The 1,093,318-nt window shown below is 46.9% G+C and overlaps 2 protein-coding genes across 4 annotated transcripts; both read left to right on the top strand.

The window, feature by feature from the left end:
• The first annotated feature begins 182,676 nt into the window (after nucleotides 1-182,676).
• On the top strand, nucleotides 182,677-223,349 carry SUMO3 (small ubiquitin like modifier 3). 2 transcript variants are annotated; one of them, XM_069615848.1, is made up of 4 exons: nucleotides 182,677-182,967; nucleotides 184,341-184,469; nucleotides 222,026-222,097; nucleotides 222,662-223,349. In XM_069615848.1, the coding sequence occupies exons 1-4, from the start codon at nucleotides 182,947-182,949 to the stop codon at nucleotides 222,722-222,724; spliced, it is 285 nt and encodes a 94-aa protein (XP_069471949.1). In that variant the 5' UTR covers nucleotides 182,677-182,946; the 3' UTR covers nucleotides 222,725-223,349. The 2 variants fall into 2 exon arrangements, with proteins under 2 accessions (XP_069471949.1, XP_069471948.1); XM_069615847.1 differs by lacking the exon at nucleotides 182,677-182,967 and adding an exon at nucleotides 183,180-183,331.
• Nucleotides 223,350-424,598: 201,249 nt separating this feature from the next.
• UBE2G2 (ubiquitin conjugating enzyme E2 G2) lies at nucleotides 424,599-959,272 on the top strand. Of its 2 annotated transcripts, XM_069615845.1 has the most exons (7): nucleotides 424,611-424,786; nucleotides 614,231-614,266; nucleotides 691,766-691,897; nucleotides 737,117-737,162; nucleotides 879,714-879,832; nucleotides 941,230-941,370; nucleotides 957,050-959,272. In XM_069615845.1, the coding sequence occupies exons 1-7, from the start codon at nucleotides 424,744-424,746 to the stop codon at nucleotides 957,160-957,162; spliced, it is 630 nt and encodes a 209-aa protein (XP_069471946.1). In that variant the 5' UTR covers nucleotides 424,611-424,743; the 3' UTR covers nucleotides 957,163-959,272. The 2 variants fall into 2 exon arrangements, with proteins under 2 accessions (XP_069471947.1, XP_069471946.1); XM_069615846.1 differs by lacking the exon at nucleotides 691,766-691,897 and having other exon boundaries at nucleotides 424,599-424,786.
• Nucleotides 959,273-1,093,318: the final 134,046 nt, after the last annotated feature.

Genomic DNA, 1,093,318 nt, shown 5'->3' with positions numbered 1-1,093,318 from the left:
AACCAGTCATCAAAAGGAAAAGATGTCTCTTTAAGAAGAAACGTGTATTTAACTGGGAAGAGTGGATTACGGAGTGAGTGTATGGTGCACAGGGAAAGCCCCCTGATGTAAGCATGCCTTGGAGAGGCAGAGCAAAAGCAAGCTGCAGGGCCTGTGACTTTCAGAAATGCAAAGAACGCCATCTTAAGACGCTGCCGGGTCGACAAGTCCAGCAATGGGGAAGCCATTGGCTGAAAAGGAGTCCCGAGCAAGGTGGTGGTGTGACCATGATTGTATTGTGGTGGGCGAGATGCCCAGCTAACGACGATGATACCATCATAACTGGGAGCGCTAGCAGCTCCCTACCACCAGCGTCTGTAGATGGCAGTAACCTGCAGCGAAGACGAGAACGAAACGCTGGCGAAACCAAAGACGGAGAAGCTTGAGAACGAAGTTGATTACCTGGGCGAGTGCCAAGCCCTGCAGGGTTCCCCTGCATACTCGAAGGTGCCGGGGAGAAGCCGGAGCCCGCCGAGGCAACATGAGTGGGGAAACTCGTCCCTGTCGATGAGATACGAACACTAAACCATCTAACTGGAGTTGTAAAAAGCCAATGAAGAACATAACAAATAACCTTTGTATGGGAAGTAAAGGGAGATACTGGAAACACCCTTCGAAGAAGGGGAAAGGCCCCGTGAGTGCAAAGTGAAAGAGTGCAAGGAACATGCCACAAACACGTCTAATAAGTGTTGTGAGCGAAGACTGTCAAGTGAACAGTTTATGAAGTAAAAATTCAATACAGAGAGGGGGAGACTCAAATTGTATAAAGTCATAGCAAACCAAGGAGAGGTTGAATTTAAAGCTTATCACTAAAGAGTACAAGGTCAGGAATGTTGTGGAAGAGCTACACAAGCTCATAAGAGATATCAAGAGAATATCAAAGAAGATTGTATTAAGAAAGACATGTTTGAAAGACATTTCTATAAAGAGAATACCAGGTGACAAGAAAAGACCAGGAGAACTGACGGTTTTTGGTCTACTTTGAGTTTTTCAAATTAGTGGTAGGGTCAAGTCGAGTTAGGTTTGGACTGATGACATTTACTTTGGATCTCCTTAACAGATGAGCACCTTAAGTTATTTAGATGGGCAGGGTAATTCCTTCTAATTAAATAAAAAAGGCTCATCTTTCATCATCACTAGTTTAAATAAAAGAACCCTTAAAATGTCCTTCAAGGGTTCAACACCTTCTTCTGACCTGCCACACTTGGTAAAAAAACGAATATTCTGTTATCTCTTAGGTGCAGTTGGTTGTCTCTGCTGTCAATTTAATGGAATAAGTTAAAGATGTTAGTATTGATCCTGACACAGCTGGCCACTGGGCCCCGCACCTGAGCAGGTTAGTGAGGTTTGAGGTGACTAGGTGCTCCATGAACAAGAGATTGATTCACAGTGTCAACGTGAGAAAATGGAATTTTGCTTATCTGCAAGAAGCCGGAGGGGGCAGAGTGCATGCTGGGTCGTTTTGTCTTGTAAGGCCGACTCCCCACTTCCTCCCAAACTAACCAGCTCTCCTCTAATATCTTATACCACCTTAAGCTACACACAAGTCCCCAGCGACCACCGCCACATGCCTATCGGTTAGCACATCAACCCTGATCAAATTAGGATTAAGCTCCCCTCTTTAGCTCGAGCACATTGCCCCAACCCATGATCAGCAGGCAACCAGGCCCAAAGCATTGTAGTTTATCAGATCCTGGGCTCTCACCTTCAGATAATAGTCTCAAAAGCCTCTGTCAAACACAGACTGCACACTGCATTCAGTACCTGGGTAATTGCATCCTGCACCCATCAACACCACAGGTTTTACATCTGCCTCGCCTGCTATCCCATTAACAACCCCCTTCCTTTTTCCAATAGAGCCACGTGCACCAAGGCCATTAAACCAAGCAGAAGGGTGTTGTAGAAGAGCATCTTGCATTACTTATCTCTACTTTCTTGTTTCACGCGTGTGCCTGTTATGTGCTACAATCTTGTATAATTGTCCTCACTTGTATAGGTTTGAACCTTTTAGTCTTTAGTCATGGTCTGAAGCTTAGTGGGGCATTTGAGGCGGCTTTTGATAGGACAGCCAAAGCCTATTGGCTTTGATGATACCAATGTTTGTGTGTGCGGTATTGGAATACTTGTGTGAAGTTTTCTCTGTTGCATCGAGATCGGTTATCGGCCACTATGCTGGTGATTGTATTAAAAGAACCATTCATCTCAGAGGAACTTTTTAGGGTGGTTGGGTTGAGCCAGTATATTTTGAGGACTAGAAGCGTGAGTAGATCCTTGCTTCTAACAGTAATCCAGTGTTCAGTTTTGACTCCTTTTTTGTATAAAATGACCTGGCTCTAAAAGAAGAAGAGTTGATATTGCACAGCTATGATTTCTTCAACAGGAAAATAAATCAGTGTGTCGTCTTATTGCATTAGCCTAAAAGAAGGACACAGTCCTGTACAGCAAACACTTGAACTCTGTTGAATTCAGTGGACTGAAATGCTGTCACCGATTACTTCTCTACATAACTGCTCTGCATGACATGTACTCTAAGCTGAACACCTCCTCTCTAACTTCACCTATCCCCACTAGTGGGTCCTGTCCTCAATCCTACCTTATTTAATCCAATCAGATAAGACTCCTATCGACTAATACATTCTACATGGTCACTTGTCAGCTTCGATCAGGTGTCTGAAATCTGTGACTACTAAGATGTTTTGGACTATAACTCCCATGATCCCTCGTCATTAACTATGCAGGGTAGGGCTCATGGGAGTTGTAGTCCCAAGCCTCTGGGTAGCCAACGGTTGCAGTCCCCAGCTTAGATGGTGCCTGGCTGTATACCTAGAAGGGATTCTGACTCCTCTGTGGCCCCGGCTGGTGTAAGCAGAGCTTGATCGCCATGCGTGCACACACACTATCCTTTCCAGAATAGCTGCATGCTTACTAGGTACAGAGCTAGGAATGTCTATGGAATATATGGAACATTGTGCGTTTAAAAAGCAGATCTGGGCTGCGATGGCACCTTCCCTGTCAAAGCAAGATATATTTTTGTATTTAAAAGAAATACACGTCAGTAGAAAATTTGGTGGTTCTCCTCAAATGTATTAGCAAAAAGGGGCATGAAATGCCAGCAGTGATCACTTTACATTGTCCCAAAGAGCCCAACGCACACTCTGTATTCTATTCATAATGGGCAGCCGCCTGTTTCTTCTTTCCTTACCCATTATGCATTCTGGAAGTAGGTTGAATGATTGATGCTTAAACAATGTAGCTATTTTTATCGAAAATGTCACACAGATATTTGTTCACTTTTGAAAATCACAAGACCCTAAGCAAAAAGGGCCTGTTTTGTTTACCATACTGTTAAATGGAAGGAAAAACCTAAATCTCGGACAACGAACTAATGGACTGTTACCACATTACTGTCAAATCATGGAACTTTTTTAATATAAATTTGTTTCAAAACATTCGAATGTGCTGTTGAATCGCAAGCTTATTTCGTGTAAGATAGTTTAAGGGGTCAATGCATCTGATTCGAAGATGTGCATCTGGGCATCGATGAAGAGCTAATACAAACCCATCCCCACTAGCTCGAAGATTATTACATGGATGATTAAAGTAACTATTGATGTTACCTCAATACCACAATGCTTCTTTTTGTTATCAAGGCAGCAAATCACGCTTCTGCCCTGTTAATGCAGCACTCCACATATTTATAAAACTAATGATTTATGGCTATAGAAAAACATTTGCTGCTTTTAACATCACAAAGCTCTTTCCAGCAGCACTTGAGCAGCCATGCAATTTCTAATCGTTATTCTGATGCCACTCACCTGCCTCAGTTCCTTGCTGTGTTGGACTTGTCCCTGAAACTTTAGATCAAAATCTGGGCGGGACCAAATGGGACGCTTCAAACGTTGACGGGGGAGGGGGTGGGGGGGAATGTCTCCTTCAACCGCTACAGTGGTTATGCTTGTGTCACTGATTCACACTTAAAAGTGAAGAGGAATTGTGGCACGGAGAATGGAGTAGACGCTCCTTATGTCGCTCTGCCCCGAAACCAGGATAAAGATCGCCAGAATGCAGTAAAACTGCACTCCGGCCCCCGAAATTGCAGCATGTGCCGGCGGAAGGGATGGGATAAGTTTGTGTGCAGGAAGCACTCCTTACCATGGTGCGGAACAAGTGAAGAAGAACCGAAGATGGCGGCCGCCAACTAAGAGGTGGTGGAGGGGCAGTGAGGCAACACATGCCGGCGACATTGGAGGAGACTAGAGAAGGACGATGGCAGGGAGGTGCTCCACATATTGCCAGGAGCAGGGCAGTCACAGTATCCAGGACCACCAAAGTGAACCTGCACAACCACCGGGTGAGGCGGCCGAAGTGAGCAAGACCAAGCTCCCAGCGGCACAGAATTACATCAAAAGTGTGCCTAGGATCGTAATGAGGTGCGGCACGGCCCGCACAGGCTACAGAGAGCACCAGAATGTCCAACCAGCACTTAGGGCAATAAGGAGCACCTGGCTCCAGAAGAGGGGCCCGGGCACTCGCTGCCCAAACGTGCATCCCAAAACATCACTGCTAACGCTGTGCCTGCAGAACTGGCAACAGTGGGTGGTGAATAAGGCAGAGGAAAGGCACCTCCGCGGCTCCCAGGGGAAAGCAGATACACACTGGAGGTTTCGGTGCAAAGCATCTGCACAGGCGAATAAAGGCGAAGAAAGGCTTGATAACACAGCAATATTATTTCTGGGACCAGAGCAAGCCTGGCTCGATGGCCTAAATCAAGGCACCAAGGTAGCAGAGCCTGGCTAAGGAGTCGGCCTCCCTCCCCCTTAAAAAGCGCTACTTGAAGGGGCCTCAGGCAACCAGAGGCCGCAGCCCCCCAGTGGGAAGGGTTGGGACGGTTTAAGCCACACGAGACGGAGAGCAACCAGCATGCAAGGAGCCGAAACGACCCGGGAGAAGGATAAAGCCAAGAAATCCGGCTGTCAGATGAGAATGGTTGCCTGTACCACAGGTGGCACGGTCGGACAGCCGGCGCTGGAGGTTTCTGGGGAGTGACTGGTGGCAGGGAGGAAGAAACAACACTGATGCAGAAAATTCTTAAAGCAATCCAGGGCTCAAAGTGCAACTGGAACAAAGGATGGTGATGGTGTGCGTGGATGTGGGGCTCCTGAGACAGGACCTCCGGAACATTTCAGCTAGGGTCCAGGAAACTGAGGACTGCAACTGAAGATGCATGAACAGCATTGCAGAAAGACATGCGGTCCCTGCTTAAAAGAACAGCGATCCTTGAAAGCAGGATGGAAGATGCAGAGGGCTGATCCTGCTGGAATAATATACACCTGTGTGGACTACCGGAGAAAGCAGAAGGACCCTCCATAGAGCTGTCCTTCGAGCAGTTAATCCAGGTTTGGATGGGGCCGTAGGGTATCTCCTGTTTTTTTCTCCATAGAATGTGCAGAGTTCTGGGGAAGGAACCCCCGCCGGGGACCCCACTGAGACAAGTGATTGCTAAATTGTTGAATTAACATGACCGGGAAGCCATACTCCGAATGGCAAGGAAGAAAGGGCCTTGTGCACAACAGCATAGCTTGGGGGGTCTGCCCAAACTAACAAAGCGGTCCAGAAGGCTAAGCAATCCTTTGAGGCTGTGAAGCAGAAGCTTCAGGAGAAAGGGGTCAAATATGCAATGAGGAATCCGGCCACGATGCGTGTCTCTGGCCCACAGGGGGTGCACTTCAGCAAGCCTGCCGAAGCCTGGGACGGGGCAGAAATGGTCATGGACCAGCCGACATACAGACCACAGCGGATGACATCAACCAAGGCCCGACTGGGCCTGTCTGGAGCTGGGACCCAAGGAGGCAACGGGCCAGTGGCCAACTAACTGTTGGCTACGAATGGAGTCGGGGCCAGGAAGACGATTATGTAAACAGCAAGAACTTCATGGTTCGCTACTTGACTGAGTCCAGAGTGGTATACCAGCAGCAGTGAGGCAACCGGAACACAGGAGTAGGGGCAGAGCAACCATCTTGTGCAGCCCCCTACATTAGGTCCTGTCTTCCGAGGTTGCGGAGTGGGACTGTTATCTGTTCAAGGGTCCACAGATGCTTCTGAGTTGGGAGACATAAAGGTTGGTACAGGGGTGATCCGTTGGGGGAGGGGAGGATTGGGTTGGGGCAGTTGGGTCTGGGAGTTATAATTGCACAATGGAAGGGGGACATTCACTGACTAGAACCATTACACTGTCAGGGGCCCGGGGTTGACACATTGTGAAACGCGCCAGTATAGAACATAGGTCGCTCAGATGCCTAACGTTGAATGTTAACGGTAGTATGCTGGACATAATTAAGAGGCCTCGTAATGCATTACCTTCGAGACCATAAGGTGGTCCTGCTACAAGAGACCCACTTGATGGGAATGATGTGCCGGTTCACGGGAAACGGGTAATATAATGTGGTGGAACACACAGGGGATCCGGGGGAGAGGGGGATGGCAATAATAGTAAACCAATCCATACCTATGCAGGTCACCAGGGTGGTGAGTAATGGAGGGGGACGATACCTGGGGATTGCAGATGAACTATGGGGAGAATCAGTTTTAATAGTTAGCGTCTCCGCTGACCTGGTGGAACTACAAGCTATGTTGGCGACCTATGGGGCTGAGATCACTATTGTGGGGTGTCTTTAATGTCCTGGATGTGGTGCGGGACAGACTATGCTAGGGTGTGCCGCCACAGGGAGGGGGGGCAGCGCAAAGCTTGCATCCTTCCTGATAATAACTGGCCGGCGGGATGCATGGAGGGACTTGCATCCAGACCAGCTGCACTTCTCCTACCTCTCTGGGGGCCCACAACTCCCAGTCCCGGCTAGACTATATGCTGCTTTCTTGCACAGCCTCGAGTCGGGTGGGGTAGGCATGGTATCTGCCCAGGTGATGGTCAGATCATGCCTAGCTATAAATTTAATTCGAAGGGAGGGCAAAGTCTGGGGAAGGGAAATGGAGGTTTAACGCATACCATCTGGGCAACGAAACGGTCAAGGAAGCACTACTGGAAGGCACCGGAGAGTACTTCGTTCTGAATAAGGGGACGGTGGACTGTAGCACTACACAGTGGGAAGCGTATAAAACTGTGATTAGGGACACTGCACGGTGTGTGAATGGGCTCAGGAGGCCGGGAGACTGGTCCAGTTGAGGGAAAAATAAGTGGTGGTTGAGGATGCCGAGGGGCTCCACAACCAGGTACCAACTGCAGATACAAGAAGGGCACTTGCCCAGGTGATTGGGGAATTCAAAGTGCTAGCGACTGATGAAACCTGACAGGCTCATATAGTGAAGCGGGTGAGAATATACGGCTTGGGGAACAAAGGAGGAACGAAGGTTGGCATGGCTGCAGAGGATGGAGGAAGGGGCGTGGTGGGTACGGGCCATAACGGCTGGGCAAGGGAGTACACAGGGGGGCGGGGGCATTGCTCTGGCTTTTCGGACCCTTTATGCCAAAGTCCCTGAGGCTGATCCTACTGAGATTGAGAAATATCTAGCTGGTATGGCCCTGCTAAACTTGAGGACTGGACTGTCTGCAGTTGGAGGCGGACATAACCAAATAAGAGCTTATTGGGGGCTATCCACAGGTTGCAAACGGGGAAACCACCTGGACCCAACGTGTTCCCGGGAAGAATTTTGGGGGGTGTGTGTGGAATAAAGTGGGCGACCCCATGTTAGAGATGCTACAGGAATGCAGTGAGAAAGGGGAGCCCCAGAGGGTCTGAAGGTGACCAACAAAAAATGGAAGCCACCGGATGAGTGCCCCTCATACCGGCCAATTTAATTACTGAATGTGGAGGCTAAAATCTTGGCAACAGTCCTGGCAAACATACTACTACCGTGGATCGGCGGGCTAATTCACCTAGATCAGTGTGGGTTTGTCGCAGTAGGGCTACCCGGATGAACCTGCATAGGCTCCACAATGCCCAGGCGTTATCTGAATTCCTGGAGGGCCCTCATGTGGTCATGATGCTGGACTCTGAGAAAACCTTCGACTCGGTGAGGTGGGATTGCCTCTCCGTGGTGATGGCCAAAATAAGACTGGGGCCACACGTCTTTCACGTTCTCGCTGGAAAGGGGCAGCCAGCAGGGATGCCCACTGCCCCCCCTATTGTTTCTCATGGCGATGGAGCTACTAACGCACCGCCTAGGAACAGACCCAATTGTCTGTAGGGCTGGATGGACAGTCTCTCCCTGTACGTGGACAACGTTTTTAGTGTACCTTGGGGACCCAGAGCCATCCGTGCCAAGAATTATTGATTTGCTTCAAGAATACCAATAGCATTACGGACTAAAAGAAAATGGGAGAAATCTGTGGTTATGCTAGTCAGGGGAGAATTGATGGCCATACCTGGAGGTGTCCTCTCCGAGTTGAAACTGATGGCTGGGGCTAAGATTACAGTGAGATTCAGAGAAATTCCTTGAGCACCCTTGTAACCGTGGTCAACAGGCTGTGGGAGGATGCTAAGCTCTGTGCCATACTGCCTGGTGATGATGCGAAGGAGGGTCAACTTACTCAAAATGCTAGCACTTCCCGAGCTTTTATATGAACTGCAGAATACACTGGTCCGACTCACAAACAGAGAGTTTGATGTGATCAATGCCCTGATCAGGCGGTAATCTGGGGGAACAAGAGCCCATGCATAGCCCTGCGTACCTTGACTAGATCAGTATGGGAGGGAGGGAGGGCTGGGTCTACCAGACATCAGGAAATGGGGTGCTTGGGGGGGGGGGGGGGGGGAAGACTACGTTCTCATATAAGGTTAGAACTAGACTCAATCCAAGGAATGGGCCTGCTACAGATACTATATGGGAGCACTGGGTGGTGGCACCTTCCCCTGGCAGGGCAGAGATTGGTTCACATAAGAGAAGAAACCACAAGAGCACTGGTCTGGAAAGGGAAGCCTACCAGGTTGCAGCCATTATGGGAAAGCCAAACCTGGCCAATCTTGGACCTATGGGACAGGGTCCTTGGTAGGATGGCCTGGGTTCTGGGAACAACAGTCCCAAAGGACCCCAAACTGTTGCTTGGACAATAAACGGATAGCAAGTGCAGCAATGGTGGTCAAAATGGACCTGGCAGTCAAGTGGGGGTCTGGAGAAAGGGGGAGGGGTGGACGGTTAAAGAGGGAATGTGTTGGAATAGGGGGAGAGCACTTGGGATGGGGAGCGGGATTGGATTCGGAGGGGTGGGAGAACTCGCATTGTACAAGTTGTTGATGTTTTGTTCAATTGTTTTAATATGAAAATGTTAATGAAAAGAGTCTTAAAAAAAAGAAAGTTGAAGAGAATTATTCAGAAGCAATCAGAAGTTGGCCTGATCGCTGGCATTGCAGGGAGTCCTTTGCTACATTGCTCCCTGGACTGGGCACATTGGTAGGCAGCCGATTAGGAAATGGGCTTTGCTGGAAATTCTGATGGCTTTTAGGATTGGCGGGCAAATAAGTGCGTTCCCCAATATCCACTCTGCTTATTCCCAGTTTACTCTTCACCTACAAACTGCATGTGCTCTCTAGATTTGCATTTGTATTCAGACTACTTGCGATGTATTTTTTTTTTGATAGATAATGGATTAGTTCCTCGCACAGAGTCCTCTTGGAAATCGCCTTCAGAAGGAACATTTTCGAAACGGCCACCAAGTGTTGCTGTGTGGTTCTGAGACTAGTTCTATCAGGGCCCCTTGGCCTGCTTCTGTGTTGGAAGCAATGTCATGCTAAGGTATACCTGGTGCCCTCTTCCTCCATTCCTTTCTTCAATACAGGAACTTTTTGAAACGAGCTTTAATTTCTTCGACATTTTTCAAAACTACCTCTAAAGTCCAGCTTTGAGTCCACCCCGAAATGTTGGAGGTTCTTGTGAAAGGGTAGAAAAGAAAGATGCCTTCATTATTCTAGGAGCCCAGTCTTCAAGGATCCATTCTTGGTCTTTGGGGGTGCATCACTGGAAGGCCCGCCATAGGTCCCAGTTGGATCACTCTCTACCTGAGCTTGTGCAAGAAAGTGTCGAGCCGAGACATTTCCACACATCTACCTCTACCCATGCTGGAAACGTGGGAAGCTTGCCATTATGCCATATTAAAGGTGTGCAAGCAAGTACCCTTCTGTGGACCATGCTGCCCACTCCAAGGGCCACTATAGGAAAGTTACACATCTGCATGCCAAGGGCTTGTATAAGCTTGAGAGTAATTGCCTTAAGTGCCATACCCGGATATCCTCCTTCTATGGTTCGAAATTGAGGGGAGTTGGGAGCTATTTAGCCCCGCTTGTAGCTTAGAGGTGCCTAGTTAGCTTGACACCAACAGCTACCAGGTGCTACTTTTGGCTCCCCAGGCCAACTGATGCTGAACAAACACACCTATGTGAATTTACTTTGTGCGTTTGACACACACTATAAATAACATGAAGACACCACTATACAACATTTAAAGCATAAGGGGTCATAAATAATGTACAAAATCATATTTAGGTATCTTATGTGGAAGTTAGATTTGCGTAACGCTGTGGAGCTCCTCCTTGTCCAGCTGTAGTAGCTCCTGGTCTCCAGTTAATACTGAATACTCAGGAACCGCCTTTAGCTCCTGCTCGTCCTGTCTTTATTTCGAGCCTTGCAGTTTAGCACCAGCGTCATTGAAATCTGCACTGTAGTAGCTGTTTAGTGCCAACGTGGTCTGCTATAATAGAGCAATCTGTAAATGCAATTACTAAAGAAGAGTCGCAATACTAAAGCGTGACAGGTAGGCTTTCTTAGAGAGGTCCAGGGGCATTTTTGATGAGAAGGTACTAGAAGTCTTTACCTTTTGGGTTTCAACAAGGTTCTATATTTACAGAAGGTGAATTGCCAGAAGAACTCCTTATGGATGTCCACTCCGAGAAATCCCACTTAACATTTGTTACATGAATTGCAAGTGGCCAGTGGCCTGGATACACTTAGGAGTTCAGTACTTCAGCCATATCCGGCCAAGGTCTGGCGTTTGGTTAATTTGCACTTCGATAGCCAGGGCTGTGGTCTTGTATGCTATGCTTAATGGCACTGTCGGGAGAATTGAAGATCTGCATCTGGTATGAAGGAGGCCTCCTTCTGCACCATTGGTAAACTCGATTGGAAGCACAGCGCAGCTCCTTCTGAACTACTGTTTTACTGTTTCAGTGCTTTAGTGCTTTACACACCTGATGCTGCTGGTCTGCGCAGCCAACTCCAAAACGACCTAATTTATATCAAATCCAATGGCTAGGGAGGTTTTTCAGTTTTACTTGTAACCAAAACATCCCTTTAACAAAGTGTTTCCACTGATATATATATATGTAAAATTAATTCTCGTTCACATTTGTATTAATCTTTTTTGGGAAAATAGCAACTGCAAATCATCACTTCATACACAGTTCAAAGTTTTGTAAACGGAATAACAAGAAAACAAACCAAGCATGTCATACCTGTGCTCCTTGCATGCAGTTGTGTGGTCTTGACTCAATACTCTCCATTACTGTCTCCTCCTGTTGTAAAATGAATTAACATATACTTAAAACAGTAATAATATTGACATACCCTCAAGGCATGACTATACATTAGAATCTGTACACATAGACAACAATGACATACAACTCTAGCCTCTGAGTAACGACGACAGAAAAACCGCAAGAATACACCTCTGTTCTGTGGTGCGGTGCTGACATAAGTGTCAATGTAAATTTTGAATAAAGAGGGCATGGTATCAACAGCAGATGCATGTTTCAAAAATCTTTCTTTAGAAATATCAGCAGGGTTGGAGTCATTTCTAGCTAATCCCAACTCTAACATGGGAGTAGTCTCGACCATGAAACAAAAGAAAAAAAAGTCCTTGTCAGTCTAACTCAAATTATAAAGGCCTATACTAAAGAAACCTAACCTAGACCTCTTTCTCGAACAAAAAATGTATACAGGGAATAGATGTTATAAAAGGAAGTGTGGCTTGTATAGCAGTTCTCTTCCCCACGTTTACTAGCACAGGGGTTTACAGAGTTCAGATGGTTTGGAGGCGGGCACAGTTTAATCAAGTTCAGCACTCTCTTGCTTACTGAGAAACTTGCACAGTTCAACAGCTCCTTTAAGCTCTCTTGGTCTCGTTTTCCATGTACAGTTCAGTTCAGAAACAACCATAAGACCACTGTCTTACACAGGTCTTCCTTTGCCGGACTCAAGCCTGTTTCAATGTTCCCTTCTCTTTCACCACAACACAATGTTCACCTTCATTTCACAATATTTCAATATGCACTTTCTGCTCACCAAAAGTTAATTACAGGCTTCCCTCTGCCAAGTTCAAGCCTGCCTTTTCCTTTCACATTGGGGTTCCCTTCCCCAAGTCTTAATTCTCTTGTTTCAATTGCTTGTTCCTTTGGCTATTACTATCGAAGACTTTTGAAACTGCCAGTATTTGACTCAGACCTTTGCATGACACTTTGACATCCCATTAGAACAGTTTTCTAATTTCAAAAGGTTTGTGATGCTCTGATCAGGTTTTCTGACTTTGGCCGCTTGACCCTTTCACAATCTTTATCAACTATTTACTTCCAATCTTCCACAAAACTTCAGCTTCCTAGTTTGCGGATACCTTCCCTTTGCTTAATGGCAGTTCTCAATTGCTTCCCATATCTAGCGTTCCCTTTATCACAGAACGTTACTTTCATGAAGAATTAGTCTTTCGAAGGGCTGATGATAACTCGCAAACCCCTCTGTTAATCTGTATCCTTTCTCGTCTCACCATAATAGTTCTGTTTTATTACGCATTCTGCAGTTCTATCGCAACCTTTCGTTAACGTTGCTTCCCTGCTTAATTCTAACATGAGCCAACCTTCAGATCACTGACCGGTCGTGTACTTGGGAGGGGAGGCTTTCTTCAGCGACTCCTTCCTGCTTGCTTCCAAGGCTGTCGCCCTCAGCGTTGTTTCCTTCCCGACCTTGCTTTGTGCTTTGGAGGGTAGCTGGCTGTCCTGGAGCACCTGCAAGACATGCTTCTCGGGTGCACACGCCTTTCTGTTAGTCGCTCACAGTTGTCTGCAAACACGGGACTCCCGCCAGTATTCTGCCGCTTGTAGCTTTTCCTGTGCAGTCCACTGGCCTCCCCGCTTGACAGCACCTTGCTCCTTTGACTTCATTGGAACTGCTTCTCTCGGCTCCCAGTCTCGCTCCCTGTGTGCTTGTGCCTGACACCTTTTATCACTCTGCCAAGTGTTAACAAGTCTCGGGTGTGCGTGATTGCGATTACATGCCTGACTCTGCCGCACCTCATTAGTGTGACATGACTGATACAACATAGGAGGGTAATCCTCATCCTGTTCCTCCTCTTCCTCGTCTCAGTGGTTTTGTGAAGGTGAAGTGGTGAGGAATTCTGGGAACTTTAGTTTCCCTTAAATTCGGTAGGGACAGTGATTGCTGGGCTAGTTGGAAATGGGGATACCATGTCTAGCCATTGGGTGTCTCTCCCCCACTCCCAGAGGACCCCCTACCAAGGTGATCCTCCCTCACAGGGTCAGGAGCCAAGAGCGATGGCACTTCCCTGGCCACTTGTGTAGGAGATTCTAGGAGAGTACGGTGGGAAAATCCCTTGGGTTTTTCAGAGTCCTTCAGAAGAAGAAAAGAATCGGAGAAGAGAACTAAAGACACTATTTACACACGGTAAAGGCAAGTTGCTATGCTTTCTGATAGGCTGATAGAGGGAATTCAGGATTATGCACTATTGTGACATGGTTATTTCCACCAAGCCTAGAACACCCATCCATGGATCTAAAGCAAAGACTGCCACCATGTCTATTTTTCTTGGGTGTGGTCGTACATTCCATAGAGAGCACCCATCGTGGTATCCCCCTACAGGACAAGAAAAGAAGAGATAGGTGAATAAAAGGCAACATAAATACAAAGCAAAGTTGCTTGATGCTATACATTTAACTAGAAGGTTAGCATATAACTGACATAGACTATTCACAGGGTTGCTTCCACTTCTCGCCTTGGACACCTATCCCCATTATGCAATAATAAAAAATACGTCTATGTATCATTCTTTTTGAGTTGTCATATGTACTTGTCATACATGCTAGCATGATTTTCTCCTGCTGATTAACAACAATTGAAAAGAGATGCTCCAAATACATATTTACAGAAGAAAAAGGTATATCTATGCCCAGAAAATCCACTGACCTACATTCTCGAAATGCATTATAATGCAATTAGCCAATGAAAGTAACATATATACTTATGGACCATGGGCTGCATCTAATGAACCGGATAATGGAGCTGATACAGCATCATCCTTTTGAAATGTAATGAAGGTGCACAAGACTATATTACAGATTTGCACCCGGGCCTTAGCTCGCACTGGCGGGCCTTTAAAGGCCATGTCCGCCCTCCTGGCAGGGGATGAAAGCCATATCAATTACAGATGCACACATGATTGGCCATTAACTTGTAATTGGGCAACACGACGTCAGACATTCTTGCCTGGCATGCACTGGCCATGCAATGACAAACAATTGCACCAATCAACATGGCAACAGACAGTCTTTGTGATACAAACGTAGATTTGCAGGTGTTGGAAATAAACGAAAATCTGGTGACATGACACGTCTTTTTCTATTGGACACGGAACGAAATGAGATATTTGAGAAAATATCCTGTTTTAGGCCATAAAATGGGAGGCGCAAATAAAATTAACATTGTCCCCAATAGGCAAAGACAGATATTTGTAGCATTATAGCTCTTTTTAATATATATATGCATAACTATTCATACATAGGTCACATCCTGAGTTATTTGCAAGGATGCTGTAAGAGCTAATGATGTCCCAGTCGTATCCTGTAGACATTGTGCATGATGAGACAAATGGACATTTTTCAATTGGCGCAATTTGAGGGTGCATTACTTTTAATTCGGCACACGCATAAGTGAGGTTTTATTCTATCAACATCAGTCTATTTCAAAGCAATTAAAAATGGAGATAATCGAGCGCAAGCCAACCTAGATAGACATACATGTGTATCGTAAAAACAATTGGATGGCAAGACTCTAATGACTATTGTTTTGGATTATAAATTGACACAAATGAGATCAGCCGTGTAATGTTAGCGTAAAACAAAACAGAATAGTAACATACCATAGGACGCAGATGTCTATGATTGGTAATTAAAGAATAATACTGATCATGTGTTAGCATACAGGATGTTAAAAAAAAGAAAAATGCATCCTTGCGACCTAGCACACCTGACTGCCAAATGAGATGTCGGTCAGTTCAGTGAAAGTACTAGACATCGTTGTTTGAAATGTGCGCTGTAATTTTAAATGGCTTTTACGCACAGACAACATGCACAATTGAAGACATAGTGAAATGCCTGATGTAAGGAACTCCTGGTGGCAGCAGTAAAGACAGACACAAGTGATCACAGTTCAAGGGTGTGTATTAAACTGTATAATGGGGGAGAACGCCTAAACTAAATCTAAGATGGGAGCAAGCTACAACCATCAAATAATAAGGCAGTCCTAGTGGTGTCTTGTCAGATAAAAAGGCCCTATACTAAAAAACCTATCGCCAATCCTTACAACTAAATTACAAAATCGTGTGGGATAAAGTTCCAGAGAAAAGAAAGAAGGGTTCACCAAATAAGTTAGGATGGTATGACTGTGTCTCCCTCCCCATGTTTTTAGCACAGGTCAAAGCAGGACCTTTTAGCACAGCACACTCCTGGGCCTCGCCAGCACGAGGTTACAGTTGCTTTCAATGATGCCAGGACCTTCTGGGGCCAAGTCTCTTTCCTACAAAGTCTCTTGCCTTAGAAGGTCAGCTGAACCAAAAACAATAAACAAACAAAAGTTCCTTTGGTAATCTTTCACGTTGAGGGATTGCTCTTTGCCCCTTTGGGTCTTTCTCAGCCGGGCTCTGATCCCTCTTGCAATGTTGGCCTCCCTCAGTCGGGTTCACTACGGCCTTTCACTCAAAAATGTATCATTCAGAAGTCTCAATGTCTTTATAAACAGCTATCCATTGTGGACATCCCTCAGCCGGGTTCACGCTTGTCGTCACAATGTTCACGGGTACATCACTGTGCACCCTAAATTCACAGGCATCACTCTTCCAGGTTCACATTTGCCAGTTCAATCACTTTTCTCCAATATGTCAAAGACTTTTGAGTGTACAAGGGGTTTTGCTCGTCCCTCGTAGGACCACTTTGACACTTCTCTCTGGCCTCTTATGGCCTCTTGGCTTTCGTAATTCAACAAAACCAAAACACAAAAAGGCTTTAGTTAGTCTTTCGAATGAGCACCATGTGACACTCGCCCACTCTGTCACCGAAACTCTTACTGAGGTTTTGTTCAAGTTCATTTACCCAAGTTCTTTGTTCAACAAGGTCACCGCCTGCGACCCCGGGCCCAGCACAGTTCAGTTTTACGATTTATATTCTTCAGCTCACCGGCTGTGCTGAACTGTCTGAGTTTTCTTGTCTTGGGAGTGAAGGACTGCACCACGGCAGCAAGTGCTTCCTCCCGCTTTGGCTATCAGTGCAGGGAGCCCTGTGTGCCGTTGACATCTGTTGCACCACATGCCAGCTGAACGTCCCGGTCTTATGATTTCCCTTTCAGAGGCTTCGTGGGTCTGAGTTGAAAAGGGCAAGGGCCATTCCCCCTTTGTCGTCCTTCCATGTCCTGCCGCCTTTCTCCTCTGTTTGAACTGCCGGTTTGGTGTAGCTGTTTCCTCATGCATTCGGCCTTGCTCAGTGTGCTCTTGTGCTCTGCCTTTTATCCCTGTGGAGAAGGGAAAGGGCTGTCAGGTTTGCGTAGTTACTGTGAATAGCCCGACTCTGCCTGAGCCTTGTTTTGGGACATGTCAGGTAAACGGCTCTGGTGTCTGTTGTCTTTCACAGTGTGGGAAAGTGTTTGTGTCGGGAAAGGGGTGGAGGGAGCTTCGAAGTATCCTACAGTGTAGGATGGGGAAAAGGGGTTAGAAGGAAGGGGCTACCGTGTCTCGCCTGTCGGTGTCCCACTTCCACTCCCTGAAGACCCCCATCCAGGTGATCCGCCCCCACTGGTCGACCCACAGGAACTGGATCCAATAGTGATGGCCGTGTTCTGGCCACCTGGATGACAGATCTCTGGAGACTAGCGGGTGAGACACCGTCAGGTTTCTCACACTGAGGACCAAGTGAAGTGTTGAGGTTTTCCATGACAGTACTTGATAAGCCTTGCCTTTGCAGGAACTATGATCTGAATGAGGCCAAGAGAACATTTTAAAGTTTTGAAAGGTAGAAATTAGACGGATAAACACATTTAACCTTAATAGCTAATACGGATGCTGACATTGGTAACCTAAACAGCGAGAGATCTCACGAATACCAATTCATTTATTGGACGTAACTGGCACCTTAAAAGACACTATTTGTTCAATCTGTTTGAAGATGCAAAGGAATTTGTGAATGGATAACATGCGTTGGTCCATATATAAAATTGGGTGTTAGCATTAGGCCAGGTAGAGGTTGAAACCAATTGAATATTGCAATAATAGAGGAAGCATACTCCATGGACCACATTGATCTACTCTACTTGTCCATGTGCATGCTGAAAGCTAGTAGGAGCAGCAGTAGCCAGTAACCTCTGATTCTGCTCTATATAGCAGCCCTTCTTTGTAAATCCAGATGACCTGTACATCTGAAGCAAAATGTTTGTTTCACATGGGGTAACAACTACCTCTCACATCTGTCAAGACATCATTGGTGTGGAAATCAAGTTTGGGATTTGGAAATCCACAGTTGAGCAACCACTGTATCAATGACATGTCTTTTGGAAAAATGTAGAACACCGTAACTGGTGTCTTCACATGAGTAATGTTGTGACATCTCATCACATTGAAAGAAGGCATCTTACTTGAGAAAGGAAGTTCTGAAAAAAATAAAAGGTATTTAAACTGTACTATGCTGTAACATAAAGGTTAATTACTTAAAATAAATTAAGTTCATGCACTATGACACATAATGACAAAATAAAGATGTTAAATGGCAAACAAAAATTGTATTTGAAGAATGATCAAGAGAAATGTTTGGATACATTTTCTGTTGGAGCTAAAAAGGATAAAGATTGTGAAATGTTGGCAGTGGGATTATCAGCAGAACAAGAACAAAGGCCAGAAATACCTGTATTGTGACGATGCTACTAGAGGTTCGCAATTGAAGTAGTAGATGGGGACTTTAAAAGTCCAGAGTAGAGCAATAGTTGGTTTTTGGATTCAAAGTCGACTCTATACCCTTGGATGGAATCCTACAGCTACGTATGGTTCCAGGTCTGTCCTTCGGAATCCTCCCTTCTCTTAACTGTCCCGAACTCCCTGACGTCCCTGAAGAATTTACCAGTGGACTTTGGTGGTTTTATTCGGGTGTTTTTTGGGCTTTGTCTGCTTCCATCTGCTGCTTCCAGGGATTGCAGCGGCTTCTCACTGACTCCCTGCTTCTGGACTGAGTGTCTGTTTCTCCACACACTCCAGCCTTCCCATCTGGCAGGGTGCTCAGGTCTCTGCACCAGATATTTTGGGAACGCCTCTGCCTACAGGCAAGTGTACCGCTTATGGTACTCTTGGCATCCTGTCGCCACTCTTCTGCCGGGATTCGAATCACCTGCTTCCTCCTAGGAGGGTGTCTCCCTTCACCAAGTCCTTCTTCCTTGTTTATTGCTCTTCCACATTGGGTTGCTACAAATTAACTAGTGCGTTTGTACTGGTTCTGTGGAGCAATCCACATTACTGTACACTTCTTCGTCGCAGTGTTAGTCATCCCTGTACTCATTATTCTTCCTCGTCTTAGTGCTCTTTGAGAAAGTAATGTTTTCTACTTTACAAGAATACATGGGAAGGTGTTTCTCTGGACAACCCTCTATGGGATAATAATTGGGGTGTGGTGGGCCCATATCGCGCTCTCCCTGGATTTTCCTCCCTCGTCCCATAGGAGTTTTCCCCTCCCATGTGATTCTCCCAAGGAGCACCACCCTCACAGGGACTATTGAACTCTGGCTGCATCGCCCTGGCCACATGAGAAGGATTCTCCCCCCACGGGAAAAGGGATGACATCTGAGGGTTAGCCACATGGCACACCCCCTGGTCAGATCCATGCAAATTCAATTTGCTCAGTCTGTACTGTGAATTATCTTATGGTCTCTTGAGGCCGACATGGCTGTTCACATATTTGTTTATTTGCACCTTCTTCAATGGAATAGCCAGAGTCACTGTGTCTGTACAGGCGGGTACTTGATTGGCATTTACGCCTTTATTCCTTTATGGAGACAATTCACAGTAACTAGAGAACCGTTTTGTTTTCGCTTGTTCTCTTTAGAGTGGCATGCACCTCGTCAGATCCTTGCAAATTCAATGTGCTATGTCAATAATTTAAAGGAGGCGGTGGCCTAAAAATGTCAGGCGACCATTTGCTCGTGCCCCACATAATTATTGACATAGGTTGGTTGATTCAGACCAACTTCAGTCGACTAGCTAAATACAGTCGCTGTGGGCATGGGCAATTATTGGAATGGCATAGAGGCATGTATTGCTTTGTTTAGTGAAGTGACTGTACAAAAAGAACAGTTGTCGCTTCCCCCAAGACTAGTGGCACACATCCATTGTGAGATCCTTGTGAAATCAGTCGGCTCAGTCTGCACTTTGAATTTTGAGATGATCTCAAAATTATGTCAGGCTTGTGTGTGGCCAGCAGGCCTGTTGATCTATTTTTGTTTTGGTTTTTTTAACACCCTCTACAAAGAACTAGCTTGTGAAACCATGCCTGGGGTGGCCCCTTACTTGAATGACGTGTAAGCCTTTATTCCTTTGTGTTGTCAATTGACTGTATAAAGGGGACAGTTGTTGCATCCTCCAGCACTAGAGGCATACCCACCTTGTCAGATCCTGCCAAGGAGCACGTCATGCTGGCACGTACCGCATGGCCTTCTGGAAGAGCAATTGAAGTTTGATCTGGAATCCAGGTTCAGGGTTGACGTTAAGTAGAACCAGGAAACAAAACACCTCTAGATCCTGGGTTTTGATTCCAGGAGCTGGAAGTGCTCTGCTCCCTGTTCCATAGATAGCAACTCTGTCCACACTGGGAGCAAGGACAGTGTGGACTCTGGGTGGAGGGGCAAGAGTGTTGCTTGGAGGCCGAAGGCAAAACTCTATAGCGAAAGCAGCTTAGGAATGAAGGAGACTGCAAGAGCTGTTGAACAGGTGATAAGCTACTGGAGGCTAGCAGCAGCAGCAGCAGTGGGGTCCAAAGTTAAGATCGGACCAAGAGGGGCAGGTAAGGCCACTGCAAGTATAAGGCATGAGAAGAGAGAACAGAGGGGACGAAGAGGCTAGATCCGAGGCCAGAAGGTAGGGGGACGGCAAGGAAGCAAGCTACACCGTCATTCACCAGGATGAGTTGAGGCACGATTGGGAGAATCACTAGCTGTCTTTTGACGTTGCAGGCACCAAAATGGTCCAGTTTAGAGAAGATTGTGGGGTGGAACGTAGTGACTCCAAGATGTCTCTAATTAGGGGCAGCAGGTAACACTCTTTAAATGTAGAGACTGTCCAGACTGATAGGCGATATTGTGCACGTAGACCAATGCGGATTTGTCCCGGGCCGAAACACGACCATGAACTTACGCAGACTTCAGCACATAATAAAACGAACGGACACAAGCATTGAACCCTACGCCTTACTATCGCTTGATGCCGTCAAGGCGTTTGATTCTATATATTGGGAGTGGCTGCTGGCGGACCTAAAAGAATTCGGGTTTGGCCCAGGATTTATTAGGTGGATTCGAATACTCTATACAAAGCCAAGAGCACGAGTAAAAACTGGGAGAAATGTTTAAGAGTTCTGGGATATATGCAGGGGTACTCGGCAAGGCTGCCCATTATCTCCCATGCTTTATATACTAGGCTTGGAACCCATTGCCATTTATTTCAGAAAACAATTTTTTGATGCCGGGATAAGTCTAGGAGAGATGGAGCATATCATCTCGCTTTATGCGGACGATGTTCTACTATATGTCAGGGACCCCACCTCAATGTCCCAACCATACTAGAAGTTCTCGACAATTTCTCTAAAGTCTCAGGCATACAATTTAGCAGAACAAAGTCCTGTTTATTCCCAATAGCAGGTCTAACGTGACGGATCTCCCAACACTAGGGATACGGTAGCAGACCACCACGTTCCGCTACCTAGGAATCCAGGTCATGCACACTCCGCAACTGATGCACGAACACAACACAAAAGCAGTATTACCCGCACTGCGCAGATCAATGACCTTCTGGGCAAAACTTCCACTATCAGCGATGGGGAGAGCTTCAATAATCAAAATGATTGTCCCCCCTAGACTCCTGTATACATTTCAAAACGTGCAATACTACATTAATAGTACATTCTTCCGTCTACTAGAGTCGATAATTCGTAAATTTATCTGGGGACATGGCAGGCGCAAAATAGCACATTCCACTCTAGTTTTACAATATGCCCAAGGCGGAATCCAACTCCTGAATCTCGAAAAATACTACTTAGCTGCCCAACTCACCTTTGTGTCCAAATGGCTAGCTGATGAGACCACATCCGAGACTCCCCTGCTACAGTCCATGGTCTCTCCGATGCAACTAAAAGAACTAATCTGGGTGCCTACTGAGAAACATACCTTACATTGCCATATTTGTCTTCCCAGGGTGGCTAAGAGTGTAGTCACTATGCCACCTAACACACCTATACTCCCCAGAAATACCAATGATCTGGGACCTGTGCAAAACAGACTTGGATCTGCTACACCTCAGGGTTTGGGAGAAAAAAGGGGTTTACACATGGGGAGACCTGTACGGAGAGGGCTCCTTCAGGGAATTTAGCTCACTGCAAAGTGAAGATGGGATACCCGCTAGTCAATATCTATGGTACCGGAGGATACGTGAAATAACACAACACAAATGGGACACTTGGCCAGAAGAACCCGAGTCGGATCCTCTCACAACTCTACTATACAATTTAGGTGAGGGACAGAGATTGGTCTCCCTGATATACAGCCACCTCAGTGACAACCCCAACCCAAAAGGAGGGGCAATGAAAAGCAAGTGGGAGACGGATACAGGATGAGCAATGTCAGAAAGAGAATGGAGTAGGGCACTAGCATTCCCCAAAGCCGTGTCAAGAAATCACAGATTCCGCTTTATACAACTAAACATCTTGCACCAGACATACCTGACCCCAAACAGGATAAAGACATTCAACAAACAAGCAAGTCCTAACTGCCCATGGTGTAGAGCAGACAAGGCAGACCACATACACATGTTTTGGGAATGTAGCACAGTCCAATCCCTATGGGCAAAAGTCAAGCAGACATACAAAAAGTGGGCGCCTGAAGCTACAACTGGTCCCCTGAAGAATGCCTCCTGGGAACATATCCCAGACCAGGAAAACTTAAACACTGGGTGAAATTAATGGACTTAATGTGCATAGTGGCCAAAAGAGACATCGCCATGTCCTGGAAAAATCCTGCGGGACCCAGACATAATGCATGGTATAATGAACTAGAAAGATGGGCCAATGCAGAGACGAGGGCATGGGAGGACAGCATTACCAGGTCAACCGATGAGTCAAGCACAGCCCTGTACGCATGGAAGGAGATAACTAGAACTGTATTCTATCCCTCAGACGATAAACCCCCATGAACAAATAAGGCCTGGACCACACAGAGCTGCAAGAACACACTGTCCCATAAGGGAGGCTCCTAAAGACCCAATAGAGCCCTTGAACTTGAGAATCTCCCCCATCCCAACGCCCTACCCTGCTGAGAACCCAGAGTCTAAAGATGTAGATTAGACAAGGAGACAGTTAATGTTACTATGTTAACTTTTTATAAATGTTTGTTTATTATGAAACAATGTGGCTCCTACAACAGATGACACACTTAATGTTACTTGTAAAGTTGCAATGTTAAATGCCAATAAACAAATTTGAGAAAAAAAAACTCTTTGTGTGATGTCATAGAGCTCCCGATAATCCACAATGGGTATGAGGATACCCTCCTTTTAGGGACAAAAAAATCGTGAAACCCCTGCTGGAGACATGGATGGGGTGATAAGTCCTCTTTGCAGACAGTCATCCAGGTATGTTTGCAATACCTCTTTCCTTGTTGGTTATATTTATCTTCCCATGTGGAAAGGATTTGTCTTCCTGGATCCGTATTTTGCAATCATTTGGCCTATGTGGAGGTAGCTGGATGGCTTCATGTTCCAGAAGACGTCTAAGTACTGATGATAATCCATTGGGACCAACTGGCTGGTGTTGATGCTGCCTTGAATGTTGGTGCTCTAGGCACTGAAAACCAGATATAGAGGCTGATTAGGATACAAAAGGTGGTACAGTGTTCCAAACAAAAGCTCACTGTGCATAACCCAATTGATCTGCAGGTTGTGTTTAGTTCGCCCCAGCAGCCAGAGTACCAGTGGATAGGCAGAGGTCTTGATAATGTCCATGGCCAGTACTTCATGTTGGTTAATGTGAACTATCAATGCTTTAGTGCGTGACTGGTCCAGAATATAAGGGAGAACCATATATCCCTTTGACCATGGAAATGGAAGCCCAGGAGTTTGTGGATACTGTCTGATCCAAGACAAAGGCGTGGTCCACATAGTTTCCGCGAGGCCCCACAGTCCACCAAGGCAATGTTACATACAGTTTTCTGGGTTCTGTGGATGATCAGAAGGACAGAGACTCTCTGAGGACATCTTTGCAGTATGTTTATTAAATAATACTTTGAAGGCCTGACTATCACTATGAGGTATTCCCTGCCTATATAAATGACTATGGTGGTGGTTAGTCGTCTTGCAATGTCCAAAAAAAGAATCTGTTCACTATCCAAAACAACTAATGCTATCTGACCCTAACACTAAGTTAAATAAAAATATCAGGAGACTAACTCCCTTCTCCTGATGAGTGTCCTGGGCACTGCTCTCCTTAGTCTTGTACTTCGGATTAATGTGTAATCTTGAAATAGTATTTCGTGACTCCTTGTATTAGGTCCTGTAACTCTCTCCTCAGACTGTAGCTTTGTCTTTTCTTTTGAGAAATAGCTCATCTTGATTTTGCCAAATCCGGTATGATTCCTGTCTCTTCGATGTATTCACATTTCTCCTCGTCTCTCTTGTGATTTATTTATGACAAAGGCTTCTTGGGCCTTCAGTTTCTCCATTTGAGTCTTTTATGAGCCACTCTCTCAATTCCGAGGGTAATGAGGTTTTCCATTCTATGGATCACTTTCTCAGATCTTTTATTCTCTTTCATTAAGGCAGTTTAAGTTTATCAATTCGGTTCCCCAGTTTTTCTCATCTTTTGGGCAGGGCAGGTGCTAGCCTCTTTGCTGCCATAGGTGAATGCTCATTTTGCCATCCCCCTATACGTTAGCCATCATGCTCAAAAATCGGCCAGCCCCTCCATGTGCTTGGTCTGGCTGCACGTACTGTGTGAAACATCTACATTTCATTAATGATCTTGTTATAACACACCTTCTTATATGCAATGTCTCTCACAGTCAGACAGGCTCGAATTAACTTGAAAAAGAGCTAAGTGTGGAGGAACTCAAAAAAGCAGCAAGTGTGTTAAACTCTGGTAAATGCACGGGACCAGATGGTCTGCCAGCTGAGTTATGTAAAATCCTCCCGGATGAAGTTTACAATCTGATGTTGGTTATGTTACATGCTTCCCTTGAGGGTCGGTTACCAGCGACAATGAGACGTGCTTCAATATCAACATTTCTGAAGGAAGGGAAATCGCCTTTGGCAACGAGCAATTATAGACCCATAAGTCTGATTAATACGGACAATAACATCTTTGCAAAAGCTCTAGCATTGCGAATGGAACAGTTTATACCAGCAATAATAGACCAGAGTCAAACAGGTTTTGTGAAGGGGAGACATGCCTTGGACTACATGAGAAGATTGTTGTTAACGTTATTTGAGAGCAAAGAACATCAGAAGGAGGTAGTGGTGCTGTCGTTGGATGCAGAGAAAGCCTTCAGCTGGTTTAAGTGGGAGTATCTCATGGCAGCCTTGGAAGGTTTTGGATTTGGGAATAACTGGATTAAATGGATTAGGCTGTTATACTCTTCTCCAACAGCCTGTGTGAAAACTAATGGATATGTCTCAGAGAAATTTGAACTAAAGAGGGGTACGAGGCAGGACTGTCTGCTTTCTCCTATATCATTCATTATTGCACTGGAGATTCTCGCAGTCCGGATTAGAGAAGATACTAAGATTGAAGAAATACAGTTCGGAGAGGCCTGTCAAAAGGTTTGGCTCTACACAGATGACATGATGCTGGTACTGCAAAACATCAAATCTTCAATTCCGGTGCTGATGGATCAAATTGAAGCATTCCACAGACTTTCGGGTATAAGATCAATTGGTCGAAGTCCGAAGCAATGCCTGCGTCAAATTCCTGCTGGAACTTATGTATGAGTACATACGGAGTTAATTGGTGTCCTGAACAGATGTGTTATTTAGGGATCTGATTGACGAAAGATGTGTCCAAAGTGATGGAGGTCAATCTCGCATATATTTGAAATTTGGAAACTGATTGGAAAAGATGGAATGAGATGAAAGTGAGCCTTTTGGGCAGGGTGCATGTTGTCAAAATGACGTTGACTCCAAGAATCAATTAGGTGCTGAACATGATACCTCTGCAGATCAAAAAGGGTTTTGTTAAGAAAATTGAGAGCTTGATTCAGACTTTCCTTAGGGAAGGTAAGCAACCGTGTCTAAAATTGTGGACACTGCAGCTGGCTCAGGGAAGTGGTGGCCTGGGTGTTTCGCAATTTGACAACTATCATTTGGTGTTTGGCGCTAGGCACTTGGTCCAATTCCTTGACTGATGTGTGGACGCAGGCAGAGACAAGCAGATCTTCACCTCTCTCCTCCTCTCTCCCCTAGAGCTATTCTTACATCTGTGGACAAGGCTGTCTGCAAATCCTTTCCGCCAACATCTTTTATTCGAGTGTGCTGGAAAGCTCTTCAGAAGAAATGCAAACAAAATGTGATGGGCAACCCCATCACTTCAATTTGGCTGAATCCTGACATTAAAATGCATGGGAAACACCTACTCTGGCTGAATTGGCTGGTTGGAGGCATCCAGTATCTGGAAGATCTAGTGGAAGGGTGAAAATGGCTCAATTTTAAACAACTGCCTACAAGTAAGGGTCTTGTGGATTGTACACTGGGGACATATCAAAAGCTAAAGAAGACTTTGATGAACAATATTCCAGAGGGTGACAAAGGGTGGCATGTCTGGTTGAAATAATATAAATCTGAAGGCCACATGGCTTCTAAAGTGTACAAGAAGCTGAATCAATGCAAGGGACCGAATTCAGAATTATTGGACAAATGGTCAGAGATGTGCGAGCACAGGTGGATTAACATTTCCAAGAATGTGGCTTTAACATCTTTAAATCTTGGAGAGAGAAGTCGTCAGATCAAGGTCTTAAACAGGGTTTTCTGGAACCGGAAAGGCTTCACGCAAGGGGCCTCCTTGACTGAGGCATTTTGGAGGGGCAGACATGCCAAAGGAACGTTTCAGCATATGATCTGGGATTGTTATCAACTGAGGAGATTGTGGAGTAAAGTTTCACTGAAAATGAATGAGGTTCTCATACTAGATGTAGAATATGACTATGCAAATGTAATTCTGGGCGAAGATTCCTTAGTGGCTGATCTCACATACTACCAAAGATGTTGGTTCTTCAGGGCATCAAACGCCACAAAAAAAGCCATTCTAAGGAGATGGAAAGATGTGGAAAGCCCAATGTCCGCAGAATCGATTTCAGATCTGAGAAAAATGACCAGAATGAAGAGAATTATCTTTGTCAGAGACAAAAAATTGTTCTTATATAACCAGATTTGGGGAAGATTCCTAGAACAACTACTCTAAAGTATCTTTTACAACTACTCAATGTGATGATTCTGGTGATGTATTGTGTAATTTTGTTTGTTGTATGGTTTGTAATGTTTTGTGATGCTCGCAATTTAATAAAAATGTAAATATCAAAAAGAATTAGAAATAATGAATTCATCCAGCAGGTTAATTAGCAATTAACACCAGGCTTTCTATCACCACAAGGACCAAACACAGACACCCTACGGTCCGATTATGAGTCTGGCAATGCACGGTGGCCGACTGCAAAAATGGGACAAGCGGCTTCAGAGTATTTTAAGTTGTTTGTTACTAGGGTAATTCACCTTTTACCCAAAGTAATAGTGTGGTCTTCTTATTGTCTGCTCACATGCTTCCAGGTATGGTGACTATGCCCAAAGCATTGTAGCAACCATCACAACAGTGATTGCCTTCATCACACCTCACTTGAAGTCGTTTATGTGGTTGCTTACCATTGCAAATGTGTCAGTAATTCTTATGAGGGCTACAGCACCTCTATTCTGGTGTAGAGGATATATTTTGGAACATAGCACCGGCATATATACCTGTAACATAAAGCAATATATTTTTGGTAAAGATTTTTTTGTATGCGCTAACATCTAGCAAACATACAGGTTTTGGACAATTCCCTGAAATTATTGTATGAAGAGGTTTCCTATATTGGGAATCTTAAATATCTAGTTGCATCAGATAAATGACAATGCAAATGGTGTGAGATTCTATGCTGTTTATAAAGTAGGATTTCACATCACCTCTGTGTATAAATGAGTACACACGGTACTGTGTAACTGGCTATAGCTCCTGGCTGCTCTGATATATTTTTTTATGAACTCTTCCATTTAACGGGCAGCTACTGAATCATCACCACCTTAAGGGGCCCTTCCTCATTTACATGACTGTGCTGTCATTGGGAGGGTGCTACACACAAACTCTTCCTCGGCCCCCAGTCTTAAAATTGGGCCTTTAGTGTACCCCTCCTTAGCACACTAAACAGATACAGCCCTAGCAGTTCAAGTTCCACTCACTCAAAATGCAGCATATGCATTAACAGTTAAAATATTACCCACATACAAGAGTGGTAAGGTATGAGCAGAAGTTGTGCATGTTCCACTCTCACACAGAAAAGGTACAACACAGATAGTAGCAGTGCATGTTTTCTTCATGCACAGAAAATGCACAAAGGTAGGCAAAGTGCAAGCTGTTTAGGGTGGCATCCGCACGTAGACCCGACTTTTTCAGCGGCCCCACAATGAACAGGATAGCTGGTCTCTGTTATTTAGTAGCAGACACATACTAGCGGCTCTCCACCTTCCGTCAATTCAGAGCAGATGGGTTTTTGTTTGTATTTTTTCTTCATCGTTACAACTGTAAGCAAAGGTTTTTTTTTAATGTTTCATTCATGCATTTGTTAGCACTCAAGCTTCATAATAGTTTATTTGGTACGATTTTGATTCCTCGCCAGAATTTTTTTTTGCTGCTGAATTTTGGCTGAAAAAACTCATTGGAAATAATGGAGGGGAGAGGTAAAGGGACATAAGGGTTGGGGGGTGTTAAGGCATCATAAGGTTTTTTTAACTTAAATGTCAGGATGGTTGAAGGGCTAACTTTCTCTATGCTAAGGTGGGATGTCCCTACTTAACGAAACTAAGGAAAGTCTGAGTCAGAACATTCAACTTAAGTCTGTCTGTTTCCAAAGCCTATACTTGTCCTCGCAACTAAAGCTGAACAATGTGCAGAGAATTGGTGTTCCAAATAAAGTTCTGAGCATCTTCCAGCACCTGGCTTACTGTCCAGCCCACCCTCCCCAAGTTCAAAGCAGTTCCACAAAGTCTCTCAGGATTCACTTCCCCAAGTTCAAAGCCGTTCCACGAGGTCTCAGGGTTACCTTCCCCAAGTTCAAGAAAATCCAAAAGTTCAGAACAAAACAGTTCCCCAAGGATTGGGATCCTCCCCAACCTCCTTACCGGGGTTACTTTTCCCTAGTTCGCCAATCCACGTTTGTTATCGCACAAATCTCTTCCTGTACATTTTCATTGACTTGCTCCTCCCTTGCTCCTCTTGACATCAACACTCTACCTTTTCCTTTCAGTTACTTTTCTACGTAGGGCATTCTATCTACGTGCAGTTGACAGACCACATGGTCCACCCAGCACAGGTCACGCAACTGATGCTCTTTTTCCATCTGCTTTATCAACCATGGTTTCCCTTAACAGTGAAGAGTGATTCTTGCATCAGGTTTACTTTCTTCCAACACCTTATCGTGGCTAGCTTGGCCACCATTCACTTAGTTATGCTCTTGGTGCTTCCCTGGCTCCTGGAAATACAGGTTTCCTTCTAACATGCAGTCCTTTGACCACTTGGCTTGTGTCAATGCTCTTCTCGCACCCTCCTTGGGATTTTACTTGCTTTGCCAATATTTGTATTTCAGTCACTTCATTCTGTGGTACTTGCCACTTGCACAACGTTGCTTTTATTCCACTCAGAATATGCTAATTAGTTTCTGTACGGCATTCAAAAATGCTTATTCAATCATCTTTGTTACTTTTTTTTCATTCTGTATGGTATTCAATAAAGCTTTCAATTTGTTTGGTATTCAAAACTCACATCTTTAGTGATGCTTTGTTTGTTCAAGTTTGTAAACACTTGCCCCAGTATTTAAAAGTGCTCATAACAGTTCTGAGAATGTTTGTTATTCATGAAAGGCTTATTGCCGTTTTTCAGAGTGCCCCCAGTATGAGTCTTCCCCTTCTGCACTCACTGGATTCAGGCGACAGCTCCCGTCTGCTTCGCTCTCTTCCTCGCTTGGCTTTTCCTGCTTCCATGGTTTCAGCCTTTTTCTCACAGAGGGCAGGGAGGGTGCCACTTGCTCTCCCGGAGGTGTGCTGCGACCATAGCACTTCGGTGCCCCACAGCTTCTGCGTGCACCTGACATGAAGGAGGCACAGGACTTCTCTGGGCCTTCCCCAGCGTCGCTGGTCCTCTCCTGACGGGGCTTCCACCACTCGCATCTCCCTCTTCCGTCTCTCTGGTCCACCAGCCGGCTCCACACACCAGCCTGCTGTGCGGCCTCTCTCCACCTGAAAAGCCTGCATTTTTATATCCATTGGGCTTGCTGAGTGGCCATAGGCGGTGGTCACTTAGTCCAATTGTCTGATCATAATTAAAGGGACATGCCTGATCTTTACAGTACTCTACAGGCCTGGGATTTTGGGTTCATTATGGAATGAGAAGGGGGAATACTGCATCTCTCCCAAGGATGTCCTCTCCCCGATCCCTCAAGAACCCTCCACCCAGGGAACCCCTCCCCTCCCCCCCCCAAAACTGGCGATGGAATGACGTATAATTTCATTGGAGGATAATATTCATTATTTTTCGGTGCAAATGTGCGTTTGATCCATTTTCTTAAATACGTATACAAAAATCCACTATAATAATTTTACTTATCATATACTTTTTTTTAATTATAATTAATACTTGAATATTGTCAAACATAGGGTTGCATCTACGTAACCTCCTTAGAGGTACAATAATTCCTAGTGGTGTGGTTACCCCCTTTGTGTTTACAGTGCACGCGTCCTTCGCATGCAGAAGAGCACACGTTTTCGCTGAATCAACCGACTAGGTAGAGCACAGTCGGCATGAGTGCAAAATCACCCAACACACTAACTAGCCACGTAGGTGGAGTACAGGCAGCAACCATGTAAACTTGCCTGATGGGCACTGTAGAAAACATTGCTTGTACAGAATGAACAGTAGCAATACAGTCCCGCATAAAGGAAATGCATCACTAGGTAGCATGGAAAGGAGCAGGTCAATTTCCCCTCCAATTTGAAAGGTATAGCATGGGTAGGAGGGCAAGATTACCTATGACATAGAACAGGTCGAGCATGGAGAGCAGTAGTGCAGAACACACTTGTCCAGGCTGCAATGCAGCACTCATCTGAAAGTTCATATTTTGGGATAATGCCAATGTTTGTTGCAAAATTGTAAGAGCGAGCTGTATGTGATCACTCTGGAAAAATGTGAGAAGGAGGCTAGTAGAGAGAACATCAAACATCACGTTTTGTTGGAGGAGTGCTCAAGTGCTGCCTCACTTGCCTCTATCATCTCCTTAGCCCACCGTTAACCTGAAAAAGCTTCTCAGTAAATGTAGAGCCTATTTACTTATTAGGTATGGAAATTAACATAGTATTGTGTACAGCATTACAGTGTCAAAATTAATTGTGGAAAATGCATTACTGTTCTTGCACAGTCCTTGAAAGATCAGTTTGCAATGCACAAATCTCTCCTTTGGACAGTGTATACCACTCACCCTCTATTCTTTTGCCTCTGTGGACCCTTCCATAATTCTCCCATTAATATCTAAATATCTTGAGGAACAGTGTATTATCTTTCCCTAGCACCAATTCAGATTAAATGAAGTGCTTAGAAGCCAGTGCCAACTTTTGAATTCCTAATTACAACATTCATGGTGTTGTTTTCAGTTGTGCTTTGCAGTTCTTGTAATTAAATTATCTGGTTTAGAACTGTCTTACCAAAGTCATCCACAACATCTTAAAAACAATTTACCATACAGCCAGTTTATTTGTTTGAAGAGAATCAGATCATCAGAAGTCCCACGGGAAGAAGAAAATGACTGAAAAATACTTTGAAAGGGAATACCCGAAAGAGGTTGTGGAATTGGCAAGAACTAAGACTTTAAACTTAAAGGACTGAACTTCTATCACCCAGAACACAATCAAAGGAAATTCCTTTTTTATACACTTTGAGATACTCAGGACAGAGTCACCAAGTGACCAGCCTTATCAAGAAAAATTGGCAGCGCATACAACTAGACCCACAACAACTGTTCCAAAACCCTGCATTATTGCCTATAAAAGTGGACGGAACCTGAAAGACCAACTAATCAAAGCAGAAAGACCTCCCAAAGAAAAACAATTGACTTTTAAGTACCAGAAAAACAGGTACTTATCTTTGTCTAAATTGTTGCAATTGCAACAATGTAATGAGGAGAGGATATGTTAGACATCCAAAGCAGGGGAACAAGATTAAATTAAAGGACTTTGCAACTTGCGACACAAAATCAATAATATACGGATTGAGTTACCCTTGTGGCCTCTATTACATGGGCCAAACTGCGAGAAAGGCCAAAGAGATATGGAACGAACACAAAAGCAGTATAAGAACATGAAACATAAAATCACCAGCGGCCTGCCATTTTATTGAGAAACAGCATACTATTGCACAATTAAAAGTGGTCATCTTAGAAGTTGTGAAGAAAGCACACCGAGGAGGAAACCATGTGAAAATCATGGATCAAAGAGAATATTATTGGATTGAAACATTGAACAACATGACCCCAGATGGGATGGATGAGGATTTCAGTTTGAGTTGTTTTCTCTGAACCAGAGCAAAATACTACCCACAAATTGACTACAAATTAAACTAACCACATTTCCTATGACGGGGCTTAAGGGAGAAAAAGGTTTGGATTCACATTTACCTGAGTGAGAAACACCAATACACTAGATGAAATACCCTATGTCAGTAGAATCCGAATGGACGAGCGAAGACTGTACTTGATGAATAGAAAAAAAACCATACAAGAACATTGTTGAATTGGCAGGAACTGTATTATTTTTTATTTTATTTTTATTTGCATTTGTAAAGTGCTCACACAGCCCAGGGGCATCGAGGCGCTGTTACAGGAATATGTCTCTTAGTTGCGTATTTATAACGCGCTTAATACCAGGAGATTTCTAAGCGCGGACCCGGGGATGGAACCTGTGTTGCTTTGTGTCATCTTGTTTCCAAGGCGAGCATGTTGCCCTTAGCTATCCTCCCATGACATCAATAGTCATCTTGTATCAATAGTTATGATGATTAGAACTAAGATTGTAAAGTTATGTCTATTTAATTCAAATAAGTTAGAATTGTACCAACAAGATATGAACGTTAGACTGAATTGGACACAAGTAATGAACATATATCACCTGTATATTTGCATCCATACTAAGGTTATCACTGGCGAATACCGAAAAGAAAAGTGAACCAGTAGCATTTTATCAAAGAAAAAATGTACAGCCTGATTCATGGAATTATTTGCGCCGGAAATGCTGATTTGCGTGCCTTTCTGCCCGCAAATCCCTGAATGAAGTATGGGGATTTTCGGGCAGAAAGGTGTGCAAATCTGCGTTTTCGGCACAAATAATTCCATGAATCAGGCAGATAATGATCTAGAATGTGGACATGTGAATGTTAAATTACTTGGATGGCGTTTTGGCGCTAACTATACTTCTAATATCATTTTAGATTATCTCAATTAGTTAACGCTAATTAGTATGTCCCTAGAAGGGGTACAAAAACCCTCTAGTGTCGGATTACGAGTAACCCAAAGTGGTACAGGAAGCACATTTATATAGAGAGAACTAAACTCGCATAGTATCCATAACTTGACTCAACCCCTTTGGGAGGCCTCAAGGAGAATGTGGACCACTAAGCGGCATTAGGGATGATAAAATATTTACTTTCTCTTATTGGTGTACCATGGATGTTCACAAACAGAACAGATGAAGATAATAATGATTCCATGAGAGAAAGGCAGGAGAGACATTCTCCTCAAGTTATGGAATGTAAGTGTTTATAATCTTGATCCATCCCCCAGGGGCAAGTCCACATTTCATTGGGATCAAGTTGCTACTGAAGCTAAAAGGACCTCTAAATGTATGCCCATTCATGACATCATCATGGTTATCATACGTGACTAGGATTGTTACATCATAAATGACACAAGATTATTTCCTTATGAATTCTTTTTGAGTCACGTCTCATGTACATACGCAACCAAGTATTAAGGTTAAAGGTTAGTATGCCGAATAGAGAAATGTTGGGTGTTCTCAAGAACTGGGAACAATAGTATTATTCACAAGAACCACTCTATAGTTAGTTGTAGGAGGTATAACCCTCTGGGGCATTATCAGAACATATGTTTTTCCAAAACTTGATGCAGGTACGGTGCAGTTCACAAAAAGTATGTCAACATATGACATCATCACGTCATTAAGTGGTGACGTGTGCCAATAAATAGCCATTTTGTTAGTGGTTTTTCACCGCTTGAAGATCCAGACGTTTGGTTGTTTGCTGTACTGGAAGGTAAGCTAAATTGAGCTAAAAAAGAGAAGTATGGTACTAGATAGAATAAAGTATGTAGCTTTGTGCCCCAATACCTTGAAAAGCAAATGGAGTAATGGAATATATCGATCTGATTTGCAGATCATAACGAGCATGGGAATACCACTTGAACAAGACTCTCTTTATGGGACCCAGGACGGAATATATAAGAACTATCTCCAATAGAGGGACGTCATGTGTAAGAACTTGTGAGAGAATTGTCCCCATTTACTTTATATCAACAACAGCAGTAAGATTTAACTTACTAAACCGTGTAATGATTTGTCCTGATTAGGTCTATCAAGAGGGGAAACACAGGAAACATGTATACCAAGAAGGGATTTTAAAATGGATCATGCCAAAATCTATCTAAGAGCAGTGAATCTGCTACATTGGAACACAGGCACATTTAACTTGCTATAATAACACCAAGATAAGTAGTGTGTTTTTAAGAGTTTTTGACTAGATATATCCCCCATGCGCATATATATATATATATATATATATACACTTTATTTTACAAAGAACTAACAAACCGCCAGTCATCGAGCACTCTCCTTCCAGTGCATTATTCACTCGAATCAGAACACCAGTTTATTTCACATTTCTTCTTTATAAGTTTTCACCAATTCATGTAGCACATCATGACTCAACAATGTGCAGCCGTTATTCATCCTGGCTCTCCCAACAAATAGTTAACGAGTTTCACAGCAACCTTGCCGCTTGCTCACAACACCGAATCTCTGACACCCCATCGACTCAAATACAGGAAGCATGACAATGGAAATGAAAAGAGGACGAATGTGTCCTGGAACATTAGCGGCAATCTTGCATAGGGCTTTCTTCCCAACATGCTTTCAAACTGGGTGATGTTGCCCCTAATTCAGTGATCTGAGTGGGCTGTCACAATCACAAGTGTTATTCTCCTCTATTCATTGTAACTTGCCCAATTTCACAACATTCCTGCTACATTGTGCCGTTATGGATAAACATTAATGGTTCTATCCTTACGTTCTGGAAAAGACAACTGTAAAGTGCATAGTGCAAATTATTTTGTTTCGCTAGGCAACTTCTTTGCTTATTAGAATACTTGATCCATTACGTTGTTAGGAAGTTGCACCATCGTACCAAACTCTCTGGTATATCTTACATCGTATATAAAGTGCATAGTGCTACTACAATAAATACAATATACACAACATCCCATTATATCAAAGACATAATCTAAAAATCCTTTGTCATGTTTTTCCAGTATCTCATCATCGGTTCTAATCTATATATCCTTTTGAATACTGTTTGACAAGTATTTTATCATAAAGTGCATAGTGTTTTTTATTCTGTGCGACAGTCATTCTACCATAAAGTGCATAGTGCTGGCGGCATGTGTTTTTTATACCTGATCTATTATGTTAGGAGAGTACAGGGCAATTTTTCATCTCTGTCTAAGCAGGGCATATTTACCTTTCTGCTTCATAAATTGAATGTTATGTTTGTATAATTTGTTTTTAGCCCCTTCCACCGAATGAATGTTGAGTATCATTTTACTAATTGCAAGTTGGTGTCCTCTTTAACGGTATGTCCATCCATTACCCTTACATTTCGCTTACACACCACGAAATCCAAGTTCTGCATTTCTCGTCCTACACTTAGGGGCCGATTCATGGAACAAACGTGCGCCGAAAATCTACGCGCAAGTAGGCGCAAGCAGGCGCAAGCGGAAAAAAACAGGCGCACGCGCGCGATTCATGGAAGTCCCTGCGCGTGTTCACCGCGCGATGTGCGCCAAACCCGTGCATGGCGCACAAGTCACTGCAACATCGCGAAAGGCGTGCGCGACGGTGCGCGACGCGCACAGTGAAAGCGCACAACCTCAGCGCACACAGCAGAAAGTGGGCGGGACATGGGGCGTAACGCGCGGAATGGGGAACAACACGCGAAAATAAGGGCGTAACTGGGGATGCACTGCACGGAAGCAGAGGTAACGCCCACACGCACACGAACCACACGTATTCATGGAATGGAATAGGGCAAACCCACGCACAGCCAAAGCCGCGCACAAGCTGAAACACGTCCGCCACACGAAGGCAGGCGGTAGAGTCCCAGCGCATCAAAAAAGTGGCGCCGCGGGAAGTAAAATACGCGATTGAGCGGGGTACGTGTATTCCGGGGGTGCGCGGGAAGTTACACACGCGAATGAGCGGGCTACGTGTATTCCGGGGGTGCGCGGGAAGTGACACACGCGATTGAGCGGGGTACGTGTATTTCGGGGGTGTGCGGGAAGTTCCACACGCGATTTGGCCGGGTACGTGGATATCAGGGGTGCGCGGGAAGTTCCACACGCGATTTGGCCGGGTACGTGGATTTCGGGGGTGCGCGGGAAGTTCCACACGCGATTTGGCCGGGTACGTGTATTTCGGGGGTGCGCGGGAAGTTCCACACGCGATTTGGCCGGGTACGTGGATATCAGGGGTGCGCGGGAAGTTCCACACGCGATTTGGCCGGGTACGTGGATTTCATGGGTGCGCAGGAAGTTCCACACGCGATTGAGCGGGGTACGTGTATTTCGGGGGTGCGCGGGAAGTTCCACACGCGATTTGGCCGGGTACGTGGATTTCAGGGGTGCGCGGGAAGTTCCACACGCGATTTGGCCGGGTACGTGGATATCAGGGGTGCGCGGGAAGTTCCACACGCGATTTGGCCGGGTACGTGGATTTCAGGGGTGCGCGGGAAGTTCCACACGCGATTGAGCGGGGTACGTGTATTTCGGGGGTGCGCGGGAAGTTCCACACGCGATTTGGCAGGGTACGTGGATATCAGGGGTGCACGGGAAGTTCCACACGCGATTGAGCGGGGTACGTGTATTTCGGGGGTGCGCGGGAAGTTCCACACGCGATTTGGCCGGGTACGTGGATATCAGGGTGCGCGGGAAGTTCCACACGCGATTTGGCCGGGTACGTGGATTTCAGGGGTGCGCGGGAAGTTCCACACGCGATTGAGCGGGGTACGTGTATTTCGGGGGTGCGCGGGAAGTTCCACACGCGATTTGGCCGGGTACGTGGATTTCAGGGGTGCGCGGGAAGTTCCACACGCGATTGAGCGGGGTACGTGTATTTCGGGGGTGCGCGGGAAGTGACACACGCGATTTGGCCGGGTACGTGGATTTCAGGGGTGCGCGGGAAGTTCCACACGCGATTGAGCGGGGTACGTGTATTTCGGGGGTGCGCGGGAAGTTCCACACGCGATTCGGCCTGGTACGTGGATATCAGGGGTGCGCGGGAAGTTCCACACGCGATTTGGCCGGGTACGTGGATTTCAGGGGTGCGCGGGAAGTTCCACACGCGATTTGGCCGGGTACGTGGATTTCAGGGGTGCGCGGGAAGTTCCACACGCGATTGAGCGGGGTACGTGTATTTCGGGTGTGCGCGGGAAGTGACACACGCGATTTGGCCGGGTACGTGGATATCAGGGGTGCGCGGGAAGTTCCACACGCGATTGAGCGGGGTACGTGTATTTCGGGGGTGCGCGGGGAGCAGCACACCCTCTACAGTGTACCCTCTACACCCTCCACGGCCCCTGCAGGTGGCTCACACCACAGGGGCCTACCCAGCACATGTCCTGCAGGCACCCCATCCACCATGGCCATGCCCACCAGCCAACCCACATATCAACTAGCACTACTGCCCACCAACGCATGTCCCCCTGCACCCCCAGCCACCAGGGGCAGCCTCCAGCAGGCCCCCACCCATGTCTCCCCCCACCCCCCACCCCCCAGCAGTGCAGGGGCAGCCTCAAACAGGCCCCCACTCATGTCCCCCTGCACCCCCACCCCCTAGCATCCAGGGGCACCCTCCACCAGGCCCCCACTCATGTCTCCCACCCCCCAGCACTGTGGGGCACCTGCCAGCAGGCCCCCACCCATGTCTCCCACCACCCCCACCCCCCCAGCATCCAGGGGCACCCTCCACCAGGCCCCCACTCATGTCTCCCCCCACCCCCACCCCCCAGCAGTGCAGGGGCAGCCTCAAACAGGCCCCCACTCATGTCCCCCTGCACCCCCACCCCCTAGCATCCAGGGGCACCCTCCACCAGGCCCCCACTCATGTCTCCCACCCCCCAGCACTGTGGGGCACCTGCCAGCAGGCCCCCACCCATGTCCAACTCATGTTCCCCACCCAACATGTCATCACAGTCCAGATCCCTGGTCTCTATGGTCAGCCCCCAAATGCAAAACACCCACCCGAGTATTGCATCCACCCACTCATATTCTGCAATTACATCACAGAACACCAATTGCAAGTTCCAAAACAAACACATGTCCCTCACATACACCCAATGGGTGTCAGTGAATCTCAAAACACATAACATGAAATGCATGAAAACAATGAGACACCACACATTGAAGTGCAACAAATAAATAATGTATTAAAGGAAAGATGAATAGAAACAAAAATGAAGAAACTGAAATGTGAATGGAAAAAAATGAAAAGAAGCATGTCCGTCCAAAAAAAAGAAAAAATCAAAGAATATAGAAATCCAAAGTAATGTACTACAAAGTCAATGTCCACCAAACAAAATCCAATGTGAAAAAAAAACATAAGCCATTGATCCATGGATAATTCAAAAAAAAAAATATGTCCAAGTCCACAACTATGTACAAAGCAAGAAGCCAGGGTCCATCATCCCAACAAAATAAAGGAAACCTAACTAACTACACTAACTAATAAAAAAAACTATATACAAAAATGTGGCCAATGTCCAAAAGGTCCAAATGAAATAAAAACAAAAATGAAACTTAACACTACCTACATAACTATGTACAAGGGCAGCGGGCTAGTTCCACGGCTCACTTCTGGATGTGCCGGGCCAGGGCATCATCGAACTCCTCCTCTATGTCCCGGAGGCGGTCCACCTCCATGGCCCCGAGGGTCCGCAGGGCCGTCGACGTGTCCACCTCCAAAGCCCTGCGGATTGCCTCGAGGCACTCGACCCGCCTCAGGGCCCTCTGCATGGAGTTCTCCGCCCTGACCATTGAGAGCCGTGCCTCTTCCGCCCGCTGCCGCTCCGCATCTATGGCGTGGCCCAACCGCTGCCACACGGAAGACACTTTTTGTCCTGGGTCCTCCTGCCCTCCGGCCGATGCCTGCCCCTCCGATGTCGAAGGCCCCGAGCCTTCATGGCTCCCACCATGGAGCTGCTGCTGCTGTGCCTCTGCCCCTGCACTGCCTCCTGCTGCCTGCACATCCTCCGCCGGCTGGGGTGCAGTCGTTGACGTGGCCACCCCTGCTGGACGTCCGACTCCCGACTGTGGCAGGGATGCCTCCTCCACCAGCCTGGCCGCACCGTCAGAGGCAGCTCCACAGGGCACCCAGGTGACTGATGGGTGGGAAGATGGCACAGAGGACGACTGGCGCGTAGGGGGTCCAGCTGAGGAGGGGGTCGTGGCAAGCCCCATCAGACGGAGGAATCCGGCCTGGGTGACCTGTCCCAGCAGGCTGACGTGGTCAACGAGCCATTCGAGATGACCTGCAGTCTCTTCATGAAAAGACTGCAGGTCGCCTCGCATGGCCCGTTGACGCAACGCCACTCCAGCCAGGACAGGCTCAACCCGGGCCTGGATAGCCACGTCCGCAGGCAGGGGAAGGCCAGTTGACGTCAGCTCATCCCCTGCCTGAAAACTGGTCTGGACATGGGCATCCCTGCTGGTGCAAGATGATGCAGGGACAGGATCAGAGACAGGATTGCACACAGGCACCTCCGCGGCGGCCTGTGCTGCCTCCTGTCCCTGGTCCTGCACTGCACCACTAGCACCAGTGGGATCCCCACCCCCAGACCCCGTCTCCGGTGCTTGCACGGCCTCCTCCTCCACCAAACCCCCCACCAACCTGGATGACTCTGTGCCATCTTCCCCCGTTGGGCCCTGTGGGGTCCCAGCTGCCCCTTCTGCTGCCGAGGAGTCCAACTGCAACCTCCGCCTCTTGGACCTCCCCCCGGCAGCTGCGGCCTGGGACGCGGCACCGGACTCCTCACTCCCCGACGAGATGACAACCTGGGAGGGGAGCCGGGCCTTGCGTCTCCGGCTGGCGGTCGGATCCCCGCCGCTGTGCTCCACAGCACCTTCTCCGCCCTCTTCATCAGTTGACGCTGCAGACAGGGAGAAACAAAACACAGGCATCAGGGCACTGTACAATGTACACATACACACATGACAGTTGTACATGAGTGGCATTGGCAAACCTCTGACATGTCATCACAATCCCCAACACACATGTCATTACAACTTGCACACACGAGCCATACCACAGCCATGTTGCAACTGCCAACACCATCCATACACATACAACAGCATCAGCAGGCAAAGGTGAGCCAGACATCACATGCAACACAGGAAGTGCACCACACATGTACACACACCACCACACTTGCATGCATGTGTACACCTCTGCTAAGTGTCGCAGTGTTCAGACGGGCATCCATGTCACATCTGCCAATCAGGCTTCCACATACCGCTGTCACATGCATCCATGTTGCATCACTGTTGCACCCTTGTCAAATACACACACATGCACATGTACACAGCGCTGATACAATCAGCTGAAAACAACATACATGCGTGACATCACGGACATGTCTACTCACATACACATTCATACAGACTTGTGTGCCCACACAACTGCATTTGGCATGCAAGCCCACACACACAGGCACCATCCATGTCTCACACATTACAGCCCTCGCATGTGTCAGCCCCACGGCCCTGTACACCCGCACCCATATTCGACCCCATACAAACAGATGTGCAACCTGCACACTACTGAACAATCACCACACGCACTGCTCACAATCAGGATGCATGTACACTCACCGCTCGACTCCAGACGGGTCTGCCTCTCAAGGACCTGGACGTGGAGCGCTGGGGATATGTGTTCCAGGACCCTCATCTGTTCTTCCGACAAGTGGCCCCGGCGCCCCTTGGCATCCGCTGCCTTCAAGAGGCGCCGGGCCTTGGTCAGGGTCCTGGACCTGAAGTCCTCCCAGCGCTTCTTGACATGTTGGAAGTCGCGGACTGCCACCCCCTCCGCGTTGATGGCAGTCACGATGTCAGTCCAGATCTGAGTCCGTCCTTCCTTGTCGGCGCGGCAACTTCCGAAGAGGGCATCATACTGGCCCAGGACTTGCTCCACCAGGACACCAACTTCGGTGGCACTGAAGCTGGTGCCCCTCTGCCTCTCTGGCCGGGGGTTGTCAGTGGTCACAGATGGAGTTGGCCCCGACATGACAACCCCAGAGGCAGGAGTGGGTGGGCAACTGGGTCCTGGGGCTGGGCTGTGGAGCGATGGAATCCCAGTCGGGAGTCTTTGGTTCCAGCAGGGGTGGTCACACCAACAGCACCCCTGGCTGATGTGCAGGCAGCAAATGGCAGGGCACGTGGGCAGCAGGCAGTCAGGCAGCAGCAGATGGCAGGTGGGAGCGTGCTCGGGGCTCTGGGGGGCAGTAGTTCGGCCTTCTGGGCAGGAGCGTGGTCTTCCGTGTGCTTACGCGTGGCCAGCTTGATACGGAGTGATTAGGCACGTGAAAATTCTGCACGTCAGCGTGTAATTCGAGGAAAGGCCCTTAGCGCGTAAGCGCGTCTGCACGCATACGCATTTTCATTGGACCAAAGGCCCTCAGCGCGTGAGCGCGTCTGTGACGTGACGTGCGAGGGAGTATCCCTCATTGCACGTGATGACAGTACACACGTGGATCCCAACCAATCGCGTGTGAAAGTTCACGGGACCCCGAAACACACGTACCCCGGCCAATCGCGTGTGGAACTTCCCGCGCACCCCGAAACACGTACCCCGGCCAATCGCGTGTGGAACTTCCCGCGCACCCCGAAACACGTACCCAGGCCAATCGCGTGTGGAAATACCCGCGCACCCCGAAACACACGTACCCAGGCCAATCGCGTGTGGAACTTCCCGCGCACCCCGAAACACACGTACCTAGGCCAATCGCGTGTGGAACTACCCGCGCACCCCGAAACACACGTACCCAGGCCAATCGCGTGTACGCCCGCTCCCCTCCGATCACACGCGATGACACCAGAATACGGGAAACCAACGATTCCGCCCACACGGAGGCGTCCCGCGCACAGCATAAAAGTGCGCGCAAACAACAAACGCGTAAATACAGCGACGATGAATGCCCCATTTGTTGCTGCAGTGATTGTGGGACACCGCAGGAGGAGGAGAATAGCCAGGCCACGCATTTTTGCACCACGGACAGGCCTTTTTGGGATGCCTGACGACCAGGTCTACGGCAGGTATAGGTTTCCACCCCATATCATCCTAGACCTGGTCAGGGAGTGGGAAGATGACCTCACATCCCCCACCCTTTGCTCCCAAGCATTGAGCCCCTTGGAGAAGCTGCTCAATGTCTTGCATTTCTTGGCCACTGGGTCGTTTCAGTGGACCACTGCCATAGTGGGGGGGGTCTCACAGGCCACGCAGTCACGCTGCCTACACCAGGTACTGGCAATCATGACAGCGCGCCCCTCAGTCCGCAGGCACATATACATGCCCAGAACACCCGCAGAAAGGCAGGCCGTTGTCCTGGATTTTTTCAGGGTGGCACACTTCCCCAAAGTGCTCGGTGCCATAGATTGCACCCATGTGGCCCTACGTCCACCTAGGGCCACTGAGCACATATACCGAAACCGCAAGCACTGGCATTCCATCAATGTACAGGTGGTATGCGATGCAAAGGGAATCATCACCTCTGTGTATGCAAACTACCCTGGCTCCACCCATGACAGTTTCATATACAGAATGTCCGCCCTGAGCCGGGCCCTGGAAGCTGGGCAGCATGGCGACACATGGCTCCTAGGTGAGTACAAATGCCCTTGCACATGCATGCAAGTCACACACAGACAAATATACCAACCCCAATAATCTGAACAATTATCACCTCCCCAGGGGACAGTGCCTACCCTCTGAGCAACCACATGATGACGCCAATCCGGAACCCCACCACACCACCCCAGGTAAGATACAACGCTGCCCATATTGCAACCAGGGGCATAGTGGAGCGCACATTCGGAGTGCTCAAGTCACGTTTCCGCTCCCTTGACCGCTCTGGTGGGCAACTACTCTATGCACCAGCAGTTGTGTGCAGGATCATTGTGGCAGCATGTGTCCTGCACAATGTTGCAACACGGCAGGGCGTCCCGGTGGACATGGTGGTGCCCCCACATCCCCAACCACAGGCACAGGCGCTGGCCATGGGAGGGGACAGGGCACGTGGCGAGGTAGCCCGGACCCAGCTTGTGGCCACATTTTTCACCTAAACTCCCACCCCTGCGGAGTGCACACAGGCCTGGCACATACCAGGTGACAATCGATGATGACAAAGTGACAGTCAACTGTCACAACCCTACCACCCTGAGATAGTTGCCATGGAAGTGCCACATCGTCTGCATCCCTAGCTACTTAAACACAAGCTATCCTGTGCAACCAAAATGCACACATATGACATGTGACATGACATGAGCCATACACAAGTATTACAAGGCACAATGAGGCAGGGGGGGGGGGGAACAAGGGAACACAGAGAATGGTACTACTAGGCCAGGTGTCATTGTGATTGTGCAAGTGCAGGGGTAGGGGGAAGGGAAAAGTGCAAGGGTGGGGGGGAGTCCAGTACAGGGGAAGTAGGCCAAACAATTATACATAGGTCGCCTGGTGGCAACTGCTAAGGTAAGTGCAGACGAGTGCTGGGAAGGGAGGGCTGTAGGGATAGAGAGACAGTACTGCAGTGCAGGGGTTGCCAGGGTGGCAGTGCAAGTGGACAGTGGCTGGCCCAGGGACCGAGGTTGGTGAGAGTGGCCCAGTTGCAGCTCATGTGCAGTTCCAGTGAATAATTCTGCAAGGGAGAGGCAGAGAGTAAGCAGAAGCAAAGAGGAAGGTCTTGAGGTGCTTCCTGAACTGGAGATGGTTCCCCTCAAGTTCAAGTCAGGAAGTCTGTTTGAGGGGGAGGGCCCTGCTGCGGAGAGAAACCTACCCCCAGCTAGTTGCTCTGAGAAGCGGATGACCTGGACATGCAAGGTGTGCATCACACACACCTGCAAAACAGGCCATGGCCATCACTGTCATGACAGTCAAACCCTCCCAAACATCAACATGACATGGCAAGCAATACCCATACACCCACCCAGTAACGATAAGGTACACATTTCCATGTCCTAAATGTACAGTGGCATCGGACAATGATGCCTGACCCGGAATCCGATGAAATGACAGACCAACAAAATGTCCCACCAAAAATTAGTCGATTCCAAATGCATTACAACAGTCGTAGACGTAACATCACAATGAATGCCTGGCTATATGCACATGATGCATTGCAAAATGAACACCGCAGCTCATGTGTGCAATGTCCTACTCCTGCATCACACTGCTCAGCGCACAGCACAGTGAACAGCCATTGTGTGTGATGCACACCCTGAGCATCACATCTAAGTGACAGACTACATCAAACATCAAATTAGGCATGTACTCGAACCATAATCGGTCACAGAACATGTGCTGGCGGGACACAGTGGCCACCAGAAGGCAAACAGTGTACACGTGGATATGCAAGGGTGGGAGTACATGGAGTGCATCCGAGTGCAAGTGTGTGGTTCTGCAAGGACATGCACTCCACATATGCATGTGCACTCAAGTGACCATCAGTGTTCCCTACACATCACATGTGAACATCCACCATGTGTACACCCCAGCATGTCAAACCACTACTATCCCCTCGCACCTGAAAGGAAAACACAACACATGAACAGGCATTGATCAGCAGAACACAACATGTACATAGGACAACAACATTACAATGTCAGAGTTCCCATCACACTGCAGGGCAACGCAACTATCAACAACAACCCCCCCCCCTCGCAAATGACCATGACCCACTGAACAACTGCACCTGGGTCATGGAGCCTCCAACCCTCATTCCCACCTGGCCACAGGATCACCTTTACCCTTCGTGTCCATCTCCCACCTTGTGTGTAAAGAGATGCCTGAACCCTCAGAATCCACACTCATTTCCAAATTCACATAATCCAAGGCATGAAAAGGAACCCAAACACCCTCCAGTAGATGACTTGACATAGCAGTACGTCTCAAAGGCCAAGTACTACCACAATGATGCAACAACCAAGGTAGCACAGCAAAACAATGTCACGACTGGATGTGAGACATGTGTGGTACATGACATAGGATGATGCACCATGAATGGATGTGTACTGTCACAGATCCCCTGTACAGGCGCTGGAGTCTCATGAAACAACCACCCACACCATGTCCCGGGTGCCTGCAAGGTCAAACTCACACAGGCCCCTGAGATCCTGGTGGGGAAAGAGGTTCAGGGATATGCAGTCTGGACAGGTGTAGACACACTGGATGACTGGAATGCGTGGCAGGTGAGGGGAGCAGGAATGACACATGAAACCAGGGAATGCACGAAAATGTACAACCTGCATGAACACATGCACAATACAAACAAACTTGGACATCATTGTCATGGCCTTCTGTAGTCCAGGCTCAGGAGTGGTACGAACCAACCACCCCCTCTAGGGTTTTGGCGCCTGCAAGTTCGGGGCTTACACAGGCATCCGCAACCCCAGTGGGGAAAGAGGGTCAGGGAACATTGCTTGGATAGGCATGGGAAGCAGGAACACCGGGTAGAGGGTACAGGTTTCGAAATTGCATAGGATCAAGGGTGATTAGGGTAAAAAACATACCAAATAGGACCACACATACATCCATGCATCAGTACACTCCCCAGCAAGCCTATGCAGGGCAGTTTGTAAGAAAATACAACAAGACACTTAGCTCTGGTTTTGAGTGCTGGCCTCCTGCCTGCGCACTCTCAGGTCCAGTTACAGGAGCACTGCAATGCTGCAAAGAGAGACACAGTCAGCAACCAGTACATGCCAATTGCACAAAAACACAACACAAAACATGCCCCATAACAACATACACCTCTACAAACAGAAAATCTGTGCTCCATGCTTCGTACCCATATATAATATCAACCCTGTGACGGGTCATTCACAGTCAATGCAGTAAGTCAGCCGCTGGTGGGTGCGTGGCAAATGGAACACCAATGTGTCACAATGCACACAACATGCAATGTTCCCTGGGTAAGCAGACAGACCCATATGGCAAGCCATGACTACAGATCAAGTTGCGTACCACCATGACCAAAAGAAAGTTGCCAGTGCATTTATCATGAAGTACGTGGAATAGACATGCACTGCACCCGAGTATGTCCTTTGCTGTATGTCCCTGTGAGCTGCCCCTTTCCATGTCTTGGAAGGCTACATGGTTGATACAAGTGCCTCAATGAACCCTGGTGTACTGCAGGGTATGTGCCACTGCCCCCGCATGTGTCCCAGACAACCCTACTATCAACAGCCATCAGTCCACAAACACATCTGAGCTGCATTCTGTGCTTCAACACCAATATTTGTCTAAGCTCACCCTCAGTGCTGTGACTAAGCCTGCACGTGCAACTCGCCTGGTGCAAGCTTTGCTGTCTCGTGGCCCCCCTGTGATGCTCACCTTGCCTGGAGTTGCTTGGAACATGTCAGCAGTTCTAGGATGTGGGTCTGCAATCACTGTGGCTCTGCTTGTGCACACATGTGCATGTGGGCACCAACAAACGGGTCAGGAATTAGGTCGTCCAATGGGCCATGTCTGCTGGCAAAGGTGCTCTGATGCCTCATCCCCCTGCAGAAAGTGCATGAAACACATGATTAATGCATCAAAGTGATCTGTGTGTGTCTCATCAGGCATCTCATTACTTGACCATGTCAGAGAGTCACATCACAAATCACACCATCAGTCCGTCTTTCACCTCCAAAGTGTGGAACACTAACTACAGCATGATTTGCAACAAGCACGTGTACAGGAAAGATATGAAACATAATACACAATGCATAGCAATCAATGTCCACATTAATCATGACACGCCCCATCTAGCAAAAGCTGAACAGTGGACAATTACACCTAAATCATCCCCACTAGGGGTGTCAACACAAGTCAAAAAGCACCAGACATGCCACAGATATGACAGTCCAAAGCCCTTGTGTAAAATTCTGTTACACCGAACCATCCTTGCGAGCCCATGGATAAGGGAGGCAGGAGTGGCATATGTGAGTCAAGGAACCCAAGCAGCAAACACATACACAAGACAACCATGAAGGGCCCAGCTGGAACAGACAGTGGATGCCTTCAAAAACCACAAGGCACTGCACTGTCACATGTAAGCACAATAGACTACAAATTTTAAACTAACTCAACTATTAACTAATTACACTAACTAAGGAAAACCTACATTACCTATTTAAACTAACTATCAAACAGAAACTTAACTAACTAAACTAAAAGAAAAATCAAAAATGGCCACATACGACCCGGGGGGGAGGGGAGGCACCCAGGAGGGGGGAGGTACAGGGTGCTGCTCAACATCCACATGCGATGATGCTGAGCCAAAAAAAAATACCTCCATGGGCTCAACGCCTTCACAGCACGACCTATGTGGGAGATAGATGGTCGTCCGAGTCTGGCTCATCCTGGAAAGGAGGACGTGGCACAGTAGCCTGGCCACGCCTAGCCGCAGCTTGCCCCTCGTCGGCAGCAAGTCTGCCGGACAGGTGAGCCTGGTTCTGTGTGGCGATGTTACATAGGTCTGCATGCAGGACCTCACGTGATACACGTGCTTCCTCTTGCAAGGTAGCACGTGTAACACGGAGTTCCTCCTGCAAGGCCTGGCTGGACAACCGCTGCACCTCCCGGCAAGCCTGTAGCTCAGCCGAGATGGTGCGCTCAAGCTGTGCAAACCTCTCCTCTGCCCGCTGCCTCTGGGACATCATAAGGACACCCAGAGTGGATCTGAGGGAGGCATACTCCTCCCTCAGGGCATCCATGTGCGCCTCTGCGTGAGCAGCAATTGCTTGACGCAGAGACGACATTTCAGCCTGGCGTGCCCTGTCTGAGGCCGCCATGCCCAGCCTGAGTGAGCGGGCCGTGGACCGTGCCGCCTGCTGCTGGAGTAGCACCTGCCGAGCAGGGGGGAGCACAGATCGGGCCACACGCTCCATGCTGTCAGCGATGTTCTCCATTGCTGCCCCCTGACGTTCTGAATTGGCAGTCATGTCTTGCTCCCACTCAGTATACAGCGGTTGCGCGCGGCGACCGCGTTGCCGGGCTTGACCCCTGCGGGACCCAAGGACCGGGGGTCCTCGCTGTGTTGGCACCGCCTGCGGCTGCACGACTACATGCCCCCGTCGACGTGATGTCCCAGGCACATCAGTGACTGGTGTGGAGGGTGACCCTGCGTCCCGATCCACCACGGGCGGAGGAACCAAGACTGTCTGATCCCTCAGTGCAGGGGTCGCAGACAGAGGAGTGTCCACATCAGAATCACTCACCCCTGACACATGGACTTGATGGTCATCCAACTCAACATGGACGTCAGAGTCGTCATCAAGGCTGGACTCATAGACAGCCAGAGACAGGATGGACTGCAGCACTTGGGGGTTTTCGTGGCCTACCACCCCACGACCCCCACTAGTGCCGGGTTGATGTGGTCTTACCAACCCTGTGTCTGGCATGACAACACCATCCTCTGCATCCATTGCGTCATCACCTGAAAAATAGAGAGGAAAGGGTCAGTACACATGTCAGAAGCACACAACACACACACACACACCGACAGCAAAGGCATCTGGCAGACATGTGACACACAACATATGACCATGCATGCATGCTGGGTCTACTTAGAATAGCTTCTGTGATCAGACCTGTTGAAAGGTGGCAGTTTGCATGGAAGTGGGTCTATGCAGTGCAGAAAATGTGTACGCCACTCACTACCTACATGTACAAGCACTCCATGGTGTGTGCCAGGAAATGTGAAGGCAGTGCAATGTCAAAATCAGACATCACGTGCATTGTGTATTCAATGTGTACCATGTCTAGAAGGCAAGCACCCCTCCACCCCAGTACCAAAGCAGGGATGCCTAGCATGGTATCAAAAGGCTGAGCATACACCTGTGTATTGACAAGCAGTGTTGACTGGCATCAACAGCTTAATGTGATTTCAATTACAACACTGCAAATGATGCTGGGACAGTGGGCAGGACACATGATGGAAGATCCGGAGGCCGGCCACGTGTGTAGAAGACACGACAGGAGTTGGACAGAGTCATTGGCCATTGAACAGGCTGAGGCCTGTGAGCCACACAGATTGTCAGAGCCTAAACATGTGTGCAACGCAGGACTGAGCCACAGTTGACATGGGGAGGCCGATAATATGGCAGGCAATGTATGTAACCAAGGACTCATATTACAGTGATCATCCAGTCAAGGACACATAGGGGCATGTGTGCAATGCACATGGAGCATTAATGGGCACTCATGTCCCTGCGGGACATCTGAGCCATGCACAGTACAAGTGGGATGCCCTGCATCGAGTACTAAGGCTGTACCACACGGCATATGTCTGGCAGTTTCTAAGCTGGAAGTTAGCATCTACACAGGACACATGAACATGAAACTACACATTGGCAAGAATGTAGCAGACCAGTGCAAAGGTGGAACTGGGGTGCAGAGTGGCGGTGGAGGGGCAAGGGGGCATGGCCACATGGAGTCCCGCATGCAGGCAGAGGAGACATGCATGACGGTGGCATTGCATTACTTACACATCAGAACCATGTACAGGTCACATGTAGCAGCAATCATGCACAACACATCCCACATGTGAAACACACACGTCCTCAACAACTACGCATCAACACTCACTGGACTGGGCATCAAAGTCCAGCATCTCTCCCACACCTTCGACCAATTCTGGTGGTATGAACTCCGCAACGAGAGCCTCATGCGGAGTGAGTTCTTCCTCCTCTGGTGCAGGCCCACCGCCAGTCACCAGAGTCAAGTTGTAATTTGAGGCACGCTTGGCCTTAGTGCTGCGCTTGATGTCATTCCAGCGCTTTTTGCACTCCTGCGCCGTGCGCACCTCATGGCCGAATGAACTGACATGTTCCGCCACATGCTTCCAGTGGGTGTCACGTTGGGCAGCCGTAGTCTGACTATTGGCACCCACTAGCATGTCACGGCTGTGTCCCCGCACGTAGTCCACGAGGAAGTCCAGTTCCTGCTTACAGAAAGGCTTCTTCCTCGACGTGCAGGAGGTCGTGGCTGTGTGTGGGGTCCCAGCCTGTGCTGCAGATGCAACCTTCCTCCTCTTGGACTGTGGCGCAGACCCTGGCTGGCTAATGCCGCCCTGACCAGTATGGCCAGTGGGTTGGGTGGATTGAGCCGAGGGAGTGGCAGGTGGAGGGATGACCAAAGGCCTGACTTGTGTCAGTGGCAGCTGGGTGCCCACTAATGGACCCTGCGCAGCAACATCAGCTGTGGCAGGGTCATTGACCGCAACGGTCCTGGTTGGCAGACTCACAACCGGGGTGCTGTTGGGTGCATCTGCCCCTGCACTTGCCAACACCCGGCTGTTCGGGGCAGCAGATGACATGACTGCCCCAGGGACACGTGTCTTGGTCTGAGCAGCCCGGCCTGCCCCAATGGTTTCCCCCCTGGCCTGTTGGAGATCTACCAAGGGCTCTTCAAGTGCCAACGCAGCCTGCGCTGGCAGACCCTGAGCCTGGGTGGCGGTGTCCACAACTGCACCTGCAGCTACCGCTACCCTTGGGCCCGTGGCAGTCGATGTAACGGACTGCCGGGTCATACGGGTGCCAGTGCCAGATGCAGGAGCTGCATCCCCCTGAACCACAGGGGGTGGTGGCATGGCTGCACCGACACATGGCACAACATTGTGCTCAAGTGGCGCACCCCTGCCTCTTCCCCCTCTGTGGCTGCCCTGGACACCCTGGAGTCCCCCTACTCCCTGGTCACCACGGCCACGTCCCCGACCACGCCCGCCACGAGGAGGACGCCCAGCTGAGGCGCCCCTCACCTTTGGTAGCCTCCCTACCATGGCACAGATGTTATAGTGCTGGCACAGATGGAGTGGTGCCAATGGGAGGTGTACAGCACAATTGACCTGGGCAATTGGGGTGAAGGGGGTGGGAAGCAAGATGTTAACAGCCCCCCTGCACCTGCAAGGCTGTATGTGACCCCGGTGATGTGTTGACGGGTCACGCAACGCTCAGGCACCCCAAAACTGCAGTAAAACCGTGCACGCAACCCTGCAGCCTACGTGCGTGGATTAAACCTCCCGCAGTACGCGGTGGCACCCAGTAACACGTATAACGCGTACGCGTGGGACACGCAGGCTACGATGACATCGAAAATGGGTGCGATACACAGGGGCACCCGCAGTGGGAAAAGGAGTGTTTGCGACTCACCGTCTGACTAGCGCGATGCAGAAAAACACGCGTAGCCAATACCCCCGCCAAAAGAAGAGATACGTCCTTGAGAGCTGTGAAGTAGATGGCGCGCGAAACAACTGGAAGCAGCAACACACGTCGGTCTCCACGATAGGCACGTACAGCGAACTGCTGGGCCCGCTCACCTTTAACCCGTGCTGAGGGAAAACGCACGCGCGCGTCAAGTCACATGCGGACGTGCACTTTTTCACGTTTGATTACGCGCATTACACGCGGACGTGCAGTTTTTCACGCGCGCTTACGCGCATTACACGCAGCGTGCAGATTTTTCACGTGCCTACTCACTCCGTATGAAGCTGGCCACGCGAAAACGCACGGAAGACCACGCTCCTGCCCAGAAGGACACTTCACTGGCCCCCAGTGCCCCAAGCAGCCTCCCACATGCCATCTGCTGCTGCCTGCCTGCCTGCCTGCTGCCACCGTGCCCTGCCATTTGGTGCCTGCACATCAGCCATCTGCAGGGGTCCAGTTGCTGTGTCCACCCCTGCTGGTACAGAAGAGTCCCGACTCAAATGACATCGCTCCACAGCCCAGCCCCAGGACCCAGTTGGTCACCCACTCCTGCCCCTGGGGTTGCCATGTGGAGCACAACCACATCTGACACCAGTTGCAACCCCCGGCCAGAGGGGCAGAGGGGCAGAGGGGCACCAGCTTCACTGCCACCGAAGTTGGTGTCCTGGTGGAGCAAGTCCTGGGGCAGTATGATGCCCTCTTCGGATCGTCCCGCGCCAAGAGGGAAGGACGGGAGAGGACGCGGAGGGGGTGGCAACCCGCACCATCCAGAAGGTCAAGAAGCGCTGGGAGGACTTGAGGTCAAGGACCCTCATGAAGGCCCGGCGCCTTGTGGAGGGGGGCCGGGGCCGCATGAGTTCCATCCAGTTGAGGGTCCTGGAACGCATACACCCAGCGCTCCACGCCCAGGTCCTTGAGAGGGAGACCCGTCTGGAGTTGAGCGGTAAGTGGCCAAGTATTGCTGTGTGAGACAGGGCATGTTGCAGTGTGCTGGTTGTCTGATACCTGCCTGTATGTGTGACATAGGCCATGTACGCATGTATGTGTGCAGGGACATCATGGTAATGCATGTGCGACCTGTAATGTGTGAACCGCATGGTTGTTGCATGTGTTTGAATGTGACATGGGGAGCCCTGTGCAGATTGCACACATGACAGCATGGAAGTCTCTGTTCCTGGACATGGGTGGGGGCCTGGTGGAGGCTGCCCCTGGTGGCTGGGGGGTGGGGGTGCTGGGAGACATGGGTGGGGGCCTGGTGGAGGCTGCCCCTGGTGGCTGGGGGGTGGGGGTGCTGGGAGACATGGGTGGGGGCCTGGTGGAGGCTGCCCCTGGTGGCTGGGGGGTGGGTGTGCTGGGAGACATGGGTGGGGGCCTGGTGGAGGCTGCCCCTGGTGGCTGGGGGGTGGGGGTGCTGGGAGACATGGGTGGGGGCCTGGTGGAGGCTGCCCCTGGTGGCTGGGGGGTGGGGGTGCTGGGAGACATGGGTGGGGGCCTGGTGGAGGCTGCCCCTGGTGGCTGGGGGGGGGTGGTGCTGGGAGACATGGGTGGGGGCCTGGTGGAGGATGCCCCTGGTGGCTGGGGGGGGGTGGTGCTGGGAGACATGGGTGGGGGCCTGGTGGAGGGTGCCCCTGGTGGCTGGGGGGTGGGGGTGCTGGGAGACATGGGTGGGGGCCTGGTGGAGGATGCCCCTGGTGGCTGGGGGGTGGTGGTGCTGGGAGACATGGGTGGGGGCCTGGTGGAGGCTGCCCCTGGTGGCTGGGGGGTGGGGGTGCTGGGAGACATGGGTGGGGGCCTGGTGGAGGCTGCCCCTGGTGGCTGGGGGGGTGGGGGTGCTGGGAGACATGAGTCGGACATGGGTGGGGGCCTGGTGGAGGCTGCCCCTGGTGGCTGGGGGGTGGGTGTGCTGGGAGACATGGGTGGGGGCCTGGTGGAGGCTGCCCCTGGTGGCTGGGGGGTGGGGGTGCTGGGAGACATGGGTGGGGGCCTGGTGGAGGGTGCCCCTGGTGGCTGGGGGGGTGGGGGTGGTGGGAGACATGAGTCGGACATGGGTGGGGGCCTGGTGGAGGCTGCCCCTGGTGGCTGGGGGGTGGGTGTGCTGGGAGACATGGGTGGGGGCCTGGTGGAGGGTGCCCCTGGATGCTAGGGGGTGGGGGTGCAGGGGGACATATGTGTGGGGGCCTGGTGGAGGCTGCCCCTGGTGGCTGGGGGGTGGGTGTGCTGGGAGACATGGGTGGGGGCCTGGTGGAGGCTGCCCCTGGTGGCTGGGGGGTGGGGGTGCTGGGAGACATGGGTGGGTGCCAGGTGGAGGGTGCCCCTGGATGCTAGGGGGTGGGGGTGCAGGGGGACATATGTGTGGGGGCCTGGTGGAGGCTGCCCCTGGTGGCTGGGGGGTGGGGGTGCTGGGAGACATGGGTGGGGGCCTGGTGGAGGATGCCCCTGGTGGCTGGGGGGTGGTGGTGCTGGGAGACATGGGTGGGGGCCTGGTGGAGGCTGCCCCTGGTGGCTGGGGGGTGGGGGTGCTGGGAGACATGGGTGGGGGCCTGGTGGAGGATGCCCCTGGTGGCTGGGGGGGTGGGGGTGCTGGGAGACATGAGTCGGACATGGGTGGGGGCCTGGTGGAGGCTGCCCCTGGTGGCTGGGGGGTGGGTGTGCTGGGAGACATGGGTGGGGGCCTGGTGGAGGCTGCCCCTGGTGGCTGGGGGGTGGGGGTGCTGGGAGACATGGGTGGGTGCCAGGTGGAGGGTGCCCCTGGATGCTAGGGGGTGGGGGTGCAGGGGGACATATGTGTGGGGGCCTGGTGGAGGCTGCCCCTGGTGGCTGGGGGGTGGGGGTGGTGGGAGACATGAGTCGGACATGGGTGGGGGCCTGGTGGAGGCTGCCCCTGGTGGCTGGGGGGTGGTGGTGCTGGGAGACATGGGTGGGGGCCTGGTGGAGGATGCCCCTGGTGGCTGGGGGGTGGTGGTGCTGGGAGACATGGGTGGGGGCCTGGTGGAGGCTGCCCCTGGTGGCTGGGGGGTGGGGGTGCTGGGAGACATGGGTGGGGGCCTGGTGGAGGGTGCCCCTGGTGGCTGGGGGGGTGGGGGTGGTGGGAGACATGAGTCAGACATGGGTGGGGGCCTGGTGGAGGCTGCCCCTGGTGGCTGGGGGGTGGTGGTGCTGTGAGATGTGTGGGGGCCTGGTGGAGGCTGGCCCTGGTGGCTGGGGGGTGGGGGTGCTGGGAGACATGAGTCGGACATGGGTGGGGGCCTGGTGGAGGCTGCCCCTGGTGGCTGGGGGGTGGGGGTGCTGGGAGACATGAGTCGGACATGGGTGGGGGCCTGGTGGAGGCTGCCCCTGGTGGCTGGTGACTGGGGGTGGTGGGAGACATGGGTGGGGGCCTGGTGGAGGCTGCCCCTGCACTGCTGGGGGGTGGGGGTGCAGGGGGACATGAGTGGGGGCCTGCTGGGGGGTGGGGGTGCAAGGGGACATGTGGCTTGGCTGGGGGGCATGCCCATGGTGGATGGGCTGCCTGCGGGACATGACCAGGGGTGCAGGGTAGTCCCCTGTGGTGTGGGCTGCCTGCAGAGGTCGTGGAGGGGGTAGAGGGGAGACCTGGGAGGACCCACACTGGCAATTCACCTCTTCAACTTCCCGCACACCTACGTAATACACTGCCCCACTCGCACAGGCCCAATCGCGTGTAGAATTTCTCGCGCACCCCTGAAATCCACGTACCCAGGCCAATCGCGTGTAGATTTTCTCGCGCACCCCTGTAATACACGTACCCAGGCTAATCGCGTGTAGAATTTCTCGCGCACCCATGAAATCCACGTACCCAGGCCAATCGCGTGTAGATTTTCTCGCGCACCCCTGAAATCCACGTACCCAGGCCAATCGCGTGTAGAATTTCTCGCGCACCCCTGAAATCCACGTACCCAGGCAAATCGCGTGTAGAATTTCTCGCGCACCCCTGAAATCCACGTACCCAGGCCAATCGCGTGTAGATTTTCTCGCGCACCCCTGAAATCCACGTACCCAGGCCAATCGCGTGTAGAATTTCTCGCGCACCCCTGAAATCCACGTAGCCAGGCCAATCGCGTGTAGAATTTCTCGCGCACCCCTGAAATCCACGTACCCAGGCCAATCGCGTGTAGAATTTCTCGCGCACCCCTGTAATACACGTACCCAGGCCAATCGCGTGTAGATTTTCTCGCGCACCCCTGTAATACACGTACCCAGGCTAATCGCGTGTAGAATTTCTCGCGCACCCCTGAAATCCACGTACCCAGGCCAATCGCGTGTAGATTTTCTCGCGCACCCCTGAAATCCACGTACCCAGGCCAATCGCGTGTAGATTTTCTCGCGCACCCCTGTAATACACGTACCCAGGCTAATCGCGTGTAGAATTTCTCGCGCACCCCTGTAATACACGTACCCAGGCCAATCGCGTGTAGAATTTCTCGCGCACCCCTGAAATCCACGTACCCAGGCCAATCGCGTGTAGATTTTCTCGCGCACCCCTGTAATACACGTACCCAGGCTAATCGCGTGTAGAATTTCTAGCGCACCCCTGAAATCCACGTACCCAGGCCAATCGCGTGTAGATTTTCTCGCGCACCCCTGTAATACACGTACCCAGGCTAATCGCGTGTAGAATTTCTCGCGCACCCCTGAAATCCACGTACCCAGGCCAATCGCGTGTAGAATTTCTCGCGCACCCCTGAAATCCACGTACCCAGGCCAATCGCGTGTAGATTTTCTCGCGCACCCCTGAAATCCACGTACCCAGGCCAATCGCGTGTAGATTTTCTCGCGCACCCCTGTAATACACGTACCCAGGCTAATCGCGTGTAGAATTTCTCGCGCACCCCTGAAATCCACGTACCCAGGCCAATCGCGTGTAGATTTTCTCGCGCACCCCTGTAATACACGTACCCAGGCCTATCGCGTGTGGGGACTCCCGCACACCCCTGAAATACACGCTCCCCGCACTGCGTTTGCTGCTGCCCTTTGCGCTGGATTGGGGATTTTGATGGCTTTTTCCTGCGCAAGGGGCGTTCTTGGGGGCGTAACTGACGCTGCTGCAGGGTCGCTGCGCCACTCTGCGCCACGGCTGGTTGTGGATGTTGGAATCCATGAATACGCTGTGCGCCTGAATGTGTTTCGGCGCACGCGGCTGGCGCAGCCTACCGCACGCGCACACTGTGCGCCAGCCGCGTGCGCCACTTGTGCGCCGAATTCTATGAATTGGCCCCCTAATGTTATTTTCGCTTTGTTCTCTACTCCCTATGGGTCACATCCACCTATGTCTACCTCCATCTGGTCATCCATTACCGACCGAGGGGTCAATCTTTGAGACAATTAGCAACCCCACACCTGTGACACACAATATTCACTCAGCACCCGTAAAAAAGTTTACACAAATATGTAAAACATACAGCAACCATACAAAACGTTATCATTCATTTTAAGGGGTTGGTGCACCTATTGCATTTGCAGCTATTGTCCTAAATACGTATATAGCTCGTCATCTATATTATGCCATTGGGTTGTTTGGTTTCAAAGTCCAGGATGCAGCGGGTCTCTTGTTGCCGGAGCTTTCTTTCTCTATTTCCTCCTCTTGGTCCACTTTCTATAGTGTGGATTCCAAAAAAAGCAAAACTTTCCATGTTGCTATTGTGGTAGTCTGTAAAATGATTTGCCATCGGATAGTTAGGGTCTTTGTGTTGGATAGCTCTGACATGCTGCTGCGCTCTTATTTTTAATTTGCATTTAGTACTTCCGACCTACCACTTTTTTCATGCGCATAACAGTATGTACACCACATACTCTGTTTCGCATGTGATTCTTCTATGCCCACAACCGTTCCTGTTATTGGGTGTTCAAAAGTGGCACAATTTTTTTTTGCAAATTTACAACTGCTACATTTTGTACACTTGTGAAAGCCCTTCCTTCTAGTTGTCAGCCATGTATTATTATCCGATGTTTCTTCCTTTTTCATAAAGCTGTGCACCCTTAATTGAAGAATTTCTTCTAAAACGGATATTGGGATTCTTTTTCAGAGTAGTTCCAAGGTCCTTATCTGCAATTAGTACTTTCCAGTGTCTTTGTAGTACCCGTGGCTGTCAAAAGTTAGAATGAGGCGTGTCGGTTCATTTTCTGTTTTTGTTATTGTTGGTTTCTCTGTCAAAAGCACTTGTCTGTCCTGTCCTCTGGCTTTAAGATACGCTCTTTCTATAACCTTTTTTGGATAACATTGTCTTCTAAATCGTCTGGCCGTTGTTTTACTCTCATGATCATAAGTATCCAGTGTGGAGCTGTTTTGTCGTATCCTTATTGTAGAGAAGGTCCCAAATAAAGCCTGCACTCCAATCGTCCATTGTGAAGTACCAGGAACGTTCACACCGAGATATGTGACGTATGATGAGCAAATAAACTAGCAGAGAGCCGCAGTAGGGCTCTGCCCAGTGCCTATCAGAAGAACAGCACCTAGTGAAGTACCAATACTAAGAAAACCATGGACAGTAAGGTATCCATTGAGTAAACCCTACCAACAAATGAGACAAAATGAAGATTGCCCAAGTACAATCCCGGAAGAAAACAAAAGGGTCTTAATGGAAGACGAATGTTGACGTCACAAGAACACGGACTGACTCACAGATAGAAGAAATGACAACCAGAGAATGACACAAAGAGACGAAAGGCCATGAATTAGGATATTGTGAACCTAAAGTGAAAGGACGATGTCGAAATGCAAAGAAGTTTAAGCTGTAAACAAGAAGAAGATAGTGACCCAGTTTACACCTGTAAATATGCTTGGAACCGCAAGAAAGCAAAGAACACAGTGCAGCTTGCTATGCTTAGTAGAAGAATAGTGTGGCAAGTGCCATTATACATAATCTACCTCAAAAGAAAGCACAGTATTATAAGTGTATTTCTACTTTGCACAAGAAGCAGAATCAACCCAGGTTACTAAAGGCCAAACGAGAACAGATTCATATTTAGCAAAATGAGAAGAGATGGCTGAATCGAAACTCAGCAGAGGCAACTCGTGCCAGGAAAGCCAAGGTCATACGAATAAAAGAAGCGAACAGTAGCTACATCTAATTGAAACTAAGCACAGAACATCCTGCCTCTGAAAGGTAGAGATAAGACGACGTAGGCAGGTGGCGGGCTAAATAAGAATCAAACACACAAATTGAGAGAAAAGAGACAAATTCACGGTGTGGGAATCACGCAACCAGCCGAGCAAGAAGAAGCGAGGGTTCAAACCTACGCTTGGCACCAGACCAGGAGGAGATATTGTAGTATTGATTGTATCTATCCCAGCTGCTTTGTTTCAATGTGACCTTTGTTTTGTAAGTTTCTTTTCTGTCCTTTTCCTACTTTTCAGTGTTTTCTATAGGCAGGGGTGTATATGTGTATGATTAATTGGAGGGCGCAAATGACAGGTGTTTCTGAGAAGAATGGTCGTGTATTATAGTTATGGTTGTGTGATAAGGATGTAAATTAAATGGTTCATATTATTGTTAGTTATTTCCGGATGGTTGCGTGAGTACGCGGTTGTGCTGGGTGTGGCAGACCCTTGTCTCCATGTGGCATATGGAGTGGGAGGAGATACGCTTTGATGGTTGAGAGTGGGGTAAGGAATGTATGTGCTTGCAGGTGGCAGTTGTGAGTCCCGGGAGTGGCAGTCCCGGGCAGATGGTGATTTGTGTACTTGATTGTGTTGAATGTTAGTTACGAGAATGTGGTATATGCTTTTATGGTTGTGATTGTTGTATGGGTTTTATAGATGTGCAGGAGTGTCGAAATCTTGATGGTCTCTGAATGCCTGGTTTGTGGAACTTTGTTTATGTGTTCAGTTTGAAGAGAGGGAGATGTGTAGTATTGATTGTATCTATCTGCACTGGGTGCACACAGGGCTGGTAGTAATATACAGTAATGTCGACTGGAATGTTATGGGACCTGAGGGTTCCAAGAGCTACAGTTGATAACAGAGGATGGGAGAACTTTACTGAAAGGATGTAATCTATTTAGCTCCCTGCTTTTCTAACCAACTAGCCCTGTAACTTACAAATAAACTTGCTCCTTTTATATACTCAAGTCTCCAGTGCCTTACTTGCTTCCTGATGACTTCTCACCATCCTCCAATACTACAGATATCAGAACTTTTCCAGACAGAAGATGCAGTCTCGAGGCCAACCACAGTGAAATAATTGACACATGGGCACTAAAGTGATGATTGATTGTAACCTTAATCGGAGGAAGGCCGAGTAACTAAGGGGCACCCCGCACCTGGCCGACCATTCTGCGTGCTACTAAGCAAAGTGGAAAAGTATGCATGGGGTTGGTGCCAACCCAATCACAGTGGACCAAATAATTTAGGGTCCTATAGTTAGTAGAACCAATGAGACGTCGTACTTATAGTGACGTCTACAGTAGTCATTTTCAAATAAGGGCTTAAATGCCCACCTGACCGAGTTTACCCAATCTCCGTACTCCATTACCATATACAGATATAGTACCTATAGTGCAGTTACCTTTTCCTAACCAATAGAATTGCATGTTAACTTTTGAGTGTTACACGTCAGTGATGATGAGTTTTGAGTATAAATGTTACAACTTGTATGAAGTTCGTTGGAGTTTGAAGCAAGAAGGACGATTGCATCACTGCTGATATCCATGACTCCACGTTTTCTGTACTTGTCATTAAACGGACTCCCTTGGCCAAACCATTGAGTTGTCCTTATTGATTGGTGTTGGAGTTATGAATCTGCTCCCCCATCCATCTCAAGGGTGCAGCTTTCTCATCTTAAAGTACTTCTGAGCAGGCCTCGGCTTTATGGGCCGGCCAGGGGTTTTGGAGTACACTTGGTAGCAGAGGATGGTTGTCGATTATCGATTAGAATAAGATACGTATTGACCGTCGACATAAAGTAACTCTAGGTCTTTGGCAATATCACAAGATCCCGAGGGTCCAGAGCGAACAGTGAGTGAAAAAGACAGCGTTTTGGCAAAAGTGCATGCTTTAGAACAAGTAATGAGGAAAGGTAATGGAGGGAGGCGGAGAACAAGAAAATATAGCTAGAAGTAGAGAAGAATGCATATATCTAAGGGTAAGGGAATAATGACTCAAGAGTAACTGAAAAGTAACTAGAAAGGGTACCAGGGAGGACACCTGAGAGAAAAGAGAGAGGATTCTGGGGAGGACACACGAGAAGAGAGAGGATTCGCCTTATTCCTATGCTATAATATAGCGGCTAGAAGAAACATGTATCTAACGTCCCAAATAAAAAGGGAACGAATAGGCTACCACGGCGATTAAAGACGCTGCAAAAGAGATATGTTTAAACTCCATGTCGGGGTAAAATTTAGAGGCAGACATACATGTGGCTAACTGGTGTTCGTCTAGTCTGTTAAACGTCTGTCTTACAAGTTGTTTGTTGTGACGCCATAAGTTTAAAATTTTCTTGAGAAGGACTGATTTAAATTTTACACGATTGAATAACTGAGATATTATAGTATATGAATTGATATTTTTTGAGTAAAATAGAAGATATAACATTTTGGAAGAAAATCTGGACTGGAGCTTGCAGTGATTGGTGCTCGCTCATATGGTGGGAATTGTTTAAATTCATGTGAAGCTTTGACAAGTGTTATACAAGAAGAAAGGGAACAGAACTAAGCATGGAAGACATAACTCCATTGGCACACCTATGCAAACAATTGCCGAAATATGCACCTAAACTGAAAAAATACAGTACAGAGCAGGTTAAGGGGACCGCCGACAAAATGTTTATGCCATGGCCACAGGGTGGGTCCTTATTTAAAGCTGTTTTGCAACACATGACGACATACTTACATGTCACATATACGGGCAAAAAGTTAGACAAACGCCTAGCTGTTCTAGAACTTTGGAAAATGTATGAACAGGGTAAGGAAGAGGAACCACCAATAGATTTAATGTATGTTCAGAGGGGGGGGAACGCCTACCGCGCCACCCGCCCCAGCCAAAACAAAGATTAAAGAAAGTAAAGATGAGGGGTTATACCCGCTGAGAGAACTTAAAACAGCTACAGGGTATAGCAACCTTGCATATGAGTCACCTCCGCAAAGTAGTGACGAAAATCAAAGAAAAGAATAAGGATATCCCCTCCACAGTCCCGAGGGACAGGGAGGGATGTGATGATGAAAGAAGGGACCAGACACAGACAAGTGCATCTCTCGATAAGGAGAGAGAAGAAAAAAGATGGAAAGGAAAGGAAGATAGAACTGATGAGATAGCATTCTCAAAAAACAAATGGATGGGAGGCCAAATTCTATTGAAATTTGATGGCAAAGGCATTGATGATACAAAGCAAAGAGAGTGGCTAGATGATGCACAGAGAAAAGAGAAAGAAGTAAGAGACGAAAGAATAAGAAAGAAAGATGGACAAAGGCGAGAACAGCTATATCGCGAAGAGCAAGAAAGACAGCTCGATCGCAAACAGAGAGCAGCCAATGATCAAGATAGACAGCAGCAAAGGTCAGAAGAAGAGCAAAGAATACGAGAGAAGAGAACAAAGAGACGAAGGGATGAGGAAATCCAAAGGGCAGATGAATGTAGAAATGAAAAGAAAAAGAAGACAGGGTGAGAGAAGAGACGAGGAAACGTAAAGAATTTGATGATGATGTAGAATGAAAATTAAGACAGAGAGCACACAAACTTGAATATCTGGGAAGAGAGGTTTAAAAACCTGATCCAGTGGTAGATTGGAAGACATCGAAGAATTATTTCCTGAATACGATTCAGTACCAAGCACATCTAGGGCAAACATTGAAGATGACTTCGACACCAGAAGCATCGGAGAAACGATCGATAGGATATATGACAAAATGGGGCTAGAACAAATGCCCAAAGGGGAGGGGGAAGACGAGCGCCTAGAGAGCACTCAACTTTACGACACTGAGGATGTTTACTAAAGTAGTGGGAATAGAGAACGATCCCTGGATAGACTAGAAATAAGTAGGAATAAAAAAGACACAAGAGGTGGCATGAGTTGGGCACAGACAATGTCCGACTCAGAAAGAGAGGAGCATGAGGAAAAGGAGGAAGAGAGGAGGAAAGAAAGACCCCCCCCCAAGGAAAAAGGGATATGATGGTCAGACAGTAGCGAGTCCACACCGAGGGCATTGGAGTCAGCCACACAGTCAGACCGACACGAAGGAGTATCTCACGGTCAGAGGGGGGTGTCTCTACTGCCCTATGTGAGCAGGCTTAGGATGTTGCCAGGCAGGCGGCGATGCAGGAATATTACCCCCCCTAGAACAATGAGAGAAGAGATAGCAAGCTATTCATCCCAATTTCTGTTACTCGAGAAAGGGGGGGGCGATACCACAGTATATTCCATGACCACACATGGACCGAGAAAATATGAAAAATAAGCTTCCAATGCTGACATCGGGAGCTGGAAAATGGATATATGAATTAGAAAAAATTACAGGAGGAAACGCGTTAGCTATAGGGGATATCAAGGGTCTCCTAATCGCCATACTTGGTGAGAGAGCAGACGATATGTGGACACGGGCGGGTTACCCTGGAGTGACCACAATCAATACCGCGGATGACAGAGCTCCATTTAACAATTGCAGAGCCACAGTATGGAAGGTGTTACGGGTGCTGTACCTAGACACTTCTGATATGGGAGCTATAATGACACGTAAAATGACGGAGTCTGAGGATCCGTTAATTTACGTACAGAATTTTCAAGACGCGTGGGTACTCGAGAATCATGAATCTTGGGGAAATCTATACCTGTGTTCTACCATATATTGTGCCAAGGGCTGCCAGAGCCAGTACAGAAACAACTCAAGAAATTGGTAGGAATCAAGGCTAAACCTTGGTCAGAAATACAGCTGACCATCGCACGCTATTGCAGGCTACTGCAAGAGAAGAATCGCAAAAAGGAAGCTACACGAAAGGGTGAGGAAGCGAAATTGGTGCAGAAGAAATTGTCAAAATACGCTCTTGAGGGAGCCATGATAACTAGCGCAGCTGAATCAAGCATGCAGCAAGTCAATAATCCATAACAGAATAATCATGGCAATACAGGGTTTTACCCCAAGGGAAGAAGATTTAGAGGAAGAGGATGGCAGAGCAATCAGGGAGGTTTCCTGAATAATCAAGGAGGCTTCCAAAATATGCAAAATGGTATTCACGATATGTCAATCAAATGGGCAAATGAGCCACCACCGCCAGTATATTGGTTATGTGGGATGACGGGGCATTTAGCGCGCACATGCAGAAACCAAGGCATGGTGCAGAATGACCAAGGGACAGGAGCAGGCATGGTGAATCCATCTGCGCCTTTACAACAGGGAGTTGCACAGAATCACACAGTGCAACAACAAGCGCCAGGAGCACAACAAGGTTTGCAACCTCAGAATATAGTGAGTTTTCCACAATGGCAGTCCTAACAGTCACCATTGCAATTGTCACAAACGATGAGCTCAGGGCAGACCATGAACCCTGGAATGGGAAATAACTCTGCCAGTGGGGAAAATCCATCGGCACACAGTGGGCCCAAGCTGTATATGAATTAGGACAGCTCACTGGGGAACCTGATGTGTTCTATCCTATCAGTGACACCAAACCCTCACTGGGAACCTAGGGTGGATGTTGTTATATGGGATAAAGAATATTCCTTCTTAGTTGACACAGGTGCAACACGCTCGTGTATACGTGAAGGCATGTTTTCCCTGTCCAGCGAGGCCATAAATACTCAGAGTTTCACAGGAGCTATAAGTCGTGTTCCATTCACAAATGTACTTCCAGTCTCTATATGAGAATGTGAAATGAATGTGCCTTTATTATATTCACGACAGACCCCAGTAAACATTTTGGGTCGAGATTTAATGACAGTTAAACATGACAATATCTTTCACGGAGGACGTAGTATGTTCAACTCCACGAATGCACTATTCAAACGTGTGCGAAATGATTAGAGCATACACAGCCATGAGGGCTATACCATTAGAGCCAGAAATATTTGCATACGGAATGCGCGTGCTAATGGCAGGACTGCCAGGTCTTGCAGACAAAATCATGAGAACCCCAGATGAGTTTCTATTTAGAACAAGAATACCGATGCATGAGGAGAAGGGACAAGTATTTCCCTTGAGGATACACACAGCTGCAGTACGAGTTAGAATGGCCTTGATAGATGGTTATGATGACGAAGGCCGACAATGGTGCGCAGTAATCGCCATTGAAGAAGGATATCGATTGACTGGCGTCACTGATGACGATCTGTTTGAAGAGCAAGCAGATATGGGAGAGACAATGGTGGAAGTAAGTCTCACCTTTTGGGTAAGAATGATTGAAAGAGAAGTGCCTCAGAGAATGTTGTTGGCACAAAACCGTCCTGAATATTTTGATGACGACATGGCCCAGGTGCCTGTCTCATTGTGGACCACAAGACCCTATTACATAGGCCTATTGAAAGGGGTTGGAGAATTGAAAATCAAATTGAAACCAGGAGCAATTCTACCAAGAGCCCGACAATATCCCATTTCCAGAGAGGCAGATGAAGGAATTTTCAAGACAATTTCAGCTATGATAGAACAGGGCATCTTAGTGAAGTCAGAGTCGTCATGTAATACATCAGTTTACCCTGTGAAGAAAAGTAAATGAGGATCTTGGAGGCTAATCCAGGATTTACACCCAATAATGATATTGTTGAGGCTGAGTTCCCTTTAGTCCCGAACCCGGCTATAATTCTATGTAATATACCTGTTGAGGCAAAATATTTCACAGTGATTGACTTGAAAAATGCATTTTTCTCAATCCCATTGCACCGTGACTCACAGGATCTGACGTCATTCACATTCAGACAGATGCGTCTGAAAAGCACGAGGCTACCCCAAGGGTACTGTGAGTCTCCTTCTATTTTTAGAGTCCTGCAGATGGATCGCAGCAATATTGCATTAGAAAGCGTTGTCCTGCAATATGTTGATGGCATCTTAATTCAATTTGCAGCACGACAGAGGAGCAATGCAGACACAATTCTGTTCAGCTATTGATTACACTGGCTGAGAAAGGATATAAGGTTGACAAAGAGAAGCTACAATATTGTCGACAAGAAGTGCTGTGCATAGGCCAGTTGATCGCACATGAGGGAAAAAAAGTGACCCCAGAAAGGGCTGAAGCCATACTGAACACGGCTAAGCCACACACGTTAAAACAGATGCTGAGCTTTTTAGGCCTGTGCAACTATGTCAGAGTATTGGTCTTCGACTATAGCTCTTACACTAAGCCTTTACTTCAGGCCCTAAAGAAGGCCCAAGTAACGAAAGAAAAGATTGAATGGTCTGAGACCATGGAGGAAGGATTTGCTGAACTTAAAAAAGCTATTTGCACAGCCCCAGTTTTAGGGATTCCCAATTATGCAGAGGAATTTGAACACACGAATGGCAGCGTTATGACGGCAGTGCTCACACAGAGAACCACATTTGGGTACAAGCCCCTGGCAAATTACAGTGGGAATTTGGATCCGGTGATGAAAGGCCATTTCCCATGCAAACAAAGTTTAGCTGCCGCAGTGTTCGCCATAGAGAAGGCTACAACCATTGTAATGGGATGCTCAATGACATTGTACGTCGAGCACTCACTATTTGCTATCCTAGAGAATCCTAAGGGTATATTGACATCTCGGAGAGCTTCTGCTTATGAAGTGATCATATTGAATCCAGCGATTAAAGTAGTCCGATGTAAGATCGTGAACCCAGCTATGTTTATGGCAAAGCCAGTCACTGAAGGAGAACTGATCCATGACTGTGCAAACTATGAAGAATTCTATGATGAGATCCCCAGAGTGAAAGAAAACACTTTGGCAGAAGGAGAAGTGTCTTTATTGACGGTTCTTCAAGAATCGATCAAAATGATGGGCAGAGATATACAGGCATTGCGGTAATCAAACACACTGCAAATGGAGAATTTTGAGTACTCCTTAGTGCTCGAACACCATCTCACTATTCAGCACAGGCTGCAGAACTATTGGCGTTGATACTCGCCATTGAGAATCACGCAGACCAGGATGTAACGGTGTACAGTGACTCCGCCTATGTGACATCAACAATGCATGCAGGCTTAGCGTGCTGGAAAAGGAGGGGCTACCTCCAAGGAGACAGCACACCAGTGCAGCACGCAGCCTTATTGGACAGGCTGATCAAGGCACTACAGCACCCAATGGGCATAGCGGTCGTGAAATGCACCCCCACACAAAAGGGTTAGATTTTATCTCCCGTGGAAACCAAGCAGTAGACACGGAAGCCAAATGTATGGCATCCAAAAGTGAGACGATCAATGAAGTAGAAGTCACCCATACCAATGAGAGAATGTTGATTACACAAACTACACCTGAAAACTATAACAATCTAGGGCAAACACAGTTGATGGAACTCCAAGGGGAGGCACCACAGGAAGAGAAGAACCTTTGGAAACGGCAAGGGTGTTCTTCAAACCCCTTTGACAGTTTGTGGTGACAAGACAGCACTGGTAAACCAGTGATGCCTATAGCCCTGTTCAAATTAGCGCTGGAACAGTTACATTACCCAGCACGCATGACAAATGAGAATCTTGCAGCAACGCTTGCGGAAGACTGGTTCATACCAAATTTAACCAAGCACGTCGCATTTTTTATAGTGAACTGTATAATCTGCCAACAATTCACAGCTGGGCATGCATTAAAAGTAATGAGGAGTCATCCCCAGACTAAGTGGGCCTTTTCAGCACTTGCACGTCGATTATATCGGCATGATTCAAGTATGTAACGGGTACAGATACTTAATTGTTGTGGTATGTCCATTCTCTAGATGGATAGAGGCAGGTCCATGTACACACCCAGACTCTACCTGTGCGGCCACATTTTTAGTAAGAGAAGTGTTCCCAAGGTGGGGGGTGTGTGAAGTCATGAGATCAGATAATGGACCTCACTTTGTAAATGAGACATTCGAACAGATTAGCTTGCTGCGTGGTATAAAGCACAAGTTCTCATTGGCGTATCATCTGCAAGGTAACTGGATCTGTGAGAAGCTCAACGGCTTATTAAAGGAAAGGATAGTCAAGTTGAAACTTACTCTAATAAAGGGATGGTTGCGCTGCCTTCCTTTGGCACTGTATGCACTCGGGAACCAACCCGGTTCTGACCATCATCTTACGCCACATGAGATAGCCACAGGAAGGAGAATGCGTACTCCCCTGACACCCCGAGATAGAGGTAGATGTGATGCCCAGTCCACAGGAGAGATATTAGGGTCTGAAATGCAAAATTACCTGAATTGCATGACATCTTGCCTTACTGCAATTTCCAGCTGCAGCGACGACGAAAAGGGTGCAGGGCAGCACGGAACACAGAAGGAGATACTACTGCAGACACAGCTCAAGGACTTTGTGTACCATCTGTTTTCCCTGGAGATACCGTCCTTGTAAGGAACCATACGAGGAAAAGGAGGGACGAGCCAAGATTTAACGGTCCCTTTACAGTGGAGGACTGCACTCCTTCCACAGTGAAACTACAAGGCAGGAGAGCTTGGATTTTCCTGGGCAATATCAAACCCTACATCAGAGAAGGCCCCCTGCCTGCACCCCAATGTGAGGAGACTACGAGCGACAGGGAAGAACCACAGCACATACAGACGAGATTCATGAGGAAGAAAAAGGACGCATGACCAGCAAGACAAAGACAAGGAACTTTTTGCAAATTGTGGCTTAAAATTGGACACTTCCTCTGAGCAAAAAAGGGGATAAAGACATAAACTAAGGACACTCTGTTTATCCTAGTTGCAGGGTGAAGAAGAGAATTGCACATATAAGCCACAACATAGTCTGTTGAACCTGAACTTTAAATAGAGGCACAATACAACTATGAAAAGGAAAGGACATGCCAAATTTTGATCGAGGACACATAAATTGGAAGAAAATACAGTATCCAGACTCATTTCACAACGAGAACATATTCGGAATCGCTTATGTTGTCCCGCAGTTGCAGCATCACCAAGGATGTGGTGACATACTTCAATCTTGTCAGGAATATAGCAGTTTGGGGCAAAAGACAGCGTTTTCCAGCCAAGAAATAGCTGTCTTTGGTGATGAAAACTACATTTCCCAGCATGTCTAGGGAATTATGTTGTTTTGTATGTTCGCGCTAATCTCCAGCTGGCAATCAGGAACGGGATAAAGACTCCAACCGCCCGTGCCTCTGTGCAGATAATTAAAAATTAGGTTGGAGACGTGAGGAGGAAAGCCATTTGTTTGGACGCCGGAAGACTGGTGGGCATCAGCCGTGATTGCAGGACCTGATAAGAATGAAGTAGAAGACGCCGGGCCGGAGGAGTGATTTACAAGCAGCTTGGGGCGTTCTCTTGAAGCAACAATCTTCAGGGTCCAGGTGTCCTCGTGAGGCGCCCGGGCCATCAGCTAAGTGCATTATCTTTTGTGTTCTGTTTCTGGCTACAAACATTTATATGCAGCGTGTTCTGGGTGCGCGTGTGAGGAAACACGTGACCACATTTATATATGGAATCAAAAGCATGCTGAATTACTCGTCAGGCAGGCCAGCAGTGTTATGTCCTAGTTTTTACTTCATGTACTAACTGTACAGCATTTGTTCGTTGCTTCATTGTGCCCATGTAGCCATGAGTCTAATGTGCTTCATCCCAGTTTGTGCCATCATGCTTTATGTGCAAAAGTCTGTTTGTGCACATTATCTTCCACATGTTTGTGTGCATTATATTTGAGTTTCTAACACTATGTGCAATGTGTTCAAAGTCATGTTATGAGTGCTTTCATTATGTAAGAAAATGCTAAGAGCAGGAATATACAGAGGTTAGGTCAGGACAGGTTATGTTTAGACGTGTAATTCCAGATACAAGTTTATTAAGTGGGAATTAGGTATTGTTATACTTGCATGTTATGTTTTCCCCTTCTTCCCTTTGTCATTCCATCCCCTTTCCCTAACTCAGTCTTCCCCCCCATTGGCTGCCACGTGGCTCCCTGTGTCATTAGTTCAGGCGCCCGTGCTAACCAAGGTGGGAGGGTCGAATCTATTTGGCTTCTGTGGTTAGGGAGAGGGGGTCGAGTACCATTATCCCTTTGTTTGCATTGACAGATCTAGTGCTAAGATCATACCCATCATTGGTGGGAGAATCACCAGTGTCACTACCTTTCTTCAAGATCCCGAAAACAAAAAGGCAAAAAGAAGACTGCTTACTGTAATTGCAGAACAATTTATCCTACTTCCTGAATACAGCGAGGAGAAGCCAAATGTCCCAAGCAGAGAAGGAAGTAAATGAGCTTGTCAATACATTGTTCTTTCAAAAAATAATCGAGGACTGTCCAAATCTTGTCGGAAGAACGACAGACATATTCACGTTTCTGTGATATCCAGCGAATACAGAACATCTGAGCACACTTCTAAATAACATTGTGATCTTAGTTGCACTTCACGCAAACGGACAGTGCAGACATTGTCTACATTGAAGTGAAAGCATACAGTCCTGAACGCCAGAAAAATGGGACAGATGTCCCTGATCCCAGAAGACAGTAGATTTGCCCACAACGTTCTCTTTCGTTTAGTCACTGATTTACCAGTGCTAGTGGGGAGACCGATCGATGTTGACGTCCTCACATTCATCAGAGACCCAGCCAATATTGCACAAATGGGCATGCACTTGCATGGAATAGTGCTACAAATGGAACTTTCTAACCATCAGCAGAACTATCTGAGGAGATTCTAAAAGCTTTCCGCCGAGGGACAGATCGAGAGAGCATTGCCAGAGATTTCCCTTCTTATTGTCCATTGACAAAGACAACATGTCCTCCGGACTAAAGCAAATCAGGGGCACGGACTGGGAGATGACATACTTTGAACATGCACAGTAAAGAGACTTGCTGGATTATCACTTAATTTTGACACTTCCCATATTTTAGTAAAGGAACTGTATCCTGAGATAATATCAAGGATTACTGACTGCCCTACAGTATTGACCACAGGGTCTGCAATGTCCTCCTCCTCACTTGATATGAAGGGTTCCCCCAAAGTGCCTTCCTCCTTCTCACCTGATGTAGAAGAGTAGTGGGTTCTCCTTCGTCGCGGTTTTAGCCCTTGAGACTTCTTCTTGGAGAGCAGATACGGTCTGCCTCGAAAAGAAGCCACTGTGAATCTCTACAGAGAAAACTCACAATGACTCCCTCCCGCGACAGCAGTTGTTAATAGGGGAAAAGGCCTCCGAGGCACAAAAAAACCCACAAATATGAAGGATGACTCCTGAAGCAGGTCCGTAGAAGCGTGGTGTTTATCAAAGCAGGATCCAGGAAATAAACTCGTGATGACGGGATGGAGGTCACAGAAGTAGTAGACACTACAGAGGAGGAAACACACAGGGAAACTAACAGGAGAAGCGGCCAGCGGGGGAGACACCACAATGGAAGCAGGAAGCAGGAAGCGAGGAAATAGGGGGGAGAGAGCAAGAGAGAGGGAGCTGGAAGGTATGGGAGTGGGAAGTCGTAGTGCAGAATAACGCTACTGAGCGCACGCAACAACTGGAATGCAAGTTGCAACGCGCCGACCCACCGAGATTTGAATGGTGAAATACTCGGCGGGCGGCCATGTTGGAGAAACACTAGACTGCGCCATACGTTGGAACCAAAACGTAGTGGAACAGCCTAATGGCGATGGAACTTCCACCTTCGCCAAACCCTCCAAGCGCCAGTGGTCGTGACAGTATGCCCCCTTCGAAGACCCCTTCCTCCAGGCTTACCCGGGTGAAGACTGTGGAATCGTAGAAGTAACCGGGGGGCAAACACCTGTGTAGCCGGTTCCCAAGTATCCTCGGAAGAGGGGTAGCCTTTCCAATGTATGAGGTACTCAAGGCGTCCTTGATGGTACCGAGAGTCTCGAATTCGGGAGACTTCGTATTCCTCCGAGGTAGAAGTAGGTTGGATCACTAACTTGGGAGCAGCTTGTTTCCTGGCATCAGGTACAAAAGGTCGAAGGAGGGAGGAATGGAACACCAGATGAATCCGTCAGAGAGTCTTTGGCAACTTTAAACGGTAGGCAACAGGATTGATCATTGACTCTATTTTGAAAGGTCCAATGAAACGAGGTGACAACTTAGAAGGGCGAACCCAACGGGGTAGGAACTTGGTGGACAACATAACCTCTGTACCCTTGTCCCAAGTAGGCACTTGTCTTCGGTGTTTATCGGATAGATCCTTATACCGTCGGCTGGTCTCACTTAAACTTTGTTCCGCTGTGTCATGAGCTTCTTTCAGTCGATTGAGAGTGGTCTCCAAAGACGGGATATTGGTCTCATTCCAGGCTATTGGTATGATGGATTGATGATGGAACCCATAAGTACAAAAAAAAAGGGCTGATGCCCGTAGCGGAATGCACCGCATTATTGTACGCGAACTCAGCTGTGGGAAGCAGGGTTACCCAGTTGTCTTGTTGTTGATTTGTGAAACATCTTAGATACTGTTCCAGCGTACCATTGAGTCTTTCGGTCTAGCCATTAGTTTGAGGGTGATAACCAGAAGAGAGAGCCCTCTCCATGCCCAAGAGATTACACAAGGCCGTCCAGAATTTGGAGGTGTATTGGGTACCACGATCTGATACGATCTTCTGGGGTAAGCCGTGTAATCTAAAGATATCTTTGAGGAATACTTCAGCCATGATGGAGGCTGCAGGCAGCTTGGACAGGCGAGAGAAATGAGCAAGATTGGAGTAGGAGTCGACAGTAACCATGATGCAAGTACAACCCTGGGAGCTAGGTAGTTCAACGATGAAGTCGGTAGAGATGGACTTCCAAGGACCCAAAGGAACAGAGTCTTGTTGTAACAATCCCAGCGGTTTTTGGGTAGCATACTTGTTCTGTTGACACACTAAACAAGACCGTACATAGGTCATAGTATCTGTTTTCATGTTGGGCCAATGGAAAGAACATTTTAACAGTTCCAATGTTCCTCTAATTCCTCGATGTCCGGCGGTCTTGGAGTCATGACACCACCGAAGAGCCTGTTGGCGATGTTTCTGCGCGGGCAAGAACAGTCTTCCCTGGATGAAGTATAAACCATCCTTCATACTGACTGACAGTTTACTGGTGTCTAGAGCAGCAACATCCGAAGAGGCTTCTCTTACCTCCTGCATAAAAGAGGACACCGTTGAGATAATTTGGGTATGTGGGAACATTAACTTTTTTCTGTAGGTAAGGTTCAAGTCGTCTCTGCGGGACAAGGCATCAGCAATCTGATTTTGAGTACCCGGGATGTAGGAAATGCAAAAATGAAATTGAGCAAAGAAATGAGCCCACCTGGCTTGTCTGGTGTTGTAACATTCTTGTTGTCTGAGGACCTGTAAATTCTTATGGTCGGTGCATATTTGAAAAGGATGAAAGCTTCCTTGGAGTAGATGTCTCCACTCAAGGCAAGCCAGCTTCATGGCCAAAAGCTCCCGCTCGATGACTGAATAGTTCCGTTGGCTCGCGGTTAGTGTCTTAGAGAAGTAAGCCACAGGGTTTCCTGGCCTTAGTCTGATTGCAGAAGAACTGCTCCTACGGCTGCCGCTGAAGCGTCGGTCTCCAGAATAAAGGGACTTAGCTGATCGGGCTACCTAAGTATTGGTGCTGAACAGAAACTTCGTTTCGGCGGAGAAAACTATCCTCAGCTGCTGTTGACCAGACAAAGGTTTCAGAAGACTTCTTTAACAGCGAAGTTATGGGTAGAGTGAGGTGTGAGAAGTTGGGTATGAACTTTCTATAAAAATTGGCCAGCCCCAAAAACCGTTGTATCTCTTTGACGGAGGTGGGTGATGGCCAATCAAGAATGGCTTCGACCTTTTTTGGGTCCATAGTAATCCCTTGCTCGGATAAAATGAATCCCAGATAGGATAAGGAAGACTGGGCAAAGGTACATTTCTCTGGCTTTACAAGAAGGTGGTGTTGTTTCAGACTACGTAGGACCTCTTCAACTTGAGGAACGTGGTCTTTTTGATTGCGGGAGTACACCAGTATGTCATCCAAGTAGACAACGATATTCTGGCCCAAAAGATCCGAAAACAAACGGTCCATGAACCTCTGAAATATTGAGGGTGCATTCACTAGGCCAAACGGCATCACTTGATATTCGTAGAGGCCGTAGGGAGTGCGGAAAGCCGTTTTCCATTCATCACCCGCTCTAATCCGAAGCAGATGGTAGGCGTTTCGTAGGTCGAGCTTGGTGAATACTACAGAGCCCTGAACGGCTTCCAGAATCTCGAGATGATGGGCATCGGGTAACGGTCTTTGACGGTCACTTTATTGAGAACCCTGTAGTCTATACACGGCCTCAACGCCTTGCTTTCGCGCTTAGGAATGAAAAACAAAGAGGCGCCTGCTGGTGATTTGGAAGAACGAATCAGTCCGTTGGCGAGATTGTCGTCCAGGTAGCGCCTGAGGACTGCCTTTTCTGACAATGAGAGGGGATACATCCTACCGAAAGGAACCAACGCCTGAGGGACCAGATCGATACCACAGTCTTCGGGTCTATGCGGTGGAAGTTCAATGGGTACCTGCTCTTGGAACACTTCTATAAATTTGGAAAAGCAACTGGGTATACAATGAATGGTATTCTGTTCCATAGCACATACCGTCTTTACCATCTCATGTTGGGGTTCCGGTAAAACACTCCTTCTGACAATACTTGGAATGAAAGCTCAGCAGGTTGTTTGTCCAATCCACCGTTGGGTTGTGCTTCCGGAGCCAACCGATACCCAGGATGACAGGGAAGTGAGCAGCTCGGATTATGTCAAACAATATCTGCTCCTTGTGTTGCTGTATAGATACTTGTACTGCTTCAGTGGTATGAGTTATGGGTCTGGAACATAGGGGTGTTCCGTCCACTCCTTCCACCTTTTGGTCCTCCTTCTTGGCAATTCTGAGTAGACCCACCTTATCTGCCCACAAGGTGTCCAAAAGGTTTTCTGCGGCTCCGCAATCCAACAACGCTTGCGTGTCTATTTCCTTGTCTCTGAAGCGGAGCGTGATGCCTATCACCATCAGGCGGAGGTCTTCAGGCGTTCTGGCAGAGGTAACGGAAAGTGTGGTGTAAGAACAGGGAAGCGCCCCTCGGTAGTCCGTCCTACCAACTACCGGGGGCGCTCATTTCCCGACCTTCTGGGGGGCACATCAGGGCAATCCCTCAACAGATGGGCTGCTGAACCGCAATACAGACAAAGATTCTCATCACGTCTCTTCTTCTTCTCTTCGGTGGTCAAGGGAGGCCTAGTGGTCCCGGCTTGCATGGGTTTGTCTCGGACATTTCGAGTTGCAGGTGAGGAGGCTGGGGTGTGAGTGTCCGAGAACGGGTTTGAACTACGGCTCTTCTTTCTTTCATTCTTCCGTTCGGTTAAGTGGAAATCAATTCTTAGTACGGCCGCTAGTAGATCCGAGAAGGAGTCAGGACGAGGAATCCTGGCGAGCTCGTCCTTTAATTCTTCCCGTAACCCTCTGCGGAAGATCGTATACTGAGCCTGTTCTTGCCACCCAGATTCCGTAGCCAATTTTTTGAATGTAGAAATGTAGGACAATAGGTCGGAGTTTCTTTGCCGTACATCCAGTAAATCCTCACTGGCAATGTGGGCACATTCCGTCCGTAAAAAGGTCTGTTTAAGGAGATCCTTAAAGGCAGCATAATCCTGTAACACAGGATCGGACTGGGACACCAATGGGGTTGCCCATGCCAAAGCGTTCCCAGTTAAGTGTGTGATCATGAAACCCACTTTAGCATGATCTGTGGAAAATGCATACAGGCTAAAGGTGAAATGAATATTGCAGGTTTCAAGGAATTCCTTCACCTTTCTCTCAGTGCCATCAAACTTCCCAGACACTAAAGGTAAAGGGGGTAGATCAGTAGCCTGTTGTTCTCTAGCGGCTACTCTCTGTTGGAGTGATGCATTGTTGGTCTTGAGTGTTTGGACCTCAGCATTAAGGTTCTGGACTTCTGCCACCAGCTCCTGTAACTGCTGTGGCGTGGCCATGTCTTCTTCCTTTAGGCATTGCAAGCTATCAAGGATTACTGACTGCCCTATAGTATTGACCACAGAGTCTGCAATGTCCTCCTCCTCCTCACTTGATATGAAGGGTTCCCCCAAAGTGCCTTCCTCCTCCTCACCTGATGTAGAAGAGTAGTGGGTTCTCCTTTGTCGCGGTTTTAGCCCTTGAGACTTCTTCTTGGAGAGCAGATACGGTCTGCCTCGAAAAGAAGCCACCGTGAATCTCTACAGAGAAAACTCACGATGACTCCCTCCCGCGACAGCCAGTTGTTAATAAGGGAAAAAGCCTCCGAGGCACAAAAAAACCCACAAATATGAAGGATGACTCCTGAAGCAGGTCCGTAGAAGCGTGGTGTTTATCAAAGCAGGATCCAGGAAATAAACTTGCGATGACGCGATGGAGGTCACAGAAGTAGTAGACTCTGCGGAGGAGGAAACACACAGGGAAACTAACAGGAGAAGCGGCCAGCGGGGGAGACACCACAATGCAAGCAGGAAGCAAGGAAATAGGGGGGAGAGAGCAAGAGAGAGGGAGCTGGAAGGTACGGGAGTGGGAAGTCGTAGTGCAGAATAACGCTACTGAGCGCACGCAACAACGGGAATGCAAGTTGCAACGCGCCGACCCGCCGAGATTCGAATGGTGAAATACTCGGCGGGCGGCCATGTTGGAGAAACACTAGACAGCGCCGTACGTTGGAACCAAAACATAGCCGAACAGCCTAATGGCGATGGAACTTCCACCTTCGCCAAACCCTCCAAGCGCCAGTGGTCGTGACAGATAATAGGCAATTCAGTAGTCACAAGAGGGGGGATAATTGTGTTACACCTGAAGCTCACAACAAAGAATCCGAAAAGACAATATTGTTCAAAGGAGTATCATAAGAATTAACATTTTGGCGAATGATCGAGATGCGAATCCAGAGCAGCAATCTTGTCCTCCCGCAGGAGGAACGACATCCCTATTCCAGTGGAAGTAAATGCTGCCGCCTGACATACAGAGGCATAATGTATTTGTGTATTATATTCATCATTGTTTTACTGTCATTAACGATCAGAACTGCATTTTTCATTGGTGCACAAAGCAGACAAAGTATATGGTGGGAGGCACAACAGTGTCACAAAGTGTATATTTAGGTCATTTCGCAAGGATATGGTTATTATGCTTCAGGGAGTTCACATGAAACTTCAGGTGCAGCAGGGAGAATCTCGATTCCACTCGAGATTCAAAAAACGAAACACCAAACACACACCAGCCGTTGCCAGCTGATTACCCTATGCTGCACTCCTAATGGGGCAAAAGTCCCTGTGGTTATTTTTAGTGTCTCGTGAACCCAATCCCACTCCAGCCAGGAGAAGGTTTGAGTCATGAGAGACCACAATCTAAATTTAGTTATAATGCAACCAGCATTCACTGTCTTCATAAACTATTCATATGATAGACAGATGTTCTGCATATCCTGTTGATCTGCTCGTCTACAGAGAAGCACCACAAAGCTGAGACAGAACAGTTTTATAAACAGATACAGTGTTTTATATATAGGTTAGTCAATTTAACCAAAACTGCATTCAAATTAACAACCACACCATTAATTAATAGTGTGGAAGTCATTAACAACAAAAGTAGTAGTACATTGACAATATTCTGAGGCAATGACAGTATTCTCGGCTGAATCACAGTCCTCAAAAGCACCCAAATTTACTCAGAAGATTATTCATGAAGTAACACATTAAATTAAACAGGGAATTCATATGTGGCTAAGTACAACAAAGTAACCATATTGGCTCGATTGTCCATCTGGGCAGTATAATTCTTTCTGCTCAGAGTCTCCTAAAACAAAACCATGTGTGCCGACGCGTTTCGGATTACGCAACAATCCTTCTTCAGGGCGGGGTGTGTAATAGTTTCAAAATTGTTCATTCATTCCTACAAAAGGAAAGGATAACCTAATTATTCCTCTATGCCAACCGAGAGATTTCATTAGTAACTCTCAAGGAAAAAGTGAAACTAAACTGTATGGTAAAATGTGCAATAGTGCATTGTAAAGATTTATTCTCGAACAGGATTCATCTTTTCGAATAATCTAGTTAGAGTTTAGTGTACTCACCCGGAAGGAAGAAAAGTGCCTCTCCACGGGTGAAATAAATGGTGATGAGCTGGGTTTTCCAGTGGGCAATGGCTAAAGGCAAGAAGAGATCAGATGTGTGCCCTTAATGTGTTGTCGAAATTGTCACCCTGCACTTGTAACAACATTCAGGTAAGTAAAATAAAGGAATAACTATATCCCTTGCCCTTGGGAGAGCCTATCGAAATGACCCGAATCAATCATGCTACTTGGTGTTTTAATAATGTAAACTGTACTTCTGAGCGTCAAAACGGGCATATACCATGGTGCAGTCCATGTCTGGCTATCCACACTACGTTCCTCCCCAGTTGTTAGACTGTGATTGAGCCAGTACCCCAATAGGGATACGGCCCTTACGCGGGTTGAAGATTACAAGCAAACATAAACTTAAAGGCTAACACAAGCTCTCCTGTGTCAGTGTGCTGAAACGACACCCGTACTGGTTGAAAATTACATATACACAAGAGCATGTTGGCGCGCAGAAGCCCTCTCTAGTGGTCCAATTCCGTAGTGCCCGTCATACTGAGCACAGGGCTATAACAACTAAGGGTATCTCGTTAAAGACACTCACCATTCAGAGATACGCAACTTCCAGTTCAACCGAGCAGCCCATCGCTAAAGACGCGCTGCTCATGACTTTTCTATTTACATGGTCGTCATGGAGGCAGCGCGCATGCGTGCCTCGGCTCCAGACTTCCATCTTAGTGTGGGACTCGGTGACCGCAGTACAAGACTCGCGGAACGCCCGTCCCACATGCCTCCGCTCATTATTCTGCCCTAATCATGTCCAGGTGTGAGCAGAAATCCCATTCATTGTGGAGATAAGATCTAAATGGCATGACTTGTGGCACGTCAGTATGCTCGTGTCCAACAGTGGACAGTGGGCTAAGTGTTACACCTCAGTGTTATTACAAGTATATTTACAGCCGGTCCTTAAGGGAGTACAAGCTGGGAAAGTGAAGGTGTCGCCATACCTATGCGTAAAGTAGTGTTTATAAAGGTGAATACCACCCTGAATGATTCAATATGGAAGGAACTGGAGAGGGGAGGTTGGGCGATAAAAGGAGGGACGTAAGGGAGGGTGGGGGGGCATTGTGACAGTGAATAACTCGAGGTGCCCCCACCCATCACTGTCATTTCAGATTAAATAATCAAGGATTAAATGCTTTCAGGCAGGAGAAGGGGCAAACAGCAGTGATATACTGCTCTATGCCCCAAGCTCCTGCAAGGTAGTCAGGGTGGCCATAAGGTGAATATGGTGTGATCCGGGTATCCAGTCACTCCCATCACCTTAAGGGACACCCCATTAGTGTAGTAAAGTAATTAAAACTCACACCAAGTCTCTTCCATGTCTCAGGCAAAGAACCCTTCCAAGCATGTTCAGTTTGTCCTGCGGTGTCAATACCGCTCACATTCTAATTAGTCAGTCTACTGACTGTCTGTTACCAGGCTCAACAGCGAACTCCCGGTGCCTCTGCCCTTCACAATCTGGAAAACCACCACAAATATCACTGATAAACAGTTTGTAGATAGATTTTTACACACCCAAACTCATAAATTCAATCCATAATCGGAAATCATGTTTAAGATCTGGCCTCAAAAATAATGCAGAGAGTGCATAGAAGCACATTCATCAACAGGCACGTCCTTGCCAACTGTTATTGACAGTCTATACGCAACTTAACACAAATGACTGAAAGCACAAAAGAAAACCTTAAAGAAAACACATGAGATCGAATTCACAATTCATTCCTCTTGGGCTCAAACCATCCAAAAGATCAATCCAAGTAATCTCCCTCTGGAGTAATCTCTTATGGACATCGCCCCCTCTTGGTCCCACTCTAACTTGTTCTAAGATCATACACTTAAGCTGGGCAATACTATGTTTTGCTTCTAGGAAGTGCATTGATACTGGGGATCTGAGACTTTTCGTCCGAATATTGGACTTGTGCTCGGTCCAGCGTAATTTCGCTTTTCTCATGGTGATCCCAACATAATAGAAACCACAAGGACATTTCAGGGCATAGACCACATTTGAGGAATCACAGATACATGAATGTTTCAATGTGATGGGTTTCCCTGTGTATGGGTGTGAAATTGTGTTGCCTGGAAGGATATTACTGCAATACTGGCAGTTATGACAGGGTTGAGTTCCCTTGTATTGAGTCTGAGCCTCTTGAGGCGATGATAGGTCCGCTCTGACCAAACTGTTCGTTAGGGCACTACTATTCCTGTAAGCAAAGATTGGCAGCTGTTGAAAAAGTGTTTGTGTAGAGGGGTCCACTTGCAGCATTGGCCAATTTCTTTGAATGATATTCCTGATTTTTTTGCTTTGAGCGGAATATGTGGTAACATAGACCATAGAGTCATCTTTGTTCCGTTCTTTAGGTTTCAGTAGAGTCTCTCTCTCTATACTCGCCACTTTCTCCTCAATCTGAGCTAGGGCGATGGGCTTGTAGCCTCTTTCCATAAACTTGTGCCGTAACGATGCAGATTGTCGCACAAATTCGGTATCTTCTGAGATATTTCTGCGATACCGTAAAAATTGACTCAGGGGGAAACTATCAATTGTCCTGCGAGGATGAAAACTCGTTGCCAGTAATAGGCTGTTTCTGTCAGTAGCTTTGGTGAAAACACGTGTTTCCAAATTCATTCCTTTCACATATACTTCTACATCCAAGAAATGAATTGAGGTTTTACTGGTGTCCGTTGTAAATTTGATCCTCGGGTGCATTTCATTCATCATACTGAAGAATTCCTGTAGCTCTTCATCCGGTCCTGACCAAATACCGAACATGTCATCAATGTATCTTACAAAAATGGTTAGATGACGTAACCATCTTGCTGATGTAAGGACGTGTTCTGTCTCCAAGTGATACATATAGGTATTCGCGTAGCCTGGGGCCATAGCGGCCCCCATGCTGGTTCCTGAGACTTGCAAAAATAACCTGTCTTGAAATCTAAAGAAATTGTTCATTAGAACTAATTTGAGCAATCTCAACACAAATAGCTGGTCCCCCTGACAGTTGTTGGAGTTTAGTAGTAACAATTCAACGGCTTCGAGCCCCGCCTCATGTGCAATGTTTGTATAAAGAGATGTTACATCCATTGTAAACAGGGTGTCTCTTCCTTTGACAAACCTAATCTCTTTGAGTTTTTTCAAGAAGTGAGTGGTATCCTTAATGTAGGTCGGGGTTTCCTGTATCAGGGGTTGTAAGATCTTATCCAGATATTTGGCCAACGGTTCCAAGATGCTGTCAGTTGCAGCTATAATGGTTCTCCCAGGAGGGTCTACAAGTCTCTTGTGAATTTTGGGGAGGATGTATATTACTGGAGTGATGGGGTGTGTCTTTTCCAAGAATGTGCGTGTTTTTTCTGAGATGACTTCTCTTTTTTCAGCTTCATCCAGGACCTCCTTTATCAGATTTCTCACTTGTTCGGTTGGATTGTAATTCACTTCCTGATAGGTTTCTCGGTCTATTTGCCGTTCGATCTCTGCAATGTATTTGGTCTTATCCATGAGAACAAGGGCTCCTCCCTTGTCTGCAGGTTTGAAGATGATCTCACTGTTGTCAAGTAACTTTTTAAGCGTTTGCCGTTCTATTTTAGTGAAGTTACTTCTTTCCTTAGTTCTAAAAGGAATTTGCTTAAATTGGTCCAACACTGTTCTTTCAAACACCGTCAAAACGTGATTGTTGATAGGAGGATTGAACACACTCTTAGGTGCAAGTTCAAGAAATTCTGAAGTTTCTCTAGTGTCTTCATCTTCTGCGTGTTCATTGAAGAAAGATTTTAATTTCAATTTCCTCACAAGCTTAAAGAAATCGATCTTTTCTCTCAGAAGTCATTAACGAACAGAACTGCATTTTTCATTGGTGCACAAAGCGTTCCAATTCCAGTGCACCCACCTAATGATGAACGCATGAAGCCTACAAAGGCACCCAGACCTTACATAATCATTCCCGTCCCTAGAAGATCTGATGGAATGAACAAACTTGAAATGGATGTGATTAGCAATGACACACACACACACTTGTGGTACCAAACAAAAAAGAAAGCCAGAGACCGGGTCGGCAAAGCATGAATGTGACAAGATTACAGACAACCACACGCATGCAAACACGAAATGCACATACACCAGGTCTTGTGTCAATGACTGCAGAACCACAATCCAAGGCATGGGAGAAAATAAAACTGCCTATTATGAGAAATCCCACTACAAGCGAAGTGAAAAGACAAATGAAAGCATTTAAACCCCTGAATAGACAAAAGGAGTTAGAAAAACGGCCAGCAGAGACAGCATGGACAAACCCATATGTTCCAGTAAAAGGGACAAGTACAAGTTTAGTTTAGTTTAGTTTATTCATTTGTATTGCGCACCAGACCCGAGGGTATGAGGGCGCATGAGCAGCATGGTTATTCAAAGCTTGGTTACAGGTTGCTTATACATTACATTACATAATTACAGTGTGACAATGAAGGACATGTGTACAGTTTGGCAGGAAGGAGATAATGCACTACATATATTTAAAGATTTACATATATTTTATAAATTTACATATAAACATACATTGCGGAAAGCAGCAGTGTGGTGTTAGAGGTGTTAATGGTTCGTGTTCTTTATCCAATGGATGTAGTTGCTTCTAAAGTGTGAGTAGGATTGGGGTGTTCTGAGAGATGGTGGTAAGGAGTTCCAGTGTTGAGGTGCTTTCACCTGGAAGCTGTTGCCGCCCATTTTGGTGCGTTTCAACCTGGGGACAATGAGCAGGTTAGCGTTGGAGGTTCTGGTGGGTCTGTTGGGGGTGTGTTTGCATATTCTGTCTGCCAGGTAGCGTGGGGCAGCGTTGTTCAGGCATTTGTGGGTGAGTGATGCTACTTTAAGCAGGATTTTGTCTGATGTGTTGAGCCAGTTATGGGATTTCCTGATGTTGGAAATGTGTTCCCTCCTGGGAATGTTGAGCGCTGCCCTAAGAGCGTTGTTTTGTAGCGTTTGAATTTTGTTGGTGATTTGCTTGCTGGCTCCTATATAGAGGGCATTACAATAGTCCAGTTTGGATAATACCAGGGCTCTGGCTAGTGTAATGCAACTCTGGTTGGATGAGAAGGGTTTGGCTGCTCTTATAAGCTTACATGTGTAGGCCGTGGAGGATGCCATCGAGCTAACCTGTTTGTGGAAGGTTAGGGAGGAGTCGAGGTATATTCCTAAAGTTTTCACTTCTTTGGAAACCTTGATTAGGTTCCCGTCTATGATGAAGTTGGTGTAGTTGTGGTCGAGTTTGGTTAGGTTGGAGGTGGAACCAAGGATGATGTGTTCAGTTTTGTCATCATTCAGGCATAGACTGTGCGAAGCCATCCATGCCTGGATGATGAGATACACCTTGTTCACCAAGGCCAAATCCTGATTGTAATCTCCCGTCAATGGGATGAGGATCTGTGTATCATCGGCGTAGTTGGTGCAGGTGATACCCAGGCCATCTAGATCGTCAAACAGGGGCTTTGTGAACACGTTGTACAGAGTGGGGGAGACGCAAGAGCCCTGTGGGACTCCACACGTGATGGGGATGGGCTCGGCAGCGGCAGAGGAGGAGAAGACACGCATGGATCTGTTGTTGAGGAATGACTCAATCCAGCTGATGGCTTCTTGGGAGAAGTGGGCAGCTGAGTCTAAATGATTGCATAGGATTTTATGGTCAACTAGATCAAACGCCGCGGAGAGGTCTAGCAAGAGTAGTAATGCAGTTTTCCCGTTGTCTCTAAGGGCGTCTATTTGGGCTTTCAGATCTATCAGGGCGGTTTCAGTCCCACGTTGGGGTCTTAAGCCTGATTGTCTTATGCCTAGGAGGTGGGTTTTTTCAAGATATTTTTGGAGTTGTTGGTATGCTGTCTTGTCTAGTATTTTGAGCAGGAATGGGACGGTGGTAATCGGTCTGTAGTTGTTCGGGATGGACGGGTAGAGGGAAGGTTTTTTGAGGAGAGGGAGGACCCAAGACTCTTTGAGGTTACTAGGGACTGTTCCTGAGGAGAATGAGGCATTGATGAGTCTGGTGATGAATGGCGAGAGGTCTCTTGCTGCATCTTTAATGATTTGTGGGGGGCAGAGGTCGCCTTTGCAGTTGGAGGGTTTAAGGCCAAGAATGATTTTTTCTACTTCAAGAGTAGAGACTTTGGAAAAGCTGAAGCGAGCAGTGTTGGGTGTGTGGTGTGAGGGTGGAGGGCTCGAGTGGGCGTTGATGGGGTTGGTGAGTTTGGTGAGGGAGTCTTTCTTGTTTTTAATTTTAGTTTGAAGGCCAGTGACTTTGTTGTTTAGTGCATTTTGGACGCTGGTGCACCATTGTTTGTTCTTAACGCAGGTATCTGGAATTATCACCGGTGTTTCCAATTCTTTCAGGATAGTAAATAATTCTTTGGTGCTGGAATTAGATTGTGAGATTCTCTGGTTATAGGATTCTTGTTTGGCCGCTATGATTTCCTTTTTATAGTTGGCCGTTATTTTGTTGAGCAGTAGCTTGTTATGGTCTGTCGGAGACTGTCTCCAGACTTGTTCCAGTTTACGTTTTTCCAATCGAAGGGTTTTAAGATGGCTGGAGAGCCATTGGTTGAGGTACTTTTTTGGTTTGCATTTTCTGAGTTTTAGTGGTGCAATGGCGTCTAAGGCTGTGCGCATGGTGTTGTTATAGCCTTCTACGAGGTCATAGGGGGAGTCAGGGAGTTGGTTGAGCGTAGGAAGAATGAGCGGGATCGTTTTTTCCACGGTAATGTTTTTTTTGCTTCTCGTGGGGATGGCTGTGGCTAGTGCCATGTTGGTTATGGGGCTTGAGGCCTCGAGTGAGAAGGAAAGGAGATGGTGGTCAGTCCATGATTGGGGAGAGTTGTTAGTGATCGATACGGCACAGTTGTAGTCTGATATCCAGTCAAGGGTTCTCCCTTTGTTATGAGTGGGGCTGGATACTTTTTGTGTGAAGCCTAGTTCAGACAAAGTGTTACTGATGAGGGTGGCCTGATTGTCTTTGGGGTCTTTGTAACCTAAGTTGAAGTCTCCTAAGAGGAGGCATTGTGAGGAGTTTTTTAGGTTGTCGGTGAGGATGGCACTGAGATCTTCCTCGAAGGATCCCAGGGGTCCAGGCGGTCTGTATAGTAGGTGAATGGATATTGTTTGGGAGTTGGCAGTGGATAGCTTGGCTGTAAGTGATTCACATGATGGGAGATGGGTAGCAGAGTTGAGTCTGATGTTAACGTGAGTCTTGGCAATGATGGCCAAACCTCTGCCTCTAGCTTCAGTTCTGTCCGCTCGGATGATGGTGTAATCGATGGGGATGGCTAGCGAAAGGGCTGGGCCTGCGGCTGCATGGAGCCAGGACTCTGTTATGGCTAAAAAGTCTAGATCTTCAGCTAGGATGAGATCAGCGATGTCTGTGGCATGGGCAATTATGGAGCAAGCGTTAATGAGGGCACCTTTTATAGGTGGGATAATGGTTTTGGGAGGGGTGGGGGTAGTTGCTGTGATGAGCGCTTTGTTGTTAGTTGTGGTGGTGTTGAGGGGTTTAAGTTTGGGTTTTTTCAGCGTAAGGTTAGCGCAGGTACTAATGGAAGTTCGGTTTGTAAGTTTGGATTGGGTGGAGTCCCTGGCTCGGGGCTCATGTAGTTTGGGAAGCCTGGATCGTAAACTGGTCAGCCTGTCCAAAAGGCATGACGGAGAGAGTAGGGTAAGCATGATTGTGGTGCTAGGCTCTGTGAGGGTGGGTGATGTGGTGCCTAGGCTGATCAAGTTGAGGGCTGAGTTGGGCAGGCATGCAGAGTTGATGAGGTGGAGAATGATTCTCAGCAGTATAGAATAAAAGCCCGGGAGGAACATTGTGTATGGTGGGTAAGATGCAGTGTGTGCATCTGGTGTGTGAGTAGATAGTATTAGCCACCTAGAGATGAGTTCTGGTGATAGGACAAATGTCGTGTGCCGGCATGGAGCAAGTAGTGGCAGCTAGTGTACCCTGTCTAGGGTCAAAAATCTAGCAGTGGGCACATAGAGGTAGTTAGTGCAGCCTGCCTGGAATAGCACTTAGTTCAAGTAGCGCATGGTTGCAGGTTAGCATCTGATTCAGGGTACAGGCATGCAAAGTGGCCCTTAGATTCAAAATAGCATACGTTCTACAATATGCCATATACTGAACCAATGTCAGCGTGGATATGGGCACCTCTAACCAAAAGGAGGCAAAAGATATACGAGGACAAGGAGAGAGCTGCCAGACTTTCCTCAACTCAAATGGCACAAGTGAGGAGGCCTGTACCATGGACCGGGATACCTGAGGATCCTCCAGCAGGAAAGAGCCATACAGATGCATTCAGGGATGTAGTAATAGCAAACTACATGAAAACCTTAAGAATCAAGAGGAGTATGCACGGAGATGACAACAAACTAAACGATTACCTGGACGACACAGCACATTTGGGAAACAACATTTGGTACCAGCACATGAAAGATGTTGGAAGACGACATTCAGAAGGGGAATACTTTGTCCGTGCACTCCTACCATACAGAATGGGGAAGTCCAAGATCTTCGTAGCTGTAGAAATTGATGTCCACACAGCACACTGTTTTTCGCACATAGCCATGTGCAAAACTAGAGGCCATTCATGGGTAGTGATGCCTCACTGAAATGAGCAACTGAAGCAACCAATCTAAATGAAGACGATTATGTCCAGGACATAAAGGCAAAAAACAATGGAAAGACGAAACAATTTGTGATCAGATATGAGAAGCCTGGAGTTAAAGGAGCAGAAATCAGAAGAGAAGTAAACCAGAAGCTAAACGTTCAAGGAAAAACTCAAGAAGAAGCTCGGAGATGGAAGAACAGAGGCCAAATGCAGATTTGGGGAACAGTGCTTTCACCAGACGGATGGGAGAAAGGAGTAGTGATATGCAGAGCATGGATGGTCTTCGGTCACTACGAGCCTGCAATCAACATAGTGCAAATTGGAAGCAAGCCTTTATGGCTAAAGCTTGCAAAACTGCTGACATCGGTCGAAGGCAGAGGAGGACCCCTGAAGATAGTGCCACTAGAAAACCCAAATTCTGCTTCAGGAATAATGGCACAAGAAAAATAGGAGAGAACCAGAACTGCGGATGAGTTTTTGATGCTCCAGGAATGGTGCACGGAACTGCAGTAATTAGGGATCATTATTGGGCATGTGGATCCAGAGCCTACATCAGACTGCCAAAAAACTGGGGAGGTATATGCACAATAGTGAACGTCCACATTCCAGCATTAGTGATCCCAAAAAATGACCTGAACATTGACAGTTTCCCGAAAGCAGATGCTCACCTGAGGAAAAGGAGATTTGTGGAACTGCTAACTCGGATGAAGAGAGAGAACTACTTTTCTGCCAAATCAGAAGAAGCCTTTAATGCAATCCCATATGAATATAGGCTGTTTAGCCTTATTTCATCAGTGTTCAAAACAATTTTCTTGCCAAGATTTCAAGTTGGAGCAAATACTAAATGGTTGCAGATAACCAGATGGGAGTTGCTGCAGACCATCAACACGACAATAAAAGGATTCAATGCGTTTAAGGAAGAGTTAAGAGCCATCTGACTGATGACTCTCCAGAACAGATATGTGCTTGACATGATAACAGCTATGGATGGAGGAGTTTGTGCAAAAATCTGAGAATCATGTTGCACATTTATACCTTCTCACGATGAGGAAAATGGAACATTAACAGAAGCCATAGTATCATGAATGTCAGGCCGACCTCTCGGTTCGTCGGAACCAAATTTGTCGTTTTGCAGAACCCACTCCTCCTCACCTGATTCTTCAGTAGACTCCTTGCGTCTTCGCCCCTTTTTTCTTGTTGATTTCTTTTTAGAGAAGAGATATGGTCTTCCGCGGTTAGAAGCCACCCTGTTCCCACTAGTAATCCAGGGAAGCAAGGGACCCCCTTACCGCAGGAGCCGTAGGAGAGGAAAAAAGCGTTAGCTAAAAAAAACCTCTTGTGAATCTCGATCCTGATAAGGAGCCAGGTAAACCAGACAAGCTGTTTCTCCAGAGGAGGTCTGGAATCGAGGGATAATAGAGACCGCGGGTTGGCTAGTTGGAAGGGAAACGGAAAAGAAAAAGACAGGTAAGTCCGGGGGAAGGATAACAAATATAGAAAAGGAGGGCAGAGTACCGGGAAGGAGCAAGGCAACAAAGGAGGGCAGGAAGGGACGATAACCGGCAAAAGACACCGGTCAGGAAGCAGGCAAGGAACTGGAGAGAGAGCACTAGCGAAACGGAGCGTGAAAGCTTCAGTTGCAAAGCGCCGGACAAAACAAAGAGGCGTGGTTAAGAGCAAAACCAGGAAGAGGTCGGAAAAAGACTAGAGCGTAGCAACAGGAAATGGGGAAAAATATGGAACAATCAATGGCGGCGGAGTTGCCATCGGTTTCTCAGACTCCAAGGGAATCTCGTTGCAGACGGCATGACAGTATGCCCCCTACCATGGGGCACCCCCCCTGGCTTGTCGGGGTGAAGTCTGTGAAACAACCGCACCAGACGAGGCGAATGGATGTGGGAAATAGGTTCCCAAGAATCATCCGAATGTGGGTAGCACTTTCAATGAACAAGATATTCTAGTCTGCCTCCCTTATATTTGGAGTCCTGGATGGCTGCCACTTCATATTCGTCTGGTGGTAAGTCTATGGGTTTTTGGCCGTTAGGTATTCTTCGTTTGTAGGGGTCTTCCCGATATACTTTCAAAAGAGAGGAATGAAAGACCGGATGAATACGTTTCATGTAGTTGGGCAACAGAAGCCGGTATGCCACCGGGTTTATCCTTTCCGAGATGACATAGGGACCCAGATAGCGCTGTGTTAGTTTGGAAGAATGCAACCAGCGCGGAAGGTACTTTGTAGATAACCAAACTTGGGTCCCTTTTTTCCAATGGGGAGAAGGAAGGCGCAGTGGATTGCTGGAGGTGCTATAGCGGATCTTGCTGGCTCGCAGACTAGTATATGCAGCCTTATGCGCCTCAGAAATATTGGCAAGCAAGGCATCCACGGAAGGTATATTCCCAGGAGGAAAGGGTCTGATAGGCAAGAAACGGGGATGAAAGCCCTAGGTACAAAAAAAAGGACTTAGTTTGGCGGCACTATGGGCGGAGTTGTTGTAAGCAAACTCGGCTGTAGGTAGAAGACCCACCAATCATCTTGCTGAGAATTGGTAAAACAACGAAGATACTGCTCTAACAGAGCGTTTAATCGTTCTGTCTGGCCATTTGTTTGCGGATGGAACCCTGAGGACATAGCTCTTTCAATACCAAGTCTCTTACAGAGCTCTTTCCAAAAGCGGGAGGTATACTGGGTGCCTCTATCAGATATAATCTTGTCTGGAATACCGTGTAACCGGAATATATCCTTGGAAAAGATAGAAGCCATTTCGGCTGCTGTTGGTAGTCCTGCCAAGGGAGAAAAATGTGCCATCTTAGAAAAACAGTCTACGGTCACCATGATGCAGGAGCAACCATCCGAAGGAGGTAAGTCGACTACGAAATCGGTGGAAATTACTCTCCATGGACTCCTAGGCCGTTCTTCTAGTTGTAGATATCCAACCGGTTTCTGAGTGCTGTATTTAGATCTGGAGCAGATGGGGCAGGTCGATACATACTTATCTACTAACTTTCCCATTCCTGACCACCAGAAATGACGTCTGAGTAGTTCCAGAGTGTTCTTAATTCCTCGATGTCCAGCTACTTGGTCATCGTGACACCATTTTAAAACCTGTAGACGGGTGGTGGAGTCTGGTAGAAAAAGACGTCCTTTGCAAAGATATACGCCATCCTGAAGGAGGAGATCCTCTGAAGCCCTTACCAAAGGGGGTTTATTGTCACGCCCCGATGTATTTTGAACACACCTCACAAAACACACTCTCCCCTGAAGACTTGCCAGCAAGGATTGGGACAAGGTCAACGACGCAGAGTTTTGCCATCTCAACACTGGTTTCCATTCAATCGATGGCAGTTGCCATGGAGACGCGCTACGAGCATTCTACAGCGTCTCTGTTGCCGGCAACTAAAAGCTCCTCCTCAACGTGCTCGATCACGTGACGGTTGACGGAGTCATGTGATCACCAGTCAGCGTTTAAAAGGGACGCGCTGACTACCTTCGACGCTTCACAGCTGATCCTGTTGGGCGTACTACGGATTTCGAACTAGTTGTGCTACTGGACCTCGGATTGAACTTTGGACTCTGATTTGGCTTTTTCCCTCTCGGTATAGTTGTTTTGGAACTTTGCCTCTACTGGATTTGACCATTGTTCTGTCCCTGGATTGCTATCGGATTATCCCTTGTCATGAACTATGTTCTTGGACCACTCTGATTGATCTACGTTCCTGTCTTCCACGTCAGGTGGTGATTTAATCCATCCCGTCATCCTTGCTGGCTGCTTCTGACACATTTCCTTTATTAAGTCCTGACCAACTTCGCAGGGTAAGCCTTGTTCCAGATTTATTATAATCACCTGCAAACTTGGGGTTCTTTGTTTTGACCTAATCACGTGTTTTCCTTACAGCGGTCATCAGGGGCACCTTCCGGCATCTACAGGCATTCCTTGTTGCGACTGACGAAGATCACCACCTGTGGCCTCAAAGATCGCTCGGTGCAGTAACTTTCCTATCTGCCCGAGTGGTACTTGGGGACAGAGGTTCCATCGGCTACACGACCAGCAAGTCTTGACAGACTGTGAAGCCTATTTTTTTTGGTCGTTCAGACGATGGAACCTACTGCCGGGGACCCTGTGGCTGCTTTAATGCAAGCTGTTGCATCCCTTAGAACCGAAGTAGCGGCTGCTACTACCGCGATACATCATCGTTTAGACAATATCCAAAGTACCCGCAACCCTCTACCGGCAAATGCTGAATTCGGGGATTTGGCAACACCCCCACCAGTTCCCACTATACCTGCTACCCCAGCTACTCCTGTGGTGTTACCTACACAGTTTCCATTGGCACCTCCAGAGAAATTTCAGGGTGATCTTAGAAAATATCGCACTTTCATTAATCAGTGCAAACTTCATTTTCTTTGCCGACCACTAGTGTTCCATGATTCCACTACAAAGGCAGCCTTTTTGTTATCCCATTTGACCGGGGTTGCAGCTACCTGGGCTAATCCTTTTCTTGAGAATAACCATCCAGCCCTTTATGATTTTGATCTTTTGGTCAGTGAATTGGCCAAAGTTTTTGACACCAGGTACAAAGCCCAGTCTCGGGATCTGGAGCTCTTGGAATTATCTCAGGGCAGACAAACCTTAATAGAATACATCACACGCTTTAATCAATTATCAGCTGAGACTTCATGGCCCGAAAATAAGAAAGCTGTAGTATTTTACAAAGGTTTGTGTAACACTATGAAGGACGCCCTTTCTGTAATACCTTCCCTTCCTGATGCTTATCCTGAACTAGTAGATTTAGTTCTTCAAGTAGACGCTCGAAAGACTGAACGTCGGGCGGAATCTGGCTTCTCAGGCAAATCCTTACCTTCTCCACCGGATAGTACAAGTGAACCCATGCAAATAGGTGGTCTACGAAGTCCCATCACTCAGACCGAAAGAGAGCGTCGGAGAACCGACAATGCATGCTTCTACTGTGGACTCAGTGGTCATTTTGTCAAAGAATGCCCAAGACGCCCAAAAAACAAATCCTCGGGTTTTCAGAAAGCTCGTCCTTGAATATGGGGGTCAAGACGAGCTTGATTCATAACCCCAGAGTTCCTACTTTTGGCCCAATAAGACCAGTGGTCGTTCAGGCAGTTCTTCAGCCTGATAGGGACTGTTCACACACAGTACATATAGTAATTGATTCAGGGGCCACTGGTTGTTTTATTGATATACCTTTGGCCAAAACATTGAACCTTCCTTTAATAACCAAGGCACATCCCGAACCAGTTCAAACAGTGGACGGTTCCTCTCTCGCTTCTGGTCCAATTAAACAACAAACTGCCCAGATGGACGTAGTAATTCAGGGAAACCATAAAGAACAATTGTCTTTTGATTTGATATCCACACCACAGTTTGGAATAATCCTAGGTCTTCCCTGGTTGAAAAAACATAATCCCCTCATAGACTGGGGTACAGGACAAGTTTCGTTTGAATCGGATATTTGCCAACATTTTTGTCTATCGGAAGGTGAAGCAAACAATCCTGCAAGAGCACTTGGGGCCCTACATTTAGCTCCTGATGAGGAGAACGGTACATTTGAAACAGCTCATACAGTGGGCGCCACATTGTCAGGGGTACCCCCAGAATATCATGACTTTCATTCAGTATTTGATAAAACATCAGCGGAGATACTGCCTCCTCACAGACCGTATGATTGTTCTATTGAACTAATCGATGGGGCATCGCTCCCCAAGGGACGCATTTATTCATTATCACCATCTGAAGAAACGTCCCTTAAAGAATATATACATCATGCACTACAGTTAGGACATATCAGGCCTTCCTCATCACCCGTTGCCAGTCCCATTTTCTTTGTTCCTAAAAAAGAAGGCGATATCCGTCCCTGTATAGACTATAGACGCCTGAATGCAATCACCATTAAGAATCGTTATCCTATTCCACTCATCTCTACCTTGTTGGACAAATTAACCAAGGCCTCCATCTATACCAAGTTGGACCTCAGGGGAGCATATAATTTGGTTCGTATGCGACCAGGAGATGAGTGGAAGACTGCATTCTGTTCTCGCCAAGGACTATATGAATACTTGGTGATGCCTTTCGGCCTTTGTAATGCCCCAGCCATTTTCCAACGACTGGTAAATGATATATTCAGTGATATTCTGGATGTTTATGTCGTAGCGTATTTGGACGACATATTGATATTCTCTCAAACATTAGCTGAACATGTCATTCATGTTAGAGAAGTACTCACAAGACTTAAGAAGAATTCCCTTTACGCTAAACCCGAGAAATGTCTGTTTCATACAGCCGAAGTCGAGTTTCTGGGTTTCCATATTTCACCGGGGGGATTAACAATGAATCAATCCAAAGTTCGAGCCATCACAAATTGGCCAGTACCTGTTAATCTGAAACAACTGCAATCTTTCCTAGGGTTCGCAAACTTTTATCGAAGATTCATTGCGAATTTTTCCTCCATGGTCGCACCATTAACTGCACTGACCAGTCCGTCAGTACCGTTTCTCTGGACTGATGCACATCAAACAGCTTTTGACTCCCTTAAAACCTCGTTCACCACGGCCCCAGTTCTGCAGCACCCAGACCCAGAGCTTCCGTATATAGTAGAAGCAGATGCTTCTTCCTTTGCTTTAGGGGCCGTTCTATCCCAGCCTTGTCCTACTACCGGAGCATTACACCCGGTGGCCTATCATTCCAGGAAGTTCACACCTACTGAAATTCATTATACGGTCACTGAAAAGGAACTATTGGCCATTAGAGACGCATTGTTGGTATGGAGACACCATCTCTTGGGAGCAAGACATCAGGCTGTCGTCTACACAGACCATAAAAATTTACAAGATCTAGCATCCCTGAAATGTGTCAATAGTAGGCAAGTTCGTTGGCACCTCTTTTTTTCTGCATACGATTTCATCGTCAAACACAGACCTGGTTTGTCTCATGGTAAAGCTGATTCTTTCGTCCCGTTCACCTGGGGGAATACCTCTCCCTTCATATCCTGATACTCTGCTAGGGAAAGGCCATATTGTTTGTACCTGTACTCCATCTCCTCCTATGTTAAAGGACATACGCCAATGGGTTATACAACATCCTCAAGTATTGGATGATTGGGATACCGTTATGCAGGATGGATTGCCTTTCGTTCAAGGAAAATTGTTTCTCCCTACCAGTGACTCTCGTAACCAAGCCTTAGAATGGTCACACAATGCTCCAATCAATGGTCATCCAGGTCAGCGACGTACTCTAGACTTGTTGAAACGCTGGTGTTGGTGGCCATCGATGCGACGAGATGTGGAGACATACGTCAACACCTGTTCTATATGTGCACAATGCAAGACCCGGAAAGGTCGTCCATTAGGGTTGTTACATCCTTTGCCCATACCCCCGAAACCATGGCATACTGTATCCATGGACCTAATAACTGATCTACCGCGAGTACGAGGCTATGACACAATTTGGGTGGTTGTTGATTCATATACTAAAATGGCCCGTTTCCTACCATGTAAAGGCATTCCTACTGCTCCCTCATTAGCCCGTATGTTTTTTTAATCAGTTTTTTGTCTGTTCGGGTTACCGAATGTCATTGTATCAGACAGGGGATCCCAATTCACCTCACGCTTCTGGTTGGCCCTTACCAAACTGCTAGGTATAGATGCTCGTTTTTCATCGGCATATCATCCCGAAAGCGATGGGCAAACTGAGAGAGTTAACCAGGTCCTGGAGCAGTTTTTGAGGTGTCTAACTTTGCAATTCCAGAACACCTGGTTAGACTCTCTTCACTTTGCAGAATTTGCCTACAACAACGCCCTGCATTCGGCCACTGGTTTTTCTCCGTTTTTTTCACTCTATGGCCAACATCCTCGTACTTTGCCCTTTCCTGACTTGAATCCTGTCAATGTCCCTGTATCAAGTATCATTACCCCTGCGGCAAATGATTGTGTCAGAGATCTTGCATCCGTTCATGCACAAACCCTTGTCCATCTCCAAGAGGCCCAGGCGTCTATGAGTGCTGCCGCTAACAAAAAAAAGAAAAGAGGCCCCGTCATATAAACCAGGCGAACGGGTTTGGTTGTCTACACGGCATCTCCACATACCGGGGTGTCGTAAACTGCTGCCCCGTTTCGTCGGCCCGTATAAAGTTTCTAAAGTTCTGAACCCGGTGGTCTATAGACTAGCCGTCCCCACTTCTTGGAAGTTACACCCCGTTTTTCACACTTCTCTCCTTAAACCTTGTACTGTTGATACACGCATTTCTTCTGCCCCTGGCCCTGTTACTGTGGTTTCTCGGGAGGATTATGAAGTGAGCTCTATTCTGGGATCCCGGATAGTCAGGGGAAAGTTACAGTATTTGGTAGACTGGTTGGGTTACGGTCCTGAGGAGAGGTCCTGGGTCCCGTCCTCTGATGTCCATGCCCCGTTATTGGTGTCTAGGTTCCATCGGGAAAACCCTTCCAGCCCACGGGGTCGTGGGCCTTTGAGGGGGGGCTCTGTCACGCCCCGATGTATTTTGAACACACCTCACAAAACACACTCTCCCCTGAAGACTTGCCAGCAAGGATTGGGACAAGGTCAACGACGCAGAGTTTTGCCATCTCAACACTGGTTTCCATTCAATCGATGGCAGTTGCCATGGAGACGCGCTACGAGCATTCTACAGCGTCTCCGTTGCCGGCAACTAAAAGCTCCTCCTCAACGTGCTCGATCACGTGACGGTTGACGGAGTCATGTGATCACCAGTCAGCGTTTAAAAGGGACGCGCTGACTATCTTCGACGCTTCACAGCTGATCCTGTTGGGCGTACTACGGATTTCGAACTAGTTGTGCTACTGGACCTCGGATTGAACTTTGGACTCTGATTTGGCTTTTTCCCTCTCGGTATAGTTGTTTTGGAACTTTGCCTCTACTGGATTTGACCATTGTTCTGTCCCTGGATTGCTATCGGATTATCCCTTGTCATGAACTATGTTCTTGGACCACTCTGATTGATCTACGTTCCTGTCTTCCACGTCAGGTGGTGATTTAATCCATCCCGTCATCCTTGCTGGCTGCTTCTGACACATTTCCTTTATTAAGTCCTGACCAACTTCGCAGGGTAAGCCTTGTTCCAGATTTATTATAATCACCTGCAAACTTGGGGTTCTTTGTTTTGACCTAATCACGTGTTTTCCTTACAGCGGTCATCAGGGGCACCTTCCGGCATCTACAGGCATTCCTTGTTGCGACTGACGAAGATCACCACCTGTGGCCTCAAAGATCGCTCGGTGCAGTAACTTTCCTATCTGCCCGAGTGGTACTTGGGGACAGAGGTTCCATCGGCTACACGACCAGCAAGTCTTGACATTTATCCAGGTTGGCAGTGGCCATGCGTACCCCTTCTAGAAAGGCATTAACCGTACATATCACCCTTTTCTGGGGCAACATGAGGTTTAGATGTTGATCTGGTAAACATTCGGCAGAGGGTTTTCTGGATAATGCGTCGGCAAGCACATTTTGGGTTCCGGGTAAAAAAGTAAGGACGAAGTCATATTGGGAAAAAAAATGGGCCCATCGGGCTTGTCGTGAATTTATACACTCCATACTTTGTATGACCTTTAGATTTTTATGGTCCGTGCGCAGTTCGAAGGGAAAAACAGCCCCTTGTAAGAGATGTCGCCACTCTTCACATGCCACTTTCATCGCGAGTAGCTCCTTCTCTATCACAGAGTAATTCCGTTGGCTAGGGGTTAGAGTCTTTGACACATAGGCTACTGGAAATTCAATGCCATCATGTTCTTGTAGCAATGCTGCTCCCAAAGCTGCGGACGAGGCGTCAGTTTCTATTATGAACGGGAGGTCTTGATCCGGTTGACGTAGAACTGGAGCCGAACAAAAAGCAGTTTTAAGTCGGAGAAAGGCGTCCTCTGCTTCATCGGACCAAAGAAAGGGAGAAGTAGACTTCTTCAACAAACAGGTAATGGGCAATACCTTATCGGAGAATTCAGAAATGAACTTGCGATAGAAATTAGCTAGTCCGAGGAATCTTTGGATTTCTTTTACCGAAGTCGGACTTGGCCACTGTAAGACGGCTTCTACCTTACGAGGGTCCATCTGAATCCCCTCGGCAGACAAAATAAACCCAAGATACGGAACCTCAGCTACCTGGAATACACACTTGTCTGGATTAGCCTTTAAATGGGCTTCCTTAAGTCTTTGGACGACTTGATGAAGATGTTGCGCATGTAATTCAGGGGATTTGGAAAACACTAGAATGTCGTCCAAGTAGATGATGGTACAGTTATACAACAAGTCAGAAAAGGTGCGGTCCATAAACCGCTGGAAAACCGATGGGGCGTTGACCAGAACAAATGGCATCACCCTATACTCAAAATGACCGAAGGGGGTCCTAAAGGCAGTCTTCCATTCATCGCCGGACCGAATGCGAAGCAAATGGTAGGCTCTACGAAGGTCGATCTTGGAGAACACAGTGGCACCTTGTACGGCTTCTAATATATCCTTAATCAAAGGCATCGGGTACCGATCTCTAATGGTGATTCTGTTCAGTCCTCAGTAGTCGATGCAAGGTCTTAGTTCCACCGAATCTTTTTTGGGCACAAAAAACAAAGATGCCCCAGCAGGAGAACGTGATGGTTGAATGAGACCATTTTGGAGATTGGAGTCAAGGTATTTCTTGAGGACTTCTTTTTCCCTCAGAGAAAGGGAGAACATTCGCCCAAACGGGACTAGGGCCTCTGGGACCAGGTCGATACCGCAATCCTCTGGTCTATGTGGAGGTAATTCTTGGACTTCTTGGTCTTGGAAGACTTCACTAAACTTTGCCAGGTCGATGGGAATGGTATGTATTCCCACGGTATCAGTTGTTGGACAGAATTCGGACATGACTTGGACGGTGGCATGTTTAGTCTCTGGAAGACATTTCTTCAGACAATGATCAGAAGAAAAAGACATCTGATTGGTTCTCCAGTTTATGGTAGGGTTGTGTTTGCGCAACCATGATACCCCGAGTATGACCGGGAAATGGGCAGCTCTTATTAGGTCAAACTGGATAGTCTCTGTATGCTGAAGCAGCTTCATCGTCATGGGCGGAGTGGTATGCGTAATCAGACCAGAACTTAAGGGCTTGCCATCAACTCCTTCCACCTTCTGGTCTTCATCTTTCTCTAGTCGTCCTATGCCGGATTGGTTAGCCCACATGATGTCCATGAAACATCCTGCTGCTCCGCAGTCCAGTAAAGCCAGGACTTCATAAGATCTTTGATGAAGGGTGAGCTGTACTGCCAGAACCATAAGACGGGTGTCTTCTGTGGATGAGATGGATGTTATGGACATTGAGACGTAGGGACCTGGGAATCCCCCTCGGTAACTTGTCCCCACTAGTTCCGAGGTGGGGCGTTTCCCGACCGTTGTGGAGGTACTTCTGGACAGTCGCGTAACAGGTGTTGCTTAGAACCACAATACAGGCACAAATTATTGTCCTTCCTTCTCCTTCGTTCCTCAGACGAAAGGGGCCCTCGGGTAGTACCTATCTGCATGGGTTCATCCTTGGTCTGATGGGTGGAGGAGGTAGTGGGTAGACAAGGCTCGGAGAGTATAGGCGTGAATCGACCTCTTCGTCTTTCTGTACGCCTCTCGGAAAGGCGGAAATCCAATTGGAGAACGGTAGACCATAGTTCCGACAAGGTTGCAGGTCTGGGCATACGTGCCAATTCATCCTTTAGTTCTTCTCTAAGGCCTCGACGGAAAACGGTGTATTGAGCCGCCTCTTGCCACCCGGATTCGGCGGCAACCCTCTTAAAACGGGAAATGTAGGATAGTAAATCCGAGCTACCCTGACGGATGTCAAGCAACTGCTCACTGGCAATCAGGGCTGTTTCTTGTCTCTCAAAGGCTTCCTTGAATTGTGCCGTAAAACCACTATAGTCTTGCAGCAGTGGGCTAGCACTGGTTACTAATGGGGTGGCCCATGCCAGTGCGTTTCCAGTAAGATTGGATATGAGAAACCCTATGCGGGCATTATCGGAGGCATAAGTCTGGGGTCTGAAAGTAAAATGTATTATACATGCCTCCATGAACTCTTTAAATTTCTGTGGGGAGCCGTCATATTTACCCGTTGCCAGGGGCATAGGGGGTAATTCTGCACGAGCTCTTTCTTGATTATCAATACGTTGCTTCAGGGCCGTGTTCTCTACCTTGACAGTTTGCAATTCCTGTGTGAGGTTATGTACCGCAGCAAGCAACTCCTGTATCTGTTCAGCCGTAGCCATGGTTGGTTCATTTAGGCTTTGCAATCTATCATGAATGTCAGGCCGACCTCTCGGTTCGTCGGAACCAAATTCGTCGTTTTGCAGAACCCACTCCTCCTCACCTGATTCTTCAGTAGACTCCTCGCGTCTTCGCCCCTTTTTTCTTGTTGATTTCTTTTTAGAGAAGAGATATGGTCTTCCGCGGTTAGAAGCCACCCTGTTCCCACTAGTAAACCAGGGAAGCAAGGGACCCCATTACCGCAGGAGCCGTAGGAGAGGAAAAAAGCGTTAGCTAAAAAAAACCTCTCGTGAATCTCGATCCTGATAAGGAGCCAGGCAAACCAGACAAGCTGTTTCTCCAGAGGAGGTCCAGAATCGAGGGATAATAGAGACCGCGGGTTGGCTAGTTGGAAGGGAAACGGAAAAGAAAAAGACAGGTAAGTCCAGGGGAAGGATAACAAATATAGAAAAGGAGGGCAGAGTACCGGGAAGGAGCAAGGCAACAAAGGAGGGCAGGAAGGGACGATAACCGGCAAAAGACACCGGTCAGGAAGCAGGCAAGGAACTGGAGAGAGCGCACTAGCGAAACGGAGCGTGAAAGCTTCAGTTGCAAAGCGCCGGACAAAACAAAGAGGCGTGGTTAAGAGCAAAACCAGGAAGAGGTCGGAAAAAGACTAGAGCGTAGCAACAGGAAATGGGGAAAAATATGGAACAATCAATGGCGGCGGAGTTGCCATCGGTTTCTCAGACTCCAAGGGAATCTCGTTGCAGACGGCATGACACATAGGTATGCTGACAAAACTGCAGAACCAGATGATTGACAAAACTGACGAAGTGGATGATGACAGCTGGTTTGAATCACTATTCTCATGGGTCCCACAATGGATGGTAGATGCATTCAAGTTCCTGGGAGTCCTGCTAGTAATGATATTACTAGGCTTCTGTGTCATTAAGATAATAATTTCCCAATGCCAGAAAACTGTGAAGAAAGCCATAGGGATGAAGATCATGGTTGACGTCAAGCCAGGATGGAAGCCCAAAGACCTGACTGATGAGGAAATAAGACACTTTGAGAAGGCTAGCATTCACGCACCAGAGGGAACAAAGTTTCTCTACCCCAGGAAGCATCGAAACTATGTGGGAAGATGGGTTTAATGTAGCCCAAATGGACAATATCAACTAATGAAATGGAATAAAGACGAACATATAAGGACCGCAGGAAGCCTGAAAGGAGTAATAAAGATATGGACTCCAAACAGACACTTCTTCAAACCATCATGTATAGATCCAGAAGATGAAGAAGGAATGAACCCAGGCGATGGATTGAAGATGAATATAGAAGAACCAAGTAAGATGAATCCAAAGACGGAAGTGAAAGTGGTCGATGAATCGCCCAGAGGGGGGAGTGTAGAGGAGGTTCCAAGTAAAGCCTGCACTCCAATCATCCATTTTGAAGTACCAGGAACGTTCACACCGAGATTTGTGACGTATGATGAACAAATAAACCAGCAGAGAGCCACAGTAGGGCTCTGCCCCATGCCTATCGGAAGAACAGCACCTAGTGAAGTACAAATACCAAGAAAACCATGGACAGTAAGCTATCCATTGAGTAAACCCTACCAACAAATGAGACAAAATGAAGATTGCCTAAGTACAGTCCTGGAAGAAACCAAAAAGGTCTTAATGGAAGACGAATGGTGACGTCACAAGAACCCGGACTGACTCACAGATAGAAGAAATGACGACCCGAGAATGACACAAAGAGACGAAACACCATGAATAAGGATATTGTGAACTTAAGTGAAAGGACGATGTCAAAATGCAAAGAAGTTTAAGCTGTAAGCAAGATGAAGCTAGTGACCCAGTTTACACATGTAAATCAGCTTGGAACTGCAAGAAAGCCAAGAAAACAGTGGGGCGTGCTATGCTTAGTAGAAGAATAGTGCGGCAAGTGCCATTATACATAATGTACCTCAAAATAAAGCACAGTATTATAAGTGTATTTCTACTTTGCACAAGAAGCAGAATCAACCCAGGTTACTAAAGGCCAAACGAGAACAGATTCATCTTTAGCAAAACGAGAAGAGATGGCTGAATCGAAACTCAGCAGAGGCGACTCATGCCAGGAAAGTCAAGGTCATACAAATAAAAGAAGTGAACAGTAGCTACATCTAATTGAAACTAAGCACAGAACATCCTGCCACTGAAAGGCCGAGATAAGAAGATATAGGCAGGTGGCGGGCTAAATAAGAATCAAATACACAAATTGAGAGAAAAGAGACAAATTCACGGTGTGGGAATCATGTGACCAGCCGAGAAAGAAGAAGTGAGGTTCACACCTACGCTTGGAACCAGACCAGGAGGAAATATCAGAACTTTTCCAGACAGAAGAAGCAGTCTCGAGGCCAACCACAGTGAACTAATTGACACATGGACACTAAAGTTATGATTGATTGTAACTTTAATCGGAGGAAAGCCGGGTAACTAAGGGGCACCCCGGACCTGGCCGACAATTCTGCGTGCTGCTAAGAAAAATGGAAAAGTATGCATGGGGTTGGTACCAACCCAATCACAGTGGACCAAATAATCTAGGGTCTTATAGTTAGTAGAACCAATGAGACATCGTACTTTTAGGGATGTCTACAGTAGTCATTTTTGAAGGAAGGGCTTAGATGCCCACCTGACTGAATTTACCCAATCTCCTTACTCCGTTACCATATACAGATATAGTACCTATAGTACAGTTACCTTTTTCTAACCAATAGGATTGCATGTTAATTTTTGAGTGTTACCCGTCAATGATGGTGAGTTTTGAGTACAAATGTTACAACTTGTATGAAGTTCGTTGGAGTATGAAGCGAGAAGGACGATTGCATCACTGCTGATATTCATAACTCCCTGTTTCCTGTACTTGTCATTAAATGGACTCCCTTTGCCAAACCATGAGTTGTCCTTATTGATTGGTGTTGGAGTAATGAATCTGCACTCCCATTCATCTCAAGGGTGCAGCTATCTCGTCTTAAAGTACTTCTGAGCAAGCCTCGGCTCTATGGGCCGGCCGGGGGTCTCAGAGTACATTATGAACTCTCCCTCCCTAAGGAACGCTCTAAATTAGGCTCTTAGGATGCCCACTTTTCATGTGCAATGGCGTGTTAGAACACGTCGGTTTTCTGTGCAATTCACACATCAGTGATTGGTTGACAATTCTTAAGTTCACATCCAAAAAAGTTATGAAAGAGTAGCTGTGGGTTTCCGGGAGCCTGAGATTATTCCCATTCTGATTTAGTAGTTTCACTAAATCCAACCAGCCTTGTTCCGTTCCTTTCCAAATTATAAATAAATCATCTATGTATCTAAGCCATGTGACAACATTCTCCATTCTTTCTTGATTTTGTTCCGACCACACCTCTGTTGCTTCCCAGGCGCCTATGGTTAAATTTGCATAGGATGGGGCGAATGTTGTGCCCATAGCAGTGCCCTGTACTTGCCTAAAGTATTCCTCATTGAAAATAAACATGTTGTTGGTTAGACAGATATATACATACATTTTATTCATTTTTTACTCTTGCAGCCAACATACTTCCTTCATTTGGGGGGGTTAGTGGATTGTGTACCACACTTCAAAAAGTTGAGAAAGTTAGGAATTAGACATTTTCCAATTCAAGAATAAAACTGGAAACAAGAATATCATCCAGGTGATTATACATTATGAAATATGACAGATTACTGTTGAACTTGAGAAATAAATAACTATTAGCTGATTATATTTTCGTACAACATTTTCTTCTAGATATAATCAATTATGAAGACAGATATTGAACTAAAGAGCTCCTAATGAAGGGAACATACTCCCGAAATGCGTTGAGCAAACCTCTAGGATATAACATGAGGAATTTATCAATATAATTTGTGGTGAATTCTTGAGAAATTGTTGCTGTTACACTACTTTTTCTGAAAACTGTGTTGTTGATCAGAGAACTAGTCTTGTGTATAAATATATAGAATAGTTATACATGAATATTGTGGCATATAATGTAATCGGAATTTACAATTGGGAAACTTTTTTTCTTCACAAGAACAGTAAAATATGATTGTTTTACCGATAAATGTGTAGATTTATTCTTTTTTATAGTTATTTAACACAAACCGGGTGTGCAAGGGACGGGAGAGCTCCACAGGTGTGTGGACATCTGTTGTTGTTCATTTTGAATACCAACTAGTGTCAGGGTTGGTTAATCTCCCTTGCACTCCCCTATTCTTGATAAAATAGATGTAAATCCTAACAAAAATTAGGAGTGCTCCTAGCCACCAGGCGAATATTACAGTTGTCAGTCTACCTTTGCTTGTTTTTCTACTTCTGCAGGACTGTACATCGGAATGCCATTATTATAATTCTTGTCTTGTATAACAGAACGTAAAATGTCCTCTCTGCCTCATCTACCTTCAAACAGTTCTTCTCCTACATTCCACCTTGCCTAACCACATTCTTTTTCTTGTCCTCTTCCAGTTAGCCTTTACTTTCCCCCTTATTCTCGACTTGCCAAGCCTTCCTCACCTTTCTCCCTTCACCCCACCCTTCCCCCTCATACAGCTGCCAAGTGCCCCTATGCCGCATGTTATACATCAGAGAAGGCTTTCCAGCTAATAGCAGTTTTCATTCTTGTAGTTGTAGTTTCATTTTCCATTCTGAAATATAGGCTTTTCAAAAACTATAGGTCTACATGTGCCAGAATGCAAAGTTCTTGCTGTTGGCTAAAATGTCCAGGCCTGGGGAGCTGTCACAAAAACGATATGGTACCACTAAGAAGCTAGTCGCATTCTTTTTTCTTGAGCCCTTCCTTTCTGTAGTATTATTCTGCAATGTCTTCCTCTCTACTGTCTCTTATCCCTTCTCCTGACAACCTACGCTCCTTTGATCCTCCACCAAGCTGCACTCTTTTCTCATTCTCTACCCATGAGCTCAACCCTTTGTTCACTTTCTCTTTGCTGCTGCTTTTTTCTCCACCACAAATTCCCTCCTTCCATTTCCCCATCCACTCAACATCCTTTTTGTCCATTTTTCTGCTACCCATCCTTTCCGTAGACTCTGTCTGCATTATCTCCTTCAGACTCCTTCGCTCTTCTTGCAGTGAAGCTCATCACCCTGACCCTGTGAAATCCCCGACTCTGCTCTCTTGCATCACTTTCCTTCCTTTCATAATCTAGCTTGGGAGTTTAGACTTGCATAATGCAGGCAACATGTGATGGAAAAGCGAGTCGGAGGGCTGACCTGGGCCAGCAACACGATCAAACCCAAGCCTTTGTACACTCCTCAAGCTAGGTTATCCCTCAGTAAGTATATACAAATTAAATCTATGCACAGATAAAATGGGTTTAGGGGTAGTGTTTGTCTAATATTTATAATGATGACAAGTCTGAGAAATAAAATACAGTAAATGACCTGCCTTGCTGCTGTCGGGCCTGCTGGGTTGTTGAACTCTGTGAATTTCAGTTGCCTGCCTGTGTATCTTTAGGGCTCAGGCATGGATGTGACGTGGGCCTGGGAGACAACCTGACACCTCCTAGCCTCGGGAAGGCACAAGTCCTACAGTTTCAATTATTGCAAAGTGTTCCTCCATTCACAGACACTCAGCCTAAGCTTCTCATCTTGTTGAGCAGTGGAGGGGCACAAAAAGCCCTCACCTTGCCCTCAAACCAACCCCTCTAACCCCCCACTCATGGATTTGTCACTGCGATCATACCTGAAAGGACATTTGTGAAAACAAATGCCACAAAGTGAATGACTTAACCAACTCAGTGCAACATTGGAGGCAAGTACAGCACTGCCCCTTCCTTCATACACTGGCTGCGTTTACCATAGGCGAGCACCTACTTGGTTTAGTGGTAGCCCGGCCATGCTTTTGATATGACTTTCTAGGGATATTTCATATCTATTCGTTTTCCTTTCAGGGTTAATTTGCATTCTCCTTCTTTCATTAAGGAAGTCCAACTCTGTTCGATTTGTTTCGAAACATTTCTCGTTTCTACTGTGACAAGTTTCCCGGGACATGTAATGATTCCCTCCTGGTTTCCCGTTCCTCCCAGGGTCCCTGTTTCCTTATTTGTCGTTGGGGAACCTCTCTGGAACTCTGGCGGGTTTGTTATTGTTATTCTCTGTTCCTTGTTCGCTGCGTCCGCACCAGCATCTCTGCCTGGTGGTTCTCTTTCTCTCTCTCGGCTTTGCCATGTTTCATTGGGGAGCCGGGTCGCTGGTTGCGGCTCCTCTGCAGTAGTCTCAGCGTCGTTATATGGGCAACCTGCCTGCCACTCTGAATTCGTGGTCATGCTACCACTGACCATCCGACCCCAGTCAGTTCTGCTTCTCGTCTCCTCACTCCGAATTACCATTGTTTTTGTTGCTGACCAGCAGCAGTTTTGGTTTTCGTCGGCTACCTGATTGGTGGCTGCTCCGCCTCCAGCTGGCATTAAGTTTCCAGGGGGAACATCCCTTGTCGGTCTGCAATCTTCCCGCCTTGCTCTCTCCTTTCTTGTCAGGATTAACGAGTGTTCCTCCTTTAATCCACTCGTCTTTCTTCCTGATGGCTGCAAGTTTTCATTTTCTGTTCCACCAAGTCTTGGTAATTAGAAGTATTTTATATTAGAGACAGTCCCATATATGCCATCTTGTGACTTGGTTCAGGGAGTTCCTGACAGGAGGGTGTTGTGGGTGGGATTACCTCCCTAGCCACACGGGGGGTGTGGGGGTGCTCCCCTTGGGGAGAAGTGACGAGTTCTCTCGATTCATCACTGTTGGGTCTAGGCCCGGTCTTGCACAGAGGCAGCATGGACACCTACCTCCCTGTTGGGTCTTGGCACCTGGGAATTGTAATTGCCACAGGCCTCTGTAACCCACTGGGGATAGAGGGTTAGGGCCCGCTGAGTGGATAGGTAGGGAGTTGAGGGTAACCGGAAAGAGGGTTATGGATGGAGAGAGGGGTTTAGGGAAGACCATGCTCCTCGGCTCCGGCATCACCTCCTGGGTTTGGTGATCTCTGCCCTTTGATTCCTCCTCTCACACATAACCAAGATCTCTTCTCCTCCTACCAGGCCCCTAGTATGATCACCTGCCTACTGAACCACTAACACAATGAGAATCAAATGCATGGCATTACTTCATGCCTACCTTTCCTTGTTTGTCAGATTGTGCAACCTGACAGATCTTTGTCTCAATTAAGCACGCCTTACATGTCTTCTACACTTTAAATGCCCACATTGCATTTAACCAAATTGGGTAAACACTTTAGCACAACATTTTGATAAGAAATCAAACACTACTTAGTTGCAGGTTGCAATCACCACTGCAACCTTTGTGAGGAGTCTTTTTCCAGAGTGGGCGGCTCCACTAGAAAAATACCAAAAGGTTATGCAAGTGCGCAGAGGAATCTATCCATTACCATTCGCGCTGAGGAGCCGCCTAAGAATGACAGTTTGCACCACACGACCACTAGACCTTGCGACCGCATGGTATGCATGCGATTATGGTTTCATGGTTCCGCTTAATGTTCATAGCGTTCTCCCCTACTTCCACTCAAGTGGGTAGAGAGTTTTCCATTGTGCGTTCTCCCCTACTCACGCTCGTGTGGGTAGAGAGTTTCCCAGTTTAGCATAAATTAGGAGTTTAGTTCCCCCAATGAATTTGACGCTGTGCACGTAATCACATTTGGGGCCGGCGCGCTTTCACAACAGCAGCGCTAAATGGACCATTTTGCAAAACGTTCACTTATCTGTATCTCGAAGCGGGGCATGCAGCTGGTACACGCGGATACATCTTATGATTAAATGTGGATTGTTTCTTGCATTGTGTGCTTGAAAAAAGCCTGACTGCACCACACAAAGAATGTGCCAACATCACTTGGGTATAATGTGGTGCAGAATAGGCAGTATTTTGAGATCACCAATTATGGGAAAACCAATAACATACATTGTTGGCAGTCGCTAAAACTGCGTGGCCGTGAGCCCCCCAAGTCCCCACATATCAGACAAGGAGACTGGATGCGGTTCGTGGTGGCTCTGAGGCCGCTGGGAACTCCCCGTTTATTTATACTGCGCACGCAACAGAGTGAACGTCACCCTGTCGTGTGCACGCCCTTAAAGGGCCAGCGCCACACTCCTCCTTTTCCATAACAACAAACTGAAAAGAGAGGATCTAAACTACCACACATTTAACAGCACACATTATAAATTCAACAGTCCCCCGTTTATTGGCACCCACCCTGGATCCCCAGATGGCACCCCACACAACGGCCTGAGAGGCTCTACAGCCCAGCATCACCATCTCAGTCCGTCACATAGTCCGTTAGATGGGCAGGTTTCCCACGCCCTGTTCTCAGGGGGTACTTCCTGCCTGCCTCTCTAGCCGGTGTCCCTTCACATGGCACACCGCGGGTCGGAGACTCCATTGTGGGGGGGCGACCCCCTCCTTCGTCCGGCGCTTCCTCCGGGTCTATGTCCTCCATAGTCTCAGCCCTAGGCTCACCCAGGTTCTTAAAGAAACTGGCGTTTCTGGTCACCGATGCTGTTCCGTCGGATGCGGTCACCATAGATCCTTGACCGCCACCACGTCCAACGGAGCTGGTTCATAGGTGAGAGACATCTTGCCCTGTGTGTGACGATTTCTCACTAATACTTCATCTACCGGGGCAATCCTTGGCGGTCTCAAACCTCTTCTATTGTTTTCCATTTCAGTCCTTGCCCTTCTCGCCTCCTCCACCTGACGGCCGGCTCTCGCTCACCCACTTCTGGTATTATGTCTCTCGGGCATTGCTGGAATAGTGCCTCTGCTGGTGCCACACCCGTTGACGAGTGGGGTGTAGTCCGGTATCCCCGTATGTACACATATTGTGCCCTTTGTAGGCACTCGCCCTTTCCTTGAGCGAACCTCAATACTTTATTCAGTGTGCACATCATGCGCTCTGCCTCTCCATTTGTACGAGGCCAGAGCAGGGTGACCTTTCTGTGATGGATGCCATAGTTCTTCATGAGGTCGGTGAAGGGCGCCCTGTTGTCGGAGCACAGGACGGTGAGCAGTCCATGGGTGGCAAAAACTTTCTCCAATGCTATCACCACCTTGTCGAAGGGCACTGATTCCACAAACTCGACCTTGGAATATCGAGACCATTCGTCCACCACCACTAGGAAGTGGGTGCCTCTGGTTGTGGACCCAAAATCTGCATAAACCACTTCCCATGGCCTGGACCCTCTGGGCATTGTCTCGATGGATGGCTCACGTTGTGCCAGTGAGGCAGCCTGGCACCACACGCATGATGCCACAAACTCCTCCACTCTCCTTTCTAGCTCAGGGAACCACACCTTCTGTCTGAGGCGAGCCTTCGTCTTGGGGGCTCCTTGGTGACCCTGGTGCGCCAGGGCGATGATTTGCGGAACCTTGGCTTGGGGAACTACAATCCTGTCTCCCCTTAACAGGAGACCCGAGAATGTCAGTTCTTCCTGCATCCCCCAGAGCTGTTCCAGTGCCACTTTTGCCTCATTTGTTCTTCGGCCCAAGGCTTCCAACACAGTTTTCCAGGCACCCTGTTCCATTGCGGCCTTCAGTATTCCAAAACACTCATCATTTTTCGACGCGTGCTCTAGTTCCTCTACCTACATCGAGTTTGGGGTTGCTGTTTCAATGACCAGCCGGACGTGTTCATCCGCTTCCTCTGCGATGTGGATGACTGGGAGCCCCCTCTCGGATGTCTGGAGAGGTAGTCAGCAGTGTTGTTGCTCCCTGAGTGGTAGATTAGCGACACTCCATACTCGAGCAGCGCGAGCATCCAGCGTTCTATCCTCACCGGTGGCTTGGACGAGGAACCAGCCATCATGGGCAGCAGAGGCTCGTGGTCCGTAATCACCGTCACCGGTTGTCCCAAGGTGTATAGGCGCTCGATTTGCGAGTACCGCTGCTCTGTCTCGGAGAGTGCCTTGCTGGCATAGGCTATCGGGTGGACCTCCTGGGCTCTCCCAACCTGCGTGAGAACCGCCCCCAGGCCATAGGGGCTAGCATCCACAACAATCTCAGTCTGGAGGCTGGGGTCAAAGAACGCCCTGGTGTCCTCAGCAGCAAGGGCACTTTTGATGTCGTCGAAGGGTGCCTGTTCGAGCGGCCCCCACTGCCATGTGGTGTCTTTCTTCATCAGGGTCCCCAACGGCTCTGAGCGGGACGCCAGGTTCCGCAAGAAGAGGCCACAATAAGTGACCATGCCCAGAAAACTCCTCACATCAGCTACATTCTCTGGTGGTCTGGCTTCCTTTATGTCTCTCACCTTGCGGGGATCAGGTGACACGCCATCCGCCTTAAAGACAAATCCGAAAAACTCAATTGTGGTTTTGAGAAACTCCCATTTGTCTCTGTGCAAAGTGAGTCCCAGCGAGGGAAGGCGCTCAAATGTCTTGGCCAGGCGTGCCAGGTGCTCGGCTTCTGACTTTGCGTACACCAGGATGTCATCACTGATGTTGAGGACTCCCTCCAGGTACACCAATGCCTCTCTGATGATGTTATGAAACACCTCAGCTGCAGAGGAGACACCAAAACTCAGTCTTTTATATCTGTACAGCCCCCAGTGCGTGGTAAATGTTGTTATATAACGGGACTCGGGGTGCAGGACCACCTGATGATACCCTGCTCTGAGATCCAGCTTGGAAAAGAATTTCGCCCCTTGCAGTTCCGTTATAATGTCATCTATGGTGGGGGTTAAGTGCCGTTCCCTCTTTATGGCCTTGTTGGGGAGGCGCATATCCACACAGATTCTCACCGCGTTGGGTTGTTTGGGCTTGCGGGCAATTACAATGGGAGACACCCACGGAGTGGGGCCTTCCACCTTTTCAATGATGCCTAGGCCGACAAGGTTGTGCAATTCCTGGTCCACCAGGTCTCAGAGGTGGAAGGGCACTCGCCAGTGTTTGAGTGCCACTGGTTGAATAGACTCATCTATGTGTAGCCGTACAGGTTCACCCTCCATCTGTCCTATGCCTTCAAACAAAGAAGCGTGCTTGCCCAGCAGTACCTGTATGTCGTCCAGGTATACAGAATATGCAAATATCACAATCCAAGGGCCTCTGCCGCAGCACAGCAGGGTGTTGTTGCTCACCGGTGGGACATAGAACCTGGCTCGGACTGATGTATTGCCATACTGGACCCTTGTCACAAACACACCGTCTAGGGTAATTGGCTGTTCGCCTCCAAAAGTGAAGATTTGTGCTTTTGGCGCTGCCAGCGCTGGCGGAGATTGCATGGTGTCATAGTGTCCCCTTGCCATCACATTAACTGATGCACCGGTGTCCACTAGCATTAGTATTGAGTCCGCGTTCACCATCACATTACACCTGGGCTGTCTCTTGGAGTTATTCTTCAGGACGCCCACACTGGATACGAACAACACGTTTTCTTCATCCTCCTCTTCCTCATCCCCCTGGTCCACCTGGGAGACGTTAGATGACCTCTGGGGGGCAGAAGAAACTGGGACGGATGGGCCCCCTGGGAACCACTGTCTGAGTCATGGCCCTACGCATCCGGGCATAGTGGTCAGCTCCCCCACACTGGCCACACGTTTTGCCTATGGCCGGGCACTCTGCTGGGTGTGGGAGATCGTATCCGCATTTCAGTCATGAGCTGTTCACTGCTTGCCCTCTTGGTCCTTGGCTACTCGCCAGGCGTCTCAACCCTCGGCCTCTACTGACTCCACAGATGTCGTCCGCCTTACTGGGGCGCACTCCGGCCTCCATTATGGTTGCCCGCAGTTCAGATATCTCATGGCACCTCCCGAGTTCTAGGATGTGGGGAAGGGTGATGCCCGGCTCTCGCAGGATCTGGCGGCACAGTTTGCCAGACACACACCCCTGTATGAGTTGGTTACGAATCATGGTGTCTGGGTCGTTCCATGTACATGGGACTACCAGCCTGCGTAGTCTCCCATAAAAGACATCAAGAGTCTCATCGTCCTTTTGGCGCGCAGCCCCCATGAGGAAACGTTCATAATCTGCATTTGCCATAGGCAGAAAATGATTGTGGAGCGCATCCTTCGCTGCCGCATATGACCCATCCACTGGTTGAAGGGACATGAATATCTCATGTAGCGCAGGGCCTGCACAGTATAGGAGGGTGGCCAACTTACTGTCATCACTAGTGTCCATTGTGGCCCTGAAGTACATCTCCAATCTGTCCATCCACATTTTCCACCTCGGCCCCAGACTTGATGGAGTGCCCGAGACATCAAACTCAGGCATTGGCTGGAGGGCACCAGGTGGCTTGGGCAAAGGTCTTGGTGGCAGGATGGGTGGCTGCTGTTGGGCTGCTGCAGGAGCGGCCGGCTGTTGGGCAGCAGCCACAGCTTGGCTCATGCTGGCAAGCGCACAAGCACCCCAGGGATGTAGAAGAAATGGGGCCGCAACTCACCACCACACCAGATAGTGTTCTTCTGCAATAGATGGGCCCTGGATGTAGCCACTGGCAACCCACAGCTATCAATGTTCCTTAGGTTCAGACAGGCATAAGCAGTTCCACGATGTGTAGATCAGCTGGCCAGGCAGTGGTGCCAACACCCAATCACTCGGTGAAAAATAGTGAAACTGTAAATAAGTCACTACAAAAATTACATGTGCTGCTTCTAGTGGCTATCCGCCACTGCATTGTCCAAAAATTAGGCTTGGATGGCTCACCGGCTCTTCGTTATGAAGCCGTGACCTCCCAGGGCCTGTTGTATAAGATGGCCGCCGACCGCGTGTTTCACTCCCCTCTCCGGGGCATATTTTGCAAAATGCGCCTCACATCAGATCATCCGCGCACCTTGCAAAGATCACCACCTGTCCCGGGTGCGGATCCGATCGCTCGTCGCTACTGTTGGCAGCCGGTAAAACTGCGGGACCGTGAGCCCCCCACGCCCCCGCCTATTGGATACGGAGACTGGATGCGGTTCATGCGGGCTCCCCGGTGGCTCTGAGGCCGCCGGGAACGCCCCGTTTATTTATACTGCGCACGCAACGGAGTGAACGTCACCCCGTCGCATACGTGCCCTTAAAGGGCCAGCACCACATGCATGGTATTGCAAAAATGCATACAATAACCTTAATACATTTTTTAAAACAAATACACATCTGCAATGGCAAAAACTTAACATTTGAAATAAAATGTATATTTTTATTTTAAAAGTAAAATAAATATTTTTTGTCATATGCTGCTTGATTAGCCCGTAGGTTAATGAAGCTTCTGTTTTGTCCTCTTGCATTTAGAAACTCTTCCCTGATGGCTTGTAATACACACGCTGGTATTACTCCATGGACTCAGACCCCCAGTCTTCAGTGAATCCACCAAGAATAGGCCCTGTGCGCAACAAGCCAGTACCATCTCTTGAAATAATTAAAATTGTTCACTTGACAGAAGAGATGTACATAGTACAATGCTTTGTTTTTTTCTACATTTTTATAAGCTATTGGAACAGCGCAAATCAAAAATACTTGCAATGAGGTGAAAACCCCACATTTATGTAAATAATGCAACATAAAAGGCAAGCCCAATATGCGGTTAATAGTGTGGAGTTGGAAATGGTCTGCAGCAATTCCTCATTCCCCTTAATATAGAAATCTCTTGTTGCAATTGATTTAGTTGAAGCATTGGTTTCTTCTGGTTAACCCACAGATCTGCATTCCTAGTGCCACTCAATATATCTCTGACATATGTACAACATGGTATTGAAAATCCACCCTCCTGGCCAAGAAGATCCTTCAAAGGTCCATGTATTTGCCCAGTTCTGGAGATGACCAAAGTACGACTCAGTACAACAGGGGTTTAAGTGCAACACGCAACTAATTTGACATAAATTGAACTCCAGAGTCCCACCCCATAAATAGCAGCTTGCTGGGCTTGCAACTTACATATCTCCAGAGTCCATAGTCGGCTATCATTGCTGCAAAATTGTTTGAATAAAGTGAATTGTCTTTCGAATGTTGCTGGAGTTAGTGATAGGAGAATTGCATTGTCTGCAAACAATAATAAAGGATATTTATCTGATACTAAAGTTGGAGCATTAGTGAGAACTGATCAAATACTTTCAATTACATTCTTAATAAAGAAACAAACAAGCAGTGGTGCTAATACGCATCCGTGTCACAAGCTTATTCGTACTTCAAATTGTGATGTTGTTTTCCCCACTTACTACAGCATTATTACCCCTGCATAGCAGAAGTAATGCTGTAAATAAGGCATGAGCTATTCATAATTCACATAAACTCCCCCAAAGTTTTTGAACAAGGGACACAGCCAAAGGCAGTCTGGAGGTCTATGAACATTACATACAGGTTCATTTTCCCTAGCGATCCACATTTTTCAATCCACATGACCAGTCAGAAACAATGATCTAATGTGCTCATACATTGCAATTATTGCATTAAATAGTCTAAAGAATTACAGAGCCCAGATGTTCTGCTTGGTATCTAGAGGAATTTTGTCAAGACATGGGACATTATTGCTATTTTGAGTAGCAATGGCCATGGTGATCTTTCATAGTGAATACCGGAGGCTCTGGATGGGGCCTTCCATAATGGAGTTTGTATGTGTGGGTGCAATATATGCTCTTGTATCACTACATAACTACTTGAAGTAATCGTATCATATGTTCTCCGAGATGTATCCCTTTACGAATGTATCTTCCCCTTGGTCGGTAGCTTCCAGAACCTTGCATTATCATTGTTTTTTCTTAATGGATTCTCGGATGAGTTCCTAAGTCCCATCTGCATGTTTTCTGTTTTTATGAACAATCAACTTCTTATAATTTGATCTGGATAGGCACAATTCACCCCTTTCTGTCTTTCCCACATTCTGTACAAGGTGAACCAACTGTTGTTTGGCATTTTTGCATTCTTTATCACACCATATTGCCTTTTTCATTGTTGCTTTTCTAACTATGCTACCTGGTTTAGTGATTAGAGGCTTAATGTTATCAATCATTTCCTCATTTGTTTCCATTATGGCTTTGCTGGATGATGTTGCATTCATTAATGCCCTTCTCAAATGATTATACATTTCTTGTCAAATGCATGGCAATATTTTCTCCTTATTCATGATGTCCCATTTTATTATACGTCTTGTGTGCCCAGCAATATTAATTAGAATGCTCCTCTGGGTAACATTATTTATCTGAGTACCATATGGATTATTATTTAAGATTAACAAGCATGGGCGATGGTCACTGTCGGATCTCATGATCAGCTCAAATGTTTTCACTAGTGCCCGTGTCTGGAGATCACGTAAAATATAGTTAATTTGGCTATACTTTGTACCACTAGCAAATGTTGCTTTTGCTAGACAGTCTCCAATCACCCTTCCATTGTATGCTCTTAGATTCAAACAGACAAGAGGGGAAGGTAAACCACCCAGGGTTACAATGGTACGCCGGGGAAGTGCAGGGGGAGCCACAGAGGTGGCCCCAGCAAATAACTGAGGGGGCACAATATAACAGCCCGAGGACATCACGGCAGAAACGGCCTGAGTGCAGGATGAGGGGCAGACCCTCGGCTGAGAAGACCCATGTAAACACTAATGCCCAGAGGGAAACTCCTACTGCGGGCAGGGCGCAAAGACGGTCCCTCAAGCGGCCACGGCCTCACCTAGACAGACCAGCCGTCCCAATCACCATGCCTCATGTCTACCAGGTGCGCCCTCCAACCCAGGCACTAATATTGGCATCGCACCCTCCTTACCATCGCGCAGAAGCTTGTACTGAGTAAGAACACAGACCAAAGGAACAGACAAGGGCCCGGCCTGCTGAGACCAGCCGTGCAAGCGATAAGAGACCCACGAAGGGCCTGCAAGCACACAAGAGGGGAAGGGAAATAATCCAGGGCTGCATCGGCACCCGGGGGAAGCTTGGGTGGAGCCACAGAGGAGGCCCCAGTAAAATAACTAAGGGGGCATACTATAACAACCCCAGGACACTGCAGCGGAAATGCCCTGAGTGCAAGACTAAAGGTAGACCCTTGGATGAGAAGACCCTGGCAAACACCCAGCAACCTCCATTTATAGCCCTAAGCCACGAACCGTGACTACAAAATACTGCTTCCATAGCACGTACCTGGGGGCAACAAATCCTCTCTACTCTCCGAACGCGGCTGTAGCTGACATATCTGCTCTCCCATAACCAAGTGCTGCACGCTTAGGGGAGGAAGCCACAGCCGCACTGGGGATCAGCCAATACTACCCCAAAGAGCACAAGCAGAACAGAGGGGCATGCAATCAGAATCCCACACCTCAGATACTAAGGACGGTCCAGATAGCGCGCAAACAGGGGGCCTCCCCAGACGCTCAGCGAGGAACAAGCAGGAAATGTAGGTATAAGCGCAACTCCAGGCCATACTTGCCGAGATGAAAATTATTGGCCAACGAGCGCAAGAAACAAATACAGCTGTCCTTGACATAAAACGGGACCTCCAAGAAGTACAAAACCGCCTGACCGCCGAAGCAGAGAGAACCACGGATAATGAGCAGTGCATCAGCGCCCTGCAGGACAACCTGACGGCCACAGAAAACAATCTTGACGGAGTCATTAGGGAGATCCAAAGACTAGGCGAGAAGATCGAAGATCAGGAAAACAGGTCCCGGTGGAATATTCTTCGAATCGTCGGGGTCCCGGAAAACACAGTAGGAATGGACATGGAAAAATTAATCTGTGATCTCCTTCAGCACTCCCTACAACTAACAAATGCCAAAGACCTCACTATAGAATGAGCACAAAGAGCTCCGTTCCCCAAGCCAGCACCAAGTGAACGCCCAAGGGTAATCACCATGCACCTACTAAACTTTCAACACAAAGTGGCTATTCTGAAGGCATACAGATTGGCAGCACCAGCACGCATTGGTGGGGCGGAGATACGAATTTTCAATGATTTTTCGCTGGAAGTGTCCAGAAGGCGCAAAGGCTTCAGCCCCATATTTGAAGCGCTCAAATCTACAGAACATAGACACTACCTAAAGTTTCCGGCAATCTGGTGCATACAAATAGACAGAACATGGCATTCGTTCGGGGACCCGCAGTCCACCTGGCGGTTCCTACAACAGCAGAACATCATGACGACAGACTTTGATAGCTAGGCAATGGAGTCAACAAGATCAGACCACTCCCCCCTACCCAGACAAGAACGCTCACAGACAAAAGGGAGATGGCAAAAAGAAGGCAGAGGACCAAAGGGATGGGTCCATGGCCCAAACAAGCGTGCCGGGAAAACCTGACACTAGGCCCCTACAGGCACACCATCAAGGAAGTGAAGATAGAAACTACCCTTCGATAAGAAGCAGGCATTAGGACATCCCGATCTGCGCAGAATGAAACACCAAGAGAAGACAAAATACAACTTATTTTTCTCCATGAAACGAGTGGGGTGGAAGACTAGATAATCGGCAAGCGGGGCAACATCCTCCACCCCATCAACCACACTTTGCCCACTCTGTGCAACCAAGACAAGATATATGGGAAGAGGTGGCAACTCTGGAGTTTGCACCTTCCGACCCCATATATGGGCTCTTCAGCCTAGTTTTGGACGAGGGTCGTCTGTTTGGTCCACCCAATATTACTCTTGTTTGTTCATCAATGGCCCACGGTTGGGCCCCAATTCTGTTATGTGGAAGAAGGTTATCCACAAGTTGTTCACTTTGGGGTTTCATCATTAGATGTGCTCAATACCAATAGCTACATCCGCGGCCAGAGTTAGAGAGGCTCACAAGGGACCAAACGCTCTCCACTCAAACACCCACTGTCTAGGCTAACATTAGTGACCCTTAACATTCAGGGACTAGGCCACCCCATCAAACGCAAGCGTCTCCTAAACTATCTGAGAGATATTCAGGGGGACATAATATTCCTTCAAGAGACCCATCTCAATAAAACCAAAGCTGAAAAGTTGGCAAGAGGATAGGTGGGCACCGCGTTACACTCACCGAGCCACGGGAAGCAGGGAGTTTCAATTCTAATACATAAACGGGTGCCCTTCCAAGTGCAGCACACATATAATGACAAGATGGGGCGAGTCATACTGGTGCAGGGACAGATACAACAACATGCAATCATATTACTGAATATATACGCCCCCACAATGGACACACCAACCTTCTTCACACACACACTTTCAAAATGCGCCTGATACATGCAGAATACAGTGATTGGAGGGGGACATGAACATAACCCTAGACCCAGCCCTAGATCGACAGGAGACTAGGCTTGATAACCTGACTAACAGAAAAATTGGACCCTTTGAACTCTAATGACCGATTTGCAACTGAAAGTTATATGGCAGCATTTCCATGCAAATCGGCAAGACTACACACACTATTCCCATCACCTTAAGTGCTACTCAAAGCTAGATTACTGGCTGATGGCGGCTAACAAATTACACATGATATCTGATTGCAACATACTACCGACGCGGCCCGCAAACCACCAGCTTGGCGCCTAAATCGCCAAGACGACAACGACACACCTGGGTTCAATCCATACATGTACTGGGATGCATTCAAAGCATACCTAAGCGGCCTATGCACATCACGGTGGCCATATAAACTGAAGCAGTGGGGGGAAAGGGAGGCCTGCCTTGCAGCGGAGCTCAAGACGGTAGAGGCGAACAGCTGCTTCACCAACTCAAGAAGCTGAAGGTGAAAATCAGGCAAATCACCACAGATGGGGCACAAAAATCATACACAAACTAGTCCCAAAGATACTACATAGAGAATGACAGGCCACTACGCCTGATGGCACTAGCACTAAAAAATGGCAAGCCACCCAAATAATCACAGCCATCAAAGTGAAAGCAACCAACACAATAGTGGGGGATGAGCCAATTAACGTGAGATTTGCCAAATTCTACCAATAACTATACACAGCAACTGACACATACACACCCCAGGCCACGGAAACCTTCCTATATTCAATTCCCATCCTCAGAGTTACAACAGAGCAAGCCGAAGACATGGATTCTCCTATCACTGAAGCAGAAATAACCCGGGCAATTCTATCTCATTCCCTCGGGAAAGCCGCCGGACCCGATGGGATCCCAATCGATCTATATAAGTGTATAGTAGAAGAAATAGCCCTGAAATTGGAAGCTGTCTTAAAAGAGCGCTCACCCAGAAGCAACTACCCAAATCGATGCTGGCCGCCAACATGATAGTGTTCCATAGGGGGGAAGACCCAGAAGATTGTGGCTCATATAGGCCGATCCCTTTAATACATTCTGATGCCAAAATACTGGCTAAATGCCTTACACATAGACTAGAAAGCACCCTCCCTCAACTAGTACATAAGGACCAAACAGGCTTCATTAAAGGACACTATTCCTGCAATAACATGCACAGGCTGTTACATATCATCGCGGGCGATAGGGATCCCCAAGATGCATAATAGCCGTTGACGTGGAAAAGGTATTTGATAAGGTGCAGTGGGAGTTCATGCTCCACGTCCTGCCCAGATATGGCTTCCCCCCGCGTCTTTTACACCTGATCAGACTCTTACACACAGGCCTGACTGCCTCAGTGGTCACCAATGGGGTTGCCTTTGCCGAGTTTCGCCTCTAGTTATCACCCCTGCTATACGGCCTGTCCATTGAGACGCTAGCTATTAAGATGCACGTGGATCCAAACTGGGCGGGCATTCGTCAGGCGTCAGAGGAACATTGAGTATCGCTGTACGCAGATGACCTGCTAATATACACCAGCAAAACCACAGCAACTCTCCCTTACATTAAATCACTCCTACAGAACATCGGCCCGATGGTGGGATACAAAATAAACTGGAGCAAATCTGAAGTAATGCCACTACGGCAAGACGTGCTATGGGACCCAGGTGGTATCGCACCATTTACCCTCCAACTAGTATCCATAAAGTATCTGGGGATACGCATAAACGCCGCAGTGGAGGAGCAAGGGGACCTCAATTTCCCCTCAGTCATATGTAACATAAAGGCAGACTTGGAGAGGTGGGACACGCTAGCGCTATCCCTGACAGGTAGGATCAACGCCCTTAAAACAAATTCTTTCCCCAAACTGATCTACATAACCATGATGCTACCAAACAGCCGAACCCCAAACATGTACAAAGACCTTGATACTGCCATCAACAAATTCATTTGGCGAGGGAAAAAAGCCTGTGTCCACCTCCCCGTACTACAAGCAAGTAAAGACACTGGTGGACTGTCAAACTCAGCTGTAGCCGGCTGTATATCGGTAATGTCCAATTCCACTTCCCCTTCCTCCTCACCTGTTTCTTCGGGAGAGATTCCGTGTTGATGGGGTCTTCTGTTGATCCTCTTCTTTTTCGTGAAGAGAAACGGTCTTCCACGGTAAGAAGCCACCCTGATTCCCTGAAAAACAGGGAAGCTGGGGACCCACCTCCGCAGAAACCAAACGAAGAGGAAAAAAGCCAAAGCTTAAAAAAACCCTCTTCTCGCGGTGTGAAGCACTGATGTGTGGTGAGGTAAGATGTTCCAGGACCGCGAAGATCAGAGGCGTGGAATTGGTTGGATCAAGCCTCATATTAAAAGTCTGAAGAGAGCAGCTGACAAACTGAACCAGAACTCCAGCGAGGAAAACTCCAGTGAACAAGGTAAGTACCAGGAAGATCTCGGTAGCGATCCGAGGAGCGGAAACGCTGACAGCAGCCGAAGAAACTCCAGAGGAAAAGGTAAGCACCTGGAGGAAGTCGGTAGCGATCCGAGGAGCGGAGCCGCTACCAGAGAAAAAACAAAAGGGCAAAAAACACAGAGAGGAAAGGGAAAGTATACTAAGAGGGAGAAACAGAGAAGGAGAAAAAAGAAATAAGGAAAACCGGCGGAACGAAAGCCGCCTAAAGAGATCACTGAAAGCGGAACTCAGCGAGGAAAGCTTAGCTCCAAAAAGCAGAGAGCGGGGAACCAGGAAGCAGGAAACTAAGCGGAGCACGGCAACAACAGGTAGCGAAGTTGCAACGCACCGAACCGGAAACAGGAGCTGGACTAAATAGAGGAGGAGACAGGACAAAAGACTAGAGCGATAACCAGGAAGCAAAAGGTAGAATGGAACAGTCTAATGGCGGTGCCAGCGCCAGCCCTTCCAAAGCCGCCAATCACACCTGCGGGTCGGCGGGGGTGTGACAGTATGCCCCCTTCCAAGGGACACCCCACCAGGTTTGCCAGGAAAGGCGCAATGGAATTTTTGCACCAACACAGGGGCATGTATGTATGAAACCGGCTCCCATGAATCTTCAGAGTGAGGATAACCCTTCCAGTGTACAAGGTATTCTAACCGACCCCTTCTATAACGGGAGTAGCGGATGGACTTCACCTCATACTCCATCGGAGGAATAATATCAGGAGCAGAGGTGCGGGGTAAAGGGCGGTCAAAGGGGTCCTCCCTATATTCCTTTAAGAGTGAGGCATGGAACACCGGGTGGAGCCGACGCATATGGCGAGTCAATTGAAGGCGAAAGGCAACAGGATTAATCTTGTGGGTGATGACAAAAGAACCTAGATAACGAGGGGAGAGCTTAGATGGACGTAACCACCGGGGTAGAAATTTGGTAGCCAACCATACCTTGGTGCCCTTTTGCCAATCAGGGGAAGGAAGGCGTTTGAGATTGCACTGAGTGCGGTAGTGAAGACTACTTGCTTGCAAACCCTCCGTAGCAACTCTGTGAGCCTCAGCTACCGTAGACAATAGTTGGTCAACAGAAGGAATGTGAGAGGGAGCAGAAAGAGGCAAAGGGATAGAGCTGGGATGGTAGCCATAAGAACAGAAAAAAGGACTGAGTTTGGTGGCACTGTGTGTGGCATTGTTATAGGCGAACACTGCCGTTGGTATCAGGCTAACCCAGTTGTCTTGCTGAGAATTACTGAAGCATCGGAGGTATTGTTCAAGGGAGGCATTTGTCCTCTCAGTCTGACCATTTGTCTGAGGGTGAAAACCAGACGACATTGCCCTTTCGATGCCTAATTCTTTGCACAGTTCTTTCCAAAAGTGGGAGGAATATTGAGTGCCCTGATCGGAGATGATCTTATCTGGAATTCCATGCAGACGGAAGATGTCTCGTGCAAAGACTGTCGCCATTTCAGCCGCGGTGGGTAGGCCTGCCAACGGTGAGAAATGAGCCATCTTTGTAAAGTAGTCCACTGTCACCATAATGCAAGAGCATCCCTCTGAAGGAGGCACGTCTACTATGAAGTCGGTTGATATAACACTCCAGGGCCTCTTGGGTATCTCATCTTGTTGCAAATATCCAATGGATTTGTGGGTGCGGTATTTAGAGCGGCAGCAAACAGGACATGCTTGAACATACTCAGTCACCTCCTTAGCCAATCCTGGCCACCAGAACCGACGGCGCACCAAATCCAAGGTGCTCTTAACCCCCTGATGCCCTGCCAAAGGATCGTAGTGACACCATCGAAGAGCAGTGCGCCGTGTCTGGGTGTTTGGTAGGAACAAGCTCAGCTTGTGGAAACGTAACCCATCCTTAATCACCAGGTATTTGGAATACTTCACGGGTAGTTCTGAAGAAAAAGAAGCACTGTGGACCTCTTCCAGAAAGGACTCGATGGTATAGATAACTCGGATATCGGGAAACATGAGACTGGGGACTTCTAAATGAGTGACACCCATGTAAGGTCTTCTTGAGAGGGCATCAGCAAGGATGTTCTTAGATCCAGGTAAGTATGTAAGAGTGAAATCATATTGAGCGAAGAAATGTCCCCACCTGGCTTGGCGAGAGTTGATGCATTCCATGTTCTGTATTGCCTTGAGGTTTTTGTGATCTGTTCTTATTTCAAAGGGAAAGAGACTTCCTTGTAAAAGGTGGCGCCATTCTTAGCAAACGAGTTTTCATAGCCAATAGTTCCTTCTCGATAACTGAATAATGAGTCTGGCAATCTTTTAAGGTTTTGGACAAGTAAGCTATGGGATGCTCAGAGCCCTAATGCTCCTGAAGTAGGACGGCCCCTATGGCAGCCGCGGAGGCATCTGTTTTAACAATAAACCTTGCACCTTGATCCGGTTGACAGAGGATGGGAGCGGTGCAGAAATCTCTCTTCAAGAGCTGAAAGGCTTGATCGGCCTCTGTGGTCCAGGAAAAAGGAGATGAGGACTTCTTCAACATCCGCGTGATGGGCAAGACCCTGTTACAGAAGCATGTGATGAATTTGCGATAAAAATTAGCAAGCCCCAGAAATCTTTGCACTTCCTTGACTGATCCGGGAGCAGGCCAATGCAGGATGACCTCAACCTTGGAGGGGTCCATCCTGATACCTTCAGGAGAAAGAATGAATCCAAGGTAAGGTACTTCCGAAACACTGAAGACACACTTATCTGGGTTGGCCCTTAGATGGTTCTCCCGTAGACGATGTAAAACCTGTTGAACATGAGTATCATGGGATTGAGAATCCTTGGAAAAGACCAAGATGTCATCTAGATAAATGATGGTACAATGGAACAACAGATCTGAGAATGTGCGATCCATAAAGCGTTGAAACACAGAGGGAGAATTCACTAACCCAAACGGCATGACACAATACTCAAAATGCCCAAATGGTGTGCGGAACGCCGTCTTCCACTCATCTCCGGAGTGGATGCGTAGTAGATGGTATGCTCTTCTGAGGTCAATCTTAGAAAATACCTTCGCTCCTTGTACCGCCTCCAAGATGCCTTTGATAAGGGGCATGGAGTAACGATCCCTGATGGTAACCTGGTTAAGTCCCCTGTAGTCTATACAAGACCTTAACTCACTTGAACCCTTTTTGGGGACGAAAAACAGGGAGTCACCAGCAGGAGAACATGAATGGCGGATGAGGCTGTGTTGAAGGTTGGAATCCAGATATTCCTTAAGCACCTCTTTCTCTCGTAAGGATAGGGCGAACATACGTCCAAAGGGAACTATGGCATTAGGTGTTAACTCTATAGCACAGTCCTCTGGCCTATTAGGAGGCAACTCTTGATGTATCTCACCAAAAACACCTCCTGGCATTGTTCAAACTCTGTGGGTATATTGTTGATCTTCAGAACTTCACTGGTAATGGAAGGCTCAGGCAGAGTATGTACAATTGCCGGTTGGTCGACTGTAGAACAGGATTGTCGACAAAACTCGGAAGAGAATGAAAGCAGGTTTCTTTTCCAATCGATTTGAGGGTTATGCTTTCTTAGCCAGGACACTCCCAGGATAATGGGGAAGTGAGCTGCCCTGATGAGGTCGAATTGAATCGTCTCGGTATGGTGAAGAATCTTCATGGTGAGGGAAGAAGTAGTGTGAGTAATGAGCCCAGAGCTCAGCGGTTGATCGTCGACTCCTTCCACCTTCTGGTCTTGCTTTTCCAATCTGCTGATACCAATCTTGTCAGCCCACACAATGTCCATAAAGCAACCTGTGGCCCCACAATCCAGAAGAGCAAGTGCCTCACAGGTCTGGCGTGGGAGACACAACTGGACTGCTATCACCATGAGACGGTTATCCTCGGTAGCGTTAGCTGGAGAGACAGACAACGAAACATAGGGACTTGGGTGCCCTCCTCGGTAACTTGTCCCAACTAGTTCCGAGGGGTGGCGTTTCCCGACCGTCGGGGAGGGACATCAGGACAATCCCTCAAAATGTGTTGCTTCGACCCACAATACATGCATAGATTATTGTCCCTGCGCCATTGGCTTTCCTCTGGAGAGAGAGGTCCTCTGGTTGTTCCAATTTGATCGGTTCTTCCTTGCTGTGACAGGTGGGAGCAGAGGTGGACGCACTAGGTTCCAAAGGAGGAGGAAATCCTCAGTTCTTTCAGCGCTCAGAGCGCCTCTCGGAAAGACAAAAGTCCAACTGGAGGACAGTAGACCAGAGGTCGTTCAGTGTAGCGGGCCGTGGCATTCTTGCTAGTTCGTCCTTGAGGTCCTCTCTTAGACCTCGACGGAAAATGGTGAATTGAGCATTTTCCTGCCAGCCTTCATCAGCCGCCGCTCTCTTGAAGCGAGAAATATAGGATAGTAAATCAGTGTTTCCTTGACGTATGTCTAATAGTTGTTCACTGGCGACCACCGCAGACTCCTGTCTTTCAAAGGCCGTCTTGAACTGGGCGGTGAATCCAGCATAATCCTGCAGTAATGGGCTAGCACTAGTCACCAGAGGGGCTGCCCATGATAAGGCGTTTCCGGTAAGATTGGAGATCAGGAATCCAATACGAGCCTGATCTGTGGCATATGACTGTGGCCTAAACGTAAAGTGTGTAACGCATGCTTCCATAAACTCCTTGAATTTATGGGGGGACCCGTCGTATTTCCCAAAGGAACGCGGCATCGGAGGTAATTCGCTGCGAGACTGTTCATAGCAGTCGACTCTTTGTCTAAGGGCTGTGTTCTCGGCCTTGACGCCCTGCAATTCTTGAGTCAAGTTGTGAACAGCGGAGAGGAGTTCCCGGACTTGTTCAGGGGTAGCCATGATTGGAATCTTTGGGCGTTGCAATCTGTCAAACTCAGCTGTAGCCGGCTGTGTATCGGTAATGTCCAATTCCACCTCCCCTTCCTCCTCACCTGTTTCTTCGGGAGAGATTCCGTGTTGATGGGGTCTTCTGTTGATCCTCTTCTTTTTCGTGAAGAGAAACGGTCTTTCGCGGTAGGAAGCCACCCTGATTCCCTGAGAAACAGGGAAGCTGGGGACCCACCTCCGCAGAAACCAAACGAAGAGGAAAAAAAGCCAAAGCTTAAAAAAAACCCTCTTCTCGCGGTGTGAAGCACTGATGTGTGGTGAGGTAAGATGTTCCAGGACCGCGAAGATCAGAGGCGTGGAATTGGTTGGATCAAGCCTCATATTAAAAGTCTGAAGAGAGCAGCTGACAAACTGAACCAGAACTGCGGCGAGGAAAACTCCAGTGAACAAGGTAAGTACCAGGAAGATGTCGGTAGCGATCCGAGGAGCGGAAACGCTAACAGCAGCGGAAGAAACTCCAGAGGAAAAGGTAAACACCTGGAGGAAGCCGGTAGCGATCCGAGGAGCAGAGCCGCTGCCGGAGAAAAAACAAAAGGGCAAAAAACACAGAGAGGAGAGGGAAAGTCTACTAAGAGGGAGAAACAGAGAAGGAGAAAAAAGAAATAAGGAAAACAGGCGGAACGAAAGCCGTCTAAAGAGATCACTGAAAGCGGAACTCAGCGAGGAAAGCTTAGCTCCAAAAAGCAGAGAGCGGGGAACCAGGAAGCAGGAAACTAAGCGGAGCACGGCAACAACAAGTAGCGAAGTTGCAACGCACCGAACCGGAAACAGGGGCGGGACTAAATAGAGGAGGAGACAGGACAAAAGACTAGAGCGATAACCAGGAAGCAAAAGGTAGAATGGAACATTCTAACGGCGGTGCCAGTGCCAGCCCTTCCAAAGCCGCCAATCACGCCTGTGGGTCGGCGGGGGTGTGACATGGACTCGCGGCGAGGCCTACTACCAGGCGGCTCAATTAAGCTGGATGAAACGCTGGCTAAATGTGAACGACAACGCCAGCTGGCGTAACATGGAACTAGCCGTGATGACCCCACTTACACCCAATGAGATCATGGCAACTCCACCACACAAACTCCCGACAACACTGAAAACGCACCCAATCACAGGCCCCAACATCCCACAATGGCACAAACTATGGGTAGCCAAGGGGCCTACGGTCAATCTAGCACCTACATGTGTCAGCCTTAGATCAGTCTTAGCATATGGACAAATGCACACGATCCACAGGAACCAAACAACCGAATGGGCGAACGTACAGATAATGGATATACTAGAGGATGGGGAATTAGAAGGCTTTCAAGAGGTGCAACACCTGCTGAGACTTGGAGAAGGGGATTGGCTGTGCTACCACACCATCCAGATCACAATACATAGACACACAACCGCAAAATCTCGCCTACGGCCCCCTCACTGTGCGAGAGATAAATGGAACAAAATCTAGAAAGCCCTCCACAGTTTCTCACATTCTACACTATATCAGTCCCAGACAGCAAAATTAGAAGGCAAACGATAGCCACGTTGTGGACAGAAGACCTAAGGGTCCCAATCATTAGCCCTGACATGATCGCCTGCTTCCAGGCCATCCCGGAAGTCTCCATCTGCCTCAAAAACAGAGAACTACAATTCAAAATTCTCCACAGAATCTACTATACTCTAAACAAACTCTATGAAATGGGTCTTCAACCAACGGCTGGATGCTGGAGAGGCTGCAAAGACATAGGGACTATGGGGCGTGTGCTCTGGTCATGCCCTGCACTAACGCCTTATTGGCGTAGAATACATAGTCAGCTCACAAGCATAGAGGGGGCTGACTTATCCTTCACCCCCCCGCGTAATGCTCCTGGGCATAGGTGAGGCGGTATGGCACGCAGGCACTCTAACACGCAAACTCATCAAACTCATAGTGTTCACCACACGCAAACTACTAGTATCACATTGGAAAACACTGATCCCACCATCCCATGGAGAATGGGACACCACTCTATCTAGGACATGCAGGATTGAGCGGGCCGCCTTTCATCGACAATCTTAGGTTCACCCAGGTAACGGAGAAGCGTACATCTAGGCGGATGGGGAGCCACCTAAAGTGAAAATCCTACAAGGACCCACATCCTAGGGTTCAGTCAGACACAACAATTAGCACACCGACTAGAGAATCATGAAGAGAGCACGTCTCGGGAAGGGGCAGGCTGCTTAAGTTTAAGGTTACATTGTGGTATAGTGGGGAGAGGCGGGAACCTGGTTCACGGTGACCTACCGGACATTGACGGCAGAGCGTCGCAGAAACCATAGTTAATGGGTAACTCTTACCACCTCTTTGTATCCTATGTAGAATGTTGCAGGTAATCCAGACCACGACTGTAAGGCGCTACAGAATCTGCATACAATGTGGTATTGTTCTTTATCTGTGTACACTATGTGCAATGTTGTAACTCATAAAAAGAGTTTGGAAAAAAAAAAGTTTTGTGAATGACAGGGAGAACTTTTCTTTGCAAAAGCCACCGTGAACCTGACGGAGGGAGGCAAATGTTGGAAAAGGATCTAAGCCCAGAAGAGGGAGATCCGGAGGTGAGAAGTTATCACCCCAACGACACGTGAATGCAATTGAAAAATCATTTTGAATATAAGCCGTAGTAGGGGTCTTTGCATGGAATAGGGGGACCCAGCGGTAAAGAATCATCTCCTCAAGTGTAAATCCGAAAGGAACATTTTTGTTACATTTTAACCTATCAGGCCTACAGAAGAGAGAACGTCAACCACTGAAGGCCCTTACAGTGATAGGAACTGTTTGTCTAAGGCCACTAGAGGGGGACCCAGGGGTGAAGACATCACCCAGAGTACATTTGAAAGGAACTTTTTTTTTTTGCCTATCGGGTCCTCAGAGGCAAGAGACTTTTTATAGAAAAGTGACTTAACCACTGAATACCCTGTTACCTGAAGTGGAACATCGTCTCGTGCTGGGAAAGCTCAAGCGTGTGCTGTGCTCAGAAGGCCGACCTTGTCCCGTACTTAAAACGTGGGGAATGGAGACCCCCCCCAGCTACTGTGCCCTGACTTATTATTTGTGAACACTTCTTTATTTTTTGTGCATCCTATCCCACACTCTTTTTGGTATTACGTTGGAAGGATTGGCAATAGTTTTTTTTAGTATAGGCCCTTTATTTTGACCAGACACCACTAGGACTGCCTTGTTTTGATTTGATGGTCGTAGCTTGCTCCCATATTAGGTTTAGGTTTATGTTAGGCATTTTCCCACCCTACCTATATCTAGTGGGATGTGATTCAACTGATAAAAATTGAAACCCATGCTAATAATTGTGGTACCACCAGCAGGGGAAAACAAGATAGTTGCTCTCCTTGATTCTGACCTCATATACACACTAAAAGAGGTGCTGTTCTCTCAATTGGGTGCCCCACCTGGTCAACATGATCTGTTCTTTAAGAACTAAGTGTTGCTAGATATCCATCTTCTCTCTCATTATCACATACAACCGTGGGACCAGATCATTCTAAATAACTCAACTGGTTTTTTCCTTCATCTGACCAAGTGCCCTAAATCCACATTTTTTTTGGGGTACTCAATCATTATCCATTGCGGGACCATCAGGTTTAGGGATAAATCCACTGAAACCCCTTACTGCAACAGACTCGGAGTCGAAAGAGTCGGATGATTTCGAGACCTTATGCAACGGAAATGAAAGTTGTTTCCTTTCTGATTCAGAACCATCCACAGAAGGAACCCTTACACCATTGGAAGAAATCGCGATTTAGCCAATGGTATCGCCCAGTTAGGATCCAATCAGATACAGGCCGAGAATAGACTTCAGGAAAATGTAGCTTTAGGATTTTATTTTCTAAACTTCGAACGCCTAGCGGAACAACTAGGATGGGAAGAGAACCTTAAAATATGCTATTTACCCCCTCTACTGAAAGGCGAACTGCAAACCTCCTATCAGCAACTTAATCTTGCCCAAGGAGATACCTTCCGATCCATCAAGAAGGGCTGCTTAAAAGAGTGGGGGCAAACCTGCAATTTTTATCAACAGAAACTAAGGGCCATTAGATTGAATCCAGGGGGAATCCCTTAGAAATGGGTAAACGTCTCAAAAACACAGTGGCCCTCTGGATTAGTGATAAATCATTGGATGAACTGACAGAAATGATCACTTTGGAACAGTTCATTAATTCCTTACCCTCTTTTTTACAGAAGGCTGTTCTGCAACTAAATCGACCTATATAGACCTATAATACAAGTGTAGGAGGAACTTTTTGGTTGATATCAACTGTTGCCACTGCAACCTGTTTATTTTTACTCGTTGAGCTGTCGCATTGGTGCGTCCGTAGACGGAGACTTAGAGTTCCTCTACTCCGTTTGTTATAGATCATGGAGAAAATGCTGCGGGCACACCATATTACTGCGCCAGAAACTTTAAAAAATGATTCCAAAAAGGTATTATAGTGCTGATAAATTTATTTGCAATTGCCCTTTAAACGTGACACGTGTTTCGGCAAGGTGCCTTTCTCAAATAAGGGCATGTCTAAATAAAACAAATCATAAATGAAAAATGATAATAATTGTTGTGCAATCATTTAAACCACGTAATTTTTAAATTACAACATAAATCAAGAATTTGTAATCCATCCGGATTATATTTTGGTAGGCCAAGCACAATAAATATAACCAAAAATGGGAAAGAATTAAGACCATAACCACATATTAAACAACATAAATAAGAATGGAAACAAATAACATAAATTAAATGAAAGAATAAACAATAAATAAATAAAAAAATAAATAAAATACACAAAATATATATTGCGTTACGCACATTCCCATATACATACCGATTTCGGTGTATGAAGTAAGTGACAACAAATTGGCATTGTGGCCAAAATATGGGGTTCCCATTATACATGTGTAAGTTGGGTAGAACAAGACAGAGAGGGAGGGAGGGGAGAAAGGGGTGGATGGTAAGGTGAAGGAAGAAAAGAATGATGCACAAAGAGGTTAGAGACATAAGTATATACAGTTCTAATTACATGACATCATTGCGATGCTTACTTAATAAGGAAAACATTATTATTTCTTACCCCGTGCTGTTTCTTAAAGTCATGTTGGATATAGGGTGAGTAATAACTGGGTTGAAATCCCAAACCTGGGTAAAGAGAGGGTGGGGGGGACATCAAAAAATCGAATTGTCTCAATAGGTCTCATTAGTTTGTGTTAATTACAAGATGCCGTGCGCCTGCATGCCTCCTGTGTTTTTTTTCCCATATGGATGCTCGCAATCTTATCGGCCAGTGCCAGAATTAATTAAAGAGAGGTTTACAAATTGTAAAAAGCCATACGCTCGCCTGCATCCTATATCCGGATTCGTATGGTTAGGTAGCATTCAGTGAAAGCCATCCGGCTGATGCCCGGATTGAATGGACAAAGAAGAAGAAAAACAATGATGCCGTGTTTCTATCACGCACTAACAAGTGTGTTTATTCTAAATGTCCGTGCCTTGGATTTAAGAACGCATCTTAATGCAATTGGTTAATACAAGTGGGTGGGTTTAGGAGGTCTCCGCAGGGTTTACCTGCAAAATCTCGTTTGCGCATCCCGCGTCGGAAAGAAAATGGTGGAGGTGCTAGTGAGGTCTGTGTTATTATGAGGGTTGTCATGGGAACTACGTCCTTCGTTAATGTCAGTACTCACTAGTCTGTGGCGGCGGCCATATTGGAAGATGTTTAAAAGTATGTTATGCTATGTAAAGACGCCTGTAGTGCTATTTGTGCAAATACCAGCGGGTTTGGCTTGGTTCTGTGTTTCATGAACTGTGTTTGCACATGTGTTTTTTGCACCTTACTCCATGTGTTTGCCAAAACCCCCTTGCTCTTATAATAATGTCCCGTCACGGTACTGTGGACGGCACAGCATCCCATATACATATATGTCCTGTAGACCCTGAGTGATAATTTCTACAATGATGTCTCTTTTCATGCACGATGTTGCGTGAGCAAGTTGTCAACAAAATATATATTGGATATTACGCTCAAAATAATATGTGTAATATTATTTGTCCCGATTAGTATCTTGTGGGAAATGTAGTTTGGCAAAATATGCTCGGTACTGAAGACTTCAAAAATCTCATATACATACATGTATGTTCTGTGGACCCTAACTGGTAATTCCTGAGTTAATGTCTATCTCAATGCATGATAATGCGTGTACAAGTCGTCTGAAAACTATATATATATATTGAATATTTTGCTCAAGGTCTGGCGCTTGGGGACTTGTACGAGTAGTATTATTTTTCCCAAGTGGTGTCTTGTTTGGAAAAATATAACAGAATTCCAGGCACACACAAATATGCCAAGAATGCAAATGTTGAGCATAATGATAAAATGACTCTAAATTCACAGAAAATTGGCCATTTCGTTGTCCGTGTTGAGGCCTACATGGACACTTTTGAAACTGCAGATTTGTTTGGCTTGTTCTCGGTGGAGGAGCAGTTCTTGATTACCGCCCCTTGGCCCCAACACCACTTTCTTGAGTCCAATAAAACGAATGTCTCTTTTATCTTCCAATTGGTGTGATTTCTGCCAGTGATCTGCTAGGGGTAGGTTTTTATCTTGGTTACTGATTGCCGAAAAATGTTCTCTGATCCTGGTTCGTAGCTCTGTAATCGTGCTCCCAATGTAGATTTGTTTACAGACACAAATAATTGCATAGACCACATGTTTTGTCCTGCAATTAATTTGTTCCCTAATTTTCAATTCAGTGCCATGTAGATCTTTGAACGTCTCAGTACTATTTGTTGCGTATTTGCACATAGTGCATGTGCCACATTTTCTAAAACCTGGTCTTGGGTCCTCTAACCAGGTCAGTACTTTTTCTTTTGCCTTTTCAGGTAACAGTGAGGGACTTAGGCTTGAGCGCTTTGATCTTGCTCTGCAATACATAATAGTGGGATTGTCATGTATGTAGTCCCCTATGTGGAGGTCAAGTTTCAGTAAATACCAACTCTTTTTGCGAATTTTCCTGATTTCACGATTGTTGGTACAATAGGTTGTGATAAACTGTATTTTCTTGTCTTGTATGGGTTTGTCCTTTTGTGTTAGGGTTAATGATCTTGGTATAGCTTGTGCTTCATTCTGGGCTGCTTGGATGCATCTGGTAGAATACCCTCTGGCCTTGAATCTGGTGGCCAGCAAATTACATTCTTCCTGGAAATGTGTTGGGCCTGCACAGTTCCTTTTAGCCCTAATGAATTCTCCTTTCGGAATATTTCTGATAACAGGTTCATGGTGACAGCTTGTTGCGAATAATGTGGAATTAACCTCTGTCGTTTTCCGATATGTCCTGGTTATGAGGCGATTTCCCGTTGAAAAAAAAGTTAGGTCCAAAAAATTGATCTCCGATTGGCTGCCGGTGCCTGTAAATTCAATACCCCAGCTGTTGTCATTAATTTGTTTTCTGAAATCTTCTAGGTCCTGTAATGAGCCATCCCAAATGAAAAACACATCATCAATGTATCGTATCCATTTGATCACACTGTTTTTGTATGAATTGATAGGGTATATCAAAAGGTCCTCGAACATTCCCATGACCAGGTTGGCCAATGATGGAGCGTATTTGGTACCCATTGCAACCCCTCTTTTCTGTTTATAGTATTGTTTCTCAAAAATAAAGATACTGCTTTCTAGAGTCGCCATGAGCATTTCTTTTAACATACATAGGGGAAATGTGATGCTGATTCCTGTTTGAATGTATAATTAATTGCATCTAGTGCCAAGTTATGTCCGATGGAGGTATATAGGGCCTTGACATCCCAAGTTGCAAGGTGATATGTTGGGAGCCATTCTATGCCTTCCACAATGTGTATCGCTGCGGTAGTATCTTTGAGATATGCTTGTACTCCAAGTACTTTGGGTCGTAAAATATGGTCAATATATTCTGCTAGTGGTTCCGTGGCCCAGCCAATTCCACTTAGAATGGGTCTTCTCTCTGGAATATCGGTGAAAGGTTTATGTACCTTCGGGAGAAAGTAAATAGTTGGTAAGGTTGGTTTTGGAACCAGTAGGAAACTTTTCTCCTCATCTGAAATGAGCCCTTGGCGGTACCATCCTTGTATCAGGTTGCTCAAATCTGCGATAATTTCCGTCTTTGGATTGGCGGGCAGTATCTCATAGCAATCAGGTGTTTGTAAATGTTGTTGGGCCATCTTAACATAGTCTTGTCTATTCGTCACAATGATATTGCCGCCCTTGTCGGCTTCTTTGATGACCAATTCCTTGTTAGATCTCAAAAGTTGAAGTGCTTCCTTTCTTGTAATGTTAGATTCTCTTGTTTTGTTCTCTTATTTGTTCTCCCTTGTACGTTTTGAATTTTATATAAATCTTGCATGACTGATTTGTAAAAGGCGTCTAACATGTTGTCAGGTGCCAACTGTGGAAGGAATTTGGACTGTGTAGGTTTTTTCTGTATTAACCCAATAGGGTGAATATCAAGCTCTTGTAGAGTTTGGTGCATTGGAAAGGTGTCTGTTTCCTGGAGTGAGCTCAGTAAATGTATATTGTCTAGGTCTTCAATGGTGACTTCGCTGATGGTGAATTGCTCTTTTTGTTTAAACTGTCCGCCTGTTTTGGTTGCAAAAAACTTTTTTAGCTTAGGTTTCCTCACAAATTTGAAAAGGTCTATGTGCACTTGTGCGGGTTCTAGATAGGACGTTGGTGCAAATGATAAACCTCTGTTAAGCAATCTTGTCTGGTCTTCCGAAAGTTCTATATCTGATCTGATCTACATCACCAAGTTATTCATATTGTTTTTTTCGCCGCTTCCCTGGCGGCCGCTCTCGTTAGTCTGCGATAATCCTCTAATGTGTCGGGGTTGCCGGAGTCTACCTGACCCCCTCCTTCCTCTCCTCCTGGTAGAGGTTGCGTTTCCTCTGGTATATTCGGTATTTGAAAACGGACTTGCTTTTGCATTTCTGTTCTATTTCCTTTCTTGTATCTTCTTATCTGGTTGAGGAAACCATGTCCTGTTTTAGGTGTATTGTCTTCTGAGAGTCCTTCTCCTTCTGATGACTCCCCTGCTTCAGAGCTAGCAGGAGAAGTGTTAGGTGTACTCCCTCTGGAAATTGGTTTATCGAATTTGTTATATTTCTCTTGAAAGGTGTAAACTCGATCTTCATTATAGTCTCTCTCATCTCTGAAAAATGTCCTGTGTTTGCGTCACTTGATCTCGTCTTGGTATTCTTTTAATATTTCATACATTTTAAAATAGTTATTTTCTTTAGTTACTTCTAATGCCATTGCCTCTGTTATTTCCTTTTTGATGATATCAATTTGTTCCATTGCTCTTTTTTGTTCTCTAGTCGCATGTTCTATGAGCATTTCCAACATTTGTTTGGAACATGTATTCAAATTTTTTTCCCAATCTTCAGCTAGATTTGTGCCTTCATCCTTGTTGAAGTCAGGGAAAATTAGAATTCGTAATCCTGTCAGGATTTGTCGTTTAGTTAAGTAATTCTTTAGCGAAATAATGCCCTTATTTGAGAAAGGCACCTTGCCAAAACTCGTGTCATGTTTAAAGGGCAATTGCAAATAAATTTATCAGCACTATAATACCTTTTTGGAATCATGTTTTAAAGTTTCTGGCGCAGTAATATGGTGTGCCCACAGAATTTTCTCCACAGACCTATAATAGCTATAGAAACTGCACAAAACCATTCAGATGTAGGTAAACATTTCCACTCGGTCCATCGTTGGGAGGAATGGAAGGATCACAAACCATTCCACCGAATTCCAACTCAGGGAATAGATAAACCAGGGGGGTCGTTCCAAAATAAGCAATGCTTAACATGAGAGAGAGTGGAGATCAGGAAGACCGAATTGAAAACAAAAGATGAAGGTCGAAGGGAGGATGTAAAAGGAGGCAAACCACCTCCTCTTGTCGGTTTCTCCTGTAGAGAAACAGGACACTTCCCAAAGAATATAAAGGCTGAACCTATAGAAATTGAGTGCTTAAGGGGCAAAGAGTGGGAAGAACCTGAGGAAGAACTAGGGACCGTTAGCATCTGTCTATGTCAAACTCCTACCGATTTCTCATATGAAAAAGCTTGGATAAACGGGAAACAAGTACAGGCCTTAATTGACTGAGGGAGTAAAGAAACGGCCATACGAGCCGATTTGGTTTCAATAAAAGACCTAGATGACCCCACCCTAGTCAGAGTTACATGTGTACACAACAAAGTGTACCCTAAGATACCTGTGCGCATTGAAATCCGGGGGGGAATCATGTGAAGTACCATCAGCCATCATTCCAGGACTCCCAGAAGAAATTATTCTAGGGAGGGACTTCCCCACATTCTCTATTCTTTTACAAGAGACTCCACCTCCTTATGGGGATTTTCTACCCCAGAGTTCCTGGCAGGAAAACTATTACTCCTAAAACTCTCCCATATGGGATTGGGAAAAGTCAGAATCTATAAAACCCACCATAGACCCTAAATCCCAATGCATAGTTTATTGCAGAGAGACCAATACACCATCCCACCTCTACCATAAACAACCAAAACTGATCAGTGGAATATGCGAGAATTCATGGACATCTCTCGTCCCTGTTCTTATCCAGCTATTAACAACATAGGACCTAGGCAAAGGACAGGCCTATCCACTTTGCATAGGGGAAGGGTATGTGAGAAACCTGAAGATGTCTCCCTGACCAGTCCCCGGCGGTCTGTAATCCAGGTAGCCAGGACACGGCCATCGCTATTGGATCCAGTTCGTGGGGGTGGACTAGTGAGGGAGGATCACCTGGATGGGGGGTCTCGGGGAGTGGAAGTGGTACACCAACGGGAGAGACGCTGTATCTCCCTTCTTGTAACACCTTTTTCACAGCCTACCATGTAGGCTATTCAAGCACTCTAACCGTGACCTCTTTTCTGACAAGAACACTTTCGCACACCACGAAAGACGACGGACAAACACCAAAGCCGTTTACCCGACATATCCCAACACCAGGATCACACACACCTGGCAGCCCTTTACCTTCCCCACAGGGATAAAAGGTGGAGCACAAAAGCACACTACGAGCAAGGCAGATCGCACGAGGAGACAGCTATCCAGGCACAGTAGTTCAAGAGGAGGAGAAAGGCAGGGAATACCGAGAGACTGACAAGGATAGAATCTATCATGCCTTTTCTGACTCAGATCCGCGAGAGCTCCGCAGAATGAATCTTAAGACCGCAGACAATAAGTGTGTTGCATCAGATGTCAACCGTACACGGAGCGTGTCTACACTGATAAGCAGGACCGAGGGAGACGCCTGCCACTGTGGTACCAGCCTTCACTCCAGATACAAGGAAAGCCAAGCGGTTCATCCCAGCCGGTGAGTCGAGGAGAGAACCAATAAGAAACCGAACTGTGTTGAATGAAAGTCGCAAAGTGGTACTTTGAGGAAATTTCAAAGAACTGTAAATTGTTAAGGGAAGACCAGCTGCAGAGGGGATCAGCACCACATGGGTGCCCACTCGAGAGACTCCAGTTAATCCCACATTGATTGAAACTAATTATACCAGAAGGCTCTAGGAGGGCCACCAAGAAAGGTCAAAGTGGTCATACAGGGGTCTAGCAAAATCCCTGTACAGTCGAAAGTCTTTGACCGCCAAACTTTTGAGAAAGCAAGGGAAGTGAATCCCCCATCAAGAGAAAGCAAAAGGAAATGTGAAGTGGTAAGAGTGAACCTGAAGGAGGGATGCCAATAAAGAGGGGTGAAGTATGAAGTCCCAAGAAACAGTGTGCTGACAAAGGTGGACCTGGCAGAGGGAGGTCCACAGAAAACTGTTTAAAAAGACATTAAGATTTGTGAATGACAATGAGAAAACATCTTTGCAAAAGCCAGAGTGAACCCGACGGTGCGATGCAAACATTTGAAAATGATCTGAGCCCAGAAGAGGGAGATCCGGAGGTGAGAAGTCATCACCCCAATGACATGTGAATGCAATCCAGAAATCATTTTGAATATAAACTGGAGTGAACCTGATGGGAGGGAGGCTGATATTCGAGACATGTCTTCGCCCTGAAGAGGGGGACCCAGTGGTGAAGAATCATCACCTCAAGTGTAAATCCAAAAAGAACATTTTTGTTATATTCGAACCTATCAGGCCTTCAGAATAGAGAACCACCAAAGGCCCTGATAGTGATAGGAACTGTTTGTGGGTCTAAACCCAGTCGAGGGGGAACCAGGGGTGAAGACATAACCCAGCGTACATTTGAAAGCAACTTTTTGTGTGTTATTTTTTCTGAGCCCAGCAGGTCCTCTGAGGCCAGAGACTTTTTGTAAAAAAGAGACTTAACCACCAAAGTCCCTATTACCTGAAGCGGAACCATCGTCTTGTGCTGGGAAAGCTCGAGCGTGTACTGTGCTCAGAAGGCCTATCTTGTCCCGTGCTTAAAACGTGGGGAAGGGAGACCACCCAGCTCCTGTGTCCTGCCTTATTAATTGTGAACACTTCTTACTTTCTTGTGAATCCTACCCCACACTCTTTTCAGCATTTAGTTTTAAGAATTGTCAATCATTTTTTTTAGTATAGGCCCTTTATTTTGAGCAGACACCACTAGGACTACCTTGTTTTGATTTGATGGTCGTAGTGTTAGGGGCAGGCCCTCTAGTCTGGCCGAGCCACTCTGGGGGCCCGCAGGTGCGAGTCGGTGGAAGGCCTAACTCCTTCCCTTTGCCCAATCAAGAACGCCAGGTCCACACAAGAGGCAAGGAATTACTGCAGTTTATTATAACCAAAGAACCACAGGGATCACATACATGGAGGAACGTCCACGCATCTCTCAACAGGCCCTGGCTCGCAGGCCAATTTTGATTGCATCCAACGTCACGATTAGGATCATTCTCAGGGAACCGTCTCAAAAAATCTATCTTCACTCAGGATATGGTGTTGAGTAGTAGGTCCCATATAGAAACGTGTGAAGGTGGTGTGTTATTGGGTGGCGTAGTGTCAGGTGGTACGCTTAGCCATTCCCAAAAAGTTGTTACTTGAAATTTGTTACAGTGAGTAAGCCCTGTGATTGGTCGGTGATCCCCACTGTCCACCCCTAGGTGCCTTGGCTATGATTGGATGAGCCATGAGCCCCCCAAGCATGGGACTAACTCTGTTACCAGCCGCAGAACACCTATGAATGGTGCCTTGTGCAATTATGTATCTGCAAGGTCCAACTATGTGTCAGCATCATGACGATGTGTAGCCCATAGCTGTAATGAGCGCGCAACAGCTCCCAAAGCAGAACTGTAGTGTCACTATAACAACTTTGTTGCAGCTATTGGCTGGACGGAGATAAAGGTAGCTCTTCTCAGACTTCAATCTTAGCAGCCCCTCAGCTCTGCCAGGTCACGTGCTTGGAGTCCACGTCTGTGAGCCCAGGAGCCCTGAATTATTCTGCATTTTGTCGGAGAGCACACCTCTCCTGCAGCCGGTGTTACTTAGGGTCAGAGTGAGGAATGTCATTTGCAACATTGCGACCTTGATGGCGGCTTCACTCCTGCCACAGTAGTTCTGCTCGTACATAATTCTGTGAGGCGTGGAGTCCCATTTCTAAGCCGATCGCAGCCTTCTAGATTTCTTAAGCAATGTTCTGGCTCCTATTATACACGTCTTCTAATAGTCTGTAGGTTAGTGCATTATGGCCGTCAGGTCCGTTGAGTGCTCCTTCCACACCATGGGGTTATTTGCATATGAGCATCTGCAAGCATTTACATAAACTCTTCTTGCTTCTTGCATTATTGCAGTGATGTCGCAGGCCTAATGGCAAAATAAACGTGCAGACAGTATGTATTTGTCACTCTCCTCTAACTATAGAGCTGTATACCTGTGTTCTTCGTGTAGCTGAGTATGTGTGAGTGTCCAGGGTATGCGGATAGCACGTGTGCTTCATGTCTAATGTAGCAAAGTCGTCATGGTGTCTCTCACCGACAAGAGGGTTGGTTTCTTGGTACTTAGTTGAGTCTGTCCATGTAACCGTCTCTAGCTCCGTCTTGCGTCTCCTCATTCACTCTGGGTAAGATTTGCACTACTGCTGGATTGTAGGGTCTGCTGGGAGGGTATCTCTCGTGATAATTATCCATCGTGGGAGCAGTGGGAATGGGTGCCTGCCATATTGTTGCAGATTCTTCTTCCTGTTGAAGGGTCTTCCGGGATGGAGGGCATATTCTGATTCTCCCTCTTCAGTCCCCCCTCTTGTCCAATTGTCGACCATTATCTCCTCTGTCGTCTATCAGGCGCCATACTTTAGTGCAAAAAACATTTGTGTTCTGTTGAATAGTCTGTGGGAGGCTGGTACTTCGTCTAGTGCTGCTTCAGAATGTCCCCACAAGTAGGTTCCCTCTCTCTTCACCCTGCTGAGCCTTCGATGTTTGTCTGCCTATTCTGGTTTGTTGGATGCGGGGGTTAGTGATCTCTTTTCCTTTTATTGTATTGCATTTTAGGGAATTCATCTAGGTGAATGTCTTCCGGGGCACCACTAGAGAGGGCATGTTCACATGCGCCAGTGAATATATTCCCTCCAATTTGGAGGCAGCTTGTCGTATGCCTTTGTTCCACAAGCCCAAGAGTAATCCATTAGGGCAATTGCCCCATCCCCATCTCTGGTATTGTTTCTATTCTTTTGCACCTGACATTTTCTCCAACTTCTTCTTCATTATTGTTCTGGAAGCAGAGAGCTGGCGTAGATAGTGGGATTGTTGGTACGGGTCCTGCTTCGTTGTCGATCCACGTCACTAATCTTGCGCTTTTGTCCCACTTTTGAGGAAATTGTCATTCTCTTCTTGTACTTTACTCACTGCTGCCTTTGCCAATGTTACTGCTTTGCTTCCTACTACTGCGTCCACCCAGCCATCATTTGTGTATACTTGTCCATAGATCAGAATTTGTGATCTTTCCCAGCACCCCGGTTCTCCTCCTATTTTTCTTGCTCTCCGCTTACATGGTAGGTATATCAAAGTTATCGTTTTTGTTTCTCCCTTTTCTTGTCCTTCTGTAATGTACTGCAGACTTTCAGCGAGTTGCCAGTAATTGTTCATCATGGGTAATGTCTTGATACAAGTGTCCTCATATGGAAAGGTCGCCTTGGACATCATCTTAAGTTGGCTGTCTTCCCTTGGAATCTTCCCCGAGTTTGAAACATGGCTGGGTACATAAGGCATTGTGCTGTTGCTGTGGGTATTCCTGTTGATACAAAGGTCCTGAAGGCGCAAATGGCATAGGGGATCAATGAGCAGACATAACCGCTCTCATCAGTTGTGTCCCTCCCAATTTTACACATGTGCTTGTACCAAATGTTGTTGGTTATGTGTGCAGTGTCTGTAAGATATGTTTCTACCCCTTTCATGTCTGTGGCAACACTGCGCTTACCTCTCCTTACCTTTTCAGCAGTATCGCCTGTACCACCTGACACCGCATTCCGTGCAGGAAACGGCAAAGTCATGCAAAGCAGGAAAGAGCTGCCAGAAAGCAGTTGCTAATAGTCCAGTAGAAAGCAGTAACCACACAATAAACAGTACTGTTTTTATTATTTTCATCATTGTTACTTACACTACGATGCAGCTGATGAGATGATAAAGTTGCCCACCTAAAAATCGCGATAAAAAATCGTTGTTGTTAGTACTTGTAAGTGTAATCAAGCTCTGCATACTAAATAATTAAGTGCCCATGCAAACATCTGTTCCCAAATTCTCCGTATGGAGGGATGTCAGAGTGTGGGTAAGACAGGGTATGCACTCTGCTCAAGTTGTGGGTATGTTTGTACTAAGTATTCAAGAATTGCGAAGTAGTACATTCGTGGCGGTCGGGGTCTAAAATGTGTGGGTCCTCTTGTAGCATGGACAAATTGGTCGGAGAATGCTTCAGGGTGCTCAATGGGAGGCAACATCAGAGTTATTCCCTAACACATATACCTTTTAGTATTTATGCATCAACAATCACAGAGCCCTGCGCATGCGAGAAAAGAGAAATGTTAAGACAGTGTTACTCGTAGTCGGTGGTACGAACTGTGCATGCAGAATGGCAAGTTAAAACATGATGCTACCATATGATGTCTTCGTATATTCCACGTTATGGGAGGGAGTTGGGAGTATTATATGGGAATATGGGCGAGCACTATTCCTGCTTCGGTTACTGAATGTCCTGGGGATGGGACACTGTCCAGCAGTGGTCAATCTGTACAAGTATGGCTGTGGGGGGCTCAGTTACTTGGGAACATCGGAGCATGGCATGCCCAGATGGTTTTGGGTCATCAGGGTCTGGGGTATTTCAGTTGTCTTGTCTATCGTTGGTTAATGCACCATTGGTCTGGTTGGCTTCTGCAGCTGTACATTGGGATGAGGCCGATGGTTTATAGAGCTTAATTTCATGCAGGTGGTTCGAAGCTGACTTGCCTTGTAGCTTCACAGTCCTATCCGTTACAGCCTCCACAATGTGCGGGCTGGTGAAGCGAGGCATGTTCCAACGCCGGATAACATTTTACAGGAGCACCCGGTTGCCTACTTGAATAGGTGCTCCTTTCTGTGTGTCCGTGTTGGTGGTATTCTCTGGTGTGCCGTCTTCTGGCTGTCCCCTTGTCTGTTGTATCTGGTGAGAGATGAAAGAAATGCTAGAAACAAGTGAAGTTACGTAATCACATAGTTCCTGTCCCAATACTTCTGCGGTTTTTGGCAATCCCTCAGAGCTCTTGTGGGTGGAACTAATGGGAGATGCATTCTGTATCCTGTCACCACCTTGTGGGGCATTAAATGGTGGTCGGACCCTGGCTAATTTCGTAATTCAAACAGGGCAAGGGGTAGACAGTAAAGCCAGTTTTTCTTTGTGTTCTGATGAGTTTTTGCAGTACACTATTTTAGGAGACCGTTGAGGCGTCCCTACATTCCGTTTGCTTGCAGGTGGTACGCACAGGCGAATTTGTGTTTTATTCCTAGCAGGGTAGTAATATGTTGGAACAGTTCATTGGCGAAGTGAGGTCTGTTGTCAGATCACAGGACCTCACAAATGCCCCATCTTGGGAATAATTCTCTGACTAGCAATGTTGCTGCTCTGAGGGCGTCAGCATGGGAACATGGCCCAGCCTCTACCCACCTGGAGAAGGGACAGACCACCACAATCATATAGCAGTATCCTTGACATACCTGTATCATGTCAACGTGGAAGTGCAGGAACAGGCCTGGGGGTCTGGATATGGTTCCTGTTATTACTCTGTCTGTGGCCAGCAGTACACTGCTGGCACGTCAAGCAATTATTAATAAAGTTTGCAACATGGCTGTTTAGATCGGGGCAGAACCATGATTCTCCAATGCGTGCTGCAATGACCTTTCTCCCAGTATGTGCGGGGTAGTGCAGTTGCTGTAATGCTGTTTTTAGGAGTGCAAGTGGCATGACCACTTTCCCTGTGTTGTTTTGCTGTGATAGGGTGTCGGTAGGGGACATTGACCACCCTCTCTTTACCCACATTTCCTTCTCATCTCTTGGTGCTGCTGCCTGTAACTCCATTATCTGTGTTTCTGGTAAGTGAGTGTATCCATCCCTCAATAACATCTGTCTCACCACTCTGCTTTGCTTTTGCTCCTCCAAGTCCCACAATTGTCCGAAATATGATGCGTGTTTTGCCTGATAGTTTGCTGCTTCATTTCCTCTTGATATTGGATCTTCTCCATTTGTGTGTGCTTGGCATTTCGCTAGTGCTACTTCCTCTGGGTACGTTATGACATTTATTCATTCTCCTAGGAGCAGAGCATTCTGCACTGGGGTCCCACCTGCCCTTCTGAATCCTCTTCTGAGCCTCCTTGCCAACCCTGAATGTGCTGTGGGGGTAACATAAGCACTATCTGAATAAATTGTCACTCTTGTCCCCACACTAATTTGAAATGCCAATATTAGTGCCACTAATTCTGCAGCTTGTGCTGAATAATGAGGTGGTAAACGGACACAGTACACTACTTCACTTGTCCAATCTTCCTTCAACCTTACCACCACTGCTCCAGTTCTCCTAGCCCCATCAGTCTGGTCAATTGTTGAGGACAGGTCAATGTACAGCACCTCTGCCCCCTCAAGTTCATCCTCCCCTACCTTGCGCATTTCAGTGAAGAACTCATTGTTTTGTGTGCAATCGTGAGCCCATTCTCCTGGTTGGTGAACATCTGCTAGAAACTGTGTTAGATTGACATTTTTACACCTCACTATCTTTACTTATGGCCTTGATAATATTATTTCATACCCTGTTGCTCTTTGTGTTGTTAGTGTGCTCTTTGGTTTATGCAGTAGGGCAAAGAGGGCATGTTCCACTAAAGTGTTGTTGTGCATCCCGTAGTTATTGATGAAGCATTTTCTACTGCGAATGCTGCAGCAGCCAAATGTTGTTCGCACGGGAAGTGTCCTTTCATTACTGGGTCCAATTGTGCACTGTAATATGCAACCGGCTTATGGCCCATACTTGTCTTCTGGGCCAGTACTGCTTTCATAACCATGCCATTGGCGTGTGAAAACAGGAAAAATTATTTTTTGTAATCTGGCGTCGCTAACACTGGTGCTTTGCTTATTGCTTCTTTCAATTCGTTGAAAGCATCAGTCATTTCTCTTGTCCAACCCAGGGGCTTTGCCTCCCTCTGTACTTCCTTGAGGGCCGTTAGAAGTGGACATGTATAGGAGCTGTAGTCAAAGACCCATGCTCTACAGTCATTACATAATACAAGGAACTGCTCAGCTCCCTTACTGTTTTAGGTTGGGGAGTGTTTTGTATGGTTTGTGCTCTTTTTGGGGCTATGTGTCTCCCATCCTTGGATATTACCTGCCCAATGTATAATACTTCCTTTTGGCAGTACTGAAGTTTGGCTTTATCTACTTTATACCCCTTGTCTGCCAGCACCGTCAGTATGTGTACTGAGTCGTTCCTGAGCTCTCTCTCTGTTTCGCTACAAATGATTATGTCATCTATATACCGTAGTACTGTGCTATCTGTTTGGACATTTGCTACGTCCATCTGTATTACTCTGTTTAAAATGGATGGTGACTCACAGTACCCTTGTGGCAACCCTAGTATGTTTCCACTTCTGGTTGCGATACACGAAACTGGTCAAATCTTGTGAGTCTGGGTGGAATGGTATTGAGAAAAATGTGTTTTTGAGATTGATAACGGTGAAGTATGTGGCCTCTGCTGGAATTCCACACCGGATCATTGCAGGGTTTGCTGCTACAGGATATTCTGCCGCTACAGTGTGGTTAAAAGGGCATAGATCTTGAATAAAGCACCATGACCCCCCCATCCGCCTTGCGCACGGTGTACACGGCCGTGTTGCATGGAGCTTCTGATGATACTAGGATGCCTCTTTGAATGAGTGCGTTGATTGTCTCATAAATGCCCTCATCTGCTTTTTTCGTCACTGGGTATTGCTTAACTCTAGGTAGTATTGCTCTGGGTTTCAATTTTATTTTCACTCCCCTATGCTTTTGTACCCCACGTCATAGGGACTTGCGGTCCATAAGTCGTTAGGTACTTTGACCAGGTATTTCTCAAAAAATTGGATCCGAGCTTCCAGTGCCATTTTCTGGGCTACTTCTCTGTATGTGATGTGTAGGCAAAAGCGCACACTCATTTCTAATATCATTTCTGTCTCTCCTCTGTCTTCTGAAAAGAGCTCCTCATCTGTCACCTGAGTCAATCTGCATCCTTCTTTCGCCAAAATTATCGACCTCCATGCTCTCCCATGGTCATCCACTGCATGCAATGCGATCCAATCCTGTCACTCTACAATCCCTTCAATGTCTACAGCCACTGCTATTCCTTCTTCTTCATCTGATGGTGTTTCTGGTCTGAATAGATATGCACCTGGTCTTCTCCATACCTTCCCTGCAATCCCTGGCACCCATTCAAGAGCTTTGTCTGTTCCATACTGGAATAGTTCAGGGTCTGCTGGCTCCGCTCATGCACTGGTTTCCCACAATACGCCTGAAGAAGTTGTCTTACTGTTAGCATGTGTATTCCTGGCGTTAAGCATATTATGCCTTTGTCTGTGAATGAGATAGTCATGTTGCGTCTACTCATTATATCTTGACCTAATATATTTACAGGTGCATGTTTGGAGTAAAGTAAGGGTAGCAATAGATTGTCCTCCCCAATAGATAAGGAGATGTTATCAGTAAATGGAACCACCCCTCGAGCCCCAGAGAATCATTGTGTGTTCATGGCATCACCTAACAACGCAAAAGTCCCTTCCCTAATACATGACATAGTCGCCCCAGTGTCAACAAGAAAGGAAAATGTTTTGTAATCTATCGTCCCCCTTATGCGAGGTTCCTCAGCAGGATTAGGTGTGACCGACAGGATGGGACACAGCATGTTCGGCTGTGTGCTGTCCTATTGGGGAAATAGGGATAGCCTGTTCCCTGTCTAAGGGTTGTTCCCCACTATAGTGACCCCTCCCATTTTCTGTATTGGTACCATTGCTGTCGTATCCATGGGCTCTGGGAAGTGGGCATGTACTTGTGCTGGCTGCTGTGCTGGTGTTGCCACCTGAGGCACTATCGTCTGGGGTGGTGCTGTCATTGGAGGTGCTTGCTGGTGTTGTGCCTGTGGGGGTAGTTGTGTCTGCTGCTGAATGTTTTGCATCGGTCCATGTTGTTGTATGTCTGGGGCATAGTAGTCATTCCCTGATACCCCTGTTCTCCCCACCCTGACTGGGTTCTCCCCACCCTGACTGCCCCCCCCTGTTTCTACATGCTCGAGAAATGTGCCCTAGTTGTCCACAGGCCCAGCACTGCAGTGGCTCCCTTGCCTGCCATGGGAATCCTCCTTCTCCACCGCCTGTTCCTTGCGACATTTGCTGTGTGTAGCCCTGAAACCTTCCTGCATATTAGTGTGATAATGGCCCAAACCCCGTCCCCTCTGGAAGCCTCTCCTCCCTCTGAAACTCTGTGGATAGCTGCCTCTCCCCATGCATGTACCCTCCTCCCATGGGCGATGCGTATGTTAGCAGGGAGCTGTATGTCTGTTGTGGTTGGAGCTGAGGTTGTGGTTGAGCGATCGCGGTTTGTGCGTGGGGGCTGGGGCTCGTTATTAGTGCTCCTTCTAATGCATACTTGGAAAGTTTTTTTCTGTAATAACTTTGCTTCATCTGCCTTCCTCTCTTCTGTCTTTTGTTTCATCTTTTGTTGCTATAATCCACAATGATGTACTATGGTGAGTTGTATTTCTGGCCATGCCTTCGCTTCCATTCCTACTAATTTCTTCACGTTTTTCTGTACTGACTAGGGTAACCCTTGTACCAGGATGTGGTTAAATATTGCTATTGTTTTGTCCCACGTCTCTCGAGTTGCGAGGCGCCAAAGGTGTTGAATCTCCTGAATGTAGTTAACGGGATCCTCATTGTCACGCATCATGCGTGACGTGATGGCCCCTATGTCCGATGTGTGTGCCCTACAGTTTGCGAATGGTGCCCTGTCGTAAGCTGTGTTCTGAATGTCACCCCTGAGAATCCCACTCTCTTCCACTCTTCCAGATGTCATCAGCTGCGTCACCTAGTATGGAGACCAGCAGTCCTTTGAAGTCACCCACTGCTAGCCTGTGTCCCGCTGTCAACTTTTGTTAAATCCATTTCCCAGCACCTCCACTTAATGAGGGCAATCTGCACTTGATGTTTTCCTTATCTGTGTGATTCGAAGGCACATACTGTGGTCTCGTCCCTTCCCTTTCTAATAACGGCATCTGTGAGTATGCGGCCCTCCCAGTGTTCGTCTGTACTGCCTAATCTGAATGGGTCCCCGCTCATCTTCCATTTCTGCACTGCTCATCTTCCATTTCTGCACCTAGGTCTACGGGTTCTATGATGTGTGTCGGCAGTGTAGTGTTGTGAGCCCCTACCAGTCGCCCTCTAGAACAGGATTGTCCCCTTAATTGTGCGGTTGTTGCCCCGTCCCTTCTGCGTCCAGGGAGATCCCTGAGTCTGCCGCTGTATGGTGCCTGTGGTGCTTCCCTCCTCTGCTGTGTCTTGTGTATGTCTGTCGTGCTGTCTACCCCTCTGTTCACGTGTCCTGCACTCCCAAGAGTTCCCTCCATTAGTCCTTGTGAGATACAACTTGTTAGGCCCTTCCCTCTCCTCGTCACTATGGTCATTGTCATTGGCAGATTCTTCACCTATGTTGCTACAGAAACTAGTTGAGAAGTTACATTTTGTGTTATTAAGCTGGGGTTGTGTGGTACATTAAGATCGATATCTGTTAATTTACATATGTCCTCCTCCTCCCACACTCCCAAGCGTGCCACGCCCACTTGGCCCTCCGTTGTACTCACCTGTATTTTCCTCTTCCCCTTGTTTGTCTTCCTCTCGCCTTTTCCTCGCTATTTCTATCTTAATTTGGTAATTTACCTTTTCTAATGCCTGTTCTTCCTCATTCTTCCTACTTTGTTCCCTTGCCCACCTTTCCATCCTCAACTGCTTCAGTCGCTTCTCCTCATACTTACGTGATTCGTGCAGTAATATTTTCTTCCTCCACTATGTCATCTCCATCTCCTTTTCCTTCTCCAGTATCGTCTCTATTTCTTCCCTCTTTCTTTCCATCTCTTCCCATTGTCTCTCTTGCTTCACCTCCCTTTCTACTATGACCATTTGCTCCTTTTGTGATAACACTGAATGCTCTCTCCTGTTCTGCCCCCGCAGCTCAAATTCATTTGCCAATTCTCACTGCTGCACTTTATCGTTCCTTCCTAGTCTTGCTTCTTCGCCTTCTTGGGATTGTCCATTTTCTTCAGCCGTGTCCCAGCTCCAAACTTTCTATTGGCTTCATTGCACCCTCTGCTTCCCCCGTTGTGGCCCTCTTTAATTTCAGTAGTATCTGTGCAGCTATCTACTCTTCTGGTCCTATACATGCAAACTCATTTTTTGCGCACCACAGACCCTCCTCTTTGCAGTCGGGCCGTCGGCCGCCCTATTCCCGATTTATCAGTTTGGGCCTAAGGGGGTGGTTTATATCTGGGGTTTGTATATCCCTCTGCTGCTTTTAATTCTTTTAATGGATATAAGCCCTGTTCCTCCTCTGCATCATCGGATATTACACCCGGCGGTGCGGGAGGTAGAGCAGAGGGAATCCGATCCCTCCTCCTTCATCTCCCGCAAACTCATCATTCATGGCCTGTCCTTCTGGAACATGCGCCACAGTTCAAATATTTCTATGTGCTTAGCTAACTTTTTCCCTTTGTACGTAGTCTGTAAATGGGTCAAAAGTGATTGCAGTGCGTCTTTGGAGAAATTGTCGTTGGGCGGCCATGGCTTCGCTATTTTCCATTCTGTGCTTTTAGACCATTGTATGCTGTACTTTACTAGCTTATCTTTATATGGGGGCAGGGTTTTGCAGAGATGCTGTATGGGGGTTACCGGCCCGCTATATATGGTCCCCGTCCCATTATACGAATACATAGCAACCTTTTTACCTGACATGTAGTTGAGTTTTTCAATATCCGCTGTCAAAGGAGGGAAAAGGTTATAGTACACTGTTTATCAATTTTTTCCAGTACGAGCCTCTGCGGCTCTGCACCTTACACGGCGGGCTCTGTACTCAGCCCTGCCTTCACCAGCGCTGATGCTGTCCAGCACACCACCTCAACCGTGCGCAGGCGCCTTCTGCGCACTGCTGCTTGTTCACCTGTCCTCCAATCTAAATTTCACAACACCAAATCCTCGCCTTCCCAACACAGTGTCCTTTGCATCAACCTATGGGTGATGCCACCAAGCTAAAGTTCAACCCAGTGAAGAGACAATTGTGCACACAAGATGAATGCCCGTTTTCCCCACTCCCTGCAAATACACTCCAACCCCAAAATAACCCCACAGTTGTCTTCTCACCTCTCCGGGGGTGGAGTATTCTCTTTATTTCTCATGTTTTCTGCAACCGACGCGCCACCTGACAGATGAAATGCCTCTCTCCGAGAGGCTTAACCAGAAAAAACACCTTCCGCAATCTAGGATAGCTCCAGCTAACACTTACAGGGATCTGTCATCTATGTTCCGAACTAAAACGTTCAACACATAGGAATATCACATATATACAAGTTGTCACAGTCCAGGCCTACTGAGCCCACAATCCTTGCTCATCATCAGAGCCCTTCGCCACGATACTCAAACAAACACAGAAAAGGGACTTCTATCTCTGCTCAGGTCCCTACCTCCATGCACGTGTCAAAACAACTCCAGCAGCAACATTAATCGCACATTACACCTCCCTCCTCCCGCAAACATGAAACCCTCCCTCACAACACATTGCCTGTTATGTGGACGACACTTACGTTCTTCTGTGTTCGTCAACGCTGCTTGGCCTCTGGCTGCCAGTTAACCGCTCGTCTTGCCCCTCTGAACTGCGTGGATACCTTGCCGACTGCGGGCGGGATGATTTCTCAAGGCGGCTCCCGACGGCATATCTCCGGTCGCGCTGTCCGGTTGTCTTGCAATTCCCACCAGAGTCCTGCAGCCTTCTGCGTCCGATGCCTATGGAGGCAGCTTCTGGCCGGGCTGGTGCCACAACAGATCTTGGTGTGGGACCTCCAACTTGTTAGGGGCAGGCCCCCTGGTGTGACCGAGCCACTCTGGTGGCCTGCAGGTGTGAGTCCGTGGAAGGCCTAACTCCTTCCCTTTGTCCAATCAAGAACGTCAGGTCCACACAAGAGGCAAGGAATTACTGCGTTTTATTATAGCCAAAGCACCACAGGGATCACATACATGGAGGAACGTCCAGGCATCTCTCAACGGACCCTGGCTCGCAGGCCAGTTTTGATGGCATCTGACATCACGATTAGGGTCATTCTCGGGAACCATCTAAAAAAACCTATCTTCACTCGGGATAGGCTGTTGAGTGGTAGGTCCCATATAGAAACGTATGGGGGTGGTGTGTTATTGGATGGTGTAGTGTCAGGTGGTATGCTTAGCCATTCCCAAAATGTTACCTGAAATTTGTTACTTTGAGTAAGCCCCGTTATTGGTTGGTGAGCCCCACTGTCCACCCCTAGGGGCCTTGGCTATGATTGGATGAGCCTCGAGCCCCCCGAGCCTGAGACTAACTCTATTCCCAACCGCAGAACACCTGTGAATAGTGCCTTGTGCAATTATGTATCTGCGAGGTGCAACTATGTGTCAGCATCATGACGTGTGTAGCCCATAGAGGTAATGTGCGCACTCCGGTTCCCAACGCAGAACTGTAGCGTGACTGTAACAACTTTGTTGCATCTATTGTCTGGACGGCGGAACAGATCACTCTTCTCAGGCCTCAATCTTGGCAGCCCCTCAGCTCGACCAGGTTACATGCTTGGAAACCACGTATGTGAGCCCAGGAGCCCTGAATTATTCAGCATTTTGTCGGAGAGTGCACCTCTCCTGCAGCCGGTGTTACTTAGGTTCAGAGTGAGGAATTTCATCTTCAACATTGCGACCTTGATGGCTGCTTCGCTCCTGCCACAGTAGTTCTACTTGTACATAATTCTCTGTGGCTTGGGGTCCCGTTTCTAAGCCGAACAGGCCTGCTAGATTTCTTAAGCCTTGGTCTGGCTTCTACTATACAAGTCTTCTAATAGTCTGTAGGTTAGTGCATTATGGCTGCCAGGTCCCTTGAGTGCTCCTGCCACACCATGGGGTTATTTGAATATGAGCGTCTGCAAGCATTTACACAAACTGTTCTTGCTTCTTATGTTACTGCAGTGCTGTAGCAGGCCTAAAGGCAAAATAATAAACGTGCAGACAGTATGTATATGTCAGTGTCCTTTAACTATAGAGCTGTACAGTATACTTGTGTTCTTTGTGTAGTTGAGTATGCGCGAGTGTCCAGGGTGTGCGGATAGCACAAGTGCTTCATGTCTAACATAGCTAAGTCGTCATTGTGTCTCTACCGAAAAGTGGCTTGGTTTCTTGGTGCTTAGTCGAGTCTGTCCATGTAACCGTCTCTAGCTCCGTCTTGCGTCTCCTCGTCACTCTGGGTAAGATTTGGACTACTGCTGGATTGTATGGTATCTCTTGTGATAATTACCCATTGTGGGAGCAGTGGGAATGGGTGCAAGTTCTTATGAACAAAGGCCATATTGTTGCAGATTCTTCTTCCTGTAGAAGGATCGTCTGGGACGAAGGGCACGTTCCGATTCCTCCTCTTCACTAGCTTGCTCCCATCTTAGATTTAGGTTTAGATTAGGCGTTTTTCCACCCTACGTATACAGTTTAATAAACACCCTCGAACTGTGATCATTGTGTCAGTCTATTCTTGATACCATGCCTTCCTTGCAATCCCCTCCTTCTGGATCAATACAGGATGTTTCAAACCAACGTTCAATTTCATTAGCCAATTAAAATTCACAGTTCCAAAATGTCCTTTGTCTTGGCTAAGTTTACTAATTCAGTTCCAACAAAAATGTGTTATCTTGAAGACAATTATTACAGCTTCCACAATCTTTTATTTTAAAAAAGAATGTGTATTGGTTTTTGGTTTTACAACAAAACAATAAACAAACAAACTTCGCAGTATCATGACATAGCATTTAGCATTGTTAATATCCTAAATGTCTACTGCTTACCCTTATCCCACCCTCCAATTCAAGCCTATACCCACTTCGCGCTCCGTTTCCTAATCATCTGGAGGTTTCTCCTCGTCTGTGTTCTCAGAAGAATCCTCCCCAGGGCTGCCCTGGTTGGGCCCTGACAGTGTGGCCACCAGGTGCTTCCAGGCTGCCAGGGTTTCAGTTTCATCCCCCACCCCCCTAATGGCCTATTCACTCCATACTACTGTTTCTGCTTCAGTCCATTTACAGAGGTCGTTCCACCAGATCTCAATTCTAGGTCTATTACATGCTTTCCACCCCATGGCAATTCTACGCTTGGCCAGTATGTAAGCCAAATCTTTGAGTTTACCAGCATGTTTCAATTGATGCGGTCTAGGGGATCCCCCTATCATGCATCCCCATACTGATTCCACGTTTAAATTGATCCCTCTCTCGTTCAATCGGTGGGCTACTTCTTCCCAGAACTTCCCAATTTCCGGGCAAGCCCAAAACACATGTATCAGTCCCACGTTTTCTTCTATGCATTGGGGCATGTTTGTCTTGCTGCATTTTCTGGAGGGTCATATATGCTCTATGCGTTATATATAGCTGTATTTGTTGTAGCCTTGCGTTCCTACACACTTTTTTATCATGCCCCAGGGCCCGCTCCCACAACCCATCTGTCATCGGTTCCCCTGCTTCCTCCCCCCAGTCCTGCCTCAGCTGGGTCACTTCCTTTCCCACCCTGGACATCAATAATTTGTATATTCAGGAAACCTCATGCCCACCCTCTGCGACATCATATAATGTTTCCATTGCCGTGTCGGGTTGTTCTTCTAGCATTATTTCCGACCATGTCTCCCTAACTGGCCGTACCAGTCTGGTATAAGTAATATATTGCCCCAAGTGTAAGCCCGTTTCTTCCCCCAGCACATTGAATTCCTTTATTTCTCCTTCTTGCAATATATCTTCCAATGTGGCAAATCCCACTGGCTCCCAATGCCTACGGATCATTTTCCACATTTGCACATCACCCCCGGTCAATGCCACCAGCGGCACTTGCGGGGAACATGGGGTCGGGTTCTGTATCGTCTGGCAAGCCCTACTCCATATTTTCCATCCTAGCTCCAATATTCCCGGTTACCTTGTTATCACTTGTTTAGGCAGCCATACCCATTCTTTTAAGAAAAACGGGGCGCATTTGGATCTCAACAGTCTAGATTCTGATGTTGAGTCTTCTGCTAACCATTTAGTCACGTGTCGTAGTTGACTGGTCAGGTAATACATCTCAAAATTGGGCAGCTTAATGCCCCCTTTGTCATATGTGTTCTGTAATTTCCATAGGGCTATCCTGTTCCTGGTTCCAGCCCAGAGGAAGCCTCTGCATATGCTTTGCAGTTTAACAAAGAATCACCTAGGTATCAGGTATGGTATATTCCCAAAAAAGTGTAGTAGCCTGGGTAATACAACCATCTTTAGCAGCTCCCCCCTCCCCATCATGGCTAGGGGGAGCCTAGTCCAGAACTTCATGCTAATTTCGATGTTTATCACACTTTTCTCAGTTTTATGTGTGTGTTCTGGTTCCACTGTGTGGTAAATGTCAATCCCCAGGTATCTGAAGGTGCTAGTCTCCCAAGGTGTTGGTAGTCATTCTCGCAGCATTCCTATGTACCTTCCCAGGGGGAAAATGCATGACTTTTTAGGGTTGACTGCGATGCCTGAGAGCACTGCAAATCGCTCCATCACCTCTAGAATATATTGCAGATTTTCCTCCGGGTACCTCAAGTACAATAACATGTCGTCTGCATATAGTGATATTAGGTGTGGTCCCCCTTTCGTGTGGATCCCCACTTCCTCATATTGTTGTCTCAGATATATCGCCAGGGGTTCCAGTGCAAGAATGTATAGGATCAGGGACCATGGGCATCCCTGCCTAGTGCCCCTGCTAAATTGCCACCTTTCCGAAATGGTGGCACCCGTTTTGATTCTGGCTAATGGTGAGCTATACAGTAATTTCAGCCATTTCAGGTATCCGGGTCCCATCCCATATTATTTTAGGGCTGCTAGCAGCCAGGGCCATCTGACAGAGTCAAAGGCCTTTACTGTGTCTAATGATATTATAGCCATCTCGCCCGAGTCTCCTTCTGTTTGCTCGATCACATGGTGAAGCCGTCTGAGGTTGTCGGCTATGCTCCTGTGCTGAACATATCCGGTCTGATCTGGGTGTATCAGTCTACTTATAACCTATTTCATTCTATTTGCCAACACAGCCATATGTATCTTGCTGTCCTGGTTCAGCATAGATAGCGGTCTGTACGAACCGCAGTCCATGCTTGGCTTTTAGGTTTGAGGAGTGGGATGATAACCGCTTCTCTAAGGGATTCTGGCAATATACCTGTTTCAAATGATTTGTTTAACATTACCAAAAATGGGGGGAGTACCTCTTTCTTATACAGTTTGTAGAATTCACTGGGGAGTCCATCCGCTCCCGGGGTCTTACCAGTAGGTAGTTGTTCGACCACCGCCTCTAGCTCTTCCAGTGTGATTGGGGCTTCTAGATTTCCTCGCTCTTCTGCACTAATTTTTCATAAACCAATATCCTCCAGTGTTTCCACTATCTCACTCCTGTCCTCACCTCCTGCATCCCCATACAATCGTTTATAGAATTCTAGGAACCCTTCATTTACTCTCTCTTGGGTGTCTAATATTTGTCTGGTTTCTCCCTGTACCGCTCTGATCGTTTGTCTGGGGGTTTCGCTCTTATATAGCCATGCTAGCAATCTCCCTGGCTTGTCTCCACCTGCGTGCTGCCTTTCTACGTATTTCTTATAATTTAAATTGCATAGTCTTTCCCAGTGTCCCATACATTCCTGCTGCAACTGGCTGATGGTTTCAGTGTCCTCCCAGGAGTTTCCCCCTTTGCCTAGGATTGTCTCTCGTTTTGCCTCTGTTTTCTGTAAACTTGATAATATGCCTCCCTGCAGACCTTTTGAGTTAGCTATAGCAGCACCTCTCATCACCACCTTGAATGCTTCCCGTAGGGTCCCGGCCGACTTTACGCTCCCCGTGTTATTACAGAAATATTCTATGATTTCTCCACAAAGGTCTTTTCTGAATACCGTGTCTTTTAGTGCTTCTGCTCTGAGTCGCCAAGTGGGGATCTTGGCTCTCGGAGCTACATATTGCCATGTTGCAATCAGTGGTGAGTGGTCCGAAAGGACCCTAGCTTTATATTCTGATAGCACTATTTCCACCGTTATCTCTTGTGTAGCAAACACGTAGTCTAGCCGTGTGTGCAAGTTTTGTGGGGCTGAGTAATGAGAGTAATGTCTATCATGTGGGTGGTGTAGCCTCCATATATCCACTAGTCGAAGATCTCCCAGTAGGGTCCTCAATGCTCTGGCGGCGGGGGTGGGTTTGTCAAATTTAGTATCTGATCTATCTACCCTCGGGTCCAATGTGCAGTTGAAATCGCCACCCCAAATAATCGCGCCCCTCAGGTACGGGCTTATTTTGTTATATAAGGTCCTGAAATAGGCCGCTGTGTCTTGATTTGGGGCATATGTGTTTACAATACTTATTTCTCTGTTCTCTATTAAGCCCTGTATCGCTACCATCCTCCTGTCCAACTCAGCCGTGAATTGTAGTAGCTGAAAGGGGACATGTGGTGCCACCCAAGTGACTACCCCTCTAGCATAAGCCGAGTATGTTGCGCCTATGAGGGTTCCTTTCCATTTCCTCTTTATTACTTCTAGTTTTTCTTTAGTAAGGTGTGTTTCTTGTATTAGGGCGATGTCTATTTTCTGTCTCTTTAGGTACATCATTATCTTGTTTCTCTTTAAGTTGCTGTTGAGCCCTCGACATTCCATGTCACTATCTTAAGGTCTCCCATGTTTCAGCCATACCCAGTCCCCCCTCTGAACTTCCTCGTATTCCGTATCAAGCTGCGCGGCACGCGTATGTAGGCTCGTTCTCTACCTAACAGTTCCCCAAAAACAACTCCCCTCCCTCCCCCCAACCACTCCAACCCCAACTGTACTTCCACTACACTCTCCCCAACTCCTCTCCCGTCCCCCAGGCCAAGCTCTGTCTCCCCAACTACCTCGCTTTCTCTCCTCCCCTCCAACTGCAACTGATGCCCAGCTCCATCCCTGGAACTCAGGCAGCCCTGCATCTAGTCCTTTCCTGGCTGTTGCCAGTACTCGGAACACAGCAGGGGTGTACCACCCTACAGGTGGTTCAACTACTCTAACTACTGGGGGTAAGACTTGCTCCTCTTGTATCTCCCATATTAATGCTATTTTTGTTATGCATTCCCAACCCTTGCTTGACGTTATTAGCATGCGTTTCAAGCCGACTAGTCCACATGATGAGTATGCAAAACTGCTGGTCTAAACATCCCACTGGTTCCCCACGTGCATTTCAGATAGTAATTCCTGCTACATTTACATCTAGCATTACATTAAAAGATATGGCGCTGGTTCACTTATCCTGCACGCTTCGTTCCAGACACTCTGCTCCTTCTGAGTAGCCTTGGGCATTCAGCCAGTTTGTCGCCTCCTCTGGTGTTTCAAAGAAGAGTTCTTTGCTTTTATGTAGTATTTTGAGCTTTGCAGGATACAGAAGCATGTACTTCAAGCCGGTTGCTCTAAGTTGTCTTTTCACTGCCACATAGTTGAAACGTTGCCTTTGCACCAGCATGGTGTAGTCCGGGTACACGGTGACAGACGCCGATGCTCGGTGTATTGTTCCGCCCTTGAGGAAATGTTCCAGGATCTTTTCCCTGTCCCTGTAGTTTAGTATCTTGGCGATAATCGCTGGGGGAGGAGCTCCCGGTTGGGGTCTTCTTGCCAGGGCTCTATGCGCCCTTTCGACTTCAAAACTTTGGGAGAGCTTGCCGGCTCCTATCTCCTGGATTAACATGTTTTCCACGTAGTTCGTCGGGTCTGTTCCCTCTTCCCCCTCCGGCAGCCCCACCACGCGAATATTGTTGCGTCTTGCCCTCCCTTCTGCTTCCTCCACCCGGTTTTCCAAGTTTTGCACTTGTTGTTTTAGTATGTGGACCTCTTTGGCATTGGCGGTGCTGACTCCCGTATTAGTTTCCACTGCGCTTTCCAAGCCACTTGTGCGCTCCGCCAGTGCTCTCACATCCTGTTGTAGGAGGTTGACTTTCACCCCCACCGCGCCAATCTGGAGCTCCAGCGTCGCTTTCGCTATAGCTGTATCCAACTTAGTCCCCCATGAGGATTTCAGGTCCGTTATGGCATCCAGGATTAGCTGGTTGTTTCGCGGCGTGGCCATCATTTCTTGCGTGTCCTTTCTCCCCTGTGTAGGCGTATAGGGTGAGTGTGAGGCTTTAGTGAATGTGTCCATCGTGGACTGTTTTCCTTTCGCTTTGCCGCTCTTAAGTTCCATTATTTTTGCTGTCCGCCGGCTAGATTGCCTATTCCGTCCAATCACTCGGTTCTAGCACACTGTGGGTTATTGGGCTCGCTGTTTGCGTGTGCCCAGAACTTGCAGGTGGTACAGTTCCGTATGTGGTTTTCTATACGGTGGGTGGAACTTCCTCAAGTGCAGTGCCGACCCCCCTTCGTCACTGGCTTACTGTGCCTTGTATAGTACTTGATTCTGCAGGGGGGGTTCTTCCGCCCTTTCACCACACTATCCCGATTTATGTTGTGCTGGGGTCTCAGGTCATGTTTGGCTTGGGCGCCCTCTGCTTGCGGCCTGGCTCGAGTCCAGTGGGGCACTCCAGCCCCGTTATTTGCTCTTAGAGCTGTCTTAGTTTGTCTGCCAGTCGTTCCGGGCTGCTCTCCCAGGCAAGGGCTGCTCTCTGCTGGGCTTGTTTGGCTGAAGTTTCGGTGCGCACCTCACTCACGTTGTTTTCTGTGCATTTAGCTCCTCTCTTACAGTGCACGCTAGACCGCACTCGGTCTTAAATTATGAACCCCACGTTTCCCAGCTTCCGGCTGTATTGATGTGTTCGGATCGGCTGTAGGCACAGTCGTATGAAGTCGTGCGGCTCCGATTCTTTCAATCCAGCATCTCCTTTCTTTGTTCTCGGGCTGCCGCCATTTTGGATCTCGGTCCAGGGGCTTTGTGCATCTTCAGTGAACTTGTTGCCGGCCGAATGTTACACAGTTAACCTCCGTTGTACTCCCTTTATGTGCCGCTCCTATTCATATGTCCATACTCCTGTATTTATTGTACAAGATGATGTTTCTGCATCATTTCTGTTTGATATGGAGTCGGCTCAACAGGAGCCCGACGGAGTCTCGTCTTATCGCATGGCCTCGTAGCCACACCCCTTCCAGCTTCCACAATCTTTACTTGGTAAACCAAAAAGATTTCTCTCTTGAATGCCAAACCAAATGTCAATGTAAATATTCTCCACTCTGAAAGCAAATAGCTTGGTATTTCACATTTCTTCTTTACGAGCAACGTTGTTTTATCAGAATGGTTCATATAAGAGTTTTTCACACATTGATGGAATTGTCACTCCCTTTCCACCACAACCTACCCCTGTGTAGTACTTGAAATCACCTTCCTGTTCCACTCGCCTGCTAGGACTAATCTCTAATTTTCCTTTTCTTGGTGTACTCGCCTGCCAGGAGAAAAACTCCTACCACTGCTATTTGTACTCTGTGGTGAGGCTTGTTCCAATCTTTCCACACTTCAATCCTAAATGGGGAAAGAGCTTCTTGATTCAATCTCTTGACTTTCAACACAATTGGTTCATAACTTTTATGTCTATATTGTACAAAGGGACAAGGTTTCCCGTATGGATCTGTTTGTCTTAGGTAATGCAGATTATACTTCTCTCCCCCTTGATCCTTTCTACAAGGAGGACCTTTATCCTGCAATTTCTGATTTCTTTTTATACAACCAGTTAACTGTCAGCAATCTAGATTATAAAGTCCCTTTGTTGGATATCTCTCTTTAGGCAAGTGATATCCCCTTAGCTCTTTTATTGTGTACTTATGACTTTGATAATGTGGGTTACAATATTCTCTCATGCCACCTCTCCCTTTTGAAAGGTTGCATTTGCTTTGCTCTACTTTGGAGCACCCCAGGTTTATCTCTAACATGACAATTCACTGGTATGTTCTGGCAGCTCCTGCGGACTTGCTGCTTCTGCTGCTTCACATGTCGGGTCCTCACCGACATTTGACAGCTCTGCTTTTCCTTCATCTGCTCACACTGACTGTCAATGATGGAACACCTGTTGCTCCACATGTGCTTCGGTGAAAACTTCTCACTGGAGCAAGATGCAGGACACAGAGGGCCTCATTACAAGTCAGGCGGAATGGGTTAACGGGGTCCGCTAATGGGTGCGGACCCGTTATTCCCATTCTGCCTGATTACGAGGTCCCCTCACGGGACCCGGTAAGGAAGCCTGGTAAAACCGGGCATGTTACTGGGTCCCGCGAGGGGACCAGGGAGCTAACAACGGGCCGGTCATAATTGGCCCGTTGTTAGCTCCCCCTCCCATTCCCATTGAGCCCTATGGGGGCTCGAATGGGAATGGGGAAGGTCCGGGCCTGGGTTCCCTGAGGGAGGAATTACCGGGCCCTCCGAACTTGGAATGGCCCGGTAATTCCCCATTCAGGGAACCCGGACCCGGTTTTGGTGGCAACCATGCCGCCAATAGCGACATGGCTACCACCAAAGCCGTAATGAGGCCCAGAGTCTCTTTCTCCCCTTTGGGGTAGCCGGCCTTCACACCGCTCCCCCCTGCATGTTCTCTGCATCTTCCTGGGTCTCAGACCATCACCACTTCCTCAACGCGGTGTCCCGTTCATGGCAATGCGTCAGTTCCATCCTCTACTTCCTCCTGCTGCTCACACTGCTCTCCCTGAACCTGCACCTGCACCTGAAGGGCCTTTAAATGCTTAAAGGTCCCGGACTGGTGTGGGTTGTTACAACAACTAAACCGTTCACTATGGTTTAGCTACTCTGCATCCCTCTTCTTCGTTTCAGTACTAAGAGCATTATGGGAATTGAAGTCCAGAATGCTCTTAATTGTTTTGAATCATTTAATCTACTTTGTTTAAATAGTTTACTGGATATATTTTTAAGGGGAGATTTTAGGAAATCATAACTACTCAAAGTAGTTGCATTATCTCCCTGCTCCCTATATGATTTGTTTTCCTATTTACAAAAAGGAATCCCATACTTTGTACCTTGGGGAAGTCTGGGAGAGGAGGCCTTACTATGACAACTTTCCATAAAATATTCAGGCATTAGGGAACCATCACCCTCAGAAGAGGATGAATATTGCGTCTCTCCTAATGGAGCCCACACATTCCCTTGATGTCGTTCTCCTCCCATGTGATCCACCCAGCTAATACCACTGCCAGGGTTAGGATCTGATAGCGGCTGCCTTCCGCATGTCACATGGGAGAAGACTTTAAGCTGGGATTCTGTGAGGATTTTGCACAATTCATCGCATTAGGCTGGTTATCAACCTCAGAGACCTCAATTCTTTCCTGGTTTATCACCACTTCAAGATGGAGGGAATTCACCTCCTGTGGGATATTCTACAGCAGGGATATTTGTTCGCCCGCATAGACTTGTGGGACACCTATATAGCAGTGCCCATATATGAATTGCACCGGCGGTTCCTCTGGCGAGGTCTCTATTGCAAGTTCATCTGTCTCCCGTTAGTGCACCAAGCTGCTCAAGCCCGTAGTGACAAAGCTACGCGAGCAGGGGTTGAGATAAATAGTGTATCTCAGTGTTATATGGATTCGGCCAAAATGACCGAATCCAATTTACCTACCTCACCAGAAGACCTAATATATATACCACAAAAAGTTTGAAATACCAAAGGTTTGAACCAGTATAGTATAGTGAGCGGGGGTTGCAGGGAACACCCCTGCAGCTGACCTGAGAGGAAAAAAAGACAACAAAAAAAATACCCTGCAGCGCTAGTTCCCAATCACAGAAGTGAAAGGGAGCTGGCATCACAGGGACCAGCGAGTCTGAAGGAAAGGTAAGTACAGGGTGTGGGCGGGGGTTTAGGGGTTCTTTAGATTTGGGGTTGTTTTACATTGAATGACCAATGGGAAATGTACAAGCAATTTTGCATTACGTACATTTCTCATTCGGTCCTTTCCGTCGCGGTTATTTCTGCCGCGGTAAAACAACCCCAATTCAGATATACGTCGGATGGCGCAAAATCTACATCTTCTACAGGCACAAGTGTCCCTCGCGACAAGTCTCCTGGCGAATTTGGGATTTCTCATAAATTGGGAGAAATCTGAGATCAGTCCTTTGCAGAAAATAGAGTTCCTGGGGTTTGTACTAGACTCAGTGCTGGGAACTCTGAGTCACGCCCTGCACAAGGTCAACGATATCAAGAAGGAGATCAAGTTGGTCCTGGACAAGGACCTAATATCCATGAGGGAAACTAGCAAGGATAGTGGGGGCATTTAGCATTCTCCATCCAAGCAATCTTCCCAGGGTCCCTACACCATCCTGCAGCATTGTGAAGATGAAATTGTCATGGTGGTTCTATCACATGGAAGCATGGAATGGGAAGGCCATCTTTGATTCCTCCCCAGTCCTGGTGATCAAGTTGGATGCTAGTTGCAGGGGCTGGGGCGTTGGTCCCCAGAGGAATCCAAGCTACACATAAACTGCCTGGAGATCTTAGCAGTTTCCTTTGCGATCGGGTATCTCACCCAGGACAGAGTGCAAAGTTGCCTACTCTTGCAGATGGACAACGTATCAGCGGTGCGGTACAGAAATCGGCTGGTGGGGGACGAGATCCAGAATATTAGTGGACCTGGCCAAGGATTTCTGTAATTTCTGCTTGGACAAAGGCCTTAGTGTCACCATGGAGTATGCTCCAGGGTTGGCCAACCAAGTGGCAGACTGGAACTCCAGGTATCTCAGGGACTCCATCGATGGATTTCTTTGCGTCCAGGCTGAATCATCAGTTGGAGTGATTTTTCAGCTGGAGACTGGATCCCAAAGCAACAGGCACATCCACCTTCTTGCAACAATGGGGGCATTGCACCGACTAGGCCTTCCCCCCTTTTGTGATGATCGCGAGGACGCTGATGCATGCGAGAGGCCAGCATGTAAGGCGGATTCTGGTGATGCCAACCTAGAGGAGCCAGGCTTGGTTCCCGGATCTCCTGGAAATGTTTTGCGACGCCCCAGTGCTCCTCCCAGCACAGAAAGACATCCTTCAGGACCTGGAAGAGCTCCCTCACCCCCGGTCCTACAGGGAACGCTAAGACTGGTAGCGTGGGTGATTTTAGGAGTACCTGGAGAAAGTCAGGACTTTTGGGAGAGGCTGGATGCTTTATCAGGGAACCTTGGGCCCCTAAGCAAACTAAGACCTACAGAGAAGCCTGGAGCAGATGGCACAGATGGTGCCGAGCTAGGAATGTGCATCCTGCTACTGCAGATGTAATTTATGCAGTAAATTTCTTAGCAGCCTTAGCCGCGCAAGGAAAGGCCTTCATGATGGTGTCTCTGTGTCTTTAATAGAATCATGACTTTCTTGAATGTTAGTATGGAAAATCTGGATTATAGGCAGCTCTGTGCATTTACTCAGGAATCACCAATCCATCCATCGATACATGCAATCAATGTTGCTGTCTCTTTAAGACCAGAGGCAGTTGACACGTTAGTGCACCCGCTTAATAAAAGGGGTGTCACTTTTAGCACATAGCCAGTGCACAAGCGGAGCCCGAGACGAGAACTACTGTCTTCTTGCCAAACTATTAGATGGGGTTTGGGATGATCAAACCCCCAACAACGGCAACAAGGAGTTTGGGCACACATAGTTGATGTGCTTTGTCCATTCCGGACCCTGCAGCAATCTGTGTGAGTGCAGCGGTGTGGTTGCCTACAGTGCGCTGCGGTGCCCTGGCATCAGGGGCACTGTATGTGCGTTATCCCTAGCTCACGAGTGGTGCGAGTATGACTCTGGCTCCGACGCTGCAGAGTGCCTGAGCCATGTCCGTGCATACATCAGTTGTTCAGTGAGGTTGCAGCTCCTGCTGGAGTGCTTGTGCGCATCTACAGAAAAGGAAAAGAGGTAGAGATATCCGGTCAGCCTGGATACAGCTGGAAATCAGTGTAGAGACAAAAAATGACAAGGTTAGCTGCTGTGAGGTTGGTGGATGGCCTGTCTGTCTCCTGTGATTGGGACACTAATAGTGCAATATTGATTGGACATGGCAGATGTGGCGGAAGGTGCCCAAGAGGTTGAGATGCTACTAAGGCCGCAGTGTTCTTTGGCCCTGTTGGTTGAATTTGACATTTCAGGTACACAGTCAAGCCTGGGTCTCCGATGGAACCTGTGGATTGAATTGAGAGGTTAGAAATGTATTTCAATGCCACCGGCAAATTGAATGACAAAGCAAATAAATCGACCCTACTGTACTCTGCAGGGTCAGCAGTTGTTCTGAATCCTTGGGGGTAGTCCCTTCTCCCATAGGGGGAGACCCTTCCCATGTGGCCAGAGCGGTGCACCCACAGTCCAATAGTCCCCCTGGGGGTTGTGCACCATTGAAGGATCACCTGGGAGAGGCACGAGGGATGACATTCTAGGGAGAACGTGGTATTGTTACCCCTTCACAACCTGCCTCCCCCCATAACCTATAGAGGAGCCCATAGTCCCATACACTTCCATGTACCTGTGTAAGGTAGACACTTCCACCTCCTTAACAAGTACCGAGGAAGATGGTGAGTAATGAGGAATACTCCACAGAACCAAAACAAGCAGTCTAGTCAATGTGGACAATGTAGGACAATGTGTACTTTAAAATGGAAGGTCAGGCTGGTCTTTTCGACCAGCCCTGCCTGTAGGAACCCCGTTCAAGTTCAAGGAAGCTGGAGAAGCAGAACGGACCGGGACATTGCGAGAAGGATAAGCGAATTCAGAGGCGGTCCAGTGTTGAAGCAAAGAAGACACACTGTCATGATCACAGCTAAGGTTCCTACAATTGGGTCCAAAGAGAGTTGGTCTTCACTCTACCATTCGTGGAGTTTAAGAAAAAGCAACTCAGAGCAGTATTAGTCATGGGCGGTACTTCCCAACTCTCAACAGGGCTGCCTGGTTTATGCTGGTAGAATGCGCAGTGTAGGTCTAGTTGTTTTCTCTCTCAGCCTATTTAAGCCCCTCCCCTCGAGCATTCCCTGCTTCGCGTTCGGAAGAATTCAGTCAACGCTTGCCGCTGTTCCGCTTTAGGTCCTGTCACGTTTTAGCGCCACCTGTTACTCTTTCCCTTCAGTCATTCCGGTTCCCTTTTTGGCCCGTTCCAGTTTCCCTGAGCTCCCTGCAATTCCTACAATTTCCAGTCATAGTATTTTCCTCAGTCGGCGTTTTGGGAACTCCTGTCACTCCTTTCGCCCCGTCATTTTTCCAGTCACGGAACGACTTCCATAATTTAAGAAGTTTCCTGTCAGAAAAGTTTTCGCAAGTATCTTTGCTCTATTCTGTGAAGCAGCATAAGTCTTTTCATGATTATAGTGAAAATTTACGTTGCATTGTAATTAGTTTCTGAACATTGTTGCGCGTAACTTATGGAGCTGAGTTGCGCTTCATAACTACTGAGTGTTCCTCAGTGTAGGATTTTAGCTTGGCTTGTGTTCTTTACATATGGTTGTGAGTGCGTTTCCTGAGGTAAATTCGTTTTTCTGGTTGAGGTGCCCATGAATGCGTGGGTGTAGAAATTCCTCACACACTCTAGGCACTCCTACATTTCCCAGTCCTAATTCCAGTCACTGTAGTCCGGTCCAGTTATCCTGGTTCCATCTCTTCAGAACTTGCGCCCCTGCACAGACGCAGGATGGAGAGCTAACAACATTAATTCCTAAGGTAATTAAAGAAGGGGCTGTGGTATCATATGAGAGTGTAGAACTAGTCAAACTCCATAGAAGTGCTAATCAAAATCCTTCGAAATCTCTTGTGTTTGTCCTAGGAACTCACATTCGCATGGTAGAAGGGAGGGACTGGGAGCTACACCTATTGAGAAGAACAGAGTCACGTAGTTCCATCGTGAGTGTCCCCGCAGAGTCCAGGTAAGCGTTACAGAACGCGAAGACATTGAAACATACTCTGCCTGGACATCATGGGAACTCCTGAGGTTGATCTGTTGACCCAATTGTTGGGGGAATTGAGAGCGGAAGTGCATGCAGCACGTTCCGAAACTAATGCTCTGAGGAAAGAGTTAGTGGTAAACCGGGATAGAACTGAGGAGTTGGCCCGCCAATTATTGCAGTCACAAGCTGGTCAGGTTCCGTTGCCTCCTGGTAACCCCCAAGCTTCAGCCCCAATTGCACCATCAGTTCCTGTCCAAGTAATCGTACCCGGAAATATTCCCTTGGCCCCCCCAGAACGCTTTTTCGGAGACCCAAAAAAGTTTGCAGTGTTTCTGAATCAATGCAGGCTACATTTCTTATGCAGGCCAGGAACGTTTCCCACAGACCAATCTAAGGTGGCCTTTGTGTTGTCTTACCTGGGTGGGTATGCTGCTGACTGGGCAGTTCCTCTTGTCAATAGAGATGATCCTGTGTTGAGAAACTTTCAAAACTTCCAATGCGAACTAGAAAAACATTTTGCTCGCCACACCCAAGGACAAGCATTAGATAATGAATTATTGTCACTTCGACAGGGTAATCAAGATTTGCTAGCATATGTAGCCACTTTCAATAGACTTGTTGCAGAAACAAATTGGCCTTCAGAGAAAAGAACTACCTTGTTTTACCGTGGGTTGCGGGGTGAGCTGAAGGATGTCCTAGCACAAGTGGTGAATCCCCCAGAAGGAATTGCCGAATTCATAGACTTAACCATCCAGTTGGATCACCGACTTCAAGATCGGAGAATGGATCGAGGTCGCCCAGAGAGTCGGGCATATTTTGTTCGCCCCAAGGAAACTTCTGGAAGGGTGTCATCTGAGAACCATGCCGAACCAATGCAACTGGGTGTCATTCGTGGTCCTATCTCCCAAGCTGAGAGAGAAAAGAGGCGGCAGCAACAGCTCTGTTTGTACTGCGGGAAGGCTGGTCATTTCCTGAAGGACTGTCCTGTGAAACCTTCACGAAAACCACTGGGCGGTGTTAGTCAAGAAAACAAGGAGCAAACTCCGGAAAACTTAAGTGCCCGACAAGTATAGAGGTCAGCTTGTCGAGCGTGAAGAAGGTTTCAGCGACCTCACACTTTGTGATTCCAGTTATCCTATTCAGTCAGGATTGTCTTACAAAAAGATTCACGCTAAACGCTTACATTGATTGTGGGGCCATCGGCAACTATATGGATTTAAACCTGGCAAGCAGATTGGGCATCCCGTTAACTGATAAGTTGGAAGCAGAAAATGTTTCTGGAGTGGATGGCACTCCCCTTGTGTCAGGTCCAGTTACACAACGCACTAACGATATCATAATGCTCTGCCTGGGGGAACACAAGGAGGAGATTTCCTTTGACCTTATTCAGGCGCCACAATTCCAGATCATCCTAGGAATTCCTTGGCTAGAAAGACATAATCCTGTCATTGATTGGCGTGCAAGAACTGTGGTGTTTGGTTCAGAGTGTAAAGAAACTTGTAATGGGACAGAACATGCTCAGGAAAAGAAACTACAGCCGAACGCTCCAGAAGTCACGCTGGGTCTCATAGGGTTGTTGCCCTATGAATATCAACGGTTCCAGGATGTTTTTCAGGAGGAGAAGCAAGCTGAGGTCCTGCCCCCTCATAGACCTTATGATTGCCAGATAGATCTGGTTCCAGGAGCCCAACTTCCGTGCCATCGAATTTATGCATTAACTGAAAAGGAAAATCTCCATTTGAAAACGTATCTGGATCAGTATTTAGCCAACGGATTTATTCGACCATCCAAGTCCCCAGCAGCATCGCCTTTGTTCTTCGTGCCCAAAAAGGAAGGAGACCTAAGAACCTGCATCGATTACAGGGCCCTAAATCAAATCACTATAAAGAACCGATACCCCTTGCCTCTGATTTCCACGTTGCTGGACCAGGTGAAAGGAGCCAGGATCTTCACCAAACTAGACCTTCGTGGGGCATACCATCTCGTTCGTATTAAACCTGGAGATGAATGGAAGACTGCCTTTCGCACACGTTATGGACTCTTCGAATATCAGGTTATGCCCTTTGGGTTATGTAACGCTCCAGCAGCCTTTCAGTCATTCATGAATGACATTTTTCGGGAGCTTCTGGATATCTGTGTTGTGATATATGTGGATGACATCCTGATTTTTTCTGCCGACCCCCGGGAACATGTCAAACATGTAACTTCTGTTCTTCAAATCCTCGAGGAAAACTTCTTGTATGTGAAATTGGAGAAATGTCATTTCCATGTTCCAGAGGTGGAATTTTTGGGATTCATATTGTCTTCGGAAGGAGTGAAAATGGACAACAGAAAGGTTGACGCAATTCTATCCTGGCCAGCTCCAACATCAGTTAAAGGAGTCCAAAGTTTCTTGGGGTTCGCTAACTTTTATCGACGATTTGTGTCTGATTTTTCTCAGCTGGTTCATCCTATCACGTCGTTGCTGCGAAAGAATAAGACCTTTGTTTGGACAAATGAGGCGGGTGAGGCCTTCCAGAAACTTAAAGAGAAATTCACTGCAGCTCCTGTCCTTCAACATCCTAAGTTGGATCTTCCCTTTGTGGTAGAGACCGACGCATCCAACGTCGCCATGGGCGCAGTCTTGTCGCAGCGTGATCCTCTCTCGCACGAATTACATCCAGTGGCCTTTTGGTCAAAAAAGTTCTCAGCAGCGGAATTGAATTATACAGTCACCGATAAGGAGTTGTTGGCGATCAAGTGTGCATTGAAGGAATGGAGACATTATCTGCTTGGGGCTAGGCACACAGTTACCATTTTCACAGATCATCGGAATCTGCAGTACTTGCGTTCAGCAAAGGCACAATCTTCGCGTCAGTTGAGATGGGCTCTTTTCTTTGCCGAGTACGACTTTGTTATCACATTTCGGCCTGGTATCCGTAATGGAAAGGCCGACGCTCTGTCCCGAATTGGTAAGGGAGAAGAAGCTTACAGTGCCACAACTCCGGTGGAGATAATTCCAGTTGACAAAGTGCTAGGAGTCATGGATGTTACAGATCCATTATTTGAAAAATTGAGAGTTGAAATCAAAGCCAATATCAATACTGCAGAATTGCAAAAATGGGAATCCGAAAAGGAACAATGTTACGTACAGGATGAATTGCCCTTTTATAAGGGGCGACTATTCTTGCCCACTCAAAAGCTACGAGAGCAAGTGATCACAGACTACCATGGTGCACTGATGGAAGGACATCCGGGAGTCACTAAAACATTAGAAAGAATCAAGAGATCGTATTGGTGGCCAACTTGGCGTAAGGATGTAATTCAATTCATCAAGACCTGTGGAGTTTGTGCTCAAAATAAATCACAGAAAATGAAACCTGCCGGTCTTCTCAAACCATTGGAAGTTCCGCCTCTTCCTTGGCATACACTCTCCCTAGATTTTATTACAGACTTACCCAACCGTGGAGGATTTGACACCATACTGGTGGTGGTGGATCTATTTTCTAAGATGGCACACTTTGTGGCATTGAAAGGATTGCCTACTGCATCGGTCCTAGCCAAGGTATTTTTGGAGAACATTGTAAGGCTGCATGGCTTTCCTTCCATTGTGGTGTCTGATCGGGGAAGCCAATTTGTCTCTGAATTCTGGAAAAGATGCTGCAAGATGGCTCAGATGGAGATACGTTTGTCCACTAGTTATCACCCACAAACTGATGGGCAAACAGAACGCACAAATCAAACGTTGGAACAGTACATCAGGTGCATGCTTCATCAAACTGACGACTCTTGGCAGAAAATATTGTGGATTGCAGAATATGCCTACAATAATTCCGTGCACTCCTCGACTGGATTAAGTCCATTCTTCACTGTTTATGGGCGACATCCACGAACCTCGGTTCATGATCCACCTGAATCTCTGGAAATGCCTGCTATTAAGACACTGCATGACAACATTATAACCGCTGTTCACCTCGCCAGAAAACAGTTGTGCTTGGCGAAGACTGCTCAGAAGAAGTTTGCTGATCAAAGGCGAAGAGACTCCCCAGAATACAAGGCGGGAGACTCAGTTTGGTTGGCCACAAGGAATCTGAGGTTGAGAGGATCCAGGAAATTTCTTCCAAGATTCTTGGGTCCTTTTACCATTGAGAAGGTCATCAACCCGGTGGCCATGAAATTAACGCTCCCCAAAAACATGAAAATTCATTCAGTGTTCCATGTGTCTTTGTTGAAGGCTGTAAGTCCTAATACCCGAATCCAGGGTCCACCGGCTCCTGTAATTGTGGAAGGTGACCAGCCAGAGTACGAGGTAAAGGCTATCTTGGACTCTAAGGTTGTTCGCAGAAAATTGCATTACTTGGTGGACTGGAAGGGTTATGGGCCGCAGGATAGAACTTGGGAACCCCTCGAAAACATTCACGCTCCTCGATTAATTAAATCCTTTCATCTGAATAACCCCAGCAAGCCAGGGGGAGAAGGGTTCACCGTAGGAGGGGCCTTGGGGGGGAATACTGTCATGATCACAGCTAAGGTTCCTACAATTGCGTCCAAAGAGAGTTGGTCTTCACTCTACCATTCGTGGAGTTTAAGAAAAAGCAACTCAGAGCAGTATTAGTCATGGGCGGTACTTCCCAACTCTCAACAGGGCTGCCTGGTTTATGCTGGTAGAATGCGCAGTGTAGGTCTAGTTGTTTTCTCTCTCAGCCTATTTAAGCCCCTCCCCTCGAGCATTCCCTGCTTCGCGTTCGGAAGAATTCAGTCAACGCTTGCCGCTGTTCCGCTTTAGGTCCTGTCACGTTTTAGCGCCACCTGTTACTCTTTCCCTTCAGTCATTCCGGTTCCCTTTTTGGCCCGTTCCAGTTTCCCTGAGCTCCCTGCAATTCCTACAATTTCCAGTCATAGTATTTTCCTCAGTCGGCGTTTTGGGAACTCCTGTCACTCCTTTCGCCCCGTCATTTTTCCAGTCACGGAACGACTTCCATAATTTAAGAAGTTTCCTGTCAGAAAAGTTTTCGCAAGTATCTTTGCTCTATTCTGTGAAGCAGCATAAGTCTTTTCATGATTATAGTGAAAATTTACGTTGCATTGTAATTAGTTTCTGAACATTGTTGCGCGTAACTTATGGAGCTGAGTTGCGCTTCATAACTACTGAGTGTTCCTCAGTGTAGGATTTTAGCTTGGCTTGTGTTCTTTACATATGGTTGTGAGTGCGTTTCCTGAGGTAAATTCGTTTTTCTGGTTGAGGTGCCCATGAATGCGTGGGTGTAGAAATTCCTCACACACTCTAGGCACTCCTACATTTCCCAGTCCTAATTCCAGTCACTGTAGTCCGGTCCAGTTATCCTGGTTCCATCTCTTCAGAACTTGCGCCCCTGCACAGACGCAGGATGGAGAGCTAACAACATTAATTCCTAAGGTAATTAAAGAAGGGGCTGTGGTATCATATGAGAGTGTAGAACTAGTCAAACTCCATAGAAGTGCTAATCAAAATCCTTCGAAATCTCTTGTGTTTGTCCTAGGAACTCACATTCGCATGGTAGAAGGGAGGGACTGGGAGCTACACCTATTGAGAAGAACAGAGTCACGTAGTTCCATCGTGAGTGTCCCCGCAGAGTCCAGGTAAGCGTTACACACTCCCAGGGAACTGGGAGGCTGAAGAGTGTTGGAAGCAGAAGTTCAGCTGCCAGGAGAGATGCTGTCCCTGCGGAACCGCTGCAGACAGAAGGCGAGCAATGGTGGCGAAACCACACAGCTGACAGCTGGTGCCTGAAAAGCCCTGACACCGTTGCAGGCCAGACAAAATGGTATGTGGACAGCAAGGGAAGGCGCAGAGGGCCCAAGCAAGACAAAAGTTGGCAAACACAGAAAAGCTGCACATACAGCTGGGAGACGAGGCAAGAACAATATCAGACTGTAGAGGCACAGACAGTGTTCATCATAGAAGAATACTAAGGCATCAGGAGTGTTCATCATAGGCACAGTACTTGGCAGGAGAGTATACCAGTTAGATGCAAGCAGAGAAATGGGTGTTGATCATTGCAATAGTGAAGCTGCACTGGAAGTCAATCAACAAAATAAGCAAAGAAGCAAGAGAAGCCAAATACCTCTTTTTCGGTGCAGTTTTTGAAGAGAAGAATGAACCAGGGGTAAGGGAGTCATTCCCTCTGGTATTTGTGTACAGGAGGAAGAAGACCAAACGAGGGGGGTGGAGTCATCCCTCTGGTAGTTGCAAACACTGAAAGAAAACCTGGGAAAGAGAAACCCCTTTTTCTGGCAAACTTACTACGAACTGGCAAAACCCTCTGTCCGGAAGGAGGGAAACATTATCTTGAATATAAGTGTTAGGGACAGAAGTAAGTTTGACACAACGGTGGACTTTTACAATTTGCTGGACATTCTTACATTCCTTTGAGGTAGGGAAATCCATTTTGCCAATAGGGATAGCTAGGTTTCCCCTTTTCTTTTGATGATAATAAAAGTCTATAGCCAAAAGCATGCCACCTTTGTGTCGGTCCATTATGTTTGCATCCTTACACAGTACACCACATTGTTAAGACACTTTACCCAACTGACATGTTATACGCTGCAACTAAAGCCGTGTTGAGGGAGTATTTCACCCCTGTGTTGAATGTTGATTATGAGCACTTCATCATGAGATCTGCCAAGCAGAGAGAGGTGGAGACACTCAATGCTTTCCATGGCAGGCTCCATCAACTGGCGTTTACATGTGCCTTACAAAATGAAGAAGTGGCCTGACAGCAATTGATTCAAGGATGTTTCTCTGTGAAAATGAGGAGACCGGCCCTTCAAAAACCTGGCGAGAATACTGGAGTTAAGTAGATTGCATGAACTAGGGACACGAGGGCCTCCAACATGAATGTCACGATAAAGCCATAACACTGGAAGAGGTGTGTGCAGTGAGATTAACAGGTCATTCAAGAAAAGTGCAATTCACAACTGCACATAGACTGCCTCCATATGCCCGCATTGTGGGTATGACCTGCCACACTCAGGGGATTCCCCAGCGAAGGGTCATGTGTGTGGGTGAAGTGGCAGCCAGAATCATTTTGCGGGTGTATGCTGTGCCCAGGTGCCCATGATACAACAGTGGGGAAATGAAAAATCGAAACAGTTTAGAAGAGAAGACAAAAAGTAGCACAGGTGGAGCTGGCTGAACAAGAAGAAGCACAGTTGGCCAAGGGTGAAGATGAAAAAGGTGTTCATTTCCAGTGTACTGGAGATAGGTAGAAAGAGGAAGCAACAGCCGAAGTGAACATTATGCATCCATAACATGGACACTCCTGTTCTCAGACACGGTAGCATTGGTCAATGTGATGTCTGTGTTCCATTATAATGTCCTATATAATGCCCTACGCAAGCCACCGTAGTTGAATAACATACAAGTGCGCATATTGACATTTGGAGGTACAAAACCGCTGCCACTAGAGGGCATGTTCATTGCATAGGTTCTTCATTAAGGAGAGAAAATAAAGGCCAAATTCTACGCCCAAGGTGAGTGAGAACACGCTGCTAGGCTTTTCAGCAGCTGAGGTTCTCAAGATTGCACATTTTGCATTTTTGGGTGTACATTGAAGATGTTTAGAGACTGAGTGAGCGGTTCAGCGCAGGATTCACAGGCATCAGGATGATGAAATGAGACCCTTTTAGTCTGCACATAGATGAGACAGTTCAGCCTGTGGCTCTCAAACACAGGCATATCCCATTTCACCTGAGGGAACATGTGGAGCAAGAACTTGAGAAATTGGTACAAATGGACATCATTGAGCCTGTAGGTCATCTTACTCCATGGGTACCACTGATTGTGGTGGCGCGCAACCCCAAAAAAACGGATTTTGTTAGAATCTGTGGGACCAATCATCTCCTGAACAAAGCAATTAAAAGGGAGAAACAGTACACCCAACAATAGACAATGTTGTAGCTAACCACAGGGAGCAGTATTATTTTTCAAGTAAGACTTACGTGCAGGATATCACCAGCTGGTACTTCACCCTGCCTCCGGGTTTATCACTATGTTCACGACACAAAAGGTCTTTACCACTACATATGGTTGAGTTTTTGAACAGCCTCGGCCGCCAAGGTGTCCCTGAATTTGGTGAGAGGGGCTCTTACAGGCATACAAGCGGCCATAAATATAAGGGACAATATTTTGGTGTTTGCCAGGTCAGAGGTTGAACATCTTGAGCCCCTTGAGAAAGTGCTGGGGCGGATTAAGTCACTGGGCCTGACTCTGAAAACAGCTGGAATTCTTCGGCTTTGTGTTTCAAGTTGGAGGAATATTGGTGGATCCCCCAAGGTGAAGGATATTCAGGGGACCAAACCGCTGGAAAATGTGTGCAGTATTCTGGGGATGGTTACCTTCTGTCGGAGGTTTGTCAAGGATCTGGCTGCTTTGTCCGAACCCCTTTGTAAATTGACGAAGAGAGTTCATGGCAGCGGACTCTGCTGGAACAAGCGGCATTTGATGCGATCAAAAATGCGCACAGAGCACAAGGGTGTTTTTTTGCCCTGGCCAGAAGTCAGAACTATCAGTGGATGCTAGACCGTTTGGACTGGGAGCGGTGCTGACACAGACGAACATGAGAGGGGGGGGGGGTCAGACCAGTGGCATATGCAAGCCGGGCATTATCGGCCACTGAACAGCAGTATTTGCAGATTGAACAAGAGGCATTGGCAGTATTGCAGGGCTGCAAGCATTTCCATCTGGTTTTTTTTTCGTTTTTTTTTATTTTCTTTTTTTACAAATTTTATTGGTTTTTACAACAAACAAAACATAACCATCACACCCGACATTTTTAGTTACAAGCTTTTTTAGCATACATCTGCGTGTTATTTATTACTGTCTTCCCCCACCCCCCCCCTTTAACTCAAGCTTCCACCTCAGTTCTTCGGGCTTCCCTTCTCTTGGGGTTAATCCACTTCGTCGTTCTCGGGCGTGTCACATTCACTGGAATTGGCATGGGAGGATCCCGACAATGTGGCTACCATCTGTCTCCATGCTATCAGAGGTCCCACTTTATCATCCTCCCCCCCTGTTGGCTGCCTTGTACCATGCTACTGTCTCGGCGTCTGCCCATTTCAGAAGATCGTTCCACCATACCTCCAATCTGGGTCTATAGGCTGCTTTCCAGCTCATGGCTATTCTCCTTTTGGCCAGAATGTAGGCCAGGTCCTTGAGTTTGCATATGTGTTCCAGGTTGCATGGTCTGGTAAATCCCCCCATCATGCACGCCCACACGGATTCCACATCTAGCTTGACTCCCTTTCCAGATAGTCGTAGCTTGATTTCATCCCAGAATTTTCCCACCTCCGGGCACTCCAAGAACATATGGATCATCCCGGCATCCACCTCCCCGTACTTGGGGCATTTTGTACTTCTGTACCCCCAAATCTGGCAATCTTTCGAGGAGTCATGTACGCCCTGTGGGTGACAAATAACTGAATCTGCTGTAGCCTCACATTCCTGGACACCTTTTTATGATATCTCTGAGCTCTTTCCCACTGCCCATCTTGCATAGGTTCTCCCGCTTCCTCCTCCCAGTGACGTCTCAATTGGAGCTCCTTACCCACTCTGGACATCACCAGTTCGTAAATCCAGGATATTTCATGCCCTCCCTCTGAGATATCATACATCGTTTCTAATGCAGTATCAGGTTGTTCTGCTAGTGCTATTTCGGACCACCTTTCCTTCACCCGTATGTATTCCAGTTTAATCCACTATTGTTTGGAATTCCAGTGCCTTCCCCTCTTGCCATATGTCTCCCAAGGTCGCTAGGCCTACCGACTCCCAGTATTTGCGGATCCCTTTCCTCAGTTGCTTATCCACCCCGCATAGCGCCACAAGTGATGCCTGCGGGGAGCATGGGGTCGGGTTTCCCATAGCTTGACACGCTGTGTGCCACGTCTTCCAGCCCAGTTCCAGCAATCTCGATCTCCCATGCATCTCTGGTTTGGGTAGCCATATCAGTTCTTTTAGGAAGTGAGGGTCGCATTCGTCCTTCAACAATCTAGATTCTGCTGTCTCGTCTTCCGACAGCCACCTAGGGACATATTGTAACTGCGCCGCCAGGTGTTATATCTCGAAGTTTGGCAGGTTTATACCCCCTCTGTCGTACATATTCTGTAATTTCCAAAGGGCCACTCTGTTTCTGGAGTTGTGCCACAGGAAGCCTCTGCATAAACTCTGGAGTTTAATAAAAAAGCATTTGGGCAACATGTGTGGGATATTTGTGAAAAAATGTAGTAGCCTAGGCAGGACCACCATCTTAAGCAAGGCCACCCTTCCCACCATGGCTAGGGGGAGCTTTGCCCAGAACCCCATGCTGTTCTTGATACCTTCTACTGCCCTTTCCGTGTTATAGTTGTGCTCGTCTGCAATCGTATGATATATGTTAATCCCCAGGTATTTGAATGTCCTGGTCTGCCAGGCTATCTGCAAGATGGGTAAGTTCACCGCTATGCCCGAAAGAGTCACGTAGCGCTCCATCACCTCCAAGATGTATTGCAAGTTTTCCTCTAGGAACCGCAAGTATAACAGCATATCTTCCGCATACAATGATATCAAGTGCAGTCCTCCCCTAGTGTGAACCCCTATTTCTTCGTACTTCTATCTTAGGCAGATCGCTAGTGGTTCTAGTGCAAGGATGTACAGCATCGGAGACCATGGGCAGCCCTGTCTCGTGCCTCTGCTGAGTTGCCATTTATCTGAGATTATCGCTCCCGTTTTGACCCTGGCTGTTGGGGAGCTATACACCATTTTCACCCACCGCAGGTACCCTGGTCCCATCCCGTATTCATTCAAGGCCGCCATCATCCAAGGCCACCTTAGAGTCGAAGGCTTTCACTGCATCCAGCGAGACTACTGCTATTTCACTTGGGTCGCCCTCTGCCCGTTCTATAATATGGTGGAGCCTCCTGTGGTTATCAGATATACTTCTACCTGGGACATATCCGGTTTGATCCGGGTGTATGAGTTTATTTATTACCCGCTTAAGTCTATTCACTAGCACAGACGTGAGAATTTTACTGTCCTGGTTTAGCATGGATAGTGGTCTGTACGAACCACAGTCTGTGCTTGGCTTGTCAGGTTTAAGGAGTGGAATAATTACTGCCTCTCTCAGGGATTCCGGCAGTTTCCCTTTCTCAAAGGCCTTGTTTAACATTGCCATTAGCGGGGGGAGCACTTCTTGTCTATACGTTTTATAGAATTCACTGGAGAGCCCTTCTATCCCAGGGGCTTTGCTCGTGGGCAAGTGTATTACCACTGTCTCTAATTCCTCTATTGTGATTGGGGCATCTAGGCTCTCCCTATCTTCCTCACTCAGTTTAGGTGGTCCAATGTCTTCTAACGTCTCCTGAGTCTCCTGCTCTGCCATCTCTCCTGTATCTTCATAGAGGTGTTTGTAGAATCTAAGGAATCTCTCGTTCACACTCTCCTGGGTTTTCCAGACTTGGCCCTCTTATCCCGTTATCTCTCTAATTGCTGTTCTTGGTTTCTCATTTTTGTATAGCCATGCAAGCAACCTCCCTGGTTTGTCTCCCCCTGTGTGTTGTCTTTCAATGTATTTTTATAGTTCAGGTTGCATAACCTCTCGCAGAGCCCCGCACATGCCTGTTGTAATTGGCTCACACGTTCGGCGTCCTCCTGTGAGGTGCCCTCTCTTTTCATAAATGCTTCTAGTGTCTTTTCTGTCTCCTGTAGCTCTCGCACTATGCCCCCTTGGAGCCCTCTAGATTTGGATATGGCCGCCCCCCTCACTACCACCTTAAAGGCCTCCCATAGGGTACCCTCTGACTCCACGCTTCCAGTATTATTTTCGAAAATACCTAATTATCTCCTCTCGAAATGCAGTGTCCTTCAATGCCTCGGCTCTAAGCCTCCATGTTTGGATCCTGGCTCTGGGGGGCTGATGTCGCCATGCCAGAACCAGAGGGGAGTGGTCCGATAATATTCTCGCCTTATATTTTGAACCAGTCATTTCCCCCACAAGTTACAAAGTGGCGAACATGTAATCTAGTCTCGTGTACAGGTTGTGTGGGGCGGCATAGCGTGAGTAGTGCCTATCATGCGGGTGTTGCTGCCTCCATATGTCTTCCAGCCCAAAGTCTCTCAGCAGGGCTTGTAGCATTTCTGCTGCAGAGGTGGGCTTATCTAGTTTTGTGTCTGATCTGTCCATTTTGGGGTTCAGCGTGCAATTGAGGTCCCCTCCCCATATAACTGCTCCTCCTATGCGGGGACTGATCTTACTATATAATGGGCCTCATTACGCGGTAGGAGGTAGCCATGGTGCTATTAGCACCATGGCTACCCCCTTATCGAATTCCCGGTCCGGGTTCCCGAAATAGGGACTTACCGGGTCATTCCAACCTTGGAGGACCCGGTAAATCCCCATTCCGGGAACCATTCCCATTCGAGCCCCCATAGGGCTCAATGGGAATGGGGATGGAGCTAATAACGGTACCGCAATTTGCGGTACCGTTATTAGCTCTGTAGTCCCTTAAAGGGTCCTATCCATAATGCCTGGTAAAACCAGGCGTTCAGGAAGGGACCCGCAAAGGGACCTCGGAATAGGGTAGCAAGGAATTACTGGCACCAGTGACCTTACCGGTGCCAGTAATCCCTTACCACCTACCTCGTAATGAGGCCCAATGTCTTAAAATAGGCCACTGTATCTTGGTTTGGGGCGTATGTGTTTATGATGCACAATTCTCTAGCAACCCACAAATCGCTACCATCCTCCCATCTGGATCCACCGTGGCCTGTAGCATCTGGAAGGGAACATGTGGTGCCACCCGAATGATTACTCCCCTGGCGTATGCTGAATACTTTGCTCCTATGGTGGTCCCTCTCCACGTTTTCTTTACCAACTCTTCTTTCTCTTTGGTGAGGTGGGTTTCTTGCAATAGGGCTACGTCCACCTTTTGCCTTCTCAGGTACATCATTACCTTGTTTCTCTTCAGGTAGCTGTTACATCCTCTGACGTTCCAGGTTACTGTTCTAAGGTCTCCCATTATCATCCGTATCACGTCCCTCCTCCCTCTCTCCTTGTCCTTAACTGCAGGTGTACTTGGCGTGAATCATGCACAGAGGCACATGGGTGCAAGCTCGTTCCCTACCAACTACCCCTACAACCCTAACCATATACACTACAAACCCCCCCAACACTCCCCCCTCTCGCCTCCCTCCCGGTCCCCAACTGTAGCCCAGCTCCATCCCTGGATCTCAGGCCTTCCCGCATCTAGTCCTACCCTGCATATCGGTGCTAGGAACCCAGCAGGAGGTTGCCGCACTACTAGTCATCTAACTAGTCTATCTGGTGGGGTATGAGACGGGCCCTCCGTGCCTCCTGCATTTAGCTTCTATGTTTTCTGCCCGCCACCTGTACATCCTAACTTCTCCCAAGCTTGTGCAGAGCTATATTCAAGTCCCATTGTCATTATATATACAGCACCTCAGTGTTCCGGGCCGATGCTTCACTTCTCGTCTCTGCTCTTGCGTTGCTCCTTCGCCTCCTGCGCCCATTCTGTGCATCCAGCCAGTCCATAGCTTCTTCCGGGGTCTCGAAGAACAATGCCTAATTTTTATGAAAGACTAAGTTTCACAGCATACATCAGCATGTATTTGAAGCAAGCTTCCCGCAATCTACTCTTTACTGCTCCAAAGTTTAGTCGGCGTCTTTGCACCTGGAGTGTGTAGTCTGGGTATGCTGTTATTGCCGCAGATGCTCTCCTTATAGTGCCCCCTTTGCGAAGGTACTCCAGGATTCTTTCCCTATCCCGGTAATTTGGTATTTTGGTGATCGGCCTCAGCGGTGCTCCCAGGGCCGGTCTCCGTGTCAATGCGCAGTGGGCTCTCTCTACTGCGAATCCTTGGGAGAGTGCCCCTCCTTCAATCTCTTGCAGCAACATGGTTTCTATATAGTCTGTGGGGTTTGAGCCTTCCTCGCCTTTCGGGAGCCCTATTATACATAGATTGTTCCTGCGGGCCCGGCCTCCTCAGCCCTGCTTTCCAAGTTGCCCACTTGTTGGCACAGTGTGTGAATCTCAGAGGCGTTCGCCTTGCAGGTGGTAGTGTTTGACTGAACTTCTTTTTCCAGCTCGCTTGTGCGTTCAGCTATCACTTTGACGTCTTGTTGCAGTAGGTTGACGTCCACTTGTGCTGCATCGATCTTGAATTCAAGAGACGTCTTGAGATTTGCCATGGCTGCTTCCAGTTTAGTTTCCCATGTGACCTTTAAGTCTGCTATTGCCTCTAGGATCTGTCTTTCACTTCTCTTCGGTCCTGTATCTATCTGTGGGCTCCTCTCTTGTTGCTGGTGCCATCCGTTGGTTGGGATGTCCTGGAGTATTCGTCCATGGTGGGCTGCTTCCCTTTCGATTTGGGTTGTTTGGATGCCATCTCAGCGGCTGCTGGCATGGTCTCCTCTATTCTCTAGAATCTGGGTGTGTGTAATACGAGCTGCGCTAGCTCAGTGCCTCTTGACTTTTGTAACGAGGGGCCAGTAGTTGAGCTAGTGACGGCCGGAGTGTCTGCCCAGGTGTTCCAGCTTTGCTGTGGTGAAACAGTACTCTGCTACTCAGTGGAATTAAGGCTCTTCCTTATTGCCTACTGGTGATTGTGCTTGTTGCTGTTTGTTGTATATAAGCCCTGGGTTGCCATTCGTGTTGACCCGCCCTACAAGGGTCCGTGGCTTCTTCAGGAGCGCTTGTCACCTTAGTGCGGTGACACCTGTGTAGGGGAGCCTTTGTGTTAGCTCCTTAGTCCATACTGCTTACTCTTCATTTATGAAAATGAGGCTCCCCCTTCGATGTCTGCCTCTGTCCCCCAGCCTCCCGTCGAGTTACAGGTCTGCTGGTGTGCTCTCTTTTCTGTTACTTCTCTTTGTCAGCCTCCGTGCTGCGTGGTGATTGCACCTCGCCTCGTTTCTCCTGACCGAGCTCCGGCTAGGCTCTTTGTTCTGGGGCGGCCATTTTGGGTGGGCTTCTTTCTAGGCCTAATAAAACAAACACAGCCTAGACCTTGCTGTTGATTTTCCTGCCGCAGCACCTGCGCAGTCTGCATGTCCTTCGGGCAAGCGTTTTAAAGCAACACTTGGGCAAGTTTGCGCTTCATTTCACGGAATCTCTCCACCCCGCACACTGGGCTGCGTAGTGTAGGGTATCGAGAGCAACCCTGTGGCCTCAGTACGTGCCCCCAGCGCTTGTTTCACTATGGCCTCAGCCACACACACCCACGTCTGCTGACTCCTCTCCTTTGTTCAGCCAGATCGCTCGTGTTAAGATTATCCTTGTAGCATGACTTTCACATTCCCAATCACTTCCCTTGCCGGATTCTGCCTCTTACTCCAGTGCTGTTTGTTTTAATTGGGGTCTGTCCGTCCTTTGTATATTCTCAGAGGCAGTAAGCTTCTTCTTGTAATTAAATCGGCATCCGTGGATGGATTAATAAGCCGGTAATATGCACTGGCTGTCCTTCAAATGCCCATCGTACTGCATTCACCGCTGCAAGGACATCCGCTCACTTTGTATCCTGTGCTTTGCACCTCACGTGACACTAGTCTTATTTACAAGCTCAAGCATTAGCGCAGTAAAGTGCTTCCCTGGTATGTTCCAAGCTGTCTGCAACTGTATCTCTTCCCTATGTCAGTTTCACAATTCACGTTCCATCCTGTGTGATCCGAGTCGGAACGGCCAGCTTTTCGCAATGCTCAATGTTTAGGCTACTTCTCTGCATCCACTTTGCTGGAAGTGTCGGGCCCTGGATACGCAGGGGCAGCTGTTCACTCCAGTCTGCCGCTGCAGCATGTCCCATCTCCACTGGGCAAACCATCTGGCATACTGTTTGTGCGCCTCCTGAGCAAGGCGCTCGTCATGTCCCCCCCCTCCTCCACCAACTTACTTTCGTTCCAGGCTATTAGTTCGGATGTACTTGTTGCCGCGTCTGGGCTGCCAGCACCACATGCAGCCCAAACCATGTAATATCTTCACTGCGTTGTAGAGGCTCCGCTCCTTATGTCAAAGCGAGCACAGGCATCACCCTGGGGCTCATGTATCAGCTGGCTGCGGGCCACCAATCACCTCTGTCGCACTATGGGGATGGAGTTTCATTTTTGGGCTGTGCGCGCCTCGTTGCTGGGGCTCACTCTGTCTTGCCCTTTGTACTCATCCAGTGCTCCCCGAGGAGTCAGATCTGTGCAAGATTATATGCCCAATGCTCCTAGTTCTCGTGCGACTCGCTCAGGCAGCTGCCGTTACCATCCGTCTCGGGCGCTGCATGGTCTTGCTCGACCTCTTGTCTGGCTCGCTGACATTGTCCTTTGTTGTAGAGCGGACGCCACCTTGCCTACTCCTCCGCTGGATCGCTCCGCATTTCTTCTCACCGTATCTGCCGTTCCACACCACGTTTCGGTCTGAGGGTGTAATCTCCTTGTTCCTCGTATATTCACCCATCTGTAGCTACGTTCATATTTCCGGTATGTCTGTCCAGGCGTATGTGCACAGAAGGATACTGCAGGATCAGCAGGAGACTCAAGGAACCACGTCTTAGCTCATGGCTGCTTAGCCAGGCCCCCTCAAGCATTTCCATCTGTGTATGGGAAGCCAGTAACTGATTACCAACCACAAACCTCTGCTTCCCATTCTCGTAGGTTTGTCATCAAAGCCGCCAGCAAAGATAAAGAAGTGGATGCTGGCTCTCCAGTAATACGACATTACCCTGGTATATTGGCCAGGGAGTGATAATGGGGCAGACTACTTCTCCAGACACCCTGCCCCTCTTAACACCAAGTCGAGAGACAAAGAATGCATGACAGAAGAATATATCCGGCTCGTGATGGAAGCAACGATTCCCAACTCAGAGGATGACGAATGCTTCCAGATTATGAGACAGGCAGTCCCAAGAGGAGAGTGGAAAGGAGTTCTGGGGAACTTGATAAATGCATGAACAGCGGCAAAGTGGCCTTGGAACAACAGAGTGAAAAATGAACTGACGTCACAGAGGACATGTTCACGGATGGTGATCCCACCAAGCTAACCGAAAATCTTATTGAGCTGGCACATCATGGACACGAGGGTACGGCTAAAACAAAAGCGCGCCCAAGAGTTTCCTGGCCTAGAGGAGCTTGTGGACCATTTTGTCAAATCCTGTGTGCGGCGTCATTCGGCAGCCCCTGAACAGAAAGAGTGCCGGATTGAGTCCATGGAAAGAAGTTATAGGCCCTGGGAAAATGTCCACATTTGGGTCCACAAGCAGACATACCCATTTCCTGGCCCTTATTGACCAGTGGTCAAGATACCCAGAGGTTGAATTTGTGGCTTCCACTGCCCTGATGGATGTGGTTCCAGTCTTGGAGAAGATATTTGCTAGGCACGGATTCCCAGAGGTAGTGTGTTCTGATAATGGACCTCTGTTTCAGGGTGAGGGGTTCTGTTCAGTTTTGCAAGCGTGGGGCATTCGCCATAGAAAAATAACCCCTGTATGGCCTTGAGCTAATAAGGAAGGGGAACGATTTATGATGACTCTAAATAAGATATGTTGAATTGCAAATGTTCAGGATGTGTGCCTGAAGCGCTCTACCAGTTTTTGTCTGATTACCGGATGACCCCCACTGCACGGCAGAAGTTTTATTTCAAAGGTGTCCAAGGGGCCTTATTACAGGATCATGAGTCTCATAAGAACAAGCAGAGCAGATTGCATGGTTATCCGCTGTCGTTAGGTGATGATGTCTTGCTCCGCTCGCGACATCCAGGTAAACCATCTTTGACATATGAACCTCAGCCGTTGCAGGTGGTCAACATTAAAGGATGGTCACAGCCTGGTGTGGACAGAATACAGCAACTAGAAATTCTTGTTTCTTGGTCCGTCAAGAGAGGGAGAGGAAATGTGCTCCCCAGGACCTATGGGGAACGATGATGAAGTTGGACTGCAAGAAATGGATGCAGGAGTTATTCCCGGTTTCAAAGGTGGGGGAGAAGTCTGTCCACAGGAACGACATAGCTCTGAACTTGCACGCTTTTGGCGGGTGTCACGCGCCTTCTGAAGAGCGGGCTCACCCGCCAAGCCTCCTGCTTGCCCATTCATTTCAATGGGCTCTCACCCGTCAAAAACAAAATCGGGTGTTTTCACCCACCTTTGCGACAGAAATGGTTGAGAGCTATGGGAACGAGTAGAATGGAGATGCCACCGCGAGCGTCCAGAGGCCGGCCTATTTGGCCAATTGTGTGGTGGATGGCTGAGCATTCCTGAAGAATGTTTAACATAATTTTGGGTTGATGCTGTACAATACACCTGTTGTATTATATTGGTTAATGTTATGAAAAAGGAGGATTGCTGTGTCTCCAAGACCGGCGGCGGCTGACACGTCAGTGCGCCAAGGTAATACGTTGGCAGTGCACAAGCAGAGACTGTGACGAGGACTACTTTGCCTTTTTATTAGAAGCGGCTTGGGATGACAAACCCCCCCAACAATCAACACTCACACAATTTTTTCATCACCAATCCAACAATGCTCATCCCACACACATCAGACCTCTCATTCCATGGCACAAAATAGTGTGCTGAGAACTGGCAAGATGCCAGATATGTATTGAGCACATCAAATGGTGCACAAAAAACACACACTAGCAATTATGAAAGAAAATGTTTTATTCTAAACACGTTAGGCACCTTATAATGGGATTACAGTTTTGAGCTTCTAAATGTTGATGGCACTATTAGCCATTTTTGAAAAGCGCCACGAAGCAACCATAAAACGTTTTCGGTGCCTTGTCGAATCTAGAGGTGGCATTTCATGTTGTGCCTGACACGAAGATGGCGGCCGCACAACCGAAGAGTAGCCGTAACCTACGGAGAATTACGAAACGAAGCGCGCCCCTTCTGGAGGAAAACCTGTGCACGCGCGCCATGAACGCGCATCGCATCATGTGCTGCTCTGCTGGCCAATAACATTCGGCGGCGAGATTCTAGGAGTGGGGTTGAATGCGCGTGCACGAGGGAGACGGGGATTGACGGAAACGGCGCGGCGGGGCAAGGAGGCAAGCAGTGATCAAGAAGATACGGAGTCGGAACTGAAAGAGTGATCACAACCCAACCTCGTTTGAGTCTTCACCGACACCAATAGCGCACCCGTCTCCGCCCGCTATAATCAAGCGCCATGTCTGATGAGAAGGCTAAGGTGAGCGCTTTGTAGTGTAGGGGTAGTCGGTGACCGCGCTCCGCTATGGTGTGACGCACTTGGTTCGCGCGCCGATGCTAGGTAGTGTTTTAACTCACCTAGGATTCTAATGCAAGGCAAGGCCCGTGGTGAAAGGGGCGGGGGCCGAAACCCGACTCTAAGCGAAACACGGGGGGCGGTGCTCAAGAGAGGCGCCAAGGCTGCTCTTTTATGCGAGTAGGCCGCGCGCGCGCAGTGTTTGGCTCTTTAGTTAAAGGTTTGGCTCCTGCGGCTTTCCGTCCACTTGCAGTACTTCCCGTGCTCCTCCCCCTGCGCGCCTTTTCCTTTGCCAGTTCTGGAGATGCGAGAGCCTGAAGCCATGCAGGTGAGACTGGCGCGGCGGCCTTGTGTTTGTTTGGTCTTTATTTTGTACTTGTCAAGGAGTATTGCCGTACACAGCTATGGACACCTGAGGTGCGATCCTTACGTTGACTGTGAGTGTTCATTTGCGCGCATGTTTGCCCTTTGGGCGTGCCCCCGTGTTATTGTGGCCGTGTGCCGATTGCGCGTTTTGGCGATCTTATTTCGCATCACTTTATTTCCACCAGGCTTCAACTAGATTCACAAAATGACTGCCTTGGTGCTTTGCTCTCATGGACTGTTGAGTGGACCCGTCACTCGCCTCCGTTCGTTAGTGTCCTATATACCGTCACGTCTTTTTTCTTGCTGTCTGATTTTATCCATCGGAGGTGATTATTGGATACCGAAGCTTGAGCCTCATTACTTCATTACTCTACTGGTTGAGTGTGTAGTCGTGACTTGGCTTTCTTCATGGTCTGTTTGGACTTGTCACAGTAAGGCTAGCTTCACGGGGTCTTGACCCTGATGGGTTATACACCGTGCATGCCCTCTTTCCCCAATTACCAGTGACCACCATACCATTAATGTCAAGTATCGCAAGATGTTTAACCGCCATCTACTGATGATCTTGCGCACTCAATTTCTTTTTAAAAGCTCAGAAGCAATGTGTTTCTTCTATTTTTCCGGCATGTTATGGTTCTTCTAAGCACCAAGTAACCCGCTTGACCTTTACAGCTAATTTCGGGATCTGCTCCATAAATATCACTGCTCTGCACTCGTCTTCCTTTGCAATTAAAGGAATGCACTGTGACTGCTCGTGATCGGAAGTGCTTGGTTGTACGCTGATATCGGGGAGGTAGGACGGTTTGCTTGGCTAGCTTGCGTCTTTGCGAAATATGAATCTGCGGCGTACACATAACATTCTTGTATTTTTCCCATTTTCTGCCCTTTATGATGATGGCGTTGATAACTATGTATTCTCCATAAACACCTCTGAGATGCAAAGTATTTTATTGCCTTCCGTTTTGTTACAGGAAGGAGTGAAAACGGAGAATGACCACATTAACCTAAAGGTAGCTGGCCAGGATGGATCTGTGGTCCAGTTTAAAATTAAGCGATTAACGCCACTCAACAAGTTAATGAAAGCCTACTGTGACCGACAGGTAACATTTGAACTTTGGAACCGAGGTTGTTGTAACGCATACATTTTTTTTTTCTCAAATGGAATTTACTTTGGTGTTATATGGTGGATATATGTTTAATTGGTTCTTTATAATGCGCTTAATACCGTACCTGAGTTTGGTTTCTAAGCTCAGATCTGGGGTTCGATCCTCTGTTGCTGTGCGTGGTCTTGCTAACAAGACCAACGCGTTGCCCCTGTGCTCTGGATCCGTCTGATTACTTTCGAACTTCTGTACTTCCACCCAGCCAATTTGCATTACCATTGTCCTCCAAGAAGTGTCTGCCGAGGAATGTCACAAAGCTGAAATGGAGTTTGGTCATATCTATTGCTTTGACACCAGATGAGAAATTAATTCCACTGGTTATTTGACATTTATGGCTGTTCTAAATCTCTATTGAAGCCTGGAAACTGCAGCTTGAGAGCCTTAAGTAACAACACCCAAGATGATGCCTGTTGTCCTCACAAATAACTTCTCCAAGTATTGTTGGCTTTGGAAGAGCCCTAGGGCAGAGCCAACTAAATGGGTGTAAAGTCAACAGGTAGCTAGCTACCTTACCGGGCCATAGGCCAAAGATCCTGAGTCTGACGTCCTCTACTCGCCTGGGTACTGGGAATCTAGTTCTCCCCAGCTGGAGGACTAACCGGGGAACTGTCTACAGCATGGATGCACAGCTTTGTGCATGAGGGCCTATTGTACCACAAAAGTCACATAAAGCGAGGACAGACTATATGGGGATAAGCATGACGGTATGGGGGTTGGCGAACGCATTTGAGTAAATGTATAAAACGTGGCTTTTTCAGGTCGGACTTTTATTAATACTTTTTTTACACTGTAATCTGGATACATCACCTTGTAATGGCTTTGCCACCTTTCTTATATTGTGGAATGTCAATCATTTTTTCAATAGAAATAAAACTGCAGATATCCTGATGTAGACATAAAATCTGTTTAGGCCAGGCTACACTTAATTATGAAACTCTGGTGACTGTTGGGGGCATAACGGAGGTTTGACTGGTGGGGTCATAACTAAGGATAGCACAGGGGTAACGCCTTGGTCTTGTAAGCAAGACAAAGCAGAGGCTCGAATCCGTGCTTGGGAACCGAACTCGGGTATGGTATAAAGCTTGTTATAAAAAACAATTAAATTAAAATAATGTCCTGAAGGGCACGTGTGCTATGTTGTGCACTGCTGTTCTTCAGGTAGACTTAACACAATCCTGCTTGCTAAATTCACGCTCCTATAACACTGAGCTTTGTAGAGCATATATTTTTAGTCTTGTTAAGTTAACCATTTTTAGGCCTGTGAAGCTACTCTTAACCTTTTCTTCTCCAGCACATATACCTATAGCTGTCTTATAAAATGGTAGGAAATCCATTTTAACTGGGTGTACGTTTTTTAGTGATTGTATTTACCAGTAGTGTTGAACGTGCTTGTGTTTTAACGAATAGTACATTTCTGTACTTTCTTCTGTTCCTTAAGAGCTCGAGCTCTTATTTTGTATCATTAGGTGTGCCACAATATAAGCATCACACTCTAACAAATCAATGATAATATTAAAGTAACTATAAATCTCATACAATATCAAAATACAAGTAAACTTACTTTACCCCTGAATGACATTTCCGTCTACTGAATCATTTCATATCGTAATTAAACAGCCATTTTAACTGTAACCAATAATTTACCACAACCAAACATATTACCATTAGTAGTTGGCTACTAACTGTATCCTTTGCCAGCAGAAACGTTTGCTAATTTAAAAAAAAAAACTTGGATCAGGCATAAAGTAATTAATAACAGTAACATTGCATAGTAACCATATGCCACTGCACAAGTAAGTGTTTTAAGTTTCCAGAATGTATTGTTTACATATTGGGACAGTTCTTTCTTGTGGAATTCTCATCTTTGGGCCAATCACTTCTAAAATATCCAGCTTCTTAATTCTGAATAACATAAAATGCCCTCTTATCTTGGAAACTACTTAACAAGGTTCCTAATGACTGTTTCGACAGTCAAAGTTTCGAGTGACAAAAGTTCCGACATAAGTGTCGAAAAAAGTTTAAACTTTTTTATTTTTATGGGGGTCCCACCAAACCCTTTTTTAAAAAAAAAAAAAACACTTATTGAACTATACTAAAAATAAACCCTTTAATATTAAAAACAATTCAAAACTTTTTTTTCTCTACTTTTGTTGTTCGACTTATTCGAAACTTTGCCTGGACACCAATTAACAAGCATATCCCACCCTCCAGAGTCTAAGCCATACTGTGAATTACCCCACCCATGAGTTTGGCCAACAGTGTAAACTGGTTGCATCTTGCAGTTGGCTTTGCAGAAACCGTCACCTTCTGAAAAAAACGATGATTACAAATTTATTTTAGCAAGCATTTAAAATGAGCTTGTGCCAGTACTAACATTTGGCATTGCAGATGCCCCTGACGCCGATATAGCATTTGAGCCTGCGCTTGATATGTAGCCCCCACTGGATCCTTCATGCACTATTATGTAAGGTATTGTCGCTGGCATTTGTAGGGCATTTGAGGAGGCATCTGGCAGCAACTGAACATGCGAGGCATAACATGTAATTTGGTGACTGTACCATACGTAGGAGACATTTGGCATTTCTCCAGTATTGTAAAGCAGTGCATTCTATCGCAGCACCTGCAAAACATAATTTATTTGCACAATTTATTCACTAGCCGGTCATGTGGCATTATCAGCGCTTTAAATATTCTCCCCTCCCATCTGTGGCCCTCTTCTTTAAAATTATTTTGTTCGTCCTTTTTAGCAGCAACCAGTCAACAAACCCCCCCCCCCCCCCCACCCCCCTCCTCTGAGAGGCAGAGCAGGTTTATTTACGACCTGCCCTATCGTGAAGTTGATGATGCACTTTACCACTTTAGCAAGTGGTAAACTCTGGAGGCAGCCCCCTTATCCACTGCTGCTCTGAATTGAGGTCGGGGCAGGGGCAAGGTGCCACAGCAAATAGTTGGAAAGGACCGCAAGTGGCCTGGGACCGCTAAAAGGAAATGTTCTTGCTTGGAAGAAGTCTGCTGAGGCAGGTTGTTAATTTGGTGGACCCGCAGGTTTCGTTTTTTGTTTTTTTCTGGAGATGTTTGTATGCGACTATAAAATACATCAATTCTTGCAAGCAAGTTATTCTTTTTGTCCCTTGTGATGGGTGGTTGATCAGGGTCTACGTTAGAAATTCTACACCAGTTCCTTTTTTCAGGAACCCAGTGTCTGGAAAAAGCCCTAGCAGCTGCTTCTGCCACCCGCAAACAACTTTTACTGCTGCCCCGAAGGACAATGGTCTGCATACTGACATTGCCTTTTTGGCCCTTTTTCTGTTTCGGGGTAACCAGGCTATTGTTGCCACAAGTCCATGGCAGTATTCGGGTTTCTGATCGCAGTTATTCTGCTACACGTGTTGGCACAGCTTCAGTGACAGATTGGTCCTCTCCTTTACTCAGCAATGTGGAGTGGAGATCCTGTGTAAGTTGCTCAGCTATGTGGTGCTACCACACCACATAGTTCTGAAGAAATAAATGGCTGCTAAAATGAATTTTGAGCTCTGTGAAGATCTAGCACCCAACTAGGAGTCTAGCGTGGGCACCAGTGACACATTTACAATAAAGTTGACATGGCCAATAGAACAGCACTTCCTCATATGTATTTATTTCATAACCAATTTTGATAAATGTCGTTCAGTTTTTGATGTTGGTGTTTTTGTTCGTTTTCGCAGTCTCGCCATACAAAAGGCTTGCCAGATTTATTATGTGACACTGCGTATGTCACACCATGTCGGGGCATGTGGTGTTCTTTTGGACACAGTGGGAAGCATGGGGGGGGAAATGAGCGTGGTACGGGCCGAGGTGTGAAAATTATCGGACTGCATGCTGCAATTTTTTTGGCACAGGCTGCAGAGAAAAGCATCAACAGCGAGAGGAGAGCACTTCTTCTTTACATGCCCTGGTCGTGGTTATTTGGCACTGCCCGGCTTTGGCCCAGAGTGCACGAAAGCTTGCATTCAGCGAGAACATCAGAATTAAGCACGCGGCACCAGAAGTGACGATACTGAATGATTGGCTTTTCAATCCTCACACTCCGTGACTGGTTGAATTAAATTGGAGGTCACAAGACGATGTTCAGCAGAAGTTTTCTTACAGCCGGGCTGGATTTAATTATTTGATTACTGTCTGGTAGATTGCCTTTGGAGAGGGAGAAGTTAGAGGTCTGCCCGCGCCCTGAGTGAGACCATGACCCATTAATTATTGGCTAGATCTTGGCGCTGCTGCTTACAGGAATAAAGCCTTCTGATTTAAAATGTAAAAATATGGTGATGGCTAATTGACAAAACTACCCAAAGGCAGGGTGGCTGAGATTTTGGAAATCGCTCGGCCGGCAACGGATGCATTTCTGTCACATCCATCTGCAGAGGATCCTGTTGCCCCTGTAAGGGCTAGCGAGAAATCGCTGACCTTAACGGCCGGACTGTGCAGCCATCCGGCTACCCCATTGCCAAGATACGGTATAAGGGGGTACGCAGGGGCTCACCCAGACTCCCAGTGGTTCGATACAGAATGTCATAGGGCCATGTTTGCCGTATGGCTTAATGCCAGAACTAATAACAGCAGGTGCCAGGTATGCGCCAAGAGGGTATACAACATTTTTGAGCTTAAAGAAAAAAAAATAGTATTTGCAGTGGGGAAAACTAGAAGCCACGATCTGTGATGAAGATATTTGTGACTTGGTGGCATGTGGCTTCTGGGAAGGTGCTTACGTCTGTCTTATTAGTTTGAGTGGGCTGAGCATTTCAAGACTATTATGCTTGATGAAGATTTAATACCCCCGTTAACATCTAAGGTTGATATTGATCTTAACTTCTTACTGGATTAGGCGGAGAAAGCCATTATGGATAGCCAACCAGGCAAGGCATCTGACCCGGAGGATATTGGATCCGAAATGTATAGGTGGTTCTTGGACTGGTAGTTACTAGTTTTGTTAAAAAACTTCAATGCAATTGCTGCCTCACCAATGATCCCCTGTTCCTGGTCTCTTAAAACCAATCTTCCAAAAAGGCTTGAGGCTGGATCCTCATTGGTACCAGCCCATCTATTTATTGGATTGTGGTTAAAACATCTATATTGTCTTCTGTTGAGACTTGAGCTATGGGTGGAGGAAAACAAGGCTTGGTTTAGCTTAGTTTATTTGCTTGTATAGCGCGCCGAACCCGGAGGTATCTGGGCGCTTTTACTAGTATACAACACAAAGGCTGGTAGTATTACCAGGATAAGACATGAACTTTACTGACAAGGGTAGACAAAGTGCAGTGCATAGCAATAAGGACACCAGACTTGTGGTACAGATCAAGTCACATATTTACATAAAATTTACAGTACACATTATATTTTACAGTTACAGTAAGACTTAGTGGACAGAAGTTAATACGATACTAGGCGATAACAAATGATTCTGCATAGGACCTTAAAAGATAATCACAAGTTTTGTGTATCTAGCCTAAGGAGCTTTTAGTGTCAGTGATAGAGCATTAGTTAGCCTAGAGAAAAAGCCAGAATTTTACCTGGTTCCTGAAGGATCGATCTGCTCTTAGTGCAGGAGGGCATAGTATTCCAAGTCTTGCTGCCAGCAGTGGGAAGCTAGCACCACCAGCTTTAATCCGTTTGAATTTAGGGATGTCGAGGCATTGGGCATAATTGGCTCTGGTGGGTCTAGAAGGCACCTATTTATCGACCAGGTACTTGGGTGCGTAGTTTGTCAGACATTTGTGGGTGATCATTAGGGTTCTGAATGTGATCCTGTCTTGGATTGGGATCCAGTTGGTGTTGAGTGTAGTATGTGAAATATGGTTGGAAGGTGGACTGTTTAGGGCCGCTCTAAGGGCATTGTTTTACAACACTTGTTGGTTTAAATTTGGTTGGCTAGTGCCTAAATATAGGGTATTGCAATAGTCCAGTTTAGAGAGTGTGTGCCTTTGCCAATGTGATGCAATTGTTAGTCATTCTACATGCGTTTATAGGTTTGGACGTTGATGCTGTTTCTTTTTCTGGAAAGAGATTAGATGGAGTCGAGAAACTTCAAGCGCATTGGCATCCCTATCTACTTGTATTGTTTCCATCGATGTTGAAGGAGGTATATTGGGGGACTAGCTTGTTGAGTCTCGGCCTGGAGCCGATTAGCAGTATCTCTGTATTAGACAAAGGCCATGTTTGGCCATACTAGCTTGAATTGTGCTGTAAATTTCATTTAAAAGTAGTGAATCTTTGTCATATGTTCCTGAAAGTGTGATAAGAACTTGCATATCGTCCGCATAATTTGTGTAGGATACGCCAAGGCCGTCTAGGTGGTCATAGGAGCTTTGTGAATGTTATACAGGGTTGGTGAGAGACAGGATCCATGTGGGACTCAAGTGATTGGGGAGGGTTTTGCGGCTGCAGTGGGGGAGGAAACGCCTTCATGGTTCTGAGAAATGAGTGGGCAAAGGCGGCTGCTTTGGAGGAGAAGGAAGCTGTTTACTTTTGTGTATTTATTTGGTAATGCGCATCAAACCCTTAGTAACTGGGCGCAACAGGATAAGTATACTTGGGTTTAGTTACAACACATACAATGAGTACAACACACAATACATGAGCATTGATGTTCAGTTCTCAGGGCTAGGGGGCGTGCATTCCAAGTTGTGGCTGCTTTTACTGGGAAGCTGGAGCCGCCCACTTTAGTTCGCTTTAATCTAGGAATCTCTAGAAGGTGGGCATTGGTTGATCTGGTTGGACGTGTTGGGGTTTTCCTATTTATTCTGTGAGATATGGGGGTGCTATGTTGTTCAGGCACTTGGAGGTAGGTAAGTGATACTGTTTTAAGGAGGATCCTGTCGTTTATTTTTAGCCAGTGGTAATTTCCTCTGAATTTGGAGATGTGCTCTCTGTTAGGAATATTCAAAGCTGCTCTCAGTGCGTTGTTTTGTAGCCTTTGCTTTTTTATCTAGGATGTATTTGTTAGCACCTAGGTATAAGGCGTTGCAGTAGTCTAATTTAGCAATTGGTGCATTAGCAAGAGTGATGCAGCTGGCTTCTGACACAAATGGTCTACCGGCTCTGATACGTTTACAGGTATAGGCAGTTGAAGATGCAAGGGAGTTGACTTGTTTCTTGAGTGTTAAGGTAGTCGCGGTAGAAACCTAGTGTTTTTACCTCGGGCATCACGCGTTACCATAAATGTTGAACGCAGTGTAGCTGGAGCAAAGTTTTATTTATTTTAGTTATTATTTTTTTAGTAGTAAGATGCGTGGTTAATATATTATGGTCAACTAAATCACACACTGCCGATAAGACGAGTGGGGGTGGGGGGGGAGTAAAGCCTGTTTGCTGAAGGCCCAAACGATTATTGTTTTTGAGGTAATTTTGTATCTGGGTGTAGGCTGCTTGATGTAGTATTTTCAGGAGAAAGGGTACGGGTGATATAGGGTTATAATTAGTAGGAATTTGAAGGTCAAGGTTAGGTTTTTTTGATGAGGCATGACCCAAACATCAAGATTTTTGGGGACAGTGCACGGGGCAAAAGTAGAGTTAATGAAGGCGGTGATGAAAGGAACGAGATCCTTTTCTCCCTCTTATGATAGTAGCAGGGCAGATGTTGCCTGGACGGCTTAGGGCTTGCCATGATCGCTTCGACCTCTTTAGGTGTGACGTGGATAAATTCAAAAGGAGTGCATGCATTGGCGGTTGAAGGGTAGGGGTGGCTGCCCATAGGGGCCCTCCCCCAAAAGTGGTATTCAATGCTGTATTGAAACCCATTGATATAAATGACAGGCAGGAGTATAGAGGAGGGAGCCGGGCCCGCCTCACAAGGGACAGTGAGGAGGCGAATCGCAGCGTAAAGTGGCGGACGCAGAGTCGCTGGGAGGGGCCGCCAGGCGGAGTGCGCTGCCCGCGGCCCTAGGAAGCAAAAGGAGAACCCCATTTATCAGGCTGGATTCAGGAAGGGGTTCTCTACAGCGGACCATGTGTTTGTACTTTTGACTATCCTAGACCAATATGTAGGGATAAGAAGAGGTGTAGCCTTCCTGTATCTAGCCAAGGCCTTTGATTTCTATTGAACACCCTTTATTATGGGCTACATTTAAGAGGCTGGGGTTCCATCTCCACTAATCCAGCTGTTTGTATGTTTGTACTCGGATGCTAAGGCCTTGGTTAGAGCTGAGTCCAGTGCAGGGGCCGCAAGCAAATAAAGGAGTGCATCAGGACTGCCAGTTTTTATCTGATATATTTATATATTTTTTTTTTTAATTTCTTTTACACCACCGTTTCATCCCATGGGGTTTTAAATCCCTTTTTATTGTAGTACTTCTAGACCTGACCCCTAACGGGCTTGCCTGCAGCCTTGCCTATGCATCGCATTATTTTAAAACCTTAAGTCTAAAAATAAGTTAAAAGAAAATAAAGATCACTGTGCTTGGTTTAAAGAAAACAACTTTAAATGGGGTATAGCAATGGTCAAAAGTGTGGTGGATTCTTATTATTTGGGTGTATATTTGCCAGCAGCAGTGGGTGGTCTGCCCAAATAGCAATGGTGGAAAGTCTTTAGCTAACTGTCCCTGTCACAAAATTTCCCCGCATATCAGTCTGTCTTGCCTAGAGGCAGTCCAGCACCAAAATGCTAGGCAATTCAATTGCTGATGTGCAGGGAAATTTCTTCTCTGTGAAAGGGACAGTGAGCTAAAGTGTTTGTACAGTCTCTTCCAGGGTTTATTCACCCATGAACAGGTCTTTGGGCTGTGTTCGTGCTGGTAGAGAGATTCCCAGACCCCCCTTGGTTTTGTTTTTAAAAAGCCCCTAGGTTTGATGCCCAGCACGCCGGGAACTCCTTGCTTTTGAGACTGGGGTCTCTAGGCTGAATTTAGGTGTTTTGAATGTAAGAGGAGCTAAAAAAGGCAGAGGTGTATGTCATATCCTTGGTATAAAGACTGTGGTAGTCTATGCAAGACGTGGGGAATCTGCTTTGAGGAATTGAGAAGTCGGGCAATTTCTAAACCTCAATTATCCATAGAAGCCTGGAGGAGACCTTTTGTTGCAATAAAAAGCGTGGATAAGCTAACTTCAGTGAACATTTTGAGCAATGACCCGCCTGAATGTTCTACCTTTTGAGGGCTCGGAAGAAATGGCTGTTTAACAAGTGGTGCACATGTGGTTGCAGGTCTGAGGAGGTTTTAGCTCACTTGTCTGTCCCAATCCTTTGGATCTGAGACGCTCATGGTTGAAAAAGCACTTTATTGCTAATAACATCCGGCATGTCCCATGAAATTTGCTCTCATATGTAGATGTGTATTTTATTAATGATTTATGTAATTATAGTGTTGAAGCTTTTAAATGTTTGGCGAGGAAATTGTTTTTATATTCAATTATTTTGTGCTGTAGCATGTACTTTGTATCCATTTAGTGGTGAAAACTGAGATAAGTGCTAACTAACTACATGTCACTGACGGATGACACTGGCTATCCGTATTGTGTTTTTGTTTCTGTGAAGGCCTTTTAGCAGCTATGATATGCCGTTCATTTAGACCACAGCTCCAGCACACCTCATTCTCTCAATTTCAATTGTTGAACATCCTTGGTCTGACCACTTGTAAAACTGCTGTGCTTCAAAGTGATTTTATTGAATACCTTTTCAGAGGTACTTTATACCGAAACTAATATCGACAAAATCGGGCGGGGGTTACCACCCACCCAACAAGCCTCCCATTTCCCATTCCGTATCATTTTATCCATCAACCAGCTGCGGGAACTGCCAGGAAGGGCTAAGGTGACACCTGAAGGATTTACACCAAAGGGAGCAACTAGTAGTGAAGTGGGTGGTGCCTGGTATTGGGCTGTCTATGGGGTGGGCTTGGTGTTCTGTGAGATTCTCATTAAAACCTAATATTCTAGCCAGAAATAGTTATCACTGAGTGCTCACCTCAGTTAGTCATTAGATTAACTGAGTGCACCCAGAAGTATCGCCCCACCCAGCATTTGCTCACCTCACCCTGGCAGCTGGCCTCCTGCAACCCCCCTCGTCCCACAATGGCATTCTACAGCACACCGCTGTCAGTGGTCAAATACCTGGCCCCATGCTGTAAGCTTGCTCTTTTCGGGAGAGGGGTTGGTAGCAGAGGGCGTGCAAGGGGGTTGGGGGAGCGGGGGGGGGGATTGCCATTTGCCAAAAGAAGGGAATGCAATTTCATGCAAGTGGAATGTTTTCATCATAAATATTGTGTACGGTTTTGGGTTTCTATACCAATTCACAAAAAATATAGCAACCAAATGTTTTGTAGTAATATATCCTATTTCCAGCAGCAGCCAATATATTGTAGCATTTGTGTTCAGATTGGACAGCAGTACACTGTCGCTGATTTTCCTGTTTGGGATGAAGTTTAACTAAGCAGGTCTAAGGCAGAATTGGGTTTAGCAACCAGGATCCACCATCCCTTTTTGGTGGGCGGGGTTCTCTAGCTCCCAATGCCCCCTCTAGACTGGCCTTACTCTGCTGTTAGGCCTATCTTTCACTCGCACCCTGCATATCCCCCAAACTTGTTCACTCGTGCTCACTATACCTCCCTTACTCAACTCCCTCGCACTCTCTCCCGCCCCATCTTTATTCTTTACTCACAGCCTCACTCATAGGATGTCTTTGAGCTCGCTTTAATCCAACCTTGCCGTGAAACTTTGTGCTCAAAGTACCTGCCAGTGTTTTTTCAAAGCAGCCATGTGAGAGTTAATGGCTTAATTTGTATTTCTTAACCCCTGATTGGTGTACTAAAACCAGGTCTGCTTCAGCCGCTCAATTTATGAGCACCGTCTTTTCTGGTGTCTTGTGACAAACATTGCCAAATTACAATGATTTTGGCTAGTGTAGAAGTATTAGGCATTTGGCAAGTAACAAAAGCTGAAACTATTGGCATTGCCAAACTTATTTGATTAGCAATTTTGTACTGATATATACACACACATATATATAATTTGACTTATAAGCACCAACACATTGGTATAACAAGCACGCGCTCTCTTGTCCATATTTGGCAACAACCTTCATTGTCCACACTATCAAGTGGGGGGCACAGGAGGTTCAACATGATTACTTGAGACATGGGCCTGCACTCAGTGGAGTTCGGGTTATACCCCCAAAGACATATTGGGTGGCACACACACGCAGGAGAATCACTTGGAGTTCAGGATGCCCAGGCGGTTCAGAACAGGCGGGGTGTGGGGGCTGCCGGATAGCCCAACAGATTGCCGTACAATGCTCACATGTAATGCCAACAAGACTATTGCCACATCATGTAGAATAAGAGGGGAGGGACGCAAGTACCCCACTCCGGAGGCCTTCACCCTGTATCCATACATGGTGGCTTCTCGGTAGGGATGGAATTCAGCAGCGTTTCGGCCGCCTCCCAAAAGAGCTATTCCTTTCCTGAGTTGGTCAGGCTGGAGCAGATCCCCACCGTAACCCCACGGTCCAAGAAAGCTGCCTTTGCCGCATTTAACGCTTTTCTCTTCTTTTTGGTGGCTGGAGAAGGGCCTGGAAAGATTTTGTATTTTGTTTTTTATTTGTATAGTGCACCTGGCCCAAAGGCATGTGGGCGCATTTCTTACAAGGTTGCTGTTACATGAGTAGAACAAGAATATTTTATATACAATTGACCTGTACAACAGTTATTACATACCATTTGCATATAAAATAGAGGGGGCCCATAACAGAAGAGAGATAAAGTGGAGCACAAACGTAAGTTGTTGACGGTGTGTCTAGTAGCGGGTAGGGTGGTTCGGTGAGATGCAAGCCAGGTTTTGGTTTTTCTTCTGAAAGAATAGAATGAGGATTCGGATCTGAGATGGTTGGGTAGCAAGTTCCACAGCTTGGCGGCAAGCACCGGGAAGCTGCGGCCCCCTGCTTTCTGCAGCTTGAACCTGGGTAGTAGGAGGCAGTGAGCTTGGGCTTCTCTATGAGGGCGATCGGAGGAGATGGTTGTGAATCGGTTGGACAGGAATGTCAGTGCTGCTTTGGCCAGGCACTTAAGCGCAAGTGACAGTTTTCAGGGTGATTCTTCAGGTAATTGAGAGCCATTGTAAGCTTCGTCTGGTGTCGGATATATGATGCTTTCTTGGGATGTTTAAGGCTGCCCTAATAGTGTTTTTTACATAACTTTTAACTTATTTAGGTTTCGTTGGCTGGTCCCTAGATAGTGCGTTACAGTAGTTGAGTTTCAACGTAAGTGTTCTGGCCAGAGTGATGCAGTTGGCAGAGGTAAGGAACGGACGATAGGCAGTGATGTTTACAGGTGTAGACTGTGGATTTTATCATGGCATTAGTCTGGCTTGTAAGATAATACCAAGGGTTTTTGTGTCTTTGGATACCTTTATAATGTTGCCATCGTTGATGAAGGTATTAAAGGCAGGATCTAGTCAGTTAAGTCTGGGTTGGGATCCAAGGAGGAGCGGCTCTGTCTCATCGTCGTTAAGACAGAGCCTGTGTTGTGCCATCCAGGCCTAGATGACAAGATGGATATCATTTAGTGCTTTGGAGTCGGCTTTGGTCTCCCATGATCGGAATTAGTATTTGGATGTCATCTGTGTAATTGATGTCGATGACACCCAAATAGTCAAGAATATCAAAAAGGGGCTTGGGTAAACGCACTGTATAATGTTGGTGATACGCAAGATCTTTGGGAGACCAATACAGGATAGGTGATGGTTCAGCTGAGGCCTGAGGAGAGAAGACCCTCCTAAATCTATTCTCCAAGAACAATCTGATCCAGGTGGTGGCTTTGTCAGAGAACTGGCCAGTGGTTTTGAGATGTTGGCAAAGTATTTGATGGTTAACCAGCTCGAACGCAGCCGAGAGGTCCAGCAATAAGAGGGCCATCTTGTCTTTATCTTTAAGGTCTTCAGTTTGGGTTTTTAAGTCGATGCTTTTTCGGTTCCATGCCCGGGTCGGGAGCCGGATTGTCTGAGGACAAGGAGTTTATTCAATTCTAAATAGCCCTGGGTCTGCAGATAACCCGCCCTGTCTAAAAATGTTAGCAGGAAGGGAGTAGTAATTGCCCTGTATGTAGTTGGTGGGAGTACTTGGATCTAGTGAGGGTTTTTTGAGTAGGGGGAGGACCCAAGCATACTTGAGGTTGTTTGGCACAATGCCTGTATTGAACGAGGCATTTATTAGAGGAGTGATGAAGGGTGCTAATTCATTAGTAGCCTCCTTAATGATGGAAATGATTGGGGGGGGGGCTTGGCATGTGGTACCCTGGCAGTTGGGAGGGTTTAAGTCTGTGGATATTTTCTACCTCTTTAATAGTGAGTGGTGCCAAGTTAAATTTTTTCTGCGTGTGGTGTTGAGGGTCATGCGCTCTGGTTGGAATCCTATGCTGTGAGTCGGTTGCTAGACTGCATTTTTTGTTTTTATTTTGGTTTGTAGCATGCCAATTTGATCTAAGAGCATTTTGAATGTTGGGGCACCATGCTCTGTTTTTGGCACAGGTATCGGGGGAGCTGATGAATTCTTTCAATGTCTTGGAAGAGATCTTTAGTGCTCGACTTAGCTTGCAAGATACAATTGTTATAGGTGTTTTTTTGGCTTGGAAGATTGCCTCTTTATAATTCAGACATGGTAGTATGTCTGTCCTTGTTCGCAGCTGAAGGTGAGCTTTTCCAGCGGGCCTCAGCAGTTCTTTTCCTTGCGTAGTGTTCCAAGGTACGGTGTAAACCAGGAGTTGAGTGTGCTTGTGGTTTGGATTTTCGTAGTTTGAGTTGGGCAATGTTAATGGCATGGAGTATGGATTGATTATAAATGTCAACTAGGACTGCAGGGTCAGTGCACGATTCAGCAGCTTTGGTTGGTAAAGGTAGGATTAGTGAGATCAATTTCTCGCTCCTTCTGTCCCTTTTCTCATGATGATGGGAGGTGCAACGTTCTGGATGTTATAAGCATTGGTAATAGCATTGATATTAACGGTTCAGATCTGGTGATCTGACCAAGAGCATGGCATATTGGCCACTGTATTGATGCTATTGAGTTCAGCCAGTCAAGTATTCTACCTTTTGATGTGTAGGGTCCTGGATGAGATGGGAGAAGCCCAATTCTGTTATAGCGCTGGCAGTGTCTAGGGCTTTATGGTCATTGGCATCTTGGAAGCCGAGATTGAAGTCACCTAATAAGATGATTTGTGATTTGAGCTTGGTGTTGGCTGATAGGAGGGTGGTAATGTCTATGAATGTAGAGACTGGTCCAGGTGGCCTGCAGATGAGGTGCATGGTGATGGTTTGGGTAGATGAGACGGGTAATTTAACAGATAGTAATTCAGCTGATGGAATGTGCTGGTTAGGAATGGGTCTGAGTCCTAAGGAGCTTTTGGAGACGAGTCTCTATCGCATCTTGTGATGAAATAGCTGTTGGGGATGGCGAGTGAGTAATGGACCTGCAGCTGCATGAAGCTAGGTCTCAGTAATGGCTAAGAAGTCTAAGTTATGCATCGTGATATGGTCTACATTATCGAATGCATGAATGAAGATTGACCTTGCATTAATTGGAGCACCCTTTATGGTGGTTACATTGTCCGGAGTGTGATTACTGTCATTGATAATAGCGGGAGTCTTCTGTGTGGTTTGTGTGTTGTTTTGATAGTATTATGGATTATAGGGGCCTAGTCTAGTGTTCTAAGATGTAAGGTGCACAATTGATTAGGAGTAGGTTTGGTGAAGTGTTCCAGCCACAGGGCTGGTGAGTTGAAATACGGGTTAGGTGGTGACACGGTGTGAGTATTGTTAGTAACCTGCAAGCATGATGGCAGGAAGGTCGATGCAGGAATGAGGGCAGAGGTCTACTGCAGGAGGTAAGTGTTGTGCTAGGCGTGTTGATATGTTGCTTGATAACAATGTAGGCAGGGTAGGTAGATCCCGCCTAGTGTCGATGGATTGTGTCTCAATATCACGGTAGTTGCAACACCTCCAAGTGTGGGACCCACATCTGTCGCTGGCATTGCCTTGGGAATAGATGTTTTCAGCCTATAGCACTTATGTATGTAAATTGGGTCTTCCGCCACCTCAAGGACCAGTAATTCGGGAAGCCACGTGGAGAAACTCTACCGGGTCCTCACCCTCTACTCATGCTGAGAGGCATGCAGTGCATTTTCATGAAATGTGAGCCTAGCCTCCGTTGCCCCTTACCACCGACTCCACCTCTCGACTGGTTCTCTCCACCAAAGGCAGGGTTTGCGCTCACTGTTGTGCCAGCTCACTGGTCTCCTGCTCGAACGTGGAAGACTGTCTCAAGCTGGGCTTTCCTTGCCGCCAATGTATCTAACTTGCTCACCATGCTCTAAATCGACTGGTCTATGCGACTCAGCGCCGCCATAACTGGGTCCTGCAGAGTAGGCTCTTCCATCATTCGTTGACGCATGGTGCCACACATCTGCATCTTCCACAATTACTTTTTTCTATGCCTTGGCTGACGCCACTTCCTTTTCCCAATTGCAGATAATGTGAACAGTGCCCATCAGACTGCCGCCAGCCACAGAGGTTGCAAAGCGCTCCGTGTGATAAAATAAGACTCTGCCTGCATGCGATTGTCCGTGTTCACATGCGCACCACAGTGCCTTTTGTCACCAATGGCCCAGACTTACAAAACACTGTATAAAGTACTCACCCCTGTTATGCGTAAAGCCAGGGCACTCGCTCCAGAGCTGTATACCATCTGCATAAGGAAGACCTTTTCTGTGCTTACTGATGGTACGCTCGCCCCATGGTGGCGGCCACCATGTTGCACTAAGCCCAGATGCTGATCCTTGCCGCAGGGCTATGATGCTCCCCAGAGCAGCAGCTAGTGTGCCTACCAGCTGGTCCAGACCCTCACTACGAGTTCATGGAAGGTCTGAAACGTTGGGAGAACTCTGCATCAAAACCCCTTCGCCTTCCGGGCTCGGCAGGCACGACGCACCCAGTGTGCACCCATGCCCCTCCTGCGGTCTCACTGTGCAGGCGCTCCCGGCACTTCATGGCTTGGTGCTTAACTCCGCCTCGGCAGGCTAAAGTGATTCCAACTCTCGGCCAGTGCACCACGGGTAACAAGGCGTTCAGAGCGAACGGGTAGATGAGACAGTAGGTAAGGTACCCCCTCCTATACTGGGGTGGAACCATATTTTTGCAAGTATGGGATCTGTTCCAATTCTCTGGACTGTTTTCTATTATGAAGGGAACCCCTTTGGATTCTCCATCATAGATTTCTTTCGCCTTGAGGGCCCACATTCTTTCAGTAGGTAATCTGGGGTGCTTCCACCTTATAGACATGTCCTAGCTGCCAAAAACAGAAAATGCGTCCTGTGCGGTAGGCGTGTCCATATCCTATCCACTTCTCCACCACAAATAAAACCAGAAGTTGTTCTTGCCTTCTCTCTACCCCGTCCATGCACTTGACCCATCTCGGCACCTCCTTCCAGAATTGACCTATTGCTGGGCATGTCCACACCAGGAAACTTTCTAGATGGGTGATAAGGTTCGTGCTGCCACCTGAAAAAAGTTTCATCTCATGTAGCTTGTATTGACACACTATTAACATCTTGTGTGCAAAGTCCTCCAGTTCCCTCCTGGCTCCTCGCTCTGTATCCCATCCACCGCCTATCCTCCAGCCTCGGTGGGGTTTCGCACTCTCCCTCTGCTTCCTATGGGCCACAGGCAGCGCACTCCACCGCCTGGCAGCCTCTCCAAGCGGCTAGGTGCAGAGCCACGCACTCGGGCAACCATCTTGCCTGCTCCCCCTGGTGGTCTCCAGTACTGATTTTTTTGTCACCAGACTACCCAAGACACAAAATGAGCAATAATACAGGATTTTTGAGACATAAATGAGATGAGTCTGTAAAATGTAAATGTTAGCTGCTTAAATGGACACACATGTTATGATTAAAAGGCTCTGAAATGTTTTCAGTGAAGGCTGTGCAACATGCTTGACACATCACTTGCTATGTGAATCAAAAAGTTCACTTTGTTAAAGGAAAGTCATAACCCGAAACAGACTACCTAGTATGGTGGTGTGGCTAGTGGGCCAATAGTCAACGTCAGGCAGACAAGATGGCTCCTGCCTGTCACTAATATCAATGGTTTTCAATACAGCATTGAATACCACATTCAGGGGAGGGAAGGGCCTCTATAGGCAGCAACCCCTACCCTTCAACCGCCAATACATGCACTCCTTTTTTTTAATTCATCCACGTCACATCTAAAGAGGTCGAAGCAATCATCGCACGCCCTAAGCCTTCAGATGTCAAGGCGACATCTGCCCTGCCACTATCATAAGAGGGGGCAAATGATTACACTCCTTTAACCGACGCCTTTATTATCTTGCCTTGTGCACTGTCCCCAAAATTCTTGATGCTTGGGCCATGCCTCTCATCAAAAAAACCTAACCTTCAACGTACACCCGTACCCTTCCTCTTGAAAATACTAGATCAAGCAGTCTACACCCAGATACAAAATCACCTCAAAACCAATAATCTTCAGGGCCTTTGGCAATCCGGGTTTAGACCCAGATATGGCAGACAATTCAGCTGGACGTGCCAAAGACCATGGAAAACCGGCTTTACTCCTACTTGTCTTATTGGCAGTGTTCGATTTAGTTGACCACAATCTATTAACCACTCATCTTACTACAGCAGCCTCCTCCTCCAAAGCAGCCACCTTGGTCCACTCATTTCTCTCAGACAGAACCATATGGGTGTTTTTCCCCCCACCGCAGCGGCAGAACCCTCCCCAATCACTTGAGTCCCGCATGGATCCCGTCTCTCCCCAACCCTGTATAACATATTCACAAAGCTCCTATTTGACAACCTAGACGCCCTTGGTGTATCCTACACAAATTATGCGACGATACGCAAATTCTTATCGCACTTTCAGGAACATATAACAAAGATTCAATACTTGTAGGACATTTACAGCAAATTCAAGCTTGTATGGCCAAACATGGTCTTTGTCTAAATGACAAGACAGAGCTACTGCTGATCGGCTTCCGGCCCCCAATATACCTCCTCCAACATCGATGGAAACAATATAAGTAGATAGGGATGCCAAAACGCTTGGAGTTTATCTGGACTCAACCCTATCTCTTTCCAGACAAATAAACGCAACAGCAAACGCATGCAGACTCTTCCAAATTGCATCACATTGGCAAAGGCACTTGTACTCTCTAAATTGGACTATTGCAATACCCTATATTCAGGCACTGGTCAACAAAATTTAAACCAATTAAGTGTTGCAAAACAATGCCCTTAGAGCGGCCTTAAAACGTTCCAACCATATTTCACAAATTGGACTCAACACCAACTTGCTTCCAAGACAGGATCACATTTGGAACCCTAATGATCATCCACAAATGTATGACTACGCTTACGCTCCTGTACCTGGTCGACAAATTCTCCAAGGTGCCTTCTAGACCCACCAGAGCCAGCATGACTTGGAATGCTATGCCCCCCTGCACTGAGAGCAGAACCTTCCTTCAGGAACCAGGTAAAATCCTGGCTTTTCTCCCAGGCTAACTAATGCTCCATCCCTGACACTAAAAGCTCCTTAGGCTCGATACACAAAACGTTGTGATTATCCTTTCTTACGGTCCTACGCAGAATCCTTATCGCCTAGTACCTTAAACGTCTGTCCACTGAGTCTTATTGTAAATTAATATAATCTGTACTCTAAATGCTATGTAAATTGTAAATATGCGACTTGATCTGTAACAAGTCTGGTGTCCTTCTTGCTATGCACTGCACTTTCTGTCTACTCTTGTCAGTAACTCTTATGTCTTATCCTGGTAATAACACCAGCCTTTGTAAGTAAAAGCGCCCATATACCTCCGGTTTCGGTGCGCTATACAAGCAAATAAACTAAACTAAAGGCTCAAGCACTGATGAAAGCAGTATCAATCGCTATTGGCGCTTAAAGACCCATGGGGGCTGCTGAAACTTTTATTTAACGTACCAGAATTCTTGCTAAGCATGTCCGCAATTGGAAATGACCATTTCCAGAATCTGAATGTGAGCCAGGAGGCACGCAGGTGAATGGGCAGGGATGGAGAAGTAGAGGTGTGGCACTCAAGTGGAAACCTGTCCTGGGGCGCTGCCTCAAAGGACATGGGGGAGGCATGAAATGCGATCTGCTAGCTGCAGAGTCCCCTTGTGTTCACGGCTCTCCCGCAGGTGGTAATATAATAATGCAATTAACATCTCTGTAGGCTACCTACGTTGCATGGTATTGTAATAGATCTGTAGATGTACAGACTGGATGGAAAACATTAATCACAGTTTTGTGTAAACATCCAGTCAGCGTTGTATATTAGTAAGCAGGGTGGGTGGATGGAGTGTATAGCAGGCAGATGAGATGACTAGTAGGTGGCATATTGACGTTTTCAGCCATCTCCTTTTCGAGGTAGTTGCTATAAAGCAATTGGTTGATGAGATTCAATGTCGGAGTTTCGGATCAGCTCCTGGGTTGAGGACCTGTTGCACAGATAAATGCAACCAGCAGGTCTCGGAACTCGTTTTCCCATCAAAAGCTTTTGGCCATGTGATCATGTACCTTTTCAAAAATGTTCACTCGTCAATATGATGCACCTTAGCCAACAAAGTGAAATCTAGTTGACCATATGAGATTTAGCTCCACTAACCTAAACATCAGTGAACAGATAATAATTAAGACATACTAGTCTTTGCCAAACAAGATATAGTAAGCTTAATAAAAGTATCATTTGTATTATTTCTGATTTGCCGTTGTTAGAAAAAAACTATTATCCTAGAGCTCAAAACTTTCTGCAGTATACTCTGTTGGCCCCTTTTGAACTTGCAGAAAGAGGCGGGAGAGATCCCGGAGGTCAAGAGGAATGCAGAATGACTTGTGCTTTCATTGAACAGGACAATTTAAATAGCTAACTCTGCTGCACATAATTTAATTAGCAATCCTACAGAATTGCGGAGCAAATTGCTAGGCACACTTTTTTATGCTTTGCATGGTAAACGGGTGATTGCTAAAGAATAGCGCAACTGGTTTCAGGCTGGGTGGAAACATTCTGCAGTTGCTTGTTTCCACCTATTGTAAACTTCTACCTATTATAAACTGAGCATTAGAGCTTTTTCTTTGTACTCTAATTATTTTTCGGCTACTTTGTGTGATCCAATCATGTCTTATCTGGATGGAAATTAAGTTTAGTTTATGTCTTGTTGGAAGTTTATGTGCTTGCTGTTCAGTGGCAAGTTTAGCCTGTAAAGTAAGAACGTGGATAATGGGAAGGGGGAAGATTAAATAAAGAGAAACAATTAATGGTGTGCCATAGCAGGACTGCATTATTTTCTTTTGGGGGTCTTGGGGGGGGGGGGGGGGGGTTACTGGATTTAGTATGTGCTGGTACACCAAACACGAGGAAGGTGATCAATGGACTAATATTTACACTTCTAGAAAGCCTTGGAATGTGTTAGGGTAGATGTCGCTTTGTGTGAAATCCCCACTCCTTGTGAGTCCCCCAGCACTTTAGCTGGGGTTGCCTTCTTTTTATAGTAAGTATCTTGTGTAGAGTGGAAACCCTTTTTCCACACTTTTTTTTTTCTCCTTTTACTCTCGTCGAACCCACTTTTTATTTATTTTTTTACACCACTTTTGGGATTTCTTTAGAGTCCGGCTTTCCTCCAACTTTTAGGCATCTACATTTTACTGAGAACTGCCACTAAAGCTTCTTAAATTTTCTTTTCTTTGCCTGTGTCCCTCTTGCAGTAGTTACCAGGGCAGGGGAATACTTTGTATCCTACTTGTTTGCTGAGAACGCACCGCTTTATGTGGCGGGCTGTGGCGATAGTGTGCCCTTTTTTTCGCCTCTTCAATGTTAGTGGCAATTCCATCTGTCCAGGCTGGTGGCAGTGTACCTTTTACATAACTTTCTGTACTAAGGCAAATTTACCCCAAAATGGTGGCCTTGTTAGTTCCTGGACAGGATGGCTTGTCCATTCTGATCCTTTCTGGGTCGGAAGGTTCTTTAGTCTTCTGGCTTCTCAAAGAAAGCCAGCAAAGATTCCCTGAGTGCCTGGCAGGACAGGAAGTGGGCGGGGGGGGTGTTATCAAATGCCTCAGGCTGGCTGTCCACATTGGGCAGCCATTGGCAAGTTGGAATGGTGCAAGGGAACTCTTTGTGCCTGTCGGGGTGTCTGACATTTATTGAGAAGACAACACCATGCCACACTGAAATGAGAGGCACTGGTCATTGGGCTGCTCTTCTTGGATTGAAAGGCCACTCGCAGACAATGGGATGGCCTCAGAAATAGTAATAAAGATCCGTTCTACATTCATGTCTCCAATGTCGCATATCGTAGTCGGGACCAAGTCTTAGAAACGCTTACATCTAGAGTAGGAGTAAGAAAAGGACATCTATGCAAGGGTATTTCATTACAATAGTGTGGCCATCTTCCTATACTACTACTACATCCAGGACACAGCTGTTTTTCCGATTGTGTCAAACAGGCATGCACTTGCAAATGTCGGCAAGTACCAAGGACCTGATATCCTTAGGGCTCAGTGTTCTTTTCCATTTGACTGGGGGTGATTGGGTAGGGGGGGTTAATGGTGTCAAGTTGATACTAGTAAGGTGCAAAATGTGCTTGCGCTGCTATGTATTATAATAGAAAATGTGCGGCCATGAAGCCCCCTTGGTCATATGGTTCAGTCAACGTGGACCATTTCATACAAACCGCCCTAGAATGCCACTTGGATACCAATGCATCCAGTTCTTTAAGGAGGTGCCCGGGCCATATAAGTATATTTGGGAAGCACCGCCACCTTCAGCAGAGGGATCTACACCGCGATTGTAAGCAGCAACCAATTTTTCCTGTTTACACTTCAGGTAGGCTTGATGATTAGTGATTCCCATGAGCCACACATTTTAACCCCAAGTATATAATGCCCCTAATGTCAGTGGGCTTCAGAGTGCCAGTGGTGAGACTTGGATCTGTTCACTTGCAGACCTGACAGAATACCAAACGTGGGCCCATCTTTCATGATGGGTTTCAAATTCTCCTGCGGGTTACGTATGTACAATGGAACATCTGCATATAGTTGGACAAAGTTTGTAACTCCAAATGGTTCGATGACTGGCGAATATGAGTGGGGATAGCTGGCATCCCCGATGGGTGCCCTTCCCAATCTGCGGCGGGCCGAGGAGCGGGATCTGCCACACAAACTCATGTCCGTGCGGCATGTCCGTGTTTTTGTTTGTCTCCCCACCCCCGCTCATGCCCCGTGTCTCCCCCCGCTCATGCCCCTTGTCTCTCTCCCTCCCCCCCTGCTCATGCCCTGTGTACCTAGCCCTCCCACCCACCCCCCGCTCAGGCCCCGTGTGTACCTAGCCCTCCCACCCACCCCCCGCTCAGGCCCCGTGTGTACCTAGCCCTCCCACCCACCCCCCGCTCAGGCCCTGTGTGTACCTAGCCCTCCCACCCACCCCTGCTCAGGCCCTGTGTCTCTCCCTCCCCCCGCTCAGGCCCTGTGTACCTATCCCTCCCTCCCACCCACCCCCCGCTCAGGCCCTGTGTACCTATCCCTCCCTCCCACCCACCCCCCGCTCAGGCCCTGTGTGTACCTCTCCCTCCCACCCCCCCACCCCCCTGCTCAGGCCCCGTGTGTACCTCTCCCTCCCCCCCCCCCGCTCAGGCCCCGTGTGTAACTCTCCCTCCCACCCCCCACCCCCCCGCTCAGGAGGCCCCATGTGTACCTCGACCTCCCACCCCCCCGCTCATGCCCTGTGTACCTCTCCCTCCCACCCACCCCCTGCTCATGCCCTGTGTACCTCTCCCTCCCTCCCACCCACCCACTGCTCATGCCCTGTGTACCTCTCCCTCCCTCCCACCCACCCCCTGCTCATGCCCTGTGTACCTCTCCCTCCCACCCACTGCTCATGCCCTGTGTACCTCTCCCTCCCACCCACCCCCTGCTCATGCCCTGTGTACCTCTCCCTCCCACCCACCCCCTGCTCATGCCCTGTGTACCTCTCCCTCCCACCCACCCCCTGCTCATGCCCTGTGTACCTCTCCCTCCCACCCACCCCCGCTCATGCCCCGTGTCGCTCCCCTCCCCCACCCCCTGCTGATGCCCCGTGTCGCTCCCCTCCCCCACCCCCTGCTGATGCCCCGAGTCTCTCCCCTCCCCCACCCCTCCTCATGCCCCGTGTCTCTATCCCCCACCCCTGCTCGTGCCCCGTGTCTCTATCCCCCACCCCCCGCTCATGCCCAGTGTGTCTATCCCTCCCGCCCACCCCGCTCATGCCTCTATCCTTCCCGCCCACCCCCGCTCATGCCTCTTCCTCCCGCCGACCCCCACTCATGCCTCTATTCCTCCCGCCGACCCCCACTCATACCCCGTGTGCCTCTATTCCTCCCGCTCATGCCCCGTGTACATCTATCCATGCATGAAAATAATCAGTTAGGTTATGAATTGTTTCTGCTACTACTTGTGCTTTTTTGCTAACTTCACTTTCCCTGTATATACCCATATTGGTATGTGTTCTTTTCTCTTTGTGTTTTGTCTATAGTAATGCAATTATGTAATACATGGGTTTTATTAGCTACTTATTACATATTTCACAGTACACATCTAGAAAACAATTGTTTTATTCAACATATTAACATTACGAATATTATACCTTCATCTTGTACGCTGCACACAATGCTATGTTTCTGCATGAGTTGCTTAGTATACTAGATAGAACCCCATAATAGAATGCTATTTATATCAATGCATCGTTCAATGCACTAATTAGGGTATGATATTTATTGCAATCATCCTTGACACTTTTTTCGCAACATTATAATAAGAATCCCTTGTACACATTTCATGAAAAGTACATACACGTGTTGTCATCAGTGATGTCATCAATGACATTTGTGATGCCATCTTTGATGTCGTGGGTGTTAGTCTTAGCAGTGCACGGTGGTGGCGCGAGTTGTGGTTGCTTAGCTTACCATAACTGGCGAATTTCAAGGGTTTTTCGGTTTTACTTGGAACCATAACGTCCCTTTAACAAAGTTTTTTTCACTAATATATATATTTGCACCATTGATTTGGGGCGGTATTGAGATTGGTTTTGGGATGAACCTTAACCGTAGGATTGGTGAGTGATCAGAATACGTCCTCGGTAATATTGTTGCATATGTAACTGTTCCCATTAGTGCACGCCAGAGGAGCCATAGCTCTATTCTAGGAGTACTGCACTTTGGAGTAGTATTCTCACCTACTTGAATGTTGTGCCCACCATGCATCAACCAGTCCTAGGGAATGTAAGCTGCGCAGGTCAGGCTTTTCTGGGTCGCCCTCGCACAGCAAGTGAACTTGACCACCTCATCTGCCTACACAACCAAGTTGATTAAACCTGCCAGACAATTCCTGACACATTGCTCTAGCTGTAATTGGGGCCAGACTAGACTATTGTAATCTCCTCTTTGAAGGACCTCCGGACAAAACATCGGCAAAATGCAGATAATCCGAAAACTATGCCACACGCTCTGCACTCAACTTCTCCAAACAAGAACACATTTCACAGCCAGAAAGGAAGCCCACTGGCTCCCCATGCGTGAGGATCATGTTCAAAATGCTCTCACAAATGCCAATCTGATACCGCACCAGTGTACCTGGCACAAAAGATTGTAAGGGCCAATTCAATAAGACCAGCCAGGTCCATTCACAAACACTGCCTCTCAATTCCCAAATGTAATCTAGTCAAAGGAGAGGAGGCTTTTCTTACCTCCGTTAGAGCCAAGCATTGCAACTCCCTCCCATATGCACTACAAGCGCAGGAATCGCACTGGGCCTTTCCGAAAAACACAAAAAAATGTATTCTAACCTGTGGACATAAGGTATGCCCCTTGCCTGCCTCAGCAAGTGACATTGTGAAACCTCTTGTATGTCTGTTATGCTTTCCCCTCATCTTATGAAGCTTCTTTTTTGAGTAACTGGTTTTGAAACAGCGCTTCGATGCCTCTGGGCTTGGGCGCTTTACAAATGCAAAAATAAGAGACCTACTGCTAAGTGCAGTAAGAATATTGGCTCATCTAAGCTATTCTTACAACTGTGCTTAAGTGGCATGGTTGGTTAGCTAGGGGTTCCATCCAACATTATCATTCATAGCAGGCTAATTGTAAGGGTCTACGGTGAATCTGATTTGATCAATGGTCTGCCTGTTATCTAGTTAGGTCCTGATCAGTGACACTGGTTGCCACTACTTGATTTAATTTGTTGCATGCTGCAAAGACCCTCCGTGCTTTTTGAGAGGGGCAGGTGAGCCTGTGTTCATGATTTGATGATCTGCGGAGTATTGCATTTTGTTTTTCGTAGTCGAAAAAGGGGGACGTCGACAAGGCGTGTCTGTAACACTATTCCCTATAGTGACGTGCGTTGTACCCACAATCCCTCACACGTCGAGGTCCCTCAGATTGTTTTTTTCCGCCCAGCTTCTGGTCGCCTTACGCGGAGCTCCTAGAGAGACATTGCAAATACTTACTACGGACCTCGGTCCTTATTTATACTAATTATATTGTTAAAGATCCTTCCCCTCGACGTTAGCTGTGAAGCTGTTTCTCCGCCGAGCAAGTTTTCGACGGAGGGGAAGAGACGGAGGAGATCCTTCGGCGCTGCCGAACACGTGGCCTGGCCTCGCCGGCCAACATACAGTAGGGAGAGTGGGGGTTCGAACTGTTACCTTCTCTTTGAGAATGTCTTTTTCTCCCCGATCTTTCCCTTGGGGTTGTTATCACCAGTTATTATTGCCTCAGCTATGGAGAGGACACCTTTTAAGTTTTGCCCACGCTGTAGGGGCAAATACACTTGGAATGATAAACACAAGCTCTGTAATCGTTGCTTGCCCCTCGATCATAAGGAGGACAGCTGCACGGCTTGTAAGCTCTTGAAATCAAGAACTCTTAAAGAACGAAAAGTTAAGAGGTGGGCGGACTACGCTATGTTGAAGTCAGTTTCCTCACCCGCCGCCGCTGTTACAGAAAGTGACGAGGAGAGTGATAAGTCGACGTCCGTTACGGAAGTCATTAACCACCAGAAGGAGCGCTCGCGCTCCTCGACGTCCGAGGGATTGTGGGGATGAACACCCCGGCGACAAGGATGCACATAGACCCCATAGGCCTAAGCACACAACCCACGGCTCTTCTTCGTCGAGGACGAAGGATCCATCAGTGCCGAAGGGGACGCAGGGCACTCCAGCGTCTACCTCAGACCGTAAGGGTCTCAAGCCCCACCCGCAAACGCAGCCGCGACCAGCGATTGGGCTTTCATCAAACACGGGCGCTACCTCAATCATCCGACGTAACGCTCCATAGAGCGGCCGTTGAACGACGCGTAACGCAGGCAACGTCGACACCAGAGCCCTCTACTAACAAACTCGTTGTCGAGAGCCTGGCGAGAATTGTTTCCGAAGACAAACTTAAGCGGACGATGAAACAAACGTCGAATACCGCACAAAAAGCTTTAGAAACACCGAAAAAGCACAAGAGTAGCCAGGAACTGCCCCCTTCATCTAAGGGCACTTCTGAACTACCGGAGGGCTTTTCAGAGGGCGACGGAAACCTTTCTTCGACGTTGTGGGAGCGTTCTAAGCGTTTTGAAGGTGAAAACACTGATTTCCCACCTCTAGACTATTCAGGGGTCCCCCATGAGACCCGTGAAAGACTCTATTCTTGTATGGAGAAAATGGAAAGGTTTTTGGGAAGCCAAGACCCACCCACACACAAAAGACAGAGAATGGCCCCAGGATGACCCTAGGGTCAAGATTCCTAGGCTGTTTCCCCCTTCTACAGACGTATATGACCTCACTGAAGAGGAGCAATACCTCCAGGAAGATGAGTGTTTGGGTGAAGAGGAAGAACATGAGGAAGAGGGGTTTGAAGAAGATCTTTACACTAGTGCAGGAGCTTTTGAAGAAGATACAGCTACCTCGCAGCCCTGGCAATCCCCATCAGTGCAGCCTTGGCAATCCCCATCAGTGCACTCAGACCCTGATGTCTTTCACCCTTCTCCTCCCAAGGATTCACCTATTGGAAACACCTCTCCCATAGATGACCAACCTTCACTTAATGCACTATTGCACAAGGCAGCAGCGCATTTTGAGATAGACACAGGGGAAACTCTTCCTGACATAGACTTTGTAGAGAAAGTTATTAAAGAAAAAGCCCCTGTTAGTCAGTCTATTCCGCTCCTGGCTTCTATAAAGAGAAGAATAACTCCTTCCCTTTCCAATCCTGCCTTAGTCAGAGGGGTCAACCCTCGGATAGAAAAGCTCTTCATCCCTTCATCCTCTGACCCTTTGTACATCAGAGGACATTCTATTCCGGACTCCCTCGTAGTTACTAATACAAAAAAAAGAGCGAGGGTACCACTATCCACTAGTGAGGCACCACCTGACAAAGAGGGCAAGAAGCTCTATGCACTTGGGAAGAGAATCACGACCTCCGCCACCTTCTCAACTAGGATTGCAAATAACAATTCCCTACTAGCTAGCTACGCAGATGCACAGTGGAGCAAGCTGCACAGCGAAGCAGAAGACACACCAGAACCCCTGCGTTTCACGCCTGTTAGCTATAATCTCAGAGGGAACTCTTGTAAACCAGGGCATCGTAAAGAACTCCTTAGATGCCGCAGAGACGGCTGGCCGTTCCCTGGTTCAGGGAATACTTCTCAAACGCCATGTCTGGCTGCGCAATTCGGGATTTAAGCCGAAAACCCAGGCTTCCCTGATAAATAAGCCCATAGAACAAACACATCTGTTTGGGAAAGCAGTTGATGAGGCCCTAGAACATGCGAAGAAAGAGTTTGATATCATCAAGACTCTTGACCAAATTTCTAGGACCCCCCCTAACAGACGCGGCTATGGCAATAGACGCTCCTTTCGTGGCCAACGCCAGCAGCAAAACCAACAGCAATTTTACTCTACCAACTGGCCCTCTAACCAGGGTAACAACACCCAGTTCAGTCAAAGAGGCCAACGCCGTGGCAGAGGAAGAGGTGGCGGCTCCAGCCCCAAAGGTTCCACACCCAATACCAACAAATGACCTGAAGATTCGGGTCCCCTCCCATGCATCACCGGTAGGGGGCCGGCTAACATCGTTCCTATCAGCATGGGAGGGAATATCGTCAGACCGCTGGGTATTATCCACCATAGCCCACGGATACTGCATCGAATTCAACGGTTCCCCGAAGTACAGACCCCCACGGAACCGACGCATGACACCGGAACACCTCACCATTCTTCTTCAAGAAGTAGAAGAGCTACTGAAAAAAGAAGCTATAGAGGCTGTCCCCCTATAGAGGCTGTCCCCCTATCTCAGGTAACAGAAGGTATTTATTCAGTGTACTTCCTTGTACCCAAAAAGGACTTAACCATGCGTCCTGTATTAGATCTGCGCCCAGCGAACAAGTTTGTCAAACCCCAAAAGTTTCGTATGGTGACCTTGCAGGAAGTAATCCCACTGTTATCACAAGGGGATTACATGACAACACTAGACATGAAAGATGCATACTTTCATATTTTAATGTTGCCAGCGCACAGAAAATACCTCAGGTTCAGGATAGAGAACAAACACTACCAGTTCAGAGTACTACCCTTCGGGATAGCATCTGCACCAAGGGTATTCACGAAAGTACTGGCAGTGGCAGCGGCCCACCTGCGCAGGTTATCCATCCCGGTATACCCTTACCTCGACGACTGGCTCATAACAGGGGATTCTTACGAAACATGCTTCTCCAATACCCAAAAGACCGTCGACCCTTTGTCCCAACTGGGCTTCTCCACCAACGAAAAGAAGTCCAGCTTAGACCCCAGCCAAATCAAACAATTCCTAGGGGCTCTAATTTGAACAAAGAACGGCCTCGTCTTCCCCTCCAACGAGAGGGTCCAAAACATGCTGTTTCAGATCCCCCATTATGTGGCAGGTCGAGAGGTGACGGTACGCAAAGCAATGCGCTTGCTAGGGATGATGGCGTCATGTATTTGGTACCTCACGCGCGCCTGCGCCCTATGCAAGAGTGGCTCTACAGCCAGTGGTGTCAGGCCAGCGGACAATGGGATGATCTGGTGGTGGTCTCGCAGGCCTTGGTTCTCTCGCTACGGTGGTGGACAAAAGAAAACCTATTGGGGAAAAATTTTGCCGCAGCGGAAGCCACTCTAACCACAGACTCATCCCTCACAGGATGGGGGGGGGCCTCACCTATCCCATCAGACTGCTCACGGAGCGTGGACTCCGAGCTTAGCATCCAAGCATATAAACCTGCTGGAACTACTAGCGGTGTTCAAAGCACTGAAAGCCTTTCAGGAACACCTACAAGGAAAGACAGTGATGGTCCTCACAGACAGCACCACAGCCATGTACTACCTCAACAAGCAAGGGGGCACTCACTGTCCAATCTGTCCCAGAATATATGGAAGTGGGCTCTCAAACACATGTTCCTACTAGCACAACATGTACCAGGGGAACTCAATCTGCTAGCAGACAAACTCAGCAGAGACTTCCCCCTGCCCGAAGAGTACGAATGGCAATTGCACGAAGACGCCGTCTTAGACGTCTTCACGCAATGGGGATTCCCAGAAATAGACCTGTTCGCAACTATGGAGAACTCACAATGCCAAAGTTACGCCTCCAGGTACCCCCAGAACCAGTCCAAGGGGAACGGTCTGTCGATTCAATGGTCAGGGAAATTTGTTTACGCCTTTCCCCCGACTCCCTTTCTCAACAAAGTGGTGCACAAGATGCACCAGGAGCAGGTTACCATGATACTAGTGGCCCCAATGTGGGCCCGGCAGCCATGGTTCGCTCACTTGATGGAGATGTCCCTATCTCCCCCAGTGAAACTTCCCTGCCCTTACAACATGCTGTCACAGGACAAGGGCAGGACACTGCATCCATGCCCTCAGACCATGAACTTAGCAGCCTGGCTCCTGAGATCATAGAATTTGGACATTTACAACTCCCGCACAGATGTATGGACATCCTCGGGGAAGCCAGAAAACCCAATACTCGCCACTGCTATTCTAGCAAGTGGAAAAGATTTGTCATCTGGTGTAGAGGTAAGAGCATCAACCCGGTTGACTGCTCTCCCACTAACATTGTTCTGTACTTGACCCATTTACTGGATTCAGGTCTAGTGTTCAATTCCATTAAAGTCCACCTAGCGGCACTTTCTGCATACACCACTTCCCAACTTAGTGTCGTGGTGGAAGATACCAGTTATCAAGGCCTTCATGGAGGGGGTAAAGAGAATACAACCTCCGATAGCTAACCCAGCTCCCGCATGGGACTTAAATGTGGTACTTTCTAGACTCATGGGCCCTCCTTTCTAACCCATGCACAAGGTAACTCTTAAAGACCTCACTCTTAAGACTGCTTTCCTAATAGCTATCACCTCCATTAGGAGAGTAAGTGAACTACAGGCTCTTTCTGTACTAGACCCCTTCGTAACAGTTCACAAGGATAAGGTGGTTCTACGCACACACCCAAGGTTTGCACCAAAATTCATCTTGAAATTTCACGTAAACCAGTCAATGGAACTACCAACGTTCTTTCAAAACCCTTCCAGCTTGGGAGAAAAAAGTCTACATACACTAGATGTACGCAGAGCTGTCATGTTCTACATGGAAAGAACCAGACCACTGAGAAAGACTAATCAGTTCTTTGTCTCTGTGGCAGCAGGAAGAGAAGGAGATGCAGTTTAGTCCACTATATCTAGATGGATTGTTCAATGCATCACTCTGTTACACTCTTGCTAAGAGAGAACTACCCTTCAAGCCAAGAGCACATTCCACTCGAGGCACTGGGGCTTCCATAGCGTTCATTGCAAATGTTCCTCTTGAGTCCATCTGCAAAGCGGCTACCTGGAGTTCTGTGCACACCTTTACAAAACACTACTGTCTAGATGCACACTCTAGATCTGACTCCCAGGTGGGACAGGCAGTATTAAGACATCTTTTCTCTACTGTTCCTTCTCATAACCCACTGCCAACTCCGGGTACTGCTCGCTAGTCTATGCACAGCATGTGATTCTAAGCAGATTAACAAACATCAGAAGACAATGCATTACTAAGCGGCTACCTGGAGTTCTGTGCACACCTTTACAAAACACTGTCTAGATGCACACTCTAGATCTGACTCCCAGGTGGGACAGGCAGTATTAAGACATCTTTTCTCTACTGTTCCTTCTCATAACCCACCGCCAACTCCGGGTACTGCTCGCTAGTCTATGCACAGCATGTGATTCTAAGCAGATTAACAAACATCAGAAGACAATGCATTACTTACCTTAAAAGCATTTCTGATGGTTGTATCTGCTTAGATTCACATGCGCCCACCCTTCCTCCCCGCTCGGATGGAAGGAACATAGACATCCTTTTCTATATTTCTCTTTTTCTGTACTCACTCACGTCTAGAAGGCTCCCTCAGGGCAGAAAAATACAAACAGAGGGACCTCGACGCGTGAGGGATTGTGGGTACAACGCACGTCACTATAGGGATAGTGTTACAGACACGCCTTGTCGACGTCCCCCTTTTTCGACTACGAAAAACAAAATGCAATACTCCGCAGTGACCACTGGATGTCGGACCTATGCACAGCATGTGAATCTAAGCAGATGCAACCATCAAATGCTTTTACGGTAAGTAATGCATTGTCATACTGCACATATCCCATGGGAGAGCCTGGCAGCAGCCTGCATCTGGGTGCAAATGGAAATATAGTTGAAATGAGCAGTACAACACCTGTACCAATTACTTTAACAATTTTCAGGAAGCAACTGAAAACTTCCGTTCATTTGCTGTAGCTGTTGAGGCCAGGCGCAAGGGCCTACAGAGAACAGTTTATCATCCCAAGTAGTGGTTTTGGGCTGGGGAATTTCTACCAAGCCCTTTCCCGTAGATGGCAATGTGTCAAGGCTCTGATCAAACGTGCTGGTCTCTGCACCAAGAGGCGTCAGTATGTTCCAGGCACTATGGGAGAGCACCCATAAAAGCCATCCCATGGTTGGGAGCATGGTCTTGTCAGGTAAGCGTCAGATAACACTGCATGTCTGCCAAGGGAAGGACCAGACCACTGGTTGAGATTTGCATTTCTACTGTATTTCGCCAGCACTAACATTTACATCAGATCATTACCTGATTTGCTTGATTGTCTGTGTGTCAGTTATACAAACTATGCTGATGACACCCAGGTGGTCTTTAAACTCTCGGACTACAAATTGGACTTTGAGCCACTTAAGTCTATTCAGCAATCCAGTCCTGTGTGATTACAAATTAACTTGCTTGTAACGGTAGCAAGACTGAACTTATTGTAACAACCAGTCACAGGTTAAACAAACTTGATGCCTCATACAAGAATTTTAGCATTGCTAATAGCCAGATCCCAATCTCCACCAGTGTTAAACACTGGGTGTTTAAGTTGATGCAGACCTTAATATGAAAGATTATGTATCCCATATTTAGGACCTCCTGTGGTTACACGATTAAACTCTCGGGCCCTATCTCTATTGAGAACACATCTACTTTTGGCATCAGCCCGTGTCATTTCGAGACTTGATTACTGCAATAGTCTCTTGGCAGGGACCACAAATAAAATATCCAGTCCTTGCAGTTGGTTCAGAACAGTGCAGTTTGAGAAAACATGATCAGATGCCAGGAAAAGTACACTGGTCGCTTGTGGTGCGCAGGATTTTATAAGATTCTCACACTGGCTCACAAATGTTTGTCATCCACTGCCCCTCTCTATTTAACAAAACCATTGACGCCTGATGAACCTGCTCGTGTTTTACGACCGGGGGACTTGCATAAATTTAAACTGTCAAGTTTTAAATTGTCTAAATTCGATGGATGCAGTTCCTCAGTGCAGGCATCCAAGGAATGTAATGTTCCATCAAAATACGATCGATTACCACCTCCTTGCTGGTCAAAACGGACTTTCTTTGGGCTAGATTTATCGGCTGTGCCTCCCTTCATTAGGCCCTGTATGTCCTTTTTGTCTTGTTCCTTGAGGCCTATGGGCATTTGGCGCTTGGAAGAAATGAATACAAATAAATACTGTTTACACAGCCACCTTTTTAAAGCAATGTTGCATCAGGAGGGTAGCTGCTAATCTACATTATTCTTGTAAACTGAATTCCCCAATTGCCGGCAGTATTTTACTTTGTGTACATTTCTACAGATATTACTCAATTGCCTGATTATAAGGGGTATGATTACATCCATGGTTAAAAAAAAAAAGAAAAACATGCAAGACTCGAACATTGTACACCATTTTCCAGTGACTATCTTGCTGCGGATCTCTCAGGCACATTAATGCTGTGTTTGGGGCCCGGCATCTTGAGCCAATGGAACATTTTAACAATGCTTTCCATCTGCTTGCCTAAAGAAAACCTGATGGGCCTGGATACCTACCAACTCCATGCTTGGGAGACTCCATGAGAAGCTGGGGCTGTGCATGGGAGGGGAAGAAAATCCAAGACGGTGGACCAATCCTCTAAAGGCTTGGCTGGGCACAAAAATAGCAAAAGATAAAGGTTCCCCATTTTGGCTCAAGCAAATGCAGCCCTGGATCTGACATCTGAAAAACCAACTCCTGGTGAGCAGGTCACGGGCCAGATCAACCCAGATTCTCAGTTAAGCAGTGTTTGGAGTAGGAGCTAGTTTTGAGAGCAGATTTGAGGCTAGACTAGCATATCTGGAGGGGCAAGCAAGACCCTGCCCTAGAGTAGGGACTTGGAACTCGAACTGAAGGGCACAAGCCCATGGTAGGTGGAATTAATGGCACCAAAGGGACAGGAGTTGAGGAGCAAAGTACGGCGTACAGCCCTCTTAAGGAACTTGGAATTGAAACCCTTGCATGTCTATCTTGGAAGGAAATGTCTACTACATTCAGCTTCTGATAGAGACCCAGAGAAGATCGGCCAGACAACCGGAGGGTTCCATGTCATTTCCACAACAGTGATTACTTTGACATTTCACTTCAAAACATTTATTTTAATTTGGGTGGCCACCCCCCTACATCCCTTTTTTTTTACTTATTTTTTTAAACCCACAAATGTATTTTTCGAAGTAATTACTGTTGTGGAAACATGAGACCAACTGGAGAACAGAGTACAAAGAATTGACTTGACTGGGAAGAACGCTGAATCTTGGAGAAACCCTGACATTCGTGTAAGCTTAGAAAAGAGACTTTTTAAAAAAATTTTTTAACCCTGTATGTTTTCGATTTTTGTCTAAAAGATCGCTTTTGTGTTAAATAAAATCGGTTTAACGTGGCTATTGTGTGCCGTCTCGTTGTGAGCCCCAAGCTGCTAAAGTATGGAAGTCACAATTATGCAGTGCCTGGCTACACAAGGTTTCAGCAACTATCTATATTGCCTTTATTCTGCTGGAAGCTTTGAGTTGACTGTTACACATGCCTTATCTCGATCCATATTGCTTTGATATGGAACTTCCATTTAACCTACTTGGAGCTTTGTGACCTGTTAATCCTCTTTATTTTCCTGCATTTCATTGTCTGCCTACTGCTCCACTACACTCCTCTTCCCAAGCAATCTTTGCACCTCACTGATTAAGGAATCCTCAAACCCAATTAAGACCACACAATCATTTTGCTGTTCCATCTGTGACACTGACTACATCAAAACTATGATGGAGACTTAGAAAACTGGTCATCTTTGGCCTTTCTCAATCCTACTGTACCCAGCCAAAGGTCTAGAGAGCTACATAATCTTGGAGCCATAGAGACCCTTTTTGCATTACATTACTCGCGTTGATTTTTTAGACCTGTGAGAGGCACCAAATCAGCACTTGTGTTCCTTTGGGATTACCTCCAAAATGCCAGGAATGACATCACATTGGTACTTACTACTCGACAGCTCGCATACACTGTTAACCACAGCATACCAATTAAGCATGAAGAAACCAAACTAACTGAAACCCGTTATCTCTAGAGTTCTCAAGGGAGCAGGAGGCTCCTCGAATAGCAATGGCATCTTTGAAGATCAAACATTTTTATAGGCTCACCTGTTGAAACTGCAGATGACTCACAAATTGCATACAAAAGGAAGACAGGAAGACCACAAATGCAGCACCACCCTTGGCAACAGATCTGATTGGTGGGGTGGTGGAGTGACCAGCCTTTTCACTGAAGGTTGGAGCATAGGCTGCAGTGTATCTAAACTGATCTGCCAGCAGTAGGGGATGGGTAAGAACTGCAGTGATGGAGAAACTGTATCGAGAGCTATGTGCAGCATGATGGCTTGGATGCCAGAGCTATTTCCAAGAGCACACTAGAGGGTGGCCATAATCTGCTTGAGTGATTTCATGCAGAAGTGGATCCTGTTGAGGGTGCTGTGAACATAATAATGGCACTGCGGGCTAAGACTAATGGGGATGGTCTCGGCTGAGCCATTGTGTGGCCCTGCAGCCTGAATACCATAGTGTATGGAGTGGACTCAAAGGTCGTGGGGACAGACCAATCTACCCAACCCTGATTCTTGGGTTGGTTCTAAGGACTGGCACTTTTGCCCCTCGCCATCTGCCGGCATCTAAGCTGTCTGAAGTCGAAAAAACCTTCAGCAGCAGTCAAATTGACCCAGCCTGTTGTAACCTCTAATCTGTCTCCATTCTGGACAGACATTTAAGGCCCTTCACAGTACCAGTTTGGTTTGTAGGCTTATGGGTGTAGTGGCTGGAAGTCAGAAGGTGGTGAATTTGCCATGCTAGAGGTCATGCTGGGTGGTATGGTATATTGCCCATTAGTCGAAAGTGGACCCATTAACCAACACACCTCGGATGTCTTTTAATGCCATACTGTATTCTTCATGTAACTAAGCTTCCTTATTCTGTAACCACCACGATGCCCACAGGCTGCTTGTATGCTTTATAAATGTGAAATAAAATGTGCATGCCTTTCCAAGCGCTACAACTTTGCCACTGGCTTCCAGTGGCATCGCCTTGGTCCCTGTGAAAATCAAAAATTGCGTCTCTCCCAGGAGCACAAACTCTTCGGTGGCTCTGTCGGGACAGGGGGGGGGGGGTGGCACAGGGCCTGGGAAGGCACTCTGCTCTTCAGAAGAGTGGTGAGGGAAGCACAGCATCTGTGTTCCTAGGCATCAACGAGGGCGAGTGATAATAATTTTAGTGACTGATGTGGGGAAAGTGTCTACACCCTAGTTATGCTCATGCCCCGCAAGTATGGATGAAAACGGACTGGCTGCAAGAGTATACATTTGAAGTTCATTGCACCGTGTATCTTTTAGCATTTCTGTGCAAGGCACCTCGGGTGTAGACTTGTATGACCCAGCTGAGACTTAAGCGAGGACAAAAGTATTAATGTTTTTAGACCTGATTCTCAAATGTAAACCAAAGATGCTTCTCTCTTACAATGGGTAAATAACCTGTAGCTATTAAGGCAAAATCCCTTCAAAGAATCACCCATGGCAATATTGAACAAGGTTACACACCTATTGCTAAATGGCAGTCTATGAAAAATGTGTATCTGTAACCTCAAGCTGCAAGTGGCATCTTCTCCCGTCGTTCACCATTAGGTATTTGGGCTAAAGTGGAATTGTTAGTGTACATTAGCGGTTGTAGCTATTCAGTGTAAGTACCTTGTCGAATCATGCACATTCTGAATAGCTAAGATGCCAGTCCTGAGGAAACTCCTGTAACTACCAATATGATCTTCTGAATTGCTAGCTGTGATCAATGACTAGTTTTATTCACTGAGGACAGGTCTCCAAACATTGGATGAGTGTGTCCCAAATTGTTGCACGGCAATCTGGAGTTGCAATGTTTGCCGCTGCAGGAGCAGGGACTACCTAATATTTGCAGAAACAGTTTTCGTACTAAGATGTTCAACCTAATCTTCAAGGGTGTATGTCCACAAAGGCTTTGTTTTAATAGATTAGCGACCCATTCTACCCTCTACCCCCACATTATTTGGGGGAAGGTCAGTTTGGTTTTTGGCACTCAACTTCATGAAGCTGCTGGGCTTTTTTTGGCGGTACATTTATTGGGTGGGCCCGCAGAGGGTAGCTGAGCCCTTGTGTTCAACTTACCTCCTACCTGCCCCTTAAACTTCACGATTCCCTCAGTTACCTTCGTTGTGTGGTTCCTTCTTGTTGTTCTGGTCCCTTCTTTGCATTTCTGGTTTAATTTGGTTACTGAATTGTGTATGAATAGTTAATATTTTTTTATTAAAGAACACATGATCCCATTCCACAAACTAGCCCTGTTGGACACGTTTTATCACAATCGTTTTACTTGACAGCTTGTACTACTGTTCTTTGCTATGCTTATTGAAAGAAGTGAATTTTGTATTTTATGGCAACTCTAGAGTAAGTATGTGAGAAAGCCTTGTATGGGTCTGTTGAAGGATGCAAACATGTTCTACCATGCTCAGTTTGAGCATTGTATTGACATTTACACTATCTTCTTAATCTTAAATGTGTTCTATGTATTTTACAGGGTTTGTCAATGAGGCAAATAAGATTCAGATTTGATGGACAGCCGATTAATGAAACTGATACACCGGCACAGGTATATTTCTTTATCTACATTTTGCTATTTTCTTTAGCATCTTCATGAGCCCTGCTAGTTTATTTGATATGTGGTTCTAAAACTAAAATGCGCACACCGTGCTCCAGATAAGATTTTGAAGTGGGAATATTTTACTCCCTATTGTTAGCAGTAAAATCTTTTGGCAAATACAAATCCAATGCGAGTGAATGTTTTACTGGAAAACATTGTTTTTGCAATAAATATTCCTTTGCACCTAGTTATATACATGAGAAGATTTGTTTACTACTTCCAGGCAGTGCTAGTTTCTTCCTGTGGTACTACATGCACTAATGGCCCAAAACGCATCCCTGGATCTGTGCGGTTGAAAACATGGGCACAATGTCCCATATATCCGTTTAACTTTTTTGAATAATTTTTTTTTTTTGGGAGTATAAAATAGCAGATAACCCATTGTCTGTAAGGCTGTACACACATTGGCCAGTGTAGCCTGCACATTTGATCTCCACAGTGTGGTGGTAGTGCAGTCCTTAGTGAGATAGTGGTTAAGTTTTTGTACTAAAATGATTTTCTTGTGCTTCACAGCTGGAGATGGAAGATGAGGATACCATTGATGTGTTTCAACAGCAGACTGGTGGAGTGTGTTAAGCCGGTATTGCTTGAAGGCGGACTCTGTTTTCTCCAACCCACTTCCTCATCTGTCCTTGGATTTGCTATTAAATAGTGAAACAAATATGCTGATCATCCTATTTCTGATACTTAGAGGACTTTACCAAAATGTTTGATCACCTTGACATTCAATTTTCATTTGCACAGTGTCTCTAGGGAGAAGTCGGCATCATAAATCGGGCCTAGCGGGGAATTGTTTTGTCTTGCTAAACCAATATTATTTCTCTGCTGTCATATATATATATTTTTTTTACTTGTGGCCTAAATATCCCCTGTGTTTTGGAACAGGTGCTCCTCCCCCCACCCCCTTAACCTGTGGCTCAAGATGCTCCTTTCTGCCCCACAACTTTTGTCTGACGATGATGTAAATAACTACAAATATTCCCTGCCGCAGTGGGTTACTCTTCACAGAGGGATTTGGGGCGGGGGGTAGTAAATGCTTTTGATTTTTAGTACATGTTGTGCAATCACTTTGATTACTCCGAACATGCTAAATGCGTAGGCTATGTGAACTGTATATGCAGATTACAATACTTGGTCTAAAAGTGCAAAATTTAAATGTGCTGTCAGAACATGGTAAAATAAAGTACAGTGCACATTTTAAGGGAACGCTTTTTTGACTCCAACCAGGTCTTTTTTTGTGTAGTGTCAGTGTAGGCCATCTGTTTTACATGTTTTATGTACACTTATCTATAAGTAACCCAAGGGGTGAGCACAATATCAATTTCCTGTACATTGGTAACCTTAGCCAATTTTGATTAGAAAACATTTGGCCTTTCTATTGTATGCCCAGCACATGTTTAAATGTTACATTGATATTGGAAAGAGCACAGTAAACTTTAGTTGAACTACATTGATATGTCCACTCTTAAATATTCAGCTTGTCTTTTGAAGGAAGTTTCATTATTTGCAGAACCCCAACTCTGTCCTATGTACATGTCCACTGCCAAGTTGGTAGCAATGATGGATTTCTAAAGATCTGACATGTTTGCAATTTTTGTACACCGTGCCACAAACCCTCAGGGAGCACACAAAAACGGGACGGGTTCAAGTAACAAACGTTTGGGTCAGGATTACGTGGGTGGGTGGCATCATACGGAGCAGGGTGACTTAAGAATTTACAATCAGGTGGGCGCTTAAAAAGTAGGGTCTTCAGCCCCTTTTTTAAAGTCATTGGTCGTGTTAGTTCTGAGGGTTAACAGGAGTGAATTCCAAGCAGTAGGGCTTAGTACGTCAACTCTAACTAAGGCTGCCTGCTTTGGCCAGTCTGAAATGTACAAGTCGAAGTTGATTCTTAGATCTGAGGGTACGCGATGGAGTGTAGTGCTGGAGGCGAGCAGAGATATTTGGGGGGGGGGCCGTGTTAAGAATGTACTATGGGTCGGAGAGAGGAGCTCATGAGTCGCACTGTGCTTGACAGAAGCCAGTGTAAATCCCGTCTTGCGGCTGTGGCATGAGCACGTTTAGAAAGGCCAGTGATGGCACGCACTGCGCCGTTCTGGATAACCTGGAGAGAAGATAAAATGATCCGAAAGCAGCCACTCAGAAGGCTATTACAATCTAGGTGGGAGTTTCCTAGAGCAATTGCAAGAATGGCAGTATTCTTATAAGACACAAAAGGCCCGATATTACCAAGCAGTTTAACAAGACTGCAGTAGCTCTGGACCTGTGCAGCATGCTGCTTCATTGTTAACTTGGAATCAAGAGTTTTCACCCTTTTAACCATGGCAAGGGCAGCGTTAAGAATGGTGAAGCTGTCATACACTCAGGGTAGGGTTTTGCGCTTTGGGGCGGTGACCACAATGAGAATTTCCGTTATTTTAGTTAATGGCCATCCACTCTTGAATAGCAGTGTACATTTTGTGTTGATCGGCTAGGTCTGCATCATACTGACCAGTGTTTCATGACTACCTGAGTGTCATCAGCATAGTTGGTGTACTGAACACCCAGGCCGTTTTAACAATCTCAGAAGGGGGAATAATGTTTCTGATGCTAGTTAATCTGCTTAGAATCACATGCTGTGCATATAGTCCGACATCCAGTGGTAACTGCAGAGTACTGCATTTTGTCTTTCGAGGATCGAAAGGGGACGTCGACATGGGCGTGCCTGTAACACTATCCTTAACGTGACGTGTAGTGTACACAAGATCACGCGCATGTCGAGGTCCCTCGGATTTCTTTTTCCGCCCAGCTAACTGGTCACCTTAATGCGGAGTTCTTCATAAATCATTGCGTTGTTCTGTTCTCGACCTTCGGTCGTTTGTTCTTATTGTCACTCCCATCAACGGTCGATTTGTGTGCCACCGCCGAAGACTGCCGACTATGGAACTTGGGCGGCTGTTGATCTGGTCGGCGCTGCCGACCACATAGCTGGGCCTTTTGGCCGGCCTGTACAGTAGGGAGAGTGGGGTCGGGGTGGTCATATTCTTTTCAAGAATGCTTTCCTTTTCCCCCTCTTTGTTCCCTTGGGTTTGTTGACGCTATCTCAATCCTGTGCTATGGACAGGACTCCATTTAGATTTTGTCCTTCTTGTAGGGCAAAATATCTGGAAAACTAGCACCGCTGGTGCAATAATGGTCTTCCCCTCGATACGAGGTGGCCTGTAAGCTCCTCTGTCCCAAAACTATTCAGGAGTGTCGTTTGAAGCGTTGGGCGGCCTGCAGTATGTCGCAGGCCGAGAGTAATTCCCTTGCTGCCAAGTGTCACCAAGAGGTTAGCGATGACCAATGCTCCTTCCGAAGCCATTGACCTAACGGCAGAGAGCTCTCGCTCTGCAGTGTCTGTTCCCGGCCCCGATGGGCAGCCATGGGGACTCCATGCGACGGGGACGCACCCGATCCCCACACAAAGCACACAGCCCATGTTGCTGCTTCAGCGGTCCAGTTGAAGTGCTCCAAAGCGCCAACGGGCACGTCTAATATTTCGTCAGGGCCTGATGATCGTCATTCGTCCGGGCAAACCAAGGGTAAGGGTGCTAGCACCAAAACGCACGTGGCTTGAGGCCCCAGTTGCACCGAAACCACAGCGCAGCCACCGGCTCTAGCTACACACCTCCCTGTAACCCCGAGCATCAGCAATAGTATTGCGGGGATCGCTTCGGGTTGAAACTAAAAAGTCTGTCTGAACAGAAGGAACATCCTGAAGACAATGGCCCAGAGCCTCAGAGTACTCTGAGAGCCCTTTGTCTTTATCCAAGACTTTAGGAGGAAAAATCTTGACGTTCTAGAGGAAGATAGTCGGGAAGACCCCTTTCCTCCCTTGGACGACTCTGGTTCATCAAGGACCAGAGAGAAGTTTGAGGGGTGCATGAACAGACTGGAGAAGTTTGTTGAATTCTCAGAGGTTTGCTTCGAAGAGGCTTTGTGAGGAGCTTTGTTATACGCCTATGGCCAAGTTAAAGAGGACATTTGAGGATCCTCATGAAGACTGAGCTTATTGATGAGGTTCCTATAAATCCCTATGTACAGGATGATGCCTTTGGGTACCCTACTGATGATCCTGCTGATCCCATGGAGGGTTAGAAAGACAGTCATCCGGTTGATGATCAACCTTGGGCATCCCGTTCTCCTACCGTGGACTCTGAGTATGAATTCCCCTCCTACCACACCAGTCTGTCAGACATCACCTGTGGATAATTAGATGGCGTTTAACGCCATTTTAAATAAGGCTGCTGAACATTTCTAAATCGCCACACAGGAGGATGTGTCGGATTTGGATTTTGTAGAAGACCTACTAAAGGAAAAGCCTCCTGCCAGTCAGGCATTACTGAACTCTGGGTCTGGCTCCTTCATTGTTCACACCAGCTCAGACCAGGGTGGTTAATCCCAGAGTAGAGCAGTTCTCCGGCATGGGGTCTGGCATGGATTCACATGCTCATGAATATTCCCCGTCGTCAGGCTGGGAATCCTCGGTAAAGAAAAATCAGTTTAGTTTCTGATCTGTCTTTCGTAGTAGTAAGCAATCACTGATCTCTGCGTCATACTGATCACAGCCAATGACTGCCCTCTCCCTAAGCCCCGCCTCTGGCAGCCATCTTCAGATTTTTACTGCACGTTCAAGTGTTGGGAGTCCTCGTGCTTGGCTCTCGAGCTTTTACTGCGTGTTTCGCGCTTTTTCAGGTGTATTTTCACATTTTTTCGGTTAATCGAGCCACAAGCTCCACTGTTTCTACACCGTTAACGGCTACCCGTTGCAGGATTTTCCTACGCCCCTCAAGGGTGAAGATTTCGTCGAATCAACTTCTTGGAGGATTCCAGAAGATTCGCGGCCTACTTCGAGATGGCCCAGGACGCGAGTTTGTCACCCGGACTCAAGCGGTTTCGCAGCTGCCCTGGATGCGGGCTGCAGAATGTGTTTAAGGAGGACGAACATTCGCGATGCCTTTACTGTCTTCATGGGGACAAGACTCACTGCAGTTCTGCAAGAACTTTTCGGAGCGGACCATGAGGGACCGTCGATCCCGTCTCGCCAGCTGGTTGGAGAAGGGCTCAACGGGTGAGAAGAAAGGGTCCGAGCGGGCTTCTGTCCTGTGCGGGCGCCCCAGCGACGGGGGCCCAACACCAGGTCAAGCGCTGCGAGTCCGCTGGCTCCGGGAGCGCCGAAAGGTCGGGCTCTTCGGTCGCCAGGCAGGGCGCGCCTTCCCCGGCACCGTCAACCAGGAGCCAGCGCTCCGGGGAAGAGGAAGTCCGAGACCCCGGGTAAGCTTCGGGAGAAGCCCCGTCCGATCTCAGAAGAGGGGGAGCGAGGTGTTGCCCCTCCCCCTAAGGAGAAGGCCTGGGACGCACCTAATGTGGTGAAGGCCCCTACCCAGCAGGCAAAGGCCTCTATCGAGGCGATCGCGGCGACTCTGGCCAAGCCGACAGAGACCCCGCCAGCGGAGACTTCCTCCGGGACTAGAGTTTCCCTGCCGCCAAGGAGGGAATCCTCTTTTCAGCCCATCGTCATGGCCACCATGATGGAAGAAGCGAGGGGTGGGGTAGCCTCCTCGAGCTCGGAGTCAGCCTCGGAGGAGGAACTGACCGAGGCCGTGAGGAATCTCGAAGTCCAATTCGAGAAGGTTCGATTCCCGTCAGGAAGATCCTCGGGAGATAACCGAGGAAGACGACGATGGCGAGGAAGAGCAGCCTTCCCTTCCGGCACAGCCGGAACCTAGGCCTCAGGATAGCTCAGCGGCCATTTTGTCTGCGGTCCAGTCCTTATGCTCTGAGATAAGGACGAGATTACCACGGCCCAGACCCGCAACCTGGCCCGTCGGGAAGTCCTTGGACCAAACAGAGGACCCAACCCTCTCCTCCACTTGCCCCCCGTAAGGCCTACAGTTCCCTCCTCATCCTCCCACGAGTCAGGAGATGACGGTGCGATGGGCTCGACGACTGGTTCTGAGGGCGACGCCGACGGAGCGGGTCTCCGTCGCACGGCCCTCGCCGCCCGACGAGATTGGCTCATTCCACGCCATGATCGCCAGGGCATCCGAATTGTTCCAGCTCTGCCCGAAGGAGCAGAAAAAGGAAGGTTTCCTCTATCAGCGCCGGGAGGCCAAGAGGAAGACTGTCATCGTGGTGCCTCTAATCGATGACATCTGGGAGGAGGGCCTGTCGGTTCTCAAGAACCCCTCCACGGCACCAGCCAAACGGGACCGGTACGAGAAGTACCGGGTCCCCGAAACCGCTCCCCTGTGCCTCAGGGCCCAGCCAACGCCAGACTCGGTCGTCTCAGCGGCGTCGAATTCCCCGCCGGACGACGAGGGAAAGAAGTTGGACGCCATTGGGCGGCGGGTCATTTCGTCGGCGACGACGATCAAAGCGGCCAACGCCCTGGCGATCGTGGCCTGTTACGACAGAGCTCTGGTTTAAGCTGGCCCCCATATTGGACTTCCTACCGGAGGTCCGAGGCCCTGGAAATACTTCAAGAAGGCGAGGTGGCGTCGGAGCACGCCATAACGGTTGCAACCGATATTGCCGATGCCGGGTTCTGCCAGCTAGGCAACGGTGTTTGCCTACGACGACGGGGTTGGCTCTGGGCAAGCGACTTGCATCAGGACGTCCAGACCAGGGTGTTGGACATGCCGTTCGACGGCAGCAACTTGTTCGGTAAGGCGGTGGACGAATCCCTCCAAGCCATAAAGACTGACACGGAGACGGCCCGCGCCCTAGGAGCCCTTCAGCAATGATGGCCCTTTCGGAGCTCCGGAGGCAGACAGGGTGCCTCCAAGGGATCCAGCGGTGGCTCGTCCTACCGCCAGGCGGCACGCTCCTCGTCTCAGGAGGCCTACAGGGGTCACGGCAAGCAGGGAGCGCTGCTGTCGGCAAGGTGGCCAGGGCGGCAAGGCCACCACCTCCAAGCAGGACTGAACCGGCCGTGGCCTCGGGGCCCCCACCGAAGCACCCCGGTGGGAGGCCGGCTGACGAAGTTCGTCGGCGTGTGGAAGTCCATCTCCACTGACCGTTGGGTGCTGGGTACCCTGGCAAGAGGACACACTATCGAATTCCTGAAGAGCCCTCATGTTCCACCTGTGGCCAGGAAGGAAAATCGCGCCCCGAAACTGCTGTTGGAAGTACGGGCGATGCTCAGGAAAGGCGCCATCGAGCTTGTCCTGAAGAGGCTCCGGGATATACTCAAGGTACTTCCTCGTCAGGAAGAAGACGGGCGGCTGGCGCCCCATCCTGGACCTTTGTCGTTTGAACAAATACATCAGGTCACAAAAGTTCAGGATGGTCACCCTCCAGCACGTGCTGGGACAGCTGGAGGAAGGCGACTATCGTCGTTGGACCTGGAGGATGCTTACTTCCACGTTCCCATCCTCAAAAGTCACCGAAAGTTCCAGGGACGCCACTACCAATTCAGAGCACTGCCGTTCGGATTGAAGTCGGCCCCCAGGGTCTTTACCAAGTGCCTAGCACCTGTGGCGGCACGGCTGTGCCTGCAGGGGATTCACGTCTACCCCTGCCTGGACGACTGGCTCATCCGCTCAAGGACGAGGGAGCTCGCCATCGAACACACTGCGAGGACCGTCCAGCTACTCACAGACCTGGGATTCTCCATAAATTACCCAAAGTCCCACCTAGTGCCGTTGCAGGTGGCCCTGTTTCTGGGAGCGAAGCTAGATACAGTGAGGCGCCTGACGGCACCGTCGGAAGAACGGACGATGACCATTCTAGGCAAAGTGCAGCGTCTACTAGCCATGGACGTGGCCAGGGTGAGGTCCATCAAGTCCCCCCTGGGGATGATGTCCTCTTGCATCTACCTGGTGCGCCTCTGCAGACTACGGATGCCCCTCTTCAAGAATTTCTCGATGACCGTTGGGTGCAGGCGACGGGCACCTTCGAAGACAGGGTCCCCCTCAACGAGGTGTTCCCGCAGGCGATTCTGTGGTGGGGCGTTCGAGCGCATCTCACGGCGGGCAAGGACTTTCAGACGCCGGCGTACCCGGAGAAAAACATCGCCGACTTACTCAGCAGGGAGCTGCGCGCGTGTCACGAGTGGGAACTGCGCCAGGATCAGGTGGATCAACTCTTCCGACGATGGGGCAAACCTCAAATCGACCTGTTCGCAACAGTGATGAACTCGAAGTGCAAGAGGTTCGCCAGCAGGTTTCCCCAGCCGAGAAGCATGGGCGATGCGTTCTCGTTCCCCTGGGATGGCCTATACCTGTATCCGTTGCCGTTGCTGCTTCGACTCATCAACCAGCTCAAGAGGTCCCAGTGCAGGATGATCCTCGTCGCACCGGCGTGGCCGAGGCAAATCTGGTTCCTGGACCTTCTGGACTTGTCAACGTCCCCTCCCATCAAGCTGTCGGCGGACGCGGACCTTCTCTCCAGAGGAGGTGCCATCTTCCACCACGACCCGGCGTCGCTGAACCTGCAGGCTTGGCTCCTGCAGCGGTAGAGTTTGGAGGCTACGATATACCGTCCGATTGCAGAGAGGTGCTTGCAAAGGCCAGGGCGTCCTCGACTCTCAAATGCTACGGTCATAAGTGGAAGAGCTTCTCTATCTGGTGCTGAGCACAGAAGATCACCCCCCCCCCCCCCCCTACGGATTACGGCCCCTCAAGTGCTGCCGTACCTGCTATCGCTGGCAAAGGCTGGGCTAGCCCATGCCTCCATTAAGATTCATTTGGTGGCGATCTCCAGATATACCAGAACCACAGGACGGACGTCCCTGTGGTCCCATCGACTGGTAAGAGTTTATGAAAGGACTGTTCCGGTCGTTCCCGCCGGTGAAGGCCCCGGCGTGGGAACTTAACATGGTGCTGACCAGGCTCATGGGGCCCCCATTCGAGCCGATGCACTCCGCACCGATGAAGTTTGTGTCGTGGAAGACTGCATTCCTGGTGGCCATTACCTTCGCACGAGTGGGAGAGATCCAGGCCCTATCCTGCAAAGCACCGTACTTCACTTTCCATGCCTCGAGGGTGGTGCTTAGGACGCACCCCTCCTTTATGCCCAAGGTGGCGTCGGACTTCCATCTTAACGAGCCCCTGGTGTTACCTGTTTTCTTCCCGTCTCCTTCGTCGCCGGCCGAGAGGACTTTGCACTCGCTGGATGTGGCTAGAGCGCTGAAGTTCTACGTGGACCGCACGAAGAGTTTTCGGAGGACATCGCAGCTATTCGTGGACCTGTGAATCAAGGGAAGGCTCTCTCGAAGTCTTCTATTTCCAGATGGCTCTCCGGCTGCATCATGCACTGCCACCTGCTGCTAACCGACCGCTGCCAGGCCGTCCGAGAGCCCATTCGACCAGAGCGATCGCTGCTACTACGGCATTCTTATCTGGTGTGCCTCTGCTGGACATCTGCAGGGCTGCTACGTGGAGGTCGACGCACACCTTCACGAAATTCTACTGCGTCGATCGGGATTCCAGGGAGGAGTCCAGGGTAGGCCAAGCAGTGCTGCGCAACCTGTTCGCTTAAGGTGAGCCTGGTGAGGAGGTAAGAGATGCTTAATGTTGAGTTTTGTGTTGCTTAATGTTGAGCCTTTTGCCACCTCCCGTGGTTGTGCATGTGTGTACTGCTATGTATTCTTATATTCATGAGCATGTGAATCCATGCCAGACCCCATGCTGGAGAAGGAGCAAGTTACTTACCTGTAACTGTTGTTCTCCAGCATGGGTCTGGCATGGATTCACATGCGAACCCTCCCGCCTACCCCTCTGCGGCTCTTCACTTGGTCATACTGCCACTTCACGTGCTACCAAATCTGAAGATGGCTGCCAGAGGCGGGGCTTAGGGAGAGGGCAGTCATTGGCTGTGGTCAGTATGACGCAGAGATCAGTGATTGGTTACTACTACGAAAGACAGATCAGAAACGAAACTGATACTGATTTTTCCTTACCGAGGATTCCCAGCCTGACGACGGGGAATATTCATGAGCATGTGAATCCATGCCAGACCCATGCTGGAGAACAGTTACAAGTAAGTAACTTGTTCCTTGTTTTGCCTTTCTCTTACCGACTCCTACCCCCCCCCCCCCCTCTCCTCCCCCCTCTACTTAACATTGGGGGCATGCCACTCCGGATTCCCTGGTAGTTACGACAACGAGGAAAAGGACGGGTCCCAACTGTCTACAGGTGAGGCACCGACTGATAAAGAATGCAAAAAGATGTACGCACTGGGAAAGAGGGTTACGACTGCTGCAGCATTCTTCACCCAAATTGCCAACACCACACTGTTGGCTAGCTATTCAGATGTACAGTGGAACCTGTTGCAAGAGAGCATTCGAGGTCCCTGAACCGGTGCAAGTTCATCTGCTTGTGATTGTGTCGGATGGCAAGCAAGTCAACCACACCATTCTTAAGAACAATCTGGATGCTGCTGAAAAAGCAGGAAGGACCTTGGCCCAAGGTACCCTTCTTAAACGGCATGCCGGGTTAAATTCTGGGTTGAAGCCTGTGACCCAAGCATCCTTAATAAACAAGCCGGTTGAGGAGACCAATTTGTTCGGTAAGGCCGTGGATGAGGCACATCAGACTCTTGAGAACTTAAACCAAATTACTCAAAGGCCTTCACAACAGAGAGAGGGCGGCTCTCGTCATTCCTTTCGTGGGCAATCTCCCCTCAAAACCAGTATGGTTCAGGAAACTGGTCCTCTGGAGAAGCATCTAGCACCACCACCACCACATATCCACCTAGATGACCACGCTGTGGGAAGGGTAGGGGCTGGAATTCCATCCCTAGAGGCTCCCCGGCCTCAAGTCAGAAATTACCCTCAGATCTGGTTCCCCTCCCATGCCTCCCCGGTCTAACATCAATCCTTCATGCATGGGAGGGGATAACAGAGCAGTGGGTGCTTAAGACGGTCGCCCACGGGTACTGCATAGTGTTTTGCCGACCACCTCAATTCAGACTGCCAAAATCAAGACACCTGACGCCGGAACTCCTACGCATCCTGATGCAAGAGGTAGAGATCCTGCAGGAAAAGGATGCCATGGAAGTTATCCCTCTTCTACAGGTAAACAAGGGTATTCAATATACTTCCTTGTATCCAAAAAGGATCTCCCCATGCACCATGTGCTAGACTTGTGCCCAGCGGACATATTTGTCTTTTGTATGGTCACGCTGCAATAGAGAATTCCTCAGACGCAGTGGGATTACAAGGCACCATTGGATGTGAAAGATGCATACTTTCATATTTCAATGTTTCTGGTGCACAGAAAATATCAAAGGTTCATGATAGAGGACAAGTACTAGCCATTCAAAGTTCACCCCTTCGGAATTACCTCAGCACCAAGGGTGTCTACAAAGGTACTCGCAGTGGTAGCATGGCACATGTGCATGGACTCCGTCCCGGGTTTGCCCTTACCTCGGTGACTGGCTCATAACGGAGGATTCCTACAGAACATGCTCTCAAAAGACGATAGACCTCTTATTCAGCCTGGGATTCTCCATCAACGAGAAGAGATCCAGCCTAGACCCCAATCAAATCAAGCAGTTGTTAGGGGCTCTAATTCAGTCAAAAGACGGCCTACTCTTCCCCTCCGAGTGTTCAAAACCTGCTGTTTCAGATCCCTCCGTATGTATCCGGTCGCGAGGTGATGGTACACAAAGCCATGCGACTGTTAGGAATGTTGGCGTCCTGCATTTGCTTAGTGCCTCATGCACCCCATGCAAGAGTGGCTTAACAGCCAGTGGTGTCAGGACAACGGATACTGGGACGATCTAGTGGTTGTCTCACCAGCCCTTGTTCTCTCTCTGCAGTGGTGGTTGAGGGAAAACCTCTAGAAGGGGAAAAGTCTTCACTACCCTCGCAGTAGAAGCCACTCTCACGACGGACTCCTCTCTCTCACTGGGCGGGGGGGCTCGCCTGCTTAAGCAGCTGGTGCATGGCGTGTGGTCCCCAGATGTAGCTGCTAACCACATATAAATCTGTTGGAGCTGTTAGCCGTATTCAAATAACAAAGCCTTTCAGGCACAGCTGCAGGGGAAGACAGTACTGATCCTTACAGACAGCACCACCATGTACTACCTAAACAAGCGAGGGGACACACTCCAGGGCTATCCAAGCTGTCCTAGAACATTTGGAAATGGGCTCTCAACCACAGGATGTCCTTGTCCTAACGCGTTCCAGGGGAACTAATCTTCTGGCAGGTGTGATCAGCAGGGACTTCCCACTGCCCATGAGTACGAATGACGATTACACAAAGACATCGTGTCGACGTTTCGCACAATGAGGCTTCCCAGAGATCGACTTGTTTGCAACTCTCGAACGCTCAATGCCTAGACTATGCCTCCAGGTACCCCCAGAACCGATCCCCCTACTCAACAAGATAGTGCACAAGATGCACCAGGAACTAGTCCCATGATATTGGTGGGCCCGCCAACACTGGTTCTCTGGATGGTCCGATCTCCTCGAATGAACTGCCTTGCCCATACAACATGCTTTCTCCAGCATGGGGTCTGGCATGGATTCACATGCTCATGAATATTCTCCGTCAGGCTGGGAATCCTCGGTAAAGAAAAAAACCAGTATCAGTTTCGTTTCTGATCTGACTTTCGTAGTAATAACCAATCACTGGTCTCTGCGTCACTGACCACAGCCAATGACTGCCCTCTACCTAAGCCCCACCTCTGGCAGCCATCTTCAGATTTTTACCGCACGTTCATGTGTTGGGATCCTCGTGCTATTGCTCCCGAGCGTTAGTGCTATTTTTTCACGTTTTTTCTCAAAAACTTCGTTTTTTCGGTCAAAAGAGCCTCAAGCTCCACCGACTCTCTATCCGATCAACGGGGACCCGTGTCGGATTCGTCTGCGCCCCTCAAGGGTGAAGATTTCGTCGAGCTACGCTTTTGGAGGACTCCAGAAGTTTCTCAGGCCCGGTCATGGCCCAGGAGAAGGGAAGCTCGACGCCCGGAAAGCTGTTCAGGGTCTGCCCTGGATGCCAGCTGCAGAACGTCTTCAAGGAGGACGAACACTCTTTTTGTCTCTACTGCCTACATGAGGACAAGACGCACGTGGAGAAGGACTGTGCGTTTTGCGGCAACATGTCGGAGCGGACCATGAAGGACCGCCATCAACGTCTCGCCAACTGGCTAGAAGGGAAGAGCCCGTCCGGCGAGGAGAAGAAGAAATCTGAGCGGTCTTCTAAGACCTTTGAGGACGCCCCGGCGACGGGGGTCCAACATAAGGCCAAGCACCGCGAGTCCGCTGGCACCGGGAGCGCCGAACGGTCGGGCTCTACGGGCGCCAGGCAGGGCGCACCCTCCCCGGCACCATCAACCACGAGCCAACGCTCTGGGTCGGGTAAGAGGAAGGCCGAGCACCCGGCGAAGCTCCTGGAGAGGCCCCGGTTGAGCTCGAAGGCCCCATCGGAGGGGGAGCGAGGCGGTGTCCCCCCCCTGCCCCCCCCCCAAGGATAAGGCGGTGAGCGCACCTAAGGTGGTGAAGGCCTTAATCCATCCGGCCAAGCCCTCTATCGAAACTGTCGCGGCGGCCCTGGCTCAGCCTGTGCAGGCTACACCAGTGGTGGCGACCTCGGGGCTCAGTCTCCCTGCCACCTCGGAGGGAGTCCTCTTTTGTGCCCATCGATAGGACCCCCGTGAAATCCCCCGAGGGGAAGAGAAAGGGGGGGCAGGGCGTCGTCGTAGATTCGGCTTCAACCTCGGAGGAGGAACTGGTCGAGGTCTTAAGCCACGGCCTCGGCGTGGAAGAAGACCGGCCCGTCGGGATGGATCCCGACGCAGGTGACTACATCGTCGAGGGTACCGACGGGGCCCCTGATCGCCCGTCGGATTCCCCTCTGCCAGCACTGCAAGACAACTCGGCGGCCATTTTGTTGGCTATACAGTCCTTATGCTCAGAGATAAGGACGAGACTACCGTTGCCGACGGAGGAACCTCTCCCGTCGGGGGACCCAGAACCGGGACCTTCTGGTGTTCCCCCTACTAAGAAAAGAAGGATCCACCCTCCACCTCCTTTTCAGCCGTCGCGCCCCGTCCAGCCCTCCTCCCCGTCCACCCGAGGGGATGATACGGGGACTGACACGGCAGCGACGGGTACGGACGACGAGGTATACGACGAGGATGTACAGTCGTCGCCTCCCACCAGGGCTTCTCCGCCCGACGAGATTGGATCGTTCCACTCCATGATCACCAGGGCATCCAAGCTTTTTCAACTCTGCCCTGAGGAGAAGGAAGGTTTCCTTTATCAGCGGCGCGAGGCCAAGAGGAAGACGGTCCTCTCAGTGCCTCTATTGGACGACATTTGGGATGAGGGCCTCACCCTCCTCAAGAACCCTTCCACGACGCCAGCTAGAAGAGACCGGTACGAGAAGAAGTACCGGGTCCCGGACACGGCCCCCCTGTGCCTCCGGGCGCAGCCTACCCCGGACTCCGTCGTCTCCGCGGCGGCCAGGAAGAAAGCGGGGGGGGGTGCGGCCTCCACATCGACTTCCCCACCGGACGGTGAGGGAAAGAAATTGGACGCTATGGGACGCAGAGTCATCTCGTCGGCAGCGACGACGATTAAAGCGGCCAACGCCTTGGCTATCGTGGCCCGCTACGACAGGGAGCTCTGGTACAAACTGGCTCCCCTGCTGGACTTCCTGCCGGACGACAAGAGGACAGAGGCCCTGGAGATCCTGCAGGAAGGTGAGGTGGCTTCGGACCACGCCATTACCGTTGCGACGGACATCGCCGACACTGGGTTCCGCCAGTTGGGCAACGGCGTTTGCCTTAGGCGGCGTGGATGGCTCAAGGCTACGGACTTCCGTCAAGACGTTCAGACCAGAGTCCTGGACATGCCCTTCGATGGGAACAACCTGTTTGGGAAAACAGTGGACGATTCCCTTCAGGTCATTAAAGCGGACACTGAGACGGCCCGGGCCCTTGGAGTTCTGCAACAACGACGGACGCCCTTTCGGAGCAGCGGAGGCAAGGGCGCCTCCAAAGGTTCCGGTGGCGGTTTCTCCACCTACCGTCAAGCGGCCCGCTCGTCGTCTCAGGAGGCCTACAGAGGACGAGGCAAGTCGGGTGGACCCCGCCGTCGTCGCCAAGGAGGTCAAGGCGGCAAAGCCTCGTCGAAGCAGGATTGAACCGGCCATGGGGTCTGGCCCCCACCGAAGCACCCCGGTGGGAGGCCGGCTGGCGAGCTTCGTCAGCGTGTGGGAGTCCATCTCCACCGACCGTTGGGTGCTGGACGCCTTGGCCCGGGGCCACGCGCTCGAGTTCCAGAGAAGGTGCCCGCGCGTCCCCCCCGTGGCCAGGAAAGAACTTCACGTCCCTCAACTTCTCCTGGAGGTAAAAGCGATGCTCAGGAAGGGCGCCATCAAACTCGTCCCAAAGAGGCTTCGGGGCTCCGGAGTCTACTCGAGATACTTCCTCGTGAAGAAGACTGGGGGGATGGCGCCCCATCCTGGACCTGCGGCGTCTGAACAAGTTCATCAAGGCGCAGAAGTTCCGGATGGTCACCCTCCAGCACGTCCTGGGTCAGCTGGAGGAAGGAGACTTCCTGTCGTCGTTGGATTTGGAGGATGCCTACTTCCATATTCCCATCCTAAAGGGGCACCGAAAATTCCTCAGGTTTGTGGTCCAAGGGCGTCATTACCAGTTCAAAGCCCTCCCCTTCGGACTACGGTCGGCACCCAGGGTATTCACCAAGTGCCTCGCACCGGTGGCGGCGCGGCTGCGCCGCGAGGGGGTCCACGTCTACCCCTACCTGGACGACTGGCTCATCCGAGCCAAGACGAGGGAGCTCGCCGTGGTTCACACGGCAAGGACCGTCCAACTTCTCACAGACCTGGGATTCTCCGTGAACTACGCCAAATCCCACCTGGTACCCGCGCAAGACGCTCTGTTTCTGGGAGCGAGGCTCAACACAGTGTCCCTTCTGGCCTCCCCGTCGGAGGAGAGGACCAGGACCATCCTGGGCAAGGTGCAGCGGATGTTGGTGGCCGACGCGGCCAAGGTGAGGTCCATCAAGTCCCTCCTCGGAATGATGTCTTCCTGCATCTACCTCATTCCCATGTGCAGGCTCCGGATGCGCCCGTTGCAGGAGTTCCTGGACGCGCGCTGGATCCAAACGACGGGCAGCTTCGAGGAAAGGATCACACTCGACAAGAGTTTCCGACGAGCGATCCGGTGGTGGGGCACCCGCGCGCATCTGACGGCGGGCTTGGACTTCCAGACCCCAGTCCACCAGGAGACAGTGACCACGGATGCCTCCCTGGAAGGGTGGGGAGCGCACACCGAAAATCTGCACGCAAGAGGCCTTTGGCTCCCGACGGAGAAATCCCTACATATCAACGTCCTGGAGCTCCGTGCAGTGTTTTGGGCCCTCAGGTCCTTCCTTCCGTCCCTCAAGGGCAAGGTGGGGAGGATCTTCACCGACACCACCACCACCATGTTTTACATCAGGAAACAGGGCGGAACCAGGTCCCCAGCACTGTCCAAGGAGGCGCAGGACCTGTGGCATTGGGCCATCGCCCAAAGGATATTTCTGGTGCCGTTTCATCTGGCAGGGATAAAAAAACACCATCGCCGACTCACTCAGCAGGGAGCTGCGCTCGTGCCACGAGTGGGAGCTACGGCAGGATCTAGTGGATCGCCTCTTCCGACTGTGGGGCACACCCCAGATCGACCTGTTCGCGACGGCGACGAACTCCAAGTGCCGGAGGTTCGCCAGCAGGTTTCCCCAGGCGAGGAGCATGGGCGATGCTGTCTCGTTCCCCTGGGAGGGCCTGTTCCTCTACGCGTTCCCTCCTTTGCCACTGCTAATCCGGTTCGTCAACCAGCTCAAGAGGTCACGGTGCAGGATGATCCTCGTCGCACCTGCGTGGCCGAGGCAGATATGGTTCCCGGACCTTCTGGACTTGTCGGCGTCCCCGCCAATCAAGCTGCCGGTGGACGCGGATCTACTCTCCAGAGAAGGAGGCGCCATCCTCCACCACGACCCGAAATCGCTGAACCTGCAGGCCTGGCTCCTGCAGCGCTAGAGTTTGGAGGATACGACATACCGGCCGACTGCAGAGAGGTTCTTGCAAAGGCCAGGGCATCCTCGACTCTTAAATGCTGCGGACACAAATGGAAGAGGTTCTCTGTCTGGTGCCACGCACAGAAGATTAACCCTCTACGGATTACGGCCCCCCAAGTACTGCCGTACCTGCTGAAGCTGGCCAAAGCTGGACTGGCACACGCGTTCATCAAGATTCATCTTGCTGCGATCTCCCGATACACCAGAACCACGGGGCGGACGTCCTTGTGGTCTCATCGTCTGGTGAAAGAGTTCATGAAGGGACTGTTCAGATCGTTCCCGCCGGTGAAGGCTCCGGCCCCGGTTTGGGAGCTCAACGTGGTGCTGACCAAGCTCATGGGACCTCCGTTCGAGCCTCTGCACTCAGCTCCGTTGAAATTTCTGTCGTGGAAAACAGCGTTTCTTGTGGCCATCACCTCCGCACGACGAGTGGAAGAGATCCAGGCCCTTTCCTGCAAGGCCCCGTACTTGACTTTTCACGACACGAGGGTAGTGCTCAGGACGCACCCCTCCTTCATGCCCAAGGTACCGTCGGACTTCCATCTCAACGAACCCTTGGTGTTGCCTGTGTTCTTCCCGTCGCCTTCGTCGCCGGCTGAGAGGACTTTGCACTCGCTGGATGTGGCTAGAGCGCTGAAGTTCTACGTGGACCGCACGAAGTGTTTTCGGAAGACGTCACAACTCTTTGTGAACTTTGGACCTGTCAATCAGGGGAAGACTCTCTCGAAGGCTTCCATTTCCAGATGGCTCTCCGGCTGTATCATGTACTGTCACTGGTTGGCAAACCGACCGCTGCCTGGCCGTCCGAGAGCCCATGCCACCAGAGCGATCGCAGCTACCACGGCGTTCCTATCTGGTGTGCCCCTGCTGGACATATGCAGGGCTGCTACGTGGCGGTCGACGCACACCTTCACGAAATTCTACTGCGTCGACCGGGATTCCAGGGAGGAGTCCAGGGTCGGCCAAGCAGTGCTGCGCAACCTGTTCGCCTGAGGTGAGCCTGGTGAGGAGGTAAGATGCTTAATGTTGAGTTTGATGTGATGCTTAATATTGAGCCTTTGCCACCTCCCGTGGTTGTGCATGTGTGTACTGCTATGTATTCTTTATTCATGAGCATGTGAATCCATGCCAGACCCCATGCTGGAGAAGGAACAAGTTACTTACCTGTAACTGTTGTTCTCCAGCATGGGTCTGGCATGGATTCACATGCGAACCCTCCTGCCTACCCCTCTGCGGCTCATCACTTGGTCAAACTGCCACTTCACGTGCTTCCAAATCTGAAGATGGCTGCCAGAGGTGGGGCTTAGGTAGAGGGCAGTCATTGGCTGTGGTCAGTATGACGCAGAGACCAGTGATTGGTTATTACTACGAAAGTCAGATCAGAAACGAAACTGATTTTTTCTTTACCGAGGATTCCCAGCCTGACGACGGGGAATATTCATGAGCATGTGAATCCATGCCAGACCCATGCTGGAGAACAACAGTTACAGGTAAGTAACTTGTTCCTTCTCAAGACAAGGTCTGCACCCATACCCGCAAACTCTGAACTTAGCGGCCTGGCTCCTGAGGTCATAGAGTTCGAGCATCTCCAACTTCCTTAGATGCAAGGACCTACTTAGTGAGGTGAGAAAACCAAATCCCCCGATATCGCTACCCCAGTAAATGGAAGCGCTTTGTTGTCTGGTGCAATTCCAAGGGCATCAATCCCATTGACTGCTCTCCTACGCACATTGTATTGTACCGGACTCGCTTACTAGATTCAGGCCTGGTTATTAATTCCTTGAAAGTTCACTTTACTGCTCTCTCAGCCTATGCTACGTCACAACAGAAGGTGTTGTGGTGGAAAATACCAGTAAGGCTTTCATGGAAGGGGTTAAAAGAATTAATCCCCCCCCCCCCCCATTTCTAACCCAGCTCCCAGATGGGACCTAAATGTGGTATTGACTAGACTTATGGGTTCTCCTTTTGAGCCTATGCATAAGGCAAGTCTCAAGGATCTTGCCTGTAATACAGCCTTCCTAGTGGCTATCACTTATATTGGAAGAGCTGGTGAACTACAGGCCCTTTAGTTCTAGACCCTTTCGTTACAGTCCAGAGAAGGTGGTTCTGCGCACTCGCCCTCGATTTGCGCCTATCAATCGAACTACCTACTTTCTTCCAGAATCCCAGGAATGTGGCCAAAAGAAGCCTACACACACTAGTGCACAGGGCAGTCATGTTTTACCTGTCAACAACTAAACCTCTAAGAAAGAACCTGTTTTTCGTTTCATTGGCAGTTGGTAGAGTAGATCCCGTCTCTAAATCGGCTATCTCAAGGTGGCTTGTCAATTGCATCACACTCTTGCTAAGAGAGAACTGCCCTTCAAGCCTGGAGCACTGTACTCTAGGCACCGGGGCTTCCATAGCATTCATTGCAAATGTTTCCCTAGAGTCCATTTGCAAAGCGGCAACCTGGAGTTCTGTACACACCTTTACAAAACACTATTGCCTAGATACTCATTCTAGGTCTGATTCTCAGGTGGGACAAGCTGTACTAAGGCATATTTTCACTACTGTTCCTTCTCACACCCCACCTCCACTCCAGGTACTACTCGCTAGTCTATGCACAGCATGTGATGCTAAGCAGATTAACGAGCCTCAGAAGATATGCATTACTTACCGTAATAGCATTTATGATGATTGTATCTGCTTAGATTCACATGCGCCCACCCTTCCTCCCCGATCCGGTGAAAGGAACATGGACGTCTTACTACTTTCTTTTATGTACTCACTGAAGAAAGTCATTAGGCTCCCTCATGGCAGCACAAAAGCAATCGGAGGGACCTCGACACGTGAGGGATCTTGGGTACACTACACGTCACTGATAGTGTTGCAGGCACGCCCATGTCAACGTCCCCTTTCGATCATCGAAAGACTAGATGCAATACTCCGCAGTTACCACTGGCTGTCGGACTATATGCACAGCATGTGACTAAGCAGATACAATCAGAAATGTTGTTACGGTAAGTAATGCATGTCTTATGTTAAACAGGGATGGTGAGATACATGACCCCTGGGGAATGCCACAGGTGATGGGAGCAGGCATAGAATGGGCTTCACCACTGGAAACTCTAGCAAGTCGTGGCCCAAGAAGAGATCCACAGTGAAGCCAATCTGGAGCAGTCCACTAAGGATTGTAATTGTTCCACCAAGATGGCATGATCAACAAGATCAAAGGTGGAAGAGATCCAAAAGCATCAGAATTGCAGTGGGCCATGGTCCACAATGTTAAGTAGATTGGCCTTGAGATCAAGCATGGCAGTTTCTGTGCCATGACAGGCTCTAAGGCCACTGGTCGGTCCCCAGGATGTTCTGTTCTAAGAAACGCAAATTGTAAATGGGCTATTTTATCCAGAATGTTAAGGTAGAAACTGGACATTAGTAATGGGGTGAAGTTTCTGTCACTAGGGGTCAAGGTTGTCCTTCATGAAAGGGGGGGGATTAGCCAGGCCTCTTTGAAAAGTGGGGGGATGGATCACTCTGCGAAAAGATTGACCAATTTGGTGACCCATGAACCGAGTACATCGATGCCCTGCCAACCTTTTATCAGGTGCAAACGTCGCCCCAGTAGGAGGTAGGTTTCATATTAGACTATCTAAAAAAATATGGTATCTGTGCAGGGGGAAAAGGCAAAAATGGGAGACTCTGAGATTATAGTAGAGGCTGATGAAGGTTCTTCAATAGGGTTGAGAGGTCCTGGTGAGCTGAGTGGCATGTTGATTAGCTGTAACCTAATTAGTGAAAGCATTGTGAATGGTTTGACACCAGTCGTCATTCTTTACTCAACATGGGACTGTGCAGGGTTTACTCTTTAAGAATGGCAAATAGTTCTTTAGAGCTAGACTCGTCATGTTTGCGAATTTGCTGCATCCATTATCCTTTGATTTCCTATGATTGATTCTGTTTTGGCATGCAAACGTCCCACTTCATTGGGCAGTAGCTATTTGAAAGAACCCTAATGTTTGTGCATTTAAAATGTAGCAAGCAATATTGTGGTGCTTCCCAGAATGTTAATCACTGTATTTTTTAAAATCCAAAAGTTGTCCATTCTTTATTTTGATCAGCTAACTGATACACTTTAACCATGTTGGATAACTGGCCATTTTCTGCTTTTTTTAAATTTACTTTTATTCACTGTTCTGTTCTAAAACGGTTCCTCATTTGGTGCTTTGATCCCAATTTTGTCTTGTTAATGAGCACTAATGGAACTGTGACATTTGAGCATCCATGTTGCGACCCGTCATTAATATGCTTGTAATTTTAGTTGTTGCAAAAGGCGGGATATCACAATTGTGAGTTTACGAACTAACATCCACCCCAGTTTTAGAACTAACATCCACCTCCATCATTTCATGATGGCACTTGCCTCTCATGAATCAAAGAATCTTGTGTTTTCCAGCACATTATCAATGCACGTAAATTGCTTTCCACAGTACTGATAACACCAGTTCTGATGCTTGTGAATCTGCTTCCAATCACATGCTGTGCATACAGTCCGACATCTAGTGGTAATCGTGGAGTATTGCATCTTTGCGTCTAATATCGACAAGGGACATTGACCTGGGCGTGTAACACGATCCCTAACGTGGCATTGGTGTATGCAAGATCCCTCGCGCGTTTAGGGCCCCACCATTCTGGCGTCACTGATGCAGAGCTCATGTTGACGAGATATATTGCTGTTGCACGCGTCTGACCCAATCAATAGACTTCTTGGTTTACTGTTCGGTTTGCCATCTTGTGAATTTTCGTTTGTAAAATACAACTAGACAGCTGTCATTGGCCTTTAGGCTTCTGCCTTACCGTTGGGAAAGTGCAGGCCTGTTACCTTGAGACTTCTCTTTAGGGAATGACTTTTCTTTCCCTCTTCCTTTACTGGTCTGGCATCTCCGTTCCCACGTTCAAATGGAGAGCATTCCATTTAAATGTTGCCCTTCCTGTAGAAAGTGTCCGTGGAAGGAGAGTGTGTAATAACTACCTTGTGACTACAAGTGGTGTTGCAAGGCCCGTTGTCTCTAAAGGCACACAAAGCGGTGGGCGGCCTATGCTATGCAGGTAGTCATTCTTAGGCCAGCGCCTCTGCTGAGGATTCCTCTAGCAGCCACAGCTCCCCAGCCCCACTAGGCATGCCAAACTCATTGCTACGGGGAGATCACACCCTGGAGACAAGTGTACACACCCTTCCCAAGGCCAAGTGCACACAGCCCCGCAACCTCCTTTGGTGGAACCTTTGACAAAGCCTTGGGCACTGCAGGCCCGTTCAACAGGGCCTGGTGAACCTGGTGGTTCAGGGCCTGCTGCACCTCTGCCGTCATGGTTGGTGCATAGTCCCAAGTCTTCTGTTACCCAGACTCCCTTCGCTCCAGTTTCGACGCGTGTTTCTGATACGCCAAACTATCTTTAGTCAAAACTCATCCCAAACTAGTGGGATGCATTCTAAGCACCATCCTCATAGTTCTGGACCCCAAAAGGCCCCCTTTCTGCCCTCCAGGGTATACCCAGGTCTCCTCCTTTGTCCCAGTTACTATAAGGGCCCAGAGACCAGCTCCTTCTGCGCTAGCTTTTCCACTTCCAGAAACCTCAACATTCACTTCCTGGACTAGAGAAAGGTTTGAACCACTGCATGGAGAAAGTATCTGACTTTATTGGGGTCTCAGTAAAGTTCGATGCAATTCTGAAACGGTCCCCTTTCTTTGAGGAAGGTCCAAGGCTTCACTTCCTGAGGCGGACTCTGCTTTTCCTAGACGGAGATTGCCGGATCCACCATAACACATTTTTTTGGGGTGATCGGGGCGATGAAGTAAACTATGTTCAGGATCGTGATGATGGCTCTCAAGACCCCATTTCTCACGACCCAGACAGTTGGATTCCTACAGATGACCAGGGGAATTGGCACACTACCCCTTTGGACGCCACTCCTGTATTCACAACGCAGGGTGGGTTCCCCTATTGATCATCAGATGCTATTCTTTGGCAAGCAGCAGGCCATTTTAAGATTGTCACTCAGGATGTGGTACCTGACTCTGACTTTGTAGAGGATGTCCTCAAGGATAAAATGCCAGGCTATCCCGCTTCTTAACTCCATTCAAAAATATATTGCTCCATCCTTGTTTACCCTCCCTTACTCGAATGGTGCATCCACGTGCCAAATGTTTTGCCCCGCACCCTCTGATTCACTTTATATCTGGGATCATTCAGTCCCGGACTCCGTTAGTTAACACAACTAGAAAACCTGCAGGAGTTCCCCTGTCTTAATGAGTCTCCCCCTGATAAATACTGCAAGAAACTCTATGCCTTGGGCAAAAGAATCACCACTTCTGTGGCCTACAGGACCCGCGTCGCCAACAATACCACTCTCCTTGCTAGTTTCAGTGATGTCCAATGGGGGCCTAGTACAAGAGGGTCTGCAAAATGGCCCTGAACCAACAAGATCGCAACTACTAGCAATTGTGCAGGAAGGACGCCCGGTCACACACATCTTAAACACGCTTGGCGCGAGGGGGATACCACCGGAAAGGTGTTGGCACTCTTTTAAAACTCTGTGCATGGCTTAAATTTCAGGTTTAAACCAAAACTCTGCATGGCTTAAAGGAATGGTTCGCCCAAAAATTATTGGCCAAAAAGATGGGCCATAATAAAAAAAAATATTCACACTTTAAAAAAAAAAAGTTCCTATGTAACGTTTTGAGCAAATGAAGCTCTAACCTTCATTGGTGTTGGGACTCGGAGGACCGAGACCGGAGACTACAGGCAGAAAAGCTGCAGCTGCATCTCGGTAAGTGCTATTTTTTTATTTTATTAAAACTAGCTGCAGTTTTTTTTCTAAGTTTTCCGGGCTGGAGGAGCCCTGAAAACTTAGAAATAAAACCGCAGCTTTAAAAAGGTTGTATTTGTTTGCTTCAGCTACTGCAAACATACACAACGTTATGTTTAAAAACGCTGCAGTTTTTCTTTCTAAGTTTCTCAGGCTCCTCCGAGACGGAGGAGCCTGAGAAACTTAGAATGAAAAACCGCAGCGTTTTCGAAACACAACCGTGTTGTTTCTGCCTGCAGCTGCTTTCCCATTTGGGGCTCTCGGGCTCCCCACTCGGTGCCTTTTGGTACAGACGAATCATCCTGGTCATTTTGACATGGCAAAGAAAGGGGAAGAAATGCAGCAGCCAGAAGCTTCCCCTGTCAGCTATTCAGGTCCTCTCCCATGCCTCTCCAGTAGGACGGCGGTGAAGATGCTTCACTCGCGCATTGTAGGACATAACTTCAGAGCAGAGGGTGCTCAAAACTGTAGGCAATCATTTTTGTATTGTATTTACTTCTCCGCCTCGATACCGCCCGCCAACAGGCAAGTGATGGCAACTTTTTTGGAAGAAATCTATAGAATTTGTTCCCAAAAGGAGCCAGGAAGGCCTGACCAGTTGGACACATGTTCTTCTACCCAGCCTCACCACAACCACATCCTGCCATCCACACACATCCTTCTCCATCGTTGCAATACGAAAGTTCAAGCTGGCCTGGCTGCTCACATCTGTTACACTTTCACAAGAGGAGACTGTGCAGTGGACCTGGATGACTGTTCGTCATGTTCTGATTTGTCCTTGCAGATACTTTTTACAGCTGTCGCTGGGAATGCTCGCTACCTCTTCAGGGTGTTGCCCTTTCGTCTGAAGGTGAGGCCACTGGTGTGCATAAACTCATGTGAGCAATTTGAATTAATCTTCGTCTGAAAGGCATTCACATTTAACAAGCTAGATGACTGGCTACTTGACCCACTTCTGCAGAAGTGTCTGCTTTACAGAATTGATTGGATTGCACTTATTGTATTCATTGAGTGCGGACCTAGCTTTGCGAAGCAGTGGAGAGTGTTACAATCATAGGGTGGAAACATAAGGTTAGGGAGGGAGTGGGAATCCTGACAGTGGAGATAGGGAAATGGCCAGCAACGGAACTACATGTAACCAAGGGAGGAAATGGTGGCGATCAGATCCACCTAGTCTCCGGTAAGTGTGGAGTGGATGGTTTATGGACCTTTATGTTTGGGAGGAGTCATTCCTTGAAGAGGATTTTGAGCTGCTTACTGAACTGTAGAAGTGAGGGGGCACGTGGTGTTGATGGGGAGGAGGTTGCAGAGTCTTGGGGCATAGACAGTCTTAGGTTTGTTTTTACTTCCTGATGGACTGTAGGCCTCTGTAGATGCTGAGTTTCTCAGCGCGATTTCTTGGCAACTTCAGTTTGACAGCCATGTATATGATACAGTGGGATTTGAAAATTATGTTCTTGCAGCTGGAGCCAGTGCAACTTGATGAGGGTTGGGGTGATGTGGTTGGATTAGTCCTTTTGAGTCGTGCTGCAGCATGCAGGACACATCTCTGGGGAGACTGGGTAGTTGCTGGAAGTTCTTCTAAAAGGGCATTGCCACCATTCAGGTGGGAGAGAACAAAGGCTTGAATGGCAGATCTGAAGTGGTTTGTTTGAGATGAAGGGCTTGATATTTCACAGAAGAGAAAGTTGGTACCAAGCAGTTTCTTTCTTCCTATGGGCTTGAAGGAGGTGTTGGTGTAGAACCTGAGGGTGCAGGTGGCCAGTTTGTTCCCAAGCAATCGGTATACTTCATACTCCTTATTTGGTTCTGGGTGTGGGTGCTGAGCCACTGCACTTTTCTAAAGGCATTTTATCTTTGGTGATGAAAAAAGTGAAAGCAGGCTGGCTAAACAGGCTTGCTCAACCAGAAATGTGAACTTTGGCCATCAATTTTAAATTGAATATTCCAGCAATGGGGTACTCTGCAAGTAGGGGATGATTGCGGACGGTTTTTGCTCGTGGTGTTTGGGACTTTGGCTTCTTGGATACTCCGATAGGGGAGTCCAGCAGTCCAATAAGAATTTCCTTTGATTACATGATATTGATATTTGTATTGAGGTCTGCTTGCAATTCTTTAATAATGCTGATCATGCCACGCTGGCTGGTGAGTACATGTTTCGTGGCGCTAACGTCCCTGTCCAGAGGGCAAACTAATTCTCTCAGTATGTCTTGAGATATTATAATGGAACGGGTGTGGGGGACAGTGGGTGGTTCTTTCCTACCCTCAGGCTGACCTTCGTGGTCTAGTTCCTGAGATGTTGACCGTAGGACCCCAGTCTCTAAGGTGAGATGTGTGAATCATGCCAGTTACATGTGATATTAACGAATTGAAAAATAACATGCAATTTTGCCGAATAAAAAAAAGAATGTATTGGGGCAGTTACCCCAAAAACCGTTTACCCAAGCTTCTAATACCACCCCCACAACTTTTAAACCCTTACCACCTGTATATTTGGCATTCAGTATTTTTTTCGACAATATTGCATTTATTTCTCCAGCATTGCATAGATTTGCATGATTGAATATTCCCAGCCATTAGACTGGGAATCCTCTGTGATTTTAAATATAAACTTTTCCTTTGGGAGAAACGCTACACCATAGAGACCTATAGGGCCTGTGTAGCCCTTCACTTGTGGAGTCCCCAACCACTGAGGTGGCATAGTTCCACCCCAGTCAGCCCTCTTCATTTTTCACTCTTACTGAACAGGGAACCTCTTCAGCACTCTGAGCTGCTTCAGTTTCATCATACTAAATCCGAAGATTGTTTTCATACCTAGCTTCCTTACGACTGGGGCTTCCTGGCTTGGTCTTTGGGGCTCAGGTTTCCCCCTTTTTTCCACCTAAAAACATTGCGTTTTTACTTTCACCTCATGGCTGAAATTCTAGTACAGCCTGCCAAGGAGAAGATCGTCCTATTCAGGAACTGCTCCAAGTGTGGCAAAAAGGTGATCATCAGAGAGATCCCCCTCAAACTGCATTTATTGCCTTTACGTAAATGGCATCCAGTCATGCAAAACGTCAAACCTTTCCAAGAAGACTGGAGTACAGACATATGAGGCTCTTTCTTCACCTGGAGAGCAGACGGATGTGGACAGAGAAGACTCTATGCTACCCAAGGGCAAGAAAAGCCGTGCAAAATCCTCAACTGAGCCAGTAGGAGTCCCTAAAGGTCTGCTGGAAGGAAAACTATGCAAATGTAAAGGATTATCATTTGTTCTGTCAGCGAAACGGCCATCCATGGGGAAACGGTCCCCGCCTAAACTAGTCTCGCCGTCCACTAGGGCTGCCGTGTTGACTGATAAACCGTACACTGCCAAACCAACCACCTCGTCGACAAAGCACTGGCCCACAAAGGACGCTGGCGAAAAGCACTCGTTGACAGACCTAGTTGAAGCACCCGATGACGGACCTGTTGACTGAGGAACAGCCAACGAGCTCCCAGAAACAGCGAAACATCATTGTCTGTTGTCTTAACATCACCAGATGTCCGCGAACATTTTGCACAGCCAGAGGTGACTTTAATTGTCCGTACACCCCAACTAGAGGGGTTAGAAGGCACTACCTCTTTCCCCTATAACTGAAATTAATGAACTGCCTGACCTCTTGCAGGGATAGTTTTCAGAAAGGGGGGTGGGAGAGTGGGCAAGGAGAACAGTCCACACTGGCAACCAATAATGGAAGATGTGGTAGACCTTTTTTACACTACTCTGATGCAGTCGATGCGCAGAATTAGGGACGAGTTCCAGAGGAGACAAAGGGCAAGGCGACTTGTCTCCCAACAGCCCCAGAAAGCAGACCCTTGCGAAGCACATCTCTGGTGCACTGTGCTAGAAGCAGTTCTCCCAGGGATTGTACCCCACACCTCACTGCCGCCTCTGCAGCCTTCATCAGTTAGCAGCTGCCAAGGACAACTTTCACACTACAGTGGGTCACCCAGGCATCAAGAGACTACTTTCTCCTTAGAGCCAGAGTGCACAATGTGCCCTCAATAACCACATCTTCTGAATGGCCCGACAACCTTGCAGACACTGGGGAACCTGATGGCCCTTTAGAGTTTTTTGTGACCCTGATGCACACGATGAGCCTGAAGGTGAACTGCTTCGGGACGCTACAGAGACACAAAAGGGATTCTATTGTCCTCGCGAAGCAGAAGAAACATGATTCACTGGGAGGGTCCTCGCCTCCGGAGGCTATCGTCTCTTTTCACTCCATCATGGCCATGTAGGCCAAAAATCTTCAAAATATGAGTCCCCACAGAGGAAAAAACATCAGTCTTCTATCAGCACAGGGACAAGAGATGCCGCATCATCACCACAATATCAATACTAGAGACTATTTGGGAGACAGGTGAGAAAATCCTTGCTACTCTTTCCACTCTGGCGGCTAGACCAGAGAAAAAGTATAAAACCCTGGACTTGGCGACATTGTGTCTCTGTGGCCATCCTAAGCCTGACTCGGTTATCACGGTGGTGGCAAGGAAAAGACTGCAAAACCTGGCCTCCCTCTCACGTTTCTGCCCTATAAGGAGGGACGTAAACTAGAAGCGATGGGGCGAGAGGTCTCAACAGCAGCATTGTTGACGGTACAGCCCTGGAGGCCAGGTCTAGAGGGAGAATTATGGCTCTATGTCCCGTCTCTCAAAACACCACCTAGAGCCATTAGTGGAGACAGTGAAGCGGTCTCGGACCACAATCTCCACCGCTCACTGCAGTTTTAGGCAGATGGCACGCGGCACAGTCTTGAGATGCCAAGCCTGGATGAAGCCCAGATGTTTCAGACCGAAGGTACAGGCTCGTATCCTAGACTTGTACTCGGTGCGCCTTCCACATTCCACCCCGGTGGGGGGGGATTCATTTCACTGTATCTGAATCATTGGTACATCATAGCGTCTGACAAATGGGTGCTTCAGGTAAGCAAAGGGGGACATAGCATAGACTTTATTCGGTGACGACTACCTCGCCCGCCGTGAAGAAAAAAACATTCTCTGTCTGCAACAACTAAGGGCAGAAGCGGCAAAGCTAATACCAAAGGCTGCTATATAGTGGGTACCACCCCTACAACAGGGAAAAGGATTCTACTGCTTTTTTCTAGTAAGGAAGAAACATGGTGAGTGGCACCTGATAATGGATCTGTGGGCCCAGTTTGTTGTCTAAAATTCAAGATGACCTCCCTGCAACTTGTCCTTCTGTTGTTCCAAAAGGGCGACTTCCTCGCTACCCGACTTGGAGGACTCCTACTTCCATGTCCCCATCCATCCCACAGACCGTTCCTTTGGTTGACTGTTGGCAATCAACACTTCAAGTTAAAAGAACTTTCTTCCGGGATGAAGTCTGCACCAAGAGTATTTACAAAATGCCAGTAGCCACCCACTTCTGCGTTCCGTGGTGCAGGTCTTTCTGTACCTAGATGACTGGCTAGTGAAAGGAAGCGCAATGGGAGCGGCGTGGGAAGAACATCCCTGCTACAAGACCTAGAGTTCTAGATCAACGAGATAAGTCTTCACCCCTACCTGCACAGACAGCAATTTTTCTAGGAGCAGATCTCGACACAATTTACCAGGGTTTGTCCCTCCCCGTTCAGGGTGGCAACAATGCAAAACCACTTTGCATGGTTCAAAAGGAGAACAAGCTCCACTGTCTGACAATAAAAGTAACTCCAGGGCATGATGTCCTCCTGTATCTTCCTCGTACCAAGTTGCACACTGAAGATGAGACTGCTTCAGGAGGAGCTGGTCGGACAATGGGCTCAACACAGTGGATCGTGGGAGGACATTGTGTGCTTTGCGCCAAATTTCCACAAGGCCCTCAAATGGTGGGCTAAGCACTCCAATCTTCAACAGGGTTTACCATTCCAGCTACCCACGGACGCCTCACTCTGTTTGGGGTGCCCATCTGGGAAATCTACAAGCCAGTGAGGTGTTTTCTGGCAGAATCCCATCTGCACATAAATGGGCTGGAACTCTGGGCCATTCGGTGTCTGTTAAAGTCCTCCCTACCAGTGCTTTCCATGCAGACAGACGACAGCACGTCAATGCACTACACAAACAAAGAGGGCTGCACCAAGTCCAACATCTTCTAGCTGGAGGCTCAACCTCTCCCTGGCAAGGACAACGTGTTGGCAGACAAACTCTGCCGACAGTTTCTCCAGTCCCACAAATGGGAGATCAACAACCGCGACCTGGACAAACTATTCCTCCTGTGGGAAAACCCCTGTTTGCAACCCATGTAAACAAGAAATGTCATCAGTCCGTTTGCTTCCAGATACCCGGAGAAACACTCCCTGGAGAGCGTTCTCCATACAATGGAAGGGAAAGTTCCTTTATGGATTCCCTCTGACACCATTGATCCCGTGTGTGCTCTGCAGGATAAATGAGCAACCCTGCACCATGACACTGATGGCCCCAATGTGGGCATGATAGATTTGGTACCCTGCACTTCAATTAGCGTTGAAGCCAATTCATCTCCAGCCTTACCTGCACCTGTTGCCACAGTACAGGGGTGAACTGCTTCATCACAACATGGCCAGCTTATCCCTCAGACTAGCTCCTCGCCAGTGAAAATTCTACAACCTAGCTGCCAGGACTCCGTCCACCAGACGGACAGGTGAGTGTTTTGTGTGCCCTCTTACTCTCGACCCTCCTGGGCCTGAGCAATACCCTTTGACCAAACTTGAGGGTCCCTGGGCCCATGTTGCGCCTGTTGTCCTTCCCTCCCTTCCCGATCCGTGGCCCTCCCACCCGCAGGCCCCTGTTTGGTTCTTACTGCTAATGCATGAAGGGCTACTGCCTGCCTTGTTTTAATCTATTCGCCGACAGGTGAGTGTTTGGTGTGCCGTCTTGCTCGTGACCCTCCTGGGCCCGAGCAATACCGCTTGACCAAACTTGAGGGTCCCTAGGCCTGTGTTGAGCCCGTCGTCCGTCCGTCCGTCCTTCCCTCCCTCCCTCCCCCCCCCTGCTTCCACTTCCCGAACCGTAGCCCTCCCACCCAGACCACCAGCCCCTGATTGGTCACCCCTTGCTCATAGTTGGCCCTCACAGGGCAGCCCACTGCCTGTGCAGCCCTTGTGGCAAAAGGCGGCTCCAGAAAGTGTCTGCAGGTGTCAGCAGGGGAAGCCAGTGGCAGCCGTCAACCAGCAGCCACTATTACGGTACGAGTGTCCAGGGTGGAGAGTAGAGCAATCGCTCTACCCCGGAAGCCCAGCGACTTAGCAACCTATCTTCACCTGTACAATACTGTCAGTACTATCTTTTGCATCCCTCTCCCCTACTGCACAGGATTCTCAGATCTAGCGGTGTTTAGCCTTGTACTCAAATCCGGTTGTGTTTAGTCTTGTACCCTATTGCATTGTTAGGTGTAGGCGCCTCTCCCACTATACAGGACCCTCAAATCTAGCTGTGTTTAGCCTTGGACTCCGATCAGCTGTGAGGGCAGACGAGAGATATGAAGGTGGGATTTTACAGGCATGTTGTCACTTTGGGCTGCTTTCCACATAAGCACATTCATCTATTCATTTAATATATAATTGCAACCTTACCAATTCATAAACCATTTTAATTCATCTATTGTCTGCCCTCTCCTGGATTCTCCTCTGCATCTCCCGTATATCATGATGCAGTTTTGGTATGTAAACTACTTATGTTCAATTTACACGTTCAGAATTTGGGTGCAGTATATTTTTTGGTAATATGTTAATCAAACGTGACATATTGCGTGATACACTGTATTCATCACTTTATTTTATTATGTCAGCCTTGATAACGACTATGTTGAAACACGTGTCAGCTGACTAGCAACTACAACATTAAAAACAACAATGACTAAATACTGAATGTATATTTAAAATTCAATGTGTGTGACTCATTCTATCAGGAAGTAAGCAAAGTTATATATACAACAAAAGCTTAATAGGGTAGAGCGCGATAAGGGCATCACATCTGTAGTGCTTGTTTTCATTACCAGGTGTAAGTGGATACGCCTGGCTTCTGATGCTAGTCGCAGCTCATTCCCACATCTATATTGAAAGATAGGCAGAGCGCATTAATAGGCCCTTTACCCACCACAACACAATTTAGACTTACCAAAGAATATACGGAACACAAGAAACCACATACTATTCAGGAAACTTCTCAAATCCTGGCTCTTCACAGCGTAGCTAGAAGTCCACCCACAGGGACACACACATACACACACAGCTAAAACAATGATGAATGAAGATTCTGATCTCCGCTCCCACCAAGCAATCGACTACAAGCAGAATCTAAGGAAGACGCTCCACGACATAGCAAACCACACAAGAGATGGCCATGAGAGAAGGACACTAAAGACTGAATACAGAGGCAGACGAAGAAGGAAGCACTTGGACGATTCATCAAACACAGATATGGGCCTGCACCACACCCAAGCTCCAACAGTCCTATTCCACATAGATAGCAAGGGAACAGAGGCCACCCAACCCCTAGCTCTGATTCCTGAGGAGGAGAATAGACACACCTAATCACATTATACAAAGTTCATAAGAATACACCAGGGAGTGTGCCGCCCTAACACCTACAACAGTCAGATGGTCAAGAAAGGATAGTAGCAACTAATCCCTCCCATAATAACACAAATTAAATTGAATAAGGTGCTACAACCAGGACTCTCAGCCCACTAACCCTACCTTTAAATCTCTGCATAACTGACTCACCCAAAAATATACACAACCAACGCTCACCCAGCAAACCCCACACACTTTACCACACCGCATCAACACATAAACGGCACCAACAGCACATGAGGTCTCGCCCCGGTCCAATACTCGCACCGAAGCTCAGCGCAGTGTATACTGACCTAAAGCTGCCAACAGCACACCATGTCTCTCACTCTCCTACTCCCTCTTCTCCCGACTAACCCAACCCTTGCCCGCCTTCTTGTTTTATAGATCCGCCAGAGTGCCTGGAGACCAACTCCGTTGGGGACGGTGCGCAATATAAATACCTTTGACATTTAACATATACTAAAAAAATTGAAACTGTTCACATTTTGGTGTTTGGAAGCAGGCACAGATCCCTGCTTGGCATCTGTGGAGCAAATCTTACCTTATACATCTAACAAGTGGTAGTTTGGCAATTTCTTCCATCAAGGTCCAGCTTTCGTCCATCTCTGCTTATACCACCAGGCCTCATCAACACTCCATAGTGGTAGATCCAGCCGTCAAAGCCTTCTTTAAAGGGCTGATGGCATTCTTTTCCTAGGCAAAGGAAAATTGCCCCTGCCTGCAGTCTTTACACAGTCTTAGCCGCGCTAAAGAGAGCCCCCTAAAAACGTATTCACAGGTGCTACACAAAGTTCCCATCGTGGAAAACAGCCTTCTTGGTGGCCATCACCTCAGCAAGGTGCATTAAGCACTGTCCACCGAGCCAACTTTCACAGGGTCTTTCTTCAACCTCACCCTAAATTCATTCCAATGGTCATATCTGAATCAAATTTAGCAGAAAATCGTTTGCCCGCTTTCTTTGGCAACCGCAGCGGAACGGACGCTACATTCACTAGATGTGGTGAGAACACTTTCTACATAGAAAGAATCAAGGATTTTGGGACCTCTAAAAGACTGTCGCCTTTGCAGGACGAACCAAGGGTCAATGCATATCAAAACAAGGTCTGCCACGTTGGGTCTCCAGTTGCATTATTCACTGTCACAAAATAAAAAATAACCCCCCTGCCAGCCACGCCCACAGCGCACTCCACCAGAGCGAGAGCGGCCTCAACAGCGTTCAAAGCAGGACTGTCTCTCGGACAACTGCCGGGCAGCGACCTGGAGCACTCGCCACATGTTTGCCCAACATTACGGCTTGGAAGAAGACGGCAGAAGGGAATCAGCAGTACTTCAGCACTTAATCAAAGTAGGAGCAGCCTTTTGATCCTTAACTTGAAAAAAATATATATTTTATTAAGCATTTTGTAAATAAACAGTGCACGTAACATGTATCGTCACTGAGATGCTTGCTACGACTTCCTTGTGCTTCCCTTCAAACAGTGCAGTCCCTTATCTCCCCCTCCCCCAGAGACATAATGGGTCAAGGATATCATTTGTCAAGCGTAGATTTCGAATGTGTCTGATTGTTCTGGAGCGGGGCACAGGAATGGATTACTTATAAATGTTGAGGAAGGGTGACCATACCATTTCTCTGCTCGGGGTGAGTTCATGGAGGGCCCCTGTAATGGTCTCCATCTCATATATTTCTCTGGCCTTCTGGGCCCAAGTTCTTTCTGATGGGAAGGTCTGCGAATGTGGCATGTGCGGGAGCTGCAACCATCGGCCCTCCAGATCTTCCAGTCTGAATAGGACTAGTCTGGGGTTGCAGTCATATTTCACCCCATCTATTTTTTTGATCCAGGCCAGATCCTCCTTCCAGAATGCCTGGGCTTTTGGGCAAGACCATTACATGTGCCAGTAGTCCGCTTGCTTGTCACATCCTCTCCAACATATTGGCCTAGATTCTCTAAACATTTTGCAGAGGCAGTTGTGCTCATATTGCAACCTATGAAGGAGTTTTAGGCCATGCAGTTTATATTGGGCTGAGATGGAAGTTTTGTGGGAATATTTGTAAAGGCGTTTCTAAAGATCTTTGTGCAATGGGAGGCCCAGATCTTTCTCCCACCGCTTTCTGAGGGCTTTGTTTGTGCTTGTTTGGTTGTTCCGGAGGGTCTTGTATATCTGGAAGACGAGGCTCCTCGACTGCGGTTTTACTCAAAATCTTTTCTAATGGCGTGAAGTCTCTCTGTAGTTTGTCCTTCCATTTCGAAGATGTCAGGACTCCCTTCAGTTGCAGGAATTGGAAAGCTCCTATTGGTTTGATTTTTAGCCCTGCTTCTAGTTCCTGGAGTGAGATGTACGAGTTCTTTAGCATCTGTCCCACCTTTTCCAGTCCCGCTTCGTACCACTCCTGGAAGCGCAGTGGATCTTGGATCGCGTTTCTAATAGGTGGGGCACAGATGTGACTCATGGGCGAAGGCTACGTTGTGTCCCTTCATTTTGCCTTTATTCCACCAGAGTTTCAGGAGTGGGCCCAACATCTTATGGTTAATGGCTTTATCTGGGAATGCTGATTTTGGGGCCCAGAGCCACTCCCCCAGTGTTACTGGTCGCAGTAGGTAATGTTCTATTTCCATGCATTGTTTATTTTTGTCCCCTCTCAGGTGTGGCACCAGGGCCTTAAATTGGGCTGCATGATAGTACGTGTAACAGTCCGGAGGGCCCACTCCCCCATCCTCCTTGTCACGCATTAGGGTGTTGTAATTGCTCCATTGCTTCTTCCCTTGCCACAGAAACTTGGTGATTTTGGCTTTTAGTTTGGTGAAGTGAATCCCTGGGATTTCTATTGGGAGCATTTAGTATTGATGGAGGACATTGGGGAGGATTGCCATCTTAATTACATTAAGGCAGCCCAACGTGTCAATTGTGCCCACGTATCTAAATCCGCATTTAGCTCCGTCATAAGGCCTCGTATATGTCCTTTGCATCTCTCGTGATGTTGATATCCAGTGTCTGTAGGGCGACTGAGATTCCCAACGTGGTTGAGCTCTCCTCAGCAGTGTCCCTCGGTTGTTATATGGGAAGAGTGTAGATTTCTCATTGTTGACCTTCAATCCTGCCCATTTGTCTCATTCCCTTACGGTTTGCAGGACTCTCGGTATGGAGGTTGAGAGGTTAGCCATGTATAGGAGTATATAATCGGCAAACATTGCCAATTTATATTCGCGGTCCCCCACTTTAATCCCTTCAATGGTTGGGTCCTTCCTAATCATGTTCCCGAGGGGTTCTATGGATAGGGTGTACAGGAGAGGGGAGAGCAGGCATCCCTGCCTGGTTTCCCTTGTGAGGATGAATTCCCTTGATGTTTTGCCATTGACTACCAACCTTCCCGTGGGGGCCTTATATACTGCTCAAATCCCTTTTATGAACCGCTCTCCAAAGCCCATGCTCTATAGTGTGGCCCAGAGGTACTCCCACTCTATCCGATCAAAGGGCTTTTCTGAGTTCAGACTGAGCAGAGCTTGTCCTTCCCCTTCCCCCCCCTCGAGAGGTCCATGATAGCTAGGGTTTTTGCGCATTGTGTCTGCCCCTTGGCTCCCTTTTATAAAGCCCACCTAGTCCGGATGGATCATGCGAGCCATGATTCCTTCCGTGCGTGTGGCCAGGGTTCTCGTGTAAATCTTGTGTGTTTAGAAGTGAAATCGGGAGGTATGATTTGCAGCTGGTGGGGTCTTTCCCTATTTTGGGGATGTCTACTATATGTGCTTTTGTGAAGGAGGGAGGAGCTTGGCCGGACTATTGGATGTGGTTGAATAATTTGGTCAAATGGGGGACCAGGGTGTCTGCAAATTTCTTCTAGAAACCCATTGTGTAGCCATCTTCCCCTGCCGCCCCTCCCGGTGGAAGCCTATTTATTGCTGCCTTTATTTCTTCAGGAGTGAAAGGGGACTCCAGGAAGTATCGATCCACTTTGAACAGTTGTGTTTACCTCTGCCCAGGCAATGTATTCTTGTATCTCTGTTTGCCCCCCAGAGCCTTCGTTTTTATAAAGCTCCTCATAGTATTTTGTAAAGTGGTTGGCTATTTCACCCAGGGATGTGGCCCAGTCTCCTTCCTCCTCCCTAACTCTCTCAAACCATCTCTCGGCCCTCTGAGCTCTCAATCTGGAGGCCAGGATTGTATCTGCCTTGTCTCCCTTCTCGTAAAATGTTTGCTTTAAGAATTTCAGTTTAAGTATTGTCCCCTACTCCCAGCATGCTCAGGTCAGCCCTTTTTTGTTTAAGTTTTATCAGGTGTTCCTTCCGATAGGTCCCCTGGGAGTGTAGTCTGTCTTCTAGATTTTTAATGTCTCTGTCCAATTTCCCCTCCTGTAGCCTCTGCTCACGTTTCTTCTTGGCTCCTTCCCTAATTATGTTCCCCCCCCCAACGTGGCTTTCCGAACATCCCATAGTGTTGTACCACATACCTCCCTGTTGTTATTGATTAGGAAGTATTCTTCAATTAAGGAGTTCCCAGGCAAAGAGCTTGTCTTGCCAAAGGTACTCATTGCAGCACCAATTGAAGTCCTGTCCGCTTATGCCCTCATTCTCAAGGTTCATGGTCACCATATCCTGGTCTGACCACCCCACTGCTCGAATCGTGCTCTCCTTTATTCGCAAGTGGTGCTCCCTGCTGATTAATAGTCGATTCTAGTGAAGGTTGCGTGGACACTACATAGGAATGTGTGTCCTTCCTGACGGGGTGTAGGGCCCTCCAGACGTCTAACAAGCCCCTGTCTGCCAGGCTTTTCTTTTTAATCCCCTCCGCCCCCCGGTTGCTCTGCTCTCGTCGCTAGTCTATCCATTTGTGGGCACCCCAAGTGTTAAAATCACCTAATATGGCTACCCCTCTATTTTTTGCCATAATTGTGGCGAGGGCCCCTTTGTTGAAAGCGCTCTGTCCCTGGTTGGCGGTGTATACTCCTGCTAAGGTAGCCAAGGTTCCCTCCCAGCTTCCCTGTACCAGTAGGAGCCTACCTTCCATCAATGAGTGGACCCCAGGGTTCAACAACCGTACCCGCTTGTGCAGTATGAGCACTACCCCTCCTTTTTTGTGAGCGGATGAGGTGCAGTAAGTTTGTCCCCCTTCCCTTCAGTGGCTTGTCCTTCCCCGCTTTCAGTCTGGTCTCTTGGATGAAGAGCACGTCGAGCAATTCCCTATCGAATTCCCACATCACTAATAACCTTTTGGTGGGGGAGTTCATACCCCTGACATTTAATGAGCCCACCCTCAGGAGGGTGCTTTCTGTCTGCCTTACTTTTTCTTCCATTCCTAGGTTGGGTCCCTTCTCTCCATTCCCCCTCTATCGACTCTCCCGCTTCCCATCTGTCTCTTCAATCTCTCTTCTAGACGTGACCCCGTCTGTATTCCCCCCCCATATAGTAACTAAAAACATGATTAACAGAACGTACCCACGGTTGTGAACCCAGCCCGTGGTTCCTTGAGTTGAGATGCCCTCTTTAAACTGAGGGTCACTAGGTTATGAGCTATTACCAGGGGATCTTTAATTCCTTCCCTTCACCTTTCCCCTTTACCCCGTGGGGCCTTTTCATGAGATTGCCTTGGCATCCCCTTCTGGGTCAGGGCGGTTTTGACGGCAACAGGGAAATCAGTTTAACATACTTTCTACCTGCTTTACTACTTTTGCGCTTCTGGGGCAGAACTTCCATTTGCAATGTCCTTGGGGAGTGGGCCTGCTGGGCCCCTTCTTTCTGTGTTCTGTTAGGTGTTGCTGAACTCCGCTTCTTCTGGTGTGGTGACTCTATAATCTTCTCTCTTGACCGCAAACGTCAAAGTGAAGGCATTGCCCCCCCCACCTGTATCATATTGCTTGCTCTGTAAGCCATGTGGTGTGGTCTACATTCCCTCCTCTGCCCTAGGGTGAAGCCTAATGGATCTTTATATATCTTGAACTTCGAACCTTGGTATTAGACAACTTGTGCCTGCTTAGCCCTGAGAAGGATTTCTGCTTTCTCTTTATATTGCAGGAATTTCACCACTACGGAGTGTGGGCCTCCGCTGAACGCTCTCCCTCCGGTGTGGGCTCTTTCAATCTGCACTTTCTTACCTCCCTCTGCCTGAAAGAGGAGGTTTACAATGTCCTGCAATTTCTTTTCAAACCTGCGCCGGGGTCTCTTGTCTGTCCCCTCCAGGCCAATTATCCTTATGTTCATCTCCTTTCTCTGCTCTCCAGGTCGTCTATTCTCAGGGTGAGCTCTTCTTCCCTTAGCTCAATGTTTGTCATTCTCGCATTCAATTTCATTTCCATGAGATCCACATTGACGTGGTTGTGCTCCAGTTTTTCCACTTTTCCTTCCATTTTCTCTACTTTTCCTTGCAATTCTGAGATGGATGTTTGAATGTTGGTGTGCAGGGCTCTTATTTCCGCCATTATGTCGTCTTTGGTGGATTTGTCGTTCGTACTGGGGCCTGGGTTGGGGTCCACCCCCTCTTTTGATGGACCTCTTCCCTCCTGAATTGTAGCACTGAATTGTAGCACTTCCAGACCTCTTGGGGGAAGGCCTTGCGTTGGCCATCTCTCTCCCTCTTGTGACCCAATAATGATGCTTGTCCCTTGGAACTTTCATTACCGGACCAGTTCTGAAATCTGGGGCCTTGCCTCCTTACATGCCGTTGTTGCCCTTTGGATTGAGGAGGGTTTGGTATTTCTTCCTTGGGGTACCCCTTATGGGGTGTTTCTACTTGAACCTTCTTTTCTGTGAGGCTTGAATTGAGGGTGCGCATGTTCTCTCACCTCTCTTGGTGGCCCTATACGTGTTGTTGGTGGGCCTGGCTCGAGGTGTTGCTTTTTTTTTAAATTTTTTTTTTACACTATTCGCTGCTAGGCAGGGGGTTTGGGTGGCTGTGAGGGTCCGCCCCCCTCCCTAGTCGCTCTCGACTCCTCTTTCTCACCACACTTACCATTTTTGTCTGTGGGTTTTGGGCTCTCCGGGAGAGCTTTGTTGAAGGCTCTAGTTGCTCCTGCTGCAGGGGCTCTGACCCCTTCCTGGACCTCTCCCTGTTCGTCCTTCTGGTCGTGTGGAGTGGCGATGACTGGGTCTTTCTGCTTTCTGTTTTCGCAGAGGAGGCTTGTCTCTTTGCTGCTCTTGCATTGGAGAGTTGTGCCCTGCCTGGCTGTGTGGGTGCCTGTTAGTCTGCCCTGTTTGGTGGCTGCGTGGGGGAGAAGGCGGGCTCTGCTAGTTTCTCCTTATTGTCCCCTGTGGGGATTGGTGCTGTTTTTAATTCAAGGGGGGTGTGTTTATTCAGGTCCCTCTGCTCCTCATGTTGTGGGTGCCCCCCCTTTGTGCTGTACCGGCGGGGGTGGGGGGCAGCACCAGCGCGGATGCCTCCCCCTTCCTGTTTTGCAGGGTTCTGTGGTCTGGAGCGCCGGGGCACCTCTCACCTTTGGTTCCGACTCCCTTGACTTCCTTGGGATCCCACTTTGTCTGCTTCCCCTTGCCTTCACTTACTTCGCTGCTCAGAGGGTTGCTGTGTCTCTGCCTCCTCTTATGGGCCACTGGCGTCTCTCCATGCTCGCTCACTCGGAGTGCCTTCCTAGTCACTCATCTGCTCCGTCGCGGATCTGGGTCTCCTCGGCTGTGTTCCTCCCGTTCGCTCTGCCTCAGATCCAGGTCACAGCACTCACTCCTGGTCTAGCTCGACAGGCCACCTCTCCGGAACTGCTCTGTGGTGTCTCCCTCCTTCTCAGCCGGAGGCCGCCACCTTGCTTGCTGTAGCAATGCACCTCCCCCACTTCCTTCTCGTTTCGTGCCTGCGGCGGTCTGTTGACTCTGTCCAGGCTGCGGTGCGGGCTGTATGCTTTTACATTTTGGCAGCCCTTCACTGGTTCTCTTCTTCGTTTCTCTATCCCTTTGCCTTCTTCCTTCCCTCCGGCTTCTTCGCCTCCAGTATCCCCGCTTTCTGGGTTCGGGATAAGCTCTACTTCAGCTCTTTAATCCCCCTGGTGTGAGGAGCTGCGCTTCAGGTAGCCAATGCCTTCCGTACCCCCTAGTGGTCTCCCTTGTTCCTTAATTAACTCTTGTCTCTTCCCACTGCATGTATGTAAAGACCGGAGGGGGGGGTCTGCACTTCCGCTCTGTATATGGTAGAGGGGAGGCCCAGAGACCCCTGCCAAGATTCTCTATTAAGGTAACAATGGACGAGCAATCAAGGCCTAGCTTCTCGGGAGGTGATGCGAGCTGGTTCTTAAGTACAGTGTAGTCCCCAAGCACCCACAAAGGAATGTCCACACACTGTATCGGTTAAAACACAGTCTTTATATAATTAATATTCAAGGTCAAATACACGATCACAATAACTCACTTTGTACTCCGAAAATCAACAATGGTAAATATGTACAATTCTAAAGTGGTACCACTAACGTTATTAGATCTTATTCAAGTGCATACAGTCAGAATGACACACAGATCAAAATAAAGAGGAAACCAACAGTAGAGAGAGGAAGGAAAGCAAGATGGTTGAGCAATAGGCAGAATACTGGTAACTACCGAAACACAGCTCTGTGTGGAGATCCCCCCCCCCCCACCTGGGCAACCTGTAGAAGAAAGATACAAGCCCATTCCATATATTGTTCACACTAGACTTTCCAATTGTTCTGCAACCCCAAAGTACCTTGGCGTTGTAGCGTTCCTCGTCGGGGAAATCGACAACCCTTCCTGAGTGTCCTCCCTTTCAGGCAGGAGTCACGGGTCGTCGAACGTCCGACGGAGAACAGGTCGAACTACGACGGTGAAGTGGCTGCGTCGTTCCTAGCGATGCTCGTTGAGGAGGAAGCGTAAACGTCCTGCCAGGAAGAGGCGTGTGGGGCACTTCTGTGTCGATAGTTCTGGACCGCAAAGAGTTGAAGAACTGTGGCCCAGCGAGGGCGTAGAGTCGTCGGTGTCTCTGTGGTCTTTGGGTGGCGGGAAACCCACCGGTGGATGCTCCTCGGCGTGTCGACGGTCAGGCCTTCTCCAGCAGGATACAGCGGTGACGAAGCGGAAAAGAGCGACCTTGGATCAATGAAGTTCTTAGGCAATGGGAGCACGGCGGCTCCGGTCGGCGACAGTGGCGGACAACAGTCCGGGTGCTTCTCCTTGGAGTTCCGCAGCAGTCCCCAAATCGGGTCGGCAGCCTGTCGAAGGTCTGTCTACCAGGGAGCTTAGGCAAAGATCAGCTGTGCACGATGGTCCCTCGTAGCTCGGGAAGAGGGCGCCTTACCAGGTCTTCTCTGGGTCAGTTCTTGTAGTACAGCAGCTTTCAGTTTGCGAAGGAGAGCAACAGCAATTCTTCTCGTCCAGCAGGGCTCAAGGCTAAGCTTCACTCCAGTTACTCGTCGTAGTGGACTTCAGCTTCTGAACACGATTCCTAGCAGTGAGAGGTCCCCAGATATACTGTTGATCTTCCATTCATTCCGCTGGGTCATACTCAAGCACCCAATCACGACTACGGACATTCATGCAGGCAGGCAGCCAATCAGGCACACGAGGTATTCAGGCCATTCACTTCTCTCCAGACACTCACAACAAATTATGTGTATTGGGACAAGTACAGAGCCATTCAACACTCCAAGCTGCATTCATACCGGTTTCGGGCAGGGCTGTCGCAACCATTGTGCCAACCACCAGATACTAGACAGGCACAACTTAGAATGTATATTCGTTACACACTCCATTCACCCAGGTCCCACCCACAGGCGTACCCGTTCTCGTTGAGAAGGCTCCAGCCAGTCTGGTCGGCACTTCCCCCACACTACGATATATGGAACTTCCACCCAACAGCCAGTCAGGGGGAAGGGACAGAGGCAGGGCTTCCCGGGACTTCGGGAAGATCAAGGTAACAGGTGATGGAAGGCAAGAGGCCATGGGTGCCATTTTGTCTCCATCAGGAATCTACAGATTCCAATGACAGGGCCTGGGCATCCCAAAATGGAGGACGCTCAGGGCACCAGTCATTTCAGCACGGAGCTGCCACCAGCCCGTACCCTGCTCTGTGGTTCACACACAGGTGCCCAAAAACATACACTAGGGGCACAGGGTTGTACCCCTACCCATGGGTCTGTTCACCAAACCAAAGGAGAGAGAGCTTCACCACCAGGAGTCCCACATTAACTCCTGCGCGGAAAACACGACAGAACACACGATAAAAAGCAGTAAAGGACAAGGATGCGGAGGCCCTGTCCCTCTGATGCATTTCCAGCATCACAGTCAACCCCCCAGACTGAGGTGGAGGATGCCTAATCTCCCACGGGATAGACACCCTCATCCAGACGGTCAACATACCTTCTGGGAAAGGCCATCTGCATTATTGTGACTCTTCCCTGGTCTGTGCTCAATGGTAAAGTCTAGTCCTTGACCTGAGCAGTTTCGGGTTTTCTCCCTTCATCTGCATAAGCCACTCCAGGGGCTTATGATCGATTTGGACCTTGAAGGTAGACCCGGTAAGGTAGGATCTAAAACGCCTAAGGCTCCAAACAATACTAAAACATTCCTTTTCAACAGTAGCCCACCTAAGGTCCCTACCCTTAAGTTGTCTACTGATGAATATGATCGGATGTTCTCTTCCTTTGTCATCTAACTGGGACAAGACAGCTCCAATTCCGGTGTCGCAGGCGTCAGTTTGAACGATAAAAGGGCTTGCTGTAATCGGGCGCACACAGCACGGGTGCCCGACACAGACTTCCTTTCAAGCCATCAAAGGCCATCTGACAGTCTTCAGTCCAATTAACCTTGCTAGGTTGCTTGGGCAAAGTCAACGCTGACGGGGGTGCAGCTATGGTTCCATAGTCTGCCATGAAATTGCGATAATACCCAGCGAGGCCCAGAAAGGCTCTCACCTGGGTTTGAGTAGTGGGAGTCTCCCAGTCATGTACATCGTGTACTTTACTGGGGAGAGGTTGGATTTGACCCCCTCCTACCTCATGACCAAGATAGGTGACTTTCCCCTGAGCTATCTGGCACATGGTGGCCTTGATAGTGAGGTTAGCCCTTTTTAACGCCTGCAACACTTCCAGATGAGTCAAATGCTCTTCCCAGGTAGAACTGTAGATGGCAATGTCGTCTAAGTAAGCCACACAAAAGGCTTCCAGCCCACTGAGCGCATGGTTGACTTATCTCTGGAAAGTGGCAGGGGCGTTCTTCAGCCCGAAAGGCATGACTCTAAACTGGTAGAGTCCCTCTGGTGTTGAGAATGCCGTCTTTTCCTTGGCATGGTCCGTCAGAGCTATTTGCCAATAGCCTGAGGTAAGGTCAAAGATGATCACAAATTTGGCAGCACCTATGGTGTCCACGAGCTCATCAGCCCTGGGCAAAGGGTGCGCATCAGTTTTGGTGACGGCATTGACTCCTCGGTAGTCCACACAGAACCTCCAATCCTTGGTACCTGCCTGGGAACTTGCCTTGGGGACAAGGACCACGGGACTGGACCAGGGACTGGACCAGGGACTGGTTGAGGGTTCAATAACACCCAGATCCAACATCTTGGCGACCTCCGCCTGGATGTGGTTCTTGACGGTATCTGACATATGGTAGCACCTGCTTTTGACAGGCACACTGTCACCAGTGTCAATCTAGTGCCTACACCACGGTGTAAGGCCTGATGTCCGTGAAAACAGAGAGGCGCACTGCCGGAGCAAAGCCCGGCAGGCCTTCTGCTGCTCTGTTGTCAGATCGGGAGAGAGATGCACTCCCTCCACTGAGCCATCCTGAGGGTTACTATGCAGCAAATCAGGAAGGGGCTCACTCTCATCCTCTTCTCGCCCTTAAGCTAGCAAGAGACATCAGACTTCGGCCCGCCTGTGGAAAGGCTTGAGCCTGTTAACATGGAATATCTGAGGGGCTACCCCAGAGGCTCCCATGTCAACGAGATAATTGACCTTGCCCATCTTGGAGATTATCCTGAAGGGTCCAGTCCATTTATCCGCCAAAGCCCGAGGCTTGGTAGGCTCCATCACGAGGACCTCCTGCCCCGGAGTCCAATCCACTTGCAATGCTTTAAGTTCATGCCAGTACTTATTGAATTCCTGGCTGGCCTTAAGATTCGCTGTTGCCTGACCCATCATCTGTGTCGTCCTCCGTCTGAGGCCCAACACATAGTCCGCCACTTGCTTGGCGGGACCGGGAGGGGTGGCCTCCCAACCTTCTCGGATCAAGGCGAGGGGCCCCCTCACGGGATGTCCAAAGAGTAACTCAAAGGGGCTGAAACCAACACCCTCCTGAGGTACCTTTCTGTAAGCAAACAGCAGGCATGGCAGGAGAAGATCCCACTTCTTCCTGAGGGGCTCTTTCAAAGCGCCTAACATGCCCATGAGAGTTTTGTTAAATCTCTCAACCAAACCATTGGTCTGGGGGTGGTAAGAGGTGGAGAATTTGTAAGTTACTCCGCGTTCTTTCCACATTGTTTTCATGTAACTCGGCATGAAGTTGGATCCTCCATCAGAGACAACCTCCTTTGGGAGTCCAACATGGGTGAAAATGCCCAGGAGAACCCTGGCAAACACCTTGGCCGTAACCGTCCGAAGGGGTATAGCCTCAGGGTACCTGGTGACATGATCTATCAAAACTAGGATGAACCGATGTCCACCTGACATGGGCGGGTCAAGGGGACCGACTATGTCGATGCCCACCCTCTCAAACGGTGTGCCAACCACTGGCAACGGTTGCAGTGGGGCGATGACTCTGCCTCCAGTCTTGCCAGACAACTGACAAGTTGGGCAGATCCTGCAGTGGGGCTCCACTTCTACTCCCATTGGTGGCCAGTAGAAATGGGCAGAGAGCCTCTGCTTAGTCTTCTTGGTACCAAGATGACCAGCCAAGGGCACCACATGCGCCAACTGCAGCAGGAAGGGCCAGTAAACCTGGGGTACCACCAACCTCTTGAGGGCACCAGGTTCAGGCTTAGTGGGCTCACTAACAAGAAGCTCACCCTCCTAATAAATCCGAAATTTCATAGGCACTTCTCCCTGTGCCTGGGACAGGGCCTGTGTCCTCAGACACCTCGAGAGAGTGGCAATCTCTCTGTCCCTTACAAAAGTACACCCGGGAGGGTCCCCCTTCAGCCAACAAGCATTGAAGGTTGGGATGATCCTCCGGGTTAAGAGCCTCTCCCACAGGAAAGTCTTTTGGCTCGTCTCCCACAGGAGTTGAGACGGAATTTGCCACTGGAACCAGCCCGCCCGGAGCATGGATCCCAATGGGTGCTGTCGCAACCGCAGGAGGAGTAGGGGCTCCCTCCACAGAGGCGGCCTTCTTACTCCTCCGTTTCTTTCGTGCCTTGGGTTTCCCGGGTGGCAAGGGTATCGGGCTCGTAGCCGGACCCTGTGTGACCTGCGATCGGGTGACTGCCACAGCAGCCATGGGTAGACCATCCGTGATCATCCCCAACTCGACCAAATCGTTTCCCAACAAAATGTTCGCAGGCATGTTGTCCTGAATCAGGACCGGAAGCTTTGCTGTCTTGTCTCCAATCGTAATGTTGACTAAGGCTACAGGCGATAATTTGGGAGGCCCACCAGCTAACCTGGTGGTTCTCAGAGGAGCACCTACATAGTCCTCTGGCTTGAGCAGGGTCCTGTCCACCACTGTCATGCTTGCCCCAGTGTCTCTCAAACCAATAGAAGGCTGGCCATTCAAGAGGACACTTCTCAAAAACCTACGAGTGTTTTGCGGGATAGTCGCCAGTACTTCTGCGTACTGGTCCCAGGCCCCAAGGGACACTAAGGAAATCTCTACGGGAGCACCGGAGGTGATCCCAGTAGAGGAGGGGAGGACGTGGCCTCCACCTCAGGTATGGAGTAGGGATAGGTCAGGCTGACAGCCTGGACTCAAAGTGCCTTACCCCTACACTTGGGGTCACCCCTTCGGTGATCCAGAGCCCCACAATCCCAGCATGTGCGGGGTACGGTACTGGAACCACTGGGACCCTGCTTTGCTCCCACCCACAAAAGACTTATCCCCACTATGTTTTTGCGTCTTCGGAGAGGAAGTTTGGGTTTACCCGACTGATTGCTTTTGGGACTCCTCAGCTTTCTGAGATGCCCCCTTTTCTTTGTCCTTCCCACTGGAGTCCTTAGGGGACACCCAGTGGGAGACCCACTTGTCAGCCAACCAAGCCAGCTTAAAGGGGTCCAAAATGTTCTGGTCAGCAACATACTGATGCAGCTCTGGTGAACAGGCTTCCGAAAAATGCTAAAAAAAAACAAGAGGTGAGACAATTCAACAAACGTTTTCACTTTGTAACCATCAATCCACCTCATCATGTTCATGTGCGCAGCACTCACCGAGTCAACCCAAGACACATTCTCTCGTTTATTAAAATCCCTGAACTGTTTAAGATATTGGGTAGCCGTTTTGCCAAACTTGGCGATTAAGGCAGACTTCATGCACTCATACTGACCCCTTTCTTCCACACTCAGTTTCAGAATACAGTCATACCCAGATTGAGACACTCTGCTTAACAAACACTTAGCCCAATCACTCTTATCAACATCGTGAATTGCACAAGCCATTTCAAATGCTTCAATCCATTGGAGGATATCAGAACCCTCCGCATACACACCAACCAAATCTTTCATGAACTTGGTTGCTGGGGACCTGACACTCTCAACTGGTTTCGCTGAAGTCTCCACTCGAGCTTTCTCTAGCTGGATTCGCTGACATTCAGTGTCCTGGTTCTTGAGTTGAAGGTCCTTATCTTTGAGTTCAAGATCCCTATCTTTGAGTTCAAGATCCCGGTTCTTGAGCTCCACTTGCTGTGCCAACTCTTCTTAAGCTCAGCATCTAGTTCCAACTTGCGATATTCAAAGGCTAACTTCATCCTCAATAACTCAAGCTCTAAAGAATTGCCGGGGTTCGGAACAGAGGCAGCAGGAGGGGTGCCATTCCCAGAATCAGTTTTGGCGACAACCCCCGGGGTAGAGGCCTCATTGGTTGCATCCCCCCCCTTCAAGAGTTTCACAATCGATCTGGTAGTCCACCAGGGCAGGTATCAGCTCAGCCCTAGACTTATCCACAAAGTCTAATTCCCTGGCTTCACAAGCTCTCTGGAGAGCCTCTAAGCTCATCCGAGTCAATTTACCATTCGCAGTAGAGTCCATTGCTTGTAATGCAGTTATCTTGTACATGACTAAACCTTCATTTAACAAAGTGCAGCTATCCTTCGTAAGTGGCACGGTTATACACTCTTAAAACCATAAGCATCCCACTGCTGCCACCGGCTGTAAAGACCGGAGGGGGGGGTCTGCACTTCCGCTCTCTATATGGTAGAGGGGCGGCCCAGAGACCCCTGCCAAGATTCTCTATTACTGTAACAATGGACAGGCAATCAAGGCCTAGCTTCTCGGAAGGTGATGCGAGCTGGTTCTTAAGTACAGTGTAGTCCCCAAGCACCCACAAAGGAATGTCCACACACTGTATCGGTTAAAACACAGTCTTTATATAATTAATATTCAAGGTCATATACACGATCACAATAACTCACTTTGTACTCCGAAAATCAACAATGGTAATATGCACAATTCTAAAGTGGTACCACTGACGTTATTAGATCTTATTCAAGTGCATACGGTCAGAATGACACACAGATCAAAATAAAGAGAAAACCAGCAGTAGAGAGAGGAAGGAAAGCAAGATGGTTGAGCAATAGGCAGAATACTGGTAACTACCATTAAACACAGCTCTGTGTGGAGATCCCCCACCTGGGCAACCTGTAGAAGAAAGATACAAGCCAGTCCATATATTGTTCACACTAGACTTTCCAATTGCTCTGCTACCCCAAAGTACCTTGGCGTTGAAGCGTTCCTCGTCGGGGAAATCGACAACCCTTCTTGAGTGTCCTCCCTTTCAGGCAGGAGTCACGGGTCGTCGAACGTCCAACGGAGAACAGGTCGAACTACGACAGTGAAGTGGCTGCGTCGTTCCTAGCGGTGCTCGTTGATGGGGAAGCGTAAATGTCCTGCCAGGAAGAGGCGTGCGTGGCACCTCGGTGTCGATAGTTCTGGACCGCAAAGATTTGAAGAACTGTGGCCCAGCGAGGGTGTCGAGTCGTCGGCATCTCTGTGGTCTTTGGGTGGCGGGAAACCCACCGGTGGATGCTCCTCGGCGCGTCGACGGTCAGGCCTTCTCCAGCAGGATACAGCGGCGACGATGCGGACAAGAGAGTCCTTGGATCAATGAAGTTCTTAGGCAACAGGAGCATGGCAGCTCCGGTCGGCGACAGTGGCGGACAACAGTCCGGGCGCTTCTCCTTGGAATTCCGCAACAGTCCCCGTATCGGGTCGGCAGCCTGTTGAAGGTCTGTCTACCAGGGAGCTTAGGCAAAGATCACCTGTGCACGATGGTCCCTCGTAGCTCGGGAAGAGGGTGCCTTACCAGGTCCTCTCTGGGTCAGTTCTTGAAGCACAGCAGCTTTCAGATTGCGAAGGAGAGCAATAGCAATTCTTCTCGTCCAGCAGGGCTCAAGGTTAAGCTTCACTCCAGTGACTCGTCATAGTGGACGTCAGCTTCTGAACACGATTTCTAGCAGTGAGAGGTCCCCAGATATACTGTTGATCTCCCATTCATTCCGCTGGGTCATACTCAAGCATCCAATCACGACTACGGGCATTCACGCAGGCAAGCAGCCAATCAGGCACACAAGGTATTCAGGCCATTCACTTCTCTCCAGACACTCACAACAAGTCATGTGTATTGGGACAAGTACCGAGCCATTCAACACTCCAAGCTGCATTCATACCGGTTTCGGGCAGGGCTGTCTCAACCATTGTGTCAACCACCAGATACTAGACCGGCACAACATAGAATGTATGTTCATCACACACTCCATTCACCCAGGTCCCACCCACAAGCATACTCAGGTCGTTGAGAAGGCTCCAGCCAGTCTGGTCGGCACTTCCCCACACTACCATATATGGAACTTCCACCCCACAGCCAGTCAGGGGGAAGGGACAGAGGCAGGGCTTCCCTGGACTTCGGGAAGATCAAGTTAACAGGTGATGGAAGGCAAGAGGCCATGGGAGCCATTTATGTCTCCATTAGGAATCTACCGATTCCAATGACAGGGCCTGGGCATCCCAAAATGGAGGACGCTCAGGGCACCAGTCATTTCAGCACGGAGCTGCCACCAGCCCGTACCCTGCTCTGTGGATCACACACAGGTGCCCAAAAACACACTAAGGGCACAGGGTTGTACCCCTACCCATGGGTGCCATAAGGGTATCCCATGGGTCTGTTCACCAAACCAAAAGAGAGAGAGCTGCACCGCCAGGAGCCCCACATGAACTCCTGCGCGGAAAACACGACAGAACACACGATAAAAAGCAGTAAAGGACAAGTATACGGAGGCCCTGTCCCTCAGATGCATTTCCAGCATCACAATGTATTTCTCTGATAGCCTTACTTTGTATGCTATACGTATTACACAAGCTAAATATAGTGCATGCACATACAGGTGCAACCTTCCAGCTATCAGACATGGTGAATTGTGGTTAACTGCTTGGTATTCTATTCAAGCATGTGACTCTATGAAAGATCCAATGCTGGAGAAGTCTTAGTTACCTGTAACTGTATTCCTGCAGCATTGTTATCTTTCATAGAGGCACATGCACCCGCCCTCCTCCCCTGGGGAGAAGCTGCTCCTCCAGTCAGTCATCAGTTAATAGCCTTCACGGTTCAAAATCTGAAGATGGCTGACTGGGATGGGACCTAACCCAGCCAACCCATTGGTTGGGGCCTACAAGGACCACAGGAGGTGGAGGAACTCCGCAAGTAAAGGGCTACACAGGCCCTTTATGTGTAGCTTTTTTTCCTAAAGGAAAAGATTTGATGATATTATTTAAATTACTGAGGATTCCAGTCTGACGACGGGGTATATTCAAGCATGTGAATCTATGAAAGATACCAATGCTGGAGAAATACAGTTACAGGTAAGTAACTAAGACTTCCTATTCAATATAATCACTGCATACCATCATATGCCATCAGCCAGAAAACCTTCAACTTGTTATCAAAAGAGAAGCAAGTGGTTGAGTTTTTGCCACTGGTCAATTTGATGAGGGGCTTAATCTACTGGAGTGCTTTCTTTTTGCACCTAGCAGTCTATGGGGTATGGCTGGACATTTTCTGTAGTGATTTGTTAACGATCTGAACATACAAGAGTTCCTCTGATTTCTCCCTGTCCTGTTCCACTGTGTTTCTTTTTTGGCATCACGGTGCGTTCCACATACTCCTTTCCCTGCTTGTGCAATTCCCATTGCCAGTTTGGGACCATAACCTGGAATTGGCGATTTTGCATAAGCCATTTGAGCCCATGCCTTCAGCCAAAGTGAAATTGGTCATAGGTTTCCTTTTGGTGGCAAAAAAATAGCTATATGCATACGCAGAATCCATGCTCAGTCTGTATTGGTGCAGTGTACTATGTTCCATAAGAACAAATTTGTCTTGTGCACTCGCCACAAAGTTCTCATATTAAACGAGGGGTTGCTACTAGCCTGCTTCCGGGACGCTCAAATGTGGAAAGGTTATTCCATTCCCTGGGCATGCACAGGGCTTTGAAATTGCACCTGGAACAGGATAAAAGATTTTCGAAAAGACAAATCTTTTCATGCCCTTCAGAAGCCCTCTGACAAGTAGGAAACCTTCCATTAGAAGACTGATCATTAATTAGCCACGTCTTAACTTGGGTGCAAATAGGACCTGGTGGATGCAGTTGGTGTGCTCTGGAAAAATGCCCTGCATGTTGCTCTGTGTCAATTTTGAGAATTGCAGGCATAATTTTATTTTGCTATGCAATGCATTCGTTCCATCCTAATAGAATGGTCAACCATGAGCATGAAGGAAAGGTGACTGGATTAGGAGAGCCGTAGTTACTACAGTGAGTAACTTTTCAGAAGGCCCCCTTCATGCTGCTGGTGAAGATTGATACAAACCAAGGACCTACACAGCCCTATAGATCAGCTGTGTACTAGCCACTTTTACTACCCAAAACAAGCCAACCTGCATGACTAAATTCAGTGTAATAAAATTAACTGGCATCGCAGCCCCACCGCTGTCCTCCACATAGCCCTGAAAACTGTTTACGTCACTGGTATCAGCAGTATAGTGCCACAGAAAGGTCTATATTTTACTGCCTGATGTCTAAAGAGGAACTTTGAGATATATTTTGCTTGAATTGCTAGGTGTAATGTATGCCTGTAATCCAGCTATTTGGCTATGGCTGAATAGTGACTTGCAACTAGTCCCCTTTCTATGATTGGCTATAATCTCTCAAATTAAGAGAAGATGGCTAATCATAATGCTAACCACAAAACTGACTGAAGAAGCCAAATACACTCAATGACTTTTGGCTCCATCAGCCTGCCCAAAACATAAGACATCCCAGGAACCATTAACCCTTTCTTCATATGCCATCAGACCAGACCAAAGGACCCAATGCAGCTGAAATTCAGGTAAATCTCCTGCACTCACCCTGCTCCATCTTAACCAATAGGTTCCTGTCACTGCCTGTACACAATATTGGGGGCTGCTGCCTCACCATTGAGGTACCCTCTTGATCTCTGCCCCTTACACTCCCGGCCTGTGCTTACAGGAGCTGCTAGTGCTTTGGGGCCCCCAGCACTGCTGGGGCATCTCCTGGCTGCTGCACCTGCTGGCTGTGGCCTCATTTTAAGAAGCATTTAGGTGTTGTGAACCCTTCGGCGCCCTCCCCCTCCCAATCTCCTTTGTCGCGCCACCCCCGGCCTCAAAGCATTAGGTGGCTGCTGGACTTTGCCCCATGCCAGCTTCTGTGTCACCAAGATTGCTTTTCCATGTCTGACATTTCAGCCCATATGGGGGAGGGCTCTGCACATAACTGGCACTCCGAACCAGCTCCTAACACAAGCACCACTAATCTGTGGCTGCTGGACTTGGTGACCTTTCATTCAGGGTCGGACTGGGACAAGAAACAGGCCCGGACACCCCAAAAAAAGTGGCCCATCCCTTGCCTCAAAAAAGTGGCCCGCCCCTCGCATCAAAAATAGTGGCCCTCAAACCATCACCTGTGAATCGCGTCAATTCACGACTCTACAGAAAATGCTACTTATGGAGGGTTCATGTGTCTGTTACATTACAACACAACTCATAAAATAACATAACTTTGCATGCAAGAATGGATCACCATATGTATCATTAATATCTGTGTGTATATATCCATTTTGTCAAATTACTGTGAATGCAAGCAGACATCCAAGGCCAAATGATAATATGTTATTGTATAGCACTTACACTTAAGATCTTTTTTATAGAACAAATATGCATACAATATCACCCAACCTGTGTTGGTACTCATTTATCGACCTCAGAAGGATGAAAGGCTGAGATGGCCTTGCTGGGGATTTGAAGCTGCAACCTGCAGATCACGCACACACATCACAGCAGCGAGCACTCAACCCACTGAGCTATCCTATCAGCTATAGTAAAATGAGCAATTATTACGTAGTGGATACCATTAAACTGGTAATTGAGATTAAACAGCAGACCAGTTAAGTTCTGTTTGGCACGCCCTCTGCCAAACCTTTGTCAAATACCAACGTGTCCCAGCTCCCCCACTCCATCCCAGCTGGAAGGGTCAGCATTTCATCAGTTCTGCGTTTACCTTCTGCTTGCACTGCGCATGACGCACGCTTATCTGCTTCCGCTTGGAGGCACAGCATTATTTGCACCAAGGGTACACATGCACTAAGGATCTGGGTAGGGATTTGAATTAATTGCCAGTTGTGAGTGCTTTAAAAAATGCAAAATAAATACAAAAAATAATAAATAAAGCATGAGGTACTGCACCAAAAGACGCCTTCCCTGTGTTCCACATTTCCTGCAGTAGCAGAAAGTTTGGTGCTGTGTCGGCCGGGCAAGACCGAGAGGGCTGTAGCGGCAGAAGGAATCCGGATGGATCCCAAACTGTGGGCTACTGATGTGGGCTTGTATGAATTCGTTGCCCTGGTGTAATGGTTGTGCCACTGGTTTTTGCCCTTGGCACCCTATTTTAATTGTGTGCCCCAACACTTCACGTCCAATCACACTCTTCGAAGAACAACTACTGCATCTCACAGAGTAACGTCAGACCCCTCCCTCCAGACAACGACTACACAGCCAATGTACACATCACTGCCTGTCCCTGGCCCCTTTCGGGATACCAATGCCCCTATGCCCTCGACAAAGACACTGTGTGGTGCTTCCGAACTGCACACAGTCAGCAACAAAGGCTAGCTATCATTCGGGGTCAGACTGGGCCATGCAATTGTCTCAGGCACCAAAGAAAAAGTGGCCCGCAGTTGCAAATGGCTTTTCATTCCTTTTGTGATACTGTTTGAATAGTACCAAGGGGGAACTTTTTGATAAAGTGACATGCAAATTGTACATTTTAAAGAATATTCATTCAGCAACACTGGTCAAAACTACTAGCCGCAGTGTGAATTAACTCATCAAACTGGCCCACATGGGCCAATAAGGGTCCCACTTTGGCCAGAAAACAGGCCCACACCAGCATTTTGTGTTTTTGGTTGGCCCTGGACCTATTGTCCTACAGGCCAGTCCGAGGCTGCTCCCAGGTTGGGTGATATTGTATGTAAATATGTGCTCTGTAAAGCACTTTGGATTAAGGCGCTATATAAATAACACATCATTATCATAATAGGAAGCCTGTTCTGTGTTATGCCACGGAATCAGCTTTGTGCATTTCGCACATGGCCAATTATCGTCTAAAAAATCTATGAACGAATAAAGCCGTTGTTAGGAATAGGGCGGCAGTCTTTTTAATATTTCTAAATCATGAAGCTGCGGCCAAGATGTAGCGCGAAGAGAGAGACACCTGTGGCAGGTAAGTGAGCGTATGTGTCTGAGGGAATGATCTGCAGGGGTGTGAGGGACTGGTGGAGGTGGTGTGGGGGCAGGGACTGTGATGGGCGAATTCGGTGTCCACGGCACCAGCCAAAACAAAACACATGGAAGACTGCAGGAGAGGCACAGGAAACAGGAATGGATGTGGGTTTATACTGACTGATACATCCCGCATTACTTGCCTGCTAATGGTATTCTGCAACTCCCCAGGTGGTAATTAACTGATAATGGCATACCAGGTGGGCTGTACAATCTCGTAATGGCCCAGCGAGTGACCTTAGGTAACAACCGTCGGTACACTGTTATCAGACAGTGCAGCCTACCTAGAAGGACCTGATCACAATTAAAGGCCACAATGTTGTGGCTGAAATGAGAAGAAAAGAAAAAAGAAAGCTCATGGAGAGTGTGAGTGGGTATGGTCTAACCTCAAGCACCCCTAATTCCAAACCTGCCAGAGCGCCTGCAGACCGTACGAATGGCAACAGAGCGCTGTGCCCAACAGAACATCTGCTGGGTGAGCGTTTATGCACTTGCGTACCACGGTCATTTGCATAGCTCCCCTCCCCATGTGCCAGGTACAGGTAGAAGCCACCGTGTTTACCTGTGCTGGGGGGACACTTCCAACAAACAAAATGGCAATGGCCACAGAAGGGGGGGTGACTTTCGTTCTATTTTAGAAACTTTGGGCCCGTTTGTGTTAGTTTACCAGTTGCCCCCGTCCAGAGATAAGGATGTTAACTGGACTGTGGCAAATGCACTTCTGACACGAGGCAGGCAACTGCCTGTTCATGTTTTACTAGGCCTGGGTGAAATGCTTCCCAATCTACAATCGCCCCAGTCACCCAGGCAGTCTAAAGTAATTTAAATCAACACATCATGGCGTCCTGCCCATCAGTTGCAACTTGCAAATGGCTTTTACTGGACGCTGTTGCTCCTCCGTGTGTGTTTTGTGGTCATTGAATTGGTTAGGTGCAGACGGTGGGTGGGAAGTGGAAGTGGAGGGTGGGGGAGGCAAACTTTCCCGATTACATTACATCAACTAACAGGAAAAGGCAATACACAAGACACACAAGTGACATCTTCTCTACAGAAGCCACGTTTACGCGGACCTAGTGGACAGACACACACCCTCTATCACTGTTTCACAGGAACTTGCAACCAAACGTAACAATGGATTTTTTTCTTCACCAATGTTTAGTCAATCTCAGTTCATAAAATGCATTGCCAAGTCATCTCATGTTTTTACCAGCGTGGTGTGTGTGGATATCATTTATTAAACCCAGGGATGTCATTTCCAACAGACATGAAAGGATACAGTGCAGGTGGGGGGAGGGGCTTTGCATAGTGCCTTTTCAAGATGCAATGGCCGGATGAATAAAGTGAGCCGGGTGATCTTGGGGCACATGTAAAATGAGGCACATTGACCAAGGACAAGGGACAGTGTATATACAGTATAAAACGTAATCTATGCAAACCAGCAGGGCCCCAAGCTAGTGTTTAGAGGCCCTTGTAACCCACTGAGTTTGCATTTGCTATTTTGAAAGTACCTGGACTAGAGAACTACAAACACAAGACAACATTTAAAAAAAAAGAATTTGTACTACAGAAGCTACTCGCTCCTTACTTGGGCTCTGATCTGAGATCATAGCAAAAGTACTCCCATCTATCACTTGGTTATTTATTTATTTATGTGACAATTTTTGCAAGCGCACAAAGCCCATGGGCATCTAGGCGCTATATGGCTCAGATAAAGATGGAATGAGCCAGAGGGATAGGGCATTAGTTAAAAAGATGGGTTTTGGGTTTCTGTCAGTGCTGGCTAAGACCATGCATGCCACGTGAAAGGGGGGGGGGGGGTGACATCCATGGGGGGAACCCGAATCACCAGAGCGATCCGGACTAAAAAAAAGTGCACATTGGGCTGCGACACAACACAATTGGCAAAAGCGACCTACCATCAGGAGTTCAGGAACGTCCACCATCAGAACTAACCCCGCCGCGTCCGCGAAAACTTACTGAGCTAGCTGGTGGTGCCACTGGGTACCCCTGCAGCTCACCAGGAATTGGAGGTCCGGACTGCAGGTTAAATGGTGCAAATACCTGGGCATGCGACAGCAGGACACAGCTAAGGCCCATCTGTACACAAGTCCAAACTGTTGAATGTGCCAATGTTTGTTTTTAACAGTAATTCAGTGCATGGAATGGATGAGAGGACACACATTACTTGCAAATGAAGTGGCTGAAGACATAACTGGTTAAGAGTTTTTTGGCATCAGGAGCACATTTAAAAGTGAAATTAAGCCAATTACTTTCAGACGACTGCTTAGCAATAGCACTTGTGTGGACTAGAGTTTTATGTTACTGCTTGAAAGAGCAAGCTCAAATGGATGCCCTGGGGAGGGGCAGATGGCGGGTGTGAACGGCTATAGTGTTAGCATGGCACCGGGCAGTCAATGGGTGGGTAAATAACTAAACGCCTTCTCACATGCCATCTCCCTCATAGCTGTACTCTCATGTGACATTTTGGGTTTATAAGTGACACTGACTTAAGCACCATCTAATAGCCAAAACTAAGAAATGGCTCATGTTGCGACAGTTCCTGAAGCCTGTGAGGAAAAAGGCTTGCTGCAGTGAACTCCTGCATAGAACGTGTTCAAAGGGAGCCCCCAGGATCCTCGCGGAGCGCAGTAGCAAACTCAGCGCCTCGAGTGACTAGTGCTGAGGCTGTGAGCTGCATCCAGAGAGGGCACGGGAAAGTATAAAGAGTCTAGACTCACTTTTTTGTTGCGTCTCTTCTGTGTTTTTACCAAACCATTTTTACAGTGCTTCTTTTGCTGTTTTTTGCTGCAAAATTTAGGGGGCAACGAGATCCCCGCGCTCCACCCATCCAATATTGCCTCACCAAAACTCACCATCTTTCTGTACGTACTTGCTGCAAATGTGCACATTAATTCAAAACACAGGTTTCACTGTGCCATGCAGTCGGATCTGAGTGTCACCCACTGACCCTGTCGCAGGAGGCCGAGCACATTTTTGTGCTCTATATAAACACATTACATACATTAAAAAAAAATTCAGAGCGTGCAAGTGCACACATGGAAAGGGTATTGCTGTGAGGGCCGGGGCCAGGAAATAACCCCAGCAGTTTTGACCTGCTGAAAATAGAAGCGCTCGGGCTCGACAGAGGCATTTCTATTGTTTGCTTACAAACGATATTCACAGTCACTCGCCGCAAATGGGTTCTTTGACCCCCTGTGGACCCTGCCTCATCCTGCATTTGCCAAACCCCTACGAGAATAGTACGAGTCCTTACCTCAGTGGCATACTGGCTGGCTGGCTGCTGTGCTGTCTGTGGCCTGGGTGGCACTGGGCACTGTCTGCTGGCTGCCTCGCCTGCTGCCTGGTGGTGGTGGTCCGGACCTCCTGTGGCTGTGTGTGTGGGCACTGGGCACTAGTGGCACTGGGCTGGCAGCCTCCAAGTTGGTGAGGTCCACTGGTGTGCTTGAGTTGCACTGGGGCTCAGCTCAGCTGGTGCCTGGTGGCACTGGTGGCTCTCTCTCAGTCTCTGGCAGTGCCGGCCCCAGCTCTCAGCCCTGCAGGCAGGCTGCCCTGCCCCCCACAGGGTCAGCCCGGTCAGGACTCGGAGGGAGGCAGGTGTTACAATTGCTTTAGTGTTGTTTGCAATTGCTTCAGCCTGCCTCCCTCCCATAGATCAAAGGCGGCACGGCACCGGCCCCTGCAGTGGCGGCCGGGGCGGCCAGCACGGCGGCCGGCCGTGGCCCAATGACCGTGATGAATTTAATTATGCTATGCCCAGCATCTGCATGCATCATAAATTATGATGCATGCATAATGCAGATGCAATCATCAAAGCAAGGTAACGTAACAAAATCTAATGTTACCTTGCTATGATGATTGTGTGCAGAGTAGACTGCAGACAGTGCAGCCGGCGGAGCCTCCCTCCTGGTTCCCTGCCCTGCCCTGCTGCCCAGCCCAGGCGGCGCAGGGAGCCCAGCCAACCCCGTCCACCCCCCCCCCACTCCCCCATCTGACTTTCCAGCCGGTGGCCTGCTGTGAACCACAGTACTCGCGACTCGCAAGCTGCTGCTCCATGGCGCTGCCGCGTGCACACACACACACTAGGCCTGCCAATGAATTGCATTGTAATTTTTTTTTAAAAAACGGCCCAGAGGTGGCTGCCGGAAAACCGGCCCCAGGGGAGCCCAAAGTTGTTCGGCCACGGGCCGAAAGACCGAAAGGGCCAGTCCAACCCTGCTTTCATTAGTGATGGATGGTGCTGGCGGAACAAATCTCCCTCCCCCTTTTGCTTACAGCTGAGAAAACCTTGCGGCAGATGTGTGGGGATACATTGTAATGGCGTTGCTTCTGCAAACTCCAGTGATAAGTTAGCATAAGCCTCATTGAGCTGAAAGGAGAGTAAGACGTGTGATAAGGAAATGCCTTTTTAAAGTGGTCTGCACTAGAATTTCTTCTGATTTTATGGTACAAACTGTTTTTGTGTTCTAGAACATGTTTGTTAAAAATATATATTTCTGATGTTTGTTAATCTGCTTAGGATCACATGCTGTGCATAGGTCGGACATCCTGTGGTCACTGCGGAGTATTGCATTTTGTTTTTCGTAGTCGAAAAGGGGACGTCGACAAGGCATGTCTGTAACACTATCCCTATAGTGACGTGCGTTGTACCCACAATCCCTCACGCGTCGAGGTCCCTCAGATTGTTTTTTTCCGCCCAGCTTCTGGTCGCCTTACGCAGAGCTCCTAGAGAGACATTGCTAATACTTACTACGGACCTCGGTCCTTAATTATACTTATTATATTGTTAAAGATCCCTCCCCTCGACGTTAGCTGTGAAGCTGTTTCTCCGCCGAGCAAGTTTTTGACGGAGGGGAAGAGGCGGAGGAGATCCTTCGGCGCTGCCGAACACGTGGCCTGGCCTCGCCGGCCAACATACAGTAGGGAGAGTGGGGGTTCGAACTTTTATCTTCTCTTTGAGAATGTCTTTCTTTCTCCCCTATCTTTCCCTTGGGGTTGTTATCACCAGTTATTATTGCCTCAGCTATGGAGAGGACACCTTTTAAGTTTTGCCCACGCTGTAGGGGCAAATACACTTGGAAGGATAAACACAAGCTCTGTAATCGTTGCTTGCCACTCGATCATAAGGAGGACAGCTGCGCGGCCTGTAAGCTCTTGAAACCAAGAACTCTTAAAGAACGAAAAGTTAAGAGGTGGGCGGACTACGCTATGTCGAAGTAAGTTTCCTCACCCGCCGCCGCTGTTACAGAAAGTGACGAGGAGGGTGATAACTCGACGTCCGTCACGGAAGTCATTAACCCCCAGAAGGAGCGCTCGCGCTCCTCGACGTCCGTGCCCGGCCCCGACGGGCTCGGCTCACGCCCTGCTTATGGGGATGAACACCCCGGCGACAAGGACGCACATAGACCCCATAAGACTAAACACACAACCCACGGCTCTTCTTCGTCGAGGACGAAGGATCCATCAGCGCCGAAGGGGACGCAAGGCACTCCGGCGTCTACTTCAGACCGTAAAGGTCTCAAGCCCCACCCGCAAACGTAGTCGCGACCAGCGATTGGGCTTTCATCAAACACGGGCGCTACCTCAAAATCATCCGACGTAACGCTCCATAGAGCGACCGTCGAGGAACAACGCGCAACGCAGGCAACGTCGACACCAGAGCCCTCGACTGACAAACTCGTTGTCGAGACCCTGGCGAGAATTGTTTCCGAAGACAAACGTATGCGGACGACGAAACAAACGTCGAATACCGCGCCGAAAAAGCACAAAAGTAGCCAGGAACAGCCCCCTTCATCTAAGGGCACTTCTGAACTACCGGCGGGCTTTCAGAGGGAGACGGAAACCTCTCCTCGATGTTGTGGGAGCGTTCTAAGCGTTTTGAAGCTGAAAACACTGATTTCCCCCCTCTAGACTATTCAGGGGTACCCCATGAGACCCTTGAAAGACTCCATTCTTGTATGGAGAAAATGGAAAGGTTTTTGGGAAGCCAAGACCCACCCACACACAAAAGACAAAGAGAATGGCCCCAGGATGGACCCTAGGGTCAAGATTCCTAGGCTGTTTCCCCCTTCCACAGACGTATATGACCTCACTGAAGAGGAGCAATACCTCCAGGAAGATGAGGAGTGTTTGGGTGGAGAGGAAGAACATGAGGAAGAGGGGTTCGAAGAAGATCCTTACACTACTGCAGGAGCTTTTGAAGAAGATACAGCTACCTCGCAGCCCTGGCAATCCCCATCAGTGCAGCCTTGGCAATCCCCATCAGTGCACTCAGACCCTGATGTCTTTCACCCTTCTCCTCTCAAGGATTCACATATTGGGAACTCCTCTCCCATAGATGACCAACCTTCACTCAATGCACTATTGCGCAAGGCAGCAGCGCATTTTGAGATAGACACAGGGGAAACTCTTCCTGACATAGACTTTGTAGAGAAAGTTATTAAAGAAAAAGCCCCTGTTAGCCAGTCTATTCCGCTCCTGGCTTCTATAAAGAGAAGAATATCTCCTTCCCTTTCCAATCCTGCCTTAGTAAGAGGGGTCAACCCTCGAATAGAAAAGCTCTTCAGCCCTTCATCCTCTGACCCTTTGTACATCAGAGGACATTCTATTCCGGACTCCCTCGTAGTTACTAATACAAGAAAAAGAGCGGGGGTACCACTATCCACTAGTGAGGCACCACCTGACAAAGAGGGCAAGAAGCTCTATGCACTTGGAAAGAGAATCACGACCTCTGCCGCCTTCTCAACTAGGATTGCAAATAACAATTCCCTACTAGCTAGCTACGCGGATGCACAGTGGAGCAAGCTGCGCAGCGAAGCAGAGGACGCACCAGAACCCCTGCGTTCACGCCTGTTAGCTATAATATCAGAGGGAACTCATGTAAACCAGGGCATCGTAAAGAACTCCTTAGATGCCGCAGAGACGGCTGGCCGTTCCCTGGTTCAGGGAATACTTCTCAAACGTCATGTCTGGCTACGCAATTCAGGATTTAAGCCGGAAAGCCCATAGAACAAACACATCTGTTTGGGAAAGCGGTTGATGAGGCCCTAGAACATGCGAAGAAAGAGTTTGATACCATCAAGACTCTTGACCAAATTTCTAGGCCCCCTAACAGACGCGGCTATGGCAATAGACGCTCCTTTCGTGGCCTACGCCAGCAGCAAAACCAACAGCAATTTTACTCTGCTACCAACTGGCCCTCTAACCAGGGTAACAACACCCAGTTCAGTCAAAGAGGCCAACAGCGTGGCAAAGGAAGAGGTCGCGGCTCCAGCCCCAAAGGTTCCACGCCCAATACCAACAAATTACCCGAAGTTTCGGGTCCCCTCCCATGCATCACCGGTCGGGGGCCGGCTAACATCGTTCCTATCAGCATGGGAGGGAATATCGTCAGACCGCTGGGTATTATCCACCATAGCCCACGGATACTGCATCGAATTCAACGGTTCCCCGAAGTACAGACCCCCATGGAACCGACGCATAACACCGGAACACCTCACCATTCTTCTTCAAGAAGTAGAAGAGCTACTGAAAAAAGAAGCTATAGAGGCTGTTCCCCTATCTCAGGTAACAGAAGGTATTTATTCAGTGTACTTCCTTGTACCCAAAAAGGACTTAACCATGCGCCCTGTATTAGATCTGCGCCCAGCGAACAACTTTGTCAAACCCCAAAAGTTTCGTATGCTGACCTTGCAGGAAGTAATCCCACTGTTATAACAAGGGGATTACATGACAACGCTAGACATGAAAGATGCATACTTTCATATTTTAATGTTGCCAGCACACAGAAAATACCTCAGGGTGGCCCACCTGCGCAGGTTATCCATCCCGGTATACCCTTACCTCGACGACTGGCTCATAACAGGGGATTCTTACGAAACATGCTTCTCCAATACCCAAAAGACCGTAGACCTTTTTGTACCAACTGGGCTTCTCCATCAACGAAAAGAAGTCCAGCTTAGACCCCAGCCAAGTCAAACAATTTTTAGGGGCTCTAATTCAAACAAAGGACGGCCTCGTCTTCCCCTCCAACGAGAGGGTCCAAAACATGCTGTTTCAGATCCCCCATTATGTGGCAGGTCGAGAGGTGACGGTACGCAAAGCAATGCGCTTGCTAGGGATGATGGCGTTATGTATTTATTTGTTACCTCACGCGCGCCTGCGCATGCGCCCAATGCAAGAGTGGCTCAACAGCCAGTGGTGTCAGGCCAGCGGACAATGGGACGATCTAGTGGTGGTCTCGCAGGCCTTAGTTCTCTCGCTACGGTGGTGGACAAAAGAGAACCTGTTATTAGGGAAAACTTTTGCCACACCCGCAGTGGAAGCCACTCTAACCACAGACGCATCCCTCACAGGATGGGGGGCTCACCTATCCCATCAGACTGCTCACGGAGCGTGGACTCCGAGCTTAGCATCCAAGCATATAAACCTGCTGGAACTTCTAGCGGTGTTCAAAGCACTGAAAGCCTTTCAGGAACACCTACAAGGAAAGACAGTGATGGTCCTCACAGACAGCACCACAGCCATGTACTACCTCAACAAGCAAGGGGGCACTCACTCTCCAGGACTGTCCAAGCTGTCCCAGAATATATGGAAGTGGGCTCTCAAACACAACATGTTCCTACTATCACAACATGTACCAGGGGAACTCAATCTGCTAGCAGACAAACTCAGCAGAGACTTCCCCCTGCCCGAAGAGTACGAATGGCAATTGCACGAAGACATCGTCTTAGACGTCTTCACGCAATGGGGATTCCCGGAAATAGACCTGTTCGCAACTATGGAAAACTCACAATGCCAAAGTTACGCCTCCAGGTACCCCCAGAACCAGTCCAGGGGGAACGGTCTGTCGATTCAATGGTCAGGGAAATTTGTTTACGCCTTTCCCCCAACTCCCCTTCTCAACAAAGTGGTGCACAAGATGCACCAGGAGCAGGTTACCATGATACTAGTGGCCCCAATGTGGGCCCGGCAGCCATGGTTCGCTCACTTGATGGAGATGTCCCTATCCCCCCCAGTGAAACTTCCCTGCCCGTACAACATGCTGTCACAGGACAAGGGCAGGACACTGCATCCATGCCCTCAGACCATGAACTTAGCAGCCTGGCTCCTGAGATCGTAGAATTTGGACATTTACAACTCCCGCAGAGATGTATGGACATCCTCAGGGAAGCCAGAAAACCTAATACTCGCCACTGCTATTCTAGCAAGTGGAAAAGATTTGTCATCTGGTGTAGAATTAAGAGCATCAACCCAGTTGACTGCTCTCCCACTAACATTGTTCTGTACTTGACCCATTTACTGGATTCAGGTCTAGTCTTCAATTCCATTAAAGTCCACCTAGCGGCACTTTCTGCATACACCACTTCCCAACTTAAAGTGTTGTGGTGGAAGATACCAGTTATCAAGGCCTTCATGGAGGGGGTAAAGAGAATACACCCTCTGAGAGCTAACCCAGCTCCCGGATGGGACTTAAATGTGGTACTTTCTAGACTCATGGGCCCGCCTTTCGAACCCATGCACAAGGCAACTCTTAAAGACCTCACTCTTAAGACTGCTTTCCTAATAGCTATCACCTCCATTAGGAGAGTAAGTGAACTACAGGCTCTTTCTGTACTAGACCCCTTCGTAACAGTTCACAAGGATAAGGTGGTTCTACGCACACACCCAAGGTTTGCACCAAAATTCATATCGAAATTTCATGTAAACCAGTCAATAGAACTACCAACGTTCTTTCAAAACCCTTCCAGCTTGGGAGACAAAGTCTGCATACACTGGATGTACGCAGAGCTGTCATGTTCTACATGGAAAGGACCAGACCACTAAGAAAGACTAATCAGTTCTTTGTCTCGGTGGCAGCAGGAAGAGAAGGAGATGCAGTTTCAAAGTCCACTATATCTAGATGGATTGGTCAATGCATCACTCTCTGTTACACTCTTGCTAAGAGAGAACTACCCTTCAAGCCAAGAGCACATTCCACTCGAGGCACTGGGGCTTCCATAGCATTCATTGCAAATGTTCCCCTTGATTCCATCTGCAAAGCGGCTACCTGGAGTTCTGTGCACACCTTTACAAAACACTACTGTCTAGATGCACACTCTAAATCTGACTCCCAGGTGGGACAGGCAGTATTAAGACATCTTTTCTCTACTGTTCCTTCTCATAACCCACCGCCAACTCCGGGTACTGCTCGCTAGTCTATGCACAGCATGTAATTCTAAGCAGATTAACAAACATCAGAAGACAATGCATTACTTACCGTAAAAGCATTTCTGATGGTTGTATCTGCTTAGATTCACATGCGCCCACCCTTCCTCCCCGCTCGGATGGAAGGAACATAGACATCCTTTTCTATATTTCTCTCTTTTCTGTACTCACGTCTAGAAGGCTCCCTCAGGGCAGAAAAATACAAACAGAGGGACCTCGACGCGTGAGGGATTGTGGGTACAACGCACGTCACTATAGGGATAGTGTTACAGACACGCCTTGTCGACGTCCCCTTTTCGACTACGAAAAACAAAATGCAATACTCCGCAGTGACCACTGGATGTCGGACCTATGCACAGCATGTGAATCTAAGCAGATATAACCATCAGAAATGCTTTTACGGGAAGTAATGCATTGTCATATATATATATATATATATATATATATATATATGTTCGGATCACTGGTTTGTTCCCCTGAATACCTGGACCAAGTATTTGTATTAGGCTGAATAGTAAATTTACTGCTTGGGGCGGCATGCTATTTTTGTACCTGAAATTGGAATTACGTTTTTTGCTCGCTAAAATTATTTTTCTATCCAATAAATAAATGGAGAGTAAAATGCTCACGTTTCAAAATCATTGTAAGACTATGTGAATCAGAAATTCTCAATATACATTAACTTATTTTTACATTTCTCAAGCACACTAACCCCTCAGGCATCGAGGCGCTGTTGCATACGTGCTTAAAGTTACATGAATCATACACAGGGCAAGGCTGGAAGGATGAAGTCAGGTGGTTTACAGGCAAAATCATACATAGCGCAAGGCTGGAAGTGTCAGATCAGGTGGAGGCTGGTTGGGTTTGCAAGGTATGGAGGGGAGCCATGGGGAGTGGTGGAAAGTACAATGCAAGATGGGACCGGTGAAACCGAAACGGTCGTACACTAGCAACGAACTCGATGGTGTGGGCAATGAGGGAGCCATGGAAGTAAAGTAGGTCAGAAGGGTGTGAGGCATATTAACATGTTCAGGCCTGAGCGAGGAGCCATGGGGCACAAGAGGCATACCTGAAAGCACCAGGGTAACAGGTAGGAGCTGTGCAACAGCGGGCAGCCAAACGGGTAGGAGCTGTGCAACAGCGGGCAGCCGATGGGGACTAGTAGCAGCTTTGCATTGCTGGCTGAGACCGGCAGAGACACATGTTCCAGGCCTTGAGTGAGGGCTGGCTTTGCCTCCCGGCTCATTCGGGGTTCCAAGATGAGGCTAGGTAGTTGCCAATCATAGGCCGGCAACACAGATGATGCAGGCAGGCTGCCTGGGGAGGCAGAGGACATCGCAGCGGCCATCTTTAGGTGGCCGGGTCGTCCGGCAAGGCCTATGCAGGCATGTTGAACAATGGTGCTGGGAGGTTTCAGGGGGCCAAGTCATTCGATGTTAGCAGGAGAGGCAGAGACAAATGTTCCTGGCCTTAGGTGCAGGCGTTGAGTGAGGGCCGGCTTCGCCTCCCGGCAACATTGAGTCATCAGAAATATTTAGCACATGAATAGGATGCTAGTGAAGATGAACCCGTTGAAATCCAGAGTGCTGGAGGTGCAACCAGACCACCTGGTCATAGCGTCACATGCTGTAGAATTTCAAGTAGCCAACACAAGTTCAATGAGACCAATCTAGTACATAGTTGCTACACATCACATGCTCGTAATTTCCTGTGTCTTGACAAAGCAACAGCATGGCATGTACAATACTGATGATCTATGGACAAAGAAGGCATTCACAGTGGGGCAAGGCATGGTCCTTGCTCCACTGAAAATCTGTGGGACACTGGAAAGTGGGAGAATGGACAGAGGAATTGGGTAAAGTGTATAAAAGATCATGATGTGAAGCATGTGTTTCATGAGATGTTTTTGGACAGTCTGTCTATTGGAGCGGTAGGTTTATGGTTTTGCTGCAGCGGGTGTATGGGTAACTTGGTGGAAGGGGGCAGTGGTCTCTGTTGCCCTGTGTCTGAATGCCAGCTGCATGGAACTTTGCCAGAACGCAGCTCAATCCCATGGCTGGAGTGTAGTCATTCTAAAATGTTCTGATATGGCTTTAATAATTACAATCTGCAAGTCGTGATAGGATGTTTCAACAATGGTAAACAAAACTCATTAAAAAAACTTTAAATATCGTGTAATACAAATGAGAAAACGTACATCCATTTACAATCCAGTCAAGCGATGTGCCTAAATTTACTTTCACGTGGCCAGCATTTATTTGTCAATGCTTTATTGTAGGGGGTTCATGTGTAAATTCGACTTGCAGACCTTAAAGTAATGTAAACCTTTCCCAAATACATTACCTCATGCCAATTCTGATTAATATTGTTCTGCTTCACTTGACTTTTTCTATTTAACCACTCAAATTCAGCTGGAAATTGCTCTCCAGTGCACTCACTTGAGCCTGTCCACATACTGAAAATGTGTTTTCGGTTTAAGGAGAAACCCTCACTATATAGTCAATGAAGTGTGAGGAATCTGATGGAGTCATCGCTGATTCCCCAGTGGTGATGACCTCATGTGGCGAGGGGATGGCAGCCACTACCTGATCCTGGACCTGGGGGTAGCCAAATGAGGGAGGATCACATGGGGGGGAGAGGGAGACAACCTATGGGGCGATGTCATGGCTTCATCGGGTGAAACATGGTATGCCCCCATTTTCTTTTGAAAATGACCCACCTATATCCAACATCCTCATGGTCTATTGTGATACAACCAGCCCTTCTCCCATGAAGAATACAGACAACACCATCTTCATATCCTCTCATCAATGCTCAAGAACTCCTTCCCCAGTTAAAACTAGTGTAAATGTTTCCAGAACAATTCTCAAAACTGAACTTGATCTCCAGGAATTACTAAAACACTGGGAAGAGGAATCGAGCAGTACAGAGTGCGAGGAGCTACAATCCCAACAAGCACCCTAGTGGTTGCTTGAAAATTCCTGTGCATGGGAACTTTAAAAGGCAACTGAAGCAGGAAATCGAGCTCTGCTGCTGGTGGGATAGAGCCGTGTCTCTCTGTGAAGGTGAAGAAGCCGAAAGGCAGTTACCGCCATGGTGGAGCCAAGCAGGTCCCCAAGGAAGAGGCTTTGCTCGAAGGACATACTGTGGGAACGCCAGGAGCTGGTGAGAGACTCATGGGCCTTTCCCGGTGACAGAAAGCAGTGATTTACTTATTGGAGTCCAGAGAGAAGCAGATGTGTGAAGCTGAAGCTGTGAGACGAAGGAGTCCAGAGGAGGCAGTCGGAAGCAGACTGAGATGCTTCTCCAGTTGACCGCGGGAGAAACGAAAGATGCCATCAAGAGCTGGTGAGTCCGCCCAGAGGCAGTGGGGACTGAGGGGCAAGTCTGCGGCAATGCCAACTGAAAGTGGTTAAAGCACAAATAATCGAGAGAACTTGAAGTAAAAAGGGGGGATTAAACCGCATACAAACCCCTTTCAAGCAAAGGGATATATGGTATGCACAAATGGGGAAAACTCAAACCGGATTGTATATCCAGAAGACAGATTGACAAATCAATAATATATGCAACTTTGGGAAAGGGCAGGAGCCCCATGTGAATATATGTAACTTTGGGGAAGCACAGTAGCCCCATGTGAATATATACAACTTTGGGGAAGCGTAGTAGTCCTGGCAAGAGTGTCAACAGCAGAGGTCCTGACAAGATAGTAAACCAGGCAATCACACGTGTGTGAAGACAAGAAGCCCGAGCAAGAAAGTGTACCATGCAATAAGAAGTGTGTGAAAACAAGAAGCCCTGGCAGGAGAGTATACCAGAGTATATTTATAATAAGGGTGCTCGCTTGGCCTTGATCCAAGCATTTTTGTATGTGAATACAAATAGCATTTTGGTTTAATAATTGGGAATGATCTAGTGCGAACTGAAGCAGTAGCGTGTGACATAAAGGCCTAGATCATTAAGTATACCAGGCAATCGCAAGTGTGTGAAAGCAAGAAAACATGGCAGAAGAATGGGTCAGGCAAAGAGATCTGTGTGTAATAAATAAGTCCTGAGACTAAACATCAGGACTGAAGGAAAGGATTGTGTTGAATAAAAACAAAAGGGTCCGGAGAAGGAATTTCGGTACTAGAAAAGAGATATGTAAACCAGGAGACGGGAAATAGAAGCCTGACAGAAAAGCATACCAAGTGTTCTAGAAAAACAATTGCAAAGTCAAATAAGTTTGTACGTCAGTTGGTGTGAGCCTAGAAAGGCACAAATAACTGTTGTATGTGAAACTTCAGAGAGCCAAGAGGAATCTAGGGGAAGGGAACCACCCTCTGCAACAAGGATCTCTATCCTGGAAAAAGCTTTGTGTTGGAGCCATCTATTCTTCTTTTTTGAATGTTTTTCTAATCATTCCATGGTTAAAGACATTTCCGGTTTCACCTTAGTTTAGCTTTAGTGTGAGGGTCAGAATAGAACTTTGGACACAGGACAGTGTTGGTTTTGACATCCTGATGAAGACAGATTCTAGTTTTGGTTTAGGTAGGGAATTTCCTCTTGGAGCAGGCCAGAGAGGCCCTTTCCCAACCCTTTTATTTTCAATAAGTCTTCATGGCTAATTTGTGTTAGAGTTTAATTCCCGACTTCTTACAGAAGTAGTGTGTGTTGTGCTACTTCAAAAGGGTTGTTTGTGAAAATTGTGAACACTGTGAGTGTCTGCCTTCCAGAATGCCAGCACCCATGTTCCCTGGCAACCAAACATTTTGGGGAAATTGTCACATGGCCTATCTGCATAATGCTGTCTGTGAATATGAAAACCTAAAATGCTTACTGAGTGTGTTCCTAATCTGTAATGCCATACACCACAGCCATGAACCTAGTACAGACAGCACAGGGTGGGAAACCACATCAGTTGCTGAGAGTGGGTTGTTGGAGGAGTTTGTATCTTGTTGGAAAACTTGTGGAGCAATTGGAGTTGAAAGTGGGGAAGAAGGAGCCATGGGATGGTGGTAGGAAAGTGGAGGAGGAAACATTGAGGATGTGCTAGGGAGCAAGGTAAGGGGCAACTGGAAGAGGGGCTGAAGAGAACCCTGAATGCAATAGCAGGAGGAGGTGGCGTCTACATCAGCAAGAAAAGGAAGGTGCTAGTGGGCCAGGTTGGCCGTATGCAGGACTGGAGGGTAGAAGGAGTAACCAAACTGGAGCAGGAAGGTCACCATAAGATCAGAGGTGATTGAAAAAACGATCCACGGGTACAGGTTTAAAGGTGGAGAGGGGGCCTAGATAGTAGAAAGCAGTTTAACGTCTGACTTTTATTGTGCCTACAGTTGCAGCACAGAGGTGAAGTTGAGCAATGTAAAGCTGTGGACTCCGGAATGGTTCCCTGGATGGGCCGTATTGCTAGGCAGCTGTGGATATAGGACCCAGGAAAGCCTACAGCTACTTTGCTCAAGGATTGAGCCCCCAACTTGAGGAACGAACAAATGTGGTATCCCAGAACGAGAGGCGTCTGTCTTGTAGACTTTTTAATGCTGTTTAATCTTGCATTGTTCCCTTTTCTTTGTAAATAAGAGTAGAAACCCTTTTGTCTGTGTCCAGGTTTTGCATTCCACAAGTCTACAATGACATTTGGTGTCAAAAGTGGGATGTGTGAAGAGGTGATGAAAGTATGCTATGCCTCTGAAATCAAAGTGCACAGTCATGTGACTGGGAGGATTGGGATCTGTTCAGAACTGGCAAAACTGACATTCCTGTGAATGAGTGGGGCCGGCGTGTCATGGTATTTTACCCATTCTGCCCTTTGGGGATAGGGGCAACAGGTGAGACACCATCTCATTTCACAATAGTAGAAATAGCATTGGCTTTTAATAGGTTGCCATGAAGGCTCTACATTCTACTCAAAGATCAAGTGGTGTGATACATGCCCAAAGGGCAGTCTAGACTGCAATACTTAAAATAGCAACAGTAGTGCTGAAAACAGCAAGAGCATATGCAAAGCACTTGAATGCTCACAGGGACTCCAAGAGTCCTATTAGCATTGTATTGAAAAGTAGCTACAAAGCAAGAGGGCTTTAGTAGTAGTGTCAGACACCTAGTGAGAATTGTTTTTGTTCACATATATTCATTTATGTAACCATTTAATATAGCAAAGCACTAAGCAGCTTGAACATACATACTTGCAAACACTCTTCCACATGTAGTTTTGAGAAAGCCAGTACATTAACCTGTAAGGGTTGACCTCAGATCTCCTAGTTCTTAAAAAGAAGTGAATTCACATTGTCATTAAACCAATTTTATTTCACAACGACCGCTGGGAGAGAGGCTAGACAGCTCCTTAGAGTTGAGATAACCTGAGTCTGTCTCCAACCACAGAACAGATACAGTATATATACATTCCCAGAACACTTAACACACTCCCACATTTTCCTCATGTTCCCTTACAAGTCATTACCCAAAATAAAAATGGGTTGTCCCTATACTAGGAAATCTAATCCCCCACAGTCCCATTGGCTGTCTTTCACTGCAGCACCATCCCCTTGAATATGCAATTTTCATGACATTGCAGATACAAGCCCAACACTCTTCTTTAGTTTCTCCCTACACAACACCCACCCCTTCTGGCATGCAATACATTTTTAGTACAGCTTTCTACTTGGTCACAGACCTGCAACGCTAAATCTGACATGAATGGTTTATGTATGGACACTTTTATGAGGCTTTGAAGAGCTTAACAAAAAGGCTCCTTGGAGCACCGTTTCTCCAAGCATTCTGACAAACTAGATATCTATTATTGGTGTTCTCTCGCCGTGCTTGCCCATTAATTCAATTCATGTGGCCTCTGTTACCATTATAATCTTTTCCCTGTTAACTGTCTCATAGGCTCACAGCTGCTTTCTGTTCCCAGTCACCTTGTCAAAATGTTGCTAATGCCCTTAGATGGACAGTGCCAGGTGGCTGATGCTTCTCTAGCCACTGCTTAACAATGTTTCCAGGCTGAAAAACCCTGGTCCGTGTTTGTCATTCTATTTCAGGTCCTAATAGCTGTCGCCATGTGGTTTCAGCTACCACCTTGCCAACCGATACCCCTCCCTCGGCCAGCCTGCTTGATCAAAAATGTGTGCACACTTATTTATTTTCATGTAGTGTGCTATGGATTTCCCATTCAAAAGCCTTTCTTTGTATAAAACCTCTGTGCTTTATATTTCATTTTGCTAAGTTGCACAAAGTGTTTCCATATTATATTCATACAATTTTGTTGCTACATAAGAATAATAAATAATTGTATGCACATTTAAAATGTATCATATTAGACACACAGTAACAATCAAAATAACTTTTAAAAGCCCCCTATTAAATATTATAATTACATGCAAACTACAACATAACAATATTGACTCCATTCTTAATGTTAACATGGTGCACATATTGTAAATATTTCTCCATTTAGAAAAAAAATTGATCTACCGCAACAAACTATCTGCATAAATATAACATAGCTATAATGAATAGGCAATGAAATCAAATCCACTGCTTTCTTGTTGAAGGAATAAGTGGCATCTTGCTTAAGAGCTAAGACAAAACGTGTGACGTTGAGCTAGGTCCTTGAATTGGGGACAGTTGGGGCCTGTATATAATTTAGCTTCAAGCTGAGACTTGATAATTTGGCAGCAAGCTGAGGGGAGGAACCAACCATATTGTTTTCCTATGTCTTACAAATGAATAGGGAGGAACTTTAATTGAAGTCAGCAGCACGAGATTCACCCACCAAGGGAAAGAGTTTATGGAACTGGGGACTTCCAAGTGAGGGACATATATGCTGCTTGCCCTTACACCAGGGCAGCTTTTGCTGAAGCTATGCCACGGTGTCTGAGTTCTGTGCTGCACCTTGAAGTCATGTCATTTGTTAAGATGCAATGGGTTTAGGCTTGATTAAATATTGTGCAATTCTGATCATTGGTCATTTGATGCTGTCTTTCTGTGCTTTGCATTGAATATTGTCAAATATTGAGATGCATAGGATTATTTTATTGATTTAAGCTTTTGGTTCAATTTGAAAACAGTAGAATGGGTGTGTATGCCATTACACAATATTGCTCCAGGCAATATTGCTTCAGTGATTTGAGCATTGTGATTTAACTTTAGAAATGTGCCCTTCCATAAAGGATGGACAGGGCTTTTTGTATTGGGAATGTGAATTAAGCTCCAAGAGAAGAGTATTGATGTTAATTGATTTAGTTAAATAAAAGCAACTTGTTTCCTACCAAACAGATGTTTGAATCTTATGTTGAACTAGAGAGACGTACTGGGGGACATTGAACAAAACAAACGTGTTTGAACAATGTGTTGCTTTTGCGAGATGAACTGAGGGATATTAATGCAAATAAAACACAATTTATATACAACGGTGGTTGTTCTTGAATCTGCTAGATGTATATTGGTACAGTGAAAAGCTTATCAACATCTCTGCATTATGTTGTATTTTGCCTCTCTCCCGATGCCTTTCTGTTATGTCAATCTCTATCCCTACGTGTGCATTTTAGTAGGAGCACAAATTGTCGTGGAAGTGTTGCAGAACCTGTGAGTTAAACTGTCAGGTATTGAGAGTTGTAAATTGTTATGACAGTTAGTAGGGACGAGACACAAACCTTGAGGCCCACGAATTATAAATCTCAACATTGTAGCATGAGCGCAGTCGGCTCTGAATTGGTCAGGGTGGAGCCGTCCTGTGTGGTCGGTCCAGTGGCTGATGGCTTCTTCCAATACATTAGAAGAACGCTAGACATCACTCTGACCAAACGGAGGCTGTCCTCACCTCCAGCTCAGAGTTCGTAGTGATCATTAATACAACACGCAACAATTGGCGCAATTCCAACCTATGGCCCTTCGAGGCTCTCTAACCCTCACATTAAGTCATAGCAGATAAACTTACTGTGAGGAGCCAGGAATGAGGCTCCGACACAAAGGATTCATGGTTTTGGTCAAAGACTTTTATTAAAATAAAAGGGGGCAGGGAAATACCTCTCTGTTCCTGCACTAAAGGTGTTTCCCTACTTAAAACCAAAACTAAGGGTCTGTCAATGCCAGAAAGTCCAAAGCAAAACCATCCCGTGTCCAAAGTACTATTCTGGCCCTCACATTCTAACAAAATAATCTCGATGGTGGAAAGGGTAATGTCTTTGGCCTTGAGTGAATTATACATTTTCAAAAAGGTAAATGCGTAACTCCAACACAGGATAGAGTTGCTTATTCCAGAGGGTGGTTACCTTCCCCTGGATTTCTCTTCCCTCTCTTGTGTATTAAAAAAATAACAGTTCTTTGAGTTTCTCTTGATCCAAAATGTAACTGGCACACAAAACAACTTGGCTCTTTATCTTTTTAGGATACCTGGTGTGCTCTCCTGCCAGGTTTTCACGCCTCTTCTTTGGTTTTGTTTCATACAGCCTTTGGGCTAGTTGTGGTATATCCTGCTCAGGATCCCTTTAGGTGCTGTATTTCTTATACACTGTTCACTTTGTCCTTGCCTGGTGTGCTGCCCTACCAGAACTTTCTCACATGAACACTCTTGCAATTGCCTGGTATACTCTCCTGCCAGAGCTTTCTTAAATGCACACACACTTACAGCTTTAATTTGCCTGGTGTACTCACATTCCAGAGCTTTTCTCATGTGAACTCTGCACACAATTCCATACTTGATATGCTTTTATGTTTGCTTCTTCTGATCCTGTATCTGCTTGGTATACTATCCTGCCAGGGCTTTTCTTACATGTCGGTCCGATAGCACAGCGAGTAGAGTGTTCGCTTTGACATCTGTGCGGAGCCTGCTGATGCAGGTTTGAATCCCAGCAGGGCCAAACTCAGCCTTTCATCCTTCCGAGGTCGATAAATGCTCACTGACTTCTTCTCTTGTCCCTGCTTCCCTTTTGGAGACTCGCCAGCTTTTGCTGGCATACTTCACTCTTCCTGCGGCAAGCCGGTGGCAGTCATTCAGCATCTTTCCCGCCTTCATTCTTCTGCTCCTTTGCCTTTGCCTCTTCCGGTTCCCGCTGAGCTCTTCTGCTTCGCGTAAGGCTCCGGAAAGGTAAACGCTGCCGCGCAACACCTCTGAATGCCCAGGAGCCCTGTGCTGGCTTCTAGCGTTCTCGAAGACTGCTTTTGCCAAATTGCTCCACAGCACTCACTGCAGCCCCAGGGTCTCTTGGTCTGTTCTAAGAGAAGCAGCTTTCTCCCTCTAGCAACGCTCTCCGGTCAGCTGTGGCTGCTGTTTAAATCTCCCAGCTACAGGTATGTGCTCACAACTAGAGCGCAACCTGTACTCTTTGTCTTTTCCGCTCTGCATTACTCAGCTCATCTTCCTCGTCCCAGTATTATTTTGGTTATGGGAATGGTAGTCCATTCTTGATGTTTTACATGTAAAGTCTCAGTAAGTGTTCTCAGAAGTCTTTAAAGAAGTCTTTAAAGGTAAGTTAGCTCTGAATAACTTGTAGGAAGAGTGTCATTTTCATGAGTCTTGGAGGGTTAGTTGATGACCTATACACAGATCTTGTTAAGTCTTCAGCACCCATCCTAGGTGAATAAGGGGAGGTGTAACAATATGCCATTAAGGCACTGGGTGTGGATGGGATATATGTGACTTTTCCGATTGTGCCCTGCTACTTTGAAGAGGTTGTCTCCCCCCATGTGATCCTCCCTCATATAGCCGCCCCCAGGGTTGGGATCAGGTAGCGGCTGCCGTCCCTTGTTCACATAGGGAGAGTTCACCGCCGATAAATGAGTGATGACACCATTGGATTCATTTCATAACCTTGTTGTGCCAAGAAAGCGCATGGTTTGGAATTGTTCAGTAATATGTCCTTTCGTTCGCTAGCGAAGAGCAACACAGGTTTCACTGAGAAGGCCATCTAACTATTGAAAAGACAAAGATAGAGAGGCATACCTGTCAGCTAGAGACAAGTGCTGTTAAATCTCCAGTGCCGCATAAGCCGTGGGTATGCTGTTGAGATTGAAAAGTCCTAGCCCTTACGACAGTAAGCAGGAACCACAATGAGTGCTTCACTAACACGCACAGAAGCAGGTTTCAGGTGCTGAGGAAGGGTTTTTTGAAATCATGGCTGGTGGAACATACTCGTCTTTGCCCTTCTTGATGAAGCTCTTGGAATCCTTGGCTGGCCCAATGCTTACTGCTTTCCTTGATAAATCCCTTTTCCTGTATCCTCTCAGTCTGGAACAGAGCGTGCTGGTATCCATTGTGGATGATCTGGCACAGATCCAGGAACAGGGTGGCATAGGGGCCCTGTTGCTACTTTACCTCTCTGTGCCTTTGACACAGTTGACCATCCCATCCTTATCGGTCATTTGACAGAGGGGGGCTGGTAGGAATGGTTCTTTGATGGTTTTCTTCTTTCCTTTCAGATTGTTGTCAGACTCTTTTCCCTTCCCCTTTTCGATCCAAGTCTGTGGCCTTCACATGTGGTGTTCCCAAAGGGTTGGCCATCTCCCCATGTAGTTCAATAATGTACATTCAGCCCCTGACCAAACTCATCTTCTCCCATGGCTTATTTTGCTACTCATATGCAGACAACACACAGATCCTGGTTTGCCTTGACCTGTCCTAGTCTGTGTCGGGTAACAGGGTCAGGAGCTGTCTGGAAACTGTGGGGGTATGGATGTGGAATTGCTGGCTTAAATCGAATGGCGATAAGACCGAGGCGATGGTGGTTGCCCCTCCCCCCGTCTGTGTCATCATACTGGAGCCCAGGTTTTTGGCTGTCTAGGCCCTTTGCCCTCCCCAGTCCCTGCTGTTAAGGATCAGATGGTGAAAAAAGCTGCTTCCATGTCCATGTATCCCCAAGTTGGTGCTGTTTGCCAGCGTGGCTATTTCCATCTAAAAATGCTCCACAAGATCCTCCCGCTCATTCCACTGCAGTTTTGGGCTCTGGTGGCTTCGTCTCTGGTAGTTTACTCCATTGACTACTGTAATTCTCAGTTTCTATCGCAGCCTGTTTATCTCCTGCGATGGTTGCAAGTCCTACAAAATTCGCCTGCACAGCTGGCCACGTCTACACCCCTGCTGTGCCATCATCTTCCCACTGCTATGCAAGCTCCATTGGCTGTTGGTAGACCAGCACATTCAATTCAAGGTACTGTGCCTTGTTCATCGTGCCTTCTTTTGACAAGGTGCTGAATATCTTCAGATGGAATTCCATCCGTATGTTCCAGGGCGAGCTCTGCAAATGCTCTTCTTGTCTTGATCACAGGGTTTAAAACTAGTCAGATTGGTGGGCTCCAGCTGCTTCCCTGTGGAACTCTCTTCAACGTGCGCTGCAGGCAATTTCACTCATCTTACTTTCCGTCAAGCACTGAAAACTCATCTTTTTTTTAAACTGTCCTTCCTCTTCTTTTCTGAATAGCGCAAAGATGCCTTTCGGTGAATGTTCTCTATTTTTAGTTTTTTGTTTTTACATGGTTTAAAAAACCTTTAACAATACAGTTCAGTTTAATCAATTCGCATACAAAATTATATACACTAAAACCAACATACGATTGCATATACAATTCACAATAAAATTATTCTCATACAATTCATTCTATCAGTAGAGATTTAAAAGAACCTGTAACTGCTAATACCACCGAGGTAGTTCTACCTGCCAGACATTTGTTTTTAAAAAAAAGAATCACTCTGCAGTGTAGATATAATTGTTTTAAAAAAGTCGATAATTGCTACATATAGCAAGTCAAATTTACGAAGATCGACTTGTTTGGCAGCTAACCAATAAAAATCTGTTAAGCGGGGCGGCATGATGTTTCCTGAACCCTGTTGATTCTATTGCATGATTTTTGCCATGTTTCCAAATGATCTCAGACTAAGGTAGCAAATAACGTACTATCGGCATCAATTATTGAAATTGGCCAAAAATGTATGGCATCAGCACGTGAGCCCTTTTTTAACACTGGCAATATGTATGCACTCAACCAGTATTCAGGAAACATACCAGTAGACATTGTTATTAAATAAAACCAGTAGTATCGAGGCCCGGGTTTCTAGATCCCCTTTAAATAAGATATTGGACAGATTATTAGGCCCACTGGCTCTCGAAGAGCTGATCCTGTTGATAGCTACTAAAATGTGCTATCTTGTTATGGTCATCACCCAAGAATAAATTGTGGCCAGGAGAGGGAAGTTCTTCAGGTTCCTTATCAGAGTGATTCCCAAAGACTGTCGTGAAATGATAGACCCATTGATGTTGTGCAACTGATGAAATTCTACGTTCAGGTTGCGAGCATGCAAGGTCGTTCAATAAGCGCCAATCGGACTTAAAGGCTTTATTTCTAAGGATCGAGAAAAATGTGTCTGCATCTCTCTGATACCATACATTTTGATTCAGCTTAGTTCAATTGTTAAATGTTTGCCTAGCCTTTTTTGTCTGCTGTATTTTAAGGTTGCAGAAAAGAATCATGTTGTTCCTTATACTTTTGATCTTTAGGTGGAGACTAACCACTGTGGGATCAAAAACGTGGAAGTGCTTCTTATGAGTCACAAGTGTAAACATTTTTACCAAAACTGGCAGACGGTAACTCTTCCAAGAATTCGCCATAATTTTCCACAATAAAGGTCGAATATTGCCAGTCTGATGAAGTAATTGATAAACAAGCCCAAGCAGTTTCATTGACCCTACCTATAGAGGTCTCCTTCCAGGTAACTCGCGTTCCGGCAGGACTAACTCTAATATTAAGGTATTTGACGTGTGGTTTTATTTGAATTGGAGCTGGAAAAATAAAAACAGTAGACAAATATCTATGATCGCTAAAATCATTAGGTATAACTGACAAATGGCTACATTTTTCAAATAAACAAAAGCTTACAAAAATATAATCCATAGTAGAGTTAGAAGAGCCATTTGACCACATCCACTTGGCGGGAACATCCCCTCCTATAGATCCATTTAGCATAGATAAACCAAGACTCTCAAACATCCTCATCCAAATGTGGCCATGCTGTTTTTCCCCAAGCTCAACATGGGAAGAACCGTTTCACATTGAGCTGGGTGACCAGCACTATTAAGTTCCCCCATAATCAATAGTTTGCCCTGCCCGTATATTTCAGTTGCCATTCATTACTGGATTTACACTTTATTTCAAGGCATACAGATCCCCTTGATGCCAGTATATATTAAGAACTAGAAAATCCAGTGGGGTGTCATAATTAAGCTGTAAACGAGTCCTCAGCACACCAAATGTAATGATGCTTAAATGTGGAGAGGAGCATAGCAATGTTACTAGTGCCCAAGATGGGTGACCTAAATCGCCCCTTTTAGCGGACTGGAAGGATATTGAATAGCCTTCAAATGCTGAGGACACCCTAATCCGGGTATCTTGTAAGGCTATGACACAATGATTCCTCAGCAACTCACCAACCAATGGGTGGGTCTTCAGTGAATTGTGACCCCCCTATGTTCCAAGTTAATAGAGTTGAAGAAAAATTACCCAAATCAGCGTTAGGGATACCAAACTGGAGGTTGAAGATTTTCTACAGAGCTTGCCATGAGAGCCAAGAACATTTAGGATTTTGCCACAATGGAGTGGAAAAACCTTGAGTGTTGGAGGTCAAATGGGAGTGACCATAGTCAAAACCTCGAGTGTTGGAGGTCAAATGAGGGTGACCATAGTCTTTACAAAGTGACACTATGGTCTTCCCTGGAGATGTTGCATTCACCCTCATCAGTCCTCAACCCCTTGCTAACTCTATTTGTGCTATAATGGGAGATCAAAGCCCAAAGTCCTAATTGACTGTACATCACTGATCAACAAGTCCAGTAATATTTAAGACTGTATATACAGTATGGCACGGTCAGATCTGTAGTGATCATTAAAGTCCACTCGAGCAACATCAATATTAGTAATGGCACTCAGTGATGGAATCGAGCGTAAGAACCTCAGTACATTAGTGCAATTGAGGTTGCGATTTTTCAGAAGTAGGCTTTCCATTAACAATTGATAATCTTGGGCAGCTACCTTCTTTTGGGTTTCAAATCTAGTTGCCAACTCAAGCCGCCGCCAACCCCCTACGCTATCTTGTAACTACAGATCTTGATTTCAGAGGGTCTGAAGTTCTCTCTCTCTCGCACATCTTAATGTTTTGTCTACCATTGGTTCAAGTATATTACAGGTTTCTAAACCATTACTCAGCAAAGAGTTTGTCCCATTGTTATTTGTAATTTCTCTAAAAACACCCTTAATCATTCTACTCCCATAGAGTTAGTGTTGAGCTGTAATAGGGTCATTCATAGATGGTATTTAGGTGTGTGAGAAACGCATGGTGACAACAAGTGAGACAGACACAAGTGATCACAGTTCAAGGGTGTTTGTTGAACAATGAAAGTGGTACGTGGGTTGGATAAAGGCCTATTCTAAAACGAAATCTAAGATGGGGACAGGTGCTGACCATCAAATGAAAATAAGGTAGTCCTAGTGGCATCGAAGTCAAATAAAGAAAGCCTATACTAAGAAACCTATCGGCAATTTCGTATGCTAAATACAAAGGGTGTGATATTAAGTTTCAAGAAAGAAAAAAAAAGTGTTCTCAAATGATAAGTAAGGAGGTGGTAGCCTGGGTCTCCCTTCCCCATGGTTTGAGTACGAGGTAAGGTTGGAGCTTGTGTAGCACAGTAGGGTCTCAGGCTTCTACAGCATGAGACAACAGTTCCAATGGCAGTTCTCAGGACCGTCAATGGCCAAGTCTTGTTTTCTCTGAAAGTCGTTTGCCTTCGGGGCCTGATGTGTTTAAACAACAAAAAACAAAAGTTCCTTTAACAAATGAAAGTTCAGTAGGGTGATCACGGTTCACCCCTGTTCCCCCTCTTCTGGGCTGACCCTTCTCAATTGTTTTCCAAAGTTCCAATAGGGTGATGACTTCACCCCTGCGTCTCCCTCTTCCGGGCCGACCCTTCACGTATTGTTTTCCACATAAAGCTTTGGCACTGGATCTCCCTTGGTCGGGCTCGACCCCTCTTGACTGTCAGTACTTGGGTGACGATTTCACCCTTGAAACTCCCTCTGCCGGGCTCAGGTCTTTCTTGACTGCTAGTCCTTGGGTTATAGCTCCCTCTTTCTCAATAGTATTTATTTGCAACAAATCAAATAGGGTGAGGGCTTCACCCCGGGTCCCCGTCTTCTGGGCCGACCCTTGCTCAAGTGTTTCTCTGCATTTCTTATTCTTTTCTCGTTAAACTTTGGGTGATAGCTTAACTCCTTGGATCTCCCTCATTCGGGTTCGGACCTCTCTTGACTGCGAGCCCTTGGGTGATGGTTTCACCCCTGGATCTCCCTTGGTTGGGCTCCACCCCTTCTCTCTGCTTTCTATTAGTTTCAAATGTTTGTGGGAATCGCTTCCCTTGCTTTCATGCCAATTCTTGAATCAAAGTCTTTCCAATGTATAGGGCTTTTGCTCGATCCTCACGTATGACCACTTTCAGTTTTCTTTGGCAGCCTTCCTATGGCCTTCTGGCTTCTGTCGTTTTTCAATATGGGGCTCGACCAGAGTCTCTTGAGTTGGCACCCATGTGGTGCCGTTTCCCTCTGCCACTGGTCTCCCCCTCACACTTTTTACAATTCATTTATAGTTCATCAGTTTTGTTTCAAGCTTGCTACTTTGCGATTCTCACTCAACACAACATGGATCTTATCTCACTCAACGCAACCTGGATCTTATCGGTTCTCCCCTCGATTCACTGGGTGTGACAAACCTCTTGGCTTTTAGCTTTTCTGGAGCCAAGACCAATACCACGGGCGCAGGAGCTTTCCTCGCTCCTGCTTATCGATATAACCCTGCCCAATGTAATGATAATGATGTGTGATTTTTATAGGGCCTTTATCCAAAGCACTGCTCAAATCTGCTGCAGGACACTTGTGCTATTGTTTGCAGTCCTAGGCTCTCTTCTACGAAGGATCCATGGGTCTTGGACGAAAAGGGCAAGGTCGCTTTCGGCCTCGCCATCCTCTCTTCCTGCCGACCTTCTCCTTCTCTGGAACTGCTGCCATCTCTGGTTTTACCAGCCGTTAAAGTAGGGTGCCGCAAAGGGACATTGGAGCTAATTACGGTACCGCAATTTGCGGTACCGTAATTAGCACCTTCCCTATTCCCATTATGCCCTATGGGGGCAAAAATGGGAATGGGGAAGAGCCTTGGTGAATGGGGAATTACCGCCCCCGCTCACCTTGGAGTAGGGCGGTAATTCCGCCATCCACCAAGGCGGACACAGTAAAATACCGGCAGCAACCATGGCGCTAATAGCACCATGGTTACCGCCTACCGTGTAATGAGGCCCAATATCTGTAACTCCTTAAGCCTTACAGTGAGGACATGCATTGCAGGAATACATTTGAGAAGCCGTCAAACTGCACCTCCAAACTAGAACTATGGTCTAATAAAATAGTCCCAGAGTCTAGATTCAAAAATCTAGAACCTGGGACCCAAGTATAAACTATAACAATCTATCAGGAACTCCAGAACCAAGCCCTAGAGCATTCTAGCTCTTGGGAACTAGAACCTTAAGATTTGAAATGGGTCACATAGTCCATTAAATAACGAATTGGCAGTTTGCTAAGAAGCCAGTGCTTAAGCAAACAACATTCAAAAGCAGCATGCTTACACCCAAGCAAGACAGTAGTGTAATAACACCTGCAAATAGCAGCCATAAGATCACCAAAAGAATAGCTAAGCTATGCCGAGCTGTAATATTTATGCATGAATACATTATCTACCACAACCTGTGTGCAAAAAACCTGTTCATGAACACATGCAGTACAGTGCAAATTGGATACATTCTCAAGATGTGCACATATTTTGAAGCAACTCTAGAAAAGAGACTACATCACAATCTATGTAATCTATGGAAATGATGTGAAGATAACTGTTCTAGTCTAGGACAGTCCATAAACATATGGGACTGAATAGAACCTGCTAAAAAAGACATCTGCCATTATGCTACACATCATAATGCAGGCAGAATGATGAATCACCAATTAAATGGCACAGGTCATCAAGCGCTCGCCTCTGCTACCAGTATAGTTCTGCAACCAAGTAGATTCAAATTAAAGCAAGGCATACAAGGTTTACTCATTTAATGGATACCAACACAAATCTACCCATTGGTGGATAAAACTGCACCAAGCAGAAGTTCTATGCAACTCACACAAGAGAAAATCATGTGAAAGCGCAAACGAAAGAGGCAAAATGATGAGTGCTGTGTGGAGAACAAAGCTGCTAAGTCTATATGTTGCTAGAAGGCACTAATAGTAATTCCCAGTGAAGTGTTACATCCTGGTGTTAAAATGAAGCCAAATGAATCAAGTCAATGCGCTTTTACGCTAGAGAATCATAATGGGATTTAGAATTAGTGGTCCAAAATTTGTGTGCTTTGTGGTCTGTGATGGAGTACAGTCTTGAGATTCTGTTTCAATATGATTGCACTTGCCTCTAGTCACGTCTCGCTACGATTGTTCATGGTCCAGAGAGCTAAGGACTGCAGGGACCCTAATTTGTTTGATGTTCCTGAATTTCTTACTTCAGGAGTCATTGAGTAGCCCCGCTTTGATATATAGAAATATGATGGTTTAAGTGTTTATTCATTTTATTGAGCCAGAATTGTGTTTCAAAGCGCCACAACAGTTCCTTTAACTCAGTAGGAACTTCATTGTGAGAACGCACAAAAGAAAAGCGCACATCGTCACTCAAGCACGTCAGATACACAAAAATTAAGACACCACACTATGAAAAGCAATTGCTTTGAAATTGGCTTTTTTTTGAGAAAAAAAACCCCTGGCCGGTCATTAACTGTCCTTTCAGTGCAAGACCAAGCAGCAATTAGCCAGTCACATCGGGCATGTATAGGACAGACAGCAAGAAACAAAACATGACAAATATGTTGCTCCTAAATCCATACAATCTGGTAGCAATATATATATATATATATATATATATATATATATATATATATATATATATAATTTCATCTTTCTGATTCCACTTTTCCAGAAACACAAGGAGGGGAAATTCAATGAATCATCTCCTTCAATGGGACGGGGACACGATCTTTACATACACCATAGGATGTACAAGGAAGCCATTTTCTCAATGAATAGAGAAGGCAATTTCATGTGTAACTTGCTCTATGATATTATGACACCCAGAAACGTTTGAAGTTGAACCTTTGTAAATACGATGAGAAAGTATTCAGTAGAAAGCGGGTGCCTCCAATGTCAGATGCACTGTTGCTGAAACATTGAACATGTACAATTCAAGCCATATGTACACATAAAAAGTGCAGAATCATTTGCAAAGCACAACACGTGAAACTGTTTACGGTGCAATTTCTGAAACTCTTATCGCCTCTTTGTATTGTTCTCTTCGGAGATAAACGTTGTGTAATAACAGCATTAAGATGCATTATACCATGCATATGGTAATGTTCTTGTCTTTGCCTTCCCTTTTCTGAGCTCGAGCCAAGGGGAGACAGTGAGCAGAAATCACTTACAGGCCATCCCATAGTTAATCATGCAGCCATCCAAACGAGACGAAGTGGGTACTGGAAATTACACAGGCTGTAAGAGCAAGCCTCGTGTGGCCCTTCTAATCTTGCGCAGTACAATATCATGTATGAATGAAACCAGCAATGAATGTGAACATCCCTATGAGACATGTAGGGTGTTAAACCTTTATATAGTCAGTAATGTGCAAACGTATAGTCTAATAGGAAAAACCTATTGACAAGCAATACAATTGAGCTAGAGACACACTAGCAATAGGTGTGAGCTAGAGACAAAGTTTACAAATGCAGCACCTGACACACAACGTGCAAACATCTCCATGGGTTTAGCCATAGAATAGACTGCAAGCTGCGTGATCCTGGGGAAGAGACCCATTCATGTTTAGGAAAACAGTTCTAAAAGACGCAAGAGAAAATGCTCTGGAATAGCAGAGCAAACCTGAAGACTATACAGACATTAGAAATCCATTATTCTATAATGATCAAACAAAACTTTATTCGGCAGTTGGAGCCATAAAAGCAAGAACAATAAAGTCCATAAAAAGATATTTCATAGAACACAATTCTTCATCATAATATTACATCAGGGAACCATAATAATGAATCATCAAAGTATCAAAAAAACTTAGCAGTCATTTCTAAAATACATACTACAACTCTTGGTGCGTGCCGACCTCAACATATATACAATTCTTAAAAGCTATACACAGCGTATCATAGTTTCTCCTCTGGGGGCGATACAGGGGGGTACAGTGGTATCTCCTAGGATAATCAAAGCGGAGGGATCCCTAATACTTTGATCTTATTAGCCAAGCTTGGTGTAAGAATTTAGATGCAACAAACACTGCAACTGGGTCCTTGGCATTGAGACAGAGCTCCAAGGCATCTTTTGACAACCTCACATTCCTGAGCGTGATCTCAGGTCTTTGTATCTATCACAAATAAGCAGTAAGTGCGTGGGGAATTTGTTGGCTGCCCCACAGGCTGCACACACAGTGCTATAACTCTACTTCCATTTAGCAGTAAAGGAAACTACTTTCAGAGTGTTGGTATGCAACTGTATGTAAAGCGAGCAGTCATATCCTGGGCTAACATTGTCAAGATATTCCTCAAATCCATGTGACCATTTGTGAGACAGATATGATCACCCTGTACTCAAAACCATGCAGTACTGTTTCATCCTGTTTGTTACCGCTTCACGGTAAGCTTGCTTCACCACCAACTTTGAACCTGGGTTTTTACTCTGCTGCCTCTCCCATAATTCAGCCAGGTCAAATTTGGTAAACCCTGCGCGTATAAACCTAAACCAAGGCAGAGAGTGTGCCAGACCCAGAGTTAGAAAATTGGTTAGTGCCAATTGGTAGGGTGGTAGATATTCATTTGATCAAATCCTGACCAAATACTATACTGGTCTTGTGGACAGGACGCCTGCAATTGCTGGCCAGGTACACAGGATATTGCTCCCCTGCCATGGGTACTGAATGATTTCTGCAGTCCCCCACAGTATTTGTCCAATGACACTGTAGCCTTACATTGCTGGTTCAGCCAGTGAAGACTCTCTGAAAACCAGATAGTCATATGTGGCCACTTCTTCAAGACCTTACCCTCACATTCAATACTCCACGTAACCCTCCTGGCCAACTTATGCCTGGAGACCATAGCCTTTGTTTTATCACTATTAATCGCCAGCTTGAGGCACTTGCATTTCTTCATAAAGGTAGTGAAGGTGGTCAGTCCCTATTTACAATTAGAAACTCAGAATAACTGACACATCCCAGTAGGGAATTAGACCAGGAGATTGGTTGTGAGAGACAACAACATTTTATGCAAAATTCAGCATCCACAGAACTCTGCTGCCTCGAGAGTGCTCTGGCTAACAATACATATACAATGCATTTTAAAAGGTTAAAGCATCATAGATGATGTTTTCCATACAATCTACAGGATACATTGCGATTGGTGAGGGAATGGGTCCTAGTATATCACTAAAGGGGCAGCATCCACAATATTAGCTGGCAGCTTGGCGGGCATCATGTGGTTTAGCTGGGCCTGGTCCGTGCGAGGTGAAGGTAGGGTTGGGTCAGGGAGAGGCGTCTGGTACTGTCTAACTAATCTATATGCTATCACAAGACAGGCGGTAAATAATAACTCACAACCTAAGCCTTTGGCATTAAGAGAGGCCTATAAGTAGTACACATGTATTTACATTATCCCACTTTAGATCATTGGCGAGGTGAAGGGTGTGGGGTTCTTGTCCTCCAGGTGACTTGCTGGGGGGTGAGATTAACAGTTGTCGAGTCTGCCACTTCAGAGCAAGAGGGGATGGATTGATATGTGTTGGTTTAGGGCAAAATATATATTGACAGGAGATTAGTTTTATTGGGGGGCACTCTATGGTGGTCAGCAAGGAAGGGTCACACTTCTGCTACATCAAAGGAAGGCTGGAGTGGCACAGGGTTGAACAGGCAGTGATTTTCTAACAGTGGGGGTGAGTTTGTTGAGATAGATGGGCCACAAGTCATGATTCGGCCCGGTCACACGCAGGGCAGTGATCTCAGAGGAAGGATGAAAAGAATACACCGTTTGCTTGCAACAATTCGCACCAGAGCATCCGTGAGAAATGGGCTTGGATGGCATAGGCACAGGAGGAAAAAGGTGGGGACTCTCAGTGCTTGCTGTGCGCGGCGCTGCAGAAGGGAGAGAAGGCTTCACAGATACCAGAATGCGGCCTAGTCCAAAGATGGAGTCTGGGATACACAAAATGGAGTTCAAATGTATCTTGCAATAGCCCCACTTCTGCATATGCCAGGGACTTGTCCACTGAGGCCACAGAAGGACAAGGAAGGTGTCCCCCACTATTACAAGAGCAGGTGGTCCCTTTTGTGTGGAATGTATGGGGAGGGGGCAAACTGACCCCCTCCTTCCTTACATTCCTTCTTTTCATTACATTTAAAATAACAAACTACTTTTAACATTACTAGCATTCCTGTAGTGCTCCGCCTCCAGCACAGCCTCATCCCGGGCAGGTATCCCTTTTATGGGCATCCACGCCCTACATACACCTCATAAGCTTTGGCCTCTTCTAGCATATTCATCAGGGGTGCATGTCATAAATCCCCCCATCCCCATCCAGGTCCACCCACACCTCCTTATACCATTCCAACTCCCGGGGTTCTTTGATTGTGGTATGATACAAACTATCCACCCTTTCCCCTGGGTTGCAATACACTGCTGTTTTACGAAATTTAGGATTGTTAATTTCCCCAGTCTGTATTTGCGCGTCTTTCAATGTTTGTATCTTTGTCGTTTGGCCCATTGTCACCATCATCATTGCAGAACTAGGCACGATTTTGCACAGCATCGGACGCATATCTGGCACACACAAAAAATCAGTAACATGAAAACTATAATTGGGACAAGTATTTTCATCATAGTTCCGAACCAGGAAGGGATCCAGTCAAAAATGTTGTCGAACCAATTGCTTGGTTGTATCCCACCTTCCTTTTTCATTCTTTCGCCAAGGTTGTGCACTGCAGATATCACGTGTGATAAAGTTCCATTGTCAGCATCGGCAGAAGGTACAAATGTACAACATGCACTCCTGATTTTTTGGCAAACACTGCCGCCCATTGCTGTGGGGAGGTCTAGGACGTACCAGTTTTGCATGGTCATCAGCCAGAGGGCTCTGAGTTCCACTTTGCTCACGTTGAATCCCTCTTCTGTGTCGTTGGCCAGCTGGATCAGCACCCAGCAAACTATTTGCAGCCATTTGGCATTCGCTCGTGTCTGGATACTTGGCACAAGTGAGGCAAAGAATGTTTCTGCTGTGTTAAATAGTCTGTATTGGTCAGGAATTTCTGCCAAGAGTTCTGAGGATTTGATGGAGATATCGCTTCAAGCACTCTTTCCTGCAACTTATCTTCTGACAGGACGTCATATGTGGGGGGCTCTTCAGTTGCTGGCTGGGGTGCTGAGGACATTTCGGTTGGCAACCTCTCCCTCTGGACATGAATTTCTGGGATCATCATCAGGGCCGAGTGCAGTGTTGCCATGGCGCAGGTACCTCTCCATGACGCTGGGAGGTGCAGGTATGCTTGCTTCCCGCATACCCAGTAAGTGTCCATTAAGGCTGCTGTGCCTCTCTTCATGTCTGGGAGGATGAGTGTTGTGTTGCAGTGTTTGTTTGATCCCATGGACACCTACCCTTCTCAGTGAAAGCAAAGTTCGTACTGTATTTCTCGTACCTGGATGGGTTTTTCAAGAGCTGTCACCCAGGTCAGTTTGGCAATGTGTTGAGACCACGTTGGAGTGCATGTTCGTTCGACCCATTGAAATTTTTCTTCCGACAGTCCTCGCAGCGCTTATGCTTTGCACGTTATTGTCTCTTCTTGCCATCTGTTTTCAGAGAACATTGTCCCTTTGATGATAAAGAATGGCTCCTTCATGCAAAGTACGCCTTGAGGTCTGCTATTACATGTTCTCTTGTTCTGCAGCATTTGTACTACTACGGTGTGTGCCTGGAAGTTACTCCAAATCCTACAAAGGGCTAGATGAACGAGACACTGGACATCCGACAAGGGTGTTTCTTGGGGTATGAGAACCTTGGGCGTTCCAGAGGCATGGGGTATCAAAGAGCAAACGTAACAACTTTCGTTGGTTGCCTTTTTAGCCATGGCACTCATATCTGAATACCATTTATTAGATTGGTCAGGGTGGCGGGGGTCTTCTTCAGCATCTAATCCCAGGCGATTGGTACGCATCGTACATTTTGCGTTCTGCCCCCCCTTTTCCATCTTCTATTCCCCCCTAAACCACTATATAGTTTTTTCGCCCTTCGATATGGTATAGGAAAAATGTCTGTACATGTTTCATCATTGTGTTCACTATCACTCTGTGAAGACTGTGAGATTGAATAAATAGCAATGTACCCATACTGTGCATCTTATTAAATCATTTTTTACTTCTCATATACACTTCATAATGATGTACACTGTTATGAAATTTTGCATCCATTTTGTTTTTCTGTACTTTTTGCTTATGGCACTGCACTTTCCCGTTCTTGTTGCTTGTTGCTGTTCCCCATGGAGTGCTGTGTCGGAGAGGTGTATCCAATATTTTAGGCCCTTAACCTTCACAGTAGAACATTTGCAATACACTACTTCATAAGGGTCGTGAAATCTTAGAGAATTCCATCTCCTCACAAAACTTTGCACGTACACACTCTCTCTGGGAATTAATTGTGACATTGGACTGTCTGCTGCTGGGGTGTTTGTATCCATTTCACCTTCTTGTGTGAATGGGGACGCTATCTGTTTAGCTATGCTTCGCACAGCTCTTGTTAGTTGTGTAAGGTATTCCTTAAATTCATCCCCCAGCACTGTGGCAGCTCTATGAGCGTCCGATGCCCGTCTCACCGGAGATAGTGGCGTTTGGATAAGTCTCCCCGTCACTATCTCGTGCGGGGACAAATTATGGTCCTTACTAGGCTGCGTTCTGAGTTGGAACAGTGCTAGTGGCAGACAATACACCCAATTCTTTTTTAGGGCGTGACACAATTTGGAGAGAGTACTTTTAAGGAGGCTGTTGATCTTCTCGACCACTCCATTAGCCTGCAGGTGGTAAATCGAACATAGTTTGTGCCTCACACCGAGCAATTTTCTTTGAAAAGGTCATTTACAAAATGCGTACAATTATCTGAGTGTATGAGGTCACAAATCCCCCACATAGGGAATACTTCCCTTACCAGGAACTTTGCAGCGCATTTCGCGTCCGGGTGTGCACAAGGTCCTTTTTCCACCCAGCATGAAAATGGGCACACCACCTCAAGGAGATATCTTGCTCCATTGCATCTTTCGCCCATGTCTGCATAATCTATGTGCAACTCTTGGAATGGTCCAACTGGGCGAGGCAGTGTCCCCCATAGTGTTCTAAGGGTCATCTCCGAGTTATATGTCTTACATGTTATGCATTCTATTATTAGTTTTGCAAGGTGTTCTTGGATGTTTGGAACAAACCATTCCTCCTGGATGGCTGCTGCTATGTGCTGTTTGGTAATGCGTGCAGGGAAATGAAGCTGTTAGAAAGCTACATGCAATAATTCCACTGGCATTACCACTTTTCCTGTCATTTCTTGACGCCAAAGGAGGTCTGTGGGCGACTGCTTATACCCTCTTTTTACCCACATTTCCTGTTCTTCATTGGGGCGTGCCTCTGTAACTCTATTATGTGCGTAATTGGTGTGGAGTTATTGTAAAGACTGGAGGGGTGTGTCTGTACTTCTGCTCTCTATATGGTAGAGGAGAGGCTCAGAGGACCCCTGCCAAGATTCCCTATTGTGATAGCAATGGATGAGCAATCAAGGCCTAGCTTCTCAGAAGGTGATGCAGAGTGGTTCATAAGTACAGTGTAGTCCCCAAGCACCCACAAAGGAATGTCCACACACTTTATTAGTTAAAACACAGTCTTTATATAATTAATGTTCAAGGTTATGTACAATATTATGATAACTCCCTTTGTGCTTGGTTATCTACAATGGCAAATATACAGTTCTACGTGGTACCACTATTACTATTAGATCTCATTAAAGTGCATCAACTGTACGTTTAATTGTCACACAAATCAGTTCGTAAAGGAAACCAACAATAGATATAGGAGGAAAGCAAGATGATGAGAAATATAGGCAGAATACTGGCCTCGACCGTTAGACACAGTTCCGTGTGGAGATCCCATCCCCCCCCCACATCTGGGCAACCTGTAGAATAAAGATATATCACAAGCCCAGTCCATATATTGTTCACAAGAATCATTCCAATAGTTCAGCAACCCCAAAGTACCTGGTGTTGTAGAGTTCCTGGTCGGGAAATCAACGACCCTATCATGATTCCTGCCCCTCATGTCCCCAGCCCTCCAAGAGGTCAGGCTGGAGCCAGGCCACGATCACCTACATGGCCCTCAAGGGCCTCTCCATCCCTCCAAAGACCCACTTGGAGTCAGACTTGGCGCTTGTGGCACCAGACTCACTCCGATAGGATAACATTGGGGATTGGACTTTTAGTGCATTGATGGGGACAAGATGGATGCCCCCACATATTTTGGTTCCCAGAACTGCATGCGCAGTCTAGTCTTTTGGGTGTGGTTCAGCCCAGAGACACCTGGGATACCCAGCGACTATTTAAGCCACGCCCAGGCTGAGAAACATGCTTTGTGTTTTCTGCACCTGCAGCGTGACACTCACCGTGTTCGGATCGGTCTCCAGTAGGCCTGCATCTTTCTTCTGCGCTCAGCTCCTGCAAGAACAAGAACACCGTTAGGAACAGCCTTACCTTGCAGCGCTTCTGCCCATCATTCATCGCTCCTTCTGTTCTGCGGGCATCTTCGGTGGTGTCATTCCCATCCCGGCACGCTGCTTCCTAAGGAAAAGGGAAAAGAACAAAAAAAAGGCATTAGTAAGCATTCAGCAAATCTTTGCTTATTTTTTAAAGACTGTACGAGCTTCAAACGCTTACCTGAATCCCAGCCGCTCTGGGGGAACTCTGTCTCCGGAACTTCTCATCCATCTGCAAGAGGGAAAAGACACTCCAGATTAGCGTGGAAACATCTAGAGGTGCCGCATACCGCGCTTACTCACCGCATTTCTTCTTCATAACCGGCATCCACGCTGAAAATGTCGCGGCACCTAAAAGACACAGTAAAAGAACTCAGTTCAATACAAATGGGGTCGCATCGCGCATCGCACTCTCAATCACATTCAACGCTACTCATCTCAGCAGCACGTCGCCATCCCCGGACACTGGCCATCATCTAAGGAAGGAAAGGAACGAAGTTAGAGAACTGTTCAAAAGACACATTATACTTACCTGTCGGACTCTTGCCAGTGAAGTAACTAGGCAGCAACGAGCCTGCATCAATCAACGCGCCCCTATGCTGAAAGCAGGACGGAGAGCACACTTTCCAAGAAAACAAGGTGAGCTGTGGATCAAAGGGAGGGGTTGGACCCCGGGGAAGAAGGGGTTCAAGCACACAGAGACAATAGGGAGTTAAACTCTGCCAATCCTGCGTTTCAGGCCCAGTCTCCAGTCGAGTAGACTCCAGGGAAGGGTTTGAGGTCGTAAGAGGTCAGAACAGGCTGAGTGACGTCTCCGTGGATACCAGGTGAGCGTTACAGGCCCTTCTTCAGTGCACTCCCTTTAAGGCAGGAGCCACTGGTCGTCGAACATCTCGCGATGAACACAGTGAACTACGGCGGTGAAGTGGCAGCTTCGTTCCTAGCGGTGCTCATCGACGGGGAAACGTAAACATCCTGCAAGGAAGAGGCGTGTGGGGCACCTCAATGTCGATAGTTCTGGACCGCAAAGAGTTTGAAGAACTGTGGCCCAGCAAGGGCGTCGCATCGTCAGCGTCTCTGTGGTGTTTGGGTGGCGGGAAACCCACCAGCAGATGCTTCTCTGTGCGTCGACAGCCTGGCCTTTTCCAGCGGGATAAGGCAGGCCATGGTGCGGACGAGCGCATCCGTGAATCGAAAGTTCTTAGGCAACGTGAGCACGGCGGCTCTGGTCGGCGACAGCGGTCATCGACGGTGGCGGACAACAGTCCAGGCACTTCTCATTGGGATTCTGCGCCAGTTCCTGTCTTCGGTCGGCAGCCTGTCGTAGGTTTGTCTACCAGGGAGCTTTGGCAAAGATCAGCTGGTGCACGATGGTCCCTCGTAGCTCGGGAAGAGGGCACCTTACCAGGTCCTCTCTGGGTCAGTCCTTGGAGACACAGCAGCTTTCAGATTGCGAAGGAGAGCAACAGCAATTCGTCTTGTTCAGCAGGGCTTCAAGGTCAAGCGTCAGTTTCGCTCCAGTTTCTCTTCAGCTTCTGAACACAAATTCTAGCAGTGAGAGGCCCCCAGATATATTAGCTGATCTCCCATTCATTCTGCTGGGTCACACTCAGCAACCAATCGGTCAGAAGGGCATTTATGCAGGCAGGCAGCGAATCAGGTGCATAGTGCATTCAGGCCATTCACTTCTCTCCAGACACTCACAACAAATTATGTGTATTGGGAAAAGTACCCAGCCATTCAACACTCCACACTGCATTCATACCAGTTTCGGGCAGGGCTGTCTCAGTCATTGTGTCAAACACCAGAAACCAGACATCCACAACAAGAAGTGCATATTGGTCACACACTCCATTCACCCAGGTCCGACCCACAAACGTACCCACAACATACAGTCACTGGGAAGGCTCCAGTCAGCCTGACCTGGACTTCATAACAACACCATATATGGAACTTCCACCTACCTACCATCCAGTCAGGGGGAAGGGACAGAGTCAAGGCTTCCCAGGACTTCGGGAAGATCAAGGTAACAGGCGATGGAAGGCAAGAGGCCATGGGGGCCATCTTGTTTCTATCGGGAATCTACTGATTCCTATGGCAGGGCCTGGTCATCCCAAAATGGAGGATACTCAGAGCACCTGTCAAATTCAGCACGGAGCTGCCACCAGCCCGTACCCTGCTCTGTGAGCCACCCACAGGTGCCCAAAAACATACACTTGGGGCACAGGGTTGCACCCTTACCCATGGGTGCCATAAGGGTATCCCATGGGTCCATTCACCAAACCAAGAGAGAGCTGCACCGCCAGGAGTCCCACATGTACTCCTGCACAGAAAACACGACAGAACACGATAAAAAGCAGTAAAGGACAAGGGTACGGAGGCCCTGTCCCTCTGATGCATTTCCAGCATCACAGGTAGGTTTTTTGTTCCCGGGACAGAGAAAATATTTTTCCCGACCATTGCTGTTCCACGGAACAGCGCAGGCGTGCCATTCACAGAAGTAGCGAAGACATTTGTGTGGGTGTTTCCCATGGTGCTTTGACATGCTAACTGTGGTTGCATTCCCTGTTGCGGTGTTTGTGGCCCTTGCTGAGTTGGTTGGGTCCTTGTTGAAAATTATTATAATATTGCTCTTGTTGCTCATGACCACTCATCGGTAATTCATAAGGGCTGCCCGGATGAGGGTGGCCGAACTGCTGTTCATTTCCTGGTCATTGGGGCCCTTGATAATATCCCATGGGTCGGGCGTGGCATTCTTTTGAAAAATGTCCACTCCTCCCACATTTTCAACATGTCCCCTGGCCCCCTCCCCAAGGCCCTGGTCCTCCAAACCCACCTCCCTATCCCCTGTACCCACTTCGCCCTCTTCCAGGCCTTCCCTGCATTTGTGGTCCCTAGTATTGCTCCTCGCCGGCCCATTGTCCCTGTCCGTTTGCGGACCATGTTACTGCCATCATTGCCAGTGAAACTCCTGATCCTGCCTCCCCGTCTCCACGTCGGCAGGGCCACCGTTACCGCAGTGACCTTTCCCAGTTTATTTTGTACAAGTTTGGCCTTGTCTGCGAACCTCCTCTGTGCAATTTTTTTTCTCTTTCTTTGATCCTCCTACAATGGTGTACTATCATGCTCTGAACTTCAGGCCATCATTTGGCTTCTATCCCGACAATTTTATCTAGGGCCTTATGTACCTTCTGGAGGTCTCTCTTGATGATAAAGTAAAAAAGGGAGGTTGACTGGTCCCAGGCTGTGCCCGTCTCTGATCTCCACAGGTCCTGCACCCGAAGAATTTACTGCGCAGCCTCTTCCTCGTCCCCCATGGTGCATTGTATCACCGAATGTAAATCTGGGGCATCAGGGAAGGTCCTCCACAGTGCATCCCACACTTGAGCCCGTACATTATTAAATGCTGACCAATCATGGCAGTCACAATCTATTGTCACTCCCGGGAAACTGGCCTACACCCACACTCCATTTGCCTGGTCTCCCACAGCGGACACCAGCAAGCTCTTCACAGCCCCTATGGCCAGCGGGACCCCTGCAATATGCTTCTCAAAAGCATATATCCACTTTCCTGCCCCTCCCGAAAGTGGAGGCAATGCTTTCAACAAATTATTTGTGTCCATCTGTGCCCATGTTATGTAAGGGGGCCTCCCTGCTCCCTTGTGAATGAGGGGCATTCGCAATTTCGTTTTGCTCCCTTTCTTACTTACCTTTACTCCTTTTTTTTTACACAATGACATGTTTCCCAACCTGCTTCGGTGCCTTCCTTGCCACCTTTCTCGCACCACCCTATCTTCCGGCTCTTCTAGTAGTGGCAGTGGCATTCCTGACACTGGTGCCGCTCCCTCCTCATATTCATCCAGATCACTCCAAACCTCATCTATTTCTCTGTCAGATGCTGCACTTTCCGGTTATTCACTTTGCCTGACTACCTTCTTGTCCTATTCGTACTAACTTTATTGGGGTATTGTTAAGATAGAAGAAGAATTCCCCTGATTTCCACTCATCCTCTGGCTGGCTAGATGGATTCCTGGATGGGAGTGGTGACGGTGTTGGCCTACCCACCAAGATGGGCGGAGGCTCCCCTCCCCCGGGCAACATATGGCCCCTGTCACACATAGCCCTCAATTGTGTTAATTCCATTTGTGTGGTAGCGAGCTGTCTTTCTAAGTCATTAGTTAGGCGTGCAAGATTTACAGGTTGGGCACACGTGAGACCGTATAACCCTCTAGGATCATACGGTGGCGGCACTGTCGCTGCAGGTGCAGATTGTGCGTTTGGCGAGGCCCAGTATGATATGTCACTGTACCCCTCGGCGGGTCTAGTTAACAGTGGGTAAAGTCGGCTAAGCTCTCCATCCCCCGTTTTCGTTAGTTCCTCTCCATCCTCTTTTCCTCCCCCCACTGCTGGGCCTGGCGCCGTCTCTGGTGGCTCTTCCTTCTCTGTGCTGTTCACAGGGGGCCTTTCCTCAGACATCCTCCAAAGATCTAACACTTCCCTTCTATTCTGAAGCTGCTTTCCCCCGGTATTTAGCCAACAAGTGTGTTGTCACAAGATCTGATATATTCTTCTATCAAATGATCCCCCTTCTGGCCATACTTGGGACGCTCCCTCCCCTTTTATCTCAGTGAGCCACTGGTCATGGTACTTCTGGATTTTCTCGCTGTACAGGGGGGAGTTGCTGGCAAATATGTGCTAAGGGTGTGTCTCCCCCCATAGTTCCTTGCTTGACTTCCGTGTGTGTTCGTATATGTGCGTGTGTGCCAATACAATCAAGAAAACACTTCTGCTCACCTTATCTCACTTAATAGGTACCTTATAACATCACAGTTGAAATAACCTTTCACTTACACATTTTCGGCTCCAGCATATTTCAGAAACGTAATCTGAACAAATTTTACACAAAACAACTTTACATGTACTCATAGACATACGGACACGTTTGACTTTAACGACAATTAACATACAAACACGGATCTGTTATTCTTCTTGTTACACCCACCTTCCTTCCCTTGATCACGCTATCATATCCTCTTCCCACACTCACTCTCCTCGTTCTCCTTCCCTGAGGCCCTTTTGGGCCGACCTCTAAAAGAGTTATGCACACGAGAAAAAGAATTTTCTAATATCTACCGAGTCTATTCATTACACAAGACTCCTACGTTTTTCTATTTTATCTCCACTTTATTTCCTGCACTGTTCGAGACAATGCTATGCGGCGCCGCATTCCACCCCCTTTCAGAGCTAGGTTCCCGTACTCTTCCTGTATTCCGTTACCTCTATATTCACAACCTAATGGCCATAAAAAGAAAAGATAAGACAACGCCTAGCATTCAACACTCATGCAAGCCCTGTATCCTCAGTCTGACTCCCCCACTATTCCCTCACCGTTACACCTATGCACATCACTTCCTCTTTAAAATCCCCCTCCTTTGAGGTTCTCGCAACCAATACTCATGTGTCCGGGGTGATCCAAGAGCCTCCGTTCATGGTCTATCCACAATCGGGGCAGCACCCCAACCAGGCCGTGACCCGCCCCAGAGAGCAGTCACGTATTTGCAATAGCCGGGACCTTTGGAACCTCTGGTGCGTACGCTCACTAGTCAGCCGCAGGTGGCGATGGTTTTGCTGGGGGCATTGCGGATCTTGCCGCATGACATAGGGGTGTCTCTTGGTGCACCCTCGATCACGTCGGGGTTACCAAGTGAAGGTGGTCAGTCCCCATTTACAATTAGAAACTCAGAATAACAGACGCATCCCAGTAGGGAATGAGACCAGGAGATTGGTTTTGAGAGACAACAAAGGTTTATGTAAAATTCCGCATCCAGAACTCTGCTGCCTCGAGAGCACTCTGGGAAACAATACAGATAAAATGCATTTTAAAAGATTACAGCGTCATAGATGAGGTTTTCCATACAGTCTACAGGATACATTTCGACTGGTGAGGGAATGGGTCCTAGTATATCACTATAGGATCCACGAGATTGGCTGGCAGCTTGGTGGGTATCACGTGGTTCACCTGGGCCGGTCTGTGCAAGGTGAAGGTCAGGTTGAGTCCTGGAGAGTCGGCTGGTACTGTCTAACTAATCTACATACTATCACAAGACAGGCGGTAAATAATAACTCACAACCTAAGCCTTTGGCATTAATAGAGGACTATAAATTGTACACACTTATTCACAATCTATATGCAGGCAGAATAGCAACGGGGCCAACGCACACCACTGCTGTATCCACTTCTCTACCGACAATGGTTAGTTCTACCCCCCGGACCCCGCCTCACTGATGCTTTATTACAGGTATATAAGGTGCGGATGTTGTCGATGAGCTTCCTGGGTACCCCTTTCCTGCCCAGAGCTTCCCACTGCATCTGTCGTGGTACACAGTCAAATGCTGTGTAGAAATCCATGAAGACTGCATAGAATCAGGCTTTTGTTAAGTAAGACATACTTAGACAGAATCAGGCCCACTTTATACCCCTGCTCTATCGTGTTAATACCATGGCAGAAACCTGCCTGGAGATGATTAATAGCTTCCATTTCATTGGCCCACTTCTGCAGGCGGGCCAGAAATACTTTGGCATAGATCTTACCTGCAGTATCAAAAAGGGAAATAGGCCTATGGTTCCCGGGGCATGTCTGTCTCCTTTCTCATAAATAGGCACAATTTCTGCATCACGCCAGGACTGCAGGATGCTGCCAGTATCCGCCATGGAGTTAAATACACAACACAGGACCGGAGCCCATACCCGTACCACATCCTGGAAAAGATCTATTGGCATTTTATCAGGTGACGGGGCTTTCCCTGCAACCAGTGACATAATGGCCACTTCCACTTCCTTAGGCAGCATAGCATCTACTTCTCTTCCCCGCACATCCCAGCTTGTAGAAAGCTTTGTGTTTCCGCTCTCTGGCAAGTCACTATGGAACAGGGCCCTAACATATTCAAACCAAGAATCAGAGGTGATCTGGCACCCCTCTAGTTTATCAACCTCCAAAATCCAATAGTATCGCCCGCTCTGCATGTTGTATGCAGATCATCCCAAAGATCCTGAATAAATGTGGATTTCTTCCTCTGCATCACTGCGTCATAGTTTGACCTCAAAGAACGCAGAAACTGTTTGTCTATTGGGGCATATGGGTATCCTTAGCGGTGCTACAATCTGTATCAAACCAGATTTTGGACTTAAGGGCCTCCTGGCACCCTTCTTGGCTGGCTTGCTTACAAAGGGGTAGATAGTTCGGACCATACTTTGGTATGCTTCCAAAATGTTCCCTGGGGGGCTTTCATCCCCACATATTTCTAGCCAGTGGGCTACAATAGCCTCATACTGTCCAGGTTTGACTACATCAAAGTCGGGTGCAGACCACTTAATCCTTAGCTTAGTACGACCGGCAATAATGACCACGGAGATCACCATCCCAGCCCACATATTCTCCTTGACACAAGCCCCTAGGTTCACATCACACTGGGCTATGGTCACGCTCACTCTGCTTTTGAACATTTACACAGGTGATCCTATCCCAATACCCAGCACTAACAAAAATATAGTCAATCCTAGAGCTCCCCATCGGGCCTTCAAAAGTAAAATTGGCAGGCTAGTCAGATCTAAACCGGCCATTACAAGCTCTTAGGTTAGCACTATAGATTAAACAAGCTTCATCAATGGCCAGTTGATAGGCTGTAACAGGTTTCTCGCACACCACAGAGGGAATGCCCGGTGCAACGTCCAGCTCATTCCATTGCCCCATTAGTTCGTCAATTAGCTCAATTTGTAAGTTCAAATCCCCCATGGCCAACACTAATGGGCTAGTGCCTTTGCTTGATTCATTATTTCGTAATAGCCTGGCACATTTCTTTTAAACTTTCCAAAGGGGCGTTGCCATAAGGTTTATTATAAACGTTCAACAAGAGCATCTGTCTGTCTTCCCCCCAGGTTGTATCAAGGTACTGTAAATCACGTGAGACCATCGGTTTGTCCACATAGTTGAGGCCCAATGAGGTACCCACCAAACTTAGCAGGCCCCCTTTGGGTCTCCCTCTTGTGCCCTTGGATGCAGGCTTCGCAAAGGATACAAAGCCCTGCACTAATACAGTAGACATTTCCCAAGTTTCTTGCATACAAACCACATCCAACCCCTGAATAAAATTCCTCCAACCCGGGTCCTCCAGATGCCTACGGAGCCCTCCCAAATTCCACTAAAGGATTTTTTGGCATCTGACGTCTCCGTTGCACCTGGAGACAGAATAAGAGGCTTGATGAGAGTGTGTCACGACTGGTTAATCGATGTTCTCAAGACCATCCTCTCTTCTATCGTATACCATTGATTCCAGCCGGGGTCCTGTAGCTCCTAGGGATGGTCTGTGCATGGCGGGGAGGGAGATATTAGTACATGGCGGGTGCAGCTGCAGTGTGATCCTAGAGCCAGCCGATGGGTAGGCGCGTAGCTCAACCGATAAGAGCCCATCAACTAATCATCCATTAGCTACAGTCACCTGGATGTATCTCTTGATGTTGACATCCTTTCACACCCCAGATATCATCCTGTATGATGGATCTACAGCCCCTCATGTGCTCTAACCAATGGATTACTTTTATACATGAGGGATTCCTTGCTCTCGTATGCTCCTGCAATGAGTCTGGGTACATTTGCTAGATAAATGCAATCAGAAGAGCCCCCCGCTTGACGGGCCCCGAATACTGTTGCAAGGCCAGGCCATGTAGATGCATCATGCTGGGTCTTGGACCTGACTGGCCCAAGCCACTCCTCGCATAGCTCCCTGGTGGGTTGAATCGAGAGAACCTATCAATTGTTTCTCTTAGAGCATTAAAGTTCTCCGTACGAGGCCATTGTCTAGTATTTCCATGTATGTGGCTTTCATTGGGGGTAGGTGCTTGGCCACCTCCCATCGTGCCCACCTGCTGAGGCAAATGTGACCCGTGATCTCGACCAAACATAGATGGGGTGGGAGTTTCCTTGTACCACCAATCTCCTTGGTAACTCGGTGTGTCAGGCATGACTCAGGTTGCCCTCGACTGGCCATTTTCCTGGCCTCTCGGTATGGTTGCAGGCTCAGGATGTTACTCTCATTTGGGGTTTGAGGGAGCACACTCAACTGAGGTAGAGTTTTGAGGGTGTTAGCAGCATCAGTCAGTTGGGATATCTCGCTCCTTAAATGAGCAATCACTTCCTTGAACCTTTCCATCTCCATTGCGATAGCCCTTAGAGTTGTAGGGCCACAGGCACACAGATTACTTTTGCAGGTGTTAGTGTCCTCAATGTTCTGCACGGTGGTCGTCTTGAGGGTGATATCCTGCATTCCATGTTGTACCATACGCAAGAGTGTTTTTGGGCTATTGTAAGTGTATGCAGCATTACTATTCTATAATGATGAACCAGCACGGCAAGTAGTATACAGAACATGTATGTTTCCTAATCTGAACTGCTTTATAGGACACGTTTCCTGTGCATGCATTCCAGACACTCCTGCATTTCTGACGTGAATCGTTTGATCACTGGAGAAGCAAGGTCGTGCTGTCCTAGCCATCTGCCTTGGCTACTGCACCTGCCAAGCGAAATTGTTTAATCTGAGCCTTTAGACAAGTAAGGGTCAGCTAGGGATAGTTTAAGTTTATTAGCTATCTCGGAAAACTCTTATGATTTAAAATGTATTCACTGTTTTGCTAACACCAAATCATTTTTTGTCAGTTCCCATATATTGGGTTCCCATGTTTATTTCCTAGTGGGGTTGTACCCCTACTTCTGTGAACCTTTGAATAAATTCTGCTCGCATTGATTGTATGGACTAAATAGTCCTGTTGTTTTCTCTTTGTAAATTGCATTGCTTTTGTATGTTTTTCATGTTGTATGTACTTATTAAATTGACACATTGTCTTGTTACAAACTAGCAATTAAAGCAAGTTTATAATTTTTTTATGCCAATGTACTTTTTCCCCTTTTTTTCTCATAAAGGTTACTTTGAATGGTGAGAGACCAGTAAATTAAAATATTGAATTTGATTTAATCTATTGTTTAGGCTACCAGGAGAATAATACTGTTAGCTCCACAAATGATATTTTTTTACTTTGTATGTTCAGGCACACCCTTGTGTTTATAGATGTCTGTTTGCTCCATTTGAGTGCCTGTACGTTTTGGAGTCCCTCTTCTGTTTATCCTGCCAAGCGCCAGACCAGTGAAGAGCTTACAAGCTTAAAAGCCAAGACATCGTGGCATAGCAAGCATTGTGATCCTCAGCTGATTGGTGAACCGGCCTGCACCGAGACAAGTCGCTGTGATCATTGCTGAAAGAAAAAGACTCTCTTTGCAGTTGTCCAATTCGTGCAGAATCTGCCTTCCTTCCTATTGCCACTCGTGAGACACAGAAGTTAAAATGTTGGTCAATTGAAGTCTGCATCAGTAAGCATCCTTCCGACCTTGAGCTTGTGTTTGCAACTGGAAAGCTACCCCGTCCCTGCAGAATCAGTGAGTGTCAAGCGGCCGCCGGGCCAATTTTGATACAGCCAATGCAAGATGGGTTTCTACAACCAGCAAGAGTTTGGCCTGTCTAATTTAGTTTGAGACCCATCATACAGAAACACTTGCAAAGGCCTTTTGTCAGACACAGCCAAGGAGCGTTGGTCACAAAGCACGCATCCAGTTCGAAACACGCTGGGCTGCTTCAAAACGACCTTTTAAGGCAGCCATGAAGTCGGCCTGCTGGAAGGGATTTCTAGCCTAACTGGGCTCTGACATTCTGAATGGAATTGGAACCCAATACAGCGTGGGTTTGCAACGTGGAAGGAATGAAAGAGAACTTGTGAAAGTTGCCCTTTGCAACATGTGTCCCCCCAACCCCCTCAAGAGAAATCCTGTTGATGAGACTTTCCCAACTGCCCTACTGTGACCAGGAAGTATCTGGCATACAGAAGAAACACATGACATGGAAGACCATACACTAGCCATTCATGGTGAGGAGTTATACACTAATCAAATGCCAGGAGTAGAAGCGGCCGGTGTACGGACACGCCAGCCTGCTATTGGTCCTAATGAACAGAGTAGCAATAGATGACTTGAAATACATGAGTCAGAAATGTATGCAAGAGATTTAGATTCAGAAACACAAATACATTCTAATCCAGATTTAAGTGTGGAAAGTAATCTTTTAGCAAGTGCGGAAGCAGGCTTGCCTAGTACATCTAACACTAATGCGAACATATTGATAAACATGTACCTATAGATACAGTAATGCAAAATGTAATCTCAAGCACCAGAGATGTACGCTCCTCAGAATTAAGGGGAGAAGAACTAAGTTCAGAAAGTGACTTAGATGATTTACACTGGGGGCCAGATGATGGTGTCTTAGACATGCTCACGCTTGATGCAGCAGAGTAACAATAAAGTACATGATGCAGAAATGTCAACAAGATGAAACAAAGCAAAGTTGAGAATAGCATAGCAGACCTATCCTACTTTTAGTAGCTTTAGATAAGTCTTGGTACATCCAGGAAATGTGTAACGCGGTGTGTGAAAATACATCTAAAGCAACATGTGTCAGACAGACGCATGTGATTCTTCTAAAAGTAAGAAATGCATGTGTATAATGTCTAATACATATTAGAATTCCAAATTGGGGAAGCACAAAGAAAGCACTAATTTGTGACTAAAGTGCGTACCACTGTATACTCCAAAACATGTTTAGATTTAGGAATGCCTAAAAAATGGGTGTTAAAAAAATCAAGGGGACAAGTGGTATGATAGGAGGATAGAAACTGTAGAAGCAGAAGAAATTATTCGCTCCATTCCTCTATTCATGGCGTCTAGATGAGATGTCGTGGTATTTTAGCCATTCTGCCCTGCGTTGGAAGGAGCAATAGGTGAGACATCATCTCATTTCCGATTCCCCTCATAAAAGTAGAAATAGCATTGGCTTTAAAAGGCAGAGTAGAATGTAGAGCCGTGAAGGGAAAGATCAAGTGGTGTGATACATGCTTAAAGGCGGTCTAGACTACAATATTTAGAATAGTAACAGTAGTGCTGGAAACAACAAAGTATACTCCAAGTGCTGTACTGCTCAAAGGAGCTCCTAGAGGCCTATATTTGCATTGTATTGTATTGAAACGTAGCTACATAGCAGGAGCACTTTACTAGTCATGTCACAAACTAATAGTGAGAAGTGTTTCTGTGTTAACATGTATAGCAAAGCGCTAATCTGCTGCATCATATCATACATGCATGTGAACACGTTTACATATGTAGTTTTGAGCAAGCCAGTATATCAAGCCTATATGCATCCATATAATAAATAGCCAGTGAAATCAAATCCACTCCATTTTCTATGTTAGAGGAATAAGTGGCCTCTTGCTTAAGAGCCAATAAAAACAAATCATGATGTTGAGCTAGGTCCATGAATTAGGGACATTTAGGCCTGTGGGTGATTTAGCTTGGAGCTGTAGAGATAAATTGGCAAGAAGCTGAGACTTCATAATTTGGCAGCAAGCTGAGGGGAGGAACTAACCACATTGTTTTCTTATGTCATACAAATGAATAGGGAGGAACTTATACATTAGTCAGAAGCAGGGGATTCACCCACCAAGTGACAGAATTTATGGTAAGGAGGATGTCCAAGGGAGGGACCATATATAAATATATATATTTATATCCCAAAAAAACGATCTGGGCACTTGTTCTGGTAAAGTGCTGCTGCTGTAAATATTTATTTATTTAAAATAGCCATGCCAGCAAGATTAGCAACTGGACAGCCAATACATAAGGCTGTAACAAGAAAATAAACTGTGATACAGGATTTACAATGCCACACATTCTATACTCACAAGGGACTTCATCAGGCAAAATCTAATCACCAACTGCTTGGTTCCCAACTTAAAAAATAAAGTCCAGCCCCCCGCAGCATCTCACATGATATGCAAGTCAAATGACTAGACTAACCGGTAGTGCGATATAGTACTCAAATCAGTGTATCATCTTGGAATAGCCAGCCTACTATTGAGACTCAATGTAGTTACTCAATAAGCGTTTTATTACTACTGATATTCATTTATTTATATTAACACATGCTGTTTGAGGGCTGACCTTTGTTACAATTATCTCATCAAATAAACCGAGATGAAGTGCAACTGCATATTCTAAGATTCAAACACAAATTAGAATTCATACAGATTTATGACAACAATCACAAGCTTATGTCCAAGACAAAAGCAGCAATAGCAGTTCAAAAAGAGAATTTGATAGAAGCGCAAGCTACTCCTAGTGGGCTTAACAGCTCTAATGGGTGAACAACACACAGCCACACACACTATAAGGCCCAAGTGGGCTATAGGTACTGCTTAATAGTTTCTGCAATGCTGGCTGTGTGATGCAAACCCCATAACTTCATATTCACCAACAGTTCATACAGTCACCAACGCCGTATATCTCAAGCATCGAATACCATTACCAAATTACCAATAATGACTCAAAACACTGACAATCACATCAATTGTTTACAATTATTTCTATAGAAAATAAGGGGATCCTAATCCAAGAATACATTCAGCTCTTAGTCGATATTATGTCCATGTGGTTTTAATGTTCCCATTTATATAATGAGTCTGGACTCCAATCGCCTCAATTGTTTCTCTGTCACTTTTGCGTTTGTGTTCCTCGACATGCACCAAAGCTCCAAACTTTATAAGGACTGTATCACTATTATGCTTTTCTTGGCAATGCATTACCAAGGGTTAATTTTCATCCAGATTCTTGAGGGCCCTATAGCGTTGCAAAATTATCAACTGCAGGTGTCCAATGGTGATCCCAATATAGTTTAGATCACACAGACATTCTAAATAATACACCACACATGTAGTAATGCTTGTAATGACCTGCCCCACTGTCCAAAGTTTCGACTGGCCATAGTGTACTGTATCGCAAATCTTAGCATGGATACACATTTTGCACTCGCCACACTTATAGAAGCCATTAGTTCTTTTGGATTTGCACAACCAATGTTCCTGCTGTTGCCCTTGATCTCTCAATAACCTAGGGGCTAATTTATCTTTTAGGGATGGTGCTCTAGAGAATATAATCTGTGGAACCTTAGGTAACACTTGATTCAGATCACAATCGCTAAGCAAGATTGATCAATGTTTATTTAAGATCTTTCACATGTTATTAGATTGAACAGTGTAGCGAGTAATAAACCGGATAACTGATGAATACACAATTTTCTGCCGCAGTCGCTTTCATAGGGTGGGGAGTGCCACCCCCACCCATTGAGTGTGCAAGAACAGTGTTGTGCTGATTGTGTAGAACAGACTCAGAAGTTCTGAATCTGTTCTGTATCATTTGTGAGCAGCGCAGCGTGTCAGCAATCCGGTGTACTGATTAATAAATAATGATCTGCCGCTCGTCGGCTCTCTGCATGTTGCATGCTGGCTGCCACAGCGCTGCGTCCCTTTTTATGCACTTTTTCTAATGTAGAAATGCGTCGAGCTCGTAGCTCGACACACTCTACGCAAGTCCATCAAAACAGGGAGGCTGGCACTAGAGGGGTGGCACCACTAGTATTAATCTGTGTGCAAACAGCGCACCTCAGGATCATCTCAGATATCTTCTCCTGACCTAACAGTAGACGGATAGCAACAATTATTTACTGAATGTCATTGGCTGTTTGCCAGACAATGATATTTCAGTGTGGCTGGGGTGCCAAGGACCACGCATGTGGTGACACATTCATGCCACCTTCAAACGTTGTGCTTCTTCATTGAGTGGAGTGGACTGCAAGCTGCCCAGAGAGAACAGAAGAGGTCAAGGCCCACGTGCACAGCCAAGTACCTTGCTGCCAACTACGTCGGTCCGCCGATAAATGAAAGAGTTCTTGCAGCCTGCCTGGCCTTCTTTCCCCAGGACAGTGCTCCAGGACCATCCTGGAGCCCTGCCCTGGCGAATGCAGGGCCTAGTTCGGTTGTTGACACAAGGACGCCATCTAGGCCAGGAGGCCGAGGCCCTGCCCCTGCATCGACGGTTGGCTCAGGCTCTCACCCAAGTACTAGCAGCACTTGGGTGAGAGCATGGGCCATGCTACATTCGAGACTAACTCGATTATTTCCGATCAGGGGAAAGCCCAATAGTTGGGTGGCACTGGTCACTCTTAGTGACCAGTGTTGGGGAGAATTCTCAGAAATGTGCTAATTCTCTCCACCTTAGAGACCCCCAGAAACTTTGCTGGATTTTGAGGACTTGATTTTTTTAACCTGGAGCAAAACTCCATAGGCATCATCTTTTACATTGGGTCACACAGCACCTTCAGTGCAGTGGCCCGGGGAAGTCTTTCAGATTTTCCAAAGGTTTAAATACCTTCTCTTGGATAAACTACTGTTTCCAAGAGCAGTAAAGTGAAATTGACTTTACTTACATTTGTAACTGTCTAGACCCAGCACACACTATCTTACAATAGGGTGCTAGAGGGGCTACCTAGTGTCCCCTTTGTCTAGCTTTGCATGTAAAATTGTTTGTTACCCTTTCCTCACTGAGTGGCAGTGGTTTTGTTTTAACTACAAATTGGCCTGGTCTTCTTTTATTGCCATTTCTTTGTGGAAAGGTCCTTCTCGAGATTTACTCTGCACGCCAAACCAGGATTGGTCCCATCGTTCCCTTTGCCTTTGGCAGGATTCATGAGTGAAGCCCGCCTCTGGCTCTAGGGTGTCGGGGGTAGGCAGGAAGTGAGGGAGGTGCCCAAAACTGCTGTGCTTAGTCTCCTAGGAGACCCAAATGCACTCTGTGGTGATTGGCCAGCTGACTGTCCAGCAACGACAGCCACCTTGCTGGGTGCCTGATAGCTAGGCTGGAATGAATGGAGAGAACTGAATAAAAGGTGTGTGAGTTGCTTTTAAGCTGGCCTAGAGCTCCAGGAAGATCCTCCGGACTCCCAGGAAGCAGGAATGACCGAGCCTGAGTCCCCTCAACAGAGTGCGGGACCCCAGAAGCAAGGAAAGTCCATCTCGACCGCCAGGAATTGGTGTGTTGCTATTTGCGGTAGACGTGAGGAGCTGAAACACTGAACAGCCACTGAAAGTGAAGTTTGCGAGTTTTGACCGTCCCAGTGCATTGTAGGAGTCTCCCGACATCCTCCCCCTTGTCCCCACGACTGAGGCCCAGGAACAGTGAGACCTGCAGAGCTGCACAGGAACAGGGGTCACCTGCTGCATCTTTTCTTAATTTTAAAATGTACTGTAAAAAGTTTGAGAGAACTTACCTCTTGCTGTAGAGTTGCTTGCATCTTCTACCACTCACAAGTCTCATCAGCTTGTGGCCCTACATTTGATTCTTCGTTTCTTCATAGACTTCTAAAACATTGTGTAAAGACTTTTCCATTTACCTACCAGAGGTGCTCCATCCTATATAAGACTTTTGCCCATTGACTTTGGCTTAGCCAATTGTACTGAATGACTCTTTCTGGGGGGATGCAAAAATATTTGCCAGTTTAAGAATATTTGTGCTCTCTTGTATGTTCTAAATAATCTTTTTATTTTGATTTATTACCATATGATTCTAAATGCAACAGTGATATATTAATGTCCCCAGCACCCCAGCAGTTGAAATGACCCGAGGGTGTAGGTAGTGTCTGTGGGCCATCCCAAAAGGGTATCTACTGATTTAGAGATATTAAGAGTGTGTATTTCATGAAATGTATTTCAGTGTTTCTATTATATTGCTCCCTTCTGAAGAAGGCTTATTCTAACTGACTGATGAATTAATAATTGTTTATTCAAGAAACTTTGAGTGTAAGAGTTTATTTGAATACTTGTAACTGTAAATCTCTGTGTAACTCTACTACAGCTCACATTGACCCTTCTTGAGAATAAGCCTGGCTGCTCAACACGCTACCAAAACTGTGCAGTACAATCTTATACCCAAGGCTGGGTTTCCTATACCTGAAGTCAGAGTTGTTTGTAGTGTTTGCAGAGGGTACTGCATGCAAGCTTTACAACCAGTGCCACCGAACTATTTGGCCTTCCCTACCCTGGATCAGAAAATAATCGAGTTAGTCTGAATACTCTGACGGAGCAGAGCTGCAAGACCAACCAAAATCCCCCAGCTTGGTCGCATGGTGCCAAGCTGGGGGATGTTGCTTGGTCGCTCACCCATCACTGAACTGCCTGCATTATTTGAAACACAAAATTGTCAAACCTAAGAGTTGCGCCATTGTTGCTTGACCACTGGTACACTCAAAGAACATTGGCAATAAAAGGCTGCTTAAAATGACTAGAAACATGCTCATGCCATGAGCGTCTCGGATAATGGGTTAGGTGGGTGAGTAACTGGGTAAGAGAATGTTCATTCTCAATGTGAATTTATCGAATGACATGTTTTTGCCCTCACAATTGTGTTCAGCATGGTTGTTAGGGAATAGTTATCATTTACGGTGTGGTACAGCTAGGAAACCATACCATCTTAGAACCTGAGGCTATGCCATTATCACACAACACTTAAGTTAACGTTTGCTAAAATGAAAGAGCGCGAGCCTTCGTCTACATACGCAATGCTGTCCGAGTCTGTTATTGTCAGAAGGGCTGGTGATGCGCAGCATGATTGGGGAAAGAGGTGTTATGTTGGCGGGGGTGAGCCAGGGGCCCCCGCCGGCATTCGCACGTGCACTCACACACTCGCACAATGAGCCACGCCGGAGACGTGTGACTTGCTCAGGTCCCCCGGCGCCAACTGCCGGAGGACCGTCTTTATTCTCAACTGCGCGAGCCTCGATCCCGCTCGCGCATACGTACACTAGCGTATTCACTACGCAACATCCCTCCCTTTTCCCTTGAACAATAAACATTACCAAACATTAGAATCAACAGTGATCTATTCAAATTGCAACTGATAGTTTTTCACTGGTTACGAGGCAGGGTCCATAATAAAGTCTTGGAACCTCTGCGGCGGCTTGCGCCCTGCCCGGCTCGGGTACCTGCGTGTCTCAGCATTGGACACCTCTGGTGTCCCCGGAGTATCTGGTGGTCCATCGCTTCCCTGTGGCACTTCTGTGTCCTGATCTGGGCCTTGCATGACAACTTCTTCCAAGTCCGCAGCTCCTATGCGCTTGAAGAACGATACGTTCCTAGTGACTGTCCCTCATGCATTGGCGGCGGTGACCATAGACCCCTTGACGTATGTCACTCCCAGCGGTTGTGTTTCATATGGCATCGACAACTTCCCTTCAGATCTCCGATTCTGCACCAGCACGATGTCTCCCACTGCAATCTCTTTCTCTGGTAATCCTCGCCAGATTGTCTCTCTCTCGTTCTGAACAGCCCTCTCTGTTCGTACGTGGTTGTTTTCGATCTCTCCCGGACTTCGACCATCAACTTCAGGTAACAGTCCTCTTGGTACCCGTTTGAAAAGGGCCTCCGCCGAAGCGACCCCCGTGGATTGGTGTGGGGTCGTGTGGTATTCTCGGAGGAAGTCAAACAGGTTGCGCCGGAGGTCCTCCCCCCCCATTCAGCGATATGCAGAACACTTTGTTGAGCGTTCGCATGAAGCGTTCTACTTCTCCGTTCGTTCTTGGCCAGAGGGGGGTGACTTTACGATGTTTTATTCCCCTTTCCTCACAATAGCGAGCAAATTGCTGTCCTTTGAACGGTGCTCCGTTGTCCGAGCATATCTCAAGGGGAAAACCATGTGTGGCGAACATTTTCTCCATGGCTAGGATGGTGTGGTCGCTGGCCGTGGAGTCAACCAACTCTACCTCCGAATAGCGCGACCACTGGTCTGCACCACCAAGAAGTGTGTCCCTCGGCCTGTGGACCCGAAGTCAGCATGCACCGTCCCCCATGGGCAGTCACTCCTCTCCATGGCCTGAACGGGCGGCCCCCTCTCCGCGGGACTCGCTGCCTGGCAGGGGATGCAAGCTCTCATGAATTCTTCAACCCTGCCTTCCAGATCAGGAAACCAGACCTTCAATCTAAGACGTGCTTTCGTCTTAGCCATCCCCTGGTGACCTTTGTGGGCGAGCTGCAGGACTTTGTCCACCAGCGTTCTTGGAATCACGATCTGGTGGCCTCTCAGCAGGAGACCGTCCTCTGCTTCCGACAGCTCATGGCGCGCCTTCCAGAGTGCTTGCAGGTCTTTTTGCGCCCCCACGTTCCTGTGGGAGTTGTTCTGGAGGACTTCACGCCACTCCCCACTGGCCACCGCTTCCTTAATTTTCAGGAATGCTTCATCTGTGTTGGATTCATCCGCAATGTCTTGGAACGCTAGGGCAACAGGCATTGCCGATTCCACCACTAGGTGTATCGCCTCCATACAGTCTGCCACCTCCTGTGAGCCCTTGGGTCATCCGGTACCCGGGTGGCAGGATAAGTAGTCTGCTGGGTTGTGTGTCCCTGGGCGGTAGATTAGCCTGACCCCAAATTCCATGAGCGAGGGCATCCATCTTTCTATGCGAGGTGGTGGTTTGGACGAGGTGCCTGACAAAATCGGGATGAGAGGCTTGTGATCTGTTACAACAACAACTGGCTTCCCTAGAATGTAGATCCGGAAGTGTTTGCACCCCCACAATATGGCCAGGGCCTCATGTTCGATCTGTGAGTATCTCCTCTCTGTCTCGGTGCGGGCTTTGCTAGCGTAGGCGATGGGTCGCATGGTCCCCCGATGGCCTGCCTGCATGAGGACTGCTCCCAGCCCCACTGGGCTGGCATCGACCACGATCTTTGACTCGCGGTCCGGGTTGAAATAGGCCATGGTCTCTTGTCCCGATAGGACATTCTTGAAGGCTGTGAAGGCCCCCTGTTCGTTCCCTGTCCAGGTCCACGCTACGTCGTTTCTGCTAAGTGCCCTCAGGGGTTCTGACAAGGAGGCTAGGTCACGAATAAATCGTCCACAATAGTTGACCATCCCCAGGAAGCTTCTGATTTCTGCTGGGGACGCTGGTGGTGCTGCTTCTTGAATATCTTTCACCTTCTCAGGATCTGGGGAGATGCCCCCAGCGTGGAATATGAAGCCAAAAAATTCCAGCCTGTCCTTCAAAAACTCGCACTTTTCCTTGCACAGGCACAGACCGAGGCTGCGAAGTCTCTCGAGGGTGTTTTCTAGGCGCTTTAGATGTTCAGCCTCTGATCGTGCAAAGACCAGGATATCGTCCGACATATTGATTACTCCTTTGAGTCCTGACAGGGCCCACCTGATGGCATTTTGGAAGACCTCTGTTGTGGACGAGACCCCGAAGCTGAGCCTTTTTTACTGGTAGAGCCCCTCGTGAGTCGTAAAGGTGGTAATAGATCTGGACTCGGGGTGGAGCTCCAACTGGTGGTAGCCAGATCTCAGGTCCAGTTTTGAGAAGACTTTTGCTCCCTGAAGTTCGCCAACAATATCATCTAGGGTGGGCGTGAGGTGGCGTTCCCTCTGGATTGCTACATTGGGCAGCCTCATATCCATACAGATACGTACTACGCCCGGCTGTTTGGGCTTTGAGGCCACTACAATTGGGGAGACCCAAGGGGTAGGTCCTTCCACTCTTTCAATAATGTCCAAGTCGACCAGTGACTGTAGCTCTTATTCCACCTGTGCCCGCAGATGGAATGGGATGCGGCGATGTTTGAGCGCTGTCGGTCTCACTGACCCGTCAATGTGCAACCGTATGGGGTCAGCCTTTAGTTTCCCTATGCCGTTGAAAATCATCTCAAAGCGTTGTAACAGACGTTCCAGATCAGCATGATACACCGCCAAAGTGAAGTGCACAATGTTCAGTGCTTCTGATGCAGCACAACTTAAAAGGGAATGTGGGCTTACGCTGGTGACGAAGAATCTCGCTTTTATTTTGTTCTGTCCATGAGATACTGGAGCCACGAACACGCCTTGGATGGGAAGGGGTGCGTCTCCTCCAAATGCGTATATCCGTGCTATGGATTCTGTCAAGCCTGGCGGGCCTGGCAGTGCATTGTAGTGTTCGGTTGCTAGCATGCAGACAGACGCCCCAGTGTCTATGAAGACTGGAGTAGGGACTTCTCCGATGAGTATTGTACATGTTGGTTGTCGACTTCCGTCAGGGCCCTTGGCAATGCTTGAAATGAAGAAAATCTCTTCTTCAACCTCTTGTGCGATGTTGAGGTCTTGCATGCCCTGTTTGACAGCCGATACGCCCCTCACTCTCCGAGCGTTGCTTCTGCCAACCCTCTCTGGCCCTCTCAAGGCTGCTACTGGTTTCGTTGCCCTGCACACCCTAGCATAGTGTCCTGGTGTGCCACACCGGCCACAGACTCTCGATTTGGTCGGGCACTCACCCACGTGCGGCAGGTCATACCCGCAGTAGGAGCACGATGGAGCAGTGCTTGGTGCAGTGGGGCGGTCTCCACTCCTTGGTGTCCATCTCGCTCAGAGACCAGAACGTCCGATCGCAAACGCCTCCTCCTCCTTTCTAGATTGTGTGGCTGCATCCATCTTCGCCCCCCTGGTCTCAACCAGTTCGTAGGCTCTCCCCGTGTCCAAAATCTGCTGTAGAGTCAGCCAGGTTCTCTCAGGACTTGTCTCCTCAGTTTCCCCGAACTGCACCCTTGCAGCAGCTGGTTACAAACCATTTCTTCTTCGTTCACCCACCTGCAGTAGCTTGGTAGGTGCCTTAGCCGCACACAAAACTGGTCTAGCGATTCTTCTTCCAGTTGTTTTTCGGCGCCCATGACAAACCTGTCGAAGTCTACGTTTGCCATGGGAAGAAAATGGTCTCGGAGTGCTTGTTTCACTGCATCATATGTGACTACTGGGATGTTGAGGGAGTCATATATTCTGTGAACTTCCGTCCCTGCCGAGTATACCATGATGGCAATCTTCACCTCATCCTCCGTCTCCCCCGAGGCTCTGAAAAACATTTCCAATTTTTTGACCCATAGGAGCCATTTCGGTCCTAATCTGGACGGAGGGCCCATGGTATCAAATTCGGGCATAGGAGCCAGAGTACTGTGCATCCTGCGTGGGACTGGGGCAACAGCACCCTCCTGCTCTCCCTCCTCACCCATGGTGATGTATGGTACTCACAGGTGGATGTTGTTTCTCGTGGTTGTCGAGGTTGTCTGGTCAGGTAGGCCCACTCGTGACAAAATATCCTCTTCCTGCTCACCTTCACTACTACTTTTCCTTGATGCCACAGCCCTGCGACAGCTTGGGCTGTGGAGGTTCCAAAAATTCGATGAAATGCAGCTGGTGCACGAGCACCCTCATGGGCCGCAACCACTGCAATCTGCGTGTGAAGCAAAATGGCCACTGGCCGTGCGCGTGGATCCGTGCCGACACGGAGCGACGTTCTTTCCCTCCGACGCTGTCTGAGCGCAGAGCTGCTCCGGAGTCGTCCTCGTCGCCAATGTTATGTTGGCGAGGGTGAGCCAGGGGCCCCTGCCGGCATTCACACGTGCGCTCACACACTCGCACAATGAGCCACGCCAGAGACGTGTGACTTGCTCGGGTCCCCCGGCGCCAACTGCCCGAGGACCGTCTTTATTCTCAACTGCGCATGCGCGAGCCTCGATTCCGCTCACGCATGCGTACACTAGCGTATTCACTACGCAACAAGGGGGTTACTCTTGCTATAGGTTTAAAGTGGAGAGTAAACTGCATTGTGGGTCAAAATGTATTCCCTGAAGGGGCAAGAGTGGGCTGTCTCTGCTATGCAGGTTCCGTTTTCAAATTTGTTTCCCTAATAACATAGAAGTTTTCAATGATATGCTTACAAATTGCAATTTTAGTGCAGAAATGTTAACTTTGTCGTAAATGGGCATGCTACAATATTATACTTTAATATATAAAATAGAACATTCATTTGCTTCCGTTTGCCCATCAGATTCCATTTGCCAATTTAATTTTAGCATGAAGTTTTAGTAATTTTACTTCTGAATCAAATGGGATAGATGGCGGCTTGCAGCTGTGATATTACAGCTTGCCCTGCCCCCTAGGCCCAGTTACACGCGCTATGACTATGAATACTACAGTGGACTGTGTTATTTCATTTGAATGGCTTGGTGCAGAAAAGATGGACCTACTTACAGCTCTTGGTTGTGGGTCTGAAGGGAAATGTACCCTCTCTTTAGACCAGCACAGCTAGGTTTACCTCGCTGCCATATTAGTAATTTGCAGGAAAAATCTCCAGCTTTTAGTTGGAGGTTTTTAACTCCAGAAAAATGGCGACAGTATAACTGGAGGAACATCTGCCGGCGAGGATTCCTCCAAAACACAGTGGAGTCCAAAGTGTTTCCATAATGGAGAATTACACAGGCGCTGTGGCACTGGTAATTTGACAGATTTACTGGCAAAACGAGTGGCCATGAAGGTACCTGGGTTTGGCAGAATTAGCATAGCTTGTGCACCCGAACCCAGAATGCGGGCATGGGTATCCTGAGTAAAAAACAAAGAGGTGATGGCTGGAAGGGTTTATAGTGATAAAATCGAATGACATTATGTCGAAAGTCATAAGGTCTAAAAAAAAAAAAAAATTGGAAAAAAAATTTTTAGAATTTTTTTTAAAATTGATTTTTGTTCAAAATGGGGGGGATTCCCCCCAAACCCCCCTTTTTTGTGTTTTACCCCTTTTTTTTAACTCCCGGAACCCAAAATAAACATATAAGTAAAAAAATAAAACATTAATTTTTTTTTTCGACTTTTTTTTTCTTCGATATTATGTCTTTCGACATGTTTTCGACTTTTTGACTGCACACCGGCTGGAAGGTTTAGAATGAATCTTAACCACTGGCATTGCTCTGGGCATCCCTCCAGACCATCGTTCTTCGCCTGCCAAGCCATTACAGAAGGGGAAAGACCATATGCAAATCAGGCTTGGTCCCATCCCGAACGGGGCAGTCCAGCCCGAACTGCTAGGTCACATCCCTTCTGCACGAGACCACAAGCATCCCCAAACATGTTGGGCCTCATCAGTGATGCTTCCAAGGGGAAGGGGGCTGCCTGCCCTCAGGCCAATTCTGGCCTATAGCGAGGAGATCCCCATTGGTCACCCCCACCTCCTGTAGCCACTATAACACACACACACACACACATGATGAAATAACCACAGACAACTTTTGTAAGGTTCTTTGGAATATACAAGGTCACAGGTTTATTTGGAGCAAACAATAAACTTGGGACGGTCCCAGCCACATATTACATTACAGTCAGGTAAGGGTGAACCGTGTCACCATATTTGCCACAGGCACAAGCTGACCACGCTTCTGGTTACTACCAGGAGAACACCGGTTACTACCAGTAGGACACTTTTGGGCCCTGACAAGGTGGTTGCTGGCCTAGAGCCCTAAAAGGGAAGTCAGTGCCCGTCGATGGATTTGGCTCGAGCCCGGCCAATCCTGAGCCGCTGCCGCCGAAGCTGCAGCGTGAACGTCCCTCATTGGCTAAGACCGCCCGATACTGCGCCTGTAACAGAAAGGAAAATTAGACACAACTTACACAACACCCTATCATTACCATCTATCTCTACTTTGTAATTGGTACCACCTCTACCTCAACTCGTTTGGTGACAGATACGTCCCACCATGATCCTTACCAACTACGCTACTTGTATTAACAACACCTTATACCACACAATAGGATTGCCTTCTATCTCTACTTCGTAATTGGTACAACCTCTAACTGAACTCGTTCGGTGATACGAACGCCTCACCATGATCCTTACCAACTATGCTACTTGCATTAACAACACCTTGCTACTGCGTCGCGCAACTACTTCTAGCCGAACACTTTACCGATGTTAATATCTCCCTTTTGATAATACCTGGTGTGGGTGGGTGGGAATCAAGAAACGGTGGGAACTGCTGGACCAAGAGACTGATTGTCTGCAGCTCCCGCCTTATATGTGTCCCCCAGGAACCCGACCGGACGTCAGGCCCTGGGGGACGCCTCTTCCGCCTCCCCCGGGGAGGAAGAGTAGAGGCTGGCCCCTACCCGGAAGGGGGTGGCCAGAGGGGACAGCCCGCTATGTAGGCTGTCCCTCTGGCGCCCCCTGCGGGGGCCGATCCAGCCTCTTAGCGGGGAGATCCCCATTGGTCACCCCCACCTCCTGTAGCCAGTATAACACACACACATGATGAAATAACCACAGACAACTTTTGTAAGGTTCTTTGGAATATACAAGGTCACAGGTTTATTTGGAGCAAACAATAAACTTGGGACGGTCCCAGCCACATATTACATTACAGTCAGGTAAGGGTGAACCGTGTCACCATATTTGCCACAGGCACAAGCTGACCACGCTTCTGGTTACTACCAGGAGAACATCGGTTACTACCAGTAGGACACTTATGGGCACTGACAAGGAGGTTGCTGGACTAGAGCCCTAAAAGGGAAGTCAGTGCCCGTCGATGGATTTGGCTCGAGCCCGGCCAATCCTGAGCTGCAGCGTGAACGTCCCTCATTGGCTAGGACCGCCCTGATACTCCGCCACGCTTTGGAGGTGGCTTTCGCTGCCCACAATTCCCCCATACCTTTGCTCCTTTTGTCCCAACTCCGACCTACCACCTTTACTTGCTCCTTAAACCTTTAATCTAATTCAATGTCAACCAGTCCCGAGACTGCTGTATCCTAAAGCTGTACCATCATTACACATAGTACACATAGGTGACACCCGGAGATCAGTCCAGGCCGCAGAAGTACCCGGCTGCCTGCGGGTTGCACATGCTCCATTTGGAGTCCAAAGATCACTTTGTTTGTGAACCCCCATACTATGGGGGGTATTTAAAACTGATTTGACTCATAGTACTGGAGATCGTACCGGCACGATAGGTGCCCCATAACATCGGCCGGTGGCCCAGGACTAACTAGTCACTGGTACCCAGTGGCCTGACACTAATCTTCACTGGTGCCATTGAAGGACAATGTGGCCCAACCGGCCCTGGCACTGTGTACAGGTCTGTTGGTCCAGACCCTCCAACTCGCACATCTGTGTCGTTTCAATTCTCAGTGCACCTGTGCCATCCTCCGGTCTTACCGTTTGCATGTGCCTTGCGGCAGTGTCACCAGCTTGCCCACCTTACATGGTCATAGTGCTGTGTTGCTGGCCGGACATTTAAGTTGTACTTCACCACACTTTTAATTTATACTTGTATGTTTTATCAATGCATGCATGCACCCATCTAAGTCTTACCATAGCCGTCTATCTTGCGGGAATCCCCAAAGGCTTACCAAATTCCACAGGTTACGGAACCTTTTAAGGTCCCAGAGTGCCTTGTTAATAGCCAGCCCCTAACTTGCACACAAGCCAGAGTTTCCGATTATCAGGGAAGGTATGCCACCATCAAGTCTTACCACGGCATGTACCTTGTGGGAGTGTCCCACTACTTACCAAGCTGTCAGTCTCATTATGCGGCGCTCCTGGCATCCACCCGGGGGCAGACCAATATGGTCCTTGACATCTTCAATTATCTGTGATAACAAACTCACAAACTGTTACACACATATTTAATATGCTGCTCAGTGTCCCCAGTTAGCAACAAAGAGGAGAAAAAGGACCCCTCTCCACGTGCATTCGACACCAGGATGCTACGGGCAGAGCTGTCTTGCTATGCCCATGTAAGAATGCCCGTCCAGCCAGCATCCGCGACCTGTTGCTCGACCCCGCTGAATCTCAGGCCTAGTGACTTAATTAAGTCTGGCCATTACCATTTACCCTGGTATTGGAGCCAGCTCCATAGTGATGCTAAATATCTGCCTGGCATTACTTGAAGACACTGCAATTTCACCAACTCCTCGTCCAAGGAGGTCAAATGTTCCAACAACCTACTTTGAATGCTATGGCTCAGAGACCTCCCCCCAAACCAGTTGAAAAACCCACGTTCTGTAGAAAAATGCACTGGCCAAGGACTACTCTGCATGGGTTCCAACCGGCTGATTGTACAGCCAAATTCCACCTACCCATCCTTGGATTCTACATTTAACCTTTGACGTGCAGTGTTATCCTGCGCACAGGTAGGGCCATAAACTAGTGTTGTGCCCAATGTGAAGTGGCCCATTCTACTGGGTGTCCCTCCCTTGCTTTTCACCGCCATCTCGCTGAGGAGTGGTGCAAATTGTGTGCCCCTCCTACCTCTGTTCCCAAGCAGCATGCAATTTTAAGAAACCCACGGCCGAGCACCACCCATGGTAACAGGCACGTGGCATCTAATGATGGCGGGCCATAAAACGTTGTAAGCAATGTGGAGCACACCTTAAAAAAGGTATAATCAATAATTACTTCGACAACATTCGTACTGCACCCCATAAAAACTTTGTGATCCTACTTGGCAGTAAATATGGTAAAAGTTAGCTGAATGCATAGGAACCTGGGGCCATATTGGCCACTTGCGCTACCGCCCGAGGGTCATAACGCCCCTCCAAGGATGCTGTGCACCTGTGGAGCATGAACCATACACACATTTACTGCTAACCTAGCATTAAACCTTAAACCTTGCTGACCACCTGAGGTGGAGTTGCAAGGATGCTGTGCCCTTGTGATGCATGCGCCATGCACACATTTAAGGCTAAACTAGCATAAAAACTAAACCTTGCTTACCACCCGGGATGGAGTAGCTACTGCGTCCCTGTAAGGAGATATAGCCTGCCAGCGCCCCGGGCTGCATGCTTCAAAGCAGTGAAGAATTTACCACTGCTTTGCAGTGAGTGACCAAAAGAGACATGGCGTGGTTGCTTCAAGATAACGCACCGGGTGCCCTTTTCAAAAACGTGCACTGCATGATCCGGAAATTGGATTAGAACTCAGGGCCCCACCATTACAAGACCAAGCACTTACCGGTTGAGCCACTGGTGGCTGTGCTCCATTTATTTGCAAGTAGCCACTACCCCATGTTTCAGGCGGCACACCGTACAGGTCTGCCCTTCATTGTTGCGATAAAACCCTGTAAACTTTACACCTCATCAATGTGTTTGGCAAAGTGGTGTATTAAATATGGTATGCAACTCCCTTTATGCGCCCATCACGCCAACTTTGTTTTAATCCCACCAGCTGGACAGTAAGGCGACCAGCCTGCCTAGACTCAATGCTAGGCTATGCAGCTTAGCGGCCAGCTAAGTAACCAAAGTAAATTATAAGCCCCACAAACTTTCAAAGACCCTAAGAGGTCGATGCATCTAAAATGGTGTTCTAGGTGACAGAGCTGCTGCCTGGTCCCTTTCTACCTAGCAGAACACCTGCTTATTAGATATAAACAGAACCAAAGGGACAACGCCTGCAAGACAAGGTTGTGAAACTAGGTACTGCAGCATGAAGGATGTGAAACTCGGTGCTGCACCTTTAACGACTGTAGCTGTAAACAAACCAAATTATTTAAAGGTATAGCTCCTCCACAAACCGTGGACTGTAGGACTGCGGGCAGAAAACTTTAACCACAAAGCCAAACTGCTCCTGTACTAATTCATGCAGTCACTTAAATAGCCCCATCTGTAACCATGCGATCCAAGTCAGGCCTAGTGTGTCAGGCTCACCAAATCTGTGGCGACACGCCCGCTGGGACCCAAAAATTGTGTCCCACTCATCACCGCTAATTCGGGAACCTTAAATAGGAAAAAACCCTGAATTGGTTCCCAAACTTGTGCCTCCATATTGCATCATACTTGCTGGAGGGATGTAAGTGTTCCCATGCCTGCGGATTTCCATATTCCAGCCTCCCACATTTCCAGACCGAAACTTACCACTTGAGCCTTCCTGTACTAAACCTGAAGTACCTGTACTAAACCTGAAGTACCTAGGTTAATCTGAAACGGCTGACAAATAATACCCAGCTAGAGTTCTTACCTTGCACTCGACAGGACTCAGGTCCCCAAAGTATACTTTTTTTTTCCACAACACTTTCAGAATTTTGAAGTTTGAGCATTGGCTCGAACCCCCCCAACCTCTCAGGTACAAGTCACAACACTTACTGACTGTGCCACAGAGACTGGCTTAGCGCTCCAAGACCGAGTACTTACAACTGAGCCACTGGAGGCTGTCCCAATCTGCACTAAACCATGTGTTCCCGGCCAGGAAGGCCAAAGGCATTGTATTAGAACTTATGCCCCAGCATTTTAAGAAAACGCAATTGCCACTTGTCACCGGCAGAAACAAAAACAATCATTAATATTGGCGAGAAACCCCACACCCAAGGTTCAGAAACCAGAAATACCTCCATGATCGGACAGCAGTACTATCTTTAAATCTGCATTCCCCGATGGCTGTGACACACTGATGATCCCTTTCGCCTGGCTCTCACAACATTGGGGGCACACCTACATCGCCTAGAAGATTCCCAACATTGGGATAGAACTCAGGTCAGTGGTAATTCAAGACCAAGCACTTATGACTTGAGCCACCTTTGGCTGTACAACGCTTATGATCTATCAAAATTGGAGGTTAAGCCCTGACCCCCCACCCTTAAGATACAGGTACCACCCTACTGACTTGACTGCCACAAAGATTGACCCTCAAAATTGACCTAAGGGTGAAACCTTGTTTTCCACAGCATGTCGTTTGCTTGGTACACAGGCCTGCATGTTGCCCTGTGTCCGCACTGATGTAGGAGTAAACTCCCTTGAGCTGTGCTTACATAAAAAATGCTTATTTCACTTAAAACTTATTCTAGAAAAAACACACAAGACAATCGGCCGGCCCTCCATATAAATACCCTTTTTACCCTGCAAACAGTTGGCTTGGCCATGCCTTTTCCTGCACATAGAAAATAACACACCTACTGCAAACGTGCCACACAGCGAACAAAACAGGAATTACACCTCGCCTCTTGCCACCGCATGAAATCAGCCCCAGATGGGAATCTACAGACACACGAGCAGTGGGAACCTCTAAGCGCTTCCATAGCGGGGGCATCCCATTGCCGGACCTCCCCCTCCTCCCTTGACCCGTACGGCCTGCCCTGCTTGGGCCGCCCCCCCCCCCAAACACCCCAGCACCCGGCATCAGCCAGTAATGCGAAACAACCTGAAAGAACACGCCAGACAATTTTGTAAAGGTTGGAAGTGTTAATGCCACAGCAGCTTTATTTGTATAAAGTCTTGGAGTTATCTTACAAGCGATCCGTAATTCACCACACCACAGGATTTTTTACGCTGTGTGAGGCTACCTAGGTATGCATCCCTTGGTCACCCCCCCACAACCGTCCATGTCCGTTGGACGCCTCTGGTTGAGCCCGGCCCTTGCTATCAACTACTCTCTACCCATGGCTATTCCATACGTTCCCTGGTTTCACACTTCTTGACATTTGTTCGGTCCCTTGTATCACACTTCTAGACATTTTCCCCCCTCTTTGCTCTAAGGTACCAGTTAGCCCCCCCCCCCCCGACACCATCACCGTGTCCGATGTCCAATTCTATCTAAAACAGGCAGCCACTAGGTGCCTCGCTATTAGCAGGTTCCTATACAGACACCACCGACAGTGCCACAATGCAACACATACCCACATACTTTGCATTCAGCCGACACCGTTCTCCGGTGCCGACTACCACCTTTCTCCCTGCCTATACAGTCATTGCTTCGCGATGTCCAACTATCCTAGCGCACATTTCTACACTACTCTTTGGTCCCATCCCCAACTGTGCCGCTTCTACCCTAGACCTACCTCCAAGCTTCGGGCCCCAGGTGTCCCCATTCCGGCATACTGTCCCCTGGGCCGGACATCACCTTAGTACCCGTGCTCCCAGTGCCCTCCCCTTGGGCCGACCCCTAGGGTCTTAACCAGCGCCCTCAGCCCGTCAGGTTCCGTAATCCCTAGCCCTAAACCTTCCCTCCCCCCGGCTTGTTCCTCCCCTCTCGAAGTGCCATGTTCTTTAGCATTGGGCCCCCCTCCCAACTTTCTCCTCCTACAGTTCCCTGTGCTCCGTTCACCCCGAAGACTCCCACCCCCGTCCTCTCGTTTCCCCCCCCCAGTACCCGCATCTGTTTGACCCCCAGCCTTGCGCTTGCCCCCCCTCTTCACCTCCTTGAACCTTGTGTCCCCCCGGTTCCCTCTTGTCACCCCTCGAGCCCAATGTTGCCCCCCCACATCCCCCTTTGTATCCTTCCTTCCGTTATCCTTTCCCCTCACCTGTTTCTTTGGCAACCCTGCTTGTGCCAACATACCTTCATCTCGCCCCCCCCCCCCAACTTCCCTTGTAGACCTTTGTTTTCACCTTGTTTTCCGATTTTTCTTTCCACCCCCACCCCCCGCATTTTGGGGTTGGAATGGCTTCCAAGCCCCCTAAACCCTCCCCTTTTTTCCCCAGGGCCTCCCCCGAGTCTGTTACTCTTAGGCGCCGTAGGATCTAAGCTGTTGGCTGAGCATTCCCCTATGGGCCTGTCAGTACTTTGCTAAAGGGATCGACCTGTGACTCCTCCAAGACTCTCTACTGGCTACCGGCGGCGGAGAGTTCCCCACAGATTGCGCAGGTCGCTCCCTTTCCCGTGCTTCTGTTCGCTGCTAGTATCCCCCTGTGGGTCCTAATGTGCAACTTGCACTTGCCTTTCACAAAATCGAAACACACACATCCCAGCAAGGGTACCCTCGTCTAACGCTGCCTTTGGAGACGTCAAGAGGTGTGCATGCTCCAAAATCCCAGGCTTGCAGTACAAACTTGGGACATAATTTTCAAATCGTCTGCTATCCGAACTCTCCTTACCCCCCCCCAACCCTACTGATGTCACGCCTTATTCGATACCCCCCCTTAGCCCCCTACACGCTTGGCCCCTTTGCTGCGCGCATGGCCACTAAGCATGACCACGGAGTCTCTGCCCAAAAGGTTGCGTTTCCCAAGTTTGGAAGGACCCAGCCATCACCTCTTGCTGCCACTTTGCCACTTAGTTAATTGTTGGTTTGCTCTAACTGTGCACGCCATACCGGTCACACTGAGCTGTGTTATTTGTGCCCTGACCCTCCGTGTGGTCTAGCCTCCGACAATGTACCCGCCACCCACCCTCCGTCGTTTTGCCTCGTGCCCCTTACTTGCGAGGTGCCCCGTCCCCTTACCACCTGACAATGTTTTGAAAGTAAGATATTCTGGAAGATGTATTGCGCTAGGTGGTAAGATTTCCCTGTACCCATCTACCACAACCTTTGATCGTACTTCCCAGAACATGCTTTCTTGCCTCCTAGTGGCCCCCAGTAGCTGGTGGTGAACATAAGTGAAGAGGGTGGGCCTTGGTGGTGCTCCAGCTATTTGCAAATTTAACAGATGAAGGTGTACCGCCATCTCCCTCTCTGCCGTGACCACTCTATTCAATCATGGTGTCCACTGGCTTGACATGACCATCCGCGAAATTGCCGCTTAGGTTCTACGGTGACCTTCAAGCGCATGACAATGCAATGGTGCATCCTGTCGTGGGCCTATACGACGTGAGCCACTGAAACTCCACCGGTCCAGGCAGGGTCACCCTGCATCAAGATGTACAATTACCTCACTTATGCTGGCCCACTCGCGTCCCATCGTGCAACGCACAGATTACGGGCCCTGTATTGATTGTAATTTGTTGCTGTATTAGTATCCCAAACTCAAATACGGGTGCCCTTACGTAACGTTTGCTTGTGAATTGATGTCTTCATTGTCATGTGTACCTATGGTGGCTTTTAAATTTGTTGCAATGAAACCTCTATAGCCCCCTTCCAGTAGACTAACAATACATTAAGCCGCACTTACGCTTGCATTACTGTGACAACCCGTATCGTTGATCGTACCCCTTAATCTTGTGCCTCCCTTTGCCCCCTGTTGTACCGGACTGAGCACCCCACTCCCCAGCAACTCTCTGCTCAGGGTGAGGGGGCTCGAAGCGAATGTGTGGTGCTCCGTGTGGTCTTGCTTCCAACAAGGGCCAAGCGTCAGCCAACCGTGGTGTGAATGGCGCGCCACTCCACTGAACTCTACCCACTTCGTCCCATACACTATGCATACCCATGCCCGCATGGTGGCACTCGCTGTGCTATATGCCCGGCGTTGTCACCTTCGTGTCACAAACCGGTGCTGGCTTTGTGCCGGCATTGGCCACAAGGTACATGCTCACCACCACCTAATTAGGCATGATTCCACGATTCCATGATTTCCCATAATGCCAATTATTTAATTGGACCCAAACGTACATTATGGCCCCTGACCCTCTTGGCGCGGTTGCCAAGCAACCAGGATTTCAAATGGCACGGCAGCCATGGAATAATGTGAACATATATAAGTTAGTCATGGCATACCCTCGTGGCCTTTCTCCCCCATGTGGCGCGGCGAACATGGTTTAATCACCTACAATGGCCGTTGGCAGCGCCATGCCACTTTTCTAGAATGCCAAATCTTTAAAGAGTGCAAACATACCTCATGGCATTTTTTATTCCCCCACCGCCCTTCTTTTCTCCCCTACTGGTGCGGTGGCCGAGGAACCAGCATTACCACAATGGTGCGGGGCCATGAAATAATCAAAGTAACGACATCGCAGAAACATACATTCAGTATAATGGCGCTGCGGCCTCCATTACCTCACACGCGGTCACCCCAATCCGGACCTTGCTTGCCCATTTGCTTAGGAGGCAGCGTGGTAATACAATCCTACACGGCAAACCTGCGCCTTGAAACACTTGTCTATAGGCGCGTTATCAATTCTATGTAACAGGCTGTGTGGCGCAAACGAATCCTCTACAGCCCTGTGCGGCCGCATTGTGCTGACATGGCAATGGCAATTGCACAGCATTCTGGGACTCGCAGTCTCCGTAGTTATCACAGTGACATGCATCTAAGCATCGCCCACTACTTCGTGCAAGTCAACGAAACGTATAGGTACTGCATGGACAACATCAAAAACTTTGTCAGCCTTAACAAGATTTGAGACTTGCGTAATTCCAAAACTATTTTCACGTGTTTTTCCCATCGGATTGTGTCTTTGATCACGAATTCACCGCCACTTTTATCATGCATGTTATGTACCTTCTGACAAAACCAAACCATGGTGTCACCCTTGAGACATCGGCCCCTGTGGTCAACAGTCCTTATCCCCGGTACAATGCCCCCTATCCTTCGCCTGAATTGTGGCCCATTCAGCCATAAGCCAATTACCCACAGGGGTTACACCGCTAAACGCGCTCCCGCATCCCAGCCACCAACACTGCCCATTATTTTCTGTCAATCCATGCCGCACCACGTTACCCGCGTTGTATGCCACCAAGATACCTTTTCTTAACCTCGCCAAAGGAAATCAGAACCTAGGTGCGGTTGCATACTTTGCGTGACGGAGCTAACGAGCGCTCAACTGCTTGAGGATTCGTAGCGCTATGTAGCTCCTAACCATTCTAACACGGGAAAGGCGACCTACCCAGTACACGTGCACCAACCAACAACAATCCCTGTTAACATCGAACCACCCCTCGGCTTCAACCCTGACCTCTTCTTAGCTCGCCCGCTGTCCACGTATTAATCTCTCCGTAACGAACGCTTGTCGCAATGCATATGTCCCACCATTCCCTCCTTCCCAACACTATGCACAGTTTACCCTGTTTCCCATACCCCCTACTTCCCTTTAACATAAAAACCTTCTTGCTCACAGCGACATGATTCGCCCTATACCAGTTTAAACAACAGTCCCGGCTCAAAGCGTTGCACCCGATTCACGAGTTGCACCGCGTTTTATATCCCTACCGAGCACCCACGCTTTCCCAAGGGACTCTAGATTGGTGATCGCCCCCTTTTCCGTGAAGCAGCGTGATAGAATGTCCCTCACTTGTATATAGGCGCATTATAAATCCCGCTTAACTCAACATACCCCGGGCACGAGGGGTTGTGCAAGAGCGCTGTTTTCCACAGAGCGATGTGCGCTTGAGCCTGGGCCGGCATCATGGCCCCTTCCGCCATTGCCACGTGGTGTGTGACCAGTTCTACTCACCTATGCTACCGTCACCTCCCCAATAGACAATTCCCCTGACAAGCTACTACAGAAGCTCCTCTGCGTTGGTACATTGTACACACCCCCGCCCGTACTGTAGCACCATGGCGTTTGCGGACCCTCCTAACACATGGCCTTATTTCTATCCCCCCCCCCGAATTCCTGTGCAGCTCAAACCCATCTCCTGCACCATGGATGCCACCCAACTCCCTGCAAGACAACAGCGTCTTGCAACTAAATTGCGGTCGAAACTATTCTTTTCGAACCCCAAACTTGGAACACCCCACCCCCTGTGCGCTGCCAAGCCGTTCATCATGTATAAGATGTCAACATTATGTCTCCCCATTCTCGTGCTTGGCGCATTATAATTTGCCCCATACTCTAAGCCCTCATGCGTCCAACCCACAATTTTCCCGCCACATAGTCACGCAGTGAACCTGTATCACCCAATGTTGCTCTCCACCCCCTCTCCTCTCTCCCGCGCAGCCCAAGCTCGCCCCTGTCCAGCAGACAAACCTTCAACCCCCGCAATGCAGGCGAGCATACTTACCCCTTGCCACGCATCCGCCGGCCGCCTCACTAAACCCCCCAAATACTGTAGTCTGGCACTACTTTACTAGGCACGCCGCCATTGCCCACGCAGCCGCCCATGCAAGGTTTTAGCAGAGAAAGCGCAACCTGCTGAATTGCCTTGATGTTCCCGCTGATATTGTCTCCGGGTGTATCCTCCGCAGACTTCTATTCAACCCCTCTGCCTTCAGTATAAGGCTCTCTGCAGCGACCCTGCCTTCTGCACTTCTGCCGCGCTCTCCCTGCCCCTCGCTCGCCACTCCTCAGACCCAACCCTTATGCGCATTCCATGTACCGGCCTCCGAACAATTTCCCCTCAGCCAATACACATGTCCCGCGCATTGCCTCCATGTACCGCCCGACGACTCGCCACCTTTGACCCACTCACCTCCTTTCTCTTCTGCCTTTCCCCGCTTCTCAGAACTGAAACGCTGGACTCGTAGTACTGCAACCTGGACTCGCCGGACTGCTGGAACGCAGGACAGGAACACTGGAAACAAACACCTCTTTCTTCTGGGGCAGGAACCAGAAAATTCCAAAGTAACTCTCCTCTTGCAGCAGGATCCGCGAGAAAACGGAGCGATGCTTGCAAAACCAAAATGTGTTCTCGGGTGGGGGCAGGTATCGAGAGTGTGTTGCTTGTGCTCTGACCCTTTATAGGGCCTCCCTTTCCCTCGATTCTCTGCCCCGCCCTCCTTCCGGCGACCTTCCCAGCTTCATCCGGGGGTGGGCTTTCCCCTGTTTAAAGGAGCCCACCCCCGTAACCGAGGAGGGGGAGGAGGTTGGCTGGGCAACCCCCACTAAGGGGCGGCGCCCGCCATGCCTCCTACGTCGGCACGTTCGCCTGCCATTTTATTATCGCGACGCTACCTTAGCGAGTAATTCGCACGCCTCACTTGCGTGACCTACAACCACGTGATCTTTAGTAACCTTCATCATTATAACTCACTGATATCCTATGATAGGTTATTGCAAACGCGCTTAATACCCGGGGGTTTCTAAGCACGGACACGGGGATCGCACCTGAGTTGCTCCGGTCGTCCTGTTCCAAATGTTCCAAAGCGAGCAAGTTGCCCTTGAGCTAACACAATGCACCCGAGACAGAACTGCGCTTAAACCATACTGCCTAGCAGCCGAATGACCCGGCCCGCACCATTGAAACCGCATGGACGAAACAGGCTCAATTTAATCCCATGTAAACAATTTCAGATCGCTGTGCTGAAAGCACAACGCCCCACCTTCTATTTAAATGCCACCACGCATACTGCCACCGCAGCCCGACACAGAAACATAACGTTCCAGCATCTGAGGCCGCCATCCAGCACTGGGTCATGTACTGCGCCAGTACCTATAACTCCAAACCTGCCGGGCTGGTGCGAAAAATGCGGCGCCTACAAAAGGAGCACATGTCCATCTCGGCAACGCTCCTTGAACATTGACGCCGCGCCGCTTATACCCGTTAGCCCTTAACGAATGCCCATCATTACACCGCGTTGCAGCAGCCAGGCAACTCTCATACCGTGCCAAATAAACGAATGCGTCCTTGGGTGGGCATGAACCACCAACCTTTTCATTAACAGCTGAACGCGCTAACCTATTGCGCCACAGAGACGGCTAAATAAAAATAATGTTAGCATGTATATTGCGCTACGAACCCTGAGGCATCCGAGTGCTGCTTATTATTACCCACAGTGTGTGGTGCTCATTTATCGACCTCGGAAGGATGAAAGGCTGAGTTTGGCCCCGCCGGGATTCGAACCTGCGTCAGCAGGCTATGCACAGATGTCAAAGCGAGTGCTCTACTCACTGTGCTATCGGACCGGGTTTAATCTGACACAAACGTACCTGTGGCATTTCTTACTACTGGCGGCGGCCAAGCAACAACCATTTCACATGGCACGGCGGCCATGCAACAGTGGAAACATATGTAAAATTTAATTCATCTCATTTCCTCGTGGCATTTCTTAACTACTGGTGCGGCGGCCAGGCCACCAGTATTACAAATGGCGCGGCGGCCAGAAACAATGGTTGCACCAGTTGATGGGCATCGCCTCCCACGTGACGCGGCTGACCCGCACACAATTTAAAACGTGTACGATTAACACTGTAATTATTTTTACCACACGTTCCGAATGTTGAAGTTGAGTCTTGAACCCCCAACCTTTCTGGTACAAGTCACAACTCCTACTGACTGTGCCACAGACTCTTAAAGAAGGACCGTTTTCATGTAAAAACATGCATAATCAACTGAAGGGGCACGGCGGCCATTTGACCTTTGTTAATCACAATCAACAATCCCTAAAAATTGGTGCGGCGCGCAAAAATTAATGGGCATATGCTCCCCACGTGGTGTGGCGTCCACGCACACAATTTAAAACATGTACGCTTCCCAAGAAAGATCGTTTTCCTGTAAAAACATGCATAACCCACTGAAGCACGCCGGCCGTTCCACTTTTAACCGTCATAATTCTGGTTCACTGCGTGCATAGTAACAGTACATTCTTTAAACGTAATGGCACGGCGGCTCCCCCAAAATGTAGACCATAAGTGCCAAAGTGTTACTGTCGGCCGTAACCCAGGGGCAAGGACATTGCATGTGTGCTCAAAACATTGTGAACCTAAAACATTGTACCCCTCACAATCCGTATAAGACAGGGGCTGCCGCCGAATAGAACAATGGGACATCACATGCACGTGTAAAGCCATAAACTAATTTGACAATCCGGATGAACCTGGGCTGCCGCCGGCAACCGAGAGAAAACATGCACTAAAAACGGATGAAAAGACTCGATAGAGCCGTGGGTACTTGCATACGCCAAGCGCGCTACAATTGGCAGCATGGTAGATGGTACCCCGTCCTGTATGGCATAACTGGGGTCCGCTCCAGCTAGCACGGCGGCCAGCGAGCAGACTCCACTACAACCCCCCCGTTTGTCAGGCGGCGAAGCGCCCCTGATACTTACCAGTGAATCAAGAAACGGCGGGAGCTGCTGGACCAAGAGACTGATTGCCTGCAGCTCCCGCCTTATATGTGTCCCCCAGGAACCCGACCGGATGTCAGCCTCTGGGGGACGCCTCTTCCGCCTCTCCCGGGGAGGAAGAGTAGAGGCTTCTTCTTCTTAATTATCGGATGCGTGGGCGGACCCACGCAGGCGCTTCCTCATCCTAAAGGATGATGTGCACCAGACCCACCAATCAATACTTGTCTCACATAAACTCACAACTCCTCCCACCGCCCGGTCTGCCTCACAAAATCCAACATCACACTGTTCCTCCTCCTGCCTCTCACCCCGTCACCTCCCAGCAAAGCCTTCCCACTCAGCTCAGCCACACCCAGCGCAGATAACCAAACCCTCATCAATTCTCTCTCCTCAACATGTCTCTCACATCTAAGCAGAAAATGTCCCACAGTCTCAGGCACCCCACACACCGCACAATCCCTCGTCTCACACTTCCCCACTCGATACAGACAGTCATTCAGCCCCACATGCCCTATCCTTAATCGATTCAGCATCACCTCCTCTCCCCTTCTCCATTCCAGACTCCCCGCATCCACCTTCACCGACACTTTCCCACGAACACCAAACATCCACCTGCCCTTCACCCCACTCTGCCCCTACCCGGAAGGGGGTGGCCAGAGAGGACAGCCCACTATGTAGGCTGTCCCTCTAGCTCCCCCTGTGGGGGCCGGTCCAGCCTCTTATCTGGAGGAGGGCAGGCAGCCCCCGTCTTCGTTTCCCCAGCCCAGCAGCATGTGCAGGAGCACTGCCATTACTGCCGCGCAGGGGCGTTGCTAGTGGGGGGCTAAAGGGGCTATAGTCCCTGGTCTTTTGGTTGTAGCCCCGGATAGAATCTCAGGAGCTACAGCCAAAAGACTAGCTAGCCCCCAGTCCCAACAGTTCCGACATCAGTGTAGCCACAGGTCTTTTCCAGACCTAGCAACTCCCCTGACGCTGGTCTGCGAGAGATGGGTGATCTTGCAGACAAGTTTTTCGACTACAGCCAGCCAGTTCTGGGACAAAAAAAGGCGAGGAAAAGAAGAAGAATTGGCTTATACAACACAGCAATTTTCATTCGCATTCTACTGGCAAGTTGTTTGTTATCCACAGCAGCATGGAAAGGACGAGAGGGAAAAGAAAATCAAACTCTGCTTGTGCATTCTACTCTCCGCACTCTGCAACTCATCCAAAACAGGACTGCAAGACTTGTCCTTGGCCTCAAGCCCAAAGATCGTATCTCTCCAGGACTGAAATCTGCACTGGCTCCCAGTGGCTGCGAGGATTACATTCAAAACCCTCTGCATCGTCCACAAGGCCTTCTGGGGCCTGGGTCCTCAATATCTTCAACTCTCCTTTCCTAAATACCTTCCTTCTCGAGCTCTCCGCTCATCTGCCTCCAACTCCCTCAGGGTCAGTCGCTTCTCCAAGCAACGAGTTGGTGGTAGATCTCTTTCTTTGGCTGGTGCCTCCGTCTGAAACAGCCTCCCTTAAACTTGAGTAGAACCATCTCCGGTTCTGGAAGCACCTCAAAACCTTTCCCTTTGCTTCTGCTTTCTCTCCTCCTGACCTCTCCTGACCTCCTGGCTGAACCCTGAACCACTCTAGCTACCTGGACACCCTCTTATCTCTAGCCCAGGTCCCTCCCCTGCCATCGTCTCACACCTGCACTGCCCAGCTGGCAAACCCCACACTCAAGGATTGTTTCTGTATCCCTACAGTCCAATACCAGCCCATAACACCTGTTGTCTGCACTTACCACATGCTGGCTGCTACTTACTTATTGTTATCTTGTACTGCACTTGCCACATGCTGGATGTTATTTACTTATTGTTATCCTCTTGTACTGCGCTGTCCATGACCCCCTTCCCACGCACTTGCGCAATCTGAATGACACCTGGCCTAGTAGCATCGTTGTCTGTCCTCCCTCTGTTTCCCTCCCTTGCCTCGTCGCGCCATGAAGCACTTGTGTATAGGCGCGTTATAAATGACATATCATATCATATCATATCATTGGGGATAGCCTGATGTTCCTGATCAGTGCTGTGTAAATCGGGCCCCTCCCCAGCCCACCCGTCACCTCAACAGAACGGCAGGCAATTTTATAAAAAGTTGAGTAGTCACCGAGCAGCTCGAGCCGGCACACCTGAGTGCTGCCCTCGCTGGATTGCTGCAGAATACGAAATGGGTCAAAGCCTGCATTGAAAAGTTGGCCGGGAGCACAGCAACAGAAGGACTATCCGAAAAGGGGAGAGTACGCTCCGAAGATTAAGACGCAGACCGGGCCCCACAGGGGGCACCAGGTGGACCAGCCCCCGCAGGGGGCGCTAGTCGGACAGCCTACATAGCGGGCTGTCCCCTTTGGCCACTCCCTTACAGGGGGTGGCCAGCTTCTACTCTTCCTCCCCAGTGGAGGCGGAAGAGGCGTCCCCCAGGGCCTGACTTCCGGCCAGGTTCCCGGGGGACGCATATAAGGTGGGAGCTGCGGGCAATAAGTCTCTTTGTCCAGCAGCTCCCGCCGTGTTTTGATCCCCACCCACCCACACCCTGTATTATTGAAAGGGATATATTAACCTGTGTAAAGTGTTGAGTAGCATAGAAGTAGCAGCATGACGCAGTAGTAGCATGTGGATAATATAGTTGGACTCGTTTTTAAGCAACATGGTGAGGCGTTCGTATCACCAAACAAGTTCAGGTAGATGTTGTAGCAATTACAAAGAAGAGATAGATTGTAACGATATTGTGTTGTGTATGTCGTGTCTAATTTTCCCTTTTCTGTTACAGGCAGAGTATCAGGGCAGTTCTAGCCAATGAGGGACTTTCACGCTGCAGCTTCGGCGGCAGTGGCTCAGGACTGGCCGGGCTCGAGCCAAATCCATTGACGGGCACTGACTCCCCTTTTAGGGCTCTATGCCAATAACCTCCTTGTCAGTGCCCCTAAGTGTCCTACTGGTAGTAAACAGTGTTTGCCTGGTAGTAACCAGAAGCGTGGTCAGCTTGTGTCTGTGGCAAATAGGGTGACAAGGTTCACGCCTACCTGACGGTAATGTAATATGTGGCTGGGACGTCCCAAGTTTATTGTTTGCTCCAAATAAACTGTGACCTTGTATATTCCAAATAACCTTACAAAAGTTGTCTGTGGTTATTTCATCATGTGTGTGTGTGTTATAGTGGCTACAGGAGGTCGGGGTGGCCAATGGGGATCTTCAGACTGAAAAAAGACACGGCTGGGTGGCATGCACAGCAGAGGCTACATCACAGCCTGCATTCCATGCTAACATCCGGTTGCCTCCAACCTCCTTGTAAAAGCCGTGGGGCGGACACTGCCCCAACCCCTCAGAGACAACCTGGTGCCCCGCAACCCTGCGGTTTTTGAAGCCGGCACCGAAACGTCAGGTGCGAGCACAGCAGCGGGCGGAGCAGTTCCCATAAGGGGAGAGAGCGCTTTAAGATGATTTGAGATGCACAGCTGGATGGCGTACACGGCGGCGGCTACATCAGGGCCTGCCTGACATCCCAGGATGAATTCCCCCAATGCTCAGGGAGATGCCGCGGGGCGGAGGCCGACACTGCCTCAACCACACCTGGACAACGTGGTGCTCCGCTATCCTGTGCAATTGCAGGTGCACCGCCGGATGCCAAAGAGGACAGCTGCTACGTCAGGGCCTGCACGCCAAGCGAGATAGGCGCACTACAACCTGCATGGGGAAGCCGTGGGGCTGACACCACCCCAACCCCTCTGGCACAACGTGGCGCCCCGCGACCCGGCGGCCAGAGACCACCAGGCGGCAATGGAGGTTGCCTGATCTTCATGATCAGTGCTGTTTAAAACTGACGCCTCCCCAGCCCACCCGTCACCTCCACGGGACAGCGGGCATCGCAGAGCGAACGCGGCAGTGTCAGTGGGGCATTGCTGCGCGCTCAGAGTTTAACACAGATAGGCAGCTGCGTCTCATTGGAAGCAGGACGACACAGAGCCACAACGAAGGGGAGGAAAACAAGCGGCCACAGTGCTCTGGCAAAGGACAATCCAATCAAAAGTATCTGAATTTTTCTTCGGCGGAGAGTGCACAGGCGGCAAAAGACACCTGCCAGAGAAACCCGCCGTCATTGCTGAACCGGAATCACTGCAAATTTTGGGAAAAGAAGGAGGCACCGTCTTTCAGGAAGATAGCGCTGGTTTTTTCGTGCTTGGCTGAGAAGTGGAACGACACAAAAAACAGCAGGAGGACAGTGAAGAAACAGGGAAATTCAAGAAGACAGTCCCCAAGAGATCAGCACACCGGCAATGGTCGTTTGCGGACTTGGCCACAACCCCCGAGGGATTTTTAGCCCGCAATGCAAAGTCTGAGCACAGAGTACCATGCTCACAAATTTCAGGTTTATACAGCCTGCTCCCCCGGGGCCAGTTGCCAGACGCACTGTGAGTGATCATGGTATCTAGCTCATGCAGACTCGCCCCCAGCCTTTTAAACCCAGAGGGCAGTTGTTTAAGTATGCTAAGTGTCTCTGGGGATAGAATTTGATGCAGCACGCCCAGATACTGCCAGCCTATGAAGGCGGTTTTATTAGTATGGAGGGAATATAACATTGCGAGATGCCAGCAAGGCTAACTCTTTCTAGAACATTGTGCCACGCTAATAAATGCAGGCTTAGACGGCCTACCCTTCTGGGGAGATTTGAGTGCTGCTTTGTTGTAGACAACCATATCAGGGTACTAACCCTGCTGCTAGTGGGAGTCCCAGAATGCCAGAGTGACACTCCTACCCCATCAACTCTACAGCACGTAATAAGACAAAGATGTACATTTTTTCCATTCATTGCCTTCATAAAGATCTCTAACAAACCCAATTGTCAGCTGCACAGCACAAGGGCAAGCTATGACAGATGGTTTTTGGGAAAAGTCTTCTTACATGTGGAGCTTACTAGTCACGTTGGGCTGGGAGCAATGTCTGAGCTGCTTGGTCAAAAGGAACATGCATTTTCCTGCTGTACACCAGCCTTGGGGGCGACGCACTCCCATGGGAAGCAACACGACACAGAGCAATGCAATTTACTCAGTACCAGGAAGATGTTCCAATTTAAAATCAGCTGACCCACAGCAGCTGGGGTGAAACAGAGGGGAGAGGAACCTCTGCATTCAGTGGGGGGCAATGTCTCCCACCCAGCCGCAGTTTGCATGGCTAGGGGACAGCGAGGCTGGCATGCGCACAGAGCGGCCAACACTTGGCACCAAGGGGTCAGCACGCCAACTACAGACAGTGCTGACTCACCTTGAACGCAGCGCAACAAATAGCCGCTACCTACCTCCCTGCACCTCCCACAAGTCACCCGAGCACCAGCTGATTGATCCAAAGAGGGGGCCTGTGAGGAGGACAGGATGGCCCGGACCGCGGAATTGGCACTCCCCCTTGACCCCCCCCCCCCAACAGAAATCATCGAGGGGCCAACAGGAATGACAGCGGAAAGCAACCCCAATACCTCAAAAAGAGGTTATGGCAATGGTGGCAAATCACCACAAGGAGATTGAATTAAAAAAGAAATAAGGAGAGTAAACTGCTTCCAAAGCCTCAAAAGAGGCAATGGCAGAGGTGGCAAAATGCCACTAGGAAGCGAAGAAATGACAACATGCAGCAAAAAGCCTCGGAAGAGGCTATGCAAAAGAGCAAAGCAAGGAATACCTCGCTGCCGCAAAACCTTCAGGAATAGTAAGTCTTTCTTGACCCAAGCAGAGGCTAGAGGGGGAGATCCCATCTCTGGTAGGTTCAGATAAGGCACCACGTGTTTAAGAACAGGTAGTTTATGCATCATGGTCTTGCTTCCCGTGCCAAGGTAAAGTCATGCAGCCCTGAATAACCCAGCCGGAGGTGCAACCACAGAGTAGTGTGCCACTAAAAGATGCATGCCAATAGCATAATTACGGGTTGTCTCGGCCGGAGTTAGTCCAGGCTCGGCCCAGCACATTGGTGGCATGCTGCGCAGAGGAATGTGACTTCAGGAGAATACTTACATATCAGTGTAATAAGCAACATTGCCGCTCAGGCAAACAGAGAGAAAGAAGAACAGGCACTAAGACGAAAAAGAGAAGGCACAGAAATACGGAAAGGAGGATGCTAACACACACATTCCAACTAAAAATGACCAAATCACACTTACAGGGGGCGGCACTAAAGTGGAGTACAGGGAAAACAAAAAGCCTATAACGCATAATCCAGCATGAAAGAAGAATAGGAATAAAATAAACAAAAAAGGCAAACGCCCCTCTAAGCAGGAAGGAATAAAAGACACATTATTTGGTCAGCAGTAGAAAGCCAGTGCAATAAACCTACCACCTACTTGGGCCGCACACAAGGCATATAAATAATAAAGTCATGGTAGAAAGCCTTACAGGAGGACGATATTAAAAGGACTCATATAGAAAACTGGACAAGAATGCTGCAAAGTGAGGCCAAAATGCACAGAAGACTGGCATGAGACAAACGCCTTACCAAAGAGGCAGACCTGACAGACAGACGCCGGGGATCCCCAACTGCACAACCCACTGAAACCTTAAGGGGTAAAACCATAGCCAGGCAGGGCAGTAGTGGTCCCTGGGGGAGTTCCATCCCGCACCCACACAGCAGTGACTGAGGGAGTACAAAGATATTGCAGGTAGTAGTAACACCCAGGGGGTTTCCTTCATCCATACAGTGGCTCTGCGAGGTGCGGACAGGGGCCAGGTAAGCCGAAGCAACACTCAGAAGAATGGTTCACTTATAGATTAAGAGGAGGGAATACAATTTTGGTGGGCGCAGGGAGTAATAGGAGCTACATAGGATATTTTGGGGGGAACTGAGGGGCCTTAAACCCCCTCAGGGTGGCGGCAGAGATCAGCCTCGAGTTGGCCCTACGTGGATGTAGGGCCCCCGCTCACCTGATCCCTTGTTCCCCAAAATATTTGTGTTATATTATCATTATTTTTTGTGGGCTGGTTTTCTTTCCACTATAGCTCATGATATAATATAGCTTGTGACCAAAGTTTTTCCACCCTACCTCTTGTTTGGCCTCATCATTATGGCACTGTCATTACTGTCATTAATGTCACCTGTCACACCCCTCATGGCTCCCCTACACTAAAACACTTCCAGGCCTATAAACATGGGCCGCTCGCATGGAAGGCCCGAGGGCATGAGCTGGGAGGTGGGGTTGTTGTGGGTCCGGCCGGGGCAGCACCTTTTAGATGCTCGCCCCATTAGCATGCAGATGCCAGGTCAGGTGGCCTGGTCCCCACTACAATGGGGACCCAGACAGCCGGGCGCCCGCAACGGAAGGGAAGTGGCAGGGGCAGGTGACGACAGGTAGTCCCTGCCCCTGAAACCCACATCAAAGGCCCCGCTCCCATCCGGGCGGATGGGAGACAAAGGGCCTGGTGATGCTTCCAAGGGGAAGGAGGCTGCCTGCCTTTAGTCCAATTCTGGCCCATATCTGGAGGAGGGCAGGCAGCCCTCCTGTCTTCGTTTTTCCGGCCCAGCAGCACGTGCAAGAGCACTGCCATCACCGCCGCTCTGCAAGAGATGGGCGATAGTAAGTAAAAAAACCTTCCCTCCCACCCACTGGTAGACACTACCAACTTGTGAATAGTGGACAACAGGACAGGCACCAATGAAAAACTTAAAACGAACAGTTTAAGAGCTGGCAACAATCAAAGACATTAGTGCACAAGAATGCTCAAAGAAATGAGTTATCACAGGCCTTACTGTTCTAATATAAGTAGCACTTAGGCCGCTGTTGGCAACTTCAAAGAAAGTAAGTATAATAGGCCTCACAGCATATAATTAAATAACAAAAATCAAAGGTTGCCTAACTGGAGGGGAGTTGAAGATAGCCGAAGCCCAGCAATCCACCTACAGGGAGGTGAAAACACAAAATTAACATAAAAAGGCAAACGCTCTTGCAAAGCCGATTACATTTTAAGATTAGGCAGGGACCTAGTTAAGAAACATAGGTTCACAGGAACATGCAAAGAAAAAAGGTATCATGTGCATCAAGGGAATCAATCGAATAAACAAACCACTTGGGCAGGTTGCCTAACTTGAGGTAAAGTTGGATGAATGCTGAAGCCCAGTAGATCCCTCGCTGGTTTTAATCAAAATAACCAAACTACATGGGCAGGTTGACAAACTTGAAGCAAAATTGGAAGGAAGCTGAAGACCGGTAAAATGCTGCAATGGAGTTTGCTAAATATCCAAACCAAAGGGGCGAGTTGCCAAACTTTAGGTAAAGTTTGATGTAAGCTGAAGTCCAGTACATGCCTCACAGGAACTAATTAAATTACCAACGCACAGGGGTAGGTGACCAAACTATAGGTAAAGTTGAGGAAACCTGAAGCCACGGAAATGCCGCAATGTTCATGAATATAAAAACCAAAACAGAGGCAGGTTGCCACACTTGAAGTAAGTATTGATGTAAGCAGAAGCCCAGTTATCAAACAGTAAGGAGGGCAAGCATAAAATACCAAGAAGGCTAACGCCGTACAAAAAAAATCAAGTAAATAACCAAAGTCCTAGGACCGGTCACCAAACTTGAATGTAAATTTCACGAAACAACAAATGGAATGCCTATATATCACCGCAAAACAAGGAAAAAGGCGCATGACAGCGGGAGAAGACAAAATGCCTCTCCAGGGTGCATGAGAAGGGCAATCCCAAAAACCGGAATTCAGTTGATGAAATCTGAAGCTCGTGAATCCACCACTGAGGATGGAAAATTAATAACGCCTCACAAGTGGCCAAATCCCAAGTGGATCATAGAGCTTCAGAAATGCCTACATACAGTGGGAAAAGGTAAAACTCCTCCCACTAGGGGTGCAAGGAAGGGACAATCCCCAAAACTGAAAGCCTGTTGAAGGCAAGCCAAAGCATCAGAACCCACCCCTGAGGTTAAAAAAATGAATAGCGCCTCTCAAGGGGCCATATCACAAGTGGGTCAGAAGAGCTATTGGTATTGTCTACATATGCCTCAAAACACCCCAAAAATGGAAGCCTGTTGGAGGCAAGACAAAGCTCCAGAACCCACCGCTAAGGATTAAAAAGCAATAGCGCCTCTCCAGGGGCCATATCACAAGTGGATCAGAGTGAGCTAAAAAGGATGCCTAAAGACAGTGGAACAGGTACACGCCACACCACAAAGGGATCAAGGGAAGGACAACACCCCAAAACCGAAGACAAGTGGAAGGCAAGCCATTGCTTCAGAATCCACCTCTGAGGATAAAATATTACTAATGCCCCTCAGGGGGCCACATCACAAGTGGGCCGCCACCAGAGCGATAAGAAGGTATGCACATGCCTCAAAGCGCAGAAAAGTGCACAACAGTTGATGAAAGGCGTATACCTCTCCACCTTACATGGATTCCCATTGATTGTGCCTTGCCCCCTGTAATGTCCCGTGTTTATGTACACTAGCGGGAAGGCACCCATCTGTCCTCTGTTTATGTCTGCCAATTCTCGGCCACTGTTGGTCACGTGCATGGATGGAGCAACCGCCGAAACGAGTTAGTTATTGGGATGAATAAAGAGTGCACACTGTTGCGTTGCTTCTGCGTATTATTACTTTGCCTCTATATATATATATACATATATATATATTGCTGCAAATCTAACATTGGCAACGAGGACTCGTATCTCCACTCGTGCCACGGCACAGGCAGCATTTCCTTCCTGCTTTCGCCTGCTCTGCTTTTCCGGCCTGAGAGCCCTGCCCGCGACGGCACACGTCTCCTCAGCGGCCTGCCTGCCCACATGGCACCCTGACAGCCAGTCACCTCCTCCTCTCATCAAGCGCTGGATTTTACACGCTTGTTCCATACAGGACGTCCTTTAGTGTGGCCTGTCAGCCCCAGCAAAACCAGTTCATTTTGGCGCCAGTGCTTGCACAGCAGTCTTAACACCAGCAGACTAGAGTGTGGCTGTGCTACAATTATTATTTAGCCCACACGACTAAAATCATTTTCTGCATTAATTAACAGCACAAGTCATAAGTCCTTACATTAACGTCCACCATGCCGGATGACGATGGGGTGAGCAGCACCTCAGGTCAGACATCACCCTCCCCAGCTCAAGCACCACTTTCCAGGGTAGAAGGGAGTCACAATTTGCTGCAATTGCAGGCGGGCCTGCCTTTTGACATAACAGATACCAGCAGCCTGGTACTACGCTGGAACAGATGGCTCAAAGAGCTAAATATCTATATCGACACCACTGGGGTGTGGGAGGAACGTCACCTCCGAGGCATGTTGATGTACTCATTAGGCCCAATTGTGCGGGACATTGTGTTCAAAATGCCAGAACCCACCACGGGCACGTTTCAAAGCATTATTGGCGCGTTGAACCATTATTTCATCCCACCAAGAAATGTGGTTTACGAACGTCACATCTTCCACACATCCACTCAGGAGAAAGGTGAAACCCTAGACAATTTCATCATGTTTCTGCACAAAAGAATTAAATATTGTGACTTCGAGCATTACTCGACTGAGGAAGCACTACAGTGCCAAATCATTGCTGGCTGCGAATCAGCCAAATTTCACAAAAAGTTATTGAAAAAGACCAGGTCTCTGGATAAAATATTACAACTTGCCAGGACGAACACTGTATTCTCCCTGCAAACAGAATCGCAGAGTAACATTAAGATCGCTCAAAGTGCACCAACGGCCTCCATCTGTCAAGCAAGATCAGTTGAAAAGAATTTCAAAACGGGATCAGAAGAAGTGCTATCGCTGTGGATACAATTTCCCACATGTGGGCCACTGTCCAGCTGTAGGTCACACCTGTGATGAATGTGTTGGTGAAAACCACTTCCAGACATTAAGCAAACACATCAAATATCTTCAGCGATCCGCTAAACCGACAGGACAAAATCGAAGGAGTGAAGAATCTCAACACAGGCAATGGAGATATCCCATTAGCAGAAGAAACCGTTCAACTAGTAGCCGAGGATCCCCACACAAAGCCAGACAACAGCGAGACAGAAGGGACAACGCCAACGGAACACGCATGTAGGATGACGCGAGACGGCGGTCAGCCCGCCATAACGTGAGATACATAGACGTTTCACCACACCATCAACATGAATATGACTCATCATCATCCAGCGGAGATTGCAAGAGAGGGTATGTGCACGCTATAGGGAATAAAACAGCAACTGAATACAGCCCAACGTTATTATTACAAGTGAACGGAAAAGCACAAGAAGTCTTAATCGACACAGGTGCCACTGTAAACGTGGTCAATGAAGACACATATTAAGGGCTAGAAAGCAAAAGAGCACTGAAACCGGCGGACATCGACATTTATCCCTGTGTAACTAATACACCCTGGAATGCAAAGGGGTGTTGAAAGCCACGTGCACTTAAAAAGACAAAATGGCAAAACTGAACATAAATGTGGTTAAAGGGGAGGTACCGGGCGGCAGCATTCTGAGGATCAAATCGGCCATACAAATGGGCCTGATACACATCATGTATCAAATCATGACAGCGTACACAACAAGCTCAAAAGACATGATAACCAAAATGTTCCCAACATTATTTGAAGGATTAGGACGACTCAACGGAAAACAAATCAAACTGCACATCATCCCACACATTAAGCCGGTGGCACAGCACTACTGAGGGATCCCGCTACATATGAAAAAACAGGTGGAAGACGAACTGCAATCACTCCTTTCCCAAGACATTATTGAACACACAACAGGACCACCTCCCTGGGTCTCACCAATTGTACCCGTTCCTACAAAGAAAATGATGGACGTTTCGCATATGTGTGGAAATGAAGGCACGAAATGTGGCAATTGAAAGAGAGCCAGACGTAGCCCTGAGAATGACTTACATGATGCACCTGCTACACGGGGCGAGAATCTTCTCCTAACTAGACCTAAACAAAGGCCATCATCAGCTCGAACTGCCCCCAAATTCAGATATATCACCACATTGTCAACGCATCTAGGACTGTTTCGCTACAAGCTTCCCAGCTTCAGAGTGTCCTCTGTAGCTGTGATCTTTCAGCATGAAATGCATCAACTAATCAAACACATTCCACAAGGTCTAAACTACAGCGACAACATATTGGTATTCGGAGTGACACAAGAAGAACATGATGCATTACGTCGAGTGTGCATGGCCCTAGAGGAAGCCAACCTTACCCTGAATGTGGCAAAAAGTGAGCTCAGCAAGTCCACACTCAAATTCTTTAAACATATATTTTCACAGGACAGATTGAAACCTGATCCTGACAAAGTACAAGCCCTTGTAGAAACACCAACGTCCACGTCAATGCCTGCAGTACAATAATTTCTGGGCATGGCTAGCTATTGCACAAGGTATATACACAGGACTTTGCCTCTGTAAGTACTCCTCTACATCTCATCACAGGAAAAGGACAAGAGTTTATTTGGTCAAGAGACTGTGAAGAAGCATTCCAAGAAATAAAAATGTGTATTTCCTCTGCATCATGCATGGCCTATTATGATCCGGACAGGAAACTGACTGTCAATGCCAGCCCCATCGGTCTAGGGGCTATCCTGGCACAATTCAGAGCTGCAGCTCCATCTGCTTCCCAGCTCATTGTGGCCTATGCAAGCCACAGTTCTCTCGAGCTGGAAACGCATACTCTGAACCTGAAAAAGAAAGCCTGGCAGTTATGTGGGCCTACGAGCACTATCATCTTTTCCTATATTGTAAACAATTCACTGTCGTCATGGACCACCAGGCGCTCACAACAATATTTGGTAAATCAAACACCAAGATGCCACCTCGCATTACCCGCTGGGGGATGTGCCTGCAAGAATATTCCTTTATGATTGTTCATAGGCCAGGAAAAGACAACAACCCAGCTGACTTCTTATCTCGGTATCCACTACCTGCAAAGGAGGAAACACAATCCATGAAGGCTGACCAGCATATCAATAGTATATAAAGAGGATTCCACAGTACAGCTACCCTCCTTCATACAAACCAGGTGTGGAAGTCCACACTTAATACCGATCAACAGCTGCCATTTTTCAATATAGACAGACAGAATGCTTTACAGTTAACATATTTTAATCTTCATATATCAAATGTATACAACAACATAAAAGTCATAAAAAAATGCATGGTGTGACATTTCCAGTGAGCATCACTTGTTTGTTAAAGCAAAAGCAAAACAAATGTCTCAATCTAATCTAGAAATGTTAACGAATGTGTGAGGTTAGTAAGGACGTGAGGGATATGTTTAATGGAAAGAAAACCCTCAATGTTGTTTCACCTTAAATTGGTCGACACATATTTGTGTTTCTAGGTCTCAAAACTAAACAACGTGATTGATTTAAACAAATTTTTGTGGTCTGTTGAGCCCGTCTTCAGGACGCTGTTTAAAGGCACAGGCTAGTCACGAATCAGCACAATGCGTGGTGGTCATTTAATCACCAAGCTCTTGAATTTCTTCACAGGCGTGTGAGGATACAGTTAATTTCATGTCAATGTCCGCCACTGGTCATTGAATGGCATACCATGCCATCTGAGGATTGCAGTTCACACCCTCGTGTTTCTTTACTTTCTTTGTTTTTCTCAATTAATCTTGCAGTGGCGGTGTTTGTTTCTCCACGGGTTTATATTCTCACCAATATGGCCACATGTGTTCAATTTGTCCAAGCCGCGCAGTTGTTAACTTGCATTTGGTACGGGCAGGCAGGCTACTCTGGAACGATCGCGAGCGAGTTTAAAACGCCGACTTTATCACACGTGTATAAATTAAACACGCTAGGGCATTGTGGCAACACTTAAATATCCGTTTTCACAAGTTAACGTGCACCGCACACTACAACGTACGCGCCAAAATTGACTGCGCAGTAACGTTGTATTACATTGTCTGCAGCGCCCTCCCCAAGTCACTCACAACACATGAACTCCTAAAGAGCATGCGTTAGGACCCAGTACTCATCGGGTGAAGGACAACATAGTGTCAGGAAGATGGTGCAAGTCTGACACTTGTGTGAGAAACAAAACTAAAATTACTCAAAATGTTTTACCTACTAAGACATGTCCTATCCATCTCCCCAGAAGGCCTAATATTGAAAGAAAACCGGATTGTCATTCCCGACACACTGCAGGACGGAGCAATCTCCATGGCACACACAGGTCATAGAGAAATTGTATCCACCAAAAGGCAACTGCGGATGAAGGTGTGGTTTCCGCACATGGACACAAAATTTTAGAAAGTACTGGGAGACTGCATCACATGCAAAGCTGTAGCACTTCACACATTCTCTGAACCACTGAAGATGACTCCCATGCCACCACAATATGGAACGAAGTAGCAGTGGACATGTTCGGGCCTCTACCATATGGAAAGTATGCTTTGGTCATCATTGATTAAATGTCGAGATTCCCAAAAGTACTCCTAATACACTCAACGGCGGCACATGCTGTCATCTCAGTTCTAGACAAAACATTAGTTGATTATGGCATCCCAACCACTGTAAAATCTGACAATGGCCCACCTTTTAGCAGTCATGACTTTGCTATGTTTGCCGAACACTTAGGGTTTCATCATCGGAAAGCTATACACATGCGAATGGGACTGTTGAAAGATTCAAGGCCACCTTAAAAAGGACTCTTCAAATATGTTCCATCACGAAAGGGTCATTTATGCAGGCCATCTGTACACTCCTTAGGGACTATCACAACACACCACACAGTTCCACTGGAGTGTACCCGTCAGAACTGATGTTTAGCAGAAGCATACATACTACCCTGCCGCAGCTTCCCAACACAGAATTGGCAGCAGACGTAGAACTAAGAGCTCGAAACAAGGATGAAGAAAGCAAAGAAAAGATGAAGAGGTATGCTGACACTAGGAAAACTGGAAATAGGGGACCAAGTGCTGGTGTGACAGTCGCAAGGGTCCAAAGAAATGCCTGCATTCTGCCCGAAACCCCTGACCGTGACACATATAAATGGGTCCATGATATCAGCGGAGAGCCCCCGGCAGCCACATCAGTAGAAACTCCTCTTTCTTCAAGAAAATAGAAAAGGAAACGCAACAAGAAGACCTACCTGTCCACACTGAGAACTTAACAGAAAAAAAAGTTCTGATGTCATGGATGGTGACATAGACACCAACGATAGTGACAGTGAAAGAGAGGAATGCACCCCCAACGGTCGGAGTCGATCAAGAAGAAGAATTTGCAGACCCACAAGATGTATTGAAGAAATTGGCTAATATGCAATACACATCCCCCCCCCATCTCTCACGTGGGGTGTAGATGTAATGTCCCATGTTTATGTTCCCTAGCAGGAAGGCACCCGCCTGTCCTCGATTTATGTCTGCCAATTCTCAACCACTCTTGGTCACGTGCATGGGAAGAGCTACCGCAGAAACAAGTTAGTTATTGGGATGAATAAAGAAGAATGCACATCATTGTGTTGCCTCTGCATATTATTACTTTGCCTCATATATATATATATATATATATATATATATATATATATATATATATATATATAGCTGCATACTTAACACCCCCAAAAAGGGCAGAGCGAGCCTGTCACATTAGAAACGACGCTGCTGCGATGCAGAAACAAAGGGGGTTGCAACTCCCCTGAGAGTGCTTGTGCCCCCACATAGAGCCCCCACGTCTGGCTCAAGTAACAAACACCTGACCACCCAATCGAGAAACTGTAGAACGTCCCTGCTTGCAGTGGTTGTATTCGCAGTACACACGCCTACACACCCACCAGGTATGCAAGATGGCAGATGAAGCCGGAGGTGCCCCGGCCGGTGCAAGAAAGGAAGCTCTTGAGCCACTGTAATAGTTCAATGTATCCGGAGCACCATCAGCCTTGGGCCCCAGGGGGTTTGCATGGATAAAACGATTTGAGGTGATGCTCCTTGCAACATCTGGGAAAGACAACAAGGCCACGAAGAAATCAATCATGCTTTACTCAGCGGCTCTGCCGTCTATAACCCTTTTGAGACCGTTCAACCTGCCTACAACACGTTTGGTGCAGCCAAGACAGCTCGCCAGGAATATTTCGCACCTATGGCTGCTGTGCGTGTGCGAAATGAGCCACAAAACATGGCGCCGATGCGTGGCCATCTTGGATATTCACTTCCATTCACTGCAATGAAACAGCAATGAAAGCCTACTTTTTTGTGGGCTCAGCAAGTAAACATGTATTTCTGCTGTGAAGACAAGATCTCATATTATGCCAGATTACCAAACTGGGGAGAATAGTTATTGTATTATCTGCCGAAGGACAAGCCAGAAAGGCAGTCAGAGTGTTCTGCAGGTGCAGTGATAAGGGGTAGTGGGAACGAAAGCAAGGAGGCAAGATGGTTTTTTTCTACTTCTAGCTCGGATATTCCACTCTTGTTTTTTTCTTTTCGCTTCATGCTTATAGTCTTCTCTTTGGCCGCGGGTTACCATGAGGGGCGGAGATCGAAAGCAGCTCCATAAGAGACAAGGTTTTCCTCTTGGGAAAGCAGTTTGAATTTGTATCCGGGTGATGCAGTCTCACTGAGAGGGAGGACGGTCCGCTCCAGATCCTGTTAGAACGATCAATTTCTTTGCCTACCTGCTGTGGGACTAAGGAGTGTCGTAGAGGCCGAGATGAAGGTGTCTTCTGCAGCAATCATAACGGTGATGAGTCTTTTCTTTGTCTATTTATAACTGATTATGTGATTATTTTTCTTTCTGTATTTTATAAGTGATTATAGGGCTTGCAACGTGCCATTTTTACTACACCTATAACCAACGTGTTATGTGTAATTCTTTGCCTATCTGAGTCCAATAACTAATTTTGCAAGGGTCTGGAGAGCGTAAGTACGAGATCTCGACATTTGGACAAGATAAAGCAAAACAATGGCGAACTTTGAGAGATATGAAGACGACCATGCCAGAAGGAGTGTGAGTCCCTTGATGCTTTCCACAACACACTGCAGAGAATGGCTACAACATGTGCATGGCCAAATGAAGAACACGAGATGTGACAACAGTTGATACAAGGATGTTCTTATGTAAAGCTAAAACGACAAATACTGCGTGAGCCAGGCATCACTCCCACGAGTTGACGGATGTCAGGGCAAACAAAATGTATGCTGACATGAAAGTGACCACGCTGGAGGAGACATGAACTGTGGGAAGACAACAATTCTGCAAGACAGACAGACGACCACTGTGAAACAAGAAAGAAGGGCGAGTCAATGAGTCATCCCCATGCCCCAACTGCAGCTATGATCTTCCACACGCTAAAGTCTGCCCAGCAAAAGGTAACGTGGGTGGGAGATGTGGCATATCAAATTTTGCTCGAGTCTACCGAGCCCCAGTGCCGTCGACACACTGAAGAGGGCAGGCTCCTCCCAGACAGTTGTTTCAAAAGCTGACTCAAAGAGTAGCTCAGGTTGAACAGCCACACCAGGATGAGGATCAGCTTGTCGAAGACGATGATGATGAAGATGTATTTCTCATTTCGAGCAGTTCAGAACTACACACCCTGAAAAGATGACAACCTAAATGTTTAGTCAACATCTGTGACTCCCAGATCCCTGTGTTGATCAACACATTAGCGTCGGTGAGCATCATGGCAGATAGACACTACTGAAAATTGACGAACGCCCGCCTCTAAAAAATACGAAAGTACGGATTTACACGTTCGGAGGAGAACACCCACTACTACTGGAAGATCTCTTTAAAGCCTCCATTCAGCATAATAACATCAGCATCAGAGAAAGATTCTTTGTCACCAAAGTGAGCGAAGTGACACTGTTGAGATGTGCAGCAGAGGAGGCACTACACATAGTGAACTTCACCTTCAGTGTCTATTGGAATATATTCAATCCGTACTTGCCCAACATGCAAATGTGTTCACAGCCATCAGTAAGCTTACAGGTGACCCGATCCGCCTTCACATTGACCCCACGGTTCAACCAAAAGCGCTAAAGCACAGCTGGGTGCCCTTCCATTTGCGTGAGATGGTCAGAAAGAATTAGATAACCTGGTGAAGATGGATATTATAGAGGAAGTTGAAGGGCCAGCCCTGTGTGTATCCCCCTTCGTAATCGCAAGGAAGACCAAACAACCGGATTCTATCCGCATTTGTGTAGATATGCACCTCCGAAACAGAGCGAGTAAAAGGGAAAGACACATCACACCAACGCTTGATGATATCCTAGCAGATTTACAAGGAGCAAGGTATTTCTCGAAACTCAATTTGAAATCCGGATACCACCAGCTTGTATTAGACCTGACCTCCTGTTACATCACGACATTCATTATGCACCGAGGGCTATAGAGGTAAAAATGCCTCAACTTCGGCATATCATCAGCTGTGGAAGAATTTCAAAGCATGAACTGCGTGGCCCTGGCAGGATTTAAAGGGGCCATTAACAATTAACATAAGTGACAACAGTATGGTTTACGCAAAGTCAAAACAGGAGCACCTGGAGCGGCTGGGCGGAGTTCTGAAACACATCCAACAACTGGGGCTCACATTGCACAAGGACAAGTGTGCCTTCCTACAGAAGATAAATTTCCTCTGGTTCGTGTTCCAGGAAGGGGGGATATCTCTGACCCTGCGAAGGTGAAGGACATACAAAACAAAGGTAAATGCTTGCGAAGTGCGCAGCTTCCTTGTGATGGTCACGTACTGCAAAAGATTCACACAGAACTTGGTCACTTTGTCTGAGCCCCTCAGAAATCTCACAAAAAAGAATACAGTAGGAGATGGACCGCCCTAGAACAGAACGCATTTGAAGAAATCAAGAATGCGCTTACCGCCGATGACACCATGGCTTTCTTCAATCCGAGCAGGAAAGCAGAAATCATCGTGTATGCTAGCCCATTTGGTCTTGGGGCAGTGTTGATGCGGCCTGACGATGGGGGGAATGATACACAAGCAGAGCCCTGTCTGAGACCGAACAAAGATGCTCACAAATAGAGTGAGAAGCCCAGCCATGCTCTGCGGGTGCAGAAATGTTCAGCTTTATGTTTACAGAAAGTCAGTGACATTGATGACAGACCACAAACCCCTAATCCCGATAATGGTGGGATCGTCCTCCAAACCCCCCGCTCGCATCGAGTGGTGGATGCACGCTCTTCAGGAATATGACCTCAAGGTGGTATTCTGCCCAGGAAACGCCAACACAGCAGACTACTTATCCCTCAGAAGTGGGACAGCAAGAAGAGTCCAAAGAAGGAGAAACAAAATAATTTCTACAGACCCTGGTAGCGGCTACGATCCCCATATCCATGTCCATCAACGACATAAGGGAGGCCTTGTCGAACGATGAGTGCATCCTAATTTTGCAGCCAGCTGGACCCAAGGAGAGTGGAAAAGGGTCCCTGAAAAGCTAGATTGGCGCACAAGTGACGTGAAGCAAACACTCGAACAAAAGTGGCGTGTAAGGAACAAGCTCACACTTATGGGCAATGGACTAATCCATAGAGGCTCAAAAATGGACACCCCACAAGTTTGTGCCATGAGTGTTGGAACTCGTTCACAGAGGACACCAAGGAGTGGCAAAGAGCAAACCACGACTTCGGATGAAAGTCTGGTTCCCAGGCCTTAAAGACAAGGTGGAAGAGTTTATCCGACATTCATGTGGTGTCAAACTGCGATGCCCCACCAGAAAGAGGCCTGTATCGAATCAATGACTAGAAGCAGTATGCCCTGGGAGAATTTACACGTGGACTTCGGGTCCATATTTTCTGGTCCTACTAGACCAGTGGTCGCGGTATCAAGAAGCAGAATTTGTCGAGTCCACCTCACTAGAAGACGTGGTGCCTGTCTTGGAGAAAATATTCATCACCCCCGAGATATGCGCAGATAATGGCCCGCCCTTCTAGACTGGAGGTTTCTCAGAATATCTGCAGAACCGGGGCGAATGGTGATGCAGAAAGTTAATGCGAACACTTAAAGTGTTTAGAGTTGCACAAGGACAGGGCGAGTGTGAACGGAGGGCCCTATATCAGTTTTTATTGGAATATTGTACCACTCCACACTGCTCAACCAGCGTCCCGCCGGCAGAAGCTCTATTCCAGCGATGCCCGAGAGCACTACTCCCAGACCACTCATCCCGCAGCCCAAGGAGGATCGATGATGACACCGTAATCGATCGAAGGAGAAGACCGAACGAGAAAGAGACAGAGAGAGAGAGAGAGAGAGAGAGAGAGAGCGAGAGAACGTCAGGAGGAGAATGCACAAGCAACATCTGGAAGTAGGATACAGTGTTGATTTGCTCCAGACAACTGAAAGGAACGATGTCACTACCCCAAGAGCCCACCAGCTTGAAGTAGTTGGCACCAAAGGATCTATGGTTACCGCTTAAGATGGCTGTTCGACTGTGACGAGGAACTCCAGCTTCTTTTGAGGAATTGCAGGTTCGCCTGAATCCAGTAGCGAAAACAGCAGGATGGTGGGGACGCCCCCAAGATGGCCACGGCTGTATAGTGAAGAGTCTGATCTGGGACAACCTCTGTCCAGTGGTGACGAAGGTTGCCTAATGGATGAAGGAGGAGGCCCGGCTAGTGAAGAAGAGGAGGATTCCATCGATGGAAGACGCTATCCCGTGCGGATCACCATTATATCTGCGAGACTTTGAAGTTGGGCTCCCTTAACCAACACACCCGTCTGTTAACTGTTTGTCAAGTGTTCATGAACGATCATGCCGAACATTGATTGTTTCCACCCATTGTGGTAATGTTGGCGATGCAAGCCAAGCGGAGCAGTTTCTTTAAGCGTACAGTGATGCGCTTTGTCACAGGATCTAGGAAATAAAAGGGGCGCTGCCTGCGTCACAGAGTTAGTGCGCATGGGGTCCTCGAGCTAAAAACACGACTTGGTTGTCTCTCATTCAGTGCTGGCAGACCTCACCAGGAGGAGGCCCTGCCGACACAACAACAGCTGGTATGCGCTATTGATGCAATGTTTAAAATCACACAATGTATAATCAGCACGTTCACAACAACTGATCGCTAGCGAACTGCAATCCCAAAACGGCACTTTAATTAATTGGGGAGAGATTATATGGTTCCCCAACCGTGTAGTTTGTCATCAGAGCACATTACTTGTTTCTATTAAATGTTTCTCCACAGTGTCAGGAATAAGTAAAAAAGGGGTACAAAATGATGCCAAGCAGTAACGCCGCAAACCGGTAGAGCAAGTTTTAGACTGTATTTAACACAGACGAACAAACGGGTTCTAAAGGAGTTGCACATTTGTGTAGTCCCGCCACGTGAGGGGGGACGTTTTCGTTTCCTAGCACAAAACCAGTGAGCTTGGCAGCTGTATTGATGAACCTGCAAACCCCCTCTGCGCTAAACCAACAGGAAGCTGAAGCCTGCGTACTGTTGTGATAACGTAGAAAAGTAAAACCTCACTCATAGCTCTCAACCATTTGGGTCGTGAAGGCGGGTGAAAACACCCGATTTTAGTTTTGGCGGGTGAGACGCCCATTGAAATGAATGGGGGTGCTGGAGGCTTGGTGGGTGAGTCAGCTGTTTACAAGGCGGGTGACACCCGCCAAAAGCGTGAGAGTTGAGAGCTATGCCTCACTAAGTTAATGAACAGTGCAATCGGCGCATAATAAAAGAGATTTACAATGAAAGCGCTAGATAGCAAAACAATGCACGGTTGTTTGCCCTTGGTCGGAGAAATATACGCCCCACCAACTTTCAAAGTCACCAGCCACCACAGCAAGGGAGACCACAGCTGTAGCAAGAGAGCCCTCAGGAATCACAGTTGCGACCACTGGCAATGCCTAAATGATGTCCCTGGTCAGGCCTGAGCGAAGTAAGGGCCTCAGCTAGTGCTCATGGCCATTACAAGTTCTGGTACGCCCACCTGACAAGGGGAACCCCGGGGCTCCATCTTAGGTGCATATAGGTTTAATGTTTTCATTTCCACGGGAGACGGGAAAGCAAGATGGCTGCCAACACATGTAATAGAAAATGGTCTGGATCCCTTTTCTATTTATGTTGTGGCACACAAAGAAGACGGGAGGAAGAGCCAAAACCCGATCCGGGCCTGTAGCCAAATTGGGGGGGCAGGGTGGAGGTGTAAGGGGTGACTTGGGAGTCAGGGTCGGTTTGGAGGAGTTTTGAGAGAGGGTCTGGCAGCTCAGCACGCCGAACACAAGATGGCAGCGCCCATTAAGGGCCATTGGTGGCTGGAAAACCATGGGAGATACACTGGAAGTTCCTGCCCCTGTTTCCACCCCGATTGGCTGAATACCCTTCCCCGAGTGAAAATATGCACAATAATCATCTGTACAACAAACCAGCAACAAAGAAAAGACAGTTTTAAAAACAGTAGCACATTTTTGAAAAACAGAATATGTTTCCAATTAAACTTGCAGGGAAAGGTAAGGAATCAACGAGGAACTGTATAATAGCATAAATGTGATGGGTTTCAGCCTCTCATCAAGCTGCACAAAAACATCTCTCAGACAAAAGTTCCAAACAAGGAGGACAACCTATATTGTCAGCGAATGCAGATAGTTTCCAACTGTCTTCATTTAAGGAAGCACCAGTTTCTTTATGCTCAGATCATCATAAGACATCTGCAATTACAGAAACAAGTATGGGTGGAAGGTTTGGTACTCACCACTGGGTCCTCAATAGGAACTTAAGCATCCGCTCATGATAGTGAACGAGATTTTACATTTTGTTAAAAGAATTGAGGCTTAAAAGTTGCGTTGCACGGGGTCCGCGCTCTCCACTGAGGAACTGGCAGAGGGCCTGTAAAGCACCCAGCGGGACGGGGTGCCAGAGAAAGACACCCCCTCTCCCACTCGCCCGTGACCAAGTAACAGGGCTCAAAGCGGAAAGACGAGAGATTCCTGCAGTGGGCCGGCTGCCAAGCAGGCCACCCGGTCAGATCGTGGGGAAAGCCCTGGGCGCGCGTCAGGAGAGGCAAGTGCCCCGCTGCACACAACCTGCAGTGGGCAGTTTCTGGCTGCTCTTGGTCAGTGGTAGCATGCTCTCTCGGTTATAGACACAGGAGTCGCAGCAATTCCTTTCAGTCTGTGTGAATGTAATATGCAATCCGGACTGATCAAGGTGTCTTTTAAATGCTTCAGACACTTAACTGGTTCTGGCCAATGCTTCCATTTCATTGATCATATTTTTGTTTTTAACAGAAGAATGCACCTTACAACTACGTTAAAAGTCGTGAAAGCATGTTCTTATGCACATAGCTTTGCCCTATATTCCATAAACTAGCGGGAAGCGGTCGTTGAATGTGTATACAGATGCATGTGCATCCACATTGTTTTGGCGTTTTCCGTGTGACATAAAAAGGCCACGTGCATCCTGCTCCCAAGCAAAATAGTTAGGGGGCCACAATTTAAAGCGAAAGTCCAAGAAAATACAGGAATGTGCTCACGATCACATGACCTAGACACAGGGGGGTGCCAAGATTAGAACACTAATGTTTCAGGTTCCACATTCAACAATTGTGCCACTTCTAGACCAACCTCTGGTTAATTCCCTGCTTCCAAACGCTCTTTTCACCATCTGCTGAAGTGTTGGCTGAATCTCTGAGGGATATGCATTATGCCACAAATCAGTTGGGCGTCGTGTTTTAAGGTGTTTCACCAAGAGACGAAAGGGGCCCTCTGTGTAGCATAATGGTGAAGAGAGTTGATGTAGAAGTCCCTGGGCTCTGATATGACGAAGACGCCAGATTAGGGTTGGCCACCGCCCCTCTCCCTGCCCCCACCCCCTCTCCTCACACTTAACTCAGACTGCGTGTTGCCGGGATATAGACCCCAGATGTCAGTGTCCCATGTACCCAGTGTTGTGCAACCTCTGTAAATCTTACCCTGAGATCACCCGTCCAGAGGAGGATGCAGGTTGCTGTGACTCACGGGGGCTCTGTGCGGGGGCTGAAGCGGAGCATTCCATGCCTCTCAGTTTCTGCCCAGTCTCGGGAGACTTGTCGATTTTGGATCGTATGCCTATTTCTTTTCAGTGTAGCGCCTGGTGCTTCGTAAATGGTAAATCAGTGGTGGGGCTGCTAATATGTGAGGGCAGTAGCGCAACACCATTGGGCAGATCGGGTTCTACCCCACACGATCCCCCGAAATGTTAGGCTATGACAAGCCCTGCAATTACTAATTTAAAGCACTGCACTGTAGCACTTGCATTCATATGGACCAAATTGTGCCGTTTTATATTTCCGGCATTTTTTGACAAAAAATGCTGAAAATATAAAACGGCACATGGATTGGAGATTCTGTAACGCAGGCCGCGGCCCGCACTGGGCAGCAGCAGCAGCACGCCTGCCTGGGCCTTGCTGTCCGCGTGGGCCAAGGCCCTTGGCCCACGGACCGGGGGTAAAGGCCCAGGCCAGGCGGCCCCCGCCTTGGTGGTAGGCGGGCCCAGGCCCGCTACCACCAGGCCCGCCCGCCGGAGACTCGAGTGGACACAAGGCCCCATTTAGTTAGTTGACCGCAGTTAGCAACACTGAAAGACGTAGGCCACTAGGCCTGGCCTACACGTCTTTCCCCGCCCGGCCCCAAAACACAAAGTCTGCTGGACCACCTGGCTACTACTACTCACCCGCCGGCAACTAGGGTCCAGGCCGTCTCTGCTGGGCTGGTGGATGGTCTTCAGGGCCGGGCAGCTGAGCTCGCGTCGACTCGTGACTCCTTCCGTCGTGTCGTCCTAAAGAGAGTGTGAAGGTGGCGCAGGCGCACCCACACACCCCCAGCACCAGAGATCTGCATAGATACAGTAATGTCATTGGCTGTTTGCCAGCCAATGCAAGGGTTGTCATTGGCTGGCAAACAGCCAATGACATTACTGTGTCCATGCAGGGGAGGGGAGGGAATTTCAGTGACGAGTGAGTGACGGGACATAGTGCACTGTTTACGCACATTTTAGACTGGCGGGCCACCCGTGAAGCGCCCCGCCGCCTTCGAATTAAAAGGGGCTTACGTAGAGTGCGTGGAGCTATTAGCTCCACGCACTCTACTATTGAAGAAGAAAGCGTAAAATGGGACGCGCCCCTCTGTGTAAACAGCCGGGCCCGGCCCTTTATTATTGTTGCCTTGCCACAGTGCCCCCGCGCTGTTGGCAAAGGAAATGCAAGCTAAAAGAGATTCAATCAGAGAAGTTCTCAGATTGAATCTCTTTTAGCTTCCTCTTTCTTTTCTCCTTCTTTTCTGGGGGGGCGGCGCCCGGCCGCCCCATGATAGCAGCCGCCACTGTTTATCTTTAAGTTATGTGCCAAGAAACCACATGTTGTCCCCCACAACCCAGAGCCGAACATAACACCTTAATATCCTAGGCTTTGATACATGACTCTTCTTCAATCTTTTTTAAATCAGGGTGAGGTGTGGGGGCCGGGGCTCAATGAAGCTACGATTTTCAGAGCTCTATGTGCTGTGAGGAATCTGAGGGCATCCTTCTTTCCCCAATATATCCTCCCCCCAGGTGGCCAGGGAAAGGCTGTCACTTTCGGATCCTGACCCTGCAGGTGGATATGCGAGGGAGGATCACCTGGGAGGAGAAGACTTGGGGAGTGGGGATGAGGCAACCTTGGGTGAGACACAGTATCCTTCCATGTCCCTTTCATAAGTAAACAAATATCCCCCAGGCTTTCGTGGGATATTACAAATCTGTTCCCTATTTTTTCAGAAAACCATCTCCCAATACATATCACTATGGTACTGAGGCAAGGAAGAGAAACATACATACATCCGTTATTAACTCAGACATACACAAACACTGCTCTGGTACTGGGACGAGGAAGAGGGATGCTGAGTACCAAGACCGTTGTGCAATTGAAGAATATAGCCTGCACCGGAGGCCAAAGGGGCGGTATAAATGGCCTGCTCAGGTGAGGCTAGAGAGACCACCTGTGGAACGCTTGCAGAAGGAAAAGCCGCAGGTGAAGGCAGGGAGAGGTGTATCCGAAGCGCCAAGGAGCTGCTGAGTCCGGGCAGCAGAAGTGGATTTAGGCAGGCTCTTTCGGAAGAGTTCTGGTGGCAGGGTTGGCCTGTCGACCTCCTGGAGTCAGGAGGACTGCCTCTCAGGTAATCTGAGGCAGCAGAGACCCTGGAAGATGGGCGTGATGATATAGAACAGCAGAACATTCACCACTAGCTACCCACCTCTACCACACCATGGTTGTAGGGTAAACTACTCAACCTGTGATAATTAATATCATCAAATTACATGTCCGACCAAGGGCATTGTATCAAAATAAACATATTTTAATTTTTATCTCTCAGTTACTATAAAAAGACATGTATAAAAAAACAATATATGCGCATTTTTGTCGACAAATTGACACAAAAAAGTGACCTCAAATTAACACTTTGGCTGTTTCTTTCACAGATGCACATTTGATTCATATGCATTAAGTGGTACGTGGTGTTAGTAACAGTGCATGAGACCATATCAAGACATCAAAAAGACATGATATAACAGCTTCTACAATCTAGTGTTTCTGGGACAAGGGACAGCACTGTCGTGATCTAATTTTCCGTCTTCTGGACGCAGATGGTTTAGAGAAAGGGACGATTACACTGTCTGCATGGCACCTATGCATCAGTTTTGGGACCCAAGAACAAACAAAATGAACTGAGTGTGAGATATTCTCTTAAAAGGAACCTTGGTAATGATAACATGAACATTATACATGGCAGAGTAGGGATCCTACTAACCTTATGTCAATTTCTTTTTGGGTGTAGAGGGCGAGATGATTATACTTGTCAGTGTGACCTAGCAATAGGTTCAGACGTCAGATTCAGTCCATACTGTGAACAAATACATATGGCTATTCAATAATTCTGTGTATGTAAGTACATGATTATTACTTGAACGTGTATATCGACCGGTGCATAAATTAATTATTACCGTCTGTGTTTGATGCAAGCAATGCCAGAGATTCCGGTGCCGCATGTAGCAGGTGAGTATATCCCAGGGAAGCGCGCTAAGAACTACGTGTCCCACAATGCACCGTCAGATCTATGGGAAACAGGGCGGGAGAATCTGTTGGAACCGGACTATCATAATGGCTCAAACATTATATATCCACAACTTTCTAGGTGTTCTAACAGTCAAACACTGACTTCAAATCATGCGTGTTGAATATGAACGTGGTGCGTCCACAGGAACTTCACATGCAGTGTGTAAGCGCTGGTGCTGCAATCAATCTATTCAGCCTGTGTAGTCAAACACGGAAGCACCAGTTACTGAACTGCGCTGCTATACCGCATTTCTGTTATATATTTCAAAAGAAGAGTCGAGGAGTGTAAAAGGCTCAGAGCAGGCTTACCTCCAGGGACCGTAATTCAGTTTCGAACAAAATGTTAGACATTGAAGACGGACTATAACTATCCTGAATATCCAGTTATTGCCATCACATCTGCTCTGTAAGTAATGTAATAGAGAGGACGGGATTGGGACTTCGTTATAGAGCACCTTGCTGACACTAGGCCAGCGCGCCATTTTAGAGTAGCATATGTAATGAGATATATATCAAATGGCAGCCAAGGACATACATTTCCTCTATTTCACCGGAGCCTAAAATGAAAGATGACTTTTCGACATGTGATATAGGTACAACCGCCTCCTTCTTTTGTATTTATTATTCATTACGGCCGCATTAACTACAAAGGTGTAATAGTACAGACCCGGAATGTTATCTTAAAGTATGTCCCAGACTACAAGTTAGGTATCATGGAGGGAATGGAAAAGTCCAAACAGGAACTTAAGTTTGTAATTACACTATCCATCAACCTAATGTGTATGCCAGTCAAGTAGTTCTTGGAAGGAAGAGCTGGATGTTAGTAGACAAAGAGATTCCATTCCACGGCTATGTTCAGTCCAGTTTGGGCAGTTTTAAGATCATAAATCCATTTCTGCTCCAATTTTTTGAGGGACAGGTGCCTATTGCCACCTCGTGGATGAGCTTTCGTGGTCTATATTACGAACCAGAAGATATCTTCACAGGTGTGTTTTGCCTCTAAGAAGTGGGCTACAAGGGGCTTCTCAGGTGTCCCATTCCGAATTGCTGAGCGATGTTCACCTATTCGTAATTTGACAGATCTTACTGTTTTGCCCACATACAGGAGCCCACAGGGGCATCTTATCCCGTATATTACCCATTTGGTGAGACAGTTTGAAAAAGACCTATATTTCCACAGACGACCATTTAGGTCGATCTGTTTCATGTTATTAGTGAAATGGTATACAGAACATTGGCCACATTTGAAGTGTCCACAGACTGGGGGCAAATCCCACAAAACCGACTATCGGTGGCACAGTTTTATTCATCAGATAGGTGTGAACCAATTTGTCCCACAGATTTGTCATCCTCTTGAATGCAAATCTCGGGCAGTTGGGTCTGAAGTCCTCCGTTTGAACAGTTTTCCAATTCTTTAGTATAATCCTTCTCAGGTCAGGGGAGAAGCATGAAATGCATGTAATTCTCTTCTTGAAGTCTTATTTGTTTTTTCAGGATGACTTCACGGTTCGTATTTCGTGCTCATTTTATGGATCTCTTAATTATTTTACAGGGATATTGTCTGTGCTGTAATGTATTGCTTAATTCCTGGCTGTTAGTTATAAAGTCCTCAATCTCACTACAATTGCGTCAGATTCTGAGAAATTTCACGGATTTTCAAGGAGATTTTGTGGATGGAATCTACTGTATAACAGTAGTGTGTTCTTGTCCGTGGGTTTTTTTGGTACAATGTAGTACCTAACCTCTGGCCGCTCTTTTTAAAGATCTTTAAATCAAGAAATGCAATGCTTTCATTGTGGAAAGTCATTGTAAATTTGATAGTTGGTGTTTGTCTATTGAGCCATATGAGGAACCTTTCTAGATCTTCTTGACTGCCATTCCATAGCATAAATACATCGCCAATATAACGATGCCACGTCGTGATATGGTTGTGGAAAGGATTCGTATCCCCACAGTTAACATTCACTTCATAGTGGTCCAAATAGAGATTGGCTAAGTCCGGTGCAAATGTAGCTCCCATGGATGTGCCATGTCGTTGTTGGTAAAAGGTGTTATTGCATAGAAAAAGGTTTTTATTGAGTGCCAAACTAATGCACGCGGAGATGAAATTAGAGGGAACTGACCGATATGCCCTTCTCTCAAGATATTGATGTAGCACTTCTATACAGTGTTCTTGAGGAATGTTGGTATATAGCGATTCAACATCGAGGGTGACAAGGATGTCGTCGGGTGCGGGATATAAATGTGAGATAGTGTGAATCATGGCTGTTGTGTCTTGGATATATGACTGCATATTTGTAACAAAAGGTCTTAAGGAGTCTGCATAGATGGATAAAGGCTCTAACAATGAGCCAATCGCTGACACAATCGGATAACCAGGAGGGCTAACTGCATTTTTATGTATTTTCGGCAGTATGTAAAAAGCCGGAGTAGTTGGATTAGGTCTAATCAGGACAGAAAATTCATCCTTTCATGGGCGTGATGAGCCAGGAGAAGCAACAGCCACAGAGAGATGACTGAAGCGGAGGACAGCACCCAGAGACGGCGTACCCGGTGAGGCAAAACAGGTTGAATGACTCCGGGATGCTGTGGTGCGAACCGCGTGGTAAATGCAGGTCAGCGCACTCGCGAGCGAAGGACAGTGTAGGCAATGGGTATACCGGTCCAACTTAAATTACAGATTGATTACTACGATAACGTGAAGGCTGAAAGCAATTAATGTAACGGTTTGTGAACACCAAACAGTAGTGAAATTGACAAAGCCAAGGAAGGGCCAGAAAAGAAGTAAACTTTGAAAGTGTGAACAAGCCTGTAAACCGGGTGCATATTTCCAGCAGGAGGATGAACCGGGAATTTGCAGTTGCTTTATTTAATATGACTGATTTGAAGTTTGGCATACTGAACCAAAAATAAAGTAACAATGATTGAATGCCACTTGTGCATTATGTAAACTAAAGAAAACAAGCATTGTCAAGTGTCATAAAGAGTGAAAGGAAATGTGAATTGTAGAAGCTGAGGAAAGCAAGCATAAGGAAAAGAGGAACTGTGTAAATTGAAAGCTGAAGCAGTGTCAAAGCTATGAGAAGATGTGATTATTCAACAAGTGAATGGTGGCAAAACACATATTGAAAAAGCTGCAAGAATATAAGTCCAATACCACTGTGAAGCAGTGGCAGCATAACTATGGAAGAGAAGCCAATAGGGTGTGTCGGTTGCGTGACCTGTAATGGGTGGACTGTGTGGTCCGACAACTGCACCTAGACCGAGTACACCCAACTGAAGAAAAGCCAATCAAATCGTCTATACGTTTCTGATTGAATGTCAAGTAAAGCTTGCACATTGTGAACCTAACAAACCGAACTTTGTGATATTGGTGAAAGACACAGAAGCCTGAAAGCTGGGAAATATCTAGAGGACTTGTGCTTTTTTGAAAACAGTGAGAGACTTGAATCGTGGGGAAGGGAACTGTCTTGACACCTGGGGAAGGGAGAACCCCTTTTCTGCCAAGAGCTGAAAGAAGCTCTGAACTTTTGTTGGAACACTTTTCATTTGACACTGACATCCCTACACATTTTGAACAAGTAGATGTGAGGGCAAGTATATGTTTCGGACACAGACAGACATTTACTTTGGACTTCCTGACACAGACTACCATCAGTTTCAGTTAGGTAGGGACCTCCCTCCCCTTAGCATAGGGTGTGTTAGGCCTTTTCCCAACCTTATTGTGAATTTTAGAGGCATCATGAAGAAAGACACAAAGAACAGATTCACTTTTCTAAAATAAATAGTTTAATTCTCACAGTTCAGGGTGGAGAACCTAACTAACTTGCCCTATGCTAAGGTGGGATTTCCCTACCTAAAGAAACTAAGGATAGTCTGTGTCAAGTTCAACTCAAAAGTCTGTCTGTGTCCAAAACCTATACTTGCCCTCACAACTAAAGATGTACAGTGTGTAGTGATGACAGCAACCAAAGAAACATTGTTCAAAATAAAGTTCTGAGCTTCTTCCAGCTCCTGGTTTGCTTTTCAGCTTCTCCTTCCCCAAGTCCAAAACAGTTCCACAAAAAGATCTCTTGGCACTTTGTAATGTTCATTGATTCCTATTGGACTTCCTTGCCAAAAGAGGCATTCTCCCTGCCTCTGTGTCAATAGCCCATATATACTTCTGTTTCACTTTACAGTCTCTTGACTGCCAACACGTGACATTCACACAACTTACTTTGTGATGTTTTTCCTTGTCACCACCTTGCTTTCACACTATCCAATAGTGCTTATCATTTGCTTTTCATTTGCTTCACGAGCACTTGGCTTGTCCTTTCACATTGTCCATAAATGCTTTTGACTTGTTTTCAATTCTTTCACAAAAGCACATCACTTTCTTTTCACCCGTGATGTATTTTGCATATCTTTTCCCTAGTTCAGTATACAATAACTCATTAAGTACTTTGCAGCTTGTTTGGTATTCAGTATTTTCCATTCGGTCTCCAGACCCATTCATTACTAGTGTTCACTCGATCGGCATCTTGACTTTGCTCACACCATGCCTCTGGAGCGCCCCGGCATGAATGTTCTCTCTCTGTCACTCACTGGTGTATTGTCGCTCCTCCGGTGCTTTCGCTTTCCTCTCCGGCTCGCTCCCCTTTCTCTTGTCGGGAGCTCCGGCGAGTAGCGCTCGCCACTTCTGAACCTTCTTGCTGCTGTCTGCAGCATATTGGAGACTTCTGTGTCCCCCAGCTCTAGCTGGGGACACGTGGCTCAGGGATCTGCAGTGCGCTCAACCCTCTTGTGGCCCGTTCCAACCTCAAGGTCTTTCCCGCTCTCATGCAGCGCTAGGCTTCCTTTTCACTGGCCCCTCTCCAACCTGTTCCATGTCAGATTGCTGCGTCCTCCTGCCCAGGCGGTTCTCTCTTCCCAGGTAGTTCTCTCACACTTATGTGCACCTGTAGCCTCTCAATTGGCTGCAGGTGCAAGTCTTTTGCCTGAACATAATTACTTTTGTCCATGGGACATGCCTGACCATTATAGTGGTGTTCCACAGTCCTCTTCCCCGTCCCAGTACCAAAGTGGTGTGCACAGATGGAAGTGTGCATTACTCCCAGTTGCCTTTTCCTCGTCCCTGTTTTAAAGGGATATTAGTGTGGGACAGTTTGTGTGTGTGACAATGGGGAAGACTGGTAATAACCTATAAAGGATGGGGGAGAGGAGGATGTGTTTTGATAATTTATTGATTTAACCAGAGGAGGTGAACATGGGTCAAGCCTCCCCATGTAAGGAGGTGTTCTCATTATTGTTCTCTTCCCTGTCCCTCTATACTGATGATTGCCCCAAGGGATATTTTGCAAAGAAGAAAGGGAGGGGTTTGGTAGTACCCTATCAAGGCTTCAGGGACTGAAAGTTCATTGTGAAATGGAAACAGGGGATACCGTGTCACCTAAAGACATCCTCCTTCCATTCCCCAACTCTTCTCCACCCAGATGACCCGCCCTCGCATATCCAACCCCAGGGTCGAGATCCAAAAGCAATGGCCTTTCCCTGGCCACCTGAGCAGAGGATATTTGGGAGAAAGAAGTGAGAACGCCTTCAGGTTTCTCACAGATTTTGATACAATGTTTGTAGCCCAAACCTTCCTCAGTTGTCTGGTCTACTTCTTGATGCCTCCACAGTGTGAGGTGCGTTATTCAATGACTTCCCCAGAAATGGCCCGTGAATGAAGCTTCCACAAAGCCCTGTGCAAGAAGGAGTTTGAATGAGGAGGGGTGGGTCAATCCATGGCTCTCTCACTTCTGAGACTCTGTGTCCAATCTTATTTTCTTAAACAGTGTTGCACCAGAGCAGGGTACTGGTCGAGTTTGCGGCGCCTCTGAACCATTCACATCACACTTGAATGTGTTCAAGGTGAGCAGAGCCCAATCATTGGCATAGCACAGAATTTGGTACCCACATTCTCCTGTTATGACTTGATGGTCGTGAAGATTATGGGGCCTCTGTCCCCAAGTACCACACAGGGAGATATTACTCCCTGAGCGATCCTTGAGGCCACAGGTATTTGAATGCCGGAAATGCCAGGAACACCGGAGACCCCCGACCGCTGTAAGGCAAGCAATGGGTAAGTACAATGACAAGCGAACCAATGAGAGCAGAATGGAACTCAATACAAAGGGTTTTACCAAGGTGGAGGAGCCTGAGTCCTAAGTAGCACAGATAGGATGGAAGGTGTTCCGTGCAGGAGCAGGGTGTGACTGGCAGCGGCAGGTAAGATGTCGCACTGGATGGCATTTCAGATGGAGTTGCACCGCAATACCTGCGTGGGCGGGGATGAGATGTTTGGAAGTAGCAGAGTCGAGGGTCTGTAATCAATCTGTGAAGAGTTCCGAGGTCGAGACCAGCCGTGTACGTTGAAGCCAAGGGAATCCAAAAAACAGTCCGAAAGGTCCCGATAGCGGAGCAATACGATGACCAAGTGTTTAACAAAGAAAGTCCAGGAAAACAGTCCATAGTTCAGTACCGTGATCGTAACACCAGAAAAACGCCAAACAGTGCTTGAATGAAACAGCTGTGAAGCACTGAATGAGCGTTCCCTCGCAGCTTTTGAATGGGCAGAGGAGAATCAGGTGATAGCGTCACATGACGCGCGATCCTGCACGCTTGCATGATGCAGCGGGAGGAATCGGTGGCTCCACCGGCCAGCTGCGAGAAGCCAGGGTAATCGCCACTGATGTAACAAGTGTAACAGGTTAGTGCGTCCATAGCCTGACAACCTGCCGCTGCTGCCGTACTGCATGAGAGATTGGGGATATGTGGGTAGAGGGTGAATGCGGACCGGGACCAGAGGGTGAAGGAAGAGGGGAACTAAGGGTGTCCGTCTGTGGGGCATGACCAATGGACGGCATAATAGAGTCCCCCCCCCCCCGAAAGGCCCATGACCCCGTGGGCTAGCAGGTGAATCCCTATCGAACTGGGCTGCCAGACGAGGAGCATGGACATCCCGGGCAGGAAGCCAGGAGCGATCCTCAGGACCGTAACCCAGCCAATCCACCAGGTACTGCAGTTTACCCCTGAAAAAACAAGAGCCCAATATGCCCCCAAACTCATACTCATCAGGGTCGACCACAGCCACAGGAGCAGGGGTGGAGACCAGGCGGGTAGGACCAGGGCACAGTTTGAGCAGAGAGGTGTGAAACACCGGGTGGATACGCCAATTTGAAAGAAGGCAAAGGCGGTAAGCAACCGGATTCAGGCCCCCGACACCCGAAAAGGACCAACAACCTAGGGAGGAGTTTGCGAAAACCCTGGTATGTGCAGGTGACGTGAGGATAACCACACGATAATTGGGCGCCGCGACCCACCTCTTATCGACTGATGCTTTCATGGAAGCCCGGGCTTCTTGTAGATGAGCAAGAGTCTGGGCATGGACAGTGGCTAAGTCACGAAAACAGGAAGTAGCAGCAGCGGTACATGATGATGCAAAATCAGGGATGGGTAGTGTTCGTGGGTGTTGGCCATAGAGAGAGTAAAACGGGGAGAAGCCAGTGGTGGAATGCAGTGCGTTGTTATGTGCAAATTCAGCAAGATGCAACAAACTAACCCATGTCTTCCGATGTAGCAGCGACAGACAGCGTAAGTACTGCTCCATGTCTTGGTTCACCCTCTCTGTCTGGCCATCAGTTTCCGGATGGTAAGCAGAGGAGAACCCAGCAGCTTGGGGAGAACTCGCCAAAAGCGGAACGTGAATTGCAAGCCCCTATCGGATATTAGGACCATAGGAAGCCCAAATAAACAAAAAATGGACCTAAAAAAAAGGCTTGCCAACGTTGGTGCAGAGGGAATACAAGAGCAGGGTAAAAGCGGGCCTTTTTCGTGTATGCATCCACCACAACCTACACCGTGGCATAGCCTTGTGTTCGGGGAAGATCGGTCACAAAATCCATTGTGAGGGTATGCCAGGGCCTCGGAGGTATAGGCAAGGGCTGAAGGAGTCCCAAAGTGCGACCCCTACGTGGTTTGCATTGGGCGCATATCAAACACGTATTGACATAGCTCTCCACATCACGCCGCATCGATGGCCACCAGCACCAGCGTTTGAGTAGATCCAGAGTACGCTGTTGCCCAGGGTGACCATGGATGACAGCGTCATGAGACCACTCTGGCTAGGTTTCGGATGTCACTCGTGGGTAAAAACAGTTTTTTGTGAACAAATGGTAGGCTATCTTGGTAAACGGGATCCCATTCTGATAACTGCTGGGGGTGTTGGGAAACCCAGAGGCGTATGGCTCTCAATAGGGGTTGCGAAGGCGTGCATATGCAGACCGTGATCAAGTACCGTCTCCGCAAAGACCGGAAGTGACACCCCCCTAGGAGAACGGGATAAAGCATCTGCTTTGCAATGAGATGTACCAGGTTGGTGTTTAACCAAGAAGTCGTAGGCCGCAAAGAATAGATGCCAGCGCACCTGCCGACTGTTAACGCATTTGAGGGATGCAAGGTCCTGCAAATTTCGGTGATCAGTGTAGACAATGACTTGATGCCTAGCTCCCAGCAGATGGTGCCTCCATACCTGATATGCGTCTTTGATCGCCAGGAGTTCCTTCTCCGTAACCGTATAATGGGACTCAGTAGAGGTGAACTTGCGTGAGTGGTATGCCACCGGGTGTAGTCGGCCAGAGGCCGGGCAGGGTTGCGAAAGCACTGCTCCCAATGCAAAGGATGAGGCGTCCGCTTCAACCACAAAGGGCAACTCTGGGTCCGGGGGGTGTTGAAGGACTGGAGCTGAGGTAAAGGCAGCCTTCAATGATTCGAAAGCGACTTGGTGTTCGGGGGTCCAGACAAACGGGACATGTGGACTGGTTAGTGCGGTTAGTGAGGCCACTACAGAGGAAAACCCAGGGATAAAACGCTGATAAAAGTTGGCGAATCCAAGGAAGGACTGCAAGGACTTCAGACATGTCGGGACCGGACACTCTAAGACAGCACGCACCTTGGACTGATCCATGGTGACCCCCCCGGTGATTTGTGGAAGCCTAAAAATTCGACCTCTTTTGTGTGGAATTGTGTGGAATTGGCATTTCTCCGGTTTAGCAAAAAGCGCGTTCTTGCGCAGACGGGACAATACTTTTCTAACATGAACGACGTGTTCCTCCATAGAGGAGGAAAAGATCAGGGTATCGTCCAAGTAGACTACTACATAGGTGTCCAGGATGTCCCCGAATACATCATCCATAAACCGCTGGAAAGTAGCGAGGGCGTTGCACAACCCGAAGGGCATTACCAATTATTCATACAAACCCTGTCGGGTGCAAAAATCTTCCACTCGTCCCCTTTACGGATACGAATTAGATTATAGGCTCCCCGGAGGTCTAATTTGGTATGTATGGAGGCATGTGTTAACTGGTCCAAGAGTGGGGAAATGAGTGGTATCGGGTATCTATTCTTAACTGTAATGGTGTTCAAGCGTCTGTAGTCCACACAAGGGCGTAGATCCCCCTCTTTCTTCGGGACAAAAAAAAATAGGGCATGCGGCAGGTGAGGTGGAAGGCCGAATGTGGCCCAGACGTAGCGCCTCTTGTACGTACTCTTTCAGAGCCTGATCCTCAGAAGGTGAAAGAGTAGATGCGTCTCTTGGGGATCGGAGCATCTGGGACCAGATCTATGGAACAGTCGTATGATCTGTGCGTGGTAATCCCTCTGCAGTGCCCTTATCAAAGACTGTCTGAAAATCGTGATAGAGAGGGGTATGTTAGCGAGTACGGCACCGACCACGTGTGAAGCGGATGACTGACTTTCATCACCCACCGTTAAGGTCAGATGTGCCACTGCACCCAATGCCCTAGCTGGCGTAACAACCGAGTCCTCGCTCTCAACAAGACAAAAGTGCTGGCATATCTCGGATTTGAAATGGACATGGCCGGCGCCCCAATTGATCAGCGGGATATGCCTTTTCAACCAGCGAATACCAAGAATGACATCAAACTGAAGAGTAGTTATGAGATCAAATGTGAGTGTTTCTTTGTGTGTATCCTGGATGACCACTTCCATTGGAGCAGTCTGTTGTCGGATAGGGCCAGAGGCAAGAGAAGTACCATCCGCTCCGGGCATTCCGTGATGACTAATGGGAGGTTCAAAGCATTGGCCATTTGTATGTCGATGATATCAAACATATCATAACAGCTCCTGTATAAAGCAAAGGGAACGCCGCACCCCGAGCTGGCCCGGACAACCACGTGTCTGCAATGTCCATGAAGATTAGTACGCTGCATCGGCATGCACTACTCCAAGTGAAAGAAGTAGATATGTTTTTTTAATCAAAGCTTAAATGTTTCCCCTATTATAGAAAGAAGGGGGCGGTGCTTGGTCCCCAAATATACCAGCTGCCAGTGGTGGTTGGTGAATTGTTTTATTGGAGGGCATAAATATTTGCCACAATTATGCGATTGACAGAGCATAACAAGGGGGCCAGAACTAACCAAAATGGGGTTGGGAGGTTCTGGGGGAATTCTTCCCCCTACTACGAGAACATTTTTTGAATAATGCATTACACAGCACACTTTCTGTGAAAATATGGGTAAAAGGCCAGACAGTTTGCAATCAGGTTTGTAGGGTAACTCATGAAAAAAATACATTAGATGCAAGTCACCAAAAGTGCACAAGCACATTTCCCAATGCTTTGTCATGCCGGTCCGTACGATATATGCCACTATAAAAAACACTTTCATTCTGGCTGGGCTCATACATTTCCATGCTGGCTCCACCAACATATGCTAGTATTCCCATATAGAACATACTCATGAACGCTTTGAGATGTTTTTTGTAGTATCATTACTGGCACTAGGCACAAAGCTGGCTCTGCCAATATATGCCAGTGCTCCTATGTAAGAAAATACTCCTGTTGGTTTCGACCACAGAACAGGTTATCATGCCGTGTTCTTTCAAGAAAGGGGCGCCTGCTGCCTCTTTTGCATTTTTGTAAGGAACGTACGTGGACCCCTTGCTCACTGTGCTCAGAGAGGGACAGCTGCACCTCACTGATAAGGCCCAACAAGGCTGAAAAACGTATATGGGTTTGCTGTTGGTACTCTTGTTCAAAGGAGGTTTGCCTGGCACTTCAGTGCTGGACTGCTCTTGTGGGCGGGACAAAGATGGATATGCAAATAGTGTTTCCTCCTTTGTGAAAAGTACAGTGAGCTAAAAGCGATGGCTGCGGAACAGGTTATCATGCCGTGTTCTTTCGAGAGAGGGGCACCTGCTACCTTTTTTGCATTACATCTAGTGATCACCAGTCTCCCAGGGCCTTATACACACACACACACACACACATCCCCTTTCACCCACCCATACATCTCCCCTCACATTCGACAGGCACAGGCGCACACACACACACACACACACACACACACGCAAACGCACACGCACACGCACACACGCACACGCACACACACACACGCACAGGCACACGCACAGGCACACACACACACACACACATTCTCTTACATCCACCCTCACTGCATTCTCCACAAAGGCACACACCCACACAGAAAATTCAAATACACACACTATCACATTTCTGCTCATTCAGTCTCCGCTCACTGACCCAAAACACATACATCTGATACACACTTCACACATGCAAAATACACATCAAATTATTATTTTCTTAAAAGCCTTATCTGTTTTTCCAGCTTCCGTCTGTCACTCCAGGCCACCCTTGTTTCCTCTGTGCTACTCAGAAACAGGAACCAGTAAGCTGGGAGAGCTTCCTGGTTCCTGTATATGAGCTGCAAGGAAGTCAGAGGAGAAGAGCTTTTTGCTGAACGTGGCATGTGACATAGGCCACATGTCACGGTCGGTCAGCTCCAACCCCTACTGAGTGCTTACTTATCACGCTGCAAGCCTCCGTCCAGCCTTCACCCTGATGGGCGAGGACTGGATTGGGGCTCCTGGCACTGCAGGGGCTGAAGAGGCCCCTGCTACTCCAGTGCCCAGGACGTCCATGGTGGTCTTGATCGGGTTTGTCTTGGCTGTAGATAATATTTTCCCCTCTTGGAGTTTGCCAAAGTTTTTCTACTTTGCCACTTAGCTTTGTTTTCTTTAATTAAATGGTATTCATTAAATACATTCTGCTTAGATTTGGTAATTGTTCGGTATTCAAAATAATTAGCGTGGGACATCTTTCTTGCCCGCAGCGCCCCAGTGTCAGTATTCACTTTCTGCCAACTCACCGGATGTTCGCGGCGGCTCCCTCTGGCTGGCAGGCCTCGCGGTGGTGTTTCTGAAGTTAGTCTGCCTTCTCTCCCGCTTCAGTGAGCCACAGGTAAGTTGCGCAATGGTCTCTGGGAGCAATGGCAGTTCAGCCGATCTTTCATGGCTGATCCAGTCTGCTTCACGCTGCTTTGGTAGCACGTCTCCTTCACAGCTGGGCTTCTTCTTAGTATGCCGTCTTCCGTTGCGTGTACTCTGCAATTCTTCTAGCTTTCACCGTCAGGGTGACGTCTGCTGACGGCTTCTCTATGTGGCTACTCCTGTCCCTCTGATGGCTTGAGCTCCCTCTGCTACGACTCCCACATGGCCATGAACTGCTTCTTCCTCTGCTTCATCTTCCTCGCAACAAAAACAACAATACAGCTGGGTCTTATCCTGGGCTTTGAATATCCTGCTCAGGTGATCTTATTGGAAATGACTAGACAACACCGTTGAATATTCACACTTCTAAGTCCCCCTTGCCTCTGAGTTCCTCTTCTTTGTCCTAGTACTTCTGGCATTATGGGAATTGAAGTACATAGGAGAATGGGTGATTTTAAGTTGTTTCATTTTATTTTCCTTTTATTTTCAATTAAATCACATTGTTCTATTGACTGAAATTTACTAGAGTAAGGGGAGCTTGGGTAAAAGTCTGCAATTTCACGTTAGAGTGAGAGGTTCTCTTTAGGACAGAATCACAACAACTCAAGGTTTTCATCTTTAACTCCTGAGCATCGGAGGTACAAGCTTGGCTCTGTTTAACTGGCTCTTTATAACAGGTTCCTTGAACATTGATATTAGAAGGATTGAAACATTGATTGTATGCCATTAAATATCAGGGAAATATTTCGTCTTCATCTTCAGAAGATGAATAGTGTGTCCCTACCTGTGGAGTCACCACTTCCCGTTGATAGCCTTCTCCTCCCATGTGATCCTAACCCCCCAGGGTTAGTATCAGGTAGCGACTGCCTTCCCCTGGCCACATGGGAGGATGCTTTACGTTGGGGTTTAGTGATGACTCCTCAGGATTCATCAAAGTAACTTCAAAACGAAAGTTCCACAATTTCAGAGTTCCTTGTTCCAGAGGGAGGGTCTCTTCCTCTGAATTTTTCTGCACTCTGATTTAGATTCAAGGATATCAGTTCTTTAGTGTTGTCTTGCCCACCAATACAACTGGCACAAATAACTTTGTCCACTGTTCTTTGTCTTGTCAGGATACCTGGTGTACTCTCCTGCCAGGTTTTCGCTCGCTCTTAATATGCTTGCACAGTCTTTTGTCAATCATGATATATGTCCTTCTCATGACCTGCTTGGCGGTTTGTATAATATAAGCCCATGGGAAAGGGTGCAGGTGTTTGCCGCTGCCATCTCCTCTATTGTCCCTGGGGACTTGTCGTACTGTGCTGGGCTGAAGCCACACCCCATCTTCTTCAAAGACCCTGGATGTAACCCGTAGGGTGAAGCCAGCGGGTAAGGCGTACGTGTTTGGTACCTGCAGGGTGTTCAGCATCAAGAGGCTGAGGACTAAAAGTCTATGGATTCACTGTGCCAGCTAAGGAAGGAAGGCAGATTGAAACCATTTACGCAGTGCCTGACCACACAAGAGGCTAAGTTGGGCAGGGGGGATCCACAAGTGGCCCGTGATTGGCACCACTGCCCTTGCTGCCATGGTTATCAAAGAGAATTCTCCCATCACATATATCACCCATCCTACCATCTTGTCTTGCCATGTAACACCAAAATAGAAAATATTAACTGTAAGGCGAAAAATCCCAGCTTGCCTTTCCTCAACTGGAACGGACAAGAACGGCTCACACAGCTCCACAACACTCATGGGAGAGGCATATATTTTGATCAAAGCAATAAACCAGTTTCTTGGTGCTAATCATAACTTTTCGGGTGCCAAGGAGAAAGATAAAAAGAGATTAAGGGTAACCCATGCATCACCAGCAGTAGCAGAACTGTCATCTGTAGCCCTGTGCTCCGGGTTACAGACACCGTTATAGTAAATGACACGGCTGGCTTACAAATGTCTGAGGGCCTGCCCAGTGGTCCACCTATTGCACTAGGTGCATCCAACTATTGCACAGGGGGTGATAATGGCACCATTTCAACCACTCTACATTAGGAGTCTTTGATTCCCAATAAGTAACCCAATAAGTGCCCAGGGACCAGCTATGATACTTCTGACACCCTCTCATTTAGATCTGGCGTGGGTGAAGACATACTAGTACCTATGAGTACCGGCATAGGCCAGAACTTTGTGAACAGCATGCCGCCAGACTGGCCACAGGTGGGGGAATCATTGGCCAGGAAAAGCCTGAAGAGATACAACAAAGATGATGAGACTACAGCCAAGCAGGGATTTCAATGAGAACTCCCAAGGCTGGCATTATCCACAGCCCCTAACAATCTTACTGTACTTATGGAAAATGTGGACAATAAAAGGGTTGAAGACAAATTGTGTGATGCTAAAAGGTCTACGCCCCTTCCGCACAGGCCCAGATTTAAACAGGAAGGGTTTGGTTACATGCGTAGAAAGTGGCCCTCAGGTGGGTAGCAGTCCCCTGTTCATTTCCCCCACCCCGGTTCACATGCTGCGCACACCCCTGAGCCATTTGCCACGGGGGTGCCCGTGGCCGGTGGGTGCAAATGTAGCCTTGTCTTGTCGGATTCGGCAGACTTGAAGTGGCTACTTCTAGCTTCCCTCGAAGTCCATGGAACGGTGAGAGCCACGGGAGAGTCAACAGTTCCCCCGCCCCATCCTTAGATTAGTCATGCAGGGTGACTGCCCCGGCCGATTTCCACCCGAGCAGACTGTTCATTTAGTGCTAATCCAATTGTTGGCAAGCCAGCCAGCAGCGCTGGTCATGCAGCACCCAACCCCACGCCCTATGGTGTTTGCGCCGGGACCTGCAGGGCACAACCTGGGCATGGCATGAAAAACAGCAAGACACAAGAAGGTCATAGGGGGGATAGTATTTCTGAAAAAGTTCTCCAAATTGGCCCGTAACCACCTGGAATCGAGGGAAGCTCTCACAAATAAATGTATCCACTAGTTATGTGGTGCACATAGTTGTCCATCTGCAATGGATGAGGCTATTCTAAACTGTACCAAATTGCACTATCAAAGGGTGAGTGCCTTTGACTTTTTACCGACTGAATTTAGGGAGCAGAGTGTGGCCAATGGACTATAGGGCATCAACATGAGATGCCACCTTCCAGAAAATACTATGAAAGAAATCCGACCCACTTGCCAACACAACAATGACCAACCCCTCAAAACTAGGCCACAGTATTCTGTGCCTACTGGTACCAACGCAGTGCCGTTGGGGAAAAGGACTATGAGTAATCCCATCAGCATAGTCGATTCTGTATTTTTGGGTTGATTTTAAGTGAACTCAATCAAGAATTGAGTTTGCTGGCCAACAGCCGGGGTTCAGGGTTAGAGTAGCAAGGGAAAGGCAGCCTTTAGGTGACAAACTGCGGCGAGTAAATGGAATTGAGAATTTATATTAATGCTTCTTTGATTTATTGGTGCTGCCTACATTCGTGATTTGTTGTTCTAAGGGCTGCAAAGAGCTCATAATTGTACTAATAACAGATACAAACACTGTCGACAGGCGCTCCAAACACAACATTTATTTAGCAGTCTCTGTTATAGTCACAGTTTAGTAGCATCTGTTACTCAGCTTATTTAAACATTCATAGCTGCCCTCAACACGTGTTTAATCACTTACCATCAGTGGTTTATCAGGAGGGTAGGTTAATCTGTACAGTTGTGATTTGGGAATAGTCCTCACAATTTGATTTGGTCATAATATTATGTGGTTGTTAAGGTGAACTTCTTCATTCCACATAAGTTACAATTCATGATTACCTCAAAGATTTTTTGGTTTAAATAGATCGAATCCTGTGAGATTCTGGATTTGTAGACAGTTCCTGCATTCCCCTTAGCTATTATGCATCGGTTAGGATTCCGTTAGATGCTGCTTTTGCTCGATTCTGGAACTGTCAAGGTTAGAGTACTTGGTTTCAATCTTACAAGGAGTCCGTTTCTCTGTAGAAATGAAATTACCTGCACCTGATTTTGTTTGAATAATGAACTGCTATTTTAAAGATGTGTGTTCCCTCTTTTCAGTCAGATGCCACAGCCAAACAGGGTTTGTGAGCACAGGACCAACTCAGAGCCTTCAGGTGAAATCTGCTGTTCCTCAGCGCTGGCGTCCCGTCTGTGGTCAAACTTCCTAGTGAACTGTCAGCCTTGTGCTCTGCTTCTTCTGCCGACCTTCCAGCTCCTGCTTCAGCTTCTTTCTACTGATCTTTCCTACTGCAGCCTTTTATGCCCCTCAGGTGGGTTAATTGTCTTCAGGTAAAAGCCCTTAAGACTAATTGGCTGATCTTGCCAAAAGCTATTAGGCCTGCCTGTCGGACCTTGGTTCCTACATGCCTCTTCAGCCCTCTTTTCTTCGTCACAGTCCCTAAGGGATTCTGGGACATGTAGTCCACCTCAGAGAAATTTAGTTTTCTTACTTCTTTAAAATATGATTTTTCCTCCCTTGATGTTATTGAAAGAGGTGTTATAGGGTTAAACCTTTTTAGAGGCAGATGGGACAGGAAAAGTCACATATTCCCCCTTCCTTTTGGTATACTTTTGACATTGTGGAGGACATGGGGATTTAGGGGTGTAAAGGGTTCTTTGGGTTCAACACTATATTGAATTACTTCTTTAGAATTTACCTTTCCATCCTTAGTAGGAGGCCAAGATATATAAAAATGGCAATAAGCCTATTCCTCCTCTAAGTCTGTGGTAAGAATATTCCTCTTCAAGGAGAAATACAGTGTCTCATCCTGTGAAATCTCCCCACCAACCTGGGCCTTGTCTCCACCCAGGTGATAGTGGCGCAGTACACCACCCCTAGGATTGGCATGAGAAAGCGTCTGCCCTCTCCTGGCCACATGGGAGGAGACTTTAGGCAGGTTTTTAGTAGGGTATCCGCAGGATTCTCCACAATTCACAAACTCCATAGCATTTATTGCATAGTTCATTATGCCTTCTTAGGAGTATTTCCTTTGTTTATTCATTTTCATTTGCCTTAATTATGTTAGTTTTACTTTGCCATGCTTTCCAACATGCTCCAGAGGCTGTATCTGTTGGCCGGACTCACTGGCTTTGGATGGCGTATGTCGGTTCTCCTGCCATATCCCTGTGGAGTTTGAGCGGTTCTCTGCCTTATCTCGCTTCCTCTGCACTGCTTCACGAAGCTCCCGCCTTAAGGTTTCACGATTCTTCGGGCTTCGGTTCAGTGGAGTCTGCATAGCAGCACCAACGTATGGCCAGACACACTCTGTCTGCTTCTGGCGTCTTTGCTGCATGTGTTCGCCTGCAGTGTGCCTTCCTTCTCCTTCCTGGAAAGCCTCTTTGCCCGACAGGCACCATTGCTGTCCTCCAGTCTCCTGCTCTGCATAGAGAGATGTTGCGTCCTCCAGCCAGCAAGGTTGACCCCTTCTCAGCTGTTACGCCGGTTTAAATCTCCCAGCTTCGGATTGATTTTCTCAAACACTAGAGCGCAGTGTGTGCTTTGGGCCCTCAGTAATCCTCATTACTTGGTGCGTCTTTTTCGTCCCAGTACCTTGAAGTTAAAGATACTGGTAGCTTGGTTTTGACAAATTGGACTGAGTGTTTGGCAGAGTGTTTCTAACGATGTTAAAAGGGCCATCCGCATTTGCTGAAGGTACAGTCTGTTTGTTTATTCACTTATTACGCGCACCAGACCAGGAGGTAATAGGGCGCGACAGAAAGGCAATGCAAGGCTTACATAGTTATGCAGTAAACAGGTATGTACAAAAATAATGCAAAGGCTTCAGTATTTACAGGCACAACATTAAGTAAAAATATAACATCTATAGAACTACAGTAATATATCATGTACAAGTATACAAGTTGCATAAAATTGCACTCTGTGGAACTGTAGGAGTGTGCTAACTAAGATTACAGCAATATGCAATGGTCAAATATGCAGATTATGGGAGGTAGTACTCCTTAGGATACTTAGATTTGTAGGTGAGCAAGATTCCACTTGGGTTACAGGTGGTGGCAGGGGCTAATTTGTTTGGACAGAAAGGGGATGAGAGGGAAAAGTAATTAAATTTGCATGGACAGAAGCGTTGGGAGATTATGGGTCAGACACGATAATGTGTTTTATGACATTTTTCCTAAAGAGTAGGTATGGTTGGTCAGTTCGCAAGTCTTGAGGAAGTGAATTCCAGGTTTTTGCTGCCTTTACAGGGAAATTATTACCACCAATAGTGGTGAGCCTATATCTAGGTAAGCACAGCAAGCACTGTTTACTGTGGCAGTGTTCTTATCGGGGGCTGCCATATCCTGGACTGCAAGCACCTATTGCCTGGATATCCTGGACTGCAAGCTCGTATTGCTGAGCCGTGCTGAACTCGAGGAGAGGACGTCTATTACAGCTACACCACTCTGCCTGGCCCATAGAAACAAAAAAGGTGACTGTCGTGCACGTTGTACAGTCTCTTGAGTTGTGCTTGTTGCACACGTTGTGTTGTGCCATCCCTATTGGAATAGCAGTTTTCTGATACACCTTTTCTTTAATTTGTTTAAGGGCAATTTGAGCGCGGGGACTCCCCCCCCCCCTGGCGTGCTCGCTCTGCTAGGAGGAGCATAAAGACACAGGCACCAGCGCACCCACGCGTGCACCGTAAGCACAGCAAGCACTGTTTACTGTTCACGGTGCGCGGGGCGTGCCGCTGCCGGAAAGATACATCTGAGGTTACTAATTTTGTGGGAAATTTTGGATACCAGGCTACTCCGTTATTATTCATTGGCTTTAAACGTGCCGAATCAGGGATCCTGATCACGCTTTAACCATCAACGCTTATCCACTAATGGGGTGGAGGGACGAGGTGTCCTGAAGCGGACGACAAGGGAAGTTGTTTGGCTGATCGGGTGGGTGACGGTTGCACGGCTCAGAGGAGCTGGGGCAACCTACAAGCCTGCGAGGTGGGCTGCATCAAGGAAGGAACTAATTTGAATTTTGATGTGTACTGGCAATTAAATCAGCAGAAAGGCCTTACTGATTAAGTGTTTTGCGTTGGTTCAGCACACATACGCATTGGATGCAATATTGTCTTTTCTTTTTTTCTTCCTCCCTTTCTTTTTCTTTCCATCGTATACTTAGGTGTGTAAAATTTTCAGATTGTGAGTCTTCGGACAGATCGGGGGGCAGTAATATTTCTAGCTATCCCTCCGTATTTGGTCAAAAATTAATGCCGGATCGGCATCCCACATCTGCATATGCCTGAGTTTGGGAGACGGATATTCTGGCATACTTCAAATAAAGTTCCCCCGATTAGATATACAAAAACTGAATACATTCATATTTTGAATTTTTTACACTCACATCAATGTCTAGACGTAGAAATAGTATTGAGTATGTTTACTCTAGAGGTGCGGCCTCTGGCCCCTCCACTAGGAGCTCTACTGTACATGGAACTAGGCTATACGACGATATCCTATCAGCCCCACCAGGGGAGTTGCTAGGTCTGGAAAAGACCCGGGGCTAAGCTGATGTCGGAACCGTTGGGACTGGGGGCTAGCTAGTCTTTTGGCTGTAGCTCCTGAGATTCTATCCGGGGCTACAACCAAAACATCAGGGGCTACAGCCATTACCGATATCCCCTCCGGAGCCGAGCGATTCAATGCTATTGGACGCCAAAGCAATTATCCACTTGTCCATCTTGCTTACAAAAGGCCCTACACAGGCCCAAGAAGAGGTAACAACAGATCCTCCCCCCCATCAGAGGTAGAGATTAGGGAGGAGGTTGCGACAGTCCCGGAATCCTCATTCCTAGATACCCCTCCGGATTTTTTCTCGGCTGATGCTGATCTGAGAGATCTAACTCAGCACATACATGAATCTTCAAATCCTTTTAATGATCTACACCTAGGCCATACATCAGAGACGGGTGCGCTACTTTGGGACATATTCCAAGAATTAAAAGTTAATTCTACTGGATTTATGGAAATCCGTATATTGACGGGAAGACAGATTTCTCAGACTACCAATCTTATTGAAGCATTAGAACTTCTTCCCACAAAAGTCATAACCAAATTGATGGCCACCGGTTTACTTCCCGGCAGGGTTGAGTCTGATAAATCTGCCTCAAAAATGAACCCGCACCCCTAATGAACTCTGAAGCTCTGAAAGCTATTGATGTACCATCTATACTCATGAATAAAAATCTAGCAGATAAAGAAGAGGGGAGCGGGCAGAAAAAGCAAGTCAACAAAAACAAAAATAAAAACTACCAGAACAACAAAAATAATAGGAAGAAGGGACATTCGTCCTTCTTCAATAAAAGAAGCAAAATTGCTAAAAGTCTTGGAAAAAAGAACAGTCAGAGGTTGATGATCAAGAGGCTGAAATAGTTGACAGAGGAAATTCCTAATAAACAACAGGAGGGAGAGTACAAACATGCAACACATTTTTTGACTGATGAAATGTCACACAAGATTCAGACTCCCACATTAAAACTGGGCCCTATTAAGATGGCGGTAGCCAAAAGAACCAAAACTAAGACTACAAAAGTATCAAAAGAGACCTATGAACTCTTCACAAAACCGAAAATACTAAAGCAAGACCATATTACTACCCCCTTGAACCCGTTGGCAAATGAGTTTCAAATAAAGATAACCACACAGGTGGCTCAAATTCAAAATCCAAGTGATGCCATAACAAATGTCCCTTCCAACCAAGAAAACTGCACAGAGGGTCTGCCAAAGCAGATTGACCTTGTAAACAGCCCCTCCGGGATATCCTCCTTGAGTGGAACGGAGGTTAAATCCTTAATTAATGCAGCTGTAGAAGCGGCATTGAAGGCGAGACATTCTAACGCGCCCCTGGTCATGAACTTCTCCCCCGAAGTGGGTAAATCTCAGATAAGGGAGCCTCTAACCAATTCGGGTACACTGGCTTCGCACAGACAAATTATGAGCAAAGAAACTGGAGCAGTGAACCTAAATAAAGAGAAAGAGCCGGCGAGCCCTGGCGAGCTGAAGAAATCAATAAATAATCGCGCCAAAAATCCTTCCTTGACCGAAATGGAGGTAAAATTGCTAATAAGTGCGGCAATTGAAGAAGTATTGAAGGTTAAAACCCCGCAGGAAACACATCCCCCTACATCCTTCGCTGGAATTGACAATCCAGTACAAGCTAAAAACCAGCAAGAGATTAGGGAAAGATTCCCCGCCTCTAAAGCGGTGGATTCTACCCTACCCATTCTGATGGATTCACTTCCCACACATACAGATCCTCCGCCCTCCATCCCAGCCAGGTCACCTAGAAGGCAAAGGGAGGCAACGGAAGGAAGGGTACCTAAACATTATATGGACACGGAACTGAAACATATACCTTGGAGAACTCCATGCTTCTTAGACTTTCCGAGTATACTAATTTTCCCTCTTTTTGACTGTGGCTTTCAGCCCTCTATGAATAGAAATAGAACTCTGCAGCTTCTCAATGACATTCCCAAATTAGCTAATCTGACCTCTGCCGACATTAAAAGGATGGGTTTCATCCATCCTGATTGTTATGACCATGTAAGAATCATATTTTACTCGAAATTGGTCTATCGTAACATCCTTTTAGAACTGGATGAATTCAACAAGAGGGGATTTGATATTCTAAATTTCGGAGAAGGAACATTGCAACATGAAACTCCTAAATTCACCCAAGTATTAAGATCAGGAGGCATGGGTGAAAAGGAGCAAACAAAACAAGAGTCAGAGATACTCCAAGAACAGGACTCAAGCTGGAGATGGCTAGCCTCGAGCCTGAGAGACTCTATTGTCCGACTACAAAATCTAAAACAGTAGAATCAGATGTAAGCAACCATGTCTCAATCCTTTCTTGGAATTCAAGAGGGAATTCTCACTTGTCGTCCTGTGTGGAATTATGCAAACACTTGAGACCAAAAAACATTCTATGCATTGAAGAAACTTGGATGACCTCTCCCACCCAGATTGATGGCTTTGAATGTCACCATCTTCTAGCAACTCAAGGGAGATTAGGTCGCCCCAAGGGGGGACTATTATTGGCAATACAGCTGGATTCGGGTATTAGTATAGCTGAAACTTTCACAATCCTTCCTGTGGGTTTGCGTGCAATCCTAAAGCTCGAAAATGTTAACCATTTACTAATTTGGAATATATATTGGTCACCTGGAATAAATCTGTACAATACAACCTCCAAAATGGAAGAAATAATGGAGAAATTTCTCTGTATCTATCCGGGTCTTGAAATTATAATTATGGGGGACTTGAACACTAATCTACTAATGGAGACACATGAAGTAGCAGCCACTACGAATATAGCACTTCTGAACCTAGTGGGGGAACAAGGGGAACATCCAATATTCATCTGAAAAATTCTACAAACAAAAGAGGTGACCGTTTAGGTTGGTCAACATTATTTAAAACTTGGGGCCTGAAATCTGTACATGTAATCTTGAACTCGGATGTCCCGTACTCAACGTGGACATCAGGAGTCAAGTCATCACCAATAGATTACATATATGTTTCCACTGATATTTTTATTCTGATTACAAGTTTTAGAGTAACTCCTTCTCTCAAAAGCGACCACAAGATGCTTGAATTGAACCTCTGCATCTTAACAAGAAATCCTAAACCCCTAGAGAGGCTCCAGGATTTAACCATAAATAATGGGAATAACAGGATTTGTTGGCATCCTGGCAATGTTCGGAAATGTAACAACTTATTTTGTAAAGATCACAAAGATTCCACTTATGAGGAAATAAAAGTTAGGTTTACACATGCCTATTTTTGTCCATATATAAAAACGCTTATTGAAAGATCCACAAAAAAAACGAGAAACCATTTAACTAAACATCATCTGCATAAATATGACTCTACAGTTTATGGCAAAAGTTCTGTTGCGCAGAACTTTAAGACAAGCACATCTGTTAAACATAAGTGACAATCTTAAAAGAAGGGGGATTAAAGGTATTGAACAAGTATATAAGAATTGGACCAAATCCCACAAACACAAGTTACTTCAAGAAGATAACGAGGAAATGTTGTTTGCATTGAAAAATAATTCCACCTGACATTTTTGGCAACTTATAAACAAATCCTCTAAACCTGTCAGAACCTACAACCTTAATCCCATTAACGAGCTACCATGGAAAAACCATTACGAGACCCTAAATGGAGGGTCACAGGACCCAGGTTTTTCAATATACAACCTTAGGGCCATCAAATGGCTGGGTAATTTCTCGATTTGCATGATTAGAGAGAGGATAATAAGATCCAGCTCATCTCGAGCTGCGGGTCCTAATGGGCTATCAAATATTCTACTTAAGGGGAACCCAGACATTTGGTCAAAATCTCTCTTCCTCCTTTTCGAAGATATTAGCCGTACTAGATGCATTCCATCATCATGGAATATGAGCTACATAATTCCTGTCTATAAAAGGGAGATAGATCCTTGCCAGCCAATTACCGGCCTATAGCCCTCCTCGATTCAGACTCAAAAATGTATGCAAGTCTTCTTTTACAAAGAATAGAAGCTTGGGCTACAGCAGAAAGGATATATTCACCCGCTCAATTTGGTTTTAGAAAGGGAATTGGAACACTGGCGGGGGGACTGATCATCTCATTACTGCAAGAATTGGGATGGCAAAAAGGGGCAAGCCCGGTATACTTGGCAAGCATGGATCTATCTCTCGCATTTGACATGGTCAGTCGAACGATATTATGGAAGAAGTTGTCACAGTTACAGTTACCCCGCGAGCTATTAGCCATTTTGATTCACCTTCATGAAGGTTCAACAATACAGATCAGGTTAAACAACGAAGGCCAATTCGACACCGATTAAGACCTATAATGGCCTCCGTCAAGGGTGCATTTTTGCCCCGACCCTATACAACCTATATACTTCCGATATAGGTCAGGCGCTGTGTCCTGCAGCCTTTATACAACCAATGTTGGAAGGTAAGAAAATGTGCTGGTGCTCGTATGCGGACGACTTCCTGCTATTCGACAAGTCCCCGATAGGACTACAGCATTTACTAACAGCATTTGGAAAATATATGAAAGCCAATGCTCTGGTAGTGAATCCATTAAAATCGCTAATTTTGTGCATAACAGGAAAAAGTAGGCCACTCTTGAAAAACTGGAGCATGGGAGTGCATAAGGTACCCATCAGAAGTTCAATGATTTATTTGGGCTTTTTTGTGAATGCAAAGGGAAATAATGTAGCTATTCTTACGCACTTCTTAACCAAGGTCAAAGTATGTGCCACACAATTACGGGTTGTGGACCTAAAATTTGGGAGCTTTTCTTATAATCCTTGTCTGAGATTTTACAAGCTTAAGGCAACCCCTAAGATTCTATATGGCAGTGAATTACCATTTATAATGGGCAGACTTGATATAACCAGACTTGAGGCGACTATTTTAAGGAAAATGATGGTCTGCCTGCCTAATTGTGTCCCTATATCTGCAATCCGGTATGAACTTGGACTACAGTCTTTTAAGAGCATAGTGCAATGGAAATGTCTATCGCTGTTCCGTAACCTCCTAATACAATCTCAAAATAATCTGTACTACGATCTGTCGGGCAAGTTGAAACAAGGGTGCCCTAAATCTGTCTGTCTGACCAAGTTAATGAATCTGTCGTTAACTTTATTAAGCAGTGTTGGTTCCCAAATATCAATGTTAATAATCAATCCAAAAAAAGTGAAACTACTCCTGCAAAATGCAGATTGGGCAGCAACCATTAATAGACTATCTTCATATAGATTGTATGCGCATATGATATCCTATTATAAATATCTGGGAAATATGGAACCTTATTTGTATATCTTTCCTAATAAAGGATATCTACATGAGATTTAGATTTAACGTATTACTTACTGGGGAAATAATTTCAGCAAGAACTAAAGCGGCAGATTCATTGATTTGGTGCAGGTACTGCAATGCTCAAGAGGTAAATGAAACACTAAGACATCTGTTATTGGAATGTCCCATTTTGCTAGCAAAGAGACTACTTTATTTTTCAAACTTTGTTTCAGACGTAACAAACGTGGATATAGGAAACATATGTTATTCGATAAGAAAGTTTCGTTGCAGTTAGCAATTGTAAGATTTGTTCAACAGGAGTGTGGTTTGACATAAGTTGCTTTTTATTGAGAGATGTCACAACTCATGATGATAAACGCAAATTTCTTTTTAAGGAAATTTTACAGTAATGTAATTGAATCGTAACTGAATTGTATTCCTTTCGGAATTGGAAATAAGTATGTAATTTACTTTAGAGAATTCACATTTATTGTTTTTAGTTTCTTTTAATTGTTTTATTCTTTTTTAAACTGTGTTTTGTAAAGGTTTTGTTTAAAACCATATACAAATAAAGGAAAAAAAAAGCAATATCTAGGTTTAGCCAGGCAATTAGTGTTGTCGGCTCTAGTAGGTCTATAAGAAGTTCTTCTCTGAAGTTTATCTGTCAGGTAGCTAGGGGCATCGTTGTCAGTCAAACAGAATGTCCTCAGTGTCTTTCCTAGAAGGGTGGGGGGGGAGATATGACAAGAAGCCACCACTGCATGGGGAATGGCTGGGGTATATTCCAAAGGAACTGGGGGATAGCATGTTTTATCCAATGAGGTCATGACACCCTCCAAGGGCCCCCTCCTCCCATATGATCCTCACCCATATATCCACCCCCAGGGTCAGTATTAGGTAGGGTCTGCTGTTCGCTGGCCATATGGGGAGAGGCTCCCATCGGAAGAGAAGTGATGACTCCATCAGATTCATAACAATACCCTAATCTCCTCAAGCTTGTCACCTTCCCAGCAGGCTGATGTTCAAGGTCTATTAGATCAATTTCCTGAAGTGTTCCCAAAACAACCGGGGACAGTAGAATACATTTTTATTTTATCAGAACCCCAGCTGGAAAAATAACTATAAACCTCAAGCTCTATAGGATCCCCAAAGCTCGAAAAAGGGTAATCAAGCAAGAAATAGAAGAGATGCTTAGGGCAGATATAATTGAACCCCCAAAAAGTCCTCGGTGTTCTCCCATAGTCTTGGCCACCAAACCTGATCAATCTTGGGGGTTTTGCATTGACTTCAGGAAACTGAATTCCATCTCTCCGTTTGATACATTTCTGATTCCTCGCATTGATGAACTGATAGAAAAGCTGGAAAGATTGAAATGCATATCCACATTAGATCTAACTAAAAGATATTGGCAGGTTCCTTTGAATCCAGCCAATTGAGAAAAAACAGCTTTCTCGTTACCACAGGGCCTATTTCAATCTACGGTCTTACCTTTTGGCCTTTATGGGGTCCCAGCAACATATCAACGTATGATGGATAGGATATTAAAATCCTATTCAGCCTTTGCAGAGCTTAAGCCAGTCAAGTGGCACAGCGAGTAGAGCGCTCGCTTTGACATCCGTTCAGAGCCTGGTAACGCAGGTTCGAATCCCGGCAGGCCAAACTCAGCCTTTCATCCTTCCGAGGTCGATAAATGAGCACCACACACATGGGTAATAATAAGAAGCGCTCAGATACCTGAGGGTTCGTAGCGCTATATAAATGCCAAATTATTATCTGGATGACATTGTGGTCCACAGTGATTCTTGGCCGGATCTTGTTTACCACCTTTATGAGATAACCAAAGCCCTAAGAAAATCCAGACTTTGAGCAAATCCAGGAAAATGTAATCTCGGCCAGTCAGCTGTTAAATATCTCGTTTTTTTGGTTGGAAATGGATTCATCCAACCCAAGGCTGAGAAGGTAAAAGCGGTTCTAAAAGCACTAACCCCAAAGACCAATAGAGAACTTTGCGCCCTCTTGAGGTTGACGGGATACTACAGGAGATTTATCCCCAATTATTCAAGAAGAACTGCCATCTTGACAGACAAGTTGAAAAATGTGCCACCCCAAAGCTTAACATGGAACCAAGAGGACCAGGAAAGTTTAAACGGCCTGAAAACCATCCTAAGCAGTGAACCCATTCTTAAGATGCCAGAATTTAACAAAGAATTCTTGATACAAACTGACACATCTAAAGTTGTGTTGGGAGCAGTCGTCTTGCAAGAATACAAGGACATCCCATCTTGTATGCAAGCCGGAAACGTTCTCCTAGGGAACAGTCCTAGGCTATGGTACAACTGGAAGCCTTGGCCATACAATGGGCCATCGCCCTCCTGCTATATTATCTAACCGGCAGAAGATTTAGATTGATCACTGATTACTCCTCTCTAACCTGAATGAGTCTCCAAAAAGATACCAATGCCAAAGTAATGAGATGGTTCCTGCATCCTTTCTGCTTTTCAGCAGAACATAGAAAAGGACAAGAACAGGGGAATGTAGACTTCCTGAGTTGTTGTCCCATTAATCAAAACGGGGAAGCCACTGAGATAAGGGGAAGGGTATGTGACGAATCGAGGGAATTCGTCCCTTCTCCCCAAGGAGGCTAGGGAGGCAAGCCCACTCCGCAAAACCCTCCGTAGGGGTAGAGGCAAGTCGGACCTCACCCGAGAGAGACTCCCCATAAGGGAACAAGGACTTCTGTTCCCGTGAGGAACTCCCTATAGTGACAAAAACAATGGCCTCTATGAGATGCTCTCCAACTCAGGAAACCTCTTTGCATTCAAACTGGGATGAAGAAACTCTACATGGATACAATTATTTTGATGAATGGGATGATATCCCTTTAAATAGAATTTACCAATCCACTGAGATGAGTATGCCTTATAACATAATCTCAAGTAATGGAAAGATAGAGAGAAGAGCATATATCGTCATGCGAAGACCTTGAGAGATGCAACGCCTGTAGGAATCAGGATTCCAAGAGCCTGCGAGATTCAAACTCGTGACAATATTCAGTCGGGCCAGAACCCGAACACTAAATGGTGGTGCGACCAGGGGGAAATACCTTTGGTGAATCTGTGTTCCAAGAAACGTCACCGAGACCATTGCAGAAGGGGAGCCAGAAGCAGTCTGGTATCATGTTGCAGGACCGGAATACCAAGGCGAGACGGGAAGCCAACAGAAATGAGAAAATGCCAGCAGTCAATAACCGACAAGAAAGATCCTGAAGTACTGACTCCAAAATATTCTCTCCATTGAAGAGGAAGGTAAAGGTGTGTACGATAAGCACGGGTGGCCTCAGAAAGAGGATTGTTAGGTGGTGGAACCAACTCATCTGAGAATAAACTTGAAAATACCATTTACCCTACAAAGCAAAAAGAAAGCGTGAGAACCCAAAAGGGGAGATTATTGAGAAAGTCAATATTGTGAGAATGTGTGAAAGTATAAAAACTATACCCTGGGAAAACGGAAAAGACTCTTTAGTAAATAAAAAGTGCAATCGTGAGAAAGCTCAAGCCATACCCTGGGAAAAGAGAAGCAAAATCCAACTAGTTTGTCACAAGTTCTTAAAAGCTACGGCTGTGCCCACTTGGCATAATGGAATATGGCAATGATGATGCCGCTGACAGAGACTTGCTCTGTTGGTACTTTATTATTTATTATTTTGTTATTTATTATACGTCCAGACCCAGAGGTATCACGGCATAGGTTACAGAATGCTTACTTTTCTGGTTACAATGCAAAGCCATTACATGAGTTACAGGAGGTTTGCTTTTCAGGTTACAGGGCAAATTCATTACATGAATTACAATCAGACATGAAGAATGTTGTTGTTCTAATCAGGGCACAGTATCTAGGGAGAATCTAAGGTTACAGAGAGAAATAGTTGTTATAGTTCATTTGTACAACTTGAAGAGCCAGTTTTTTAACATTTTCTTGAATTTCTGGTGAGAAGGTTCTCTTCTGATGTTGGAAGGAAGGGTATTCCATAATTTGGGGGGCAAAACCATGAAGCTGTGTCCCCCTGCCCTGGATCTTTGGTAACGGGGGACAAAGAGTAGTGAATTGTTGCTAGATCTAAGGACTCTGATGCTCTTTTTGTGGATGATGGCAATGTTCAGGTAAGCAGAGCTGTATTGTTGAAGCACTTGTGAGTGATACAGTGTTTTAAAGGAAATTCTGGCTTTGATAGGGAGCAAATGGGCCTCCCTTCTGATCTTTGAGTTATGGTTGGATTTGTTTATGCCAAGTGCTGCTCGCAGGGCTTTATTTTGTAGGAGTTGGAGTTTGGCAACGTTAAATTTGGAGGCACCTAGCATTAACATGTAACAGTAATCTAACTTAGACAGGATAAGAGCCCTGGCTAGAGTAATGCAGTTTTGGGGCGTCAAACATTTCCGACTTAGTGCAATGAGCCTGGAGGTGTAGGATGTGGCTGAAGAGAGTGCATTGACATGTTTGGTCAGTGTTAGGTTGGTGTCTAGGTGAACCCCTAGCATTTTGGCTTGGTTGTGAATGGGGATAGGTGTGCCGTTGATCGTGATTGAATCATAATCTCAGTGGAGGGCTTTGATTTTTGCTGGAGACTCTACGATGAGGATCACCATCTTTTCATCATTTAGACAGACTTAGTTGCCATCCAGTTTTGGATGACAGCATAGATTTTGTTGACTGTGATTGTGTCTTGCTCATAGTTGCCCGTGATTGGGGTAAGAATCTGCATATCGTCAGCAATATTCATGTAGATCACTCCCATGGCATCTAGTGCTGGGAAGAATAGCTTAGTGTAGGCATTATAGAGAGTTAGTGATAGGCAAGAGCCTTGTGGCACTCCTATCGTGACTCGGATAGGGTTGGCTGGTTCCTTCCTGATGCGGACTCTAGAGGTACGATCGGATAGAAATAATTTGTCCCAGAATGTGGCTTCTTGGGAGAAATTGAAATTGGTAAGCAAGGTATGGCATAGTTTGTCATGGTCCACCAGATCAAATGCGGCAAATAGGTCTAATAGTAGTTGGATGCTTAGGTTTCCGGTGTCCCTTATAATTTTCATTTGGATTTTTAAGTCTAAAAGTGCCGTTTCTGTGCTGTGGTTATGCCGAAAGCCTGATTGTCTGGCATCTAGGAGGTGGTTCTCCTCCAAATAGTTTTGAATTTGGGAGTAGGCTATTTTATCAATTATATTGAGCAGAAAGGGGACAGTGATTATTGGGCGATAATTTGTGGGTATCGCAGGGTCAAGAGATGTTTTTTAAGCAATGGGGTGACCCATGCTTCCTTGATGCTGGTAGGAACCACCTTGGAAGCAAATGAGGCATTAACAAATTTTGTGATGATAGGTACTAGGGTACGAGCTCATAATTTGACAAGTTTGGCTGGGAAGCAGTCTCCTTTACAATTAGAGGGTTTGAGTTTAGAGATGGTATCAAGGACTTGCTTTTGGCTGACATAAGAGAATTTAAATGCTGTTGGATTTGTGGATTCTAGGTCCAACGGTAGGGTAAGGGTTTTTTTGCTGACCAGCAAGGTTTTTTTGGCTATCATTTTGTTTTGGAGCGTGTCAATTTTTGATCCCAGTGCATTTTGTATGGTGGTACACCATGTTTTGCTGGTATTTATGGGGGTGGTCGTAGGTATAGGGCTTTCCAATTCTTTCAATATGGCAAAGAGCTCTTTGGAGTTCGATGCTGCATTATTGATACATGTGATGAAGGCATTGGCTTTGTGTTCTATTAAGGTGGATTTGTAGATGTTGTTGGCTTTGGTGAACGCCTTTGCAGAATCTAGAGTTCTGGATTTAATATGGATGTGTTCCATCGCCCTTTTTTTACGCCTTAAGGCTACCAGTTTATCGTTAAACCAGAAGTTGGAACGTTTAGCTGGCTGTGGCATTTTCATTTTGATTGGTGCTAGTGCATGGATAGTGGTATAGAGGCAGGTATGGTAGGAATCTGCGAGGCAACTAGGGTCCGTGTCTATGCTGGTATGTGCAGTGAGTGTCTCTAGTAGGACAGGGGTGATGGTTTCAGCTGAAAGGTTTTTCGTATTCCTTATTTCAATGGGGCTAAGGGATGTCGTGTCCCTGGTTACTGTTCCTTGTGTGAGAATTTGGAAGCAGATGAGGTGGTGATCAGACCAATTGATGGCTGAGATAGAGTAAATGAATAGGCTTGCGTATAGGGTAAGTATCCAATCTAGTGTTCTGCCCTTAACAGGAGTAGGTGCATTCACAAGTTGTGTGAAGTTCATGTCGGAGAGAGAGGAGTGAAGGGCACTCGCTTTGTGATCAGAGGTGTCATTGAAGCCTAGATTCAGGTCGCCGAGTAATATGAATTTGGTGTTTGGTTTGATGTAGGGCGTGATAAGTAGTGGAATATCGGATTCAGGGTGGTTGAGGTGGTTGGGAGCTCTGTATGTAATGAGGAGGTTGATAGTGGTACTGGGATTAGTAGCAAGTTTGATGAGAAGCATTTCATAACCTTCCAGGTTATCGCAGGGGCAGGATCTAAATTGAAGATGATGTTTTGCTATGAGGGCAACCCCTCCTCCTACTGAATTTGTGTGATCCAATCTGAATATGGTGAAGTCCGGGGGAATGGCCAATGTGAGTGCTGGGCCCGACGATGGGCGCAACCAGGATTCAGTGATGACTAGGAAGTCAAGATGGTGATGTTATGTTATGTTATTTTGCATTTATATAGCGCCTTATCTATGATGAGATCATGTATCTCAATAGCATGGGCGCCTAAAGAGCGCACATTGAGGAGGGCTCCTTTGAGCGGGGTTGGAGGTGCTGGTGAGAGGGTGGGGGGATGGCGAGTATGGGCCTGAGTGGTAGGGATGTTAATCTTGTTGCTAGCTGGGGTTAGGTGGCTATTGCATCTGTAGGAGATGTAAAGGTGTGATGCACTTTGGTTTCCCATTTGGGCAAATGGGCATTAGTCATAGTGTGGGGTGGCCGTGGCAGAAGCATGCCGACAATCTGGAACGCCTGGTGTATCCTTTGCACAGGTAGGTGGATTCTAGAGGTGGTAGGGGCAGTCTGGACTTGAGGTTGTCTGTGCGTAGAGGGCCGATGAATGGGAGGGTGCAAGATCTACTGGTCTGGGGGCTGTTGAGAGAGAGAGATGGTTTCGTCTTTAGTTGGGTTTCTAGTGTTGAGGTTGGGCGTGTAGGCTTTGGACGTTAGTGGTGTAGGCTGAGAGAAGGGGGAGGTTTTAGGAAGGAAGGGGGTTGGGCAAGGAGTGGGGTAGTGGCAGGGATAACCTAGTTTGATTAGACAATTTCCTACAGGGATGAAGGCTCCTCCTGAGCAGGGTGGTGAATCCATGTTGATTGGGATCGAGGCCGTGGAGAAATCGGTCAGTGGTACTTGTGCAGTCTGCCGTTTTAGAGTGAAGGCCTGAATAGATCCTACGCACATTAGATAGGTGATGAAGGTAGGCAGGAATCGTGCCCAACTATGCTCGACGTGGGGCTGATTCCATGTCATGCTGCGGGGGCTAGGATCTGTGCATGGTGAGATGTAAGGCACATGACAGAAACGTGAGATACTGCCATTATGTATGCTGCATGCATGCCTGAGAACATTACAACCTGTCTGTCCCCATCTGCCGTCTCTTTATTGGGCTAAGCAGGGGGACATACCCAGGGGAAGAGAAAACACACGAAACTCTGTATTTTGGATGCCAAACCCGCATATATTTTATTCCACAGCAAACATAGCTCAAAACCAAAAAGATTTTACTTTCCTTAAAAACACAATCCTTAATATCACAATATTTAATAACATTCATTAAGCATTTTGTTAAAACTTCTTCCAGCATGGGTCCCGTGCCCCTAAGGGGTGGCACATGGTGAGGCCCTGTCCCCTCCCCACCGTGCTCAGCGACAATCTCTCAGTAGGGCGAGGTAGAGAACTGTGCTCCCCTCGCCCACAGGGGCTGCTTTTAAGCCCAAAGATTGGCGGTCCCGCACCCCTTACCCGCACCGAGCTGAGCTTGCAAAACTGCCCTGGCCCCCACTGGGGGCACCCGTTCTAGCTGGCATCCGCCAGCTGCTTTGCTAATGGCAGTCCCCCGCCCGCCGAATCCGGTAACCCTGCAATGTTCAGGCTTTTGCCTTTGTAAGTCCCTCTCTCCCCCTATACTGTCTATTTATTAAGTCTACTTGATATTGCTGTGATAGAACTGGTTCTGATGAGACTACTATTGCTCATATAGCAAGGAGACTGTTTTTGCAAGTTAAATATAATATATTGTTTCACTTTTAAGGAAATATGCATAGGATACAGTGTATTTCTTTAAGTTTTTGAGTTTCTTCACCCACTTCCAGGTGTTACCTCCTGGGATGCCACTTGGTGTGACATCACGTATATCAAATGTCAGCTGTCAATTCACCCGCTTCTGGAAGGTGACACCCGTTATAGAGTCAATTCCCTAAACTGCCAACCCTGTTGCCCGTCCATAGATACAAATGGAGCTCATGCCTGCAAAAACAAAATCCTAGTTTTTCACTCAATAGACTGACAAGTATGTCATCTGGAGGTTCAAGATTCCAAGATGGCCGTCGACACCAGATAGACGTGTCGGCAGCCGCTCCCGACTCCATTGAACTCTAAAAGGCAGTTCCACCACCCACGGAGCACTGTTCAGGTGTGTCGGCAGTTACAGGAAAGAGAGAGGAACCCTGGTTGGGTTTGAAGGGACCAGGGGCAGTGGAGACAGAGGATTCCTGCACTTGGAGCGAGAGACAGAGCAGGGGGCCTGTGACAGTGGAGACAGGGGAATCGGCGCAGTTACGCGATCCCCAGCAAAGATTGCCAGATAAGGAGGCAGCAGGGGAAAGGGGCCGACATGGCAGCCTGGAGCAGATGGTCCTCCGCTCCTTCTCCAACGGTACACAGTGTGGAGACAGAGGCTGAAACGGGCAGGCGCAGAGACCGAGGAACGGCCAGCCGGAGGCCAGGCCACACCGGAGCAGGAGGAGGCGGACCCGAAGACAAGGGTGGAGGCCTGCTGGGCAATACGGCATTGTGACATAGGAGAGGGGGTTCCTCTTCTTGGCTAGTGGAGCTGACCAAGTGTGCAGTGGTGCCGTGAAACCTCCAGAATGACATCAGCAAGAGGAGCCGGGAAGAGATGGTGAGGAGAGGGGCACCCCCATGAGATCGTGCAGAGGGCCGCCAGGCTCTAAGGGATATATACACCCTGACATTTGCAGGCATAGGAGGTGGCGGGGGAGGCCCTCGCAAGGTTGGGTTGCTGGACTCGCTGGGGAGAGGAGGCTGCCACAAGCAGACCTAGAGCCCTGATCCCACACCATCCTGGAGCAGCGGCAGGGCCTCATACATGCCAACATCCCGAGGCACCTGGGAGGGAGATTTTGTCCTTGAAATCGGGAGACATAAAGTTTCCCATTGGAATTCATTGGGGCTGGGATTATTTTAGGCGGGAGAATGTGAAAAAATAGCAACATTTTTCACAGAAAAATCGGGAGTCTACCGCCTAAATCGGGAGGGTTGGCATGTATGGGGCCTTGCTCAACCTGTGAATAAGGGTACCACCGGGTTGGCCGTAGAAGAGCTGAAGTGAATCGTGGGAGTGGCTCTCGCAATCCTGGGCTTGCCAATATCACAGGTGGGAGGAAGCCGCCACAAACAGGCACAGAGCCCCGATCACCACACAAGCCTGGAGAAGAAGCAGGGCCATGCTTGACTTCTTGAATACAGGTCTCACTGGACCGTAGAACAAGGGAAGTGAACCACAGGACACTTGAAAACCCCTTCTGCAGACTCCCCAATGCGGGAGGGAGGATCCGGTTCCCCTCCTCCCCATCAGGCGGCCTAGTAATCAGTACACAGCCTCGCTAATAACAGGGGACGGAGGAGGCAACGAGTGAAGTGGGGAGTGGAGGAGAGACCCTTGAGGATGTTCTGTACTGGTCTCATTAAATGTGGGGAAACATGGGGTGGGGAAGTGGAAGGGGGGAGAAGAGGAGGGGAGGAGCGGTGGGGGCCATCCCTGAAGTTGGCGAGAGGGGAGAGAGGTAGGGGTACCGGGGGGGGCGGTTGGGGGCATAGGGAATGGAACAGGGAAGGGGCAGTTGGGAGGGACAAGAGAAGGTAAGGTACAAGGGCAGAACCGAGGGGAGGGGGATGAAGGGCCGCTGAGGGGGGAGGGAGGGTCGTGGGGGGGAACTGTATCCAGAAGGATAAAGGAGAAGGGGATGCGTACGAGAATCATACCCATTCAGATGGTCCACACATAATCTGAGAGGGCTGAACACCCCTCTCAAGAGGAAGAAACTGGAGCAGAGCACCAGAAACTTATGCCTGAATATCCTGGAGATTCAGGAGACCCATCTCCTGAAAAGGGACCAGGCGAGACTTAAACTAAGGGGTTTCTTCTGCATTTGTCATGCCTCAGCCCAACTAAGTCAGGCAGAGTGGCACTAGCTATTTGGGACGGTGTGGATATTAGAATAATAGACACAAAGGTAGATAAAAGAGGGAGATACGTTATGGTGGAGGGAGACTACATGGGGCGACCTACACAATTGCCTCCGTTTATGTGCCTTACTCCGGCAAGAGGCATTCCTAAGGGAACTACTGAACATACTTGAAGGATTGCCGAAGGGCCAAATAGTCCTGATGAGTGACTTCAATCTGGCTTGGAAAAGGGTCGTCTGCAAGGTCCTCACAGGGTCCCTGTGGTGTCAACCGCCTCACTGAAGGACAGATTGGAGGACCTGGGGCTGCGAGACGTACAATGAGGGCCAGTGAGTGATATACATTCCTGTCCAGTGTTCACGGTACACAGTCGTGTCGGTTAGTAACAATGAAGATGTGCTTACCGGGGCGTAGCACAGGGATCTGATATGATATGATATGGCATTTGTAACGCGCCTATACACAAGTGTTTCAACTGGGGATGAAAGGATCTGGGGAGTTGTTGAGGGACCTGGTTGTTAGGGAGGATCTGGAAGGAAAGATTAGGGCCTTTTTAGAGTTCAACAAGGCCACTGACACAGGGGAAAGCATCTGATGGGATGCATTCAAGGCGACAATAAAGGGGCGAAGTTATAGCCGTGAAGGATCAGAGGGAGAGGCAGCTGCAGCACTTAAAGGCCCAACTCGAGGAAGGGTTTGAGGAGGCCAGGAGGCGAGCGGGGGAGGCCCCATCCAGGAATCTATTGAAGGCATACAGGTGGGCAGTGGGAGAACTTGGTGTCTTCCGGGCAAAGAGTGGGGGGATGCTTACTATTCATGTGGCAGAAGTATTACACGAATGCCAATAATGCAGATGCGCTTCTGGCCAGGCTACTGAGGGGAATTGTGGGTAGCACAGCGATTGTGGCAGTAACGGACGACCATTCACCACTCTCGTACAGAAGAAATTCAGGAATGCTTTGGCAGCTACTACACTGACCTATACTTGACTCAGACCCCTCTAGTCAACACGAGGGTGACTTCCTAGAGGGCATCCAGCTGCCCGAGCTGGGTGTGTAGGTGAGGGAAACATTAGGTCAGGAGATTATGATGGAGGGCGTTAGGAAGGTCATAGCAGCCCTCCCCCAAATAGGGCCCCTGGGCCGGTACAGCACTCTTCTACAAAACCTTCATAGATGTCTTGGTCCCCCACTTAACGAGCCTATTTAATCACTTTCGGGAAACGGGCCGAATCTCACCATCCATGGAAGAAGCGAAAATAACACTTATACCCAAGCCTAATAAGGAACATACCAGAGGCACTTCATACAGGCCAATAGCGTTGATAAATGTGGATGCAAAAATGTATACCCCAATTCTGGCCAATAGGCTAGAGGGGCTTCTCCCGGACCCGATTCACCCAGACCAGTCAGGGTTCATGCATGGGAGATACATGTTTGATAACATCAGGCGTGTGGCACAGCAGGTTGAGAATGCCCACAAGATGGCTACTCCCTCGGTCCGCTTCTTTTTTTTTTATTCAGTAAAATTGTTTCAGTTGAATAAACAACTTTTTCAATTATTTACATTATTCTTTTCATCACAATATTCACGATCAACTAGTAGAAATGCAATTAAACATCAATTAGACATCACACGTAGTGTAATACATTAAAATAGGGCTGCAATGAAGATTGCCTTATGCAATAAATTAAGCTGTATCAAAGAACTTATTCTCACCAAATAAAATATAATTTACCCATTTCTCCTTTTTTTCAGAAAAGATCCATTCTCATCAGTTTTTACCACATTTTAGGTATTCAAACGAACTGTATTAGTTTGAGCTCATTCAAAAACTGTGTGATGTCTATGATTAAGGAAGGTATTAGAGGTATTAAATATTGATTTCCATAGTTCATTGCGAGTTAGCAAGTGACGGTGTTTAAAATGTCTATAGAGGTAACACCTTGTCATGTCTAATAGCTTTGTGCAGTCAATCAAAAGATGTCTTATTGTCTCAATTGATTCAGGCATTTCACAATAAGTGCATACTTTAGATTAACGGCTTATTCAGTGAGGCAAGTTTGCCTTTCGTAGGAAGGAAGTTGAACCGAAAATGTAAAAAAGCATCTGCGTACCTTCTGTCTGGAAATTTGATCAAATATTGCGGTAATACATTCATAGCACGCAATTCAAAGGCACCCAACTTAACCGCTTGATACACTTTAATTTGATCCATGGTGTCTATCCAATCACTTCTCCATAATTTTAATTTAGCCTTGTCCGGAAATTCAATTAGCTGGTCTAAAGAAATATCAGTTTGTTGTAAGGTGAAAATAATGGCTTGTTTAACACTTTTTTGATTAAAGGAAACAGGTTTTTACTTGCATCAGTCGAAACTATGGACTTCCTATAAAGTGCTAACATCAGCCAAGACACTAAAGCATTCAGGGAAATGAGACCCAATTCATGTCTTATTAAAGAAATGGGAGTACAACTGGGTACCGGAAGGATGTGTTTCCAGAATATACCTTCAGCACATCCCATTTGACTGCCATGGGATTTATCTTTGTTTGGCTGCCATATGCTTTTATTGGTAACACTTTCTGTAAATATAAAATTTTAGCTGTAATGATAGAAAACCACCCATACTTTCTTTGTAGGGCTTTACCCTGAATAGCGAGTAACCTCATTCGCGCTGTAAGTTCGCTTTTGTATGGAAGATCTAACAGATGAGCATTTATGTTCACACCCAAATATTTGTACTCATACACTTGGTTCAGATTGCTAGTTCCCAAATACCACTTGAATTTAAATTCACCTGATGGTCGGTGGTGTTGAAAAACTAGGATATTCGATTTAGAAGAATTAATTATCAATTTGTTTACCTGAGCATATTCATGTAAGGTAGATCATTTTCTTTGAAGACCAATAGGTGTTTGGTCTAATATCATCAGATCATCAGCATACAACAGGTATGAAATTTCTTGATTGTCTAGTTTTGGTGTAAATGAACGGACAGAACTAAAGGCGTAATGAACATAATTAATATAAAAATTAAATAGAATTGAGGCAAACAGACATCCTTGTTTTAATCCTGAATTAGTTGGTATTGATTGTGATAGCAGGCCATTGGATGTCAATTTGACTCTTATAGTTGTGTTCGAATAAAATTTAAATATTAAAAATCTAATATACGACGGACACTCAACATCGAGAAGTGTTTTCCATAGGACTTGTCTTGACACTGAGTCAAAGGCTTGTTCAAAATCTATAAAAGCAATAAATAAATTGGTTGTTTTGATAAAATTGCTTGTTCCTTTAAAATAGATAAAATAAATAGATTTTGCATTGTTCCAATTCCTGGTACAAATCCCGATTGATTAACATCAAGAATATTATTATCACAGAGCCACTTCGAGAAATCTTTCAGAATTAATTTAGCGAAGATCTTACCCGGGGCATCGAGTAGGGCTATCGGTCTGTAATTGTTAGGATCCGACCGATCACCTTTTTTAAATATTGGAATTATAATCGCCTGTTTCCACGAAGGTGATATTTGTCCTGACTTAATGACTCTGGTAAAGATCCTGTTAAGCATAGAAGCCCACATCTCGGGATTTGCTCTAAGTATAGCATTTGTAAACGGGTCAGGACCAGGAGCTCTCAAACTTAATTTCTTAATTAGAATTAGAATATCCAATTCATCAAATTTGAGGTCAGTTAGAATAGGAACAGGTGTGATCTCAGAGCTGAACTCTATATTAGACTTTTGGAGAAGTGATTGAAAGTGAGCTATTCAAACAATTTCTGAGATAGGGTTCAGTAATATGGATCTGTGAGCAACTGCGGTTGAGGCATTAAGAACTTTCCATATTTCTCCAGAAGATTTACTCATTAATGCTTTTAACATATTTTCCGCTTGCTCTTGTTTGTGATTTTGAATAATTTGCTTAATTCGTCTTTTATATTGTCTTTTTACTTGGTTTTTTAACACCTTGCACCCTCTGATTGAAGGGTTCCGTAAGTTGTGTCTTAGTTCTTTTCTGAGTTTAGAGATTAGAATCAACCGTGGATATTTATGTGAATAAGAGGGACGAGATGTTCTATGATTTTCTTATTTCAATATCTGAATACAATCATTGTAAAATACATCGGTTGGACCAGAAATCGGATGATCTAATTCTGTTTCTATTTTGTAATTTAGTTATCATTGCAGGATTACATTTCAAATGGTTACCTGCATTGTTAATGTCAAGTGATGATGTATACTAATCTTGGTCATCGACAGAATGGGGTGACCAAGACACTTCGAGCATATTGTGGTCACCAAGATTTGTTGATAGGACCTGAAAGGTTGCTATCTGCTTATTAGCATCTGATGTAATGAAAACATAATCCAAAATGGATTTGCTCTCATTCCGACTCCAAGTCGGCTTCGACAGTCATCCGGCGTCGAGCCATTCAACATGGAAAGATTTCTCAGTGAGACCAGCTTTAACCATCTAAATGCTCTAGAGGCATATTTAACATTTGGACACAAACAGTTAAGGTTGAAATCACCAGCTATTATTATCGTCCTGATGTTGGGTTTCGTTAAAGCTAGGTTTAGAAGATTGTCAATTTTATCAATGAACTGTAGGGGAAACCGGGTTACAATAAATATATATTATTATGCAGCTTGGGAATAAAGGATGACAATTATTCAAGGTAGACAGTTCAGTAACTTGAATTCCAACATCAGGTGATGCCCAGTAGATAAGTGATAATTGGGAGTCATTGCGGACGGCTATTAGCAAACCAGCAGCAGGGCGCCCTCTCGTAGGATTAGACGCAGGAACAATGTTAATTTGGTGGTCCTCCCAAACTGGAGTAGAGCGAAGCCACGTCTCTTGTAAGAGTACTATATCGTATTTAATGAAGTCTGACGAGTTGTTGAATAAAAGATGACTAAAGCCTCTAGTTTTCCATGATATCAGGGAACAACTATGGAATGCGCCCAGGAGTTTATTCTAGTGGTTCGTCTGACTTTGACAGTTGTTTATTTTATGGCTTAGCCAGTCCCATCTTGATGGAGGGGCAAGACGTTTGGTCGAGAGTCAGTCTTGCATGAGCAGCAGGGTGCTTCTTTGTTACCATTTTGGTTAGAGAAACTATTTTAGTTTTTTGGTACAGAATCATTTGGAACGGGCAGAGAAATAAAAGCTTCTAGACATAGACCTCTATTATATAATTCTTGTCTTTCGTTCCATATCAGATTCCTCATGATTCTAGAATTGTCATTTATAACAATAATATCCCGTTGAGCAGGAACCGGGATCCATACTAGTTCTATATCATCAGAATTTACTTGGTACAGAGACGGTACTCAATTTAAAATTCGCAAAAGTATTGAACGGTTAGGAAATGGATCTGAAAATAGCATATTAAGCATTGTAACTCTAATATGCTCATCTTGTAGCATAGAATGATTTGGTAAATAGACCTCTGATCTCTGTTCTTCATGAATGATGTCTAAAGGCATTGGATCCAATGTGGGAGCCAGAGTACTTTGTGAAGTCTGTTTAATAATATTGACTATAGGTTTCTTCAAGGATGAGTACTGTTGTAGTGCACTCAAAGTAGTGTTTGATATAGTCGGAGGTGTAGATTTTAGTGATGTAAAGTTTCTACTTGGAAGTGAGGTACCTGGCAGTAAGTCATTCCTTCTTTGATCAAGAGTTTTAAACTGAGTTGAAGGAATGTCAAAGTTCACATGGAACGTCGGTTTTATCTGTTGTAGGGAAGGTATACCATTATGTAGACCATATTAGACATCATCAATGATTTGGTCATTGGATGAACAGATAAATTCATAAATTGATCCTGGGCGACATTTAACTCCTCATTCTCTGTGGAAGCAAATGGCAGAAGGTCAGACTACTTACCTTTGGAGAGATCACCAGCCTCGATTGACAGCGATGTAAAAGGTAGTGCGGTAGATGGAGCCTTAGTACTTAGTTCTGGTGCTATACTGGATGACTCCAAAGACAAGAGATCAGCAGCGACCAAATTGGCAATACATTTTTTTGTTTTGGATTTGGAATTTTTGCTTTTAGGCAGAGAGGAGGTTGTGTCAAAGTTTTGGGAAGTACGCTTCCTGTTACCTCTCCTTCTTCGCTTGTTAATGCGAATAGGTTTCGAGAATACATCATATAGAGGTTTTTCAATAATTTGTAGTTCAGGAGAGTTAGTCATTGACACTGTACGGCTAGTGGGCGGTGAAGGAGTGTTTGTTGCATATTCTACATCGATTACTTCATCTATTGGTGATTTCTCCAAGAGTATTACACATGAAGGCTCGACCGTTGGTACAGATATAGGCAAATTATTTGTACATGAAGCAATCCAGTCGATCTTTTTGTGCAGAAGTAGAACAGATTCATGTTGCACTGTGGATCTAAGATCCAATACTTCAAAGCGTTTGACAACCGAATAAATACTTGTATTAATGGCAGTTAATGCCGCTTCTAAAGCCGGATTAGAAATGGAAGGGAATCCAAATGATGGACGCGGTAAGGGCTTAGAGAATGAAGCGACTAATGATGATTGCGAGTTACCAGGTGAAATGATGTCGTCAGGAGCATCAGTGGTGTAAAGCTCAGGCGTTTTGGATAGAGCTGAGATGTTCATGTTCTTAGAATTTGAAGGACAAGGAGAAACCGAGTTATTGGACGGAACTTCTACCACTTGTGTAGAAGAGGAGAGAGGGGGAGGAATTGGAAGCGGAGTATAAGATATTTCCTGACAAGAATGAGCCTCTAGCCTGGCACCTGATGGCTTGGTAAACAGGGGGTTTGCTATTTGCGAGTACAATGGTGGAGGCATAGGAGCTTGGGGAGGTTGCTTGAGATTATGCATAAGTGGCGGGATGGAAAATTCAGGAAAGTAAGCAGGCGTACTGAAATGCTCGGCAGACAAGGAGCTAGATGCCATTGACACGCAGCGTTGCATAGTTGCGTCAGACATGCAGGATGGTTGGATCATGTTCTTTAATCCACGTTCTTCAAGTAGAGCTAAGTTAGCCAATGCTCTCGAATCTTTAGTTTTCCTGAGAGTGTCTGTAGTTGTTGTTTCGATATGGTCAGAATTTTTTAGAAAATTGCGGATGTCAGGGGAAAACGCAATATTTTTTTTCGAAGTTGTACCTAGTTTAGTTAAGCAAGCACTTACCGGGGACTAAGGAAGACTCTTCCGGTGAGATATTAGGCTTGGAACACGTGGCATGCCAGACATGAGTCTATTCGTTTTGGCGCGTTTTAAGCAAACTGGGAGCAACAACTATTTTGACAGTAAAGGTGAGATGACGTGACAAGAGCTAATTAATAATTAAACCTTAGAAAGAAGACCGAGGGGAAGTAAATGAATTAACCGTGCGCTGACAGAGTAATCTGCTGACGCTGAGCTGCGGTCAGCAGTCAGTACTCTGCAGGGACTCAGATGGGTGCGCGCAGAGTCCGAATTTGAAGAGTGGACGTCAGCAGGGGGCGGGACTTATTTCTAAAATACAGAAATAAACATAAATTAGGTGTTTTAGATAATTTAAAGGGCAGTATAGCAGCGTAGTAGTCTTCCACAAAGTTACCCAAAGTCCACAAAGTCCAAAAGAAGTTGAAGTAAATTGAAGTAAACAATTCTCCAAACGAAGGCAATGAACCAGCAGGGTCCGGCGCAGACGTGCAGTCAGTACTCTCGGTCCGCTTCTGCCTAGACGCTGAGAAAGTATTCGACCGAGTGGAGTGGACCTTCCCGTTTAGAGGAATGGAGAAGATGTGGCTGGGATGAAATTTCCTGAGATTGGTCCAAGCCAATTATAAAGCACCAGTGGCTCGTCTCCTGGTGAATGGATCCCTGTCATGAGTTATTCAGATGAGCAGAGGTACCAACCAGGGGTGCCCACTTTCTCCATTGCTCTACGTAATATACCTGGAACCACTGCTGCAGTCCTTACAGGACCCCGACATGGTGCATGAGATCCCCTTTGGGGTAGAGCGACACAGAGTCGATGCCTCTGCGGATGACATGCCATTGTCAATCACTAAGCCGGTAGAGATGGTGACGCTCCCACGGCTCCACAACCTATTCAAGGCAATTCCACTGGTGGTTCCAGCAGGCTTCTTTGAGGAGTTGAGTAAATCCACTGGGCATTTCATATGGGAGGGAAAGAGGCCAAGGATCAGTCGGTTTCTATTGATGACTCCCAGAAGGGAGGGGGGATGGCGCCCCCCAACTTCCAGTTGTATTACGAAGCAGCACAGCTGCGGATAATACGGGAATGGTTCTCGGGTCATAAGGGGAAACAATGGGTGGCAATGGACCGGGCAGTGGTAAGGCACAATCTGAGGTAGGTACTGTGGCTTCTGCGCCAACTCAGTACAGACCACATGTACCCGAGCATCATAAAGGGACAAGCTGGTAGGGAAATACGGGATTATGACCTTCCCGTCCCCATTTACCCCTATTTATAATAACGAGGAGGTTACCCAGGTTTTGGAACAGGGAGGGAACGGGGAGCGTTTGGAAACTGGCAGGAAGGAGAGTGCCAGGTGGTGCGGGACATCTATCAGGGATCAACCATTAGAACATTTGTAGAGCGCAAGCACTGGTTCGGGTGGATGAAAAAGAGACATTCTGCCACTTTCAGCTCCGACATTGGTTACAGAATAAAGAGATTAAAACAGCAGCTACATTCCAATGTACCCCCTTTGAAAAGTTTCTGGTCACTAGCGATGGTTCCAAAGGAATTTTATCGAATTTTGGATGACACCATTCCCCTCGCATCGTGGCCCTATGTGGACGGTTGGGAGAGGGTGATCAGGAGGGAAATCAGTAGAGAAGAATGGGAAAGTCTGAGGCTAATACCTAAGGTGGCCAAAGCATCTACAAGAATGTTGGTATAAAATATTGTACGGGTGGAAGTATATGCCGGTTCGTCCACCCCGAGGTATCGAGGGATTGTTGAAGAGGGTGTTGGGGAGGTGGGTACTGGGTCCCATATCTGATGGAGGTGCCATAAAATTCAGACATTCTGGAGGGAGGTGCAGGAGGCACGGGTCCAGGTTGTTGGGGAAGGGGCAGGGGGAACCTCAGAACTGATCTTGCTGGGGTTGGAGAGAGGGTAAGGACGAAAACAAGGGTAGTGCTCACATTGGCAGCAATGTTGCTTATAGCCGAGGTGGAAAGGAGAGATTACCCCTGCCTTCCAGGACTAGTTTGGCAAGGTTTGGGATTTTGTGGCACTGGAACGGGCTACCTATGCCATGAATATTAATTTGCTCAGATTTGCCAGTGACTGGTGCGAGGTTCTGGCTTTCGTATATGATTAACTACAAAGCCCAATGGCGCCCCCAGCGTTTGAGACTCTTGGATTTGTACTAAATGGTCACCTACGACAGGAATTTATACAGGTTAAGAGGCGAGATTGGCCCCACCGGGTAGAGTGCAGGGAAGGGGGGTGGTGAATGTTGTTTTTTCGTTGTTGAAAATTAAAAAAGAACGTCATTTGATCTCACTTACATTGATGTCATTGACTAAGCATGTTTGGACTCGTAACAATTTTTAAAACTTGAGAGCTCTACACATTCTTTCTTAAACCCATATCTTAATTTTCTTTACATTAAGTGAATTGGTTAATTTGATCGGCACCCTTATTTTTTTATCATTACACAATATGCAGAAAACGTGTTAATTTGATCAAATATATACCTATTGTTATTTGATTTCTCAAAAATGTAGTCAATATTAGAACACCAAAAAGTTTAAACTGTTCATAGTGTTTATCATTTTTGTTTTGTTGCTGAAACATCAGCTACTTGTTTATTTCACGTAATGTTCTCATTTGTTTACTTTCCGCAGCACAATATTTCAACACAACCAAAAGAACCTTGGCATGCACACAGGTTTGTTTTTTTCTATTTCTACTGCAGATGCTAACGCTGACCCGGAAGTGACAATTCCTCAGTGCTAGCGTGGAACCGGAAAAACTAGTTGCTAAGCGTGAGAGGGCGAGTTGCAGTCGCAGAACATCTCGACTTGGACACTTTATTCCCTACTTTGCTGCATTCGCACAATCTGTGGGGCTGCGGTCATGGCCGGGACCGCGCTCAAAAGACTGATGGCCGAGTACAAGCGTGAGTGGGAGAGGGCGTTGCCTGCCAAGAGATTGAGCTGCACTCTTCATCCAGGGGCATGAATACAAAAATAGGACAGAGACTGACAGGGAGTAGACGCGCGCAGTATAGATGCAGAAAGAGGACTAACCTGATTGCTAGCGACAGAAAGTTGAATTAACGCAATACAAGCGGGGTCTTAGTGTTGCCAGGTCCGCTTATTATAAGCGACTTTGGGCTTGTTTTTGCCCAAAGTCGCTTATAATATTTGGAGGTCGCTTGTCGCGGTTTTCGTCCGCTTGTTGGACCGTCTGTGCGCGTGTAATTGGCTTGTTCATATTGCTGTTAAGCTCATTACACGTGGCACAGAGCGTCCTGCACTGGGCTGCTGACAGCATTTGACGGCAATTGCTGCTTTGTCTTGCTCTCGGGTGCGCCCTGTATTTTGAATATGCTTAAGTGTTTGGCACTGATGGGATCGTTACTTGCCCACCAGGTGGCCCATCAATGCCAAATGCCTAAACATATGCAAAAAAAGCGCACTTTAAAAGTTTTGTCATGCAGGCAGACACACTGACATGTAAAGATGTAAAGAAGGGGATTGGTTTAGTTTAGCAAGAGTCACTCTATAGCAATATTATCCTGGTGATATCCCCAGTGCTCACGCATTATCCACTAACATCCTTTATTTATTTATTTTTTAAAAACTTTTTTTTGCAAGACTGGGTTAGAGGATTATTGGAATCTATATACAACATTTTCTCAGAAAGATGTATTCAGGAAGGCCATGTTTCTTTTCAGCTTCCAATTGGCCATGTTACAATATTATATAGCGCCTTGGATTAAGGCGCTATATAAAACAATAAATACAAATATTTCAGGGCTGTATTATTTTGCAATCTGGGACTTCTAGTCACCATGCAATAAAATATTGTTGTTCTAACACACTATGTCAGCGTTCTGTCTATGTATGTTTTTCTTGTTGTGTTATGTTTCTTACTTTTGAGACCTTTCCACAACTTTTTAGGTGCACGCTTGTTTTTTCCGCTTATTTGGATGGGAGTCAGCTTGTTTTGGGCTTGTTTTTGAAGGGCATTCAGCTTATTTTTTCCTTCCGACCTGGCAACACTGCTTGCGGGGTGCATGGAGGAATAGCTAGGAGCGTGTACATCTTCTAGAAGCACACTGGAAATGAACGGGCAATATCAAGGCAAAAATGACTACCTGAATCATGACAAGCGCATTTGGACTTTAAGGCTAACCAAGGAGATTTAAAAAGAGTACGAAGACAGGGGATCTGACATTATTGGGGACCACTTGATGGGCTACGAATTGGAGAAACAAACGGGACGCTATTAGGGTTGGCACTTTACAAAATCGTTTCACAGGTCACTTTAGACAGTGTGGCGCATCATAAGCCAGGACTATTCAAATCTGAATACAGGTTGTCCAGACAGGCATAGTTGGCAAACAAAACTTATTTTTTTTTTACCGTAGAAAGAGGAGTGCCTACCGTCTGATTGGATAAGATAAATCCTTTCAACCATCCACCTGTTCGTCCCCTGTTTAAGTCCGTTTTTTTTCCTAGTGAGGTACCAGAAATCTTGACCCTTAGGACAGACAAACTCCTCACATTCGGGCAAAGCGTCAGATATCTCTGTTGCCGTGCTCTCAAGTTTCCCGCGGCAATGCATGAAAAGGCCATCCAATCCTATTTTTCCCCTCTGGATTCTGGGACTTATAGGTTTTCTTTTTCCTTTGAAATTTTGGAAAACTACAAGTCCCAGAATTCCACGTCTGGCCCCGGGAAGCGTGAGAGCTCGGCTGCTGTGGCCACATCCCTATCCATTGCAGTTCCTGCCTGCTCCCAAACGGGGCTTTAAGTGGGCTGGGGCAGAGCCCTGGCAGGCTCCAAAAATTGTGTTTGCGACGGGGCTCCTGAAGTCCCCTGCAAAGCCCAGCCCACCACGCTGGTAGCAGGCAACGCTTTTTTTGTAAAGTGTGAAGCTCTTGCGTGTGAGAGCTTCAGGCTTTAGAAAAAAGCTTGCTTTGTTATTGTGTCGCTGACCTCACTGCATCTCTAATGAAACAGGTGTCTGGCGGGTGGTCGGTGACACAATTAAAAGGCAAGGCTTTTTTTGTAAAGCCTGAAGCTGTCGCATGCAAGCGAGAACTTCAGGCTTTACACGAAAAAAAGCATAGCTTTTCATTGCATCTCCGACCCTTTGCCAGGCACCCTTTTATTTAATTTATTTAAACATTTGTATAGCGCAGAGACCACTGACCCTAAGGCTTAAGGGCGCTGACAAACATGGAGCATACACAGGCTAACGAGCCACAAAAGAGAAGAGCGAATGTTGAAAAGCGTTCGGGAAACCATAAGGTGATTAAATAAGTGTGTCTTCAGTCCTTTTCTGAAAACATGATTGGAATTTTCCTCTCTCAGTTTCAAGGGAAGATTGTTCCTTGCCACGGGAGCTACAGAAAAAAAAGGCACAGGCCTTAGTCTGCGATAATTTACATGCCGGGACAATAAGCTGAGAGTTGTTATTGGATCTGAGATTGTGTTTACTCACTTTAGGCCTTAATTCCTCATTGAGATAGGTGGGGCCAGAATTTTTCAAACAGTTGAAAGAGATAGATAGGAGCCAAAAGAGAATTTGTTCCTTAATTGGGAGCCAATGAAGTTCCCTTCTAGCCTTAGAGATATGATCTGACCTCTTCTTGTCCAGAACAACCCTAACCACATTGTTCTGCACCACCTGCAGTCTATTCAATTCACAATTTTAGGGGGGCCAGTCAAAAGGCTGCTACAATATTCTATCCTGGAGCTTATCAGCGCTCTTGCTAGCGTTTCTCTATGGGGTTGTGAGAGGAAATGGCGGGCATGCAAAAGCAGTTTAATATAATAGGACGACGAGGCCACCAAGCTACCAACCTGCGCCTTCATGTTAAGGTTACTGTCAAGATAGATAACCAAAGTCTTGACTTTTTTCTTGACCACTTTAACACATTCATCAATGACCAATTTATAGTATTGGTCTTCAAGTTTACAAATCTTGGGATCAGTACCCACAAGCATACGCTCTGTCTTGCTTGTGTTATGGAGATGCAGGGATCATCACCCTCAATTTGAGGGTGATGATCCCTGGATCTCCAGTGAAAGGGATACCTGGACAGGGGGTTGTGTTGCAATTAAAAGACAAGAACACACTTAGGTGCATGTTGGGCCACGACAACCGCCCTTTTGCAAAATCGAGGCAGGGCTCATATGGGGGCATGGCCCAACAGGCAGCATTCTGGTGAGGTAAGTGTTGCTTCCTAATTGCAGCACCAACCTCCTTACAGGGCACGCACCCTAAGAGCCCCAGCTCGAGTGTGCAAGCCACTTATAGCACTGCTCCCAATGTCTTGGCAGTGATCCAGAGGGTTCTTGAAAGCCCGCAGTGATCCAGAAGCTTTTGTTGGAAAGCTGAAGTCTGACACACAGCACAGTGGGGGAAATTGCACGCCAACTTAGGTGATGACGGAAGATACGGGCAACTTTCAGGTTGCTATTGTCTAGGCAGAATGGGTTAGGGGTGTTAGGTATAGGGCACTCGCTCCCAGCAAAGGAAACCCAGTCCCGCTCTCGCCGCAACGGGAGCATGAATGGAGTTTATTCCCACAGAAACTGCTCCCTAGCGATAACAAGCAGAAACCATTCCAACTCCCATGAGAGGGTGAGCAGAAGGGGTAGACATGAAGATCACTCCCTAGCAAGGCACCGCAACAAAAAGAGGTAATGCTGGCCCTATCGCCTGTACACACTTTTCGTTCTGTAACTTTGCCTATTGAGGAGCAGAAGAAACTGATTGTGGCGTCTGTTGAGGCTATGAACAAGAGGCTGTCATTGTTGTGGACCCCATCATTCCTCCCTTGCCTCCCCTTCTGGCCGTTCTGCCCCGCCAACCCCTTATCTGCACAGGGACCAATGAACAATAGGGCTTTGATTCCATTTGCAAGTACCTCAGGAGAGAGGTTATAGAAAAGTTCACATCTCACCATATGGCCATTTTTGAGCTTGTGAATATTAAAGCTGCCTGCAGCAGCAGCACGTGGGATCCTAGATGCTTACAGCTATGGGCCAGCCCAGCCTATTATTATTTAAAGGCTGGAAAACCCTTGAAAGTCTAGTATTCTCAGAAACTGGTCCAAAACACATCTGCTATAGGGGTTCGACAAAGAATTTCCTGACGTTCCAAGAATACACTTTTATCTTGTGCTACTACCAAGACCTCTGTATCCTCTAACAAAGCCTCCTCTAAAGAGAAAGTTGATAGGTAATATTGGACGAGAGGCTGTAATGGGGAAAGAATTGTAAAAACAATTCTTAGTTTCCTTACATTGGGACAGAAACCGTTTCAGCACTAGTGGTCCTTTACTGCCTGGTGCTCGCCTTAGGGTTGTTTTTTTCCCTATCTCTCCCCTCCCTCTCCCAAACACCCACCAATGCCCCCCATGTTGACATGTAAATTGTAGTATGTTAATCGAATAGGAAAGTTAGAAGCATGGAGTCATGAGAGCTGGAGGAAAATATGCAAGGTCAATTTCCACAAAGACAATTGCTAGAATATGGTGACTGACAATTGGGAACATGTGACAAAGAAGTTTGAGGCGCGTTTTGAATAAAACCACCTTTTCAAAGTGTATCTTACAGTTATTTTGATCTTCTAATATGCTTGTAGTTCTTAATTGGAGTGCTCACCTACCCGAACCGTTTTTATGTAGTCTTACTACTGCCTATGATCTTCACCTACATGTGGGAACTCAAATTGGCTGATATATAGACATGGTTATTTATTTGTAAAGGAAATTCTAGGTGGGCTGGTAGGGCCTCTATTATATTATTTACATCTGCTCTTTCAGCATTCATGATTGTCCAGTATAAATAATTGTTCAGCCACGCAGGCAACGCAACGTTTATCTCATAATCGCCTCTGTTGATGACAATAGTTGTTGGAAACATAGATTTCCCCTCCTGAACGTGCTTTTATTTTAGGTGAACTGACCACACTTTTGAAATTAACACTATGTTTTGTACCTTAATGTGCTGACGGCAAGGTCCCTTGTGACCCTGAGGAAGCAAAGCAATCCTGTGCATGGTTTGCCAGGCCTTATTCTAAGATGGTCACTTGCACCGAATCCCATTGAGTTCACCGTAGATCTTAATGTTTAGTTCTTGGAATATTGCTAATTTACTCTAAAGCATTTGAAAGAAGAATTTCTAAAACCTGTGGCTTCACTTGATATGGTAATATTTTGGTAAACTTGTGCCCTGTTGTAATGTCATACACAAGTTTCCGTTTTTCAACTGAACCAGGTTTTTATTGCGGCAGTGGGTCATGATTCTCAGAATTGCCAGTATGACGCTTCTTGTAAATCAATGTATGTCTTAATGGTCCATAAAGCATTATTACATTTAAGCTAAATAGTGCCTTACATATTTTATGCAATCCATTGGTTACTAATGTTTATGTTCTCACCCAGTGAAGTTTGTCTGATCCCCTTTTGGGTGTATTGAGGGATCTCATGGAAAAGGTGAGGACGACTAATCCAACTGATGAAGTGAGGTTAGGTGGTGGGTTTTATATAACGTTGCTTAACCTATAGTGGGCATGTTGGCACTGTAGAAGGACAGCATTCCAGTACTTAGCTTATGACTTCGTGAGCAACGGATTAAAGATTGTGTACCAAGGTTATTTTGGAAAAAATACTTTCTTTCTGAATACCAGGTGATCTCAGTGGTGTGAAGATTGATAGGAAGAGTATTCCACATTTTTGGGGCTTGAGCCAAGAAGGCTTGGCGAGTGATAATTGACTCTTGGTGAGTAAAACATGGTGTGCTGTATCTGCACATTTGGAGAGTTGAGGGGGCAAGTGCCTTTTTTTAATTATTATACCTGGCTTGTAGCTTGCAACTTCACATTTTTACCCTGTCTAGTTGGATTGCAGCAATGTAATCTTGGTGCCAACAGTGAAAGTGGTACTGAGAAGAGTCCCTTATGGACCTAGTACGTAGACTTTGAAAGAATCCTCACTCTGATCCCTAACCAGTGAAATGCGCTTATATTACTGGCAACGTAATCAAACTTCTGTATTTCGAGTACCATTCTGGCAGCATCATTCTTCACTCTAAGTAGTTCTAGCAAGTAAGATGGAGCATCCAGATAAAGGCTGCCAAAGTCTAAACAGGCTGAGAGCTGAGCATTCCTAACTGTAAACTTCTGGGGGAAGGACAGGAAAGGGGATGTCTTAATTTCCCCAAGAATAAAGTTATTTTTTCATTTACAACTTGGGTTTTCCGATGTTTCAGTGATGGCTCTGTGTCTACAAAAGATACTCTGGTTTTCAATCCAAGGGGCGGGGGTGGCCAAAAGGGAGGATTTGATGGGGTTTCGCGCTTTTTGACAGCCAGCACTTAGTTCTTATTGCAGTTCACCTTAAGTCTATTTCCATCCATCCAATTCTTTGTTTTGTTTTATAGCGACTCCTTTATCGCCTGTCCGTTTGAAGAAGAACAGAGTGTTGTCAGTGTAGTGTAAATGAAATGATTTTAGCCAAAGATCGAATATAGAATTTGAACAATTTGGGGAGGAAGTGCTTATTCCTTTGGAATCACACGTTGTAACTGAAAGAAGCAATATTCTTTGAAGATGATTTGAGATCGGACTGTCTCTTTGTTTTAAACTTCCCTGTCTAGGTGGTATCAATTCTTACTGGAAGAAAGGAAGGAGCATTGCAAAAACATACAGTAGTGCTTTCAGATTGTTTCTTAGCAGACCTTATTGTTTTCACAGTTTCAAGGGCAAGAGGGTTGGGGGAGTAACATTACGGAACAGGAGTCCTTAACCACTTGAAAGGGAGTCTCTCCCTGTGAGGTCCCACTTTCCACCACCCCTAGGGGCAATGTTGGGTAGCGGGCTTACCTTCCTAGCCTCACAGGGAAGGTCTCCCCCATGGGGAGAAGTGACCGGATACCATGAATCACCACAACCCCTATAAAATTGAAGTTATAGTAATCCTATGTGTCCCCAATGGTGACTCTAGTTATGGTGAAATCAGGCTGCGAAATGTGCACTTACAATTGGCAAGTAATAGGGTGGGGCGAGTAAGGAATTAAGGAATTGGGTGGATGTGAGCTGACCTCCACTTGCACTGTATGTGTGCGCGCGCAGCACTGAGTTTAGCCTGGGAACAGTGGCGGCTGATTGACGCTACTGCATGGCACCACTATACCTGCATCCAGTGCTGCAGATAAGATTGATTTGAAAGTGGTAGTATTTTACTGCCTATTTTTTTAAAGCGTTTTGTGTCGGAAGCGGCCTCTGAGGAAATACATGGACGGAGGTGCGGCTTGACACGGTTCGACGTGTTGGTGGGTCCTTTCCTCGAACCCTCTAATCCAGCAGCCCGTCTCGCTCGAGTGCGCGGGCAAGGCTGTGCAGAGAACAACGGAGAACAACGCTGGGAGAAAGCGTGGAGAAAGCGAGGGAGAAGGACAGAAAGAAGGAGAGGCCCCGCTTACAAGGAATCAGGTGAGAGGTGAGAGCCGCATCGCGATGCGCCGCGCCGTGTTCCGGGTTGCTCCGGAATTGTGCCAAATATCGCACACCACGGCACGTCGGCGAGCGAAGCTCCCCAGTGGTGTCTAACTCTCACTGCCCCACTGGCATTGACTTTAAGCCAGGGGTGACCCTGGGCAATTGGCCCCCTTTATATATATATATATATATAAGGAGCCTCCTGAAAGAGGTGGTGCGGTACTTCCAGCACCCCCCCAGAGCCTGAGGGGGGCAGACGGCAGTTCGTCCCTTACCTGACTGACCTCTCCCCTCGTTAGGAGGAGGGGTCGGAGTCAGAGGAGACAGTGAGGCACCTACAAGTGGTGCAAAGGTACCAAGCACAATCCTACCCTACCCTGAGTTGTACCGGGGAAGAAGGGGAACCTACCATCATTACTTAGTGACTGAGGGCCCCCCGCCTTAGAGACGGGCGCTATAGCCCCCGGGGCGATTGACAAGGGGGGTCAAAAGGAAAAGCAACTTTGCCCCCCCACGTGGACCGAGGGGAATCACCTCACCACGCAAATACCGGACCTCTCTACTTTTAATCTGGAAAGCGAAGAGAATTACAACACAGACATGCAGCGGAGCAGAAGAGCCCCCCCCATTCGATATACAACTTACTCAAAAATAAGTGCCCATCCATTAAGGAATCCAAAGAGTGCCCAAAGAAAGGGGGGAAAACCCAAAAAGAACGCTAAAAATGCCCTACCAGTGATGCAAGGGGCTATAACCGAATTCTTCCCGGTGAATCCTCCCCCTGCCATTAATTCTACAGTAATCGAGGACACGACAGCACCGACACACAACGATGGCATCTCCTTAAACACCTCTAATTTTGATGACATAGATAACAACTCCCTTCTTGATCTATGCCTGACCATACAGAAAGGGATGCAGACCCAAACTCCGATGAAGCCAAACAGTGGCATAATCCCCACCAAAGATAGTAGCATGAATAATCCCACAGGGGAACACCTTTCGCCGAAAAGGAGCGGACGATTGTTTGCATCCCCCAACTTAGTAATGACGTCGATGGAGGACGATCCAGATAATTCAACGGCAGACAACATCGACCTTCACCCTAGTCCATCAAAGATAATTGAGCTTCAATCATCGGTGGCGGCCCTGCAATTTGCCCTCAAGATACTGTTACATTTGTCGGGACGTATCCTGGCCAACACCAACGCTATTACTATGGCCTTAGGCTCCAAAGGCCTTCCACGAGAAGAGGCTGAAACGAACCTTTCAGCTGCACTATTTACAGCAGACGCGATTAATAGCATGACGTGGAGATGGAAGAAAACGAGGGGCCAAATATATCCAATAATAACAGCATAATTGAGATACCTCTAGAAGAGGGGGATGAACGGGAGAAGGAACATAGTCCCCAGCCTCCCCTTACATGCAAACGGCGCAGGCTGGCAAAAAAGGCACTGAAGAATAAGCCAGTGGCTACAGGTGCCCAATCTCCCACATTGGATCCCAAATCAGCACCGGAGACACGGTCTAAAAAGGCCAGGAAAAGAATGGTGAGAGCAGCCCAACGGGCGGTTAGGGCTAAGGGCCCTTTGTCAGATTGGTTGATACCTGAAGAGAAGGCTATTGAAGTGGACGATAACGACACATCTGTGTTGTGCGAAGAGCCTGATCTGGAAACCAGCATTTATACACAGCCGGAGTATGTGCTTGAGACACAGGCGTCAGCGGAACCCGGGGAGCCACCATCACTGGATCTGAAGAAAGCAGTGAATGATACAACTACTAATCTCATCTGCTTCATCAAGAACTTCTATCCCAGCGGCAAAAACCCCTGCTCGCTAGACTATACCACATACCCCAACTGCGTGTTTTAAAATCAGAGGACTTTCTTTTCATTGAACCACTTGGCTGTCCTAATCCCAACGTCTCGGCCATACATTGTACCTTCCCGACTACGACGCAGTTAATTAGGAATCACAAAGAGGACATGATGGCAGTGGACATTGATATTGATGTGGACCCTATGGAGAAGGACCTCTCATCAAAACCAGAAGACATTACGCCCTCAGTGCCGGCAGAGGCTGTACCTAAAATGGGGGAGGGGGACAATCTTGCACTGGCTGAAATACAGCAAGCCTTGCATTCATTGCTAGAATATATCCCGCAAATGCTAAAGAACCACAGATGTTTCTCATTACTTTCTTGGAACTGCAGAGGCTTTTCTCATCCTCTGAGATCTGAGGGCTCGGCTGACCTACTGTCACAACATAGCTGTATTTGTCTCCAAGAGACATGGTCTCTCAACCCACTGTTACTTGACGGCTTTGTCATACATCAAGCAGAGGGTAAACGTGGCAGTACGGGCCGTCCCTATGGGGGGCTTCTAACTGGGGTAATGAATGCGTTTACATCTCGTAAGATCCTGTGTAAAGCCGAGGAGCAGCTCCTGGCCGTAGAAGTTGAACTATACGACGAAAGAGGCCTGGGAAGATATCTAGTAATCAATCTTTATAACCCCCCAGGAGAATTGATGCGTGATTCGCTACAGGAGGTGATCCAGGACCTGTTGTCTGCCTGGTAACTGAGAGATGGAAATGTGGCCGTGATGGTCATGGGCGACTTTAACTGCCATATGACTGATGAAACATCCATACCCTCTAATCCCGACCTTAACACCAGGTGTGAAATGACCCATGGAAAGAGAGAAGCTGAAGGGCTAGGCTGGCTGCAATTGTTTGGAGCTTGGGACATGGCTATGATCAACGGTCGTACCAGGGGAGATCGACCGGGGAAACGCACTTGGTCTAACGGTGCCTCTTTTAGCACGCTAGACTATATATTCATGTGCCCCGAGCTACAGACAAGAGTTACTGACATGGCCGTAAAGCATAACGAATGGAGCGACCACGCATCGCTACAGTGCACTTTATGCATCCCTATCCCCTCATCTGTACCTCCTAATATAGGCAGTATTCAAACCAACTGTGCAGGTTCCAGAATTGTATGGTCCGAGAGAAATATAAGCTCCGCTACGGAAGCACTTAAATCTACAGCCATTCCAGATTTTCTTGAGTTTGAACACATGTCAATCAATGAGATTGAGGACTGGATATCTAAATTCTCTGGCCTGCATGCCACGGCCAATAAGGGTCATATGCTAAAGATAGGGGGGTACATACCCCCGTTCAACAGGGAAATTAGGGACGCTAAGAAAGGCCGCAGAGCGGCTATTCGAGGTCTGAAATCGATGAACTTACCTGGAGCCTTATACGGGGAGAAACTAAAGATAATTAAAAATCGATACAGAGCAGATATCAAATATATCAAGAGCTCTGAAAAAAACATCAGGTATCGGAAGCTAGTACAAACGATCTGCACTAGAAACTCTCGCGGCATTTGGTTGCTCCTAAACGAGAACAGAGAGAAGGCCAAAGCCCCCTTAGTTAACCCAATAAGTAAGGAGGCATGGAAAAGTTCCTATTAGATCGGAACTTAGGAGGAATAGAAACCTTGAGTAGCTCTACGGTGAAGGCTTCTTCTCCGTTGCCCTTTGACATCTCTGCAGAGGCAATAATGAACAAAATAGTGGCCCTCAAATCCTCTAGATTTCCCGGACCCAATGGACTAGCCAATGTAGTGATTAAGAGCCATCCTTTATTTTGGGCTGACTTGTTTGCGCTACTTTTCAATAAAATACTAGAGCAGGGGGCAATCCCCAGATCATGGCAAACGGCCATTCTTATTCCGGTATTCAAAAAAGGTAGCCGTTTGGATCCTAATAATTATAGGCTATTATCCATGTTAGATATTTCTGGTAAGTTATTTGCCTTGTTGCTACTCAGTGAGCTGCAAAAATGGGTGGACAATTCAAAAATACTCAGTAGATTCCAATGCGGGTTTAGGCGGGATTTCTCCACCGCACATAACCTCTTTGTCATGGATATACTGCGCACACGGGCACTTAGCAAGGGGCAGCCCCCGTTGTACGCTCTATACATTGACTTCAAGGCCGCATTTGACTCGATCCCCCGAGGGAGACTATGGGCCAAGCTAAAAAAATTGGGATGCCCGACAGGTTTGTTATATTACCTAAAATTACTCCATCACAACACTACTGCACGCCTCAGACTAAATCAGGAAGGACACTTGACTCGAAAGGTGACGCAAGACAGTGGGGTAAAGCAGGGATGCGTTACTGCACCCCTTATTTACAACCTGTATGTGTACGACATCCCGGCAGCCCTGGCTGAGGTTGACAATTGTCCACCTAAAGTCGGGGAAGCACCTTGCACAGTACTTGCATATGCGGACGATCTGGTTATCTTTGATAACACCATAGGTGGCTTAAGACGCTCTGCTACTTCTCTCTGGGACTACGCAAGAATTAATGGCCTAGTGATCAACCTGGATAAGACAAAAGTACTAAGATTCACGAGGAAAAGAGCTACTCGCGTGAATCTGATGGTACATGGTAATCTTATACCTTACGCTCCATCCTACCGCTACTTAGGAGTTGACATTGAGCCCCTAGGCGACTACGCACTTTGTAGACAGGGGCGAATCACAAGAGCAATGCAAGTCACCTCACTTATTTCCTCCTTTACAAATAAGCAGGGTGGCTTCACCTTATGGGGGACGCGTCATCTTTACATTCAAGTGTTTGCACCCATGATCGTTTATGGACTTGAAGCACTGCATACTATGGATCTAGGGTGGTTACAAGTGCTGGAGGGCAAGTTCTGGAGACAAATCTTGGGACTACCTCCGGGGATACCGATGGCACTGATTAGATTAGAGCTGGGCCTTCCCTCCCTCAAGGCTATAGTTATGAGGAAAAGAGCTGGTTTCCACCTCAAGATGATAAGTGACTCTAGTAACCCACTTCTAGCTGTGATCCACCAGGAGATGATCGAACAATATCCCACCTCACCCTTCAATAAAAATATGGTTGAATTTTTTACTGATATAGGTTGGATACACAGAGGGACTATGGTCACAAAAGAAACCATACATGCATTAGGTAATAAAATAGACAGATGGGACTGGCTAGAGAATTTTGCGCACATAAGTAATCTTGAGACATATCATTTTGTCAAAGACCGGCTGTATAATTTCATGAAGCCTCAAGCTTACTTGTCTCTCTGCCCCTCCAGGAAACTTAGACGCTTCATCATCCTGGTTAGACTAGAGCAATTACCTACTTTGTATATCAGAGGGGCTTGGGAGAAAATCCCAATGGACAAGCGTACATGTCGTCTCTGTAAATCCCCAGACTGTCTTGAGACAGCCAGACACCTTCTCACGGGATGCCAGACACTGAGAGACACTATTCTTCGCCATTTGGGCGACTTTGTACATGACTGTGTAACAATACATGATATGTCTTTCTGGATTTATTGCACCAATACCAGCAACATGCATTTATTTATTGCACTTTATAACATTTGGCAACAAGTGGAACTTGGCCTAAAGGGAAGGGTGGAATCTTCCCAAGTCTGAGGAGCACAGGAAAATACTCAGAGATCCTTTATGGAGAGGGAAATTAGTTTCCTATATAGTATAAGTAATGGTTCTTCTCAAGCTATAGTTTTTAACGTCGATATGCATATATGATTTAGATTTGTTTTTTAGGTTTATGTACATTCTATATTGAGCATAATGTTATGTATTTTGCAATATGTAAAATTGTATGAATTTATTTTCATACTATATCACATTAAAGAATTTATTTTTTTAAAGCGAGTACAAATGTTTTACCAGGAAAATGGAAATGTTTTTGTGATAATTATTCCTTTGCCCCTAGTTATTTATACACATTAAAAGATACAAGTTTACTTCTTTCAATCCAGCAGTAATAATAGTTTCTTCCTGCGGTACTATGTGCACTACTGGCCCAAACATATCCATGGGGTTGTGTGGGTGAAAGCAAGAGCACAAGGTCCTATGTGCCTGTTTTCTATTTTTTTGTTGAGAGTATTTTTGCTCTCTCTTTATTTTTGGGGAGTTTTTGCCTGTTTTTAGTGAGTAAAATTGGCCGATGCACCCCTTATCGTTGGACTGCCTGTATTGCAAACCCATATCGGTCACCACCAGTTAAAGAAATTTATGACTCCCAGCCAAACCAAAGCACTAAAGACAAGTTCACTTGATTACAAGTCTTGTGTATGCCTGGGTGTATCTGTGAATGTAATCTGCACTTAAGGTGCATGAACTTCAAGCTGGAATTCCATTCACCCACAGGACATGGATGTTGAGGCAGTGCCCCTCTCATGATTTGAGGGTGGCGCACTTTAAAATCACATTGTCACTTTATTCTGAAGAGGAGCATTGTAAAAGCATCCCCAACAAACGATCACCTCAGAAACGTGTACGTACTGTGCCCGTAAAGTGCAATATGTATTGGTGTTTATTTTTAAATACGAGGTGCCGTGAATGCTTTTCATCACAGGCCAGTGGAACAGCGGGTGGGAGATGTGAGGGGTCAGACATGGGAGGTGGACAACTTTGTAAAGGTTTTTCAAAAGATGCCATTTTATTAACTTGAAAGTTGGATAAACGCCTCGCTACCATTGTCTGACAAGGATTTCCCTGCCGAAAATAAACTAAAGGAAACACTCGTACAAAATGTTTCTGGCCCTCACACTTGTACATACAACATTTCAATAAGGTAATATATGGCAGTTCAAATAAATCAAATATCACTTATGTTCACAATCTGATAACTGTTTCTCCTTATAATCTGGGTGAATTCCCCTTCCCCAGATTCAAGCAGGATTCTGTTCAACCGTTTCAAAAGGATAAGGAAATCCTGTCTTGTAACAAAGTTCAACTTCAGTGCTTTTGGTTCCAACTTGACAACAAATAGTTCCAACTTGAATTCAACCAACAGTTCAAAAATGTTCCTACGAGGCTTTCCTCTTTCCACTTGTGACAGCGTTCAAAACAACTTCTTCTCATAAACCAAGAATAGATCCATAGTTTGTTGGTGTCAACAAAATTCTTAGGATAATTATCAACAGTTCATAACACACTTTTAACAATGTTTGATACTTCTGCAGCAGTTCACACAATACTTGCGTCAGTAATATTAATTTGTTAGGATGATTCTGTATCAGCTCACAAAAACTTCTTTGTGGATACGCCACTTCTTCTCCAAGACAAAAAAAAAACATTCATTATTGGTACACTTTGGCATCAAACATTACACTTTCACAAATTAATAAGATAGCGATGCAATGGTCATATGCAATGGGATAGGTCATGCTGAGTCTTGGACCTTGGAAATTAAATTACGGTACAGCGGTTGAAATGTAGTTGTAGAATTGCACGTCTCTGTGGCTCATGCAGCCTGGGCCAAGTAGCATAAAAGCAGTTCAGTTCTGTAGCAGGACCTGGGATGTATCCGGTTCTGCTCTCGTGCGCCAAAGGTACGATTTGAGTGGTCACCATATATTCTTTGGTCTGGGTTCGGGCGGTTGCATGTGTGACCATTGTTCCTCCATATGGTTAGCCAGTGGTCTTTGTTTGGAGCGTTATCACTCGTCCAGCGTAATAGGATGCAGCGCTTGTTTGTTTTATTATTTATAATGTGTGCCAGACCCAAGGGTATCGGGGTGCAGCAGTTACAAGGCAATGCGAAGCTTAGTTACAGAGAATCAAAGTGTGATACATTACATACAACACAGGGTATACCGCTATTTACAGATATTAGAGGCATTATGTACAAAGGTTATAGTTGCTGCCACGGGGTAACATACAGTGAATCATGAATACAGTGAATACATTTCTTGCAATGGCAGAATATACAAATATTTACAGATGTTATAGACAAAGTACACCAAGTAGAGTTGCAAATTTGGGGGTGGCCAGTGGGCGTTAGTTACAATTCAGTTGCACAGGCAAGGGGTTATGCATCATGCGAATTAGTGGTCGTTGGATTTCAGCCAGAGGATAGTGTTGGTTCTAAAGTTGCAGTAAGACTGGTCTATTCTCAGTGTAGGGGGCAAGGGGTTCCATAGTTTAGCCGCTTTAACGGGGAAACTGTTACCTCCAATCGTGGATAGTTTAAATCTAGGGATGGACAAGCGATCCCTGTTTGTTTGTTTGTTTGTTTGTTTATTTATTTATGGTGCGCACCGGACCCTGAGGTATCAGGGCGCAAGAGAACAAGGAAATTTACAGCTTGGTCATAGATGTTACAAGTTACAGGTTATAGAGCAGGCAGAGTGGACATATCTTGACTCTGCCAGGTAGTGCAAATGCAGGTGCAAATAAAACAGTCAATCAAATCCAAGGCAAACGAACAGTACAGCAAGTCAGTGGCGAGCGAGCAATATAGTGGGTCGTTGCGTGTCAGGAGAAGTACAAGTAGAGGTGAGAGGGGTAGAGTGTCATTTATATCACATTCTCAGTGAGCCATTTTATGGTGTTCTTTCTGAAGCAGTTGAACGTTTGGTCAGATCTAAGTGCATGAGGTAGGGCGTTCCATAATTGCGCTGCCTTAACCGGGAAGCTGGATCCTCCAATAGTGGCTAGTTTAAATCTAGGCACTAGGAGGCAGTTAGGGCTGACTGTCCTTGTAAGTCTAGTAGGATTTTTTCTGTTGAAGCGTTCTGAGAGGTAGCGGGGGGCTTTGTTGTTTAAGCATTTGTGGATAAGGGAAGCAGATTTGAGGTTAATTTTTTCTTGGGTGGAGAGCCATCTGTGTTTGCGTCTTATTTCTGAGATATGTACTCTTCTAGGGATACTTAGGGCTGCTCTAAGTGCATTGTTTTGGAGCACTTGGATTCTTTTGATGATTTTTTTTGGCTGTCCCTATGTAAAGGGCGTTGCAATAGTCTAATTTTGATAAAATGAGGGCTCTCGCTAGGATAAGACAGCTGTCATCTGATAGCAATTGTTTCCCAGCTCGTATTAGTTTGCATGTATAGGCCGTAGATGAGGCTAGTGAGTTCACCTGTTTGGTTAAGGATAGTGTCGCATCAAGGTAAAAACCTAGGGTTTTTACTTCTCTGGCGACCTTGATAGTGTTGCCATCGATGATGAAGGTTGAGTAGTTTTGGTTGAGTTTGGAGATACGGGCTGCCATACCCAGGATGATGAGCTCTGTTTTGTCATTGTTCAAACAAAGGCCATGGTTGGCCATCCATGCTTGAACGATGCTATAGATTCTGTTAACCAAAGCCAGATCTTCAACGTAATCCCTAGTAAGTGGAAGGAGAATCTGGGTATCGTCTGCGTAGTTGGTATAGGTGATACCCAGATTATCGAGATTGTCGAAGAGTGGCTTGGTGAAGATGTTATACAGTGTCGGCGAGACACAGGATCCCTGGGGCACTCCACAGGTGATGGGGATCGGGTCTGCTGCCGCTGCGGGGGAGAACACCCTCATGGTCCTGTCACTAAGGAATGACTGTATCCAGACTAGCCTCCCCTGAGAAGTGAGCCGCCGAGTCCAAGTGATTGCATAGGACTCTATGGTCCCCCAAATCAAAGGCTGCTGAAAGGTCTAGAAGGAGGAGGAGAGCTAATTTGCCCTGGTCTCTGAGTGAGTCTATTTGGGCCTTTAAGTCGATAAGGGCAGTTTCTGTGCCGTGTTGCGGACAGAAACCGGATTGGCGGGCGCCAAGGAGATGGTTCATCTCTAAGAAGTTCTGGATTTGGGTGTACGCTACCTTGTCTAATATTTTTAGTAAGAAAGGCACTGTGGTGATGGGTCTATAATTTGTGGGAATGTTGGGGTCCAGTGTTTGCTTTTTCAGAAGGGGGAGCACCCAAGATTCCTTTAGATTATGAGGGATGGTTCCCGTAGTGAAGGAGGCATTAAGTTTTGTGATGAAGGGGGCTAGATCTCTAGCCGCGTCCTTGATCAGTTGTGCGGGGCGTTGGTCACCTTTACAATTAGAGGGTTTAAGAGTCAGAATGGTCTTCTCTACCTCAATTACTGAGACCTTGGAGAAGCGGAATTGGGTAGATTCTTTGGGTTTGGATATGGAAATTTTGTCCAACGGAGGTTGGGTTGGTAATGAGGCTTTCTTTAGGGCAATTTTAGTTTGGAGGTTGGCCACTTTGTTGGTTAGTGCCAGTTGTATGTCTGTGCACCAGGTTTTATCTTTAATGGAGTCATCCTGTACTGCGATAGGAGTTTCCAATTCTTTTAAAATGGAGAATAGCTCCTTCATACTGCAGTTGGCTTGGGTGATTCTGTTATTATAGGTTTCTTGTTTGGCCAGGATAATATCTTTTTTGTACTGCGAAGAGATGTTTATTAGGTTGGTTTTGTTTTCAGCGGTAGGATGCCGGTTCCATGCTGTTTCACATTTTCTCTTCTGTAGTCTTAGGTTTTTTGGGTGGGGTGTAAACCAGGAGTTCAGATGCTTTTTTGGTTTACCATTCCTAAGTTTAAGCGGAGCAACTCTGTCAAGAGCAAAGGACATGGCATTATTGAATTCATCCACTAGGGTGCCTGGGACGGTATGGTCAGGTAGAGAATTAAGTTTGGGTAAGATGTGGGGCAGAATATTATCCGCTGTGATATTTTTCTTATTTCTGGTTAGAGTGGGTATGGCGGGCGTGGGTGTTGCAACTGTGGGTCTTTTAGTGTTGAGGGTAAAGGAGATAAGGTGATGGTCTGACCATATTTTGGGGGCAATGGCTGTTATAGAAGGGTTACAGTTGTGACTGGCAATCCAGTCAAGAGTTCTTCCTTTAGTGTGTGTGGAAGTATTCACAGTCTGCGTGAAACCTAGTTCTGACAGGGTATTGGCTATGGCAGTAGCCTGGTGGTCATTGATATAGTTGAACCCTAGGTTCAAGTCTCCTAACACTAAGGTTTGAGAAGAATTTTTTAGCTTCTCAGAGATAACAGTGGTGATATCTTCATTGAAGGTGCTGATGGGGCCAGGGGGTCTATAGAGGAGATAGATATTTAGTGTTTGAGAGTTAGCGGTGGGTAGTTTGATAGAGAGAAGCTCACAAGATTTAAGGGAGGGTGTGGAGGTGATTCTCATAGAGAGATCAGATTTGGCGATAATTGCTATTCCTCCACCACGTGCGTCTGGTCTGTCAGCTCTGAGGATGGTATAGTTTTCTGGGACGGCCAGAGTGAGAGCCGGACCTGCTGCCTCGTGGAGCCATGATTCAGTAATGGCGATGAAGTCAAGGTCTTTTTCCCGTATGATATCTGCTATGTCGGTAGCATGAGCGACTAATGATCTGGCATTGATTAAAGCAGCTTTTAATTCAGGTTCTGACTGCACTGTGAGAGGGAGGTTGGCCATAGGTTTATTGTTTCTGGGGTAGAATTGGCGTCTGGGAGGGGCTGTGGCGACCAATGGTCGAAGTAATTTGGGTCGAAGGTGTTCCAGGTTAATGTTGTATTTAATAATGGGTTCGAATATTTTGGGAAGTCGAGCCCGGAGTCTAAGGTTCCTCTGTGCTAGAATGCAAGGTTTGGAGATAGGTTGTATGTGGGCTCCTGGGCCCTCTGTTGGCAGAAGTGTAGGCATGGTCATATAGACAATGGTAAGTATTACTATCAGATTGGTGAGTGATGCTTGGTGGACTGGGTTAGGCAGGAAGGAGTACATAATGTTACTATTAGTAAACTAGTGGGACTGGACTTAGCTTCTAGGTTGGATACTGGGCAGAGTAGGCTAAGTACAGTCGTCGGATACTAGGCAAGATAAATGCAGCAATCAGGTACTAGGTAATAGGCTAAAAGCAACAGTCAAATACTGGGCTAAGAGCAGAGATCAGATACTAAAGGCGGCAGTAATCGGGTAGATGCAGCAATCAAATACAAGTCTAAAGCAACAGTCTAATGCTGGGCTGAGTGCAGCCATCAGATGCTGGGCTAAACGCAATCAAGTACAAGTCTAAAGCAGCAGTCAAATACTGGGCTGAGTGCCTTTGAGTGTAGCGTAACAATGGCTAGTATCTCAGTTAGTGGAAGTACAGTAACTAAATTAATTGGTGCCCCGGAAAGAAGGAAATCCGGTTCATTTGGTGCTGGCGCAGGCAAGGCTATTGGGCAAACTAGGTGTTAATGTCCAAGCCTAATTTGAGCAGGCAGATGGGCAGTGATATGTGGGAGTCGTAGAGTAAGGTCTTAGTCTTAGCATGTAAATACAGACCAGTGACAACATGATACGGAGTACATGGTGGGAGAGGTGAGGCAGTCCATACTATAAACGCAGGGGCGCTTAGTTACAAGCAGGGATGAAACAGCATACATAATGTAAAGGTACTTTCACAATGCTCACATAGTCTCCATTAGCCATACCTTGTGTGGGCAGTTCAGCAGGCAGAGTAACTGGCCAACGGCCTGGAAGGCGTGGACAGGCTGGGACAAGTAGGTAGCCTTAGTACTGTAGGCCTTGTTACTGGAGGCCGGCGACGCCTACCGCCTTGCGGATTGGCCTGTTAAAAAGGCACAAGAGCCAATAAGGCAAGTTAGCAGCCTGGAGGGGCTCATGCCGAGATGCAGCCAGGCTGGAAATTTCGGGCGGCCATATTGGAATGGTGATAGTGGCATAAGATGAGGCAGAGGATGCAGGGTCACAAAGGTTTGCTGATCTGGTTGGTTTTAGGGATGTCTGTTTGCGGAATCTCTCAGAGAGGTAGATAGGGGCAGCGTTATTAAGAGATTTGTGGCTAAGTGACAACATTTTTAGGAGGATTTTGTCATTTGTCGGGAGCCAGTTGTCTGTTGTCTACTCTGAGATGTGGTCTCTTTTGGAAATACCTAGTGCCGCTCTAAGGGCATTATTTTGTAAGGTTTGAATTTTTCTAATGGTGGATTTGTTGGAACCTATGTACAGGGCGTTGCAATAATCCAAGCGGGTCAGGGTGAGGGCTCTGGACAGGATGGTACAGCTGTTATTAGAGAGAAATGGCTTGCCTGTTCTAGTTTGCACGTAAAGGCCGTAGAGGATGCTAGCGTGTTGACCTGTTTGGAGAATGAGAGCATAGATTCGAGATAAAAGCCTAATGTTTTTACCTCCTGTGCTACCTTGATGAGGTTGCTGTCGATTATGAATGAGTAGTAGTCAGGACCCCATTTTTTTAAGTTGGTGGGGTGCCCAGGATGATGATTTCTGTTTTATCATTCAGGCATAGACCGTGCATGGCCATCCATGCCTGTATGATGATGTACACTCTGTTTACCAAGGCCAAATCCTTGCTATAATCCCCTGAAAGTGGGAGGAGAATCTGGGTATCATCTGCATAGTTAGTGTAGGTGATACCAAGATGGTTCAGATCATCGAAAAGGTGGCTGGTGAAAATATTGTACAGTGTGGGCGAGACACAAGACCCCTGTGGTACGCCACAAGTGATGAGTATGGGGTCTGCTGCTGCAGAGGGCGAGAAGACCTTCATGGTTCTACCACTTAGGAAGGATCTAATCCAAATTATGGTGTCCTTAGAGAAGTGTGCTGCTGTGTTGAGATGGTTACCTAAAATGGTATGATCCACCAAGTCGAACGCAGCTGAGAGGTCCAAGAGGAGGAGCAAGGCTGATTTGCCCCTGTCTCTAAGCTCATCAACTTGGGTCTTAAGATCAATGAGTCCCGTGTTGTGGGCGGAAGCCTGATTGTCTAGGTATTTTTGTATTTGTATGTAGGCCACCTTGTCTAATATTTTTAGAAGAAAAGGGACTGTTGTGATTGGCCTGTAGTTGGTAGGTGTTGAAGGATCTAAAGTCAGTTTTTTTTAAGAGTGGGAGTACCCATGATTGTTTGGTTTGAGGTTGGTGGCGATAGTGCCTGTGGCAAAGGAAGCGGAAGCAAAGGAAGCTTGGCCAGCAAAGGGCAGTCGCACAAATCTACCCACCTCCCCCCAATGGGGCAACCGAAATATGGAACAAGCAAAGTAGTGGGAGGGGGCGACAATTTTATTTCTGCATTTCTGACAGCATTTTACATAGATCTTTCCAATATGTCATGAGTTGCGGTCAGTTCCATATCATATGGAAGTATTTAGCGTAGGGATATTTACCACATGGACATGCCCCAATCCCCTCATTGGAAAACGGGTGCAATCTATCTGGGGTGTAGTGATAGCGATGCAGTATTTAGAGTTGTATTAACTGCAATCGGGAGTTATGACACCCTGCATGTTTGCGCGCACATGCCCGTCCATAGTTTGTTGGTGACAGCAGTCTGGAGGTCATTGGCGCAGTAAGCTCGTACATTGTTGTGTGGTGTGCGAGTGGGTTTGGATTAGGCGATGTAGGGTAGATACCCACCTTCTGTTGTCCCCCGCTGTCGGGGCAGAATCTAACATGGGATCATTGAGAGGTTGGGAAGCAGCTCCATAGTTTTCTGCATGCTCTAGGCAGTCCTGCATAAAGCAGCCACTGCAAGGACGTGTTGTGTTCGGGACCAGGAACGTCCATAGTTTGAATGAAGTTGTCCTCCCTATCCAGAGACCCCAGTGTGTGGAACCCTAGGCGTGCTCCAACTCACGGAAGGGACACAATTCCAGAGTGGGACGTTTTCGTGGTATGGATCAGGTGTGCCTGTCTTATCCCATATTATGCGCCAAATTAGTGCTGTGGTGCCTGCAGTGTCTAATCCACAGTCGTCTGCAAATCTATCAGGAAGTACCAGCGATCGCAGGTCTCTGTCACCCGCAGAGTGTTATTCAAGTTGTGTATGGGGTGTGAGTGGGCTTGGGGTGTGAGTGTGCTACCTCCAAACCAGCAGACTGCAAATTGCACCTGCGTGGCCATCCAGTAGAACTGAAAGTTGGGAGCTGCAAATCCGCCCTTATCATATTGCGCTAGTCTGCCCCATTTCAGTCGTACTGCCCCAGAGTGCGAGATGATTTGGCAAATGTCACTTTCTAATTCTTGAAAGAATAGATGCCCAAGCCACATCGGTATGTTAAGGAAGAAATGTAAGAGCTTAGGAAGGACAGTCATTTTGAGGAGCGCATTCTTGCCGGCTTTTGTAACGGGGAGATGGACCCAGCTGGACAATTTAGATTGCAACTGGTTCATGTACTTTCCGCAGTGACATTCATGTAGTTTTGAGCTATGCCTGGCCACTGTTACCCCTAGGTAGCGCATGGACTCCGAAGCCCACCTGAATCCCTGAAGGTCCTCAGGTTGGGTGGTGGTGTCCGTGAGGGGGAAACGTTCAGGTTTACTGCAATTCACCTTGAGGCCTGATAACTCCACCATTACAGGTCGTAGATGCACCTGAGGTTGTCGAATATATACCAGCGCATCATCTGCGTAAAGTGAAACTATCGGTGGTTCACCCGCTATTCTGATCCCTCATTGTCCATGCTAAAGTCTTATTATGTCCGCCATTGGTTCTATAATGATAGCAAATATCAGAGGTGACAATGGGCAACCTTGGCGGGTGCCTCTACCGATTTTCAAATTGAGGGGAGAACAGCCCGTTGGTGTTAACTCTGGCCGTTGGAGCGGTGTATAGCAGGCATAAGGCCTCAAGGAACTCCCGGTCGAAGCCACATTTGGGCAGTTCGGCGTACATGAATTGCCGTAAGACGGAGTCAAAATCTTTTTGGATGTCTAACGCGCGGCTGCCACAGCCTGAGCCCCAGGATTTATCTGAGCTAATATATTGAAGACGCAATGCAGGTTTAATGCTGTGGACTTGCCTGGGATAAATCCCAATTGATTCGGGTGGATAATGTGCAGCATAATTGGCATTAGCCGAGTGGCTAGGATTTTTGCGAACACCTTCACATCTGTGTTAATTAGGGATAGAGGTCAGTCAGTACTGCATCGGTCCGGAGGCTTTTTGGGGTTCAGCAGGACCGTAATAACTGCCTCGCATGTGGTATTGGGGAGTGATATTACGAGGGATTCCCACCTGATCTGGAGAAGGTATGGAGCAAGAGTTCCCTTGTAGAATTTGTAGAAATCGGCCGCGAGACCATCAGGGGCTTTTCCAGATGGCAGGGGGGTCTATCACCTGATGTCGGATATGGAGATAGGGAGGTCTAGTAAAGACTTGGTACCCTGTGATATCTGACTAAGTGGAAGGGCATCAAGAAATGTATCAATTTCTTCTTGTGTACATGTGTGTATAAGTCATTATAAAATCCAGAAACTACCTCATTGACAGCCGAGGGAGTGTGAACTAAGTCCCCAGAGGTTTTTCTTATAAGTGGGATACACCAGTTGCCGTGTTCTCTTGCTTTGCAATGCGGACTAATACTCTGCCAGGCCTGTGTCCCCCCCCCCCCGTATCTTCTAGCAGACATTGGGGAATCCAAGAACTTGACCTTGCGGTCTTCATGTGTCCTAAATGTGTCTATGGCCTCTGCGATCTGTGCTAGCGTGGCAGTAGGGGGACTATTAGCTAGCTCGCTCTCCAACCTCCGCAGCTCACCTTCGCTCTCTGCTATGTTGCGTTGCATGATTTTAAGGAAACTGAACTCTGTCGACATCACTATTCCACTGGTGTAAGCCTTAAGGTCTTCCCAGAGCACACCAGCAGAAGATACTGAGCCTACATTTTGATAGAAGAATTTCTGCATATGTTCGTCAATGGTAGAGGCGAATGCTACATCTTGGAGCACCAGTGGTTTAAAGCGCCAGTTGCTGCGGGGCCTGGTGCACGCCAGCAATATTAGGGAGATAGTGATTGGGGAATGGTCAGAATAGGTGCGAGGAGGAAGTATGTTGGCATCGTTGACCCCTCCCAGCAATGTCTCAGTGATAAGCCACATGTCAATACAGGAGTGGGAGTCATGGACTGTCGAGTAGAAGGAATAGGAGCGGTCAGTATTATGCAATGCCCTCCAAGTGTCCACCAGATCCAGGGTATGCGTGCCCTCAGTAATTGTAGCGGCTGCACGTGTAGGCACTCTATGGGTGTGCGTGGATCTGTTCAGTTCCAAATCTATAATCGTGTTAGTCGTCCCCTCACAATATAGAGATTAATGGATATCTGTCTAGTTCCTCTAGGATTTCTGTGTAAAATTGATGGTCATCAACGTTGGGGCCGTAAACCTTCAACAGCAGTATTTCTCTCCCTGTGAGGACACAGTACACTAAAACCTATCTGCCCAGATGGTCTGTCTTTGCATGCTTGCTTTGGAATGGGAGTGATTTGTGTATTATGGTCATGACCCCTCTAGCTTGTGAGGAGTATGTAGTCTAGAAGTGGTTACCCCCCCCCCCAATTTTTGGTGAACCCTTCAAATGTTGCTGCGTGGGTTTCCTGCAAATATTTCATATCGGCTTTGTGCCTTTCTATGTATAGGTGTATCTTGCGTTGTTTATTGGGATTCCCTAGGCCCCGGACATTCCAACTTAGGCAGGTTTTGTCTCCCGTTTGGGTGTGGCGTAGTCAATGGTGCCTTCGTTAATATGTGGATCTGATCCTTTCTGTGTATTCAAGGTCCGACTTGTGATTCTCAATGTCTTATCTTAGTTGTAGGTGCAGTGTGTTCCAAGTGTTTTTTTTTTAACAGACTAAACAAACTCATCCCGCATCATCCCCAGAACTAGGGAGATGATACTGAAGGGGCCCCTGAGGGACCCTCAGATGGGGAAACAAGGCACAGTCACCACACACGAATAGATATGCCAGACACGAGGTTCTGTTCCCAAAATCTAGGGTTGCAATACAAAGTCCCAGTTGGCCAAGTGGTCCCACGCCCCGCGGCGTGTGTCTAACAGACCAGACCTCGGGGGACGCAAGAGAGTGCGAGACGTACATCAGTTACATATATACAAAGGGAGCACCTTTACAGTCAGCAATGACACAGTATGACACATTCGATGCCGCCCTCAATTCATTTCCCTTTGAATTAGAGGCGATGATTGACCATCGTGACAAATATGACACCTTAGACCACCATATTTAGTAAGAGTTTGCAATCTCCAGTTTTACAGACACCATTCTTTGTTTGCGAGAACACAGCGTTTGTTTTTCATGGGCAAGCTGCGCGTAGGAGACTGGCACATACCTGGCCTCACTATCTCTAAGTTTAGATTCTCGCTCTAGAAGTCAGCCCGCTCTCTGGGGCCTCACTGGGCTCAGAAAGGGGGGCCGTAAAGAAGATCATAATTCAACTCTTTAAATGCTAGTTTCGTACATTGCTATTCTTTCAGGAGACTCGGTGGCATTTGTGTACTGATTAAATGCCTTGCTCCCTTTCTTCAAGGATATGTGAGGGAGGGAATCGGGCATTTCTGTCTGGCTCTCCAGTGTAATGTTCGGACTCATGTACACTTGTTGTCTCCTCGTTATTATCAATTGCCATGAATTCTTTAATGGTTTCAGATTCGTTACAATGGCGAGTGCTTGGTTTAGTAATGTTTTTTCGTTTCATCATTTGTACACACTCTTCGCTAATTTCAGTACATATTATGGGGAGACAATGTATGCAACAACAACATGTCACGAATATTCCTAGGATTGCTACTAGGATTGCAAATCGTTTCCATCCCCAGGATCGCAACACTTCCCAGAACCAGGAGCTTATGTTCAATTGCCAACCGCCTTCAGGGGGGTGAAGATCAGAACTTAACACATGCAATTTTCTTATCGCCTCAAAGATCGTGGGGGAGGAGTCACTTACAAATACGCAACACGCTGATTCCACGATTTTGCAAACGCCGCCGCGATCAACTAAGATTAAATCAAGGGCCATTCTATTTTGTAGTGACATTAATCTAAATCCTTTTTCTTCAAGAGTCATATTATATAATATATCAGTGGTTCCATTTATTGTTTCTTCTAATATCCTAGACAGTCGTCTTATGTTATAAGAGTTTATCGCCTGGCCCCAAAATGGTATGAATGATTTTGCTATGTCCTCTACAATCAACCCGTCTTCAATATTACGGCGAGGTCATGACCTGGTCAATTTGGTTGTCTGATGTTTTTAAAAGAAACACCCCAGGAAACAGAAATCCCAAATAACGCGTACCTCCCCAGTTCCTAGGTAACCAAGGATATGATTTTTCTCCACATATGAAATACACAGGATCTCCCACATATATTGGTTCCATTTCTTTATCAAGGAATGCTATATTCCTGCATCTGCTAAATGTTCCTACCTGGAAAGAACCCTTTTTCTTTAAACAGAATGCGACAGGATGAGGGTTATAATTCACTGTATATGAAGGGGGTTCTGCATCCTTATTCCCCTGTGGGTTTATGTGGAACGTGATCACAGAAGTTTTATAAGATACAGACAATCTATCCTGTGGCATTATTGCTGGTGTAATTAATCGTCTTTTTTGGAACACGGAGCAACCCACCGGTTTCATAATCACTTCCTCGAATTCATTCATATTTGTTTTATCTAGTTGACCAGTTTCACTTTCGTTCCATTTCCCATAATATAGGGCACTCAGAGAAGCATAACATGCAGAAGTTAAGGGCAGGGGCTGTACATACCATCCTATTCCCTGACCACCATGCTGCAGCAGGTGGGTACAAACCCAACAATTATTTTTTCTTAGGATTGAGTGTGTCGTATTCATTATTAACAGCAATGTGTTGTTCCCATATCCTTCCCTATGTTTCTCTTCCATTGGGGACAAGGTATAGGAAATCACATGGACTGGGCTTTCCGTTGTGGAAATGTTCATCATAGGCAAAAGTACTTCAAGAGGGTGTGTTTCTTCTAGATACCATAATACTAATATGGTCAATATTGGGGCTAATATACTCATTATACACATTATTATGGTTAGACCCAGCATACAATTCTTTCAACCATGTCCTTTTGTTCACCTTTATATGTACTGCGTTTAACTCGATATCAGCATTGGTGCAAGAGGGGGCAATTGCTGGTTCCGCCATCTCTCATCCTTCTTCTTCTGTTGTGCTTGTCGTGAATATCTCTTGTCCATGTGCTTCCCAGGAAGTTGAAAAAGTTCAATCAATGTCTACAATCTTTTATGCCAGTTTTCTGTCTGCCTGGATTGCTTTTTCACTTGGCAAGGCCTCCGTGCATTTTGCACATTGCTCTATAATTTCAGAGCAGCTTCCTTTGTACCACGTGCGCCCCGCTTGTTCACTCGGGTTCCTGACACATGGATTTAGCACAGAGGAGTTGCGTTTCGCGAGCTGTCTAACTTGCACAACTCTTACGCCACCCTCCTCTAGGCCTCCGGTTCCCACTTCATCCGAAAATAGGAAACAGAGGCAAGAAATTCACCAAGAGACGAAAAGTGTGATCACTCCTTCTTTCTGCTACGCAGGTTGTACCGATTTGCTCCTGGTACCGTGTGATCAACAAATAGTGCGGGTACACTTCCGGTCTCGAGCTTGGAGTCAGCCTGGGGCACAATGGCAGATGATGGGTGCCCAGGCGACAATGCAGGCTGTGGCGCAACAGAAGATGGTGGGCAACACAGAGGTATGCGCTTGATGTCGGCCAGCAGAGATGCAGAATCTGCTGGACAACATTGAGGCACTCTTTGCTCTTCCGTTTTTATGGCAATCTCATCAAGCTTTGTTTCAGGATCAGGCAGTTTCTGTGGCAAGGGACTGGCAATGGCATTTTTCGTTTCTGGAACCGCTGCTATCTCTTTCTGGTTTTTGTCCCGATCAGTTGACGTGTCGAATGGCGATGGGACTTTCTTGGCGTGCGCGTCATGAATCCACGCCTTGCGTCCATCCACGCGTAATGCTGTCTGCGTGGTTAAAAGTACCTGGTAGGGCCCATGCCACCTGGGTGCCAGCGATGTTTTCCGCTCATAATTTCTGATGAGCACCCAGGCTCCGGGCTCTAATGCATTTCCTGGGCCAGTATACCGCACCAGTAATGCCTCCTGCACCTGCTGATGAATCAAACGCAGTTTATTTTACTAACAAATTACAATAAATGCTGAGTACAGGGTAGTCTACCTCTCATTCTTTTAGGCTGAGGTGCGCACCACACATTCGCCGGTCTCCCCATTATTATTTCATAGGGGGAGAGCCCAGTTCTGGCCTGCACTGACGTTCGCATACACAGTAACGCTATTGGTAATGCATCTACCCAGCTTAATTTGCTACCTGCACAGATCTTACTGATTTTGGATTTCAAAATTCCGTTATGGCGTTCAATAAGACCGGCCGAACTCGGATGTCTCGAACAATGGAATCGCTTATCGATCTGCAATCCTGCACAAATCTGCATTATCACTGCACCTACAAAGTGCGGACCATTGTCCGACCATATGACACTGGACAGACCAAAGCGAGAGAAATACTCTTTTAGCATTACCTTTGCCATGCTCATGGTTGTGCAATCTTTCAAGGGATATGCTTCTACCCATTTGCTGAATGCACATATGATCACCAGAACGTATTTCAGATTTTGGCATCTCTCCATCTCTATGAAGTCAAAGTGAATCAATTCGAATGGCATAGAGGGAGGTCAAAAACTTCATGTTGGAGTCACTGTTCCTTTTCCCACATTGTGCTGTAGGCACGTGATGTAGTTTTGCACCAGCCTCTCAGCATTCTTTTTTATGAGTGGATTTTCCCAGACCGTGGATAAATGTTGGACTATTTTCTACGCACAGATGTGTGTGGGACTATGAGCCATTGTAACCATTGCGTTTACATACGCATTTGGTAACATCCAATTCCCATTTATTTTGTCCACCCAACAACCCTCCAAATCCAGTTCTGCAGAGCCCTTGGCCTATCCCTGTATTTCGTTGGCGGTAGCTTCCGCCTGCATTTCTTTAACAGTCACAATTCCATTTTCTATCATGCAGGGCACTTCCTCCGATTGTACTGTCAACATTTTTGTACTCAAAGCAGTAGCAGTCTGTTTTGCAATCTTGTCTGCAAATGCGTTTCCTTCTCCCACTTTACATGTTACTTTTTTATGCGCCTCGCATTTCACTATGGCCAGGTGCCTTGGACACGTAAGAGCAGACAGTAATCGCACAATCAGAGGGCCATGTTGAATTCTAGCCCCATGGGATGTTAAGAAACCTCTCTCGGCCCATAATCGGCCAAAATTATTAACTACGCCAAAGGCGTACTGGCTATCAGTGTAGATATTTACGCTCAAGTTCTCCGAAATTTCACAAGCTCTTGTTAAAGCAATTATCTCTGCTGCTTGGGCGGAGTAATAAGAAATTCTTTTACTCTCCACAACACTTTTTAATGTCGTAACAGCATATGCGTCAGTTGATGTGCCGTCGGGTAGTTTAAAACAGGAGCCGTCACAAAACAGTTCCACATCTGGTTCTTTTAGTGGCGTGTCACTCAAATCAATTCTCCCTTTTGTTTCTTCCTCAGTAACCATTAGGCAATCATGGGGAGGCAATTCAGTCCCACCACTGTTTTCCCCGGGTATTGGCATTAATTCTGCTGGATTCAAAGCGCTACACCTCATAATTTGGATGTTGGGGGCAAACAATACAATTTCATATCTAGTCAATCTAGCAGAGGTGAGGTGTTGCGTTTGTGTTCTATTGAGTAGAACATCTATGGCATATGGCACCATCAAAATTAAGGTGTGCCCCAAAACCATCCCTTCTGTTTGTTTCACTGACGCAGCAGCCGCTGCAACAGCTCACAAACCTCGTGGTAGTGCGCGCGCTACAGGGTCCAGCGCAAAAGAAAAATAGCCGCACGGCCTATTTCTTCCACCTTGTTCCTGTGTTAAGACAGACAACGCGCATCCTTCGTTCTCATGCACAAATAGTCTAAAAACCTTTTCATAATTTGGTGTGCCCAAAAATGGAGCAGAACTCAAAATGGTTTTTAGCAAATCAAATGCTTTCTGACATTCTTCATTCCACTGCAAAGGCATCACAGCATCCTTTTTTGTTAATTCCACCATTGGTTTCACAATCAAAGCGAAGTTCATAACCCATTGACGGCAATAAGAAGCCATCCCTATTATCACTCTCACACCTTTCTGTGTTGTTGGAATAGGCATATCAGAAATACTCTTTATTCTCTCTGGAGTTAATCTTCTCCCTTCCTTTGAGAGTAAGTAACCCAAATAAGCTACTTCTTTTTGACAGTACTGCAATTTCTTTAGGCTTGCTTTATGGCCATGCGTGGCTAGATGAGTCAATAATAGAACAGGACCTTCTTTACATATCTCCTCCGTGTCAGCAGCGATTAGTAAATCGTCAATGTATTGTAACAATACACAGTCTACTGGTAATTCTAACATGTCCAACTGCTCTTTCAGCGCTCTACTGTATATGCTCAGACTTTCAGTATAGCCTTGTGGAATGCGTGTGAATGTGGAATGCGTGTGAATGTGAACCATCGTCCGCCTAAAGTGAAGGCAAATAAATACCTGCTTTTTTTGTGTACTGGAATGCTGAAGAAAGTGTTTTTCAAATCAATAACACTAAAGTATTCTGCCGAAGCAGGGATCATTGTCAAGATCGTAGTGACGTCTGGCACTAACGGGAATTGGGGATCTACCACTTTGTTCAGTGCACAGAGATCAATTATGAAACAGTACGGTACCTCGTTACCCCCTTTCTTGTATACGGGAAGAATGGGGCTGTTACATACACTACCTGCAATCTCTTCAATCACTCCCAATTTCACCAAATCAGAAACAATAGTTTTCAATCCTTGTTATCCTTCTGCTGAAATTTTATACTGTGGAATACGCGGTAGCGTTATTCCTTCTTTCAATGTAATTTTCACTGGCTCTATTTTCAAACATCCCACATCATTGTCATTCACGGCCCAAATACAAGTTGGCACTGTACTCAATTCCCCTGTTAAGGGTTCCGCCATAAATTCAGAAGTCGACATACTCTGGGGAGAAATAGTCAAAAATACCCCATCTGGTGTACAATGAATAACTGGGCTTAGTTTTTTCAATAGGTTCAATCCTAATAATTCTCCCCACAATGCTCTGTTTAAAGAAATGGACAATGTTCAGTAAAAGGCCCTATTGTCACTGCCACTGATTTGGACTCGGGGTTTATTACTGGGGTACCTGCGAACCCTACTGAGATATTCTGTCGCCCTGACAGAGGTATGTCTGGAACCAAGTGCTAATCTATCGAGCACTTTTGTGCACCCGTATCTACGAGGAATCTATGCTCATCATTCCCGATTTTCATCTCTACGTAGGGTCCTTTCTGATTCACAGGAATTGACACTGGTTCCGACCCCTGTCCTGCGCTGTCCTATTGGGGTAACAACACGTCATCCGATGTGTAGTCACCACTGTTATTATAGTATGCACCTGTCTGGTTATCAAAAATGTTCCCCCCCTCTCCCTATATTTCCCACCTCTCTGCAGTATGCACATTGATTTAATCCCAAAGGCCCTCCATGCATATTCAAATTTCCCCTACTCTGTGCATTTCCCCTTCCCCTGTGGTGTCCTGCTATCTGCTGGAGTAACACCCGTGTTTTCAAATTTGTTCTATCCTTTGCTTCTCTTTCCTTCTCGGTATTTACCCGTTTCTCATAATATTGGGCCATATGTAATACTTCTCCTAGCGTTTTTGCTTGCCATGCACTTTCTGACGTCATTATCAAATTTTGAATCGGAAGTATTAATCCCCTGACATATTTATCCACAAATAGCCTTTTCCCTGCTTCCGCACTCACATCATGTCCACTGAAATCTGTAAATATCTCTTTGAATCTGTTTAAATAATCTGTCGACAACTCGTCTTTACCTTGAACACACGCCGTCATCTTGTCCCATTGAATTATCTTTTCTGCGACCCAAAATGTAAATGCAACATTGCATGGGGGAGCTGGTACAAAGGGACACCCGGGGCCAGCACAGGACATGGATGCAGATAAGTGTTCACATACTTGTCATTTGATTGCCCCTGTGAGGGGGCAGTGTTCCCACCTTCTTTTGTAGGTCAGTAGGTGTGTGTGCTGCCATTCCCTGCACAATAGTAGATGGTACCCAGGCAGTATTTTGGGTGCACTGCTTTCTATGCACAGTAAATCTTAGTAACCGAGTGGTAGAGGGCTGTCGGGCGCCCTTTCAAAGGTAGGCCTAAGGGGACAGTGTTTGTAGGGTCATGGCATCGGCAGCGTGTTGTCCAAGAACCTCATGGCCTCATCAGATAGCGTGAAGACTGTCTTGTTCCACTCAACCCATAGCTTGGTGAGGTATAGCATTGCATACTTTACAGCATGGTCACGCAGCTGCTTCTTGACCGCCAAGGATTTCCTCTTGCTGAACAGCCACTGTAAAATCGTGATAAACGTATTCTGTTGGTCTAACATCAGATCCCCTTGTTCGCTGGCCGCACGAAGGATCACATCCCGATCACAGTATTTAAGAACACAGACAATGATGGGTCATGGAGGTGCCCTGGGCTTGGGGTTGGGTGCCAGGGATCTGTATGCCTGCTCGATTGCGAACTATAGTGATAATGTTGGGTTTCCTTAGAGTGGTCACGATCCACTGTTCCAAGGCTTGTTCAGAGTTGCTCTCGGGAACTCCTATGATGCAAATGTTGTACCGAAGAGAGTGCGATTCTAGATCGACATTCTTCCTTTCGACCTGGAGTACGCGTCTGGAGAGTGTAGGCAGTTGGTTTCTCATGGTGGGCATGTCATCTTCCACTGTGCTCACTCTTGTTTCAGCTTCAGCAAGGCATTGATCTGTTTTGTCTATGCAAGTTTTGATTGAGTCTATGGTGGTGGTCAGATTGTCCAGCTTACTGTGTGCTTTGGCAAACCCCTCCTGCAGGCAAACAATCATACGTTTGGTTTCCGTAAGCGCCATTGGTGATGCTTCTGGTTCCATGGTTGCGGATGTTCCGCTTGTGGCCGGTTGTTTTGTGGCGGATTTGGTGTAATGGCTCATAGAGCGTTGATTCTTAGCACTTCCTTTAGTCATGCTGTGCAGGGCCGGGGAGTGCAACCCCTTCTTTAGATCGTCCCAAGCGGGCCCAGTGCTCTGTCCTTCTGGTTTCCTCCCTCATTATGGTGGTAGATTGGTGGTTCTCAATTGACGTTAGTCTCAGGTGGTGGTAGTAGCCCTTAGGTAGCAGAGAGGGGCAGTGCGGACTCTCTAAGCCTCAATCAGATCCCTCTATCTTACAGGTTAGTCAGAGCGTAGGGTAATGCCAGTGGTGCGCGAGGCAACTTTCTTTCCGCTGGACGTTTGGTATCTCACCTGACTATGGTTACCAGCAGGAGGATATCATCGGTTGTTCCCCTAGCTGTTGACTATGTGCTAACCATGGTTTTCATAAGCGTGCTGGATAGCTTGATGTCTGTGAGTGATAATTGGATAGCAGTGTGCCCACAGATTCCAGTTGGGGGAGGGGGACACAGGGACCCCCCCCAAAGCTGTTACACGCCAGTGATGTGGTGCTCTGCAGAGGGGCTCCCCTGGGATACAACACGTGGCAGTGGACGTGGTAGTGAGCGGGCTGTAGAGCTGTGCAGTGCCTGTGATTGCAGACACGCGGGAGCAGCGTGTTCTGGGGGGATCAATGTCTCCCCATAATGTGATTCCTCCCAGATTGTGCAACCCGTGGTCTCCCGGATAATTGGTGCGGTTAGAGCCACTCAGGTGCAGGCAATTGGACCACTTCACTGTGCTGGTGGGGCTCAGCAACGGTGCCGGTGTCCGAGCTCCAGCTGGTTGCAGTCTCATCTGCGATTGGGGGGGGAGGGGGTCTCTCATTTCCGGATTGTCTGACCGCAATTCAGGAATGTTGTGCCGCCAATGATCTCTGCCTTATTGCCAGTAAGACTGAGATCCTCCTCATCAGAACACCAGCTCCCTCGTTTCCCCTCTCTCCGGCCACTCACTCTGGGCCCTCTTCGTTCTCCTACCTGTGAGGCTAAGAACCTTGGGGTCATCTTCGACTCCACCCTCTCCTTCTCTCCTCACATCTCTAAGAAGGTAAACTATCAGCTGCACCTCCTCCGAGGTATTCTTCTTTTCCTCACTTTTCCCCCCCAGAAGCTTACCGTCTCCAGAACTCTGGTATCTCTAGGGTGGACTACTGCAACAGCCTCTTTCTAAATCTTCCTGCCTCTACTCTGACCTCTGCAACTTATCCAGAACAGGACTGCGAGATTTCTCCTTGGCCTCAAGCCTAGGGCTCTTATCTCTCCTGCTCTATCTCTTCATTGGCTCCCAGTGGTGGCAATGAACAAGTTCCATGACCCTCTGTGTTGTCCACAAGGCTTTCTGGGGCCTGGGACTGCAGTACCTCCAACTCTTTCTAAAAATCTCCCCCGTCAAGCTCTCTTGCTCATCCACTTCCAACTCTCTGAGGGTCAGTCGTTTTTCCAAGCAGAGACTTTGGGGCAGATCTATCTCGTCGGCTGGGGCCTTCCTCTGGAACAGCCTCCCTGCCTCTCTCTCAAACTTGAGCAGAACCACCTCCAGTTCCGGAAGCAACTCGAGACCTTCCTCTTTGTTTCCCATTTCTCTCTTCCTCTCTCCTTCTTTGTTTGTTTGTTTAATTTATTTGTAGAGCGCTCCTGACCCGTGGGTAGAAGGGCACTTAAGGAAGCGGCTACAGGCATAAGATATGCATTTACATTTACAAAGTACATCAATTTACAAAAAAAATTACATAGTACAACAATTTACATATAATACAGGTATGGTTGCGGCTGTTAGATATTAGAGATAAGGGTAAATGCTACTCTTTGTTCAGTAACCAGCCAATAACAAGTTTCCTAAAGATCGGGAAGGAGTCGGTGGTTTTAATTTTGAGTGGTATGGTGTTCCAAAGTTGGGAGCTTTGCACAGTGAAGCTAGCGCCGCCTGCTCTTTTTAAGGCAAATCTGGGCATTAACAGGCATAAGGAGTTGGATGATCTAGTTGTTAAGACGGATTTCTGAACTCTGTCCTGGCGGCGCAGAAGTTCAGAAGGCCAACCTAATTACTTGGAACAGGGTAACCTCTGGACAAGCCAGATCAATCAGGGTAGCGATCGCGGCGGTCAAGACTAGGTCTCAAGAGGGGTGAGGGTGACTGAAAGCCCGCAATGAGCACACAAAGCAAGGACACTTACAAACTACTCCAAACAGGTGTTATATTAAAAATATATACACATTTATTCCAAGGCCTTTAAAACAATGACCGTAGCGAGAAATCACAATACAACTCTAGTAAACCAACACATACCAAACCAATACAATATATATACAAACACAAACGAGTCTAAAGCGTTAGATGCACGAAATGTGTAGTCCACCTAAAAGGGAAGGAAAACAGGCAGTGCGAAATAATGCTTAGACCCAGTCCGCCTTCAGAGGCACCTAACCAAAAGGAAGTCCGAGCCCTACCAAGAGTGGAGCCTTGTGCTCAAAAGTACCTGCACATGCTGGTGCCAACGGGCAAAAAGGGGAGTCTCTTCGAGGGAATCAGGCAGTTCAGTTTAGTGCACAAATGAAGAAGAACAGAGTTCCGCGACTTAAGCGCAGCCTCCACTGTGGGCAGAAGCAGAGCGCAAGTACGGAAAGGCGTGCTGTTTTGACACAGCGGGGAAAAGCTATGGGCTCCTGCAGGAGGGCGACCAGTTCCTAGCTATGCTACTCACCGGTCCCCAATGCAAGCAGACCCAGGCTTCTCCGCGTCAGTTTCGGTGCTGGCAGGTTCAGGAGAGCAGGGGACGTCTCGTCGTTGTGTAGGTTCTGCAGCAGCAGAGTTGAGTTAAAGATGTCCCAAACGAAGTGAACCCGCACAGTTTGTTACCACAGCCGGGCAACGGAGCGGCCGTGTGTATCTCAGCCAAATGTACACTACTCACTTCAGACCTGGGAACGCCAAGTGTACGAATCGTGAGTATGACAAGGACTAGAAATACAACACAACCTGGCGGCGGTTACAGAGCAAGACTCCTGTGTAGGCTAGTCAGTCTGCTGGATGGCCCAGAGACACTTCCAAAGGCTTACGAGCAGGAGATGGTGAAGATGCCGAGAATAGCTGTCCCTGCTATTCCAAGGGTCGAAGTACCAGTACAGGCCTTCTGGTTCGGTCAGAGGTAAAAAGGGTTTCACAAAGCGACAGCAGTGCAGAGGAGCAGTCCTTCAGCGGGTCACCAGCGATTCCTCGGTTCAGCCCCGTGGTTGCAGTTCGTGAGAACTCAGGAGATCGACATGGTAGTGGCGTTTCCAGCCCCCTCTTATCCACGGTTCCCTTCGTGCCAAAACGGAGGGGACCCAATGGGAGATCCGCTCATCAACACACCATACGTGGACCTATCACGGACCACGGTGGTCCCAGGCATTCACACTACCCTAGACTCTCTGGCACCCAGGATGTGTATTGGGACCAGACATCCCAGCCCACATCCTGGAGGCACACACAAGGCCTGTAGAAGCCCGCGAAAGCATCTGTGTTTCGCGGGAAAGTGCATGCCCAAATAAGGAAGGCCCGGGTCGGATCGACCTGGGGAAGGTGAAGGGAGCAAGACGGTCAGCGGACAGGACAAAGGAGCCTCGTGGTCTGGCCATTTTCGGAGCCAGGCCACCATTTTGGGCTAAGCGCGAGAAACGTGCTTAAAACGCCAAAAGGAGCTCAAAACACAAACGATCGCTGCCATCATTCCCGTCCGTGATTCACTTGCACCGATCAGTTACAATCCAAAAAGAGTATCTAGGGTCTGTAGAAGGCTAGAGACCCAAGAGAGCAGTAACTTAGCTTACAGTGCCCTCTTGTGTCATGTTGCACGAAAGCCGCAACATGATAAAGAAACTACGGAAAACAGCGTTTCCCGGTATTGACTGTCTTAAGGGCATGTCAGTTTCCCAGTAAGAATGGAGCGAAAGCCCAGAGGAGTGCGGCAGAAGGCTGCACTTCTCTGGCAAAGTCTAGATCATGGTGAAAACAACAGCAAAAAATTTAGGGGTTGCCACATGGAAGGAAAATTACCCACAATTACGAAATCTTTCCTAACACTAGTGGTTCTGGATGTGGATTTTAAAGTGAATTTGTTGGAAAGGTACGGTGGGGCAAGGTTGTTTAAGGCCTTGTAAGTGAGGCAGATAGTTTTGAGGGCAATTTTCTGCTGTATGGAGAGCCATTTACACGCTTTCATGGTTGTGGAGATGTGCTCACGTCTTGGGATGTTGAGTGATGTGCGTAGAGCATTGTTCTGGAGAACCTGGAGTTTGTTAGTTACGGATTGATTGGCTCCTAGGTACAGGCTGTTGCAGTAGTCTAGTTTGGATTGAATGAGGGCTCTGGCCAGAGTGAGGCAGCTGTTGGGGGAATAGGAAGGGTCTGCTAGCCCTGATTAGCTTACTTGTATAGGCAGTGGAGTTGATTTGTTTGGAGAGGTTGGTGTTGGCATCAAGGTGGAAGCCTAAGGTTTTCACACTTTTAGCGATAGGGATGGTGTTACCGTCTATGATAATGTTCTTGTAGCTGGGACTGAGTTTAGACAGGTTATTAGGAGAGCCGACCAGCAGAAGCTCTGTCTTCTCATTCAGGCAGAGGCCGTGGGTGGCCATCCATGCCTGAATGATGAAGATTTTGTTGATCCGGGTGACGTCCGCATTGTAGTTGCCTGAGATGGTGAGGAGAATCTGGGTGTCATCTGCATAGTTGGTGTAGGTGACACCCAGGCGGTCCAGTTTGTCGAATAGAGGCTTTGTAAATATATTATAAAAGGTGGGGGAGACACAGGAGCCTTGTGGGTCTCCGCAGGTGATGGGGATCGGGTCAGCAGCAGCTGTTGTGGAGAAGACTCGCATGGTTCTATTCGCCAGGAAGGATTGTATCCATGCGGGGGCAGAGGATGAGAAGTGGGCTGCGATAGATAGGTGGTTGCATAGGATTTCGTGGTCGACTAAATCGAAGGCCGCTGAGAGGTCTAAGAGAAGTAGGATTGCTGCATTGCCTTTGTCTTTGAGTTCATCAATCTGGCTTTTGAGGTCAACCAGAGCGGTTTCAGTTCCATGTTGAGGTCTGAAGCCAGATTGACGTATACCTAGCAGTTGGTTAGATTCCAGGTACTCCTGAATCTGGATGTAGGCGACTCTGTCCAGGATTTTTAACAGAAAAGGGACAGTGGTGATGGGTCTATAATTAGTTGGTATGGCTGGGTCTAGGGATTGTTTTTTTTTAGGAGAGGGAGCACCGAAGATTGTTTTAGGTTGTTGGGGACAGAAATGTTAGCAAAAGAAAGGTTGATTAGCTTAGTGATAAAAGGGGAGAGGTCTCTGGCAGCGTCTTTTATTATTTGGGCAGGGCAGCTGTCCCCTTTTTAATTAGGTTTTAGGGAAGTGATGATTTTTTGGACTTCTAAGATAGTTACTTTCTTAAAGGTGAAGCCTTTATTGGCTTTATGTGTTGGTGGGCTTAAGCTAGGATTAGTGGTTTTGTTGCTGAAGAGTTGTTGACGTTTGTTCTCAATTTTGGTCTGGAGCCCTGTAATTTTATTGTTGAGGGCATTCTGGATGCTGGTGCACAAGGGTTTATCTTGTGAGCAGTTGTCTGGAGGGGGATTGGGGTTTTCTAGCTCCTTTAGAATTTTAAATAATTCTTTGGTGGAAGAGCCTGTCTGGTCAATCCTGACGTTATAGGCATCTTTTTTGGTGCAAATTATCTCACTTTTTTATTGCGCGGAGATGTTCTTGAGATTGGATTTGTTTTCAGGTGATGGGTTGGTTTTCCATAGTAGTTCTAGTTTGGCTTTCTTTTTCCTGAGTAGTTTGAGTTAGGGAGTGTACCTCGAATTCAGGTGTTTGTTTGTTTGTTTGTTTTATTATTTATAATGCGCGAGCGTACCCGGGGGTATCAGGGCGCAGCCTTTACAAGAATTTTCGAAGCTTGGTTACAGTACACGAGGAATATACATAATACAGAAATATGTACACAAATGTTATATACAATATATACAAATCGGCAGTAAGGCCAACGGGCCGTAATATAAATACAGGTAAGCAAGAGGCACACGTGGTTACAATGTGTGCGTGTAACGCTGGACACTACCTAGTCTTAGTGGGTCTCCAGTTTCAGCCAGGAGACTAACTTGGAGCGGAAGTTCTGATAAGGCAGGTCTACTCTAAGGTTTGGAGGCAGGGAGTTCCAAAGCTTGGCAGCTTTTACCGGGAAGCTGTTGCCTCCTATGGTGGCCCGTTTGTAGTGGGGAACAGATAAACAATCTTTGTATGCGGTTCTGACGGGTCTTGAGGAGGATTGTTTGTGGAACCTGTTGATAAGGTAGGTTGGGGCTGCGTTGTTAAGAGACTTGTGGGTGAGTGATGCCGTTTTTAAGAGAATTTTATCTCTGGTGGAGAGCCAATTGTTCTTTTGGCTGAATCCTGTGATGTGTTCTTTTCTGGAAATGCCCAGAGCTGCTCTGAGAGCGTTGTTCTGAAGGGTTTGCAGTTTATTGGTGGTGGCCTTGGTGGATCCTAGGTAGAGGGCATTACAATAGTCGAGGCGAGACAGTATGAGGGCTCTGGCGAGTGTCAGACAGCTAGTATCCGACAGGAAAGGTTTGGCTGCACGGATTAATTTGCACGTGTAAGCCGTGGAGGATGCAAGGGAGCTCACTTGTCTTTTGAGGGAAAAATTGGAGTCTAGATAGAATCCCAATGTTTTGACCTCCTGTCCGACTTTGATGTTGTTCCCGTCAATCATGAAGGAGTTATAAGCCGGGCCAAGTTTCTTTATACTGATTGTGGTGCCTAAGATGATGAGTTCTGTTTTATCATCATTCAGGCATAGTCCATGAGTAGCCATCCATGCCTGGATGATGATGTACACCCTATTTAGCAAGGCCAAATCCTTTCCATAATCTCCTGAAAGCGGAAGGAGGATCTGAGTATCATCTGCATAGTTAGTGTAGGTGATACCGAGATGATCCAAATCATCGAAAAGGGGCTTGGTAAATATGTTGTATAATGTGGGGGAGACACAGGAGCCCTGAGGAACACCGCATGTGATGGGTATAGGGTCTGCTGCCGCCGTGGGAGAGAAGACCCTCATAGTCCTGCCGTTAAGGAAGGATGTGATCCAGGTGATGGCCTCACTGGAGAAGTGAGCTGAAGTGTGGAGGTGTGAGCAAAGGACAGAGTGATCGACCAGATCGAAGGCTGCAGATAGGTCGAGGAGGAGGAGTAGGGCGGCTTGCCCGTTGTCTCTGAGCGAGTCGATCTGCGCTTTCAAGTCAATAAGGGCGGTTTCGGTCCCGTGTTGGGGGCGGAATCCAGATTGGCTAGAGCCTAAGAGGTTGTGTTCTTCCAGGTGCTTCTGTATTTGTACATAGGCAACCTTGTCCAGAATTTTTAGTAGAAAGGGAACAGTAGTTATGGGTCGGTAGTTTGTGGGTATGACTGGGTCAAGTGTGGGTTTTTTCAGTAGAGGTAGTACCCAGGATTGTTTTAGGTTGGTAGGGATGGAGCCAGTGGCGAAGGAAGCATTGATCAGTTTTGTAATGAAAGGGGAGAGGTCGCGGGCAGCATCTTTAATGAGCTGTGCAGGGCATAGATCTCCGTGGCAATTAGACGGTTTCAGGGACAGGATAATTTTTTCGACTTCCAGTATGTTGACTTTGGCGAATTGGAAGCGGGCTAGGTCGGTGGGCATGGGTTTGTCCGGAATTTTTGAGTTGAGGGTGTCATTCAGGGATGTTCTTTTGCTGGAGATTTTACTTTGAAGAGTCGCAATCTTGTTTGCTAGGGCACTTTGTATTTCTGAACACCAGTTTTTATCTTTGGTGCACGTGTCAAGTGGTGCTATGGGGGTTTCTATTTCTTTAAGGATGGAGAACAGTTCTTTCATGTTAGATTTAGCTTGGGATATACGAGAGTCAAAGGAGGCTCGTTTGGCCAGGTAGATTTCTTTTTTGTAGAGTGCAGCTACTTTGGAGAGTTTTAGTTTGTTAGAGACTGAGGGGGATTTTTTCCAGATGGCCTCGCAGTTTCTTTTTTGTTGTCTTAGCTTTTTGAGGAATGGTGTGTACCATTTGTTAAGGTGCGTTTTCGGTTTACTGGATCTCAGTTTAAGGGGGGCGATGCGGTCCAGTGAGGTGGCCATAATCTTGTTATATTCTTCAACCAAGGACTCAGGGTCCAGGTTATCAGGAAGTGAGTTGAGTGTGGGGAGTAGGTTAGGGATAAGTCTTTCTACTGTCATGTTCTTCTTGTTTCTAGTGAGAGTGGGTGGGGCCTTAATGGTAGGCAGGTGGTTTATTGGTTTACTTTTACGTAGTTTCAAAGGGGCAATGGTATCGATGGCGGTAGCCATGGAGTTGTTGAAGGTGTCAACTAGTAGGTTAAGGTCAGCATTGTCCGGTAGAGCGTTAAGGGTGGGTAGGAGCAGAGGTAATAGGGCATCGGCAGTGATGATGTGCTTGTTTCTGGTTGGGCAGGATGGTGCCAGGGGGCGTTTCCTAGGCGTGGCCTGGTTGATGTGAATTTCGAGTGGGATAAGGTAGTGATCCATCCATGTAAGAGGTTGGGGGGTCCTTACAGGTGGTGTTGCAGTTAAGAGTTGCTACCCAGTCGAGAATTCTGCCTTTCTGGTAAGTCGGTGAGATACTGAGTTGAGCGAATCCGTGCTCAGTTAGGGCGTTTGCTAAGGATGCGGCTGGTGCGTCCTTGGGGTCGTTGTAACCCAGATTGAAGTCGCCGAGGATAATAGTTTGTGCTAGTAGCTTGGAATTTTCAGTGATGAGCGCTGTAATGTCTTCCTCAAAGGTTCCAGGAGGGCCTGGGGGTCTATATATAAGGTGTAGTGTAATCGTACTTGTGGGGGAAGTTTGTAACTTGATTGTGAGTAGCTCACAGGATTTAAGTGATAGGGTGGAGACTAGTCTGCAGCCTAGTGGTGATTTGGAAATGATCGCTACGCCTCCTCCTTTACCATTAGGTCTGTCAGCTCTGAGGATGGAGTCGTTGGCAGGAATGGCTAACGATAAATGTGGTCCTGAGGCCTTGTGTAGCCATGTTTCCATTAGGGGAAGGAAGTCAAGATCATAGGTTAGGATGGTGTCAGCAATTTCTGTGGGGTGTGCGGCCATGGATCTGGCATTGAGTAAGGCTCCTTTTAGGGGGAGTGGGTCGGGCTCATTGGGGGTCTTTAATTTCTTCTTAGTTTTGGTGTTGGGTTTGGCAAGGTGGATGCTATTTGTAAGGGGCAGCCTAGTGCCTAGTCTGTTGTTGCGGGCAGTGATGTCTGGGTTGGTAGAAAGTAGGGGTTCTGGAGATTTCAGTGTGGGGGGCACAGTGGACATGGAACACTAAATGTACTGTGATTGGGAGTTTTGTTAGAGGTCGCATTGGCAAGGGAGCTGTTGTCTATGGAGGAAGTAAGGTGAGAGTGGTGGTTGGGTGGAAAAGGCGGCTGGGAGGGTAGGAAGAGCGTGGGGCAGGGGATCGGGTAGTGCCTAGGGCAACCAAGATTGGCTAAGCCGTTGTTGACGGTTATGAAGATGTTGCCACTACAGTGTACATTGTCCGGCATGATGCAGAAAGGGAACATGGTGAGAGTGAGCCAGGTGATCATGGTCAGGGCGCACGGCTACACAATGCAAGTCTGGTACACACTAGGGCTAGGTTGCAATGGGACAGTGCCTAGATTTGAAAATACACTCTGCGGATAGATGCCGTGCGGTAACAGCTAGGGGTACATGCTAGGCAGGTGTAGGTAGGCGCATGGAGACACATAGAAACGGAGCCGTAAGTACAATGGCAAAAATGGTGGGAGCAAAACAGGCTAGTAAGGGCTTTTCCTATCAGCATGAGTCACGTGTACAGCAATGTAGGTGCTGTATACAGCATATAAGATGCGGAAAAGGCAAAGAAGATGCTAGGTGCAAAGTCACTAATGCAAGATAGAAGGCTGATGCATGCTAGGGTAACACTTTTAAAAACAACATATTATTTACTTGCATGTAATACCAGTCTGTCACAGTATCATGTGCCATGCGTGGCATGTAATATGCATGGGATAAGTGTAGTTAGCTGTACAAATAGTTTGTGCACAAACATTGGCCTCAGTTTGGTTTTGCTGGGCTGCTGGGTGTCAGTTCAAAGGTGGCTATATAGATGGAATGGAGCATTAGACTGGGTTATCTGGCATACACACCAGTCATAGAGAGGATTTCTACTAGCTGGTGACAATGTGCAATCAGAAGAGGTACAACAGAGGATCAAAAGAACAGGTAATACGGCAAGCGCTTGGAACACAGCGTTAAAGGCATTAAGTCTGTTTTGGAAGGCGAGGCAGCGGGTGCGTGCGTTGCGAGCCTTCATGAGGGCTGGGAATAAAGTTACCTTGTCTGTATTGATGAGGCGGGGAGACGGTGATGAGGGGCTGACTTGCAGCGTTCCGCCCGATGCGCCTGGCTGCGCTCGGTCAGCTCAGTCAGGGGGGTGGCCTTCTCTCTAGGCCTTACCTCGTTGGCCGGCTCTCGCCTGTCGGTGATTGGAGGCAGGATGTATTGCAGGTCTGCACCAATCCAGGAGCAAGATGCAAGATGCAGGTCAGCCGGGCGTTCCGGACGGGGTCAGGCGCGGGAGCGCCAAAGCGCGGCGGCCATCTTTAAATTGCCGGAGCAAACGATTTTCGATCGGATTCAGAGGCACACGGGCAGTATGTGCTTAGAGGCTGCTGTTCTTTGAGGTAAGCAGGCCTTGTAGAATGTAGCAATCGGGTGCTCTGGGGTAAAATCAAATTTAGAGCGGATGGAGGCGAGGAAGTGGCGTGAGGATAACGAGGGCTCTAAGGCAGCAGATATTATGCCTGGAGCTTACCTCTTCCTCTCCGCATCTCGTGGGCAGCGGGGGCTGCTCCTGCAGTGAATTCGGCAACGGTGTGACTACTTTACATTGGGTCTCTATTTAGGGCATCCTGGCTTGGCCAGTGGACAATCGGAGCTTTACAACAGTGAACTCACTGGGTCTGGCGCGCGTGTCCGCTCGTCCTGCTGCCTACCGGTCTTTTACTGCTTTGTGCGGCCTGGCAGCCTTCTTCCTTCAGTCGCCTGCGCCACTGGAAACCAGAGCGTTCTCTGCTCAAGGGGCTCTGTGGTGCTTCCCTGCCACCGGAGCCCTCCTTACTTCGGGGAAAGTGTTCCAAGTTTATGCTTCCTGCTGTGCGACCTCTGCAGTTCTGGTCTCCAGGGGGAAAGCTTTTAAATCCAACGCTTCCTGCTTTTGCAGCCTCTGCAATTTAACATCTCCAGAGGAAGAGGACCTATTAGGACCGGCAACTGCTCGACGTACGACAGTGGTCCCAGCGTCTCTGCTCTCCCCCAGATCCTGCTTCAGCTGCAACGTGGAGAAACCACGTCTACTCCACTTGCTGCTGCTACTGTCTATGGCCTGCACCTGAGGGGGCCTTTTATGCCTCCCATTCTCCCTCTGGTGTAGGTCATTAACACTAATAGGCTGAAATGTGCAGCTACATACCTCTGCAGCCCTCTTCTTTGTCCCTGTACTTTAGGAATTCTGGGACTTGGAGTTCACGATGATATAATCAGTTTTTCTTACGGCTTCGATTTTACACTATGCCATCAGAAGGGTTCGGCCTTTGGGGAAGTTATACAAAGGCTTTTCCCTTTCTTCCTGTCTGGCTACTCCCCACCCCCTTCTGATCTTCCCGCAGAACACCACGCCCAGAGCCAGGATCAGGAAGCATCTGCCTTTCCGTGGCCACAGGAGAGGGGTCCCAGGCCGGGGTTTCTGTGGTGTTAATCTCTGATTCATCAGAGTGCTCAGCCCTTCTGCAGTCACACCTCATATCAGCAGGAAAGTAATTGCCACTCTCTCAGAGATTGTATTGTGGGCTTTTTGGAGGTAGAAACATCCCATCTCTTCCAGGGTTGTAGGTATCCACATGTACTCCCATCAGCTGCCTTTAATCGTTCTGCTTCAGTCCATGTAGCACTGTATTCGTTTTAGCACCTAAAGAGAGGTACTACCCCCCCACCCCCCCAAAAAAAATCTGGCATTTGCTTCAATTACAGCAAGTATTGTGTAATAATCGCGTCTCTCGGCCCATTCGTCAGCCCCATACAACGGCCCCATCAAGGGGTTTTGCGTAATGAACTTGCATCTCATACATACACCCCTTTCACTCTTCCTTCAAGCAGCAGCGTGGAATAAACAAGGCATTGCAACAAAAGAAACATTGAAGGAACGATATTCTAGCCAAATCCTCTTGGGAGAGATCACCTCAAAATATGCTATTTTCAAAATCTGAATACATGACTAGTGTTCTGCAGTAAGCACAATTTATTTCTGTAAAATGGTCAACAACTTGTACTCAAAACGTTTTATAACCGCAATATTGCTCTCAAAAGGCACATACTATGCTGCAGAGTAACCTTGGCCAAAGCCCTTTGGAACAAACGTCTCATTTCAGAATAACTTTGTTTTCACTCCCCTTCTCCCTCCCCCCTCTAAAATGTTTGCATTTTAAGCAGTAATCTTTAAACTAAGCTGACCTACATGTATACCGCCTCAAAAATGAGGGAGCCGTTAGGGCTGCAAAGTCCTCACGATTTAATTTCTTTCATACTCCATTGTCGCAGTCAAGATATCTCGCACATCGCACCCATGCAGGACACATCTTGGTCTTGGGCTTTTTTGATTTTGAGAACCTGAAACGGAATCTCTGCTCTGGTGGCATATGGTGCAAAGCAGTACACGACCATCTGTTTCTTTACCCCAGTCTCCAAATGCTTACCGCTTGCAGCCACTAACCAAAGAGTATGAATTGGAGTGTGGTTGAAGACTCCACTGCGCCATTTGTCTTGGGATGGTATAGAGAAATTTTGCGTTGCTCCACTGCTATGTGTAGCGTGGCATTTTCCATTTCATATGAAGTCTGCTGCGCCCGATGTCTGTTAAGTGTCCCACTAGGATATCCATCCCGTTGAAAAAATACTTTCCAAAATCTCACTCCCGTACTTGTGCCAGCCTCATAGACCACTTTGGCTTCTATCCACTTCGAATAAAGATGTAACCACACAACAACCTATTTAGTTATTTTCCTTCTAAAGCAGTGATCCCCAACGTTTAACTCGAGAGCAATATGTTGCTCGCGGCACCCTAAATTGTTGCTCACCAGTTGCTCTGGGCCATGGTTTGGAGGCCTAGAAGGAGGTTCTGAAGGGATGAGATCTCAGCGGCAGTATAGCCAGGACAGAGTCCGGGTCTGTGAAAGAATCTTGTCCAGTAAGCCTGCTGTTGTTCCAGCTAGCTTATTTTTATACATGCAAGATTTGTTTGCTGCCACCATGCAAATTATTTTACGGTAAATGTCCCTATTTATTATTGCAGCATCATTGTTAAAACCCTGTCCTCTTCAGATACTTTGCTCAGCTGACAAATGAAGGAGTAAAATAATTGAACCACGTTTGTATCCTGGAGAAAATTGTCATATTCTGTCCCTTTGTACAGCTAGTAGGAGCATAATGGGCAAATAAGTGGAAATGTTACATATGATATGATATTTTATTTATAGCGCACCTATACACAAGTGTTTCAAGGTGCGGTTGAGGCAAGGGAGGGGTACAAGGGAGGACAAGACGACAATCTTACTAGGCCTAGTGACATTGAGATTGCGCAAGTGCAGGGGAGAGGGAAGGGGGAAGAGTTCAGGGTGGAGGGGAGGAGTGGAAAGTGCTAAACAAGGGATCAAGACAAGTAGTGCGGCCAGCAGGTGGCAAGTGCAAGAGTTAAGCGCGGACATCGGGTGTCTAATAAGTGCAGGTAAGGGGACTGAAGGGTTGCAGATACAGACCCAAGTGCAAGGGTTGCCAGGAGGCAGTGCGTGTATGCAGCTGGGTGGGATGGGACCTGGGCCCGATTTCAGAGGGTAACCAGGTGCCCAGTTAAAGTAGCAGACAGAGATCAGCAAGGGGAGAGGAAGAGAGAAGGCAGAAGCAAAGAGTAAGGTCTTAAGGTGCCTTTGGAACCGAAGATGTTTCTCCTCAAGTTTCAGAGGGGCACGGAGTCTGTTCCAGAGGGAGGCCCCAGCCGAAGAAAGATCTACCGCCAACTCATTGCTTGGAGAAGAGACTGACCCTGAGGGAGTTGGAGGAGTGACTTGAGTAGGAAGGTATTTCCGAAGGGACAGTTGAAGGTATTGTGGGCCCAGGCCCCAGAAGGCCTTGTAGACCATGCAGAGGCTTGAACATAATCCTTGCAGCCACGGGGAGCCAATTAAGAGATTTCAGGACTGGAGAGATACGACCCCTGGGCTTGAGGCCAAGGACACATCTCGCAGTCCTGTTCTGGATGAGTTGCAGAGGGTGACTTAATTGCTCTCGGTCAAGCTTGATTCCTGCCCCTCCACCCCAGGTGAGGCTGTGGAAAGTGGACATTGAATCAGAAGTTCTTTTTTACGCTAATGAGCACCCCAGGAGTTTACCTAATGCTTGGGACAACCTTCCCGAGTGTTTGCGCCCATTAGCATAAATCAGTATAACACAGCCAGGACATTCTGTGAAGTTCTTTGGAATCAGAGACCCCATTCTGAAGAATTACTCAGAAATATGCAATTGACACTGAGGATAGTTAGTTGATATATTTTTAATATCACAGCTATCTCCTGCAAGCTCTAATTTGCATTCAACAAGCTATAGCAAAAACCACTATGACACAGCACATTACCATACATATGAAAACGACTGTTGTGTAAACTAAGAGCATGGTTTGCATTAATAGAGAAAAGAACAAGTAACCATTTTAGTTTAGCAGCTTGAGTGACATGGCATTCATTAATCTGTGCTATGCTATGTTATGGAGTGGTGTAACGCACCAAACGCCTTTAGTCTCAAAATGCACACAGTTGACTTCACAATCAACTCACACTTTGGGGCAAGAAGTGCAGCACACGACCAGACAACAGCTTACTGCCAAGCGGGACCTGCTTATCTCTATCTTCCAATCTCTTCCCAGCCCCCAGGGCTTGAGCTTGCCGATTGCTAGGTGAACCTCTGCTCTGCCCCATCAGCTTGCGGTTTTTATCTTAGGACAGGACTTGGTCTGTCTAGCATGTGTGTGTCATTTCCAGCATCTAAAAGGTTAAAGCCTAGTGCTTAAATTGTTCCTTTGCTTTGAACATAGCACATACCTATGTACCTACCTGCAAACTCAAAAGACAAGTGTTGTCTGTCTCCCCTAGTTTTCTCTACCATAGTAATTGGGCTTCCGTTTATTGACCAGGCGACGCGTGTCAATTGCTTCTACATTGCTTCAACTCCATTGTATTAAGTGTGCTTCTGAAGAGGTAAAGCACATCACTTGCCTCCACACACATTTAACTGTGCACATGCATTTTGATGTCATGGTTCATGTCCTTGACTGCTTATCATATCTGAATGGTGCAAAAAAGCATCTCTTGATTTTGCTAAGAGCTGTTTAAACCAGGAAGCTGCCACTTGTGGTTAGGTTTCTCTTCTGGAAAGGGGACGCTACATTTTCCTGTGCATCGCCTTTCGCTGAAGCCAAACAGCAAGTGTATGTGTGTTTCTAGTCTACAAGCATGTGTGTTATTTATCTGAACCAAGTGTCTGCGTTTGTTCCTTGTCAAAAAGTCCCTGCCTTGTTGGACAGTGTGTGTTCTTACCAAGGAACATGTGTAGCACCCTGGTATTAAATGTTTCCCCTGCAAAGTGCAAATTCGCCTGATGTGAGCCAAATTGTCTTTTCAGACACATTATTCTTAACAAGGGCGGAGAGTAGAAGCAGGCAGATTTAGAAAGAGGCTGTTGCAGTAGTCCAGCCTAGAAACAACCAGAGCTCTAGAGACAGTGAGCTTCTGGGGGGAGGAGAGGTAAGGAGGAATACCTCTTTATTAAAAAATGTGCATGAACCAATTTTTGTACAAGTGAGGTTTGTGTTTGATGCCACCATGCATTCTATTTTTTGGAAATATTAATTTTAGTGTCACCTATATTTATTACATAGTGGCCTAGTGAAAGTCATCATCATTTGATACTCTGCCCACCTGGCACGTGGATAATGCATAGATGAGGTAAAAACATGCCACGTTTTTTATAATTGATTTGCCCTATATGCAAATACAATTAAGTTACTGTTAATAAATGGGGGTGGGGGGAATGCATATCACACATCTACAAGGGAGTCTAACTGGGTTTGCACATATGGAAACACCTATCTTTTCATTGTGGCAATATATTTCGGACACACGTGGATGGGGATATTCTATTTAAATGGCATGCAGCCTCATACATCCAGCGTTGTTGTTGGCATGTCGTCCACCACTGTATGAAGGGGACCTAAAAATGCAGAATGCCTGTATTGTACCAACAGTGTAAGATAACGTTGCTTTGCTGACTCTTGGGCTATACCTGGTGCAGCATGGGTATGTATGCTGTTAGAGTGAAGTTTCCACTTATGAGGCCTGCTGGTGCAGTTCTCTGAAAGAAGCTGATAAAGGTAACGTGTTTTATTTAAATACGTCTGAGCTTCTAGACAATTTCATCCTCCAGAACAGTCATGTTTTTGGAGTCCTAACTTGCAAAGCTACTTTTTCAACTCCAAAAAACATCATTACACAGTCGATGTACAGACATTTCGCGACCCGGAGGAAGCATTCTGTCTATCAGAGGCTTGTTTAATCCCATCCACAAGTCACTTCACAAATAAAGATTCGGGGCCTACCTAATCTGATTTTGCAATTGTCATACTGAATTGTCTTCTGCGTGTCAATCCACTCTCTGCTGCCATCTAGTGGGTATTTAAAAAAGTGAAACAACAATCGTGCTCGGGGAAAGCTCGCCAAAAAGATCGAGCATGTTGTAAATGCTACAAGCCCCTCCTAAAAATAGCTCGACTATGTGAGTGGGCGAGTGAATTTAGCGAGCCCTGCTTGAGTTGGTATGTAAATCCCCACTGAATTTATCTTTGGTCCACAGGTATGGCTTTGGCCTACTCCTCTCTCCAGTTTGCATCCTCAACCAACTCTCTACTAGTACAAATTACCTCAATACTCTAAAGCATGTATGGACCCCACTCATCCGCAGTTAGCCTTTCCCCGGTATATTTCCAATTTCATTCCTCTTGCTACTCCCTGTAGCCCATGGGCGATTAGAAACCACCTACCTGCGTTTTTTTGTCAGTTTTACAAAAAAATGCAGAACTTGGCCACCACCCATATACAGCTCAACGTATTCCTCGCCATTACTGAGTACTTGCAATCAGCCCCTTTCAGGGTATTAGAGGCATATGTGTTTGTTCTCTCTTGCCGATTCTGGAGCGGCACTGCTCCTAGTCCCTTATGGTTTTGCATCTGTTGTAGTCACATTCTTATCAAATCTGACCAGGACAAGCGATAGGGCTATCTTAATGACCACCAACTCTTTGTCACGTTCCTCATTACAAACACATAGTCCAATCAACGAATTGCTGCAAACGCTGTAAAAACATTTGGAATAGTACTGTTCAAGACCTATGAATGCCATTTCTTATTCTGTTCCAGCATTGTGGACCAAGATCTTCTTTGATTCTACACTTTCTCCGCTGAGTTGGTACCCCAGTTATTCAATGGATTTGAGCCTGCCTTTACATTGCTCCTTCCACTGTATGACATTTCATCCTTCAGAGTCCTTCACTATAGCACAGCCCGCTGTCATGCTCCTCTAACGTTTTTCCATATATAAGAACATCCTGAAAGCATGAAACCCCTTCCGCCACCTCAAAAATGGCATGCATAATCTTCTGAACACTGCCCCGGCTGGCACTCCCCTGATCAGTGTGTTAGGTATTAAAATATTGGGTGCTTCCCTCTAAGCCTACTAGCTCCCCAGTGCTAGGGAGTGACAACCTTGTGACTATGACACATTGGTTTACAGCCCTTAAATCAACGTGCAAACAAATCTGCCTTGTGGGCTTCTAAGTTACTACAATGCGGGAACCCGACTCAGAAGCTTCTATTACATCTATTAGTCCTGAGGTTTCCTCCATCCCTCTATAAATTCCTTCCATAGGCTTAGGGGCGTACTGCACACTAGCAACACAGATCCCCACCTTCAGCCTCATCATGATCTGGAATTCCTTTAGATATTTCAAAACTTCGGTATACACTCCCTCAAACTCCTGGTGTAGCCTGCTCCCTGCCACCATTACTTGACCTGGTATATTGGGATTAAGGATACGTTTTAATTCGCACTACTCGTACCAGCCCGAGAGGCATACAAGTTTGCAGGACACATATGGCAGTGTGGGAATTTTTTGGGCATTAACGGAATTACCACCACTTTTGCCACACTGCCATAGGAGTATGGCCCTGGAGTGGGGGATTGTTACGCTCACCTGGCTCCCACAGGGGCGTCGGTCGGACCCGGACTGCTGCGACCTCCACCCACGTGATGCATAGTGCAGCGATGACTGACTGGATCTGCCCTCCTAATCTTGTCTGTTTGACTCGTAGAAATTATTCTCTTACAAGTGGAGAGATGGATTTAGCCACTTGTGGATTTAAGTGATAGCACCCCCACTGTCCTCCCCACTAATCACCTCTGAAGTGCCCTCTCAGCAATCTCGCCTTATATTCTTGAAGGATGAGCTCTCCATCCTGCGAAGTACGCAGGGGCGCGATGATGACCAGTTACTTCACTGGCCTGAAGATATTCGAAGAGTTGTAGACGAATCCTGACTCCAAAAGGTCCTGGCGAAGAGCCTTAAGTATATAGTTCGTAAGAGTTAAAAATGTCTGGAATTCACTCCTGTCCAATTCCTCTTTTTATCTTGCAGCTTTGACCCAATAAGAAGATTGACAGCTGAAAGTGCTCCGGTAAAAGTCTGTGTTACCCAACACTATCCTGTAAATAATGCCAAGGGTTTAACTTGCGCTTTCTCCTTTTCTTACAGGTGCGGCATAAGAAGATGTGGCGTGCTGATGAATAATACCTCCGGCGGTAAAATCAGGTAAGCATATGGCGGCTAAAGAGATTGTTTCTGTCTGTTCTCTCTGCTCACCTTGTTTCTTGTCCCCCTTAGGTGCCGGGATTCGGCGATGTAAAGATGAAGACAGCGCTGGATCGAAGAGATGCTGCGTGGAACGGTGAGTATGGCGCGGCGCTGCTGCTGGTGATGCAACGCTTTTAAAATAGTCTTTCCTCTGGTTTGAAGATGCGATGAATCCGGGATCAGGTAAGAAATCAGGTAATACTCTTGTTCTAACCTTTGCTTCTTTCTAGGTGCTCCAGGTTCGAGGCGGGTGTGGCAGAAGGCTGGATGCTGCTGCTGGCACGGTGAACGTTACGCTGCTGGATGCAGAATAACGCAAAGCGTGTGCTGCTCTTCGGGCGTGGTTTAAATAGCCTCCAAAGTAGTCCCAGGCAGGTATTCCTCCCCGACCACACCTGAGTAACAAAATAGTCCCTAAGGTAAAGTAGTCCCTTCCAGGCCTCACATGGGCTTGGATCTTCTTGCAGCATGGTCTGCATCAGGTAAGTGTGCACCTATGAGCCTGGCACCCATGGTGCCAGGACTGATGTCCCATATGAGCCTGGCGCCATAGGTGCCAGGACTGAACCCAGACGGCCCCTAGCAGAGGTTGCTGGGTTTTCTCAAGGCAACATGATGCCTGCTCCCGGGGCTGATGGACGTGGTCTGGATGCCCGGGGATATGCATCATGACAGGGATTTACCTCCAGCATTATGCTGGCGGTAATTTATCCCATTTACTACCAAATAAATGGCCCAATTACTGCAGTGAAAATACTGCCACAGTAATTCTGACAACAAAACCCCCATGGAATCCAATGGACTCTGGAAAAATTGGTATCAACTCATCTCCCGGCACTTGTAATTCGACAGTAATTCTAACGGATTTAACCCCCAGCATAACATCAAACTTGTAATGAGGTCCATAGACCTTTCCCTTGGTATTGCATTGCTTAATTAACAGCTTGGTATGAACTCACCCAGTGATCTCAGTTCGTTCGTCTGTATGTCGGACTATTCCATCAATTTGTCAAACTCTTCAAAGAATGCCCCCTATAATTGATGGTGTAATCTGTCCCAGAGAGGCTTGTCCTATTTTACTTATAGGAGAAGGTGTCTTACTTTTCGCCCCCATCTTACTAAAACTCTAAATCGTCTTTTGTCCCCTTTTTGTTCACCTTATTCCAGCCATGCCCATCACAATTAACAGCTTACATCACTTACTCAGCAAAAAGTTGCACCAGTATTGTGAAAAGTGCCCCTTTGTGTACATATTTCTCAATTCTGCGCTCACGCCGGGAAACAATCTGGCGTTTCCTAATTGAAACCCATTCCCACATCTGAAACGCCACCTGTTCACCTGCAGATCCATCCATTCTGACTGCTCTTACTCTGTCCTTGTGCTATTGGTGTCTATTATATAATGTTTTCCTTCCACCCACTTCATGTTAGTCCTCTAGCCTATCCTTTTGTGCATCCTTCATTATTACCGAACATTTCGCTTCTCTTTCCTTCCTCCATCTCAAGCTCCTTAATGCAATTTATCATATGTTCCGTATTTTGCCATTTGAGTAATTTTGTCTAGAGAGGGATCGCCCTTACTCCTCCTAATTCTGTGTTCTATAATTCGGAGCATAAACCGATCCCTTGTGCTAATCGTATGAGCTTCCAAAGGTTAATTTATTTGCCAGTTCATATAGGCTGGTAAGTCTTCAATAGACCTTGCTGTGTCTTTGAACTTGTTCCTTAGTTTGACATGGGAGAGCAAGTATTAACTTTCTTGTTGCTGTGCAGGTCTAGCTTATTTAGTACCGTCCGTTTCATATGCATTCAAATCTTTGCCCCCTTAACTTTCTGTCCCACTACTTTGGCTAAGCTATGAGACTGTCTTGAGCACTTGCCAACTTTTTAAAATGGAAACGGTGCATCGGGTTGGCGTTTGGGTTGGACGTTTGTCTTCTCCATGTTGTATGTAGGTCATGCACAGCTAAAGGGTAGAACGAGCCCATTTGTCGTGGGGATTCATGGAGACAGTAAGCAATAGGGCTGGTCACGTAACATTGGACATTCACCTTATCAATTACACTTGTTCATGACACTATACCCAGGAACCCCTGCTATTTGTCAAGGGGGGGAAGGAAAATAACTAGCTAGGACAAAAAAGCTGAAATTAATACCTGCAATAAAAGGGTAACACAAAATGGTTGTCTTTCTATTTCTTTGCCTGCAAATCCACGTGTGTTTTCGCTATGGTTCCCTGATGGGTAAGTAATTTTCAAACTTTACTAGATTGTCTGTGATTCCCGCTATAAAGTGTTGTCGATGCTTCTGCAACTTTATCGCATTTCATGTGCGTGATTTCGTGGAGCATGGCAATTCCGTAGGTGTGCAGTCCACGTCTGCAAGCACTGCCCCACCATTTGCTCCCACACTGTGTGCAGCACTGTTAACACTGCAGCACCACTAGTAGCTTGTAGAGGTAGTGCTCTCTGTCATTTCAGATTTTAGTGAAGGGTAGACAATTGTCGGTTGTTAGGCCTGCATGAACTGCCGCCAAATAGGACCTTGAAGGAGGTGGGTTAGTGGGAGGGGTGCCCAAGTTCACCAATGGAGGGATAATACGAGTACTAGTGGAATCACGCATTCAGCTATTCAGAGGTCAAAGTAGTAACCACACTTCCAAAATCCTTTCCAGGTAGATTCCCCTGGGCGCAACGTCATCACTAATGTTAGGGAATCTAATTGACACAAGGCTTAGAAGATCTCCTTCAAAGCGGTCTTTCTTGTACGCACACAGGGAAATTAATAAAAGGGTTCACTAGGAGCAGTACAGTGCAGCCTTTCCCTTCGGCTTCACACAAACCACCTAAAGGTGGAACCCTGCCACACTGAGCCCTCTGGAACCCTTGGGACTCTGTGGCTACATTCCGTGTGTTCACGCCCTTGTGAGGAAACTATATAGAGTGTACATGAAGGAACATAAGTGACACAATATAACATTTTGATTAGGACTTCCTTTCAAATGATTAGTTTAGATCTCAAATGGGACTCATTGACTATATCATCTCTTCAGAAATATGTCGGTTTTGTTAAAAATGTTTGCACATAGTAAGATGTTGGTCCTGGGACATCTAAGGAAGGTTTTGGTCCCTACTCCGATGCCTGAATTTGAGTAGTTAACAATAAAGATAAACTACTTGGAATTCAGTCACTCGCTTTAATGGTTGACTGAAGCAATCCTTGCAAAGATTTCAGAAGGTTGTTGGAACTGATCCTTGTTAAAGAGGATCTTATGATCCACACTTTATTTTCTTCAATGTCACTCCCAAAATAATTCCTGGCTTCCAATCCGAGTCCTAACTCTTTTAAATATTTTATGATTTCTGACAGGCAGGCCTGTCATACGTTTTTTGTTGGGGTATAACCTGTTACTTACTACGAAGTTTTTGGGTGCCTTGGAAAAAATGTTGTAGAAGCAGTGTCTGTTTTGTAGAACAGAGGTGAATTATTTGGAACACTTGTTTTACGTGGTCAGAAAATCTACCTGAAACGAAATCTGCATCTCGCAAGGTATCAGCAATGCGAGCATGACATGGCTTTTGACAGTAATAATCTGGCTATAATGAAAACATCTGGCTATAATGCTTTGATATTTTTTTATAGAGAGCTTGTGGCCAGTTATTGAAAGAAAACGGCTGCTTGATATTAAGGAGACATTTGTTACAACTGGGTAGGAGTGGGGATTTTTACCCGTGAATTGATTATATGATTGTATTTTATTAAATCACTTGATGATCAGAGTTTCAGGTATGCTGCGCTATTTAAAACTGTGCATCTGTGCTGATACTGGAACTCTGAGCTTCACACCTGCCATAATGCATGAACACATTCGAATGGACGAGACCCGAGTGACACCCGTGTGATTATACTAACATTTTTTTATTACAAAAACAGTTTTAAAACGTATAATGTGTACATACTAAAATATAATCGATCCTAGTACACGCCTTTGGGATCATTTATTACATTTCTTCAATTAGATCGCTAGTGCCTTCTATACAATGCAAAAAACAATCTCACTTTGCTTCTGGCCTCTGTTGCTTGCAACTTTAGGATTCATAATGATCTAAAGACCAATCTATAGACTAGCATTTATGATATGTGTACTATGTGCACGTTCTGTCTTTTCTAAACAGTTCTTTGTAATCCATTTTTTTTATCAGTTTATTGGCGCCACTTGGTATTAGTCCATGCTTGTATTTTATATTTCAATGTTGGGATGAAGTTGTACAGAACATTTGTTTTATGTAAATTATATGTGGACTTGAAATTAAAACAAATGTCACCTAAATTAAGAAGTAAAACGTGTTTCTTTTCTCTCAAGTTTCTTTAATTTTACATGTGCTCGTTTGTATGTCAAGCAGAAATCAAAATGTTCTCTAAATTGTCAAGGATCAATTGGATATTATTTGCAGGGAGCCCTTTGGGCCTGCTTTTCCAATAAAGGCTATCTGTTATACCTCTTGGGGGGGGGGGGTGATATCATTGTGAGATCATTTCTGAAGCTTGTGGATCGTCTTAGATCACATGCTATGCATAGGCCGCCATCTATTGGTAGTCACAGAGAATTCCATGATTTGTTTTTGAAACTCGAAAAGGGACGTCGACTGGGCGTGTTAGTAATACTATCCCTAGTGTGACGCCTACTGTACCCATGGTCCTCCACACGTCAAGGTCCCTCAGATTGTTTTATTCCGCCATCATGGTCGGTCGATAGTGTTGCAGAGTTCTTCTGGCCAATGCCTTTAAAGTTTATTTTAGACTTTATTGCTATTCTTTCAACAACCACCCAACGCACTACCGTAGTCGACGACGCTCAACTGCCCCGTCTAACGAAAGTTTGTAGCCTATACAGGCCTCAGCCCTTCCCATGGGGAGAGTGGGGGGAGGTCATACACTTAGGAACCTTTTAGAGAATGCCTCTTCTGACCCCTTATCTTCCCTTTATCGCTTTGCTGACCTTACAATTAGCCATGGAAAACACTCAATTTAAATGTTGCCCATCCTGCATAAGGAATTACTCCTGGTAAGGCACGCACAAGGTGTGCAATCACTGTTTGCCAAAGGATCACCCTGAGAAAAACTGCAAATCCTGCAGACGTTGCCGTACAAAAATCCTAAAGGACCGTCCAACCAAGCGCTGGGCTGCCCACGCCATGCAGGCTGAGCCCTCGAAAGACATGACGGGGGAATCCAGTGTCTATCGATGTCCTTAGTGACGCTGAAGGCGATCAGGGTTTGATGGAATCACATGTGCATGGCCCCGGCTCCAACAAACAGGTCAGCGGTCCTGTGACGGAGAAATCACCTGGCTCCTCAAGCACACATCATGCCACACTAAACGCGCACTCTACGGCCGACTGTTGAGAACCATGCAGTGTCAAAGGAGAGGTTGTCTGTCATCCCTGTCCTCTGAGCCATTGTCCTCGCTGCACAACAGGCCTCCGAAACAGGCAGCAAAATCTGTTTCAGACACTAGGCTTAAAAAAGCTCTCCTTTCACGTGCCGAAGGGCATGCGTCGAAAGGCGCTTCGACACCCCCTGCCTCCAGTCCAAAATGAGGGAACTCATCAAAAAGCATGTCCTAGCTGCATTTTTAAAATCAAAAACGTCAAACTGCAAAATGTTCGATGCCCCTACCGTCCCAGCCCTCTACCTCCTAAGATAGCAGCCTTTCGCCCTCTCCCGATAACATTTTAGGGGCCATGCATCACAAGGAACCTACACCCTTGCAACACACTCCAACCGCCTCAGTATTTCCCAAATCAACTGAGTGGACCCCAGAGAGCTTTGATGGGGTTATGAGGAGAATGTCCTACTTTGTGGACTTCATGGACCGGCACACTGATGAACTCAAAAACCTTCAGGGCCCTACACAGAAAGAGTGGCTAGGGATGATGGTATCTAACGCACATTATTAATTTGGAGTGCAAAGCCCTCTTTCAGTGGCTGGTTCCTGTTATGCAGATGACTGACTGTCTTCTGGAATGGGAAGTAACGCTGGGGTTACTCCCAGTGCCAGGTTGTCTAATTGGATAGCAATTATGGCTGTTCTAAACTGCCTTATAAGCATCCTAGGACTGTATCAAGGGTAAGGTGTAATGGTATTCACAGATCAGCAGATGGACTTTTAAATCTGAGGTCACATCCTAGTCATGGTCACAGGCATCTCTAGCCCTGAAAATTGCACTGTGGGCAATGAAACAACTGTTGAGCATAGAGGTATCTGTGATGAATCCTGCAGAGTCATCACTGATTCCCTGGTGATGATCTCCTCCCACATGGCCAGGGGACGGCAGCCGCTACCTGATCCGGATCCTGGGGGTGGTATTATGAAGGAGGTGGTGATGACTCCCTTACAATAGACGCAATAGACTGCGATAGATGCGTTATTCTTCCCCTACTTTTCAAGAAAGCCATATGACGTATCACAAAAATCTTCTTTTTATTCATGGTGATGATGCCAAGAGGGCCCAACGTGTTTCGAGTGACACTCACTCTTCATCAGGGACATGTGCAAATCTATAGAGTAAGTACATACAACATGACGTTAGGAATTAATATGGTACAACAAGTACATTAATTCTTGTAAACTCAATTTATATCAAATATATGGTAGGTGTTGGGTCTGTCTTAGTTGAACACATCACCAGTCCAGGGTTTGACGAAAATGGATTGGGTTTAAGATTGCCATCTAAGTTGTTACACTGTGGACAGAGAGCTTTTGCATGGAAGCTCCTTTCCACTGCTGCACTAGGTTTGGGAGGAAAATCGCCAAAGAATGGCGATCGCTGGAAGGGTGAAGCGATGGATCTTTTCCGATGCTAAGTAACGGAGCATACATTGTATTGCTGGAGGTTCTAATCCCAGATCTTGAACAGACTGAAGTATTCCCAATAAATAAAATCTAATTCAACAAAGCAGGCTGCCTTCCCTACACCATTAAAGGGATTCTTTAAACCTAGTGGGTCTATTGGTCGCAATAACACTCGGTTTTCACCAGCTCCTTATTTTCCACTAGATGGCAGGAGAGTTCCATTCACGTTATGACTGGCTTGTCCGATTCCCTTACAAACGGTCTGCAACGTCGCTTCCTTCTTGGAGCCTAGCAGATGAAGATTTGAGACTGCCTTTTTACGCCAGTCCAGTTATTTTTATTATATTATGTAAACGGTACTTATATAGCGCACCGTCACCAACGGAATTGGTCCCCAGGCGCTCTGCAGGATCTGTAAATGAGAAGGTGGGAGGGGTTCGTAAGGTGAAGAGGGCGTAGGAAAGTGAGAGGAGAGGATTTTAACCATCTGTTCAACATAGACGGACGCTAAAGATTAAGATTCGTTTTATGGCTTTGATTTTTATATATGTCCTAAAAATGTAAGCATATTACAGATGTAGACGCACGACGATCTCTCTAGAAAGCCACATTGTTTGCCTGCTCCTTTATAGGAGGCTAAAAACTCTTGATGCCTTGTTTTTGTTGGACTAATAAAAATAACACGTTTTAGGTGAATACGTATGTTGTGAATTAATATTTTTAGAGTGAACATGGACTCTACTAAATCTGTACGAGACTTTGATAGTTTGATTGTTGTGCCATCTTGGTATACAAGTTGTCCACGCGCGTGGGCCTGCAGAGTTTGTGGTTGTACTGACCAGCATCAGAAGATCCACCTCCCATTGAACGTTGCCGGTAAAGCCTATTGCACCCGGTCACCCTCGCAAGAGGAATTTTAGCCGGAAGAGATTCTTGAAAGAAAGAAAACTGGCCTGTTGTGTAGGATGCACCGTCGTATTCGACTCTTGCTCATTATTATCCCTAGGGGTGGACTGGCCTACAGGGAAATCTGGAGATTTCCTTGTGGGCCCCTTTTGTGTGGTTACCCATTTTATTTCTCATTTACCTATGAGAATGGGGTTGAGCTTGCTAAAAATGAACAATAGGGGGCCACTTAGAACATTATTTCCAGGGCCTCTTTAGATTCCCAGTCCACCCTGATTATCCCACCTCAACCTGTTGAAGTGATGTATTTATGTTCCCCCTTTCCACACCGTTCCCTACTCTTCTGCTTCGAGGTAGGGGTGGGGGAGACCTAGAATTCACGGGTAGAGAGAAGTCAAAGTTGAGCTAGAGCTAAATCTGAGCGAATACAGCCCATTCCTGGCATCCAGTCTCCCAACCCGCACCACAAAAAAAGCATGCCAATTTTGGGAGATATGCACAGTGAAGCAAACTAATTTGCCCCGGATCACACACACTAGGTAAAGATTGGATTTGAGCCCAGTGTGTACTTTAGACACTGGACACCACACACCTTTTAATTTTTTTTATTTTATTTTTTAGCTGTAGGTGGTACAACTATGTGTTGTTTCTCTTTAAAGAGGTAAAATAAAATATTTAATTTAGAGATTATCAAAAAAGTCTACATCCTATTGTAAACCAACCTCACGCATGGATAAATCGAACCACGATAAGCCATACAAGAAGTGCGAGTACTGTTCATCTGTCCTCTATGGAAAATCTCATAGGGGGTTTGCAACTGTACTTTGAAGACGTAGGCACACAACAATAAAAGCATCTACTGGCCATCTGCTTCTAGTAAATTCTTGACACAGCACAGGCATCCTGCTTGTTATTATACATGATATGGAGAAAATGTGTCCTTGGCAAACAAGTAGGCATCGTTGAAATATATAGTCTTGCACTGTAATTTAGACTCTAAGCTTACTGCTCATTTTGCACCTTGAGCCTTGCTCGCTTATCCTCTTTCGCCGTGGTGCACGCCTTCTGCTGATTGCTGATCTTACGCTCCGCTCGTCTTACACGCCGTTTTGCAGGCCTTCAGTTTACTGCTTATCTCGGACTGTGATACAAACCCTCGAACGCTCTTCATCTTACACCACGATTCAGGGCCTTGGCACTCATCACCTGTTAAATTGTGACGTATGCCCTCTGCTTATTGCTCATTTTATACTACGACCCAAACCCTCGTCTCGCTGTATCTATTGCATGCAGTTCTTGCCATCCTTTAAGGATTGGGCCGTTAACAGGAGTAGTGGCGCTGGGGCTATTTGGTGAAGGAGGCAAGCAAGTGCTGTACACCTTGAGAGGCCCCTTGTGCTGAGAGACTAGACCAGGAGTCGGACAGATGCTGGCTGCCCTTAGCCAGGCAAGATTTAACTCCAACTCCACCACAACACCCTCACCCCTGGCGTAAAATGTGTGGCTTGGCTCACGCTTTTGCCAGACAGTGATTTTGAATAGAGACGCTCTCAAGGGGCCATGCCTGTTGCCTGGCTTGCCCACCTTTACCTGATGGACAGGAGAACCGGTTTTCCTGAAAGACCTTAATTACATTGAGGCTGAGGTGACTTGGTCTTAAGAAGACAATGGAAAACTTGCTTACAACGAGGGCTCTTTCTACCCCTTTGCAGTGGAGACAGGGGCAGAGCCAGCCTCAATATTTTGGGAGGGCTGCGTGGATGTTTTGAAGGCAGGTAGTAAGTGGGGCCATTACACCTATTGCACCGTTGACCCCCACTTGATTCAACTTCCTTTGGCCCATTAGTTACATCTTTCACCCCAACCTAGAGGTGATTTAGTTTAAAAAAGATGCCGGTTCATTGGAGGCGGGGGCTATCTAAAAAGCTGCTAAACCCAGCAGTTAAGCCTTCAGCCTCATCATATGGAAGCAGTCTTCAAACGTTTTCATGGCAAGATCCCATTTGAAGAATCATTTTTACAGGTGCCCCTCCACCCCCACCTATCCCTGATCATGTGGTTAGCTGGCACGTGGAACCGGAGACACACGGTATGCCGAACAACCCCTTTACTCGGGGGGGGGGGGGGGGGGGGCGGAGGGGTTATCTGTGGATGACTACATGCCACACGATGCCGCCTTCACCCGCTCTAATGCCTTGAAGGAGAGGACAAGTTTAGATGTGTTCGAGGGGTATCCTGTTGAGGTGAAGATGACATAGGTGGGTGAAAACACATACCTTGGAGGACAACACCACGATACATTTAATAATATGCTTCTGCTGCAGGAGAATTGAAGATGGGTTGTTAAAGGCAGGTAATCAAACCAATTGTATCAGATTGGTTCATTGCAGGTGGATGGGAGGGAGCATATGTTTTACATTTAAAAGATCCAAAGCCTGCTATTGAGGATGGAATTATACAACATGGAACAGGCTCCCTCAGAACATGTCTTTTTCGTTTTGGATCCATAATTTGCTCCGGCTTCATTTTTGCCGCATCACTCCCTCATGTTCTTCCTCCTCTGTCCAAAATCTTCACAAGCCCTCCTCTGTTCTTTCTGTCACCCTTCCCGCTCTCCCTCTTCCGGGTTTCCTGTCTGTACTCTTACTCTTTCACAGTCCCATTTGTGATCTCCTATTCCCGCTTGCTTTCTTTTTTTTTGTTGAAAATGTGTTTATTCAATTTTTATCAGGGACAAAATGCACAACAAGGAAATAAAAGCTTGGAGGCAAAATAATTCCTCTACATTGGAGCTCAAATATCTCCAAGTTGAGTAAATCAGCAGATATCATATGGTCTACATTGACAAACTTTGCTATTCCAATTATCTAAACATCATCTAATTCCCTACCTCTCCCTCCCTCCAACACTTCTCCCCACTCCCTCCTAGTTGGATTGATGGAAACTGAGACAATACACTGGAGTGGGGTGGCATTGTCGCAACATGTATTTTGTGGCCGTTGTGATGGGGTGTTTGTATGTCTGTCAGGGTGCGGTACACTGGGCGTTTGTTTATTCATGGGTGTCTGTGTTAGACGCGTCCCCGTCCATGAGCAGCTTAGTATTCTATAAACGGTAGGCATTCTACATCGATGTGTTTCCAACAATATCTCTGTTATGCGCTTTCCATCTAGTACATTTTGTATGATTTGGCTAGCCATTCCCTTTGTGTTGGAAGGTGGTTTCGCTTCCAGTGAAGGGTAATACAGACCCTGTCCGCTAAAAGTAGGTTTCTCTGCATGTATGGCAATAGCAAGTAGCTGCCATCTTGCTCTTCAATGCTGAACAGTACCAGTAACGGAGATGGTTCTCTGCTTGTGTTATTTATGCACTTGATCCAAGCTAACACTTCTTTCCAATAGCTTAGTGCTGACGGACATTCCCACTCCATACGCCAGTATGTGCTGGTTGTGCCACAGTTCCTCCAACACAGCGGACCAGCATTAGGATGCATCTTGGAAAGCCTCTGGGAGTTAGATGCCATCTAAAAAGAAGCCTACTATTGTGCTGTTTATCTTGCACCGCTATGGTGGATGACCAGACCGCTTTATAGATTGTCAGCCAAATGTCTGTTTCCTCTGGGAGTTGCAGGTCAGCAGTCCACTATTTTTGGGTGCTCGGAACGGCTGCGTGGTCTTTGGTTAAGAGGGAATCCTAGAATGCTGACATTGGGCCTTTTCCATCAGCGGATGAGTTGAGGACATTTTAGAATCGGGTCAGCGTGCAGTGTACGTTATGTGTCCAACACCGATCAGTAAGGGCCCCCCTTTAACTGAATGTCAGTAAAGGGAGTGGGTATCCCGAGGGCACCTTCTAGTTCGGTTTTGTGTAGGAAATGACCCTCTTTCCACATTTGGCCTGCTCTAATCAGACCTGCTTAATAATACGGCTGGAATCTAAAAGGGTCTGTCATTTTATCTCTAACGCGGCGGGGGGGGGAACGCGATGTGATGTCTTTCATTTCTCTGAAGTTTTTCCAAAGATGCCCGAGTATTGAAAGTACTTGGTGCAAACATATTTTATTTGGTAAGCCCCTGTGCGGAATCCATAGCCATTCCCCCACCAGAGTGATATGTGTGAAAAGATGATTCTCCATGGCAAGCCTCTGTCTCTCTCCATTTTCTTGTAGGTGGTCCACCAAGACCCAAAGCTGGGCTGCTATGTAATATTTATAAAAATCTGGAAAGCCGGCCCCACCCTCCTCCTTGGGGTAAATCAAAGTACTATATGCGATCCAGGGTCTCTTTCCCCCTCCGACAAGGTGAGAAGGGTTATTTTTATTTCATTGTGAAAGGAAGCCGGCAATATCGGGGGTAGCGCCTGAAACAAAAATAGAAGCCTTGGTAAGACATTCATTTTTATTGCAGTGAGACGTGCTGCCCATGTAACATAATCTTTGACCAGTTCTGGAAGTCTTTTTTTTTTTTTATTTTTTTTATTTCTATCCCATAGGTCGGGTAATTGACGCCATACGTATCATTACTGTTGGAAGTAATTCATACACCAATATATTTAATACTGTCAGTTTGAATCTGTATGCCTTGGTTTCGATAGGGTTTCAGCTATGAGGGTTAAACTGTGATGCATGCCCTCTGCTTATTGCTCATTTTATACTACGACCCAAACCCTCGTCTCGCTGTATCTATTGCATGCAGTTCTTGCCATCCTTTAAGGATTGGGCCGTTAACAGGAGTAGTGGCGCTGGGGGGTGGGGGGGCGTTGTCCGTTAGTGGTAGCGCTAGTGTCTTTATGTTAATTCTGAACCTGGATTAATTCCCATATTCCGCCAAAGCCGCAAGGAAAGCAGTGACTGAGCCTAGGTGCGTAATGTATGCTAGTATGTCGTCCACGTATAAGACCAGTTTATATTCTTTAGTCCCACCCTTATTCCCTGCATCTGCCCTCAGGTACATATGGATCCCGCTAGTGGCTCTAATGTTAGGGTGAAAACTGGCAGGTATAATGGGTATCCCTGGCGAGTCCCTCAGATTAATTTAAATTCTGGTGTGGCTACGCCATTAACTATGACCTTGGCTCTTGTGTTAGTAGTACAACGCCATGGCTCCTGCGAGCCATCTGGGGCTGATGCTTGTTACATAAATTGCCACAAACTCTATCAAAGGCCTTCTCTGTGTCGATAGATAATAGAATAGGGTCTTCTGTCATGTTGGTTATCCCAGCCATGGTGTTTAGGCTCTCGCGAATGTTGTCTGCCCCCTGCCTGCCTCTAATGAAGCCCACTTAGTCATTATTAATGAGTTTTAGGAGAACTAGGTTTAGTCTTTCATCCAAGACACTGGCGTATATCTTGGCATCAACACTTCTAAACAATATGGGTTTTACAGGATCCTCCGTTCAGTGTCTCTTCCCACCTTTGTGAGAACTATGATCCATGCTTGTGTGAACGAATCAGGGGCCCTCCAACCATCTAATGCACTCTTAAAGAGCTTAACCAAAAAAGGAACCAGTAAGGGGCCATACCTTTTCTAGAAGGCCAGTGTGAATCCATCTTGCCCAGGCAGCGATCACACTCTCTTAATTTAAATATAGCTTTGAGAATTTCTTTATCATGGTAGACTCTTGGGTTGTTCTTTCCTCTAAGTTTAGTGTGGGGAGGGTGAGCCTATCGAGGTAATCTCGGGTTTCCTTCTCGATACCTGTGCACTCTGCTGTATACAGTCGGGCTTAATATTCGCAAACAATGCTCTGCGATGTCCTCTGGTTTGTTATATATCCCCCTCTCATCTTTAATTTTGTAGACTGATCCTGCCACTCAGTGGTCCCTAAGACGGTTCCATGTGTTAAAATCGCGTCAAAAATGGCCGTGGGCACACAATATTGCGGCAAAAAGGCTGTGGTTTTGCCGCCGCAATCCATGTGAAGTATGCGGGGGACAACCCCGCAACCCCGCTCCCCTTAAATGGTGCAATGAGGTACACCTTTAACGGGTCAAACCACAGCATTTTTGCTGTGATTCTTTTGTACAGGTGACATTTTTGCAGCGATTATTTATTTTATTTATTTATTTATTTAATCACTGCATACCCCTAAAACTTATGGGCCTTGTCCTACTTGTCATAATATTTTTGTTTGACGTAACGCAATTGCGCAGTTGCTTTCCCCTTCAAGGTGTCCCCAAGTTCGTTTCGTAATTCACTGATGTCAGCTAAGCGCTCCTCCTAGCTCCTCCTCCTCTGTTCGCTTCAGTGCCCTCGCCTTGCTCCTAATCTTTTGTTTCAGATTGGTTTTGTGTAATGTTCTTTTTTTTTTTTTTTTTTTTTTGAGCCTTCAGAAATCAAGAGGCCACGAAAGGTGGCCTTGGCTGCTTCCCACAGTATGTGGAGTGGAGTGCCGTTTGTAACGTATTGAAAGCATTATTTTATCTCATTTTGAACGGCCTCTTGGAAGACCTGGTCCCTGTAAAGTGTATCAATACAAACCCCTCTTCTATATTTATTTATTTAATTGTTTTTTTTTTTATTACGTTCCTAATACCATACTTGAGTTATGGCAGAAGGGGACTGATTAAGAAATGCCCGGACTGAGAATTAATTTGATGCTGGGCTGCAGATTGAAGCAGGGTGTGGACAACCTGCCAAAGTTGCCTACAGTAAGAAATTGTGAAGAAGGGAGGTTTGCTTCTTGTCTGCGCACAAAACACATTTGAGATATAAATATAACTACATTTTTTGAGCTGCAAAGCTCATCATCGGAGGCTGAAATTGTTGCACAATTATTGTAAAAATAAAATTATAAATTCATCACAATTACACATAGTAACGGGTGAAAGAAAAACCCAAGCGAGGCGGCAAAGAGGTGATTTAAAACAGCAACAACCAATTATTAACATGTTAATGTCACATTATTAGAACAATTTTTTACATCATTGCACCATTTAAAGGATATTGTGTGGGGCAGCCACAACTGACAATTCTGAAAGTAATATGGGTGCAATGGTGGTCGGAGGGATACAAAGAAAAAGATGAGCAAATGCCAAATTAGTTTAAATGCAACGCTGTGGTAACATAGTATTGTCTCCCAAGTTATAGCTCCAAACAAACAATAATTGTAAGCTTGTTTAAATACTTTGAATTCTATGGGAATGTGCAAGGCACTGAAAAAAGATTATTAAACAAGAAGAAATTATTACCAAGGCATAAGCCAGTTTCACACAAGTGTATTTGATATTGGAAAAAGTTGTATAATTTTCTTACCAATATTGTGCTTCAGTTAGATCATGACATTTCATCTTGGACTCTTTGCCCAGCTTTATTTTACAGTAAAGCAGGCAATCTTAAAAATATTTTGTCTCCTTCATTTATGGCCAACCCTCAAATCACCGAGAACTTGGCTTAGCCAGGCAACCAATCACGGTTTCCACAAGTGTGGAAGCTGCTCTGTGTGTGCTTATGCATTAGAAACATCTAAAATTGATTTTGGCAAACTAGGAACACACACAGTTAATTCTTTTATCAACTGCAATCCTAAATTCTGTGTGTATTGTATCATGTGCACGTGTGGCCAGCGCTATATTGGTAGTACTATCAGACCTCTCAAGATCAAGATACGTGAGCATTTATCTACTATCCCCAATCAGGACTCCAAATATCCACTTGCGACACATTGGCAAAAAGTACATCAATTAGACAACAAGACAAGTATTAGATTTGCGGGCATGGCAAAAGTTTCTTTACCACAACGTGAAGGTAACCTTGCCCTCAAATTGAGACAATTGGAAGCCCGCCTCATCTGCCAATATCGCACTGTTGCCCACGGACTCAACACTGACCATGAATTATCTGTGTTTCTCTGAGTGAACACAAAATATGTGCATTAATTTTGTTGTGCTTATTCATGCATTGTTCATACATAATTTATACAATGCACTCCGGATTCGTGTACACATCAGAGTAACAAGAGCTTCCTATCAACACAATCTGAGGAATCAGAACAGTTACATTTGATTTGTAACCTAAGCAGCTATGCACTCTCTCCAGACGAATGCTCAGCCCTTAACAAGGGCCTCACCTTTGCTCTTTCTGGATTTAATGAGTTTGTACAGATACAAATTGACCTCTTCAAATTTATTCGGAAGCTATAATTTAAAAAATATATTTTTCAACACAAATAAAGTATTACAAGTGCCAACCCACTATACCTAGTCCTTCAGACATCACATTACAGACGATGCTCAACACACATGTTCTTTTATCTTTAGAAGAATGTGAACAGAATCCGTTGTTAAATATAACTGACTTGATGAAAGAACTAGATATCCAACAACAAAGTTTGAAAATGAAAGGGTTATCCAGCAAATCCAAATTTGTACCGTTATTTCCAAAAGACAATATAATTGACACTTTCCATCAAGCTGTACTGAATGACATCAACAGATTAGAGGACAACTCTAGGGGCAAAAAAGGGCACAGTAGAAATAACCTATCACCCTCCAAACAAAAAGCGTTACGCCAATTAGCAGCCATGGACACACTAATTATCAAGGAAGCAGATAAAGGGGGGAGAAATGTGGTGATCATGGATAAAAAGGATTACATTACAATGGGACTTCAACATCTTAATTCGCCAGGTTGCTATGAACAACTCCCTTCCAACCCCTTGCAACAGTTAAGAACAATAGTGAGTACATTAGTGTGTAATTGGCACTCCCGTGGTCTGCTTACTGATGTTGAGAAACAGTTCCTCATTATAGATGGTCCTACTATGCCTACTTCTTATTTTTTGCCCAAGATACACAAACCCTTCAACACTATACCAGAAGGGAGACCAATCCTAAGTGGTGGTGGAGGTATAATGGAACCTATTTCTATTTATATTAATTAATGCCTATCAACATTAGTCATCACCATACCCACCTTCCTCAGAGATACTATGCATATACTACAAATACTGGATGAACTTCAAGTCAAACCAGGAATGTTGTTGGTAACACTTGATGTGAAAGCTTTGTATACCTCGATTGACCATGACAAAGCAATTGCAAGTGTTGATTATGTGTTCGGGGATATTCGGCATAGTTTTTTTGAACATGTAGAAATGGTCAAAGAACTATTGTCTTGTGCATTATCCAACAATATATGTTTGTTTAATAATTTGAACTACAAACAGTGTATTGGTATAGCCATGGGGGCAAGATATGCCCCAGCACTTGCTAATATCTTTATGCATCACTTTTGCATTTGTCAATAATACCTTTGTGCAGTTTATGAATGTTTGGAAACATTATATAGACGATGTGATTATGGTATGGACAGGTTCAGTGGAATGCCTCAATGTGTTTGTCACATTCTTGAATTCCAATGAATGGGGCATTCAATTCACATATGAATACAGCAGTTCAAGTATTAATGTCTTAGACCTTACTATTAGCCTGTTAGATAACAAAATTGTAACTAAAACGTTTCGCAAGGCAACTGCAGTCAACTCAGTCTTGCATGCCTCTAGCTGCCACAAAAAGGCAGTTATCCTTAATATACCAAAAGGGGAATTTATCAGAGCCAGAAGAATTTGTTCTGATGAACAAGATTTCACACAGGAATGTCAATTTATACGCAGGCAGTTCCTAACAAGAGGGTATGACATTGGTACCCTCAATAAAGCGGAACAATCGGTCAGGAGTATGAAGAGAGTGGAGCTGCTCACTCCTAAAATCAGAGTGCACGCACCATATAGCAACACGCTCAAATTGATCACAAGGTTTAACGCAGATAGTTCAAACTGTTACAGAATTGTTAGAAGACACTGGCATTTGCTTCAGTTAGATCATGACATTACATCTTGCCTGTACCCTTTGCCCAGCTTTATTTACAGTAAAGCAGGCAATCTTAAAAACATTTTGTCTCCTTCATTTATGGCCAGCCCTCAATCACCGAGAACTTGGCTTAGCCAGGCAATCAATTACGGTTTCCACAAGTGTGGAAGCTGCTCTGTGTGTGCTTATGCATTAGAAACATCTAAAATTGATTTTGGCAAACTAGGAACACATACAGTTAATTCTTTTATCAACTGCATATCTAAATTCTGTGTGTATAGTATCATGTGCACCTGTGGCCAGCGCTATATTGGTAGTGCTATCAGACCTCTTGAGCATTTATCTACTATCTCCAATCAGGACTCCGAATATCCACTTGCGACACATTGGCAAAAAGTACATCAATCAGACAACAAGACCAGTATTAGACTTGCGGGCATGGCAAAAGTTTCTATACCACAACGTGGAGGTAACCTTGCCCTCAAATTGAGACAATTGGAAGCCCGCCTCATCTGCCAATATCGCACTATTGCCCACAGACTCAACACTGACCATGAATTATCTGTGTTTCTCTGAGTGAACACACAATATGTGCATTCATTTTGTTGTGCTCATTCATGCATTGTTCATACATAATTTATTCAATGCACCCAGGATTGGTGTATATTGTTGTCTCTCATAGTTACTGTTCTCCAAAATAACCCTTTAAGACACAATTGCCTTCAGTTATATCAATTATAAGGATGGGAAAATTGAGAAGGACTAATGCTATTAATCTCTTTGGCATGGACGGGTTCCAATTCCGTACTAATTATTTATCATTAGTTGTCACTATTAATATGTGAACTATCGCACTGCCCCCCTGGTCTTTTCTAATTATCTCTTCGTGACCCTCCCGCGGTATAACTTACCAATTTCCGTGGGTTAGACCAACATGCGGTTCGGTCTGTACCTTCTTGATCTTATAGACTCCATGCATCAATATCATTTCTTTGTTGCTCGCATCCGTAACATTTTTTCCTTTCTTATATTTGGCTCTGTATTAGTGTAATCCAATAACTTTCAACAGGTCTGTTGAACCCATTATCAATATTAAATTCAACTAACAAAATGTAACCTTTTCAAAATGTTGCTTTTCCTTCGCTTTATCAGATTAAGAGGCTTCTGCCCCCACATCCAACATGGTGGCCCTCGCGGTATGTGCGCTGCTCGCGCTAGTCACTTTGCAGCGGTCCATGCTGTAGTAAAACATAATGCTCACTCCCATACGCAAGGCTCCTGTATCCACACACAGGCAGAGACGCCGGTGGGTATAGGTCTTTCGCGCTAGCCCCTGCTCGTCTAAATTAGCCTTGGGGGCAGGGCACTTGACCGTCTCGCCGCGGTGAGTTCGATCTAATTACCATTATCTAATTAGTGCTATTTGTCTGTTCTTCTGTTCTTCTTCTTTCCCCGTCTCTTTGGATGTATTACCTTGCGGACATTGCAGACATTAAGCCTTCATCACGCACTAGCGTCTATATAGGTATGTTATTTCTATTTACCCATCACCTATTTCTGCAATTGTGGGCCAATATTTTAATACCAATTGGATAGATTGTAACAGTTCTTTTTTCCACTAACAGTGGAGCCCACAGTTACAAATTAATTGAATCCATTCGAACAACAATATTGGTAAGACAATTATCCAACTTTCCAATATCAAATACACTTGTGTGCAACTGACTTATGCCTTGCTAATAATTTCTCCTTGTTTAGTAATCTTTTTTCAGTGCCTTGCACGTTCCCATGGAATTCAAGGTATTTAAACAAGCCTACAATTGTTTGTTTGGAGCTATAACTTGAGAGACAATACTATGTCACCACAGCGTTGCATTTAAACTAATTTGGTATTTGCTTATCTTTTTTTTGGTATCTCTCCGACCACCATTGCACCCATATTACTTTCGGAATTGTCAATTGTGGCTGCCCCACACAATATCCTTAAAAGTGCAATGATGTGAAAAATAGTTCTAACAATGTGACATTAACATGTTAATAATTGGTTGTTGCTGTTTTAAATCACCTCTTTGCCCCCTCCCTTGTTTTTTTTTCCCCACCCGTTACTATGTGTAATTGTGATGAATTTATCATTTTATTTTTACAATAATTGTGCAACAATTTTCAGCCTCTGATGATGAGCTTTGCAGCTCGAAACACGTGTCGGGCTGTTTGAAGATTAATTAAAATTTAGTTATATTTATAACTCAACTGTGTTTTGTGCGCTGACAAGAAATAAACCTCCCTTTTTCACATACTTGAGTTAGGTTTCTAAGTGTGGATCCAGGATTCTAACCTCCCTTGCTTCCAAGACCAGCGCATTGCCCCTGTGCTATCTTCCATTCATTAGTGGTGCACGCAGTGCAATCTCTAAGGTTAGTCTACACATGTTGTGGTCTGACCACCCCATAACTTGGATGTCCACGTCAATCATTGTGTATTCCTCGGCGGCGTCCAGCAGTACATAAGGAATTCTTGTGAATATCTTATGTGCCGGGGAATAAAATGTGAATGCTTGTGTGTGCGGGTGTATGGTTCTCCATGAGCCTATTATTAAGTGCTCACGCATGAGGCCCTTCAGTGCGTCTCCATCCTGGGCAGCCTGGGGGGGAGGGGCAGTGCTTAGTCTCGGATGACCAATCTTTCAAGGGGTCTACAGTTAGGTCACCTCCACAGATAAGGTGGTCTGTCTTCCATGCACTTAGGGTTGCTAATGCTTTGGTACAGAACAGGATTTGTTGGTGGTTAGGGGGCATACAATGTGCTGTGGGGCGTACAATGAGCAAAGCGTGACTGCTGTGCGGCCTATAATTCCATTCACTGCCAGTATTCTTCCCTCCATTCCCCTTTTAATTTGCAATATTTCGAGGCCAATGGTGTTTCTAACCAGGATACACACTCCCGTATTTTTGATGGACCCAAAGCGCCACCCCCAATTCCTTCCCTCACAGCATGCACTCCTCTCCTGCCTTTAAATTTAGTTTCCTGCGGGAAGAGAATGTCCAGTCCTGAGATCTTCAATTCACACATCACCATTGAGCGGTTTCACATTCAGAGACCCAACCTTAATGCTATCATGATGCATTATCAAGTATTTATCCCCATCTCTGTGACTATTACCAAATTGCCATCCGGCGAGCATCCCAGTTTTCGTATTTTATAATGAGTGACGCATCCCATTTAACCCACCCCAGGCGATGAACTCCTTGAAAAATTAAAACATTACAGAGTTTCCATTTGAACCCCAACTTCCCCAGAACCCTGTTGCATCCCACCATTGTGTTGGATGAGAATGAGTCTCTCCCGATTGGGAAACGCCCTGTAATGTGAGGGCCAGCCAATTGAGGCCCATCATCCTTTATCAAACAACTATACTATTGTATTGTATAAAAAACAAAAAGAAACCATGAACAATCTCTCAGGTACGTCTATATGACAGCCATGATAATCAGTTGACATTCATTCGCGGGTCCCAGGGTCCTGGCCATCTTCCACATTTCATCCAGCTTCATTGCAGTGTGATCCGGTGGAGATCTGAGACCCATGATAATGAATGGAAACCTAGTCAAACTCATGGGGTGTTAAATCTATGGTATTCCCTTGTGCCAGCGGGGCAGCCTCTTCTGGGGTGAGGGTTTTGTTTTCCATTTTTAGTGCAAGTTGCATTGTCTGTATCCTAGACCTCCGAGCTGCGGTCTACTTCAAGACCCCTTCTGCCTATTCCTGCATGGTAAGTCTGTGTTCCTATTCTCGATGCTCAAAGGTCAATGTGAACGGGACTCTCCATTGGTAGCGTATGTCGCTTTCTTGCAGCCATTGATTCAGCGGGCAGCATTCCTGCTGCTTATTCATTGTTAATGTTGACTGATCTTAATATATTCGGATTTGCAAGCCCTCAAAGGTTATTTTCACCCTTCTTTCTTGCTTTTTGGAGTATGTCTCTTTTGTTTAAAGTTTTGGCACATCGGTAGGACAGACCTCTCGTCAATGAACTCTATCAAATGTAATCTCTAGACTGGGGGGGGGAGAGATTGTCAAAGAGTCCATTCGTTGTTCGAGGGCAAGAACGAATTTAGTGTGCAGTTCTCTGAAGCCCATGATTCGGATGTTGGACCGCCACGCTAGGTTCTTAAGATCATTGACTTTCATTGCAAGATCTCTCTCTTTTTGCTCTAGTTCTTGCATGAAACCTTCTGTTCCCAACTTGATCAGATCAGCTGACGCTTGGTGTTTTCTATCGAATCCAACCTTTCTTTGACCTTATCAACCCTACCTTTCTATTCCGCAATTGCCCCCGAAAGTCTTCTCTTTATGGATCTAATCTTTTCTAGGAGCATGAGTATGTCTGCCTACGTTAATGCCCAGTGCGGGCTAGGTATCTTCCGTTTGAGCCATTATGGTCTTGTCTGTGTCTCGACGGAAGCTGCCTGAACCACAGTTATTGCAGCATCCAGGCCTGATAGATGGCTACGCATAGGCTGTGGGGGTGTCTGTGGTCGTTGTGCTTGTTCTACACGGCCTGGACCGCGTCTACCGCCCCTGTGACCACCCCCCGTTGAGTGGCGCACATATGGTCAAATGAGGGAAGGGAAGGGGGAACACTGACCTCGCTGGTGATGTCTCTGGCACCGTCCCAGGCCGGCTGCGATTAGTGTGCCCCGTACTGCTGCTTTGCATGGAAATAGCAGTCTGCTCTAGGGCGCCACCAAGCCCTGCTCCAATGCTTAGGGGGGATCAATCGCATTTGCGTTTGGCAGTGCCATTCTCATTTAGGTCGGAGGTGGTCCCATGTAACCCGCGGCGACGGGCTCATTCAATGACAATGAGGTGCTGACGTGCCCTATTTAACCTCCTCGCCGGAGCGAGGAGGTTAACAAGAAAAATAAAGTGGCCCATCCTGGCCCGCCCCCTTCCACCCCGCCCCCTGTTAATCAGGGGCGCGAGGGTGGACGCCATTTCACCCAGGGTGCTGCTGCCCTTAAGGCTGGCCCTGTGTGCCCTATATGGTTGCCTTTGGCTCAATCCCACAGCATGTGGCTAGCGATTAGCACACATTTTCACGGTTGTTTGTTGCTGGGTGACGGAGACGTTAGATTAGTGATCCATTCTGTCTACGACCCCTGGTGGTCTCTGCCCCTCTTCCATTCTTGAACATATTTGGCCGTCATTGTCTTACTATTTAGTAGCGTCTGTCTTTGTCACACCTTTGTGTTCCTTCTCTATACATTTTGTATTTATTTCTATTTTATATACACCATAAATTATTTTCCTCCCATTTTGTTCAGTTTCTTCTCTTTATCCCTGCCATTCTCTCTGCTCTCGCTGTCACGCCGTCTCTTGGTTCTGCCTCACGTACATTTTGTCTCTTCACTCATGCTTTCTCTCATTCAGTTGCTTGGATCGTCCTCCCTCACTTTCTTTTTCTTACCCTCTCATTTTATTTCTCTTTCACTCCCTTTTGTTCTCTCTTCTCTCCCTCCCAAATTGTCTCTCCTTTCTCCTACTTTTGGTCTGCCCTATTTTCACCTCCTATTTTCTCCAGAGCGCTGATTTTGCACCATGCCATGCAGGAGTAGGTGATCCAGTCCTCCTGTTTCCTTTCCAGCAAGACTAAAAGTCCCAGTACGTAAAGAGTAAAGCCTGGACTGGATGACAAGTTATATACCACATGGGCAAACTTTATAGCTCTGCATCTGTCTGCGTGTCTCCTTCCCCCTTTCCTTCTCTCTCTTCATCAGTGTTTCTTTAAATGTCTTTCTCTCCTTGTTTCCCCTGCCCGCGATCTCCCCTCTACCTTCCCCTCTCTCACCTCCACTCATTCAATCTCTTGCTTCCTTCACACTTAGTCGCGGATCCAGGTTTTTAAAAGGGCCTATGAACATTTTAAGCTTGGAGCTCTGGGACCAGGCTGGTGGAGAGAAAACAGTTGATAAGATGAAGGGGGCATAGATTTGATAAGCAAAATGGTGCATTGTGTTGTGGTGAACTGCACCATTCATCTGTAGAATAATTTGAAAGTATACACTTGGTAGTAGTACTTTGATTCCAACATGTTGTGAACCAGCTGTAGACTGTCACCATTTTAGAGTAAAGGTGAGAAAGCCAGGTGGGGCCCGGCCCAGCCAGAGCCAAGTGGCTTACGTTAGCTCTTCTTTCAAGCCACTGCCTGGACAAACCACACGCCAAGCCTTGCCTAGCATTAAGACTGCTGGTTCAATGGTTCCCAGCTCTGCAAAAATGCAGCGGGCACAATCCCTATTAATCCCTTCCTTTTTTTAAATCAATGCAGAGGTAGCGGCCCTGTGCCATCTTGGACTGCCCCTGAAAAGGAAAAGAGACACCACAAGAGTAACTTTTCTAACCGTTGGCCCACCCACCATAATCTTTGTTGATGCTCTTCTTCTACCCCCAGCGCAGCCTGCCACCACATGCACAAACTTTGAGTTGGCCGCACAGCCCTCTTCCGCAGTCTTTGTGAGAAGAGCCGATTGGTGAACTCCACCTTTCACCCCTGGGACCTTTCCTCACATGATTACCCTACCCATTCCAGCTACCTATGTTACCTCCGCACTAGACCTGTAATGCACTGCATGCGTCCATTATGTACAGTGCTCTGCTGCTTCCCAGCTAGACTTGCACTTTGTAAATCCCATGCATGCATACATACAAGGGTGCCACCCGCAACATGTGCCTGATGCACACTCTGAATACTGTTGATGGTTAATTTGAGCAACCATTTCCCAAAATGACAGCCCCTAATAGATGGCAATTTAGATGCATGCTTAGTTATTAGAACTACAAAAGGTGCATGATGTGGGCGTTTGGTTAGGAAAGCCTCAGGTAGCTACCCAAATAAGTGCCCTCCCTCAAACCCCCATTTTAAACTGTTTGACCTAAAACAGCTGTTAGTGGAACTACACACTTTCTTGAAATCATGCATGGTAGCAGTCTTCATGCTTGTGTCAAATACTGGCTTATAAGCCAGTCACCTTAGCACAGTTTAATTTTGTACCTCCCAACTTACCTGCATTTGTCACACAGCCTGCACTTGGTTCACACCCATGGCAGACCCATTTCCCTCCATATAACTTCAGTGGGCTCACCTGCTAAAAACAAAAACATTGGATTATACCTCCCTAGCAGTTTGAATAGGTTGAGGGGACTATTTTTGTGTGTCTCGAAAGAACAGTTTGACAACCAAGAAAATCGTTTTCATCTCTGATTAATTTCCGTTTGGCATTTGTATTTTTCTCTTCTGGCAGGGGGACTTAAACTGCACTCACCTTTCCTTTTCTTAAAATGTTTCTACAATGATGTATACATATATCAAGTAGATTTTTGCACCTTTCAAGTCATTGTCTTAAGCCAGAGTATTGTTGTGGCCCTAAACTGTAAACTGGCCTCAAATACTGGCTTCACCACTTAACCCTATTTTCCACTTCCGGTTGTGGTAACCTGCCCCTGTACCACCCCTCGGAAATCATTAAAAGAGGGCAACCAGCTACACTTAGCTACCCTGAACTCCCGCTCCGCTGTGAAACAGTTTTCTGACATCTGCTTCCTCCTTGAAGACCTTGACCTCAATGTCCTTGCTCTCAATGAGAAGTAGTTCAAGGCCAGCTCTGTCCCTGCTTTCGACACCTTCTTCCCTGATGGCTACAGGATCCTATCCAATCCCAGGACCACTCGGTCTGGGGACAGAGTGGACCTGATTTTTCCTGAGTGGCTTCCTGCCACCATCATTCCCACTCAATCCTACTCCTCTTTTGAATGCGTCGTCTGCAGGCTCTCTGTCTCTCCTACCCTCTCCCTCAAAATGATCTACAGACCCCCTGGACCTACCCCCCTTTGCCTCTCGGAATGGGCCAACCTCTCCTCCGCTCTCCTGCCCTCTTATTTTCCATGGGGATTTCAACATCCATTGTGACTCTAAGGATCTGGCTCTGTTCGTTCTCTCTCTCTCTCTCTCTCTCTCTCTCTCTCTCTCTCTCTCTCTCTCTCTCTGTTCTCTCTCTCTCTCTCTTTCCTCCCGACCATGCCTTCGCCCGCATTGCCAGCATCCTTCGACCGATGAAGCGTCATTTGCTGACACTTTCATCCCTCCTCTACTGACTCGACACTGCCTAACCTCCATCTCCAACACTCTGGACACCCTTGCCCCTGTCATGAGGTTCTGCATGAAGCCTGCCTCCAAATGCGACTCTTGATATGACTCTGACTTGGCAGCCTTGAAACACAAGTGCAAAGTTGCCGAGCGGAAGAACCAGGCCTCGGGTACATCCTCTGACAAACTGGCCTGCCGCCTTCTGCAAAGGCAATATCTTCTCACCATCCTCTTCAAGAAGAGAGCTCATGTTCAAGCCCGCATCTCTGGGGCCACCAATAACATCGCTGAACTTTGCAGTAGGATTGGCAAGTTCCTTGCAGATTTTGAAGTCTCCTCTCCTCCCCTCCTTCCACAGGCCCTCTGTACTGCACTGGCCTCCCAAATCTCCTCCAAAACGGAGGACACCCTGTCTGCACTGTCCTCGACTTCCCTCCCCACAAGCCTCCTCTCCTGCCCACTTTGGCCTCCCTTTGCCCCCCACACACTCCTCCTTCTCTCCCATTGCACCGGATGAGGTCTCTAGAATAGTTCGCTCTATGAATGTCTGCTCCAAACAGGTGATCCCCCTGCTCTTCCAGAACCATCAAGGACAACATCTCCTCCCTCGCCCCTTCTTTGACTGACCTCTGTGACCACTCCTTTGCCACTGGCTCTTTTACCACAACCCATTAAGCACTCTCTTGTGCACCCTCTCCTAAAAAAGCTGTCTGCAGACCCTTTATGCCCGGCTAACTATCGCCCTATCTCTATCACCTCTTTCTTGGGCAACTCCTGGAGAAGTTGGTCATCTCCCAACTGACCCATCACTCCGAATCAGCTGGCTGCCTCCACAAGCACCAGAATGCCTTCAGAGCATCCAGGGGCCCAGAAACTGCTCTCCTGAACACCTGTGAAGACTTGCTCTCAAACCTGGATTCTCCCTCTCCCTCTGTTCTGATCCTTGCCTGTCTTTCATCTGGCTTGACACGTCAAACATTCCATCCTCATAAATAGTCTTTGTGACACGCGTGTCATCACAGTCCGGGCTGTGGTATGGCTGATCTCCTTCCTTTCAAACCTACCCTCCCAAGTGCAATTGGGCCCTTTCCTATCCTCCACCTCAATCTCTACCTGTGGTGTCCCTCAGGGTTCTATCATATCACCATCAATATTTACCTTGCCCCTCTGGCCCACTTGATCTCCCCCTTCTATCCTCCCTTCCAGTGCTGTGCTGATGACACCCAGCTATCCATTAAGCTCCCTTCTACCTCCTTTCCTTTCTTTCTCATTTTTGATTGCCTTACTGCTATTCAGGTATGGTGCTCTAATGATCTCTACATCAATGTAAGTAGGACTGAAATCCCTCTCTCTGGCCACACTCCTTGAGTTAACCCTCCCCTCACCTTCTTGTGAGGCAAAGAATCTTGGGGTCATCTTGAACTCTTCTTTCTCCTTCTCCCTGCACATCACAGACCTTGCCAACAAGTCCAACTTTCATCTTCACTTCCTCAGAGGCGTTCTCCCTTTCCTCACCTTCCCCCACAAGCTCAATGTCTCCAGAGCTCAAGTTCTCTCTAGGCTGGACTATTGCAACAGCCTCTTCCTTAACCTGCTCTTTCTTCCCATCGCCCTCTTCAACTAATCCAGAATAGGGATGTAAGACTTATCCTTGGCCTCAAGCCCATGGACCGCATCCCTCCAGTCCGAAAATATCTCCACTGGCTCCCGGTGACCGCAAGGATTAAAGTCAAGACCCTTTGCATCATGCACAAGGCTGTCCGGGGCCTGGGACCTCTCTACATCCAGCTTTCTCGCCTCAAATACTTCCCTGCTAGAGTTCTTTGCTCCTCTAGCTCCAACTCTCTGCTGGTCAGACGTTTTTCCAAGTAGAGAGTTGGAGGTAAACCCCTTTCCTCAGCAGGATCCTCCCTCTGGAATGGTCTCCCTCCCACCCGCCCTCAGACTTGAGCCGGATTTTCTTAAGTTCTGGAAACAAATCAAGACTTTCCTCTTCTCCTCCTTCCCTCTCCCCTTCCCATGCTAATCTCCCTCTGCAGCTGAGACTGGTGCCTGGTCCCTTATGAGTTCCCAAATGGACCCTGCCCTCCTTGACCAGTCTTTCCCAGCATCCCTACCAGCACTTGCCTTTCGGCACTGTTCCCGGTCTAGCAGGAGTCTGGTCCACCCTGTCCACTGCACTTGCCCTCCCTCTACCACTTTCCCCCGACATTTGCCATGTGGCTCCCTTGCACTTGTTCACCCCCCCTTCCAAGTTCTTTCCCCCCATTTCCATCTTCCCCTGCACTACTTTGTTCTTTGCACGTGCACTGTAAGAATGTCACAAGGCCTAGTACGGCCTTTACTATTGCATTTTTCCCTTGCCCCCACCAGCCCCTATTTCTGTCTTGTTGCACCTGGAAACACTTATGTATAGGCACCAATCAATAAAATGTGTGATCCTGGGCATATACCTGGCAAAATTGGGAGTTCCTAAAAGTGTTTTACTTCACAGGCAGGTACAGGTTTTGTGTTTTGGTTTATATGTATATGCTTAAAGGCACCGCCTAAATGAATCCTTCTGATAAAGAATATTATTTTTGTGAGTCAGTGACACCTGCATGTGGCTTGATGTAATTAAAAAGTACAGTTTCACAAACGAATGAAACAGACAAGGTGGATATTGGCTGAACAGTTTTAATTAGTTCTTAAGCATTTATTTGTGTTGCTGCAAGAGCTGGCAGTTTGAGGTGGAAGGAAAGGATATGTGGGAGCTCTGTGAGGTTTTGGCATCCGGGTGCTACATTTCCCATTTCAACTCGGATTACCCAAACAATACACAATCGTTGCTGCCCGTCGTTGGCTATTTACAAATTGACAAAAATGCCGTGAGACTCCTTGCCTGGGCCCTACTGTGCCTGAGGCACCCAATACCTTGTCATAGCTTTGAGGGTGCCCAGGGAGCTTTACGCCCTTAACTGCCCCTGCTTTGCTATGACTCTACAGGGCGAGTTGCAATCATCAGCTTTGTTGTCATGGCTGTTGTGTTTCCGCCCTGCGTCCCGCTACGAGGTGACGCAGGGCAAGTGAATAAAAGCTCCGCCCCTTGGTGAAGGAGGCAGTTCCGGGGCACAAAGCTACCTGTGTGTGCGTGCGTATTTCTTGTCAGCTCCTGCTGGAGCGACGCCAGAGCGGCCTACACACACGGCCACTCACGTTCGGGCGCAAGCCGGCACTACACGAGGCCCGAACACGACATTGGCGACGAGGAACGGGATCCGAACACGTGTGCCACACATCGTCGGACGTGCGCTTTGAAGCGACGCACATAATTTTTGAACACCCGGTGGGGGTGGGCCACACGACAACCCCCCCCCCCCCCCCTCACCCAAAAAAAAAAAAAAAATGTTTTTCTTTTTCATATGCAGCCATCACGCTGTGATTTGTCAAATGGTGATCAAGTCACCTCTGTAAACCCAGCAAACCCGGGACATTGATGGGCCAACACACAGGTACAAGGAAAGCAGTGAGCAGGTCCACATAAACTGATGGTGTCAGGAACACTGGAAAACAAACCCAAGTCCAATTGAGACCAGCTGGAAATTATCGCCCGCAGGAGGAGCCACAGTCAATGCTCTGAGGTGAGGAGAAATTCCCTGGCAGGGGAGAGGGAGGCCACGCCATGGCCACTGGAATGTCCACCCCCAGGCCGAGCACACCATCTAGACTTGCAGCCAACCTATCTGTATCAACGCCACAAATTCGATCACAGGGCAGCTCATCCATAATGATACAGCCATTTGACCCTTTCACGGATCCTTCATCGGTTGGCCCCCGATGGCAGTTATGGATTCAGAAATTTGAAATGGCTATGGATTGTAAAGATATTACTACTGCCAGGAAGATGAGATCACATTTGTTGTTAAATGTCGGGGATGAAGTACTGCGAATTTTCAACTCACTAACCATTGACGATGGCCAGGACATTTACCAACAGGCCAAGGATGCCCTAACGGCCCATTTTCTCCCACAACTCAACCCAGATTATGAGACTTTCATATTCTGTACAACAATTCAAGCAGAGGAGGAGACCCTTGATGCATACCACACCCGGCTCAGAAAATTAGCCATTTCATGTGAATTCACAGACACTGAGAAAGAAATCAGGAGACAAATAATTAATGGCATCCAATCGGAAAAGTTGAGAAGGATGGTATTAAGTGAAAGAGGTATCACTCTAACACGCATTCTGGAATTGGGTCGCCAGAGAGAATTAGCACATGCCAGAGCAGCCCACATGGGCACAACGCTTCAAAAACTACAACCTGCCCTCACAACAACCATAGTGGCTCATGTCGCCAATCGTCACTCAACAAAAGAAGAGGTTGGGGGAAACACTATACATACCCGATGGCAACCGCGAATTCCAGGGCCAATGGAGTGTGGATGGTGTGGTGGTCCTCGACATGGACGGCAAAACTGCCCGGCACAAGGGACCACGTGTGGTGCATGTGGTAGGATGGACCACTATGCAAAAGTATGCCGGTCATCAGGAGCTCAACCATCAACAAACAAACCACGCCACGCCAATGAGAAAAGTGGGAACAAGAAAAAGAAACAAGCTGGAGCCCGACAAATAGAGGCCACAAACTCATCCACTGACGACGAAGGAGATGACATGAATGCAGCACCTCAAGAGGCGATCAAGGAAAATTGGAGAAAAGGGAGAAAAGTATATATGGTCTCAGCCCTTAATCACCGACAAGCCACGTCAAGAAAAGGCCGCAGGAGACGAAAATGCCAAGTCATGATCCAGGACCAGCACGTGTGGATGACCATCGACACGGGGGCATCAGTCAATGTTATGCCCATAAGCACTTTCCGGTTACTACAGCCTCAGCCGGACCTCAAAAACACGGACACGCTACTATTTGCATATGTATGTAAGAAACCCTTACCTGTGGTGGGCAGATTCCGCACCACTCTTAAGCATGGAGAAAACAGTTTAACATCCAAAATATATGTAGTAAATGCTGGCATCGAGTGCCTTTTGAGTGGTGACGCAGCAGAAGATCTGGGGTTGGTGAGATTCATTTGCAAAGTGAATGAAGCACAAGAGGTTGAAAAACTCCTGGGAACGTACCCTAACCTGTTGAAAGGAATCGGGTGTTTAAAAGGAAAATCCATTAAACTCCACATAGATGAATCCGTACAACCAAAGGCTGTCATACACCGAAGAACACCATTCCATATGCGTGAGCAAGTGGAAAAAGAACTAAGAACACTTGAGAAGGCCGGGATAATCGAAGAAGTAACAGGACCTACACCTTGGGTTTCTCCAATGGTTGTCACAAAAAAACCAAAACAGCCAGGGAAGGTCCGCATCTGCATAGACATGAGGTTACCCAACGCTGCAATCAAGAGGGAGCGACACATAACGCCAACACTGGATGAGATCGTGGCTGATCTCACGGGATCAAAAGTATTCTCCAAAATAGATTTGAAGGCTGGATATCACCAACTACGATTACATAAGGAATCCCGGTACATAACGTTTTCAACACATATTGGTCTGCGACGATACAAAGGTTTAAGTTTTGGGATCTCCTCAGCAGCGGAGGTTTTTCAGCAGACTATTCAAGAGCTCATAAGGGACATACCGGGTGTGTTAAATGTGAGCGATGATATTTTAATCCATGCAGCTGACAGAGACGAACACTTGAAAAGACTGCATATGCTCCTCGGCAGATTGGAAAGTGTTGGACTAACCATCCACCGTGAAAAATGTGAATTTTTCAAAACAGAGTTGTCTTTTGTCAGCTATACATTCAGTAGTACGGGCATCTCGCCGGACCCACAGAAGGTTGCTGACATTCAAACAGCCAGTCCCCCTACATCACCGACGGAAGTGCGCAGTTTCCTAGGGATGGCCACATACTGTGGATGATTTATCAAGAATCTAGCTACACTGTCGGAACCACTGCGTGAGCTCACTAAAACCAACACAAAGTGGGAATGGGGGCTAGAGTGTCAAGACGCATTTGAAAACATTAAAGAATCCTTATCAACGGACACCAAAATGGCCTATTATGACACCACACTTCCTACAGAGCTGTATGTTGATGCCAGTCCCGTAGGTCTGGGAGCCATACTGACTCAGGTGACAAGAGAAGGGGTACAAAGGCCGATAGCATATGCATCACGAGCTCTCACTATGACTGAACAACGATACTCTCATATTGAGAAGGAGGCCATTGCTGTTTTATGGGGTTGTAGACACTTTCACATATATTTGTATGGCAGGAAATTCACAACATACACCGATCATAAGCCTTTATTACCCATATTCATGGGCACCTCCTCCCATCCTCCGGCCAGGATTGCAAAATGGCTTTTGCATCTGCAACAATATGACTTTGAACTAAAATATCAACCAGGAACTGGAAATCCAGCAGATTTTCTGTCAAGGCATCCCAGAGAAGCAACCACACAGGAGGTCCAAGTGGCAGCAGAAACAGAAGATCACATATGCCAAGTGGTGTGTGAAATGAGACCAAAAGCGGTCAGCAGCGAGGAGATTGCAGAGGAAACACGCAAAGACCAATGTTGCGACTTGGTGAAAAACACAATCTTATCAGGTGAATGGAATTCTTTCCTGAAGAACATTCATAACAAGACACAAGAAGCCAAAACTTTTCTTGAAGGGATGTTCACAGTACGGCAAGACTTATCTATCACAGAACAAGGCCTGATCCTTAGAGGAGACCGCATTATCATCCCCATGAGTCTTCAAGAAAGAATAGTAGCGTTGGCACATGAAGGCCACCAAGGAATGGCACGAACAAAAGCTCGCATCAGAAAAACTCATCAACACTTGTTTACCTTGCCAAATCACTGGTGCCCCACCACACCCGACGCCGATTCAGTCATCAGTGCGAGGATGTGGAAGATGGGACGCTATCAGCCTTGATTTTTGCAAAATACAGGAAAACTTATATCTCCTAGTGGCTATTGATGACTATTCGCGCTACCCTGAAGTAGAGATAGTGAACTCAACAGCCGCGGAAGTGGTAATTCCAATGATTGAAAAAATGTTCGCGACACACGGTTTACCCACAAGAATAAAAAGTAACAATGGCCCTCCATTCCAAGGGGAAGAATTCAAACGTTACTTACAGGATCTAAACATACGATATCACCACATGATGCCAAGATGGCCCCAAGCCAATGGAGATGTGGAACGTTTTATGCGGACACTAAATAAAGTGCTGAAGATATCGAAGGAAAATGCCAGCTCTTGGAAACTCGATCTGTATCGGTTTCTACGAAACTATAGAGTGACTCCACACAGCACGACTGGAATTCCCCCAGCAGACTTAATGTTTGGTGTGCTGGTCAACTCTTCCATACCACACCTCGAACGTTTTATGCGGACACTAAATAAAGTGCTGAAGATATCGAAGGAAAATGCCAGCTCTTGGAAACTCGATCTGTATCGGTTTCTACGAAACTATAGAGTGACTCCACACAGCACGACTGGAATTCCCCCAGCAGACTTAATGTTTGGTGTGCTGGTCAACTCTTCCATACCACACCTCCCTAACAGAAGTCCGGATAATTTTGACACTGAACGAACAGAAAGAAGAACAACAGAAGCCAATGAGCACATGAGCACCATGAGAAGGGCAAAGCAGTCAAATCTTCAAGTGGGTGACCACGTGATAATGTTGCGTAATCCTACCAGATCTAAGTTGAACTCTCGGTATGAGCCATCCCCATGGATCATCAAGGAAAGAAAAGGCACCATGCTTACAGCACAAAAAGGACACCAAAGTGTAACACGTAATGCAGCATGGTTTAAAGCTGTGCCCTGTAATCTGTGGACTGATGGTGAACAGCCCCAAGAAGCTGACACCTCTACGCCGGATGGCGGAGAGACAGTATATCCACACGAAGAAGAAAGAGCTGATGATGGAGCATGGGAGCTGTGGAGTGAGCCTGAGATGGGTGAGCAGGACACTGAAGGTGAGGCACCCTGTGAGACAGTGGGACCCCGGTCACAAGGGGGGGGGGGGCTATAGCCTGAGAGGAGCCACCCGGCCTCCAGCTCATTTAAAAGACTATGTGTCCAGTGTGGGCCCCCAAGGACTAGAATGTGGGAGGCACTTTTCTGCTGTAAATGTTTATTCATATATATCTAATGTTGATCCACTAATGCAACGGTGGGCTGTCATTTGAACAGATCTGTAGTTGATGCATGTTTTGTGTTTGGTTTTATTCATTTTGGAATAAAGGAGGAATGTTGTGTTTCTGCCCTGGATCCCGCTACGCGGTGACGCAGGGCAAGTGAATAAAAGCTCCGCCCCTTGGTGAAGGAGGCAGTTCCGGGGCACAAAGCTACCTGTGTGTGCGTGCGTATTTCTTGTCAGCTCCTGCTGGAGCGACGCCAGAGTGGCCTACACACACGGCCACTCGCGTTCGGGCCCAAGCCGGCACTACGAGAGGCCCGAACACAACAATGGCCACACTGATTGATGGCACTAGGCGAGAAGGGTCCTGTGGGGCCCACAGTTTGAAGACCACTGCAGGGGGTCTATTTATATTGTCTGGAAATGCTTTTGTCCTCTCCGACACTGTATGTTTGTTGCCATCATAAGGAGAGAAACTAGACGGGCTCTTGCCAGAGCCATGGTCTGGGCATCACATGAGTGATCCCTTCTGCCTCAAAGTGGGAGGGCTTCAGCCCTCGCTAGCCTGGCGCCGCCCATGAGTGCAGGCCCACTTGATTGTAAACAGCAACTGTACTGTCCGTTGGTAGACGATGTTCGTGAGTGCTTTCAATGCTTCCCCTTACCTTGAAATTGGATTGTAGTATTATACATCTGCCTCTTCATGGAAAACTGGAACAGGCCTATGTGGAACCAGTATAAGGGCTGTTGGGGCTTTGGTAGGTTTCTGGAACATGTCTTCGTGGACACATTGGTTCCTATTGACCTGCATATTCCTATTTGACTGGCCTCTGAGTATAGAGTAAGAGTATACTCTTAGTATACTTAAATTTCTCAGCACGCTTCGTCTTCCTTTTTTTTTTTTAATTTTTTTTTTTTGCTTCTCACCTTTTTTTAATGTGCCCTACTCGGATGTCCCCATGGCTCCTCTTTCCTTATCATTTCTTAACGGAACCCGCAAGAGTAGATGTCAGGCTGGCCGATATCTTCCAGCCCGCTCTTGTGGCATGCCTTTGCCGGTGGATTGCCAGCTCGCGATGGGCATTTGAACATGCTGCGAAATTTGGCAGAGACTGAGGTACTTTGTCTGGAACTCGGACGCTGCAGGCTTTCTGAAAGTTATCCTCGTTTTACCATGCAGGCTTTTCACGTTTTTATTCAGTCTTTGACATGTTCATACAGGTGCCACTTTTAAGTGTGCTAAGCCACCTGGCATTTAACCATAATTGCTGAAAAGCATCTTGGAATGCGAAATCATACCCACATTTTGGCATCCGAATTTTACATCAGTATTACCAGCACTCGAAGCTGGCCTGCTCGTGAAGAATATGTAGCTTGCAACTGCAATTTCATTTGTAGGGTCTAATAAAATGTTTTGTCAGAACATATATTGTCGCACTTGCTCAAGTTGAACGTCTATAAGAAAAATCAAGATTATTCATCTTGTTGATCTGTTCCAGGCAATAAAAAGATAGATACTCCTACGTCCCGTCACCTTTCCTCCGTCCTGTGGGACGGAACCGGAGCATTTTGTAAAAAGCATCACATTTTTCAAAAATGTGTCCTTCCTCTCTATTTACGCAGGGTACCGCATGTGGCCGTAACCCCGCCCTTTTTAGCTCTGCCCAGCGCATCGCCTATCGGTCCTTTTCTCCGCTTGCTCGGGACTTGGACGCACTTGCATCTTCGGAACATTTTTTCCTTCCAGTTCCTCCTCTCTTGCTCTGGTTTAGCAGTCGTGTGGTAGTCCGTCTATGCCGTTTCAGCTAGACTTGCCTAATTGTTCTTCTTGTCAGCAACGCTTTGCTAGGGCGGATCCCCATCCTCTGTGCTTAGTGTTTGGGTCCGGACCACCGGTGGGACTTGTGCTTTTATTGCGACTCCCTTTCGGTCTGGGTACTTCAACGTCGTTTGGAGCGGTGGGAGGAGGTGTGTCAACGTGCTCCCCCGGTGCACTTTGAAACTTTCATCGACGAAAAAAGAGAAACGCCCAGTGAGTTCTTTACTTTTTAGGGCACCCTGGCCGGGGGACTCCTTCCCTGGGTCTTCCCGGTCCGGGAGGAGCATCAAAAGCTCTATTACCAAGGCTAGCCCTGTGGTACCTTCCAGGCCTAAACATTCTACCAGAGTTTTCTCCGAGGGCATCCATAAGGTGCCTATTGATACCGGATTACATTCTGAGGCCCCTTCTGTGGGTGATGTTTGTGGGCCCAGTTCAACTGGGGCATCGGGTACCGGAGCTTGCTTCGAGGTCTCCTTACTTGGAGCTTCCCGTAAAATCACCGGGGTACGCCCTGAGACCTCATTGGAGGTTGTTTTCACCGAACGAAAGTTCGAGGCCCCTCGTGAGGGGGTTTTCACCGGACTCTGGTCTGAGGCCTGTCATTTAGAGGCTAAGGTGACCAACAGTTCTGAGAGACCGGTTAAGGTCTTGCAGGTGAGGTGTGTTCCTCATCATTCCCGCTCTTGCGGAGACCCCAGTTCTGTTGAGGGGGCACGGAGTGAGGTCTTAGACCGTAATCCCTCCGTTACTGGCAGTGCTGAGGTCCTTCCTTTGAAGGCTGGTTTGGCTGTTACGATGTCACAGAAACATTCTAGGCCACACAGTACAGGCTCGGCCGAGCTTCCTTGTGTTAAGGCTAAAATGAAGACCCCTGACCCACCTTTGGGGACCCCTGCTTCACTTCCACACGTGTCGCAGTTCTCCTCATGTGCCGACAAAATGGCGACCGTTCCCGCCAAGACCACGGCGACCATTTTGGATACAACCCTTACAACTATGCCATCGGCCCTAGGTGTAGGGGGTGCTTTTTCAGGTGAATATCGGTTTCCTTGTGCACATCCGTTTCGTCCAGTTTATGACTGGACCGCTCGGATGCCTCTACCGCACAATGAGGGTCATTCCGAGTTGGGCGGTAGCCATGGTGCTAGAAGCACCATGGCTGCCTCCCATACCGGGTCCGGGACCGGTGTGGCTGAATGGGGACTTACCAGGTCCTCCAGGGTCGGAATGACCCGGTAAGTCCCCATTCAACCAACCATTCCCCATTCCAAGCAAGTAACTCTACAGCAAGGGTAGAAAGGGCTGAGTGCGTAGAGGGGCTGAGTGCGTAGAGGGGACGAGTGCATTGAGGGGGCAGGTGCGTAGAGCCGATGAGTGAGCAAAACAGGTGAATACATAGTGCGTGTGAATACATAGTGAGTGTGAGGGCATAAAGCGAACGAGTGCCTGGAGCGAACGAGTGTCCAGAGTGGAACTGACCTGTTACTAGAGCGGACGAGTTGCGCAGAGATACTGAATGCGTAGAGTGGATGGAACGTGTGAAATGGAGCGCGTGGGGCAGACGAGTGCATGCACGGGGCAGACTGGAGCGCATGAGTGTGTCGAGCAAACGGGAGTGTGTGGAGCAGATTGGGATGCATGGAGTGGATAGGAGTGCTAGAACGGACTGGAGCACATAGAACGCGTGACGTATATAGTATGGTTTGGAATGCAGAGAACGTTTTGAAAGAGCATATAACACATCATATCACACCACCACGCTTACTCTCCCCTCTACACCACCACTCAACTAGAACACAGAGATATTATAACACCATTTGGTATAACTGTTGTCATACTAACATCCGCCGCATACTCCACAGCACTCTAAGTCAAACACTGCTAGTTACACACCCCCCAGCCAGACGTTCGCCTCCGGCATAACGCAGCCACACTCAGTCTGGATAAATCCTGCCAGAACGAACACATACTCCTGATCTCTCAACCACCATATCTACCGCTAAGAAGCAGCTATTACACAAATACCGCACCAGCTGCACACATAGCCGGTGCTCACATGCACCTTTTGACTCTCTACTCTCTCTACTGATCTGAACTTCGGTTCCCAAGGGCGTTCAACCTACCAGCGCCTTCAGACCATACCCCAGTAGGGCTCAATGGGAATGGGGAAGGCGCTAATAATGGGCCCGCGAATAGCAGGCCCGTTATTAGTGCCCTGGTCCCTTAGCGGGATCCGTAAAGGACGTGTGGTTAGACCACACGTCCTTTACGGTTCCCGCTAAGGGACCTCGGAATTGGGCAGTAAGGGATTACCGGCACCGGTGCCCAACTCGGAATGACCCCCAATGTTTTGCTGCCGGTGGCATTGGCGCCCTTGATTTACATAGACAACAGTGGGGAAGGGCCCTCTTGGCAACCCTCTCCCTTACGCCCCTGGAATTACTCCCCTCATGAGAGGCCTCCGCCTGTCACGCCTAAGTCATCGGCGGAGGACGCCTTTTTCGGGAAGTTTCAAAAACGGATGCATTCCGACCCCCTGAAGGAGAACTTTTGAGACTTGCTCAGGGAGATATGCCCGCCTGCGCCGAAGGTCCCTGCTGCAGTTCCTGTGCCTCCGCCGGTGCCGCCTTTACCGACTGGGAGAGCCCCTACTCTTCCACCCCCGCTTCTGTTGTCCCCAGTGGACAATGCTGTTGTGGTGCCTGATGCGACTCAACCTGATCTGGACCTGTCGAACCATCTACAGGGAGATCAGGACAGTGAAGACCAGCCCCGTTGTGTTAGAGCTTTTCATGACCGGGTGCTGGACATGTGTCTGTTAGATGTTCCAGTACCTGAGGCACCCGCTCTGCAGGAGGGCGTGCTTTCGGGGGTGTTCACCTTCTCTCCTTTGGAGCGTACTGGCTTGTTCTTGCAGAAGGACGTTTTGGCCGAGGTCTGTAAAGTTTGGGAGAAGCCACACTCTGGACTGTTTGTCAACAAGAAGATTGACGCGCGCTACAGGCTCCATTCTTCAGAAGAAGTGGCCTTAGTGTCGTGTCCGGCCCCCTCCTCCACGGTAGTGGCAGCAGCCACTTTGCAATCCAGACCCGAGTCATCCTCCTCTTCGACGGCTACACAGGTTCTGGCCAAGGAAGATAAGCTTCTTGATTCCCTTGGGAGGAAGATTTTCGCGAACTCAGCTCTGCAGCTTAGTCAAGCCAATGCAGAACTAGTTTTTGCGGGCGCGAATATGAAAATGTGGAAAGGTCTGTCAGAGTTTGAGGAGTTTATTCCCGCTGAAAAGTTGGAAGATTTCAAAGCAGGGTTGTCAGATGCCAGAGTCTTGGCGCAGGATCTCCTGGAGGCTGCGGCGCACCATGTCGACACCTCGGCCCAAGGCCTCATGCTTGGCGTGGATAACTCTCATCAGGCTTGGCTGCATGCCACCAAGTTCTCTAAGGAGGTGCAGAATAAGGTTTTGGACCTGCCTTTCGATGGCAAGGAGCTCTTTCACTCTTTGGCCCTCATTACAACTCAGGCGTTAAGGGTTTAACGGCGCCGTTAACCCTTAACGCCTGATTACAATTGTCCCTTTGCGGGTTGGTGTTTAACGCCTGCTTTTAGCAGGCGTTAAAAATCCAACCCGCAAAGGGACTTTGGAGCTAATTACGGCACCGTAATTTACGGTGCCGTAATTAGCTCCTTCCCCATTCCCATTATGCCCTATGGTGGCAAAAATGGGAATGGGGAAGGGCAAATGGTGAATGGGGAATTACCGCCCCACTCACCTTGGAATGGGGCGGTAATTCCGCCATCCACCATGACGGAATCGTAACCTTAGCGGCATGGACCATGGTGCAGCACCATGGTCCTCCGCCAAGGTTGTAATGAGGGCCTTTAACAGACGTAGAGCTGACCCAAACTAAGGACAGCACTCAGACCGCCAAGTCCTTGTCTGTCTTGGTTAAACCTCCTTTCAGGACACAGAGGTCGTTGTGAAACCCTCGGCCTTAATCTGGTTTCAGGGTTTTTTAGATCGGAAATCCCGCAGGGATGACACTCCTTTGGGAAATTCCCGCCGAAGGCAGCAGCAGAGTCGGGTTTTTGTCCCGCTCCTCAGCCTCCTCCTCAGGTTCAGGTGGTGCTGCCACCGACAAACCAGCAAAATGAGGGTTTTCTGCGCTCGCACGAGACCCCGGGGGGAGGATGCATTGCGTCTAATTGGGAGGCGTGGCAGACCATCACCGAGGACCGGTGGGTCTTGTCAGTCGCTCGGGCAGGCTTCTGCTTACCCCTTCCCCCTACCCCACCCTTCAATCCTCCCTTCAAGCTGTCGGGATTGCCCTCCCTCAGCCGAGATTCAGAAGTTGCTGGATCTCAGGGTGGTGGAACCCGTTCTTCTAAGGGAGCGAGGGGAGGGCTTCTATTCTGACTGTTTACGGTGCCCAAACCCAACCAGGCTGGCCTGCGCACCATCCTAGACCTTTCCCAGTTCAATATCTCTCTACCCCAAGAGCAATTCAAGATGATCACGCCTGGTCAGATAAAGTCCTCTTTTTTTCAGAAGGGCGATTGGCTCAGCGTGGTGGACCTCCAGGATGCGTATATGCATATCCTGATCTGGAATCCACATTGGAGATACCTACGGTTTTCTGTGGGGGAGGAGCACTTCCAGTTCCGAGTGCTCCCTTTTGGCCTCAGTTCGGCATTGCGTGTCTTTACGAAGATGATGTTGGTTATCGCAGCTTATCTTCAGCTACAGGGTACACATGTGTATCTGTATTTGGATGATTGGTTGCTGCGCAGTCCTTGTCCGCTGAAAGCCTCAAGCAATCTTCAGTCTCCTCCAGCTCCTGTTTCGCCTTGGGCTGTCGGTGAACTGGCAGAAATCTTCCATGATGGTCTCTCGGGACCTGACTTTCCTGGGTTTTCATTGGAACATGATCGACTGCAGGGTTTACCTGACCGGGGACAGAATGGCGGATCTGTTGGCCACATGTCAGATGTTTGCGCAGTCGGAGAGCATGTCGGCCTGGTGGTTCCAGAGGCTTCTGGGCCTCATGGCCTCGTGTGTATTGGCTCTTCCCCTTGCTCGACTCAAGATGAGGCGGACGCAAATGGCTCTTTGGAGTTCTTGGCGTCAGACTGTGGATCCGGACTCCAAGATAATATCGATTCCGGCTTTCATGAGAGCGGACCTGGTGTAGTGATAGTCTCTCAGCAACCTATCGGTAGGGGCAGATTTCCAGGACCCCGCTCCGATGGTGCCGATCACGACGGACTTCTCCCTTTTGGGGTGGTGTGCAATATTGGATCTTCTTCAGGTCTCCGACCTCTGGTCGCCACAAGACAAGTTCCTTCATATAAATCATCTGGAGCTTCTGGTGATTTTTCTGGCACTCAAGGCCTTCAGGCCAGTCACTTCCAAAAAAGTGGTTTACGGACAATGTGGTGTCCATGTTTTACATCAACAAGCAGGGGGGCTCCAAGTCTCCTCCTCTTGTGGATCTGGCCATCCAAGTTTGGGAATGGGCGGTTCAGCTTGGTGTCTTGCTGGTGGCAGTGTACATCTCGGGCCAGCTAAACGTCACGGCAGATGCCCTCAGCCGTCAAACAATGGTCAGCTACGAGTGGGAATTGAAAGCGGAGGTCCTCTGTTGGGGCACTCCGCAAGTGGACCTCTTCGCGACATCGGCAAACAAGAAACTTCCTCTGTATGCCTCCAGAAATGGGCTGGGAGCTTCCTCTTTGGGGGATGCTCTCGGGATTCCATGGCAGAACATGAGGGCCTATGCTTTCTCACCTCTGCCTCTGATTCATTGGACGATTTGCAAGCTGAAGAACACAGTGAATTGTTCTCTTCTGCTCATAGCTCCGTGGTGGCCGGCCAGGTTCTGGTTTTCAGAGCTTCAACATCTGTCAGTGTCTGCACTAATCCGGCTTCCGCTAGTTCCCTATCTGCTTCACCAGAGAGATCGACAGCTGTGGCACCCCTCCCCACAATCATTCAGCTTGGCGGCATGGTGCCTGAGTTCAGATCTCTAGGACATCTCAACCTGTCTGCTGACAATATGCGCATAATACAGGCAGCCTGGAAGCCTTCGATGTCACAGTATAAAACAGCTGGACCCCAGGGTGGCTACGATTGACAGTGTTGTCCTTCATCTCTCATCTGTCATGCAGGACTTATCCTTCGGCTGTGGCCGCCTACCTATCCACAGACCAGTGCTCTTTGTCTCACTGTCAAACCCCGTGATTAAACGGCACTTTGCGGGTCGTATGCGTCTTTTTCCTCGCAAACCGCATCCAACGTGGGATCTGAACACGGTTCTTACGGCCTTGTGCAATAAGCCTTTTGAACAAATGGCTACGGTAGATCTTAAGTACCTTTCATGGAAGGTGGCTTTCTTCGTCGCCGTTACCTCAGCAAGGCGAGTGAGTGAGCTCCAAGCTTTGTCGGTGGAGCATCCCTTCTTGGTTTTCCACAAGGATAAGGTTGTCCTTAGGACGAATCCTTCTTTCTTGCCAAAGGTGGTTTCTGATTTCCATCTAAATCAGTCGCTGCCTGTCTTCTTTCCAAACCCGGCTTCGAAAGCTGAGAGGGTTTTGCATTGCCTGGATGTTAGAAGAGCTCTTAAGTTCTATCTGGACTGAACTTCTGAACTTTGGAGTTACTCTCAACTTTTGGTAACCCGCAGGGCAAGCAGGTCTCCAAAGCTACTATCTCCAGATGGATTGCTGCCTGTATAACAGAGTCTTACACTGTCCAAGGTCTACAGCCTCCTAAAGGGATTCATGCTCATCTGCTACAGGGCAAGGCAGCTGCTGTTGCCTTTCAAAAGTATGTCCCCTAGGAGACCATTGCGAAAGCGGCTACTTGGGCCTCCCCATCCGCTTTTTGTAAACCTTATTGCTTGGACTTGAGCTCCAAATCTGATGATCAGTTTGGGCAGGCTGTGCTGAAAAACCTTTTTCAGAAAGAGGGTTTCCATCCACCCATAGTTCATGTGAGGAGTGCTTGGGAATCTCCCATAGGTATGGAGGAAAGGGGACGGGACGTAGGAGTATTACCAGGTTACTCACCATAGGGACCACCTTACTCCTAGTCCTTAGTCCCCTTTCCTCCATACGCCCGCCTGCTGTCCCCTCTAATAAGGTTCCTCTATTATTGCTTAAAGGTCTCTGACCTGGCGATTGAAAAGGACTGATGGGCGATGCGCTGGGCGGAGCTAAGAAGGGCGGTGTTAAGGCCGCGTGCGGTACCCCGCGTAAAAAGAGGAAGGACACATTTTTGAAAAATTTGATGCTTTTTACAAAGTGCTCCGGTCCCGTCCCACAGGACGGAGGAATGTCGCATAAGTATGGAGGAAAAGGGACTATGGACTAGGAGTAAGGTGGTCACTACTGTGAGTAACCTGGTAATTCCTTGCCAATGGGGAGGCCAGAAGGACACTAAGGAATTCATATTTCCAATGTACATTATTTTATTTAACTAAAACAAATGTTTATCCATGCTACTTTGAACCTAGTAATGTACACAAACCAAAATATCAATATCAATATCTACCTTATTTATATTTTATGTAAGGTGGTAAGTGGTTTTATATAAAGCTCTTCTCCCAATCATGTTGTTTTTGCTGTGCATGGCTGTGTAAGAAAAACAGCAACCTATGATGTTTAGTGAAGGTATGGATAACACATTACCTGTGTGCTGATATGAACATGTTATGTTCTTGGGACAAAGGTATATACTGGGGCAGGTTAGGCGTAAGGTCAGCCCTTTGCTTGCGAAGCATCGATCGTTGGGGTTGTTGCTAGAAGATGAGTAGGGTAAGGTTATGTTTAGTACACTAGATCTAGTGTGTCATCTGATAGTGAGTGACTGAAGTGTAAGGTTGCAAGCTTGTAATTGATTTAATATTTTTTTTGTTTTGTTAATAACATGCCTAATACCGCACTTGAGTTTGGTTTCTAAGCGCGGATCCGGGATTCGAACCTCTGTGCGTGGTTTTGCTTCCAAGAGGGAGTGGGGTTAGGGTTCGATTGCTTCCTGGGTGTTTGTAGAGTAGTCTCTTTCCTTGGAGGGAGAGATTAAGGTCTAGTTCCGTGCCAGATGGCAGGGGGATCCGTAACCTGATGGTATCACATGGCAGGGGGCTATCCATAACCTCACCGCTCAGCGCTCACATTGCTTAATGTATAGAAACCGATTTAAAGTAGAATTGCAAAATCAGGTTATAGAGGCTATTTCATTGAAATATTAATTGGTCTGTTATAACACCCATATAACTTTTTAGATGAGGAGAGTGTTGTTGGCATTGTTTGCAAAGCTAGGAGGCATAGTTGGTTGGTCTGGCATTGTAGAGTATTTTGTGAGACAGGCTAGACAGCTTGTCCGCACACTGGGAGTGGTGAGGGGTTAGCTGGTAGGTAGTTGTCGTGTAACACTTGGTTCATTGCTGTTTCCCCAATTTGGTTAGTTATGCCATCTCAAACTTTCTCCTGACCTGGGTGGTTCTCTTCCATGCAGAGATGCTTGGATAGTGTTTCATGGCAAGTACGGACAATGAGGATCCACCATGTCTTCCTTTTGAAGTTTGCGGCTACGACTATTGCAGAGTCAGTGGACCGTAGTGTAGTGCTGGAACTTTCTTCCGATGGATAGTGGATAGTGGGCCCTTTCCATCACAGTAGCGATTAGCGATGCACAAGGTTTTGGAATGCATTGTTTTCTTGTCTGGAAGCCAATAATGCATGCGTAGCACTGGGGAAAAGGGTACGTACTTTTTCATCCTAAAGTGTAGTCTAACTTCTGTATTTTGGACTGTATAGTTTTCTCAAACGGGAGTTTCAGGTAGTAGCTTTCTAGTGCCACTAGTGGCATCACAGTTATGGCTCTGGGGGTGAATCTTAAGTATGGTATAATGCAGAGTGGAACAATACAGTTTCTGACTGGCTCTCATCAGTGGCTCGAGTGTGAGAGTATTTCCTATAGTGGTTCTGAGATTCCTTACCATGGAAGATGTTGGAATTGGGCCGATCTTCTCAGGTCAGTGGATTGCGGGAGGAAAGGTGTTAGGAGCTGAATCGCAGAGCTCCAATTCTGTTTTGCTAGGGCTGAGTTCTAATCAGTTTGCTGTCATCCAGGTGCTCACTTATACAATCATGCTTTTATATTTGGAGCAAGATAATCATTTTGAAGATCTTGGAGGCAGTGCAAATATGGTGTTATTACTTCAGATTCCAGGCCCAGACCAGGAGTCCAAATAAGATTGTGGAATTATTCTAATTTTCTTTAATTTTTCGGGAATTGGAAGTAATTCATATTCCCAGTGGGGGTAATTTTGTTCTTTTCTTTTTTGGGCAAGTAAAAATATATTTTTAAAACTGATATATTGTATTCCATTCTTCTTTGTACCTAGTAATTGTTCTGAAGTTTGTAGATTATTTTTGTGCCGTCTGTTTAGTTGTAGCTAGTGATGCCACAGTAGTTGTTGAAGACAGTAGTGGTGTTTTGTACATTTTGAAAAGAACAGGTGACCTTGTGGAGCTACTCTGCAGGACAATGGGCGAGGTGGAATTTGTAAGGGGCCGCGATAGTGGTTTTGGTTCTACCAATGAGTGAGTAGGTTATCTGGCATAGATGGAGATGTTTTATTTTTGTACTAAAGTGTCTCTCAGGCTCTTGAGCAGGACCCTGTGACTGATGGTGTCAAAATGTCCATAAGGATCAGTGCGCTGAGTTTTTGTCTGCACTGATCGTGTGTGTATTCCAGATTGAACACAAAGCAGATTCTGGCAGGGTCATTTGGATCAACTGTGGGCTTTTTGTGAATTAGTCTTATGTGAGTAAACCTAAATAGAAAAGCAGCAATCCTGGTGTTGATGTAGTCATTAAGGAGGGATATGGGATCAATTCTGGAAGAATTATGAATTTGAATAAATTAGGAGGGCATGGATCCCCCGGGTATCTGGTTGGGTTGCAGGAGTCAATGGTTGTGAGTAGGTAGGTCTTGTGCAGAGAAAAGGAGCAGGGGGATACTAATGTGGTGCACAATGCAGGCTGCTAGCAGCATTGGAGAGAAGAGGGGGTGGGGCAAAAAAGGGAAGGAAGACTGGAAGGAGGCACAGTTCAAGAAGGTACAGTCTGAAAGAAGTTGCTTCATGAAGGATAAATCCAGGTAGACGTTCAGTAGATGGAGGCAGAAATCAAGAAAAGAGGGAGGCAGAAGAAGATGAAGGGTGGAACTAGATGGGAAATGGGAAGGACAAGAAAAGGGTAAAGGCAGAAAGCACAGGTCATTTATTTGCACACGTCACCATGGGGTGAGTGCATTTCTCATAGGTCGAGTATGTAAACTATGGATCCTGACAATAAACCCACTCTGGGATTATGGGTGAGTATGTAACCTGTAGAAAAACAAAAACCCTAGGTTATTCACACAAACGCGGTAGAGCTACACTTAACTGCTAGTTAAACATGTAATCATATACAACCTAATTGGCCCTCCAACCATACTAGATGTACCCTCATGGAGCCAAATATCCCTAGGTGTCGGTGATGAGCTGCCTCTAGGGTGAGGGGACATAGAGAGGCTTGCCCTATTGCTAATAGTGGCAACAAATAAGACTACAATTCAGGGCACTTCACGCTGTGCCCCGAGTGTTTAAGTTTGAGTAGGAGATCTGATTGCTTTTAATTCCCCTGCTTTTTTAACTCCACTCCAATCCATTTAAGTTATTTAAAACAAACTTCACTGACCTGTGTGTTCAGTTATGTGCACACAAATACTAGCGGCGGGATCCCTAGGTGAATGGAAACACCCGAGAAAGAACACTGGTGTGTGTTACTGCAACCACTTTCTTCAGGGCCTGGCCCCTGACATTGCCCTCCACCAGTCTGCCAGTCAAAATGTTGCTTTCATATTTCCAAGACAGTATTCCTGCATTTTAAGCAGTCCTTGGCGCTGTGGAGTCTCGTCATTTGTGGCATGACGTGCCGCACCACGGTACTGCATAAACTTCTTCACGTGTCCCCCTGAATATGCCTCCCTGAAGCCTAGGTAGCATAGGCACTGGGACCCGTGAAGTTTGCTGGTGCGAGAACTGGGTTCCCAGGCAGCGGCAGAGAGATGCAGTGATGCTGGGGAGCGCGCATCTTCACTTCCGGCACCCCTTCAGCATGAAAGAGAGATCGGTAGGAGAGTTTGAGTGCAGTAAAAAAAGAACAAAAAATAGAATAGATCACAATAACGGAGCGGGCGGCTGAGCATAAGCTGTCTGACGAGGAGCAGATGGACTAGGATATAAACCTGGCAGAAAGTTTTAAGAGTCTTGGGGGATTCAGTGGAAACCTGATTAAGAATACTTTGGAAGAGATGCTACTTCCGAACCTGCTGCAGCTGGATGATATTGTGTTGTAGTTGTCAATTATATAGCGCTTTTTACCATTATTATACTCTCAATGCCCGAGGGGTGGGAACTCACTTGGGGACCGAAGTTCAGAGTGTTGGAGATCACGGAGTAGGATTAGAATGCGTGTGTGGATTTTGCCACATTAAGGCTTAGCAGGGCTGGCCAGGCTGGCTCCGGTAGAAATCAGCCCACAAGGATAGACATGTTGATGGGTGCTGAGAGTGCTCCGGAGATGGCATGAGTGCTAGAGACTCGCTATCTGTCCAGCTGGCCTGACTTTGTCGTATGTCTTTGATGCATACCGATGTCAGAGGTGTTGAGGCATAGACTGGTGTAAGTAGGCAGAACAATCCTGTGACCTGTGAGACCAAATTTGTCGTAGTCGTTGCTGCATTCTGATGTGTGTGGGTAGCCATGCCTGCAGCCAGTGTCTACCAGAGTGGTGCGTTTATACGTACCTAGAAACATGGATGTCGATTAGTTGTATGTGCACCTGATCAGGTAGTGTCATTCTCTGTTGAATTTTGCGACTGCGACAAATTGTTTGCGGCAGGCTATGCTTCACAAATTGCCACTGGTGGGGCATGGGCTAAACTTTCAAGCTCTTCCAGGTGGAGAGCATGGCGAATCTTCACAAATGGTGTGTACGCACTAGTTCATCCAAGCGCGATACCCAGCCACCCTTTCAGGGCCTGTTCCCGATTGCGTTCTTGGAGCAATACGCGAGAAAACCACACGCCTGCCCTTCTGGCGCGAGACCTGGCCATCGCACAAAATTCCTCCCAGGACAATCCCTTGGCAGACATCACAATCTATCCAAGTGCAGCGGGGCTGTAGTTCTATCTCAACAACTATGATTGTGATTTGCTTGTTTGTCTTAAACATGACGGTTGCAGTGACTAATCAATCTTTTGCAACATTTCATGGTGTGAAAACGTGATTGCCTGTGTGCAGCTAGTGGTGCTTGAGAACCAGGGTCATGGTTGGTGTATGATAGTGTGTGCAGTCCAAGTCCCCACGATAATGGCCGGCACCGCCTGGTGCTGTGAGGTCTGGGTTGCCGCGATAATGGCTTGCGCCTCCTGGTGGTGAATATTCATATGCTCGGATAGGGAATTGGAAGGTTAGGGACGGGTTTCAGGATATTGTGATTCATAGCCAGGTTTTGAGGAGTTATTTATTTATTTATTTAAGGAATGGTTGTCCTCGGTGCGGCAGATGTGCAGAGGAAGAGTGTTCCAGATGGTGGGACCTTGGATAGAGAAGGCGAGCTGCCTCGTCTAGTGGAGTAGGAATAGCGAGGAGAAAAGCTGAGCCTGATGCGAGATTTCTGGGGCGTAGGTAGTGGATGATCTTTTTCTGTAGGTACTCTGGTCCTGTATTATAGAGGGCTTTGTGTGTGATGCACATTGCTTTGGAGGTCACTCGTAGGCTGATGGGGAGCTAGTGTAGTACTCTGAGGGTGCGAGAGGGCAAGGAGTATCCTGGCTGCTGATTTTGAGATTGGTTGGAGTTTCTTGAGCTGGGGTGCTGGGGCGCCAAGCTAGAAGGAGTTGGCGGAGTCTAGGCGGGAGATGATGGCCAGTCTTGCAGAGACTCTTTGAGGCTAGGAGAGATGGGGAAATATTTGCTTTAAGATGTGGAAGTGGCAAGTTCTGGATTCGGAGTTGGTGTTTGGAGAGAGAGTTGTCCATGCAATGGTGAACTCAATATCTTTAACTGGTGTGGATGCGGCAGGTGGGGCTCCCAGGGATTGTGGCCATGGTATAGATTCGGTTATGGGAGTTGATTTGCCGCATATTAGGATTTATGATGTACCCCGGTTGAGGGTAAGGTAGTTGGCCATCATCCATAGGTCAATCGCCGAGAGGCAAGGTCGGGGAAGGGGGAGGCTGGAGTCTGGGAATTTTGAAAATGATCCGAGTGTCATATGCATAATTGTAGCAGGTAAGGTTGTGAGAGCGGATGAGAGCCGGCAGTGGGCTTAGGTACATGTTGAAGAGGAGGGGTGACGAGGAGGCTCCTTGTGGGACCCCTTTTGTGACGGTGTGAGGGTCGTAGGGTAAAGGTGGAGAATGATTTGTGAGTGATTAGAAATGAATGAGGAGATCCAATTGAGGACAAGGGGACGTGGGGGTTGGGATACCCGTCTGTCTTGGCGCTGGATTTCAAACAATGTCGCCCATCAAATCGATGAGTCTTACTAGTTGGTTAGTAGTAAAGTGTTGATTTTATTAGCATGAATTTGCTGCTGTTTTTAGAGACCATGTGGTGCCATTCACATGAATAAAGCAGACACTTGTTTCGACCAGCATGTCTTTATCAAGTCTGAAGAAGGCTGTGTCTGCTCATCGTGTATCCAGAGGCCTCGGCCGCCACACAGCTGCTATCCAGTCTCCTTAATCCATAACCGTGACTCCTCATCTATCTTCTGTCAAACTTCTGAATCAGCAGTTCTTTTTAGGTCATCCCAGCCAGAGACCAGGGAGGATTCTTTTCCACAGAGGGGTCGGAACCCCGATTGGACTGGGTCGAGGAGCCTATTGGCGTCTGTTGAAGAGGCCAAGTTGCTTGTATGCAGCATGGTCTTTTAGTTTAGCAATGAAGTGAGTGTTGGAGATTGGACGGTAGCTCGATGGGGAGAGTGGGTTTTTTGAGTAGCGGTTTCGCATGAGAAGTTTTGAAGGCCTCTGGGAAGATGCGAGATGAGAGGGAGTTTTTGAAAATGGAGCGGGCAACGCTACTTGCACAGGGGGTGGTAAGGATCTTTTTTTAGATGAGGGGGTGGGCACAGGTCTCTTGGGGAGCACAAGGGTCAGCTAAGTGCTAGTAGGTTGTAGAAATCGGCCTGGGAAATAGATGTGAATGAAGAGAGGGCTGATAGGAAGCGTCAGGAAAGGGTTGGATTTGAGAGCGGGCAGGAGATGGTGGGAGCAATAAGAGTTAGTTTTGCAGGGATGGTGCAATGTTTTTCAAGCACAATGTTATGGTAGTGGTTGGATAGTTGATCACAGAACGCTTGTGTGTTAAGGGAAGAGGGGGGAGGTACACAGCTAGGGCACTTGAATTCCCCTAGGAGTTTGTGGAGTTGGAGATTCGGTTTCCATAGTGTGTTTTTTGTCTTTCTTGATTTCTGACATGTATGCCCTGTTCAGTCATGCGAAGGCCGTTGTGTTTTTTGGAGCAGGGTTGGTGCTCCAGTTTCGGTCTGGGTGATGCTTGAGGGTTTTGAGAGCTGTTAGGGATTGGGTGTACCACTTGGTGTGGGCTTGCTGGTTGGGAGGGTGACTGGTTGATGTGAGGGGAGTGGTCATAACTTTGGAGAGCCAGTGGTCGAAGGGGTCCTTCCTTGCGAGGAACATGAGGAAGTGTAAGTAGTAGGGAATTGGCACAGTCTGGGTTGATGATGGTTTTATTCCAGAGAGGGAGGGTGGTGGGGGTAGTTGGAAAAGTTGTTTGCTGGAAGTGGTTGGTCGGGGAGTGGTGCCGAAGTAAGAAGGGTATAGCGTAGTGATCAGTCCAGATGAGGGGGAGTGGGGAAACTAGGTCTGATGTGCCGAATAGGAGTGTGTCCTGCAATGTGAATAGGGTGTTAGGCAGAGAGCTTCCAGATTGTCAGTGAGGGAGCGGGTCATAAGGTTGGCAGGAACATCAAACCAAATGCTAAAATCTCCTAGCAAAATGAGCGAAGGGTGCTGGATCAGCGTGGTTGAGAGGGAGTTGGCGAAGTTCCGGTCATGGCCAGGTGACCTATATAGTAGAATGAAGCTGTGGGAGAAGGACTGGCTTAGGCGGAAATTTGTGAGAAGCGATTCGCATTCACTGCTGCAAGGAAGGTGCTCAGTGGATATTACTGAAAGGTGTTGCTTGTGGAGGATGGCTAGACCCCCCCCCCCGTCCCCTTTGTTGGACCTGTTATGTATGAACAGGAAGTAGCTGGGTGGAAAGGCCTTGTGCGCGATGGGATTGAAGTCATCTGTGAACCAGGTTTCATTGATTAATAGGATTTAAGCACAATGCTGGAGAAAGAGAGGCAATGATAATTGGCGGGTGGGGGGGTATGCTAACCAGATATAAAATGCCTTCTCATGCTTGAGAGGCCTTTTTGAAAAGAAGGGATTTCACCTGCACTGGATCCTCTGGCCCGGAGGTAGGGAAAAAGGGTACGGGACAGCAGAAAGCTAGCAGAAGTTGGAAGGGGTCGAATAAGGGAACCCTATTGAAGGAACCGAAGAGGGAAGGGTTCCTTGACCCATGATCCAGCTCGCCACAAGAGTGATTGATAAGGAGGAAGATACTCAGCCTAGTACCGCAAAATGGTTTGTGTTCAGGCGTAAGGTGCCATGTTGGACCCAGAGAATCTGATTCACCCTAGATCGTCGAAGTGGACGCCCTCTCTAAAGGTAGAGGACTATATATGACTTTTAATGAGGATGACCCTAGAAAACTAGATCCGTGGTAGTCTTAAGGCCGAGTGTCCTAGACCAGAGATGGAGGGAAAGGTCACGACCACCACAAACCTGTAATTGTTTATTTATACAGTGCTTATACACAGGTGGAGTGCTTCAAAGTGCATCAAGGCTGGAGGGGGAACAAGGGCATACAGTAATCATTCTTAGGCCTTGAAGTTTCCGAATGGATCTAAACAGAAAAATGAGTCTATTAGGCCTGACAGCAGTGTTGCAGTTGTGACCAGGCTAGGGAGGGGGAGAGGGAGGGGGAGGCAGAGGCGGACTGGCAGAAGGAAAAAAAGGGGCGGGGAACAGGACAGACTAACATAACTAGTCCCAGAACATTTAGGTCATGCATGTAAACAAAGGTGCGAGGAAGAGGTGGGGTGGAGGGAACAAACGCATCCAGTCCAACAAGGCCCTGGGTTAAGTGCAGAAAGGTTGCCTAACTCATGGAGCGTAAGCTGAAAGTGCAGTAATGATGAACATAGTGCAGTGGCCCGGTTGCAAGTGCAAAGACTGGCGGGGGCCTGGGACCTGTAATGCTCTGAAGGTGAACCAGGCAACCAGTCAGCAAAAGCTGAACAGAGTTAGGGAGGAGAAGGAGGAAGGAGGGTGGAGAGAGAGAAAGAACATAGATTAGAAAAGGAGACTGAGAGAAGGAGGAGTTCCGGAACTTAAGGTGCTCCGCGTCAAGATGGAGAGAGGCAGGCAGGCTATTCCAGAGGGAGGCACCTGCAGAGGATAACAATCTACCCCTAAATCTCGGTTTGTGAAAGCGGCTCACCCACAGAGAGTTGGAGCAGGACGAGTGGAGGACTATAGAGGGAGAGTATTTAGTAAGAGAGCATTGTAGATGGTGTAGGCCCTGACGCCAGAGAGCCTTGTGGATTATGCAGGAGGGTCTTGAACTTGATCCTTTCAGCCACAGAGACTCATTGGAGGGATTTCTGCGCTGGTCCCTGGGCTTGAGGCCAAGGATGAGTCTCGCGGTTCTGTTCTGGATGAGTTGTAGAGAACGGAGAGTCGAATTGGGAAGATTGAGAAAGAGGCGGTTGCAATAGTCCAGCCTAAAGAGAACCAGGGTTCTCGAGGTGGTGAGCCTCTGGGGGAAAGTGAGAAAAGGTAGAATACCTCTGAGGAGGTGCATTTGGTAGTGGGACTTTTTGGAGATGTCTGGGATGTGAGAAAAGAAGCAGAGTGGAGGTGAAGATGACCCCAAGATTATTTGCCTCATTGGTAGGTGAGGGTGCAGGGCCAAGGGAGGCTGGCCAGTGGGAAACCAGGGGGTCCCAATGAGGATATTCTGTTTTACTCGCATTCAGGGGGGGAGGAGTAGGAGGAGGATGAGGAGGAGGAGGAGGAGGAATAATAATAATAATAATAATAATGAACAACAGATTCAGTGTGGTGGGTAAGTTGGGTGATGCAGATCGGACGATAGTTTGCTGGAATAGACAGGCCGGCAAAGGGTGCCCAAGAGAGTGCTTCAGGGGAGAGGGGAAAACTCCAGTGGTGAAAGGGTGTTTGCAGAGGTCGTCAGGTGTGACAGGGGAGATAGAAGAGGGGGAGAGGTGAGGGCAGCCGAAGGGGGACCAAGAGATCTTGGTGCAGGAGGGGCAGCGGAAGAGAGAGAGTACAGAATGTCCTGTCTTTTGGTGGTGACATGTACGGCCTGGGCCGAGCATATGGCTTGGGTGGGTGCAGTAGAGGATGCTGCTTCAATAGGGTTGGCCAGCACCTTGCAGAAAAGTTCAGCCATATTGTTAGATGCTGTGGAGATGCGGGCTTGAATGTAGACTCTTTTTGTGGAGCAGATGCAGTCTATATTGCCTTTGAATAAGGCGGCAGGCAAGTTTGTCAGAGGGTGCACCTGAAGATCTGTTGCTCTGCACTTGCGTTTAAAGGCGGCTAGATCGGAGTCGTACCAGGAGTTGCTCTTTTTGGCAGGCTTCAGTCGGACCCTCATGACAGGGGCAAGAGTGTTGGAGATGGAACAGTGAAAGTTAGCAAGGGCTGTGTCAGCGTGGAAGTCAGACGCAGGAGTAGGAGAGTAGGTGGAGGCAAAGGCAGCCAGTGGCACTCTTTTCATGGGTCGGATGACCTTGAAGGTGGCAGGTGGTGTAGGGTGTTCCATTGTTAAAGGAGATGCCAAGATCCTTTCCTTTTTGGATAGGTTACTATAGGATCCCAAAAAGGGATTGATTGCACATGGAGAACGTGCCAGGATAAATTACTCTATGTTGCTGGCAAGACTTTGGGCCTGAAACAGAGAGCGCAAGATGCAGGGGAATCATTGATCCCGGAGGTTTTGGCAGGGTGGGCACAAAGCCTGTAACGGTTGGTGAATTCTAATTGTGCCATTTGCTTAAATGTATATTGATTAGCATTGACCCCAAGCTGGAAGAACTAGACTCTGCTAATGAACTGCTATTTGGAGAGCCTTACCAAGGAGCTGGCCAAGTTCGTGGGAACTTTCACGGCTCAGGAGAAAGTGCAATCCTCAATAGAGTGTTTTCCTCTAAGGTCCTTACAAAACCGGTAGAGTCAGGGACCGCTCTTTCTGTCATTTTCAGTCAGATAAGAGATCCCAAACCAACCGAACAGACTATCAACATTGGCAGCCCCAGAAGATGCATACGCTTTTCTCTCCAGGGGAAAAGTAGGATGGAATAGAATCTGGAGAAAGAACGACAAGGCAGCAACAATACACCCCAGGTGGGTGTCAGTTGCACAATTCCCTGCATGGGGGTGGGGCACTGCACTTTGCACCGCAAACTGGGACAGGTTGTCAGTAGAGGCTATGCTTGTGGTCCGGCAAATGATAAGGGGTGTCACCTGAATTTCTTTACAGATCCAGTCCAGGCAGGATGTGGTTTGCTCATTGTAGGTTTGCAATTTGCCTAGTATACTCCCCTGCCAGGATCTCTCATATATTAGTAGTTTTTTACATTCAAGCAGCATATACCTTTCTTATCTTTGTATAGCTCATTGTTTCACTGTTCTTTTTAAGCTTTCCCCACATCTGCATTCCGTCCATTAATTTGTTATTGGGGTTTGGGTTGGCACTCTGCCCTTTCGATTAGCAAACTATCTTATTGATTCACTTTCTGTAACTTCCTAATGTTAAAATTGTCTTTGGCATAGTCGCCGAAACACCCCAGGGTCCCCACTTTGCTTGGGCTGACTCTGTGTAGCGTTTTGAGTCCTGTTCATGTTTACACAGCATACCTTTACTGCTCGCTTCCCACTCTGGGCATCTCTGACATCTCACTGGTTTCTATCGCGGCACTGCTCCTGTATGACTGCTTTCCTTCAGATACCGGTAAGGAGTATGTTGCTTCTCCCAGCTGCCGGAAGCCCAGGAATTCTCTCGTGCTTCCTTGCGTTTCCACGGCACGCCCTGCTCGCACCGTGCCACTTTCCTTCTCTGCTGGTGAACCCTTTTGCTCTGTCGCACCGGCTTGCTCCTCCAGCTTCCGCATGCCTTCAATTGAGATGTCCCATCCTCTCCTGAGCTCTCTTTCATAGTTCGGTACCATTTTTAAAGATCCCACGCACAGGTGCTTTCACCAAACAACTGGCACGCTCATTGAGCTTGAAGCTCCTGCTGCTCTGCATCAATTCCTTCATCCTCCTCGTCTCAGTACTTATGTGGTTGTGGGAATTGAAATCCACTTATGTCAACTGATGACTTAGTTGGTTGTGGAAATTGAAGTCGTTGATGGTTCCTGATGCATAGTACTTTGAGAATTTTTCTCAATGCTTCCATATGGAAGATCAGTTCTACATGAAGGAAAAATAGAACTGAAAAGGGTTTTCTTGGAACTTTTAATCTTCGGGTTATGGATGGGAGTTTGGCCTAAAGGGTGTGGGGGAAAGGTTTCTTTATTTCCCCTAAAGGGGGGTGAGGGGAGATGCATGGCAATAGGCCATTAGGGTATTGGGTAACGCAGGGTCTTCCTCATGGGAAAATATGGGATACCGCACCTCATCCTATGAAGCCATAACATCTCCCCGGTAGCTTTCTCCGTCCATGTGATCCTCCTTCATATAGCCGCCGCCCCCAGGTTCAGGATCAGGTAGTGGCTGCTGTTCCTTGGCCACATGGGAGGAGGGTACCGCCGGGGGATCAGTGATGACTCCATTGGATTCATCACACACACACACAGGCTTCCTAACAAATAATTACCTGAAGTGCCCCTGACCCGGGTCTAACTGTTTAGTCATGGAATACACTGAGTAACTCGTGTTTGTTTGAGGAGGATGGTTTATTCAATAATTTGTCTTTGTTCTCAGTCATAGTGCTTCAGGAATCTTGGTTGACGGAGGAAGTCTTGCAAGATCATAGAACCATGCTACAATCTTCAGCAGTTAACAGCAGGTTTGGTACTGCTTCGTATTAACTTCTGTGTCGACTCTGAGTGTATTCTGGCTGGCTTGGTTTCTGGATCTTTGGTCAATGGTGGTAAAGTGAACCTACTCATCATTAACATATGACTCTCCAGATCATAAACGGACAAAACACCTGGTCACTGTTGCATCTAACTTAATGACTACTTATTGTAGTAAATGTGAAAAATTGTTTGTTGGCGACTTAAAAGGGCGCATGCCTGCAAATATTTGCTGTCCTCTGTTCTGGAGTTGACATTACTCCAGACTACCGTTCACCACCAAGGCCAGAACTGTCCAAGAGTTCTTGGTATGGAGTACATGTGCATGAACGGTCGCTGCCCTCCCGGTCATCTGAGTAATTATTATTTTTTTTTTCTTTTTCTGTGTTTTCACTCCTTTTTTTTTTTAAACACTTTTTTTTATTAGTGGCCACAAAGATTCGTAACACAGTTACATCTTCACATTACAGGCAGAAATAAACAGAAAAAGGAGGAAAGCAGCTCACATGGTATACATCTCCTCGAGGTGGTACATTTACATAGTTTCATCATCATCAGAAATCATGTCACACAGGTACATTCTGAAGGGGCCCCAAATATCTTTGGGTCTACTCATCGCTGGGCGGGTGAGGACAAACTGTTCTTCGGCCTCATTGACATACGTCGGTTCCCGAAGGAACGGTTTCAGAGTGGGTGGCGCAGTACTCTTCCATTGTTGTAAAATGCATTTTTTGGCCACTGCGCACGAGACATTAAATAGCCTCCTGACCTTTTCGGATCCCTTGCCTATGTCCCCAAACAAATATTTCTGCAGGGTTAATGTCGGGGGGATTTGTGTAATTTCTTCAAGGATATCAGCCACCTCCCTCCAGAACCCAGCCACCATCGGACATCCCCAGTACATGTGGAACGAACCAGCCTGATCCGCCTTGCATTTGGGACATTCACCGGGACTATCTGGCACTAATTTGGCTATTTTGGCCGGGTTGTAGTGTAATCTGTTTATAATTTTCAACTGAATCGGGCGGAATCCAGCGTTCAGGGAAACCCTCTTGGTGAGGGAACAGTATCTGTCCCAGGTCTTGTCATCTATGGGGATTTGAAGACCATTTTCCCATTTATTTTTGACTAGGTTAGTCGTGGGGGAGTGTGCGTGTATCTCAGCGTACAGACTTGAAATCCTCAGGTCTCCAGACGTTATCATCTGCACACATGGGTGTGTAGGGGGTTCATCGGGAAAAGACGCCCAGTGTTTCTGGAAGGCAGATCTCATGCGATAGTATTGCAGTGTCCTAAGTGGACCCCTACCAAAGGCCCCTGTGATCACTTGAAGGGTCGCAAACTTCCCATCGACAAACATGTCGCCGAGTCTCATCTCTTCATTGGGATCCCAGGCCTCACGCAAGCTGCTGTCGTGTGTTGGTGGCATGCCAGGGTAATTCCAGAGGGAAATCTCAGGGATATAGGGGGACAACACTCCCAGTCTTTTAAATCTAGCTCTCCATGCACCAAGCGTTCAGCTCACCGGGTTAAAGTCACATGTGTCACTGTAGTGTGCGTCAAAGATTACGGACTGTATATTCGTGGGGTGTGGGGGAGTTCCTCTATCGCCACATTGGGGGGGGGGGCCTTGTCTTTGGAGTACCAGTATTTCCAGAATTGGGCTTGGGCAGTATAATAGCATACTTCGAAGTCAGGTGCTGCTATGCCGCCTGAGGAGTATGGTTCAGTCATTTTTGTACCACCCTATTCTTGGAGTCTTCCCATTCCAGAGAAAGGTCGTCGCCATTGACCTGAGTTTATTAAAGAAGGGTCGTCCCGGCCATATCGGGATGTTCATGAATAGGTATAATAGTTTGGGCAGGACTATCATTTTAAGAACCGCTATCCTACCATGTAAAGATATCGGCAGGCAGTCCCATAGCAGCAGTTTAGTATTCAAGGTTTGTAGTGTGTTATCGTGATTGTCTGTGTACAGCGTGTGTTTTTCTCATGAGACAAGTATCCCCAGATATCAAATGGACTTCTCCGACCACTTTAGACCACATAGAGAACCGGTGTATCTGGTTGCCGATGTGAGAGGGAAAATTTCCGACTTGTCTGTATTTATGGAGTACCCCGAGTATGCAGTGAATTCCTGGATCTCCGCCATAATAGGTTTAAGTTGTTTTCTGGTTTCGCGGATATATAAAAGCGTGTCGTCTGCATATAGGGAGATTAGCTGAGTAACGCCCTTCAGATTTATGCCCCTGTTTGAGTGTCTAAGCCTGATTGCAATCGTCATTGGTTCTATTGTCAAGGCAAACAGAATGGGCGAGAATGGGCAACCCTGCCTGGTGCCTCTACCCCATAGGAACAGATCAGATATTGATTGATTGGTCAATACCCAAGCCCCAGGTTCCATGTACAGAAGTTCTACGAAATTAGGGCCAACACCAAATGCATCCAATAATGCTAGCAAGTAGGCCTATGAGACCGAATTTTATTAGTCTCGTTAGGCCTAACCAATACCATTGATTGCACATCTGCTATGTTCCAGCTTAATTTTGATTTATATGTCATTGCAAGAGAGGAAAGGGACTATCTTTGTTGTTTATTATCCTTGAACTTGCTGTCTGGCCTATGAATTCAAAAAGCGTAATTGAAGTGAATGAAGAAAGAAATGGGCTTTCCTGGAATGCTACAATTCTACTCATTGCAACATTTGACTACTATACCAATGGATGCCTTTCTTGTAACTTTTGGCAGATCTGGGGACATTGCCCCTCCGACTGAAATTGAAAAATGTGACACTCAAGATCCTAATGAAGTACCCTTGTTTTATCTTTTTTCCTGGTCTATTGGTTAATATGCAAAGTAATGTCGCAAAGGCCTTAAACCATGGCACACAACTTGCTCCTCATGGCCCGCATAGGCATAAATCGGATAGAAAATATCCACCTAGCCAAGAGAAATTTGTGAAGAGATCTTCGGATACTGCTAAATAAAGCCCCTGATATCGCTTCAATTGCAGTCCTAGTAAAGGAATGAAAACGATTTGTATTCTGGCTGGTTAAAGCATTATCGCAACATGAAAAGGAAAGAGAAGTGGCAGGCACTGGTAGTCACGGTTCACACTGGGGGATCATCTGCGGTTTTGGCAATTAGTCTGGTATCTGGCAAGTTTTCTGCTGATGCTTGTTAATGTGACTTTTGACAGGTGGGCAGTACTTACTATAAGAACACATTGGGGTAAATCCACGGCTGCTACTTTTACAGTTGACTTGGGTGCGGACCATTAGCACTTAACCTTATCTTTGAGACACTTGGTTAATATTATAAGATCTTTGAAGAACTCCCATGCCCCTGGCCCGAAAGCACTTCTAATGCTCTTATAAAAGCTGAACATGAATGCTGGGGCCATTTACTCTTCCGTCTATTTCATTCTAATAGACCAATTTGATCCTTTTGACCTGGTACAAAAGTGTCATTGTACCCATTTGTACCCAAAAGGATCCAAATCCGACACAAAAAATGACAGGCTTCTGACTACGCTTGACAAACCTGCCAAAATATTTTCCAAGGTCTTGTTAGAATTAACATCTTGGGCTTAGGACGCTAACTTGATACCCATACATCAGACAGGTGTTGTGAAGGGTGCTGGTACTCGGACCAACATACTTGTGTTAGTTGACCTCATTGATTATAATTGGGCAATGCAAAAACAGATGACGCATGTAACATTTGTTAACTTTAGTGCCACCTTCGACACCACCTGCAGGGATAGACAATGGCAAACGCGTTTGGATTGGGGTATCTCACTGGGCCTGCTTAAGCTGATTATTGCTTTATAGTCCAGCACAAAAGTTAAATAAGAACATCAAATTTAGTTGAGATTATGAATTCCTTTTATACTGGTGTAGGCTTATAGCAGGCATGTATATTGGCTCCCCTCCTTTTTAATCTTTTATCTAGCAGACCTTTCTGACGCATTATGGAATGCAAATAGTAATCCTCTCAGACTAGGGGCTCATGGCTGACATATGCAGTAGATTTAGTCTTGCTTGATGCCACGCCACGGGGCCTTCCAACATCTAGTGGATAACCGTTGTGACTATGTAAAATTAAACTATCTTTCTATCAATGTTCAGAAGACTAAAGCTATGATGTTCAGTCCTGGCTTGATAAGGTCTAGTAAGAGATTGCCCTTGAAAAATGGCGATCAAAACATCTAACAAGTTGATCACTATGGTTACTTGGGACTTACTTTTGACAAACACCTTTCATGGAATAATCATGTCACCAACTCGAGGTAAAGGTACAACAATTAATGTGGGCCATAAAAAGATTTGCTAAAGATATTTTTGGTTATTTTCTGTCTTCTTTAATTTATTTATACAAAGCCAAGATTCGTTCAGTCATTCTCTATGGCTCTGAGGTTTGGCCACTAGGGCATATTGAGCGAGTTTTTAAAATTGAAAGGAACTGTTTAAAAAGCATTCTTCGCTTGCCTATGTCTGTTTCAATTGAATTTGTTTACCTTGAATTTCATTTGCCTACTATTCATAGTGCCATTTAAATTGGCAGACTCAATCTTATGTTGAAAATACTTTTGGCCCCCACAATAACATTACTACACCTTAACTGTTTGCTAATCCACAGTGTGACACTGGGCTGTACCATTTTAGTCATCCAGAAATTGAACAAAGATCTGTGCCTTTTGGTTTGAGCAAGATTGTATTATTTACTTGGAATATCTTTCTCCTAAACTTACAGCTCGCCTTAAAGCACAGATTTATGATGTAGGTCTTGAACAATCTCTGGTGAATCGTTCTACTAGAATATTAGCGTGTGTTTACATACAGTGCTATTTGAATTTCTCTCGACCTGGTACTTACGTTTTAGCACCTACCCTGACAATTGGTTCATACATAAATATGTACGTATTAAATTTAATTTGATTAGTACGATGGAGGTACGAAGGTGGTGTCAGGCCCTAAAAAAAAACATGCAGACTTGTAGGCTCTGTGGCGAAGAGGTTTAAGGAAATGATAGAGATTTATTGTTGCTCTGTAATGCCCTAACTGAATGGAGAAGGTCCGCTTTTCTAGTGAATCCTATTAACGGCATATATCAATATTTAAGCACTGTTTGGGCAGAATATTTTGAAGGAAAAAACATTAATGTTTTCTAATCTTTTTTACTAAAATGTGGGTGAAAATCGGAACATGTTTGCTATTGTATATTGCATTTGTTATTGATCTTATGAGATCTGTTGATTGTACACCCTATTCGATGAAATCCTGTATTGTGGATTTCTATTACTTTGCTATTTCTTGATGATTGTACAAAACCTTTTTTATGCTTTCATTGCGTTAATATATAAGATGCGGACATTACAGGCAAATTCAACACAAGTAAGAGTATGTTCTTATGTAGCAATACCAGCATATATTGGCGCAGCCATCATGGACATGTTTGTCCACAGCTTGCATTAAAATGTGTTTTGCACTGGCAGAATACTGTCATGTAGTGTAGACAAAAGGCATCATGAAAATGTTAGGAAATGCTCCTGTGCACAGTTGGTGAAATGGCATCTATTGAATTTTTCCTTGTTAACCTACGAAAAGGATTGTAAACTGTGCAACCAATTTTTCCTAGAAAGTGTTCTACAAAATGCACCATATTAACTCATTACTATAAATGGGTTAAAATCTGTGTCAATGTGTGGATTCACCACCACCTCCATCCCTGCCCTGTTGAATATTATTTCACACCTAGGGAAGGATATTATTTCACACCTAGGGAAGGGCACTCTGCCAATCAGGTGGCTGGAACAGTGGCCGAGAACACCCTGTGACTGCCCGCTGTTTCCAGCCAACCGAAGACCTTCCCCGGGTGGCGCCATCTTGATTGGGGGGAGGCAACAGGGTGGCTCTCCGTGTTGCCTCATCACACCCTCCTCGCCCCGCACAAAACAAATCCTACCCTTACCCCACCTGCCTCTCTCTTGCCACACTTAACTGCTGAACCAGAGCTTTTTGCTCCGGTCCAGACGCTCTTCTTCCTGTGTCTGCCACCATAGAAATGAAAAAGGGACTGTTATGGCAGTGGCCATCTTGTTTACATTATTTTCATACATTTTGTATTTCAATAAACACTAGACATACTGACATTCCTACTTTATATGGGTTTCTCTATGAACATTACTAACATTTCACTTAAGGCAAGAATGGTTAAAGCATTTTTATTTTTCCAGCATGAAGACAAGTATGGTGCTGCAGAAATTGACATTGCTTACATTCGAATATATCTATGTACAACTCCCGTATTTAGGTGGAAGGTGGTGAATGTTTTAGCTATGTAGAGGCCACTTGACATATAGGCAAGGATCGGCTAACGTAGGGCTATGTGTAAAGCCATTTACATTCAAAAGACAACTTTCTTGCATTGGCTCACGTATGTTTAGATTTACAATTACTGTCCTTGGAATCTGTTTTCGGTTCTGAATCTACATGTGCACTATGTTTCCTGCATGTATGGGTGCAGTTTTCTATAGACCTGTGTATGTGATTTTCATTGAACTGGGATTTATTTATTTTATCGGTATGTGTGGTGTGTATGGTGTTCCTTGTACATGAATGGAGTCCTTTATATCCGGAAACATGCACCATTTAAAAAAAGGCCTGTATGTAAGGCCTTCAGTCTCTCTTTACATTTCTGTGCTAGAGATGTACTATTCCCCATTCACAGATACTTTTTAAAAAAAATCTATTTTTATTGGTTTCATAACAAACAGTACACCCCAACAAGGTGCATAAACTATTCAAACCCCAACAACCCTCTTCTCCCCCCCGCACTTCTGCTCCCCCCCTATTCACGGTCCACTAGTCCACAACTGTTTCTTCTTCTCCGGAGTCAGGGGAGCTGTCTGTGTCCAATTCTTCAGGTCCCAGGCCCGTCAGTGATGAGATTAGGTGATGCCATACCATAAATAATTCTGATTCCTCTTCACCCCCACTACCTGCTGCTTCCCTCCAGACCATCGTTTCGGCCTCAGCCCACTGCAGAAGGCCCCTCCACCAGATATCTACCTTGGGTCTCGACTGCGTTTTCCAACTCATGGCTATTCTTTTCTCTAAAATGTAGGCCAGGTCATTGAGTTTACATACATGCTTGTGTGTGTGCGGCCTAGGGAAACCCCCCACCATGCATGCCCAAAAAGAGTTTACCACTAGGTCAATCCCCTTGGAAGCTAGACGATCTGCTATTTCACTCCAATACCTCGCGATTTCGAGGCAGGCCCAAAACATGTGTACCATCCCAGCGTTTTCTGCCCCGCATTTTGGCCATCGCTGTTTAGCTGTATTTGTAAACCTAGCAATTCTCTCGGGGTTCATATACGCTCTATGGGTAATGTACAATTGGATCTGCTGTAATCAGGCATTTCTTGATACCTTTTGTGGTACCCTTGTACCCTTTCCCAAAGCCCATCACTTATTGTTTCCCTGCTTTGTTCCTCCCAGTCCTGTCTCCTCTGGATCACCTTCTTACCCACTTTGGACATCAGTATTTCATAGATTCTAGAGACTTTGTGCCCCACCTCTGATACCGTTAGGAACATTTCTATAGCCTCATCTGGCTGCTGGGTCAGTTCTACTTGCGACCACGTCTTTTTTAGCAATCCCATCAGCCTTACATACGTGATATACTGCCCGGTGTGCTGACCAGTGCCCTCGCTTAAGCTATCAAATTCTATTTTGCAATCTCCCTGCCAGACATCCCCTACTGTCGTTACCCCCACCGGCTCCCAGTACTCTCTGATGGCGCATCTCATTTGTTCATCTATCCCCTTTAGTGTCACAAAAGCAACCTGAGGGGAGAATGGTGTCCTGTTTCCCAATATTATGCAGGTCCTATGCCAGATTTTCCTGCCTAGGGTCTGTAGTGCCGCTCTGCTGCTCTTCAAAGGTTCCATTACCCACATCCATTCGTTTAGGAAGTATGGTGTACATTCGCCCCTCAATAGTCTGGACTCCGAGGTGGTGTCTTCGGAGAGCCATCTCGCTACATACTGTAATTGACCTGCTAAGTAGTACACCTCAAAATTGGGTAGTTTAATCCCGGCCAGGTCATGTGGGTTCTGTAATTTCCATAGGGCTACCCGATTTCTAGTATTATGCCAAATTAATTCTCTGCACATTTTGTGGATTTTATTGAAGAAGCGTTTCGGGATCAGAAATGGGACATTTGCAAAGTTGTTTAGCAATCTAGGTAGCACCACCATCTTAAGCAACGCCGACTTCCCCATCATGGTTAGAGGCAGCCTCAGCCAAAATGTCATACTGTTTGGATCCCCTCTACCACTTGCTCTGTGTTATTCCTTTGTTTGTATGCCGCTTTATGGTACACATTTATCCCCAGGTAGCTGAAGGTATCTGCTACCCATGTAACCTGTAGCACTGGCAACTTGTCCTGGGGTATCCCTATGTATCTCCCTAGTGGGAATATCAGACTTCTTAGGGTTAACTGTAATACCCGATATTAGTGCATATCGATCGAGGACCTCTAGTATATATTGCAGATTTTCCTCCGGGTAGCTTAAATACAACAGCATGTCATCTGCATACAATGACATCAAGTGCTGCCCGCCTTTTGTCGTGATACCCATCTCCCCATATTGGTATCTGAGATATGCCGCCTGGGGCTCTAGTGCCAGGATAAACACCATCGGGGACCAAGGGCAGCCTTCTCTAGTGCCCCTGCCCAGCGTCCATCGTTCCGATATCACCGACCCCGTCCGGACTCTGGCATTCGGCGCACTATACAACAGTTTCACCCATTGCAAATACACCAGTCCCATTCCAAACTTCTTCAGGACCGCTAATAACCAGGGCCATTTAACAGAGTCGAAAGCCTTCACTGCATCCAGCGAGACTATCGCCATTTCATTAGGGCTTCCCTCGGTCTGGTCTATAACGTGGTGTAATCTCCTGAGGTTATCAGAAATGCACCGCCGGGGGACATATCCTGTCTGGTCATGATGTATCAGGTCATTAATCACTGGTTTCAACCTGTTCGCCATCACCACAGTGAGGATCTTACTGTCCTGATTGAACATTGACAGCGGCCTGTATGATCCGCAATCAATGTCCTTCTTGCCTGGCTTGAGGAGCGGGACGATGACTGCTTCTCTCAAAGTCTCCGGCAGCCTGCCGTGTTCAAACGCCTCATTCAACATGTTCAACATTGGCGGGAGTAGGTCTGCTATGTATGTCTTATAAAATTCACCCGGGAGGCCGTCGGCTCCCGGCGCCTTGTTAGTGGGTAGGTTGCGGATTATGTATTCCAATTTCTCTGCTTCCAGAGGTGCCTCAAACCTTTCTCTATCCTTCTCTGTTAACCTAGGTAGGACCATGTCCTCCAGTACTTCGTTCATATCTATTTCTTCTACTTCTGGTGTATCGGTATACAACTTCTGATGGAATCTCTGAAAACACTTGTTCACTCCTTCTTGTGTGCCCTCGCGTGCGCCATCCTCGCGGCGCATCTCTCGGATCACCTGTCTCGGGGTCCCGCTTTTGCACAACCAGGCTAATAATCTACCTGGCTTATCTCCTTCCACATGCTGTCTTTGTATATACTTCCTATAGTTAAGGTTACATAACCTCTCCCAATGGGCCTTGCATTTCTCGGTCAGGTGTTCTATCGCCTCAGTCTTTTCTGGGGAGTCTGGCGCCTCAAGCATCTTAGCCTCAATCTCCTTTTCTGTGGTTTGCAGGTCTACTAGCACGCCCCTCAGCAGCCCGTTTGAGTTTGCTATAGCTGTTCCCCTTATCACTACCTTGAATGCTTCCCAGAGTGTGCCAGCTGACCTGACGCTACCAACATTCAGTTAGAAGTATTCTTGTATCGCTATCTTTAGGTCTTCTCTAAACGTGGCGTCCTTAAGTGCTTCTGCCCTGGGTCTCCATGTCGGGATACTTGGTCTGGGTGGCGAGGTCTGCCATGTCACCAGCAATGGCGTATGGTCTGATAGTACTGCTGCTTTGTATTCCGCCTCTTTAATCTCCTCCACCACCGAGCCAGATACCAACATGTAATCTAACCTGGTGTATAAGTCGTGTGGGGCGGCATAATGTGAATACCCCCGTCTGTTGGGGTGGAGCCTCCTCCACACTTCGGTGAGCCGAAATTCTTGTACGAGTGTGGCCAAGGCCCTTGCTGTCGGGCTGGGCTTGGATATTTTGTTGTCAGACCTATCCATCTTGGGATCCAATGTGCAATTGAGGTCCCCACCCATTATGACTGCGCCTTCCATGTATGGGCTTACAGTGGCATACAGGTTTCTAAAGTAAGGTGCAGTTTCATTGTTTGGGGTATCCCTTTCACTAGCACCGTCCTTCCATCCCCCCTCGCCTCCTGTTGCAGCAGTTTGAACGGGATGTGGGGCGCAACCCATATAAGGACACCCCGAGCATATGCGGAGTATGTGACCCCTACTATGGCCCCTTTCCATTTCCTCTTCATCAACTCTAATTTCTCTTTCGTTAAGTGGGTTTCCTGTAACATTGCTATGTCTGTCTTTTGCCGGCGCAGGTACATCATAACTTTATTACGTTTTATATAGGTGTTTAACCCCCGTATATTCCAGATGACAATTCTAAGGTCCCCCATTTCAGCTGTATCCTACTCCGTTTGCGCTCCTCCCCCATCTTTTCCTGCGCATATTCAGTTGTATTCATGAACCTTCCGTGTTGAGTTCCTGAGTCTTCTTAATTATGCCTCCCATCCACCCCTTCCCCCCCTACCCCAACACACCCTTCTAACTACCCCAGCTCCCTCTTCCCACTCCCTCCCAACTGACCCCAACTTGTGCCCAGCTCCATCCCTGGATCTCAGGCTAACCCGCATCTAGTCCTGCCTATAGAACTCAGCAGGGGATCCACCCTAGTGATGTCCCACCTACACTAACTCCTGGGGGGAGAGCTCACTGTCCCTGTTGCTCCCGCATTGATGGCCATGTGCCATTTATTTCTAGTTGGCGCACACTTATTGAGTACTATTTCTATTCTGCTGTTTGAGCTAGCCCATGGCGCCCCATCGACTATGGTTTATAACTTCTATCCCTTCTCAAGGGGTTCCGCCTGGCTTCCCCTTAACCATATGGCAGAGGAAACATTTGTATCCACAAGTCTGGTTCCAGTCCCATTTAGCATACCCCATGCAGCTGATTCACTTATCTTGTCCGTGCTGATCACGACCACCTGTGTCCTCCGGGCTGCCTTGTGCATCCAGCCAATTACCTGCCTCTTCGGGTGTTTCAAAGAAGAACGCTTTTCCTTTATGCGGGATTTTGAGTTTCGCCGGGTAAAGCAGCATGTATTTATACCCAGATTCTCGCAGTCGCCTCTTGACCGCCTCATACTGCAAGCGCTGCCTTTGTACCTGCATGGTGTAGTCAGGGTACGCTGCGATTGTCGCCGATAATCTGCTAATTGTCCCTCCTTTACGGAAATATTCAAGGATCTTTTCTCTGTCTTTGTAGTTCAGAATCTTGGCTATAATTGCTCGGGGGGGGGGTCCTGGTTGGGGCCCTCTGAGCAGAGCCCTGTGGGCTCTTTCCACTGTGAACCCTTGCCAGTCACAGATACTTAGTTGAACATTCTCTTCTCTCCCACATTCCCACATTACACCTGACTCTGGCAAAAGAATGCAGGGGATTTGCACTTAACACAATTCTTAATAAACAGAATTCATTATTTCACCATACATTTCATGGCTTAATTATCCAGTCTATAAATCTGTGCTGGCGGCATTAACTGCATGATGCTATCCCAGGCGTTAGTACTTGCATAGCACTATGACCCACTGGTATTTTGCACAAGTTTAAACCACTACCTATATTCTCAAATGATATGTAACTTTACAAAGGCAATCTCATTTTAAAGTGGCAGCCAAAATGCTTTCAGATTTGGAGTTTGTTTTTCAATGCAAAATGTGAGAAATGGGCCTAAAAGAAACCCCATCCCACTTCATATTTGAAATTTAAAAGGAACGCAGAACATTAGGATATTAGCACCTGTGTTCCTGATTCTGAATTGCACTTCCTTTGCATTCAATGTCCTTTTCCCTTCAAAGATTTTAACGTGATCAAAGTTGGATCATTTTGGGGAATTGGTAGGGTTTTTTCTTTATTTTTTAAACCTTTTTAAGAAACCACTTTGATTTTGGGATAACCAGTCGGGCAGGCGTCATTCTGTCAGCAAACCATCAATTCAGGTGAATAATTTTGGAGTCCATTCCTGTGCGCACACTGTACATTCTTCTATGGGCTACTCTGGCTTTCCTCTTTCAATGGACCAATCTTCCCTTTGCAGGTGGAATCAATCAGTCCCTTTTCTCTCCAAACTCCAGCTTAATCTTCACCAAAACACATCTTTGATCTTTCTGTCCTAAACCCATTATATTATAGATCTCTCTAATCTCACCCCTGGTTTGCCACAGAGCGGTGGTTTGTATTCCACATGACCAAAAAGGTGGGCGGGAGCTTACTCTTTCTGCAGAGAAGCTAATTTAGTTTTAATACTCCAATTTCTGACTCATGTATGTTACCTTGATGAAAACCTATGTTTTCAGTTTCTGCATGTTGGATCAAAAATGTGTTCTATGATGAATTTCTGATAATATTTTGATGATTTTACCTGTTTGACTTTTTTTTTAAAGACCTTTCCAAAATTACACATGTAATTCAATTTCAAGATTCTGATGGGGCTTAACTTTTATCTACAACATATCAAAAAACGCAGTCAGAGTTTGCCTTGCATCTTTAAGGTGAGTTTATATTCATGTAAAGACATCTGGATCTCGTTGGTGTGCAATTGAAGCTGTTCTCTACAAGAGGGCAGAGACGATGCATGGCCCATGTCACCACCATTCCAAGTAAAATGTGCTATGGGTATATTTTAAATGCCTTTTAAACTAAACAAATCCAAGTCTGATGTCTAGTCATGGTGCATCTATAGTCTTCACTTCATCTGTTGATTTCTCCTTGCCAATTGATTCGGTCCATGATTTCATGTGAAGTAACTCATGTGACGGCTCTTTCAAATCAAGTCCTGGTGCCATGAGTGCATGCCTGGAGACAATTTACAATGCTTATCTCTTTGAAATCCTGTCTGGAATGCATTAGAGGAGCATTTTGGGGTGGCCTTAAAAAGCCATCTGGCCTGGCCATGACATGTAGTAATTTTCTAGCGAGTCCCAACCGGACCATAGACCTTGTGATTTCCTCAGCAGACCATTCAGTGAAAATTGAAACATACAATTTCGATTCTGTTCTTTCATTTCAGCTGGCTATGCTAAAATGAAATGTATAAAACCTTGATCAGTGTAACTGCACAAGAACAGGCCTTGCATGTTCTCATAAACTTGTTTCATGCAAAAACATTCAGTTAAAACAATTGTATTTTTCTTTGCTTAAAACTGTACTCCAGATGTACAACCAGATGTTCACACATGGCAGAGATGCGCTTTGTCAAGAAGGCCTGTGCACCCCATAATACATATAAGATGGGCATTGATAGAAATGCATTTCTGATACTTTCTGTGGATTATTGTATTCCTTGCAAAATTAGTGCACTCTTCAATAGGAATATGTTAATGTTTAACTCCCAGCTTCATCTTTGACTTTCTTAAAATAGGTTAAGTGAAATAGTTTGTACATTTCTATTATGAAGTAAATGTGATGCTTTGTAGGAGGCAGAAATCCCCCACAGGAGCGCTAAAATTGGTACATTTATCTTTTTTGCCAGGAAGGCCTTTATCTTTTTTTATAATTTAATCTAGCGTCTCTCTTATCTATAAAATATGCTACAGCCCTAGAACCTTTTTCTTGTTTGTTCTCCCTCCCTTTGCTCGATAGCTTCCGTGCAATTAGGGGAAATGTTTACTCCCCTTCAATAATAAACTCCCAAACTGCCACAGTAACCTTGTTAATAACTCGGAATCTGAGAACTCTCCTTAGTTCATCTGTTACATGGATCTGCTGGTTTCACGGCTGTAACAGTAATATGACTATCCATTTTGTTTCCTGTCATTTCTGCAAAACTTCAAATCACTGTAATGCACTCTCCTTTGGCACCTCGCTATGGGTGCTTCTTCTTTGTGTTTCTTTTTGACACAACTCTTTCCACGTCTGCTCTTGTTGCATTTCAGAAAATCTTGGTGTACACGTTGTTTTCGTAAATGCAAAGCAAAGAGCAATGTCAAAATGCTATTGGGTTTATGGATGGAGGAAAACGCTACAAACAGCCTTTTGTGTATTTATTTTTTGACTCGAGTACCTCATTCACTGGCCCAACCCTCCCAACATATTTCGCCCATCTCGAATGGCGGATAAACAGGAATGCTGCTGTCGGCTTGTGTACCTCAGAGATTTAGTTGCCAGCATTGTGTGGCCGGCATAAAGTCCTTGACTGAATAATTAAGTTCCTCTAGATCATTCCTGTAACTAGCTGTTCTATCTCGACCATGAAACATTCTCAAAGGTTACACCAATAGTCCCTTTGAAAAAGCACACAGGCCACTTTTATAGATCACTATGAGCGGTCACTTTTTTAATGTATTTTGAAATATTACTGAAATAAAAACTGTACAAATGCACCACAGAATTATCCCCAAAATGTGTCCTTCCTTGTAAACCAGTTGACGTATGAGCTATTGATAATTATGTGGCAGCCCATGTTTGCCTTAGGCTAAAAAGCGGGTATTTTGAAGTAAACCATCCCCAGCTGGAGCGGTCCTTAGAGTTGCAAAGGAGCGAAGGTGGAGCTGGGACTGTATCAATGACATGCGTAGACTTCCATGGAACGGACCATTGAGGGAAAGCTAGAAACGTGATAGTTGTGTTTTTCATTCCTTATCTTAAAGTACTTTTATATTTGTGTTTTGTTACTATTTCTTTGAAAAAGTTGAACTCTTACATCGCGATGGTGTTTAGATTCTATTATTGAATGCTGGCCATGTTTTCTAGTTATGACGTGGCTTCACTTGCAAAGACTCTTCAAAAGTACAAGGTGTCAGGCTCTTGGTACTACAAGATGTTGTCTCATGAGCAATTAAAGAACTTTATTTTGTGCATTCATTGAAGTAAACTATAAGAAAAACGTGGTTAAACATGTAATGCACGTTTAGACCTGCAGAAGCAGTTTAGTGTTGTGTCCTATGGCCAACCACTTCAAAGGGAGCTTCAGTTCAAATTTTTATATTACCCTTTTCTTTTTTCCTGTTTGGACGTGACCCATTGGCTGCTTTGTTTTCTTTCATTCAAATTCCTTTAATGCAAAAGGCTTGTCCCCCTCTTCCGTTGGCGTCATCTAACTCCCTCACTCTTTAATTTTAATGATGAGGCAATGGCTGAAGACAACCTTGCACTAGCTGGTGCAGCACCACTGGACACTTACATCTGTTCCACTTAACCACCATCTGACTGTGCGCGCTTTCATTCTCCATCGCATAATCTTCCATTTATCCTCCACTCATTAGGTCCCTAACACGCATCCGACGCTCATTGTCACCTAACAAGTCGCCCCAATAATGCTCATTTCCTTGTTTGACTATCATCCAAGGATCGGTATTGTTTTGAAGTGATCACCTGAAGAAATAAACACTGATTAGTGGGGGACAGGGAAAGCAGCCCAGGTCTGTGATACGTTAACAGGTCAAATTTGAAAGAAATGTAGATCCTGACAACTCTGCCTCCCCAATTGTAATAAAATGTTGCTATAGTAGCTATTCCATATTATATCGAACGGTACAGCAAGAGGCACGGCAAAATAAGCAAAGCAAATGTAATTTCCTTTTTAGATACATTGAAGGAAAGCTTACTGTTCTATAAACTTCACTCAGCACAGGACTCCATTTCTGGAGAGGAAGGAAGAGGCCCCTGAAAGGAAATCTAATACTTACAGGTGCTGCGGGTTGCGTTTTGCTGATCCCACATGAAGCAGGCCGAATGCTTAAGTGTCTAGCCCGACAGGCTGATGAAGAAGCTTCACTGATGCAGGTGGCTTTCACGACTGCCTGTTCTCTCCCGATTGTTGTGTTTGGAGATTATCTCCAATCACAGTTATTATTACTTAGACTATACAGCAAGAAGAGGACATGACGTAAGGTAGGGAAATTACGTTTTTTACAATTGGGTCCACTGTATACTGTAGAAACGATCTATAAGAAATGGTATCAGGAGAGGTTCTAATATGGAACACTTCATCAAAAAGCTAAAGTTCACATTTATGGACCACCCAGAGATGACGTTGTCATGCTTCAGATAGCTGTCAGATTAATATTTGATATGCCAAGGATGGCAAAGCAGAATATAGTAGCATTAATCACACGATCAACAATATTTTGCATATAGTCTTTCTGCACTGTTGCGATATTGGGTTCAGGCCTTGGCAGTAGGGAGCTGGAAACCTGCAGCGGCAATTCTAAGTGCCGGTCTCACAGAGATGTAGAATAACTCAAAATGATAGCAAGATTGCAGGGGCCTTAAAAGAAGCAAGGAACCTAATGCGCCTCAGACCCAGAACCATGATGCAGGAAGATGGGCGGTACGTGGGTCAAGGAGACTAAAAAGGAAGCACAGCTTTGAGAAACCAAGTGTATGCACCACAGTGGAGGTGCAAGAGATACTTGTGTCCGCAGCATGCTTTACAGAATTTAAAAGTGACACCTACGTACATGTTGTGAGCCACTTTGCTTGCATTCTTCTGTCATGCGTTCTTTCTGAATGTTTCCAAAATATAGGGAAAGGAGGCACTTGAAGCCCCAAGATCACTATGTGGACCTGATGCAAGTACTGTTTACAGCTGCTGTGTTTGCCAGTACTAGTGCAGCATCCAGGTTGTCAGGCTATGGTGGTGATAACCCTCCTTTGAGCACCCACAGCCAAAGATGGTCCAGAGGAATGGATTTGACTTGGCCGTCAAAAAAGGAATGTCTACGGGTAACGAGTGGTACGATCTTGGCACACATCTTCCAGTTCTGGGGGAACCACCACTCAGCAAGGTGGCTTTCTCCTTAGAGCATTGGTCTTGCTTGTGCCTCGTGTGACGGTGTGGCCTGCCACAAAGAACCACGCTTGCTCAGTCTGACTTTAAGGTCCATTAGAGAGTTCTCTATGGGTCTCAGGACTTAGTTTTTGGCGCTAGGGCCTTTCCTCGCTCTCTGACCTTTCCCCAAGCTTTTCCCTCCTCCCTAGCCCAGACGTCCTTATCAAAGAAGTTAGTGATAGCCAATTGTAACACCTACCTGTCGGCTCTCCTTCTAGGTCTGGTGGTGGTATCCCTAATAGATGGCTAACTGACTCTCTAGGGATAGTCTAGCTTTCCCTCTCCTATTGCTGTTAGTAGTCTCGGAGGTAAGGAATGGAGCCTTCTTCCGACCAGCTTCGCGCTCACTCCTTTCACACCCTTTCGGACCTGCCCCTCCTTTCTATACTGGTGTCTCAGGCTGTTTTCTTCCCACACGTCCCTGTCCCTCCAATCTCTCACTCTGCCTTTTCAACGCCACCCTTTGATCTTACTTCTTCTCTTACTCTTGTATTACTGTTGCTCGTACCTCCAACTACCCCTTCTACCTTTGTTTGCATCCCTCCCTTCCTCCCCCTCTATGACAACAGCTACTCCTATTCCCCACTCACCGTCACTCCCACCACTCTCGCTCTACTACTCTGTCTATTGCACTATTACCAATCCCACCTTACCGCTGTCTTCCTCTCTTCAGACCCCCAAGAATATGGTTCCCTGCACACACCTCTACTACCAACTACCACCCATCTCCTTCATTCGCTACTCCCACTTCCTACTTTACTTACTTTAAGTTACTACCACTACCTCTACCACTACTACGGTCCGCCACTACTCCTACTCTACCTTTTAATATTCACACTCTCTATCTCACACACACACACTCCACAGACCCCCTTCTTAATAATAGCCTCTGCACTCCTTTCGCTCTCGCCTCCACTAGTTTCTCGGACGTCCTCCACCACTTCCTGTCCTCACCCAACTAATCCACACTTGCACACACACCTCCTTAAAAACTCCACTGCCTCCCAGGATTGGATACTTACTCTATCCAATCACTTACCTGGCTTCAGGGGGGTAATACAGGTGAGGGCTTAAAAGGGCTGGTAAGCCCTGCCCTGTTCCAACATGGAGCTTAGTCCACGTAAGACCCCTGAGGGGGACTGTTGTTCTTTGGCCTTCCCAGAGGCCTTTTAATAATTATAACCCTGATGGCCACCTAAATATGGCCTTTAAAAATATTCCCTGGTGGGCTGGTGAATTTGTCCCCTACACTGAGCTGGCGCTGCACTCCTTTGCTGGCAGGTGTTGTGGATAACGCGATACCCATCTCCTGCGTCCTCTGCCAGTGTTGTGGTATCTGGTGTGCTCCTTGCATGGGGGCACACCACCACTGCAAGGTTTCCGGCGTCCGTGCTCTGGGGCAGCCGTGCTGCTTCCTCTGCAGCCCAGAGGCTCCCATCCATGCAGGAAAGGAGGGGAATGTGGGGCCTGCCTGCATTCAAGTGCCAGTGTGGGATTGGGTGGCTTTCTCCTCTCCCCTTGACATGGCCACAATGCTAGCCCTGTCACACTCGCATATTCTCAAGAGGGCATTACAATAGTGCATCAGGCAGCCTTAGCCGGTAGTGTAAGCTAGATTTTCTGCATGTGCTGTTTTTCGCCAGACTCCACTGTGAAATCTGGTAGGTGCTCAAGAGCTTGGTAGCCGTGGGGCGGGGAATGTGTGAGTGAAAGAAGTTTGTTTAGCTCTTAATAGATATCTTTCATTCTGCCCAAGAGGGCTGAAGGGGAAGCCATTGTCAACAGGAACAGTTACCAGCTCTTACTCCCTCTGGATAAACGGTTTCGGACGAAATGTTCGAATAGAAATTACCGACCCCACCAAAAGACCTAAAACACACACCACGAAAAGTTCAAACTACCAGAAGTTTGAACTTTTCGTGGTATGTGTTTAGATGTTTCGGTGGCGTTGGTATGGGGCTGGGGGGGTTGTCAGCCGCAACTCCCCGCTCACTACAGTGAGCGTGAGTCACCCCCTGCCCCCAAACCCCGACCAGTATAGTGAGCGGGGGAAAACTCCCGCAGCTGCCCAAAAAAAAAAAGAAAAGGACCCTGCAGCGCTGGTTCCCGATCACAGACGTGAAAGGGAACCAGCGCTGCAGGGACACAGCGCGAAGGAAGGAAAGGTAACTAACTAGGGTGGTAGGGGTATGTTGGGGATGTGGGTGGGGGTGTGTGTATGTATGGTTTTCTATTGTTTGTTCACATGGGAAATGTACAAACATTTGTAGTGCGTACATTTCCCATGTGAACATTTCCGTTGCAGATTTTTCCACGACGGAAATATCACGCAGACCCGAATAAACCGGCTGTGATAGGTGGAGGCAGAAGCCTGTTCTTGCTGAGTCGAAGGACAGATCCTTAGGGAAACTCCTCGATCAGTGTAAAATCTTACTACGATGTAGTTCTAGAGCTATTGTCTGAGGTTCACCCTTGTAGGACAGATTGGATCCAGTTGTGCACATCTCCAGCCAAGAATATGAAGTAAGTTTGGTTCTCTGTCATCCTGGCTCTCCCTCCTGCACAACTGGTTGGGAACGCCTGCATTCGCAAGCGGGCCGGAAAAGCTGCCTGAAAAAGATAGCTTTCACTTAGTTTTGGAATGGCCTACGTCACGAGTGCGTCCCTCCACGCGCCGGGCCCAAACCTTACCCTTACCCTTACGTCACCAACGTTCCACACCCTGTTCCTGTTTTTCCTCCTGCTGGGTGGGTGGAATCTTTTGCTGTGCTGCGACTCCCCTTTTCAGGGCGTTCCTTTTGCTGTCCATCCCTTTTTTGTTAGTAATTGGTTCTTTATTTTATTTTTTCAGTTTGTTTCTAGCAGTGCATCTGTTGCTGGAAGCATTTTCGGCAGCTGAATTACCCTCCCCCCCCCCCACCAGGCCTTCGTCCACTGTCTGGGTATACATCACCCAGTGAGTACCTGCATCTTTTGCTGTGGAATTCACCAGAAGTCTCTGCGGACTCATCTTCTCGCCATGTCCTAGCTGGGACCGGTACCGAAGACTTCGTTCGGAACAGGAGGGACGCCAACATCGGTAAGAGGGGGACTGTACCTTCAGGTGAGGTACTAGTTTTGGCACCGGCTGTTGGTACCCAAGGGAAGACTGCCTCCTCAATTCCGGAGTCTTCACAGGACTGTTCAGGGGGAAACCTCTGGCATATCCACCTGAGAGTATCTTTGGGTGGGAATGTTTTAGTATCTCCTGGTGGAAAAGGGTCTCCGGACTGAATAACAACTGTAACAGGAAAACCCTCTACTGCCTCAGCACACCGAACGGGCAAGGGTACGTGCAAAGAGGCTCGCGCCTCCGGGGTTGATTCGGTCCACTCCGATTTTCCCCTGTACCGGACAAAGCCAAGTCGGCTTCCACATGCAAAGCTTCTGGTACTTCGGTACAGAAAGAAAAGGTTTTACCCTCTACTACCGCATTTGAGCTTTCAAGCACCTCAGTACCGAGGAAATCTCATAAGTCCTCTCATAAGAGGCATACGCACTCTCATTCGAGATCTAGTCCCGTACCGAATTCTCCAAAAAAGCACAAACAGACAAAATCTCCCGTGGTATCTGTCTCAGCTCTGTACTGGAGAGTCAGAATGATAATTCTACCCTAATTTCAGAGTCTGAAGACTTTGATGCTTCAACATGTTTAACGGTTCCAACATACCAATTGTTCAGCACACTGTGAGAGCTCAGTCTCCTCACATTTTGCCTCAATTTACTCCTCAGTCTGAGGACAATTTGGGTCAACCTATGCTGGTACCATCTCCACCTGGTCCCCAGCTGGTTCTATCCAACATTCAGGTGCCTAGACCCGTGGTGTTGAACATCTACAACCCTAGCCAACTGCCTAATAGGACTGACTCTTCTACCTCTCCTATCAGACTAGAAGACCCTCTACCTAGCCCTTCCCAAATAGCAATCGACATTGCTAATACTGTGCTGGAAACCATGCTTTCTGAGCCCTTCCTAGAAGTTTTGACTCAATGCATCAAGGACAAAATGTCAACCGTGTTACCTCACGGATTGGTACCCACCGACCCTATCCCCCGACCCTGTCATGGTACCAGTGGACAATGAGGACTCTGCTCCTCTACCCAAAAAACGTCAAAGGACTCCGATTCAGAGGACGACACCACTCATTCGCCATCTAAGGTGTTCCATGACATTGTCACTAAAGCCATGCAGGCACTAGAGATCCTTCCAAAGGATAAGCCTGAAACAGCTGGTGTTTTGGGGAAATTGCCATCTCAGCAGTCAAAGGTTCCACTTCCCAGGGAATTGTCCGTTCCAGAGCAAGCTCTAGCTCGTTGGGGAAAACCTCATTCCAATCCTCACATCTCCAAGGCCCTAGATAACAAATACAAGGTGCCTAAGGACGAACCCTTCATACTGATGGGCAATCTTCCAGCTCAATCAGCAGTAGTCTCTGTTGCCCTTGGCACAAAGGGTAAAGGCCCTTCTCCATTTCCAGTGCTTGACCGAAATTCAATAGCATGGGAGACCCAAGGTAAAAAGTCTTACACCACCCTTACTTTACAATTTAGGCAGGTTAACACTGCTACAGTTCTGGTGGGATATAATATCCTTAATTGGGAAAATCTTGAACGCTTCACAGACGTGCTACCTCAGGAAGCCGTAGATGAATTTTCATTCTGGATTTCAGAGGGCAGAGAGGCTGCTATACAAAAGCTTCAAGTCGTTAAAGACCTCACTGACACAACTGCAAGGGCATTTACTAGTGCAGTTTGTATGTATAGGCACGCTTACTTGTCTGCATCTTCCCTTCACCAGGATATCCTGGAGTAAGTGCTCGACCTTCCATTCGATGGCAAACATTGTTTGATCCATCTACAGATGTGGTCCTACAGAGATTTAAGGCCACAGCAGCTAAAACCCTTGGCTCAATTTCAGTGAACCAACCATATCAACAAAATGTTAAGGCTTTTAAACCATGTACCTAAGGAAACAGTGGTTCGGCCACTTCTGCTAAATCTTACTACTCTTCTAAAAAGAGAACCTATATACCCAAAACTAAATCTGGCCCTCCCTATTCCTTGAATTCTGCTCAAGAGCAAAAGAAGTCTATTTGACTTCCCTCCAGGCATGTACATAACTTCCGCTCCAACCATCATCAAGGAGCATACATCCCCGGTAGGAGGAAGGCTGTCCAACTTCCTCCCTTTTTGGAAAACCTTTACTCCAGAGGAGTGGGTTCTGAATATTATTCATCATAGTTACCGCCTTGCCCTTCTGTCTATTCCACCTTTCTCCCCTCCAAAGCTCCAAAAATCCTCCCGGGAGCTCCTGGAAGAGATCCAAAAACTCCTTGTTCTAAGAGTGATAGAGTTGGTTACTCAAGAGGAAGTTGGTCAGGGAGTTTACTCCCGTTACTTCCTGATCCCAAAGAAATCAGACGGGATCCGTCCAATTCTGGGCCTTTCAGACCTCAACCAATTTCTCTCTGGATACCTTCAACTTAATAACCATCCCTCAGATTCTGCCTTCATCCAAACTATTGGATGGCATCTGTAGATCTACAGGATGCTTATTTTCACATCCCCATCTACAAATGCCACCGTCAGTTTCTGAGATTCACAATAGGAATGTCTCATTACCAGTTCACATGTCTTCCCTTCGTGCTAACTTCTGCTCCCAGTGTTTTCACAACATTTCTGGGGTCAGCGGCTGCCTACTTTCCGTTAAAGACAGTCCATCTATACCCCTACCTAGACGACTGGCTCCTCAAAGCCCAGTCTCGGGAGGAATTGCTTCAGAAATTGCAAGAAACTTGCCATACTCTGTTCAACCTGGGGTTCTCCAGAAATCTGACAAAATCCCAACTCAATCCCTCGCAAAGTATCCAGTTCCTAGGATCAGTCATAGGTACTACTCTACACAAAGCCTTTCCACCCCTGGTAAGGGTGGAAGCCATTCAGCAAGCCATTGTTAAGTTCACTACCCACCAGACCCTAACAGCTTGGTGATTTCAAAGGCTCTTGGGCCTCAAGGACTCTTGCATAAACCTAGTTCCCTTTGCAATGCCCCATATGAGAACGACACATTGGCATCCTGCTCTCAACTGGAACCAGCTCTTGGATTCCCAGGAAATGAAAATACAAATTCCAAAACAAGTTCAGGACTCTCTACTTTGGTGGAACTCCCCAGAGAACCTGTTAATAGGTTTACCTTTTCAACCTCCTCCTCGGCAAATAGTCATAACCACAGACTCTTCAGAGTACGGTTGGGGAGCCCATTGTCAAAGCCTAACGGCTTACGGTATTTGGTCCTCTCACGAAAAGGACGACCACATAAATATCCTGGAACGAAGAGCCATATTTTTTGCTCTAAAATAATTTCTTCCCTCACTTCAAGGAAAGGTGGTGAAAATTCTAACGGACAATACCACTGCAATATTTTATATGAACAAGCAGAGGGGGGACTTGCTCCCACACACTGTTTCTCCTAGCAGAAAAAAACTTGGTATTGGGCCATTCAAAATCACATTTTCCTGCTGGTGTCCCATCTCGAGGGGAAGGACGACGTCCTGGCAGACAAACTGAGCAGGTTACAGTCTGCTCCACACAAGTGGGATCTGAAACCTTCAGTAGCACACATGATGTTTCAGAAGTGGGGCCATCCATCAGTAGACTTCTTTGAAGACACAGGAAGTTGTGCTGGTTGGCAGTTTGCATCAAGGCAAGGTCAGGGTCTTCTAACCCTAGCAGATGCTCTACATCTGGATTGGGCATATCGAACATACACATTCCCACCCCTCCCATTGATTCACAAGACATTGCTCAGATTCAAAATGTCACACACTTTGACAATGATTCTAATAGCCCCGGTTTCCAGACCTTCTAAAGTTAGCGGGTCTGCCCTAGTATATCTTCCAGTATCAAGAGATCTTTTCACTCAACAGAAGGGGCAGGTCCTTCACTCCTCCCTCAATTGCTGAACTTGAAGGCTTGGTTCCTGAAAACCTAGCCTTCTCCCACTTACGTTTGTCAGAACAAAACATTGCCATTATGTCAGCCTCCAGAAAAGCTGTACATGCTGTCTCCTCCACCCTTGCTTATTCAAAGACTTTTTAGTCTGGTCCCAACCAGTTGGGAAGGAGGCAGAGCCAGGACGACAGAGAAATGAAGAATTACCTTTATGGCAATCCAGGTTCTCTTAGTCCAGGCTCTCCTTCCTTCACAACATCCACCCAGCCATCCCCTACAGTACGCATATGCTTAAATTCTACCGCCATCGGCAGAACCACAGGAACTGAGTGTGGAACGTTGGTGACGTGAGGGTTGGTTGTGGGCCCGGCGCGCAGAGGGACTCGTGCGCGATGTAGGCCCTTCCCTTTCCAAAACCTTTAAAGTGACAGCTATCATTTTCAACCAGCTTTTCCTGCCTGCCAGCGGATGCAGGCATTCCAAACTAGTTGTGAAGGAGGGAGAGCCTGGACTAAGAGAAACCTGAATGACAATGAAGGTAATTTCTTTTCAATATGAATCAAAAACGTTTATTGAAGTTGGCTTCTCCTGTCTGCTGATCAAGAACATTTCCTCTCTAACTATGTACTAGAATGCAGAATTACTGTTGTGTAGCTGCCAGAAGCCAGATGGGCAAACATTCAGGGGGACTTGTGTGATGTTTCGTTCATAGGTGTGTTGGCTTTCTCTAGAGTCTTGATAATAAATGTCAGGTTACACTGGCTGTTGGGACATTCGAGTTGGGATTAAAGGTCTTTTTATTTAGTGCTTGAGTTTCTATGGCTTTGTTAGAAGTTCAGAGAGGGGTTCCTTAGAGAAGACTTGTATTCACTGAACTATAGTATGCAATGCAGCTTTGGCGTGTCTAGTATTTTATTTCATTGAACTACGCACGTGTAGTGGTCTGGATGGTGTTAATGTGTTGGAGCATTTTTCTCTCAACATTGTTGCCTTTTTCAGCTCAGAACCCTCAGTCTTTGGCTAGTAATGTCTCGTTCGATCTGTGATGCTTTCGCTTAAGCTCTATAATCAATGTGATTATCAGCATGCTCCATTATGTTCTGCAGAATGATGGGCTTGTGATTTTGAAATACAGTCTAACTACTTTGTGGCATGATTTGTGAATCTCTCTGATCCTATGGAACATGCATGCTCGTCCTCACTTGCGATTTTCCCACCAACACTTCGTGGTCAGACCGTCTCAAATGCATTACTTAAGAACTGCAGACCTGTCAGTTGTTGGGGGTTTTGCATGCCTACAGGGCGTACAGAAACTGCTCAGGACTTGTAGTTTCCCAACTTGCAATCTTGTGCCACTAGTGCTAGTCACCCATTACAATCGAACCATGAGTTTACAGAAAATGTAGATGATTGCTTCGTATTGAAGTTCAGCCTTGTTGTCCATATCCTTTAATTTAGACTTGCCGCCAGTTACCAGATTTGAGCTTATTTGCCCAACTATGTTGAAATCTACACAGGTGTCTCAAGATGTCTCATTACCAATAGCATGGCTATGCTCTAAGAAGTGCCATGTTGGAGCTGTGTTTGCTCTTTTTAGAATCTTTTTTTGGCATCCCTAGAGGAACTCATGTTTTTCAACACTGCCATATCTGTGCTTTCTGATTATATTTCTACTTGGTACAAGAAGCGTCCCATAGCGGAGCAGCTGGTTCCCTACTGCGTGGTCAATCTCTGGCTGAGAAACAAGATTATACCCATGTAGAAATCCTACAATGAAGTAGTAGAGCGTGTGGATGTCTGGAGCAGTTGAGTGTCTAGGCTTGGAGAGATGGAGATGCACAAAAAAGTGGAGAGCAAGCTGAAGGAGGCGGTGGAGAGAGAGGGGGTTCAAGCTGCAGGTGGAAGAGGAGGTGAGAAGCGAGTTAAAGATATGGGAAGTGGTGGGGTGAAAGAGAGTGGAAGAAGGGATTTAATAACATTAAGCAGGAGGGGAGAGGCCAGAAGAGAACATCAAGCGTGTGGTGGTGGTGGTGGTGGTGTTGCTGGGGTGGGTGGTGAAGAACAGGACAGGGGTTGGAGAATACCACGCAGGCAGGGGGGAAGGACAGTAGTTGGTAAATAACCTTATGGAGTAAAGCAGGAATCTGAATGAGGAGGAGGGGGATCAGGTTCAGAGAAGCTTGGATGTCAGTACCACCCTAGAAAGGGGAAGCTGTTGGAGGGGTAGAGATTGTGTGGGACTTTGGAGACATAGTGCAAGCTAGAGTTTAGGTTAAACCATTGTCTGGATTGCAGTAAAATCGGGGCGCTGACTCCATTGACGAACATCCTAACGTTGTCCACAACAGCCATCAAGACTAATGCAGTGCCCCACTGAAACCTACTTTTATATTGCCAGGTAGGTCATTCCCCTCCACACATGTTTGCAGTTGACTAAAAATGCTTTTTGTGTAGCAGTTTAGAATAAACCGAGATGGTGAATTTGGCACTAGTAAGAAGGGTCTTGGTGGTCCATGGTCATTTTGATTGCTTGCTTCTTCCACCCCACAACTCTCATGTTTTCTTACTGGAGCCTCCTGCAATTTAATTGAAACTCTACTCCATCACTTTGTCATTTTGTATGTTGCTAAGGAACTTAAGTAGTGTAATCTGACTATATCCTGTCTGACGTTTAGTTTGACTGTGGCGCTGCCTTGCCCATGCCAACTTTGGTATAGTGGAAAGTTGTCTGAAAGTGTCTCCCTAGCTAGTCCCCGGGGATCTGCCATCCAGGTGGCCAGGACATGGCCATTGCTATTGAATCCAGTTCCTGGGGGTGGACCAGTGAGGGAGGATCACCTGGATGGGGGTGGGGTGGGGTCCTTGGGAAGTGGGAGAGGGACACCGACAGGCAAGTTGCGGTATCCGCCTTATTCTTTCAACACCCTTTTCTCCATCCTACCAAGTAGGATATTCAAAGACACTGCCCCCCCCCTTTTTCCACAAGAACACTTTCGCACAAGACAACGGACTAGCACCAGGGCCGTTTACCTGATGTGTCCCAATACAAGGGTCATGCAAAGTCAAGCAATGGACCAGAATCACGCACACCTGACGGCCCTTTCCCTTCCCCACAGGGATAAAAGGTGGAGCACAAGAGCACAGTACGAGCAAGGCAGACCGCACAACGTGAGGGCTAACTCAGCACGGTAGTTCAAGAGGAGGTGAAAGACAGCGAATACCGAGAGGATGACCCGGAGAGAAGTGACCTTTCCCTTTCCGAGCCAGGCCTGTGAAACCTCCGGAAATGGAAACGCAAGACCGCGAACAAAGGCCAGCGTGTGTTGGCAGCAGATGTCTAAAGTACGTGAGACCCTCCTCCGCTGATAACCAAGCCGGGGAAGGACGTGGGTCTCGGTGGTACCGACCTTGACTGTGAGGATGAAGAAAGCCAAGTGGTTCAGCACAGCCAGTGAGTCGAGGGGAGAATCGAGGAGACTAAGCTGTGTTGAGCGAAAGGTAGCCAACGGGGGGAACACCAGATACAGAGGAGTCTGGCACCACGTGGGTGTTCAAGCAGGAAACTCTAGGCGATCACCCAACGGTAGAAAGACTACCGTAACCAGAAGGCCTTGGCAAGAGGCGAAGAACAGTCAAAGTGGTCATACAGGGGTCTCGTAAAATACTCTGTAGCGTCAAAAGTCTTTGACCGACAGAGAATTGTGAAAGTTAAGGGAAGTGAATCCCACATGTTGAAAATTATTACATGAACTGTATATCGGAAAAGTCGTTAAGTGAACCGGGCAGAGGAAAACTGATAACGAGGGGCAAAGCCCGAAAACCTGTTTAAAAAAAAAAATAAAAAAAATAAAGGTGTTTGAAAGCAAGAAGAATTATAAAACAAGGGGAAGGGAAGTGTCCCTCTTGTTTTCTAGGATCCAAGCCCAGCCGAGCGAGATCCAGGGGAGGAAAGTTACCACCCAAAGTTCGATGAAAAAGGAACTGTCTTGTTAATTTGTGAATAAGTCCCAAGGGTCAGCGACCAGAAGAGGGGGAGCCAGGGGTGAAGGCATCACCCAAAGTGTTTGTAGAACAGAACTTTGTGTTTGAGAGTATCAGGCCTCGAAGGCAAAAGACCTTTCATTATAAAGAGACTTAACCATTGAAGAACATGCTAGCTGATACGGAACTGTTAGCTCGTGCTGGGAAAGCTAGCGCGTGTGCCGTCCTCCAAAGTCCCACCTTCTCCTGTGCTAAAAGCGTGGGGAAGGGAGATCTCGAGGCAATCACATCCTGACTTATTATTTGAACACTGTTTCCTTTGTTTTGATACCCTATCCCACACTTTCTGTGATTAGTTGTAAGAAATTGGCAATACATTTCTCTTAGTATAGGCTCTTTTATTTTCACACAACGCCACTAGGACTCTTCATTTGGTGGCTGACGCTTGCTCCCACTTAGATTTAGGTTGGGCGTTTTTCCACCCTGCATTAATAGTTCAATAAACACCCTTGAACTGTGATCACTTGTGTCTGTCTTTACTGTTGCCACCATGAGTTCTTTACAATGCATGCAGAGGAAGCAAACCGCTTCCTCTGCATTCATGGAAGTGTCACAAAGGTTGGGTAAGTTGGGATCCCACAGCCTCTCTTCTCACTCCTCCCACCCCCTTTCCCCAACACCTTTCCCCCAAAAGATGCAATAATGCCCCAGCGGTTTCCGATTACAAAAGTAGATTGAACAGAACTTCAATCCACACAAAGCCTTTGAGATAATAGTGAGCGGAGCCTAGAGCCACTGGCAGGGACAAAGAATCGGCAAACCTGCAGTGGTCGTGAGTTGCAGTGAAACTAGTAAACTTTTACCTGCCGGCGAACAAGCAAGTGAGGTCTTGCGAAACCAGATAACCAAAGAGCCAAGCGCTTCCATGTCTCGGCCGTGCATTCAAGCTGTGGATCACCCTGGAGCTGCGCTCAGTGCGTTAAGGCTTCTCAAACTTTGCTCACCAGCAATGGTGCCTATAAAATAATGAACCAATGTGAAAACCCCACTAATAATAATCTAATGTGGGAATTTAAACCCCTGGGAATAATCAATCTGAGCTTGAAAGTTAAAACGAAATGGGAAGTAAAGAATCTGATGAAGGAACAGAAAACAGATACCAGCTCATGAAGTAAATGAAGGTCTGAACAGATCCCGTGAGTGAGAGAATCTGGAAGGTACCAGAGGTCTACCTGCGCCCCCTTGTGAGAACTTTTCAGTAAGAAATCTGAAATAGCACTCTGTTTAGAGGCAGGTAGAAAGAACTTTGAGAAAGCTAAAGGAAGACAGTTTGTACAGCCAAGGTATTGGACCAGAAACTCCTGCCACCTACGGGGAACTGGAAGATTAAGCCAAGCGGCCTTCCACCAGTAATTTCTGTTTTTTTTTTAAACATTTAATTTTTTGTTTTTCATAACCAATTGTCATACATTCAACATATGGATATCGATACATGTAAAGTGATATTACTTTATCTGTTCCAGGTACAGCAATAACAGCCGTCAGTGCCCCGCCCAAAGCGCAGATACCGGCATCAACATCTTTCCTCTCCTCTCCCCTGTTAGTTCCAGGATCAATAACAGTGTTCGATCCAGCTTGTCACCTCATGTCTGTTGTAAATCCGAATGTATCTCCAATTTATCCCAGATCTCGTGTGACTAATTCTGTCACTTGGATCCCTTTCAGCCCTCACCCATTATGCACAGTGCCCTGTGCCAATCTTCTATTTTGGGTCCACCCTGTTCCTTCCATGCCATAGCAATCGCCCATTGGCTAACGGTAATCCCGGTGCCAGGGCTCTAACCACAGCTATCCCTTGTCTGCCCTTCCCACTAGGCAGTAGCACTAACAAGCATAATTATAAATTCTACCCTCACTGTAATTCTAACAGTTCCTAGCAGATAACTGCCCAGAAGCCCACAACACCATCCCATCCCCACCACCTGTATTAGAAAATTCCAATTTCTCTCCAAGTCGGGTCCACTCCGACCACCATCCTAGCTACCCTCACCTTAGTAATATATGCTTGTCCTATTTAATATGACATTTCTGGAAACCTGCTTTGTGTTCAAGTACCCTAGTCCACTCGCGATCTGAGAATTGCTCACTCAAGTAAGTTTCCCATTTAGCCCTGAGCTATCCAGCCCTATTATCACATTCATCCCTATTTTCCGCATACAGTTTCGAGACACATTTCCCTCCACCCACTAATTGTAAAAGGGTTGCATTCATCCCATGGATATGTTGTTTCTCAGGGAACCCACCCCAGGACTCCAGCATCAACGTGGCAAACTCTAAAGAAGTTCAGGCGAACAGATTAATGAGCAGTCTTAAATTCCATGAGCTCTGTCCCCCATCTATAAATCGTCCATGAACCCACACGGCCCCAATCGTTCAATAGCCTCCCCCTTCTTTCTAGCCGTTACACATCTCAATCTGCTACAACCTAGGGTCTCAACCGGTGAAAAGGGAAACCTCTAACCCATCCATCCAGTGGCCGTCATCCAAACCCAAATGATATTAGGCACAGGAGTGAGGACATTTCCCAATCTCGCTCTCCTGCCCCCAAAGCAGTTCCAGAACTCAGTATGGTTCCGACTCCTTCGCTATCCAGACTGTGTTGCGATCCTTTTGTGGCTGGATGAACCAGTCCACTATGTGCTGTAGGATTGACGCCCAATAGTATGCACTAAAATCCTGAGCCCCAGTCCCCCGCCCCCCCCCCCTTAGCTGCTGGTAACTGCAGGGTGCCTAATGAAATCCTGGGCGTTTCCCCCTTCCATAGTAACCTAATTATGGTACTATGCAAAGACCTAAAACAGGTAACCTTCAGCATTACTTGAAAAACCTACAATAATCTGGGCAACAAAGTCGTTTTCAGCAAGGACTTCCGCCCCGACAAACAGATGGGAAAATTAATTTAAAAATTCAGTGACTCCAAACTCTTCAATCGCGCTCATAGCTGGACCGAGATTCGCCTCCGTCTGTGTGCATGGATATACAATGTCTGGTCACTCCCAATAGCAAACCTGTGTTCTCATGTCTTTGTCGAGAGGAGAGCGGACACCCCTGTCGTGCCCTTCTTCACACCCGCCATGGGGGAGAAATCACGCCATTCACCTGTACTCTGGCTGTCGAGCCCTCGTATAGCAGCTTCACCCACACGACAAAGTGGACCCCAAGCCCCATCCTCTCCAAAACCCTTCACTGGAATTCCCATGGGACTGAGTCCAAGGTCTTATGAGTCTTGGCTAATTACTGCTATCCTCTCCTTACTTTGCCTGTACTTCTACAGAATGGGGAGTAACTGCTGCAGGTTATTCACTGTGGATCTACCTGGGATAAATCCAGTCTGACCAGGATAAACCAAGGTCTGCATACGTGGGGTCAAACGGCTCCCCAACACCTTACACAAAATTTGAACGTCCACATTTATCATAGACCAGACTCGACATGACGCACGCTCGGAAAGATCCCTCCCACTCTTGGGTAGAGTTAGTAACAGTGCTTCTAACATGGATTCTGGGAAACCCCCACTTGCTTTAGCCTCCAGGAAAACCTCTAGCAAGTTACGGGCCAGGGTATACACACATTCCCTATACACTTCTACAGGATTCCCATCTGTCCCTGGTGTCTTACCCCGAGACAGACTGTTAATTGCCCTTGCCTCCTCTTGTTCATTAACCTTCCCTCCTAATTGTTCCCAGCATTGTTAACCCAGCCTCCTCTACCTATGGATATCAAAGCCATCCTTTTTCTGATAGAAGGTGTCATAAAAGTCTCGGAACACAGCACTAATCCCTGCATTATCCGTAGTGACTGTTCTCTCTGGGCCACGAATGCCCTCATAGTCCTGTAGCCCCCTTCCTTCCAAGGAAATATTTTACCTGCCTTATCTCCCTCTGAATGGTATCCGGACACATAACCAGCATAGTTATGGGTATCGAAGCGTTCCCTTGCGTCATTTAGTTACAATTTAGTGGTGAACAACACACCAGCCTGCACCCTCCCTCAAGCCAGTTCCTGGTCCAGTCGCAAAACCTTCAATTCGAGATTCCTCACTTCCTGACAGAGAACCCTATAGACTCCTACACTTGTGGCTATGCACAGCCTTCTTCTAAAAACCTTTAATGCTTCCCATTCAGTGGACCTGCGTGCCATGGCACCCAAATTATCCACAAGAAACTGACGAAAGCTGTCTCCCAATTGATGCCCTGAACCCAGGTTCTTGTCTCATCCGATTTATCAAACATATTTTCAAACCAGTTCAACCAAGATGGAGGAGTGTTCTGATAATGACCTATCCAGATACTCCATGCTCGACACCGACTCATATTTCTCCTTTCCCAGGAATGCATAATCAATTCGCAAATAGGCTCTGTGGACCATAGAGAAATAAGAGTAGCTGCACTCGTCCCCATGTAGCACCCTCCAGGCGTCTGTGAGACCGAGATTCCCCACCACCCGTGCTAGGGCTTTTGTAGCTGTAGGACCATCCATTGTGCCATCCAGCGGGCAATTGAAATCCCCAACCCAAAGGGACTAAATATTCCTATGATGTACCAGTAAGTCTTGCATTTTGTAAAATAACTCTGCTTGAGCTACATTGGGACCATAGGTTCTAAGAAGGAACACTGATGTACCCAGTAGCTCCCCCATGATGCCCACATATGGTCCTTGCTTATCCACTATAGTCTGCAGTAACTTCATCAGTGAGGTATCCCCAACCCATACAAGCAACCCCCTTGCATAGGTGGAGAAGGCTGTGCCGATCACCACCTCTTTCCACCCTTCTTAATTCCTTGTAGTCTGCAAGTTAAGGTGTCTTTCTCTTGCAGGATAGCCACATCAATTTGTGCCTATGAAGGTATGAACAGACCTTACCCCTCTCAATAACACTGTTCAGCTCTTGCACATTCCAACTGAGTATCTTTAGCCTGGACATTCCACCTGTTCACTGACAATACTACACAACCAGTTCCGACCAGATGGTAAACCAGTGAGTCAAACTCTAGTAAACCAGACAACACCCTCTCCCCAACACCCTGCGCCTGAACCCCCAAACACTGGTCGCATCCCCATTTCCCTTCGCTCCCCTAACCCCCTCAAACTGAGGTCCCCCCCTCAACCACCATTCTGACTTAACAGCCAGCGACAAGGGGGAAGGTAGAACACTAAAGTGGGCTGCTCCTGCTCACCCAGGCCATCTATCCACCAAGTAATCCCCCCCCACGTTTCCCCCAAATTCACAGATATTTAATAATAATTATTTCTTGTATAGCTCTACACATCCATGGTTCTCAGATTGCTGAAATAACAGATGACCTCATTATCTCAGAGTGGTACTCAATTTATCGACTTCGGAAAGATGAAAGGCTGAGTTGACTTTGCTGGAATTCGAACCTGCCACAGCAGGCTGCACACAGATATTGGGGGCGAGCAAGCGTTCAACTCGGTGTGCTATCTTGATTCCATACATTTACCTTCAAGTGTCTTGATTCTTGAGTGCCACTCACTTCCAAAATTTCAGCCTCTAACCCCCTGCACCTCATTTCTTCACACCCCACAACGTTCTCCATTTTGTACTTGCAATGAATTTCCCCAAGTGTGTGAGGGATAAACCATCTAGGCCCAAAAGCACAGTCTCTCATCAGCCAATATTCTTGGCCTCCTCGGTTTCTCTGCCACCTTCACCCATCGAGTTCACCTCTGTACACTGCTTCGGGTTTCGTGGCGGAGGCTCATGCCGTAGTTCAAGTGTCCCATCTTCAGAAACATGCACTCTGTCTGCTCCTCTCTCTCTCTTTCTCTTTCTCTTGACTCCCACTGGGGCAGGGAGCGTGGTATCCTTCAGATATTTGCTCACTCCTCCTACCGTGTTACGGTATGGCTTTGTTTTCATACTCTGAGTCCAACCAGGCCCATACTTCAGTAGCGCCCATCAGCCAATACTCTGTTTTGCAGGGAACTACATCATATATTTTAAACCCAGGTCCCGGATCCTCCTCCTCAACGATACATGATTTGCATTGCTTTTGCAATTCCTAGGTAAAGTCCGGAAAGACCAGCATCCACATGCCCCCCACTTTGTAGACCAAGGTTCTACCTCCATCTTGGAGGATCGCATTGCGATCTCTGTAGTTCAGCACCTTTGCCACAACAGCTCTTGGCGGTGCCCCTACCGGAGATTTCGGGCCCGGGACCTGTGCGCCCTCTCAAATGTGAACCACATACAGTCCCCTAACTCTTAGGATGCAAATAAAGAGCAGCTCCTAATACAGGTTCACGCTAGGGTCCTCCTCCTACTCTACAATCCCCAGGATCCTAATGTTACTCCGTGGGGAGCAGCTTTCTGCGTCTTCCACTTTGACTTCCAACGTTCCCGTAGCCGCTGCTAGCGCATCAACCCTAGCTGACAATGTTGTGACCATATCTTCCACGTCCCCCAATTTTTTCAGCTTCGGATACTCTCTCCATCTTTTTCAGATCCACCCGCACAAGGGAGAGCTCTGCTGTCGCCCCCTTTCCCTCCAGTGAGATCCTGGATTCCAGAATCGCAGCAAGAAGTTGTCCCATGGTCACTACCTCGTCGGGCGGTTCCGTGTCAGCCCTTCCCCCGCCATCTGCGTTTCCTGCTTTAGCTGCTTGCCTTTACCTCTGAGGCATTGCTCTGGCCGATGCTGCCCTTTCACCATAATGTTGCTGAGCGCCCCTCAGCGTGGGTCCACCAGCCTGGTCACACCCCCCCTCCCCCTAATGTGGCCTCCCTACACACCCGTTGACAAATAAGCAGGGTCCACAGCCATGCAAAGTGCATCAAACGGCCAATTTAAGGATAAGCATTCCTGCTCCCTTGCAGTTGCATTGTACAAGGATGTAGGCCGCTTCACTCCTGACGCAGTGATCTATGTTCCTCCCAGAGGTGCTCTGCTCAAGACGCCTGTAGCCCAAGGCGCCTCCAGGTCCAACGCCACGTTCCTTGCGTGCAGCCCACAGATGCTTAAGGGGGTCGCATTGCTAGAAGGGTATCACTCACGACGCATTACTGGGCGCAATCCCGGCTCTCTGCACAATCCACTGTTCCCTCTGCCCTTCCCTCATGTACCGGCTATTACCTGCTAGGCTTTTAACTGTTGGTATCCAAGCCCCAGACTGCAGCAGGCTTGGATCTGTCGGGTGCCTCTGCATGTTGCGCCACAAGACCAAGCAGGTACTGGATCCCCACTGCACTGCACCCTGTTTCGGGTCACCAATTCCCAGCTACGGTCCTATGGGCTTGCAGTGGGGGGGCACCCCTCTGCCCCCCTTCACCACCGACCTCACCAAGCAATACGGAGGTGCCCTCTAACCCGCAGGATCCAGCCTGATGTTGCTACCCCAGGGCCAGCGCAGCTGCCCCCTCCACGGGCCTGCTCCGTGCTGCCACTCCGCTCAGCTTTCCATAGCTTGGGTCACTGCTGGAAGCACACTTGCAGCCGGGCCTCGGCTGTCGGTACCGCACGTGAGGGCCAGCCGGGTGGGCGTGTTATAGCAGAGGGCTTCCTTGCCAACCCTGTCGCTGCTGTCAAGAAGGTGCACACTCAGTTGTTCCATGCCACCTGCTTCTCGGCGGCTCCCGCTCGCGCTGATGCGTTGGCGCACGTACTCCCGCTTCAGCCCATGGATTGCCTCAGCAGCCCTGTGTGCGCTGCCGGGCCTTCTTGGTTAAAGCGATTTGCAAGCAGCTCTCCAACTGAGATTTTTACTCTGTGCAGGGCACCGAATGTTCACTGGACATTTGTGGTGGCTAGCCCCCACTCATGGCCAGGATATTGCGGATGATTGACCCCAGTTTGCCGGAGCTCAGAGCTGCATAGCCATCTTGGTCAGGTCTCTAGCCCCCCCTTTCACCAGCATTTCTAAGATAATCAATGAGAATGACCGTACCCATGGCAGGAAGATATAATTGACTGCCTGAAAAGCACCCTAATGAAGATGGAGAGGGGAGAAATGTCCATTATCCCAACAGTGGAGATAGAAGGGGCAAGAAGGAAAGAAAGTCTTGAGACAAAGCAAGGCCCATGACCTGTGAACAGTAGAAGAGACCCAAGGTCCACAAGCAACATATTTATGTACCCTGGTCCTTGGGAGACCTACTGCGAATTCTGAAAGTGAACCAAGGCCGGAAAAGGGCCTAGTTTGAAGCGAACTGAGCCTGCTGAGATGCTCAGAAATCACAGAGAAAACGACCGGCTGGAGAGATCCCAGTAGAGGTTCTGACAAGGCAGAGAGACGCCTGGAAACGAGAACTGAAGAGCCTGGGAGAAAGCTGTGAGGACAAGGTGAAAGCAGAGAGGCCCGAGAAAAGGAGTATACTGTGGCTGACACCAACACCTTTCCCAAAGGAACATTTCTGTGTTATTTGTGTTCGAATAGGGTTGGACTTCTAAAAAGTAGATTTCAGACTTTTTGCTTTGGCTAATCTTCGTAGCATTTTGTTAGTTTAGGGAAGCCAGAAGGCTCGGGGCTTCTTAAGAATAGGTTGGAATGCGTTTTGTTGGCCACATCATTAAACATTACTTGGTAGAGCAGGGCGTCCCAAGGAGGGACAAGGACTTGTACGAGTAGGTTTAAAAACTTATTGCTGCGTGCTACACCGGACAGGTGTTCAACCTGCAAAGAACCCCGCTTTGTATTGATCCATTCCTGACATTTACTTAGTTCTGACCACAGATGCAAACCATAGGCGTTTGATCTAACCTCTTCCCTGAAATACTGTACAGTTAAGTCTTTTCTTTTTTAATTGTTTTGTTTGTATTAATGCTCAGTAGCACAGGCAGAAAATTGGCAATATGGTTACACATAGACCTAGAGTTGAAAAAAACAGGTAATCGGTACATGGGGAAAGTGACAGCCTTCTATTCACTTTTTTCACATCTAGTATGCCGACCTGAATTGAACCCCATACCCCACATCATTTGAAGTATGTTCAATATCAGGTTGTGACCTTGTAGACAAGGGTGTGTCAGCCAGTACATATAGTTTGCACTTGGACCATATATTCGTAGGAAGGCAGGATGCTGGGCACATGGAGATCCACGTTTCTTCCATATTATTGGACCATGCAACGTCTTTCAACCATTGCTCATTGGTGGGAGCCTCCTGTTGTACCATATATCTCTTGGCAAGGAGGAACCCGAGGTTGAGCTGCTTCCACAGGGAAGCATTAGGGTCATCATATAATCCAACTAAATATGCTGTTGACGTGGGCCGTAAATGACAATCCACAATCTTTCCTAGAGTATTACAGACCTCTGTCCAAAGTTTAGTCTGCATTGGGCAAGACCAGATCATATGTATGCATGTATGTTGCCTCATCAGACCTACATCTAGGGCATGCGCCCTCACAATCTTGCTGGAATAAACACATTCAACTCACAGGTTTAACTACATCCTTTCTAGACTACGTCGGAATCGAGATTGTAAAGACGCCTCACTCGTTAAAGAGCACGTTTTATACCATACGTCATCAGTTATCTCAGTATGGATGTTTACAGCCCATTTCCTGCGAACTCTGTGGGTGTCCACCGGGATGTATAAGTCTTGTTTCTAACATATGTCAAGCGTTTCATTGTGGCAATAAGACCCGCTCGGGCCTGTAACTACGGCCCCGGGGGGGCATTACCTGGGGCGGTATTGGCCCGCCGCCGGGGGTCTTATTGCCATTAGCACCCCGGCCCGTTAGACCGGGGTGCTAATGGCATTTTTTTTTCTGTTTCGAAACAGAAATAAATAAATAAATTTAAAAAATGGCCGCCGGGAAAGGGGAAACTTAGTCCATTTTCCCTTTCCATGGCGGCCATCGGGAGCGGACGCGCTGGGAAAAGTGTTCCCAGCGCGTTCGCTCCCAAGACCAGAAGAAAAAAGAAGGTAAGTGGGGTTGGGATGGCGGAAGGGAGGTGGACGGGAAGAAAAAAAAAAAAGTACTGCTGTCTCCGGCGGGGGACGATGGAAGTCTCCAGCTGTGTGGAGGATTGCAGCGGGGATGGCCCCGCTCCGAGTCTCTACACGGCTGGAGGTTTCCATCGTCCCCCACCAGAGATCGCAGGATAGAAGGTAAATTGGGTGAGGTGGGAGGAGGGAGGAAAGAAAAAAAAACTTACCCGAGTCCCCGGTGGGGGATGAAGGTAGCCCCCTAGCCATGGGGCGGCTCGGAGCTGGGTTTGCCCTGTTTCGAGCCTCCTCATTGGCTGAGGGGCTGCGACGCCCCTCGCCGGGAACAGAGTAGCCGGCACGCACGGCGTAAAAGGGAATACCGTGTGGTATGGCTTGCAAATGAGCCAATCACCACGCAGTATTCCCGTTGCGCGTGCGTGCCGGGTGCTAATGCTTGGTTTTACTACAGTATCCGATTGACTGATTTATCAGACTGCGTGCTTCCCCTTTTCACTGGCAACCCCTAATTCGTATGCTCTGCATTTTATGCGCTTGTTCCATTTAACAATTTACCAATTTGAGACACTACATCTCTGCACAGTAATTTTGCTAGCATGCTTCTAGCCATTCCAAAATGGCCGGTTCTGTTGTATCACTTCGTAGCAGATCCTTTAACTAAGATTTCTATGTGAAAGTAACTACTGCTCTTTTCCGAGATTGTGGACCAAAACACCTGCATACTAACCACACCAGTTAAGAGCTCACCTTCCCTTTTAGACTCCTTTTCGTAGCCCATTACAGCTCCTTCACTTGCAACTTTACTCTCCTGCTCACTTACATGTTCCCCCACATTCTTTTGTTTAACCATGGAGCTCTGAGCTGGTTATTATACCACTATTTACGATTGCTAACATTATCATACGACAAAGGTATGTTTATGTTTAACTTGCATCCCCATTTTACAGTAATTTTAATTGCAACAGAAAAACACACTTTGACCTTCTCATTTTTATCGCAAGAATCCAGCACTCAGCTTTTCACAACTGAAAAAAGTAGAACTTTACCAATGTACGAATGAGTTGTCATTTTCAGACCCTGCACCAGTTACTGACCTAGTAATGTCGGGGATACATATTGACATACTGTGTATTTAAGGATTCAACTTTTAGAACACGCATCCATGATATAAAGCTAATGTGTAGAAAATGTCCTGATAATTAGACCAGTCCAAATAAGTTGATTGATTAGGATACCAAATGTGATTAGCCTAGGTTTCTGGATGGCAGTGTACTTGCGAACACTACCCTAATGAAGGGAAAGTAATGATGGCAATGCAGAGATTAACGTTGCTGGCAGCTGGGTGAGATTGTATGCAGCTTGGAGCCAAGAAGAGCTACCTTGATCCGAATTTGGGTCCCCAGACCACAAGCTGATCTGCAAACATATCAATAGTCCGTTAAGTTTGTGTGTATGAGAAAGTACATGAAAAAGCATTGGCAGCATACGAAATACATTAAATCACAATAGATCATAAATAACGAACACAACGTTATACTTTGCATATCATGTGGAAGTTAATTTGTGTCATGAGATGTAATTGCTTGTCATTCCTCAGCTGTAGCCCCTCCTTAATGGGTGAGACCCGATTTCCTAGGTGCTGCTTTTAGTTACTGTTCATCAAATCTTTATTTGCATCTTCGCCACCTTTTCAGCTTCACATTTTATGTAGATTTATGAATGTTTGCATTCCTTTGTGTATAGTTTAACGTCTTTTAAACTATTGGGTTTTTTCACCTGACCTACTGCTTTCTCATCTCTTCCTCTCACCTTTACTCTTTATTTAATTCTCCATCAAATATATGGAACACTATTGTCGCGTTTGATCAGTCATGTGCTACATACCTTGATAGCGCTTTGTTTAGCGCTACACTCGTGTATTATGTTGGGTTCTGATTTGTAACGTGCATTTTCACCATAGGCATCTTTGCACGAGGATGTAATGGGCTAATAAGAGGAACAAAAAATTATAGGCACCTTCATTTTCCTTATGATGCACCAAATAAATTGCATGTGTGGCGAACGACTTGCCCTTGTACACCATACCCCAGCCTCTACTGAACTGCTTGTTAAAATACATACTCCTATGTCCCCTCCCCTTTCCTCCATACTTGTGGGACATCTCTCCGTCCTGTGGGACGGGACCGGAGCACTTTGTAAAAAGCATCAACATTTTTTTCAAAAATGTGTCCCTCCTCTCTTTCCTGCGTGGGGCCCGGCACGCGGGCGTAACCCCGCCCACCTTGGCGCCGCCCCGCGCATCGCCCATCAGTCCTTTTCTCCGCTCGATTGGGGCCGGACGCACTTGCATCCTCGGAGGATTTTCTTCCCTTTTTTCCCTCTGGCTCTCGCTAGTGTTCGTTTACTATTCTGTCTATGTCTTTCAAATTAGACTTTCCAGATTGTTCATTGTGTCACCGTCGCTTCGCGAGGACGGATACCCATCGTCTTTGTTTAGAGTGTTTGGGTCCGGAACACCGTTGGGACTCCTGTTTTTACTGTGACTCCCTTTCGGTCCGGGCACTTCAACATCAGTTGGAGCGGTGGGAGGAGGTGTTCCGACAAACTCTTCCTTCGCATTTTCAGGCGTTCATCGACGAGAAGAAGAAACGCCCAGTAAGTTCTTTACTTTTCAGAGCACCCCGGCCGGGGGATACCTTTCCGGGTTCCTCTCGGTCCGGGAGGGGCGTTGATTACGCTGTCACCGGGGATCGCCCTGAGGTGCCCGCTGGGCCTAATAATTCTACCGGAGTTTTCTCTGAGGGTCACCGTAAGGGGCCTGGGAACACCGGAGTACGCTCCGAGGCCCCTCCTGTGGGAGCTGTTTGTAGACCCAGTTCTACTGAATCGTGGGGTACCGGAGCTCGCTCTGAGGCCTCTGTCGGCTTCCCTCAAAAACCGGCCGGTTTATGATTGGAACGCCCGGATGCCTCTTCTGCACAATGTTTCGTTGCCCGCGGGGGCGGCTTCTTTGATTTATGTGGATATGTCGGTGGAGGGGCCGTTGTGGCACCCTTCCCCGTTACGTCCCTGGATTTGTCCACCTCGTGAGAGGCCTCCTCAGGTTCCGAAGCAATCTCCTGAGGACGCTTTTTTCGGTACTTTTCAAGCGCATATGCGCACCGACCCCATGAGGGAATATTTCAAAGGGCTTTTCAAGGAGATATGTCCACCTGCGCCTCCGGCTCCACCCGTTCCACCGGTGGTTCTGCCGGCACCTCCCTTGCCTGTGGTGCCTCCCCCGGCTCTTCCGCCTGTGCCTCCATTGTCCCCAGTGGACAAGGCAGTGCCTGACACGGCTCAGCAGGATCCTGACCTGTCAGATGACCCTCAAGGCGATCAGGACAACGAGGAACTTCCCCGCTCTATAGGAGCCTTTCATGACTGGGTACTGGACATGATGAGTTTCTTAGATGTTCCGGTGCCCGAGGCACCCGCTCCGCAGGAGGGCATGCTTTCGAGGCGATTGGGTCCTCCGGCGTATTCCATATCTTTGACGGTAATCACCACAGCTGTGCTGCTTCGGAAAATCTTCGGCGTCTGCATCCTACGTCGATGATGTCGATGCGCCGTCCCCGAGGACCTCCTCCGATGGCCGACGTCACCCGATGTGATAAGTAGGACGCACAACGCCCGTAGCCTCAGTTCCGTTTTTTCCGCGAACGTGTTCGCTTCGTGAATCTCAGTACGCCTCGACTCTTTGGAGTTTCTGTTGTAATCTTCTCGGTTCTTTGAACCTGTTCGATTTTGTGAAAAAGCCTGTTCGTGACGATGTCTACCTCGTCTTCAACCCCACGTCCGGGCTTCAAAAAATGCGGGGACTGTGGGTCCAAGATGTCGGTAACGGACTCGCACAACGCCTGCCTCTGGTGCCTCGGGGAGGCCCACGACACGGATGACTGTCGACTGCCAGTCGCTCACGACCAAAGCCTTGTGGGAGCGTAAGAAGAAGTTGTCGGTAGGTAGGGTGTCTAAGCCCCGGAAGTCGAGGTCTGCGGGGCTTTCGACGGATGAATCGAGAGGCGACTCTCTGCGTCATCGTCGGAGGTCCAGTGGGTCTCCTTCCAGGAGTCGGTCTCGCCACTCCTCTGCCTCTTTGAGGCATTCCCGGAAGCGCTGGCATCGGTTGCCTTCCCCGTCCTCTTCCGAGGACTCTGCCCATCGGCGGGTCGCTTATCCCACCTTGCAAGCGACACCGGAGGAATGGGCTTCCTTCGGGAAGAAGATGTAAGCGATTCTCGAATCGCAGGGCACCGGTCCGTCCGCACCTCAGAGTGGAGTCGGTCGTGATCGGTCGAGAGACACCGCTCGCATGCTTTCGGGCTCGGGTGGTCGGCACTGTTCGTGGGAGAGGTCCCGCTCGGACAAGGGTAACCGTTCTCGCCATGCCCGTGCCAGGTCCCGGTCCTCGACGCGCTCGAGACCGCGTGATCCTGTGCAGTCTTCGAGGAAGACGTTGACGCATGTGGCGCCGAGGTTGTCGACGGCCTCTCTCGAGGCTCCGCCTCCGAGGGGGTCATCGACGCTGTCGGCGCCTCGGTCGTCGAAGGACACGCTCTGAGCTCTGGCTTCGAGGCCTGTGTCGATGCTGTTGATGCTGGCGGTGCTGCGCTGACGTCGACACTGATTCACTCGATGCCGATTCACTCTACGCCGATTTGTTCGGCGCCCTCAACGTCTTTCGAGGCGGTGGTGTCGGAGGGGCCCCGTGGCACGGGGGAAGCTCCTAGAAAGGCTCTGGCTAAGGTCAGGCACAGCTTTGGTCCCCAGAGGCCTTCCTCTCACCACCTGGAGTACATTTCAGAGGTTGAATAGGGCTCTGATGAGGGCTTGGTTCCGGATACGGTGCCAGATGAGCTTCTCTCGGGCCAGAGCCAATTTGAAGACCTTAGGCAGTCACTGCATGATGCCAGTGGACTGGACACTTCTCCGGAGGTCGAGTTTTGTAGGCCTCAGCCTGGCACTCATGTCGATTCTTCATACCGGCGCCTTATGTCTCGGGTCACCGAGTACTTGGGATGGTCGGCTCCCCCAGGGGAGTTTGTTCAGGATGATCTTATAGACATCCTCTATCTTGGTCCCCCAACTGACCCGGTACTGCCGTTTCATATGGCTCTGCAGAGAAGGGTGGCGACGGCTTGGACCGCTCTGGAGAGTCTCCCGGCAGTGGGCAAGTCTTTGTCGCGAAAATACCGTCCAGCCAGTAGCGACCCCTGCTACTTGTCCAGGCACCCCACTCCGGAGAGTTTGGTGGTGCAGGCGGCTATGGCCCTGGCAAAGAAGGCGTCGTATCCTACCATCCCTCCGGATAGGGACAACAAACGTTTTGATGGCTGGGCGAAGAAAGTGTTTTCTTCAGGGGGTATGGCGCTTCAGGCGGCCAACTCCGTATGTGCCTTGTCTCGTTTCACACACACTCTGTGTAACTGTGTTGCATTAGCGGCTGAACATTTTCCCGAAGGGGACGAACGGGATGGTTTCCTTGCTATGGTCCAGGGTGGCAAGGATGCCATGTGTGAGGCCGTTCAGTCGGGTTTGGACATGTCCGATTGTGTCAGCCGGTCCATGGCGGCGAGCACCGTAATATGCAGGTTTGCATGGTTGCGAAAGTCGGGGTTCACTCCTGATGTACAGTCCCGGCTCCTCAACATGCCCTTTGACGGTGAACATCTTTTTGGCAGCAAGGCTGATGAGAGCCTTGAGAGGTTGCAGACCTCCAAAGCTGCAGCGAAGTCGTTGGGCGCTGCAGTTCGACAACCTCCGCCTTTTCGTCCTAGGGGACAACGATGGATGGGAGGTTCCTTTCGTTATTACTCATCCTTCAGTAAAGCGAGAGGAGCTGTCAGTCAAAGAGGCCACCATAGGAGTACCAGAGGTGGAAAACAGGGTACTCGAGGTGCCCAAGCCGCTCGGGCAGTTGCCTCTTTGCCCTCAGGCAACGCCGCAGCCGCTATGAGGCCATGTCCCATGGTTCGCCGGTTGGGGGAAGGTTGGCGCAGCATCTTGTAGAGTGGCGTGGCATTACTTCAGATGTGTGGGTTCTGGAGATCATAACCCACGGCTACTGTCTTCCCTTTCGGCAGAGGCCTCGCGACAATCCACCTGGGAACCTCTCTTTGAAGAGTCCGCTCCTTGCGCAGGAAATTGAAGCCCTGCTGGAGAAAGGCGCCATAGAACTGGTGCCTGTAGCGGAGAGGAACAAGGGATGATATTCCCCTTATTTTTTTGATTTCGAAGAAAGACGGGGGATTGAGACCCATCATGGACTTGCGCGGTTTGAACAAACTCCTACGGAAGGACAAGTTCAAGATGGTCACTCCCTCTCAAGTCCTCCAGGCCCTTCAACTTCAGGACTGGTTGGTGTCTCTCGACCTCAAGGACGCTTACTTCCATGTGCCGATCCATCCCAAGCACAAGAAGTACCCGAGGCTTGCGGTTGGCGACTCGCACTTTCAGTTTCGGGTCCTGCTGTTCGGATTGACCTCCATCTGTCTATCACCTGCTACTCCCTTCACAAGCTGGGCTTCTCCCTCAATTTAAAGAAGTCCTATTTGACGCCAATACAGCGGCTCCAGTACATCGGAGCAGTGCTCGACACATCCCTGGGGCTGTGTTTTCCTCCCCAGGTGAGGGCTCTTCACATTCAGCAGATGGTGCACAAGTTTCAACTTGCCCAGACGCTCCCGGCGTTAGAGTTCTTGAGGTTGCTCGGCCTCATGGCATCCTGCATTCTTCTGGTGCCAGAGGCTCATCTGCGGATGAGATCTTTGCAGTGGGCACTCAAGATGCAGTGGTCACAATCTTCTGGCAGGATGTCGGACCCTGTTCAGGTACCGCCCTCGGTCGACCAGGACCTTCTGTGGTGGGCCGTGGAAGGCAATCTGATGAAGGGGGCTCCGTTTTGGCTTCCCTGGCCAGAGGTGACGTTCGTGACAGACGCATCCCTCACGGGATGGGGAGCTTATGCCAACGAGTTGACAGTCAGCGGTCGTTGGTCTCCGTCGGAGTCCAGACTCCATATCAATCTGTTGGAGCTGAGGGCCGTCAGGCTAGCCCTGAAGGCTTTTCTGCCGACTGTGCGAGGAAAGAGTGTCCTGATCCTGACGGACAACACGGTGGCCATGCACTACTTCAACAAAAGGGGGGGGGGCAGGGTCACTTCCTCTGTGCAGGGAGGCGATGCAGCTCGAGTTCTGCGCCATCCAGCTGTTCATCTGGCCGGAGACGACAACGAGACGGCGGACGCTCTGAGCAGGCAGAGCACGATCACTCACGAGTTGGAGCTGGCTCAGGAGATTCTCCTGGAGATCTTCGCCCTTTGTGGGACCCCTCAAGTGGATCTCTTCGCCTCCAGTGTCAACTGGAAGTGCAAAAGGTTCTGCTCGCGGGAATTTCCTTCAAAAGGAGCCTTAGGAGAAGCGTTTGTGGTGGAGTGGTCATTCCCACTGCTGTATGCGTTTCCTCCAGTCCCCGTCATCCCGCAAGTACTGCGGAGGTTACGGAGGTTCGGTTCCTGGATGATCCTCATTGCTCCGGCGTGGGCCCAGAGGAAGTGGTACCCGGACCTTCTTGACTTGTCCATCTGCCCTCCACGTCGTCTTCCCCACCGAGACGATCTGCTCTCACGGGAGGGGGGTCAGGTTCTCCATCCAGAGGTCAGATCCCTCAACCTTCATGCCTTGCAACAGTCTCTGTACCGTTGGCGTAAATTGTGCGACTGGTGCAGAGTTAAGAATGTGGATCCTTTTGAATGTGACATTCCCATGGTTCTGTCTTTTTTGATTTCTTTGGCCCACAGGGGCTTGCAAGTGGGGTACCATTAAAGGTTACCTGGCGACGCTGTCCATATTTAAGCGCTCGTCTGAAGAATGTTCCTATTTTAAGATTCCTTTAATTTCTTAGTTTTTGAAAGGGCTCACTAATGTTTTCCCTCCGTCACCTTTTCTGGTGCCCGGTTGGGATTTGAACCTTGTTCTTAAGTTTCTTATGGGTGCTCCGTTTGAGCCTTTGCATTCTTGCCTTTTGTGAGTGAGTTACAGGCACTTTCAGTTAAGCCACCCTTGACTGTGTTTCATAAGGACGGGGGTTGTCCTTCGAGTTCGTCCTTCCTTTCTTCCAAAGGTGGTTTCGGAAATTTCATTTGGGCCTGAAGGTTGTTCTTCCGGCATTCTATCCTCCTCCGCATCCTGGTAAGGAAGAGGAGAGGCTCCATAGGCTTGATCCTAGGAGAGCGTTGAGCTTTTATATTTCACGCATGTTCCGGGTCAGAGTGGATGATCAACTCTTCATTGGTTATGCTGGAAAGCGTTTGGGACAAGCTGTGACGAAACAGACTTTGTCTCGTTGGATTATTTTGGCTATCTCCGAGTGTTACCGCTTGGCGGGTAAGGACCCACCGGCTGGCTTGCGGGCCCATTCTACCAGGGGTATGGCTGCATCTACTGCCCTACAGAGGGATGTTCCTATTCGTAACATCTGTGATGCAGCCATCTGGGCTTCGTTACATACTTTTGTACGTCACTTCTCCCTCGATTCCATCCGAGGACAGGATCTGGCCTTTGGCAAGGCAGTCCTTTATTCCGCAATTTGATTGGGCATGCTAAATTTGTGTTCTAAATTCTTTTCCCACCTCCTTGCTTTGGTACTGCTTTGGGAGTCTGTCAAAGATAGGGAATACGTTGGAGGACCCAATCCCCTCGAAGAACAAGTTACTCTTACCTGGTAACGTTCTTTCGATGGGATGGTCTGATGACGTATTCCATATCGCTCCCTCCCTAACTCCCCCGCTGCAGAATTTCTTATGCGATTGCAGCTTACGTTTCCGCAAGGCCTTGTGTGTCTGACTGGCTGAAGACTGGTGGCACACGTTCTGGGGGAAAAAACTACAACTGAGGATACGGGCTTCGTGCGTCCTACTTATAACATCGGGTGACGTTGACCGTTGGAGGAGATCCTTGGGGACGGCGCATCAACGTCATCGACGTAGGACGCAGTCGCCGAAAATTTTCCAAAGCAGCACAGCTGTGGTGATTACTGTCAAAGATATGGAATACGTCGTCGGACCATCCCATCGAAAGAACTTTACTAGGTAAGAGAGTAACTTGTTCTTCTGGGGCGTTCACCCTGTCTCCCTTGGAGCGTACCGGCCTGTTCCTGCAGAAGGACGTTCTGGCCGAGGTCCGAAGAGTCTGGGAAAAGCCACACTCGAGACTTTTTGTCAATAAGAAGATTGACGCGAGGTACAGGCTGCATTCTTCGGAAGAGGTGGCCCTGTCGTCTTGTCCGCCTCCCTCCGCCACAGTAGTGGCTGCAGCTACGTTGCAATCCAGCCCTGCAGCATCCTCTTCCACGATGGCTACTCAGGTCTCGGGAAATGAGGATAAGCTCCTGGACTCCCTAGGGAGGAAAATCTTTGCCAACTCAGCCTTGCAGCTCAGACAGGCCAACGCTGTGTTGATATTGGCGGGAGCTAACATGCAGATGTGGAAAGGTCTGTCGGAGTTTGAGGAGCACATCCCGGTCAAGAAGTTGGAAGACTTCAAAGGAGGCCTTTCCGATGCCAGGGTCTTGGCCCAGGATCTCCTGGAGGCTGCGGCTCACCACGTAGACAACTCGGCTCGGGGCCTGATGCTTGGGGTTGATACCTCACGGCAGGCATGGCTGCATTCCACTAAATTTTCTAAGGAAGTGCAAGCCAAGGTGTTGGACCTTCCATTCGATGGTAAGGAGCTTTTTCATTCTGCTACTGATGTAGAGCTCACCAAGACCAAGGATAGCACTCAGACGGCTAAATCATTGTCTGTCTGTTCTGGTCAAAGCTCCTTTCAAATCCCAGAGACCATTGTCGCAAAGTCGACCCTCCTGGTTTTAGGGGCTTCCTTGACTGCAAATCTCGCAAAGTGGATACTCCTGCGAGGAATAATCGCCGTAGACAACAACGCACACGGTTTTTCTCACGCTCCTCAGCCTCCTCATCAGGTTCAGGTGGCACTGCCACCGATAAACCTGCCAAATGAGGGTTTTCAGCGCTTGCACGAGACCCCGGTGGGAGGACGCATTGCTTCTCATTGGGAGGCGTGGCAGACAATCACAGAAGACAGATGGGTCCTGTCAGTCGCTCGAGCGGGCTTCCGCTTACCTTTACCCCCTACCCCAGCCCTCAACCCTCCTTTTCAGCTGTCGGCTCACCCTCCCTCAAGGCCAAAGTTCAGAAACTTCTGGACCTCAGAGCTGTGGAACCCGTTCCCCTTGGGGAGCGAGGGGAGGGCTTTTACTCCCGGCTGTTTACGGTGCCCAAACCCAACCAGGCTGGCCTGCGCACCATCCTAGACCTTTCCCAGTACAATATATTCCTACCCCAAGAGAAAGTCAAGATGATCACGCCCAGCCAGATACGCTCCTCCTTACAGATGGGCGATTAGCTCAGCGTTGTGGATCTTCAGGACGCGTACATGCATATCCTGATTTGGAACCCACACAGGAGGTATCTCTGCTTCTCTTTGGGAGAGGAACACTTCCAGAGTTCGAGTGCTTCCTTTTGGCCTCAGCTCGGCACCGCGTGTCTTTACGAAGATGTCAGTGATTGCGGCCTATCTTCGTCTCCAGGGTATCCATGTGTATCCGTATTTGGACGACTGGCTCTTACGCAGCCTTTGTCCGCTAGCAGCAGCGGGCAATCTCCAGTCTCTCCTTCAGCTCCTGTTCCATCTTGGGCTGTCGGTGAACTGGCGGAAATTTTTGATGACGGTCTCGCAGGACCTGATTTTCCTGGGTTTTCGCTGGAACACGATCGACTGCATAGTGTACCTGACCGGGGACAGAATGGTGGATCTGTTAGCCACGTGTCAGATGTTTGCGCAGTCGGAGAGCATGTTGGCCTGGTGGTTCCAGAGGCTTCTGGGCCTCATGGCCCCCTGTGTGCTGGCTCTTCCTCTTACTCGTCTCAAGATGAGACGGACCCAGATGGCTCTTCGGAGTTCATGGCGTCAGGCAGTGGATCCGGATTCCATGCAGATAATGATTCCGGATTCCATGAGATTGGACCTGGATTGGTGGTCATCTCTCAGCAATCTGTCTGGGGGCGCAGGGTTTCAGGACCCGGTCCCCATGGTGACGATCACGACGGACTCCTCCCTTCTAGGGTGGGGTGCGACGTTAGATCTTCTTCAGGTTTCGGACCTCTGATTGCCTCAGGACAAGCTCCTGCACATAAATCATTTGGAGCTTCTGGCGTTCTTCCTAGCGCTCAGGGCGTTCAGACTGCTCATCGTCAACAAGGTGGTTCGCATAAGAACGGACAATGTGGTGTCAATGTATTACATAAACAAACAAGGGAGAATGAAGTCTCCCTCACCCCCCCCCTCGTGGACCTGTCCATCCAGATTTGGGAGTGGGCCGTGCTTTATTGTGTCTGGCTGCTTGCAGTACACATCCCGGGCCAGCTGAATGTCACAGCGGATGCCCTCAGCCGGCGGACAGTGGTCAGCTACGAGTGGGAATTGAAGGCGGAGGTCCTCTCATGGATTTTCTCACGCTGGGGCACACCGGAGGTGGACCTCTTCGCTACGGCGGCGAACAAGAAGCTTCCTCAGTATGCCTCCAGAGGGGGGCTGGGAGCCTCCTCTCTGGGGGATGCTCTTGAGATTCCATGGCACAACATGAGAGCTTACGCCTTCCCGCCTCTGCCTCTAGTTCACCCTGCAATTTGGAAGTTGAAGAACATCGGCGAACTGTTCCCTTCTACTCATAGCCCCGTGGTGGCCGGCCAGGTTTTGGTTCTCAGAACTTCAACACCTGTCGGTGTATCCGCCGATCAGGTTACCAGTAACTCCCGATCTTCTTCACCAAGGGGAACAACAGATGTGGCACCCCTCCCCACAATCGCTCAGCTTGGCGGCATGGTGCCTGAGTTCAAGTCTTTAGAGCATCTGAGTTTGTCTGCGGATCGCATGCGCATTTTCCAGGCAGCCGGGAAACCCTCGACCAGATCTCAATACAAGAGTAAATGGCTCAGGTTCTGTCATTGGTGTTTGGAGAAGAAGTTGGATCCGAGGGTGGCCACGATTGACACAGTGTTGTCCTTTGTGTCCTCCCTAGCAGAGTCAGGGGTTCATGTCCTGTCATGCAGGACTTATCTCTCAGCAGTTTCCGCTTACCTTTCTACAGACCTGTGTTCTTATTCTCTAACTAACCCAGTGGCGAAGAGGCATTTTGCTGGCTTGACACGCCTCTACCCTCCAGTTCGTAATCCGCACTCGCCATCGGACCTAAATGTAGTCCTGACGGCGCTGTGCCATAAACCCTTTGAACCAATTCCTACGGTGGACCTCAAGTACTTGTCTTGGAAAGTGTCCTTTCTGGTCGCCGTTACGTCAGCAAGGAGAGTGAGTGAGCTCCAGGCATTGTCGGTGGAGCATCCTTTCTTGGTCTTTCACAAAGACAAGGTAGTCCTCCGGACAAACCCGGCTTTTCTACCGAAGGTAGTGACCGAATTCCATCTGAATCAGTCAATCTCCCTTCCGGTCTTTTTTCCGAACCCGCCTCAGAGGCGGAAAGGGTTTTACACTGTCTTGATGTCCGAAGAGCTCTTAAGTTGTACCTGGACAGGATTTACGAGTTTAGGAGTTCTTCTCAACTTTTTGTGACCTTCGGTAACCCTCAGGGCAGGCCGGCGTCTAAGGCAACTATTTCTAGGTGGATTGCCGCCTGCATCACAGAGTCTTTCACCGTCCAAGGGCTGAAACCCTTTGCTTTTCAGAAATATGTCCCCTGGGAGTCCATCGCTAGGGCAGCTACTTGGGCCTCCCCATCTGCTTTCTGTAAACATTACTGTCTCGACAGGAGCTCAAGAGCTGACGCTCAGTTTGGTCAAGCTGTGCTGAAGAACCTGTTTCAGTAAGGGGTCTTTCCATCCACCCGTAGTTCCTGTAAGGAGTGCTTGGGAATCTCCCACAAGTATGGAGGAAAGGGGACGGGACGTAGAGTATTACCAGGTTACTCACCGTAGTGACCACCTTACTCCTAGTCCATAGTCCCCTTTTCTCCATAAGCCCGCCCGCCGTCACCTCTAATAAGGTTCCTCTGTTATTGCTAATCAGTCTTTGACCTGGCGATAGAAAAGGACTGATGGGTGATGCGGAGCCAAGGTGGGCGGGGTTACGGCCACGTGCCGGGCCCCGCGAAGGAAAGGGAGGAGGGACACATTTTTGAAAAAAATTTGGATGCTTTTTACAAAGTGCTCCGGTCCCGTCCCACAGGATAGAGAAATGTCCCACAAGCATGGAGTAAAGGGGACTATGGACTAGGAGTAAGGTGGTCACTACGGTGAGTAACCTGGTAATTCATCCTCTTGTACAAGAACACCTGGTGTTTAAGACATACCCATGATGTTGTTGCTCGGGATCCACCTCAAAAAAGGGGCATACTAGTACCAACCTATGACATTTGCATTTACGATTAACGCATGTGTGTTAGTTTTGCCCCGTTTAACTGCCTTGGACTTAATCTCATGCTGCGAGACACCACCAGAAGACTGATCCGATGCCATTAAAGAAAATTTGCACCTGCGATAGGGGAGTCGATATCACTTTAAAATATCGAGGATGAACATTGCGAGTCCCAAAACAATGAATTGTTTAAAGTAACATTTTTGCACATTTCATTGAAATTATTATAGATTGGGGGATTAATTAAGGTTGAGAGTTTGCGGGGAGCTGCAGGAGTCTCCCCACCGCGTCCCCTGTTTTGAGTTTCAATGAAATGTGCAAATAATCGAGAAAAAAAAATATATTTTTGGATTCGTAATAAATAAATAGATATTTTAACGTAGATCCGGGGAGCCAGCCAATCTGTGTCCTGGAACACTGTGCTGCAACGCTGGTATAATCCATCTGCCACGATCTGGTGTGCTGTTACCTCCCCCTTCCGTTAGCCCGCAAGACCCCCATCACCCAACTCGCTCCACTTATCTCTTGCCCTGGCCATCTCTCCCTCAGTCTCTTGTGACAGCCACCATTTCCCGAGCACCTTTCACTTGTTCATGGTGGCTGTCACAAGAGACTGAGGGAGAGATGGCCAGGGCAAGAGATAAGTGGAGCGAGTTGGGTGGCATGTTCATGGTGGCATCTTTAAATGGGTTTTCTTCCTTTGATGAATGGTTGCCACATGTGGTACAATGAACTGGGTGCTAATTGTGTTAAGCTCAGCTTTCCGGGCTGTGTTTGTACAGTAAGAGCCTGAAGTCCACCCTGAGAATTGTGGCTTAAAGCTATTGTGCAAACTCTTCCTGGCTAGCTTTGATGTCTGAGGGGCCAGCTTTTTAATCGCAATATATTGTTGGATCAAGAAATTGTGTGTGCCGTGTTATTGCCCTTCTGAAGGGTAATATTAGACTGGTTGAAACATTTCAATATTTGCGGGCCCTGCAGGCGCAGGGGAGTCCCCCAGTTTACTCTAGCATGAAGAAATGAAGCCGCTCCAAAACCTCTTCAGTCTACGAATAATGGTTGCATCTGCATTACTCATTGCATCCCATGCCAAACCTTCCGAAATGTATTTGATTGCAAATTGAGCAGCTATTGCATCACACAAAAATTGCAAATGTGAACTGCCCAAAATATATTCCGTGAATCGCTTGTCCATGGTCCTGTAATGGTTCAATTGGGTGCCCATGTCACCTAAATTTGTATTCTTGTGGGACAAGCTCGACCGTCTGAATGGGTCTGTAGCACATAAAATTGAAACACTCAATAAATATTCTGAGTTCTGTACTGATATTGCAACGCATGTTACCTAGAGCACAACTATGTCATGAAGATTTCAAGGAGATTCTATTTTCTACTACTTTGGACAGAGAATTAAATTCCGTAATCCTGCTGCGGGCTACTTTTACCTCACAAGGCCGTGCTAATTTATCATTATTGATTGGCACATGCATATGTATTTCCAATGATTTGCGGGGTGGGCACACAGCCATATTTCCACACGTTGCATTGTAGACTCTCCATTCATTTAGGACACATTGCAGACTGTGCACGTCCACCTACACCCGACTGTGTGGTAATCCGTATTTTCCCCAACGGAATTCTACTATGTATGCTCCACTTGCTACATTCCTTTGAACTGCTTTGTGCACTTGGGACTGGAATAAGAGGTTGGTTGTGCACTCTAAATAGGGGTGCACGCACTGCACAATATCAAAATCCCAGCAGGTCCATTTTGCTAAATTCATAATTCTTTACTCTGGAAAATTACTAAATTTGAATTGAGAATATATTTTCCAATTAAGCTTCCAGTAAAATTGTTCATCAAAATCATGCCAAAAAGTATTTGTGGGATGTTATCCGCAACTTTATTTGCTGAGAAAATATTCAGCATAACTCCTGGGTTTCATTTCCAACAAAGTGAAAGGAAAATGTAAGTAACTAGTTTAAAATGACTGCTGTAAAAACAAAATGCTGGTAAATCTTTGCTTCAGTAATCCTTGGATTTTGTCATTTTTAAAAACCGCTCGGCCTATTTTTGCTGACTTGTTTCATTTCTTAAAAATAGTTTGGAAAGTTTGCCAGTTTGAGATGGATGACATTTAGTGCAAAATGTTATCAAAAGCAGACTTTCCTCTAAATTTTGCCAACCACTTCAAATAAACCTTCCATGCAAATTCCTCCTGTGCCATCGAAAACGGTTCTCCCTCAGTCCATTCATTCATCAAAGCAGCCTTGGTAAATGCCAGGTCCCTCCCCGCCTACGCATTGGCTATCGCTGATTTCCTAACCTCTGAAAAGTTTGATCTCCTCGCGGTCACGGAAACTTTGTTAAATGCAGCCTCCGGCCCTTCCTTGGCCCTAGCCATACCGAACGATTATGCTATCATCAGATGTGATAGAAAAACACCAAGCGGATGAAGGGAGGCGGACTCGCCTTCATCTTCAGAAACACCACTGACATTAGAGTCATTCAGGACTTAAAAATCTTGTCTGCTGAATCCTTGTACGTCAAACTAACACTATCACCCAACCATAAAGCAACAGTGCACCTCATCTACCGACCACCTGGACCCATTGCCTCATTTACTGAGGACATTGTATCCCTTATATCCACTGACACTAAACCCAACTCACAAACTATCCAACTTGGGGACTTCAATCTTGGTCTTAACGACCCGATGGATACTAACTCCCTTGACCTAGCGAACATTTTATCTGACTTGGGTCACACCCACATCATTCAAGAGCCTACACATATCAAAGGAAGAACGTTGGATTGGCTCACCAACCTTAACTGCACTATCCATCTCCTATCTAATGAACCATGTATTTGGTTGGATCACCATAAAATAACCTTCTCTATCAAAGCTAACACACAACGTCCGGCCCCAATCATCGCTCCAGCTACCTGCACCAGGAACAAGAAAGACATTACACCGGATAAACTCCTACTGTTACTACTCCCCCTTCTCAACAATACTGTCATTTCTGACCCTACAGTCTTAGTAGACATTTACAATAAGGCAATACTGAAAGCTCTGAATACCATTGCCCCTCTAAAATTACGGAAATCTAAACCACGACGTCATTTGAATACGTGGTTCACGCCATATCTAAGAGAACTACGTAAAACCAAGAGAACTGCAGAAGCACATTGGAAAAAGTGCCCTACAGTAATAAATAAAAATGAGCTAACTCCAGCATCCTCTAACTATAAAGACGCCATCATACTCGCCAAAAAAGATACCTACAACAAAAGGATCATACAAGCGGAATCAAATACTAAAGAACTTTTTAAGATCCTAAAAGAATTAGCATCCCCCATTGCCCCTATTGACAAATGTAACACAGATTCACAATGGTGCACTAACATCCAGAAGGCACTATTAGATACAAAAAAGCTCTGCTACAATCTAAAATTAACAGAAAAAAATGTTTGTTACTCTCTCTGACCCTGAATACAAACAATTTCCCAATAAGACGCCCACCTTTGAGCCTACCTGTAAACCATTTAGTTTCTCACCCCTTTCAATTTGGGAGGTGGAAAATATCATTAGGAAACTCAAACCTTCGAATTGTCAAGGAGACGCTTGCCCTGCTCCGATCATCAAAGCAGCAGCACATGACCTTGCCCCATTTATTACTAACCTTATCAATGCCTCCTTCAAAACAGGAGTAGTGCCTGATAACTTAAAAGATGCTTGGGTCATTCCACTCATCAAAAAACCGACCCTTGACTCAGCCATCCCGTCTAACTATAGGCCCATAACAACAGTACCTTTTTTACTAAAAATATTGGATAGAGCAGCTTACCTGCAAATACAGGCTTATCTAGAATCTTAACAATCTACTGGGACTAAGGCAATCCGGTTTCCGACCTAGACACGGCACGGAAACTGCCTTTAATAGATCTCACTATGCCGATCCAAATTCTAAAAGACAATGGTAAACTAGCACTCCTCTTACTGCTTGATCTGTCAGCAGCTTTTGATTTGGTCAACCACCAAACGCTCTGCCACCATCTGAAATCTGCAGCGCATTTCTCTGACGCAGCCACTGCCTGGATCAGCTCCTTCTTGGCGAACAGAACTAGAAGGGTCTTCTCTCCCACTGACTCGGCTGAACCCTCGCCGGTACTTTGTGAGGTCCCGCAGGGATCCTGTGTCGCCAACGCTCTATAATGTCTTCACGAAGCCCCTATTCGATATCCTTGACTATCTGCGTGTCACGTATACTAACTATGCGGACGACACCCAGATACTCATTCCTATCACTGGAGACTATGCAACTGACAGCAAATCCCTCAACAAAATCTATGCAGTAATACAAGCGTGGATGGCACATCAGTCTTTGTCTCAATGACGATAAAACTGAGCTGCTCATCCTTGGTACTCACGCTAAACTAAAAAAACTAAATACTGCTTTTAAATCATTTACGATAGATGGCAATCCCATCACCGTCTCAAACAACACTAAAACCCTTGCCACCTTATCCTTCTCCAAACTAATGCGGTAGCATCATCCTCCGCATATACTTGTAAACTTATCACTGCCTACAGGCCATTCATTTCTACGCCTAACTGCATCACACTGGCCGGAACTTTAGTTCTGTCCAAATTGGATTATTGTAATGCCCTCTATTTAGGTACCAGCCACAAAAACATTAACAAGTTACAAGTACTACAAAATAACGCCATCAGGGCAGCCCTCAACATCTCTAAGAAGTCACATATCTCGGAGACTAGACGCAATCTGTACTGGCTCCCGGTAGAGCATAGAATAACTCTCAAAACTCTTGCCTTAATACACAAAGCCAGAGCCAACCTCGCACCAGCCTACCTTACCAACCAACTCACCCCACATACATCTTCAAGACCACTTAGAGCAGCTAAAGCAAACACCATGGCCATACCAAGATTCAAACTCCACAACTTGGGAGGAGCTGGCTTCCCAGTACAGGCTTCTAAGCTATGGAACACTCTCCCTGCTCCCCTCAGATCAGAACATTCCTTCCAGTTATTCAAGAATAACACTAAGCGCTGGCTTAAGAACTTGGATACATTATCAGCTTAAGCTCCCGGACCATAAACTTGCTATCTGCCCCACTGTTATTACTGTAAATACCATACTTTATTATTTAACTGTATTGAACTGTATCACCCATTGTTTATGCCTGCAACTGCAATATGTATGTATCTGTAACACTACTCTGTATGTAACTGTAACGTTCTGTAACCCGACCTAAACTGACGCGCCCGTATGCCCCAGGGCCTAGCTGCGCTTTATAAATAAATAAATACAAATAAATTACACATGTTATGTTACTTGATATCCGTATAGCATCTACTGCCATTGTTACTGTGGGGTGAATGGCCCTTCGGCACACTATGCAGTGATGGAATAATCTTCCCACACGATCACACAGCGACCTGGGCTATGACTGCCAGTAGCTGCAAGTGTTTGCATTTCATTTATCTGCGAAACACATTTCACATGAGCTGCATGCTAATGCTATGCTAGCTACATCAATCTAAATGCCAATCAGTGGCGTCGCCAGGAATCAAATTTAGGAGGGGCACAGAGGGGCACAGAGGGGGACAATGACAAAAGTAGGGGGGCACAGACAAAAGTAGGGGGAGAACATGGTCACTGCTCGTCTTGGGTAGGGGGGCCCAAGGGGAGGCACAGGGTTTCACAGGGGACCCTCAACCACCAGGCCCCCCCCATCAACGCCACTGATTTGCATATGAGTAAGCGAAATAAACTATACATTGAAAGCAATCTGAGCCCATCAAACTGGTTTGCTGTGTACTGCAGATTGACCCTTCCATTATAATTACAAATCTAATATGCATTGATTGCCAACATCATTTCAATAGTGTCTATGGATTTGCTCAGCAAAATAATTCAGTCCGAGATGGGCTGCCAAAATACTGCGGTAAGGGCCCGCCTACATAAATTGCAATGCAATGCACTGACTGCAGGGTGTGACTGCCATACAATTCTCAAATGTTGATGTGACAGATGCACAAGAAAAAAAATGAATCCATCTGAATGTCACGGTATCCCAGCTAAATTAATTTTATATTTAGTAGGGAGTGGGGCCACCACACATTTTTGTTCCGTGATGCTCTGGGTGGGCTCTACCAAAATTACTTCTGCCTGTACGCTATTGCAAAAATTTCTGGCTAGTTATCCATTTAGTAATTGATGTTATATTGTATGCATATTTTAAGACTACAATTTGTTAGATGCAAAGTTGGGTGCAGCGATGCACTACTGAATTTGCGCTCAGTACTGTGGAGCAATGCCTGCAAATAACATAAAAATCCAAAACAATTGCACTCCTAGATAGGTCCAGCAAAACTGTTTGAACTGTACTGTCGAATGGGGAAACTTAATCCTCCAGACATTTACTATAGGAACAGTCGTGCTTTCTCATGTTAGTAACACATACAATGCACCATTTTATTGCCGCCTGCATTATAGTTGGTAATAAGCTGCACGGCATCATTCGACGATTACATTTACAAAACCCTTTTTCTGCTGTGTTTCGGTCCCACTCCTTTAATTGTAATTTTGTAATGCTTTTCAAATACAGACTGTCAGGTGGAAGATTGGCCCCACCAATTTGATTTCAAGTTGCAGTGGATTGTACATAGAACATGCTGTGCAGTGCTGGCCACTCCAATTTAATTACGAAATTCTGTACTTGCCTGTTGCCAGAGCAGTTTACAAAGACTGCAGTAGATCGGCCCCACCATTTAATCCGAAAATGTTGAACCTTGTACTGGCCTTGCTGATTGACTTTAAAAATTATATTGTGTACATATTCTCTTCCATTTAATTTCTTCTCTGCAGAAAGCTCATATTTTTCGTTAACAATAATGTAGAATGTTCAATCATGGCCTCAAGCCCAGGCACTGTATCTCTACAGCCCTGAAATCTCTCCACTTTCTCACGCTGACCGCAAGGATCAAGTTCAAGACCCTCTGCATCGGCTACCAGGCTTTCTGGGGCTGCAGTCCGCACTGCATTCAACTCTTCCGAAATACCTTCCTTCTAGAGCCCTTACCTCAGCTACCTCCAATTCTGAGGGTGAGGTGCTTTTTCAGGCATAGATTGGGGGTCTGATCTCTCTCCTCCGCAGTTGCCTCCCTCTGGAAATGCAGCCCTGCCCCTCTGAGACTTGAGCTGGACCACCTGAAGTTCAGGAAGCAGCTCAAGACCCTAATTTTCTCCTCTGCCTTCTCTCTCGTGCCCTTGCTAATTTACCTGTCTGCTGTGCCGACTGGTTGCTTGGTTCCCTCAGTCTCACTGGGTACCAGGCCCCTCCACGACCAGTCTTTCTTTGCACTCCCTCCTGGTCTACCACGCACTTTGGTGCAATAACTGTAACCCCCACAGCCCCCCTGCCTGCTTGCACTTACCCAGAGCTGCGTTGCCCTGGCTGCTTTTACTCAGACCCTTGCTGCCCTGATCGCACTTCCCCTTTTCCTCTCCCTTGCACTTCCCCCACTCTTTCCCCTTGCACTTCGATAGCTGCACTTGCACGATCCAAATGACACAAGGCCTAGAAGGATCGTTGGTCTTGTCCTCCCCATGTCTTCCCTCCCTTGTCTTGTGGCGCCTATAAACTCTTTTGCACAGGCGCGTTATAAATGCCATATCGTATCGTATCCATTTAGTGTCCCCACAGTCTTCACTCGCTCTTGCCTTCCCTGAAGTGGATACTCCTCTTCTGAGCAGATGCAGTCTGACACTCCGAACACTCCTTAAAGCTTACAGATACCTCCTCAAAATAGCTAGGAGAAAGAACCATAGTAGTAGACCATATCTAGGCATTCCGCTGCCTGTGGGTCCATGCGGCTCGATGTCCCATCCAAGCACACCAGGGGGTTTAGAATACGCAAGGGCATGCATTTGGATCCGGGGACATGACCAGTCCACTCTACAGACACTATTATACTTGAACTTGGAAATACAAAATCTTAATTGCAATCTCCATTGCCACCACGCATCTTCTGAGAGGTATATATAATTTCTGATGCTTGTTGCTGTGAAGATCTCGGTATCCTTTTCTATGGCAAGATGTAGGGCACATATTCTATGCCCGTTGAAACTTGCATGTTGCATTTCTTTACCTAAAACAAACGGAGACTAAGATATGACTAAGATATTGTTGGGCCTGTCTCCGAAAGTTAAGGTTTTAGAATTCCTAGCAGCCTAAGCTTTGAGCGTTTCAACAAGAGAGATGTATATGCAGGCTTCTTGCATTTCCCACCAAGCCATGACCCATCTACACAGAATGCAAGTGGAAACCCAGGAGTGGGGCTTTCCGAGGGAACCTAGAAGTTGGACTATTTCTGCTGATGTGGATTGAAAAGTGACTGCCTGATACCCTGAGGTATCACAGCACACTCCAGGGAGGGTTGTCTGGGAATAATATAGAGTGCAGTTCTAGTATTTTTATTGGGATTTACATTTAATTCAAAACCTACAGCTATTTGTTTTCCATTAGGTTACAAGGACATACATCAGGGTGCATCCAAGTATAAAGGAATTGGAGCGTATTTTGTTTGTGTGTCTACATTTGCAAGAAGTGGCTCGACCAGTCTAAATCAACAGAAGAGTACTTTGTGTAAACTTTAGAACAAACAAAAAAGAAAAACAGTTAACTCATTCCATCCACATATGATACCATGATTATGCTGCACACATATAAGAAGGGCGCTGGGGGGATTGGGGTAGAGGGTGCATTGCTTGGTCGGGGCTCGAGCAGGATAGGCCAGGGGTGGTGCTAGTGTCTGGTCGATAAGATCATGTCAGTGTGTGAGGGATGGGAGAGAGTACCCTCAGTGTTTTGTCATCATTGGTCCTGGCTAATTTCAAGAGTACCTCCTTCCATTGGATCAGTGTGTCTTGTTTGACGTGCCTGTGTTTGTTCCCTCATAGAGGGCAGATCTACGAAAAATGATTTACCCACTGGTGTTAAAAAAGCTCCGTTAACTACATTGAGGTGCTAACGGCACAACATCTCCAAAATGAAACTAAGCACAGAAATCAATGTGGCCAGTTTATTTAATAGTGCCTTGAGACACAGCCCTGAATTGTCTGAGGGAATATCTTTGTTAGAATCCCACGTGATTTGTGCACTTGATGGTGTAGAATAGAGAGCAAGTATTTACTTCAAGTTAGCGAAGTACCTCACTCTTTCCTATTCCCAGGGTAAGCCCTAGAAAAGGATCCTTAATCCAGGTTTTGACGACTAAAGGCAAGGACAGATGGAGTTTAGGGACAAGGATTCTAAACCCAATGTTCTCCAGCATGGGGTCTGGCATGGATTCACATGCTCATGAATATTCCCTGTTGTCAGGCTGCGAATCCTCGGTAGAAGAAAAACAGATACACTTTCACTTACAAACTGTATTTCTCCTTTAAACCAATCGCTGTCCTCTGGGTCATACTGTCACCATCCAATGACCGTCCTCTCCTCAAGCCCCTCCTCTGGCAGCCATCTTCAGATTTTTACTGGATACTTCAGTGTTGAGAGTCCTCTAGTTTGCTCTGTGATCTACTTCTGAGCTTTTTTGTGTTTTCGGCGGAAAAAGGTTCTATTTTTGTTCCAAAAGAGCCTGTGTGCTCTCTTCTCCATCTGCTGACAGCAGGAATCCGTTGTCAGTGAATTTCATCATCCCTCAAGGGCAAAGATCGTCGAAGATTCTAGAAGGCCATCGGGCCTACTTGGCGCCCTCCGACCATGATGGAGGAGAAGGAGGGAAGGTCCCTCTTCATGCCTTGCACCAAATGCGGGCTACAGAATGTGTTTGTAGAAGACATGCACCTGCAATGCCTCTACTGCCTGTATACGAACCATAAGGAGGTGGAGTGCGAGATATGCCTCGGGTTCTCCAAGAAGATGACGAGTGACAGGCACAGTAGACTGGCGGTGTGGCTTTACGCCGGGGCCTCTGCCCTGTGCTCTGAGCAGGATCATGCCTCACCCAGGACCGACTGGTTTGAGGAGCGGTCTTCTAAGTTCTTTGAGAACGCCTCATCCGTGGTGGTCCAAGACAAGGCCAAGAACTGCAAGTCTGAGTCCACTCGGGCCACTGCAGAAGTAGGTCCCAAGGTGTGGATAGGGCGAGATCGACATCACACTCCCCCTCCATTGTCAGCTGACAATCAAGCTCCTCCTTGAGAAGGAAATCATCTACCCTGTCTAAACTGTGGGGGAAGTCCGTGAAGCCACAGACAGAGGAGAAGGCTGAACAATCCAAGCAGGAACGATCGGCACAGGCTAACTCTTCGATGTTAGAGTTGGCGATGGCTGCTACCACGACGGCTAAGGGCGCTGAACCTGCAAAGGTAGCCCCCGTAGCACAGAAGATACCCCTGCCCCCAAGGGGTGACGCCACCGCCTGCTGGCCTGTCAGAAGGGTGGGAAACCGGCTCAGGGGGGTAAAAAAGGGGTGAGCCAGATGGCCCCGAAACAGCCCTCCCAGACCATGGCCCAGGCCATGGAGGTCTCGTCCATGGACGACTATGACCAGGAGTCCTTGCACACGGTCTACGAGTACGACGGCGCAGGGCCTAGTTTCCCACCAGCTCAGCTGAGGGACATGTCTCTGGACATTGTGTCGACCCTGCACAACTTGGTGTCATAGATCCAGAGGAGGAAGCCCCTGAACCCGGCTTGGGTGGTCCCCCAGGTCCCTTATCAGCCTCCAACGAAGAAGAGGAAGTGTCATCCGATGCCCCCATTTCAGCGTCCACATCGGGGCCCCTTCGCCCCCGGTAGACCCAGACACTGGGACGGATACGGCCACAATGACGAAGATGTTGTTGCAGCGGACGGTGAGTCCCTGCATTTGGATGCTTCACCTAGGGTGTCCCTGCAGGACGAGGTAGGATCGATCCACTCCATGATCTCTAGAGCCTCTGCGCTATTCGAGCTTGTGCCCGAGGAAACCAGGAAGGAGGGTTTCTTGTACCAGAGGTGCGAGCGAGGCCAAGAGAAAGCCAATCATGGAGGGGCCCCTTCTGGATGACTAGTGGGGAAGAGGGCCTGACCCTCTTGAAGAACCCTTGCTCTGCTCCAGCCAAACGGGATAGGCTGGAGAAGAAGTATCGGGTGCCGGACTCCGCATCCGAGGTCGCAAACCATCGCCAGATTCCGTGGTATCTGCGACTGCGACGAAACGGTCAGCCAACCCGCCCTCGTCTTTGGTCCCTCCAGACAGCGAGGGGAAGAGGATGGGATGCCATGGGAAGGAACATGATTTACATCATACCGCGGCGTACACTATCAAGGCGGCCAATGCACTGGCGATCCTAGCCAGGTACGACAGGGAGCTGTGGTACAAGCTAGGCCTATTCTGGAGTTCCTCACCGACGATAAGAGGATGGAGGCAATCGCTCTCTTCCAGGAAGGGGAAGTAGCGTTTGATCATGCCATCAGTGGCGTTGGACGTCGCCGACACAGGGTTCTGGCAGATTAGGGAACAGGGTCTGCCTTTGTCGTCAAGGCTGGATGTAGGCCACGTATTTCCGGCAGGAGGTCCAGGCAAAGGTGTTGGACATGCTCTTCGACTGAGAGAACTTGTTTGGGAAGTTTGTCAACGAGTCCCTCCAGGCAGATACGGAGATGGCCCGTTCCCTGGGCACTCTACAGCAGCATTGCTCTTCTTTTCGCACCTCCAGGGGAAAGTCGAGCAGGTTTAGCAAAGATTTCTCTGCTTCGTGCCGTCAGCCCTCAAGATCCACGACCCAGGAAGCTTACAGAGGCTGCTTCCAGGTCTACGGTAGCGTATGATGTCGTCGTCTGCAGGTCGCTGGCACCGAAGCAGGCCTGAAACGGCCAGGATGTCAGGCCCCCAGGGGTGCACCGCGGTGGGAGACCAGCTGACTAGGTTCGTCAGCGAGTGGCAGAAGATCACCACTAGCAGATGAGTGATGGATGCTCTTGCCCAGGAATACACACTGGAATTTCACCGCAGGTCCGCGCATCCCTCCGGTTACCCGTCAGGAGCAGCACATACCTCAGCTCCTGGAAGAGGTACGGGCCATGCTGTGAAACGGGGCAAAAGAGCTAATTCCCCAACAGCTCTGGGGCTCTGGAGTCTATTCCAGATACTTTCTGGTCAGAAAGGAGACCGGGGGCTGGAGGCCCATCCTAGACCTACGATGTCTGAACAAATACCTAAAGTCCCACATATCCTGCCGTACTTGCTATCCTTGGCCAAGGCCGGACTGGCGCACGCCTCCATCAAGGTACATCTGGCAGCGATCTCCTGCTACGCCAGGTCACTAGGAAGATCTTCATTTTGTCCCACCAACTTGTCAAGCAGTTTCTCAAGGGACTTTTCAGATCTTTCCCACCGATGAAGGTTTCTGCCCCGGCGTGGGAACTCAACGTGGTTCTGACGAGACTCATGGCGGGCCCCCTTCGACCCTCTGCTTCAGGCCCCGCTCAAGTTTCTCTCACGGAAAACTGCTTTCCTGGTGGCCATTACCTATGCCAGAAGGGTTGGTGAGGTCCAGGCCCCATCGTGCAAACAGCCATACCTGACTTTCCACGATTAGAGGGTGGTGATACGTACGCACACCTCCTTCATGGCAAAGGTTCCGTTGGAATTCCACCTCAACGAGCCTTTGGTGTTACCTGTTTCGGGCTGTGCACTCGCTGGACGTTGCTCGTGCCCTGAAGTTCTACGTGACGTGCACAAAGTTTTCGGAAGACTTCACAGCTGTTTTTGAACTTTGGTCCTGTGAACCATTGGAAGGCCTTGTCCAAAGCTTTCATTTCAAGATGGCTCGATGGCTGCATCGCGCACTGTAATCACTGCCCGGCCGTCCGAGAGCCGACTCCACCACAGCGATTGCTGCGATGACGGCGTTCCTGTCTGCTGTGCCCCTGCTCGACATCTGCAGGACTGCTATGTGGAAAGTCTACTTACACCTTCACAAAATTCTACTGTGTTGACAGGGATTCCAGCGAGGAGTCCAGAGTCGGCCAGGCCGTGCTAAGCAACTTGTTTGCTTGAGGTGAGTCTGTTCCAGGTGTGCGATTGCTTCTGTTGAGCCTCGTCACCTCCCTGTGGTTGTGTAATGTTGTACTGCTATGTATTGGTTATTCATGAGCATGTGAATCCATGCCAGACCCCATGCTGCAGAAGGTTTAGGTTACTTACCTGTAACTGTAGTTCTCCAGCATGGGTCTGGCATGTAGTCACATGTGAACCCTCCCACTGTGGCTCTTCTTGGTCATGCTGCCACTTTACGTGCTTACCAAATCTGAAGATGGCTGCTAGAGGAAGGGCTTAGGCAGAGGACTGTCATTGGTTGGGGCAGTATGACCCAGAGGACAGTGATTGGTTTTAAGGAGAGATACAGTTTGTAAGTGAAAGTGAAAATGTTTTTCTTTTACTGAGGATTCCCAGTCTGACAACTGGGAATATTCATGATCATGTGAATCCATGCCGGACCCATGCTGGAGAACAGTGGTTACTGGTAAGTAACTTAAACCTTACCCTATCGGAGACTGGGAGGGACAGAAACAGTTATGTTCACTTACCCCCTCAGACTCGGATTCTTCTAGGTGACACTGCAGGTGTTCTGGAATTCGTTGGGGCTCCAATTTTCTGTCCTTGGTTCGGATGAGGGGAGCCCAGGGGTCGCAGGTGCAGAAGTCACTTTTCGTGTCGGGAGCTGGTCGCATTTCAACTAGACGGTTACAGGCAACCTCTTGAAGACCCCCAAATGAATTAAAAATGCAGACCTAGGCAGTGCAGGACCTTAAGGACAGCACAGAATTACAAAAGGATGGTTCAAGCCGAGGTCCCCACTGTCAGGCGGCAACGGGCGATCATCCAATGGTGAACAAAGGAAGCAGCCCATCGCACCTTGTCATGAGATGGCTGCAAATACGAGGACAGGAGACTTGTGGCATAGGCTGAAGATCTTGTAAGTCCCAAAGCTCTGCTCGGAACGGTGACTGCTGCCGCGCGGTAGCCGAAAAGGGAGCTGGTCAGTCCACCGGGTGATCCAGGGACACCTCTGAAGGCTTCCAAGGCATAGATTTGTGAGCAGGGGTCGAGATGGGTTGTTCCTACCGGTCTATGGGTCGAAGCACCAGTGGGGGTCTTCTGAGTTGGGAGCAGAGCTTCACCAGGCAAATCCCTGGAGTCCATGTTGGTCATTTTTACAAACTGTTAGCTCGTAGAAGACACTGCCACAACACATCCATTATAAAAATGTGCCACAGCCAACTTTACATCTAGTTTGAGCTGATTTATGAAGGGTCAAGCCTTCTTACAAACGACACTTCCCTGTTGTGGATTTAGTTTTCAGTTCAAACTGCCACACGTTGTACTGGACATGTGGCTTATAAAGAGCTCTTAAGTTTTCTTCGTACATTGTAACTGGTTGTTTTGTTATATGAACCCAGAATTCATGTATGTACAAGAAAATGTGTTAAATGTGATTGTGTCATGTGGTACACGTTTTATGTGTTCTATATTAAAAGAAAAAGAAATGGTTTTGTGAAAAACAGGCACTCAAAATGAGTAAAGAATAAAATATGATTTCCTGTTCAAAATCAAACAGTTGAGGTTTGGTAAATAACAAGTTTACGTATTGTTGACTTCTGGGTGATGACTTGGTTCGGAAAATTGAAAATCAGTTTGTATCCAGGAGCAGGAGGAAGTCTGTGATTCCTTTTGTCTGTACATGATTAGTACCCTGATATATTACCGACCCCTCGTAATTCAAAAATATAGGGTATGACCTTTTGTATAGAAGTAGTCTTGAGGTGACATTAACCAGTCAAGTCTGTCACTCATGCACACATTCATGTGCTCACCTTATTCAATCACATTAGTGCCCATGGATTCACCTGTGTAAGCTGTGTGTTTATTCACTCATCTTTATCGGTTTTCAAGTATCCTCATCATTTAACAAAGACAGTCAGCCAACCCTGTCCTTTCATGTCATTCGTGTATGTATTCACTCCTTATAATAAAATGTTCACAGGTAACTGGACAAACCCCCCTTGGACAGCCCGGCTTGTGGAGAGCGCTGCTGCACACATCTAGTCCCACATTGCATTCTTCTTCAGTTACCAGTGCAAATAGTCGGGTGCACAATCCACAAGCATGGGATAACGAATAATACAATCAAAGTTGGGGAATCCGTCATCACAAAAGATGTAGAACACCTCTTCAGAAGCAGACCAGCAAATGCGAGATGATCTGAAATGCCTACTTTGTTTTATTATTTTCATTTTTGATATGATGATATCCTAAATAAACTAAGGTCCAAGTGTGCTTTCAAACCACTACATGCTGATAGGTCTCCAAACCATCCATTTATTCGGACAGGTGTATCCGAAGCAGAGTCTCCGGAGCAGTTTTCACCCAGACGTACTTATTACTATGGGAAGCGACTTGCCCAGATGGGAGATTAAGAGAAGCCCAGTAATTGCTTGAGGTTGACGCTACTCACACCTGTGCACACAGAGCAAACAAAAATGGAGGCCAGCAACAAGGATATCCTGCCATCTAACCACATAGTTCCTCTTAACAAGCCTGCTTTGAGAAGCAGCTCCTTGGAGGGCTTGTCCTGTCTTTCAAGTGGTTATTTGAGCGCTTTCATACGATTGTTCATGCGTTTCTTTTTCAGTATGCTTTTTTTCACCACATGAAGGGTAAAGTCAGGGATTTGTTGTGATGTGTTAGTATGCGCGCTTACCCTCCGACATAGTTTTCAATCTTTTAAAGCTTTAAGAAGGGTCCTCTGAAATTACATTGCTGGTCCAACTTGAAATATGTTGTAATAGGAGTGTAAAATGCTAGTTAGACGGTATAACGGAGGGCAACCTCAGAGCAACAGTTCTTTATTTGATCAACGTCCTGACAAGCAAGTTTGTTTGGGTATTTTATGCATTACAACAAGCAATACATAGTGCGAGTACTAATGCACCACAGGGTCCCACTAGTGTTGTGAAGACAAGGCTTCTCATAAGATAGTGGTGGGCATCTGAATACACCAACTCCTCCCCAGGCTGCCTCTCTGTGATGCATTAGCTCCATATGTTGGAAATGAGTCAGAATAGTGAACCCCAAATGGACACAAGGAAGTAAATCGAACTAACCAGCATGTCTGAAAAAAGAGACAAGGTTGCAGTGGTACCAAGGTGGCAATGGGGCAGGGAAGGCAAGCCTCCAGATAAGCGTACTGAGCCTTTTCACACATTAAAATCTTGTAAATATACCTTTTATCTTTGTATCCTTACCATTTATGCACCAGTTGGGAGCAGAGTGCAATGCAAAGGGCAGGTGACTTGATGGGAACCAGAACACCCCCTTTGATTCTTATCTGCATGGATGAAATCACAGGCCATGTAGGAGCAGTTCAGAAATAGTTATCTGTGATAAACGCCCTGAGCCGGTCAACGGCACATATTGAGGAGGAATGGTTTCTTTCTTTTCAACTTCAGCTGTGTTTTGGGTCTGTAGATGCTCATGGAAATGATGCAGTTCATAATGGATGCATATTTATTTTCCTAGCACTTTAGGATCACAGCAGTAATCAAATTCAAATTTCATACAAGTGGGAAGTATTCTTTTAACAAACAAATTATGCTTTTTAGTGAAGTGAATGCTGGCTTGCATTGCACCAAAGTATTTTTCAGAGTTCCTGTGTTGTGGGCATTTATCAACAATGATAATGACAATGATGTGCTATTTATATAGGACTTTCGCCAAAGAACTGCAAATAGAACATATTAAATACAATTATCCCGCAATCGATGTCTATACTAATTTATCGACCTCAGAACAATGAAAGGCCTTGCTGGGATTCAAACCTGCAGATCTCTGACATTGCAGCGAGCGTTCAATCTGCTGAGATATCTTATCGTTACACAATGCATCAAGATGCATCTATGTGGTGTGTTCATACATATTAATGAGTGAGAGAAGGTTTTCCACAAATGTAATTACTTGTTTGAGTCCAGCCATCTTTTCGACACAACTGTTTAAGTTGTGTTTATTCATTTTCAAGTTTAGTAACATAGTTGCTTTTGCATAGTATTTATACTCTTGCTAAGGCAAATTATTTTTACTCTTCAAATTTAATTTATACTTTTTATTTAAACAGTATGTACATTAGTGCCACCTCAAAACCGTATCTGGGGCACGGATGGGTATGCAAGGTGTAGTTTAAACGCCCATGAAACCTTAACATGCAATCAATGTTGTAAATGGTACTATAATTAGTTTGCGGAATCAAGGCCCTTGCTCAAGGGTGAGTGGTTATTACAGCAATCACAGTGGTCACAGTCTTTCAAGCCTTCAAAACGACACCAAAACATTCAAAACCCGATTCTCTTAGCATTAGCACTTACAAAACAAAAATGAAATGGTTACATTTGTAATTAAATGTAAACTCACGCACTGTAGTGGTAGTCCAGACAGGTATTTAACTGTTATGTAGCGGTTCCTTCAACTTCGAAGCTGTGTGATTATTACCTCAGTCGATAGTTTATTGACCTCTGAAGGATCTTCGGGTGACTCAGGCCAGCCAACATTGGACCATGAGATTAGATATTGATTTTAGCACTGAGCACTTGCCTCTCTGCACTGTCGTATCACAACACTGGCATACCATTAAGTAGAATTAGTTCCAGTAAATGCAGACTTTAATCATCAGACAATTCTGCAATCCAACCACGAAACACAGAACACAAGTCATGTTTGATTCACTGTGTAATTGGCCAGGTTTGCCCGAGTCTTAAAAATGTAAATATATACAGAAGAGATCAAATGTGCAGGAAAAATAAAAGTAGTTTTCAGTGACTTATCCTCCTGTAATATTAACATCACATTCTGCAACATGGTTTAGGAAATGAACCAGCTGAATAGTGGCTGGGAATAGGTAGACTAATCATTTGTTGTTCCAAGGCTGAAATCCTTCTAATTATGTTTTACAGACTTCCTACTATGTGAAGTTCTTCTGATTCTCGGTTAGCCTTTAAACTAGTAGCTATCAACGCTATTATCATTTCTATCTTTGAGGAGCTTGCACTGCAGAGGCAATTAACTGTACCTGTTCTACGTGGGTGGTGCTACCACTGCTAGTAAACTATTCCTATTCTATGAGAGGGGAGCTTGGATTGTTTAGCCCCTGCTGGGCAAGTTCTTTGTAATGGAAATTTGGACTGCTGAGGTCTATGCTTTTCCCTTTCTAGGCGCGTCTAGCTTGCATTTGGGGGCCTGTCAATTACCTGTTCATTGTGTGGGTACTTGAAACTGCATGGGATGGAGCTGTGCATCTCTGAGAGTGGAACTTCTATTGCTGTGACCTGATCTGTGCTAATCTTGTAAGGTTGACACCTACAACATTCCTGTTCCAGGTGAGGAAAGAATGATCTACTGAGGCCCATGGCATACCCTTTCTATAATAGGGTGTGTGCACTTGGTGCCAGGCAATCCAATCAAATTCAAAGAACTTGTTTATAAGTGGACATTACTATTTTGCACAATGCCCATTCAGCACAATGCTCATAAGCAACACGTGTTTTGGCCTTACTTGGGCCTTTATCAAATCAGGGCTTATTTCCTTATATAAGTACAGACCTTCTCAGTTAGGAATTGAGATTCTATGGGATAGTTCCCTCGACCCTTCTTTTTAAGGAAGGGTACTCTATTTAGAGTGCTCCGCGTGCGTGTGCTCGCCCTCATGGTATCCTCTCTCTCATGCTGTCTTTTGAGGTATTTTTACTCGCGCTGCCTCTCTTGGGGTATCTTACGTGACTCATTTGCACTACCCCTTCTCCCCTCTTGTCGCCTCTTGGCCTCCAGGAGTAATCATCAGGCTACCTGCAGTCCCTCTCCAGTGTGGAACTTTAAGTTGGCTAGCCCCTTCCATAGGCTAGCACGGGCTGCCTTTTATCCAGCTCCTCTGGCCTCAGGAGGCCAGAGGAGCTGATCCAGGGATCAGAGGGATGTGGGCCTCTTCTCACCCCCTCCGAGTTCAGCTGGGTTCTCTCAGGTTTCCTGCTTCAGCATAGCAGGGTAGGTACCAGGCACAAAGAAGTGTTCCTCCCCCTTCATCTGGCTGCTTCTCCACAGCAGGGCAGCTTCCAGGCACATGACTGCCTTCTGCTTTCCATTAGACGGGGAACCAGTCTCCCAGCAGAGGTACTTGCAACTGAGCTGATTCTCCTTTTATTCAGTCCTTTCTCCCCCTAGCCGACTGCTGATTGGCTGAACTGTCCAGATTCACCATTGGTGGAAGTAGTGCTTACATCATATCCTCCCCAGGGTAGGCCATGCCCTATTGTTTGTTTGAATAACAGTTTGATCAATTAGGAGTTCCAATTAAGTCGCCTACATAAGAGTTCTGCTCCGCTCCTCCTGGGCAGATGGTAGGTAAGGCTATCTGTGTTCCTCTTGTTACATGAAAGGTGGTTTTATTTTATTTCCCCATGCGTTTGCGTGTTGTAGAGGTTATTTCATACATTAAGATTAACTGTATCCACAGTCCTCAATGAGGAATTGAACACAGGTATATTCTGCATGGGAGGAATCAATTCTACCACTGTGCTATTTCTGCAGTGCTGCAATTCAGTGCTGAGGCAGGTTGAATTCTTTTTCCTGCAGCTGAGAAGTCTTTTTCCTCTCTCCATGCTGGCAGCGTGTCTCGCTGCCTGTTGCCAGCTTGATCAGTCGTTCCTCTCCCATTCACTGCCATAGGGTTTCAGAGATATGTTACATGGGGGAGTTGAGAAAAACCTTGATTCACCAGTGTTTAGTAAGGAGTCTAGTGTGAAAGCTTCCTTCAGAAGGAGAAATAACCCACTTCATGGTATGAATGATGGGTTATACACACAAAGTTTTGAATGAACCCATGTTTGGATGGGTAGCCAGTGGAGAGTACGTAATGCTGGCGTGATCTGTTAAAATCTCTTCATTCTGAGAAGTAGTCTTGCCACTGCATTTTGAACTCTTAGGGGTTTCCTTGTTAGGTAATCTGGGAATCTGAGATAGAGGCTCTTTGTAAAGTCTAGTTTGGATAGTATTAGAGAATCTATGGCCATGGCACTGTGGGTGAATGTTAAGTAAGGCAAGATGCGGTGTGTAGCATGGGCAGCTGGGAGAAACAGCTTCTGGCAAGGCTTTGAACTGTGTATCAAGAGTGAGAGTGTTACAAGACTTCTTACAATGCTTTACTAGTTTGGGCAGGGCCCCATCTCGTCAGGACACAGGGTGTCTTTCCGTCAATTTAGATTTATGAACCTAGAGAGCACCAGCTGGCTCATTCTAATTAGCACATTTCCAGTGGCTGCTAATACACAACACGGGTTACATTGTTGTTCCCCCATTTTTCTGAGAACCAGCACTAGATTCACTGATATATGCATTGGATTCCCCTTTTGACTGACATTCCGGACCCTTATTGAAGCATGTACCATAGAGAACATTGTGACATCTTTCATGCCTGTGTCCCTGTCCTACAACATACTACGCAAGCACCATCTGGCCTGGACATGTGACTTTGTTCACATGACCAAACGATCACCATGACAACGCAGTAACCAGAAACAGACCGCAATACTCGGCTAGTGCGAGTCGTTTCACAGAGCCGCTCGGATTTACTTCAGCAGAACAGACTTATGCCTGCACAAGAAAGTACGCAAACTAGCTACCCAGTTGATATGTACAAGCTACCCTTGGCCTAGTGAAAACATTAAGGACTTGGCATGCGAACCGATGAAAGGCAACGAGGAAAGGTTTGACCGGTAACGCGCACTGTTGCATTTCACGCGCCTATTCACGGACGCTGTGAAAATATTTACAACTTTGTGTTATGAGACAGGGAGTCCCCTATCTACATAACAATTCCCCATTTAGTGATGGGGTTCACCATACTGCCGTTTGATATGATAACAAAACCACTTACGAGTGAAAAACTTCACTTTGAGACAAATATAAGAGCACAATTTACAGGGTCCGTTCTAAACATGTTCCTCGTTTTATTTATAACCACGAAGGGTGTCAATTAAAAAAAGAACAGATACAGATTCCATCAGACGAGAGGAGCCAATTGCACTGATGCACTGACCTCGATTGGAGCCAATTAAAGGTAAGTGCCATATTATCTAGACATCTACGAATAGATGTTGGCATCAATGTTCAGTAAGGCGATAGGTCTGTACGTGGCTGGGTCTTTGGGATCTTTTCCTGGCTTGGGTAGTAAGATCGTGATCGATTCCGCCATGGAGGGAGTGATAGTTCCCGAGTCCCTGAACGAGTTGAAGAGGACTACCATGGGAGCCACCAGTTGTGGGCGGAAAATTTTGTAGAATCTCGCCGAGAACCTGTCGGGCCCTAGGGCCTGTGATTTGAGGGACTTGATGACCACTTTGACTTCTTCCCCTGTAATGGGCGCGTCTAGGTTCTCGGGCTGCGTACTTCAGGAGGGATAGAGCCGCCATCTGTAGATATTCCCTTTGTTTGCTTCGGTCTCTAGGGGGTGTGGTCGTTACCTGCGCCAGGTGGTCCGCAGCCAGTTGTTTCTCCCGCTCTGCATATTGGACCCTGCCCTGGCGATCCCATAGCTCAATGATTGTGTCGTTCCGCCTTACCTAGCATAGTTTGTTCACTAATAGTTTGTTTGCCTTGTTATTTTTGGCGTAGTAGAACTGTTTAGTTTTGGCCAGGAGATGAGCTGTATGTTCAGCATAGTGTGCCTTCATTTTATTGCGGGCGGTGCGGATTGCCCGTTGGGTCTTCGGGGACCAGCCCTTTAGTTTGTGTTCTCTCAGCTTCTTGGAGTTCTTTTTTGAGGGATAAGCGGGTTTGACGCCTGGCTCTGTGATATGCCGCTCCCTGGGCGATCAGTTCCCCGGACCACTGCTTTCATGGCATCCCATGTGTTCGCAGGGGAGGTGTCTTCATTCCGATTTTCGTTGAAAATGTTTTGGATAGTGGAGGAGATTGTATCTCTCTGGGGCATGTCGTTGAGGATCGGGTTAATTAGCGCTCAGTGGTGCGGTGGAGGTGGGGTTGCCTGGTGGGCTCGAAGTTCTAGCGTTACTGGAGCGTGATCCGACATGGGGGGTATTTTTAACGCTTTTAAAGCATTGCCGACTGCTCTCCGTGCAGATGACATATTAGTCATGAAATGTAACTCGTAGTCCGATCCACTTCCATGTAAACTTTAATAAGCCTCTCACAGTTAAACTGTCACCCATTGTGATCATAGGTACTCATTTTGTCCCTGAGGATTTGGAAAGCTTTGTCTCGGTGTGATAAGTCCCAAGCCCCATCACGCTGCCCGCCATTAGGTTTTATGGGGCACAGGGACAGGTTTGGTGTCCAGTGAGGGCGTGTGCTCCAGGACATTTTGGGTTAGTTTGAAATGGTTCATTCCAGTATACTTGAATTATATAATTGAGAACATTGATGTATGTCTTTACTTTGCCAGTAATCCCTTGCCCATACAGTCACTTAGTTAGCCCCTTTCTGTAGCCCATAGTGTTCTCCCATCCCCTTCTGACCCCAACTGTAACCTTACAGCTAACTTCACCATAGCCAATCGCACCAAAATGCAGACGAAGCGAAGGTATAACGAAGTACATGCACAAAGAAGTAAATGCTTGACAGCCATGGAGACTAAGCGAGTTCTGGTGAAGCCTTTCAGGCGAAGTAAGAGGAGGGGGGCAGTGACGAGGATACGTAAACTGCATACATAAAAAAGAGCGCACAGAGTAATGTATATTCACCAAACATTTTTCGTGCCTTTTTTATAGTGGCATTGCCATATTTAATTTTGTTGAAACGTTTTAATAAATCACTGCCCAACGCTAAACCTTGACATGGATGTGCTGGTCAAAATGAATATATACACCTGTGATTAACATGCATGAAATAAAATAAAAACACGATTTAACCAAAAAACACCTCCAACCGAATTGCAGCTTCTTCAAAATAGTTGTTCCACCCTTGAATGTCCTCTATGTGCACACAGCATTTAACCTAAGCGGATGGAAGGCAATTTAATCAGTCGCTTTTGTGTTACTTTACAAACGTGCACTGCAGTTTAAATCAAATAGCAGTCTTCTTAGCGTAGGTAGTTTAGACTGAGTGACGAGTCCTTTTGGCCTGCAGTTTTTTTTTTTACTTGTGCATGTGGTATCTGCAATAGGTTGGGGTCGGTGAGACAATTGTCACTAAATGCTGACTGCTAAAACCTCACCTTTGCAGAGCTCTCCTGAGATTTCCTCACACTTTTATGAATGGCAAATGCTGAAATGAATTGGTTAACTCGAACGCCAATAGTTCCCGTGTTATCTGCACTAGTGTCCTGTGGGTTTTGAAATCCTGCTGAAAGTGGCTCAGAAATCCTATAAAAGACTGTACGACTTGGGACATGCAGAGCTTCAGTGAAGACCTCGGGACAAGTAAGGATCTTTATCCACTGTAGTCGCTCCACACCTTCTCCTGAGCAACCTCCATAATGTGTCTTCCGTTCCACCTGGAAATCTGAACTGCCACGTGTTTCACACTATCCATGGTCTCTGTAGTGACTGGGATGCAGTCATTTGTGCATCACATCTTGAGAGAGTTGTTGGGCTGTAAGCCTGTTACTTTTAGGCTTCCTGCTTTAGTTTTAAATGCAACTAGGCCTTTAGTACCTCTGATGGGTTGTGCTATTCTGCAGGCAAGTGGCAGTGACTGAGATCAGCAATTCTTGTGTCCAGGGGTCGTTAGTAGCTCGATTGTGACTTTCCTTTGGATCAATTTCTTTTTTTTTAAACTACTTTATTTAACATGTTGCATTTGAGGTACAGGCCATTTGGGCATTTACATTAACATTGACAGAACACAGTGGTTTTGTAAAGTCTATTCAGTAATTTTCCGTCACAGTCCTTATGTTTACTAGGTCATAATGCCTTTCCTAATATACATTGTTATATGGTACACTACAGTACAGTTCAATACTTATTCATATAATTTCGTAATGGGCCCAGATGTCTTTGGGTCTCCACGTAGAGCATATACTGTGCACATATCCCTCTTCTCTCCCATTTACAAAGATAAGTTCCCTGAGCCATTCTTGTATATTCGGCGCTAGGTTTGTTTTCCATTTTAACAGAATACATTTTAGCAGTGATACAGCCCATGTTGCACAATCTACGAATCTTGGTGTTAGCCTTTCCAATATCCCCAAATAGGTATCTTAGAGCTAACATTGTCGGGGAGGGGGGGGGGGGGTATATTCGTAATTTTATGTAGCTCCACAACCACCCTGCATCAGAATCCCTGTATGTGCGGACATCCCCAGAACATGTGTATGGTGTCTGCTCCATTAGTTCCACATGTCATACATTTGTTCTTTGTGCCAGGGGAGAACTTGTCATCCTCTCCAGCGTACAGTGCAGTCTATTCAATACTTAAAATTGCATTAGTTTAAGCGAAAATTTAGTCGGGCGTCTTTCATAAGTAGACAGTATCTCTGCCATTTAGTTTCTTCAATGGTAGTTTAGTGTCTTTTTCCCATTTCGTTCCAATCATGTCGCAGCTCGCACTTCCCTTTTGCACCATACCGTATATTCTTGTTAATAGCCACCTGTAAGAGTCGCCTTTCACAATCGATTCTATGCATGCATTGGGCTTGGGTTCCTGGGGAAATGACGGCCACTTCGTGCTGAAGGCAGCCGGCATACGATAATACTGCAATATCCTCCCCGGGCTAACTCCCCAGTTTGACCTTAAAGTCATCTATGTTGGCAACCTTGCCATTTGGATATAAGTCCCCAAGTTTGATTTCTTTGCTGGGGTCCCATGTCGATTGAATGTCAGAATCAAAGGAGGGAGGGAAGCTCAGGGCAAATCCAAAATGGGATTTTAGCACAGTATGGGTTCCCAGCCTTTTGTATATGCGGTTCCATACGTTCACCGTGGTACTCATGGGATCGTATGCACAAGAGTCTATGTGACGGTCGCTTAAAATTACTGATCTAAGATCGACCGGGGATGCTCCATAATGTTCCAGTCTACTATGTGGTATCTCTGTGTCAGGTGCATGGCAATAACCAGCATATTGAGCTTGTGCGGCTATGTAATAGAGTTCAAACTCTGGGACTGTCGGTCCCCTCTGTCATACGGTTCAGTGATGGATTCCCATTTCATGCGGGCCACCCTACCCTCACAAGTAAATTGTATCACCAATGTTCGGAGTCTGTTAATACAATTCCCCTGTGGCTGGGAAGAAAGTTTTTTAAAGAAGTACAGCACCTTGAGTGCGGTCACCATTTTCAGGAGTGAGATTCTGCCGTATAATCGGGTATTTTTTCCATAGATTTAGTTTAGTTTCTAATGGCGGCATCTATTTTTCATGATTTTGCCCCAATAAAAGTTTCTGGGTATGCAGTACCATCACCCCTAAATACTTTACAGTGGTCGGAGCCCATCTTAATCCGCGGGGGATCTGCCGGATCATTTGTGCTGTCTGTTAATGGGAATAGTTCAGATTTAGCTGTGTTGGTTTTATAGCCTGAGTGTTGTGTGAATACCTCAACTTCACCTAAGACTGTTTTTTGTTTACAGCTGGATTCCGAAGATAGAGAAGGGTATTGTTGGCATAAAGCGGGATCACTTGTGGGGGGCCTGCTATTTGGATACCTCTGTCTGTGGGAGCCCCTCATTCTGCATGCTAGCGGCTCAATGGTTAGGGCGAATAGTAGGGGCAAAAATGGGCAGCCCTGTCGGGTTCTTCTCGCCAATGCAAGGGGGGTGGAATATTCTGAGTTCGTGTGCACGACAGCTGTGGGGTTTGTATTCAAATGTTTCGCGAATTTTACAAATCCATTTCCCAGTCTGAATCTGTTTAATACTTCAAAAAGGAAGTTCCAGGAAATTGAGTCGAATGACCGCTGCAGCAGACGCCCCGGAGTCAAACTGAGACATCCCGAATAGTCTACGCAAGTTCATTGCAGTTGATCTACCTGGGATAAAACCTGACTGGTCGGGGTGTACCAAGGTGGACATATGTGGAAGTAGCCTGTTTGCCAGAACATTTGCGAATATTTTCACATGCGCGTTTATAAGGGACAATGGTCTTCCGTACGAGGGTACGAGGCCTATCAAGCTTTATGAGTACTGTTATTACTGCCTCCGTAAGGGAGGCGGGAAGTTGGCACACTCGGCACGATTCTTCTTATCGCTTGGGTTCAGCAGGGGGCAAGTATGTCCTTATGTTTTGTAGACCTCAATACCCAGTCCATCTGGACCAGGGCTTTTCCAGAGGCCAGCGAGGCGACCATCTCGGCTATTTCCTCTAGTGTAATCGGTTGATTTAGTTGGTCGTCTTCCTCCTATGCCAGAATGGGTAAAGGAGTTTCATCTAAGTAAAGCCCTAGCTTCCTCCTCAGTTCTAACATCGGAGTTGGCATATAGTTGTTAATAGTTTCTGAATGTCTTATTTATATCACCTGCATTAATTATATAGTTACCATCTGGGTTATTAATGACTGTAATATTTAGTGTTTCCCGTTCTCCCCTGACCACCCCCGATAGGAGACGGCACGGTGTGTCCTCCTCGCTGTATCTTGGTGGTCCCATACTCATTCTCAAGTTTCCTCAATATCACTTCCGTTTCCCCCAGTTCTTTCCTAGTACTCTTGAGGATACCAGATGTCGAGGACATCATCATGCCCCAGAACCATACTTTAAAGGTTTCCCAGACACTGGCATATGTCCCCACCGATCCCTCATTGGTGCTGAAAAAACTATCTATTTCTAGTCTAAGAGTTTCAGTGAGAGCGGAGTCGGTGAATGCAGCAGGTGCCATTCTCCATAAAGTTTGCAGTTTAACCTCAGGTGTTCGTTTATTTATCTTTATTTGTAAAGTGCATATCAGCCCTTAGGCATCAGTTGTATCAATGTATCAGCAGTTGTATCAGTGTTATGATCGGGGAATGATCCGACAGAGTCCGCTGGAGTATAATGGTTCCATGCACTCTTATCAAGCCATGTTGCTGACACCAGCCAAAAGTCAATTCTGGACATTGCATCAAGTGCAGTATAATAATATGTGTACTTAGTTTTGTTAGGGTGTTCCCATCTCCATACATCCGCCAAAGAGTATTGTGCTATTATTTGTTGTATCATACGGACAGCTCTAGTATTGCCACGCTGTCTAGTGTCAGATCTGTCTTTGCCGATATCGAGAATGGTATTGAAGTCGCCACCCCAGAGAAATGGGTTTTCTGGAGTCTTTCCTATCCGTGTTGCTACGTGTGATTTATGTTCGGGCTGTATGTGTTCACCAGCGTGATTGCTTCGTTGTTAATTGTACCTGTGACAATTGCGTATCTCCCTTCAGGGTCGATATGGGTGGAACCAGTGTTGAAGTTTATAGATTTGTGAATCAGTGTAATCGCCCCTCTGGCTTGTGAGGAGTATGATGTATAATATCCCCTTCTGCCCCATTTCGGTGCAATTTTATTGTGCGTTATATCGAGGGCGTGTGTGTCCACTGCAGCATAACCACATTAGGAGAATGCCTCTCTAGGTAAGTCCATATCTTCCTACATTCTATCGGGTTGTTAAGCCCTCAGACTTTCCATGAAATCAATTTCACAGTATTAGCCATTTATATCGTGGGGACATGCCTTATTTGTATCTATCTTGGTGTCTCGGATTCAGAGTTTTCTACCATATTTAGTAGTTCGCTCAAATGCAGTTTTTACAGTTTTCACCCGTTCGAGGGGCTTAAGTCCCCTACCAAGCCTCAAAGTTCTCTCCTTGCCAACAAATAATTCAGCAAACTCCCCTTCCCTCCCCACCCATCCGCACCATCTGCCCCAACTGGATGATGTATGTCCAAATTAAACATTGGAGGTGCTGTGACGACTGCCATGAGATCCCCACCCCCAATCGCGCTCCGCACCACCTGGTACACAATTTCCCAACATCTTCCATGCCTATTTCAATATATATTCCTGTAGTTTTTCATCTCCATCGGAACAGGTTCAATCATTCATATTGCCCTCTTCTCCAACATCTCTCTGCCGGTCATTTGGCTCCCTTGTGGGTATGGAGGCCTCGACATACCTCAATGCCTCTGTAGGAGTTTTAAAAAAGTGGACTCTGCCTCTGTGTTGTATTCTTAGCTTTGCTGAAAAAAATCAGCGAGTATGGTACTTTACGTGCCCTCAGGATTTTCTTCACTTCATCCACATCTCCCGGGTCTGGAGAGATCTAGTTAATTTCAGTATCTGCTTCCATAGTTACTGCCATTCGTCCTTTTCCCATTTCTCCATATATGCTCTGCGTGAAATGTCCTCTCCCATTTTAATAGCCCTGTAAATAGATGCCACAAGACCCCTATCCCCCTCATGTGTAGCTAGGTACTGCTCGAACAGAGTCAGGGGCCGAGCGCCTGTCTGCTTCTGGACTGGGTGGGACAACCAATGTCTCAGCTGCATATATCCAAATCTATGGGATTCCCTCAACCCAAACTCCTTACACTGCTGGAAGTCTTTCAGTTTATCCCCCTCAGACATGAGTACCTGGGGCTTTTGCCACAGAATTCTGTACAACATGCGGTGATTGGCAGTTCAGTCACATGTAGGTCAAGTTACAGCATTTGTGACTGAACAGTGTACACGTGTTTGTCTTGCTGTTATAAAACGCTTGGAGGATTGCATCTATTTGATAGGTTTATTCACTTTTTAGTGAACTAAACCCATGGTCTAAGGGGCCCATCCACAGATGGGAGTTCCTGATTAGAGCCTGTGTTAGTCTTCAAAGCACTCAAGTGCATTATGTAGGCGGAAAAACAGGATTTGATCTTTCAAAAAATATTGGCTAAATTTTCAACACTGGAATCCCAGAACTAATGTGAGACAAAACAGGCATTTAGGTAATTTGAGAATTATACTAGTTGCACTGCTATATCAGACAGTGGTAGTACACCTCACATCCTGAGCAATACTAAACCGTTTCTGAGGTCTGGCCACCTTATCCGTACATTAATATGAACCAAGGCATTTGGTATGTTAAGGCAGAGTAGGTTGTGGAGACTGTAAATCGGAAAACATGATAACGATAACAATAACATACATAAATATACTCTACATTTAGCTATTATGTCAACAATTTTGTGATTACATATTTAAGTATTTGTGATTAGGTTTGGACAAAGCATAGAGTTGGTCTGTTTTGTGAAACCCACCCAGGAGAGAGGGAGCGATTTCGCCTTAATGTGCACCCAGCTTTGATTTAAGTGGTGACTCTATTTAGAAGCTTAGCTATTTTCACAGAGACCACTGTTTGTTCACCAGCTTAACAGTTTGAGCCGTAAATATAAACCACATTTCTAATAGTTGTTAGCAGTTTATTACCTTTTTGATTTCGTTAGTACAGTGGAGCAACTCGGCCCCAAACTATTATGCGATGTGAATAATGATCTAAATTCACGTGAGGGATGAAGACATTTAATTAACCATACATTTCTGTTTCTTCAACAGAGCTGACCCTGAATCCACCAGAAGGAATAGTTGCAGGTAAGTGAGAACAAATATTGTGTCCTGAAAATTATACTTCCTCTAGCCCCTGCACATGGGGGCTCTAAAAGTTAAATCTGCTATTAAGGGCTACAGAGTTGCATATTATATATGAAAGTACACCAAATACCCATAAAGTGTAAAACCTGTCTTTCAATTGTTCTATTTAAGAAATGGCCTTGTGTTGATCAAATGCCATATGCCCAGGGCAACCTGAGGCAGTCTTGTTTTAAAGAAGTAATTACTTCCCGTCCCCAAATATAATGATCATTCAGGCTATGTCTCATTTTGAGATCCCCCAGCTTGAGGGTCTAAGCTCGGCTAAACACTGTATGCAAGTGTTACCTGTAGGAGCCAGAAGGAAACGATCAAGACCCAGAAAGGGCTGGTTCAACCCAAGAGTAGATATTTTTTCATTTCTTTTTTTAACGTTTGGTTTTATTGTATGAGTTTGTTTCACAGTAATAAATCCGGGAGCAGTAGGTTATCAGAGGCTAACATTAGATGAGTTCTAGCAGTCTTATTATTCATTTGGTCAAGTAGTCCTCGTACCCAGAGGCATCCGCTGTCTATTGCCTCTACGCTCCTCTTAAGGGTGGTTTCACCTTGTGTGCCTGACCGGCTCCTTTGCTAACACTAATCCAACATCCCACCCCCCAAACCAAAAATTGAAATGCATTCTTAATATTATCATTGTATTGTTTATTTGTATAGTGGCAACTGCAGTGCTAGTTACTTTGTGGCATCCCAAAAGGGGTGGGGAGGGTGAGACAAGACGATGGAGGGGACAACATTTAGCTGATCATTCATAGGTTTTGGCGGATTCAGATCAAAATAAGTGCATAATGAAAGGAGCATAGGGCAGCGCAAGAGCAAAATGTGCTGTCGGCGAAGCACAAGAAGAAAGGGCATAACGAGGCAAGAGCAATAGCGCAGCATTGCAGGAGCAGTTAACAAGCTATGGTGAGACAAGAAGCCAGGTTAAGCGCCTAGAACGAAGTCTGGCTTTAAAGAGTCCAGTGCTATGGAGGGGGATATCAGCAGTCCAGAGAAGGAACAGGATGTTTGAATTTTTTCCCCAAAAGTTAAGTGCTATTTTCACGCTACAAGTATAGTGAGAGGGAGTTCCACAGACTGGTACCTGCAGAGTTGATGGGGTTTCCCAAGTTACTTCTTTCTGAAGGAAGTACGAGACCGCTTTTTTGGCAGTATAGGATCTTCTTGAAAGTAGAATTATTTTTAAAAGACCGGGTTATGTCTTCTGGAGCCCTTGCTGTGAAGAAATGTATGGATGAATGATGTTACTCACCGGCCGGCGAGGGGTTCGGGCAAGCGACCAGGAAGAAAGTACTGGATGTTGATTGAAAAGCTCGAGATGGAGCCTCCACCTGAGCCTCCTCTCTGTTGAGGGAATAAGCTCTTTTTGATGATATGACCCTCAGCTGCACTAAATTACAGACTGAGAGACTGATCACCCAAAAGAGCGGGGAGAACACACCGCCACGGACCCAGCTAAAAGAAAAAGACAATTGGTAAATATTTGGAAAGAGCATAGATCATCACAAGAGAAAAGCCTCTCAAAAGCAGAAAGTACCTGGGTCACCCACTCCCCTTATCATCGAAAAGGAACAGAAATGGAATTTCCCCTGTAAGTGCAGAAAAGAGTAACTTCTATTTTGAGGATTCGGATAAGAATTAATAGTCAGATAGGAATCAATAAATAAAGTGAAGAAAGTCTTACCAGAACAGGAATTGAACAGGAATTGAAAAAACCTAAACTAGAACAACGGAGGTACAAAACAATAAACAGGAAGGTTAGTAGGGATGCTATACCCGGGCGGCACGAGGGGCGCACTAGATATGGGTAGGTGCACACTTCTCACCAAGCGTCCCTGTGTGCACTTTCAGATAATGAGTTTTTGTGTATAATCAGCAAAGCGTCCTTGCGTGCACTTGAGGGAGCAAATCCAAAACCTCGGAATGGAGTCGAAATCCACAAAAGAACACTGGAATTGTAGAAGGAACAGTACCCAGTACTTGGAGTCAGCTGGGAAGGTGAGGAAAACCAGTTGAAGGCGGTGGTAGGTAATTCAGGACAGAAGGAAGGCAATCCAGTAAACGGGCAGCGAGATCTGATACACAAGCGGGCTAAAGACGGTACAGAATCGGGAAGAAAGCAATCCGTGGGACAGGCAAAGTCCGGTACACAGGTAGGCAGAAAACAGTACAGAATCAGGAAACAAGCAAACCGTAGAGCAGGCAAGGGTCCGGTACACAGGAAGTCAAAAGTGTTTGAGAAGTCTCAAGGCAGTCCGTAATTGGAGAAACAGGAATTGGTACAAAGGAAGGCAATGGTTTGGAAGGCACAGAAGACAAAACTTCGGATGGCGGTTGCAACTTTAATCAGAAGCAGCGTCCTTACCGCTGCAGTGCCTAATATACTCAGGAGGCGGAGCGCCGTAAGCCCGTAGAGCTCACGTTCCGAATAGTCGGAACTAGACGCAAAAAGTAGGTATCCTGGGAGTTGTAGGCAAAGGCTAGTTTGTCGATACCTTTGATGTTGTTGAGCCCAATCTCCAGGGTAACCGCCACCGTGAGAAGTAAGGGGCTGAGAAACGTCAGATATTGTGGCAAAGCGTCACAACTTTGGTAGGTACCTTGGTGGTCTGTTTCCCCTGGCTTGATGAGGTGCGCGGGTCATTCAGACCCCGATGTGTGACAAATGAGGCATAGAGACTTGATCTCAATCTGGTTGCTTTTTTTTTTTTTTTTGGATCAATTGCAGGATGCAAATGATGCATTTCGGGAGTCCTAGGTAGAAGTGGTTACAAAGGTGAATGTAGCCAGTACCTTTGTAACCTCAATTTCATGATGCTTATTTAGGAGCTTCAGATTAAGCATGAGTAAGTGAAATGGCAAGCTTTGGGTAGTTCAGATCTGCTTGATGAAAGAAATGTTTCAGTCGAGAAATATGCCTATGTTTTTTGCTTCAGAGTCCCAAGAAGAAATGTAGAGCATCAGATACCACATTTTCTGGCAAGCTGTTTTCTCCCACCACGGCACAAAGGGATCGGTCTCTTGCCATTCTTGTGGCAACAGGAACACCACCCCAGATTCCTACTCACCGAAAGCCCAGAGGAATCCCACAAGAAGAAAACTCCCTGTACTCCTGGTTAGCCTGGCAGGAAAGGAGCAATCCAGACGAGTAAAACTGAAATGGGGAACTCAGTGAGATGGGAGGGTTATGTGATTTTTACCGACAGACATTGGAGTGGTACATTTAATTGTGGTCAAAACACCCATTTTTCCAGCCTTATAACACGTCCCCAAACCCCATCCCGACACATTTTAACCCCTTACCCCACTATCCGTTATCTATTTGTTTTCAGTGTTTTTCTGTGTTCTAGTCCGCAGTGAAATGTACCACTCTGTAATGTTTTAGATAAATTGCCTGGGTTCTGATGGGGGAGGCATGGCTCCTGCATTGATGGAGGATTGACCCAGTGGTGTGCTGCAGGCAAAAGATTGCCTAGCAACTTACATGTTGTCCCCGATTCCAGAAGTGCATTTTCGGCAATATCGGAGGATACAATGGTCTGCTGAATCAGAGACAATGGAGGGATCGAGCATATTTAAGATACATACAAGGCCCTGATCTGTAGCTGAAAGCATTTCTTTGCACATACAGAAGGGTGAGTTTTAGTAGGTTGACTAGGGTGGAAGCTTGGCTGGTAGTAAATCGGCAGGTCATCAGAGGTGATGTAGTAGCCATCATTACTGAGGTAGTTATGGGTTTTCATTAGGGAAAAGCATCTGTCTGAGTGCACTCGTATTTCTCTCTTTTTTTTAAATCTTAATCCAGTATCATCTGAAGCGGTCTAGATTGATCCCTTTCCTGTCTATTTTCTCCTCCCAGTTGATCCAGCAATACATTCCCATTATGTAGACCGTTTGCATCTAAAATAGCGCAGATGATGTTTCTTTTTTTAAAGATAACTGATATTAAGGAAATGTGCAGATCACCCTATTCAAAAAGGTGCCGTGTACATTTCTCAGGGGATGTGCGCCAGGGAAAATGTTGCCATAGATGACCCCCCGCCCTTCATACATTGGAGTCGAGTACATGTGCCCTTGGTGCTGATGTATCTTAGTTCTCGCAATACCTGTTGGGAATGCATTTCAGTTTGACTGTCTTAAAGGACCAGTTATCGTGAGGCGCAGACATAAGAGAAAAGTATATCCCTGTTTGGTCAATAGACATTTAAGCAGGACGGCAGTGGTTCTTACCACTGCTAAAAAGTGCAGAACGGTGCCAGAAATTACCTTTTTTTGCATTGTGTTCTCCCAAGTACTTGTTTCATGGGGATACTGTCCTGTCTGCGTATTTCTAACTGCTGCCCATCAATGAATCTGGATGTGCTTTTGAAATGCATGTAAATGGCCCTTTATGACCATTGGTTTGTGAAATTGCACTTAAGTGCCAAAAAAGATAATCTAAATGTGTGCATCGTTGCTGCGTACATTCATACATGCTTGGGGAATTGTGCGCAATTTCTTAGCACACAAGTATTCACGTATGTGGTGAAAGGTGTTGTCGGGTGCAACATATGGAGAGAACATTCTTTATTACTACATGGACAAGACTAAAATGAATTATGCTTCTAAATAACGGTTATTATCATATGTAGATCCTGTGGCAAACAGTCCATTGCACAATGGACATCACTGCTGTATGAGACTCTGCTATGAGATAAACGAATTGCCCTCCTACTGACAAATAACCTATTCAACGAGAAGATGAGCAGTTTAGGCATCCTTTTTGGGGGCATTCGTTTCTGAAATGTGCCTGGCAAACACTTGGAGGCAGATTCTCTTGTCCTGCAAACATTACTGCATTTATTCTGTTTTTAATGCAAACACCCCAGGACAGGGTTCTGACGCCTACTGCTCGCCACGATCCATCACCATTGACTGATGGGAGTTATAGTCATCCAGAGACCCAAAGGTGGAAAACCCCTAAACTGGTAGCATTTGCTGTCTCCAAGAACCTGCTTAACTGGTTATTTTATGCAGGACAACATTCTCCCTACTAATGGATATAATTCTAGTCATTGCTTTTGAAGGTTAAACATGACCATAAATATCCCATAATGTAATCGGATGGGTTTTTTCGTCATAGTCTTAACTTTTCCCTCAGAGCCTGCCCTTCTGTTGGTGGGTTGGATTGTATCGTTCCCTGTTTTTCCAATTGCCTTCAAATGACTGTACTACAATAAAGAATTGCTGCAGCACTTGGCTTCCCGCTTTAACGGGATAGAATTTCTCAATCATGTTTATTATTTCCTGTGAAATGCTTACAACAATAGAATCAAATACGAACTACTAAACTTAAAATGTTCCACTACTTTGTATAGTGCACACAATCTAGAACAGTTGGACCTTTTACTCTCGACTCATTTTGTGATAGAGTGGGGATGGGATGTAGAGATTAACACACTATGAGTGTATTAGAAACACAGTTCAGCCGTGTAGTTTAGACTGATTCGGTTAACCATGTGCAAGTTAACAATCCTCATATCGTACCCTTTTCTGGGGCAGGATGTTGGGCTCAGAAAGCTGCTCCATATGGTCTTGAAGACCATGTTCTTTTGGTACTAGCCCATTTCTTCGCAGAGCCATTTCTTAGCTTTTTCTTTTTACACATTTTGCAGCACCGGTAGGTTTAGGTATTTATTAAGGTCGCATGGGGTGGGTTGCGGTGCGGTCACATTTTTGCAGTGAAATGTGTAAACTTCATAGAACCATTATTTTTCGTTCCGTTTATAAGCTTTGCTCTGCAGCGCATGGCTTGATTCGAGAGTTCTGTAAACCTAGACTCCTTAATTTTTCGATTTGTAGTTCCACGTTTGCAATGTCGTTTCTTTTGACGAACAGTATGATATAACAATTATTTATGGCCATTTAGCGCTTGATTCTCCGAACACTGAACAGAATAATTTACTTTGTCAGAGGCGCCTGGTTTTTCAGTATTACTGATATGCTGCGGATCATTTCCTCCCATAGGGGGACAATTATGTTGTTTGCACTGAACTTATTAATTTAAAGTTAATGTAGGATTTGGTTTCCCACAAAACTTTGCACAATATTCACATACAATATAAATAATCCTACTTAAAAGTCGTAAAAAATGCATGCTACGTCGTAGTCCAAAAAATTTGAATCGGCATTCTAACTATTAATCTTGAAATAAAGATAAAAATCGAGTCAAAGTCCCATTACTAATTTATCAGTGATTTCCCTGTCAGCCAAAACTGTTGCTACTGCAAGGCTGAGGGGAAGTTTGCCCCTATTCTTCATACGCCGACACACCTAAGGAGAGTTGATCAAACGTTTGTCATATACAAATCTCATGAATAAACGGATCTCCAAGAATTTACATTTGTACACTCCAGATACAAACCTTGCAAATTTTCCATTTTGCTAGCATCACTACAAAGTCTGTAGATGTTATGTCCTTTGGAAGTACCTCTAATTGGATCAGTTACTCTCAGAGTTTCCAAATAATTGCAACACAATAAAATATCTTCTTTTTATCCTGTCTGGAAAATACACTACTGAAGAGTACAATTAGATACCCTCTAGCTAAAACATTGAGACGTGTATACCAATATATGCCTTCCATCTGGGTCAACCTGTAGGCCTTAATCATGGTTTTTAACAAGAAGCTGCCATAGTGTTAACCAAAGCATCTTGGGTCACCCAGAACATTGGTGCAGAATTTGTTAGTAAATGTAGTTCATAGCTGACAATTAAACAACCTATATAACAGGATTACCTAGTTTCCATTGAAATTGACTTTTTTTCTCCCTGTGGTCAAACATATGACCTTTTGATTTCGTGATATTTACCTCTAGGGAGTGAAGAATGGTCTAATTATTAAGTTATTAAACCCCTCCGAAACAAACCACAACGTGGTCAAAAGGGGCTATTTTGTCACCATGTGTGGGAAATTCGGGCCTCCCAATTTAGGCAGAAAATTATCATCTAAACTTAAGATTTCCTCAATATCCATAATATACAAAGTACATTGGTGCCAACACACTATTCTTTTGCAACCACAATGACTATTTATAGGCCTGTGTAGTGTTCTAGTGCACGCAGCCTGACCTTGGTCGAGGTCTTTGTGTCCAACAGAATAATCAAATTCAAAAGACCTGGGTCAAGGCCCATTTTGTGAGCTTTTGCCATAGAAGATACCTTGCTACCTGGTTAAAGGCCTTTTTAAAATCTAGTAATGCAACATACAAAGGAGTAGACCCCATAATCAAAGCTTTCTTAGCTAATACTTGTATAAAGAAACTGTTAGACATTTGACATTGTACTACGTGATTTCTGGGTCAGAAGCACCATACCCAACTCCTTTGCCCAAGCTCTCAATTTATCAAGGTCAGGGTGGACCCATGTAATAGAATAATCAATTGATAGTTCCCGTGGTCCTCTCATTGAAATCTCTTGGGAATTGGAATAATAAATGATTCTGTTCAAGGAGTTGTGGCCCTTTTTATTACCCATAAACAGTTTAAATAAGAAATGGATCAAAAAACGTGGGGCCTTTTTGAATACTACATTTGGTAAACCCACAGGTTCAGCATCATGTGACTATTTTCATTTACCAATAACATGTTATTGTCCTCTGCAAACTTAATTGTCTAGCCTAATACGCTACTTGGTATTCATGTTTCTTGGTAAATTCCCCAGGAAGGGTACTAAATATAAAGTGTGTCCACTCTTGATCTGATATAGTATTACATTGCATTACGTCAGATCTTATAACTAGGCTGTTTATCAAAGACAACAAGTCGTTGGATTCCCTTTCGTTTATTACCTGTATATTTTCCCACTCAGTAATTATTTGTTTTGGCTGGCCTCTGACTCTTCACCCATGCTATGGCCTCTGGTGAGGGCTTCTGGAACCAAAGCCTGATGGTATTCTCGCTGTTGCAGAAAGCTAAATCCTCCCCTTTCAGATCGTAGTTGAATTATTTTTCTAGACCACAGGAGGTTGCTCAAACTTTGCATGGTGTGGGAGAAGCAGAATGTTTGGTTTTTTGTGTACTCTGACCTTCACTGAGGCACAGATGGAGCTGAATAGGTAGGGTATGCAGAGAAGGATGTTGAGTTTGATAGTATTCATGCCCATGTACGCAGGTTGTGCTTAGTGTCTAGGAATATTGAGCGCTGGCATGTACCCGATTTTGTGGTCCTCTTGACTGGAAGTGTCACCGCGAGAACCAGAGCAGGTAAGAAGAGTGAGTGACACTGGAATGCCACCCTAAGCCTGCTGTCCGATAGGAAAAACCTCAGCGTCAGAAACTAGGGAAGTTCTCCCTGTGCCACAGTACCCTTTAATGTGGTAAAAGGACAGTGCTGGGCACTGTACCAGGGTACTGCTTTTGGTAAATAACAGATGGGTCTCTGATGGTTTGCAAAGCCAGGAGAGAAAATGGGCATACGCCAAAGGAAGGCACAGAACGAAGGCCAGACTAGAACAATAAATAAGAGTGCAAGGAAGCACAGACAAGGGATTAGTCAGAATCGCACAGAACAGGTGAACGGAGAACAGGAGAAGAAGCGGCGGAGCTCAGGAGCGAGGCAACAAGAGTGTTGGGACGCAGCGAGCGTTTTGGCTTTCTGGCATTTATCCTCGGAACGAAAACAGACTGTTGTTAACTGGTTGCCTAGCAGCTTGGCACTGAGGCTTGGAAGCAAGCACTGTGCCAGACGAGGGAGCCACGTTGTCATGGACGGGCAACTTCAGGTGGTACGGAACCCCTGAAGTGCTAGAATCCTTGTTGAGAGACAGCAGAACTGCGGCACGCCCCCCCATCCGGAGGTAAGCGGGCACAGTGGCAATAGACCACCATTGCCGTGGGGATAGAGCTACCAAGCCCTCAAGTCCCCTCAGAGGAGCCGGGAGCCTGGCGAGTGCATAACACTTAGACCGTCCCACTATATCTGTTTCTAGTGTGGAATTTTGTTTTTCCAGATTGTAAATTGTATGTGATTCTTATGACCCGTATACCCAAGCATTGTGTTTGACCCCTGTTAAATTTGCATACTCTTCTTTCTTGAGTATTATGACAAGCTGATGCAGTACCCTGAAGCATTGTCCAATTGTTTAGCCAGGCCTGGCATGGATCTTAGGCTCACGTCAGGGGTTGTCTATAATGTGTCGTAGGCAAATAGGACTTTGTATTCTTGACCCCTTATTCAAACCCCAGTGAACAGATAATGTTCTCTTATTGCAATTGCTAGTGGTTCCAGGCGGTGTCAAACAAAATGGTGATATCCAGAAGTCCCTTTTCTTTTTTTAAATGGGATCTTTTGCAAGAGTATTCCATTTACCTTCACTTTGGTTGTATCTTCTTTATCGAGATCTTGCTTTGTGAAGGAATCAACAAAACACATGGCACAATTAATGTGTTTGAACACGTTCTATGGAATTAAGGGACTGGTTTTTCTTTTTTTTTTACTTTTATTTATAATCATTTACATTTTATAGAAAAAAACGATCCAAATCAAATGTTTATTGAACAAAGCAACACTAGGATTAAACCCCCTGTGGTAATTCATTTTCAAACAATCCACATAACAATTCCTAAAGAACTATAAACAAAGTTTGGCAGCAAAAATAAGAAACAATACAAGCCATCCCTTAACGGATCATTCCAAGATATGACACAAAACACTACGACACAGCGCAAATACAGTCAAGCACACGTGCAAACACACAATTCACCCAAAATCTTCACTACAAATGTAAGCACTGTACATTTACAAAACAAGCCTCTATGTACTACATCAATTATTAAATGGTGACCAGAGTTCCAAGTAAAGGTCTTCTCGATCCTGCTTATGAAAAATAATTCTTTACAAGTCGGATAAAACCTGTACGTCATTCAGCCAATTCTCTGCCAATTGCTTTTTCCTGCTTTTGCACAACTTCAGAAACTGTTTTGCTCCCATCAGAACTTTATCAATCCATTGCCCATACTGTCTGGCAATCTCACATCTTCCTCTGCCAGAAGAGTCTAAAAAGGTAATCTCGGAAAATGTATGGTTAACACTGTATCCACCCTGTCTAACACATTCCCCCAAAAGTCACGTACCCTAGGGCAACTGCACAACATCCACAGCCCCAACATGTGTCCTTGTCTACCAAACCTAAACCTTGCATACATACTGAGTCCAATATAAGTGACCCAAAATCTTCCGTTGGATAAGTCGCAAATTCAAGTCCATTTTACTGTTCAAACCAGTTTTTTGTACTTATACCCATTTCTTCTCTGAAATACTGCACCCAAAATCAACTCTCCCAGGTCCTTCGCAACTTTTCCCAAGAATCGACAAATAAGGGATCCATAGGCGGCATAGCAAGGTACGTGGACACCAAATGGGCTGACGATGGGAATATAGCACATCCACTCGGTTCCGCCCTCAATGGGTTAGATAACGTATGAAGTCTTTGCATTAAAAGTGATTCCAATTCCATAAACCTACCCATTTCCCTATTCTCTAGATCAGAATCATGTTGCCGTTCTGCAAATGGCACCATCTGTTCCTATTGTAGCACATCGCCCATCTTGAAAATTCCTTTCGATATCCAACTCCACCAACCTAAAGTTTTATTCGCAATTTGCAGTCCCGGATTATGACAAAGGGAGGCCCCATAGTATAACCACTTATTTTGATCAGTAACGGCCATATTGCAAGAGCCTCCCGAGTCGCATCAGTGGAATATAACTTATTTCTGACATTCAGCATTCTCTATATAGAATAGATGTTGGAGAAAGATAGGTTTTCCCTGTTCGGTTTGACTATCGTTAACCAAAGTGGTTCGAATGCACTCAGGTGTATAGTAATGGGCCGCCTTTTTTAACAGAAATCCTGTGATATTCAACGAGATTCGGGTAGCCAAAACCACCCTCTCGAACACTCAGTGTCGGAATGAACCTTGGTATTTTCGTTTTTCTCTTCTCACCTCACAAAAGGTCTGAAAAACCTTATAAATTCTCCAACAGTTTTTTTTTTTTGAGAATTTCAAGGGAAGAGATTGAATGACATAAGGAACTTCGGTAAAAGGGACATTTTAATGGCGGTGACCTTCGCCCAAATCCCCAATGATAGTCTTTCCCATTTCCTCACATCTTTCATCAATACTGCGATTAACTGATCCACGTTCTACTCCGCTATCTTTTTAAAATCTCTAATTATATAAACCCCCAAATATTTAACACTGGAATCAGACCATTTACAATTCCACATCACAAAGTCCCCCAGCCTACAAGTCGCAGAGAGTGGGAAGACCTTGGTTTTATCCCAATTAATCTTATGACCCGAAAGTCTACCCACCCTTTCAAAGGCTCCCTTCAAGGCTACCCTTCTTTCTTCCGGGTTAGAAAGGATCACTCATCCGCATAAGATAACACCTTAATCTCTTTGCCAACAAAATGTAAGCCTCTGATCTCTTGTTAGTGACGAATGTAGGCTGCCAATGGTTCCAGAGCAATGTTAAATAAAAAGGGTGATGAAGGACATCCCTGTCTCATGCCTCTCGTAAGAGTGAAGAAGTCGGAAAGTTCACTGTTCACGAAAGCCTTTGCAGTCACTCCGTAATGCAGACAACTCACTGCTCAATAAACCAATGCTAAAACCCATAATGTTGCTTTGTATAAGAGAGAAACTGCCACATCCGCTGCAAACACTTATCCCTGCAAGGACACAATCTCATTCCGGTGGGAAAGGTTCAGATCTTTTCTATTCACCATTTACAGACACATTAATCCACCTGCAAAGTCATGAACTTAACCAAGACTTTAACACCTGAATTTCTGAAAAGTTCTGGAGGTTTAAGAAACACATATCATGTTAATGCTGGTTGTACAGAGTTAAGCTTAAGACGTTTGTCCTGGCTTAGAAATCAGGAAGCTTTATCTTGTTCGCATTTCTGATATCATCTTGTCTGTTATGGCTAATTATGTGGATTCTGTTTAGAAATGAGACTGGAATTTTGAAAGCAAACCGTTATTGTTGCCTGGATGTCAACCTTCCGTCCAGTCTAAGGTCCAAAGGGTGGCAACTGTGATGAATCCAAAGATGCCATCACCGGTTTTCTTTTCTTTTTAATTTTTTATTTATATATAAACCTTTACAAAACTTAGATTACAAGATAATTTCATAAAACATAATTCAATAAAAACAATTCATTAGAACATGGAGCAACAATACATCATTCCATCAAACATAATTCGATAAACATTACATATAATTTCCTTCAATAAAATGTAAGCAAAAGTTTTTCTTTTGCTAATCACACACATGACTACATGTATTTTTTCTGTCAATTATACTCTTCTCCCATTAAACATATTAGTTACCACATTCATAGCCAACTCTCACAAGTCAGTTATTTATTCATTTGGCCCCTCTATAATTTCACATTGCTGTTAACTTCGTTCCCACAATGTAGAACTAGGATAGAGGACCTTTTATGAACTAATTTAGGTGACTAAGCATATATTTTGCAAATATTCATTTGCCCGTATTTTTAAGGAGACTGAGGACCCATGCAGCATTTCACACCACAGCTTTTCTCTATCTGCGACCGTTGTAGCTCTAACAAACTTTGCGAAGTAGACTATTCTATTTTGCAAGAGGTTAGGGCAGAGCAAAAGCAGATGCATCAAAGATTCTATCGTGCCAGCTTGCTTACAAAATCTACAGTATTTCTTCTCGGCATCCGCTTTGCCACGTATGTTCAATATGTGATTTGTGTTTAAAACATTGAACCTAAATCACATGGTCTTATTCCTGAAGGACGTCGAGTGATATTTCACCAAATACTCTTCTGGCCTACGATGCCATTTCCAAAAAGATATTGCTTGGCTGTAAAGTCCAGAATTCAATATGACAGCGTTATTTTCGAGCCAATCAAATGCTTTTAATATTTCTTTCACCTTCCCTGGATTACTAGTCAGGGTTACAAGAGAGGCCCAAATTTGTCAGGATTTTCTCGCAAGTGTTTTTTTAAGGTTTGCATAAACTTGGTCTTCGACTCCGCATTTAGATAATGATAGAGTGAATCCTCCTTTGCAACCAAACATTTTCTCAAAAAAGCTTTGCATACATTATGCTTGAGATTGATTGCAGGCCCAGTTCATATCGGATCAATTCTAATGGGATGCATTTTGGAAGGAAAAACAGTATTTTACGCCATATCCGTGATTCCAATTGTCTCAAAAATGGTTCCACATCGTTGGGTAGAAATGTTAGTCTTGGAATGACTTTTAGGCGATACCAGATTTTACGGTGATCTCATCCCATGTGGCCAAGGGACAGCAGCTGCTACCTGATCCTGACCCTGGGGCCGTTGGTTATATGGTATGCAGTGATAAAATCGCGGCACAAATTTCACCTGTACAAAAAATTGCGGCAAAAATGCTGTGGTTTGACCCATTAAATTTGTACCCCATTACACCATTTAAGGTCCAACTTGAGTCCTTCCTTTCATCTATCTTACTCTCTACCTGTGGTGTTCCCCAGGGGTCTAAACTCTCGCCCTGGCTTTTCAGCCAATACCTGGCAACTCTCGCCCACTGCATTGCCATTTTCTGCTCAAATTTCCAGTGCTGCGCTGACGACACTCCACTCATCTTCAGGCTGCCCTCTGCCACCTCCTCTCCCTCTCTCATCTCCGATTGCCTAACTGCCATTCAAGATGGGTGTGCCGCCAATTATCTTTGTCTGAATGCCAGCAAGACGGAGATCCTCCTCATCGGCACACCTTCACCATCCTTTCCCCTCACTCTCTGGCCGGCCTCCCTTGACTCTCCTACCCCCACCTGCGAGGCTAAGAACCTCGGGGCCATCTTTGACTCCACCCTTTCCTTCTCCACCCACATCTCTGAGGTCTCTAAAAAGTCAAATTTCCGACTGCACCTCCTCAGAGGTACTCTGCCTTTCCTCTCCTTCCCCCAGAAGCTCATAGTATCCCAAGCTCTGGTTCTCTCTAGCTTGGACTTTGTAACAGCCTCTTTCTAAATCTACCTGCCTCTACTCTCCGCCCTCTCCAACTAATCCAGAACAGGACTGCAAGACTTGTCCTTGGCCTCAAGCCCTGGGATCGTATCTCTCCAGCTCTGAAATCTCTCCACTGGCTCCCAGTGGATGCTAGGATTAAATTCAAAACCCTCTGCATTGTCCACAAGGCTTTCTGGGGTCTGGGTCCAAAATACCTTCAGCTATCCCTCTACAAATACCTCCCCTCTCGAGCTCTTCACTCCTCTACCTCCAACTCACTCAGGGTCAGTCGTTTTTCTAAGAAACGAGCTGGGGGTAGATCGGTCTTCGGCTGGGTCCTCCCTCTGGAACAGCCTCCCTGCCACTCTAAAACTTGAGGAGAACCATCTCCGGTTCCGGAAGCACCTCAAGACCTTCCTCTTTTCTTCTGCCTTCGCTCCCCCTCTCCCCTGCTGATCTGTTCTCTCTTGGCACCATGCACCTGGCCACCCTCTGTCCTTTCGGCCCAGGTACCTGCTCATCCTGCCACCATCCCGCACTGCCTCCGGGCCACCCCTTGCACTGGGGTCTGTTTCTGTACTCATACAGCCCCCCCTTTTTCTTCCTGCACTTATCAGACCTACCCTGTCTGCTACCTTAAACCTTGCACTTGCAAATTGCTGGCTGCATTACCACTGTTTGTTGCCTTTATTATTTATTTATTGTTATTTATCTGTTTCGCCTCTGCTTTGCACTTTCCACCTCTCCTCCTCCCATACACTTTTCCCCTCCCCCCTCTCCCATGCAGTTGCGCATTCTCAATGTCACTGGGCCTAGTAAGATCGCGGTTTTCTTTCTCCCCTGTTCCCCTCCCTTGCCTTGTCGCGCTCTGAAACACTTGTGTACGAGCGCAATAGAAATAAAATATCAATCAAGGAGTGCGGGAGTTGCAGGGGTGTCCCCTGTTAAGGATTTCACTCAGGCGACGCACACCTTGGTCTCGGCCTGGTATGCAGCGCACAACTGAAATGCCTATCTTTTTATATTGATTCAATATTGAGATGGTACACCACTCATATCACACCCCTTTTCAAATACCCTGGGTCACAATGGACCATGAACCAGGCTGGTTGGTAAAACACAATATTTATTTATTTATTTTAAAATTCAAACGAATCAAAAAATTTTAATATGAGGCAGCAATCACCAATGGGGTGATAATTACAATGAGACTGTGAGCAATGCACTGGGTTTAACTTTCTAGTGGAACATATACACAGCACAGTGGAATAGGAGCACTTTTTGATTTAGGAAAGATAGCACCCAAGTTAGGATTTCCCCCTGCAATGTTCCCTCAACCCTCAAATAATTGAATTCTGACAGGATAGAAAGACACAGCAGGTAATCAGGAATAATAGGCGAGAATGGGAATCCAAATCTGACCTTCCCTCCCCAAATTAGAGAGAAAAAAGGATTTCAAACTCCTTGCAATGTGGTGTAATGACACTCGGAAATGGACATATAAATAATGAATGTGTGTTAAAAACCTTGAAGCAAATACAATTCCTCACTAGAGCAACAATGCAACAACACTAACAATCACACAGAATGGATTACCAGGAGCATACAGTTCGAAAATGAGTGGAACGTTTAAAACAGATTGCAGCAAAATGACACATTGGAAACTTTGCAATTTTGCAATTCCGGCCTGAAATTACCCAAACGGTTTTTAATAAAAACGGGTGAAATACACTGATTTGGAGTGCAGGTGTAGCTACAGATCACAGGTGCAATATGGAAGTGAAAGTAAGTCGCTAGCAGGTAAATTGGATGAGTTATGCAAGATATAAAAAGGTGCGCTTTGAGTAAAATGGAGCGGTGAAAAAGGAAAGGAAATCAGTTGTGACAAGAACAGTTTTACTTCACACTAGAGTATTCAGACTAGGCCACCAAAGAGGGACACAGTAAGCTCCAGGGTTGTTTGCGAGTTCAACCCTCTCACCCCAGCGCCCAACCTTGGCGGAACCAGTCCGATCACTCGAAATAGGACTAATGGCTTAGGATTTACATAAGACAAAATTACTAAAGAGATGGCGCTAACACTAGAAATCAAGGGCAGGGTTGCAAGAATGATTCTGAGGGTTTTACCAAGTTAGCAGCATAAGGATAGGATGGATGGCTTGGCGAGTAGGATAAGAACAAAGACAAGACAGGCTATGGGGTCAGATGGGGTGGCGAAATACTCAGTCCACTTTTAAGACTTATCCTTGGCCTCAAGCCCAGGGACCGCATCTCTTCAGCCCTAAAATCTCTCCACTTGCTCTCGGTTGCTGCGAGGATCAAATTCAAGACCCTCTGCATCATCCACAAGGCTTTCTGGTGCCTGGGACCCTGCTACATCCAACGCGCTCTCCCTAAATAGCTCCCTACTAGAGCCCTTTGGTCTTCTAGCTCCAACTCTCTGCAGATCAGACACTTTTCCAAGTAGATAGTGGGGGGACAGGGGGGTAGAACACCTCTGTTCCACAGGTGCCTCAATCTGGAATGGCTTGCTCCCCGAGCCAGATCTCCTTAAGTTCCGGAAGCTTCTCTAGACTCCTTTTTTTTTTCTTCCTCCTTCCCTCACCCACCTCCCCCCTGTGCTAATGTCCCTCCTCTGCCTCACTTTGACTGGCTGCCTGGTTCCTTCTGATTCTTACAGGGCCCCAGGCCCCCCCGCGACCAATCTACCCCAGCACTTGGTCTTTCCTTACCCCCACTAACCTGCACTTACCCTACCGGGCTCCCTCTCCCTGCACTAGCCTGGCTGGGTCTGTCCTCCTTGAGCCCACCCAACCTTGCCCTCGCTCTTAGCACGTGAACATTCTTCCCTCTGCACACTCTGCATTCCCATGGCACTTGTCCACCTGGCCTCCCCTTAGCACTTGCCTAACCCAGCCCCCACACCCTATACCCGCCCAACTATTACGCGCTCGCCACTCTGACCTACACTTCCCTCCCTCTTTAACATTAGCGCTTTCAGCTCTGACCGGCACTTCTCTCTCCTCCCGATTCCCCTGCACGTCTTGTTACTGCACTTGCACGATATGAATATCACAAGGCCTAGAAGGACCGTTTTTTGTTTTATTAATCCCTTTGTCCCCCAGCCCTTACCCTTCTCTTGTTGCACCTTGAAGCCCCATATGCTGTATAGCCGGATTATAAATACCCAATAAATTAAATTTAAAAATGCTGGTCAGGCCCCCACCGTTGACCCGAACACCCACAACTGGCACATAACACCTTTTGTTTCTGATGTGCCTTTATGTGAAATCTTTGGAAAAAAAACATGGAAGTGTTAAAAGTCCAATGTCATCCATGGCCTCCGACTGCCATAAGCACCCAGGCACTGACACGAGGAGGAAGATGAGGGAATTTGTGCAAAGTGACAGGAGCTCGAAGTACAACATGGACGCTAGTTGTTTTTCCAAGTCTTCAGTGCGCGGGACATTTAAAGATGGCAACCTCACTATTGGCTCGTGCAGTGCAGGAGAAGACGTTGAACCTGATGCTGAGGCTCATGAACGTGAGGCAAACGGAGAGGTGTGGTGGAACTGAGAAGGCTGCCGGGACAGGAGGAGAAATGCATGTGAGCAAGAAGGGTCGTGGAGATGCTGGGAGCTGCGCAGGAGCTCATGGAGGTTGGGGTGCTGGAACAGACAGCGTTCTCCAGACCGGGCCGAAAAGGAAAGCTGGCGGGGGACCACAGAGCCACGCAGGGTGATGTAAAAGTATCTGTACACTTCAAAGTGGAAAGCGGGTGAAGAAAGCATACCGCAGAGGTGTGAGCAGAATCGGAGATGCTGGAAGGAACCAGCGAGTCTCCTCAAAGCAGCTGGGGACCCCCGGGGTGTTACGACAAGCACGCCAACAGATGTTTGAATGGTATGAAATTGCTGATGCAGAAAATACCCGAAGTTTTGTTTTAATGCAGACAAGGCAAAGTACAAAGGCAAACCCCAATCATGCATGAGATGCCAGTGTGTGGAGAAGTTTCAGCAAAATACCAGGGGGGGGGGGGGGCGTGGGTGGCACCTACGCTCTAGAGACCTGCGAGTGGTGTGCTCTCTCCGCATCCGTTAAAGATGAGCCTAATTCAATTACTTTCAAACATATTTGGAACCCGTGAACGGCTGGCGAGCACTCTGCGGCAGAGTGTTAGTGTGGAGCTGAGACAGTTAATTAATCAGCGAGGTGTCGGGCCATCTGACTCACGGCAGCCAATGGGGACTGCCGTGTAACACAGAGCTGCAGGAGAGGAGAGCAGGTCAAAGGTGCCGCGCGATTGTCCCAGGACAGAATTGCACGGTCACGCATACTTGGGTGCTGTGGAGAGCTCCCGCGCTGCCTACACCATTGGAGGTGCCCTGTCAGTGAGCACTGCGCGTGCCATTTCAGGACATAGTGCCCAGCTCCATACTCCGAAGATCGAGGTAGGCCGGTGACGGACTGTGCCTGGCTCCTCTGAACCAAGGCAGAGACGCTGCTGGAGCACACAGCTATGTGCTGAAGATATTGGGGGTGCCTGGCTGCTGAGGTTCGCTGGAACAGGCTGAGCAGGGGAGACACTGCTAGTATTCATTATATGGTGCTTCCCTCTGTCAGGTTCAGGTTCAAACTCCCCCCTTCTCCTCACCTGAATCCTCCGAGGTGCTATCCTTAAGTGCAGCTTCAGGCTTCTTTTTATCCTTCTTCTGTTCCTTGGGTTGGTTGTCCTTTAGTTTCTGACCTTTTCTTTCATGTAAATAAGGTCTGGCCCCTCCAGAGGCCACCGTGACAGAGATGAGAACCTGCCTAGGGGGACACCCAGGGGGGGCCAGACTCTCCACAGGGAAAAGCCGGAAGGCAGAAAAAACCCTGGTTCTGGTGCGTTGCGAAGGTAATGAAAAGTAGTTTCCAAAGACCAATGTCCAGCAATGATAATTGTCCAGCAATTTGAGAAGGGCTCAATAATGATGAAGGAACCAGAAAGGATAGAATGAACAGAAATTCAGGAGAAAGAGCACTAGAGCAGACAGGAAAGGCAATAGAAAAAACCTGTGGTTAAGAAACACAAACACCTTAAAAAATGGAATCTAAAGTCAAGTAGGAATGGACAGGCGCCATGAAGTATAGTGTGGAAATGGAAGTCTCGAGAGCCGCTTGCGTACAAGACAAAAGAAATACAGCAGCTCGCGTGTGAAACGGAAAGCTGCAGGGTTTAACCGGCAAGGCGCCGTGAGTGCAAGCAAGGAGGACGAAAGCGTGGATAGCGAGAGTAGAAGCAAACCGAAACAGGGCAGCGGGTATAACTGCAGGATACCGTATAAGTATGAAAGGACAGAAAACACAAGACACCGTAGAGAGGAATCCCGGAAGCCCGGGATGCAGAGAACGGTAGTACACACAAGAATATACGCAAGAGTAGGCACAGGGGTGCGAGCGATGTAACAAGAGGTAACAGATAAAACGCACTGGCTAAAGGGATGGAGCCGAAAGTTATAGTGCAGGCCGCCATTTTAGATGAGGACTAGAGCGCTACCCTGAATAGGTTAATGCCTCCAGCAATTCCATAACCTCCACCCGCCGGTCCTGATACCCTCCCTGGATTAGTTACACAAAGCCATCTCTCTGCCAAGACCCTGTAGGAAAATGTAATACACCACCCTGTAGACATTGACCCCCAGCCAATAGCTGGAATACCTGGCTGAGGGGCACTGAAGACCTCAGAGCCTTCTGGAGCAGTCAGTCAGTCCCCTCTACCATTGATCTGACCGCTCTGCACTAGGTTTAACCCCAGAGGGTGTTCGACAGGTTGTGGTGGGGCCCTTACAGACTGCTTTTCGACACTGCATGTGCTGAGGGTGCCTACTAAGGTGGTTTGTTGGTGAGGGGTGCGCAGGGGCACCTGCAGGAGATTGGAGCTTCGTGCAAGCCCCCTCGGGCCTGCAGTACCACAGCGCGTTGCTGGTGCCTGCTGAGAAGAAGAGACAGAGACATCGGCACGGGTGAGACCTGCGTAGAGGCTGCTGGTGTCACATTGGAGGTGGATTGGTGCAGGGAGTGCGCTGACAGGGCGCTGGTTTCCACTGCAGCTGGAGAGTGTGTGGCTAGAAGTGAGTGCTTCTTTACTCCGGACTGTGCATAGAGGGTGTAGCTTGCTGGTCGCCCGGCTTCGATACTATCTGTGCACATGTCCAACTGACACAATAGATTGTGGGCCAAGCAGACCAAAATGGAGGCCTGCACATGGGGGGTGTGGAGGGGACAAAGCGGTGCCCCCAGGGGTCGACAAGACTGCACAGATGTGTAAGCCTTCTGAACAACATGCAGGAGGGGAACAGCAGATTCTTCAGCCGTTCTCCGAACTACAGTCATGCTTGGAGGCCAAAATTGATGCAGTCATAAAGGATGTGGGCCTGCTCAGGCAAGACGTTAGGGCATTGGCATAGAGGACGGGAAGTGTTGAGAAACAGGTGGATGAAAACACTGCTAGCATTGTGTGCATACAGTCTGAAGTCATAGAGCTGAAGTAGAGGGTGAAGGTCCTGGAGAGCCGTGCAGGGGATGCAGAGGGCAGAGCCAGAAGAAATAATGTAAGCATACTAGGCCTGCCTCAAGGAGCAGAGGTTACAGACCACACATCCTTTGAGAACCTGTTCCTACAGTAAGTGGGCCCCGGGACATTGACGCAGGGCTTCAGTCGAGCGTGCACACAGGTCCCTTACTAAGAAACCTCTGCCAAGCCCATCATTGCCAGAATCATGAACTACAAGGACAGAGAGAGGATCCCGGCATTCTCGAGAGAATCGGTGGGGGGTGCTGTCATCCAAAAAGGGGCTGCTAAACTGGCCCTAGAGCCTGTCTACACACTCGGGTAGAAAGGCGCAGGGCCCAATTCGGCTCCACGAAAGAACGACTGCAGGAGGCTGGACTGAAATACATGCTCATTTATCCTGCCAGGCTTTCCTTTGAAAGTCCAGAGGAGGCGCACACATGGATGGACATGTTGAAAATGGCCCCACTTGAGGAGAAGTGAGGTATTGTGTATGTCTTGGCGGGCAGCGCAGATTTGACCGTACGGGGTCCCCTCTGGGCAACTGATAGTGGTGGATAGAGTGCGTCTAGCTGCTCCATCGGACTGGTGCGTGGAGTGCAGCTTCACACACAGAAGGATGCTCTGTTCTGTTGGAAACTGTCCACATTACTACACTGTAAGGCGGCAGGGATGCCTCTGGAGCGGGGCGCACTGCACCACAAACTTAGTACTTTGTCTACGACAGACTGGCCCGCTGCAGCAGATGCCGGCAGTAGCCCCTGTTGAGTTTAACTTTAGGATACCAGTTTGAAGGTATTCGCCTGCTGCATGCTGACCTTAAAAGCTGATGCTGGCAACGGGTTATGTGGGAGAAGTGGCTGCGCCTTAGCAAGCAGCGTGTTGCTGGGCGACTTTTTTGGGGTTGTTGGGTCTTCGGAGGGGGTAGTTTACTGGGTTGTTTCTTCTGCCTTTCTGTCTGGGCTATCCCCGGGATGCACTGCCAAGGGAAGGAGTAGAGGTAGTTGGTACACTCTCTACAGTGATGACATTTCTGGGCCCAGGCGGTGGGAACCATTGTTGGTGCCAAATTCCGGCGTGTGCCTCTTGGGTCACGGTAAGATGTGATTGGAGTCTGATAAAAGGTATAGGTAGCGGGTATGAGATGGGTCGCAGCATCGCACACTTATAACCCACACTTCATGGCGGGGGGCTAGACGGTGGCCACCTGGAATGTGCGTGACCTTATGAGTTTTATCAAAAGGAACATGGTACTGATATACCTACATAGGCACAAAGTAGGGGTGGCGATATTGCAAGAGACACACCTAACAGAAGATAGACAAAAAACGATTGTCAGAAGGTGGAGGGCTCCACCCACTTTGCATACGCTAGGGGGGTCCTAATATGATTAGCACTGCCTGTACCTTTTCGAGTCCGGGAGGTCAAGAAGGAAGATGAAGGCAGGATGGTGCTGGTACATGGCTTTCTCGAGAACAAGGAGATGTGTATAATCAACACATACGCCCCTAACCATGATTCCAGGGGTTGCTTTTGGATCCGGGGCAGTGATTTTAACTGTACAATTGACCCAAGATAAGACAAAATATCAGAAACCGGCTCCACCGGCCAAAGCGTTGGGCTCACTTTTGCGAGCCTTTCAGTTGGTTGATGTTTGGAGGGCCATACATGAGGACACTCAAGGTGACTCTCATTACTCTGCCCTGCATGCAGTGCCCACCCGAATTGTTTGCGTTTACGGGGTCGGAATTTGTGGGGTACTTCACAACAGCTGAATATAGGGCGTGCGTCCTCTTGGACCATGCCCCACTCCTCCTTACCCCAGACTGGACTTTCCTACGTGGAAACTAGGGGCAGAGGCGTTGCACAACAAGACTTTCAGGGAACAGATGAGGGAGACGATATGAGGGAGGCAATAACTGGTTACTTTGAAACTAATACTGTTAGTGTGGAGAGTGGGAGTACATTGTGGGAAGCCTTAAAGACAGTGGTTAGAGGGGAAGCAATATTCAAAATGGGGGGCATACAGAAAGACCTGACACAGAAACTTGCTAAGGGGAAAGCGGAGCTGGAAGCAGTAGAGCGTAGAAACCTGGACGCTGCAGCAGTTGTCCAAGACCTGACGGAACTGTCAGCGGTGCATTGCAGACTAAGCAGGTTTAACTATGCGAAGTAGAACATGGACAGTCCTGTTTACCTTGCAATTTTTGGTTATTTCTGTATCTGATGCATAACAAGATTTTCACGCGGAGTACAGTGTGTTCAGTAATATTTTTATTGTTCATTAATTAGAGTGTAGACACATAGTCTAAGAGTGGTCAGCCAACACGTTTCGACTACGAGGGGTCCTTATCAAGGCTGATGTTCAAAATCCAATGTCACAGCAGTTCAATTATAGGTACATCACATTTGTTGTTTATGTGACATGTATTGAGCAAGATGAGTGAGTGACAATAGGTGCATATTTCCATATAGTAAAGGTACCACATATTTGGTTGTGTTTAGTTGGTCATAGGTTACATTGTGTGAAATGCACATAGATTAACATTTTTAGTGTGGGTGATCCCCAATACATGGTCGGCAGGAGGAGAAAAAGTGGAAGAAAAAAACAAGCTGAATTAGAGGTTTGTTCAAGTTTGAGTTGGGTAAGTATTTGTATAGGCATGAAGGTTGGTCTTACCAGGATATAGTGTTGAGAGGGTGGGGGATGCTGCCCCAGAGCGTATTTAGTACAGAATGAATAGAGAAGACGTCTCTCCCAGAATTGGGTCTGTCATTGTCCAGAGCTATGAGATAAAGATAGCAGATTCAAGGCTAGCATAGTGGGGTTGGTGTGAATATATAAGTACTGGATTAGCAGTGCCAGTTCAGGAGTGAAGTGGGCGGTGGGTGCCTCACCCCGAAGTGTGCTAGTAGGTGCCTACCCCTGTAGTTACTGTTGCATTGGGGCCTGGCACATTTAGGAGGCTGGCTCCCATCTTGGAGAGTCTAGGGGACTTCCAATTGGCGTATTGGGTTGGCAAGTGAAAACTGATTGTGTATGATTTAACACAGGTGTGTGCATTTCTTGTATTATAGGGGGGGAGATACCCATAGATTCCCAACTGCATTGCTATACACAGAGTTGACTGTTTGAAAGTCACGTGATGTGGTGTGTAGGTATCCGTGAAGGTGTAATGCTGGGTAGCCTTGGCAAAACAGTGTTTTTAATTGGCAAGAGGCCATCATATTTGGTTCCTGCCAAGGAGCGTGAAGAGGGTGGAGCAATGCCCGCTGGAGTTTTGCCAGAGATGTCGGTGTTGGGGGGGGGGGAAAAGAAGTGACTTGATCCTTTATCTCGCAAGGGATCATGGAGTTTCCAGGGTTCATTCCGGTTGGTGAGGCAGTGTTGCAGCGTGCACAAGTGGAGTTGTGCATGTTCGTGTACATGTCTGCGTGGGTGTAGATGTGAAATGGATAAGATGAGGCTGCTGAAATTTAACATTGACATTTGTAGACGGTAGCAAATAGTTGGCTTATAAACCTGCACTGGGACGTGTCTCAGTAATCTGGATGAACCTTGAAGTAACAAAGTTGGTTAAAGGTGATTAATGACGGCGATTACCTGATGCTAACTGTCATACTGCGTTGCCGAAGTTCAGTGACTGCTCTCACCGCTACCCTGTTGTTGGTTAATAAATATGCGCCGCTGCCATAACGTTGTGTTCTAAGGCAGCGCATGCGCTCTGCACTGTAGCAGAGGTTGAAAAATAAAGGATTTGCCCGTGTCTGCTATGAAGAAATTGTTAGTTTGCATGGGGCCAATAGTCGACGTGTAGTATGCTTAGCACTGTGCTACTTATGAGAAGTCTTCTTTCTTCAGAAATTAAAAAAGCAGATAATTGATTTAGCCTGTTCTTTATTTAAATGTTTTCCCAATTTATTCAAATATTGACAAGGTATTTCAATTTGTCAAATGATTTCCATATCCTGCATAAAAATCTCTCATTCTTCCATACTTTTACATGCATTTCCACTACAATACTCTTTCTCCAACACTCGTACACCTTTGTAAGCCTCTTCATCAGGCTGTTACAGAGTAATTACTAGAGTAAAAGAAGATGGTATGTTGCCGAAAGGTACATGCACAGAAAATACATTGTGTGCGTATAATAATTTATAAAAAAAGGTTATATCGGTTGTCGGAGTGAACTTGATGATAAAAAAAGGGGTATGTTAGAAAAGAAAGCCATAAGGGAAAAAGAGATGTAATAAATACCCATGGCACACCTCTAGGTAGATTATAAATGTGCAAATCCAAGGACTAAGTAATGTCCTTTATAATATTAGAGAAGCAAGGCAGGATATTTTAACAGACCTTCATTGGTCCACAAAGTTCAATGTGGTCCTAGTATATGTCAGCAATACGTGGAGGAAATAAAATGGATGTTTTTGTATGCCTAATAAAGAATAGACGGAACAAGAATTTGCAGTGTTCAAAATCTACTATAGGAGGAGAGTGTAATGTAGTGACGAATCTAGCAACATAGTCACCGAGTCTCTGGAGGGAAGCTTCTCTTACCCACGTAAGGGCCAGGGAAAGGCAGAAGCTACCGAACTCTGATCCTGGGTATGGCTATCTGTGGGAGGATCACATAGGGGAGGACAAACTCCAGAGCGGCACAAAACACTGAGGGCCTCATCACGAGTTGGGCGGTAACACCGGCGCTATTAGCGCTGGCGTTAATAGCCCTACCATCAAACCCCCCCCCGGCGCTAATAGCGCAGGATCACGGGTTTGGCAGAACAGGTATTGCCCATTCCCCACTGAGCCCATTTGGGAAGTCCCCATTCCCCATTGGGCTCAATGGGGAATTTCACGCTCTTACCGCCGGCGGATTTCCCGCCGGCGGTAATAGCGCGATTTTTCAGCCAATTTCCCTCCAGCTCAGAGCTGATACAAATATGAACATTGTAAAGAAAGGGTTGATGACCCAAATCTTGGAAAGGGAGATTGATACGAATTCAAACAGATTATGAAGATGTCGGTGACCCAATGCATGGAAAAGGTCATTGACATGAATACGATCAATGTTAAGAAAGGGTTGGTGACCCAATATTTGAAAAGAAGCGTTGATACCAATAAGAACTTTGCTGAGAAAGGGTTGGTGACCCCATACTGGAAAAGCATTATTTTTGGGATGAGAGAAAGAGTGAGTGGAGAATTGAAAAGAACCAGGCAAACGGTGAGTCTGGAACTCACACCCATGAAAGGAGTCCTGGCAGGAGAGTAAACCGGGCACTGCAAGTCTGGGACCCGCGCCCAAGAAACAGAACTGTGATAGCCTGGCAGAAGAGTAAACCAGGAGTGTTTCTCGTGAGAAGAGAAGTAAACCTGAAACCGTGGAACAGTGAGCACGTATATAAAGGAAAAAGTCTTAGCCCTTTTAAGGATCAGTGATAGTCACAATACCCTTGCAGGAGAGTAGGCGGCGGTAAAAAGAGGAACAGTTAAAGGAAAGGGGAAGAGCCATACACTATTGAGGTTAATTGAGATACAGATTGGGATACACTGAATAGTTAAAGAACTGTGTTTTTAAAGGAGACTGGAGGGAAGAGTCTTCCTCTTTGAACTGTGAAAAAGTGACATTCAAGAAATCTACGGGAAAGGAATACCCCTTTCCTGATTAACTTTATTCATTTGTCTCTGTCACCTTCAGAACATTGTTTTGAACTCTGAAATAAAGCTACAAGTACCTAGCGTCCAGGAATCCCCTTTTTACACCTTATATTGAGTTTAGTGTGTAAGGGTCAGTTTGGGGTTTTGGACAAAGGATGGAGGATGTTCTTTTAACATCCTGACCCAGACGTTCCTCAGTTTCGTTGAGGCAGGGAACCCCCTCTTAGAATTAGGGATAAATGGGATTTCTCCCAACCCCCTTATTATTTTGTGATAAGTTTATAATCAAACCTTAACATGCCACTGTGTCTGAGTTTTGCTCTTGATCCCTTACAGTAGGCAATCCAACATATATGGGTTGCAGAACCGAATGTTTAACTCCAAAAAGGTATTTGGTGAGGCAGATATTAAAGTTTACCTACTAAACGATAAGAAAACCTATTCAATTAAAGAATAACCGATACTAAGAAATGCATTATTAAGGTAAATGCAGGTAAGATAATGTCACTAAACTTCTTTGCCTGAAAGTAAATGGAGAAAACGAGCATGTAGTAATGGCAATTTAATAACTACCCTGAGCACAGCAAATCAAGGTGGCTGACATTACAGTAAGCACATTTCAGTTTAAATACTGTTACCTCATTTTGGGGGTAGCAAAAACATCCAGCAATTCTGGCATCAGAGTACCATCCACTGGTTGGCAAAAAGCTGTCAACCAGAATAGTCATATTATTGATGTTCAGGTTCATAATTTGGTTGGCAAAATAGCCAAGCACAAGAAGGCAGTCATCTGGATGTTCCATTGTGGTTGGCATATGCAACCAACCATAAAAGCAAAAATAAGGCCAGTGCTCATCATATGGGTTCCATACTGTGGCATTTTGTGACTAATAGGGAAAGTTCCTTCTAGTCAAAATTAGCTAATTGCACATGTAGTAAATCAATTGGCGGTTGGGCCATATGGAGTTCAACTGGTGTCCACCAATAGCATTATCATTTGCGGAGGAAGGTTAATAACCTCAAGTAAGATGATATATTTGACAAACATTACATACCTGTAATTGTCTTTCTGATGCTTGTAAGTTTGTCATCTGAGGCTTGTTGATCTGCTACATAATGGCTAAATGGAAAGCGACTTTGTGAGATCTTTGAGGCTTGCTTTATGTATTGACTAAAAAGGTGGGCCCATGAATTTGCTTAAGACAATATTTAAATCCCAACCCGGGGGTAGGTTAGCAATTGGAGAGTAAAGCCGTTTTTCTCATTCCATGAAGGTTTTAACAACTGGGACTCTCCACCGTGAAATCTTGCTTTGCAATGGTATACATATATATATGTGCAGTTAAATGGATTTTTAATGAATTAAAAACTAAACCTAGATCTAACAAGTATACTAAATAGTGCGAAGTGAGGCAGGGCACTAGAATGATTAGATCACAGCCCTGATGGGTAAATATAGGGGACCCTGCTGCCAGTGATGGGGTTCTTGGGAGACTCTGCCCTTCTGTCTCGAAATTGGTTTGGACAGAAATGGTTAAGAACGTAGGCCACATATGTGCTGGGTCAGTGACGATATTTAATGGATAGTGTAATCCACTTCTGAAAGAATTTGTGTGGTCTTGATGCTTAGTATCTTGGTGATTTTATTACACCGTTCAGCTGACACGTGTTTCGACCCTAATGGCTCTTTTTCAAGGCTGTGGCATTTGTACAGATATAATGCAATTGTGTGCATATTGTTAGAAAACGCCAAAGTAGTGAAGCCCAAGGTAAGTGTTTCAGAGAAACCAACAGTGATGAGTTTCATGTTCGTTTAGAACGTGACATATGTGCATTGGTATGTCATTGTGGTGGCGTTATGGAACCATTACAGAGTTACACCAATATTAATACCAACACAATAGTGTGCGTATTAACCAATTTAAGAACACAGTATACATCAGTGTGTGTTGAACAAGTAGGTGAGAAGTTACAGTGAGTTACATGGTTATATGTAAATACATCAGGTAAGCAATGTTGGATACATATCATGTGAATCGACGAGTTGCACCAAGGGAAACTGAACAGAAAGAAAGAGGTAGTGTTAGCCGTGTTCAGTATGCTACCGGGCCGGGTTGTGCCATAGAAATTGTCTCAATTGTGTGTGGGGAGCTCTTATAGTGTGTTGGGTAATGGTACACATCTATGTGGTTGTTGTGCTCTGGATTGATAGCTCTTGTTTTTTTTTAAAACCCTGTAGGGTGAGAACATGCATATGTGGTTAGGAGACATAGGGTACCTGGTTTGCGGTGGCATGTTGCACACTGAAAGGTCTAGGTTATTTTATAACCTCTTTCCAGTTTCTGGGAATTGGTGGTTGCATGATGGACGGCGAGTGCATGTGTGCCAGATGGATGTGGTTATAACGGGGTCTGGCTGTGTAAGGTGTGGGTGGTGGCACAGCGAGTAGCAGATTGTCACATTGAGTGCTTGCGTTAAGTGGCACACGGTCTAGTGTGGGCCCGTGTTGTAACATAGTACAAGGAGTGAGTCACTAGTGAATGAATGGTCATGCTGTTTTTTATTTCTCGTGCTGTTGTATTTCCGTGCATGTGTGCATGCCCAGGCAGGATTCATTGTGGATCAAGCCACATGATGGTGTGGCTGATGGTGCGCATATCCTGGAATTTAGTGCCTGTGTCCATGTTGCATGAGAGATCAGTGGCCCGGGAATGAGTAAGGCCTAATATTCATAGTGCGGATAATTGCAAACACATAGATTCAAGGATGGGATTGCCATGAGTAAAACCATGTGTGTCGCTAGATCGCTGTGTGCCTAGCTAGTTAGATCGTGCCCGCTACTACGGTGAAGAGGATGGAGAGTGGGCCAGTGAGCAAGTGCAGGCGGCATTGTGAACAATTAGCCACCAGTGGCCACGGTGTGGACGCAGTGATATATATGATATGATAGTTTATTTACATAGCGCCTATACACAATGTGTTTCAAAGCGCTTCAAGGCAAGGGAGGGAACAAGGGAAAAAACAATGCCATTCTTACAGGCCATGAACAGTAAGGATGTGAAATTAACTATCATACTCGGTCTGACGACATTTCAGATAGTGCAAGAGCTAAAACATAGATAAGGAAGGGAGGGGGGAGAGTGGGAAGGAATTGGGAACGGACAGGCGACTACCGTACTAGGCCTGACGACATTTCTGGTAGAGCCAGAGAAAACAAAAGGTGAGGGAGAGGGGTGCAGAAAGGGAGGGGAGGAACAAAACAAGCGACTATCATACTAGGCCTGATGACATTTCAGATAGTGCTGGGGGTGGGTGGGGAGGAAAAAAAATAGTAATGGGAGGGTGGAGGAAACAGACGAAACGGGGTGCCTGTACCCCGTCATTGCCGGAGTTGGCGGTGTCCCATTCGGAGTAATAGAGGCCATCTGTACTCCGATTCACTACGGCAAGATGCAGTTATATTGATAACAATCAAGAAGAAGTCAATGTTAAACATTGCTATGTGCACCTTATGTATGGGGCATGAAGAAGTGATTATCGCTCAGCAGCGGATTGAGCCCGTAAATGTGAGGGCACGTTGCCTCAGGGAGCAAAGACCGCCACAAGTGATCATAGTTCAAGGGTGTTAATTGAACTTCAATGGGTTGGTTGAACGCCTAGCTAACCCTAAATCTAAGAATGGGAGCAAGCTATGACCATCAAATAATAACAGTCTTAGTGGAGTCTGTCAAAATAAAAGGGCCTATACTACAAAACCTATTGCCAATCCTTACTCTAATAACAAATAGGTGTGGGAAAATGGTGTATGCAAAAAGAAATGGTGTCCAGGCCAGGGCTTTACGCGACAAAGTCTCTTCCAACAATAAAGTCTCTTGGTCGTAGGAGCCTGGCGTAGGTACACAAAAAAGTTTTTCTTTCTTGGATCTTTGAATCCCAACCTGTGAGAACTTTACAGTTTGTTGGGCCTCCCTCAGCTGGGCTCTGACCCCTTTTGGTTTCAATCCAACAAATACAAGGCAGCGGGTTCCCTTCCCCAAGCTTATCTCCCTTTGGGTCTCCCTCTGCCGGACTCGACCCCATTTTGGATGTCAAAGACTTTTAAATGTGCGTTGGATTTTACAAAGATCTTCGCAAGACCACTTTGACTTTCTGACAAAGTTCAACTCTCGCTTTCCCCCTTCTCTGGGAGTTTAATCTCTTTTCTTCACTTCACAATTCAATTAGTTCCCTCTCATTCATGTCCATCCGGTATACGCGTCAACTTACACACACTGTTTCCCAGATGCTTTCTGTCTGGTACTTTGAGTCCTTTTCAACAACTTGCATAGGTTTCCCTCTCTCGGGCGCAAGCCTCATTCATTTAACACTTTGTTTCAGATTTTCTATATCTGCTGGATTCTGGGCAACTCACCGGCTGTATTTATGTTTGGTTGTCCGTCCTCCCCAACTCTGCCGTTCACCCTGTAGGGGAAAAGCAGGCATCTGTGCGGCACAAGGAGGGACTTCCTCCACTCTGTGGGCCTCGCCTCTTGAAAACCTTGTGGCCTCCTGGAAATGTAATTCCCTTTGCTTGGCTCTCTTTGGCTCTCATTAGCTTTTGCTCAGTCTCTGGGTAAATTAATTTCCTCAGCCCGGTTTGCATCAGCCCAGGAAGAGCTGTCCTCTCTTGTGTCCAGTCGTGCTGCTGAGGGCTTGGGAGTTTGGTGGGGATCCTCTGCCAGACTCCGCCTTGCAGCCTCCTTCCTGTGTTCCCAAGAGCAACCAACTTCTCTACCCTGGCAGACACTTTTAAACACCTGTGAAAGGTTAATGTGTTGCAGGTGTGTGGTTGGGCCTGCCTGACCTTGCATGTACTTGTGTGTTTCCAGGACAGTCTTTTGTCCAGATGTAAGAGTCTGTCTTCTGTGTCAAAGTGGGTATTTTGTCAGTACTCTTTATCCGTCCCTCTCTTCCTAGGATGGGATAGAAGTGTCAGCAAAGGGGGGAATACCGCGTCTCACCATTGGGTGTCTCCATTCCTCCCGCCCACTCACGTGAGGACCCCTCACTCAGGTGATCCGCCCGCACTGTTCCACCCCCAGGGACTGGTTCAAAAGGCGATGGCCGTGCCCTCGCCACCTGAGTGACAAATCCCCAGGGACTAGCTAGTGAGACACCCTTTGGCTTCCTCACAATGCTGATTGACCAATAGCTACGGAACTCCATGGGAATTTACTAGCACTCCGCCACCCGTAATATCCTGGTAATCCATTGTCTCCTACAGGCATGTTTAGTATGTTTAGCAGTGTGGCCAGAGTCTCAGGTCTAAAACTAGAACTCCTTGGTCACACGTGTTTTCAAGTGCCTTCAGCAATCATCCTACTAGCCATCTCTGCAGCATTAAGCATGTTTTTGACGTTTTAGCCGTTTGTTTACCCTCTGCTAGTGTTTTAAGCATTTCTGAACTTTTAACTAGATTAATTAGATTCCAATGTGCTCTTTTAAACTGCTAATAAGAGCCATATTATTGGCGATACGCATATGGTAAGCCGCCGACGTTGCCCCCTTCTTACACAGGGCATGCATCTTTTTACTTTCCTTGTCAGGAGGCCCCTCAGACGTGGCTAAGAGTGTCCCAGCCTTTTTACGGATAGTAGTGACTAGATAGTCTCTAATGAATACAGGGTCTGTTTTGTACGGGTTTAAACCGCTTGTTAGAGCTGGAGTAGAAAGGGACGGTGTTAATCTCCTTTTGACAGATTGTAATAAAGGAATGTACTGACCTATTTGTTTTTTCTCATTGAGGATATCCTAAACAAAATGAGTGCCTTTTCGTACATGAGTCACAATCTTGAAATAAAATCAGCAGCCTTTTTAAGGAGGTTGTTATATAAAAGGTAATCTACAGGTGATGATGATATGGGGGTCATCCATAATGTGTGGGGGGCATGGCCAGCAGCCCCATGCAGTTAGGATCTAGCAGGAGCTAACAAGGAGCTGCCCCTTGTTAGCAGGAGCTAACAAGGGGCACATCTTGACATTTGTAAGCTTCCTGGGATGCTGCAGCACCTGATTCTGCTGATTTCACCAGCAGAGACTGCACAGCAGCAGGACACCAAAACTGGGAGCAATCTGTCAAGCCGACAAGCATCACCTGCTGGCTCTGGGCTGCTGAGAACGGTGGACGCGGCCTGACTGGCAAGGACCGGTGGAAGACATCCATGTAAAGCCTCCACCCGAGCTGCACGCAAGCATGGAAGGCTGGCTCTTCGCATTGAAAGTGAGGAACTCCCTTGGAAGACTGGCGAAGTGAGGGAGGGGCACTGGAGCGATAATGCCTGTAGGCATGCAGCAGAGAGGAGTGAGGACCAGTAATAGTGTCTAGGGATACTGGCACAATCTGAAACCTGTGGTAGTATTATAAGGCCTGGGGAGCGCTGACGAGCACGGAGGAACACCTGAAAACCCCACTGAGCTGTGCGTTTGCACTGCCCCAATCGGATCCCCTGAGGCCTGCACAGTGGAATTGGCACAATTACCTGGAATCTCTGGTGGGGGAGGGGCGGCATCAATCTGGGATTTCTAGCTGGCACAAGTAAGAGCTGTAAGTGCCACACAATAGAACTGGCACCCAAGTACGCCCCATGCCATAAAAGGAAGAGCCAAACAAAGATGTATACTTATACCCGCAAATGTGAGGGAAGGCCACATCCCTGGCAACGGGCAGAACAAAGACGCAGCCACCACCCTCTACTCCTCAGGGGTTGGGGGGGGGGGGAGCGGAAGGGAATCAGATTCTAATCACTGGAGCTGAAGATTGATGAAGTAATAACTGATGTGGGCCTTCTCAGACAGGACGTCCGCTTGCTACCAGACAGTATTGGAACTGTTGAGACACAGGTTGAAGAGAATAGGAAGAATGACAAGGATTTGCAGTTAGCTGTGCAAACCTGACAGCGATAGTGAACATCCTAGAACATAGGGCGGAAGACGCGGTAGGAAGGGCCTGCAGCAGCAACATAAGGATACTGGGACTCCCAGAAGGAGAGGAGGAAGGGAACTCGATAACACATGTAGAAAACATTTTGCTCCAAGAAATTGGCCCTGGCACACTCACGCAGGGATTCACTGTGGAGAGAGCGCACAGATCCTTGGGCAGGAAACCCCAGCCGGGAGCACCTCAGAGACCGCTGATTGCAAAACTCCTGAACCTCAAGGATAGAGAAAGGATATTGGCGATCTCCAGGGGTAAGGGGGTCCTAAGAAGAGGGTCTGCAATGCTGTCAATCTACCCCAACTATATGTGCAGGTTCAAAGACACAGATCTATGTTTGGCTCTACCAATGAAAGAACGGCTGCAGCAGTCAGGGCTGAAGTAGATGTTCATCTACTCAGCCAAACTCAGTGTTTCGCAATGGGTAATCCCACATCTTTGAAAAACCAGAAGAAGCGAACCTTTGGATGGACACTGGGCCGCACTCAGCGAGAAGCGTGATGATAAGGCATGAAAAGCACTTGAAAGAAGCAGAGGCGGAGATAAGTGGGGAAAAAGAATGGCGGTTGGGCATCAATGGAACTTAAAGAACAGAGGGCGGATGAGCCCATCGTTAAAGGGAGGACAGGGCTGGTTAGCTAGGCTTTACTAGCGGTCAACTATTGGGCTGAAGTTGAGGTTATACATTTAATGTTTCGTTTTGGTTGCTTGTTATATTGCTGCAATGGTTTTGCTAAACCATTTGCCCCTGAGAAGATGCTGTTTTAGTATTAACATGCCTAGGATGAGCGACATGCTTTTTATAGGGGGATGGGCCACGTGGTGAGTCAGACCACCCCTGGTGGCTAAAGGGGGCAGAGGGGGGGGGGGGGAAGGCTGATATTATGGCCAACGTTAGAAATGTGGTCACTTGGATTGTCAGTGGGGTTGAACAATTTCATCAAGCGGAATAGTGTGCACATACTTGCACAGAAGGAAGGTGGATATGTCACTGCTGCAAGAAACGCACCTCACAGCACACAGGCAAACCAATGCTAACAGAAAATGGGGGTGGGGGGCTAGGATATGGGGGATACCTATTCTGCATATGTCAGAGGAGCCCTTGTATGGATTGCCGCCATGGTTTCCTTTAAATTGCTGGAGACAAAAAGGAGGATACCGGTAGGATGGTCTTTATTCATGGATTTGTTGAGAATATGGGTGTATCCTTCATTAATACCTACACACCCAACCACAATATCACTTTACCTTAAATTGGCACCCTAAAAGGGGGGGGGGGGGGCATGTGGATTTTGGGGCGGGGGGATTTTATCTGCACGTTACACCCCGAGTAGACTGGTCTTATGACAAATGCAGGAAGCCAATACTGTCGGCATGGGTACTGAGACCTTTGTTGATGGACCTAGTGTTGCAGACATATGGAGGTTGATGCGTGGCGACCACAGAGCCTATTCATATTTCTCCTGTCCGCATGGGCTACACACCCACATCGATTGCCTCTTATGCAGAAAGGAAAGAATTGGGGAATTTACAGAGGCTACATATATGGGGCGAGTACTCTCTGACCATGCACCACTCTTTGCCTGGCAGAGGGGCAGGAGCAAGCCCCCGATCTATAAATGGAGGCTGTGATCTGAAGCCTTGCTGGATGGATCATATGGGGAGAAAATAGGAATTTTATGAGGTAAAAACTAGGAGTGCCGGTAGCAAGATGTTATGGGAAACATTCAAGGTATTTACAAGGGGGTGGGGGGAGCAATATCTAAAATGGGCAGTGTTGGAAAAGAATTGCTACAGAGCCTATCCAGGACTGAGGCTGATATTTAAAAGCTGGAAAGTTCACCGGAGCACATCGAAAGGTCTGTGGAGGAGCTCACAACATTAAGACTAAAACCCATTGAAGACTGGGACAGACTGGGCATATATGATTAAGCAAAGTACACAGAAAAGCTTCATGAACAGGGATATTAACCCGGGAGGGTACTAGTGTGGCTGTGATGCAGGGAAGAACCATGAGATATGATTTGCTCCATGCAGGATGAAGGCGGTGAGATAGGGACGGCTCAGAGTGGGATAAATGCCATATTCTGTAGGTTTTATGAAACACTGTATGGGACGTTAAGTGATGGAAAGGAGGGTGATATGGAGGATGCACTCTCCCATATTAAAGTACCCCATCTTGAGAAGGAATAGGCGGATATGTTGCGCAAACCTCTCGCATAATATGAACGAAGAGCAGTGATCCTGCCATTGCTGTTGGGCAAAACACCTGGCAGGGATAGTCTACCGGCAGAATCTTTATAAGGAATACCTTTATGAAATGACTCCGAGGCTTCTGAAGACGTTTGAATCGGCCTATGTGCACGGTATACTCCCACAAAGCATGAGATGATCTAATATAGTACTGATATTCAAACCAAATAAATCTCCGCTAGAGTGCGGTTCATACAGACAACAATCTATGGTAAATCTAGATCGCAAGATCCTTACTGCACTCTTAGTGAGTAAACTGAAAAAAACTAATAGGGACTCTCATACACCCAGGCCAGACTGGCTGTGTTCCGGACAGGAACACCACCTGGAATTTACAGGGATCACACCATGTCAACGATAGGACTAACTCTCAGCACCAATATGTGGTACCATCTCTGTATGCTATTAATGCATTTGACTCTGTACGGTGGACTGGATAAATGCCTCCTTGGAGCACTTTGGCATGGGGGCCAGATTTCTGCGATGGTTTAAGTTAATATACACACGGGCCAGAGTAAGAACGGGCAAAAGGATATCTGAGGATTGGGAACTAAGAAAAGGATCAAACGGGGCTGCCCACTGTCCCCGATGCTATTTATTCTTGCCCTTAAACCACTTGCAGAAATTCTGTGGATGGAATTTGAGGGGGCTGGTGTGACAGTCGATGGAACTATGCATGTCGTTTCGTTGTACGCAGATGACCTGCTGCTGCATGTAGAAAAACAAACATTTCTTGACACTCTCGGGTATAATTAGAAGCTGTGATAAATCATGCATCTTCCCACTTGCGGGCTTTGTGAGACTATTTATTTATTTGTTTATTTGCATTTATAAAGCGCACAGCTGTCCTCGGACATCGTGGCGCTGTTAAGAATACTTGCTTGGTTACATAAGTGCATGTGGTCAAATCCAGTAGCAAAAACATGAAGTCTGGCCCCTTCATACGGGGTGACAGACAAGTAATACAAGTGGTCAAAATGAGGGGCATAAAACATGAGCGCCAGCCCCTTCTTAGAGGTGGCAACAAGGTAATGCATGTGGCATAGAACGTGAGCGCCAGCCCAATCTTAAAAGGTGGCAATATAGGTAGTGAATGTGGTCAACATTGGTGGCATAAAACATGAGCGCCAGCCCCTTCTTAAAGGCGGCAACAATAAGGTAATGCATGTGGCATAGAACGTGAGCGCCAGCCCCATCTTAAAGGTGGCAACAACAAGGTAATGCATGTGGTCAATATTAGTGGCATAAGGCATGAGTGCCGGTCCCATCTTAAGGCGGCAGCAGCAAGGTAATGCATGAGGTCAATATTAGTGGCTTAAGGCATGAGTGCCGGCCCTATCTTAAGGCGGCAGCAACAAGGTGATGCATGTGGTCAACATTAGTGGCATAAAACGTGAGTGCCAGCCCCATTTTAAAAGGTGGCAACAACAAGATAATGCATGTGGACAACATTGGTGGCACACACAGGCTACCAGTGAGGGGGTGGGGTGAGTCAGGCACACACAGGCGACCAGCGGGGAGGAGAGGGGGAATCGGGGGGACACAGGCGACCAGCGGGGGGGGCAGGGGAGGTCAGGCACACACAGGCGACCAGCAGGGAGGGGAGGGGGGGGGTCAGGCACACACAGGCGACCAGCAGGGAGGGAAGGGGGAGTCGGGTACACACAGGCAACATTGTGCAGTCATTACAGGTTAATTGGCACAAACATGAGGGACACCCCAACTTAAGGGTGGCAGCATAGTTCAGTAGTGTACAGTACAGTGTGATTTGCACGTAGATGAAGGATGAAATTGTCTTATGTTGGTTGAGTCGGAGCAACTGTTGCCGTAGGGAGCAGTGGAGGTAGGTCGCTGTGAGTAGTTCTGCGGCCAGAGAGAGCGGGGCCGTGGTAGGGTCATGAGATAGAGAGAGGACTCAGGGCGGAAGTGTGTATATGGAGGGTAGACCAAGTGGAGAAGGAGGTAGATGGTGGGCCGAGTAAGGTATATACATTTCACCTGATACGATATCCGGGCGGCTCAGGGACCAGGTGGGTTGAGTCTCAGGTAGGTAGGAGGGACCCAGGCAACTCGGTAACTCCCGGGTAAGGACAGGGGAAAGACAGGGTTTGCCCTTCAATGCGGCCCTTAAATGTGCGGGCTCGGCTTCGCCTCTCGGCTCAGCCGGGCCTCTGCATATGGTCGGGGCTGCGTACAATCCAGCGGCAGTGTCTTCAGTGGTGCAACCAGGCAGCTCCCACACAAAGGTGCAAAGCACGACAGACATCTTGTGATGGCCACACCGACTGCTGCTATGGATGGAATGTGCAGCAGTCGTGGTCCCTCGGTGGAATGGGGGGGGCATCCTTCTTGGTGGACTAGACTGGGAGCTCTTGTCCAATCTGGGGCTGATGTGGGATCTGGACACCTAGGTGTGAATATGTGGTGAGAATTGGGGACCTTGCACGACAAGAACACACTTAAGGCTTTGAGAGGCATAGAGAAGTCTATGGGCTTTTGGAAGAATTTGCATGGTCAGTGATGGGCAGAGTGGCGCTGCTCAAGATGGTGGTCCTTCCCTGCCTGCTGTACCATTTTGTAAATGTTCCCTTCGACATCCCTGGACCATTCATCTGCACACTTGACCAAAGTGCGAGGATTCATATGGGGATCTGGGAGAAGCAGGATAGCACTGACTGTTATGCAGGGATTACGTGGACGGTGGGGTCAAGCTGCTGCATGTTGAATTGTTTTATCTGGTGGGGCAGTGGCGGTTCGTAGCTGGGTGGCTCTCTGACAAATACTTGTTGAATACAACGCTTATATAGGCATTAGCGAGTCCGCATCTCTTGAAAGAGGTATTCTTGCTAAATGAGAGGAAGCTTGTTAATGGATTGCATATACTAAGGCTGGGCAAAGGGATCTGGCACAGGGCCTGGAAGTTTCTGGGTATGGCAGAATCCTACTCCCCAAAGATACCCCTAGCTGCAGTTTACGGGAAACAGACAAATGACCTCCACATTATTCGATCTCACTGGGAGATGCCTACCCTGACGAGGATTTCCCTGCCTAAAATAAACTAAAGGAAATACTCGAACAAAATATCTCTCCCTCACACTTGTACAACCAATAAAGCAAAAAGGAAATATGTCGCTTCAATTCAACAATGGAATGTAACATATGATTATTTATTTCAATTCTTAAATAACACGCCACATCGCCCGAAGGCCTCAAGGCGCTCAGGAAACAGACGGACAATTGACAGCAAATAGCAGAGAATCAAAGTCTAGGAGAGTTTGGCAGGAAATTGGTGAACAGATTTAGGTAGCCAGCGATGTGGTGGTTTTGAGATCCAGTGGAATGCAATTCCAGGTGGTAGGAGCAAAAAAGCCAACAATTATTTCTCAGAATTTGACTGAACGGAACCTGGGTTGGCACAGTTTGGCCTGATATAAGGACCTCAAAGATCATATTGGAATGTACCTGTGGACGCGTTCACCGAGATAGCTGGGCGTCATCTGAGTCAGGTACTTAAAAGTGAGCGTGAGGGTTTTGAAGGAGACAGTGTTTGACTAGCAGCCAGTGATGGACTGCCTAATGGAGATGCCCAGCACTGCTCTGACCGCCCCGTTCTGCATGACCGGAAGGGCAGAAAGGTTAGATTGAGCAGATCCTTCCAGCAAACTATTGCAATAGTCCAACCTTGAGTTGTCTACGGCAGAGGCGAGAGTGGACATGTTTTTAACACAAACGCTCGGGCGTAAGTATGTAAGCTGTTTAATCCAGCCACATGAAGCATGGGTCTTGGCAACATGTAACCTCATGGTCAACCCAGAGTCCAATGTGACACCCAATGTCTTGACAGTCTTAGCCACAGGGACAGACACATTGGAGATTGTGAAGGAAACATACTATGTTTTTTTGCATGTGACTCGAGGCCGCAATGAGTATCTCGGTCTTGTCCGTGTTGAGGGCCATAGAATTTTCCACCATCCCAGAGTGAATGGTGGAGTAGATGGCATTAATGGCCTGTGAGTCTGAGAGATAGATACCAGAGAGTTCCAGGATGACCTGGGTGTCGTCAGCATAATTGGTAGACAGGACAGCCAGGTCCTGTTTATCAAGGAATAATATAGATGTTAAAGAGGGTGGGTCACAAGGAGGAACCCTGTGGAACACCTTGTGTGATTAGATTCACAATATGATCAATGTCTCTTCTTTATAACCTGGGTGAGTTTCCCTTACCCATATCTGAGCAGGGGTTTCTCGACAGTTAAAAAGTAACAAGGAAATCCGGTTTGACAGAAGTTCCTATACAGTTCTTTGTACTTAAAGTACTGTTGCTTCAGTAAGATGTCAAAAATAATAGTTAGTGCCAACTCCTCCTGGTGTAAGAACTGTCTCACATTTGTCTTCTCCAAGTAAACAATAGAAATAGTCTTGGCCACGATAATTTGTCACAACCTTTGGTCTCAGAAGAAACATTCGAAGGGATTGTGTCCTCCGACGTATTCCTTATCTTAGATAGAAATCCTTCAGCTTTGCTGGCCTCGGAAAATTTTTTCGCCAGAGGGCGCTGCGCGTCGATGATCGCCGAGTCGATGACCCTCGACGGCCTCCGTGCCGACGTCGACGTCATCCTGCCTATAAAGGCCGCGCGCAGCGTCCGTTGCTCAGTTCCGTTTTTCCGCGCTTCGTTGTGCCTCGGAACACCGTTGCTCAGTTCTCGTCAAGATAACGTATATAATAACTACTATTTACCTCGATATCGATGGCATCCTCCTCCGACCCGACGACCCCTCGGTCCGGTTTCAAAAAGTGCCGAGACTGCGGGAAGAAAATGTCGTTGACGGACCCTCACAGGGTCTGTTTGTGGTGTCTGGGAATCACGCACCAGAGTTCGGAGTGTGAGGAATGCCTTTCCATGACGGCGAAAGCCTTGAAGGAGCGTAGGGGGAAGCTCGAGAGAGGTAGGTCAACTTTAACTTCCTCGAAAGCTTCTTCGGTAGAGTCGAGACGTTCGTCTCCTCACCATAAAAAACACTCTCGATCTAGATCACGAAGTGGCTCCCACCACTCGTCGACATCGAGACACTCGAAGAAGAGACGTAGGAGATCCCCTTCGTCATCTTCGTCGAGTTCTCCTGAGAGAGTTCATTGCCCCACAAAACGCAGCTCGCAAGCTGAGTGGGAGGAATTCAGGAAAAAGATGCTAAGCGTCTTCGAGAAAGCGGCCTCGTCCCCCTCGAAGACAGCTGAGGGTGATACCCCGGGTAAAAAACCCAAAAAATCTAAACGCCGCGAGTCGCAGTACCCGGCGGAAAAGTCAACCCGAAAGCGCCTCGAGCCATCGGGAGATAAAGCATCATCGACGCCATCGTCGAAAACTCCTTCGAAACAGAGGTCGGCGCCATCGACGCCGTTGTCGAAGGATTCATCGGCGCATCAGTCGATCGAGTCGACGCCGACGTCGACGCCGATATCGACGCCGGTGAAGGAAAGAACCACGGCTACTCCACAGCCAACGGTTAGACAAAAGACCTCCGACTCGACGCCGAGAACGTCGACGTCGTTCTCGAGCAAGACTCCGATCCTTTCGAGTTCTTCGAGGCCTAGTACACATTTCTCGACGCTTTTCACGGCGCCTTCGAGTACTTTCACGTCGGTGTCGACGACATCGACGTTTTCAAGGCCTGTGATGATGGCTCCTTCTGCATTGGAAATGGGGTTTATACCATTCCAAAAACCAATGTATCCCCCTTTAACCTCGATTTTTGAGGAAAGGGAGGATTCAGACCAAGATATTGATTTACAGAGGACCACATCACCAGAGCCAGAGACTTTCGCCTCTGAGGAAGGAAGATTAAAAAATCTTCAGGATGCACTTCAGGAAGCTAGTGGCTTGGACACTTCTCCTGAAGCAGAATTTATCAAACCAGACCCAGGAGAACATGCGGAGACTCCATATAGAGCTCTGATGTCTAGAATCATAGAATTTATGGGTTGGTCTGCACCTTCTCCTGCCTTTCAGCAGGATGACCTCACTGACATACTGGACAAGGGCCCACAGGAGGATCCTGTGGTTCCATTTCACTCTGCTCTACAGAGAAGGATTTTGACAAACTGGGAAACGCCAGAAATTATCCCGGCAGTAAATAAAAAACTGTCAACAAAATACAGGGTGGCTAGTTCTGACCCTGAATATTTGTCAAAACACCCTACTCCTGAGAGCTTGGTTGTACAGGCTGCAACCTCATCAGGCAGCACATCTGCATACCCCACTGCTCCGCAGGATAGGGATGACAAAAAATATGATGCCATGGCTAAGAAGGTTTTTTCTGCCTGTAGCATGGCGTTAAAGTCTATTAACGCGACCTGTACGCTCGCTAGGTTCAGCCACACCCTTTGGGAGTGCGCTTCATCAGCGGCTGACTGCCTCCAAGAAGGAGAGGAAAGGGACGCATTTTTAAACATCATCAGGGATGGTAAAGATGCGATGTGCGAGACCCTACAAACTGGCCTAGATTCTGCTGACAGTATCAGCAGGGCCATGGCGGCAAGTACCACAATCCGCAGGCATGCGTGGTTGAGGAAGTCTGGTTTTGCCTCTGACGTGCAGACCAGGCTTTTGAATATGCCCTTTGACGGTTCTACCCTCTTTGGAAAGAAGGCGGATGACAGTTTGGAGAAACTGCAAACGTCCAAGGCAGCAGCCAAGTCATTGGGAGCTGCTATCCGTCAGAATACCTTTCGTCCTTCGGGATCATCGTGGAGAGGACGGTCCTTTCGTTACTATTCCTCATATGGAAGGGGCAGGGGACGACCGGCTCAAAGAGGCCAAGGAAGATTTACCCGTGGTGGACGGGGTAGGGGAAAGAAAGCCGCACCCGCAGGAGCAGGAGCCACTTTACCTTCGGCAACTGCATCAGCCGCTTCAAAACCACTCTGAGGTCTCCCCTCACAGAACACCAGTAGGGGGCAGGTTAACTCACCATCTGACGGAATGGCAGGCTATTACGTCAGATGCTTGGGCTCTGGAGACAGTAGCCCAAGGTTACTGCCTGCCCTTCCTACATATCCCTCAGAGTCATCCACCGGGGAACAACCCTTTGAAGCTTCCAGATCCGCTCCTCTTGCAGGAGGTTTTAGACCTGCTAGAGAAAGGTGCCATAGAACTGGTACCTGTAGCGGAAAGGAACAAGGGTTGGTACTCCCCCTACTTCATAATACCGAAGAAGGACGGAGGACTGAGACCCATCTTAGACTTACGGGAATTGAACAAATTCCTCCGAAAGGACAAGTTCAAGATGGTGACTCTCTCTCAGATCCTTCAGGCCCTCCAGCTTCAGGACTGGTTGGTATCTCTAGACCTCCAGGACGCTTATTTCCATGTGCCGATCCATCCCAGGCACAGGAGATACCTGAGGTTCGCAATTGGCAGCTCTCATTATCAATTTCGAGTTCTGCCATTTGGGCTAACCTCCGCCCCGAGGGTCTTTACCAAGCTAATGTCGGTTGTGGCTGCAAGTCTAAGGAGGGAAGGGATTCATGTCTACCCTTACCTAGACGATTGGTTGATCAGAGCTGTATCTTCGGAACAGGCTCAGAGACAACTAGATTATGTTTGCCACTTCCTTCACAAGCTGGGCTTCTCCCTCAATTTAAAGAAGTCACAGATGATACCATCACAGAGACTCCAATTCATTGGAGCAGTCCTGGACACTTCCCTGGGAAAAGCCTTGCCACCAGAGGTGAGGGCTCGAGATATTCTGCAGATGGTCATCAGATTTCAGAATGCCCAATATCTCCCAGCCTACGACTTTCTGAGGTTGCTAGGCCTCATGGCATCCTGCATATTCCTCGTGCCGGAGGCTCGCCTGAGAATGAGATCCCTCCAGTGGGCACTGAGAACTCAGTGGTCACAGTTCTCAGGAAGGATGACAGATCTCCTTCGGATCCCGGTCAAAGTAGCCCGAGACCTTCAGTGGTGGGCCTGTCGGGAGAACATCCTGAAAGGAGAAATGTTTTGGCAACCATGGCCGGAGATAACAGTAGTCACGGATGCCTCACTCACGGGGTGGGGAGCTCACGCCAACGACTTGACCATCAGCGGTCGTTGGTCTCCATCGGAGTCCAGACTACATATCAACCTGTTGGAGCTGAGAGCCATCAGACTAGCGCTGAAGGCTTTTCTGCCGTCTGTACGGGGAAGAAACGTCCTAATAATGACGGACAATACAGTGGCCATGCACTACCTCAACAAAAGAGGAGGCGTAGGCTCACTACCACTGTGCAGAGAGGCGATGCAGCTCTGGTTTTGGGCAATTCAGGAAGGAATCTCTCTATCGGCAATTCACCTAGCCGGAGAGAAGAACTTGACAGCGGACGCTCTGAGCAGGCAGAGCACAGTCTCTCACGAGTGGGAGATAGCTCAGGAAGTCCTTCAAGAGATCTTCGCCCTTTGGGGAACCCCTCAAGTGGATCTGTTCGCCACCAGTATCAACAGGAAGTGCGACAGATTTTGCTCAAGGGAATTTCCCCCGAGAGGAGCTCTAGGAGATGCGTTCGTAGTGGACTGGGAGTTCCCACTTCTGTACGCGTTCCCTCCGGTCCCTGTCATTCCTCAAATGATCAGGAGGTTGAGAAGGTTTCGGAAGACCATGATCCTAATTGCCCCGGATTGGGCCAGGAGAACGTGGTACCCGGACCTTCTAGACATGTCCATCTGCCCTCCAATTCGACTGCCATACAGAGAGGATCTTCTCTCGCAGAAGGAAGGTCAGGTTCTCCATCCAGCCATCAAGACCCTCAACCTTCACGCTTGGTGTCTGAAAGGTTGAGGTACAAGGATTGGGACCTTCCGGATGATGTTATGGAGGTGTTGCTTTCGGCCAGAAGGCCGGCAACTAAAACTCTATACCGCTGCCGTTGGAACAAATTTTGCAGCTGGTGCAGAGAAAAGAATATTGAACCCTTTTCTTGTGGTACACCTATGGTGTTGTCATTCTTACTTTACCTGGCTAATTCAGGCCTACAGGTTGGCACAATTAAGGGCTATCTCGCAGCGCTATCAATCTTTAAGCGCACTGCAGAGGAGCCTTCATACTTCAAAATTCCATTGGTAATACAATACCTAAAAGGATTAACTAATGTTTATCCCCCGAAACCTTTTCAAGTTCCCTTATGGGATTTAAACCTAATTTTAAACTTCCTAAAGGGTGCCCCTTTTGAACCACTACACTCTTGTTCATTGAAGCTTCTCACCCTCAAAACTGTTTTGCTAATAGCATTGACATCTGCTAGAAGGGTTAGCGAGTTGCAAGCCTTATCGTGTAAACCTCCACATACAATCTTTTACAAGGACAAAGTTGTTCTTCAGGTGAAGCCTAACTTCCTCCCGAAGGTAGTCTCGGAGTTTCACATCACTCAGAAGATTATATTACCTTCTTTCTACCCTCCTCCTCATCCGGGGAAGGAGGAAGAGAGACTGCACAGGCTGGACCCTAAGCGAGCCTTGAGCTTCTATATCAGCAGATTGGCTAAGATCAGACAAGCAGACCAACTCTTTGTAGGTTATGCAGGACATAAGTTGGGCCTTCCAATAACAAAACAAACCATCTCCAGATGGATTATTTTAGCCATTCTGGAGTGCTACAAATTGGCAGGAAAGGAGCCTCCTCAAAATCTAAGGGCTCATTCTACCAGGGGTATCGCAACATCCTCAGCCCTTCAAAGAGGGGTGCCAATTCGAGATATATGTGCGGCTGCCACATGGTCGTCCGCACATACATTTACCAAATTCTATAGCCTGGATTCCTCCTCTAGTCAAGAAACTAGATTCGGCAAGGCTGTGTTACACTCTGTCCATTCTGGAAGGGTAACATAACTTTTATTACTCCCGCCTCCAGTCACAATACCACTGCTATGGGAGTCTATCTAAGATAAGGAATACGTCGGAGGACACAATCCCTTCGAAGAACTAGTTACTCTTACCTTGTAACGTTCTTTCGATGGGATGTTCCTCCGACGTATTCCTTATCGACCCTCCCATCCATCCCCGCAGTATGACTTCCTGTGGGTTTGCAGCCTATGCTCCTTCAAGGTGATTAGTCTAATCCAAAAACATTACTGGGGACTACAAAACGGAACTGAGCAACGGACGCTGCGCGCGGCCTTTATAGGCAGGATGACGTCGACGTCGGCACGGAGGCCGTCGAGGGTCATCGACTCGGCGATCATCGACGCGCAGCGCCCTCTGGCGAAAAAATTTTCCGAGGCCAGCAAAGCTGAAGGATTTCTATCTAAGATAAGGAATACGTCGGAGGAACATCCCATCGAAAGAACGTTACAAGGTAAGAGTAACTAGTTCGTCTATTCCAACTCCACCTGGATTAAGAACAGGGTACCCCATGGCATTTGTTTGGATGAGCAACAACAAATGGTTTAACATAAATTTGGCTTCAAAAAGAATTGTAACCTTTCCTCAACAAGCTTTCAGAATTCTTCTTCGAATGTCAGAAATTAACAGGAGTTGTTTCGGTCAAAACCACAGTTCAGCACTTGCACTGCCTGGTTTATTCCTTTACCAGTCCTTTTTAGGCAACAACTTCTTGCCATACGGGTATACTCGCCTGCCAGTCTACTTCTTCACCAAAAAGGACAGAAAAGTGCTTCAATGGCAACTTCCAATTTAGAATAACAATAGAATAACAACTTCATCAGACTTCTGAAAAATTGAACCCTGGCAACTATGCTCCTCTCGCTTTGGATAACCTTTGCCGGAAGGGCAGCCTGTTTGCCACTTTTCTTTCACCTCTGCACCAACAACCAAATGGACAGTCTCACTTTTCTTCTATATTGGCACTGGCAATGTAGGTTTCTATCACCTGATGATCTGTGTCTCATAGCACATAAGCATGAAGTCTTACAATCATTAAGCCTCTTAGTATTCCCCTCTTGCCTTGAGCACTGTTTGTTATATTGGTATTGCTGGTTGTTATCAATTTCTTGGCTTGGGTATTGGTTTTTAGGCTTTCCACAATTTTGTGTGCTTATTTGCACAGTCACGTTGTTTCAACAGGTAGGATTTTTGTTTGTTTCAGATCTTTTGGTATTCAAAAAATACAGTTACTGCTGTTTTTACTCACACACGAGTGAAACGGCCTGCTGTGAAAATGCTGACAGCGTGGAGTGCCCCAGAGTCAATTGCAAGCTGTGAACTCACCGGGTAAGTCGTTCGATTACGCTCTGCTCTGTGTTCGCTGGTCTTTTGTGCTGGCGGCTCATCGCCTTCGGTTGGACAGCCTCCTATAGTCCTTCTCCACTCACACGACTGAGGAATGGAACCTCTTCTGCTCCCAGGAGAGCCAGGTTCAACCCTGCCACCTGTTACCCCCAAAGAGGGAACACTTCGCTACTGCTGCTTCCTGCTGTGCGACTTCTGCAACAGGAGAGTTCAAGGCAAAGACTCTCTCTTGACCTGCCACTTCTTCAGGCATTTCTGTGGTCCCGGCGTCTTCTCTCGCATCAGCCTTCCCTCTCAGCTGCAACCACGGACCATGTTGCTGCTTCCTCTTCTGCTTTTCTACTACTCCTACTTTTCCTTCTCTCGATACCTGCACTTGAGGGGGCTTTTTAAGCTGCTCCCTCCCCTTCAGGTGTAGGTGACCTACACTAATTAGGAGACTGCTCCCACAGTAGTGTTCCTCTCCATCCCTCTTCCTCAACCCAGTATTGAGGGAATTTCGGGACTTGTAGTCCTTGGCAACAAAGGAGTCGTCCCCCCCCCACCCCTCCTCCTTATCAGTTTCCTCCCACAGAACACCACGTCTGCCTTGCCCTGGCCACATGAGGAAGGTCCCAGGTGGAGGTTTTGGGGGAATCTTTACTGATTCCTCACAGAAAATAGGAGTCATTGTGCTAGGTGACCTAATTAAGGAGAGGGCACTGAAGGAGTTTCCGGAAACTAGTACCAGAATATGACCAACATTGGCAAATTCGTAATTTATATAGGCAAGATGAAGGCAATTGGGGCAAGATGGCAAGGATTTCCGGAGAACTTGGAAGGGGACACAATGCTGGAATTGGCGTATGATTTGTCTGAGGGGGCAGGGGTGAAACTGGGTGTCTAGTCTATATGGAGAAATGCTGCAAAGATCCAACATAAAGGAGCTTAAAGTGAAATAAAAATGGGAGGCTGATATAGGCAGAGAATGTACAGAGGTTGAGTGGGCCAATGCGCTGCTATGCACGAAGTGTTCAGGAATGGCAGGTTCAAGCTAAATAAATTGTATGTATTACAAATGGAATATATGACACCGCACAGGATATCGAATTGCTCAGGTACAACCCTGCAAGGCTGCTCTAGATGTGTTGACAATGAAGCGGAAATGATTTATATGTTTTGGAATTGCCCGGTGATAAAACTGGTCTGAGATTGCAGACAGAATGGGAAAGGCAGGAATAAGCAAGAATGCATGGACCGCTGATAAATGTCTATTGGGAATGATTCCCTGCCAACGCATTAATGCACACCTTACCTGGATGATGGATCTGGCCTGCATACCAGCAAAGCGCAGGATAGCAATGGCGCCCAAGTAGGCAACGGGCCCACTGATAAAGTCTTGGTGGAGGGATTTGAAGCCAAGTGCTATGGCAGAGTCATCTGTATGGCACAGGGCAGTGTACATGGGGATGAAGTTGGAGATAATGTGGTGGACGGGAACATGCTAATGCTAACAATGTTTGCACCTTTGGATGAGATGCCCCCCCTGAGGGGTTGACATTCTGGTAAGATAATTGTAGATGGGGCCTCCACTAAGCAAGACAGGGGGGGCTTAGGCTGCATTAGGTAGGGCGTAGAAGTAGGTTGATCTAGGAGACAGGCGTACAGGTTATAGCTAAACTGAACTTGCAAGCGTTAGCATGTTGAGTTTTGTTTGTTGATACCATTAACTACAATTGTTGCTTTGTTTAATATGTAAGGACATCCTACAGTCGATGTATTTAATCTTTGTCAAAAGTCTAAACACATTAAAAAAATATAATAATAAAACCATAATATCTGGGGACAGGACAGGGAAGTCCTCCGTCTCAGTGCCTGGGTCTTCCTCAGCAAGCTCTTCCTCCTCCTCTGAATACAGCTCAATTTGAATTGGCTCCTCATAAGAAGGTGTAGGTTCTACTCTCGCTTTCTTATTTGGAACCTCCTCCTCATGTGCAATGGGTATATGTTTATTGGATGCTTGTCCAAAAACTCCATGAAGGAGGCCATTTTATCTAATGTTTTCTCAAACCTTTCTTTTGTCCAAACACCACTAGAAGGTGTAGCTTGCAGTGGGCAAAACCACTTCTTCCTCTTGACCTTCTACATATACCTGTTTCTTTTTCTTTAGTGCATTTACACCAAACTACTACCTGTGTAATCTGACTTATGTTTTTGAACTGCCGTCGTAACTGCTTGTTTCGTGCGTGTAGTTTATGTGCAGTAATCTTCGGTGCAGAACCAATCAAATTCGGCGTTTGTGAAGTCTTTTGAACATGTGTCGAGAGAGAAGCACAGGACGCAGAGGTTCTTTGAGCTGTCGAACCTCTTGTTGGTGAGGTTACCTGTTCCAAAGACTTTGACCCTTTCGGCAAATGTGTCGAAACTGTGGTAGAGGGTATTGAATGTTTTTGTGAAGCAACATGCTTCCGTTTGGTCAGTGTCTTTGTACTGTTGGCCGAGCCCATCCCATGAGGATGTTTTATACTTTTGGCGTTGTCGCCAAGGTAAGCCTCCATAACAGAGCTTGACTCTTGCCGTTCTGAGCTCGGATCTGGCACTCTGAAGTCTTCCGTTTCGCTATCAGAACTCTTCTCTGTATCATTAAATAAACCAGGACTGTCCTGCTACACCTCAGATTCCTCCATGCTAGTGGGGTATTCTATATATGCTTAAACTTGCATTGAATGAGCCGCCCAGCATTTTGACCATCAATCTTTAAGCGTCTTCGGTCTGTAGAGGTTACACGCTCAACATCTATTTTTCTGGTGGTCCCTTGGAAAACAATAGTTACACATGTTGTGTGTGTGTCTTTCCAGGGAAGGTTTCGTTTACATGTAGGAAAAAATATGAATGGAGTATTCTCCATGGTTAAAGCTGGTGAACAGTGAGACTGTTTAACTGTATAGTTACAAGTGTTTTACCCCCCTTGTAGGGCGAAGCCTGAAGAGTCATAGGCCATCGAGCGCTGAAACCTTCAGAACCTTGTGTGATGTATCACTCTGCAGGTGGCAGGCACCTTCGAGCGGTGGCGGCGAAGAAGTCATAATATATTAATGTCAATGTGAAATAATGAAGTATGCTCGATCACAAGCAACAAACTCAGATACGAAGAACTCTGCAAAGTGCAACCAACCCGATGGCGGAAAAAAATGTATCTAAGGAACTCGACGCGTGAAGGATCATGGGCACAGTACACGTCACAGTAGGGCTAGTATTACAGAAACGCCCCGTCGACAACCTATTTCAAAATCGTAAAGTAATCCTGTAATGCGCTGCACCAACCACTAGATGCCAGCCTGTTCAAAGTATGTGATTCTAAGAAGAGCCACAAGCCTCAGAAATAAAATGATATATATGTACGAAAGTCCATTCGAGCCAAGTCACACATTCCACAATGCCACCTAGTAGCCTTGCAAATGTCGGTCTTGCGTTGATTAAGCTATGGATAAGGTAGCACTGCCCTCTTGGACAAAGACTACTTCCTGGAGAAAAAGGTTTGCATTTGAGCTTATGTGCATAACCCCAATGCCTTACTGTTGTGGCTCAGAACTGGAAGTAAACTTCCAGCGATAGCTACTAGGTGGTGTTTGTAATGTATGACTTGGCTCAAATGGACTTTCCTAATTTCACATTTAAGGTGAGAGTTTTTTTCAAACCTTTTTAAACTCACGTGTGTGTGTGTGTGTGTGTGTGTGTGTGTGTGTGTGTGTGTGTGTGTGTGTGTACATACATTTTGTAGACAAAAACGATTACACAATTGTGTATGCATGTTATCTATGCCTAAAGAAAATCAGAGGTTCAAACCTGCAGATCAGGCTTTTCTCAGCAAGCACTTAACAGAGTTATTTCACCAGCAGGGCTTATTAAGTTCAGTCAGACCAAAATGTGTTCACTTGTCTTCTACCCAATGTGGTGACGTCCACTGTCTGGGACCTGCCGAGGCAGTGACTCATGGACCACACCTGAGCGACGGCAGTTGTTGGGCCCTGGAGCGGTAAGGAAAGGATCCTCTGGTTCCCACACCTTGGTTCCAGTCATATACAGTCATCGCAACAATCCCTCACCCATATGTATTTTATTTCCCTACATGTTATGAGTTATGACTGTTTCTGTCTACCTTCATTTCCCACTCTTCATATCAACGTTCTGGAGTTCATTATCCTTTTAACTGAAGGTTTATTTTTCTGTGATGGTGGTGTATATTGCCTCTCGTATAAGTTATGGTTGCCTGTTGTGCACTGCCAGATCTTGCTTACTGCTATGTAGCCTATTCACAGCATGTGAATCTATGAAAGATCCAATGCTGGAGAAGGCAGTAGTCTCTTACTTGTAACTCCATTTCTTCAGCGTTGGTATATTTCATGGATTCACATGCTCCCCCCCGTCCTCACCCTTCAGACAAGCATCCTCTTCGGGGTGCCCTCTAGGTTTGGAGAGATTAAAATCTGAAGGGAAGCCACAGGGGCGGGGCTATATATACTGGACGTCCATTGGTGCAGTCTAAAGTACCCATAAAGACGTGGATAGGACACTCAAGGGGTCGACCTTTTTCCATAGGAAAACCACTATATTAAAGTTACTGAGGTTTCCCAGCCTGACGGGAAATATTCACAGCATGTGAATTCATGAAATATACCAATGCTGGAGAAATGGAGTTACAGGTAAGAAACTACTCCCTTGTGTTAAAAACCTGGAGGGTACACGTGGGTGGACGGAGTCCCCCTACTTTTTTCAGACGTCCCACACTTTTTTCAGAGGGCACCTTGATATGCTAATTTCTGGTGACACCACATTCAATTGGTATGTTAATGAGTTCCCCCAATTATGTTCTTTCAAACGTTACCCCTGGAGATAAAGCCACCATACCATGGCAGGGGACAATCGCAGTGGCCCAGCACAAGCCAGAACTGGGTGGGAGAAGCCAAAACTGGGTGGGGGCAGAAGGGTGGTGGGAGGAGGGCAGTGACCTGGACTCCTCTTGCACTTCTAGTCCATCAGTTCCGATTACCTTGGAATCTAGAGGACCCCCCTCCCACCGAAGCCACTCACGAGACCCTGAAGGGCAATGTTTGTACATGGTGATGAGAGCTAAGACGGTCAAGAAGGAGGTTGTGACATCATTGGGTGAGAGAAGACAGGAGCAGATGGTGAGAATGATGGGAGCGATAGAGGAGGTTGTAACGGGATAGGGAGGTTTTTTGTTGCAGGAGAACTCATCCATTTAAAAAAAAAATAATAATAATTTGGCCGCAAATATATGTGTGGAGGGTGGGGGGGTAAAGGCAATAATTAAGGTGAGGGAGGTAGTGGAGTTGCGGGGCAGGTGGTCGCTCCCCCTGCATACATTTGTGGCCAAATTGAATAAAAGAAAAAACATTGACAAAATCGGATTCGATGATTTCTCCTCTATGAAATCACATGGAACCGGTTGTAACATCAGGAGGACAACAGTTGCAGGAAGAGAGAACACCAGGGGCAGAGAGTGGAAGTCAAGAAGAGTTGGTAGGAATCCGGGTGCAAGAAGCAGAGAAACTCAAGGAGGAGATAACCTCATAGGTTCGAATTGACACACAGGAGTTAACATCAGGGCAAAAGAGTGAGGAGATGTGGGAAGGAACACCACAAAGTGTACTGCAAGTGGTATGGCAGATGTTGTAACATCAGCTGGAGGTGATATTCCATAGAATATAACACCCAGCGAAAGAGGTGGAATAGAGCTAATCGGCCCTAGAGGTAAGGGGTGTATCGGCCACTTTTACCCCCTCAAAATAGGCAAATACTCCCAAAAAATAAAAATAGGGAGTGAAAATGCTCTCAACAAAAAATAGGAAACGGACACGTAGAACATTGTGCCCCCACTCTCGCCCACACAGCTCAATTGATATGGTTGGATAAGTAGTGCATGCTGTACCACAGGAAGAAACTACTATTATCACTGCCTGTCAAGAAGTAGTAAACTTGTATCTTTTTAATGTGGATGAAAACAAATAATTATTACAAAAACATTTCCTCTTCCCAGTTAACATATTTTTACTTGCTTATAAAATACTTCCATTGCTAATTGAACATGCCTTTTTACTCCCTAAAAAATCATTTTACTCCCAACTTTAAAAATAGGGAGTAAAATACTCCCACTTCCAAATCTTATCCAGAGCACTGGAGGTAATAATAATCATTTTGCATAGAAAGACACAAGCAGGCCGAGGGGAATATTCCAAGAGGTCAAAGGTGAAACGAACACCAGGTGCCAGGGTGGGCTTGAGTTGAAGAGAGAACCAACAGAGCAGGCAGGTTTCCGGCCAGCCTGGTAGGCCCTAGGCAAGAACCAGATGGTGGGCTGTAGAATTAGACTGAGATGGGATCAGGAAGATTGTGACAACAGAGGTGGGGCAAATAAAAAGGAAATCGGCTGGCAGCCAAGCCAAATCATAGTGTTCCCTGCTGGCTTTGTCCACTGAGTTGTTTGCTTACAAGACATTTCCACAGAGTGAGTCATGGCTCATGTGGTATGGGATCCCAGAAGCACGCATCTCATTCGAACCGAGAAGTGTCTGGATAACTGGGAAGTCCTTGCTGCCAGAAAGACGGTGAATGAACCCCTTTAGAACTGTGTGTGCCGGGACACTTGCTTCAGAGGCCAGGAAAGCCCAAGTACCCAGTTGCAAAAGAGACTGGCTGCCACGGAAGCGACATTGGACAAGAGGAGAGTCCTGGAGTTGAAAGATGCCAAATGCAATTTGGAGAGATCCATCCTGACATATTGTTTTGTTTGGGAAGTTGCCACTTTCTTATGAGTTGCCCATTCTTGTAATGGATCCCCAAATAAAATGTTGAGCATCATAGGTTAAGGGAGGGCGCCGCAGGATCCCCTTCCTCATGCATTCCCTTCTTTAGCCCAATAATTTAGACAATGAGTTGGGGACTTTAGATGAAGGTGAAAGGCTATTAGCACCATGGCTGCCTCCAAAGTCGCGTCTGGGTCTGGGTTCTTTGAATGGGGACTTACCGGGTCATTCCATCTTTGGAGGACCCGGTATGTCCCCCTTCAAAATACCCTTCCCCATTCGAGCCCCGCATAGGGCTCAATGGGAATGGGGAGGGAGCTAATAACGGGCCCGTAAATAACGGACCCGTTGTTAGCTCCCCGGTCCCTTAGCGGCTTCCGCTAAGGGACCTCAGAATGCGGCGTTAAGGGGTTAACGGCACCGGCATCCTTACCGGCGCCGTTAACCCCTTACCGCCGCACTCATAATGAGGCCCCATGTCTTGCAACGGATACGTGTGGAGAAATACAGCATTGACTAGTCGCACAGAATCCAAGACCAAAAGGAGCAATGTCAGGGTCCTGCAGACACTTGCCAAGTGCATCCAACGAAAGCCCCAGCGAGGACAGTCCGGCACAAAACAGCTGCGAACTAGCCCATAGATTCCCGGCTAATCCTAAAGTGGCCCAGGGGACTTTTCAAGGCTCAGAAAGCTGCAAACCCACATCAGCTCGGCCGAATTGATTCATACAGCCAATAAGCCTCCTAAAAGGGCTCCCTCCAGCACAAACGTTAAGCAACCAATAGGATAATAAGAGAGTGGTCTGAAAGCATGAAGAACTACAAAGAGGGAGAAAGGCATGGATAAGGGGATGCAGTGATCTAGGAGTGAGCCGAATGCCACAGATGCTGGGAGAGTGATCCAACGACGAGGGTGCAGCAGAGAAGCACACTACTTGTGCAGATTGTCAGAGGAAAAGGTTTGGACATCTCTGGCAAGAATGCCAGGCTGTCCAATATGTCGCAGCTCAGATAACTGAGAAGTCCGATAGGGTAGAAGAGGTGAGCCTCCAAAGGAGGAACTGGAAATGATTGAAGATAGAGCCTCAATGAGTCTACATACCTCGAGCAGGAAGACATGGATCAGGCCCTATTCTCCTGGATTGGATAACAATTCCCTGAGATTAGCCAAGAAGCAGCTAGGCGCTACATCATTTTGACTTTTATATGAACCAAGAAGCAGCTGGGTGCTATGTCCTTGTGACTATCAATCTAAGAAAGAAGAGAACTGTGTGCTATATTCCCGAGATGGTGCTTAAGAATAAGGATCTGCATACACTCCATTTTGACCAAATCTAGCATCTTTTGCATAAATTCTTCTACGAAAAGAACTTTCCTTTGTGTTATAGGTAAACCTTTAATCCTTATGGGCATTTAACTTTCTTATCTTCAATAAGAGGAGAGTGCAATAAAGAAACCTGCTCCGAGACATTTTCTTGAGAGAGGAATGGTCCTCAATTTTCTGGCGAGAATTGATAGCCAAGCCAGATAGAAATCCCTGATACATTTTAATTTAGCTAGTCGCAAAATCTTTTGTTTAGCTCATTTCAAGACAGGAACACATGTTTAGGTGTAGTAAATCCATCCTGTTGTAAAGTTACCAATCTAAACCGTACGTCTTTTTGCAACCTTAGAAATATGAAAGACTGCACCGTGCTTGTTTGAGATGTGGCTGACTGTCAGTCTTTCAGGCCTATTGGAGGCAAATGCCTAGCAACTATCATGGGAAAGTGAGTTATCATGTTTTGACACTTGTTTGGAGAAGCGCCTACCTTTTTGACTACATCTTAAAAATGGGACCAAAGAAGAGCAAAACATTTGCTGTACTCTTTGTTCAGGTAGGACAGAATCGCAGCTTACTGAAAACAGACCAGAATAATTGAGGCATTTGTACAGAAAGTCAAGCACCTGATTTTAAATATGACCTCTAGAGCAAGGAGTCAATTAAGGGACATGCATCTGGAGAATTTTTTAATTTTTGTGTTAGTGACGGCACCACATTATAAAAGTCTAAGCAGTAATGGACCAATGTCTGGATTCTGATATAGCCTTGTGCATCAGTTAAAAAAGCAGCTGCATCCTCTGAAACTTGACATGTTGGGAAAAGCAGCCTTTAACTAGGGAAGAGGATTGGGATATCCAAAGGAATTTCAAAATCCTTTAACATTTGTATAACTGGTAGTCGCACCCACTTCAGTAGTTTGGGGCAGTTGTGTCATTCTGGCCTTTCCTCAATAGCGAAAGAGGATGACTTCCATTTTATATGTATCAAGTTAGTTATGCATATAAGTTGAGGTACAATATTGTTCCATTCGCTGTTCTCTGAAGTTTGTTCCAATCGCCCACGAAGGGTACTTTGGTTCTATGCTTGGCCAGAAATCTTGATTGGATGGAGGCCAGGCAAGGATGAAGGTGGATGTTGTGATGCCCCAAAATCTCCATTATTTTGCCCATGCCCGGAAGGATCATAATGAGTCAATAATTGGCAGGCTCGAAGGCTTTAACAGGACATGTTTGGATTCTCTTTGAGACCAGCCCCTCTTTGAGGTATTATTAATTTTATTTATTTTTTCATTTATAAAGCGCACAAAGTCCTGAGGCATCTAGGCGCTCGTTACAGAAAGTGCATGGTAAAGTACATAAAGTGCAACATCAATCATCTGGTTACAGTGTAGAAGTAGGTGGTACAAGCACACTTGGTCAAGCCTCACCTCATGGTCCAGGGGGGCTACTTCAGGCAAGCAAATAAGCAAATGAGACAAGAGTGTGTGTACACAGACTGGGCAAATCTCACCCCATGATTATATTATGATGGTGTGAAAGATTGGGCTGTTTGGTACATGTTGTTGTTCTGGCCCAATGAAGTAACCAGAAGTGGGTAATCTGCAGATTTCAACGGCTTGGTGGGGCCTGTTAAGTGTTTGAAGGTTTAGCTTTTAAACATTCTACTTTTATGCTCAGTGGTGATTAGTGGCTTGATCAAGATGATGTTTTCGGGTGACCTTGTTTATATTTTCAGTTCTTGGGCAGAATAAGATATTACACTGTTTAGCTTTTCATTCTGTAATACATAGCACTGTATACATCTTCTGAAAGACTACAGAACTGAATTGTACTTGTTGCACTTTTAACAATATTCAGTTCCTTTTTCAAAATACTATATCCAGCCTGATCTGCTTAGCAAGTCTGCAATGCAGTACTAACAATACAGCGCTACCCTCTTTGCATTTCCTAGAACTGTATGATTGATGCAAACTGACAAGGAGATGTGGGGAAGCTTGTAATCTCATTGTGTTTACTGAGTGGCAAACTGCAGATTGCACTGCTGCAAAGTGATAAAGTCTGGGGACTGCCAAGGTGGTGACCCAGGGGGGTGGTGCCACCCTGAGCGAGTGGATGTTGCACCAGGGGGCAGTAATGGGAGGATCCTCTGGTCATCCGACCTTGGTCCCCATCACATGTCTGCGGTCAATCTTAGTGTCCAATTGCATGATAGTCCTGGTGCTCAGATCTCTATCAAACCCATCAGACCAGCCCTGTAAGAGTAAGCCCTGCCCAAAGCTTTTTAAGATCCAGCTGAAAAATATTGGTACACCCCCGGAACTTTGAGTGCATTAAGCTCCCTGTGAGCAGACTTCTAGCTACTGTTGCACCTTCGGCTGGCAGATCAAAGGAGTTTGTGCAGGAGGTTAGAGGGTCGAGCATTGAACTCCTTGGCTCCGCATGACAAATTGTTATCAATTTGCATCTTCCAGAATGCTAACCTTTGTTCCCCCCACAAGATATTCACACCTGGAATACGATGATTCATTTCCTCTGCATGCTGTACGGATGCAGAAGTAATGGACCGACACATAGGTGACTTATTTTTGGCAATAGCCTTTTATTATCGTGAAAAGAAAACGGAAAACATAGCTATCCCTACTGTTAAGAGGGGTTTCCCTGCCTCAACTAATAAACAAAGGGGGTGTCAGAATGTCGAACAAATCATAAAAGTCCACTGTCCTGTCAAGCCTACTTCTGTCCCTAACACTTGTATTCAACTAAGGATAAGGTGTCTCGCAGGTGCAGAAGGATGCCCCTCTCCTTCTGGACAGAGGATCTTGCCAGTTTGCAGTAAGGTTTGCCAGGAAAAGGAGCTCATCTTTCCATGACTTTCTTTCACTGGTCACAACAACCCCAGGGGGTGACCGCCTCCCCTTGGTTTCTTCTTCTGCCTCCTGTATGCAAATCTTTCAGCGTTTGCAACTACCAGAGGGGAGGATTCCTTTGCCCTGGTTTATTATTTTCTTCGACTACTGCGCTGAAGAAGAGATATCTGCCTTCTCTTCTTCGTTTTCTTTGTTGGACTACCTAGGTGGCTTCACTACCAGGTATTGCAACGATGAGCAATTATTGCTTTGCTTGTTCCACCTGGGGTACTCTCTGCCACAGACTGTGACTATGATGAGCACCCTTGATGCCTCGGCAGTCCAATATCGTTCTTGCCCTGGAGTCCCTAACCCTGCATATGGAGCCTTTCTGTGTTGGCCCACTTTTGTCCCGCTGGCTTTGGCACTCTGCGTCTCCCCTGCTGCCCATGTACCTTTTTCTCTGGTCTGCGGCGGTGTCGGGGCACTTCAGATGCCGACTGTCAGCTGTGTGGTTTCCCTGCCTTTGTTAGCTTGCCTTCCATCTGCGGCGGCTCTGCAGTGGCAACGTTTCTTCTGGCGGCTGGACGTCTGCTTCCCACGTTCTATAGTCTCCTGGTTTTCTGGGAATTTCTTCCTAGACTTTTCCTTCGTGTCCGTTCAACACTGGACTGTCTCTGTACTCGCTTTTTCTTCTTGCAACGTCCTGGCCCGTACTCCTTCTCCATCTTCCTTGAACTTCGTGGTTCCTCCAGGGAGGGCGGTTCGTAAACCCTAGTCCATCCTTTCCTTTTAAAGAACCCATTGTAATTAATTGTCCACCTTGGGTAGACTGTGTGTTGGCTCTTTGGAGTCTTCCCCATCACTATGTGCATCTTTCTCATCGCAGTATCGTCAGTGCTTTGATTCATTGAGATACTAATGTTCTTCCTCGTCTCTTGTTTTTCTACATGGTTCACATGGGTAGTCGCTACTCTTCCTCGTCCCAGTACTTGTTAAGGAGGTGGAAGGGTCTACCTTACACGGGTACATGGAAGTGTAGGGGCCTGTCAGATCCTCTATAGGGTCAGAGGGGGATGGAGGTTGTGAAGGGGTAGGCAAATACCACGCTCTTCCTAGTGTCGTGCCATAAGGGGTTTCACTCCCCATGTGATCCTCCCACAGTGCACCACCCTCGCAAGATTATTGGACTGTGGCCGCAGCACCCTGATCCCATGAGAAGGGTGCCCTCCTATGGGTGAAGGGACGACATACAAGGATTTGTCACATACCCGTCCCCTAATGCTGCTGGTTTCTCCCTCTTACACAGGAAAACTGGATAGAAAATCTGTTTTCCTGTCCCCTGTCCTTTGCGTTTGACAGAGAAACAGAAAGGTTAAAGAACTAGAAACCAGCGTATTATTATGGGGTTTGTGTCCGTTTTGAGGCCAAGCCAGGGAAGGGGTAAATTATGTGTTATGAGCCTGAATTTTCTCCCAGTAGGATAGTATTATAAATGTCTGACAGCCCATTTTATAGCTGAAGCCTCCAATTCGACAATCTTATTTCTTTCCAGAGGAAAGGGCTTCCAACGAACATAGAAAACTGGATGTTCGCCACCCCTGTGCAATATTATTTGGATAGGACTGCCCTTAAACCTACCTTCGAAGCTGTTAGATCAAATGCTGTGCGGCCCGGTTGGCATTTGCCGTGGCGTATGCTGCAATAAAAAGCGTCAAGCAGAAGACCACAACACCCAGCTGTTCTAGAGCGCTGTGCACCACCTCCCATTGTACGTCCATACGTACATTATATCACGGGACGCAGCGTCACCAGAAAGCAGCTGACTGTTCGCTGCCCTCAATAAGAGCCGGCATTAGCATTTCTTCAGTGCTTCACAGCTGACCGGTTTGCCATTGCTTTTCCGCGCACCCAGTTGTCCTCTGCTTTTACACCCCTTGACCTTCTTTTGGTTTGACATTTTGGGGATTTGTTTGACCCATCTTTGGACTTACTGGCCTTGCTCTTGGATTGTGATTTGGATATTGTTCACTTGGATTACTTTTTGTTCCTGTTCTTTTGGGGTACGTAAGATCCAGACTGCCTTGCTGCTCTAGGATCCTGGATTCTGTCTGCTTGGATTGCTTCAGCTCCTCTTTTTGAGGATACAAATACCAAGCCATCCTTGCTGTTGCTCTGGAAAACCAGGCTACCTTTTCTGAACACTTTCCAATCCTAAAGGCGTCCCTCGTGCCGTTCGTGATAGTTCCTTTCCTATCTCCCGGCTACTTCTAGGGATTTGGCCTGTACACCTTCTGGAGTTCCAGTCCATACCTTCAAGACCCCAACTGGGAAACAACCAGGTATATTAGGATAAATTGGGGTATTGGGTTCATATTCTTATCCTGTACTAATTGTTCCCTACTCTAGCTTTTCAGCTCCTGTAAAATGGTGCATTGCATCTTCATTCTCCTTTTGCTTAATCATCCCATCAGGGCTTATATTTAAAGTCTTGGCGGGGCTATTGAGTTGAAAGAATGTTGTCAACCTGTCTGAGACTTCCGCCCATTAATCGGTAAACTCAACAGACTGGGAAGCCTTATTCTCACTCAGATTGACAACATGGAGCGAACCCCTGACCCACTGCACACTTTAGTTCAGGCTATTACCGCCCTAAGGGCTGACATGATTGCGGCTAATAACCTTTTACATCAAAGGCTTGATAATGTACAAGCTGCACAACATCAATTACCCGATGAGGATGACTAGCCTGCCCCTAACCGCCCAGCTGTCCCAGTCCCTCAAGAAGCGGCCCTTCTATTCGTTTCCACTCCATATCCGTTAGCAACCACTGAGAGATTTTGTGGGGATCCCCAGAAATACAGCACCTTTGTAAACCAATGCAAGTTGCACTTCCACTGACGCCCAAATGCCTTTCCTGATGCAACCACTAAAGCTGCATTTATGCTTTCTCATTTAGGGGTACCGCTGCAGTCTGAGATAATCCATTAATTGGTGACCAATAGTCCCGTTATTTATGACATTGACCTTTTACTTCACGAAATTAACAAGGTCTTTGACACACGTTTCAAGGCACAGGCCAGGGATATTGAATTATTGGATTTGACACAGGGCACGTTGACTCTACTGGAGTACGTATCATGTTTTAACTGCCTGGCCCGAAGAAAAGAATGCTGCAGTTTTCTGCAGGGATCTGAGTGAACACGTTAAAGACGCCCTCTCTGTAGTTCCTGCTATTCTCCAGCGTTGATATCTTTAATGGATTCACATGCTGTGAATAGTTCCGGTCGTCAGGCTGCGAATCCCCGGTTACCTTGACTTTGTAATTTTACTATTGAAAAAAACTTGACACCTTGAGTGTCCCATCAACGTCATTGTGGGTGCTTTTGGTGCTATTGGTCCCCACCAATAGGCCGTTGAGTGTATAGCTCCACCCGAGCAGCTTCCCTCTCAGATTACAATCGTCTTCCGATCTGTTGGGATTCCCATACAGAGTCTAAGCACTTGGAAAGGCCCCGTCTACGAAGACACCATCGGAAAAACCGAGGGATAAAGGCTTGTGCCCGTCGACACAACCCACGTCCGACCGGTCCAGGAGATATTGTCACGATTCCTGCCCCCAGCCCCCCGGCATATCAGGCTGGAGCCAGGTCATGGCCACCTAGTCAGCCCCTAAGGGCCTCTCCATCTCCCCAGACACCTACTTGGACTCAGACTTGGCGCCTTTGGCACCAAGCTCACACACAGTCCTGAGATCCACTTAGGACTTGCAATGTATTATGGGGCAATGGATGCCCCCATGTAATTCAGTTCCTTGAACTGGATGAGCGGTCTAGTCTTTCGGGTGTGGCTCAGCCCAGGGATACCTGGGATACCTGGGATACCTACAGACTATTTAAACCACACCCGTCCTGAGATACATGCTTTGCGTTTCTCTGCACCTGCAGCGTGACACTCGCCGTGCTCGGATCTCCTGAAGAGGCCCACTTCTTTCTTCAGCGCCAGCACACCTGCAAGAATAAGAACTTCGTTGCCAATACTCCCTTCGAAGAGCATACAACTTCTGTCTAGCTCTTCCCAGTCTTGCGGATTCCTACGGCAGAGTCATCTCCATCTCAGCACGCCGCACCCTACCAAAAGGGAGAAGAATAGAAGAAAAGACATTCTGCAATACTTGGCTCTCTCGAATTTGCAAATAGAGTTTAATCCTTAATCCTTACCTGAACTCCCGTTGATCGGACAACTTCTGCTCCGGAGCATCCCGCCGATCTGAAAAAGGGGAAAAGACGCATCAGGTTAGCGCAAAACATTTAAGAGGCGCCGCACATCGCGCTTTCTCACTGCAGCTCATCTCTTCAGCTTGCTTCCATTCTGGGTTACTGCGGCACCTAAAAGGACACGAAAAAGACGAACATTGGTTAGTGCTAAGGAAGGCAATAAGCATCACGCTCCTCAATCCTACTTACTTCAGCAGCGCATCACCATCCTCAAGACCATCATCACCTAAGGAAAGAAAGACACAGTATTAAAGCGACTAGAGCCATACTAGTAATACTGTGTTTCGGGCCCAGTGCTTGGTTGAGCAAGTCCAGGGAAGGGTTCGAAGTGGTCGGAAGTCCGGACCGGCTGAGTGGCGTCCCCGTGGATATCAGTTAAGCGTTACAGATATCCTCCGACGACAGATAAACACAGATCCAAATCTGCTACGAGGACCTAGTGTCATGATCTCTGCTTCCAAAAGGTCAGGGTTTTCCCAACTCCCTTGGAAGCAGATTCATAACCCAGGTTCCGAGTGCCAACCAGTCCCAATTGGGACCTTTTGGACCCAGTCCTGGCGCCAGTGGCACCAGGCTCATAAATATGCCCAGTCCCAGCGCTGGAAGCGCCGGGCTCATAATGCTTGGGTGGACTTACCTGCAGCAGACCATGCTGCTTACTTGCCTGCCAGTTGAGCCTCTGATCCTCTTCTGTTTGGAACTACTTTTCCTGTTGGGTGGGGCAGGAGCCACTCCCTAGGTTCAGAACACTGGAACTCTTCTGGAAAGCAGGAACTCTTTTCTGACCTAGGCGTGGCTGTGGAAGGAGACACCTAAGCACTACAGGAGGCTATTTAAACCACACCCGATGGATGAATCTTGCTTTGCGTTATTCTGCATCCTCTGCAGCAGAACGCTCATCGTGTCTTCTGCATCTGATCCTGGGCCTAAGGAAAAAGGCTTACCATCCTGAATCCAGTCTTCAGCAACACCTATAAAGACGAGAAAGAACAGGTTAGCATTACGGTCTTCAGTGACAGCTCTTCACTTACCTGGGCCATCGGCTGTCACCAACGCCTCGCGCTGCATTCTGAAAGACAAAGGCTTACCTACTCTTCGTGCGCTCGGGAGGTCTTCACACTGCATTCCGGCATCTGAAAGACAAAAGCTTACCAACTCTTCGCACGCTCCGGAGGCCTTCGGCGCTGCATCCCGCATCTGAAGACAAAACAAGGTGCGTTTAAAGACATTGGGGAACTTTAATACTCACGTGCCATTACTCCTTTCCACATCTAACCCAGTGGGTATTCCGGCACCCTGCAGCCGCTCCGAACTTGTACCTGCAAAATAAAAAGACAGTTAGAGCGCATCGTGAAGCGCTTACTTACGTGCTTCCAGGCGCTTCTATTCATCACACGGGCTCCGTCTTCAACTCACTTCAGCCCGTCATCCACCATCGCCGGAACCCTGCAAAACAAGAGACATCATTACTAAAGACTTTAAAGACATTAGAATTACTCGAAACTTACCGTTCGTGCAGTAAACGACGGACAGCAGTCCTCTGAAGTCAAGAGGCCTGCTCCCCTTATCCAGTGAAGAAACTGGTTACAGCACCCTGCCCCGAGGCAGATGGAGAGCACGGCGTTCACTTACCTAAGACATCTTACCCTTCGAGTCAAACATACAGTGCACAGGGGTCCAGCCCAGTCAAGACCGGCGCCTCTACGGGAATCAGGTGAGCGTTACACCTAGTCTTCGATGAAAAAGAAATAGTATTAGTCATCGGAATCTCACAGATGCTCCTCCGGGCATGAATCTTCAATGAGACACCTGTCGACGACCAAATTGTCGCTGAAGTCCACTCCGACAACGCCATCGACGACCATGGCATCGACGACAACTTCATCAGCGTCAACGGCCCATCCCTTAACGATGACCACCTCGTCGACTACCAAAAAACATAAATCACCGGGGGGGGGTTTGGAGGGGGAACCCCATGCAACTATCGACCACCATCACGACAGAGACTGAGGGGTTACCTGTGCAGGACAGTATATTGTCTCCCAAAGGTATTTTGAAAACCCCAACAAGGGACAGGGGTAGGGCATGACCAGACTCTTCTAGGAATATTTCCTATATATTACCCAGATATTATTCCAGAATAAATTTTGCAGCATGAAATCACGTCAGATTTTGAGCCTACGTCCGAAGAATGTCAAGGTGTCACTGACTCCGATCCTGAAGAAGGAACTTCCCATCCTTTTATCCAAGAACCATCTAGAGAGGAAGACACCCCTCCAGAGATTCAGACACCTACTCTACCATTAACACCTGCTAGAATGGGCGGTATGAATCCACAATACCCCCTTATAAACCTGCAATCCTTGATTTCCCTGTAAGTGCTTACAATACTACAAACACTTTTGGGGAAGCTTGATGCCAGGCTTCCACTCCTGCAGGCTCAGACAATTTGGGCATACAGAGAAGGCCACGTTATGCTGCAGCATCAAAGAGACCCAAGCCATCCTTTTAGAGACCAAGACAAACTTTCTAGAGTTAAAACACCTCGTAGGCCTCCACCTCCACGTGGGTATAGTCCACTTATAAGAGAGCAAGAGGAGGGAGAATTGGTTGACACAGACCAGGACACTGGTCTGCGTAATACAAGCTCCACCACCTCCTTGTCTCCACACAGAGCCAACATGTGGGACACGGATGATCCTGACCAAGACGCTCTGGGAAGCCCTGCTCAACCTTCGCCTCCAGAAGACATTGGGGCTTTTCACTGCATGGTGTCTAAAGCATGCCGGTAGTTTGGTTTGATTCCGGAAGAAGAAAAGGATTGTTTCCTCTGCTACCATATGGGTAAACGCAGGAAGACCGTGTTCTCCATACCCATCCTGGTTCACGTTTGGCAGGAGGGCCTCTGTATTCTGAAGCATCCATTTACAGAACCGGCAGTTAAAGGTAGACTGGATAAGAAGTTTAAGGCACCAGACACACCACCAAAATGCCTCACCTCACAACCCGCCCCAAGGTCTGTTATGCTGCGTACAAGTCTTGCGGCTTGCTGCCGCTGATAAGTGCGCTACTCCCCCAGTCAATGAAAACCGCAAAATGGATGCCTTCGGAAAAAAGGTTCTTATCATTGGGGCAACAGTCAAAGCAGCAAATGCCTTGCAATAGTTGCTCAATACGATTGAGAGATGTGGCATCGATTTGCTCCTATATTGGAACACTTGCCGGAATAGCAGAGGAAGGAAGCCATGACGCAAGTGCGTGAAGGGGAGGAAGCCTCGAATCACTGCATTAATATCGCTGTAGACCTTGCTGAAACGTGGTTCAAAGAGATTGGCAATGGGGTAGTCCTCAGACGGCAAGCATGGTTACGTTGGACCAATTTTCAGCAGGAAGTACAGCACAAAGTCATCGATATGCCATGTGAAAGGGAATATCTGTTTGGGGACAAGATTGATGAGGCCCTTAAAGACATGGAGGCAGATTCTGACACTGTTGGGTCTCTTACAGCCCTGCATGGCAGGCAGCCTCTTCATTCCTTTCGAAGAGCCTTGGGTAATTCAAGATTCTCGTCCTCTAGAGACGAGAACTACAACAGACCTGGATACTGCTCTCGGTTCTACAAGAGAAATTACCAATCTTCCCAACGCAGCAGGGAATACCATCATGGGCAGCGAAAGCACAGATCAACCACCTTTCAAAAAGGTAGGCAAAATAAGACACAACAATGACTGCCTCAGGGGCAGACAGGTGGGGGGAAATGTGGCGTTCTACCTTGACGAGTGGCAAACCATTACAAAGGACAGGTGGGTGCTCGATGCAATCCAGTACGGTAACTTGTTGGAGTTCAAACATGCACACACGCACAAATCCTGATACCTCCCTTAAAGGTATCGAGGAGGTATGCCAAATGCTAAGAAAACGAGCCATCGAAAGGGTTCCTCCTTCAGCAAGAGGAAAAGGAATATACTCCAGGTACTTCATTGTCAAAAAACCAGACGGTAAGTGGCACCCTAGCCTGGACTTGCGGGGGCAGAACAAAAACATCAAAAAGCAGAAGTTCAAGATGGTAACACTCCAGGAGGTCATAAAGGCCATACAACCCCACGAATATCTAGCAGTGTTAGATCTCAAGGATGCATACTCCACGTGCTAATACACCCAAGGCACTGAAAGTACCTCTGATTCGTGGTCAGCGAAAGCCATTCCCAATTTCGGGTACTTCTATTCGTCCTGAATTCAGCACCCAGGATGGTCACGGAGTGCCTGGCACTAGTAGCAGCCTTCCTCCGAAAACAGGGCCACCACGTCTACCCGTACTTGGATGACTGGTTGGTTCAATGTTCAACATATCAACAAGCCTTATGTTCTCTCAGACAAACAGAAACTCTGCTCCAACAATTGGGATTTGCAGTAAATTGCACAAAATCTAGAACATTTCCCTCAAAAGATTTGGTTTTCTTGGGTGCTCAATTCCTCATGCACCAAAGTCTTGCCAGACCCTCATCAGAAAGGATGAAAAAGTTGATAATGCTAGCAAACTCTTTCACGCAAAACTAGTAACAGTCTGCACATACATGGCTCTCCTAGGAATCATGTCCCCCTGCATCCCTCTAATTCCCCACTGCAGGCAGCACATGCAGCCATTGCAAAGGTTTCTGGCTACCAGATGGTCCCAAATCCGGGGTTCCTGGTCAGACAAAGTTACCATCACTCGGACTCCATCAAGCACACTAAAATGGTGGACATACCCCTGCAACATCGCAAAAGGAATACCCCTGGTGGAACCCAATTACCATCTCACGATTATAATGGATGCCTCCCTGGTGGGATGGGGAGCTCATTTGGACAAGCACCAAGTCAAAGGCCTTTGGACCCCCGAAGAAGCCATCCTCCACATAAATGTGCTGGAACTGCGGGCAGTACATTGGGCTCTAAAAATCCTTCCTCCCGCTAATCAAGAATTCGGTGGTTTGAGTCCTCACGGACAACACAACGTTTTATCTGCGCAAACAGGGTGTAATGCGGTCAAACACCCTGTCCCAATAAGTGCAGACCATTTGGCATTGGGCCATCCAACACAACATTGTGCTTCAAATCTTCCACCTGCCGTGGATACAGCACAAGCAAGCAGACACACTCAGCAGAGATTCATCGCAGTCACACGAATGGCAACTGCAAAAAATTCAAATATTCAAGACTTTCTCAATGTGGGGTCACCCCCCATGTAGACCTTTTCACCACTCATAATAAGCCGTGCAAGAACTTTGCGAGCAGGATAATGCATCCAGACTCTCAAGGGGATGCATTCTTGTTCCCATGGAACGGTGTGTTCGGATATGCATTTCCCCCATTTCACCTCATGCGGAAAAGATGCAGATGATCTGCAAAGGTCACTGCAAAATAATCCTGGTGGCGCCGTACTGGCCCAACAGATCTGGTTCTCAGACCTCCTGCAGCTGGCAGCGGACGATCCAATCCATCTAGGATCTCATGTCAATCTTCTATCCCAAAATAACGGGATGATTCTTCATCACGATCCAGGCTCTCTCAAATTAACAGTGTGGCTCTAGACCACGCCAAATTCGGCCATTTGAACATCTCTCAAGACTGTGGGTGCATTCTAGCAGATGATGGGGCCCTTTCTGCTAACGTTTGCCATAACCACAAATGGAAAGGATTCTGTGCATGGTGTGCACAACAGCCCAACCTGCATCCGCTGGCCATACCACCTCATCAGATCCTTCCCTACCTGCTAAAATTGGCAAAAGAAGGTCTAGGGATCTCTTCTGTTAAGGTACACTTATCGGCATTTTCTAGATTTACAAGAAAAAGCTCTTCCCGTCTCTACAGTGACAGACTAATCAAGCACTTCTTAAAAGGGCTTTTTTCGTACCTTTCTTTCAAAGATAAGGATTCCACCTGTATGGAGCCTGAACCTGGTCCTGCCTGGGTTTATGAAACCCCCGTTCGAACCTCTATCTACAGCACACATCACGTTTCTCACATGAATGGTGGCTTTCTTAGTAGCCATTACATCCTCTAGACGCCCTTTCGAGCTAAAAGCTTTGGTAATAGACCCTCCATATCCACGATTCTCGAAAGACAAGGTGATACTCTCCGCCAATCCTCATTTTATCCCAAAAGTTCCATCGGAGTTTCACAAAAATTCAACTATAATTCTGCCTACGTTCTTTCAAAACGCCACTTCACCAGTGGAGAAAGCCCTGCAATCTCTGGACGTGAAAAGGGCATTGAAATATTATCTAGACGGGACGAAATCTTTTAGATCGACTAAACAGCTATTTGTTGCCTTTGGCTCATCCAACAAGGGAAAATCCATTTCAAAACAGGGCATCGCAAGATGGAATTCATCTACATGCTCCTTCTGCCACTCAAAGGCAAATAGGCCATTGCAAACTCCGTCTAGAGTGCACTCTACAAGGGCCACGGCTGCCTCTGCGGCTCTCTTGTCTGTCCCATTAGAGACATTTGCCAGGCGGCAACATGGGCAGTGCCCCACACATTTACCAGGCACTACTGTTTACATCAGCATCCCGCTGAGGACATGCATATGGGACAAGCAGTCCTTCAACTGCTGCTCCAGTAAGGGAAGTTCTGCAGCTTCCGGGTTGTTTTCCTTCGTCTACTTGTGTGTTTTCTTCTTGCAATAACGCAGAGAATTTGAAAGTATGTAATCTGTGTTTGCCTGGTTTATCTCCTCCTAACATGTATACTGCTATAAAATCTATTCACAGCATGTGAATCCATGAAAGAAGGGAGTCGTTTCTTACCTGTAACTCAATTTCTACAGCGTTGGTATCTGTCATGGATTCACATGTGCCCTCCAGCTTACTGTCATGGCCACAGGCCCCAGAACACAAAAACCACACCATCTAGTGATGGGGGCAATGGGTCACTTGACTCACTTATGTCCCTTTAGGACCCATAAACACAGGAGCCCTGGCCGGACTCACTCAGTGCTGGCGCTTTTGACGCCAGCCTCAAATAGAGATGTGAGCAGGAACACTTTATTTCAGTGCAGGAGTGCTTTTACTTTATTTCCGTGCAGGAGTGCTTTTATTTTACAAGAACTTCCATGAGCTGACTCATCGGTTGTGGTTCCTAGGCCTGGTTTTCATGTGCTGATTCATTGAGTGTGGCAGGCAGGCTGAACCTGGTGGGCGTGGCTTCAGAAGCTCTGCTATATAAGCTGCTCCATCCTTAAGGCTGGTGCTTCGCGTTACTGTGCACTCGCGTGCAAGGTGACGCTCACTGCCGCTTGGACCAGTTTACTTACCTTTGAAACCAGGCGTTCTCCTGCAAACTCGCCTCCAGGAAAAGGTTGCTTCATCGCTTCATCTGCAGACTCATCTCCTGACATCCATTGATCTTGATCCTGACGCCGCTGCACCACGCTCCGCATCCACGAACTTGGACCATGTGAAGAAGATGAAAGACAAGGTTAGAACATCCGTCCTAGGGCCGCGCCGCATTTGAACCCCGCACCCCCCCTAGTTAACAATTTACCAGCTACTGTACCGCTGCAGCTTCGTTCCTCATTCCCTGCGGCTGCCGCCTCGAGCTCCGCAGCTTCTGCCGGGCCAGCAACGTCACCTACAAGGGAAGAAAGCAAAAGAGCAAACATCAAAAGCGGAACGTTTAGCGATACAAGACAACAAACTTTACAATACAACAAAAACAGACTAGGAAAGACAAAGGCAAACAGGAACACTTACCTGAAGTATAGTGGCTTAGTCACAGCAGGACTGGACTACCACGTGCAAGGGACCAGTGAAGAAACTCGGTCCAGATCATACAAGCGCCCCTGCCAGAAGCAGCAGGACGGAGTGCTTGCCAAAACTAATCAACAGGTGAGCTTTCCAGTGACAGCGCATCTCATGGTTTGGGAGAAGGGTCTGGAAGGGGATCAGGCGCACAAGCTGGCATCGCCTATTGCCACCAGTCACCACAGCGCAGAGGGCGAAGTCGGACCCGAACGACCCCACCCCTGGAGGGCTGCAACCGTTCCCCAACGCCTCCGCAGAGACCAGGTGAGTGTAACACCTACCCATACAGCAAACATACTATATTAGAGGATAGGTTTGGCTGGAGTTTGAAAGACAAGGGACCCCTGCGCTATCAACTGCCCAGTCCTGGTCTCTGCCATACTCCCGCAGCCCTGGACAGACCATTACTTGATCTCGTTCACCCTAGAGGCAACCCCAGCACAAGCTAACAGCATAGCTCCAGCTGTCCAATCCCGAAATAAAAAAAATATCACCCCCGAAAACTTGATCCCGCTAATCACGCCAACCTTGAATGCCATCCCGGATCATACAGATCCATTCACGATGGTGGACATCTATAATAAAATCATGCTCTCATCCCTTGATGCCATCGCCCCTTTGAAGCTAAAAAAGAGCAAGCCCTGGAAACACATCAACTCCTGGTTTTCGCCCCATTTTAAACCCCTCAGAAAATAACAAAAAAAACTTGAGTAGTCTAGCTTCCCAATATAAAAAAGAAATTATATTGGCCAAACAAACGTCTTATAGTACGCGAATCTCACAAGCTAAATCTAACACTAGAGAGCTTTTCACAATACTTAAAGAGGTTGAATCCCCGATCCAAGTGCCCGACTCGTGTATCAAAGATAAAAACTGGTGCACGGGCATACAAAATGCCCTAGCGAACAAAATCTCCTCCCTTAAGACTAAGATAAGCATTAAAAAAGAATCTCTGCTCTCCTCTACTAAGCCGAGTACCGTCTCCCATAAAAAGGTTCACCTGACACAATCACCCCTCCAGCGCACAACCCTTCCTTTAATTTCCATAAAGTATCCACCAAAGAGGTATAAAATACTATTCTCACCCTCAAACCTTCAAATTGCCACGGAGACCTATGCCCCGCTCAACTGATTAAGGATGCAGCCTGTGATCTCGCACCATTTATTACCAAACTAATAAATGCGTCTTTCACATCAGGCACCGTACCTAAATAATTAATTTAAAACAGTCCTGGGTCCTCCCTCTGCTTAAAAAACCGAATTTAGACCCATCCACTCCAACTAACTACCGCCCTATTACCAGAGTACCGTTCCTTCTTAAAATCATCGACAAAATAGCATACCAACAGATCCAACATTACCTTGAGCACTTCCATCTCCTAGGCGTCCGACAATCGGGCTTCAGGCCACAGCATAGAACCGAAACTGCACTTATAGATCTCAAAGCACAGATAGACGAGCTGAGAGACCAGGGTAAGACAGCACTATTGCTACTCCTTGATCTCTCTGCGGCCTTCGATCTGGTCGACCATGAGATCTTGTGCAACCACCTACAAAAAGCTGCCCATTTCTCTCAAGAAGCAACCAATTGGATCCAATCCTTCCTTAATAACCACACAATGAAAGTCTTCTCATTGTCAGCAGCAGCCGACCCTACACCTATCACTTGCGGCGTGCCTCAAGGATCTTGCGTCTCCCCTACACTTTATAACATCTTCACGAAGCCCCTTTTTGATGATCTAGACGATCTGGGTATCACCTACACTAATTACGCCGATGATACCCAGATCCTCATCCCGTTGTCGGGGGATTATGACAAGGATTTGGCCTTCGTTAATAGTGTACCTCATCATCCAGGCATGGAGGGCCTCACACGGTCTATGCCTGAATGATGACAAGACGGAACTCCTTATTCTAGGCTCTACACACTACCTCAACAAGCTGGGCCACAAATACTCATCGTTCATAATTGACGATAACAAGATCAAGGTAGCTAAGGAGGTTAAAACCCTCATCTTCTATCTAGATTACACCCTTACCTTCAACAAACAAGTGAATGCAATGGCCTCCGCCACCTCCTACACTTGCAAACTCATTAGGGCAGCCAAACCCTTTCTCTCCCCCACCAACTGTACCACCCTGGCCAGGGTGCTGATCCTGTCCAAGTTGGACTATTGCAATGCTCTATATGTAGGCTGTAACAAATATATCTCAAAATCCAAATCCTCCAAAATAATGCCCTTAGAGCGGCCCTCGGTATCCTGAAGAAAGCCCATATCTCAGATTCCAGAAGATCTGTCAACTGGCTATCCACCAAGGACAAGATATTCCTTAAATCGGTGTCTCTGATTCATAAATGCCTCCACCAAGCAGCCCCTCAATAGCTCATCGCCAGATTTATTAGACCCACCTTCTCTCGCCCCTCGAGAATGGCAAATTCCAACCTTCTTCTGGTGCCCAGGTTCAAACGTACAATATCTGGAGGCAACAGCTTTCCAGTAAAAGCAGCGCAATTCTGGAACTCCCTTCCTCCTACCTGCAGGGAGGACCTACCCTACCCTACCACCAGTTCAGAGCCAGGACTATCCACTGGCTCAAATCTCTCGACTCATAACGACCTTCCGATGCCCAAATGCGCCACTACCATGTGGCTCCTTACCTCATTGAATGTAAATATGTTTATAGTATTGCCTATAGTGTATATGTTCTACCCTTCCTATTTGGCGTGATACATCCGGCACTGTAACCTCAGCTGGACCTCACCCTACTGTATGTAACTAAGTTTTGCAACCCTCTTGCTGCTTTTGCGCCTGGCTACCGCTGGGTTAGGTGCGCATTACAAATAAATACAATACAATTGGTGGAGTTGGTGGACTGATATGTCCTGCAGCCTATAACCTGGTTTGTCTGGGAACCAAAACTCCAAGGTTACCAATGGTATCAGGAATGGGTGGGTAGGCAAACCTAGTTGAGTAAGAGCGCTGGACATAGGATGTGACCATAGCTTTCTTGCTTCTACGTTGAAAATAATTATGCAACTCTTAATTCGTTTTCATAGGTGGAGGTTTATTTAGCTTCAATTATCAAACCAGTTGGCCTAGCATGAGGTGCTAGGTGTTTGTTAGAGGAGTGCCAACACGTGTTTCGGCCAAAGTCTTCGTCAAGGCGGAGGGCAAGTAATTGCTGGTCCTTCTTAAGGGTTTCTGGCCTGTAGCATAGAATCAATATCCGTGCTGGAGGTCAGCTGGTTAGCCAATCTGTATCAAAACTCGGTTGGCTTTCCGTTCTCGTGCAATAGTTCCAATGCAATGGTTACATCCTGTATCCAGCGCCCTTACTCAACTAGGTTTGCCTACCCAGCAATTACTATATTAGGGGATATCCTCCTGGTGGAGTGGTTAAAATCTGAGGGGAAGCTGCTGGGGGGAGCTATGGACACTCGACTGCCTATTGGTGGGGACCAAAAGCACCCACGACGTCAATGGGACACTCGAGGTGTCAAGTCTTTTCCATAAGAAAATTACTAAGTCAAGGTAACTGGGCATTCCCAGTCTGTCGAATGGGAATATTCACAGCATGTGACTCCATGAAAGATACCAACGCTGGAGAAATGGAGTTACAGATAATAAACTACTCCCTTCCTGTGAATTACCCCGATTTATTCAACCGTTTTACAAGTAGAAGCCCAGAGAACGGAACGAAAGGGTGAAAGCAAACCGATTCGTAACTCCTTTCCCCTCCACAGTCCCACACACCAGTATTGAGTCCATACCCGAACTCATGCAGATTGGGGGTATATGAGGGCCCGTTTCCCCCCAGAATGAGACGAGACGTACATCCAACCTTGTTTTGTGAAGGCTCGCCGCTAGAGGGGTTTACGGGCCAGCCGTATCATTGACCTGACCCCCAATTCTGCTCCTATGCATCTCTTTCTCGAAGGCCGTTTAACCGCTCCTGGTTCATCTTCAGTGCCGACATTCGTGATGTTAGACTCTGGGGCAACCGGCAACTATATGGACATCGAAACAGCCAACAAGTTAGGGGTACCGAAACTAAGAAAAGCCAAACCAGAACCCATTAGAGCTGTTGATGGGACAGACCTGTCTTCAGGTCTAGTCCTCCATCAAACCGTGCTTCTATCTATGTCGTTGCATCCGGTTCACCAGGAGGAGATTAAATTTGACCTGATCACCGCCCCACGTTTTGGTATTATATTGGCATTCCCTGGCTCCAGGTACCCCCATATAAATTGAGTTACAAGAACTGTGGAATTCAATTCCCCTTACTGTCTCAATCAGTGTCTCTTAACCACTTTTCCTTCTTTTCCTTTTATCTGCAAGACATTCTTTAGGTGCCATATCCCCTTGCTTACCCACAGAATATGAGGAGAACCAGGATGTATTTGATAAGAAAAAAGCAGAGCACCTACCTCCTCATCGCGCATACGATTGTCCCATTGTCTTTGTTGAACATGCAGTAATACCAACGGGTGGAGTGCATTCCCTAACTAAACAAGAGGACCATATATTGAAAGACTGCATCGATACTGCCCTCCGGAATGGTTTCATCTGTGCATTATCGTCTCCTGCTGCCAGTCCCCTATTCTTTGTTCCTAAACGACAAGGTGACCTTAGACCATCTATCGATTAATCGGAAAATCAATCAAATCACCATAAAAAAAATCATGATCCCGTTCCTCTTATCTACGTTCTCCTAGACCAACTTCATGATGCCGTATTATTTACCAAGTGAGGGGCCTAGAATCTGGTTTGCATGAGACACAGGGATGAGTGGAAGACGGCCTTTTTTTTGCTCTTGTTACGGCCTCTACAAATGCCTCGTAATGCCCCTGGGCTTATGTAACGCACCAGCCACTTTCCAACGTTTCATGAATGAGATCTTTCAGGACATTCCAGACATATATGTTGTCGTATCTCTGTATGATCTACTCATATTTATTTCTTCTAACAAGAACATGTGAAGCATGTTCGTGAAGTTCTAGAACGATTGCGGCAACACTCCCTCTATGCCAAACTAGAGAAGTTCATATTCCATACCCAGGAGGTTGAGTTTTTAGTATTCCTTATTTCAGAACAAGGCACCCACTTGAGTACCACCAAGGTAAAAGCCATGTTGGACTGCCCTGCTCCCTCTAAATTTAAGTAACTGCAAGCCTTTCTTGGTTTCTCTAATTTCTATAGGTGGTTCATTAGAGGTTTCTCTTCTATAGTGGCTCCCTTAACATGCCTCACTAGTCCATCACTGTCTTACGTTTGGTCTTCCGAAGTACAAAGAGCTTTTGATGCACTAAAGGAGACCTTTGTTTCCGCACCAGTTTAGCAACACCCAAATCCAGACATGCCTTTCTTCGTGTAAGCAGGTGCTTCTTCCTTTGCTGTAGGAGGCGTGCTATCTCAAGAATGCCCTACAGCTGGACGATTGCATCCAGTAGCCCTCCACTCGCGGAAGCTTACCATCGCTGAACAACACTACATAGTTAATGAAACAGAACTTTTGGCTTTGAAAGACACATTTCGAGTCTGGAGACACCATTTGTTGGGTGGAGGATTCCCAGTCACTGTTCACACAGATCATTTAGATTTACGTGATTTAGCCTCTTTGACATGCACAAACAGTAGACAAGTACAATAGCATCTCTTCTTTTCTGCCTTTGACTTGGTACTTAAATATCGCCCTGCTAAGGAAAATGGAAAGGCTGATGCCCTGTCCAGAAGCAAAGAGGGGAGTTGGATCCTGCCACCCCTGAGCGCATGTTACAAAAGGAACATTTTGTCTGTATCTGTACCACCCAAAACACCCTAGTCTCTAGCATCCACTCCTTGGTCCTCATACATGAGAACGATCTTGCGGAATGGAATGCGGAAATACTGGAGTTGCTACCATATATAAACAGGTGTTTGTATATTCCCATGGTCCCACTTAGACATAAAACGCTACTATGATCCCATGATGTTAGAATTGTTGCACATCCAGGGCAACAAAAAAAACCCTGTCCCTGTTACAGCGCTGGTGCCGACAATGGGTAGGGACATAACTCATTATATTTACACATTGCGCTATTTGCACTCAAAGCAAGAAGGACAAAGCTCCTCCTCTGGGTAAAATACTACCACTAGCCATAGCGCACAAACCATGGTATATGGTATGCATGGATTTTATCATGGACCTACCACCTGAACAACATTACAACACTATATGGGTTGTTGATTACTTTTCCAAAAGGGGCAGTTTTGTTTCTTGTAAAGGACTCCCTTCAGCTCCAGTATTAGCCGGCCTATACTTCCATCATGTTTTTTGGTCTACCATCAGTGATTGATTACTTTTCCAAAAGGGGCAGTTTTGTTTCTTGTAAAGGACTCCCTTCAGCTCCAGTATTAGCCGGCCTATACTTCCATCATGTTTTTTGGTCTACCATCAGTGATTGTCTGATCCCAATTCACCTCCAGTTTCTGGCAAGATTTTACAAAAAGGTTGGGTATAGAGGCACGTTTCTCTTCAGCATACCACCTAGAAACGAATGGTCAAACGAAGACTAAACCAGACTCTGGAGCAGTACCTCAGATGTCTGTCTACAACATCAAGACACTTGGTTCGATCTGCTCCATATCGTTGAATTTGCATACAATAACGCAGTCCATTCAGCAAAAGATTACTCACCGTTTTACGTCTTACATGGTCAACATCCTCATATATTGCATATCATGGATCCTCCTTCTTCTGACACACTCGCTGCAAACACCAGTTTTTTTTACACATTCACCAAATGCGCTCCCTTATTAAACAGCATTTACTTGCTGCTCATCGGCATAGACGAGAGTCTCCTGTCTATACAGTTGGCAACCAGGTCTGGTTAGCCACTCATTCTCTACGAATCTGTGGAACCCGGAAACTGGTTCCACGCTTTATCAGACCATATAAAATCACACAAGTAATTAATCCAGTCGCCTTTTGTCTAGCCATTCCTCCAACCTGACGAAAACATTGATGTTTTCCATGTCTCTCTTCTGAAATCCTATAGACCTTCCATCCGCCTTCAGCCTCGTCCAGTACCAGTCTAAATAGGCTTGGATGAGGAATACGAGGTAAAACGCATTCTACCCTCTCGAGTATGCAGGGGTCGCTTACAGCACCTCATTGATTGGAAGGTTACGGTCCGGAAGAAAGATCATGGGAATCTGCATCTGGCATTCATGCCCTGTCTTTGTGGCTCGTTTTCATTGTACTCCCCCTTTAGCACTGCAGGCTTTGGGAAGGGGGGCTGTTACAAAAAATGCTGTGCGCCGCGATTGGCATTTGCTGTGGCGTATGCTGCAACGAAGTGCGGCAAGCAGAAAACCACAAAGCCCAGCTACCCTAGAGCGCTGTGCACCACGTCCCGTTATTCGTTCATATGTACCTTCTGTCACAGAACGCTGTGTCACAGGAAGCAGCTGACTTTTCTCCGCCCTCGATAAGAGCTGGCATTAGCTTTTCTCCGGTGCTTCACAGCTGACTGGTTTGCCATTGCTTTTCCGCACACCCTGTTCTCTGCTGTTACTCCGTTTACTTGACCCTGGACGACCTCGACCATCTTTTGGATTAGTATTTTTTTGGATTAGTTTGACCCATTTTTGGATTGCCTGACCTTGCTCTCGGATTGTGATTTGGACATTGTTCACTTGAATTACTTTTTGTTCCTGTCATTTTGGGGTACATGAGATCAAGACTGCCTTGCTGCTCTGGGATCCTGGATTATGTCTGCTGGATTGATTCAGCTCCTCTTTTTGTGGATACAAGTACCTTCTGGAGTTCCAGTCCATACTTTCAAGATCCCAACTGGAAAACAGCCAGGTATTTCAGAATTAATTGGGGTATTGGGGTTCTTATTCTTATCCTGTACTAATTGTGCTCTTCTATTTTTTCAGCTCCTTTGAGAGTGTGCCTTGCATCTTCTTTGGCCTTTTGCTCAATCATCCCTTCAGGGCTTATATTTAAAGTCTTGACGGGGCTATTGAGTTAAAGGAATTTTGTCAACCTGCCTGAGACTTCCGCCCATTAATTGGTAAGCTTAATAGCGGTGTCCATTTGGAGTAAAAACTCCTTGTTAAAATTGGCTGCCTTTAGAACTGGTTAATTACACAAGATAGTTTTTAATGTGTCAAAACAGGCTTGGTCTTTTCTCTCCCACCGTAACTTCTCAGGGGCCACATTCTTTAATTTGTTAAACATGCTGTAATAGTGGAGAGTTGGGTATAAACCTCCCATAATGACTGACCAAGCATAGGAAATCTCTTAAATCTCACTTGCTCTTCGGAATTGGTGTTTCTTTTACTGCTTTAACCTTATCGGATTGCGGTTGAACTAAACCGTTCCCCACAAAGAAACAGATATTTTATGGCTGATTGGGCTTAGTGATATTTCTTAGGGTTATCCGTAAGACCTGCTTGTTGTAGGGCCTTTGTGATTTTATATAGATGTGACACATGATCTTTCCAGTTCTTACTGTGTATGATTATATCATCTAAGTAGGCACCACAGAAACTAGAGTAAGGTCGCAAGACTTTATCAATAAGTCTTTGGAAGGTAGCGAGAGTGCCCTAAAGTCCAAATGGCAGGACTTTGAATTGGAATTACCCATTCAGAGTGGAAAAGGCTGTTTTTTCTCTATGTTCCTTATTCAAAGGAACTAGCCAATAGCCTTTAGTCAGATGAATCATGGAGAGGTATATGGCGGAGCCCAATCGGTCAATGAGGTCATCAATGCGGGGAATTGGGTAGTTGTCAAACTGTGCAACCTTATTGAGTTTCTGATCGTCGATACTGAACCTGATAGGCTTGGCTACTAATACTATTGGCGAAGACCAGGGGCTATAGGAAGGCTCTATAATATCATTTTCCAGCATCTTCTCCACCTCGTTTGCAACAATGGTCTTGCGTGATTCCCGGGATTCAGTAAGGTCTCAAATGTATTAACTTTACTGCTGTGGTGCGGACATGGTGAGAGACATCTTTCACCCTTGCAGGTTTTTCATTAAAGACATCTGGAAATGTATTGAAAAAGGCTTGGATTTTTGTTTTTGGGGTACTGGTCAGATGATATAAGATTTAACCCATCTATTTTTTCTGAGACCAGACTAATCATTGCAACTGAGGAGGATCTAGCTCGATCTTCCTTCCACTCTTTTGGAAAATTCATGTGGTGTATTTGTATTTTTTTTCTTTTATAGGGTTGCAACACTCGATAATTATAACAAGAAGTTTGCTCTAAAATCTCATATGGTCCGTACCACTGGGACAACATCTTGTGCTCAGAGGTGGGGAGTAACACTGGTACCTTTTGTCCAATGGCGAAGGACTGAGTTACTACTTTGTCATGATGGCTTTTCTGATATTCCTGAGTTTTATTTAGATGTTCGGATACTATACTCTTCACTAGGTTCATATGCTCTTTGATTTGTTGGGCTGTGTGGGAAAGTGTCAAGAAGGCTTCTTCACTCTCTTTTGTGTCTCGCGCAACATGCCTAAGACATTGCGGGGAGTCCTCCCATACAAGAGTTCGAAATGGGAAATTCAGAGGGAAGATTGGGGGGGCTTTCCTAAGGGCGCACACAGCCCAGGGAACCATCACATCCCAGTTCCTACCATCTTTATCAACTAGTGTTCTCAATAAACATCAAGGTTTTATTAAAGCGTTCAACTAGCCCATTTGAGGGTGATATACAGACTTCTTAGTCTTAATTTGCAATATTTGTTTGACCTCACTCATGATTTTGCTCATGAAGGCGCTACCCTGATCCGTCAGAATTTCCTTCGGGAATCCCACATGTGATTTAAAAAAAAAAGGTATGAGCTATTTAAGAACTTGCTGTGAGGTGTTTTTAGGCATGGGGAAGGCTTCAGGGTAGCGGGTGCTGTAATCTACGATGACCAATATGTATGTATTCCCCATCGTTATGTTTCACAGGGCCCTATGATGTCCATTGCAATACGGGAGAATGGGATATCTATTATCGCCAGGGGTGCTGGGGGAATATTAGGTGGCTTATGCAAAACAATAGAGTTGATGGCTGTAAGATTTGGAATTAACCCGAACCTCTGGCATTGCTCTGGGCATCCTTCCAGACCACCCTTCTTGTCCTGCCAAGCCATTACAAAAGGGGACAGACCATATGCAAATCAGACTTGGTCCCGCCACAAAAGGGGTAGTCCAGTACAAACTGCTTGATCACATCCTTTGGGAGGGAGGGCTGTCCGTCCTTTCCTTTTAAATAACCCATTGTAATTGTCCACATTGTCTAGACTCTGTGTGCCTGAAGTATTCCTCATCATTCTGCATTTTCCTCATCGCAGTATCCTCACTGCTTTGATTCATTGAGGTACTGATGTTCTTCCTCGTCCGTTTTTCTACATGATTCACATGGGTAGTCTCTACTCTTCCCCATTCCAGTACTTGTTAAGGAGGTGGAAGTGTCTACCTTGCACAGGTACATGGAGGTGTAGGGGCCTACTGGATCCTCAATCGGGTAAGAGGGTGAGGGAGGTTGTGAAGGGGTAGGTAAATACTGCATTCTCCCTAGTGGGTCATCCCTCGTCTCATAAGCAGTTTCCCTCCCCATGTGATCCTCCCATGGTGGACCACCACCATGGGCATTATTGGACTGTGGCCACATCGCTCCGGCCCATGAGAAGGGTTTCCCCCTATGGGAGAGGGACGACATCCAGAGTTGTCACAACGCCTGGTGTACTTTGTGAGATATTTGGACACATTTCCATTGTGCTTTCACCTTTGCGTTCACATGCTGGAAGCACTGAAGTCTTTATCTCTGCATAGAGAACCCCAGGGAGGTGGGGGGGGATGGTCAGAGAGTCAGAACAACAAGTCAACATGGTTGACAGACCTGTTATAGGCTTGGCAAAACCCCTTGAGCCCACATCAGCCCTATGTGCACTCAGTGGCAAAAACTGACCGCATATACCACCCAATTATAAGTCACAGATGCAGACCTTTACTGAAAGTTCCAAGTGGACGAGGGAACACAGTAAAAAAAAACACCCTGCAGGTTCGATTTTGGAGAAGGCTGGAGACTTGAGTGTTGAAGACAGAAGAGGCTAGAGAGACGGAGTAGACTGGCGAGTTGGCAGTAATGGGGGGCAGGAGGAGGTGGGGAGCTAAGCGGGTGAAAGTAGAGTTACCACCAGAGGTGAAAGCTATGGAGGTGGGTGTAACCGAGGGGGAGGGCGGGCATAAGTAGGTGGTGAAGGGGGTGACCTAGGAGGCGATAACCTCAGGAGCTGGGGGTGATAAGAGTATGGTAAGAACTGTGGTGCAGGACGAGGTGGTTGTGAAATTCAATGAGACCGAGGAGGTGAGCACATCAGAAGCTGGGAGTGAAGTAGTGGCAGTATTAGGTGGGGGAAGTTAAGGTGGTAGTGAGAGGGAGGAGGTGATGACCAGTGGCAGAAAGGGTACTGAGGAGGAGATTATTAACCGCCTGCAGGATTGGGTTAATGAATGCCGGGAGAAGAGGACGTGGGTCTTGAAGGAAGTAGTGGAAAAGTCTAGGGCAAACTTGGCACAGTGCTATGCAGGTTGGTGGCGAGGTGCCAAGAGAGACTGTAGGACAGCCTGGGAAAAGTGACTTGAGGGCTGGACCCAGAAACCGGAAGAATGCAAACCTTGCTTTAGAACAAGAATATCTGTGTTGGCAGGAGGAAGCGGAAACTGCTAACGGGTGGAAGGAGGAGATAAGGAAGATCTGAGAAGGGATTACCCAGCCAAAACAGAAGGGTTACCAGATGGCCAGGCCAGGCAGGCTCAGTTGGTGGAAGGAGGCATGTGAATGGAGTACAACTATTGTAGTGTCAAGAGGGGTGGAACAGCAAATCTTGAGACAGGAGGCCAGGGATCAATCAGTCAAGCTCTCTTCTATCTGTTCTCGGAAATGCCTGACTGACTCCTCCCACTTGCTGGCAAGACTACTCTAATGGAGATGGTCCTTTTGGGTTCAGTATTCCAGGAAACATGCACCTAATTCCGACAAGCCAAATTGTTCTGAAGAGGGATGGGGAAAATTCGCCCTCTCCTCCCCCTCCTAAAAGGTAGATGACAGAGTAGGTCAGGAGATACTATTAACACCCATACTATTTTGGACCAATTCCTAGTGCGCCAACGATCGCTAAATATGTCGCAAGGTACCCTCTCAGCCAGCCCTACTGGCCAGGTGCGGTACAAGTCTACCCCAGAGTGGATGAGGAGCCTGAGGCTGCAACAAAAGAGACCTCAATTGACAGTATTGACTAAAGCGCTGAGAAGCCACATTATTGACGTCATTAGAGACACCACGACTTAGCAGTGTTAGACATGAAACGCACATTCCATCCGCACATCGGGACACAAACACACCCAAATACATGAAGAACACGAGCGTACAGTTCTATAAATAGAGGACAGATACATATAAATATTTTGCCATTGCTGTTATGATTTTTATCAATAGCTGAACGCAGCAACGTAGAAACTGCAAGAAGAAAGATATCCTGAGTAAAGCTTGCAGATGGTTATATGCACATAACCTTATGGTACTGCAGGAGCACCTATGGACCCGACAGAGCCAGGTGTGACTAACATATGGAGAATATAGAATAGCATGGACACTGTAGGAACCGCATAATGGTTTAGGAAAATTACAGCAGACCACAAGTCTCTCAGCAAGAGCCGAGCTGAGTTGAATTCAGGGGGGGCCAGAGCAAATGTGTGAGACAGGACCCGCTGCCAAGGCCACCAGATACAAATGACATTCCATTCCCTGAACGACCGTAACACCAGCTGCAATAAATGCAAATAATTCTTCATTATTCAGAGCTCTAAATCATGGTCTCCGAACACGTGACCCGGCCGACTCAGATAATGGACAGAAACCAGCGCTGGGAAATGGAGTTGATCTCACGCCGCTGACAGAAGCTTGCAACAAAGATGTTACGATGTGGGACAAGTGTTGCACGATATGAACGAGCACTCTCCTAGTCTAAGGTGGTACACACAAGTTACAATGCAGACACAGTCATTCTCATTACCTTGAGAAGGTACACCAAGAGCTGAGAACCTTTGCGGAACCCAGGCCTGGGGAGGTCAGCCCTAGCCAATCACAGTTCAGGCTCCTAGGGGTGGGAAACAACTGGCAAGAACCATTGGAACGATTCTCACACTGCAACATTGTTAGAGAAAGCATTTTGAGGATGGAACAGGCCTGCCGCCAGACATGCGAGAGCCAGTAAAATAACATGTTTAGGGGATTTTATAGGTTATTAGGCTCCTGACGGCCAATCCCAGATGGCAATAGGTTTTCTGGAGAGGGGCCCAGGCTGTGACATCACTATTATGCAACTTCAGGACAAAACTGGCCTGCGAGCCAGGAGACGTTGAGTGGTCCACAGATTTATTGTATCCTTGTACTGATCCCTGTTGGTTTGGCTGTAATAAATCACAGTTGGAACTTGCTTTCTAACTGGGTCTACGTTCCTTTTGGGGGAAGGTGTTGGGCCTTCCAAGAGTCTGCAAACTCCTAGTGGCCCTCTAGCCTACCTGGGAGTTTGTCCCAACAAGTTGGTATCTAAAGGATGGTTGGCTGCACTAGCCCGGCACCAGGTTGACTCCTTCGCCTCCGAACCTTGGAGGCTGCGGGCCCCTTGCATATTTATTTTCTTAAAAACTCTTTTTATTAGTGGTCACAGAGATACATAACACCGTTAAAACTTCATATTTCAGGCAAAAATGAACAAAAGAAAGAGGAAAAACAATTCACATGGTATATATGAAACCCCAAGAGGTGGTATGCTTACACATTTGCATCGTCATCAGAAAGCATGTCACACAAGTACGTTCTGAATGGTCCCCAAATATCTTTAGGTCTGCACGCCACTGGGCGAGTGAGGACAAACTGCTCTTCAACCTCGTTGACATATGTCAATTCCCAAAGGAAATGTTTCGCGGTTGTAAGATGCATTTTTTGGCCACTGCACACGAAACATTAAATAATCTCCTGTTTTTTTCGGAGCACTTGCCTATGTCCCCAAATAAATATTTCTGCGGGGTTAATGCAGGGGGAATTTGTGTAATTTCTTCCAGGATTTCCGCCACCTCCCTCCAGAACCTAGCCACCATTGGACATCCCCAGTACATGCGGAACGAACCAGCCTGATCCATCTTGCATTTGGGACATTCACCGGGACTATCAGGTACAAACTTGGCTATTTTGGCCGGTGTGTAGTGTAATCTGTTTAGAATTATGAACTGGATCGGGCGTAATCGTGCTTTCAGGGAGACCCTCTTGGTTAGGGAACAGTATCTATCCCAGGTTTTATCATCTATGGGGATTTGAAGATCCTTTTCCCATTTATTTTTGACTAGGTTAGTCGTGGGGGAATTTGTTTGTACTGCAGTGTACAGACTGGAAATCCTCAGACGGTCCCCAGACGTTATCATCTGTATAAGAGGGTGTGTAGGGGGTTCATCAGGAAAGGACGCCCAGTGTTTCTGAAAAGCAGATCTTATGCGATAGTACTGCAATGTCCTGAGCGGGCCCCTACCGAATGCCCCCGTGATCGCCTGAAGGGTCGCAAATTTCCCGTCAATAAACATGTCACCCAGTTTTGTCTCTACATTGGTATCCCAGGCCTCGCGTAAGCTGCTGTCATGTGTTGGTGGCATGTCAGGGTAATTCCAGAGGGGAACTTCAGGGTTGTAGGGGGACAGCACTTCCAGTCTTCTAAATATAGCTCTCCACTCACTAACCGTGCAGTTTACCAGGTTAAAGTCACACGTGTCTTTGTAGTGTGCATCAAAAATTACGGACTGTATATTTGTGGGGGAAGTGGTAAGTTCTTCTATAGCCACACGGGGGGGGGCTCGTCTTTATAATACCAGTATTCCGCGAATTGGGCTTGTGCCGTATAATAGTATAGTTCAAAGTCAGGTGCCGCTATGCCGCCCGTGGAGTATGGTTCAGCCATTTTCCCCATCCTATTCTTGGAGTCTTCCCATTCCAAAGAAAGGATGTCACCATTGACCTAAGTTTATTAAAGAAGGGTCGTCCCGGCCATACTGGGATATTCACAAATAGATATAATAGTTTGGGCAGGACTATCATTTTTAGAACCGCTATTCTACCATGTAATGATATCGGCAGGCGATCCCATAATAGTAGCTTAGTAGTCAAGGCTTGTAAAGTGTTATCGTAATTATCGGTGTACAGCGTGCATTTTTCTCGTGAGACAAGTATCCCCAGATATCGAATGGTCTTCTCAGACCACTTCAGACCACATAGAGAACCGGGGCATCTGGTAGCCGATGTAAGGGGGAAGATTTCCGATTTGGCTGTATTTATGGAGTATCCTGAGTGTGCAGTGAATTCCTGGATCTCTGCCATAATAGGTGCAATGTTGTTTTCTGGTTTGCAGACATATAAAAGTGTGTCGTCCGCATATAGGGAGATTAGCTGAGTAGCGCCCTTCAGATTAATACCCCTGTTTGAGTGTCTGAGCCTAATTGCAATCGCCATGGGCTCTATTGTCAGGGCAAACAATATGGGCGAGAAAGGGCAACCCTGCCTGGTACCCCTACCCAATAGGAACAGATCAGATATGGATTGATTGGTTAATACTCGAGCCCCAGGTTCCGTGCTCAGCAGTTTCACATATCTAATGAAATTGGGGCCAACACCACATGCCTCCAGTACCGCTAGCAAGTAAGCCCATGACACAGAATCGAAAGCCTTCTCACCATCTAATGATATGGCAACTGCGCTCCTACCCGGGTCTATCTGGGCCATGATACCGAAAAGTCTATGGGGACCCTCGCATATTTTGAGGGGGATGGGAAAACTCATGCCAGTCGTCAGGAGCCCCTTGGAAATCATCCTGCCCAAGACCAGCGAGTTGTCCAGGCAGACGGGACAGGGAGGCGAGCGTCTTGACGGGGAGCCGGCAGCCGAGCAGCGCCAGCACAGTACGGAACTTAAGTATTGATCCAGTATGACAGCAACTATGGGTGTGAGGGAGGATATTGAGTATTGAGTATTTGTGGAGTATTGTTTTGTACTGTTATACTGTTTAGCGTTGCTGTAGTGGGTAGGGATAGGAGCGGAGGTAGAAGTCCCTTTTCTATGTTTAGTGCACATTCAGTCTGCAAGGTAAAAAGTTCTGGTGAATAACCTAGACTATTGACTTAAAGGCTTGGATGACAAAAGTTACGTCTAAGTTTAAGTTATCCTGTGGGTTGGGCGTTTTAGCTCGGGTCATAGATGATGGTATCCCCAGGAGGTTTAGCAAGGGAGCTAGCCTAGATTGCGGAAGGTGAGTCGGTTGGTTAAGTCTCCTGGAGAGAGGCGTGTCCCACGTTAAGAGAAATAACGGGTGCTGTTTGGTCACAAGAGAATATTATTATACTCTGCCTGCAGAGCAGCAAGACAGCTGTGGGGAGTAACTGGTTATTATAGTGTGTGTGCGATTCTTGATTTAGCTATATTTTTAGCTTGATGAGGTCACCCTTGGGTTTGTATATAGGGCACAGAGAATTTGAGACGGTGAGGAGCTAGTATTGAGAATTTGGGATTGGCAGACGAGGTGAACAAGTGGCAGTGCGCAGAAGGCGCATGTGCAGGATTTTGCCCGAGGAGGCAGTGATTGTGAAGGAGGGGCGGTGTGCAGAGCACGCCTGATAAGTTGCAGGGCCAGAGGGGCTCGTAGAAACTGGACAGTATTATTGTTGCATTGTGACTTTTTATCTTTGAACAGTGGATGATTGTAACCCTCAACCTGAGGTCAGGTAAAAGGTATTGAAAGGTATCAAGGTAACAGTGGGGGGACTACTCCCCTTCAGCATTTGTGTAAAACACTTCTGCGTTATAAGGAAAAAATATGTAAATATAGCATAGAATGGTCCAAAAGTACAGTTCCTGCAGTTTCCTTGATCTCCGGATCCCAGCCCGCCCCCCCCCCCCGTGAGGAATTCAACCATCCGCACTGTGGGTGGTTGCTCACGTGGGCTTTTTTGAGCTTTTAAATGAAATTGAATGATGGTAAATCAACCTCCAGAAAATGTGTGTCTAATCTGCACACATTTCCCTATGCTCACTGCACAACATACGCATAGATCTGTGTACTCTGGGTGGACACAGCCTACAGGCGCAGTCTCCCCAGTCATTTAGTTGGGATATGACAACCAGGAGTAGACCATGTCTTCTCAGAAGGGGGAGAGCCAAACCTTCCCTGTGCCATGGCCAGCCTAATTAACTTACAAAGGCTCCATGGATCTACCCTATCCTGTGGTTGAGCTCTGTAGCTGGTGGCAGCATTCACATACTAATCAGAGTTTAATTCAAACAGGCCCACATGGGGCCTAGCTGCATAGACTAACAAAGGAGACAGGAAACCCCAACACCCTTTCATATGCACTGTCAACCGGATGCCAGCTCCCTCCCTCTGTATCGATTGACAGTGAAATGTTATGCCTGGGACTGCTTGTTTACAGTAGTCATTCCCGCAAGGAGTCCCCATTCAGAAGGTATGAGTATGTGGATTGATGGAGCTAGGCAGTCTGGTCTTGCCACAGCTTCGAGTGAGACCTGTCAGTTAAATCAGGAACCACTAATGGCACCATTAACCAGAGACCCTTTGAGCCACAATAGACAGGAAGGTGGGTGGGACTTAGTACATGTTTTCACCGGTTTACCTTTTCTGTTGCAAAGCACTCTGGTTATGACCTCACACATACAGGAGATTGTTGGTGGGGACCCTGGTTTGGTTCATTAAGATAAGCTTAGCCTACACCAATCCCTGTGGTCCATTTGGCTTTAAAAGAGGGCTGAGCCTCTCTTTTGGCAGAACATCTGAAGGCTTCAGCAGAAGGAAGAACTCTGCGTTGGGCCCTGGCTGAAGGTACAGTCTGCCTTACATCTTCCGCCAGTTAAAGAAGGCCAGGACCTCCAAGAGGAAAGCAAGATCCCTCCCCTAAACCTGTCCCAGTGAACAGAGGGAGATGCCGAATCCCGAGGACCCTCCGGCAGCTCCAGAACCGGTACCGGTACCCAGCGTGCTCTACTAGGCTCTGCAGCAAGCTTCCTAGGTTGGAAGTGCCAGAGAGTCTCTGAACCTAATTAAGGACCAGACAGCTGCCTTAAACACTGTCCTCAGCTTTAGGCTGTCTGCCTCAACAGTGACATAAGCCTAGTGAAGAAGCTAGGAGGAGCCCATCTACCGACTATCGCCTCAAAGGACATTGTAGAGCCCCTCGAGCTGCAACCAACCTCACCTCTGACTGTTAGGCCGTAGTCTCTAAAGATGTCTGAGACGCCTCAACCAGTGCTTCAGAACCGCCAACCAGCGCAAAGACAATGATTCCTGATATGCAGTATAAGCCAGCCTGCAGCCATCCGTCCAGCGTTGCTTGCCGAACTGCCTGCTGCCTGATACCACAGCTATCTCCCGTCTTGAACTCTGTCGCAGAAGCAGCAAAGCGCCCTGAAACCGACTCAACACTTGAGTACCTATAACTCCTACAGCACAAGGCACATTGTGGTTCTGTCCGCCTGGTCGTTCTGTGAATGCCCCTAGTGACATTTTACGACTGATTGCTCCCATTGTGTTAAAACCAAATATCCTTAAACTGTTGCAATAGTTTACTATGCCGACAAACCCTCCTGTCAGTACCCAGAGTGCATCTCTTTTCCTTCTTTGAAACTGTCTGTCCTCTGCATTCCTTTACAGGGTGGGTTGTATTTCGTAGTGTGCTAGAACTCTGTTGTGATAATAAAGTTGATATTTTTTACAGCCTTGATTGAACAGTTCCTTTTATTATTGGCTAACCATCGCATTTTCGCAGAGTTGCAACTAAGCAACAATCCACGACCTTGCCGAGATAAGCCTGTCGTTCCGCCCACGTGACCAAAATTGGACAAGGAGATTTATAATTATCTTGTGCCCTGGTATTCTACAGGTGTGGCGGCTGATTGATGGTTTAGAAACAGATATTCAGTCTTGGACCACTGGTAGCCCGGAAGTTGATTTGTCACACCCCCAACCTCTGATTGAGCCTTTAGCCCTTCCTGGAACACCTCGAGGGCCTAGCCCTCATACACTCAGCTTGCCAGGCATCCTTAGCTCACAGCCTGAGCAGGTGAGTGCCCCAGACCCTCTTGCCAGCATTGGATCTCCAGCTTCTTTTCATTTGTATTAAACTTGGGCTTTTAAGTTCAGTTCTGCTGTCTGTTTGTGTGTGCTCACCCCTGCCTGGCTTCCTGCACTTTCCTTGCCCTCTGGCCCCCAGCCCTCCCTCAACCACTGATTGGGCTGTGAATCCCATTTAAGATGACCTTACAAGGCAGTCTTTGGCGAAGGGCCTCAAGGCAAAGGGCAGCTCTCGAAGAAGCAGCACTAGTCCGTGTTTGCCAATGTTCACCTGGAAAGCCTGCCGCAGTCAACCAGCAGCGACAGATAAGGGAAGTGTGGTGTGCGTGGGAAGTACAGCCATTACTATACTCCAGTAAAGCCCCACAACTCTTTTTTTACCTACTGGAACATAGACCACTAATGTCTGTCAGCCATATCTCGCACTTAGCCCAATTCTGCTAGCCAGCCATATCTAGCATTTAGCCCAATTGAGTTAGTCAGTGAAATCTTACATTTTACCCAATTGGGTTAGTCCGCCATATCTCACATTTAGCTCACTTGGGTTAGTCCGCCATATCTCGCCTTTAGCCCAATTGAGCTAGTCAGCCATATCTTGCCTTTAGCCCAATTGAGCTAGTCAGCCATATCTCGCCTTTAGCCCAATTGAGCTAGTCAGCCATATCTCGCATTTAGCCCAATTGTGCTAGTCAGCCATATCTCGCCTTTAGGGGGTTAGGAAATGTACTGCCACTAACAAATCATATTAAAAACTCACTCTTTGAATGGATTGTGTCCCCCACGTATTCCTTATCTTTGATATTTCCCAATATCCAGCTTGCTGCCTCCAATCTTTTTTTCAGCAGTGGGCGCTGTGTGTCGAAGCCTGGTCGAGTCGATGTCCCTCAGAGGCCTCCGTCTTGACGTCACCGCAGGTATAAGTAGTATGCGCAGCGCCCGTTGGCCTCAGTTCCGTTTTTCTCCATGCTTCACAGCTTCAGTAACGTAAGGCCTAGTTTCTAGTCAGAAATCTATACTGCGATTTTCTTTGACAATTCATCGAGTTTTCGCACGACATGGCTTCATCGGCACCATCCACTCCTTGGTCTGGATTTAAGAAGTGCCCGGACTGCAGTGCTAAAATGTCCGTGACGGACCCGCACATGATCTGCCTGTGGTGTCTAGGGTCAGATCATCCGTGTTCGGAGTGTGAGGACTGTCTGTCGATGACGGTCATGGCCTTGAGAGAGCGCAGAGAGAAGTTGGCGACAGGTAAGCCTAAAAAATCCCCTTCTAAACTTAAATCGGCAGACAATTCAAGGCCAACGTCTCCTTGTCGTAAGAGGTCTAAAAGCTCCCATTCAAGAAGTGGTTAGCATCATTCCTCGTCTTCGAGGCATGGCAAAAAGAGGCGCCATAGGTCGCCGTCCACTTAATCATCTAGTTCACCCGAACGGGTTGTTTGCCCTTCGAAATCTAGTAGCCCGGCTCAGTGGGAGGAGTTTAGGCTCCGTATGATGAAGGTGTTTGAGAACGCGGCCTTGCCCCCCCTCGACAACACCTAGAAGCTCCAGTCGAAAGACCTCGGACGCACAAGAGTCGTGCGTCTTCGGACCCGGCCGTCGAACCTCCTCCAGAGCGATCTCATCCCTTGAGTCGAGAGAAAGCCACCTCAAAACATAAAAGAATCAACGTCATTGACACCGATGGAAATCTATACACCAGGTCCGAAAAGTGCGTCTTCAACGCAGTCTGCGCCGGTAGCTTTTGGAGTAGCCATCAACGCCTCAAGCGTTGACCTCTTCAGCGCCGCATGTGTCAATCCCTCCGACACATTCGTCGAAGACATCGACCATAACGATGAAGACATCGACACCATCATCGATGCCATTGAAGCCATCTGCACTTGTGTGGAGACTATCGACATTGACGATTTCAATGTTTTCAACTCCTGTTATGACTTCCATAATACCTACTTCATTTGAAAAGACTTGTATACCACAACTACGTACTGAGTACTTTAAATCACTGTCTTCAATTTATGAAGACCCAGAGGAGTCCTTTGAGGATGAAAGACCCTTTTGGTTACAATATGGGACACCATCTGTGCCGGATGAACTTATATCCGAAGAATCTTGCATGAAGAATTTGCAAGATTGTCTTCATGAAGGGAGTGGTATTGATACTTCTCCTGAAATGGATTTTGGAAAGGCATGGGAATCATGCTGAAGTAACATACTGACAGCTCATGACAAGAGTCATGGAGTATATGGGATGGTCCAGACCCACGCCTGTTTTTGAACAGTATGGTTTAACTGATTATACTTGACAAAGGACCAGAGGAGGACCCAATTGTCCCTTTCTATCAGGCTTTAGAGGAGAGTGACTTCCAATTGGGAAACACCCAAGGGTGTCCCGGCCGTAAATAAAAAAAAAAAAACTAACAGCCAAATACAGAGCTTCTAGTTCTGACCCTCTGTACCTCTCAAAGCATCCTACACCAGAGAGCCTGGTAGTGCAGGCAGCCACTTCCTCAGGCAGACAGGATGCCTATCCCACCATACCGCAGGACAGGGATGAATGCTATGACGCCATGGCCAAAAAGGTTTTCTCGGCCATCAGCATGGCTTTAAAATCTGCCACTGCTACGTGCACGATAGCAAGGTTTACCCGCACACTGTGTGAGTGCATTTCTATGGCAGCTGACGATCTCCCTGAAGGGGTGGAGGGGGGACCAGATAGTTTCTTTAACATTGTCAAGGATGGGAAAGACGCTATGTGCAAATTCCTCCAGGCTGGTCTCCACTCTGTTGACAGCATCAGCAAAGCTACGGCGGAAAGTACAGTGATCCGCAGATTTGTGTGGTTGCAGAAGTCCGGATTTGTCCTAGACGTACAATCCAGACTTCTCAACATGCCCTTTGACGGCAGACATCTATTTGGAAATAAAGCTGATGAGAGTTTGGATAAACTGCAAACTTCCAAGGCGGCAGCCAAATCCCTTGGCGCTGCAATAAGGCAAACTCCAAACCGCCCCACAGGTGCGCCCTGGAGGGGTAGGTCCTTTCGCTATTATTCCGCATTCAGAAGGGGCAGAGGACAGCCAGCTCATAGAGGACATACAAGATTCCCCTGTGGTGGACGGGGGAGAGGTACTAAGTCTGCAGCAGCTGCCTTACCTTCAGCCGCCCGAAACCTCTCAGGTCTTCGAAAACAAGACTGCAGTAGGAGGCAGGTTATCACAACATCTGACAGAATGGCAGGCTATTACTTCAGATGCTTGGGCATTGAAAACAATTGCCCAAGGTTACTGCCTACCTATCCTGCAAAAGCCTCAGTCGTCCACCCGGGAACAACTCTTGGAAGGTTCCAGATCTGCTCCTTATGCAGCAGATTTTAACCCTGCCAGAGAAAGTTGCTATACAACCAGTACCTGTAGCGGAGAGGAACAAGGGTTGGTACTGCCCATATTTTCAAATTCCCAAGAAGGACAGAGGATTGAGACCCATCTTGGACTTGAGAGACTTGAAAAAGTTCCCCAGGAAGGACACAAGTTCCTCAGGAAGGACACAAGTTCAAGATGGTAACCCTTTCTCAGATCCCAGATCCTTCAGGCCCTCCAGCTTCAGGATTGGATGGTATCATTGGACCTTCAGGATGCTTACTTTCATGTGCCGTCCATCACAAGCACAGACAGTACCTGCCGTTCGCGGTTCTCATTATCAGTTTCGGGTTCTGCCATTTGGGCTAACCTGCGCCCTGAGGGTTTTCACCAAGCTAATGGCGGTTGTGGCAGCGAGTATCGGGGGAGGGCGGGATTCATGTCTACCCCTACCTAGACAATTGGCTGATCAAGGCCAGTTCCCCAGAACAAGCCCTGGACCATCTCAGCTATACGAATGGATTGTGTCCTCCAACGTATTCCACATCTTTGACATGTAATGTCCACAGCTTTGTACTTCGGAAACTTTTTCGGCAGAGGGCGTCCTGCGTCGATGGCGTTGGGTCAATGTCCCTCGAAGGCCTCCGTTGAGGGCAACATCACCGGATGTTATAACTAGGACGCACGGCGCCCGTAGCCTCAGTTCCGTTTTTTCCACAAACTTGTTTGCTTTGGAGACTCGGCACGCTTCGTGTATTCCTTGTGAATGTCTTCTTCAACCCCTCCGACTCTGCGGTCTGGCTTCAAGACTTGCCGGAACTGCAAGTCGAAAATGTTGATTAACGACCTGCATCGCATTTGTTTGTGGTACTTGGGTGAGAGTCACGTTACCAATGACTGTTCCAAATGCCAGTCGCTGACTGCTATGGCCTTGCGGGAGCGTAAGGGAAAGCTTCAGATGAGTAGGGGTTATAAACTCAGTAAGTCCCGTATATCCAAGTCCAAGGGTATCTCCACCGACGATTCGAGGGGTGACTCGCCGCATCGGAAGGAGTCACAGGGGTTTCGGTCCCAGAGTGGTTCCTGCCATTCGTCGTCCTCATCCCGGCATTCTAGGAAGCGCTGTCACCGGTCGCCTTCCTCGTCCTCCTCAGAGGATAGCGCCGCGATGAAAGTGGCTTGCCCGACTAAGTCCTCCACTCCGGAGGAATGGGCTGCCTTTAGGGAGCAGATGTTACTGATTTTCCAATTGCAGGGCACAGTTCCACCCGCGCCTTCTAACGAAGCCGGCAAGGAACGGTCTTGATCCGTGGCTCGCACACCTTCAGGCTTGGGTACTCGGCGCGATCCTCATCGGGAACCTTTGAGGCCCCGTTTGGACAAGGCTCGGCATGATAGCAAGAGACGTGCTTCCAGGTCACGGTCCTTGTCCCCAGCAAGACCACAGAAACCGGCTAAGGGCTCGAGGTCCGCGTCGACTCAATCGGCGCCGTGTCTGTCTGATACAGATGTCGAAGCTTTGCCACGCCGAAGCCGTAAGACCTCGACGCCTTTGCAGCCTTTTGGCCGAAATTTACCATTAGAGATGGCTGCTACTGTGTATCCCCCTAGGAAGGCTACTTCCAAGTCTGTGAGGCCTTTTCTGGACTCCAGGTCCTCGGCTGTTCCTAGACAGGATTTTTACCTCCCTCTGGATGACGTCTATGAGGAGGAGAGGCCAGATTTTGATCTTGACCCTGTTGAGCCTGATGGGGCTGCTGTCTTTTCAGAGGATAGCCAATTGGAAGAGTTGAGGCCAACTCTTCATGATGCTAGTGGCCTGGACACTTCTCCGGAAGTTGAATTTGGCAGGCCTGAGCCTGGTGCTCATGCTGAGTCGTCCTACAGGAGACTCATGGCTAGGGTCACAGACCTCCTGAGGCTTTTGTGCAAGATGATCTAACGGACATTTTAGATCAAGGTCCGTCCTCTGACCCGGTGTTACCCTTTTCTGACATTACAGAAAAGGGTAGCGCCTGCTTGGCAGTCACCGGAATCTCTTCCGGATGTTAACAAATCGTTAACCAAAAAATTCTGCCCTTCTGGTAGCGACCCCAGCTACCTATCCACTCACCCCACTCCCGAGAGTTTGGTGGTTCAGGCGGCTATGGCCACCTCGAGGCAGGCGGTGTACCCTACCATCCCTCCTGATGGGGACAACAAACGCTTCAACGGTTGGGCACGCAAGGTGTTTTCTGCGGGGAGTATGGTGCTAAAATCGGCAAACTCCACTTGTTCCTTGGCAAGATTTTCACACATTGTGGAACTGTGTTTTTCTTGCGGCTGAGCATATTCCCTAAGGGGAACAGAGGGATGGGTTCCTTGCTCTTGTGCAAGATGGCAAGGATGCCATGTGTGAATTCCTTCAGTCGGGTTTGGACACGGCCGACAGTGTTAGCCGGTCCATGGCTGCGAGCACCGTTATAGGCAGATTCGCGTGGTTGCGGAAGTCGGATTTTGCCCCGGATTTGCAAGCCCATCTTTTGAACTCGCCCTTTGATGGCGCGTTTTTGTTTGGCAGCAAGGCTGAGCCTTGAGAGATTGCAGACCTCAAAAGCTGCAGCGAAATCTTTAAGTGCAGCTGTGCGTCAACCTCCACCTTTTCGTCCTAGGGGACAGCAGTGGAGGGGAGGTACTTTTCGTTACTACTCCTCCTTTGGTAGAACGAGAGGAGCAGCCAGTCAAAGGGGTCAGCGTAAAAGTACCTGTGGTGGTCTGGGAAATCGTGGTGCCAAAGCCGCTCAGGCAGCTGCCTCCTTGCCTTCAGGCGTTGCTCCAGCCGCTCAAACAGTTATGAGGCCATGTCCCATGGTTTGCCGGTTACGGGCAGACTGTCTCAGCATCTCGAAGAATGGCGACCTATTACTTTGCATGTGTGGGTTCTGGATACCATAGCCCACGGCTACTTCCTTCCCTTCCTAAAGCGGCCTCACGACAATCCACCGGGGAATCTCTTTGAAGCTTCCAGATCCGCTCCTTGTGCAGGAAATCTTGACCCTGCGAGAGAAAGGTGCTATAGAACTGGTGCCTGCAGCGGAGAGGAACAAGGGATGGTATTCCCCCCTTTTTTTTTTTATTCCAAAGAAATACGGGGGATTGAGACACATCCTGTACTTGCGTTGGTTGAACAGACTTCTCAGGAAGGACAGTTCAAGATGGTCACTCTTTCTCAAGTCCTTCAGGCCCTTCAACATCTGGATTGGTTGGTGTCTCTGGATCTTCAGGATGCTTACTTTCATGTGCCGATTCATTCCAAGCACAGAAAGAACCTGAGGTTTGCGGCTGGCGCCTTGCACTTTCAGTTTCGGGTCCTGCCATTCGGATTGACCTTCACCCGAGTCTTCACCAAGCTAATGGTGGTGGTGGCAGCGTATCTCAGGCGAGGGGGGGATTCATGTCTACCCCTACCTGGACGACTGGCTGATCCGTGCGCGTTCTTCCAAGCAATCATTGGATCATCTCTGTCTCACTTGCCACTCCCTCCACAGGCTGGGCTTCTCCCTAAATTTCAAGAAGTCGCATCTGACACCTTCCCAACAGCTCCAGTACATCGCACACGTCCTTGGGGAAGTGCTTGCCTCCCAAGGTGAGGGCTCATCACATTGTGCAGATGGTGGACAAGTTTAAACATGCCCATAGGCTCCTGGCTTTCGAATTCTTAAGGTTGCTCGACCTCATGGCATCCTGCATTTTTCTGGTGCCAAAGGCCAGGCTGAGGATGAGATCAGTGGTCGCAGTTCTCAGGCAAGATGTCGTATCCCGTTCAGATTCCACTCTGTCTCCCATGATCTTTTGTGGGGGGCCAACAAGGGGAACCTGATGAAGGGGGAGCCATTTTGGCAACCGTGGCCGCAGGTGACTGTAGTGATGGACTCTTCCCTCACAGGATGGGGAGCTCATGCTGCAGACTTGACCGCCATCGGTCGTTGGTCTCCGTTGGAGTCCAAACTCCACATCAACCTGTTAGAGCTGAGGGCCATCAGGCTGGCTCTGATGCTTTTCTGCCGTGTGTGCGGGGGAAGAGTGTCCTGATCATGACAACAAAACACAGTGGCCATGTATTACCTCAATAAAAAAGGTGGGGGTAGGGTCATTCCCATTGTGCAGAGAGGCAATGCAGCTCTGGTTCTGGGCAATCCAGCAGGAAATGTCGCTCTCAGCAGTCCATCTGGCCGTAGAGGAAAATGCGGCTGCAGACGCTCTGAGCAGGCAGAGCACGGTCTCTCACGAGTGGGAGTTGGCTCAGGACGTCCTTCTGGAGATCTTTGCCCTTTGGCGAACCCCACAAGTGCAAGTGGATCTCTTCATCACCAGTGCCAACCGAAAGTGTGAGAGATTCTGCTCAAGGGATTTCCCTCCGAGAAGAGCCTTGGGAGACTCCTTCGTAGTGGATTGGTCGTTCCCACTGCTGTACACGTTTCCTCCAGTCCCCGTCATTCCTCAAGTGTTAAGGAGGTTGCAGAGGTTCGGATCCCACATGATCATCATTGCTCTGGATTGGGCCAGGAGAGCGTGGTACCGCACATTCTAGAAGTGTCAATCTGCCCTCCACCCCGTCTTCCCTTCCCAGAGGATCTGTTCTTGCGCGCGCGCACACGCGCGCAAAGTGGGCGGGGGGGCAGGTTCTCCATCCAGAGGTCGGGGCTCTCCACCTTCATGCTCGGTATCTGAAAGGTTGAGGTTTAAGGATTGGGACCTCCCGGATGACGTGATGGAGGTGTTGTTTTCGGCTAGGAGGCCAGCAACAAAATCCCTGTACCATTGGCGTAAGTTTTACGACTGGTGCAGAGGACAAAATGTTGATCCTTTCCTGTGGTTTTGTCGTTCTTGCTTTTTATTGGCCCACAGGGGCCTTCAAGTGGGTACCATTAAAGGTTACCTGGCGGCACTGTCTATCTTTAAGTGCTCGCCTGAAGAATGTTCTTACTACTTTAAGATTCCTTTGATTTCCCAATTTCTTAAAGGGCTCACTAATGTATTCCCATTGTCCCCTTTCCAGGTGCCGGTTTGGGATCTGAATTTGCTTTTGAAATTCCTGATGGGTGCTCCGTTTGAACCTTTGCACTCTTGTCCTTTGAGACTGTTGTCTTTCAACACAGTGTTCTTGGCTGCGGTTACTTCCACTCGCAGAGTGAGTGAATTGCAGGCACTTTCATCTAAGCCACCCTTTACTGTGTTTCACAATGATAGGGGTTGTACTGAGGGTACGTCCTTCTTTTCTGCCTAAGGTAGTGTCTGATTTTCATTTGCGCCAGAAAGTGTTTCTTCCGTCTTTCTATCCTCCTCATCCTGGTAAGGAAGAGGAGCAACTCCATAGAGCTCTGAGCTTTTATATTTCTAGGATGTCCAGGGTCAGAGTGGACAATCAACTCTTTGTGATATATACTGGACACCAATTGGGCCAGGCTGTTAACAAACATACCTTGTCCAGGTGAATTATCCTCACCATTACTGAATGTTAGCGATTGGCGGGTAAGGACCCTCCTGAAGGGTTGCGAGCTCATTCCACTAGGGGGCGTGGCTACTTCCACAGCCCTACAACGGGGAGTTCCTTTTAGTAATATTTGTGATGCAGCCACATGGGCTTCTATCCACACCTTTGTTATTCCCTGGATACGATCCATGGTCAAGATATGGCCTTCGGTAAGGCGGTTCTTTATTCCGCTATCTGATTGGGTACTCTAAATTCTTTCCCTCCTCCATTTTCTGGTACTGCTTTGGGAGTCTGTCAAAGATGTGGAATACGTTGGAGGAACATACAATCGAAAGAACATTACCAGTTGGTAAGTAACTTATTCTTCTTGCCTCTCCCTCCACAGGCTTCAAGAAGTCCCGCATGATACCATCACAAAGACTCCAATTTATCAGAGCAGTCCTCGATGCATCCCTGGGGAAAGCCTCGCCACCAGAGGTGAGGGCTCAAGACATTCTGCAGATGGTGACGAAATTCCAGAATGCCCAACATTTTTTGAGGTTGCTCATGGTTTCCTGCATTTTTCTGGTGCTAGATTCTCACCTGAGAATGAGATCTCTGCAGTGGGCTCTCAGGACCCAGTGGTCACAATTCTCAGGAAGGATGTCAGAACTCCTACAAATCCCAAGCAAAGTCTCACTGGATCTTCAGTGGTGGGCCTGTCGGGAGAACATTCTGAAAAGGAGAACCTTTTTGGCAACCATGGCCGAGATATCAGTAGTGACAGACGCCTCACTCATGGGGTGGGGAGCCCATACCAACGATTTGACCATCAGTGGTCGTTGGTCTCCATCGGAGTCCAAACTACATATCAACCTTTTAGAGCTGAGGGCAATCAGACTAGCGCTGAAGGCCTTCCTGCCATCTGTACGGGGAAAGAATGTCCTGATAATGACTGACAACACAGTGGCCATGTACTACCTCAAAAAGAGAGGAGGTGTAAGGTCACTACCCCTGTGCAGAGAGGCAATGCAGCTCTGGTTTTGGGCAATACAAGAAGGAATCTCTCTGTCGGCAGTCCAACTAGACGGAGAGAAGAACACGACGGCGGGTGCTCTGAGCAGGCAGCAGTCTCCCACGAGTGGGAACTAGCTCAGGAATCCTTCAAGAGATCTTCACCCTTTGGGGAACCCCTCAAGTGGATCTGCTCTCGACCAGTGCCAACAGGAAGTGCAAACTGTACTGCTCAAGGGACTTTTCCCCCAAGAGGAGCTTTAGGAGACATGTTCGTGCTGGACTGGGAATTTCAACTCCTGTATGCGTTTCCTCCAGTCCCCGTGATTCCTTGCGTAATCAGGAGGTTGAGAAGGTTCAGGAAATCCATGATCCTCATTGCCCCAGACTGGGCCAGGAGGATGTGGTACCCGGACCTTCTAGACATGTCTAGCTGCCCTCGGATTCGTCTTCCACAAAGAGAGGACCTTCTCTCGCGAGAGGAGGGTCGGGTTCTCCATCCGGATATCGGGGGTCTAAGCCTTCACCTATGGTTTCTGAGAGTCTTACAAGGATTGGAACCTCCCGGATGACGTAATGGAGGTTTTGCCTTTGACCAGAAGGCCAGCAACCAAATCTTTATACCGCTGCCGCTGGATTAAGTTCTGCAGCTGGTGTAGAGACCAGAATGTTGACCCTTTCTCATCTAATACACCGGTGGTGTTAACTTTTCTATTACATCTGGCAAATCTGGGGCTCCAGATTGGTACCCTCTAGGGATACCTGGCAGCGCGTTCTATTTTTAAGCGCTCTTCAGAGGAATCTCCTACTTTAAGTTTCCTCTGGTAATACAATTCTTAAAGGGGTTAACTAATGTTTACCCTCGAACCCCCTTTCAAGTCCCACTGTGGGATCTCAACTTGGTATTAAACTTTCAAATGGGTGCTCCTTTTGAGCCTCTACATTCTTGTCCATTAAGACGTCTTACTTTGAAAACTGTTTTTTTAGTGGCAATAACATCAACCCGAAGGGTGAGTGAGCTACAGGCTTTATCCTGCAAGCCTCCTCATACTGTCTTTCATAAAGACAGAGTGGTACTAAAGGTGAAGCCTACCTTTCTCCCCAAGGCTGTCTGAGTTTCATATTACTCAAAAAATAACACTGCCATCTTTTTATCCTCCACCTCATCCGGGGGAAAAGGAAGAAAGACTCAGACTCAACCCTAGATGTGCACTGAGTTTTTACATTTCCAGATTGGCATAACTGCAGCAGAATGACCAATTATTTGTGGGCTATTCAGGTCACAAATTGGGTCTAGCCATCACCAGACAAACCATCTCCAGATGGATTATTTTAACTATATCAGCATGTTACAGATTGGCTGGTAAAGACCCTCCAGAACTTCTAAGAGCTCAATCGACCAGGGGTGTTGCAAATTCGTCTGCTTTGCACAGGGGAGTTCCGATAAAGGATATATGTGCGGTTGCGACATGGTCGTCTCTGCACACCTTTACTAAATACTACACTCTAGACTCTGCCATGAGTCTGCTTTTGGAAAAGCAGTATTGAATTCTGTACATACATGATCACATTAAATTGTACTCCCTCCTCCGAATTATGTAAACTGCTTTGGGAGTGTATCAAAGATGAGGAATACGTGGGAGGACACAATCCATTCGAAGAACAAGTTACCTACCCATGGTAATGTTCTTTCGACTGGATGTTCCTCCCATGTATTCCTTATCGCCCCTCCAACCTACACCATAGTAAACCTTCTCTTGCGGTTGCAGTCTGCGCTCTCTCAAGGGGAAAGAACTTTCAAACAACACAGTTCTCCACTCGTCAAAATGGAACTGAGGCCAATGGGCGCTGCGCGTGCTACTTAGACCTGCAGTGACGTTGATGTCCAGACAGAGGCCTCAGAAGGCCATCGACTCGACCAGGCTTCGACGCACAGTGCCCTCTACTGAAAAAACAATTCTGAGGCAGCAAGCTGGATATTGGGAAATATCAAAGGTAAGAAATACGTGGGAGGAACATCCAGTCGAAAGAACATTACCATGGCTAAGTAACTTGTTCTTCTGCGCACTCCTCTCAAACTCTTAACTAAACACAATGTGGGATGTATTAACCCACTTATGCTCTACCCTGCGGCATCACTGTGTGCTGATGGTGCCAGAATTATCAAATTGGCCGCAAAACCCCTGGGCGTGCCAAAACCTATATGAATTGCATCCTGGCCGTGCAGCTGAGTGGGTGAGTCCCCAGCCCCCTTAGGCCTCAAAGCCCTTGCCCGCTTCCTCACAGAACCCCCCCACCCCCTCCTGCGTGTTCCCAGCGCAGGCCACGTCCTTCCTGCATACCCAGTGACTGCCCTCGCTCCCTCCCACCAGCCCTGATAGGCCGCCTTCCTCCCGTGAATATATCCCTACTCGACCTGCACGCCACTACCATCCGGGCCGTGCAGGTGAGTGGGTGAGCCCCCAGCCTCTCCGGGCGCTGCATCAATCGGAGCGCAGTTAGCCTCGCCCTGACTGCTGCTAGTGGCTTTTGGGATTATTGTGTGTACTCAACAAGGCCAGAAGCACCTTGCAGACCCTCTCCCACCCCTTGCCCTCTTCTTGCTCCTCTTCCTCCCACCACCCGACCGGCCACCCCCTGCATCAATTGGTCTTCTCAGCCCTCATCACCGCTCCTCCCAGGACAGCCCTCTGCCCGTGCAGCCCGCGGCTAGGAGCCGAAGAACCGGGGCAGCTTCAGCAGAGGCGGCTCCGGGAAGCGACAACAGGTGTCTGCAAGGGAAGCAGTGGCCAGCTGTCAACCATCGACTACAAGGACCAGTAAGGTAGGAGTGGCCTGGGTCAGGAGCAGAGCAACCACTCTACCCCAGACTCCGAGCCACTGCTCTGTAGGCACTGTATGATCCGGACTGCGTTGATAGGCCTCTCTCCCACTATACAGGTCTCAAGTTTAACTGGGGTTCTGTCCTCAAATTGCACTGTATGATACTCAGACTGCATTGATAGGCCTCTCTCCCACTATAGAGGTATCTCAAGTCTAGTAGGATTCTGTCTCCAAATTACACTGTATGATACTCCGATTGCAGGAACAGACCTGTCTCTCAAATCTAACAAGGCTTCGATGCCCAGACTACATCAAGGGAGGAAATAATAGCTGCGCCCCTCAAAGTCGCTCCACAGCCAGTGCATGTCCCTCCTAAACACGCATGGCTAACTCACCACAGTGAACCACGTTCAGGGAGACAGATTAAAGAGAGCCACCGTTAACGCCCAACTATACAACCCTCAACCACTTCCCTTACCCCCACCAAGACAGCGACGGAACGAATAGGCAACATCAGCTGGAAATTACAAACTACAGACAAAGACTAAAACCGGTAGAGGACAGCATCCACACCAAGTACTACACCACAAGACAACCAGACCAAAACATAACCAACTGGAATTTTTGTTGTTTTTTTTTTTGTTTTTTTAATCAACTCCTTTAAAGACTAAACAACTCGGAATTGTAGAATGCCGCGCAAACGACCCACCCTGAGGGAAAGAAGAGAAGAAAGAACAAACACTCCGGAACTGCAGCTAAGAACCGCAACAACAGAACACACCCCCACAGACGAGATCAAAAATCGAACCAACTTTCAGAGAAGAGACAAATCCCTCTACCTAACTCCATACCTCGCTGAGAACGGCTCACCAGACTGAACCAACGCGTCGCCAGAAGCAGCAACATTAAACAACCTAACTAAATCACGAAGAAGAAGGATGAACACCGCCAGAAACGGCAAACACACGACCGAAGCGATAACACCTTACATCGCCAAAGCTAGAAGAACCTCCAATCGACAACCGCAACCCCTGGGAGACGAACCCGATGAAAACAAAAACCCAAGACAAAACCTAGAAGAACTATTCGAGGACACAGACAACCCGAAACCTACACCACAACAAGATCAGAAGACGACCCGAACTAGAAAAGCCAAACTAAACTACACCTCCAAACTCCACTGCAATCTAATAAACGCAAGATCCATGTCAAAACACTCTACAGAGATCTTCGACCTACTCGATGACAATGGTATTGACTCCTATTCATCACAGAAACTTGGCTGGATGACAACTACAAAATCAGACTCCAAAGCTGTCTTCCAGCAAACTTCAAATGCCTTCAAATAAACAGGAAAAGCAAAAGAGGAGGAGGCATTGCAATAGCATTCAAAGAACACCAAATAATAACAAAACAGACAAACCACTAAACTTCCTCAACTGCGAATCCATGGTCCTACACCTAACAGCGAGCCCAAAAACCAACATCACATTCATCCTGGTGTACAGACCTTTAACTTGTGATGCATCCTTTGTCGACAACTTCATAGAAGCCATCACCAACATATAGCCATCAACCACGAACACCTAATCATCTTGGGGGACTTCATCATCTGGTTCGAAGACAATCACGCCAACTCCCAAAACTCACTGACTGAACAACTCACCACCATGAAACTACGACAACTAGTAATAGGGGCAACACACTCGACAGGACACACATTGGACGCAATTTTCACCGAGGAAAAACTCACCACGGCACCACCAATACAAATACTGTGGAGCGACCATCTCATCATCCCATTCGTAATCACTCTGCCTACGCAAGTTTGCATCCAACCCCCTAAACTCTTAACCACCACAAAAAGAAACTTGAAAGACATCAAAGAAAGCAACCTATTCGAACAACTGGAGTTAACCAAACCCTCAACAACAGAACTAGAGCTAGCTGATCTAGACGGGAAAGCAGAGATATTACACAAATGGATTGCAGATACAATTGACAGGATAGCCCCGGAAAAACCATTTAAACCATCAAAAAAGAGAGCAATGGCTAAATGGTTTACCCCACTATTAAGCACCATGAAAAAGGAAAACAAAAAGATGGAACTTGAATGGAGAAAAGATTACAACAAAGACAAAAAACACAGTTCCAAAAGCAAATCTGTGCATACAAGAAGGAAATTCTAAAGGCAAAGAGAAGGCACTATGACGACACTCACAAAGGCCACCAACACTCAAAAAGAAACGTTTCACATCATTAAAGAAATGAGAAACTCACCAGGCTGTGACAACACCCCAAGCCCCTCAGAGAAACTGTGCAATGACCGTGCAGACCACTTAAAAAAAAAAATCAATGACATCCGACAAACCATCCAACATAGGCCAACCAACAGCAACATACAACCAAACAAACCTATCTCAGAACCGCAGCACAAACTCAATAACTTTCCTGCAATATCAGCAGAGCCATTCGCAATGCTGGTAAAGCACAGCAAGAAAGCGGGTTCACCGATGGATCCTTGTCCCCCGGACATCTACAAATCAATCCTCGCACAAGGAACGCCAGCAGAATACTACAGAAAACTTCTAAATCTATCACTAGCAACAGGAACCGTACCAAGGATCTTCAAATCCGCTTACATCAAACCACTTCTGAAAAACACAAGCGGCAACGTAGATGACCTCTCCAACTACAGACCAATCTCGAACATACCCTACCCGGAAAAACTCCTTGAAACCTGCGTGTACAAACTAACACAAGAATATGTTGAAAAACACCACCTGCTAGACCAAGCTCAAGTCGGCTTCAGACCCACAAGAGGTACAGAAACAGCACTACTATCCATCTGGGACGACCTAAAAACAAACGCAGACTCCAACACAATGTCAGCCCTTATTCTGCTCGACCTCTCCGCAGCCTTCGACAAAGTTAGCCATGACACCCTAACCAAAAGATTAGAAGACATAGACATAACAGACACAGCGCTACACTGGACTAAATCATTCCTAGCGGACAGAACAGCAACCGTTTGCATAAAACCCTTCAAATCCACCACACGGGTTAACGACTGTGGAGTGCCACAAGGATCCTCACTATCACCACTGTACTAGTTATCAGAACTTCAACAAACACAACATCACATGCTACAACTACGCAGACGATACTCAAATCATCTACAAAATCAAAGGCACCCAAGCTGATCATTCAAACCTAACCGACTGTCTAAAAGAAGTCTTCAACTGGATGGATGCCAACAACCTGAAAATCAACCCAGGAAAAACAGAAATCATGATCATATCCAAAGACCAAGAGAAGGAAACCGCCATCCCGTGGCCAACGGAAATGGGAACCGCACCATCACCGTCTAACGTAGTAAAAAAATCTGGGAGTCCTGATGGACAACAGCCTAACCTTAGAACCACAAATAAACGCAATAGTCAAGAAATGCTTCTTCCTCCTCCACACGGCAAGAAAAATACTACCTTTCCTCTCCTTCACACACAAAACACACACTATCGTCGCCCTCATCATGTCAAAAATCGACTATGCAAACAGCCTCTACCCCGGAATACCTACTGAACAAGCTACATCGGATCCAAAACGCAGCAGCCAGACCACTCCTCAAACTATCCAGAAGAGACCACATCACCCCTGCCCTAAAAACACTACACTGGCTCCCAGTAAAACACTATCACCTTCAAAACAATGTGCATAATGCACAAGTAGCAGAATTCCTACAAAAGAAAATAACAATCTACAAGTCAACGTGACCCCTCGGGTCAACCAACAAAATCCGCCTGGAACTAAAACCTTACATCAAGAAAAAACTCGGAGGAACCACCTTCTACCACTTTGCCGCAAAAACCTGGAACAACATCCCAAAAGAAATAAGGAACACCAAAGATCACCTTAAATTCAGAAAATTACTAAAAACCTGGCTCTTAAATACCACAGACTAAAACAGAAACAACAGTAAGACTAAATGACTAAACAGGAAAGGACATTGACAAGCTCCCAGAACCGACTGAGAAGCACTCAGGGCACCGGGAGGGGTGACGCCGGACAGAGTGGTTCACATGCGAGACTCATGGAGACGGAGGCAACAACCCCAGCCAATCCTTACCATCCCCAACCGCCCTTTTAGCTACAACTAGGTACCACTGGGTTGTGGAACTAGCGAGACGCCATCAATCGCCACACTAACTGAGGTATGGACACTGGCAGGCGCACTGGTCATGTGGGTGGGTGTGAAGAACATGCAGGGTTGGTGACGGAGCGAGCTGAGGAGGCAGCTAGATGTTCAAGGGGCCTCGAATGCAAAACGGTCAGGGACCTTCAGAGGCTCAGGGTGCCCAAGCACCCATCGAGTGAGATTATGCGAGCCCAACTGGTCAATTCAGGATGGAGATGCCAACTAACCAATACCACTAACAATTTCCTCCTCTGCATACACCTCTCAAACTCCGAACACAACCACAAACCTCCAGCACAACAAACCGCACTAACTTCACTACAACAACAAAACAATAAACGCACATAGACTCGCACATCAGTACACAACGACTACCGGGCGCATACACCCCAGGCCCAGCCGACGGACCCACCGGGCTGAGGCTGCCAACAGCACATCACTGCTCTCTTGCACTTTTCCAGCCTCGACCCACTATCTCACCTTCCCTCCCTTTTTTCAGAGCCACCAGGGGACCACTCCGGTGGTGATAGAGCGCGGTACAAATGTCCTTTAACATTAACATCTACAAAGCACAAAAAGATGGCTGTCAAATCTACAATGCATGTTGTCAGTGGTGGAACGGAGATCTCACTCCTGAAACATGTCACTGGGATTCACAACAAGTAAAAATGGAGACTGCATGAAAAGCAGTGTGTTGCTGAAAGGAATCCGGAATCTTGTTTTCAAATCTTTTCCTTGGTTGCTGAAAATACAGAATGCTGGTCCAAAACACTATCAAACATCCAATATTCTTGCTGGGTGTTACTAGTCACTTCATTCAAGAAATCATTATGAACATACAATGTCATGAAAAGCGGAATTTGTTATCAAAACATTCACAGCAAATGTGCCTGCCTGTGAAATCTGTCAAAATCTGGGCGCAGTACCAACGGCCGTCTGTATTACAGCTGTCAGTAGATCGCATCATAAGGATTTAAACTTGCACCATTGAAATCTAATGTCTGAAAACTAAGTGACCTGTTATTGAGAGTAACCTAAGTTGTAACTATTTAAATCCCATAGTTTAGAAGCTGGAATAAGTGTTCTAGCTGTTTGTTTGAAAATTGCAAGTTTGTTTTAAACCAAGAAAAAATAAATGTAACAAAATGGCATTGAATTTAAGCTGCCTCAAAGCCACCCAACCAGTATGATAGCTTCCCTCCATGAAGGCCAGGAAATCACACCTCTGTGAGGATTAGATCAGGGGAGGAGATCTTGGGCTGCAGGGGAAGAGGACAATGGACTTCCTCTGGCTGAAAGGATATGCAGAGTGTGAAGAGTCCTAAATGGCCTCTCCCAGAAGGAAGGGGGCGGAGATTGTTTCTGAACTGCCAGAAGGAGAAAGAGGCGGGGACAGACAACCATTTGTTGATTCACAAGGACAAAAAGCAATTTTTAAAAAGACTGATAATGTACTGTGTAAAATTGTGAAAAATATGTACACCCTGGACTTGTGAACCTAATTTTCGGCTGCACATTTAAGAGGCGCCAGAACTCTGTACTATGTTCTGGGAAGTAACCAGGGGAAATTATGGTTCTGCAGCAAATGTATTTGTCAAGAGCATGAAACTTGACATGCTTATGCCCATATACAATGCACACATTTGTGGGAATTTGCTCCGAAATTGGACCATGTGTTCTGGACAAAAAGGGCAAAATTCTGTCAAAAGCAGATCCAAGATCCTACAGCGACGGGGCTTGGAAGAGTATCTGCTCCACAAAATATGTGATTTACATATGTTATTGTTATAAAGATTGCACACATGTAAATATGTATTGTACCAAAAGTAGATTTTATGTTCAAAGGGAGAAGGGGAGGATTCTCTGACTCATAAACCCACATAATCATGGTGCACCCTGTTTTCTTCTCCAATCAAGGGGGAGAAGAGATTCTAACATATAGCCTGCCTAGGGGGCGCGCTTAGGATAATCCAGCACACACACCCCTTTACCATTTGCATAAATAGAGAAAGCTGAGGACATAGAAAGACACACAGATTCACCCACTATCCTGATCCTGGCAAAGCACCCTGAAGCAGATCCATCCATATTCCCTGCTCCTGACTCCAGAAACGTGGCAAGCAGAAAGGCCCATTCCATTAGCTGAACCATTTTCAACTAGGCCTCGAGTTTCCAGAAACAGAAAGAATCCCACAAAATCTAAGGGGAACAAAAGAAACAGTCGGGCTGTGCTGTAACTGCTTTCCAGCTAAAATAATTATTACCAGAACCTAAGATCCAATCCAGATGTGCTGTGACCAGATAGCTGTGACCAGAGCCATTGCAGACCCAGTCCAGTCCGATGTGTCCAACAGCCTGTCCAGTCCGGTGTGCCCAGCAGAATTCCTGTCCAGAAATCTTGATGGACCAGAATTCCTGACGGTTCTGTTCAAAACATATATAGTGAGTATCCATAGAATAGGACTGTGTCACTAGCATATGTACTATCCATAGTCTATCCCTATCTTCAACCCATCCTCTTATATTCAGAACTGCATTGTTAGAAATATTTTTGAATTGCCTGAACTCTCTATATTATCCCTACTATCTCCTTCGGTACTAGTATTGTTAAATATCTTTGCACTCATATCTTTCATCTGAAGAAGGCAAGCTCCTCGGCAGTCTGTCGGCTGGATCCAGTGGCGCCCGGGTCCAGTGGATGTGCTTCCGTGTGGTATTTGCTTCTTCATAGTTATCCCCTAGTGTAAAGAAATCCTTTTTCTTTTGAAAGCGCCTCCCTGTTTTTTCAGTCTTGTGCCTATCTCAGATAAACGACCTCCACTAAAACATCCATAACTTTTGATGCTAGAAACAAAATTTCAACTTCTGCTTGTAGCTAACCAAATCCATATAGTTCTCCCGCGATCGCGATTACCGCGCGCGGAAAAGTTTGCCACGAATTTTCATTTTGGCAAGACATTACACGTGTAAAACAGTTTTTGATTGCACCCGACCTCAATTTAAAGTTTGCACACTGCTTATTAGTGTCGCATCATTGCTAGTGTTTTGTCTGCAACTATCCAAAGCACCTCCCATTAGAGTTTAAACAATTTCAGTCATTTAAATCATATTTAGTGTTTTACCCAATCCATTCTCAGATAACTTTAACCATTTTGACATTTTGCCAATCGGTTCTGTTCCTCTCTTGCAGGGGGAAATTGGGATTGACACTTTTGTTTGAATTCTGCATTCCGGAATACCTGCTCTCTCTCCTCCTATCTTGTTACATTGCTTGTTGGGGGTTGAGGGGTGTGCAGGGGGAAATAGTAACCCTACTGCTATTTGATCAGAACATAGAAAAAGTATTATTTCTGTGCTGAATGGTTTTGCTCATTATTACTCCTTGTGATTAAAGAGATTGCTTAGTGTGACATCACCCCATTGGTGATTATTGTATGCCCATTAAACATAGTGTGATTATATTGTGAATATATAAATATTTTAACTTTGCAAACCAGTCTGATACCTGGTTCAGTGTGACTGGAGGGTTCCAAGAGAGGGGTGTGATATAACTGGTACATAGTTCAGAATAAAAGAACTTTTAGACAAGATAAATAAGGATTTCAGTTGTGCATTACACGCTAGCCATTGATTTAAGTGAAGTGCCGGATTGAAATCAGTTCCAGATTGGGGGCTTGTCACGAGATCCTGAATTAGACATACCACTTGTGACAGTCTAATATAGCGTGCTATCTGACGGGGTACATAAACCCTGTTGGGCTACCACACTGTGCTACACTGTGAAAACACCCTTCAATAGAAACACTCTAAGGAGTTGGCCTGTTTTGCAAAAATAAAATAACTCCTATAAGTCGGAAAGGAAATTAATGTTTCCGGAATGGCAACCCCAGTAGAAATGAATATGGCAAAAGAACACCTACTGCACAAGGTGAATGGACAGAGCAGGATCAGAAGGTCTGGCTGCAGGAAATCAAAGAACCAAACCACTGCCACAGGATTAGATATATGGCAGGATCAGGGTCCATTACACATGGCACGTAATGAATTGTACATGGCCCCTAAGGTGAAAAAAGAACAAAGTAAAATTGCCAAAATAGCAGCATATCTGTACCTCCCCATTGGAGCAATACAGGAAAGATATGCCGAAAACCTAGATCTGGCAAATAGCCAAGTACAATCATTAGAAAAAAAAAAGGACTCAGCAGAGCAAAGGCTACAAAATAGCCAAAAATCAGAGAATGAAATCAGACAGTACCTGATAAAAGTAAAAGGAGATCTGGATATCCTGCAGCAAGAGAAGATAGAGAAGGATACCCAAGTAATGGCGCTGCAAAAAGAGTGCCAAGAAAGTTTGGAGACTGCTACAGAGCCAACAAAAGCTGGAACAGCCATTACATTTTAATAGAGCCTGTGCAGAGCAGGTAGTCACCCTGCAAAACCGCCTAGACCAAGTAAAAGAAGAAAATAATAAATTCTCAAAGACCTTGACTCCCAAACTGAATTTGATGAAGAGCGCCAGAAAGCTGGTGCACTCAAAAAACAAAGGGACGACCTGGCTGCACAGAGGGGTAATCTAATTCAGGAAAGGGACACTTAGGCCAGTAGGTCTGTTATTTAAAAACCAAGATGGAAGAAAATCACCTGGCCCTTCAGGGACTGGGTGAGCTCCAAAAAGACTAAGAAAAACTGTTAGAGCACACCAGGAGGGTGGAAGATGCTCTAGCAAAGAATGACCAGGCCAGTAAGGACAGGACTCAGGAGGTAACCCTCCTGCAGCAAAAATTGTCCCAATACTCCAAAATTACCCAGGAAGCACAGAGAGACAATGAGGCTCTCTGTGAGAAACATGACAGGCTCCACAGACAGGTAGCTATGCAGGAACAACTAATAGAGACTAGTAAAGCCTTGATGGAAGAACAAAAGGGTCAGGTTCTTGCATGGCAACAAGGAGTAGGGGCTGAGAGACATGAGGTCCGCTGGGAGAGGGAAACCCCTGAGCATAACCTCAGGAACCCTGGCACCAGAGACTTCAATCTCTTCAACTCCATGGACTCTGCCACCCGCGTGTCCACTGGCTCACATGAGCCAAGGGCCACGGGGATGCCAGACTTCAACCTAAGGGGAAATATGGGGCTCATAGGTCAGCATCTCCCAGAAATTGATGGGTGGGCATCTGTGTATGGATTCCCAAGTGCTAGGGCCATTTTCTCTGATTAGGGTGACTCCAATGAGGGGAGAAACAGAGAAATGAATCCTCAGAAATATACTTATCCAGAGATCATACGGTAAAATTTAGTGGGGAATTCCAGGAGGGGAGGCCCACTAAGAGTATATTAAAAACTTCTTCCCAGCTAGGACAGTGGTGGGGTACTCAGCCAATCCTGGGAGCAAGGAAGAGTCAGAAGACTCTTCTGAGCGCCACAGGACCCAAGAAACTAGGCCCCCACATTCTGCCAGCCATTCCCAAGCTTGCAGAATCTGGGAGAGCCTAGAAGACCAGACTGCCACCTCTGGTAGCAGTGCCTCTGAGTCAGAGGATGAGTGGACCAGGGTGACCAAGATTAAGGAAGCCAATGAAGTCAAAAGGGCCTTGCTCAAGGATCCCCTGAAACAAATAAAAGCCATTAGGAGCGTCATCACGCCCTATCACAAGAATGCAAAATATTCGGTTTGGGAGCACCTTGAGCTTTTTGAACAGATGATGGACACTTTATCTGAAGGACAGCCAAAGCTGTATTCAGCATGTGAAGTGGACATTTTCTCCTGAGTACTCCAGCTTCTTTGCGGGGCTGGAGGATCAGAATCATTCCAGATGGTCCACCTATTGGGCGGCCATCCTGAAACATTTTTCCGTTCACAGGAATCCTCAAGAGGCTCGCAAGGCAGTCTATAACTTAAAATGTGGGGGAAGAACAGTCTCCACAAGAATTTGTTCAAGAGTTGAAAAGCGCCTTTGCGCAGACCAGTAGAAGGGTGCGCACTGACAGCAAAGAATTTGCAAACACTTTCTTTCATGCTCTCCCTAAGTATATCATGACCCAGCTAGTGAGGGATTTTCACGAGAAAAGATCACTAGACTGTGTTGTTGAACAAGCAACACGCATCTATGAGGTGCAGAAGCCGTTGGAAAAATAAAATAGTCCCAAAAGCCCCAAAAAACCAACACCCCTGCTGCTGCTGAAGTGGCAGAGGTGAAGGTTGCCCCATTTTAGATCTGGAGATGGGGGTGGGGCCTAAAAACCTGCCCGCACAGAACCCAAACAACCCCAAACCCAGATGGGCCCTCGGGACAATCACAAACAGGGAGCCAGGGAGGTAATCCCACAAATGGGACCCCTAACTCCCCTGACTACATCAGCACACGCTACGAGGGTAATAGACCCATCCTGGGTTATGTGTGGACTCCTCCAGCCGAAAGGGGGGGATCCAACCAGACAGCAGGAAACTCGGGGAACTTCCCTCCTCACTTTCCCCAGGAGGGCAGTAATCCCCCAAATACCGGACACAATTTTGTTCCTAGGTACCCGCCAAATTTCAACCCCCAAAACAACCCATCCTTCTTTCCCCACTTTCCTGAGCCCAGACAGCCCAATCCGGGAGAGGGGAGGCCAAGGGTGGAGGAGTGCCCAAACTTGGAGAAGGGATAGCTACCCTTCCTGGGATCAGCCCAGGGGAGAAATGAGGACCCCATACCAGCCAGAGCGGGTGTCGCAACTAGAGCGCCAAGTCCAGAACATGGCACAGGATCTGGGTCGCATGCTGAGGGCTCAACAGAACCCCCAGATGAGCATGGCGGCTCAGAATGCCTCAAATCCAGGATCTGGTGCTCCAGAGCAATGACTGGGGAAGAACCCAGACAACCCACCGGTTCCCAGGGAGGAGGCACAAGGGGAAGGGGGTGTAAAGCCGTGGCGGAAGCTTCCTTCCCCACTTGTAAAAAGCCCCTGGAAACCCAGGAACCAGAACCAAAATCTCCTGCCCCCGAAAGTCTGCAACCCAAGGAGCAGAGAGGGGGTAGTAGAAATAAAGAGCCCAAAAAGACCCATTTTGAGGAGGAGGTACAAATCTTCCAGTTTGAAGGAGAGGGGTCCTCAGAGGATCATGGGAAAAGAATCTTCTCCTTCAGGGATGGGGGAACTCCTCCCAAAGAAAAATGGGTCCAAAGGATCCAAATCCAGACTAGGTAGATATGGGGACCGAGTTAGCACCACCCATCATCAAACCCCAGAATTACCAGCACGAAAATCCCCTGGTTCAAACCCATCCTAGTGACTGCCTCCGTAAAGCGGGGGGGGGGGGGCAGCCAGAATCAGAACCAGGGGAACCCAAAACCTCCCCATATCAAGCTGTCACCTTTTTTCTTTCAGATTCCCAAGACACCAAACGGAATCCTGCCCAAATCACCTTTCTGTCAGTATCCAAAACAAAGAAACTAACCCACCAGTTGTCCAAAAATGTACATTATCTTTGCCCTCCTTGAGGAGAAGAAGGGAAGATTATATGCCCCGGTCCAAATACAGGGGCAATGTACAATTTTGGCACTGGTGGACACTGAATTCCAAGCTACCCTTCTGTCAAAAAGGGCCTTTGATCAACTGAATTCAGGAAGTGGTGAGAAATAACAAATTCCTCTCACCCCTCCTCCTGGACAACTTCAGAACTTCGACAGGAAGGAAATTCCAGTCAAAGGGACTGCAGATTTGGACATTAAAATTGGGCGACACAAGGTGAAGAACCTGGTCATAGTTGTGACTCCAGAGGGCACCCCTTGTTTACTAGGGAATGACATCCTGCGAAGGTTGTCTCCCCTCATTGATTGTGTAAACAAGGTCCTCCGGACCCAGCCTAACCGACCAATAAAATTGAAAGTGTCAACCATGTCAGTTTAAACGGCACATGCCATGTGGTTGAACAAAAACCGGACCAAATAGAATTTCACTTCCAAAATAATCAAATCCCAGACGTGACAGTAATTGCAGTAGTACAAAAAACTGGTGATGGGGAGTCCTCTCTATTTCTGAAAATCAACCTTCCTTCCAGTCTAAGGTGGCATTCCACACTGGAAGGAAACACTCAGAAATTACTCACAAATTCACAATCAGAAAATCCCACTGCTATAGTCCAGAAAGATGAAAAATCAGCTCAAAGCTTGGCTGATATTCAGAAAATTGGAGAGCAGTTGTTCATCCCTTTTCAGTTAAATGAAGGGAAGGACTCTGTTCTCGCCCGAATGTGTGTGAACAACGGTAAGAGCTTCATCAGCGAGGCCATGTTCCGCAAACTCCCAAAAGATCCAGCCATTCCCACATTTAAACTGTTAGACAGTTGGGAAATTGACCTGGAAACCCCCAATTCCAAACATCTCCTGCCGAGCAGGTGCATGCTAAAAATGTCCATAGGCAACAAGAGCAGCATAGTCCATAATTGTTGGGTCGTGCGAGATGTCCCTACCGCATACCTAGGCAGTGACCTTCTCAATCGCTTTGCCATTAGTTTGGACCTAATAAACTTCAAAGCATGGTCCCGATTAGTGGGTAATCCCATGGATTTTGATGACCCAGAGAAAGCATTTCAGTCAGCTCAACTGCTGCCATATGCAGTTGAAATTCAGATTGGAGAGGAAGTCGCCATCCCAGAACGGACCCGACAATTCTCTCTGGAAGTAAAAATTAAAAGAGGACAGAAATTGAAGAACCCTGACGCCTATATTCATCTTAATGTTCATTTCCAAAAGCAAGAATTGGGGGTAAACCCAACACCACTAGTCAACATAGAACAAGACACCATTCCAATAGAGGTGGATAACAGTGACCTAAAGAGTATCACTCTGGGCGCAGGCACCATTATTGGAATGGCGGTTCATGACAGACATTTTTCCATAGATTTAGGTAATGAACTGTTAGGACCAAGGACTGTTTTGACAGTGATGGCGACGATGACGCAACACCAGACAGGATCTTCACCCAGCATGGGGGGGGGAATTTCCTGGTGTACACTTCCTGCCCTTATGGTAAGGAAGATGTGACCTGTGACTTCAGGAGGGATGAGGTGATCTTCCAAGTCCACGAGGACTGCCTTCCCTACTTGAAGCCATCGATCCAAATCAGCACTCTGACCAGGGACTCCTCCACCCAGCTGGAGGAGGCCGCTGAGATAGCAAAACCGGAAGTCTTTCCAGGCTTCAGGCAGATGGTTGAAGAGAGTCAACCTAGCTGATGCCTGTGAGACTCTGGAGCAAAAGCAAAAATTGAAACAAGTTTCCTTAGATTTTCAAGATCTCTTTGCGGTGGACTCATATGAGTGTGGTCGCACCGACATCCACACAACAATAATTCCCACGGACCCTGGCATGACTCCAGTGTTTGTGAAGCAATATTGCTTGCCTCTCGTATCAATGGAGTCCCTTACTGAAGTAATTAAGAACCTTGAGTCCCGTGAGATAATTTGTCCAGTCCACAGCACCTTCAATAATCCGGTGCTAGGGATTTTGAAACCAAACGGCCGGTGGAGACTCTGTGCTGACTTGAGGGAGCCCAACAAATGGGTCCATACTTCCCAATGACCTCTTCCCTACATTGACCAAGGGCTGGCCCAGATCCAGGGTTCAAAGGTATTTACTGCAATTGGCTTGAGCAATGGGTACTGGACTGTACCTGTCAGTAGGGAGGACCACTACAAGCTGGCCTTTACCTTCGGGGGCAGCAGTACACATGGACCTGGACTCCCTTCAGATACATGAACTCCGGCAATGAATTCAACATTTTTCTACACAAGGCCATGCCCGACCTGGGTTAAAGGGGTAACCTGGCCTATGTAGATGATGTTCTAGTCAAAAGCTCAACTGTGGGCGAACACGTAGCGGAGATCCGTTATGTTCTGACACAGTTGAGGGCTTCCGGAGCAAAGCTCTCCTTTCAAAAGGCACAGTGGTGCAGAACCCGGGTGAATTCCTTGGGGCATGAGATTACTCCTCAGGGTCTCTGCCCCCAGGAAAAGAAAGTGGAAGCACTCCAGAAATTAAGACCCCACAACCCTGCGGGAACTAAGGATCCTCCTTGGACTAACTAATTACAGTAGAAAGTTTATTGAGGACTACGCAGAGATCACAAGACCACTGATCCATCTTTTGAAGGGGGGGGGTCAAGTGGGAGTGGGGTCCAGAACAAGCCGAGGCAGTAAGACAACTCAAAAGATGCCTCTCGCAAGCGCCTTGCCTAGCTTACCCTGTCAAAAACAAGGAGTTCGTCTTGGAGACAGGGTTCTCAAATACATGCTTGACTGCAGTATTGTATCAAAAGCATGACAAGGTCAATAAAGTAATCTCCTATGCGAGTAAAACTTTATCCTCTGTGGAGGAAAAATTCAACGATTGTGCGAAGGCACTCCTGGCAACGGTGTGGGCATTGAAGAATTACCGCCCGTTTATCGAGGGGGAACACATCATAGTGGAGACTCCACACCAACCTTTGCAATATCTTCAGAGTGACAGAGTCCGGGCCGAAAATGTGAGTAATTCCCCAATTACCTCCTGGATTCTGTCAATGCAAGGCTTTCCTGTGGAGGTCAGATATGGCCAAAACAAGAAGAGTCCCCTCGCGCAAGTTCTGGCTGACTTGCATGATTGTGCCAGAGAAAACTGTTTCAAGGACGAAAGTCTTAAAATCAAGGACAACATGGAGGCATACCTTAATTCCCCACACAGTCTATGAAGAAGACCAGTGTGAGGGAATGCCCACTGTCTATGTGAATGGGTGCTCCTACCATGTTGACAACAACGGGGGAAAAAAGAACTTGTGGCCGGTATAGGGAATGCATGGGTGAATGATGCCCCAGAACCCTCCGCTGGGTACAAAACCAGTGCCCGAAGTAGTCATGTGGCACAGTTGATGGCTGTGCATCAAGCCATCCTCACTGCTGTCCAACACCAACTCCACAAACTGGTCATAATCACAGATTCGGATTATGTACGGAACGGATTCGTGGAGCACCTGGTTAACTGGAAAACCAGAGGCATGCTATGTGCTAATAATAAACCATTGAAACATGGAAAATTAATACTGAATATTGATGATCTGCTCACCTCGAATGGGATGACCATCTACGGGAAAAAGATCAAGGGTCATTCTAAAGTAGAGGGACCAGACAAAACTGTAAATAACCTAGCTGATCAGCTGGCCAAAAGCGGAGCCATCCAAGGGGGATCTACTTGAGATAGAGTCCCTGTTGGGGGAAATCCAGGTCACTGCTATCACTAGGTCCCAGACAAATGCTCACAATTAACTCTCAACTGCACAATGGAGTAAGGAGACCCCAGATGCTGAGTTGATTACGGCTCAAAAAGGGGATCCAATAATTGGTAAGTTTTATCAACACATTGAGCACCCTGAGAACTTACCCCTGACGGATACCGATTACCTATGGAAAGAGGACCTCAGAGTGTTGATGAAATGTCCAAAAATGTTCCGAATCCAAGACAGTTTGTTGGTGAGGAGATCCCTAGCTGGCCATGACCAGTGGGTGGTCCCCACCTCAATCCGAAGCCTGATGCTAAGTCACGCCCATGATGCGGCCACAGCCGGTCATCAGGGGTTTCATACTACACTAGAAATCTTGAGAGAGGTTGCATACTGGCCACACATGGGGCAGGACCTTGACCAATACTGGAAGGGGTGTCTTGTGTGTGCACAATTTCAGCCAACATCACTCGCACACCATGCTCCCCTCCAAAAGAGGGGGATTACACTGCCTTGGTCAGATTTACAAGTCGATTTTATCGGTCCCGTGATTCGCTCCTCTAGGGGGGAACAAGTACATGCTGACCGTGACATGCTTGTTCACTAAATGGGTGGAATATCTCCCGGCCCCAAATTGCAAGGCAGAAACAGCAGCTGCCCTGATGATCAACCACATCTTCTGGCTCTTTGGACTACCCCAAAGGATTGAGTCAGACCGAGGTACTCACTTCACTAGCGAAGTGATGACAAAGATGTCGGAGATACTTGGGGTCAAAAGTAAACTACACATTGCCTACCGGCCAGCCTCTAGTGGTGGAGTTGAGAGATACAACAAGACAATTGTGAGCATATTAAAAAAGTTTGTGGCAGATTCTGGGCCAAGTTGGGACATTCGACTACCTCTTGTCCTGATGGCCATCAGATCTACCCCTTCTTCGGCAACCAAAATGTCACCGTTTGAGCTGATGACTGAACGAAGGATGGTCCTTCCCCAGCATCTGCTCTACAGAACCCAAGAGCAGACCTTGATAAATGCCTCCACAACTCATGAGTATGTTGAGAATCTGAGAAAACACATTCAACATGCTTTTGCCTATGCTCGGCGGAATCTAGAAATATCTGCAGACAGTATGAAGACCAAATATGACCTTAAGACAACTAGAAAAGAATACAAAGAAGGAGACCGGGTCTACTTGTACAATTTCCAAAGGAACCAGGCCAAAAAGCGCAAATTTCATGCTAGCTGGCGGGGTCCTTTTGAAATTGTAGACAGAATCTCACCAGTCGCCTACAAACTCCGCATCCCCACAGGCAGTTTGTCAGAAGGGGAAGATAAGTGGGTCCACATCAACCAGCTGAAGTGTTGCCATCCTAGGCACACTCTGCGACAACTAGAGGAGCCATCTGGAAACCCAGAGGGGGACATTCCGGATCCCTAGAAAATTCCAACTATTAAAAACCATTCCACCTGTTAAAATTAGTAGTAATTACAGGTGGGAAAGATTGTCAATTGTACGTCCAATGTATATATCTTCCCCACTACGAGAATAGTGATGGGGAAATGTCCGTAACCTTGTTCTGTTCAGTCATCATAGTACTGAAACCCTGGATTCTAAGAACCAAGGAGGGCCACTCGGGGACCGGAAGGAAAGCCACAAGGGGCCCAGAGTACCGCTCCATTCTCCCATCCGGAACCGGCGAGGAGAACCTGTCGATCCAGCACTGATGGGAGAAGCAGACACATTTTTCCACTTGGACCAAAAAGAAAGAATGACATCCCAATCTCATGACCTGCCCTTGACGGTCGGTCAAATTTCAAGTCGTGAGGGGGGGGGGCTTTGTGAGATGTATTAACCCACTTATGCTCTGCCCTGCAGCATCACTTTGTGCTGAAGGTGCCAGAATTATCAAAATGGCCGCAAAACCTCTGGGCACGCTAAAACCTATGAAAATTGCGCTCTACAAAGCACAAAAAGATGGCTGTCAAATCTACAATGCATGTTGTCGGTTGTGGAACGGAGATCTCACTCCTGAAACATGTCACTGGGCTTCACAACAAGTAAAAATGGAGACTGCATGAAAAGCAGTGTTTTTGCTGACGGAATCCAGAATCTTGTTTTCAAATCTTTTCCTTGGTTGCTGAAAATACAGAATTCTGGTCCAAAACACCATCAAACATCCAATATTCTTGCTGGGTGTTACTAGTCACTTCATTCAAGAAATCATTATGAACATACAATGTCACGAAAAGCGGAATTTGTTATCAAAACATTCACAGAAAATGTGCCTGCCTGTGAAATCTTTCAAAATCTGGGCGCAGTACCAGCAGCCGCCTGTATGACAGCGGTCAGTAGATTGCATCATAAGGATTTAAACTTGTACCATTGAAATCTAACGTCTGAAAACTAAGTGACCTGTTATTGAGAGTAACCTAGGTTGTAACTATTGAAATCCCATGGTTTAGAAACTGGAATAAGTGTTCTAGCTGCTTGTTTGAAAATTGCAAGTTTGTTTTAAACCAAGATTTTTTTTTTTGTTTTTAACAAAATGACATTGAATTTAAGCTCCCCCCATGAAGGCCAGGAAATCACACCTCTGTGAGGATTAGATCAGGGGAGGAGATCTTGGGCTGTAGGGGAAGAGGACAATGGACTTCCTCTGGCTGAAAGGATATGGAGAGTCATAAACGGCCTCTCCCAGAAGAAAGGGGGCGGAGATTGTTTCTGAGCTGCCAGAAGGAGGAGGAGGCGGGGACAGATGACCATTTGTTGATTCACAAGGACAAAAAGCACATTTTTAAAAAGACTGATAATGTACTGTGTAAAATTGTGAAAAATATGTACACCCCGGACTTGTGAACCTAATTTTCGGCTGCACATTTTAAGAGGCGCCAGAACTCTGTGCTATGTTCTGCGAAGTAACAGGGGAAATGATGGTTTTGCAGCAAATGTATTTGTCAGGAGCATGAAACTTCACACGCTTATGCCCATATACAATGCGCACATTTGTGGGAATTTGCTCTGAAATTGGACCATGTGTTCGGGACAAAAAGGGTGGAATTCTGTCAAAAGCAGATCAAAGATCCTACAGCGACGGGGCTTGGAAAAGTATCCGCTCCCCAAAATATGTGATTTATATATGTTATTGTTATAAAGATTGCACACATGTAAATATGTATTGTACCAAAAGAAGATTTTATGTTCAAAGGGACAAGGGGAGGATTCTCTGACTCATAAACCCACATCATGATAGTGCACCCTGTTTTCTTCTCCAATCAAGGGGGAGAAGAGATTCTAACCTATAGCCTGCCTAGGGGGCACGCTTAGGATAATCCAGCACACACACCCCTTTACCATATGCATAAATAGAGAAAGCTGAGGACATAGAAAGACACACAGATTCGCCCACTATCCTGATCCTGGCGAAGCACCCTGAAACAGATCCATCCATATTCCCTGCTCCTGACTCCAGAAACTTGGCAAGCAGAAAAGCCCATTCCATTAGTCGAACCATTTTCAACTAGGCCTTGAGTTTTCAGAAGCAGAAAAAATCCCACAAAATCTAAGGGGAACAAAAGAAACAGCCGGGCTGTGCTGTAACTTCTTTCCTGCTGAAAGAATTATTACCAGAACCTAAGATCCCATCCAGTTGTGCTGGGACCAGAGCCACTGCAGTCCCAGTCCAGTCCGGTGTGCCCAGCAGCCTGTCCAGTCCGGTGTGCCCAGCAGAATTCCTGTCCAGAAATCTTGACGGACCAGAATTCCTGACGGTTCTGTTCAAACCATATATAGTGACTATCCATAGAATAGGACTGTGTCCCTAGCATATGTACTATCCATAGTCTATCCCTATCTTAAACCCATCCTCTCTTATATTCAGAACTGCATTGTTAGAAATATTTTTGAATTGCCTGAACTCTCTATATTATCCCTACTATCTCCTTCGGTACTAGTCTTGTTAAATATCTTTGCGCTCATATATTTAATCTGAAGAAGGCAAGCTCCTCGGCAGGCAGTCGCCCGGATCCAGTGGCGTCCTGGTCCAGTGGCTGTGCTTCCGTTTGGTATTTGCTTCTTCATAGTCATCCCCCAGTGTAAAGAAATCCTGTTTGTCTTTTGAAAGCGCATCCCTGTTTTCTCAGTCTTGTGCCTATCTCAGAAAAGCGACCTCCACTAAAATGTCCATAACTTTCTCACATTTTATGCTCGAAACAGATTTCAACTTCTGCTTGTAGCTAACATCCACAGCTTTCCATAGAACAAAAAAAACGCATTCCAAATCCATAGTTCTCCCGCGATCGCAATTACCGCCCGCAGAAAAGTTTGCCGCGGATTTTCATTTTGGCAAAACATTACACGTGTAAAACAGTTTTTGATTGCAACCAACCTCACTTTTAAGTTTGCACATTGCTTATTAGTGTCAAATCATTGTTAGTGTTTGTCTGCAACTATCCAAAGCAGCTCCCATTAGAATTTAAACCATTTCAGTCATTTAAACCATATTTAGTGTTTTACCCAATCCATTCTCCGATAACTTTAAAACCATTTTGACAGTTTGCCAATCAGTTCAGTTCCTCTCTTGTGTTTGCTGGGGGGAAATTGGGATTGACACGTTTGTTTGAATTCTGCATTCCGGAATACCTGCTCTCTCTCCTCCTATCTCGTTAAAGTGCTTGTTGGGGGTTGAGAGGTGTGCAGGAGGAAATAGTAACCATACTGCTATTTGATCTGAACATACACAAAGTATTATTTCTGTGCTGAATGGTTTTGCTCATTATTAATCCTTGTGATTAAAGAGATTGCTTAGTTTGACAACACCCCATTGGTGATTATTGTATACCCATTAAACATAGTGTGATTATATTGTGAATACATAAATAAATATTTTAACTTTGCACACCAGCCTGATTCCTGGTTCAGTGTGACCGGAGGGGTTCCAAGAGAGGGGTGTGATATAAGTGGTACATCGTTCAGAATAAAAGCTTTTAGACAAGATAAATAAGAATTTCAGTTGTGCATTACATGCTAGGCATTGACTTAGGTGAAGTGCCGGATTGAAATCCCTTACAACAACCATCCCTCTACAGCACTGCAAATCACACGTTCTTCACAACAACGAAACAAACCACAAATATTCTCGCCCAACACCACATGGTGGCCACCAACCGAAAAACACACATACGCTCAGTGACCAGTGTATCCGAACTGAAGCTGCCAACAGCACATCGCAGCTCTTGGCCTTTTTTCCCTGCTCAATCCTACTAACCTGCCCGCTGCCCTGCTTGCATTACAGATCCACCAGAGCACCACGAGAGCATGCAGGTGGCAACAGTGCGCGGTATAAGAACCTTTAACATAACTGTAAGGGTGCCTTGCTAATATTGGTGACTTAGATTGTTCGTTTTGGTTTTTCCAAATTTCAGAAGTTGTTTTGTTGCAACCCTGTGTTGTAAAGTCCATACTGACACTTTATTTAGGGTCTAAATTCCTAGTTTAGTTAAGTGCAGAAAACCTGTGTTTGGTTCAGTAAACCTTGTTAAGACTTCCATAGGTCCTGGTGTACCTCTTGGTCCCAATCATGGGGATGTGACAGAACTGCTGACGCATTGAGCAAGAACTACGAGTTGAGTAGATATTTTTAAATTATATGCAATAGTAAAGGAAAAGGGTTGTTCTGAAAGAAGGGCAAGACAATAGCTATAGCCTAACAAGAATTTAAGAAGAGATGATGGTTACATGCAACAATGAGGAACAGAGATTGTGAGAACTGTATGTAAATGGTTTCCTTATTTATTTTTATTTTTTTGCAGGCCCAATCAATGAAGAGAACTTTTTTGAATGGGAAGCCCTAATCATGTGAGTCTTCTGTAGTGACATATTGTAATCCCATGTCTATTTCAATAATTTACAGATGATGTGTTGGGTATTAATGGTGTTTTATAGAGCCCGGTCATTCATTTCATATCCGTACTTTCACCAGCGATATCTTTGGTCTTTTACCATGATGCCTCCATGACATTAATCTGCATGCTCCTGTTTGAAGTTTGAAATAACTGTAAACCTTTTGATCTGTGTGATAATTAAAGGTTTGGCTCCTACCTATTTGTAAAAATTGTTTTCTCTCACAAACTGATCCGCTATCCCTGCTGGTAAGCATGTGATCTTGTGTCATTTACATTGGTTGTTTGTCTTCCACAGATTGGGTCTTTCCCCTTGGTCTGTCCTTAACTCTTTATCCATCTGCACAGCTTTTTTTGCATAGTGCTAACATTCATATCACCCACAAAAATACCGTCCACAAGGGTACAGTGCAGTGCTACAACACTCTAGTGGTGACCAGATGATTTGGAACTGTTAAAAGCTGGGGTTGCACATTAAATTGGCAATATTATAGTGACTCTTCATCACTAGAATCCCCCCTTGTCGACACAGTGCTGCTATTTACCCCCAATCATCATGAAACTGTTCATTGGCAGAGGCCAAGTTTGCCATACAAATGCCCTTCCCTTAGAAGCCCATTACGTTTTCAAGATGGCTTGCCTCACATACAAATCTTTCCACCACAACTCCCCCGAAGTACTTAAAAGATAAACTCTTCTTCTTCGGGAGGCCCGAAAGACCACCCACCTGGAAATTCCTAGTTTATAGAAGCATGACGCAAACCAATCTTTATATTGTCATGTGCTGAATCTATGCAATGCTTTTCCCATCATACTGCAATGCGCTCCCTCCCACATCACTTTCTACAACAAGTGAAACTGCTACTTATGTTCCTCATACAAATGCCAAACACGTTGCAATGGTATGGTATTCTTGTTAATTAATAACATAGTGAGGAGATTTCGATTTTGAACACTGATTCGCCCCATTCGAAGTGCACTAATTATGGAATTCCTCTCTTCACAGATAAGGCTGCATTAAAATCGGTAACTCTTGTAATATTACAATTGATGCTAAATAAGTTTCACAATATTTGTCAAATTATGTGGTTATCAATATTAAGGCCAAATGTACACCAATCATGTCTGGAGGCTCTGCAACCCAGACTTGTTTTTGCAGGACATGAAGATCGAGAAGATTTAGTTTTTTTGATTACTTTGGCGTATGCTTTAGCATATATAGTTTCCTCTTCAGACGGAGAAAAGTAATTTGGTGCTCTCTGGACTTGGTGGAGTATGGGGGGCAACCATTAGTGCGAAAAATGGTTTGGCAGATGGTGACTTTCTCCCGCCCTGTTAGTGTACATATCCCAGGCATGCCAGTCGCCTAATCTGGGACAGAATTGTGGGGCAATAGTAATCTTTCATTGCCGTAACAGCAAATATATTGTTCAGAGCCTCCTGGCAACCCTTACTCTTGGAAATGCGCAGAAAGGACATTGCTCTTGATGCACCTATAAAACCATCCATATATTCTTTAAGTTCTGGAGTTCTCATGCCCTTGTGACCTATAAGGAGGCTCTGGTTGGTGTGCTTAGTTCACCGGGATGTTCCTTGCTGCCCTGCATAAGAGGCAGTGGGAGGGTGGCATGCTCCATAATCCTGGGCTAGAATATATTAGAGACTGTCCCTCTTCGAAATGGCTTAGCAACTATTGGGATTGTAAATACCAGATTTGATGAATGGTTTATTTGTCCAGGTCAGAGATGTGTTGGAGAGGGGACCTTGCCAACAACTATATCGGTTGAAGGATATTTTAGTTGAGCCATTTTCTTAAACAATGTTGGGGAAAACAGATGAGACCAATAATGACTAACATGAACATCTAGATCCAGCACTCCTCATTAGTCATTTTAAGATTTTCAAGACAAGTTATTTATCACAAATTCATCAACACACGAATGTACAATCCTTCAAACAAATCCTATCCCAGAACTTCAGTCTAGCCACACCCCTTACAAAACTGAAAATGCCAGCAGCAATTTCAGTCTCTTTAAACCGGTTAGACCATTGGCGTCTTGGACAGGTTGTATGAATGGCAACCAAGTTGTGAAGGGAACATGACTTTTGATGACAATCAGAAGGTATTTTGTCTATTGCTAACTCATTCCAAAGTTTTGATGATTGGCATCTAGGTACATTTGCAATGACAGTATGAATGTTTATCTTTGTTTACAGTTTGTTTTTGTATACAGTCATCTCCTTTTAAATATTCCTGTAAAGTTTAATGGAAATATTGTAATGCCTTTTAGCATTTAAGTGGGTTGTATCACATTCTGTAATATTGTACATTATTGCTGCTTGTCGTTCTTAAAACTGTTAAGAATTTTTTTATATGAGTTACTAGCGGTCTAGGGTATCGGCTGTGGTTTCGTTTATATATGATGCAACTAATTCTCTTGTTAGTATGTACACCATTGGAACATTTTTTTTGTGTTTGAGTAAGGAGAATCCAAGTAGCTTGTGTCGGTTCAGTCATTTTTTTATTTTTTATTCTGACACTACAGAATTAGCATGGGGGAAAGGGGCTCTAGATAGGCTGCCACTTGCCCGCACCCTAGGGGGAAGTTAATCAAAGGGACGGCTAGTGACCTACTAGGAGAATACAGGAAGCCTTTCGGTGTCCACTGGAGAGTTGGTTGATTTGATGAAGATGAATTTGACATGGTTATTTGAGACTTGATAGGATGATCACCTTTTCTGGTCTTCCAACACAGCTCTAATTAATGCGATATACCACAGCTATATTGTGCTAGTTTGTTCCGGGATGAAAAGGGTGTCTATATGTAAAAATTCACCTTGCATGGGGAGGATTGGTCACGTGAGCTTAACTCCACATTGATGCAGCCCCTCTATATTTAGGTTTACACCTGAAATCTCAACTTCCTATCCAAATCGCCTGTTTTTCCTAAATTCCACTTTGGTGGTCTGTCATTCTCAGTATAATTCTGCAAGTTATGCTTTTCTTCCATTTTTCAGCTGCAATTTCCTCTTTGCTATTCCTCTTCGCCGGCACTTAATGTTTCCATCGTCTAGTCAATCAGTCCCAACAGTTTAAGACCACACCGGCCAAATCAGATAATAAGAATTCTAAATATGGGCAATTTCTCAACTGCCGGTATTCCAGTGAACACGCAGAATATCTGGAATGCATGAACAGACTATGCACCTCTTGGCATCACTGCCAGACACCCACCTGTCACATAGAACACATCTCTTCCATCTTACTCTGCCTCACATATGATCCTCCCAGCAGGGTAGACTCTGTTCAGTTCTGTTGAGGGTCTTGTTTTTTGCCACCACACTGGCATGTCTTAAGATACAGTGAGAAAAGTGAAGCACCGTAATTGGAGTTTACCTGGGCCCCTGAAGGACAACATTTAAATCATATTCTAATGCTTTGCAGTAATACGCTTTTCCACCTATGCAATGTCACTAGACAGGCCGACAGTGCTACAAGGCACCTCCATTGGCATTTGAGCACTAAATCAATGAGAAATAACATAATGTAATAGGTATTCAGACTGCACCCGTTACAAAAGGTTGTGGATACAAAACTCTTATTACATGTTTTTTAGTAGTGTTGGATTGCAGCAGTAACAGCTATTGAAATCGACATACGCTGAAACCACAGATGTGTTTATTGTAGTCAGATGATGAACACTGCTGCTTTCTCACAGTTGCATATTTTCAAGGTAGAACAAGAGTACCTTGAAATGCGATCAGTCCTATATTTAGCGTTTTCTATGTTGTTGAAAGAGTTTCCCTGTGCTGCGTGGAATTCCCCGTAGTTTGGATCTGGGATTAAGTTTGTGGTTTCATATTCCTTTTCAGCCCCTCATCCCACCGCAAAAGAAACCGTTTTCAAGCGTATCAAAAAACGATTATTTTGGAATTAACCACATTATCAACCTTTCTTGTCACGTGCTTTTTCGACAGACACCTGGATTCTTCTTGTGCCCTGGGTGTATCTTTCCAAAGCTGATTCGATCTGAATAGCCTGCCACATCCTTTCATCATAGTTATGATGTAGCAGCAAAGATAGGTAATGACTAAGTGAGAGGCAGCAGTGAGACAGAAGAACTGACGGGCAAGAGATGGCAATGTAAAGTGGAAAACAAAAATGAAGAAATGTAAACCAACATGGCAAGAGACGCAGTGTAATAAACAATCGGGCATGAACTCAAGGACTGCAGTCTAGCAATAAAAAGAGGGGTTTATGGTGTGTCTGTGTGTGTTTTTTTAAATTTTTATGCAGGCCAAGGTTGTGGGTGGGGAGGCTAAAAAGCAATTTCTACCATCTTTTGGGCACTCTGTAGTGGCTATTCTGGCTTGTGGATCTCTCAATATTAAATGCTAAACAAAAGTATAATTTTTCGTCCTATACATTTTTACTTGCACGGTGATTAAAAACAAATTCAACCCCTTGCAAATCATCTAAAGGAAGTCCAAAATTCAACTGTCGCAGTGAGGATTTGTAAATCTCCTATTAAATTAAGGAAAGGTCTTAATAAAGAAATGTTTTGTATGACATCAGTAGACCGTCAACAAGAAATAGTTCAATGGTAGATTTTGCAGGGAATTCGGGTGTTATAGGCCTACTCTAGAGAAGGATTGGCTCATTTCAGGAGACATGGCTGTCGATGCAACTCCATAAAGGTTACCAGTTCTCGTCAATATACATACTGCCTTTTAAAAGGAGAGGGTATGTAATAACACGAAATTAAGTCAATCTAAACCATGCCCCAGGGCTCATCTCAGTAGAGTACACAGTTAATATATGGCAGAGTCACACAGGAGCAGTAATTGACTCTCCGGTGAAGGAGTGCAGCTAGGGCACTTAAGACTTTTCAGCGTAAGTCTTTAACATGAAGCATCGCTCCCAATGCTAGCCATTACCATAATGGGTGTCTGCAGGATCATCAAAAACGAGGAGAAAGTATCAAAATGGATACAACTGCGAGAAACTCCTGGCCTCAGGCTACAGGCTCACACTACTCCTGCTCCCAAAATGCTGCACCGACTGCCATTGAGAAAATAATTCTGTTCAAAACTATGTATTGCTCACCCCTCCTACTGGTCAATTGGTTTCATGTACTTGGTGAATTGTATGTGACGTTTCACCTGGTAAAGGACTCTAACTTCTGCCCCAGCAAAGAAAGTCTGACCATCCACCTCTAACAGATGTTGAATGGGAGAAAGCAATCCGTTCTGGGACCTCGTCCATTTAACAACTTATTCCTGGCCCTCAGACTCCTGAAATGTTCAGGCCCGCCTTAAAAACTCCACTCTTCAGAGGCATTTCCCCACTGAGAGACTGCCAGACCGAAGATTTGATCCCACCTTAGATTGCACTTGTTGTATGGATTGGATTGACTTATCATATGTATTACAGTTTACTATACACAAATGAATGCTTTGCATAGTCCTTTCAATGCAACCCATGTCCAATTTTATAAATCGGTATTTCTGGGGCTTGTGACTTTGAGTCGCATGCTGTGCATATTCCACCATCTAGTGGTTGGTCCAGAGTATTAAATGTTGTTTACTTTTAAAGTGAAACTATGCGTCGACAGGTTCTCTCGCGCTCTCTCTCTAAGACAGGATTATTGTAGGCCTTGAAATCAAATTTGTATGAAGTAGAGGCTGGAAGGTGTGTATTCAATTTACTAAATTGTACCGTGGGTTAAAATCCCAGTGTCACTGTATAAAAAGGTGTTTGGTCCTGGCCAAATAATTGTAATCACTGGTAGCATAAAGGACTGATGTTATCACAGGCAACATTAATTTCCTCCCCTATTGCTGCCAGTCACCAAAGTTGCATGGGCCATCCAAAGCACTGCCTCACAGGAGAAAGAGTGAAACTCTTGCCTTGCCCAATTATGTTATGTTAGTGAGTCTTGCATTGCACACATTCTACCATTTGTGTGGTTTCTTGTCAGCACTGCCACTGTAAAAATCACCACCGGAGTGATGCCAGTCCCCACAATATGTCCTTTAAATTATGTGTGGAATTTTGGTGCCTCCAATAAGTCTGGGAAAGCTGTATGTAGAAACTAGGCGTGGCCCATTATGCATGTGTAGGAATGCATGATTCATGCAGGGAGATGAAACACTCCTGTGCCCTGTTCTGCTGTATTTCCTCTGGGATACTGCTTCCTTCACAACGAGCAGATAGGTAGCAGGTTGAAACCCATTCATATACTGTCCAGTTGGATTGTTCTTAACTGTGCGTGTTTCAAGTTCTCGTTATAAAACAGTGTTATTTTAGGCCTATGAGTTACACTTTTTTTGCATATGCATTTAATTTGTAAAGCGATAAATTGATCATAGGAATTCAAACTTGATCATTTTAGCCTTGCCCATTATTTCGAAATAAGAACTCTCAAAATGGTAGTCAACAAAGTAGGCTTTGGTCTATTTTTACTTGGAGAAATTATCTGACCTGGCAAAAGAGCATATATGCAAAATAAATTGGGGACTGCACACAGTGAATTCTTCAAGAGAAATAAAACCTCTTTTGTATTTAAAGTAGGTGCTAGCTGGCAAAAGTGTCTGCTCCCCATGCCCAAACGTAAAGAAATATGGAAATGTCTGAACAATGTTGTCCAGAGCCAAGCCGCAAACTCAACTACAAGAACCAATGGTTCAGTATTCAAATATGTTCAGAACAATTCGACTGTGTAATATGAAAGACTCCAAACTTGTAAAAACGTTCACACATCAAATCCATTAAATAGACAACATATTGCATTATGATCTAGAGATTTTTTCCGTATGAAATGCACCTTTTCCTTTGCAGATAATAAAACCATACCATACGTCCATTCCTCATGCCGTGGCTTATCTGAACTCTTCCATTTTCTTAAGATCATTTTCTTGGACGTTATTAAAGTGCTCTACAACCAGTATTTTGTCTCATAAAACACTTTCGGAATCAATGACAATTGACCCAAAACAATAAGCATGGGATTATTACAATTTGTCACCATCTCCATTCTATTACTAAAATCATCCCAATAATCCCCAAATTTGGTATATTCCCATAACACATGCAAGTTTGTTCCCATCGTAGTTTACTTGATCAGCATAAGTCTGTTGGTAACCGTTTAGAGTCTTGCATCTTGGATGGCGTCCAATACAATCAATCAACAATTCTCTGTTGGGTGTATTTCAGATCCAGATCTACCTTCATCCAAAAGATGTTGCTACACATGACTGGCCAAACAACATCTGATTTAGGAACTTGAAATGTGTTCTCCCAGAATAAACGCTTCGCTTCAGCAATGCAGGAAGTTGGAAACGGTAGACGATCTGACATTGAGGCAGACATGGAGTGTACCCTCAGAAGACAGCTCAACTCCTGTTCATTATGCAAAGTTGAATTAAGCTGGGGAAAAATAGACCGAAGAATTTTGGATAATTGATATTTTTGTGTCTCTGATGCAAATGTCTTATATTTGAAGCGTAAAAAGCCTGATTCTGCCAACCCCCCTCCAATCAAGACCTCTTTAAGCTTCCAAATGCCAGTTTTCTGCCCGGTGCGCCAATGTATCGAAGAATTCCCCGAGGATAGCTCGGTTGTACCAGAGACTGAATTCAAGTGAAAGCAGAGTTTTCATGTTATTTTCCTTATGGACATCTTTCCAGGTTTCTATAGTATGATGAACTGGTGGTGGCACTAATCTAGTCATCCAATGTTTTCCCATCATCAACAAGCAGACCATAGGTATTGGAGACACAGCATCATTCACAATAGAGACGCAAGCTGGGTTGGAACACAGGGTAGGTCGCCCAACTTGGTATGTGCCCACTTTTTAAAATGCTTGCCTTCAAATTACCACAAGCTGGGATGGAGTTTTCCACATGATGAAATGGTAATTATTGAATACACACATGTGCGTTTAGTCTAGCAAGGGAAACTTTCTGTTACACAGTAGACAGTGTGTGCTCCATGAGCGGTATCGGTCAGTGGCTAAGGACCGAAATTCACTAGTGATAGGACCTGAGCCTAAAGCCCAATGCATATGCCGTCGTGGATTGCGACAGATTAAAGAGGTTGCCTTGCCTCTCTCTATAAAACAGAATTATTGTAGGCCTTGAAATCAAATTTGTACCAAGTGGAGGCTTAAAGGTGTGTATTATATTTCCTAAATTGTAGAGTGGGCTAAAATCCCAGTGCTACTGTATGAGGTGTTTGCTCCTGGGCAAATAATTGTCAAGGCCACCTAGAACTGTTTTTGCTTGGATTTCTGGGACTTTCAGTTTTCCAAAACAAAAGCCAAAAACGGAATGCAGGACTGCATGGCTCTGGGAAACGTTAGAGCCCTGATGCAGTTTACCACCTTCTTTTTGAATTTTTTATTTATTTATAACATTTTTAATTACAAAGTCTCATATAAGACCTTGGTCCTTGGGCAAGAGATGCAATACATAAACATATAAACCTAGAAAGCGAATGACGTACAGCGCATCTTTAGCAAAAACAGGAGTTATAAACAATCAGGAGAAAAATAGAGCAAAGAGGAGAGAAAATAAAGTGAGGGATTAAGTGATTAAGGATTAAGGGATTTGCTCAATGAGCCAAACCGGAGTAAAAGAGGAGGTTACTTTCAAAATACACACATTTTATATTAAAAAACATTTAACAATATGTGAATCATAAGAGGCACGCTAAGCAAAAATAATATTGTTCTAGCTTTATTTGCACAACTAGATTGGACAACTAGAAGTCCCAGATTGTAAAGTAATGCAACCCTAAAAAATATCTTCTTTTTGGATCACTGTTGTAATATCACTTGGATAAAGATTTTGTTATAGAATTCCAGCTTGCTGTTTATTCACGATGTTACAGTAGGGCTGTACTCAATATTTGTATAAGTTTAAATGCTAGAAACAATTTGCATCTAGTAGAGTATTTACCACTGGTGACACATGATTTTGTGCTTTCAGCGATTGTATTAACATCTTCTGACTCAGTTTGTCTTATTTTTTTATTATTAACGTGTATAGCCTTGGATGGATTTTATGTGGCTGGGATTGTAAAGGTTTTTGAGCATCCTTGTGGGCAATTATTGGTTATGGGGGATTTGAACAACAATTGGCTTACAACGAAAGCTAAAATCCTTCTAAAAGTAGCCTCTCTGACCCACAAATGCATCCACAATGCCGCCCCACTATACCTTACTGCTAGGTTCACAAGACCCTCCAACCGCCCCACAAGAACTCCTAATGCCAACCTACTATCAGTGCCTAGATTCAAACGAACTAAGACGGGTGGAAACAGCTTCCCGGTTAAAGCTGCCCAATATTGGAACTCCCTCCCCCCGCCTTTGAGGAAAGACCTTGCCTACCCTCGCTTCAGGTCCAACCTCATCCATTGGCTTAAGGATAATGACCAATAAACTCATCTCACCTTCTGACTGTACATATGCTATACATTTTGCTTTTATTTATCACTGCTTGTACCTGTCATACAGCAATGTAACCCAAGCTGAACTCCTGTGTATAATTCTGTATAATTACCTGTTCCTGTACTGGAAGTTAAGCTGAACTAACTTCTTGATGCCTATTGCACCCTGATACCCCCGGGTCTGGTGCGCATTACAAATAATCAAACAAACAAACAAAAACCTGGAGTACCTTGATTGAGAGCTTTGGGCTGAAGCAATTATAATTCCTTTAGCATTGACCCAGAAAAGGCATAATTATACTTGGGTCTAATTGAAAATTGTTTCCTTGGGTTGATTAGATTTTTTTTAAACATGCTTGCTATGTGCCATAATTACTGATTTCAAAACCATTCCTAATCTTAGTGACCATGTCATCTTCACATTTTCCTTTAACCTGCAAAGACGTAATGTAGCCCAGTATGCTACAAGGTGTGTATTCTGCCAATTTGCAGGGTAACAGAGTCCTGTGGACTGAAAATAATATTGAAAAATGTAACTCTGAGTTGAGTAAGCGGTTGTGTTACAGAAATGGGTATTACTTATTGAAACCTATGAAGAAATTGAAAATACGCAAAGCTTTCTCTATCCACCCCGGAAGTGTATTACATGTTCTAAACAAAATCCTGCTCCAGTTTTTGATGCCAAGATAGCTGCAAAAAAAGAAATTGAAGGCTGATTTGAAAGCAATTAGGAACCAGGGAAGTTGCCTGCTTATTTATAAGGCCTTGGTCAGCAATTTAAGGACCCATTATAAAAACTTAATAAGGGCTCTGTGTTCTAGCACCTTGAAGCGTCTTTTGTGCTAGATGGAATTACAAATCAGGATCTCAGACCAAATAATCGGACAGACTCCAGGAATATGGCAAAGCACTACTTTATTGTCTTTTAATAAAGTAGTGAGAACTCGGACATCGGACTGATGCTTGCACACTCGCATAACAGCTTGATCACATATTGGTCTTATACCCCAATATGCGTAATCTAGGACGTCATTCTATGTGGCAAAATACAAGACCTATTGAGGAAGGGATTGGTTTAAGGGAATAGAGCTACTTGCAGAACATATACGGATCTGTACATCATTGGCTCCCTCTTATCTGTAGGGCAGGTCTTGAACTCATTCTAAATATGTATAGTACTGATTATATCGGACAAAACAGTGGATTGGCCTATGCTATAATGCACATTAGGTTGTCCCCTCAACCCCCCTGATTAGTTGGCCTACTATCCCAACCTTGGAGTTTTGGTTCTTTAGCAGCACGAAACCTAGGTGTTTGAATCCCGTCAGGCTGCTCCCCATTTTCCCAATTAGTCCATCTCTCATCGGTAGGCCATAAGCACAAGTCTTACATTTGTAGTCGACTTTGCCGGCTCGCTGTCCTGGAACATGCAAGGGAGTATGAGCACATCGCTATCTTAGCTTGCGGCTCTAATGAATAGCCTTTGTTTTCAACTTCTGAGTCACGTGTGGAGAGACTACAAATTTGTCCATTTCATCCTTCTATTTACTGTTATTTGATTTAATTATGCAGCATGCTATTGCTCCTGTTGACGTCTAGAGACTTGCTCACTGTAACTCACATGGACTTTGTGTACTTTTAACTGACCAATAGTTTGGCCCTCACAGATGTTTTCTTCTTCCATCTATGAAGAATGTCCCACATTCAGAGCTTATCCATGTACTCCCTTTGTGCTCTGTGCTTATCCCGCGAAATAGCATCCTTAATTCTGGGCCAACCTTTACTCATCGTTGACTCTGCACACATGGCTGTTTTCCTTTCTTTTTTTTAACACTTTTTTTTATTAGAGGTCCAGAAGATACATAGCACAGTTACAACTTCAACTTACAGATAGAAATAAACATGCCAAAGTAGAAAATCGGTACATATATCATACATCTCCTCGAGGTGGTAAGTTTACATAGCTTCATCTTCATCGGAGATCATATCACACAAATACAATGTGAAGGGCCCCCATATATCTTTAGGTCTGCTCGCCGATGGGCGCGTGAGGACAAACTGTTCTTCAGCCTAATTTACATAGGTCAATTCCCAAAGGAACTGCTTTACAGTGGGTGGCGCAGCATTCTTCCATTGTTGTAGAATACATTTTTTGGCAACTGCGCACGAGACATTAAATAGCCTTCTGATCTTTTCAGAGCACTTGCCTATATCTCCGAATAAATATTTCTGTGGGGTTAATGTCGGGGGGGGGGGGGGATTTGTGTAATTTCTTCAAGGATATCTGCCACCTCCCTCCAGAACCCAGCCACCATCGGACAACTCCAGTACATGTGGAACGAACCAGCCTGATCCGCCTTGCATTTGGGACATTTACCTGGACTATCTGGAACAAACTTGGCTATTTTGGCGGGGGTGTAGTGCAATCTGTTTATAATTTTAAACTGGATTAGACGTAATCCAGCGTTCAGCAGGGAAACCCTCTTGGTGAGGAAACGGTACCTGTCCCAGGTCTTGTCGTCTATAGGGATTTGAAGATAATTTTCCCATTTACCTTTGATCGGTTAGTCGTGGGTGAGTGTGCTTGTATTACAGCGTACAGACTGGTTACCCCCAAACGGTCACCAGCCGTTATCATCTGCACGCAAGGGTGCGTAGGGGGTTCATCGGGGAAAGACGCCCAGCACCTCTGGAAGGCCAATCTCATACGATAGTATTGCAGTGCCGTAAGTGGGCCCCTGCCAAACGCCCCCGTGATCAGCTGAAGGGTCGCAAACTTCCCATCAATAAACATATCTCCCAGTCTCATCTCTCCATTGGGATCCCAGACCTCATGTAGGCTGACGTTGCGTGTTGGTGGTATGTCAGGGTAATTCCAGAGGGAAACCTCGGGATTATAGGGGGCCAACACTGCCAGTCTTTTAAATATAGCTCTCCAGGCACCAATCGTACAGCTTAGCGGGTTGACGTTGCATGTGTCCCTGTAGTGTGCGTCAAAGATTACGGACTGTATGTTCGTGGGGGAAGTGGTGAGCTCCTCTACATCCACATGGGGGGGGGCACGTCTTTGGAATACCAATATTTCGGGAATTGGGCTTGAGAAACATAATAATATAGTTCAAAGCTAGGTGCTGCTAAGCCGCCTGAGAAGTATCGTTCAGTCATTTTTTCCCACCCTATTCTTGGAGTCTTCCCATTCCAAAGAAAGGTCGTCACCATTGACCTAAGTTTATTAAAGAAGGGTCTTCACGGCCATATTGGGATGTTCACGAATAGGCATAATAACTTGGGCAGGACTATCATTTTAAGGACTGCTATCCTACCATGTAATATCGGCAGGCGGTCCCATAACAGCAATTTAGTCTTCAAGGCCTGTAGTGTGGCATCGTGATTGTCTGTGTACAGCGTGTGTTTCCCATGTGAGATCAGTATTCCCAGATATCAGATGGACTCCCCAGACCACGTCAGACCACACAGGGAGCCGGGGCAGCTGGTTGCTGGTATGAGAGGGAAAACCTCCGACTTGTCTGTTTATGGAGTACCCTGAGTGTGCGGCGAATTCTTGAATCTCTGCCATAATAGGTGCTAAGTTGTTTTCTGGTTCCCGGATATATAAAAGCGTGTAGTCCGCGAATAGGGAGATTAACCGGGTAGCCCTCTTCCGGTTGATGCCCCTGTTGGAGTTCGAAGTCTTACTGCTATAGCCATTGGCTCTATTGTCAAGGAAAACAGTATGGGCGAGAATGAGCGGCCTTGCCTAGTGCCCCTTCCCAGTAGAAACAGATCTGAAATTGACTGGTTGGTCAATACCCACGCCCCAGGTTCCGTGTAGAGTAATTCCACGTATCTAATGAAATTTGGGCCAACACCAAATGCCTCCAGTACTGCTAGTAAGTAGGCCCACGACACAGAATTGAAGGTCTTCTCTGCGTCTAATGAAATGGCTACCGCGTTTCTACCCGGGTCTATTTGGGCCATAATGCCAAAGAGCCTGCAAAGGTTAAGGGCCGTAGATCTAGCGGGGATATTTATTCTGGTCAGGGTGAACAAGTGTAGGGACTGCCGGTAGAAGCCTATTGGCCAGTACGTTGGCAAATATATTAGCATCTGTGTTAATAAGAGATAGTGGCCTATAGAACGACATGTCCTGGGGCGGGCGGCGCGGTTTAGGGAGAACAGTTATCAAGGCCTCTCCCAAACCTGCAATAACAATGGAATGAGCTCCGCACTGAACTCCTTGTAAAACTCTGCACCCAGGCCGTCTAACCCTGGAGCTTTATTGGATGCCAAGTCCTTAATCGCCTCAGCAAGCTCGTCGGCAGTGAGAGGCTGGTCCATTGCCAGGCGGGTCTCTTCAGGGAGTTTCGGCATTGTCAACGTCTCCAGGTATGCCCTGATCTCCGTGATTTTCTTAGTGTCTCTATTGCTATACAGCTGTTGATAAAACTTAGCAAACTCAACATTGATCTCGCTCTCATTCAGTAAAATCTCTCCGCACGACGTTTGTATGCTAGTAATTCGATTAGGGTGCCTATCCTGTTTCAATAAATTGGACAGTGTCCTTCCCGCTTTGTTGCCCTCGCCATATTTACGGGCTTGGACCGGGGCCGCCATGTACTGTATTTCCCTAGCAGCTAGTCTGCCAAATTCCTGGGGATGTTGCTGTATTCCAGCTAGTTTGTTTGTTTGTTTATTTATTTGGTAATGCGCACCAAGCTCTTGGGTAGACGGGCGCAACAGAAACAAGAAGTCTTAAAGCTTAGTTACAGTGCAGAGGTAGCAATACATAGAGCAGTGATTGCAGTAGGAGCAAGATACAGGTACAAGATACATTAAATACAAAGCAATAGTTTAGGTAAATCAGGAAACGTTATCATGAGTATCAGTGTATGCACACCTACATATGCACATAAGTATATACAGCCTTACATATCTACATTATCGTATATCCATAGTACGTACCAGTAGGACAGAGCAGACAACCATGTGTACACAGTTAACCAAACTAGGTGTAGTAAGGTGGGGACAAAAGGTTGTGCAAGGGGCTAGAGAGAATAGGGGTGTAATTTGTTAGTTAGGTGTCGATGGTGTGTAGCCAATTGAGTATCTTATGTCTGAATTTAGGGTAAGGTTGTTCTATTCTGAGGTCCACTGGTAATTTGTTCCAACATTGTGCGGCTTTGACAGGGAAACTGGTTCCTCCTGCTGTCGAGCGTTTGAACCTAGGAATCTCCAACATGAATGAGTTGGCCGATCTCGTAGGGCGGATGGCTGTTCTCCTAGTAATTTTGTCCATTAGGTATGGCGGTGCTAGATTATTCAGACATTTGGAGGTGAGGGTGCTGTTTTGAGGAGAATTCTGTCCGTTATTTTCAGCCAGTTTATCTCTTTCCTGAATTCAGTAATATGCTCTCTGTGGGGGATGTTCAATGCTGCTCTCAGGGCGTTATTCTGCAGTCTTTGAATTTTGACTGCAATATATTTGTTGGCTCCTGAGTACAGGGCATTACAGTAATCAAGTCCTGACATAGTAAGAGCATTGGCTAGTGTGGTGCAACTTGCTCTCGAGGGGTATGGTCTAGAGGCTCTAATGAGTTTGCAAGTGTACGTTGTGGATGAGGCGAGGGAGTTGACTTGCTTTTTGAGAGTGAGAGAGGAGTCCAAGTAGAATCCTAAAGTTTTGACTACAGGAATCACCTTGATATGGTTGTTATCAATATTAAAGGATGTGTAGTTTGGGCTGAGTTTTTGGATGTTAGCTTCAGAGTTTAGGATTAGTAGCTCTGTTTTTTCGTTAGTATGGCCTTATGTGTACGAGCATAAGCGTCCTCTACTTTCCCCAGTTCGTCTTCAGTTTGGGTCAGTTCAGCTCTGACCCCCTTCAGGAGACCCACGGATTTGGATAGCAGCTTCCCCCTAGCCCAGACCTTAAAGGATTCCCATACCGTGGAACATCTATCAACTGAGCCCATGTTAATTTCAAGGAACTCCGCGATTTCAGTGTGTAGCCCCTCCACCACCCCAGGATCACTCAGCTACCCCCCGGGCATCCTCCATCTTCTGGGAGATCTAGGGCAGGTGTGAAATGTAACCTCAAGTGTTATCGGGGAGTGATCAGACAATGTACAGGACAGTATCTCACACGATTTTGTACAGCAAGCATAGCGGGGGAAACAAACCAATAATCAATTCTGGACTCGGAATTGTGAACCGAAGAATAGTATGTGTAGGCCTTGCCATTCGGGTGCATTACTCGCCAGGTATCTTCGAGGGAGAGCTGAGAAAGTATATGTCGCAAAGTAAGAACAGCCCTACTCGGTGCCCTAACGACTGTGCTGGATCTATCCATTCTAGGGTCCTTAGCAATGTTGAAGTCCCTACCCCACGCTATAGTAGGAATATCAATGGCAGACAGTAATTGGTATACATTTGTATAAAAGGCAGGATCATCAATGTTCGGGCCATATGTGTTAACCAGTAGAATCCGTTGTCTTGCAATCGAGCCCCACACCAGAGCATACCTACCAAGGGGGTCTAATTTATGGCCATCGGGCCGGAATCCCAGATTTGGGTGTATGGGCGTGGTGACACACCTGGACTGAGATATGAGTAGTTTGTACAGAACCTGGATTTGCCCCAGCCAGGCAGTATGCACTCATTACTAGTGTCAACAGTATGCGTTTCCTGTAGCATAACAATTTGAGCACCATGTCTGACAATGTAATTTACCACCTTCTTAGTCTTGAACCGATTATTCAGTCCCCTTACATTCCACGACAATAGTTTAACCCTCAATGCGTGGTGCAAGTCTTACATAGAAATGTTCGAATAGCATCACCAACCTCTTGGATGTATCTTTCAAATACCATGGATCGTGTCAGAATCTCACAGACCACTTTTTTAAACAGTAACCTATAACCAATTCCCCCGGTAAACTCCTCAGGACAAAGTGCCATAAGGTTGGGGGCTTTTCCCACTTCAAACCATGGGATATTATATTGACAACAACCCAATCCAGACCCCCTGCCCCGCCCACAACCCTCACCGGCACCCCCAACTTGACGATGTCTGTCCCTCAACTTGTGGAATATTCCCGGGATAGTCATGTTGCCTCACATGACCGCCATCCCCGGCTCCCAACCACCACCAAACACAGAGAATGGTCATCTATAGTATCAGTTTACCAGGGACCTGAAGTAAGGCACATAACCGCTTCAACCAGATTAGTAAAGTACGTACACCTTAGTCCGCCGGCTGGTGTCTATTGTTTGGCGCAGGTCGTTCCCCTCTTGGAAGGAGGGGTATAGAGGACTCAATATAAGATAGGGCTTCAGATGGATTTTCAAAAAAGTGTGCCCTCCCTGCATGCTGAATTCTCATTTTGGCCGGGAACTTCAAGGCGTACGTGATCTGCCGTGCTCTAAGGAGTTTCTTAACCGGTTCATAAGAGCGTCTGCTTGCCTGGACAGAGGCGGAGAAATCTGGATATATATGTATACGGTTGCCTTCATACTGCAATGTACCGGCCTCCCTCACCAGACGAAGGATTGAATCCCTGTCTCTATAATTCAGGAGGTGAGCAATTATTGTACGTGGCAGGGCTCCTGGTTTGGGTACCGGTGCTAGACTACGATGCGCCCTTTCCACAAGGAAATGCTCAGAGCGATTCGGGTCCGAATAAGGATCTGAAAAGTTCTTAAACATGTTTCTCCATTTGGCCCCTGCCCAAGGATTCCGCCACTCCGACCATGCGGACATTGTTCCTTCTTAACCTGGATTCGAGGTCCTCACACTTGCTCTGTAATTTGCTCATCGCGTCTTTGATGTAGGATATATCTCGACTGTGGTGGGCAATAGTATCTTCGTTCACGCTTATCCTGTTCTCAGTCTCTGTGACACGTGCACTCTCCTTATCTATTCTGGCTCTCAAGGAGCCGATGGTGGCAACTATTTCGTCCAGTTTGGTGCTCACTGCAAGGAATCCGTTCTGAACTAGTGCGGCCAGTTTATCCTCTCTATCCATCCAGTCTTGTTCGCCCTGAGCACCCTCATCTAGATGTGTGTCCACCGTCACAGCGTGGCTAGCCGTGTTGGTAAACGTGTCCATATGGCCCTTCTTCTTGCCAGCTGTGGTTTTGGATGCCCTGTTTGACTTGCTTGGCTCCCCCATGCTTACACTGAATCGTGTGTGTATATTGGATTCGTCCCAGGAGCTCCGTAAGGTCTGGAACTCAAACCCCAGACAGGGGCTTAGGGAGACCGCAGCGCAATGCAGAAGGCCCCAAACGCAGGGCTGGAAAACCCGAATGGACTGTATCCTCCCACGTGTATAGTATCAAGCCCTCCCAGCCGCACTCCCAGGCACCACGACTAGTATAGTAGCACCACGAAGTCCGTCCCGGCTCGCGGGGCGCAAAAAGAGAGGCCGTGCAGCAGCGGTATGACGGTGGTGAGGAATCGCCCCAGCCAACACAGACCTCCGCTCGACAAGCCGCCGGGTGCGTCCCAATCGGTCTAACGGAGTATTTGCAGACCTAAGGAGGCGGGTAGGGATCAGGAAGTCTGAAGCCCTAGATTAGCAGGCCTTAAGTGTCATGCCGGAGCATATTACTGGACTGCGCCTCACCACACGAACAATTTCAAAAGAGCCCCAAGCGCTCCTAGGTGCCCAGCCTAGTTGGTAGTATGCCAAGTGTGTAGAAGCTCATAGGGTGTCCAGAAAGCGGCAGCGCGACAGCCGTGCTCCGACCGCAGAGCACCAATCCTCAGCCAGGAGCGCAATCCCACGAGTCTGTGTGTTCACCAGCCGATCCCAGGAACTGTCCCATAAGCGCACCAAGAGGCGGCAGGAATTCCAGAGGAGTCGGAACCACTCTTCAATAGCACATCAAGGGTGTGATGTCCGCCGGGGCCTCCAACGCCAAGGAGCGTTTTACTTGATGAGAAACGTCACGGAGCCGTCAGGAGCTGTCTCCGCTGCAGAACCGGAGCATTGCGTCCCCCTTCCTCCTCTTGGCGGCCGCTTACTTGATGTTCCGGCTCTGCCGCCCGCAGGACCATGCGCGGGCGGGAGTTGCGATACTCCGCGATCGAGAGGAAGAAGGCAGTCAAGCATCAGCAGGTCAGCGCCGAGGGCTAGGGCACAGCCGGACCATCCAACTTAGAGACAGGCACCTTCAGACGTCCCCCCTGGAGGAGCGCAGGCCGAATAGCAGGGCCGGGCGCGAGCGTGAGCTCCACCCCCTAGTGGCCCGCAGCGCTCAGCAACCACGACTTCTGGGTGAAGTCTCCTGGTGCCGCACGCCGGCTCGACAACGCTGCCCGTGTCGGTGGGACTATGCCTGGCCAGATCTCAGCAGTCCGGCACAGCAGCGGGCTCAAATTGTCACCAGTTGCAGACTAGTCCACCGGCAACCGCTCCAGTGGATTCCAGTTCTCTAGACGGCCAATGAGCGGATCTCCAAGCGCAGGATCTTATGGTGATGTAGGAGCGTCGGGTTTCCACACTGCAACCTTTTATGCTTTCAGTGCAAGGGTACATTCTGTATGGCTGTCTGAGTGCATAATATCTCTCATACACTCAATGCGGTATAGGAACGATACAGGGAGTCCCATTTACTGCTCTTCTCCTGCTGTTGCAGTATGACGGCGGTGAGGGGATGGGAACTAGTGAGAAAGCATCTACCTGCTCCTCTACAGCTCTCTTGGGAACACTAAATGGCAGGTCATTTTTAATGTGCTTCGTACACATGACAACTGTACATTTTGGCCAATTTATAAAAAATAAGAGAATCTCATTAAAAATTAGATCAACCAGATTCCTGAGATTTTTTGGCAAGAATATGTAACTGGTCTTTATTTCAAGGATACGGCATTTAAGCAAGTGATAAATCATCCTATGATTGTATATAATTGTAATTGTCTTACCTTCACTATAGCTAAACACAAGCCCTCTCGGGCTCCTGTATCTGATGGGGTGGCAAATAATGTAATAAAAATGGCCCTTCTTTACTGGCCCACTGTGATATATACAACCTTTGCCCAAATCATGGCTACTCGATTGGTCCCGGATAGTTGGAAAAGATCAAGACTCATCCCTATTTTTAAGAAGGGTTTACGTAATAACCCTTCTAATTATCGCCTTCTGGCGATGGTTGACTTTCTAAAAGATTTCCTTATTTTTTGCTTGAAAGAGTTAATCTTTGGGTTAATCAAAGGAATTGATAGTCAACAAACTGGTTTCTGTAAAGGTGTTGGTACCATGAGAAATATTTGTTGCCTATTGTATCTGAGGTAAACTTTATGTTCAAAGGGTCTTAGGTTATATATATGTTTTGTTGGCTATGCAGGTGCTTTTGACACTGTTGACTGCAATGGGGTATGGTTAAAACTGGAAAAACGGGGCCTAGAATAAACAAATTTGTATCTGATAAAACTTCTTTATTTGGACACCTCACCCTTCGTAAGATTAAATCCTGAGGGCATGCTTTCTTCACCTATTATAACTATCACTGTCCCAAACCTCCACCATCACAATACACCTCATCCTCTGTCCTCCTGGCCCTCTCTTATCTTTTGAAGAGAAACCTTTGGACGTGGGCTTCACTTTAGTAGAAATTAGATTCAAACTCGTATTCCTTGGGGACCATAACCTTGGCTTAAACCCGAGGAAGACAGAAATGCTTCCTCCTTAGCCAATTTCATCAGCGGCCTAGGTTTTACGCAACAAATACTGGCGCCAACTCCTATCCAAGGCTGCACCCTGGACTGGCTAGCAGACCTCAATTGCCATGTCTCAATTCTCACCAGTGATCCTTGTCCATGGACAGACCATAATGTCATACCCTTCACTATTCCTATCATCAAGCGACCTACACACACTGCCCCATCATTGCCACCTGCATTGACCCATATTCTACGCAACCTATCCAAAGACCACCTCTTCCCACTGCTTGGGGATCTTAAACTAGCACCACTCTCCCACATCAACCCTGCCATCCTAGTGGATCAATACAACAATGTCATCACACACGCAGTTGATACTATTGCCCAGCGTAAGCCAAAATTATCCACTCACTACAACGCCTTGTTCTCCGTTAACTTTCAAACCCTTTGTTCCAAGAAACGTGCTGCTGAGACTAGATGGACGAAAACTCCTTCAGATGCCAACAAAGCCCTCTTCTCTTCCACAGCGAGAGTATGAACAAGCCATACTTGATGCCAAATCTTCCATATACAACACTAAAATCTCCACTGGCAAGTCTAATACACGTTAACATTTCATCATCATGCGAGAGTTGGAATCCTCTACCTCACCCCCATCCAACAATACGAAGGATGATGCCTGGTGTACTAACATCCAAGCTGCTCTCATAGACTAAATCACTACACTACAAAAGAAAATACAACCAAAGCAAACTATCATTGGTATCTCACCACCTCACGCACACGCTATCCCAGACTTAACTACACTCCCAGTATTCACATCATTTCACTTCCGCCCTGTATCTGAGGAGGTAGACCTAACCTGCATCATGAAAGGCCTTAAACTATTGCATTGTAAAGCCGAAATATGCCCAGCTTCAGCTATGAAGGACTGTGCGGAGGTTATCTCATCCATCACAGCTATTATTATTGCCTCCTGCGGCTCTGTCCCCGCCAGCCTAAAGGAAGTCTGGGGCCTTCCCCCCAAACCTCCTCTTCAAAAAACCTTAATTGGACTCCTCGATCCCCACTAACTACAGAACGATCACCACTGTCTCGTTCATCCTGAAGATACTAGACTGAGCAGATCCAGCATTACCGCAGGCCTAACCACATCCTCTACAGTAGTCAGTCGGGTTTTCACCCTGGCCATGGCACGGGATCAGCACTACTCCATCTACAAGAGAACAGCTTGAGAAGAGCACGGACGTAAGCAAATTTGCCCTCCCTAGACCTCTCTGCAGCTTTCAACCTGGTTGACCACAAAATCCTCTGCCAGCACCTCACTTCCGCTGCCAACTTCTCACCTGAAGCAACCAACTGAATCTCCTCCTACCTTGCCGACAGCACCATGAGTCTTTGCAGAAAGTTCATCAGCCCCCCAATCGCCTGTCTTGCGGCGTACCCCAAGGCTCTTGTGTCCCCCCCTCACTCTACAATATTTACACCAAACCCCTTTTCGACCACTTGGTATCTACTTTACAAACTATGCAGATGACGCACAGATCCTCCTTCCCTCACAGGAGACTACACTAAAGACTTTGCCACTCTATTTAACAGACTATCCAGACCTGGATGGCCTCACACCTACTATGCCTCAACAATGACAGTGTAAATTCTTCTCATTGGCTCTCAATCTCTACTCAATAAACTAAACCCAGTGTACCGCTCCTTCACCTTCGACGGTATCACCATATCCCTGTCTCCCCAGCAGTGAAGGCATTTGGTGTATACTTAGATGCCACCCTCACTCTAACAGGTCAGTGCCATCACATCCTCAGCTGCCCACACGACAAAACTCATCAATGCGAGCAGACCCTTTCTTCCTGCTAACGGTTGCCTCACCATTGCTGAGCGGTTATAGGTTTCAGAATTGACTATTGTAACGTTCTATTTGCAGGCACCTCTGTGCACAATATTGATAAACTACAAGTTATCCAGAACGCCCTTTGACCTCCTTTAGACCATCCCAAGTGGGAGCACCTCTCAGATTCCAGAAGAAATGTTCACTGGCTCCTAAGACGTTCGGCCACTGTCACAAAGAGTTGGGAAAAGCACAAATTTCAAGACTTGCGCACTCTGCCTTTGCTCACTGCCTGATCATGCCTAGATTAGATGCCCAGAGCTGGCGGGCCAGCTTCGCGGTCATCGCAGCTAAACTCCTGAACTCTTTACCACTCGCTATGCGCTCTGAACCGTCGTACTGGACCTTCAGGAAAAAGCCTCAAAACATGGCTCTTTACCTAGGCGGTTTTCACCTCCCGACTGTTATAGATCTCTACTGACTAAATCTCTATCCTTGTAAACAGTGCTTCAATGCCATTGGGTTTAGCACGCTTCTATAAATGTAAAAATAAATAAATGATGGCCTCAAACAGGGGTGTGTGTTCTCGCCCCGTGTTGTAACCTGTATGTGTCAGATATGCATGATATACTCAAGAAGTGCCATAACGTCCCTCATCGTATTGGTCACCATTCTGTTACTTGGGTTTCTTATGGCGATGATAACATCATTATGGACCGGACACCAGGCTTTACATCCAATATTTTCTAGCCAATAAAAAGTTGAATTAAAAAAAAACTAAGAACATGATTGACACCTGTAGGAAAAATGCTTCCAATTATATTAGGAAAATTGTTAACTAAAATTTATCTTGGGCATTCCGGTTTATAACTTGTAATAAAGTTTAACTTGCCAGAACGATATCTGCAAAGGTTTTCAAACAATTCTGTGCAATTAAAGCATTCATCATTTCTAATGAGTATTCTTTGATTACTAAAAAATCCACAAATAGAATGTTGTTTTGGGGTCTCTATGTGGCCTTGAAGCCTTCCCTGAAAAACAGGTTACTTGGCTTAGCATCTTGGAAGGTAATCTGTGGCTCTCCGCTTTGGGGATCTCAAGGTCCATGACTAATGAAGCAATCTTTTGTGAGTTGGGTATGTGAAGGCATCATGAAGGAGGACACAGACAACAGACTTAATATCATTTAAAAAAAAAGATATTTATTAACTCAAATATCAGGATGGTTGAAAGCCTAATTTGCCCTATGCTATGGTGGGATTTCCCTACCTGAATAAATCTAAGGAAAGACTTTGTCAAAGAGTTCAATTTAATCCGCCTGTCTCAAAAACCTATCCTTGCCATCACAACTGTAACCAATAAATGTGTAGGGATATCAAATTCAAAAGAAACCGTGTTTAACACAAAGTTCTGAGCTTCTTCCAGCTCACAGCTTTCTTTCAGCTCCTCTTCAAGTATATAAAAGTTCTCCACAAGCATATGAAAGTTCAATTAACAAAAAGTCTCAATGTTTATCTTCTCCAATTCAAGGGGATATAGTTAAAAACCAATCCTTGGGGTTCCCTTCCCCAAGCTTTTAGTTGCACAATCCAAACCAAAAAGATCTCAGGACTTTGTTCCCATGAGAACAAGTGTAATACCCCAAGCTTCAGGGTTCCCTTCATCAAGACTTCACTTGCTTCAGTATTTTCAAAAGTGTTGCAGCGGTTTTATTGGGCTTGCTTCGTGGTATCCTTTAGTTATCACCATTCAGGGCTCTCTGGTCTAGGGGCAGTTATCAGACCGCATGGTCCAACCATCACAGGTCGTGCAACCAGGATCCCTTGGTTCCTTTGCCTACATGCAGGTTTCTTGGCACTGGCTCCTGTGCACCAAGTCACCTTCACTTGACCCCTTTTATTGGCCTTTTGGCTTTAGGGTGTACTCTTATGTTCCTCTGGCTTCTCCTTGTTTTTCTCGTGACTCTGCCCCCATGCACACCCTTTGTCAACTTGTAGTTTTGCCAAACTGCACTCAGTCATTACAGTTCATTGTTTAGGCCTCTTTCAGCCTTTAATATATTCAACTTTCAGGTTAAATGTATCTCGTTGTGCAAAATAACTTAATTATGGTTGAATTTCAGTTCAGAGTTCAAAAGTAGTTTTATAATGCTTAATTCTAGTCGGTTTGAACCATACACTTGTTTGCTTCAAAACCAAACTATGAGGGAGTTTGATATTCAATGTATTTGTTTGCCTTAATGTTAAGTTTTCATATAGTTTGGTATTCAATATGTGCTAAATTGATAAAGTTCATGGACCGTTATTCACTGAAGGTCCATTAGCAGCATCCCGGCGCTAGAGCGCCCCTCTGACACTAGCCAGCCTCCTTTTGGGTTTGTCCGATGGTTCGGCAGCTTCATTTCAGCTCCAGACGCGGGAAACCCCACTAGTGCGAACTTCACTTGCTCGCTGCATAGTTTCTCCTTTGTGCCGGCACCTCCAATGCTTGTTGTCAGATGCAGCCTGCTCCTCATGGTTCTGCACTCTCCAGCAGATCTTGCTGCTTGTGCTGAGCTTTGGAGGCTCCCATTCTCGGTGAAATTTACAAGCCCATTCACCTCGGGTCCTACAAGTCCTCTGGGTATTTTACCGGCATCTTGGTTCCTCCTCCTAGACCACCACAGCTGCCTCCTCACATGGGTCTTCTGCTGCTCATCTGCTCTCGAGTCTACCTGTTGCTGGTATCGGGTAATAATATCGCCACATATATGGTCGCTGTAAATATCGCCGGGAAAATGTCGTGGCGATATTATTTGGGTGACCATATATATGGCGACAGGGGCAAAAAAAAAAACAAACAAAAAAATAAAAGTGGGGGTTCGGGGGTGTCCCCCGCATGTTCCATACAATAATGTCGCCACAAAAAACGAAAATTTTTCGGCAATATTTTTGTATGGCGATATTTTTGTGGCGACATTATTACATGGAAACCTGTTGCTCTCTTTCTCCTTCTCTTTATACGCCTGCAGCCTCTTAACTGGCTGCATGTGTGAAAACCTGATTGGTCCTGCCCAGCCACGATTCGAGGGGCATGCCTGACTCTCACAGCTCTTTACAGGCATCTTCTTCGTCCCAGTATCAAAGTGGTGAAAAGAGGTAATCTTCATCACTCTGTTTCCTCTTATTCGTCTCAGTACTATCAGGTGTTGTATGCGGAAACATAGGGAAAACTGGTTTGTAATGGCCCATAAAAGTCAGCAAGGGTTAGGTTGACTGTCACATGAGAAAGGAGGATACTATATCTCGCCCATTTTATACTAAACCCTTTTTGCTCTTTTCCCGATAAGTCTGGGCTGTGGGTATTTCACATCTTTTCCTTGCCTAATGGGACATGGATAACAATATCCCACAACTGCTCTTACAATAGAGGTTTCTTCCTGGAAGGGAAGTGTGGAGTACCGCATCTCGCCTGAGTATGTCACACTGCCAAACCCCAAAGACCCTCCACCCAGGAGATCCTCCCTCGCTTCTCCAACCCCATGGTCAGCTTCCAAGAGCATATACATTCCCATAGGATCAATTCAAGTTCTAGTAGATTGAAATGACACAGGAGTGCACAAGGATTGCCACCCCCCGGGTCTGTGAGGAGTAATCTGTATAGTATCTCTGATTTCGAATGGATTGTTTCCTCCAACGTATTCCACATCTTTGACATGTAATGTCCACAGCTGTGCACTTCGGAAACTTTTTCGGCGGAGGGCGTCCTGCTTCGATGACGTCAGGTCGATGTCCCTCGAAGGCCTCCGTCGCGGGCGACGTCACAGGATGTTATAAATAGGACGCACGGTGCCCGTAGCCTAGTTCCATTTTTTCCGCAAACGTGTTTGCTTCGAGAACTTGGCACGCCTCATGTGTTTCATCGTAGATATGTCTTTTTCTTCGACCCCCTCCGACTCCGCGGTCTGGCTTCAAGACTTGCCGGGACTGCAAGTCTAAAAATGTCGATCACTGACCTGCATCGCATTTGTTTGTGGTGCTTGGGCGAGTCACGACACTGACAACTGTCCAAAATGCCAGTTGCTGACTGCCAAGGCCTTGCGAGAGCATAAGGGGAAGCTTCAGGTAGGTAGGTAGCGGTTCTGAACCCAGTAAGTCCTGAAAATCTAAATTGTCCAAGGGGGTGTCCACCGACGACTTGAGAGGTGATTCTCCGCGTCGAGAGGAGGCCCGGGGTTCTCGGTCCCGAAGTGGTTCCCGCCATTCTTCTTCCTCATCGCGGCATTCTAGGAAGCGCCGTAACCGGTCGCCTTCCCCGTCCTCCTCGGAGGATGGAGCCATGAGGAAAGTGGCATGCCCGATGAGGTCCTCGACTCCGGAGGAATGGGCTTTCTTTAAGGACCAGATGTTGGCGATTTTTCAATCACAAGGCACGGTTCCGGCCGTGCCCTCTAATGAAGCCGGCAAGGAACGGTCTCGTACCGTGGCTCGCACGCCTTCGGGATCGGGTCGTCGACACGACTCGCATTGCGAACCTTCGAGGCCCCGTTCGGACAAGGCTCAGGATAGTTGGAGGAGACTTGCTTCCAGGTCTCGGTCCTCGTCCCCAGCGAGACCGCAGAAACCTGCTAAGGGCTCGAAACCTGCGTCGACTCCGTCGGCGCGTGTCAGTCGGATTCAGTCATTGAGGCTTTGCCTTCTTATCAGCCCTCTGCGCCGTCGGCACCATTGTCGACATAGACGCCGAAGCCTTCGGCACTCTCGATACCGTAGCAGTCGACGCTCTCGGCGTCGAAGCCTTCGGTGCCCTCAACGCCTTCGGTGCCCTCAACGCCTTTGGGGATTTCTGCCCAAAATGTACCCTTTGAAGTTCCCTGATACGGTGGATCCGCCAAGGAAGGCTACTGCTAAGTCTGGGAGGCCAGTGGCGGACTCCAAGCCCTCTTCTGTCCCCAGGCAAGGTTTTTACCTCCCTCTGGACGACATATATGAGGAAGAGGAAAGGTCTGACTTTGAGGACCCTGTTGAACCTGATGTGGCGCCTGTCTTTTCTGGAGACAGTCAATTGGAGGAGTTGAGGCAAACCCTTCATGATGCCAGTGGGTTGGACACTTCTCCGGAAGTGCAATTTAGCAGGCCTGAGCCTGGGACTCATGCTCAGTCGTCATATATGAGGCTCATGGCTAGGGTCACAGAGTATCTGGGCTGGTCCAGTCCTCCTGAAGATTTTGTACAGGATGATCCAACAGACATTTTAGATCAAGGTCCGTCCTCTGACCCGATGTTACCTTTTCATCTCACTTTACAAAAAAGGGTGGCGGCTGCTTGGCAGTCACCAGAATCTCTTCAGGCTGTTAACAAATCATTGACAAAGAAGTACCACCCTTCCGTTAGCGACCCCCAGCTACTTATCCACTCACCCCACTCCCGAGAGTTTGGTGATTCAGGTGGCTACGGCCACCTCGAGGCAGGCAGCGTACCCTATCATCCCTCCTGATAGGGACGACAACCGCTTCGACGGTTGGGCTCGCAAGGTATTTTCTGCGGGGAGTATGGCGTTGAAATCGTTCAACTCCACTTGTGCCTTAGCAAGGTTTTCACACACTCTGTGGAACTGTTTCTCTAGTGGCTGAGCGTATTTCCAAAGGGGAAGAAGGGGATGGGTTCCTTGCTCTCGTAAGATGGCAAGGATGCCATGTGGGAATCCCTTCAGTCTGGTTTGGACATGGCCAACAGTGTTAGCTGGTCCATGGCTGTGAGCACCGTTATACGCAGATTTGCGTGGTTGTGGAAGTTGGGTTTTGCCCCTGATGTGCAAGCCCGTCTTTTGAACATGCCCTTTGATGGCGCACATTTGTTTGGCAACAAGGCTGACGAGAGCCTTGAGAGGTTGCAGATCTTTGGGCGCAGCCGTGCGTCAACCTCCATCTTTTCGTCCTAGGGGACAGCAGTGGAGGGGAGGTTTGTTTCGTTACTACTCCTTTGGTGGAACGAGAGGAGCCACCAGTCAAAGGGGTCAGCGAAAAAGTACCCGCTGTGGTCGGGGAAATAGAGGTGCCAAAGCCGCTCAGGCAGTTGCCTCTTTCCCTTCAGGCGCTGCCGCAGCTGCTCCAAAACAGTCATGGGGCCATGTCCCATGGTTCACCGGTTGGGGGCAGACTGTCTCAGCATCTCGAAGAGTGGCGAGCAATTACTTCGGATGTGTGGGTTCTGGATACTACAGCCCACGGCTACTGTCTTCCCGTCCTAAGCGGCCTTATGACAATCCACCGGGGAATCTCTCTTTGAAGCTTCCGGATCCGCTCCTTGTGCAGGAAATCTTGACCCTGCTAGAGAAAGGTGCTATAGAACTGGTGCCTGTAGCGGAGAGGGACAAGGGATGGTATTCCCCTTATTTTCTGATCCCAAAGAAAGACAGAGTATTGAGACCCATCCTGGACTTGCGTTGGTTAAACAAACTTCTCACGAAGGACAAGTTCAAGATGGTCATGTTTTCTCAAGTCCTCCAGGCCCTTCAACTTCCGGATTGGTTGGAGCCTCTGGACCCACAGGATGCTTACTTTCATGTGCCGGTTCATCCCAAGCACAGAAAGTACCTGAGGTTTGCGGCTGGCGACTCGCACTTTCAGTTTCGGGTCCTGCCCTTCGGATTGACCTCCGCCCGAGGGTCTTCACCAAGCGAATGGTGGTGGTAGCGTATCTCAGGCGAGGGGGAATTCACGTCTACCCTTACCTGGACGACTGGCTGATCTATGCGCATTCTCCAGAGCGAGCATTGGATCATCTGGGTCTCACCTGCCGCTCCCTCCACAGGCTGGCTTCTCCCTCAATTTCAAGAAGTCGCATCTGACACCTTCTCAACAGCTCCAGTACATCGGGGCTGTGTTGGACCCATCCTTGGGGAAGTGTTCACCTCCCAAGGTGAGGGCTCATCACATTGTGCAGATGGTGGACAAGTTTCAACATGCCCAGAGTCTCCCGGCTTTTGAATTCTTAAGTTTGCTCGGCCTCATGGCATCCTGCATTTTTCTGGTGCCAGAGGCCAGGCTGAGGATGAGATCCCTGCAATGGTTCCTCAAGATGCAGTGGTCGCAGCTCTCAGGCAAGATGTCGGATCTTGTTCAGATTCCAATCTCGGTCTCCCAGGATCTTCTATGGTGGGCCAACAAAGGGAACCTGATGAAGGGGGAGCTGTTTTGGCAACCGTAGCCAGAGGTGACTGTAGTGACGGATGCATCCCTTACAGGATGGGGCGCTCATGCCAACGACTTGACCACCAGCGGTCATTGGTGTCCGTCAGAGTCCAAACTCCACATCAGTCTGTTAGAGCTGAGGGCCATCAGGCTGGCCCTGAAGGCTTTTCTGCCGTCTGTGCGGGGGAAGAGTGTCCTGATCATGATGGACAACACAGTGGCCATGCATTACCTCATCAAAAAAGGGGCGGGAGGTAGCGTCACTCCCGTTGTGCAGAGAGGCAATGCAGCTCTGGTTCTGGGCCATCCAGCAGGGAATTTCGATCTCTGCAATTTATCTGGCCTGAGACGAAAATGCGGCGGCGGATGCTCTTGAGCAGGCAGAGCACGATCTCTCACGAGTGGGAGTTGGCTCAGGAAGTCCTTCTGGAGATCTTTGCCATTTGGGGAACCCCACAAGTGGATCTCTTTGCCACCAATGCCAACTGAAAGTGCGCGAGATTCTGCTCAAGGGAATTTCCTCCAAGAGGAGCCTTGGGAGACGCATTCATAGTGGATTGACATTCCCACTGCTGTACGCGTTTCCTCCAGGCCGTCATTCCTCAAGTGTTACGGAGGTTCAGTTCCCACATGTACTCCTACGTCCCGTCCCCTTTCCTCCATACTTATGGGACATCTCTCCGTCCTGTGGGACGGGACCGGAGCACTTTGTAAAAAAGCATCCACATTTTTTTCAAAAATGTGTCCCTCCTCTCTTTCCTGCGCGGGGACCGGCACGCAGCCTTAATCCCGCCCACCTTGGCTCCGCCCCACGCATCGCCCATCAGTCCTTTTCTCTGCACGATCGGGGCCGGACGCACTTGCATCCTCGGAAGATTTTCTTCTCTCCCCCCCCCCCTCTCTGGCTCTCGCTAGCGTTCGTTTACTAGTCTGTCTGTCTTTTAAACTAGATTTTCCAGACTGTTCATCGTGTCACCGGCGCTTCGCGAGGGCGGATCCCCATCCTCTTTGTTTAGAGTGTTTGGGTCCGGAACACCGTTGGGACTCCTGTTTTTACTGCGACTCCCTTTCGGTCCGGGCACTTCAACGTCGGTTGGAGCGATGGGAGGAGGTGTTCGGATGTACTCCTCCTTCTCATTTTCAGGCGTTCATCGACGAGAAGAAAAAACGCCCGGTAAATTCTTTAATTTTCAGAGCACCCCGGCCGGGGGATACCATCCCGGGTTCCTCTCGAGCCGGGAGGGGCATTGATCGCTCTGTTACCGGGGTTCGCCCCGAGGTGCCTGTCGGGCCTAATAATTCTACCAGAGGTTTCTCCGAGGGTCTCCGTAAGGGGCCTCTGATCACCGGAGTACACTGCGAGGCCCCTCCTGTGGGGGCTGTGTGTAGACCCAGTTCTACTGAGTCGTGGGGTACCAGAGCTTGCTCTGAGGCCACTCTTTCGGCTTCCCTCAAAATCTTCCCTCAAAAACAAAACCGGGGTACGCCCCGAGGTCTTGGCTGGGCCTGAGGTTACCGAACGGATGTTCGATGCCCGTGCCGATAAGGCTTCTACCGGGCCTAGGTCCGAGGTCCCTCGTACAGAGGCTAAGGATACCAACAGTTCTGAGGTCCCTCGTACAGAGGCTAAGGATACCAACAGTTCTGAGGGGCCGGGCAAGGCCCTGTCGGTGACAGCGCACCGTTCCCGCTCTTGTGGTGACACCAGATCTGTTGAGGGGGCAAAGAAGAAAGTTTCTTCTTTTACCGGCAGTGCCGAGGCTCTTCCTTCGAAGGCTCAGTTGGCGGTTGGTATGTCGCAGAAACATTACAGGCCTCATAGTACCGGCTCGGCCGAGGTTCCTTACGTTAAGGCTGAAAATAAGACCCCTGATCCATCGACGGCGACCCCTGCCTCACTTCCTCACGTGCCACAGTTCCCCTCAGATGAGGACAAAATGGCGGCTGTTCCCGCCACGACCACCGTGGCCATTTTAGGTGCTATCCCTACAACTACGCCATTGGCCCCTGGTGTAGGGTTCGGTCCTTCGGGTGAACCTAAGGTCCCTTGTGCGCATCCATACCGGCCGGTTTATGATTGGAATGCCCCGATGCCTCTTCCGCACAATGTTTAGTTGCCCGCGGGGGCGGCTCTTGATTTATGTGTATACGTCTGCGGAGGATCCGGTGTGGCACCCTTCCCCATTACGTCCCTGGATTTGTCCACCTCATGAGAGGCCTCCTCAGGTTCCGAAACAATCCCCTGAGGACGCCTTTTTCGGTAAATTTCAAGCGCTTATGCGCACCGACCCCATGAGGGAATATTTCAAGGGGCTTTTCAAGGAGATATGTCCACCCGCGCCTCCGGCTCTACCCGTTCAGACGGTGGTTCCGCCGGCGCCTCCCTTGCCCATGGTGCCTCCCCCTGCGCTCCCGCATGTGCCACCATTGTCCCCAGTGGACAAGGCAGTGCCTGACACAGCTCAGCAGAATCCAGACCTGTCAGATGACCCTCAAGGCGATCAGGACAACGAGGACCTGCCCCGCTCTACTAGAGATTTCCATGACCGGGCACTGGACATGATGAGCTTCTTAGATGTTCCGGTGCCCGAGGCACCTGCTCCGCAGGAGGGCGTGCTTTCTGGGGCGTTCACCTTTTCTCCTTTGGAGCGTACCGGCCTGTTCTTGCAGAAGGGCGTTCTGGCCGAGGTCCGAAGAGTTTGGGAAAAGCCAATAAAAAGATTGACGCGAGGTACAGGCTACATTCCTCGAAGAAGTGGCCTTGTCGTCTTGTCCGCCTCCCTCCTCCACAGTGGTGGCTGGGGCCACGTTGCAATCCAGACCTGCAGCTCCTCCTCCGCGACGGCGACTCAGGTCTTGGGAAAGGAGGACAAGCTCCTGGACTCCCTAGGGAGGAAAATCTTTGCCAATTCGGACTTGCAGCTCAGGCAGGCCAATGCAGAATTGATTTTGGCGGGAGCTAACATGCGGATGTGGAGGGGTCTGTCGGAGTTTGAGGAGCACATTCCGGTCGAGAAGTTGGAGGATTTCAGAGGAGGCCTTTCCGATGCCAGGGTCTTGGCCCAGGATCTCCTGGAGGCTGCGGCTCATCACGTAGACACCTTGGCTCGGGGTCTGATGCTAGGGGTTGATACCTCGCGGCAAGCGTGGCTGCATGCCACTAAGTTCTCGAAGGAGGTGCAAGACAAGGTTCTGGACCTTCCATTTGATGGTAAGGAGCTTTTTCACTCTTCTACTGATGTAGAGCTCACCAAAACCAAAGATGGCACTCAGACGGCTAAATTATTGTTTGTTCTGGTTAAAGCTCCCTTCAAGTCTCAAAGGCCGTTGTCGCAAGGTCGACCTTCCTCTGGTTTTAGGGGCTTCCTCGACTGCAAATCTCGCAGAGTGGATACTCCTGCAGGGAATAACCGCCGTAGACAACAGCGTACTCAGTTTTTCTCCCACTTCTCAGCCTCCTCCTCAGGTTCAGGTGGCACTGCCACCGATAAACCTGCCAAATGAGGTTTTTCCGCGCTCGCACGAGACCCCGGTGGGAGGACGCATTGCGTCTCATTGGGAGGCGGGGCAGGCCATCACAGAAGACAGATGGGTCTTGTCAGTCGCTCGAGCGGGCTTCCGCTTACCTTTACCCCCTACCCCACCCCTCAACCCTCCTTTTCAGCTGTCGGGCTCACCCTCCCTCAAGGCCGAGGTTCAGAAACTTCTGCACCTCAGAGCTGTGGAACCCGTTCCCCTTGGGGAGCGAGGGGAGGGCTTCTACTCCCGGCTGTTTACGGTGCCCAAACCCAACCAGGCTGGCCTGCGCACCATTCTAGACCTTTCCCAGTTCAATCTTTTCCTACCCCAAGAGAAATTCAAGATGATCACGTCCAGCCAGATACGCTCCTCCTTGCAGATCGGCGATCGGCTCAGCGTTTGGATCTTCAGGAATCGTGCATGCATATCCTGATTTGGAACCCACAAAGGAGATATCTCTGCTTCTCTTTGGGAGAGGAGCACTTCCAGTTTCGAGTGCTTCTTTGGCCTCAGCTCAGCGCTGCGCGTCTTCACGAAGATCATGTCGGTGATTGCGGCCTAACTTCGTCTCCAAGGTATCCGTGAGTATCCGTATTTTGACGACTGGCTCTTATTCCGGGGTGCGCCCCGAAGCCTTGGTGGGGCTTGGTGCTACCGAACGGATGTTCGAGGCCCGCGCGAGCAAGGCTGTTACTGGACCTGGGTCCGAGGTCCCTCGTTCAGAGGCTAAAGCTACCAACATTTCTGAGGTTCTGGCAAGGCCTTATCGGTGAAGGTTGTTTCTCACTGTTCCTGCTCTTGCGGCGACACCAGATCTGTTGAGGGGGCAAAGAAGGGAAATTCTTCCTTAGAAGGCTAATTTGGCGGTTGGTATGTCGCAGAAACATTCCAGGCCTCATAGTACCGGCTCTGCCGAGGTTCCTTATGTTAAGGCTAAAGTTAAGACCCCTGATCCATCGACGGGGACCCCTGCCTCACTTTCTCACGTGCCGCAGTTCCCCTCAGGTGATGACAAAATGGTGCCCGTTCCGGCCACGACCGCGGCGGCCATTTTGAATGCCACCCCCTACAGCTGCGCCATCGGACTCAGGTGTAGGGCTGGGTTCTCGGCCTTGTGCGCATCCTTATCGGTCAGTTTATGACCGGAATGCTCGGATACCCCTTCCGCACAATGTTTTGTTGCCTGCGGGGTGGGCACCTTTGGTTGATCTGTCATCCAGATATAGGAGTGGGCCATGCTTCATGGCGTCTGGCTGCTTGCGGTGCACATCCCGGGCCAGCTGAATGTCACAGCGGATGCCCTCAGCCGGCGGACAGTCGTCAGCTACGAGTGGGAGTTGAAGGCGGAGGTCCTCTCATGGACTTTCTTGCGTTGGGGCACACCGGAGGTGGACCCCTTCGCTACGGTGGTAAACAAGAAGCTTCCTCGGTATGCCTCCAGAGGGGGGCTGAGAGCCGCCTCTCTGGGGGATGCTCTTGAGATTCCATGGCACAACATGAGAGCTTGCACCTTCCCCCCTCTGCCTCTTGTTCATCGAGCAATTGGGAAGAGGAAGAACTCTGTGAACTGTTCCCTTCTGCTCATGGCCCCGTGGTGGCTGGCCAGGTCTTGGTTCTCAGAACTTACAACACCTGTCGGTGTTTCCCGCTGATCAGATTACCAGTAACCCCAGATCTTCTTCATCAAGGGGAACAGCAGATGTGGCACCCCTCCCCACAATCGCTCAGTTTGGCGGCATGGTGCCTGAGTTCAAGTCTTAGAGCATTTTAACTTGTCTACGGATAACATGCGTATTATCCAGGCAGCCAGGGAACCCTCGACCAGATCCCAATACAGGAGTAAATGGCTCAGGTTCTGTCGTTGGTGTTTGGAAAAGCAGTTGGATCCAAGGGTGGCTACGATTGACACAGTGCTGTCCTTCGTGTCCTCCCTAGCAGAGTCGGGTGTTTACGTTCTGTCATGCAGAACTTACCTTTCAGCGGTTTCCGCTTATCTTGCTATAGACCAGTGCTCTTATTTTCGGAGTAACCCAGTGGTTAAGAGGCTTTTTGCAGCCTTGACACGCCTCTACCCTCCGGTTCGTAGTCCGCACCCGCCTGGAAACCTAAATCTAGTCCTGCCGGCGCTGTGCCATAAACACTTTGAGCCAATGGCTACGGTTGACCTCGAGTACGTGTTCTGGAAAGTGTCCTTTCTGGTAGCCGTCAGTGAGGAGAGTGAGTGAGCTCCAGGCATTGTCGGTGGAGCACCCTTTCTTGGTCTTTCACAAGGACAAGGTAGTCCTTCGGACGAACCCAGATTTCCTACCAAAGGTAGTGACTGAATTTCATCTGAATCAGGTGATTTCCCTTCCGGTCTTTTTTCCATACCCTCCCTCGGAGGCGGAAAGGGTTCTACACTGCCTGGATGTCCGAAGAGCTCTTAGGTTCTACCTGGACAGGAATTCCGAGCTTCGGAGCTCTTCCCAATTGTTTGTGACCTTCGGTAAGCCTCAGGGCAGGCCGGCGTCTAAGGCATCTATTTCCAGATGGATTACCGCCTGTATCACGGAATCTTTCACCGTCCAAAAGCTGAAACCTCCTAAAGGTATCCATGCACACCAGGTGCAAGGCAAGGCAGCCGCGGTTGCTTTTCAGAAGTATGTTCCCTGGGAGTCCATCGGCTACTTGGGCCTCCCCATCTGCTTTCTGTAAGCATTACTGCCTCGATATGAGCTCAAGAGCTGACTCTCAGTTCGGCCAGGCTGTGCTGAAGAACCTGTTTCAGTAAGGGGTATTTCCATCCACCCATAGTTCCTGTAAGGAGTGCTTGGGAATCTCCCATAAGTATGGAGGAAAGGGGACGGGACGTAGGAGTATTACCAGGTTACTCACCGTAGTGACCACCTTACTCGTAGTCCATAGTCCCCTTTCCTCCATATGCCTGCCCACTGTCCCCTCTAATAAGGTTCCTCTGTTATTGCTAATGGGTCTTTGACCCTGCGATAGAAAAGGACTGATGGGCGATGCGCGGGGCGGAGCCAAGGTGGGCGGGGTTACGGCCGCATGCCGGGCCCGTGCAGGAAAGAGGAGGGACACATTTTTTTTAAAAAATGTGGATGCTTTTTACAAAGTGCTCCGGTCCCGTCCCACAGGACGGAGAGATGTCCCATAAGTATGGAGGAAAGGGGACTATGGACTAGGAGTAAGGTGCTCACTACGGTGAGTAACCTGGTAAATCATCACTGCTCCGGATTGGGCCAGGAGAGCCGGACCTTCTAGAAATGTCCATCTGCCCTCCACGCTGTCTACTCTACCGAGAGGATCTGCTCTCGCGGGAGGGCGGGGGGGTCATGTTCTCCATCCAGAGGTCAGAACTCTCAACCTTCACGCTTGGTATCTGAAAGGTTGAGATATAAGGATTGGGATAAGGATGATGTGATGGAGGTGTTGCTTTCGGCCAGGAGGCCAGCCACTAAATCCGTGTACCGTTGGCGTACGTTTTGCGACTGGTGCAGAGGACAAAATGTTGATCCTTTTCAGTGTTCCATTCTTATGGTTTTGTCTTTCTTACTTTCTTTGGCCCACAGGGGCCTTCAAGTAGGTACCATTAAAGGTTATCTGGCGGCGCTGTCTAGATTTAAGTGCTTGTCTGAAGTATGCTCTTACTTTAAGATTCCTTTGATTTCCCAATTTCTTAAAGGACTGACTAATGTGTTCCTGCCGTCCCCTTTCCAGATGCCGGTTTGGGATTTGAATTTGGTTTTGAAATTTCTGATGGGTGCTCCATTTGAACCTTTGCACTCTTGTCCCTTGAGATTATTGTCCTTCAAGACCGTGGTTCTTGGTTGTGGTTACTTCCGCTCGCAGAGTGAGTGAATTGCAGGCACTTTCCTCTAAGCCGCCCTTTACTGTGCTCCCCAAGGACAGGGTTGTACTAATGGTATGTCCTTTATTTCTACCTAAGGTAGTATCTGAATTTCCTTTGAGCCAGAAAGTGGTTCTTCCTTCTTTCTATCCCCCTCCCCATCCTGGTAAGGAAGTGGAGCAACTCCATAGATGGGATCCTAGGAGAGCTCTGAGCTTTTATATTTCTAGGATGTCCAGGGTCAGAATGGACGATAAACTCTTTGTGGGATATGCTGGACACCGATTGGGCCAGGCTGTTACCAAACAGACCTTGTTCAGGTGGATTATCATCACCATTAATGAGTGTTACCGATTGGCGGGGAAGGACCCTCCTGAAGGGTTGTGAGCTCATTCCACTAGGGGCGTGGCTACTTCCACAACCCTCCAACGGGGAGTTCCCATTAGGAATATTTGTGATGCACCCACATGAGCTTCTATCCACACCTTTGTTAAACATTACTCCCTGGATACGATCCAGGGTCAGGATATGGCCTTTGGTAAGGCGGTTCTTTATTCTGCCATCTGGTTTGGTACTTTAAATTCCTTTCCCTCCTCCATTTCCTGGTACTGCTTTGGGAGTCTTTTAGAGATGTGGGATACGTTGAGGACACAATCCATTCGAAGAACAAGTTACTTACCAACTGGTAACAATCTTTCGACTGGATGTTCCTCCAACGTATTCCACATCGCCCTCACAGCCTGCCCCTCTGGAGAATTTCCTATGCGATTGCCGCTTACGTTTCTGCAAGGCTATGTGCAGTCAAGCAGGCATAGGATTGGTGCTGCACGTTTTGGGGGAAAAAAACATAAACTGAGGCTTCGGGCGCCGTGCGTCTTTTTTATAACATCCAGTGACGTCGCCCTCGACGGAGGCTTTTGAGGCACATTGGCCCGACAACATCGACGCAGGGTGCCCTCTGCTGAAAAAGTTTCTGACATGCACAGCTGTGGACATTACATGTCAAAGATGTGGAATACGTTGGAGGAACATCCAGTCGAAAGAATGTTACCAGTTGGTAAGTAACCTGTTCTTCCACATTTCTTGGCAAAGGCTTTAATGAACCTTCCCCACTGCATGTGTCTCCTGTAACATAAGGATCTGCGGGTAATGGCATACAATGTATGCTAGTAGTTTCCTATCTTTGATAGGGTTATTCAACCCACACAAGCTCCAAGTAAGGAACACAATCACATAATTTACCACCTTGGAGGTAATAGTAGTTGTCAAGCCTGGTAATTTTGCCAATATTCATAGTGGCATTGCTGCTCACTCCACAGTTAGTAATAAGATGTCTGCCATAACATTTATACTTGTTTCCAAACAAAACCTCTGTCCCCACCCTCCAACCTCCACCCCAGCCTGACAGTGTTAAGCCACAACATCCCAATATGAAAATTCATGGAAGGCAGTATGAGCAACAACATTGTGAGTGATACCTTCAGCAACCCGACATATGCATATACTGCTGTTCACTGAGCCTATATAATTAGTAAGCCATCTGACCCCATCAATCTAGAGTCTGAGGCAGTTACTCCACTGAGTCTGAGAGACATGCTGACGGACCTCACCCCCATTCCCTGCTGTTGTGGGGGACCAGTTGTTTTCAGCTGGATCAAATTTTCCATGTATATTCTGGCCTTTTCAGGTGTTACAAAGAGATGTGCACAACAAGCATGGTGTATTCAGAGCTTTGACAGGAATAGGATGGCATATGGAATCTGGTGCTCCCTCAGTAAACACTTGATTGGGTCAAAGGATCTCCATGCTGCTTGAACATTTGCCGAAAAGTCGGGATAGATCAAAATCTTACTGGATTCGAACTGTTTACACACCCCTCTCTCCTGTCACTATAAGGATGAGATCCTGGTCTCTATAATTCAGCAGTCTCACTATGATTGTATGAGGAGGTGCGCCAGGCTTTGGGGGGGATGAGCCAGAGCCTGGTGGGCCTGCTCAACCAAGAAGTGCAATGAAAATTGAGGTACTCCGAGCAATGTTCTCAGCAGCCCTTCCACAAACTGCTCCATGGGACCCTTTGAAGCAATTTCAGGTATTCCTACGATATGCACGTTGTTATTGCGTGATCTCAACTCTAAATCTTCACACTTCAGTTGAGTCGCCTTCAATTCCTTCCCGATCATTGCCATATCAGTGCAATGTTGTTCCACTTTGTCCTCCAAGTCGCTGATCCTTGTCTCGGCATGGTTATGTATCCACTTTCTTTATCAAATTTAGATTGCAGGGAATCATTATTGGCCACAACGTCGTTCAGTTTGGAGTTGACCAATGCAAAGCCACTTTGCATAGCGGCCATAATTGGTTCTAGGTTAGTGGGAGGGGCAATGTTGCCACGGTACCTCTTGCTGGTGTGTTGTTAAAGGAATCCATTGGCCCTTGTTTTTTACAAGCTCCCCTACTATCAGGGGCAGGTCACAACAACTGGTCCTCCGTGGCAGTGGAATTACCTCGCACAGCAACAAGGACACCTTTCTTTGATTCCACACACCTGCACTTATTTTGCACCGAATCACAGCCGCAACATCAAGGTTAATTCCTATGGGCGACACTAATGAAAATCAGTAATCTCACACCAAGTTTCTTCTCTTCAGCAAACACCCCGGTGACCAGTGACAATGGCCACCACTTCACCTCTGCTCCGGGGCTGGATTAAACACCAATAGTGCAGAGATTGTCTCACTCCTGTGATCAGGGATGTACATCAGTCTAATCCTCCATTACTCCATCCCCCGGTCTGTACACCCCCCAACCCTCACCTGCGTCTTGTACTTTGAGGATATTGGTGGTCCCAATGGCAGGCCAGCTCCTCACGGGCACCCTGCCCCCAGTGGCATTGGGGCTTGCTGCCAGCTTCACAACACAGTGATCGCTGGCCCACATGGTGCGTTCCCAGTCCAGCCTGCAACGGGCTGAGCAGGGCTCCGATCCTGTCTCCACCACTCTTCCGTAGTATCACAGGCCCCAGCGTGCCTGCACAATTTCACCCACTCCACGGCCCCACCACACGCGGCAGCAGAAATTGTCTACCCGGTTCCTCAGGATGCTATATCCACTAGTCTCCAATCCCCACACCAGCAAGCGGGATCACCGACTGCTTTGGCCGGTTGCCACCACAGGGTCATGTAAGGCAGTCCACAATGGGCCCAGCAGAGCCACGACCTCAAGCCCAACAGGAAGCCACCATGCGAAAGGGCCCAGAACACGTCCTGCCTGTCTCTCCTCCCCCTCTGGCCCTCTCCCCCGCTCCCTCTCTCTCCCTTTCTCCCTCCTCAATGCTCTCCACCTGGGTCAATCGGCCTGAACTTCAGGTGGCTGTACCCACCTCCTTCCGCCACCGGCACCAGTTCGATGAGCCAATGAACAAGGCTCAATGGAGGATCGGCTTATACAACACCTGAGGGACTATAAGTATCAAGGAGGGGGAGTGAACCAGATATTGAGATATCTAATACAAGAAAAACAAACTCCCTGCCTCTTAAGGTCAGGTAGAGTACAGTGAAGCAGATCACTAGATTTATAGGGGATGGGTCACATGTATACACTCTTGACATCAGGTATTTGTGTGTATGGAGAATTCAACCAAGTCACACTAAAATTAAACAAAAACTATAGCAAATTTAATACATATTTATAAAAAAAGTTATAATAAAACATCATAAAAAGCATTACACAATCTCATAAAGTGACAAAGTGCAACCTTATAATGGTAGAAAGCCTCCAAGGGGTCTGCACTTGCGCGATCTGAATGACACCTGGCCTAGTAGGATCGTTTGTCTGTCTTCCCCTTGTTTCCCCCCCTCCCTGCCTCGTCGCGCCTTGAAACACTTGTGTATTGGCGCGTTACAAATACCATATCATATCATATCATATCATACCTATAAGAGGTGTAAGGTGCAAGAAATGTAGAGAGCAAAAATAAATAGGAACGCACTTATTTAACAACACACTCAAGGTACAAATATTTGGATGCAACAATGGTGTCAATTTAAAGCAAAGGTATAATAACCATATTAGAAAACCACGTGTAGAAAAAACAAATGGAAACCCAGGATGTAGAGTACCAAACAATTCTGGTTATTCTATGGTTGGTACTTTTGTCTTGTACTGATCTAATAAGCAACATTTGAGGGTATTAATCTCGTTCGAAACATTTAGTATTAATGTTGACATAAACCCTACATGTTTCGTTCCTCTGAAAGATAATTTAGTTATGGGAACTTCTTCAGGGGTATAGTGTTTTCAAAATGTAAGGACCCAGGGGGGGTTGTTAGTAAATTTGTGGTTACAGGACAGTTTAGTAGTCAATAACTGAGTGTCAGATGTTTAAAGAGTGGGTAGACATGGAGAGTGTAGTGCATGTCTCTCCTCCCACTCTGGCCCTCTCCCCTGCTCCCCCTCTCTCCCTTTCTCCCTCCCCAATGCTCTCCACCTGGGTCAATCGGCCCGAACTTCAGGTGGCTGTACCCACCTCCTTCCGCCACTGGTACCAGTTTGATGAGCCAACGAACAAGGCTCAATGGAGGATCAGTTCAGCAGAGGATTTAGTGTCAGGATGCAGATCACTGAGATTATTCGACCATCTTAGTTGCTGCTCAGCAGCACACCTCCCACGATTATATTTAAAGACTTCTTGGGGGTGATTGATATATTTCACAAGGAAATTGGATTTAATGTGGAATTCCCACTCAACTTGGGCATCTTAATTCCAGAGATGAAAAGGGCAGCTTTTATTTGGGATAAAAGTAACAATTTTAACTAACTTTTCTTAAAATCTTCCTTTCAAGATTATTTTAAACAGTGTTTCCCTCTTGATAACCCTTTTAGTTATATTATAAAGTTCAAAAATGCTCACGTTGGGCGTTTTATATTGCTTTGTTTTAATCAATTGCCAACTAAGGTATGCTTGGGTGCATGGATACCTTTTAGCCAGAGAATGTGTCAATTTTGTTCACAGGAGGTTGAAGCTATTCTGTACTTATTCACTTTGTGCCCTCATTTTATAGATGTGTACAAAAAAGGCTATAGTAAATTTGTCAGCAATATTGAGAATGTTCAGACAGATCAATTCTGTGGCCTGAGTTAAAGTTGCAAATGGAGCAAGGGCCTTTAAAGAGGGCCCCTGGCTGATAACTCCTGATCCGGCCTGCCGGATCGGCTGTTAAGGCCATTAGCACCCCGGGTTACCAAAGCGGCAACCCGGGTGCTAAACATTTTTCCTTCCTACATCGGGACCCACACAGCATCCCGTTGTATGAAGGAAAATCCTTTACGAACATGGCTGCCATGGAAAGGGAAGGCAGGGATCCGTACGGAGCCCCTCTTCCCCTTCCCTGGCGGCTGTTCTGTGCAGAGAGGAAGGTGCGGCCACTGCCCCAAAAAGGTAAATGGGGGGGGGGGGGGGAATTCAAAATTTTAAAAAAGGGGAACAGGTGGTGGGGGGAGATGGCAACAGGGGGAGCCGGCCGCCAGGTGGCTTGGAACGTGGGCTTACACTGGCGGTTCAAGCCCACGTTCCTAGGCACCTGATTAGCTGGCTCCCCCCGCCTGGGTGCTAATGGGCATTACTCTGCAAGTGCTTGAACTATTATATCTGCAGTGTTTATGCGTGGACAGAGGTTGGAAAAATTAATGTAATGTTTTACATTGGTAAACTTACCCTTTTGTTGTACCAGCTAATAGATTTTAATGTATTTTCTTATGGAAATTTATATCAATTATTGTACGTAGAAGTGTTATGTTTAAATGGCTATGTTGAAATGATTATGCCTTTGGTGCGATTGAAATGAATTTGTCATATGGTGTAACATTTTTACTTTGTTTAACCATATACATTAAATGAAAATAAATACATTTATAGTGTCTACACCTAACAAAATTCAATAAAACATGTTTATTTGCACAATGGAGAATGAGCAACTTTATGCAGCCTTTTGAAAATGTGCAAACTTCATTTTATAACGCATTCATGTGTCTGAATGCTTCAATACCCTGGTGGTAATAATCCAACACCAACCCCAGTGTGGGAGCCTGCACACGAAAGAAAGAGATGGGGACGGGAACGCTACAGTCAATGCCCAATTTTATGTTAGAAGTAAACTGTTAATAATCTGGCCCAGCCACTAGTTGGTGGAATATGCACAGGATGCAACTCTAAACAGATACAAACACCAGAAAAACTAATATTGTGTAAATAATGACTGTACAACAGCAAACTATGTTTTATAAGCCACTCCAGAATAGAATTATAAATATACCATAACTTATTTTTCTCCCCTTGAACACTGCATCACTTGTGTGCATGTGGCACGTGACAGATTGTGACTGTCGATATATTAGCCCACACAATGGCTGCTTAAAGTTGGGCTTATCTTTGTGGATAACATTCAGCTAGTTGTGTCCATTCTTTTTTTGTTACCTAGAACTAATGACTCTGGTTTTTCAGCATCCCTCACACCCGTAAACAGATTTGTTTGGTCACTGTAGCAACCATTCTCATCATATGGGCCCCCAACTTCAGGCCATACCAATTCAACCACGTACACCAAGGATGAATCCTTGAATTCCCTTGGCTGGCTTGATAGGGTCAAAGAGGCATGCTTGCGCAATTCATTGTACTGGCTGCTTTTGTTTGGATTTTGGAAAATCCTTAAAACGTTGTTTTCGCTTTATGTTAACAGGTGTGTTGGGCCTTGTTCTTTTTTGGGCCTCGTTCTTTTTTGACACAAGTTTAGGCTCATAAAGGCGCTCTACAAAATCTGCAGGCTATGCCACACCAAAAGCACATGTAAAGGCCCTAGTAGGTTAGGAGTATTTGAGAGATTCGTTAAAGCTATGATTGTTTCAAATTTGGGGGCGGAGGGGCAGCAAAACTGCACAGTACCCTGAGACTGGGTTATCAAGGCCCTACTCTGATTCAGTAGCCATATTCAATTAATTTGGTTGGTGCGTTGTTCCCACCTGCAAGGTGGATGACCCCAGGGCCCAGGATGGCTTTTCAAGCTCTCTCCAAAGAGAAAGGAACGGTTACATTACAGCTGTCTTGCAAGATTGTTTGGACGTGGCAGAGCCGGCCACTGGCTTGGGAGGGCCTAAGCCCCCTCCCAAATTGAGAAATGTAAAGGCATAGGTCAGCACTCTGCGAGCGCCAATGGGGAAAAAGGTGCTACAGCAAAAGCCTAGCAAATTTGTCAACTGTAACAGAATGTTTAAGTTCAAACAATCGTTATCCTGCAGCAGCAACAAAATATAATAGCAGAGGACTGATGCCTGCCCTGCCCATATCAAGGTGCCCACCATGACAAAGCCAGAGACTTGAAGGCTCTGCTCATCTTTTAGATGATTAGCATCTCTTTGTGAAACTTAACTCCCATCGTCCTCTGAACTTTGGTGAAAGAGGACTATAATGTGCCATAGTAAGGCTGATAGATAATTAGCTTCCTGGTCTCAGAGGAAGGGCATGGAGTAGTTGACAGCACAATGGGTTAATGTACTGACTGCAGCAATCTTGGTGTAGGCTGCAGGCAACACTTTACTGATACAGGTTTGCTTGCTTTTCTGTGACCTCTGGTCGCCTCGCATCACCTCGAGAAGCTGCCCAGTTTATCAGCACAGGTAACCTATCAACACTGACCTCTATGCATCCCTTTTTTTCTATATTTTTTTCAGGACAGTTGGGAGGCGGGACACAGCTTATGTTCATGGCTTCCTGAGGCTGGAGTGCACAAAGCAAAGGCATACGTGACAGGGACGTCATTTAGGGGTCACCAGTGGTCGCAACTGCAACCTCTGAGTTCTCCCTTGCAACCTCGGTGGTCTCCCTTGCGACCTCAAAAAAAAAAAAAAGAGAAAGAGAAAAGTGTTTTCATTTTTTTTGTATTGCATGCTCCCGGGCTGTGGCCAGCACCATGTGGCTCTTTACTTCTGGAGTGGCTGGCTTTCTTGTTCTGGCCCCTTAAAAAAAAAAAAAAAAAAATATAAGAACAGGAGTGCCACAAATCTAACACTTTCAGCACTGACCCTAAATAAGAAAGAATAGGAATACCAAATAATGTGTCTTTCTGGAATTCTATACAATAATTGCTAGACTCATTAAAGGTTTATTTCAGGCACACTTCAGGGGGTGAGTCACTGATTTAGTCTGTTCTTGAACACCTCAACTCAGCCTTTCATCCTTCTGAGGTTAATAAATGAGTACCAACACAGGTTGGGTGATATTGGGTGTATATTTATTCTATATAAAGAGCGTAAGTGCTGTAAAATAACACATCATTATCATTTGGTCATGGACGTCTGCTTGCATTCACCGTAATTTGGTAATATGGGCCTATACACACTGATCTTAATGATACATATGGCGATCCATTTTTGTATGAAATGTACATCACAGTATAGTGATATTGTAACAATATTTTTAGTAGTGTACAATGCTATGTGATGCCACTTCCTGTTTTGTCAACGGGTGAAAGGTCGTGTTCCATCGCTTCCGAAATATCACTTGGGGGTGGGGTCAAATTACATCACTTCCTGTGATGGGTCAAGGGTCGTGTGAAGTCACCTCCGCTACCCTTGGCATTTTGGGTGAAATGACGTCCCTGATACGTGATGGTGTGCATGCAAGCAATTGGAAGGGTATTTGGTGTTCACTCATGGCCCCACAAGCAGCACTCAACTGTCATCCAGCCCCCCATAATTTTGAAGCTAGCCCTGCCCGTTTGGGTTTATATACTGGTATTTAGGCGACGTAAAAGCGTGTTCAAGCTGTGAAAATACCGGACTCGGCCTTCTAAGCATATTTTAAGACTACGTGTTCAGTAGAGCTGCCTCTTCTAAGACGAGCGAATATCTCCAGGCACCTGCCTGCTCCTCCCTTGACGTGCAGCCATTAAAACCTTAAGACATGTCCCGCGGGCGCGCTGTTAAATTATACCCCAACACGCCCTGCTTATTAAGCAGGGCGCTGCGACCTCTAGTACTTTAATGTGCAGGCTTTGATTTTCCAAACACTGCTGTTTGGGCTCAGACCGGGTGGGGTAAAAAAATAACAAGAAAACAAGAAAAGAGCAAGTTAAAGACCGCACGCGTTTGATGTGCGTGTCTAGTGGGGAATTTGAACAAACAATTTAGCAGGAGTTAGAAGACCTCAATCGGTTAGACAGTTGGAGATTACGAGTGGCACAGTTGCTTCGAGCCCGATAACCATCAACTCAACGTCTGGGAAGACCCCGGTGTTACTTTTATGTCGTAGACATGTAGCATTTTTATTCTTTTGCTTTTTCCATGCATTCTAGAAAAGTTGCTTTCTTTTAGAAAGGCGATGGAAGTGGTTGAGACCAGTGTTTTTGAATGCAGGGCTCTTGCTGTTCTCTGCTGTTTCTTTGTCAACTGTTTCTACTGCAAAATGTTTCTACCGCAGGGAGAAAGACAGCCGACTCCTAGTTCTAAGCTCAATACTTTGTAACAATGTGGCTTTAACTTCAGTCGGTGGGCGAAAAACTTTGATTATGCACCTGATATACAGAGAAAATAAATCTCAAATATTCCCAGCCAAGCTCTCTGAACGAAAATGGCAGTGAATATAGTGAACATGGCTTCTTTATTGCCAGATGTTGACCTCATTTGCCCAAGAGCACCACCATTTACCAGATATTGACATTATATGCCGAGCTACTACCGTAACTTGCCAGGTATTGCCACATTGATTGGTATTGCCTTCAGATTGCAAGGTGCCCACCTCATTACATATTCTTGTGCAATATTGAGCCAAATACTTGCACAGTTTGCCAGTTTTTGAGATTTCAGTTACTTGCGTTAGTCTCCAGTGATTGCAATAATTTGGCCAGATATGTACACCAAAACGCAAGCAAATCGACAATTTGCCAGATGTTGCTATTCTGTACCCAGACACACTCACAATTGACCAGCTATTGCCATCATGTGCTGAAAGGCACCATTTCCAGCTATTGTCACAATATGGCTGGGTAGTCGCACCGTTTGGCAGGTACTGGCATTGTTTTCTTATTGGCTCATCCTTTGACAGGTATCTTCTCAGGTTCTCAAACGATTTCCCAATCGGTATGGGGGTAAGAGCAGGGAGAACACATGTGTGTCTGTTCTCTTCCTGACTTGCTTGGCTCCCATTAAAAAGTCAGAGCAAGAGAGCTGGTCGGGGTAGAAGGCGTGCTGTGATTCTTCGCTCCTCCCGCTTTCTTGTTCACGACAGAGGGGCAAGCACATTGACTGTGTCCGTTGCAATTCTTCCACCTTTTCAGCTGTGCCAGCGTGTGCTTTCTCTATAGGCCAGTATGCCTCTGCTTTAAAATGTGATCTATTGACGGGTGACTGTAATCCTCACATGATGTTGGTTTAAATCTTTGCTTCCCTCCTTGACCAAATTTAGCAGCACTTGGCAAACCTCTTTACCGTCAATGAGTTCTATTTTTGGGCAAACTGTGGAAATGTACTAAATGCAAATATGCACGTATAAAAAATACTTCAACTAGGAATGCACTTATCCCTGTAGCCCATAATACCTCTGGCATTCAAGTTAAGAAGCATAGTGCTGCGTTCTGTATTATGTTCCAAGTAAAATATATGAATACCAAAGTAACCTACATGCTGCAATGCATTCCCCTAGATACAGTGTTACCAAGCAGCATTTCTATTTTAGGCATAGGGTGACTAGACATTGTGATCAGACTGACTGGTCTGGGGCATCTTCAGGTGCACATCAGTATATTTGACTCCTCTATTATCGGCTTCTCCAGAGATATTGGGGTCTTGGGAAATGTAGTGTTTCTCTAGAGGCCACCACACACCTTCTCCTTATTGGCTCGAGACATGCTCCGGTGATTAAATTGGTGGCTATAGTCTCTGATGACTTACATTTGAATCCTGTTATTCACACCATACAACATTGTGTCCGCTTGAAAATAATAGTGTGAGCCAGAGTACCTTGATTGGCAACCCTTAGAAGCTGGATGGCTGCTCTAATAGGAGTGTGAGAAATCTGCACGCATTAACAAATAAAACCGTAGCTGCTTAAAGTTGGATCCAGGGAAACTTGTAATTTGCTTCCATATGATTAACGTTCATATTCCGTCATGTTCCTATGGCGCTATATAAACAGGCAAAGTGTCTGCTTTGATTCAATTCTAGATTTTCCTGTTGGTTGCCATTTGACCCATTGGCGAATTGCTTTGTCACACTTTCCTCATCTGCCAACATTTTGAGTACCTGGGTGCGCAATTAATCAATAGGGTGAATGCTTTTTGATAAATTGGTGCACATGCAATCACATACTTCTATACATTTGTATTGACTCTCAGCAGATGATTTGTTGCGAACGTCTGTTGAAACAATTTGATTTGAAATTAGATAAGACACTTGTTCGACTATTACATTGATAAGCAAGAGCACATGGTTGTTCCAAGGTCAACCCTCGAAACGTTTTTTGTATTTGACACCCTTCTGCCAAGGGCTGTTTTTCACTATTGTGTTCCGATGAATATGAAATGAATTGGACAGTTAAAGATCTCTACGGGCTAACAAATAATATATTAGAACACAAAAGCAGTGGCCGCCTTACATTATTTTGGTATCATAAGACAACATAGCCACCACCGTATATCTCTTCCCCTAAGCAGCTCAGTCCAAAAGAAACCCACGCCATTTAGTACAAGTTATCTGTATGGCTCATTGCTTTGCTACTGCTCTGGTGAGTGGATGTGCTTAGTTCCTGCTGTACAGACCCAGTAAATGGCACCCTGGGCGAAGACTTTCTTCAGCCTGAGTTCCTGGAGATTTCTGGTTACCTTCTTGAGGACATTAGGTTTGTCAAGTGAACTCTTTCTAGATAGCTATTTTGGGCCGATGAGCGAGTCGGCCTTTGTTTTGGCCTTTCACTAAAATTCCTTAAACCTTCAAAGGTTTTAGTCTGCCTCTTCTCAGAGCCCTGATATTGATTGTGTAATCTCATTTAGCTTTTTTCAATGTAACACTTGGGGCAGAACAAGCAATCCATTGCTTTGAGGTGCAGGGTAGATTTTGCTATGCTAGACCCTTCATCCCCCTAATTGAATTGTATTTTTTTAAATTACCCAAATCATTCTCTTTGAGTTCACTGAAGTTCGCATACAATTAAACAAATAAATGGCAGGAAAAGAACGTGTTTAAATTCTTAAATACTCGAGTTTGTGGGAGACAAATGTGGGTGTGTAAGAGCGGGGCGAGGGCCCATGGATTGAGCTATAAAAAAAAAAGATTCATTTAGGTCAGAACACATCGATGAAAAGGTTTCGGGGAGTAATTGAAGGTGAAAAACGTGACTTGCTGTTTTGTGTTTGGAGATGTAGATATTTGCACACACAGCACCAACACATCCCACTAATCTCCTTCTTTATTTCGAAACACCCTCCTCGATTCTCTCATTGGTCACACGTGGTGCATTATGATACATGCTTATTTTTCTAATCTTATGCTACATAAGGAGTGATATTGAGCACTTTTTTCTTTTAAAAGGTTGAAGTAATCCTCAACAGCCGTTTGGTAGTTTGACAATAATACACAGATGATAAATGTGTAAATCATTCCGAAATGAGCCCTTAAATTGACTCCCGTGGGGAGCTGTGACCCGCCATTTTAGAATGAATCATTTCCACTCTGATGCAACTTTTATACACAAATTAGAATAGATTACTGTAAGCCTAACAGTGTTGTGCTGAGGTTATATCTTGTTTGAAAGTAAATGCAGGGCTAAGTTGGATCACTGTGCTCCACAGCAGACCATGTAAATGAAATCTTTCTCGGTGTACCTCTCTTGCTTTTTCTCGCCTCTCTCTCGCTTGCGATCTGCGTGCACGGGTGCCTTCTTCAGTGACCAATTTATTCTTGTTGCTTTCAGTTGCTGCAAAGTAGCAACCATCCATTCTAAAATCGGTACCTATAGGAATCCATTTGTGCTCATTGGGGCTAAATTACACAGTCTATTGACCTTCAGCAAGGTGCTGATGATGGTCACTTGAATTATTACAGTATTTATTGAGCGCAGAACTGGCTTTAAGAAGCAATGGAGCACTTTCCATGGGTATACAACAATACAGATACATAACGTAGAGCTTTACAGAGGTATACAACAGTACAGATGCATAACGGAGCGCTTTTCAGGGGGGCACAGAGGAGGGGTACAGCTCTATCGGATGGCAGGGAATAGAGGGGTGGGCGGCATCTTGCGAGTCAGGGGCCGCAAGGGTTGATGGTAATGGCCTAGGTGTTGAGGAGGAGAGATTCCTTGAAGAGGTGGGTCCTAGTTCTTTTCTGAATTGTAGTAGTGTGGGGGTGAGTCTGATGCTGACAGGGAAGAGGTTCCATAGTCTTCGGACATAAGCAGAGAAGGCTTGTTTTCTGGTCTTTTCCTTTTTACAGCAGCAAATTTCAAGTCTGCATGTGTCCTGGCTTCTGGTGGTGTGCTGTCAGCGGAGATGCTGAGTTTCTCTGCGAGGTAGCTTGGTGACTTGAGGGCGACTGCCTTATAGATGATGCAGCAAGACTTGAAGGTGTTGTGCGTGCAGTGCGAGCCAGTGAAGGTCGATGATGGCCGGGTGAATGTTTTCAAAGCAAAAGGATGCAGGATACCGCTCCTTAACTTTTAGTCCCCAGATTCAGAATTCTTTCTTCATATTGGACTGAGATGGGACTGCATGATTTTTTTTATCCTGACTTCATCAGAAATACAGAAACACAATCTTTCACATCTAGGACTTGGTTAATGAACTACCATTCCACTTCAAGAATGCACAGTTTCTTATCACTGGTAGCAAAATACCATCTGAATGCTGTAACCCTCTAATGCACAAAATGCGTATGACGATTCGTTGCCATTTACAGTTCAGCAATTGGACAGAAACCGACTGGAGCTAGGCGGTTTATAGATGAGACGGGCCGCTGCTGCAAAAGTAGATGAATAATTTCCATTTGTTAAAAAGTAACCGATGATGCATGCTCAATGAACATTCCGTGCAGGCAGGGGTGTTGCTAGGTCTGGAAAAAATCTGGGGCTAGGCTAATGTCGGGACTCGGGGCTAGCTATCCTTTTGGTTGTAGCCCCTAAGCTTCTATCCTGGGCTCCAATCAAAAGACACGGGGCTAAAGCCCCCTCAGCCTCCCTCCACCTCGCCCCCAGCAACGCCTCTGCGTGCAGGAATGAAGCAATATCACAAACTTAAGTTCACTTCACCCAGATGCCAGAGAAGTGATCGCAAAGCAGAAACACTGCCCTTTTTATGACTTTTAGAAAGTCATCAAGGTTAAAAAATGCTTTTCATGTCTATTCACTATTAGTGCGATTAATAATATTTAAGAATTGAATTGAGTATAAGTGCATAACGGTTTACCTATGTAGCCCCCACCAAGCAGAACCAGAACATGGAAACGTGCCACTTCAATCCACACTCCATCACTTAACCTAGATCAGTGTTCCAACACCAAGGTCCTCATCCTAGGTGAAGGAGATGTTTGACAACTATATTTCTCTATGGTCGGCACAACCTGCCATTGTTGGACCACTCCATAATTCCTTGTTTTCCATCACTGCAAAAACGCCCAGTATTGCTAGAAACTACCAACGAGTCCCATCTCAACTAGGCCTACCCATTGTTTGTTGGCCAGTCAAAAAAATCTAATATCTGGTCACAAGCTGGTTCAGAACACTGAAATCAAATGGTATCTGTAAAGGAGCACAGGGGTTGCATCGCAATAGCCTAACATCTGTACACTTGATCCCCAAAAGTGCCAAAATGAACTTCAAGACCGTTTGTGCACTCATGCATGCATCCACGTAAAGACATGTAATAGCTAGGCAGCACAATCCAGCGATACACCCTTTGATAATCCCAGTGCTCACATGAGCAAAACATGCTTCTTATATGTTTAATACACTATATCTCAATGGGATGCAGTTATTTTGAAATCCCGAGGCCCTGGCTATGTAACTTGTTACCTATGGTCGTCCAGCACCAGTCCAACCACCTTGATTTCAGGAAAACACAGAAAGCCTCTTTTTACAGATTCCCACTTGCACCCTTTCTTGCTAACTGGATGCTGCTTGATGGATTCAGTTGGCAGCTGCACTATATGGCCTTTATTCAAGAAAAGCACGTTTAAACATTCAAAAGGCTAAAGGGGATCGGTTTCATTTGGTGGGATCATGTAAGAGGAATTATACAGGGCTAGCACGGCAATCCTTTCCCTTATAATGAAAGTGTAGCTAAATGCAACAAGCAAGCACTCGCATCGAATACAAATGAGCTATTGTTTAGGCACTGGTCAATGCTAAGTTTGAATTCATCAATATAAACTCTACCCGAGGCTCATCAATGTTTGGTATTTCGACTTAACAGTCAACCTCTAAACACAACTGTCTGTCACGGTCAGCCTTTACAGTTTTCCCCTTTTATTTCCATAAGGACTGAAAAATGTACCTTCTCCATATGTTTAGACAGTATCTGACCATGAGGTATCCCAAACAGAGATTACAAACCACCATTCGAGCTCTGGCACAATGTCAAAAACTATGTAAAATATTGACTGACTGAGGAGGCATGGCGTGCTGGTGTTGTGCGAATAACAATAAAACCCGGCTGATTGGATGCAAGTGACTGTGTTCCAATTTGGTTCCCTGTTATTAGAGGTGCAGAAAAATCCAGTCTACTTAGCACGTCACTACTTGTCGCAGCTACTGAAAACAAATTGAAACGACACGCATTAGCAATGCCAACAGTTTGGGCTTTAGTGAAGGCATGGGAAAGACACTTGCAGGGCACTGTCTCGGTGCTATTAACTGGCTATTGAGCAGGTGCAACATGTGTCGAGTACATGGCATCTAATAGCAGTGCCTGGCAAATGCCTAATATTTACATACAAGCCAAAACTGGTGGCTTTGCCAGTGCTTGTTTTTAATAGGACGGCAGTGAAGGACACGCATAGTGCTTTTAAATGTAGTGGCAGAAGCTAGACCTGTTGACGACATCATTTTTATTACACTAGTAGCACATTTACAACTCCAATTAAGTTATTAACTCTCAGAAGACTTCATTGAGAAAACACCAGCAGGCACTTTGAGTGCAAACGCTTAATTAAAAAAGAGAACTCGAACAGTTCCCATGAGCAGGTGTTTTGGGCGAGAAGGGGCAGGAAATGGGTTGGAATGGCCATAGGTATTAACATAGGCATGGGTGGGCATATTTTTTAGCATTTATATAGCGCTACGAAGACTTTGGCATCTGAGCACTGCTTATTATTACCCACGGTGTGTGGTGCCCATTTATCGACCTCGGAAGGACGAAAGGCTGAGTTTGGCCCTGCCGGGATTTGGCTCTGCACAGATGTCAAAGCGAGCGCTCTACTTGCTGTGCTATCGGACTAGCTAAATAACAAACACCACCTAAAAGCTGTGTGCTCCCTTCGTATGGCATTTCTCCCTATCTCTACTCCAATGCAATAGTTTCGGGTTATAGGTGGCGCTAAAGCACCATTTTATAGGTCAAACGAAAAATGCTTACACAACCGTTTAAGTCATCTACGCAACTGTTTTGAAGTTGGCAATTAATTTACCAGGGAGGAAGGGAATTAGTTTGAATAGGAAAACTAAGATAGTCAATGAGCTCTAGGTAAAGCTACTGGTAATTGGAGCGATTGTTCACCTTGTGCAGTACACTATGTCCCCAGAAGAGTTTTCTTAATGACCTTGTGGTGAAGGAACGAATGTGAAAAAATCTCATTGGTCCACACGAATATCGCAGTTGTAGAGATTGGTCCTTTTGTGCCGTCTTTTCAAAAGTTGACTGCCTCACAGAAAGTATTGCCAGACTTGATGCGCGATAGACTTTACAAAGAAATTTATATTTTAGAGACCTTCCTACATATTATGTGTCATAAGGAAGATCATCTCGTCTGCAGGCCACTATTACCCTAGTAGCATCCCACCCACTTTGGTGGTCTTTGTTAATCTATTTTGGACAGCTGTTGCGCATTCCATGTCTCTCCCCTCATTTCATGTAATGAGCGTCACATTCTTAATCTACAAACTGCCTCCACCTTTACTATTGGAAGACACCTGTCCTTCAGAGGCCTCTTTTTGCATGCTCTGGTAGAAAAATGCTATACCCCAAAATGCTCTTGGGTAACTCCTCGTTGATACTTAAGGCAATAGAACAAGAAATCGGAGCAGGAACGTGCAAGATGCTCCAACAATGGGAGGAGAGAATTATCCTTCGTCTTGATTGGGCAGGCTGCTCTCGTGAGGACCTCATTCACACTCCAGGAAAAGTAAAAAAACTAGTGATGGAGAGAGACTGGATACAAACTATAGACGAAGCTCAGTTAGTAAAATCAATGAAGAACGCTGCAAACAATCCAGTAAAAATTCATGAAACGAGAGCTTATCTATTGAAGTGTCCCTCCAAGAAGCTTTGTGAAAATTTTATGCGGATCCGCCTAAATATCTTATACACAAATGAGATATTAGAGAGGTGAAAACGAGTCAACACCAGCCTCTCTCGATTCTGCTGCCAACCAGATCCAATCGAAATCTTAAAGCACCTGCTCCTAACCTGTAGAGGGGTGGATGAAACTCGCACTCGTCATCTGGGGCATCTATTTGGCAAATTTGACTTTGTGGACGAAGAGGGGAAATGGAACAATTTGATGAGCGGAGAGAACATTAAATGGACCATCGCAGTAACGGGTTTTTACAAAATTCTTGGTCTATTGAATCGCCGGGATCAGGGCAAAGTAAATAGTGCAACCGGAGTTGATGGTACTCCGGAGAACAAAAACCCCCTCTCTGCCAAGTCCTCCCCCCCCCCTCCCCCTCCCCTCCCCTCCCTTCTAGCAACAGAGGCTGGCAGGATTTGGACTTTTCTTTTTCTTTTCAACGCTTAGGAATAACCTTGTAAAAATTGTTTCTTGTTAAACAATTAAAGCAAGTAATAAAAAATAAAAAAAAAAAGATTGGCACTAGTATACCAGACCTCTTACAAGAGTATTGATGAGAATGAGTGGTGAGTGGCACTAAAATGGGCACATATTCTGCACAGCGGTGTTTAATTGTAGATCTTCCACTACACAAAACGATAGTTTTAGCAGCACAGCACAATGTTTATAAATGTGCCCATGTAGTGATTTTACATGGATACATGCTGATAACCACACATCTCACCTATACATTCGAATGATTGCTGATTTCTTTTAGTTTTTTAGTTTTTTTTGGTACCACTTGTATTTCACATTTTATTTAAGTTAGTGAAATCCTTTCCCACGTCATACTAACATGCACTAATGAGGGATCTGAGCCTAGGATATAAGGTACAAGTATGTGGGATTTCTTAATTCCGATGTCAGTCTTTAAAAGACTGAAACCGACATAAGGATCAGATCAGTACAGAGAGGGATGTCCTAACCATAGATTGTACTAGCTTATCTCAAGCATCGATGAGGAGAATAAATCTTCATTTTAAGTTTTCGCTCACTGCATTTCCTTACATATTCATTGTTTAGCAGTCAGGCATGAGTTCATCAAATATTCTCATTTGCATACTTGGAGAAAGTGACACGTTAGGACCAGTGCTTAAGATGCCTAGAAGTTATGTTTGTATTTATTGTGTTTGAACAGCTCTTCCATCAGCAAGGCTCAACGTGGTCACAGATCAAATTATTTGTAATTAGTGCAAAGCACACATGCTAACTGTTAATTCTGCAAGGGTCCAAGCGATCAGAGTTGAGTTAGTAGTATTTTTAGTACTCTTCTGAGCACAAGATTGTGGCAGAAGTTTAAATTGGCCCAGGGGGCATTCCATAGTAGTTGCTTCGCAAAGCTATTATTTGGATTGGTTTTCAGTGATCTCAGAAATCAGTAGAGTATTTTAGTCGTTTGGGGGGAGTGGAGGACGGGGGTGACTGGACCTAGTACAGACATTCCATTGCAACAATCCTCCTATAGAGATTACGGGCTTCAATATGCACCCGCCGGAATCGTGGTTGTGGGCAGCACTATTGCTACTGATATCCAGAAATGCCCAATCGACTTGTAATTGCTAATTTGGTCTTGCAATGAGAGGGGAAGAACCATTCTGTAAATGGCTCTGAGGATCTTGACGGCGTCTTGAGTATAATTCTCTCCGTAGCTAGCAGCCAGTATGCACCAAGGAGGATGGAGTGGCCTCTTCTGTGGAGCAAGCCCTTTCCCTTTTCTCATGCCATTTTAACTGGACATATTTTGGAGCTCTAGACAGCCATTGAAGGTGTCTTGTTGCTGCTCAAATGGTTATTTATAGACCTACACAGACAGGATGGGTTCAGAATCGAAGGTGGTCACTTTTTTCTTTACCACAAATGTATACGTCCACAAGAGAATACATATTGTGACCATCCATAAAAGTCTGTAGCAAGCAAATAAGACCACTGTAGCTGTGTGGAAGGAATTCCACCAGTTGTAAAAAGGCAGCTCATTTACCCTGAAGTCTTATTCTCATCTGATTTGCTCTTTAATTCCCCCCTGATGACTGCAGCAAGCCCTTGCTTCCAAACCTGTTTCTTCTCCCCGTTATACGCAGTGTGACAAATCAAGGGAATTCACCCCTTCTCCTCAAGGGGGAGCCGCACCCTTGGGACTAGGAAGACTAGCCCGCTATGCAACACCCTCCCTAGGAGGGTCGGCGCAGGGATCCACTGGGGGAAGACTCTGCCCCCGGGAACAAGGTCTGCCAAGTTGATACTCCCAACCCACACTCCAGCCCACCTCCTGTCCATTTAAACCCAGTGTTTGTTAGCTGCATGGGGACTGAACATATCACTAATACTCGGGCCCTTTAAGGGGGATAGCTGGAGAACTGACCTGTACACGTCACCACTGCTGGAGTATCCTCCATCCTTCGTCTTGGAGTTAAAGGACTGGAAAACAGACGGAGAGAGAGCTGCCGCAGAGAATATCGAATGAGAATCTAGGGTGCTGCCCAGGGGAGGAGCAGAGATCCAAGGTAACGCCATAGTGGGTGGAAGGGGGAGGCAGTGTACGTAATGCTGGAGCTTTGACAAAGGCAAAGTCCTTAGACCCAGAGGGACCGCTGAGGCAGGAAGCACGACCACCACAGACGAAGGTTACTGCCATCCTACTGATCCTACACCGAGGCTCCCCAGACGGAGTTGCCTTTGGTGTCTGCAGACTGTGACAATCCGGAGAGTATTGGAGTTATGGACCCACCAGGGCTCGAAGTCCATAGCCCGCGAGCGGCTACGGGAGAGATAAAACCCCATGGGCGGGAGGGGGGTCCCAAAGATCCAAGGAGCCCACAGCCTGTGAGGGGCTACACAAGGGACAACCCCTTAAAGATGTATAGCACTGACACAAGAAGCCCAGTTTAAATGAAGCGGAGAAGGCAGCAGAACGGAAGACGCCAGGCGCCCATTTGGGGCTGAGGGGGCATGACCTGGCCATAGGAGAAAAGGCTGGAAGGGCTCAACAGCCAATTATGGAATAATCAATACCAGCCCAGTCTGGCCAAATCAACTTATTCCTGAAGGAGGGATACATCTCAGTGACTAGAAGATTATTTTTTGGACGAAAGAAGTTGTTTTGAAAGACCATTTTCAATGGAGGAACTGTTTCCTTTCGTTTTGGGAGCTACATAACACTTACGAACTTTGAGGGAGCGTCAGAAAACCAGCCACCCCTTCCTCCCCCTTTTTTTGGGTGAAATAACCTCGTACGAGCAGCAGCTTAGAATCCTTTATTATTTATTTCTATATAGCAAGGTTAGTGATAGGTTAGAATAGGTTTTAGTCTGCGGGCGGAGATTTGTTTCGGGACATCCTGACGAGCACTTTTTTATTATTTTGTAGCTTAGGGAAACCATATAAAGAGGGCCTAAAGGAGGATTTTTTTTGTGCTGGCTAGTAAAGATTGATTCAACTATGCTCTTGTGTCCATCTACTTTATTTAACCTACCACAACAGACATTGGTCTCTTTGAGGATCAAGGAGCCTTTCAAAACCTCACGGGGTCTTTAGAAACACTAAACCAAAAAGCCAGAGCTTTTATTTCATTTTCGGCACTCTTCAAAATGTGCTTCTCATCAACTGTGGTTAGCTGCTGATAATTTCCCACTTGCAGTTTGAAATGGAATGTTAGGGTATACATATGCAATTAGTCTTGTATCGCACCCTTTTGCTACCATTGGTGGCCTCGTATAGCTATGTAAGAAAAGGTGGGGGTCATTAGTGGGACAGTGGGAGAGGCGGATGCAGAACCTGTAGTGTTGATGAAAGTACTCGCTTCCTGTGTGTCAATCTGCTTTCTGTGAGTTTGGCACAGACACATGGGAGTAGGGTAAACATAGGGAAGAACCCAAAATGGTCCAAAGCACTTTGGGCCGGGTTAGCTGCTGATGTGACAATGTGATGGGGCTAAAGAGGAGAACTTTAGTCATGGTTCAGGTTAGTGTTGCTGTGTTAATGGCTGGGCCAGTGGTGTCTGTGTTTGTAGTGTAAAGTGGTCAGAGATAATCAGTGAGTTGGTTTGTTGCAGGAAGGGGAGTGAGCCTTACAAGACGAAACAACTTGCAACCCTGCACTCCTACCCCTGTTCATGTCCATTTGCAGAAGGTCCCATTTCTCTAGCCCGGAGTGACCTCTTGCTCGGTCTCTGTCTGAAATAAAGACATTGTATCCCACGAGGAACAAACACCAGAAACTGCGAGTTGGCAAATGAGGGAAAGGGACAGTCCGTGAATTCCAGACATTAACCTGTCTGGTATGGGTTATGGGGGGCAAACACGTTTGTTTCAGTGGAAGGGCTGCTTGAAATTTGAGGGCCACAGCACCTGTTTCACCTTCCTTAGTATGTTGGTTGGCAGGCTGAAAGATTACTCAAACCTCGCTCTACAGTGCCTGAGGGGTTTCCTCAGTGTATTGCTGGTACAGTTGCCAGTCGAGGCATCACCCATCTTTCTTTCCTAGGTAAGCTCATTGTGAAAGCGGTAGCTGCACAACGGCAGCAACACATCGACACCAACAATCGCCAAACCTACGAATCCGGGTTCAGAACCAGATGCAGCACAGAGACAGCAACCATACAGGCGGTCGACGCCACCCTCAACACCCTTGACGATGGCCACCCCTGCCTCCTGGTTCTTCTCGGCCACTTACAACACAGTAGACCACCAAGCACTTGCAGACACCCTACATGGGCACATGGGAATCAGCAACCTTGTCGTATGCTGGTTCAAGGCCTACATCGCCAACTGCCAGCAGTTTGTTCAGATGGACTCCTCTAGATCGCCACCAGTCACCTGTGGAATTCTGCAGGGTTCCATTCTTGCCCCAGCTATCTTCAATCTGTACATGGAGCCGCTGGGAGCTCTCCTATCCCCACAAAACATCCACATCCAACAATACACCAACGACACACAGCTATACCCCGAGATCGACTCAATCGAGGACATCCATAGGCTCAAAACATGCCTCTTGCTGATCCAGTCTTGGCCTTCCTCTGCATACGTGAAGCTCGACCCCTACAAGGCCGAATTGCTACTGCTCATCAAACTACACCGAACACCCAGAAATGCAGCCCTGGCTATCAACCATGAACTCTGAGGGCTTCACCCCCAAACTCACCTCCTGCACCAAGTCCCTCGGTTTCCACATCAACAAACACTGCTCTTTCAAGATGCATATAGCTAAGAAAACTCAGACAGCTTGGTATCAGCTCTCCCTCCTGCGTTAGGTCAAGTCCTTCCTGCCTTCGTACAGATGTAGGTAGCTGTCAAGCACTGGCCGTATCCCACCTGGATGGGGGCAATGCAATCCTTGCAGCCTCCTGTCATCCTCCCTTGTGCCCCAGATAAGTGTCCTAGACACGTCTGCACGCCTCATCAAGGGTCTACGCGATACGACCACATCACCCAAGCACTCATCGACCACCTTTGGCTCCCACTGCATGCACAAATCTCCATCAAGTCTTATTGCATCATCTATAAGGCAATCGCACTCGAGTCACGCAGCTACCTCATGGAGAAACTCAACATCACCGGTAGACAGCGCACCACCAGAAGCCAGGACACGTGCAGACTTGAAATCCTCCACTGCAAAAAAGAAAGAACCAGAAAACGAGCCTTTTCTGCCTACACCCCAAGACTAGGAACCTCCTCCCAGCCAGCATCAGATTTGCCCCCACGCTCCTACAGTTCAGAAAAGAACTCAAGACCCACCTCTTCAAGGTGTTCTCCTCCTCAACATCTAGGCCATCACGCAGTCCCTCGCGCCCACTGAATCGCTTGACGCTGCACCCGTCCCTCTTCTCCCTGTCACACGGTACTGCTGTACCCATCCTCTGCCCCTCTGTATCCTATCCCCCACTGTATTTTTGTTCTGTTGTTAACCTCTGAAAAGCACCCTGTTATGCATCTGTACTGTCGTATACTTCTGAAAAGCACTCTTATGTATCTGTACTGTATACCTCTGTAAATCGCTCTGTTGCTTCTCGAAGCTAGGTCCACGCTCCATAAATATAATAGTATTAATAAAGAAAGGGATGTATCAGGAGTTCGTCCGGCATTGGTCAGGACAGGTGCCAGAATCACCTCTTGGATTTCTCAGAGATCTACCCTGCTGTCTCCCATAAGCCCCAAACTCTTCTGACACAGTCCCAAATACCCACGGGAAATTTAGTCTGGGGCTGTGATTGGCCACTCGTGTATTTTTAAATGTGTGTGGACAGTCTGCTTGTTAAGGAACAGGAACAAGATGCGCTGAACTATAAAATATTGGCGGTTTTTTGTGTGAAATGTGACCGCTTGTGTACTAAGAAACTGAGTTTATTGAAAGATCTGGGTGTTTGCGTCTCCCTTGCATAAACTTTTAGCGACATCTCTATCCAGATGTACGCATTTGGATTGGGAACCTGTGCGCTGGTTTTAAAGGAGTGTTTTACCCTGTTGGTGGTACGCGCCCCTAATGCTGTGTGTTTTTATAATCTATATATATATATTTATGTACACACACACACTTCACACTATTCCCCTCTACCCCATAATATGGAACAACATAATTGACGGTAAATGAGGACCACCGTGCCTATCCAGGCCCACTTATGCTTTGTTCACTGCTAGGGTTACCTTATTACTTTCCCATACACTGCCTTTGCAAGCCCCCAATGGTAGCACAACAATTTAGATTTGCACAGAGCATGCTGACGCTTCATTTGTGGGGGGTGAAGAGACATCACAAATGTAATTTAAATTGAATTTGGGCTTATATACTTTCTCAGTTCTACTTTTTTTGTCTATGCACACGATCTAAAGGCATTCAAAGGATTCATGTTTTTTGTTGTCATCCTTATTGCCATTGGTAGAATGCCTTGTGTAGATATACTTTCTAGATCGCGCTACACTGCCACCAGACAACGCAGAGCAGAATGAGTTTATGTTCAGGTTTGGCGGGTATTGATGAGTCACCATGGATTGGCTTGTGCAAGTTCTTGCAGTCCAGAGACAAATGCTTCAGTGCCTGGATTCGATTCTTGGACTCTCCTCTTCGATTCATTGGAGTCCCTTCTTGGCACTTCTGCAGCATGCTCATAAACTGCCTATATTGAGCCTTGTAGGAAACCACGAAGGTGGGAGGCATCAAAGCTCATCCATTTGTTTGGCCCAGGGGTTTCTTTTACTTGCCTAAGTAATGTAAATGTGTCTTGTATAGTGCAACTTCTGCTCTTATCCTAAAGAAGATTCTTCTTAAAAAATAAAGGGCCACCGTCTCACCTTCTCACCCCTAAGGGATTTTCATTTTTTCAAGTAAGTAAAATCGAAGATTACACCTGTTCCATAGGTGCGCCACTTGCCAACTGTTACATGTCGGATATGTAATTGTTCCGATTGTGATGCTTCCTTGGCTAGCCAAACTAGCTACAAACTCGCACTACCTTGATCTGTGAAATTCCCCGAAAAAACTTGTAATCAATTCTACAAAACTGCCAGAAGAGAAGAGACAGACAATATTATGAAAGCGCCGGGAATGACAAAGGGAGATGAATGCCTTTTTATTATTGAAAAAACACTACATGTCTGGTCAAGCATATTGAGCCTTGCAAACAAAGTTGCACTGCTTTCATGCAAACTCTAGCAAGGTCTTTCTTGCTTCCACAATAAGTTCAAATGACAAGAGTTATCACTGCCTATGTTCAGCGTGGCTTTAAAGATTATCAGCAATGTTGCTTTTTTATTTTGGCATGGATTTATGTAGGAGGCACAGACTCGGCGTCTCAAGGGTGTCTGTGATGTGTATATGGGGAGCTATTTCTTTGTGTGAGAACAGCGTGGGTGTAATGGGGGGTGGAACATTTATCTTCCGGCACCAAAAAATTGAATTCAGTTAAATTGAACACCCACTTATTGCATCATACAACTTGTAATGTATAGTGCTCAGCTGCCACTATTGTTGTTCTCGATGTGCTTGGCCCTGTCAGATAAAGAGGGGTGGGGTTCATTAGTGGGACAGTGGGAAAGGCAGATCCAAAACATGTGCTATTAATGGGTGCAGGTCAGAAGTACCCAGTTCCTGAGTACCAATATGCTTTCTATTGCTTTGGCGGAGAAACTTTGAAGCATATTATCATTGAGAAGTGTCCAAGATTCGATAGACTACATCACGTTTAGTATGGTTAGTCGCTGAAGTGGGAGAATGCGACAGGGTGGAAGAGCAGAGGTTAGTTGTGGCTCAGTGTTAATGTGCTAAAAGCTAGGTTTATGGTGGCCATCTGGGGCGGTTTGCGTGTGAAGTGTAAGGTGGTTGGAGATCTTGGCAGTGATTCAGTCTGTGGGAGGCACACGTGGTACTTGCACGGCAAAACAACCTGCATTCCAACCCCTGGCCATTTGCGGAAATGTCCAATTTCTCTATCTCTCCGTGCCTCCTCTCACAGTATCTCAGTCTCAAACAGATAAGTTGCTCCCCTTAAGGAACAAAACTAGCATCTGTGAGTTTGAAGATGCAGAGGTGGGGGAGGGAGGTGGTGCAGAAACTCAGACATTACTATAAATTGCTGAGGCTTATAGGAGGCAGCAAGTTAAGGTTCAGTGGAATGATAGATTAAAATTTGAAGACCACAATCGCCCATTTCACCTTCTTTGGTATGTTGGTTAGAGGGCTGAGAGAAGCTTCAACCCTCACATACTCTGGTTCTATGCTTGGTGGCTTGCTGGGACTTTTGCTTTCGAAGCAGAGCAAGGTGTTTGTCAGGCGTTGGTCAGGGCAGGTGCCAGGATCCCTGCTAATTTAGCCCAGAGGTCTATCCTGCTGTCTCCCACAAGCCCCAAACTCACACAGTCCAAAATGAAATCCACCCTTCACTGCCTTCAACAGACACAACTCACCAGGTTTTGACCCAGCACCAGGCCTTCGGTATCATAGTGATGCTGCAACCCTACATGGGATTCTTCATGATGAAACAAGGAGCAGAAATAGACAGCCTAGTATTCTGACAGCCTCAATCTTCGTCTGGATGCCCAGAGCCACAACAAAAGAAAAAACTTCCCACTGGATCACACCTTTCATTCCCAAGACGATGATTCTGATCCACTACAGTGTCCTCTAGACTGCACACTTTGATTTGAAGGACTGATATGTGTATCAGGAGGCACATGGTGAGTGGTTTAATTGTGGTGTGGTTCGTGTTGGGGGTCTGGTCTGACTGCATTTTTATCAAAGCCTTTAAAGATGCAGTTGCAAGTTTTGCAATGTGACAGCATTTCTCAATAGTTGATCATTCAAAAGAGCTACAATTTAGCGGTTTTCAAAAAAGGCAACTTTTCATAACCTGCCAATGGACCTCAAATGTTCTCAGGGCTTCACCTGGTCCGATGTTGAGGCAGGCCCCGCCTCTATTCCAGTCCGGTACCTGGCAAGTCTGATGAAGGTGCTAGTCTTTGTGATGGGGAGGGCAGGGAAAGTGGGTTCAGTGCATAAGACATCAGGCGCCATCAATTGCTTCAAAACCTTTACCTCATTTCAGATAAGCTGCACCACAAATAGCCAGTCACTCAGATGTGGTTTGGATGGAACTCAAACTTTGAGAGGAACATACTATTTAAATGCTCATATTATACACATTTCTTGTAATCTTTATGTTCCTCCATTTCTTGTTTCTTATTTCAGGTCACTGCCATTGTATGCTTTTGTTTAGTAGTACAAGTGTTGCATGGGAAAAATGACTTTGAAATACCGTACCTGATAGGAAATGGTTAACTGTACTCCTATGTCTGCCCTCTTTCCTACCTACTTCTGCTAGTCTCGCCTTTGGGATGGGACCAGAGCCTTTTGCACAGCAAATGTGTTTAAAGTTGATTTAAAGTCGCAGAACCAGTGTGGAAGTACATGTCTCTTAGACACGCAGACTGTGCCTTCTGGCAACTTCCACCAGTACCTTTCCCCCTATCGATATGATTGGATACTTGCGTGGTGACTTTATTTATTTTTTCAGAGCTAAAAAAAATTCAAGTAGCTAGCTACGAGCCAGCCATGAAAAGTCACTCTCCACCTCAATTCTCTACATGCACACTATCCGCTTCCTCCGACTCACCGACTGTGCTGAACACATCGGCTTCTTTGTTCTCTAAAGTCAAGGATAGTACCACAGTAGCCAGTTTGCCTCTCTGCCTGTGTTATCAAAGCGGGAGGGCCCCGTATACCATTGACATCTGCTGCTCTGCACGCCAGCTGTAATTCCCGGTTTTATGTTTAGTTTAGTGTATTTTCTTATATAGTGCACCTCACCCATGGGTATCTTGGCGCTTACACTTAGACAATGAAGCAAGGTTACACGCATGAAGTAAAAAATCAATATACAATAAACAAGGCCCGCCAGGCGAGGGAGGTGGTGAGTTACAGATCACCTTATTGCAGAACGTTGGTACTGGCAGTGTGTTACAGATCACCTTGAGGCAGAGTCAGTGAGCATCAGGGATGATCATAGGCAGGTAGAGATACAAAAGCGGAGCAGGGCTAGATGAACAAATGGCTAGGCATAAGCTACAGTATGCAGATAGTTAATATTGGTTACATTTATAATTATAATACATAGAATGCACCCATAGGGAGTGTATGGGTGTGGTTAGTATGATGGGGATAGGACATGCTTAGGGGTCTTTAGGACTGAGGAGCTAGGCTTTGGTTTTGGTTCTAAAGGTCCAGAAAGCAGGCTCTGCACTGATGTCGGAGGGAAGGGAGTTCCAGCGTTTGGCTGCTAGTACTGGGAAACTGGCCCCTCCTGCTGTTTTTAAGTTGAATTTGGGTATTGTGAGCTGGTTGGATCTGGTGGGTCTGTTGGGCTGGTGTCTTGGAAATGTAGCTGTCAAGTATGCAGGGGCTGTGTTGGCAAGGCACTTATGAGTGATGACCAGTGAATGGAGAGTAATTCTGTCCCGGGTGGGTAGCCATAGAGCTTTTCTTCTGAGGGAAGGCTTTGTGGGTCTGAGGTGAAAAGGGCAAGGGCAATTCCCCCTTCGTCTTCCTTCCAGGTCTCGCTGCCTTTCTTCTCAGTTTGAACTCCTGGTTTGGTGTAGCTGTCTCCTCGTGCATTCGCCCTTGCTCGAAGTGTGCTTTCGTGCTCCGCCTTTTATCCCTGTGGGGACGGTAAAAGGCTGTCGGGTGCGCGTGGTGATTGTCAATTGCCTGACCCGTGTGTTGGGACATGTCAGATAAACGGCTCTGGTGTTAGTCCGTTGTCTGTTACCGTGTAAGAAAGTGCTCCTAACGGGGAGGGGTAGAGTTTCTAAATATCCCACAGGGTAGGATGGGGAAAAGGTGTTAAATGAAAGGGGATACCACGTCTCAACCCTCGGTTTCCCACTTGCACTCCCGAAGACCCCTCGCCCAGGTGATCCGCCCCCACTGGTCCACCCCCAGGAACTGGATCCAATAGCGATGGCCGTGTCCTAGCCACCTGGATGACAGATCTCCGGGGACTAGTGAGGGAGACACCGTCAGGTTTCTCACAGTATATATATAGCACATGCATAGCCCGTTGGCTTCAGTTCTGTTTTTCCGAGTAAGCTTATGCTTCGAGAACTGCAGCACGGTTCTATGGTTCATTCGCGCAAATGTCTTCATCTTCGACACCTACTACCCCGAAGACCATGTTCAACAAGTGTCAGGACTGCTGCTCCAAGATGTCAATAACCGACCCACATCGAGTTTGCTTGTGGTGTCTCGGTGTGGAGCACAAGACCTCAGCCTGCTCGAAATGGCAGTCGATGACTGGAAAAGCTCGGAAGGAGCGAAAGGGGAAATTGGGGGTTGGTAGAAACCCCAAGAAATCCCCATCGACTACCCTGTTGAAGAAACCTTCTGCAGACGATGCGAGAGGCGACTTTCCTCGAAGGAAGAAGGTGAAAAGGTCCAGGTTGAGGCGTGGCTCCCACCACTCATCGTCAAAGAAGAGACACCACAGTTCGCCCACTTCGACTTCTTTGTCAGACTCCGCTCCTGCCAAATGGGAAGCATTTAGGTTAGAAATGCTAAAAATATTTGAGAAACGAAAACCCTCCACAAGCCATGCTCCTACGGCGCCTTCTTAAGCCAGCAAAGAAAGGGCTTGAGCCAAATCCTGTGCACCATCAAGCCTGGGACGAAGGTCAGATCCTCATTGAGAGCCATCAAGCGCTCGACGCGATGAGAAATCGAAGGATCCTTTGATCCGTAAGTCGAAGAATAAGTCGAGGTCATGGGCGTCGATGCCTGCTGCGCCCTTGACGCCAGCTGCGCCATCGACACGAATGGTACCTTCAACACCATTGAAGCCTTCAATGCCGTCAAAGCCGAAAATGACTCCAGTAAAAAATATGGACTCCTCCTCGAGTGTCAAGTTCAACATTTTTGAAGACTTCAATGTCCATCCCAGATGAGCCTTACAGTCCTTTACCTAGAAAGGATTATTTCAAATCGCTAACCTCGATTTATGAGGAAAATGAGCTATAGGATAATGATGCACCGTTTGGGCTACGATATGGTACACCAAATGTGCCTGATAGTTTTATATCAGAGGAGTCAATGCTAAAAGATCTTTGACAACTTGCAAACAGCCAGTAGAATGGACACTTCACCAGAGCTAGAATTTGGTAAACCCTGAAGCTGGTGAACTTGCAGATGCATCATATAGACAGTTAATGTCCAAGATTGTCGATTACTTGGGATGGAGTAGACCTACCCGCAAATGGATCCCATTGTACCATTCCACAGTGCTCTTCAAAAAAGGGTGACGGTCAATTGGGAGACGCTGGAGTCAAGTCCGGCAGTAAACGTAAACTTGACAAGAAAATTTAGTAGTGACCCCAACTCCTTGCCAAAGGCTGTTGTCTATTCACAATGTGTAGTATGTCCAATAATCAGTTGTTGTACTTTGGTGTGGTCTAGCACTGTGGTTGCTTCATTTATCAACCTCCCAAAATTATAATTAATACAAATTAACAATTCCTACATAAACCTATCTACCTACTAATTAGCAAATTGAAATAATAGTCGCTTCTTTTGAGCAGAGGATGTATAAACATTGCTGGGTAGTGCTACAACATGGACCATATTCTTTTCAGTAATGTTTAAATTTGGAGGAACATGTTTGTTTTGTGTTCCGTGTTCAAACCCTCAATTGTACTTCTCAATCTACAGGCGCATTTGGCTTCTATCTGTCTGAGCTGGAGTTCCAGATCTCCTCTGCTTTTTCCACATCTTGCCTTTTGCAAACCGATAAATCTGCTGTTTCTATAGTCATCCATTTGGTGATATTGTTATCAAAGGTTACTTAGCGGTAGCCTGACATCCTGCTTGTTAAGGCTTGAGAGGTGTTATCTGATCCAAAGTCTCAATTGTCCAATTGTGCTGCCTATATTACACCTTTTTACAAACACATACGTTGTTCTGCAAATAATAATGACATTGCCTTCCTTGTAAGTGAACTTTTTCACAGCCCACATGAGCAAACTTGCACATACATGTGCCACATCTGTGGAACCCTTGCTTAGACTTCAGCCAATCACTTCCACTGGATTGTAGCTCAGTAGTGGGGTTTAGAAATGATGGGCACAATGTGTTACTAATCGTAGGAGCTTGTGTATAAGTGAACTTCTGTTTGTTGCCTATAAACTGTCTCAGATCATTGTGCAAAGGCATTGGCATATTTTACAAATGGACAATGATGATCCCTAGATTATGGTCTGATAATATCACTGTTGCTTGACCGTGCTGCTTTTGTCTTGACCATTGGTTCCACCGTTGTAGCTCTTCCCATGCTTTATCGCGCGCTTGTCTGATGTTTTGCTGTGTACCCTCAAGCCTGAAATCTTTCTGTTAACAATTTACATTCTTCTTCAAAACATATCTCCTCACTGCAGTTCCTCCGAGCTCTATAAAATTCTCCAGTTGAACGTTTATGGCAACTATGGGCATAGAGCGTAGAGTTGACCTCAGTAGAAGTTCTCGTCTCGATTTTGTTGTTCGAAATGTAAATATATAGATAAAGTCAATGTTTGCAAAAAGTAAATGGTTTATATTTATGTTTAGTAATGTTTTGTTCTTTTCTTTTTTTTTTTTCGTTTGCTCTTGTCATGTTCCTATGTCCATGTGGAATCTACCGCATATGCATCATTTGATTTGCATTTTCATTGTACTGTTGGAAGGGTAAGGAGCATTGAATACTTAACACTTAGCAACACCAGTGTGGATCTTGAGAAAGACCACTGGTCGAAACGCGTGTCGGCTGCTGGCTGTTTCTTATGTGTAAAGATGTATTGGAAATACATGATCCTGGTATGTTAGCTCGTGGGAAATGTTTCAATTTGTGATAATAGTTAATCTGTAACAGTTTGTGCTGGGTTATGTACATACAGGCTGCTGGCTAGCTCACAAAAGATGCATCACTGTGCAATCCTGTATTGTAAATACGTGATAGTTTTAGTTCATTGGTATTGTTACAACTTATGATAGACAAACTGTAAGAGCACAGAGGAATCTATGCCAATACGATTTCAAATGTTTCACGAGACCTTGTCATTTATTTTTGTATTATTGGAAGTGATGTATGGTTAGCGCAGAGTACTAGTTGATACTAAAACGCCACATCCATTCATCAGTGACAAACCACAGGAGGAGCTCACTTCCTTGGCAAAAGCCTTCCATGACAGAATATCTGTATTGGCAGAGTTCCCAGTAAACTCTGTTCCCAAGAGTCCACTACAGAAACTGTGTCTTGTGAAGGTATTCTGGGTCTGAGGCCCAGAAAGGTCTGCATTACTTTGCAGAGGGATTTATTATTTGGAACATCCAAAATCTGGCGGAAGTTGTATTCCTCCTGCAAACAGAGGCTGGTGCGCCTCTGAGTAACTCCTTTGGAGAAAGTTGCCTCTTGATCCTCGGTATGGGCAGCAGCCTCCCTTGCTCTGTCGTTTCTGGTTCATCCTCTTCCCCCAATCTATCTTCTTCTTAGAAGGAGTGAAGACACTTGGGCTAGGAAAAAACATCTAATCCAACTCGTCCATACTATTTAGGCAGGCTAATGTTGACACCATGTTGGCAGCAGGGAACTTAAAACTCTGGAAGCAGATAGCAGACTTCCAGGCAGACCTTCCTCCCGGACATACTTCCTTTTGCTTGGCCCAATTTATGCCCCCTCATTGCCCTAGAAGTGATGCAGACTTCAAATAATTGCATAGACATGGCAGCTAGAGGGATGAACCTCCATGTTTGCCCGTCTACATGTGACAGAGTTCACACAAGATGTCCAGGGAAAAACCTTGCTCCTTCCCTTTAAGCAGTCGGTGCTATTTTACATAAGCACTGATGAGGAGATAACCAAGAAAAAGGTATGGATGCAAACAGCTAAGATTGTTTTGCACCTTTATCCAAAGCTCCCAAGAAGAAATGTCAGTCCCCTAGGCAAGACAGCCAATCCTGAGCCTTCAGGCTTTCAAGGATTTCTTGATCATAGGAGCAGGCATCCTGACATCTCGCTCAGTGTCCAGAAAATAGCAGAGGACCTCCAGTAAGTGGTTCTTCCATCCCCCCCCCCACCCTTCCTTGACAACTGAGGAAAAACCCAAGTAACGGGTCTATACTGGTCCTGGACCCCTGTGGCTGTCTGGGTCACAGACATTTTAGCAGTTTGTGCATTCATTTCCTCAGATCCTTGGGGCTGACTCCAGGAGATATTGTCTCCCTCCTCCTCCTGTTCCCCTTTTTATTCCCCCCGCTTTCTTCAGGTGGGATTGGCCTCCATCTACTCAAGGTTCACAACCTTGTGTAGATAAAAACCCTTGAGGAGGCCCCACTCCCTCTGGAGAAGGTTCTGGGTTTCTATTCCTGACCTTTTTACCTTGACCATGAAAACTAGGCTGGCCTGGATATGGGCTTCGACCTCTCTTGGCTCGATCTCCATCACAAAAATAGAAGTTGACCATGCTTGCCAAAACTCAGTCAGCTCTGTGCAAAGAGGATTAGTTTTGCTCAGTGGACCTGCAGGGTGCTTATGTGTACTGTTCGGCCTTCTCAAAGGTAGTTCCTGTGTCTCTTTTTGCAGAAGAGAGAAATTATCATTTCTGAGAACTACCATTTTGCTTTAATCTGGTGCCAGGAATCTTCACCAAGTTGATGATGGCTGTTGCTTCTCATCTGCAGCTGAAGGGTATTCGCTCTGTTTCTTCAGTGAGATTACAATGTGTATCCATCAACTCTTCATTGAAACATTCTCGAAAATCACTCCCAGCAAGACTTCTGCCATCCTCCAAAGTAGGCCCTCAAGCCTGTTGTAATCTAAAATAACCATATTACTCTCTGTATAATCAGTGATTAGACCTCTTACAGGATTCTTTAGTCTACACCCTTTGGGAATGTTGCAAGACATCCTCAGACAGGGACTGAGGAATATTCTGCAGTGATCGAAGTGATGATGGTTCTGATATTTCAGTTGGGCTTAGGAGATCCGACTCCTCCTCCTCCTGATATACCACCAAAACTGTACTCTGAAAGTTCCTTTACCATACGTAATATCCTCAAAGTCGATGTTGTCAGCAGCACAATAGAAAAATATGCCTCGGACCAACTCTGAGGGAACGTAAGATCGTCCACTCTCATCCATGCGTTTTATTATCTCTGCGGCTATCTGTGACTCAAACCAAAGGACTCTGGCGTAATCTATAGAAGTTCCCATGCTATGCAGAATTTGAATGATGAATTTGCTGCCGACAGCTGTGTGCATTGTAAGCCCAACTGCCAATTGCAAGGGTATTTCGCTGGTATGCTGTGTGGTAGAAGGGCTCGCGTAGGAAGCTTGTCGTGGTGATAACATTTAATATATATTCATGAAACTTGTTCATTACAGTGATATCCCGCTTTTCTGAATTACTTTTCATATTCATATGTCCTTGACAGCACCACTTGTAAAAAAATAACAACTTCCTTTGGAACTTCATCTGCCAACTTCACGTCTTCAAAACTTCCATTTTTCACAAAACTCTTTGTAAATCATAGCTGCTTCAAGATGGGTTCTCATGTTTTTCTCAATATCCTCAAATTCTTCCTCTGCATGAGATAGGGCAGACTCATAGTTCATATACCCTTTTGGGATAACTAAAAATAATGCCAATACATTCAAGCTCTTCTATGAAACATTTGATTTGTTTTCTTGTTTTAATCTTTCCTTCTGCTAAGCCATTGTTGGCTGCAATAAAGCTTTTCAATTTTCCCCATTGTTACGTTACATTCAAGGAGAAAATCACTGATTTAAAGATACAAATTCAACATTTGTTGTTGCTTAATGTAGGCTTGTGTCTTAAGACTTTCACTACATGTGTGTCGCAACATAGCTTCTGATATGCAATTTCCCTTGCGTGAGGGTAACCAGGATCTGTACCATTGCTAAGACAAATCTTAGTTCTACTGCTCTTCAAATAAATGCCAGCTGAATCCGTTGCTATCAAATATAATTGATTTCTTTCTTTATTGCAAACAAAGTATTTATTTCTGCCGTACATAGGTATTTTGGATCTTGTAGTGTGGCTTCGTTTTACTTTTTCATGGCTGGGATAGACAGCTTTGCCTCATGTAACTGCTCTCCATACAGTCTTTTGCTTTGATCCATGTTTGCCTTATGAGTACATTGTGCCGGTCAGATAGCACAGTGAGGTAAGTGCTCACCCCTGATATTTGTGCTCTGCCTGTTGTGGCAGGTTCGAATCGAATCCCGTTAGGGTCAACTCAGCCTATCATCTTTCCGAGGTCGATACACTGAGTACCACTCTGTGGGATAAGGTCTTCTGTTATTTCAGCACTCTTGGACCCATGGCTGTGTAGCGCTATATAAAAAATGTATTATTATTGCTTGTACCATTCTGAATGCCTTGGTGCTTTTTCATTTTTCTGCTCTTAGGTGTTAAGTGGCCTAGTCGTAGATTTATGTTCAAGTATTTGTTATTGTTCCACTCGGCTCTTTTTTTTAATGCACTCTAAAACTTTTCATAACATTTTGGATTAACCAGGGGAGATTTATTTCTTTGTTGACATAAGATACACAAGGATAGGTCTGTTATCTGTTTTCATTTTGGCTGATGGTGGCAGTTCTACTTTTAAATGACTTCGGATCATTTTGAAAGAATTGATTTAATTGGAAGATAGAATCAAATTTCATGCCCGAACTGCGCTTAGTTAATTGTCTTGCCAATTACCAGAACCTGTAACAAAATAGGGCAGAATTGTTAGAAATCATGAAAAACAAACTACAAATAGAAACTGTTAAACAATAAGAGATCTCAAATTCTTTTAAGGACCTTCTTTATTGAGTTTTTATGGTGAACAAAAATGGTCTATAAAAAATATTTGATAGGATCACTCTGAAAGGAGTTATACAGTGTTAGATCAAATTCTGATTCATAAATTGTAGCGGCAGCCATCTTGGATTAATGTTACACAGGCTCTCTGCCACAAATTCAGGCAAAACGCCTGGTAATGCAGGATTATCTGCTTCATTTGCAGTGCACCCCCGGTATTCATAACTTCCCTTCATTCAATTTTCTGAATTACTTTTCATATTCATATGTCCTTGACATATGTAATTACATATGCCCCTCAACTATTCTGTAAACATTACTTCATGGATACTACTGCTGAACCCAATGCTAAATTTGGGCTTTCCTCCGGAACCCCTTTGACTAGATTACTTCCTTTGCGGAAGCAGGGAAGTATACAGGGTATTCTCCCCAAGTATAAGCAAAATTGGAAGGGAAGTAGGCGTACAAAGTTACTCACCGTAGTAGTGAATGTTGAACTTATTACATGACCCCCCCCTCCATATGCCTCTCCCCTATCCCATAACAAGATGTTAGCCTGAAGACCGATATTACGGGGAGGTGGAGTCAATGTGTGTAGGGACCATGCCCAGTGCTTGCATTCAGGCACCATGCTCAAATTCACATTTTTTAAAACATTTGTTTTGCAAAAGGCTCCATTTCCATCTCCATACAACAAACACCTGTAATTATGGAGGAAACGGGACTAGGTGTACTGTGATCAATACTTAGAGTAACATTTTGTTTTCCTAAAGTGTAGTTGCAGTCAGCTCAGACTGCATCGAATTCAGTTTTCATGGAGTGTAGAATCTAGATCCAAAGAAGTGTTCAGTTTTTAAAACAAAAACGTGAGCATCAAATTGTGATATGTCAAATGCCCTATCTGGCCTAGATTTCCTAGTTGGGCCTGTCTTTTCTCCTGTATCCAGATTAGCCCCTAAATTATTGGGAATGAGGACAAACTAGCTCATGTTAGATCCTGGATAAAATTACAAAACAGACATATGAAAACGGGGTCTAATTATGGATTTGCTACTAGCAAAATGGTATCTTCTTTTTGTATGTCTGCATTGTTTGCCTCTGTTGTGTCCTCCCACTCGCCACAAACATCTCCCATGATTCATCACAGCACCACGTGCTCACAGTCCATCCGCCACTCCAATTCATTGAGTTTTCACCTCATAATGAAAGTAAAAGAAGATGTGGATAAACTTTCACTGAGCACCGTCATCGCCTTGACGTTCACACCATACACTGATCCACTGCTTCCCAACAATGAGAGAGACACACACGCACAAACTGTTTTTTGCTTCAGTACTTCTAAACAATTGGTAATTTGATTGTGAGTATGGAAAGTACTGCTGGATTCATGTAGTCTCTAAAACATGTCCAAAAAACAGTTACATCGAAATTGTTTTATGTTCTTTTATATTTTGAGGTTTTCTTGTTGTACTGCTCTTATCTACCAACATAGTGGTCTAAATGCGGAGGCCTTTTGTAGGAGTGGTGCATTGTGCTATCTGCAAGCGTTTGTCTGTGGAGGAGTGGAAAAGGGTGAGAGGAGAGGTGTAGGGGCTGCCATTTTAGATGAGCGATTATGGATTTGTAATGGCTGCGGGGGGGGGAGAATGTGCTAAAGCATACTCTTGTAGTATGGAGGCTTAGGAGTCTGTTGGGCGTTACCGAAACCCACCAGACCACCCGAGAGTGAAAACCTGAGATTATCACCACTGGCAGCTGGTTGGGCAGAGTCCAGAATTGACTGCATGCCTGGTGAATGTGGTGGGCACAAAGGGGAAGAGGGAAAAGGAAATGTATCCTCCCTCAGAGTGCCAGACATGCATGGCCACATCCTGGAGTCCAAGTGAAATTGTGAAGGAATGGTGGACTTTTCTCTTGAGTAAATAGTATAGATCCAAATGACAAACACACTAACTGCTCAATTGAGGTTACACACAAACAATGAAATGCTTAGTTAGGGAGGAAACATGCCAGCAAACGTGAAAAGATGGAAATCCTTATCACAGAAGGGGATTAATTGAGAAGCAGTGGGGGTTGGAAGCATATGTGGTTGGCTTGCTGAAAAGGCAATATCCGATTTCAAGAAAGTCCTTTTGCTGAGCATCTGTCCAGTATGTAGTTGCGTTGCCATCCAAATATTCAAAAGCTGTTTCCCTTTGGAATGTGTCCTCTATTATGGGACTAGTGTACAGGCCCAGTAATATGTAACGTAAAACGTGCTTACTGCTCTCAGTTGCAGAGATATATCCTGCTCAGAGAGTAATGAGTCAGAAGACACATAGTACAATATAAGTGTATATGGTAGGGAGCAGGGTTTATTAAGAAACTGATGCAAGCCTGAAGAGTAGAAATAAGTAGGAGTGCATGCCAGATAACACAAGAGCAACATGAGAGGTTACAATAGATTGCAGGTATAATCTGGCACGATCTTAATGTCCCTTTTATCTAAGCATCCTGGTCAAGCTAGGCTTGATATATCTGCCCGGAGGCAGGGCTTTAAGTGGGCCGGGGCCTGCCGGGGCTGGGCCCCGGCAGGCTCCGAAATTTCGTTTTGAGGCGGGGCCCTGCCGGGGCCCACTAATCTCCCCTGGCAGCCCCCGCCACTACACGAAAAGTAGTTTTTTCTACAGCCTGAAGCTCTCGCTCGTGTGCGAGAGCTTCAGACTTCAGAAAAAATGCCTTTCAGCCATAATGGTGGCGCCGCACCTGCGAGGCATCCCTTTAATCAAGAGATGCACATGGGCCGGCGCCACCATTATGGAGAAAACGTGAGGCCGCTGGAAGCAGAGGTCTTGCTTTCTAAATACTGAAGCTCCCGCGGATTCGCGGGAGTTTCAGTCTTTAGGAAAAAGGCCTCTGCTTCCAGTGGCCTCACCCTTTCACTAATGGTGACGCTGCCCCTCCCCAGCTGGCGTGGGGCAGCACCACCATTAAGGCTGAATAGGCGAGCACTGTCCCTTGCCAGGAAACTGACACGCATTTATGGATTTATTTTTAAAGGCGGCATAAATTGAAATGGTTCGACTGCCAACTGGAAGGAAAGTCCAGAGCTGAAGGGCTAGCACTAGGTAGTCCAAGGTGCTCTTTTGTAAAGGGAAACGCTGCCAGTGCCAGCCGAGAGGGTGGTCCGAGGGTTCATGGGGAAAATCTGTCGCTGCAGTTAAGATAGCAGAACACATGACATGTACAGTAAATGGACTTGGAATCTACACCTACTGACTTTCTGCGACATACAAGAAGCCAGTGTAGTGATGGGTTGGCAGGTGAGATGTGTTCCCTGGGCTCAGTTTCAAACGGGTGTGTGCAGCACTTTTCTGAACTCTATATAATCTGTTAGTACCCGGCGAGAGTCGAGCAGAATGCAACACGCATTCTGATTGGCTCTCGCCGGGTCCTTACCTGGTGGAGAATCCTAGGATTCTCGGCCGGGATTCCAGCTGCTTTGTCCTCGGCGGGGGGCATGGCAGCCCCTCAGCCAATGAGGAGGCTGGAAGCAGGGCCATCCCTGCTCCGAGCCTCCCCGTGGCTCAGAGGCTGCCTTCGCCCCTAAACAACCCACCCCCCCCCCCGCGCCAGGGACTCTGGTAAGGATTTTTTTTTTATTCCCTTTCCTCCCTCCTCCCCTACACCCCCACTAATCTTCTTGTTCCTGCGTCCCCGGCGGGTGATGAGGGAAGCCTCCAGCCGTGTGGAGACTCGGAGCGGGGCCATCCCCGCTCGGCTCCTCCACATGGCTGGAGGCTTCCCTCATCCCCCTCTGGGGATGCAGGGAGGTTTACTTTTTTTTTTTATTCCCGTCTGACTAACTTACCTTCTTTTTGATCCTTTTTTGGGAACGGACGCGCTGGGAACATTTGTGTTCCCAGCGCATTCGCTCCCGATGGGCGCCATAGAAAGGGCCTTTCCAGGCAGCCATTTTCTGGGTTTTTTTTTTTTGTCCCAAAACGCAGCAGCGTTTCGGAACAGAAAAAAATGCTTTTAGTGCCCTGGTCACGCAGATATTGCGGGCTGGGGTACTAACAGCAATATGACCCTTGCGGCAGGGGTATTACCGACTCAGGTAATGCCCCCGACGCTCGGGTTATATTGCTTAAGTAATGACGTAGGCTGGGGCCGCAAGTAAAGACTATTAACATAATTCAATCTACAGCTAGCAATAATCGCTGTCTGTTTCTGTGGGATGTTGAGGAAGGGTAGAATTTTTCAGAGAGCTTTTAAATGACTGATGCCTTTTCTTTGGACTACCCCGGTAATCTGGGCACCCATGGATAACATGGGTCCATACAGAACAAAGGGACTATTTGTGGGGATTCCAACTGTGTGTTGCCCAAAATCGTTGTCACACTAAAGAAAACAGTTATATCGAATGGGACGGGTTTCAAGAAGCCAGTTGGTCTGACTGCGCTTTCCAAATCATCTCTGGTGCACTGTGTTGTGCTAAAAAACACATGCTCAACCACTTTGGTTGTTGCATGTGCTGGCTGCCATACAGATGAAGGTTTAGTTAATTTTAATGGGTTTTCTCCATGTTGGCAGGTGCAAGTTTTGTCTAAAAACAAGGAAGGGATTTCTTCAGTAAATTTGATGAGGACTAGGTTGCCCCTTCCCCCGACGGAGGTACCTGAGCCAGACCCGACGGGGGAACCGGCGCCAGAACCTTCGGAGAGCCCACCACTTAAGAGGAGGAGGACGCATCCTAGGCCTCCTCTCCCGCCTCTGCGGCCTTCTCTGCCTTCCCCCCGGTCCACTACCCACGGGGATGATACAGGCGTGGACACGACTACGACGGGTACGGATGACAACAGAGGCGACGACGGGACTAGTCCCCCGTCGCCCCCTGCCCGGGTGTCCCCGACCGACGAGATTGGATCCTTCCATGCTATCATTTCCAGGGCATCCGAGCTCTTCCAGCTCTGCCCCGAAGAAAAGAAGAAGGAAGGGTTCCTTTACCAACGGCGCGAGGCTAAAAGGAAGACGGTCCTCGCCGTACTGCTTCTTGATGACATCTGGGATGAGGGGCTCGCCCTCCTCAAGAACTCTGCCACGGCTCCTGCGAAGAGGGACCGGTACAAGAAGTAGTACCGGGTCCCTGACGCTGCCCCCTTGTGCCTTAGGGCGCAACCTACCCCGGATTCGGTCGTTTCGGCGGCAGCCAAGAAGAAAGCGGGGGGGGGGCATCGGCCTCGACTTCAACCTCCCCGCTGGACGGCGAGGGTAGGTTGCTGGATGCGATGGGACGACGGGTCATCTCATCTGCAGCGACGACCATCAAGGCGGCCAACGCCCTGGCCATCGTAGCCCGCTACGACAGGGAGTTATGGTTCAAGATCGCCCCTCTGTTGAACTTCCTCCCGGACGCCAAGAGGACTGAGGCCCTGGAAATCTTACAGGAAGGTGAGATTGCCTTGGAGCACGCCATTACGGTGGCTACGGACATCGCCGACACCGGTTTCCGTCAGTTGGGCAACAGCGTTTGCCTGAGACGACGAGGATGGCCAGGACGTACAGACCAAGGTTTTGGACATGCCCTTCAATGGGAACAACCTTTTTGGCAAGGCGGTTGATGAGTCCCTTCAGGGATCAAGACCGACACGGAGACGGCCCGTGCACTGGGTGTGCTCCAACAGCGATGGCCGTCCTTTCGGAGCTCCGGAGGCAGACGGGGTGCCCCAAGGGAGCTGGCAGCAGCTCCTCTACGTACCGTCAAGCGGCAAGATCTTTGTCGCAGGAGGCCTACAGGGGACACGGCAAGTCAGGTGGATCCCGCCGTCATCGCCAAGATGGTGAAGGAGGCGAAGCAGCCTCCAAGCAAGATTGAACCGACCATCGGGTCGGGCCCCCGCCGAAGCACCCCGGTGGGAGGCCGACTGGCGAAGTTCGTCGGCGTGTGGGAGTCCATCTCCACTGACCGTTGGGTGCTGGATGCCCTGGCCCTGGGGCACGCCCTCGAATTCCACAAGAGGTGCCCCCGCATTCCTCCCGTGGCCAGGAAGGAAAATCACGTCCCTCAACTGCTGTTGGAAGTAAGGGTCGATGCTCAGGAAAGGTGCCATCGAGCTCGTTCCAAAGAGGATTCGGGGCTCCGGAGTTTACTCAAGATACTTCCCCGTAAAGAAGACGACAGGAGGATGGCGTCCCATCCTGGACCTGCGATGACTGAACAAATACATCAAGGCACAGAAGTTCCGGATGGTCACCCTCCAGCACGTGCTGAGACAGCTGGAGGAGGGCGATTTCCTGTCGTCGTTGGACTTGGAGGATGCATACTTCCACATCCCTATTGAAAGTTCCTCAGGTTCGTGGTCAAAGGGCGGCACTACCAGTTCAAGGCCCTCCCGTTCGGATTAAAATCGGCGCCCAGGGTGTTCACCAAGTGCCTAGCACCGGTGGCGGCGCGGCTGCGCCTGCAGGGGATCCACGTCTACCCCTACCTGGACGACTGGCTCATACGGGCAAGGACAAGGGAGCTCGCCGTGGAACACACTGTGAAGACCGTCCAGCTGCTCACAGACCTGGGGTTCTCCATCAACTTTCCAAAATCCCACCTGGTCCCATCGCAAGTCGCCCTGTTTCTGGGAGCACAGTTCGACACAGTGGCGCGGCGGGCCTCACCGTCGGAGGAAAGGATAAGGACCATCCTGGGAAAGGTGCAACGTCTGCTGGCCACGGACGTGGCCAGAGTAAGGTCTATCAAGTCCCTCCTCGGAATGATGTCCTCCTGCATTTATCTGGTACGCCACTGCAGACTTCGGATGCGGCACTTGCAAGAATTCCTCGACGCCCACTGGATCCAGACGACGGGCAGCTTCGAGGACAGGATCCCGCTCGGCAAAGCGTTCCGTCAGGTGATACGATGGTGGGGTGTCCGCTCTCATCTGACGGCAGGAACAAGTTTCCTGGCCCCGGCCCACCAGGTGACGGTGAGACGGATGCCTCCCTGGAAGGTTGGGGAGCGCATACCGGGGGTCTCCACGCGAGAGGCCTTTGGCTCCCGGAGGAGAAGACTCTCCACATCAACATCTTGGAGCTCCGTGCAGTGTTCTGGGCCCTCAGGTCCTTCCTTCCGTCCCTCAAGGGCAAGGGGGTGAGGATCTTCACCGACAACACCACCACAATGTTTTACATTCGGAAGCAGGGCGGAACCAGATCCCCTGCCCTATCCAAGGAAGCCCAGGAACTATGGCATTGGGCCGTCGCCCAAGGGATGTTTCTGGTACCCTTTCATCTTGCAGGGATAAAAGACACCATCGCCGACTCACTCAGCAGAGAGCTGCGCTCGTGCCACGAGTGGGAACTGCGCCAGGATCAAGTGGACCGACTCTTCCGACGATGGGGCGAACCCCAGATCGATCTCTTCGCGGCGGCGGCGAACTCCAAGTGCCGGAGGTTCGCCAGCAGGTTTCCCCAACCGAGGAGCATGGGCGATGCTTTCTCGTTCCCCTGGGACGGCCTGTTCCTTTATGCGTTCCCGCCCTTGCCGTTGCTACTCTGGCTCGTCAACCAGCTCAAGAGGTCCCGGTGCAGGATGATCCTCGTAGCACCGGCGTGTCCGAGGCAGATCTGGTTCCCGGACCTTCTGGACTTGTCAGCGTCCACACCAGTCAAGCTGCCGACGGACGCGGATCTTCTCTCCAGAGAAGGAGGCGCCATTCTTCATCACGAACCAGAGTCGCTGAACTCGCAGGCCTGGCTCCTGCAGCACTACAGTTTGGAGGATACGACATCCCGGCCGAGTGCAGAGAGGTTCTTGCGAAGGCCAGGGCATTCTCAACTCTCAAGTGCTACGGACACAAATGGAAGATGTTCTCTGCCTGGTGCCGTGCACAGAAGATTAACCCTCTGCGGATTACGGCCCCTCAAGTATTGCCGTACCTATTGTCCTTGGCCAAGGCTGGCCTGTCTCACGCTTCCATCAAGGTACATCTGGCTGCCGTCTCATGTTACACCAGAACTACAGGACGGGCGTCCTTGTGGTCTCATCGACTGGTGAAGGAATTTATGAAAGGACTGTTCCGATCATTCCCGCCGGTGAAGGCCCCTGCCCCGGCGTGGGAGCTCAACGTGGTGCTGACTAGGCTCATGGGGGCCCCATTCGAGCCTATGCATTCAGTGCCGTTGAAGTTTGTCGTGGAAATCACCTCTGCACGACGAGTGGGAGAGATCCAGGCCCTGTCTTGCAAGCCTCCATACTTTACTTTTCACGACACAAGGATGGTGCTAAGGACGCACCCCTCCTTCATGCCCAAGGTGCCGTCGGACTTCCACCTGAACAAGCCCTTGGTGTTGCCAGTTTTCTTCCCGTCGCCTTCGTCGCCGGCTGAGAGGACTCTGCACTCGCTGGATGTAGCTAGAGTGCTGAAGTTCTACGTGGACCGCACAAAGAGTTTTCGGAAGACATCACAGCTGTTTGTGAACTTTGGACCTGTGAATCAAGGGAAGGCTCTCTCGGAGACTTCCATTTCCAGATGGCTCTCCGGCTGCATCATGCACTGTCACCGGTTGGCAAACCAGCCGTTGCCAGGCCTTCTGAGAGCCCGTTCGACCAGAGCGATCGCTGCTACTACGGCGTTCCTGTCTGGTGTGCCCCTGCTCGACATCTGCTGGGCTGCTACGTGGAGGTCGACTCACACCTTCACAAGATTCTACTGCGTCGACCGGGATTCCAGGGAGGAGTCCAGAGTCGGCCAGGCAGTGCTGTGCAACCTGTTCGCCTAAGGTGAGCCTGATGAGGAGGTAAGAGTTGCTTAATGTTGAGTTGTTGTATTGCTTGATATTGAGCCTTTTGCCACCTCCCGTGGTTGTGCATGTGTATACTGCTATGTGCATGTGAATCCATGCCAGACCCCATGCTGGAGAAGGAACAAGTTACTTACCTGAAACTGCTGTTCTCCAGCATGGGTCTGGCATGGGTTCACATGCGAACCCTCCCGCCTACCCCTCTGCGGCTCTTCACTTGGTCATACTGCCACTTCACGTGCTACCAAATCTGAGGATGGCTGCCGGGGGCGGGGCTAAGGTAGAGGGCAGTCATTGGCTGAGGGCAGTATGACCCAGAGACCAGTGATTGGTTACTACTGAGAAAGACAGATCAGAAACGAAACTGATACTGATTTTTTCTATACCGAGGATTCCCGGCCTGACAGGGAATATTCATGAGCATGTGAATCCATGCCAGACCCATGCTGGAGAACAATAGTTACAGGTAAGTAGCTTGTTCCTTCTTTCCCTTACACTTATAACTAAACTAATGAAGTAGAAGATCTTCTTGGTCCAGAAAAGCGGCCCCCTTCTTCTGGACAACAGACCACAGTTCCAAGTCTTTGGTGGGAACTTTACCTGATGGAATTAATCCCTTCCCCAGGTCTAAACCCCTTTGCAAGGCACAAAACAAAGTTCCCGGTTGAAATTTTAAAACTCAGTAAAGTTCTTAGTTTAAATACAAAAGGTATAGTTCCAGTTCAAACATCAACATTCCTTATTGCCCATAGTTGTTTCATCACTATTGGGATCCTGGAGAATGCTCCCTTCTCCAGCTGTCTTGCTATCAACATTTTCACAATGACAGGGCAATGCCTCCCTTTCCCTAGCCTTTTCTCAGGCTTTCTTTGCAGTTCTCAACACCAGGAGGAATGACTCCCTTCCCCTGGTTTTTTTGCATATATTCAGTATGGCAGACCTGGTTCACTCTCCTGCCACAAAGAAGATGAATGACGTTAATCTTTTGTGGGTGCAGGTCCCAGACCTGTGTTTCTTTGTTTTTCTTCTCACAGACTTAGCTTGCTCCTTTGCGCTTCCTTTTTGGTTGAGGGTCCCAGACACTGTTTTCTATGCTCTTTTCTGCGTGATTATTGGTGTCATTTGATATACTATGGGGGCTTTCCCTCTTTATCCTGTATTTCTTTGGTTCCCCTCCTGTTGCCTCTGTGACCCTTTAGAACACCCACCAACTGTTCTGGTAACCCATGTACCTTCAGGGTTTGACTCAGCAACTCCTGGTCGGTCTCGGGATTGTCTCTCTCTGTGTTCGGGCCTTGCGTGGCTTCCCTGGCTCTCTGGCATGCTTTGACGCTCTTCCCTGTTGGTCCCTTGCAAGCCGTGCGTCTTTCTGCGACCATGTTGTCAGATTCTTGCATTCGCCTGAACATCTGCTCTGCCTGCTTCTTGACCTGTCCATCTCTGTAGGGCAGTGTGTGGATGCCTCTCTCTCCACATCCTGGTCATCGACCTCTTCTTCACGCACTGAACCACCGTCTCGTTCTCGGTTCCTCCATGGAGGGATTGACAATTTAAGTTCTTCCTTTGTCTTTATTCGGAAGGGCCGCTGGCAACTAGAATGCTCAGTCATGGTCCTCCAAGTACTCTTCAGTGCTCCACACTTCCTCCTCATCTCGGTACATCTCAACTAAGTCAACGTCAGAGCATCCCTACTCTTCCTCGTCTCAGTGAATGTTGGAAATTCTGTATTACTGATATACGTATAGGTGGGTGATATGGAAGTGTGGTTCATGGCGTAGGAGGATGTATAGGATGCAGGCGAGGGGTATCATACAGCGTTCTCCCTAGATGGTTGTTCTTGTCCCCACAGGGGGAGTGTCTCCTCATGAGATCCTCTTGCTGTGTAACACCCCTAAGGGGCCTTATGAGAATAGGCTCCCCCCCCCTCTGTGGGGTGACGACATCTAAGGAATTGTCACACTTTGCTTGAGATTTTGATACTTAGCTGCGTTTATATCAGCGTGGTTGTGACCCGAAAGATTTAAGGCTCTTATAAACAAGGGGAAAGTGGAGAGGTATAGATTAAAGAAATGGTGAGACAGAGCAGAGTCTTGTGGGATGCTGTGAGGAATCTGAGAGCTTCCTCACTTCTTTGCCCTATATATCCTCGTCCCAGGGGGCCAAGGAAAGGCCGTCTCTATCGGATCCTGACCTTGGGGGTGGACAAGCGAGGGAGGATCACCTGGGTGGAGGAGACTTGGGGAGCGGGGATGAGGCACTCTTGGGTGAGATACAGTATCCCCCATTTTCCTTTTTGTAATGAAACCAATATCCCCCAGGCCTAGGTTATTACCAGTCACTTCCCTATCCTTTCCCTAAATCATCTCCCAGTGAACATCAGTTAGGTACTGGGACGAGCAAGAGACACAACAGATCCATGCAACCTTTCTATATTGATTCTTACATACACAAACACCTGATTCCCACATACACGAACACCATTTTGGTACTGAGACGAGGAGGCCGCCATTAACACCGAAAACAGACTAGAAGAAGAAACATGAGCAGTCTAGCTGTCTGACTCATCATGGAGCCGGCAACTTTAAAAATGGCTCACCTGAGAGACATGAGGACAGGCTCGGGGAGAGGCTCAGAGCGAGATACGGACAGCGCAAAGGAGAGTTCCAGGGCAGAAGTTGTGGCAGCGAGAAGGGACCTTCCCAAGACAGTGTAAGGTACACAGAGCGCAATCCGGTGCAGCATGCAAGAGGGGCTTGTTGGCAGTCTGAGGAAGAGATCAGGAAGCAGTGCGGCATGGAGCGAATGTACCAGGAGTGTCGGAGAGACTCCAGACCGCTAACAAGTGCAGGACCACGGACTGCAGTCTATCAGAGCTCTGACGTAAGCAGCAGGGAAGAGAGGAAGCCGTGGAAGATGCTTATGCCCGAGAGAACCAGTGCGAGCAGACTGTGGGCGGAGACGAGCACCTGGAAAGCTGCAGAAAGTGAAAAGCAGACCGCAAGAAGGCTGACTAGTCCGCCTTGGCGCAAAGGGATCCCTGGACACGGTGGATTGAGCGTGTGAGAAGCCTGAGGGTGTTCTCCCAGTAAATCCTCAAGAATCCCTTATTCAGGTGGCCAGGACACGTGCCATCACTGTTGGATCCATTTTCTGGGTGAGGATCACCTGGTTAGGGAACCCGGAGTTGTGCTGGTGGGGGGAATACCCCAGGTGAGACGCTGTGTTGTGCCAGAGAGGAGAGAAAGGCACGACATCTGAGGTCTTCAAGGGTTTTGTTGCATCTGCCTCCCTTTATTCTGGTAGATCTCTCCGGCCCAGATCCAACAAACGCTGCATATGTAATCAAACCCGGTTACATCCAAAAAGCATAACTCCGACAATCTTTGTTTCACCGGTCTCCATTTGAATACTCCATATTGTTGTTCTTCTCGTCCCTCTGATTATTATTTTCCACGCTCCCAACCTGATCAGACAAAACACTACGATTCCCACAATCCCCTTTGTTCATTTCATGATCCCAGCTATTCCTGTTTACCCTGCACACCCTACCAATCCCGTCCCTCTGATTGTCCTCTTCCAAACACCTAACCTAATATGACAGAACCCTACCATTCTCACCATCTGCTGTGTTCTGTTCTACATCCTGGACATTCACGTTCATTACAGCAACCTTCCCTATCCCGTACCGTAAAATACTCTCCAACCTTCCCCTTTTCCGAGACAAATACTTTTTCACACACTAGACAGCAAACTTGTAATAAACCGGCTTACCTGACATGTCCCAACCCGAGGGTCAGGCAGAGTCATGACTTAAACCATGCACACTCGACGGCCCTTCGCTTTTCCCTTTAAAAGGTGAAACAAGAAAGCACACTACGAGCTAGCCGAGTACAGCAGACAGCGAGTACAGCACGATGAGGCGGCTGCCACACAGCAGTCCATAAGAAGGAGAAAGTTGGCAGGAATCGAGAGGGTGGCGAGGAGAGACGTGACCTTGCCCTTTTGGTCCCAGGCCCGCAGAACCTTCATAGAGGAAAGCTGAAGACCGCGAACAATAGCACAAGTGTCCTGCAGTAGATGTCAACAGTACAGGAGGCAAGCTTATGCCGATAAGCAGTATCGAGGGAAGCTTCCACACCAGTGTTTTCGGCCTTGACTCCAGAGAATCCCAAACGCCAAGCGGTTCATCACAGCCGGTGAGTCGAGGGGAGAACCAATAATAACCGGGCTGTGTTGAGTGACAATCGCAGGAGTGGCAAGCTTCGAACCAAAGCTATTGAACTTTGAATTAACTGTTATGTGTGAAGGGGAGACCAGCGGCAGAGGGAAAGCAGCACCACCTGGGTGCTAATTTGAGAGAGACTGGTCGAGCCCCATTTGAGAGAAACTACAAGTACCAGAAGGCCGTAGGAAGGCCTGCAAAATAGGTCAATTTAGTCATACAAAGAGTCAAGCAAAATCCCTGCACAATCGAAAGACTTTGATCTACATGCACTGTGAAAGAAAGGGAATTTAATCCGGTAGAAGTCAAGAGGGGTTTGAGTCCGAGCGAGGGAGATCAGGGGTGAAGCCATCACCCAAAGTTGTTTGAAAAAGACACTACGAAAAGCAGAAGTTAAAGAAACGGCTAGAGTGAACCCAATGGAGGGATCCTGGAGATAAAGCGATCGCCCAAGTACTAGAAGTCAAGAGGGGTCTGAGCCCGGCAGTGGGAGATCCAGGGGGTGAAAGCACCACCCGACTACTGACAGTCAAGAGAGGTCCAAGCCCGGCAGAGGGAGAGCCAGAGGTGAAGCTACCATCCAAACTTCAAGAGAAGATGTGATGTAAAATTAAGGAATACGATTGAGAAGGGTCACCCCAGAAGATCAGCAACCGCTTGCAAAATACAAAGCGGTTGCAGTCTTAAAACTGTCAGTCTAAAATAATCACAGCTAATGTTCCTAACACAGTTAGAAGACATAATTCATAACTGCAGAATGCTAAGAATCATTTCTAAAATTAATCGTTGAAAGCCTAAAATAGCAGGCAAACACAGACTAAAATAGTGGTCTGAAAGGTAGCTACAAAGTAACCAGAAACACACCGGTTCTTCACTGCAATTTCTGCAGCATATACCACACCTGTTCGAGGCGCCTCTACCATGGACAGGAAAAACTGTGTGTCGGATGATGCTATAGAGAGCTGCAAGGAGGAGCCTTAGCCTGTTGGGAAAACAGGTTTACTTATCCTAGGGCAAAGAGGTTTAAAAGTAGATAACATTTTACTTCGTTCTCCATCCGGTACCTATACCGAATATGCGAAACAAAGCAGGGTTTGCCCTATTTTTCCATCTCACATGCAAAATAATTTGGATGCACTATGTCAGCCTAGCCCCATAATAAGACAGAATGTCATGGAAACTCATACTACCTACAAATGTGACCCTAACCAGTTTACTTAGGCTTTGCTTTAACACCAGATCCCTCGTGAAGCACACTATAGATGTGCATCACTTCATCCGGGAGCACACTGTGGATGTCATGTGCATCACAGAAACGTGGCTCTGGGATGCCCACGGCCCTACCATTGAGCAAGTGACCCCGCCTGGGTATGTTTTCTTCGGGAAACATCAAGAGGAAGGACGGGGAGGGGGTGTTGCTGTTATATGCAAGAAAGAGCTTGGTGTATACAAGGTCAAAATCGAATGCAAAGGTTGTGACATGCTGCACATTAAATGTGTCCCTAATTTCAATTATAGCATCAATTTGGTACTGCTTTATAGACCTCCAGGCGATCGTCAAGGTTTAATGATGACCTTATAAATATTATAAGCACCATGGAATCAACAAACTCGGCAGTGGTAGTGTTGGGAGATTTGAACCTGTGGAAGGGACACCCGAAAGATTTTCTTTAAAAACCTTAGAGCTTGAGAAATATCTTTCAAATAATAAGATAATCATTCACAATTCTGACCCAACACACATGAAAGGGCATACTCTTGACTGGGTGGGGAGTGGGAATATTCTTCTCACAGATTTTATAACACCACCCTGTGTATGGTCCGACCATTTCTCCATTTTTTGCCAATTACAGCTCCCACTGTCTTTGAAAAAACAGCATAAACCGGTGCGTAAAATTAAAAATAGAAACTATAAAGCTATCAGAGTGGTTGTTGTATCAGGCTGTATGAATGCCTTGATGAGCAAAACAGAGGATTCAGATGGTCCTGATACCCTCATTACTAGTTAGAATGAGGACATACCAATTATGCTAGACAGTCATGCTCCCTTGAAAGCTAGAAACATCAGAGACACCCCAAACCACCAGAAGTTGTCCTCTCCTGGTTTAGCGAAATGAAAAGCCAGTAAGAGACAGATGGAACATGCTTGGTTGAAAGATAAAACTCGGAGTAATAAGGCAGCATGGAAACTTAAGGAAAAGGAGTATAAGGCTAAGAAGCGAAATGCAGCTTTTATAATGATCAGATAAATCGGGCAGGAAATCGAAGAAAGAACTTTTCAAACTCCTTCGATCCTGGGAAAAACCTAGAGCTCTAAACCTTACTATCAAACCTACAAAGGATGATTGTATGCAAGTACAAAAAGCCTTCTCTGATAAACTGCAGCATGCCCAAAATAAGATTAGAGATGAGCTGGCCAGGCGAGAGCCACCCTTAATAGTTGGTAACTCAGGCAGCAAGCAGGAAAATGAGGGTGGTACGAAGGCTATTGTGGGACCCCAGAGCCAGGGGTTATCCCCTGTGGGTTTCGGGTTTTCTACAATGTCTACTGCAGAAACTCTCAACATACTTAAAGCTATGCACCCCACAACCTGCCCAAGAGACCTCCTCCCATCCAAGGTAATCTTGGAACATAAGGAAATCTTTGCGCCCTTCCTGTGTAGGTTTAATGCTTCATTTTGAACCGGTGTTATTCCGCAATCTATAAAAGTTGTGGCGGTAACCCCGCTTCTAAAAAAAAGGCAGGCCTGGACCCTAACAATGCTGCTAACCTTTGACCTATCACAAATACACTGTTCTTTCTGAAACTGATTGACAAATTTGCTACCCCACAACTTCAATCTTATATTTCAGAAGCTGGCATTTTGCATAAAAAGTAATCTGGTTTCCGATGTTTTCACGGTACCGAGAGTGCCTTATTGGATTTGCAGACTCGCATGCTATCCATGATAGATAAGAGTAGATGGGGAAGGCTGGTTCTGATAGATTTATCGGCAGCTTTTGATTTACTTGATCACAAGATTTTGTTAGATAGGATGGCCACTGTCAGGGGGGGGGGGGCTTTAAGAGGAGGCGGTCCAATGGTTAAAATCATTTTTAGAGGATCACCCTAGATCTAGGGTCTACTGCGATCAAAACTCATCCGAAACAGAAGTCACCACATGTGGAGTCCCTCAGGGGGCATGTTTAACATACATCATCCCACTGAGTATGGAACTGGAAAATCTGTGGCTCTTTTTCACCAACTACGTAGATAACTTTCAGCTGTCGCTAGAGATCAGCAGGAACAATGAAGTCGATCAGGGAAAGTTGCATCTTGTCTATCAGATCATAAAGGATTGGATGTCAAATAATTGGCTTGTTTAAATGCAGCCAAGACAGAGTTTATGATACACGGGTCACAGCACGCCAGAGACAGTTTGGACAAGGCCTTTGAGAGATTTACAATCGATGGCAGTCGGATAGCAATTGCGTCAAAAGTGAAAACGCTGGGCACTTATATGGAGGCTAGCCAAAATAGTGGTGCTCCTGTTGAGGCCATGGTAAAAACCACCAATTACCTTAAAGTGTTAAGACAAGTTGCCTCCATGGTCTCAAATGACAATCAGGCTAAATTAGCTAGGGCAGTGATACATCCGTCTTTGGATTATTGTAACGCCCTTCTAGGTGGGGCAAATAAAGATGTACAGAAATTACAAAAAGTGCAAAATGCCGCAGTACGCATTGTACACCAGATTAGCTGCATTGAACCCACCTCTGCAGCCCGTATGGAGCTGCACTGGCTGCCTGTTTCTGCTAGGATCTTGTTTAAGTTGCTGACAGTTTCACAGATGTGTTTTTGGAGATGCACTGCAGTATCTTAAAAAGAGGGTGAACATTTATCGCCCTAAAAGGAATCTTCGTTCTGCCAAGGCATGTTGTTCACAAGTTGACCGCATAAAAAGAGCCCGGGGAAATGGCTGTGATTTTCCAGTCTTGGCAGCTCGGGCCTGGAACGAACTGCCTGAAATTCTCTGCAAGGAGGAGGATCACCTGGCATTTAGGAAACTATTGAAAACCAGACTGTTCAAGTAATACTTTGAATGGATTGTGTCCTCCAACGTATTCCACATCTTTGACATGCAATGTCCACAGCTGTGCTGCTTCTGAATTTTTTTAGCAGAGGGCATCCAGCTTCGATGGAGTCGGGTCGATGTGCCTTGAAGGCCTCCGTCGAGGGTGACGTCATCGGATGTTATAAGTAGCACGCACAGCGCCCGTAGCCTCAGTTCTGTTTTTTCCACAAACGTGTTTGCTTCAAGAACTCGGCGCGCCTCGTGTTATCTACTTTGATAATGTAGTCTTCTACCCCGCCGACCCCGCAGTCTCGCTTTAAAAAGAAAAGCTGGGACTAGAAGTCCCAGATGTCCATTACGGATCCACACCGTATCTGCTTGTGGTGTCTGGGCGAGAGCCACGACACGGATGACTGCTCGAAGTGCCAGTCGTTGAATGCCAAGGCCTTGCAGGAGCGTAAGTGGATATTGCAGGTAGGTTGGGTCTCCAAAACCCCGAAAATCCCAAAAGACTGGTTTTGCCACCGACGACTCCAGGGGTGACTCTCCCCGTCGGAGGGAGTCCAGGGGATCTAGGTCCCGGAGTGGTTCCCGCCACTCGTCCTCGTCGAGGCACTCCGGAAAGTGGCGTAACTGTTCGCCTTCCCCGTCCTTGTCGGATGATGGCTCTGCGAGGAAAGTGGCTTGTCCCACGAAATCCTATACTCCGGAGAAATGGGAGGCATTCAGGGAGAAAATGCCTGAGATTTTTCAATCTTAGGGCACTGTTCCGTCGGCGCCTTCAGTTGAAGCCGGCAGGGAACGGTCTTGGTCTGAGACTTGCGTGCCCTCGGGCCCGGGCAGTCAGCGCGATCAACACAGGGAACCGGCGAGGTCCCGTTCGGTCAAGGTACTGGTATATCGCCAGAGACGTTCCAGGTCGCGGTCTTCGTCTCCGAAGAAACTGTCAAAGTCTGGGAAGGTGTCGAGGAAGGCGTCGACACAGTCGGCGCCGTGTCGATCGAGTGCGGCTACCAGCGCTTTGCCCGCGGACAGACCCTCGGAGCCTTTCCGGCGCCCTTGTCGACACCGAAGCCATCAGCGCCATTGGGGCCAAAAGGCCAAAATTTGCCGTTGGAGATCCCTGTGGCTCTGGATCCTCAGAGAAAGGCTCTAAGACTGTGAAGCCTGTTCTTGACTCCAGTTCTGCTCCTGTACCTAGGAAGGAGTTCTTTAATGCTCTACAGAACATTTATGAGAATGCAGAGAGGTCTGATGGGGAGTTGGAGCCTTTTGATATTCCTGGGGAAACACCTGAAGCTCCTGACATTGTCTTTTCTGAGGACAGTCAGATGGAGGATCTGCGTCAGTCTTTACATGATGCCAGTGGCCTTGACACATCTCCTGAGATGGAGTTTGGTAGGCCAGAGCCTGGGGCTCATGCTGAGGTTGATGTTGAGAGTTACGGAGTACCTAGTCTGGTCTGGCCCTCCAGTTGAATTCGATCAGGATGACCTGACTGACGTTTTAGATCAGGGTCCGTCCACTGACCCAGTGTTACCTTTTCACATGGCGTTACAGAAAAGGGTGACTGCTACTTGGAACACCCCAGAGTCTCTTCCGGCGGTCAACAAGTTGTTGACTAAGAAATACCGCCCATCCAGTAGCGACCCCAGCTACCTATCCATACACCCCACTCCTGAGAGTTTGGTGGTTCAGGCAGCCACGGCCACCTCAAGGCAGGTGGCATACCCTACCATCCCTTCTGATAAGGACGACAAGTGCTTCAATGGATGCGCACGCAAGGTATTTTCGGCTGTGAGTATGGCACTGAAATCTGCCAACTCCGCCTGTGCCTTGACAACATCTTTCGCACTCTGTGGAATTGTCTCTCTGGTGGCTGAGCATGTTCCCTAGGGGGAAGAAAGAGATGGGTTTCTTGCTATTTTGCAGGATGGTAAGGATGCCATGCGTGAATCCCTCTGTCTGGGTTGGACACGGCTGATGGTGTTAACCGGTCCATGGCTGCGAGCACCGTGATACGCAGGTTTGCGTGGTTGCGGAAGTCTGGGTTTGCTCCAGATGTGCAGGCCCGTCTTCTCAACATGCCCTTTGACGGTTCTCATTTCTTTGGCAGCAAGGCTGATGAGAGCCTTGAGAGGTTGCAGACCTCAGCAGCTGCTAAATCTTTGGGTGCAGCTGTGCATCAACCTCCGCCTTTTCGTCTTGGGGGACAGCAGTGGAGGGGTGGTTCCATTCGTTACTACTCTTTTGGTAGAGTGAGAGGAGCGGCCAAAGGGGCCACCATAAAGTTCTTCGTGGTGGACGGGGTGCCAAAGCCGATCAGGCAGCTGCCTCTTTGCTTTCAGGTGCTGCCGCAGCCGCTCCAACAGCTAGGAGGCCAGGTCCCATTGTTCGCCAGTTGGGGGCAGACTGTCTCAGTATCTCGAAGAGTGGCGAGCCATTACTTCAGATGCGTGGGTTCTGGAAACAATATCCCATGGCTACTGCCTACCCTTCCTAAATCGGCCTCACGACAATCCACTGAGGAAGCTCTTTTAAGATTCCCGATCCGCTCCTTGTGCAGGAAATCTTGACCCTGCTGGAGAAAGGCACTATAGAACTGGTGCCTGTGGCAGAGAGTAACGAGGGCTGGTTTTCCCCATATTTTTCGATTCCCAAGAAAGACTGAGGACTGAGACCCATCTTGGACTTACGTTGCTTGAACAAGTTCCTCAGGAAGGACAAGTTCAAGGTGGTCACTATTTCTCAGGTCTTTCAGGTCCTTCAACTTCAGGATTGGTTGGTTTCTCTGGACCTACAGGATGCTTATTTTCATGTGCCGATCCATCCAAAGCACAGAAAATACTTGAGGTTCTCAGCTGGCAACTTGCACTTTCAGTTTCGGGTCCTGCCATTCCGGTTGACCTCCGCCCCAATGGTCTTCACCAAGCTCATGGTGGCGGTAGCAGCGTACCTCAGGAGAGGGGGGGTATTTCACGGCCCCCCCTACCTGGACGATTGGCTGATCTGAGCACTTTCTCCCGAGCAAGCCTTGGATCATCTCAGCCTCACCTGCCACTCCCTTCATAAGATGGGCTTCTCCCTCAATTTCAAGAAGTCGCATATGACACCTTCCCAACAGCTCCAGTACATCCTTGGGGAAGTGCTTGCCAACCAAGGTGAGGGCTCATCACATTGCACAGATGGTCAAATTTCAACATGCCCGGAGTCTCCCGGCTTTGCCTCATGGCATCCTGCATTTTTCTGGTGCCAAAGGCCATATGGAGGATGGGATCCCTTCAGTGGGCTCTCAAGATGCAGTGGTCGCAATTCTGAGGCAAGATGCCGGATCGCCTTCATTTTCTGCTCACGGTCTCACAGGATCTTCTGTGGTGGGCCAGTGAAGGAAATCTGATGAAGGCTGAGCCGTTTTGGCAACCATGGCCGGAGGTGACGCTGGTAACTGACTCTTCCCTCACAGGATGGGGGAGCTCACGCCAACAAGCTGTCTACCAGTGATCATTGGTCTCTGTCGGAGTCCAAACTCCACATAAATCTTTTGGAGCTGAGAGCCATCAGGGGGGTTTCTCTATCCAGCGGTCAACACTGTCAACCTTCACACTTGGTTTCTAAAAGGTTGAGATATAAGGATTGGGACCTCCCGAAAACCAAATCCCTGTACCGTTGCCGTAAATTCTGCGACTGGTGCAGAGGACACAATGTCGATCCTTTTGAGTGCCATTCCGATGGTTCTTTCTTTCTTGCTTTCTTTGGCCGACAAGGGTCTTCAAGTGGATACCATTTAGAGGTTACCTGGCAGCGCTATCTATTTTCAAGCGCTCATCTGAAGACTGTTCTTATTTTAAGATTCCTTTAATTACCCAGTTTCTAAAAGGGCTCACAAATGTGTTCCAGCCATTCCCTTTTCAGTTGCCGGTTTAGGATCTGAATTTAGTCTTGAAATTCTTGATGGGTGCTCCGTTTGAACCTTTGCACTCTAGTCCTTTGTGACTGTTGACCTTCAAGGCGGTTTTCTTTTTGATAAAACATTTGTACTATCATTTGATTACAACATAAACAAAACAGCCAAAACCAAAAAGGGAGGAACAAGAAAAAGACGAGGCAGTTACATCCACTGGGCCGGCCCACCTTACAATAATAGTTGTCTTGCATCACCATCTTTGTGGCGTATAGTCACGGTTCACCTTATAAGTGTTCAGGGTGATGTCCCCGGAGTCCGTATACTTCAGGGCCCTCCCTCCTCCCATGCTGCCCATATTTTGGAGGCCTTATTGGGACAGCCTCTTGCGGTATAGATCCTCCTTTCAATCATAGCACATGTGTAAATGTCCAATGCCCATTGCTCCAGTGTCGGAGAGTCCGGGGCTCCCCACTTGATTAGGGCTGCTGCCGTATGCAATAACAATTCTTCCCATTTGTTCAGTTCGTGCTCACCCGGTGCTCCCAGGATTAGGACCTTTGGGTCCATTCTATAGTTTTGGAGAGTATCCGGGTCAGTTCCCGACAGCAGGCTTCCCAGAAAGTATGGATCCGGGGACAGGACCACAGGATGTGAAAGAAGGTCCCCTCATCCCCGCACCTGAGGCAGTTCGGGTTCGTTGCTTTCCCCCACACAAACATAGCAGTTCTGGGATAATACTCTATGCAGTATTTTCAGTTGCACCAGTCTAAGTCTCGAGGAAATGGCGGCTTCCCGTGGGTGCATTAGTACCCGGATCCATTCCTCAGGGTCGATCTCCCCTACATCTATTTCCCACTTGGCCTTTAGATTGGTCAACTTGGGGGTTGCGAAGGAAGTGATGGCGTTGTAGAGAATGGATATGCATTTGGAGGGGATATATTCGGGTAAAATATTGCGTTATAGAGGTGAGCATTCCGGGATATTGTCCCCTGTCGATATATGGACTCTCAGGGCATGGGACATTTGCATGTGATGGTATCTCCCATTGTCTGGGAGCTGGAACCTGCATTGTAGGTCTGCAAACGGGGCAAGATTCCCATCCTTTAAGACATCCCCCACCCTCTGGATCCCAGCCCTCACCCAGCACAGCCAGGGCTTGAGCTTCACAATTTCTTTTAGGTTGGCGTTACGCCACAGGGGTTGCGCCGCTGATAGTCTGTTCCCCCACCCCACAAACTTGTGGACGCTCCTCCAGGTGGTAAAGATCTGTGCATTCATTGTTAGTGGGGAAGATCTGGGGGGGGGGGTTTGGTTCAGTAGTTGCAATGGGTCGGTGTCGTGCATAGTTCCTACCTTGGCTTTTAGATGGGGTAGTTCCCGGTCTCTGTGCAGAAGGTCATTAACCACCACCAATTGGGAGGCCCAATAGTAGGTCTGAAGGCGGGGCACTCCGATCCCACCCTCCCAGACCGACCTCTGGAGTGTGGCCAGGGCTATACGTGCTTGTCCTCCACCCCATAGGAGCTCCCTGAGGAGGGTTTCCACCCGGCCAAATTCCCTCCCCGAGATCTGCAGCGGGGCGTTTTGAAGGACGTAAAGGAACCGCGGGAGAGCTAACATTTTAAAAAGGGCGGCTCTACCCGTGAGTGTCAGGGGGAGAAGCTTCCAGTGTTGCACATCGTTGGAGAATCGGTCCATGATCGGTTTGAGATTGTGCATGATATAACTGGTAAGATCTGTTGTTATCCAGATCCCAAGATATCGAAAGCCAAATTGTTCTATGTGGTATGGACAGTCAGGTGGATCAGGCCGACCCCTACTCTTCACCGGGAAGAAGACGGATTTCTTCCAATTGATCCTTAGACCGCTAAATTCCCCGTATTGGACAAGCATCCGGGTCACCACGGGGCAGGTTCGGACAGGATCTCCCAGGTAAATCAGGAGATCATCCGCGTATAGGGATATCCGGTCTTCGTGTCCCTCTGGCCACCTGAATCCTATCCAGGATGTGCTCTGGCAAAGCCATATGGCCAACGGCTCTATCGTGAGAGCGAAGAGAAGGGGTGAGAGGGGGCACCCCTGTCTTGTACCCCTGCCCAGTCGGAAAGAGCGAGAGGTCCACCCATTCACTCTGACCTCCGCCCGGACATTTGTATACAGCAGTTTCACCCATCCCCGGAATCCCTCCCCGAAAGCCCATGTGTTCCATGATCTCCCAGAGGCCATCCCATCGGACCGAATCAGGTTGGTGCTTTCCAATGAGGGCCATCAAGTCCTCCAGCAGCTCCTGCCCCAACCCAGGTGGGGAGTACACTGAAGCAAAAGCGACCCTCTCCTCCGCAAGCGTTCCCAGAATTAGCACACAGCGGCCCCTAGGGTCCTGTTCCAGTCTCTGAATAGCAAACGGAATGCGCTTGTGTACAAGAATGAGGGTGCCCCTGGATCCCATTGTGTAACCCGCATGGAAGGCCGTCCTGTAGTTTGTGCGTTGGAAATGGGCACAGTTTGATCCCGCAAGGTGTGTTTCAGATAGCAGGGCCACGTCAGAAGAGTGTCTGCTAATTAGTTGCTTAATCGAGCGCCTTTTGATCGCGGAGCCCATCCCATTTACGTTCCAGGTGAGTACCTTAAAAGATTTGGGGCGTTCAGTCGGGCTCGACTGGGGTTGTATGGATGCCATCAGATAGTCGTGATAAGAGATTGGCGGTTGATTCACGAGGAGGGCGTCCCCGTCAGTGGTGATGTATTGCAGTGCCTGCCCAGGGTAAATGGTATTGTACTGTCTGGACCAGCTGTGGCCTCGTCTTCCCATGAACCTCAACAAACCCTGGAGTTTGCAGTGACGAGTTGCTCCCAGGGTAACAAAAAAATCCCTATAACTTCCCCTCCCACCCCCCCTCCCCATACTCAACCCCAACACGAAGTACCAGTAGCCCCAACATCGTTGACTCTCAGAGAGGGTAGAGCGTCAACCTTGCGAACCCCCGTTTAGAATAAAACTAAAGAAGCTAGGGGTGGGGGCCCCGGTAGTCTTCTCCCATGTGCGATGGAGATACGCCACCGCTAACCACAATATTTACGACGTAAACGACTTACAACAGTTTCATGGCACCACCCGGCTTAGTCCGTGGTATCAGTTCGGTCTCACACCCGCTTGTGGGATCGGACCCCCTTGCAGGGGGCCCGCCAGAGTCAGTCCCCGGCTTCCGCCGGTTGGTTCGGTGAGGGTGGTTGATCTGGCTCCGGTGGGTGTCGCGCCGGTGGCCTAGGATTTCTGTCTCTGTTGGCTCGAGGTGCCGACCAGTCTCCCTCGATATGCTGCTCTGCCTGGCGCCAGGCCTCCCTTGGGTCGCTGAAGTGGACCGTTGTGCCCTTGTGATAGATTTTCAGCTGCGCCGGGAAGAGGAGGCCGTATTTGACTCCCATCGCTTGCAACTGCCTTTTAAGTTTATCAAAGGATTGTCATGCTTTCTGGACCTCCCGCGTGTATTCTGGGAAAAAGGATATCTTGGATCCGTTAGGTGATCGAGCCTTTGGTTCGTGCAAGGTGCAGCAGCGTGTCTCGATCCCGATAGTTCAATAGTCTTGCTATCACCGTTCGCGGGGGAGCACCGGGCACTGGTCTACCCGTGGGCATTCGGTGGGCCCTCTCTATAGAAAAGAACTTGGAGAAGGATTGCTGGTCGAACAGGTCCATCAGCCACTGCTCCAAAAAGAGCTCCATGCAGGGGCCTTCGGCCTTCTCGGAAATACCTAAAATCCGAATGTTGTTGCACCTGGACCTGACCTCTCCTTCTTCGACTCTGGCTTCCAGAGTTTTGAGTTTGGCGGTGACCCCTTGGAGCTGTTGTTGCACTGCGTGCAGTGCATCCTCCGTGTTGGAAATACGCTGTTCCGCCTCGCCCGTTCGGGCTGACAATTTCTGCAGGTCGTGTCGGAGTAGGGACACGTCCAGGCTGATTCCATTCATCTTCTGCTTCATCGATGTGTGGGAGTCTGCAATGGCCGCCATAACGTCCCTCAGAGAGAGTCCAGGTGCTGAGTCCTCTACTGACGGCAGCGGTTGGGAGTCGGGGGATTTCGTTGGAGGGATTATGTACTGTTTGATTCTGTTTTGCATGGTGGGCCGTCTAGCTTTGTCTTTCCCCATGTCCGTAGCAGGGCACTCACCGCTGTATGCGGGTCTTCGTCACGTCGACCAACTGGCCGCGCCCGTCTCTCCTCGTCCGGGCTGAGCGGTTCAGAGTCCGGCCAGCCGATTCCTCCAGTCGGGGTCGCACGGGGCCACGCCGAAACTCCCGGCCCCTGCCAGTCCTCCAGAGCTCCTTCCCCGACTCCGACTGGCAACCACCTCAGAGTGCGTGGATGGTCCGGTCCCTGCTCAAAGCGTGCCCAGTGCTCCGGCGGCCATCTTGGTTCGTCGTCGGGCCTCACTGGCGTCTCCTTTCCACGGCTCCCACCTCTGCAGCCCTGGTACGTTTCAGGCTGCAATTCGCCCCAGACGTGCCCTGGGGTATCACGCACTGGAGATCGTATTTTGGGGGTCACCAGATGGTCTTAAGTAGTCGTTTATAACAGGATGTTAGGCCGCGGCAGCGGGAGCTCCAGAGGCGAACGTCTACCGCCATTTGCAGTTGGCCACGCCCGCCAAGGCGGTTTTCTTGATTGCCGTTACATCTGCTTGCAGAGTGAGCGAGTTGCAGGCACTTTCATCTAAGCCACCCTTTACTGTGTTCCACAAGGATAGGGTTCTACTGAAGGTACGTCCGTCCTTCCTACCTAAGGTAGTGTCTGAGTTTTATTTGAGCCACAAGGTGGTACTTCCTGCTTTCTATCATCCTCCTCCTTATCCTAGTAAGGAAGAGAAGAGACTAAATAGGTTGGACCCTAAGAGAGCTTTGAGCTTTTATATTTCTAAGATGTCCAGGGTCAGAGTGGGCAACCAACTTTTTGTGTGGTACAATGGACACCAATTGGGCCAGGCTGTTACCAAACAGACCTTGTCCAGGTGGATTATCCTCACCATTGCTGAATGTTACAGATTGGCTGGCAAGGACCCTCCTGAGGGTTTGCAAGCTCACTCCACCAGGGCGTGGCCACATCCATAGCCCTGCAACAGCGAGTTCCTGTTAAGAACATTTGTGATGCTGCAACATGGTCTTCCATCCACACCTTTGTCAAGTATTACTCCTGGATACTTTCCATGGTCAAGATATGGCCTTTGGTAAAGCAGTGCTTTATTCTGCCATCTGATTGGGTATGTCTAAATTCTTCTCCCTCCTCTACTCACTGATACTGCTTTGGTAGTCTGTCAAATATGTGTAATACGTTGAAGGACACAATCCATTCGAAGAACAAGTTACTTACCAACTGGTAACATTTTTTCGACTGGATGTTCCTCCAACGTATTCCTCATCGTCCTCCCTGCCTTCACCTCTGAAGAATTTCCTATGCTATTGCAGCTTGCGTTGCCACAAGGCTATGTGCAGTCAAGCAGGCAGTGTGTACGGGTATGTCGCACGTTGTGGAGGGAAGAAAACATAAACTGAGGCTATGGGTGCTGTGCGTGCTACTTATAACATCTGATGACGTCACCCTCGATGGAGGCCTTCGAGGGACCCCGACGTCATCGACACAGGGCGCCATCTGCCGAAATTTTTTTCAAAGCAGCACAGCTGGGCACATTACATGTCAAAGATGTGCATTTTGTTGGAGGAACATCCAGTCAAAAGAACATTACCAATTGGTAAGTAACTTCTCTTTGAAAGACTGATTCTCTCTTGCTCTCCCTGTATGTGACAGCGCCTGGATGCCCTCCGACTTTTGGTACTATAGAAATGCATTAACATAACGTAACATAACAGAGGGCGACCCAAGGGTGAAGCCTTCACCCTATCAGAACTGTGAAATACTTTAAAAAAAAATGTTCAGCCCAGAAGAGAGGGACTCGGGGATGAATAGTCACCCATTGAACATTGTAAAAGAACTTTAATTTGTTAAAGGAACTTTAGTTTTATTGTTTGAACACTTCAGGTCCTCGAAGGCAAGAGACTTTCTAACTGAAACTGGCCATCGACAGCCCTGATTACGGAAAGCTCAAGGATTAAAGATGAACTGTCATCTCGTGCTAGACAAACCCAAGAGTGTGTCGTAAGAACTGTCATTGGAACTGTCGTCTCGTGCTGGAAAGGCCCAAGCTCCCATCTTAACCTGTGTCCAAAACGTGGGGAAGGGAGACCCAGACTACCGCATCCTGACATATTATTTGAGAACACTTCTTTCATTTCTTGAGTGCTATGCCACACTGCTTTTTGTATTAGTTGTGGGGTTTGGCAATATGTTTCTTAGTAAATGCACCTTTTGGTTTTACACAACGCTACTTTGACTGCCTTATTTTTTTTTATGGTAGACCTCTGTCCCCATCTTAGATTTAGATTAGGCATTTTTCCAACCCGCATACAACTTTCATTGTTCAATAAACACCCTTGAACTGTGATCACTTGTGTCTGTTCGTCCTACTTGTTGTCACCATGAGTTCCTCACATACGGCTTGGAGAAAAATGTAATTTAGAATATCTGAATTGAATATAAGCAAAACCAAGGTGAAAACTTAATCAACCTAATGAGAAGCCATGAAAGGAAGAATTGCAAAGAGCCAAGATTAAGTGTGTTAAATGAGTGAACATTCCAAGAATTAAAAATAGTAAGCATTGCCATCAGGCAAGAATATTTGTGTGAAAGAAAGATAATTGTAACAAAGCATGTATGCAAGGGAAACCTGGGAAAAGGGCACTAGGTGTGATAATCAAGAAACCTGAAACAGAGATTACGTTTCCTAGCAGGAAAGTGTATTGGCAAGCCTGTGTTGGTTTTATAAGTGAAAGATGTTAACAAGTGAATGATGAAACGAGTAATAATAAAGGTTCAAGGGCACTTGAATAGAGATTAAGTCAAGCCTCACTGTGAAGCATGAAACAGATGGAAGTAAGCTGTGTCGGTTGGTGACCTGTAACTGGTGGACCGCGTGGCCCTATAACTATGCCTAGACCAAACACATCTGTTTGTACTGAAATTCCTTTGTGGACTGCCATGTGGAAGGATGTGGCAGGGAAACCAGTTTGGATGCATCTTTAGGGGCTGGTTGATGATGAGTGAGTAGTTTCACAATTATTGTAATCCGTTTTTGGCTTGCTTTATGCACTCCTATTGGAGTGGTGGGAGTGTTTTTTCAATCTTTATTTTTGGTGAGCACTGTGTGCTAAACTGGTGTGTTTGTCTAGTGTTTTTGTGGCTTCTGAGCCTGTTTTTCAGTGCTGGGCTGAATCCACAGATGCAGTCTGTGGGGTGTAGTCCTTTGTTTCTGGCCTTTTCCCAGTCCCACCCTCCTGCCCTCCAACCCACCCATCTCCCCTGATTGGTACACCCACCTGGTCATATCTGACCGTCACAGGGCAGCCCGCTGCCCGGCAGCCCCTGCGGCTAAGGGCCCCAAGGCAAAGGGCAGCTCCTACATTGGCAGCTCCCAAGACGTGTCTGCAGGTGTCCGCAGGGGAAGCCAATGAAGCCAGCAGTCAACAGACACCAACAAAAACTGTAAGAGTGACATGGGTGGGGTCTAGAGCAAGTACTCTACTCCAGAAAGCCCCTGCCACTCTACCTTACCTTTTAATAACGTAGACTGCCATAGACTTACACCATGCATACTTAGAGATTTGTGACCACCAGCCTAAATCTATTCATGGCTGGACTGTAAAGGTTGCATTGCATTACACACTAACTTACTTGCCAATGTTAACTAGTGCCACACCTAGAGAGAACTGTGAAGATTGGCCTGTGTCGCATCTAGATAGGATTATGAATGTTCGCATGCGCCACACTTAACCACGTGTGGCGCATGCTAACATTCATAATCCTATCTAGACTTAGATGGAATGCTTAACTTTGGCCTGCATTGCATCTAGATAGAAATGTGAATGTTAGCATGCGCCACACTTAGATGGAATCATGATCATTAGCATGTCTCACATCTAGATAGGATATTTAAGATTAGCAAGTGCCACACTCAGATGGAATAGTGAATGATAGCAAGCATCACACCTAGACATAATTGCAAGGACAGCAGTGCCAATTAACCGATCCACCGATCCACTAACAATTTCACCCCTCTGCATACACCTCTCAAACTCTAACCAACCACAAGCCTACAACACAACAATCCGCACAAACTTCACTACACTGCAACGACAAACCAAACCACACATAGACTTGCACAACAGCACACGATAACTACGACTGTAAAACACCCCAAGCCCAGCCAACAGACCCACCGGGCTGAGGCTGCCAACAGCATATCACTGCTCTCTTGCACTTTTCCAGTTTTTTCCCACTAACTCACCCCCCTTCCCTTTTTCCGAGCCGCCAGAGCACCAGGAGACCACTCCGGCAGTGATGGTGCGCGGTACAAATATAATTTAACATTAACATATTTCGGAACATTGTAGATCTCAAGCAATTGCATCATTTTGAAAGACTTGGGAAGGGAACCCCTATTTTGGAGCTTTTACAGTTTGCACCTTGGGGAATGGAGACCTCTTTTCCATCTAAGAGTTTTTATTTTGAACACTTCTCATTTGATGAGAACATACATACACATTGTGAGAAACCAGAAGGTGTCTCACCCACTAGTCCCCTGGGATCTGTCATCCAGGTGGCCAGGACACGGCGATCGCTTTTAGATCCAGTTCCTGGGGGTGGACTAGTGCGGAAGGATCAGCTGGGTGATGGGTCTTTTGGGAGTGGGTCGTGGGTCACGGGATGGTAAGATGCAGTATCCCCTTCTTGGTTATACCTTTACCTCATCCTACCCGGTAGGATATTTAGCAAATTTACCCCTGCCCCCCTTTTCCAACACAGACACTTTCTCACAGACAGCCCGCTCTAAGGGAAAACAGATTAACACAGAGCTGTGTACCTGACATGTCCCAAAACTATGGTCAGGCGAGGTCGGGCAATTACTGACACACACACCTGACTTCCATTAAAACTTCCCCCACACGAATAAAAGGCGGAGCACGAGAGCACACTTTGAGCAAGGCAAAGCACACAAGGAAACAGCATTTGCAAGATGGCAGTTTAACAAGAGAAGGAAGACTGCAAGACAGACTGTGGATGCAAGGAGGGAAGAGCCCTTGACAATTTAAACAAGGAACCGTCACTTTTGTGAAACCTCGAGAATAGAAAGCGTAAGACCAGGAAACAAGGCTGAAGAATCCTGCACTGTGTGTCGGAGGCACCCGTGGCTGTTCTGAGTCAATCAAGGCAGGGAGACTCTCCAGCTGCCGTGGTACTGTCCTTGGCTCTACGAACAAAGCAATGCTACAGTGAAATCAACACAGCCGGTGAGTTGGGGAGACCGATACAAGACCGGTCTGTGTTGAAACCAAGGTTGCAAGTGGAAAAATTATATGGCGAGAACTGGAACAAACATTGTTTGAAATGCGTGATCATCAACGAGAGTAAAGTTGAGCTGCCGATGAGTGATTGAACTTTGAAACCTAGACACAATACCTTTGACAGAGTGGTCTGGTACTGCGTGAGTGCTTTATACAAAGGTCTCTGTAGGTATTCAGGTCAGAGGTGGCAAAAGTGAAAGAGAGGCAAAGAATTATGAATCGAAGTGGTCCTGCAACGGGTCAAGCAAAATCCTGTGCACAATTGAAATTCTTCGATGTTGATACAGTAACGAAAGTTGATGGCAAAGTAGATAAAGTTGGTCCGAGCGTGGCAGAGGAAGATCAATTGAAAAGCTTTGTGTTTGAAGCAGGTTTCTGTTAATGTGAATAAGTTGGTCCGATCCCGGCTGAGGGCGACTGATTAAAGATCTTGTGTCAAAGTGAATCCAAGCGCAGCAGAGGGGATCCAAAGTGCATAGTGAAATTCCTAAGAAACTCGTGTACATGCGAAATGCTAAAAGGAAAGGAAAGGAACTCTGTTTGTTTGTTGAATCAGGCCCTCTGAAAGAAGAGACTTCGAATGGCAAAGAGACTTTGGCATAGAAGGCCATGATGTTGAAATTTTGAACTGTACCCTCGTGCTTGACCAGCCAGAGACTGTGCTATGTTCGAGTGTGCCGCCTTGTCCCTTGCTGAAAACGTGGTTATGGGAAGCCTGTGGCTTGAATATCCTGACATATCATTTCTTGAACACCTTTTTTCTTTTGCATAACATTGTTTCCCACACCATTTGTATTCAGAGGTGAGGATTGGCAATAGGTGTATTAGTATAGGCCCTTTTTATTTCGACAAAACGCCACTAGTACTGACTTATTATATTTTCATGGTCGTAGCTTGCTCCCATCTTTAGATGTAGGATTAGATAGGTGTTTTCCAAACCCAATTGAAGTTCAAAAAACACCCTTGAACTGTAGTCACTTTTGTCTTTGTTACTATTGATACCATGCCTTTCTTAAAACATTGTATACATTTAGATGTGAGGGGAAGTATAGGTTTTGGACACAGACAGACATTTGCTTTGGAATTCCTGACAGACTATCATTATTTTCAGTTGGGTAGGGAAATCCAACCTTAGCATAGGGCAGGTTAGGCCTTCTTCCAACCATCTTGCTGTTTCAATAAAAGTTTGTAGCCCAAACTTCATTCAGTTTTCTGTGTCTACTTCATGATGTCTTCACAATGCCCACAATGCATTTCTTGGGTTTCGATGAGAATGCTTTTGATTGTAAATCTACTGGGTTAGTCCTTTTAGGTCAGGCATGGTCCAGTCTAGAGTGAGATCTCTGATGCCTAGCTCATAATCAGGATTTCAAGATGTTATTTACTAGGTCAAAGGGTGATCCGTCTAGGAGGATTGGAGCAGCTGTTTTGTCCTGGCCACCAACCGTTTTAGGTTGTCCCATATACAGAGAAGAACAAATGACTTACTCATGGTAATGTTCTTTCGATTTGATGTTTCTCCCACATATTCCTCATCTTTATTCTTTAAAAAAAAAATGTATTTATTTATTAAGCGCCAAAGCCCAAAGGCATCAGAGCGCTACATCAACACAAGACTTCGGGGAACAGGACAACAAGAAAAAGAGGGAAGAGACTGGCGTCATACCAGGTATTTAAGAAAATAAGTGAGACTTCAGACGTGCTCTAAAGCGCAGCAAGTTCGATTCTTGTCTGAGCGCAGAGGGAAGTGCATTCCAGATTTGAGCAGCTAGTACACAAAGATCTACCCAAACCTTGGCTTTTCTTAACTCTGTGTAAGCTGACTGCTATAACTGGAGCGGAGCTGCCTTTATGGACGATATGGAGTCGTATGTTCCTTCAGATATTTAGGAACAATGCCATAGAGGCAATTATGAATCAGAGTAATTGCTTTAAAATGTATCCTCACTGATACTGGAAGCCAATGTAGCTCTATTCTTGCACCCGTGATGTGGTCTCTTTTAGGAATGTCGTAGATGACACATACTGCTTAATTTTGCACAATCTGCAATGAATTTATACATGTAGGTTTGCCACAAGAAGTAAAACATTGCAGTAATCTAACCCCGGTAGAAAGATTGCTTGTGCTAGAAAAGCACAATTTGTTTGTGACAAAGATTTAGTGTGTTTTAGCACTTTTAGATGGTATCGAGTACTATGAACTACCCGTCCAGGTGAGCGGCAGAATTTACATCTGCATTCATGTGGACGCCAAGAGTTTTAACTTTGTCTCTAGTGAGAATAGCGGTGTTATCAATGGACAAGCTGGAGTAGTCAGCACAGAGCTTGGTTCTTGCTTGAGCGGATCCAAACATCATCTATTCAGTCTCAGAGGGGTTTAGACACATGGAATTCAAACTCATCCAATCCTTTGAGTCCATAGATGTATTGTAGCTGGGCTGAGTCAAGATCGTAATTGCCACTGAACTCCAAAACATGCAGGGTGTCGTCGGCATAGTTTGAGTAGTGGATGTTCAGAGAAGTTAACAAGTCACATAAAGGTTTGATATATAGATTAAATAAAGAGGAGGACAAACAAACACCCTCATGGATACCCTCCTTGATGCGTTCCGTGACAGAAGTAGCTTTGCCCCAGCACACACGAGATTGCCTTTTACCCAGAAAGGATGAGAACCAGTTGATGGCATCAGCCGAGCAATGTCCATGGGAGCACAGTGGGTCCACAAGATATGAATGTTCCAATAAATCAAGTGGTTGACTAGTCCAGTAATACCAACAAGCCAGTTTTTCTCTTCTCCACTATGGTAAGCATTTTTGTCTGTAGATCCACAAACGTGGTCTCCGTCCCGTGGAAGGCCTGGAAATCCGATTGTTGTTGGTGTACGATATTATTTACTTCCAAGTGGTGTTGAAATTGTGGCAATTTTGTCAATAACCTGTAGCAAGAATAAAGAATTGGTTATAGGGTGTAAATTGCCTGGGTAGTTAAGGTCTGAACCTGGTTTCTTCGGTAAGGGAGAAACAATGACTTGTTTAAGACTGTCAGGTCAAAATGAAGAGTTGACAAAATGCACTATGAACGTCGAAAAGCTGGTTGGATTTTTTCCAATTAATTTAGAAGGCATAATTTCTGCTGCACATGTACTTGATCACCTTTGTTTCAAGAGTTTGAGTACTTCATCTTCTGAAATATAGCAAAAGGAAAAATGAGGGCTGGATAGCACTTTACATATTCATATACTTATTGGCAAACACTTGTTGGACTTTGTTGCAAACTCCATTGATGAGTAAGAACTGTTGAGATTGCAGTTTAGGTTTTTCCAAACTAAGATAGATATCAAATAGTTTTTTAGTATTCAGGTGGCTCAATTTCTCAGCATGGGTTCTGGCATGGATTCACATGCTCATGAATATTCCCCATCGTCAGACTGGGAATCCTCGGTAAAGAAAAAATCAGTATCAGTTTCGTTTCTGATCTGTCTTTCTTAGTAGTAACCAATCCCTGATCTCTGGGTCATACTGCCCCAAGCCAATGACTGCCCTCTTCCTAAACCCCGTCTCTGGCAGCCATCCTCAGATTTTTACCGCATGCTCAAGTGTTGGGAGTCCTCGTGTTTAGCTCTCGAATTTTTTACTGCGTTTTCACGCTTTTTCAGGAGATTTTCTTATTTTTTCTGTTTAATCGAGCCTCAAGCTCCACCGTTTCTACTTCCGATAACGGGGACCCGTTTCGGAATTCTTCTACGCCCCTCAAGGGTGAAGTTTTCGTCAAGTTTACACTTCTTGGAGGATTCCGGAAGATCTGCGGCCTACCTCAACAGACCTGGTCCAGTACAAGAGCTTGACGCCCGGATCCAAGCTGTTCAGGAACTGTCCAGGATGCGGATTATACAACGTCTTCAAGGAGGACGAGCATTCGCGATGTCTCTACTGCCTTCATGAGGACAAGACGCACGTGGAGAAAGACTGTGCGTTCTGCAAGAACCTTTTGGAACGGACCAAACAAGATCGTCGTTCCCGCCTCGCCACCTGGCTGGCGAAGGGCACAGCTGGTGAGAAGGCGAAGAAGAAGGTGAGCGGGCTTCTAAGTCCTGTGAGGGCGCCCCGGCGACGGGGGCCCAACAGAAGGCCAAGCACCGCGAGTCCGTGGGCACCAGGAGCGCCGAAAGGTCGGGCTCTTCGGTTGCCAAGCAGGGCGCTACTTCCCCGGCACGTTCAACCACGAGCAAGCGCTCTGGTTCGGGGAAGAGGAAGTCCGAGAACCCGGGTAGGCCGCTGGAGCGGACCCAGTCGATCTCGAAGGAGGAGCGAGGCGCTGACCCTCCGCCCCCCTAGGCGAAGGCCCAGGATGCACCTAAGGTGGTGAGGGCTTTGATCCACCCAGCTAAGGCCTCTACCGAAGTGGTCGCTGCGACTCTGGCGTAGCCGGCTGAGACTACGCCATTGGAAACGGTCTCTGGGCCCAGAGTATCCCTGCCACCGCAGAGGGAATCCTCTTTCCATCGCTAAGACGCCCGTGAAGCTGCCGTCTGAAAAAGTGGGGGGAGGCGGTGGCCATTACAGACTCGGAATCAGCCTCTGAGGAGGAACTGGTGTAAACCGAGAAGGGCCTCGACGAAAGGTCCATAGGCCTCAACGAGAGGTTCATAAGCCTCAACGAGAGGTTCAAGAAGGTTTGATCCCAGGGGACGGTCCCTGCTGACGGGATCGAAAATAGCGACGATGACGACGAACAGGGCCCAGTGGAGCGGCCATCCCGTCCGTCGCAGCCATTGCCCGGGCCTCAGGATAGCTCGGTGGCCATTTTGTTGGCAATCCAATCCTTATGTACCGAGATAAGGACGAGATTACCACGCACCCTGACGGAGGAACCAGAACCAGGCCCGTCGGGAAGCCCCCCGAACAAGCGGAGGAGAGTCCACCCCGCTCCGCCCTTCGTGCCTGCGAGACCGGTGGACCCCTCATCCCCCTCACGGACCCTAGAGAGGATACGGCGATGGATACAGCGACGGGGACGGACGACAACGGTGGCAATGACACAGTGGACATCCCGTCGTCACCCCCCACCCCCGCGGGCGTCTCCAGCCGACAAGGTTGGCTCTTTCCACGCCATGATAACCAGGGCATCCGAGCTCTTCCAGCTCTGCCCTGAAGAACAGAAAAAGGTGGGGTTTCTGTACCAACGACGAGAGGCCAAGAGGAAGACGGTCCTCGCGGTGCCTTTACTCAACGACATCTGAGACGAGGGGCTTGCTGTCCTCAAGAACCCTTCCACGACACCCGCCAAGAGGGACAGGTACGAGAAGAAGTACTGAGTCCCCGATGCCGCCCCCTTGTGCCTCAGGGCCCAGCCCACGCCGGACTCGGTCGTCTCGGCAGCAGCTAAGAAGGCGGCAGCGGTGCGGCGGCTTCAACTTCCAGTTCTCCGCCGGACAGCGAGGGCAAGAAGTTGGACTCTATGGGACGACGAGTCATCTCGTCGGCGGCGACGATGATTAAGGCGGCCAATGCCTTAGCGATCGTGGCCCGCTACGACAGGGAGCTCTGGTTCAAGATAGCTCCCCTGCTAAATTTCCTGCCTGATGACAAAAGGGCAGAGGCCCTAGAAATTCTGCAGGAGGGCGAGGTGGCATCGGATCACGCCATAACGGTGGCAACGGACATTGCCGATGCTGGATTTCGCCAACTGGGCAACGCAGTTTGTCTCCGACGAGGATGGCTCAAGGCGACAGACTTTCGCCAGGACGTCCAGACCAGAGTGTTGGAAATGCCGTTCGATGTGTTGTACCAAATTTAAATCCAATGTATCGTTACCCCTACCATTGCCAGTGAAGTCCTTTATACAGTTCGTCTGTGGCTCAGAGTATTTGTGCTACTTCCCATGTAGCCACACCCACTGTGCATCATCTTTACGTTAGCAGTTGGTGGGTGTGTCCCCCTATCTTGCACTGAATTAGCACCTTTAACACATTCCCCCCTTCGATACTTCTACTCCTTTCTCCTTTTCCTGTTTATTTTACACACCCACACCTATGTTACTCTGGTCATGTCCCCCTCTTCCTTGTACCTGTCCAAGTGTTCCCCAAAAATCTTTTTTTTGTTCCATCAGGTGAATACACAGCCCCCCCCCCCCCCCCCCCCCCCCCACAATGCATGGTAATTCTCAAAGTCTGGTAGTGGTGCTGACATATGATTTCTTCTTCACTCAGTCTCTCATTCACACTGGGGTGTTCCTCACCTAATACCTCCTTGACCTGCATGTTTTGCATTGCTATTGCATACGTTTTCTTGTGCTGGTGGAATTTGCACCACTGGATGATCAGATGACCGATACAGGTGGCGATGAGGATGGCGACTAGCAGAGGGACAGTTATCTTAAACATAGCCACAAGCCATTTGGATGCCCAGGCGAACAATGAATCCAACCAAGATGCTGATGAAATGTCTTGCTCCTCTTTTATCATTCTCTCGTGTGTTGTTCTTATTTCCTCTACCGCCTCTGTGATTGTTCCATTTATGGCGTCATTGGAGGGAATGCGGTACAGCATGAGCTGCTGTTCTTTTGACGCACCCCTTCCTCCAGTGCCATCATAAGAACAGCAGCTCATGCTGTACCGCATTCGGTTTTGGCGGGTCTTCAACCGTAAAGCCTGCAGTTCTTCACGCACCGCATTGAGTCCCTTTTCAGTTGCATTTGCCAGTTGGAGCAATTTGTAGCGTGTTATCTGCAGCCATTTTGCATTGGCTGCAGCTTGCACCCTAAGAACAAGAAGAAAGGAATACAGATGATGAACTGATCAGTTTCAAGCGAGATGGAATGTTCTCTTAAGTTCTTGGTGGACTCCGCCGAGATATAGTTACTACTGGACCTTTTCTTCCTTGTTACATCATGTTGGTTTGTTTGTTTTTTCTGCTGCCGTTTTCGACTTAAACGTGGACAGCCCATTGAGCGGTATTAAGTCTGCACGGGGCACCACTAATGTCGGGTTATGAAGAGTCACTAGTGCACAAATTCCTTTTCAATTTGGCGGTAGTTGGGCGTATGCTCTTGCTCCGCACGCCCACCAAGTGTCCATCACAGCAGCAGTCCCCTTCTGCAATGTGCATCATCCTCCTGCAGCCTGTATTCATCCCCACTATTATTGTTCTGTTGGCTCTAAAACATAAAGAATATTGTGTCATTGGCTTTGTTTTCTGGACGTGCGTTTTCCTTAATCCACATTTTCCTGTCTCCACCCTCTTGATATGCCTCCTGCTGATAATACCCTCTTATTTCTCTGGCCTTTTGAAGGTGGCCTTAGACTCCTCCCTGCTCCTTGACCTTGGCTTGTTCTTTGTCTTTTTTTCTGTTGTGAGCGCCCTTAGGTCTTCAAGTTTATGACGCAATACAACCACATAGAGTATGTATATAACTGTTCCAAATGTTCTTACATATAGCATTTAGTTTCTTAACCACCCTTTCTTCAAAGCCCACCAACCCTTCTGCACAGCACTGTGCCACCCCTCTTTCCCATTTTCCATTGTTTAACACCGAACCCTAAATTTGCATCAAGAGCCTGGTGTGGCACCATGGCACATAATTCCCGGTGGAGGTTTTACAATACATTCTTTTATGGACAGTGGGCACCAATTTTCCGTTTTGGCCCCCCTCTGTTACATATTCTAGAACCTTGTGCTCATTTCTCTTCTCCTGGGCCATGCTTTCCAGTTGTATAAATGTATCCTCGTAAACCACTCCCCCCACCCCCTCATCAATCCACTTTACTTCTGCCGTATGTCCCTGAAACAAACCCCTGGTTCTGCACAAGGCCAGATGTACCAGACACCCTCCCTCTTCTGCTGTCAGCTCTTGTGGCAAGAATTGCTTTGGTGTTCCTATGAGGTATGGAATCAGGGAGCACAAGTAGCAGCTATCATTGGTGCTCCCCGTCCCACTTTTTTAATTTCCCCATACCATATATTTTCTGAGGCCAGATCTACTACCTCCCCCACAGTGTTTAATAATTCCAGTGTGCTAGCCATACTTCTCTTAGTGTGTGTTTCCCCCCTCACCGCCAGCTGATGTGCTCAATGTATCCTTATGCGCTATATACCAGTAGAGAAGACCGAAAACAAAGATGCAAAACAATATAATACTTTTAACTTTTTACCCACTCTTCTCATTAATCCCAGCCCCTTTTCTTTTTCCTTGTCCATCTTCATTGTGGGTTTCCTCTAACATCTTATTGTGGTATAAAATGTTAATGTAAATTGGGTTATACTTCCCGTCAAGTCACTCCTCTTTGCAACGTGCTGCTGGTATCTCATCAAACATCGGTGTGATGAATCCATGCACAATGTTCTTTTATCTTCACTCCTGTGGGTGTTGAGGAGAGTACTTCAAACGGGCCACAAAACTGAGGCTCTTTCCAGTTTCTTACTGTGTTTCGAATGAGGATCTTATCCCCGAGAGGGGCTGTGTTTGTGGAAATGCTTGGGCACTCTCCTCAATGTTGGTTGGCACGCTTGTAGATTGCTGGACCTGCCAGGAAATGTAGCAAAGCAAATTTGTCATCTCAGTCAGATCGTTTTTAATTTCCTTTCCAAGGATTTCTGAGCTAGGGTTAACCTCTGAAATTGAACGTGAAGGAGGGACAGGCGCAGTCATTCTCCTTTCTATTAGAATTTCATGCAGAGTCAGGTGGTGATCCACAGAAGGTGTGTTACGGAGGGCAAAGCGGGGAAGAGGAAGGCAAAAAAGCCAATTTTGACTCACAGTATTTGTTAGCTTAGCCATGATTGCTCTTTTAGCAAGCCATTTATCCTCTCCACAATCCCTTTCACCTGCGGCCAGTAAACTGTGCAAAGTTTGTGTTTAATTCCTAGGAGACTTGTTATCTCATCAAAGAGATCATTGGCTAAGTGCTGATCATTATCTGATCTCATCTCATCTCTTCGCATACGCCCCATCTTCGAAATACTTCCCTCACTAGAAACTTTGCTGTGGATTTGGTATCATTCTTTGCACAGGGTTCCTCCTCAGGCCAACGTGCAAATGGACAGATTACTACTATTGGCTACCTGTAGGAGGCACATATCTTTTGCATGTCAACATAGTCGATATGCAAGTGCTGGAAGGGCCTTTCCGGCCCTTGTATCGTTCCCCTTAAAGTTTTCAATGTGTGACCAGACAGAAACTGTTTGTATAGTTTGCAATCTCCCACAAACTCAATTGCTTGCTCATGCATGTTTGGAATGTATCATCCCTCACTCAGCTCTGCTGCTATGCTCTCTTCGAGTGGGGAAATCAGCTGTTCTAAAGCTACATTTAACAATTCTTTGGACATCACAGGCTTCCCTGTGCTATTCTGCCGCAAAATCAGGTCTGTTGGTGACCGTGAACATGCTCTGTTTATCCATAATTCTTTTTCCTCTTTTGGCACTTCTCCTTGTAATTCTATTATGTGTACTACAGGGATCATATTGCAACGTTACTCCCTTTCTTCCTCTCCACTCTTCTTTCTTTCCGCTACAATCAGTGGCACCCTTGCCCCTTGCTCTGGGTACCTCAGCACTCCCCCTTCCTCTGGTAAATATGCTTTTGCCGATCTGTCAGCCATTTTGTTTCCCATTGATACCCTGTCTTGTTTTCCTTTATTGGTGGCGCATTTTATTATTGCCACCTCAACTGGAGCATTTAATGCCTCAATGAATTTTCTTAATAGTTCTGCATGTTGTACAGGAGAACAATCACTTCTTTTAAATCCCCTCCTTTCCCACCAAGGAAGGGATAGTTGATGTGACATGGGCGGAATCGGAAAAGATATTTGCTGCGTGCCCCTCCAGTTTTAGTGCTTTAACACCACCAATTGTGCTGCCTGTGCTAAATAATGTGATGGTAGCTGCTGCTGGGATGCTATTACATATTCCCCATTCATGGAGCATACCACTGCCGCACCAGTATGTCTCCTTCCTGTCTCTGGGTCAATACTTGAGGACCTGTCAATATAGACCATGGGCCTCATTACAAGGTTGAGGCAGCCATGGAGCTATTGGCTCCATGGCTGCCTCCAAAACCCTTCCGACTCCGCCCTGGTGAATGGAGCAATTACCAGTCCATTCCGAGGTCGGAGGGACCGGTAATTCCCCATTCACCAGGGCCATTCCCCATTCCCATTTGAGACCCCATAGGACTCAATGGGAATGGGGAAGGCGCTAATAACGGTACCGCAAATTGCGGTACCGTTATTAGCCCAAGAGTCCCTTTGAGGGTCCCGTCCTTAACGCCTGCAAAAACCAGGCGTTAAGGAAGGATCTGCAAAGGGAACTCGTAGTAGGGAGGTAAGGGATTACGTAATGAGGCCCCATGTCTGCCCCTGCCATTTCTTCCTCTTTTACCTACACGTCCCCTTGCATCTTGTCCATGTGTGCTGCACAGTCATGTATGTTATCCCCTTCCTTTATGGTTCTGCTATGTTTACACTTCGACTCCTTACAACCTCTCTATGGCTGGGTTTGTCAGTATGACCTCATATCCCACTGCCCCTTCGGTGGTCAATGTGCTTTTTTGATTTCTCAAGAAAAGTGAATAATTAGTATTTTCCACGTACAATCCTACGGGACATCCCATGTTAATCATTGATGTCTTCTCAATTGCAAATGCTGCAGTCGCAAGCGATTGTTCACAATGGAAGTATCCTTATATTACTGGGTCTAGGGTTCCACTGTACTAAGCTAGTGGTTGATGTCCCTGCGGCTTCTTTTGTGTGAGGACAGCCGTCCTCACTGAGCCATCTTAATACGAGAACAAATTGAATTTTTCGCTATAATTTGGTGTTGCTAACGCTGGCGCATGCGCTAGTGCCTCTTATAGTTCTCCGAAACGCTCATTCAGGTTAGATCTCCATTTGATGTCCCTCTTCTCTTTCTGCGCTTCCCTAACGTCCTGCAGTAGGGGTTTAGTGAATGTGGCATAATAAATTACCCAAGCTCTCCAGAAATTGCATAAACCTAGAAACGTCTGCATTTCTTGTACCGTTAGTGGGTGAACAGTTGAATGAATTGCCTGTGTTCTTTCGGGCATTATTCTTTGCCCTTCAATAGAGATTTTTCCCAAGTATACTACCTCTTCGAGACAATACTGTAATTTTTCCTTATCCACCATGAACCCTTTTTCTGCGAGTAGTGACAAAACGTGTACTGAGTCGGTTCTACACTCTTCTTCTGTCTCACTACATATTAGCATGCCATCTACATATTGAATCACTGTGCTTGATGTGTGCACATTGCATATATCCATTTGTATTATTCTATTGAAGGTGCTGGGCGATTTCACAGTATCCCTGGGGCAAACGAGTATGTTCAAATCAGATTCTGTGATGCGTGAAGGCAGTCAAGTATCTTGAATCTGGGTGCAAGGGTCTAGAGAAAGACATTTTTCAAGTAAATGACTGTGAAGTAGTTAGCCTTCGCGGGTTTATTACACAATAATATGGGTTTGGAACCACTGGAAATTCTGCTTCTCCCACTTCATTTAGGCAACGCAAATCCTGAATGGAATGCCACAAGCCTCCTTTTGATTTCTTTATTGGGTAGATGGCTGTGTTGCAGGTGGAGGTTGATGTCTGAATTATGCCTTGCTTCCATAATGCGTGCACAGTGGAATATATCCCCTCATCTGCTTCTCTGGTCAATGGGTATTGTTTTTAGCAGGGCCCCTTGTTTTAGTTTTATTTGTACTGCCCCATTCCCCTTCAGTACCCCTACATCCTGAGGTCCCTTTGCCCATAACTTACCTGGCACCTCTTTGAGATCTCCCTCTGTGTGTGTTTTTCTTTTTAACTAACTGTGTTAGAATTGGCACCAGTTTTTCCACTACCTGAACTGGGCATGGTATCTATATCTGGAAAACCATCTCTCCTTCCTCCTTGTTATCGGCGAACAGTTGTTAATCTGACACTCCTGTAATTGTCAAAGTGGTGTCAATCAACAGCAATGTTCGCCACTCTTTGTTGTCCTCTCTGCCACACTGAATAACCATGTCCTTGCGTATTACTACTTCTTCTATCTGTAACACTGTTGTTTCATCCTGCCGCACTCTGGTCTGAATAGAAATTCTGAAGCCACTCTGAACACCTTCCCCAGTATTCCCGGGACCCATCCTAGCAGAACTTCGGCCTCATACAGGAACATGCTGTGATATAATGGCTGTGCTCGCAAGGTGCTTTGCGTTTGTACTGCCAAGAGAAGAGCTGATACCCGGGCATAGTAAATGCTCGGCGTGGAGCACACATCCCTTTCTCTGTGAATGATATAGTTGCATTCAATTTACTGAGCAAATCTCTACCCAATATGTTGATGGGTTGTTTTTGGTGTTTTTGGAACATAGTATGGGACGTTGTATTCCTATAGTTAATTGTAAATCTTCTGTTACTGGAACCACAACCACCACCCCAGAAAACTCCATGGGCCCTATTTTCACTGTTAACTTGGATCCCTCTTCGGGGTTGTCAGTTACTGCGAGGATTGTGCACGCTCAGACTTTTTTTTGGTCCCCCTATTGCTGTGTGGTGTTAGTCAGGAAGGGAAAGGGATTCCCTCATACCACGCTGAGTCCTGTGTAGTGGAGTACAACCACTTTTTGCCCTAACACCACTGTGGTCCCCCCTGCTACTCTGGTTGGCTTGCTCACCGCTGGGACCATTGCCCCGCTGTCATTTGTTCCCACTTGGGGCTGCACTCCCCCCCTGCTCTGCTTCTATCTTCACTGCAGGTCTCTATATTGCTACCATTGGAGTCCTTGCTGTTTCGCTACTTGGTTTGCCAGTGCCTGTTGTATAATTCGACAAATGCGCGCTACATGTTCCATGTTCTGACATATGTAGTATAGTCTGACGACCATGTACCCTGTTCCTCGATTACCCCCCCACAACCTCCCTGAACACCCCCGCTGCCCCGCCCTCTTCCTCACTAAAAACCCTCTTCCTGTATGGAAGTATCCCCATGCATGTAGTTCCCGTGTGGTAGTATTCCCCATTGTGGCCCATACTGTGGCTGCATGTACCCTCCTTGTTGTGGTGCTTGTCCTATGGGAAATCCCCCCCGCCCCCCTCCATGCGGTGCTGGTGCCACAGCAGCAGCGTCTGGCCCTAACAGTGCTGCTTCCATAGTGTATTTAGCCAGCTTCTTTTGTACTCATTTGTTTTCTGCCTTCGCTGCATTCTCCGCTGCCTGCCTCTCACTTTCCTGCTTCCTTTTACAATAGTGTATTATTGTGGCTTGTATTTCAGGCCAGCCTTTAGCTTCTATGCCCACTATCTTGTCTAAGGATGTCTGTACTTCAGTTGGCAATCCTTTCACAAGTTTGTGATAGAACAATGGTATACATTTGTCCCAGGACCTTTGTGTCTCTTGGGTCCATTAATCCTGAACTCTCTTTATATGTTTTGCCGGGTCGTCTTCACCTTTTATTTTATGAGTCCTCATTGTTCCCATGTCATAGCTGTCCCGATACATGCTACTTGGAACATGCGCTTGACAATTGTTAAATGGAGCTCCGTCATGAGCATTGGTGTTCAATTTCACTCCTTTGTAGCCTGCCTGATTTCAAATTGTCTGTGCCTGTTTAATAGCGGCGAGCAAACATTTCATATCCCCTATGGCCAGAGTCGCCCCTGCAGTTTTTTTTCTCTAGTGCCTATATACACTAACTGGCCCGGCCACGAGAGAAGGTAAACTAATTAGGTTATCCCGGTCCATTGTTTGCCAGGGCACATAATGGGCTCCTCCTCGTCCCTTTTGTAATAATGGCATTACCCCTGTTTTTGGTCCTGCCCCTTCTTCCCTTGACAACTTGTGTTAACCCCAGTACTCCTATGTCACGTCCCCTTTCCTCCATACTTTTGATGCATTCCGTCCTGTGGGATGGGACCAGAGCACTTTTGTAAAAAAGCATCAAATTGAAAATTTGTCATCCTTCTCTTTTAACGCAGGGTACTGCACGTGGCCGTAACCCCACCCTCCTTAGCTCCACCCCACGCATCGCCCTTCAGTCCTTTTCTCTGTGTGGTCTGGGCTGGACCTACTAGCATCATCGGGAAGACCTTTTTTTCTCTCCCGTTGTCCTTTTCTCCTGCTCCGGTTCTGCAGTCGCGTATTCCTCCGTCTATGCCGGAGCGTCTGGGATTTGCCACTTGTTCCTCTTGGGAGCGTCGCTTCGATAGGGCAGATCCCCATTCTTTCTGCTTGGAGTGTCTGGGACCGGATCACTGTTGGGACTCGTGTCTCTTCTGCGACTCCCTTTCGGTCTGGGTGCTTCAAAGCCGTCTTTGTAGGTTGGAGGAAATCTTCCAGAAGGTTCCTCCATCCCATTTCCAACTCTTCATTGACGGAAAGAAGACACCCCTGGTAAGTTCTTTACTTTTCAGGGCACCCCGGCTGGGTAACTCCTTCCTGGGGTCCTCCAGGTCCGGGAGGGGCTTCAAAAGCTCTGCTACCGGGGTTATCCCTGAGGTGCCTCGTAGGCCTAATAGGTGTACCAGGGTTTTCTCTGAGGGTTTCTGCGAGGGGCCTGCCTGTACCGGATCAGGATCTGAGGTTCACCGATCAGGTGCTAATAGCCAGCATAGTCGTGCTGAGGCGCTGAGTACCAGAGTTCGCTCTGAGGTCTCCTTGTTAGGAGCTTCCCGCACAGACATCGGGGTGCACCCTGAGGCCTCTGTTGGGGCTTTCTGTACCAAACCACGGTTCGAGGCCCCTCTCGGGGGAGCTGTTAAGACCGGACTCTGTTCCGAGGTTCCTCTTAACGAGGCTAAGGTGTGTACCTACAGAACTGAGAGGCATGTTAAGGTTTTGTCTGTGAGGTGGATTCTTCAACTTTCCCGCGCTTGCGCAGTTACCGGTTCTGTTGAGGGGGCACAGGGAGAGGTTGTTGAACGTAACTCTTGTTACCGGCTTTGCCGAGGTTCCTCCTTCGGAGGCTAATTCAAGGGACAGGATGTCAAGTAAATATCCAAGGCCCCATGGTACCGGCTCTGCCGAGGTTCCTTGTGTCAAGGATAAAATTTCAATCAAGTCCCCTGACCAGTCTGTGGAGTCATCTGCCTCATCGCATGTGACGCAGTTCTCCTCAAATGTTCACAAAATTGCGGGCGTACCCGTGTGGCCTATAGCGGCCATTTTAGATTCTTCCCTCACACCCACGCTATCGTCGGCGGATGCTGGGAGCCTTCTTTTCAGTCGACAACCTTTTCCACGCGACAGTGTGAATCCGTTCCAACCTTCCTATGACTGGCGTGCTCGGATGCCACTACCACATTCGGTCTCGTTTCCTCCTACATCTGCACCATTGGTCTTTTTAGACCCGGTTGGTGGTGTGCCCTCTTGGCAGCCCCTGCGTTTGGGAGTTCTGCTCCTCATGAGAGGCCTTGCGCACTCCAGCACCTAAGGTCTCGGCAGAGGATGCCTTTTTTGGGAAATTTCATAATCTAATGAATTCTGTTCCCATGAGGTAGTACTTTAAGGGCCTGTTTAGGGAAATCTGCTCTCAGACTCCGTTGCCTAGCCTGACAGTTCTCGTCATGGCGCCTGACGCCTCAGCGATAGCACCTCTGCCTCCCGGCCCTCCTCCGGCTCTTCCACCTTTGCCTCCCTTTTCACTGGTGGACAAGTCTCCAGCAGAGCGTGATGTCAATCTGACACCTGTTGCGTCACAGTCAGGGATCCGGATGCTCCAGAAGACCCCTTGGCAGATCAGGATAGTGAAGACCAGCCGCGCTCTGTCGGAGCATTTCACGACCGTGTACTGGACATATCACTCATGGACATACCGTGCCTGAGGCACCCGCTCCACAGGAAGGGGTGCTATCGGGGGTGCTAACATTGTCTCCACAGGAGTGCACCGGCCTGTGGGATGTTCTGTCCCAGGCCCGCAAGGTGTGGGATAAGCCCCACACCGGGCTACACATAAATAAAAGGATTGAAGCCCGTTACAGGCTTCACACCTCCGAGGAAGTAGCCTTGGCGTCATGTCCGCTCCCGTCCTTGACGGTGGTAGCGGCTGCCACTCTGCAATCCAAGCCGGCCTCTGCGACTTCCGCGGCTTTGGTTCTGTCCAAGGAGGACAAATTACTCGATTCCTTGGGCGAGAAGATTTTTGCCAAGTCAGCGCTGCAGTTGAGTCAGGCTAACAGAGCTAATTTTAGCGGTGGCGAATATGAAGTGGAGGGATTTGGCTCACTTCCAGGAGTTCATTCTGACAGATTGGAAGACTTCAAGGGCGGTCTATCAGACGCCAGGGTGTTGGCGCAGAATATGCCCGAGGCTGCTGTGCACCATGTCGACACCTCGGCTCGAGGCCTCATGCTGTTGGTGGACACCTCTCGTCAAGCTTGGCTTCATGCAACAAAGTTTTCGAAGGAGGTCCAAGATAAAGTTCTGGCCCTGCCTTTTGATGGCAAAGAGCTGTTTCATTCTTCAACGGATGACAAGCTCACCAAGACTAAGGCGAGCACGCAAACTGCCAAGTATCTGTCGCTGCTGGTGAAGCCTCCCGTCAACGCTCAGAGATCTGGTTCCCAGTCTCGGTCCTCCTCAGGCTTCAGAGGGTTCCAGGACCACAGGTCTCGTAGGACTGATCTGCCGAGGGGTAATTCACGTCGAAGACAGCAACAGGGTCGGTTTTTCTCTCGGTCTTCAGCCTCTACTTCAGGGACAGGTAGTCTCTCTGCCGAAAAGTCTGCAAAATATATTTTGGCGCTCGCACAAGACTCCGGTGGGAGGATGAATCTCGTCTCATCTGGAGGCGTGGCAGACCGTCACGACGATCGGTGGGTTTTGTCCATCGCTCGGGCGGGTTTCCGCTTGCCCATCCTCCTACCCCACCCTTCAATCCTCGCTTTCAGCAGTCAGGGATGCCCTCCCTCAGAGCCGAGGTCCAGAAGCTTCTGGATCTCAGGGCGATAGAACCCGTTCCCCTAGGGGAACGAGGGGAGGGCTTCTACTCTCGTCTGTTTACCGTGCCAAAACCCATCCAGGCTGACCTGCGCACCATTCTAGTCCTTTCCCAGTTAAACCTTTCTCTTCCCCAAGAGAAATTCAACTGGCTCAGCGTTGTGGACCTTCAGGATGCTTATATGCATATCCTAGTCTGGAACCCGCATCGGAAATATCTGCAGTTCTCCCTAGGAGAGGAGCACTATCGGTTTCGAGTGCTCCCTTTTGGTCTCAGCTCTGCGCCGCGTGTCTTCATAAAGATGTTGTCAGTCATTGCAGCTTTTTTAAGGCTACAGGGTATTCATGTGTATCCATGTTTGGATGACTGGCTTCTATCCAGTCCCTATCAGGTGAAGGCCTTGAGCAATCTTCAGTCTCTCCTTCAGCTCCTGTTCAGTCTTGGGCTGTCGGTGAACTGGTGGAAATCCTTCATGACGATCTCTTAGGACCTGATATTCCTTGGTTTCCGTTGAAACACGATTGACTGCAGGGTGTACTTGACGGTGGACAGAATAATTGATCTGTTAACCACGTGTCAAGTCTTCATTCAGTCGGAGAGCATGTCCACCTGGTGGTTTCAGAGGCTTCTGGGCCTCATGGCCTCGTGCGTGCATGCTCTTTCCCCTGGCACGTCTCAAGATGCGACTTACGCAGTTGGCTCTTCGGAGCTCCTGGCTCCAGGCAGTGGACCCGGACACCAAAATGATCCCGGTTCCACCCTACCTGATGACGGATCTACTTTGGTGGTCTTCTTCCAGCAATCTGTCAGAGGGAGCACCTTTTCAGGAGCCCTTCCCTTAGGTGAACATTACAACAGACTCCTCCCTTATCGGGTTGGGCGCGACGATGGATCGTCTTCAGGTTTTCGACCTGTGGTCGCCGCAGGACAATTTCACATAAATTATCTGGAACTTCTGGCGATTTTCCTGGCGCTCAAAGCTTTCAAGCCAGGGATTGTGAACAAGGTGGTCTGCATCCCAATGGACAATGCAGTATCCATGTTTCGAGGGGATTGGGTCCTCCGACGTATTCCATATCTATGATAGGTAATGTCCACAGCTGTGCTGCTTCGGAAAATCTTTGGCGTCTGCGTCGATGAAGTTGATGCGCCGTCCCTGAGGACCTCCTCCGACGGCCGACGTCACCCGATGTGATAAGTAGGACGCCCATAGCCTCAGTTCTGTTTTTTTCGCGAACCTGTTCGCGTGGTGAATCTCGGTACGCCTCGACTCGTTGGAGTTTGCTGTTTTCAATTCTCGGTTAGTTGAACCTGTTCGGTTTGTTGTGAAGACCTGTTCGTGGCAATGTCTTTCTCATCTTCAACCCCGCGTCCGGGGTTCAAGAACTGCAGGGACTGTGGGTCCAAGATGTTGGTCACAGACTTGCACGACGCCTGCCTCTGGTGCCTCGGGGAGGCCCACGATACGGACGACTATGCCGACTGCCAGTCGCTCACGGCAAAGGCCTTGCGGGAACGCAAGAAGAAGCTGTCGGTAGGCCGAGTGTCTAAGCCCCGAAAGTCGAGGTCTGCGGGGCTTTCGACGGATGACTCGAGGGGTGACTCTCTGCGTCATCGTCGTAAGTCCAGTGGGTCTCCTTCCAGGAGTCGGTCTCACCACTCCTCCGCCTCTTCGAGGCATTCCCGGAAGCGCCGGCATAGGTCGCTTTCTCCGTCCTCTTCCGAGGACTCCGCCAATCGGCGGGTCGCTTATCCCTCCATGCAAGCGACACCGGAGGAATGAGCTTCCTTCGGGAAGCAGATGCTAGCGATTCTTGAATCGCAGGACACCGGTCCGTCCGCGCCTCCGAGTGGGGTCGGTCGGCACCGGTCGAGAGACACCACCCGTATGCCTTCGGGCTCGGGTGGTTGGCACGGCTCGTTGGAGAGGTCCCGCTCGGACAAGGGTAGCCGTTCTCGCCATGCCCGTTCCAGGTCCCGGTCCTCGACGCGCTCGAGACTGCGTGATCCTGTGCCGTCTTCGAAGAAGACGTCGACGATTTCTCTCGAGGCTCCGCCTCCGAGGGGGTCATCGACGCCGTCGGCGCCTAGGTCGTCGAGACACGCTCGGAGCTCCGGCTTCGAGGCCTGTGTCGACGCCGCTGACGTCGACGCCGATTCGCTCGACGTCAACGCCTTTTCTGTCGACGCCGGTGCCGACTCGTTCAGCGCCCTCGCCGCCTTTCGAGGCGGTGGTGTCGTAGGGGCCCCGTGGCACGGGGTTTGCCCCTAGAAAGGCTATGGCTAAGGTCAGGCACTGCTTTGGTCCACAGAGGTCTTCCTCTCCCCGCCTGGAGTACATTTCAGAGGGTGATGAAGGCTCTGATGGGGGCTTGGTTCCGGTTACGGTTCCAGATGACCTTATCTCGGGCCATAGCCAGTTTGATGATCTGCGGCAGTCGCTGCATGATGCCAGTGGACTGGACACCTCTCCGGAGGTGGAGTTTTGTAGGCCGGAGCCTGGCACTCATGTCTATTCTTCATATTGGCGCCTTATGTCTCGGGTCACCGAGTACTTGGGTTGGTCAGCTCCCCCAGGGGAGTTCGTTCAGGATGATCTCACGGACATCCTTGATCTCTGTCCCCCCACTGACCCTGTTTTACCTTTTCATATGGCTCTGCAGAGAAGGCTGGCGGCAGCTTGGACTGCTCCGGAGAGTCTCCCGGCAGCGGGCAAGTCTTTGTCGCGAAAATACCATCCAGCCAGGAGCGACCCCTGCTACTTGTCTAGGCACCCCACTCCGGAGAGTTTGGTGGTGCAGGCGGCTACGGCCCCGGCAAAGCAGGCATCGTATCCTACCATCCCTCCGGATAGGGACAACAAATGTTTTGACGGCTGGGCGAAGAAAGTGTTTTTTTCAGGGGGTATGGCGCTTCAGGCGGCCAACTCCATATGTGCCTTGTCTCGTTTCACACACACACTCTGTGGAACTGTGTTGCATTAGCGGCTGAACATATTCCCGAAGGGGACGAACGGGATGGTTTCCTTGCTATGGTTCAAAATGGCAAGGATGCTATGTGTGAGGCCGTTTAGTTGGGTTTGGACTTGGCGGATTGTGTCAGCCGGTCCATGGCGGCGAGCACCGTAATGCGCAGGTTTGCGTGGTTGCGGAAGTCTGGGTTCGCTCCTGATGTGCAGTCCCGGCTCCTCAACATGCCCTTTGACGGTGAACACCTTTTTGGCAGCAAGGCTGACGAGAGCCTTGAGAGGTTGCAGACCTCCAAAGCTGCAGCGAAGTCATTGGGCGCTGCAGTTCGCCAACCTCCGCCTTTTCGTCCTAGGGGACAGCAATGGAGGGGAGGTTCCTTTCGCTATTACTCTTCCTTCAGTAAAGCGAGGGGAGCTAGTAGTCAAAGAGGCCATCGTAAGAGTGTCAGAGGTGGAAATAAAGGTACTCGAGGTGCCAAGGCCGCTCGGGCAGTTGCCTCTTTACCCTCCGGCAACGCCGCAGCCGCTACCACTCAGTCATGAGGCCAGGTCCCATGGTTCGCCGGTTGGGGGAAGGCTGGCGCAGCATCTTGTAGAGTGGCAAGCCATTAGAGATCATGAGTTCTGGAGATCATAACCCACGGCTACTGTCTTCCTTTTCGGCAGAGGTCTCGCGACAATCCACCAGGGAACCTCTCTTTGAAGTGTCCGGATCCGCTCCTTGCGTAGGAAATTCAAGCCCTGCTGGAGAAAGGCGCCATAGAACTGGTGCCTGTAGCGGAGAGGAACAAGGGATGGTATTCCCCTTATTTTTTGATTTCAAAGAAAGACGGGGGATTGAGACCCATCATGGACTTGCGCGGTTTGAACAAACTCCTCAGGAAGGACAAGTTCAAGATGGTGACTCTTTCTCAAGTCCTCCAGGCCCTTCAACTTCAGGACTGGTTGGTGTCTCTCGACCTCAAGGATGCTTACTTCCATGTGCCGATCCATCCCAAGCACAAGAAGTACCTGAGGTTCGCGGTTGGCGACTCGCACTTTCAGTTTCGGGTCCTGCCGTTCGGATTGACCGCCGCCCCGAGGGTTTTCACCAAGCTCATGGTGGTGGTGGCAGCGCATCTAGGGAAAGGGGGGATTCACGTCTACCCCTACCTGGACGATTGGTTGATCAGGGGGAGCTCTCACGAGCAAGTCCTGGATCATCTGTCCGTCACCTGCCACTCCCTTCATGGGCTGGGCTTCTCTCTCAATTTAAAGAAGTCCCATTTGACACCAATGCAGCGGCTCCAGTACATCGTCTGCGGATGAGATCTTTGCAGTGGGCACTCAAGCTCCAGTGCTCTCAGTCCTCCGGCAGGCTGTCGGACCCTGTTCAGGTGCCGCCCTTGGTGGCCCGGGACCTTCTGTGGTGGGCCGTCGAGGGCAATCTGATGAAGGTGGCCCCATTTTGGCTGCCCTGGCCGGAGGTGACGATCGTGACGGACGCATCCCTCACGGGATGGGGAGCTCATGCCAACGACTTGACAGTCAGCGGTCGTTGGTCTCCGTCCAGACTCCATATCAATATGTTGGAGCTGAGGGCCGTCCTGATTCTAACGGACAACACGGTGGCCATGCACGACCTCAACAAAAAGGGGGGGGTCAGGGTCACTTCCGCTGTGCAGGGAGGCGATGCAGCTCGAATTCTGGGCCATCCAGCAGGAAGTTTCGATCTCGGCTGTTCATCTGGCCGGAGACGACGACCGAGACGGCGGACGCTCTGAGCAGGCAGAGCTCGATCTCTCACGAGTGGGAGCTGGCTCAGGAGATTCTCCTGGAAATCTTTGCCCTTTGGGGGACCCCTCAAGTGGATCTCTTCGCCTCCAGTGTCAACCGGAAGTGCGAAAGGTTTTGCTCGCGGGAATTTCCTCCAAAAGGAGCCTTAGACCCGTTGGTGGTGGAGTGGTCATTCCCACTGCTGTACGCGTTTCCTCCATGTCCCCATCATCCCGCAAATGCTGCGGAGGTTACGGAGGTTCTTTTCCCGGATGATCCTCATTGCTCCGGCGTGGGCCCGGAGGACGTGGTACCCGGACCTTCTAGACTTGTCCATCTGCCCTCCACGTCGTCTTCCCTACCAAGACGATCTGCTCTCACGGGAGGGGGGATCCGGTTCTCCATCCAGAGGTCAGATCCCTCAATCTTCACGCTTGGCTTATGAAAGGTATAAGGATTGGGACCTCCCTGAAGATGTGATGGAGGTGTTGCTCTCGGCCAGGCGTCCGGCAACTAAGTCTCTGTACCGTTGCCGTTGGAGAAAGTTCTGCGACTGGTGCAGAGTTCAGAATGTGGATCCTTTTGAATGTGACATTCCCATGGTTCTGTCTTTTTTGCTTTCTTTGGCCCACAGGGGCTTGCAAGTGGGGACCATTAAAGGTTACCTGGCGGCGCTGTCCATATTTAAGCGCTCGTCGGAAGAGTGTTCCTATTTTAAAATTCCTTTAATTTCACAGTTTTTGAAAGGGCTCACTAATGTGTTCCCTCCGTCACCTTTTCTGGAGCCAGGTTGGGATTTGAACCTTGTTCTTAAGTTTCTTATGGGTGCTCCGTTTGAGCCTTTACATTCTTGCCCTTTGAGGCTGTTAACTATGAAAACTGTGTTTTTGGTTGCGGTTAATTCCGCTCGCAGAGTGAGTGAGTTACAGGCACTTTCAGTGAAGCCACCCTTCACTGTGTTTCATAAGGACAGGGTTGTCCTTAGAGTTCATCCTTCTTTTCTTCCGAAGGTGGTTTCGGAATTTCATTTGAGCCAGAAGGTTGTTCTTCCGGCGTTCTATCCTCCTCCACATCCTGGTAAGGAAGAGGAGAGGCTCCATAGGCTTGGTCCTAGGAGAGCGTTGAGCTTTTATATTTCGCGCATGTCCTGGGTCAGAGTGGACGATCAACTTTTCATTGGTTACGCTGGAAAGCGTTTGGGACAAGCTGTGACGAAACAGACTTTGTCTCGTTGGATTATTTTAGCTATCTCCGAGTGTTACGGCTTGGCGGGTAAGGATCCTCTGGCTGGCTTGCGGGCCCATTCTACCAGGGGAGTGGCTGCGTCTACTGCTCTGCAGAGGGGAGTTCCTATTCGCTACATCTGTAATGCAGCCACCTGGGCTTGAGGACATACTTTTGTACGTCACTACTCCCTCGATTCCATCAGAGGGCAAGATCTGGCCTTTGGCAAGGCAGTTCTCTATTCTGCAATTTGATTGGGCATGCTAAATTTGTATACTAAATTCTTTTCCACCTCCTTGCTTGGTACTGCTTTGGGAGTCTGTCATAGATATGGAATACGTCGGAGGACCCAATCCCCTTGAAGAACAAGTTACTTTCTTACCTGGTAATGTTCTTTCGATGGGATGCTCCGACGACATATTCCAAATCGCTCCCTCCCTGCCTTCCACGCTCCAGAATTTCTTTTGCGATTGCACCTTGCGTTCCGCAAGGCCTTGTGTGTCTGACTGGCAGAAAACTGGTGGCACACGTTCTGGGAAAAAACTATAACTGAGGCTATGGGCGTTGTGCGTCCTACTTATCACATCGGGTGATGTCGGCCGTCGGAGGAGATCCTCGGGGACGGCGCATCGACGTCATCGACGCAGGACGGGGACGCCAAAGATTTTCCGAAGCAGCACAGCTGTGGACATTACCTGTCATAGATATGGAACACGTCGTCGGACCATCCCATCGAAAGAACGTTACCAGGTAAGAAAGTAACTTGTTCTTTACTTCAGCAAGCAGGGGGGTACCAGGTCACCTCCCCTTGTAGATCTAGCCATTCAGATTTGGAAATGGGCCATTCAGCACAGTGTTTGGCTGTTGGCGGTACACATTCCGGGCTAGCTGAATGTGACGGCAGACTCTCTCACCCGGCGAGCGGTGGTCAGCTACGAGTGGGAACTGAACACGGAGATCCTCTCCGATCTTTTTTGCCAAATAGGATACTCCAGAAGTGGACCTCCTTTGCGACATCATTGAACAGGAAACTTCCTCTTTATGCTTCCAGGAGCGGGCTCTGAGCTTCTTCCCTGGGGGATGCTCTCGAGATTCCGTGACACAACACGAGGGCCTACGCCTTCCCGCCTCTTCCTCTGATTCACCGGGCGCTATGCAAGCTCAGGAACACTTTGAATTGCACTCTCCTGTTCATAGCCCCGTGGTGGCCAGCCAGATTCTGGTTTTCGGAGCTTCAGCATCTGTCAGTCTGCTCACCGATCAGGCTCCTGCTGATTCCCGACCTGCTTCACCAGAATGATCAGCAGTTCACCAGAGCAATCAGCAGATGTGGCACCCCTCCCCACAATAGTTCAGCTTGGAGGCCTGGTGCCGAGTTCAAATCTTTAGAAAGCTTCAATTTGTCCACGGATAATATGCATAGCATCCAGGTGGCTAGAAAGCCTTTGACAAGCTCTCAGTATAGGAACAATGGCTCTGTTTCTGTCACTGGTGTTAAGCAAAAAAGCTGGACCCCAGAGAAGCTGTCATCGATACGGTCCCGGCTTTCATTTCTCATCTGGCAGCTTCGGGCATGCATGTCTTGTCTTTTAGGACTTATTTGTCAGCTATTGCTGCTTACCTGTCCACGTACTCTTGCTCCTATTCTTTGACAAACCCTGTCATTGAAAGGCAGTTTGCAGGTCTATTGCATCTATATCCACCTGTACGCAACCCGCATCCCAAGTAGGATCTAAATGTGGTCCTTACTGCTTCATGCCATAAACCCTTCGAGCCCATGGCTATGGCAGACTTGAAATTCATTTCATAGAAAATGGCCTTTCTGATTGCGGTGACTTCGGCAAGGCGTGTAAGCGATCTTCAGGCCTTGTCGGTAGAGCATCCATTCCACACCTTTCACAAGGATAAGGTTGTCCTCCGGACCAATCCTTCTTTCCTTCCAAAGGTGGTATCCGATTATCATCTAAATCAGTCTATTTCCTTACCAGTCTTCTTCCCAGAATCGGCTTCAGATGCCGAGAGGGTTCTGCATAATTTGGATGTAAGGCGAGCTCTTTTTATTTGGACAGAACATCTAATCTTCGGAGCTCTTCCCAACTCTTGGTGACCTTCGGAGACCCAAAAGGAAAGCCAGCCTTGAAAGCAACAATCTCGCGATGGATTGCTTCCTTTATCTCTGAAGCTTATACCGTTCAGGGCCTTCAGTCTCCGAAGGGAATTAATGCCCATCTTGTGCGGGGCAAGGCAGCTGCCATTGCCTTCCAAAAATATGTTCCCTGGAACACCATTGCCAAAGCTGCTACATGGGCTTCCCCATCAGCTTTTGTGAAACATTACTGCTTAGATCTGAGCTCCAGGGCTGATGCTCAGTTTTGGCAAGCTATTCTTGAAAACCTCTTTCAATAAAGGAGTTCCATCCACCCGTTATTCTGTAAGGAGTGCTTAGTAATCTCCCAAAAGTATGGCGGAAAGGGGACGGGACATAGGAGTATAATAAAGTTGCTCACCGTAGTGACTACCTTACTCCTAGTCCAGAGTCCTCATTCCTCCATACGCCCGCCCGCTGTCCCTTCTAATAAGTATCCTCTATTATTGCTTAAATGGTCTCAGACCTGGCGATAGAAAAGGACTGAAGGGCGATGGGTGCGGCGGAGCTAAGGAGGGCGGGGTTACGGCTGCGTGCGGTACCCCACGTAAAAAGAGAAAGACACATTTTCAATTTGATGCTTTTTTTTACAAAAGTGCTCCGGTCCCGTCCCACAGGACGGAATGTCCCAAAAGTATGGAGGAAAGGGGACTATGGACTAGGAGTAAGGTAGTCACTACGGTGAGTAACTTTGGTTTACCTTCCCTCTTCATACTGTGTAAGGAGGTGTACCAATCCCTACCGCAACTGTCTCTGTCCTGTCGTCTCTGCTCTTTTCTTCCCCTTAGTTTGTCGGGTGTCCATTCATCAGTTTCCCTGTCACTTCATTTGTCTCCCATTGACCCTTCGTTTGACGTTATGTTTTCTTTGTCCTCTTTTTTGGTTTCCTCTTCTCCGTCCTCCCCATAGATTTTGAATTGTATTCTTCCCGATACCCATTACCTCTTGTTCCCCTTGTTCTTCCTCCTCACCTCCTCTTCAATTACCCATTCTGCTTCACTGAACATCGCATCTACTTGCCGGCACGTGTTCTTTTCGATGTCTGGTAGATATTTTCTTTTGCCCCACGTATGCATCTCCTCTCTTAGTTCCTTCTTCTCTTTTTCTCCTGTGCTTTTCCCCTGATATCCCTTGGATGTTTCCCCGCCATGGGTTAGTGTGTACCCTGCGGCTGTTCGTAAAGTGTGATATAACCCATAGGACGGGGTTGGTGAGCTCAGTCCGTCCCCTCCTACCGTCACTTCTTCTTTTTAATTTGTCCTCTTTAGTCTCCTGCCAACATATTTTTTTTGTTGAGCGTGGACCCAGCTTTGAGAAGTAGTGCAGCACGGTTTATAGTGATAATTTCGAAAACAATAATGTCGAAAGTCATTATTTCGAAAAAGAAATGTCGAAAAAAAATGTCGAATTTTTTTTCAATACGTTTTTTTTCGAAATGGGGGGGTTCCCCCCCCACCCTCCTTTTTTAAATTTTCTTTTTTGTTTTACCCATTTTTTTTTACTCCCGGACCCCAAAATAAATATATAATTAAAAAAACGGAATTCGACATTTTTTTTCGACATTTTTTTTTCGACATTTTTGTCATTCGACATTATTTTTTCGAAATTATGACTGACCACCGTGCAAGCACATCAGTCGGTTTGTAGAAATACAGGTAATGGACAAAACGTAGAACAGGGCTGTGTTGCATTATAGTTAAGCAACGTGCAGTAATTGGAGGTGTGGTGTGGTCAGCCCCCGGAGTGAACGCTCTGGGATGTCTATAGTGTATGAAGAAGGTTCTCCTTGAAGACGCGGGCCTTGAGTTCATTTCTGAAGTGCATGAGGGTGGGTGAGAGTCTAATATTGATGGGTATGACGCAGAGCTTGTTGAGACTCTGGTTGACTCATGTCACGACTGGGGCTCTGGTGTGACCCTCTTTTTGTGGCAGTGCTTGCCCAAAGCAGGGTCTGGAAATGAGCCCCACCTGCTGCCCGCAGTACCTTTGCCAAAACCAAAAAGAAATAAACAAAAAACATGCTTCCTCGACATGACGTTTGGCATGTTTTGTTATTTACCCACACATTGACTGCCCACGGCCATGCTAATCCCTATGACCATTCTCGCACACTTCCTGCTCCTACCTGCCCAAAACACATCTTCCTGAGATCTTCTTGAGCTAGGTTTATCAAGTCTTACTGTCAAACATTGTGCTCGAAGGGCTTGCCAGTGTTTTTTTAAAGCAGACTTCTGAGAGTTAATGACTTGTTTGGAGCTGTGAATGCACTACTGGTATAATGAAAATTACTTAAGTAGGTCTGCTTTCAGCCATTCGATTTATAAGCACTATGTGTGCCCTTCACTGAGCTACTGTTAAAAACAAACATTGCCAAAGTCACCCGTGTTGGCTTGTGTATTAGGCATTTGCCAGTCACTGCTATTCTATACCCAGGTGCTCTGACTATTTAGCAGCTGCTACCATCAGTGGTCCATTATTACTACTGCAGCAGCGCCTGCAATAATAGGTATTTATTTGTATTTATTAGGTTTATATAGCGCTTTACGCCAAAGCGCTTAAATAGCATTATATCCCAAATTTCATAATAATCAACCTCATAGAAGGCTGAGTGGGGATTACATTTACGCACTGCAAGTTGGCCCCATGTCTGAGGCAAGCACTTTACCTGCTGAGCTATCTTTCCTGTGGAGCACAAAGACCCACCTATGTTTTCAGTGCTATATGAAAATGACACATCATGGATTAAGACTACAGGTTATTCACTATATCACTGATATGACCTTCTCTTGTTGATTACCTTCTTACATTTGTATGGGCTTTCCCCTATTTCTTTCCTGAACCTATCGACCCATTCTCCTTCCCTTGCCTTCTCTCTTCCTCTTAGAGCCACCTCCTGTGTCTTTTTACTTCCTCTTGAATTACCCTTTTCTCTCTTCCCCTCTCTAGAGATTCAGGTCTACAAAGAGTGAGTTGGTAAAAGCATTAGCAGCGCTTGCTACCCCATTTGTGCCACACAGAGTCCAGCATGCACACTTGATCATGTCCATTATGATGATGGTTATGCTTTTCCTTGCTTACTGCTGTAGCTGCCCTGCTGTAGGTGTCCTGCAGAATGCAGACTGGGCGCAGGGTGGCGTTCAACCTGCTAGAAGCCTTCCAAATGAATTGTTATTGGTATCAGTTGAGGGAGGGTTATACGTAGGACCGTTCCAATTATTAAATTCCAGCCAGGTTTTAGCATATCTGCAGTCATGAAATATGAACATTTATTACATTTCAGTCTGAATGTTTGTGCTTCATGTGCTTACGGAACGCCAGACAGAAATGTTCTACTGGGGAGGGAGTGTTGCTATACAATCTCAGACCTCCCACCCATCAGCTTCACATCTCCTGCTTCTCTCTGTAATGAATGCTCTGCCGGTCAAATTAGTGAGTCTTCCTATTTCCAATGCAATGCTAGAGGCAGCAGCGCTTAAATTCTCAATCCTGTCTGCACTCCTATTGGGGGCTATAGTTCTCAAAAACTCCCATTGGACAAAGTGCTCTGCCATAGTGTGCGCTTCTTGTGGTAAATTACCACTCACTACTGGTGAGGGAGTCAGAAGAGTACAGCGGAGTGGTGGTTTCATATGGTCATTTATGTATCTTGCGCTTCCAAGATCTGAGCGTATCATGTGTTGAAGATAGTCTTTCGATCTACCCTCTCTCCCCTCCTTGCATGGTGGCGCCTCAATGCATTTGGAAAAACTGCAGAATCGTCGCCAGACCGATTTGCTGATATCTAAACTGTTAATTGTATTATATGCACTTACTCTGCCTGTGCAGACTTGCATCGTGCCTCCCTCCTTGAGCACTTTCAAACACTTGCCTTGTGTATAGAAGCATTACAAATTAACATTACCATACCACGTATAGGAGTGCTTTTGCCTAATCTCTTGTCCCCCCCCCAACACCCCTCTGTCGCTCATTGATTGGCTAGGGCCGGTCGGGGAGTGCAAGCACTTCCTGTTAAGGCGTGCTGGAAGCAGAGCGGCTACTGGTTGCGACTTTGAAGCATGCTGCTTCAAAGCATAGAGTGCTGTGCTGCAGGCCACTGGTTTCCACCCCCTGTCTCTCTCCGCACGCTCCCTCCTTACCTGCACCACCGTCCACAAAATACCATTGCTAATGCCCCACCCCACCGCCCAGGTGGTGCCATTCCCTTCCCTCTCCCCCCACCCTGCATCACATCCACACAATATTGGTGCTAATTGTCCCCTCACAGCCCTCCAGCGGAGGGCTGCTATCCCCTTTTCTTTCCTCTAGCCTCTTTTCTCTCTCCCAGTCCCCCTTCCTCATGGCACCATTCACAAATACTGACTCTAATCTCCCCCTCCAACCCCATGAGTGTTGTTATCCCCTTTCTTTCCTCCTCTCCTTTTCTCTTTCTCATCCCCTGTTCCTCACATCACCATCCTGAAAGAATCCCGGTGTAGCCTCCCCCGCAGCCCACTGTTTTACGGAGCTATTTTCCTGGCTTGGCTCGTGTTTGTCCTATGAGAGAGGCCATACCACCTGACTTGGCCCCCACTATGCCCTAGCCATGAGGTCCCAGGCTTTTCCAGCTTCTAGTATGAGGTAACTGAGTCTGGTTCCTCCTTTTTTTGCAGCTCTAATCTTGCCAGGCCCAGGCGTTTCGTGGAGCGTTGGCTGCTAGGGATGGTGACCTTGTCTATTAATAGGAGGGCGCATGCAAGATTCTTGATTTTTAAATGATGCAGTTGATCTTGAAGGTATTATGATCTTGTGGGGCAATCATTGTAGTTTGACGAGTGTGGACATAATGTGGTCTACCACGTGGAAGCCTTTGAGGTATTAGTGCCAGGTTGGAAGTGGTAGACCAGTGAGCAGAGCGTTTCCACCATTCAGGCCTGTACTGTGGATAGAAGTTATTGTCTGGAAGGAAGGGCTTATTTTTCCTCGAGAGCACTGGTTCCATGCTGCCGTTTTTTTTTGTTGCTATGTGTGTTTTGAAGGGGAGCTGGCTGTAGATGTGGACTCCGAGGGACTTGGAGCATGGTGTTAGGCGTGGGATGCAGCCCTCTAGGTTTATGGCAGATGGCCAGGTCTTGATGTGGCTGTGTTCAGTTATTTAGAGGAGGATGATTTGAGTTTAGTGGGGTTGAACACATCACCTTCTTAAAGCAAAGCAACGTTTCTCTGAAGGCCTTTTTTGTATGATAGGGACAAGAATCCCAATGACATGACCCACCATTGCTGTATTCCATATCAATAAGTACCCACGTAGGATCTGTATTGTCTAATGGTGGATCCTTGGTCAGGGACTTCCCTGCCAAGAGGGGATGTGGACGGCTTCACATTTGGGTGGGAGGCCTATCAGTGTTTTTACCAGAGCCAGTCCTACCTTAGAGGCCGGACTTGTGCCTACATGACTAAAATAAGTACCACCTTTTCTGGCCCATTCTTGTGTTGCAGAATGCTGCCCAGTTTCTTGAGGGGACGAGTAGTGATGTAGGGAGGGGACTAGTAGTGGTGTGGAAAAGGGAAGAGTAGTGGTAGAGGGTAGAGGGGAGGGGGGAGTTGGAGTACAGAGAGATCATTGGAGGGACAGAAGGAAGGGAGGGAGAGGAGTGGCAGGAAGAAGGCGGAGAGAGTAGAAGGAAGGGGTAAAAGGGTAGAACATCAGAGCGAGAAGTAATACAGTGTGTAAGTGAAGTACCAAGTGAAACCTCCTTTTTGTACTATTGTTACGGGACCTAGGTTAGGATTCACCTAGATCGTTCCCAGAGTGGGAGAGAGCGAAAAGGGTGTTAGCCCTTAGGCCATCACCAGTGGTGGAAATGGAAAAGAATTGGTGGGGTATCCCATAAGAGCCGAGGTGGGGGCGGAGTTTGGGGTGGGGGCGGATACCCGAGGTGGCGGGGTTTAGGGTGGCAGAGCTGAAGTTGACCTGCGATCAAAGGAACTGTCCAAAATAATAGTTTGAAACTCATGCTGCTTCTTTTACAAACTATCAATTCCACTTTAAACCACTTCCATGGCACTGGTGATGAGTTATTTCACTATGCGGATAATAGTTTTGACCAGTGTTGCTGAGTAAATATCCTTTAAAATGCACAATTTGCACCCCATTTAATAAAGTAAACTCCCCCTTGGGTACTATTCAAACAGGGTGATTTCTGTTCGCCATAAGCAATGTTTTCTTTTATTTGAATCGCACCCGGTACAGCTCCTGCAGCTCCCCTCTGAAAGCAGTTAGGTGGTTTCATCGTGTGTGATAGTTTCAATGTTAATAGGGGATATTGTTTGTTGGATACCTGTATATATATTTCTGAGGCTTGTGGAATATGCTTAGAAAACATGCTGTGCATAGGCCGTCATCTAGTGGAAGCTGCGGAGTATTACAGTTTGTTTTCCGAAACTCGAAAATGGGCGTCGACACAGGGCGTGCCAGTAATACTATCCCTAGTGTGACGTCCACTGTACCCATGATCCCTCACGCGTGTAGGACCCTCAGATTGTTTTTTTCCACCATACTGGTCGGAAGCATTTCGCGGCGTTCCCTGGCCTTAGCCATACTTTTGCAAAATATTGTTATATTTTCCCCATTCTCCACCCCAACATCGAGTCACCGAACTTCCACACTCGACGCCGGCCCGGAGAAGAAATCGACACGACGGATTTGGGCCTCGGATGGCCTCTGGCCTCGGCCCTGCAAGTAGGGACAGTGGGGGGTGGACATACTCTACACTCTTTTGGTATATAGGTACATTCTTATATATTCCTACACCTATCAGCCTGCTGCCACAAGGTGCGTATGGAGGGTACCCCTTTCCAATTCTGCCCCAAGTGCAACCGCAAGTACCCTTGGGTTGACAGACACGCCACGTGCAATCTCTGCTTGCCGAGGGACCACCCCGAGGCGAACTGCAGAGCGTGTAGTAGGTTTAAACCGAAAACACTTAAGGACCGTTTGATCAAGCGTTGGGCCCACCACGCCAGGCGTCAGGAGGCCATGGCAGCGGAGGGCGCCTTCAGCGATGGCAGCGACGCTGTGCTTTCAGCTGGCGAGGGCAACGTGGCGTCAAGAGACAGCCGAGTGCAAGTCCCCGACCTCGGAAGGTCGTCCGGCAGGGCGGCTACGGGGAAGACCTCCGGCGACACAAGCGCTACCCACAGCACTTCCACAAAGCACATGAAGTCCAACCGAGACTCGACGCGCACGTCGAGTTCTCGGAAAGAGGCACATAGAGAACGGTCCGAATCGGTGTCCTCTGGGCGTTCTCGATCTAGGTCGCCGCATGACTCCAGGCAATCATCCACTGTTGCCAAGAGTGCCTCGCTCCTGCCAAGAGTGCCTCGCTCCCCAAGGTAACGGAAGTTCGATCATCGGAAGACGAAGCCGACTTCCATCCCCAAACTGCACTCCAGGAGTCGGCGGCTCACGAGTCCCTACCTCCACGTTCTAAAGATAGGGACACTACCCCCGAACCTCGACGCCAGGCTCCGAAGGGGCGAAAAGGCAGGGAAAACACTCTTCCGCCCACGGGGAGGGAGGAAAACAAAGGAAGCAGTCTCAGCCTCCTTACACACCTCTAAAACGTTCCACTCCACTTAAGCAGACAGACAAGTCCCAGTCTTCTGTTATCCCAAAGACCCCTGCTAAAACCAGTAAGTCTAGTCAGGATAAGGTGGAGAAAGTCCCAGAAAGCGTCATTCCCAGTTCTAGAGAATGGTCTAGTGATGACATAGACAGGGTTATGTCAAGGATGTCATCATTGGCAGATTTTTACGCAAAAATCCCTGAACACTTTCTCTCCTATACTCCCGACGGGTCAGCACCCTCAGGCTCTAAGGATCCAATACCTCCAAGTAAGAAGTCCCGGTTTGAAGCCCCAACACGGTCTTCGGACCCCTTCTATATAAGCCCTACTCTCAATATCAAGGGGGATACATCCTTTTGTGAGGATCCAGATTTGGGCATGTTGGAAGAGCAAACTGGTACGGGCTACTATGGGGATGATGAGGACAAGGAAGAGGAAGATCCTGAGACCTACAGAGTAGATTCCCCGGTAGAGAAAGAAACCCCGATTACCGACTCCCCTGTCGACAATCAACCACTCCTGAATGAAGTTTTGTCCCGGGCGGCAGAACACTTCCACATTGACACCCAGGGTGCTCAGGAAGAGAGGGACTTCGCTGAGGAGTTAGTAGGAGAAAGGAACCTGTTGCGCAGGCCATCCCTATCCTTAAGTCTACTCAGAGGAGAATAGACCCTTCACTTGTAAATCCCAACCTCACCAGGGCAGTGAACCCAAGGATTGAGAAACTTTTCAGGGCAGCCCAATCAGACCCACTATACATAAGGGGGCATCTGAAGCCGGACTCCCTGGTAGTTACAAACACCCGTAAGAGGGCGGGAACACCCTTGTCATCGTCCGAAGCTCCTTCCGACAAGGAGAGCAAGAAACTATATGGGTTGGGCAGGAAGGTAGCCTCCACTTCCGCCTACCAGGCAAGGATTGCCAACTCCACCACCCTGTTGGCCAGTTACAACTGCCACCAGTGGGAAGAAGTCGCAGCACTCATAGACTCCGCCCCAGAACCCTTAAAGAGCCAATTGGCACGAGTTTCCGCGGAGGGAAGAGCCGTGTCCGGTTGCATTTTAAAAGCAACCTTTGATGCCGTGGATAATGCCGGCAGATTGATAGCAGAAGGGACTGTTATCAAGAGACACGCTTGGTTACGGCAGTCTAGATTCAAGGCTGAAACCCAAGCATCATTGTTAGATAAACCGGTGGAGCCGGATCTGTTTGGTAAGGCGGTCGAGGACGCGCTGAATAATGCCAAGGATGAGTATGAGACACTCAAATCCCTAGGCCAACTAACCAATAAACCCCCTAATCAAAGAGGGAAAGGCCCACGTGGACAAAATTCCCAGAGAGGATCTAACTATTCCCAGGGGCAGGGTACACCATGGAACAATAACAACCAGCAGTCTACCCAGGGTTATGGCAGGGGTAATAAAAGAGGATGTGGTAAAGGTAGAGGCAGCCCCAGTAGAGGCAGCGGCACGCCTCCACCAAAACAGTGACGCTCCGTTCAGGGTCCCTTCTCACGCAACCCCAGTAGGGGGACGCATTTCCAACTTCACCCAAGCTTGGGAAGGGATCACATCAGACAGATGGGTGCTGTCCACAGTATCCGCAGGGTACTGCATAGAACTGTTAGAGCGTCCCCGAAACCATCCGCCACAACAAAAAATACATTCTTTGGACCACCAGAAGATCCTCCTCGAGGAGATTGTCAATCTGCTAGCAAAGGACGCGATAGAACTAGTCCCGGGACACCAGGTAAACAAGGGTATTTATTCAACTTACTTCCTTGTGCCAAAAAAAGATTTGACAATGCGCCCAGTATTGGACTAACGGCCTGCAAACAAGGATGTCAAGCCCCAAAAATTTCGCATGACTACTCTCCAAGAGGTAATCCCCCTCCTAAAAAAAGGGGATTACATGGCAACATTGGACATGAAAGATGCCTATTTTCATATTTCCATGTTCCCAGCGCACAGAAAGCTTCAAGGTGGACAGTTGGCACTACCAGTTCTAGGTACTGCCCTTCGGGATAGCTTCGGCTCCAAGGGTATTCACCAAGGTACTGGCGGTGGCGGCAGCACACCTACGCAGGGAGGCAATCCCGGTGTACCCTTAACTGGATGACTGGCTCATCACGGGGGAGACCCCAGTAATTTGCAGAACAAACATTCAAAGGACGATCGACCTCCTCTTCGAATTGGGTTTCTCAATAAACGAGAAGAAGTCAAGTCTGGTGCCAAGCACCTCCAAACAATTCCTAGGAGCTATCCTAGACACTCGAGAGGGGTTGACCTTTCCATCCGAGGAAAGAATTCGGAATATACTACTGCAAATTCCACATTATCGGGCCGTCGCCAGATAACGGTACGCAAAGCAATGCGTTTGCTGGGCATGATGGCGTCATGTATTTACCTGGTCCCCCACGCGCGCCTGCGCATGCGTCCCATGCAGGAATGGTTGGCGAAACAGTGGTTTCAGGCAAGTGGTCAGTGGGACGATCTAGTGGTCGTTTCGCCAACACTTGTACAAAGCCTTCACTGGTGGACAAGAGAAAATCTGTCCAAGGGGAAACCCTTTTACGATCCCGAGATACAGGCGGTAGTCACAACCAATGCATGCCTGACAGGGTGGGGAGCTCACTATCTCCACCACACAGCTCAGGGTCTCTGGTCTCACTCAGTGGCCAGGAATCATATCAAACTACTAGAGCTTCTGGCGGTATTCAGAGCACTTCAAGCGTTCGAGCTCTACATGCAGAATCTGTCAGTGCAGATCCGGACGGACAGCACTACAGCCATGTTTTACCTGAACAAGCAAGGGGGGACTTGTTCGCCAAATCTGTCCAAACTTGCCCAGAAAATGTGGATATGGGCACTCAGACGGAACATCTTCCTGTCATCTCAACATGTTCCAGGGGACCTCAATTCTCTGGCGGATGCTTTGAGCAGAGACTCCCTTCCAGAGGAACATGAATGGTGTCTACACAGAGAAATCGTAGAAGATATCTTCTCTCAGTGGGGTTCCCCCACTATAGACCCATTCGCCACAAGCGAAAACAGACAATGCCCAGGATTTGCATCCAGGTTCCCCCAACCAGACTCCCAGGGAAACTCCCTGTGGATGAACTGGTCAGGGATGTTTGCGTACGCTTTTCCACAAACTCCCCTCATCAGGAAGGTGGTCAACAAGATGAACAGAGAATCGATGACGCTTGTCCTATTTGCTCCCATGTTGGCCAGACAACCGGGGTTCCCACACCTACGCAGACTAGCAGTGTGCAAACCCATCAGGCTCCCAGGCTGGTACAACCTACTGTCCCAGCACCAAGTGCACAAGGTGCACCCTCAACCCAACTCATTGAACCTGGCAGATTGGCTCCTGAGGTCATAGTTTGGACATCTCCATTTACCACAGAGATGTATGGACATCCTAAAAGAATCTAGGAAGCCAAACACGAGGCACTGCTACTTTGACAAATGGAAAAGATTTGTTATTTGGTGCCAAAATAAGCAAATCAACCCGGTTGATTGCACTCCTTCAACTATTGTCACATACATGCTCCACCTGCTGGATGCAGGACTGGTTTTTAACTCACTAAAGGTACACCTGGCAGCTCTGTCAGCATACACCACCTCCCATAACAAGGTGTCGTGCTGGAAAGTACCAGAAGTTAAAGCCTTCATGGAAGGAGTAAAGAGACTTCACCCTCCCACCCCTAGGATGGGACCTTAATGTGGTGCTACCTAAGCTCATGGGCCCCCCTTTCGAGCCCATGCATAAAAGCAGTCTCAAACACCTGACTTGTAAAACGGCCTTCTTAGTTTCTATTACATCTATAAGAAGGGTCAGTGAAATTCAGGCTCTGTCAGTGCAAGATCCTTTCTTTACAGTTCATAAAGATAAACTGGTTTTACGCACACACCCTAGGTTCTCACCGAAGTTTATTTCTAAATTCCACGTGAACCAGTCCATCGAGCTTCCGGCTTTCTTCCAAGACCCACAGAGCTCGGCTGAGGTGAAACTACACACCCTAGATGTGCGTAGGGCGGTCCTCTACTATGTAAACAAGACCAGACCGCTAAGGAAAACAGACCAACTGTTTGTCTCTGTAGCTACAGGGAGAGAGCGGGATAGCGTCTCTAAAGGTGCCATCTCTAAGTGGATTATTAACTGTATCCAGCTGTGTTACTCCCTTTCTGAAAAAACTCTGCCTTTCACGCCAAGAGCCCACTCTACAAGAGGCATTGGGGCCACTCTGGCTTTCATTGCAAATGTCCTCCTTGACACCATTTGCAAAGCAGCTACTTGGAGCTCTTTTCACACTTTTACTCAGCACTACTGCATTGACACCCATTCCAAGACAGATACCCAAGTGGGACAAGCGGTTCTAAGCCATTTATTTGCTCATGACCCTTCTCACATCCCACCTCCTTCTTCAGGTACTGCTCGCTAATCTATGCACAGCATGTGATCTAAGCAGATTCCACAAGCCTCAGACGGGATACATTACTCACCGTAATCGTATTTCTGATGCTTGTATCTGCTTAGATTCACATGCGACACACCCTTCCTCCCCTCTGAGAGAAGGCGCATGGATGCTTGTAGTCTTAACTTTCTTTCTATCTGCTTGGATTATCTGTGCTCACGCTTCTCCTCATGCTACCTCATGTCAGAAAAAATACAAACTGAGGGTCCTACACGCGTGAGGGATCATGGGTACAGTGGACGTCCCACTAGGGATAGTATTACTGGCACCCCCTGTGTCGACACCCATTTTCGAGTTTCAAAAAACAAACTAATACTCTGCAGCTTCCACTAGATGTCGGCCTATGCCCAGCATGTGAATCTAAGCAGATACAAGCATCAGAAATACGATTACGGTGAGTAATGTATCCCATATTTATTTATGCAATGCTTGTCGGATACAGGTATCCGACAAACATTGCATAAATAATCCGGGTCCATGTATCCGACAAACATTGCATAAATAAACCAGGTCGTGGCTGAGGACTGTAACTTCCTCTTGTGACCCCTTGCACGGGGTCACCAGAGGAAGTTGGTTTGCTCGCATGCTCTCCTTTTTTTTCTTTCTTTTTTTTTTCTTTCTTTTTCCCCAGCGCTGCCCGTATCCCGAGATCTGGCTGCACATTTGGTGCCGGTTGTCGGATCTGGCGAGAGCTGGCCCAATCGCCAGCACTGGCCATCACGACAAGCCAGTCAGTTGGTAGACAGTAGGCATTACTGATCTCTAATGGCATTCCTGGGGTTGAAGGGCACAGGACTAGGGAGAAATCCACCTGGGAGATTCAAGAGAACGAGAAGGGTGGCTCTTATTAAATCCTGTTACAAATATCTCAACAGAAACCCTTGAACTGTCTTTGAGAGTTGGTGTGTTCATGAAGCCATCGGTTACAATATGCAGAGAGGCAGAGCAGACTGCATGTATTTACTCCTGATTGAATCCATTACCTCTGAAGTATCCAGTCTTCGTAAGCATCTGTCATCTCCCTGTAGATCTGTTCCCATTTAGGAAAACTGTTGTGCCTTAAATTCATATTGTAAATTGGGAGGGACCATTTCTCATTTTGGATGAATGGGCTCCTACGTGGAAAGGAATATTCCTACTCTTTTTCAGCCCCTTCTTTTTAAAACGTCGTCAAATTCCACAGGATAGCATGTTGCTAATAGATCTGTTCTGACACCAGTTTTTGCACCCTTAAGAGACCCCATTGGTGGCCTTCTCTCACAGAAGAACTTTTCTTTCAAATGGGTTTCCTATGCATCACAAAGTGCCTCTCAATCTTCATTTGATGACGTCATTTGTTAATCATTTTAGCTCATGACGTTCTGTCTCATTCTTCAGTTGGCAATCGGGAACATTTCCGATCACTTGCATTTGTTACAAAATGAATCTGTTAGGAAGCATTTTGAGACAGACTATTTTCTTTCCTTTCCTTTCTTTGGAAAATCTCATCCGGTGTGGACCGCAAAACTATATTTGAACCCATGGCAAAGTGATGTTGAGCTTGAGCCATCAAAGACTTCTTTTTTAGGAGCTGTAATATCTGATCTAAGAATCGGTATGCTATATAACCTTTCAGCTGTTAAGCCAGCTTTGCACGTTTTATGCAATGCAAATCCGGGCTCAGCACACACCCTTTTGCTTCAGAAAATGATCATCAATGTTCAACTAGATAGAGATTAGTCTTACAACATTCTTTCCAAATCCTCCTTCAGAAGCTGCAAGAACTTTATTTTGGATGTATTGAGAGCTTTTGTTTCGACCTGGCTAGTATGCAAGGCTTTCATCAGCCCAGAAAGATTGTTACTTATGGAAGCCTGCTCAACGTAAGGAGTCCGATAAGTCTACCATTTCTCACTGCATTGTGCTTTGCAACAGTCCTTGGAGCTTTTAGTAGCATGTATGTACAAAGGAGACCTCAGCTGCTGGATCTAGTGCATAGAAATAGCTCGAGTTGTCCGAGGACCGACTGCAAGTATGACATTTCCACAAACGGTCGCCCTTTTTTCTTCCCTCTTCTATTCGGCATATTACTTGAGCCACAAAAAAACATTTGTTAGCAGAAAAAAACACATTGTAAGTTACTACTTGCAAGAAATTTCCAAGGTGTGGACTACAAAGCTAATCGCCTGCAGGTGTGAAACACCCCTGTGAAAGGGGTTTATAGTAATACTGCTAAATAAAAGCGTTTTGGGGTAGGCTTATGATCGAGAGAGCTTGTTCCATGGCGAGGGCACTTTTTTATTTTGAAAGTCCAATCCTCATCTATGTCATTGTAGAGAATGGTTTTGAGAAGACAATGATGTCTGAAGTGGTGGTGGTGGTTGTTGTGGAAGGCGTGACTTTGCTACAAAGGTATGCGTGGACCTATCAAGGTGTAAAGCTGCAGATCTTGAAGTTGAGTGTCCTGGATGCCGGTGAAGGCTTCTAATGAGACGGTTGCTGGGATTTGTTGCTGATCACTCTTGGCCTGTTAGCAACAGTCTGCAATTGATATGTTTGTAGTTAAGCCGCTGGGTAAATTATGATCTTTTACTTTCCTTTCCAGGGGTCCCGAAGACACTTGTTTTGAGTGTGGTGTTTTCCCAGCTATTCTCAGCTTTCCACTCGACTATCCCCTCAGCCCTCCGAAGATGAGATTTACATGCGAGATGTTTCATCCAAACAGTAAGTACTAAATATCACCTGCACGTATCCTGCACTTATGCTTGGTGGCATTCCGCACTCTGATTGGAGCCAAGGGTGCATGTTGTTTGACTCGTATGTGAAAATTAGCTCTTCAGCCGCCCTCTTCCATCATGTTCTTTAATGTTCAACCATCTCCTGATCTCAGGAAGTGCGTCTGATGAAAGCAATACAATTGTTTTAGGACAATTGCAAGTATTAGTCATGATTGCAACATCAAAAGGTTTAAAGGAGGTAAAATGAAGCCTAAGGCTGGGTTTCTCGGTATGATAGGGATAGAGGAAACTGTCCTCAAAGAACATGGTATGGCAAGTAGTAAACATCTGCTAGAGTCCTGTCACTGTTTCTGACGGCTTTACAAACAGGATTTTCATTTTCAACCATTGAAAAATGTTTATTTAGCTAGTACCAAAGGGGAGATTTCCCTGTTTGTATTAAAATGATAACGCAAATAGTTTTCCATCACAGTAAAGACATTAACGATGCTATACAATATAATCGAATCAACTGGCGATCATTTTCTGAGTAAAAACATGTCGGGCATTTTAACAGATAAAAACATTAGCACTCGTGCTACAAAGAAGTCAAAATGTTCACCTACTGTTCACAGGATTACATTAAAAGGCTTAGTGCAACAATGCTACCCTAAAATAAACAGATAAAGACGGGAACCTGTGCTGGCGCATACTAAAGATTAGCAGACCCACGAACACATGATGACGTGTTAAAGTGCAAGCTGTGTATCCAGCAACAGCACAGTGCGACTTGTTAAAAAATGGATAAATGTTAAGTTTGTTTACTGAATGTGGAGAAACGTACCTGTTAGCGCTTATGCATGAAATGCAAGTGGGATCCCCCGATTATTTCAAGCATGAACAGAACACGTGTGTGCTTATTGATGATTAGCCTATTTTTCCTTTTGTGAAAATGGTTTGGTTTTATTTTGGAGACGCACATAGGAAACACGTTAAGTAGGGGATTATTTACATTTGACCACATGAATGAGGATTGATATGATATATGATATGGCATTTATAACGGGCCTGTACACAAGTGTTTCTAGGCGCCACAAGACAAGGTAGGGAAGACCCAGGGAGGACAAGACAAACATACGATCCTACTAGGCCTTGTGTTATTCGGATCGTGCAAGTGCGACAAAAGTCCAAGGGGAAGGAGAGTGGGAAGTGCAAGGGAGTGAACAGGGGAAGTGCGATCAGGGCAGCATGTCTCTAAAGTAGTGTGGCTCTGGATATGTCCAAGGAGGCCGGGGGACCTGGGGTTACAGCCCCTAAGTGCACGGTGGGCCAGGAGGCAGTGCAAAGGAAGACTGGTCGTGGAGGTGCCTGGTACCCAGTGAGACTCCTGCGGGAACCAAGTAAGTGGGTCAGCGCAGGAAAGGAACGAGAGAGAGAAGGCTGAGGAGAAAAGCAGGGTCTTGTCGTCCTTCCTGAACTTCAGGTGGTCCGGCTCAAGTCTGATAGGGGCAGGGAGGCCGTTCCAGAGGGAGCTACCTGCAGAGGCGAGAGAGAGCTTCTGGGGGAAAGGAATACCTCTGAGGAGGTGCAGCTGTAAGAGGGCCTTTTTGGCAAGGTCCGTGATGTGAGAAGAGTAGGAGAGCGTGGGTCGAAGAGGTTTTTTGCCTCCCAGGAAGGCAAGAGTAGAGGGCCCAAGGAGGGCCACCAGAGTGGGAGAGGAAAACGGCTGCAGGGGTCCCAATGAGAACGATATCCGTATTACTGGTATTAAGGCAAAGATCGTTGGAGGCTCACCAATCCTGAATTGCGGATAGACAGTCAGGAATGAGCAAGGGTGGAGAGGAAGTTAAGGGAAGCCGGTAAGAGAGCGGAGTGTCATCTGCATAACACTGAAAGTTAGAAGAGAAGGTAGAGATCAGGTGAGCCAAAGGGACCATATAGACATTGAATAGCCAGCATGAGAGGATCAAGCCTTTGGGACACACCACATGTGGAGAGAGAGGTGGTGTAGAGAAAGAACACGAGTTGGACCTGGGAGGGACGGTCGAGGAGGAAGGAGGTCAGCCACGCCAGGGCCTGATCTGTGATGCCCAGGTTCACACAGTCAGTTGATCAGATTGGTGTGATTGACCGTGTTGAATGCAGAGGAAAGGTCAAGGAGGATGAGGACAGAGGAAGAGCTGGAGGTAAGGTAGAGAGCAGATCTTCACGGGTGTTCAGGAGTGCAGTTTCCGTGCCTCTGGCTGCTTGGAAGCCGGACTGATGGTCATGGAGGCAGCCCACAGGTTCAGTGTGAAGGAGAAGTTGGAAGATGCTCAGATTTTCCAGGCGTTTGCCCAGGAAATGAGTGATAGAAATCTGTGGCAATAGTTTGCCGGACATGTAGGATCGGCAGAAGGCTTTTTTAGGAGGTGGTTCACAGAGGAGTGCTTGAGGAGAGAGGGGAATGATCCAGTGGCTGGAGTAAGGGTGGCAATGTGGGCCTTGATGGTTCTGGAGGAGCAGGGGAGCACCTGTTTGGATGACACTTTCAAAGAGCAGACTTGTCTAGATACATAGTCTGGTGTTGTCGGATCGAATGTGGAAAAAGGAAGAGGAGAGGGAGAGGCGGCCAAAGGGGGCCTGGGAGTAGGGGAGAGGATGGGAAAGCGAGTCCTGAGTTTTTGTGGTGAAATGAGAGGCCAGAGCCGTACAGATGGTCTGGGAGGGAACAGGGGAGAGGTGGAGACTGAAATAGTATTGGCCAGCTCCTCGCAAATTTGAAAGCGTTTGGCTGTGTTGTTAGAGGCCACAGAGAAGCAAGCTTGGATATGGACCCTCTTCTTGGAGAGTACAGAGTCTGTATTACCTTGGGAGCAGGCGACAGGTCAGTTTGTCAGAGGATGCACCCAAAGCCCTTCACTCGCTCTCAGCCACTCTTCACTTGTGTTGCAGGGTGGCGCTGTCGGATTCAAACCAAAAGTTGTACTTGGAGGTAGACTTCAGACGGATTCTCATGATGGGGGGCAAGGATGTCCAGAGTGTTGGAGATAGACCGATGCAGGTTAGAGAGGGGGAGCAGAGAAAGTGGAGGCAAAGGCGTCCACTGACACTTGCTTCATGGGCCGAATGACGGAGAAGGAAGATGGCAGTGCTGGTGTAGGCTTTGCTTGAGGGGAAAGACGTTTCAGGTGAGAGGAGAGCAGAAAGTGATCAGTCTGAGAGAGGAGTGGTGACAGGGTTGTAGAGGGTGGAGGATGTTTGAGGAGATGAGAACATCCAAAGTGTGTCCAGCAGAGTGTGTCGGACCAGAAGGTAAAATGGGAGTGAGAGTTTCATAGGTTGTGGAAGAGCCCAGAGGAGTGATTAGAAGCATCCAGGTAGATGTTGATATCTCAGAGGAGGAGAAGTTGAGAGGTCGAGGTAAGTAGAGAAGAGGCCAGCCCATTCTGAGAGGAAGAGGTTGACCTGGCCAGGTGTCCTGTAGATGGTGGCCACAGTCTGAGAGATGCTAGGAGAGATAGAGATCCTGCAGACTAGGCATTCAAAGGAGGAGTAGGCCTGCATAGGAATGAGGGATCCACTCTAGAAAGATTGGGGCCAAGAGACCTCTGGGCCGATTGGTTCTGGGCTCGGAGAGGATCTTGTAGCCTTCACGGAAGAGGTGTGGGTCAAAACGTGTGACAAAGCTGGCTATGAACCATTTCGCTGTGAGAGCGAGGACATCCAGTTGAAGGTCTTCGAGGAGGTGGCAGATGTCAGAGGAATGTTTGACAGCAGAGTGAGCGTTGAGTAGCTATGTGGAGCAGGTTGCCATATTTGAAAGACTTCCGGGATGGGGGTGCAGGAGTGAGGTACACCCAGCGAAGGCGGTAGAAGGGCCAGAGAGTGGGCAGAGGCAGTAGATGGAGGTGGCATAGGGGCCAGAGCTGAGGAGGAGGTCGTGCCAGAGAGCCAGCAGAGGAGGAAGGAGGTGGCGGCAGATGGGCCAGAGAAGTGTTCGGAGTGCCAGGAGAAGAGAGGAAATTGATGAGACGTAGGAGATGCCTATCAAGAAGGAGGCGATTGGAGTGAGAGCTCTGAACCATGACGGTACCATTTAGGTAGACCTTGATGATGGTCTTGGAGGATTGGAAGGGGGCCACAAAAACTTCCCACCAGGTGCCAACTTTAATGAGAGATGAGGAGAGAGAACTGAGACCATAAAATGGGTCCATAGGTCTGGAGAGGGAACGACAGAGTACGTCGGTGCAAGTCTGGCTGGAGGGAAACAGCGATGTGGGTATCACCGATAGTGAGGCCTGGGTTGGGGACCAGGATATCCCTCTACTTTTTCGTTCCAGGATTAGTGAGTGGGATAGGATCGGATAGGAGATAGAGTAGCAGGTTGGGAAGGTGGGAGAGATTGAGAGCGCCATAGAGGGTGCGAGGTGACAAGGGTGGATAGAGGGAGGAAAAGAATCACAGCCCACATCTCTGCACCACAGGAAGCACCAGAGGGCGAGGGTTCGCACAGCAGGCCCACAGGAGGCAACACCCCACAGGGGAATGCAGGAGCAGTGTGGACGGAAGACAGATGAGAAGGTTCAAGGGGGGACAGTGCACTGCAAAAACACCCCGATTAGACTTTACTGAAAGGAGATAAAAAGGCCTTGTTTTAACTCAACAGTAATGCAGAAACTCCCAGATTTGACTTTCCTAAAAGGAGGGGAGAAAGGACTAGTTAAAAACAGCAATGCGGAAAAGCGACTTTCCTGGAGAGAATCGAGAGATGGCTAAACAATAGAGTTTACAGAGATGCCTAAGGGTGGTGCGAACAGAGAAATGAGAGTAATTGAGGGGGTGTGTCAGTTTAGTGGGGTGCACCGCACCTACCTTGTTAATCGCAGCATGTTGACGGCTGCAGGCTTCTTGCTTCCTTGGCTGACACCGGCAGACTCCATCTGGAGCTGCTTCTGTGGGAGCTGTCCTTTGCCTCGTGGTCTTTATGTTCCAGCCACAATTTGACAAACATTATAAAACCTCATCAAGAGAGCACACCAAATAGCTCACCAGCCGGCTCTGACGTCGACAGTGAAACTGATACCATCACAGAAACTCAGGTAGCACAAACCGTTAAGAGAACATCACAGGAGCCAGTACTAGAACCAAATGCAAACCCAACAAAAGGTTACCATTTTTTAGACCAAATCAAAAGGTACAAGTGGGACGAATCGACTTCCGGGGCATCAGTGGTCCAGGGATGAATATCGGTTTCTAAACCATCAATTGGCCTCACACCTCTAGTACACCAGAAGGGATCCGAACAGATTGAAACACAAGTAAATTATAAAACTCCTTGGCCTATTTTTGCTAACATGGATGGAACGTCAGGCTTATCTCTGCAAGGTCGTGGATCGTTGGTTAGTTGCAACACAGCAAAAATTCAATTATTACCCAATGATAAAAGGGACTGTCCAATCAAGGTTGTATAACAATATCTACTTTATTATTATTACAACAGACAGTTCTAGCACACTACAAAATGCAACCCACCCTGTAAAGGAACACAGAGGACAGTTTCACAAAGGAATGGGATCCACTCTGGAAACTTACAGGAGGGTAGTCGGTAAAGCAATAGCCTTAACTGTTCAAGGTTATTTGGTTTCAGCACCAAGGGAGCAAGGGGTCATAAATGTCACTAGGGGCCTTCAGAGAAACACCAGTGGGACAGAACCACAATATACCTGGTGGTACCTGGTTGAGATGATCTTGATGCTCGACAGCGTCAAGTCGGTTCCAGGACGCTTTACAGCTTCTGCGACAGAGTTCAAGCCAGGAGACAGCTGCGGGTATCAGGCAGCCGTCAGTTCGGCAAGTCAGGCTGGATGGACGGCTGCAGGCTGGCCTACACGGCGGCTCTGGGTCAAGAGTCGTCGTCTCTGTGCTGGTTGGCGGATCTGGAACACTGGTCGAGGCATCTCGGAAAGCTTGAGTGACTGCAGCGTGACAAGATTCAGTGGTGTAGTTGGTCGCGGTTCCAGGGCTCGACTGCCTCGAAAATGTCCTTAAAAGATGGACGCTGGTTGATGCTTGTGTGGCACTCCTCCTAGCTTCTTCGCAGGGCTTGTGGCGTCCTTTCAAGGAGGATGGGCCAAAGATGAGGAAAGTATTTGCATGGCCTTGTCCTTTGTTTAGAGACTCTCTGGCACTTCCCACCTAGGAAGCTTTCTGGTAGAACCTAGGAGGGCATGCTGTGTGCTAGCTGGGTGCTGGTTCTGGAGCTGCTGGACAGGTCTTCGGAGTCCGGTATCTCCCTCTGTTACCTAGGAGATGTTTAGGGGAGGGATCTTAATTCCCTCTTGGAAATCCTGGCCTTCCTTCAGTGGCAGAAGCTGTAAGGCAGACTGTACCCTCAGCCTGGGTCCAAATGAGGAGTCGTCTTTACTCCTTATGAGGTTGTCTGATGATCTGCCAAGTGAGGGGTTCGGCCCTCTTTTAAAGCCAAATGGGCCCCAGTGATTGGTGCAGGCTAAGCCTACCTTAATGAACCAATCCTGGCTCCACACCAACAATCTTCTGTTATGCATGAGGTCAGAACCAGAGTGCTCTACAACAGGAAAGGTACGGGGTGACAACATATACTCCTAAGTCCCGCCCATCTTCCTGTCTGTTGTAGATCAAAGTGTCTCTCTGGTTAACTGAGCCTTCTGTGACTCTTGATAAAAGCGCAGGTCTCCCTTGAAGTTTGTGATGAGAGCAGACTTCCTATCGCCCTTAGATCGCATACTTCTTCCTCTGAAATGGGTCCGCTCTGCAGGGGTTGCCTATGCTAAATAGTGGACCTAGACATGCCAATCACTGCCTTTCATACAGAGGGATGGGAACTAGCTTCAAGTTGACACATTGCATACCAAAGAGGTGTTAGTTCTACCTTCCTCTTGTCCGTCCTGCGACCAAGCCCCTTCACAGGTTGGCCTTAATTATATCTCATTAGTATGCACTGCCACCAGCTTAGCTAAACAATAGGGAGGCAGATCCATGGAGCCTTTGATATTTTAATTAGGCTGCCCATGGTTAGAGGAAGGTGTGCCTTCCCGCTTCTTGAGATGCTTTGAGGTACACGTGGCTGTCACATTCAGGCTGAACATGACGGGGGAGGACGGCGCTGATGGCATTTCTGCCTTCTTTACGGGGAAAGAATGTCCTGATAATGACTGACAACACAGTGGCCATGTACTAACTCAACAAGAGAGGAAGCGTAGGGTCACTACCACTGTGCAGAGAGGCAATGCATCTCTGCGTCTGGGCAATTCAAGAAGGAGTCTCCCTATGAGCGGTTCACCTGGCCGGAGAGGAGAACATGGCAGCAGATGCTCTGAGCAGGCAGAGCACAGTCTCCCATGAGTGGGAAGTAGCTGAGGAAGTCCTTCAATAGATCCTCACCCTTTGGAGAACCCCTCAAGTGGATCTGTTTGCGACCAGTGCCACCAGGAAGTGCAAACTGTTCTGGTTTAGGGAATTTCCCCCAACAAGAGCTCTAAGGGACGTGTTTGTAGTGGACTGGGAATTTTCACTCCTGTACACGTTTCCTCCAGTTCCCGTCATTCCTCAAGTCATCAGGAGGCTGAGAAGGTTTAGGAAATCCATGATCCGAATTGCTCTGGATTGGGCAAGAAGGATGTGGCACCTGGACTTTCTGGACATGTCCATCTGTCCTCCAATGCGTTTTCTGCAAAGAGAGGATCTTCTCACGTGAGAGGAAGGTCAGGTTCTCCATCCAGAGGTCAAGACACTCAATCTTCACGCATGATTTCTGAGAGGTTGAGGCCTAAGGATTGGGACCATCTGGATGATGGAATGGAGATTTTGCTTTTGGACAGGCAACAAAGTCCTTGTATCACTGCCGCTGGATTAAGTTCTGCAGCTGGTGCAGGGAAAAGAATGTGGAGCCTTTTCTGTGCAGTACATCTGTAGTGTTCTCGTTCTTGTTGCATTTGGCTAATGTTGGACTCCAGGTCGGCACAATTAAGGGATATCTGGCGGCGCTGTCAATTTTAAACCGCTTGTACTGTTAGTCATACAATTCTTGAAGGGATTCACAAATGTGTTCCCTCCAACTCCTTTTCAGGCTCCTGTTTGGGAACTTAATCCTGCGCACCAGGAAGTACAGCGAAGTGCTGTTTGCTGGGGGATAACTCTGCTGGAGCTGTGGGCTTTCCTGTTCGTGCCGAGGAGAATCGAGTCTGTGTAACGTCTGGAGGACGTCTTATCACGTTGCACTCCCTGCCTGACTCAGATGTTGAAATCGAGGTGACTTTATATTCTCACTTGTGCACAAGCACCTTGAAAGACTGCCTGGACTGAAGTAACGCCTTGTATGGTGCACGTGAAGCACGTTGTGTTCCTATTCTAGACGTTGGCATCTTACAGGCGTATAGTGCTGTGCTTGGAACGTTCATGTTAATGTTGTAGTGCAATAGTGTTTCAATTGACTACAAAGACTGCTGTATTGTCCCCTTGATTGTTTCTATTGTTCTTTCCTGTAGGGCGTACTCCTCTCCAGGCGACCCCGCCCCCCTGTCGCAGTGACGTGGGATTTGTGCCTTTAAGACCCGTCGCGCCTGCTCACCCGCGCGCTCAACGGGAAGCACAGCAAAGTGCTGTTTGATGTTAGCGGTGAGCGTGCGGGTGCGCAACGTCGCGGTGAGTGGTGGGCGCGGTTGCTTGGGAATGGTAGGATAATTTTTTCTAACTGAATTTGTGGCGACTGAGATCAGTCGTGTTGACTGAACCGCTTAACCCGCTTGAGGGAAAGAGGGTAGTGTTGTTAACGCGGCCCATAGGGTGTTGTTAACTGTGTGTGGTCGTTGTACTGCCCTAGAATAATGTATTCTACATTAAGACATGGAAAAAAAGAGAAAGGAGTGTCCTTCAAAAATAATTCCCTCACTAGAATCCCCAAAAAATGCAAATAAAAAAAAATGAGAATGCTCCGGTTAATTCGCTGAATGGAAAGACATAATTTTTATCAATGTCTCTCCAATCGGACGAAATCAAAGATATTTCTGAAGTAAAATTAGTACCAGCAACACAACTAGGTATGTCGGACTCCAAAGAAGTTTGTTCTATAAAAAAAGCAAATGAGAACATCACTTGTGATCCATTCGCGGAGGATGAACACGCTAGTAATGTACAAAAAATAATTGCAGACATACATAACAACAAATATCTGCCTATTTCGGATATTTCTATGCTGGCTCCGGTGATCATGTCCGATCTGGATAAAAGAGTAAGGCTTTCCCTGGGACCCTCAACACTGCCGTCTGTCTACTCACGGGCCATGGAGGGAGCATGTACACTTCCATAAACCTAGTGATACATCTGCCAGACCAATCAGCCCGGACAGGGGAAATAATGCAAATCACGCTCGACAAACGCCTGTAACCAGCTCCCCTGCGAGAAATGAAGCTGGTATTGATAACAAGCAGTAACTTACAGTAGAACAGAGAGCCTTTAATACGTCTGTACCTATATTTAACTTTTCAAACGTTCCCGATCTGCCCTCATCTGAAAACATAATTGATGAAGTTATAGAGCAAAAGCTTAGTGACTTACCTATTTTCACAAGAGTACTAAATTTGCTCGATCGTGGTCAGGAATATTCACATCTGCTTTTACAAGATTTGAAAAAAGAGCTGGCAGACAATAACGCACATGTATCAAAAATTGAAGGCTACATGTTAGCACAAGAGTCATGTCACGTATATCACTCAGAATGTCACGTAAGAGCTGCCTCAATTGTAAAAACCGATCTTCTACACTTGACTCAGCAAGTGGAAAAAAAAAATGTTGCCAAACGTCAGAAGAACAGTTTTTATCTAATGGAATTCCTGTAACTTTCGCACAAATAATCCAGCGAAAAGGTATTACTGGAAAACAAAAAGCTACTCTTCAAAATGGTGAGAAGATCGACTATCTGGAAATAGCAAAACTTCAGCATGACAGAATTAGTCGAATAGAAGCAATTCTTCTACAAGTTAAATCCAATGATAACAGTGAGAAAATGCTCCCTGAACAGGGAGAGTCAACATTGAATGCAAGTTTGCATGTAAGTTCGCCGGACAGTCCTTCGATTTTGACAAAGTTAATTGAGAACGAAAACCTCAATGAAGCACCTCCGGATCACATAAATGCTCAAGACAAACTCTATTTTGTCTCCCGACGAGCCAAGAAAAATAATTTGAAGGCAATAAAAAGAAGGCACAAAAATAAGGGTCACTCTTTGAGCACAAAGAATAAAATATGTGAAGTATCCTCCGAACTTGCAAACGACAATGTTGCAAAATTGTCAACTATCAAGGCTTCAATATGCTCTGAATCAGCGGAACAAAACCTGAATTTAGAGGAATTAAATGATGAAAGCAAGACTGCGCTGCAAGTGGGTCCTATAAAGCCTTTAGAATTTAGTTTGTTGGCAAAGCCTCATTCAGTTGGCCAACAAATGAGTAAGCGGGTCTCTTCCATTGAAGAGAGCGTCTCGGAAGATGTAACAAATATTAAAGAAGAGGGTCTTCAGTATACCACTGAAAATAAGATTCAATCCCAGATGACAGCGTTCTTTAAAGACATGTCCTCGAAAAAAATCTGATAGCCTGCTGCGAAATTCTAAAAACAAATGCAACTCAGACTGCGCAGAATCACCACAATTTAAGGTGAGAGTTGAGGAGTCAAAGAATATGGTTGCGTCTGTTTCAGACACATCGGAAAAAATTAAGGTAACAATGGATCCAATTAACAACAATGGAGGAAAAAATGTAGATTATCAAACTGCTCAAAAGCAGCCATACCACACCCCAAATGTGTCATTGCCAGTTGATGAGAAGTGGCCGCTACAAAATCCATGCAATGCGAACATCAATTCAGAACCATGTATGTCCCCGATAGGTCAGCAACAAACGGAAGGAGGTAATTTTAAGCCAAAGGAGTGGATCGAGGACCGGCACAAAATACAAGAGTTAGCTAGCGAAGATCAAGTCTCCCAGATTTTTCTGCAATTTCACATCATTCCAGGAGAAATGAAAAATATAATCGGCTGGAGAAGCGATCCTAAGAGTAATGGTCCGTTTCGCAGTAATCGATCATTTCTAATTTACTCTCCCTTTTTAAAATTCCATCTTTGAGAAATTTAGTGACAAATGATATAGAGTGGATTAGACTTCCAGCGGTGAATAACAACAGAATGCTCTCGAATATATCGCCTATTGTTGCTAAATTGATCTGGGAGCAACGTAGTGATCTCTTGTTTCTTGGGCTGGAGATGGTGGGGTTTGATTTTATAAAAACAGCTATGGATTTTTTGGAATTCCAACAGCCACCGCCTGTAGTGGTTTTTGAATCAAATGATGCCAATTTAGGCCAAAACAATTCCCAAAAAAACATGATGGAACAGCTCACTGCCCTCACAAATGCCCTAAATGGTCTGAAATGGTTAGAACCACTGGTGAAAACAGTTGTGAATACAGTCCCTCCAGCAGACATGTCATTAAATGTTGACTTAATTATCATGTCATGGAACTGTTGTGGCATGGGTAACTACTTAAAATGGAGAGAATGTGTTCACTCGGACCACGTATCAAATATTTTGCTAGTGCAAGAAACAATGGCACTAAAGAAAGTGGAAATTGAGGGCTTTGTGGTATGTTCCCATCAGGCAAAGAAAGGAGCAGAAGGGAGACCATCAGGAGGCCTCATGATTCTGATTGATACTAGGTAAAATTTCACCATCAACAATGTATATCATACTGACCTATTTATAATATGTGATGTTTGTTTTGACGTGAAGTTACACGGTCAGTTACTGCTGATCTCAATTTATTGGAACCCCTATCTCTATAGCATTGAAGAAGCATGTGAGCTTTTAGGTGAGACTCTCACTGATGCCTTTTCGAAAGCACCTCATGCAGAGATATTTATTGGAGGTGATTTCAATGCATTATGTGCTTCCAACTATACCAACCGGAAGGTCAACCCTAATTATTTGCAGGCTTCACTTATCAAAGGTGACACGTGGAGTAAGTTCCTCAAAACTTGGAATACTTTCCTGGTTTTGGTAGCAGAAACTCACGATAAGTTCACATGGAAAAGGGGTGATAAGCAGTCATGGATTGATCACGTTTTCCTCTAAAGAGGTATCGGGCCAACTGGCACCAGTCACATCTGGTAAAATTGTATTTGGGGATCATGCTATTATTAGATAATCAATAACAAGGTATTTTACTTGTTCTTTGCCTTTAGTCCAATTGGCGCTTATTCAATGTGATAGACCAGCGCTTTCCATCAATTGGTCTTTGTCAACATGTAGGAAGTTAACTTCCCTCGTTAATAGAGACTACTGGAAAATCATTGGAGATAACTCTGCCGATAATGAAATAATTTTAAAATGAAATTGTATGATGATTACCTCACACTTAGCGAAGATGTCTTTGACCAGACGCACGAAGTGTGAAAGTGAAGATGAGTATAGACCATTTTGTGCTGTCATTGCAATACTCAAAAGAAAGACAAGTCAAGAGTTGTGAACTATAACAAAAGCTAGGCCTGGTTTGTCCTAGGGTGAATATAGACTACAGAAAAAAATAACGTTGGGATATAAAAATGCTCTTAAAGAGTTACGTATTTCAAAGAAAATCCAACAAAATCAAAGAATTGTTAATCTTTTATGCAATCGGAAAAACAAGGAAATTTGGAAAACAATAAGATCTTTAGACAAAGTAGGCCTCTGCGACTTTGAGACTTGTATCGACAGTGCAACATGGTACTCTTTCTTTCTTGAAAAATGTGCTTTACCTGTGGAATTTGCCGCTTGTGAACATCAGCCAGAATCTCATTTAATTCCTGATTGTTGTCCATGGGACAGGAATGACATATGTGCGGCGATATAGAAGTTAAAAAGTTCTAGATGTGCGGGGCCGGACGGCCTGCCTCCATGTTTAATCAAGGATGATCCATTTTTCTGGTCTGCCATGTTTTACAGTATCTATCAAGAGATATTTCGCTCAAAAAAAATCCTAGTGTCCTGGCTCACATCAATTATTATTCCTATTCATAAAAAAGGTATAATATCCGATCCTAACAACTTTAGACCGGTAGCAATTATTGATGTGGCAGCCAAGGTATTTGCCGCTCTTATCCTTCAAGAACTTGAAAGTTTTGTTTGTACTAATAATATATTGTGTGCGTCGCAAGTTGGATTCCGTAAAGGGATGGGAACTCCGCTCAATGCAAGTATCCTAGCCCACATTATTGCCCACGCCACAAGCTTGGATAATACACCGGTCTTTGTTGCTTCATTCGATTTAAAAGCAGCTTTTGATTGCGTAATTAGAGGTAAATTATGGGAAAAGCTTTGTAAAGCTAAGATACCTCATTACCTCATCACACTTATCGAAATCCTACATCACCACACAAACTTTAAAGTAAGAATTGATTGGTTATGTTCTCTTAGTCAAGCTATACCATCCCTGATAGGAGTGAAACAAGGCTGCAATCTCGCAGCGATTCCGTTCAACTTGTACATCGCGGAGATAGAAGAGTTTTGGGATGGGGCGAAGTCATTTGCGATTGGAATTGGATCATTTTCCTTGTCATGGCTCGCGATTGGAATTGGATATATTGCTCTTCGACCGCACTCAGGCGGGGCTCCAATACAAACTAGAAAGCTTCATGCGTTATTGTAGGAATAACAACCTGTTGGTGAACCCCCAAAAATCGAATATTATCATCTTTGCGAACAAAAAAAAGTTTGTCACTTCGTATGGAGAATTGACGAAGTTCCGATTGTCACTTCAGTTGAACTTCCCTATCTGGGTCTTATTCTGTCTAAAAACATGTCATTTAAAAGAATCAAGGAAGTACTTACCAGCAAGGCACTGACGTTAAAATGTCAAATGGAAGGTATTACAACATAAGATCTTTACATTTTCTTTAATACCTCTGCTAGAATTCTATCTAAAAAAAGTAGAGGCTATAATGCTGTACGGTGTGGAGTTATATATATGAGATTTGGGCCCATTATTGGACCAATTGCAGGGGCAGATGTGGAAATATACCCTTGGTTTACCGGCATCCATGCCAAACGCTATTGTTAGACATGAGTTGGGTTTGAACGCATTATCCGCCAAATACAACTGGCGTTTATTGGTGAATTTTGCGAAAATATTATTTCCTCCCCGATATTCACTATATATAGATTTACGTACTATGATGTTGAACAATAATCCATTCTCGATGTCTCAATTTACCAAACGCATGGTAGAGATTATGGAAAAGATAAATCTGCCAATTGAAGATTTAGAGCTTTTTCAGGAAACAATAAAGAAAAAATTGTACCAATGTGACTGGGTTGATACTTGCACGAAAATGGCTAGTTATACCTCTTTTGCAGAATATTATAAATTTGGACATAAACAAGTACCGCGTATGGCGTACTTAACTTTATGCCCTTGTCCCAAGGTGCTTCAAACTTTCTTGTTGTTCAGACTCAATTTGATACGCACACGGATGAGACAAAAACACTGGAATAAACAAGTGGTAGTTGATACTGGTGTAATATGCCGTTTCTGCAAGCAGACATATGAGACCCTTAAACATCTTTTTTTGTACTGCATTCATTTTGAAAAGGTTAGTTGCAGAATGAGAGTCTTTTGTAAATGCAAATACGATCTCAAGTAGAGAATGGATTTGGATAAAATGCATGTGGGGTGTGACAAACGCTTCACTAATTAGGACGACAAGATTGGTAAAGTTCATTGTGGCTGAAATTGATAGAGCTTGCCTAGTGTAAGACCTGACTGACGAAAAAGTAGTTTCATTCTTGGGAAAATGGCTTACTTGGCTGCTTCAGCATGATATTGTAGGGTTGAGGTATCAGTGCTTTTGTGTGATTTTCATTATTTTATGGGTATGTTGACTTTAATTTTGTGATGAGTTTGTGCAGGGGAGTATGTTATGTTATGTATGTTCTTTTTTATGAAGTGTAATTTGTTAAATTAACAAAATACTATGAATTATTTTTTTTTTTTTTTTTTTTTTATTATTTTTTTTTTTTTTTTTTATTGTAATTTTTAGTTTTAAATCAAACTTTTATCACAACATTTTCCTTTACATTTGTTTAAAATCTTTTAAGAACATCAGCTGTTACATTTCACTCTTCATCACCCAGGCTTAAGTTTCATTTGCCAAACAATCATCTAGAAAGTTTATTGTCGAGCAGGTTAGATGTATCGAACTTCCACCTAATATTCTTTGCCACCAATCGTCCATGTTATCATTTTTTGGCGCAAATTTCCCAAGATGGAGTTTTCTCCTAAACTTAAGCTCTGGGCATTCTGTTATAAGATGTTTAGGTGTTTCAGTGTGTATCTTACAAAATCTGCATGCTTCATCTTTTGTTTTTACCATGTGACGTGCCACGAGCATTTGATTTGTTTTTATAGCATTTAATCTTAATTTCAAGAAGCCGTTCCGATGGTGTCTCGAGGGGAATCTCTGCAAATATTTGGGCACGTTATTTAATTTGTTTGTTAACTGACTTTTGTCCAAGGTGGATGAGAGATTTTTTAGTTTTTCTATATTTTTTATCCACAGCCATTGTTGTAGTTTTTTCTTTGCTATTTGTGGCTGATCGAGAAGTGTTTTGAGTGTGATGTCAGTTGCATTCAAAATTTTCTCGAGCTTGTATACCCAGTTCTCAAGTAAATTGCTGGTCTTCGAATTGCCAGTTGTCATTAGTATTTTATATGCAGGTTCAGGGTTTGTGATCCGCATTTTCCTTAACATTTCGAGAGATTTCCATAATACGCAGCCATGCAGTTCTTCTAGGGCAAGTTCATGTCTTATTGCAATAGTTGGGATGTAATTAGGTAAGCTTAACACTTTCCGCCAAAAAATGCCCTCCAGTTTTGTCCAAATTTCATAATCCAAGTTCCATATGGTTTCCGACCCATATGTGATTCCAGGAATTACTTTTTGAATATAAAATTGTCGTACTGGAAGCAGACTGAACTTTCCATACAAGCTATTAATTTTTGCCCCTTGCAGAGAGAATGTTTTCATACGTTGTATCAGGTGTGTAACCCAATTGTTTTCACAAATTGACGTATTAATTAATACTCCTAAGTATCGAATTTCTTTAACAACTTCTATTTTGTCGTCGTCAATCCTCCATGTAAAATCTCGGTTTTTCTTTCCTTTGGCTGGTCCAAATTTCATTATTTTGGTCTTGTTTACGTTGATTTTTAGTTCATTTTCCTTCATATAGTGATGTAGACCCTGAAGTAGATGTTGGAGCCCTATTTGTGTTTGATCCAGAAGGACTAGGTCATCTGCATAGGTTATACACCAGATTTGTTGGCCATTTATTTTCGGTGAGAAGCGATGGATCTTGTTCAGTGCATTCGGAATGTCGGCAATAAACAATTTAAATAGGACTGCAGCCAACGGACATCCTTGTTTCACCCCTCTGGTGGTATTTATGGCTTCGGTTAGATCTCCTTTACCGTTTAATCTTACTCGAATCGAGGTTTTCGTGTGAAAAGCCATTATTGGGTGCAAAATGTTGGTTGGACATCCCCAATTTACAAGTTTTCTCCACAGAAGATCTCGATTAACTGTGTCGAAAGCCTGTTGCATATCTACAAATGCTATGTATAAATTAGTTTTTTTTGCCATGGTTTCTAGTTTTAGCAGATTTATTATGGTCAGATTAATATCTGTCCCCACTCCTTTTGTGAACCCAGTTTGACGGTGGTCCATTATACCTTTCTTAGTGGCCCATGAAGTGATCTTTTGTTGTAGGAATGTTGCCATTATTTTCCCCATTGTGTCAAGAAGGGCGATGGGTCGATAATTTGCTGGGTCAGCACGATCTCCCTTCTTGAACACTGGTATCACAATAGCTTCTGTCCAAGATTCCGGTAGTTGTTTCTGCTTTGCAATTCTTTCAAACAGAATCGCAATAAAGCTTGCCCATTCAGTTTTCTGAGCTTTTAATTGTACATTGGATACACCGTCAGGACCTGCTGCTCTTGAGTTTTTTAAATTGCAGATTGCGATTTGAATAGCTTCTATAGATTCAACTACATTCCAGTTGGTTGGTTCACAACTCACATCACGTGCTAAGACTTGTTTTGTTTGGTTAAATACGCCTGTAAAGTGTTGGTGCCACGCTCTCTCAGACACTCCGTTTGCAAGCATATCAGTTTGGTACGCATTATTATTGTTTAGAATTCGCCAGATCTCGCGCGTGTTATTAGATTGAAACAGGGATATCATTTGTTGTCCTCGTTCTTGGTCTCTTATTATGGCAAATGATTTATGCCAATTACGATATGTCTGACGCCTTTGTTTTATTTGTTGATAGGTATATGTACCCCAGTGACGCTTCAATTTTCGTATGTCCTTGTTGAGTTTTTTTTTTTGGCTTTTAACCAAATTGCTCCATTCGTGCTTGTGTGTTTGTTTGTTGTTTAAGAAACTTTGGCTGCTCCTTTGTTGGTAAGGCAACAACGACGTGTAGTTGATTGAATCTTTGTCTTTGTTCGGTCTTACTCGAAATTCCTTAGTGAGGTTCTTTATCTGCTGTTCGTTTATGCGAAGCCGGTTGCGTCCTTGATTTATTTCCACCGGTTGATTATATGTGACTGCTTCCTTTTTACGCTGTATTAGCCAAGACATTTTTAGAATGTTATGGTCACTCCGCTCTGTTTCGATAATACTTAAATTTAAGATCTTTATCCAAACATTTCTGGATGTCCAAATGTAATCTAGTATTTTTTTGTATCCAAAGTTTCTCCAAGTGAACAATGGAGGGATATCTCCTGGTATATGTCCATTTACTAGATCGCAATCTCTCGCTTCCATTTCATGATCCCAGCGCACTCTTCTTTCGCTGGAGGTTCGTTTTTCTTTTGTATCTGATGTTATGAGTTTCCTTTCTGTATTGAACCATGATAGGTTCATGTCTCCACATATGATTATTGATAAATCTTGATATTTCTTTTGATTTTTGTCAATTATCGATGTTACTGTTTGGATGAACAGTTCGATTGAGATCTTTGTTGGATTCCAGTAAAGGTTGATTAAAAGTATGTATTTAACCTGAATGAATTAAGCATGAAATATTTGTAAAGGTCTTGATGTTTTTTTTCTTGACTAAAAACAAATAAACAATTTTATAAAAAAAAAATCCTGTTTGTGTGCTCCTTTCGAGCCACTTCATACTTGTTGCTAACCTTTAGAACTATTTTGTTAGTCGCACTCACATCAGCCTTTTGGGTGTGCGAACTTCAGGCCTTATCTTGCAAGTCTCCTTATACTATTTTCTTCAAGGACAGAGTAGTTCTTAAAGTTAAGACTACTTTTCTACCTCAATTTGTATCTGACTTTTATTTGTCTCAAAACATTGTACTACCATCTTTCTACCCACCTCCTCTTCATGGCACGGAGGAGGAAAGATTGCATACGCTTGACCGAAGCCAAGCACTTAGCTTTTATATTTCCAGGATGTCTAAGTTTAGACAGGATGACCAACTTTTCGTTGGGTTTACAGGCCATAGGTTGGGGCTGGCAGTGACCAAACAAATCTTGTCTTGGTGTATTATTTTAGGCATTACTGAGTGCTATAGATTGGCTAAGAGTGATCCTTCGGAGGGCCTTAGGGCTCATTGGACTAGGGGCATGGCAACATCTTCTGCTTTACAGAGGAGTCCCAATACATGATATTTGTACGGAAGCTACATAGACCTTCGTTCATGCTTTTCCAAGGCATTACTGTCTGGATTCTTCCTCGGGTCAGGAAGCAGGATTTGGGAAGGCGGTGTTACTCGGGTCATACTTATCCATAAGACATTTCTAAATTCTTATTCCCTCCTCCAAAACCAATACTGCTTTGGGAGACTATCTTAAGATGAGAAATACGTCGGAGGACACCATTCATTCGAAGGTAAAGTTCTTTCAACGGGATGTTCCTCCCAGCCTACCCCGTAGTAGAATTTCCATATTTGACACTTTACGTTCTCTCAGGGTCAGATACGGTCTGGCACAATGTGCCGTATTTGCTGAGGGAACGCAAGTATGGAACTTAGCCAACGGTTGCGGCACGCGCTATATGTACCAGTGGGGATGTCGATATCGGGACAGAGGCCCTCTTGGGACATCGAGTCGACCACATCGACGCACAGCTCCCTCTACTGAAATTCTTTTGCTGAAGCAGCGAAAGCTGGTAGAGTTTATATCTTAAGATGAGGAATACGTGGGAGGAACATCCAGTCGAAAGGACCTTACCAGGGGTAAGTAACTTGTTCTTCTGGCACAATGTTGATTCACCTGACATTCCCTCCCTTCCAACTTTCAGGTTAGAGCATTAAACACCCTTCCTCACCCTCTTCCTACACCGTCCTCCTCCCCACTGTCCCACCAGTACTATGTAACATACATCAAGCTATGTAAATGGTCCAGTATATGGTCCAGTATATATTCCCACGACAAACATTGGAATTTATTTGAACAAAAAGCCTTTCCTTTCAACAAATTATTTTGCAACTGCAGGTTAATTCAGAACTTAAGCTCCGTGTTTGGCCCGGTAGTGTATGGGCTGGCTTGTGAAGGTGTTGGATGGTCTAAAGCCCTGCCCTCTTACCCCCCTCCCTGTTCTCTAGATTAGAACTATGAATTTATTCTGTTAATTTGAGAGGATACACTGGAGGAGTTGAATTAATACAGTGAAACCTTTAATAATGATTGATACACGATACAGTTGACTGTACATATTAAGAATGTGGTGTTTTTCAATTTAATTGTTTGTAAATGAGAGAGAATGTATAACTGCAGTAGATGCAGAATACAGCCTGCAGTCCTCACCTACTGCCCTTAACACCCTTCAAATATACTTTAAAAGTATATCTTATGGCAAGTTATTGCACAGTAAAGTAAATGATAAAAATTCAAGTTTTTGTTGCATTAGCGAGAGATTAATGGGAATGATTCAGAGAATGGAGCTTATTTACATACAAATCTTTTTTTTTTAAATGTTTTAGGTAACTGATTTTTGTTGAACATTAAGAATACAACAGTAGGCATAACATCAATATACTATACAGAGAACAAATGGAGTATTCAAATAAGTATAGATCTAATAATGATTGTGATTTACATTATATGCAACAACAGATAGGGAAGGACAGACAAGACGAACACACGAGACAAATAAGGAAAGGAGATAGCCAGGAGTGGGAGGAAAATGATGAATATAGTGAAAAGACAATTTATGCCAGATAGTTATTAAAAGCATTCATTTTGTTATGAAATGTAGGTAGTCTTAGTTGATAATGCAAAATGTTTTTTTCATTTCTGCAATGCAAGCGAATAGAATTCCACCATAAATTGTAGGTTAATTTCTGAGCATTTTTCTATTTGGATGTAATGAGGTGAAAGGCAATATAAACAAAAAAAACAATATTTCAGGCAATGAAATTGAGGACATAAATGATAACATTGGACAGTGTACGAGCTCCTGAAAAGAACACATATTTGGCAACCATTTCCAGATTCGGGACCAAAATGAAAAGACAAATTTACAATTGTAGATTGAGTGGACAAAATCAGCAGTGGGAGATTGACCAGACCAACAAAGACTGCTGTTGTTCATTTTAGCAATCCTGTGTGGTGTTAAATATGCTCTATGCAAAATTAAATAATGAGATTGCATGAGATTGGCAGCAACAGAAGTATTAAAACATTGTTTCCATATCATCAAACACAATTCATGAGAAATTGGGATATTCCTATCAGCTTCCCATAGCACCAAAAGTTTGGAAATGGTATCATTGGACATATTGAGTAGAATAAAACTTGGAAGATTTGGTAGAATGAAATTAGATATATTTGGAAGAGGTTTTTTGGGTATAATGAGGGATTGCTTTGGAAATAAGTTTTGTAATCCTAGAATAAGTTTTAATATCTGACTGTTCTAAATTGAAACAAATACAAATTTCCTGAAAAGGTATGGGAAGGTTATTCTTGAATAAATGTGCGACTAGCATGATTCCCGCTGAGTGATATTATGTTTGGGTCTGAAAGTGAAGGCTCTGTTGAACCATAAAATGGCATCAGAGGTATCTTGTGTAGTTGAGGAGGTTAATGTTAAGCAATTCCATGCCTGTTTGAAAGAATACAAGAGAGGTCATTTTTTAATACCAGGCCATGAAGAGGTTTTGGGGAGGAAGTGAGAGCAGGTCATAGGTGCAATGGGTTTAGATTCTAGTATGATGCAAGCTGGGGCATTAATGTAGTGAGCTTCCGAGGTCAGCCATAAAGTAATTTGCCGTAATGGGAAAGATTTCTGCTATTTGGAAATTCATGAAAATTCACTCCACCGGAACGTTTACATGATATAAGTTTGAGGGGGTTTATTTTTCCAAAGGACATTTATTAGAATTGTATCCATTTTTTTAAAAAAGAAGCAGGGAATATTACAGGTACCATGGAAAGGTAATAAAGGAAAATGGGCCCCAAAGTCATAGTCCAACTTCCCCCACCAACAGAGGAATAAAGGGGATCGGTTATTAATGGATGAATTCATTTTTTCAGTAATTGTAGATTGAGTTAGACTTAGGGAAGATGCAATATCTTTAGCAATAGGAATCCCTAGTTATTTGATGGAGGAAGTGCACCATTTCATACCAAAAAGAGCAGTGTTCGCCATAACGCAGGAATGAGTAAGGGGCAAGATTTCAGATTTTTCATAATCTAATTTGTAACCAGAAATGGAGGCAAATTGATCAATAGTAGACAAAAGAGCTGGGAGAGCCGCATCAGGGTCTGATAAGTAAAGTAAAATATAATCTGCATCAGCGGAACATTTAATAGAGAGATCTTTTATAGTAATTCTGTTGATGCTGTCATTAACAGAAATACTTTGAAGAAACAATTCTAGAGCTAGGACAAAAAGCAGTAGAGCTAGCAGACCTCCCTGTCTGGTAGCCCGTGAAATGGGAAATGTTTTGGTGTATGAGTTATTGATATAGATTCTGGTTAAAGGAGTAGAATATAAAAGGGCAATTAGTTTGATAAAGGGGGGGCAAACCCATGCAAGAGGGATTTGAAAAGGAAGGGCCATGAGACTCTATCAAAAGCTTTCTTAGCATCTAAAGCAAGACGGATGAGGGGATCTGAAGAATTTTGTGCATGAGAGGGTATTAAAGAGAATTCTAGTATTGGTTGAAGCATACCTTCCCTTCATAAAACCAGTTTGATTGACGTTGATTAATTTATGCATAACACCATCCAGATGACTCGAAATTATTTTGGTTCGAATTTTCAAATCCGTGTTAGTCAGATGGGGCAATAACTTTTAATCAACAAGGGGTCTTTGTCAGATTTGGGGAATAAAATGAGAAGAGCTTCTCCAAAAGATCCGGTGCTGGAACCCAAAGCAAGAAAGTGCTTATAGAGTACAAGGAGTTTAGGGGAGAGCAGAGAAGAAAAGCAGCAAAAAAAGTCCATTAAAAAAATCCCTCAGGGCCCGGGGCTTTACTAACTTTAAGATCTAATATGGCTTTCTGTACTTCTTGTAGTGAAATAGGATTGTCTAAAAAGGAGAGGTCTAATGATGATCAATGATCTACTTATTAGTGCAAAAAGGAATTGAATCTCCATCTCGAAGCATGTGAAGGTAAAGGGTTCCATTCCAAAAACCGTGAGAACATGGGCATAATAGGTCAAATTTCGGAGTGAAGAATATTGGGTGCTAGGGGGTGAATTTATAAATGTTTTTATTTATTTGCATTTTAGTTAATACAAACCTTTGCAAAACACATTTATTAAAATCATATTACAATTTGTGTTTTAGGATTACAATCGTACTATCAGTTCATGTAAAAAGAAAATGCTAAGCTAATCAAATAGTCAGATATTTCGTACCTTTCGCCTAAAGTAATTTCCAACAATCTTAAAATTGATGCATCCAAAAGTAAGGTATCAGCTAATATTATCCCCACCAATAATATCGCCATATATATGGTCGTCGGGAACGGCCATAGGCGATATTATTAGGGGGGATCATTTTTGGGGTAAATGGGAGTCGGGGTTGTGGGGGTGTCCTCCACGCCCTTTAAAATAATATGGAGGTTGCGGGGGTGTACCCCGCAGGTTCAATAGGTTAATATTGCCGCAAAAATATGGCACCATTCTTGTATGGCGATATTTTTGCAGGGATATTAACACATTGAACCAAAAGTAATTCCCGCGCTCACTTGCAGTGAAACTAAACCCACTTTGTGTCTGATTACTGCTAACGGCATCCCCCTTGGAAGAGGAAGCAACCTTTTCCATATGAATTACTCTGTATTACCCCAACTATCTGGCAAAAGACCTGATTCCACTCTGTACAAGAGGCATGGAACCACTTTTTGGTGATCGTATTTAATAATTGGGATTGCTGAAAATATACCCAACTTCCTATCAAACACCAAAGTTTCAGAGGTTTTCAATTTCTATTTCTTCACCATTCGGTCATGAGCGCCCTGTTTTGTTCGCCTTAAATTAATCACCACCCCATAATATTTGAAAGGTTGAACTATTTCCAGTCGTTCTTTTGCTATAGACCACTTGAATTTAGGATTGTTTTTCTTGCCATTATTTAGCACTAGAATTTGTGATTTTTTTAAAAAAACATTTAATTGCAGATCCAGTGCTAAAAAAAATTTGTTGTCGCTGTTAGGGCACTTTGGAGGCCTATTGGTGTCAGATTGAACAAGACGATATCAACGCCATACGCCAAGTAATCCATTGATAGACTCCCCAGCCTTGGAGGGACATTTCTGATCTGTTTAATTAATGTGGGCTCTTCCCGCAGATTTTCCCTAGGCACTTTGTCTCTTTTTTTGCTTATTTCGTAGAGATTTTGTTTAGGTGCCATCCCTGATCATGTATGCTGGTATTCATCGTGCCCTTTCGCTTTTGCTCCTTTTTGTTCAGGGTTCGCCATACCCAAGCGGCTCAAGTGCTCAAGGGGGAGATGCAGAAAAGCTACAGAAGCCCAATTTCCTTTTGCAGCTAACTCTGGCAAATTCTGCCCCCTGTCTGGGGATATAACACAGACTGAGTCCTCCTTATTTATCTGGCACGTTTTGTGCCTCCTCTCTTCTACTGTCAAAAAGGGGCTATGCCTTTGATCTCTTTGACGGCCTAATCGTTTCTCCAAGTAGGCCGATACTCATTTGATTTCCTGGCCGTCGCAATTCCACTCTCTGAATTTCGGAGCCCTTGGATTTAGGAGACTGAGAGTTGTTTGTAGGCTGTCTCACTTTACCAGGGCTTGTTTTCAGTGACAATTTGGGCCCAAGACCCTGTATATGAAAATGTGGCACAAATTGCTAAGCCCTCTTCAATCTATTCCGGCTTTCCACAGGCTGCTCCAGCTACTGGTGCTCCACCAAGGTTAACAGATTTATCAAAGTGGAGGTTGGCGAGAAGTCCTCCGTGCAAGCCTAATTTAAGTCAGCTGGTTCGCCCACACTCTCCATGTCCGAATACACTTCCATGAGGCTTTGATCCGAACTTTTGGTGGATTTTCTCCTGTGGGGCTTACAAACTTATCAATTGGACCTTTTACCCCTTCACTAAGCCCTTTGTTTGCTTATTTGATTTCTTCATTTCCTTCCTAGGTGGACATGCTGATTTGTTGCTTATGTGTTATGCAGGAGTTAGGTTTGCCGGGCTAGTAGTAATGCCCTCCTCCTCGATTGTAGGGTATGGGCTTTGAGTTGGTCTGCAAGTATCCTCTGCAATTGTAGAGGGAGGACTTTGCCTATGCCAGATGTTCCTCATAAAGCTCTGTGAGCTCCTTCGCGCTCCTTTTGGGGGAATAGTCTGGTTTTTGGGTTTCTTTAATTTGAAACTGTCCTGTTACGTTTCCTTTCCCTCTGTGTTTACTACCTTGTCTTCCATTTTGCGCTGCTCGACTCTTCCGGTTTCTTTCTTTTTTGGAGAGAGGGGCTCAAAGCCAGAACTAGTGCTGGCCTCTAGATCACCCCCCTCCCCCTGCCCTCCTTCTCCGGACTGTGGTAGGTACCTCTACTTTGCCAAAACATTTACCTTGGCACTGAACCCTACCATGAATGAAGCCCTCCAGAAACGCCAATTTAGAGAACATTGTAGTTAAGAGGGCGCTTTGTTCGCAAAATTCCTCTGAGATTAAATCGTATGAATTCCCCATCCGGGAAAGGGTGAAGTTCAAAGCATGAAGGACAGGAGCCCGGCGTGTTGGGTACATCATGTATGCTAGTGTGCATATGAATGGATCCCTCTTCATCTTGTGAAGAATCCTGCAATGAAAGGTCCAGAGGTGAAGGCATTTGCTTAGGGTCCAAAGGCTCTGAAGTAAACTACGTTGGAGATTGGGACAGGTTTCCTGCCCTTGGAGGAAAAGACATTTGCTGTGTTTCCAGATTGTCTCCATTTGATGTGGCAAATCATTTTTCCGTGTGGTCACTTCTTGAGCTGACCCTGCAGAGGTCACAATCATACTTTTGTTCATATTGATGCAAGATAGCTGTAGTAGCACAGTGTCTGTCAAAGGGAGAAGCACTGAAGAAACATGGGAGCTTTGTTGCTGAAGGTCTGCCTCCTGAACAATGATCCCAATATGGGCCACAAGGTTTTCAATGGTAGAGATCTTTGCACCACTCCTTAGAGTAAATACTCATTTGTAACAGACTGGGCGGGTAGAGTAGATCAGTTCGTAGGGTGGGGTAAAAGTAAACGCTCCCTTAAGGTTTGCAACCTTTATATCGATGGTAAGAGCAGTTTAACAGTGATGGCGTGGATGTGCCTTCCCCTGTGACTCACTTTTCCTCACCACTAGGCGCTCCCCTCGCTTCCGTCCTCTGCCTCTTTGACAACGCCGGCTCAAAATGGTGAGTGTCCCCGGAGTGATGTAACTTTGCCATAGAGCTGGGCGGGAAGCATCTGATAAACAGGAGGAAACACTGTAAACACACTTACAGCACTCTGCTGCGCTTCGCTGTGGGTGCAGGTTTTTGTTGAAGTTGGTCCACCTTCAGCAAGATGGAGACTGTAGAAAGACTGCGCTCCGGTCTGCCAATGTGTCATGATGCCTACACCCTGGGAACCAGACCAGGTCCAGCAACCCCGAAAGCAGGCATCAAGCTATTTTGAGCAAGCCCAAAAACCCCTGCTAGGGGCTGTTTGGGTGCGGTCCTGGCGCCTATGGCGCCAGGCTCATAGAGTAGAACTTACCTGATGCAGACCATGCTGCAAGCTTACCTGATGCAGACCATGCTGCAGAGCTTCAAGCCAAATGAGGCTTGGAAGGGACTATTTTACCTAGTGACTATTTTTTACTCTGGTGGGGCTGGGGAGGAATACTTACCTGGGACTACTTTGGAGGCTATTTAAACCACGCCCGAAGAGCAGCACACGCTTCGCGTTATTCTGCATCCAGCAGCGTAACGCTCACTGTGTCTGCAAGCCTGCATCCAGTCTTCTGCCACGCCCGCCTCGAGTCTGCAGCTCCTAGAAAAAGGGAGGAATAGAAGGAGAAAAGGTTAGAATAAGAGCAAAACCTTCGATCCTTACCTGAATTCCGGATCCACCGCGCCTTCGAGCTGGAAGAAAGAAGCATTTTACGCACACCGCCTCGCCTGCTGCAGCGCCGCGCTGAACTCACCGGCCTTCGCATCATCCTCACGATCCACCGCATCCTTCTGCACGTTCCCGCCGCACTCTGGCACCTAAGGGGAACACAAGAACAGCAAAGGTGAGCCAAGGGAATAAACAGAGGCAATAGTAACTACCCCCCATAGACTTACCCGATTACCGCCGGGGGTACTATTCCTCTTCACGGGTCGGCGCAGTCTCCATTGCATCCTCGCTGTACCCCGGCCCCTATGGGGAACAAAAGCACAACAAGGTGAGATAAAGGGACAAACAAGGGGAACTCTTCTCACCGCAATAGACTTAACTAATTTTACCGCCAGAGGCATTATTCCCCGAACTTCATATTTTCTCTCCACACCTTAATAAGGGAGCAAGCAACAGGTTACATTCTGGCCTTATTTTATCGAAATGTGTAGGATAAGCCAAATCCTTACCTGAACTTCGTCAGCTACCACGATGAACTCTTTGCTGGGGTCAAGCTGCAAACTGCAAGGAATCGGACAAGAGTGAAAGTCAGACATGTGAACTCTTACGAACTACATACTTTTCGGAGTCATATTGTTCTGGAACTCACCAATTCCTTCGAGCCAATGAAGCAACTGGTTATCAACGCGCCCCTGCGCTCAATGCAGGATGGAGAGCTCATCTTTTCAAACCATCAGGTGAGACTATAAGAGGGGACATCAAAGGTGATCTGTGGGGAGAACCGCGGGGGTGAGGGGATTTACGCTCAACTCCACAAGTGGTTAATTCCCTTTCTCGATTGGTAGAAGAATATTCCTACGGGCCAAGCAAACGAAGCTAGGTGGGCCAGTCCAGTCCGTCATCTCGGCCCTACGTGTCACATTGGTGGAGACCGCAGCTGTCCAGTGCAGATCGACGTCTCTGTGGGAGCCAGGTTTTTAGAAACACAATGTGAAACTCCAGTAACAGTAAACACACTTGCAGTACTCCGAATTAATAAAAATATGATAAAGTCTTGATAAAGATTTATGTCTGGGCGGGGAGAAAAAAGTACATTCCTTAACATCAGGGTGACGGACGCGCCACGGATCAGCAAGTGCAAGGTCTTCCAATGAAATTAAGAAATTTGTTTGTGGGATTTAGAATTGATACATTTTGAGTCTGATTAACGATCTAAGGCAAAATCGCAGATTTGGTTACAATCTCTACAAATAAGTCGGTCAATGTTTTTGTTAAAAAGGGATTGTTTTAATTATTCCAAAGAAGTGGGTGAGGAGCATTAATTAGGGCCATAAATGTTAAGAATTGTGACTCGCAGTTTATTGATAATGGCATCAACAACAGACCAAAGTCCAGAGGGGTCATGAAGTTCATTAATCAATTGGAATAATGTTTTCTTATGTATGAGTATACTACCCCACCTTTTTTGTCTACCGCAGGTGCGAAAATAACATGTTTTACCCAAATTTTTGTTAATTTATTATTTTCTAGAATGGACTCCAGGTGCGTTTCCTGAATACAAGCAATGTCTGGGTTACTTTTCCCTAAATGGTTAAGATTTATTTGTCTTTTAATGGGATTATGAAGCCCTTTAACATTCCAAGACTTAACTTTAATACTCATGGATACATATAATTAAAAAGTGATCAGAAAAACAAGTTGAATATAATACTGAAGTGCAAACATTCTGCAAAGTAATACAAATTGGGGTCTCCTTTGCTGTATTAGTAATTGGATCACCTGAAATAATAATCTTAATGTGACTAATGTACATGGGAGGTAAGGAAAACACAGGAGGAGAGGGAACATATAATTAGAACTCACATATGATACTTTCAATAAAATATAGAGATTGATAAATAATAAACCTATAAATACATAACCATTCGCAAAGATGTTGAAATAGGAATGTTTTAGGAGCTGCCATAAGAAACAACAAGACAGCTATCAACAAATCAATGAGACAGACAGAGCCATTCTATATGATTAGCAGAGTAGGGCCAATTAATTGTGGCAAATCAGAAAGAGCTAGGGGTGGATGCATATCTGATGATATGAAGGAAGAGATGAAGCTATTTGTTTGAAACAGTCTCTTCTGAGTCAATTTGCTTTATCAGGGATCTGGATTTATCTCTGTTTTTCAAGAATGTCAGACATTAGTATTAGCAGAAGGTATAAAATCATATCTGCTTCTGGAGTGATGTGGTTTACCATGTTTGTATTTGTGCCGTCCCACTAGATCCTGGGCAAGTAGGCAAGTAAATGATGCTGAGAGGGTGCGTTGGCATCCCTTGAGGTTGATGTCCATATCTGAAGATGTTATTGGAGCATGCAGGTCATCCGGGTTCAGATATTCCTTGGTGATGCCACCTGGCGGAGTTATTAGCGTTCTTGCCGGTTCCAGTAGACCATATTTGATATCCAACTTAAGTGCCGGTCTTGGATCTGAAAAAACTCTCTCATCTTGTGTTGTTTTGGAAAAATTTGGGGAAATCATATCTTGTTGCCTTAAAGTCCAAGGTGAATTTTTCTTTGATGTAAGCAGGATTTTACGTGCTTGTTGGTGTCGCAATAGGCATGCAGTCGGGGGTCTGGGTGAGTTGTTTTTTGAAGCAAATCGAGGTCTTATTCTGTGAGGACTTTGGAATTCCAGAGGAGGTAAAAAAGGCAATATTTAAAATTTTTGGAAGCCAATCTGTGAGAAATGAAATGGGGTCATTGTGTTCCATGTTCTCTGGCACCCTGCACATTCTTATATTATCGCTCCTATTTCAATTTTCTAGATTGCTAACTTCAACTTCCAAGTGTTGGATTTTACTGTGCATTTGTTCCATGCCTTCCAATCCATCTTCTGTAGTTGACACCCGTTCCTCTACCTTAGAAAATCTGGCTTTGATAATTTTCATGTCCTTTTTAAATGAGTTGATATCATCCTGGAGTACCAAGGATCTTGAATCCAGGACAGAGATAGAGGATTGTATGGATGACAGTTCTTGCAATATTATTTCCATGCCTTTGATGGCCACTAACTCTCCAGAAGCACAGTTTTGAGTAGCCATTAGTGCTCTACCAGTACATTAATTATTAGAAATATTCTATTTGGGAGCTTTGGCCTTCAATAATGCTTTAAAAAGAATGCAAATGCACAACAGAGATGATTTAGAGCAGAAAGCTTAGTGGGTGTAGTACCAGCGTTGGACACTTGATGTCAGGCATGAGAGGCCTGAAGCGTTTCAAGGAACCGCTTTGTCACTTAAGAAGTGACGCAGCAACATTACCTCAGAGGAGGCGGCGCGTCGTTATGCCCAGCTGTCGGTGTAGATCGGAAGCTGCGCAGGACCATGGAGCGAGTTGCAATATGAAAATCCTGGGGAACTCCGCAACCACTGCCTGCAGCAAACCCACCTCCATAAGCTGTATTTTATAATTGCGTACGTAGTAGAGGTTGTGTCAGTCCCTCTCCAAGCCGCCTCACATGTCATTCAGGCAAACCACTTTCTCCGGCAAAGCCTGCCACATTAGAGGTCCGTCGATACCGAGCGGATTAAGGCGATAGACACACTGGAGCATCCAGGATCACTCTGCACAAATTATCCTGTAAGCGGTTAAGTATTCACCCCGGAGGCCACCAGGGGGCGCACAGGCAATGGCTGCCTGATTTCCGCGCTCCGCCACCGGCCGGGTCCGAATCGGGATTGAGCCCCCCCATAGACCCCCCTGAGGCGAAAGAACGGGTCGTAGAGCGGGGTGAACCCCTAGTGCCCCTGCGGAGCGAAACAGCGGGGTCAAAGGACCCAGGAAAAGCGGAGACTCAGGGCCGCGGATCCAGGGCCGCGGGACCAGCAGCGGAGGTGCGTCAGAGGGCCCGGGCGGCGCGTAGCCGGAAGCCGGAGCCGAAGACCATCGCACTGGAGACAGGCAAGGGAGAGCCGACCTCCGACGCAGCGGTGACCACCCATCCCCCGTGGCGCCAACGCAGAGCGGGAGCCGGTGGGACCCACTCGGGGGTGAGGACCGCCGGCGGAGAAGGCGGGGATCGCGTGGGAGACGCGCCTGACCCGGGGAGTGGAGCAGGAGAGGAGCACCGGCCCGAATAGGCCACGAAGAGGTGAGACCCCCGGGGCGGACTCAGAGACCCCCGGTGGGGGCCAGCGGGCTGTCTACGGGGCGGACAGCAGCCTCCCTGCCCCCCCACCCCCATAGCAGGCCCCAGTCAGCGGGGGAGGTGCCCCCACAACCAACAACGCATGCGGGCCGCTCCAACGGCCGGGCACCCCACCCGCGGCAAGGAAGACTCAAGGGGCAAGGAAGGCCCAGAAGACGCCGGGTGTGAGGCCCCCGCTGGGGAACGGCGGGGCGTGTGCCCACCCTGAGGGGTCCCCCAGGCACAGCAGAAGCAGGTGAGAGGAGAAAGAAGCGACCTATCCCCTCGGCCCCCAAGCCCCGCCACTGGAGAGGGCTATGGGCCCAAGCAGCGCGACATAAGGGCAAGCAAGCCCCCCCCCCAAGGAAGACACACAGGGCACAGAAGGCCCGGCGGTCACCGGGTGTGAGGCCCCCGCCCGAGACAGGCGGGGCGTGTGCCCGCCCTTCCACGAACTCAGGTGGTCCTGCGAAGTAACCCACCAGGAGCTCCCCCCCAGCCCAAGTACAACCAACGGAGTACAACCAACGGAGCGTCCAGGGGGGGACTGAATGGACTGGCAAAAGAACTTACAGAAATGCCGCTACCGAGACCCAAGCCCACACGGAATAGACCCGGCCTGTGCCCGGGAGATGGCCCACTCAGAGGCCGCTACCCACGCAACGGAGGCAATGGAAAGGGGCTTTGCATCCATATTGCAAGAAATTAGAGACATGCGCTCCGACATAGCCCAGAAGTTTGAGAAGATGGACCGACAGGTGGACAAAGTGGAGGACAGACTCCTACAGGTTGAATCCAACCAATCCTCCTCAACAACCCTGGAGATAGAGACTAACATGAGGCTGTCAGCCCTGGAGAAGAGGGAGGAGGAGAGGTCCAGACAAATGGATGATTTCGAGAATAGGGAACGAAGAAACAACCTCAGGTTTTTTGGAGTTCCGGAGGCAGAGGGGGAAACGGAGAGAGAGCTTACCAGAATGGTGCGGAGCATAATCGCCCTCCTCTTCGAAGAGGAGATGACCGCTGAACTCACATTTGACCGGGTACACAGGGCGGGAGGACGAGCAGGGGGCCCTCGCTCGATCCTGGTCCGGTTCCACTACTACCTAGAGAAAACACGGGTTCTGGAAGCAGCCAGGAACACTCAAGAGATAACGTACAATAACTCGCAGGTCTCCATTTTTCAGGACCTCTCTGCATACACTCTTTCCAAACGCACGATGTGCCGCCCTCTCACCCAGCCGCCCCCTTCTCCCTGACCTTCGAATATCAGGGCCAACGGACGACGCTGACCACTGAGGAGGACATCAAAGGAGCCATCCAGGACTATGTGGTGGACCCGCCCCCCCGAAGGGAGCCATCAGGACCGGCGACGGGTGGAGCAAGTGGCCCGGGCCCGGCGAGCGAAAGGAGGAAGAAATCTGGGGCACGGAAATTTAGAAAAATGAACACACCCTCACCAGCGAAAGAGGCAGAGCGAAATGACTCGGAGGGATGATTACCGAGGGGTCCCAGCCAGCACTGGCGCGAAAGACCGGTCTCCCGGGATGGCCGGAGTTAGCAGACTAATTACAAGGCAGTAATCCGGGGACCGCCGAAAGGTAAGAACGGTTCCAGAATCAGGCTGAACAGCAAGTACAAAAGGGGGCAACTATGGGAACGAAATCGGGGGGGGGGGCTCACACAAAGGAGGTTTTGCAAGGATTGCCTGGCCGAGAGGGGCAGGCTGGTGGTCCGGCCAAAAAGCCAGTAATGGCGGAACTATCTGGCTGGACGCCGGGGGAGGGGGTGGGGGTTCATGACCAAGTTGGGGTTTGTTTGTTGGGGAGAGGGTTAGAGGGGCAGTTGGGGGTGCATTTTAATAGCGTCCAACCGGTGAATCAAGGGGAGCGAACAGGGAGAACCGATGCGAAGTTGTTGACCAGTATGGCAGGAAACATTGATTATGGCTGACAGCCATCCGGCCCTGGGAGTGGGCACCCTGAACGTGAGGGGGCTGAACACCCCCACAAAAAGATCTCTGATTTGCAGAGAGTTTAAGCGGGCGAAACTAGACTTACTGTTTGTCCAAGAGACACACTGGGCTAGGGGGAAGGAGCCCAGGCTGCGGGGGGGTGGAATTGAGGAGGTCTATCACGCATCCCACAGGTCTAAGAAAAGGGGGGTGGCCATATTAATAGGAAGGAACGTAGGGTTCGAGAAGGAGGCGATCTTGAAGGATCACGAAGGCCGTTACCTGCTGATACGGGGCGCCCTACAGGGGGCCTCCATCACCCTGGCGGTGGTGTACGGCCCGAACGAAAACCAGGCCCAATTCTGGGAGGAAACCAGGGACAAGCTCAGGCTATTCACGCAGGGCCCACTAGTGGTGGGAGGTGACTTCAACATGGTCCTGGATGCCACCTTGGATAGGAAGCGGATGGGCCCCCTCAACCCCAGGCCCATAGAAGAGGCCATGGCACAGAGCTTCCGGAGAGTAAATGAGGACCTGGGCCTGATATATACTATCCCGACCCCTAGGACAGGGATCCCCTCCTTCACTTAACACTCAGCCATACATAATTCATTCTCCAGGATAGATTACATCCTAACAGACGACAGTCTTCGCCCGTTTGTATCAGGCTTCAGGATAGACCCAGTCCCCTGGTCGAACCATGACATGGCCCGCATCATCATTACAATGGGCTGGAATAGGGAAAGCAAAGGGCGCTGGAAATGCAATGACGCCCTGCTAAAGGATGAGGTCATTGCTCAGGAGGTCTTAGACTCCATAACAGAGTTCTTTGAGCTTAATGACAACGGGGAGGTGATCACGCACACGCTCTGGGACGCCTTCAAGGCAACCCTAAGAGGAGTCCTTATAAAAATAGGTGCCCTAAAGAAGAGGGAGAGAGTGACCCAGGAGAAAGCCCTGCGAGAAAAGATAGCCCGTCTCCAACCGGGGGGATCCCCGACCCAACCCCTAGACCGCGACCGGGTGGCAGCACTGGCAGACTATAGGCTCCAACTAAAAAACTCCTCCTACACAAAACGGAGAGGAGTCTTCAAATGGTTAAGCAAAAATATTATGAGAAAGGGGACAAGGCGAACAGGATCCTCGCCTGGAAGTTAAGGGAGGCACAGAAAAGCAGGAGGGTAAAGGAAGTGAGGGACACCCAGGGACTCATGTGATGTGACTCTCCCCACATAGGAGAGGCTTTCCGGCAATACTACAGAACCCTCTATTCATCCGAATACGAAGGGGGCGACACCCAGATAGAAAACTTCCTGAACTTCATACAGATCCCGTCCCTCTCCGGGGAAATGTCCGAGGGGTTGGAGGGCCCGATAACCGAGGATGAGGTTGACAAGGTGATTAGTGGGATGAAGGTGGGCACTGCCCCGGGGGAGGACGGCCTCTCCGTCCTCTTTTACAAGAGATTTCGCTCTACTCTGGCCCCTTACCTTGCAAGGGTCTTCAACGCGGTGCTAGAGGGGGACATCCTCCCAGAATCTATGATGGGAGCTATTATAGCGGTCTTGCCCAAAGAGGGAAGGGACCCAGCGGATTGCTCTTCCTATCGCCCCATATCACTATTAAACATTGACGTCAAGATCTTGGCCAAGGTGGTGGGGAGGAGGATGGAAGGTATACACGGGGACCAGGTGGGCTTTATTAGAGGAAGGCAGGGGTCAGATAACATCCGCAAAACAATAGACCTCTTCCATTTCGCCCAATCATCGGACTTGGACGCCTGCGTCCTTTCCCTGGACTCCGAGAAGGCCTTTGACAGGGTGGAGTGGCGGTACATGGAACTCCTCCTCCGGAGGATGGGTTTTGGAACTCACATTATGCTTTGGATAACCGCCCTCTATCGGGCCCCAACGGCAAGGGTACAGGTGAATGGGATATTGTCTGAATCATTCCCCCTCTCCCGCGGGACAAGGCAGGGATGCCCACTCTCTCCCCTGATATACGTCCTTACGATGGAGGCGTTGGCAATAGCGGTCAGAGCCAGCCCAGATATCAGAGGTATTAAAAGGGGCGAGGTGGAATTTAAGCTCTCCCTATTTGCGGACGATGTCCTGGCCTACCTGGTGGACCCGGGCTCCTCACTCCCCCCCCTTCCTGGCCCTGATCTCTGCGTTTGGTCGCTTTTCCGGCCTAAAAATTAACACAGGGAAATCTGTCATGCTACCAATGAGAACAATAGACCCAGTGCTAGACCCCTTGGTTAGGTTTCACGGGATTAAGGTGGGTAAGGTTGCCATAAAATATCTGGGGGTACTTCTCACCAGGGACCTTGCGAATTTGGGAGCAGCCAACTATAACCCCATGATTGCGGTGATCACTTCAGATTTGAGGAGATGGGGGAAGATGATCCTCTCTTGGTACGGCCGAATGACCGCAATCAAAATGAACGTACTCCCTCGGCTCCTGTACCTCTTTACTGCACTCCCGACTAGAGTCCCAGCACAGAGCTTCAGAGATTTGCAGAACGGGGTACGAGACTTTGTATGGCAAGGGAAAACCCCGAGAACCGGAAGGGCAACGCTGACCCTACCAAGGGAGGAGGGGGGACTTGGGCTACCGGATTTCCACCTATATTTCTGGCGGCCCAACTGCGCGTCCTCCTGGAGCACATGAAAGAGGGGCTGGGAACGTACTGGTCTTACTTAGAGGACATGGACGTTCACCCCCTAAAGGTCAAAGACCTCCTATGGGCCCCACGCAAGACGATCCCGAAACACCTAAAATCACACCCGACCATGGGAGTCCTCTGGGACATCTTACTACATGGCCGTCTCCAATGTCCTCTCTTTGGGGTCACCCTATCAACATAGGAGGGCAGGGGTTCAGGTACTCTCAGACTTGGTCAGATAAGGGCCTGGAGTGGGCGGGGCAGATGTTCAGAGAAGGCGAATTTCTGCCTTATGAGGACTTGAAAGTTGCCCTCGGACAAGGATCACTCTCCATCTTCGAGTACCTCCGCCTGAAGGGCATCCTTTGCGCCAAAGCATGGGGCCCAAACCTGAGTAGGCGGTTGACTCCTTTTGAGAAGCTGATGGACTCTGCGACGTCCAGGAAGGGGGCAGTGTCCAGTGTGTATAAACTACTGAATACCTACAACCTTAAAGGAAGAAGGAGCTTCCTCCTGTTCTGGAACGACCTGGCGGGCGAGGAGATCTCTGAGGACGCCTGGGCCAAAATATTTAAGATAGCATTCCATGGGAACCTATTCACCGCGGACATGGAGCATAACTTTAAGATAATACAGGGGTGGCACAGAGACCCAGTAAAACTGTCCAAAATGTTCTCCGGGGTGTCCCCGAGGTGCACGAGAGGTTGCGGTCAGACGGGATCTAGAAGCCACATGTGGTGGCACTGCGCGAAAGTACAGTCCTACTGGGAGTCGGTGAGGGGCTGGATAGAGGAAGTAACGGAGGATAGTCTGCCGCTAAACCCCTTAACGATGCTGCTGGGCCTCCCCCCGGAGGACACGGAGCTCCACCGATACCCAAGGATGTGGGAAACCATGCTGAGAGCAGGCAGGGTAGCCCTGGCCCAGAAATGGAAGAGTCCCGAACCCCCATCCAAGGAGGACTGGCTGAAAAAAGTAAAAAACATGTTCTTGATGGACAAATTAACCGCCAGGGTGAATAATGACACCAGCTCATTCCTTACAGACTGGTACGGGGTGCAGCAGTCCTGGGGATGGGATGTCCACTGAACTTAAGGGAAGGTGCCTCTCCAGAAAGGAACGGGTTAAGCCCAGCAAGACAGACCAATACGGACCGGGTCCCCACGACCTGGGGAACGGAGGCATTAAGCCAACCAAAGACGCGGTCACAAATCGCATCGACCTCGAGGCTCAAGAGACGGAGCCACATAGGGAATCTCCCAAAGACAAATAACCGGAATGGACACTGGGGGGGGTTTCGGGGGGGGGGGCTACTAAGGGAGGGGGGGGGAGGGCCGTTCAGTTCTTTCTTTGTCGTTTGTCATATAAAAAAATGCAAATAAAAACTAAAGTTTAAAAACAAAAAAAGTATTCACCCCATCATTAAGTACGAAGGGCCATTTATGTAGCGCTCTGTCTGAGAGCTCATCAATCATGCGGCCATCTTGCTTGGTCGCCAGCCACTCCGCCCATTTACATAGAATTCTAACTGACCCAATAAAACATTTGTTTCACAACAGAAGGACCACACACTCCTAATCGCAACAGTGGAAAAGGTCAATGTTAAGAGAATGAGATATATCTCATTCATATGATGTTTAGCAGTTAAGAACTGGAAGCAAAAATAGTTTTTAACAATATTTTCACACCTTCTTGATCAGAATTTACAAGTGAGATAGCCAACAATGTAATGTTGGGGATTTTCATTGAGCGCACTGTTACTTTTCATGGCAATGTAGTTTCCTAGAACTATTGACTGAAATTCCTTTTCTATAAAAAAAGACTATTCTTACTTTTAGTCCCCTTTCCTCCATGCTCTTGAGAATGGGGATGGTGCCGCAGCCTGTTGTAAATCAGCATCTGATTGAACTTTCCTGCAAGTCTGCCAAACCACACCCAACTATCAGTCAAGCGGGGATCTGATCTTTGTATTTCTTTTCTTCATGCATGGTGCGCTCAGATTCTTCACTTACTCATCACTTAAGAAAATGCCTCCTGGCTGCCTCCTGAACATGATGAAGGCCTGGGTTCACACGATTCCATGGGACGGTTGGGCACTTTAGACGTTCCCACCCCTCCCGCTAATCTTGAAAGTGCTGAACAAAATTAAACGCATAAGCAACTGCCTCCTCATTCTGGTCGAAACTGGCCAAAGAGAATCTGGTATTCAGACCTGTACGCTCCGAGATGCAACACACCATGGATTTTATTAATTCCCCAGACAACATGGCTTTCATGACCTACTTGGCAGATATTAGCACGTGGGTGGATTTATACAGGACTTCCCTGGCAGCAACTAGGGTCTACTTGAATTCCAGGCTGAAAACAAATCCGATTGTGAAAGGGCATTTCAGCGGCCTATTGAGGACCAATAGGCCACTGGGACCTTGGTGGCCCCATAGTCCCTGGGACCTTAACATGGTGCTATCTGCTATCGTGCAGAAATCCTTTAATTCTATGACTTTGGCAGAGGTTTGGTGGGTAACTCTAAAGGCAGACTTCTTGGTTGGCATTACTTCTGCCCGCAGAATCTGCAAGTTACAGGCACTACATCAAGCAATCTTACATTCTTTTTCATTGGAACAAAGTGTTTCTTAGGACACCAAACCAGCTTTCTACAAATAATTCTCTAGTTTCCACATCAATGAGGACAAATCTAGGCCCATTTCCTACAATGACAAAGGATCTCATAAAAGAAGCTAATTTGTTCATCAACTTTGGCGGTCTGATGCAGACTCGACAACATGGAAAGCCACTCTTGCTTGATGGCTAATATCTATGATTTTCGAAGTCTATAGGTCTTAGGGGAACTTCCCTCCTCTTCCCCACCCCCTCTTACTCTGCAAGGTCTACACAGTCCTCAGTTGAGGGTAAAATTAGCCTTGGTTGCATTTCAGAGGAATTTTCCCTAACGGTATATGCGACCCAGGTACCTGGGCCACCCCTCATTCCTTCTGCAAGCACTATTCCCTCGACTATAGTTGGGAGAAACAATGCTGCCTTTGGGTAAGATGTTTTTGAAGAAGCTGCCCCTTTCTGTCAATAAGAAATTGGTTTGAATCGCCCAAAAGTAAGGGGGAGAAAAGGGTGTGGGATGTCAAAGTATGAACACGTTTCTCACTTGTTCTTAGTCCATAGTCCCCTTACCTCCATACGTCATCGTGCCTCGTAAAAACTTTCCAAGTCAAAAGTGACTAAAGGACCGATAGATGGGCAGAACGCACATCTATGGACTGTGTGGTGACATGGTTATGGCTTGCCTGTGCTGTTGCCTGCTGGAAAGTTCTATCAGATGCTGCTTGACAACAGGGCCTGGCCCCATCTACATTCCTTGTGCCCGGGACCTCGGTCCAGTCTTGGAGTATGGAGGAAAGGGAACTAAGGACTAGGGGTACCAATGTCACTACAGTGAGTAACGTTTCTTCATTTCATGTAGTTTCCTCAGTGCCTATTGAGCCCAATGGAAGAGCATTCTACAGGGTAGCCCCAAATACTCAAAAGGAGCGATCATTCCTGCATCTAAGGCTGGTTTTAGGTACACTGAACTAGGACATCTCTGCTGATCTTAGAATTTTGCATGGTCTATATTTGTTACATGTATGTACCATGAAAGATGGTCAGACACCGGGCTGAGATTGGTGCGTCATACAAAGCGATTTAAACTTAAATCTGCTTTCCCCTGGCAACAAGTTCAGAAATCTGACTGCAGGGAGAGGTGATCTGGTCAAATCTATGCAAATCAATTGTTTGGCATCCATATTCTGCAGTTAAAACAAATGTTCCGTTAGATATTGTGTCAAACCCAAATAAATGCTCTTCACGTTGTCTCTGATGGAATGCTGAGTGCGATCGTCACCGGGCACCTACTAGGAGAGTCAAGAAAGCAGATTTTCAAGGGGTGCATTGTTTCCACAAACTTTGTGCAAGTAGCTACTGAAGCGTAGAGGTCTTCTATCCAGGCTATATTCAAAACAAACGTGGAATCTGATTTAAACTGGTTGCGATCAATTCCTTCAAGACTTGGCATGCCTCATCTCATGCTAGAAACTACACAGAGGATTGTTTCTTCAATGGATTCGAAATGTCACAAGTAGATTATGCATAATTGCTTGACCAGTTTGTTTTTGTTATTTTTCGTGTCGTAACAGATGTCAGCAATACCTTAAGTAGTTTAAAAACATGTTTACTGGAACATACCCAAACATCTGATAAGTTGTCTATTCTTTAGAGTAACATAACAAAAAAGTGATTGATTTGAGTTTCTCGGTTTAGGCAGGCTATCTTCATTGTTGAGAGATGGCAAGTGACATCTTAAATCAAGTTCTATATGGATCCTTTAATTGTATTCAACGTAATGTCCTGATCAGAAAAATTATGGTTTCAGAATGCCATATATTTTTACAATAATAGCTATTTTCAGCCCTAATGTGAAACACTTTTAAAATGTTCTTCCAAGTAAGAAATGTTGATTGACTAATTTGTTTTAAATATGAATCTCCCGGTAAATTATCTAAATTCGTATTAGCAACTATTATCCAAGGTAAAGGTGACATTAAATGTGCACCTGGACTTTTTTAATGTGCATGTGTTCTTGTTTGATCACATTTTGAAGTGTGTTGCTTTTGTGTAATACGTGGAAATAGATTGAATTCAAGAAGAAACCAACCTTAAAAAAAAAAAAACATTAAAATGCAATGGAGTACTTGAAACACAAACGGTTTAATCTGGTTTGTTGATTGGCCTTGATAAAGTGCAAATAAGCTTGAAACATGTTATATAGTTTAACAGAGCCTAGACTGTGGTAAAGGGCAGCATCTAGGAAGACAAAGTATAAAACTGAATAAAATACGCTGTCTTTTTCTTTTCATGACAACATTTTATTGGGTTATACATTTAAGACACAGCATCGACAACGTTGCCAAGAATCACATCAACGCAACAGTGCAGATCAAGCCAGATAGTAAGGGATGCATTATTTAATGTCCTGTCCATAGTTGGCCCTTGCCGCGCTGTTCCCGCAGAGGCCGCGTTTGCACCCATGATCTGGGACACTCCCGCCTGAGTCTCTGGGTTAATAAAGCGGGCTCCCTTGGAGCTATCTGGTTAGCGGAGGCCTTCTGGTGAGTGTTGGACTCTTGGCAGCATAATCCATAAAGGGGTCCCAAATGTTTAGGGCTCTGTTCAGAGAGCCAGCTCGAATTGCCGTGACTTTTTCGGCGACGGCTATGTCCCAACACTTGGACCACCATAACGCTACCGAAGGACCCTGTTAATTTTTCCACAATCGGGCCATTGCAATTTTTGCTGCCGGGAATAGGTGCGTACATAGGCGAAGAATGTGGCCCGAGACTGGGAACGCCCCACCTCCAGTTTCCCCCAGCAGGATTATCCCGGGGTCCCAGGGAATGGAGAGACCAGTGGTTTCCTTGATGTGGCTTATTACCCCTTTCCAGTATGCCTCTGCTTTAGGGCAGGCCCAGACCATGTGGAATAGAGAACCAGGAGAGGGACAACCGCGCCAGCAGGTCGACAGGATGTTCGGTTTAGCTGAGCTGGGGTAATATAATACCTATAACAGAGTTTGTGGCCCCCTTCCCTGTTCGTGATGCACTGTGAGCTCTTGTGCAATCTAGACCAGATTTTCAGCCATTCCTCCACCTCCATTTCCCACCCCAGGTTCTTCTCCCATTCTAACATGTACCTTTCTTTTCTATAAGGATCTGAACTCTCTAAAAGTCGATAAAGAGCTGATGTTCTCCCTCTTTTAGTCTGGGTGGTTAGAGAGAGTTCCAATGCAGTTAGTTCTCTGGAGCATTTTTCCCTGACTACCCTATGGGACAGCCAATGCCGAATTTGGGCATAGTCTTTCCTGCTCCCGTACCCCAAATTGTGTTTTGCATCTCTCGAACAATATGGGTGCACCCTCTTCTAGGAAGTCGCTCATTTTTAGTAAACCTCCCTCCTTCCAGGGCTGGAAGCCATGCGGGGGGTTACCTGGAGAGAAATCGGGGTTGTTCCAGATGGGGTATAGGGGACCCAACGGACTTCGGACACCCCATTTCCGGGCAGCAGCTTTCCAGCTGCAAACAATTGTTAGTGTAGCGGAGAGGGGCCCATTCTTAGCTTGTGGTTTTATATTTGGTAGGTGTGGGAGCTCTGATTGGGTGACCGGGCACCAGGCCTCCTCCAATTGGATCCACCGTGGGGGAATCTGCTTCTTGGACCCAGGAGTATGCGTGTGACAGCTGTGCCGCTAGGGCATATCTGCCCCCCTCCCCCTCAGACAAATTCCGTCATTTTCTTTTGCAGAGCTAGGATGGGGCCCGGAATGTGGATCGGTAATGCTGTACAGTAGTACAGCCATCCGGGGATTAAATTCATTTTTAGGGCTGTAATCCGCCCAAACCAGGAGATTTCTTGGGTCTTCCATTGCTTTAGATCGTTATGAAATTCCCTAAATAGCTGCGGGCAGTTGCTTGAATACAAGCATGATGGGTCTCTGGTGATATGTACCCTGAGGTATTCGAGTGCTCATTTCACCCATGGAATCGGCATAAGCGGTTTAAGGCCATCTCTTTCCGATTTGGGGAGGTTAATTGCTAGGGCAGATTTGTCCAGGTTTACCCTGAACCCGGATAGAACTCTGAATTCTTTGATTTCTTCCCATAGGGCCCCAAGAAACGACGCCAGGTTTGACGCTGTTATTAACACGTCGTCTGCGTATAACACAATTTTGTATTCGTGGCCTCCCACAGTGATCCCCTTAATCCTCATATTCAGCCTAATTCTCGCTGCGAAGGGTTCCATGGATAGGGCGAAAATTAAAGGCGATAGAGGGCAGCCCTGCCTAGTGCCCCTAGATATATTGATCGTATTGCTTCAGATCTGGTGCCGTTGACCCGTAATTGTGTGGTGGGATTTTTGATAATTGGCCATAACCCATGTAGTAAAATTTGGGCCGAAACCAAAGTTCTCTAGCACGGCTCGGATGTACCCCCAGTCCACCAAATCAAAGGCTTTATGTGCATCCAGAGACAGGACTGCCATTTCCACCCCCAGTTTGTGGGCACTTTCGATGATATTTATTGTTCGCCTTATGTTATCATGGGTGCCCCCTCCCTGGGATGAAACATGTTTGATCGCGATCTATCAAGTTCAGAAGAACAGCCCCCAATCTGCTAGCCAGGACCTTGGCAAAAATGTGCCCATTGTTGTTCAGCAGTGAGATCGGGCGATAAGAGGTAGCCAATTCGGGTTCTTTTCCTGCTTTATGCAGCTGAACTGTGAGCGATTCAGCCATTGACCCAGTGACCGAATTCGAGGATAGGAAAGAGTTAAATAGAGCAGACATCTGTGGTGCAAGTATGCTAGCATATTTTTTATAGAAGTTAGCGGTCAGGCCATCTGGGCCCAGTGCGGTGGATTTGAGAGCTTTGATGGCATCTAAGATTTCTTCGCTGGTGATGGGGGATTTTAATGAATCTAGTCAGGACATATTTTGAGGGCGAATAGAGCTCAAATAATCTGGCAAGCTGTCTAATTTGGTAGGTTCCCCTGACATTACAGATTTATGCCTCACCAGTTCACTGATTTTATCCGCTTCAGAGTAGCATACTTTACCGTCAGCTCCTGCAAGTTTGAGGATATTGTTTCTACTGCAGATCTTTTTCAGTTTTTGCGCTAGTACCTTGTTCGCCTTATTTCCTTTGCTGTAGTAAAATTGCCTAGTGGAGGCTAAAGCTCTGGCAGTACGGTCGGCGCAATGCATTTCTAGTGCTGTTTTGGCTTTCCTCAGGGCTCTGTCTGTTTTCCTGGAGTTGTGGGATTTCAGCTCGGTTTCTAAATGTTTTACCTTCTCCTCCAGCTTGGCTGCAGCGATATTCGATATTCTGTTTCTGCTCCGCCCCTGCACTGATAAGAGACCCTCTGACGACCGCTTTTATAGCGTCCCAGGTCATATTGATGGGGGAGACATCGGTTGAGTTTTCTTTGAAGTAGTTGGAAATTGTTTCGCCGACTTCCAATCTGATGCACGCGTCCAGCAGTAGGGAATCGTTCAGTTTCCAATGTCTCTGAATAGGGTGCTTTTGGCCCGAGATAACGAGGTTTGCAGACATTGGGGCGTGATCGGACAATATGCATGTGTGTATTTCTGCTTTACTTAGACACGGATATAGCACCCCGGAGATTAGTATGAGATCGATTCTCGAGAAGCCTTTGTGGGCGCAGGAGTAATGGGTATAGTCCCTTGATGTCCCGTTGAATAGCCTCCAGGCGTCGACAGATTCAGTTTCCCTGAGCATTTTCGCCAGGGATAATGCTTGTGCGAAGTCCGCGTTAGTGGGCGGCAGGGTTTTGTCCATTTGGGCATAGTATTGAAATCTCCGCCCATGACCAAGTGCCCTTCTTGAAATGATAAAATGATCGGAATTAATTCTGCGATGAAGTTAGCTTGGGATGTGTTGGGGCCGTAGATTGTGACAATAGTGATCGGGAGTTCCTCAAATAGGCCCTTTAGTAGGAGGAATCGACCCATTGATCTCTTCTCACTGTGACCTTTGACAATGGGACCCTGTCACTCAGCAGTATTGCCACCCCTCTTTTCTTCACACCAGACGTGGCGAAGTACGCTTTTTTATATCTGCTGAATCTGACCCGATGTTCGTCTTCCTGTAGCAGATGGGCTTCTTGAAGGAGGACAATGTCCCCGGCTAATTGTCCCAGCCTATGTTCAATTGATCTGCGCTTCCTTGGTGAGTTCAGGCCTTGGACATTCCAGGAAAGGATCACTGCTTCGCTAATGTCAGCCATCCCCTCTCTCTTCTGCGCTAGCCATAATTCGGTCTTTGTCCCCCGTTGATACCTGCTTCTTTCAGTGTGAAGCGATATTGTTGCGCTGGCATAACTCGAGCAATGGTGTCGATGTAGTATGTTGTGATGCTGGCCGAGAGGACGGGCAGTGAACGACCCGACTCTCTGTGCTTTGAACTTGTCCCTCTGTGTACCTCTCCTACTCCTCTCCCCCTATATCTTCTTGAACTAGTAGGAAAAACCACATCCTACTGACACTGGGCAAACTGGTGGTGCAAGTGCACTAAAAGGTGGCCAACTGGGAAGTTGAAGTCGAGTTCGAACATTGCTCCCGCACTGCAACTTTGAGAAGAAGTTCCACCTGCCGCTCAGCCAGCCCGCCCCGCCGTGAGAGTGTTAATTCTGTAAGGGCCATTGGACCCCTCCCCTATGGCACCCCAAGTCGAGGGGAATAGTGACATGGAGGCCAGAGCGCCCCAGTGCTCCCTCAATGTTGTTGTTGGTCAGCCCGGCTTGAAGTCCTTCCTATGGGGATCCCGGGGCCTGCGCCGTCTACCGGCTTTCGACCAAGCTCCCTCTGCTTGCTTTCCGGGGGATCCCTCAACCGGACTCCTCAGATCCCGATTCCCCCTCTCCTCCTCTGACGCCCATGAATTTGTCCACCTCTTTTGGTGATTGGATTTGTTTCTGAGCCCCATCCCATGTGAATCTGACGGAGGTCGGAAAACCCCAGCGGTATGGGACCTTCCTTTCACGCAGCCATTCCGTGAGCAGGCGCATAGCTTTTCGTTTTTGGGGAGTAGAGTTTGCTAGATCTTGGTAGAGCGAGATTGTAGAACTTTGGAGGGTGATTTGGTGCATTTGCCTCGCCTCCCGCATAATTCCTCCTTAACTCGGTAGAAATGGACGCTCACCAGGACATCCGGGGGGAGAGCAGATGACTGCCTAGGCGTTGTTCTATGGACCCTATTCAGTTCCAGTGGTGATTCGTCCGGGAGGGTGATTATGAACCTGAGTAAGTCCGAAACATAATTCTTTAAATCTGCATCTGGAGTTGACGATGGAATGAAATCCAGGGATGAAATCTTATCCCGGTCTTGCTCGCCCTCAAACCGTTGGTCGCAGACCTCGGATTCGAGTTCCGAGGTTCGGCTTTCTACCTCCGCCACTCTTATCAAGGGAGTTGATCTTTTTCGTCACCTCCTCTGTGCTTTTCTGGATTTCTTTGGTGAGCGCCGATAGCAGATCTTGGAGGTCGGCTTTAGTGACCATTTGTGACGAGTTGTTGGCTGCAGCGTTGTGTGTGGTATTGGTGGCTGGGTCCTCTGTTATATCCCCCTTTTTAGTTCTCTCGGTGGATGAGCTGTTCATTAGGGAGGCGATGTCTGTTTGCTTGGACGCCTTCCCGCTTCTCGCCATTTTGCTTATGTTAGGATGTTTCGGCAGCACCCACAGCCCTCTGTGTCTCGCGCCGTTCCTCCGGTGGGGTTGCCGGTGTAGGCCCTGATCCTACATTTCCACACTCTGGGCCCCCTGCGTGATTTCAATGGGTTTTGCACGGTGTCTCTGCGGGGCTGGAGGTGGGGACTCGGGTATTATTAGGCCTCTGCCTTGGCGAGGTCTTGCTACCCCGTGATAGCAGGGGCAGAACATGATCCAGGAAGAGCGTGCAGGGACCAGTGCTGGCTGGGGAGAAGCTGAGGGTGACCGGGTTGTTGGCGATCCCTCCCCCCCCCCCACAGCCGGACCCCCTGCTAGATGGGGAGTTGGAAATCTCCCTGATGGATATAGCTGGCAGTGGGGATGCCACTTGGCAGGAGCACAAGATCCGGGATCCCCTCCGAGGTATATTGGATCAGTAACCCCGCTGGTGTCCGTAGGGGGGGGGGGGAATTGAGGGCCCGTGTCCACCAAAGGGCCGTGCTCTCTACAACAGCTGAGTCCACCTCCCCCCCAGCTCCTCACCTCGTATGAAACAAAGGTTCCGTGGATAAAGAACTTCTCCTATGGGTGGCCATAGGGGGAATGCAAGCACAGAACAGGAGAACCACCATCAAGAAGAGCAGAGCCGGATGGGCCAGGTGAAGGCTGGAGCGCTTGCTGACTGCTGCCTGTTGGATGCTGGCGGAGGGGATCTGGGCCCAGGAGTGCCAGACCTGAGCAGAGTGCTGCAGACAAGGACGTAGTCTGCCGGATCCCTCGGCAGCCCCGGTGTGTTCACTGGAGGACCGTGTGTTCACTGGAGGACCGAGGCGCCCCGACGTTGCGCCGTCCCCCTGGGGCCTCCGGGCAGTCGATCCTGCTGTTGTTGAGATACGGGGGGCCCTGGAGCTGTGCGGGCCGGTTGGCGAGTCCGCTCCGGCGGGCCGCGGGAAGGAGCCGGCATTCGCGTACGGACACGCGCCTAAGGAGGGGCTGTGCTGTGCAGGCGGGCGAAGACAGGATGGCTTGCTGGCTCAGGGGAAGCCCACTATTTCGGAGAACTTCTATGCTTTCCCACCGCACCGTCCCCAGCCCCCAAGGTGCGTAAGATAGTTGCGCTGCAGGGTGGCGCCGTGGGCTGTCTCCGCGGGATGGGCTGAAATGCGACACTGGAACCTCCGTCCACACCAACATGGGTTCGAAAGCTGATGCGGCGGGTTGCCTCTGGCAGATCACACAGTGCGGGCAGACGAGCTGGATCTATTTGGCCGCCCGGGCTGCTTCAACACGCCGGCCTCCTTCCCTCATGGCTGGTGTGCGTAACCCGCGGTGGCGGCCGCCATTTTATGCCGCACGGGCTCTGCCTGCTATTTCGGGCCGCATCTAGGTGATTTGGCCTTGGATACGGACCAAACTCCAGCAACAGCTGCAGTGAGTGGTCCCCCGAAGTATGTTTCATTTGCGGGGCTGAACGGGAGGTATATCCGGCGATATTGATTGCAAGGCACTGCACCGCACAGGAGCTTCTAGGAAGCCATGCCGATCGCAACGGCTCCGAGCCACGCCCCCCAAAATACACTGTCTTTTATCACTGATTTCTGTCTTTATAAACTTCTAATGGCTGAAGTCAATTTTGTTCCGCAGTATCTGTGGTACTGATTTTCAAACTCCATCAATGCACTAATAATGTCGTTTGACATGTATTGCCATGAGGCACAATTCTCAGCAGATAATTTGGAATCCTGTTTATTAGAGTAGGCTAAAGACAAGTGGTCAGTAAAAGCATTAAACTGCTAATATTGATTCATTAAGCTTTCCTGGTTTGGCGTGATAACTATTGTTCATAATCAAACATTCAGTTTTAAATTTGCATCAGAACTCACTTCTATATGCAGATCATGGAACAGTTCACAAATTGTCCCAATAATCTTCACCTTATTATATGTGTATTACATATAGTTTAAGTATGTTTTCCTGTGGCAAAGAAAGAATACCGAAATGCACACAGAAGGGAAGCACTAGGAAGGAAAAATGTATTTTTGGGAATTATAAAAGATGTAATCTCAAACAAACCAGGTCACTTAGATACAATACAATTCTAATATGGAATAGTCTTTCTTCAAAAGGTTCATCTGAGTAGAATTCATATTCACAACATATTTACTCTGTGCTCCTACCTCCATTAAGTAGCCACCAACAGAGTAGAGTGATTACCCAATCATCATATCCCCACACAAGGGTATTGGGGAAGCCTTTCTAGACTGGATCATTTGCCTCCTTCCAAGCAGGCCATTCATTTTGAGACCCCCATTTCCTGTCCGATTCTACCACAGTAATGATTTCATCAAAGCTCTTTATTGCCACCATGTAGGGCACCTAAAGCCTGTCTGTACAGCGTACCCAAAGCTTTATACTGTTAACCACACTCCTTAACCATGAAGCAATTAGGTGCCATTTGTTTCCACAGTCATTGTAACGTTGACAACCCCTAGCTGTTACTGAATTTTCCTCTCACCTTTGATGGGTGGATGTTTGCCATTTTCTAAAACCGAATGCCTCTTACAGCCCCAACACAAATGTTTGGGTTATCCGTGAATGGCAACAGCTACCTCACCTGCTTTCTTAATGCTGCTTCCCTGTATTTTACCATTAAAACTTTATCTTCTTGAATGAATTTATTCAAAGAAACACATCTTCAAAAAAGAACTTGCATATTAAAATTATAACATTCTTTCTAATGTAATAAGCATACCAGTAGCTGGCCCATGTTGTTTGTACATCATGTTACATATACATATATAAAATAGTTACTCTAAAAGACCATATCCAACATTGTTTGAAAATTGGTTTGAATTTATTTCCCCTAATTACTGTATAACAAGGGCAAAACAATACAAAGTGCACGAAATCTTTATAAGACAAATCCTCAGGTGAACACTTTTTTGTAGAGTTTGCTGTTTTATCGTTCCACATTCACTCCCAACACCGTTGTGCTATTAAATTTGTAGCAGCTGGCCACAAGACTGCCACGATATACTGCGCTCCATTTTCCTTGCAGCCCGCATTATTTCAAAACAAGAAAGTGCATAGGGCTATATCCTCATACTTATTTCAGTGCTGCCTTTTCTTCTCAAATATGGCCGCCCTCACCGTAGGCACTGGAGTGCCTCCTGGAGTTCCCATGGAGCCTGCTGTTTGCGCTCTTGATTGGCTGTAAGGCATCTCTTCTTGGCCTACTAGGAGCTGACAGGCGAGGGAGCCGGCCGGCCCCCAGCATCAAGGCCCCCCTGTCTGGCACTGGTGGGAGCCCATCTCCTTGCTGCTGCTCTTGCAACTTTTGCGCTGTATAAAAGGCTCTATGAGCAGACTCGCTACCCCTGTATTCCAGGATCATGACATTTTTCCCCTCTAAGTAACCGGTAAGCACCATGGATCCCCCTGTCCTGGATTCCTCCACCTACCTGGCTGCCTGCTCAATTTTGTTTCCCTTCCCCTCTGGCCTAACTGCATCCTGTAACTTCCTGCCCCTTGATATCCCTACCTTACTTACATTTACATCTTACTCACTTTCCTGCTGCTTCAATGCTTAGTTCCTTCAAGTGTGCCTTTAAATCTTTAGCAACATTGAATTTAGGTGATTTAATATCTTTGCATCCTCCATTTTATATTGTTTCTAGTGCTCTCTGGCAAAATTCGAATTTAGATGTGCTTTGCAATTTGTTAATGATTTGTAAATCGGGGCATTTCCAGTGTGCTCATTGATTTTGTCTGCTTGGCCGCCTGCTGAGATTCTATTGTTGCATAGTGCCTCTGACCCTCTCCCCTGCTATCCTCTGATTTCCCCCTCCCCCTTTTATGTCTCTGCCCTCATGGTGCTCTTCGTCCCTCCTATCTGTTAAAACTGCTTCTCCATCACCTATCCTCCATCGCTCATGAAGTCTTGAAGGAAGAAACTTAAAAGGGTAATCCTGCGTTCCAACCCTGGCCTGACCATTGCGACACCTACATCAGTGCTTCCTCCAGACAGACTAGCACTGACATTATCTTGGCTGTTCCTTCTTCTGACTTATGGATTCCCCAAAGTGTGCATGTTCTCTCTCCTTTCTCCTCCTCACCCTTTACTAGTGGCACTAGATGGGAAGTGCTCTTGGCTCGCTTTGCATCTTCCAAATGCACCATTAATGTCTATCACAATGGAACTATTATGGCCCAGGGCTCTCAGCCTAACCTCCTCCTAATTGACGGGCGACTTCCAATGCTATTCAACTATCCCCCATCTCCTGCCACCACTCCACCCCTCATCCCGCCTAGTGGTAGCACCCCACCCTCATCCCCCCCTTGCAGATCATTTAAAGGGTGCAACCAGCTACACTTAGCTACCCTCAATTCACACTCTGCTATCACACTCCTCTGACATCTGTCACCTCCTTGAAGACCTGGACTTTGGTGTCCTTGCTCTCACTGAGACGTGGTTCAAGGCCACCTCCGTCACTGCTTCTCCCTGAGGGCTACAAGATCTTTTCCAATCCCAGGCCCTCCCGGCTGATCAGGGATTCTGATCTTCCCCGAGTGGGTTCCTGCTGCCATCATCCCCACTCAAACCTGCTCATCCTTTGAAAGCCTAGTCTGCAGACTTCCTGTCTAGCCTACCTTCTCTCTTACCCTGGCTACCATCTACAGGCCTCCCGGACTGACCACCCTCTTCCTCTCAGAATGGGCTGACCTGTCCTCTTCTCGCCTCCTCCCCCAAACTTGTCTTCATTGGGGACTTTAACATCTATCTAGACCGATGTGGCTACTGTTCTCCATCACAACCTCTTCAACACTCTTTCCCTCAATATCCTTCCCTCTGGCCTAACCCACTCTGCCGGACACACCTTGGATGCTCTTTCCTGTTCTGACCACGCTCTCCTCTCTTCCCACCTTGAGCAATCCTGTCCCCTGATAATGCTCCACCCGCACTGCCAGTCTCCTTATCGGTCATTCGACCGATGAAGCGTTTGTCAGTCGCTGCATTTGCCTCTTCCTTCATCTGCCCTGTCATTTGACTCTCCTTCTGACTCTGTTCTAGCTAACCTCCATCTCACTATCTCTAACACCCTGGACATTCTTGCCCCGTCATGCTGATCTGCATGAAGCCTGCCTCCAAATGCAACTCTTGGTATAACTGCAGCTTGGCAGCTTTAAAACGCAAGTGCAATGCTGCAGAGTGGTAGTTGCAGGCATCCATCTCATCCTTTGACAAACTGGCCTGCCGCCTACTCCAAAGGCAATATAGTCTCGCCATCTGCTCCAAGAAGAGGGTTTGTGTCCAAGGCCGTATCACTGGGGCCACCAATAACACGGCTGAACTCTTTAAAATCTGCTAGGAACTGGCCATTCTCCAGCATGGTGTCTGGCATGGATTCACATGCTCATGAATATTCCCCGTCATCAGGCTGGGAATCCTCGGTAAAGAAAAAATCAGTTTCGTTTCTGATCTGTCTTTCTTAGTAGGAACCAATCACTGGTCTCTGGGTCATACTGCCCCCAGCCAATGACTGCCCTCTCCCTAAGCCCCGCCCTTGGCAGCCATCCTCAGATTTTTATCGCACGTTCAAGTGTTGGGAGTCCTTATGCTATAGCTCTCGAGCTTTTACTGCGTTTTGCGATCTTTCAAAGAGTTTAATCTCATTTCTTCAGTCAATCGAGCCTCAAGCGCCACCGTTTCTACTTCCGATCAACGGGGACCAGTTTCAGAATTTTCTACGCGCCTCAAGGGCAAAGTTTTCATCGAGTTACGCTTCTTGGAGGATTCCAGAGGATCTGAGGGCTACCTCGTGGACATGGCCCAGGACAAGGGAAGCTCGACGCCCGGATCCAAGCTGTTCAGGAACTGCCCTGGATGCGGATTACAGAATGTTTTCAAGGAGGATGAGCATTTGAGATATCTCTATTGCCTTCATGAAGATGCACGTGGAAAAGGACTGCGTTTTGCAAGAGCCTGTTGGAACGGACTATGAGGGATCGTCGGTCCCGCCTCGCCAGCTGGCTAGAGAAGGACCCATCAGGTGAGATGAGAAGAAGAAGAAGTCTGAGCGGTCTTCTAAATTCTGTGAGGGCGCCCCGGCGACGGGGGCCCAACAGAAGGCAAAGCACTGCGAGTCTGCTGGCACCGGGAGCGCCCAAGGGTCGGGCTCCTCGGCTGCCAGGCAGGGCGCACTTTCACCAACGCCATCAACCACGAGCCAATGCTCTGGCTCGGGGAAGAGAAAATCAGAGAACCCGGCTAAGCTTCTGGAGAGGCCCCGGTCGATCTCGAAGGGATCAGCCGAGGGGGAGCGAGGCGGTGACCCCACCCCCAAAGTGAAGGCCTCAAGCACGCCCAAGGTGGTGAAGGCCTTGATTCACCCGGTAAAGGCCTCTATCGAGGGAGTCACGGTGGCCCTGGCGAAGCCTGTGGAGGCTAACCCAGTGGAAGCGACCTCGGGGCCCAGAGTTTCCCTGCCGCCACAGAGGGAATCCTCTTTTCAGCCCATCGATAAGACCCCCGTGAAGACCCCAGTGGAAAAAGAGGGGGGGGGAGGGCGGTGGCCATCACAGACACATAGCCTCTGAGGAGTAACTGGTTGAAGTCGTGAAGGGCCTCAATAGGTTTGAGGAGGTCCGGTCCCACGGGGGGGGGGAACCCTGAGGAGGCAGACGAAGAGAACGACAGTGGCGCCGACGAGGCTCCCGTGGAGGAGGAGCAACCATTGCGCCCGTCGGAGCCAGTGCCCGAGCCTCAGGACAGCTCGGTGGCCATTTTGATGGCAATCCAAACCTTATGCACAGAGATAAGGACGAGATTGCCCCTAACCCCAACTGATGACCCAGCAGAACCGAGCCCGTCGGAAAGCCCTCCGAACAAGCAGAGGAGAGTTCACCCCCCCCGCCTTTCCAGCCCTCGCGGCCCGCTCAGCCTTCATCTCCTTCCCCTGATCCTAGGGATAACGGGAACGGATACGCCCACGACAGGGACAGATGACGACGACGGTGGTGACAGGATGGGCCTTCCATCACCACTCCCTCGGGCCTCCCCACCCGACGAAATTGGCTCCTTCCACGCCATGATTGCCAGGGCATACAAGCTTTTTTGGCTGTGCCCTGAGGAACAGAAAAAGGAAGGTTTCCTCTATCAGCGGCGTGAGGCCAAGCAGCAGACGGTCCTCGCGATACCGTTGATTGACGATATCTAGGAGGAGGGACTTGCTCTCCTGAAGAACCCGTCCACGACGCCTACCAAGAGGGATCGGTACGCGAAGTACCGGGTCCCCGATTCCGCCCCTTTATGCCTTAGTAGGGCACAACCGACCCCGGATTCGGACGTCTCGGTGGTGGCCAAGAAGAAGGCGACGGGGGCGTCATCCTCAACTTCGACCTCCCCACCCGACGACGAGTGGAAGAAGCTGGACGCCATGGGACGACGAGTAATCTCGTCTGCAGCGACGACAATTAAGGCAGCCAACGCCCTAGCGATTGTGGCCCGCTACGACAGGGAGCTGTGGTACAAGATCGCTCCCTACCGGACGACGAGGTCGGAGGCCCTGGAGATCCTGCAGAAAGGTGAGGTGGTGTCGGACCACGCCATAACGGTGGCCACAGACATGGCTGACACCGGATTCTGCCAGTTGGGCAACAGTGTTTGCCTTCGACGGCAGGGATGGCTCAAGGCAACTGATTTCCGCCAGGACGTGCAAACCAGAGTTTTGGACATGCCCTTCGACAGGAAAAACAGTGGATGAGTCACTTCAGGCCATCAAGACCGACAGAGACGGCTCGGGCCTTGGGAGTGTTGCAGCAACGACGGACGCCCTTTCGGAACGCCGGAGACAGACAGGGTGTCTCCAAGGGATCTGGCGGCGGCTCCTCAACGTACCGCCAGGCGGCCCGCTCCTCGTCGCAGGAGGCCTACAGAGGATGCGGCAAGTCAGGAGGATCTAGTCATTGTCGCCAAGGAGGCCAAGGCAGCAAGGCCGCCTCCAAGCAGGGCTGAGCCGGCCGTAGCGTCGGGCCCCCTACCTGAGCACCCCGGTGGGAGGCCGGCTGGTGAAGTTTGTCAGCGTGTGGGAGTCCATCTCCACCGACCGTTGGGTGCTGGATGCCCTGGCCCACGGGCACACTCTTGAATTTCTAAGGAAGTGCCCCCTCATTCCTCCCGTGGCCAGGAAGGAAAATCACGTCCCGCAACTGCTGTTAGAAGTAAGGGCGATGCTAAAGAAAGGTGCCATCGAGCTCGTCCCAAAGAGGCTGCGGGGCTCCGGAGTATACTCAAGGTACTTCCTCGTCAGAAAGAAGACAGGCGGTTGGCGCCCCATCCTGGACCTGCGGCGGTTAAACAAATACATCAAGGCGCAAAAGTTCAGGATGGTCACCCTCCAGCACGTGCTGGGACAGCTGGAGGAGGGCGACTTCCTATCGTCGCTGGACTTGGAGGATGTTTCTTCCACATCCCCATTCTAAAAGGACACCAAAAGTTTCTCAGATTCGTAGTCCAGGGGCGGCACTACCAATTCAAGGCCCTGCCATTCGGACTGAAGTTGGCACCCAGGGTGTTTACCAAGTGCCTCGCACCAGTGGCGGCACGGCTGCGCCTGCGGGGGATCCACGTCTACCCTTATCTGGACGATTGGCTCATCCGTGCAAGGACAAGCGAACTCGCCGTTGAACACACAGCGGAGACCGTCCAACTTCTCACGGACCTGGGATTCTCCATCAACTACTCGAAATCCCACCTGGTCCCGTCGCAGGTTGCACTGTTTCTGGGAGCCAAACTCAATACAGTGGCGCGATTGGCCTCGCCGTCAGAGGAAAGAACGAAGGCCATCTTGGGCAAGGTGCAGCGCCTGCTGGCCACGGACGTTGCCAGGGTGAGATCCATCAAGGCCCTGCTCGGAAGGATGTCCTCGTGCATCTACCTGGTGCGCCTGTGCAAACTACGGATGCGTCCTCTACATGAGTTCCTTGACGCCCGTTGGATATAAGCTATGGGCAGCTTTGAAGACAGGATCCCGCCCAACGAGGCTTTCCGCCAAGCGATCCGATGGTGGGGCACCCGCGTGCATCTTGTGGCGGGCAAGGACTTTCAGACCCCGGTACATCAGGAGACTGTGACGACAGACACCTCCCTGGATGGATGGGGAGCGCACATCTGAGATCTTCACGTGAGAGGCCTTTGGCTCCCGGAGGAGAGGTCACTCCACATTAACATCCTGGAACTTCGAGCAGTGTTCTGGGCCCTCAGGTCATTTCTCCCGTCCCTCAAGGTCAAGGTGGTGAGGATCTTCATCGACAACACCACCACGATGTTCTACATCCAGAAGCAGGGAGGCACCAGATCCCCAGCCTTGTCCAAGGAGGCCCAGGATCTGTTGCACTGGGCTGTCGCCCAGGGGATGTTTCTGGTGCCCTCCCATCTAGCAGGAATGAAGAACGTCATTGCCGACTCACTCAGCAGGGTGCTGCGCTCGTGCCACGAGTGGGAGCTGCGTCAGGATCAGGTGGATCGACTTTTCCAACGATGGGGCAAACCCAAGATCGACCTGTTTGCGACGGCGATGAACTCCAAGTGCCAGAGTTTCGCCAGCAGGTTCCCCAGCCGAGGAGCATGGGCGATGCTTTCTCATTCCCCTGGGACGGCCTGTTCCTGTATGCGTTCCCCCCGTTGCCGTTGCTGCTTCGACTCATCAACCAACTCAAGAGGTCCCGGTGCAGGATGATCCTCGTCGCACTGACGTGGCCGAGACAGATCTGGTTCCCGGACCTTCTGGACTTGTCAGCGTCCCCACCCAGTCAGACTGTCGACGGACGCAGATCTTCTCTCCAGAGAAGGAAGCACCATCCTCCATCACGGCCCAGAGTCGCTGAACTTGCAGGCCTGGCTCCTGCAGCACTAGAGTTTGGAGGGTGCGATATCCTGGCGGACTGCAAGGAGGTGCTTGCAAAGGCCAGGGCGTCCTCAACTCTAAAGTGCTACGGACACAAGTGGAAGAGTTTCTGTGTCTGGTGCCCTACACAGAAGATTAACCCTCTGCGAGTTACGGCCCCTCAAGTGCTGCCGTACCTGCTGTCGCTGGCCAAGGCGGGGCTAGCTCACGCTTCCATCAAGATCTATCTTGCAGCGATTTCACGTTACACCAGAACTACGGGACTGTCATCCCTGTGGTCACATCACCTGGTGAAGGGACTGTTCCGATCGTTCACGCCGGTGAAGGCTCCGGCCCCCGAAGGGGAGCTCAACGTGGTGCTGACCAGGCTCATGGGGCTGCCATTTGAGCCTCTGCATTTGACACCATTGAAATTTCTGTCATGGAAAACAGTGTTCCTTGTGGCCATCACCTCCGCACGACGAGTGGGAGAGATTCAGGCCCTATCCTGCAAGCCTCCATACTTGACTTTCCACGAGACGAGGGTGGTGCTGAGGACGCACCCCTCCTTCATGCCCAAGGTGCCATCGGACTTCCACGAGCCCTTGGTGTTGCCAGTTTTCTTCCCATCGCCTTTGTCGCCAGCCGAGAGGACTTTGCACTCGCTGGATGTAGCTAGAGCGCTGAAGTTCTACGTGGACCGCACAAAGAGTTTTCAGAAGACATCACAGCTTTTTGTGAACTTTGGACCTGTGAATCAAGGGAAGGCCCTCTCGAAGGCTTCCATTTCCAGATGGCTCTCCGGCTGCATCATGCACTGTCATCGGTTGGCAAACCGACTGTTGCCGGCTGTCCGAGAGCCCATTCGACCAGACCGATCGCTGCTACTACAGCGTTCTTGTCTGGTGTGCCACTGCTGGACATCTGCAGGGCTGCTACGTGGAGGTTGACTCACACCTTCATGAAATTCTACTGCGTCGACTGGGATTCCAGGGAGGAGTCCAGGGTCGGCCAAGCAGTGCTGCGCAACCTGTTCGCCTGAAGGTGGACCTGGTGAGGAGGTAAGAGTTGCTTAATGTTGAGTTTATGTAATGCTTAATGTTGAGCCTTGCCACCTCCCGTGGTTGTGCTTGTGTATGCTGCTAGGTATTCTTATATTCATGAGCATGTGAATCCATGCCAGACCCCATGCTGGAGAAGGAACAAGTTACTTACCTGTAACTGTTGTTCTCCAGCATGGGTCTGGCATGGATTCAAATGCAAACCCTCCCTCATACCCCTCTGCGGCTCTTCACTTGGTCATACTGCCACTTTACATGCTACCAAATCTGAGGAAGGCTGCCAGGGGCGGGGCTTAGGGAGAGGGCAGTCATTGGCTGGTAAGACAGATCAGAAACGAAACTGATACTGATTTTTTCTTTACCAAGGATTCCCAGCCTGACGACGGGGAATATTCATGAGCATGTGAATCCATGCCAGACCCATGCTGGAGAACAACAGTTACAGGTAAGTAACTTGTTCCATCCTACCACAGTCTCCTCCTCCCTCCCAGGCCCCCTGCTCTGCCCTAGCTGCCCAATTCTCCTACAAGACTCTGGACATCCTGTTCTCTGTCATCTGCCTCCCCATCCCTCCTTCTCTTGACCTGTATACCCCCCAGACTCTCCTCCTTCTCTCCCATTGCACCAGATGAGATCTCTAGAGTTGTCCGCTCTAGGAAAGTCTCCTCTAACCAGGTGCTCCCCTGCTCCTCCAGAACCATCAGGGACAACATCGCCTCTCTGTCTAGCCTTTGCTGACCTCTACAACCACTCATTTTCCACTGGCTCCTTCCCACAACCCCTTAAGCACTCTCGTGCACCCTCTCATAAAAAAGCTGCTGATCCTTCTTGCCCGTCTAACTATTGCCCTATCTCTATCTCCCCTTTTTTGGACAAACCCATGGAGAAGCTGGTTATCTCCCAACTGACGCTCCACTCTGAAGTGGCTGGCTGCCTCCATGACCACCAATCCGGTTTCCGGGCATCCAGAGGCACGGAAATTGCTCTCCTGAACACCCTTGAGGACCTACTCTCTAATCTGGACTCTCTGTTCTGATCCTCCTAGATCTTCTGCCTTTGACACAGTCAACCACTGCATCTTCATAAACCGTCTCCATGATACCCTAGGCATCATGGACAGAGCACTGGCGTGGCTTACCTTCTTCCTTTCAAACACACCATCCCAAGTGCAAATGGGTCATTTTATCTCCTCCATCTCACTCTCTACCTGTGGCGTTCCTCAGGGCTCTATCCTATCGCCACGGCTCTTCAACATCTACCTGGCCCCTCTGATCTCCACCTTCTCCCCTCACTTCCAGTGTTATGCAGACGACACACAGCTCTCTTTCAAGCTGCCATCTTCTACCTCCTCTGCCTCCTCCCTCATACCTGACTGCTATTCAGGCATGGTGCTCTGCCATTGATCTCTGCCTTAATGCCAGTAAGACCTAGAACCTTCTCATTGGGACTCCTGATCCTGGTTCTCCTCCACCGCCCCCCCTCACCCCCCTACCCTCCACCTCAACTCTCTGGCCAGACTCATTGTGTCCCCTCCCCCACTTGTGGGACCAAATACCTTGGCATCATATTTGGCTCCTCTCTTTCTCACCACACACCGTGGACCTTGCCAAGAAGTCCAAGTTTCAGCTGCACCTCCTAAGGGGCATTCTACCTTTCCTCACCTTTCCCCCCCCCCAGAAGCTCAACGTCTCTCTAGGCTCGACTACTGTAACAGCCTCTTCCTCAATCTGCTTCTTTCCTCCCTTTTCACCCTTCAACTAATCCAGAGTAGGACTGCAAGACATATCCTTTGCCTCAAGCCCAGGGACCGCATCTCTCCAGCTTTAACAACTCTCCACTGGCTCCTGGTGTCTGCAAGGATCAAATTCAAGACCCTTTGCATCATCCACAAGGCTGTCTGGGGCCTGGGACCTCTCTACATCCAGATTTCCCTTCCTAAATATCTCCCAGCCTTCGGGCCTGTAGCTCCAACTCTCTGCAGGTCAAATGTTTCTTCAGAGAGTGGGAAGTAGATACCTCTCCTTGGCTGTTTCCTCCCTCTGGAACGGCCTCCGTACCCCACTCAGTCTTGAGGCGGATCTTCTTAGGTTCCAGAAACTTCTCAAGACTTTCCTTTTCTCCTCTTCCTTCCCTCTCTTGCTAACTCTCCCTCTGCGACTGGGGCCTGGCTCCCTCAGTCATACAGGGGCGAGACCACCCCTTACCAGTCCCAGTCCCCCCAGCATCCATTGCCAGCACTTGCCTTCAAGCTCCTTTTCCCCGGACTAGCCTAACCTGGTCCTCCCTGTCCACCGCACTCCTCCTCCCTTAGCCCTCCTCCCCTGGCACTTGCCACCTTGGCCCGCCCAGCATTTTCCCACCCCCACCCTTGAGGCACCCCACTTCTGCACTTCTCCCTCCCCCCTGCACTTGCCTCCTTTTCATGCACTTGCTTGGTAGGATTGTCACAAGGCCAAAACAGTTTTTGTTCTGCTTTTGTGTTCCCATGTCCGCCCACACCCCCGTCCCCTTGTCTTGTGGCACCTAGAAACACTTGTGTATAGGCACCATACAAATGTTCAATAAATAAACAGCAAACATTGTGCCCCTCTGTCGAGCCTTAAACCAATTAAAATAAGGTTTGTTACCATCCAATCAATTTAAACACTCCTTGTACTCATTTGAATTTCTTTCAAAATGTTACTCCTTATGATGGTTAGAAATCAGTTGCCTGATAGCATTAAGAACTTTTCCACTTAAATGTGCAGACAATTGTGGATGTCACCAAGTCATTTAATACAAAATGTGTTCCATTATTTCAAGGGGTTCTCTAAATATGAAACCATGACAGGCTGGGAGCAAGCTCAAATTTTTATTTCAGTGGGACCAAACCACATTCTTTTAAAAGAATACGCATGTTTAGAAGCCCCCACCAAATTGTGTGCAAATTAGTTTTGGGTTCTTAGCAAAATTTGCGTTATGGAGGATGGAGCCATCCTGCTACCCCAAAGACACAATTACAATGCTGCATTATGGGACTGATTCACAGAACCGTTTTATAATGGCGCAGTCCCATAGGAAAATGTTTTGTGACTCAGGCCCTATATATCTTAAGGGGGGTTTGCATATTGTCATCAATAATTTCACCATACCCATTTAAAGTCCCAGTAATTTGAGACTTTTAATTGTTTGGTCATTCAAATGAGAAAACCACCTTAAAGTATTTGAAATCGGCACCCCTAAATATGGAAAAGTAGACATCATCTATCTTCTTCTTGGGCCACAGATAAAAGCTCCTAGTCCTGCTCAAGTTCGTTTGCAGCCCTCTGACATCAGGTGGCCCAGTACAGGTTCACTTTGAAGGACATACAGCAACGGCCAACTAGGGGGTCTCCTGAGACCCATTTTACACTTTTCAAATGTATTAATGTCGCTGCATATCTCCTTAAACCGTATTGGACCCAACCTGATCCCTCTTCACTAGTTCACTTCCAAAGCTGGTGTTCTGTTCAAATGAAGTGGTCTCTGCTACAACAGGATTACACACGAAGCTAAACACTGCACCTTGCTCACAAGCTCCATTTATCTTTGGATGTTTAATACAAAGTAAGCAGGCCTATGACTAGAGTCACTAGAGACGCTAGCCTTTCATGATCATGAAATATCAAACCAATGTTTTTCATGAGCAAAGCCCCTCCCTTCTGAAATATGTACCATCTCCGACTAACCGCCTCCTCCACTTTGCCCTTAGAGGCTTAATACTGTTAAATTCCTGCAGACGTTTCATGCTCTACCCACTTTCTAGTCCTCTCTGCCTTAATCTGCTGAACCCCTATAGCTGTTAAGGTATGTGTTTACACAGTGTGAACAGGTGCTGGTATTCCTATTGCCTAATTTGAATTGTTGTATGACACTCGTATAGCATATGACCTACTTGTTGCTTTAAAAAAAGCCTTAAAGAAATAATGAAATAAGCAGCAGCTTAATATTTGAAATACTTGAGTGGGAAGAATCCCTTGTTTTGCTGCAGAAAAAGTACTAACGGTTTTGTCAAATAATTCTGACATGACCTAATGTGGTGTGAACGTTTGAATCAAATCGTGAGCTTTCCCTGCCTTGTGAAATGGACACAATTAAATATGCAAGCATGTTCATGGTGTTGAGACTGCATTTTCAGATTCCTCTTTCCATGTGCCTGCTGCCAGAGCTTAAATGCTAAAACCCTCTCTATCTCGGTATTCATGTCCAACCCAGTTATTTTTCCAAATGCCGGACAGTGACGTGAGTTAGTGTCTCATGCTGGGGAAGTGAACTCAGTTGGCATACACATTGCCTAAATCACAATTCTGATTCAAAAAAAGACTCTTGATTGTTTGCATAAATAGGGCAGCATTGCCATTTATTGGTCCACATTGTAAGGTGGGGACACATGCAGATCCCTCATTAACTAATTCCGGGTCAGCATGATCAGTTCTAGATCACACTACTTAGGTAATCAATTCTATATGACGGCCTTTAAATCAGTTATAGGTCACAATATTGAAGCAGGGAGATCCGTTATGGGTTTCAGTACTGGGACTGTTAAACGCTACTGGGGTATTGGGATCCGATATTCATCACTATAGTAATGCACTGAAATTAATTATTTATTTCATCAGTGGAACATTGAGAAGTTATTGATCTCAGTACTGATCAGCTGTCAATTATCCATTCCATTGCTGGAATCTGACACGTGTCCATTGCTTCTCTAAATTGACTCTGGTCTCTCTCTTTCTGTATAGTTTACCCTGATGGAAGGGTTTGCATCTCCATCCTTCATGCCCCTGGGGATGATCCCATGGGCTACGAGAGCAGTGCCGAGCGATGGAGCCCAGTGCAGAGTGTGGAGAAGATCCTACTTTCAGTTGTCAGTATGTTGGCAGGTAAGACGAACTGCATGTTGTACCAGCATCGGTCCACCTGGTTGGGTGGGACTATGCTGAAGGGAAACGCAATGCCCCAATGCAAAATACATCCCAGTAACATGCTGTAATGTTTCACATGGTTTAAAATTGTAGATGTTGGGCTTTGCAGTTGTTTGAAACATAGCACATTCCCGCTGAACTCCCTATTGGACCACTTGCAATTTGAAGAAGCCCAAAGGTGGTCTTGTCTTGTCTAAGTACCTCAAGCCAAACATGTTGAGGTTCCAACCACGACAAATTCAAAAAATACGGACGATTTAACAGCTTGCAACCACATTGGATTCATGGTGGAATTGGCAAAGATATAAACCTAGGCTTGTTATAATGCAAATCGATAGTTAAATGCAAATCAATAGGGACTACACTGTGATGTACCTTAATGGGTCCCAATGCAGCTCTAAGAGGTTAGAACAAGTGAGGAAATCTTCCAAGTTTGAGCCTTTGAGATGGCACCTAGAATGTAGGATCATCCAAGCCATATGTTGACCTACCTAGAATTTGGATTTCTACTAACTTATCAGTTTACTTTCAACTTAATAGATGCTTTTGAGCTCATAATGTTCCAGCAGAAGCAGATCACAAGCTTTATACAGGATGAACTCGAGCTCACTTGGGTTCAACGGGAACCTGCTGTGAAGGCTGCAGTTGGGATTTAAAAAGCTTGAAGCAGGGAGAATGCACCTTCCATACAGCGGGTCTCTACTAGCCAGTTCTTTGTATGAGCTAGGCCCAGTGTTAAGGCCTTATTTAGCTTTCATTTTAAATGGGCCCCACGCCATAGGTTGCCCCACTGTGACTCTGATAAGCAATCTTAATATCTTTTCTCAAGTAGTCCTTTAGGGCATTGGCTGTCATGCTGTCTGCCTTTCTTTGTTACACTGTACAAAAGCCAATATACCAGTCCCTTGGTTGTCTGCAGCTTTTAACCCTTTTCTTCCATTGCTTTATCTAGGATTTTGTCACAGGATGAAGCCACATTGTGAGGCTGGAGGTTTTAACATATTCCCCAAGGAAGCATCAGCCTCACAAACAAATCACAGAAATGTTTCACTCTTCTTTAGGCTCTAGGGTGTGATGCTTTTCTGAGATGCATTACCAAGCAAAAGGTGCTGGTCACAGATCAAATCCGCTGTCTGTTCCACTGTCTCATATTTTGCATTTCATGTCTGCAAATGCAATCCTCTTTCTGATCTACCACCAACATCCACATTTACTGGTTTGTATCAATTTTGGGGTCTCTAAGGACACATCACCATACATGTCAAGTTTACAATAGTTTGTGACCCCTCAGTGTGCCTGGCTACAGTTGTGTAGTACTTGTCACGGTGGGTATTTGTAAAACTAATCTTCCACTCTTCACTGAGGCTGGATTGGTTCTGTTGTCATTGGGGCCGCAGTCATCGCAGAACTTGCAAAGAAAAGCAGCTATTCTTAGAACTACATTATAGCATCTCCAGAGTGGGGTATAATCCCTGCTCCTTTTAACATTAATCGGGCTGTCGCCAGGTTGAGCTATTCATTCTTTTACTGAGACATCAACCCACAGTCAAAGCTTGACGTTGAGGCTAAAAAAAAACATCCAAGTTAAATATCCTATAATGTTGGTTTTAAGAAGGAACCCACACACTCAAGTGGTTTCTACTCGGTTTCCTTTTTTCGATTATGTCTGTTATTTATAAGGGGATTGCTTTTAAGACTATAAAAGATTTCCTTTTCCTCTGAGGGGATGCACTGCTTTTTTTATGAAGGACTGATCTAACCTGCCCTAAGACATTTAAATCATTTTAGTTTACACCATGGGTAACTGAAGATAGTTTTCCAGAGCAGCCGGTGTCCACTTTTCAGGGAAACCGGTATGTTTTAATAAAAAGTGCGTTGGTAATTAACATAAATATAAACTATGCCCAGTAAAACAAAACCATCAAAAATGGCAAATAAAAAGTGAAATTTTGAATGAGACTAGTGTTGAGTGTCTGCCAGTCCTAAACAGAGGATTAGCTGACACTGCCTCTCGAGCATTCTCATCACTGGAAATACACTTTCTCCAGCATGGGGTCTGGCATGGATTCACATGCTCATGAATATTCCCCGTCGTCAGGCTGGGAATCCTTGGTAAAGAAAAAATCAGTATCGGTTTCGTTTCTGATCTGTCTTTCGTAGTAGTAACCAATCACTGCATCATACTGACCACAGCCAATGACTGCCCTCTACCTAAGCCCCGCCTTTGGCAGCCATCTTCTGATTTTTACCGCACGTTCAAGTGTTGGGAGTCCTCGTGCTTAGCTCTCAAGCTTTTACTGCGTGTTTCGCGCTTTTTGAGGTGAATTTTCACATTTTTTCGGTTATTCGAGCCTCAAGCTCCACTGTTTCTACTCCCGTTAACGGCTACCCGTTGCAGGATTTTCCTACGCCCCTCAAGGGTGAAGATTTCGTCGAATCAACTTCTTGGAGGATTCCAGAAGATTCGCGGCCTACTTCGAGATGGCCCAGGATGCGAGTTTGTCGCCCGGACCCAAGCTGTTTCGCAGCTGCCCTGGATGCGGGCTGCAGAATGTGTTTAAGGAAGACGAACATTCGCGATGCCTCTATTGTCTTCATGGGGACAAGACTCATGTAGAGAAGGACTGCCAGTTCTGCAAGAACTTGTCGGAGCGGACCATGAGGGACCGTCGATCCCGTCTCGCAAGCTGGTTGGAGAAGGGCTCGATGGGTGAGAAGAAGAAGAAAGGGTCCGAGTGGGCTTCTAAGTCCTGTGCGGGCGCCCCGGCGACGGGGGCCCAACACCAGGCCAAGCGCCGCGAGTCCGCTGGCTCCGGAAGCGCCGAAAGGTCAGGCTCTTCGGTCGCCAGGCAGGGCGCACCGTCCCCGGCACCGTCAACCACGAGCCAACGCTCCGGTTCGGGGAAGAGAAAGTCCGAGACCCCGGGTAAGCTTCGGGAGAAGCCCCGTCCGATCTCGGAAGAGGGGGAGCGAGGCGTTGCCCCTCCCCCGAAGGAGAAGGCCCGGGACGCACCTAAGGTGGTGAAGGCCCCTACCCAGCAGGCGAAGGCCTCTATCGAAGCTATCGCGGCGACTCTGGCCAAGCCGGCAGAGACACCGCCAGCGGAGACTGCCTCCGGGACAAGAGTTTCCCTGCCGCCAAGGAGGGAATCCTCTTTTCAGCCCATCGTCGTGGCCGCCATGATGGAAGAAGCGAGGGGGGGCACGGTGCCCTCCTCGAGCTCGGAGTCAGCCTCGGAGGAGGAACTGACCGAGGCCGTGAGGAACCTCAAAGTCCAATTCGAGAAGTTTCGATCCCGTCAGGAAGATCCTCGGGAGATAACCGAGGAAGACGACGATGGTGAGGAAGAGCGGCCTTCCCTTCCGGCGCAGCCGGATCCTACGCCTCAGGATGGCTTGGCGGCCATTTTGCTCTGTCCTTATGCTCTGAGATAAGGACGAGATTCCCACGGCCCAGGCCGGAGGACCCGCAACCTGGCCCGTCGGGAAGTCCTCAGAACAAACGACGGAGGACCCAACCCTCTCCTCCGCTCGCCCCTGTAAGGCCTACAGTTCCCTCCTCATCCTCCCACGAGTCGGGAGATGACGGTGCGTTGGGCTCGTCGACGACGGGTTCTGAGGGCGACGACGACGGAACGGGTCTCCCGTCGCACGGGCCTCGCCGGCCGACGAGATTGGCTCATTCCACGCCATGATCGGCAGGGCGTCTGAATTGTTCCAGCTCTGCCCGGAGGAGCAGAAAAAGGAAGGTTTCCTCTATCAGCGCCAAGAGGCCAAGAGGAAGGCGGTCATCGCGGTGCCCCTAATCGATGACATCTGGGAGGAGGGCCTGTCGGTTCTCAAGAACCCCTCCACGGCACCAGCCAAATGGGACCGGTACGAGAAGAAGTACCGGGTCCCCGAAACCGCTCCCCTGTGCCTCAGGGCCCAGCCAACGCCAGACTCGGTCGTCTCGGCGGCGGCGAAGAAGAAAGCGGCGGGGTCAGGAGCCTCGACGTCGAATTCCCCGCCGGACGTCGAGGGAAAGAAGTTGGATGCCATGGGGCGGCGGGTCATTTCGTCGGCAGCAACGACTATCAAATCGGCCAACGCCCTGGCGATCGTGGCTCGTTATGACAGGGAGCTCTGGTTTAAGCTGGCCCTCATATTGGACTTCCTGCTGGACGACAAGCGTTCCGAGGCACTGGAAATACTGCAAGAGGGCGCGGTGGCGTCGGACCACCCCATAACGGTGGCAATCGATATTGCCGATACCGGGTTCCGCCAGCTGGGCAACGGTGTTTGCCTACGACGACGGGGTTGGCTCCGGGCAACCGACTTCCGTCAGGACGTCCAGACCAGGGTGTTGGACATGCCGTTCGACGGCAGCAACTTGTTCGGGAAGGCGGTGGACGAATCCCTCCAAGCCATAAAAACGGAGACGGCCCGCGCCCTAGGAGCCCTTCAGCAATGACGGCCCTTTCGGAGCTCCGGAGGCAGACAGGGTGCCTCGAAGGGATCCAGCGGTGGCTCGTCGTCCTACCGCCAGGCGGCACGCACCTTGTCTCAGGAGGCCTACAGGGGTCGCGGCAAGCAGGGAGCGCCTCACCGCCGTCGGCAAGGTGGCCAGGGTGGCAAGGCCACTACCTCCAAGCAGGACTGAACCGGCCGTGGTCTCGGGCCCCCACCGAAGCACCCCGGTGGGAGGCCGGCTGACGAACTTCATCGGCGTGTGGAAGTCCATCTCCACTGACCGTTGGGTGCTGGATACCCTGGCAAGAGGACACTCTATCGAATTCCTGAAGAAGTGCCCTCACGTTCCACCTGTGGCCAGGAAGGAAAATCACGTCCCGCAACTGCTGTTGGAAGTACGGGCGATGCTCAGGAAAGGCGCCATCGAGCTTGTCCCGAAGAGGCTCCGGGGTATATTCAAGGTACTTCCTCGTCAGGAAGAAGACGGGCGGCTGGCGCCCCATCCTGGACCTTCGTCGTTTGAACAAATACATCAGATCACAAAAGTTCAGGATGGGCACCCTCCAGCACGTACTGGGACAGCTGGAGGAAGGCGACTTTCTAGACCAATTCAGAGCACTACCGTTTGGATTGAAGTCGGCCCCCAGGCTCTTTACCAAGTGCCTAGCACCAGTGGCGGCGCGGCTGCGCCTGCAGGGGATTCACGTCTACCCCTACCTGGACGACTGGCTCATCCGCTCAAGGACGAAGGAACTTTCCGTCGAACACACTGCGAGGACCGTCCAGCTACTCACAGACCTGGGATTCACCATAAACTACCCAAAGTCCCACCTGGTGCCGTCGCAGGTGGCCCTGTTTCTGGGAGCGAAGCTCGATACAGTGAGGCGCCTGGCGGCCCCGTCGGAGGTACGGACAAAGACCATTCTAGGCAAAGTGCAGCGCCTGCTAGCCACGGACGTGGCCAGGGTGAGGTCCATCAAGTCCCTCCTGGGGATGATGTCCTCTTGCATCTACCTGGTGCGCTTCTGCAGACTACGGATTACGGATGCGCCCTCTTCAGGAATTTCTCGACGCCCGTTGGACGCAGGCGACGGGCACCTTCGAAGACAGGGTCCCCCTCAACGAGGTGTTCCGGCGGGCGATTCAGTGGTGGGGCGTTCGAGCGCACCTCACGGCGGGCAAGGACATTCAGACGCCGGCGTACCAGGAGACGGTGATGACGGACGCCTCCCTGGAAGGTTGGGGCGCCCACACCGGAGATCTCCACGCAAGAGGCCTCTGGCTCCCGGAGGAGAGGCTCCTGCACATCAACGTCCTGGAACTCCGAGCCGTGTTCTGGGCTCTCAAATCGTTCCTCCCGTCGCTCAAGGGCAAGGTGGTACGGATCTTCACGGACAACACCACGACAATGTTTTACATACGGAATCAGGGAGGCACCAGATCCCCAGCCCTATCCAAGGAGGCACAGGATCTGTGGCACTGGGCGGTCGCCCAGGGGATGTTCCTGGTTCCCTTCCACCTGGCAGGAGAAAGAAACACCATCGCCGACTCGCTCAGCAGGGAGCTGCGCGCGTGTCACGAGTGGGAACTGCGCCAGGATCAGGTGGATCAACTCTTCCGATGATGGGGCAAACCCCAAATCGACCTGTTCGCAACAGCGACGAACTCGAAGTGCAAGAGGTTCGCCAGCAGGTTTCCCCAGCCGAGAAGCATGGGCGATGCGTTCTCGTTCCCCTGGGACGGCCTATACCTGTATGCGTTCCCTCCGTTGCTGTTGCTGCTTCGACTCATCAGCCAGCTCAAGAGGTCCTGGTGCAGGATGATCCTCGTTGTACCAGCGTGGCCGAGGCAGATCTGGTTCCCGGACCTTCTGGACTTGTCAGCGTCCACACCAGTCAAGCTGCCGACGGACGCGGATCTTCTCTCCAGAGAAGGAGGCGCCATTCTGCCTCACGAACCAGAGTCGCTGAACTTGCAGGCCTGGCTCCTGCAGCACTAGAGTTTGGAGGCTACGATATACCGGCCGATTGCAGAGTGGTTCTTGCAAAGGCCAGGGCGTCCTCGACTCTCAAATGCTACGGTCATAAGTGGAAGAGGTTCTCTATCTGGTGCCGAGCACAGAAGATTAACCCTCTGCGGATTACGGCCCCTCAAGTATTGCCGTACCTATTGTCTTTGGCCAAGGCTGGCCTATCTCACGCTTCCATCAAGGTACATCTGGCTACCGTCTCACGTTACACCAGAACTACAGGACGGGCGTCCTTGTGGTCTCATCGACTGGTGAAGGAATTTATGAAAGGACTGTTCCGATCATTCCCGCCGGTGAAGGCCCCTGCCCCGGCGTGGGAGCTCAACGTGGTGCTGACTAGGCTCATGGGGGGGCCCCATTCGAGCCTATGCATTCAGTGCCGTTGAAGTTTCTGTCGTGGAAGACAGCATTCCTCGTGGCCATCACCTCTGCACGACGAGTGGGAGAGATCCAGGCCCTGTCTTGCAAGCCTCCATACTTGACTTTTCACGACACAAGGGTGGTGCTGAGGACGCACCCCTCCTTCATGCCCAAGGTGCCGTCGGACTTCCACCTCAACGAGCCCTTGGTGTTGCCAGTTTTCTTCCCGTTGCCTTCGCCGCCGGCTGAGAGGACTCTGCACTCGCTGGATGTAGCTAGAGCGCTGAAGTTCTACGTGGACCGCACGAAGAGTTTTCAGAGGACATCACAGCTGTTTGTGAACTTTGGACCTGTGAATCAAGGGAAGGCTCTCTCGAAGACTTCCATTTCCAGATGGCTCTCCGGCTGCATCATGCACTGTCACCTGTTGGCAAACCGACCGTTGCCAGGCCGTCCGAGGGCCTATTCGACCTGAGCGATCGCTGCTACTACGGCGTTCCTGTCTGGTGTGCCCCTGCTCGACATCTGCAGGGCTGCTACGTGGAGGTCGACGCACACCTTCACCAGATTCTACTGCGTCGACCGGGATTCCAAGGAGGAGTCCAGAGTCGGCCAGGCAGTGTTGCGCAACCTGTTTGCCTAAGGTGAGCCTGGTGAGGAGGAAAGAGTTGCCTAATGTTGAGTTGTTGTATTGCTTGATATTGAGCCTTTTGCCACCTCCCGTGGTTGTGCATGTGTATACTGCTATGTATTCTTATATTCATGAGCATGTGAATCCATGCCAGACCCCATGCTGGAGAAGGAACAAGTTACTTACCTGTAACTGTTGTTCTCCAGCATGGGTCTGGCATGGATTCACATGCGAACCCTCCCGCCTACCCCTCTGCGGCTCTTCACTTGGTCATACTGCCACTTCACGTGCTACCAAATCTGAGGATGGCTGCCAGGGGCGGGGCTTAGAGAGAGGGCAGTCATTGGCTGGGGGCAGTATGACCCAGAGACCAGTGATTGGTTACTACTGAGAAAGACAGATCAGAAACGAAACTGATGCCGATTTTTTCTATACCGAGGATTCCCGGCCTGACGACGGGGAATATTCATGAGCATGTGAATCCATGCCAGACCCATGCTGGAGAACAACAGTTACAGGTAAGTAACTTGTTCCTTCTGTAAATAAAGCATGCACCTTGTCCAGTCGAGGCTATTGCATGCTACATGACCCACAGACTCTTTTGCCCATTGTGGTAACAGTGTGCGAGGAGTTAGCATTTAACAATATTATTAAACAATAGTTCACCACTTCTTTACCACAAACTACTGATTCAATGTTCACCTGGTGTTTGTTAAAAGGTGTTCTTAATGTTGAATTCCTTTGAAATCATAATGTGATCAAACTCGGAAGGGTGAGGTCTGATTAGGCACTGCCAAGATTAAAACCTGTGACACTAGGTTGTATGCAAGTTCCAGAGGACAGCGCTGTGTTCTCTTACCAAGGCAACACCGGTTGTGCGTCTGACTTTTCGCTGACCTTTCATGTCTAGTAGTTTATCCTCCCTGTAATAGTTCTTGCCATCAGCTGAGGGACGTGAACGCCTTTTCTTTTTGGACATTAAGTCCTGTGCGCCTTGATGTTTTTATTGATTAATTCTTTATTCAGCCCCTTTTCCCTCATACCCCTGGGATGTGCCTACTTTGGTATTGGGACTGGACTGGAGCATTGGTCAGCTGCATTATACTTCTTTTTATGAGTGAAGGGTAAACCGAGCAAATGTCCGGGTTGCCCTGCAAATATCCCCTCTTTTCTTGCTCACTGGCTTCTTTTTTGCATGTCTTTTCCCCTTGCTCCAAGGGACTAGGAAGGTTTTTCTGTAGCTCACGGTTTATTCCTGAAAGTGGGATTTTCATATTGGTGTCTGCCTGCCGGCTTCAGCGCTGCTGTTTTTGGTCTTCAGTTAATGCCTCCGATATTTGGTTTTAAATTTCACAAGATCTGTCCAGCTCTATCTTCAAAAGGTTACCCACACATCCATTACATGAGTTCTCAGTACTACCTGTGGCCTCTGGCCGCTCTGAAGCTTACCGAAGGATCCCAGCAGTCCTCACTTCACTCTGAACACTGACCCAGCTGAGACTTGTGGGATTTTCCTCAAGCTTGTAACGCACGGTCCCAGTTTAGGACTGGTTGCAAGGGTATCTGGAAGGGGATGGCCTGTTACAGGCACAGGACTTTGGCCTATGAATGGATAAACACTGGGGTGTGGGGAGGCGTCCTGTCTGTGGTAGTTAGTAATTGCAATCTATTTAAATGCAAATTCAATCAATTGTGACAAAAAACATCAACGGCAAACACTACTTTTTGCCATGTAATGTACCGACGTGCAAAATACAAACATGCACTCAATTTTGGTAATGTAGTTCAGCTTTTTGTATTGCTGTGACTATTTTTATTACTATTTATAGATTTCTAAAAACAGCAATCTATCTGTGATAAAGATTTGACCATAATTCATTTATCGGAGGGTGGCGTGGCTTGTTCCCTCTGCAAAAGTATACAAATTAAATGGTAGACCACAAAAGTGGACAGCATAAAGTGCAAGTACAAAAGGAGAAGTCCACAAGAAGCATTCCTTAATGCAAGAAGGCAAATTAGTGCAAGGCAATGCAACGTTTAACAAATGCAGGCATGAAAGCACAAACATGTAATATATCTTAATAAATGTTGGTATCCCGCATGCGTACATTACAATCTTATTCAGTTTCAACAACCCAGGAAAGCGTGAGTACTGTAGCTTATCTAGGTGAGAGACCTTGGATAGGTCTACCAAAGCCAGGCTAAAGGGTGACCCTTGTGGTTGGTCGACCTCAGGAAGATTAATCGTAGTCCAAAGTTCAAAAAAGTGGAGCATGGGGCACCAAATGGTGCTGAGGTCCACAGACGTTTCGGCTTTGAGAAATTGACAGCATTCTTCTGGAGCCAAGGCGTGGTCTCCCCTACAAGAAGTAGAGGGGGAGGTAGATTAAAAGGGATGTTTAAAATGTGCTATTAAGTGCAGTTTGCGAACTGGATGTCACGAAAGTATATACACAAAAACAACAAATAAAGGAAATATCTAGTATTCATAATTCCGGTCCTTCACTGACCTTAACAATGGTAGCACCCAGTGTGGGCGCCTTCTGGCTTAAAAAGGAGGTGTGTGGAAAAATAACCACTAGAGATGCAGTCTCTCAGATACTCCCGTGTTTATGCTGGAGGTTTGGCACTGGAAAATGAAAGAAATATGTGCCTGGATGAAGATGGGTACCGTGGGCATGGTAAACCACATATGAGGTAAACCCAGTTGAGGATAGGGGCACAAAGGGACCAAATGTAGGGCGGGTACCTTAATGCCATGTTCGCCAGTATAAGTCGGACAGACCGCTTCCTAGTGAGCCTCTGTGTGCATTCACGAGCGACTGGGCATGGAATCCATGGCCAGCGTGTTGCTGTAAATCAAGCAAAGTTGTTTGGCCGTTAGAATGGGGACGCCTGATGGCTCTGGCAGCAGAAGGAAATTTCCTTCTGAAATGCAGGGCAGTTCTTACCTAAATCTCGGAACATGAGGAGTGCAGCGGGCAGTGTCCGTCTCCGAGCGCCGGTAAGCGCGAATGGAGCTGTTGCTGGCTGAGGTCTGCGCATGTGTAGTGGAGTGCAGTGGCTCCTATGTGCGCATACGTTGTGAGGTGTATCGTTCCGTAGTCATGGGAACAAATACACTGTAATGCAGTGGACCCTACAGGACTGCGGGTAATGTTGACGCATGTAAGGAGTGGCTGGGTGTCTGTGTGCTGGCTGGAGTGACCAGTAAAAGTGTCCTCCGTCTTATATGTGTAGGAGACAGGATCGGGGAGTAGGGCGGCCTAAGAAATGTCATAAATGGAAGACCAGCTCGCCCTGCACCCGATGTAAAGGCTAAGTGTTATGCAGAGTCAGAATTCCCTGTGGCATGGGACCTAATGCGGCGGTTGGACTGGTGGCAGGGCTGTTTAGTCACACGTTTCCATGTTATCAAGTGAATCTGTTGTGGGTGCTGTGTTCCCATGAGGAACGCAGTGTTCTTAAGGCGACAAATTTCAGGCGCAACAACTATATGAGACATAATTTCCAGAAGCCCCTCACAAAGTCGAAAAGGTGGTACCTTAGAAGGATGAATTTAAGTTGACCTCTTTGAAGGGGGACACTGTGGCATGAGTCTTGGCTCATGTACTGGAAATGCAGTTCTCCAACATTGTACTGTGCAAGTGCAGGTGTAGATTGCATTAAGGGCACCGAGCCCTGTGCTCCAGAAGCAAAGGCAATGGTCCCAAAACAGATATTTGCCTTAATTGGGGGCTTTTTTCAGTAGGACCCTCCAAAAGAAAGAATTGTCACCCTTAACCAAATCCTGCACTGGATCAACACCTGCCGAGTTAGTGTGCTGAACTGGTTAAGCTATCAGTCTCATAGTATTGTGTATTCAGGTGGTTCTGAATACCAGGCTTTGGGTGAGACACTTGAGGGTGGGGATTGGCATTCCGTTGGTGCCAGGGGGGAGATTCTCAGTGTATCTCTCGTGATTCTTCAGGAGATTCTTGTGGATCTGGAGTGCTGGATGCACTGTACAAGTGTCCTGTATAGAGGAGTTGCATTCTTTTCCCCCAAATCAACTCCGTCCCCTGACGATGTTTTTTCTCGCCCTTGGATAGTGGCCAACTTTGGGCTTGTACAAAGTTCACGGCTTGTGGTTATCAGAGGACAGACAGCAGAAATCTTTGAGCTGAAGAGCATTTCTCTTTGCTTAAAAGGATGTCTTCTCCCTCATCAGAAACAAGTAGGTGCTTGACCCGAGCAGACCTCGCAACTACTATATTTATGTGAACAAGCAGGTGGGGATTTTCAATTTCTAAATTGCTGCCTACTTGCGTTAGATCTGTGTGAAGGGGCCATCTCCCATCTGCCAAGAGTGATCAACATAAGAGCAGTTTTATATCACGCCAGGGCACCTATGTAGCCAAGTTGTCGTCCTGCTTTTTCAGCCATTATAGGTATCCAGAGTTGTATCTGTTCTGCATCGTGGATGGAGCTCAATTTCAGTTGCTCAGTGGTTCTTCCTGCTTCCTTCGGATGATCTATGATGCAACCCCTTTCTCCTTAATTTCGGAAGTGCTGTACATATTCAGGAGTCATCGGGGTTGTCCATGATTCTGGCTGCTTTGATGTTGCCCAACCGCTTCTGATTATTGGTATGTTGATATTATCCACAACGAGGATAAAACTGCTCCTGGACAGGGAGTATCACCTTCCTCTATAGAAAGGGCGTCTATATCACACCTCCCCACAATATCTCAGCTTAGCTGCTTGGTTCCTGATGAACCAGCCATGGGTCCTCTAGGTATGTCCAAGACGAATGTGGAAATTATCCAGGTGGCAAGGAAGGGCTCTGTGAGACACTAGTACAAGAGCCAGGGGTTGCATTTTAACCCATTAGTGCTGTTGGGACTGTTGATTCATGGAATTGTTCACTGGATAATGCATGCTATCTTTTGATTCTCACTTGGCTAAAGTAAACATTTAGCTAAAGGACTGCAAGCATGCTTTGTCAGCAATTGGGGCTTACTGGACCTCTGGCAAATGATTTGCATTGATAAATCAACCAGTTAAGAAGGATTTTGGAGACCTTTAGCATTTGTTCCTAACTGTTTGGAGGCCCCACCCTAGTGGTAATGCAAGTTATATGCTTTTCATTTTAATACAAGTTGTTCAAACCTATGACTGCTCATAATATCTAGCTGGGGATTTGCAAAACTCTTTTTGCTGCTGTTACTTCAGGGCAGAGTACATGAGCTGCAGGTTCTTCCAGATGGACAACAGTACCCAATGTTCCATTGGGACATGGTAGTGCTCGGGATACACCCACCGTTCCATTGGCCGGAAAGTCTTGTCAGCATCACCTCATTTGAATGAGGGTGACGACATTATGTTGGCAACTTGTCTCTCCTTCCAGGCTTTTGTTGCACAGCCTCTTCTTTACTCCATAGATTGGTTGTGAAAAAATCTGTTCATTTGTATCTGCAGCACGTGTGTAGGACTAGCACATTCTGACTCAAAAGGGTTACTCCCAGGGGAAAGCGTTAAGGTGTCCATTATTTGGTTGGTGGTGACAAGCATTCTGGGCTGCTACTCAGTGAGCAGCCTCGCAGCTCTCTGAAACATTACTGTGTGCTCTCAAGGCTAAGACCGCATCTGAGGTGTTCCAGTATCACGTGCCTTTGGAGGTCATGTGCAAGATTGCACATGTATGACATCACCTGTACTCTTTAAACACTACTCATTGGATGCAAGTTCAAGAACTGATGTGTAGTTCACCTAGACATTGTTAGAAAACGTGTCTGAGGTGCTGCCACCTTCCTTTTTGCAGGGATTGATACCCATTCTATGAGCCTCAACAAAAGTGTCCTGGACATAGGATTAAGTATACTTTATTGCAGTGACTTTTCTTATACTAAACCCTCTTGCTCCAAATGACCAGCCTTGCTACCCCATCTGTCATGTACCCTTAAGGTACCATTCAGTGCTTTGGCAGAGGGAAAAATGACTGGGGAGGGACTTACAAGTGGGCTCTAAAGGAGGATGGGGCATGCTGAGGACAAGCTGCGTATGCACATGGGACTTTGATGAGCTCTGCTTTAAAACATTGCTCAAGCAGCTGCAAAAAATGTCCTCGTAACATGCTGTAGACATCCTAGGTATGGAGGCATGAGGTCTAGGACTGTGTGAGTAATGAGTACTTTATTTAATAATGGTATTTTTCCAATAACGTTGTGGTACAAATTCCCACACAAAACAAACATACAAACTTACCAGAATCTTTTTTTTTTCCTTCACATAAAAATAACACAGCTTTATGAACAAACTATTTACAAGATGTCATGAAGGAAATATGGAATTATAATGTAATTTTGCAAGAACTGTTTCACAGCTATACATCCGTTGCTCGCAGCGGCAGCAATGCTTTTCATGAAATGTAACTTCTGCAATTTAAGGGAAGAGTTTTCACAACCATTAGTGTACAGTGTGAGAGCCTTGAATCTGAAGGAACCTCAAGGAACCTCACAAAGTAATGATGGTTCCATAAAACAAGCGAAAACATCAGACACATCTTGCAACTTGGCGATTACTAGACATGATGTAGGAAACTTCACAGCAGATAGCCATTTGTCAACAGTAATCCTTTAACAAAAAAGAACGGGTAAAGATCTGTAAACTTCAATAGAACACAGATACTAAAGCTACAATATTTAAAGCAGAGGCAATTGTATTAACGGCCAGTAATCTATAGAGCATCAATGACCAAATCGCTTGATTACGCATGGGCATGGTGTGAAGGCGTCAGAGCTACCAGGATAAAAAAAAAAAAATACATTTCCTCATGGCATACATGCTGTATCCAATGTCCACTGCATTATAAAATAGTAATGAATGCAAAAATCATTTTCCTCGAACATCAAGTGTGTCCCCTTTGGGAGCAGCACCAAATCTTGAACTCAACAACATTCGGCCCCCTGTCATAAATGCACATCACTTGAATGTGAGCATCACAGCCTCTAATCAGAACAGCAAAGGACGTAGTCATGGAGGGCCCAGAGTGTGCAAGACCTCTTCCGGGTGCCATCTACCTTCTTTACAGGTCACCATTCACCAGGCTCGCTCATGCAGTGGATAGATAACTGCCGGCATGTATGTGGAAGTCTGAGGCTCCATTCCTGGCGGGTTCCCTAATCGCTTTGTCCACCCTAGCTTGATAAAGTGAGCAGCAGTGATTTGTGGTTATAACACCTGTGAGTTACAGTACTGCAAAGTATGTAGCGAGTGTACATTTTTATATTGCGTGCTCTGTCTCATTTCTTAGCTTTATTATATGTGTATGGAATCCTCGTGTATAGCAGCATCTCATGAGGTTGTACCTGCGCTTTTGTGTACAATGCTGTGAAATAAAAAGTAAACTCATTTAAACTTCGGATTTGACGGGGTGGGAGGGAGGGATATAAGGAGAATTCATCCCGTTCCATTGTGGCGCTTAGGATATATATTAGAGTTCATTGTATTCAGTTGGTAGTGCTGCAGATGGGTGACCAGGAAGACTAGTCTATTCTCCTGAAGCCTAGTTTGATAAGAAAACCATTCAGATTATTTCTCTGATACTTCCATCCACGCTCAATACCATCGGTTATTCAAACTAGAGAGCCTGCTAATAGCGTCATAGTAAGCGTATTTTAAAAATGAATTGGAACAAATTGGTTTAACATATTCTTACTGGTTTGTTTTAGTATCCCAATGGATGAAAGAACATGTACAGATTATGGAATATTCTAATTCAGGTCTTCTAATACAGATTACATAAATGCCCTTTCTACAAATGCCATGCCACTCATTTACCAGGCTCCCTCGTTTGACCAGGGAAATAATTTGAAGGTAGTCTTATTTGACCTTAATTTTGATTACCTATTTGCCTCATGTTTGTGAATTCCTTTATTCAATAACAGTTTTTGTTTTCAGAATGCATCTGTCCGACAGTATGCTGAATTGTATTCTTTCATTTGAAAACATGGTCTTATTCATAGGGTAATGAGGGCAGGCGTAGGTAACCCAGTACTGCAAGAGGAACGCTCCTACCTCCCTGTGTATATTCATTTAACTAATTCATGGGGAGCAGCCTGTGACCTGAAATCATAGCCAGCTTCATGCTCCTATTAACCCAACCTCTTTGTTTCTCAACTCAGAGCCCAACGATGAAAGTGGCGCCAACGTGGATGCGTCTAAAATGTGGAGAGACGACCGGGAGCAGTTCAACAAAATTGCCAGTCAGATTGTGCAGAAGTCACTTGGTCTCTGAAGAGATCCCACGGACAAGGAAGAAGTTTATATGCAAAAATGCATGCTTGCACAGGGACTGACAGATGGACAACCCATATGCAGTGTTAATTCACTCCCACCAATGCCGTGGCAGCAGTGTTCTGTGCTAGCACCAAAAAACAAGAGTTTCCGTGGAGTCATTTTCCGAGTTTCATTCATGTTTGTTATGATCTTTTTCTTTTCTTTTTTCTTGGGTATTAGTTATGGGTTGGTCAGTCAATAGGCGTTTTGTCATTCAATTCCCATTCTGACCTGTAACATCGTCACTGAAAGTTCAGCTTCTTTCAGATAAGATGCCCATTTTTGCACAGCTTGCGCTGCGTGACAGCAAATCGGTTACTCTGCCATGCCTTTGTGACTTATAGTATCACTGCATTCATGCTCCACTAAGCACTGCTTAATGCGTGCTTTGGGGGTTGATCCGGCTGAATGGCATGGCAGACTTGGCATCCACTTTTCTGTCTATACAGGGTGATTGGGAGTGAGGGGGATAATTCAGCTGGGTGGGCAAGTGTATGCAGCAACACAGATTTGACTCGCTTGTCGCTCTTTGCTTTGTGGAGGTTTCTCGTTTGGAGATGACCAGTCAAACGCAGTCACTGCTCAGGAAAGAAAGCAGTGTCCTGAACAATAGTTTTGAAGCATGTAGGAGGTGATCACATGTGGATCTAATAACATCCTTCCTGTGTAGCTCTAGCTTTGCCTATCTGTAGCCGAATGCTCTTCTTTTTCTGCAAATAATAAACCGAGGGCAGGAAAGAAAGAACGAAGTTCCTGGCCAGAGCAGAAAATATCTCTTTCCTTTAGGTACATTTTTGCAAGTGTTGCGATAGATATGCCCGTAGGTGACTTGGATAGGAAATGTGCATTTTTACAGGAAACCTGATTTTGACACTCTTTAGGTATTACCGTATATTGGGCCAAGGAAGTCGGCACACTCTCATCCTACTTTCATATAGCCATTTTTCTTTCAATCAACAGTTAGATATAATTTTTTGGAAAAATATGGGCGCAATCATTAGCGCTTTTCCATATTTCTTCTGTCGTTTCCAATTCATAGCACCCAGTTGAGAATCTCCCCTGTGTGCATTTGCTGATCTCATGGTCTTCTGTCTACAGGATTGCTTGCAAAAAGCCTGCACCTATGTTGTATTCATAATTTCCAGCTTTGCCCCATTTTGTAAGCTTTCACTGTAGCCTGTTACTCCAGCATGCATGAGCATATTTGAAGCACCATCTTGATATGGCCACGCTAAAATGGAAGAATTATAGCCTATTTTATGAAGTAGTGCTGAGGTGAGAAGAAGATGGACGAAGGATGAAAGATTTACCTTTTGGTGAATCTTTCTTCCAGAATTGCCCATGCGCATTATTTTCTGATGATGACTCAAGTCCATCACTGTTCAAGATCTGGTGTACTGCAACAGCGCTCACACATTTTATAAATTGACTTTGGCTTTAAACCAGGTAAATTGGGAAAAGTGTAGGGCAATGCTACCATTTTTTGGTAGGACATGACCTCATACTGTGGTTTTGTTCATTTGAGTTTTGACTTTGTATTAAATGCTCATGGCTGTGGGAGAGACTTGTGTGTTCTGCGGGTGCAGTTTTTACTGAGCAGGCACGTGACCCACTTAGCACTGTTAACACATTGATAATATTCTGGAGTAAAAAAGCAAATTGTAGGATTATCTCCCCTCAGCAAGAGAGATGTTTGTTTCTGTTTCTAAGAATTGAAAAAGGAATCTTTCAGACAATATTATGTGTGAATCAGGTAGAACATTAAGGTATTGTGCCTAATTAGTATTGAACAATAAAGCTTCTTTATGAAGAAAGAAATATTTTTCTTATGTAACAGGACATGATTTGTGGTCTGTAGTTAATCTAGAAGTATGCTATAGCTTTGTGCTTCATAAGGGATCCTCTACACTCAGTATCCTGGAGGACGGAATTCTCCAACAGTAGGAAGAACTTGGAGGCAGTGCTCTCTAGGAAAAGTATTCTTAATCCTCTGTATTTATTTAGAGATGCTGTATGCTGCTTTTGTGGCGCAACGTAAGCTCCCATTTAAAAATAAAGTGATGTATATATTTTCTGCTCTTATGATTCTTTCGTACTTTGCATCTGCCTCTCTCGCACAATGCTGTGCAGTTTGCCGGTGAGTTGGAGCTACTGGGTTGTCTGCCAAAAAGAAACCGGATGGCTGGTTAACTGTTTTAGCAGGTCTGTAAATGTAAGGGTGTGTTATTAACTTTCCCAGAATGACAGGTCTTATACTGAACAAAAGGATCAGCGTGGAAGGTATTAATGTCGGAGTGTTTTTCTCTAGCTCATACTGCAAGTGCTGTTTTGCAACTCTGAATTGCTTAAGAGGTGTTGAAACCAACTCCAGGCTCAATGCATAACACAATCAGTCAACCATATTGTAGATGCATGTATGCTTTACTCCGAACAGTCCGAGACACCAACAGCTGAAAGGTAAATTGCCCACATTTTAAATGCAAGATTTACATGCAGCTTCAAAGGTGCACATGAAGAAAGTGTGTAGCACTTTCTCGTGTGATCACCCTGTAATAGCCCATTCGGCACTAAGGCGATGGACTAACATCCTACGGCTGCCTGTTCCCACTTATAACCACATCTGAACTAAAAGGTAAGGTTTAGCAAAAGTATGGTATGAAGCAGAAAAAGTTGCAACGGCATACACTGGACTGCCAGAAATGGAGGGTTATTTCAACCCATAAGATGCCATGCTCAAATACATTGCTATCTCCAATGTCCTCTCATAGATGGTATTTTAGAATCATATAAATTGGGTGCTGGGTGAAACTAAATATGAATCAATATTCTGCTGAAAGGGAATATTGTGGTACGAAGCAGCATACAGATCTAGCCAATTCTGTTTTTACTGAATTAAAGTTACAAAACCTGTCTTGTACTAGTTCATGTAGAGAACAAATATCTGCTGCGGAAGCTTTTCTAATAGTATATGGTTTCAGTCCCTCACATAAAGCCCTATTCACACCTCGCCAGTATTTGGGCAGTAAGGCATCAAATGGTTGGGATGAATCCATAACCATTCTTTTGAGCCTTATGTGACAGTTCCATGTGGAGACGAGACCCTGGGGGAGAATACCCGCTAGGTGATGTATACCCTGAAGGTGGTATATGGTGCATCCCCCATGGTGTCTTCTCAACATTTGGCCTGGGCACAGGTTTTGGATAATGTCTCAGAGAAATACTTTAAAATGCTTCCTGGTTCCTAGGTTTGTGGGTGCGCATGCTTCTAAACCACGGTCCTGGGCAAACAACTGCTGCATTTGAGAGCCTATAAATTCACGCTAGAGAACTGCGGATTGGACTGCAAATAACAGTTCACCCCAAATCTGAAGAGATAAATGCTGTGGCCTCAGCCATCAACATCCATCATTGCAGGGATCCAGTTCAGACACAGGCCCTTGAGGAACCATTTTGGAATCGGCAGCTGCTATGAGAGGAAGCATAGCTGGTGGGTGTTAACTAGATTTTCACCTGCGCTGGACCTATGTTAGTGGAATAGGAGCATAGTCGTTACGCCTGCTGCATGTTCCTTGCTAGGAGGCTACACCCAAGGGACCCCAAAAAGGATAAGATGATTAGAGAATAACCAAAAGCAACTTTGCGCATGTGGCCATTTTGATAAATTGTGACATTCTTTTATTGGCCAGTTGAGCAAATAAGGCCTTTATGTCAAACAAGATGTAATTGACAACTAGAGAAAGGAATTAGCGGCATTCAAGATAAAAAATTGGCAATTGTTTAAGACCATGGGAGACTGTTTATATTTGCAGATCAAGCAAGCCTTCTGCCTGGCCTAGTTGGAATTCATGGTCTCCACCTCGGATTCTACACGACACAAAATCGGATGTCATCTTTGTGGTCCATTTGATGTTTTTCTTGCCAATGTTTGGAAAGTGGATATGTTGCAGAACGAAACTGCACAGAGCTGAAAAGCTTGCCGCACAGATGCCTGACACGCTCACATACTGGTAAATCGCAACCCCAGTGTGCCCCTGGCTAACAGGGCCCTAGATATATCAGCATCACACCCGAGAACGGCGCGCTTCTATTTTCTGTGAAGAAAATGTCGTCATCTTCAACTCCTTCGACACCTAAGACGGGGCTCAAGAAGTGTGTAGATTGTGGGTCTAAAATGGCGATCACCGATCCCCACCGGATTTGTCTCTGGTGTCTCGGTTCCAGTCACCGAACCAACGACTGCGGGTCCTGTCAATCCATGACTGAGAAAGCTCTTCTTGAGAGGGGAGGTGAACTGTCGGTGGGGAGGGAAGCCTCTAAGAAGGCTATGTCAAAAAGACATAAGAAAGCGACTGATTCGAAGGAATCGGATCGCCATAGGCACTCGAAGAGATCTCGATCTAGGAGTAGATCGAGACACTCTTCGTCATCATCTAAAGAAATGAAGAGGAGACATAGATCTCCCTCATCATCATCATCTTCTTCAGAGTCGACCGAAGAAATTCGATGTCCGACTAAATCGGATTCTCCCAGTAAGTGGGAAGAATTCTGCAAAAAGATGGAGGTTTTCGAGAACGCGGACCGACCCCCTGGAAAGACCCTCGAAAAAGCCATACCCCTAAAGTCGCTCCATTGGACGACAAAGGGAAGTCCAAGACTACCATGGCAAAGACCAGTAGCATCGAGGAATCTAAAAGAACTCCAGTCGAAGTAAATCCGTCGAAGACTCTTCGAGAGTCGAGCACTTCTCCAGTGCCATGCAAAAAACACAAGTCATCGAAGACTTCGACCTCGTTGACGCCCTCGGCGTCAATGATTTCAACTCCAAAACCAAAAACATCCTCGATGCCAGTATCGAAGTCATCTTCGAAGATCCCTTCGTCAATTTCGAAGGATTTATCAATTCCTTCGACGCAGATATTAGAGGAAGAAAGGAGATTCACTCCATTGCCCAGATCAGACTTTTTCAAGTCTATGTCAGCAATTTATGAAGAATCTGCTTCAGAAGAGGACAAAGTTACTCCTTTTGGAGTTTCTTATGGTACAAGACAAGTTCCTGAGGAACTTATTGATCAGGAATCTAGAATGAGAGACCTGAGTGATGCTCTACATTCTGCCAGTGGAATTGACACATCCCCAGAATTAGGGATTGTGGGTACACCGCACGTCACTATAGGGATAGTGTTACAGACACGCCTTGTCGACGTCCCCTAAGTCCCCTACGAAAAACAAAATGCAATACTCTGCAGTGACCACTGGATGTCGGACTATGCACAGCATGTGAATCTAAGCAGATACAACCATCAGAAATGCTTTTACGGTAAGTAATGCATTGTCATATGGGTTGGCGTAATACTTCATCCATTTTTTAACAAGATGACATGACGGATATAATCATCAAGGGACCTCAGAAAGATCCTGTTCTCCCTTTCCACAAGGCCCTTCAAAGGACTGTGGAGAAGAACTGAGAGAAACCAGAGAGTATTGCTGCTGCAGATAGCACTTTTCCAAAAAAATATAGACCAGCTGGAATGGATCCGGAATATTTGAATAAACATCCGACTCCAGAGAGTTTAGTCATTCAGGCAGCATCCACTTCAAAACAAACTGCTTATCCAACTATCCCTCCAGATAGAGAGGATAAAAAAGTTGATGCCTGGGCACATAAAGTTTTCGCGTCCGGCAGTATGGCACTTAAGTCGGCAAATGTCACCTGTACCCTAGCCAGGTTTACCCATACCCTGTGAGACTGTATTTCGGCAGCGACTGATCATATTCCGGAAGGCGAGGAAAGGGAAGGCTTCTTGAATATAGTTAAAGATGGGAAGGAGGCAATGGGGGAATGTCTCCAGTCTGGACTGGATACTGCTGATAGTATCAGCAGGTCCATGGCCGCAAGCGTTGTGCTACGCGGAAGTCGGGGGTTTGCACCAGACGTGCAAACTAGACTCCTCAACATGCCCTTTGATGGCTCGAGGCTCTTTGGCAGAAAGGCTGATGAAAGCCTAGAAAAACTTCAGACCTCGAAAGCGGCAGCTAAATCACTTAGCGCCTCTTTGCGCCAGCCTCTAAAACCCTATTCCGGCTCATCTTCCTGGAGGGGTCGTTCTTTTCGATACTACTCCTCTTTTGGTAGAGGAAGAGGACAGGCTTCTCAAAGGGGCAAAAGAAACTTCCCTCGTGGAGCACGAGGATGAGGTGCAAAATCAGCCTCAGGAGCGGCATCTGTACCCTCAGCCACTCCTGCAGCCGCCTCCAAATCCCTCTGAGACCTTGTTGCACAAAACACCAGTGGGAGGCAGGATCTCTCAGCATCTGAAGGAATGGCGGGGCATTACCTCAGATGCTTGGGCACTGGAAACAGTAGCCCAAGGTTACTGCCTCCCCTTCCAAAAAAGGCCTCAGAATCATCCACCGGGAGCCAGCTCCGCCAAAATGCCGGATCCGCTCCTGTTGCAGGAAATTTTAACCCTGCTAGAGAAAGGTGCCATAGAACTGGTACCTGTAGCGGAGAGGAACAGGGGTTGGTACTCCCCATATTTTCTCATCCCAAAAAAGGACGGAGGACTGAGACCCATCTTGGACTTGAGAAAGAAACTTGAACAAGTTCCTCAGGAAGGACAAGTTCAAGATGGTGACTCTTTCTCAGATCCTTCAGGCTCTCCAACTCCAAGATTGGTTTTTATCATTGGACCTTCAGGATGCTTACTTTCATGTGCCAATTCATCCAAAGCACAGAAAGTACCTGAAGTTCGCGATTGGCAATTCTCATTATCAATTTCGAGTTCTGCCATTCGGGTTGACCTCCGCCCCGAGGGTTTCCACCAAACTGTTGGCGGTTGGGGAAGCAAGTCTCAGGAGAGGGGGCATTCACATCTACCCCTACCTGGACGATTGGTTGATCAGAGCAAGTTCTCCAGAACAAGCTCAGGAACATCTTTCGATCACCTGCCACTTCCTCCACAAATTGGGCTTCTCCCTCAATTTCAAGAACTCCCACATGATACCATCCCAGAAGCTCCAGTTTATCGGAGCAGTCTTGGACACTTCCTCGGGAAAAGCCTCGCCTCAAGAGGTGAGAGCTCTCCACATCCAGCAGATGGTAACAAAATTCCAGAATGCCCAACGTCTACCGGCCTTCGATTTTCTCAGGTTGCTTGACCTCATGGCATCCTGCATTTTCCTAGTACCAGAGGCCAGGTTGAGAATGAGATCCCTTCAATGGGCACTCAGAACTCAGTGGTCCCAGTTCTCAAGGAATATGTCGGATCTTCTGCAAGTCCCGAGCTCAGTTGCTCAGGTTCTTCTATGGTGGGCTTGCAACAACAACATTCTCAAGGGAGAGTCTTTTTGGCAACCATGGCCGGAGATAACAGTAGTGACGGACGCCTCACTCACGGGGTGGGGAGCACACACCAACGATCTGACAATCGGCGGTCGTTGGTCTCCATCGGAGTCCAAACTACACATCAACCTTTTGGAGCTGAGGACAATCAGACTAGCTCTGAAGGCCTTTCTGCCCTCTGTACAAGGAAAGAATGTCCTGATAATGACGGACAACACGGTGGCCATGTACTACCTCAACAAAAGAGGAGGAGTAGGGTCACTACCACTGTGCAGAGAGGCAATGCAGCTATGGTTCTGGGCAATACGAGAAGGAATCTCTCTATCGGCAATTCACCTAGCCGGAGAGAAGAACACAGCGGCAGGCGCTTTGAGCAGGCAGAGCACGGTCTCTCACGAGTGGGAGATAGCTCAGGAAGTCCTTCTGGAGATCTTCGCCCTTTGGGGAACCCCTCAAGTGGATCTGTTCGCCACCCTGATCAACCGGAAGTGCGATCAGTACTGCTCAAGGGAATTTCCTCAAAGAGGAGCTCTGGGAGACGTATTCGTAGTGGAGTAGAATTTTTCCACTGCTGTACGCGTTTCCCCCAGTCCCCATGATTCCTCAAGTAATCGGGAGGTTGAGAAAGTTCAGGAAAACCATGATCCTAATTGCTCCGGATTGGGCCAGGAGGACGTGGTACCCGGACCTTCTGGACATGTCCATCTGCCCTCCAATACGTCTTCCGCAAAGAGAGGATCTTCTCTCGCAAGAGGAAGGTCGGGTTCTCCACTCAGAGGTCAAGACACTCAACCTTCATGCATGGTTTCTGAGAGGTCGAGATACAAGGATTGGGATCTTCCGGATGACGTGATGGAAATCTTGCTTTCGGCCAGAAGACCAGCAACGAAATCTTTGTACCGATGTCGCTGGAACAGGTTTAGTAACTGGTGCAAAGACAAGGATGTGGACCCTTTTCAGTGTGGCACCCCAATGGTGCTTTCTTTTCTATTACATCTAGCTAATCTGGGGCTCCAGACAGGAACAATCAAAGGATACCTTGCTGCGCTGTCCATTTTCAAGCGCTCCTCGGAAGAGGTTACATATTTCAAAATACCGTTAATCGTTCAATTCTTAAAAGGGCTTACTAATGTATACCCTCCAGTACCTTTTCATGTACCAACTTGGGATTTAAATTTAGTACTAAAATTCTTCACTTGCATACCTTTTGAGCCTTTGCATTCATGTCCATTGAGGCTTTTAACTCTAAAAACTGTCCTTCTTGTGGCCCTATCAGCAGCCCGCAGGGTTAGTGAACTTCATGCTCTCTCATGCAAACCCCCATATACTATTTTTTTATAAGGAAGTTAAACCTTCGTTCTTACCAAAAGTAGTCTCGGACTTCCATTTGTCACAGAAAATAGTACTACCAACTATTTGTCCTCCTCCTCATCTGGGCAAGGAAGAGGAGAGATTACATAGACTAGATCCCAAGAGGGCTCTTAGTTTTTACATCTCAAGGAAGGCTAAATTGAGACAAGATGACCAACTATTCGTGGGTTATACTGGTCATAAATTAGGCTTATCTGTAACAAAACAGACCATTTCCCGCTGGATCATATTAGCCATAGTTGAATGCTACAGATTAACGGGAAAAGAACCACGAGATGGGCTTCGTGCCCATTCTACAAGGGGTATGGCTACTTCTGCGGCTCTAAAGAGGGGAGTCCCGGCAGCAGATATTTGTGCAGCTGCAACCTGGAAAACAATGCATACTTTTGTTAAACATTATTGTTTGGATACTGCCTCCTCTAATGAGGGTTTATTTGCCAAGGCATCTGTCTGTCCACGAAAACTGAAATTAGTACTCCCGCCTCCAAAATTGCTACTGCTATGGGAGCCTATCACAAGATGAGGAATATGTGGGAGGACACAATCCATTCGAAGAACAAGTTACTTACCAACTGAAACGTTCTTTCGACTGGATGTTCCTCCCACGTATTCCTCATCGACCCTCCCATCCTACCCCACAGTACAGTTTACGTTTTCTTACACTTTCCTCTCACGAAGAATGTATCAGCCATGGGGCATGCCTGGGTGTTCCTCCTATATGTTTAATCGAAAAAACAGAACTGAAGCAACGGGCGCGGCACGAGCTATTTATACCATTGGTGACGTTGACAGAGTACAGAGTCCGTCGAGGGACAATCGACGCCACGACCTCGCGAAGCTGGAGATAACGAATTATCACAAGATGAGGAATACGTGGCAGGAACATCCAGTCGAAAGAACGTTACAGTTGGTAAGTAACTTCTTCTTCTTTCTATGTCCTTCCCATTGCATCATAATGACTCCACTGGGAGATGAGACCTCTGGGAATTACTGCAAAAGAGAATGGACATTTCCCTTTGAAGTTAAGACTATTTAATCATAGTAGGAAGCAAATGAAAGCCACCAATCCCGCTTAGGTTTCACCTTTCATTGCAGGGGGGAGACCACCGTCCCAACTCTGCTCATTACCCGTGACAATTATTGACTTTTGAATGGCCCCTACCCATAGGCATGTAGGTGGCTTATCCAAAGAGGGAAGGAAACCCATCCTTTAATGTCCCAGAGGAACATATGGAACATTACTGGGAGATATTTTTGAAGCTTCCTGCACCAGGAGTCAGAGACCAGAACACCCAATGGGGATACAGTGTGCTTGGAGAGGTGCCTCAATTTGCAGTATCCTATTAAGGATATTGCAGAATGGAGCCTTAAGCTTTGTATTTCTTCGAATAGTGACCAGTGATATGTCGAACCCAAAGACTCTGGCACTTGCTGTTTGCCATCAAATCTAAGAAAGACATTGTACCTCTTATAAGATGTCCAATCAACTTCAAAACATGATCTTGCTACGAGATGCTTTGTGCACCCGACTCTCTACTGAATTTTGAGCTGCAGCTACACTTGCCAAACCTTCCAAGCACGGACCGTTAAAGCAGACCTGTTTGAAATCATCCCTGCCACGATCAAGCCACTTTAGGATGCACACCACATTGAAACCCCTGGATCGAACTTTTTGCTTCACTTATGATCGAGATGTCACCGAAGCCATGCTGACTTAAATCCTCTCCTCAGTACCCGAACAAAATCGAGCCATTGGCTTATTGATGCACACTGATGTACTTGTATTCTATCAGAAGTCTGTTGCATCATTATCACCCAATGGCACATCTCCCTGCTGTGCAATTTTATACAATTCAATTTCATTAACAATTTCCTTAATGATTTCTTGAAATCAATAATCCACAATATTAAGACCACTGTTATAGATATATAAACCAAACACACCAACGCATATATCTCACCCCTCATGCTAACTTTCATACAACACCCAAGTTGATTAGAATTTGATAACATTTTATTTTTTGTACACATGCATACAAAAGAACAAGATATTTTTTTACAATTCTGGATCAAGCGCATTGTAGCCGATTGGCAGCGTATGTCGATTTAACATTACTGATAGAAGACATTTGGGCACAGACCTTAGGACTCATTCATATAACAGGTACACATGGATTTTTGGAGCTAGTTCTTGGTGGGGGGAAAACTGAAGGGAATACTGAAATATATTTGACATAATTATGTCATACAACGTAATGATGAAATAATTATGTCAAATATATTTCAGGATCCTGCAAGTTATTTACAAGAGGATTACTGATGAACATTTGAGTTCTTCTGTACAAGTGGCAGAATGGTGTATAGTGGAGTTACCTTCAACTTATCAGGTATTTCACTAATGAGTTGGCTTTGAGGGTTTGCTGGTTATATCATTAAGCGCTAAGTGAATATAAGGATACATTTAAGTAATTAGTCTCCCTTGATTTTTAGGATTGATTGACCCACAGAAACGACAGATCAAAAATGTATTGTTTTTGGTGCACACATACGAAAGGACAATCTATTACAATCTATCAGACAATTACATCTGGGAACAGATCTATGGACTGTTTCATTAGCTTATGTGATGAATCTGCAATGATTCTCCCACCCCCCCAATGACCTTGCCTGGGAACCCTTCTCATGCTTCCAGAGAAGCACAGACGCTTCCTGATCCTGAGGGTGGTGTTCTGCGGGAGGATCACATGAGGGGGGAAATGGGCCAGGACACTTCTAATGACTTATTGCCAAATAGAGGAAATGAGAACCTAATTTTGTTGATGGGGACTAGGAGTCCCATAATTTCCTAGGTTCTGGGACAAGGAAGAGGGCTCAAGAGCAATGGTGGAGGGGTGGTTAGCTGGTTAAACATTATAACCCACATCTGAGGGAGGCAGATAGGCTTACAAGACCCCCTCAGGCAAAGCCCATTAGATGGAGGTGTTGCTGGAGTATTGAAAGCAGTAGCACATTGCTGGCAGCCCAAGCAGAAGCTGGTAGAAAGAGAGGGTGCCGGGATCAGTCGCAAGAAGATTTCAGCTGCTGGTCTTGAGAGGGTCCTTTTCCCCCTAAATCTGAAGTGCAGAGGTTGCGCACCGAAGAGCGTAAAGAAAGACTGCTTTTCCCCCATGTGAACCGGATTGCAGAGATTGCGCAGCAGAAGGCGTGCCGGAGACCCTGGCTGGAAGTTTAAATGCAGCTGAGAGTCCCAGGAGTGAGGTGAGCTCCATAACTGCGTGGCAGGAACTAAGACACCTTCGAGGAAGCGTGTGTCCAAAGACGCCAGAAGCAGTGGAAGTCCTGCGGAACACAAAGGGAGCGAAGACAGAAGCCGGTGCGTGTTACAGAGCATTCTGATCTCTTGCACAAACAAAGGCAGGTAACTGTGGCCAAGGAAGTTCACTCGCGTACGAGTGAAAGCCTTGTAAGCCCGACCAGTGATTGTCAGACAATACAACTTGTGTATGAAAATGCCGGAATAGGTTTAATTGAATATTAAACCATTGAAAGAGGCTGAAAAACTTACCTTATCGTGTGGTTAAAAAGTGATCCTGAAAGTGAAGGTTACCCAGAAGGATCATTTGTAAAGCAGAAGAACATTGTAGAGCCCCAATTGTAGATTCAGCCAGACACAACGCGGTTGTTTTCCGCAATGCTGCGTTGTGTCTGCCTGAATCTGCTTTACCATTTGGGGCTCTCGGGCTCCCCGTGGAGCCCGAGAGCCCCAAATGGTAAAGCAGATTCAGGCAGACACAACGCGGTTGTTTTCCGCCATGCCACGTTGCGTCTGCCTGAATCTGCTTTACCATTTGGGGCTCTCACAACGCGGTTGTGTTGGAAAACGCTGCGGTTTTAAAACCGCAGCGTTTTCCAAAACAATAACGTTTTATTTATGTTTGCTGTCGCTTCAAAAGCGACCGCAAACAAAAATACGTTTTTAAAGCTGCGGTTTTATTTCTAAGTTTTCCGGGCTCCTCCAGCCCGGAAAACTTAGAAAAAAAAACGCAGCTAGTGCTTATTTTTTGTAAAAAAAAAATAAATAGCACTTACCGAGATTCAGCTGCAGCTTTCCTGCTCTGGTCTCCGGTCCGCCTCCTCCGAGTCCCGGCACTAATGAAGGGAAAGCCACCCAGCGGTAGACTTTGTTTACTACAGCTGGCTGGCTTTTCCTTCATTAGTGCCGCAAAAGCAAAAGCCAGCACAGGAGGGCCTCCATTTCACAAAATGGCTGCGCCCCTGTGCTTGCTTTTTCGAATTGTGAGCTTGAATAGCTCAAAATTTTACATAGGAAGTTTTAAAACGGAGGATGCTAGTATTTTTTTTTATGTGGCCTATCTATTTTTGAAATAAACATTTTTACTAGACCATCCCTTTAAGACTTCAAAAGCACTGTTGAATGTGGAACACTATTGTGCAGGCGAGTAGACCCGTATGGGGACTTTCTGTAGAAGTGAACCTGGAATGAGAGTCAACCAGGTGGAAACAGAAGTGTTAAGAAGCCATGAACCTGTGTTTCTTTACTTGTTGAGCTTTTTGTTTTCTTTGCATTCATCAAGTATGGCAAAACACCTTGACCAGGAACATTCTTGATGCTATTGATGAAGTGGAAATTATCATTCAAAGAAGAATTGTTCTTTTGGTTGATCATTGATTTAACAGAACTTTCTTTTAACAAAGTGAGGAAGCTGAAAACTGTGTTGCAAACCCAGATTTCCTTGTTTCTTTTTGTTGAACATTGGATCAGCATCTAACCTAAAACCCGGGGAAGAGGAGTTCACCCAGGTTATAACAAAAGACTGTGAATACATTATAAATGCAGTTGCTAATGTTATTGTGAATTGCCATATATTTTCTGTGTATTTTTGTATTGGTGCGAGGGCCAGATATCCTTATGTTAGTGTTTACTTTAGTTTATCGTAGGGAAGGAACTCCTCGTCAGGTTGGGGATAATGATGCTTTTATTGAAATGTATACTCTAATAAAATGGCACATTTTGAAAAATCATCCAAAGGTTGTCTGCCTCACATTTCTGACTCCTCCCACTCACCCCTGAAGAATGTCCAGCAATTGAGCAATAGAGAACAGAAACATGTGCATGTTCAGTTATTTTGACACAAGTAATTATATATGATATACATTGTGTCATGCATACTAGATTAATGAAGCAGTTCACTCGAACTTGAAATACAGCCTGTTTCAAACAGAATTGTAAAAATATCTTGTTCTATTGTTTAAATATGTGAAAGTATTAGTTATTTTTTTTAAAGTGTAGTCTACTTGGGTGTGGTGTGAAAGTTAGCATGAGAGGTGAGATATGCAGTTGGTGTGTTTGATTTATATATCTACTAGCAGGTGTTCCTGTGCTTTGCACGGTAATACCTACTTCAGTCCTAGTTTGAAGTTTATTTAATGAAAAAAAACAATGCTTTGTTGTAGCCAATATGGCTAGTCTTTCCTGTAGGAGCTGTGTGAACTAATTATCTTTGTTTCCATCTCTGGAGCAAGCCACATAAAGCTGACCATGATAAAAGCATGAATCCTGTAAATCGGTTCAAACTACTTTGAGTTGGAGCATTGAGATTGCACAGCAACATTATTGGTGTCCCAGTATGCAGCCGAGAATACAGCAACCTCAACAGAAGTGCTGTACGTGTAGGGCTGAAGCGTGTAAGCTTCGTACTGTTGAGATGGCATACAATCATCAACTTCTATGGGAAATTAAGTTTCTGTAATTGTCATGAGAAATTTGCCACAATGTAATGGACAGCGTGATTGCGGACACTATTGAGGAGACCTGCACCGTTTCCTGTCACCCGCATTACTACAAAAGCACCGTATTGTTTCACCCCATGACTTAAAAAGTGAGTGCCGCTAATGTCAGCTAAAATGCTAATGGTGTGGAAAGTTTAGGAACAATTAACTGCTGAAGGTTTCATGAACTGCTGAAGTTAAAGAACAATGAACGTAGAACTACCACAGAATGATGGAGTGAAGAGCCATATGGCAGGGGAAAGCATTTCAGACCACTTAAAAATAAATAAATCTGCAAGGGGTATATTTTATACTTGTTAGATTGCCTACATCATGGAATCTACCCACATGCCAAATTTCAGGTTAGTAGCATGTTAGGAAGTATGCTGAACATTTCGAACAGACACACACACATATCCACAAATTTCCCTTTTATATATAGAGAGATTACAGTGGTCTTAATATTGTTAATTATTGATTTTAAGCAATCATTTAAGGAAATTGTAAATGTAATTGATTTGTATAAAATTGCACGGCAGGGAGATGAATCGTGTAATGAAAATACAACAGCCTCTTGATCCCTTTCTCTGTAGATAGAGAGTAGGAATAAAAGTTGGACCACACCAATCGTCTTTTACTGGGGAAACTGTACTGTATGTACACTTAAATATCATCAAGCCAGCTTGCCCCCCTTTAACCTTGGCTTCAATCCCTTATGAAGAGCCAAGAGGTTTGCTTGAGCTCAAGCATGATTGGTACTTAACTTTTGGACTAGCTGCTCACTTTCATTCATTCGGAGTACCCTAATGCCCCAGGCGTACCTTGGGCCCTGAGCACTGGTTCGATCCTATTATCCTACCTTCCTGAAAATAAATCTCAAGTAACCATTTTTGGCCTTTTCTATTTATTTATTTTTGCATTTATTTCAGCGCACAAAGCCCTGATGCATCTAGGTGCTAGTTACAGAAAGTGCATGATGCATTGGTGCGGTGCAAAAATTAGCATAAGATTACAGACACACAATGGTGTGTGTACACAGACTGACAAAGCATCGCCTTATGTTATGGGGGTTACATCAGGCAGCAAAAGAGTCAGGTAGGTATGATTACACGGACTGGCAATGCCTCAATGTTACGGGGGCTACATCAGGCAGCATAAGAGTCAGATGGGTATGGTTACCAGGACGGGGGTTAAAATGAAAATGCTCGCGCAGATCAAGAAACACCAATGTACGGCACTGTAGGCACGAGAATGAATTGCTTGTACAGATCAAGGAACACCTAGATAAGGCACAAGAACGAAATGCTTGCACAGATCAAGGAACACCGAAGTAAGATTTTATACATCAGGCACTCTAAGCATGGTGGTGATAAGGTAGTGGATGACCTGCAGCTAACGATGGACAAAGGGGAGAAAGCAGCAGTAATAGAAACGGAGATAGTGTCCAGGCAGGGGAGGATGGGAACGTTGTATATTATGGCTACTTACCAGTGTGATGGGAGATCTAATGGAGCCACATGTGTTGGAAAGTTAGTTAAAACTTGTTGTATGGGGGCGCTCTTCGCGCTCCCGACAGGCTCAGACAGAGCCTTGGCTGTGGGCCTTGGCGGGGGCCAGCTTCCTTCGCAACCGGCTTACGTGATTGGCCTTTTCTGGATGCTTCTGGCCAATCAATGCGTCTGCTGGATGGGAGTAGGCAGGCACACTGGTGTAGCCTCGGATGGTGGCCATGCTGAAGGGTGCACACACCAACGGAGTCTAAGTGGGCTTTCCGGACAAAGAGCACAACAAGTTTACAAAAAGTATGAAGTGAGCGCTGCATGCATAGATGGGCAATTAAAGAGGCAGATGCTGCTATTAGCAGGGCTGGTACACCTGTAAAGCACCGAGCAAGCTGTTCACCTCATAAAGCCCAGCTGGGCTTGTAAATTTATCATGATGTGAGCGGGCTCCTGGTGTGGATCAGATGGCGCCAAGGTGGTGGTGACTTTTGCCTTCTCTTTAATAAGTGTGTGTGTGTGCGCGCTTTTGTTTTCCTAGGACTTGTGTATCTGTTAAGATTCACATGGCATGGTTTTAGAAAAGGAGGCCTCCCTTCACTATTTGATTCATAAAGATGGACGGACGTGTGTTGCCATTGCAGAGGTCTTACACATTTATCACCTCACCTGATCCTTCTAGGAAGCCCTCGCCGAATGACTATCAGAATTGACATGTTTCCTTTCAGTACATTGCGGTAGTTGTCCTTTTTTCCATCTGCCAGTCCACAACCTGATACATTCCGCATCATGTGACCCCGGAGGAGTTACTTGCACAAAAGCTCTTTTCAAAAACGTAGGTTCAGATTCCGTTATATGAATGAGCACAAGAGAATGGATAGCCACATAGAATTAAGATGTATGTAACAAAATTGCTCCACACAATATAATCCGTGTATTTTAGCTAAAGGAAAAATTGTATTTTTGCATATGCATGGTAATAGTCTACTTGCTAAGAACAAAAATAATCATTTGACAAGAATAAAACATCCATTAAAGCAAATCTGCTTCCACACTATATTCGGTTATCTAGTGGCAGGTCTGAGGTATTAAAAGTTGTTGACTTCCAAAGAGAAAGTAGGTGTCGGCTGGGGCTTTTCCGTTCTATCATCTGTATTCCCGGTAGAGCGCAGGGTACCCATAGGGATGGCGTCTGCGCTTTTATGTTTTTTTTCCACCATTGGGACGGTTACAAGAGCTGATGCAGAAAACTTAAATGGTCGGCCTGTGATGCCATAGGGAGACCTCTGTTTTCAGCAGCATCAAAAGGCATGGTTTCAATTCAGATCTATAGTACTAGTTTGACACTGATGCACAACACCAATCTACAGCATCAAGTTGAGGCACTAGTGGTCCCGACTCAGAGCCCTGGTGCACCAGGCGTCATACATTCTTTTAAATCTCACTAGTCTTGCAGGTTGAATAGCTTATTTTCTAAAGCTTGTGAGTCTGCTTTGATTCACGTGTCATGCTCATCCTGTTAACCTTATCAAAGTTTCTAAAGAGGTAAAAACTTTAGGCTTTTACCTAGATTCCACCCTCAAATTCTCTGAACAAGTAAATTCCATGGCCTCTGCCACTGCATATACTTGCAAATTAATCAGAGCTGGTAAACCATTCTTATCTACAAATAGCAGCATTATCCTGGCCAGAGCTCTAATCCTGTCCAAATTGGACTACTGTAACTCCCTTTACATCGGCACCAAGAAATACATCAAGAGAATACAGACACTCCAGAACAATTCCCTTAGAGCTGCCCTAAATATAGCTAGGAAAGAGCACATCTCAGTGACAAGGAGACAACACAACTGGCTATCAACCAATGACAAAATCCGGCTGAAAATGGCATCTCACCTACAAATGCCTAAACAATGCTGGCGCCATGTTATCTTATTGAGAGAATCAACAGAAAATCCTCTAGTAGACCACCTAGAACAGCCAACACCAACTGCCTTTTTGTGCCAAGATTCAAATTATCCAAAGTTGGGGGTAGTAGTTTCTCTGTTAAGGCAGCATTGCTTTGGAATGCCTTACCCCCCCACACCCCACGAGCCAACCAAACATACACTAACTTTAGACAGAATTTCATCAAATGGCTAAAAGACTCCGACCAGTAATGTTACCTATTCAGCTTGAATGGCAATTAATCCCCAGAGAGCCCTCCTTACAGCATGCTGGGCCTGCATTGCATAAACGCCTGTACTGTTTATACCTAGTATACACCTGCACTGTATATACCTCTGCATCTACTACAGACCAGTTACGTCTTTGCCTTTTTCCTACATCCTAACTAGATTTTAGAATGCCCATGTACATATTATATCCTGTTTGCTTAGTATCTACTCCCATATTCTATGTAGCTATCACCTACAATTACTGTCATACCATGTATCTATGTACAAACCATTATTGTATCTTGTAAATTGTGTATACTGTCTCGCATTTTATGCCATGTTGTAACCGAAGCCTAAAGTCGTCTTGTATCTTTTGTGCCTGATACCTCTGGGTCTGGCCACACTATAAATAAAAAAACAAATCAACAAAGGCATACGCCAATATCCAGTGATTGGTGCAGTGTGTTACGTCTTGTGCCGTTTTCAAATTCAAAAAGGTGTCAATAGGGGTAATCCTGTAACACCATTGCTAACATACATGTACAGTTATCCATGCTCCTTCACACACTGTTCTCAGATCATTTTCTTTTTCCGACATCGGGTTGATCTCGAACACACAGAGTTTATAATAATATTGTTCACGTGACTCTGAGCCATTTTATTTTTTCATGGTGTGCCGGATGATCTCGACTCCGAATCGATTAATTAACGACCATTCTTGACGTTGAAATTGAAAGCACAAACGGACAAGGACTTCTCAGTGAGTTCGAGTCAAATTTGGCTAATTTCCCCTTTTCTTTAGTGTTAAAATCCCAGATAATCTTTGCGCCTGATGGAGAATACTCGATTTAAATTCGGTCCCTCCTGCAATTTAAAATTCCCTTGGGTTGACATGCACTGGGTGTGCAACAGTTGTCTCTTTCGAGGGGATTGGGTCCTCCGACGTATTCCATATCTATGACATGTAATCACCACAGCTGTGCTGCTTCGGAAACTTTTTTTTTCGGCGTCTGCGCCCTGCGTCGATGACGTTTATGCGCCGTCGTCGAGGACCTCGTCCGACGTCATCCGATGTGATAAGTAGGACGCACGACGCCCGTAGCCTCAGTTCCATTTTTTCCGCGAACGTGTTGCTTCGTGAATCTCGGTTAACGCCTTGACTCTTTGGAGTTCTGTTCTTCTCGGTTCTTCGAACCTGTTAGTTTTTGTGAATATCCTTCGTGTGAAGATGTCTTCTACTTCGTCTTCGACCCCGCGTCCGGGCTTCAAGAAGTGCGGGGAGTGTGGGTTCAAGATGTCGGTGACGGACTCGCACGACGCCTGCCTCTGGTGCCTCGGGGAGGCCCACGACACGGATGACTGTATCGACTGCCAGTCGCTCACGTCCAAAGCCTTACGCAAACGTAAGAAGAAGTTGTCGGTAGGTCGAGTGTCCAAGCCCCGGAAGTCGAAGTCTGCGGGGCTTTCGACGGATGATTTGAGGGGTGACTCTCCGCGTCATCATCGGAAGTCTCGTGGGTCTCCTTCTAGGAGTCGGTCTCGCCACTCCTCAGCCTCTTCGAGGCATTCTCGGAAGCGCTGACACCGGTCGTCTTCCAGGTCCTCTTCGGAGGACTCTGCCCGGCACGTTGGTTACCCCACCAGCCGTGCGACGCCGGAGGAATGGGCTTCCTTCGGGAAGAAATTGCTGGCGATTCTTGAGTCGCAGGGTACTAAGCCGTCCGCGCCCCCGAGTGGGGTCGGTCGTGAGAGGTCGAGAGACACCGCTCGCAAGAGTGGTCGGCACGAGTCACGGGAGAGGTCCCGTTCGGACAAGGAGACTCGTTCTCGACGTACCCGTTCCAGGTCCCGGTCCTCGACGCGTTCGAGACCGAGTGCACCTGTGAGGTCTTCGAGGAAGACATCGACGTCTGAGGCGTCGAGGACGTCGACAGGCTTTCTCGAGGCTCCGAGGAAGTCGTTGAAGCCGTCGACGCTCAGGTCGTCGAAGGACACGCTCGGGGCTCTGGCTTCGAGGGCTGTGTCGACGCCGCCGATGCTGGCGGCGCTGCATCTGACGTCGACGCCGATTTCCTCGACGCCGATCCTCTCGGCGCCGATGCCTGTTCTCTCGACGCCGGCGCTGATTCGCTCGACGCCTTTCGTGTCGGAGGTACCCCGTGACACGGGAGAACCCCCTAGGAAGGCTCTGGTTAAGAGCAAGCACTCTCGGGTGCCTTCTTTTCGCCACCTGGAATATATTTCAGAGGCGGATGAGGATTCTGATGGCCTGGTTCCTAGTCAGGTTCCAGATGAAATTGTCTCGGGCCATAGTCAGTTTGACGATTTGAGGCAGTCACTGCATGATGCCAGTGGACTGGACACCTCTCCGGAGGTGGAGTTTTGTAGGCCTGAGCCTGGCTCTCATGCCGATTCCTCGTACCAGAGCCTTATGGCTAGGGTTTCTGAGTACTTGGGATGGTCTGCTCCCCCAGGGGAGTTTGTGCAGGATGATCTGACGGACATCCTTGATGTTGGTCCCCCAACTGACCCGGTACTGCCGTTCCATATGGCTTTACAGAGAAGGGTGGCGGCGGCTTGGACTGCTCCGGAGAGTCTCCCGGCGGTGGGCAGATCCTTGTCGCGAAAATACCGTCCAGCCAGTGGCGACCCCTGCTACTTGACCAGGCACCCCTCTCCGGAGAGTTTGGTGGTGCAGGCGGCCACGGCCCCGGCCTAGCAGGCATCGTACCCTACCATCCCTCCTGATAGGGACGACAAACGTTTTGATGGCTGGGCGAAGAAAGTGTTTTCTTCTGGTGATATGGCGCTTCAGGCGGCCAACTCCATTTGTGCCTTGTCTCGTTTCACACACACTCTGTGGAAAGTGTTGCGTTAGCGGCTGAACATATTCCCGAAGGGGACGAACGGGATGGTTTCCTTGCTATGGTCCAGGATGGTAAGGATGCCATGTGTGAGTCCGTTCAGTCGGGTTTGGACTTAGCTGAATGCGTCAGTAGGTCCATGGCGGCGAGCAGTCCCGGCTCCTCAACATGCCCTTTGATGGTGAACACCTTTTTGGCAGCAAGGCTGACGAGAGCCTTGAGAGGTTGCAGACATCAAAAGCTGCAGCAAAGTCGTAGGGCGCTGCAGTTCGCCAACCTCCGCCTTTTTCGTCCTAGGGGACAGCAGTGGAGGGGTGGTTCCTTTCGCTATTACTCGTCCTTCGGTAAAGCGAGAGGAGCTGGCAGTCAAAGAGGCCAACCCAGGGGTACCAGAGGTGGACTACAGGGTACCCGTGGTGCCAAGGCCGCTCGGGCAGTTGCCTCTTTGCCCTCAGGTAACGCCGCAGCCGCTCCCACTCAGTCGTGAGGCCATGTCCCATGGTTCGCCGGTTGGGGGAAGGCTGGCGCAGCATCTTGTAGAGTGGCAAGCCATTACTTCAGATGTGTGGGTTCTGGAGATCATAACCCATGGCTACTGTCTTCCCTTTCGGCACAGGCCTTGCGACAATCCACCGGGGAACCTCTCTTTGCAGAATCCGGATCCGCTCCTTGCGCAGGAAATTCAAGCCCTGCTGGAGAAAGGCGCCATAGAACTGGTGCCTGTAGCGGAGAGGAACAAGGGATGGTATTCCCCTTATTTTTTGATTTCGAAGAAAGACGGGGGATTGAGACCCATCATGGACTTGCGCGGTTTGAACAAACTCCTCAGGAAGGACAAGTTCAAGATGGTTACTCTCTCTCAAGTCCTCCAGGCCCTTCAGCTTCTGGACTGATTGGTGTCACTCGACCTCAAGGATGCTTACTTCCATGTGCCGATCCATCCCAAGCACAAGAAGTACCTGAGGTTCGCGGTTGGCGACTCGCACTTTCAGTTTCGGGTCCTGCCGTTCGGTTTGACCTCCGCCCTGAGGGTTTTCACCAAGCTCATGGTGGTGGTGGCAGCGCATCTCAGGCAAGGGGGGATTCACGTCTACCCCTACCTGGAAGATTGGTTGATCCGGGGGAGCTCTCCCGAGCAAGTCCTGGATCATCTGTCCGTCACCTGCCACTCCCTTCACAGGCTGGGCTTCTCCCTCAATTTAAAGAAGTCCCATTTGACGCCAACACAGCTCGACACTTCCCTGGGGCAGCGTTTTCCTCCCCAGATGAGGGCTCTTCACATTCAGCAGATGGTGCACAAGTTTCAGCATGCCCAAACGCTCCCAGCGTTCGAGTTCTTGAGGTTGCTCGGCCTCATGGCATTCTGCATTCTTCTGGTGCCAGAGGCTCGCCTGCGGATGAGATCTTTGCAGTGGGCACTCAAGACGCAATGGTCGCAGTCCTCGGGCAGGATGTCAGACCCGGTTCAGGTGCCGCCCTCGGTCGCCCGGGACCTTCTGTGGTGGGCCGTCGAAGGCAACCTGATGAAGGGGGCTCCATTTTGGCTTCCCTGGCCGGAGGTGACGATCGTGACGGATGCATCCCTCACGGGATGGGGAGCTCATACCAACGGGCTGACAGTCAGCGGTCGTTGGTCTCCGTCGGAGTCCAGACTCCATATCAATCTGTTGGAGCTGAGGGCCGTCAGGCTAGCCCTGAAGGCTTTTCTGCCGACTGTGCGAGGAAAGAGTGTCCTGATCCTGACGGACAACACAGTGGCCATGCACTACCTCAACAAAAAGGGGGGGGCAGGGTCACTTCCTCTGTGCAGGGAGGCGATGCAGCTCCAGTTCTGGGCCATCCAGCAGGAAGTTTCGATCTCGGCAGTTCATCTGGCCGGAGACGAAAACGTGATGGCGGACGCTCTGAGCAGGCAGAGCGCGATCTCTGACGAGTGGGAGTTGGCTCAGGAGATTCTCCTGGAGATCTTCGCCCTTTGGGGGACTCCTCAAGTGTATCTCTTCGCCTCCAGTGTCAACCGGAAGTGCGAAAGGTTTTGCTCGCGGGAATTTCCTCCAAAAGGAGCCTTAGGAGACGCGTACGTGGTAGAGTGATCATTCCCGCTGCTGTACGCGTTTCCTCCAGTCCCCGTCATCCCGCAAGTGCTGCGGAGGTTTCGGTAGTTCGGTTCCCGGATGATCCTCATTGCTCCGGCGTGGGCACGGTGGACGTGGTACCCGGACCTTCTCGACTTGTCCATCTGTCCTCCACGTCGTCTTCCCTACCGAGACGATCTGCTCTCACGGGAGGGGGGTCAGGTTCTCCATCCAGAGGTTAGATCCCTCAACCTTCACGCTTGGCTTCTGAAAGGTTGAGGTATAAGGATTGGGACCTCCCTGAAGACGTGATGGAGGTGTTGCTTTCGGCCCGAAGGCCAGCAACAAAGTCTCTGTACCGTTGCCGTAAGTTCTGCGACTGGTGCAGAGTTCAGAATGTGGATCCTTTTGCATGCGACATCCCCATGGTTCTGTCCTTTTTACTTTCTTTGTCCCACAGGGGCTTGCAAGTGGGTACCATTAAGGGTTACCTGGCGGCGCTGTCCATCTTTAAGCGCTCGTCTGAAGAGTGTTCTTACTTTAAAATCCCTTTAATTTCACAGTTTCTGAAAGGGCTCACTAATGTGTTCCCTCCGTCACCTTTCCTGGTGCCCGGTTGGGATTTAAACCTTGTTCTTAAGTTTCTTATGGGTGCTCCGTTTGAGCCTTTACATTCTTGCCATTTGAGGCTGTTAACTCTGAAAACTGTGTTTTTAGTTGCGGTTACTTCCGCTCGCAGAGTGAGTGAGTTACAGGCACTTTCAGTTAAGCCACCCTTCACTGTATTTCACAAGGACAGGGTTGTCCTTAGAGTTCGTCCTTCTTTTCTTTCGAAGGTAGTGACGGAATTTCATTTGGCCCAGAAGGTTTCTTCCGGCATTCTATCCTCCTCCGCATCCTGGTAAGGAAGAGGAGAGGCTCCATAGGCTTGATCCTAGGAGAGCTTTAAGCTTTTATGTTTCACGCATGTCCCGGGTCAGAGTGGACGATCAACTCTTTATTGGTTACGCTGGAAAGCGTTTGGGGCAAGCTGTGACGAAACAGACTTTGTCTCGCTGGATTATTTTGGCCATCTCGGAGTGTTATCGCTTGGCGGGTAAGGACCCACCGGCTGGCTTGCGGGCCCATTCTACCAGGGGTTTGGCTGCATCTACTGCCCTGCAGAGGGGTGTTCCTATTCGCAACATCTGTGATGCAGCCACCTGGGCTTCAGTACATACATTTGTACGTCACTATTCCCTCGATTCCATCCGAGCTCAGGATCTGGCCTTTGGCAAGGCGGTCCTTTGCTCTGCTATTTGATTGGCTATTCTAAATTTTGATTCTAAATTCTTTCCCTCCTCCTTGCTCTGGTACTGCTTTGGGAGTCTGTCATAGATATGGAATACGTCGGAGGACCCAATCCCCTCGAAGAACAAGTTACTTTCTTACCTGGTAACGTTCTTTCGATGGGATGGTCCGACGACGTATTCCATATCGCTCCCGCCCTGCCTTCCCCGCTGCAGAATTTCTTTTGCGATTGCAGCTTACGTTCCGCAAGGCTTTGTGTCTGACTGGCAGTTGACTAATGTCACACGTTCTGGGTGAAAAAACTACAACTGAGGCTACGGGCGTCGTGCGTCCTACTTATCACATCGGATGACGTTGGACGTCGGAGGAGGTCCTCGACGATGGCGCATCGACGTCATCGACGCAGGACGCAGACGCCGAAAAAAAAAGTTTCCGAAGCAGCACAGCTGTGGTGATTACATGTCATAGATATGGAATACGTCGTCGGACCATCCCATCAAAAGAACGTTACCAGGTAAGAAAGTAGCTTGTTCTTCGAGACCATAAGGAGGAAAAGTGGCAGGCTTGTCAACAATTCAAGCCTAAGACACTGAAAGAAAGTAGAACGAAGCGCTGGGTCGACTGCAGACGATTTAGAGGATGCAGAAATCTGTGCCAGTTTCGAGAGTGAAATGGAAGAGAATTTTACTGAGGAAACGGGATGCTTACATCCAGTCCCCATCCCTGTAGAGAGTCTCCCTGTATGGATATTGATCCAGAGGACCACCCTCTATCTTTGTCAGATGTTGTAGCACCACCAATAACCTCTTCACCAACTGTCCATCAGTCTTTGTATAACAGCCTATTGATAAGTAGGGCAGCTGATATATTTGGCATTGGGGCCCAAACAATCAGAAGACCAGATATTATTGTGAATATTCTTCAAGAGAAAAACACCTATAGCACAATGTATGCTCCTTTTAAAGGCAGTTAAAAAGAGAATAACTCGGGACCTATTGAATCCAGTTCTAATTAAAGGGATCAACCCCCGGCTTGGAAAAAATACAAATCTGTCCCTATTGACCCCAAGTATATAAAGAGTCATTTGACCCCAGATTCATTAGTGTTTACCACAACTTGCAAAAGAGGTAGAAAACCCTTCTCTACTTGGGCATATCTGCCAGGCAGAAAGTACGAAAAATGTATGCTCTCATGAGAAAAATGGCTGCCTCTTCTGCCTACCAGGCATTGATCCTGGAGGCCACCGCGCTTCTGGCCCTATATAACTGGGCACTGTGGACCAAATGGACTATTTCTTAAAAGTGGCAATAACCTTATGGTCAGCCCTAGGGAGGATCATTAATAAGGGAAAACAATCAGCCAGTGCCGTAGATACATCCAGCAAACCAAAAGCAGAAGGCACAGTTATTAAGAGGCATGCAAGGTTACAAGGCTCTCTTTTCAGACCAGAAACACCAGCAACGATGTTAGATATTCCCATAGAGGATTCACAGTTTTTTGAGAAAGCCAGGTATGATGGTCTTTAAAAGGTGAAAAAGGAACATGAAGCCATTCAACACATCAGCCAACTTTCCAGCAGAGCAAAAGAGAAGAACCTTTACAAACCATATGGCCTTTTAGTCTCCGACCTGTTTTAGCCTCTCAACTTCTCAAACCACCAACCCGCCAAATACCATTACATGATACATTGAACACATTTCACAGCACTTACCCACATCAGGAATCCAATGCATTTTGAAACGTGGCAGAGGGTGCGGTAGAATCCAAACTCCGCAAGGAGCATCCTCAGCCACAAAGTAGTGACTTTTCTGTACAGATTCCCTCCCATGTGTCATACACCCAAACATGGGAGGGAATAACATTGGACAAGTGGGTGTTGTCCACAGTAAAAAACTGCTTGCGTCGAGTTCCTTCAAACGTTGTGCAGTCCTCTGGCAAAAGGCAGTAAACGACTGGCAGGCCATCTCTTGAGAAAATTCAAACATTGTTAATTAAATGAGCCATTGAGGAAGTGTCTGAATACTAGGTAAACGGAGGAATATTTTCTCTATACTTACTAATTCCTAAAGAATACAAAGCAAAGATGCTGGTTTTAGACTTCATATCGGCGAACAAGTATGTCAAACCACAAAGTTCGGGACAACCATGTTACAAGAAGTAATACCCTATTAAAAAAGGAAGATTGAAATATGAAAGTATGCATCTTTCATATCTAATATTCCCAGGTGATTGAAAGTATCTACGCTTCAAGTTAGATCACAGGCATTTCCAGTTTAAACTACTGCCTTTTGGAATTGCTTCAGTACGTCATTTATTCACCAAGGTCCTTGCCGTTGTGGTGGCCCAGTTGCGCGTCGCAAGGCAATGCTGGTTTACCCTTATCTAGACAACCGGACAATAACTCTGTGGAGCTCAAAACTGTGTCAAAATTACACACAGGAAACGTGTCAATATCCCACAGGATTTGGTCTTTTCTATCGATGAAAAGAAATCAAGCCTCTGTAGGAGTCAAAACAAACTTTCTAGGAGCAATTCTAACCACAGAAATGGCAATGGCTAACAAATTCCAGGTTCCACAGCTGGTCACTAGATCAGTGAGAGCTACTCGTCATGATGACATTTAGTGAACCCGCCAATACTGGTAACCAGCACAATAGACACATCCATGACGGGATGAGCGTGCGTTGTGAAAGCCTCACTAAACAGGCAAGGTGGCTAGCAGAACAAGCCAAACACATAGATGTGCTAGAACTGCAAGCAGTCAAGATGGCAATGTTCTCTTTTCAGAAAATGTCACGATTTGCTTCCTTCGCTCCTACCTAGTCCCACCACTTGGGGGCCTGATTTGGGGTTTATTCCCTAATGGACTTTACATCTGAGCCTCATGCGACAGTGCTGTGTTGAATGGGGAGCGCTAAATCCTTATTTTCCATGTTACTTCCCTTTCGGATCCATTCCAGGATTTTGGCAGCCAGTATGCTGCTTTAATGAAAAGATTATGCTTCCCAGAATGCCTGGCCCACTGCTTCATCTCCACCCTTTCAGGACAAGGTTGGGTGGTGGATAAGCAGCATCTGCGGCCTGCAGGTGCAGCAAGCAGCACATCTGAGGCGTGTGTTCGTTAGCCATCTTTAAAAGCCTCAGTTTGCTTCAGTGCAGCGCTGGTCATTGGTGCAGTGTTCCTGTTTGTGACTGGTCCCTTGTTCCTGGTTCTTAGCTTTGTGTCTAGTTCCTAGTTTCTAATTTCTTGTTCCATTTTCCCTGGATTTCGAATTTAGTGTGCTTATTAGTAATTTCTGCTTCCTGGATTCCCTTTCCGCCTTCCTCTGTTTTGCAGCTGGCACTTCCTTTTTCTTTATTCCTTTGCTTTGCCCTATTCAACAGCCAAATCTTGATCCTTTAGTCACTCCTCATTTATAGATTTTGTATTTTGTCCCAGTTTTGCCTTTGCTTCCCTGGATGGGGAGGTTTTGCCCTTGTCATTTCGTTTTCCCTGTTCATGTACTTTCTTTTGGAGTCTGTTCCAGGTTTTCCCTTGCACATCCTCCTTTGTTACCTATTGATTGTTAGGTGTGGTGTGCTGTTGTAACCTGCTCCTGTGTGAATGCGTATGTTTTCCTCCCTCTTCTGTAATTACTATTCCTACTTGTCCCTTGTCAGGAGTCTGATAATTTATCCTCCCATTGCTGTTACAGACTTTCTGGGTCCCTGTTTGATCAACTGAGTTTGTGGGCTTTGCTGACATTCCAGGTAGTATTTCTCGTCCTCTGAGTATTGTCTTTAAGTTCCCTTATACAATATCATCAAGGGTGTTAGCTCACAGATCCTGTTGTTGCTTGCCTTGTATGTGGGTTTAGCGCTGACAGTACTTGTAACAGCAATTGTTGGTAAGAAGCTTGCTACCTTTCTTTTAATCATAAGGAGCTTCTTAGCTCTTTTGCCCATGTCACTTTTCGTATATTTGTATTCTTATCACGCTCTATTTGCACATCCTGGGTTTTAGTGTACATGTGTCTTGGTTCCTGAGTGCATGTTGTTTAACTCAAAGCTATTCACTGTGTGATCCTATGCCCATTTCCCTTGCCATTTTAACTGCGTTTGTCCTCTCATGACAGAAAAGTCTAATAAAGAAAAATATTCTCTTCCAAACAGACAATACAACAGCAATGTTTTAGATCATGAAGCAAGGTGGAACACTCAGTGGAGTTGTCACAGTTCGCTCAAAACATTTGATAGTGGTGCCTCATGAAACACATTCATATTCAAGTGCAACATCTTCCAGGGGAGCACAACTCTCTAGCAGAAAGCCTAAGCACAGTATTCGTGCAGGAACACGAGTAGACCCGCACACAGATGTTTACCCTATCGGGTCAGTCAACAGTATCTTTTTGCAATATCAAAGAATGCAAAATGCCAAAGCTTTGCATTCAGGTACCCGCAACTGAGATCTTTAGGCAACACACTATGGATGAAGTGGACAGGGATATTTGCTCCCTGACCCCACTACTGCCGAATTAAGTACACAAGTTGCACCAGGAACATGTATCAATGATACCCATTGTGCCAGTATGGTCAAGTCAGCCATGGCACTCATCTGCTGAATATGTCACTAAGCCAACCGTTCAATCGACATCTCACATTATCTGTTAACACAACAGAATCAACAGACAACACATCCCACACCTCATTCAAACAACTTGGCACATTGGCTCCTGAAGTCCTAGAGATTGGTCATGTATGGAAATACTGAAGGAGCACAAAAAACCAACACCAATCATTGCTATTTCAATAAATTGAAAACATTTGTCATCTGGTACAAAACCTAATTGGGACCAACGACTGCTCTCCAAGTAACATATTAATGTACCTTCTAGTAGACTTGTGTCTAGTATATAATTCCATTAAGGTGTATTGGGCAGCATTGTCTGCATATACAGCTCAACACAAGCTTTCTTGGTGGAGAGTTCCAGTTATAAAGGTATTTATGGAGGGGTTAAATACATGTACCCACCCGTGGCACATCCACCTCTGGGCTGGGATCAAAATGTATTAAGTAAACATATGGGCCCACCTTTTGAACCTATGCATAAGGCTTCTTTACAGGCCGTTGCATACAAGCTTGCATTCCTTATTGCCATCTATTCCATCGAGGGATAAGTGAATTACAGGTATTATCTGTGTCAGAACCTTCTGTAACCATACTCAAAAACAATGTGGATTTAAAGACTCATCCTAGATTGTCATTAACATACTTTTCAAAATTCCATGTCAATCAGTCCATAGAACAGCCAGCTTTTCCCCAAAACCCACAGACCCACAAATCTCTGATACGGCTCACACCCTCTTGCAAACCATCAACACGCCTTGGCCTTTTCCCCAGATGGTTCACTTCGAGTTGAAGACCACTAAATAACTATATAAATACCTGGAACGCAAATGGCAGAATAACAAAACCCAGGAGAGCAAGACCACCTTGGCCCGACACCTCTATCAGTACAAGGTCGAAGTCCGGAAAGCAAAAAAAGCCAACTACAACTCCCGAATCCTAAACTGCAAAAATCCAAGCAAACAAACTCCACAAAATCATCTCCGAATTCACCAAACCCGCTTGCACCACGACCATCCCGACCCCCTCCAAGCACTGTGCGACTCACTCTCCCTCCACTTTTACACCACAGCTCTCAAAAGAACAAATACAATAGCCACCAAACTAGCTCTCTTATATACACCAGACAATATCCCCCCCATACCGTCCAGTCCATCGGCTGTGACCACTACCCGACCAACGTTCGAATCCTTTAGTCCAATATCTCCAGAGCAATTTCTCAAACTTCTATCTGCCCACAAACCATCTGGCTCTCCGCTGGACCCTTGCCCAGCCACAACCCTCAAAGAAATGTTCGCTTCCACCTGCGCAGGAGAACATGCAAGATCCATCATAAATGCCTCCTTATCCACTGGTATCTTTCCCGACGCATTCAAAACAGTTCATGTCAAACCTCTAATTAAAAAACCTTTGCTCGACCCTCTCGAGCCCAAAAACTACCGCCCCATCTCAAACACCAGGTTCCTTGCCAAACTCTTGACCGAACCACCTACTCCCAACTAAATGCCTTTGTCGAAGCCAACAACCTCCTTGATCCCGCACAAACAGGTTTCAGAGCCCGTCACGGAACTGAAACCACCCTAACCTCAATCTGGGATGACCTTAAAATGACAGCAGACTCCGCAGGATGCGCCACACCAATCCTTCTTGACCTATCTGCCGCCTTTTACACAATTACTCAATCCTCCTAGACCGCCTCCACTCCCTAGGAATCCGTGGAACCGCTCTTAAATGGATAGCTTCATTTCTCAAAGATAGATACCAAATAACGATACTCTCCACCTATACCTCCCAAGCCAGACCAGTCGACACAGGAGTCCCACAAGGAGCATGCCTATCCGCCCTCCTATTCAATCTCTACTTGATCACCCTCCCACCGATAATTCACTCACACAACATCCTATGCTAAGACTACGCTGACAACACTCAACTAATTCTAAAACTCCTGAACTCGAATCCCAACTCCCGACCTGGCTTCCTGCCTCCTTGACATAGAACTCTTGTTAAACCCCTCCAAAACCGAAATCATGGTATGTGGCAACTCAGAACTTCTTCCGCACCCGCTACCCTGGCCATCCAACTCCATGAAAAATCTTGGATGCACCCTTGACTCTGATCTCTAACACTCTCGCGCCAAGTCAACAACATCTCAAAGTCCTGCCACTACCACCTTAAAACCCTTAGGTGCATCTTTCCATATCTCTCCTTTCCCAACAGACTCTCCGCAGTCCAATCAATCGTTATATCAAGACTGGACTACGCAAAACCCCTATACCTTGGAGTCCACGCGTACCAACTGAACAAACTCCAAAGGGCACAAAATGCAGCTGCCAAATTGTTACTTGTGCTCGGCCCAAGAGACCACATCTCCCCAGCCCTTAAGACGCTGCACTGGCTCCCAGTAGCCCGAAGGGTGACTTTCAAAACTTTATGCATCTCATCGAGCACTGCATAAAACCGGACCTCAATATCTTCAAGACAAGCTAAAACCCTATCACCCCCCTCGTACCCTAAGATCAAGCTCAGCCGGCCTAGTCGTACCGAAGACAAACTCAGTCAGGTTAGGCAGATCATCATTCTCAGCCTTGCCCCCCACGCTATGGAACTCACTCCCACCCCACATCCGCCTAACCGAGGATTTAACGTCTTTCCACAAACTGCTGAAAATCTGGCTCTTCCCCTAAAAACCAACGTGTACCAAAATAACCCAAACAGTCTAACAGCAACTCAATGACACCAATCCAACAAACTACCTGATGCAAGAAATTGACAGCTAATAACCCCGAATATAAATTAGAAGGACAAACAGAATTAAACGAATAAAGTAGATCAAAGCAGTGAAATGATTAATAAGATTAAATCTTACGGAATCAGTAACGAGATTTAAACTCCGGAAATAGACAGAATGCATGAGGAGTGAACGAAGTGAATGGCGTGGATGAAATAGTTAGAATGGATGAAGCAGGTTGAGCAGATGAATTCGCTGAATGGAAGAATGCATGAATGGAAGAACAGATAACCGTATAGTTAGAATGAATGTGGAAATCGAGTGAATATGTAGACCGGATGAATGTATAGAATGGATAAACATATTTAGTGGATGAGTGTGTAGAGGGGACAAGTGTGTAGCGCGGATGAGTGCGTAAACACAGAGAAGTGAGTAGAACGCAGGAATACATATACCTGATGAATGTGCAGAACGGATGAGCGTAAACCGGATGACTGTGTAGAACAGATGAGTATGTGGAGCGGATGAGTATGTAGAGTGCATGAGTGTGGATAGCGGATGAACATGGAAGTGCGCAGTGTGTGTAAACAGCTGGAGTAGATTAATGTACAGAACGGATGGGTGTATGGAGCACATGTGTGTATAGGACAGATGAGTGTATAGGACAGATGAGTGTATGGAGCGCATGGGTGTATGGAGCGCATGGGTGTATAGAACGGATGGGTGTATGGACCAGATGAGTATATGGAGAGGATGAGTGCGCAGAGCAGATGAAGGTATAGACCAGATGAGTGTATGAGATGAATATACAGAACAGGATATTGCTGTTGGATGCATGAAAAGCACAAGTGCTTAAAGCGGATAAGTGCGGAGAGCGGATGAGTGCGCAGAGCGGGTGAGTGCGTAGAGGGGGTGAGTGCGTAGCGCAGATGAGTGCGTACATTTCAGAGAAGCGAGTAGAATGCAGGAGTCCAGGAATGCGCAAACCAGATGAATGTGTGGAACGGATGAGCGTAAACCGGATGAGTGTGTAGAACAGACGAGTATGTGGAGCGGATGAGTATGTAGAACCCACAAGTGTGGAGAGCAGACGAATACGGAAGTGCAGAGAGTGTGTAGATCGCCGCAGCAGATGAATGTACAGACCTGGCAAATGTATAGAACGGATGAGTGTATAGAGCACATGAGGGTATGGAGCGGATGTGTGGATGGAGCGGATGTGTGGATGGAACGGATGTGTGGATGGAGCGGATGTGTGGATGGAGTGGATGAGTATGGAGCGGATGGATGTAGGGATAGGATGTGTGTATGGAACGGATTAATGTATAAAGCAGATGTGTATGTGGAGAGGATGAATATGTAGAGCAGATGAAGGTATAGAACAGATGAGTGTGGAGAGGAATATATAGAACAGAATATTACTGTTGGATGCGTGAAAAGCATGAGTACTGAAAACGGATAAGTGCGGAGAGGGGATGAGTGCGTGGAGGGGACAAGTGCATAGAGGGGGTGAGTACGTAGAGGGGGTGAGTGCGTAAAACAGGTGAATGCATAGTACTCGTGAGGGCATAAAGCGGATGAGTACCTGGAGCGAACGAGTGCCTGGAGCGATCAAATGCCCAGAGTGAACTGACATGTTGTGTAGAGCGGACGAGTATGTAAAACGGGCGAGTACGTAGAACGAACAATCACAGATGCATCGAGTACTGATGAGTGCATAGAATGGATGAGTATGTAGAGCTACTGAATGCATAGAGCATAAAGCAGACATGAGTGCATGCGTGGGGCAGACAAGAGTTCATGCGTGGGGCAGACAAGAGGGCATGCGTGGGGCATACAAGCATGCATGTGCGGGGCAGACTAGAGCGCGCGGGGCAGACCGGAGTGTATTGGACCAGACTGGGGTGCATGGAGTGGATAGGAGTGCACGGTACGGACTGCAGCGCATAGAATTGCGTGACGTATATAGTATGGTTCAGAATGCAGAGAACGTTTGAAAGACCATATAACTCCTCATATCACACCACCACGCTTACTCTTTCCTTTATATCACCACTCAACTAGAACACAGAGATACTATGACACCATTCGGTATAACTGTTCTCATAGCAACATCCGCCGCTCACTCCACATCATTCTAAGTAAACACTGCTGGTTTCACACCCCCAGCAAGGCGTTCTCCTCAGGCCTAACGCAGTCACAGTTGTTCTGGATAAAACCTGCCAGAACTAGCACATTCTCCCGATCTCTCAACCACCACACCTACCGCTAAGAAGCAGCTATTACACGAATACCACACGAGCCGCACACATACTCGGTGCTCACATGCACCTTTGACTCTCTCTACTGATCTGAACTTTGGTTCCCAAGGGCGTTCAGACCATACCAATGGTATATAAGGCGCTATATAAGTGCAAAATAACATAACAGAACAGGCGGGAAAAGGCCCTTTCTGCACTTGATCTACAAACAACTGGTATGTGCTTATTACCTTAATAAAACAAGTGTTCAGATAATCTGACCAGTTTTTTGTTTCAATGGCAACAGGAGGAAAAGAGGATCGAGTCACTAAACTATGCACCCTCTTCTTAAGAAACCCTCTGCCGACCCCTCCTGCCCGGCTAACTATCGCCCAGTCTCCAACATGCCCTTCCTGGGCAAGCTCCTGGAGAAACTGGCCATCTCCCAGCTAAACCTTCACACTGAATCTGTGGGTTGTCTTCATGACCATCAGTCTGGCTTCAGAGCTGCCAGAAGCACGGAAACTGCTCTCCTGAACATCCGTGAAGACCTGCTCTCCAACCCTCACTCCAATACCCCTTGCGTCCTCAGTTTGCTTGATCTCTCTTCTGCCTTTGACACTGTCAACCATGCCATCCTGCTCAACCATCTCTGTGATAACCTGGGTATCACCGGTCAGGCTCTGGCGTGGCTGACTTCTTTCCTCTCCGACCAACCCTCCCAGGTCCATCTTGGGTCCTTCCTCTCCAATATCTTTTTCTCTACGTGTGGTGTCCCCCAGGGATCTAACCTCTCTCTCTGGCTGTTCAACCAGTACCTGGCACTCCTTGCCCACCGCATTGCCGCTCTCTGCCCCAACTTTCAGTGCTATGCGGATGATACACAGCTCATTTTCTGGCTACCCTCGGCCTCCTCCTCCCCTTCCGTCATCTCTGACTGTCTGCTATTCAGGATTGGTGTGCCACCAATGACCTCTGCCTTAATGCCAGTAAGACTGAGATCGTACTCATCGGCACACCCACTACCTCCTGTTCCCACCTGCAAGGCTAAAAATCTCTTTGCTTTGCTTCCTCCCTCTCTCCCTGCTGAATTCCTGGCTGAATCTGCACTGGTCAAAACTACCTGCCCACCCTGTCTGATCCGGGTGCAGGCACCGCCAGTTGCACACCTGCACTTCTTTCCCTGGCAACCCTGCACCTAGGGACTGTTTCTGTCTCTGAACAGTCCCCCTACCAGCACTTATGCCTGCACTTACCTTGCACTTGCCACCATCTGGCTGTTTTATTATCTTATTTATTCTACTACCCCTTTTACTGCACTTTCCCCTCTCCCCCCACGCATTTTTCCCCTTTTCCCCCCTCCCATGCACTTGCGCGATCTGAATGACACCGAGCCTCGTAGGATCGTTGTCTGTCGTCGCTTTGTCCCCCCCCTTTGCCTCGTCGCGCCCTGAAACACTTGTGTATAGGCGCGTTATAAATGCTATATCATAAAGCTACAATTGCAAGATAGATCATACAATAATGTTGCACGTTGTCCAATATATCACTTTCTTTCACCTCAAAAGCTCATTTTACATGTACTGGAGCAACATTTGCTTTCATTGCGAATGTGCCATTCGAAGCAATTTGTAAATCAGCAGCATGGAGCTCTGTGCACACAAAGGCAGAACACTATTGTGTAGGTACTCCAGCTCTTACTAATTCTCAAGTAGGACAAGCAGTATTAAAGCATGTATTTGTAACTGTCCATTCAGCTCCCCCTCCATCTTCTACAGGTACTGCTTGCTGGTCTATGCATAGCATGTACATCTAAGATTCACAAGCCTCAAAAGACCAACATTATTTGCTTAGTAATCATCTTTGTGTGGCTTCTACCTGCTTAGTCACATACAAACACCCATCCTCCCCTCGACTTTCCCTCTTGGGAACAAAGGACAGAGTTTAAAAAAAAAGAAAAGAAATGCACCCGTTTGCTACTATAGGACAGGAATATTACACTGAGGAAATAAATGCTTGAAGGAGCATGGGTAAGCCTACATGTAGGTTAGGTGCTAGAGGAATGCCCTTGCCAACACATTTTAAAATTGTGAGTTATACCCTGCACCGCTACCATTTTCATGGTCTCTGGGCACTCTGGTGGACCTGAAAAGGAAGGAGGGGCTTAGTTGGATTGAGAGGGTAAAGCGCAAAAAAGCTTTGTGCTGTTGGTAGCTTCAGTTTGGAAAAACTGGTCACTGTGCGTTGGTTTGTTTTTAGTTGGTAGACGTTATGTGGTGGTTGGTGTACGAGTGTGTATGGGGTGATTTGTGTGTAATTGGTTTAGTTTCATGTTGGGTGTTGCAGAGTGTGTGCAGTTTGTGGTGGTTTTAAGTATTTGCTGCAGTAGACGTGAGTGTTTTGTTCTTTGTTTGAGGGTGAGTATGCAGGATATTTGAGAGTTTTTAGTAGGGTTAGTGGAGATTCGTTTGTGTCCCTTTGTGATTATGTTGATATGTCGAGTTCATATTATTCTTTGGTGGTTTGCGGTACAATGCTTCATTTAGTTGGATAGCCTTGTTTCAGTTCATTCGGTTTCCGTTGCTTTTGTTCTTTCCATTGTGATGTGTTGGCCTTCACTGATGTTCCTGTTTAGCTCAGTAACTTAAAAAGCCTTGTTTTGGCAATTTTCGGAACTTTGGGGGATCTTCAATTGTTCGGAATTACTTTGGGAGCAAGTTCCAAAGGTTTGCTGAGATGCAGGAGAACTCTGTTCCATCAAATTTCAGCTTAGAGTATTGTTTAGGTTCGAGGCCAATCTTGTTGCTGGACCTTAGTGTTCGGTTTGGTTTATAGATGGAAATGTTTCCCCTGTATAAATTATGCTCCTTGGCCATGGATTGCTCTGTTATGTAGAGTGTTTTGAAGAACTTTTGTTTTTTGACTGGTAGCCAATGTTGGGTTCTCAGTGCTGGTCTGATTTGTTCTTGCTTAGTGAGTCTGAGGTGGAGTCTTGCTGCTGCATTCCGTACTTACTTTGGTAAGGTAGTGTGACATTCCGAGATGGATGCTGTTTGCATAGTCTGTTCTTGACATGGGCAGAGAAATGGCGAGAGCTCTATGTGGGAAGGTGCAAAAAGGATAGTATCTGCTTGATTATGTGTAGGTGGAAGAAGCACTTCTTTACTACTGCATTGACTTGCAGTTCGAGTGTTCAGTCGTTATTCATTAATATTCTGAGATTTTTAGCCACTTTGTATTGTGCCGTTCGATTTCCCATTTTAGTAAGCCATGGAATGTGATGTATTTTCGATCGGTCATTGGGTGTGATCATAATTTCTGATTTGTCCGGGTTGAGTTTAAGGCTGTTGGCACTCATCCAATGGTTTATTTCTGAAAGGCAGTTAATAAGGGTTGCATCTTGTTCACTGCTAGTATGGATTTTGTAGATTATTTGTGTGTCATCTGCGTAATTGTCGCAAGTGAGACTATCTTTTGATGAAGGGTCATGTAGATGTTGAATAGCAGTGGTGAGGGATGAGCCTTGTTGAACTCGGCAAGTTATTGTGCAAGGTGTCGAGTTGAAAGTGGTTAGCCGTGTTGTGTCTGCCATGAAGCATTTTAACCAAAGTAACGCTGTGTTTCTGATTCCTATTTCTTCTGGTCTTTTGACGTTTCGTTGTGGATTTTATCGAAGGCTGCTGATAGATCAAGAAGTATTAGTGCCAATTTGAAGTTGGAGTCTGCATTGGTTTTAAGTTCATCCCATATCGGTAATCATGCTGTTTCTGTTCCACTCATGGGCACTAGTGCCTGGTCTAGCATCTGATTGTTTTCTACATGTTCCAAGATTTGTTTGTAAAGGTAGCTTTCGAATGGATTGTGTCCTCCCATGTATTCCTTATCATTGATATTTCCAATATCCAACTTTTCTGCCTCAGAATGTTTTTTTCAGCAAGGGGGGTGCGTCAATGCCTGTCGAGTCGATGTCCCTTGGAGGCCTCCGTCTCAATGTCACTGCAGGTTTATGTAGCATGCGTAGCACCCATTGGCCTGTTCTGTGTGTCTGCACTTTCAGCTTTGGGTGCGTAACGCCTTGCTCCTGACAGGGATATTTGCGAAATCTTCTTCGCAATGTCTTCGAAATCTCATGACCATCACGAGTTTCGATGCAAAATGGCGTCGTCTTCAGCGTCGTCCACGCCTCGATCCGGCTTCAAGAAGTGCTGGGAATGCAGTGTAAAGATGTCCGTGATGGACCCTCACAGGATCTGCCTGTGGTGCCTGGGGTTGAATCATCTGTCTTCAGAGTGCGAGGACTGCCTATCTATGATGACCAAAGCCTTGAGAGAGAGTAGAGGGAAGCATGCGGCAGGTAAGCCCCAAAAATACTCATTGAAAATGGTCCAAACGTTACCATTCACAAAGTGGTTCACACCATTCATCGACTTCGAGGCATGGAAAGAAAAGGCGCCATAGGTCACCATCTTCCTCGTTGTCTAGTTCACCCGAACGGGTCGTTTGTCCCACCAAATCTAGTTCACCAGCCCAGTGGGAGGAGTTTTGACTCCAAATGTTAAGGGTTTTCGAGAACGCGGCCTTGCCCTCCCTTGACAACACCTAAAGGCGATGCTCCAGTCGAAAGACCTCAGAAGCACAAGAGACGGGCGTCCTCGGAACAGACGCCAAGTCTCCTTGAGAGCGTTCCCATTCCTCGCGTCGAGGAAAAAGTCTCCTCAAAGACTAAGATGCCGACGTCGAAGGAGTCCACTATGGCAGGACTGACCGGTGGTGAAGCCATCGGCACGTTGAGTGTCGACCTCTTCGCCACTTGTTTTAATTCTATCGACACAATTGTCGAAGCCATCAACGCTTCCGTCAAGGTCATCGACACTTTTGTCGAGGCCATAGATGTCGACAATTTCAATTTCTTCGGCTTCTTTAAGTCCTTCTCCCTCTCTTCAATTTATGAAGATGCAGAAGAGTCCTCTGATGAAGAAAGACCCTTTGGACTACAATATGGGACACCATCACTGCCTGAAGCACTCATATCAGAGGACACACGCATGAAGAACCTGCAAGAGTGCCTTCATGAGGCTAGTGGGATTTGACGCCTCTCTTGAGGTTGAATTTGGAAGGGCAGACCCTGGTGAACTCGGTGAGGTAACATATAGACAGCTAATGTCAAGGGTCATGGAATACATGGGATGGTCGAGACCCAGACCTGTTTTTGAGCAGGATGATCTCATGACATATTGGACAGAGGGCCACAGGAGGAGCCAATTGTCCCTTTTAACCAAGCCTTGCAAAAGAGGGTGGCTTCTAATTGGGAGGCACCAGAGGTCATTCCAGCTATAAATAAAAAACTGATGGCTAAGTACAGAGTTTCTAGTGCTGACCCTTTTTACCTCTCCAAGCACCCAACACCAGAAATCCTTGTACTGCAGGCAGCCACTTCCACCGGTAGACAAAATGCCTATCCTACTTTACCCCAGGACAGAGACAAACTTTGACGCCATGGCAAAAACGTTTTTTTGGCCAGCAGTATGGCTTTAAAGTCTGCCAATGCTACGTGCATGCTAGCAAGGTTCTCGCACACCCTTTGGGAGTGCATTTCTATGGCGGCTGACCATATCCCCGAGGGGGAGGAGCGAGACGATTTCCTTAACATCATCAAGGATAGGAAAGGCGCATTGTGCTAATCCCTACATTCTGGTCTCAACTCTGTTGACAGTATTAGCAGAACTTTGGTGGCTAGTACAGTGATACGCAGATTTGCTTGGTTGCGAAAGTCGGGCTTTGCCCCAGACGTACAATCCAGGCTCATCAACATGCCCTTTGACGGCACGCATTTATTTGGAAACAAAGCTGATGAGAGTTTGGAGAAGCTACAAACTTCCAAAGCAGCGGCAAAATCCCTTGGAGCTGCAATAAGACAAACTCCAAACCAGCCCACAGATACGCCCTGAAGGGGTAGGTCCTTTCGCCATTACTCCACATTTGGAAGAGGCAGAGGACAGCCAGCTGAAAGAGGACAGAGATGATTCCCCCGTGGTTGACGGGGAAGAAGTACTAAGACCGCAACAGCATCGGCTGCCCTACCTTTAGCTACTGTGTCAGCCACTGCAAAACCTCTCTGAGGTCTTAGTTCACAAGACTGCAGTAGAAGGCAGGTTGTCACAGCATCTGCCCAAATAGCAGGCTATTACTTCAGATGCTTGGCCATTGGAAACAGTTGCCCAAGGTTACGGTCTACCTAACCTTCAAAAACTTCAGTCATCCACCGGGGAACAATGCTTTGAAGGTTCCAGATCTGCTCCTTATGCAGGAGATTTTAACCCGGCTAGAGAAAGTTGCTATATAACCAGTATATGTATCGGAGAGGAACAAGGGGTCGTACTCCCCGTATCTTCTGATTCCCAAGAAGGACGGAGGATTGAGACCCATATTGGACTTAAAAGACTTGAACAAGTTCCTCAGGAAGGACACAAGTTCAAGATGGTTACCTTTCATCAGATCTTTCAGGCCCCCAGCTTCAGGATTGGATGGTATCATTGGACCTCCAGGATGCTTACTTTCATATGCCGATCCATCACAAGCACAGACAGTACCTGTGGTCCGCCGTTGGCGGTTCTCATTATCAGTTTCGAGTTCTTCCATTTGGTTTGACCTCCGCCCGAGCGTTTTCACCAATCTAATGGCGGTTGTGGCAGCGAGAGGGGGGATTCACGTCTACCCCTACCTGGACGATTGGCTGATCAGGGCCACTTCCCCAGAACAGGCCCTGGAACATCTCAGCTCCACCTGTCACTCCCTTCACAGGCTGTGCTTCTCCCTCAACTTTAAGAAGTCCCACATGATACCATCTCAAAGACTCCAGTTTATTGGAGCAGTCCTGGATGCATTCCTGGGAAAAGCCTTGTCACCAGAGGTGAGGGCTCAAGACATTCTGCAGATAGTGAGAAAATTCCAGAATGCACAACATCTACCAGCCTTTGATTTTCTAAGGGTGCTCGGCCTCATAGCATCCTGCAGTTTTCTGGTGCCAGAGGCTCGCCTGAGAATGCGATCTCTCCAGTGGGCTCTCAGGACCCAGTGGTAACAATTCTCAGGAATGATGTCGGATCTCCTACAAATCAGAGTATCACTGGATCTTCAGTGGTGGGCCTGTCGGGAGAACATCTTGAAATGAGGACCTTTTTGCCAACCATGGCCAGAGAACAGTAGGGACGGACGCCCCACTCACTGGGTGGGAAGCCCATACCAACGATTTGACCATCAGCGGTCGTTGGTCTCCATCGGAGTCCAAAATAAATATCAACCTTTTAGAGCTGAGGGCAATCAGTCTAGCGCTGAAGGCCTTTCTGCCCTCTGTATGGGGAAAGAATGTCCTGATAATGACAGACAACACAGTGGCCATGTACTACCTCAACAAGAGAGGTGGTGTAGGGTCACTACCACTGTGCAGAGAGGCAATGCAGGTCTGGTTCTGGGTAATACAAGAAGGAATCTGTCAGCGGTTTGCCTAGCCAGAGAGAAGAAGACGGCAGATGCTCTGAGCAGGCAGAGCAGTCTCCCACAAGTGGGAACTAGCTCAGGAAGTCCTTCAGGTGATCTTCACCCTTTGGGGAACCCCTCAAGTGGATCTGTTCATGACCAGTGCCAACAGGAAGTGCAAACTGTACTGCTCAAGGGAATTTCCCCCAGGTGGAGCTCTAGGAGATGAGTTTGTGGTGGACTCAGAGTTTCCACTCCTATACGTGTTTCCTCCAATCCTTGTCATTCCTCATGTAATCAGGAGGTTGAGAAGGTTCAGGAAATCTATGATCCTAATTGCCCTGGACTGGGTCAGGAGGACGTGGTACCCGGACCTTCTGGGCATGTCCATCTGCCCCCAATACGTCTTCCACAAAGAGAGGCCTTCTCTCACGAGAGGAGGGTAGGGTGCTCCATCCGGATATCAGGACTCTCAGCCTTCACGCATGGTTTCTGAGAGGCTGAGATACAAGGATTGAGACCTCCCGGACAACGTAATGGAGGTTTTGCTTTTGGCCAGCAACCAAATCTTTGTGCCGCTGGAATAAGTTCTGCAGCTGGTGTACAGATAAGAATGTTGACCCTTTCTCATGTAATACACCAATGGTGTTTATCCTTTCTATTACATCTGGCAAATCTGGGGCTTCAGATTGGTACCATAAAGGGATATCTGGCAGTGCTATCTATTTTTAAGTGCACTTCAGAGGAAAACTCCTACTTTAAGATTCCTTTAGTAGTACAGTTTTGAAAGGGCCTACTAATATTTACCCTCCAATTCAGTTTCAAGTCCCACTATGGGATCTCAACTTGGTGTTAAACTACTTGATGGGGACTCCTTTCGAGCCTCTACATTCTTGTCCATTAAGACTTCTAACTCTGAAAACTGTCTTTTTAGTGGTAATAACATCAGCCTGAAGGGTGAGTGAGCTACAGGCTTTATCGTGCAAGTCTCCTCATACTGTCTTTTATAAAGACAGACTGGTACTAAAAGTGAAGCCTACTTTTCTCCGCAGAATTGTTTCTGAGTTTCATATCACTCCGAATATAATGCTACCGTATTTTTATCCTCCTCCACATATGGGGAAGGAGGAAGAAAGACTTCACAGGCTTGACATGCACTGAGCTTTTACATCTCCAGATTGGCAAAACTGTGGCAGGATGACCAGTTATTTGTGGGCTATTTAGGTCACAAATTGGGACTGGCCATTACCAAGCAGACCATATCCAGATGGATCATACTAACAATATCAGAATGTTTTAAACTGGCAGGTAAAGACCCTCTGGAACATCTAAGAGCTCATTCGACCAGGGGCATTGTAAATTTGTCTGCCTTGCAGTGGGGAGCTCTGATAAGATATATGTGCAGCTGCTACATGGTAGTCTATGCACACCTTTACTAAACATTACAGTTTAGACTCCTCCCCGGGTCAAGAGTCTGCTTTTGGAAAAGCAGTATTGCACTCAGTGCATACGTAACCCTATTTCTACTCCCACCTCCTAATTACGTAAACTGCTTTTGGAGTGCATCATAGATGAGGAATACGTGGGCGGACACAATCCATTCGAAGAACAAGTTACTTACCCATGGTAACATTCTTTCGACTGGATGTTCCTCCCATGTATTCCTTATCGCCCCTCCCAATCTACCCCACAGTAGAATTTCCCTTGCAGTTGCAGTCTACGTGCTCTCAAGTGGAGTAACCGTCGAACACAAGGTAAAGCTCCACTCATCATAACGGAACTGAGGCCAACGGGCGCTGCGTGTGCTTTGTATACCTGCATTGATGTCGAGGCGGAGGCCTCTGAGGGACATCGACTCAACGGGCATCGACACGCAGTGCCCCCTGCTGGAAAGAAATTCCTAGGCAGCAAAGCTGGGATTTTGGAAATATCAACGTGGGAGGAACATCCAGTCAAAAGAACGCTACCGTGGGTAAGTAACTTGTTCTTCTAGGAGTTTCGACAGATATGCAATGTTTGAAATTGGCCAGTAATTGGTTAGGTCTTCGGTGTTTCCTGATGGGTCTTTAAGGAGTGGCTTGATATATGCCGATTTGAAGGCTTGTGGCACATTTCCTGTTGCTATTGAATGGTTAAAGAGGTTGAGGAAATATTCTGCAGATGTTGTTTTTTGAGTGAGGCTAGTCTTGTATATGTCTGGTAGCCGGGGGTCTGCTGGAGGGCCGGCTCTGTTGCTTTTATTCACTCGGCTGTTGAATCTTTGAATCTTTCACTTGAAATTGGTAGGTAGTTGCTTACTCTTGTAGATGGTCCCAGATTGGCTTGCTAGAGGGAGTTGTTGGTGCTTTTTGGCATTCTCTTAATGATTTGCTAGATGTTTGTGGTTTGGCTTGTTAAGTGATCTGCAAGGTCATCACATAGTCTTGGTGTGGGTGTGTTGTTGCATGCTGTTGAGTGTCTTAACTTGTTGATGTTTAACATCTCTTTCTGGGAGTTGTTTGAGTTTGTGATCGGTTTGTTGAAGTATGTCGTTTTTGCTTTGAGTTTTCGGATTTGTATAGTCGTATCTGTCCTTGATATGTGACTTTTTTTTCTTCTGTTGATCGTAGTTTTTCCTTTATTCTTGTTCCAGTTTCCGGTTTTCTTCAGTGCTCTAAGGTGGGATGTGAACCATCTCGCCATTGTTCCCTTTAGTGAGGGGAGATAATGGTTTTTCTGGTGCAATGTCATCGAGTATTTTTGGATTGTCTCAGTTATTTCTTCGACGTTGCTTGAGACCAAGGTGATGATTGATAGTTTTGTGGCTTCCTGTCTGCTGTTTAGGTCAGCAATGTTTAAGGAATTACTGTTTATTTTTTAATTGGAGGACTTTTTTGGGAGGTTAGCTAGTATTCGTGTTTGTGGGTGAATCACAAAGAGTATTCTGAGGTGGTCGCTCCACAGGATTTGCATTGCAGGTGCAGTTGTGACAAGGTTTTTTGCAAAAAATTGCAACTAAGGTGTGGTCTGCTCTGTGTGTCGCTTCCTTCACCAATTGTAGATGCATAGTTACAAGCTGATATGTTAGTTTTAGGTGAGTCAATCTTTTCTTCTTCAAACCAGAGGCCTGCCATGCACAGTGAAACTTTTATTTGACATTTAGGAGAAGCATAGATTGTTTGTCGTAAATATCAAATTTTAGATATCCCAGGATGTTATTGTACTCACCAGAAAGGATGAGTACCATGCAAAGGGTATTCTTTCTTCATAAAAACTATTGAACTATGCAAGTGGTAAAATAGATTTTGCAAGGCCTGTGCACGTATAGGGAGAGGTCATATTGAGAATGTCTGCATTGCACACTTTCTATGTCCCTGATCTCGTAGCCCTGGCACCATCTTTACAAATAGAATGGGACTTCTTTTAAATTCTGGCCAGACTGCAACTCGCAATTCCCTTGGGTCGACACCCGTAGTATCGTTAATAAATGGTTACCTAGAGACCAGGCTGATGATCCGTGTAGTGCATGAATAAAGTCCCAAACTTAAACAGCAGAAAGCAAAAGTATTAGACAGCAAATCCATTGAAGCTGCTAAAACAGGTGCATCTGAGGCACAGAAGAAATGTATAGGAGTGGAAACACCGGGGGTGGGGACCAGTGGCGCAGCATAAAATATGTCCCTCCTCCAACCCCACATGTTCCTTAAAGAAAAAGCACGCCACACTCTGGGCTGGCTTGAACCACCACATGTGCGCAATGTCCGTGATGATCATGCTGCTGCAGAGGTATGCATGGCTCCGTGTGAAAGATGGAGGTATGTTTAAATGTTTCACCAAGCATAGAAAGAAGGGGGCAGTGGCTGCCCCCCCAAATGTACCATCCACCATTGGTGGTTGGTGAGTTGTTTTATTGAAGGGTGTAAATATTTGCCACAAGTAAGCGAGAGTGTCTGAACATAGCGAGGGAGCCCTAACCAATGCTAACGGGTTTGGGCTGATTTTTGCAATAAAGTGTTAAAATGCTCCATTATCGAACACCCTTTATGTGGAACAATTGGATACAAGGTCAGAGAGTTGGCAATCGGTTTTGTAGGGTAACTCATGAAAAAACCCAATAGATGCAAGTCACCTAAAGTGCATAGGAGCATTTCCCATAGTCCTGCCTTTCCCCACAATATATGCCAGTATAAAAAACATGTTTATGCTGGCTGTGCCCATACATTTCTATGCAGGCTCTACCAATGCCAGTATTTTCCAGATAATAACATACTTCTGTTCACTTTGTGCATAATGCCAGTAATTTTACTATAAAAAAGTAAAAGCTGTTTGTCAATATATGCCATTACGCCTGTGTAAGAACATACTGCTGTTGAATTGGCCATTAAAAGTGCTATGACAAAACAAGAAAACATGTCCAAACTGGTTCCAATGTAGGCCAGTCTAGAAACGCACAAACACTTGCTGTATCATAGATGCTCAGTAAAAACAAAAACATGTCACAGTAAGAAACAGCTAGGCAAGCTGCACCAAAAGGCCAGTCTAGCCATATAATAACACTTATCATGCTTGCTTTATCGAGATGCCCAGTAAAACATGTCATGCCACAGTAAGAAATGGCTAGACTCTCTGCACCAAAATAGCAATCTAGCCATGTAATAACACACACAGTTGGCTTTGCCCAGAAATGCCAATAAAAAATGCCATGTCACTCTGGGAAATGGCAAAAATGCCTTAGTGATCACCGGCCTCCCAGAGCCTTGCACACACATATAATCACGATCAACCCCTTTCACCCACCAGTCACTCACCCATACACCTTCTCTCATATCCACTCGCACGGCATTCTCCACTCAGGTGCCCAGCCAAAGCATTCTGTCACTCACTCACCCATTAGTCACAGACTCATAGCATATACATACTTGTGACACACGCAAAATACACATTACACTTTGCACATTCAAAAATAAAGCTTTTGGACCGGTTTTCAGCTGAAGCTTCAGTCTGCCGTGTCACTCAAGACCTCGGGCACTTTAACGCTGGTTGCAGACAGGAGCCAGGCAGCTGGAAGAGCTTCCTGGTTCCTGTATGATGCGGCGTGAGGAAGCTGGAATCAGAGCCCCCCCTTCCCGCACCGCAAGCCATATTCAGCTCCAGCCCATCCTTCACCCCAATGACAGATCATAGAATGTTCTCCTCTAATCCATGTTCACATTTGTGATGGTAATGCTGCAAGGGCGTACAGTATGCCTAGTGTAAAACATGACCGATACATCTCCAGTAAGCCCTCGAAGTCCGCCCAGGTCCATGATGTAATGTCTTACCACCAACAATTTTTTTCAGGTTTTGGTGGTAATTTTCTCACCGTAATAGGCAGCTTCGGGGTTAGCAGGTATAAGGAATCCCAAGTAGGTGTATTCCTTGACATTCTCTAAGTAGATGCCTTTCAAGTTCCAGTTCGTTCCCCTGTCGTTTCTTGTGCACTTTGCCAAGATCATAGTCATCGTCTTAGTGCTGTTTATGATCATATGGTTTTTCGTAGAGTTCTCCACGAGTGTGTCCAGTGAGCGTTGTAGCCCTATTTGTGTTTGGTCAACAAGTATGATGTCGTCTGCGTATGCTAGCCATGATATGTGCTTACCATTTATTTTTGTCGGAAAGGTGTTGACTTTCTGGATGGCTAGGGCAAAGTCAGCAGTGAACAAGTTGTATAAAGTATGTGCAAATACACAACCTTGTTTAAGGCCTTGGTTCGTTTGGCGGTAGTTAGTCTGAACACCTGCCAGATTTAGTGAAACAGAAATTTCCGTGTCAGTATACAGCTATTGTATGTAGTATAGCAGTGATGGATTTATGCCCCATCCAGCAAATTTTTCCCACAATAAAGGTCTGGGTATCAGGTCGAACGCTTTGCTGAAATCTATGAAGCAACAAAACAAAGGCCGCTTTTGCTTTTTAGTTATTTCTGAGATGAGATACTGGAGAACGCATATGTGTTAGTGTGTTGTATGACATTCTAAAGCCCGTTTGAAAAGACTTAAGAGTGCTGATTTCTCCGCCCATCTGGTGAGATATTTTAGAAGTACAGCTGTGAACATCTTCTGGCTCACGTCCATCATGGCAAGGAGGTTATAGTTAGATGGATCCAGTCTCTCACCCCTCTTGAATATTGGTGATAGTTAGATGGATCCAGTCTCTCGCCCCTCTTGAATATTGGTACCAGGATGCATTTGCGCCAGCTGGGTGGTATTTCGCCCGCAATTTCTATATGTCTGTAGAGTGTAGCTAGTATTTTAGCCCAGAGAGCAGGATGTGCCTTCATGTGGTTCCATGTATAGACTATTGATGTGCTCGAACCATTTTTCTTCTGGTATATGGTTAAGATCAGCAGGCATCCGGGACTTGCAATGATAGTTGAAGTGTGACCACAATTTACGGGAGTCATTCGCTTTTAACCAGGTAAAGAGTAACTGCCAATTTGATGCATTAGTAGATTTTTTTTGTGTATAGCCTGCCAGTTTTTATAGCGAGTGGCCAATTTTTTCTTTGTCTGGTCACACAGAGGGAGATCACGTCTGTTCTGTATGCGTGCCTTGTTGTTTAGGTGTTTTTGGACTGCAATAGTTGGGTCGTATGGAGTTCTTTTATTTGAGGTTTTGCGTTGTACAGCATTGTAGCTGTCTAGATCTAACCATGTGCTCCAGGTCCCAGTTTGCTGCTGTTAGAATATTTTTGATGTTTAATTGGACCATCCCACATCCAGGCATTGTAATCCCTAATGTTCGTAGAGGACCAGTGCAGATGATTTCCCTGCACGTTGGGACTCGCCTGAAATTGATCGGAACGGGCTGCAGCATTTGGGGGTTTTATGGTCCACCGTTAATGTAGTCCAAATGTGATTTGGCCGTCCCGTTTGTCCAAGTAAAGTTTTTTTTGGTCGTAAGTGTTTTTTGCGAACGGTATATGAGCCAAATCGAGTCTTCAAGAAGTCTGACCACTGGCAAGCACGCCAGGACATAAATGGTTATTCTGCAGGCCCTTGGCGTTGACGTCGCCTACAAGGAAGATGGCTCCTGATGCCGACACTTCCTGCCATAGCGTAATTATTTCATCTATTGCGGCATGAATGGATTTAGTCTGCATCTTACCAGGCGGATCGTATATACTTATCAGCATAGGAGATGATATTCCATTTTCAACTTGAAGTATCGCTGTAAAGATGTAAGGTGCCAGGATTTTATCCGGGAACTGCAGAAGATTGTGTGTCAATTTAGGCACTATGGCGAGTCCTCCACTAGCGCGGCCTCTGATTGAGGGAAGCGCATTGTTTTGTATTATCTGGTAGCTGTTTTTTATCAAAGGGTTGAGTGTAGCAGGTTTCCTCCCGCATAAACGCTTCGCTGGCTACGATAGTTTCCAGCCCCTCAGGGTGGATGAGAAAAGAATGGTATCCTCGCCTGTTCCAGGATATCCATTTTAATTGTGAGTCTGCGATGAAACGTCAATTTTCCCCATACATGGTGCGTTCAGGCTGCCAGAAATAGGGAGTTTTTTCTTTTGGTAATTTCAGAATCCATGTTTGTTTGCTGATCCCTCGAGATGGATCTTTCTGATTTGTTGCAGTCTTTAGAAAGGGCTGCTGTCCTGTCTGTTTTTAACGTGGTCGCTTGGTGGTCAATGTATTTAGCTTTGCGACAGATAAGGGACACGCCCATTGGTGTCAATTCTTGCATACATGATTTAAGTATTGACACTAGTAAGGGAGAGGAGAATTCAATTAAAATCCAATTAATGTAGGGCTTCCCACGTCGGATAATTCAATACGGGCAATGTCGGAGGAGCCGAGTAGTGTAAACTGTGGCAATTTCTGAAAGATGGATAGGAGTCGTGATCGACTCAGAAAAGGGCTAGAAGTCGTGGGGTACATCTCCTCCAGCGTAGCCCAATTTCCCAAAGGTTGTTCATTGCAGAAGTCATTCGAGGCCGTGGCTGTCACCTGGTGTGTTTTGTTGCGCCCCACCTTGGAAGGAGATTCATACATAGGGGTATTGATGGGCCATCTAGGATCCTTATCCATGGGGCACAGTTCCTTGGCACAATTACCTAAACTGGAGCAACTGCATGTCAGTGTCCCATTTGTGTGTGTGTGTGTGTCCCACACAGCTTGTACCAGCGTGGGCAGGCATTTGGGCGGGGGGCCCTTCAGGATCACTTGTCTAGTAAGGCCATTTGCCAGTTTGTTTGTTACTGTTTTGCCTTCTGTTTCTGCAAAGCCAGTGCCCTGCACAGTCTTAGCCTGGTTGGGTGCGGCGTGGCTGGTCTGCCTCTTTTGCCCCATTGAATTGTTTGAGTGCTGCCCATTGAATTTAACCAATTTTGAAGTTATAGGAGCACTTTGGGTGCTTGTTAGAGTCTCAATGTGGGGGGAGATTGCTGGGACAAAAACATCCTCGCAGTCCCAGTTTTCGTCACAGGCATCCTTCTGCATAGAGTGTATGTAGGGACAAGGGGCGAATGTGATGTGTGAGACACAGGTTTGTTTACATTCTTGGTGGATGATGTCCTGATAGTGTCTATTCCCGTTCCTAATGTTTGCTTGGGGACAAGAGGGGCAGGGCATAGTGACTTAATCGTTTTATCAGTGATCCGGCGTGATATCAACGCCAGTGTGGTTTTAATGTATTTCTGATCCCTGGACATGTTTTCCATTTGCATTCAAAGGGCGTCCAGCTTGGCAGCAAGCATGCGCATGTCAGTGGCAAGTGGATTGATGCTTGAGTCGGGGACAAGCTCCTGTTCCGACTCGCCATCTGCTTCTGTACCTTGGCTGATAGAAATGGTGGAGTAAGAGGTCGAGACCAGCGCAAGAAGGTCTGGTGAGTTAGATAGATTTATATCTATGGAATTCCCTTCACGTGGTTCCATGGGTAAGTCTCTTTCGCCACCAAGTGAAGCTCGCTGCAAATTTACGACCAGTTTTAACAAGGAGTTATTGTTGTCAATAGACTGTGAAAGAAACTTCAGAGTGTTCACTTAAAATTGTAGGTGATTGTGGTCATTTGTCTTTCGGTGGAAAAAAAGACGAGATGGCAGTTTGGGGAAGACTTATTTTATTCGTTGGCTTTGTCCTTCCATTGATGGTACTTTTCAGTCGAGATCTCCAGGGGGTCTGTTTTTTCGTCTTGCAGTTGGGGCGGGCCGTGGCACTGCGTAGTATCACTTTTCGCATGTTCTGCTGTCAGGAAGATGCTTGTAAGGGCGAAAGGCAAAGTGAGGAGTGTAGTAAGCTAGGAGAGTGAGGCACAGTCCGCGTGGTCCAGAAGGCTAACTCTGCGTAGTATTGCCGCACAGTCACTGCTAGGTATTTGCTGGCATTTGAATTTTCACATGCGAGGCAGTCAGTTAGCGGACGTCTGATGGATGCGTTAGAGGCAGTAAAAGGGAGGCAGAAAAGAAGTAAAAAGTCAATTTACCGCTTCCCCACAGGTTCCGGAGCAGACCACAGTAAACCACCTCTACTCTATTCCACTTCCGCTTTCCGCGCCATTTACAGTTTTTAAGGCCATTGCAAGGAACAGGGACAGGGTAGCCACACCTCCCAAAAGCGAACACTGAATAAATACTGCAGTCGACGCTACACACCGCAGACCGCCTCTGTTCTGTGGGATTTACAGTTTTTAATGCTGTGTCCAGGGACAGGGTAGCTACGCCTCGCAAAAGTGAACACTGAAAAAATACTGCATCCATGCCACGCAGAGCAGACCACCTCTACTCCACCTCCGCCACAAATATTTAAGGTTCAATGTCTGGCATGGCCATTATTCTTTGCCTTTTTCTATGACATTGACACCACATTTATTCACATAGATACGTCGTGTTGGCCCTACATTTGGTTCAATGGGCACACACGTCTACCCCAACCCCTTCCTAGAAAACTGGCTCCTAACAGGGAACGCTGCCATTCGATGCTACCCCAGCACCCACAGGAATCAACAGCATTCCTCCATCAATCGGATTTGGAATAAATGTCCCAAAATCAAGTCTTGCATCGTCCCAAGTGAAAACATTTCTGGGAGAGTAAATCAACTCACAAGTTAATGTGGTTTTACCCATTCAACCAATGAGTTTGAGCTTTCCAGAAAAGTTTTCTCCCTGGAGTGTAAGGGAATGAATGGCTAGGCACTATGACTTCATGCACCTACTTAATACAACATTCATGACTATACACGAAACACTACAACAATGGCTCTGGCAAATGTGTTTGCAAGTCAGAGGGCGCTTGGAGGCTCTAGTGGTAGTAACGAGAGACGTTGTCAATACTCTGCATTGTTGGAACGCAACACATCTGTTGACAGGACAACCTTACTCAAGCCCCTACAGAGCAAATGGCCACTATGATGGACACCTCCCAAACAGGTTGTGAAGCAGACCTATTCGTACTATAGGCACCGGGATGGAGGACCCCCACGTAGTATATGCATACTACACATAAACACATTCTAGAACTCATGGCAGTCCACAAAGGACTTTCCAAACACTAATTAAAGCCAAAGATGTTCTCATCAAAGTAGGCAGCACATCACCAATGTTTAATGTGAACGAACAGGGCGGAGAACACATTTCCGAAAACTGTCACGTGACAGCAGATATAGCACTGATTCATAAACCAAGGGTGTTTGGCTTCAAAGCATGTCTTGTGAGTGGGAAATTGTCTGGCAAGTAAACGAAGCATACACGTTCAGCAGGAACACAAATGAGAACCAAACACACACAGACACTTAGACTCATTTACAAAACGAAACTGGGCACGCCAAACAACAAATTGTTTGCAACAAGCACAAATACAAAATGCCAAGCTTTGCATCCAGGTATCAACAACAAGGGCAATACACTGTGGATAACATGGTCAGGGATATTTGCAGATGCCTTCCCGCACCTCCCCACCCCCAACACTGTAGCCAAGCCAGATGTTGCTGAAACTGAAATATCAACATGGGTAGGACAGATGTGGTATCCCATCTACTGCAAATGGCAGTGCATCCTACAATCCTGCTTCAGCAAACGCACAATGTGTTCACTCAGTAACAAAAGAGAACACACCCAGTAAGGTTTGTTAATGTACAGGTGCCACCTAGGTGCAAGGAGACACACAGACCAAATAAACCTGCATGTTACTTGAACACGTGGAAACATTCATCTATTTCTTGTGCACACACATCCATGGAGCCCAATGGAAGCCATGGCCACTGGTGTAGTTGCCCATTTATTATATTGTGTGCTCTATTTCGTTAATACGCATTTACACTGTGCCGAGTTACCACCATAGTAGTTTCATTAATAATCGAGGCTTTTCTATAGCTCTTTAAATGTCCACTTGGCAGATTGTGCTACCTACATCACATCCCAGCACAAAGCTTTGCGGTGGAAGATTACAGTGATAAAAGCTTGTATTGAAGGGGTGGAACATATTTACCCGCCAGTTGCTGACTTCGCTTCTAATTGGAAACCAGGTACAATTGTGCACATATTAACGCTTGCACATTTAAACCAATCCTCAAATATTCATCTAAACACCTACCATACAAGGGTCCTTTCTAGTAGCAGCTATGTCAGTAAGAAAGGTAAGTAAACTGCAAGCTTTCTGAGTATGCACGCATTTTGTCAACATTCACAAAATTCAGGTGGTTGTTATGAACACACTCACATTTCTCCTTCAAATTCATATCCAAATTCCATGTCAACCAGTCCATTGAACTTCCAGCATTCATGCAAATGCCCCAGTCCAGGGTATAAAGGTCACTACATACATTAGATGTGAGACAATCTGTAAAGTTCTATATGAATAAAACGGACATTATGGAGCACAAGCCAGTTTTTCATTTCCTCTGCACCAGGGAAAGAGGGCAGTCCTCATACCAAGGCCATCATTGCAAGACGGTTGTGTGGACATACATTAGTACAAAAGACTCGACCTGCAACTCCCAGGGCTGATTCAGCTAGACGAACTGGATCTATTATAAATGTGTAGGCCAACATACCCCGAGATACCATTTGCGAGGCAGCAACATTGTTATCTATACAGACCTTAACAACACCCTAATGTAAGATGCTCAAGTGAGGGCAGGCTCTCGTGAGTCCGGACGTACTGTGGAAGCTCTTTTCTGTGGTGGCACCTGTACACTCATCACCAGGAACACATACCACTTGAGAATCTATGCATAGCAGGTGAATCTAAACGGATTCACAAACCCCAGAAGGCTAATGTTACTAAAGAGCACCAGTAAGACTATTGGAGGGTATCGGCTTAAAGTCCTATACCTGCACGCTACCTTGCAGATGTTGGGTACATAGAATTAAGCTGTATTCTACCTGACTGCAAAGGGGGACATTGTTGGCAAATGCATAATACTACGCTTCTGCGGTCCCAATACTCACTTGTTACGTAAACATTCTAAGGGCGTAGGCCTGGAGGAGAACCCTGGGTATCTGCACACCTATGGTAGGAATAGTATTTTAGGAAGGCCCCTGTCATTGGCTACTTTTACTTCAGAAATAACCTGTACATGCATTGAATGGGACTGCTTCCGGTTGGGGTATACCTCTTCTGCTGCCTGAGGGGCCACATGGATGCAGCCTAGGGCTGATCTCACATGGGGCACTTGGCGTACAATTTTGCCTTTGTGGCATTGATCCTTGCCTGGGTGGTGGGCAGGGAGATGGTCTTGGGTGCAATGCCGTGACAGTGCATCCAGCACCTGCACAAGCACAATGGAACATGTGGGCTGCGATATGCCATGCAGCATGCCCACTGTGTGCTGGTAGGTGCCTGTAGCAAGGAAATGCAGCACTGACGTGAGCTTCAGCAGCAGTGATTGGGCTGTTCGGATGCTTATCTGGCTCTGGAGCTCATCCTGGATCAGGGGTAGTCTACCTGTTCAGCCGGTAGAGACGGATGAGCTGCCCATCTGTAAGTGCCCAGGGTGATGTCCTGACCTGGGGGATGAACGCTCGCCTTGCATCGTGCCTCCTCTGCCTCTCTGCTCCATGTGCTCTGTGGTGCTGTTTCTGCCTCTGCCCATCAATGGAGAGCAGGAGGTGTGGAATGTACACGTTTGCAACTGCTAGTGGCAGCATGGTTTTGGAAAATGTGTTTGTTGAAGGTGGGGGCCTTGTGTACCCCTGGAGTGCACTGGGTGCACCTGTAGCTTCATTTCCTTCACCTGTTAGTATTTACCTCCTCCTTTTGGGGGGAGGTAACTGCATTGTGTTTTTGGCAGAAGTACCACCATTTTATGGTGCTATTTTAGCGGTATTTGATTTTGGAATGTGGCAAAGTTAACATTTTATTTTGTTTCTGTGGTAGTTCTGTCAGCGAATTTAGTGCTGGCAAACTTCGCCCCAGCAGTAACTGCGCCGGTGGAATTAATGCCCATTTTCAGACGGCCTTAATTCTGCCGGATGGTAAAAGTGGCGGTAATTCCCTTACTGACACTTTTGCCGCATACCACCAAACTCTTAATGAGGGCCCATGTACTTGCATGACTGCATGCTGCATATAGTGATTGGAGACCCCTTTAGGCTGCTAGAATGAGGTGAATGTGTGTAGGATGGAATTATGGGAGAGCAAGCATTGCCAAGTGGTTTTGTTGTGCATGCTCTCTTTCAAACACGTTGCTGTGTGTATCGATCCATGTTTACAGCATATTTCAGAAGTAATCCTCCTCTGGGTGGAAGTAGGGGGACATCGGGGACATCATTTCATCAAAATGGCTGGGTTGGAGGTAGTGACATCGTACGTCCCTTGACCTCTGATGACATCACAGGAAGTGATGTCATTTAACCCCATCCCGAAGTGACATCACGGGAAGCGATGGAAACGCAGCCTTTCACTCCTTGACAAAACAGGAAGGGGCATCACATAGCATTGTTCCTAAGTACACTATGGAAAATACGGTTACGATATCACTAATGTGAAATACTTTTCATACAAGAATGGATCGCCATATTTATCGTTAATATTATTGTGTATAGGCTCATATTAGCAAATTAATGTGAATGCAAGCAGACGTCCAAGGCCAAATGATAATGATGTTTTATTGTATAGCACTTGCGCTTAAGAGATTTATATAGAAGAAATATGCATACAATATCAACCAACCTCTGTTGGTACTCACTTATCAACCTCGGAAGGATAAAAGGCTGAGTTGGCCTTGCCGGGATTCGAACCTGCAAATCACACACATCGCAGTAGCGAGCGCTGAACCTTCTGAGCTATCTTACCGGCTATAGTAAAATAAGCAATTACATGTCTGAATATTCTCCAAGTCAGAAAGCAAAATAAACTCTGGAGTGGATACCATTAAACTGGTAACTGAGATTTAACAGCAGGCCACTTCATCTGCAGGTCTGGTGCAAAGGTGGCCACATGTCAACCCTGCATGGATCTACTTTTCAGGCGTCAGAGGTTGGCAAAATACATACCATTGGGAAGGTTCATAACTGTGTGTTAAAGAATTTAGAGAAGTGCTGGGAAAGCAGCCCACTCACTCGCACGGCATGCCGTACTGGGCACTCGTTACCTCATACATTCAAGCAAACATCCTGAACAGAATGCCAGGGAAATAAGATAGACACACTAAAACAAAGCATTATTTGTGGCACAACTAAATCGAGGGCAACTTTATGTGCTATGGTCAAACATTTCTACACTGTACACAAGCTTTTAGGCACAAGGACTTTGACAAGTGACCGAGAACGCCGAGGTGCAATGTCTTGTGATAATCGTAACAGAGACTACGGCAGAAAAGAACATGCTATAACTGCAACTTGTGAAAAGCGAAATACGTAGTCCGAAATGGATGCTCATTCTACTCTAAATGCTTTTTGGACGTTTTGTCTGCATTGTGAATTTGAGGTGCTTCAGAACAGACTAAATCAGTGATTCGCCCTCTGAAGTGTGCCTGAAAAAAACCTTTAATGAGTCTAGCAATTCATGTATAGAATTCCAGAAAGACAAATTATTTGCTATTCCTATTCTTTCTTATTTAGGGTTTCGGCTCAAAGTGGTACACTTATGGAACCCCCCTAGTTTTTTTTAGAGGCCTGAACAAGAAAGCCAGTCACTCTAGAAACAAAGAGCCACATGGATGGCACTGGCCACCGCCCAGGAGCTTCCATTAAAAAAATATGTGCATTTCTTTTTTTAGGGGTAGCGGCAGTGACCCTTGACCACCCCCAAATGACATCACTGCGGGGGCCCTTAAATCCTTCTATAAACTATGACAAAATGTGTACTACAACTCTGCTCAGAGGTGTTGTCAACTACCTTCCAGGGCAGGCTATGTCCTCCAGATCTAGAGATCAACGGCAGGAGCTTCCAAACCACGCTGCAGTAGAGCAAAGCACAAGCAAGCCCAAGCACGGATCTAGAACACTACAGCCTGAAAGCACAAAAAAGCCCCCATGCAAAGGAAAGCACACCTCAAGAAACTGAAGATACAGCTAGGGATATGCAAGCAAAGCACGCTGCAGCAGAGCAAAGCACAAGCAAGCCCAATCACGGATCTAGAACACTACAGCCTGAAAGCACAAAAAAGCCCCCATGCAAAGGAAAGCACACCTCAAGAAACTGAAGATACAGCTAGGGATATGCAAGCAAAGCACGCTGCAGTAGAGCAAAGCACAAGCAAGCCCAAGCACGATCTAGAACACTACAGCCTGAAAGCACAAAAAAGCCCCCATGCAAAGGAAAGCACACCTCAAGAAACTGATAGATACAGGTAGGGATATGCAGGCAGAATATTCTGGGAGTTGTACTGCAAGAATGATTTATAAATGTACTAGCACAAACATAATCTTTGGATAAGGTAGGGAGGGGGCTCTATCTGGTACTTGGGGCCCAGGGTAAGGAAAGGGGGTCAGGGTACCTGGAGATGAGACATCACCCACGTATTTTCCACATGATCTCTGTGCAGAAGATTTGACAGTATCCAGCAGGTCTCTTAAGGGCTTCTGACTTGATTGGCGTGCAGTGGAAGGTTCGACCCCGATGATTTTGAATTGGTGAGGGGCTTAAAGATGCTCAATCGTAGCATGGTTCGATTTGAACCAGGTAGCAGCCCCACAGCCCGAGTCGCAGCTGGGTACGTGACGCCGTTTCACAACCCAATTGTGCTTTGACGTGGCTGGACAGCTCGAAACAAGCATGGAATTTTCTCTGAAGGATTTCTATTCATCCACATCTAGAGGTAAACATGTGGGGTTACTGAACTCTGTGTCTTAATAGGTTACATGCAATTATAACTAATGAAATAATAACTAATCAAAAATAACTAATTCCAAAATAGCTAATTTCTTTTGTTGTTTTTTTGGGAGCTTCCCCCCACCCAAACACCCCCTTTTTTGATGATACTTTTCCCCACCCCTAAGACCACAATTTCCTCACAACCCCATTTTTTGTTTTTTCCTGAGAGTTATTTTGATATTAGTAGTTTTTCCATTCGTTATTTTTTCATTAGTTGTTTTGTATTCGATATAATCACTGCATCCCGTTTTAACACATCTGTTGTTGTACTTGATTGTTCTTTCAATGTTCAGTTAATGCTACATAGAATAACAGTGTGCCCTGACTCTTCGCCTGTGGGTGTCTACTAAAAGTTACATCTCATCATGACAGAAAGACATGCCATATTTCTGCACTGTTTCGTTATTCTGTGTGCGCATCCTTTAAAATGCAATACGTTTTTTTTTTTGTCAAGGAAGAAAAAAAGTTTCCTCGGTTACGCTTCTAAGTATGAATTGCACATTCCAATTTATATTCATGGAGCGATGGCCAAGACCTGTTTCCCAAAATGGGTTTTGTGTACATTCACAGCCTATTATTGTGAGCTTCTTCAGGGCCCTACACATCTTTAGAAAAAAAGGAAGGGGGGGGGGGGGCGACAAAAAACAAACCACAATTAAAAAAGAAAGTAACGAAATAATACACTATTTCCAAACTAGTCGGTCTAGATTTGTTTTTAATAATTGTCTATCATTTCTGATGTGATTGTTGGCATATTTAATGTTCGTTTCTGTGTAATTTCGTCTCCATCGATGCGCTCCTTAATGTTTTACAAAACCCAGTTTTGCCCATGCAATAGCTTAGCCCTTGGTTCATGTCTACGCACCTTGATATTTACTTTAATAACTTCCAAAAGTTCATTTGATTTCTATGTTTTTATAACCTAGTGTTTTTTTTTTTAAATAACTGTTGTTTTCCGATGAGAAAAAACCTAGCATTCCTTTTATATACTTTTTACCCAAAATAAATGAAACGTATGAAAAGGTACAATCAGTAAGGACAGTAGCTAATGGAGTAGGTTCAATACTCGAACCAGTAGCAGGATTCATTGATCTGTTCCTGAACACCATGATGATGAAACTATCATCATTTATAAGAGATGGTATGTATGCTTTTAATTTCAATGCTGCTAGGGGTAATACAAAAAGAAAAGCACTGAGTTGGGTATTAACTCTCTGTGGTTCTCAGTTTGCTCAACATTGGAGAAGAGACCTACTGTAAAACATCTGGATTGGGCAAAACGTCCAACACAAGGCAACACTAATTGGTTCTCATTAGAGCAATAAGCTTCCGCTCTGGGAACTTCCCTTGCTAACGGCTTCCCAGGGCCTTAAACGCTGAGCCTTGGTGCCGTTACCACCCGGCGAAGTTCCCAGAATGGGTGCCTATTTCTATAAACCTCAGGAAGAGAGACTGAAAATGACTGGTGGGCGTCTCCATGCTCGGGTTCTCCGAGCCTGGGTTTGGATCGATTCAGCCCGTGTTTGGTACAACCTCATGGATGGAGGCACCCACCAGGGGTGCTAATGAGTAGTAAGGAATATAGAGTGCATACAATATGATTAACACATAGCTTAGTTGTGTGAAACTTCCTCTTCAGTGTTCTTCTCAAACGCCCCTTCCTCACCCGCCGTAGCATCCAGGCTGAACTCCATGCTGCTCAAACCTGTCTGTATGCAGTTAGACAAAGGCCTTGTGACGGCACATGGAGTGCTCCTCAGGCATGTGTTGGAATAGTCATCAGGTAGCTGTTTGGTAACTTGCGTAGGTTGTAGTCGTTCCCAACCCACAGTCGGATGTAAAAGAAACCCCTTAAATGCTGTGATAGACGATATCCAAACAAATTATTCTGGTTATGAGTCACGCGTCTGCGCCATGATGGGCTAAGCTTGCTTTCCTTTTCGAACCATCAAGCCCGAGCTACTTACCAGGGGGGCACCTAGACCACAATTTCGATCACTCCCCTGACATGCAAGTACTAACCCCAGCATGATTTCAAGTGCCTAAAAATGTATGCCCACCAATGCAGGCGCTAGCAATGAAACTCTTTTCATTAGTAATTGCTGGGCCTTTCTTAACCACTGTTGATTGTGTCCTGGCACGGCTCTGTAGGTCAGCCAGGTTAAGTTAACATAACCCAAAATATCATGGGGGGCAGGAGGTTAAACCCTACCTACAGTGCACTGTGCTATCTCTGCACACAGCGCCTTATTCATTGTTTGACTATTGTCCGCGTATGTGGCTTCTTTCAGGCTGTTGCTTGCATTCACGTCAACCACTGTGCGAATATAAACACTTCTAATGATATTTTCGAACGCCTTTACCAATCTTTGCCTACGAGAATTGCTCGAGGGTTTGTTCTTGGTAAATGTACACATCGCAACATCTGGCCTTCAATGAGGCCACACCAATGACGTGGACAGTGGAAAGCCCGGCACTCTTTATAGTTCTGGCATGCCGCAGATCTCCTGGAGATATGGCCGTTTAGCAAGGCTAAAGGTTGCACTTCCGGCCTATAGATCGTCTTCCGTTTGCTCTGTTGCCAGAGTGACGCTGTCAGGTGAGGCTTGTTATTCTCCAGGGCAGGAGCCCGGTGGTGACAGTTCCCACTTGAGACTGGAGGGATTGCAGGCACGCTTTGCAATGGTAAGGGGCTAATGAGAGACAGATTTCTGGGAAGGGTCTCCCCCCTTCATGCTTAGTAAAGTCGGTGGTCCATTGGGGAACGAGGGGGGACTTCCCCTGCAAGCATGGGCCTCTGTAAGACCCGGATCTTCAGGGCAGAGCGGAGTGCCAATACCACACAGCAATCGTTTTAAATTGCTATGTTGATTAACTGGAAAACATGAATTCTAAAACAAGGCAAACAAAGCTATGAAAATGAAAGCACCTGGACCTCTTTCTAGTAGCATTGAGGGCGCAGGCCCTTCCATTGCTGTAATCACCAACTAAACGACGACACGCGTAATGTAAGTCACGTGATGAAAAGCTCAGTGGTTTATGTCCAGCAGGCAAGTACGAAATTGATGCATTACTTTCACAGAGGGTTGACCGAGGTTTTCGCCCATTGCATTACACTCTATAAGCATAGCTCTCAACCATTTGTGTCGCAAAGGCGGTGAAAACACCCGATTTTACTTTTGGCGGGTGAGAGGCCCATTGAAATGAATGGGCGTGCAGGAGGCACGGCGGGTGAGTCAGCTGTTTACAAGGCGGGTGACACCCGCCAAAAGCGTGTGAGTTGAGAGCTATGCTATAAGGTCGGCCAAATGTGTACTGATGAGTAGAAGGAATAATAGATATTTGCAGCAGCAACACTCTATCGCGTTAGCAGTCCTGCACAATACTGTTTACTGTAGACCCAGGGACGGTATTACTAGTTTTTTCGGCCTTTAAAAATCGATTACAAAACAGATCGATTTAGAAAGAGCGCTCTGTCACCGCACAGAGTGATCTTTCTAAATCGAACTGCTATGCCCCTGCCACCCACGAGTGCGCGCAGGGGCTGACGGGCACGCCGGGACCAGGTAGAGGCGAATGGAAGAACAGGTAAACGTTTGCGTGTGTTTGAGTGTGTGTTTGTGTGCGTGTGTGTTGCATGTTTGTGTGTTTAGGGGATGGGGTATACTTGGGTGGGCAGGGATGCAGGGGCAACTGAGTGTGTGGTTGGGGGTGAAACCTCCCTCCCCCGATTATACAGACATTACGCAAGGGAGGGCGGGCGTGGGGGGGAGGTCAAAGCGTTGTCTTACTTTCGAGAAAAAATGGTCTTTCTGTTTGGTGACCTACAAAAAGCGAAAAAAATGATAGAACCTAACTGTGTTTCCACTCCCACTGTCCTCACTTGAATAAAAAAATATTTCGTTGACGCTAGAAAGACTATTCTCTAAAAAACATGTCCAAGGCTTGGCACCATTATGCTGCTATGGTGCAGATGAGTGCAGTATAAAGGACTCTTAATATGCCCCAGGGGACACACATGTTGTTAGATAGTGCCAACACTGATGCGTTTCCTCCATATTGGAGATTTGCTTAGAGGTTTTGACCAGAAATTAAAGATGTCATGAAAAACAAGGATCATCATATCTTAAATTATCCTTCCTGCCAGCGCTTCAGCAGCAAGACATTTACTGTCACCAAACAAATGCACCAGGTGACTGTGACAAACTGACTACTGCTCTTCAGGAGTACAGGGATGAGTCGAGAATACAATTCCTCCTCAGGCGCACACTGCTACTAAACCAGCAATGATCTCAATCAGAAAGGGGAATCGAGCACAACTCTGCAGGTATATCTCCCTCCTTTGGTGTTTAGGGTAGTGCAGGTCGAGAGCAGGCTATTCTCTTCAGGAGGGATGAGAGATGGCACAGAAGCAATCAAACAACAATAGTACTGGAGTATCAAAGTAAAGGAAATGTCCGGCCAAGGAAATATTAAAATACAATACTTTAATCAAACCAAAAGTACATACCACTGACAAGAAAGACTTAGGATTCAAAGATGACACTCTGGGCTTGAGGACAGAGGTGCACAAAGAGACAGTGATTTCAGCTGCAATAGTCAAAATTATTGGAGGTGCCATTCAAAAGGTACCGATCAGGATCTTGTAAGTCAGTAGAGCCCTTACATGTGGGCCAGGCAGACAGAACCACTTCAAATACATTTAATAACATTTCTTTGGGTCTCCACAGCATCGAGCCAGTCATCTAGGTGCTTTAAATGGGTCAAGTAAGGTCAAGATGTTTTGGGTCAGTGATTAGCACTGTATCATGGGTGTTGAGATGGTAGAGCTGGCTTTAGACAGTCCAACCATCCGTTTCTGTCTTGTAGTCGTGATCTGAACACATTTAAATAACAAAATCAGGCAACGATGGGTCAAGCTGTCGTCTTGATTTGATTCAGTCATTTCAAAAGGGTCGCAAAATGCATTGCGGTTCTTCAAAGATAATCGGCTTGAAAATGCTGGAGCGCAGGCAGGCTATGAGTTATGTCAGCAGGTCGATGGCTTGACAGCAGATTGAAAAAGCGGCGATTGTCGAAGGCAGCGCCACATGTATGCAGCAGCTTGAAAAGTGGCTTGATGTAGTCAACCCAGTTGGAAATGGGTTTGAAGCTAGAAAACAATGTCCAGAGCTAGATCTTAATTTCTGAGTGCAGGGGGATCCCATCCAGGTTCTCCACGGACAACGGTATTTTCCTCTGCACTGTATAGCTAGTAAGGTTTGTAGAGAGAACTTTAAGGGTTTGGTTATCTCCAGTGAGCAGGTCCCCAGTGGATTCAACTGCAGTAGAACTTGGACAGCCAGCAGATAACCCAACATATTCATTTGGGATGGTTGGGTGGGAGAGCTTGACTCTTCCTTGGATCTCTCCTCATCTCAATGGCAGACGACTTTGTAGCAGACTGTACTCCCAACAGAGTTCTGGGTGTATCTTCAAGTCTTCAAAGATAAAACTGCTGAGGGGGCTCATCCCCATCATATAGGAAAAGAGCCACAGAGGATTGGTGATCTTCTCGCCATCTCTAAGGGATCCAATCCACATTGATGTTTCAGAATCCTCTTCTTGGTAATGACATAACCAAAGTGCTCTGTCTGCAGGCAAATGGTGAGGCTGACAAGAAGTTTGGTAGCCCTAGCAAAATCCAAGATGGTGTGACCCCCCTGTTGATTGTAGCTCTCTCCTTGGCTAATATGTCTCTGACCTCATTCCTCTGTCTTTCTACATCAAAATGTCTACAGTAACCAGCACCCTGGTGTTGTTTGCTCATTGTAGAGACGGGGGTTTCTTTGATGCACTATGTTGCAGGTAACCTCCCCCCACCCCCACCCCACCGGGAGAGTTCTGTGCATGGGATAAGGCAAAAAGCCTTCTCAGGGGATCAAATGTTTCTTTTGGTCAGGACCGAATGGTTGTTTTGGGTGAAACCATCCCAGATAACTCTATACATATCACGCCCTTTCATGAATTAGTCACTGCCCACCAGGCCGACTATAAAATGTCATCGCTTGTGACCTGACTTATATTTATTAACTAAACTGCCCCCAGATTTGGGGATCCCACAATTCTAAGACTTTGCTCAGGGTACATGAAGGTAAAGGCAATCTTTTTATGTTGGAACTTTGGGTTCCAACAGGCTATGTTCAGGAATACACATGTGAACTTCCAACCTGTCATGTTGCCAATACAAAGCAGTTCCTGGTGGATGTCAGTAGATAACCACAGGAGAGGTACAAATGTGCACCAGACTTTTGTCATGGAGCTTTATGAAAGTGAGCTTCATTAGCAGAGCACACTCTCAGAGGCAGAAATACATGTATCGTTTTTTATTACTAAAAATCAAAAAAAGCTCAAGCTTTATTGCTTTGACACAGGGCATTCTGCCACAGTGACCTAATGCAATGCACAGATGAATAACATCAGCACCAGCAATCCGCCTCTCGGGTGAAGTGGGTGCACATGGCCCGCAGGTGCTACCTGTGAAGTAAGGTCAATCCTCCTGACTCGGAGGAGGGTCTATTAGGGACAACCAAACAAAAGAACACTAAAAAGAAATAAAACACAAGAGAAACACTGGTGATAACACCAGAGCAATGGTACTAGTGTAAGACTCACAGTAGCACTAACCCAGAGTATAACAGGAAATGTATTCCCTTGACAAAAAGACATCAGGAGGTTAGCAGAGCGGTGTAGTAGGTGCATGTATCGCTTTATAAAGTATTGATTGTCCAGAATGTGTTGGATGAAAATGTCAGTCTTGTGGCAAGACAGGGTGCTTGTCTTCTTTGCAAGAGGAAAGTAAGCATAGCCCTCTGGAAGTCACATACCCCACAGGCTTAAGAACATTTTGAAAGTTGGATCATGTGGTCAATTGGCAGGAAGAGGATGCCCAGAAGCTTAGCACCCCGAAAACCTCTTGGTAGACACCATCACATTCCCAGCAGAATGCCTTCAGAAGAGGTCAATGTCACCTCCAGCTTGGCACATTTCCTCAAACTAATTGTGCAGAACTTAGGGAGGCGACTTTGAGAAGAGTGTTGTGATAAATCTGAAGGCAAGCTACAACACAAAGTTTCAGTTTTTACTGAAAAGCAGGATAAAAAAAAGGCATCTGCTTAGTGTGCCATGAGATGTGAAAACACCCCCCCTCTGGAGAAAATGGCCTTTTAGGCAATTCCAGAGCCCCTAACATCTGAGAGCTGCTATCTTGAGAGAAAGCAAAGCAAACAAGCTAACTTCAACGACGAACATCAAAAGCAATGAGATCTAATTGACAGACCAGAAACGTATGCACACCCCAATGTCTGGCTAACCTCCCCTGGGAATTCACCAAGTATTTTATCATCTTTATATACGATTAATTAAATGTGGGAGCCTACATGATTACTTATGGGAATTCAGGACAAACATTCACGCGTTTAGCACTTAACACATAGAATGCTCCGAAACAAGAGGGCCAGACATGGTCATCGACCCACGCCAAACTTTGATCACTTTCTCCCTTGAGTAGGATTGCTGACATAATTCCCCTGGTAACAGGCTGGAGATTGTGGTGGCCCCTTTACAATTGAAGGAGTCATCATAGATGTGACAGTCACAGAAACTGGGCATGATGGCCCAACCTAGGGGAGGCCTATGACATTGAGGGTCTTGTTTAAGTGAGAACAAGGGAACTTTGAGGTTGTTTGGTTTATGTCTTCATTCAGGTGTAAAGAGAAGACGGATCGGATTGTTCCCATGCCTGAAAAAAAACAGGATCATGCCCCCCTATAAAGTGCCCCTCAGATCCTCTGAGCCAGGAAGAGAGGTGTTCCCAACCTCTGCTTCCCAATTCACCCACAGCAAGCCTAGATTAACTCAGTTTGCAGAGCCACCTAAGGAGAGTCTGTCTGGGGCTTTGTCCTGGCAGAGCCTGTGGATAGACGCCCAAGGGAGGTAGGGGACTTACCACTGGATTTTAGACCATTGGAAATAACAAAAGCAGCCCAGCTAGTCTGACAGCTTAGTGACTCGAACATCCCATAAAAAAGGCTGAGGAGAAATTCGAGAGTGAAAGAGAGACGAGAGTAAATATCTCTTATGTATGTTCACAAGATCAGCCCTTACATATGACCCTTACCCATTCTGAGTTCATCTGAGTCTTTCCCCCATGGTTTTCATACCAGACAATATTCGTCAAAGAGAGGGGCACCTGGCTATTCCCTGTCCATTCCACGATTCAAGAAGATACTGGGCCTCATTATAAGTTTGCTGGCATGGGAAATACGGTACCGGTAAGCATGCTGGTAACGTAGTTCCCGGACTGGCAAACTACGGGTTTACCGGCAAGGCTACCGCCAAACTTGTAATGAGGCCCACTTTCAAATAACGCAAGCGGACAGGGTGATTCTGTGTATACACCACACTCTTTCTACATGCTTTTGTATTCCATTTATTTTTCAACCATCTTAATGTCAATACTACACTTTCATAGTTTTCAAGCAATTATCACATACAGTGCAAAACTCATAGACATAGTAACACAGGTGTATATAACATACATTACATGTATATTTGTTTGTGACTTCAAAAACAGGAGTGAAATATATCATTTTCCTCCAAACTAACTCTTTTTATAGGGTTAGCTGAATGTCTACTCGTGATTATATGGATTATTGTGGTAGTGTATATTTAACACGACTCCTATTCTTGGTCTATTGACACAAAGGTGTTTTGCCCTCTGGAGCAGTTGTAACGTGCTCTGCTTTAAGCAGCCTTCATCAGGATGGAAGAGTCATTTGAAGTCCCTCTTGGAGGGTTTTCTGTGTTCTTTAAAACTGTGATCTAAACATTCCAAAGGGGTGTACTTAAAGGATAGTTCCGGGACTTTTTTTTTATTGTCCCTACGGTTCGGCCATGTGTTTTTAAGCATAAATCGGTAGATCGTAGAAAACTTTCCTATGGACCTTACCCGACTTTTCGTCCATTAACGCACTCGAAATCAGCCGCCATTTTCTGATAATCCTATCATTTCCCCCCATCGCCCTGGCTCACCTGCTTTTGCGGCACTAAATCAAATCCCCCGCCCCTGAGCCTGACATCAGCAGACGCGTACCGCCCATTTCCCAACGCCAAAGCACATTTCATGTCAACAATCGCTGCGCCTCAGCTAATGAAGTGTCGCCATGGAAATGGCAGGACGCCTCTTTCCTCAATAAGTATAAACACACCGTTTCACAACACACAGCAGCAGATTTTCGATTCCATTACTCTATCTGTGTTACTTTGAGTATTCTGTGACTCGTTTCTGTGCTCTGGTCAGCTACCTTCGCCGCTTCTAGGCCTTGTGAACACCTGTACCATCTCTGTAAATTATTTTACTTTCTTTACCACACAATGGCTACAATAATGCCGTATATGTACGAGCCCGAGTACACCGAGGAAGAACTACTGGAAAGGCGAGCACGCGAAAATGATGGGGATTCGGACGGCAGTTGGGAGGACCAGTCAACGGAAGAAGAGCCTGGACCATGTCGCATGGACAGCGTCTCCACCTGGTGCACGTGCAATCGGTGCGAGCTAATGCCAACTGAGGAGGAGAACTGCTGCTGCCGTGAAAATTCCGGGTGCTTGTCCTACATTTCGGAAGGCGAGCCAAGTCCGCAATGCATCACCGAGCTGCCAGAGTTCAGGGAAGCCTGCCTCTCACGGACCGTGTTGAGGATGATGATGGTGCCTATGCACGAACTTCGCGGCACTGTTCGTCCGCGTAATCCGAGTAACGAGTAAGTATACTCTAGTTGTGATGTCAGTGATGCTACTACTATTTCATGGTCATCTCCCACATATAAAATTACATCTACATATCATTCGAACGCATGTAAATTGGTTCCATATTGTGCATTTTCTAGATAGAATTGTTTTCAAAGCAGAATGACATTTTTTACCTGAATCGACAGTGATTAGAAATTTTTGTCATTTTAATACAGTTTGCATCTTTCATTTTCACAGGTGGTACAGGCTGGTGGCCTATCGTTGCTTCACTTGGTGGCTTCACGGGAGGCTCGGACACCGCGTTCGGAGAGTAATACCTGCCTGTGCGGTACTTGCCATTAGACAACATTTCCCCAGCGACAGTGGACAATACCGCGGATTTTCCCTGGATGTGCTGCAACCGGAACTTTACAATGTGTAATGTTTATTATTTATGTTCAATTGAAATTAAGATCTAAAATAAAACCCAACATATATTTTAACAATGGTTGTTTGGATTTTTTAAATGAATCTAGTGTGTCTCCATTGAATAGTCTTCCTGTGCCTTGTCTTGTCACACCACATGTCTCCGGCCAGCATCCTCCCTCACGCTGGCCGCCCACCTTCAATCCACATAACCGTTGAACCCATATGCAGCAGACATACATATGTTATTTTGCGGGTTGGCATCAAGCCTCCCGGCCTTGCCTCCTCCCCCAAAAATACTTACCACACCACTTTGTTCAAGCGTTGGCAATAAAATGCCGTTGGATTTTATTGATACAAAACATGGTTATAGGTAAATAATCAATATGGTTGATCATAATAAATCATCCTTTTGGGCACCGGGTACAGAGATGACCCCCTCTGGCCCGTGCCGCCTTGCCACCACAGGCCAGCCTGCTGCTGACTAACTGCCTAGGCATCCAGGGTCTCCAGGGTGAACTGCACCCATATATTCTCCTGGGAGGGTGAGGTATTTATAAACTCACCCCCCTGCCTTCCATGTACTAGATCCTGCAGCCTGCCTCTTACATGCAGTTAGATGGCCTCTCCTTGGTGAGGCCCTGCGGCAAACGAGTCTTGTCTGCACGACCACCGCCCCAATCCACCCCCCCGCCCTATCAAAGGCAGTTCGCACCGGGGTACTTGTGCTGGCAAGTGGAGCTGTCAGGGAGCGATAAAGGCCAAGAGGTGCCAAAGACCATGTACACTTCAAAGTGGTCTATAGAGCATGGGTGTTTGTTCCCATGTCTACCTCCAGACCCCGTGTCTCCTGCCAAGCATCCCCCCTCACGCTGGACGGCCCCCTGCAATCCACATAAGTGTGTCTCCATTCACGAGTCTTCCTGTGTCTTGTCTGCACGACCACCGCCCCAATCCACCCCCCGCCCTATCAAAGGCAGTTCGCACCGGGGTACTTGTGCTGGCAAGTGGAGCTGTCAGGGAGCGATAAAGGCCAAGAGGTGCCAAAGACCATGTACACTTCAAAGTGGTCTATATAGCATGGGTTGTTGTTCCCATGTCTACCTCCAGACCCCGTGTCTCCTGCCAAGCATCCCCCCTCACGCTGGACGGCCCCCTGCAAACCGCATAATGCCACGACATATACACGTCATTCATTCACAAACACACCCCTGTTTCGAATTCTTTATAACCCACTTCATATTTCTAATGAGAACTTCTTTGCGCTTTGCTAGTCAACCCGTGAAGGTGCTGGTTATCTGCTCTTCCTCTCTGTGAACTTCCGTGACCACTTCGAGGAAACTCGTCAGTTTGCAACCTGTGAACTGCTCCCTGTTCTACGACAAGAAACTACTCTGATCCCTGCATCTAACTGTTTGTTCGTCAAGGTAAGGCCATGTATCATAATCATTTTGCGTCCAATTTCTTTTCGTTCAAGACAGTACATGCAAGGAACTAGTCACATGTTCTGAGTTTAGTGAAATTATTTTTCTATTTTTTTAAAGTTATACAAATACTTATCCGCATGTGAATAACGTGTATAGTTCCAAGAACCAAAAAGAACCTTGCATTGAACCTTTTATGTGTCATTTAATTTTTTAACACATTGGTATTCATAGAGAATTGTTGATCTTTACTTTTCAGAACTTTCCACAATGCCTGCCTGTTCCATTGGCGGTTGCCCTTCGAAGACTCATAGTAAATCTGAAGGTACTATAATGCATGTTTTCCCTAAGACAATAGATCAGATAAGAGAATGGGTCCGATATTGCGGATATCCACCGTCTGAGCTTGAAAGTAGAGTCCTAGAAGTCTTTGCGGACAAGAGGGGTGATCGATACCGCTTCTGCAGCAGGCACTTTACCTCTGACATGCACTCCACATCATTGCTAATAAAGAAGAACACACCGCGAGCGAAGCGAAAATTGCTCTCAACCGCTATTCCCACTCTATTCGTCCACATCCCTCCACTGGTGAGTCAAGTCTACGTATTTATCTCTCGGCCTTGCGGTAGTGTGTAGCATTAGCTAACAATTTCCCCATTTATGTATCCACTCAATATGAAGGCGGAAGATTCTCCATCCGTGTCGTTATTGCAGTCATCAGCCACTTCAAGCGCCTATCGGGTAATCTTACTTAGCTATTCTGCCACTGACTTGTTTTAGGCATGTAAATCAATAGTTTTAATTTATCGTGTGATTATTTTACCTAATGGTACACCCTTGTACTCGTCCTCTAGTCTTTGTTTTCAGTTATAATTATTGTTATCCAAAATAATGCAAGTACTGTCTTTCAGGGAGATGCTGAGGAGTCCAACGCATTGACGACAACCGTTGATGTCACTCAGATGCTCGAGGTACGTTTCCGGACAGTTCCATCGATGGAGATCATCAGATCTTGCATTCTTGTAGCGTGATTGTTACACACAATGTTTCTTTCGTTTTTAGCCATTGATATGTCCTTCTGTCGTCGCCCTCCTATGTGTCTTCTTTTTTCAATATTGTGTTCATTACTGATGAAAGTCCTATGTTTCAGGGAGTCGATGGAGCATTAGTCCAAGAAGAAGGGGGGAGCATGCAGTTACGGGTCGGCGCAACAGCTTGCAGAAGTGTGCACCGCAGTTACATCGTCCCTTGATGTTCTTATGCATTTCGAGGTATGGATACTGACAGTTCGATCAAGGGAAATCATATGACGTGATTACATCCGCTATACTTCCTTCTTTATTAACGCAAGTACTATGTTTCAGGGAGATGACGGAGCTTCTTCTACAAGAACATCACCCCTAGTAGTTGATGCAGATCTCTGGGTGGTGACACTTCCAACGATCGAGCAAATCTAATCATATTTAGATATCCATTATTTAACTGATCATTTGTGCAGGTCTATTTAGATGAGCCGTTGACGCCTGCACAAAGTGTATGTTCTTTTTAACAAAATAGAAAACCATACTAATGCAATTACTGTGTTTCAGGGAGTTACTGAAGCATCATCTTCAATAATATCATCAATGGAAGTCTATGAGGAGCCCGAGGTATGGATCTTGACAGTTCCATCTAACTAGATCAACAATGCGTGAATAATTGTCGTTTGAATGTTCTACACAAAGCGTTCATTCGTGTTTTGCTATTGAGATGTACGTGGGTATTGGTCCCCAAGTACATTTTGTGTTTTCAATATTATTATACATACTAATGAAAGTTCTATGTTTCAGGGAGTCGATGGAGCGTCAGTGCGTGATGGATGTGCTTATCATGAAAATATAGTCGTTGCAGCGCAAGAGGAAGTGGAGACATGCACACACGAGTCGGAGCAACAGCGTCCCGATGTTGAAGTTCGAGGCAAGAAAGTTTCAAAGAAAAGAAAGCAAAAGAAGGTTAGTGTCCTGGTCACTATATTATGTTGTTTTTCACTGTTAATAGTTCAATACTGTAAGTTGTGTTTAAACTGAACATCCCTTTTCCAATCTGTCCTCTAGTTGCGAGTGGGTGTACGAACTAGATCTACACAGACAGTGAAGCGAACGAGAGATGTTGCTTGTCAAACCTTTTGGCAGGGACTTGAGACTGGAGATGCATCGTGCCAATGGGAAGAATATGAAGTGATTGACAACGGAGCTATACCACATCCAGCCATTGATAGTGAATGTCCTCCTGGTAGTTCGGATGCAGTCGGAGATCAATTCACAGAATCCACACCCGCAAAAACTAAGACCGCGAGAAAGTTGAAGAAATTGTTTTATTCACCCATCGCCGGAGAAGGAACAGATGTTGCAATGGAAGAGAATGAAGTGGACGACAATGAAACACCATCAATATCACTGAACATAGCGGAAGACGATATCAGAGATTCTACCTTTCATGTGAGTGACATGTCCTCAACGTTACAGGCCGAACCAGCTGGGATGCAGAGTGACAGTATAAGGAAAGAGGCCAAATTCATTGTATTCGATAGTTTTTTGATTGATATTATTATTCGGATGAAATGTGGGCATTCGGTTGGTGGGGAAGTATGTGGGGAGCCATTGATTAATGTGACTCGTGCAATTCGAGGCACTAACCTTAAAATACATGCCACCTGTACAAAATATCATCCTTTCTCATGGTCTGCACAACCCATGCTGGGGCAACTGCCAGCAGGCAATCTACTTTGTGCAGCGGCTGCACTTTTTAGTGGTTCAAGTTTTAAAAAGTAGAGTCTTTCTTTCAGTTTGTGGGAATCCATTTCATTGCGAAAACTCAGTTCTACAAATACCAAACCGATTATCTATTTCCAGCCATTAGCGAAGCTTGGAGAATGGAAAAAATGTCTATTGATAGTACATTCGCGGGCAAACGGTTCAGGCTAGCCGGTGATGGACAGTGCGACAGCCCAGGATTTTCAGCCAAGTACTGCACCTACCACTTTCAGGACATGGAAAGTAAGAAAATTGTGAGTTCGGTGGTCGTGCAGGTGTCACAAAGCACATCCTCAGTGGCCATGGAGAAAGTTGGCTTTGTAGCATCATTGCAAGAACTACAATCGCGGGGAATGGTGATCGACCTGATAGCCACGGACAGACACGTTTCAATTGCCAAGACAATGAGAGAAGAGTACAAAAATATAAATCACCAATTTGACGTTTGGCATCTTGCAAAAACAATCAATAAAAAAATGTCGGCTGCAGGTAAAAAAAAAGATATGCAAGGTATTTCACAGTGGTCCAAGTCAATCAGCAACCATCTTTGGTGGAGCTCAAAAACATGTGGAGGGTCGTTGGAAATTCTACTGGAAAAATGGCGGTCAGTAATGCTACACTGTAGCAACGTTCACCGCTGAACCACAAACCAACATTTCTACAATTGTGAACATGGCCATTTGTCCACAGAGGAGGCACGGAAGAAGAAGTGGTTGATTCCTTCATCACCCACTCACAAAGCCATTGAAAAGATTGTATTTGATAAAACTATAACAAGAGATTTGAGGGGACTCACGGAATTCTGCCACACAGGAGATTTGGAGGTGTTCCACAATATGTGCCTAAAGTACAGGCCAAAACGATTGCATTTTGGCATGGAGGGCATGATAAATCGGACTCTTCTAGCGGTCTTGGCACATAACCATAATGTTGGCCGTCAACAAAGTAGGACGACCGGAACTTTAGGGACGCTTCGCTACAATAAGGCCTTCACTAAAAGAAGTAAACAATGGGTTATCAAACCAGTGTTTGAGGATATGCAATATGACTTTATTGAGAGACTTATTGTTGATGTCCTAGATAGGCACATACATGGAGTTGTGAACGAACCTGTGCAGGGGACAACTCCATTGCCACCCAACATTGCCTCTGTTCCATGTCCACCTAAAGAAGAGCTCATTGAGAAATACACATCACGGTTTAAATGATTGTAATTTGATTGTCTGTTCTCTCGAGTCTCCTTATGTCGCAGGCCCATTGAATATGTGTAGCTATGTATTGTGTAAATAAAAGTGATTGCTCTGTGAGTCCTGTGAGATGGCCTTACACTGAATGTTGCTAACTAGGAATGTGTGCTCGTTCAAAGTGAAGGTCAGCTGCTTTGATTTTTTTCTCGGGTGCCGGAATGGCCCACGACTCAGTATAAGGTTCTATTGTTATTTGACCTTGACAGGCCGGGACCATCCCGAAAGACTTCTTTTTGGGGGTGTGGGGCAATAACGTAAGAAACGATAATGAATATAATTTCAGAAACGAAAGCCATTTAATGTTCGTTCATTAGAAGAAATAACGTCGGCATAGAAGGAGTGGTATTTCGGGGCTGCCCTACGCACAGACACAATGGAAAATGCAAATATAATGTAAGTAACTCTTTAGATGAGTTTATACCGCAATTTAATTACTATACAGTAGCTTTAAAGACGGGTTAAGTTGTACTTGTTCGTTCTATGTGGCATATTGTTTTGTACCGCGCACTATCTTGAGGAGAACCATCTCCTTTTACGGAAGCACCTCAAAACCTTCCTCTTTGCTTCTGCTTTCTCTCTCCCTCTCCCCTGCTACAACTGGTCCACTGTCTGCGACCTCGGTCCTGGGCCCTTCCACTCTCCACCTGCACTGCCTCCCTGTCAACCCCTGCACTGGGGGACTGTCTCAGTATCCTACAGCACCCCCATTGACGTATAATACCCAGTTGCACTGTCCTAGCTATGAAATAATTTCCCGACCTAATATATAAAATGAATAATTTTAGTAAAGATCTGATGGTGAGACTAATTTCATTTTTTATGTTTTTTAAAACAGGTACATCCTTCATTATTGTATGTGTCACGAGTACCAGACACCGGCGGATGGCTTTTATAACCGCCAGTTGCTTCTCCGCGTGAACAACGTTACCACCCTGACCATTTTATGGGACGATCGCCAAGTACAAGTATGCCCTTACGCGGTACTAACGGCTAGATGCAACATACAGACCGTTGTGGTGGCCTAGTGCCTCGTTGTTGGAACAGCCATGCGATTATCAGTGCGACCGAAGAGCTTATTTTATCGTAAACCAACACCCTGTGTACTGCACACGAACATCGCTTGCCTCAAGACGAACTATTTTGGATCGAGAGCAAAGAAAAATGCAAATCGCTGAATATTCTCGAAACATTTGATGTCCAATAAATGTACTTTGCCAAATGTACAATCTTGCCGTTTGCTTTTAAACCACAGTTTCATATTCCGAATTGTGGCGCTGCATTGTGAGATGATCTAAGACCCTGTGTACAGCAAAGGAACATCGCGTGCCTCAAAACAAACTTTTTGGAACGTGAGCAAATAAAAATGCAAATCGCTGAATATTCTCTAAACATTTGATGTCAAATAAATGTACTTTACCAAATTTACAATCTTGCGGTTTGATTTAAAAGTACAGTTTCATATTCCGAATTGTGGCGCGCGGTGTTGTGAGCTAATCTGTGTTGGTTTCCGGGTTCTGTGTGGAGTCGCGTAGAAGACGCCTGGGCGCGTTTGCCTACGCAGCACAGTCACGTCACGGATAGAGGCGGGGAATATGAATGTTTTGATAGTCTGTTTCAGGGGCGGGGGATTTGATTTAGTGCCGCAAAAGCAGGTGAGCCAGGGCGATGGGGGGAAATGATAGGATTATCAGAAAATGGCGGCTGATTTCGAGTGCGTTAATGGACGAAAAGTCGGGTAAGGTCCATAGGAAAGTTTTCTACGATCTACCGATTTATGCTTAAAAACACATGGCCGAACCGTAGGGACAATAAAAAAAAGTCCCGGAACTATCCTTTAACTGATTTCTTTTGCAATTCATTTAATGCTGAACATTTCTGCCATGACCCCACACATGGAGTGTGTCGTACAATACCTCCCGGAACTTTCAGATGGGAGTATCTCATTCCGTTCGAGAGAACAGTTAATAGTTCTACTCCGCATTAGATGGGAGGGACTTTTCAGACTTGTTTAGAGGCTATTGTGGCACTTTTACAGGCTTACTCACCACTGGTCACTTATTTCCAGATAGTGAGCACTGAGATGGGATATCAAACAGATCCTCTTCAGTAGACGTGCCTGAAGACATTGCAGGTTAACCAAGAAATGTTCAGCATTAAATGAATTGCAGAAGAAATCTGTTAAGTACACCCATTTATAATTACACAACATATGTCTTTCTATGTCTGTCCTATCTGTTTGCAGTGGGGGGCACCATACAAGTTTGGGCAGGCCCCCCCAAGGATGGTGCTGCAGGTTTGGGCCCTCCTGGGGCAGATGAGTGCCTATCTGCCCCTAGGGAAGGGCCCAAACATTAAAAAAAGTAAAAAAACAAAGAATGGGTGGTTTTGGGGGTCAGGGGTCCCACTAGACCACAAGGTGAATTTCCAATGAAATGGGGATGGGGGGCACCTCATTTAGCCCTCCCTGGGGGCAGATATCTGCTCCTAGGAAGAGGCATCTGATGCCAGGGAGGGCTGCATGAGATGGCCCGCCCTCCATTTTGGGTGGTGGGAGAGGCCCCCCCCTTTCCATTGCAAAATTTCCTGGTGGTTTAGGGTGCCCCCCATAAAATGCAACGTACCATTTAAAAAAAATGTTTGTTTATCCTTGGGGCAGATGGGCACAATAGTGTGCCCATCAGCCCCCCAGGGTGTCCAAAACCTACTGCCCCATCCATTGAGGGGCTTGTCCCACGTTTTGTGGTGGCCCTCCACCCTACCCCAAATGGATTGGGGGATCTCATGCAGCCCTCCCTGGCATCAGATACCACTTCCTAGGAGCAGATATCGGCCCCAATGGAGGGCTACATGAGGTGCCCCCATCCACCTAGGGTGAGGGGGAGAGGGACACACCCATTTATTTTCACAAAATTGCCTGGTGGTCCAGTGGGCCCCCCACCCCCAAAACGACCCATTCTTTATTTTTTAATTTATGTTTGGGCCCTTCCCTAGGGGCAGATAGGCACCCATCTGCCCAGGGGGCCCCAAATCTGCAGCCCCATCCTTGGGGTGCCCTGCCAACACTTGTCTGGTGGCCACTCACCCCTAATGGATAGGGGGGATCTCATGTATTACTCCCTGGGGGCAGATGCCCCTTCCAAAGGGCAGACATCTGCCCCCAGGGAGGGCTACATTGTGTGCCCCCATCCACTTAGAGGGACACCCCCCTTTATTTATCACAAAATTGCCTGGTAGTCCGGTGGTGCCCCCACCCCAATTGCATCTTATTTTTTTTAGGGGGTCTGGGGCCTTCCCTAGGGGCAGATAGGTACCCATCAGCCCCAGGGGGGCCCAAACCTACAGCCCCATGCTTTTGGCGGTCAGAGGGAGGGGGCCACTTATCTAGTAAGCAGCCTCCCTTCCCCCCACGTCACAAACAGATCCCTGGAGGTCTAGTGGCATTGCTTGCCGCTGATCGAGCGCTCTGCTCCTGATCCACGACCAGCAATGCTTCCAGAAAAGGTGTTGTTGGAAAGGGGAAGAGTATCCCCTTTCCAACGACACCTCCCTCGATCTCATCGGCTCAATAAAGCCAGAGATCGGGGGAGAGGGAGAAGGGCTCTTAACTTCTGTCGTCACTGCGGCACCTGAAAATGGCTGCCGCGGTGTAATTACTTTGTTTCATGTCGGTGTGCATTACGCATGCCGACGTGAAACTGAAGGTAATCCAACCCCCGGGCCGTGAGGAGGGACCCCCCCCCCTCACATAACCTGAGGGTTGGATTACTGTTTTGTGCACAAAACGAAATGCCTAAAAGGACAAGCTATCTCGTCCTTGGCAACACAGAGGTAATGTCAAGGACGAGATAGCTCGTCCTTGGCACTAAAGAGGTTAAATAAGCAGTCAAAATAAGTCAATAGGACGGTTTCCGCTGCGATGAACACACTCACCAAAGGTATCCGTAGCGTGGCTTCTACACAGGAGCACCGGAAGAACGAGACTCCTCAGCCCTTGACCTGCGGACTGAAGACTGCTTCACTTTCCGGTCCATGTTTGGCAAAGTTGGTATGCAGTACCCTTTGGGTGCACTGCACACAACTCTGACTACAGGTATAGGAAACCCAACCTTTGGTATAAGCTTGTACTACACAGTTTTGGTAGCGTGTTGAGCAGCCAGGCTCATCTCGAGAGGGGTCAATGTGAGCTGTAGGGGAGTTACAGAGATTCACAGTGACAAGTATTCAAATAAACTCATACACACAAGTAAGCAATTATTAATTTATTCATCAGTCTGTTAGAATAAGCCGTCTTCAGAAGGGAGCAGTATAAAAAGTAACACACAAATACACTTCAATAGTGTATACTCTTAGTTTCTAAATCAGTAAAGACCCTTTTGGGATGGACCACAGACACAACCTACACCCTCAGGTGACTTCACTAACTAGGGTGCTTGGGACATTAATATCTTACTGTTGGCATTTAGAATACTCTTAGGAGTTGGTAAAAGGAAAACGTTATTAGAACAGCAAGAGACCACAAATATTCTTAAGCAAGCAAATACTTTTGGATCCCCCAAGAAGAGTCATTCAGTACAACAGGCTAAGCCAAAGTCAATGGGAAAAAGTCTTATATAGGATGAAGCACTTCTGGTAGGTAAGTAGAAAAGTTTTTGCACAATGTTTTAGAAGTTTTCGAAGAAAAGAAGAATCAAATGTAGGGCCACAAGTGGATTAGGCTTGTGAGTAGTAGAAATACAAGCAACTAAACAGTGAGAAATAAGTTCTCTCATACTTCACAGTACCTTTGCATTGACGAAAAAGTGCAGCAGATTACTTCTGTTCCTGTGCAGCTCTGCAGATCTTTCTGTTCCTCAGTCGTGGGGACAAGAGGGAGGACTTCTGGGGACTCCTGCACTGCAATGGGACGGTCCCCATTCGCATCCGGCAATCTTCAAATCGGTGGCTTTTCAGTGTTTCAGCTCCTCGCGTCTACCGCAAATAGCAATGCCGCCGTTCCTGGCTGTCGAGATGGATTTTCCTTGCTTCTGGTGTCCCGCACTCTGTTGAGGGGGCTCAGGATAACTCAGTCCTGCTTCCTGGGAGTCCGGTGGATCTTCCTCGAGCTCTAGGCCAGCTTAAAAGCAACACACACAATCTGGTGTCCTCTGCCTGGCTATACGGTTTCCGGCAGCAACTCTGTGAAAATTCAAACAGCTCTGAGATGGATGCCCAGTTGGCTTACTTTGGAGTTGATTGGTCTCACCAACTCAAGGGGAGAAGTTGTCCTTGCAAGGGCTTCTCTTTCGATATGAATTTGGAGTTTTAGCACAGCAGCAGGGCTTCACCGGGCAAACCAACGGTCCAGGAGTTGCAGCAGGCATCCTGTTCAAGTTCTTCTTCGGGTCCTTCATCCAGTGGTCGACTCTGCCTCCCAAGCCAAAAGCCTCACCTTTTATTCAGTTAGCTCCGATTCATTCCAGCCTAGCTGTCAGTCACCCAGCAGGGTGGCTGTCCTTGCCGGAAAGTCAGTCGGCCAATCACCACAGAGTGCATTTGGGTCTCCTAAGAGACTACGCACAGGGAGTTTCGGGCACCTCCCTCACTTCCTGCCTACCCCAGACACCCTGGAGCCAAAGGCAAAGCGAACAATGAGACCAAACCTGATTTGGCGCACAGAGTAAATCTCAAAAAGGACCTTTTCACAAAGAAATGGCGAAAAAAGACCAGGGCCATTTTGACAAACAATGTGCACCCTTGAGTGCTTTACTGCAGCTGCAAACGCAGCCCACGGTAAAGGCACACCACAGTCGTTAAAATGAAACCACTGCCACCTGCCATTCAGTGAGAAAAGAGCAACATAAAAAATGTAACATGGGAAGCTAGACAAAGGCATACTAGGTAACCCCTCCAGCACCCTATTGTAAGATAGGGTCTAGAAAGTTACAAATGTACTGGGTCTAGAAAGTTACAAATGTAAGTAAAGTCAATTTCACTTCACTGCTCTTGGAAACAGTAGTTTAACCAAGAGAAGGTATTTAAACCTTTGGGAAATCTGAAAGACTTCCCTGTGCCACTGCACTGAAGGTGCTGTGTGACACAATGTAAAAGATGATGCCTATGGAGTTTGTCAGGCTCCATAACCAAAAGAAACACAGTTAAAAAAAATCCCATTAAAATACATGAGGGAGTGGGAAAAAGGGTCTCACTCTCTCCAAGTTAAAAAAAAAATCAAGTCCTCAAAATCCAGCAAAGTTGCTCTGGGGTCTAAAGTAGAGGAAATTAGCACATTTTGGAGAATTCTCCCTAACAGTCCTCTTTGCGGCCTGCTTCGCGGGGGCTGCCGGATAAGTAGGTACTTGCAGGCAGAGTTTGCAAGGCCGAAGGCGGGGTCAGTAACGAGCACCAAACAAGCAGTAATGGCAGACATTGCAGACTGCTTCACTTTCTGGTCTACTTCGCAGGTGTGGTGTATCTTGCTATGTTAATCTATCTTGGGAGTTGGCATTGGAAAACTGATGTTTCTGTTATTTATGAGGTACCTACAGAACATACAACTATGCCTAGAATGCGAACACGCCATGCACCACACGCTCTTCTTGCTGTTTTAAACATCCCACACACGCATGAGGCACAAGACACACATATTAATTCTCCCAACTGCATCCATGCATCCACAAATTCAGGGCTTTAAGTGGGAGGAGGAATTGGGGGGGGGCGTTGTTTGGTTGGGGGTGTGGCCTAAGTCCGGTTTGGTAGAGTGGCAAGGAGTGGAGGAATCACTATTGCTTGTCTCCCAGGCAGTGGGAGCCAAGCAAGTGAGGTGGGACATGCTGCTATCATCCTTTTGGTGCACCCCATCTTTCCTTTCTGTTTCTTAATCACAGGTTCCAACCAATGCTGGCATGCTGCCTGCGGGCATTGGAGCATGTTATTAAGAAACAAAAGTTGGGATGGGGCACACCAAAACGAATGATAGCAATGTGCTCTGCTTCTCCCTTTAGTTCTTCCTGAGAGGCACCAATCCCATCAGGCAGCCCTTTAACTCTACTTGACTGCATGGTTAAAAGGCTGCCCACATGCTCAGCACCTCTGATTAAGAGAGAAAAGGAGAGACCGGGGCACTGCTATTATACTTTTTGTTGCACCTGCCTCTCCATTTTTTTAATTAAAAGCACTGCCCTCCTTATGCAGCCCCTTAACCATGTGGCACTTGACTGAAAGTGCTGCCTTAGGGGATTGGGGTTTGTAACACTAGTAGAGGAGGAGGAGCCCTGGCAGAGCCCCGGCTCGGGAGCACTTTCTGGAGACTGCCAGGGCTCTACTCAGGCTGTTCTTGGTCCACTTAAAGCCCTGGACGCATACATCACAGCATCCACAGTCATTTGTAATGCTCCGTAAAACAATAGGAAAGAGGTGTTCAGGATTGTGAGGAAGAAAGGGCGGCTGAATAACAATGACGGAGATGCCAGGGCTGTATGGGTATGAATCCATCTTGGAGAAATACAGCAATAGATTTTGTACGTAGGCCTCATGTAGAATTCACTTTACAATACACTGTATGATTTTATATATATATATATGCTCCTTTGCATACATTATGAACTATAAGTGAATGTATTTGGTCAAAATCTTCTCTTGAAATGATGGTGTAGAGTTATTCAGAATTTTTCACTAGGGCGATGTTTAAGATGTACCCATTCGCCATTGGACAGCTATTGCCACTATATGCCCAGGCGCTGTTATAGTTTACTTACATCCTCTCATCACAGGTATTACTATCATAAACCAGCCTTCCCCAATCAAGCAGCTCAGCAATGGAATAAACTGCCATTGAGCTTGAGATCTAAATCAAAACTCCTCAGATTCCGAAAGCAATTAAAAAGCTTTCTATTCAAATGGACTAGACATCTCTGAGAAGTACTTGTCCTTCTCTGTGTCATGGCATCCCAAGTGTCTCGTGTTCTGTCCATTAAGTAGTGAAATGTTATGTGTAAGTTAATGTCTTTATGTGATGCCCTGATGCCTGTGGGATTTCGGCACCTTATAAATAAATAACCAGCTATTGTTACCAAATGCCCAGTAGCTCCCACACTTGACGGGGATTGGAATCGCATCCATGCACTCCACTGCATTGCGTTTTGTTTTTCTTCTCTTGCAATGCACACATTTGCTTGTTGAAGGATGCGGGCACAGAGAGTTCTGGCTCTCTTCCATGTGCTTGAGATCAGCTAACAACTGGTGAATGTGTCAGAAATCAGCCAAAACTAAACATGGTTCCTTGGCCGCATATGCTGCGCTGCCCTGCGTTGGTCCGAACAATGGGGAGCACTGACGTGCACCCCAATGATCAAACATTAGAAGCACTGCATGACGCATCAAGGATACCTGGCCTACCTGGCAATGATGCTGGCACAGTGCAGACATTCCCTACCTGTACCTTGGCGAAGAGGATTAGTGACCATATGCCAGAGCAGGTGAGTATGAGGGGTGAGGCTGGCACCTGCCGGGTGATACTGAGCTGGGGTAGGTGTGAGGAGGATCCCCTGCCTTGCCTACCCTATCTGGAAATGGTCTATTGGCAGTGGCCAGGGACGCCATTCACCAAAATGCCAGGGGTAGCGGAAGTGACATCACATGGCCCCTGACGGCATCACCGGAAGTGATGTCATTTGACCCCACCTCAAAGTGACATCACAGGAAGCAATGGAACACGATCATTTACCCCCTTGACAAAACAGTAAGTGTCATCACATAGCATTGTTCCTAAGTACACTATGAAAAACATGGTTGCGATATCACTGTAACGTGATATACATTTCATACAAGAATGGATCACCATATGTATCGGCAAAAAAAAAATGCTATAACTGCAACTTGCGAAAAGCAAAAATACATAGTTCGAAATGGATGCTTATTGTACTCTAAATGCTTTTTGGAGGATTTTCTCTGCATTGTGAATTTGAGGTGTTTAAAAACAGACTACATCGGTGACTCACCCCCTGAGGGGTGTCTGAAATAAACCTTTAATGAGTCTAGCAATTATTGTATAGAATTCCAGAAAGACAAATTATTTGTTGTTCCTATTCTTTCTTATTTAGGGTCAGTGCTCAAAGTGTTAAACTTGTGGAACCCCCTGTTTTTTAAGAGGCCTGGACAAGATAGCCAGCCCATCCAGGAACAAAGAACCACATGGCACTGGCCTCAGCCCAGGAGCATCAAGTAAAAAAAAAACAGGCTTTTTTTTACATTTCTTTTAGGGGTAGGGAGACCTCGGGGGTCGCACGTGCACTGCCGATCCCTAAATTATGTCCCTGGCAGTGATCCGTTACATTGATTGAGAACACGTCCACCCAGAATACAAGCACTACTGCCGTGCAACTGTTCCTAAGAAATGGTCAGCTGTAGTAGTCGGGGGACCATCATCTCTGCATTTATTACCTAAGGAGATGCAGGGTAGGGATAGCGCCACAAGTGTTCAGCCTTAAAGGAATGGTTCGGTCAAAAATGTTTATTGCCCCTACGGGTCGGCCATGTGTTTTTAAGCCTAAGTCGCTCGATTTTAGAAACATTTCCTATGGACCTTACCCGAGTTTTCGTCCATTAAACGCACGCGAAAACAGGCACCAGGGAGCTGCCATTTTGTGATAATCCTATCATTTCCCCCATCGCCTTGGCTGACCTACTTGTGTGGCACTAAATCATATCCCCCGCCCCTGAACCTGACATTATCAAAACATTCATATTCCCCGCCTCTCTCCGTGATGTTACTGTACTGCGCAGGCAAACGCGCCCAGTCGTCTTCTACGCGACTTCACACAGAACCCGGAAACCAACACAGATCAGCTCACAACACAGCGCGCCACAATTCGGAATATGAAACTGTACTTTAAAATCAAACAGCAACATGGTAAATTCGGTAAAGGACATTTATTTGACATTAAATGTTTATAGAATATTCTGCAATTGCCATATGAACTCCGAAAGTCATTTATTTTCTTTTATCTCTATCCGCAAATCCTTAAAATTTTATCGTGAGTCACGCGCTGTTCATTTATGGTACACAGGGTGTTGGTTTTTCGTTCAAAGAGGCACTTTTGTCGCACGTTGAACCGCAAGGCTGTTCCATCAAGTAGGCACTAGGCCAGCGTAAAGGTTGATATGTTGCTTCTAGCCGCTAGTACCGCGTAAGGGCATATGGGCCCTTGGCGATCGTCCCATAAAATCATCAGAATGGTGCAGTTGTTTACATTAAGCTGCGGCTGAAGAAACCGTTTGCCGGTGTCTGAAACTGGTGGCAGGGGCAAAATGGAAGGATGTACCTATTTTGAAAACATAAAATTTATAATTAGTCTCGGCAGCCGATCTTTATTAATATTATTCATTTTATTTATTACGGCCGAGCTGAAACTATTTGCTTTCAAGGATAGTGCAATGGAGTATGTTCGGCTCTAAAATCAATGCGAAAACTAACGAAATAAATCGAGGTTGGTACACAATGAGAAACGACTTTTGTCTACATGCGTGTGGAATGTGGACCTGCATGCCCATGTGCCCGCTACAAGGACGATCCCACAAACCTTTTCAAAGCTCTTCATTCATTCATTTATTCATGCATCCATTCATTAATTTCTTCATTCCGGTATAAAAGCGTCTAAAGAGTTACTTACATTATATTTGCAATTTCCATTGTATCTCTGCGTAATGCAGTCCGTAAATCCGACTGTGCTCTTGACAACGATTTTTCGTATACTGACCTAACATGAAACTCGGTCTAGTTTAAGAATTTTCTGCCTTATCGTCTCAAACGTTATTGCACCCCCCAAACCCCCTTCAAATGAAGTTCTTCCTGCATGGTCCCTGTCTCTCAAGGTAAAAAAACAATAGAACCTTATACTGCCAGTGCGAGTTGTGGGCCTCTTCAGGGCGCGAGTGAAAATCAAAGCCGCTGACCTTCACTAGAAATTAGCATACATTCTTTCTTTGCAACATCCCGTAGTAAAGCCATCTGTGAGAACTTGAAGTTTTGAAGCTTCTCTCCCATCTGCAAAGGCTCGCTTGCCGCGTTCTAAGGCCCCAAGTTTGTCCTCATTGTCTGCGAGCTTTGAAGCCCCAAAGAACCATAACTATTGAGACTTTTAATTTTTTGGGGAAGGTCAGGGAAAGTATAAAGTACCCGAGGAGTTGAGTTGAAAGTGAGATTTATTGTTAGTTTGTTTTATTATTTGCAATACGCAAGCCTCCCCTCGGTGAACAGTGCCCAGCATTTATAAGAGATTGCGAAAATTTGTTACATCAACAAAAATATATACATACACATATAGACAAGGTCAGCAATATGAGGTGAATAGAGAGAGAATTCAAAGATGACACCTAGGTAGTTCGGCACCCAGGATGGTGAAGGTAGGGGTTAGGGTTAGCGTACTTTGTATGCACACTGTACAATAAAATGTATTTACAAAAAGACAATCGTATTACAATTATTTAAACCGGGATTTGTACTTCACAACCAGCTCTCCTTTGAGTGGACATGGCACAGTGGCAATGTTGGGTGGCAATGGATCAGTGCTCTGCACAGAAACGTTCAAAATTCCATATCTGTGCTTCTCTAATACAGCAACAATAAGGCTTTTGACAAAGTCGAACTCCATTTCCTCATAGACTGGTTTGATCACCCATTGCTTACTTCTTTTTGAAAAGGCCTTAGAGTAGCGAGGCATCCTTACATTACTCTTAGTCCTAGATTGTTCACGGCCGAGATTCTCATTATGGGCCAAGACGGCAAGTAGAGTCCTATGCCTCATGCCCTGTATGCTGAAATGCAAGCGCTTTGGCCTGTACTTTAGGCACATATTGTGGAACACCTCTAAACCTCCTGTGTGACAGAATTCTGTCAGTCCCCTCAAATCTCTTGATAGAGTTTTATCGAAAACAGTCTTCTCCATGGCTTTGTGTGTTGGTGAAGATGGATTCAACCACTTCTTCTTCCGTGCCTCCACTGGGGATAAAGGGCCATGTTCACATTGGTGGAAATGTAGGTTTTCTGACCAGCGGTGCACGTTTGTACAGTGGTGCATCAGTGACCGCCATTTTTCAAGTAGTATTTCCACTGACCCTTCACAAGTTTTGGAGCTCCACCAAAGATGGTTGCTGATAGACTGGGACCACTCTGAAATACCTTCCAAACCTTTTTTTTTCCCTGCAGTCGAGATTTTCTTATTGATTGATTTAGCAAGATGCCATACGTCAAATTGATGTTTAATATGTGGGAACTGCTCTCTCATTGTCTTGGCAATTGAAACGTGTCTGTCCGTGGCTATGAGGTCGATGTGCATTCCCCTCAATTGCAGATATTCCACTGATTTTATAAATCCTAGTTTCTCCATGGCCACTGAGGATGCACATTGTGTTACCTGCACGACCACCAAACTCAAAATTTTCTTACTATCCATGTCCTGAAAGTGGTAGGTGCAGTACTTGGCAGAAAATCCAGGGCTGTCGCACTGTCCATCACCAGCTACCCTGAATCGTTTGCCTTCGCATGTACTTGCTAGAGACAATTGTTCAATTTTCCAAGCATCACTAATGGCCGGAAACAGATAATGATGTTGGTATTTGTAGTACTGCGTTTTTAAATGAAATGGAGTCCCACAAACTGAAAGAAAGACTCTAACTTTCTAAAACTGGAGCCACTAAAAAGTGATGCAGCTGCACACAGCAGATTGCCTGCTGGCAGTTTCCCCAGCATCAGTTATGCAGACCATGAGAACGTATGATGTAATCTACAGGCGGCATGTATTGTGACTTTACTGCCTTGTTTTTGACGAGTCACATGAATCAATGGCTTCCCACATAATTTCGCTCTGACGGAATGCCCACATTTCAGCATACTTATAATATCCATCAAACAACTGTCGAATACTATGTATTTGCCCTCTTTCATTAGACTGTCATCCTGCGTCAAAGTTGTTTCAGCCTGTGATGTTGAGGACATATGACCACATTTGAAAGAAATATCGCTGCTATCAAGTTCTGATGCGTCGGCGAATGCTGTTGCTGGTTCATTCTCTGTCATTTCAACATCTGCTACTTCAACATCGATGGGAGAACACAACAATGTCAACAGCTTTTTTGGTGGCAATTTTTTGGCGGGTGTAGATTGTGTGAATTGATCTGCGACTACTTCAGAGCTATCTTCAATACTTCCAGTATCATGTTGTTGCGGCAGTGAGGTTGTACTGTAGCAATGGTCCAATAAAATTTTGCTGGATTCTCCGGACACATTCATTTCATGTTCTGGCCATTGGACATGAGCATCCCGAGTCTCAACATGCCGCATCTGAATTAATAGTTCCTCCATAGTGTAAATGGTCTGGCAAGCAACATCTCTCATTCGCTTCACTGTCTGTGTATGTATAGTTCGTAGACCCACGGGTAACTAGAGGACAGATTGGAAAAGGGATGTTCAGTTTAAACACAAGATAAATTATAGTACAATTGACTGGAAAAAAACATAAAATAGTCCCCAGCACAAAAAAATTTCTAAAGTTATGAACTGTTTGTAACTAACCTTATTTTGGTTTCTTTTCTTTACAACTTTTTGACTCGACCTTCAACATCTGCACGCTGTTGCTCTGATACGTATCCGCATGTCTCCCCTTCCTCTTGCGCTGCAACGACTATATTTTCTGTATCCGCATAGACAGCACGGAATGAGTCTCCACCAACTCCCTGAAACATAGTATTTTTATTACTGTGTATCAAAATATTGTTAGCGTAAAACGCACGTGAGGACGAACACACATGTACATCTCAAAAGCCAAACACGATTTAAACATTGTGTGGAACAATCAAACGACAAGTATTCAAGGTCTGATGACCTAGTTCAATGGAGATGTCAGTATCCATACCTCTGGCTCTACATGGACTGCCACGAATGATTGTATTGAAGGAGGCATCAGCAACTCCCTGAAACACAGTACTTGCGCTAGTATGGTTTTCAATATTGTAAACATAACACACACTTGGGGTCGACGGCACAGGTACATATAAAGAAATAACCACAAATGTTGCATTGTCTAAAAGAATCGAGGAATATTTAAAAATGATCAGATTTAATCAACTTATTTCTCCGATTTCTTTACATCTGCATCATCTAAATGGGATCTTGTGATTGTAGTGGAAGCTCCATCATCTCCCTGAAACACAGTACTTGCGTTTATAGGGAAGAAAGTATAGCAAATGGAATCACGTTATATGATCACGCACGATGGAGCTGTCAGTATCCATACCTCATGCTGCTGAAGAATATCTAGGGCTGTTGTCAAGGTGGTGCGCACTTCCGAAAGCTGTTGCGCCGATTCGTATCCGCATGGTCCCGCTTCCACCGGAATTACTTGAATGTCAGGCTCCGCATCAAGTGAATGGGTTGACGATTCAACAACTGCCTGAAACATAGTATTTGCATTAGTAAGGATTACAATATTGAAAACACAACACACGCTTGGGGTCGACCGCACAGGTACATATCAATGGCTAACCATAAATGAAACATGGTGTAGAACAATCAAACGACAAGTGTTCCAGTCCTGATGATCACGGTCAGTTGAGCTGTCAGTATCCATACCTCGGGCTGCTGAAGAACATCTAAAGCTGTTGTCAATGTGGTGGATGCTTCAGCATCTCCCTGAAAGACAGCACTTGCATTAATATGGATAACACTAATTATAACTGAAAACAAACACCAGGGGACGACAACTAAGGTGTATATCAATTGGAAAGCACTAACCAAACAATTGGTAAAATAATCACACGATACATGCAAACTATTACTTGACATGCATAACACAAGTCTGTAGCGGAATAGCCAAGTATGATTACCTGATACGCGCTAGAAGTGGTTGATAACTGCGAGAACGTCACGGAAGTAGAATGTTCTTGCTTCAGATTCAAGGGATAGTCAAGAAGTTGTAAAGGTAAATTATTGTTTGATAATGAAATGCCAATATTAAAATTGCCATGTAAGGAGACAGAATACTTGAGTAATGCGCAATATAGCACAGTTCCCTGTGCCCATATATAGATTTCGTTTGTGGGTTATGAAATCTAAAAATAATATATTGATAAATGTCATTATTCAAAAAGCTATACACTCATATCAATGTCGAAAGTATTACAAATTGGAAACAACACCTAAAATATCAATGAATCCATTCGGCTACCTACACACTACCGCAAGGCCTAAAGCTAAAAACGGACACTTGACTCACCAATGGCGGATTGTGGACGAATAGAGTGGGAATAGCGTTTGCGAGCAATTTTCGTGTCGATCGCCGTTTATTCTTCTTTGTTACCCAAGATTTGGTGTACATGTTCGAGGGAAAGTGCCGGCTGCAGATGTGGTATCGATCACACCTCTTGTCTTCAAAGACTTGTTGGACTCTACGTTCCAGCTCATCCAGTGGATATCCGCAATGTCTGACCCATTCTCTTATTCGATCAACAGTTTTCGGGAACACATGCATTGTAGTGCCTTCAGATTTAGCATGGGTCTTCGAAGGGCAACCGCTAATCGAACAGGCAGGCATTGTTGAAAATTCGGAAAAGTAAATATCAAGATTATTATAAAACCTCGATGAATAAAAATGTCATAGAAAAGAACCCATACCATGCTCAATGCAAGGTTTGTTTTGGTCGCCGGAACTATACCAGTTCATCATGTGCGGCTTAGTATTTGCACAAATTACAGAACATTTTTTCAATTATGTGACTAAACTCTGAACATGTGACTCGTCCCTTGGATGTTCTGTCTTGCACGAAAAGGAACCATGCTTACATTATGGACTGGACCCCCGAAGGATGCAATTCGATGACAATTGACACAGATGAAAATAAATAGATCTATTGATAGCATAACAATTGAAACTCAAGTCAAAAGCAATGAGACCAATGACCATAGCTCTATTGGGTACTGTAATAGCAAATAGATTGAAATGTAAAAATGACCGAAATATGACTACGATACATGGCCTTACCTTGACCAACAAACAGTTGGATTCAGCAGGCCGAGCAGTATGTTGCAGGAGAACAGGTAGATGGCCACAGGTAGCACACTGACGAGTTTGCTCGAAGCGGTCACAGATAGCACGGCGACGAGCAGATTAGCATAGATCTCAGTGTTAACTTTGCATGACATTCGTGTAAATGGGAACACTGAGCAGGACACGGGGCATCCATTTTTGTACCCCCTTTCCACTCCATTTTGGTGACCAGGCCTCACTGCGATAGTACAGCGCGCAGAGCACATGGCCCACAGCCTCGTTCCCACTCTGACTGGAAAACTCCAGAGGTATTTGCAACAGCTAATAAATGTAACACATCACTCTCTGAGATCACGGTCCTGCATGTGCACCGACCTGAACCAAGCACATGGCTCGTTTTTGATTTTATTTTATTTATAAAGCGCAAAAAACCAGGCCCAGGGGCAACCGTGCGCATACTCTTAAACATGTTACAAAAAGCAGTAGTAACAGAAGTTACAAAAATATACAGCGTATATACATGTACATACTCTTAAACATGTTACAAAGAGCAGTAGTTACAGTGAGTTACAAAAATATACAGCATATATACATGTCCGAAGGGTACCATTAACAGCGTATAATACAGGGACAGAGCAGAGAGAAAATGTATATTCAGTTCTGTACCCCACATGGAGTCTGGACTGTGTCAAGGTCTCATGAGTCTTGGGAGAGCAGCCATGTTATAGCATTGTTCTTGAAGGAGTGGAATGATGGTTCAATTCTGATAGGTGTGGGCAAGGTGTTCCAGAGTTTGGAGGCCAGGACGGGGAAGCTCACTCCACCATCTTTTTGGAGTTTGCATCTAGGCACGATGAGGCTGTGAGTTTGGGCTGCTCTGGTAGGTCGAGTGGAGGTGTGGCGTGAGAAGCGAGTGGACAGGTAAGGTGGGGCGTTGTTGTTCAGACATTTGTGAGTCAAAGCTAGGGTTTTCAGGGCAATTCTCTGTTTTACCGGGAGCCAGCGTAAGTCCAATCTGACGGAGGAGATATGAGAGCGTCTCGGGATGTTTAAGGCTGCCCTTAAGGCATTATTTTGTACAGTTTGCAATTTATTAAGGTTAGACTGACTGGTCCCTAGGTAGAGCGCACTACAGTAGTCGATTTTGGCCATAACAAGAGTTCTGGCGAGTGTGATACAGTTGGTGGCGTTTAGGAAGGGTCTACAGGCAGTGATAAGTTTGCAGGTATAGGCTGAAGCTGCCCTAACTGCATTTATTTGCCTGTTCAGAGAAAGCGAGGAGTCAAGATAGACCCCTAGCGTCTTAGTATCTTTGGAGACTTTAATGTCATTGCCGTCAATAATGAAGGACTTGTAGGTTTGGTCTAGTTTATTGAGCCGATGATTTGATCCTAAAAGTAAGAGCTCAGTCTTATCATCGTTAAGGCAAAGTTTGTGCTGTGCCATCCAGGCCTGGAGGACCGAGTAAACATCGTTAAGGGCTTTGGTGTCAGCTGTGTAGTCTCCTGTGATAGGGATGAGTATCTGGGTGTCGTCCGCGTAGTTAGTGTAGGAGACACCCAGATAGTCAAGCACATCGAAGAGGGGCTTGGTGAATACGTTATACAACGTAGGGGATACACACGAGTCTTGAGGAACGCCACAGTGAATGGGGGAGGGATCCGCTGATGCCAGCGGTGAGAAGACCTCCTGGATCTATTGCTCAGGAATGAGTGGATCCAGGCATTGGCAGTGTCGGAGAAGTGGGCTGCGGATTTGAGATGCTGGCAGAGTATTTGGTGGTTGACCAGATCAAAAGCCGCGGAGAGATCGAGGAGAAGGAGAAGAGCTAGCTTACCATTGTCCTTCAGTGACTCCATCTGAGTTTTTAAGTCGATCAGAGCTGACTCTGTGCCATGCTTAGGGCGGAACCCTGATTGTCTTAAGCCCAGGAGATTGTTTAGTTCGAGGTAATCCTGAATCTGCAGGTAGGCTGTGCGGTCCAGGATCCTGAGCAGGAATGGGACTGTGGTGATAGGTCTGAAGTTAGTTGGGATATTAGGGTCAAGGGAGGGTTTTTTGAGGAGTGGGATAACCCATGCATCCTTTAGGTTGTCGGGGACAATATCGTTCATCTCCACAAACGTGTCCTTGCCCACGCACCCTTGCCAGTGGAAAGTTACTGCCATTCTGACCCTGTGTCCCTGCAAGGTATTCTCTTCATGTGCCAGACCACTGACCACGCCATGATGGCCACCTAGCAGATCCCCAACTAACATTAGACACCTACTGCAGTATATCGTTGCCTATCAATAACAAATGCCACATATTGGAGATTCTTGTGAGCACAGACCCACACTTCAAACACTGTATTATAGTGGTCAAGACCCTTGACCTAAGGCCTGTATAATCCAATGTTCATTGATAGTATTGATATATGTGTGACTTTTATAGAGACATAACCGACTGAAAGACTTTGAACAAGTGTTATTTAGTGCATGCATTATTGATAATATACTATGTTAGCTTAGATAGTGACCACCCCGCTTCACAGCGACCTGAACTTCACCCATTCCGAGCACAGGTGTCTGACGTCCATCCTTGAATGGAGACACACTTGATTGATTTAAAAAATCGAAATAACCGTTAAAATATATGTGGTGTTTTATTTTGTAGCTTATTTTGATGACACAAAAATACAAAAGTTTACACATTGTACAGTTCAGGTTGCAGCACAGCGAGAGAAAATCCCCTGTACTGACCGCTGTCACTCGGGAACGTTTCTCTTATGGCACGAACGGCACAGGCGGGTATCACTCTTCGAACGCGGTGTCCAAGCCTCCCGTGAAGCCACCATGTAAAGGAACGATAGGCCACCACCCTGTACCACCTGTGAAAAGGAATGAAACAAACTGTTTATAAATGACCGAGATAAGTTTAATAAATGTTTGTTGTCAATGACAATTCTTGTAACTAATGGCATTCTGCTCGGACAAATGCTATCTAGACACTGCACACTATTGAACGACTTTCATGCGTTACAATGACATGTATATGTAATTTTGGATATAGTAGAAGACCATGAAATAGGAGTGGCATGACAAGCAGAGTATACTTACTCGTTACTCGGATCATGAGGACGAACAGTTGCGCGAAGTTCATGCATAAGCACCATCATTATCCTCATCATGGACCGTGTAAGGCAGGCTGCCCTGAAATCTGGCAGCTCGGTGATGCATTGAGGTCGTGGCTCGCCTTCCGAAATGTAGGCCACGCATCCCGAGTTTTCACAGCAGCAGCAGTTCTCCTCCTCGGTCGGCATTAGCTCGCACCGATTGCATGTGCACCAGGTGGAAACACCGTCCATGCGACTAGGTCCAGTGTCTTCATCCGTTGATTCGTCCTGCCAACTGCTGTCCGAAGCCCCATCGTTTTCGCGTGTTTCCCTTTCCAGTAGTTCCTCCTCGGTATACTCGGGCTCATATATGTAGGGCATTATTGTATCCATTGTGTGTTGCACAAACTAAAATAATTGATAGCGGTGGTACTGGTATCTGTCCACACGGGCTACAAGCAATGAAGGTAGCTGACCAGAGCACAGAAACGAGTCACAGAATGCTCAAAGTAACACAGAGAGAGGAATGGAATCGAAGATCTGCTGCTGTATGTTGTGAAACGGTCTGTTTATACTTATTGAGGAAAGAGGCGTCCTGCCATTTCCATGGCGACACGTCATTAGCTGAAGCACAGCGAATGTTGACACGAAACGTGCTTTGGCGTTGTGAAATGGGCGGTACGCGTCTGCTGATGACAGGCTCAGGGGTGGGGGATATGATTTAGTGCCGCAAAAGCAGGTCAGCCAGGGCGATGGGGGAAATGATAGGATTATCACAAAATGGCAGCTCCCTGGTGCCTGTTTTCGCGTGCGTTTAATGGACGAAAACTCGGGTAAGGTCCATAGGAAATTTTTCTAAAATCGAGTGACTTAGGCTTAAAAACACATGGCCGACCCGTAGGGGCAATAAAAAATTTTGACCGAACCATTCCTTTAATGGTGGCGCCGACCCTCGTCAGGCATCCTTTTAGCTAAGAGATGCAGCGTTCACCCTTGTGTGATTGCTGCATCTCTTAGCTAAACGGATCCCTGGCAAGGGGCAGCAGCACCATTAAGGCTGAAAATGTGAGGCTGCTGAAAGACCGGCCCACTAGCATCTCTTGATTAAGATTATGGAAAAAGGATTTTTTTTCTGAAGTTCTTGCACATGAGCAAGAGCTACAGGCTTTAGAAAAAAAGCCTTTTCCTCTAACAGCCGGGGCTGGCTGTGCCCCTCTTCAGGGCCATATTTCTGAGCCTGCTGGGGCTCAGCCCTGGCTAGCCCAGGCACACTTAAAGCCCTGTGGCTGAGTAATATGTTTGACACAAAGCTGTGCAGCAGCAATTACCTCTCAGTGCTAATAAAGTGTATTTCAAATGGCAGCCGGCCTTAATGAAGGCTTGTTCTGGGGCTCTGTAAGACGGATCAGCAACAGGGATCACAGCACAGCCTACAGCATTTTCAAGACCAATGAAGGTAAAAACCTGAGTGAGGTTCAACCAGGGAAGACCCCAATGGTGCAAGCCCACTGTGTATGCTGCTGGCAGTTCAACAATACTGTGGGCGTTTGGAGGCAGAGCAGGAGCTTTGAGGAAAGTTTGAGCAAAGAGATGGAGGTTCTGTCTATGGAGGAGGTTGGTAGAAGATTGAGAATGAGGCAAAAGCTAACATAGTGGATAGTGGGAAAGAAGACCGGATAGAAGTGAGAGAGTAGCTAGCATGCCCTAAAACCGAGGGTTATGAGTGGAAGAGGAGTCGAGGTATCAGCATGTGGTTAAGTGTCAAAAAGACAGACCAAAGTGTGTGAGAGAGACGAGGAGGACAGGAAGTGAGTCGAGAGAAGAAGAGGAGGACAGGAAGTGAGTGAGAAGAGGAGGACAGGAAGTGCAGGAGGTCCCCTAAAGCACAAGACTGTTGGGACTTGTTGAAGGGATAAATGATAATGAGATGTTTGGAGATTAGAGCCTGGGCCCTAACACTGCGAGTTGGAGAAGGCAATCGGAAACAACTTGTAGAAAATCCATGGTAGCCAGCCTCTTGGTGGACGCTCTGTGGCAAGTGTCATCCAGCCCAAACCTCTGCTGTTGCCTTCCCAGACTCAATGACCAGAAGCAGAAGACCTACATCTACACAGCCAAGAGCCAAGGAAAAAAGCGTGGCGTCACTCAAGCCCCTCCAGCCTATGAGCGACTGAGAAGTGACAACGTATCCTGGAACGTGACACGGGGAATGAGGCTTATGAAAGCCAGGCACTTGCTGGAGATGCCATTCCCTTTATTGTTGCAGACTTTTACCCATGGGAAAATAGCCTGTTGATCTGCAGTGCTAGTTAGCCAGAGGAAGGGCCCCAGCAATGTGTTAAGTGGTTTCAAGGTGTTCATTTGTGTTGAGCCCCCATTGTAGCTACCTTTGCAAAGGTTGCATTCAGATCTCTGTGCCTGGCCGACGTTGATCCTACCTGGCTTTGTGACACAGCCCTTTACATGCCCTGGTTGCCTGATAATGGCTCTTTCATCCCATCCTGTCCCTGGTTTTGTTTGGAGTGCACATTACCCACTCCTGCCCCAACCCATTAAACATGCCGCAGAAGGGCGCGGTGACCTGAGGCATCCTACGCTGTGTACCTCCCCTCTGGGGCAGGGCAGATCTTGCGGACCTCCTGCGCAGGGGAGTCACGTAGCACTGCATGTTCGTCACCTCACTCTGACCTATGCAGGCCTGTGTATGCAATGTGTGGGATATATTGACCCACTCAACGGCATTGCCTTACATCACTGAGCTGCCTTTGCGCAAGAAACAGTAACCTGGCTGCGCTGGCTCATGTGCGGACCTCAAAACAGCTTTTGGCAGCAACAACAGAAAAATGCTGGACCATCTTGACTCGCACACTTCGGGCAAAATGGAACAAGGGGACACACTGAAAAATATGCCAGTGTGTTCTGAAACATATATGGAATCAAGTGAAAAAGAAAGCCTGCCATTGCTGCAAAAGCCAAAATCCCCTTCAAAATGAAACCATTTTCACCCTTTCAAAATGCTGCGTTGATGCCAATTTCATCGGTCATTCTGAAACCACTGTGAGTAAAAAGGCCCAGTTAAACCAACTCTCAGAGAAATCAAAAGCAACTTAATTTTTCACTCGCACAGGAAACACGCGTTTATTTCTTGACAAAATGTATCCAGGCACAGCAGTTCAAAGAGACTTTTTACTCTCTGAGCCAGGTCAAGGAGAAATGTATCTATTCTTTAGATAAGAGTCCTGCTGCAAGGAAAATGACTACAGCTGCCAAAACATTGGCAATCTGAGGAGCTGCAAACCAAATTAAAGAAAAAAATGATAGCAGTTTTTGACACATGGAGAAAAATGGGCCGTGCTGAAAGAAGAGAAAATAAAATGGCCGGTTTAAAACTCAATTGTTAATGAAAGCCTGCTTACTTAGCATTGTAAAGTAGTTATGTTAGTGGTGACAATACACACATAGGATATCTTCTGTCATAGGTTGGTTTAATTCAAGACCCAAAGTAAGAAATTCAACAGTTTAAAACACATAGGCTGGAGTTGCAAGCTCTCAGGAAAACCTGTTATTCTAGTGCCAGCTGTGAAACTCCTTCTAGGAAGGGAGATGCACCCTAAATCCAGGACACTTGGGTGCGAAGTGCCAGCTTGAAAAACGTTGAATGGGTTAGGACAATGAGCGTTCACATGCTCATCAGACATTCGACTGTGCTCCAGGCTGGGACAATAGCAGTCCTGGGACATTCACCTGTCAAGTGTGAAAGGGCAATAAAACCTTCAATTAAGACTGGAAACCCCTTGCCTAGAAGGAATTGACAGCTGCTTGCAGTTGAAGGAAGTAAAAAAAAACAGGACCAAGTAACAAATGGACTGCCTTTTGGTGCCAGAGACTATGTTACAAAGGAACTTTAAAGACTCTTACTTCTGTAGCAAGAATTAGCAGAAATTTAGAAGTTGGCAGTTTTAAATCTAATTTTGGGGGCCATCTTTTAAAACTTGGTATAACTCATTGCCGCAAGGGGTACAGAAGTTATGAAATATGACCAATTCCAAGGAAAGTATTAATGTGGCAAATATAAGAGTTTGTACATGCATCCCTGTGGACAATTCACATTTATGTATACAATTGTAGAATTTTAGGCCAAATCTTTAAGGTGTAAAATTACCAAAATGTGTCAGAAAGGTGAAACAAGGTCGCACAGACTGGAGGTTTGGACTATCTGTGCTGCACATCATATGTGACCTGTGGGTATAATTTGCCAAGAGATTGCAAGTGTATAATTGTATGTTTTTGGCAAAATCAGATTTTAAGTAAAGTAAATGTGGGAGTTTCTGGACATTGTAAACCTCACTTCATAAACTTGACATCATTCCCTTCGAAGTCCAACCAGCAGAGAGCAAGGTGGAGATTACTACTCTTGCCCAATCCTATTGTTAGGGGCATTTGTAGTAAAGCCTGCCCCTGTCATATACTGTGATGATGTAATCTGGCATTATAAATAAGAGCCCCTGACAACACACTGGGGACACACTGTTTCCTGATTCCTATGCCGGCGGCCTGTTCCTGTCTGTTCCTGTCTTCATCTTGCATTTATCCATCTAAACTCCAGATCCCAACCACAAGGCCAAGCAATAGCTGATCCTGCTTCAGCTAGGCCTCAATTCTAAAAATAATCCCCATAACCAAGTGTACAGGAGGGCGGAGCAGCCTCTGACGGGCCCATGGGATCAGAGCTCACCCTCGAGTACTTTAAGACGAGATAGCTGCACCTTAAGGAGGATGGGGTGCAGGATTCTCTTACTCTAACACCAATCAATAAGGACAACTCAAATGGTTTGACAAAGGGAAGTCAGTTTAATGACAAGTACAAAAAACGGGGAAACATTAGGAAATCATCAGTAATGGGATCGCCCGTCTCGTTTCAACTCCCACAATCTTTATTCAAACAGCAATTTTTATAGCCAATATTCGTCATCATTGACGTGTAACACTCGAATGTTTGTCATGCATGTCTATTGGTTGGAAAAGGTAACTAAGTATAGGTACTATAAATGTATATGGTAACGGGGTGTGAGGATTGGATAACTCTTATCGGGTGGGCGTCCATGCCCATCCCTCTAAATCACTCATGCTAGACTTCACTACAAGTACGACGTCTCATTGGTTCTACTAGCTATAGGACCCTAGATTATTTGGTCCATTGTGATTGGGTCTGTTACACCACTAGGCATAAATCTCCACTTTAATTAGCAGCTTGCAGAATGGTTACCCAGATGCGGCATGCCCCAAGATTCACCCTGCCTCCCTTCCATCAATCAGTACTTTAGGGCTATGTGTCAATTAGTTGGCTGAGAACGGCCTCGAAACTGTAGCTTTTTAACAGGAAAAGTTATGGCATCCTGTGGGTTTGGGTGACATCAAACGTTGGTACCTCTTCGCGCTTGGCTGGTCACATGTTGGTACACCATGAAGCGGCTTCATTTTCCCTCTTTGGCCTTGCCACCTGCCTGGGCCTCCTTATCTCGACCTTCACGGGCAGGCTGCTATGCTCTTAAGTTTCGATTCTCTGGAGTTGCCACTCTCCTCCCTTCCTGGGGGTGACCTTGAATTCCTAGGGATGAGTTGCTTCTTGCTAAGTTTGGATTCTGTCGTTCTTTCTAACTTTAGCTGGAATATGAATCTTGGCCTGTTTGACCCCCTAGCAGCCTGGGCTTAATTCTGCTTTTGTAAAATGGAGTCACAATTGTATAATCTGCTTCGTTGAGGTAGATATATAGAAAGCGCTTGCCGCTCTATTCTTCTACTAAGCTTAGCAAGCCGTGCTGTTTTCTTAGCTTCTTGCGTTACAAGCCTATTTACAGGCATTAGCTGGTTGCATATTTTCATACTGCCTTATGGTTGCGTTTCTTTATATTTTGACATTGTTTTATCTTCTATGTCTGTGACATCTTTATTCATGGTGTTTCGTCTTAGTGTGTTATGTTTTGGTTGTTGTTTGTTCATCTGTACTTCTGTCCGGGCCCTTGTGACATCACCATTCGCCTTTGATTAAGGCCCTTCGGGTCTCTTCTGGGACTGTCTGAAAGTAGTCTTCATGTCGTGTCAGCTGTTGGTACGGTTGTCTCAATGGGTACCGTGCTGCCCATTGTTGTCGGGTTATTGGCACTTCAACAGGTATTGCTCTTCCGATGGGCACTGGACAGAGCCCTAGCGCGGCCCTCTGCTGGTTTATTTGCTCATCATACGTCACATATCTTGGAGAGTATGTTCCTGGTGTTTCAAACTGGGTGGCTGGGGTGCAGGCCATATCTGGGACCTCCTCTACACTCCCGCCTCTGGTCGGTTCATCAACCACTTCTGCTTCCTACTTTGTATTCACCTTACTTTGTTCTTCTGCATTAATTTCTTCTTCATGTTCTGGGTTTGTACATGATGGTGCCAAGGAGTGTCTCTTTGGAGTCCAAATTTTTATCACTCCTTTCAAACTTCCTGCTGTTTTTGCATGTTCGTTTTTGTTCCAGGTCATTAGCTGGCATTGTGCGTTTGGGCTACAGTAAATCCATTTTCCTTCGTACTTTCTTCGTTTCCTGGGATACACAAATTGTGTTCCTTCTGGCGCATATTCGCTGGCCTTCACAAATTCTCTTATTTCGTCATCAGTCAGGTCTCTGGGCTTCCAACCTGGTTTGACATTGATCATGATCTTCATCCCTATCGCTTTGTTTGCAGTTTTCTGGCATTGTGAGATAATGAACTTGATAACACAAAATCCTAATAGTATCATCAGTAGCAGGGCTCCCAGGAACTTGAATATGTCTGCCATCCATTGTGGGACCCATGAGAAAAGTGTTCCAAACCAGCTGTGTCATCAACTTTGTCAGTTTCATCGATCACCTGGTTCTGTAGCTTCGTTAGCATATCTATGGCTTCTGTCAAGGTTCCATTTTCTTCGTCATGGGAAGGTATAAATGTGCAAAATGATTCTCTGATTTTTGCGCAAACTCCTACATCCATCGCTGTGATCATGTCAAGCACATATCTGTTCTGTAGAGTCATCAGTCGGATTGCTCTTAACTCTTTCTTGATTGTGTTGAATCCCTTTATTGTCGAGTTGATGGTTTGCAGTAGTTCCCATCTGGTGATTTGTAACCACTTCCTATTTGCTCCAACCTGAAATCTTGGCATGATGATCGTTGTGAACACAGATGAGGTGAGGCTTAAGAGCCTGTGCTCATACGGGATTGCATGGAATGCTTTTTCTGATTTGGCAGAAAAGTAATTTTCTCTCTTCCTTCGGGATACCAGTTCCACAGATCTCCTTTTCCTCAGATGAGCATCTGCTTTCGGGAAACTGTCAATATTCAGGTCGCTTTTCGGGAACACTAGTGCAGGAACGTGGACGTTTACTATTGTGCATATGCCTCCCCAGTTTTTCGGCAGTCTTATGTATGCTTTGGATCCACACGCCCAGTAATGATCCATAATTACTGCGGTTCCATGCGTCATTCCTGGACCCTTAAAATGTGTCCACAGTTCTGATTCTCTCCCATCTTCGAGCACAATTTTGGGTTTGCCAGTGGGACTATCTGCAGGGGTCCTCCTCTGTCTTCAACCCATGTCAGTAATCTTGTGAGTTTCGGCCATAAAGGTTTGCACAACCTCTGTGAGTTCTCTATTGCTTCCTTATAGGCTCCAAAGACCATCCATGTTCGGCAAATCACCACTCCTTCTTCCCATCCGTTTGGTGAAAGCACTGTTCCCCAAATCTTCATTTGGCCTCTGTTGTTCCAATTGTTTGCCTCTTCTTGAGTTTTTCCTTGGACATCCAGCTTTGGGTTCACTTCCCATCTGATTGCTGTTCCTTTAACTCCAGGCTTCTCGCACCTGATCACATTATTCCTTGTATGGGCTCTGTTTCTCGTCTTAATGTCCTGTATATAATCCTCTTCATTGGGGTAATTTGTCTCGGTTGCCCATATCAATGAGGCGTACCTTCCCATGAACTGTCCTCTGGTGTTGCACATTGCTACGTGTGACAGACAGTGTGCTGTCGGGACATCAATTTCTACAGCCACAAAGATCCTGGATTGCCCTCTGCTGTACGGTAGGAGTGCGCATACAAAGCATTCTCCTTCCGATTTCTTCTTCCAACTTCTTTCATGTGCTGGTACCAAATTTTGTTTCCCAGATGTGCTGTGCTGTCTAGGTAGTCGTTCAGTTCATTGTTATCTTCATGCAGGCTCTTCTTGATTCTTAATGACTTTCTGTAGTTAGCTATAACTACATCTCTAAACGCGTCTGTGTGGCTTTTCCTTGCTGGAGGACTCTCGGGCATTCTGGTCGATGGAGCAGGTTTCCTTACCTGCATCGGTGTGGTAGGTAGAGGTTTCACAATTCTCTCCTTCTCTTCTTGCATTCTTTTCCTGCCCTCTATAAGTGCCTTTAACCACCAGCCTGTCACCGGCGCAGTGTATGGCTGCATCGTGGGCCTGGTACTTGTTACTTGTGTGATTGTCAGTACAGTCTCTGCAGTTTTATTTTTCAGTTCCTCATGTAGTTTCTTCGCTCTAGTTATGAACGGAAATAAATGATCTATCAACATTTGGGTCCTTGCAGTGAATTCTCCCATAGCCGCTTCTCTTCTTGAGGGCTTTTGCTATGTCTGCTTCAGTTGGTCCTTCACTGGATTCTTTTTGGTCTCTTCCATTATTTACTGGGACTGGTTGTTCGGTAGGCAGTCTTGTGCTCTCTGTTGTCTTCACTTGAGGTTCTATGGCCATTGACACTTGCCCTGGTTCGTGTGCATTCAGTGTGTGTGCGTGTGTGTAGTGGTCAGTGCTATGTTTTCATTCATTCCGTGCTGACCCTGCCTCCAGCTTTTCTCTTCATTCGTTACCTCAAGTGTGTATGTACTACTGCTAATTACATTAATTTTTAGTTCATTTACTTTACCATCCGATTTTCTCGGGACTGGAATAACTATAGGGTCTGGGTGCTTTTGTGGGACTCGTGCATACATCATCAGGTGGGTGTACTGAAATTGGAATGCTTCATGCACCAGGAGAAAATGCAGCTCTGATCGTTAATGAAAGCAAAATAATGATAAACACAATGCATAGATACATGATGCTACGGTACGTGAGGCGGCAGCATTTCCTTCCGGAGAAGCGAGGGTGCCCCTCTGCTTGTGGGAGGACCAGGTTACTGTTCTGGGCCCCCATCCCGCTCATAACAAAATGTCAATGTTTATTCTTTTCCCCCAATTCACTTGTTCTCAAACAGTTTGTATCATAAAGTGTCTGGTGCTTCACAAGTGTCCCCCCTCTTGCGGGTGACGATTGTCTCTTGATACCGGATGCAGTATCCTTGCTAGACTATGGAAAAATAGATTAGACTAACACTTCGATAAGTTACTTTTAAGGTGTATATTACAAGTAGTTGAGTTTCCAGTCCACCCCCGAATCTGCTTCAGCCCTGAGGACATGCTGGACACTGTTCAATGTGAAGAAATGGGAAAAATGGCAATCAAAACAAATAAAGGTGAAGTGCTTGCCTCCGCTTCCTCGATCTGTCCCTCGGTGGAAGGTTTCACTGGAATCTCCTCATGTAATCTCTCTGAAAGTTGGACAGCTCCACTTGAAGCATGATGCCGTGGAGGAGCGTTCCCATCTGTGCAACGTTAGCTGGATTTCTGATGAAGGTGAGGACGTCGACCTCGAATAGGTCTCCCCACCATTTCCGGAAAGTCAGTTACCAGGAGGAAGAGGACTTTGTGAGCCAGTCGGCTGTCCTCAGGTGACAGGGACACTTGTCCTGCCTTGCTGGGTTCAGGATTATAGGCTCTTCCCTTGACGTGAACAATGCTTGCACTTTCCTGACACATGGATTGCGACCAGATAACTTAGCTTGGTCCACAGCTGGCTCAAGAGTTCAGAGTTTGCTGGATCTCTAATAAAAGTAAGAGTGGCAGTGGTTCTCCCAACCATTGCTGGGCATTCCTCTATGATACGAAAGAAAAGCGTATTGGTGAGTTCATCTACTATCGCCTGTGGTGGAGCATTTGTGTCCTTATCACTGCTATTCAGGCAGTTCAATGAAGGCTTTCGCGATGACGGTAAGAAGTTGCCACATTATCTTCTTGTTTGCAGGATCCTGGATAAAGTCTGTGATGCTGGTAACCCTCCCTACTAGTGATGGATAGGATTCCAATACTAACTGAAAGTAGGTTAGCACATCCCTTGTGATATTTTTGCTGGGGGACACCATAAGTGCTGCACAACAAAGTCTTGATATTTGGTTGATTCAGGATACTGTGCTTCGCTCTTAAGGTAAAAGTCCTTGATCAATGTCTGTTAGTCTTGTTTCAAAACAATGCTGGAGTGTGGGTTGATTCACAAGTTCGTGTCAACAAAACGTGTTGTGGCTTAAATGTAGAAGAAGAAGAAAGAAAGAAACTTCTTCTTCACCCTGCAACTAGGACACACAGAGCGTCCGTTTTATGTCCTTATCCCTCTTTTTTGCTTAGAGGAAATGTCCAATTTAAGCCACAATTTGCTCAAGAGTTCTTGTCTTGGCTTTGCTGCTCATGCGTCCTTCTTCCTCGTCATGGATCTCGTCTGCACGTGCTGAGGTTCTTCCGCGTTGTCTGTAGTTTCTTCGCGGTGAGGTGCAGCTAGAGGACATTTTCAGATATAGGGCTTTGTCATTGAGAAAAATCCATGCTCTCCTTCCTTGCAGTTTCACAGCTGAAGGAGTGCAGTCCTCTACGATGAAAGGGCCATTGAATCTTGGCTCGTCCCACGTCTTCCTCGTGTGGTTTTTTTTACTACCACCACATCTCCAGGAAAGACGAGTGGAACATGTAGACCTTGAACTGCATCTGTTTCAGTGTCCCCTACTGTGTTTTGTGCTGCGCTGCACCCTTTTCGTCATCGCTGCAGTTGGTCTGAAATTACAGTAAGACTGGATGTCATGCAGTTCAGATATTCTTGTAATTCGAATCCCATGACCTCTCGGGTTGGCTGGGCATCACATCTAGCTCTGTCTCAAGGGGTTAGGGGAGTATTCATTCTCTTTCCTGTGACTATCTCATGCGGCGTAAGATGAAGGTCGGAGCCTGGTTAGTTGAAGAGCATATAATGCCAGTGGAAGGCAGTGCAACCATCCCCTCCTTAGAGTAAGCTTCAACTTGGCTATCCTGTCTTTTAACAAGCCGTTGAGCCTCTCACAGATACCATTACCTTCCGGATGATACGCTGATGAGAACTTGTGCTTTATACCAAGCAACAAGCTGATCTGTTCAAAAACTGCATTTACAACATGTGCCCCATTGTTTGATCTCATCACCTCACACACCCCCCCCCATCTAGGGAACACTTCCCTCACCAGAAATTTGGCTGCACAGTTAGAGTCTGGTTGTGTACATGGACCTGCACCCATCTAGAGAATGGACACACGACTACAATTTAAGTACCTGTACCCGTTACACACTTGATTCATGTCGACGAAGTCGATATGTAAGTGCTGAAAAGGCCCATTTGGCTGAGGGATGACTCTTCTCACTACTTTTAATGTGTGCCCAGCTGGCAGATTATGCAGTTCACCGAAAAGAATGCAACATGCTCTGCTAAATTCGGTATAAACCAGTCTTCTGCGGGCGTTGCTGCTAAATTTTCCTTTGACATATGTATGGGGTAATGCAATTGCTCCAATGCTATTTTTAGTAGGGCTACAGGCATTACTGATTTACCAGTGCTGTCTTGCCGCCACAAACCGTCAGAGGAGCTTAAAGAACACCCTAAACGTTTCCACAGGTTCTTTTCGTCCTGCGGTGCCTTCCCTTGAAGCTCCATTAGTTGTGTCTGCCCCATACTACTATAGGCTTCAGGTGTGGTTCGTACCACCATCATTCTCTCATGGGTGCACGCCACTTCCACGATCATCTCACTTTTGGAGGCCATGCGCTTGACTTCCGTGTCTGCTGCGTGGTTCCCGCGTGGCACGAAATCTGTTCCTTTAGTGTGGGCGGCGCATTTCACGACCGCTATGCCCACTGGGAGCTGAAGTGCCTTAATCAGTCTGTCCAATAAGGCTGCATGCTGCACTGGCATGCCGTCCGCTCGGAGGTAGCCCCTCCTTTTCCAGCATGCTAGACCTGCGTGCACTGTGGACGTCACATAGGCGGAGTCACTATAAACCGTCACTTCCTGGTCTGCGTGGTTCTCAATGGCGAGTATCGACGCCAATAATTCTGCAGCCTGTGCCGAATAATGCAATGGTATTCGTGCACTGACAAGCACTTGGACTTCTCTATTTGCTATGTGTTTTATTACGGCAACGCCTGTATATCTTTGTCAGTCTTCGTGGTTGATTCTCGAAGAACCATCAATAAAAATGATCTCGCCTCCCGCCAGGGCATTTTCTTTCACCCTGGGAATTTCATCATAGAATTCTTCATAGTTTGTTAGTCATGTATCAGCTCTCCTTCAGTGACTGGCTCAGCTATGAACGTAGCTGGGTTTACTGTTTTACATCAAACTATTTTGATCGATGGATTAGATATGATCACCTCATAGGCAGAAGCTCTTTGAGATGTCAACATACCTTTTGGTTTCTCTAAGATGGCAAAGAATGAGTGCTCGATGTACAACGTCATGGAATATCCCATTACAATGGTTGTCGACTTTTCTATGGCAAACGCTGCAGCAGCTAAGCTTTGTTCACATGGGAAGTGGCCTCTAATGACTGGGACCAGGCTCCCACTGTAATACGCCACGGGCTTGTACCCCAACAAGGTTCTTTGAGCGAGCACTGCCATCATAGTGCTGCCATCTGTGTGTGAGAATAGGTAGAATTCCTCTGTGCAATTAGGAATCCCGAGACCTGGAGCCGTACAAATCGCTCTCTTGGGTTCTGCAAACCCCTTTTCCATTGCCTCCGCCCATTCAATCTTTTCCTTTGTCACCTGGGCCGCCTTTAAAGCCTGGACTTGGTATACAAGCTGTAATCGAAGACCCATGCTCTAACATAATTGCACAGGCCTAAAAAGCTCTGCATTTACTTTATCGTGAGTGGCTTTGACGTGTTCATGATAGCTTTAGCCCTTTCTGGGGTCACCTTTTTTCCCTCATGCGAGATGAGTTGGCCTATGTACAACACTTCCTGTTGACAATACTGTAGCTTTTCCTTGTCAGGTTCTCAGCCAGTATGCTCAGTAGCTGAACAGAATCGGCCCTGCATTGCTCTTCTGTGGCGCTGCAGATTAGGATGTCATCTACATATTGCAAGATGACATTATCCAATGAAATATTGCTTAGGTCCATCTGTAGGACTCTGTTAAATATGGACGGGGACTCACAGTACCCCTGTGGCAACCTCGTGCTTTTCAGGCGCATTTGTCAGAATGTGAATGACGTCAGATCTTGAGAGTCACGGTGCAACGGGATTGAGAAAAAGGCATTTTTCAAGTCAATCACTGTGAAATATTTTGTCTCAATGGATATATTACATATGATTGTAGATGGATTAGAGACTAGAGGGAACTCAGCTTCAACATTATCGTTTAATGCTCTTAAATCTTGGATTAAAGGCCACGACCCTCCTTTTGATTTCTTGACGGGATAAATCACTGTATTACAGGGTGATTCTGACGTCACTAGGATGCCCTGATCCATCATGGCGGAAATTGTCTTTGCGATCCCTTCATCCACCTCTCTGGACATGTGATATTGTCGCGCCCTTGGTAAAATTGCTCCTGGTTTCAGTTTTATTTTCACTTCTCCCACCCCCTGCAGGAGGCCTGCGTCATATGGTCCTGTTGTCCATACTGAGACAGGCACTCGGGCCATGTCGTCATCAAAGTATTCCGTACGTACCAGTGCCAACATCATTCTCTGAGGCACTTATCTTTTCATCATTTTTACCCAAAATATGAGACTCACTTCTACTCTTGTCTCTTCGGAGTCTGGTTGTTCTTCAAACAGATCATCGGTGACTTCAGTCACTCGACACCCTTCTTCAATGGTGATAATTGTGCACCATTGTCTGCCCTTATCATCGTAGCCTTCAACCAATGCTACTTTCCCTTGTACTGCTGCAGCATGTATTATCAAGGGAAACACTTGTCCCTTCTCTTCATGCATAGGTATTCTTGGTCTGAATAGAAACTCATTAGGGGTACTCGTAGTTCTATCTGCGAGGCCTGGCAACCCTGCCATAAGCACACGCATGCCATATGCGAAGACCTCTGGCTCTAGAGGTACGGCCCTCATGGCTGTGTCTTGAGTATGCACTGATCATTTCGCACATGTTTGAATAATGCATTCCTGGAGTGGAGCATACTATGCCCTCCTCCGTGAACGATATTGTCATATTCAATTTTGTCATTAAGTCTCGACCCAAAATGTTTACTGGGGTCTGACGTGAATACATCAAAGGTACATTCATTTTGCACTCTCCTACGGAGACTGGGAATGCGTCTGTAAAGGGAACTCCACTGTGAGCTCCTGTAAAACTCTGAGTATCTATGGCCTCACCAGACAAGGAAAACTTGCCTTCATGTATACACTAGCGTGTTGCACCCGTGTCAACTAAGAAGGAATATTCTTTACCCTCTGACTACATTCACCCTAAGTTCCCGGTGAGGGTCTGGTGTCACTGATAGGATAGAGCACATCAGGGTTCCCAGTGAGCTGTCCTAGTTCATATATAAGTTCGGTCCACTGTACACTTGTGGATTCCCTCCACTCCCTGGGCTGCCTCCCCTTCCAGAGTTTGTGCCCTGAGACGATTGCTGTGGTGCCTGTTGAAATTGCCCTTGAAGCAAATTCCCCATGTTCAGGGTTTGAACCCCTTGTTGCGCACCCTGCTGCACGCCTGGTGCTGTTGCTGCACTGTGTAGTTTTGCGCATTGCCCTGTTGTGAGATCGCAGGTGGATTTGCCGTGCCTGCTCCCATTCCTTGGCTAGTCTGCCACACTTCTTGACTTCTGCACGTGCGCGCCAAATGCCCCGTCATTCCACACAGCCAACATACTGGCAGTGGTCGCATTATTTGTCTGTTTGACATATCTGGGTTGCCCATTTGCACGTTTTGAAAACCTCCTTGATTACTCTGGATACCTCCTTGATTACTTCGGAAACCTTCTTGATTACTTTGCCATCCTCTTCCTCTAAATCCCCTTCCCCTTGGGTACTGTCCTAAGTTACCCTGGTTGTTCTACTGTGGGTTGGCCACCTGTTGTAAGTTCTGTTCAGCTGGGCTAGTTAGCATAGCTCCTTTGAGAGCATACTTTGATAATTTCTTTTGCACCAGCTTCGCTTCCTCACCCTTTCGTTGTGCCTCCTTTTTCTGATTCTTTTCTTGCAACAATCTACAGTAATGTGCGATAGTTAACTGTATTTCAGCCCAAGGTTTAGCCTCAACTCCTACCAACTTCTTGATCTGTTTCTGCACTGGTTCTTGCAACCCTTGGCACAATGTGTGGTAAAACACTGGTATAGATTTCATCCAAGAGTCATGCGTTTCGAGCACCCACACGTTTTGGAAATTCTGGATATAAATCAATGGATCTTCTGACTCCTTCATTTTGCGGGTCATCATAGCTCCCATATCGGAAGTGTCTTGGTACAGCACTCGTAGCACTTTCCATACTGCTGCTCTGCAATGATTAAATGGTGCACTGTCGTGAGCAGTGTTAATTATGGTTAACCCAGGGTACCCTGCCTGCGTCCACACATTGTCTACTCTCTCACCAAGTATGGTGATCAAGAGACCTTTAATGTCCCCTATTGAGAGCGTGACACCCCCTGTCACTTTTTCTAACTCGTGTATCCACTTCCCGGCTCCCGATGTCAGCATTGGAAGCTTATTGTTCAGGTTTTCGCGATCCATGTGTGGCCATGGAATATATTGCGATCTTGCTCCCTCCTTTTCTAGCAGCAGAAATTGGAATGCACAGCCTTCTTTCTCTTTCACCATAGCTCTTCTGACTATCGCTGGGGTAATATTCCCACATTGCCGTGTGCCTGGCAATGTCCTCAACCTGTCTACATAGGCGGGTGCTGACACCCCCCTCAGACCATGGGGTGTTCCGTCATGCCAGTCCAACTGTGTGGCAGAATCTGATGTCCTCGGTGCGGACTCACTAGCAACCGACCATCGTACGGGGAGCTGCTTCTTGTGCGGTCTCCCTTCTTCATTTGTCTCGCACTCTGTTTCCTCTCCGGAGTCGGACATTGATTGTTCCCAATTCACGCAACTCCTTGTGTTATCATTTTTACTGATTTCTAGTCTGTCCAGGGACAGTCTCCTGCTCCCACTACTTCGGGTTATATCCTCAGTGTCATACAGCTGAGTGCTCTCCAGGCGCTCGTCTTCCCTTTCTCCTTGGGTTATTTGTTCTAACCGCATTTTGTCATATATCTTATTGATCGTTTCCCCGATGCTTCTGGTGTTGAAGTCATCTTCAATATTTGCCCTGGTCGTTTCTGGTACTGAGTCATATGCAGGGAAGAATTCTTCAATGTCTTCCCATTCTACAACAGGATTGGGTTTTTTAACTTCCCTCTCCAGATATTCGAGATCGCGTGCCCTCTGTCTATGCTTACGTTCTATGACATCATCACATTCTTTGTGCTTCCTCGCCTCTTCTATGACCTTATCTCTTCTCTTCTCCTTTCATTTCTACATTCATTTTCCCTTCGAACTTCCTCATCCCTTCGTCTCCTTATCTTGTCATGTACTCCTCGCTCTTCTGCTAAACCTTGCTGTTTCTGTCTGTCCAAGGCATAGACTGCTCTCTGTTTGCGACCAAGCTGTTTCTCTTGCTCTTCACGATATAGCTGTTCACGCCTCAGTCTGTCCTTCCGTCTTATCCTTTCATCCCTTGACTCCTTGTATTTCTCCTTTCTCTGTGCCTCATCTAAACTCTCTAAAGATCTCACATCATCACTTCATTTTCCATCGAGTTTCAACAATATCGGTCCTCCCATCCATTTGTCTTTTGCAAATGCTATCTCATCAGTTCTGCTTTCACCTTCTTTCCATTTCTTTCCATCTCTCTCCTTATCGAGAGATGCACTAATCTGTGCCTGATCCTTCCTCTCATCATCTCGTCTCTCCTTGTCCCTCGGGACGGCAGAGGTAAGAATCTGATCCTGATCCTTCCCTCGGTTTTCATCACTACTGTAAGTAGGTGACTCATATGCGGGGTTGCTGTACACTGTGGCTGCTTTAAGCTCCCTTAATGGGTAGAGTCCCTCAGGCTTACCTCCCTCGGTTTCTGTTTCAGACGGGGCAGGTGGCACGGTAGGCATCTCACCCCCCTCCGTGCATACGTTTTAATATCCAGTCTGCAGGTGGCTCTTCCTCCTTCGCCTGTTCGAACATTTTCCAAAGTTCTAGAACAGCAAGGCGTTTCTCTAGTTTTTTCTCTGTATATGTGGCATGCAAGTAAGTCATCATGTGTTGTAAGACGGCTTTGGATAAGGACCCATTTTGTGGCCACGGCATAAACATCTTGTGGGCGGTGCCCTTAACCCACTCTGTGCTATATTTCTTAAGCTTGGGTGCATGTTTCGGCAGTTGCTTACATAAGTGTGCTAATGGTGTAATTTCTTCCATGCTTAATTCTGTTCTACTTTCCTCTTAAACACCACTTTTCAATGCTTCCATGCAATTTTAACACTGTCAATAATATGAGCAAGCACCAAACACCGCAAGCTCCAATCCAATCCTTTCCCGACAAAACTTTTTATCACCAATTTACTCAAAAACATCAATCCTAGTGCGATTTCCTCTCAACTATAGAACCGCGTAAAAAAAAAAACCCTATTTGATTTCAACCAATACAAGACAACATTTCTTACATGTGACATACAACAGAACAGGTACAACAGACATTTGACGGACTAGACAGACACCAGCTGGACACAAATATCTCTGCCTTCTCATTAATACCCTGATATGGAGTTTAAACAAACTCCTTTTACGACGTCTTTAAACGTGGTAGTAGTCTAGTCGTCCCCTATTATGTGGGCTCTGAGTTCACGTTTCTTCTGACCGCTATATTAAAGCGCAGGAAACCAGGCAAATCCTCTCTCTCCTCAGGTGTCTCCCCTGGAATCCTCTCTCTCCTCGGGTGTCCACCCTGGTATTCTTTACTATCTCAGGTGTCCACCCTGGTATTCTTTCTATTCTCGGGTGTCTACCCCGGTATTCTTAAATATCTCAAATATTCTCGAGTCATTATCCCCTTATATATATATACAGTCTTCTCTACTTCTGACTATTTTGTTTATTCCACCTCCCTCCGTTACCTTTTCCCTTACTTGTTCTAATGCCTATGACATTTGCCAAAGCATTTAATTTTTTTGTTTCACTCCCCGCTCGCATGATTCCTCTCTGGGTCCTCGGGATCACCACCTCCGTTAATGCCTCGTTTTAGTCTTTCGTCTGTTCCGCTGCCCGTAGGAATGGAAGGTTTTCTGTTTATAAAACAGGTTCCTTCAGACCCACTGCAGATTTTAGATAGACTTATACTATCATTGTCCATGGGAAGCTTCACAGTCTACTCGGCCAAATTGCGAAGGATTTGTGATATTGCCGAAGACCTAGAGCTACTTCATGTCGACGGTCATTAGGTATCTTATCAATAATCAATAGTTGATGGTCAAAAGCATCCTCACTGCTACCAAGTGTACATGAGGGCGGAGCGACCTCTGACGGGCCCATGGGATCAGAGCTCACCCTTGTTCTTTAAGACGAGATAGCTGCACCTTAAGGTGGATGGGGTGCAGGATTCTCTTACTCCAACACCAATCAATAAGGACAACTCAAATGGTTTGGCAAAGGGAAGTCTGTTTAATGACAAGTACAAAAAACGGGAAACATTAGGAAATCATCAGTGATGCGATCGCCCGTCTCGCTTCAACTCCCACAATCTTCATTCAAACAGCAATTTTTATAGACAATATTCATCATCATTAACATGTAACACTCGAAAGTTTGTCATGCAAGTCTATTGGTTGGAAAAGATAAATTAAGTATAGGTACTATAACTGTATCTGGTAACGGGGTGTGAGGATTGGATAACTCTTATCGGGTGGGCAACTATGCCCATCCCTCTACATCACTTGTGCTAGATGTCACTACAAGTATGACGTCTCATTGGTTCTACCCTAGATTATTTGGTCCATTGTGATTGGGTTTGTTAAACCCCTAGGCATAAATCTCCAATTTAATTAGCAGCTTGCCGAATGGTTACCCAGATGCGGCATGCCCCCAGATTCACCCTGCCTCCCTTCCATCAATCAGTACTTTAAGACTATGTGTCAATTAGTTGGCTGAGGACGGCCTCGAAACTGTAGCTTCTTATCAGGAAAAGTTATGGCATCCTCTGGGTTTGTGTGACATCAGACGTTGGTACCTCTTCGCGCTTGGCTGGTCACGTGTCAGTACACCGTGAAGCTGCTTCATTTTCCATCCATTTGCTTATTTGATTCCCTCTTCGGCCTCGCCATCTGCCTGGGCCTCCTTATCTCAACCTTCACGGGCAGGCTGCTATGCTCTTAAGTTTCGATTCTTCGGAGTTGCCGCTCTCCTCCCTTCCTGTGGTTGACCTCGAATTTCTTGGCATGAGCTGCTTCTTGCCAAGTTTCGATTCTGTCGTTCTTTCTAACTTTAGCTGGAATATGAATCTTGGCCTGTTTGACCCCTAGCAGCCGGGGCTTAATTCTGCTTTTGTAAAATGGAGTCGCAATTGTATAATCTGCTTCGTTGAGGTAGATATATAGTTGGCGGTTGCTGCTCTATTCTTCTACTAGGTTTAGCAAGCCGTACTGTTTTCTTAGCTTCTTGCGTTACAAGCCTATGTACAGGCATTAGCTGGTTGCATATTTTCATCCTGCTTTATGGTTGCGTTTCTTTATATTTTGACATCGTCTTATCTTCTATGTCTGATATCTTTATTCATGGTGTTTCGTCTTAGTGTGTTATCTTTTGGCAGTTTGTTCATCTGTACTTCTGTCCGGGCCCTTGTGACGTCACCATTTGCCTTCGATTAAGGCTATTTGGGTCTCTTTTGGGACTGTCTGAAAGTAGTCTTCATGTCGTGTCAGCTGTTGGTACGGTTGTCTCAATGGGTACCGTGCTGCCCATGGTTGTCTGGTTATTGCCACTTCAACAGGTATTGCTCTTCCGATGGGCACTAGGCAGAGCCCTAGTGTGGCTCTCTGCTGGGTTATTTGCTCATCATACGTCACATATCTCGGCGAATATGTTCCTGGTGTTTCCAACTGGGTGGCTGGGGTGCAGACCATATCTGGGACCTCCTCTACACAAGGGAATCGCTGTGCTGCAGTGTTTTGGTAAGCATCCTGAATTAATCTGGCTTGCTGCCACTCACTGCATGCTGCTGCTATCCTGATGCCTTATAGTATCCAGTAACCAGAATTGCCAGTCCAGAAGAACTATCCTTTGGTATCCAGTCCCTGCCCAGCTGACTCTGTCCCGCTGAGTTTGTCCGGCTGCCCTGTGTTAGACCAGACCTGTGTGGCGACCAAAACTGCTGAATGTCTAAAATCCTAACTAAAAGTGGACTGTGAGTATCAATAGGAACCATAGAAAATCATGGTATACCTTGCCTTGCCCTGTCCTTGGGTCCAATCTCTAAATCATCATGTACTTATTCTGATAATTGTAATATTATCAAAAATCATTCTTGAAACCCTGCCTTTGATTCCTTGTGCTAGTGCCAACTTCTTTAATCATTTTGTGAAATTCTAAGCCTTTAGTCCTCTCTCGGGTGATCGGACTGGGTCCGCCAGGCCGGGCATAGAAGTGCTAGGGTTGATTCCGCGGATCAACCCTGGAGCTTACTGTGTCTCAATCTGGTAGCCTAGCCTGAATGCCCTAGTGTAGAATAATACTGTCCTTGTCAAAATTGAGTTCCGTTCCTTTTTGTGCCTTCATTTCCTCAAAAACGCACCTCACTAGATCTTACATAACTCACTCAATTTACCAGCTAGATACCTAATTTCAATTCCATATTGTACCTAGGATCTATAGCATCCCGATTTTCAATATTTCACCCGTTTTTATTAAAAACCGTTTTGGTAAATTCAGGCGGGATTTGCAAAAGTGTGTTAATTTTACAACGTGTCATTTTGGTTATAAACTGTTTTCAATCTTCCATTCAATTTCGAATTGTCTGCTTTTGCTCAATCCATTGCTTGTGATTGCTAGTATCTTTCCAGTGTTGCTCCAGTAAAGAATTGTTTTTGTTTCAAGAGTTATACCAATTCATTCATTTATTCATCCATTTCCAAGTGTCAGTTTAGCATTGCCAGGGTTGAAATCCGTTTTTCTCTCTTGTTTGGGGAGGGAAGGTCGGATTTAAATTCTGTTTCTTGTCGGTCATTCCTGATTACCTGCTGGTTCTGTTTACCCACTTAAAATTGATTATTTATGGGTTGAGGGAACATTGCAGGGGGACATTCTAACTCCAGTGCTATCTTACATAAAATTAAAAAGTGCTCCTATTCCCTGGTGTTTTGTAGTTGTGTCAATAGAAGGTTAATCTAAGTGCATTGCTCACAGTCCTATTGTTCTTATCACCCCATTGGTGATTGCAGACCCATATTAAAAATTGTATAATTTCTTTTGAATTTTAAAATAAATAAATAAAATGTTTTATTTATCAACCAGCCTGGTTCATGGTCCATTGTGACCCGGGGTATTTGAAAAGGGGATGTGATATGAGTGGTGTACCATCTCAATATTGAATCAAATCTAATCTAACATAAGCATTTTGGTTTGAACATGTTTGAATATGAATGTTAGCATGTGCCACACTTCGATGTTCTCCTTAATTCTAGCTTCCATCACTTCTAGACAGATTTGTGAATGTTAGTATGTGCTACACTTGAATGAAACTGTGATGGATGACAAATTCCACACCTGGATGGAATAGCGAATGATAGCGGACATTACACCTTGACACAATTGCAAGGACAGCAATGCCAACTAAATAATGCACTAACAACTTCAGCCCTCCGCATACACCTCTCAAACTCTAACAAACACAACCACAAGCCTAAATACAGCAATCTGCACAAACTTCACTACATTGCAACAACAAAACAAACCACACATAGACTTGCACAACAGCACCCGACTACAGACCATAAAACACCCCAAGCCCAGCCAACGGACCCACCGGGCTTAGGCTGCCAACAGCACATCACAGCTCTCTTGCACTTTTCCAGCTTATTCCCACTAACTGGCCCCCCGCCCCTTTCTCCCTTTTCAGAGCCGCCAGAGCGCCAGGGGACCACTCCGGTGGTGATAGTGCGCAGTACAAATATCCTTTAACATTAACATTAACATTTCAATTGCGCTGAGACTAAGGTGTGCGTCGCCCGATTGAAATCCTTAAATGCCGGGGACCAGAGAGAGGGGACCACAGACCAATGCAGTGCCACTCATAGATATGGATGTGTGCATATGTCTGGGAGCGTGTCTCGGGGCCTGTGGTACCTGTGCCTGGAGCACTGTGGCATGGAAGCATTTGAACCAGGCTTGATCTGTGTCATGGAGGATCGCTGATAAAGAACCGGGGAAGGATTTAGGCAGGTCTTTGGAGCATCGCCTTCATCAACTTGACCGGAAAGCCTTAGGCGCACCACTTTTCTGAAGTTGTTGGTGGAATGAGCGCTGTGATCTTGAGGAGAAGAGCAGTCGTTAGCAGGGATCATCCGTAGGGTAACTTGGGAGCGTAGTTAAGGCGGTTGCAGGCCCCGTAGTGGGCGATGTGCCATGCGGGAATAGTTTGGGCTGACCGTATAGGGCGGGTAAGGATGAGTCTCCTGTGTGATGGGGGAGCATTTCTGTTTTAGTGGGAAAACACTTGAGAAGACAGTTGACACCCACTTTTTCACTCATGACCAGATAGATGTTCACCTGCTAGGTGGCAAAGTAATGATGCCAGGCAAACTCAATCTGAGCCATTTAATCACGCTCTTTGGCATTCCAAATAACGGGGGTGCAGCTTCCTTTTTAGGACATATTCATTCTTCTCCTCACACGTTAGTCATCCTTCAACCCAGCGGCCTGCAAGCTCTCCGGATGTTTTGGACTACAACTCCCATAGTCTCTCAATATTCAAGACACTAGTTAAGGCTAATGGTATTTGTAGTCTACATCTGGCAAGCCAGAGGTTGCAGAACCCTGTCCAACATGGTCTGTTTTCAATCTGATTCCTTATGAGTGAGGAGAAATGATAGGTTCGGAATCAGAATGAAGACTGATGGCTGAGGAGAATGGCAGAGGAGTGAGGAGGCATGAGAAGCAGAAATGAGGATGCCATCAAATGGAGGCCGCACAGGGGAAGAGTGGGTGCCCTTGAGGAGTGTCATCTGTGCCACTATGTGGTTTTGGGGATTGTTGGAGTCAGGTTTGGCTATTGCAATAACAGTCCCGTTCCAGAGCTGGGGGCTGGGAGGATAAGAGAGATGTTCCCTTCTCCTCGCTTAGCAGCCACCCATCAACGCCTTGTCACTGATAGAACACCTGGGCTCATTAATCAAAATCATGCCCTATCATGCAGCACAAAGGGCATTTTTGAATAATAAATCTAAATTTAAAACTGATTGTCATAATTGAATAATACAATATTACTGTATGTGCGAGTCATGGCGCTGCAGCTGTTCTCTCTATCCGCAGCTGCCAAGAGGGACGCCTGCCAATTGTGAACCTTGCAACATTTTAACAAATTGATGGGAGTTCCCGGCGTCTACTCTCAGCAGCTGACTCCGTTGTTCTTCTTGTTTTTTCTTTCTCAATAATGAAGTCTTTGTGTTCAGATGAAATCGTGGGGTTACTTTGGTTTGGCTGTGCTCTCACCATCAAGTTCTTAGAAGAGACGGTTCCAATGTGTTGTGCTCAAATATAAACAGTTATAAACAGTGACCATTTAGTTACGTCATTAAGTGAGTGGTGTCTTGGCTCGGGAACAAAACTGTTCTTATTACCCAGCCCCATGGTTCCCTCAATACAAGCCTGGGTCTCCCCTTCACTGATTTAACACTGCGGCCTAGTAGGGCACCCACAAATCTCTGTGGCTACTTGACACACTAAGCAGTTTTTAAGTAGAATAAATCTGATTTGATTTTCTTTATTCATATAGTGCATAACTACCCTAGGGTCATCATGGTGCTAGCCTGCATTATGTCCTGGGAGGTTTGTACCCTCAGTAACCCACCATAATCTCAGCTGGGACAAGAGCACTAGGCACAACCAGGGCAAAAACGGTTGCATTCTTGTTAAGCGGGCTTTCCAACCCCCACACCCCACCAGAGTTCCTTTTCTATTTCACTTACTTTGCAGTGCCTTTGCGCCCCCGCACCGGAACCTCTGTCTGCTTAATGTCAATGAGTACGCATCCGAGCCGCATTTGCAGCAACTCTCTACTGTATTAGATATGAGATTAATGGAGCCTATAACGATTACAAACTCTCTTGGGGGGCGAGGGAGGGAGTCTCCATCCATGCTTACTGAAACGGATGGTTCACTAACAAGGTCTCCACCTTTATATAATACGGACAGCTACAAAAACCAGGAACCTTTGGCTTTTTCTTACAATCGGTCTCCAACCCCTCCAAACTCAAACAGGCTGATGGATTCAATGGTGTCTAGTCAAAGGATCAAATCTAAAGGGTCGACAGGTCAAAGGATCGACACCAAAGGGTCGACAGGTCAAAGGATCAAATTTTTTTTTAAATTATATATTTTTTTTAGGTTTTCGTTTAGGGAAAAGGTGTTTTTTGCAAAAAAAAGGGGGTTGGGGGGACCCCCCACCCAAAAAAAAGATGTGTGAATCAGCCTCGCTATATGGAACAGTCCTCTGTTTGCTCTGAACTTCGTACTCTATTCTTTGGTTAAGTTATACGAAAATATCAGTAATGACCGAAAGGAACACAAGCCTGCTTTCAATCTCATCAGCTCTAAGTTTAACTTTATAGAGGGTTACATTAATGCACAAACTAAACTAATTTGCAGGCCTGTCATTGATGCCTGCACACAAACCTCTAACAAACACCTCTGGGCTCTCTTACCACAGCAAGAGTCACGAGGTGGAAATAGCATCATCTCAGGGTGCAATACCTGTGACTTCTAACCCTGAGTCAGTCTTGACATGCACCTTTCTTCAATCTTTATAGTAAAGCCAAACAAAATTCAAACCAGAGCCTTTTAACAAACAAGAAGAATATTATGGAAAATCTAACATCTAATAGGAACATTGGGTCAAAAAATGTTTAAAGAAAATTAAAGAGCTGTCTATTTGGGGCCAATCAAAATCAACCCTCTGAACTCTTGCCTACCCAGTTTCCATCTACATCAGATTACGTATTGAAGAAAGGCAATCCTTGACGTACCATTTCAACCTAAGAAATCTTAGCCTACTTCTTGAGATTCAATTGCTAAGGGCCCAAATCCCTAAGGCACCATCAGACACTTTCTTGAACAAGTGATTGCAAGTCATGCTAGCGAAACGAAGGAGTTTTATCTTTGTGTTTTATCAAAGTATTCTTGTGAAGAATCTGGAGATGGAGTAGTGGTGGTAACACTATTGGACAATTCTAGTACTGTACCTTTTCAAAACACTATCTCTGCTCCCTTATTTTGAACGATGGCGCAAAAGGAAAAAAGGTTGGTTATCGCAAGGAGGTCCTGAACTGACGTTACTGCTAGTCCACATACAGATAAGAAGTTTCCTCCTGCGGGTAAAGTCATCAAACCACCATAGTGTTAATTTGAAAAGTCTTTTTAAGACAGGGGTTGTAATTGTACTAAATCGGAAAAACGTATTACACCTGTTCCAAGAGATTCCTCGCCGAAGTACTTTAGGTTTGGATAATATTGACCAAATCGAATTTACATCAGATAATAGACATTTTCAAGTGGTAATTTATTTGAACTCTAGGCTGGCAATGTATATGTTGCTAGAGAAAGCTCCTGCCCTTTGGTCAATAAGCTATGACCTTTAGAGAATAGTATCTTAAAGAGGCTGTTGGTTCTCCCTTTCGGCTCCCCCTCAATGCCCATAAGGATGGAATTAGGGCCATTAGGTATTAATCATACTACTAGATTAAAACCCCCTTGTATATTGGGCCAGACTTTGGAACAGTGAGAATTTGTCATTATATTGTTTAGTTTTGCAGGATTTCCTGGCAACTCCTGGTTCAAGAGATTTGCCTTGGGTAAGGCATAGTAAAAGAATGCTTTTAACTATGCGACTGCTGGAAATATAGGATAATTCTAGAGACTGCGACTCATGCACAAAGGGTATGCTTGATACAAGAGGCTTACAATAATTGGCATTATATAAGGCCATGGAACAAGGCGTGGGTGCAAGCATTATAGGAGATGATTTAGCGGACAAATGCACCCCAAGCTTTGAACACTACCTGAACCTGATTGATTGACAAACCCATACTAGATGGTTATGATTTATTCTACGGGGCTGCTCGTAAGAGCTATTGTGGAGGTTCACTAAGTGCATTGGTCAATAGAGTCCGACATCTTTCTTGCTGTCAAATTGACCTGGAACAGTTTCCTAACTCATAAATCATGTGAATGCCTTCTATTGGATGTATATTGGAACCTTCTTAAAGTGACACTGTAATGTTTTTTTAATACTTGCATTAATACCTTAGGGAAATGGTGTAGAGAGGAATCTTGTCTAATAATAGTAGCAGGGGATTTTAATTCCATTTGGAGATTAAATCTTCTGCAGAGATCCCCCTGGCAGCACTGTAGATGACCGGTTAATGGCAGGCAGACACGTTATGGATACCTTGAGCACATGGGGTTTTCCAAGATTAAATGGTAATATTCATAATGATATCATGTGGGTCCTACTTGGCACAGGGGAACCTTTTCATCAACCATAGATTATACTTTCACTACAGACCAGGTTTTTGAACGCTGCTTATCCCAGTCTATTACTGTCATCCGTGATCATTCAGCTCAGCATCCTTGTTGAAATTGTATATACCAAATAGTTCTTTAAAGACTCCAATTACCTCGTTTAATACTAATATGACCGGGTCTAGGCTTGTTTGGAGCCAGAATATTATAACAAAGTTTAATAACAAATTGCAAGATACAATGGAAGAAGACTTGAAGATTGAACCTTTTTTTTTTTTGCTAGACCAGGTGAATTATTCTGATTGGCTCGACAAACTGGCATGGAGTATGAAAATTAAGGTCTTTGTCCCTCAATTTAAACAAAGATCTATTGGGCCTCTTTATTTTGATAAAGTGGTCCAGTTTTAGAAAAATGCATTTAGGACATTGTCTATGCCCCTCGGAAAATAATTACAACCAGGTTTCACCCGCCTATCTCATAAAGTGCAAGAGGCCCATAAAAACTGGCAAAAGTCTTATGAAGGCTTGATGATGCAGGTGGATGTAGGGCGTATGCTTGAAGTGTTAGACTCAGGGAAAGTTCGAGACTTTTGGCGCCTGTTGAATAATGAAAATAACTTGCAGGTATCTAAGCAAGCTGATCCTGTTTCACAAGCTGCTTGGAAGGACCATTTTGTAAGGGTCTTTGACTGCCCCAACTTTACACATTGCCCTCCGACCTGCTTGACAAACTCTTTATCGCATTTGGATTCAGACACTGAATATATTGTCCTTCTGATCACTGAAGCAAATTATTCCAGAGCTCTGGGTCCAGATGGGCTTTCGAATGCCAAGCTCAAGGACAATCCTAACCTCTGGGATCTCATTTTGAGAAAATTGTTTCATGATATTCTGTTAACGCAATCCTCCCTGGCCACCTGGAAATTGACCCATATTCTTCCAATCTACATGAAGGGTGATTGGGAGATCCCGTCAACTATCGGGCCATAGCATGTTTAGATGCACTGGTTTTGAAGGACCTGGAAAAATGATCTGTGGGAGTTGGGATTTACAACACTAAACAATAGGGCTAAAGAAAGCAATTGAGTACTTCTCTAAATGGGCTAATTTTACATCTGCTTCAGAAACATTCTTACTTACAACACTGTTCGATATATCTCTTTCATTGGCCTTTCCATGGCATTTGATAGGGTCAATTGTTCGTTATTGTGGGACAAGCTAACGAACTGGGGTTGTTCTGAGTCTCTTGTCAACATTCTTAGGCACCTCCATACCGATACTAAAGTTCAGGAACGCTTTGACATTGAGGACAACCTAATGGACCTGATGCCTACTCATTGTGGTCACCGACAGGGTTTTGTAATGGTGCCCTCCCTTTTCAATGTACACATTACAGACCTGGGCACTGCTTTGAGTCAATCCAAAGACTTCCCGTCTGGTTTAAGCTCCTAACCTATCGAACATCTGGCCTACACTGACGTTTTAGTGCTTTTGGACAGAACTCCCATTCTCTTTCAGTGCCTATTACATTCTTTGACAACCTTCTTAAAGTCTTTGGACCTAGAGAATAATGCCTGCAAGTCTAAGGTTGTCCTCTTTAACCGTTTTAAATCTAAAAGAATGAAATGTCAATGGTCTATTGACAATAATCAACTGGAGGTGGTGGATTGTTGGAAATACGTGGGCTCATTATTGCCGCAATAAATCAGCTCTATCAATATTTACAAAGATCTTGACCCGGCTATTGTGGTGTATTTAGGTCAAGTGAAGTAAATCGATAATTTCAAATACAGTCATTATTCAATGCTAACAGTAATTCAATTTTACAAAAATAAAACCGTACCATGTTTACTTTATGGGGTTAAATACAAAATCAGCACAAAAGACTGGTCTCTTGTAGAAGGCAACGTTTGGAGGAGTCTAAATCTACCAAACACTTTCTCCATGTTAATAACTTGAATGGGAAAGACTCTGGCTATATGGGACATGTTGCATTCCCCTGCACATTCCCTGATTGTTGCATTAAATGACCTACCTTTTGCGGAATCGCATGTGTGTGTATTCTTAAACAACTATGTCCATACAAGGGAAAATCTTCTAGAATTATTAAATATGGGTTCGAACGACTTAGGGGATGATTGACAGGTTTTCAATGGGACTTCCCCATGTTAAAACATTTTTATACATCAGGTCTCTAATCCAAAAGATGTAAAAAAAAAAAGAAATTATGGAGATTTGATTGGATTCTTACAAGAGACTGCTCTCTCCAATATCATCTAAACTCAAACTCCTCTCAGGGTGAAAAGTGGTTGCATCATATCTCAACATATTTCATTACATTCCCTTCTAGACATTGGAGAGTTAGATTGATACTTAGGTTTCAGCCTGCTCTCCACAAATGAAGTACTGGGTGCAAGATTGAAAGTGCCTCAGGCTAACGGTCTTTGTAGAGTTTGCAAACGGCCAGGTCTAGTGCAGACTCCCAGGCACTTATCTGGGGAATTCCCTGCGCCCCAGCCGAAACCAGAGCTTTTTTTCAGCACTTTCTGTATAGTGAGCCAATTCTGTTCACTACACGTTTCTGGAATTGCATTTAAATTGCTAACACCATCTCACTTACCATAGCTACTTTTCATTTTACATCGAATATTTAGGATGAAATAGAACTACGTGACTTTTTTTTTATAAAGATTTACAATTAATAAACTAAATTTTCTTTTTAAAAAACTTTTATATATGTGCCTATGTACGTATTTATATTGTATTGTTTCTGTCTGTTTTTGTGAAACGTTTTGTTTGAAACCATAACACAATAAAAAAATAAATGTCTATGAATTGTATGTGTTACGTTTCTTTTTCTTCTTTACCTATCATGTGTTTTTACTGTGCTTATTTGTAGTGTGATGTGTGTAAAGTTTTACTGTGTTGAAACTAAGTCACACAATATATTAAATTATAAAAAAAAAATACATACATAATTGAGTACACCTATAGACCTGACGCAAGAAGCGCATGGTTTCGCGTTTGTCAATGGCTTTTCTTGTGTAATAGTGCAGGTGTTGAAGTCTTACTTGTTTACATTGTTAGGGATGGCTCCAATGTGTTCAGGGGGCCTGGGGGGGCTGTTAGGCTCTGCTTCCTTTCTCTGCAGGGTAGTCTTCCGTGTGCTTGCTTGAGGGCATGATGTCATGACTGCTCTGTGAGAGGAGTGCTTTGTGTGTGATGCGCGCGAGGGTTCGTGGAGTGACAGTCGAGTGTGCTGGGGGTGCGGCATCCCAGATGGGGGCTGCCCAGAGCGAACCCGAGAGTTGACAGCTATGCTGCGATTTTTTGCAACATTTCCACGCATAAAAAGACATGAAAGCCAGCTTTCATGATGCCGAGTCCGGGGAACAAACCACCGCTGATTATTGTATTATTCAGATCAATGCTATTATTCAGATCAATGCTGAATTAAATTGCTGCAAAATCGGGACATGTTTGAACTTGACCTAGTGGCAGTTTCTGAGGGCCAATAAACAGATGAGAGGAGGGGTCTACAGTAAATGACTCTTAGGAAACCGCCACCCCCTGTCCAGCAGTTACAAAGCCATTGTTTTTTAAATATACATCGAAAATCTAGAGATGTGTTCCATCGTGTGTGTACAGGGTACAGGTACTCGTCGATGGGGTCAGGCGAGAGGGCAAGGATGGGCTTGGCATGAAGTGTGATCTCCACTTTTTACTTTCTGGTATGTGGACTGGGGCACACAATGGTCTCGGGTACCAATGAAAAGGTGGCCCACAGTTGCCAATATTTATTTCTTTTGTGACACTCTTTGAACAGTACCCAAGGGGGAGTTTTCTGATAAAATGTGATGCAAATTGTGCATTTTAAAGAATATGTATTCAGTAAGACTGGGCATAACTACTAGCTGCATAGTCAAGTAGCTCATCAAACTGGCACACATTGGCCAAAAAAGTGGCCCACTTTGACCCAACAAACTGACCCACAGCAGCATTTTGCATTTTGGGTGAGGACATTGCCCTATAGGGCAGTCCAAGCCTGCACGTGGCGGGGTAACAGCTGGGGCAGTCCAAGCCTGCACGTGGCGGGGTAACAGCTGGGGCAGTCCAAGCCTGCACGTGGTGGGGTAACAGCAGGGCAGTCCAAGCCTGCACGTGGCCGGGTAACAGCTGGGCTGGCAGACCTTTGCGTGAACGCCTCCAGCAGGAGTGCCATGCCTTGCGTTGGACACTACCTCGTTCATGAGTAGTGCTGCCATACTCGTTTCATGGCACGGTGGCCAGCCTGTGCGAGTAGACCTGCCCTGCGACGGCACAGTAACCTCGGGTAGATGTACTGTTAGTCCCCCAGGGAAATGCTGGTGTTGCAACTTGTAGTATGCTTTGTTAAGGGGACAGTGCCCGCACTTTACACATGAGCTGGTATACGCTCGATGGCACCTTACGGGCACTGGTTGACAAACTCCAACTTGTTTGGAGTGCCCTTTTGCCCTCAAAAACGGATGTGATGCAGGCTGGAGGCAGCCATTTTACATCACACAGGTGTTAGTTCTTTGTCCTCTGGGGCAGAGGAGTGTGGTTGGCTGCCTTAGCATGCTGGATAACTGTTCAAGCTGTGTTTTCCTCCTCGGAATAAGAGGTGACGATGCAGGGGTCTCCCCATTACAGCTCTGCATCCCCCCGAGGCCCAATCCCGGTAACACAGCCTACAGGCGACCCGCATTGTTTAGGGACGGGATGCAGACTACATGCGATGTGACTTTGTGCACACGTGCAGTTGATTGCGTGTATTACCTGTCATGGCCTTTCCACGCACTAAGCCCATAATGAGATCTATGGCATCAGTACCTCCTCCCAAAGCTACATTTCGCACCGCCTACACCTGGGAAATAGGTCCTACCTGCTAGTAGAGCCTGGTGTGTGTTTGGCTGTTATCACTGTGCCTGCCTGCTAGCCGGAGCAGAGCATGGATGCACCCAGTATTGCCTCAAACAGAGAGATGAATGGCAATCGATTATCAAAACAAAATTCACTTTATTTCGGAACTAGCCCATGAAAGCATTCAAATAACTGCATAAACACCATTGTATGTATGTATGTATGTATGTATTTAATTTTTGTATAGCGCCGGTAGCCCGCGGGCATCAGGGCGCTTGTACATAAAACACTGATACTGCGAGACGGAACGACAAGTACGAGACGGACGACAAGTACAAATAGCTACTGCCTAAAAAGTGTCCCTGAGAAATGGCTTTTGCCCGAATTCTCATCTAAAGAGGTGTGTCTTCAGCAGCTTCCTAAACGCGGAGTGATTAACTTCAGACCTCAGGGATTCGGGGACGCTGTTCCACAATTTAGGAGCCAGCACAAGAAAAGATCTGCCCAGTCCGGTTTTTAGCTTGAACTTGGGCACGATCAAGAGGCATTTTCCCCCCGAGCGTAGATTTCTACTGGGATTGTAGGGCACTACACACGTTTTCAAGTAGGCAGGCGCTGTGCCAAAAAGGCACTTGTGTACCAGGCAGAGAGCCTTGAACTTTATGCGTTCTTCTACTCTAAGCCAGTGCAGAGCAAGCCTCTCTTCAGTAACATGGTCTTTCCTCTTCAGATTTTTCACTAACCTGACCGCGTTGTTCTGGATCACCTGACAACTGGATAGATCCTTGGATGAGGCCCCCAACAGCAGGGCATTCTCGTAGTCGAGCCGTGAGAGGATAATGGCTCTGGCTATCGTTGCCCTGTTTCCCTCATTAAGCAATGGCTTAATGGCTTTCATAAGCCTGAGATAGTATGCTGTGTTTTTTTGGAGGAAACTGGTCTGGGCGTGGGAGTCGACCACAGAATCGACCATCATACCCAGAGTCTTCACCTTGGGGACCACCTGAATAGTGGCGTTCTTAATTTGGAATGAGTTGTACTCTGCCCCCAGTTTTTCCAGCTATCGACTGGAGCCAAACAGCATCAGTTCGGTTTCTGAATCGTTCAGGCACATCCAGTTTGCCTGCATCCAGTCGTCTATTATCTTGTGAACCCTAGTGATCACTTCACTGTCCGTGTGTCACGCTCACCTGATTCCCACGGAGGCGCAGGTCTGGCTTCGAGTGCTGATGCTTCTTCTATGGTGAAGCGCAGGACTCTGAAGATGGACTCACTGGCTCGCAGGAATATTCCCCTGTGCGTGAAAAGGGAGTATTACCTACTGACGGAATAATGCTCAAGCCTCCCACTCCCTTCCAGCCCTCCACGATACCCTTCCTCGATTCCCCGTGAAGTCTCACCTTAGGGTCTGGAAGGATGAGTTCTCCATCCTGCTTCTGATGCAGGGGCGCGTTGAAACCCAGTTACTTCACTGGATTGAGGTTTGATGGGAGTTCAAATAAGCTTGACTATTCAGGTAAGGCGCTGTAAGAGTTCTGTAGCAAGTTCAAAAGTTCAAGCCTTATAATAATGTTCATTGTCTTATTGCAGCAAGTGCTAATCGCTTATGTCTTTTTTCCCCTTAGGGGCCGGGGTTTGGAATGCCGGAGATATGGCGCCGACCCGAAGTGAAACGTGCAGTTCCAGTAAATGACAGATAAGTTCTGGATGAGCGTTCGGGTAATGTCTTTGCATTCGCTCATTCAATGTCTTTGTCTTTTTTCCCCACAGGTGCCGGGGTCCGGAATGCCAGGAAGCGGCAGGACCCGAAATGAAATGGGAATGACCCAACAGGTAAGTCTTAGAAGGAAACTGAGCTTTTCCTATTCCCTTCCTCCTCTCACCTTGTGTTCTTGTCTTTTTCTCTCTAGGCTCTGGGAAGTGGCTGCGGATCTGGATGATCGCTGCTGAAGATGGAGGTGTCCAGGAAAGGTGAGTGAAATGCAGCGCTGCAGCGATCGAAGCGAAATGCTTTTAAAATGATGTCTTCCCTTTCAGGATCGTCGGTGTGAAGTCTCTGTGATGCAGCTTTAGCAGGTAAGGTCTTCTTTCTCTCCAATTCTCTCTTAGCAGGTGACCCAGGATGCTGACAGGCGTGGCTGAAGTCCAGATGTAGGAGCTGACACGGTGAGCGTCCAGCTGCGAGGAGCAGAACAACACGAAGCGTGAGTTGCTGATCGGGCGTTGTTTAAATAGCTTTGGAAGAAGTTCCAGGTATGTATCCTTCCACCGATCAGGTATGTATCCTTCCCCGACCACACCCAGGGGAAAGTAGGTCCACAGGTAAAGTAGTTCCATTCAGGCCTCAAGAGGGCCTGAATGTAGCAGCATGGTCTGCATCAGGTAAGTGCACCTTAAAACACTTGAACACATGTCTAGCTTTATGAGCCTGGCACCTAAAGCGCCAGGACAGGGGTCCAACATGAGCCTGGCGCCAGGACTGTGTCCAAAGGGCCCCAGCTTGGGCCCGCTGGCACTTCCCTGGGGGAAATGATGCTTGCCTCTGGGGTTGCTGGGTCGGACCTGGCTCCTTGGAGGTAGGCATCATGACAGTACCCCCCCCCCTCAAGGCCCCTCCCAAGGTTGTTCCCTCCGGGGGTTTTGGCTTGTTCGGAAATCTCCGGTGGAACCTTTGTATTAATCGAGGTGCGTGAACATGGTTACTAGGCTCCCACGATCTCTCCTGAGGTCCATATCCCTTCCAGTCAACAAGATAGAAGAGTTTGGACTTTAACACCTTGGAGTCTAAAATGTCTTTAACTTCGAATTCTAATTCCCCTTCAATTTGAACTGGGTCTGGAGACTTGGACAGTCGGGTCCCTGGTTGTACTGGCTTCAAAAGTGATGCATGAAAAACTGGATGAATACGCATGTTAGACGGTAAATCCAGTTTAAAGGCCACGGGATTGATTATAGCCTTGATGGGATAAGGTCCTATGAATCTGGGATTGAAAGTTTGCGGGCCCTTGAGGGGTAAATGTTTCGTTGCTAGCCATACCTGATCTCCTACTTGGTAAGGAGGAGTTTTACTTCGGTGCAAATCAGCGTTTTCTTTATACTTTTTCTTGGCTTGCTGTAAATGAGTTGCAGCTTCTTTGAAGGCTTGGGTTATTGTGGAATGCAGATGATTTACTGCGGGCATTTCCAGGGTCAGAGGTGGATCTAGATCAGAGGTCCGAGGATGGTGACCATACAAAGTATAAAAAGGAGTTTGTCCGGTTCCAGAATGCACTGAATTGTTGTATGCATATTCTGCGATCCAAAGGATGTCTTTCCAATTTAACTCGGATTGGTGTAACATGCACCGAAGATATTGCTCGAGAGTCTGATTGGTTCTCTCGGTTTGTCCGTCGGTCTGGGGGTGGTGGCTGGTGGATAGCCGCACATCTATTTGTGCTAGTTGGCAACACTTCTTCCAAAAATGGGAGATAAATTGACTTCCACGATCCGAGACTAATATGGAAGGGAAACCATGTATGCGAACTATATTCTCCAGAAATTCCTTGGCCAAGGTGGAAGCTGAAGGCAAACCTTTTAAAGGGATAAAGTGGGCCATTTTGGAGAATAGATCCACAATTACAAGGATAGTGTTGTAACCAGCACAAGGAGGCAGGTCAGTTATAAAGTCCATTGACAAGGTGTGCCATGGTGCCGGTGGAATGTCCAAGGGTTGTAGTAGGCCGGCTGGCCTTTTCTTTTGACCCTTGTTTTGGGCGCAAATTCCGCAGGACAAAACAAAAGACTTTGTCTTTTCTCCAAGAAGGCCACCAGAAGTGGCGTTTGATTTTTTCCTCCGTTTTAGCGATACCAGGGTGTCCTTCCATTAATGATTCATGATGATGGGCAATAACAAGTTCTTGCACTTTTTTACTAGGCAGAAACAACCGCTCCTGGAAGTAGGGTAAGTCATCCTTAAAGGTGTAATGAGGACCCTTTTGACTCCATTCCAGTAAGGCTGAAGAGTCTAGAAGTTGTTTTACTTGCGTTTGGATGTCCTCAATAGTTTGCAATGAAGTTAGGCCTAAGATTCTTTGTTCTGGTATGATTGGCACAGGTTCTAAACTCGAATTGGGTTCTTCCATGCCAATCCGGGATAAGGCGTCTGCTTTACCATTCTTGCAGCCAGGGCGATAGGTAATTACAAAATCAAATTCCGCAAAGAATAGAGCCCATCGGAGTTGTCGTGAAGATTGAGCCTTGGCCGTCTTTAAATACTGTAAATTTCTGTGGTCCGTAATTACGGTGATGGTGTGTCTTGCCCCGAGAAGGTAGTGACCCCAAGCCTTGAAAGCAGATTTAATAGCCAGTAACTCTTTGTCGGTAATTGCGTAGTTGATTTCAGGAGGATAAAATTTCCTGGACCAAAAGGCCACAGGGTGTAGTTGGTTAGTTTCTGGGTCTCTTTGCGACAGGACAGCTCCCATGGCCGAACTGGATGCGTCGGTTTCCACAATGTAAGGGAGATCTGGGTGCTTCAATATAGGTGCAGAGGTGAATTTGGTTTTCAGGTCCTGAAAGGCTTGTTCGGCCTCAAGAGTCCATTCAAAGCGTTTGTTTTTCTTTAGGAGAGCTGTGATGGGTTGGACTGTTCGGGAAAATTCCTGGATGAATCTTCGATAGAAATTGGCGAAGCCAAGCATGCTCTGAACTCCCTTCACCGAGCTAGGAGATGGCCATTTGAGGATGGCGTCCACCTTTCGCGAGTCCATTCGGACTCCTTGAGGTGTCAGGATAAATCCGAGAAACTCCACTTCTGTGGTATGAAAAACGCATTTTTCGAGCTTTGCAAATAGTCTGTGCTGGCGCAATTTCTCAAGAACTGCCCTAACATGTTTTCTGTGATCGGATTCTGAAGAGGAGTACACCAGGATGTCGTCAATATAAACAATGACACAGACATCGATAAGTTCCCGAAGAACATCATTCATAAAGTACTGAAAGGCGGCAGGTGCATTGCACAAACCGAAGGGCATCACCTGATATTCGAAGAGCCCAAATTTGGTGCGGAATGCAGTCTTCCACTCGTCGCCTTCTTTTATACGCACCAGGTGATAAGCTCCTCGGAGATCTAACTTGGTGTACACACAAGCGTCTTTCACCTGGTCAATAAGCTCAGGGATCAGGGGCAGAGGATAACGATTCTTAATCGTTATTTGATTTAGGGCGCGATAGTCTATACATGTTCTAAGGTCGCCCTCTTTTTTCGGCACGAAGAACAGAGCTGAGGAGACAGGAGACTTGGACGGGCGAATAAAACCATTGGCTAGGTACTGATCTAAAAACTGACGCAAATGTAGGTTCTCAGGTTCCGTAGGAGCATAAATCCTACTACAAGGTAGTTGAGCATTGGGTACCAGATCGATTTGGCAATCGTAAGACCGATGGGGAGGTAACGTGTTAGCCTGTTCCTTCTGAAAAACATCTTGGAATTCTTGGTATTCAGACGGTAGCTGTACAGGGGTGGAAGTTGCTGAGGCTAGACCCATAACTGGATTTCTTGGGTAACAAGTTGGTTCACAATCAGGAAAACTTATCTTCTTTGCTCGCCAGTCGATTCTGGGATTATGTGTTTCTAACCAAGGAATTCCAAGAATTACTTGAAATTGTGGGGCCTTGATCACATCAAACACGATTGCTTCCCAATGTCCATCCTGACCCACCAGTGTCATTTCAACAGTGGAATGCGTTACAGGCCCTGAGGCAATTTCGGTTCCATCTACTGTAGTAATGACATCTTGGGTTACTTTCGGGCGGAGAGGGAGCTTAATCCTGGAAGCCAATTCACGGTCTATGTCATTTCCAATAGCTCCACTGTCGATGTATGCTTTTATAGCATGCAACAGCTGAGGCTGTTTTGGGTCCACTAGCACCATGGCATGACAAAATGCGAGGTCAAAGAGTTTGTTTTCAAGCTCGGCAAGCGGACCCCTACGCTTGTCGGGCTAGGTCGTTTCCCGAATCAGGTGTCAATAAATCGTTATCAGTGGCTCCAACCTCCTTCTTCTGTGGTTTAACCGGACAATTTCGAAGAAAGTGACCGAAAGTCCCGCAAGTCCCGCAATACAGGCAAAGTTGCATTTGCCGCCTTCTCTCTTGTTCCTTCTGTGTTAATGGTCCTTTAACACCGCCGATTTGCATAGGTTCGGATACGTCGGTACTCTTGGAGTTAGCGTGGGTTTTGATCGGTACTCGGGTTTCGTACTTGAACCGATCTGCTTTTCTATTTTGAAGTCTGTGATCAAGTTGAACCACCAAGTCTATGTAGTCTGCGCAGACCTGGGGTGGATCTACTATCTGAGCTAGAACATCCTTAAGCTCTCCGCGCAGGCCTCGATGAAACAATGTGATCCTTTTGTTTTCTGGCCATCCAGTTTCCACAACCAGTCTATTAAAGGTGGCAACGTAGGACAGAAGATCCTGATTACCTTTTCGTAAGGATAGCAGTTCGTTATCAAGGGCCTGTCCTTGAGAGTGTCGAGCAAACAATCTTTCCATGCTGGCCTGGAAACCCTGAAAATTCTGGAGAATGGGATCATCCTGATTTACCAATCGAATAGACCAATCGGCGGCACTGCCACTGAGGTAAGATAGTATAAAGGCTACCTTGGTCTGGTCGTTAGGGAAGGCCCCGGGTCTGCATAGAAAGTGTAAACGACATTGGTTCATAAAGACGGCATATTTCTTGGGATCCCCCGCAAAACGTTCAGGCGGGGCCAAAGGCATGTGTCCAGGTAGATTGATTTGTACCGGTTATTCAAACCCACTGATGTGGAAGTATCTCCGGAATTAGGTAAAGGAGTGTGTGTGCCCTGCCTGGGCCTACAATAACCTTTTGGCCAGGTCATCTGTTCTTTCCTTAGATAGGATCAGTTCTCTTTTGAGAGCGTTAGTCTCCTGGCGGGCTGAGCGCACTTCTGCCCGTAATTCCCCCAAAAGCTGGGCCAGCTGATCTGTCTCGGAAGTCTCCATAGCGCCCGGGTGGGAAATTATGGGTAGGCTTCGCGTTCTGTCACGCTCACCTGATTCCCACGGAGGCGCAATTCTGGCTTCGAATGCTGATGCTTCTTCTATGGTGAAGCGCAGGACTCTGAAGATGGACTCACTGGCTCGCAGGAATATTCCCCTGTGCGTGAAAAGGGAGTATTACCTACTGACGGAATAATGCTCAAGCCTCCCACTCCCTTCCAGCCCTCCACGATACCCTTCCTCGATTCCCCGTGAAGTCTCACCTTAGGGTCTGGAAGGATGAGTTCTCCATCCTGCTTCTGATGCAGGGGCGCGTTGAAACCCAGTTACTTCACTGGATTGAGGTTTGATGGGAGTTCAAATAAGCTTGACTATTCAGGTAAGGCGCTGTAAGAGTTCTGTAGCAAGTTCAAAAGTTCAAGCCTTATAATAATGTTCATTGTCTTATTGCAGCAAGCGCTAATCGCTTATGTCTTTTTTCCCCTTAGGGGCCGGGGTTTGGAATGCCGGAGATATGGCGCCGACCCGAAGTGAAACGTGCAGTTCCAGTAAATGACAGGTAAGTTCTGGATGAGCGTTCGGGTAATGTCTTTGCATTCGCTCATTCAATGTCTTTGTCTTTTTCCCCCACAGGGGCCGGGGTCCGGAATGCCAGGAAGAGGCAGGACCCGAAATGAAATGGGAATGACCCAACAGGTAAGTCTTAGAAGGAAACTGAGCTTTTCCTATTCCCTTCCTTCTCTCACCTTGTGTTCTTGTCTTTTTCTCTCTAGGCTCTGGGAAGTGGCTGCGGATCCGGATGATCGCTGCTGAAGATGGAGGTGCCCAGGAAAGGTGAGTGAAATGCAGCGCTGCAGTGATCGAAGCGAAATGCTTTTAAAATGATGTCTTCCCTTTCAGGATCGTCGGTGTGAAGTCTCCGTGATGCAGCTTTAGCAGGTAAGGTCTTCTTTCTCTCCAATTCTCTCTTAGCAGGTGACCCAGGATGCTGACAGGCGTGGCTGAAGTCCAGATGTAGGAGCTGACACGGTGAGCGTCCAGCTGCGAGGAGCAGAACAACGCGAAGCTTGAGTTGCTGATCGGGCGTGGTTTAAATAGCTTTGGAAGAAGTTCCAGGTATGTATCCTTCCACCGATCAGGTATGTATCCTTCCCCGACCACACCCAGGGGAAAGTAGGTCCACAGGTAAAGTAGTTCCATTCAGGCCTCAAGAGGGCCTGGATGTAGCAGCATGGTCTGCATCAGGTAAGTGCACCTTAAAACACTTGAACACATGTCTAGCTTTATGAGCCTGGCGCCTAAGGCGCCAGGACAGGGGTCCAACATGAGCCTGGCGCCAGGACTGTGTCCAAAGGGCCCCAGCTTGGGCCCGCTGGCACTTCCCTGGGGGAAATGATGCCTGCCTCTGGGGTTGCTGGGTCGGACCTGGCTCCTTGGAGGTAGGCATCATGACACCGTGGCATGATTCCTACCCCCCAACTCCAATATGAGTTGGGTGTCGTCTGCGTAATTTGTAAACGACACTCCGGCTTTCACCAGTAGGCTACACAAAGTGCGCATATATATGTTGAACAGCATTGGAGATAAGATGGCCCCTTGAGGCACTCCGAATAAGATGTCACATGGGTCGGAGAAACTGCTACCCCAGTGTACTCTCGCTTGGCGGTTGGAAAGAAAGGACAGGAGGCAATCAATAGCTTCCTCCGAGCAACCAACGTTCTCTCTAAGCGCCTTGATGAGAAGGTGGTGATCCACCAAATCAAATGCGGCACTAAGGTCTAGGAGCATCAACATCCCCAATTTGTTATCGTCCAACAAAGTCAGCATCTGATTCTGCAAGTCCAGCATGGCTGTTTCAGTGCTGTGGGATGCTCTGAAGCCAGATTGTTGCTGGTGCAGAATCTCCGGGTTCTCTACAAAGTATTGGAGTTGCTGTGTAGCTACCTTATCTAACAGTTTGAGAATAAAGTTTGAGTTGGTTATGTAACGAAGATTTGCGGGATCTTTGGCATCTAGTCCCGCTTTTTTAACAAGTGGGGAGATGGTGACTTTCTTCAGATCTTTAGGCACCATGCCCCCTTGAAACGAAGCATTCACTATTCTCCGAAGGATGGGAGCAAATATATCCTTGTGTTGGAGAATGATACCAGGAGGCAGGATATTTTCTGCGCAAGTGGTAGGTTTCATGCCATTCAGCACCTCTAGCATATCTGCCTCTGAGATGGGGTCGAAATTTAAATAGTTGTTCTCTGGCAGATACCTTCACTTCAATGGGGCAGGTCTCCTGATTAGAAGAAGTTCTGGCCTTTATAATGTTTTGTCTTGCCTTTTCCATTTTGGCTTGAAATGCATTAAGCACCGTATTACAGTCCTCCTCAGATGGCGTGAATGGTGGGGTAAGAGATGCAGGTTTTTCTATACTCTTCAAGATATTGAAGAGTTTGCTTGTATTGTTGTCAGCAAGCTCGATTTCCGCGTTGAAGAAGTTAGCCTTAGCTGACCTAATTTTCTCTTTATATTCCATATCCTTCCTTTTCCAGCTCGCTTTACTATCTGCCGATTTATCTGTGATCCATTTTCTTTCCAAAGTCCGTTTTTCCTTCTTCAATGAAAGAAGCTCTGGTATATACCATTTTTGGTTGTTACTATTTCTCCTAGTTAGCCTAGTGGTAAGCGGTGCCACGGATTCTACTAACTCAAGTAAGTGTTTATTATATTTGTCTAGCAATTCGACACATGAGTCGTGATCCTGAAAGGAGCACAGAATTTTGTCCAAGCAGGGCTTGAGCTGAAGTTCATTTAAATTTTTAAAGTTTCTGATTGCTACCTTAATGTGAGGGTTATGCTTATGTGCATAACAGCGCAGTTTTAGGTTAGCCGATATCAAATAATGGTCACTCCAAATGCAGGGAGTGGTGCTACAGTTTTGTAATGAAATGTTGTGACCACACAGCCAGTCTAACTGGTTTCCCTGAGGGGTAGTGGGATCTTTAGTAAGGACTATGAAGTCAAGGTTATTCAGAGCTTTTTCCAGCGCTATAGCCCCTTTGTCCCTCTTATTGCCTCGCCAAAAGTTCCAGTCTCCCATAGCGACCGTAGACACGTTGACGGATCTCAAAGTGTTTAAGTGAGAGCAAAGTTCCAGTGAGAAGTCTGAGACCAATGACGGTGGTCTATAGATAGCTATCAAGTTAAGGCAATTGTTGGATGAAAAAATCAATTTGAGGTGTAGGGCTTCGCACCCGCTGAATCCTACAGATACCTTGAAAAGTTTAAGGCTGTTCTTGGCAATAATTGCTACCCCACCTCCCCTTCCCTGTACTCTGTTGTCGTAGTAAATACTGTAATATGCTGGGATGGCCTGCTCACATGTGGGCCCCACTGGATCTTTAAGCCAGGTTTCTGTTATACAGAGTATATTGAAATTATTGGAGGATATCATGTCTTTGATGTTGATAGCGTGTTTGGTTAGGGAGCGTGTGTTGAGAAGACCAATATTCAAGCACATCCACTTCTCCATACCATCCCTGAGGGTGTCAGCAGACGAATTCCCCTCCCCCTCATGGCTAGTGGTCTCCTCCCCCTCCCTCAGGCTCGCTTGCGTGTCTGCAATTGCTGCCTGCATGTCTGTCGCCCCTGCTTACCAAAACACAAGGGCACCGAGTGATCTCAAGAGACACGTGGGACGGGTAGAGGAAGATAATGGTCCCGACTCGGAGTTGCACCGAACGCCGACACATTCGGCCACGGACCGGCACAGACCGGCTTGCCCCCTTCGCGCCGGCACGTTCGCGCCGGGTTTAAACTAATAAGGCAGACTCAAACTACAAGGCTGCTGGGAAGTGTAGTTCCACTACCCAGACAACACGAGTAGGGAAACAGTCGCATTAGTTAATACATACAATAATATTTGCATCGCGTGCGACCGTCTCATAGCTTCCAGTTGTTGTACAGTACACATCTTTATACAGGAACAGCATATGGTTACACTTATAAGTGCTTAATACCAACGAGTGGTTGCTAAGCACTGGATCGGGATTAGAACCTGTGTTGTGTTGTGCTGTCTTGCTTCCAAGACAAACGCATTGCCCCTGAGCTATCCTTCCTCCCCTTATCCACAATAGTGCCTAAAAGAGACACACAGCTGTTTAAGAGAGCAATACAGGATGAAGCAATATTTAAAACTCAATGCATCCTTCGGAATCATCAGCACATGAAAGGGAGATGAGCAGTAGCCGTGGCCAAAGCATTGTTCTTATTGGACCTCCCTAAGCCCGCTCTGTATATGTAGTGAGGACAGAGGCCACAGCTAGACTGCCAGTGTCACAAACCTTTCAAACTGCCGTTGATTACGGCGATGCCATGAACATCATTGCGTGAGGTCATGGGTATTCTTGAGAACTGCTTTTGAAGGAGTCTGGGTATTATTAAGATCACAGCGGAGGGTCGCCCTGTTCATTGTGAGCAGCAAAGTGTGAGGGAGCGGGAGTCTCCCAGAGAGGGGGACCCTGAGGCTTGGGGTATTCTCAAGAGCACAGGGCTCGGTGCCTGTGGGTGTTTACAGCAGGCCTCTGAGTATTAAGAACCTAAAAGTCTGAGTGAACGGGAGTCTCCCAGAGAGGGGGACCCTGAGGCTTGGGGTATTCTCAAGAGCACAGGCCTCGGTGCCTGTGGGTGTTTACAGCAGGCCATTTCCGTCTGTCTTTATATATATATTTATTTTTTGGCCTTTTTTTCTGTATTTTTCGATATTTATTTTTGCCATATAAAAAGATAATTCGCAACCAGTGTCTTTCTGCATTTATTCTAATCAAAAAA

Source organism: Ambystoma mexicanum, chromosome 9, assembly GCF_040938575.1.
Source record: "Ambystoma mexicanum isolate Mex_15411 chromosome 9, UKY_AmexF1_1, whole genome shotgun sequence".
Classification (NCBI taxonomy): Eukaryota; Metazoa; Chordata; class Amphibia; order Caudata; family Ambystomatidae; genus Ambystoma; species Ambystoma mexicanum.
Note: the sequence above shows the minus strand (reverse complement) of the source record. Positions and strands in the feature narration are given on the sequence as shown.

Excerpts from the sequence above, each read along its gene's own strand:
- SUMO3 (XM_069615847.1), top strand. The coding sequence starts at position 183,308 with ATGCGAGAGCCTGAAGCCATGCAG. Across the intron at positions 183,332-184,340 it reads GAGAGCCTGAAGCCATGCAG|GAAGGAGTGAAAACGGAGAA; the intron begins GTGAGACTGGCG and ends GTTTTGTTACAG. Across the intron at positions 222,098-222,661 it reads AAACTGATACACCGGCACAG|CTGGAGATGGAAGATGAGGA; the intron begins GTATATTTCTTT and ends TGTGCTTCACAG.
- UBE2G2 (XM_069615845.1), top strand. The coding sequence starts at position 424,744 with ATGGCCGGGACCGCGCTCAAAAGACTGATGGCCGAGTACAAGC. Across the intron at positions 424,787-614,230 it reads ACTGATGGCCGAGTACAAGC|AGCTGACCCTGAATCCACCA; the intron begins GTGAGTGGGAGA and ends TTTCTTCAACAG. Across the intron at positions 691,898-737,116 it reads CCCAACTGGAAAACAGCCAG|GCCCAATCAATGAAGAGAAC; the intron begins GTATTTCAGAAT and ends ATTTTTTTGCAG.